This window comes from Schistocerca nitens, chromosome 8 (genome assembly GCF_023898315.1).
Source record: "Schistocerca nitens isolate TAMUIC-IGC-003100 chromosome 8, iqSchNite1.1, whole genome shotgun sequence".
NCBI lineage: Eukaryota > Metazoa > Arthropoda > Insecta > Orthoptera > Acrididae > Schistocerca > Schistocerca nitens.
In genome coordinates this window covers 549,082,681-550,158,747 of record NC_064621.1, presented here as the reverse complement: position 1 = coordinate 550,158,747, position 1,076,067 = coordinate 549,082,681, and the positions used below count along the sequence as shown (strand labels likewise).

At 43.5% G+C, this 1,076,067-nt stretch overlaps 2 protein-coding genes across 2 annotated transcripts; one reads left to right on the top strand and one right to left on the bottom strand.

The window, feature by feature from the left end:
- Window positions 1-111,513: 111,513 nt before the first annotated feature.
- LOC126199670 (feline leukemia virus subgroup C receptor-related protein 2) lies at window positions 111,514-857,461 on the bottom strand. The gene is made up of 7 exons (XM_049936597.1): window positions 857,189-857,461; window positions 666,987-667,211; window positions 378,729-378,873; window positions 351,321-351,544; window positions 198,163-198,266; window positions 188,885-188,995; window positions 111,514-112,798 (listed from the first exon to the last, which is right to left on the bottom strand). Exons 1-7 carry the CDS (start codon window positions 857,459-857,461, stop codon window positions 112,507-112,509), a joined length of 1,374 nt encoding a protein of 457 aa, XP_049792554.1. The 3' UTR covers window positions 111,514-112,506.
- Window positions 857,462-977,591: 120,130 nt separating this feature from the next.
- Window positions 977,592-995,969, top strand: LOC126198680 (anaphase-promoting complex subunit 10). The gene is made up of 3 exons (XM_049935176.1): window positions 977,592-977,826; window positions 978,113-978,275; window positions 995,279-995,969. Exons 1-3 carry the CDS (start codon window positions 977,715-977,717, stop codon window positions 995,562-995,564), a joined length of 561 nt encoding a protein of 186 aa, XP_049791133.1. The 5' UTR covers window positions 977,592-977,714; the 3' UTR covers window positions 995,565-995,969.
- The last annotated feature ends 80,098 nt before the right edge of the window (window positions 995,970-1,076,067 follow it).

Sequence of the window (1,076,067 nt, the reverse complement as noted above, 5' to 3'; positions counted from 1 at the left end):
GAAGTGAGGTGCCAGCGCTCGATTAGCCCGTTACTTTGCGGGTGATATGCTGTGGTATGGATGCGCCGGATGCCGCAAATGTTACAAATCCCATTGAACAGGATCGACTCAAATTGTCTGCCCTGTTCAGTCGTGATGATAGCTGGACATCCGAAACGTGATCCCATGACTCGACGAAAGCTCGAGAAACAGTTTCTGCTGTAAAATTGGGGAGGGGGACAGCCTCGACCCAGCGAGTTGTTGGGTCGATAGACGAGAGAACATAACGAAAGCCGTTAGAGGGGGAGGAAGGGCCGACAATGTCAATATGAATATGCTGGAAACGCCTAGGAGGGATCACAAAGGCGCCGAGGGGGGGGGGGGTTAAGTGTGCTTGTGTACTTTGCAGCATTGGCATGCGACGCAGGAGCGTGCCCATTGCTGGCAGTCGTTGTTGACATTTCTCCACACAAAGTGCTCTGCTACGAGGTGGGCCAACACACAAACACCAGGGTGGGCTAAATTATGCAATGCGTTGAAGACAGCTCGACAGAGCATGGTTGGGATGAGGAGGCGTAACGTGCCCGTACTGTCGTCGCACCAGATCTTACCAGAAATGCCAGGGTAGATGGTGCAGACGAAGCGTAGTGAGGAAGTAGAGTCTGAAATCAGGTTTTGTGTTTCCTCGTCGGCGGGTTGGAGGTTAGGCAGTTCAGAGAGGTCTAACAGTGAATGGACGGCGTCGACTCGTGAAAGGAAATCAGCTATTGTCAGCACCATTTATGTGTCTGACATCGGTGGTGAACTGAGATATGAAGTCCACGTATCTGAAGTGGCAAGGAGGCGGGCCAGCTGGCGGGTTTGTAATGGCCGCAGCCAGGGGTTTGTGGTCTGTTTAAACATAGAAAGGGCGTCCCTCAACGTCAGTCTTAAAATGCTTGATCACTTCGTAGGCCACGAGCAACTCCCTGTCAAACGCGGAATATTTCCGTTGTGCATTGGGGAGCTTGCACGAGAAGAACTGCAGAGGCGAAGTTTGGCCGTCAATTGTCTGGCTAAGGATAGTGCTGATGGCAGTATCGCTCGTGTCTGTGGTGATAAAAAGCTGCGCATTGGGATGAGGATGCGCAATAGTGCAGGCCTTAGCAAGAAGATTTTTGAGGGCAGTGAAAGAGTCAGTCATAGCAGGGGTCCATGGAACGGGCCGAGATCCATAAGTGTTGGTGCCTGCCAAGGCATCCGTCAGTGGAGCCTGAATCTCTGCAGTCCGAGGAAGATGTCAGCGATAATAATTAACCGTGCCCAGAAAGCGCCGGAGCTCTTTGAACGACGAAGGTCTGGATAGGTTTAGTATTGTTTGTACTTTCTCAGGAGGCGGTGAAATGCCGTCGGCAGAGACCTGAAAACCAAGAAAAATGACAGCGGGTTGATGTAGCTGTAATTTGTCCTGGTTGGTCTCGATGCCTGCTGCCGCGAGTGTGTTCATAACAGTTTGCACATGTCGAGTGTTGTCCTCGACGGAGGAGCTGCACACAAGAAGTCATCAAGACATGCAAAGCAGAATTTTAGGTCGAATAGCACTACGTTGAAGAAGTGTTGCCAGGTCTGGGTTGCATTTTTCAGACCGAAGGGCATGAATCAAAACTGAAATAACCCAATCGGGGTGGTGATTGCTGTCTTCTCGATGTCTTCAGGTGCCACGGGGATCTGGTGGTAGGCCCATTTGCAATCAATGACAGAGAACTTGGTCGCACCTGCGAGGGAACTGGTAAAGTCGGCAATGTTGGGTAAGGGGTAAGTGTCCATAATTGTTTGTGCTTTTAGTCAATGGTAGTCTCCACACATGCGCCAGGACCCGTCTTTCTTGGGTGTCATATGTATGGGCATAGACAAGCTACTGGCAGAGGGTTCAATGGCGCCAGAGCTTAGTAGTTCAGGAATCTGATTTTTAAGGTTGGAGAGGCGCTCAGGACAAAATCGACGTGGTTTACTGGAGATCGGGGGACCTAGCGTGAGGCGAAGCTTGTGAACTGTGCCGTTGGTGACAACAGAAATGTTACTGGTGGCACGGGAGGTGATTTGTTTACAATGTGTAGCAGGTGGGGCAGGCGAGGCGTAGTCGTGGTGTTCGGAGCCACTCGGTGGATCCGACGGGAGCCGAGGCGGCAAAGTGTCCCAGGATTCAATGCGACAAGATGGCAGCTGGCCTGAAGCAGTGGCACCATGGTCGGGTGAGCTCGGTAGAGTTCATGAGGCGTTAGTGAGTACGTTGTCTGAAGGCACGGCCTGTGGCAGCACAGTCGCGGGCAAAACGCTTGGTGCGAGTGCACTGTTTGTGTTGTCAGTGGCGGTCGCATGGCGGTGCACAGGAGCCGAAGTTGCATAGTTTGAGGTGCTGACCGTGAGGGGCAGGGTATGAGCCATCAGTTCGGGAACACGTGACGCTCGTCGCGCATGTGCACTTGTGTCTGGCCGAGTGTCAAACACTGCCATGTTAGGAGGGTGTGGCCCTGCGGTACTGTCAGTACACGTTATGGCAGTCTTGATAGCACAGTTGTGAGGGGTAGCGGGAGGTAAACACATGGAGGCTCGATTGCTGGGATTGCAAGCACATTCGGTGCACTTACTGACCTTGCTTTGTCCTTGCTGTAGTGTCTGTAATTCCTTTGCTGCATTGGACAGCTGGAGCTGTGTTTCGTGGAGTCGGAGGGAGAGCTTGAAGTTTTCCTTGCGTAGGCACTTTTGCAAGGTTTCTTGTAACATCGTCGACAGAGACGAGCATGTACGGATGAGATGAGCCCAGACCAATGTGTCATGTGGGGGGGGGGGGGGGGGGGGGGTTGCTCGACGGAGCACAGGGGAAGTGAGTCTTGGACGGAAGATGAAACACCGTGTTTTGCACTATGTCTGGTGAAAGTTTGTGGTGTCGCAAGATGTCAATGCCTAGTATAGGTTTGTCAATTTCGCACACTAAAAAAGCCCACTCGAGTTTGTAGTTTGCGGAGAGTGAGACGGCGTGGGAAGTGGAACCCGAACATTGTAGTTTACTTGAATTCACGGCTTGCAGTGAAGTATGATGAGGGCGAATGTTCGACGACTAAGGACATAGGCAGCAGCAAAACATCGGCCCTGTGTCGACTAGGAAAAGGTATTCTGACGAAATGTCTTTAATGTAAAGTCGTCCGCGATTATCTGGTCGTTCCCAGACAGAATGTAGCACTGGGGGGGTGCCTGTCATCTGTCATGTAGTGCGCAGGAGGCGGCACCCAGACCTACCTGTGATTGGCGTTTGGGAAGTAGCAGGGTGGTCTGCAGTTCCGTGCCACCTCACCAAACCATGTGTGGAAGTAACAGTACAGGTAGTGTGGTTGCATTTTCTGCGGAAAGTTCATTGCCAGTGACAGTGGCTGAGGTTCGTTGGTCACAGCAGGTTCAGTTGCAGGAGGGGGTGTGACTGTGGGTGGAGCCGGTGATGTCCCAGTTGCTTGTTTACTGCTTCCTGGAGCAAGCGGAACGGTCGGCACAGTACTGCCTGAACCTGAGACTTGTCAGGTAGGCAGTGGTTGGCGAAATAGAGCAGTGATGCTTCATGTAGCTTGTCAGCAATTGTCATTCTTTGCTCAACAGGTTCAGGAGACCTTTGAGCCTAAGCAAAGCGGATGTGAGGAGATAGTTCATCTGACCAGATGGCGAGGAGAGCTGTGTCAGAGAATAGATCGGCACTGACCAGAGCACGTAGCTGTCTCCAGAGCTGGGAAGGTTTGTCGTTGCCTAGTTGCTCGATGTGGAGCACTTGCCATATTGCTGCTTCAGTTGAGCTTCAAGCCAACATAGAACTGTCTTTTTGGCTACAGTGTACCGGGTAGATGAGTCCAGGGCGTCGACCAGGTCAGCAATCAAGTCCTCCTGGTCGTGCAGGTGGGTGATGAGGCACAGAAACCTGGGTGACTCGTCGAGTTTGTAATGGTCGAACACTTCGTTCACAATTTTGAACCAAGTTGTTGCTGTCGGGATTAAACGGCGGCAGCGTCGGTAAGCATTGTAGAATGTTCGGAAGAACAAGTTGAGTTGAGTTCATCGGGGCACTGCCTGAATTGAGCTGTTGTTGCTGTAGTATTCCAGAAGAGTGTGCCTCCAGAGGATGTGGCAATGACGGCTGTGCGGGTGGCAGCATGAAGGTGACACGTTGTGGTTGAACACGATCCGTCGCGATGCGGAAGGCCGACTTGGGTGAGACACCGTAATGTGTCAATTGTGGTTGTGGAAGCTCAACACGTTGCAGGTGTGTTTGGATTGACGTGTCACAGAAAACCGATGCGGATGAGGCACCGAGATGTGCCGAGAACGGTAGCGGAAGCTCGACTGGAGACGGTGAGGGGGCGACAGGTGAGAAAAAGTTCCAAGTTTGAAGCCACGAATTGGTCTGTGGAAAGCTTGACATATGATTAGACCGGGGCCACCTGTGTTGCAGGGAGGCTGCAGAGGTGCAGGCTGTCCAAAAGCACAGTGTGGGAAATGATGTCGAGAGTGAGATGGAATGTGTGAATGTTCACTGTTCATAGTCACTCCACTCAAAACGGTGTGCGGATAAGGTGAAAGTCATGGCACAAAACACTGAGGTGTAGCAGTGGGACAGAGGTGGAGGTCAGGCAAAGATAACAAGTTATTGTTCCTGTTGCAGGCCAAGGTATCGAAGTAGGAAGGCATGTGCTGATGCTAAACCGAGGCAGGCGTGGGCGTGGTCGGATGCTGTGAATGAAGCAGTTCCGGCCACGTGGCAGGTATCCATGTGGTACTGCATGGATTGTGACATGGAAAATCGTTGTCCTGGCGGTAGTAGGTTGTCCGACAAAGCATTTGCAGAAATCGGCATTGGTCTCGCACTGCACGGAGATCCGTAAGAGGTAACTGCACAGTCAATGTGGGAGGGAACATGCGGCAGGAACAAAGGCGTTTGATAGCCAGAGTTATGCGCACTCCTAACCTCACTTATTTTTGCAGGCTCGAAAACGTCCATCAAAATAGGCGGAACCATCGAGTGAGAGGCATCGTGTTGCAGTTCTGGCGGGTGTACATCACCCGCAACATGATGCATGTCGATCACAAAATCCGGCATTAGGCGCTGGGCCAAAGTCATTGTTCGAATGCTGTGTCGATGTAATACATGTGAAAATAACCACCGCGGAGGTCACGGACATAGTAAAACAGCGAAAATGGAAGACATTACTACTCAGCGTCACCAGTGAGGAGGATTAGTGGGTAGGTTGCACCAATAATCACACCCATTTAGCAATAGTTCATTTATTAACCTTAATACATACAAGGATCACAAAGAACTGAACTGAACATGGCGGAACAGCCAAAGATAAGCTTAGAGTCCAAAGATGAATGCATATCGATGTTGGTGTCGAATTATCAGCGCTACAATTTACTTGTACCAGTTTTTCCTCTACCGCTACTGCACACTTTGTTTCTACCTCCATTTCTATATAATTTTTAATCTCATCAATTTGGTTCTCAAGTTTAACCCTGTTTTCAGCACAAAATTTCCTGGCTGCTTTGACTGCATCTTTACACTGTTTCACAGAAGCCTCCACCCTCCTACTATAATCATCACAAAGCATCTTTCTCTCTTCTACACATTTACTACTCATTAATGTTAATTCCTCATTCGTATTCTGTACTACTTTTTTTATCTTTTCATCACAATCTTTCACTACCGCCTCAACCATCTTATTTAATTCTGAAAGATTAGAAGTGACTAACTTAATTTCCTTTTTAATTTCTTTCTTCAGTTCATCCTTTAAGCTAGACATGTCAGTTTTATTATTACTAATGTCTTCTTTCATACACATACTACTCATAATTTGCCTAAACATCGCTTCCAATTTTCCATCTGCCATAAATTGTTGCCCTTGCTGACATTCACTACTGGATTCTTCCTCCTTAGTCTTAATGATTTCACCCACCTCAGTACTGTTTTCATCCATTTCAATCACATCACCTCACAATGTAGATGATGCTTTTATCATCTCATCTACAATAGGACTTTCATCCCCATCTTTCAAAGTTACATTCATGTCCGTTTTATAACCACTATTGTCTACCAAATCAGTCCCCATGAAGCCTTTCTGTTCGTTTAAAAACTTAGCCTCTACAGCTTTGTTATCAGTCACATCACTTCCCTGTTGTCTATTCTCCCCAGTCACACTTTCTTGTTCGTTAAGGCCACTCATCATGTAGCACTTAATATAATATGGCTTTTGCTATGAATTGCCTTATTTTTATTCACTCGTCTCCTGCTGCTACTGTGGTTGTCGTCTCAATTCATCATCTGCAAGACTGATGCAAGTTGTAATTTTCTCTGATCATGATGCACAGTTAGTCAGGACAAATGACATAGTGCCTTACAGTGTGGATACACCTCGGTGGAAGTGAGTTACAATCATTAATGACAACAGGGCAAATGTTTTTAAGAGCAGTTTACAAGATGAAATTTATAAAGAACCAAATGCCAATATAAAATTTAATCTATTCCATGGTAAATTTATATCAGTATTTGAAAATAGCTTTCTGCATAAGCTAATCAGAAGGGACGTTAAATAGCCATATAAAAAATCATGCATCACTAAGGGGATTAAAGTAACTTGTGAAAGGAAAAGGGAAATGTATCTTTTGGCAAGAACAAGTAGAGACGCTGAAGTAGTTGTGCACTTCAAAAACTACTCAAAATTACTAACAAAGGTTATTAAAAAATTAAGAAACATGCACATGTTATCAGAAATCACTACGTCTGACAACAGAGTTAAGGCGATATGGAATATAGTGAAGCAAGAGACAGGACAACCAACCACAGAAGAGGATGACATTACTACTGAATTGAATTGAATGGACAAGTCACAGGTAGCAAATGTATTTAACAATCATTTCTTAAACATAATAGAAAGCATAGGGACAAAGAGAAAGATCAGAGCAATATTTTTAAGAAGTAACTCTCTTAAAATTACAGCATATGAATGTACCACCAACTTCTACTTCTGAAACTAAAATGGTCACACATTCTCTCAAGAATAAAAGCTCTTCTGGGTTTGATGGTGTTTCCAACAGAGTACTAAAGATTTGTTCCCATATAATAAGTCTGGTATAGTCTGAAATATGTAATGCATCACTAACTCAAGGCATTTTCCTAGAAAGACTAAAATATGCTGTTATTAAACCCCTCTTTAAGAAAGGTGATAAGAGAGACATCAGTAACGACTGACCTATTTCACTGCTAACATCATTTTCCAAAATTTTTGAGAAGATGTATTTTAGAATGGTATCTCACCTTGACAACAATAATATCCCCAGCAAATCACAGTTTGGATTTCAGAAGGGTTGCTCTACTGAGAATGCCACTTACATGTCTGCACACCAGATATTACAAGCATTAAATAACAAAATAGCACCAGAAGGTATTTTCTGTGATCTATCCAAGGCATTTGATTGTGTGAATCATAGTACACTCCTAGATAAATTGAAGTTTTATGGGATTGATGGTATAGCCAACCAATGGATCATGTCATATCTAACCAACAGAAAGAAGAAAGTTGTACTTAGTAGTAATTCAACCAACAGAATCCAGGGGCATAATTCTGGCTGGGGAGTAATCATATATTGGGTTCCCCAAAGCTCAATCTTAGGTCCACTACTGTTTCTCATATATGTAAATGATCTACTGTCTAATGTAGAACAAGCAGAATTAGTTCTTTTTGCAGATGACACCAGTATTGTAATCACTCCTAGTATACATACAGAAATGGAAGAAATGGTGAACAAAGTTCTCAGAAGTATCATTGATTGGTTTTCCATGAATGGTCTCACCCTGAATTTCAAAAAGGCACACCATATTCAGTTCTGCACCTCTAGGGGTACTGCACCAGTGAAAGTATAACACATGGTGACGAAATAATACATACAGTGGACACTTCAAAATTCTTAGATGTCCATAGTGATGAGAATTTAAATTGTAAAAAACACATTTTGGAATTCCTAAAACAATATAGTTCAGCCACATTTGCACTTGGAATTATAGAAAATTTTGGGGAGAAAGAAATCAGTAAGTTGACATATTTTGCTTATTTTCATTCAGTAATGTCATATGGAGTAATGTTCTGGGGTAACTCATATTTAAGAGAGAAGGTCTTCATTGCCCAAAAACATGCTACAAGAATAATATGTGGTGCTCACCCGCAATCATCTTACAGACATCTATTCAAGGAATTGGGCATTCTGATTACTGCTTCACACTATATTTATTCCCTCATGAAGTTTGCTATAAACAGTTCACTACAGTTCAAAAGGAACAATGCAGCTTCCCTGTTTAATGGCAGCTACATCAATTCTGATATTTCAAAATAATTGTAATTCACACACCCATAATAGTGTCTGTTCACTGTCCTCGAGAAAATTCCAATGCCACATGTATCATACACTCACTTCGTTAAAATCACTGTACTGTAAACCGTTCTTGTGTTCATTTTTCAAAGTTTGTGAGTCTTTGTTTAGTGTGTCCAAATACAATAGTCCTCACCCAAAAGGGCACCATATGTGACATTTGCCTGCTTTATTTCTTTGTTTATAGTCCTCAGGATCGGCGTATTACATTGTTATACTGGCTGAAAAAATGGGGGCACAGTTCTTTAGTTTCACTGTTCACCCCCGCTTCCCCCCCCCCCTCCACCCCCCCACCCAATATTACACAATTATATGGCCAGGTCACCACTGGCAAATGCTGATAAGCCTCATTAATAGGTTGCAGGCAAACATCAGCATACTGCTACAACAGTTTGATGTTGAAAATCTATGAGCAGTAAAAAGTTAACCACACAGTTCACAGTTCTTGTAGAATGATATGGTACATGACACTATTTTTCAAATAAATTAAATAGAATTGTTCTAACACACGGTCAATTACTGACACACACTTACTCAACTGTTAAGTTGATGCTCTGTTGTCACTCTAACCGATACAAACTTACCGTCCGAAAATCGGTCGTGAACTGACTGTCTTGGAACCAGAAATTGGTCCTTGATATATCCTCACAATAATAGGCACTGAAACTATACATTGTTCAATGTTTAAGTTACAAAAATTACAACTGAAACATAGCTCATTAAACTAACTGAATACATCAAAAAATTCCTTCTTTTTAAAAGTTCCTTCTAGCACAAAGATCAGGCCAAATTATTTGTTTAAATAATGAAATTGACAGATATAGTTATACAAACAATACTTTTGATAAACCAGGTAATTATTTTGGAATTAATTAAGGACTGGCTTTGCTAATATGTTTTCAAATAGAGCCAAGTAAAGACTTTTAAGAATCTTAGAAATTCTTCTTCTAAATGTTTATAATTAGTACAGAACTTATAGTTGTATATAAGTCAACAATAGAATCTACGTTACAAAACAATCATGGATTTCACCCATAACAAAAGATATTAACTAGGAATGGTCAAAATAAATTAGGAAATTAATTACATACACAAAACGAAGCACAAAAAAACAAAGATGCTGTAACTTACCAAACAAGAATGTGCTGGTATCTTGATTGACACAGTAAAAAATACACAAGCACACACACAAATATTCAGGCTTTCACAACCCAAGGTTGCTTCATCAGGAAAGATGGAAGGAGAGGGAAAGACGAAAGGATGTGGGTTTTAAGAGAGAGGGTAAGGAGTCATTCCAATCCCAGGAGCGGAAAGACTTACCTTAAGGGGAAAAAAGGACAGGTATACACTCGCACACACACACATATCCATCCGCACATATACAGACACAGGCAGACGTATGTAAATGCAAAGAGGTTGGGCAGAGATGTCAGTAGAGGCCGAACTACAGAGGCAAAGATGTTGTTGAGTGACAGGTGAGGTACGAGGGGCGGCAACTTGAAATTAGCAGAGGTTGAGGCCTGGTGGGTAATGGGAAGAGAGAATATATTGAAGGGCAAGTTCCCATCTCTGGAGTTCTGATAGTTTGGTGTCAGTGGGAAGTATCCAGATAACCCGGACGGTGTAACACTTTACCAAGATGTGCTGGCCGTGCACCTGGGCACGTTTAGCCACAGGGTGATCCTCATTACCAACAAACACAGTCTGCCTGTGTCTGTTCATGCGAATGGACAGTTTGTTGCTGGTCATTCCCACATAGAAGGCTTCACAGTGTAGGCATGTCAGTTGGTAAATCACGTGGGTGCTTTCCCACGTGGCTCTGCCTTTGATCATGTACACCTTCTGGGTTATAGGACTGGAGTAAGGTAGGGAAGGTGGTTTGGGGAAATCCCCAAACCGGATTTACACTGGGGGCAGTTACAAGGGTAGGAGCTAGAGGTGTAGTGATTAAGAGAAGTCTGACAGCAGGACAGCACATCACAGACATCCTGCACCTTCGTGTGTTGCCTCTATGCAACACTACTGTGGTGCCATTTTTCAACATGAAAATGCTCATTCACTCTCTGTATCATGTTGAGGCACTCCCATGGCCAGCAAGAACCCTAGAGCTGTCTCTGATAGAATGTGTGTGGGGCCTGCTCAGATATCAACTCTGTCCCAACACCAGTATCCAGGATATCAATGACCATTCACAGTTGGGGCCAGCTCATCTCAGGAGAGGTTACAATAATTTTATGACAATGTTCCCAGCAGTATCAATGTGTTCACTCATACTGGAGGGGGTGGCGATGTAACATCATAATTACAAGTGGGGTCATTTCACTTTTTTGTAAATTTGACCAGATGTTTTTAATGAAACAGAAAATTGTAATAAGACATATCATGAAGTCGGAGTGCTTCCAGAAAGATGAACAAGAGAGTAATTATTTTGATCATGGGTAAGTAAAGTTTTCAGTAATGCATCAGAAGTGTGGAATTAATATAAACACAGGATTGTAAATGTGTCAAAACAGTTAAATCAGTGAACAGATGTAAATAATGTTAGTATTGAGATCTGAAGCAAACAGCAAGACAGAAACACAGAGATCTGAAATTCAATTGCCAAACTGTAATTTAGGATCTTTCTTCAGCAAAATGGTGTAGATTTTACATGAGGACATAGATACAATACATGAAAATACAAAAATTAAGGGTGAAATGATAAAACATTAGTGGACAAGGTGATTTGGAACTACAGGCTGTAGATGAACAACTTAAAGTGGATGAAATCAAACGCTGCATATCACCTGCTCACTCAGTAAAAAACTCCAGAAACAATATGAGCTACTGGAAATTAATACTAACAAAAATATGCAGAATTTAATAACAAGTGTTAATTAAATCTAAAGCTAAAGCAAATGTTTATGGAGAAACAAGTCATTGGAGACTTTCATCAGCCTGAATCTTTTTGATGTGAAGGTCCAAGAGGTAGAAAATTAAAAACCACTACTTCCAAAATTTCAGAGGAGCTAGGGCTGTCAGAAAACTGTAATCAAATGAGCAATATTTTTTTCCATTTAGAGAGGCATGTTATGGGAATATATGAACTGGTACTTTAAATTTGATCCACAGAGAACCCTTCCTCCAGTAATTTTCATGGACTCATGAAGGAAGACCATTCTAGTAGCCTATCATGAATTAGATGAAATAACAGCTGAAGAGCAGAGGCTTAAAGGAAATATGTGAAGTTGGATGATCAAAGCTGTTGTAGACTTTAACAACTTGGGAAAACTTTTGGAAATTTTTTTAGAAAAATATTGGTCACAAACTAGACAGATGGAGCTGTATAATGAATTTTAAATGCACCCCTATATAGATTTGGGGATAATAGGAAGATGAAAAAATATTGAGAAAATCTATATAAAAAATTAGAGCATATTAATGTGACAATCTCTGAGGAACATTTGTTAATGACTAAACATACAAAGTTGCCATGAGAAGTATGCCAGTGTTGAGGATCATAATTTGGAAACTTTTTAAAGAAAAGTGGTGAAAGAAGGCATCTGGAACTGAGGTAGTAATAGAAGTTTGATGCTAATGCCAAGGCAGTAATAAACATAGAAATTGTCCAACAATGGAAGATGAATGTTGTACAACAAACAGGTTCTATAAAGTGGATAGAGGTTTCCAATTTAATAACGAGGATATTCTGCAAGAGAATAGTAACAGGAAGAACAGGTTGATCTACAGCAATAAAAAAATGGGATAAGATCTAATGACATGCAGTTTAGATGAAATAAATACTGACTGTAATGCAAACACATTTAGTACCTGCGCGAACATTTCCTCTTATGAAACAATGCATAATGAATGTCTGTAAGAAATAAATAGGTTAAACACAGCAAATATGATATAATTAATGCATCTGTCAGCACTGGTACTTTTCCTAGAGAACTTGAGCTATCAGTAATAAAACAATTACATAAAAACAGCGATCCTTATGAGGTACAAAACTACAGTCCTTTATGAAAGTTGTCTTGTTTCTCAAAAGTTTTTGAAAGAATAATGTACAAAAGACTTTCTGCTTTTCTGCACAGAAGTGGAATATTTGCCAATGAACAAAATAGTTTTATAAAAAATAGATTCACTGAACTGCTATATGTAATTTCCTACAACTTGTTCTAAATTCCACTGATCATAATAAAGTAAACTGTGTTTTTTTTTATTTATCTATGGCATTTGATTTACTGATCATAAAATATTTCTTGACTAACTATACTGCAATGGAGTCCATGGCACTGCTCGTATGTGGTTTAAACCATACTTATCTGATAGGTACCAGACATTAGAAACAGTTCATGAAGGTATATCCTACTTTTCTGGATATGAGAACGTCACTCACAGAGTACCCCAAGGGTCACTGCTGGAACACCTGTTGTTCTTCATATTCATAAATGCTTATTTAAGACAAGCTAATGCTGTACTATTTGCTGATGGTACTAGTCTTCTTGTTAAATCTCAGAATGTGACTAATGTAAACAAATAAATAAATATGATTATAATAGAGGGAAACATTCCATGTAGGAAAAATATATCTGCTTGTGTCTGTATATGTGTGGATGGATATGTGTGTATGTGCGAGTGTATACCCATCCTTTTTTTCCCCCTAAGGTAAGTCTTTCCGCTCCCGGGATTGGAATGACTCCTTACCCTCTCCCTTAAAACCCACATCCTTTCGTCTTTCCCTCTCCTTCCCTCTTTCCTGATGAGGCAACAGTTTGTTGTGAAAGCTTGAATTTTGTGTGTATGTTTGTGTTTGTTTGTGTGTCTGTCGACCTGCCAGCACTTTCATTTGGTAAGTCACATCATCTTTATTTTCAAATAAATAAATAAATAGAAATAATGACTTAAGAAGCAGTTAAATGATTTAGAGATAACAGTCTGTTTGTTAATGTGAAGAAGATGTTATGGATGAAGTTCAGGCACACATCAATTAAAGTAAATTCTAATACAATGGTTAAGTTAGGTGACCAGAAAATACTACAAACTTCAAATACTAGATGAGCATCATGAGTAGGATAAACATACAGAAAGCCTCAATAAAAAAATTAAGTAAATGCTGTTAGGTATTTAGAACACTACAAAATTCCTGCAATGAAGAAACAGTGACAAATGCGTATTGTGCATCCATGCATTGTCTGTTGCGATATGATGTCTTATTTTGAGGCATTTCAAGTCTAGTATAACACTCCTTTACTATTCAAAACGACCAATAAGAATTATAAAAGGGATTGTGAAAAGGAGTCCTGTAGGTGAATATTCAAAGAACTGAAAGTTATGACTCTTCCATCTACGTACATCTATGAAAGTATATGCTTTTTGAAATCCCATCTCCAGTTCTCTTGTCTGAACTGTGATTACCATGACTGTGAAACTAGACACATGACTGACTTTCATAGGGAAGTACATTAGGAAGCCCAGTATCATAAAAGTGTATTATATCATCTCAAAATTCTTTTCAGTGGCCTTCCCTTAAGAATTAAAAAGATGTAAAAGCTGCATGTTTTTAAAATTGAACTTAAGAAAATGCTTACAAGTGAAAGCTTTTGCATTGTTGATGAGTACATGAATTTTATGAATTTGAGGACATCCATAATTTAAGTGTAGCCACATGTTGCTAGATATACTGGATATAATGTAAACTTAGAATTTGTTTAGTTTTTGTATTTGGTTACCTGTATGCTTTCTATCTGTATCTGTATGCTTTGCTCCTGTTTATATATTTAATTATCTGTATGATTTGTGTATGGACACTATTATTTAAGCTTTTTTGTATGAACATATGGAAAGTCCTATATCACCGTATATGACCAAATGGAAGATCAATAAAAATCAACACAAGTGATGATCTTAAAGAAATATTGAAAAGAAAAGGTAAAAGTAGCATAAGGGAGCTTTGAAAGCTGTGTACTGGATAATATTGAAGAAAATGAAAAGAATAAAGTAGAGTATAGCAATGATGATACTATATTATATGACAATTGGGAAGAATCATAAGATGATGTTGAAGAAGAAGGTGATGAGGACAATGAAGTAGGAAGTTATTTTGGCACTGGTAAAGGAAGTGAAGGACAGAATGTAGTCATTAGACAAAGAGTCCAACTTACTAATGATGAGAAGGAAAATGAGATCAGCCATTCTACACTATGAAGAGAATTGATCAATTGGGCACAAAAGATTCACAATGTATAAAATCTGTGCAGGTGTAGGAAGAAAGAGATGAATCAAACCAACTAGAAGATAAAGCTAATTTACAGGTAAGAGTAAATACCAATGTGGGATTAAACAGTTATATGAACAGCAGGAGCAATTGGACAGGATTACTTGTTGTTGTCGTTGTTGTGGTCTTCAGTCCTGAGACTGGTTTGATGCAGCTCTCCATGCTACTCTATCCTGTGCAATCTTCTTCATCTCCCAGTACCTACTGCAGCCTACATCCTTCTGAATCTGCTTAGTGTATTCATCTCTTGGTCTCCCTCTACGATTTTTACCCTCCACACTGCCCTCCATTGCTAAATTTGTGATCCCTTGATGCCTCAAAACATGTCCTACCAACCGATCCCTTCTTCTAGTCAAGTTGTGCCACAAACTTCTCTTCTCCCCAATCCTATTCAATACCTCCTCATTAGTTACGTGATCTACCCACCTTATCTTCAGCATTCTTCTGTAGCACCACATTTCGAAAGCTTCTATTCTCTTCTTGTCCAAACTAGTTATCGTCCATGTTTCACTTCCATACATGGCTACACTCCATACAAATACTTTTAGAAACGACTTCCTGACACTTAAATCTATACTCGATGTTAACAAATTTCTCTTCTTCAGAAACGATTTCCTTGCCATTGCCAGTCTACATTTTATATCCTCTCTACTTCGACCATCATCAGTTATTTTACTCCCTAAATAGCAAAACTCCTTTACTACTTTAAGTGTCTCATTTCCTAATCTAATTCCCTCAGCATCACCTGATTTAATTTGACTACATTCCATTATCCTCGTTTTGCTTTTGTTGATGTTCATTTTATATCCTTCTTTCAAGACACTGTCCATTCCGTTCAACTGCTCTTCCAAGTCCTTTGCTGTCTCTGACAGAATTACAATGTCATCGGCAAACCTCAAAGTTTTTACTTCTTCTCCGTGAATTTTAATACCTACTCCGAATTTTTCTTTTGATTCCTTTACTGCTTGTTCAATATACAGATTGAATAACATCGGGGAGAGGCTACAACCCTGTCTCACTCCTTTCCCAACCACTGCTTCCCTTTCATGCCCCTCGACTCTTATAACTGCCATCTGGTGTCTGTACAAATTGTAAATAGCCTTTCGCTCCCTGTATTTTACCCCTGCCACCTTCAGAATTTGAAAGAGAGTATTCTAGTTAACATTGTCAAAAGCTTTCTCTAAGTCTACAAATGCTAGAAACGTAGGTTTGCCTTTTCTTAATCTTTCTTCTAAGATAAGTCGTAAGGTTAGTATTGCCTCACATGTTCCAACATTTCTATGGAATCCAAACTGATCTTCCCCAAGGTCCGCTTCTACCAATTTTTCCATTCGTCTGTAAAGAATTCGCGTTAGTATTTTGCAGCTGTGACTTATTAAACTGATAGTTTGGTAATTTTCACATCTGTCAACACCTGCTTTCTTTGGGATTGGAATTATTATATTCTTCTTGAAGTCTGAGGGTATTTCGCCTGTCTCATACATCTTGCTCACCAGATGGTAGAGTTTTGTCATGACTGGCTCTCCCAAGGCCATCAGTAGTTCTAATCGAATGTTGTCTACTCCCGGGGCCTTGTTTCGACTTAGGTCTTTCAGTGCTCTGTCAAACTCTTCACGCAGTATCTTATCTCCCATTTCATCTTCGTCTACATCCTCTTCCATTTCCATAATATTGTCCGCAAGAACATCGCCCTTGTATAAACCCTCTATATACTCCTTCCACCTTTCTGCCTTCCCTTCTTTGCTTAGAACTGGGTTGCCATCTGAGCTCTTGATATTCATACAAGTGGTTCTCTTCTCTCCAAAGGTCTCTTTAATTTTCCTGTAGGCAGTATCTATCTTACCCCTAGTGAGACAAGCCTCTATATCCTTACATTTGTCCTCTAGCCATCCCTGCTTAGCCATTTTGCACTTCCTGTCGATCTCATTTTTGAGACGTTTGTATTCCTTTTTGCCTGCTTCACTCACTGCATTTTTATATTTTCTCCTTTCATCAATTAAATTCAATATTTCTTCTGTTACCCAAGGATTTCTATTAGCCCTCGCCTTTTTACCTACTTGATCGTCTGCTGCCTTCACTACTTCATCCCTCAGAGCTACCCATTCTTCTTCTACTGTATTTCTTTCCCCCATTCCTGTCAATTGTTCCCTTATGCTCTCCCTGAAACTCTCTACTACCTCTGGTTCTTTCAGTTTATCCAGGTCCCACCTCCTTAAATTCCCACCTTTTTGCAGTTTCTTCAGTTTCAATCTGCAGTTCATAACCAATAGATTGTGGTCAGAATCCACATCTGCCCCTGGAAATATCTTACAATTTAAAACCTGGTTCCTAAATCTCTGTCTTACCATTATATAATCTATCTGATACCTTTTAGTATCTCCAGGATTCTTCCAGGTATACAACCTTCTTTTATGATTCTTGAACCAAGTGTTAGCTATGATTAAGTTGTGCTCTGTGCAAAATTCTACAAGGCGGCTTCCTCTTCCATTTCTTCCCCCAATCCATATTCACCTACTATGTTTCCTTCTTTCCCTTTTCCTACTGACGAATTTCAGTCACCCATGACTATTAAATTTTCGTCTCCCTTCACCACCTGAATAATTTCTTTTATCTCGTCATACATTTCTTCAATTTCTTCATCATCTGCAGAGCTAGTTGGCATATAAACTTGTACTACTGTAGTAGGCATGAGCTTTGTGTCTATCTTGGCCACAATAATGCGTTCACTATGCTGCTTGTAGTAGGTAACCCACACTCCTATTTTTTTATTCATTATGAAACCTACTCCTGCATTACCCCTATTTGATTTTGTATTTATAACCCTCTATTCACCTGACCAAAAGTCTTGTTCCTCCTGCCACCGAACCTCACTAATTCCCACTATATCTAACTTTAACCTATCCATTTCCCTTTTTAAATTTTCTAACCTACCTGCCCGATTAAGGGATCTGACATTCCACGCTCCAATCCGTAGAACGCCAGTTTTCTTTCTCCTGATAATGACGTCCCCTTGAGTAGTCCCCGCCCGGAGATCCGAATGGGGGACTATTTTACCTCCAGAATATTTTACCCAAGAGGACACCATCATCATTTAATCATACAGTAAAGCTGCATGTCCTCGGGAAAAATTACGGCTGTAGTTTCCCCTTGCTTTCAGCCGTTCGCAGTACCAGCACAGCAAGGCCGTTTTGGTTAATGTTACAAGGCCAGATCAGTCATTCATCCAGACTGTTGCCCCTGCAACTACTGAAAAGGCTGCTGCCCCTCTTCAGGAACTACATGTTTGTCTGGCCTCTCAACAGATACCCCTCCGTTGTGGTTGCACCTACGGTACGGCCATCTGTATCGCTGAGGCACGCAAGCCTCCCCACCGACGGCAAGGTCCATGGTTCATGGGGGGGGGATTACTTAAGGAAAGAAAGATTACTTAAGGAAAGAAAGATTACTTAAGGAAAGAAAATGAAGTAGAATTATGTAAGAACAGGAAGACTGTGATAAAGGTTAACATTTATGGCTTAAAGGGTCAGCATCCTGTTGTCTTGTGGTTAGCATTGCTGACTCTTAACCATGGCCCCCAGGTTCGATTCCCAGTTGTGTCGTAGATTTTCTTCTTTTGGAACAGGGTGTTTGTGTTGTTTTCATCATCATCATCATCAATGATGTGTTGCTGAAGTGGCATAAAATAAAAAGACTTACACCAGACAGCAGAACATCCCAGATGGGGTCTCACAGCCAGTAATTCCACATGCACATTTCACTTTTTATGGCTTAAAGGAAAGGGTTTTCGTGGACACTTGAAGAGAAATAAAGACATTGTTAGACCATTATGGGAGTGCTTGAAGAAAAATAAGAAAATTGTAGAGATGCTGGTTTCAGGATGGTTGATTCCACAGAAGGGGTGGGAGTGGGGGGAGGGGAAGGGAAGCACTCAAAAATTTGCCATGGAAGTTTACTACATCTACACAGATACTCTGCAAGCCACTACATGGCGCTTCGAACAAGGTTTCGTGTACCACTGCTAGTCATTTGCTCTCAGTAGTGTTCTCGAAAAGAACATCACCTTCCCTCCAAGTATCCCATTTTGAGTTCCTTAAGGATCTCTGTAACATCTACAAGTTGTTTGAACCTACCGGTAACAAATCTAGCAGTCCATCTCTGAATTACTTTGATGTCCTCCTTCAATCCAACCTGGTATGGATCCCTAACATTCAAGCAGTATTCAAGAATAGGTCACACCAGTGTCCTATTGTTGTCTCTTTTACAGATGAACCACACTTTCCTAAAATTCTCCCAATAAACTGAAGTCAACCATTTGCCTTCCTTCCACAATCCTCACATGCTCATTCCATTTCATATCGCTTTTCAACATTATGCCCACATATTTAAATGACGTGACTGTATCAAGCAGTACACTGCTAATGCCGTATCCGAACATTACAGTTTGTTCTTTCTACTCATCTGCATTAACTTGCATTTTGCCATATTTAGAGCTAGTTGCTATTCAACACACCTACTATAAATTTTGTCTAAGTCATCTTGAATCTTTCTACAGTCACACAACTTTGACACCTTACCGTACACCACAGCATCATCAGCAAATAACCACAGACTGCTGCCTACCCTGTCCACCAAATCATTTATGTATATCACACTTCCTTGGGGCACTCCTGATGATACCCTTGCCTCTGATGAACATTTGCCATTGAGGACAATATACTGGGTTCTATTACATAAGAAGTCTTCCAGTCACTCAGATATCTGTGACCTTATTCAATATACTGTTACCTTCACTAATAGCCTACAATGGAGCACTGTGTCAAATGCTTCCCAGAAACCTAGAAATATGGAATCTGTCCTTTTCCCTTCATCCATAGTTTTCAGTATATCAGGTGAGCAACAAGCAAGATAAGTTTTGCATGAGAGATGCTTTCTAAAACCACGCTGATTCATGGGCATAAGCTTAACAGTCTCAAGAAAATTTGTTACATTCAGACTGAGAATATGTTCAATGATTCTGCAGCAAACCAAAGTTAGGGATATTGATCTGTAATTTGTGTGTCCGTTCTTTTACCTTTCTTTTTTACTGAAGTCACCTGCACCTTTTTAAGACAGATGCTGTAAAATGTCATGAGTAAACAAGTAGTGTTCTTGATGTAAATGACGGTAAACATCTGAAGATGGGGTGAACTTGAAGTATATATACTCACAAAAATGAAAGTTTCAAGACATAATCTGATGAGTTGGCAGGGCATCCCACGAAAGGGGTGCCATACATATCTGAGGATTATTTCATGAATATTAACATGATGGGCACTGTAGTTTTAACTTCATGCAAAGTAGCTCTGCCATTTTGGCATGTGACAAAGTGGCCCATGAGATTAAATGAGTATGTAAATCAGGCTCATGGGTCACCCAAGGCTGCCCACACCTGTTTTATATACTGAATCTGTCTGACCAGTAATGTTAATGGTGGCAGACATGTATTTACAAGCATTTTCATTCCACTTTCCTCATTGGTATTAATTCAGTCACTTAAATGTTTTACATCCTTGCAGTCAACTGCTGTCCAAAATCTTTTACAACCAAAAAACTCAAAATAGAAACAGAATAATTTTTATTTCTCTTCACTCACAGTTAACCATGCCTTTTTGCAGAACCATGTATTGTAGAATGCTCTGTTCTTCTTTCCATCAAGTTGAGGTAACAAGAAATTTTTTGATTGATGTGTGCCTAACAGCTTGATTTCCAGCTTCCTTCTGTACTTAATAAATTAAAGGTCTTTTCAGGAAACAGTTTACTTTATTTGTTTTGCAGTCACTGTAATGATACTTGAGATTCAATCACAAAGCTCCAAAATATGGAATACTACTGAGAGATTGCCCCATTTGCTCTTTGTGACATTTTCCATTGACAAATATCAATTTTGGGTGGTGGAGGTGAGGGGTGGGGGCAGGAATGCAGTAAAGCATGTCAAAGCAACTAAAGGTAGATGAGTGAAAACTCAGGCTACAGGTCCAAGCCAGCTGGCTGCAAACATTGTGTAGGCTTGCAGACAGGTGAAAGAGGTAACATGACAGAGAGAGTAGGGCTTACCAGAATGTGAGGAAAGAAGGGTGTGCATAAACTTGTCTGTCCACTGGGCCCACCTGATGCATTCCTAAGCTATGTCATGGCAAGGAGTGAGGTGAGGAAGAGAAACAGCATGGTCACATCACAGTGACTGCAGTTTTCATAGCAGGGGGTGGGGTTGGAAGGAGTAAGGGCCACCTGAAGCTGCTCACAGAATTGGTTGAACAGTGCAGGGAAAGAGAAACAGATACATTTCTGTGGAACGATGTGCTGATGGGAAGGGTGAGGGAGGAGTAGCAGCAAGATCTGACCCAGCTACAGCAGCTCTGGATAACATTGTTTCCTTTTGTAATGGAGCAGTGGAAACTGGGACTGATTAACCATGATTTCTGTCACTTGTACCACACTTGAATCATGCCTTTCTCAATTTTTTCATATAATACTGAAAACATGCACATAATAAAATTATATCATAAAATTTCTAGTGAGGCTCGGCCTCTCTCGCACGTAACAATGAGTCACCCCTAGACCCAAATACTTAAAAGAATGAGGTATTGAATGAGAAATCAGATAAAATTGTAGATATTGGCACAAGTCAGTGGGTTGAGTTTTGTAATGTATTAGTTAACAATGATGAAGTAATTTCTGGTGGAACAGGGAGAAAGAAGAATTTTGAATGTCAATTGCATTTAAAACCTGTTGTGTACACAGTTCTGCGTAGTCGGCACGTACACAACTTTCCCACTAGAGCGCGTCCCGCTAAGCACAACAGCGCAGGCGCTCATCCGTCTCCACACTACGAGATGGCACTGTCTTAGAGATGGACCAAATTCTGCTTCCGCCGATCTGCATATTAATATGTAACGCAGCCAATGAGATTGCTGCTAACATAGAATCATATTCCTCTACATAGCCATGAAGAAAAATGTATAGATACTTTGTCAAGTATCAGAGATATGTGAGAATAAGATTAACGTACCAAGACCAAAGGAACTTCAGATTGTCAATTGTAAACAGCATCCAGAATCAAGTTATGTAATATCTATGATTTTTATTATTTTAATAAATGTGTGTGAAAATTAATCAAGTTCTGTTTAAAGTTGGTCACCGTCAATCTGCTACTCTAAGCATGCAAGTGGCATTTCTATCGTCTGACCAAATGGCAGAAGATAAACACGTCACAATAAGACCACGAGACATATTGCTGACACTCGCCTACTTCATTAGAGCGACAAGTCAAATAATCTGATGGTGTGTGAACCGAAGGTCTTACAGTACACACACCACAAAACCAAATATCACACTGTTGGAAGACCTTACCCAATACCTTTAGCTAGAAAGAAGGCAAAAGAGTTGGCTCATATGGAAGTGTGGGTTTTTACTGAATGGAGCAACAATGAATATAACAGTCCCTTAACAACTGTTATAGGTAAGAAGGATGGAGGGGTATGGATAGTAATAGATGCTAGAAAGTTGAACACTACAGTGCAGGGGGAATATGATACACTACAAAGTGTATAAGATGTAATACATGGGTTTAATCTTGTTAAATTTATAACCATATATACTGTCAAATATCATTGCGTACGGAGTCATGCAAATATATTGCATTTTTGTTTGCAAGAAAAATTTATCAATATCAAGTTGGTCCTTTTGAGTTAGACATGTCTGTATCAATTTGCATTACAGCATTGATTTCAGCTCTGGGTAGGAAGCAGAACTCAAAAATTACAGTGTATATGGATGGTATTTTAGTGGCAATAAATGACTGGAAGGATCATTGTAGAATATTTGAATAAGTACTTCAAGCAGAGAAAAAGATGGTATAACTTTGAAATAGAAAAGATGACAATATGATTGGACAGAGGCAAAATTTCTAGGAAACATTCTGACAAAATTTAAAATTTTAGAAAGGATTCTTGATTGGAACACAGCAAATGGTATAAATTGCTAAAAATCAATAAAAACTGTCTTGATCCCATTTTCAGTTTTTTATTTGTTAGCAACCAGTTTTGGCCCTTTCCTCAGACCATGTTCAGGCTTATCACAGAAATTTTGGCTGCTGGTAGTGGCAGATGGAGTGAGATACATAGAAGTATGGTTGCCACTGCTTTGCTGATGTAGGCAGAGGGAGTGAGATCTGTAGAAGTGCAAGTCACTGCAGTGATAACTGTACTTCCATGAATCTTGCTTGGTCTGCCACCTCCAGCAGTCTGAGGAAAGAGCCAAAAGCAGTTGCTAATAAATAAAAAAATTTGAAAATGCAGTTGAGACTGTTTTTATTGATTTTTAACATTCTGACAACTGAAGGAATTGTAAAGAATTCAGAAGAATTTCCTGCTCCCAAAGGTAAAAAACAATTGAAAGCATTCTCAGACTATATGGTTGTTATAAGACTTTTATCTTAGATCTATTGTTTGTCCTATATTGTGCTATATGACAATGTGATATATTGTAATATAGTAATAATAAGTGATAACCTGCAGAATAAAATTTTCTTTCAAGTGTTTTACTCTAAGCTTGGAACAAAATGCACTACTTTTTTCAAATACAGTCTGTTTCTTATGTAAGTTTTATGTAAATGTTTGCTGAGCACAAAAATTTCTGCAGACATTGGGAATGAAGTCACCACCTGGCCTCATTAGGCTGTGAATAGAAGTGTGTCACTGTAATTCAACCATTTTTCACAAGGATGTTTGTGAGTCAAAACTTTCAAAGAACATTGTTGTACATTTTTGTAAAGATACTAAAACTTTATTCCCTGCCTGAAGAATCTAGTGTATAAACTAATAGACAAGCAATGTACAAAATGTATACATTTTATAATTTATGATAGTGACCAGATTTAGCATATATTTCATTTGCATATGTAATACTGTGAATTCATGGTTTAACTAAATTTTGCATTTTTTATTTGTAATTTATGTCAAAATATTTGTGGCTAACTATCTATATGTCATATTATATAGTCAGCCATTTGGCAATATCTCTGTTTGTATAACCCAGTGAGGAGGTTATGTTACATAGGATAGTGGTTATGCCCCATCTGTTATGTTTTTGACCCCTTCTAGCAACTAATTTCTTTTTCCTTTCTCTAATTTTCTGCTATATTTTCAGTACTGTTAGGTAAATGATATGTGGAGTATATATTCATATTTCAAAAGCATAATTATGCTTGCCCCAGTTAAATTTATTATTTGGATATTCCTTTTGGCTAGACTGATTCCAGGAGTAACATTAGTTTGGCAATAGAGCAAAATAATTTAAAGCTACAATTGATTATAGTTAGTGCTGTAATTCAGTATCTGTAAAACTCTGTGATATAATCAATGTAATTCCATATAATGACCCACACCATTTGTAATCTAAGCATTCTGACTTTCCAGTATTGTATTTGTAATTAACTAAAACTAATTACCATTTGAAATAATCCAGCTTGTAGTTCAGATCCACTATCAGTTTGTATTGCAAATTTTATTATAACTAATATTTGGTTGTCAATTTTGACTAATCTTCAACTTTAATTTTTCTGTACAGATGACATACAACACTAATCAATTAACTCAATAATTAATAAATTAATTAATTTACTCTAATTTGCAGTATGGTGCTGATACATGTAAACAGAGGGATCCAAAATGTGTAAGAATAATAATGTCCAGGTATTTTTTAAATTTCTGACCAGAAATATTTTCTGTACTCCAAAATTCTATTGATACCTGTAGTACATCAAAATCAGTAAAATCCAATCTAGTCAGTTTTCATAGTATTATGTACTTCTCAATATAACAGTGTATTCCTACACCCATATACAAATAGCCAGGTGTCACACAAAATTGGCAGTTTGCAATTAGAAACCCTATGAGTAAGATGCTTGTCAATTACACTCTCAATGTCAGTCCATTTTGTGGTCACGCATATTTTATATGTGAAAATACACACACCAACAACTGAGTAATAATAATATTAATGTTTAAAGACTTGTGAGTGATTTCAGTACTTCAAATTAAGGAATATTTTAATTGAACCGTATCACGATTTGTAAGAAGTGTGGAATAATATTGTCATCAAAACTAGTAATTGTGATGCTCATTATTGGCTGAATTAAATGATGCAATGAAGTTTAATCCCCTGTAATAAATTACTAAAGGACAGAGCTGAGTGCAAACTCTGACATTTTTGAGTTAATATGAACTTTGTTCTGTGGCACATTCAAGTAATTAACTTCACCACTGGACTGTTACTGTTACATATTGTAGGTGCTGCTCTGGTTTGTGCACTAAAATTTTTTTGCAATTGATTAACTGACGAGTCTTGTTAACAACTGAATTGAGTGAAGGATAAATGTGTGTGGTAATGCAGTATAAAAGGTGGTGTCATGTAAATCTTGAGCAAACACCAACCCACACTCATTTAGACTTTCAAATGGAAAATCATCAAGTTTGGTGCTACTGAGGAAAGACAACGAGAACCAGTTCAGTATTGCTACATAGTGCATTACGTAATTGTAGGGCTACAGTTGAGAAGCTGTTTCATGTCAGTTATTCTATATCTTGTGCTCTCTATACTGACTTTATGGTGAGCGCTGTGTTGATGAACTTCATTTTTCTATCTGTAGATCTCTTGAGTTATCTTTGTGTCAAAAAGGTGGTTAATGTACAGTATAATCTCACACAGATTCATATATTGGATTTTAAAACAAGTATTAATGACAAGTTAGCACCAGAAGCAGACGTTAATGGTCAAACACCAAATGAAAGACAGTGTGTAAAATTCATTGGACTCAACCTCGATAAGATGTTAAAATGAATCAACACATGGATAAACTAATCAAGAAGGTCAGTTCAATATGCTATGCCCATTCAACCATCTCTCAGTGGGTTGAACCAGAGAGAAGAGTGTTGGCATACTTTCTATATTTTCACATCCTCTTGTTTTACAAAATTATCATATGGAGCAGTACACTTAAAATACCCTAAATAAAGTGTTTACTTACCAGAAGTGAGTAGTAAGAACGCTGTGCAAAGCAGATAACCACATGTCTTGCAGCAGCTTTTTTAACGATGAAAATAATCAGTTTTTGACAATATAATGTGATTGGATGGATAAGAAACTACTCACCAAGCAGCAGCGGGAAAGCACACACATAAAAGAAGGGTATATACATATGCAAGATTTTGGAGATAACTGGCTCATTCTTCTGGGAGAAGAGTTGAAGGGGAAGGAAGAGGTCTGAAGGAAGAGGACTGGAGTAAGAATGGGGATAGATTTTGAAAAAGTCATCCAGAAATGAGGGTCTCTCTTCCCATCTGATAAGTCTCCTGACTTGTTGTTTTGAGTGGCTTTTCCAAAATCTACATGTTTTTTCTAAACCTCTCCAGTCCTTTTCCTTCACTCCTCTTCCTTCCACTTCAACCCTTCAGCCAGAAGAAGGAGCCAATGACTCTGTGAGCTTTTCTTTTAAGGATCAAGGACTTAACTACAGAGTCACCATAAAAAACCCAAAAGTAATTTTCATGTAGACCAGTGGTAGTCAACCTTCTTTACCTGCTACCCACTTTTGTATATCAGAAGTAAAATTTTCTAACCACCCACCAGTTACACAGTAATGGTGATTTATACTGTACAGAAGTAACTCTACATCAGAAAATTTACCAAGCAGAGTTGCAGCAAGTTAAAGCAAAAAAATAATAATTACATAGCAAATATTTTTTTAAAGTTTATAAAAACCTAATGCAGATGTGTGTGAGCCTCTGATGCCTACCACCCACTATGATAGCTGGAATGCCCACTAGTGGGTGGTGAGGACCAGGTTGATTGCCACTGATGTAGATTTTTCCTTGTATGGGGTTCAGAATGAATTTATGTATACTGATGGGAAGATATTAAAAAGCTCCGACGCAGCATAAAGGAAGGAATTTGGAACCCCTACCACTTAGAAACTTCATATCTCATTAGCTATTCTTGGGAAAATTTTCTGAATTCAGAGAATGAAAAGTTCAGTTAGCAACATGTCAAGTAACTGAGTTTGTGATAAAGCTGCACGACAAGAAGTAATGTACCATGAGTGGGAGTCAGTATTTACAGATGTAGGAAAATATTTCCTCTGAAAAACACCATTGTAATCAAGTTAGCATTAAGCTACTAATAGCAGCTAAATAGCACCTGTATAGTAACACAGAAGAGGCAGCAGAATTTATTGAAGCAACAGCTTTCTGGAACTACATCTACATCTATTGTCCTATATTACAATATATCACTCCAGTTAAGGGGAAGCTGTTTCATACTACCCTGTATATTTGCTCATAGGGCAGCAGTCACTTTACTGGATTCACAAATAAAATTTCAATAAACTTTTAAATTACTATCTTATTGGTGTTAAATCATGTCAGAATGCTCGTGATACTTTTCCATTATTGCATTTAATTAATTACCAAAACATTTTTCTCTGGCACACCATTATTCAGATCCAGAGCATGAAAATTATAAACAACAAATTTACACAGCATGGAAAACCAAACACAGGCACATATATTCAATATTTTGTCAATATATTAATATGTTTTTCCTTGGAAGTGCCATAAGTTACATACATAGTACTACACATTGCTTAAGTCAATACAGGTGTTGCACCATAACAAAAACTACATTTTTCAGTACACAGTGAACATGATGACATTTACTCTACTTGACTTCTCATTTGTTTTTACCAAGATTAAATCTCCTATCCTGAAGCTGAAACGTGGTATTTCCAGGTTGGAATATCAAAATTATTATGAAAATGATAGATTTCTACTCATCATAAATACAATGACTTGGCGACAGGTATGACAAAAAGAGTGTTACATAGAAACCGTCGGCCAAAAACTTCTTCATAAAACGACGATGCACACATATTCACACAAGCACGCACACAGTATGACACCAACATGACTGGTACCTCCAGCCACTCCAGTTTTATATTGTAGCCATGTTTCTTCTTTCTTTCTAATGCCTTTTTTTTCAACATTTCCTTGGCTTTCCTAATCTGTTCATCTTGGGCAATTTCGTTGAAAGTGGAAATTCCGTCTCTCCACCAATGTGTTAGTGGTTTCCTTCAAACACTAGTTCACAAGGTGCAAGATGTGGCAGCCACGCTGAGAAATGCATGAGCTGTTGATACAGACAACCCATGATAGCAGTGCCTGGCATCCACTGTTGCACCTACAAATTTACCATCAGAAAAAAATTTGGCAATGGTGTGATGTACACAGGAATGCACAAGACAAAGCAGAGACCAGTGCAAGCTCAGCAATGGACCTATCTAGATGTTTCTCCAGGCACGCAATTCTGCTTGCCATGTGCCACATGGATCAAGCTTAACATGAGCTCCCCACGTTGTTGTTGTTGTGGTCTTCAGTCCTGAGACTGGTTTGATGCAGCTCTCCATGCTACTCTATCCTGTGCAAGCCTCTTCATCTCCCAGTACATACTGCAGCCTACATACTTTTGAATCTGCTTAGTGTATTCATCTCTTGGTCTCCCCCTATGATTTTTACCCTCCATGCTGCCCTCCAGTACTAAATTGGTGATCCCTTGATGCCTCAGAACATGTCCTACCAACCGATCCCTTCTTCTAGTCAAGTTGTGCCACAAACTCCTCTTATCCCCAATTCTATTCAATACCTCCTCATTAGTTATGTGATCTACCCATCTAATCTTCAGCATCTTCTGTAGCACCACATTTCGAAAGCTTCTATTCTCTTCTTGTCTAAACTATTTATCGTCCATGTTTCACTTCCATACATGGCTACACTCCATACAAATACTTTCAGAAACGAATTTCTGACACTTAAATCAATACTCGATGTTAACAAATTTCTCTTCTTCAGAAACGCTTTCCTTGCCATTGCCAGTCTACATTTTATATCCTCTCTACTTCGACCATCATCAGTTATTTTGCCCCCCAAATTGCAAAACTCCTTTACTACTTTAAGTGTCTCATTTCCTAATCTAATTCCCTCAGCATCACCCGACTTAATTCGACTACATTCCATTATCCTTGTTTTGCTTTTGTTGATGTTCATCTTATACCCTTCTTTCAAGACACTGTCCATTCCATTCAACTGCTCTTCCAAGTCCTTTGCTGTCTCTGACAGAATTACAATGTCATCGGCGAACCTCAAAGTTTTTATTTCTTCTCCATGGATTTTAATACCTACTCCGAACTTTTCTTTCATTTCCTTTACTGCTTGCTCAATATACAGATTGAATAGCATCGGGGAGAGGCTACAACCCTGTCTCACTCCCTTCCCAACCACTACTTCCCTTTCATGTCCCTCGACTCTTATAACTGCCATCTGCTTTCTGTACAAATTGTAAATAGCCTTTCGCTCCTTGTATTTTACCCCTGCCACCTTCAGAATTTGAAAGAGAGCATTCCAGTCAACACTGTCAAAAGCGTTCTCTAAGTCTACAAGTGCTAGAAACATAGGATTGCCTTTCCTTAATCTTTCTTCTAAGATAAGTCATAGGGTCAGTATTGCTCACGTGTTCCAACATTTCTACGGAATCCAAACTGATCTTCCCCAAGGTCAGCTTCTACCAGTTTTTCCATTCATCTATAAGGAATTAGCGTTAGAATTTTGCAGGTGTTACTTATTAAACTGATAATTCGGTTCAAAAATTGTTCAAATGGCTCTGAGCACTATGGGACTTAACATCTATGGTCATCAGTCCCCTAGAACTTAGAACTACTTAAACCTAACTAACCTAAGGACATCACACAACACCCAGTCATCACAAGGCAGAGAAAATCCCTGACCCCGCCGGGAATCGAACCCGGGAAACCGGGCGCGGGAAGCGAGAACGCTACGGCACGACCGCGAGCTGCGGACAATAGTTTGGTAATTTTCATGTATGTCTACACCTGCTTTCTTTGGGACTGGAATTATTATATTCTTCTTGAAGTCTGAGGGAATTTCACCTGTCTAATACATCTTGCTCACCAGAAGGTAGAGTTTTGTCATGACTGGCTCTCCCAAGGCTGTCAGTAGTTCTAATGGAATGTTGTCTATTCCCAGGGCCTTGTTTCGACTTAGGTCTTTCAGTGCTCTGTCAAACTCTTCATGCAGTATCATATCTACCATTTCATCTTCATCTACATCCTCTTCCATTTCCATAATATTGTCCTCAAGAACATCGCCCCATTATAGACCCTCTACATACTCGTTCCACCTTTCTGCTTTCCCTTCTTTGCTTAGAACTGGGTTTCCATCTGAGCTCTTGATATTCATACAAGTGGTTCTCTTTTCTCCAAAGGTCTCTTTAATTTTCCTGTAGGCAGTATCTATCTTACCCCTCATGAGATAAGCCTCTACATCCTTACATATGTCCTCTAGCCATCCCTGCTTAGCCATTCTGCACTTCCTGTCGATCTCATGTTTGAGACATTTGTATTCCTTTTTGCCTGCTTCACTTGCTGCATTTTTGTATTTTCTCCTTTCATCAATTAAATTCAGTATCTCTTCTGTTACCCAAGGATTTCTACTAGCCCTCGTCTTTTTACCTACTTGATTCTCTGCTGCCTTCACTATTTCATTCCTCAAAGCTACCCATTCTTCTTCTATTGTATTTTTCCCCCGTTCCTGTCAATTGTTCCCTTTTGCTCTCCCTGAAACTCTGTACAACCTCTGGCTCTTTCAGTTTATCTAGGTCCCACCTCCTTAAATTCCCACCTTTTTTGCATTTTCTTCAGTTTTAATCTACAGTTCATAACCAATAGATTGTGGTCAGAGTCCACATCTGCCCCTGGAAATATCTTACAATTAAAAATCTGGTTCCTAAATCTCTGTCTTACCATTATGTAATCTATCTGAAACTTTTTAGTATCTCCAGGGTGCTTTCATGTATACAACCTTCTTTCATGATTCTTGAACCACTTGTTAGCTATGATTAAGTTATGCTCTGTGCAAAATTCTACCAGGCGGCTTCCTCTTTCATTTCTTAGCCCAAATCCATATTCACCTACTATGTTTCCTTCTCTCCCTTTTTCTACTCTCGAATCCCAGTCACCCATGACTATTAAATTTTCGTCTCCCTTTACTACCTGAATAATTTCTTTTACCTCATCATACATTTCTTCAATTTCTTCATCATCTGCAGAGCTAGTTGGCATATAAACTTGTACTACTGTAGTACAATTAACTTCAAAAAATTAAATTTTTTCTTAAGAAACTAGATATCTTGGGAAACGATTAACATCTCATTTCTATAAATAATTTAATAATAATTATGATACATTAACTATAAATTATTTATAAAAATCTTGGCTACAATAATGCGTTCACTATGCTGTTTGTAGTAGCTTACCCACACTCCTATTTTTTTTATTCATTATTAAACCTACTCCTGTATTACCCCTATTTGATTTTGTATTTATAACCCTGTATTCACCTGACCAAAAGTCTTGTTCCTCCTGCCACCGAACTTCACTAATTCCCACTATATCTGACTTTAACCTATCCATTTCCCTTTTTAAATTTTCTAACCTACCTGCCCGATTAAGGGATCTGACATTCCACACTCCGATCCGTAGAAAGCCAGTTTTCTTTCTCCTGATAACGATGTCCTCTTGAGTAGTCCCCACCTGGAGATCCGAATGGGGGACTATTTTACCTCCAGAATATTTTACCCAAGATGACGCCATCATCATTTAATCATACAGTAAAGCTGCATACCCTCGGGAAAAATTACAGCTGTAGTTTCCCGTTGCTTTCAGCCATTCGCAGTACCAAAACAGCAAAACAACATGTACCAAATTATTTGGAAAGTGAAGTCCATTTGTCTATCTTGTTACATTGCAACAGCAAAGTACAAGGGCATCCTGCAGGTCAGAAGACAGTTATCAACATCAGCTCATGCATTCATCATTTTCCAGCAGTTATACGATCAGATCATGCACTTGATCACAGAGGGGTGTACACCCTCCGAGAACAGTGTCTGAACATATCTATTGTGCAATACATATTAAATACATTATTAATTGATTGTGTATTCCTTTTCCACAGATAAATGTATTATTATGTGGAAATGTTTTCAGTCAATTACTGTCACCACTCCCTACACCCTGATACAGTGTGTGAGGGCAGCAATAAAATCAACTCAATGGACCACTGTCTTGTAAGAGGCAAACTTACTCATTCCTGCTTACTGGTGACCCTGATGTGATCTGTAGGCTAAACATGTGGTGATGAACTCTCATTGGCTTGTGTGATATGGAACTGCAAGTGGAGTGATGCTGACATCCTTATGTGCAAACATTAGCTTGTTAGCGAACCAACATGGTCACCCATAATTGCATACAAAAACCATTTGAAGTTTGAACATTCATTTTTTATGTCTTTCCTTGTAGTGTAGAGTTATTTTCATTGTATGCATTGCCCTCGTGTGAGAACTTGAGTCTAAGTGAAGATGGTGTCTTTAGAGAAGCTGTAAAAGGCTAAAAAATATATGCTAGTGTGCAACCAGAGGATTCAGGGTCAGATACAGGCATGCTCTGCATGCACGGACTCGATATGCCCAGAGACAAATTCATGAAAATTTCAGTGTGCAAAGCACTGCCACACCAACGCCTCCTACTGTCGCTGAGTGGCAACAAGCCTTGGTTGGGTGTTGGTCAGGCTGCCTTGCTTTTGGCCCGTGGTCCATTCATGTGGTTCAGCCAAGTGGAAGCAATCCTCTTGAGTAACAACATAACCTGTGGCCTCACCAAATTCAGGCACATCATAAGCTAACTCAACCAGAGCTATGCCACTCAAGTTCAGGAAATAACTAAGACCCCATCAACACAGTCCTCATAGCCCCACTGACTCAGTCCTCATATGAACAGTTAAAGGAAGAGCTGAATCACTGGATTTTGTTGTCACAAGAGCAATGTGTGGATCAGTTGCTACATCAACAGAAATACAGTGACAGAGGGCTATCTCAGTTTCTGCACCATCTGCGGAGCCTAGCACAGTCCATCGCAGTTCTAGACTCACTGTTGTGTGCTATCTGAGTGTGTAGCTTCCCAGCACAGGTGCAAGCAGTCATACCCACACAAACCGACATGCAGCTGGATGCCAGTGCCGGCTTGGAAAATCAGGTGCACGACACACTGATGACGGCATTCTGTACTGTAGCCATTGGCAGCCTACAACACCATTCCCTGACTCCCGTCGCAACAAGCATCTCCTGCATCCACCGCGTTAGATGCTGAGCTGCACCAGCCAGTTCACAACTTGACTGCACAAGTAGTAGCTCTCAGTTCTTAGGCTGATCAGTTGGCGCACTCCCAGACTGAGGGCAGCAGGCATCATACTGGCAGCCGATCCAGCTACTCCCAATCCAGCTCCCACAATATGCAACACAGCAGTAGCAGCTCTAGTGGTATGCTGCAGACATCAGATGAGCTGCCAAATAGCTTCTGCTGTCATCATGCCCACTTTGGAAACTATGCAACAAAGTGCCAGCTGCCCTGCTTGCACCCAAATGCCAGCTGCAACTGGGATTAGACGCGTCCAGCTGCAGAGCAATTTCAAAGCATCTCTTCATGTTGGAATGGGCTCGTGATGTCAGACACCTTGTAGACGTGGATTCTGACCTCTTAATATTCCTGTGAGCCATGCTGAAGAGCCAAAGGACCAGTGAGGTGCAATCTCTCACTGCTGTGAATAATTCAACAATCAAAATGTACAGCACACGCCAACAAAATTTGGATCTCAGGCTATGCCACACATTATTGTGGACATTCACTGTAGCCTGGTTGTGGATTTCCTTGGCCTTGTCAAGACTGCAAATGCACAGCTGATAGACACAACTACAAGTTCAGAGATAGTAGGGCAGCAACAGCGAGCTGCTTTCTTCAGCGTAAAATCAGTAAAGTGCCTTGCACTATACACTGACATTCTTAACGGATTTCTGGAGCTCACTCTCTCTCCTCGTACTCCTAGGGAAGTGGAACACTCAACACTCCACCACATCATAACCTATGCCCAGTCATCCCATTTTGTGCCATTCACGTCAACTCATGCCCAGCTGGCTTGCTGTGGCATAGACTGAGTTTGAGGTCATGTTGTGACAAGGCATCATCCAACTATTAAGATATCCATGGTCCTATGCCTTGTAGTTTGTCACTAAAAAAGACAATTTGTGGTGCTCACATGGAAACTATTGTGCCTTGAATTCATGAACAATGTCAGACCAGTTTCCAGTACCACACCTTAAAGATTTTAGTCACGCCTTGGCAGGCTCAGTAATTTTCAATAAAAGAGAGTGTGCTGAGGTGTTCCACAAATTTCAGAGGTGCACGAAAGCACTGAAAAAAGGTCAATCATCAGGCCATTTTGGCTCTTCAGGGGCACATACGTGACATTCGGCTTTTGGAATATTGTCCAGACCTGGCAGCATTTCCTGAATGGCGTCTTGCAAGGTTTATTATGTTGCTTCACATACAAAGACAACATCTGGTCTTATCAAAGTCGCCAGAGCTCCACCATTGCTACCTCACAACCATCTTCCAAAGTTTGAGAGGGTAGCATCATTATGAATCTTCTGAAGTGGGTATTTGGTGCCACAGAAATAAAGTTTCTTGGATACTTAATGCCACCAAGCGGATCCACGCCACTACCTGAGAAGGTTATGCCACTACCTCAGTATGCTGAACCTTTATCGGTGCCACCTCCCTAACGCTCTCATTGTGCAAGAGCTGCTGACAGCAGTTCTGTGTGGCCCCACTGTGAAGGAAACGACTCCTATGCACTATATGGATGCAATGGAGAAAATCTTCACCAAAACCAAATAAAACCTTGCAGAAGTAACACTGCTTGTGCACCCAGTGTACAATGCTGAACAGGCTGTGGTTGTTGGCAATAGCCAGATCACTACAAGTTCAGTGCTTCAGCAGCACATAGGCGGTAGCTAGCACCCATTGGTTTCTTCTGAGGGAAGCTAGCAACATAACAATCTACTTGGAGTGCCTATGACCACACATTTATTCCAGTGTATGAGGCAGTAAAATACTTCTGACCATCCGTGGGAGCCCGTTCCTTTGTTATTTACACTGACCACAAGCCCACCACTCAGGTATTTTGGGTCAACAACACCAAATGTTCACCATGCAAATTGTGGCAGTTGGAGTGCATGTCTCAGCACTCCACAGACATTTGCCATATTTCTGGTGCAGACCATGTCATTGCCGAATGTTTTTCCCGTGTTTGTGCCATTGTCCCTCCACCTGGGAACTTTCAGGATGTTGCTCAAGAACAGGAGAGCAACGAACAACCAGACAGCCTCTGCCATGACCCCTCCAGTGGCCCATGATTCGAACTAGACTCCACTCCCAGCTCCATCTGTAAGATGTGGTCTAATGTATCTACAACCAAACACTGCCTGCTTCTCCTAAAGAAATTCCACCTCAGTACTTTCAACCACACTCATGGACTATCACACTGCATTGTCAACACAACCAAGCCACTTGTTGCTGAGTCTTTCATCTGGCCAGCACTGGGCAAAGACTGCTGTCAACAGAAATGCAACTGCACCACATGCTAGTGTGCCAAACTCGAGACCATATCCATGCACCTGCCAGCACCTTTACCAACATGACACATGGCTTTGCTCATGTCCGTGTGGAAGTCATGAGCCCACTTCCTCTGTTCCATGGCAAGTGGTACCCAACAATGGTAGACAAATTCACTCGTTGGCCAGAGGCGACACCTATAGCAGACGTAACCACCACTGCTGAGACTGTCACCACCACCCTTGTTGACAACTGGGTGGCATACTTTGGGTGCCACAGTCACATAACAACAGACCGAGAACACCAGTTCCACTACACACTGTTCACTCACATCACTATGTACAAGCAGTTGCACATAACCACTACCTACAACTTGGCATCTAAGGGCATAGTGGAATGGCCCCATAGGATGCTGAAAGCTGTTCTCACTTGCCACAGCACTGCCTGGATGGAAGCATTCCCACTGGTACTCCTTGGCCTGTGAGGATCACCAAAGGAAGAGATTGGTTCTTCATCTGCCCGATCTTATCTATGGACAACAACTTGCCATTCCTGGAGATTTCATGGTGGAAGTACCACCACCAGAAGATGCCTCGACCCTGCTATTGGCAGAATGTCTGCACACCTGCATACCCATATGGCTTCGACCACACACACTGACGATGCATGGCACCCACAAATCATCTTTACACACTCTGCTGCACTGTACACATATAATGTTGCTTCAACCACACACACCGACATTGCATGGCACTGGCAAAGTATCTGTAAACATCAGTCTGCAGCACTGTACGCAAATAATGATGCACAGCAACACAGTACGCTATGCACTGTGTGATCAGCTGCAGTAAAAGAACATTTGACTGTCAAAAACAATGCCAAGCTGACTAAATTCTTCATCGAAGCAATGAAGCCAGATTTCATCTTGTCCACTCCAGCAGCTGGTCATTTCTTCAATCCTGTGAAAGACGACTTGTCGATGGACAATGTTTCCCCTGCTACTGGACAAGAAAGCCCTCCAACAATGACCATGTCTGCACCAGTCACTGTCACGTGGATGCTGCTTGCTGTCACTGCACCAACACATGTGCCTCATGTTCCCCCACCTTGCCCAGGTAGCCAACGTAGCACCCAAGGATGTGCTTACAACTGCTGCACCAAGCACCCCAACCTTTGGCACTGGTGGACTATGACACACACATCAGCTGCTGCATCCATTTCAACTGTCCATGCTGCATAATAATGACATCATGACACAGCCCACATGTGATCCAGCCAGCATGCAAGGTTATAATATGCTACCCCAGCCTCTGTTGGCTGTAGAGATTCTGTCTCCAATGGGCCATGTCATCAGCTGATTTCCAGCTGAGCTACAGTCATCACCTACCATTTCACTGGCAGCTTGTCTGTCACAGCTTCTGGACCCACATTCATGTCCCTTTGCCTCCACCATGCTGAGCATTGAGGCCAGATCAACTGCTACACTGGTTTCTGTGTTCACATTCTTGTCAAGCTCCAGACTTCACCCACTGCATCACCAGGCTAATACGTCCCTGTTTCAGGGCCGATGTTTGCATCACTATGTCAATGTACAAGGTTTCTTGTCTGTTCCGACTCTCTTAGTCCACTGCAAGCACTTCACCAAATGTATCCTGTAGACCCACTGATTCAGCTCATCTATGACTCCTAACAGTAGCTTCAACACCATGGTGAGGAGGTGATCTTCTGTTGGGTACCTGGCCACGATGGGATACGGGGCAACGACATGGCCAACAAAGTCACCAAGGAAGGATTTTGGGATGGTGCTGCCCATCAATGTCCCATCACATTGTGTGCCATCATCTAATTTCCTGACAGACACATCATGTGTCAGTGGGAGATTGAATGGTTGCACGTGACAGACAACAAACTGTGGTTGCTCAAATTGAACACAAAGGCTTGGAGGACTTCATGTCCGCCCAGCTGCTGGAAGAAGGTTCTGCTTAGCAGACTGCACATTGGGCATAGCCCTTTAGAACATGGCTTCCTCCTCTGGTGGTAGTATCCGCCACTCTGTGAAGTTTGTGGCATGTCATTTTCAGTTCAGCATATTGTGGCGACGTGTATCCTATATACTGATATTAAGGCAGCCCTCAGTCTTGCTGGAGATCTTCCCACCATCCTCGCAGATGCCAATTCCTGTGTAACAAGGGTGCTGAAATTTTGTGAACTGTCAGTCCTCATCCCTAAATTGGTGGGGAAGGGAGGCAGACTTTAATACATTATAAACTGCCTCCATCCCCACCCTTGAGATCTGCATGCTGACTTTTCATCACGGCACTGATGACCATGATGTCGAGTGCCCCCTCAACCCAAATCATCATCACCGTCATCAACTCGCCATCTTTATGGTGAATAGACATCTATTGTTTTCATAATAATTTTGATATTCCAACCTGGAAATTCCATTTTTCAGTTTCAGGAAAGGAGATTTAATCTTGGTAAAAACAAATGAGAAGTCAAGTAGAGTAATTACCATTATGTTAACTATGTACTGACAAATGTAGTTTTTGTTATTGTGCAACATCTGTATTGACTTAAGCAACATGTAGAACTATGTATATAACTTACGGCAATTCCAAGGAAAAATGTATTAATATATTTACAAAATATTGAATATATATGCCTGAGTGTTTGGTTTTTCATGTTGTGAAAATTTGTTGTTTATAGTTTTGATGCTCACAATCTCAAGTAATGGTATGCTAGAGAAAAAAGTTTGGCTAATTAACTAAATGCAATAAAGGAAATGTATCATGAGCATTCTGACATGATTTAAAGCCAGTAAGACAGTAACTTTGGGAATTCTAAGTACAATTTAGAAAATTTTATTGAAATTTGACTTTTGGATTCAGTAAAGTGACTACTGTGCTATGAGCAAATGTACAGGGTAGTTTGAAACAGCTTCCCCTTAACTGGAGTGATCATGTAATAAATTGTAATATAGCAATAATAAGTGATAACCTGCAGGATAATTTTTTTCAATTGTTTTACTCTAAGCTTGGAACAAAATGCACTATTGTTTTCAAATACAGTCTGATTCTTATGTAGTTTTTATGTAAATGTTTGCTGAGCACAAAAATTACTGCAGACATTGGGAATGAACTCACCACCTGGCTGCAGTAGGCTGTGAATAGAAGTGTGTCACTGCAATTTAACCATTTTTCTCAAAGACATTTTTGATCCCTACTAATAACTAATTTCTTTTTCCTTTTTCTAATTTCCTGACATATTTTCAGTACTATTATGTAAATGATATGTGGAGTACATATTCATATTTCAAGTGTGATTAGGCTTGCCCCAGTTAAATTTATTATTTGGATATGACTGATTCCAGAAGTAACATTAGTTTTGCAATAGAGCAGATTAATTTAAAGTTGCAGTTGATTTAAGTTAGCGCTGTAATTCAGTATCTGTAAAACTCTGTGATGTAATCAACATAATTCCATAAAATGACCCACACCATTTGTAAGCTAAGCATTCTAACTTTCCAGTAATGTGTCTGAAATTAGTTGAAACTAATTACCATGTGAAATAATTCAGCTTGAAATTCAGAGCCATGTCAGTTTCCATTGCAAATTTGATTATAACTATTGTTTGGTCATGAATTGTGACTACTTTCGTACTTTAATTTTTCTGTAGGTATCACATACAACATTAATCAACTAATTCAATAATTAATAAATTCATTAATTTACTCTAATTTGCAGTATGGTGCTGATACATGTAACCAGGGGGATCCAAAATGTGTGAGAATAATAATGTCCAGGTATTTTTTAAATTTCTGACCAGAACTATTTTCTGTACTCCAAAATTCCATTGGTCCCTGTAGTACATCAAAATCAGTCAAATCCAATCTGGCCAGTTTTTAAGCATTGTGGTTATCACGTAGGATCGGTTGGAGATAACACATGCTAAGTATTGAATACACATCTATTAATCACTGATAACATAACAAACATGACAGCTGAACAATTTACGTGCTGAAAGTGAAAGCTAGAACTTAGCAGTCCAAAGAAGTAAAGTCACATTCGTAATCTTTGTGCCAGCGCAGCAGTTGTAGGCAGTGGCCGGCGTGGGAAGTGGGGGCATCAGTGTCAGCAGTGCAGGAGTCCCATGGTTCCAATGGCGGCTCCACAGGCAGAGACATGTCAGCTGTAGGCAAGTCGCTAGCATTGAGAGGCAGCTCAGTGAGTGTCCATGCTGGTTTCAGTTGATTAACGGACACTGTCTGTGGCCGTCCATGTAGGTGGATGACGAACGTGTTCATACCGCGACGTAACATGTGGTGAGGGCCCGAATAAGGTGGCTGCATGGCTGCTCACACAGTGTCATCCCGCAGCATCACATAGTCATGCAAACCAAGGTCCTTGTGGATGAACACAAGCAGGGTGGTGTGGGGGTGGGGAAGGGGGTGTGGAGGTGTGCGACATGCATACAAACCTGCTCGACCAAGACAGGAAGATCCTCAGCTGCGGTTGATGGTGAATAATCGGCGAACTCAGAGGGAAGAAGGAAGGGTTCACAGTATAGAATATCAGCAAATGAGGCATTCAAATCTTCTTTATGGGCCCAGCAGGACTCGTGGGAGGGCCTCCGACCATATGCAGCCGTGGCACATTAGCGCGGCCTTGAGTGTCCGGTGCCACGGATCGACCAGGCCGTTCGCCAGCAGGTGGTAAACTGTGGTGTGAAATTTGGCTACACCGCAGAGTCGTGTAAAGAGAACAGACTCAAACTGGCGTCCCTGGTCGGTTGTGAGAGATAGGGGACAGCCGAAGTGAGCAACCCATGCTGAGATGAAAGAATGGGTGACAGTCTTGGCCGTGATGTCAATAAGTGGGGCTGCCTTGCCTCAGCAGGTCACATGGTCGATGATCAATAAGATGTATCTGTAACCCTCAGAAGGGGGCAGGGGACCAGTGACGTCAATATGGACATGCCGAAAACGCCCCTTTGGAATGTAAGACTTGCCCAATGGAGGTTGAGTGTGCCTGTTGACCTCACTGGCTGGCATGGGATGCATGCGTGGCTCCAAGTGCGACAGTCATGCTTGACACCAGGCCAGACAAAGTGCCCTGTAACCAGCCGCATTTTGGCTCACATCCCAGGGTGGGCTAACCGGTGCAAAGCAGGAAAGACCCAATGCCGAAGGGCAGTATGGACCAGGGGTCAGAGTGTGCCCATAGAGGTGTCACAAAGGACAGGGATCATTGAACCATGTAGTATATGGGGCTGGACAGAGAGCAATGATTCGCTGTCTGATATTATTCACTGTATATCATCATCATTGGCTTGTAGTAGGGCGAGCTCCTCCAGATTTAGCGGTGCGGTTAGCACGCAGATGTGGCAATGGTAGTCTGCCACAATGTTCTCCACACCGCGGATATAGCACGCGTCGGAAGAGTGCTGACGGATGTAGTCCATATGGCGGAAATGTCTTGGCAGAAGGTCCTTAGCCAGATTACAAATAGCATCCATGAGTGGCTTGTGATCTGTATAAATTGTGAAAGGTCACCCCTCAAGGTCACTATGGAAAGGAGCTCATGGTTGAAAGCCAACTACTTGCACTGGCTCTTAGTCAGTTTCTTGGAAAAGAAGCAGAGGGTTTCGGTGAAGTCAGCTGTGTGCTGTTGTAAAGCAGCACCCACAGCTGAGTCACTGGCAACAGTCATGATCAGGACACGGGCCTCAGATCAGGGTGGGTGAGTGTGATGGCTTTGGTGAGGGCAGTTTTAAGGTTACCAGAATCATCGAGCATGGGTTTGGTCCACTCCTACTTCTGTTTCCTCATATTGTTTTTGCTGGAGATGGTGTCAGTGAGGGCCATTTGGATGGAGGCAGTTTGAGGAATACGGAGGCGGTAAAGGTTAGCCATACCCAGAAAACGATGGAGCTGAGCATAATCCTCAGGGAGAGGAAGATCAAGTATGATTTTGACACGAGAACTCGTCAATCGGAGGCCGTTGGCAGAGACAGTGTGGCCTAGGAAGGTAATTGATGTGGAACACAGTTGAGATTTATCATTGTTGATCACCACGTCATTGGCAGCAAAAGCTGAACAAGCTGCGTTGAGGTGAACTTGAGGCTCCTCAGCGGAGGAGGAAAAGATCAGTATATCATCTACATAAGCATAAGCACATGGCAGAGAGAGCAAAATGGAATCAATGAACTGCTGCCATGTCTCCAGAGCATTTTCCAATCCATAAGCTTGTAAAAGTATTCAAATAGGCCAAAGGGTGTGATGATGGCCATCTTTAGAATATCCAGTGGGTGCATAGGGATCTGATGATACAGCATGGGACAATCTAAAACAGAGAAAATCCTGGATGCGTGGGATGGGGTAGTTATTGATAATGGTGCGAGCATTAAGAGACCTGTAGTCCCTGCACATGCGTAAGGTGTGGTCCTTTTTGGGAACAAGGTTAATAAATGAAGACCAGTTGCAATTGGAGGGGCGGAGGATGCCCAAAACCTCAGATCATGAATGATCTTCGCATGCAGAAGTTTGGAAGCATTAAGGTGCCTAGCCTTATCACAAACGGGTGGGCCATCGGTGATGCGAATTCTATGACAAGTGCCATAACTGACGGCAATAGGGTTCAAGAAGCTATCCGCAGGCAATGTCGGTTCATTGACCTTGGTGAACTGGGGCAGCGTAGACTGAGCGTTGGCTGAAGTCAGTGATAGAAGACGTGATACAGGAGCAGAGCATGCAGATGCGTCTTGTAGATTCGTCTACGGCAGTGAGAAAACTACAGCAGGTGGTGGAATGCTCGACAAAGGAGCCGACTGGTGAGAAATCACTGTAGAGGCATGTGATGGACTGCCTTGTTGTAGGTCTGCAGATATGCAATGTATGGTATGCCGTGCATGTGACAATTCTGGGGAGGCAGAGGCAATGCGGGTGCACAAGGCATTGTTCTGGGTGAGGAATTCTTCGATTTGTGAGCGCATGTCTGACAGATCAGAGAGCTGTGTAGTAATGCACTCAACCAGGGATGCACATGTGGAAAGCGAAGCCTGGAAGGCAGAGAGCAAAGTTGTGCTGAACTCATATGGGCACGGAACTGTGAGCCAGATGCATGGAGGAGCATGGTGGCCTGCAAGTCAGGTGAAAGTTCATAATGGTGTAGAAAATGCAACCCAATCACAGGTTCATCCACGTCGGCAATGTGGAAGATCCAAGGGTAGGTGTGAACCAGTGATAGGTGAAGCGACATCTTGATAGAGCCATGGACCACAATAGGAGAATGATTGGTGGCGATCAAGGCAAGGGTAGAAGAAGATAGGGTGTCAGCAGCATGGGCCAGGATTATACTAATGTCAGCGCCAATTTCGACAAGAAAGCGGATGCCCATTGATATGTATGTAGCATAGAGGCATCACATCACTGAAGCAAGTGGTGCAGCAGTGCAGCATCGGATGATAAGAGCTGTGAAGGAACGTGATGGGACGTGGCACCTAAATGTGCCCGCTGGTCTCATTTGGGTAGGCGCAAGGTGTGTGGCAGTTGCGGGTGGCGTCCCTGTAAGTAGCATGCAACCAGCACTGCAGGTAGACCAGTAGGCAGAGCAGTGCAGTGCAGGAGGGGCCGCAGCTGACTGCGTCGGGGCCAGTAGCCAATCGGGTTGCTGCTTGGGCAAGATCGGCAGCTGTCAGGAGCCTGCTAGCAGTTACTCCTGTAGGCTACTAGGTGACAGCTCCTGACTGGCAGCTGAGGTGCCAAGGTGAGTGCGCTGGCCTCTGCTGGCAAGGTGCAGAACAGGAGGTGCAGGTGTGCCAACTGAGGGTGATGGAGATGTCGTTCATGACAGGCAGTGTTGGTGACGAATTACAGCGTGAGCCATGCATAAACAAACCTCAAGTGGGTCAGCATCGTGAGACAGTAGATGAAGTTGCAGATCCGAAGGCATCTTGGCCATCCACAATGTCCAAAGTACAGTGTCAGGTAATGCTTGATCGTTGATTAATGCACGTAGGTGCCACCAAAGCTGTGATGGGATGCAGTTGTTGAGGTGCTTGTCATGAATAATGTGGTGGATAGCCTCCGCTGGAGGGCAAGGAAGGTGCTTGATGAGCAGCGCTTTCGCCATCGAATATTTGTGTGAGGCAGGCGGTGAGAGAAGAAAGTCGCCGATGAGGTCCATATGAATGTGGAGGTGGCTCACCAGGCAGACAAAATAGTCGTTGACATCCGAAATGCCGTGGACGTCCAGTAGGTGATCCACCAAGGTGAACGAAGTCCTTTGGTTATCTTTTTGCAAAGCAGGTGGCTTAGGAGACCTTCCGGATAACACCCGTTGAGGCAGCACCAGCAGATGGACATCGGTGTGAGCAGAGCAGGACACCTCTTACACTGGAAGTATGGTAGTGGTGAACAGTTCATCACCCAAGGGCTGTGTGGGGCAGTGGCTGCATGCAGCACACAGTGCAGAGGGAGCAGGCATATAAGTCAGCACAGTGTGTCCAATCTGCAAGCCCGATGAAGAACACAGTGCAGGTGTAATGGCCAGTGCTGTTGCAATAGCAGGTTGGAGGCATTCATGGTAAAGCCACGGGGCGGGGGGGCTGACCCAGTAATGGTGCAGGGGGAACGGCCAGTGCCGTTATGAAACTGAGCGGAAGGTGATTGTGGTGCAACCACGGTATGACGGTTGCAGAAACTGGTGCGGTCAAGGCGACTGGCATGGCTGAGATGGCGTGCGGAAGGATTGATGTGACACTGTGCATATTAGAATGTGCTACCCTGTGAATAGAAGTGTTCAATTGACAGTTCTGGAACTCCATCACCACCACCATGTCTTTAACTGGAAGGTCGTCCACATTGTCATTGTTGTGGCTGTTGTGCTGCCATGCTAGGCAGTGACCACGTTGTGCCAGTTAAGGTCAGGTGGCCACCGGTGTGGCTGGTCGTAAATAATTGTTCACTTTTAACCAAATTCAAAGTAGATACATTTGTCCACTTGTGATCGCAAGCATAGTACTGGTAAATCCATCGTGGCGGAAACAATGCGGGCTGGTGCACAAAGTTTGTAAATGACGAAAACGAGCACAAAATAACTCATGATGAGACAATGTCAGTGTTGGGGTCACTACTGTGGTTATCACATTAGACTGGTTGGAGCTAACACACGCTAAGTATCAGATACACATTTATTAATAACTGATACATAACAAACATGGCAGTAGAACAAGTTATGCACTGAAAGTGAAAGCTGGAACAAAGCAGTCCAAAGAAGTTAAGTCACAAAGATAGGGTGTTGTGACTCGCTGATCATTCAAAGTGCCGCCGCGCAATTACGCGCGTTGTCTACATGTGGCGCTGTCTGCCAGCCATGCAGCAGCCGCGCCACCTAAGCGGCCAGCCAGCCAGCGGCCGCTAGACTTCGACTCAGTGCGCATACGAATGTGACAGTGTTCACATGTCTTGCTTTGTCAACTTGCTAGTGACTTATATGTGTTGTGTCATTTTGAAATATATGTGTTCAACTTGACATTATAACAATTGGCGACGAGGACGGGATTTTTCCTTTTCATCGTTGACCCACAGGTTTCCATGGCTACTGTCGAGCGACTATTGCAAGGTCTCATTGAACAGCAAACACTTCTAACATCGGCGATTCGCGATTTCGTCGCGGCGTCAAATGCAGGGCGTTCCTCGTCGTTGGCTATACCTCCTTTTCCTCCTTACGACGAGACGGCGGAAGACTGGTATGATTATGAAAAACGTCTTCGACAGCACTTATTGGTATTTCATGTCACAGACGAACAAACATGTAAGTCTCTGTTCCTTTCATGGATTTCACCTCAAATGTATCAGTTGTTGTCGCAATAGGCTCCTTCGAAAGATGCTGCGTCTTTGTCCTTTGCTGAAATGTGCTCACTTCTGTCTGTATATTTTCAAAAGCAAACGCATGTGGTAGCCTCTCGTGTTGCCTTTTATCGTTGTCAAAAACAACCACATCAATCCTATCGCACTTGGGCTGCTGAACTTCACGGCCTCATTCGAAAGTGCCAATTTGTTACAAAGAATCCTATGCCGATTCTATGGTACGGGATGCTATTATCCGGTCGGCGCCCGACAAAGAAGTTCGGCAACGTGCCCTTCAGTTGGAAAATCCGACTCTAGATGAAGTCCTATCCATCGCACAGTCTTTTGAAATTTCTCGCGCCGCTGTGGCACAAATAGAGGTGTCGGGTGACGTCGGGGAAATACAACCTCTGTGCGCTGTTGACGACGCGTGCGGTGCGTCCCCGCCGGCCGACGTGGCTGCAGTACTCTCCCACACGCAGCCTCGGCCTAACCGTAAACAACCCTCTAAGAAACTGTAGCAAAACCCCCTGCAACTTCCTTCATGTCCGAGGTGTTTTACGAAACATTCACGCGAGGATTGTCCCCAACGTTGGGTTGTGTGTCACAATTGCAAAAAGAAGGGACATGTGTGTTCCGTTTGCAAATCCGACCGCATACATGATATTCATGAACATGATGCTGATTCTGATTCTGTATTGTCTGTCAGTTGTACTTCTTCCCTTTCAGGGAAGTTATTCCTCACTGTCCAAATACTTGGTCGAGATGTTCGCATGCAGGTGGATACTGGTTCTGCTGCCACTATCATTAATTCTCAGACGTATCTTCAGTTGGGTTCGCCACTCCTATCACCTGTCACTCGGCAATTACAGACACAGAGTAAACAGAAGATTTCTCTCTTGGGACAATTTAATGCTGAGGTATCTTACAAATCCGTCGGTCTCACTGTTCCCATATTTGTGGTCGACCAGAGTAACGCAGAGAATCTTTTTGGTTTCGATGCCTTTCGCGTTTTTGGGTTCTCCATAGATGACTCTCTCTGATGCTATTCCTTATGCTCAATTGGATTCCTTGTCGACAACATTTTTGTCCCTTTTTTCTCCTGGGTTAGGCTGTGCAAACGACTTTGAAGCTCATATCACGCTCAAACCCACTGCTCGGCCTAAGTTTTTTTGGGCTCGGCCCATTCCTGTGGCCCTTCATGATCGGGTAAAACGGGAGCTGGATCGTCTCACTGATTCAGGGGTCTTGCTTCCTGTCACTTCCAGTGAGTGGTCCACTCCTGTCGTTGTCGTTGCTAAGCCCAATTGTGATATTCGTCTCTGTGGTGATTTTAAGGCCACTGTGAATGCACAATGCTTCATTGACACTTACCCTATTCCCCGACCTGAAGAATTGTTCACTAAACTTGCAGAAGGCCAGTATTTTACTAAAATTGACCTGTCAGAAGCTTATCATCAACTTCGTCTCAACGCTGCTTCCTGGCAGTTTCTGTTCCTTAACACGCCTTTCGGCCTCTATCAATACCAACGATTGCCATTCGGGGTTGCCAGTGCCCCTGCTCTCTTTCAGCGATTCTTGGAACAATTATTGCTCCCTGTCCCTGGGTGTAAAAATTACATGGACGACATTGTTGTCACTAGCTCCACCACTGAAGAACATCTTCAGAACCTCTGCACACTTTTTCATGTCTTACAGACTGCCGGTCTGAAGTGTAATATTCAGAAATCCCACTTTTTTCAGGCATCTATCAAGTACTTGGGGTTTCAACTCTCTCTGGATGGTATTCGTCCACTTCAGCACACTGTCGCTGCGATCGATGCCCTTCCTCGCCCTACATCTGTTAAGGAACTGCAGGCCTTCTTGGGGAAAATAGCATACTATCACAAGTTTTTACCGTCTGCTGCATCAGTGGCTCAACCGTTGCATCGCCTGTTGCATAAAAACGTGCCTTTTCAATGGTCCGTGTCATGCGATGCGGCTTTCCAGAAATTGAAGACTGTGTTGAAACAGGCCCTGTGCCTGGCTACTTATCGACCTGGCCAACATCTTGTTCTTGCCACAGACGCCTCTCAATACGGGTCAGTGCAGTCCTTGCGCACTGTTTTTCTGATGGCTCTGAACAACCCATTGCTTATGCCTCCAAAACACTCACGGATGCCCAACAAAAGTATTCTCAAATTGAAAAAGAAGCTTTGGCCATTATTTATGCTCTTCATAAGTTTGGTGTTTTTCTGTATGGATCCAAATTTCATCTTGTTACGGATCACAAACCACTTGTTTCCTTGTTTCATCCATCATCGTCACTTCCTGACAAGGCTGCACACCACCTCCAGCGTTGGGCCCTTTGCTTGTCTCGTTTCAATTATGAGATTCATTTCCAGGCGACGTTTCAACATACGAATGCTGATGCCTTCCCATGGGTCCTGATCTGGCATTCGATAGGGATGAACTTTTGTGTTTCCACCTGGATGTTGCCAAGCAGCGGGTTGTGGACGGGTTCCCCATCACCGGGGACCGGCTGGCGGTGGCTACGGGTTCTGATCCTACCCTCTCCCGGGTTTTACGCTGTATTCAGAAGGGTTGGCCAGATCATCCGTCCGCTTAGACTTCTGACCCATTGCGGAACTACTACGCTTTTCGCTACCACCTCATGGCTAGGGATGGTGTTATCCTCCTTTCCACTGACAATGCTTCATCGCATGTTGTTGTACTAGGTTCAGTTGAAAATTCAAGATTGAAAAGTCAACCTGTTACACAGCTTATTTCAAGGTGGATATTGAGTTTAGGTTCAGTTGAAAATTCAAGATTGAAAAATCAACCTGTTACACAGTTTACATCAAGCTGTAAAAATTTAGCTTGAATTAAAATAATTTTCCCAAGCTTGAAATAAACTGTAATTCCCCTGGAAGGCTGTACAGCAGATGCGCGCACAGCATAGCTTCCATAGACGTCCACGGGAAGCGCCACAAGCGTTTATAAGCCTTGCACTGACTCTGCTAGGTTTACGGCCATTTTATTTTTGTGATGTGCGTTAATGATTGTTGACTGTTGTGAAGTTTGTTTTATACTGGAAAATAGTTCGGAAAGTGTGTAGCGTCCCCTGCCTTACTGCTACACCGGGTCTGAAGAAGATATATAGTGTATTACAGATACGCTGGTGCATTTTTCTATAGTGGTACGTTAATATTACAAATGTTATATATTATTACGTAATGTGAAGAAAGTGAAATGGATTACCAACTAAGAAAACATATTACAAGTTGTTCAGCAAAAAGAGGTCATTTTAAACTAGCTCTCTAGTACGTGGCACCAATAAATTAAAACTTAATGTTATTTTACCTTTTTAAAATCTCGCCTTTTTATATATATCGCCCTATTACATTTGTTTACTTGTAAATACTTGCATGTGTCACACCATCAATGAATAATCGTGAAGTGTGAAAAGTTTCTTTGAGAATAGAAATAGTAATGACATGGTGAACGGGAAAAAGTGCATCAAGAACCAGTCACTACATAGGTGTCAGTCTTTTTTATTTGCGTAGCTTTGACTGGTGTTCAGTTGCTCTTAATTTTGTTGTTCCCTAGGTGAAATAATACTGCAAGGCCTACTGGTACGTCTTACTTTTATTGTTATTTGTATGGCTGAAATCCAATAAAAGGCAATATTAAAATATGACAAGGAGAACATTTTTTGTTCTTTTACATTTCAGTTCCACTGAACTGGTAATTTCTTAAATTCATTTCGATTTCATCTTTTATTTCATTTTGATTCAGTTTTACTCACCCAAAAATAATTGTGGATAGAATAAAACGTCTACATTTTTCTAAACGGTAGTTTCCTTATAAGCTTACAGTATGAGGTGTGTATGATTTCAAGTAATTGTTTCTTTATAATTCAGATTAAATGGCCCTGAAAGTGTTAGAAATAGTGATGTGTGGCTTCTTCATGAAGTCATTGCAAAATTACGCAAATGTCATCTTTACTTTAAAAATTTCAAACAAAAAGTTATTTCAAATTACTTTAAAAACGCTTTGGAATGAAGTCAGCAGAAGCATCTGCTTACTCAGTGACGTTTATACTACTTAATGATTCTTACTACATCAGTGAGTTTGAAGTTATTTTGCTAATCTGGGGCATAAATTATATTTAGGTTGATCAGTTTCAACTTTTTACATTTTTTATGTTTAGGTATGGCTAACATTTTCTTTTACCTGTTACAGGATCATTATACCAGCAGAAGTCAGCGATATTTGATCCTGCTCTGGTCTGTGTGCTGGGGCCGGAGGGGCTTCAGAATAATTAAATTTTAAAATAAAACAATTTTAAACACTTTGAAAATAGAAAATTTTAAACATACACGTCTTGATAATTTTTTTCACACCATTTCCATTGTGATATTTATTTAATTAATTAGGTTCAATAAATTCAGATTAATAATTATGTTGCTTAAAACAGGCTGTAAATACCAGGCTGTATTCCAAGTGTGTAGACACAGCTGGAGCCAAACTTGATAAATAAAGCTTGAAATATAGCTTGAACTCTGCCAACTTTGATGTTTGTTTCAAGCTTGAATCCAACTGACAGGCCTGAATATTCCAGCTTTGATCAAGCTTATATACTTGAATTTCACATCTGGAAACAAGTTTGAAACCGGCTTACTGTGCTATCTGGGACAGTATGCAGTGGAACTTACCTGTTTTTGTAGTCTCTCCTTGCCAGCCTTGATCACCACAAAGCTGAAAGTTTGAATGTGGGATGGTGTTTGTTCACTGATGAACTCGACACCATATTTTGTATGACAATAACAAGAAGGACTTTCAGTCTAATTTAAAAATACCACACACATATTTATTATTTGTTAAATTTACTTATTAATAAATTTGACCAATTTTTACACTATGAACATTAATTACAGCACAACATGAAATACGTGAAATGTATTTGCATTTGCAGATACCAATCAGCTGTATAATGGGATGATGACAAAATCTGTGCCTGACCAGGACTCAAACCTGGATGTCCCACTGATCACATGTGGTCACCTCACCATTAGGTTATCCGAGCACGATACACGACTAGACCCAAACTTCCGTAAGTCGTCAGTCACACGGTTATAACCTGTATTAGTGCATCCATTATGTATATTCCTGTACAGGGGAGACACTGTACGTGAAAGTCGTTTGCCAAGCTTGGCGGATAAATACGATATTGCAACATTGTGTTATTCTGAATTATGATGCAATGTTCTTTCAGACATGTGTGTCACTGAGAATCTCTGAACTCTCTGCACTGGTGTCAGGAAACTGACTAAACAGCTGCTGAAGTTGCAACTGCAGAATGCTGCGGCAGATGGCTCGATTGTGCAAACTAGCTACCGACTCCAACTTGAAAATCGTGAACCCAACTGGACAGAGTTTTGCCAGTTCCACGGACATTACGGTTTGCAAGATATAAAGTGGAAAGCACCTGCTCTCACCAAAATGCCTCACTTAATCTGTTTTAGGTTCAACTGATTGTTGTGTCTGTAAGCAGCACCTACCTCCACAGGCTGCTGTTGGGAGACATAAGCAACATATAACTAAGGATGATGCTACAATATGTGAGTCGGCTTCCCCAGCAGTGCACACATTTGCATCATTGCAAAGACTGTTCAGTTCTGACAGCTGTACAGGGCTGACGTGTTTAGTTGACACTGGGTTGGATGACAGCACACTGCCTGGTAGTACCTTACCCAACACCAAATGCACCAATGCAGTTCCTTTAAAATGGTCAACAACTCTGCTATACAAACATATGGACTAAAAACGATGGTGTTCGACACTGGACTCTCTGCCAAGTGCGAGCAGATCTGTGTGCTAGTCAATATTGACTAATCTATTGCACACACTGATGTTCTTATGAAAAATGTGTTGAACATGGACTTACTCAATGCACACCTCACTCATACCACTGACAGCCACATTATTCCCAGAGTCAGTGGACTATTGGATTCTTAAATTCAGAGCAGAGTGTCTAACCTCAGCAACCCTAACCAGGAGGGAAACAGAAGCTGGTGGAAGCAGTATCACAGCAACCTGGAACTGGCTATCTATAACATGGTGCAGAAGACTGAACCAAATAGGTATCAATCAAATGAATTATGTAGAGAGACAAAGTTCTGGAGGCTGCTATTTTAGAAGCAGAGTCCAACCTTCAGGCTGCTCAAAATACAACAGAACAGCTCACAGTACAACAGGGAGCCATTTCTTTATCCCATGTTATTATGACCCGTGATATATAGGGGTACTTCACATCTGGACAATGTCAGGTCTGCCAGACTAAGGCCATCTTTGGAGAGATGTTACAAGAAGGAGTTATCCAATCTGGCACAACAGCTCCAGAAACATGTTGCAAAACGTCACACCACTCCAGCATCACAGCCCAGTACACGCCTACTTTTCATGAACAAGTCTCTTGAAAACTATTCCCACATTGTGCTGTGCATGGACATTGTATGCTCACCTCTACAGCCTCCATTTTACAATGTGACACACACTTGGTGGATATTCTTCTCCAGGAAAGGCCAACCCAAGTCTCCATCAAACGGTCAAACCTGTTTGGGTGATTTCTACATCTACCAGCTCTTCCCTGACACCCTCACATGCTCCATGCTCCTGTGACAAGACTGTGACCCTGGTATCTCCAGTCAGCTGTGTCATCCCTGAAATTCACACCATAGGACTGCAGGCATCATTGGAGTTATTCACCAGCTGACTTTTCCCCGGTGTTCACATATGTGCAGAATTCGAGGTCAAATTTAAGTACCCTGGTATCCCTTGTGCTATGCACTTTCGAGGAGAGGGGCTGTGTGGGAGTGACATATTTGATGATCTACAATGCTCTGTGCACAGTGTATCTTTATAAAACTACATTCTTTGTTTACTGTTTTCAGTTGGCATTCACTGATGATAGACAGGTCCTTCTGTTTTGGTTATTCTAACAAGTCCATTTACTGCTGCACGATATCTGTATACATGTTGTTTATGTAGTATGATTGCTCCTACAAATTATGATGATGGTTAATTTCTTCACACCAACTTTTTAATGGTCATGAAATCCATACTCCTTCAAGAGAAAGACTTCAGGAATATGTCACCCTATAACCACCCAGTGCACAATAGACAGACACCAAATGCGTATTACATATTACTCCATAACTCTCCAACTTCAACTCTTGTTTCGAAACCAAGGGTATAAAAAGTTCACATACAAAGATATGCATAAACAGTTAGTGATTCTTGATCAGAGAGATACAGGCAATTAATATTTCATAAACTAAAGTATTTTGTGTCAGTTTCATCTTTTTAAATAATTATGGAAAACAATACATCTAATTATAATATTGAACTACAAAATTCATAACTTTAAATAATTATGTGTTGAATTTTTGATATTTCGCAAGTTAAGCAGTTCCATTACAATATACAAAAAAAAATACCAATTTGGGGAGTCAGAAAACAATTATAATAGTTAATGTCTCCTGGAATAATCTGATTCACAATGTGTAGCATATTAATACAGACATAGTTTTGCCATAGTTCTACATAGAGTAAATTTTCTCTAAAATGTACTTCATGTCAAGTAACATTATTCTGATAATCTAATTTTTCCATTTTTACCTCCACCGTTATATATAACTTCATATTCTCTTCTAAAATTCAAACTACAGCACCTAAATAATATGTGTAAAATGAATTGTTAATCTTATTTCTAAATCTTTGGCTTCATTCCTAAGTTATGTACTAACTGCATTTGTAAGTCATTTACTGACTCTCTTTCTCCATCACAACAGGCAATGAAAGCTCAATGGTACTGACTGACCACTATGTAATCCTCAGCCCATAGCATCACAGGATATGGACATGGAGCAGCATGTGGTTAACACACCAATCTCATGGCTATTGTCAGTTTTTATGAACAGAGCTGTTACTTAGGAATAAAGTAGCTCCTCAATTGGCACGCAGAGGCTAAGTGCACCCCTCTTGCCGACAGCATTTGCCCAACCCATCCAAGTGCTAGCTGACAGAGACTTTGGTGATCTGACAGGAACAAGTGTTACCACTGCAGCAAGGTCATTGGCTCATTTTCTGACTAAGTGAGTAAATATTTCTAAGTGTAATTAAAATGAATACTTAAAAGGACATGCACAAAACAACCCCATAGGATGTCTTGAATTATATGTAAGAACATGAATAAAATCAATGCTACATTTCATGAACAGTTCTCCAACATTTTGAAAAGCTTAATGACTGAAACCACATCCATTATATGCTGGTAACATACTGAAAAAAATCATCTGCTTAATTAATCATATATTACAATACAGTCAACACTTGTTTACAAGAGAGATGGCCATTATAACAGAAGAATTAGTGAATTGACAGGACAGCAGCAGAAAAATGGAGAACAGCACTTCATGACTCAGAGCACTGTGCCTGCCAAGGATATTATTCACAAAAAGTGTGAACCCTTCTGATGTGCATTACTTCAGTGAACCATCTGTGGTTCAATTTTACCTTTAATTTTTCTTAAATTTAGGAGATTTAGAAAAAGTTAAAAACAGGTGGTGTATGTCCACTACCTAAGATGTTCTGCGGTATATGTGTAAGAATTTGAAAATTCCAGATGTTTTCTGTGTAGATATCTCATTGGTCTTTACTCATACCAAGTCTCCTATTTTGACCTTGATATCTCTAACTGTAGCATTATAGCTTATTTTCCTAGCTAGGATATATTTTTCTATTTACTACTTTACCAGTTTTCTCTTCTCCTCAATGGTCGTGCCTTGTTTGGGTGGAAACTTTCTTCAACAAAGTTCTTTGTTCTTAACCCTGTCATAATTTCAGCAGAAGTGACCCTGGTAGTGTCATGTTTTAAACAGTACATTATACTTTCAAAATATTTCAACTTAATTCTCTGAGAACTAGGATGGTGGTTACAACATGTTCTACAGAATTTCCCCAAATGTGCCATATAACATTTTACTGGATTGCTGGCCAGATGGCAAGCTGTTGTGTACTTTAGTTCAACCCTAGATTGCACCATTGTATTTTTCCATACGTTACACTCAAATCTGGACCCATTACCTGACAAGATATCCTTAGGTTTACCTACACAAAATAATTTTCAACCATTTTTATCCCTTACTGCCTTGCCAGTGGACTTTCATGCAGGGTACAATTTAATACATTTTGAAAAATATGTTCACTACAAAAAAAAAAAAAAAAAAAAAAAAAAAAAAAAAAAAAAAAAAAAAAATCCACCACCACCAACTCACAAAGCTTTTTTTTAATGGGCCAAACTGGAGTAATGCCATCTTTGATCTTATAACGTATCAGTATTGTACTCCTTACAAATTACTGGCTTTTGGAATTTTTAGAGCCAAGCATATCTTTCTCTGAGGGAACATTGTGTCTCCATATAATGACAACACTCCACTGCTACTGATCAGTTGCCATCTTGGCATGAGGAAGAGAGTCAGTGTAGGATGTCTGTATGGAACAGTCACATACTTCACACTGCAAATATGCAGTATGCAGAATTTATTAGAAATTGGAATTAATATTAAAAGCATTATGTTGGTTAGCAGAAGAAAATTATTTCAGTTATTTTGCAGAAGTGCCCGGGATTAATTAAGAGATTTATGGTTGTGTAGTGTCATGTTTGATAATCAGTAATTGTTGTGAAAAAACAAATTGTTAGTAGAAAATATATGAAAAGGCTTCCATGATCAGTGAAGACCTGATTAATTATTGTCAAAATGCAGTGTAGCAATGGTTACTCCAGTGTGAATGTGAAACCAACATAACTGTTAAATGAGGCCAGATGACTGAAGGCATTGTTCTCGAAATGTGTTACATGTAAAGGGAATAACATATGAAAAGTAATTTGAATTGTACTGTTATCATTTCAAACTGATTCTCTAATTAAATAACTCTGATATTTGAAAGGTATCAGAGACAAATATTCATTCTAGACTCATGATCAGGTTATTTTCATAAGAAAGCATGATCTCTGTGTAAAGCTCCCACACTTGCATCTGGTAGTCTGATGGCTGAAGAATATCAGCTTGAAAACACATTTAATGATGAGAGAGAGAGGAGCTTTACAGTTGCATTGGGCCTTTATTTTCCAAACTTCAATCTTTCGTGTTGTGACACTTCTCACATGTCCCTATATCTTCCTACACCTTCCATATTACTGAAAATAACTACTGCCATTAACTTTTACAAATTCTTTTGAGCCCCATAATGTTCATATGTTAAACGTATCTAGTCAGTGAGCACTTGTGTATAAACATCTGGCCAACATACATTTCACTCATCTGTGTTTTCCTGTCTTTGCCTAAGCAGTACCCCTTCAAATGCCCAGTAATACAGGCTGTCCCAATCGAAAGAGGCCTCAAAAACAAACATATGCTTAAATTGCACTTGAAGGCTTTGCATAAAAACAGGAAATGAAATGAATATGTCATATCTTTTTCATCGGAAAATAAAGGTGAATCACAAAATGTACATGAAAAGACTGCCCTCAACTTGTAAACACAATTGAACTCGATGCTGCAGATTCTCGAATGTTGCTGCCAGAACATCTGGTGTCACTGCCTGGATTTCACAGATGATGTCCTCCCATAAATATTCCAAGTTGCGTGGTTTGTTCCTGTAGATCTTGCCTTTTATGCTGATCCAGAGGAAAAAGTAAGGTATTGTTGAATCTGGTGATCTTGGGGGCCACAGTTCTTTTGAAATCACTCTGCCAGGAAAAAAATGATTCGACCACAGCCATGGTCACTCTAGATGTGTGGCAAGTGGTGCCATCCTATTGGTACTGGTTGAGGGTAAGTTCTTCATCATCCAACTAGTCCACAAATTCCCAAAACATTTTGATGTAAGCTGCACTTGTCACAGCAGACTCGAAAAAAATTGGTCCGATGATGCAACACTGGGATAATGCACAGGACATGCCAATCTCTTATGAATGCAGGGGATGCTCGCCTGGTGTGGTTGGGATGCTTACATAGCCATAGAGGTGGAACCACTCCTCATCACTGAACCACGTGTACTGCAATATTCCTGGCCTCTGAGCAGTAAATTGTTGAAACCAATGGCAAAATGTAATGTGTCTGTCTTTGCCATTGACATTTACTTCCTGGACAACTGTAAACTTGTATTAATACATGCTGGCCTTCTTCACAGCTCTGTGACATGGGCTCCATGACAGCCCATATTCCTGAGATAGACGTCAAACAGACATTGCAGGACAGGCCAACAATTGTTCTTTCATGTCAGACACTTTTTCTTCTGATGATGGCAGCCATCCCCCGCCATGAGGATCCAGCACTATTCCACTGCTCTCTGTCTTGTTCAGTAACTTTTGTATGCAGCATTTAGACAGTATGTGCAGGTCACCTAACCATTCAACAAACATTCACTGATGTTACTTAATAGAAGCAGTAATCCAATATTATTTCACAAGAAATACATGCTCTTTGCTAGAATAATGATGTATTGTCACTAAACACAGAACACTGAGCTCCAGCCACAGTGATGTGCGGAAACACACTGTTGCATCAAGTGATTTTGCAGACTGTTCCTACATCAAATGTTACAAATTACACAGCTTAATTTCAGCAGAATTATTACACATGTTTGTGGGGACTCTTCTGAGTGGGGGCTCCATGTAGTTATGGAATTTATTATCCCCTGGTTTTTCCAATTCTCTCTTCACCAGTTTTAAAAATTCGTCATAATTTTGTTCTCTGTGCAAGTTTTTATGTAGACTCTGTTTCTTTCTGTTCATACTCTTCCTTCATATAAAACATTTTCATTTTCCTTCCTCCATTATTGCCCCCCTTTATTTTCCTTCATTCCCAAAGAGATCCTAGAAAATATGTCTGATGCAGCAGTTTGTTACCCTGATATATATCTAATTAGAAAGTTAATTTGCTGCAAATAAGGCATCCAGTATGTCACTCTGCTATGCATCAACTTTCATTTAGTAATAAAAGTCAAAGCTTTATGATCTGTAAAAGTTATTACTTTATTTCCTGCAAAAAATTATATTTTCTTCTGAAATGTTTTTTTTTTTTCATATCCTTCTTGCAAGTGCTGTTGTCCTGTTCTCTTCACATTTCTCATATTCTATCAATGGGAAGAGTTGAAATCTGAGCCTGTATGCACTGTTGTTATGGCTCATTCAGACAGAGGAGGGTGACCCAGAATCCTCACCTCACTGAAGATGGTTTTCAACTTTTCAAAGCTCTCTTGACATTCTAGTGTCTGAATATAATCCTTATTTTTCCTTAGTAATTCTCAATATGGGACTATCAAACAATAGCTGTGAGACAGCACACTCATAAAAACCATAAAGTCGGAGAAATGCTTTCAATTTTCCTTTTTTTTTTACCTTTGGGAGCAGGAAATTCTTCAGGCTTCTTTACAATTCCTTGTCAGAAAGTTAAAAATCAATAAAAACAGTCTCAATCAAATTTTCAGATTTCTTTTACTTATTAGCAACAGCTTTTAGCACTTCCCTCAGACTATTTTCAGGCTTATCACCTTCTTTAGGGCTGCTGTAGGTGGCAGACCAAGCAAGAGTCATAGAAATACTTCTATGGATCTCACTCCATCTGCCACAACCAGCAGCCATAATGGCAGTGATAAGCCTGAAGATGGTCCGACGAAAGGGCCAGTACTGGTTGCTAACAAACAAAAATTCTGAAAATGTGATCATGACTGTTTTTATTGATTTTTAGTATTTTAAACCAATCACTGTGCTCCAATCAAGAATTCTTTCTAAAATTTTAAATTCTGCTAGAATGTTTCCTACAAATTTTGCCTCTGTCCTAACAAATTGTCATTTTTTTCTGTTTCAAAGTTATACCATCTTTTTACTATGCTTGAAATACTTATCAAAAATTCTACAATGACTCTTCCAGTCACTGATTGCTACTAAAATACCATCCATATACACAATAATTTTCGAGATCCGTTCCCTCCCCAGAACTGAAATCAATGCTCTAACGAAAATGGATACAGGTGTGTTTAACTCAAAATGAACAACACGATGTTGATAACTTTTTCTTGCAAATGAAAATGTAATATATTTGCATGCTTCCTTAGACAATGGTATTTGACAGTAATCTGATGTTATGACAATACTATTTCAACACTGAACACCATTAAATGCTTGTATTATACCTTATATATTTTCTGGTTTATCACATTCCCAGTGCACTGCAATGTTCAGTTTCATAGTGTCTGTTATTCTCCATATTCCTTTGTCCTTCTTACCTATAACAGTTGTTAAGGGATTGTTATATTCATTAGTGATCCACTCAGTAAAACCCTTCACTTCTGTATGAGCCAACTCTTCTGCCTTCTTTCTAGCTAAAGGTATTGGGTACGGTCTTACACAAAATTTAGTATTTGATTTTATATTCAGTTGACATTTAAAATTCTTCTCTCTCTCTCTGGTACACCAGAAATTTCTTTAGTGTTCTAAAGTAATATATTATAAAACTCAACCCACTGACTTGCACCAATACCTTCAATTTTATCTGCTTTCTCATTCAACAGTATTTTGAGTCTAGGGGTGACTCATTATTAGGGCCAGAGGGGTCAAACCTCACTAGAAATTTCATTATATAATTTTATTACGTGCATGTTTATTTGAGAAAGACATAGTTTGGGTACAGTTAAGTGACAGAAATCATGGCTAATCAGGCCCAGTTTCCACTGCTCCATTGCGAAAGGAAACAATGTTACTTGGAGCTGCAGTAGCTGGGTCAGCTCTTTCCACTACTCCTCCCTCACCTAATCGGGCCTAGTTTCCACTGCTCCATTGCAAAAGGAAACAATGTTACCCACAGTTGCAGTAGCTGGGTCAGCTCTTGCCACTACTCCTCCCTCACCTAATCGGGCCTAGTTTCCACTTCTCCATTGCAAAAGGAAACAATGTTACCCGGAGCTCCAGTAGCTGGGTCAGCTCTTGCCACTGCTCCTCCTTCACCGTTCCCATCAGCACATTGTTGCACAGAAACTTATCTGTTGTACAGGTGCTGACAGATTGAGTACGGGAGTCCTTTATTTTCAATAAAAGAAAAGGGAAATTTTTTTTAAATACGTGAGCTATGGCTAGCAATGGATCTTCACAAAGCTGTGCATAGGCCCTGGGTTGGCGACACATGAGATTTTTCAGTATGTGCTGCTATCCCACGGCTTGTTCACATGCTCGACTAACAAACAACCTTTCTGCTGATGGGGTGACGCTTAGGGAACCGTCGCTTGCCTAGGTAGAGCTCCTACAGCAGCCAATCAGAAAGGTCCATAAGATCACGTGTGAGTGCCCACCACGCTGAACTGCACGGACGAGGCTTGTGGATCGCCCTCTTTTACTGACAGGCCCCTGATGAGATCAGACACATTGGCCAGTTGCCTCCGTGCACTCTTCGAGCCCCGGCTCAATCTGTTTGTGCTTTAGGGCTGCTAAACTCACATAATGTACCCTGGCTAGGTTAATCAGTAAATGTTTTCTCAATAAACGGGAGGTAGTTTGCCGACCGGAGTTGAAAAATTAACACTTGTTCTTTTTTAGACCCCATTTTCACTTCAGCCACACCCTGACATGCACAACTGGTGTAAGTGAAGTGGGATGTGACCCACCATGCGGTCTGACAAGTACTGAAATTACGGCTAGATGCCGGGACATTTTCTTTGACCTGGGGGCCATGCAGTAAATTAACTTCTTGTGGTGCTGGAAGCACCAATACGACACTGCATTATTACATGCAGCTGTCCCTGTTGCCATCACGTCGGCCCTGGTGGCCCATATTATTTCAGCATTAACGCACGTGATACAGCGACATCGCCACACGTTGACCATCACGCCGCCAGCCGAACCGCAGTCAGCCGGATGCCATTGTATCAGATGCTGCTGGGGCAGCACTTCTCACCGCTGCTGTAGTGTCGCTGTGCAGCCTGCAGTCAAAGCCCAGCTGCCGCTTCGTCTGCCTATGCTGCCTTCACCGCTGCCGTCTACATCACCGCCTCCAGCATAATGAAGTACTGTAAGTCGTGAGCAATTGCAGTAGCCTGGCCTCGCTCTCTTTGTAGCAATTCCTTGAGTTGTTTGTGAAGTCATTTTGTAAACATGCCCGACACCTGTTCAAATAAGTAAGCAGGAGCTGCTGCTGAAATTCATGGCACAGACCCTGTCACTACGTTAGAAGAACAGATAAGACAGTTAACTGTGCAAAAACGAAAATGTAACGACATTTTTGTAGTGTGTCAAAGATGTAGGTAGGACTTGCGGCTGGCCTGATAGTTCCCTTTTGAGTGTGCTGAAGCTGAAACTAGCAGGAGATGCTCGAACATATGTTGAGTCAGTCAACGCTCTGCGAGATGCTATCACTTTTGAAGCCTTGGCTAAAGGATTAGCAGAACGCTATTCCGATAAGAGAGGTGTCAGTTATTATCAGGATTTGCTGTATACCTTACAACAGAAAACCAATGAAGATTTAGAAGTATTTGCTGACCAAATCCACACTGTATCGTGTCGCACTTATGTGCTTAGCAACTGCCAGGCCCGTAATGAAGTTTTAATAGAGGAAGCAGAAGCAAGGGCTATAGACGTGTTCATTTGAGGGATTAACCCACAAACCGGGACAGAAGTGAAAATGGCTTCCCCTACTACATTGCATGAAGCTGCGCGAATTGCTCTGCTACGTGAGGAAGCAGGGAGATTTGTTTCTAACCCATCGCAAAGTAACGAGTCGCGGCGCGTGTTTCTTAATGATGCAAAATGTCAGCGCTGTGGGAAGTTCAATCATACTGCCGCACACTGCTGCGCACCGTGTTGTGGGGCAGATGCCACAATATCGGGCATACTAATGCCAGATTGGGCATACTAATGCCACATGCCCCCAAAACAATGTAACCAGACAAAGGCAGCAAAATGTTCCACAGACAAACAGGCAATGGGGTAGTTACCAACAGGGAAATGGTCGGGGGGGGGGGGGGGGGCAGGCTCAGCCAGCGACCTTCACCCCCGATAAAAGTAATGAAACTGGTGTATAAAAAACAGTAGAAAGGTGAGGTGGCAAATGTTTTGCTGGAGGGTAAACTCAGGGGAGAACAATTAGAGTGTTAGTAGATACGGGAGCACAAATTAGCGTGCTGTTTGTCCCCTATCACGATAAGCGGAGGTTGAAACCGCCCCACTATCACATTGCTGGATTGGGTGAGGGACTGATCATTACTGCTGGGTCATCTTTCGTTAGTTTTCAGTTAAATAAAAAAACATATGGTTTTAATATGGAGGTTGAACGGAAAATGTAGGAGGGCCATTGATATCATTCTAGGCAATGAATTCCTCAATGAGTACCAAGGGGTAATCGATTATAGTACACACACCGTCCGATTTGGTGAGGAAACTCACTTTTTCTGTGGCGTTCGGACCGAAACTGCACGAGGAAACTGTGAGGGATCCGACAGAACCGCATACATGGCCCATTAAATCATTACGCCCAGTTACCATTGAGAGTGGGACAGGCAAGGTTCTATGGATTGATATCAAAGCTCCATTGCCTACTAGTTCAATCATTTTAGTGGATCCACTCTGTCAAAACGATGTGTTGGACAGGTTACAAGTTCATGTGAAGAGAGGTTTATGTGTTGTAGAGAGAAAAGGGAAGAAATTTTGTGTACCTGTATGTGTCAATAATTTTGGTTTGAGAAAGATAGAGATTCCACGTGGAACAGTTTTAGCAAGTGGTCAGGAAATAGGAGATGATGATTTTTCAGTGATAAATGAAGGTAAGAGTCAAAATAGGAAGCAGTTCTCTATTAGAAGTGTGCGTACCCTGATACCCTCTTTGCAAAAGCAAAGGAAAAGTTAGAGCATTTGAGTAAAGCAGAGCAGAGTCTAATATGGCCCTTATTGGAAGAATTTGCGTGGTTGTTTGAGGAAAGGCAATATTTGCCTGCTACTGACCTCATACAGCATGAGATTCCCACCGGGAATGCTAGACTTATATCTCAAAAGGCATATAGGATCCCTTATCATTTACAACCAATAGTGGAAGACACAGTTTAACAGCAGCTAGCAGCAGGGATTATTCAACCCTCTGCCAGCCCCTGGTCATCCCCAATCATTCTGGTTCGTAAGAAATCAATCAATGGTGAGAAGAGTTATAGGCTCTGTGTTGATATGAGAGTGGTGAATAAAGTAACATCACCTGATACTTATCCTTTGCCTTGTATTAATGAAACCCTAGATCAATTAAGTTCAAATGGCTCTGAGCACTATGCGACTTAACTTCTGAGATCATCAGTCACCTAGAACTTAGAACTAATTAAACCTAACTAACCTAAGGACATCACACACATCCATGCCCGAGGCAGGATTCGAACCTGCGACCGTAGCGGTCACTTGGCTCCAGACTGTAGCGCCTAGAACCGCACGGCCACTCCAGCCGGCGATCAGTTAGGAAACTGCAAGTATTTCACCAGTTTAGATATGCAATCAGGGCATCATCAGATTCCTATAGCTCCCAAGGATGGACCTAAAAACGCCTTTATTGTGCCTTCGGGTCTGTATGACTTTTTACACATGCCATTTGGTCTCAGGAATGCTCCTGCAACCTTTCAAAGATTTGCTGATTTATTGTTACATGGTTTAAAGCCCACCACATGTTTAGTTTATTTAGACGATATTATTGTATTTTCTAGAACTATTGAAGAACATGCAGAAAGGTTGAGGTGTGTTTTGTCACATTTGCAGAGTGCCCATTTAAGTCTGAAGATAGAAAAATGTTCATTTGCACCGTCACAAGTCCAGTACTTGGGACATGTCGTTAGTGCTGAAGATGTCAAACCAGATCCTCGGTTGACTGAGGCTGTGAGAGATTTTCCCACCCCAACCAATGTAAAACAGTTACAGTCACTGCTTGGCCTATATAATTACTATCACCGGTTTGTGGAAGATTATGCCACCATAGCTAAGTCATTAACTACAAGTTGTTGAAAAAAGGTGCAGTTTTCGAGTGGTCAGAAGAATGTGAAGTAGCTGTAAAGAAGATTAAAGAAGTACTAACAAGCTGACCTCTGTTAGTCTATCCAGATTTTGAAAAACCTTTTATTCTTGCAACCAATGCCTCAGATTTTGCTCTGCGTGCAGTCCTTAGCCAAGAATATAACGGAGAGGAAAAAGACCTGTTGGGTATGCCTCCCGCCAGATGAATCAGGCTGAAAAGGAATTGCTTGCACTTATGTTCGGGGTAAACTATTTTAAATGTTATTTGTATGGTAGAAAGTTCACCGTAATAACAGATTACACGGCATTAACTTGGATGTTGAATCTGAAAGATCCTTGCAGTCGTTTAACTAGATGGGCTTTAAAACTTGCCGAATATGACTACGAGGTTAAGCATGAACCTGGTGGACTGCATTCTAATGCTGACTCCCTGAGTCATAAAGTAAGGGTGGTTCAAACAAATGATGTTTTGATTGAGGAACTGAAAGAGGCGCAAAGCCGAGATGTTGAATGTCATAGATATGTTACCAGTGTAGATTTCATTACTGAAGATGGTATTTTATACTGAAAGGCTCCGGTTGGTAATAGAGTTGTAATTCCTAAGGAATTGCAGTCCAGAATAATAGCTCAATGTCATGATAGTTTGCAAGCATGCCATAACGGGTGAAGAGCAACAAATGCAAGGATAGCTGGATGGTATTGGTGGAAAAGCAGAAAGAAAGATGTTCAAAAGTATATTCAAAATTGTTTACCTTGTGCTCAAAGAGCAACCCCCTCCTAGGACCAAAATACCTTTACAAAGCCTTCCAGAGGCAACAAGAACATTCCAGAATATTGCCCTGGATATCGTCGGTCATTTTCCACAAAGCAATCAAAACAATAAATATATCCTGTCCATTATGGACCATTTTTCTTGATACCTTGTTTTGGTACCTCTCGCTGATATGACAGCAGAGACAGTTGCTAGAGAATTTGTCAATGACTTAGTTTTGCCTTTCGGCAGCCCTGATGCTGCTCTAACAGACCAAGGGATGAACTTTATGTCGGCTTTATTCGTTCAAGTGTGCAAGCTTCTAGGAATCAAAAAGTGGAGAACCACCCCCTTTCATCCAAAGGCAAATGGCCGCCTGGAACGTGTCCACAGGACAATTAAGAAAATGTTAAGTTACTATGTAAACAGAACACATTCAGATTGGGACTGTTATATCAATATAGTCGCTTCAGCCTATAAATCTGTGTCCATGAGTCAACAGGCTATAGTCCTTATGAGATAGTTTTTGGCAAACCTATGAACTCACCTTTTGAATTGGACAAATTGCCCCCAGGTGTGGACATAACTGAAGTCAAGAGGTTAGCTTGCTGTTTGAAGTCAATTTGGAAACAAGTTCAAACTAATAATTCCAAAGCCACAAAAAAACAATTACAGCGGAGTAATAAGAATGCAGTAATGGCCCTTTGTAAGCATGGAGATTTAATCTTGTTGCATAACCCAACAGTAAGACGAGGAAGAACAAAGAAGTTTGCACCTCAATATGAGGGACCGTACCCTATCATTCAGTTAACCTCTCCAGTAAATGCTGAAATCCAGTTGCCAGATCAGTTAGTGATAGTACATTTTGATCGTCTGAAACCCTTTTATGGAAAAGCACCTTCCATTCCGACAGTTTTGCCTAATCCATCGCCTAGTAGTGTATCAACTATGCCAGGACCTACAGTGACTAAAGTAAAGAAAAAGAAAGTAAAACATTTACCTGTGTGACCTAGATATTCCTTAAGGAACAAGCATCCTTATGCATTGAGGTCAAGAGACTAAGTTTCTTGTTTTGTAGTGTATCAAGTGTAGCTGTTAACTCATATTCATTTGAAGTTTCATGTAATACTTGGTCAGTTGCATGTGCTGCTGCAGCCGTAAGTGTAGCTTACTAATTGCAAAGTGTAGAGTAAGTAGCGAGCAAGCAAAGTGCTGGAAGTATGGGTTTCCAATATAATTATAATTATATTCGATGAGGAGATATCTGCTCATATAGTACAATAAGTTGTTGCAAGGGCTCCTAACCACTTCCTGAATAGAAAAAGTAATTGACAAATAATATGAGACTATCGTGATCCTACACTAACATGAGTTTAAAACTCAATCCTGGGATATTAGATCAGTTATAGCCACTGTTTGTATCTTCCACGTAAGTAAATTCTCCAGAGCTTAAGATAACGGAACGATTACAGCTGTCCACATTTTCTGCAGTCCCTGTATATCACACTAGAGGATATCAGACCCAATGCTTGTAATTGCTGGGTCACTCTCATACTAGCTTCATTTGCCTCATTGTAAATATCACACCACATCTTTCTCTCTGTTTCCCACCCTGAGAGTACAAATCCATGCTTGAACTATGGAGTTTACCCCAAAGTTTAATCTATGTATCAATAAGGTAACAGGATGACAATAGTGAGGTTTTGGAATCATTTATTATCGAAAGAAATAATTACACAATACATACAAACCTAACATTCAGCCTGGAAGTACACAGCAATTTTAATGATATTTCTTTTCACTGTCCATCTACAAAGGATACCTATGCAAAGTACATATGACTATCAGTAACAAAATACACCTACTAGTGCCACTGTAATGAAGGAGAGCTGGTAGCTGCACCGAAGTTTTAGCACATCATATGCCTACACTGAAATGCTGGAGAGTATGACAAAGAACGTTGAAAGGTAAGTGTTCTGTGAAGAAGAATGATCTGTGTTATGGTACCTGGTTATGGGAACTACACTTATAGTATTTATGCCATTCATCCTCCATATGACAGTACTGGTAACTCCCCTTTTGAATATTGCTGCAATAGCTATTAATCACAAATCATTTTGTCTAATGCTCAAATAAAGTACACCTTTTCACAATGTTGTCTGCCGATGTACACAACACAAATTGCTATCTTTTAAGAGGAACTTTTATTGATTTCCTAGCAGAAGCTAGTGAAAACTTTTCCCAGGTTACAAACCAAGTGAATATTCAATGTAATTTCTTCAATACTATGTGATGAAAAAGTAACTTATTTAGTTAAAGTTCACATAAAAAGATCGTTGTCTATGCGCTGATGTATACTGGCACTACTACGTAATTGGTAAAGGACACAATCATTTCTAATGTAATGCATCTCAGTTCGTATAGCACCCAATAATATTTTTCCACTATCTTGGAAAACAGCGATTAAAAGTTTGTGTGTTCCACCATTAAAGAGACTATTGGTATTCGCGGTTGCAAGTTAAAGGAAGTAGTCCCGCTCTTGGGCATCTTCGGGCGTACTCCTTCGCCATACACATTCAGGAATTGGCCGATATACATAACTTAGTGTAGCCAGCCACTACAATGTGCATTTCTGTATCCAACCTCCCTATGTACAGAAGGGAGCTGGGCTTGGAATCGTCCGATAGAGAGCACTACTTTAAGAAGAATAGAATCAGAATCGTAGTTAGAGTTGAAGTATTGAGTATCGCAACTTCACTAGTTCGGCATAATCAAACACTAGTGTACTAAAGTCATTCACCCATATAGTGACAAATAATAGGCCACGCCATCGCAGACAAAAACAAAACATAACTAAGCGTGTGAAGGAGCGCACAGCTGCCTGATAGTGTCCCCTTGCTGGGGGCGCCAGAGCAGCGCATTCCGTTAGATACGCAGCCGCACGCACACCAACACACCAGTACACACTACGTCGAATGAATCACTGCGCCACATTTTGTCATTTGTTACGTCATCTAATGAACCACACACGTCCTAGTTGAAGTATCTTATTCCTAACCAAACGAAAATTACATAAAACACACTAGTAAACAAAATTATTCCTACCTTATCTACCGCCTTGCAAATAATTCACACTCTTATGTTGTCTGAAATCCAACCTATGGCGTTCAACAAGCACATATGAGAATTACAGGATACACAACTGCCGTGATATGCCATGAAATGGGTTCTGCACTACTAGTGTAAATATGTCTCACATATACACATTTGCTGTCTTCTACAATGCAGATAATCATTTTCCTTGCTAATGAAGAATAGAACACTATTAGCTTTCATACAAGTGATCATTATAGAAGGCTAACTCAGAGAATTATTCACTGTTTACATACGACACACCTATAAAATTATGTCTTACTAATCGCAACAGTGGCTCACCGAGCAGATGCCCCAGGTAAGTCATGGATCGTTGAGATTGCGCCGTAGTGCTACAGTACGTGCTCAGGTAATTCTCCATCATTAGGGAGGTACATGATAGGAAGAGGATAGGGCATGACATACACCTACTGACAAAATAGAGGCAGAGTTAATGACAGCTGGTCTGCATAATTACTCATGCAAGTCTATACCTTGAGTCAAGCTCAACAGGGTATTCTTTCTTCACTAACGTTTTCCAGTCTGTTCCTTTGGCAGTGGTCCCACTAGATAGTGGATAGGAAGCGACGATCTCGTCAATCCATTCATGCGCGTCACTAATTAAATGACGAGACCTTCATGTATCCTCACAGCCGTCATTGTTCAGCATGGAATAGCATAACTATAGATAAAATATGCATACTTTACCATAACAGAGTAAGTGGATTTAAAGAAAGAACCATTTATTAGAGAGTGTGGCAGGGGTTATAGGTGGTACAAAACAAGTGAGGGAATCTCATCATTTCACTGCCACAATTTTATTACAATTTAACACCTCAATTAATTACATTTGACTCACATCACCACAGTCCCACTCTCTCCTATTTGCTGTTACCATCATTTACGCACTTTGGACCGATCACACCACCTTGCATTACAAGTAATGTTTTCACACACCCAGTAATGGATGTCCTTAGTATTCATAGCCATGGATCATGACAGTCTCCTTTCAAGTGACGTAATTCGTCTGGAATTGAATGTCTTAATGCCAACTCGTAGCAGATTGCACATCTATTAGTCTTGAGACAACTATACTGCCTTCCAGTCGCTTTGCAATGCTTGCTCACTGATCTAAGTCATAAGCTAATTTATGCTGTGTGTTTCATTTTATTGTTTTGTATTATTTTATTGTGCTGCTAATTGCATTATGCCTCATGTCAGTTTATTATGTTGTAAGTGTGCATTTTTTTGTCATCTTATGTTGTATACCTTCAGGGAACATGGGGCCATGTCACAACCCTCCCCCTCCCCTCACTGTATTAAGGGATAGTTACTTGCCATTATCTTTCCTTTATGAATCAAATAACACCTAAGCAATGCCGGTCATTCTGCTACCTTGCATAACAAGGAGCAGCTCCGCGATAAAAACTAATACACCTGTTTGTCTGTGGGAATGTTTCACTGCCACCACAGCGATGGAAGACTATCTGACACAGTCACTGATGTGTCAGATTGATAGGTTGGACTCAGTAAATTATGGAAACTACTCAAGAATGGGCCCAAGTGCTAAGTAGTAATTGGCCAAGGGTAAAGGAACATCTGCTGAGTTGGCCTGAATCACAACTGGCTAGTTCAGAGAGAGACAGATTCGCACTCACAATGGACAACGAGTAATAGGGACAACTATTTCGTTGGCTTGGTTTTTTCATGCTACTGACAACACAAGACATGCTGGTATCCGTGCTGCCGAATCGGTGGATACCTGCAGTTGCCTGTGATTGCAGTTAATTTTTGAAGCCCTCCCCTTTTATTACTTTACTGCCGAGCCCTCAGATCTATCCTGTCTTTCTTCTTTTGTTGATGAGAATGGGGTGGTACTGTAAATTACTTCAACAATACTGGTCCTATCCGTCTTTTCAGCCATTTTTCTCATCGAGGTATCGCTCCTCCCTTGTTGCAGTGTCCATGTTTAAGCTATTCTCCGACGATCTATTGTGAAGTGAGAATCGTGGATCTGCTATCTAGCTAAGTGAAGAATCAGTGTCCTTCAACAGTAGGTGAAAACCTGTGTTGGAAATTTTTAAAGACGTAACCATGGGCATTACTTGGTTGTTCCTAAGGAGAGCTTTGTCCCTCCCTTAAAGTACATAAATACAATCATCATGTTCACATTTTCACTTTTCCTTGCTGCTCGTGACTTTTCGTGACACTACACACATAAATAGTTTGGACAAGAAGAGAATAGAAGCTTTCGAAATATGGTGCTACAGAAGAATGTTGAAGATTAGGTGGGTAGATCACGTAAGTAATGAAGAGGTATTGAATAGGATTGGGGAGAAGAGGAATTTGTGGCACAACTTGACTAGAAGAAGGGATCGGTTGGTAAGACGTGTCCTGAGGCATCAAGGGATCACAAATTTAGCATTGGAGGGCAGTGTGGAGGGTAAAAATCGTAGAGGGAGACCAAGAGATGAATACACTAAGCAGATTCAGAAGGATATAGGTTGCAGTAGGTACTGGGAGATGAAGGAGCTTGCACAGGATAGATTAGCATGGAGAGCTGCATCAAACCAGTCTCAGGAATGAAGACCACAACAACAACAACAACAAACACAAGTGTGATGCGTAATTTTTGCCGTAGCAATGATACATACTTGGAAGAGCCACCACACAGTTCTTAGTGCCAACATAAATTATCTCTCAGCGTAACTCGCTAAACTAAGTACGCCAATACTCGGTCGTGTAAGAGGGAAGTTTTATTCCCCACACTTACTACTGTGAAGCAGTGCAGCGCGCAACATGTGTGTGCGTGCGGGCACGAGCTGCCTGATCAGCAGACATGCGTATCACATAACGTCGTAGTAATGATGGGCGGTGTGTGCAAAGGGCAGGGACGTAATCAACACGAGCTTATGACTCGCGCTTACTGGGAATTCCTCATTCATGGGGAACAACTGCAAGCCCCAATCCCTAGCACGAAGGAGGTTCAGCGGGTTACCCCGACCTTTCAGCCTAGGAAGACACGCTGATTCCTTCAGTGTAGCACGTGTGTGGTGCAGAACATCTAAGGGCATCACAGACCTGTTATTCCTCAATCTCATGCAGCTAGAAGCCGCCTGTCCCTCTAAGAAGAAAAGTACAGCACGAAGGATGTCACGCGACTAGTTAGCAGGCTGAGAACGGCCATGCACCACCACCCACCGAATCAAGAAAGAGCTATCAATATGTCAATCCTTCTGGTGTCTGGGCCTGGTGAGGTTTCCTGCAGCCACGCGTGTACGTATTGTAATCAGTAAACTTTACTGTTCAGCTACGCTTCACCTCTCAGAATCTTTATCCACAGAATGGGCAGTAAGTCACTCTGAGCTTTCAAATGCTATACATTATTACAATGTTGATCCGCCTTTTCTTGTATTACAGTCATTACATACTGCATTATTTCGCTGCCTTCTTAGAACCCGAGTATTATGCCAGGTGTTGGCACATTTCTTCTCCAACAGTCACGTCAGCGAATCTCGAGTTTTCATAGGAGTAAAGAGCCAAAGTATTTGTCTTGTTAACTTGCTGTTCCCAATTTGCCTGAAGCAGTCGGGGTGTAGTAACCACTTCAGTCATGATGTTAATTGCTTAATGCCTTGATATCATAACGAGTGTGGTCCTTGGTTGTTGCCAATGCTTCTCACGTAACCATCTCTCCACAATTGCTTGCTATTTCATCTTTTTCTGCCATGCTCTGCCTTACTTTTACCTGATGCCGGGAAACATTTTGTTATCCTCGTAAATATGCACTGGTTTGCTTAATCCATGAATCTCGACCACTCAATAACAGCAGTAGCAAGTCATTCTTCAAGTTAGTTACTATTCAGCCCATCTGGCAATTGCAACCTTGTACACCAGAATCTCTTTCACAGCAGTTATCATCGGTTTTTCCTCTCATTACCTCTGGTGCTACTATGATGATGAAGTCCCATCTCACTTTGGCAACCCATTGCGAAGAATAGCCACATGTTGTCAGACATAGTGTATGAACTACATGTTATCACTTCATGAACACCCGCACAATGTTCATTACACATTCACAGACACCTCATCCACATGATACATATATACAGTCATACTCACCCCACCCTGAAAGAGAGACTATAAACTCTACTACAGCAGATGTATTAAAAGGGTTCAGCTGCACTTGTTTTGTTTGCATTTCTGGCGGTTAAACCCTCTATCTGGTTATCGCTTTTGCATCTACTCACTTTATTTGGAGAGAATTATTTTTTAAATGCTTCTCACTGGGAAAACCTGTTACAGTTCGCTCAGAAAATGCTTTTCAATATAGTGCGCAATGTGTTGTCTAGGGTAGCTGCAGTGATCTGAACAGTCACCCCAGAAATAAAAACTCCGTAGATAAAGGGCCTATGGAATTTTCTGAAAATTGTTATCACTTACAAAATGTAATTACTGCCATTCTCTACCTGTGTGTAACCTTCTCTGTAAAGCAAACAAGCAGTCATGTACTTTATCGCATGGTTAAGTGCTTCCATCAACACGCTTAACCGTTTATCTGCATCTAGCGGCTAAGAAACCTTCCACCTCAACAGATTGACTCTCATTGATATCGCACTAATATTCTGGGTGAAGACCCATAAATATCTATATATAAAACAAAAACACACACAAATAACACATAGGTGCTGCTGATCCCCTTTCAGTCACACTTCTTACATAGCCGTGGGCTTATTCCGCTGACTAATTCACTCAGTCAGATTGTGAAATTGTTGTGTCAGTCTTCTACACGTGATCACTGACTATAGGTACTTGTCAGCAATGCTGACAACCCTCTTTTGGCTACTTGCTATTGTATAAAGACCCGTGACTGCTCACTTACTGGCCAGTTCACTATTAACAGTGAAGTTGCATCCGCCTCATCGGAACATACTACTCTCCGACTCCGTTGCACGTTAAATATTAACCAAACACTATTACGCACTGCTGTAATATATTTTGTTGTCATTACTACATACAGTCGCATAGAGATATTCTCATGCCTTCTCTCTCTTCTGAATGTAGGACACTACTACACTCTGTCCTTTCATCAGCCACTTCGACGGTGTCACTCATAATCTATTGCAGTTGTTGAATCACTACCAGGAGAATATCGACCAGACATTACACCATGAGATGCTGTGCTTTATTGATTCTTTTTACTGGAGCTGTCAGTCTCCCACCCTTTAGTAATCATCCGTCATCGTCAGGCATCATGTTTGAACGTTTGAACAACTTGCTATATACCCCCCATCAAGCGGTAATACGTGCCGATATACAACTAACCTCCATTAAGCAAGAAGAGCTACCTTTACAACAACTTGTTGTTGTTGTGGTCTTCAGTCCTGAGACTGGTTTGATGCAGCTCTCCTGTGCAAGCTTCTTTATCTCCCAGTACGTACTGCAACCTACATCCCTCTGAATCTGCTTAGTGTATTCATCTCTTGGTCTCCCTCTATGATTTTTACCCTCCACGCTGCCATCCAATACTAAATTGGTGATCCCTTGATGCCTCAGAACATGTCCTACCAACCGATCCCTTCTTCTAGTCAAGTTGTGCCACAAACTCCTCTTCTCCCCAATCCTATTCAGTACCTCCTCATTAGTTATGTGATCTACCCATCTAATCTTCAGCATTCTTCTTTAGCACCACATTTCGAAAGCTTCTATTCTCTTCTTGTCCAAACTAGTTATTGTCCATGTTTCACTTCCGTACATGGGTACACTCCATACATATACTTTCAGAAATGACTTCCTGACACTTAAATCTATACTCGATGTTAACAAATTTCTCTTCTTCAGAAACGCTTTCCTTGCCATTGCCAGTCTACATTTTATATCCTCTCTACTTTGACCATCATCAGTTATTTTGCTCCCCAAATAGCAAAACTCCTTTACTACTTTAAGTGTCTCATTTCCTAATCTAATTCCCTCAGCATCACCCAACTTAATTCGACTACATTCCATTATCCTCATTTTGCTTTTGTTGATGTTCATCTTATATCCTCCTTTCAAGACACTGTCCATTCCGTTCAACTGCTCTTCCTTTGCCACCTCTGACAACAACAACTTATCAATTTCGTATTGGCCTGTGAACCTTTACTTGAGCAATTAGGACAGACTTCCACCTTACGCACTCTGTGGGATTTAAAACAAGCACTGCTAAACACTCAAGAACAACTATGAAGCATCTTCGACACTGTGCCCCTAACTCGGGTTAAGAGAGCCTGGTTCAATGCCGGATGTGCGATACTCAAAACTATCTTTGGTACCCCCGACCATGCTGATGCTAACCGCTGGGACCAAACCCTTCGCCAAGTAACTTTTACTACTAACCAAAATCGGGATGTACTGGTCTGCCAGCAATTACGCCTCACCCATATTGAAGACAGTTTATTAGCTGCTACTAGGCAAATTTGTGTCATGGCAGCTGACCTTGTACACCGGTACGAAACATTCAGGAATGTTATCCAACGGGACCTTGAGTTTTTACATCATACCATAACTAATGTGACCTACACTTTGGAGATAACGAGAGTGCTACAAATCTTACTATACAACACCCATGCCATTCAGTTACATATTGACACCTTCCATACTATTACTCCACTAGGACTACAGCATAAGCTTAGACCTACGTTAATGCCTGCAGAAATGTTCCTGCAAACTCTGGCTAATGTTTCGTTTCATCTTCCATTGCCAATGCAAATGCTTTAGCCCGTATGGGAATCTTTGCTACCCCATTATTATGCAGCAGCTACAGTACATCTTGTGTGAACTTCCCAAGGACTGTGCACAAAGATTTCTCTACCCATCACATGCGCCAACTGTGAGTTTGAAAGCTACCGATTACACACCTTACCGGTTACTTGGGTTGCCCTACGAAAGCAAGTGACTTGGCAAACTAATGATATCTTAGCTATTAGCAAAGATTGCCAAAGACATTCTGTCATGCAGCTGACTGACCTCCATCAGTGCCTTCACACTAATTACTATATGTGTTCAAACTTATCAATTCATACTGGAACTAAGGACTGTGAGGTGACCTTGTTTTTAGAGGAAACAAATCCCCCCCCCCCCCGCCGCCCCCCCTGTCCTTGTATGTTATCGACCTTGCGTGAGCCTTGGCTTAAACCAGTAGGGGATAGTTTATTAAATTTTGTACCTCAAACATCTACAATTGCTTTAATATGCTATGACCATGTTTTCGTGTCTCGGGCATATCATTTCGCACTAGAAAACAGTGGATTACTGTTCAACATGTCCACCTGCGATTTAACAACACCTACTGTCAAACTGTCAGCACACCTAACACAAGTGAAAAATGTGAGTCTCAGACCCCTTTTACTTTATTTACCTGAGGTACCTGTGGTACTACCATCACCCGATAGTGTACCCAGGCTACCCAATGAGTCCGATGCTCGATTACTTCAGTCAATTGATGAATTACTAGCTCATGAAAAGGGCCAAAAAGCCCTGGATCGAGCTGTTGCTCACACAGCTACCTGGCAGACACAGAAACAATTGTATATGGTTACTGTGCCTAGTGCTCTGACTGTTCCAACCCTGATTGTCGCAGGAGCCTTTCTCTGGTGCCTGTATAAGAAAAGATATTGTAAACACATTAAGTCAACACAACCAACTGTCCCCGAGGCACAGCCCGAGAGTGAATTTTGACAAGAGTAATGTCAGGCATGGTCTACCATAGTAAAATACACTCTTTAACTGAAATAAAGTTTGTATTGTCTAATGTTCATTTACTATTATTGTTATCATATATCAATGTATCTAATCATGTAAACTATTGGGAAAGATAGCTACTGTTCTAGCATTGTTATCAGGAAGTAGTGTAATTATCTTTTGGTGTCTAATATTTTGGGTAAAGATACTAGAGATGACCACTGAATGTAGGAAACATTAGTTTATTTGCTACTGAAGCCCACCCCTGCAAACTTTACTGATACAATCCCTGGGGGAGTGTTTCAATACCTGCCAACACAATAAGCAGCTGCCACCATGTCCCTCCTTCCCACCATCCCCACCTGAGAGAACGACAGTGTATCCAACGCTGTGCGGCGCCCTGTGCTGCCTCGCTCTCTGTCAGTGGCACATGGGCCACCCCATCACAGTCCCGCATCTGACCCAAAGATTCTCACTCTGTTTATTTTTCAATGATTTTCTATATTATATGTGGAAGATATACCATCAACAGTTAGAACTTTAACTCTATTGTGTTTAACCAACGGCAATCAGTGTCCCTAAACAGAAGCAAATGCCTTTTATGTTACATTATGAACATGTTTTAACTTTCTATTATCTGTAAGCCTATATGAAGGCATTTTTAGGTTGTTAGTGTTTCAATAAGTCTTTAATTATTATTTTGAAGCTATTGACCATAGAAACTACCTCTCAGTCTGAGAATTTCAATGTTTTATCTAATTATTTACTATCTTCATATTCTGTTTATGTTAACTATGTTTGTCAATTGAATACTTTTATTTTGTGGAATTAACTAATTTGTTACAATTACTACCTTCATATTTTAGTTTATATTCTGAAACTGATTCCACTATGTAGCAATGAGTTTAAGATTTGCCAAACAACACAAACAATTACACATTTCTAGAGGCACCTGTCACCTTCAAAAGATCAGTGCTGATTCAGTTCGGCCAGCATCTACACTTCTGCTACACCGAGTTTAGCGTTGCAAGTATATATGATTAACAGAATCTGTAATACTTCACTCCAATGTTATGAAACTTTTGACATACTTTTAACTTTTTGTGCTAAGATTCGCACTCTGATACAGTGATGATGATGGTAAATTATCGTATTGAATTATGTGTGATAAGATCAATGTCTCTAAATGTTTTACGATTTTGATCACCAAACTCACAACAATCTTCCTGTATAATATCGTTTTTTTTTAAGGGGCTTTCTTTTTATGTTGTTGTAAAACCACTCCAGTATACATAGATGTTTTTGTAAAACTTAGATTCACCCCACCCCCATTTCTGCAAATATTAGCACACCTGACAAAGGGAGCAAATTGTTTTCTTTTATCAATGAGCAACAACTAATTTTCACCATAAAACCTCACTCCGGCGAAAGGAAAAGGAGATGTACAGGTGCTGACAGATTGAGTATGGGAGTCCTTTATTTTCAATAAAAGAAAAGAGAAATTTTTTTTAAATGCGTGAGCGATGGATAGCAATGGATCTTCACAAAGCCGTGCACAGGCCCTGGGTTGGCGACACATCAGATTTTTCCAGTATGTGCCGCTATCCCACAGCTTGTTCACATGCTCGACGAACAAACAACCTTTCTCCTGACAGGGTGACACTTAGAGAAGCGTCACTTGCCCAGGCAGAGCTCCTACAGCAGCCAATCAAAAAGGTCCAGGAGATCACGTGTGAATGCCCACCATGCCGAGCTGTGAGGACAAGGCGTGTGGATCGCCCTCTTTTACTGACTGTAGAGGTACCAAATATCTTAATAATGTCATCACAGACTGACAGTAAATGAAATAAAAATGTATTATGAGGAGGACTTTCCCTGCAATACATCCTACGTTCCCCTAACACTCCTGGTCTCAACCTTCATTAGTCGCTGTCCTCACCCATCCGGTGATTCCCTGCTCCCATTGCAGCACTATACAGCCATCATTCCACCACCATGCCCTGTCTTTTTTTATTTATTTATGTATTTTATTTTTTTATGTATTTCTATTTCTTTCCTTTTCTGCTACTTCCTCGTCCCCTCCCTACCTCTCCCCTGCCTGCCACCCAACCTGCAGCACTTCATCATCCGCCATCCCCACCATACTATCCCTCCCCTTTCCCACCCCAGCCTGCTACTTTCCCCCACCCAGTCTCCTCTCCCATCATGCACTGGTGCCACCACTCGCAGTGTGGTTTCAATTGCCTGAGACTGCAATTGTGTGTGTGAGTTACGTTTGCATGAGTTCATGTGTGCGTATGTGTGTCTATTGATGACAAAGGCCATTGGCCAAAAGCTTTAAGTGTGAAAATCTTTGTTGTGCCTATTTGCAACTCAGCATCTCCACTATATGGTGAGTGACAACTTTCCTTCTCATAATATTGTTACATTCCGTCATGGATTTTCCACTGTTTGAAATAAAAATGTATAATTTACAGGGTTATCGTGGTATCATAGTTTGGCAGAATGAAACATAAAAGGTGTGGAATAGCATTGTATGAGGATAGCAACATACACTCCTGGAAATTGAAATAAGAACACCGTGAATTCATTGTCCCAGGAAGGGGAAACTTTATTGACACATTCCTGGGGTCAGATACATCACATGATCACACTGACAGAACCACAGGCACATAGACACAGGCAACAGAGCATGCACAATGTCGGCACTAGTACAGTGTATATCCACCTTTCGCAGCAATGCAGGCTGCTATTCTCCCATGGAGACGATCGTAGAGATGCTGGATGTAGTCCTGTGGAACGGCTTGCCATGCCATTTCCACCTGGCGCCTCAGTTGGACCAGCGTTCGTGCTGGACGTGCAGACCGCGTGAGACGACACTTCATCCAGTCCCAAACATGCTCAATGGGGGACAGATCCGTAGATCTTGCTGGCCAGGGTAGTTGACTTACACCTTCTAGAGCACGTTGGGTGGCACGGGATACATGCGGACGTGCATTGTCCTGTTGGAACAGCAAGTTCCCTTGCCGGTCTAGGAATGGTAGAACGATGGGTTCGATGACGGTTTGGATGTACCGTGCACTATTCAGTGTCCCCTCAACGATCACCAGTGGTGTACGGCCAGCGTAGGAGATTGCTCCCCACACCATGATGCCGGGTGTTGGCCCTGTGTGCCTCGGTCGTATGCAGTCCTGATTGTGGCGCTCACCTGCACGGCGCCAAACACGCATACGACCATCATTGGCACCAAGGCAGAAGCGACTCTCATCGCTGTAGACAACACGTCTCCATTCGTCCCTCCATTCACGCCTGTCACGACACCACTGGAGGCGGGCTGCACGATGTTGGTGCGTGAGCGGAAGACGGCCTAACGGTGTGCGGGACCGTAGCCCAGCTTCATGGAGACGGTTGCAAATGGTCCTCGCCGATACCCCAGGAGCAACAGTGTCCCTAATTTGCTGGGAAGTGGCGGTGCGGTCCCCTACGGCACTGCGTAGGATCCTACGGTCTTGGCGTGCATCCGTGCGTCGCTGCGGTCCGGTCCCAGGTCGACGGGCATGTGCACCTTCCGCCAACCACTGGCGACAACATCGATGTACTGTGGAGACCTCAGCCCCACGTGTTGAGCAATTCGGCGGTACGTCCACCCGGCCTCCTGCATGCCCACTATACGCCCTCGCTCAAAGTCCGTCAACTGCACATACGGTTCACGTCCACGCTGTCGCGGCATGCTACCAGTGTTAAAGACTGCGATGGAGCTCCGTATGCCACGGCAAACTGGCTGACACTGACGGCGGCGGTGCACAAATGCTGCGCAGCTAGTGCCATTCGACGGCCAACACTGCGGTTCCTGGTGTGTCCGCTGTGCCGTGCGTGTGATCATTGCTTGTACAGCCCTCTCGCAGTGTCCGGAGCAAGTATGGTTGGTCTGACACACCGGTGTCAATGTGTTCTTTTTTCCATTTCCAGGAGTGTAAATAAATGTGTTCCATGGCCAATGAAAAAATGTGAGAAATGGGTTTTGAAGCAGCAGCAATGCAAACAAATTTTCAGAAGGACAAATGTCTAGTGTTAGGTATACATCACTCTCCAAAGCTCTAGGATAAAAGATATCCTAACAGAACTTGCAGTGCTATTCCACAAAGCTATTAAGGAATTCCCATACTTAAATGTAGTAGCTGGTGACCTAAATATAAACACATTGAAAGAAAGCAGCTGTACAAAATGTCTTCATGATTTTGTAAATACTTATAATATGAAGCTGCAAGTAAATAGCCCAACAAGGAACTCTGAATCATCAAATACAATATTACATCATGTTTTCAGAAATGTATCTTTAAATAAAGTGAAAGTACACATAATTAACACAGTCATTTTGATTTGTTGATCCATTTCATCTACAGCTGCATAATGTGCAGGAGATATTTGCATTTTTATGCTAATATTAACAATTTTATATATAATTACACCTTTGTACATAAAATAACACACATTAATATATTAAATAATGATGAATACTTAAATAAATGTTGTTAAACTATATATAGGGAGATAATGGAAGTATTGTTCTGTATGAGACTACATCGGGTTAACATAGGAATTTTTTTTTTTTTTTTTTTTTTTTTTGTAGATGTTTATTACTGTGTAAAAGCAGTGATCAATCAAGTATGCCATCAATTTAGATTTAAAGTGACCAATGTTCTGTATGTGTTACACATGGTCACATGATTTGTAATTATCCAGAATTTCCCCAGAACATAATCTCATATTGGAGGTAAGACTGTACAACTGCAAAATATAGACTCTGTAGTGTTTTGTAGCTGGTACAATTTTTTAATGTCTGGAACACAAAACAAGCAGCACTATGTGTTTTGCTCATTTGCTCAATATGCTATTTCCATTTCAGTTATCTTGTAGATGAAGTCCAAGAAATTTGGTACAGGCTGTTTAGGTGCTTACAACTCTAGATTCGGTGATATCAGAGTTTTTTGTTTATGCTGTGTGTATATCCATAGCTACAGTTTTTCCAGTGTTTATCATTAAGTCACTGTTATCAAAGTAACATGTTAGCATGTCAGTGGCTTCTCTTATATTTTTACAAGGGTTTCTTCTAAGTTTCCTGTAGTGATAACGCTTGTATCATCAGCAAATTGAAATATTTTACTGCTGTCATTGTTTATGTTTGGGTCACTCACATAAAGTAAGAACAGAACAGGACCCATTACTGGTCCTTGTGGCACAGTCAGCAGCTTGGAATTATATTTCCTAATGACACTATCCCTTTCCTGATCTATTACCACATACTTTTCCCTGTTCTTGAGGTAAGAGCTGAGCCAGTAGTTAGCTTGTGGCATCAATATAAAAATCGACCCGCAAATGAGGACTTACTCTCCGCTCGTGAGTTCTTTGGATAAACGTTTGAGATGATACACTTCTTGTACATATATGTGTACCAACTTCTCAGATGTATTCATCATGTTTCCTGTGACTGGATTTTCTGCTGCTGACTACAATCCACGGACTGCACTCACATTACATGAGATGTTCATCTTGCCACAATGCCTGTTTGCTACACCTCTGGCCAGAACAATGGACTCAGGTTTTGTATCGCCGGATTGTGTCCATCACCATGTGCAGTTCAACTCAGATGATACTCAGAACAGTCTTTCTTGTGATTGTAATCCAAGTGCACAGGTTAGGTTGCCTCTGCAGCTGAACATACATTCATTCACAGTGTGCTCCCGTGGCCATTACTGTGGTGCTATGTGCGACGCCGCCATTACCACAACATGTAACATATTTCAATTAGCCATCCTCCGCACCTCTTATGACTCCTGTGAATACTGGCCAAGGATATATCAACACTAATAGTGCACCACGGGCATTCCCCAGGACTTCTTCACAGGCAGTAGACCACAATAGTGCGACTTCAGTTTACCGGCCAACAGCTGCTGCTAGTGTCGTGCAACAGATGGACACATATCGTGACCTACATCCGGCACTGTACATCACTGCACAACAAAGTTCACTGCCAGTGTATGTCATGGACTTGCAATTCATGTTGTACACATTCACAATGCGCCCCCTCTCTGCTACCCTTGCCCGCACAGAGGGTTCCTGTTCCCACCATAAACCTGCCTGCTATTTCCACAGCACCAGCTGTGCCCGTGGCAACAGCCTTCCACTTTTTCTCGAGAGGTGGAGGTTTCAATGTGATGCCCCTGGCCGGTGTATCAGTTTTGAGGACCCCGGCTCCTGCTGCCCTTCCATCCGTTCCTTCCATGGTACTGACCATGCCTGCCGTGATACAACAGGTACGCTCAGTGATCAAATACATGGCAATTGTGGTAAACGTGTATTTGGACCTATACCCCCCCCCCCCCTGCTGTTACGTCCGTTTTCTCTGCAGGACTGCCCATGCCTGCCGTGCTGGACTGCCGGGCTTCATTCCCTGGCTGGAACAGGATTTCGTGGCTCACAAAGACAAGTCAGTGTTCCCAGAAGTTCCTAATTCTCCTGGTGGACGCCTACCACAGTAGGTGTCATGGTTCACTTTGGTAGAGCATATTTTCGAGCTACACCATGTTTCCCTTGACAACTCCAGGTTCCTGTGTCTCATGACACACCTTCACGACCACTTGGACCTGATCTGTGACCTGCTCCTCTCTCTGCCACTGGCTCCAAAGTATGACTTCGCCAAGAAGATGATTATCAAGTGCCTCGCCTGTTCCCCCAAGGAATTCGTCCTAAAGCTTTTATATGAAGAACACTTTGAGGACTGGACACCTTCGTAACTCTGGCATCGCCTACAGTTGCTGGTCAACGAGCTAACTATGCCAGACGTAATGCTCTGGGCAGTGTGGTCTGCTAAGCTACCCACCGATCTCCAGACACACCTACTACCACATTCCTTCGAGTCGATAGGATCCTGCTTATGGGTCGCCTATTTTCCCCAATGGCTGATTGTACATAACAGACATTTCTTTGTAACTCAATTTTTTTGATCAACACAGGTGCAGACATATCTATAATCCCTACATCAATGGCTCCGAATGAGGCTTCTCCGTTGACTTTGCTCCACAGAGCAATCAACACTTCTACCCTAAAAACTTCGGGCACAGTGAAAGTTAGTTCACCTATCACAATCCTTGTGTTTACCCTGAACTTTTTACATAGCTGACATAGATGAGCCGATGTTATGTATGGATTTATTGTCACACCACAAACTTTCTCTGAATCTTGTTCAGAGCACAGTGCTGCACCACCCTACGAACACACACATACAGTGCGCTCGCGTTTCACTTTCCCGCTCAAGTGTTCTCACGCCAAATTGATTGGTGTGTGAGTGTACTGCCCTTGTGGGTGAAATTCTGAGGAGTATAAACGTTTTACTGTCGGAGTGCGAGTTTGTGATGAAAATCCATCGCGAGAACAACAAGCTCCAATGCCACATTTGCTCAGCTCCGGTAAACTCACCTCTGCCCGCATTCAGCTGCAGAACCTGCAAGTCATGACACCAGAAACAGGACAAGTTTCTTCCTCGGCTCCAGCCCAGCCACTTCTCCGGCCTAGCCACACATTTTGTGTGTGAAAAACCCGTTTCTGCAGCAGGCATACCACCCACACCATGCCTGTCCCTCACTGTGTCGTGTACTGGTCAGTGTGTCTGAATGCCAACCCTGCCATCACACGTGACACACCCACCTCCTCCAAGCGGACTGACACTCCATGTATTGATGAACAATCCCCTTCTCTCTTGCGCCAGCCACATGACTCAGCCGACACCTCTGTTTCTCATGCTCACCCAGCACTGCTTACACCTGTGCTGGCTTCCATACACTGTAGTGACAGTCGACATTTGCCACCTGTTCATGCTCGTCACTTACTGCACTTGCTGCTGGTCTCCCAGCATTTGTGCTCATCATGCATGCGAGCCCAACTTCTCACTTTCACACTGCCATTCCTTACTCACTTCAATGGTCATATTTCGATCCATGGGCATACTCCCCACATGACAGACATGTTTGCTAACAAGGAACCCCCTTGCATGGATGGGACAGTGTATAAGATAGTTACTACTGACAGACCTCCTATCTGACAAAGTCAGTCACCTCAACCCTATTAATTTATGTGTGGCATGACAGCAAATTAATGATCTGCAGGTATACTACAGCTGTCAGACAGTAATTGGTCGTCACCTATTCACCTCACTACCAAACACGATGGCTCATTTTGCATGTGTGGGACTACAGGCGTTTAAATGTGAGGAACATAATAAACAATTATCCAGTGCCGAACATCAACTACTTCACTCAGATGTTATCAGGCACTTCCATCTTCAGTGTAATTGACTGTAAATGGGCCTACCTCCAGATACCCATTGCACTGGAGGATGTACCCAAGACTGCAATTATCACACCACTAAGTTTGTTTCAGCACTATTACATGCCATTCAGCCTTAAAAATGCTGCCCAGATGTGGCAATGATTTACTGACTCCATCCAACGAAAGTTTGAGTTTTGTTTCGCGTACCTGGATGACATACTCGTTTTCAGTAAGACAGCCGAGGAGCACGAGCATCACTTATCCACAGTACTGAAGACCCTAGAGTCGAATGTTGTAGAAGTCATCAAAGATAAGTTACAATTATGGCAGATGTCTGTAACCTTTCTTGGCTACAGAGTATCTGTCAATGGTATACAACCTCCAAAAGCTCATGTGCAGGCCATCTCGTCTATGTCAAACCCCTTCATCTCACAAACAACTGCACCAATTCCTCGGCACCATCAACTACTATCACCATCACTTGTCCTCATCAGCTGCAGTACGAGCTCCTCTCACAGATACACTGTCAGGCAAGCAAACCTCAGGACTCCGACCCATCCATTGGACCGACCACATGCTCGAAGCCTTTGAGGCGCTAAAGGTTTCCCTGGCCTGGGCAGGACGTTAGTGACATAGCAGTGGAAGCTGTCCTTCAAAAACGCTCTGGTGACATCTCACACCTACACTACTTCTCTAAAAAACTGTCTGCCACACGGAAGAAATACTTCATCTTCAACAGGGAGCTCCTGGCCATCTAGGAGGTTGATAAACATTTCCACACTGACGTTGAAGGACGCATGTTCTATATCCTGACGGACCACAAACCACTTGCGGACGCCTTCTGAAACCCTTCAGAGGACCCACTCCCTCGTTGTTTCTGCCATTTCAACATGGTGTCTCAGTGTATGACAGACGTCCACTTCATCAAGGGCATGGATAATATTGCTGCCAATTTTTCTAATGCACCAACGCAGTGCCCAGCATCATCGATTTGTCTAATCTAGCTACTCTTCACCCAACAGATGAGGGCACCCAAGCACTCCTTCTGAACCTGACCACCTCGCTCGTGTTCACCAAGGCATGATTTCCTGGCATTGCCAACCAGGTCTGGTGAGATTCTTCGACTGGGGCCTTATGCCGGGTGTTACCGGGTCACTTACGCCGTCAAGTTTTCGATGCCTACACAACCTTGCACACCTGGACATTTGTGCCTCTACCCGGCTCATTACCAATCACTTTATATGGAAAGATATCAAAAGAGACAGCCAGACGTGGGCTCGCAATTTTACCCCTTGCCAGCGCAATAAAGTTGGCTGCCATACGGTCCCCCCACTGGGTAAATTTCGCATTCCTCCAGGACATTTCAGAGATGTCCATATCAATCTCATCGGCCCCCTTCCACCATCAGAATACATCCTGTCTTATACTGATCGCCTGTCTGGATATCAGGAAGCCATACCTTTGCAGAACATCATGGCTGAGATGGTTGCCAAAGGTTTCGTCTCCTCTTGGATAGCTAGGTTTGGCTGCCCAGTCAGAATCACAACCGATCACATCCGGCAGTTCGAGTCATCCCTGTTTGCTTTGCTGTGTCTCATGTGCAGTATCCATAAAATCCACACCACCTTGTACCACCCACAGAGCAATGGTTTGGTGGAACAGTGGCACCGCACTTTAAAGAACATTCTCAGATGCCATGACTGCCTTTGGTCGGAAGCTCTTGGGTACTTTTAGGGTTGAGATCAATGAACACACCAGACATCCAGGGCACCATTTCAGAGGTGGTTTTTGGGGAGGACCCCGTCCTGCCAAGTGAACTAGTCCAGCCCATGGCTCAGAAGGCTTTCCCCACCCTCCCATACTTCATTAGCCATTTCCATGCGCATTTCAAGCACATACACCCCTATCCACTGGTTTGCCACACCCTACCGGTCTCCTTCGAGAGGGGGACTGATGACCTTAGCTGTTGAGTCCCCCTTCAACATCCCAACAACCACCACCATCTCCTTCGAGACTGTTCCTACATCATGTTATGGGGATGACACCATACGCCAACCTTTAGAGCCCCCCTTACCGGGGCTCCTTCAAGGTTCTGCAATGTGGGGATTCAACATGCAACATCCTTATCAAGGATACCCCACAGAGTGTTTCAATGCATCGGGTCAAACCTGCATTTGTGGATTCTGATTCTCTGGCATCAGGCTCTCCCGGCACGGCTGAAGACCTAGGTCCCCAGCACATTCAAACTCCTTGAATGTTACAGCACAAGGCACTCATGTCCATGGTCCTTCACTAGTGTCCAGCCCTAGCGACTCTCTTTTTGCTAGTTTTCCAGACAGTTCCAGTGACACTCTGTTCATGGGTTTTCTAACTCACACCACCCATGTTGAGGTCAATCCTGCTATGATCGTGTTTCGCACCTCAGTTCCGCCACACCACATGGAAGACGTCTCGCTTGTAGTAGATAATAGCCCCATCCTCATCTTTCTGATGGACTCAAACCCTCCGTTATGAGACAAGTGCCTCGAAGTCAAGGTACTACAGTGTTTTGCCCTCCCTCAAAATTGCGACCCTCCCTCCTTCGTGCCTTCATCCCTCCACTCGGCGAGGTTTGAATCATCTCTCCTCACTTCGGCTCACCAGCTTTCTCTTGAGCTGGCCGTCACCTCACCTGACCACACCATCTGCAAGATTTCGTGATGGACCTACCAGTTTGTGTTCCACCACCGACTTCATCGCCGGGTGACATAGAAGTACCAATCGTTCAGCTCTGGGCCTCAGGACATCCTTGAATATGATGCAGATGCAGATGCTACTGCCCCCCCACCCCCCACCCCCCCACACCCCCACGCCCCCCCCCACCCCCCCACCCCCCACCCCCCCCACCTCCAAGGACTAATAACAAGTTTTCCATGCTGCGGGAGGTGTGGGCTGTTTGGCATAAACATCAACCTGCAAATGAAGTGTTCGATATCAGCATAGTAACCCATCACATTCCTACAAGCTGTTCCTCTGATGCCAAGGTTTATCATGATTAATAGCAGTTTATCATGATTTACAGCGTCAAATGCCTTTGACTAATCTAAAAGTATGCTCACTATAAGTTTTCTGTTGTCTAATATTAACAGCGCCTCAAGTAGAAAGGTGTGAACTGGTGATTCAGTTGAATGGTTTGCTCTAAATCCATGTAGATCCTGACAGAATGCCATTATCCTCTAAGAAGTCTGTTAGTCTCTTATTGAAGAGCCTTTCTAATATTTTTGAGAAAACAGACAAGTGCCAATGGCCTGTAATTGGAAAGTATCATCTTTGTATCCTTTCTTGTACAATGGCTCTACTTTTGCTAATGAAGGAAAAGTTCCTGTAGCGAATGATAGGTTACATAGGTAAGTTAGGGTCTCAGTAATCAGGTCCTCACACTTCTTTATAATAAAATCAGGTATATCATCTACTTCTACAGTGTTTTGTTTCGATACTTTTTATTGTAAGCTGTACTACCTCTACATTTATTGGCTGCAGGAACATTGATTTGCTTGAGACTTTTTTTCCCTGTTTCTGTATGCTATTTTCTATTGGATGTCTGTAGTAGTAGTTTCACTGTTACATTTATAACATAGTTGTTAAACATATTAGCTCTTTTCTCTGGGTTATTAATGTTTCCCAAGCTGGCCTTTAATACAATATTATTAACTCTATTTTTGTCAGAGTGGGTTTCTTTCCCTACAACTTGCCAGATCGCTTTGGTTCTGTTTAAAGCATTTTCTATCTATTTGCCATTGTCTCATTTCTTAGCTTCCTTTTAATATTGTATTTAAGATTGATAGTTACTTCAAAAAAATATAAATCTTAGTCCAGAGTTGTTTTGCAATATTGTGTAGGTTCCGTTTTCTACCACAAGATTTCCTTATACCATTAGTAATCACTTGTTGCATTTAATGCTTTGGGTTGTTTTGGCTTTCAATGGAAAAGCAAGATCAAAATAATATTTAAATATATTCATGAATGTCTGGAACTTATCAGAAATATTTGCTGTACTATACTCTAGTTCCCATCATTCTTGTTGAATATAATTCTGGAATGTTTGTACTGCAGCATTACTGAAAGTTCTGCCCACGAGTGGAGTCTACCTCATACAATTATAAGACGAATTAATGTTTGCACAAAAGCTTATAGCCTGTGCATGGTGGTCTGCCAGTCTAGCTTTAATTACTACTGATTTATATTTTGTTTTGGAGCTAATTATTACTTGGTCTATAGTAGCACTACAATGATTCATTTTACATGTTGGGGAGTGGATTGTAATCTCCAAATTATTGGCTGTTAATATGTTTATCAACTCAGATTTTGAGCTGCTTGGCTTATTAAAGTGTACACTTAGGTCCCCACATACAAGAACTGTTTTCCTGTTTGTTGCTACTTTATTTAGCAAAGTATCAATATGAGTGTTGAACTTTTTAAGTGGCTATCTGGAGATCTATATAAACATATTACAATTAACTTGAATGCTGGAATTTCTATGCCCGATATTTCAAAATCTTTCTCAGTGTTTAAGGATTTAACGTTGTCTAAGTTATTGAATTTGACATCTTTCTTTACGTATATCCAGTTCCCTCCATGTGTAAACTGATTGCTACATATTTGTGTTGCTAATACACAATCCATTATTTTCATTATCTTTAATTAATTTTCTTTCAGTCAGTGTTCAGTTAAGCAAATTATATTAATGTATCTTAGTTTACTTGATAGGAATAAAGTAAGAGAGCTGGATATCTTGCTAAATTACTGTACATTCTGATGAAGAAAAGTGACCTGATGAGATTTTAAGATTGTTCTGATTGTACTTGGTTGACCACTTACCTTTATTCCTGAGTTTAAATTATTTGGGAAAACTTCCTACTTTTCTTTAATTGTGAGTGGGTTTTCTCCATTGGTCATACGAAAACATCCTGACGGTGAAAAAGGGCAGTTCTCTGTCTCTTCCGTCATTACTCTTGTGAGGTTGATGCTGATGTGATTTCTGTTTTTTCTACTGGAGGTGTTGTTGGTAAGTGCACTATTTATCCTAATTTGGTCTTGAGCCCTTTTGGGAATAAAGAATCTTGCAGATGACATGGTCACCTCACACTACTTCTCACTAGAATTGCTGAACTTCCTCCTGTTGCTGGGGTGGTTGTAGTTGATGATGTTGTTACTGCTGTTGTAGGTGTGACTTTTATTCTTGTAGGTGATGTTGATGTGGGGGACCTTGTTGCTGGTAAAGTTTCAACTAGTGTTGAAGTTTCAATTGCTACTGCTGTTGGTGTTGTTGGTTTTGTTGAGGTTCGATTTGGCACAGAACTTGGAGTAGACATTGCCGCGTCTGCACAAGTGTTTGTTGTTGTTGTTGTTGTTGTTGTTGTTGTTGGTGGTGGTGGTGGTGGTGGTGGTGGTGGTTTGGTGTGTATTTCCTCTTCACATTCTGATGCTGTTATAATTTCAGAAATCTTTTGGCAGCCTTTGCCATTCCTGTGCTTACCAAGCTTAGTGTAACAGATGTAAGATTACCATGGTTAGTTATTTGAGCTGTTGTTGTTGTTGTTGTTGTTGTGGTCTTCAGTCCTGAGACTGGTTTGATGCAGCTCTCCATGCGACTCTATCCTGTGCAAGCTTCTTCATCTCCCAGTACCTACTGCAACCTACATCCTTCTGAATCTGCTTAGTGTATTCATCTCTTGGTCTCCGTCTATGATTTTTACCCTACACGCCTCCAATACCAAATTGGTGATCCCTTGATGCCTCAGAATATGTCCTACCATCCGATTCCTTCTTCTAGTCAAGTTGTGCCACAAACTTATCTTCTCGCCAATCCTATTCAATACCTCATCATTAGTTATGTGATCTACCCATCTAATCTTCAGCATCCTTCTGTAGCACCATATTTCAAAAGCTTCTATTCTCTTCTTGTCTAAACTATTTATCATCCATATTTCACTTCCATACATGGCTACACTCCATACAAATACTTTCAGAAACGACTTCTTGACACCTAAATCTATACTCGATGTTAACAAATTCCTCTTCTTCAGAAACGCTTTCCTTGCCATTGCCAGTCTACATTTTATATCTTCTCTACTTCGACCAACATCAGTTATTTTGCCACACAAATAGCAAAACTCCTTTACTACTTTCAGTGTCTCATTTCTTAATGTAATTCCCTCAGCATCACCCGACTTAATTCGACTACATTCCATTATCCTTATTTTGCTTTTGTTGATGTTCATCTTATATCCTCCTTTCAAGACATTATCCATTCCGTTCAACTGCTCTTCCAAGTCCTTTGCTGTCTCTGACAGTATTACAATGTCATTGGCAAACTCAAAGTTTTTATTTCTTCTCCATGGATTTTAATACCTACTCCGAATTTTTCTTTTGTTTCTTTTACTGCTTGCTCAATACACAGATTGAATAACATCAGGGAAAGGCTACAACCCTGTCTCACTCCCTTCCCAACCACTGCTTCCCGTTCATGTCCCTCGACTCTTGTAACTGCCATCTGGTTTCTGTACAAATTTTAAATACCCCTGCCACCTTCAGAACCTGAAAGAGAGTATTCCAGTCAACACTGTCAAAAGCTTTCTCTAAGTCTACAAATGCTTGAAATGTAGGTTTGCCTTTCCTTAATCTAGCTTCTAAGATAAGTCATAGGGTCAGTATTGCCTCACGTGTTCCAACATTTCTACGGAATCCAAACTGATCTTCCCTGAGGTCGGTTTCTACCAGTTTTTCCATTAGTCTGTAAAGAATTTGTGTTAGTATTTTGCAGCCATGGCTTACTAAACTGATAGTTCGGTAATTTTCACATCTGTCAACACCTGCTTTCTTTGGAATTATTATATTCTTGGAATTATTATATTCTTCCTGTCCGCTGCTCATGGTCTTGCGGTAGCGTTCTCGCTTCCCGAGCACGAGGTCCCGGGTTCGATTCGCGGCGGGGTCAGGAATTTATCATGCCTCGAGATGACTGGGTGTTGTTGTGTCGTCTTCATCATCATCATTCATCCCCATCACGGTCAGAGGAAGGCAAGGGCAAACCACCTCCGTTAGGACCTTGCCTAGTAAAGCGGTGCGGGTCTCCTGCATCGTTCCCCTACGCTCTGTAAAGAAGCATGGGACTTTATTTATTTATTTATATTCTTCTTGAAGTCTGAGGGTATTTCGCCTGTCTCATACATGTTGCTCACCAGATGGTAGAGTTTTGTAATGACTGGCTCTCCCAAGGCCGTCAGTAGTTCTAATGGAATGTTGTCTACCCCCGGGGCCTTGTTTCGACTCAGGTCTTTCAATGCTCTGTCAAACTCGTCACGCATTATCTTATCTCCCATTTCATCTTCATCTACATCCTCTTCCATTTCCATAATATTGTCCTCAAGTACATCGCCCTTGTATAAACCCTCTATATACTCCTTCCATCTTTTGCTTAGAACTGGGTTTCCATCTGAGCTCTTGATATTCATGCAAGTGGTTCTCTTTTCTCCAAATGTCTCTTTAATTTTCCTGTAGGCAGTATCTATCTTACCCCTAGTACGATAAGCCTCTACATCCTTACATTTGTCCTCTAGCCATCCCTGCTTAGCCATTTTGCACTTCCTGTCGATCTCATTTTTGAGACGTTTGTATTCCTTTTTGCCTGCTTCATTTACTGCATTTTTATATTTCCTCCTTTCATGAATTAAATTCAATTTTTCTTCTGTTACCCAAGGATTTCTACTAGCCCTCATCTTTTTACCTACTTGATCCTCTGCTGCCTTCACTACTTCATCCCTCAAAGCTACCCATTCTTCTTCTACTGTATTTCTTTCCCCCATTCCTGTCAATTGTTCCCTTATGCTCTCCCTGAAACTCTGTACAACCTCTGGTTCTTTCAGTTTATCCAGGTCCCATCCCCTTAAATTCCCACCTTTTTGCAGTTTCTTCAGTTTTAATCTACAGTTCATAACCAACAGATTGTGGTCAGAGTCCACATCTGCCCCTGGAAATGTCTTACAATTTAAAACCTGGTTCCTAAATTTCTGTCTTACCATTATATAATTTATCTGAAACCTGTCAGTATCTCCAGGCTTCTTCCATGTATACAACCTTCTTTTATGATTCTTGAATCAAGTGTTAGCTATGATTAAGTTGTGCTCTGTGCAAAATTCTACCAGGCGGCTTCCTCTTTCATTCCTTAACCCCATTCCATATTCACCTACTATGTTTCCTTCTCTCCCTGTTCCTACTACCGAATTCCAGTCACTCATGACTATTAAATTTTCGTCTCCCTTCACTATCTGAATAATTTCTTATATTTCATCATACATTTCTTCAATTTCTTCGTCATCTGCAGAGCTAGTTGGCATATAAACTTGTACTACTGTAGTAGGCGTGGGCTTCGTGTCTATCTTGGCTACAGAATAAGAAAATTGAAACTGCAAATATAGTTGCAGAATGCAGGTTGAAAAATGCTGAAAATCTCAACACATTAGAAATGTTACTCAGATCAGAATACTGGAGGGCTGTTTATAGTAGTGATAGGGAAGAAAGGAAAAATTTCAAAGGAAAAATTTCATTTCATTAAGTTTCATTAAGTTCCCACATAAACATAGCTTGTCCAAAGGTCAACAGCAAGATAAATGTTACAGATAGAAAGAAATGGATCTCCAGAGATATCAAGAATGCTAGGGAAGATTTAAGGCATTCATACGAGATATAGAAGAAATATAAGAGTGAAGCAGACTATGAAAGGTACAAACAAACAAAGACAGAATATGGCAAGGAGATAAGGCGAGCAAAACTGAGCTATTATAAACATTAAATACACACTTCATCAAATATTTTTATGACAGTCTGGTCACACATAAAAACAAATAAGACAGAAATGGCAACATAGTATGTATAGAACAAGGGAAAGAACTGACTGACCCATGTGAAACCACTATTATGTAAATATACTGCAGAAACTAATGAAACAAAATGAAGCAATGACTAAAAAGAGTGTAGAGCCACCAGAAATAACAGAATGTCTATTCCTATATTTACAACACATGAAAGAGACATTACAGATATAATCAGATCACTGAAAAACAAAGACCGAGAGAGCGTAAATGGTGTATCTGCAAAAGTAATCAAACACTGTTCACAATATACAATTAAGCCTCTGACATTCCTATTAAATTTGGTAATGGAGAAGGGACTCCAAACTTGGCAATGGAGAAGGGTGTGTGTGAAAAAGAGTAAAGTAGTGCCAAGTAGGCACAAGAGTAAAGTAGGGATCCTCGAAACTACAGGATTATAACAATCACATCCACCATATCAAAAATTGTAGAAATAGCTATTAAAAAGAGTTATAATTTCATAGAAAAGCAAAGCACAGCTTGGTTTTTACAAAAACTGTTGTAGCAAGTTTCATGACACATATGATCAAAGCTTTGGATGAACAAAATAAAGTCTGTGCTATGTTTCGTACTCTTGAAAAGCCTTTGGCTGTGTATGTCATACTACACAGATTGGCCGTGGGATTGCCCTGTTGCCATTCATTGGTTGACAGGCAGTGCCATGGTTGTCGGTTCACACATACAAATGTCCCTCTCCCTGTCACTGCCCCAATGTAATACGCACTCGTGTCGAATAGGTCTTGCTGTTTGTCTCCAACTCACATCAGAGGCATTCACATGTAAGCTTTGCTTCGGAGCACACACGTCATCTGCGATTTAGTCATACAGCAAGCATAGCGGCACAGTATTCATTTGAAGAACAACGAGATATGGTTTTTGTTTATGGACTAGCTGACAGTAATGCACATGGAGCTCAACGGTTGTACGAGGAATGGTACCCAGCAAGATGCCACCTACACCCGCAAACTTGGCGAAACAAGCTCGTTAGCAGGATATCATGGCAGAAGACTTCAAACAAGATAAGGTGTTGCATTTGAAGAGACTCTTCTTGAGTTTTTCGAAGAAGCACCTACAACAAGTACTCGAGTGATTGGAGACAACGTGGGGGTCACTCATCCGTTAGTCTGGGAGACTTTGAGGGATGACGGTCAGCATCTATTTAGTTTCCACTGTCTCCAAGACCTAAATCCTGTGGCGGACTACGAACACAGGCTAAGGTTTTGCCAGTGGTTTCTACGATGTGTTGCACATGATCTTGACTTTCCCACCATTGTGTTATTTACCGACGAGTCCACCCAGGATGGCCTTTACAACACTTGAAACATTCATTACTGAGCAAGGTGAAATCCTCATGTGATGTTTGTCCATAGACACCAGGAACGACTTTTGTTCAACATTTGGGCTGGCATTGTGGGTGACCATCTGATTGGGCTGGTCCGTCTACCTCCTCGACTTACCTTTTTGCAAGAAACTCTACCCGACCTGCTGGATGATGTTCCCCTGGACACACAGCTATGCATGTGGTCGCAGCATGATCGGTCACCCGCACATCACTGTCATGCTGTGGGTGGATATTTAAACGAACTCTTTGATGGCCGGGTAATTGGCAAAGGTGCCCATACAACATGGCCCCTGCAATCACCAGACCTCACACCACTGGGTATTTTTCCTGTGAGGATTCTTCAGGGTTCTAGTTCACCCACCTGGACACAAACCACGTAGAAATGAAGAGGAATTAGAGGAATTAATGGATTGCATTCAACATGCTGCCAATCACATCAGGGAAATGCCAGGAAGCTTTGAAAGAGTTCAACAACACACGGTTCAATGTTACCAAGCTTGTGTCACATCAGAGGGTCGCCAGTTCAAGCAGCTGCTTTAATAAGCAATGTCCTAGCTACAAAAAAGGCCCCTTTCAGGGCCAACACAATTTGTAAAAGACTTTCTATACACGAACTAACAGCAGTTGATGGTTTTGTTCCCGGTACATCTTATCATGAAACTACAATGGCTGTGTCAGGACCCTGGCGGATTTGCCTCAGGCCCCCCAGAGTGGAAGGCTGGCAAGCTACCACCGAGCATGCGGGCTGCCTGGATACGGTGCGATCTCCGGCAGGCAAAGCATTTGCAGTCATGCATTGTCCAGAGCATCCAGTAACAGGGCAATCCTGCGGCCAATCGGAGCATGTGGCGCCAAGTTTCTGTAGTTTAAAAATTGTGCATTGTTGACCTATACAACATTAGTAATTTTGGTTCCTACTGGCATCAACTACCCAGGATTAAAATTTCGTGACACAATTTTTCTCCATCCTGTATATTCGAAACTATCATGTATCTCGAATAAAATAGTACACCAATGCTAAGCAGAGAACTACACAATTACAGCACAAGAGTAGCTGACTAAAACTGTCCAATCAACAGCCTACTAAAGTGGGGTGTTTATTAGACAACAGATTTACAAGCAGTTTAAAAAATATAAAAGCACTACCAGTTTTCAAAACAAAACTAAGAGGGTACTTACAGACAGCTTGTTTTTTCCAGATCAAAATTAATTGAAAGATTTTACAGTACTAAAGTGATAACTTGAGAACTGTGCTACATAAACTGTTAAATGAAAAATAAACATGAAATTTTTTCTTATGTTTCATTCATTGCAGCAGAAACTGAAACTGACTGCCTATGTGTAGAAAATTAAATTGATATAAAAAACTTTGTTTTGCACATTCTTTCATTAATTATTTTAATGTATGGGTAAGACCATTGTAAAATAATAATATAAATAAATAAAATAATAATATATGTGCTCAAATTGTTATTTGTCTGTAGCTGGAATCATAAATGTATACTGACATAATATGTGCTCAAATTGTAATTTGCACTATAACTGAAATTGTAAATTTATACTGATATATCCAGTATCGCTCTAGATAGTAATCCAAGGATGAAAATAACTCTGAAATCCCCCCCACTGATTGTTATTCCTGATGATTCTGTAGTTCACTTTTACATCGTGACATTAATCGGTAAAAACTTTCCTTTGTGCACATGAAAACAATACCCAAAGATTTCTAAATCAGGGTTTTTGGCAAACTGGTTTTAAAATGAAAATGGGCGTCATTTGCATTACATGGGTACCGGTCGTTTAAAAATATGTTTTAAGTACTTTCTGTGACAGTAATGGTGCTTCCTTATGCTATAAAAGAAAAAAAAAAAAAGGAAAATTATTTACGATACATAACTTTATTTATGAAAAGAATTAGAATCATTTACGTAAGATTAAATTTATACGATTTGTATAGGCAACTGGTTTAATCTTAAGTGTTCATTTACGACGATTTTACGACTCGTGCATAAGTTTATAACCCACAGATGGTGGTTATGATTTGTTCACAGCCTCTACACAATCGAGGTAAATTATAATATCTTTTCAGTTGCATAACTGTGAAATACCGCACTGAAGCATCTAAAGCAATGCACAAATTTACTGATATTTTCGTAAAATTAAATGCTATTCTTACCTTTGATGAAAATGATGTTACGACGTATTTTCTCGTAATAAAACGCGTTATCTTGTAAGTATAGATACGTTGATATTTCTGTAGCCCCAAAATGATCCAAAATTAAACATTTGTAGCTACTAAATTGTAAAAAGCAGCACATAAATTATGAATTTAACTAATTTCAGCAGTAATTCAACAATGAGGCGATTCTGAAGAGTAGCCTAACAATCATCGCGTACCCTTATCTTCTAAAGTTATCATTTTAATTAATTACCAGCCCCGAATCGAATTCCCATGTATGAATCAGCTTCAAACGTCTGATTATATTACAAATGAGTTAATGTGTTAAATATGCCTTTGAGTGTGAAAGCGAGAAAGTGTTTAGGAAAGGTTTGAAATTACAGTATGCTTGAAGTTCGTTTAAGCCATCTCATTTTCGAATTCAGGATGAATTAAGTCCATGTATTTGCGTGCTATCAGTTACGCTGCCTCATCACTAACAATGACTATAGTACATGTTATATTGTGTTAAACTAACGAACAGATTAACAGCATATTAAATTCCACCAATTAATTTTGTTTTTTTGTCATCTGTCTTATGACTGGTGCCTCATCTCAAAGCTGGCACTTGCAGTCAACTGTTTGTTGGATATATTCCAATCTCGCCTTCCTCTACAGTTCCTACCCTCTACAGCTCCCACCATGGATGTTATTCCTTCATGTTTTAATGCATGTCCTGTCATTCTGCCCCTTCTTCTTGTCACTGTTTCCCTTATTTACCTCTCCTTGTGGATCCAGTAGAGAACCTGATCTTTTCTTATCTCATCACTCCACCTAATTTTCAACATCCTTCTGTAGCACCACACCACAAATGTTTCAATTCCGTTTCTTTCTGGTTTTCCCACATTTATTTTATTTAGTACCATATATGGCAATACAAGCTGTATTGTGTCAAACATTCATGAATTGCATAATTTTACAAAATAAATAGAATTAAACAACTAAATCTACAAATTAGTATCTAAATTTTTAAGTCCATTAAGGGGCTGCCTCTGTCACTTCAAAGAAATATTCCAGATTTCCAGAGTAAGTTCATCTGCTGCAACTTCTTATGATATTTTTGTTTGTCTGATTTTCAGTGCCAAAGCTCCATTGAGAAGATGAAGTCTTTCCCCATCTGTGGATTCTGCACAGGTACCATGGTCTGTATTGATCATATTAATTGTTTTACAGACATGTAGTGGTAGGCTAATTCAGTGCTGGCCGTTCTTGGGCCAGGCCTTAGAGTGTGCGTTATTCCTCATGGGCAATATTGTCCCATGTTTCTGCCCAAGTTGAAACACACTGCTTGTAGTGATTCTCTCAACATGATGGCTGACTGCCTGTATTTTGATTGGCTCATCCTAAGCTTTCTCACAATACATGATTCACTTCATACAATGCTGTGCTTCAAACATATTGTCAGAAATGTCTTCATACTAATGGGCCTATTTGTGCAAGGAATGCCCTCTTAGAACATGATAGTCTTCTTCTTATAGCCTCCTTACTTCATCTGTTGTATGCAATTTTGATTCCAAAGCAAAAGAATTCCATCACTTTGTCGCCTCCAGCTTTTATGTTACCTTGACCACCAATCTCATTTTATCTTTTATCTTCTTTACTTTTATTTTTCTTTGGTTTACTCTCAGACCATAGTGTGTGCTCATTAGGATGTTGATTCAACTGAACAAGTCCTTTAACAATGCTTCCTCATTTTCAGAGAATCTAGGAATGGCATCAGCAAATCTTATCATTGATATCCTTTCATCCTGAATTTTTATCTCACTCCTGAATCTTACTTTTGATTTCATCATTTCTTCTTCAGTGTATGACTGAACAGAAGGAGTGAAAGGCTGCATCTTTGTCTTACACTATTTTTAATCTGAACACATTGTTCTTGGTCTCCCATTCTTATTTTTCCCTCTTACTATTGAACATATTGCTTAATTTTACATTGTTGAATGGTTTTCTGGATCAACAGGTCATATGAAGGTGTGCTAACATTTCTGCAGTTGTGCTTACATTATTGAGTGCATTATGGAAACTGTTTCTCTGATGGCTTTACCTTCCCTAAAACCAAACTGGTCATCAGCTAACAGATCCTCAGTTTCATTTAGGAATAAAGATGACTCACTGAAGTGCTGTGTCATCAAAAAAGGTTCAGAGCTTTTCTTTGCTAGCTGTTGGAGTGAAATTCCTTTCTCAAGCTGCAGGAGAAACATGCACATGTGCATGCCCCCCCCCCCCCTCCCTCGCGCGCACACACACACACACACACACACACACACACACACACACACACACACACACACACACACACACACACACACACAGCTTTAGACCAGGAAGGTTACTGGAGTGAAGGATGTGTTGTAAGGATAGCTCCCATCTGGGCAGCTCAGGAAAGCTGTTGGTGGTGGTGGGGATGATCCACATGGCACAGGTTGTGAAGCAGCCATTGCAATCTCGCATGTTGTGCTTTACTGCATGTTGTGCCACTGGGTGGACCATCTTGTTTTTGGCAACAGTTTGGTGGTGGCCATTCATTCTGATTGACACCTGGTTGGTTGTCATACCAATGTAAAACGCTGTGCAGTGGTTGCAGCTCAGCTGGTATATAACATGGCTGCTTTCACAGGTGGCCCGGTCTCTGATGGCGTAGGATAAGCCTGTAATGGGACAGCAGTAGAAGGTACTGGGCAGGGGACGTGGATAGGACCGGTGTTGTCTCTGGGTCTTCAACAAGGGTATGATCTCTGTGGCAAGTGATTGGGGACAAGAGTGGCATAGGGGTGGACTATGATGTTGTAGAGGTTGGGTGGCCAGTGAAAGACCACTTTGGGAGGGGTTGGAAGTATATTGGGTAGGATGACCCTCATTTCAGGGCATGACGACAGATAATCAAAGCCCTGCTGAAGGACGTGATTCAGTTGTTCCAGTCCTGGGTGGTATTGGGTGACAAGGGGGGTGCTTCTTTGTGGTTGGTTCTTGGGATGGATGTGAGCATCAGATGTGTGTGGGGATATGGCATGGGAAATCTGTTTGTGTATTAGGTCGGGGGAGGAGGATGGAGGGCGGTATTACCTGTCTGGGAAGGCCTGGTCTTCAGCATACTGGGCGAGGGAGTCCTCATCATTGCAGATGCCTCTGCCACGGACGACCAGGCTGTATCGGAGTGATTTTTTGGTGTGGAAGGGGTGGTAGCTGTCAGAGTGTGGGTACTGTTGATGCTTGGTGGATATGATGTGGACTGAGGTGTGGATGGAGCTATCTGAGAGGAGGAGATCGACATCTAAGAAGGTGGCATGAAGGGTAGAGCAAGACTAGGTAAAGTGAATTGGAGATAAGGAGATTGTGGAGGAATGAGGATAATGTGTCCTGGTCTTGGCTTCAGATTATAAAGATGTCGTCAATAAATCTGTACCAGACCAGGAGTTTGGGGTTTTGGGAAGCTAGCAATGTTTCCTTCAGGTGGACCATGAAGAGGTTGATATAGGAGGGTGCTATGCAGGTACCCATGGCTGTGCCGTAAATTTGTTTGTATACATTCCCTTCAAAGGTGAAGTAGTTAGGGTAAGAATGTAGTCACTTACGTGTACTAGGAATGAAATTGTAGGTTTGGAATCTGCAGGGTATTGGGAGAGGTAGTGTTCAATTGTGACAAGGCTGGGACATGGGAATGTTGGTGTATAAAGAGGTTGCAACAGCAGTGATGAGTAAAGACCCGGGAGGTAATGATGTGGGGATGGCTGAGAGCCAGTGCAGGAAGTGGTTGGTATCTTTAATGCGGGAGGCCATGTTTTGGACAATTGGTAGCACATTTTGGTCAACAAGGACCGAGATTCTTTCAGTGGGGGCACTGTAAACAGCAACAATGGGGTGCCTAGAATTGTTAGGTTCGCAGATATTGGGAAGCGTGTAGAAGGTGGGTGTGCAGGCTATTGTTGGGGTGAGCAGGAAGATGGATTCAGGGGAGAGGTTCTGGGAAAGGCCTAAGGATTTCAGCAGGGGTTGGAAGTTATGTTGGACTTCTGGGATGGGGTCAGTCCAGCAGAGCTTGTAAGTGGAAATGTCAGACAGATAGTGAAGACCCTCTGCCAGATAGTCACTCCAGTTCATCACAACAGTGGTGGAACCTTTGTCTGCCATGAGGATGATCATTTTAGGATCCATTTTTAGGTTGTATAGGGCAGTCATTTCTTCTTCTGAAAGGTCGTTGTTCTTCTTAGGGAGGTACCAAGGGAAGAATGGTGATGCCAGTTGGAAAGTTAGAAATTCCAGGAAGGTAACCAGGGGACGGTTAGGTAGGAGTGTTGGAGGGTCATGGCTGGATGGTGGTACAAATTGGGACAGGCAGAGTTCGATGTTAAGATTGGACTGGCTTTGATTGGAGGGGTTGGTGTCAAAGAAGAAGTCAACTAAAATTAATGGCCACCAAACTGGTTCCAAAAACAAGGTGGCCCACACACTGGCGCAGCAAACAGCAGATCACAACAAATGAGATTTCAATGGCTGCTTCACAACTTGTGCAATCTGGATCTTCCCCACTGCACCACCAGTTTTCTCATTTGGTTGTCACTTCCTGCAGTGATTTTAGAAATTCTGAACTAATGTCATCCATGCCTCCTGCCTTATTTGAACACAAGTCTTTCAAAGCTACCAGACAATCCTTGCAGAGTTATGCAAGGTACTCTTTTCGTCTGTCCACTCTCCACCCTTGTTTTACAGAGGAATTGCTCCTGCACTCTTCATGTTCATATCCTTCCTTTTAATTTCCACAAATGTTATTTTGGCGTTTCTATTTGCTGAACCAGTCCTTCCAACAATCGTTTCTTTTTTGGATTCCATTGCAATTTTTCTGCTGCTATTTTGGCTTGACTTCCCTACATTTCATTCCTAAGTGACTTATATGGTTGTATTCCTGTTCTTTCTTGAACATTTATGTACTTTTCTTTCTGTCATTGATCGACTGAAGTATGGTATCTCTTTTGTTACCCAATTTTTCTTCCCAGTTACATTCCTTGTACAAATACTCCTCTGATCAACTTCTTTGACTGCCCTTTTAGAGATGTCCATTCCTCTTCAGTTTTTCTTTAAATACTATATTAAGATATATTTCAGATACTCATTTTCCCATTTATCACAGTGCCCATATAATAAATAATTCTGCACTATGAGAAATGATCTGGGCGAATTATATGGTTATTATGTGCTGTGAAGGAGGCAGACACACACACACACACACACACACACACACACACACACACACACACACACACACACCACCTGTGAGGCAGCTGGACACAGAATACTGGGATTTCAGTTTGGCAGGCAGAATGGGGTGAGTGGTTGTGGGGTGGGTATGGGGAGAAAGAGGTGGGAAGTGGGAGGAGGGGTTGGAGATGGGTAACTAGTGGCTCAGGGGGGGTGGGGGTCGGGGGGGGGGGGGGGGCACCGGTGTGCAGGATGGATGAGATGGCAAAATAAAATTAGAAAAAAAATATGATTAGTACAATGATCCACAATACAGCAGTATAATAGAGAATTGTATGAAAAAGGAATTTAAAGTTACTATGATACAGTGTGATATCTTATTTGGAATTCCGTATTGTAGGGGTGTATATTCTTCTTCAAGGTGCAATTCAATGAGAAAAACTGATACATTTATCACTAGTTATTTCTAGGCTCAAGGCATATAACAGATATGAAACTCTTCTTGATTATCTGTCCCATCTTTTCCAAATGAAGAATGTAGGGCCAAAATGCCTGTATACATGAATCAAATTATTTTTGTTGTTTTCGAATTGTAGCACAAGACATCTTCAATAACCTTGTGAAAGTGTTCTATGGATGAGTAAACACTATTACTTCTATTACTGCTACTACTAAAATAATTAAACAAAGTTGTAGCAATTGTATTTTTATTATTATTTGTACTTTTACATTCATTATCATAATGCTGTTGAAAGTAACAACATTTAACGTAATATTGAAAGACTTCCAAACAGCTGCACATTATCAGGAATAAATTCTTAATATTATTGTCACAATAGTAAATGCTTATGTGTTACCCTGCCTTTCCATGATAATTTGGCACTACTGACACACTTAAGGAAGTTCATAAAATAGAATGATACTCTAACTATTAAGATAGCTAAAGAGTATTTCTAGCTTGCAAGAAAATATTTGTACAGTTGTTTCAGTTCCTTACAGTAGTTTACAAATGAAGGGAGTCAATACAGCTTTTTATTACACCAGTTACTGTTTTATTATTGTCATTTTCCTGGTAGCAAATTTGTAACATTGCCAGTGACTCAGGCACCAAGTTTTTATTACACTTACAAGGTGTCAGAACTATGTTTTGGTACAACAGACAAGAATAAATTGTTATTAATTCATGTCCACTTGCATTGGATGCAACTGAGTATGTGTGGCAGAAAAAAATGGTAACGTTGTGGCCTATGTGGTGTGTTTCAAATGTAAGAGGCACTGAAATGAAAAACGAACATCTGCCACAATGGGAGCATGGAATGGTTCCATTCAAAATTACCACATGCGTTCAGACATTTATCCCATTGGGAGACGAGATGATCAGTTCCTGTTTTGTAGAATGTGGTTGGCTCCTGACAGATCCACTATTGCACCCCCTCTAGCAATTCCTCATCTGACTGAAACTGACTTCCACACACGATTTTCTTCAGGTTGCCAAAGATGTGAAAATCACACAGTGAAAGAGCCAGCCTGTACAGAGGACGTTGCATTGTTTCCCGAACAAATTTCTGATGTGTAGCCCTCGTGCATCGTAATACAACAGGATGCTCCCCTCCAACAGCATTCCAACAGCACAATGGCAGATGGCAAAGCCAACAGTGGAAACATCCCACATCTCCCCTGCCGAAGAAATCCAAAGCTGTTCACCCAACTTCTGGAGAAATCATGATGACTTTCTTCTTCAACTATTGGGGACCTCTGCTTGTCGAGTTCCTTGAGTGTGGAACTGCAATTAGTGTGCAGTGGTGTGAAGATACTTTGCAGAAACTGTGACATGCCATAAAGATAAAATGCTGAGGAATGCTATAAGATGGTTGGTTGGTTTGGGGAGTAAAAACCACAGGGTCATCAGTCCCTCAAGCTATTGGATGGAATCATCCTGTTGCATGATAATAACTGCCCCCACACTGCCAATTGGCTAATTTGGTTGGGAAACACTGCAACATTCTCCATGCAGCCTGGATTTTTCACTGTGTGATTTTCATATCCATGGAAATCTGAAGAAAGACATGCATGAGCGTTGGTTTCAGTCAGATGAGGAAGTGCAAGACTGGGTGTGGCTGAGGATCTGTGAGTGGCTAACTATGCTCTACAAAACAGGAAATGATCATCTCATATCCCAGTGAGATAAATGTCTTAACACGTATGGTGATTATTTTTGATTGGAACCTTTGCATGGTGCTGTTGTGGTGGGAGTTGTGTTTTCATTTGACTGTTCCTCGTCTAACAGAAAAAAAGTAATATTTCATGATTTTTTACCTTGTCCTGAGAAATGATTAGAATAAAATTTGAGACAAACATTAAAATTGTACATTGACTATACACAGAAACACTGCAGCATTTGTAATACGAGTATCAGATACACAGGTACACTGTCATCTTATTTGCTCTAATACTGGTGCACTGTTCCCTAAGCTAATGGGAGAGAGAGGGGGGGAGGGGGAGGGGGAAGGGGAGAGGGGAGAGGGGGAGGGAGAGGGGAGAGAGAGAGAGAGAGAGAGAGAGAGAGAGAAAGTCGCATGGCAGGTGAAATGGGTGGTGTGAGGGTGTGTGTGAGTGTGGATACTTGGATACTGGAAGGGGACAAGGGAGAGGGATGATGACATGGTAATGGGAGAAAATAGGTGGCCTCTTTTTGTTCACAAAACAAGATAAGTAACACTAAAGCCCATTGAAAAGTGTTACTGTGACATTTGAAATTGTGTGAAATTGATTAGGGTACAAGGGAACTCATCTGCATAAGCCATACAAAGAGACATCATGTGTATGGATACTTGGGTTCATCTTACCTAGGGAGGCACTTCCAGACTTCTAAAGACTGTCATGTTACTCAAAAGTCCCACACTGTCAGTAAGTGCCTATGCTATAAGAAAACTTTCAGATGTGAGGGATACAGGTCAAAAATTTCCAGTCTGTGAAACCTGCATTGGTTTGTTCATACTTCAAGAAATTTAATCATGAGTCAATCAACCATATGTGACCTAGACAAAATTGTGCCAGAAGATGGAATTGTGCACATTACCTTAATACGTATGTATAAATAATAATGAATCTAAATTCGTAAGACAAAGTTCATGAGCTTTATTAACAACAAAATGCACCTAACATTATTCTCAGGCACAAGAATATGCCTCAAATATCAACTGTCTATAATTTGGAAACCAACTCACTTTCTTCTAAGTGACATGTCTCTCCCAGATGAAGACACTGTGGAGACCAAAAAAGAAGCAGCCATATCTCTGTGGAATGTTAATCATGGTCTTCAACAGTTTCTCTTCCTGAGTAAAAAAGGCAAAGTTAAGTACTGCCAAATGAAAAGCAAAAAAATATCTTTATGGATTTGATATTACACGATCACTGGCAGTGATTGTTTAAATGAATACTTTAGCCAATTAGTGGAAAGAGAAAGAAGAAAAAGAGAGTAATTTGATTAGATAAACAATGTGCAGTGGCACCTCACATACACTTTCATACAGCGTATGTTTCACAAAACCTTAACCTTTTTCACATAGATTTTTCAAGAAAATGTGCAAACAGCATCTAGTCTAGGTTTGTCACATGTAGGCATTATAAAAATGTGTATGCAGTTATTACATATCAACAAGTACAGATAGTTGAATCAAACTAAAAGAAAGACTATATTGGTAAAATAATTGCAGAGAGAGAGAGAGAGGGGGGGGAAGAGGGGGTGGGGTGGGGGGTGGGGGGGGTGGGGGGGGGGCACAGCACAGCACAACCTCTCAGAACATAAATTGCCAGAAAATCGTATGTGCTATAAGTATGAATTTCTACCTAAAAGGCCATTGTAACCAGTGATAAAATAAATAAAACAAGATATTAAATAAAAGTAACATAATTCCGTGTATACATTCCTAATTATTAGTTTTTAATGATGCATAAACCTATTTCAGATTTCTCTTCCAGTTTCTCAGAGTTTTGAGGGACATATGCACAGTGAAACTATGGCCTAAGAGCTCCATGCTATGAATGAAAGAATAGAAAGTAATTTCCCTCATATTTGCATTATTTGAATACAGGTGCAGAGTCAGAATTTCCTCAAATAACAGTATAGCAACACCATATTGGGCATCACATAAAACCACTAAATGTATTCAGCTATTTAACATTCAGTATAAAATAATAAACAGATAATTAAAATACACCATCATCAACAAGACAAAACTGTAAGGAAGAATATTAATTTAGTTAAATGGTGCCTTGTTTTAAAAACTAAAATCTAGTACTGTCATACTGATACTACAGTTAAACAACAAAGGTCACATGACAAAAAATAATATCAGTACTGTGTTTAGGATGAAGATTAATGTGTTAACAGTTTGTTTCTAAGCTATAGATGTGTTTAGCAATATAAGCACTTGACATTTGGGTTTTGGAACTGCTGTTCATGTCGAGAAGCAACTAAGCCTCTGGAAACTGTTTTGAATGTGAAGGTCTACAATTTTAATTTATGTTTACCTGTGTAAGTACTTAAAAGTATTATGCACTTTCAGAGAAAATGATAGGTACACATTTCTAATGCACAGAAGGGCAAAGTGTTGAATATTGTCTGGAAAACACTATTATATTACATGATTACGTTTATTTCTATATTCTATTAGACTATGATAATTGTGATGGGACCCAAAAGGATTCAGCTAACAAGTAATACTTTGCCCAAACATATACTGGCACATTACTATATCTTACTACTTAACTATCAGTATTTTTCATCTAGGATGCTTTTATTGTCATTGTTAAGCATAATCCACCTTTCAGAAATTTTCCAATAAATTACAGTATAATTACCATATTTATTTACAAGAATTAGGTGTCAACAAATGATACGGTTTTAAAATCTATAAGACTTACATAGTGCCAAATCAAAGGTTAGTGCTGATAAAGAGAAAATAGACTTTCTCATTTCGTTAAACTTCAGGTTTAAAGTGTTTCATAAATTAAAATAACACATGTAAGATTTTTTATGTAGATACAATTATATATCACCTAAATTTTTTTGTGTGTTAAATCTAACAGAAAATTTTTTACCCCCTTTTCATTCTCATTCCAGTAGACACTTACTTTTCAACTGAGTGAATCTGAAACGATTGTTTCATTTATTATTTTCACATGTTTCTAATGAGATATTACATTGATTTTTTAATATTTTATGGTGTGTGTGTGTGTGTGTGTGTGTGTGTGTGTGTGTGTGTGTGTGTGTGTGTAGCTTGTGGTGATCCGAAGTTGAATGTGAAATTCTGCACTAATTATTTAACAAGAGGGTATGCCATAGTTATTGTATTTTTTACGTTTATTTCTTCATAGTGTTAATTTCTTAAATTTGCTATAAGTATGTAGAATATTTTAGTTGGCATAAGATTTTGTATGTGGCTGTTGTGATCTAATGGGTAGATTAGGATGACCCCCCTGTCCATTCACCCTGCTATCAAATACCGGAGTCTTTCTCGGGAGTGAAAGGTGGCCTGAGCGATGGGTGACCCTTCCCTCCTACAGCTGTGCCAGAAAAAGAGTCGACTCTCCCTGCAGTCAGGCAAATAGCCTGGGCAGAGGTTTTGCCACAAACTTTTTAAGATTTTGTAGATTTCAGGGGAATTCTTTATTATCCTCACATTACCCTTCAATTTTTATGTCCCAGATGCTCTTAGCCATCAAACAATTTCTAAGGCAGTAGCCTTGTCTTACGTATACCTTACCTAGGCTTTGCGTAGTCACTCTTTTACAGCACTGTATTCTAATCAAACACAGTACATACAATAATTACATTACATATTTTACACCCATTTTTCAAAAATCTCACAAAATAATGATAATGTATTTATATTGTCAACATATCACAGGATATCAACACATCAGTTCACCAACAGTCGAAGAAGTTAAAAAAATTTCTCACAAATTTCTAATCATTCCCATATCCTTTCCATAGGGATCAACAATATGGATTAAACAAGCAATGGGTATGAATCTGTACAAGGTTATGTACATAATCATACATTTCATGACAAGAAAAATGTGGAGAAAACCAAGCACAATCCTACTCCTAATAATGCATTTTGTATGCAAAGAACCTTTTTTTTTAAAAAAAAAAAAAAAAGAAAAAAAGAAAAGTAGTTAGTGCCATTTAAAAAGTCTCATTCTATAAACATTTTCTGCAGAAAGAATACTGCGTTGATGAAAAAATAGTTACATTTGACTGCTATCCCAGTGGAGTAACGTAGTTATCTTCTTCATAGTTTTATATTGAAGCAGCTTAAAAAACATTGAAAATTGCTCAAAACATTTACTGAAACTATTGAAAATGTCCATTCTCAAAGGGAATAAATTGCAACATTAGAGGAAAACATGACTCCCATTTTGCTTGGAAAAATGTGGGGAAATGCTGACAGTACATTGCAACAGTACAAACTCATAATGTTGGAAAATAAATAGAATGTTGAAGTTGGTAGAAGGGCGTAGCTGATAAAAACAAATCTGGATACAATCTGTGAGTAGAAATAAAAACTTTACAAATGAAGTATAAATGAGGGGGTCAGAATAAAAATGCATAGAATTTGGCTGTTACCACTGTCAACTTCTCTCTCTCTCTCTCTCTCTCTCTCTCTCTCTCTCTCTCTGCCTATGTCTTTGTGTCTGTGTCTACAGTATAAACAGGAGTTCTTAAAAATACAAATTTTGGAACACAAAATTTGGTATTATGGTTGCAACAGTACTGAAGTATTGTATAATAGCAATGGTTGGTGCTTGATAGAGTATATATAATATTTTGTTGAAATTTGGTGACTTCTGCCAATTTACAAGTCAGAGTCTCAGACACAATGAAATAATACTTGGATAGTATTGGTATGCATTATAGCCGTGAAAAAATTCTCAGGTAGTCTATTAGGAGCTGCATTTTCTCCATTATATTCCATATAGCAGATAGTGTGAGAAGCAAATATACTTTGCTTGTGTTCCATAACCAACAACTGAACAAATGGTAATCTTCGGTCAGAAGAAGGGTGACTGAATTGTTGTTATGGTCCCCGTTGTGTTGCACACACATTCTGTAAACGAATCACTAGCAGAGATAGTAATCATTTACCAGACAGTAAAATTAGTTCAATAGTTTCTGATAAAAAGTTGGACAAAGAAGTAAATGTTAAGATAGTATATTTGAAAAGGTTTTGTATGTAATGCGCTTTATGTTGAAAGGATTTAGGCCATACAATATGGCAAAATAAGCATCTGTTTCTAAGAAAAAGAAAAAAAATAACAGTGTATACATTATCCATAAATAATTAACAAGTCAGTTGCATTAGATTTCAGAAAAAAGTAAGTTTCTCACTATGATAAAAGCTGGTAGGTCTTATACTGTATGAGGTTGAGGGTAAATCAAAAACCTGCATGTGCAGGTTTCTGTTGGAGTTTTGGAATTGACAGAATATAGTGCTGGCCAAAATTAATCAGATATTTCTAGTATACAGACTGGAAGTCAGGAGCAAGCTCTAGATTTCAGGTCAGGAATGAGCACATGGCACCTTGCTGCCAAGCAAATTATTTTCAGAATCTTCTCAAAATGCCCACATTGATGAATTGAGTAGGTGGCCACCTCTGATGACAACTCACAATGTGAAATGTTCAGCTCATCAATTTTCTGTCCTGAGCCAAAACAATGAATGTATACCAAAACTGTAAAAACAGTGGAGACTTAGCATACCATGCAGATCAAGGGGCGTGTAACACTCAGCGAATGTTGCTTGGTAGGACATGGTAATGCTTACAGACAACTCAGCACATGACAAATTTTCTGCTGACATTATGCTGGGATATGGTTTTCCATCAATCCTGTAGTTCACATCTTGCTCGCAAATAGACTTCCGCATTTTTCGTGTACCTGAAAAGATTAGGAACAGTCAACAGTTTCCTGTAGGGACAGGAAAGTTTGTATGACATACCCTGGGTCCAGTTGCGGTCAGCAGAAGTCTTTGACACAGAAATACAAATATTGATCCCACAGTATCAAAAATGTCACAATTCTTTAGATGAATGTGTTGAGATATGTCTACAGTTGCCGTCATCTTCCAATAAATTTTTCCACATAAAAATGCTTTGCTTTTGTTTAAAGTTCTGGGGATGCACACTTTCTGGATGATCTTAAAACTACTACTGAGAAAAAAATAATATAGTACTTTGTAGTGTCATGATGATAAAAACCACATTTAAACTGACAATGTCAAGCCTAATGTAAGTTGAAAGCAAATTTAAGAGCCATAAAAATATATTATTTGTTAACATTGGTTATGATATAGGCTTACTTCCAGAACTGATACATACAAAGAACAAATAGTGAAAATGTACTACAAAATAGCTTTATATTGTCCAAACAAATTCTTATGGTTTAACGCTATACAATACTCTTATATATGCACAGCTCTAGTTAAGACACAATGGCATTACTATTCTATAAATATAAGCTTGAGTCTTTCTAGCAAGTGACCATACCAGAATCACATCTTATTGTCAAATACTTGTGTACACCTATGATAAAATATGTTAACAAACCACTTAATGCATTATACACAACACCATTCTTGTGGTGATGTAGATGATGCAGTGGCAACAGAATAAACAATTCAGTCAGTTTGCACTGGGACACACTGTATAAAAGGAAGGGCCAGTAATTGCTGTAGGGGTACAATACTGAACACACTGATCTAAACTGACAAGCTTACAGGAATAATTATTCATATTTGCACTCTTCCAATACAAGATTTTAGTGAAATCAATGTTCGACAGCTCAAAAAAAAAGTAAATTAATAAATTTTGGAACAATTCTTTGTATTTCATGTAAGTAATTCATGCTCACTCTTATTTGTGCCTACAAGCCTGTGTGCTGTTTTAAAAATAAAATTCAAACTGTGAATCCCAGCTTCAGTTAATAGCTTCCAAATCTGAACATTTGATCCTTTACATCATTTTTGTTTAGCTCAAATGCACTGGTATTTGCAAGAGAACATTCTTATAAAAGGATATTATTTGATGGTTAATGATACAACTTTATTTTAATGTGATTCATGATTTTATTTCAGAGGGCACATAAATGTGAATAGTATTCCAATAGATTATTTGGGAAACAAAAAGGACTAGCTGTTAAAATATTTATATGGTGTTTATGTGAACTCTATCTTTTAATTAGCCCTTCAAGGAAAATACAACCAACAGGCCTTGTGAAAAAATATTGTAGGAATCTCTTCTCAATATGAACATGTCACTGGTAACTAACCACGTACAGCCTGAAAGATCTAACAGACAAGGCTGCAGACATTTAATGTTCCATGAATCATCTGTTCTGATGTTTGGAGAACATCACAAATGAGATTCTCTTACATTCAGACTCATTTGTGAAACAGTAATGCTGGTATTGTAGGTTATAAGCCATATGGAATACAAAACTGCCAAATTGCAACTACAACTGTGATTCAAAATTAATCTTGAAACAATACTTTCTGTGTGTCATGCCAGAGGTGGATATTTTGCTGTAGAAACATGTTTTATTTCACATACTAGACTCAGACCTTCAGTTAGACACCACTATAGTTGTAAAGGATTTAGCAAAATAGTTGCAAAGGATTGGAAACAACACTGTTGACTGATACAAAGAATTACTCATTTAACAACATAAGACGCCACACTGTTTCATAAATAAAAAGAACATTCACTGAAAATTACACTCTAAGCCATCTTTTAATAAGCAACAATTCTAATACCTATGGAGGCAGTCTTGGCCTATTTCAAACACTTATTTTAGTAAACTTAACAATAACTTAGTGCTGCAATGGAAATGACACAGAAACAAGTGAGGAGAAACAGGGCAGTGAATTATGGTATAAACCTCGGACACATGATTATGTGTATTTCACTGATACATTATAACACTCAGTAGCTTTTGATCTTCACACCACGTTTTAACTTGCTTATGACAAAAGTAAGAGTTGATAATTGTGATAACATAGTCAGATGTATTTCATTAACCTGCCAATGACATTAACATCATACAGTATAATAAGTTAATGGTGTCAACAAGTAACAAGTGCACTATTTACATACATAAAAACGAATCTAAAATATTCTGGGTGGATGTCACAGCTTTTTGGCACAATATCTACTTGTATCTCTACATCCTCCTCCAGAAGGCAGCATAACATTTCTTGAACCATTCTTGGGTCATGACAATCATCAGTCCTACATAGAGAAAGAGGACAGCATCATTAACTATACGAGAACGTAGAAGCTTTACAGTTCCAGCATATTTAATAGGCTACAGAATTATCTGAAGATAAACTGCTTCCTGTTTTTATCATGGGTATTTTGATTCAAATTACAAAAGTTTTCTTGATATATTGTGGTTATAGTTCAGCCAGCCACTGTATGATAAGCAACTGCTCTACGTCCTTCCCATAACACAGCCAACATTTGTTCATAATGACACTGATTTGGATTAAATTGTATACGTCCAATTTGCACCTTGAAGCAGTGATAGATAAGGATTGCATTAAGTAAGATAGTCACCACAAGTGACTTATTATATGGTGCCACCCCCCTCCCTTCCCTTCCCCTCCCCTCCCGATCCCCTCCCCATCCCTCCCCTCCCCTCCCCTTCTCCTTCATACTGTTTCACCTGAGGTTGGTTGTACTAATAAAAGTGATACACACTATAATATAGATCTTGCAGTTGGATGTTGCTCTCATCTTGGTATGCCAAGCGGTGGCTTCTCACTTTTTCCTTAAACTGCCCCTGTGCGATTGGTGACAGAAAATATAGTGTTACAGAGACATTTTATGTTGTTTGTATTTTTACTGTGAGTATACCACAGGAAACTGGTAAGAATTGATATTTTTATGTCCTATCGAGAGTAACACATTCTTGTGTCTATGGCAGTGAGTGGCAACAAAAATGCTGCTAGGCAATGCATCACTTCAGACACAGAGTACATAACAATGTATTCTGTTTTGGATTGAGAAATAAGTGGGCTTGCAATTTGAATATCATTTTGCACTTAATGAGTACCTTATTAGTCCATTCGTAATTATTATGATCAGTAGTGGTATGTTTCAGCAAACAATGTCAAATTTGGTCAACAAACATTTTCATCATACAGTACACTCGATTTTATGAAGTGTTTTGATAATATCATACTTAATTCCTCAGTTTCTGTTGCATTTAATGGTGTTTGTGTGTATGGTAAGAGAAGTATGAGCGAAGGGTAAGTGAAATAAAGCATATAAACTTTCTAATCAGCCCAAAGTTTTTAAATGATACAGCAGACTTGTCACCCTTTTGTTCTAGTTTATAAACAATTAATTTCATTCTTCTGCAGAAATCTGTAACATTCAATGTAATAGGCTCATGACGACGCAGAATCGGAGGTATTTTGCTTACATTCTAGTGATATTTCATAGCCTCCATACTGTAGTTCGGCAAGAAATCACCTACGAGTATACTTGTTCAGAATGTTCAGACAGCTGCAGTTAGACATCCAGTCTAGTTATATATCACTGGGTAGAGTACAGTACTTCATTACCAAGTGAGGGAATCCCCTGTGTGCTGAAGGCAGAGCCCAGGTTGCTGGTGCAGGGCTGCCAACTGTGGCGCACCTATCAGGCAGGCAATGGCACTGGCTGCAGGTGCTGCCGCTGTGCACTCTGTCGGCGCAGGTCGGCGCGGATGACTGCGGTGATGACAGTGCCGACCACCAGCGTGATGCAAAGTGCACCGTTGGCCCACATGTCGCCCGCCAGCTCGAACAGCCACGCGTAGAAGAGCGTGAAGGCGATGCCGAATACCTGCACCGACGCATTGAGCATGCCGGCGGAGGTGCCCTCGGGCTCGGGGTAGGTCAGCTCTGCCGCCAGTTCAAAGCCGACAGGTAGGTAGCCCGTCATGAAGAACCTGTACACATGGGTGCACAGCACCACTCCCATTAGTATTTACAATTTCACTGTCCAGGATGTTAGAGATACTACATGAGATACATGTTGATATAACTTCCATATAAGCTGCAGTCTATATCTATATCTATATGCTGGAAACAACTGTAAAGTGTTCACAACTGTGAAGTGTGTCCAGAATGAACTTCCACTGCAGCAGAGTGTCTGCTAATTTGAAACTTCCTGCCAGATAAAAACTGTGTGCTACATAATGGAAGATTCATTCAGGAAACAATCTCTAGGCCATGGCTAACAATTTCTCCACCATACCCTTTCTTCCAGGAGTGCTACTCCCACAAGGTGTGCAGGAGAACTTCTGTGAAGATTGGAAGGTAAGAGAAGAGGTTCTGGCAGTAGCAAAGCTGTGAGGACAGGTCGTGAGTCGTGCTTAGATAGCTCAGTTGACAGAGCACTTTCCCACAGATGGTAAAGTCCCTAGATCCGAGTTCAGACCCAGCATACAGTTTTAATAATGTGCCAGGAAGTTGCAACTGTAAAATCCATGGCAGACAGTACTTGCCAATGTACAACATATCAAGGTCCCTTGCGGTTCCATTTGCATATGGAGCTCAGAAAGAATTAATGCTCAAATGGGTCTGTGTGTGCTTTAATTAGACTAAATAAAGACAATATGGGATATAGTGAAGGAAGAGACTGGTAGACCCAGAGATGAAGAGGAGCACCTAGCATTAAGAGTAAAAGGTACAGAAGTAACAGACATGTGCAGTGTTGCTGAACCTTTCAGTAAGTTTGTGGGGTGGCGGGTGGAAAATTTATATTATATATCTTCTATTGTTTGTTTGCTGTTCTCAACACAGGCTCTCTAACTACAATATTGGCAACCAGAAAGTGATTAGCAAAAACCTGATGCCTGCAATTAAAGTTCACTGTGCCCACTCTGATGGAGAACAAAATTTATTGATTATTGAAGTTCATTACTCTGATGATTTAGGATGATGTCTGGAATTCATAGAAAATGCAGTTTACTATAACAATTTTCAATATATTCTGAAAAACAGCAAAGCGTAAAATTCCAGACAAATGATTACCCATATCAGCTATTGTACTACCAGAGCTGTTCAGAGTCTATTGCGTGGATCCCATATAACGAAACTGTTCAATAATCGTTATCGATGTGAATGTTCAAAGTGAATGCTCACCAAAATTTGATGTTAATACTCATCAGACACCATGCTAGTAATGGTAGAAAGTCTATCCTGCGGCGACACGTGAAAATGACATACGCAAACTGAGACTAAATCACTGGAGTCGTTCCGTAATTAACACTTTACCCCAATGGGAACTCATATGTTAAGTGCATTTCGAGTTACGTAATATGGCATCCAAGGCTGTTCCTGACAACTGCACAAACGCAACGTGGCTTCCGACACGGGAGTGCGTGCTGATACGAATCTAGAAGAGAACTGTGGCCTTACTCTAGTTTTTTTTTTTCTTTATTGATTTTCAATTCCCCCCGAAGGGGACGGGCTGGCAGCAGCTTACTACGCCACTCTTCAGCCTACAGACTTTTATTTAAAAAAGGAAGAAGAAAGAAACAAGGAAAAACAGGCGATAAAATGGTGATTTAAGGTGTAAAATGGCGTAAAAATGCGGAAAGTTAAAACAGAAAGCAAAAGGGGTTGGCAATGTTGATAAAATACACAGGAATCAGACAAGTAACATAGTAGACACACAATTGAAAAGCATGGCGACAGTCTGGTTTCTGTTCGCAAGAGATAAAAAAAAAAGCACACCCAGCGACAGTATGATGGCTGTTCACTACACTTCCCAAAAGACACAACACGGAGCACGCACTGGAAAAAAAAAACACTGTAAAACACTGCACGAAAAAGGCGGCGCGAAGATGGCACTCCCGATCCAAGGCAGATGGGGGGGGGGGGACCTGGAGTAGGGGGAAAAACAAGGAGGGAGGAGAGGAAAAAACGAAAGGGGGGGGGAGACCTTACTCTAGCTGACACACTCATATTTATATAGCCGCGGTGCGGACCGCCGAAGGCGCAGCTGACATTTGCCTTACTGTCTAGCCGCTGGGCTAGCAAAACGCCACTTCAAGTTACTAAATAATTAATTGCTTCATTCGCTGAAGGCCAATGAAGCTCTCTATTTAATTGTGCAATCAGCACACAGGTAAGTATCTATTATAAAATTTTAATGTGGCTAGGTTAAATACTTTTGGCGAGAGAATTATTTTAGTTGTACTGCACGCAATAGATGAGCTCTGAACTTGCCCTTTGGAGAGACGCTACAGTAATAGTTTTATAGCTACCCTTTTGAAACTTCTCACATCTTTGTTGTTATAGCGTATCTCCATTTTACTTAAATATAAACATCCTAGCTTTATCTAATCATTTGCCTAATCTACCTCGCTTCCGAACTTTTAGGACACAAAGACAGAAAATCATGAATTTCAACCAAAATGTTACTTTGTGAGATCCAGCATGCTGTTTCCATTAAACTACAATGAAAAAGGAATCCGAATATAAATTTTGAAGTTTCTAGCTCCTTCCTGTTGCGCCGATGATTTTTACGTAAAACGTCCAAATTTCAAGAACTGTTTAAGTTACCAAACTGAAACTTAACACATTATTATTTTAGCATCACTCCTGATCTGCTATTAACTTTTCAGTTTATTTATTTTATTTTTAAGGTATTGCGCAACATTCGTGATGTCATAGCTAATTACAGCGGACTAGGCTGTCACACAATGGAAAGCATATGAAACTTATATGGCATGAGTAGGCTGTTTCCCTACAAGTTCTTCATGACTTTTACTGAAAACGTGGAGTTGCCAGTTTCAGTAGATGCTGCCATGGAATATCTTTGACTAATCACTGCAAATAACTACAATAATATGAGTATGACCCTTACAACACCAGTAGACGTAATTTCCACCACAAAAATTTTAAAATAAAAAAATTCTAGTGGCTACAATAATATACCGATAAAGTTGATTAAACAGTGTACCTCTGAGTTTACTGACAATGTAATTTATTTGTGTGACCAGTCTTTCAACAGTGGAACATTTCCTGAATGGTTGAAATATATTGAAGTTTAGGCTTTGTATCAGAAAGGAAATATAACAATACCATCAAACTTCTGTCCAGTTTCATTTTTGCCTGCATTCTCTAAAATTTTACAAAAGATAATATACAATCATTATTTTAACCATCTGACCATGAAGAAAATACAAATCAAGTCACTATTCGGACTACTGAAGAGTCCTGATATTGAGAAAGCTATCTGCACATGCAGTGAGGAAGTACTTAATTCATTAGACAATAAATTACAGGCTACAGGTATATTTTGTGACCTGTCAAAGGCATTTGACTATGTAAATAAAAATATCCTTTTAAGTAAATTATAATATATTGTTGTAACAAGAAATGCTGAAAATGATTCTAATCCTATGTATCTGTCAGAAAACAGTGGGGTTCAATAGGAGAGAGATGTGTATTAAGGAGTGTGCGATTTGCAGGGGGGGGGGGGGGGGGATGGGGGGGGGATTTCCCTCCCTCTGCATCAGACCATTCCCTCCTCTGGCTTTAGTTTATGCATCCCAACCTGGGATGTTTATTTCCCACGCACTGAAGTAAAACTTTACGTATAATTTAAATTTCTGGAGCCGAACACTGAAAGTTTTTTAATACAGTCTTACTATTAATACTATTAATATGTTTGCTTATTAATTTTGAAAAAGTGTTATGTAGTAGTTAAGCATTTCAAAACAGTTAGAACTAAATCATCATTCTCATGTTGTCATTGTTGCTTTCGTCTAAGGTGCGTCATCCCGTTTACTTGCGGGCTTGCGAGGGAAGTAGTGTGGCAGTCATACCACAGCAGTCGTGCCGCAGAGTTGGGTGAGCTGGGGGCTGGAAGTCCCACCCCGGGCCCTGACACAGGGTGGTGACCGGCCCGGTACCTGTGCGAACATTTACCGTTAGGCCACCTTTTGGCAACGGTATGGCGCGGACTAACGCGCCTGGGACGAAAGCACAGATTACTAAATAACGCACCATTGTCTGCTTCCAGTTCCTAGGATACTATTTCGTGGACCTTCTTCAAATACTCTTGTCTTCCACCAACGTTTTCTTTTCCTTTGGTTTTCATTTCCGTTGTTAGCTGCATGTGCAAGTACCAAGTAGGCCGCCACTGCGATACTTTATCATTCTTTATACTGCAAGACCGACACACGTGTGGCACAAATTCTGTTGCTTTGGTATAAATTAACCTGCTGCATGCAACATACGCCGCAAGATGTTGCCTGTTGTAGCATGCTACAAGACGACGCACGCCACATTTACGTAGCATGCCACAATGTTGCAAGACGTCGCCTCAGCGTAAACGAGGCTTTAGAGCCAGGTCTGTATTGTATGGTGGATGTGATGTGTTGCGTACGAAACTAAAACCAGCAATCAGATCCAAACGTCGTGGAAAACTGTGAAGAGGTGTCATCCTGCAACAAGATAACGCTCACCCACATTCTGCCAAACTGACAGCAGACGCAATAAAGCAGTTGAGATTCGAGGTGCTGGAACATCCACCATACAGTACAGACCTGGCTCCAAGTGATTTTCATATGTTTGGACCCTTAACGGAAGCACTACAGGGAAGAAGATTTGAAAGTGATGAAGACATGATTGCTGCAGTGCAAAATTGGTTACAGATGCAACCGAAAAACGTATTTTCTGATGAAATAAAAAAAAAAAATCGGGAAAACTGCATTGAAGTCCAGGGAGGTTACGTAGAAAAATAACGCATGTTTCAGTTTTCTATCATCAGAATAAGTACAGCTTTTCACAAATGTGCCTTTACTTTTTGAATTCCCGTCGTATACCTGTATGTAGATGATTTTGTAAATAAGCTTTACCTATAATTTACTTTTAAAGATATAATAAGGGATGGCTTTTCTGATAGTGCATACGCGTGAATAGTGAGTTTCGGCATTAACATCTGTTTATAAATAACTGTTTAACCATGGGTAACGCCACGGTCCAAGCTAGTAACATATGTAATTATACTAACCCCCTAAGACATCTCCCCCCCCCCCCCCCAATGTTCTGTCTTAGGGCGCTTACTTACTCATGTGTATATCAATGACCTTTCATCAGTAACATTACCAGATGCCAAGTTCTTGCCAGTACGCACCTAAAATATGGCAACAAGCAGATAGAAGAAGTTGAATATGTTAAATTCTTGGAACTGCAGTTCGATAATAAATGCAACTGGCAGGGGCATTCCCCAGAACTGGCGAAGTGCCTAAACAAATCTTTATTTGGTATGTGACTGTTGTCAGACATAGGTGATATAAAAATTAAAAAGTCAGCATACTACACTCACTTTCATTGTATAATGTCATACGGGATTATGTTCTGAGGTAACTCATGTAGCCAAGCTAAGGTTTTCTGAGCTAAAAAATGTGCGATACGAATTGTTTGTGGTGTAAAATCAAGAACGTGCTGCAGAAGGTTGTCTAAGGAACTGGGGATGCTAACTACTGCTTCCCAATATATTTACTTGCTAATGAAATTTACCATTAAAAATATATCTTTTTTTCAAACCAACAGCTCGGTTCATGGAAGCAACACTAGAAATAAGAATAGCTTTCACAAAGATTTAAAGTCACTAGTTCAGAACGGTGTCCACCATTCAACAGTACACAATTTGAATAAGTTGCCAGCAATGATTAGAAGTTTAGTTACTAATAAACTTCTATTTGAGAAGAGTCTAAAGGATTTATTGGTGGCCATCCTTATAATCAGCTGATGAATTCCTTAGCAGAACTGATTGGTGAGTGTGTGCTTTATCAATATTACATAATGTGAATATTGTGTACAGTCTGACTTCTGCATAAATTTTGTGCAATCATTCAATCATGGTAAATAAGTGCTATAAAATGTTTTTTATTTTATTTAATGATGTGTGGCTACAATTGCCTAAGAATTATAGGCCCCTAAATGTACTGGACATCTAATACTTGATGAACAGCTTAGTAGTGCACTTACAAATTATGAAGTGACGTTTGCGTGTATTTCGCCTCACAATTTTGTGAATTTTAAAAGCATAAATAAAATTAACAGTTAAATCGTTTCGATTGTTTGGCGTTCTTACTACGGAACTACTGTGCTCATAAAGGGTAGTTTCATATCGAGCAATGAACATAATTAGTTTTTGCACAAGGTTTACTATTGTCTTTTTTTTCTTTCATTACCCTCACTGCGAAGTTTAAATTGTTGATGTTAACGAAATAGCTGACAGGCAGTGGCATAATAGTCCAGTCAGTGAAGACCGGAAAGGCTCGTATGTGGTAAATAATTTGTGTAGTTGCAAATTTCTGTGCAGCGGTAGGAAGTATAGAACCTCATACTTAATTTTCTTTTTCTATCTTCTGTATGCTGTGTTTAAAATTTGTGTCAAGAGACAGAAGACCAAAGAGTCCACTAGTGATATTTAACTTGTTATAATAAGCTCGCTTTTAAATAAAGGAAGGTGCTGTCTTCACTTTTTTCTGCGAGCAGGTAGGAGAAGCCTCCCAGTTCTGTGCTATTTTTCTTGATCCAGCTACCATTGTGTAAGCATCAATAGCTTAGCCTTTCATTAAGTAATAATATACTGAATTCATTGAACGTTTATTTGACCATCCATGTATGTTAAAGCTATGTAAGTATCAACTTTCCATTACAGATGTTACGTGAAAGAAGACGCAAAATTTCAGACGTGTGACTTATTCACCATTTGCGTAATATGAAATGCTAATTTATCATATCATTCTCTTTTATTGTGCACCAATGAACCTTAGAAACGAAGTCCAACATTTAATTAACCATACAGCATAACTTGATTGACCGATTGCGTTATGCATATACTTTTCAAAATTATGACAGACCACGTCTTTAACTTAGTGAATTCTTTCACCATGAGCCTGAGGTGGACTATAATGATTAGTGCAGCATTTTTTGTGAGCAATATTCTCTGTGAAGGGAAACCTTTCCAGAAAATTAAGTGGTAGACCCAGAGGAGGCGAAAGTAATTATAGTATTTATTCTTTATTTCCTTTATGTTCCTTCCATCTTTCCCAGATAGCGGACAACACAGAATGAGCGGCATGAACAACATACTAAAAATCCTGAACAGTTGGGGCGGGGTGGGGGTTTGGGGAGGGGGGGGGGGTTGAGTGAGTGAGAGTGTGTGAGAGTGTGTGTGTGTGTGTGTGTGTGTGTGTGTGTGTGTGTTCAAAAATGGTTCAAATGTCCCTGAGCACTATGGGACTTAACAGCTGAGGTCATCAGTCTCCTAGAACTTAGAACTACTTAAACCTAACTAACCTAAGGACATCACACACATCCATGCCCAGTGCAGGATTCGAACCTGCGACTGTAGCGGTAGCACGGTTCCAGTCTGAAGCGCCTAGAACCGCTCAGCCACTCCGGCCGGCTGTGTGTGTGTGTGTGTGTGTGTGTGTGTGTGTGTGTGTGTGTGTGTGTGTGTGTGTGTGTGTGTGTGTGTATCTACATCGATACTCTGCAGATCACACTTTCGTTTCTCCCTGTGTAGGTTGGCGTCAACAAAATATTTTCGCATTTGGAGAAGAAAGTTAGTGACTGAAATTTTGTGAAAAGATTCCAACGCAACGAAAAACGACTTTGTTGTAGTAGTGTCCATCCCAAATCCTGTATCATGTCCGTGACACTCTCTCCCCCATTTTGCATTAATATAAAACGTGCTGCTCTTCGTTGAACTTTCTCTGTACTCCGTTAATCCTATATATGTTTGATCAATTTAGTATGTTTTTCTTGAATAACTCGGAAACCGCGGTCTCTGCCGAAGAAAACGCATTACAGTTCAAAATTAAAGTACATTAAATTTCATACAAAAAAGCTCCTACTCATTTTTCTCCAGGGCTAATAGTTTGCTCTAAGAGAACGAGAGAATATTGAAAGTCCGCAGCTCGTGGTCGTGCGGTAGCTTTCTCGCTTCCCGCGAACCGGTTCCCGGGTTCGATTCCCGGCGGGGTCTGGGATTTTCTCTGCCTCGTGATGACTGGGTGTTGTGTGATGTCGTTAGGTTAGTTAGGTTTAAGTAGTTCTAGGGGACTGATGACCATAGCTGTCAAGTCCCATAGTGCTCAGAGCCATTTGAACCATTTAGAATATTGAAAATCTTAAATGAGATTTTCACTCTGCAGCGGAGTGTGCGCTGATATGAAACTTCCTGGCAGATTAGAACTGTGTGCTGGACCGAGACTCGAACTCGGGACCTTTGCCTTTCGCGGGCAAGTGTTCTACGAACTGAGCTACCCAAGCCATGTCTCCACAATATCCTTTCTTTCAGGAGTGCTAGTTCTGCAAGGTTCGCAGGAGAGCTTCTGTAAAGTTTGAAAGGTAGGAGGCGAGATACTGGCGGAAGTAAAGCTGTGAGGACGGGGCGTGAGTCGTGCTTGGGTAGCTCAGTTGGCAGAGCACTTGCCCGTGAAAGGCAAAGGTCCTGAGTTCGAGTCTTGGTCCGGCACACAGTTTTAATCTGCCAGGAAGTTTCATTGAAAATCTTGCCCAACGTGCATGCACTGTATCTTAGGTTGTTTTTGCGGGCCAATTTGAGGTTGTTTCCGGCCTGACAGACTACAAATATTCTGTATCAAATTGTTCGTCTCGTCTTCCTCTGCACCACTGTGGTTCGGTGTAAGCAGTTATCGCTTTCATCCTGTATCGCTCGATTCCTCACTTAATACTGTTTCAGGAACATTGTAAGTCGGAGTCGGCGAGATAGTTGAGATTAAACTGACATCTAGCTTCAAATGTCTTCCAGTTCAGGTGTTTCTGCACCTCTGTCGCTATCTTGTGGCTGTAACAAACCTGTCAACTCAAAAGACAAATGCGTTAGTTTACTCGAAGCACAAAGCGTGGTTTTCAGAGTAGCTAAAGTGAACTCTGTAGGTCTATACACTTTGCGATAGGAAGATGGCAGGTGACGGACGAAACTGGTAATTTCCTGTTGAAATTATGTGTATTGTTGAAGGGAAGGTAAAATGATCGCAAAACAAGCATCTGAAAGACCATCGACGTCTCTAGTATGACCGAAAAGTCATTCTTTCCAAAACTTGTCTCAGTTCGGGTTGCCCTTCTTTGCAATAAGCTCAATATCCCTTGTTATTTGTATTTGGTATGGGTCTCATGCACTTGACCAATACTCTTGAATATATTGCTCAGCTGTTTTGTAAACAATCAGCTTGTAGATTGTTTGCGTTTCCCCATTGTTCTACCGACGAACCTAAGTCTCCCACCTGTTTGACGTACGATTGAGCCTATTTGATGATTCCATTTCATATCGCTGCGAACCGTTGCACCCAGGTATTTGCAGGAGTGGACTGATTCCAATTGTGGTTCACTGATATTGTAGTCATAGACATAGATACTGGTGGTGGGACGGAGTTGACATCCAAGCTGGTCCCACACATGTTCTATCAGGGACAGATCTACTAGTCACGGGGGTACCTGACCATCACGCAGACAGTTCGGCATTTACCATGTGTTCACGAGTACTGTCCTGTTGAAAAATGGCACGACAGTACTACTGCATGAGAGTTAATACATATGGATGTACGAGGTGCATTCAAGTTCTAAGGCCTTCGATTTTTGTTCTCCGGACTGGAAAGAGATAGAAACATGCGCATTGTTTTAAAATGAGGCCGCGTTCATTGTCAATACGTCCCAGAGATGGCAGCACCGTACGGCAGATGGAATTTTACCGCCAGCGGCGAGAATGAGAACTGTTTTAAATACTTAAAATGGCGACGTTTTCCTTACTTGAACAGCGTGCAATCATTCGTTTTCTGATTTTGTGTGGTGTGAAACCAATTGAAATTCATCGAAAGTTGAAGGAGACATGTGGTGATGGAGTTATGGATGTGTCGAAAGTGCGTTCGTGGGTGCGACAGTTTAATGAAGGCAGAACATGGTGTGACAACAAACCGAAACAACCTTGGGCTCGCACAAGCCGGTCTGACGACATGATCGAGAAAGTGGAGAGAATTGTTTTGGGGGATCGCCGAATGACTGTTGAACAGATCACCTCCAGAGTTGGCATTTCTGTGGGTTCTGTGCACACAATCCTGCATGAAGACCTAAAAATGCGAAAAGTGTCATCCAGGTGGGTGCCACGAATGCTGACGGACGACCACATGGCTCCCTGTGTGGCATGTTGCCAAGCAATGTTGACGCGCAACGACAGCATGAATGGGACTTTCTTTTCGTCGGTTGTGACAATGGATGAGACGTGAATGCCATTTTTCAATCCAGAAACAAAGCGCCAGTCAGCTCAATGGAAGCACACAGATTCACCGCCACCAAAAAAATTTCGGGTAACCGCCAGTGCTGAAAAAATGATGGTGTCCATGTTCTGGGACAGCGAGGGCGTAATCCTTACCCATTGCGTTCCAAAGGGCACTATAGTAACAGGTGCATCCTACGAAAATGTTTTGAAGAACAAATTCCTTCCTGCACTGCAACAAAAACGTCCGGGAAGGGCTGCGCGTGTACTGTTTCACCAAGACAACGCACCCGCACATCGAGCTAACGTTACGCAACAGTTTCTTCGTGATAACAACTTTGAAGTGATTCCTCATGCTCCCTACTCACTTGACCTGGCTCCTAGTGACTTTTGGCTTTTTCCAACAATGAAAGACACTCTCCGTGGCCGCACATTCACCAGCCGTGCTGCTATTGCCTCAGCGATTTTCCAGTGGGCAAAACGGACTCCTAAAGGAGCCTTCGCCGCTGTCATGGAATCATGGCGTCAGCGTTGTGAAAAATGTGTACGTCTGCAGGGCGATTACGTCGAGAAGTAACGCCAGTTTCATCGATTTCGGGTGAGTAGTTAATTAGGAAAAAAATCGGAGGCCTTAGAACTTGAATGCACCTCGTAATATGTCGGTGACGTACCATTGTGCAGTCGGACTTATACCTCAATCACTAAACTGTAGTCATACCCGGTGGCTCCCCACACCTTAACGCTAAGAGTCCATTACTTGTCGCCGGGCAGCAAGGGCAGATGTGAAGAGATCATAATATGCTTGGTGCACAATATGGCGATACTCCCGTGTGATGGTCAACACTTGACTCTTCGACCATACCCACACTGAGGCCTCTTTCGTACACTGTCAGGTACTGATAACGCAGTCTCAGCACTCAACATGTGTCAAGCTTGGTAAAAACACTAAACACGAACAATATTAATGCACTGTGGTTGTCGTCCTACCTGCCACAGAGAATAGCAGCTCTTATCATTTACATACACGCCAGTGGTGCGCACATGCACGAAGTTACACTGACATCCAACCATGTCTTCTGGATGCTTGAGTTAGTCAGGAAGTGTATTTGCCATAGCGAATTAGCGGTAGTCTGTTTTTCGATTTTGAACTGTGGCCTTATGCTGTGACTACTTCCATAAAGTCACGGCTGCAAAATACTAACGCGAATTCTTTACAGACGAATGGAAAAACTAGTAGAAGCCGACCTCGGGGAAGATCAGTTTGGATTCCGTAGAAATATCGGAACACGTGAGGCAATACTTGACTGGAAGAAGGGATCGGTTGGTAGGACATGTTCTGAGGCATCAAGGGATCACCAATTTAGCACTGGAGGGCAGCGTGGAGGGTAAAAATCGTAGAGGGAGACCAAGAGATGTATACACTAAGCAGATTTAGAAGGATGTAGGTTGCAGTAGGTACTGGGAGATGAAGAAGCTTGCACAGGATAGAGCAGCATGGAGAGCTGCATCAAACCAGTCTCAGGACTGAAGACCACAACAACAACAACAACAACAACAACAACAACTTCTATAAAGATCAATCAACCCTGAGGCAGTGGACTAGCTGTTTGCTACAGACATATTTTCGCACCTCTGTAGAAGGAAAAAACGTCAAAGGCCTTGAGAGCATCATGTATGACGATTTTTTAACTATTGTGGCGAGTGGAAGAAATAAACGCATAGGTGATGAACTGAGATAGATCCCACCTTTTAGTCTACCTCAACCAACTGTGTATCTTTGGTAAATACGATGTTCACCTTTACATTTTCACAAGCGAACACCAGACAGCGCTTTTAACACGTGACACCACTCTTGATCATGTTTTTCCATAGTTTATTTTTAATACAGCTGCAGCTCGGAAATTGGCGGGGTAGTTTGTTTACCGTGAGCATTTGAAGAAACAGATTCATGGGTAAATGGACATTTGACAAGAAGAGTTTTTAAGTTTTTCCTAGCCTACCATGATAATGCCTCAGATCTTCTCGTTCAACTTTTGATCATCAGTTACCTTTAAGAAATACTGTTTAAAATGTTCTACAAAAAATAGTGAGAATTTACAATGAAAAACTTAATGAATATAAGATTTCACCAATAATTTTGCGAAGAGGAAACAAAAATATTAGAATAAATTATCTTGGGTTTGCAGATGAATTTGCTGTACTTTCTGAAAATGTAACATCAATTGTAACACAAATTAATCTTTTAGAAGAAAGAGCCAGTAGGGCCTGTTTAAGAATCTCTGGGGAGAAATCCATTTTTTTACAAACATTAAAAGTACATCGAAATATCTGAAGACAGATATTGGCCAAATTGAAAGGGTTAAAAAATTTGAATATATTGGGCAGATAATCCAAGAAAATGGTTTGGAAAAAGCTGTTATAGAGAAAAGGATACATAAAAAGGGTAGCGCGTATGGTATAACCAAAGACTTTTACAACAAAATACGCCTGTCTATAAATGAAAAAAAGGCATTACAGTACAGTGGTGAAGTCAGAATGTCTATATACAAGCGAAAGTCTAGCAGTGAACTATAATTTAGATAAATCATTAGGAAGATATTAGGTAATGGGAAAAATAGGGCTGGTGGTTTTTGGACACTTATATCGAATGCAAGACAGTAGATTAACCAAAAACATCTTCAAATATTTGTGGGATAAGATGTCAACGACAAGGTGGATCCACGAAGAAAAAAGATTTAGAAAAAAATAATATAAAAGCTGAAGAAACGACTAACAGAAGTGTTTGGCGAAAAAATAGTGAATATGGAAGGATTCGAAAGTAGAAGAATGAAAAAAATTGGTATGGAGTGGTCAGAAGACAGGTAGAAAAAACATAATGAACAGATGCATAATGAACAGATGAAAAACTCCTGGAAGAAAATAAAAGAAGAACTTATAAGAAAGTGAAATTGGCACGTGGTCCTTAGTTGGCCTACCTGATAAAAAAAGAGAATAAAAAACAGATGTGCGCTAAGCGATTGAAAACTATCGTCGTTTGACGATGTGTGAGATAGAGGCGCCCTGTTCAGGCGTGCTGAAATCCGAAGTACGTTCGAAACTGAATGAACATTTAGCTGTGAAAAAGACCTGGTCCCGATGGATTCCGTGCAATTTCACCTGAGCTCAACATCAGGCTATTGTAAACTAGTGTAAGGGAACACAAATATTCGAGCCAGGGAATGCAAAATCCGACACAACATCGTAACTAGAGATGAACTTGGAAATACGCGAATGAACCGGGAACTCTGCTCCAGTCATCTGTCTGGGTGTTCTAAGATGAAGCAAAACCAATAAAACAGACCCTTGTGCTAAGCTCTCGCAGGACAGTGGTCGCATATTTCTGTGATAGCGCTGAACACATTACTATAATTCCTTTTAGACAATTGAAGAGCAGTATGCCATAAGTCACAGACGAAATAAAGAAAAACAACTTAGTGAGGAGGAGTACGTTAGTGTTTAACGTCCCGTCGGCAACAACGCCTTTAGACACAGAGCACAAGCTCGGATTAAGGTAGGATGAAGGAAAGCGGCCGTGCCCTTTTGAAGGAACCATACAGGCATCTACCTTAAGCTATTTTGGGAAATCACGGAAAACGTACATCTGGATGGCCGGGCGCAGGTGTGAACCTTCGTCCTGCCGAATGCGAGTCCAGTATGCTAAGCACTGCGCTACACCACTCGGTAAAACAAAACATCGCGTCAGTCCTTACAGCGACAGCTCCAGCTGTGACAGCATGTTAACAATTGGTTAATTGTTGGCGAAAAACGAAAGTAAAGTCTTATTCGCCGTATTCATCTAATTTATCGCCAACGACTGCCTTTTGTTCCCTTGCGTCAAACATGCATGGACATTAATTTTCATGACAGCCTGATGCTACTGACTCGTTCCAAAACCATATTTTTTAGATGCACCTACCAATATCAGAGAGGAAAAAAATATTTCCAGAACTGATTAGAGGGCATTCAAAAGTGCATAAATCTGAACCCTCTGCACACAGTGCAGAAACAGGGTGTCCACTTATTTAAGGGGAGCTGTAACCTACAATGTAAACATTTATGTAAAAAATAAATTACAGCCATAGTTGTTAACGTACGGATCTAATATTTTGCATGTGTAAAGAAAGAGCTCGATTTTAATGGAAAAATAAAGTAAAAGCTTCAAGATTAATATTTTGCCACAAATATGACTCTTTAATTTTTTTGTTGTCTTTTTATAAAAATCTATAACTCAAATTCTAATCACGTAATGAATTTGAAAATTCTACTGTCTGATCCTAAGACAGTTCTAAGACCAGTGAGCTACGATCATTAATTAATGATGAAAATTTTATTATTTATAGAATTTTGAATTTTACACATTCACATCCTATAAATCAGAATGTAATAGAGGGATATTCTATTTTTTGGTTGCAATGAGAAGCAACATATTTCGAACAACTCCTGAAAATTTCGTAGCATTAGCACATACACTTTTTGAGAAAAGGCTTATAAGAAGGAAAAAAGGTAAAACTGGTAAAATGCGGTTCAAAGATTCCCTTCTCAAATTTCTACATGTAATAAGTTTACCTCAATTTTAAAATCCTCCATACCGATACCCCTCGTCTTCCATGTACCTCTTGTCCCCATTTCTAGTCTGTCCGGTCCGTATTTGCAAGGTAAGACAGTGACCTGGCAGCTTTCTTTACCCTGCTGTCAACCATGGCGTAAAATGCTTTTGTTGCAAATATACTAGGATTCCTCCTCCCATGAATTATGGACCTTGCCGTTGGTGGGGAGGCTAGCGTGCCTCAGCAATACAGATAGCCGTAACGTAGGTGCAACCACAATGGAGGGGTATCTGTTGAGAGGCCAGACGAATGTGTGGTTCCTGAAGAGGGGCAGCAGCCTTTTCAGTACTTGCAGGGGCAACAGTCTGGATGATTGACTGATCTAGCCTTGTAACATTAACCAAAACGACCTTGCTGTGCTGGTACTGCGAACGGCTGAAAGCAAGAGGAAACTACAGTCGTAGTTTTTCCCGAGGGCATGCAGCTTTGCTGTATGGTTAGAATGCGGAAGGTTAGATAGGTGGATCACGTAACTAATTAAGAGGTAATGAATAGAAATGGGGAGAAGAGGAATTTGAAGCACAACCTGACTAGAAGCAGGGATCGGTTGGTAGAGCACGTTCTGAGGCATCGAGGGATCACCAATTTAGTTTTGGAAGGAAGTGTGGAGGGTAAAAATCGTAGAGGGAGACCAAGAGAGAAATACACTAAGCAGATTCAGAAGGATGTCGGTTGCATTAGTTATTCGGAGATGAAGAGGCTAGCACAGGGTAGAGTAGTATGGAGAGCTGCATCAAACCAGTCTCTGGACTGAAGACCACAACAACAGCATACGTGGATTTACACCAGCTCTCTTTAGCACTTCAAGTCTGCCATTATTCCACTCATTAAAACATAAAACTGTATCGCAGACATCTATTTTTAGTACATCATGATCAAAGAATGCCCATTTTTGAGTATCTAATCCAAATTAAATTATTGAGACGTTCGTTTGCATTCTGTGTTTTCGCATGAAGGTTCTTCCTCAGTAAATGAGAGTTTGCAGGAAACCTGAATGTGAACTCAAATATAATCATAGTAGGGTCAGGTAGCGAATGTTTAGTTGAATACGTCGCATTTCTTCTGTTGTACTTACACCAATGAACTCTTTCGAGCACAGATTAAGGATCGGTGTTTGGTCAGTGGACAGTTTGTGGAAAAAAAACTGCTTACACACAAAGCCTCATTGTCTGTAAATCGTTTATATTTTTTTCTGATACGTCTCCCCCCACAAAATAACTGAACAGAATCAATTACTTTCAGAGTAAACCTGCATTTTCCTCCTGGTGGTTTTCCATCCTCAAGAACTTCCTCTATTTTCTCATTCAGCATGCGAAGAAGTGTACCGCCAAGCCTCCCTCGGATGTGGCCAACACATTCCAACTTTTGTTGTAGAATATTGTACTGTTTTCTTATTTGTTACAGCTTTGAAAGAAGAAGAGTCCGCATCACCACGGTTCATAGTATACCGAACACCATACTGGCCCTCATATCTGGAGAAAAATCTCGCAATTGCAGAGGCCCTCATTCCTCCACTCGAGCCACTATAATTTTTAGAGCATGCTACAGATAACTGTACAACAATCTTAGTGGATACCACGGGGCCATTGACCATAAATTGAGGTATATACTGAGGTGACAAAAGTCATTGGATACCTCCTAATATCGAGTCGGACCACCTTTTGGCTGGCGTAGTGCAGCAACTCGACGAGAACACAGACTCAAATCGTTGGAAGTCCCCTGCAGAAATATTGATCCATGCTGTTTCTGTAGCTGTCCGTAATTGCGAAAGTGCTGCCGGTGCAGGATTTTGTGCACGAACTGACCGCTCGATCATGTCCCACAAATGTTCGATGGAATTCATGTCGGGCGATGTGGGTGACCAAATTATTCACTCAAATTGTCCATAATGTTCTTCAAACCAGGGTGCGTTGTAGTCTGGGATAACAATTTTGTGCCATTCCTGGCTGATCTCGTCATTCTGGAAAGCACAATGTATCAACATAAGCATGTATACATATATCCTTGGGGACCATGTCGACCCCTAACAGCTGTTAGCACGAGTGACATAAAAGCGGATATCTTAGGTGTTGCGAAACAACTGAAATCACTTAAGAAAGGCAAGTCTTCTGATCCAGATGGTATACCAATCAGGTTCCTTTCAGAGTATGCAGACACAATAGCGCCTTTCTTAGCAATCATATACAACCGCTCACTTAACGAAAGGTCTGTTCCTAAAGATTGGAAAGTAGCACAGGTCACATCAATATTTAAGAAAGGAAATAGGAGTAACCCATTGAATTACAGACCCATATCACTGACCTCAATTTGCAATAGGATTTTGGAGCATATACTGTACTCTAACATTATGAATCACCTTGAAGAAAATGACTTATTGATGCATAACCAACACGGATTCAGAAAATATCGTTCTTGTGCAACACAGCTAGCTCTTTATTCACATGAAGTAATGAGTACTGTCGACAAGGGATCTCAGATCGATTTCATATTCCTAGATTTCCAGAAGTCTTTTGATACCGTTCTTCACAAGCGACTATTAATCAAATTGCGTGCATATGGAGTATCGACTCAGTTGTGTGACTGGATTCGTGATTTCCTCTCAGAGAGGTCACAGTTCATAGTGATAGACGGTAAATCATCGAGTAGAACAGAAGTGATATCTGGCGTTCCGCAAGGTAGTGTCATAAGCCCTCTGCTGTTCCTGATTTACATGAATGATCTAGGTGATAATCTGAGCAGCCCCCTTAGATTGTTTGCAGACGACGCTGTAATTTACCGTCTAGTAAAATCATCGGACGATCAATTCCAATTGCAAAATGATCTAGAGAGAATTTCTGGATGGTGCGAAAGGTGGCAATTGGGACTAAAAGAAAAGTGCGAGGTCATCCACATGCGTACTAAAAGAAATTCGATAAATTTTGAGTATACGATAAATCGCACAAATCTAAGGGCTGTCAATTCGACTAAATAGCTAGGAATTACAATTACGAGCAACTTAAATTGGAAAGACCACATAGATAATATTGTGGGGAAGGCGAAACAAAGACTGCGCTTTGCTGGTAGAAAGAAGATGCGACAAACCTACCAAAGAGACAGGCTACATTACACTTGTCCGTCATCTGCTGGAATATTGCTGCGCGGTGTGGGATCCTTACCAGGTGGGATTGACGGAGGACATCGAAAAAGTGCAAAGAAGGGCAGCTCGTTTCGTGTTATTGCGCAATAGGGGTGAGGGTGTCACTGATGTGATACGCGAGTTGGGATGGCAGTTACCGGAACACAGGCGGTTTTCTTTGCGTTGCGATCTATTTACGAAATTTCAATCACCAACTTTCTCTTCTGAATGCGAAAATATTTTGTTGACACACACCTACGTAGAGCTCGAACGGAAAGATTTAGGTGTTCCATTTTCCCACGCGCCATTCGAGAGTGGAATGGTAGAGAAGTAGTATGAAAATGGTTCGATGAACCCTCTGCCAGGCACATAAGCGTGAATTGCAGAATAACCATGTACATATAGATGTAGATGTACCTGCAGTTTGTTTTCCCTTGGCACGATGGCGTCTACCAGCACGTCAATGCAGAGTGTCACACTGCTAATAATGTATGTGCTTGGTTCTAAGAACACCTGTATGAGTTTACCGCACTTCGCTGGCCACCAAACTCCCCGGATATATCTACATCCATACTCCGCAAGCCACCTGACGGTGTGTGGCGGAGGGTACCTTAAGTACCTCTGTCCCTGGAGCCACTCGGTAGTAATTTTGGACGTATGGGGCGTCGCATTGTCCTGCTGGAACTGCCCAAGTCCGTCGGAATGCGCAATGAACACGAATGGATGTAGGTGCTCAGACAGGATGCTTACGTACGTGTCGCCTGTCAGTCGTATCTAGACGTATCAGGGGCACATATCACTCCAATGGCACTCGCCTCTCACCATTACAGAGCCTCCACCAGCTTGAACAGTCCACTGCTCACATGCAGGGTCCATGGATTCATGACGTTGTCTCCATACCCGTACACGTCCATCGGTTCCATACAATTTGAAGAGAGACACGTCCGACCAGGCAACGTGTTTCCAAACAGTCCCTTGTCGGTGTTGACGGGCCCAGGCGAGGCGTAAGGCTTTGTGTTGCGCAGTCGCCAAGGATACACGAATGGGCCTTCAGCTCCGAAAGCCCATATCGATGATGTTTCGTTGAATGGTTCGCATGCTGACACTTACTGACGGCCTAGCATTGAAATCTACAGCAATCTGCGGAAGGATTGCACTTCTGTCACGTTGAACGATTCTCTTCAGTTGTCGGTCCCGTTCTTGCAGTATCTTTTTCCGACCACAGCGATGCCGGAGATACGATGTTTTACCGGATTCCTGATATTCACGGTACACTCGTGAAATGGTCGTGTGGGAAAATTCCCATTTCATTGCTACCTCGGAGATGCTGTGTCCGATCGTTCGTGCGGCGACTGTAACACCACGTTCAAAATAACTTAAATCTTGCCGTTGTAGCAGCAGTAACCGAACTAACAACTGCGCCAGACACTTCTCCTCTTATATACGCTTTGCCGACCGCAGCGCCGTGTTCTGCCTGTTTACATATGTCTGTATTTGAATACACATGCCTACACCAGTTTCTTTGGCGCTTCAGTGTATATACACAGCAGTCTCGAAACCATTCACAGTGTGGCGCGTTCTGCTTATCAACACTGTACTTCTTTACCGTAACGTCACCGTGTGTTTCCGATAACGGGCACGGGAGGCCAAGTGCAACAATGTTGTGGTCGGGTGGTTCCGATGAGTTGAACGCCGCACTCTAACGGACTGGAGCATTTCAACTGAAACTAACGCACCAGCAGAGACGGATAGCAGGCGTCTGTGGAAGAGTAGAGTGAACGTCAATCACGCCAGTAAGGACAATCGCGACCAATGATCGGGTCCACTTTATCACGTTGTGCTTATAATGTTTGTCAACCAGGGAACTTGCTCAACGTGTGCACGGATATGGTGCGGACACGGAGTCGCTTCCTACTGACAAGTAGTGTTGAAGACTTACACCGTATAAGCCGTCCACCTTTGGCAGGTTCACAGGATGATCGATATCTACGGCTTATGAATCAAAGGAACTGTAGGCTGAGTGCTCCAGAACTTAATTCGGCGTTAGAAGAAGCTACAGGGCGCCACATAACACATCAAACTGTCAGGAGATGACTGCATGATGCGAATCTCCATTCCCGACGACCATGGCGATCACCTTCGTCGCACACCACAACACCTTGGACTCCGTTACAGATGGGCAACAAAACATGCAGAATGAACGACCCAGGATTGGCGCTGCATGCTCTTTACTGACGAAACTCACATCTGTTTGTACCATCTGTAAGGTTACTAGTTAATTTTTGGGTATCGATGTAAGTGATTTGAGCTCTATTTTTAATCGATGTGTCTACTTCATATTTGTATACTGAATATTTTTCAAACAGAAGTCTTCAATGACCGACATTTTACGCCACAGAAGTTCTGAGTACTAGCAGTATGATCTTTGGTTGTCAGTAGCATTCAGAGAGAAATAAGTGAGTCAGGTGTTGGTTACGCTGCTGTGCGGTGTGAAAATAACAAGCAGAACGCACATATGTAAATACAGAGGATATTGCTTTTTGCGAAGTATGATTTGGTAAAGATTGATTTGAGAAGTTTTAAGATACACTGATAAGACAAAAGGTTATGACAACTCCCCGCTGCGACGTGGCGTGATGGCGATGCGGGCACGTGACGCAGTAACAAAAGTAGCAGACACGGACGGGGGATCACCCTAGCTAAGATATGGGCTGCAAATGGAGAAATCCATTGAGATAAGCTACGTTGAGAAAGACAGATTATTATTACGCACTACCTGTGAACGTGTAGCTCGATAACGGCGGAGCTGGTCGTCTGTTCACGCGCTACTGTCGTGAGCATCCACGGGAAGCGGTAGTAGGACAATGAAACTACCACTAGGCGCTAAATGGTTGGACGTCCACGACTCTTCACAGAACGTGTGGTTCGGAGGCTTGTCTACTCTGTTAAGTAGAATGGATGATGACTTGGGGCATCTCTGCAGAAACAGCACAATGCTGGTGCACATGCAAGTGTTTCGGAGCACACCGTTCATCGTACATGGTTGAATATGGAGCTCCGCAGCACACCATCCCTACGTGTTTATATGTTGACCTAACGACATCGTTAGCTACGATTGCAGTGGGGGGACCATCGGAAATCGACCGTCGATCAATGGAAACGTCGGCTCTTCAGGTGAATCACATTTTTTCTACACTAGGTCGGTTCTCGTGTCCACAAACGCAGGCAACTCGAAACGTACAGCGCTCCACGGACGCAGGCTGGTGGAAGCAGTATTATGCTATGAGAGACATTTCCCTGCGCTTCCATAGGATTTGTTATAGTAAACAAAGACACGCTGACTGCTGAGAACCACATGCATCCCTTCGTGTTTGATGTCTTACCCGACGGCGGTGTCGTCTTTCAACTGTATAATTGTCCGTGTCTCGGAGCCAGAAAAGTGCTACAGTGGTTTGACGAGCATTACAATCAACTCATGTTGAGGTCTCGGCGACCAAATTCGCCTGATGTAAATCTAGTGGAACCTATCTGGATCGCTATCGGGCGCCATCACCTTATACGCAAATCAGCGGCCCGATATTTACGCTAACTGCATGACATGTGCGTAGACATCTAATGACACGTACGTCCACAAACCTATTAACAAGCTGTCGTATCCGTCATAAGCAGAATCAGTGATGTATTTCGTTCCAAAGAAGGACAAACGAGCTATTAAGCAGGTGGTCATAATGTTTTGGCTCATCAGCGTATACAGATAGTGTTGTTGCTGACAACTTGTAGGACGATCGCAACTTTGGCGTAAAAATCACTTTGCGGAAACGCAAAATGCAGGTATTTCGCTTTCGTATGCAACAATCGACAGCACCCTTGCCTGTCTGAATGCCATCACGAATAATAGCCCAAGAAGTCGTCGGAAATGAACGCGGCCGAGTCCTCAGTAGCATCAGCTACTCTTTCTTTCCGTACGAGGTACCGTCAATTCGCGCAGTCGCTATTGCAAATGATGTCACCAATAGCAATCACTTCGTTAGCGGCAAGGAGCCTGGGCTCAGCGGTACCTTGTGACGAATTGCTGAAAAGCAAATTTTCAGGTTTTACTCTTTATGGCTTCGGTTCAGTTAATTTGACCGTCGAGACGAGATTAAGGAAAATTGTCTGTTCACATGGCTAGCACTCAACAGCTACAGTTTGACCACTCCTTTGCCATTTCAGTAACGTATTATATGGCAGTGTAATATACACATCAGAAAAAGTTTAGCATCACCTCGGTCCCGAGAGTTCCGGTACCTGTACAGAAAACTGGGATAGAGATCAACATAAACATCATTATCGCCCTTTTTATTGTTCATGAAAACCACAAATTACATGTTGTACCACCATACAAAGAGACCTTCAGAGGTGGCGGTCCAGATTGCTGTACACACCGGTACCTCTAATACTCAGTAGCACGTCCTCTTGCATTGATGCGTGCCTGTATTCGGCGTGGCATACTATCCACAAGTTCATCAAGGCACTGTTGGTCCAGATTGCCCCACTCCTCAACGGCGATTCGGCTTATATCCCTCGAAGTGGTTGGTGGGTCACGTCGTCCATAAACAGCCCTTTTGAATCTATTCCAAGCGTGTTCGAAATGGTTCATGTCTGGAGAACATGCTGGCCACTCTAGTCGAGCGATGTCGCTATACTGAATGAAGTCATTCACAAGATGTGCACGATGGAGGCGCGAATTGTCGTCCATGAAGACGAATGCCTCGCCAATATGCTGCCGATGTGTTTGCACTATCGTACAGCCGTTGCGGCGCCTTCCATGACCAGCAGCGGCGTACGTCGGCCGCACACAATACCACCCAAAACATCATGGAACCTCCACGTTGCTGCGCTCGCTGGACAATGTGCCTAAGGCGTTCAGCCTTACCGAGTTGCCTCCAAACACGACTCCGACGATTGTCTGTTTGAAGGCATATGCGACACTCATCGATGAAGAGAGCGTCAGGCCAGTCCTGAGCGGTCCCTTCGGCATGTTGTTGGGCCCATGACACCGCGCTGCATGGTGTCGTGGTTGCAAAGATGGACGTCGGGAGTGAATCTGCGTATCATGCAGCCTATTGCGCACAGTTCTGTGGGTGCACGAAAAGCATTATTCGAAATGGTGGCGTTGCTGCCAGGGTTGCTCCGAGCCATAATCCGTAGGTAGCTGTCATCCACTGCAGTAGCAGCCCTTGTACGGTCCGAGCGAGGCATGTCCTCCATAGTTCCTGTCTCTCTGTATCTCCTCAATGTCCGAACAAAACAACTTTGGTTGACTACGAGACGCCTGGACACTTCCCTTGTTGAGAGCCCTTCCTGGCACAAAGTAAAAATGCGGACGCAATCGAACCGCGGTATTCACCGTCTAGGCATGGTTGAACTACAGGTAACACGAGCCGTGTACCTCCTTCCTGGTGGAATGACTGGAACTGATCGACTGTCGGACCCCCTCCGTCTAATAGACGCTGCTCATACACGGTTGTTTACATCTTTGGGTGGGTTTAGTGACATCCCTGAAGAGTCAAAGGGACTGTGTCTGTGATACAATATCCACAGTCAACGTCTATGTTCAGGATTTCTGGAAACTGGAGAGATTCAAGACTTTTTTTGATGTGTGTATGTTTTTTAATAAGAAGTGATTTTTGTAAAGATGGTTTTAATTGTCAGGGAATGAGTTTGATTGTTCCCAATATAGTTTTTGAACGCTAGTCTCTTTTCAGTTATTTACTAATTCGAGTTTCTACTCATGTCTTTTCACGAATATTTTCTTTTGCAGTGGTGTGTCACCGCATTGCACTGAGCGAAATACGGTGCTATGCACAGCTGCTTTTCCTTGCACTACGCTTGACAAGGTTTCTTTTCTTTAGTTGGTTCTAGTTCGTTGCTGCACTGCATTTTATATTTTCAAGACTTTCGAGCAGTACCAATTTTCCGTTGCCACAAGGTAAGCCACAAAATTTGTTAGGGCCAGTTTAACGTCGCAGTCTGGACAGAATAAGATCACTCTTAGTAAAGCGTTGAATTTAAAAATGTAGGCAAAGTTTGTTCAGGTTTTATTTGTTGTGCAGACAATCTCATTCTTACAGTGAAGTGTTACATCCGCTGAGCGTCATTTAATGTTTGGAATTTTATGTAGTCCTTTGCGTACATTAATTTCCCGGACATTTATTGAAAGCATTTTGGAAATTAATTCTTTAGATTTATAATTTTCTGTGTAATGTTCATTACATTAGTTATGTGACGTCAGGCATTGTAGCTCTGTTCACTGCACTGCACGATAAAGAATTTTACAGGACTGTTTTTTGAGTATACAGTTTTACGTTTTCTAATTTTTTTTTTAAATTTGGAAATTTGTGGTAAGTTATGCGACCAAACTGCAGAGGTCATCGGCCCCTGAGTTTACACACTACTTAATAACTTAAACTAACTTACGCTAAGGACAACACACACACACCCATGCCCGAGGGAGGACTTGAACCTCCGACTGGAGGAGCCGCGAGGACCCTGACAGGACGCCTCAGACAGCGCGACATTTTTTTTATATACATAAAAGTTATTTGCAGTACAGTTATACAGTTTCAGACTGATTAGGTGACTCTTTCATCAGACAGCTTTCTCATAAACACGCCTGCATTATTCAGGTTCACATTCAAATCAAATGGTTCGAATGGCTCTGAGCCCTATGGGACTTAACATCTGAAGTCATCAGTCCCCTAGAACTTAGAACTACGTAAACCTAACTAACCTAAGGACATCACACGCATCCATACCCGAGGCAGGATTCGAACCTGCGACCGTAGCAGTCGCGCGATTCCGGACTGAAGCGCCTAGAACCGCTCGGCCACCGCGGCCGGCTCACATTCAAAACACGTGTATACTAAAGTTTAAGAATGGGAAACCAGATTAATTTACAATTACAACATAGTAGAAAAACATGAAACATGATAGTTACACGTAACAATCACTGATAACGTGTTTGGAGACAACGCGGTAACATCAAATGCCTTCAACACCACGTCTCCCATGTCAGTGAGGTCTTGTGGAGTGATGTTATGGGGTGGCTTTACATGAGACAACCGTGCACTTCTCGTCGTTGTTGAGGGCAACCTCACTGATGTACGGTGGGAGCGTATCACTATCATTTTGGTGACAATGTCATCTCGTGGATGATAACCCTCGCGCTCAGCTTGCTGTTCTCGTAAATACGCTGCTTTAACAGGGGAGAGTCACCAGACTGCAGAGACCTGCCTGTTCCCCGGACATGAACACAATCGGACATGTATGGAATATACTGAAACGAGCTGTTTTTGGAAGTCGACAATGACCAAGAATTCTCCGCAACTTACGCAGGATCACCATTAAAAAGTGGAGCAGTCTGGACTAGGGCTGGCTCTATGAGCTGGTTTGCTACAACTGATTCACGGCAGAATCCGAGGAAGGGGACGTTCCACCACGTATTGATGTGGCTCAGAAGTGCTGTGAATAAATTTGTTTATTTGATTCGGAGATCTGGACGCATTACAAATGATTATATACAAATGCTGTCTAGCCAATTTTTACTTTCTATGCCATGAAATTCGAAGTAAAGGAGTGATGCAAAACTTTTGTCGACGTGTTAGTAACTTCCAACAATTCCTTAAGCCAAAGTAATCCGGTGAGGGTCTTACACTGAGGTGACAAAAGTCATGAGATAGCGATGTGAAAATAACATATACAGATGGCGGTAGTATCGCGTGCACGAAATATGAGAGGGCAGTGCACTGGCGGAGCTGTTATTAGCACTCACGTGGTTCATGTGAAAAGGTTTACAACTTGATTATGGCCGCTCGTCGGGAATTAATAGATTTTGAACCCGCAATGGGAGTTGGATCTAGAAGTATGGAACATTCAATTTCGGAAATCCTTAGGGAATTCAGTATTCCTAGATCCCCGGTGTCACGAGTGGGCCGAGAATATTGAATTTCAGGCATTATCTCTCGCCATAGACAACGCGGTGACCGACGGCCTTCACTTAACGAACGAGAGCAGCGGCGCTTGCGTAGTGTTGTCTGTGCTAACAGGCAAGCAACACTACGTGAAGAAGCAGCAGAAACCAGCGTGAACGTACGGCGAAAGTATCCGACAGGAGACTGTGGCGAAATGTGCGTTAATGGCCTGTGGGAGCAGACGACCGAGTGAGAGCCTTTGCTAACAACACGACATCGCCTGCAGCGACACTCTTGGGCTCGTGACCATATAGGTTGGACCCCAAACGACTGGACAACCGTGCCCTGATCAGATGGGTCCCGATTTCGGTTCTGATGGTAGGGTTCGACAGTGGATCGGATCCCAGGAAGCTATGGCAGTGTGCAAGCTGGTGGTTGCTCCATAATGGTGTAGGCTGTGTTTACGTGGCCGAGTGGTTCTAGGCGCAACAGTCAGGAACCGCGCGGCCGCTACGGTCGCAGGTTCGAGTCCCGCCTCGGGCATGCGTGTGTGTGATGTCCTTAGGTTAGGTTTAAGTAGTTCTAAGTTCTAGGGGACTGATGACCTCAGAAGTTAAGTCCCATAGTGCTCGGAGCCGTTTGAACCATTTTTTGTGTTTACGTGGAATGGACTGGGTCCGCTGGTCCAACTGAACCGATCATTGACTGCAAATGGTTATGTTCGGCTACTTGCAGACCATTTGCAGAAATTCATAGACTTCATGTTCCCAAGTAACTGTGGAATTTTTATGGACGACAATGCACTAAGTCACTGGGCCACAACTGTTCTTGATTAGTTTGAAAAACATCCAGGACAATTCCAGAGAATGATTTGGCCTTCCAGATCGCCCGACATGAACCCCACGAACATTTATGGGGCATAATCGAGAGGTCAGCTCATATACAGAAGCGGCAGCACTTCCGCAGTTATGGACGGCTATAGAGGCAGGATGGCTCAATATATCTGCAGGTGACTTCTAACGACTTGTTGACTCCATGTCACGTCGATCTGCTGCGCTACGCCGGCCAAAAAGAGACCCGACACGATAATAGCAGGTATCCCGTGCACATGTGTGACGCAGGAAGTTTCGGAGTGTGCGTGTGTGTGTGTGTGTGTGTGTGTGTGTGTGTGCGTGTGTGCGCGAGCGCGCGCGCGCTACCCACTAGGGTCATCAGCCAGCTGGGAGACCTCGGCTGACAGCCCAGCGTGGAAGAGACGGCGCGCCATAGGCGGGCTCAGATCGCGCCACTCCGAGCCCGCCGGGGATCGATCCGCAGACGGCGCCGAGCGCAGCCGGTCTCACAGAGGCGTGACTCAGCGGGATTAGTTCGTCTGCGTTCCGCCGCACGCTCAGCGAAAGTGGGCGCCCCTGACGCAGCACTTGCCGCGTAGTAGCATGTGGCGTCCACAAGAAACGTGACGAGTAACATTCGGCGTGTCCTGTGACATCCGGTAATACAGAAGTAATATTTTTGTTTCATAGCATTGCCGTACCTAAAGAGTGTGTTGCCATCTGTTGGCCACCCTTGTACAAATGGTTCAAATGGTTCTGAGCACTATGGGACTTAACATCTGTGGTCATCAGTCTCCTAGAACTTAGAACTACTTAAACCTAACTAACCTAAGGACATCACACACATCCATGCCCGAGGCAGGATTCGAACCTGCGATCGTAGCAGTCGCGCGGTTCCGGACTGCGCGCCTAGAACCGCTAGACCACCGCGGCCGGCGGCCACCCTTGTAACTACGTGGAATACGTAAAAATAGTATCGTTGTAAAATATTCTTTTTAAATGTTATTTGATAGATACAGGGTGTTTCACATAATGTGTTTTCAATGCAACTTACAACATAATAAGTGAAAGAAATATAAATCAAACAATAGTTACTCTTTCTGTGGAGTTATGAACATACATTGTCCGACAGTACTCGTGATCTATGCGTTCCGTATGCGAGGTCTGTTCAAAAATTTCCGAAAGTTTGTCCACAAATTTTTTATACGCCTACTTTTTGCTTATTGTGCATGGTCTCCTTGGAAATACTCTCCTCCACAACTGATACACCGTTCCCAATGCCGTTTCCACTTCCGGAAGCAGTCTCGGTACGCCTCTTGCTGGATCGCGCAAAGTGCCGTCTGTAAATTTTCGTTTGTCTCGTCTGTCGATGCTAATCTTCGTCCTTTCAGCAGGATTTTCTTCTTCGTTAGGACCCTTCAGGATCAGGTGTGGATTGTTTTGCACGTCTTATTTCTTCCCAAAAGCTCTCTATTCTCTCGCTTTTTCTGTTTCTTTCTTCTTCTGTTAAGACAAATCTGATTTTGGTGTCCGGCCACTTATGACCATCCACCAACTCCTTATACCTCTCTGTCCTGTACTATGGCCTGCAGATTCCTTTCTTTTATTCCTAAGTCTTCCAGTCATCTCTTACTTCCTTCACCCAGCTGTTTCCCGTACGACATGTTTTATTCCATATTTCTTAGTCAACCTCTCCTCGTCCATCCTCATGAAGTGCCCAACAAATTATAACCTCCTCTTCCGTATCTCGCTCGATATGCTTTCAGTATTTTCATACATTTCCTGTCGTGTTCTGTGTATCCAGATATCTTCATGTTTTTCGGTGCTCCATATGTCTCTCAAAATTTTCCGCTCCTCCTCCTCCAACTGTATGCAAGCTCTCTTTCCGAGTGTGATCGTTTCTGATGCATACAGTGCAACATTTCTTACAGTTGCTGTGTAACGTCGCAATTTGGAATTCCGTGACAGATTTTTCTTGCCATACGTTTTTTTCCCCGCATACCGAAGCTTCTGTAAAAGCTGTGCCCTATCTACTGCGCCACTGTGGCTCTGTATGCCACCAGCCATCTTCTCCCCCAAATAACGAAAACTGTTGACTTTCTCAACCACTTGGCCATCTATCTTCCAGAGTGTTCAATATCTTGGTCTTCTTATAAGCAATCTTCAGTCCGACCTTTTCTGCTGTTTCGGCTAGATTTTTTAGTGCTGTCTTTGCCTCTTCTTCTGTCTCATTTAAGAGTGCCATGTCATCTGAGAATGCCAGTCAGTCCACTGTTGCATTATGTTTGACCTTGTACCCTATTTGCACGCCTTTGATCTTCATGTTACTATTTAGTTGTCTCCACTGTCTCACTACTTCGTCCAAAACCAGGTTAAATAAAATTGGTGATAGTCCATCCGCTTGCCGGACTCCTGTTTTTATTTCGAACCTGTCTGACAGCGTGCTGCGATGCCTGATCCTCGCATTGGTATCGCTTAACGTTTCCTCCTCAGGGGACACCGCCTTAACGTAGCACTGTCCGTGCGGGCGAGGAGATTTGCGTGCTCTGGATCCGGAGGGCTATGCCGGCGGTAGCTGAGCTACCAGAAAGGTCAATCAAGCCGGACAGGCTAAAGGGGAGGAGCAAGACAAAGTGTGTCCCACAATGACCTATCGATATCCTGTATCCTATCCTATTCCATCCTAAGCCTATTTTTTCCCTTATCATTCTCAATGAACATTGAACCGTGAAAAGGTCAACGGCTTGAGGGGTGGAAGAAGATGGCCAGTCATTTCAAAAGAAGATTTGGCGAATCCAAACGTTCATCAAGGCGGATGAACCTTCTCACAACAAAGTGGCGTCTCTACTCCAGTGGAACGACCACAAAAGGCGTCTGATCCCAGTGGGCGGCCTGATTACATCCTCTGGGGCTAACCACCTCAGTTGTAACCACGCTACTGCAAATGCGGTAGCCAAAAATCGGAACTTCGGATTGTGAAGCAGTCATGAAGCATGTGATAATTACAAACAGGGTTTTCAACTTTGGAAATAAAAAAAAAGTCCGCAGGGCCAGGTCTGGAGAGTACGGAGGATGAGGATACAAAGTGATTTCGTTTACCGTGCAATAGTCACGCTCCAACAGGGATGAATGTACGGGTGCGTTATCGTGATGCAAAAGCTATGAATTGTCTCGCCACATTTCAGGCCGTTTCCTTCTCACATTTTCTCGCAGGCGTCGTAACACGTCCCGATAGTGCCATCTATTAATGGTTTGTCCCTGTGGTACGAATTCATGATGAACTAATACTTCAAAGTCAAAGAAAACTCTCTGCGTGGCTTTGACATTTGATCTGACCTGACGAACTCTTTTTGGTCTTGGAGAACCTTTCCCGACCCATTTTGAAGACTGAACGTTGGTCTCAACATCATAACCGTAGACCCACGTCTCATCACCAGTTATGATTCTCTGGAACATCGTCCTCATTTGCGCGATCCAAAAGCTCTTCGAAGATTACGAGGCAAAGGTCTTTCTGGTGACGTGTGACCATGTGACTCATGTGACGTGGTACGAACATAGAGGCAATACGATGCATTTCAAAATGCTGCGTCAGGACTTCATGACATGATCCAACTGAAATGTTACATTCTTCTGCAATCTCTCGGACACTCAGTCTTCGGTTGACACGCAGTGTTTCGTTGACGTTCCTGACATGAGTGTCGTCGGTACACGTCGAAGGGCGTCCTGAACGAGGACCATTTTTATAACTTGTGAACCATTCGTAACACCGAGTACAGATTAAGCACTCCTGCATCATTTGGTGTGTATCTGTAAAGGTTTCCTCGACTTTCACGCAAAATTTAATGCAGACGCGTTGCTCCTCTAACTCTGCCATCTCGAAATTTGCAAACTGTGCGACACAACGTTCTACTCAATACAGCACTAAACAATAACTAAAAGACATACAACGATGAAACTTTCAGTAGTTACATAAGACACATGTGTGCAGGGATGCCAACCGTATTTCACTCCAACACACTATTGGCGGGAAATTACGAATGTTACGCAATTTTTTGGACAAACCTCGTAAACTTAAATATGTGCGTAAACAGTTCATCGGTCCTGGGAATCGAAAATATCGACGGCTTTTGCCTGTATCGACAATGATACTAACAGGTTACTGGTCCTGGGAAATCCAAAACTTTCAAGAATTTTTTAATCTTAAGTTTGAATTTGGATAACAAATGACAAAAGAAATATTTTGTGAGACATAATTACAAATTAATAATCTTCGGTTTTTTTATTTACTTGTACTGTGAAACCTTGCTTCTTGCCAAATTTCATAATCCTAGGTCAATGGGAAGTAAACTATAGGTTTTGATGAGTGATTATGTAACTGAAGGTGGACGGGACAGAAAGGAAAGGAACTAATGGTAACAGCTGTATCAGAACTGTAAGCAGAATTAGAGGTGACGAGGGAAAGTGTGTGCCGGACCGGGACTCGAACCGGGAATCTCCTGGTTACTAGGCGGTTGTCAACCACAGCATCACCCATACACAGTATTTATCGCACTTGCTCGGACTACCTCGTTACGCTCCTCGGCACTCACACTCACTCACACCCAGCCCCACCTATCCGCAATCCCCGTCCATGTCCTCCAGGCTCGCTGATTTTAGATTCTCGCTGGAGTCAAACGTAAATGTGCATCCACGCTGAAGAAGATGGATGTGTTGCCCATCTAGGTGAATCAGTTATATGAATGAGTTTGTATCAAAATATGTGACATAAATGGCCGTATCTGTTCATTTCATTGACTTAGAAGCTTCAGTCTTTTAGACTGCTAAGGGATCGTAGAACTTAGTATGTGGCATAAATTTCAACTTGGTACAACCACCCGTTCTTGAGAGAAACTTTTTTTAACAGTCAGACAGACAGACAGACAGACACTCGCAACTAAGACAAAACAGACAACAAAGTGATTTTATAAGGGTTTCCTTTTGAGATACGAAACTATCAAAAATACCCAAAAGGGGAGGAGGAAATGAAATGAAACGAAACTTCACGAGTTAAGAGGATATGTGATCTTATTCCGAAGTCAAAATCGAGCCCATTTCACAAAGAACTTGGCAGTATAAGTCTACTTATCAGTATGACGTTGCACGCCCTGCGTCCTTGATGTGTCAAAGCCGTTGTATCCTCTCTTGACGGATATTGGCCCACAACTGTTGTAATTGGTCCTTGATATCCTGGATAGTGGCACTGGGGAGGCTTGGTGTCAAAGCTGGTCCTACAGAGTGACAGATCTGGGAATCATTCTGGCCACTGGAGTACCTCAGCGTCACTCATTCATGTAAGCGTAGACTTCCACGGCCATTGTCACAGTCAATAACACTCTTCTGTGTCTGTGTGACTTTTCCATGTGCAAACCGCCATTAGGGAAAAAAAAACCACCTTGAGGAATGTCGAGTCCAATAGTGGCCGAAATATCGGGAGTCTTGCACACTGAGAATGCGGTCACAGACCCAGAAGAAGTTTATTGACTCGCCCATACAGCTCACTGACATGCATGTGAGGTCAAGCATTGTCTAGTTGAAAAACGACACCATGATACTGTTGCAAGAGAGGTAACACATGAGGATCGGGATGTCCGTGAGCTACTGTCGTGCAGTTACAGTTCCCTCAGTCACTACAAACCATGACCTGAATTCAAACCTGATGGCTCTCCACACCGTAACATCAGGAGTGACACCGCTGTGCCTGTCCAAAACATTGGAAGAATGAGGTTTCAGCCCTGGTCGCCGTCATGCTCGTCGACGACAGCAATATGGGGTGGTGCAAAACCGCACCTTATCGGTGAACCCAATGCAACGACATTCAGCAGCAGTAGATGCTTCACAGTCACAGCACCACTCCAGACGCAGCCGTTTGTGTTGTGGTATAGCCCGGCTGTTGTTTGTCTGTGACAAATGCTACAGGGAGTCCATTACTTGTTCTCAGATGGCAGGAGCAAATATGAAGAGTTTACAATGTGCTTCGTGCTCTATGCGACGATCTTCGCTTGCGGTGTTCGATTGCAGCCATGAGACAAGTTACCCTGCCCTGCCTGTCGACCAGCATCAGGCCATGACCCATCTGAATCTCTTACGCATTTGTATACTGCACGATTCGACCAGTTGGCCAAATGGAAACGCACGACTAGGCCCCTCTCAAACTCTATCAGATGCTGACAACGCTGTCTCACACGAGTACACGGCATTTCTGTACTCTTCAAAGTAACCCAGTGATGATGCACATGCACTAAGAGAAAAGAAGGTGCACAACGAAGGAATTTCCGAATGGGACGGAAATCGGTAGATATGATGTACATGTACAAACAAACATATGATTGCAATCTCAGAAACATAGGATGATCTATTGAGGTGAATGGGCGTCACAAATTGGGCAAGTCAATAACGCCTCGGTCCGACTCTGACTCTTACGCAAGCAGTTATTCAGGTTGGCATTAATAGAGTTTTTGGGAGTCCTCGTGAGGGATATCCTGCCAAAATCCACCGAGATGGTTGAGGGGACTTACCCTTAATGCTCTGAACGTTCAAAATTGAGGAGAGATCTGGCGAACTTGCTGGTCAGGGTGGCGTATGGTATGCAGGCAAACAAGCAGTAGTAGAAATTCTCGCCGTGTGTAGGCGGGCATTATCCTGATGAAATGTAAGCCCAGAATGGCTTACCATGAAGAAAAACAAAGTGGGGCGTAGGATATAGTCGACGTACCGCTGTGCTGTAAGGGTGCTGCGGATGATAACAAAAGCGGTCCTGCAATGAAAATAAATGGCACACTAGAATGTGATTCCTTGTTGGAAAGGGAATAGAAGCTCTGGGAAAAGAAATAAAAACTCTTGAGGTTTGCCGATGGCACTGTAATTATGTCAGATACAGCAAAGAACTTTGAAGTGCACCAGAGCCGAATCGACAGTGTCTTGAGAGGAGGACATAAGATGAATATAGGGAGCGAAAGGCTATTTACAATTCTTACAGAAAGCAGATGGCATTTATAAGAGTCGAGGGACATGAAAGGGAAGCAGTGGTTGGGAAGGGAGTGAGACAGGGCTGTAGCCTCTCCCCGATGCTACTCAATCTGTATATTGAGCAAGCAGTAAAGGAAACAAAAGAAAAGTTCGGAGTAGGTATTAAAATCCATGGAGAAGAAATAAAAACTTTGAGGTTCGCCGATGACATTGTGATTCTGTCAGAAACAGCAAAGGACTTGGAAGAGGAGGAGGAGGAGGAGATTAGTGTTTAACGTCCCGTCGACAACGAGGTCATTAGAGACGGAGCGCAAGCTCGGGCGAGGGAAGGATGGGGAAGGAAATCGGCCGTGCCCTTTCAAAGGAACCATCCCGGCATTTGCCTGCAGCGATTTAGGGAAATCACGGAAAACCTAAATCAGGATGGCCGGAGACGGGTTTGAACCGTCGTCCTCCCGAATGCGAGTCCAGTGTGCTAACCACTGCGCCACCTCGCTCGGTGACTTGGAAGAGCAGTTGAACGGAATGGACAGTGTCTCGAAAGGATGGTATAAGAGGAACATCAACAAAAGCAAAACAACGATAATGGATTGTAGTCGAATTAAGTCGGGTGATGCTGAGGGAATTAGATTAGGAAATGAGACACTTAAAGTAGTAAAGGAGTTTTGCTATTTGGGGAGCAAAATAACTGATGATGGTCGAGGTAGAGAGGATATAAAATGTAGACTGGCAATGGCAAGGAAAGCGTTTCTGAAGAAGAGAAATTTGTTAACATCCAGTATTGATTTAAGTGTCAGGAAGTCGTTTCTGAAAGTATTTGTATGGAGTGTAGCCATGTATGGAAGTGAAACATGGACGGTAAATAGTTTGGACAAGAAGAGAATAGAAGCTTTCGAAATGTGGTGCTACAGAAGAATGCTGAAGATAAGGTGCGTAAATCACGTAACTAATGAGGAGGTATTGAACAGGATTGTGGAGAAGAGAAGTTTGTGGCACAACTTGACTAGAAGAAGGGATCGGTTGGTAGGACATGTTTTGAGGCATCAAGGGATCACAAATTTAGCATTGGAGGGCAGCGTGGAGGGTAAAAATCGTAGACGGAGACCAAGAGATGAATACACCAAGCAGATTCAGAAGGATGTAGGTTGCAGTAGGTACTGGGAGATGAAGAAGATTGCACAGGACAGAGTAGCATGGAGAGCTGCATCAAACCAGTCTCAGGACTGAAGACCACAACAACAACAACAAGATGAATATCGACAAAGGCAAGACAAAGATAGTGGAATATATTCAAAATAAATATGGCGATGCTGAGGGAATCAGATTAGGAAATGAGAAATTAAAATTCGCAGATGAGTCTTACTATTTGGGCAGAGACGATGGATATAAAATGTAGACTGACAGTGGCAAGAAAAGCGTTTCTGAAGGAGAGACATTTGTTAATATAGAAAAAATTTAAGTGTATGGAAATCTGTTCTAAGGGTATTTGTCTAGAGTGCAGCATTGTACGGAGGTGAATGAAGGACGATGAACGTTTCAGACTAGAAGAGAATAAAAACTTTCTAAATGCTGCGCTACAGAGGAATACTGAAGATTAGATGGGTACACCATGTAGCTATGAGGTGGTACTGAACTGGGGAGAAAACAAGTTGTAGCATAATATGACGCAAAGAAGGGATCGGCTGATAGGAGGCATTCTGCGACAGCAAGGTATCTTCAAATTAGTATTGGAGGGGGAGGGATATATGGGAAGTGAACGTTGCAGAGGAAGACCAAGAGACGAGTGCAGTGAGAAGTTTTAAATGGATGTGTGCTGCAGAAGTTATTCAGAGATGGAGAGGCTTGCATGGCACAGAGCTGCATCAAACCTGACTTCGGACTGAACACCACAACAGCAAGAACAACTACATCTAAATCTAGGTCTATGTTCTGCAACCACTGCGAAGCACACTGTAGCTCATAGATCCCATTGTGCCACGTACTACGGATTCCTTCCGTTCCCTTAAGTGTGGACCGCGGGAAGAAAGAGTGCATAAATGTTACCGTGGGTGCTGTAATTAATTCCCTCTTATTATCGTGGTGATCTAAGGTCTGCCACCTGCTTTACCTACAACTGAGCCTATGTGATCATTCCATTTCGCCTCCCTACAAACTGTTACACCCAAGTGCGAAGTGACTGACTCCACTTGCAACTTATTGATATCGTAATAACTGCGTTTTGTGATGTGCAAAATTTTACTTTTCTGAACATTTAAAGCAACTTAAAATTTTTGCGCCTCCACAGATGTTATTAGGAGCTGTCTAAATATTCTCACAGTTTTTTTTCAGACAATACCAAAAAATCCTCAGTCCATTTTCAAATTTCGTTTGTTGATCATCCTTTCGTCAACAACCCACTTGTGTAGTACCTAGTCAAATGCTGTTCGGATGTCGAGAAATGCCACATCTACATGACTGTTTTCACCCATAGCTTTAAGGATGTCATGTGAGAAAAGAGAGACTTTGGTTTCACATGATTCGGTATCCATGCCGATTGGCGTGGAGGAGATCATACTATTCGAGATACCTCATTATCATTGAGCTCTCATTACGATCTACGGTTCTACAACGTATGGATGCCAAGGCTATTCGACCACGTTTTGTGAATCACTTTGTGCTACCCTACTTGTTACTAGGTGTGGCCTATGCTTCTTCGAACTTCTGGAAAACGTTTTTTGTTTGAGGGATCTACGCTATATTATCGCTAACAGAGTGGTTAATTCTGGAGCTTTGTTTAATTTGAGCGGTTTCTACTGTTTCTTAACGTCACTATATGAATACCTACATCAATCTTAGAAGGGGTGTGAGAAGTAAATTGGACAGAACATTTGTATCAATCTTACCAAGGAACTTCTGAAAACTGAATTCAATACTTCTGCTTTTGCTTCGATACCCGAAGTATCGGAACCTGTCTCATTCCCGAGTGACTGGACACTTAATTTGGTGCTGCTGACAGCCTTTATATATGACCATAATTTCTCAGGGTTTTTGTGAGAAATCTCCCTATACGATACTGCTGAGGTGCTCACAGAAGACTTCGCCCTCTAGACAGCCAAATGCAGCTAATTATGTCTGTCTGTCTATATGTATCGCGTATGCTTTGTTTTACACCAATTATGCAGAAGTTGCTATTTCTGTACAGGTTTATTTACAGAGACTTTATCGATGGAGGGTCACCTCCTATAATGAACTGTTCGTTTCCTTTACTGCTTGCTCTATATGAAGACTGAATAACATCAGGGATAGCCTACAACCCTGCGTCATTACCTCTACTACCGCTTCCCTTTCCTTCCCTTATCATAATCGCTGAATTTATCGTTGTGGTACAGTTAAATGGCTACAGAGATTACCAGATCTTACGACTTTAGATTTTTGTTTATGGCGCTCGATAAGTCTGAGATGTACAAACGAAAGGTGAATACGCGATATTAACTGCTTGGTCACATCATGGACGCTGCTGCCTCTCCATTAGGGAAGGAGCGGAAGAAGTCAGACACAAACAACACAACCTGTTCTCCCAAGAACGCACAAATGCATTCCAGTTGATGGTGGGATATTCGAACATTTATTGTTAACTGTAGAACAGCTGTAAGGTGATGTGTACGATAATGCTTGGAAGTGAACCTGTTAAAAATACAGGGTGTTTCAAAAATGACCGGTATATTTGAAACGGCAATAAAAACTAAACGAGCAGCGATAGAAATACACCGTTTGTTGCAATATGCTTGGGACAACAGTACATTTTCAGGCGGACAAACTTTCGAAATTACAGTAGCTACAATTTTCAACAACAGATGGCGCTGCAAGTGATGTGAAAGATATAGACGACAACGCAGTCTGTGGGTGCGCCATTCTGTACGTCGTCTTTCTGCTGTAAGCGTGTGCTGTTCACAACGTGCAAGTGTGCTGTGGACAACATGGTTTATTCCTTAGAACAGAGGATTTTTCTGGTGTTGGAATTCCACCGCCTAGAACACAGTGTTGTTGCAACAAGACGAAGTTTTCAACGGAGGTTTAATGTAACCAAAGGACCGAAAAGCGATACAATAAAGGATCTGCTTGAAAAATTTCAACGGACTGGGAACGTGACGGATGAAAGTGCTGGAAAGGTAGGGCGACCGCGTACGGCAACCACAGAGAGCAACGCGCAGCTAGTGCAGCAGGTGATCCAACAGCGGCCTCGGGTTTCCGTTCGCCGTGTTGCAGCTGCGGTCCAAATGACGCCAACGTCCACGTATCGTCTCATCCGCCAGAGTTTACACCTCTATCCATACAAAATTCAAACGCGGCAACCCCTCAGCGCCGCTACCATTGCTGCACGAGAGACATTCGCTAACGATATAGTGCACAGGATTGATGACGGCGATATGCATGTGGGCAGCATTTGGTTTACTGACGAAGCTTATTTTTACCTGGACGGCTTCGTCAATAAACAGAACTGGCGCATATGGGGAACCGAAAAGCCCCATGTTGCAGTCCCATCGTCCCTGCATCCTCAAAAAGTACTGGTCTGGGCCGCCATTTCTTCCGAAGGAATCATTGGCCCATTTTTCAGATCCGAAACGATTACTGCATCACGCTATCTGGACATTCTTCGTGAATTTGTGGCGGTACAAACAGCCTTAGACGACACTGCGAACACCTCGTGGTTTATGCAAGATGGTGCCCGGCCACATCGCACGGCCGACGTCTTTAATTTCCTGAATGAATATTTCGATGATCGTGTGATTGCTTTGGGCTATCCGAAACATACAGGAGGCGGCGTGGATTGGCATCCCTATTCGCCAGACATGAACCCCTGTGACTTCTTTCTGTGGGGACACTTGAAAGACCAGGTGTACCGCCAGAATCCAGAAACAAATGAACAGCTGAAGCAGTACATCTCATCTGCATGTGAAGCCATTCCGCCAGACACGTTGTCAAAGGTTTCGGGTAATTTCATTCAAAGACTACGCCATATTATTGCTACGCATGGTGGATATGTGGAAAATATCGTACTATAGAGTTTCCCAGACCGCAGCGCCATCTGTTGTTGACAATTGTAACTACTGTAATTTCGAAAGTTTGTCTGCCTGAAAATGTACTGTTGTCCCAAGCATATTGCAACAAACGGTGTATTTCTATCGCTGCTCGTTTAGTTTGTATTGCCGTTTCAAATATACCGGTCATTTTTGAAACACCCTGTATGTATTTTTCAACTGATACTGTGTAAAAAATATTTTGTAACGTTTGCGATCTGTTGTACATGTTTTCATGTGTAAGCATGAGAATGTGCTGAATAATGCAGAAAATAAATAACAATGTACATTAAATGTGTTTTACTTCGGAAACCATTCGGAATGGTCCATACGTCCATGTGACCACATGCCCCTCCATATCCGCATCCGGTGACGCCTATGGTTGAGGATGACGCGGCGGCCGGTCGGTATTGTTGGGCCTTCTAAGGCCTGTTCAGACGGAGTTAAGCTAAGGGTAAGCACTTGGCTACAATATGCAAACCATACTAGATCCAGATATCACATCTTCCACTTGAGCACAATAATAGAAGGAAGTGAATGTTCCTTGAGAATGTAGATAATAATCAGTATAAAAGATACAATTACTTCATAACAATTTCAGTAGTCTTAATTTCCTATAAATAAACTGACAACAGAACCTCTCGTCCAAGTCAGTACTGCTCCACCATTAGTAACCGTTTATTTCGTTATCTTCCTACTGTGATTTACGGACAGTAAATGTTATTGACAGCAGTTGTTACCTAAACGTATTCATAGTCCTTCTGTCAAATCACCGTAACAGTACTTGCTAAATTGTACTACTGCTTGCATCTTATCAAAAAAACAGAAGCCGCGCGGGATTAGCCGAGTGGTCTGGGGCGCTGCAGTTATGAACTGTGCGGTTGGTCCCGTCTTCGAGTCTTCCCTCGGGCATGGCTGTGTGTGTTTGTCCTTAGGATAATATAGGTTAAGTAGTGTGTAAGTTTAGGGACTGATGACCTTAGCAGTTAAGTCCCATAAGATTTCACACACATTTTTTGAACAAAACAGAAGTCCAGTATCAAGTAAAGTCAATCCCAGTAGTTAACTTCCTGTATGAAGCATGCTATTACTGGGCACAACTTTAACTAATTAGGTTGGCTACCATTTCCTTTTACGTAATTACAGTTTACGTGACTACTAATAGAACCTTTTTCGATTCCCGTTTGTTTTGCTACTGCTTCCTTTCAACAGAAATCTTTAGGGAAACAAAAGTGGTCATATATCATTTTATTACGCACGATCACGGTCAAAGTAGTATCCTTTCATAGGAGTAACATTATCGGCACATTACTAATTTAAGAGTAGCCGGTAGTGTTATAAGATGATGAGGTCGTTACCGAAGGTTTCCGAAGAAAATCTTTCACCTGGCAGGTGATATGTGGTGCACCCCATCTTGCGTGAAATAGCGGTGTGGACACTGTTGAGTTTTTTCGAAGCCGGACTCACGTGTCGCACGAAGAGGTCCTTATAGTGTGCAGATGTCACTGTACATCTAACAGAACGACGAGGTGTCATGTCCTCGAAGGAAAACGAACCGAGAATAAAGGAATTTGTGAAACACCCCACAGTCATGAAAGTGGATGTTCCTGTACTTGTGGTGGAATAGACCCCATATGCAATAGTCTGTGCATTCCCGGCGCCATCGAACATAAAATGTGGCTCATCCGTCCAAAGAATATTTCCGGCCACATGTCATCCATTTCCATGCGTGCCAAAAAACGAATAGCAAAGTCACGGTGTCGTAATTTATTTGGGGCTTCATGTGGTGCACTTTCCGAACCTTGTAGGGATACCAGTGTAAAATGGGCCGCAAAAACTTTTAAACTGTTGACTAGGGGAGGAACAATTCCCGTGACACTGCACGAGCAGTGGCGGAAAAATTTGAGGCATTTGCTGCACAGTCGGCTACAGCTACAGCAACTTCGTCAACTACCATGGGAATGGGTCGCCTCTCTCCCCGTGCTGCACCACCTAATTCACCTGTTTCTTGAAATTTCTGCTCTTTAGCCCATGTATTGCATGGCGCCTCTTGCTGTTGTTTCTGTCGGCGATATGCCCACAACGCAGCGCCGCTATTGTTGGTGTCCTGATAAAACAGCTTTCCCAGCAGTATTCTATCTTTCTTCTCAATAGCCGTTGTCTTTCGCACGGAAAGATTCAAGCAACAGTCATTCCACAAAATAAAACAACACGCATCGCCAAGCGACAGACATCACAGTGACGGCAAAACAGGAAACGATTCACATTCTGACTGCTTACAGAGCCACTTGCACCTTGTGGCAGGAAGCAGAACTATTTTTTTTTTTACAGCATTCTCTACGAGCGCGAGGAATTAACGAACAGACCTACGACGACATTTCGGCTTCCTGCGATGTACGCAGCCCGCACTGCAGCACTTGGAACATCGCCAGTTTAGTTACAACCACCCAGCAGATCTACACTGAAGAGCCAAAGAAACTGGTACACCTGCCTAGTATCGCGTAGTGCCCCCGAGACCACGCAGAAGTGCCGCAACACGACGCGGCATGCACTCGACTGTCTGAAGTAGTGCTGGAGGGAACTGACACCGTGAATCCTGCAGGGCTGTCCATAAATCCGTAAGAGTATGACGGGGTGAAGGTCTCTTCTGAACAGCACGTTGCAAGGCATCCCAGATATGCTCAATAACGTTCATGTCTGATGGCCAGCGGAAGTGTTTAAGAAACTGCCTATTGGCTTCTGTCTCGGGTTCCTCGGCCGACGTTCATCTAATGATTTTTCTGACGTTTCGCCAGCTCGAGTGGCTGGCATTGTCAAAGCTTCACCCTCCATTGCCGGTGGTGAACTGGAGGCGAGCTCGCGGCCGCAATGTACCTGGCGCGCCAACGACCGAGGGCTTCTCCGCGGTCATTTCCGGTGCGGTTCTCCTCTTGCTACCTGCGACGGTCGTTCGCTGCAGTACGGGAAGCCAGGATCCGTTTACCTTAAGGCTTTCCTCTTTCTTGTTCAAACTGTTCGCATGTTTTTGTATTTCTACAGCTTCTCTGAACAAGCGCGTGTGATAGTGCTTCTCTACAGCCAGAACTTCCGTGTCGGCGAATTTTATTACGTGGTCGGTCTCATTCAGTGCGTGCTCTGCCACGGCCGATTTCTCCACCTGCCCCAGCCTGCAGTGTCGCTTATGCTCTTTGATCCTGGTGTTAATGGATCGTCCAGTCATTCCGACATAAACTTTTCCGCATGTGCATGGTATACGGTATACTCCCGACATTGCAAGTGGGTCTCTTTTCTCCTTTGCCGATCTAAGACACTCTTTGATCTTCCTTGTCGGTTTGAAAATCGTCTTTACGCCATGTTTGCGCAATATACGGCCGATTCTGTCCGTCACTCTGGGAATGTATGGCAGAAAGGCCGTACCCGACATTTCTCTTTCTGGTTCCTTACTTCGCCGAGTGTTTGGCTCTGTTACACTTCTAATATAGCTTGTGGAGTACCCATTGCTCCTCAGGACAGTTTCCAGGTGTTCCATTTCTCGTTTGAGATGTTGTGGCTCACATATTCGTCCTGCTCTCGTTACGAGCGTACTAATCATGCCTCTTTTCTGGCTCGGGCGGTGGTTTGACAGTTTGTGCAGGTATCGGTCCGTGTGTGTCGGTTTTCGATACACGCTGTGTCCCAGGTTTTCGCCGTCCCTTGTGACCAGCACATCTAGAAGTGGCAGTTTCTTGATCAAAGAGCATAAGCGACACTGCAGGCTGGAGCAGGTGGAGAAATCGGCCGTGGCAGAGCACGCACTGAATGAGACCGACCACGTAATAAAATTCGCCGACACGGAAGTTCTGGCTGTAGAGAAGCATTATCACACGCGCTTGTTCAGAGAAGCTGTAGAAATACAAAAACACGCGAACAGTTTGAACAAGAAAGAGGAAAGCCTTAAGGTCAACGGATCCTGGCTTCCCGTGCAGCGAACGACCGTCGCGGGTAGCAAGAGGAGAACCGCACCGGAAATGACCGCGGAGAAGCCCTCGGACGTTGGCGCGCCATGTACATACAGTCTGCGCCCGCGAGCTCGGCTCCAGTTCACCACCGGCAATGGAGGGTGAAGCTTTGACAATGCCAGCCACTCGAGCTGGCGAAACGTCAGAAAAATCATTAGATGAACGTCGGCCGAGGAACCCGAGACAGAAGCCAATAGGCAGTTTGTCAACAAGTGGCCACGAAAGCCTTAACAATTTTGGAAGTGTTTAAACTCGAAAGAGTGATCCTGGAGCCACTCTGTAGCAGTTCTGGACGTGTGGGAGTCGAATTTTCCACCTGGAATTTCCCATGTCCGTCGGAATGAACAATGGACATGAATGGATACAGCTGATCAGACAGTATGCTTACGTACATGTCACCTGTCAGAGTCGTATCTGCACGTATCAGGGGTCCCATATGACTCCAACTGCACATGCCCTTCATCATTGCATAGTCTCCACCAGCTTGACCAATCCCCTGGTGACATACAGGGACCGTGGATTCTTGAGTTGACCCCATACCCGTACACGTCTATCCGCTCCATACAATTTGAAACGAGACTCGTCCGACCAGGCAACAAGCTTTAAATCATCAACAGTCCAATGTTGGTGTTGACAGGCCCAGGCAAGACGTAAAGCTTTGTGTCGTGTTGTCATCAAGAGTACACGAGTCAGCCTTCCACTCAGAAGCCCATATCGATGACGTTTCGTTGAATAGTGCGCACGCTGACACTTGTTGATGGTCCACCAATTGCGGAAGGGTTGCGCTTCTGTCAGGCTGAACGATTCTCTTCATCGTCGATGGTCCCGTTCCTCCAGGATCCTTCTCCAGCCGCAGCGATGTTCGAGATTTGATGATCACCGGATTCCTGATATTCACGGTACGCTCGTGAAATGGTCGCACGGGAAAATCCCCACTTCATTGCTACCTCGGAGATGCTGTGTCCCATCGCTCGCGCGCCGACTATAGCACCACGTTCAAAATCACTTAAATCTTGCCCTTGTAGTAGCAGTAACCGAACTAACAACTGCGCCAGAGACTTGTCTTATATAGGCGTTGCCGACCGCAGCGCCGTATTATGCCTGTTTACATATCTCTGAGTACGAATGCCTATACTACACTTCTGGCCATTAAAATTTGCTACATCACAAAGATGACGTGCTACAGACGCGAAATTTAACCGACAGGAAAGAGATGCTGTAATATGCAAATGATTAGCTTTTCAGAGCATTCGCACAAGGCTGGCGCCGGTGACGACACCTACAACGTGCTGACACGAGGAAAGTTTCCAACCGATTTCTCATACACAAACACCAGACGACCGGCGTTGCCTGGTGAAACGTTGTTGTGATGCCTCGTGTAAGGAGGAGAAATGCGTACCGTCACGTTTCCTACTGTGATAAAGGTCGGATTGTAGCCTATCGCGGTTGCGGCTTATCGTATCGCGACATTGCTGCTCGCGTTGATCGAGATCCAATGACTGTTAGCACAATATGGAATCGGTGGGTTTAGGAGGGTAATACGGAACGCCGTGCTGGATCCCAACGGCCTCGTATCACTAGCAGTCGAGATGACGGGCATCTTATCCGCATGGCTGTAACGGATCGCGCAGCCACGTCCCGATCCCTGAGTCAACAGATGGGGACGTTTGCAAGACAACAACCATCTGCACGAACAGTTCGACGACGTTTGCAGCAGCATGGACTTTCAGCTCGGAGACCATGGCTGCGGTTACCCTTGACGCTTCATCACAGACAGGTGCGCCTGCGATGGTGTACTCAACGACGAACCTGGTTGCACGAATGGCAAAACGTCATATTTTGGGATGAATCCAGGTTCTGTTTACAGCATAGTGACGGTCGTATCCGTGTTTGGCGACATCGCTGTGAACGCACATTGGAAGCGTGGATTCGTCATCGCCATACTGGCGTATCACCTGGCGTGACGGTATGGGGTGCCATTGGTTACACGTCTCGTTCACCTCTTGTTCTCATTGACGGCACTTTGAACAGTGGACGTTACATTTCAGATGTGTTACGACCCATGGCTCTACCCTTCATTCGATCCCTGCGGAACCCTACATTTCAGCAGGATAATGCACGACCGCATGTTGCAGGTCCTGTACTGGCCTTTCTGGATACAGAAAATGTTCGACTGCTGCCCTGGCCAGCGCATTCTCCAGATCTCTTACCAACTAAAAACGTCTGGTCAATGCTGGCCGAGCAACTGTCTCGTCACAATACGCCAGTCACTACTCTTGATGAACTGTGGTACCGTGTTGAAGCTGCATGGGCAGCTGTACCTGTACACGCCATCCAAGCTCTGTTTGACTAGATGCCCAGGCGTATCAAGGCCGTTATTACGGCCAGAGGTGGTTGTTCTGGGTACTGATTTCTCAGGATCTATGCACCCAAATTGCGTAAAAATGTAATCACATGTCAGTTCTAGTATAATATATTTGTCCAATGAATACCCGTTTATCATCTGCATTTCTTTTGGTGTAACTATTTTAATGGCCAGTAGTGTAGTTTCTTTGGCGCTTCATTGTATACTGTACGTGAATTACTGATATTTTACGTGACCTTTGTAGGTGACGGAGACTTTAAAAACAACTTTTTATCGTGACTTTTTTTTCCGCAGTGGCAGCTACATGGTGATACTTCTCGTTGCGATAACTGCGCAACTTGCAAACGATGAGCGCCGACTGGCGACTAATATAAATCGGTCCACAGGTGGACAGGCTCGCTGGATTACGCGGGACCCGACGCTCGTGGCTGCCAAATCGATGGTGCCCTTCGCGTCGCTGCGCAGCTATTAGGCGGCACGCGGGCACAGAGCCAGCCCGGCGTCCCGACGCTACGCGACGCTACGTGGCGTAGCGCGGGGAGGCCCGCCCACGCACGCGGGGCCGCGTGGTGGGGGGCGTGGGGGCGGAGGGGCTGCGTGCGCAGCCGCCAGCTGTGACGCTTAAAGGGGAAACGGCGTCGCGGCAGAGCAGTCGCCGAGGTCCGTCTGGAACTGCCGTAGAGAGCGTGGCGTAACAACGCTGCACACGGATGTCCAGGGTGTTAAAAATAGTGGAAGTGCTAGTACATACCTAGCAAGGAAAAAACAAAAAGTCCAGTGTTCGCTGGCTGTAAAATGCGTACCTTCAGGGCTAAGAACAAATGTTTATCTTCGCTACTGTGAAACGTAGGTCTTCTAGTGCACGGTTTTTGTTATTATGAGTGACCTGCAGAATAGGGATGGGGTATTTACGAAACAACTGTTATCAGACTATGTCGGTTATTTTTCCGCACCAGTTTAATCTGACTGTTAAAATGGTTCAAATGGCTCTGAGCACTAGACTCAACTGCTGAGGTCATTAGTCCCCTAGAACTGAGAACTAGTTAAACCTAACTAACCTAAGGACATCACAAACATCCATGCCCGAGGCAGGATTCGAACATGTGACCGTAGCGGTCTTGCGGTTCCAGACTGCAGCGCCTTTAACCGCACGGCCACTTCGGCCGGCTTGACTGTTAAAGCCGCTCCAAATTACCGGTTTCTGAAGAAACCGATTTCTTGGTTTTTACTCCTATTATTTTCTGTAATAAACTTAGAAATCGAATAGAGATTGAAAATTTTTGACTCACTTTCAAGATACACAGACTCAAGATATTAAATTAAATAGGCAAATAAAAGAAACTTAGTTTGTCCACCGTTCGCTACTTTTCTCGAAAAGAGGGAAGTGGTCGAATACTACGAAAAACTATCCTATTCTGTTGGTTCTAATATTTTGAAACACTGTTCAAGATTCATGTTGTAATCGCGTTCAAATGGCTCTGAGCGCTATCGGACTTAACATCTGAGGTCATCAGTCACCTAGAACTTAGAACTACTTAAACCTAACTAACCTAAGGACATCACACACATCCATGCCCGAGGCAGGATTCCAACCTGCGTCCGTAGCAGCAGCGCGGTTCCGGACTGAAGCGCCTAGAACCGCTCGGCCACAACGGCCGGCTGTATTCGGGGACCATACTACTATTTGAGTATCACGAATAGTCAGTGCTTTATGGGGGGAAACTGAGGTTGAAAGACTCCTCCTTTCGTGTTCATTTATCCGTTTTCAAGGGCTACAAGCAGACAGAGGTATATTATTATGTAAGCACAGGCATCAGAACAAAACTTTATGTTTTTATTGTATGCTATGAATGAATTCTTGTTACAATTTCAATTTGTCAATGTTACCGTCAATTCCTTCCTGTTATTATTCTTATTTCACAGAAATGGAAGAAAAATCTTTAATCTTTTAAAGCAAATGAAGCATTGTACTTGATGGCAACGTCACCTTCAGCAATACAACAGATGTCCGGCGACATCAGCGAGAAACAGTCCCGCATACACCAGGTAGGGGGCAAGTTTTGCACAGTGCCCATACACGTGTGCCTTAGCCACGAGACAGGGTACTACGCTCATCAATGTCTGTGCAATGCTGTAGCAGTTCTTATGCCATGTGTTTGTTGCTTGTTTCTGCCGGTATTGTTATTAAAATAGCACTGATCGCTTTTCCCATTTTCTATAATGACGCAATATTTCAAACCAATGCAAATTTTACAAACGGAAGTTACTCCTTTCTTTTAAAAAAAAGTTTAGGCTATTTAAAAACGAACAATGTTAGCACCGCTGCTACAGCTAAGTGATATTTTGGATTTTTACTCGGTTATTAGCAGAAATAAAAAAACACCTGTTATAACCAACCGAGGTCAAGCAAATACCGAAAAATTCTGATTAGTCAGAAGCAAGTTACCGTTATCGGTTTTAACTGGTTGGTTTTTCACCATACCTACTACAGTACGCAGTAAAGAGATGAGGACGCATTCCTCCGTTATTGGCTCTGAGCACTATGGGACTTAACTTCTAAGGTCATCAGTCCCCTAGACTTAGAGCTACTTAAACCTAACTAACCTAAGGACATCACACACATCCATGCCCGAGGCAGGATTCGAACCTGCGACCGACCGTAGCGGTCGCGCGGTTCCAGACTGTAGCGCCTAGAACCGCTCGGACACCCCGGCCGGCCCTCCGTTATTGTCCATGGATATAACCTGTAATGATCATCTGTTAGCGTTGTTGCTGCAAATCATATTCACGCTTCTGAGTAAATGCAGCTCATTCGTTAGTTCTAATCGAACTAAGTTGTGTTCTGATAAGTTTGCGAGATGCTTTTACTTTATAGGTTTATCTTTGCAATTATCAGCGTAACACACCCCTATTATACCTCACGGGAAATGGCGACTGGAAACATGCGCCGAGCCCGTGTCCTGTGTGCTGAAAAATATTCAGAACGTAGGGTACCATCTGAACAGTTATTCAGCCGACTTTTCCAGCGAGTAGCAGACTCTGGGTCCGTAGCTCCAACAACGGCGCATTGTGTCAGACCTAGCACCATTCGGACTCCTGTTGTGGAGGACCAATATTGGAACGACTGGAATGTGATCCTGGTACTGGAGTACGAAGAGTTTGGGCGTCAGTCATCCACTATACATAACATGTACGGCGTGTCCAAGCCCTTCAGCCAGAAGAACAGACTGCCGGAATGCACTTCTGCTAATGGCTGTTGCAAGGATGTGGTGTCGATCTGCTTTTAATAACAAAGATAATGTTCACACACGAGGCCGCTTTCATGCGACATGGGATTGTCAGTTTTCATAATCAACATGTGCGGGTTTATGCAAATCCACACGTAGTTGACGAACCAAAGGGATTAGCATCGATTTTCAGTCATTGTATGAGCAAGCATCATAGACCATAAACTAATAGCACCTTGGGCATTACGAAACAGGTTGACTGGTACAAGATATTGTCAGTTACGATGAAACGAGTAGCTTGTTCTGCTACAAGAGATGTCATTCCAACAGCCGCTGGGGATGTACTTCATGCATGATGGCTGACCAGACCAATTTCTTTGGAATGTCCAAGAAAACCTCACACATACATTTAATGGACAGGTGCAGTGTCTTGGCCAGCTCATTTCCCCTTGGATTTATGGTTTTGGAGACTTGAAATCTTCGATGTATGCACTTGATAAAGACAAGACCTCCGGTCCAGATCGTATACCAGGGGGTTTTCTTTCAGAGTATGCTAATACACTAGGTGCATAGTTAGCAATCTTATACAAGATCCGTATCTAAAGACTGGAAAGTCGCACTGGTCACACCATCACTAAAGAAAGGCAATAGGAGTAATCCACTGAATTACAGATCCATACCGCTAACGTCGATTTGGAGTAGGATTTTGAAACACACACTGTGTTCGAACATTACGAGTTACTCCGAAGGTAACGACTTATGGACAAATAGCCAATATGGATTCAGAAAATATTGTTCTTGACATACACAGCTACCTCTTTATTCACATTAAGTGATTAGTGCTATTGACAGGGGATCTCAAGTGGATTCCATATTTTTAGATTTCTAGAAGGTTTTTGACACCGTTCCACACAAGCGACTCCTAATCGGATAGCGTGCCTGCGGAGTATCTTCTCAGTTGTGCGAAAAGACCCGCGATTTCCTGTCAGAAAGGTTGCAGTTCGCAGTAACTGACGAAAATTCGTTGAGTAAAACAGACCTGGAGTTCCCAAACGAAGTCTTATAGGCCTTCAGCTGTTCCTGACCCATATAAAAGATGTACGAGACAATCTGAGAAGTCCTCTTAGATCCTTTTCACATGATGCTGTCGTTTACCGTCTCGTAAACTCATCTGATGATCAAAACCAATTGCAAAATGATTCATACAATATATTAGTATGGTACGAGAAGTGGGAATTGGGGTTAAAGTGTAAAGTTATCCACAAAAGTACTAAAGGAAATCCATTAAATTTCGGCTGCAGCTTAAATCATAAAGTTCATCTAAATGCTTAGGGATTACAATTGCAAATAACTTAAATAGGACCGATCACATAGATAATTTTGTGGGGAAGACAAACCTAAGACTGCGTTCGCAGAACACTCAGAAGATGGAACAGTTGTACTAAAGAGACTGCTTACACTATTCTAGTCGTCCCTCTTTTGAATTAATGATTGACGGTGCGGGATCCTTACCAGATAGGATTAACGGAGTACAACGAGAAAGTTCAAAGAAGGGCAACACGTTTTGTATTATCGAGAAATAGGGGAGAGAGTGTCACGGACATGATACAGGATTTGGTGTGGACATCTTTAAACAATGGCGCTTTTCGTCGTTGCAGGACCTTCTCATGGAATTTCAGTCGCCAACTTTCTCCTCTGAATGCGATGGTTGGTTGGTTGGCTTGAGATATGAAGGGACCAAACTACAGGGTCATCAGTCCCTTTTTTTCTGACGCAAACAATGTTCAGCGTAAAAAAACATCCAAAGTACGTTTGGGAAAGTAAAAGGGGGAAAAGGAATGTCGAACCACACCTAAAAAGAAAACGAATGGAACGAACAAACAACGGGGAAAACGTACGCCACAAGCAAAAGGAGAGGAAGGTATTAAAACCATAGAGCAGAAGGTCTGGTCTGGCTGATCACAAGAATAAAAGAGTATGAGGCGCCCACTCTGCAACGCACACATGAAGGGAATGGGCGAACACCAGGACAAACAAATGCAAAGAAAGGGTGACAGAGAGTTAAAATGGAGGGAGGGTGGAAGCCTCAGAGAGAAGACCAAACGTCCACGCTTAGATCATAAGATAAAAACTCTCCTCACGAATAAAACGTAAAACTAAAGCTGCTGTTGAGGTAGTGTCGCCAACCACCGAAGGTAGGGTGCTGGGAAAGAAAGTCCGCCGCAGAGCAGCTAAAAGTGGGCAGTTCAGTAAGAGGTGGACAACAGTCATTTATGAGCCACAGCGACACCGAGGAGGGTCCTTAAGATGGAGGAGGTAACCGTATGATAGCCACGTATGGCCAATGCAGAGCTGGCAGAGAACCACAGAGTCCCTGTGAGAGGCCCACGTGGAGGACCTCCACACATTCATAGTCTCCTTAATGGCACGCAGTTTATTGTGCGTACTGAGATTCCGCTAATCTGTCACCCAAAACCGAAAAATCTTGCGGCGTAATAATGATCGCAGGCCAGTTACAGGGATGCCGATCTCCAGAAGCGGTTTCCATGTAGCCTGTTTGGTCAGCCTGTCGGCAAGTTCATTTACTGGGATTCCGACGTGGCCTGGGGTCCACACAAACACTACGGGATGACTGGACCGTTCCAGGGCATAGATGGACTCCTGGATGGTCGCTACCGAAGGATGGCGGAGGTAGCACTGGTCGATAGCTTGTAGCCTACTCAAGGAGTCAGTACAGACCAGAAACGACTCGCCAGGGCATAAACGGTTGCGCTCAAGAACACGAGAAATGGCCGCCAGCTCTGCAGTGAAAACACTGCAGCCATCTGGCAAGGAGTGTTGTTCAACATGTCCTCCATGAACACACGCGAAGCCAACATGACCATCAACCATCGAGCCGTCGGTGTAAACCACTTCATGGCCCTGGTACATGTCTAGGAACGAGAGTGACAGCAGAGAGCTGCGGTGGTAACTGAGTCCTTAGGGCCATTCGAAAGGTCTAGGTGAAGCTTCGGCCTAGGTATACACCATGGAGGAGCATGTGAATGGACCTCCAGTATAGGTGGTAAGGGCAAGGAATCCACTTCAGACAGAAGAGATCGGACTTGAACCGCAATCTTAAGTCCTGACTAGGCCGCTGATGCAGTAGATGAACCGCAATGGCTGGGAAAAGTAGATGGTAATTTAGATAGGCAAACTATGAATGCATGCAACATAACTGGCCAGCAGTTGTGCACGCCTAACCTTCAATGGAGGGACCCGAGCCATAAACCAGACTCCCATAGTCAAGACGGGGTGGAACAAGGTCTCTGTAGAGCTGCAGCAGCGTAGGGCGATCTGCATCCCAGCTGGTGTTTCTCAGGCAGCGGAGGGCATTGAGGTGCTGCCAGCACTTCCGCTTAAGGTGACGAAGGTGAGGAAGCCAAGTCAATCGGGCTTCGAAAACCAGTCCTAAGAATCGAAATGTCTCCAATAAAGTGAGTAGGTCGTCATTAAGATAAAGTTCTGGTTCCGGATGAACGGTACGACGTCGACAGAAGTGCATGACACACGACTCGCTGCTGAAAACTGGAAGCACTGGGAGAGAGACCGTGACTGTGCCTTGCGGATGACTCCCTGTAGCCGCCTCTCACGAACACCAGTACTGGTGGAGCAATACGAGATGTTGTTGTTGTTGTGGTCTTCAGTCCTGAGACTGGTTTGATGCAGCGCTCCATGCTACTCTATCCTGTGCAAGCTTCTTCATCTCCCAGTACCTACTGCAACCTACATCCTTCTGAATCTGCTTAGTGTATTCATCTCTTGGTCTCCCCCTACGATTTTTACCCTCCACGCTGCCCTCCAATACTAAATTGGGGATCCCTTGATGCCTCAGAACATGTCCTACCAACCGATCCCTTCTTCTGGTCAAGTTGTGCCACAAACTCCTCTTCTCCCCAATCCTATTCAGTACCTCCTCATTAGTTATGTGATCTACCCATCTAATCTTCAGCATTCTTCCGTAGCACCACATTTCGAAAGCTTCTATTCTCTTCTTGTCCAAACTATTTACCGTCCATGTTTCACTTCCATACATGGCTACACTCCATACAAATACTTTCAGAAATGACTTCCTGACACTTAAATCTATACTCGATGTTAACAAATCTCTCTTCTTCAGAAACGCTTTCCTTGCCATTGCCAGTCTACACTTTATATCCTCTCTACTTCGACCATCATCAGTTATTTTGCTCCACAAATAGCAAAACTCCTTTACTACTTTAAGTGTCTCATTTCCTAATCTAATACCCTCAACATCACCCGACTTAATTCGACTACATTCCATTATCCTCGTTTTGCTTTTGTTGATGTTCATCTTATATCCTCCCTTCAAGACACCATCCATTCCGTTCAACTGCTCTTCCAAGTCTTCGCTGTTTCTGACACAATTACAATGTCATCGGCGAACCTCAAAGTTTTTATTTCTTCTCCATGGATTTTAATACCTACTCCGAATTTTTCTTTTGTTTCCTTTACTGCTTGCTCAATATACAGATTGAATAACATCGGGGAGAGGCTACAACCCTGTCTTACTCCCTTCCCAACCACTGCTTCCCTTTCATGTCCCTCGACTCTTATAACTGCCATTTGGTTCCTGTACAAATTGTAAATAGCCTTTCGCTCTCTGTATTTTACCCCTGCCACCTTTAGAATTTGAAAGAGAGTATTCCAGTCAACATTGTCAAAAGCTTTCTCTAAGTCTACAAATGCTAGAAACGTAGGTTTGCCTTTCCTTAATCTTTCTTCTAAGATAAGTCGTAAGGTCAGTATTGCCTCACGTGTTCCAATATTTCTACGGAATCCAAACTGATCTTCCCCGAGGTCGGCTTCTACTAGTTTTTCCATTCGTCTGTAAAGAATTCGTGTTAGTATTTTGCAGCTGTGGCTTATTAAACTGATTGTTCGGTAATTCTCACATCTGTCAACACCTGCTTTCTTTGGGATTGGAATTATTATATTCTTCTCGAAGTCTGAGGGTATTTCGCCTGTTTCATACATCTTGCTCACCAGATGGTAGAGTTCTGTCAGGACTGGCTCTCCCAAGGCCGTCAGTAGTTCCAATGGAATGTTGTCTACTCCGGGGGCCTCGTTTCGACTCAGGTCTTTCAGTGCTCTGTCAAACTCTTCACGCAGTATCGTATCTCCCATTTCATCTTCATCTACATCCTCTTCCAATTCCATAATATTGTTCTCAAGTACATCGCCCTTGTATAGAGCCTCTATATACTCCTTCCACCTTTCTGCTTTCCCTTCTTTGCTTAGAACTGGGTTTCCATTTGAGCTCTTTATGTTCATACAAGTGGTTCTCTTATCTCCAAAGGTCTCTTTAATTTTCCTGTAGGCAGTATCTATCTTACCCCTAGTGAGATAAGCCTCTACATTCTTACATTTGTCCTCTAGCCATCCCTGCTTAGCCATTTTGCACTTCCTGTCGATCTCATTTTTGAGACGTTTGTATTCCTTTTTGCCAGCTTCATTTACTGCATTTTTATACCTTCTCCTTGCATCAATTAAATTCAATATTTCTTCTGTTACCCAAGGAGTTCTACTAGCCCTCGTCTTTTTACCTACTTGATCCTCATCTGCCTTCACTACTTCATCCCTCAGAGCTACCCATTCTTCTTCTACTGTATTTCTTTCCCCCATTACTGTCAATTGTTCCCTTATGCTCTCCCTGAAACTCTCTACAACCTCTGGTTCTTTCAGTTTATCCAGGTCCCATCTCCTTAAATTCCCACCTTTTTGCAGTTTCTTCAGTTTTAATCTACAGTCATAACCAATAGATTGTGGGCAGAGTCCACATCTGCCCCTGGAAATGTCTTACAATTTAAAACCTGGTTCCTAAATCTCTGTCTTACCATTATTTAATCTATCTGATACCTTTTAGTATCTCCAGGGTTCTTCCATGTGTACAACCTTCTATCATGATTCTTAAACCAAGTGTTAGCTATGATTAAGTTGTGCTCTGTGCAAAATTCTACCAGGCGGCTTCCTCTTTCATTTCTTAGCCCCAATCCATATTCACCTACTACGATTCCTTCTCTCCCTTTTCCTACACTCGAATTCCAGTCACCCATGACTATTAAATTTTCGTCTCCCTTCACTATCTGAATAATTTCTTTTATTTCATCATACATTTCTTCAATTTCTTCGTCATCTGCAGAGCTAGTTGGCATATAAACTTGTACTACTGTAGTAGGTGTGGGCTTCGTATCTATCTTGGCCACAATAATGCGTTCAATATGCTGTTTGTAGTAGCTTACCCGCATTCCTATTTTCCGATTCATTATTAAACCTACTCCTGCATTACCCCTATTTGACTTTGTGTTTATAACCCTGTAGTCACCTGACCAGGAGTCTTGTTCCTCCTGCCACCGAACTTCACTAATTCCCACTATATCTAACTTTAACCTATCCATTTCTCTTTTTAAATTTTCTAACCTACCTGCCCGATTAAGGGATCTGACATTCCACGCTTCGATCCGTAGAACGCCAGTTTTCTTTCTCCTGATAACGACATCCTCTTGAGTAGTCCCCGCCCGGAGATCCGAATGGGGGACTATTTTACCTCCAGAATATTTTACCCAAGAGGACGCCATCATCATTTAATCATACAGTAAAGCTGCATTCCCTCGGGAAAAATTACGGCCGTAGTTTCCCCTTGCTTTCAGCCGTTCGCAGTACCAGCACAGCAAGGCCGTTTTGGTTATTGTTAGAAGGCCAGATCAGTCAATCATCCAGACTGTTGCCCTTGCAACTACTGAAAAGGCTGCTGCCCCTCTTCAGGAACCACACGTTTGTCTGGCCTCTCAACAGATACCCCTCCGTTGTGGTTGTACCTACGGTACGGCTATCTGTATCGCTGAGGCACGCAAGCCTCCCCACCAACGGAAGGTCCATGGTTCATGGGGGGCAATACGAAATGCAGAAAAAAAAAAGAAAAAAAGACGGCAATCAGTTGCTGGCGTCTGGAAAACGCTGTTCGGATAGCAGACTCGAGGGACACAGTATTATTATCAGTGGTAGGGCGACCCTGGTTGAAAGAGCCCTGGCAGTGTTTCAGTAGGTCACGTGACTCAAGGACTCAACCCAACCGCCGACGCACCATACGTTCCAACAGCTTACAAAGAACGTTGGTGAGGCTGAATGGCCGATAGCTATCCACATCAAGCGGGTTTTTACCGGGTTTGAGTACCAGAATGATGGTGCTCTCCCGTCATTGCGATGGAAAGACGCTATCGCAGCATATCCAGTTGAAGATGACAAGGAGATGTCGCGAGTCAGTTACAGGGATTCCGATCTCCAGAAGCGGTTTCGATGTAGCCTGTTTGGCCAGCCTGTCGGCAAGTTCATTTACTGGGATTCCGGCACAGGAGCTGAGTTGGGGCAATGTGCAAGGGCGCTGAGGAGCTTCCAGTCTGTAAGTGGGGCGTTATAGGGTTCACTGTGGCATGTAGTGAACGAGAGGACTTCCCTTTCTATCCCCTGCGGCTGCGAAAGGTTGGGGGGTAATTCTCCGATGTAGGAGCTCGAGAATATTTTTCAGCAAAGTGCTCGGCAATCGCGTTTGTGTCGGTAGATAACACGTCATTGATGTTAACGGCAGGGGCACCTGTTGGGGTCTGGTACCCAAAAACAGCTCTGATCTTCGTCCAGACTTGAGAAGGTGACGTATGACACCTATCGAGACGCACCTCTCCCAAAACTCCTGTATCCAACTTTCTGTAAGCTGGCGAACGCTGGCACGGAGGCGTTTAAAAGCTATTAGGTGCTCCAGGAAAGGGTGCCGCTTATGTCACTGTAGAGCCCGCCTACGCTCTTTAATGGCCTTAACAATTTCGCTGGGGGCACCCTAAGGAACAAGGGATCGCGTTTTCCGCCGCTGCTCAACCACCACATCGGTGGCACCATGTTAGGGAGACTCAACGGTGACAGCAGCGGTGAAGGCTTCCCAATCTGTCTTGGTTAAAGCCCATCTGGGTAGGCGGCCGTGGGCGCGACGCCAGGGAACCGCCAGGAAGATGGGGAAGTGGTCACTACCACCCAAGTTGTCGTGTGATTTGCAGTGGATAGATGGGAGAAGGCCAGGAATTCAAACAGAGATCAATGACCGAATGTGTGCCACACTGAAATGTGTGGGGACACCTGTATTGCGGAGGCAAAGGTCGAGGCGAGTGAGTAGGTCCTCATCATCTTTGCCACAGCCATTAACCTTGGCTCCACCCGACAAAGGGTTATGGGTGTTAAAATCACCCAGAAGGAGAAAAGGTGGGGGGAGTTGTGAAATGAGTGCAGCCAAAACATGGGGTGTTGCTTCACCATCTGGGGGTATGTAGATGTTAAGATGGTAATTTCCTGCATTGTTCTCACCTCGACAGCCACAGCTTTTAAAGGTGTTTCAAGGGGGCTCAGGTTCGCTACATACAGAGGTAAGCCCGAAAATACATACTCCTTCTGACAGTCTGTCATAGGCAGGACGGTTTTTGTAGTAACCTCTGATAGTTATGAAGGGCGGGGTTCCGCATTGTGGGAAACCAGGTCTCTTGAACAATGCAAAAAGCTGGGATACTGCTTAAAAGTTGACCAAGTCAAATGGGAGAAAAAACCGCCGCAGTTCCACTGGAGAATGACGCTTTCTATCGTCTCGAATGACATGGAGTGACCAAGGAGGCACTGGTTGAGTGTTGGCATCCAGTTCCATGGCATCCAAGGTGTCAGCAAGGTCTAGGTCCTCGACGCCAGAACCTCCACCTCGTCCTCAAATGCAGAGCTATGGAGGAGTGCTGGTGTAGGGGGCACTGGAGGCTCCAGTTTCTTGGTGGACTACTACTTTTAGGAGACCATTGCTTCTCTGGCTGGGGGGGGGGGGGGAGGGGGTCGATGTCCCAGCATTTTGGGGGTGTGATACCCCCAAAGTAGAAGCTATGAGGACAACAGAAGAAGACATGCCACAGCCCAGAGGGGGCTAGCCCTGAGGGTCCACTGGAGTAATCTGAGATGATGTGTGTAACAGCGTCATCGATGGCGATGCCGTCGTGGCGGCAACATAAGTAGTTCGCATGGGAACGGGGTTAAGGTTTCATATTTGAGTTCAGCCTCGTGGTAAAACAGCCTGTCCAGGCTCTTGTACTCCATCATTTTGCGCTCCTTTTGGAGTACTGGACAGCCTGGCGAGCACGGAGAGTGATGCCGTCCACAGTTCACACAGGTGGGAGGAAGTGCACATGAGTATTTGGACGTAGCGAACGTCTGCAGTCTTTACATGTGGCGATGGAAGGGCACTGGGAGGATATGTGCCAGAATTTCCAGCACTTAAAGCACCGAATAAGGGGAGGGACATAGGGTCTGACATCACATCAGTACACCATCATCTTTACCTTTTCAAGTAATGGCCAAGATGAATGCACCGGTAGCAACACTATTGTCTTTGCCTTCCCTGTAAAAGTGCCAGACGAAATGAACACCCTGCCATTTTAAATTGGCACACAGCTCGTCATCGGACTGTAACAGCAGGTCGCGATGGAAAAATAATTCACTGGACCATTTTGAGGCTTTTGTGGTGAGTGACCGAAACAGGAATATCACCCAGCTTGTCACAGGCGAGTAACACTCGTAACTGGGTTGGGGATGGTGTCTGAATTTCGCATTTTGGATAGCCAAACCTGTCCTCCAGGCGCTCAACGAGAAACAGAGTCTTCGTTTCCAGGAAGGAGTACCCATCAGTTCAGCTGCATACTAAGTAACGTGGCAAATACGGATCCCGTCTCTCTGAAGCTCTACGTTCCGCCCTAGGTGTGAGTGGAACGATTTAGGGTCATACCTGTTAGCACTGAAATCAACCTTTCCTTTCTTAGAGACCGCTGGGGCCATTCGGTCCCCAGCAAAAGACGACTTACTCCCCTTCATTGCGGGTCATCCGCCCTGATGTCACTCCGATCAGGGGCTCTCCCACGGGGGTCACCCAGCCACAGCAAAGACCACCTGGTGTGATGGCCTAACTTTACGACGGGAGCGGGTATACAATGTAAAAGGCATATAACTATATACATAACTAGGTCTCGATTGGGTCTTAGCATCTATTCTACAATGCCAGGTCTTGTAAGCAATAACATCTCGGTCGGCAAACGAATCCAATCCAGGTAAAGAGGCATTCTCACATCGAACGATAGCGAGGGTAAACCATCCACTTCCAGTACTTCCGGTCGCAACGTCAAGACTGAAATTAACTCTACATCCACGGAAAAAAATCGGTCCATTCAGTATGACACTTTGTGCAGTTCCATTTGTGCCCAGTTTATTCTCCAGGCTTATTATGTGTTTGTAGACTGGCATACGATGGCGACGTTGACGATACACACGTTGACGAGGCATAGTGCTTCAATGCTGTTGCAGATATAGCTCACAGCGGAATGATTGCGCTGGTCTGCGTTGGCCGCTTATATACTGAGCGCATGACCTTGATTACATAAGAGAGCTGATAACGGACTTAGAATTTTCAGCGTCGCCAGCGGGAGCAGAATAGCGTACGCGCGCTGTAGTCGTTATAACAGCGCGCGTACCCGCTGGCGAGCCGGCCCAAGCGGATTGCATCATGCAGCCTCGCAGGCGCTCAGCGGCCAACGCGGCACTATGTTTTCGATTTTTTTCACATTGTTGCATCCTTGAGCCCCCGTTCACCAGATGTACGTCTAGCGATTGGCGGCTGAAGCTGCAGACAGACTTTATTAATAATTATAATACAAGGTTACATCACCAGTTACAGTTACATTCTCTGCAAGTACACCAAGTCCTCTTGCAGGAAAGTTTCTAATGATGAGAAAATACATGTATGGATGAAAGAACTTGGCGTACTTGCTGAGAATGTAACTGCAACTGGTGATATTACTTTGTATTACAATTATTAATAAAGTGTTATGCTTGACTCCTGTAACCGGGGGCGTCAGCCGAGAACCGTTAGATGTACATCTGGTAATCTGGGGCTCAAGGATGCCCCACGAAGACAGGCATCTACTCCTTGGCATACGTGGGGAGTGTACAGGTCAGGCATCAGCAGTGCGGTCCCTGTGTTGTCAGGGGGCTACCACCAAATGGGTACATGACGGCCCTACCACAACGGACTGGCTTCCGTGTTGGATATTTGGCACAGAGAAATACAGTAATATCATGGGGCGAAAGAGAGCAGGAGACAACGGAAGAAGATGACGTGCCCCGGAAAGTGTCCTCACCCAAATAGTTGAATTGCAGTCTGTAGAATTTGGAAAGTGGCACATCAAACCATGAAATGGGACCTGAACTGTAGTCACATCTTACGACAGGTAGGAATACCTTGGGGCTATTCTAAGCCCCAGACCCGCAGGGTGGGGGGGTCTGAATGCGAAAATATTTTGTTGGCGCCCACCTACATAGGAAGATGCGATCATTGTAACAAAGTAAGAGAAATCAGAGCTGGCACGGAAAAATTTAAGTGTTCGCCTTTCCCACGCACTGTTCGAGAATGGAGCGGCAAAGAAACAGCTTGAAGGTGGATCGATAAACCTCTGCCAGGCACTTAATTGTGAACTGAAGAGTAACAATGTAGGTGTAGATGAAGAAACTCCATTAATAATGTACTATCACTACAGGAAAGCGTCGTAAATGTCCGCCAGTGCATCGGTGACCATTCTGGAGTATTTTAGAGCTTGCGTGAGTCTCTAAGACGTCAGGCAGAAGCATAGCTTATTATGAATGGATATCCTATCGAACACCCTCGCAAGTACAGCTCGCAGTAATAGCAAGCAGGTTACTTTAGAAGTTCTGATGTTTCACAGTAACAGAATAATGTTTCGTCATTGTTTACTGCACTCTGTAGATCGTTCTAATAGCAAAGGGCTTGCGGTAGAAGGGAAGTTTTTCAGAATACCGAAGACAAGTAAGTGCTTGTAGCTCTTGAGGTATGCGTTTTAAATCCCATATTTACCGGCTACTCTTGTCTTGTTCGGGTCCATACTGCTCTCTATCGAAATAATGGAAATTATTTAACACCCGGTGTACATTCCGTGTGCATCCTTGTTAACTGTACCGGTTGTATGCATGTAATAACACGAATTTTGTTTATTACTATACAGTAATGTTAGTCCCTTCAAAACAATCCCCATTAAGAAATATACCCTTATGCCAGCGCTTTTTCCAATTCCTGAAACAGTTCTGGTGCTTTTTTGGGATATTTTGTAGCTCTCTCAGCGATGCGTTTTTAATATCACTTATGCTTGTAAAAAGATGGTCCTGAAAGATATCCATTACATTTCGAAACGGAAAAAAGTCGCACAGGGCCATGCTTGTCGAATGTCGAGGCTGCGGCTTCATTACAGTATTGATTTTGGCCACAAATTCACGAAGAAGCAATGAAGTGTGGTGAGTATGTCTGTTATCGTTCTATAAAAACCATGAATTGTTTCGCAACGAATTCGGGTCTATTTTCCGCATTGCTTCACGCAGACGGTATTATTTACTTATTTATTTTGACTTTGGGCAGCAAAGACCATACAGCCAACAATCGATATAGAAGTGACATAGATTTCGGTGGATAAATATAAGTCCTCAATCTAAAAAATTAAATAAAAATAAAACAATTAAAAAAATAAACCAAGCAGCCAGTAGTAGTTACCACAGTACCAAGTTAACACCAGCGCAATTTTCACAACAGGACAATGAAAAGATTGTAAAGTACGATGATAAGTTCGTTATACAAATTAAAAAAAAACACAGAGATACGACCCAGGGTTCGAACCGGCTCGGTTCCAAACGAAAATGACATTATGTTGCTGAACAACGGCACCGTTTACAAAGGTAAGTTCTTAATGCAAAGTTGAAACACTAATAGTCGTCCTAGTTTTCGAATCACGCTGTTTTCATAAGAGGACAAGATCCACGCCGGCCGGTGTGGCCGTGCGGTTAAAGGCGCTTCAGTCTGGAACCGCGTGACCGCTCCGGTCGCAGGTTCGAATCCTGTCTCGGGCATGGATGTGTGTGATGTCCTTAGGTTAGTTAGGTTTAAGTAGTTCTAAGTTCTAGGGGACTGATGACCACAGATGTTAAGTCCCATAGTGCTCAGAGCCATTTTTTGACAAGATCCACACATCTTATAGGTCAAAGTTGGATATCGGCCTATTTTATACAGTTAATATATAGTGCCTGTATATATCGAACCGTTGAAGTAAAGCACTTGTTGGGACGGGGTTTCTTGTTGAAGACTTCCTGTGGGACCGAGTACTTGATACAGGACAATATGATGTGGTTCAGACCTGCAACCTCCATACTGTCGAGAAGAGACAACTTTCAACCGGTATATGCCGGAGGGGCAACACCCGTGTCCCACCTCATGCTGATGAGAGAGGTCACACTACGTCTACTAAACTTCAGAGAGGTGAAGCATAGCCGAGAAGAGACGGTCCGTCATATGCTCTCCAAGTGGCCACCCTCATAGCACTGGGACGAGTGCCATGCACAGTTCCGGTCATGGTAAGCAGCTTCCTTGACCATCGAGTTGAAGCAAACAGCACTGAACTTTCAACTTATTCATCATGTGACCTTGTGGAAGGAACTCGTGGTTCGCCATGTCAATAAAATTGAAGAACATAGCGAAGGTAACCTTGGGCCGGCCGAAGTGGCCGTGCGGTTAAAGGCGCTGCAGTCTGGAACCGCAAGACCGCTACGGTCGCAGGTTCGAATCCTGCCTCGGGCATGGATGTTTGTGATGTCCTTAGGTTAGTTAGGTTTAACTAGTTCTAAGTTCTAGGGGACTAATGACCTCAGCAGTTGAGTCCCATAGTGCTCAGAGCCATTTTGAACCATTTGTAACCTTGGCCGCACTTAACGAGCTTTGTCCGTTATCCGTGATTCAGAATGCTTCCACACGGACGGTTGAGCCTTAGTTTCCACATGTATCGTCAACTGTTTGGGTAGTTCTGCATCGTTGTTGGTTTCATCTACAGGACTCTCAGGAACTTTGATTTGCCGCTGTTTTCGTTCCATTTTTTGAACGAAATTTCCCGTCATGTGTTTCAATCCCAAAACATCTGAAAAATTTCGTGACACGAGTCAACTGATTTACCAGCATCACCAGCGATTTCTCTGATTGTTGTTCGACAAGCTTTCGTAATCATTTGTTTCATTTTTTCGCACGATTTCATCGGTTGTGGTGTGCTGCGGCGTCCAGGGCACTCGTCCTCCTCATTGTCTTCACGACGTTCTCTGAAACGCTTATGTCGCACTTAAAGCCTTGTTTTACTCATAGAAGACTCACAAAAGCAAAATATTTAACATTTCTAAAAGTTTGCTGCCTGAATTACGTTCTTACAGGATAATTTAATATGTATACAAAATAATTATTCGTAGATGCTAGCAAAACATACGTATCTCTTTTTAGAGGTGATGACGCACTAATCATACGATATTGCTAACACTGTACAGATAATTTTCAGGCATGTTTACCAACGCGACAACGAAAAAAATGACGAGAATGCGATTAATACGTGATGCGCAGTAACAAAATTCCCATTACTCTTTTAATACACTACTTATTCTGCATTAACATTTGTTTTGTTTACGTGACTGCATGCAGTACGTTACTCGTGTTATTACTTGTTATCAATCCGCTGATTGTGTGGGACTGTGCAGCGGTCGAAATGCGCAGTGCCATGAGCGCTTTCGACCGCCACATCAGCTCAACGCCGACGTGCCCTTACAAAAGGTGCGGACACTTCTGTGCAAGTTTTGAGACATGGACATGTTTGTCTACTAGCTGTAATGGAATACGAAGTTCGCTAGATTTCAGAGCTGCTTATGAACCGTCATGACGTGCAGAAAGCTCGTCAGCAGCGACGAGCATTCCAGGTTTGCGAAATGCCGACAGTCTCCAAACATGGTTCTTATCCTGCCTTTTAAAATGACTAGCTTTCTTAATTTTTTTAATGTTCGGAATGTTATTTCACCTTTCTTCTTCTTCAGCGTGTCTTCACCTGACTATCATATGTTAGTGGAGAGTGATTCCGAAGAATCGCTTACTTCATCAGGAGAGGCAATTTCGGAAAAACAAGGTTCTTTTATGAATGACTAGGTTAACGCCCGCTGCTTCGCTCGCGTAGACCGTATGGCCTGCAGGTAGTTTTGTTTTTTGTTTCTATTTAATCGAATTTTTACGTTGTTCACAAATTTCAACACCTCCTAAGCTTTTCACGTTCAAAAATGGTTCAAATGGCTCTGAGCACTATGGGACTTAACTTCTGAGGTCATCAGTCCCCTAGAACTTAGAACTACTTAAACCTAACTAACCTAAGGACATCACACACATCCATGACCGAGGCAGGATTCGAACCTGCGACCGCTATTCCAGACTGTAGCGCCTAGAACCGCTCGGCCGCTCCGGCCGGCTTTTTCACGTTAATTTAGGCCATATAGGCATGATCTTTACTGAATTAACCCCTGATCAAAAATCGATTCTGGTAGCTGGAGCCCAAAATTTTTGTTAATCGTGTCTTTTGTGTTCTTGTGGCGGTATTTTCATAGCAACTTGCATCCTGTAACAAATATTTCGTTGTATACAACCGAGAAGTGAAACACTAATTTTCATAAATTTAGATTTAAAATTTTTTTAAGGTAACGATATATTTTCTTAAAAATTGTCATCCCCTATTTCACTCCTTTAGGGGTTCAATTTCCAGGAACACTGAAAGAATCTGTTTGTTTCTAATTGAGAAGTCAAATAATAATTGTCGTACATAAAGCCTTAAAAATCCTTTAGTAGTTCTTTATTAATTATTTATTTAAAGTACTTTCAACTACTATTTTATCCCCTTAGTGACTGAACTTCCAAAAATGCTCAAGCACGATTTTTTTTTATTTTCTGACGGAGAACCGAATATCAATTTCGTAGCTCTAGCTTCAGAATTCCCTTATTAGCGACATACTTTCGAAAAGCCTTTTATCCCCTCTTTCACCCCCTTTAGAAGTGAAATGTCGGGCAATCCCTTCTTAGGCGGCCCCTACAGTGTAAGATCCACAACTAGAAATTTCAAGTTTCTATCCTCAGCAGTTTGGTCTGGGCGGTGATGGTGATGGTGATGATGATGATGATGATGATGATGATGATGATTTGGGTTGAGGGGGCGCTCGACATCACGGTCATCAGCGCCCTGACGAAAGTCAACATGAAATCTCATGGGTGGGGACGAAGGCTGTCCCCACATGCAGAGCAGTTTACATCGTACTAAAGTCTGCCGCCCTTCCCCACCAGCTTAGCGATGAGGCCTGATAGTTCACAAAATTTCACCATTCTGTTAACACTGGTATCGGTATCTGCGAGGACGGTGGGGAGATCTCCAGCGTGACCAAGGGCTGCCCTAATATCAGTATACAGGACACACCTAGCCACAATATGTTGAACTGAAAGCGGCACGCCACAAACTTCACAGAAAGGTGGATCCTCCCCCCAGAGGTGGAAGCCAGGTGTGAAAGGGCTGTGCCCGATGAGCAGTCTGGTAAGCAAAACCTCCTTCCAGCGGCGAGGCTGATACGAAGTCCGCCAAGCCTTTGTGGTCGGTTTGAACGACCGCAGTTTGTTGTCCGACACCTGCAACCATTCAGTCTGCCACTGACGCATGATGCACCTGTCACAAAATGAGATAATGGCGTGCAACGGGATGGGACACTGATGGACAGCACCATCCCAACACGCTTCCTTGGCAGCTTTATCAGCCATGTCGTTACCCTGCATCCCAACGAGGCCAGGTATCCAGCAAAGGATCACCTCCTTGCCACAGCGTTGGAGCCGCTGTAAACAATGGATGAGCTGAATCAGCGGGTCTACCGGAGCGATGATGAGTCAGTCAATCTGTCAGGACATTTCCTATTATATATATGAGAGTAGACTTGCGATTCGCTCATGTTGACTCTTTGGCCTCACGATCTGTAATTACTAATGCAGTGCCCGCATGGAAGAGACTGACGATCTGAAATTCAGAGTGTGGTAGTTGATTATAATGTAAGGGACAATCGAAAAGTTTCCGTTCGAAGACCGTACAGTCCAGAATCGGTAGGCCAATCAGGCAAAATCGCCGTGAGCACTGACGCAATTATCCCACCGACGCACCGTTTGGTAAAACATGGTGTTCTGCTGCGTGTACAGGTCGGTAACTGCCTACTGCAGGATGCGTCGACCCTTCAAGGCCGTTTTTAAAGGTCTCAGTGCGTAATAATCGTGGAAAGAGATCAGGATTACAGGGCGCAAGCTCGAATATCTCCCATTTGGGTTGGGGTAACTTCTGTGTTAGGACATTTGTGATAAGGGGGCGTGCGTCGTCACAAAGCACCATTCGCGCAACATTCCACAACGGTCGCGCTCCATTCCACAACGGTGTTTTGCGACAGACTTGCTGGTGGATGTCTAACGATGTTTGTCCTTCGGCAGCCAAGAAAAGACTAAAAGCACGTTGGTCCTGTTTCGAGACATTCGGTAATAATGTCACTACAGTTCCCGCTTCCGCATTCACCGCCAGCTCGTCGAAAAGACAGGAATCTCCTTTCATACATGCCCGCATGGGAGTCGAGCTACGTTGCATACAAGCTGCACCAACGTCCTCAAACTGTAACTTTTTGATCGCGCATTATAAATCAACAGGACTGGTTGACCAAAGTGGAAAGTACGAGGCAATCTTGTTTGTGGTACAGGAAATTATCTTTCCATATTTCGGATTTGACTATGGATGGCTCTGCGGGCAGGTAAAGCAAGTACTCATGTGTAAGCGGACCAGAGGCGGATGAGGAATAATTGCATCGACGACATGAGCCATAAGTAAATCTACTGGCATAAGCGGCCTTGACAAGGAGTAGATTTTTAGTGTCCAGCGTGTAGGAGCGGGAACCTCGGAAACAGTGAGTTAACTGAGTGCTGGAGTCGCGAACGCCTGTGGAAAGTGGCTGAAGGATATGGAACCACAAGTAAGCAGCAACGTATTGGACAGCCATGCTCTAACATAGAACTCGTAGGTTGGAGGCTTGCCTGCTCTGTAAGGCAGGGTAGAGGACTCACTCTCCCATATATTGACTGCAGAGTACAATGCTGTTGTAGGCTCTGGTGGTTCTGAGAACACCGTCCAGTGTAAATACACTCCTGGAAATGGAAAAAAGAACACATTGACACCGGTGTGTCAGACCCACCATACTTGCTCCGGACACTGCGAGAGGGCTGTACAAGCAATGATCACACGCACAGCACAGCGGACACACCAGGAACCGCGGTGTTGGCCGTCGAATGGCGCTAGCTGCGCAGCATTTGTGCACCGCCGCCGTCAGTGTCAGCCAGTTTGCCGTGGCATACGGAGCTCCATCGCAGTCTTTAACACTGGTAGCATGCCGCGACAGCGTGGACGTGAACCGTATGTGCAGTTGACGGACTTTGAGTGAGGGCGTATAGTGGGCATGCGGGAGGCCGGGTGGACGTACCGCCGAATTGCTCAACACGTGGGGCGTGAGGTCTCCACAGTACATCGATGTTGTCGCCAGTGGTCGGCGGAAGGTGCACGTGCCCGTCGACCTGGGACCGGACCGCAGCGACGCACGGATGCACGCCAAGACCGTAGGATCCTACGCAGTGCCGTAGGGGACCGCACCGCCACTTCCCAGCAAATTAGGGACACTGTTGCTCCTGGGGTATCGGCGAGGAACATTCGCAACCGTCTCCATGAAGCTGGGCTACGGTCCCGCACAACGTTAGGCCGTCTTCCGCTCACGCCCCAACATCGTGCAGCCCGCCTCCAGTGGTGTCGCGACAGGCGTGAATGGAGGGACGAATGGAGACGTGTCGTCTTCAGCGATGAGAGTCGCTTCTGCCTTGGTGCCAATGATGGTCGTATGCGTGTTTGGCGCCGTGCAGGTGAGCGCCACAATCAGGACTGCATACGACCGAGGCACACAGGGCCAACACCCGGCATCATGGTGTGGGGAGCGATCTCCTACACTGACCGTACACCACTGGTGATCGTCGAGGGGACACTGAATAGTGCACGGTACATCCAAACCGTCATCGAACCCATCGTTCTACCATTCCTAGACCGGCAAGGGAACTTGCTGTTCCAACAGGACAATGCACGTCCGCATGTATCCCGTGCCACCCAACGTGCTCTAGAAGGTGTAAGTCAACTACCCTGGCCAGCAAGATCTCCGGATCTGTCCCCCATTGAGCATGTTTGGGACTGGATGAAGCGTCGTCTCACGCGGCCTGCACGTCCAGCACGAACGCTGGTCCAACTGAGGCGCCAGGTGGAAATGGCATGGCAAGCCGTTCCACAGGACTACATCCAGCATCTCTACGATCGTCTCCATGGGAGAATAGCAGCCTGCATTGCTGCGAAAGGTGGATATACACTGTACTAGTGCCGACATTGTGCATGCTCTGTTGCCTGTGTCTATGTGCCTGTGGTTCTGTCAGTGTGATCATGTGATGTATCTGACCCCAGGAATGTGTCAATAAAGTTTCCCCTTCCTGGGACAATGAATTCACGGTGTTCTTATTTCAATTTCCAGGAGTGTATTTGAAAATGGTGCTCTTCAGTAGACAGTCCATGCATGTTCCCATATCGACCGAGCGACATAGTCAGTTATGATTACAGTGGGCACGGGATCATGGAGGTTGGGCCGTGGATCGATGTAAATGTGTCGCCCGGTCGGATGAATGACTTTTCTTGTTACCCCAGGCCGAAGTTCGTGCCTGGATACGCCGTCATCCAAGCAGATGACTGCTTGAAACAAGCACCGAGTCACGCCACGAACGCGAGCCATTGGCAACATTACACTATTGGGTACATTCACCTGGGTTTCCATGGAACCTGTGGTAATAATCGAAGGCGCCATGACAGCTGTGGGCTACGTAGATGTGATTGCTGACCACATGCATTCCTTCATGGACGATGTCTTTCCCAACGGCTGTGGCATCTTCAAACTGAATCCAATGAAGCACATCTGGAACGTTATGGGCATCAGCTCCGGACCCACAAATCGGTGGCCCGTGATTTACGGGAATTGTGTGACCTGTGCAGAGACATCTGGCGATCCATAGTTCCCCTAACGTACGAAGAGTTGTCGGAACCACGCCACCCAGTATCGCTCTTGTATTGCAATCCAAAGGTCTACCAACAGGCTGTTAAGCCAGTGGTTACTGTATTTTAGCTCGTCTGGGTCCACCAGAAATCAATGTAAATAGTGTCAAAATGGAGGTAAATACCATGAGTGGAATTCAATAAATAATGCAACACATTTGTTATCTCAGCCAATTTCGGTTGAAAAAATGTGGAATTTGTTGTGGGAATATTCCCACTTCAGCCTCTATAGGTTCATGAAGTGGCGGTGCTATATGTAGCTTTGAAAATGGCGTCTGTAACGGAGGTACGCTCCAAGCAGACTGCTGTCACTGAGTTTTTTTGGTGGAAAACCACAACATTGCACATATTCATAGGAGCTTACAGAAGGTTTACGGAGTTGTGGCAGTGAACAAAAGCACGGTGAGTCGTTGGGAAAGAGGTCTGTCATCATCGCAACAAGGTCGCGCAAACCAATCTCCTGGGTGCCGGCAACTGTACATAGCTGTGACACTTGCAATGTGTCCTTCGCCACAAAAATGCAAACAAACTTCTCCTTCTCCATGACAACGCAAAGCCTCATACTCATCTGCGCACCCGACTGGAGCTCACAAAACTTCATTGGACTGTTCTTCCTCATCCAACCTACAACCCGAACCTCGCACTTAACGACTTGCATCTGTCTGGCCCAATGAACTATGCGCTTTGCGGAAAGTAGTATGTGGGTGATGGGAAGATTATTGGTGGAGGAATAATATGGTGTATTGAAATCCTGAATAAAATCAAGCGGCTTTCAGAAAGAAATGTGTTGAATTACTTATTGAAGGTCCACCGTAAAATGCTTACAAATAGGGCGCGCATTGGAAATATCCAGCTCTAAAAGCACGGCCACCGAGTATGTAGCAGTCAGAGGGTTAAGTAAATTCGAATTCACTGTTTTTACACTATAAAAGAAGTAGTGAGGAAGCTGTTACGAAAAATATACCTTGAACAAGTAATTACTGCAATTCTGTAAAAAAGTTATCTTTTCCTTATGTGAAAATACCATTACATTTTGAATGTTATCTTTCGCCATTAGACAGGTATGCCTCGCGCCATTAGACAGGTATGCCTCGCTTGTTCTCTTGAATTCACAAGTTTCTACGTACCAATTGAAGGAAAAAAAAGAAAGAAAGAAATTGAATATGCACCTACTTAAAAGAGTCTGACTGAAAATTGGGATACCAACTGCCTCATTTTATCTTCCTCAGCACCTTTAAAACTTTTCCCAAAACTCTTGGCAACCGAACATATTCGTGCTCCTTATGCATGTAACTCACCTTAGTTACCAGAAGTTCTCCTCACAACCAATAGTCCAACACCGTGAGTTACTCATACTCATTCACTTCCATCTGCCCATTCTTACACGCTCATTCAGCACAATTCATTGTCATTATGTGTGTCTCTCCAACTGCCACTTCTCCCGTCCCACAGACACGGTCTCCTTCGCTCTGTCCTACTACTACTACTATTCTCATTTTCTCTCTCTCTCTCTCTCTCTCTCTCTCTCTCTCTCTCTCTCTCTCTCTCTCTCTCTCTCACAGCTAGTATCCCATTCATGCCTTACAGCTGCTTCTTGTTACGCCAGAGCCAAGGTAGCCCCTGAGGGCCGGCAACCCATATTACACCACAGAAGACAGGGTTGTCTATGTCCACGGCGTACCAAAAGCACCATGGTAAACACCGGCTAGCCGGCCGCGGTGGCCGTGCTGTTCTAGGCGCTGCAGTCCAGAACCGCGGGACTGCTACGGTCGCAGGTTCGAATCCTGCCTCGGGCATGGATGTGTGTGATGTCCTTACGTTAGTTAGGTTGAAGCAGTTCTAAGTTCTAGGGGACTGATGACCTAAGTCCCATAGTGCTCAGAGCCATTTGGACCAATTAAACACCGGCTATTTACATACAAGATAATGGAAACAGACATTCCGAGCACTACTTCCTGCAGGGAGAGCTCGAGCCACCGTCTGCAGGAAGTATCACTACGGCAAAACGTGACTGGCTGGAGACAGCTATTTAGGAGCTAGAACCAGCCCCTAAGTTCAGTTCACTACGGATGCCGATCTCGTGGACTTCGACCGCTGAAGATTACGTCTTCGTCTCTCAATTGGACTTTTACTAGTGTGTGTGTGTGTGTGTGTGTGTGTGTGTGTGTGTGTGTGTGTAAAATTAGAAGTGAACTTTTGTTTGCCTGAATTAGGAAACTTTTACTGGCATCATTATCTTTATCTTTCTTTTGTTGTTCAGTCATCAGCCTTGTAAACGTACATAAATAAAAGTTGTGTTTGTGAAAAATCGCGAATTGTCAGTCACTACATTTCTGTCTCTCCTCACTGTCACTACCTCTCTCCTTCTCCTTGTCTTTGTGATAGATTGCTTCTCATTATAACTGACTCCCACTCACTTCCATTTCCTCCTCCCCTTTATTCCTTTCCCTGTTGTGGAACTGTCAACTATGTTCCTCTGCTCCTGTGCCCTCCTCTTTCTCTCACACTGCCATTGTGGCCTTTGCCCTTTGTATACGACAACTATCTACTATCTTCCAGTATTTATTACTTTCCCGCTTCTTTCCGACTGCCACTGTGTCCTCCTCTCTCAGAATAAACAAGGGCGAACATGCTCGCAAATTCTGGGGAAAATTTTTAAAGGCGCTGAGAAAGGTAGAATGAGTTGGGTACCACACCACTTTTCAGTCAGAGTCTTTTAAACCCGAGCATATTCGCATTTTTTGTGCTTCGATAAGAGCATTTTTTCACTGGTGTCTCTTTTTCCTGCCGCAGTAGGGCATGTCACTCATATGAAAAAACTTTATGGGTCAGTAAAATTTTCATAGTTTACTTATGTGAAATTGAAATAAAGCAAAAATCATTTTACGAGTCAGATCGGCTTTTACGTACACAGAGATTTTGCATATGCTTGCATACTACGACATAGGGTTTCCAGAACCCTTGTGATGATAATGGAGACGCTTTTCAGCATAATTCTCTGTGCTACGCCTCTTTATAAACAACATTTCTGCGTCACACCGGATTTTACGTGCGTATTTTACGTGTACAAGAAAGGTAAATTTGAATCTCTGTATCTAGGAAACAGATGAAAATATAAAGAAAATTTTCCAGGTTGTTCGAGAACGGTATCTTAGGAATATACCGTCTGTGCATAGCCATCTTGAATTGCGCGACTCGCTTTTGGTAGGAAAAAATGGTAAAAAGAAAACACTTTTTTGGGATTTTCTAAGGAATCGCCTATGAACTAATGGTGCCTCTATAAGCCGCTCAAGACCCATCGTAGACCACATCAAATGAAAGAAGAACCAATCGATTTGCTCAATTTGCCTAAAGAGGAGGAAGTGTTAAATATTCATACTTAGACCCTATACTGTACTGTACTGTATTGTAGGATAGTGACACTAAGACTATCCTTATTTTGGGAATACAAATAGTCCCTAGCCCAAGGGCTATCCAAAACACTTGGCCGTATCTTTCTATCACCTATAGAACCCGAGGTATTAGTGCGGGAAGAATCTTGTGTTTGTACGAGGAGTTTTGGAACGTATTAGGTAGCGTACGCTGTCGTATACGTACCGCTTTACTAAGAAGTCGAAACCGATTATGATAGTGTTTGTGTGATCCGATACTGATAAAAGAATTTTGCTACACGACAGTCACTGTATGCCGAATCTGTGAAAGTGGCTTGATCGGGTACAGCACAACTCCTTGTTCCGCATCGCAGGAGATGACAATGGTGGCGCCCACTCAACAGACACTGCAGCGTATGCGTTCGTGTTTCCTCGTGAGACCATCAGGTACAAACAGGAATGGTTAATCTAACACTGACACGTCCAGAAGGCGAAATACTGCAGCAGGACGCATCGCATAAGTAAACATGAAAGTGGTCCCAGGGCATCATGAATCCAGTCATACTTTTAACTCAAAGATGAGACTGACTAATTTCATTTCTTGACCAGTTTGACGAACATGATAGTGCAGGGTCCGCAACTGCAGTAACTGTTTGGAAGCAAGTAACGACGCCAGTTACAACTTTATTTTCTAGATAGATTTTACTTTATAATTAGAAAATAAAATTGCAACTGGCGTCGTTATTTCTTTCTGAGAGACTAGTTCCACCCATATGTCTCTCTGCAGTGACAGATGAAGACCGCAAAGTAAACAAGCTCAAAATTTAAAGAGAAGTAAAAATGAGGTATTTTGAATACAATGTTCTCCTTCATGCCAACCAATCTCGGTCTTGCGGAAACCAACTAGAGTTAGCCTCACACGCGAGCCTGAAAGCCATGGATAAAGGGGATCATGTAGCTCCAGTGTTTCTTGAGTTCCAATAAGTTTTTGACTCAGCACCACTCCGACGCCTCGCAATGAAACCACGATCATGTGGAGTATTAAGCAAACGTTAGTGACTGCACTGAGGATTTCTTGGTAGGGGGGGACGCAGATTGCTAACCTGGGATGAGGAGCACCGACAAAATGAGAAGTGTCCCAGGGAAGAGTGTTCGGAGTCTTGCTATTCGCATTGGGTAATAACGACCTTGCAAGACAGTATCAGCAGTAATCTGAGACGTTTTGCAGTACTGTTTGAGAAGAGCTGCACAGATATTCAGTGAAATCCTTATAAGGTTTCAGAATGGAGTAAAGAATGGCAATTTGTTTTAAATGTCAGAAATAAAATATTTAGCACTTAAAAAAATGAAGAAGAAAAAAATGAACTGTTATGTCCTTTGACTCACCGTTGGAATCAGTCAGCGCATACAGATACTTAGGTGTAACAGTTAATATAGATATGAATTATAAAGATTACATATGCTCATATGGAGTTAGTGACAGTCTTTGGTTCATTTGTAGGATGCTCTGATAGTGGAAGGAGATTGCTTACAAAACACTGGTGTGGTCCATTCTCGAATACTGTTCAAGTGTGTGGGACCTGTAGCAAGTAGGACTATCAGCGACTTTGATCGTATACAAGGAAGGACTCCGTGAATGGGCGCAGGTTTGTGTGACTCGTGGAACAGCGTCATGGGTATGTTAAAGAACCTGAACTGGCAGATACGAAGACAGACGACCATTATCTCGCAAAAACCTACTTATAAAGATTCAGGAACCAGTATTGAGTGAGGAGTCTAGGAATATACTTCTGCCCCCTATGTGGCACTCCCGTAGGTATGGCGAAGACGATGTTAGACGAACTGCAAAGCTCCATATGCAAATGTAACTGGAAGAAAACATAACATCTGAAAGTACCCTTTGCCATACACTTCGCAGTGATTTGGAGAGTACATGGAAGTCCCTGAAAATGGAGAACAAGCTCCTACTGTACGAGTACGAATGACAACTAGATCGCGTCTCTCGTCAAAGGGACCATCCCAGCATTCGTCTTGCAGTCCAAGCATTCTGTGACGACCGAATGTTAAACTTGCTAAAACTATTACATGGAGACAAAGTATAAGCGTATAGGAAATCAAATTTTAAATATAGTTTCCTTTTCTTGAAATTCGATCCAAGATAGCCAAAAATATCTGCGAAGTTTCAGAAGTCTGCTTTCCTTAAAGGAGTGAAAAACTACAGCTCCGATCGATACACGTTCAAGAGCATGTTTTCGGGTTTAAAAAGATGTGTCGATTCCTTTTACAAGTATCGATTGCTTTCTTACTGCTCGAGATATATCTAAAAATCGTTAAAAGCTGGTTTCCCTACAGCTCTTTAAAATTCATGTTCCCATATATGCTCTTTACTGTATCGCTCGCGGCTAACCAAAAATGTTCTTATTTGAAAAATTAAAAAAAAATTATTTTTGAGATGTATCGAGTTTTCGACGGAAATCTTTCCCTCGATAACTGGCTAGATCTTCTCTGCAGATGGCCCTACAGAAACAGTTTTATCGTTTTTTCTTCGCAAAGAGTTGTCTACCATACTATCAAATAATTCTTACGATTTTATTAACTGTACGGATCAAAAAATGATTTCGAAGAACTCAAAATTTCGTCGCACGTCTTTTTTAACTAACTAAATGGCTCTGAGCACTATGGGACTTAACTTCTGAGGTCATAGTCCCCTAGAACTTAGAACTACTTAAACCTAACTAACCTAAGGACATCACACACCTCCATGACCGAGGCAGGATTCGAACCTGCGTTTTAACTAACTATCTCAATTTCTATTATATGAAAATAACTTTTAAAGAAAGCAATTGCTAACATTTTTTCTATAATTTAAAAAGAATTTTTTTCTACGGTGTTCTGGAGCAGATATAACACTTTTTTTAAAAAAAATCCAGTAGACACAATTAACTCTTTACAGCCTTAAAAGAACGTAGTTAGCTGCACTGCAGAAGGTCGAGCAAATCCTTTTTTTCTTTTTTTTTACGTTCGTGGCAAAATGTCAGCAGTTTCTTTCTTTGAAAGTTATTTTCATAAAATAAAAATTGGGATACTTAGCTCAAAAAGCAAGTGAAATGAGGGTCAAGTTGTTCGAAGCCATTTTTGGATCCTTACAATTAATAATATCGTAACAAGTATTTAATAGAGTGGTAGCAAAACACCTTTTGAAGGAAAGAAAGCCTAAAACCGTTACTGAAAGGCATTCTGCTGAGAAGAAATAGCCAATTATCGAGAGCACCTTCTTTCCGAAAAATCGGTATGTCAAAAAATAATTAACATTTTTGAAATATTTCAAACAAGAACTTTGTCTTACCGCGGAATATACATACTATAAATGCAAGTCTGGGAACGTGGATGTTAACGAGTTATGGAGAACTCAGTTATAACGGTTTTTCGATCATCTGGGACCGTTAGAAAGGAATCGAGCTAAGTTTTTTACTCATTTACGAAAAACTATTGTTTACAACTTTGCGGATATTTTTCAGCAATTCGGTCATCTTGGATCGTGTTTCAACTTTTAAGTCATTTTCAACCAGGTGTCCGTATACATTTTGTCACATAGTGCAGGTTACATTAACGTCGGTTGCTAACATGGTCTGGAGGTTGCTTGGGAACTGACGACCAATTTCGCTCAAATTTTTTGTTTTCGAGGAATAATTTTTGCAGTCATTCTCCAAAATGCTTGGACTATTAAGCGATTTAGTGAAGTCACTGAAGCCTAAATCTGTATCCTGGACGGAGGTTCGGACACTTTTTCTCTCTAATGCGAGTCCTTCGTAATGGCCATCAGTCATCTAGCTTGGTGAATGTGAAGAGACCGGTGTACAGTCATTCCTCGAGCTCGTGATGAAAGTACTGTTACGAGCATGCAGTATGAACGTAATGGCAAACTACATATCAAGGCATAAGGATAAATTCTCAGCAGCGTTATGCGATCTTTGCTGCACGAAATCTGACGAGGCGACGAGACAGCGGTATCGGTGTTGTGACTCACCCGAGGAAGATGATGGTGAAGTAGACGACTTCGATGTAGCCGCAGTTGAGGGTGAAGGTGTAGATGACGAGGCCCACCAGAGACATGAAGTAGATGGCCAGCGTCACCTCTCTGGAACGGACAGACGACACACAGGATGTAGCACACGTACTGTCAAGTAGCAGACGACAGATATCATTGTACGTTACTGTTTGGAAGAATGCAGACAGGAAGCTAGAACCTTAAATTTAGACATAGGTGATTATCATTTTTAAAAAAAGCCAGTATCAATATCACAATGTTACCGCATGGTAGTTCTACAACAGTATTCAGAAAAACTACTCAGTATACAGAATGTAATAAAGTGATACCGACAAAATTCTTTTTAAATATATTGTCTTTCGGAACTTGTCCATAGAGCCATCTCAACACAGGAAATATTATATTACCATTTATTTCGACAATTAACGGTAGACATTAGTTTAAGTCGTAGTCTGGGACGAAGTTACACAGGCTTAACGAAGGTCTGATTCGACATAATGCCGGCCGAAGTGGCCGTGCGGTTAAAGGCGCTGCAGTCTGGAACCGCGAGACCGCTACGGTCGCAGGTTCGAATCCTGCCTCGGGCATGGATGTTTGTGATGTCCTTAGGTTAGTTAGGTTTAACTAGTTCTAAGTTCTAGGGGACTAATGACCTCAGCAGTTGAGTCCCATAGTGCTCAGAGCCATTTGATTCGACATAAAACAAGTTTCACAGTCAGCTTATACTAAAACTAGTAATCAAGACGAAAACGCAAAACAAGATATACACTGGTAATATGCTACTAAAATCTTACTGACAGGAAATGATAAATCGCCGTTCGTACAGATTTTGTCTATTCCCAGTTCAGTCCATATTAATATGTGTCTAAATTAACAATAAAATGTTCTTTATGCATCTTGTAAGTATTGTTTCGAAAGCTGTGGAAGAGAACAATATTTCTGCAGATCTGTAAGTACCGTCTAGAAAGAATATGAGAGCGGTTTAGAAGAATCAGATCTGTCTATTACAAACAATGGAAAATCCGGGTTGGATCGTATCAATATTATGAAAAGGACAGGTGCTGCTCATCCTATAGCGGAGATGCTGAATCGCAGACAGGCACAACAAAAAAGACTGTCGGAGCTTTCGGCCAACAAGGCCTTCGTCGAAAATAGACAACATACACAAACAGCCCGTCTGGCTTCAACTTCCAGAGACAGTGGTCATATGTGTGTCAATTCGGGTTGAGCGCGCGCGCGTGTGCGTGTGCGTGTGTTTTTCTCATAGAGGGGGCTTGCACCCCTTGTTGCTTTGCGTGGCACTATCACAGCACGGGCCTACATTGACATTTTAAGCAACTTCTTGCTTCCCACTGTCGAAGAGCAATTCTGGGATGGCGACTGCATCTTCAACACGATCGAGCACCTGTTCATAATGCACATTCTCTGGTAGAGTGGTTACACGACAATAACATCCCCATAATGGACTGGCCTGTAAAACGTCATGATCTGAATACTACAGAACACCTTTGGGATGTTTTGTTTTGGAACGCCGACTTCGTGCCAGGCCTCAACGACCAACATCGATACCTCTCCTCAGTGCAGCACTCAGTGAAGAACGGGCTGCCATTCCCCAAGAAACCTTCCAGCACCTGATGGAACATATGCCTGCGAGAGTGGCACTTGTCATCAAGGCTAAGGGTGGGCCAACACCATATTAAATTCCAGCATTACCGATAGAGGGCGCCACGAACTTTTAAGTCATTTTCAACCAGGTGTCCGGATACATTTTGTCACATAGTGCAGGTTACATTATCGTCGGTTGCTAACATGGTCTGGAGATTGCTTGGGAACTGACGACCAAGAGCCCGAAGATTACTTGCAAGTACGTGTATGTGATGTGTGATGTGTGTTCCTATCGACTAACTTGGACGTTTTGTAGAGGACATCTCGACGAAAAAAATTCAGGTTACGAAACGATGTACAAAAAGTCATCCAACGACGCCAAAGACCATCGGGACCAACAACTGGCGCTAGGTTACTACATTGAGGCAAAATAGTTTCTTCGCTAGTGGACCACCCTGACAGCATTGATGGCGTCAGATGCATCAATGCCTCATCACAGCGACTCCGTATCAACATTCAAATTCACGATTGTTGCAGATGGTTTCGTTTAGTGGCAGGCAGTGGCCCCTTTGACTTCGATGTTAGGGGCGCGATTGCACGATTTTTTCAGGTATTGCGTTGTGTTATAAATGCCCCTCCCCCCTCCTGACACCGTTTACAACCACTCGAAGTTTATTGGTATCTTTTGTTGCAGTCTGTAAGAGACTAATGAAATATGAGTGGGAACAGTGACAAACGGAGAAGGAAAGTAGAGACATTGCCAGAAAGGACCCCCAAAAATTTCCCCACAAAGCGGAATTGTGCTGTATGTATAGGAAGAATTCTCGTAGCACTGAAAACGTGCCTGACTCAAAAGGAAAGTTCACGATCCCCCTCAGTTCTGCAGAAAACGCTGTTATGGTTCCGTAGTTGATGGTGATATTTCAGGAAATAAGCCTTCCACAGCTCCAGCTGACTTCTTTAAAAATTTCTTTTCAGGCCAGCTAAAGACCATGTCAAGATAAATATTAATTTCTCTTTTGTCTCATCTTTCACTAAAATTCTTTAATTTTCTCAGAATGAGCTCTTTCTCTCTCATATGAACTTGTGACTCGAGTAATTTTTCTGTTTGTTTTATATTCCTGTAAACTACTTAATTTATTGACTTCTATTCTGATCATGTCTCTGTTATGCCTCCTATTCAACCTACTTCACTGTTAAGTCCTTCTTTTGTCTTACTCCCCTTCCATTTTGTTTGTCTGCTTTTCTACGTGGATCTTTTTTGTTAATCTGTCTCTGTTCATTCTCTCTAGATTCGAGTGTAACACGCCTCTTTCTGATTTAATTTTTTGTTTTAGCACAAATGAGTATATTTAATTATTCGGAAAACCGAATTGTCGTCTTTTTTCGTGACTGGACCTTATATTTTTCGCAAGATTCCTGTTTCTGTCTTTTCTAAATCTCCTAAAGCCATTATTGTCGAGATAAAACTGGTGTTTCTCACCTACAGAGGACTTCTGGTTCTACAACTGTATTATAATGCCTTAATTTAAGATCTTTAGAAAAAAGCATTTTGCTGTTGTTTCGATTTCTCAATCTCAAGTATGCTCTTTACATGTATTAAGTTGTCTGCTTTGTTGTTGTTGGTGGTGGTGGTGGTGGTGGTGGTGGTGGTGGTGGTGGTGGTGGTGGTGTCGTCGTCGTTATACTTAGTTTTCAAAATTCTTAATGAGCTGCTTTTGTTTGTCATGTGCTTTGTCTTTTCAAAGGATATTTAAAGACCTGCCTTCTCAGCTGTCTATCTGAGAAGTTCTAGTCATTTCTTTACACTGTCCAAAATTCTATTATTTCGATATGATCTGCGAAAGCCAAACAATTTAGTGCTTCTTTCGGTCACCCAGCTTCATGTGGTTGTTAAGTTTCTGTTTTCCTATGCCTATTTTCCATTGTCTCTCAACTTTTTCCAGCATACGATTGAATAATAGTGGTGACAAACTGACAGTTTGTCTCACTCCTGATGCAATATGGAAGGGATCAGAAATTGTTCCAAGAAATTTTACAAGTTTAAAGGCTAAAGCCTCATTATCAAAAGATCACCATCATACGGCCTTAATAGATGCAAGGAAGCCAGAAAGTATAGAACTGACGACCAAAATTAAGTAGGCTCGCCGACATCAAATCGTAAGTTTCAATCTTACAAACGATCATACGGAGGGTCGCATTACATACAAAATCAGTATTCGAGATTGACGATGTGGATGGAACACTCACAAGGCAACTACTTTAAAGAAGCCTGGAAGCCAAACATTCCTACAGACCAAGTTGACACTAGAATCGCGTTATGCGCAACGTGTGACAGTCACCGACTTATACCTGAACAGGATGTCGATCTGTAACAATTTGAACGTGCTGGTTAAATAGCGAGTCATTTCATTTCATTTCATGCCCAACACCACATAACGCCCGCAGAGTGTTACTAGAATACGAAAGAAAATACTTTCTGCTGTTTCCGCCAACATGAACTTGTTACATCTGATGTTACCCAGTAGTGGAGCAGGATAAAATGAATTGTTTAGTACACAGTGGAAAAACAGTCACAACTCTCTCGAATCATTTCAAAACTTGAAGATTATCGGAAAAATGACGGATGGATCAGAACAACTGATTCCATTTTTCTTAACCTGCGTTTCACTCGTACTTCCTTTGTGTAAAACAACACCATGACATGCGGCAAAAGTCAATAAAAAAAATCACGCATGGTAGATGTGATGTACACGAACAGACAAAAAAATGATTACAGTTTCAGAAGAATTCGTTAATTTATTCAAGATAAAGAGCTTCACACGTTGAGAATGTCAAGAACGCGTTGGTCTAACTCTGGCCCTTATGCAAGCAGTTAGTAGGCTTGGCAATGATTGACAGAGTTGTTGGATGTCCTCATAAGGGACACATTGTGTCCAATTAGCGTGTTATATCGTCAGAAGCCCTGCCTACAATGCTTCAAACGGTCTCAGTAGGGAGACATCCGTCGACCTTGTTGGTGAAAGTAGGGTTCGGCAAGCACGAAGACAGACGGCAGAAACTCTCCCCGTGGGGCGGTGGGCATTCTCTTGCTGAAATGTAAGCCCAGGATAGACCGTCAGGAAGGGCAAAAAAATGGGGCGTAGAGCGTTGTCGATGTACCACTGTGCTGTGTCGGTGCAGTGGATGACAACCAAAGTAGGTGTGTTTTGTAATTCGTAAAATAATGTGTTGGAAACATGTAGACATCTCTTGAACAAACTTGACATTCTTTACTCAGACATGGCACTACTGATGACAACTACGAATGGACTAAGCAAGTATTCATTAAGTTCTAACTGATATTACAGCGTGCAAGGGGTACCTACTTTGGAGTCTTAAGCGACACACATTTCTACTCACTTCGTACCTGAAATTGCGCCCTACCTGTCAGCATATGTTGCCAATAAATAAACAAGGCACACAAATTCGACAATTTATTTCTCTCAACAGGATGTTAAGTAATGAGGTTCTAGGCATGTTATTTACACCTCTGTGTACTGAGTTTGGTCTGTTTGGACGGTAGAGATACATGTTGAACTTGAGATATAATGGATTTCGGGAATGATTTCACAAATGCATGTGAATTTCCTGCGGGATGTAGACAGTAAATATAAAAACCATACGGAATATTTATGAAGCACTAACCATCCCACTATTATCTGCAGGGGCACAACCACGATAAATTGTAAAAATTTAGTTCATCTCCAAACGAAGCATTGCAGTACTGGGTTGCTGAGAGCTAACACCTGAAATTTTATATTCGGCACACCCTTGACTCTGTGGATCTCGGAATACTGAATTTCCCTAACGATTTCCGGAATGGAATATCCGACTCGTCTAACTCCAACGACCATTCCGATTTCGAAGTCTGTTAATTTCCGTAGTGCTGGCAGAGTCACGCCGGAAACCTCTTCACTTGAATCACCTGAATACAAACGACAGCTCTGCCAATTCACTGCCCTTTTATACGCTGTGGACCCGATACTACTGCCATCTATATATGTGCATATCGCTACCCCACGACGTTTGTCACTTCAGTGTAGATACAGCCTCGATACCTGGAGTGTCAGGTTTAGTGTTGGTGCTGTAGAATAGTGCTGATGAGATATGTGATGTGAGAGGTGACGCAGCGATGAGTCTGGTGGCTAAGAAATTGATTTATGCAGACAGCATGTGACAACATCGTTACGTATCCGGCCGCAACCACCATAACTGAGCACAACAAGGACCAATGTGAAGAGGCAACCAATATTAATCGTTAGGGAAATGGCTCCACATCGGCAAATAAAAAAGCTACCGTAGTTCATTTACTTTCTTTACATAATATCATATGGGAATCATTTTTAGGGTAAAACATCAATCCAAACTAAGGTTTACAGTCCAAAAGCTTCTAACGCGAATTATTTGTGAGGTAAACTCAAGAATTTCCTGCAGAGTCCTGTTCAGAGAACTGGGGATACCAACTACTGCTTCCCAATATATTTATTCCATAATGAAATTTGTCATAGAAAAGTGTTTCTTTTTCAGACCAACAGCTCAGTTCATGGAATCAGTACCAGACATGAAAAATCTTAACAAAGATAGTCACTTACTTTGGTATAGAAAGGGCTGTTATTCATGAACATACATTTAAAGTAACTCCCTAGCAACCATAAATAAGTTTAGAAACTGTTAAGTTCACTATAAGAGGAGCCTAAAGATTACATGGATACTAAACTCCGTCTATCCCACTGAACAGAAACTGTTGACGCATATGTTGTTAATAAAGTCAAATAACGCGAAAAATACATAAAGTATGACTTCTGAGCATCTTTACTGCAGTATTGTGATCAATGGAAAAAGGTAGTGTAAATTAAATTACTATTTGATGACTTGTGGCTACATTAGCCTAATTATTATCTTATGTATCTCACTGCATGTACATTTACATGTTTCTAAAGACCTAATAAAGAAATATATGCTTCAGATTTTTCGACTTATCCACATTCATGAGTACCAGTTCAGTTGGGATCTATGGATGGAACATTTCATATCTCTCGATTTTAGTGTGTTATTTTTTCTAAAGATTTCATCGCTGCAGAAGAGTGGACCATGTAGCGTATATAATCTAAATGTTGCGGGTCAAGTACTCATTCATACTAGTCATGTTTGGTACTCACTTTTACTCTAGTGTATTTTAGTATACTCATACTAGTGAGTCTTGTCATATGGTCTACTCACTTCTACTCACTGCTCTCGGATACTCACTTGTACTTGTGGATTTGTGGTGCCGGATACTTACATGTACTTGTGCGTCTTGTGGTGTTGACCATTCACTTGTACTGTAGTATTAGGTACTCACTTGCACTCATGCGTTTTATGGTGTTGAGTACTCATGTTGAATACTCACGTTTACTTGTGCATCCTGAGGTGTCAGCTACGCACTTGTACTGTGTTGTTAGCTAACTTGCACTTGCACTCTGCTTTTGCTATGTTGGCTACTCACTTGTACTCAAGTGGTGTCAGATACTCAGTTGTATGCGTGTGACTTCGAATGTTGGGTACTCACATGTGCATCTTTTTTGATATCAGATACTTACTTGTGCATTTTATGGTGTTGGCTACTCACTTGTATTAGTGAGTCTTATGGTGTTGCCTACTCACTTGTACTGTGGTGTGAAGTACTCACTTGTACTCACGCCTTTTGATATGTTAGCTACTCTGTTGCACTATTGTGTCCAGTGGTGCTGGTACTCACTTGTATATGAATGACTTGAAGTATCGATTACTCACTTGTACTCATGTGTCTTATAGTTGAAAGGTCTCTCTTGGATTGCTTTCATGTTAATTTTTTAAAACTGTTGTCATTTACGGCATACATTCCGCTTCTAAATTTACTGTGGTGTTTCTGACTATCTGGGAGGAGACTGAGCAGTGGAACGTGTTACTTTTACACATAATCAAGAACGATCTGTCACACTACTACACTTTAAAACACAGTTTATATGTAATTCATGTCACACAGTCTCATACAGAACCTACATCCGCTTTCTTTTATATACTGTATATGATAAGATACTGTCATCCCCCTTCCCTTCTGTGTGAAAGGATGAATGAGCAAATGTATTTCTAGTTGCATGCTTGATGGTAGCAGACAAGCCTGTCTGCTAGAGAACAGTAGGACCAACATCGGAACAGGTAGCTACGCTTTCTAAAAGCAAAGAGTTTTCTATTCTTAGTATGGTCTTGTCCGTCCCTTGTCATGTTGGTATAGGAAGCTGCCTCTCTGGTCACTTCCGTTGGTATCTGTTAAGCACCCTCGGTAGGGGTCCAGGCAGTCTGTCCGCGGCGAGCGTCTGAAGTGGTAAGATCTCCGGTTAAGCGCGTTTCTGCTAAGTCTGTAGGACAATGGATTTCTTAAGTTCAGCCTAACTGAAAATTGAATCACCTTTATTTCAGGTTTAGATCTAAAATATCTAATGTTATCTTAAATTGCAATGCAGTGTAATTCGAGTGTGATGTTCAGAATATCTTCCAGTAGTTGCTTTGTCACTACTTTGTGAGTAAAGTGGAACCACATGAGGATGATTCGTAACTCTGAGATCATCACTCTTAAATACGAATGTGCGTGAGATTATAATGTCTCGTCTTGACAATATTTTTCAATATAGCAACTTTTCTTTATGTTCAACCCACGTGGGGTGTACTTTGTGAGACCAGTACCACGTGTGTATACAATTGTTTGACCCATCAGGTTCATAGTAAAACGATAGTAACCAGTTCCAAGTTTTTCTTTTGTAATTTGTGTTTCGATGTAATTTATATTAATTATCAAAATTATTGTGGAGTTACACTCTTTGTGTAAACCAAGTTGACCACGTGAAGCATGTAGTGTAATCATCAAAGTAGCCCTCAGCTATTCTTTTCGGGAAGATTTCACAGAGAGTTAGTATGAATTTAGGATACCAGCGTATGGTAATTTCATGACGGACAGGATTGGGCTACGAACATAACTTCTTTGGGTGAAAATTGAATCGGTTGGTTGTGGTTAATTTCCTCTTGCATATGTTTCAACGTTCTTCGTGTGTTATTTTATGAATGCAGTGTTCTATGCAGTCTCCCAATCTAGGTTCCATATTTGATGTGTTCCGTAAGATTACAAACACACATTTTCAAAATCCTAAATAAGGCACCAGTTTAGTTATGAATCAAGTTTAATATGCTGAAATTTTAACGGAACAATGATCAATGTTAAAATAAATGTCCAAATATAAACTTATTTATTTCTTTTTATTTAAATTGTCTATATGTTATCGTAAGATGACTACTAAAAGATTATAATTAATGTTAATCTGGTTGGGAATTTGGTAAGCTAGACTGGATACCTGGTGAAACAGTTGCTCAGTAATGCAAGGTTAACTTCCTCAGATAGCTCACAGCTTTTAACCCACTTTTATGGTCTTGAATATCAGCACCGCTTTCAGAACAAATTAATGCAACAACATTACATAGTGCCAAGTACTCACTTGTACTCATACATCTAGTGATGTCGTGTATTCAGTCATACTTGTGCGTCATGCGTTGTAGGGTACTTACTTGTACTTGTGTATCATGTGGTGTAGGGTACTCACTTGTACTTGTGCGTCTTGTCGAGCACGACGCCGCAGCAGACGCTGCCCACCATCCCGGCCAGCACCATCACCAGACCCAGCCGGCCCACGTCCACCTCACGACCCTGGAACACACCACGACACCACACCAAATGCTTACCATCCTCAGCGACTCTGGGCTGTTCAAGAGGGAACGCGAAAGCTAAACTCATTTACTGCTGACACAGTCAATATGGAAGGCTAAGACAAATTACACTGCCCAACAGAATTAAAGGATCACTTTTTCGAAGCCCTGTTATAGCGTCCCATAGCGACACATAATTGTGACTGGCTCAAAGGTTAGGTTAGTGTGTTTTAACGTCCCGTCGACAACGAGGTCATTAGAGACGGAGCGCAAGCTCAGATTAGGGAAGGATGGGGAAGGAAATCGGCCGTGCCCTTTCAAAGGAACCATCCCGGCATTTGCCTGAAACGATTTAGGGAAATCACGGAAAACCTAAATCAGGATGGCTGGAGACGGGATTGAACCGTCGTCCTCCCGAATGCGAGTCCAGTGTGTTACCCACTGCGCCACCTCGCTCGGTGGCTCAAAGGTGATTATAACCTTCCTCTGTAATGATGCAAAAGCATGACCCCATGCGATATCATCCTTGGGCTCGACGAAGCTTCAAAACAGCAGTATGTCGACACTTACGAAGAAAAGGCCACAGTTCGGAAGTTAATGTGACGTTTAAGCTGTGTTAATGACGTCACATTGGCACCAAATTTCACCACAGTTCTGCCCAACGCCACCGTGGACTTAGACGAAGAGAAGATCGTCACAGGCCCTTTTACCCATATTTCACCCCTTCTTTGACGCCTCTGCGATGAAGGCCAGAACCGCGACGTGCAGCACTGAAATCGCGCAGTATTCTTATCGGTGGTCGAGCAAAACGTTCCACACACACACACACACCACTGCTCAGAACAGGCACGAAAAGGCCTGAGGGAGTGGCGTAAACGGCGTCAATAAAACCACTCCTTTCCCTGGGCGTTGACTCCCACACATTTTTCTGTCGAAAACTACAGTTGTCAGTGTGATGAGCAGCAGGAAGACGTTCTGGACAACCGTGACACTGCTGACACCCTCTAACGTTTCAACCGTTCTATAAGGATATTTGGGAGCTCTGTTCTCACTGAGCGTGATAGCACCCCTTTGGTGCACAGCGCGGTCGCAATTTTCACTGTCGCGTCCAGCTCACATGTTGCAACCAGTGGGGTTACGGCGCTCTTATTTCGCGTCCTCCTGCGGCGGGAGGGGGCAGGGGGCGCGTGCGGTATTGACACATGCTCGAATAAAATAACAAAGGGTCCTTCTGATACCTCTCAGTTTGGCAAAACCCTCGCTGGCACTCACCCACTTTTATTGAGAGTCTTAAGGGAGGTAGGACGTCAAACGGGCCGACTTCGAGCAGGAGAGGCATCTCACGACATTTTAATTTCCAGTGTCTATACTTTTACAAATAAATTCATAAAACTTTGTCAGCATCACCACGAAGGATTCAGGATTCACACCCATTGCAGTGGAAGTTCGAAAAAATAACAAAATAAATTTTTTTTACGTGCGAAATTTCATCATTTTTTCACTTACTAATGGCTGCATTTGTTGCTATAGGTACACTTTTCTTTGTAAGTTAGAGAGATTCTTTGATGAATTTTGCACAGCATACATACCATACTCACAGGTGTATGAAACTCTAGAATTTATTTAATTTATGAAAAAAACGAATGAGCTGTTATATTTTAAACTTCATGTTTAGAAGAAACACAAATTTTATAGTTAATTACCTCAATTTTTGCCACACTTTTTAATAGATTTGGAAAATTCTAGAGTTTCATACACCTTTAAGTATGGTTTGTTGTTGTTGTTGTTGTTGTTGTTGTTGTTGTTGTGGTCCTCAGTCCTGAGACTGGTTTGATGCAGCTCTCCATGCTACTCTATCCTGTGCAAGCTTCTTCATCTCCCAGTACCTACTGCAACCTACATCCTTCTGAATTTGTGCAAAATTTATCGAAGAATCTCTCTTACTTATGAAGAAAAGTGTACCTATAGCAACAAATGCTGCCATTAGTAAGCGAAAAAAATGATGAAATTTCACACGTAAAAAAATTACTTCGTTATGTTTTAGAACTTCCGCTGCTATTAGTGTGAATTCTGAATCCTTCCTGGTCGTGCTAACAAAGTTTTATGAATTTATTTGTAAAGGTATAGACACTGGAAATTGAAATGTCCTGTGGTGCCTCTCCTGCTCCTAGTCGGCCCGTTTGACGTCCTACCCCCTTAAAAATGGTCTTGTACAGAGAGAACCTGTGAAGTACTCCGAGGTGCCTGCAGGTGGGCAACCCCAGACAGCCCTGATGCCGGCCGCTGGTGGCCGAGCGGTTCTGGCGCTACAGTCTGGAACCGCGCGACCGCTACGGTCGCAGGTTCGAATCCTGCCTCGGGCATGGATGTGTGTGTTGTCCTTAGGTTAGTTAGGTTTAAGTAGTTCTAAGTTCTAGGGGACTTATGACCTCAGCAGTTGAGTCCCATAGTACTCAGAGCCATTTGAACCATTTGAACAGCCCTGATATTCCAATTGCCCACCTGTTGGCGCCTGTCAGCACGTCCCTTTGCTGTTTTACGACGGTTGTTCGGAAAGTGAGGAACGATCGGTCGCGAAATGGAAACCGCAGTGAAAATCAAAACTGTTTTCTTTGCACATTTAGCTACACCTTCCAGGTACTTCTCTACATAGTCGCCGCTCCAACTTAGACATTTGTCGGAGCGTTATACCAAATTTCCAACACCACCGTCATAGAAGGCAGCCGCCTGTGCTTTCCGATAGTTCTCTACACTGGTCTATAGCGAGTAGCCTGCACCCAAGTGTTGTCTTCGTATCCACAGTTTCATGTGAACAGAGGTGATGCTCAGGACGAGCCAATTAGGGCTGTGTTGTGGGTGATCGAACACTTCCCATCGAAAAGGCTGCGAGAGCATCTTCACTGCCCCTGCAGAATGCGGCTGAGAATTGCCATGAAGAAGGAAGTGCGTGGCAGTTGTGTCAGGCGGGCTGCATTCATTAAGGCGAAGCCTCTCAGCGGGCTCTCCTACTTGGGGGGAGATATTGTTGTTCTAGGCACCTTTACTCGCACACAGTGAGCTCACGACTGAAAAGAGCGTCTTGATGCGATCGAGTCATACTAGAGACACTGCCCAAAACATCTGTGAAAAGCCCCATCGGATTTTCACAGTGGTTTCCATTTGGCGACTGATCGTTCCTCACTTTCCAAATAGCCTCGCATTCACACATCTGTGAATTTCGCTCCCTCTCCCCTTCCCCCACTTCCCCCCTCCCCTCCCCTCGATCACTCCACGTGAAATAAATTTTGATAAACTATAAATTTCGTGGAATGGTTTTGATGAGTCCATAACGCTTCCAACCTGTACACGGGAATAAAAATGGCGGTGGCGCTGCGGTTCAAAGGGGTATGATATGTGTGGGAATCAATGTACCACAGAAAGGGGTGGTTTCATAGACGCCATTTATTCCATCCCCTCAAGCCTTTTCATGCCGGGTCTGAGCGTTGGCGAGTCTGGAATTTTTTCCTCGGCGACTCATTAACAAGTGGTGTGACTCAGTGCTGGGTGTCGTGGTTCTGACCTCCTTCGCAGAGGCGTCAAAGAAAGGACGAAATTTCAGTAAGAGGGTCTAGGACGATCTTCCCATCGTGTGAAACGCATACGGTGGCGTTGGGCAGAACTGTGATGAAATTTGGTGCCATTGTGACATCGTTAACGCACTTTACACATCACATGAACTGAGCTGTGGCGTTTTTTCGCATGTGCCGACATTTTTGCTGTTTGAAGCGCCATAGAGCCCCAGGGGGGGGGGGGGGGGGGCGTCGCAGTGCACCGTGCGTTTGCATCGTTACACAGGAAGGTTTTTGTGAACCAAATTTCACAGTTATGCGTCGCAGTCGGAGGCTATTACGGATTTTTGAAAAAGTGGTTCTTGAATTCTGTTGCGCAGTGTGTAGAACATCTCCCACTCCATGTGGGCAACTGGCACAACAACCGTAGGAAAATTATTTTTTTGAACAAAACAGTCTTGGTTACGAAAATATTGTTTTAATGACGCGTTTAGCTTTTGTAGGGCATCGTCTAGTTATCTACAAAAATAATAAATTAAAAATAATAGTTAAGGAATGGTTCTATCATGTACGGGCATAATAAAATATATAAGGAAATTTCTACCAATTATAGATTGAGGACATCCATAGAACTAGTATGCTGCTGAATAAGCGTCCGTCCAGTTCCAGAAAAGCGAGGCATGTGCCTAGACAATGAACACGAAGTTATAAGCAAACCTTAAGAAGAAAGAATGAATGTCGTAGTGGTAAGTCAAAGTGTTAAAATACAAAACGATGCCTCTGGTACAGTCATGACGGAAGGTACTGTGATGCAGCGATAGGAATAGCTAATTTTATGGTTCTTTGAGTACTGAATCCATGCCTAACATCAGTTTTGTCGCAATGTGACTTTTTACAAACTATAAAACAGCAAAACTTACGAAACCGGTATGGAAAGTAATTTAATTTTTCAATATGTGAACAAATGTTTTATTGAAGTACAGATATGAAAACTCGTCTTTATTTCATAGTAATTACGTGACTATCGGCTTACATTTCGTCTCTCTCTCTCTCTCTCTCTCTCTCTCTCTCTCTCTCTCTCTCTCTCTCTGCTTGAAGATAGTAGTTAAAAAAGTGAATCTTTAAGTTCACTGGACAGCCTAATGTCTTTAAATTCTCACCGTATTGCCTAGAACAGATAAATAATGTGGTCCCTTTTTGTTGCCTCCCACTTACAGTCATTTTTGATTCAAAGTTCTGTGGACATTGTTTTCGGAGCTAATTGTTTATTGAGATCCACATTCTTGAGTTGAATTGTGTGACAGGTGATTCTGTTAGATAAAATGACGTTTTACAGCAGCTTCCTCTTCGATTCGCCAATGGAGTGGCAAGAAGAACACTTACCCCCTTCCCCCATGAATCTGGAGCACAGAGCTTTTATTCGCTAAAGAATTCTCATACGCTTCTAGAAGTGATTTCCCTAGCATTACGTGACTGATCGTGGGTTTAGCAGCTGCTGTATAACTTACGTTTGTTTGATTGTCATATCGCTTTTGGAAAATTACGCTGTTTCTTTCGGTGGAGCTGCATTTTTTCACTTTCAAGGAAGACTGGATTCAGTGGAAAACCAACAATTCTCTGGAATACAATAAATTTTTTGTGTCACCTATAAATTTCAATTCTGTGGCATGACACGTGTCGAACCTGACCAGCTTGTTTGTATAATAAATGGCAAGGACGATCAAAAACTAAAAGTTAATAAACATGTAAACAGACGTTAGATTTATCCATTATTTACATGTGGTGACTGTTCTTGCGGACATGTCTGAAGGAACACACACGACATATCTCTAATTAAGGCGAGGACGGCCATTAATCCCTTCAGTGCAGCTGCACATCAGATTGGAAGTCTTACAGGAACCGGTGAAATGCTGCGGGTAATTGGGATAATGGGTAAGGATCATTACATTAGTAGCGTGTGGGTAAGTTAAAAATATCGATCTGACGGGAGGCGTTCTAGGATAGTCTGTGCAGCTGTGGTGATCACTGTGTCCGGATGGCGTAGTGGTCAGAGCATCTGCCTCGTAAGCACGAGACCCGGGCTCATATCCCACTCTGGCACCAATTTCAACTTTCTCCATTGCTTTAAATCAATACCCACTAACATCCAATGTGTATAATTCCTCTGTGTCGTTATCCTTTATTACTAGACGTTAACGAATATGACGAAAATTCATCACTGACCGATCTCAATGAAATACAAATGAGTTTACTTTAGTTTCAAATTTTTACTGACCGAAATGCCAGGAACCTTTCAGGAATCAAATCGCATCATCAAGCGCCAAATGAAACTTCAAAAACGCATTAACTATGAATCCTGCCCCCTTTATCTTTAGTGCATATCTGAGTACGCAAACATCACGCCTGCGTCCTGTTGATATAGTGGGCAGGCCGCTGTGTGACGAGAATCGAGTAACATGTAGTGCGGCGTGGTGATAACATGTGAAGTGCGTCGCATGGCCGGATGTTGCTAAAACGTCTGCCTCTCAGACCTGTTAGGTTGTTGAAGCCATATGCCCTGTGTCACCGGTATGTGACTGCAGCTGTTATCTTCGTTGACTTTTAATTAATAACAGTAATTTTGTCTGAGCTTTTGATTCGAGCGAGAGAAAATTTAATGTTTTTTGGATACTTGGAGCTTCCGCAGATTTTGTAAAACGCCTTTAGTAACTGAGATATAAGTTGCAGAAGTACCACTGCATTTTGTTCATCAGACAATTAGCTTAGACTAATGAGTTTTGAAGGTGGCTTCTTTAATGATCAGTGTGGTAGGATATCCAAAAGAATTTTGCCTGCAGTGTTATCAGCTAAGTTTCCTAATAAGCAAACGAATGAGATTCCGATCTGAGACAGAAGAGATGTGTCATGGAGATATTATGTTGCTTTCATTACGCATTCGTAAGGAGTGTGTGTGTGTGTGTGTGTGTGTGTGTGTGTGTGTGTGTGTGTGTGTGTGGTTTTTAGCCGGTGGCTACATACTGTACTACAGATTCCAGGTGCGCGAGCTGTGGTACACACCTCTTACTCACTCGTCTCTGTGGGTAGTGCGATCAGAGGTAGATTAATTTATGCTGTTGACCGCCCAAGCCTTAAACACTAGATAAATCAGGGGGTGCAACGTTTACTTTGAGCTTTGTTAATTTTCGGGCGAAAGTTAATTGTTCAAATGTTTGAGCGGAGCAAAAACAAGACTACTTAGAAATTAGGCAGTGAATTGTTTTTTCGAATTTTCATGACCAAATGAAGAGAGGGATATGGACAAGTGGGAGTATCAAGTGCGCCTGTGTTAGGTCTAGTTTTGCAAAGGAAGATTTAATTGCTACAGAGTAATCTGGGTAATTACGCAAAACGTTACTTGTGATTTGAATGAGAAGTGAAATGTTTCACAAACAGCTCCTGCTAGCTATCTATGTGAAGCGTCAAAAATTATCAAATCATTGCATAAATTGAAACTTCCTGCTTTCTCTTAAGCAATATACTCTTAATACATAATAGTAGAATAGCGATGGAAATTTAGATGTTGTTGTTGTTGTTGTGGTCTTCAGTCCTGAGACTGGTTTGATGCAGCTCTCCATGCTACTCTGTCCTGTGCAAGCTTCTTCATCTCCCAGTACCTACTGCAAACTACATCCTTCTGAATCTGCTTGGTGTATTCATCTCTTGGTCTCCGTCTACGATTTTTACCCTCCACGCTGCCCTCCAATGCTAAATTTGTGATTCCTTGATGCCTCAAAACATGTCCTACCAACCGATCCCTTCTTCTAGTCAAGTTGTGCCACAAACTTCTCTTCTCCCCAATCCTGTTCAATACCTCCTCATTAGTTACGTGATTTACGCACCTTATCTTCAGCATTCTTCTGTAGCACCACATTTCGAAAGCTTCTATTCTCTTCTTGTCCATACTAGTTATCGTCCATGTTTCACTTCCATACATGGCTACACTCCATACAAACACTTTCAGAAACGACTTCCTGACACTTAAATTTAGATGTATTAACCAAGTATTTCATGTTTCATTAACAATACTTGAAAATAAAATGTAATTGTAAGAAAACGGTCAAATGTTTTGTGAAATGATTTGTCCAAAAGTAGGGATAAAAGCAGATTAGAGGAACATTAGACGCGTCTTTTAATGAAGCTGTAAATAATATACAGCAGCTGAGATACTCATACTTTTGTGGCCTAGAGAGACCACTGAGTCAAATTCCACCAGAAAAATATCCTATGGTAGTCTTTAAAACTCTAATTTTCTAAGTTAAGCATTTAACTTTAAATTATCAATCGGCTCCTCATTTTGTTTTGCATGATTTCAAGCATCATTCAGAGGTGCTGTTAACGGTTCTGTAACGTATTTTATTTCTTACTTTCTGACAAACTATTTCAAAAAACATTTTATTGTTTCTTGTTTGAATGTTTTGTTTATTTAATTTCGTATCTAGATGCAGACCTCAATAAATCTTGGAATAGTTCCATTCTGATTTCCTGTCAGCGATGTCTATCTTAGAGCTGAAGAGGCCCCTGTTTATAAGTGAACATGAGAGAAACAGTTTTGACTTGTCACATCCACCAACTGGAAGTAGTCTGTCCCCTAAATGTCGTACCTGTAAATTTAAGAGTACTTCTAAAACATTGTTTATTTGCCGTAGAAGGTAGTCTCTGTGGCTATCAACTTACGCACAAGGTTGATGTAGGCCATCTGTAACATAGGGCCGACACGTAGAATATTTGGATGAAATAAACAAGAAAATTCAAGAGAAATTGAACCCAGATATAGATTTGGACTCGGTTACAGTCGCAATCTCAAAAATAAATTGCGAAGGTGCGACCCGCCGTGGAGCTACACTGAAGAGCCAAAGAAACTGGTAAACCTGTCTAATATGATGTAACGTCCACGCAAGCACGCAGAAGTGCCGAAACACGACGTGGCATGGCCTCGAATAATGTCTGAAGTAGTGCTGGAGGGAAATGACACCATGAATCCTGCAGGGCTGTTCGTAAATCCGTAAGAGTACGTTGGGAAGGGGGGTGGGGTGGGGGGGGGGGGTGGACATCTCTTCTAAACAGCACGTTGCAAGGCATCCCAGACCTGCTCAGTAATTTTCATGTCTAGGGTTCAAATGGCTCTGAGCACTATGGGACTTAACATCTGAGGTCATCAGTCCCCTAGACTTAGAACTACTTAAACCTAACTAACCTAAGGACAGGACACACATCCATGCCCGCGGCAGGATTCGAACCTGCGACCGTAGCGGTCGCGCGGTTCCAGTCTGTAGCGCCTAGAACCGCTCGGCCACCCGGGCCGGCCATGTCTGGGGAATTGAGTGGCCAGTGGGAGTGTTCAAACTCAGAAGAGTGTTCCTGGAGCAATTCTGGACGTGTGAGCTATCGCATTGTGCTGCTGCAATTGCCCAAGTCCGTTGAAATGCACAATGGACATGAATGGATGCAGGCGATCAGACAGGATGCTGATGTATGTGTTACCTGTCAGAGCCATATCTAGACGTATCAGGGGTCCCATATCACAGAAACTGCACACGCACCACACCATTACGGAGCCTTCACCAACTTGAACAGTCCCCTGCTGATATGCAACCTATGAGGTTGTCTCCATAACCGTACACGTTCATTCGCTCGATACAATTTCAAACGAGACTCGTCCGACCAGGTAACATGTTTTCACTCATCAACACTCCAATATCGGTGTTGACGGGCCCAGGCGAGGCTAAAGCTTTGTGTCGTGCAGTCATCAAGGGTACATAAGTGGGCCTTCGATTCCGAAAGCCCATATCGATGATGTTTCGTTGAACGGTTCGCACGCGGACACTTGTTGATGGCCCAAAAAAATGTTTCAAATGGCTCTGAGCACTATGGGACTCAACTGCTGTGGTCATAAGTCCCCTAGAACTTAGAACTACTTAAACCTAACTAACCTAAGGACATCACACACATCCATGCCCGAGGCAGGATTCGAACCTGCGACCGTAGCGGTCGTGCGGTTCCAGACTGTAGCGCCTTTAACCGCTCGGCCACTCCGGCCGGCTTGATGGCCCAGCACTGAAACCTGCAGCCATTTGCGGAAAGGTTGTTCTTCTGTCACGCTGAACGATTCTCTTCAGTCATCGTTGGTCAAGTTCTTGGAGGATCTTTTACAGGCCGCAGCAATGTCGGAGATTTGATGTTTTACCGGATTCCTGATATTCACGGTACACTCGTGAAAGGGTCGTACGGACAAAATCCCCACTTCATCGCTACCTAGGAGATGCTGTGTCCCATCCCTATAACACCACGTTCAAACTTACTTAAATCTTGATACCGGTCATTGTAGCAGCAGTAACCGATCTGACAATTACATCAGACAGTTGTCTTATATAGGCGTTACCGACCATAGTGCCGTATTCTGCCTGTGTACTATATTTTTATTTGAATACGGATGCCTAAACCAGTTTCCTTGGTGCTTCAGTGTATACGTCTTTATATACGAGACTATCAATAGTTCGAGCCTTGTCCGACATTTCCCTACCTGTGACATAAGCTGCTCGAGCCGTTCGAGACATGCGAAAACATCGGCCTCTCTCGCTTGCGCTGACAGTCTTTTGCTCATGCCACTGGCTTTCTGTGCTAGAGTGTAAAACATTTGCTTACGACGAACTAGCGGCCTTTTCCGAAGATTTCTTTTGGTATTTCATTCTTTCATCAAAGGGTCGGGTCGTACACATTGCTAGGCTTGCACCTGGCTAATCTGCGCCATAAAATACCAAAATGACAAGGCGTTCACCACGCACCCGTGTTTTCACATAAACTTGTGCCAGCACTTGCTGTGATTGTTTGAAATTCGTATTAGGGACGATATCACGTCTTCCTTTTCATCAACACTGATGTGTGGAATGGAAGATACGTTCAAAAAGTATCGAAGTATCGAACCTTTGGTTGGCAGAAATATTTTTATTGAACAGAACCCTCCTCCTCTTCAAAGTGATCTCCTTGGCAAAACACACACACACACACACACACACACACACACACACACGCTACCTCTCCGCCCATTGTTGGAAACACTATTAGAATGCGTCTTTGGAATGGTGATCACTCGGATTGGATGAGATTGTTTGGGGGAAGAGACCAATCAGCGAGGTCATCGGTCTCATCGGATTAGGGAAGGATGGGGAAGGAAGTCGGCCGTGCCCTTTCAAAGGAACCATCCCGGCATTTGCCTGGAGCCATTTAGGGAAATCACGGAAAACCTAAATCAGGATGGCCGGACGCGGGATTGAACCGTCGCCCTCCCGAATGCGAGTCCAGTGTGCTAACCACTGCGCCACCTCGCTCGGTGGTGATCACTCGGGCCATTGATTGCATTCCGCGTGATGTTTTCTTTTTACTCAAACCGTGTCCTTTTCACGGACATTTTCATCTTGGGAAATAGCCAGAAGTCACACGGAGGCATGTCGGGGCAGTCGGGAGCCCGACTAACCACAGAAATGTCATGTTTCGCGATGAAGGTCTGATGCGTAGAATTAGCGGGTGCGTTATCCTGATGAAGCCACCAAGACTTCGCTGCCCACATATCCGGTCATTTGCTCCGCACAGCATCACGAAAGCGAAGAGACACCTCCTGCTTGTATGCCCTGTGATGGTTTGGCCTTGGAACCGGTGCTTGAGTGTCAAAGAAACCTGTGCTTTTTCTGGCCTTGGGAAAGTTATGAGTTTCCATTGTCATTACTACATCTCTGTTTCTGAGTCGTACCCACATGCCCACGTCTCATCGCTTCTAATCACAGTGTTCAGAAAGTTGGGGGTTACTATTTTCATCGTTAAGAATATTCTGTACGATTTCCAGACAGCGTTGCTTCACCTCCATTGTCAGCGGTTTCGGCACGAATTTCGCGGACGTCCTCCTTTTTCACAATTTTTTTAGCTTCTTCTTCTTCTTCTTCTTCTTCTTCTTAGCTTCTAAGGGACTCAAAGTTCCAGCGTTGATCTCATTTGTTGCCTCCAAAGGCGTTCTATCTTTGTGTCTCTCCTTTGTTCTTTTACCAAATGACTTGAAACAATTCGGTCCTCTTTCATTCACATCTTATGGCCCGCCCATTGAAATCATCTGAAATTTATTACGCTCACTAGCATTCCTTGTTGTGATAGCATATCGATTTCTGTGTTGTGTCTGTTTTCCAGCTTTGCGAATCATTAGCGCAGTATGGACCAAAGGTTTTCCCATGAACTCTGTTTTCAAATACTTGTAGCTGGTGTTCCTCGGTTTTAGCTTAACTCCAAGTTTCTGGTTCATAGTTTACTACTGGTCTCATGACTGTGTTATGAAGCTTCAATTTATTTTCCTTTGTCAATTGTTCAGACTGTAGAAGCTTTTTATGGGATTGGAGGCTCTGTTAATATTCTGCTGTTTCATTTGCACTTCTGCTAGTCTCTGATTTTGTTTGTCTATCATCGAACCCACAGATTTGAACTTTTCAACGCCTCGAATTTATTTGCACAAGTCGTGTCTGAAAGCTGAATCTACCGATCCAATGCTTACCTCTACCTCAATCGCAAGTTCTCGTACTGTGAGACGACCGTCTTCCATAATCAAAGTCCGCTCTTCCTCAATTATTATTGTCTTTTCGGCTTGTTGAGAGTTTGCCTGAACGCGGTTCGCTGCCCACTGATGTGTGGTCTTCTCTGAAACGGTTCTACCACTCCTTTATCTACGAGTTGCTCACGGCATTGTCCCCTACAGTCTTCTGAATCTTGCGAATAGTTTGTTTGGTTATCGCCAAGTTTTTGGCAAAATTTGATGCTGTATCACCAGTTGAGTTTGTTCCGTCATTTTACAACTTGTTAGAATCCGAGGAGCGCTCAAACATGTCCTCACTGATAGGATGGACTGCCTGCCACTGATTCTGCTGATGGGAAAGATTTCACGATTGTGCATGAGTGTCCTCCACCACATCTCCACCGAAGACAGTCACCCGTGCTTCATAGGTTTATGCAGGAAAGAAGAAAGTTGGAAACTTTTTGAACACACCTCGTATAACATGCTCTAAGGATAACAATTTTTGTTATGATGTTTCTTGATAATGCCCAAGGCTTAATAGGACCGTACATATTATAAAATGGATGTATGTATGTTCTGCACCTCCTCCTAAACCACTAGACCGGTTTCAGCCAGACTTGGTACACATATGCCTTACTGTCAGGTGACAATTGTTGTTGGAGTAATAAGAAACACTTATCAATCATAGTTCAGGATATATGACGTCATAAACATTGAGACACATGAAAAACTGCCGCACCATGCATGACGGTTGAATTTATTAATTCTTTACTACATCGACATCTGCATCTACATGGATACTCTGTAAATCAGACTTAAGTGCCTGGCAGACGGTTTTCCGAACCACCTTCACAATAATTCCACTCTCGAATAGTGCGTGGAAAAAAACGAACATCTATATCTTTCCCTCTGAGGTCCGATTTCCGTTATTTTACTATGATGAAAGTTTCTTCCCATGTAGTTCTGGGTCGATAAACTATTTTCGCATTCGGAGGAGAAAGTTGGTGGTTGAACTTTCGTGAGAATATTCCGCCGCAGCGAGAAACGCTTTTGTTTTATGATGTCCACCCGAAATTCTGTACCATGTCCGTGACACTCTATCCCCTATTTCTCGATAACAGAAAACATGCTGCCCTTTTATGAACTTTCTCGATGTACTCATTTAATCCTATATTGTAAGGATCCCGCATTACGCAGCAGTACTCCAGAAGAGGACAGACCGTAGTTGAGGCAGATGTTTTAGTAGATCTGTTGCATCTCCTAAGTGTTCTGCCAATAAAACGCAGTCTGGTTCGCCTCCTCCACAACGTTTACTGTGTTTTCTCTCCAATTTAAGTTGTTCGCAAGTGTAATTCCTAGAATTTACTTGAATTTACGGCTTTTAGACTTGACTGATTTATCGTTTAACCGAAGTTTAACGGACTTCTTTTAGCACTCATGTAGTTGTACCATATGGGTACCTTATGTAAATCTTTTTGCGATTGGTTTAACTCTTCTGATGTCTTTACTAGACGAAAAACGATAACATTACCTGGAAAAAACCTCAGATTGTCTCCTAAATCGTTTATACGGATCAGGAACAGCTGAGGGCCTGTAACACCACCTTGGGGAACGGCAGAAATCACTTCTGTTTTACTCGATGACTTTCCGTCAGTTACTAGGAACTGCGAGTAACCTGCAGGAAATCATGAATTCAGTTGCATAACTGAGACACTGTTCCATAAGCACACAATTTGCTTACAAGCCGCTGGGTGAGGTACGGTTTCAAAAGCCTTCTGGAGAACTGAGTACGGAATCAATTTTAAATCTTTAGTCAATAGCACTGAACTCTTATTGTTGATAAAGAGATAGTTGTGTTTCACAACAACGATGTTTTCTAAATCCGTGTTGGCTACGTGTCAATGGACGTTCTCTTAGGGGTAAATCATAATGTTTCAACACAATATATGTTCCAAAATCCTGTTTCATACCGACGTTAATACTACTCACTCTATTCGCAACATATTTCGCAGACACTATTCACATGTGCAGCTGAATGTACCTACAAAAATATATCACTGTACGACACACAGTTCAAGAGATATCGCGTCGTAAACACTGATTAGTGTGAAATAAAATGCCACATCATGCATGAAGTTTTAATATATTTAGTCTTTATTGCTCAGACAGTCCTGCAGTCGAGTCACCTTAAGGAACTTCCTGACACCTGGCAGGGCTTTTGACAGCTTTCAACTGCTAAGTGCAAACAGCTGTAGGCGGAGACAATAGCCGTCTGTAGAGCTATGAAGAGGCGTTACCATAGAGAGATTTACAAAATCGCAGTGGAGACGCGCGGAGCAGAAACATCCGAGTTACTGTACTTATGCCTTTGTACATCATGCATATTTCTTTGTACGACTGTTTCATAATTTCAAAGGTGTTTTCACGAATATATGGAAATGAAATTTTTTCGATATTACATTACAAACACACAAACACAGTTCGTTTTTTTGTTTTCGTTTTTAATAGCAAATTGGCGAAATGAATACCCGGGAAATTGCATGCTTTCAGCTAATGATGAAGTAAAGGAACAGGTAAGTGGCTTCCTGTAAGAACTTGTTCTCTCAACAGTGCGATTAATACCTCACTATTTAGTCATCCGTTCTGCTCATCTACTATTCAGCATTCTGTAGCGCCGTGTTTGAAACGCTTCTCTTATTTCCTGAACTGTTAAATATCCGCGTTTCACTTTCGTACAACCCTGCCCTCGACACAAATACTCACTCCAGTACGACAAATAGTTGCTTAGTACTGTCGCCGGCGTGGTCTCTGTTTTATATTAGGGATGGGAAAATCGGACCAGTTAAAACAGATATCGTTATTTTAGTTCCGAATAACTGATATTTTCCCGTGCTTGTTTGGTCTCGCTGATAACAGGTGTTATTTTTTAATAATAACTAAGTAAAAAAACCGAAATATGGATTTTCTACAGTAGCAGTGCTAAAATTTTTCATTTTTGAAGTAACCTTTTTTAAAAAAGGCGTAACTTATATTCGTAAATTTTGCATTTATTTAAAATATTCCGTTATAATAGAAAGTAAAAAAGCAGTTAGTGCTATTTTGATAACTATGCCAACAGAAACGAGTAACAAACGTATGGCATAAGAACTGGTACAGCATAACCGAGACAGTGACGTACTTGTCGTTATGGCTTGAAGTGCGCGTGCAAGACTTGTCCCCACCTCGTCTATACGGTAGTTTCTCGCTGTCGTCGCCGGATATACATTGTACTGCAGAATGCCGCCTACCCTAGCCAAGAAACATTTTTATGAAGTGACATAGCAATGAAGCATAACGCTTCGTTTGATTTGAAACGTTAAATATTTCTCTGCCATTTCTACGAGATAATAAAAGGGGAAGTAAATTATGGAACACTAATGAATTAAAAACTTAACAACAGTTCATCATAGGACACAATAAAAATAGAAATTAGCTCATTTACTGCCTGTGTCTACACAATATGCCTTTATCTGCTTGTAGCTTTTGCAAACAGACAAACGAGCACGGTAAACTGAGTTATTGAACTTCAGTTTTTACCCTTTAAATCTGACTATTCATAACGCCCAAACTGTGGTATGATCTCCGATTACAACATGATTTCTGAGGAGACTTTCAAGAAATTAATATCAATAGGCAAATGCTGGTGATTTTTTGTAGTATTCATCCACTTATCACTTTTCGAAAAAAGCAGCGGGTGCTGGACGGAATAAAAATGGTTCAAATGGCTCTGAGCACTATGGGACTTAACTTCTGAGGTCATCAGTCCCCTAGAACTTAAATCTACTTAAACCTAACCAACCTAAGGACATCACACACATCCATACCCGAGGCCGGATTTGAACCTGCGACCGTAGGTGTAGCGCGGTTGCAGACTGTAGAGCCTAGAACTGCTCGCCCACCCAGGCCGGCGCTGGATGGACTAAGTTTTCTGTTATTTACTTATGTAATTTGATACAGTGTGAATCAAAAAGGACATGATATAGAAATGAGATAGAAATTTATTGAGGTAACTGACAGAATCAGTATACGTGTCATTTTGTAGCAAACAACATTTACGTAGTGCATCAGTACCCCATTCTGCCACCAGGAGCGCCAGCGTAGGGCACCGTTAAAATGGCAACTTTCACCGGTATTGTGAATTTGGATATGATTGAAAACTTTTCAGTTCCACAGATCGATGAAGATGAACGAGATGGGATGGTTTACTACCAGCAAGACGACGCACAAACCTCATTCCTCACGGAAGTCCGAGGTTTCCTCGATAATGGCTTCCCAGCTCGGTGGGTTGGCAATGAAGGGCCAATCACTTGGCCACCTCGCACCCCAAACTTGCCATCACTGGTGATCTTTCTCTGACGTTTCATTAAAAACCGTGTGTATGTATCTCTCGTACCAAACAATTTAGACGACCTAAAAAATCGAATCTACGCCACCATTGCAGAAGTTATTCCGGATTTGCTGCAAGGACTGTGGAGAAAAATTGATTGTTGGTGGGATGTTTGCCGCGTCACAAATGGTAGTTTCATCGAACCAAAACGACACTTGACACTTTTATGTGAAACCTGAGGTGATTTGCTGAAAAATTACACTTATAGCCATTCTGTAAGTTAGGATAGTATACTGTCGATCGCGGTACGATGTGAAAAACCGAAGTGACGCCAGCACCAGCCATAGGGGGCGCAAAAATTGTGAGAATGGCTTCAACATAAGCCGAAACCTGTAAGTAAGCAAATATTATTGCGATCTCGACTGTTGATTTTAATCTAAGTATAGTATCAGATCGCTGTGCTCCACAGATAATATTGTCTAAATTTATGATCTGTAAGTCGTCTCAATAAATTTCTGTATCATTCCAAAGTTGTAAAGTCCTTTTTGTCTCAACCCGTACTTTGAGTTTATGTATCTTGAAACTGAGGGAGTCGATATTTTTTAATCTTGTCTCACTTTTTACTTTTACTAAACAGGAAATAATAGGAATAAATAACTGAAAATTGGTTATTTTAGAAACCTGTTGTTTTGAGCGGTTTTAACAGTCACGTTAAAATGGCTCGAAAAAACAACGATATAACCGAAAACCGGTTGTTTCAGTGATAACCGCCGTCAGTACGTACATAAGCCAGCAAGTCTCTGACCTCGGCGCGGCACATGGCAGTGTCCGGAGTTTGTTAGACCTCCACCTTGAGGTGTGTGCCCACTGCCGGGAGGTTGTGAGGGCCGTAATTGGTCGTCCAATTAAGGACTGGGGGTGTGTGCGGCCCCATTGTGAGGGGGCGGACAATGCGGTAACGCAGCCGGGCACGCCTCGAGGATCCTCAGGACATGGCTGCTGCCTGAGCCGACACGACGTGGGACGGCACAACGTGTGGCTACCGCCACGAGGTCAGGACACTACAGGGACGGGCGTTCGGGGCGAGCTCTACCCGTCACCACCGTGAAATGCTGCAAACCATGTAAGGTGTCAGGCAAATCCAACACCTTCCATGAAAACACTGACACGATAGCAAATCCGACAGTATGTCACATAGTTCCGAATAAACCCTGACATTAAATTAATCAAAGTAATACGATCAACGAGTGAGCAAATGGAATCCCACAGACTAACACAAGAACGCCTAAATGCATGTCATACCTTCCCACCGTGAAACAGACGCAGTTCTTAGGGGAGAAACGAGAACAGAAGCCGAGAGCAGAATCGTGTAGGCTAGGCGGCCCTACGATAAGGGACGGACACCCACGTCGCCAGCCGACCGCCAAAACCACCCCCCAGCCCATGTTAAAAGATAGAGCCCTCCAGAAGTACAGTATAGATCTTACGATAACACTAAAGGGGCCACACCAGCTGCAAGTTTTAGCGTGAGACTTTTTCACGTCTCTGTGACGTGGCAAACATTAAAAACATTTCCCCACCACGAAAAGCATAATGTTTCTCATTGGACAGAAGTTTTGTAGGCGGAGCTTAAGGTTAACATTGAGACTCTGATTGGTCAGTTGAAAACACAGCCAGATAGCTTTTCTAAAACCAACTTCGGTAAATTGTACTAAGGACAAGTTAGGAGAGAGTTGCTTCCGAGACGGCGAGGTGAATGGAGCTGCGCTGCCCGCCGCCCCCTGACGCTGCCTAACCAACGACAAGGTAATGAACTCACGCGATGCCGCATAACAGCGCATAAAGCTTCACTCGGAACTGCAGAAGTCTCATCTGTTACACCCTCTTTTTACGTAATGGTATTCACATTTGCTACATATGTTAAAATCTGAAACACGATGATTTTTCTCTTATATAATCATTGAGAAGCCACATCAGCCACTGTAATTTACGACAAGTTAAATAAGTAATTAAAGATAATTGAGGGTCACTGTAGACCATGTTGATAGTTTTCTCTTTTGCGAAACTTAATTTAAACCTAGATTATAGATGTGATATGGCATAGGTCATCCTTCGATGCATTATAGAACTTGGAAAACTTGGAAACCCATTCAGGGAATATTCGTTCACATTTTTGTTGAACGCAGTTGGTTTTTATCATCCTATATTAAAATATTTCCTTTTATCAATAGTGCAATTTATAAACAATGTTTTGTAAGTAGAATAAAATTTCCAATGGTAAACTTAACTGCTTTTTCGACGTTATTTTCCAGCTAACTAAAAATAGGAAAGCCTTGAACCCCTTCCACTAAATTTAGTTAGTATTAAGATTCTTTTACAGGGAGTGCAGTGGAGCTGACGCTGAAATCATTAAGTATTTGATTATATCATCGCTAGTCTCACTGAACTCTTCTGAACTCTAAATGCCATGTGTGGTCTTGCGTCTCCTTACCAGCAACAGGTCCCAGGTTCAATTTAGTCAATTCCCTAAAAAACACGCTCAGAGCGTCGTGGCGCGAAGGTGGTAGGGAGACACGACTTAGAACAAACAGACACCACGCAGAATGTTAGAACCACTTCAAAACTGACAACACGCATGGAAGGAGTTCGCATCTCCACAAAGGTATTTGGGAGATGACTGATTTTAAAAAATTAGGAACAAAGGTCAAATTTTTGTGAAATGACTGTATAAAAGTAAAAAATGAAACAGATGAAAGCAACATTTGAAGTCCATTCAAATGTTGCAGTACTAGTTGGAGACGATTTTAACCTACCGAGTATAGACTGCGATGTTTATGTATTCATTGCGGGGGGTGCAGACAGACAGTCGTACGAAGTACTTTGAAATACGTTTTGTGGAAACTGTCTTCAGCAGCTAGTTCTGCAGTCCACACGCATTGGAACTACCTTAGACCTTGTAGCTACAAACAGGGCCGACCTTATCGGCAACGTCAGTATAGAAACGGGGATTAGCGACCGTGATGTCATTATAGCAACTATGGTTACGGCACTTAAGAAATCAGTTAAGAAACGAAGTGTAACGTCTCCTGGAAAAATTTAGTGCAAAATATAAGCGAACTGTGTCAAAAATGATGTAAAAAAACACAGACACAGGACAAAGGAATTTTATCGGAGTTTGCAAATGGATTTACAAGTCGTATCTACAATACGACCAAAGCAAAGAATAATTAGAGACAGTTGTTTCATTTGTAACGTAGAGACTACTACTTTGTGCTCATTCTTCTTTGCGTCTTAGTGACACATAGGGTGTGGTATCTTGATGCTGTTATTTTGCTCGGTTGATAAAAGGTTTGTACTGCTGGAAATTACGTAACTGTTTTCTTTAAAATACGACTTACGTTTGTTAAAGAGGTATGTGATTTTATTTGTGTCAACATTAAGACCCTTTATCTGGTATTTGCAGAATTAATTTCATACGGATATTTTCATTTTGGCATTCATTACTGCTTGGATTACTAATCTGTTTAAATACGGCCGCAGTGGACAAATTATTCAGATGAAAACTACATCGTTATTCACGAGTTATTACGCAAGTACTACTAACAAGATTTACCAGAATTTCAGTAAATTTTAGATGTATCGGACTGAAGACTGCCAGAATTGACGCAGCAACTCTCTTCTTCTGTCAAAATACTAAAAGTAATCTTTGTTTGCGCAGAGGATACATTACATTAACAACACACATAAAGGATCATATTTTCCCTGTAACTGAGGAACATCAAGCTCTTGACCGAAAAACTTCTGTTATGTGAAGAGGGCAGGGTCTCGTTTAGATCATTGCCAGCGATTGTGAAGGAATCCTCCTTACTGTGACATGAAAAATTTTACTTAGGAATTCGTATAACAATGTTGTAATGCTATACTTCTTATAACTACGAGGGCATAAACTGTTGGCATTTTGTGTATAAAAGCCCGAACTGCAAATAACGTTAAACTATACGGCGAATATAATTTCTTATTATTATGTTAGTAAAAACCTTTCTAGAATTACACTAGGAAAGTGTGTCTACTAGAAACAGCAGCTAATCAGTTGCTAGCATCTCACTTGGTACACTGAGATCACTTACTTCCTTTAAGATCGACGTAGAGAAATTATAGGCTTAGTTTAAGCACATTTTAAATCGTGATCTGGAGAATTATGTGCCTGGTAAGTGGATCAAGGACGGGAAAGACCCTCCATGGTTTAAAAACGAGATTCGGAAAATGGTGATGAAGCAGAGGCTGTTGCACTCTCGGTTCAAAAGAGGACGTGCAAATGACGACAGGCAAGGGTTAGTAGAGACTCGTGCGTCTGTGAAATGATCGATGGGCGAAGCATAAAGCAAATACCACCGTCATACCTTAGCAAAAGATCTGGCACAGAACCCGAGAAAATTCTGCTCCTACTTAAAGTCGCTAACTGGGTCTTAGGCTTGCGTTCAGTTGCTCGTTGACCAGTCTGGAGTGGCAGCTGAAGATAGAAAATCGAAAGGCGAAGTTCTAAATTTCTTGTTTAAGAAGTCGATCACGCAGGAGAATCGTACAAACATTCCGTCATTTGACCATAGAACAGACTCCCGTGTTTACGATATAGTATTAAGCATCCATGGCGTAGAGGAACAACTGAAAGAGTTGAAAACAAATAAGTCATCAGATCCGGATGGAATCCCAATCCGATTTTTCAAAGAGAACTCCAAAAGCATTTGCCCGTTACAGAGCTTGCATTTATCGCTAATCTCTCGCCAAACGCAAACTCCCAAGCCACTGGGAAAAACCGCAAGTAACTCCTGTATACAAGAATGGTAAAAGAACGGACTCGCAAAATTGCAGACCAATATCCCTAACATCGGTTTGCCGTAGAATCCTTGAACACAGTCTCAGTTCGAATATAATAGATTTTCTTGAGACTGAGAATCTTATGTCCACGAATCAGGAGGAATTTAGAAAGCATCGCTGATGCGAAACCCCGCTTGCTCTTTTCTCACATGATATACTGCGAACTATGATTGAAGGGCAACAGGCAGATTCCATATTTCTAGATTTCTAGATTTCCGGAAACCGTTTGACACGGTGTCCCGTTCCTGGCTGTTAAAGAACATACGAGCATTTTGGGATAGGTCCAATATATGTGAGTGGCTCGAAGACTTCTTAAGAAATAGACCCTGTTATATTCTTCTAGACACCTAGTGTTTTTCAGAGGTAAGTGTATCGTCAGGATTGCCCCAGAGAAGTATGATAGGACCGATATTATTTATATGCATAAATGATTTGGCGGACAGGATGCGTAATAATCTGCGGTTGTTTGTTGAAGATGCTGCGGTATACGGTAAGGTGTCGAAGTTGAGTGATTGTGTAGGGATACAAGATGATTTCGACAAATTATGTGATGAACGGCAACTAGCTATTAATTGTTGGAAAATGTAAGTTAATGCGGAGGAACACGAAAAACAAACGAGTAGTGTTTGGATACAGAATTAGTTTAAAAAAATGTTCAAATGTGTGTGAAATCTTATGGGACTTAACTGCTAAGGTCATCAGTCCCTAAGCTTACACACTACTTAACCTAAATTATCCTAAGGACAAACACATACACACCCATGCCCGAGGGAGGACTCGAACCTCCACCGGGACCAGCCGCACAGTCCATGACCACAGCACCCCAGACCGCTCGGCTAATCCCGCGCGGCTACACCATTAGTAAATGACATACTTCACACAATCACGACGTTTAAATACGAGGGCGTAACGCTGGAAAGCGATATGAAACGGAACGAGAATGTGAGGATTGTGATATAGAAGGCGAATGGTCTACTAGGGCTTATTGAGAGATTTATAAGAAAGTGTGGTTCATCTGTAAAGGAGACCGCATATAGGACGCAAGTGCGACCAATTGTTGAGTACTGCTGGAGTGTTTGGGATCCGTACCAGGTCGCATTAAAGGAAGACATCGAAGCAGTTCAGAGGCGGGTTGCTGGATTTGTTACTGATAGGTTCGAACAACACGCAAGTGTCACGGACATGCTTCGGGGACTCAGTTGGAATCCCTGAGGGAAGCCGACATTCTTTTCGAGGAACACTGTAGAGAAAATTTAGAGAATCCGCGTTTGAAGCTGATTGCAGAACGATTTACGGTTTCCAACACATATTGCGCGTAAAGATCACAAACGTAAGATACGAGAAGTTAGGGCTCATACGGAGGCGTATAGACAGTCCATTTCCCTCGCTGTATTTGCGAGTGGAAGACGAAAGGAAATGATTAGTAATGCTACGGAGTACCCTCTGCCACGTGCCGTATTGTATTTGCAAACGTAGATAACTGATTTAAAAAATTAGGAGAAAAGGTCAAATGCTTTGTGCAATGACTGTCTAAAACCAAGAAATAAAACAGATTAGGGAAACATTTGAAGTTCATTCGAATGATGTCCGGACTGACGTGCACCAAATGAAGTGCCGACTGGGAATTTAATGTTCAGTGTTTAACTTTGAATTCTAAAGGGGAGGCGAGAGTCCTGTACCTTGGAAAACTTCTCACACTTCCACCTCTAGCTAGCCCTGTAGTAGAAGTTTAATTTATTACTACTTTCTGAAATGATATCATTCACTTTATGCGTTCTGCAGTCTTTTCCTGAAATTACAAAAACTATTCATGAAAAATAAGGTTTTTCCAAACGTGAAAAACTGAAAAACATGGTCATGTACCCAGGAACAAATATTCATATTTAAAAGTATTACAACGGAGAAAATATTGTCAGTACTGTCTGCATTTTGAAATAGGAACTATTAGCAGCTAACACAAATGTCTATTTACTACAAAAGCGAAAAATGTTAACATATCAAAGAGTCTCAATTCATTTGCAGATATCACTTGTTCCTTGGTAAAGAGAGCTTCCTGTTCAAGGAACAAGATGATTCGCGGCTCACTAAGTATGGCTTAACCACTCACACGTCATGTGACTGGTTTTAAAAATATACGACATTTCATCCACCATGAAACTCTCCAACCGAAGAAGTAACAATTTGTGTGAAATAGGTTTAATATACGTTACAAAGATTCAATATGCAGAACGCGTAATATTCACATTCTAATGTCTCACAACCACGAACACAGTAGTATTGACCGGCAATGAATATTCGTCTGCCCAAGATGAGCACAGCTGAAGCAGTTACTTTTTTTTTCAAAATTAGACCTGACGCTGGTCAGTTTGATACGACATTTCTCAATTTCCTACTCGTCGTTTGGCTATGAAAAATCTAACAAAATCGATTGTGCAATGTTCCCTCAGATTAATAACTAATTTGTTGTTAATTATCCGGCTTCCTTCCATGTAATTTATGTATTTATTTATTTATTTATTTATGTGTTGCGAAACTAGACATCACGCTGTTCAATTTGACGCTCAATCCGCCCATTTTCATTTTTCTTTTGTCTATGAAAATTTGGCCAGAACTGCATTGTGCAATTTTGTCTGACATAACTAAGTTTTTCTTCGTTGCTGTGATTATTATTAAAAGATAACCCCGTTTTTGCGAAAAAATGCCTCAGGTGGTCAATTTGATAACCCAACTGGCCTTTCCTCGCTCTTAGTTTGTCTATGAAAATTCAGACGAAGATCCACTGCGTAATGTCTAGGTAATGTCACTACGGTGTGTGCCTGCCACACCGGTCACCCGCGGAACGGACGTGTAAAGCGGGTTCCGGACCGACTAGGAGTTAGCGTTGTCGGTGCCCCGGTGTACGCAAACACCCATCGACGGCCACTAAGCGGCCTCACATGCGCCACCAAAGGTCGCGGTATGTGCGATTCTGATTTCTTCCGCATACCACGTGATGGAATATAGTCATCAATGTATCCTGGAGCTCGTGTACTATACAGGGTGTTACAACAAGGTACTGCCAAACTTTCAGGAAACATTCCTCACACACAAATAAAGAAAAGATGTTATGTGGACATGTGTCCGGAAACGCTTAATTTCCATGTTAGAGTTCATTTTATTTTGGTCAGTATGTACTGTACTTCCTCGATTCACCGCCAGTTGGCCCAATTGAAGGAAGGTAATGTTGACTTCGGTGCTTGTGTTCACATGCGACTCATTGCTCTACAGTACTAGCATCAAGTACATCAGTACGTAGCATCAACAGGTTAGTGTTCATCACGAACGTGGTTTTGCAGTCAGTGCAATGGTTACAAATGCGGAGTTGGCAGATGCCCATTTGATGTATGGATTAGCACGGGCAATAGCCGTGGCGCGGTACATTTGTATCGAGACAGATTTCCAGAACGAAGGTGTCCCTACAGGAAGACGTTCGAAGCAATTGATCGGCGTCTTAGGGAGCACGGAAGATTCCAGCCTATGACTCGCGACTGGGGAAGACCTAGAACGACGAGGACACCTGCAATGGACGAGGCAATTCTTCGTGCAGTTGACGATAACCCTAATGTCAGCGTCAGAGAAGTTGCTGCTGTACAAGGTAGCGTTGACCACGTCACAGTATGGAGAGTGCTATGGGAGAACCAGTTGTTTCCGTACCATGTACAGCGTGTGCAGGCACTATCAGCAGCTGATTGGCCTCCACGGGTACACTTCTGCGAATGGTTCATCCAACAATGTGTCAGTCCTCATTTCAGTGCAAATGGTGTCTTTACGGATGAGGCTTCATTCCAACGTGATCAAATTATAAATCTTTGCAATCAACATGTGTGGGCTGACGAGAATCAGCACGCAATTGTGCAATCACGTCATCAACACAGATTTTCTGTGAACGTTTGGGCAGGCATTGTTGGTTATGTCTTGATTGGGCCCCATGTTCTTCCACCTACTCTCAATGGAGCACGTTATCATGATTTCATACGGGATACTCTACTTGTGCTGCTAGAACATGTGCCTTTACAAGTGCGACACAACATGTGGTTCATGCACGATGGAGCTCCTGCACATTTCAGTCGAAGTGTTCGTACGCTTCTCAACAACAGATTCGGTGACCGATGGATTGGTAGAGGCGGACCAATTCCATGGCCTCCACGCTCTCCTGACCTCAACCCTCTTGACGTTCATTTAGGGGGACATTTGAAAGCTCTTGTCTACGCAACCCCGGTACCAAATGTAGAGACTCTTCGTGCTCGTGTTGTGGACGGCTGTGATACAATACGCCATTCTCCAGGGCTGCATCAGCGCATCAGGGATTCCATGCGACGGAGGGCGGATGCATGTATCCTCACTAACGGAGGACATTTTGAACATTTCCTGTAACAAAGTGTTTGAAGTCACGTTGGTACGTTGTGTTGCTGTGTGTTTCCATTCCATGATTAATGTGATTTGAAGAGAAGTAATAAAATGAGCTCTAACATGGAAAGTAGGCGTTTCCGGACGCATGTCCACATAACAAACACTCCTGGAAATGGAAAAAAGAACACATTGACATCGGTGTGTCAGACCCACCATACTTGCTCCGGACACTGCGAGAGGGCTGTACAAGCAATGATCACACGCACGGCACAGCGGACACACCAGGAACCGCGGTGTTTGCCGTCGAATGGAGCTAGCTGCGCAGCTTTTGTGCACCGCCGCCGTCAGTGTCAGCCAGTTTGCCGTGGCATACGGAGGTCCATCGCAGTCTTTAACACTGGTAGCATGCCGCGACAGCGTGGACGTGAACCGTATGTGCAGTTGACGGACTTTGAGCGAGGGCGTATAGTGGGCGGGCGGGAGGCCGGGTGGACGTACCGCCGAATTGCTCAACACGTGGGGCGGGAGGTCTCCACTGTACATCGATGTTGTCGCCAGTGGTCGGCGGAAGGTGCACGTGCCCGTCGACCTGGGACCGGACCGCAGCGACGCACGGATGCACGCCAAGACCGTAGGATCCTACGCAGTGCCGTAGGGGACCGCACCGCCACTTCCCAGCAAATTAGGGACACTGTTGCTCCTGGGGTATCGGCGAGGACCATTCGCAACCGTCTCCATGAAGCTGGGCTACGGTCCCGCACACCGTTAGGCCGTCCTCCGCTCACGCCCCAACATCGTGCAGCCCGCCTCCAGTGGTGTCGCGACAGGCGTGAATGGAGGGACGAATGGAGACGTGTCGTCTTCAGCGATGAGAGTCGCTTCTGCCTTGGTGCCAATGATGGTCGTATGCGTGTTTGGCGCCGTGCAGGTGAGCGCCACAATCAGGACTGCATACGACCGAGGCACACAGGGCCAACACCCGGCATCATGGTGTGGGGAGCGATCTCCTACACTGACCGTACACCACTGGTGATCGTCGAGGCGACACTGAATAGTGCACGGTACATCCAAACCGTCATCGAACCCATCGTTCTACCATTCCTAGACCGGCAAGGGAACTTGCTGTTCCAACAGGACAATGCACGTCCGCATGTATCCCGTGCCACCCAACGTGCTCTAGAAGGTGTAAGTCAACTACCCTGGCCAGCAAGATCTCCGGATCTGTCCCCCATTGAGCATGTTTGGGACTGGATGAAGCGTCGTCTCACGCGGTCTGCACGTCCAGCACGAACGCTGGTCCAACTGAGGCGCCAGGTGGAAATGGCATGACAAGCCGTTCCACAGGACTACATCCAGCATCTCTACGATCGTCTCCATGGGAGAATAGCAGCCTGCATTGCTGCGAAAGGTGGATATACACTGTACTAGTGCCGACATTGTGCATGCTCTGTTGCCTGTGTCTGTGTGCCTGTGTTTCTGTCAGTGTGATCATGTGATGTATCTGACCCCAGGAATGTGTCAATAAAGTTTCCCCTTCCTGGGACAATGAATTCACGGTGTTCTTATTTCAATTTCCAGGAGTGTATTTTCTTTCTTTGTGTGTGAGGAATGTTTCCTGTAAGTTTGACCGTACATTTTTGTAACACCCTGTATAGGCTCGCGCTGGGGCCCCGAAGGTCTTCATATCGTATGAGCGGCTCCTGGCAGCAACCGAGGCGTGGCCCACAGTCCACCGATCGCCGAAACGTCGACCCCTGGAAGTCTTCACGTCAACGGTCATCCCAGACTGTAACGTGGACTTCGACGGTGCTCATTCACTCTTACTCAAGTAACTATTTTGTTGATTAGCTTTTACGGCAGTGCCGAACTTCTGTCTTGCGTAGTGGTATTAAGGTGTGTTTGAATTGGAACAAGTTTCTGATTTAATTAAAAATGGTTCAAATGGCTCTGAGCACTATGGGACTTAACATCTGAGGTCATCAGTCCTCTAGAACTCAGAACTACTTAAACATAACTAACCTAAGGACATCATACACACCGATGTCCGAGGCAGGATTCGAACCTGCGCTCGTAGCGGTCGCGTGGTTCCAGACTGAAGCGCCTAGAACCGCTCGGCCACACCGACCGGCCTGATTTAATTACCTGAATGTGGGCCTCAGAAGTGACCATTAGCACGGTTAATTTATGTGTGTCTGAAGAATCTTTTTGGTTGGCAGTTAAACTTATAATAAAATCCTAATATGTGACTCGCAACTTTTTTTTCTGTTAATAGCCATTGGACATAGCATTATGGGGTCTCCTCCGCTCAATTATTTGACCAAAAATAGTCATTCGGATAGTAAAATATTGCGCGAATTATGCATAGCACGTCCTTTTTCAGGAATTTAACTGCTGAGTCAATTTACATGAATACTTGAAAACTGGAATAAATTCCTGTAACGCGTAGGGCTATACTTGAAGAAAGTAACTGCGCTAAGTGATAGTATCCTCTGAAACCTCAAATGTCACCTCACATCTTATTAATATAATTTTTGTTTCATTTCTAACACGAAAATTAATATATGAATTTGCCCCTAGAGTCAGTGTCCATCTGATTTCATTTTTCGGTTATAAAAGTTTTGTAAAAAAAAAGAGAATTGTTGAGAAAAATGTTGTTCTCCTCAGACTATCACGTGAGAAACGCATATTTTGCTACTGTGTGACCTTCCATTGTGTGTACGTGATCACAGTGTGACACGCAGGCGAAGACACAGTGCTGAAGAGACGCAGGCGCGGCAGGTCCAGAAGTCGCCGTCTGGTAGTGTTGGAAGTCAACGGTGGTCACAGAGGAGCGGGAGAGAGAATGGTGTGCAGTTACGGCAGAACAGACAAAATTTATCGCATGTGAAATTCATGTTGAAGGCGTAAGAAAGGCTCGAGCATTATCAGTGAATAATAGGCAAAGTACTGCGTTTATTGCAGCGTTCACCATAGTGTCTAGTGCGACTGACGAAGATGGTGTAATCGGTACTAGCTCTGTACACTCACGCTTGGTGTTAAGACTATAGTTGATCAATAATAATAATAATAATAATAATAATAAGATAGTCTCCCATCGGGCGCCTCCCCAGGTGGCGGATAGGGGAATGCTCTCCAGATATGGAGGGTACCGGGGAAATAAAATACCCGGGGTGGACCAAAACTATCAACCGAAATCCACTAACGTCTGCCTGGTATCCAGCGGTTAGGGGTCAGCGTCTGTTCGCCTAGATGGTGCGGCTGCAGCAACCTTCTTGATCTCAACAATCAAGTCGTATTCCTCGTGATCTTTCCTCGGAAGGACCACCACCAAGTTAGTTTTCAACTTGAAAACCAAACATGATGATAACACAAGGAATGAATCCACTACCCCGGGCACCAGTCGCAAGGCTGGCTTTACCTGGTCATCGGATTCCGGGGGACCAGGAGCATCATGTTACGCCTAAGGTTGAGAACCAGACGACGTCCAAATTATTACACACAAAACAAAGACACTTCATCGGTACACTTAATACTAATACTCTTTTCAAACTGGGCAAGATCAAACAACTTACAGACGTGCTGCAAAAATTCCAGATCAAAATCCTTGCAATCCAGGAAACACGATTTACGGATGAAAACCATTTTGATACGGACAACTACAGGATCTACAAAGGAAAACCAGCAGTTAAAACTAATGAGAAAGGACTCAAACAGTTTGGCACAGCATTTGCAGTCCACAAATCTATCAGAGACTCTGTCATTGACTTCCAGTCTGCCTCAGAACGTATATCAACGCTCTCCGTCAAATCGGCCAACAAAGCATATACCTTGATCAACGCACACGCACCCACAAATAACTATAACAAGAAGAACCGCCAGAAAGTGGATGACTTCTGGAATGACCTTGAAGAGACGACAAACAAAATTGCCAAACACCATGTAATAATCTTGTTAGGCGACTTTAACGCACAATTAGGTAAAGAGAAAAAATACAGGAAAATCACCGGAATCCATACAGCTCACAAGAGAACTAACAAGAATGGGGAAAGATTGATAAACTTTTGCGAAAATTTTGGCCTCATAATTATGTCAACACAATTCAAAAAACCCAACAAGAAACTGTATACTTGGAAGTCGCCCAACACAATGTTGGGTGAATTCCAGATAGATCATGTGGCCATCTCCAAGAGTAACACAGCAGAAATTCTGAATGTGAAAACGAGAAGAGGATTTTTTGACTCAGACCACCATCTCCTACAGATAAAGACCAGATTACAACCCAATAGAAAAAAGCCAAAACTAAACAAAGTGCTGAGACCAGACCCCGAATACATAAAACTCAACAAGGAAAACATCTTACAGGAAATTAGTCAGACAAACACCACAAACTGGACAGAACTTGTGGACGTCCTCAAATCCACGATGAAATTGGGTCAACCCCCTAGAAGGAGAAAACACAGGTGGTGGAATATAATATGTGACCAAGCAATAGAAGAAAGGACCAATGCCTGGAAAAACTTCAATAGTCACAAAACATCAGAAAAATGGCAACAATTTCTAGTAATCCGAAAACAAACATCGAAAACTATTCGGAGGGAAAAAAGAAATTATGACAAACGGCGACTAGATGAGATAGAACAAGATTTTAAGAAGAACAACACCAGGAATTTTTATAAGACGTTTAAAGAACATATTGCAGGATACCAGCCACCCAATCTTTGTTTCAAGAAACCGGATGGTTCACTAGAAACTAACACAAAGAATAACTGCCAAATCCTCGCAGACTATTTCAACAAACTTCTCAACTGCGAAAGACCTACAGAGGATATTCACTACGAGACGTCTACACCAAATCCTGACGCTAAACCGCCAACCATCAACGAAATAGTAGAAATTATCAAGACTCTGAAAAACAATAGAGCCCCAGGAGAAGATGGAATTATTGCAGAACTATGGAAACTAAATGACGAAAGATTAACAGGAAAAATTCACAAAATCATATTAAACATTTGGGAAACAGAACAGATCCCTTCTGAATGGAAATGCGCACTCATCCATCCACTCCACAAAAAAGGGGACAAAACTGAACCAAATAATTACAGGGGTATCTCACTCGTACCGGTCACATATAAAATCCTATCAAAAGTTCTCATGAATAGATTAGAAGAACAAGCTGACCCACAAATAGGAGAATACCAGGCTGGTTTTCGCAAGGGACGATCATGCATAGAGCAGATCTGGAATCTGAAAATGATTCTCCAGATGAGAAACACCCGAAACACAGTGGTTACTTTTGTAGATTTTAAAAAGGCCTACGACTCAATAGACAGAGTAGCGCTCTGCAAGACGCTGGAAGAATTCAGCATTGACAGAAAGACAAGAGCAATCATTCGGGAAACATTAACTGACACAATCTCCAAGGTTAAATTTATGGGGGATATCTCGGAACCATTTGAAATCCAAACTGGAGTGCGACAGGGTGACGGACTTTCACCATTACTCTTTAATATCATTCTTGAAAAAATTATCAGGACATGGGAAAAAGAAGTCAAAGGAATCCAAATTGGCATTAGAAAAGATAATAGATTCAATGTGAAGTGTTTAGCTTTTGCGGATGACCTTGCAATCCTCACAAATAATAGAAAAGAAGCTACTAACGCCATAGAGAAATTACACGAAATTGCACAAAGAACCGGCCTGCAAATCTCATATGAGAAAACCCAGTACATAGAAAGAGTGCCACAAGACAAATTGCCTATTGTGACAACCCATGGGAAAATTGTACAAGTACCACATTTTAAGTACCTGGGAGAAATCATCCAGCCATCAGGGATCAACCTAAAGGCCAATGAGGAAAGAATAAAAAAACTACAGAAAGCATATAAACTCACGTGGAACTATTATAACAAAAAGTCCATATCCATTAACGCAAAATTGAGGCACTACAACACCGTCGTACTTCCGGAGGCACTGTATGCATCTGAAACAACACAAATAGGTGGGCAAACTAAAATCAAAGAAATAGAGAAACAAGAAAGGAAAATTCTCAGGAAAATTTTTGGCCCGATACAAGAGCAAGGAATCTGGAAGAAGAGACCAACATCAGAATTATATAAATACACAGACAAGATTACAGATACAATAAGGAAAAAAAGAATGCAGTTCTACGGACATATCCACAGGATGAATGAAAACAGAATTTCAAAGCGAATTCTTAAAGTCATCAACTCAGGCAGGGGAAAAACAAAATGGATAAAAGAAGTTGAAGAGGACCTCAGACAAGCACACATAACAGTAAATTATGCAGAAAATAGAACTGAATTCAGGAACATCATCAAAAAACATAAATTTGACACCACAACACAGAAGAGAACAGGATGCAAATGGACAGCGGAGCGAAAGAAACAACACAGTGAACACATGAAGAAAATTTGGGCTCAGAAAAAACATAAACAATCATCATAAAGGAATTCAAGTTCAAACGCTCTCTTAAATGGGAATAATCGAAAATAATAATAATAATAATAATAATAATTAATAATAATAATATACATAATAACGAGAACAATGATACACTTCTAATTTAACATAATCACATAATAATTTAACATAATCACCTTTCCACAAATACCACCTTTATGGTGGCCCGGGAAAAGAATAGGCCTCCGGTATGTTCTGCCAGTCGTAAAAGGCGACGAAAAGAACAAACCACTAATAGGGCTAACCCCCCTTTTAGTGTGATTAGTTGGTTCAGGACAGAACTAAAGAAGCCTCGGACAAGCGCCGTCTTGGTCGGGGACGACGCTTGAACCCTATGCCCGCCCACAATGGTAACGACACTGCTAGCCAACTGGAAAATGATTTAAATCCAAATAGAGGTGTTTTGCAGGATATGCTTCCTGCAACCACCCTAGAAGGAAAACAAAGACAGAGGATGAGATGGTCAGATGAAGTTAATCGACACCTCATGTTCTGTTATTACCAAGCAACAAACCTAGGAACCAACACAACTGGATACAGATCACAAGTATACACAACATTTATTACCAGATACCCAGAATTAAAATTTTTAACAGAACAACGACTAGCTGATCAGATCCGTGTAATAATCAAAAATAACAGGATACCCCAGTCAGAATTAGAAAATATCAAACAACAAGTACAACAAATACTGGAACAAAATAATGTGCAATCAGAAGAAGAAGAAAATACAGTAATGGACTCAAACATCCCAGAGCAAACAAACAAAGAACAACACGCACCAATTAAACAATCAGAGGAAAACGAAATCTTAAGACAGCCACCAGAACAAGTACAAATAGAACACGAAGTGACACACATGTTAGATATAGAAGAAAAATTTCAGCTAACATATATAGAATACAAAGACACAAATACAGACATTAGACCATTCTTGCATAGACCACCAAATAACCCACAAGTCGAAACAATAATAAAAACTATCAACACAATCATACACAACAAAATAAATGAAAACACAACTATGGAAGAGTTACAACTACTGGTTTATATAGGAGCACTCACTACACTAAATATACACACTAGACAGAGATCAGAACCAACCAACACACAGAAGAAACCCACAAAACCAGCATGGCAACACAGGCTACAGATCAGAATAGAAAAACTGAGAAAAGACATCGGACAGCTAACACAATTTATAAGAAATGAAATCTCGGAAAAAAAACGAAAAAGGTTAGGTAAAATCTCACAACAAGAAGCGACAGAGCAATTAGACGAAAAGAAGCAGAAATTACAAGCATTAGCCAAACGACTCAGAAGATACAAAAAAAGTGAAAATAGAAGGAAACAAAACCAAACATTCAACACAAACCAAAAGAAATTTTACCAGACAATAGATAACACACACATTAAAATAAACAATCCACCAAACATAACAGACATGGAACACTTCTGGAGCAACATATGGTCAAACCCGGTACAACATAACAGGCATGCACGGTGGATACAAACAGAAACAGACACATACAAGATGATACCACAAATGCCTGAAGTGATAATTTTGCAACATGAAGTCACCCAAGCAATTAATTCTACTCACAATTGGAAAGCCCCTGGAAATGATAAAATAGCAAATTTCTGGTTAAAGAAGTTCACCTCAACACATTCACATCTAACTAAATTATTTAACAGTTACATTGCAGACCCATACACATTCCCTGATACACTTACACATGGAATAACTTATCTGAAACCTAAAGATCAAGCAGACACAGCGAACCCAGCTAAATATCGCCCCATAACATGCCTACCAACAATATACAAAATATTAACTTCAGTCATTAAACAGAAATTAATGACACATACAACACAGAACAAAATTATAAATGAAGAACAAAAAGGCTGTTGCAAAGGAGCACGAGGATGTAAAGAGCAACTGATAATAGATGCAGAGGTGACATATCAAGCTAAAACTAAACAAAGGTCGCTACACTACGCATACATTGATTACCAAAAAGCTTTTGATAGTGTACCCCACTCATGGTTACTACAAATATTGGAAATATACAAAATAGATCCTAAATTGATACAGTTCCTAAACATAGTAATGAAAAATTGGAAAACCACACTTAATATCCAAACAAATTCAAATAATATCACATCACAGCCAATACAGATTAAGCGTGGAATATACCAAGGAGACTCATTAAGTCCTTTCTGGTTCTGCCTTGCTCTGAACCCACTATCCAACATGCTAAATAATACAAATTATGGATACAATATTACTGGAACATACCCACACAAAATCACACATTTGCTATACATGGATGATCTAAAACTACTGGCAGCAACAAATCAACAACTCAACCAATTACTAAAGATAACAGAAGTATTCAGCAATGATATAAGTATGGCTTTTGGAACAGACAAATGTAAGAAAAATAGCATAGTCAAGGGAAAACACACTAAACAAGAAGATTACATATTGGATAACCACAGCGACTGCATAGAAGCGATGGAAAAAACGGATGCCTATAAATATCTAGGATACAGACAAAAAATAGGAATAGATAATACAAATATTAAAGAAGAACTAAAAGAAAACTATAGACAAAGACTAACAAAAATACTGAAAACAGAATTGACAGCAAGAAACAAGACCAAAGCTATAAATACTTATGCCATACCAATATTGACCTACTCATTTGGAGTAGTGAAATTGAGTAACACAGACCTAGAAGCACTCAATACACTTACACGATCACAATGCCATAAATATAGAATACATCACATACATTCAGCAACAGAAAGATTCACATTAAGCAGAAAGGAAGGAGGAAGGGGATTTATCGATATAAAAAACCTACATTATGGACAGGTAGACAATTTAAGAAAATTCTTTATAGAACGAGCAGAAACTAGCAAAATACACAAAGCAATCACTCATATAACTACATCGGCTACACCACTACAATTTCATAACCACCTCTACAACCCTTTAGACCACATAACATCAACAGATACGAAGAAAGTAAATTGGAAAAAGAAAACACTTCATGGCAAGCACCCGTATCATCTAACACAGCCACACATCGATCAAGACGCATCCAACACATGGCTAAGAAAAGGCAATATATACAGTGAGACAGAAGGATTCATGATTGCAATACAGGATCAAACAATAAACACCAGGTATTACAGCAAGCATATTATTAAAGATCCCAATACCACAACAGATAAATGCAGACTTTGTAAACAACAAATAGAAACAGTAGATCACATCACAAGCGGATGTACAATACTAGCAAATACAGAATACCCCAGAAGACATGACAATGTCGCAAAAATAATACATCAACAGCTTGCCTTACAACATAAACTTTTAAAACAACAAGTTCCTACATACAAGTATGCACCACAAAATGTACTGGAGAATGATGAATACAAATTATACTGGAACAGAACCATTATAACAGATAAAACAACGCCACATAACAAACCTGACATCATACTCACCAATAAAAAGAAGAAATTAACACAACTAATCGAAATATCCATACCCAATACAACAAATATACAAAAGAAAACAGGAGAAAAAATTGAAAAATACATCCAACTGGCTGAGGAAGTCAAAGACATGTGGCATCAGGATAAAGTTGACATCATACCAATTATACTATCAACTACAGGAGTCATACCACACAATATCCACCAGTACATCAATGCAATACAGCTACATCCAAACACATATATACAACTACAGAAATCAGTAATTATTGATACATGTTCAATTACCCGAAAGTTCCTAAATGCAATATAACACATACCGTACAGTTAATAGGAAGTGACGCTTGATCAAGGTCCGCGTCACTTTCCATTCTCAACCAGACTTAACGTCTGAGAAAGTAAAGAAATAATAATAATAATAATTAATAATAATAATATACATAATAACGAGAACAATGATACACTTCTAATTTAACATAATCACATAATAATTTAACATAATCACCTTTCCACAAATACCACCTTTATGGTTTACAATGACGATACCATGACAGTAGCGATGTCCTCAACTAGGTTTCGGTACCGTGATGCACAGTAAAACAGCTCACACTGTTGACATGGTCCAAAAATTGTTATTTCCGGTGCGGAGGGCAGATCAACAGACATTTTTAAAATGAAGAAAATGGTAGTCAACATTTAAGAATAGACATTGCGTGTCTTAGATTCTTTTATTACTATTATCCAGTCAGATTGTACCAAAAGACTGCTTCTTCGCTTCCTACAGCCATTCTGCTCTTCTAATAATAGTGACTCGGCTATGTTTTCTAAATGACTGTTGCTTAATCGTGCGTATAGCTTATAAAAGTTAAAAGGATGACTTATTTAGAGTAGTTTTCCAGTTATTACAATCTCCTGTCCTACAGAACGGAATTACTTCAGCTGTTGTCCAGTTGTATTGTATTACCATCGTTTTATAGCAAGTGTTCAATACTTTCAGTAATTTTAGTCTAGCAGTGGTCCTAGATATTTTAGTAAGTCTGTGTTAACTCTCTCAGGTCCTTTGGCGTTTCTACAGTACTTTCCATTTGTCTTAGGACTTCACGCAGCTCGTCATGGTTATCTCGCTTCCTTGGTATATTTGGCTGTATCCTTTAAACGAAAACAGTCCTGAAAAGGGCCAAACTCTCACCACCACTGCATGACTAAAAAATGAGAACCGAAGAATTTAAGGCGTGGTGTTACAGAAGGATGCTGAAAATTGAGTTGACTCTTAAGATTCACTTTTCACACGATATCCTACGAACTATGGAAGAACGGCAACAGGCAGATTTCTCCTATTAGTCCATCTCCTCCGTTCCACTCTTTCTGCCACCACCTCCACCCCCGTCTCTGTCCATCTACTCCTGTCCCTGTCTGTCCCTGACCATATTCTCCTTCCCTCTCTCAGTGTTAATCTCCTCCATTTTGCTTTGTCCATCTACTCTTTGCCCTCTCTCTGCTCATCTTCTACTCCTCCCACACTCTGTCCCTTTCACGGTCCCTCCTCTCGCTCTTCACCGCCTCCTCTCCCCCCTCTCTGTCCATCTCCTCCTCCTCTTTCCTTTCTCTGTCCATCTCCTCCCTTTCCCTTTCTCTGCCCATCTCTACACATTATCATTATCACCTCAATAGAAGGCTTGTGGTTCTTATGCTCACATCATTTCTTTTCATAACGTAACAATTATGTGTATGTACCAAATTTTGTAGCAATCGTTCCAGGGATTTAGGATGAGTTTTTTGCCCGTGGGGTTGCGCATTTAACGTCTTTCACATGAATATTTCAACTGTCTCTCCAGCGGAACACGGCATGCAGTTCCATTTCAAAGCAGCTCAGTATTTATGACATCTTTTCTCCCGAACATTGTGTCGTACAATGACATAAGTTTGCAGGTACATCCAATGGTATACAATCGTACGATGATATAATCCTACTGGTACATTCAGTGATATAAGTAAATATCTTCTGCAAAATATGTCGCGAATACATTGAGCAGTAAAGAAGTAATAAATTAAAACGTCATGCTTCGTGTGGCAGTTTTACTGCATGAACATCGAAATGTAGGAAGAGACGAACTTTGTTTCTTTTCATCATTTTGTAGGTGTTTCTTATTCACCCGCAGTGATTCTTTTCAGACAGTATGTGGTATGTGTACCAAGTGTGGCTGAAATCGGTCAGTGATTTAAAAGCAGATGTGGAACACACACACGCACAGTATCTGTGCATTTCAGAAAATCTTTCGACACGGTACCCCCTGCAGACGTTTAACGAAGGTACGAGCATATGGTGTAGTTCTCATATGTGAGTGGCTCGAAGGTGTCTGAAGTAATACGACCCAGTACATTGTCTTCGACGGTCAGTGTTCATCACGGACAGAGGTACCGTCACGAGTGGCTCAGGGAAGTGCCATAGGATCGCTTACCCTGTGTTTACATGAATGAACTGACGGACAGGGTGAGCAGCAATGTCCAACTATTTGCTGATGACGCTATAGCGTACTGGAAAGTATCGTCGTTGAGCGACTGCAGGAGAATACAAAATGACTTAGCCAAAATTTCTACAATGAATGGCAGCTAGCTCTAAATGCAGAAAACATGATATTAGTAGGAACTACAATTCCGTAATGTTCGAATACAGCATTGGTAATGTGAGCTTGACACAGTCACGTCGTGCAAATATCTGGCGTAACACAGCAAAACGATACGAAGTGGAACGGAGCACGCAAAGTCAGCAGGCGAATGGTCGACTTCCGTTAATTGCGAGACTTTTAGGAAAGTATAGCTCATATATGAGAAAGATTCTTGAGTCCGGCTCAAGAGTTTGAAATCCTACCAGGTCATATTGAAGGAATACCTGGAAGTACACTACTGGCCATTAAAATTGCTACAACATGAAGATGACGAGCTACAGACGCGAAATTTAACCGACAAGAAGAAGGTGCTGTGATATACAAATGATTAGCTTTTCAGAGCATTCACACAAGGTTGGCGCAGGTGGCGACACCTACAACGTGCTGACATGAGGAAAGTTTCCAACCGATTTCTCATACACAAACAGCAGTTGACCGGCGTTGCCTGGTGAAACGTTGTTGTGATGCCTCGTGTAAGGAGGAGAAATGCGTACCATCACGTTTCCGACTTTGATAAAGGTCGGATTGTAGCCTATCGCGATTGCGGTTTATCATATCGTGACATTGCTGCTCGCGTTGGTCGAGATACAATGACTGATAGCAGAATATGGAATCGGTGGAATCAGGAGGGTAATACGGAACGCCGTGCTGGACCCCAACGGCCTCGTATCACTAGCAGTCGAGATGACAGGCATCTTATCCGCATGGCTGTAACGGATCGTGCAGCCACGTCTCGATCCGTGAGTCAACAGATGTGGACATTTGCAAGACAACAACCATCTGCACGAACAGTTCGACGACGTTTGCAGCAGCATGGACTATCAGCTCGGAGACCATGGCTGCGGTTGCCCTTGACGCTGCATTGCAGACAGGAGCCCCTGCGATGGTGTACTTAACTACGAACCTGGGTGCACGAATGGCAGAACGTCATTTTTTCGGATGAATTAAGGTTCTGTTTACAGCATCATGATGGTCGCATCCGTGTTTGGCGACATCACGGTGAACGCACATTGGAAGCGTGTATTCGTCATCGCCATACTGGCGTATCATCGGGCGTGATGGTTTGGGGTGCCATTGGTTACACGTCTCGGTCATCTCTAGTTCGCATTGACGGCACTTTGAACAGTGGAAGCTACATTTCATATGTGTTACGACCCGTGGCTCCACCCTTCATTCGATCGCTGCGAAACCCTACATTTCAGCAGGATAATGCACGACCGCATGTTGCAGGTCCTGTACGGGCCTTTCTGGATACAGAAAATGTTCGACTGCTGCCCTGGACAGCACATTCTCCAGATCTCTCATCAATTGAAAACGTCTGGTCAATGGTTGCCGAGCAACTGGCTCGTCACAATACGCCACTCACTACTCTTGATGAACTGTGGTATCGTGTTGAAGCTGCATGGGCAGCTGTACCTGTACACGCCATCCAAGCGCTGTTTGACTCAATGCCCAGGCGTATCAAGGCCGTTATTACGGCCAGAGGTGGTTGTTCTGGGTACTGATTTCTCAGGATCTATGCACCCAAATTGTGTGAAAATGTAATCACATGTCAGTTCCAGTATAATATATTTTTCCAATGAATACCCGTTTATCATCTGCATTTCTTCTTGGTGTAGCAGTTTTAATGGCCAGTAGTGTAATTCAGTTGCTTCCTGCTAGATTTGTTACTGCCAGGTCAAATCAGCACAATTATTACGGAGATGCTTTGTGAACTCAAGTGGGAATGCCTGGAGGAAGTCGACGTTCTTTTAGCGAAAGGCTATTGAAAATTAGAGAACCAGAAATTGTAGGTGACGACAGAACGAGCCAACAGCCGCCAACTTAATGTTTCATGTAAGGACTACGAAGACAAGGTAAGAGAAAGAAGGGCGCATACGAAGGCATCTAGACAATCGTTTTTCCCACGCTTCATCTGCGAGTGGAATAGGAAAGATACACTCCGCCATGCACCGTATGGTGGCTTGGGAAATATGTATGTAGATATAGATCCCACATCATCAGCCATCCGCCTTATATACGAGTACATTCATATCTGACCGGTCCCTGTATTCGGCCGGAGAGAAGACTTTATGTTGAGTGGAAAAATTGACTCTCCTGGAACTCTTCCGATATTTATGACTGACATAGCAAGAGTTTTGGGACAGAAAGGATTGTTGCCGGCTGTAAAGACATTGCTTTCCCCGAAAGTCGATAAGATTCTTTTTCTTTTGTGCATTACCTAGTCATAGTACGTATGTATCATTTATTTCAACTATTCTTTATTTGTTAATACGTCACATTGTTTCTTCATTCATTTGCTACTGTTTTATAGTTTGTATTGTACGAATATGAATGTTCTGGTTTTATATGCTTTGTAAATCTTTGGTTAGGCTAGGAGAAGTACTGTGTCAGAGAGAGAGAGAGAGAGAGAGAGAGAGAGAGAGAGAGAGAGAGAGAGCGAACGACTATTCATAGGGGGCGTGCGAGTTGTTGTGGTATCGTGGCCGGTTCGCGGGTGGAGAAACGTTGCAAAGTTCGGCGTGAAAGACGGTGATACGTGGAGGAACAATTAATTACAGTGGGTCCGCTGTGTTAATAGGAGATCGTGCATTATTAAGTCAGCAGTAAAACCTGAAAAGTATATAGAGTGTTTGCGGTGACGATTTTACATACTGTGTGAACTTATGACAATTAGCCGTGAACCAGACACCATTGTCGTGTGGAGACACTAACTGTTAGAATTGCGTGAAAGTGGAACAAACCGAAACGTTAAGTAAAAGAACAGTGCTGTTATTTGATCAAGAAACATTTATTATATCATCCAAACTGTCTTAAAGACGACGACGTAAATTGAACTGATGTTTAACGGACTGTTATAGTGATAAACACATGGGACTGTTTTCCTGTGGCATCACGGTTAAAGAACTGTGCGAAGTATTGGCATTAACCGGCTATATATCGTAAATACTAAAGACATTGCATAATTCCAACATACCCGCACCGCGTGATTAATAAACTTTTACTAATAAAACGTCGCGCGCGTAACGACAACGCACACACTAGAACTATTATTATCGCGCCAGTGCTGCCAGCTGATTCGACTACAACGGAGACGTGGACCACCGCCGTAACTGGAATATTAATGAAACAGGAGGATCCATCATTATCTTCACGCCACGAACCAGGATTAACTTCACAGATCGTCCGCGCGGACCACCGCTGACGTCATCGCACAGCCTGCAGCAACAGTTGAGACATTAAAAGAAAATTATTACGCCCTCTCTCACTTCAAAATTAAAGACAATTGCAGTTAAATTATCTATTTTAAAAATACTGTCACAATATCAAGGTTCAATTTTGTTTAGTTCCAATAAATATGCTTTCCATTATTTCGTCTAGTTGACAGTGTTGAAAACCCGCCAAATTAAAGTTCAATTAATAATTTTCATTCAAAATTCTTCTCAGACGCTTTGCTGCCCATCATAATTTTATTTTAATGTTTGGGTGTAACGGCTTTTGGAGGGAGTACATATTTTATTTTTTGTGTAGTAAAATTAGCTACCATAACATTATTCACGGTAAATGATGACAGCCAAAACAGTTGTAGGATAAAGATTTAATAAAATTCTTGACCACGGTTTCGGTATATCTAAATACACCTTCATCAGAAGTAAAACACACTATAGACGAAGTACTGATGCTAAGCTGTGTTCGCTTCGACCCTCTGTCCATTATCATGTTGTATAAATGGAGATAATGTTTTAACTACTGACGACGCCTTTGGCACAATTGTTTTATGGATCTCCATTGCAGGGTGTAATTTTAGTGTATTTTACTTCTGATGAAGGCATATTTAGATATACCGAAACAGTGGTCAAGAATTTTAATAAATCTTTATCCTGCAACTGTTTTGGCTGTCATCACTTACCGTGAAGAATTTCAACAGTTGCTGTTTCAGCCATGTTTAAAATCTTGTACCATAAAATTACGTATATTATCAGCTGATACTGTCCGCCATTACTGCTTGAAAACTAACCAATAGTATTTGTGCATGTATTTTCTCATTGGCTGTCAGCTTCAAAACAAAATTACGTATTTCGTGGGCATCTAGCAGATGCGCGATGTCTATGTAGGCCCCCCTACAATATTTTTTTTTTTACTTTTGCAGGTTTACTGGAATTATATTGGCTTTAATTGTTCATTTGGCGCCATTAAAGTGATTTACCGCATCTATATAATAATTGTACTGAATTACCTAATTTATTTTATTACGTAAACATTGGCATACCATATTTAAAAAAATGGTTCAAATGGCTCTGAGCACTATGGGACTTAACACCTTAGGTCATCAGTCCCCTAGACTTAGAGCTACTTAAACCTAACTAACCTAAGGACATCACACACATCCATGCCCGAGGCAGGATTCGAACCTGCGACCGTAGCAGTCCCGCGGTTCCGGACTGCAGCGCCTAGAACCGCACGGCCACCGAGGCCGGCATACCACATTTAGATTAAAATTGACGTCTTATTGGCCCCACATAAGATTCTGCACGTTCTGACAAAGACTATGCCAAATTTTTTTTTTCGTCCATGACTAATAGGGGTAGTCAGATTCCTTGTATAGGTCATGTTTCATTATTTAAAAGGTCTTTTTTTTTCAGAAGTAGAGAACCAGAGTCTTTACACGGCCGCCTATACAACACGAGAAATAGTCCATGATGAAGACGTGGCTGACGAGTTAGTGAGTAAAGTTACTACTTTCATTTCTAATTTACTCGAACTTAATAACCTTTCGTCTTTTGTCTTTGGTCTACTGTACGCTGTGAACAGTACCGATAGCTCGCGCCACAGGAATCGAGTGGCCGACGCCGAGTCGCAAGTTCGATTGAGGGCCAGTCCGTTTGATAAGCAATCGTTCTCGGAAATTAGAAGGCAGAGGCTGAAGCTTGTATAACTATTATTACAGAACAGAATCCACACTGAACAATTTCTGAACCATACAAAGAGTCCCGTACATAGCAACGCACTTCCTTCCATTTCTTTAAAACGTGAGTTAATTGAGTTAACAAAAAAAAATAAAAAAATAAAAAATGAAAATAAAATCTGTGAGATAACTTCTGAGTGTATTCTGTAAACAAAACGGGCGCGCCCATGAGAAGGGCGACTCCTTCGAGCAGTGTCTAGCAGCGGCCAGAAACCTACCGCCCAGGTCGCCCCCAGCGGTGTGCCACGCCTTCTACCGCACTCTAACAGAAATGTTCATACGCTTATGCAGGGTGATGCAGGAACAACAAAAACAACAAAAAAGAACGAGTACTCTTTTGTGTGTATATATGTGAGAAAGTGTGTGTGTGTGTGTGTGTGTGTGTGTGTGTGTGTGTGTGTGTGAGAGAGAGAGAGAGAGAGAAAGAGAGAGAGAGAAAGAGAGAGAGAGAGAAAGAGAGAGAGAGAGAGAGAGAGAGAGAGAGAGAGAGAGAGAATATTGACACTAGTTTTTGAATTGACAACACATGCAAGCAAAAATACACCTGGAATGAAGTTGTCACTCTCCAGCAGAGTATGCGCTGGTATGAAGCTTCCCGACAGATTATATCTGTGCGCCGGACCGAGACTCTAACTCGGGACCTTTACCTTCTGCGGGAAAGTGCTCTACCGACTCTTTTTTTAATTAATCTCATTTTGTTCGTTAATGTTCGTTGCACTTGTTCGGGGCGGACGTCCATATGACTGAGATACCCAAGCACGACACATGGCGCGCCCTCACAACTTCAATTCCGCAGCACAGCATTTGACCGCCAAAGGGAAAGGTCCCGTGTTCGAGTCTCGACCCGACTTATTGTTTTAATCTGCCAGGAACTTTCAAAAATACACCTGCATTCTTATTAATTTTCATTTATATTATGTTGTACTTAACATTCGGTTGTCATGCCTAATATTGTAAAATGATCTCTGTATGAATAAACAACTACATGACGAAGTTGCCTCGATGAAATGTAGTGACGTTTACGGAACTTGATTCAGCGGCAGACCGAGAAACCTTAGTTCACCACTTCTACTGGATAAACATGAAGTATCACAAAATATACAAGTCTTATCAAAAATAAATTCAGAAAGGTATAAAGTTTCTCTTTTGTTTTCCAGCATCCTTTCTGTTTTGAGTGAGGGAGGAAAAGAGATTGACTTCGTGAGGCGTACAGATACGTCCGAATATGGAAATCAGACTTCTCACTAATGAGCTGCGTGAACAAAACGCAACCTGTTCCGACTCTGTTGATCAATCATCATCATCATCATCATCATCATCATCATGATTTAAGACTGATTATGCCTTTCAGCGTTCAGTCTGGAGCATAGCCCCCTTATAAAATTCCTCCACGATCCCCTATTCAGTGCTAACATTGGTGCCTCTTCTGATGTTAAACCTATTACTTCAAAATCATTCTTAACCGAATCCAGGTACCTTCTCCTTGGTCTGACCCGACTCCTCCTACCCTCTACTGCTGAACCCATGAGTCTCTTGGGTAACCTTGCTTCTCCCTTGCGTGTAACATGACCCAACCATCTAACCCTGTTCGCCCTGACTGCTACATCTATAGAGTTCATTCCCAGTTTTTCTTGATTTCCTCATTGTGGACACCCTCCTGCCATTGTTCCAATCTACTAGTACCTGCAATCATCCTAGCTACTTTCATATCCGTAACCTCAACCTTGTTGATAAGGTAACCTGAATCCACCCAGCTTTCGCTCCCATACAACAAAGTTGGTCGAAAGATTGAACGGTGCACAGATAACTTAGTCTTGGTACTGACTTCCTTCTTGCAGAAGAGAGTAGATCGTAGCTGAGCGCTCACTGCATTAGCTTTGCTACACCTCGCTTCCAGTTCTTTCACTATGTTGCCATCCTGTGAGAATATGCATCCTAAGTACTTGAAACCGTCCACCTGTTCTAACTTTGTTCCTCCTATTTGGCACTCAATCCGTTTATATTTCTTTCCCACTGACATTACTTTCGTTTTGGAGATGCTAATCTTCATACCATAGTCCTTACATTTCTGATCTAGCTCTGAAATATTTCTTTGCAAACTTTCAATCGAATCTGCCATCACAACTAAGTCATCCGCATATGCAAGACTGCTTATTTTGTGTTCACATATCTTAATCTCACCCAGCCAGTCTATTGTTTTCAACATATGATCCATAAATAATATGAACAACAGTGGAGACAGGTTGCAGCCTTGTCTTACCCCTGAAACTACTCTGAACCATGAACTCAATTTACCGTCAACTCTAACTGCTGCCTGACTACCCATGTAAAGACCTTTAATTGCTTGCAAAAGTTTGCCTCCTATTCCATAATCTCGTAGAAGAGACAATAAAGTCCTCCTAGGAACCCGGTCATATGCCTTTTCTAGATCTATAAAGCATAGATACAATTCCCTGTTCCACTCATAACACTTCTCCATTATTTGCCGTAAGCTAAAGATCTGGTCCTGACAACCTCTAAGAGGCCTAAATCCACACTGATTTTCATCCAATTGGTCCTCAACTAATACTCGCACTTTCCTTTCAACAATACCTAAGAAGATTTTACCCAAAAGCTGATTAAAGAGATACCTTTGTAGTTGTTACAATCTTTTCTGTTTCCATGTTTAAAGATTGGTGTGATTACTGCTTTTGTCCAGTCTGATGGAACCTGTCCCGACTCCCAGGCCATTTCAATTATCCTGTGTAGCCATTTAAGACCTGCCATTCCACTGTATTTGATGAGTTCCGACTTAATTTCATCCACCCCAGCTGCTTTGTTGCACTGCTATCTATTGACCATTTTCTCCACTTCCTCAAATGTGATCCTACTTCCATCATCATTCCTATCCCATTCTACCTCGAAATCTGAAACATTACTGATCGTATTTTCACCTACATTGAGCAACTCTTCAAAATATTCCCTCCATCTGCCCAAGGCATCCACAGGATTCACCAGCAGTTTTCCTGACCTGTCCAAAGACTTGTCATTTCCTTCGTACCTCCCTTTCGAAGACTGCTAATTACACTCCAGAATGGTTTTCCAGCAGCTTGACCCATAGTCTCCAACCTGTTTCCAAAGTCTTCCCAAGATTTCTTCTTGGATGCTGCAATTATCTGTTTGGCTTTGCTTCTTTCTTCAACATAACTTTCTCTGTCTACCTGAGTTCTAGTATGTAGCCATTTTTGATACGCCTTCTTTTTCCTTTTACAGGCTGCCTTGACTGTGTCATTCCACCAAGCTGTTTGCTTCATCCTACTTTTACACACTACTGTTCCAAGACATTCCTTAGCCACTTCTAGTACAGTGTCCCTGTACCTTGTCCATTCCTTTTCCAATGACTGTAATTGACTACATTCAACTAACTGGTACCTTTCTGAGATCGCTGTTATGTACTTGTGCCTGATTTCCTTATCCTGAAGTTTCTCCACTCTTATCCTCCTACATATGGACCTGACCTCCTGCACTTTCGGCCTCACAATCCCAATTTCACTGCAGATTAAATAATGATCAGTGTCATCAAAGAATCCCCTGAATACACGTGTGTCCCTCACAGCCTTCCTGAATTCCTGATCTGTTATTATATAGTCAATGACAGATCTGGTTCCCCTGCCTTTCCAAGTATACCGGTGAATGTTCTTATGTTTAAAAAAGGAATTTGTGATTACTAAGCCCATACTGGCACAGAAATCCAAGAGTTGTTTCCCGTTCCTGTTGGCCTCCATATCCTCTCCAAATTTACCCATAACCTTTTCATACCGTTCTGTTCGATTTCCAATCCTGCTGATCAAAGCGAAGATAATTTGTTGTTATGGAAGCTTATAACCGATTTTTGATCAAACTTACGCTTTCTTGCTCACCATATTTGTTTCATTTAATAATTACGTCGTAACATAGCCAAAATTACAAGGGTATATAATTTTATACGCATATCTTGCCAGCAAGAAAAGTAAAATTAATTGAATAAGTGCCCCTTTTCTGTTACACAGACGTTATTAAAATAAATCGAAACAGTGTGTTACGTAAATATTAGTGGTCTTCACATATCTCAAATCTTATTGACTACAAGCAACAAAAGTTGGGTGGTGTTACGTTGTGATATTTGGCACGTAACGAATGTAGTTTTGAGATCAAGTCGGCGTATAAACCTGCATAACTCTTTACAATGTCAAGCCAGCAAACAATGACGAAAGACGTTTTCCTTGTACGTAGTTTCCGTGTGATGACGCAATAGGTGAGTATTACAGTACAGGTTTTTAAAGAGAATAAACTTCGAAGTAAAGTGATTTGCTGGCATAAATAACGGTCGTAATTTTAAAAGAAGTCTCCTTTCTTTGACAATCAGGGTCTCAGCGGGGTCTACTAATTCAAAAGAATTAAGCTCATGTACAGTGATGTCAATTAAATAGTATTAAAATTAACTGTATCCTTGTTCTGAATGAAGTTAAAATAAAGAAACTTCAAAAATAATCATTTAAATGAAAATCAATTTTTTAACTTACCACTACATTAAATCGAACTAAAAAGTATAAATTTCTCCTAGCTCCATATAGATTCTAAGCCCCATACAGATAGTTTAGAAAATTAATGATTGTGAATTTTTAATCCCTATGAAAATAGGTGTAAAACTGAAAACTAAGACTGTGAGACGAATGCAACACATAGTTACTGCATGTATAGTCCGCCCCCGGTGGCTGAGTGGTCAGCGCAACAGACTGTCAATTCTAAGGGTCCGGGTTCGATTCCCGGCTGGGTCGGAGATTTTCTCCGCTCAGGGACTGGGTGTTGTGTTGACCTAATCATCATCATTTCATCCCCATCGATGCGCAAGTCGCCGATGCGTACACAATGTATAAAAGGACAGCTCATTGGCTGAGCTGCGACTTGCTTTCAGGTGATTCATGTGAAAAGGTTTCCCCCATGATTCTGGCCGCATGACGGGAATTAACAGACTTTGAGCGCGGGCGGAATAGTAATTGGAGCCACACGCATTTCGGTAATCGTTAGGAAACTCAATATTTCGAGATACACAGCGTCAGCAGTGCACCGAGAATACCATTACCTCTCACCACGGACCACGGAGTGGCCGGCGGCCTTCACTTAACGACCGAAAGAAGCGGGGTTTGCGTAGCGTTGTCAGTGCTAACAGACAAGCAACACTGGGCGAAATGACCGTAGAAATCAATGTAGGACGTACGACGAACGTATCAGTTAGGACAGTGAGGCGAAATTAGGCGTTAATGGGCAATGGTAACAGACGACCGACGCGAGTGCCTTTGCTAACAGCACGACATCGCCTGCAGCGCGTCTCCTGGGCTCGTGGCCATTTCGGTTGGGTCCTTGACGACTGGAAATCTGTCTGGTTAGGTGAGTCCCAATCTCAGTTGTAAGAGCTGAGAGTAGGGAACGAGAGTGGCGCAGATCCTACGAAACCGATGACCCAAATTGTCAACAAGGTTCTGTGAAAGCTGGTGGTGGCTCCATAATGGTGTATGCTGTGTTGGATGGAATGGACTGGATCCTCTGTCCAACCGAACTGGTCATTGGTTGGAAATGGTTATGCTCGCCTACTTGGAGACCATTTTCAGCCACTCATGAACTAAATGTTCCCAAACAACGATGGAATTTTTATGAATGACAATGCGCACTGTCACCGGCCCACAGTTGTTCGCGATTGGTTTGAAGAACATTTTGGACAATTCGACAGATCGCCCGATGTGAATCCCACCGAATATCGTAATCAAGAGGTCAGTTCGTGCACAAAATCCTACACCGGCAACCCTTTCTCATTTATGAGTGGCTATAAAGGGAGCGTGGCTCAATATATCTGCGGGGTAATTGCAACGACTTGTTGAGTCCATGCCACGTCGAATTGCTGCACTCCACCGGGCAAAAGGAGGTCCGACACGATTTTAGCAGGTATCCCATGACTTTTGTCATCTCAGAGTATTTTAACAGTTGCAAGTACGACTGAAAATCGTGAGTGAGCCTTGCGACCATTTATAATGATATTAATTGTGATTAAAAATAGCTAATAGGTCACAAAAAGTAGTAACTAGATGCTCATGGAATTCCTGTATTTTTTAAAATATATGAGAAACGCGTTATGAATGTAAAGAAGGACCGTTAACACTAGTGAATACCTTTTTCCGACCAACCAGCATTTTTTAGAATCGTAATAAAAATAATTTTACAGTTATTAAAAAATCACAATCACAAATTTTCGGGACTGTCTTTACGGGGTCCTGATTTAAAACCATGGTATTTAGATCTGTCTTTCATTAATAATTGTTTTCTGCTTAACTTGTTAATCTCGTGTGTGTGTGTGTGTGTGTGAGAGAGAGAGAGAGAGAGAGAGAGAGAGAGAGAGAGAGAGAGAGAGAGAGAGAGAGAGAGATTGTATGTGTGAAATTTTTCAGTTTATTTCAAACATATTGATGAGATTCCAACATAGATTTGTGGTAAATTTCAGGTTAATTTCAGTTTCTCTTCATCTGATTCAACCAATATATTGCTTCCCGCCATTTATATCTCGAGAAAAGAACGCGAAGGTAAAAATCAGCAAGATTCAAGCTCACACGGAGGCAACACGCGAGTGGAACAGGAAGGAGGAAATGGTAGTGGTACGCAAAGTACCCTTAGCCAAGGACCAGACAAGAAAGTGAATTAATATTGCGTTGTCATGCAGTTCTCAGCTATGTTGAAAGTCTCTAGCTCATCGGGAAATTATTTTAAAATCCATCGCAAAACTTGTACAGAATCACAGACAGACAGACAGACAAGAATGCGGCCTAACTAAAACGCTTGAAAAAAAAGTATGTGTTACAGTGACCAACTTTGTTAGGGGTCTGCACTGACAGAGTCTGGAAGGCAACATCACGCTACAGGCCTACTTCCGTCCCTTCAAAAAGTATTGTTGATTAACGATGGTGACACTTTAAACAGACAGCTTGTGGAAGAGAAGTTACGAAACCCTCAAGAAGTTTAAGCGAGAGCTATCGGCTGCCGCGCAGGTTCCGTACGCCTACGGTGCAGCTGCCAGCGCTGCTGACCTGCCCGAAGGTTTCCCTAACGTCAGGCGCTAACCCGTTACGAGTGACGGCACGGGCTGGCGAACTGCAACGGACATACACAAAAATGAAGAGTTTACCAGTGCAGAGGTATGCTGCTAATATCGAGCAGCTGCATATAAAAATGTGAAAGAATCGTGTTTCACGAGACAGTCAATATTAAGGAATAAGTTTCACCGTCTCCCCTGTAATACACTGTGGCCTCCTACCTTTTTAAGAAAGAGTCCTCACGTCACAGAATTTCACACTCTTCAGTAGCTTTGTATCAGGGGCAGTCGAGCAGACAGTAGGATGCCCCCACTGCCTGCATGCAAAGCATAATGACACAAAACGCACTTCCCTCGGTGTTCTGGCGGGTTCTGTGTACTGAGCAGAAGTCGTCCGCATCAATAAGTGGCGGTATTGACGTACAAGCGGGCTGACTGCCGTCAGATCGAATTCGTTGCCATAGGCAGGTGCCTAAATGTGTTTTATTTATAGGACAGTGTCACCGCACGTTACCAGCTGAATGAGTCGTGTGACGTAACCGAAAGACGTCAGTCAATTTAGCGACTCCCCAACTGTTATTCAGCAGGTAATTTATGTGAGAACTTTGCCCAGTCGCTTTTTAATCTTTCCGAAACCGTTGTATGCTACTGGTTTGCTTTCGACCCATTATAGGTATTAATTAGATGAATACATTTACAGAAACTTTTTAATAGGTATTGCGTGCAGTTAGTCACAGGGAACATGGCAGTGGTGGTAACAGTAGGAAATACATAAATCATGTCCAAATATGATCGTAAATAAAAACTTACTATGTTATTTGATTAAAACAACTGTGAGCTTGATCGTTTGGAATATTCCGTTGTTTACTAACGTATAAAAGCAGCGATTAGTTGCACATGCGGAACAGGTTACAGTCAATTTAGCCGAAGTTGCAGGGTCTGTGACGTTAAGAAGTACGTACGATGCAAGTCTGAGGAAACAGGCACTGCGGTGACTACAGTAGTCGTGGAATATATGAAATGCATTCGCAGTTGCGAATACCAACTGCCATCAGCCGTGTCGTGGAATGACGACAATGAAAATTTTTGACGCACCGGGACTCGAACCCGAATTCCCCGCTTTACGCGAGCGGTCGCCTTAACCGTTTTGGCTATCCGTGCAGGACTCACGGCCATAATCAGACTTCCATACGTCGACGTTCATGCGCACAATCTACACTCGTGCGCATTCCCGTACAGGGGGAGACATTTTAATTGAAATTCGCTGATGAATACCATATTGCGATGCCTTGGTTGTTAAGAAGTATTAAGTGATGTTCGTTCGGAAGGGAATTACATAATGTGTACGAGGTCAGGCTGTGCCGCATGAACGATGACGACAGTATGGGTCTGGCAGTGGTCGTGCACGGATAGCGAAAGCGGTTAAGGCAACTATTCGCGTAAAGCGATAAATCCGAGTTCGAGTCCCGGTAAGGCACAAATTTTCACTGTCGTCATTCCATTATACAGCTGATGGTTGTCCATATTAGCAACTGCAAATAAGTTTCATGTATTCAATTTATGCACAAAGAGTAACAAGATACGAGATAAGGCATTTGAAAATATCGCACTAGTTGACATGTTGGTCTCCTTTGTCGAAAAACATATAGACACATGCCTCGTATACCGTATAAAATTTCCAGCATATAGTATGCACTAACGGATCTAAAGCATCCGAAAACCACGACGCAAATCGGAATTGATCATCAGATATCGGAGTCGGGTCTGCCAGATTAAAAATAGGGGGAATATCGTGCTGTCAGTAGAGAAGCAATAAAAGCTGAGTGGGTCGGTCGGAACGTTCAGTCACTTCGGACGTGCACTGGTCATTGGATGTGAGTTGAGTAACAAATCCGTCAGGGACATTTCACTCATTGTAAAGCTGCGCGAGTCGACTGTTGAGGGTGGGAGTGCGAAGAGGAAACGCGAAGGGACTACTACCACAGCGAATCAGAGATCAGGCAGGCCTCGTGTACTGATGGACAGGGACCGTCGAGGACTGAGGAGGGTGTTTGTAAAAACATCGCTTAAAATCACTGGAAGAAGTAACTCGTGAGCTCCAAAGTGCTAGCAGCAATTGAGCACTGCCAGTGCGTAGGATGTTAAAAAGGATAGGAAGCAATGGTCGTGCAGTTCCTCATAAGCTACACGTTTCTGTAGTCAATGCTACGCGACGCTTGAGATGGTGTAAAGAGGCGACACCCCTCGACAGTGCTTTGGAGTGATGAATCGAGGCATACCATGTGACAGTCCGATGGAAGGATTGGGTTGGGTTGTTTGGAGAAGGAGACCAGACAGCGAGGTCATCGGTCTCATCGGATTAGGGAAGGAAGTCGGCCGTGCCCTTTCAAAGGAGCCATCCCGGCATTTGCCTGGAGCGATTTAGGGAAATCACGGAAAACATAAATCAGGATGGCCGGACGCGGGACTGAACCGTCGTCCTCCCGAATGCGAGTCCAGTGTGCAAGCCACTGCGCCACCTCGCTCGGTCCGATGGAAGGGTTTCGGTTTGACGGATGCCTGGAAAGCGTTACTGCCATCACGCGTAATGCCAACGGGTAAGTTTTTCGTTGTTAGGATGTGGTTTCTTATTGCTCTTAAGAAAACGCTAAGTGCGGAAGGTTGTCAACACATTTTACAAGATTGCGTGATGCATATAGTAAACTATCGTTGTTTGTATCTGCATCACAATGCACGCTGTCGCAAAGCAGCTTGTGTGAGGCAATGGTTTTTGGACATTCCTGAAGTGGAGTGTCCTTAACAGAATACCGTTCTGATGAACCTATGGAAACACCTTTGAGATGAGTTACGACGTCGACTTCATTACAGTATTCCAGCGTCCAATGTCACTACCTCTCTGGTGTCGGCTCTTGAGGAAAAATGGTCTTCCATTCCTCAACAGAGTGTCCTCAACAGAGTGTCCTCAACAGAGTGTCCCCAACAGAGTGTCCCCAACAGAGTGTCCTCAACAGAGTGTCCTCAACAGAGTGTCCTCAACAGAGTTAAAGCCATCACGAAGACGAAGGGTGGACTCACGCCATATTAATGCCCATTAATAGGTACCCAGATACTTTCGATAAGGTAGCGTATACAATATGTACATTATACGTTCTACAAATGGCTACGCCATTTCTCAATCATGCGAAGATACAGAAATATATGGACAATGTTATGAGCTTAAGTCAAAGTAGATACAAGTATTTCTACAAATGCGTCTACATCTATACTCGGCAAGCCTCCTTACGATGTGTGCCCGAGGAAACATCTGTTGCCATTATATCTTACGCTCATCTCTGTCGCTTCACGATTGGCGAGTGGGAAGAATGTCGTTAAACCTCGTTATGGGCTATAATTTCTTTGATTTCCTGGTCATAGTCATTTCGCGTGACCTATGTGGGACGAACTAACATATTGCCCTACTCTTGCCGGAAAGTAATGTCTCTGAATAATTTCCTTTATGTGGTCATCCCACTTCACATCGCTCCAGGTGATTAGATGTATTTAGTGGTGATTTTGTTTGCAGTGATTTATCAGTAATAGTGGACCTCTTCACCTGTTTATGAGCAATACGTTACATCCACTAGATCATTAACACATACTGTTCCCCTTTGGGGAACTCAAATTATCTTTAAATCTATCGATTTTGTTCTCTTAACAACATGATCTAGGTGATAATCTGAGCAGCCCCCTTAGATTGTTCGCAATTGACGCTGTAATTTACCGTCTAATAAAATCATCAGACGATCAATTCCAATTACAAAATGATCTAGAGAGAATTTCTGTATGGTGCGAAAAGTGGCAACTGGCACTAAACAAAGAAAAGTGCGAGGTCATACGCTTGGATACTAAAAGAAATCCGATAAATTTTGGGTATACGACAAATCGCACAAATTTAAGGGCTGTCAATTCGACTAAATACCTGGAAATTGCAATTACGAGCAACTTAAATTGGAAAGACCTCAAAGATAATATTGTGGGGAAGGCGAAACAAAGACTGCGCTTTGTTAGCAGAACACTCAGAAGATGCAACAAACCCACTAAAGAGACAGCCTACATTACACTTGTCCGTCCTCTGCTGGTCTGCTGGAATATTGCTGCGCTGTGTGGGATCCTTACCAGATAGGATTGACGGAGGACATTGAAAAAGTGCAAAGAAGGGCAGCTCGTTTCGTGTTGCCGCGCAATAGGGGTGAGAGTGTCACTGATATGATACGCGAGTTGGGGTGGCAGTCACTGAAACAAAGGCGGTTTTCTTTGCGGCGAGATCTATTTACGAAATTTCAATAACCAACTTTCTCTTCTGAATGCGAAAATATTTTATTGACACCCACCTACGTAGGGAGAAATGATAATCATAATAAAATAAGAGAAATCAGAACTCAAACGGAAAGATTTAGGTGTTCCTTTTTCCCACGCGCCATTCGAGAGTGGAATGGTAGAGAGGTAGTATGAAAATCGTTCGATGAACCCTCTGCCAGGCACTTCAGTGTGAATTGTAGAGTAACCATGTAGATGTAGATCGTGAATTCTATTTGCAGGGAAGCCCTGAATCCGGCCATATCTGTTCCGACACTTCGGAAACTCGGTTGTTGATCGGTGAAAGACAGTGCAGAACTACGTCGAATGCTTTCCAGAAGGCATGTAGCGCATCATCACCCTGGACGCCGAAGTCTGCAGCGTTATGAATCTCATGGAGGATTTTTATGGAGACTTTTGTTCTGCAAAGACGACATACTGTGATAGCTCGAACTTCTCACACACTCTTGCTACAAGTGGGTACATTAATTTTCACTGTCTCTAAGCTCCAACATAGGTACTTTTTCCCAATGGGAACCTGATGCACACCAGTTGTGAGTATTCAACCTTTTCATCATGCACAAATGCTGCCAACTGTTGGGCATCACTATGAAAATATCACGAAGTACTGTAACAGTGCGCAGCACCTTGTGACCACCAGAGTACAAGGATGCGTTTGGTTCGCTGTATTCCACTTTATAACTGAGTATTGTTATTGTTATTTTGATTGAAAATTGTTGAATGATCACTTTACTGTTAATTACAATAGAGAATATTTAGTAATCAGTTATTTTTGTTCATAAAACGAAGCGAAGTGTACAAAGTATGTTTTGAAAGAGAATACCGATCTTTGCATTAACTTGCATCTAAAATCATTAAAAATCACTTAAGAGCATTTTCATATAAAAGGAAAATTTCCCTTTCTCCAAAAAAAAATAAATAAATAAATAAAATAATACAGGTCTGAAAGGGTTAAAACGTCCCACAATTCCACAAAAGACTGAGTCAGCTATCTAGGCCGATAACTATGCACATCTATCCGACGACCCTTCTTCAAAACTGGATTGATATGCATGTTTTCCCATCGCTTGGTATTCTTTGCTGCTTCAGCGACGAGCGATAAGTTACTGCTGGAAGGAGAGCAACTTCTTATGCGGTATTTTAGTGGAATCTTAACCCTCTGAGTCCCAACAACATGAAAACAAATAGTTCAAAATTTTTCACAAAAGTTACAGCTATACCACCAGCTGCGACATAGTCGCTAATATAAACAGTGATCTAATACTGTCACATGTTTTTTTTTTATTCCAGTCTTTGGTCACCATATAAATAAAAAAATTCATATTGTGATCAAAGACTGGAATAAAAAAACATGTGAGTTACAGTTATCATCATAGTAAGCAACGAGTCCAAGAAGAAATTAGCAAAAAGTGAACAGTCAGTTGTTTTAAGGAGGTACTTTGACTTTGGAACAACTAGGAAATACAGTTATCAACCATCCATAATTTCTTGTGTTGTATTTATATATTTGAAATCAAATTCGCTTTTTCCCATACACATTACCACATCTCTAAGCTTCCATGAACTCATAATGACCAAACAGATTATAGTCCTAAATAACAAGCAAAAATGGGCCTAAAATTTAATACATTTATATCAAAAGTACATACTGCTCCATTGCTTTCATTTCGAAACCACTTATAACAACAGTAGTACAAGCTGAAATTTACGATACAGTAACTTTAGACGTACTTCTGCTGTATCAGCCCTATATTCGGTCGGCCGCACATTGTAATACGCGCCCCGCCATTTACTCCGCCGCGTTTCCTACAACCACTACCACGGTACGAGGGCGCTGCCACCAGCAATTACGCAGCTGCAAATGAGATGCGAGCTTCCCCTCTTCGGACCTCCAGCAGCGTGTGTACTTAAGATTGAACACTCATCTATACTTTGCATAGAAGATTGACAGATTTATAAATCTTTTGCATCTGTACATATTTCTTCATTCACATCTACTGTTAGCAACCTACGCTGCGACTTCAGAAACAAAGTTATGTCTTATTATTACTATTTGGTCTTAGATGTAGAATAAATTAATGTCTGAATTGTCTATTCATGAACAGCTTCTGTTCCTCGTTCCTGCATCCACTAAAGAACCACACAGCGTGCAAAGGAAGAAGTAACTGTCACTGACCACCTCAATATGGTAACTATACCGAAAAAAAAAACCACGTCACTATCTCCAAAAATCACGTGACACAACTTCCGCGTTGACTCTTGCTTTGAACACTGTGACTGCCACAATGCACTACATTTGAAGAAGTACCTCAATCTACCACTAGATGTCTCCGTCTTTCAACATTATCGGGGGTTTCATGTCATACACTATGTGATGAAAGGTGTCCTGACACCCCCAAAAACATACATTTTTCATATTAGGTGCATTGTGCTGCCACCTACTGCCAGGTACTCCGTATCAGCGACCTCAGTAGTCATTAGAAATCGTGAGAGAGCAGAACGGGGCGCTCCGCGTTACTCACGGACTTCGAACGTGGTCAGGTGATTGGATGTCACTTTTGTCATACATCTGTACGCGACATTTCTACACTCCTAAACATTCCTAAGTCCACTGTTTCCGATGTGATAGTGAAGTGGAAACGTGAAGAGACACATACAGCACAAAAGCATACATGCCGACCTCGTCTGTTGACTGACAGAGACCGCCGACAGTTGAAGAGGGTCGCAATGTGTAATAGGCAAACATCTATCGACACCATCACACAAGAATTCCAAACTGCATCAGGATCCACTGCAAGTACTATGACAGTTAGGTGAGAGGTGAGAAAACTTGGATTTCATGGTCGAGCGGCTACTCATAAGCCATACATCACGCTGGTAAATTCCAAACATCGCTTCGCTTGGTGTAAGGAGCCTAAACATTGAATGATTGAACAGTGGAAAAACGTTGTGTGGAGTGACGAATCGCAGTACACAACGTGGCGATCCGATGGCAGGGTGTGGGTACGGCCAATGCCCGGTGAACGTCATCTTACAGCGTGTGTAGTGCCAACAGTAAAATTAGGAGGCGGTTGTGTTACGGTGTGGTCGTGCTTTTTGTGAAGTGGGTTTGCACCCTTTGTTGTTTTGAGTGGTACTACCACAGCACAGGCCTGCATTGATGTTTTAAGCACCTTCTTGCTTCTCACTGTTGAAGAGCAATTCGAGGATGGCGACTGCATCTTTGAACACGATCGAGCACCTGTTCATAATGCACGACCTGTGGCGGAGTGGTTACACGACCATAACATTCCTGTAATGGTCTGGCCTGCACGGACTCCTTACCTAAATCCTATAGAACATCTTTGCGAATTTTTGGAACGCCGACTTCGTGCCAGGCCTCACCAACTGACATCGATACCACTCCTCAGTGCAGCACTCCGCGAAGAACGGACTGCCATTCCCCAAGAAACTTTCCAGCACCTGATTGAACGTATGCCTGCGAGAATGGAAGCTGCCATCAAGTCTAAGGGTGGGCCAACACCATACTGAATTCCAGCAGTACCGATGGAGGGCGCCACGAACTTTTAAGACATTTTCAGCCAGGTGTCCGGATACTTTTGATCGCATAGTGTATATAAAGAAATGTTAGTTTAGGTAGCAACCTCTGGTACTCAAAGGTTTAAAGGTATCTCTTCCAGTCCAATCCAGATATATTTCTACTCTTGAGCAGCTTTAGTTGTTTTGCTATTCCACAATCACATATCAAAGCATATTTTCCCTCAAGAGCGGAAACCAGACAAGGTGCTGATAGACACTTGGTTCTGGAGCAAAGTAGACGTCCTAACTCATCTGAAACATGTTTAATTGGGTCCAGGTAGAGACTTTGCGCAGACAAGTTCATTTCAGGACTACTGTTGTTCACAAAACATTGCCTCACAGTTGCTGCTTAATGACAGGGTTCAATGTCATGCTGATAAAGTCATCTTCTTCGAACTGTTCCTCCATTGAACGCAGTTTACAACGCTGCAGAACTTGTTTATATCCTACCGTATTTAGTGTTTTCTTAGCCAGAGTAAGGGAACCGCACCCTAAACACGAAAAACACTCCCCTACAGTAAGATTACTATCACCGTACTTCGCTGATGGCACTGCACACGATGACAGATAACGTTCTCCAGTCTTTCACCAAACCCAGAGCCTTCCACGGGGTTATCATCACTCCAAGCCACACATTTCCAGTCATCCAGCGTCCAATGACGTAGCTGTTTACACCACCTGAAGCGTTAGTTAGCACTCACTACAGCAATGTTCGCCTTACGAGCGGTACTAGGAATCTTACGTGCTGCACCTTGGTTTTAATTTGCTCCTAAAATGCCGAGATTAGCTGGCCTCACAAAGAAAACATTAAATGAAAATTAGTTAGTTTTGTTTCCATTATTTCAATGTTTTCTCAATACAAGTACCTTTTTGTACATTTTCTTAATGTCAACACTTTTCCATTTCTTTAATACTTTCCTTTGCTCTTTTGCAACATATTATTCCTAAAGAAACGAAAAGAAAGAAATGAAAATTACTATAAAGGTCAGGATATGGAGACGTTTTCCTCTGCAAAGCTTAGTTCTACGTAGTCCCTCAGTTCGCTGCTAGCATCGTAGGCTCCCGATACTGTACAAATGCTGATCTAAGTACGACTCCGATGAATGATTGTTGAGCCGGCCAAGGTGGCCGAGCGGTTCTAGGCGCTACAGTCTGGAACCGCGTGACCGCTAGGGTCGCAGGTTCGAATCCAGCATCGGACATGAATGTGTGTGATGTCCTTAGGTTAGTTAGGTTTAAGTAGTTCTAAGTTCTAGGGGACTGATGACCTCAGCAGTTAAGTCCCATAGTGTTCAGAGCCATTTGAACCATTTTGAATGATTGTTAAACTACAAGCCTACAGGCCTCGTCACTGTGACGTAGGCAGCGTTTCAGAATATGCTTAGACCGTGTGTGGCTTTGCCACTTTCCTGTGTTGCCAGCATCAAATCACGTATATCGAAACTACAAGTGAACTCTGGGGAAAATACGTGACATTACTAAGCTGCTTATTGCGGATGATATTCAGAGCAACGGGTTTGTTGTGACGTTAAGTGTTTATGATATATTAAAAACAACGGATGAAAAACACCAACGTTATCGTGTTACGCAGCATATAACTAACACAAAACATAGGAAGGATAAGCCGCGCGGGATTAGTCGAGCGATCTGAGGCACTGCAGTCATGGACTGTGCGGCTGGTCCCGGCGGAGGTTCGAGTCCTCCCTCGGGCATGGGTGTGTGTGTGTTTGTCCTAAGGATAATTTGGTTAAGTAGAGTGAAAACTTAGGGACTGATAACCTTGGCAGTTAAGTCCCGTAAGATTTCACACACATTTGAATCGGAAGGATAAGGAACTACAATGTAGTAACGGTAGGATTTGTCAACAATTCATTTGCAAGGCAATGGCTTCTTCAAACTCAAGAAAAAAATTACTTTTGTTTACTCAAACATAAAGACATTTGTAGCATGTGGTTTTGTCTTTCCAAACTTGTAAAAAAAATATTTGCATAAATATACTGGGAAGATCATTCCAGATGAGACCACCTTATGGAATTCATATCTTCAGCCTCTGCAGTAAGAGACATTACAACAAATCAGTCAAGTACTAACTGAAAATTCAGTATACTTTGTACAAAATAAAATCAGGCAAAATAGAAATGTTCTAAACATTTACGGGACAACTTGCCTAAATGAAGGTGCAGGTTGACTGAGGCATCAAGGAACGGTTAATTTACATCTATATCTACATGTACACTCCGCAATCCACCATATGGAATGTAGTGGGGGAGCGAGAGGGGGAGCGGGAGGGGGAGGGGAGGGGCGGGGGAGGGGAGTGGGAGAGGGAGGGGAGTGGAGGGGTGGGGAGGGGTGGGGACGGTGGGAAGGGGTGGGGCGGAGAGGGGAGGGGTGGGGAGGGGAGGGGAGGGGAGGGGAGGGGAGGGGTGGGTGAGGAGAGGAGAGGAGAGGAGAGGAGAGGAGAGGAGAGGAGAGGAGAGGAGAGGAGAGGAGAGGAGAGGAGAGGAGAGGAGAGGAGAGGAGAGGAGAGGAGAGGAGAGGAGAGGAGAGGAGAGGAGAGGAGAGGAGAGGAGAGGAGAGGAGAGGAGAGGAGAGGAGAGGAGAGGAGAGGAGGGTTATCACGTACCACTACTATTCATTTCCTTTCATGCTCTACTCGCTAATAGAACGAGGGGAAAACGACTGTCTATACACCTCCGTATGAGGCCTAATTTCTCATATGTTATCTTCGTGGTCCTAACGGGCAATGTATATTGGAGCCAGAAAAACAGTAGAACAGTAGAACCGTTCTGCAGTCAGATGCTGATGCCAGTTCTCTACATTATATCAGTAGTGTTCCTCGAAAAGAATGTCGCCTTCCCTTCAAGGATTTCCATTTGAGTTCCCGAAGCATCTCTGTAACGACTAGGTACTGGTCCCAAACACTTGAGCAGTACCCAAGAACAGGTCGCACTAGTGTCATATGCTGCCTCCTTTACAGATTAACAACATTTTCCTAAACTTCTCCCAATAAACTGGAGTCGACCATTCGTCTCCCCTACCACAATACTGACATGTTCGTTCAATTTCGTATCTCCTTGCAACCCTGCACCCAGACATTTAAACGGCGTCACTGGGTCAGGCAGCGCACCATGAATGCTGTATTCGAACATTACGGTTTAATTTTTCCTATTCAACCGCATTAACGTGCCTTTTGCTACTTTTAGAACTAGCCGCCGTCGATCACAACAACTACAAACGTTGTCAAAATCACTTTGTATCCTCCTAAGGTCACTAAACTTGGACACCTTCCCGTACACCACTGCAGCATCATCAGCAAACAACCGCAGCTGTCCGGCAAATGATTTATGTATATACAGAATAGCAGTGATCTGATCACAGTTCCCTTGAGCACTCCTGACGATGCCCTTGTCTGTGAACAATATACTGGGTTCTGTAACTTGGGAAGTCTTCGAGCCACTCATATATCTGTAAACCTATTCCATATGCTCCTACCTTCTTCAACAGCCTACAATGAAGCACCGTGTCGAACTCTTTCCTGAAATCTACAAATGTGGAATCTGTGTGTCGCCCTTCATCCATAACTCGCAGTATATCATGTAAGAAAAGGCAACCTTTCCAAAACTATTCTGGTTCGTGGTCATAAGCTTCTCGGTCTCAAAAAATTTGTTGTATTCGAACTGAGAATATGTTCCAGAATTCTGCAGCAAAGCGATGTTAGGGATATCGGTCTGTAATTTTGAGGGAGCTGTCTGTTGCCCTTCTTTTATACAGGAGTCACCAGTGCCTTTTTTGCAGTACTCTTTAATAAACCGAATTAGGATTCCATCCGGATCTGGTAACTTACTTGTTTTCGAACCTTTAAGTTGCTTCTCTGCGCTAGGAGAACTTATTACTAAGTCATCCATACGGGACCGTGCGATGGTCAAAAAAATGGTTCAAATGGCTCTGAGCACTATGGGACTCAACTGCTGAGGTCATTAGTCCCCTAGAACTTAGAACTAGTTAAACCTAACTAACCTAACGACATCACAAACATCCATGCCCGAGGCAGGATTCGAACCTGCGACCGTAGCGGTCTTGCGGTTCCAGACTGCAGCGCCTTTAACCGCACGGCCACTTCGGCCGGCCGTGCGATGGTCAAACGACAGTATGTTTGTACGTTTCTCCTGCTTGAACGACTTCTTAAAGGCGAAATTTAAAACTGCGGCTTTCATTTTGCTATCCTCAACTGCCACACCAGACTGGTGAATAAGGGACTGGACAGAACCCTCAGATCCAGCTATCGATTTTACGTACGACGAGAATTATATCGGGTTCTCGGCAAGGTCTATCTCTGAGGTATGGCGGTGGTAGTTGTAAGGTTCGCACATCGACCTTTTCACAGACGAACGGGTTCCTATTAAATTTTGTCTTTCGTCATTTTCGCGTTCTACTTTGAACCGAGAGTGTTGTTAAACCACCGTGGGTCTTTTTCGTCCAAGATCCACTTGCCAGGCGTACAATTCTCCAAACCACGATTTACGATCTGCTTAAACTCTGCCCATAATTCCCCTACGTCCATCTTACTGGAACTAAGCAATGTCAACTCACTGTCTAAATAAGACGCTAAGGAGTGCTTATCTGCTCTTTCTAGGAGATACACTCACATACTTCCTTAACTGATTTCTTAACTTTCGTACCAGTGGTTACTAAAATGACATTTAGCAATCTGTGGAAACGTGGTAATTAAACTTGTAGAAGGAGACCAAGTGAAGCGTAGCGCCTCTGCATCTTACATATTTAGATGGGACGTTACGACAGTGATCAGACGTGCAGTATGAATCACGTGGAGAACAAGTGGCATCAGATTGCTCGAGTGTACGTAGTTTCTATGCGATCTGATAGAGGTCACTAGCTGACGGACATTGCTTGAGCTGCAGTCAGAATACTGTCAATTTCATTTCAAGTTCTGTTTGTTTACTTTTCTAATTTTATTAACTATTACTATAATTGTGCTTAGCTGTGAGAGTGAAAGAAATGTATAATGTGAAATACTGTTTCATGTAAAGTTTTTATATTATACGGTGCAGTAATTGGTCACGTGAGGGATGTTCGAGAACGACGTGTGTGTTAGGCATTCGTACCGGGGAATTTGTTATAACCTATTTCGTCAGTTTATGGTACCGGGGAAATGAGACTGTGATTTCGTTAAAGTAGTTTTGTTAAGAGGGAATTAATGTTATATTTGTGCGTCTTCTAAATTTATTTATGATAATTTACTGTTCTGGTTCAGTGACAAATTTTGAATCTGCGGGATTGAGAGGGTTTGATTCTGCTTTCCGATTGGCTGTGATGTTTCTCTGGCAATCAGAAATTAGCATATCCGCGCGTTGTTTGGGTAACTGGAAACTTCTTTTGGGTAGAGATAAGAAGAGAGTCGGGGCTTGGATCTCATGGTGATCAGACCTATTGATGTGTACTCCGTTGTAAATTATTTATATCGTTATGTTTCGCTTCCAGAATGTTTTAAAAGTGGCGTAAAGCGTGGAAGGGAGTTCTAGTTAATGCACGGAGTGAAATTCAGAAATTTTGGTAAAGTTTAAAATAACTAAATTAAGTGTGGTGAGTTGCTTACTAGCGAACGTGAACATTGCGTTACGTGAGACCGATTATAGCAACTTTTGAGCGAGTTACTCTAAAAGAAACAATCCGTCTGTAAAGTTTTGGAGAATATCATTGATAATTACCATAAAATGGCTATTGTTATGAATTGTGTGTACATGTGGACTTTCCACACTTTGTACAATGTAGATTATAAGGCTTGGCAGTGACTGGTGTATGCAAGCTGTCGTAATAGAGTGGCATATCATGCACGTAAATGCTTTTATTTAACTGTTTCTTGCATCAATAAAACAATTTTGGCGAGACTTGTAGTTACGATGTGTGCAGCTGCTTTTTATATAGCTTTTTGCGGCTGATAACTGCGTGTCAGTAATTTCAAGGAGGCGTGTGTGTTATAAGAGATTCACCACGAGATGGGTGGAACTTTCTGCAGTTTACAGTGCGCTGCGCCACTGCCCAACGTGTGACTATAGGAAGTAGGCAAAGATTGCACAGTGGAAACTACTACGAAAAACTCCTTTTTCCGGTTTGGGAAATGCACAGTTCACATTTCTGAATATTTAAAGTACATTGATAATCTATGCATCAGTAAGAAACCTTATCAAGAACTGACTGGACATTTGCGCAATTTTTTTCAGACGTTATTTGATTCAACATAACTGCATTATCTGGGAAAAGCCTGATGTTACCATTAATATCGTCTGGAAATGCGTTAATAAATAACATGAAGAGCAAGGGTCCTAACATCCACTCCTGGGATACGCCTGAGGTTACTTTCACATCTGTCGATGACTCTCCATTCAAAATAACACGAAGCATCCGTTCTACCAAGAAATCCTCTGCTCATTCCTAATATCATATGGTACACCGTATGACAGTACGTTTGTTAAGAAGCGTTGTAATGGAAACATTCACGAACATTTCTTTTGTGACATTTACTTTAGAATGTTCAAAACAGGCGGAGTAGTATCTCTTTCACTAAGAACTCTTGCCTCGCATCGATCTTTCACAATTGTCAGCAGCCGTGGCGAAATTAAGACTCGTAGCGAAGCGGCCACTTCTTCGATAACTGTCTTGTATCCTGTCGGATAATGAAATCTAGACGAGTAAACACTTCAGGGGATAAAAGGCGTCTGGAATACTCGAGACAGAAGCGCTGATAGCTCACTAAGTGCCTCTCGAACTGAATTGATAACAGCGACGTATGACTAGCACGTGTCCTGTTTGAGTACCAACAATCTACAGTAGCTTGACAGTCTCCAGTGAGAGATAATCCGTAGATCAACTAAGATCTAATACACTGCTAGTCTTTTAAATAGAAATACGAAGACAGCATTCAACAAACGTTGGTATTAAGACATGATTCAGTGACCATGTCAGCATAGCGACTTAGGTTACTAAAGTTAATAAAGCCATCAAGAAGGCTAGGAGAGTATTTCTGGTGGAAAGAGGAGATAGACAATTGCTACCATCCCACTTGGACAATGATCTGACATGATTTAGTTCCAGTACGATGGAAGTAGAGGAATTACGGGAAAAGGTTAAACAGATTTAAATCATATCATGAAGAAGCATGTGTCGAGTATACGCATTAGGGATGGAAAATACCTACAGTTGTTTAACAATGAAATTGGAAAAATGCTGAGCAAGCAAAAGGCTGTATCACTCTCGTTTCAAAACAGAACGTGCCAATGACGACAGGCAAATGTTAATAGAAATTTGTGCGTCTGTAAAAAGATCGATGAGCGAAGCTTACAACAGTTACCGTCGCCACACCTTAGAAATAGATCTTGCAGAGAACCCGAAAAAATTCTAGTCCTATGGAAAATCTCTAACTGGGTCCAAACTAAGACTGCTAGACAATCATTCTCGACCTATCTGGTGCGGCAGCTGAAGATAGCAAAAGTAAAGCCAGAGTTTTAAACTTCACATTTAAGAAATCGTTCACACGGGAGAGTCGTGGAAACATACTGTCGTTTGTCCATCGTAGAGACTCCGTATGGAGGACATAATAATAAACACGACTGGTGTAAAGACACAACTGAAACAGTTGAAGTCAAATAAGTCGCCTGCTCCTCATGGAATCCCAATTTGATTTTGCAAAGAGTACTCTAAAGTATTACGGGTAATTAAAATATTTCTGTTTGCTGACGACAGACACTAGCTTGGTAGTAAAGGATGTTGTGCACAACATTGTCCCGGTTTCAAATAATGCAGTTCATGACCGAAGTTCATGGCTTGTAGAAAATAAACTAACGCTAAATCACAGTACGACTCAGTTTTTACAATTTCTAACACGAAATTCAACAAAACCTGAAGTTTTAATTTCACAGAATGGGCATATGATTAGTGAAATTGAACAGTTCAAATTTCTAGATGTTGAGACAGATAGTAAACTGTCGTGGAAAGCATACGTTCAGTATCTTGTTCAAAGACTTAATGCTGCCATTTTTACTATTCGAACGGTATCTGAAGTGAGTGATCACTCGACACGAAAATTAGTCTACTTTGCTTATTTTCATTCGCTTATGTCGTATTTTATTATATTTTGGAGCAATATTCTAAAAGGATATTTTTGGCTCAGAAGCGGGCGGTTCGGGCAATAAGTGGCGTTAGTTTACGCAGCTTTCACTCAGTTAATACTCGGCAGAAATCTAACCTACCTTTGGATCGGCTCCTATTCTGTCGAGGAGTTTCTTGAAAAATTAAGCTGACTCTGGTTGTATTGTTGACTGCGTTTACTTAAACTTAAGATTGACTTTTTTCGTGTTCATAGACATTTTATTTTTAACTGTTATTACCTTTATGTTGTAATTTCATGTACTGACACGTTCCAAGACCTTGGAGATTTGCTCCGTAGTTTGGTCCTACAGAATTGACGTGTAAATAAATAAATAAATAAATATATAAATAAAAGCACTGGCCCCTTACTTAGCTTGCGTTTATCGCGAAACTCTCGCCCAGCGCAAAATTGAAGCGACCGGAAAAAAGCTCAAATGACTCCTGTATATACGAAGGGTAAATGAACGGACCTGCAAAATTAAAAACCTGTACCTTTAATATCGGTTCGCGGCAGGAAACTTAAACATATTCCCAGTTCGAATATGATAAATTCCCTTGAGAGGGGAAAGTTTCTGTGCACAAATCACCACGGTTTTGGAAATCATCTCTCGTGCGAAACACAGCTTGCCCTTTTCTCACATGAGATCTTGTAGACCTTAGATGAAGGGCAACGGGCGGATTCCATATTCCTAGATCTCCGTAAATGATTTGACACGGAGCTACACTGTAACGAAGGGCCGGCCGAAGTGGCCGTGCGGTTAAAGGCGCTGCAGTCTGGAACCGCAAGACCGCTACGGTCGCAGGTTCGAATCCTGCCTCGGGCATGGATGTTTGTGATGTCCTTAGGTTAGTTAGGTTTAACTAGTTCTAAGTTCTAGGGGACTAATGACCTCAGAAGTTGAGTCCCATAGTGCTCAGAGCCATTTTTTTTGTAACGAAGGTGCAAGTGTGCGGAACAGGTTCCTATGTATGTGACTGGCTGAAGACTTCTTAAGTTATAGAAACCAGTATGTTGTCCTCGACGGCGAGTGTTCGTCAGAGACAAGGGTGACGTCAGGAGTGCCCCAGTGAAGTTGACAGGACTGCTGTTATTCTCCACATTCATGATTTGGCGGACGGGATGGCCAGCATTCTACACCTCTTTGTTGATGATACCGTGGTGTACCGGAAGGTGTCAAAGTTGAGTGACTATAGGAAGCTATTCTAGGCGCGCAGTCCGGAACCGTGCGACTGCTACGGTCGCAGGTTCGAATCCTGCCTCGGGCATGGATGTGTGTGATGTCCTTAGGTTAGTTAGGTTTAAGTAGTTCTAAGTTCTAGGGGACTGATAACCACAGCAGTTGAGTCCCATAGTGCTCAGAGCCATTTTTTTATAGGAAGCTACGAGATGACTTAGTCAAAATTTGTAGTTAGTACGATGAGTGGCAACTAGTTATAAATGTAGAAAAATGTAAGTTTAACGCTGATGAGTAGGAAAAACAAACCCATGATGATAGAATACAGTATTAGCAGTGTGCTGCTTGACACAGTTAAAAATATGGATCAAATGGCTCTGATCACGATGGGACTTAACATCTGAGGTCATCAGTTCCCTAGAACTTCTTAAACCTGACTAACCTAAGGACATCACACACATCCATCCCCGAGGCAGGATTCGAACCTATGACCGTAGCAGTCGCGCGGTTCCAGACTGAAGCGCCTAGAACCGCTCGGTCACACCGGCTGGCGCTTGACACAGTCACGTTGCTTAAATATCTGATCGTAACGTTGCAAAGCAGTTTGAAATGGAATGAGCATGTAAGGATTAAGATAGGGAAGGCGAATGGTCTGCTTCGTTTTATTGGTAGAATACTAGGAACGAGTGGTCCATCTGTAAAGGACACCACATATAGGACACAAGTGTGACCCATTGTAGAGTGCTGTTAGAGTACTTGGGTCCCCACCTGATCGGATTAAGGACGATATCGAAGCAATTCAGAGGCGGGGTGCAAGATCTGTCACTGGTAGGTTAGAACAATATGCGAGTGTTGCGGGGATGTTTCAGGAACTAAAATGGGAATCCTTGGAAGGAATGTGACGTTCTTTTAGAGAGAGAACGAGGACTTGAGTCTAACTGCCGAGCGGTTCTACTGTCGCCAACGTACATTTCGCGTACGGACCGTGAAGAAGAGATTAGAGAGATTACGGCTTATATGGAGGTATATACACAGTCGCTTTTCCCTCGCTCTGTTTGCGAGTGGAACAGAAAATGAAATGCCTGGTAGTGTTGGAGGGTACTCTCCGCCGATGAATGCTTGAATGAGCGAATGATTACACTGTTCTACAAAAAAAACCTTTTTTCTATTTCTGATAAAAAATATTGTGATCCTAGTTGTATTTTGAGAGCTGAATTGAAAACTGTTTTCGGTTTTTTTCTGTCAGGGATAGTTTATGAGTAATCGCAATTTTATTTCTATTTTCAATTTCTGATATAGTGCAGCAAACGTGAGGTGAAATTCGACAAACAAATGCACATCTTTATGCTGTTATAAGTTCATCATCTTAATGGAGGATGGGATCTAACATATAACACAGTAACCTTTGTGTATACACTTGAAGAATTTATTTGACATTATAAATTACAGAAAATTGACAATCAATGAGCCACTGCCTTGTACTGCACATCGCTTTTTTCTCTTGTATTGTGAATCTTTCTTCTCTCGAATGATATTCCAGCAATAATCTGCTAACATAGAAGGTACTCACTTCCCTTCATAGCGCCTTTCTATGGTAGAAATGTCTTTATGGTATCTTTCCCCATGTTCATCCGATACGTCACTACAACTCTCTGTGAAGTAGTCCAGATGAGAGTCCGTCATATGTACCTTCAAAGACATATTGCACCCCAAATCCTGATATGCTTTGATCATATCCTTCACCATTGCTTTGTAGTTAGTAGCTCTTCTTCTTCCGAGGAAGTTTTCCGACACCATCTTGAAACAGTCCCATGCAGTTTTTTCTTTATCAGTTAAACATGCTTCAAAATTTGCATCTTTCTGCAGCTCCCTGATTTGTGGGACCACAAATACACCTTCCTTTATTTTTGCAGCTGAAAGACGGGGGAATTTGGTGGCTAGATATGCAAACCCACAGCCTGTTGGATCCATGGCCTTCACGAATTGTTTCATCAGGCCAAGTTTGATGTGAAGCGGTGGAAGTAGTATATATTCAGGAGCTACCAGACTTTCACGTTGTACATTCTTTTCGCCAACTTTCCATCTTCGCCTAGGCCATTTCTTCTTCACGTAGTGAGAATTTCGGTCTCGACTATCCCACTCGCAAAGAAAACAGGCATACTTTGTGTAGCCTTGTTGCATTCCCAGTACCATAGAAATTACCTTGAAATCTGCACATATTTTCCATTTGTGTTCATTGTATTTTAATGAATTTAGCATCCTTTGTACGAATTCGTAATTCTCCTTTGTCAAACTAGCGTAAGCTACTGGAACAGAGGGTATTTCATTTCCGTTATGGAGCAAAACACCCTTCAGACTTGTTTTCGATGCATCTATGAAAAGTCTCCACTCCTGTGAAATATAAGTGAAGTTCGGCACTTTCAACAGGCCAGCAACGTCATTGCAAAATAACAGTGCTTCGTCAGTTGAAAAATAAGAAATAAAGGCAAGTTCTCTGTGCCTGAACAAACTGATTTTAGTACTTTGGTGCAGTAGATTATACTCTTGTAATCTTGAACCAAGCAGCTGCGCCTTTTGTTTACTTAGTCCTAGATCACGTACTAAATCACTAGTTCTGCCTGTGTTAACAAATGTGGCGATGACTCACTTGTGCAGTGATATAAAGAATCATCATCTGTGATTTATTCAGTACTACTTATTTCACTGTCACTCGGAATTTGACCTCGAGCTCTTGAAGGTACTGGAAGGTTGTCGGAATGCTGCTCTGGCATTCTCGCTCAAGGCAGATCTGGGTAAACAATGTGCCTCTTCGACGTTTTGTTTGTAAAACCCTGAATTTTTGTTAGACAGAAATAACAATCAGTAACGTGGTCCTTAGGCTCCCTCCACACCATGGGAACAGCGAACAACGCCACATTCTCTTTACCTTTCCACCACTGAATTAGTTTGCAGTAACATGTAGCACAACAGAAATGTGGTGCCCATTCTTTATCTTGGTCTCCTACCTGTACTCCATAGTAATGTTTGTTTGCTTTCTTTATGACTGAAGAAATTTTCTTCCTATTTCTATCAAAAGTGAACTTCCCACAGATGTAGCAGAAGTTGTCCGGCTTATGTCGCCATCCACGACGACGTGGCATTTCTGCAAATTTAAAAATACCACTTTGGTAATACACCTGTATTAAATTAATAGTAGGGAACTAGAGGTACGCTGATGTGTAAAAACAAGCAGTCGTTTCACCTTCAGCACCAGGCTCAATCAGTTTACACACAAGAACTAAAAAATTCAACCGTGCTCGGAAATATGACAGACAGTTACTTGTCAGCCAAAACACCCACTCGTTAAGACTGACACAAATTGAGGCTAACACCACTGTTGTAAACTCGATGCACCTGCCCCTAGGAGGCGTGAAGCTTTACTGCCGAGGCAGCGACCGGCTGTCGCCGTTCGAGTTGAGATGTTTCAGGTGGTCTTAATGACATAGGTGTTGCGGGGGATAACCTAATGATGTCTGATTCTTCCCACCTGCTGTTGCAGAAGAAATTATCACGTTCTATCACTACTGGATGCGGCAACACACCCGTATTTCTCTATAACGTCTCTGTGTTTGCCATGAATTGTGAATATACATATATATATACATATTACATAAAAAGTATCCCTGACAACGATATTTTGTTTACATATTTGAATTTCCCACTGTAAAATAGTCTAGAAGCACATACTTTAATATCAGAAATAGAACCCATGTCGAACAGTGTTATCACTTCATCGGAATCGCTCATAGTAGGTGACGGCTGGGAAACCTTTCTGGAACCCAAACTGTGATAAGTAAATTTTTTCCACTTAAGTTTGCGACTATTCTTGAGTACACTACTTTTTCGAATATTTTGAAGAGGATATCAGTAAGGAAATTGGACGACAATTGTTTAAGTCTGCCTTGTCACGTTTCTTATGAAGTGGTGTAATAATTGCGTATTTCAACGCGTATGGAAAAATTCCCTGTGCCGTTGATGCATTGCACATTTCAGTAAGGACATTACTTATTGAGTTTGCAACAACTTTTCAGAATTCTGTTTGGAATTCCACCAATCTCACAAGAGCTTTTGCTTTTTTAGAGTTTTAACAATTCATAGAAGGATGTCGGTGATATTTCTAGTTGTTTGAAGTTTTGTGAAATGAGATTTTTAATATATTCTCTTGGTTCTTCAATGAACCATTTAATCCTCTATTTGCTGCTAGGTTTAGAAAGTGACTGTTAAAAGTACTTGCACCTTTGAATTATCAGTCCTACTATTTCGCTCCATATGAAGTGGAAAACTAACTTCTGAAATTGGATTGAAACACCCAAACAATAATTCTAGTTCCTAATCCTGTTCGTATCTTTTAAGAAACCTACCCTGCAATCTCCACAAACTATTAACTGTTTCTTCTGGTCCGACAAGTAGCTCATCGAAACTTCCTGGCAGATTAAACTGTGTGCCGGACCGAGATTCGAACTCTAACACTCCGCTGCAAAGTGAAAATCTCATTCTGGGAACATCCTCCAAGCTGTGGCTAAGCCATGTCTCCGCAGTATCCTTTCTTTCAGGAGTGCTGGTCCTGCAAGGTTCGCAGGAGAGCTTCTGTAAAATTTGGAAGGTAGGAGACGAGGTACTGGCGGAAGTAAAGCTGTGAGTGCGGGGCGTGAGTCGTGCTTGGGTACCTCAGTTGGTAGAGCACTTGCCCGTGAAAGGCAAAGGTCCCGAGTTCGAGTCTCGGTCCGGCACATAGTTTTAATCTGCCAGGAAGTTTCATATCAGCACACACTCCGCTGCAGAGTGAAAATCTCATTCTGCAAGTAGCTCATTAATGCATCTAGGTTTCTCACAAATAGCTGAAAGTTTCCAGAGGGAATCTGTAGATTATTATAGTATTCAGATGAAGTATTCTGCAAAAACAACCAACAAGCACGTGCTTCTAGATTCTGATCTACAGTAAAGCTGTTTGTTTCGATATTTCTGACTTGCATCCAGCATTTACGTATCTTGCAATTCCTTCTTTTTCTATGTTACCTCTACACGAAAAAATGTAACTCTACAATCAAATGGCTCTGAGCACTATGGGACTTAACATCTGAGGTCATCAGTTCCCTAGAACTTAGAACTACTTAAACCTAACTAACCTAAGGACATCACACACATCCACGCCCGAGGCAGGATTCGAACCTGCGACCGTAGCGGTCACGCGGTTCCAAACTGACGCGCTTAGAACAGCACGGCCACACCGGCCGGCAACTCTACAATCCCTGATATTGAACTTCTCCATCCCTGTGGTTACGTAGTGCTGTGAGAGGACAGAACATATATCCCTTCAGAATTTTCCACATCTTCTAGGCATACAATAAGCTCATCTATCCTGTTTTCAGTCCCCTAATGCTCTGATGAAACAAATTAGCCGCGCGGAGTGGCCGCGCGGTTAGAGGGGTCATGTCACGGACTGCGCGGCCCCTCCCGCCGGAGACTCGAGTCCTCCTTCCGGCATGAGTGTGTGTGTGTTGTTCTTAGCATAAGTTACTTTAAGTTAGTTTAAGTAGTGTGTAAGTCTAGGGATCGATGACCTCAGCAGTTTGGTCCCTTAGAAATTCACACAAATTTGAAAATATTGAAAGTATTTTTTTCTGGAAATTGTTACACTTATTATGGCGTTGTACTATTCTAATTGTTTTCAGCACTCTGTCTGTAATCTGACCATGTGCCCGTTTGATTCCACTAACCACAGGGATTTTGTCTTGTGCGCTTGTGGCTCTCCTTATACGTGCTGCAAGGCGTTCAGTTAAGCTTTCGTTCCCCCTCCTACTAAGGTGAAGGCCATGATTAGTGTGTTACCATCTCCTAATCGCAGCAACAGGCACGCCACAGATATGATACTATGTTTTTGTCAATGGAAACTCGCTCAGCTCGTTTTGTTCATCCTTAAACCAATCTAATCGAAAATATGCCATTTCTAATCCTGCCTGGAGGGCACAAATCTTTTTTCCTTGCTCCACGACCTCCTTCTTGTCTCGACTAAATAATCTACAACTCCATGGAAGAGCCTCATCTGACACACTTTTAGCTTCTCCGCTGAATTTTCTCCGATGAAACACCAACCCGCAGTCCTGACATGTTTCTTCCATACAAATTAACCAACAGCAACATCCACATTGGTCACACATGACGCTACTCATGCAATAAACTCAAAACCACTACAATATACTTAAACTGTAATAATCAGTAAAACCAATTTTTCGTTGAGTTTGTGCAGCTGAACTGCAGGTGTCAGGCAGACGTAGAATAAAATGATCGAGGTTCGTTGAAAGTAGGCAGCAACAGACAGATAGTGGAAGAAAAGAAGCACTGTTTCTTTACGGATTGGCCCATGGAAGACGCGCAGCTTTATGTATCGCTGTGAGGACGCCCTTTTCCTCAGACCCGGCTCCAAACGTCTGTTGCATGTAATTGTCATCGTATTGTTTGCTCGAAAGCTTGTCGAGATGATGAGCTACTGACAGTAGCCACTGCAGTCAGGTTTGAAACCGATTGCCTTCCAAAAGGCGTCTACACTCGCCCCCAGTTCCTGTCGCTTGTGAACTTGCTACGACTACTGCTCTTACGCCGTGTTACGCAGTTGCGAGTGATACACTATTTCATGTACACACGCTCGACACCAAGTTCCGTAGACGAGGTTACCAGAGCACTACTGTGCGGTGGAGCTCGACTCGGGCGTAAACCGGCAGGAATTCTGGTGGCGGATGACATTTCCATGACTGGCAGTATTCAGCTGCCAACGGCAGGAAAGGTGCTGCTGTGAAGTTCGTGATCAGCAGACTTTGCGCCCATGCCGTGGATGAAATTCAAAACTTCTCAGCAGTGTCTCATTAAGTGAAGGCATGTGATACTGTTAATTGTGAACAATCGATCTCATTGGGACGCTAAGTTCAGCAGTCCCCCTGGCGCCGATCGAGAAGACCAGGATGCGTGTCGGAACCGGATTTCAGCCTCTCCCTTATCTAATAATAATAATAATAATAATAATAATAATAATAATAATCATCATCATCATCAACAACAACAACAACATACAGCCGGTTGCTGTGGGCGAGCGGTTCTAGGCGCTTCAGTCTGATACCACGATGCTGCTACGGTCGCAGGTTCGAAACCTGCCTCGAGCATGGATGTGTGTGATGTCCTTAGTTAGGTTTAAGCAGTTCTAAGCCTAGCGGTCTGATGACCTCAGATGGTAAGTCCCATAGTACTTAGAGCCATTTGATTTGAACCACATGCAACACAAACGTGACATTGCACTGTACACGCATCCATTATACTCAAATACATTTCACAAATATACGTATGACACAAGTGTCGCATATACACAAGGAAACGGACCAATCTACGCGGAGGAAGGAAGGAAGAAAACCGTTTCCGATGGACGATTGAACCCACCCTTTGGCATATGCCAGCCAACAATGCCAGGCAACATTTGCATTTAATGTTCTGCAGTCAGTGTAATGCACAGAAACAAATAGGCCAACTTCATTCACAGTGTGGTTATGGCCCGTCCAAACAGGATAACTACACTACTGGCCATTAAAATTGCTACACAACGAAGATGACGTGCTACAGACGCGAAATTTAACCGACAGGAAAAAGATCCTGTGATATGCAAATGATTAGCTTTTCAGAGCATTCACACAAGATTGGCGCCGGTGGCGACACCTACAACGTGCTGACATGAGGAAAGTTTCTAACCGATTTCTCATACACAAACAGAAGTTGACCGGCGTTGTCTGGTGAAACGTTGTTGTGATGCCTCATGTAAGGAGGAGAAACGCGTACCATCACGTTTCCGACTTTGATAAAGGTCGGATTGTAGCCTATCGCGATTGCGGTTTATCGTATCGCGACATTGATGCTCGCGTTGGTCGAGATCCAGTGACTGTTAGCAGAATATGGAATCGGTGGGTGCAGGAGGGCAATTGGGAACGACGTGCTGGATCCCAACGGCCGCGAATCACTAGCAGTCGAGATGACAGGCATCTTATCCGCATGGCTGTAACGGATCGTGCAGCCACGTCTCTATCCCTGCGTCAACAGATGGGGACGTTTTCAAGACAACCGTCTGCACGAACAGTTCGACGACGTTTCCTGCAGCATGGACTATCAGCTCGGAGACCATGGCTGCGGTTACCCTTGACGCTGCATCACAGACAGGAGCGCCTGCGATGGCGTACTCAACGACGAACCTGGGTGCACGAATGGCAGAACGTCATTTTTTTGGATGAATTAAGGTTCTGTTTACAGCATCACGATGGTCGCATCCGTGTTTGGCGACATCACGGTGAACGCACATTGGAAGCGTGTATTCGTCATCGCCATACTGGCGTATCACCCGGCGTGATGGTATGGGGTGCCATTGGTTACACGTCTCGGTCACCTCTTGTTCGTATTTCAGATGTGTTACGACCCGTGGCTCTACCCTTTATTCGATCCCTGCGAAACCCTACATTTCAGCAGGATAATGCACGACCGCATGTTGCAGGTCCTGTACGGGCCTTTCTGGATACAGAAAATGTTCGACTGCTGCTGAGGTCAGCACATTCTCCAGATCTCTCACCAATTGAAAAAGTCTGGTCAATGGTGGTCGAGCAACTGGCTCGTCACAATATGCCAGTCGCTACTCTTGATGAAGTATGGTACCGTGTCGAATCTGCATGGGCAACTGTACCTGTACACGCCAACCAAGCTCTGTTTGACTCAATGGCCAGGCGTATCAAGGCCGTTATTACGGCCAGAGGTGGTTGTTCTGGGTACTGATTTCTCAGGATCTATGCACCCAAATTGCGTGAAAATGCGATCACATGTCAGTTCTAGTATAATATATTTGTCCAATGAATACCCGTTTATCACCTGCATTTCTTCTTGGTGTAGCAATTTTAATGGCTAGTAGTGTAGTTTCTGCTATTCTGTCGCTTGTTCACACTGACGTATCTTATCGGTCTGATTCCATACATCAGGCTATCACATACCACCGCTTCCCCGCCGTGGCTTTCGTCACCAGTAGAGGTTCACATGATCTGTACCAGTTCTGTAGCATCTACAGCGCTTCTCTTTTAATGGGGTGACAAATCTTTCTCCCCGTAAATATAGGTCGTTCGAAAATGCAATGCCCGAAGTGACAGACGTCATGACGGAGACACCAACAAACGCAGCGTGGTTATAATCAAAGTGCAGCTACTCACAGAGGTCCAGTTTGGGCTGTAATTATCGTGGGGTAGCGAAGCTTTGTAGATATTCTAATTAATGAGGAAACGATTTACGCTGAAAAAAAAAATCAGTTCTAATTTTGGCCACCAGGTGCAGGGCGTCGTGAGTGCAAGAAGGACGTATGTAAATGTTTCCATACGTAGTTAGGAACGGGACATGGGTGTACAAGGTCAAACAAGTCTGGAAGGCAAATGTTGATTTTATTATGAACCGCCGCTTACACAATTTTTTCAGTATGAGCACCGCAGACGCCGATGAGATGCTGCATCCACAGTTGCTCGCAGCATTTCCGGTGGAATCTGAACAAAGTGTTCCTGTATACTGGGCTTCTGATCGGGAAGAGACCAAACGCGTTCCTGACAAACGCTTTGTTTTAGATATCCCTAGGGCCGAAAGCCACGGGGATTCAGATCAGGTGATCTTGCAGAATATGCATCTGGAAAACTTCTAGAGATAACACGATCGCGGAAGGTTGTATTAAGCATGTCTTTCACTGGGCTAGAGACAGGATGTGTTGCCCCATATTGCATGAAACTATGTTTTCTATAGAACTGCGCTCTTCAAAAATAGGACTCACATGCTGCACAAGGTGGTCTCGATAACGTGCAGATGTCATGGTACACCTGACAGTCCCTCTGAGGATGTTCTCTTCAGAGAAGAACGGGCGAGAATAAAGGTGCTACCGAATCCACACCACACAGTCACACACGGCGAGTGCAGTGGCTCTTCGTGCAAAATACGCGGTTTAACAGTACCCCTAATTCGGCACTTTTGTGTATTCACTGCACCCTCCAGTGTAAGAGATGCCTCGTCACTGCATAGAATATTGCCCAGCCACATGTCATCTACTTCTGATCCAGAAGACGAAGAACAAATGCAGAACATAACTGCGGATCATGAGGTTCCTGTAGCTGCACCGTCTGGCTCTTTTACGGGTACCAATGTAAAATGTACCTCAAAGCTTTCCACACTCTTTACCATGGGGTAGACAGTTTCGTGACACTGCACGAACACTATTGCTATACTGGGCACGAGCTGCATTGTCAGTTACAGCAACAGAACAGCAACCCCCACCGGGATTGGATGCCTTCTCTTCCAGATGCCACACCATGCTCTCCTATGTTTCCAAATTTCATTAGAATTTTCTTCAAACCTCTTTCCTCAGACCTTTAAAACGGCGACACTATCAATGAAGCACTGCAATTGCTACCGTTCACATAAAACAGTTTCACCAACAATGCACGGTCTCTCTTCTCGATAGCAATACTGTTGACTCACGTTATGGCTTATCAAGAAGCAGCGTTTACGTCGTACCATCATACAAACAGCGCACAGCGACACATTTGCATCTGGTGGCCAAAATTAGAGCTTTTTTTTCAGTGTAAATCGGTTCCGCATTAATGCACCAGCATCTCTACCAAGTTCGCTGCCATACGGCACTTACAGCACACACTGGACTTACGTCAGTAGCTGCATTTTAATTATAACCAGCCGGCAGAAGTACCTCCCCTCGCATTGTAAGCACTCAAGGAACAATTCTGTTGTGGTGTATGTGAAATGAGCATTACAACATTATGATTCACAGATTACCATCATGGATGTTTTCTAAGCGTATCGAAGGCTCGTTATGAAAGTGAACGGGAACACTACACTTAATAAAACTGATTCAACATTACATCGTCCCTGACGTAGAAAGGGAGCACCCGGACGCATAGCGGAAAAAGAGTCGTGATCCTTTTGCTGCCGCGAGACAATTTTATCCGCTGCTCGCCCAATGAAATGACGACGAGCCACAAAAATTGCGTTACTGCTGCGTGCGGGTTCACCACGCTCGTAACTGGATTTCTCTCTGAGGAGTGAGAGTTCGGCGGACGAGTAGACTTGAATTTTCTTCCACAGTTTCAGAGAGGGTTCTCCCAGGCTGTTAGGAGTGTTTTATCATGAGGTTTTTTCAATAATATTTACTTTCAGGTTAAAAATTTAAGGACAGTGTGAGTATTGCGATTTCCATCAATCAATTGCGATCGACAATAAAAATTATTAATATCTCAAGACTTAATATGTCCTTTTCCTAATTTTACAAACAATAACATCTAAGTCATATTTTCGTCATAGCATCATGTTTCGTATTCAATAGCAGAGGACACTTATGCAATTACCTAAATCTGGCACAAAGCGACTACTGTTTTATGATACTCCATCCATAGGAATCTTTACTTCATCGTCTACCTCCAGTTTTTGTGCCACATACAACACAACTAATGTTTAGCAGAAAATCAGCGAAGCTGTAAACGTTTCTCTTAAATACATTTAAAAGTACACGATGCTACACTTATTACAATGATAAGTGAAAAACGTTAGCATGATTTAAATTATGCTAAACTAACGTACATTTCACAAACAAATTCATTACAAACCTTTGGTAGTATACAATACGCCATGACAAAATAACTTCAGCTTACATCCCAATGTTGAGCAAATCTTTCTCTGGAAACTGTACAAAATCCATTTCACTAATTTCGACATAAATTTTTAATTTACAGAACTTAACAACAATCTGTGCTAAAATGTGTGCGTGATCGGCCTGTAAGATTTTAGCCAACGTGAAAGACGTCTGCTGTAAGAAGCTTTCACACTATGTATTCACAAGCGTATCGATAAGCACTTGAATGTCTCAACGAGCATCAGAGTGAGTCTTTCACCTGCTAGAGCAGCTTCATCTTCGGCTGAGAACCGCAGAGGCACGTGTTAGGCTGGCTACTTAAACTGTGAGATAAGCTGGCCAATAGTATTGCTCGGCGCTGAAGTCTGTTACGGAGGCCCCGCTCGGCCTCTTCCACAAAGGGACGCTCTTGATTTCCGCCTCCTGACGTAAACACGCTCTGCCTTCCTTCTTGTTCGATGTGTCGAACTCAGATGCTGTCTTTTGATACTGAAATGGGCACACAGAGGCGAGGTACTTTTGAACTCTTTTTTCATGTGAGCGACGTTAGTTGCTTTGTTTTGTTTCACAACTTAGTTGTAACACATGGGAATCAAAAAAATGGTTCAAATGGCTCTGAGCACTATGGGACCTAACTTCTGAGGTCATGAGTCCCCTAGAAGTACTTAAACTTAACTAACCTAAGGACATCACACACATCCATGCCGGAGGCAGGATTCGAACCTGCGACCGTAGCGGTCGCGCGGTTCCAGACTGTAGCGTCTAAACCGCTCGGCCACTCCGGCCGGCACATGGGAATCGGTATCCTTTTTCTGCTCATTCATCCGAGTCTGCAAGTAATTCATCCCATTAACCAACATTAAGGGCGTCACTATGAATATAGGACTGTTTTCACGACTTATCTGACGTGTGGTGATGTTAAGTCACGTGATTCTTTGAAGGACAGTTTTATGGTTAATGAGATTGAGCAGTTTAAATTTCTAGGTGTTCAGATAGTGAACCGTCGTGGAAAGCCCATTTTCAGGCTCTTGTTCAAAGACTTAATGCTGCCATTTGGACTATTAGAACAGTATCTGAAGTAAGTTATGGTTCGCAACGAAAAGTAGTCTACTTTGCTTATTTTCATTTGCTTATAGCGTATGGTACATTTTGGGGAACCAATCATATTCTAAAAGGATATATTTGGCTCAGAAACGGGCGGTTCGGGCAGTAAGTGGTGTAAGTTCGGAAACCACTTGTCGATTCCTGTTCATTAGTCTAAGTATTCTGACATTGACCTCTGAAACGAATAAACAAAATAATATATATATAATCTTCTTTAATGTCGTTTCTTTTTAACAATATCAGCTTATTCCCAAGAATTAGCAGCTTTCAGTCAGTTAATACTAAACACAAATCCAATTTGCATTTGGCCCGGACCTCCTTGACACTTGTGCAGAAAAGCTTACAGTATTCTGCTGCATCCATTTTCAATAAGCTAGTATAAAAATTCAAAAATCTTAGCAGTATGCAATGCGCTTTCGAGTACAAACTGAAGAGAGATCTCATAGGTCACTCCTTCTGATCTGTCGAGGAGTGTCTTGAAAATTTAAACAAATTCCTGTGCTACAACGCTGACTGTTTGTGTAAAAATAGAGGTTGACGTTTCTTTATGATTCATAAACATTTAATTTATCTGTTACTACTTTTCTGTCGCAAGTTCATGTACTGATGCCTACCATAAACATGGAGATTTACTCCTCAATTTGGTCCTACGGAACTAGATGTGGAAAAAAAAGACATCAGACTGTATTCCTTTTCCGCATAGTACACTGAAGCACCAAAGAAACTGGTATACGCCTGCGCATCCAAATAAGAGATATGTTAACAGGCAGAATACGGCGCTGAGGTCGGCAACGGCTATGTAAGACAAGTTTCTGGTGCAGTTGTGAGATCCGTTACTGCTGCTATAATAGCAGGTTATCAAGATTTAAGCGAGTTTGTACGTGGTGTTGTAGTTGGCGCACGAGCGATGGGACACAGCATCTACGAGGTAGCGATGAAATGGGAATTTGCCCATACGACCATTTTACGAGTGTACCGCGAATATCAGGAATCTGGTAAAACATCAAATCTCCCACATCGCTGCGCTCGGTAAAAGATCCTGCAAGGCCGGGAGAAACTACCACTGAAGAGACAAGTTCAACGTGACAGAAGTGCAACCTTTCCGCTGACTGGAGCAGATTTCAAATGCTGTGCCATCAACAAGTGTAGGCGTGCGAACCAATGAAACATCATCGATATGGCCTTTCGGAGCCGAAGGCCCACTCGTGTATCCTTGATGACTGCACGACACAAAACTTTACGCCTCACCTGTGCCTGTCAACACCGGCATTGGACTGTTGATGACTGGAAACATGCTGCCTGGTCGGAGAAGTCTGGTTTCAAATTGTGGCTCTGAGCACTATGGGGCTTAACATCTATGGTCATCAGTCCCCTAGAACTTAGATCTACTTAAACCTAACTAACCTAAGGACATCACAAAACACCCAGTCATCACGAGGGTTTCAAATCGTATCGAGTGTATGGACAAGTACAGCTATGGAGACAACCTCATGAATCCATGGACCCTCCATGTCAGAAGGGGACTGTTTAAGCTGATGGAGGCTCTGTAATGGTGTGGCGCGTGTGCAGTTGCATTTGATGTGTGCAGTCATGGACTGTGTGGCTGGTCCCAGCGTAGGTTCGAGTCCTCCCTCGGGCACGGATGTGTGTGTGTGTGTGTGTGTGTTTGTCCTTAGGGTAATTTAGGCTAAGTAGTGTGTAAGCTTAGGGACTGATGACCTTAGCAGTTAAGTCCCATAAGATTTCACACACATTTGAATATTTTTTTCATCACCTGAACCCATTCACGTCTATTGTGCATTCCGACTGCCTTGGGCAATTTCAGCAGGACAATGTGTCACCCCACACGTACAGAATTTATACAGAGTGGTTTCAGGAACACTCTTCTGATTTTGAACACTTCCACTGGCCACCGAACTCCCCACACATGGACATTATTGAGCACATCTGGCATGCTTTGCAACGTGCTGTTCAAAACAGATCTCCACCCGCACGTAGTCTTACGGATTTATGGACAATTATGCAGGATTTATGGGGTAGATTCCCTTCGGCACTACTTCAGACATTAGTCGAGTCCGTGCCACGTCGTGTTGCGGCACTTCTACGTGATTGCGGGGGCCCTACACGATAATAGGCAGGTGTACCAGTTTGTTTGGTTATTCAGTGTATATAGAGGACGTCCCTCCTTAGAATCGTCAGGCGGCTGTTGTCCGGTGTTTGAGCAGATGTCTGGAAATTAGTTTTAGCGATGTGTCGGTTAAGTCAGCTTAGACACGTACGGCTCATCACGTCTTTCATGCGTCGCCCAAATTATGTTTGCGGTGGAATTTTACATTCCCATTCGATAGAGCGGTCCCCGATTAGTTTAATACTGTATTCGTTTTATCGGCATGAATTAACAGGGACAGTAAAACCATAAGAATAACCAATACTCTTGTAGGGACAGCACCGCTGCTCAGTTGCTGCTGGAGTGCTGATTATCATTCCCAATTCACTGTTCCTGTTAATTCATATGAATAAAACGAATATCGCACTAGACTATTTTGGGACCGCGCTATCTAATGAACACATAGAATTGCGCTTTAAACAATAATTTTGTTAATAACGGGAAAAAATCGACGCTTCCCATCGACACTCGACTTCGCGCGAAATATGTGTTGAGCGGTATTTGTTTTGGCTGACTCCAGCTACACTAGAGAACATGCCCCTGACGACTCTTAGGAGGCACATCCGGTATACGGGGAGAATCACCTGAAACTTGACCGCATATATTGCGGATGTGGGAAGTGCTATTGATGTGCGTTTTCTCAGAATTGATTGGTAGTCAGGGGTTCGTATTGTTAGCAAATAACGAGATTGTAATAATACGTAGGAAGTGTATTTTTGTGCAGACAGACACTTCTTGAAATGGAACAATGCCTGTTGGCATTAACGAACTAAATGTAGATCAAATTAGAATGTCAGTGGTGTTTGTTGCAGGTTTCTAGCGCGAGTTGTTTACAGGATATCGTATTCTCATAAGTTTCCACACTGACACCTGTAAAATACCTCTGGTAACACATACGATAGACCAGGACAAGTGCATACACTAGTTATACGGATTATGACCAGTAACGAGATAACTGACCATCAGACATTGTGTTCATAATGACCACAGGCAGCGGAAACACACACTTCCACACTCGTATCGATTGACTGCTGCACACGTGCTGGCATTTCAGCGATGATGTCCGAGTAGGTTGCAATAGTATGTCATTAAATATCATCGGGTGTAGTTGATATGTCTTTGTAGACAGCGTCTTTCATCTTTCCCCACAGAAAAGAAATCTACAGGAGTCAAATTAGGGGAGCCGACCGGTCAATGTACAGGTTCTCTGTGTCCAGTCCAACGATTTGGAAATAATTCGTGAAGATATCCTGAAATACGAGGGCCACTCCAAAATAAATGCAGACTATTTCTGTAAAAATACAGTTTTCATTCTGCATGTGTGAAAGTTTTACAGCGTGTAGACACATCCTTCCCGCTTGTTTTCAAACTTAGTTCAACCTGTTCCCGTGAGTGGCGCCGTCACAGCATGTCTTCAAGATGGCTGCTACACTTGACGTTCCTCAGAAGCAACGTGCTGTCATAGAATTCTTGTGCTGTGAAAACGAGACAGTGGGAAACATCCACAAGAGGCTGAAAAAGGTGTATGGAGATGCTGTTGTCGATCGCAGTACAGTTAGTCGGTGGGCAAGCAGGTTACGTGATGAAAGCGGGCACGGCAATATTGGGGATTGTCCTCGCAGCGGCAGGCCTCGTACTGCACACACTCCAGACAATGTGCAGAGAGTTAACGAATTGGTGACTGCTGACAGACGCATCACAATGAACGAATTGTCACGCTACGTTGGGATAGGGGAAGGAAGTGTTTACAGAATACTGAAAGTGTTGGCGTTAAAAAAAAGTTTGTGCCAGGTGGGTTCCCAGGATGTTGACAGTGGCTCACAAAGAAACAAGAAAATCGGTATGCAGCGAACTTTTGGAACAGTACGAGAATGGTGGAGATGAATTTCTTGGAAGAATTGTGACAGGTGATGAAACATGGCTCCATCATTTTTCACTAGAGACGAAGAGGCAATTAATGGAGTGGCACCATTCAAATTAACCGAAGAAAAAAAAAATTCAAAACCATACCTTCTGCTGGAAAAGCTATGGCTACGGTGTTTTTCGCTTCCGAAAGACTCTTGCTTGTGGACATCATGTCAAGTGGAACCACCATAAATTCTGATGCATATGTGACGACACTGAAGAAACTACAAGCCCTACTGAGTTGTGTTCGACCACATCAGCAAAAGCAGGATTTTTTGTTGTTGCACGACAATGCACGGCCACATGTCGGTCAAAAAACCATGGAAGCGATCACAAAACTCGGATGGACAACACTGAAACACTGGCCTTGCAATCCTGACCTGGCTCCATGTGACTATCATCTCTTTGGGAAACTGAAAGACTCTCTTCGTGGAACAAGGTTTGAAGATGACGACTCCCTTGTTCACGCTGCCAAACAGTGGCTCCAACAGGTTGGTCCAGAATTTTATCGTGCGGGTATACAGGTGCTGGTTCCAAGATGGCGTAAGTCAGTTGAGAGGGATGGAAATTATGAGGAGAAATGAAAATATTGTTGCTATTGGATGCGTCTACACACTGTAAAACTTTCAAACATGTAGAGAAAAAGATGGATTTTAAAAAAGGATAGTGTGCATTTCTTTTGAAGTGACCCTTGTACTTTGTGCGCAATGGGCTGGACAGCCATCATGCTGGACCCCCAAGTTCCTCCTAGTCTGCAGAGGAACGTCTTCTAGCATCGGTAGATGATAGTCTGTTCGGCTGCAATACTTGTGCGCGTTCAGTGTTCCGTCTATGAAACGCGAGTCTATGAGCTGATGGTTGGCTTCCCCACACTACACGTTTACACTTCATGGACGCTGACATTCCACCTGACAAAGCCAACGGGAATTGTCAACGGATCAATAGCGCATGTTTTGGCAGTTTACCTGGTTACGATTGGTAAATGTTGCTTCATCACTATACAAGATACATGGCACGTCTGAAATATTGTCTCTTAATGCCCATGTACAGAAGTTAACACGATTCTCATAATCATTTCGGAGCGTTTTTGATGTGCAGAGATGTGATAGGGACGGAACCTATGTCGACGGACAATGTGTCGGATACTTGCCTGACTCACGCCACTTCCTTGTGCGACTGCGCGGCAGCTAACGTGCGAATCAGCTGCAACAGCAGCAATTAATTTTCCCCTCTTATGTCGTCACTTGTTTCCTTCCGTTACGTTGTATAGGTGTTTAACCACCACTTTCACGTAACTGGTTGAAGATAATGATAAATAACTGCCGAGATGGTTAATATCTGTTTGGATATCTTGCCGCATACACTGTACAACAACGAACTGCATTGTTCCTACAGTCTCCATACACAATGAGCGTCTTGGCTGTTTTTGCATTGGTAAATCCCTTCGCCCACTCATGACCTATTGCTCGGACTGTCAAACAGAAACTTTTCAAAATACGGTATTTCGTATACGACTCGTACTACAATCCTGCAACACCCATGACATTCTGATTTACTCTACTTGTAGTTTGTTAATGTCAATAGGCATTGTTACATTTAAAAAAGTGTGTTGACTAACAATACGAGCCCCTGACGACCTGTCAAGTCTGTGAAAAATGCACATCAACAGAACTTTCCATTTCCGCAATATATGGGGTGCAAGTTTTAGGTGATACACGGAGTGTATGCTTACTTTGTTTTTACATAATTTATGACTTTCACAAAGTTCAAAAAAATGGCTCTGAGCACTATGGGACTCAACTGCTGAGGTCATTAGTCCCCTAGAACTTAGAACTAGTTAAACCTAACTAACCTAAGGACATCACAAACATCCATGCCCGAGGCAGGATTCGAACCTGCGACCGTAGCGGTCTTGCGGTTCCAGACTGCAGCGCCTTTAACCGCACGGCCACTTCGGCCGGCTTTCACAAAGTGAATTTCCACTCCTTTGATCTTTGTTTGCATCTTCACAGGTGTTCCCTTAAGAACCTCGATCATGAGATAGTTAGATCCAGATTATTTATATTTCACGAGGAAGTGAATGATCTGCTTTCAGCAGAGAGATTATTTTATTATTCAGCGCAGTTTTCAGCTAACAAGTTAAGTACATGAGGCGGTGGAGCTTCAAGGCATTTGCTTACAGTGACACTGATTTTTATATTTAACTATCCTAGGAGCTCATGTTCATTTTATTCGGTGTTGTAGGATTCTATTGGCATCGCATGAACATCTCCTACAAGAAAGGATTCAATAACAGTGATAGGGAGTAAATACACGAATTATTTTTTTTACAAAGGTTATGGTTTGAAGTTATCTTAGCTCACCTTATGTTATATCCCCCTTTCATTATTCCGTTGAGTTAAGAGAGATTTCCTCGTCACTACAACATAAACGGTAGTTCACCATATTACATTGTTGTTGAATCATGGATTAGATTTCTTTTAAGAAGATTAAAACCGGGGCCATAGCATCTCATGAATTCACAGGTTTAAGTTAAGAGATATTTACTGGCTTTCAAATGAAATTTTAATTACGACGTCCAACTTCGGCAGACGAAAACTCAGGCTAGGAGCAGTTATTCAGCCACTGTTCTGGCTATCGAATGGTTTAAAGTGGTTTACAAAATTTGAATATCCGTGGATGCAGAGGCACTTAAAAGACTTTCAGGTGCATGCGCGGATAACAGGCTTGTTCAACCGAGTAGCAGTACCAACTAAAACACGTACTTTGTTTTGATTTAAGCCTAAGTTCGCAAGAGAGTTCGTTCTGCCTGAAGCCGACTTCAGTCTGACTTCGTGGGTACAGTGATGTCATTTAGGGGTCGATCAGAAAACGGATACCACTGCGATGCCGTTGTCGACAGTGATGGCTTCCTTCTACACGTTAATATTAAGAAAACGTGACACAAATAAGTTCTGGCAAATAGTGTTAAAGTAAACGTTATATAAATTCGAACGCCTATTTTTGAATGTGACGTACACAGCCTGACAAAACAAACGAAGCACTCGGAAGGGAGGATGAAACGAAATGGAACTTCACGCATTGAAAGGATATGTGATTTATTTCAATGATTACAAAATTATGATGTTATATCCCTGGATGTATGTGCTGTTTCGGTAAGGAAGGCTTCCATGACAAAGCCGCTGTATTCTCCCCTAAAGCAAGCTGACCTACAAATATTGTAAATGGTCCTTGGTATTGTGGTTACTGGCACATGGACGGAATTGATCTCCGAGTTGGTCGCAGATTTGGGGACCTTTCTAACCACAGAAGTACGTCAGAATCATGCAGACAGTTCATAGGCATTCGAGTCATGTCTGGACGAGCATTGTCCTGTTGAAAAATGGCACCACAACACTGTCACCCCGAGCGAGGTAGCGCAGTGGTTAGCACAATGGATTCGCGTTCGGAAGGACGACGATTCAAAACCACCTGCGGCCATTTAGGTTTTCCGTCATTTCCCTAAATCGCTTCCGGCAAATGCTGGGATAGTTCCTTTGAAAGCGCACGACCGATTTCATTCCCTATCCATCCCTCACCCGATGGGACGACGTTGCTGTTTGGTTCCCAACCTACGAACCAACCAACCAACCTGCGAACCAACCAACCAACCTACGAACCAACGATATGGTCACATGAGAGGTAACACACGAGGATGAAGGATGTGCGTGACATACTGTGGGGCTATCAGAGTCCCCTCAATCACTACCAGCCTTGACTTGAAGCCATACCCAACGGCTCCCCACACCATGGTCCCAGGAGTATCACACCTATGCCTTTCCAAAACATTGGAAGAATGGGATTTCTCTCCAGGTAGCCGCCATACTGCCTAACAATGGTCATCCAGCGTACTGCAGATCAGCGGTTCATTGTTGAATACAATGCAACGCCATTCATCGGCAGTACATGCTTCCACGCCAGGGCACGACTTCAAGAGCAGCTGCCTGTATTGTAGTATTAATAGCAGCCCACATCTGGGACGGTAATACGACAGTCCGTCCTCTGCTGGTCTCCAACCAATGGTGCGGAATGACACAATCTGTGCCAGTGAGTCCATTACTTGTTTTCAGACAGCAGCAGAATACTACGTAATAATAGATTGTGTCTCAGATACTAAGTCCTCTTCCAACTATGACTATCGAGTGACTCACTGAGACTGCTGACGAATTAACGTAACCTGGAAGTGGCCTCTCATTGTCAAGGCGTAGTATGGTAAGCGCCTTGTAAGCACCTCGTGCCATCTACTGGTGTTCATAACTAACCACGTCGAATGACATGTTCTGCCTTCATAAAAGTGTACAAGTACAAAGATCGCCACATCTCCACACTTGTACGTCATGCAAATTTCAGAGCTATCTTACTAGTATTCCACATTCATTTTCAGAAATCATTTCAGCTCCAGTCAGACCATAAGTTCGGGTTCGTAGCGTTTTTCCGTAAGTTTATGAATAATATATTCTCCTTCGCTATTTACAACAGTCTACCAACGCTGGGGTAACTTTTCCATTCCGCAACTGTAGAAATGACGTGGTCTCGTGGCGAAGAACTCGTCGAGCCATGTTAGGAGCGCAATTTCATCGGGAAAGGAAGTTGCTTGAAGATTGTTCGGGAAAGGTGAAAATCTGCTGGTGCAAGATCAGGTGAATAGGGGGATGAGGAATGAATGCCCAACACAGCTCCTGTATAGTGTTTTTTGTCAGTCTAGCAGAATGTGGGTGGGCGTTAACGATGAGTATCATCTCTTCACGCAGCCTTGCTGGTCGTTGTTATTGAACTGCGTCTGCAAGACATCTCAGTTGTTGGCGATAAATGTCAGCAGTTATGGTTACACCTCGGGGAAGCAACTCTTAGTACACCACACCATCGTTGTTGCACCTGATGCGTGACATTATCTTTTTGCGGATGCGCGCAGTTCTTTGTAGGGGCAGCTGCTGCTTTGTTTGGACTCAACCTTTCCTTTTTTTCCTTACGGTAGCATAAAGACAGCATTTATCGTTGCCAGTAACGATGAAGGACAGGTATGCTCGCCGTTGTTCACAATCCAACTGATGACTAGTCCAGTGGAGATGCGCACATGGCCATTCGCTGATTTTTGTGATTTTAGCTTATAGCTCGCATTGAACCTTCCCCACTTGGTGTAAATATCGAACGATGGTGGAATGGTCACAGTTGCCAGTTATCGAGTACAATGTCGTGTGCCATTGCGAATTAATGCGTTTAAATGATTTTCAACAAACATCGAAGGTCTTCCTGAGCGCGGAGAGTCATTAATGTCAAAACGATCCTTCTTAAAACGAGAAAACATTTTCTTGCTATTCTCTGTCCAATGACATTATCATACACGGTGTAAATGTTTCTAACTGCCTTCGCTGCAGTCACCCCCCTATAGATCTCAAACAGGAGAGTCTGTCGGAAATGTTCCGATTTCTCCAATGGCACTCTATTTTCTAGCCTTACAGCTCCACTCACTATCACAACATGCAAACTCAGATAGGGACAGTGAAGTATAAATAAAAAATGACAATCTATAATTAAACCCATAGCAACCGTAATCCCAACACGCAAAACGAAAACGCTACGAGCTTATGCAACAACTTCATAAATACATTTTTCTTTCACTGCCACGAACTTGCCACGAAAGTCTAATCTCACCAAACAAATCAAATAAAGTATCAAAGCACACGTTACTTCTCCAAAATGTCATACAATTATCACCTGACAAATTTATTGTCCAGTAAGGCACATCCTGTCAAAATGTTGTCGTTGAAAGACCAAGTAGAAAGTAAAGGCATTTAACATGATGACGGCAACAGTAATTGTGGTTGTCAATGTAAGGTTACTCGGCGAATTTCAGTGATCAGTGATGGATTATTCACGAGACGTCAGACGAGTTAATTGGTCGATATCTAGTGACGCTGGCCGTTGTGGCCGAGCGGTTCTAGAGCTTCAGTCCGGAAACGCGCTGCTGCTACTGTCGCAGGTTCGAATCCTGCCTCGGGCATGGATGTGTGTGATAACCTTAGGTTAGTTAGGTTTAAGTAGTTCTAAGTCTAGGGGACTAATGACTTCAGATGTTAAGTCCCATAGTGCTCAGAGCAATTTGAACCATTTGTCAAGTGACGTTTCGGTAAGTGTTCTACTTGTCATCAGAAGATATGTGACCTTTATCTGTATGGCCGTGGTGGTCTAGCGGACAAAGTACTCCGCCCCTTCTGGCTCCGGCTTCTATCTCAGATAGGGGGAGGGGGGGTTTCATTGTTATAGTCCTTGCAGGACTGTTCCAGATGAACTCAGCCTGCTATCATAAGAGTGCCGTGAATGTTTTCCGATGGTGGAACGCGGCCTGGATGGCCCCGCTACCCTCCCCTTCCTAGTCCCTAGGCGAAGAAAAGTTGTCCCCTGCCTGGAGTCCCCTACGACAGACCTTTTACTTTACATTTATCTCTAGGTTTGCCGTACGTTACCTGCTAAATAACTAGAAACAGTGAGTGAATTATTCTTATACTCGATATCAAAATTGCGCGCGACTCACCTTCGCCCTTCTTCGAGCATATATTGGCCAGAAAGTGAAAACTGGAACGGCAGACAACCTCAGTAAGCCCTAGTTCGGCGGACACGTAGTCTGATCGTGCAGGTGTAGATTTCCGCAGGAGCTTCAGAACCATGTACAGGATGTCACAAAAAGTATGTTACAACTTCAGTGAAGTAACACGACTTGTTAATTTAGATTCAAAATGGTTCAAATGGCTCTGAGCACTATGGGACTTAACTTCCCAGGTCATCAGTCCCCTAGAACTTAGAACTACTTAAACCTAACTAAGCTAAGGACATCACACACATCCATGCCCGAGGCAGGATTCGAACCTGCGACCTTAGAGGTCGCGCGGTTCCAGACTGTAGCGCCTTTAACCGCTTGGCCACCACGGCCGGCTGTTAATTTAGAGAACAAAAGAAAAGTTTGTCCGATATACCACTTTAGAAATTTTTTAAATGTAAGATAATGACAATTTTTTATCTTCCAAGGTGACGAGAGCAACAGAACTGAAAAAAAAGTTTAGTCTTTCTCGTTGCGTGGTGTTAGGGGGCCCATAAATCAATCTAAGAATGGAGTCTGGACAGGAAAAGGCACAATGTGTGGTCTGGTTTATTGAAGAGAAGTAATGTAACACCTATTTTCAACCTATTTGGCATCTGTATCGATATTTGTATGTCAATTTGTAGTGTTGTTTATGTAGAGTGTTATATCTTTAATGGAAATTCTTTGAGTATGTGTACATATTTCAGTTATGTGAAATTCTTGAACGATGTTGTTTAAACTGTACTTGTGGATTTTAATAACTACTGGAATAATTGTTATATAACGTACTGTAAATGACGTGGTCCATAGTTAGGAACGTAGGGTTGGATGTAAAAGATGTGGGGAAGCCCCGCAGCTACGAAGCAACCTGGCAGAGTTGAAAGGTGTGGTTGGCGCGTGACGTGTAAGGAGTCTGGGCTGAGCAGTGCTGTGGTTAACATTCCGCTAGCAGTAGCGGATCATTGTGGCTCATATTCTTGGAGTTTTGAGGCCAGATGAGCTTAAGAGTGGTATTTATGGGCCGTGGATGATGCGTTTGGTGATACTATTATCATGGCATGGTTTTTGGCCCTGAAAAAATATAATTCCGACGCCAAGAAGATCAGTAACAGGGCGAGGCCAACAGTACTGCCATGACTGCATCGTCACCAGGCTAACGGCCACTGGAAATTACGCCACCAATGTCACCAACCTTCTACTAAATTGTTAGTATTTGGCACTCTGTAAATGGACCAGGTATTTGTGAAATTTGGTTGATTTTAATACTAACCGTAGTGTTGCTACAAACTCTATCTTACACCCGTGATTATCCCAAATCACAAACCTGGACAGGAATCCTACCCTATTGAATTTAATTCTGAGTGTCCTAATTTATTATGGAATGACTTACTTGGCAGCTGTAAAAATAGTTGTGATTGCTTTCTAATGTGTGGATTTATAGTGTTCAAAGTTAAGTTTTACGTTTGAAAAAATACTCCACTTCCAGTGCATTTTTAAATCAATCTGTTGTCATTCTCTTAAATGATTTGCCTTACTTGGAAAGTTGCCTGAAAACAGTAAAGTTGTTAGTTAAAAGAACAATTACATTGAACTGAAGTGAAAAAGATTATTAACTGTGGTATTTATGCACTTTGATCAGAATTACGAAGTTCTATCAGTGTTCATTTCATGAGAAAATGTTTGAACTTGAATTTAAGGTTGTGTTGGCATTTGCACAGCCAACTATATTTGAGTAGGTTAAAAGACTGCTTATCAAGGCACATTTGTTATTTAAAGAGTTATCGTTTGTGGTGCTTTCATAATTAATAATGAAGCAAAGCAAAGGCTCCTTCAGAGCCAGTGTAGTTATATTTACATTCTGTTCAATTGGTTCAAACCGAGTTTAAGAAAAAACTATTTATTATGTTACCTATTCTAACGCAATTTGGTTAATGCACAGGCATAGAGACCCTGTACTAGCAATGATGTTATAGTGCATGATCATTAACGGACCCCCTGATTTAAATCAGAATCATTTCATGATCATCCCTGTTTAGTACTGTTACTAGTTTCATGTGTGTTGGTTATTGGTTCTATAAACTGCTGTACCTAGTTCAGTTAAGGTTCGTGTTGTTGAGAGGCACATGTTACGGCTTGCTATCTCATTGGCCACTTGTCTGTCTGACTTCCAAGGTAGCAGTACATTTATCTGCAAGGTTAGATTACTGTGTTGTAGTGTGAGCAGATATAAAGAAAGAGTTTAGAGCGCGCGCGCGCGCGTGTGTGTGTATGTGTGTATGTGTGTATGTGTGTGTGTGTGTGTGTGTGTGTGTGTGTGTGTGTGTGTGTGTGTGTGCCGAGGAATGTTAGGTTAGCCTTAGCACTGCCTGCTCCTTTATTATATTGCTTAACACAAGAATGCCTAATTAGGTTCAAATGGCTCTGAGCACTATGGGACTTAACATCTGAGGTCATCAGTCCCCTAGAACTTAGATCTACTGAAACCTAACTAACCTAAGAACATCACACACATCCATGCTCGAGGCAGGATTCGAACCTGCGACCGTAGCGCTCACGCGGTTCCAGACTGGAGCGCCTAGAACCGCTCGGCCATACGGGCCGGCGCCTAATTGGGATGGCGACCGATATAAATACGTAAAGTTACAACTTAGGATTGTGCTCGGAGAACGTCTGTTCCTGACCCACCTGTTTACTGTTGGTTATACTCTGCTGGAGTGTTTCGGAAACAAATCCCAGTTTGATTGTTCTGTTCCCACTAGGCTATCTCACGGTCACAACCTTCTTAAAAATTCCTTGCAGAGGTTTAACGTTGCCGTTTAAGGTGCCGGTGTTACCGCTAAAGTAAGACAGTTACACAATGTAAAAATGAAATTGCAAGTATCTGCTGAAGCACCAGAGAAAATGCGCCTCACGACTCTTTGGAGGGACATGCACTATTCTCGTATATAAATGATAGGTCTTCTAACATGAGAGGTGGTTCTAAAATATTTCCTTTTGCTGATGTCACTAGCATAGTAATGGAGGATGTTGAATGCAAAATCGCCTATGTACAAATAGTGCAGTCCAAGACATGGGTTGTAGGAAATAAAGTTATGCTAAATCACAGAATGACTCAGTTTTCACAGTTTCTAAAACACAGTTCAACTACGAAGAGTGTTCAGTAAGTAATGCAACAATATTTTTTCTGAAAGCAGGTTGGTTTTATTGAGGATTCCAACACACCATATTATCCCCCACTCTTTCATCTACAAAATCCTATTTTTCAACGTAATCTCCGTTGAGTGCGACAGCATTACGTCACTTCACTGGGAGGGCATATTTATCTGCACGGTGGCGCTCTACTGGTCGACGTTGAAACCAACGTTTTGCTGAATCACTAACCTCACCATCGTCTACGTACTGCTTCCTCCGGAGTACATCCTTCATTGGGTCACACAAATCAGAGTGGGGAAGGTGCGAGATCTGGGCTGTAGGGCGGGTGCGGAAGCACTGTTCAACGAAATTTAGTGAGCTCCTCTCGGGTTTGCAGACTTGTGTGAGACCTGGCGTTGTCACGGCCCATCGACTCACCGTGCTTTTGTTCTCTGCCAGGTCTCCGTGACATTCTACAAGCGTCTATGAATATCTTCGATGCTCTTGTTTTCTGCCAAGAGAAATTCAATGACAGCTCTCTGCTTGGAACGCACCTTCTTCAGACCCCATTTCGAAGCGTAGATATAGCGCCCCAACGTATCGGAACTTAACGAAACTATAGGAGTGGGAATATTCCACAAAAACAAAATTCGCGTTTCTTTCAAGCCCAATTTCAGTTGAAAAAAGTGTTGCATTACTAACTGTACGCCTCTCGTGAACCTGACAGTTTTGGTTTCTGAGGATGGGCTTGCGATTAATGACTCCGAACAATCAAAATTCCTAGGTATTCAGATAGTAAGCTTCCGTAGGAAGCCCATGTTCAGAACGTGATGTGAGGTAACACCATGCTCTCAGCAATCCATAAAATATGGCACAGGAATTTCATGGAAACAGGTTTTCGAACGTTCATCACAAAGGTCAGTTCCTAAGGCATCAAAAGAATTGCGAATCTCTCGTACGACAGTGCACCGGATACTCTGAAAGCGTCTTCATACTTTTCTCTTAATTTGGGTGTCCGATTTCGTTTTAATAAACCGAGCCTCACACGCTGCCTTTTTCTGTGCAGACTCCATTTTCGATTCATTTATGGTGCTGCAGGCACCGTGAAGCAGCGAAGAAAAACTTTTTGTCGGTTACGTTGATCTTGTCGTCAGGAAAGGCAGAACGTTTATTCATTATCTTCCATAAAAAAAAAATTGAACCGGTACACCAGACAAACTTTACAAACTTTACTTTTTTTGTCTAAGTTAATTAGAAGTCACATTATATGACATTGAAGTTGTGACGTCCCTTTTGGGGCACCCTTTGTTTGACGGGATTGCTTGTGACGATAGCTCGCTCGAAACGTTAACAGATTTCCTTGACGAACTGTACCAACTTTCGACGTGTTCGGCGAGTGTAGGAAATAATAGAACGAAAATTCAGAAAAGTGATGAAACTTTGTAAGTTTGGTTCATCAATGGACTCCTAATTGTTCTTCGTAACATATTCTGCTCTGATAACTTACGGCACTATAGCAGAAACAAAGCTGAAATTTCTGCAGTGTGAACATCGCAACCGTGTGCTTTTCGCCTCAAATGAATTCGTACGTTCTACAAGCCAAGGGCGCCCAACTGCTACGTTTGTGCGTGCTATTGGCAGTGAGTCTTTTGGGGCGATGAAGAGCGGACTTTGCGGAAGTGAGAATAACTCTGCGGTGGAGAAACTCCACACTGTTTATAGTAGTAAGATAAAGCATGAAAGCTATTCATGTCCCTAGCGAACAAAATTATAGGAGAAACTGTACCGTTACGATGTCCACTGGAGATGCGTGAAAATACAGCGAAAACAATTTGGTCTTTATAAGACTTTTTTTACTGCCGCAATAGACGGTATTTCTCCTATATAACTTATTTAAAAAATTGACGATGCGATAGTACAATGAAACCACTCATGAACTAAATCTGGGAAAAACCATTTATAAATAACAAACCATGTTATTTCTTATTTTAAATACTTTATCAGTTGTGGACTGAGGTAATAAAGATCATGGGATACCTCCTGATATCGTGTTTGACCTACTCTTGAAAGCGTAGTGTAGAAACCCGACGTATCACGGACTCAAGAAATGGTTGGAAGCCCTCTACAGAAATATTGAGTCACGTTGCCTCTAGAGCCCTCCATAATTGTGAAAGTACTGCTGGTGCAGGAATTTGTACACGAACTGACATCTCTATTATATCCTATAAGTGTTCGATGGGATTCACGTCGGCGACCTGAGACAGCAAATCTTTCGCTCGAACTGTCCACGATGTTCTTCAAAACAGTTGTGGACAACTGTGACCCGGTAACATAGCACATTGTCATCGATAAAAATGAAGTTCATGAATGACTGAAGATGATTAATGATTAGTTGAATTAATGCCGGCCGCGGTGGTCTCGCGGTTCTAGGCGCGCAGTCCGGAACCGTGCGACTGCTACGGTCGCAGGTTCGAATCCTGCCTCGGGCATGGATGTTTGTGATGTCCTTAGGTTAGTTAGGTTTAAGTAGTTCTAAGTTCTAGGGGACTTATGACCACAGCAGTTGAGTCCCATAGTGCTCAGAGCCATTTGAGCCATTTTAGTTGAATTAATCGGAGGAGCCAGTCCATTCCATGTAAACACACCACGCACCGTTATGGAGCCACCACCAGCTTGCACTGTGCCTTGCTGAGAACTCTGGTCCATGGCTTCGTGGGATCTGCCTCTCACTGGAACCCTACCATCAGCTCTTGCTAACTGAAATCAGGACTCATCTGAGCTGGCCGCCGTTTCCAGTCTTCTAGGACCCAACTGGAAAGGCCATCAGCCCAGGGGAGGCGCTGCGGGCCATGTCGCGCTCTTAGCGAACGCACTCGCGTCGGTCGTCTGCTGCCAAAGCCCACTAGCGCCAAATTCCACCACGCTGTCCTAACTGATACGTTTGTCGTACGTCATCCGTTGGTTTCTGAGGATATTTCACGCAGTGTTGTTTGTCAGTTAGCACTGACAACGCTACGTAAACACCGCTGCTCTCGGTCGTTACGTGAAGGCTGTCGTCGAGACCAGTGAGTTCTCTGTGGAGCCTTGGCACGCTCTTGACACTGTGGATCTGGGAATATTGGATTCCGTAACGATTATCTAATTGCTCCAACTAACAGTCCGCTTGCAAAGTCTGTTAATCCCCGTCCTGTGGCCATAATCACGTCGGAAACTTTTTCACGTGAATCACCCGAATAAAAATGACAGATCAGCCAATGCACTGCCCTTTTATACCTACGCGATATTGTCGCCACCGCATACAGGGTGGTCCATTGATCGTGACCGGACCAAATATCTCACGAAATAAGCGTCAAACGAAAAAACTACAAAGAACGAAACTTGTCTAGCTTGAAGGGGGAAACCAGATGGCGCTATGGTTGGCCCACTAGATGGTGCTGCCATAGGTCAAACGGATATCAACTGCGTTTTTTAAAATAGGAACCCCCATTTTTTATTACATATTCGTGTAGTACGTAAGTAAATATGAATGTTTTATTTGGATCACTTTTTTCGCTTTGTGATAAATGGCGCTGTAATAGTCACACGCGTATACAGGTAAGTACGTGGTATCACGTATCATTCCACCAGTGCGGACGGTATTTGCTTCGTGATACATTACCCGTGTTAAAATGGGCCGTTCACCAATTGCGGAAAAGGTCGATATCGTGTTGATGTATGGCTATTGTGATCAAAATGCCGAACGGGCGTGTGCTATGTATGCTGCTCGGTATCTTGGACGACATCGTACAAGTGTCCGGACCGTTCGCCGGATAATTACGGTATTTAAGAAAACAGGAATTGTTCAGCCACATGTCAAACGTCAACCACGACCTGCAACAAATGATGATGCCCAAGTAGATGTTTAAGCTGCTGTCGCGGCTAATCCGAACATCAGCATCAGACAAATTGCGCCAGAATCGGGAATCTCAAAAACGTCGGTGTTGAGAATGCTACATCAAGATCGATTGCACCCATACCATATTTCTAAGCACCAGGAATTGTGTGTACAGTTCTTCCAGTGGACACAAGAGAAATTACGGGACGGTGAAAGATTTTTTTGCACGCGTTCTATTTAGCGACGAAGCGTCATTCACCAACAGCGGTAACGTAAACCGGCATAATATGCACTATTGGGCAACGGAAAATCCACGATGGCTGCGACAAGTGAACATCAGCAACCTTGGCGGGTTAACGTATGGTGCGGCATTATGGGAGGAAGGATAATTGGCCCCTATTTTATCGATGGCAATCTAAATGGTGCAATGTATGTTGATTTCCTACGTAATGTTCTACCGATATTACTACAAGATGTTTCACTGCATGACAGAATGGCGATGTACTTCCAACATGATGGATGTCCGGCTCATAGCTCGCGTGCGGTTGAATCGGTATTGAATAGCATATTTCATGACATGTGGATTGGTCGTCGAAGCACCATACCATGGCCCGCACGTTCACCGGATCTGACGTCTCCGGATTCCTTTCTGTCGGGAAAGTTGAAGGATATTTGCTATAGTGATCCACCGACAACGCCTGACAACATGCGTTAACGCATTGTCAATGCATGTGCGAACATTATGGAAGGCCAACTACTAGCTGTTGAGAGGAATGTCGTTACACGTGTTGCCAAATGCATTGAGGTTGACGGACATCATTTTGAGCATTTATTGCATTAATGTGGTATTTACAAGTAATCACGCTGTAACAGCATGCGTTCTCAGAAATTATGAGTTCACAAAGGTACATGTATCACATTGGAACAACCGAAATAAAATGTTCAAACGTACCTACGTTCTGTATTTTAATTTAAAAAACCTACCTGTTACCAACTGTTCGTCTAAAATTGTGAGCGACATGTTTGTGACTATTACAGCGCTATCTATCACAAAGCGAAAAAAGTGGTCCAACTAAAACATTCATATTTCTTTACGTACTACACGCATACGTAATAAAAAATGGGGGTTCCTATTTTAAAAAACGCAGTTGAGAGCCGTTTGACCTATGGCAGCGCCATCTAGCGGGCGAACCATAGCGCAATCTGGTTTCCCCTCTTCAAGCTAAACGAATTTCGTTCTTTGTAGTTTTTTCGTTTGATCCTTATTTCGTGAGATATTTGGCCCGGTCACTATTAATGGACCACCCTGTATATGCATATCGCTATCCCACGACTTTTTGTCACCTCAGTATACTGCGATTGTTGCAAAGTAGCGGTAGATCTTAGTAGAAACTAGAATTAGTGACTTCACAATGTTTTTAACCAGCTTTTCAGTTATTCCACGCTAATGATGGGCGATGAGAAAAAAAAATAATTTTTTACATTTCGTGTAGCTACTTGTGGTGACGTCATTGGACCTGGTGGCTCTTACTGCTCGAGGTTTATGTTCTTAGTCAAAGCTACTGGTGCCGCGTGGGATTAGCCGAGTGGTCTAAGGCGGTGTAGTCATGGACTGTGCGGCTGGTCCCGGCGGAGGTTCGAGTCCTCCCTCGGGCATGGGTGTGTGTTTGTTTGTCCTTAAGATAATTTAGGTTAAGTAGTGTGTAAGCTTAGGGACTGATGACCTTAGCAGTTAAGTCGCATAAGATTTCACACACATTTTTGAACATTTTGAAAGCTACTGGTAGGTAGACTTTACGCGTTTTAGCCTGTATATAAAGTTACATATCGTGATTTATGAATAAACTTAATGATACATCCTCCTGAATTTGAGTCATCATGTCTCTATGAATTAGAAAAGCGAAGAAACGTGTCACTGTTCGAGCTTCACCGAAAACCCCACTGTAATTTCTTTTTATTGTGTGTTAAAACACAACTGAACAACTCTGCAGAAAATGTACCAATTACAAGACGGCGATTCGTCTAGGCAAAGATATACTGACGATGATAGAAAATTATCGTATTGAGACGTTTGTGACACCATCAAAGTGCCCTAAATAATAATAATAATAATAATAATAATAATAATAATCCAACACATGGCTAAGAAAAGGCAATATATACAGTGAGACAGAAGGATTCATGATTGCAATACAGGATCAAACAATAAACACCAGGTATTACAGCAAGCATATTATTAAAGATCCCAATACCACAACAGATAAATGCAGTCTTTGTAAACAACAAATAGAAACAGTAGATCACATCACAAGCGGATGTACAATACTAGCAAATACAGAATACCCCAGAAGACATGACAATGTCGCAAAAATAATACAACAGCTTGCCTTACAACATAAACTTTTAAAACAACAAGTTCCTACATACAAATATGCACCACAAAATGTACTGGAGAATGATGAATACAAATTATACTGGAACAGAACCATTATAACAGATAAAACAACGCCACATAACAAACCTGACATCATACTCACCAATAAAAAGAAGAAATTAACACAACTAATAGAAATATCCATACCCAATACAACAAATATACAAAAGAAAACAGGAGAAAAAATTGAAAAATACATCCAACTGGCTGAGGAAGTCAGAGACATGTGGCATCAGGATAAAGTTGACATTATACCAATTATACTATCAACTACAGGAGTCATACCACACAATATCCACCAATACATCAATGCAATACAGCTACATCCAAACATATATATACAACTACAGAAATCCGTAATTATTGATACATGTTCAATTACCCGAAAGTTCCTAAATGCAATATAACACATACCGTACAGTTAATAGGAAGTGACGCTTGATCAAGGTCCGCGTCACTTTCCATTCTCAACCAGACTTAACGTCTGAGAAAGTAAAGAAATAATAATAATAATGTAAAAAATTACACTGTATTAATAACTGGTCAAATAAGTCGACTTCTCTCTATAGCTAATTACATATTTTGATTCGCTGCAAAAAGCGAACCGCTGCCAGAAACCACGGCACGGACATAGGCTGTAACACCTGGACTCCATGGAAGCTGCGGTAGTAATCGAAGATACCATGACAGCTGTGGACTAACTAAGCATTATTGTGGGCCACCTGCATTCCTTCATTCTTGATGTCTTCCACAATAGTGGCGGCATTTTGCAGCAGTATAATCCTGTGTCTCACGGTCAGAATGGTGCTACAGTAGTCTGAGAAGGTGTTGATGTCTTGGCCCCCAAATTCACCTGATCTGAATTCAGTGCAACCCTTCTACGATACTATCGCGGGTCAGCTCCGCGTCCCCAAGCCAGCAGCCCGTAAGTTGCTGGAACTGTGCCTCTCGTGCATAGGCATCTGGAGCCACATACCTTCGGAAATCTACTAGGCACTTGTCGAATCCAAGAAGCACACAATCACTGCTACACCACGTTCCAAAGTTGAAACAACACGATGTTTGACAGTTACATGTTCCATGGATAATTTAAACAATTCTTTCTTAAAAGTGACGTGGAACGAATCAATTTACAGGATATGTATATATATTTAGTTTTACCATTAATGAACACATTGTGTATTGAACCAGGAGCCTAGAAACGACGGTGAGGTTTCGTCCCACCGTAGCCCTCCATGGTTCACAGCCACAATACAGGCCACAGCAGTCCACCCACCCACCCCACCACACACCGAACCCAGGGTTATTGTGCAGTTGTGCGGTTCGGCCCCCAGTGGACAGCTACCCCTGTCCCCAGGGAACGTCTCATACCAGACGAGTGTAACCCCAAAAGTTTGCGTGGTAGAATAATTATGGTATACATGTATGTGGAGACAGTGTTCGCACAGCAATCGCCGACATAGTGTAACTGGGGCGGAATAAGAGGAAGCAGCCCGCCTTAAAAACCATCCACAGACCGGCCAGCACACCGGACCTCGACACAAATCCGTCGGGCGGATTCGTGCTGGGGACCGGCACGCCTTCCCGCTCGGGAAGCAGCGCGTTAGACCGCGCGGCTAGATGGGTGGGCAATGAACACATTACCTTCGTCCAGCTCATGCGTCTACATTTAAAAACAAGTTATTTTTAACGACTACGAGTTTTTAAATAAAAATTGGTCGATGGAATAGAAGCACCTGCCGAGGCTAAATGATTGGCTACCTGTCAGACATTTTATGTTATTGACAGTGCATACTGAACTCCTTTCTGAGACAATGACGGCTTTAACAATGGGTAATAACGGTCATTTTTCCCTCTAGTTTTGTAGGGTGGGAACGTAACTTATCTTCTCAAATTGTGATGAATTATTTATGACGTATTTGATAGGCGAATATATGCATTGTGATGGCGCAGTTAGAGTACCTATCCCCCTAAAGTGGTATGCACGGGATGGCTGTGTGTGACCACCACATAATAGTCACATTGCTCCCTATTGTGCAATCAATACTTTCTTTCTAAGTGATGAGTTACGACAGAAAATTATTTCATAAGACATTACTGAGAGAAAGAAAGGCAAAATACGTAGGGAGGTTGGTTTGTTTGTTTCCAATATTAGCAATTATTGGAAGAGCTAAAGTACCTGAACTTAATTGTCTGAGAAGCTCATTATATGCTTCTTCCAGTTCAAATTTTCATCACTATGTAGATCCAAAAATTTGGAGGATTCTACACTAATTACTGACTCTTGCTCATCTGCTAAATCAGTTGTTGGTGTGACTATTTGTCGCACAGAACTGAATAAAGTGTGTTCTATCGAAATTTAGAGAGAGTCCATTTTCTCACACTCTTTATAATTCTTTGAAAAATATCATTTGCCATCTCTTTTCCTGCTTTCTCTTTAGTGAGATTTGTAGCACTAGTATCGTCGGCAAAAAGTTCGAATTCTGCATGTTAACTTTGTGATTTCTCCCCAGTCACTAAAATTTTCTACCCATCCGACACTGTTTACATTATTCAGCACAACCGTTTGCATACTGTTTGTTACGTATGATTCAAACCATCTGAGGCTTAAAAAGAAATGGTTCAGATGCCTCTGAGCACTATGGGACTTAACATCTGAGTTCATCAGACCGTAGCGGTCGCGCGGTTCCAGACTGAAGCGCCTAGAACCGCTCGGCCACACCGGCCGGCCAGCTGAGAGTAAAGCAATGTGTTCCACAAAACTTGAGATTTGGTAACAGTAATATGATGTAATCAAAAGCCTTGGAAAGATCACAAAAAGTACCAGCTGGCAATATTTTGTTACTTAAAGTTTGTGAATTGACGATTGAGTGTATAAATAGCATTCTCAGTCGATTAACTCTTCGGGAATGCTAACTGTGATGGGCTAAGTTAATTGTTTCCACTTAAGTATGAGACTACTTTCGAGTACATTACTTTTTAGAATATTTTGGAAAAAGACGCCAGTAAGGAAACTGTATTACAATTGTTTGAGTTTGTATAGCACATTTTTTATGTAGAGGTTTAACAACTGCATATTTTAACCTGTCTGGAAAAAGTTCCTATGCCAGTGATGCATCACATCTTTCACAAAGGACATAAATTATTAAGACGCAACAACTTTTCAGAATTATATGAACACCATAAGAGATTTTAATTCACTTAATTGTTTCCTTTAATCGATCGTCTGGAAATTTTTTTAAGGAAGCAAGACACAAATATCGACACAGATTTAATATGGGTTAAATTGAATTTGACATTGGCATCTCTCCTTAAGTACCTCTGTCCCATACCATTCGTTTTAGCTTACTCCTAAGACACTGCATTATGATCTCATTAATAAGAATCACTGTTTTGTATGAAGATGACTCAGAATTGTAAGGTTCCACATCGTTTATCTCCATTAATCGTGGATTTTAATCATATGGGCAATTAGCAATTGGGTACACGTTAGTCGTTTATGCCTGAGCACTGTCTGTTAACATGTTATCACCTTCCTACTCTCTTGCTTCATAATAATGCATCTAGTTTTCTCGTAGATAGCTGGAAGATTCTAGAGGGGGATCTGTAAACTAATAGCTGGCCGGGGTAGCCGAGCGGTTCTAGGCGCTACAGTCTGGAACCGCGCGACCGCTACGGTCGCAGGTTCGGATCCTCCCGCGGGCATGGGTGTGTGTGATGTCCTTAGGTTAGTTAGGTTTAAGTAGTTCTAAGTTCTAGGGGACTGATGGCCTCAGAAGTTAAGTCCCATAGTGCTCAGAGCCATTTGAACCATTTGAACCTGTAAACTAATACAATTATTAGAGAAGTATTCTGAAATAACAACTCACATGCTTCCAGGTTCTGGTGAACACGAAGACTGCTTATTTCAATATTTTTGATTTTGTGTCAACTTTGACGTATGTTGCAACTTCTCCTTTTTCCATATTAATCCTACACGAAAATGATGCGAGTCTGAAATCTATGATATCTAACTTCTTCCGTCCTTGTGGTTATGTGGTGTTAAGAGAGGCACAGACCATCTATCACTTCAGAATTTTCCACATCTTCTAAACATACATGAAACTCATGTACCTTGTTTTTAGCCTCCTAATGTTCTTACGATACAAATTAATTTCATTATTCTGGAAACTGTTATATGTATTGTGGACTATTCTGCTCTAATTGCTTTCATTACGGTCTGTCTGTAACCTGACACTGACCTAAATAAAGTTCAGCAGTTGGTCGTAAAGTTTTGGTTAACCAGCATATGAGAATGCGTTCTCTCTTTGAATCAAGCAATTTGATGTGATCTTTTACTGCACAATGACTTGCTGGATTTACGTACAGCGGTTTGCAGAATAATTTTCTTCCTGCCTCACTTGAGGAATGCGCCACACGACGTCTGGCGAGGGTATTTCGCAAGCAGCTACTGCCGGGTCTTCTTGCCGCCAATGAATGTAAAGAGGGATATTCCAAGTCTTGCTGCGACGTATAAATAACATAGAGGTACACGCAAGATCCTCATTAAAAAGCGACTGGCACTCTATTAATAGACCCGCAGACGCGGCTTGGCAGCGTAGGAGTCACAGAAGCTGAATACTAACAAGTATTCCGCGACTTGGCGCTTTTGCTGGTGTATTCGACTGCAGCTTGCGCACATACTGTAGCGTTACCCTTCCGTGATCTTATGACTTACATATCGTGTCGACCTGAGACATGTCGTACCTCACAGTGCGTAAGAGCGCAACCTTTCATGACTGGAGTCCATTTGGACAGAATTCTTGTCGGTGTGTGACCACGTTGTAAAACTATCAGTGTGTCGGCTGGCTATTGCGGACACCTGCCATCAGGATGACTACTTGTGGCTTGAGGTCGCTACTTTACATTTCTTATTCGAAAATGGCTGGACATTTATGTGTCGTAACACATTTTTATTAGCTGACTGGGTCAAGGTGGGAGGGCTATCAGACGCTATTACTGGGAGACATGATGGGAATTTTTGATTGTTCGTTGTTGGCGAATTCGATGGTAGCTGTCATCGTGACGTTGTGCTGCTGCTTCCATAGCATGTAAAGTGATAGAATTTTCGTCCACACTTCTGTCTCAGAGACGTAAGGTATGTATTTCTTTTTAAACCATAATTAAGGAGTTTTTATCGATTATACCTTGTGAAATAATTACAAAACGTTTGTCTTTTATGTTCACGCAGTATGGATAGGTAACATTCCATCAGAGTTTCTAAAAGCATTGAGGGAAGTGGCAACAAAACGAATATTCACGTTGGTGTTTAGAATGTATGACTCTGGCGATGTACCATCTGACTTTCGGAAAAGCATCATCCACACAATTCCGAAGACGGCAAGAGCAGACAAGTGCGAGAATTGTCGCACAATAAGCTTAACAACTCATGCATCCAAGTTGATGAAAAGACTAATATACAGAAGAATGGAAAAGAAAATTGAGGATGCGCTAGATGACGATCAGTTTGGCTCTAGGAAAGGTAAAGGCGCGAGAGAGGCAATTCTGACTTGCGGTTGATAATGGAAGCAATACTAAAGAAAAATCAAGACACGTTCAAAGGATTTGTCGACCTGGAAAATGCGTTCGACAATGTAAAATGGTGCAAGATGTTAGAAATCCTGAGAAAAATAGGGGTAAGTTATAGGGAGAGACGGGTCATATACAATAAGTAGAACAGCCAAGAGGGAATAATAAGAGTAGACGACCAAAAACGAAGTGCTCGTTTTAAAAAGGCTATAAGACTAGTATGTAGCCTTTCGCCCCTACTGTTCAATCTGTATATCGAGGAAGCAATGGTGGAAATAAAAGAGAGGTTCAGGAGCGGAATTAAAATTCAAGGTGAATGGATATGAATGATACGATTCGCTAATTACATTGCTATCTATAGTGAAAGTGAAGAAGAATTACATGATATGCTGAACGGAATCGACAGTCTAATGAGTACAGAGTACAGATTCAAAGTAAATCGAAGAAAGACGAAGGTAATGAGAAGAAGTAGAAATGAGAACAGCAAGAAACTTAACATCAGGATAGATGGTCACGAAGTAGATGAAGTTAAGGAATTCTGCTACGAATATTAAGAGCTCAGATGGAAACCCAGTTCTAAGCAAAGAAGGGAAAGCAGAAAGGTGGAAGGAGTATATAGAGGGTCTATACAAGGGCAATGTACTTGAGGACAATATTATAGAAATGGAAGAGGATGTAGATGAAGATGAAATAGGAAATACGATACTGCGTGAAGAGTTTGACAAAGCACTGAAAGACCTCAGTCGAAACAAGGCCCCGGGAGTAAACAACATTCCATTAGAACTACTAACGGCCTTGAGAGAGCCAGTCCTGACAAAACTCTACCATCTGGTGAGCAAGATGTATGAGACAGGCGAAATACCCTCAGACTTTAAGAAGAATATAATAATTCCAATCCCAAAGAAAGCAGGTGTTGACAGATGTGAAAATTACCGATCAGTTCAATAAGTCACGGCTGCAAAATACTGACGCGAATTCTTTACAGACGAATGGAAAAACTAGTAGAAGCCGACCTAGGGGAAGATCAGTTTGGATTTCGTAGAAATATTGGAACACGTGCGGCTACTGACCCTACGACTTATCTTAGAAGCTAGATTAAGGAAAGGCAAACCTACGTTTCTAGTATTTGGAGACTTAGAGAAAGCTTTTGACAACGTTGACTGGAATACTCTCTTTCAAATTCTGTAGGTGGCAGGGGTAAAATATAGGGAGCGAAAGGCTATTTACAATTTGTATAGAAACCAAAGGCAGTTATAAGAGTTGGGGGCATGAAAGGGAAGCAGTGATTGGGAAGGGAGTGAGACTGGGTTGTAGGCTCTCCCCGTTGTTACTCAATCTGTATATTGAGCGAGCAGTGAAGGAAACAAAAGAAAAATTCGGAGTAGGTATTAAAACGCATGGAGAAGAAATAAAAACTTTGAGGTTCACCGATGACATTGTAATTGTGTCAGAGACAGCAAAGGACTTGGAAGAGCAGTTGAATGGAATGGATAGTGTCTTGAAAGGAGGATATAAGATGAACATCAACAATAGCAAAACGAGGATAATGGAATGTAGTCGAACTAAGTCGGGTGATGCTGAGGGTATTAGATTAGGAAATGGGATACTTAAGTAGTAAAGGAGTTTTGCTATTTGGGGAGAAAAATAACTGATGATGGTTGAAGTAGAGAGGATAGAAAATGTAGACTGGCAATGGCAAGGAAAACGTTTCTGAAGAAGAGAAATTTGTTAACATCGAGTATAGATTTAAGTGTCAGGAAGTCGTTTCTGAAAGTATTTGTATGGAGTGTAACCATGTATGGAAGTGAAACATGGACGATAAATAGTTTAAACAAGAAGAGAATAGAAGCTTTCGAAATGTGGTGCTACAGAAGAATGCTGAAGATTAGATGGGTAGATCACATAACTAACGAGGAGGTTTTGAATAGGATTGGGGAGAAGAGAAATTTGTGGCACAACTTGACTAGAAGAAGGGATCGGTTGGTAGTATATGTTCTGAGGCATCAAGGGATCACCAATTTAGTATTGGAGGGCAGCGTGGAGGGTAAAAATCGTAGAGGGAGACCAAGAGATGAATACACCAAGCAGATTCAGAAGGATGTAGATTGCAGTAGGTACTGGAAGATGAAGAAGCTTGCACTGGATAGAGTAGCATGGAGAGCTGCATCAAACCAGTCTCAGGACTGAAGACCACAACAACAACGACAACAACAACAACAAGCAGTAAAATAACCAGTGGCGGGCGGAGCAAGGAGAGCATCAAAAGCAGACTAGCAATGGCAAAAAGGGCATTCCTGACCAAGAGAAGTCTACTAATATCAAATATTAGCCTTAATTTGAGGAAGAAATTTCTGAGAATGTAAGTCTGGAGTACAACATTGTATGGCAGTTAAACATGGACTGTGGGAAGACTGGAACAGAATCGAAGCATTTGAGATGTGGTGCTACAGACGCATGTGAGAATTAGGTGAAATGATAAGGAATGAGGAGGTTCTGCGCAGAATCTGGGAGGAAATGAATATGAGGAAAACAAAGAAGAAGGGACAGGATGATAGGACATCTGTTAAGACATGAGGGGATGACTTCCATCGTACTAGAGGGAGCTGTAGAGGGCAAAACTGTAGAGGAAGACAGAGACTGAAATACATCCAGCAAATAATTGAGGACGTAGGTTGCAAGTCCTACTCTGAGATGAAGATGTAAGCACGAGAGAGAAATTCGTAGCTGGCGGCATCAAACCAGTCAGAAGACAGATGACAAAAAAAGCAAACACTTATACAGCAGGTGAGAAGATACCGCTGTTTTTCTCGTTCCCTGCGACCATTATTAAGGCAAATCCATTTTGAAATTAAAAAGATTGCTTATAAAAGTTTACGAATTTCTCTCTTGTAATGTTCAGTCTTCATGTTGTACCTGGTATCCAAGTCCTGTCTGTCTGGCAACTTACGGAAGACTATGTAACACTGATCACGACAGCAGTGTTTCTGTTAAATATTGTGAAGTTGTATTGCTGCAAAGCGCGAAAAAAATATTTTATTGATAGAGGGTTTTATTGAAAACTTTAAAATACTGACGAATAACACGAAGTGTTTTATAGAGCTACGAAAACTGAAGCAATCAAATAGAATATGTCCCTGTACTATTAATGTGGAAACATCTTCACATGCAAAAATTACAAGTTTGGAAAATATTAAAAGTTTAGTCAAAAGAAAGTAAGAAATGATATAAGAGTACAAAATAATTTAACTTAAGTGTGATTGAATAGGATCTTAAGCATAGAGTAAAAGAAAAATTCATCGCTGGTTGACGACCTTGTAACTCATGAGAGGAAAGTTCGTGTGTGCTAGACGCTATTACAACAGAATGGAACAACTCATCCGATACTGTTGAAATATGTCGCTGTCGCTGAGCGGAATAAAGTTATACTACTAATAATTTTTGGAGCATGAACATGACTACAGAGATAATAAATATAACACAGTTACATGTCTACATATGCAGTTTACTACATACATCAAAAAAGTTTTGCATCACCTCTGTATGTCGCGCTGGGTTTGTTGCTATTGTGACTATTCCTGTACTGATTAGGTCACCCCTGACGTTGTTTGTAAACATACAGACAGCTACCATGACCACAACCAGTGTGTAGAACACCGCACTCGAATGGTTTGCAGTATTTCAGTTGAAAGCAAAGCAATGGTAGGGAAGCGTTAGAGGTATCTATGGAAAAGTAGGGTGAACCTCCATCGTGCCACGAGGGACAATGGCGACCAATGAGCCAGTCCGTATCATCACGTTACGCGTAGAACGATTGTTAACCGGGGAAGTCGCTCGACATCTGCACCGGAGTCAAAGTGATGTGGTGCCGACATGGAATCGGTTCCAGCTAACAGGTAGTTACGAATACTTCGACAGCACAGGCCACCTTTGTTCGACAGCACAGTATGATCGAAATTTACGATGTTCGAGTCAAAGAAACCTTGGGCTGAGTGCTCCATAACTGAATTCGGTGTTCAGTGAGGTTACAGAACGTCACGTACCGCATCAAGCTGTTCAGAGACTACTGTATGATGCGAGTCTCCATTCCTAACGGCAACAGCGAGCACCACGTCGCACACCGCAACTCTACGGACTCAATTACAGATGGGCAAAAAATCATGCAGAATGGACGTCCCTGGATTGACGTCCGGTGTTGTTTACGGACGAAACTCGGTATCTTTGTATGCTGATAACCGCAGACAATGTGCTTAGAGACAAGCCGGCGACATCGAGCACCTCCGAAACTGTGTCCCACATGAGCAACAAAGTGGTGAAGTAATGTTCCTGGAGTGGCATTGTCGAGAGCATTCTCACTCCTCCATGGGGTACAGGGACTTCTGCAACCAGGACTGAGACAGTATTGTACCCCTAACATGAAATCCATCGATCGACTGAAACGAGCTTTCTCTTGGACGTCGGCAACGACCACGTATTCTACATGACTTACTCAGAACCACCACTGAAGAACGGAGCAGTCTGCTTCAGACCTGGCTAAATATTGCACCCCACGGCGGGTTCAGTCAAGCCTGAATTCGAGGAAGGGGGCATTCCACCATGTATTCACGTTACTCAGGAGTACTATGAAAAACTCCCCACAGGAAACATAATTTTGTCGTCACACAAATGCTTTTGTTTTTTCTCTTTCTAAAACAAAGGTATCGGCAAATTGCAAATGAACATGTATGTATGTAGAGGCTTATCTCACTAGGGGTAAAATAGATAATGCCTACAGGAAAATTAAAGAGACCTTTGGAGAAAAGAGAACCACTTGTATGAATATCGAGAGCTCAGATAGAAACCCAGTTCTAAGCAAAGAAGGGAAAGCAGAAAGGTGGAAGGAGTATGTAGAGGGTCTACACAAGGGCGATGTTCTTGAGGACAATATTATGGAAATGGAAGAGGATGTAGATGAAGATGAAATGGGAGATACGATACTGCGTGAAGAGTTTGACTGAGCACTGAAACCTGAGTCGAAACAAGGCCCCGGGAGTAGACAACATTCCATCAGAACTGCTGACGGCCTTGGGAGAGCCAGTAATGACAAAACTCTACCATCTGGTGAGCAAGATGTATGAGGCAGGCAAAATACCCTCAGACTTCAAGAAGAATACAATAATTCCAATACCAAAAAAAGCATGTGCTGACAGATGCGAAAACTACCGAACAATCAGTTTAATAAGTCACGGATGCAAAATACTAACGCGAATTCTTTACAGACGAATGGAGAAACTGGTACAAGCCGACCTAGGGGAAGATCAGTTTGGATTTCGTAGAAATATTGAAACACGTGAGACAATACTGACCATACGACTTATCTTAGAAGCTAGATTAAGAAAAGGCAAACCTACGTTTCTAGCATTTGTAGACTTAGAGAAAGCTTTTGACAATGTTGACTGGAATACTTTCTTTCAAATTGTGAAGGTGGCAGGGGTAAAATACAGGGAGCGAAAGGCTATTTACAGTTTAATAAAAATTCGGAGTAGGTATAAAATCCATGGAGAAGAAATAAAAACTTTGAGGTTCGCCGATGACATTGTAAGTCTGTCAGAAACAGCAAAGGACTTGGAAAAGCAGTTGGACGGAATGGACAGTGTCATAAAAGGAGGGTATAAGATGAACATCAACAAAAGCAAATCGAGGATAGTGTAATGTAGTCGAATTAAGTCGGGTGATGCTGAGGGAATTAGATTAGGAAATGAGACACTTAAAGTAGTAAAGGAGTTTTGCTATTTAGGGAGCAAAATAACTGATGATGGTCGACGAAGAGAGGATATCAAATGTAGACTGGCAATGACAAGGAAAGCGTTTCTGAAGAAGAGAAATTTGTTAACATCGAGTATAGATTTAAGTGTCAGGAAGTCGTTTCTGAAAGTATTTGTATGGAGCGTAGCCATGTATGGAAGTGAAACATTGACGATAACTAGTTTGGACAAGAGGAGAATAGAAGCTTTCGAATTGTGGTGCTACAGAAGAATGCTGAAGATTAGATGAGTAGATCATAAAACTAATGCGGAGGTATTGAATAGGATTGGGGAGAAGAGGAGTTTGTGGCACAACTTGACCAGAAGAAGGGATCGGTTGGTAGGACATGGTCTGAGGCATCAAGAGATCACCAATTTAGTATTGGATGGCAGCGTGGAGGGTAAAAATCGTAGAGGGAGACCAACAGATAAATACACTAAACAGATTCAGAAGGATGTAGGTTGCAGTAGGTACTGGGAGATGATGAAGCTTGCACAGGATAGAGTAGTATGGAGAGCTGCATCAAACCAGTCTCAGGACTGAAGACCACAAAAAGAACATGTACGTATACTTCAGACAATTTTTTTTTGGTCATGAATTTCGAAATGTAGGGGTGATGCATAATTTTTGTTGATGTGTGTTTAATGAAGGAGTTTACATTTTAGCGAAGCAAGTTCAAAAAAATAGTTCAAATGGCTCTGAGCACTATGGGACTTAACATCTGAGGTCATCAGTCCCCTAGAACGTAGAACTACTTAAACCTAACTAACCTATGGACACCACACACATCCATGACGGAGGTAGGATTCGAACCTCCGTAGCGGTCGCGCGATTCCAGACTGAAGCGCCTAGAACCGCTCGGCCACACCGGTCGGCCCAAGTTGCTCTCTATTTGAAGCACAGCCTACTTATTTGAGGTCAAGAGCCACGGAAAACAGCAATGGCATGAGATGTGGAATGTGTCCCAACAAAGGAGAAATGGATATGACGCGACATAAAGAACTCAAATTCCTTAAATCTGTGGTTTACAAGGAAGCGTCAGGACCGATCAACGACTTCCACCAACCTTAACTATTTGTTGCCCTGTCCACCTCAGTTGTTAGGTGTTACCTTAGATCTATTTACATACAAATATCGATTCATCACAGTCCACTGAAAATGCCTTGGAAACAGTAAAAGCGAAACGTACATGGCAAGAAGAATTTGTTTTTTCAATTTTAATTTGTGGGATCTAAAATAATATCTATCAACATAATGTTTCCAGCATCACCCGATCCCTCTTTAACTAAGCCTCTTTTTCCTCTACATCTACACAAAATCGACATTTCCGATCGCCCCAGCATGTGTGTGTGCGATTCTATGACAGAAATTGATATAAACCCCATCTTGTTTACGAGTCCCAAATTTGACTGCGAGCGATGGGTCTTTTTGAATACTTTGATGAGTATGTGATACCTCCTCATTAAAAGAACTTCTTCTCCTTTAGTTACTAAAGGCAGTCCCCTGTGTAAAGTGATTGCTGATTTTCTAAAGAGTATAGAGAAAAATATGTTGGTATCATTCGCATTAATAGTTTTATTTGTATGTCTTGCTTGTGATTAAATTATAGACATGGTGTGAACTGACAACGCAAAGGCACTTAGTTTAGTTACTATGATTTTGTTAAAAATTAGTTGTGGGGAAGAAACTGTGATGGCTTCAGCTTTAAATTCTGTAATTATGCATTTATGTGCACTGAAGCGCCAGAGAAACTGGTATAGGAATACGTATTCAAATACAGATGTATGTAAACAGGCAGAATACGGCGCTGCGGTAGGCAACGCCTATATAAGACAATAAGTGTCTGGCGCAGTTGTTAGATCGGTTACTACTGCTACAATGGCAGATTATCAAGGTTTAAGTGAGTCTCAACGTGGTGTATAATCGGCGCACGAGCGATGGGACACAGCATCTCCGAGGTAGAGATGAAGTGGGGATTCTCCAGTTCAACCATTTCACGACTGTACCGTGAATATCAGGAAACCGGTAAAACATCAAATCTCCGACATGACTGCGGCCGGAAAAAGATCCTGCAACAAGGGGAGCAACGACGATGACTCAAGAGAATCGTTCAACGTGACAGAAGTGCAACCCTTCCACAAATTGCTGCAGATTTCAGTGCAACAAGTGTCAGCTTGCGAAACATTGAGCTAAACGTCATCGATATGGGCTTTGGGAGCCAAAGGCCCACTCGTGAACCCTTGATGACTGCACGTCACATAGCTTTACGCCTCCGCCCGGGCCCGTCAACACCGATATTGGACTGTTCACGACAGTAAACATGTTGCCGGACGGACAAGTCTCGTTTCAAATGGTATCGAGCTGATGGAAGTATACGAGTATAGGGACAACCTCATGAATGCATCGACCCTGCATGTCAGCAGTGGACTGTTCAAGGTGCTGGAGGCTGTGTAATGGTGTGAGGCGTGTGCAGTTGGAGTGATATGGGACCCGTGATACGTCTACATACCACTCTGGCAGGTGGCACGTACGTAACCATCCTGTCTGATCACCTGCATCCATTCGTGTCCATTGTGCATTCCGACTGACTTGGTCAATTCCAGTAGGACAATGCGACACCCCACACGTCCAGAACTGCTACAGGGTGATTCCAGGAACACTCTTCTGAGTTTAAACACTTCGGCTGGCCACCAAACTCCCCAGACATGAACATTATTGAGCATATCTGGGTTGCTTTGGAACGTGCTGTTCAGAAGAGGTCTTCACCCCCTCGTATTCTTATGGATTTATGGACAGTCATACAGGATTCATGGTGTAAATTCCCTGCAGCACTACTTCAGACATTATTCGAGTCCATGCCACGTCGTGTTGAGGCACGTCTGCATGACCGCGGGGGCCCTACACGATATTAGGCAGGTGTACCAGTTTCTTTGGCTCTTCAGTATATTTTCTCTGAAGTTATGTAAACGTGTGCTTAAGATAGCTAAACGGATGACATACCATGAAGACCGAATAAAATACTAAAAAAATGTAAGTCTAGTTAAATACGATATTCGTGGTACGAAAGAACACGGCCAGACAACAGTGAGGTGTCTCACGGCAGGTCCGCCTGAAGCCACTCTGTAGCAGTTCTGGACGTGTGGGGTATCGCATTGTCCTGCTGGAATTGACCAAGTCCGTCGGAATGCACAATGGACATGAATGGATGCAGGTGATCAGACAGGATGCTTACGTACGTGTCACCCATCAGAGTCGTTTCTAGATGTAGCAGCGGTCCCATATCACCCCAACTGCAGCGCCCGGTACTGCCTGCAGTGTGGTGTTTCATGGATTGGCTTCACTATCGTAGTCGGCACACTGGCCTGCAGTAACTGGCAACAAAGACGGTTAATCTACAATGCATGGTTTGACGGCGATGTATACTAATAGAATTTTCTCGACCTTCCACGCACGTGTCAAGTGGTTTAAAACCCTCAACCTTTCGGCCTATCACTCCTCGCCTATTTTCAAGCAGTGACTGACTGTTAGTGTCGTCATCGCATAGCCGCTCTGCCTTCTCGGATCATACTAGTAACGTATACCGTAATGAGAGAAGCTGAAGAAATTAATTAAAATTTGTGCTATGGGCAGGACTTGAACCCAGGTCTCTTTCTTACTTGGTTTATGTGCTAATTATTGTACCATTTTAGCAGTACGGCTAACACAACTGCATCGACTACCCCTGTGCAGTGCTCTCCCGAACTCCAATTCATGCTAGAGTGTTAGCCATACTGCCATGGTGGTATAATGGTTAGTACAGCAATAAGCAGGAGACACAGGTTAAGCCCCGGCTGTGGCATAAATTTTAATTCATTTCTTCAGCTTCTATCATTATCAATGATAAATTTGAGAGACTCATATGTCTCAAGGAAAACGTAATTCCATCAGATTAGTACATGGTAACGTTCCTGTTGTGTGGCAGGCACGCCTGTTTCAACTTTCTGATGGCTCGTTCTCAAGATGTACTAAGACGCACGCCGTCCTCCTTACTGTGTGTGTTTTCAGAAATTTTTATCTCAGTCTGTTCTGTCATGATGCTGTACCAGGAACTGTTTGTCCATTTAGTAATAGAAGTTTTGTCGAATGCAATTCGCTGTCCGGTTTGCTCTGCTACTAATGATACCTCTCGATACCATAGCCGGAAATACCTCTCATGTTCTACATGTTGTTGTTGATGTGGTCTTCAGTCCTGAGACTGGTTTGATGCAGCTCTCCATGCTACTCTATCCTGTGCAAGCTTCTTCATCTCCCAGTACCTACTGCAACCTACATCCTTCTGAATCTGCTTAGTGTATTCATCTCTAGGTCTCCCCCTACGATTTTTACCCTCCACGCTGCCCTCCAATACTAAATTGGCGATCCCTTGATGCCTCAGAACATGTCCTGCCAACCGATCCCTTCTTCTGGTCAAGTTGTGCCACAAACTCCTCTTCTCCCCAATCCTATTCAGTACCTCATCATTAGTTATGTGATCTACCCACCTTATCTTCAGCATTCTTCTGTAGCACCACATTTCGAAAGCTTCTATTCTCTTCTTGTCCAAACTATTTACCGTACATGTTTCACTTCCATACATGGGGCTACACTCCATACAAATACTTTCAGAAATGACTTCCTGACACTTAAATCTATACTCGATGTTAACAAATTTCTCTTCTTCAGAAACGATTTCCTTGCCATTGCCAGTCTACATTTGATATCCTCTCTACTTCGACCATCATCAGTTATTTTGCTCCCCAAATAGCAAAACTCCTTTACTACTTTAAGTGTCTCATTTCCTAATCTAATACCCTCAACATCACCCGACTTAATTCGACTACATTCCATTACCCTCGTTTTGCTTTTGTTGATGTTCATCTTATATCCTCCCTTCAAGACACCATCCATTCCGTTCAACTGCCTTCCAAGTCCTTTGCTGTCTCTGACAGAATTGCAATGTCATCGGCGAACCTCAAAGTTTTTATTTCTTCTCCATGGATTTTAATACCTACTCCGAATTTTTCTTTTGTTTTCTTTACTGCTTGCTCAATATACAGATTGAATAACATCGGGGAGAGGCTACAACCCTGTCTTACTCCCTTCCCAACCACTGCTTCCCTTTCATGTCCCTAGACTCTTATAACTGCCATCTGGTTTCTGTACAAATTGTAAATAGCCTTTCGCTCCCTGTATTTTACCCCTGCCACCTTTAGAATTTGAAAGAGAGTATTCCAGTCAACATTGTCAAAAGCTTTCTCTAAGTCTACAAATGCTAGAAACGTTGGTTTGATTTTCCTTAATCTTTCTTCTAAGATAAGTCGTAAGGTCAGTATTGCCTCACGTGTTCCAGTGTTTCTACGGAATCCAAACTGATCTTCCCCTAGGTCGGCTTCTACTAGTTTTTCCATTCGTCTGTAAAGAATTCGTGTTAGTATTTTGCAGCTGTGGCTTATTAAACTGATTGTTCGGTAATTCTCACATCTGTCAACACCTGCTTTCTTTGGGATTGGAATTATTATATTCTTCTTGAAGTCTGAGGGTATTTCGCCTGTTTCATACATCTTGCTCACCAGATGGTAGAGTTTTGTCAGGACTGGCTCTCCCAAGGCCGTCAGTAGTTCCAATGGAATGTTATCTACTCCGGGGCCTTGTTTCGACTCAGGTCTTTCAGTGCTCTTTCAAACTCTTCACGCAGTATCGTATCTCCCATTTCATCTTCATCTACATCCTCTTCCATTTCCATAATATTGTCCTGAAGTACATCGCCCTTGTATAGACCCTCTATATACTCCTTCCACCTTTCTGCTTTCCCTTCTTTGCTTAGAACTGGGTTTCCATCTGAGCTCTTGATGTTCATACAAGTGGTTCTCTTATCTCCAAAGGTCTCTTTAATTTTCCTGTAGGCAGTATCTATCTTACCCCTAGTGAGATAAACCTCTACATCCTTACATTTGTCGTCTAGCCATCCCTGCTTAGCCATTTTGCACTTCCTGTCGATCTCATTTTTGAGACGTTTGTATTCCTTTTTGCCTGCTTCATTTACTGCATTTTTATATTTTCTCCTTTCATCAATTAAATTCAATATTTCTTCTGTTACCCAAGGATTTCTACTAGCCCTCGTCTTTTTACCTACTTGATCCTCTGCTGCCTTCACTACTTCATCCCTCAAAGCTACCCATTCTTCTTCTACTGTATTTCTTTCCCCAGTTCCTGTCAATTGTTCCCTTATGCTCTCCCTGAAACTCTGTACAACCTCTGGTTCTTTCAGTTTATCCAGGTCCCATCTCCTTAAATTCCCACCTTTTTGCAGTTTCTTCAGTTTCGATCTGCAGTTCATAACCAATAGATTGTGGTCAGAGTCCACATCTGCCCCTGGAAATGTCTTACAATTTAAAACCTGGTTCCTAAATCTCTGTCTTACCATTATATAATTTATCTGATACCTTTTAGTATCTCCAGGGTTCTTCCATGTATACAACCTTCTATCATGATTCTTAAACCAAGTGTTAGCTATGATTAAGTTGTGCTCTGTGCAAAATTCTACCAGGCGGCTTCCTCTTTCATTTGTTAGCCCCAATCCATATTCACCTACTACGTTTCCTTCTCTCCCTTTTCCTACACTCGAATTCCGGTCACCCATGACTATTAAATTTTCGTCTCCCTTCACTATCTGAATAATTTCTTTTATTTCATCATACATTTCTTCAATTTCTTCGTCATCTGCAGAGCTAGTTGGCATATAAACTTGTACTACTGTAGTAGGTGTGGGCTTCGTATCTATCTTGGCCACAGTAATGCGTTCACTAAGCTGTTTGTAGTAGCTTACCTGCGTTCCTATTTTCCTATTCATACGTTCTACATATGATGTTCAATAGACAAATTCACCAGTTCCATGTGATAAACAGTTACACAGCGCCTCTTAGAAAGCAGAGTTTACATACACTAACTGAACAGAAGTATCGCGATACCCTTACATAATGCGGAATTAGCCACCAAGTGTCACGAGGCGCGGACTCATCGGCGTGAAAGGAGATGGGTAAAGCAGTGACAACAGCATTTGTCGGCCAGGAGAGCTTAGTGACTTTGAAGGTGGACTGATCATTCGATGTTACCTCAGTAATAAATTCATCAGGGACATTTCAACCCTCTAAAGATGCCCATATCGATTGTTTGAGGTCTGATTGTGAACTGAAGACCTGAAGGAAAAACCACAGATAGACCAAGACTTGACAGAGCTCGTGTACTGAAGGACAGGGGCCGTCGAGCACTACAGGGGCTGGTTGTAAAAAATCGCATGAAATCAGAGGAAGGAATCACTCGTGAGTTCCAGAGCGCTGGCAGTAGTCCAGTTAGCACAGTGAGTGTGCCTAGGGAGTTGAAAACAATCGGGTGCTATAATCGAGCAGCTCCTTATAAGCCACACACATATGTAGTCAATGCAAAGCACTGCTTCGGGTGGTGTCAAGAGCGACGCCACGGGACGGTGGATCAATGGAAAAGACAGATTTGGTTGGTTGGTTGACTTTGGGGAAGGTGTGATGTCAGTCATACGACCACGCCGCCGCCTGAGAGATCGATCTGCTGGATGTGATTCTCTCGATAAACGGAACAGAAGAACGGCTGTGTTAGCCAAAGAGTACAAAGCCAGTCGCAGTACTTATGCTCGCCGCGAGGCTCTGCGAGGCCACTTCATGTGAATCAGGAGAGTAGTGCAGATGCGGCAGTCCACAGTTCGTAGCCGCGCTCAGTGGTCAGCCAGCGCCGATGTTAGTCATCGTCTGCAGCTCAGTAATTGCTGCCATCAAGTCTCTGTAGCTCCGTTCCAAGTTAGTCTTCAAATTCACCGGATTCGACATTCAAGATTACGAGAGACTAATTCGTCACTGTAAGATTGTGACTTGTAAATTATGTCATGCTAAAGACGCTTAGTCTAGTCGCGTCTTCTATAATTGTCAACCAACTGATCATGGACTACAGCAAAGTTAAGTAACAAATACTTTCTTATTTTGTATTCCTCTTACTTATCTGTGTTTTTCTGTTGTAGCTACCAAGCAGTCTTCGCATAGTAGAACCCAAGTTTCAACCTCCTTGGCTACCTCATATTTGCCACCTCATGTTGATGGACTCTATTATGGTGCAAGATCGAGAGCCATCAGAAGGGACCAAAAAGCAAGATCATCGGTCCCATCGGATTAAGGAAGGATGGGGAAGGAAGTTGGTCATGCCCTTCCAAAGGCACGGTCCTGGCGTTTGCCTGGAGCGATTTTGGGAAATCACGGAAAACCTAAATCAGGATGGCCGGGCGCGGGTTTAAACTATCGTTCTCCCAAATGCGAGTCCAGTGTGCTAACCACTGCGCTACCTCGCTCGGTGATTGATTTGGAATGACGCATGAAGCTCGGATGGAAGGGTGTGGGTCTGGCGAAAACTTTGAGAACGCTACCCGCCATCATGTATAGTGCCAACAGTGAAGTACAGCGGAGGTAGTATTGCGTTAAGGGGGTGCCTGACCATAAATGGTCAGAATGGGGTCCCCTTCAATCCGCTTAAGATAACTCTAGATACGGATGGATATGGCCATATTTTACAGTATTGTGCACTGTGTATAGTAGACAAACGTTGCAGTGTCGATGACTGTATGAGCACGACGGTATACCCTGCCACGAGGCAGCTCCTGGGAACCAATGTTTTCTGAACTATGACATTTCTGAAAGGGATTGCCCTGTACAGACTGCAGGCCTGAAACCAGTGGAACACCTTTGCAATGAGTCACAATGTTGACGTGATATACCCAAGCGTCCAACATCACTACGTTCTCTGGTTTCGGAACTTGACGATGAGAGGGTCACCATTCATCCAGAGACAGACACCTGACAAAGTGACTCCAGCAGAAAACAAGCCGTCATAAAGGCGAAGGGTGAGCACAGACATCATATTAATGTCCACTAATAGATGTCCGGATAGTTTTGTTCAGATAGTATAACAGTGTAGAGACATGAAAAAGAGGAATCAACAAAAGAAATAAGAAGCGGGACCAAAATATCAGCTGTACTGCAAATTTCCAAATACCAGACAGCCATACAAACATCAATACCTTATACTAAGAAAAGAAACAAAGCCACTGCCGATCATGAAACCTCACCGAAAGATTTTCCTTTTTCCCCTTTTTTTCCGAACTACGGAATTTGGCCAATTACTGGCCGCCTAAAACCTGAGACTAGGTACAATCTTTTTCTTTTTATCTCCACAGAACTACTTCATGTGTTGGCTGATGGCCTGCCACTGTTCACTTGATATCACTCCCATAGGTTGTGAATTTTGAGAATTACAATGCAGGAAATACTGTAACCAGCCACATGTTTTTATGAAATGTTTGTGTTGTACCATTACTAGTTTCAGGCCTGAGTCCATCGTCAGATATTAGTGTTGCCTTCTTTGCATGTTTTACATTTGTATCGACCTGGAAAGCCCTCGTTTACGTATTATAAGACAGAGGTTTGATTTTCTTTTACAATCCATACTGGTCAATGAACTGAACTAAATACACACCCGAAACTAGAAATAATACGACAAAATCATTTTAAAAAGAACTTGTTGCTGGTTGCAATACTCCCTACAGTATAATTTAGGAGAACATCTGCTGTGTTCACCAACAAAAACTGGAGAAAATAATGTGAATTTTGTTGTTGGACAGGAAATTTTGCAATATTGGTTCAAATGGCTCTGAGCACTATGGGACTTAACATCAGAGGTCATCAGTCCCCTAGAACTTAGAACTACTTAAACCTAACCAACCTAAGGACATCACACACATCCATGCCCGAGGCAAGATTCGAACCTACGACCGTAGCGGTCGCGCGGTTCCAGACTGAAGCGCCTAGAACCGTTTTGCAATATTGATCAGATGCTTGGAATGTTCCCTGTTCGGTATTGTGTATCTTGTGACGTTTTCTTAAGTCCCTTCTTGTTTCTTCCAGCCTTCCCGCGATGTTTTTCAACTTATTTTGGTGCCAAGCAAGAATAATTTTTGTCTTCTCAAGGCATAACTTTATTTTCGTAAGTACTTATTTGAAAGGAAATATAGAGAAGAAGTGAGCTCCAACAGAAGATGAGTATCCGATTACAATGTTCCTTCGTAATAGGCGTGGAAGATTGGAGTCCGCGCGTCCGACGAAAACTCCCCGCTGTCGATGTGGCACGAGAACTATTCATTCTTAAACGCCACGGAGAGAAATTCAGGTCGTAAGGCGATTACGTCCAAGCGCTGGTGCAACCGGTAAATGTGCTTCACTGGCCGGTTAGGACGGTGAAGGTGTGGTGATGCCCGAGAGCGCTACGACACGGAGGTCTCAGACTTTTTTTTTTACGGATGGACTGAAACAAAAAGAGGTGGAGACTCGAGCGAGAGTCGGCAGTCCGCGGTGCCCCTCGTGGCGCCTGTGGAATTGTTTCCCGGAGGAAACAAAAGCGGAAACGCCAGGTGGGCGGGCGCGTCGCCTTTAAGCCGGGGCGGGACTCGCCGCGAGACAAAAGACGGGCTCTCCGGGCTAGCCGCCTGCAGAGTGCGGTGGGGAAGGCCAGGCGCCGGGCGGGGCAGGACGCTGCCGGCCTCGCCACCGTGGAGGCCGCCGCAGTGTCGAAGAGCCGCCGTCACCTGCAGCAGAGGCGCCCGGAGCGCCCGGTCCTAGCGGCAGTCCCGTAAGGATAATACACCTGTAACTGTCTGCCATATTTTCCCCAAAATATGGGATATTCGTACTTGTTTATATACGAGTCACGATGCGACTGGAGATTTACACTACTGGCCATTGAAATTGCTACACCACGAAGATGACATGCTACAGAAGCGAAATTTAACCGACAGGAAGAAGATGCTGTGATATGCAAATGATTAGCTTTTCAGAGCATTTACACAAGGTTGGCGCCGGTGGTGACTCCTACAACGTGCTGACACGAGTAAAGTTTCCAACCGATTTCTCATACACAAACAGCAGTTGACCAGCGTTGCCTGGTGAAACGTTGTTGTGGTGCCTCGTGTAAGGAGGTGAAATTCGTACCATCACGTTTCCGACTTTGATAAAGGTCGGATTGTACACGATCGCGATTGCGGTTTATCGTGTCGTGACATTGCTGCGCGCGTTGGTCGAGATCCTGAATATGGATTCAGTGGGTCCAGGAGGGTAATACGGAACGCCTTGCTGGATACCAACGGCCTCTTATCACTAGCAGTCGAGATGACAGGCATCTTATCCGCATGGCTGTAACGGATCGCGCAGCCACGTCTCGATCTGAGTCAACAGATGGGGACGTTTGCAAGACAGCAACCAGCTGCACGAACAGTTCGACGACGTTTGCAGCAGCATGGACTATCAACTCTGAGACCATGGCTGTGGTTACCCTTGACGCTGCATCACAGACAGGAGCGCCTGCGATGGTGTACTCAACGACGAACCTGGGTGCACGAATGGCAAAACGTCATTATTTCGGATGAATCCAGGTTCTGTTTACAGCATCATGATGGTCGCATCCTTTTTTGGCGGCATCGTTGTGAACGCACATTGGAAGCGTGTATTCGTCATCGCCATACTGGCGTATCACCCGGCGTGGTAGTATGGGGTGCCATTGGTTACACGTCTCGGTCACCTCTTGTTCGCATTCACGGCACTTTGAACAGTGGACGTGACATTTAAGATGTGTTACGACCCGTGGCTCTACCCTACATTCGATCGCTGCGAAACCCTACATTTCAGCAGGATAATGCACGACCGCATGTTGCATGTCCTGTACGGGCCCTTCTGGATACAGAAAATTTTCGACTGCTGCCCTGGCCAGCACATTCTCCAGATCTCTCACCAACTGAAAACGTCTGCTCAATGGTGTCCGAGCAACTGGCTCGTCATAATACGCCAGTCACTACTCTTGATGAACTGTGGTATCGTGTTGAAGCTGCATGGACAGCTGTACCTGTACACGCCATCCAAGCTCTGTTTGATTCAATGCCCAGGCGTATCAAGGCCGTTATTACTGCCAGAGGTGGTTCTTCTGGGTACTGCTTTCTCAGGATCTATGCACCCAAATTCCGTGAAATTGTAATCACATGTCAGTTCTAGTATAATATATTTGTCCAATGAATACCCGTTTATCATCTGTATTTCTTCTTGGTGTAGCAATTTTAATGGCCAGTAGTGTATAATTAAATGTACAGAAGAACTCGTTGTAAATGTGAGTGGCTGCGAACAGCAACAACTACTGCAAGAATGGTATTCGTACGTTTTAGGTTTCCTAGTGACCCTGACTGAAGAAAAGATGAGCCGGAGACTGCCTGAGAGACAATTGGGAAACACCTGGGGCTCAGTTGTGTATTGTGAAGATGCTACAATAAAAGTACACCGAAGCGCCAAAGAAACTGGTAAAGGCACGAGTATTCATATACATTGATATGCAAACAGGCAGAATACGGCAGTGCGATCGGCAACGCCTATACAAGACAACTCTCTGGCGCATTTGTTAGACAGGTTACTCCTGCTACAATGACAAGTTATCAAGATTTAAGTGAGTGTGAACGTGGTGTTATAGTCGGCGCTCGATGAAGTGGGGATTTTCCCCAACGACCATTTTACGAGTGAACCGTGAATATCAGGAATCAGGTAAAACATCATATCTCCGACATCGCTGAGCCTGGTAAAAGATCCTGCAAGTCCGGGAAAAACTACGACTGAAGATAATCGTTCAACATGACAGAAGTGCAGCCCTGCCGCAAATTGCTGCAGATTTGAATGTTGGGCCAGCAACAAGAGTCAGCCTGCGAACCATTCAACGAAATATCATCGATATGGGCTTTCGGAGCGAAGGGCCCACTCATGTACCCTTTATGACTGCTTCACCTGTGCCTGTCAACACCGACAATGGACTGTTGATGACTGGAAACATGTTGCCTGGTCTGACGAGTCTCTTTTCAAATTGTATAGAGTGGATGAACGTGTACGGCTATGGAGACAACCTCATGAATCCACGGAGCCTGCATGTCAGCAGGGGACTGTTTAAGCTGATGGAGGATCTGTAATGATGTGGGGAATGAGCAATTAGAGTGATATGGGACTCGTGATACACTTGAAACTACTCTGACAGGTGACGCGTACGTAAGCATCCTGTCTGATCACCTGCACCCATTCACGTCTATTGTGCATTCCCACGGACTTGGTCAATTTCAGCAGGACATTGCGACACCCAACAGGTACAGAATTGCTACAGGGAGGTTTCAGGAACACTCTGCTGATTTCGAACACTTCCGCTGGGCACCGAACTCCCCAGAGATGAACATTATTAAGGATATTTGGATGCCTTGCAACGTGCTGTTCAGAAGAGATCTCCACTCCCTGGTATTCTTACGGATTTATTGACAGCCCTGCGGGATTCATGGTGTCAGTTCCCTCCAGCACTGCTTCAGACATCCGTCGAGTCCATGCCACATCGTGTTGCGGTACTTCCACGTGCTCGCGGGGGCCCTACACGATATTAGGCAGATGTACCAGTTTCTTTGGATATTCAGCGTAGTTACAAACATGAAACTAGCTCTGTGAACAGCGTTTCTTCCCAGTCGAAAACTGTGCTGAAGCAGTTCGTCTCAAAATTTTTCGATTCCGGAGATATTTTCCCAATTGGAGAAGAGGCGAGGAATATTTTTGACGTATTTATACGTCTTATCATAAGCATACATACACAAACTTAATAATACTTAACCCTATTTCTTATTTAGGTACGGTAGAATAAGTGATAATGCACATATTTTTATAGCGGATTGGTCATTGTGAGGGAACCTGCACAAGTATCATGAACTTTAAAGAATAAAGTGTTTACCATAACTCAAAATGGTTCAAATGGCTCTGAGCACTATGGGACTAAACATCTGAGGTCATCAGTCCCCTAGAACTTAGAACTACTTAAACCTAACTAACCTAAGGACATCACACACATCCATGCCCGAGGCAGGATTCGAACCTGCGACCGTAGCGGTCGCGCGGTTCCAGACTGTAGCGCCTTTAACCGCGCGGCCACACCGGCCGGCCATAACTCAAAAGCAACAGACCTGTAATGAAGCACATAAAATGAATACTGGTTAAATGGCAGATGAAACTATTAATAAAAATTCGTTTCACTGTAAGATGAAACTATACTTTCCCCCACTTCTGTACAATAAAAGTGTGGCATTTCTTAAAGTAAATCTTCCTGAATAAAATATAGGTGGGTATATGCAGACAAAACTAATGAATAGCCGCAGGTTGTCACTGCGTAACATCCATATTTGAAGACACTGATTCCGAGTTATTAACTCAATTTAATTTTTACGAACTATAACGCAAGTTCCGAGCCTACGTTTCTGTAACTGTGTAGTATTATATTTCAAGCTTTTCTGGTATATGAAAACGGCATTTTAAATATCTCTACAATCATTAGTTACTGTTTGGTTCACATTGTACAAAAAAATGGTTCAAATGGCTCTGAGCACTATGGGACTTAACTTCAGAGGTCATCAGTCCCATAGAACTTAGAACTACTTAAACCTAACTAACCTAAGGACATCGCACACATCCATGCCCGAGGCAGGATCGAACCTGCGACCGTAGCGGTCGTGCCTTCCAGACTGTAGCGCCTAGAACCGTCGTACAGACAATATCAAATACTTTGTAAGAATGTCGCATTAATAAGTTAACCACCCGCAAGGTAAACACCACTGAATCCTCAGAGATGGGGAAAACATGGCGGACGATTCAGCCTGTTATACAGGAGCTCTGTGCAAGGCTCGGCGCTCGGCCAGTTGCTGTACACACTGTATACGAGCCATTATGTTCACGCGTGCAGCTCGCCGACGGCACGGCGCTGTAGAGGGTGTTTCATTTATCTCGACCAGTCCAGGTAACTTTTTTTTTTTTTTTTTTTTTCAAAGATAAAATGATATCTTGTCAGAAACCGAAGTTGCTAGGCATTGACTTGAAAAGAAAGGAAAAACAGTAACTAGCCACTGTTAATAAGCTGTTTACTTACACAAATAGCGCCGTTACTGGTCTCAAACCGTCAGGTTCTTCTTCAGAAGACTGTTGGTGTTTGAATTATATTTATTGTTCTTTACATTAACCGTTGGTTGTATTTTACCCCTCATGGCGAAAGTTCCTTGCAGTAATGGCGGCGTCGAAATTCCCGTATCATTATATTGCACCGCTGTTCAAATAATTAAAAAATATATCTAAAGCACTTTCTTTTATTTTTAAATATGCACATAGTGCTTAGCGCCTCACAAGTACTACATCTACATGGATACTGTGCAAATCACACTTCCGTGCATGGCAGAGGGTTCATCGAATAGCCTTTACAATAATGCTCTATTATACCAGTCTCTAACAGCGTGCGGGAGAAAAGAACATTTATGTCTTTCCGTGCGAGCTCTGATTTCCCTTGGAAAAATGGAAATGAGCGTACGACATTGTGGGCCGGGAGTACCCCATTCGGGGAAGTTCGGCCGCCGAGGGAAAATACTTATTGCATTCGATGCCACATTGGGTGGCTTGAGCGTCGGAGATGGGGATGACATGATGAGGACAACACAACACCCACTCCATGAGCGGAGAAAATCTCCTGCCCCAGCCGGGAATCGAACCCGGGCCCCTTGGCATGGCATTTCACCGCGCTGACCTCTCAGCTAATGGGAACGGACTCTGATTTCCCTTATTTTATTATGATGATCGTTCCTCCCTATGTAGGCCGGCGTCAGTATAATAATTTCTCATTCGGAGAAAAAAGTTGGCGATTCAAATTTCATGAGAAGATTCCGCCGCATAGAAAAATGACTTTGTTTTGATTATGTCCACCCCAAATCCTGTATCATGTGCGTGACACTCTCTGAATACAAAATGTGCTGCTCTTGCTTGAACTTTCACGATGTACTCCTTTAATCGTATTTGGTAAGGATCCCAGACCGCGCAGTAGTACTAAAAAGGACGGACAAGCGTAGTGTAGACACTCTCTGACATATCTCTTACCTGCATTTTCCAAGTGTTCTGCGAATAAAACGCAGTCTTTGTTTTGCCTTCTCCAAAACATTTTCTATGCGTTCTTTCCATTTTAAGTTTTTCGTACCTGTAATTGCTAGGTACTTACATGAATTTACAGCCTTTAGATTTGACTGATTTATCGTGTAACCGAACTTTAACAGATTCCTTTTAGCACTCATGTGGATTACCTCACACTTTCCATTATTTAGGGTCAATTGACAATTTTCGCACCATTAAGATATCTTTCCTAAATCGCTTTACCATTTGTTTTGATCTTATGATGACTTTAGTAGATAGCAAACGACAGCATCATCTACAAAACAACCTACGACGGCTACTCAGATTGTCTATTAAATTGTTTATATAGATAACGAACAGCAGAGGGCCTATAACGCTACCTTCGGGAACCCCAGAAATAACATCTGTTTTACGTGATGACTTTATGTCAGTTACTACGAACTGTGACCACTCCGACAGGAATCCAGCCGCATAACTGAGACGATATACCATAACGCTGCAATCACTACAAGAAACTTGTGAGGTACAGTGCCAAAAATCTTCTGAGAATCTAGACATACGGAATCAATTTGAAATACCTTGTCGATAGCACTCAACACTTCGCGTGTGTTAAGAGCTAGTTGTGTTTCACAAAGACGATGTTTTCTAAATCCGTGTTGACTGTGTAACTGAAAAGTTTTCCCACAGTGTTCAGTGTGCACGGCTTATCGTCAGGGAGGACTCAGCTGGATTGCAGGACTGAAGAAAGGACAGAAACGAAGACCTGGTGGACGGGGTAGATGGCAGTAGGAAAGCGGCAGTAGCACCGTGTGTGCATGTCGCTGACAACTGCAACACATAGGAAAATGTGGAGGGGCCCTTTATTCAGTTGCGGTTCTCAAGTGGCTCGGGACAATCTAATAAGTATTAGAGCCTAATAAAATAGCGATAACAGAAATGACAAACTGCCTATTGGCTTCTGTCTCGGGTTCTTCGGCCGACGTTCATCTAATGATTTTTCTGACGTTTCGCCAGCACGAGTGGCTGGCATTGTCAAAGCTTCACCCTCCATTGCCGGTGGTGAACTGGAGCCGAGCTCGCGGGCGCAGGCTATATGTACCTGGCGCGCCAACGTCCGAGGGCTTCTCCGCGGTCATTTCCGGTGCGGTTCTCCTCTTGCTACCTGCGACGGTCGTTCGCTGCAGTACGGGAAGCCAGGATCCGTTGACCTTAAGGCTTTCCTCTTTCTTGTTCAAACTGTTCGCGTGTTTTTGTATTTCTACAGCTTCTCTGAACAAGCGCGTGTGATAGTGCTTCTCTACAGCCAGAACTTCCGTGTCGGCGAATTTTATTACATGGTCGGTCTCATTCAGTGCGTGCTCTGCCACGGCCGATTTCTCCACCTGCCCCAACCTGCAATGTCGCTTATGCTCTTTGATCCTGGTGTTAATGGATCGTCCAGTCATTCCGACATAAACTTTTCCGCATGTGCATGGTATGCGGTATATTCCCGACATTGCAAGTGGGTCTCTTTTCTCCTTCGCCGATCTAAGACACTCTTTGATCAAAGACACTCTTTGATCAAAGAGTGTCTTTTCTCCTTCGCCGATCTAAGACACTCTTTGATCAAAGAGTGTCTTAGATCGGCGAAGGAGAAAAGAGACCCACTTGCAATGTCGGGAATATACCGCATACCATGCACATGCGGAAAAGTTTATGTCGGAATGACTGGACGATCCATTAACACCAGGATCAAAGAGCATAAGCGACATTGCAGGTTGGGGCAGGTGGAGAAATCGGCCGTGGCAGAGCACGCACTGAATGAGACCGACCATGTAATAAAATTCGCCGACACGGAAGTTCTGGCTGTAGAGAAGCACTATCACACGCGCTTGTTCAGAGAAGCTGTAGAAATACAAAAACACGCGAACAGTTTGAACAAGAAAGAGGAAAGCCTTAAGGTCAACGGATCCTGGCTTCCCGTACTGCAGCGAACGACCGTCGCAGGTAGCAAGAGGAGAACCGCACCGGAAATGACCGCGGAGAAGCCCTCGGACGTTGGCGCGCCAGGTACATATAGCCTGCACCCGCGAGCTCGGCTCCAGTTCACCACCGGCAATGGAGGGTGAAGCTTTGACAATGCCAGCCACTCGTGCTGGCGAAACGTCAGAAAAATCATTAGATGAACGTCGGCCGAAGAACCCGAGACAGAAGCCAATAGGCAGTTTGTCAACAAGTGGCCACGAAAGCCTCAACAATTTTGGATAACAGAAATGTTTTTGTTGCGATTGCTAGTCGTGTGCTCGCAATTCGACTGCAAGCTAGTCTTCCTTCTACCTACATAGGTTACACGGGGCAGTCTGCACGCCAGGAGGAGCGAGACAGGTAGCAGTTTGAGAGGCTTGTAACAGAGGGCGTAACAACAACGAACACGGACTATGGCCCGTCAGCAGTGACACTGCGCAGTTGCACTGTTTCCAGCACAGTGCAGATCAGGATGCGAGGAGCGTTCCGTGACTTAACGGGCAGTTCCAGTTGCACAGAAGTGGGCGGTTCCAATTCCACAGAATTCAGCAGTTCCACTGCAGCCCATCTGTCGATGAACATCGACCTGACCGCCGAACAAATCGCCGTGCAGCTGACAGTGTTACCGGCAGGATACCATCAGCTCAGCGACAACGCAATATATCACTGCGGGCAGTGTCTATCCCGCGAAAAAGACACAGGATCTGAATCACAGTATGGAGACACGACGTGATGCGAATGCTTCAACGTAAATGCAGACGCTAAGCCAATCCTTCAGCTGCGCTGTTGTTCTTGACCGCAAGTGTCCGTCGCGGCCAGAACAGTGTTGTGTGCAGCTGAGAGTGTAGTATGTTGGAGCTCAGGGCACTCGAACCTGGGCGAACGGTTGGCGGTCGTATGGCAGGTGCTTCCGTAAACAACATAGCAGAAGCGTTTGGTGTTTCAAGAGGCACAACATCGACGATTTATACTGCATACAGCGAAAGCGAGAAAACATTCGCTAAGTCATGACGCGGACGAATGTGTGCTTTGAGTGGTAATGACACTGTTTGGTCCTCTCCTCCAAACCAACCAACCAACCAACCAGAGTACCCTCAATCCTTACCAGCTGAGAGCTGAAGTCATACCCGATGGCGTCCGACATGACGACGCAAGGAGTAACACTGCTACGCCTCTCCTAAACGTTGAAAGAGTGGAGTCTCTCCCCACGTCGCTACCGTTCTCGGCTACGATGATATCCTGGACAGTGCAGAATCGTGATTCATCACTGAACACAACGCGATGCCATTCGTCAAGCAGTTCATGCTTTCCGGTCACTACTCCAAACACAGCCGTTTGAGTCGCACGGTTGACTGCAGCCTACGCATCGGACGGTTGTTCCGCAGTCCGGTTGCAACTATTCTCTCACAAATGGGGCGGGGTCACACAGAATGTTGCAAAGAGGACATTACTTGTGCTCTAATGGCAGGCGCAAGTGTAAAGGCGTTAAAATGTCAAAAACAACAACATGGGGTTGTGGGTCCGACCTGGTGCAAAACACTTTATTTATTTATTTATTTTTTATTTATTCATTCCCCCAAACTAGTTTCAGCGACGAATACCGCCATCATCAGTGGATTCTATGATTCTAAAACATACAGAAATAGCATACTTCTAAACCACTGTAAAACATTATTATATGTGTAGTGTTCTGAATATTATTTTCTGTGAACAATATCATAATACCTTGTTTACTATAAGGCACAGCATGATTTTCACAATTGTTGCTACTGTTTCCGGCATATTATCTGCGTTTTTTGTTGCCGTTTTTCTCGGCATACATCTGACATCTGCAATTGTGTGAGTGGCTGTTACTAAACAACTACAATAACGTGAACTTATGTATGTCACCGTTACACAAACGGGATTGCGGTGTGTTGAAGATACAGTTTTGGCCTGACCTAGATTCTTACGTATTTTGTTATGTACTCACTTTCGTTGGGCGGCTTGGAGCTACTTTTAGACACAGAGAAACGTAACTTTCGCATCTTGTTCGTGATCCAAAACGTTACGCCATCTTGATGTTCGCGCGTGTCGCGAGAAGTGTATCGCATATTGCGAAAAGGTTATGAAAACTGTAGCGGGAGTTCTGACGACTTTTGTTCCTTACTTATGTCTCTGTGTGTGATGGGGAAGTGATTGTCTGTGTGTGTGTTTTCCTGTTCTTTGCCCTGTGTCAGTTCTGTAAGAGCGGTAATGCGTGTGTTGTTGCAATCTGTTATGTTTTCGTTTATTAAGTTTTTTTCCTTCTGCTATAGCTTTCTGTATGTAATAATTTTATTCTATTGTTAGTTTTCTGTATAAACTCTTGCTGTGTTTCAATATGTGCAGATCACTTTCGATATTAGTGGGTGTGTTCATTAGGTGTTCTACGAAAGGGGAAAGTGTGCTGTCACCCTCTACGGCTCTCGTGTGTTCTGTGTACCTTGTTCGGAAATTTCTGCTTGTTGGGCGTATGTACTGGACCTGACAGGAGTTATATGTGACTTGGTGCATTCCAGCATTGCTGAATTTGTCGGAGGTCCTTTTGTCTGTGCTTAGCCTTTGTTGAACTGTGTTGTTTCTTTTAAATGTTATTGGGAACCCTTCCTTTTTAATATGTTTCCAATTCTATGTGTTTTTTATTGTTGTATGTTAGTGTGTAACGTCTGTTTCTTTTTCTTGATGTGATGTGGTCTGATGTGCTTAGAAGAAAACAGGATACATATAATAATGTTTTATAAGTATGTCATTTCTGCATGTTTTACAATCAAAGAACCCACTGATCACTACGATATTTGTTGCTGAAACTAGTTTGGGACGATAAATAAATAAATAACAAAAGTGTTTTGCATTAAGGTGGACCCACAAACACACATTGTTGTTTCTGTATGCAAACACGGACCAGTGGAAGAGTTTCGAGATAAAATTATGGGTTACAATGTGCTTTGTGCATAATACGGCGATTCTGTCTCGTGGTGGTCAGACGTGGTCGATCGGACCATTGACGATAAGTATGCGTGCCCTCAGCTCCCTATGCAGCCCATCGCCGGGTCACCGTCACTGCCCCACAGATCTGGACACTGCACGATGCGACCAACTAGCCTAACGGAGACACACAGAGAGGCTTCTCTCAAATTGTATCAGCTGCTGATAAAGATGTCCGACAAGAGTACTCGGGCATCTCCCTGTCCTTCATAGCGACCACTCAACACTTGGTGCTGTTCACGTCCTTTATGTAATCTACCCGACATGGTAACAATATTAAATACGAATAACATTCATGTGCTCTGTTGGCTATTGCTCATGTCACAGAAGACAGCAACTAATCATTTACATATCCGCCATTTACAATCATTTACATACCCCACCATGTTTTCAGCGTGCTTCTTTGTTTTTCCTTTTTTGCAAGCAGTAAATCGCCCCATACAAAAATACTTGTGCGTCAATAGTGACTGCAGTGATTGTTGACTGACACCTCTTTTCGACAATACGGGTCTTTCCACCTAGTTACACCTACAGCCACCCCCCTTCTCCCTGGTCACACCTAGCTATTCACACCGATGTGACAATTAGAGTCGGAGGAGAAGACCTGAAGGAAGTGAAGCAGCCTAATGTCTTGGCTCAGTCATATGCAGTCATGGTGAAAGTCTACCAGATGTCCGAGCCCGTGTTAACACAGCCTGGATGAAATGGCGCCAGGTGAACGGTGTCCTGTGTGATCGCCTTATGCCTTTACGCCGTAAGTCAAAGGTTTATAGGACAGTAGTACGCCCAGTGGCACTTTATGGGTTGGAACGTTGGCCAACGACAACGAAGCATAAGCAGGCTCTCCACGCGATGGAAATGCGAATGCTTCAATTGTCCCTTGGGCTTACCCGATTTGACCAGTCAACAAACGTCAACGTTCGGCGGCGACTTGCAGTTGCAACCATCTCCGACAAACTGCGAAAAAGCAGGTTAAGACGGTACGGACAAGTCACGCGCAGTAAAGCAGACGCGGTGGCAAGAATAGCTATGCACATGGACAAAGGCCGACGACCTCGTGACAGACCCAAGATACGATGGATGGATCGTATCAAGGAGGATATGGAATTCATTATTGGCACCTGTGAAGATGCCCTTGACAGACGCAAATGGAGGCAGATGTATCAGCAAGTGGGCAATGCTAGACCGGGATAAACACTGAGACACGCATTGACCTATATTTAGTTACGTTGAGAATCAGCTGGCACTCTACTGAGTTTATGACCGCCTGTAAGTCCAACGGAATTTCACAACCATTCTCTAACGGCGAACATAAGCGCATTGTTTGCTGGAATTAGTGTATCAGTTTTTTTAATGTTCCATCTCAAATTAATTCAGCCTTGTATGAATTTAGGCTTTCAGTAAACATATACTACTGGCCATTAAAATTGCTACACCACGAAGATGACGTGCTACAGACGCGAAATTTAACCGACAGGAAGAAGATGCCGTCATATGCAAATGATAAGCTTTTCAGAGCATTCACGCAAGTTTGGCGCCGTTGGCGACACCTACAACGTGCTGACATGAGGAAAGTTTCCAACCTATTTCTCATACACAAACAGCAGTTGTGAAACGTTGTGTTGATGCCTCGTGTAAGGAGGAGAAATGCGTACCATTACGTTTCCGACTTTGATAAAGGTCGGATTGTAGCCTATCGCGATTGCGGTTTATCGTATCGCGACATTGCTCCTCGCGTTGGTCGAGATCCAATGACTGTTCGCAGAATATGGAATCAGTGGAATCATGAGGGTAATACGGAACGCCGTGCTGGACCCCAACGGCCTCGTATCACTAGCAGTCGAGATGACAGGCATCTTATCCGCATGGCTGTAACGGATCGTGCAGCCACGTCTCGATCCGTGAGTCAACAGATGGGGACATTTGCAAGACAACAACCATCTGCACGAACAGTTCGACGACGTTTGCAGCAGCATGGACTATCAGCTCGGAGATCATGGCTGCGGTTGCCCTTGACGCTGCATTGCAGACAGGAGCCCCTGCGATGGTATACTTAACTACGAACCTGGGTGCACGAATGCCAAAACGTCATTTTTCGGATGAATCCAGGTTCTGTTTACAGCATCGTGATGGTCACAGCCGTGTTTGGCGACATCGCGGTGAACGCACATTGCAAGCGCCATACTGGCGTATCACCCGGCGTGATGGTATGGGGTGCGATTAGTTTCACGTCTCTGTCACCTCTTGTTCGCATTGACGGCAATTTGAACAGTGGACGTTACATTTCAGATGTGTTACGACCCTTGGCTCTACCCTTAATTCGATCCCTCCGAAACCCTACATTTCAGCAGGATAATGCACGACCGCATGTTGCAGGTCCTGTTCGGGCCTTTCTGGATACAGAAAATGTTCGACTGCTGCTCTGGCCAGCACATTCTCCAGATCTCTCACCAATTGAAAACGTCTGGTCAATGGTGGCCGAGCAACTGGCTCGTCACAATACGCCACTCACTACTCCTGATGAACTGTGGTATCGTGTTGAAGCTGCATGGGCAGCTATACCTGTACACGGCATCCAAGCTCTGTTTGACTCAATGCCCAGGCGTATCAAGGCCGTTATTACGGCCAGAGGTGGTTGTTCTGGGTACTGATTCCTCAGAATCTATGCACCCTATTTGCGTGAAAATGTAATCACATGTCAGTTTTAGTATAATATATTTGTCCAATGAATACCCGTTTATCATCTGCATTTCTTTTTGGTGTAGTAATTTTAATGGCGAGTAGTGTACATTATTGTTACTGTACACAACTGTTGAGTTAGAATGACTTTCTGCCACCAGACTCACAAATCGCCGTCAGGATTTAGCCCAGAAAAACGAACACAAAGTAGTATAGAATCATGTTAAGGGAAATCCCTTTAACCAAAAGTCAGTAAATTTTGAAACAAAACAGACAGTGACCACAGGCAACCCTATGGGGACGCTGCTGCGACAGCTATTTCAGAATAGAAATTTTCTGTAGGATCCATGCGTTTGAAAGATGCTTATTTCAGCTGGAAGGTCACGGGAATTAGAGGCGATGATGTGATTTAAACGAGTGGATAACAACCACCTTAGTCAGTCAATGCAGAAAATTTCTGTTGCTCTAAAGATACACTGGAGCACGAGTTCGCAACATGGATGAAACAGGGTCGATATTTACGCGTAAATAATAGCAATCTGTCTATTAAAAGAAACGGAAAAGGGTTCCAGAACAGGTACTGCAAATTATGGGAACAGATACGAAAGGTAAGAAATGAACTACGCCAAGTATTTTCTTTTGATCCAGTGTTTCATCCGAAGAGCGAAAAAGGAAGAATATCAGCTTAGGACGTCTCGTCGACGATGATGTTATCAGAAAAGGGGCACAAGGTGGGGAACGAGAACGGCTGTGGCATTTTCAAAGGGAAGCATCCCTGCATTCATTTTAGGCGATTTTGAGAAACCGCGAAGAACCTAAATCTGGATGTCGGAACTGAGAATTTAACGGCAGTCAGCTCCAACTCTTCCCGTTCTTTATGCTTCTCAAGTGTGTGACTATTCTCCCAGGCTTCTAAATTTATGTCTCGACAATACCATCGGACGATGTGGAGCATTGGATTCGAAATTAGGCAGCGGAAATTCGGTTCTACATTCCCACCATCCAGTTGGTCTTCCACGATGTTTAAGAATCGCTTAACGTAAATGCCGCAATGGTTTCCTGACTTCCTCATCCGAAATCATTATCCGTCTCTCTACTGACTTCGTCGTCGACACTGATCTTGCTTACACCCAAACCTCCACATGTCAGACTCTCAGATCGGTACCAAACGTTGTGTATCCATCGAGTATAAATTAAACAGCGATTTAGTTCATGCTATGTGCTGCCGTCCAGTAGAACAAGCGTAGTAGTCAGTTAAATGTAACACCAGAACTAAGAAGCACAGGAGAAGCGTATCTGTGAGTGATTGTTTCGTAGATCTCACGTGGGTGAGTTTGTAGAGCGTGTGGTCGTCGTATCAAAAGGTCCCACATTCAGACCTCACTGATATTTTTTTAAACTGTTTACGTGTAAAACTGTTATACAGGAGAACATTTTCCTGACGTGTAAAGGAACTTTTCGGAGTTTGTAGCAATGTTCGTTTGGCAGTCTATTTTTGCTTCGTTAGTTTAACGTTATGTACCCATTATTTATCGTATTACTTTATTATTATTACTATTTTATTATTATTATTGTTATTATTTTCGCACGTGTGATTCAATTTTTTCCTTATTTTCTGTTTTGCTTGTATATTCTGTGAAACTAAAGCAGACTGCCAAGAGAACATTGCTGTAAACTCCAAGCAGTCGTTTTACATGACAAACACGTTGTCCCATATAACGTTTTCACGCTTAATATAGTAAAATTATTTGTCGTTATTGGGGTTTGAACCGAAGACGTTTGGTACGAAGATATGATGCTTTACCAACTTCCTCACAGAAGCTACATTAGTCACAGTTACTCTTTTCCTGCGCTCCGTAAATCTGTTGTTACTTTTAATTAACGTATACGCCCGTTCTGCTGGACAACAGCACATAGTGCGAACAAAATCTGAGTTTTCATTGATACTCAGTCAACGTACAACGTTTGGTAACGATCTGAGTGTCTGGCATCTGGAGGTTTGGGAGTTAGTTTTTTTCTTTCCTTCTTCCTTTTTGACAACGCAATTGGAGAAAGCAAGACTATTGTAAACCTACTCAATCCCCATATCGAAATTGTTGCAAACAGTTTTACTGCCACATTTGCAGGTGAACACGATAATATACCAGAAAATATTTTGACGACTATAGTGAAGGCGGTACCCTGTACAGAGGATATTCGAAGAAAAGTCATGTATAACAGCGAGCCATTCCCACCGAGGAGAAGAAATGTTGACAGAGCAAATGTAAAATGGACAGAGCAGCTGCAGAAATTGGAACTAAGTGGACGATGAGGTTTACTGCTTGGTAGGGAAGATGAAGCGCTCCGCAAATGTTTAGCCTTGTAAATGGGCGCTGCTTTCGGCTTTTGTCGGACGTTACACAAGCATCGTTGCGTCCCGCGAGGGAGGGCAGTTTCCCCGTCGCTACCTGAGCCCGCTAAAGGTAATGGCGTCTAATATACGTTACCAGGCTGCTGCGTCTTGAGCCGGGGGCCGTAGTTAATGAGGGTAACCGGAGTCTAACAACTTTTGCGCCGCTCATCTTCAAAGTCCTCAGGCGCTGATACGAAAAACGTGTGTCACTTCACCGAAACAGGTAATGCGCACAAAGGTGACACAGTTTGGCTGATTTAGAGACGACAGCAATTTACTTACTGTATCTGAGAACAGAAAATGAGTTGCACTTTATTATGACATTACTTAAAAAGGTGTTATCGTTAAGGGAAAAAACTTAGTCAAATGTTTCGTCTATCGTAATGTTGTTTTGTACACCCTAGTGCTTTCTTAGGCATGGTCTTTTCGGAGGTTGTTCGCCATTGTCTTTATCCGATATGAGAATTGGTTTGCTCAGTCATCTACATAGAGCACAACGTTGCACTCTTCAATGCATAAAGCATTACTAGAGGTGGAAGTCAAGTCAACTGCCGTGATAAATATTTGGAGAGGCCACGAGTAATTAAGAAGTGTAATGTAACACATGTGAGGACATGCAGACCGGTAGGGGACAGTTGTCTAAATAGTACCGCTTCTGATATTTTATTTATTATAACCTGAACAGTAAGTTACAAAATCATTTAAGCAATGCCATCCTGAACGGCAAGATCTTGTTCTTGGTGTATGACTTAAATACAGAAATTCTGAGAAAAAGAAACATACTACGAGGGTTGGAACTTTAATAGTGGCAACTATTTATTTACAGCTCGTACAAAATAGGTACGTGTTTGAAAGTGTTAGTGACCTTCAAAAGTAGTCACCAGCATTGAGTATAACCCGTTGCCAGCGATGTGGAAGTCTTAGCAGTGACAGTTGTGTCGACACTTCGAGCGGCTCGGTCTATTGCCCGACAAATTTGTAGCAGTTCTGAAGCGAAGGCCGTGAATGGTTTCCTCCAGTTTAGAAATCTAGTTGAACTGACGAGGGCTTAAGTCAGAGGAGTCCAATAGGTGGTATAGCACTTAGCAGCCCCATCAATCAAACAAATCAGTAACAGCTTGAGCATTGTCCTGTAAAATGATGGTCAGGTCCTGCAGAAAGTGTCATCACTTCTGTCTCTAAGCTGATCGTAGGTTGTGTTCCAAAAATGAACAGAATAGAGACAGAAGTCATGACACTGTCAAGTTTTTTATAAATGAGCTGTGAACCTGAAAGACACCCCTTTGACAAACGCATCTATTGAATGTATCAAGTGTCGCCCTTTCAAATTTCCACACGCGACGGATGGATGACGCTACTGAGAAGAGACATTACAGGCTGAGTTAGCATCCCTTCGCTCCCAGCTTCAGGCAGTGTTGGCTTCGGCCACACAGCTTGAGGCTGTTGCCAATGGGCATCACTGTGGGGGTCCGGATGGGGGTTTGTCGGGGACGGCCAGCTCGTCCCACACATCCCCCGATCGGACTAAGACTGTGGCTGCCCTGGATACTGCCCACATTGAGGCTGATCCCTCACCTGTGGTAGAGTGAGAGGTCGTCTCGAGGTGTGGTAGGGGGCGAAAGACATTCCGGAGGGCTGAACGGAAGGCCTCTCCAGTTTGTCTGACGAACCGGTTTGAAGCTCTGCCTCAGGCTGATACTGATCTTCGGCCGGACATGGCTGCTTGTCCTGTTCCAGAGGTTGCCCCTCAGTCTGCAAGATCCAGGCAGTCACCGAGGGTGGGCTTACTGGTAGTTGGGAGCTCCAACGTCAGGCGCGTAATGGGGCCCCTTAGGGATATGGCAGCAAGAGAGGGGAAGAAAACCAATGTGCACTCCGTGTGCATACCGGGGGGAGTCATTCCAGATGTGGAAAGGGTCCTTCCGGATGCCATGAAGGGTACAGGGTGCACCCATCTGCAGGTGGTCGCTCATGTTGGCACCAATGATGTGTGTCGCTATGGATCGGAGGAAATCCTCTCTGGCTTCCGGCGGCTATCTGATTTGGTGAAGACTGCCAGTCTCGCTAGCTACCGGGGGAGAGAGGGGGGGAGAAGGGGGGGAGAAGAGGGGGAGTGGGGGGAGAGGAGGGGGGAGAGGAGGGGGAGATGAGGGGGGAGAGGAGGGGGGAGTGGGAGTGGGTGGAGTGGGGGGGAGTGGGAGTGGGAGTGGGGGGAGTGGGGGGAGAGTGGGGGAGAGTGGGGGGAGAGTGGGGGGAGAGTGGGGGGAGAGTGGGGGAGAGTGGCGGAGAGTGGGCGGAGAGTGGGCGGAGAGTGGGCGGAGAGTGGGGGGAGAGTGGGCGGAGAGTGGGCGGAGAGTGGGCGGAGAGTGGGGGGAGAGTGGGGGGAGAGTGGGGGGAGAGTGGGGGGTGAGTGGGGGGTGAGTGGGGGGTGAGTGGGGGGTGAGTGGGGGGTGAGTGGGGGGTGAGTGGGGGGTGAGTGGGGGGTGAGTGGGGGGTGAGTGGGGGGTGAGTGGGGGGTGAGTGGGGGGTGAGTGGGGGGTGAGTGGGGGGTGAGTGGGGGGTGAGTGGGGGGTGAGTGGGGGGTGAGTGGGGGGTGAGTGGGGGGTGAGTGGGGGGTGAGTGGGGGGTGAGTGGGGGGTGAGTGGGGGGTGAGTGGGGTGTGAGTGGGGTGTGAGTGGGGTGTGAGTGGGGTGTGAGTGGGGTGTGAGTGGGGTGTGAGTGGGGTGTGAGTGGGGTGTGAGTGGGGTGTGAGTGGGGTGTGAGTGGGGTGTGAGTGGGGTGTGAGTGGGGTGTGAGTGGGGTGTGAGTGGGGTGTGAGTGGGGTGTGAGTGGGGTGTGAGTGGGGTGTGAGTGGGGTGTGAGTGGGGTGTGAGTGGGGTGTGAGTGGGGGGTGAGTGGGGGGTGAGTGGGGGGTGAGTGGGGGGTGAGTGGGGGGTGAGTGGGGGGTGAGTGGGGGGTGAGTGGGGGGTGAGTGGGGGGTGAGTGGGGGGTGAGTGGGGGGTGAGTGGGGGGTGAGTGGGGGGTGAGTGGGGGGTGAGTGGGGGGTGAGTGGGGGGTGAGTGGGGGGTGAGTGGGGGGTGAGTGGGGGGTGAGTGGGGGGTGAGTGGGGGGTGAGTGGGGGGTGAGTGGGGGGTGAGTGGGGGGTGAGTGGGGGGTGAGTGGGGGGTGAGTGGGGGGTGAGTGGGGGGTGAGTGGGGGGTGAGTGGGGGGTGAGTGGGGGGTGAGTGGGGGGTGAGTGGGGGGTGAGTGGGGGGTGAGTGGGGGGTGAGTGGGGGGTGAGTGGGGGGTGAGTGGGGGGTGAGTGGGGGGTGAGTGGGGGGTGAGTGGGGGGTGAGTGGGGTGTGAGTGGGGTGTGAGTGGGGTGTGAGTGGGGTGTGAGTGGGGTGTGAGTGGGGTGTGAGTGGGGTGTGAGTGGGGTGTGAGTGGGGTGTGAGTGGGGTGTGAGTGGGGTGTGAGTGGGGTGTGAGTGGGGTGTGAGTGGGGTGTGAGTGGGGTGTGAGTGGGGTGTGAGTGGGGTGTGAGTGGGGTGTGAGTGGGGTGTGAGTGGGGGGTGAGTGGGGTGTGAGTGGGGTGTGAGTGGGGGGTGAGTGGGGGGTGAGTGGGGGGTGAATGGGGGGTGAGTGGGGGGTGAATGGGGGGTGAGTGGGGGGTGAGTGGGGGGTGAGTGGGGGGTGAGTGGGGGGTGAGTGGGGGGTGAGTGGGGGGTGAGTGGGGGGTGAGTGGGGGGTGAGTGGGGGGTGAGTGGGGGGTGAGTGGGGGGTGAGTGGGGGGTGAGTGGGGGGTGAGTGGGGGGTGAGTGGGGGGAGTGGGGGGAGTGGGGGGAGTGGGGGGAGTGGGGGGAGTGGGGGGAGTGGGGGGAGTGGGGGTGAAGGGGAGAGGGGAGAGAGCAGCATCATCGACAGGACTGACTGCGGACCTTTGGTACGGAGCCGAGTGGAGGGTCTGAATCAGAGGCTGAGACGGTTCTGCGACCGTGTGGGCTGCAGATTCCTCGACTTGCGCCATAGGGTGGTGGGGTTTCGGGTTCCGCTGGATAGGTCAGGAGCCCACTACACGCAGCAAGCGGCTACACGGGTAGCAGGGGTTGTGTGGCGTGGACTGGGCGGTTTTTTAGGTTAGATGGCCTCGGTCAAGTACAGAAAGGGCAACAGCCTCAAAGGGTGCGGGGCAAAGTCAGGACATACGGGGACCAAGCAGCAATCGGTATTGTAATTGTAAACTGTCGAAGCTGCGTTGGTAAAGTACCGGAACTTCAAGCGCTGATAGAAAGCACCGAAGCTGAAATCGTTATCGGTACAGAAAGCTGGCTGAACTCAGAGATAAATTCTGCCGAAATTTTTACAAAGGCACAGACGGTGTTTAGAAAGGATAGATTGCATGCAACCGGTGGTGGCGTGTTTGTCGCTGTTAGTAATAGTGTATCCTGTAGTGTAGTAGAAGTGGATAGTTCCTGTGAATTATTATGGGTGGAGGTTACATTCAACAACCGAGCTAGGTTAATAGTTGGCTCCTTTTACCGACCTCCCGACTCAGCAGCTTTAGTGGCAGAACAACTGAGAGAAAATTTGGAATACATTTCACATAAATTTTCTCAGCAAGTTATAGTCTTAGGTGGAGATTTCAATTTACCAGATATAGACTGGGACACTCAAATGTTTAGGACGGGTGGTAGGGACAGAGCATCGAGTGACATTATACTGAGTGCACTATCCGAAAATTACCTCGAGCAATTAAACAGAGAACCGACTCGTGGAGATAACATCTTGGACCTACTGATAACAAACAGACCCGAACTTTTCGACTCTGTAAGTGCAGAACAGGGAATCAGTGATCAGAAGGCCGTTGCAGCATCCCTGAATATGGAAGTTAATAGGAATATAAAAAAAGGGAGGAAGGTTTATCTGTTTAGCAAGAGTAATAGAAGGCAGATTTCAGACTACCTAACAGATCAAAACGAAAATTTCTGTTCCGACACTGACAATGTTGAGTTTTTATGGAAAAAGTTCAAGGCAATCGTAAAATGCGTTTTACACAGGTACGTGCCGAGTAAAACTGTGAGGGACGGGAAAAACCTACCGTTGTTCAACAACAAAGTTAGGAAACTACTGCGAAAGCAAAGTGAGCTTCACTCCAAGTGTAAACGCAGCCAAAACCTCACAGACAAACAGAAGCTAAACGATGTCAAAGTTAGCGTAAGGAGGGCTATGCGTGAAGCGTTCAGTGAATTCGAAAGTCAAATTCTATGTACCGACTTGACAGAAAATCCTAGGAAGTTCTGGTCTTACGTTAAATCAGTAAGTGGCTCGAAACAGCATATCCAGACACTCCGGGATGATGATGGCATTGAAACAGAGGATGACACGCGTAAAGCTGAAATACTAAACACCTTTTTCCAAAGCTGTTTCACAGAGGAAGACCGCACTGCAGTTCCATCTCTAACTCCTCGCACAAACGAAAAAATGGCTGACATCGAAATAAGTGTCAAAGGAATAGAAAAGCAACTGGAATCACGCAACAGAGGAAAGTCCACTGGACCTGACGGGATACCAATTCGATTCTACACAGAGTACGCGAAAGAACTTGCCCCCCTTCTAACAGCCGTGTACCGCAAGTCTATAGAGGAACGGAAGGTTCCAAATGATTGGAAAAGAGCACAGGTAGTCCCAGTCTTCAAGAAGGGTCGTCGAGCAGATGCGCAAAACTATAGACCTATATCTCTGACGTCGATCTGTTGTAGAATTTTAGAACATGTTTTTTGCTCGCGTATCATATCGTTTTTGGAAACCCAGGATCTACTCTGTAGGAATCATAGATACAGGCTCCCAGGTAGATGCTATTTTCCTTGACTTCCGGAAGGCGTTCGATACAATTCCGCACTGTCGCTTGATAAACAAAGTAAGAGCCTACGGAATATCAGACCAGCTGTGTGTCTGGATTGAAGAGTTTTTAGCAAACAGAACACAGCATGTTGTTATCAATGGGGAGACGTCTACAGACGTTAAAGTAACCTCTGGCGTGCCACAGGGGAGTGTTATGGGACCATTGCTTTTCACAATATATATATAAATGACCTAGTAGATAGTGTCGGAAGTTCCATGCGGCTTTTCACGGATGATGCTGTAGTATACAGAGAAGTTGCAGCATTAGAAAATTGTAGCGAAATGCAGGAAGATCTGCAGCGGATGGGCACTTGGTGCAGGGAGTGGCAACTAAACCTTAACATAGACAAATGTAATGTATTGCGAATACATAGAAAGAAGGATCCTTTATTGTTTTATTATATGATATCGGAACAAACACTGGTAGCAGTTACTTCTGTAAAATATCTGGGAGTATGCGTGCGGAACGATTTGAAGTGGAATGATCATATAAAATTAATTGTTGGTAAGGCGGGTGCCAGGTTGAGATTCATTGGGAGAGTACTTAGAAAATGTAGTCCATCAACAAAGGAGGTGGCTTACAAAACACTCGTTCGACCTATACTTGAGTATTGCTCATCAGTGTGGGATCCGTACCAGATCGGGTTGACGGAGGAGATAGAGAAGATCCAAAGAAGAGCGGCGCGTTTCATCACGGGGTTATTTGGTAACCGTGAGAGCGTTACGAAGATGTTTAGCAAACTCAAGTGGCAGACTATGCAAGAGAGGCGCTCTGCATCGCGGTGTAGCTTGCTGTCCAGGTTTCGAGAGGGTGCGTTGCTGGATGAGGTATCGAATATATTGCTTCCCCCTACTTATACCTCCCGAGGAGATCACGAATGTAAAATTAGAGAGATTAGAGCGCGTACGGAGGCTTTCAGACAGTCGTTCTTCCCGCGAACCATACGCGACTGGAACAGAAAAGGGAGGTAATGACAGTGGCACGTAAAGTGCCCTCCGCCACACACCGCCAGGTGGCTTGCGGAGTATTGACGTAGATGTAGACGTAGATGTAGATACAGCTGTTTCAAAATTTGTCGTTTGCTGTTGTTAAATATGGCAACGCTGAAGCTGTCAATAGGTTGTTTATAATGAGGATTTAAATGAACAGTAATGGGAAAAGAGGAGATGTCGAGTGTAGGCCACATTTTTATGACATTCGTCAAGATCGGACTCAACAACCGTGTCTCGAACCGTTTCGTTCCACTTTTGGAAAGCTATCAACTTTAGAAAATAATGTGCGCAATTGGTTTGTAGAATTTCATCGTAAACGTTCTTCCGTCAGCGATGTTCAATGCCTGACAGAAAAGTTAAGTACCCAGAAGACATTGTCGGATGCGTAGATGATTACGGCTGCAATTCTCTGTGACAGGTGGAACAGCATCAGAGCTCGTTAGTGTTGTTAGTGTTTAGTGTTGTTACCGGGTCTGTTTGGGTATCTAAAGGCCGTAAACTACATCAGATGTTGAATGACCACTGTCAAGTGTACTGATATGCCACGTAGTCGCTTGAGACAACGTTATCAGTGCCTGACATAACTTGGAAGGGACCCCACTGTTGGTCTCAATTTGATGCCTTACAATATCCAAATTTATGGTGAATTTATGGGGCTTGCGGATGTGCCAATGGAACGTGAGGACAGGCACACTATATAATATCAACTGTTTCCTACGATTGTTCTCTTTCAGCGCAAATGTTTGTATGTATCTGCCCAAGCGGTCTACACTCCTGGAAATGGAAAAAAGAACACATTGACACCGGTGTGTCAGACCCACCATACTTGCTCCGGACACTGCGAGAGGGCTGTACAAGCAATGATCACACGCACGGCACAGCGGACACACCAGGAACCGCGGTGTTGGCCGTCGAATGGCGCTAGCTGCGCAGCATTTGTGCACCGCCGCCGTCAGTGTCAGCCAGTTTGCCGTGGCATACGGAGCTCCATCGCAGTCTTTAACACTGGTAGCATGCCGCGACAGCGTGGACGTGAACCGTATGTGCAGTTGACGGACTTTGAGCGAGGGCGTATAGTGGGCATGCGGGAGGCCGGGTGGACGTACCGCCGAATTGCTCAACACGTGGGGCGTGAGGTCTCCACAGTACATCGATGTTGTCGCCAGTGGTCGGCGGAAGGTGCACGTGCCCGTCGACCTGGGACCGGACCGCAGCGACGCACGGATGCACGCCAAGACCGTAGGATCCTACGCAGTGCCGTAGGGGACCGCACCGCCACTTCCCAGCAAATTAGGGACACTGTTGCTCCTGGGGTATCGGCGAGGACCATTCGCAACCGTCTCCATGAAGCTGGGCTACGGTCCCGCACACCGTTAGGCCGTCTTCCGCTCACGCCCCAACATCGTGCAGCCCGCCTCCAGTGGTGTCGCGACAGGCGTGAATGGAGGGACGAATTGAGACGTGTCGTCTTCAGCAATGAGAGTCGCTTCTGCCTTGGTGCCAATGATGGTCGTATGCGTGTTTGGCGCCGTGCAGGTGAGCGCCACAATCAGGACTGCATACGACCGAGGCACACAGGGCCAACACCCGGCATCATGGTGTGGGGAGCGATCTCCTACACTGGCCGTACACCACTGGTGATCGTCGAGGGGACACTGAATAGTGCACGGTACATCCAAACCGTCATCGAACCCATCGTTCTACCATTCCTAGACCGGCAAGGGAACTTGCTGTTCCAACAGGACAATGCACGTCCGCATGTATCCCGTGCCACCCAACGTGCTCTAGAAGGTGTAAGTCAACTACCCTGGCCAGCAAGATCTCCGGATCTGTCCCCCATTGAGCATGTTTGGGACTGGATGAAGCGTCGTCTCACGCGGTCTGCACGTCCAGCACGAACGCTGGTCCAACTGAGGCGCCAGGTGGAAATGGCATGGCAAGCCGTTCCACAGGACTACATCCAGCATCTCTACGATCGTCTCCATGGGAGAATAGCAGCCTGCATTGCTGCGAAAGGTGGATATACACTGTACTAGTGCCGACATTGTGCATGCTCTGTTGCCTGTGTCTATGTGCCTGTGGTTCTGTCAGTGTGATCATGTGATGTATCTGACCCCAGGAATGTGTCAATAAAGTATCCCCTTCCTGGGACAATGAATTCACGGTGTTCTCATTTCAATTTCCAGGAGTGTATGATGTGGAACATTACGTGTACTAGGAACTGCTGACTTACTTCCGATTTAGCAATTGCGGAGAGTGTGATCGCAGCGGAACTGTAATTAGTGGCATTGTTGGAAGCTGCCATTTTGAATACAGAATGTAATTTGATTCCTTATAACAACATTTTATCTCGTGAAAGAGGATGATGTATCCTGGAATGTAGCAATGAAGATCATTTCTGGAAACATGTAACTTTATGAATTGAAAAGATATGTCTAATTCTTTGAATATTTTAACTTCTTCCTTGTCTGTGGCCGGCCGGTGTGGTCGAACGGTTCTGGGCGCTTCAGTCTGGAATCGCGCGACCGCTACGGTTGCAGGTTCGATTCCTGCCTCGGTCATGGATGTGTGACGTCACTGGTTAGCGCGCTTCTCCTACTGTTGTAAAACTCATTCTCAGTGATACCTTGCTTCGGAATTTACGTTTCGTAAAATGGATTGCAAACGGTGTGTAGTACCACTCTGCACAAGTCCATAATAACTCATGAAAAATTGTTTTTGAGTATTCGAAAGATTGAGGAGATACATAAAGTATGGTTGAAGCTCGTTCGCAGAGATCCAAATGACATACTGGACAGTAAACGTGTTTATTTCTGGGACGATCATTGTAAATGAAGAAGCCATGTGAACTCGTAGGGCCGGCCGCTGTGGCCGAGCGGTTCTAGGCGCTACAGCCTGGAACCGTGTGACCGCTACGGTCGCAGTTTCGAATCCTGCCTCAATTTATACCTGGGAATGTGGGAGATATTTGTGCTAAAATATTGGGGAAGCGACTTCTTTCGCCCATAAGTTTCCAGTCAAGTAGTTAGATATTATTCAGTCATAATAATTTAACTACAATTTAGAGGGGAAAGAAGTTAAACACTTTAGAAAATAAAGTGCACAACTGGTATGTAGAACTTCGTCGTGACCGTCCTTCCGTCAGCGATGTACAATGGCTGACAAAAAGAAGCACCCAGAAGACATTGTCGGATGCGTGAATGACAAGAGCGACACCACTCAGGGACAGGCAGACCAACACCAGAGCGCATTAGTGTTGTTCGTGTTTCGTGGTATTACCCAGCCTGTTGGCATGTGTAAGGGCCATGAACTGCATCAGATGTTGAGTCGTCACTGTCAAGGATACGGATATGCTGCGTAGTCGCGTGAGACAGCGTCATCAGTGGCTGACACAGCTTGAAAGTGACCTCACTGATGGTCTCCATTTGACAGCTTACAGTATCCAGATTAGTGGGACATTCGGGTGGGCCAGTGGCCTGATACTGGACTGCATGGGCAGGCACACACGTCGTCAACATCCCGCTCGACCACACACGCCGGACTAGCACAACGGAGTATGGCCGCACTGGGCACCAAGCACGTCTTTAATCCCTTCACATCTGCTCCTGCCGTGCGGGAACAAGCAATGGACTCCTCGCAACATTTTGTTTCCTCCCACATCACTGGTCGGAGACTACTGGCAGCCGCACTGGGAAATTAGTGTAGGCTGCTGTCAATGCATCAGAAACGGCTACGTTTGAGGTGTTACAGTAACCAGGAAGCGTAGCCTGCTGATGAATGTTTTCACATTGTGTTCTGCGACTAGTCGCGGTTCTGCACTAGTCGCGGTTCTGCACTACCCTGGAGACCATTGTCGGCGACGTGCGGTGAGGTCTCACCCTTCCAACGACGAGGCACAGCAGTGTTACTCCCGCCTAAATCTGTGGGGAGCGATCGAGTAGACTTCAGGTCACGGCTGGTAGTGACAGAGATAACTCTTGACAGCACAGCGGTTCGTGACGGACATCCGGTGTCCTCATGCGTCACCTCTCATGTAATCAAGGTGCCATTTTTCAACACGACAATGCTCGTCCACACATGGCACGTGTCTGTCTGAACTGTCGGCGTGATGTTGAGTTACACCCGCGGCAGGCAATATCGCAGGTGTGTCCCCCCCGCCCCCCCCCTCCCCCCCACTACATGTGTGGGACCAGATTGGACGCCAACTCTGTCCCAGTGCCGGTATCGAAGACATCAAGGACCAGTTACTACAGTAGTGGTCGGCTTGTCTCAGCAGTGGGAACAGCGGCTGTCTGGCATCCCTTGCAACCGAATCAGTGCATGCAACGTAGCGAGAGGTAACATCATGAGTGGGCTCATACAGGCAAGTTCTTCGCAAATTTGACTCGATTTTGTAATCACTGGAAAAGCACCACATTCTCTCCCAACCTGTAAAGTTCCATTTCGTTTCTTTCTTCCCATATGCGCGTCTCTCTCTCTCTCTCTCTCTCTCTCTCTCTCTCTCTCTCTCTCTCTCTCTCTCTCTTTTTTTCTTTTTGCCAAGCAGTGCGTATCTAATATTAGCGAAAACAGTAATGCTTCACAATAGCTAAATATGTACGTAAATGTGATACCCGTCCTTATCTCCTTCTGCTCCCTCGCTCTGTCCATCTCCTGCAACCCCTCTCTTTGTCCATTTCATCCTCATTCCTGATCTGTATCTCCTCGTAACCTTCTCCCCCGTACCTCTGTTTATTTCCTCCTCCTGTTTTCACCTCCCTCGAGATGACTGGGTGTTTGCGTTGTCCTCATCATTTCATCATCATTCATGAAAGTGGCGCGATTGACTGAGAAAATGTTGGTGATTTGTAAGGGTGCTGATAACCGCGCAGTTGAGCGCCCCACAAACCAATCATCATCATCATCATCCTCCTCTTTCTCTCTATGTGCGTTTCGTCCTCCCGCTCTCTGTCCACGCCCTCTTCCACCCTCTCTCTGACCGTAAGGCTTGTTTACTGTTGTTTCAAACAAAACCGCAATAGGGAGAATTCGCTTAAAATGAATGGGATAATGGTTGATATCACTGGTATGCTGAGTATGAGAGAGCTGCTGGGTCAGTGAGGATAACAGCTTCAATGGTGGTATTTTGCATAGTTTCAATCTGCGAGCGGGGAAGATCACAATGTATTCCAAACGTATAAGGTATAGAAACTACTTTCCTGTTCTCTGTTAAGGACAATTGCGAGGACGAAAACAAACCAACACATTGTTGCATATACAGTTTTTATTTAAAATTATGTGTAATGAGAAAGAATATGTTTGAGAAAAACCATTTGCCTAACGGTTTAAAGGTCCTGCTATTGTATTTAAAACTGGCTTTGAAAATGCTAACGAAACTGCACGTTTTCAGAGCACAGTATTTTCTTTCCCGCAGTTTTGACAGAAAAGCTGGAAGCTGTTATTTAAAAAATGTCGGTATGAATATTTATTAGAACATCGTATAAAAATTCGAAGTAAATTGGTCAAACACCTTTCGAGACTTTTGCTAACAAAGTTTCCACTTTACATTTTAAATTTACTGTATTTATATGTTATGTATGTTACGAATATGTAGCCGGTGTCCGTCTAAATGTTTATTAGGGTATCATGCAAAGTTCTGAACTAAATCGGTGGAGAACACTTTTACAGAGCATCGTGTAAGTATCTCACATACATGGGTCACAAACTTTTCGAAAATTTTCTTAACTAAGTTTACCTTTACATACACACATCAAAAAAACTTTTGCATCGCCCCAGTTCCCAGAATTCCTGAAGATAGACGTTGACCGTGGATATTATATCACAGACACAGTCCCTTCGACTGTTCAGAGAGGCTGGTCCCGGCGGAGGTTCGAGTCCTCCCTCGGGCATGGGTGTGTGTGTCTGTCCTTAGGATACTTTAGGTCAAGTAGTGTGTAAGCTTAGGGACTGATGACCTTAGCAGTTAAGTCCCATACGATTTCACACACATCTGAACATCTGAACTGTTCAGAGATGTCACTAAACCCGTCCAAAGATGTAAACAACCATGCATGAGCAGCGCCTATTAGACGGAGGGTGTCGGGCAGCCGATCGGGTTCCAGTCATTACACCAGGAAGGAGGTACACACTTCGTGTTGTCTGTTGATCGACTGTACCTAGACGGTCAACACCGCGGTTCGATCGCGTTCGCATTGTTACTTTGTGCCAGGAAGGGCTCTCAACAAGGTAAGGTCCAGGCGACTCGGAGTGAACCAAAGCGATGTTGTTCGGACATGGAGAAGATACAGAGAGACAGGAACTATCGATGACATGCCTCGCTCAGGCCGCCCAAGGGCTACTACTGCAGTGGATGACCGCTACCTACGGATTATGGCTCGGAGGAACCCTGACAGCAACGCCACCATGTTGAATAATGCTTTCGTGCAGCCACAGGACGCCACGTTAAGACGTCGTGTTACAACTCAAACTTTGCGCAATAGGCTGTACGATGCGCAACTTCACTCCTGACGTCCATGGCGAGGTCCATCTTTGCAACCATGACTCCATGCAGCGCGGTACAGATGGGCCCAACAACATGCCGAATGGAACGCTCAGGATTGGCACCACGTTCTCTTCACCGATGAGTGTCGCATATGCCTTCAACCAGACAATCGTCGGATACATGTTTGGAGGCAACCCGGTCAGGCTGAACGCTTTAGAAACACTGTCCAACTAATGAAGCGAGGTGGAAGTTTCCTGCTGTTTTGGGGTGGCACTATGTGGGGCCGACGTACGTCGCTGGTGGTCATGGAAGGCGCCGTAACTACTGTACGATACGTGAATGCCATCCTCTGACCCATAGTGCAACCATATTCGTAGCATATTGGCGAGGCATTCGTCTTCATGGACGACAATTCACGCCCCCATCGTGCACATCTTGTTAATGACTTCCTTCAGGATAACGACATCGCTCGACTAAAGTGGCCAGCATGTTCTCCAGGTATGAACCCTATCGAACATGCCTGGGATAGATTGAAAAGGGCTGTTTATGGACGACTTGAACCACCAACCACTCTGAAGGATCTACGCCGAATCGCCGTTGAGGAGAGGGACAAAATGTTCAAAAGTGTGTGAAATCTTACGGGTCTTAACTGCTAAGGTCATCAGTCCCTAAGCTTACACACTACTTAACCTAAATTTTCCTAGGACAAACACAGACGCTCATGCCCGAGGGAGGACTCGAACCTCCGCCGGGGTCAGCCGCACAGTCCATGACTGCAGCGCCTGAGACCGCTCGGCTAATCCAGCGCGGCAGGAGAGGGACAATTTGGAGCAACAGTGCCTTGATGAACTTGTGGATAGTATGTCACGACGAATACAGGCATGCATAAATGCAAGAGGACGTGCTATTGGGTATTAGAGGTAACAGTGTGTACAGTAATCTGGACCACCACCTCTGAAGGTCTCGCTGTATGGTGGTACAACATGCAATGTGTGGTTTTCATGAGCAATAAAAAGGGCGGAAATGATGTTTATGTTGATCTCTATTCCAGTTTTCTGTACAGATTCGGGAACTCTCGGAACCGAGATGATGCAAAACTTTTTTTGATGTGTGTACATAGTGAGTGAGAGTGAGAGTGACAGAGAGAGAGAGAGAGAGAGAGAGAGAGAGAGAGAGAGAGAGAGAGAGAGAGAGAGCCTATGCTTTCCGAAATGTTCATCAGAGAATCGTGTAAAAATTTTAAGTAAATCTGTCAAGTACTTTTCGAGATTTGTGGTAACAAAGTTAAATAACGATTTTTATTTATAGAGTAGCACTGAATAGATTATCTAATGGGTGAGGTAAACTTTTATTACTTGGTCATTTTTCTCGAATGATTTGTATAGCTTGTTGAACAACCTGTATTATTTCGGAAGCCTGCATCTGTTTGATTGGCTGCAGCAGTACAGTAGATAAGGAGAGACGGGCGACTCACCGGGAAGTACTGCAGGACGACCTGGTTGAGCAGTGTGGAGATGGCGTAGAAGTCACCGACGTTGATACCGTAGGCGACGAGCAGCAGCGCGAACCCGGGGTTGGTGACGAGCCGCCACGTGGAGGACAGGAAGCTGCCGCCCCCGCCGCCGCCCTCGTCGGCCGCCGCCTCCTTCTGCGCCGCCTGCGCCGGGCTCGGGGGCGTGGGCGGCGCCGCCCGGAACACTGGCGGGTGCACACACGGCCGTCAGTCTAAGAACCCTCATTACGGGGGTATTCGTAAAGCCTTACCCATCACCTCCAAAAAATAAAAACTACATAATTATTTCTTTTTTTGCTCGCATATATATGTCTGTGTCATGGACGATAAATAGTTTAGACAAGAAGAGAATAGATGCTTTCGAAATGTGGTGCTACAGAAAAATGCTGAAGATTAGATTGGTAGATCACGTAACTAATGAGGAGGTACTGAATGGAATTGGGGGAAAGAGGAGTATGTGGGACAACCTGACTAGAAGAAGGGATCGGTTGGTAGGACACATTCTGAGGCATCAAGGTATCACCAGTTTAGTACTGGAGGGAAGTGTGCAGGTAAAAATCGTAGAGGGAGACCAAGAGATGAGTACACTAAGCAGAATCAGAAGGATGTAGGTTGCAGCAGTTTCTTGGAGATGAAGCTTGCACAGGATAGAGTAGCTTGGAGAGATGCATCAAACCAGTCTCTGGACTGAAGATGCAACAACAACATATATGTCTGTAGTTCCGATGCTAGAGGACCCAAGACCAAATGACACAGCCTATTTGTAAAGTGGAGCGCGACGATAATTCGGTTGCAGTACTTGAAGGGGGACTACGCTGCGGCAGTCTGTGCTGGGTTGGTGGAAGTGTTTTGCAACGGTGCACCATCATAACCTCACCGGACAATAAATTTGTCACGCCAGTGGGCACGCAAAGATGAACTGTTAAGCTTTTACAGATGGCGTAGTGATGGAGTCACGTGCTCAACTGCGCGCACATTGCCTCCACGTGGGCATAAAGCAGTGGCGATCAGTGAGACAGTTATGTTTCAAGTGGCCATTGTACGTAACCATGGGTACATGTAAGGACGTGACAGTGTGTGGCAAACATGAGCAATGGAGTTTGTACGTGCCCATGACCATACCGTATGTGAACTTGCTTTGTTGGTGTTTCGTGGCGGACTGTTGGAACGTGTCTACAAGCAATAAGCTACTGTCCCATGTTAAAATTAACGTGTGGATTATTCTTATTCAGAATGGTTATAACATTCAAATAGCATTTTCGGTTAATAATCTGACGAAATATCTGTTATTTTTAAGTAATTAAAGGTTAAAAATCACTACATTCAAGCTTTAGTCACGTGATTGAAAACGTTCTGTTAACGGCCGAAGCTCTGGTTACGTCAGAGGGTGGGGTTAGGACGAAGCTATACGTGTGTTACAAAAGTGTTAGCTAAAGTTAACGTGTTTCTCCGTCTTTTTTTTTTTTTGTTTCAAACAGTTTAGTTATTTTGAGATGTAAAACGCATTTGCAGCTCTTAGAGTAGATCGGAGGAAGATGCCAAACTTAAGGTATGGAGGATCAAAAGGCGAGTTAGAATTGGATATTTAGGATCAGCACTGAAATATTGTTCACTGATGAGATTTTTCTATGAAAAGGCCAGTTGGCGTTACGAAACCATTAGAAATTATATGCGTATTTCATTTTTTTAATGAACAGTGTCGTTTAGGCATCTCACCCCAGACATCAGGGTGAGATGACATATTGCTAGGAGATTTCAGCACTAGTTTTGTGCATTTATGATACAACATAGCTACATAAGTAATTCAGAAAGCTAACTTATTACGTTTGTAAGGAACAGAATACAAAACAAATATATAAATATATTTAAGGATAAGCAAATGACAAGAAAACATCCAAATGAAATCAGAATTCATTTGCACAGTTATTGCACTTGTTTTCTTCCTCTGTACAGGTTTCATGCAACCATTTATTGCAAATGACACACTGACGCCAATCCAACTGTGGTCCATCTTTATCATAGTAATTCTTGGCACACTCAGCACAATAATCACTGTCATTTGCCGAGTTACTTGGTGAGCTAAACTTAGACCGAACTGGAGTTGATTTTCTGCTTTTAATTCGCTGTGACCTAGCTCTTGCTGCTTCTTTTCGACTCCCTTCTGTGAGAACTTCAGCGGTTTTCTTTCTTCACTTAGATGGCAGCGGATCCAAAATAGGCACAGGAGTAATTTCTTCGAACGATGTTCCTGGCATCGGCTCATTATCAACATGTGGCTCTGAGCACTATGGGACTTAACTTCTGAGGTCATCAACATGTGCTTCAAGCCTTCTATTGCCTTTCTGTGGGAGAACAACCTGAGCACATCCTCTACAGTCGGTGTTATATCCTTCATTCTTGTCTGCCACACCAGTAGCAACCAGATCAGAAATTTGAAATGCCTTCTCTGGATTGCTTTCTTGGTTGTATGGGTACAAGCCAGAGGCTTCAAATCCAGATTGAGCATTGGATGGAACTGCAGCTTTCTTCCAGGCTTCAATGAGGAAGACTGGGAACTGTGCTCTTGAGACTTTACGTTCAGGATGACACAATGTCCAGTTTCGCATTGTCCTGTAATAAACTTGTTTCAGTGATTTTAAAACACACCTGTTAAGAGGCTGAAGGTTGTTGAATGCGGAGGAAAACAAATCATGAGCACATTATTTTCCGTTGCAATACCAAGCATAGCTGGATCAGAAGAATATATGAGGTGTGCCCATCGAGAAGCGGAACTACTTTTCCTGGTTGTTTTCTGGGAATAAAGTTGTCTTTCATCCAACTCATGAGTATATCAGAGTTGACTTACCCTGATCTCTCATTCATAAATACAATCGAACCACTCGGAAGTCCATCCTCCCATTTAGACTTCTTTCTTTTACCTTTTAAAATGCACGCTGGAGGAATGAAGTTGCCTTCAGCATTGCAACAAGTGATTACCGTTACGGTTTCCCTTTTTCCTCAGAAAGTTACTTGATACAAAGAAGGAGAACCTTTTTCTGTTATCACTTTGTCTGGCCTAGGATTCATCTGAAACCCAGTTTCGTGCATGTTGTACAGGCGTCCAGGCTTATCCAGTAAAGAAGTTGCTGTTCAGACATTCAGAACCAAAGAAAAATATGCTGCAATAGCTTCTGTATTCATTCCCATAGCCCTGTCAATACAAAGACCTTGTATATTCTTCATAGACAGCTGCGGGTTACGTTTCAGAAAGGACTGTAACGTCCCAACCTGCCATTAGATTTTCTATAGAAAATCTATGAGGAATACCATTTCTTTCTGCAAACTGGAATACCAGCCTACGAAGAGTTTCTCCAGTTGGTGGAAATCCACACATTTGCAACTGTCTTATGTAAGTGAGCAATTGTTTCTCATTCTCTTCACCAAGGCTACCTATAAATAATAATTATTATAACGTGATAGTTATTCATCACTGAGAAAAGTTTGAGGAATTAAAAAAGTGTAATTCAATCATTAATTTTAGGTGAATTAATATTTCAGTTAGAAATTATTCTCATTTCGCTCTATAATCAAATAAAGCATTATAATTAATAGAATACTGCTTACTTTGTGGGCCTATGTTATGCTTCTCTTCATCTTTCTTCACCAGGCGCCGTTTCAGAATTCTATATGGGGTCCCATATTCTTGGGAAGCTCTAAAACAATTCATTCCACCAGTCCTTACATGTTCCACAGCCATTTGTAGGGATTCTTCAGACCACTGACCGCTTTTTGATGTTATAACATACGTTCGAGGCATTTCCTACGAAAAGAAAGTCTGTTTACCTGAGGGATACGATTCGGCATCTTACCCCGAGAAAACAGTGGCGTCTCTCCCGAGGATCGGTGTGTGATCCCACTCACCGTGACTGGCAACGGCGGATGGCAACTTAAACTACAAAGTATCTTCTACGCTCAACATGTGCAGCATTTGGTTCTGCTACATTATTCAGACGGTAGTACGCTCTAGAAAATAGCTGTGCACTATTAAGAAGGCGTCAGTTTTAGCTCTTACCATGTATTTGTTGCTTCCAAAGCGGAGAAACAATTACCACAGCGATACACGGAACTGCCTTGGCTCCGTACTACAGCTAGCGATTGCCGTGCAGGTTGATGTCGCGATCTGTTGAGAGCCGGCAGAGATGCCAGCTTTAGGCATCTCACCCCGATAGGCATCTCCCCCGATCTCCTCTAAGTGACAGTTGAAAGGAAGTTTGTGAAGGATGGTAGTGGAAACCTTCAGAGTGTCGATGCCTTTATGGTCTCTTGGTTCTTCAAAAACAGCCCAGTTTTTTATGTTCTGGAAATAAAGAGCGTGAAAACTGCGTTTCACGGCAATTGGGAGGGAAGTACTGTGACAGCAATAAGTTGCAGAACCGTCTTAGAAGTGAGTAATTGCCGTCGTTGTTGCCAGAACTACTAACGTTTTTCAGATACCCCTTTTCTCAATTTTCTTATTTTCAGACAGCGCACTAGCACTCGTCGGGAAGTGCACAGCATGATCCTGTTTGTCTTCGACAACTTTACCCATTGCAGTTTTTCTGTTTCTCCAGGTTATTAATTAAAACCGCCGGAGCCTTACGTCTATTAAATTTACTACAGCTAAACTTTAAAGTATCTGTTGTTCTACTGCATACTTAACTGCTGCTGAAACACTTCTGCTTAAGCAGAACCAACTTTCATTATAACTACATTTTCTTGTAGGTTCCAAGCAATTGTTAGTTTTTCCCTTTGTCAGAATCGTACAGCTTTACAACATGCTCAGTGGAGATTGTTTGAAGTAACAAATTATTGCCTTCAACGACTTGTTTGGGAAGAATGACGTGGTCGTAAATTGTTAAATATTTCTCAGATTCTTTATAAGAAGAGATACATCAGGCGTGAAATACAGTTCTTACCACCCTCCTTGTCATTCATGTCAAATTGATCAGGTGTAAACTGAAGGTAATAAATGTAAATGGATATTAAAATGTAGTATTATTTACATTTTAAATCTCTTACATTACTGTTTTACGAATAAGGTAAACTTAAGAATAGGAAGAAGTAAGAAAATAGTTTCTCTGAAAAAGAATCAAATTTGAGGACTCCTTTAACACTTCGATACGCTATATATTACACTACAACCACCAACGAGTTTGTATGGCTTGTTTATTTACAATGACCGTCCCAGAATAAACACGTTTACTGTCCACTATGTCATTTGGATCTCCACGAGCGAGTTGCAGCCATATTTTACGTATCTCCTCAATCTTTCGAACACTCGAAAACAATTTTTCATGAGTTTTTATGGACTTTTTTGTACAGAGTGGTACTACACACCGTTTGTAATCCATATTACGAAACCTAAGTCCCAAAACAACGTATCACTGTGAGTGCGCTTTACAATAGTAGGAGCAGAGTGCTAGCCAGTGATGTCATACGCATCACATGACTCAAATCGAGCGTTTTAGAGGGCTTTCAAACTAGCTGAATTTCATTTCCGTTTGTTTTGAAAAATTCTGAAATCCTGGAGGAAAAAGTGGCGTATTATGAGCATAAAATGACATAATTAACCATTTAAGATGATTTCCAGAAAACAGTCAAATACCCTATAGTGTAAAAGGCGTGGCCACAAAACACGTTGTCACGTAATTGTGGTCGGCAAAAGATTCTGACAGACGGACCAGAGACGCGTTTCACGGCTTGTGAATCCAAATCGCTTCCAAGTCCGACAGGAATTTCTGCAGGCAGTGAATGAAGGGCCATCCCAACCTGTCAGTGTGGTAATATTGCGACAGTGATGATGTGATGAGGATGGTTTGTGGGGCGCTCAACATCGTGGTCAACAGCGCCTGTACGAATTCCCAACGTTTCCATTTCCAATCCCGCTGCTTCTCGAAATGATGATGAGAACAACACAAAAACCCAGTCCCCAGGCGGGGAAAATCCTCTACGCGACCGGGATTTGAACCCGGGACCCCATGATCCAGAGACAGTAACGCTACATTGCGACGGGAACTGCATGCAATGAACACCTGGCATCCGTCACCTCGCAAGACGCCATTGCTCTCACAGGTACATAAAGATTTGCTTCTTAAGTGGTCTAGAAAACATCGAACGTGGACGGCAGCCGACTGGCGGATGGTGATGTTATCTGACAAATGACGTTTTTGCTCACATTCACAAATGGCGCACTTCGCAGTGTGCACCGAAGGTCAACTGAAGCATTTCAACCGGAATGTGTGCAAGGTCAGGTTAAAGCCGAAGGTGGGTCTGCGATGCTTCGCGGGTTTATTTCGTAACACGGATCGGCCACAACCACTGAAGTGACCACTGACATGAACTAGCATGTTTATTCAAACATTTTGAATGATCAGATCTAGAGTTCCCGTGAACATCTGCATGATGAATACGATACTGACACTCCTATTTTTCAAGATGACAACAGCGAAGTTCATCGGGCTAGAAGAATATATGACTGGTTTCCTGAACACTCCCCCTCCCTATTACATATCGATTGCCTGAAAAATCACCTGACTTTAACGCCACAGAAAATATTTGGAACATTCTGTAAAAACGGGTAAAACGCTCACACCAGCATCCCCACAGTTTGGTTGAACTATGCGATCAAATCCGCAGCGAGTGGCTTAACGTGGATGAGACATACTTGCACAAAATGATGGACTCACTTCCCAACGAATCCGGGCGGTTATCAAGTCCAGACGTAAAATTACATGATATTAAATGAAGCCTGTTACGATTTCTCTAGAGGTTAATAATTTTTTTGTCCGTTGAAGTTTTTGTAAGTACTGCATGGCATAGACGCGCTTAGTGTGACCAAGCGAGTCTCAGTGGTGAAGAATGAGGTGCATAGCACAATTAAAAATCATATTATACGTCATTTAGAAACGAATGGAAAGATTGGTAGAAGCCAACCTCTGCGAAGATCAGTTTGGGCTTTGGATTAATTCTTATAACATGAGCTATAGAAACGCAAACTTACGTTTATAGCATTTGTAGACTTAGAGAAAGCTTTCGAAAATGTTGACGAGAATACACTCCTTGAAACGCTGAAGGTAGCTTGGGATAAAATACAGCGGGTAAAAGGTTATATCCAACTTGAACAGAAACGTGACACAGTTGCAACCTTTTGCCGATGTTATTCAAAATATACACTGAGCAAAGTAGTAAAGCAGATGAAAGAAAAATAAGGAGAAGGAATCAAATTTCAAGAAAAATAACTTCGCGGTTTGCCGACGTCACTATAATTCTGTCAGAGACAGAAAAGCACTTGGATGAGCAATTGAGCTGGATGGGTAGCGTCTTGAAAGTAGGATATAAGATGAACATCAACAAAAGCGAAACAAGGATAATGGAATGTAGTAGAATTAAATCATGCGGTATTGAGGGAATTACATTAGGAAATGTGACTCAAAGGCGGTTATTTGAGCAGAAAAATAACTGATGATGGCCATAGTAGTGGGTAGGGGGTAGGGGGTGGGGTAGAGGGGGGGGGGGGTAGGAGGGTAGTCTGACAATGGAAAGAAAAGCGTTTTTGAAGAAGAGAAATTTTTTAACGTCGAATATAAATTTAAGTGCTATGAGGTCTTTTATGAGGGCATTTGTCTGGTGTGTGCGGAAGTACACCGTCACAGTAAGCAGTTCAGACAAGAAGGACACATAAGCCTTTGAAATGTGCTGCTAGAAAAGAATGTTGAAGATTAGATACGTAGATTACGTAACTAATGAGTAACTACTTAACGGAATTGGGGAGACGAGATATTTGAGAAATAACTTGACAAAAAGAAGGGATCAGTTCGTAGTATGAAGAATGAAGTGACGGACCATCCTTGTCTGTGAAGAACGGAGAATCGTAATTGAAGACCCTACTGCTCGACGTTTGCAGTGTCACGACCCACGTTATGGATGGAAAATGAAATTGAGTTACGGATCAGTTCTCAGCGCCTTGCACGACATTTTGATCACGTAAAGGTCACCACTCAATGGGATCCATGACTGCTTACACCATTTCAAAGAGACCGCTGAACAAAGGCAGTAATGGAAATGTTGCGGCTGTGTCAGGCCAGTTTATGCGACTCCCTTATCCGCTCAAACATCTGGGTGTATCACTGTGACCACGCGACAGAGGGGCAACGAGAGCAGTGAGGGCATGTGGATTCAGGAGAACTGAAGAAGGCGCAGACCCAGCAGGCATCGGGCTGCTTTCTCGTTTGTCATGGTGTGGTGCTGAAAGATTGTGCTAGTAAGGGGCTAACCTACACAGGAGTTTGTCAAGCTTAAGCGTGGCGGGAAGCTGTACAGTGGAGTTTTTCTGCTCTGCTACAACGACCAGCTCATTTTACACAACACACAGATACACATGCTGTTCCTTTGGGCTACCAGATTTCGCCTCACAACCAGTAATCTTCTGACATAGCGCGCAATGACTACTATTACTACTCCTCTCCTCGGATGAAGAAGCCATTGCGTGGCAGACATTTACAGAATGACGACGTCATCTTCGAGGTGAAACTTCCCAGAACAGCTGAAATGGAGACTTCTGCAACAAAGGGCTCCACCAAATCTTCGTCGTTATCGTCATCGTCGTCATCACAAGTCGTTGTGCCCATTGCTCAGCATTGTGACGTCATGAACCAAGCATCTTCATCCTGCGTGGTTACTAAGTTCTATTAGTCCCTACTGAAGAGGCAGACTAGTACTTATCTTGATTTGTTGCATCCACCTGTTTGTTGCTGTTCCGACCAGTCTCTTGCCCTCGATATTCTCCTTAATAGTTATTTGCTCTGTTTTGTCCCTCTCTTCTCACATTTTGGCCAGAAAATAAGAATTTTGTTTGACATGAGAGTAAAGGCTCCTGGAGATACTGAGTTGCTCAATAATGATCACATTCGTTCTTCCTTCAAATCATTTTATGGGCATCATTGCCGGCCGAAGTGGCCGTGCGGTTAAAGACGCTGCAGTCTGGAACCGCAAGACCGCTACGGTCGCAGGTTCGAATCCTGCCTCCGGCATGGATGTTTGTGATGTCCTTAGGTTAGTTAGGTTTAACTAGTTCTAAGTTCTAGGGGACTACTGACCTCAGCAGTTGAGTCCCATAGTGCTCAGAGCCATTTTTTGGGCATCATTCTCCATCAGCACCACAACTTAAATTCATTAATAAGCAGCTTGCCTCTGGCCTCAAGGGTCCATGTTTTGCAAGCACGAAAGAAGACGGAAAACGGAAATGTTTCAAGAAGCCAGACCTTTGCGATGTTCGTTATCGCTCTGTTCTGCCAGATCTTTGTGAGCTGCTTCATAGCCTCTCAGCGTGGCATTCTTATCTCGTCCTCTCGCGAAGGGTTGACCCAAGACAGATGAATGAATGCGCGAATTCCACTTCCTTTAATAGACCAGTGGGCTGAACCTGTGCTCCTAGGTCAATTATTTTGTGTTTGGACTTACTGAGATTGATGTCTTATCCACACGGTAGAATAATGTCCATTACTTTTGTTAGTAGCTCACCAAATTCATCTATGCTGCTGGCTAAAAGCACGGCGTCATCAGCAACCCAGTTCCTGATGACATCTATACATATACACTCCTGGAAATGGAAAAAAGAACACATTGACACCGGTGTGTCAGACCCACCATACTTGCTCCGGACACTGCGAGAGGGCTGTACAAGCAATGATCACACGCACGGCACAGCGGACACACCAGGAACCGCGGTGTTGGCCGTCGAATGGCGCTAGCTGCGCAGCATTTGTGCACCGCCGCCGTCAGTGTCAGCCAGTTTGCCGTGGCATACGGAGCTCCATCGCAGTCTTTAACACTGGTAGCATGCCGCGACAGCATGGACGTGAACCGTATGTGCAGTTGACGGACTTTGAGCGAGGGCGTATAGTGGGCATGCGGGAGGCCGGGTGGACGTACCGCCGAATTGCTCAACACGTGGGGCGTGAGGTCTCCACAGTACATCGATGTTGTCGCCAGTGGTCGGCGGAAGGTGCACGTGCCCGTCGACCTGGGACCGGACGCAGCGACGCACGGATGCACGCCAAGACCGTAGGATCCTACGCAGTGCCGTAGGGGACCGCACCGCCACTTCCCAGCAAATTAGGGACACTGTTGCTCCTGGGGTATCGGCGAGGACCATTCGCAACCGTCTCCATGAAGCTGGGCTACGGTCCCGCACACCGTTAGGCAGTCTTCCGCTCACGCCCCAACATCGTGCAGCCCGCCTCCAGTGGTGTCGCGACAGGCGTGAATGGAGGGACGAATGGAGACGTGTCGTCTTCAGCGATGAGAGGGGACTTATGACCTAAGATGTTGAGTCCCATAGTGCTCAGAGCCATTTGAACCATTTGAGCCATCAGCGATGAGAGTCGCTTCTGCCTTGGTGCCAATGATGGTCGTATGCGTGTTTGGCGCCGTGCAGGTGAGCGCCACAATCAGGACTGCATACGACCGAGGCACACAGGGCCAACACCCGGCATCATGGTGTGGGGAGCGATCTCCTACACTGGCCGTACACCACTGGTGATCGTCGAGGGGACACTGAATAGTGCACGGTACATCCAAACCGTCATCGAACCCATCGTTCTACCATTCCTAGACCGGCAAGGGAACTTGCTGTTCCAACAGGACAATGCACGTCCGCATGTATCCCGTGCCACCCAACGTGCTCTAGAAGGTGTAAGTCAACTACCCTGGCCAGCAAGATCTCCGGATCTGTCCCCCATTGAGCATGTTTGGGCCTGGATGAAGCGTCGTCTCACGCGGTCTGCACGTCCAGCACGAACGCTGGTCCAACTGAGGCGCCAGGTGGAAATGGCATGGCAAGCCGTTCCACAGGACTACATCCAGCATCTCTACGATCGTCTCCATGGGAGAATAGCAGCCTGCATTGCTGCGAAAGGTGGATATACACTGTACTAGTGCCGACATTGTGCATGCTCTGTTGCCTGTGTCTATGTGCCTGTGGTTCTGTCAGTGTGATCATGTGATGTATCTGACCCCAGGAATGTGTCAATAAAGTTTCCCCTTCCTGGGACAATGAATTCACGGTGTTCTTATTTCAATTTCCAGGAGTGTATGTTATACATTTGGGGGAGATAGAACACAACCCTGCCTTACAACGTTTGATATATTGAAGAAATCGGGAGTGCCACCACTTCTCTTCACAGCTGCGAGGCAGTTATTGTATAGACTTCTCATCAGTGCAGTCAAGTTTCGAGGGACACCAAGCTCTGCTTCCACCTGCCACAACTTTTTCCAGTCGTCGCGAGAAAATGTCTCGAATTGAGAGGTAAGTATATAGAGGAGGAATGACACCATGACCAAATTTAGTATTCGCAAATTGCTTTTTAAAAAATATTTCGAAGTGAAAATTAAAACTTTATGATTACCATTCGTACATGAATTCTGAAGTGTTCAAGGTTTGGCCACACTCCCAGAAATAATACGTGGGGGAAAATCTGTAAGCGTAACAGAATAATCTAAATTCGAAGGTCTTTACATTGATAACCGCTCCAACTGGAAACCACGTGTTAGGAAGGAAGGAAGGAATGAAGGAAGACGAGAGCTGAACGTCGCGTCGACACCGAGATCACCAGAGACGGAACACAAACGCGGACTGGTTAGCGATGGGGAAGGAAATCGGGCTGGCGCTGTTCATACGAACCACCCCGGAACTTGTGTTGAGGAAGTGGATTCGAACTGTCGTCGTTCCGAGTGCGAGTCCTGTGTGCTGACCACTGCGCCACTTCTCTCCGTTAGTCTTGTACTGCAAATCATCTCAAACGTCTATGGCCTGCAACTTCTTCGTTAGGCATTATAGCAGAATTTGTAGACGTCAGTGTCAGAAAGTTGACTACTTTTCTCATTACGATTACACCACAACGTGTAATGGATATTGTCTAGTACCAAGTGCTCACAGAGCCATTCGTAGCGAAATCTGAAAACTACTGCTCCATTCGCCGCTGTTCTCCCTGGACCAAAAAATACCCGATGGATCTGAGTTCTGCACGCTTCCAGTAGCAATTCACGATCGCTTTTTCTTCTTCTCATGTTATCAGCTATGTCTAGAACTACTAAAATGCGAAAACAGAAAGTGTACGCATGTATATCAATGTCACTTACCCTTCAACAAAGTAATATCTAAAATCTCATAGAAACTATACTATCTTACTTAACTAGTTTCTAAGAAGAAGGTAATTGTTATAAATCTTAGTATCGGCGTGTTTAGTCATTACTCATTAATAAACGAAGATTATCTACAAATTTGAGTTATGCTTCGTTTCTTCCAGCCCTCCCACTATTACAAAACTAACATTGTTGCACATCCATCTCCACCCATCTAATCCTCACACTCCACTCAAAACCAGGTTGCTTTCTTGATAACGACAGACAGGAAAGAGAGAGCGAGCGAAGTGGAGAGGAGAGTACGTTTGAGTAATGTGGCCACAATTTTAACAAGATTGAGAAGCTTCCTTTATCAAGCGTTTAGTGCGGCAGGTAAACACAGATCCCATTCGCCTCCTCACGGACCAACGGTTTTCGTACAATCGTTAGATCATGCTTCTAATATGCGCAGCTATGTGACGATTAATTTATCATTTTGGTCGGTTTTGCCAGTGTATGGCAGAAAAAAAGAAAAATCGAAGAGTGACAATTAGGCGAAAACTGGTTAATAAAATGAGAACCCATGTTCACATTAAGTTACTCTGTCAGGGTTCAAAAATGGTTCAAATGGCTCTGAGCACTATGGGACTTAACTTCTAAGGTCATCAGTCCCCTAGAACTTAGAACTACTTGAACCTAACTAACCTAAAGACATCACACACATCCATGCCCGAGGCAGGATTCGAACCTGCGACCGTAGCGGTCGCGCGGTTCCAGACTGTAGCGCCTAGAAATCCTCGGCCACCCCGGCCGGCACTCTGTCAGGGCCTGATGATACTTCTTCTCTGCTGAACGACTTGCATACATCAGCTCTTCATGCCCCGGAGTAATACGTGTGCAAAAAGTAATGACTAGCAAGACATTGGACACAAGATATAAAGAACACGTCAGAGTATTTAAATGCGGCACAAACCATTCAGCAATCATGTAAAACAAGAACACCGAAGACCAGGCAATACTGGAGAAGATATGATCATCATAAGAATCAGTAAATACAGCCACCTCCTCCCTTTCCGAGAAGATTTCCACATACACAAAGCATTAACACAAACAGTTGCTTAAGGACCAAGTAAACATTGGAAACCAGACACTATATAAAATAATTGAAGAAATTACACGAAAAACAAGAAACCCTTTTCCATCCTTCACCCTCTCCCACCCAACCCCCCTCTCTCCCCCCAATTTTATTCACTTCTTGCTCCTCACCTCCTTTTCCAACTCTCACTCCATCACACTGCTATACAATTACGCCCACTCATCAAGGCTTTTCCCTACTCCCCCCACTCCCACCCCCTAAAAAAATCACTATTCCTTCACTACCGTTATGCAGTGTATAAACACACCACAGCAAAATAAAATAGAATTACACACATACAATTAACTAAAGTAGAAAACAAGAGTATAGCTCAAACGCAAGCTAGTGGTATTGCTATGTTGGCAACACTGCAAAACAAATGGCACAGTACAGACTTGGAAGCATAAAAATAAACGGAAATCAAATGACTCTGAGCACTATGCGACTTAACTTCTGAGGTTATCAGTCGCCTAGAACTTAGAACTAATTAAACCTAACTAACCTAAGGACATCACGCACATCCATGCCCGAGGCAGGATTCGAACCTGCGAACGTAACGGTCGCTCGGTTCCAGACTGTAGCGCCGAGAACCGCACGGCCACTCCGGCCGGCAAACGGAAATCAGTGGTGTGGGAAAAAGTGTGCTGTGTAAAACATGAGAAATGCATAGTTCTGCCGGGCAACTAAAATTTACATTACAAGTACCAGTGTCTAACGAAGAACAACTCTGTTACGTCACAGAGTAATAAGGGTTCCAAGATATAAAATTTTTAACGGAGTTCAGTCACCTTGTCGTAAGATAGGCTGGTTACGCCACGATTAGTAGCGGACCAGGAAGCGCGGTGATGCAAGACAGATGGGCAGCACAGTCTGTAAGTAGCTGAGAGAGAGAGACCACACGCAGTGGGTTGGTTGTTTTGGGGGAGGAGACCAGGTCATCAGTCTCATCGGATTAGGGAAGGAAGTCAGCCGTGCCCTTTCAAAGAAAGGGCATTTGCCTGGAGCGATTTAGGGAAATCACGGAAAACCTAAATCAGGATGGCCCGATGCGGGATTGAGCCGTCGTCCTCCCGAATACAAGTCCAGTGTACTAGTCACTGCAAGCAGTGGGAGAATAGAAAAGTACAGTGACTAAGCAAAATAAGAAGCACGCTCGTTCGCGCGGAAGGATGCCGCAAGAAGTAATAGACATGGCTAGGGAAAACACTCATAGACCAATTTAATTAGCTGCTAAGAGAGAATTAAACAAGGGTAGCAAATAACGAGGCCACATGCAGTCATCGCTAGTAAACCGCACGTCACAGAACTACGGAGAGCTCTTTAAATGCCGGACCCCCAGCTTCAGGCAGAGGAGAACGGTCCAGGTCAATGGGAACGATGGAGTCCGTGTCGACCACTTTCCGTTCCGTTAGTTAAGTCTTGTCTCAGATCAACCAGCGCAGTACCGCCCTGCCGTGGAGTGCCGCAGACCTGAACTGCTCTGATGAACTTCACGCTGTGTCACACCAACCACTAGTGATGGAAGAGCTGATTAACTACCAGCAGGGGTGCAGTGCCAGGTGCTGTACTCTCCTAGTGTGGGACGGATAACGACGGCCAGGGTTCCACCGGACCACCATCCGGTACGCATAAGCGCCTCCGGGTGCGGGACCTATCAGGCCTGCATTACTTGCTTCACCGCTTGCCGCCTACACCACACCGCGGATGTGGTAGTCTAGGGAAGAACAGGCACCGAGTGTGATCTAATACACTTCCTCAGCCGGTAGCAGCTGCCCATCCTGTACCAGGCTGGACTAAGCATCCGATCGACACAAAAGGGAACGACGTCTCGCTAGGACGCAGGTGGAAGGACCGGCGCATCGTCAAAACACCGAGAGTCTGTCCGTGACCAGGGCAGGAGGCAACTATGGCCAACAGCGCACTACCCTTTGTAAATGCTGTCAAAATAAACGATTCATTGAATAATCACGTTTTCTTAGCGCCACGAGCGCTTCCTGACGATTCCTGACGTCGTGCAGAGGCGTTACCCGCTCGGCCCCTCTGTAACGCCAAAGATGTGCTAGCAGACGGCACTTCCCGATGCAGGCGAGAGACCAAGCGGAAATCACCGTAAGTAAGAAGCAACTTATTGTTAACAAATTGTTTTTTATCTTGAAAACAATTTAAATTATAAATATCTTTAACTTTCCTCAATAAAGCGAAAGGCATCTCCTGGCTAAAGAGCGCGCATTTTATTGTAGTTTCAACGACAAAACGGAAATACCTGCAGGAATTACAAAGCAACTACAGATAATACGGTAACACAAACAAACAATTCAAAAAGTGAGTTACCCATTACCATCGCGGACCAACTGCCTGTTACTGACTGATGCACTACACTTCAGGCTGACACAGATATTTTACTCCATTTTTCAGTATTCATTGTTACCTATCAACAACGGTAGAACGGTTTCACCAATCGTTCAGTTCCTCGAGGATACAAACCTGCTCCTCAATCACGGCGCCATTCGAGAACGTCCTGATAATTGGAAACAATGTTTCTTCTGCGGCTGCTGCAGATCAGTTCCTCGACTGCCTGGACATTTCTGTCTGTCGTCGATATCGGTGTTCTTCCTTCCCAGTCGGCGTCACCCACGTCTGTGTAGCCTTGGTCGAATTGTTGGCACCATTTCATTATTGCTGGACGCGACGTTGTATTTGATCCGTAAACCGCCACTAACTTCGCGGTGACTCTGGTTGCAATTTAGATGTTCTGTTCACAAGAATCCCACGGTCTTGTACGATTCAACTTTGGAGTGTGATTCCAGTTGCTGCACCTTTTCGGTCATCCTGTGTGATGCTCTTGTTACCCGTACCGCAGCAGACCAGAGTCTGCAGAAAACCCACAGCATGTATACACTTCTGGCAATGCGCCATTCTTACTGCGCAATGTTCTTAACGTTGACCAACGTGTGTAACTTACCATTTGAAGTCGCCTCGTAAACACTCGTGTGTAATTTCGTTTAGGTGATTTGGGGGGTGGGGGTGGCGGGGGGGGGGGGAGCGGTGGTCGGACCCCTGGAACCCCCTTCGGCTAAGTCCTTGAGACTAGCTTCAATTTAGGATAGTGAACTCTTCCAGCATATTGCGACTGTTTTGCTTCATGTCGCCCGAAATAAGGTAGATTGTAGAATCCTACAAATTGTCGGCACACTCGCTCAAGAATATGAAATTTGATATTCTTGAACTACCTTGCATGACAAAGCCAAGGACGTCTCAGCCACCTTGACCATACCGAATGTCATTACGAAGTGCCTTATGTTTCGACGTTTGGCAAGCCCTATAAGCTGTTGCAGCGAACAGTGCCTGATGTTTGTCAAGCATTAAAAACCGTTGCAGCGGACAACAATGAATAAAATTTCATCACCACTGAAGAGTCTTGTTTTACTTTTTCGTGTCAGGCGAGGTTCAAACCCGATCCGGCCATCCTGATTCAGGTTTTCCGTGATTTCCCTTCCCCATCCTTCCTAATCCGATGGGACCGATGACCTCGCTGTTTGGTCCCCTCTCCAAAACCAACCCACCAGTCGTGTCCGGAAAACTAATCTTAGTCTTTTAGCCCCGTATTGGGCCACTTCCAGACCTCCTTTCTCGTCCAGCCATAAGTCCTCGAGTTTTCATCTGTAGTAATAGTGCGAACAGGCCAAGAGGGGACCACTATGTTGCTCAGAAGAATAGTCTCATTTGTCGTCATATACATGACCATGACCCCAGCTGATCATATTTGTTTTCTCCCGTGTCACCCTGTTCTTATGCGGTTCAGGGTCCTCCATTGTGTTGTCCAGCCGCTACGCACTGCCTGTGCTGTGGATGGCCAGTTGGTGGGTCTTCAATGGCCATGTTCAGAAACCCACGGGATCTCAGCCGTCAATGCTCACACTCAGTGCCAAAGAGAGTATGTCGATCATCGATGGTTTCTCTGAGCCTCTCTCTGAATTCGGGACTCGTTCTTCGGGAGCTGCGACCCGCAAGACCAGCAGTTCTCTAAAGTTTTGGTAGGGGCGTGGGTTTCATACACCCTGTTGTTGCAAATGGCTCTGAGCACTATGGGACTCAACATCTTAGGTCATAAGTCCCCTAGAACTTAGAACTACTTAAACCTAACTAACCTAAGGACATCACACACACCCATGCCCGAGGCAGGATTCGAACCTGCGACCGTAGCAGTCCCGCGGTTCCGGACTGCAGCGCCAGAACCGCTAGACCACCGCGGCCGGCACACCCTGTTGTTATTCGCCATGTTTCATTAATACTTATGTCGACTTTCTTCGCAGGGACTGACTGTCTACGGTAGCCTGGTGTATTCAGGCTTAGCGAAGCATATTACTTGTACTGTGGTTCACACGATAGTAGGTTTTGCACCCCATCTGCTATTTAAGAGTTTTCATAAAATATTTTTAGAAGCCACAATTTGAACTGTCTACTTACGTTCGCACTCCACAAGCTATTTTATTAGTGCACGGCACAGGGTACATCGTACCATTGTTATCGATTTTTGTTCCTGCTCCATTCGTGTACTGAGTGACGGAAAAATGACCATCGACACACTGACAAGTGGAGCCGGATTTTAATGGCGTAAAAACCACCGAAATATGTAAACCTTTACGGCCTAAAACTTACAAAGGATGAGTCACGTAAGACGTATCAACAGTTTTATTTCGTGAACAGTTGCAGATACGAAGCGAGGTTTTCGACAAAAAACGCTAAGGGGCATTTACTTCGGTATACGAAAAATAGTCAAAGTCTTAACTCTTGTATCGATTGACATACTGAAGCAAGCACAATTTTTTAAAAATAGAACGATATACCTTTTTAACGACACCCGAAAGCGCTCGAAACGACGAGCACAATCATATAATGCTTGTTACTGTGTCTATCGGCAGGTGTTTTCTGTTTTAAAATTCCTCGCATGCAGACATGTACAAAAATGCTCCTTTTATACAGCGAATGGTCGCGCAAGACACACTGTCAAGGCATACGGGATTAGACAGAGGATTGTCATTCGCTTCTTGCATCGACATAATTTCCGCCCTTAAAATCTATCACTAAATCAGCCACCACTTGGAGGACGAAATTTCTAAAATCGTATAGCATTTTGTCGTGTTGATATGCATTGCTTGGGAGACGACACTACGTTTTTCCAACTTTTGTCTTTACAAAAGAAGCAACGTTTACGAACCACGGTAGTGTAAATTTACGTAACATGTACTGCTAGGCAGCTGAAAATGCACGCTGGCTTTGCCATGCACAACAGCAGTGACCGTGAAGCGCAAACCTGTGGTGCAGCATCATGAGAAATTCCGTTGCGGGACTTACCTCATCCCAGGGATGTTAAATAGAAATACGTATGCACAGTTAGTTACAACCATTCTGTCTTTTCTAGAAGTAGTACCGCTGGTTGAGTGACAGTGTATGTGGTGGAACACTATGGCTGACCACCTCACTCTTCCCATGTTTAAACACAAATACTGAAGGAAAAGTTTCCTGACCCTTGGGTAGGACGGAATGCAGCAGTACATTGGCTCTCCATGTGTCTCAGTTTGACTCCTCTTTATTTATTTCTGTAGGGAGAGCAATGAAAGATGCAGTATATCATGAAGCTCCAACTACCGCAGATGATTTGCGTAGTCGAATCGAGTTTGTAACGTCGTGATGCAAGGTCACAAACATGATCTCAGGCATTCTGCATAAAACTAAATCGGATACATTAAAATACACTTTAAGAAAGAGCTAGGGTTTTAACATGGGTACAAAGAGAAATATTAGTTTAAATTTGGCAAGGAAAGCGTTTCTGAAGAAGAAAAATTTGTTAACATCGAGTATAGATTTAAATGTCAGGAAGACGTTTCTGAAAGTATTTGTATGGAGTGTAGCCATGTATGGAAGTGAAAAGTGGACGATAAATGGCTTAGACAAGAAGAGAATAGAAGCTTTTGAAATGTGGTGCTACAGAAGAATGCTGAAGATAAGATGGGTTGATAACGTAACTAATGAGGAGGTATTGAATAGAATTGGAGAGAAGGGGAGTTTGTGGCACAACCCGACAAGAAGAAGGGACCGGTTGGTAGGGCATGTTCTGAGACATCGAGTGATCACCAATTTAGTATTGGAGGGCAGCGTGGAGGGTAAAAATCGTAGAGGGGGGCCAAGAGATGAATACACTAAGCAGATTCAGAAGGATGTTGGCAGCAGTAGGTACTGGGAGATGAAGAATCTTGCACAGGATAGAGTAGCATGGAGAGCTGCATCAAACCAGTCTCAGGACTGAAGACAACAACAACAACAACAACAACTGCAAATAAGCATGTGAAGTATGTAGTAGAATGAAGTTAAATAACACTAGCATGTCAAAAGATAAAGTCAGGCGCACGGCGAGCATTCCAAGAAGTCATCTACGAGAAAGATCTAAGATGCCACACGTCCATACAACAAAATAAAGAAAAAAGAGCAATACAAATGTTCAGGACCACAGAAAATAATAAATAGTAAGAAGATATTTGTCCGGATGATATGACGTGCGGTTTTCAGATAAATAACACACTAAAAATAGGTAAGATAGGTGACATAATAAATTTTGTAATTTTGGCGTCTATAGGATGAAAAAGTGGTTCAAATCGATCTAAGCACCATGGGACTTAACATCTGAGGTCATCAGTCCCCTAGAACTTAGAACTATTTAAATCTAACTAACGTAAGGACATCACAAACATCCATGCCCGAGGCAGGATTCGAACCTGCGACCGTAGCGGTCGCGCGGTTCCAGACTGAAGCGCCTAGAACCGCTCCGTCTATAGGATACAATGCAGTGATCGCGAGGAGGTTTACCTTGGACAGGCGGGCGGGAATTATAACATTAGTTCCAAGGAGCACATACGTCCACGAAACAGAACTACATTTGGACAGGACCCTACTATGGACAAGCATTACGTAACTAACGTAGACTACAATATGCAGGTTAACGCACTCCGCCTAACGAACGTCTATTGAGTCTTTTGGAAGAAATGATGGAATAGGAAGCGCAGCCCTTTAAAACTGCTTAACGAACAAGATGAATCTGCAGCCAACGCCAGTTTCTCATTATACAGGGTGAACATAATTCAAACGAAAAACTGCAGGAACGGATTCTTGACGGGAAACGGAGTAAAAAGGTCATATGAACATGTGTCCAGAAATGCATCGTTGCCACGGTAGATGGCGCTGACGAGTGAAAGTTTCTCAGACCACGTGCTGTGTGTTCCTTGTGCGTTGTGGGTTCAAAATGGCTCTAAGCACTATGGGACTTAACTTCTGAGGTCATCAGTTCCCTAGAATTTAGAACTACTTAAACCTAACTAACCTAAAGGACATCACACACATCCATGCCCGAGGCAGGATTCGAACCTGCGACCGTAGCGGTCGCGTGGTTCCAAACTGTAGCTCTAGAACCGCTCGGCCACACCGGCCGGCTTGTGTTGCAGGCTGTGAGTGTCGCAGCGTACTACAAACAGCAGAATGGTCCTGTATTCGCGTCGGGAACAAGTCGAAATGGTGTTTGTTTATGGCCAACCACATGAAAACGTCGAGAGGCAGCACATTTATGCAAAAACAAGTACCCTCACAGACACCAACCACATCACACTACATGTCAAGCCCTTTCTGGGAATCTGTGAGATCATAGGTCGCTTGAGACAAACTTACCTGCAGAGCGTTGGCGAACTGTGCGTACACTGTATTTGGAGGGCCGGGTTCTACAGGATACTGAGGCGAACTCTTGTACAACCTCCAGGCAAGTGGTTGTCATCATGGTGTAAGCCAAAAGTACAATTATATGTATCCTACACGACAACCGCTATTGTCCCGTATCAATTGCAACGAATGCTAGGATTGTCAGCAGCGGATTTCGTTCTACTCGAAGTATTTTCTCCCAGATCGATTTGTTATCCATTTCCGGCACGTTTTCATAGGACCTTTTTTCTTTTATCTCCAGCCAGGAATCCGTCCCTGCAGTTTGTCGGTTTTATTACTGTTCACTATGTATTTTAATTGCTTACTCTGTTAACTGCCTCAAGATGTCTATGATTGCTAACCTTCTAGACTTTGTATGTTACGATACTGCTTTTAGTAGTTGATAGCCGCCTATTACGTACATTTTTTCATAAATACGCACATTTCTTCTTTTTCAAATGGTTCAAATTGCTCTGAGCACTATGGGACTTAACATCTGAGGTCATCAGTCCCCTAAAACTTAGAACTACTTAATCCTAACTAACCTAAGGACATCACACACATCCATGCCCGAGGCAGGATTCGAACCTGCGACCGTAGCGGTCGGGCGGTTCCAGGCTGAAGCGTCTAGAACCGCACGGCCACTCAAGCCGGCTTTCTTCTTTTTAAATCACTCTGGAGATGACCGTAATTATTGAAACCGACAGTTGAATAAACAAATATTTGCGATCAGAGACTGTTGTAGTATTTACAGAATTTTGAAATGAGGTATCTCAAAGAGAATAACGTCCTCCATGTCAGCCAGCAAGGATACCAAAAACAAGGATCATGTGCAACCCGACTAATGCTTTTCTCACGTGGCATCTGGGAAGTTAAGGAATCAAGACCGTCTGTTAGATGCAGTACTGCTTCGTCTCCAAAAGCAGTTGACTCAGTACCACACCTACACTTGCTATTGAAAGTACAGTCGTTAAACGTATTGTGCGAAATTTTTGACTAGATGGAGGATTTATTGGTGGGGAAAATTTAGTACGCTATCTTGGATGGAGAGACAGCGATAGGTGTAGAAAACTTCAGGTATAACCCAGGGAAATATGTTGGAACTCTTGCTGTTGATGCCGTATATTAATGACCTTGCAGACAATATCAACACTAACTTCAGACTTTTTGCAGATGACGCAGTTATATGCAATGAAGTGCGGTCTTGAAAAAAGCTCCATAAACATTTTGTCCTATCTCAGTCAGATCTCAAGTGGTGCAGTGATGGCACCTCGCGTTATATGTTTAAAAATCTGAGCCTTGTAGTGGAACCCAAGTGTGGAGGCGGGTGTGAGACGCATTCTGCACTGAGAAGGACGCAGAATGCTATGCGGCGTTGCCAGTGACCACGCGCCACAACCGTCAAGTACCGTGATAACTGGCAACGCTGGGGTGAGCTCCACATTGGGCCCTGTTCTTCTTCTGACGCTTTCTAGAGGAATTTACGTGGTCCAGTTACGTTAATGTGACCACTGCCCACGTTCGACGTCAATGCGTCGTAATAACCACTCACAAACAAAAGGTGGCAGCACCAGCAGTGGAGGGTACATGAAGTGTATCGGCCGGGACGTGGAAAGCCGTGAAGTTGCTGTCGTAATGCGGAAATAGATGCGACGTCCAAAAAGGCATTATCTGTGGTTTTTGGGCCAAGGGTGGAAGCATTTCCGAAACGGTTAAGTCTGTAAGCTGTTGGCGTGCCACTGTGGTTAAAATACACCACGCATGGCTAAATGGCGATCCAGAACTCGCACTGAGGCAACTGTGGTGCATCATGGGCTATATATGACGTCTGAACGATGGAAGCGGAGATGTGTACAGGCGAACAGATGTGCAACAATAGAGCAACTGACCACACACATGAAACAAGGGGCTACCAACAGTGTCTCTTCAATGGCCGTTCAGCGAACTTTTCAGCATGTGGGCTTCTGCAGCAGGCAACTGGTTCATGCGCCAATGCCAACTATTGTTCATTGTCGACGAAGGCTGGAATTTTCATGTGAGTGCTGCAAATGAACGTTTTATGCTCCATCAGACACATGGCCATTGGAGTGTACGGCCCTGCAACGATAGTCGGAGGTGTCCGGGTAAGAGGACGGATCGCTCTAGTATGGACAATGTTTTTGTGGAATTCTATGGGTGGTATCGTCATTCTAAAAGGCACAATGGATCAGCAGAAGTATGCATCCATGCCCGGGGACCATGTGCACCCCTACAATCAGTTTCTTTCTCCTCGACACGGCGGTAACTCTCAGCAGGAAAATTCAACGTGTCAGTCAGCTCGCAGTGCACAGGCGTTCTTCGAAGAGTACCAGGTTGAGTTTATCGCACTCCCATGGAAACTATAGTCCCTGGATTCGAGCTCATTCGAAAATTTATGGGACCACTTCGATCGGGCTGAAAGCATCAGCTGAGGAACCCAGCGCATCTGGCCATTGCATTGGAGTCAGCATGGCTCTACATCCAAGTCAGCACCTTTCAGAAAGTCACCGACACTCTTTCTGCACGTGTCGCAGTGGTCCGCGCTACAGAAGGTGGTCATTCAAGGTTGTAACATGATGTCACAATGTGGTCTGGTCTGTGTATATCCTCAGGTAATTATACTCGTCGCTTCTTGACGTAATACTTGAAGTGTATGCTTTATGTGACCTGGTTTAGTACCTTGACCATGTGAATAGATTGGGTATGCTGCTGTTGCAGTGAGCGTGTTTGCAAATGGAATAGGTATGACAGAGAAATTAAACAAAAGCAAATACGAGGGTTATTCGGAAAGTAAGGAACGATCGGTCGCGAAATGGAAAATGCAGTGAAATTCTGATGAAGCTTTGCACAGATGCGTTGGGCACTGTGTCTAGTACGCCCGTCGATCGCATCATGTCGCTCTTTTCAGTTCAGAGCTCACAGTGAGAACGTAAAGGTGGTTAGAAATTAGCGTCTCCCACCAAGTATGAGGGCCTGGCGAAAGATTTCGCCTGAAGCTATGCAATCAACATAACGTAACTGTCATGCAGCTCGTTCTACACAACAATTCTTGGCCGCACTTTGCAGGGGCAATGAAGATGCTCCTGCAGCGTTTTCGATGGGAGGTGTTTGATCACCCACAATACAGCCCATAATTGGCTACCCCTGAGGTTCATCTCTGCTGAAATGAACCACTGGCTATAAAGATAATACAAGGCGAGTCAAAAGTCCTTGGACACCTTCATAAGTTGGAAGATTAAAGGGAAAATTGAAATGTGATAATGGGAACATAGGTTTGATGTGGACCGCAACTTTTGGAGTGAATTTCATTCATGGCCGTCATCTTGAAATCCGCCACTTTGGATTCAAGTCTTTTTTTAAAAATGGGACTGGGGGTGTACGACATATCAAACAACACTCGCTTGAGCTCCGTAATTTAGTGGTGTAATTTGTTTTTATCTATCTTGTACAGTTTAGAGGTTATTAATGTTCAAAGTTGTTCACGTGTTAGATCCATTTTAGATCACCTGGATCAAAGAGAGACATGAGTCGGTATCAAGGCAACTTTGAACAGTAATAACTTCTAAACTGTTCAAGATAGGCAAAAACAAATTACACCATTCAATTCCAGAGCGCAAGCGAGTGTTATTTGATGTGTCATACACCCCCCTTCCAATTTAAAAAAAGGGCTTGAAACCAAAATGGTGGATATCAAGATGGCGGCCATGAATGAAATTCACTCCAAAAGTTGCGGTCCACATCAAACCTATGTTCGCATTATCACATTTCAATTTTCCCTTTAATCTTCGAACTTACGAAGGTGTCCAAGGACTTTTGACTTACCCTGTATTTTGACACAGACAACGAGCTGCAGTCCAGAGTAGAAAATTGTCGAAAAGCACTGGCGGCTGTCGTCTATAACGAGGGAATTGAAAAGTTGGTACAACGCTACGACAGATGTCCAAGTCTGAGCTGCGACTGTGCAGAGAAGTAGTGGGAAGGTGTAGCTAACCGTTGCAAATAAAACAGTTTTGATTTTCACTGTGGTTTCCATTTCACGACCTATCGTTCCTTACTTTCCGAATAACCCTCGCATGTATACGGGAAACGAATGTACAGGCTGCATGTACACAAGACCTTGCACGACAACAGAAGACCACAACATAGCACAGAAAGCAAACCCACTCACAAAACAAAGTGCCTCATACGCACCTGTTATACTAAAATATTACGCAGAATAGGAAACATTTGAAGGAAATGGGAACTTCAAATGGGATACAGAACATTCAGCACAACATAGTAAAAACTCGGAAAACAGAAAACACTGGATCCATGCTGAACAGATTAGGCATTTATGAACTGACATGCAGCTCTTGTCAGTCACCATAAACAGGGACAACATACAGAAACTTTAAGACAAGATAATCACAAACGTGAAAGCTTTGAAAAGTAACAGTCCCCATGCCACATTTGCTGGCCACCGAATAGCCCACAACCAAAACCGGGCAAACATACAGAAACTTTGAAACAAGATACAAACGTAAAACCTTGTTTACACAACACCAGGTTGCAGGCAACTGCGCTACCGGCCACTGCGCATGCGCGCAGCGCGTTTGCGCAACTCGTTGGTGAAACTTAACACTTTCGGCGTGTTCCAAATTTGGTGACACTAGTTGCATGAGTTTAGGTGTGTTCGTAGAGTGTAGACAAACTGAAATATGAAGTGGTCGCTTTTTGGATATCTATGCTTTGCATCGGTGTTTGTAGGATTTCAGTGACGCTGATTACAAAAATAAGCAGTATATTGCTGCCGCTGACACCATCAAGTGCAATCATAACATAGGTGGTTTGACAATATATGAGCTGCAGGGAAACAATTATTGAGTTAGGAGCACATATACAACTGAATTAAGAAAAATACATGCAAGTGTAATTCCAGCTATGCCAGTTCTCTCGTCTACAAGACTCAAATCCCATCATTCGAATTGGCCAACTCTTTGTTAAGGAATACTGTTGACAGGAGGGAAGGCTATACAAATTCAATAAGCTGCATTCTTTATTCAATATTCATCTATTTAAAACGTCGCTGCAGTGCTCCCCATTCACATATGTTAGAATTTTGCAATATTGCTACTGTATAGATCTATCTTGAAGAGAGTAGTTGCAAACCATATTCTTCTTAATGCGGCCTGCTTCGAATAATTATTGGTTCAAATGGCTCTGAGCACTATGGGACTCAACATCTTAGGTCATAAGTCCCCTAGAACTTAGAACTACTTAAACCTAACTAACCTAAGGACATCACACACACCCATGCCCGAGGCAGGATTCGAACCTGCGACCGTAGCAGTCCCGCGGTTCCGGACTGCAGCGCCAGAACCGCACGGCCACCGCGGCGGCGAATAATTATTGATGCTAATTTTACTAATTATTACTGTTCATGTTAATAATTATTTGTGTAAATGCAAGAGGGTCATTAGCAACTAAAAGTATCTTATAGCATGCCCAGCGTTCTCGATTGTAATGCACGCAATATAATATGTAATTTCAGTTCTGGCGACAGTGCTTCATGCATTACAGTACCTTTATTCCTTATGGCATAATTAACTCTATTTAGAAGAAACGTGAACTGTTCTGGTGACATTCTAAAGTAATTAAAAGAACTTCTCGGATCATCCGTTATAAATTATTTCAGCAACGATGCTGAGCAACCAAGCTGACGTCTTTTCTTCGTCCAGTCACGAATCGGAACACGTTTCTTATTTTTTTTCTTATGCAGCGATTCCAAGCAACAAACTTTAACTCCATCACAACTCGTGCGACGTGCAACTACCAAAACTTTCATTACAGACACGACTCAGGGACCCACAAAACGACGAAACTGAAGTGTATACTGGTGTCGCCGTGTCTACAGTCATATATGAAGGGCTTATTTCAATAGAGGTACAAGTCCATTTTTGTTCATTTTTAGACTCAGAGTCCTAAAGTTAAATGAGCGCTGAAAAATCTGCAATTGAGATACCAGAGATATTCGAGCATATGGCTTCTTGCTAGAGATGAACCTTTCTTTCTGTTTGTTTGGATAATTAATTTCAGAAGCATTATAGGCAGAAAAGTGGAGGTAATGGACTTGTACCACTACTGAAATAAGCCCTTCATATGAAACGTCTTGCGTGCAAATCATTCCGCGCAACGAGTGGCGCAACGCAATGTCATCGTGTAAACTAAGCTTAAAAGATGTAAGAAGTAACAGCTCCCACAGCACAGTTGCTGACGGCCTAATAGCCCACAACCCCCACTCCTACGAAGCTGGAGTCCCGAGATGGAGGCGTGCACTGGGAGAGGGACGTACTCACGCGCAACGACGACGAGGAGCAGCACGGTGCAGAAGCCGGCCATCAGGTAGAACATGAGCGCGAACTCGCTCCCGCTCGCCTCCATGTCGCCCTCGTGGTACTTGACGATCAGCGGCGGCAGCAGGAACCCCAGAGCCACGCCCAGCTGCAAACAACAAGGGACATTTCTGCTGAGGCCGGCGGCTGTCACGCGTCGCGCGCTGCGTGCCGTTTACACACGAAAATACACAAACGTACAGCGTGTCCATAAACTACCTGAACAACAATAGGCTTCAATAATCATAAAACTATACTGCCGGTTGGATATCTACAGCGATGAGCCAAAACGGAATGACCACCTTCTTAGTACCTCCTTAATACACTACTGGCCATTAAAATTGCTAAACCACGAAGATGACGTGCTAAAGGCGCGAAATTTAACCGATAGGAAGAAGATGCTGTGATATGCTTTTCAGAGCATTCATACAAGGCTGGTGCCGGTGGCGACACCTACAACATGCTGACATGAGGAAAGTTTCCAACCGATTTCTCATACACAAACGGTAGTTGATGGGCGTTTCCTGTTGAAACGTTGTTGTGATGCCTCGTGTAAGGAGGAGAAATGCGTACCATCACGTTTCCGACTTTGATAAGGGCGGATTGTAACCTATCGCAATTGCGGCTTATCGTATCGCGACATTGCTGCTTGCCTTGGTCGAGATCCAATGACTGTTAGCAGAATATGGAATCGGTGGCTTCAGGAGGGTAATACGGAACGCCGTGTTGGATCTCAACGGCCTCGTATCACTAGCAGTCGAGATGACAGGCATCTTATCCGCATGGCTGTAACGGATCGTGCACCCACGTCTCGATCCCTGAATTAACAGATGGGAACGTTTGCAAGATAACAACCATCTGCACGAGCAGTTGGACTACGTTTGCAGCAGCATGGACTATCGCCTCGGAGACCATGGCTGCGGTTACCCTTGACGCTGCATCACAGACAGGAGCGCCTGCGATGGGGTACTCAACGACGAACCTGGGCGTACGAATGGCAAAACGTCATTTTTTTCGGATGAATCCAGGTTCTGTTTACAGCATCATGATGGTCGAATCCTTGTTTGGCGACATGGCGGTGAACGCACATTTGAAGCGTGTATTCGTCATCGCCACACTGGCGTATCACCCGGCGTGATGGTATGGGGTGCCATAGGTTACACTTCTCGGTCATTTCTTGTTAGCACTGACGGCACTTTGAACAGTGGACGTTACATTTCAGACGTGTTAGGACCCGTGGCTCTACCCTTTATTCGATGCCTGCGAAACCCTACATTTCAGTTGGATAATAAACGACCGCATGTTGCAGGTCCTGTACGGGCCTTTCTGGATGCAGAATATGTTCGACTGCTGCCCTGGCCAACACACTCTCCAGATCTCTCTCCAATGGAAAACGTCTGGTCAATGGTGGCCGAGCAACTGGCTCGTCACAATACTCCAGTCACTACTCTTGATGAACTGCGGTATCGTGTTGAAGCTGCATGGACTGCTGTACCTGTACACGCCATCCAAGCTCTGTTTCACTCAATGCCCAGGCGTATCAAGGCCGTTATTACGGCGAGAAGTGGTTGTTCTGGGTACTGATTTCTCAGGATCTATGCACCAAAATTGCGTGAAAATGTAATCACATGTCAGTTCTAGTATAATATATCTGTCCAATGAATACCCGTTTATCATCTGCATTTCTTCTTGGTGTAGCAGTTTTAATGGCCAGTAATGTAGCTTATATGTCCGTCTTCGGAACGAAATACGTCGCTGATTCTGCGTATCAGGCATCCGAGGTTTGTGGAGGTACGTGGCATTAGATGTCTGCGCGCATGTCATGTAATTCGCGTAAATAACGGGCCGCCGATTTACGTACGCGATGATGGCGCCCGCTAGCGACCCGGGTGGGTTCCATAGGTTTTACATCAGGAGAATTTGGTCGCCGAGAAATCAACGTCAATTCACTGTAACGCTCTTCAAAACCACTGTAGCACGGTCCTGGGTCCGAGACACGGTCAATTATACTGCACAAAGATGACATCGCCATCGGGGAAGACATCAAGCGCGATGGGATGCAAGTGCTTCGCAACTGTCAGCAGGTCCTCGATTACTACCGTAAGTGCCACGCAAGCGCAGGAGAACGTCTCGCAGAGCATAATACTGCTGCCACTAGCCTGCATCCGAGGCGCGCTGCACATTTCGAACCGCCGTTCACCTCGATGACGTCGTTTGTGGCGACGACCATCGACTTACTGCAGCAAAAATATGGTTCACCTGAAGAGCTGACGGGTTTCTATTGATCGATGGTCGATTCCCGATGGTCCCGCGCCCACTCCTGCCGTAATTGACGATGTCATTGGGTGAACATGTGAACACGTAGGGGGGTGGGCTGCTGCGGAGCACCATGTTCAACAATTTACGATGAACGGCGTGCTCGAAAGACGCATCAGCATTGTGCTCTTTCGACAGAGATGCCGCAGGTCACCATCTATCCTACTTTCCAGAGCAGACAAGCCTCCGAACCCCACGTTCTGTGAGGAGTCGTGGACGTCCAATCATTTTGCGCCTATTGGTACTTTCACTATTTTATCTCTTTTCGCAGCTGCTCACGACAGTAACACGTGAACATTCGTCCAGCTTCGCCGTTTTCGTGATACTCGTTCACAAGCTCTGCGTAATAATAATATGCCCTTTGTCGAAGTCGTTTATTTCAATGGATTTCCCCATTTGCAGCTCATATCTTCGCTACGGTGATCCCTGTCCCTGTATGCTTGGCTTGCATACTTTTGCTACCGCGTCACGTGCCCGAAACGCCACCAGGAGGCGTCCAATGCCGGCGTGGGCAGTGGTCATAACGTTTTGTCTCATCAGTGTTGTTAAACTGCAGGTACTCACGGAGATCCAGTAAGGGCTGTAATTATCGTATGGCAGTTAAACTTTGTAGACATGCTAATGCGGTAACGCGGAAACGATTTACGGTGAAAAAAAAAAAACTAGTTCCTATTTTGGGCACCAGGTGCAAATCTGGTGCTGTAAACTGTTTGTATGATGTTGTGATACTCACGCTGTCATTTTACAATCGATAACGTGAGTGAACAGTGTGGCTATCGAGAAGAGAGACCGTGCACTGTTTTTTAGTGAAAATATTTTACATAAATAGACGCAATTACAGTGCTGCATGGAGAGAGTATCGCCGATTGAAAGGTCTGAGGAGAGGCGCGATGTCATTTAATGGTTTGAAGAAGGAGGCAGTGAAATTCGAAAACACGGGTGAGCTTGGTGTGGCATCTGGAAGACAAAGGCATCCTATCACGATGGACGTAGTTGTAACTGACGATGCAGCACCACGTGCCCCGGGTAGAGTTCGTGCTCGTATAGTGTCACGAGAATTATCCATCCAATGGTCAACAGTACCGACAGTTTTGCTGCCTGATTTACACTGGTACCCACACAAGATCCAGACGGTACAGCAATGGAAACCTCGTAATCTGCAGCAACGTTCCGAATTTGCACTTCGGTTTCTGGCACGGATCAAAGTTGATGACATGTGACCTGGCAGTATTTTGTGGAGTGGCAAGGCACATTTTACAGAACAGGATGCAGTAAACACACAGAACTGCCGAATTTGGGGTATCATTATAAGACGTGTTTTGCACTAAGAGCCATTGCATTTGGTCGCATATGTGAATGTCTGGTGTCGATTCACAAGCACTTTTAATCCGTTCATTCTTGATGAGAATACACCCAGAGAGTCTTCCAGCTGTACCATGACGTCTGCACGTTATCAAGACCTCACTGTACAGCATGTGATTACTGCTTTGGAAGAGCGCAGTTGTGTGGAAACCACTGTTTTCTTTCGATGTGGGGCAGCATCTCATGTCGCTCGCTCTGCGTAGGATCTGCTTAATGCAACCTTCCACGAACGTGTTATCCCCAGAGGTTTCCCAGTGTATCTCCTGCAAGGTCGCCTAAGCTGAATCCATGGGACTTTTGGCTCTGGGGGTATCTAAAAGATCACGTTTACCAGGGACACGTTTAGCCTCTACCTGATCTGAAGCGGCAGTTAGTAATAAAATGAACATCATGCCTTTCTGACTTGTCTGACGTTTTCTTCCCGCGTCCTGTTCCTAATCCATTACATAGAGAAGCATTTCTCTACGTCTTTCTTGCATGCACAACGCCAGGTTTGCACCTGGTGGCCAAAATTGGAACTAAAACTGTTCCAGCGTAAATTGGTTCCTCATTAACTCATTAGAACATCCGCCAAGTGTAGCTGCCATACAACGATTACAGCCCACACTGGACCTTTGTGGATAGTTTCGATTTAGTTATAAACACCTGGTATAAGGGGAAACGAAAAAGTTTCCGTGTGAGGGTGTTGCTGCAGCATATATGCAACGTGGCGCGACTTCGAAGAGGGTGTGTAAGCACCGGTATGCAGGCAAGAAATCAGTGTGGCATTCGTGTCTTTCCGATACGCGTGCGGTAAATTAGGAAATGTGAACTACGGCGACGTCATTACCAAATGCGTCCAAACAGGACCAACGTGCTATTGATCATTTCTTGACTGTCCGTCGAAAGCCACTGCTGTGGAATGGTGCGCTAAGTTCCGTGCTGGTCATGATTCTACACAAGACGCCAGTCGATGTCGGAGGTCAGACTCATCTGTTAAGCACAACAACAACCAGGCGGTTGATGATGTGCTTAGAGCTTTCCTTCGTATAACAATTCATGCACTAGCACAAGATCTCGACCTCAGATTTGGTTACGCACAACACATTATTCGGCAGGAGTTAGGCTACCATAAGGTCTGCAGCCAATGGATTCCCCAGGCGTTCACTGCCGAACAAAAAGTAAACCGGACGGTTGTTTGCCTGTTGCCTTTGCTACACGTTGCTTGACCGTATTCTTGAAGTCGACGCAAGCTGTCGCCACCACTGGGAACCGGAGTAGAAAGCGTCGACGAAGCAGCGGTATCACCGTCCCCTCGTCGTAAGAGGTTCAGGAGCCAGTCATCTGCTGGAAAGGTGATGCTCATCCCGCCCTGTTATGCTTTTCTTGGTGAAGAAGGACCCGTTGCTTATTGATTTCAAGGAACCTGGTGTTTCCATCACTGGGGAACGGTATTGCGCAACGCTGGAGAAATTACGACATGCAGTTAAGGCGAAATGTCCTGGAAAAACACGACACGCTACTGCTTCATGATAACGCACATCCCTATATCGGAAATGTCGTAAGGCATAAGTTACGCCAACTCAAGCGGGAGGCACTAGAAGACACGCCCTATAGTCCTGATCTCTCCCTACGCGATTTTCATGCCTCCGCTCCCTTAAAAAGGCCTTGAAGGGTCGACGATTCCTATCGGATGAGGATGTGCGGCAGGCAGTAACGGACTTCTTCAGGCAGCAGGACACGCTGGTTTACCAAACGGGTATCATCAACCAGGTGTGTGGGCGGGATGATTGCTTCAATACTCACTGCTATTTCACCTGATTGGCACACCGATTCTGGACTGCACGGCCTTCGACCGGAAGCTTTTTGATCGCCCCCTTATAATAGATGACAACTGGTTTTCAACAAGTGACGAAGATACCTCAAAGCGTTTTTTTAAATTTTGGAAGTGCCCAAGATCTGACGAAAAATGAGTTCGCCACAGATGAAATTTCACTACGTAGCTGGTTGACAGAGACGAAGTCTGATACCCGAGTGAAATGAAATTTTTAGACACAGTACGGAATGAAACTACAGTTCCGACCGCCTATCCGGGCTTAGCATATCCCGTTTATGTAAACAGATAGTGTTGGTTCAAATGGCTCTGAGCACTATGGTACTTACCATCTGAGGTCATCAGTCCCCTAGAACTTAGAACTACTTAAACCTAACTAACCTAAGGACATCACACACATCCATGCCTGAAGCAGGATTCGAACCTGCGACCGTAGCAGTCGCGCGGTTCCGGACTGAAACGCCTACAACCGCTCGGCAACCGCGGCCGGCTAACAGATTGTAACGCCGGAAATGCATATCCTCCTATTTCCATCTATTGTACTGTAAATTTTTTCCTTATTTTGTTACCTGAATATATGACATTTCTGTGTCTTTACATATTGTAATTGTTTTACTATATATATATATATATATATATATATATATATATATATATATATATATATTTATGCATTTATGTCGATGTATAATTGGTTTGTTTCGTAAATATTATTTGTATTTTTACGCTGGGTCTTGCCTAGGGAAAACTGCTATCGAACGATTACATCGATAGGTCGTGTGAAGAATCAGTGTGTAGGATCTTTGGTAGTGTTAACTCTGTCGCGTGGAGCGCGAGCAGAGAGCGAGAGAGTCTGGCTGGAGTAGCGAGTGGAGCAGGTGTGTTGTGTGTAGCTCCCGCGAGTTGCCGCGCTTTCGGGGTTTGGCAGCATGTAATTGCGCTCGACTTGCGATGATAGTTTCTGACATGGTGTCGCGGACGGGAAGCATTAGCTGGCGCACATCAAGAGCCCGTTTCGTCTGGTGACCGTGTTGAGAAGAAGGCGCGCCAGCATCCAGCTTCTGCAACAGCGACGGCCGACAATGAGTGACTGTCGCCACCTCCTCGATCGACGGCTTCAAACCTTCAATCAACCAACAAGGAAGACTAAAAGCACCTAAAGTTTCAGAACTGTATGGCAGACCTCAGCTTTTCAAATTGTTCCATTTGTCTCGCGAAATTACAGCAACTTAGCATGAACCTTTGTTGCTCATTGTCCCAATTGCATTGCCAAGCAGGGTCCCTTCCTTTTCCGAAATGAACCCGAGTATCGTTGAAATTCAAACGCCAGCATTAAAATAATATAATTAGATTTCACTGCTTTAATTTCAAAGTTCAGTTAAAGTATTCATAGCTGGCTACAATATTTAGATTATACGAGCACAAATTAAGAGTGCGAGTTTTGTTAGCATATTTTAGCTTACCTGTGACTGCAGCTCAGCTTGGTACGTACTAAATTTTACTATTGTTAATTGTTCAGAATCATTTAATTCAAGTTCAAAGTTAAATCTCTTGTTTCTAAATTGCGTAGAGTCAAGTTGCTTTTGAAATGATTGTTGAGGTAGTCCAAGACTTACCGTATTTTACTGGACTTCGATGTGCTTCAGAAAGAAAGCTCACTAAATTAACTTTCGATTTTCCGGTTTTATTAATTCTTTTGCTAAATTAAGTCAGAGTGTAGCGAAATTTATTACTTCTGACAAACTTTCAGTTTTCACACTACACGTGTCAACCTTCAGTTGCCTCGCTTCTAGTGCTAATTATATGTGTAATAACCTTTCTTTTTCAATTACTATAGTAATTGTCCTTAGCACTGGCGACCGTGATTTCCCCCAAATCTCAAATATCTAATTAACGCCTTGTTAATTGTTAACGTAACGGCTGCACATTTACTTTCTTTATTAACTTTACCCCTTTTCAAAATTAATTTCCTCCAGTTTCATTTGCATTTTTCCTTTCATTTAGATGTAACCCTTTCCTCCCTCTTTACCGACAGATTAACTTCGGTGACGATTGCTTTTCCCACATTTCCATTAGGTACACGCGGTTTAATTTTTCACTGTCATTAAGGTCGATAAGAGAGGGGGAGGTTACAAGATAGTGTCCTCCGCATGCAGTGGACAGGTCGTTCATGTGTTTCGGACGTCAACGAGGGCAAATTTTCAACAACAGAACAGTTTATACAGCTGCCAGAGAGTTGGAAATGCCACGATCAGTATTGTACAAGCCTTGCGTAAAAGGTTACGCCTTAATGCCAACAAGCTGCAGCTGCTTCAGGCACTAAAGCCGACAGACTTATCTAAATATAAACATTTTGCTGTAGATATACACGGTCCAGTGACATTAATATGACGATCTCTGGAAAGCCTAAGTAACACCTTTTGCAGGGCAGACGTGCAGAAAGACAGTCAGTGAGGTTCTTGAAGGTACCAACAGCGATAGGGAACCATGCCGACTCCACTGCCGTGGCCAGCTGCAGTAGGTTTCTCTGCAGAGGATCCATGATACGAACAGTCCGAACAAGGCGGTCCCAGACGTTATCGATTGGATTTAAATCCGGTTAGTCTGGTGGCCGCGAGAGCACTATAAATTCATCCTGGTGCTCTTTCGGACCATACACGTACCCCACGAGCTGTGTGACACCTTACTTCGCCCTGCTGGTAGATGCCATGCCGAGGTCAAAGCAAACTGCATGTAGGTTGGACAGAGTCCCCAAGGACAGACGCATGCCTGTATTGATCCATTGTGCATTCCAGAATGAAGAGATCACCCATGGAATGCTACGAAAACATTCCCCAGACCATAACGCTCCCTCCTTCGGCCTGGACCCTTCTTACTATTATTGCAGGGCCGTACACACCGACGGCCATCTGTCGGATGGAGCATAAAACGTGATGCATCTGAAAAGGCCACCTGTCGGTAGTCACTGGACGTACATTTGTGGCACTGGTATGCAAATTCCAGCCTTCATCGCCAATGACCAGGAGTCAACATGGATGTTTGAACCAGGCGCGTGCTATGGAGGCCCATACACAGCAACATTCGCAGAACAGTCGTTTAGGTAACACTATCCGTAGACCCTTGTTCCCACTGGGAGGTCAGCTGCTCAACAGTTGCACGTCTGTTCCCCATACACATCTCCGCAGCTGTTATCTGTGGCCTGTGCTGCACCCCAGTTGCCTCGGTGCCGCTTTTGGATAGCGCCATTTTGCCGTGCGTAGTGTACTTTAATCATTGCGGCACGCGAATTGTTTGCTAACTCAGGCGCTTCGGAAATGCTTCCACCGTTCACCCACGAGCCAATGATCATGTCCTTTTGGACATCAAAAAGATCGCTCCGTTTCCGCATTATAACAAGAAGTGCACTGTTTTCCGCATCCTTCGACACACTCGCTTTAAATACAGTCGACTGCTAGTGCTGTCATTTGCCGTCTGTGAGTCGTTATTGCAAGCTGACTTCGAACATAGGCGGTTTTCACATTTGTGTGACTGGACTGGATAGTGAGTATGACTTTTGGGGAAGATTTGGTTCTCTGATGAGGAATTTTTTTTCATTTATCTGCAGACTGAATCGTCATACCGTCCGCATATGGGGATCAGAGCGTCTTATAATTTCATATGAAATGGAAAGAAGCAGTCCCAAGGTCAGCGTCTGATGCAGACTTATGCACAATTGCATCTTTGTCCCAGTCTTTTAACGAGTTTATCGAGAGCATTATGTTCGCGTGGACGTATTACAAGAGTTTCATGTGCCACAATTGGAGTACCTACAGTCTGACGTCATATTCCAGCAGAATGAAGTACCATCTCCCTGATCCTTTAATGTCTGTCAATTACCGGGTGAAAAGTTTGTTGATAGATTTATTGGCCGAGACGGTCCGATTCCGTGGTTGGCACGATAACTTGAAATCACACCACTAGATTGGTGTGAAAAGTTTGTTGGTTGATTAGTTAGCAGAGACGGTCCGATTCCGTGGTTGCCATGATAACTTGGCATCACGCCACTAGATTTTTTTCCCCCTTTGGGATTTTGTGAGGGATCAGGTGTACCAAACAAAAGTTACGGACTTACTGAATAGGAAAACACGCAACCGCAATGCATCTCAGCACGTCGCCGTGGAGTTCCTGTGCTGACGTGGAGAAAAATTGAATGTACATACACGTAAATACTCCACAAGCCACGGTATGGAGCGTGGCGGAGGGTACCTTGTACTAGTCATTTCCTGTCATGTTCCACTCGCAAACAGAGCAAATATCTCTACATCTCTGTACTAGGCCTATTTTCACACATCTTATCCCCGTGGTTCCTACGTGAAATGTACGTTGACGGCAATATATCTTTGACAGTCAGCTTCAAATACCGTTCTCTAAATTTTCTCAACAGCGTTTTACGAATACCGATTGATAATCGATCTGCACTAGTGGTTTACACACTGACGTGTACGAGTGAGGAAACAAAACTTTATGAGTCATCTTGTCATATGTTGAATATCACTTACAGATAATCTAAAATAGTTTTGAAGTTATTAGTCAGAAGCTGTAAAGATACTTTATGGACACCCCGAACATACAATAGGGTACATATTTTTGATTGGGGCTGTATTACCCAGCAATAAGTTAAAATAGTCGACGAAAAAACAAGTAGTCTTAATTCTTTCCTTCATACCCACATTCATTCCTTATTCATTCATTCATTCACTCACTCATTCCTCCACCCAATTCACTTCTTTATGAAATCATTTAGTCAGTCTTTTAACCATTCAGGACACTGATGAGCTCACTGTTTAGACGCAACAACACTAAAAATCATCATCATCCTCCCCCTCCTCTACTGGCTCATTCATTCCAGTGCTAATTCCTTCATCTACCAGTTCATTCGTTCCTTTAATCATTTATTCCTTCCTTTACATATTTATTTATCCCTTTATTTATTTATTCCTTTCTTTATTCATTTACCTAATAATTCCTTGATTTAATCATTCCAGAATGTGTAGTACAGGTCGCACAAATTCACATTTGATCCAACGACTCTCCGTGTCTGGAACTGTTCTAGACAGTTGTTCGACATTCAGACTTCAAGTCAGGACACGTTAGTTTATGGACACATTCGATTTTGTCTCATTAACAAATATTTCATGGTACATCCCTCAATTTAATCATCTCAGAGTAGAGTGGATACGAGTTACGGCGGATGGAGTACGAATGACAAGAGATTACTCCTATATCGGTACGGTATCATGAACTTCGTTTGAGTACATAAATCAGTTTCCAGAATAAAATCAGGATTGATGGTTTTTCTGTTATTAAAATCAGTACCCGCAAACCACGCAAACGATGCATTACAGATTCCACTGACCCGCCCGTATTGTCAGAGAAGCAGAGAGTCCTCGCCCCGCCCGGGTGTCGATGGATATATGCTGGAGCTGCAGACAACGGTGGGGTAGCCACACACGAGGGGGTATGGACAGAGCCTGCCCCGTGTAGAGCCCTAGAGCCCTCCAGCAGCCTGGAGCCGTTGGCCACATTCCAGCCGCCAAATCAATATTCGCCGAAAGAGCGTCCCGTCGCGGCCCCAGGGGAGAACCGAGCTCCGCTAAGCCTGGGCCGCCACAGGTGCCCACCCACACAGCAACAGCTGGCCTCGCTACAGCGGCCACCACCACCACCACCACCACCACCACCACCACCACCAGTCACCTGACCTGGCCACTGCCTGACGCTCGCTTGCTGCCCTGCACTGGGTAGCGCCACTTACGCTCGCTAGCGAAAACATGAATATACACCGAGGTGAAAAAAAAAAAACAGCGATATGCAAGTATAAAGATCGCGGTAGTACCTCCTGCAGTAGGTATAAAAGGACAGTGCATTGGCATTGGCGGCCATTTGTAAAAATAGGGTTTTTTCATCGATTTTTCGACTTCGTCAGGCAAGTAAAAATATTTATAGTTGATGGATCGGAATAAAAGTGCTACAACTCCTAGACAATTTAGTTAGCTTCGTCGGACACAAAGAATCAAACAGACTCTGAACGCAGAATGACAGCGCAAGCTGGACGCATGGGGAATTTCATTTCCGAAATCATAAGGGAATTCAGTATTCCGAGATCCACAGTGTCAAGGGTGTGACGAGAACACCCAGTTACAGGCATTACCTGTCGCCACGCAGTGCACGTAACGACAGAGCAGCGGCGTTTGCACAGAGTTGTCAATGCTAACAGACATGCAACATTGTGTGAAATAACCGCAGAATTAAATATGGGAGGTAGGACGAACGTATCGGTTACGATAGTGCGGCGAAATTTGGCGTTAATGCGGTATGGCAGCAGGTGACCGACGTGAAAGCCTTTGCTAACAGCAAGACATCGACTACAGCGGCTTTCCTGGGCTCGTGGCCATATCGGTTGGACCCCAGACGAGTGGACAACCGTGGCCTGGTCAGATGAGTCCCGATATCAGTTGGTAAGAGCTGACGGTAGGGTTCGAGTGTGGCTCAGACACCACGAAGCCATGGACCCAGGATGTCATCGACGCACTGTGCAAGCTGGTGGTGGCTCCATAATAGTGTGAGCTGTGTTTAATTGGAATAAACTGGCTCTCCTGGTCCGACCGAAGCGATGATTGATTGGAAATGGTTATGCTCGGCTACTTGGAGACCACCTGCGGCCATTCTTGTTCCCAAAGAATGATGGAATTTTTACGGATGGCAATACGCCGTGCCACTGGGCCACAGTTGTCCGCGATTGGTTTGAAGAACATTCTGGACAGTGCGAGCGAACGGTTTGGCCTCTCAGATCGCCCGACATAAATCCCAGTTAACATTTATGGGACATAATCGAGACGTTAGTTCGTACACGAAATCTTGCGCTGGCAACACTTTCGCAATTATGGAGGGCTATCGAGGCAGCATAGCTTCATATTTCCGCAGGGGTTTTCCAACGACTTGCTGAGTCTGTGCCACGTCGGGTTTGCTACTCTACGCCGGGAAAAAGGAGGTCCGACACCATGTTAGGATATACCAGATAACGTTCTCACCTCATTGTACACTGTTGTACAGAACGTAAGAACGAAAGAAACTTTCGAATCAGGTGTCACTGTCAAGTAACGTAGCTCGATGGAACGTGGGCATACATGGAAAAAAACTGCAACAGTACAGCACAGTACGAAACAGAAGTTATCTGGCAGAAATACGCAAGGAGACAAAAATAAATGCTCCTTTAATCAAGACAGTAATTACATTAAGGGGAGGTTTACTATCTTTGGCCTGAAAAAAGCATGTTCTTTGAGAATTTTTTTCTCATGATGTGTTAAAGATATCAATGTCAAAGTTGGTCAAAATGTGTTTTGTTATTTCCTCTACAAACTGGAATTTTTTCGACCGGAAATGTCGAAGAGCAAAGACGGGAAGTGCCGTCGGAACGAAACAAAATTTATGTAGACCTCCACGCGCGGTATGTCACAGGTCAGCCGGCTAGTCTGAAATCAAAATTGAGTTGACGTTAGCGAACTATATAAGATTCTTTACGAGTCGTACCTCGCGTAAGTTATTTGGTCCATAGGAAACAAAATGGCGGCCATTTGTAAAAATAGTGTTTTTTCATCGATTTTTCGACTTCGTCGGCCAAGTAAAAATACACTCCTGGAAATGGAAAAAAGAACACATTGACACCGGTGTGTCAGACCCACCATACTTGCTCCGGACACTGCGACAAGCAATGATCACACGCACGGCACAGCGGACACACCAGGAACCGCGGTGTTGGCCGTCGAATGGCGCTAGCTGCGCAGCATTTGTGCACCGCCGCCGTCAGTGTCAGCCAGTTTGCCGTGGCGTACGGAGCTCCATCGCAGTCTTTAACACTGGTAGCATGCCGCGACAGCTTGGACGTGAACCGTATGTGCAGTTGACGGACTTTGAGCGAGGGCGTATAGTGGGCATGCGGGAGGCCGGGTGGACGTACCGCCGAATTGCTCAACACGTGGGGCGTGAGGTCTCCACAGTACATTGATGTTGTCGCCAGTGGTCGGCGGAAGGTGCACGTGCCCGTCGACCTGGGACCGGACCGCAGCGACGCACGGATGCACGCCAAGACCGTAGGATCCTACACAGTGCCGTAGGGGACCGCACCGCCACTTCCCAGCAAATTAGGGACACTGTTGCTCCTGGGGTATCGGCGAGGACCATTCGCAACCGTCTCCATGAAGCTGGGCTACGGTCCCGCACACCGTTAGGCCGTCTTCCGCTCACGCCCCAACATCGTGCAGCCCGCCTCCAGTAGTGTCGCGACAGGCGTGAATGGAGGGACGAATGGAGACGTGTCGTCTTCAGCGATGAGAGTCGCTTCTGCCTTGGTGCCAATTATGGTCGTATGCGTGTTTGGCGCCGTGCAGGTGAGCGCCACAATCAGGACTGCATACGACCGAGGCACACAGGGCCAACACCCGGCATCATGGTGTGGGGAGCGATCTCCTACACTGGCCGTACACCACTGGTGATCGTCGAGGGGACACTGAATAGTGCACGGTACATCCAAACCGTCATCGAACCCATAGTTCTACCATTCCTAGACCGGCAAGGGAACTTGCTGTTCCAACAGGACAATGCACGTCCGCATGTATCCCGTGCCACCCAACGTGCTCTAGAAGGTGTAAGTCAACTACCCTGGCCAGCAAGATCTCCGGATCTGTCCCCCATTGAGCATGTTTGGGACTGGATGAAGCGTCGTCTCACGCGGTCTGCACGTCCAGCACGAACGCTGGTCCAACTGAGGCGCCAGGTGGAAATGGCATGGCAAGCCGTTCCACAGGACTACATCCAGCATCTCTACGATCGTCTCCATGGGAGAATAGCAGCCTGCATTGCTGCGAAAGGTGGATACACACTGTACTAGTGCCGACATTGTGCATGCTCTGTTGCCTGTGTCTATGTGCCTGTGGTTCTGTCAGTGTGATCATGTGATGTATCTGACCCCAGGAATGTGTCAATAGTTTCCCCTTCCTGGGACAATGAATTCACGGTGTTCTTATTTCAATTTCCAGGAGTGTATTTATAGTTGATGGATCGGAATAAAAGTGCTACAACTCCTAGACAATTTAGTTATCTTAGTCGGACACAAAGAATCATGCCAATCGGTTCAGTACATTTGAAGTTGCCATACGGCGCAATTAAAAACCTCATTTCGAGTAAAACGCGTCTGAAGTATTGACTACATATAAATGCAATATTATGCAACGTACTTTCAACCTGCTATTCCGTGTCCATAAACTAGTCCTTCCTCTTCCTCATAGAGGGAGTTCTGCTCGATCTGGGCCATCGTGCGCTGCTCCAGAGCCGCTCGTAGTTAGGTGACAAGCTGTTTTCTGCCGCTTGAATCCGGTGGTCGTCCGAATGCTTGGCGAACTGCGTCGAATACAGTCCCAGTGTGACGTCCATCGTTGTCATGGTCTTCAGAATTGTTGAATACCCTTCGTTGAAGCTGCTCACTGCCAGGAAAGTCGCAATCTCTACAGTCATCGCACCAGAATGCAAATGCTTGGGGGCTAACTTCCAAACAGACGCCTTCAAACTTTCAATTGAATTTTGTGTGTTTCCTCCAAGCACCGGTACAATAACTCGTCCTCCGAAAGGAAAAAACGGTTGCGTGAAAAAGGCCGATTCCAGGCACGTGCATTTTTTGTTCAACCGCAAATAACAAACATTTCCGTTCCGTATTCGGAAAAACCGTTTCAGGTGTGGATTCTAAACACTTTTATGGATCCAAAAATGTAATTTTAAAAAATCTATTTTTTAACCAAAAAATAGTAAAACTCCCATTAAACTCTCCGCCATTTATGATGGTCCGGGACGTAACGAAAGAATGGATATGTTTGTTAATAGAATGTGCGATCACCACGAATGACAATGGATGCTCTCCAATGTGCTCCCATGCTGGCGACAAGACCAGAGTGGCCAGAGAGTGGGGGACGGGTGGAGGAGACGGACAGAGAGGGGAACGAGGTTGGGTTGGGTTGGATTGTTTGGGAAAGGAGACCAGACAGTGAGGTCATCGGTCTCATCGGATTAAGGAAGGATGGGGAAGGAAGTCGGTCGTGCCCTTTTAAAGGAACCATCCCGCCATTTGCCTGGAGCGATTTAGGGAAATCACGGAAAACCTAAATCAGGATGGCCGGACACGGGTTCAAATGGTTCAAATGGCTCTAAGCACTATGGGACTTAACATCTGAGGTCATCAGTCGCCGGACGCGGGATTGAACTGTCGTCCACCTGAATGCGAGTCCAGTGTGCTAACCACTGCGCCACTTCGCTCGGTGGCAACAAGGGTGGTAAGGAGTTCTTGAGGCGAGGCGCTCTATTCCTCCATCAGCGCGTTTCAAAACTGCTGGATGGTCGTTGGTGCATGTGCACCTGCTGCATTACGTTTCCCAAACGCACCCCACACGTGTTCGAGGGATTTAAGTTGGCAAAACGGGCAGGACGGTGCATTCGCTGAATATCTTCCAGCTCCAAGAGCTCTTCCAGCTGCGCAGTCCGATGTCGTCGCACATTGGAATCTACAAAAATTAAGTCCGATCCAAATGCACCCCTGTAAAGACGCACGTAAGGAAGCAGTACAGTACCACCATCATGTTGACCAGTGTGCGTGCTGTGTTCAAAGATTTGGAGGTCAATACCCCGATGCAACATTACGATGCATTTTCGGTATGAACATACTAACAGCCCTGCCTGGATGAGGTGTGGGGGGTAGGAGGGGGTGTGTGTAGGGCTACATTTGATGGTCATTTTGGTACGTTATTATTGAATAACTCTAAAACTGCCGAGTAAATGTATCCCATAAAAGTAAACTACACTGAATTTCCTATGGAAAAGGTACTATTCATTTTCTTCTCTATGACCTACAGTTTGCGCGCAAAGAGCGAGAACACATTGAAAACCTCGCGGATCGCTCCCGCACAGTAGCTTAGGTGATTTTTGTAGGGAAATTTGAAGTAATTTCCGATTTGATGGATCACAAGTGTCCTTTATCAAATTGTTCATCTCGACTTCCCCTTCACTACTGTGGTACGTTGTAAACAGTTGTTTACACCATGAAATGAAATACTGCCTGTAGACAGCTGCACAAATGTTCAGCCAGATCGAGATAGGAGACAGCCGGTGTGGCCGAGCGGTTCTAGACGCTTCAGTCTGGAACCGTGCTACCGCTACGGTCGGAGGTTCGTATCCTGCCTCGGGTATGGATGTGTGTGATGTCCTTAGGTTAGTTAGGTTTAAGTACGAGGGCTATTCCGAAAGTAAGGTCCGATAGGCCGCGAAATGGAAACCACGGAAAAAATCAAAAATGTTTTATTTGCAACAGTTAGATACACCTTGCAGCTACTTATCTCCATAGTCGCCGACCCGACTTAGACGTGTATCGTAGCGTTGTACCAACTTTCCCATACCCTCGCTATAGAAGGCAGCCGCCAGTGCTCTCCGCCAATTCTCTACGCTGGCCTACGGCTCGTTGTCTTGTGCCGAAATGTTGTCTTCATAACCAGCGGTTCATGTGACCTGAGCTGAAACTCAGAGCGAGACAATCACGGGCTGTATTGTGGGTAATCTCACATTTCCATTTGAAAACGATGCAGGAGCATCTTCATTGCCCCTGCAGAATGCGGCTGAGAATTGTCTTGAAGACGAAACAGCACGACAGTTATGTAATGTTAGCTGCATAGCTTCAGGGGAAATTTCTCACCAGGCCCCCGTACTTGGCGGCAGACACTATTTTCTAGACATCTTTACGCACTCACTGCGAGCTCAGAAATGAGAAGAGCGACGTGATGCTAACTGGGGTTATACTAGAGACACTACCCAACACATCTGTGCAAAGCTTTATCGGATTTTCATAGTCGTTTCCATTTCGTGACCGATCGGACCTTACTTTCGGAATAGCCCTCGTAGTTCTAAGTTCTAGGGGACTGATGACCTCATATGTTAAGTCCCATAGTGCGCAGGGCCATTTGAACCACTTCGAGATAGGATTTGAAGCGTGTAACGATTGACAGCTTGCCGTAAATGTTTGAAAACACAAAAATACCTGGATATAACAATCTGTGGGGATGTGAAATGATCACATGGGCTGTCGCAGTCAGAGCAGGTGCTGGAGTTCAGTTCATTGCTAAGATACTAGGACGAGACAATCAGTCAATATAGCAGTTCGGTTACAAAATAGTCGTCGATCTATCCTTGAATATTGCTGAAATGCATGTTACTCACACCAAAAAGGACTAAGAAGGGAAGCAAGAGTGGTAACATCTATGTTCGGCCCACGTTACAGCTTTACAGGCATGCTGAAAAAGATTAACAGGCAGACGCTTAAACATAGACGCAAACTATTCTGGTGAAATCCAGCTTACAAAGTTTCAATTAGTATGAACAAACAGAGAACGGAGAGGTTCGTGAAAGGAAGAGAGTATGGAATGGAAGGAAGTCTATAGTGATGAGAATCAGCAATCATCAAAGTTCCAGCAAAATATCATTGGAAGGAAAGATTCTGGTACAAGTAAAATCCTTTACACACAACGGAAGTTTGGTGACGGAAAAGCGAAGCTTTATGGAGGAAATAAGAAATTCTATGGGCGGAAAAAGCTTTCCAAAAGATGTGAGTTATGTTGACAGCAAGAAGGATGCTCATAGAAACAAGAAAGATATTCACCTAACGTCTTGCCTAGGGTGTAATGTTATGTCGCAGCGAATCCTGAGCAGCCAGAAGGAGGAAAAATACTTGGATGATTTTCAAATGTGGTTGAGAAGAAGAATGCTTGAAGTGAAAATCAATGATTAATGAACTACTTCTCAGAACAGGAGAGGAAAGAAAACTCGTGGGAATGGTAAGATTGAGGGAAACATCTTAGCTCAGAAACACACTAAGAAGGAATCCCCTGCAACGAGATTAATTAAAAAAAATTAAGGATTGCTGTGAAGAGAGCGAGGTAAGATGACTTGCCATACTAGAGTACATTAAAAATGGACGAAGTTAGAAGCATATTAAGGAAGTTCCTCAAAACGAAGAAAAGGGAAGAGTGTCGAATCGAATCTTGTTTAAGACAGTTAGGATAAGACATTCTAAAACTGATACAGGCAAAAATTTCTAAAAAAAAATGATACACGCAGTCTGCTTTTAAGAAACCCATATCTATGAAAAATGTTCCTACTGTCAGTTATGCTGCTGTTGTTTAAGAATAGCCAGTCATAATAGGATTTTCCATTAGACGCTTAACTTTGGCGGTAAAAAGTAAACTCGAGACTGAAAATAAGTGTGCACACAGTTCTAGAACATTTACTCTTACGCAAGTATCGACTTTGTATCTAATAAATTTGTGTTGAATACACAGAATACTTTGCTCTATCTGCTACATTATTCATTACTGTCACATTTTTTGTATCGAGATAAATATTAAGCAGTCAATGTAATCCTTGAATATGATACATTCCATGTGATACAGGATTCCAAAAGTAATAAACTGTAGCCGGCCAGAGTGGCCGAGCGGTTCTAGGCGCTACAGTCTGGAACCGCGCGACCGCTACGGTCGCAGGTTCGAATCCTGCCTCGGGCATGGATGTGTGTGATGTCCTTAGGTTAGTTAGGTTTAAGTAGTTCTAAGTTCTAGGGGACTGATGACCTCAGCAGTTAAGTCCCATAGTTCTCAGAGCCAGCCAATAAACTGTCGCCTACGTCGCAGCTACAAGCCACACAGTGGTGTACTGCGGGTTGCTGCTCTTCCCATACGCCAGCAACACAACACTGCCGATCACACCTCTAGCAGCAAGCTCATTGCTGATCGGAAAAGCCTCCAAACAAAACAGGAATAGGATAAAACTAGGAAAGTCAGAAAACTACGCCTGTGAACAAAGCTGTGGCAAGTAAACGAAAAATAATGGAAGTTGAGGGTACCGACTCTGATTCCGACATCTCTTTGATGAGTGTCGATTCCTTTGGAGAGAGATCCAGCACATGTAAGTGGACGATATTATATTTCTGCTACATTTCGAGAAGGAAAAATGAATTTATACAGCTAAAGACATGACTGCTCCAAACAGAAAGTACTCTGAAATTACCTAGAAGCTATGCCACTATAGTGTATGCGCAAGGAAAAATGTGTCTCTCTTTTAAATGAAAGAGACAAAAAAAATGGCTCTGAGCACTATGGGACTTAACTTCTGAGATCGTTAGTCCCCTAGAACTTAGAACTACTTAAACCTATCTAACCTAAGGACATCACACACATCCATGCCCGAGGCAGGATCCGAACCTGCGGCCGTAGCGGTCGCGCGGTTCCAGACTGTAGCAACTAGAACCGCTCGGCCACAACGGCCGGCTGAAAAAGATATTTCTCTTCTTAATAAGAGTGATGTGGAGTGAGGAGTGATGTGAATAGAAACTGTCACTTCCTCATGCTGCTGCTGGGGTGGGAATTATCAAACCAGGAATCTGCTTTGTGTTTAATAGTCCTGTTGATGTTCATGAAAAAATATGAGATAGTGAGTCTCTTTTGCGTCTCTCTTAATTTTGTATTAGTGTAAATGTATTAAGTGTAATTTTGAACATTCCTACCCATTGGTAGTTTATTTCATTGTAGTAAAAACAGGAAAAACAAATCAAGGAATTCCTGTGGTTCCCCCTGACTTTAGTTTCATGCCATAAATATCCTAGCAATATCCCCCACAGTAAATTTCCAGTTGGGATACATTTATGTATCGTTTTGTAGGTTCTGTATCTCATTTCTAAGACCTCACCTTCTATCCTTAAAGTACATCCCAAAATCACATGTGCATCGTATTTTTGACGAGAAGTATCGTATCTAAGAGTTTCAGTCCAATAAATTAAACACTTTTTATTTTTTCTAGTCTACATTCGCAAATTTAAAAAATTAAATACAGTGTTATTTGAAAACAGCTTAGGCTTTCTAACAATTACAATTTTTTCCCTAACAGCAACTCTTTTTCTTTCAGAAATACAGACTAAATTTGTTATTTTTTTATCGTATTTAGGTCAGCTTAACCTTTATCGAATAAGAAGAACGGGAACAACATACAGAAATAAAATTAGGATGTGGGAAGGAAGAAAATGGAGAGTAAAAGAGACAAAAACAATAAGCTAATGAGAGAGTATTAGAGTAAGCATGAAACTGATTTAGTAGCTCAAGCGGAAATAATGTAAGAGAGAAGTAAGAAACTTGATAATCTTCTCAGGCTAGCCCATAAGGAGTGTGACAGAACTGATTCACGTAGCGTGTACATTGATCTCTGTTAAAAACAATGCTGTCTTTGCGACCTTATTTTACTGTTCATTACCGATGTTATCTCACACACACACACACACACACACACACACACACACACACACACACACACACACACGTACACTCTGATATAGGAATAATGGCTGTGCCGCAGCGAATGCAGTTGCCAATTTCCAACCGCGGGCGAGCGTTTCGCCGGCGTGCTTCCGATATCGAGGCAGAGCTGGCGGTAGAGATCCTATGACAATGGCGCCACTCCGAGTGTCGGTGTTAACGCTGGGACGGCTGAAGCGCTGAGCGGGAGAAGTAATCACTCCGGCGCCGCTATTCATACGCTCTCGTTACTTAGCGACCAGCGGAACATGCGATAGCGTTGGCAGCCCTGAAGCGGCTGTGTTTTGTTCAGAACGACGCGCCGTTTTACAGCTCTGATAATATTTCTTCGCAACGCACGAAGACGTATTTTCGGAATTATTCGCCAGACTTAATGTATGCTGATATGACACAAAAGGGAATTCATTCCTTTTTCCTACTTCCTGGTAGAAGAGAACGTGAATAAGAAAAATTCTTAACCCTAATTTCGTGCCACAGTCCTAAGTTTCCGAAATAACCTTAATGCGCCTGGTAAGATGTAAATGGATCGTAGATTTCCAACCATTATTTTCAACGAACACTAGTGGCTAAAATTAGATACCACCAATCACTAGACAGAGAAAGTCAGGCGTGCATTATTTTCACGTGCTCTGCCATAATTATAACAATATTCCATTCTCACTGCGCCTGATAGCTGAGACTCTAGACTTCTAGAGGCGGGAAACAAATGGATCCGATGACTTCCCGCCCGGGGTGTTTCCGAACCTCTTGTAGGTGCCGCTGGTAGCGTAGCACCTACCACTTTTGCACCATAACATTTCCGATCAGAACCTCCCCCACTGTTGCAGCTCCCCTTGACGATCGAAAAATCAACGCCTAGAATATTTGTGATCGGAAATACCACGTTGACGTCACGGATTGAGAAGCTCACGGTCGGAAAATCCACGAAACCATACAGATGACACGTAATAACGCTATTCCACAGTCGAAGCAAAAATTATCAATAACCGCATCGACTGACAAAAACTGTGTGTGATTTCTTCACAGGTTACTGAATCACACATGACCCACGAAACAGACTGAGCAGAAGTAATGCAGAGACATAGGTAATATATCACTACAGGTTGTAACAACATATTAGAAATTTCTTTTTTCTTGTTTTATTGAACTATTTTTAGAGCAAATACAATCTACTGGCTATAAATGTGTTATTGATGACGAAGAGAAGACTCATGTATATGAAACATACAGTCAGAGTGTGTGAAGTCTGTAGTGATCAGTCTGGTAAATAAGTTACCTTTGTAAAGCAATACCTGTCTTTTGTCTGACATACTTCACTTGTTAATTCCCCCGTCACCTTTTCTCCTCCTAGCCGCGATCTTTTAAGAAGCATGTATCAATGCAAGTTTCTTTAAGTGAGAATAATTACTTATGTTTGTTCAAACATTGTCATTCTTTTATTTCGTACCACTGACACCCTTGGTATGTTATTGACAGATTTTACAGTGGAAGTGCGGGTGAGTCTGTTTCTATGAAGGTAAATAACCGGCTTGAGCGATGTCAGTTAAGCTCTCTAACTGAGATCGCAACGAATTGTAGTAATTATTCAGGACCTGATTGCTATTTAATTTTACGAAGTCCTATTTGCTACTGCAAACAGTACTGGCGCACTTAAAATATTCGAAGATGACAATGTTGGATCACTTCAGTAGTCAGCAATTTCGAATGATGCCTTCTCCACACAGTTTTATCAGATACCAGAAGGCGAATTTGTCACTGGAGATTCGAGTAATGTTACAGCTGCGATGAGTAAAGTCACGTTAACGGCTACGTTTGGAACTGCTGCGAAGTATGTTGCTACAGGTACACGGTACAAAGTAATGTTACAAAAACTAGAGACTGTGTTTGCAATGACTTCTGTGAATAAAAAAATTAGGCGATATTGATCAAAGGCAAGAGAGTACGAACACTATGAAGGGAATTATGATTTAAAGAAATGGTAGCACTGAACAACAAACGAATAACATCTGAAAACTGTGATAAAAGAATACAAAAACAAAATAGCACAATGATCACTTTACTGCCATATAGTTAACAGGGGTAATTTTGTACCATTTTTCATCATTTTTTGAAAATACTAGACACAAAATAAATTACACATCATAGTAGACATTATAACATTTTACATCTGTTATTACTGAGTGCTTGGAGAAATGAAAATGTATACTAACTATGACCTATTAGAGTAAAAATCTTAATTTTAATGCTGGTACAATGTTACACTCTCATTCAGCATTACTTCAGACCAGTCTTAAAAGTCAAGGTCTTTTTCCTATATCTAATGCTCCAGGCACATTTAGATCCTGCCAGAAGGAAATCAGGTGTTAATACGAAATAAAAACAAACAGTGTTATTTCACTACTGTTATGTACGTTGAAATTCAAGATATTTGTATCGACATGGTATCAATCAGAACGGTTTACTGAAACATGTACAAAAAATCACTTCTATACAAATGAACAATAGCAACTTAGACGAAATGCAAGAAACTTCAAAACAAGAGTTCTCTAAATGGCATGAAAATATCCAAAGTCACCTTAATGATCAGATAGGTAACAGAGAAAAGGAATTAATGCTGTAAGGAGACGGTTTAGGACTGACATAACCCAAGAGGCTTAGGTAACTGAGACCGATGCTGTTTATCATAGACCAATATCCAATGAAAATAATTATGTGTTGTAATCAGTTGCCATAAAACCATACAAGCAGGAGCATGGGGACAGAGGCCACTCTTTCTTCTGTTATGTAAGAAGAAAGCCTAGTAACAGAAAAACTGCTTCAAAATTTTACCTTGATGACAAGCAGCAATAATGGCAATGGCAAAAAGTACAATAATAGTTGCAGTGCGAGTTATTTCTCGCAGCTGCGTTGAAAGTTTTGTCGGCGTGCTATGTCGTAAGATGGAGACGTCATTTCTGTGACGCAAGCTATGCCGCGGCTACTACGTTACACACGCCATGCAGAGTGGTCGGCCATGCACACTGACGGAAACCGAAATCGTTAACGTCCTCCAGATGATGACAATACACTGAACATGAAACATTACACAAACAACGAACCACCAAAGATGGTAGAATAATTAATGTCAGTTACTTGTTACTATAACCCACTACCAAAAAGGTTAAAGTAGTTTATTCGTACAGAGACTTTAAGAAATACGTTCACCTAATACAGAAGTAGAAAGTGAACGAGGTTCGAAATTACAATTCTTTATATAAGGTCATACTCGGTATTTATTATTTGTTCAGTTAGGCTCCACTGAGTGCTTTCAAATTATGGCTGAACTAGGGTAAAATAAAAGTGAACGAGTATTTTCCAACTATTATGAAGTGAATAACATCCGAAGTTATCTCTGTGATGCCTTACCTTTATTCTTCTAAATTAATCTTAATAATATTTTGTAAGTAACTAGATTACATTGATGTCTGACTGGTATTATTCAGTGAATACAGACTTCGTGTGGTGAGTGAGGGTACGTACACGACCACTGTTGCTTTCAGAATAAGCTCGTAAAAAGGAATCTGAGTCAGACGAGATGGCCCAAATAAGCATTTAGGTGCAGGTTGGTCGAGAGCGTGGAATATTGGGAAGGGTCGAGTGGATCGACTTTCCATAAGGAGTGGAATTTAAATAATGGACATGTAAACAGGCGTGTAAGGGTTTTTTACGAAATGAGCATGTGATAAAACAGACACAGTTTCATGCAGAACTGGTAAAGTTATCTATCCATATCAGTTAAAATATAAATACTAGCAGTCTCAGATGTCTGAATAACTGAGTAATGTGTAACAAACGCATATACGAACCTAAATTTAACCGTGTCAACTGACAATATAAACATGAGAAGTCTATTCTGAAACCATGTTCAGTAAACAGCAAGTATTGTTCATTTACAGCCATTTTAAGAAACGATTCCGTTTCTACAATATACATTCAAGCAAGCTTCCCACCACATATTGATAAAAATATAGGACCAAGTACAGCGGGGCTGATATGAGGATCTCTTTCTCCAATATATGTAAGTACCTATCTAATGTTAACAAATGGAAGCTGTAAAAGCATTAGTGTTCAACCCTGACAATAAACCATTTGTCTTGGTAATGTAATCAAGAGTGCAAAGAGACTTCAGTCTTTAGAATTACTAGAGGGTGTGCTGTGCTCTGCCTAGAAGATATAACTTATAGTACTATATAGCATGAACTTAAAAGGAGCACTTATTAATGAAACGTTATGATTAGATGATGGTCTGCTGATGTTGTAGAAATACAATAACTGAGTCATATTATCTGCAATTCTGTATGCAGAGTGGGTAATAAAGATTTTGTCAATTGATGTACTGCATCTGGATCAAGGGGTCCCGGGTTCGATTACCGGCAGGTTGGGGATTTTCTCTGCCTGGGTACTGGGTGTTTGTGTTCACCTCATTTCATCATCATCATCATCATCATCATGTCGTGACGGTGACTAGAATGGACTGTGAAAAAATTGGGACTTCGTACGGGTGCTAATGACCGCGCAGTGGAGCGCCCCACAAACCAACCATTATCATCACCACTTAGTGTTAATAAGCAAGAAAATTTAATATTATGCTTGACATACTACGAGGATGTCTCTGATTGATATGTTAAGGTACGTGCAGAGTTTTAATCATTGGACTATCTCTTACTTTCATGAGTTATGTACATATGCAGTTGTAGTTAGTAAGTAAATAATGACAAACTAGAACAGTTATTAGACTACCACCTAATATGTGAGCAAAAGAAAAAATAATATTATAGTTTTAAATTGCTTACTGCCAGATGAAAAGAATTTATGCTTGTACTTCCTACTTATCTTGACAAACAAACGAATAAATGACAGTTACAACGAAATTCCATGTACAAGTCTCAAATCACTAGATTTTATTTCTATTTTTTCCTTCGTTAAGCTCTGCAGCTAGAGTTTTCATTCCTTGCCTCCTTTGATGAGACCTATTTTTTGTACACTTTGGTGCTTGCTTTGTTTATGGTCGTGACGTGACATAACATAAGCTTGCTCGTAACTGTGCACGTTTAAAGCGAGATGCTAAACTGCTGGGAACAAGTGGGGTTCGTTCACCTGCGCGCCACTTCTTATCAAAATTTCCGCTTCTACGATGTTACGTTGGAGAGGATGAACTCCGAGCGTCTATGACTGAAAGGTTCTGAGGAGGAAGATAATGCATGGCGTTCTCGATCAGAGTTACGTTGTCCCTCGCTTTCGGAAGAAGTTTCCAAAGAACGAGCTACAGCTGGATGTTTACGAGCTGCAGCAAGGCTTGCCTCACGGTGTCCACTGCATTCTAAAGAGCGCATGATCCTCAGCATTTTAGCCATTCTAGTGTATTGAGAAAGATATTACCAAAATGTAATGAGTAGGCACCCAAATCACAAGACAAATACTTTTTTTATGTATTGGCTTTCGAGATGTGTCAAAACAGCCACCTCGACATTGGAAAGACGATACAACAGCGTGTTAGGACAACTCAGATTATTCGTTAGGCTCAAGCCATATCCTGATACGAAGTTACGTAGGCTTAGATTTGTCATGTGAAGCCACGCAGGATATTTTAGTGTCAGTTATGAGGGATAACACGAGACTCAGTCCGTGGCGGAGGAAATTTCCCACCAGGCCGGGAACCGCACCCGCGCCTTTCGGTTAACAAAGCAAAATTCATAAATTCGTTTTTCCTTGTAAAGAATATAAATAAAATCTTCGAAAGAAGCATTGCAATGTCGTTAAAGTTGTAATGTACATAGCGAAATCAGTAAATCCGTGTATCTTAACCAGTAAAATCAATGTTAGTTTGTATTCGTAAAGATAAGATTGCGGTCGCCTAATTCTATCACTGACGTAAAACTTCGGAAAATTCATCTGTCGCTGAGTTCTTACAAAGCAAAAAAAGAAAACAACGGCGCCATCTGTTGATTCTTTGCTGTACCACACTGTGATATTAGGCAACCGAACTACTAAGCTGAGACGACGGCTCAAGATAAGACTAAATTACGATATATTTCTTTCTTCGTTTCGATTTGTATGATGATAAAGGTTAAACGTTGCCCCAAGCTATGTTCAAGTTACCTGCGAAAACCCCATGAAAATTCATCTAGCAGTTTTGGAGATTGTCGTGTTCAAACAGACAGACACAGCGCTTTTACAGGATCTTGTTAGTACAGACAGATATAGATGACAGCTCGTTCCTTTAATGAATCGCGGTTTACTGATTGTTGAGTAATGTTCTTAGGTGCAGATATTAGCGCGGTGGCGCTTCGTCCTGAAGCAAATTGTCGACATTTCTGAACATAACCAGGTAGTTGATTCCTGGAACCATCTTCCCTTGAACATTTAACGATCTGTATTTTTTTCCGACGAAACGATGCAAAACACTTGAATGGTTGAGGTGTCTCTCGCGTGCCTGCCTATGGTACATGGATGCTGTGTTTCCAGTTCTCTCACGCTGTGGCGGTTCACTTTTGCACTTAAATGGCACGTAGCCTCATTACTGAATACCAAACGCGATACGAAATTATTTTCAACCTCCAAGCTTAGAGGGAATCCCCACAGCAGTACACCTTGTTTTGTTTTAACAGTTTAATATTATATTGTTGCATAAGATTTCGGGCGTGCAGCCGCATAAATTTCACTTCTCCTTCTGGTATTTCGGTTATATACCGTCCAGCCATCTTCAGAGTGAGCCGTGTCACCTCTACTCACTCTGAAGATGGCTGGACGGTATACAGCCGAGATATCAGAAGAGGAAGTGAAATTTATGCAGCTGCACGCCCGAAGTTTTATGGAACAATCAATGCGCAGCGAAAATATGAAGCTAAAACTATATTGTTCGAAACTGAAACGTTGCCGCAAAACGCGGCGGACATGTACATCTCGAGTGGCTAACACTCGGCATTCCTTTTCTACTGTGATTGCACCTCATACGAACGTCTGAGCTCTGGCCTTTCTTTCCCGCCAGTACCGACATCTCGCTGTTTGTAGCGTCGGAGGGTGCCACGCTTCTGCAACATTACACAGGAAGGTTGTATTCACCTTTGAGCTAAATTTCAAACGTCTGCATCGCAATGGAAGACAGTTACGGGCTTTCAAAAGGGTGACCCTTTAATTGCGGTACGCAGCATATACAGGGTGGTCCGTTGATAGTGACCAGGCCAAATATCTGACGAAATAAGCATCCGTTTGACCTATGGCAGCGCCATCTAGCGGGCTAACCATAGCGCCATCTGGTTTCCCCCTTCAGCTAGACAAGTTTCGTTCTTTGTAGTTTCTTCGTTTGACGCTTATTTCGTGAGATATTTGGCCCGGTAACGATCAGTGGACCACCCTGTATTCTAGGCTGGGTGGCACGAGCGCTTTGTGTGCAGTCTCCTTTGGAGACTGACTGCATTTTCCTTGCATTCGATCAGCGAACCACTGTCTGCCACCTGCTTTACCGTTTTGGCTGAGATTATGTGATCGTTGCATTTCATATTGCTACAAATTGCTACATTCAGGTATTTGAAATAAGTCGAAAGATTCCAACTGTGCTTCACTGACAGTATTTCGTGGTTTCGTTTTGTGCGGTATACAATTTCACATTCGGAACATTTAACTCAAGTTGCCGATCATTGCTCTAAAACAAACACACGTCGTCCCAACAGACCGTGAAGTCCCAACGGTACCGACCGACCGCCGTGTCATCTCAGGCTTTGAGGCGTCACCGCATGCGGATACTAGTTTTTAACCTTATCAGAATGTGACTGAATATTAGCGCATCTTCTTCCAGAGATTACAGCTCGCGCAGGATACGGTGGCCGATGTGCAGTGACCATTTTTCGTCCGAAGCGCTGGACGGTTTCATTCGTTTGTTCAGAAGGGGAGGCCGACAACTGTTTTCCGCCTTTCGGCCGGTCCGCGGTGACAGAATCGAGGCGCGCACCCCAACGATTTTACAGAAACTATTCGATAAAAAACTTAATTTTTGCTTTACTAATAGCGTTATAAGTCAGGTTCGTGATGATGTGCCCATCATTTCGTTAATGGTCATAGTTATAGTGATATTTACGTGAAGGTAGGACACTACGTGAAAATTGGAAAAGTGTGCAATGAAAAGTAAAGGTCGCTATGATTTTGCGTTTGGTGTATATGAAATTTAGCTGAGGTATTGAATTTTTCTTTAGACTTGGGTAGAGGTATCTATTTGTCAGCAATCTCGAGAAAATTGATCTGATGTAGAATACTCATTTGCGATCGCGCCGCGCCAGCGATAAAGCCAGAATGAAATACCCACAGCATTCTTTATATTTCATAAACTGTTTGCGATATCGAAATGAGAGTTTGGAGAAGGAAAGCACGCAAACAGAAGAGTATTTTGCCGTATGATTGTTATGGAAAAATTTATTATCTACCATGTTATTCCACTGATTACAGACTTTTTCTATGAAAGAATGTAATTTTTAAGGGCCGTTGATAGCTAGTAAAACGAAAAATGCTATGGGTTTTGGAACAACAAACGTGAAGACATTACAATTTTTTTTGTACCGAGAATGTGCTTTTTCATAAGCTACTGACTTTACTCTTCCTCAGTTCCTCACGTAATAAACTTAGTAAATCACCGTTTCAGAATTCACTCGCTGTTGTCTCAGCACAACATGTCAGTGAAGTGAGACAGTGTAAACTCCGCTGTGTTTTCGCAAAAGAAGTAGATTTTGACATGGCAACTAGAGAAATGTGTAGATTTTACTCTCAACTGGACACTTTTGACAGTTCTATGAATGGTTAACAAGTCAGGCGAAAATAAATTGTTACATTTTTGGCGGAATTCTTGTTAGATACGAATGAAAGCAGAAGCGACAGTAGATCTTTTTGAATAGTCACCACGCAAGTGTGAGTGTGGAGGGGTCCCACTCAAAATTTGCAAAAAAATGTGAGCGTACGCTTCTGTTTAGTATGCCACCTCCCCTCCAGCCCTCGGCATTTCCCCTACAGTGCTCTGAGCGACCCCCCACCACTGCCGCTCTCCCCACGCTTCCCCAGTCGCTGTGCATCTAGCGGCCACGGCATTTTGCGTGCACTATATACTTCATCATAGATAACTCTACTGACTGTGCATAATATTAAAAGTAGCCTCAGACTTCTCCAAAGTCATCGATATACAGCATGAAAGTCAAAGGCCCCAAATACTTTCCTGAAGAGATAGTGTTTTATGCAACAATGTGAGTCTGTAACAGGTGAAAGAATATTGTTTTACGTAATTGTTTCCTTAAAAGCACATGTAAAAAGACTGCACTCTAAGGAAAACAAGATAGACATAAAACATTGTTAACTTTTTTTTATATGGTAAATCAAATGTTAGCCAGAGAACTAACTTCATAAAAGGATGTAGTTTCGCTTTTCCACAGAACGGTTTGCTTCAGAGGCACAATAGGCGCCTTAAAATCCCACGTAATGGAGGCAGGCACGCCAGACGCAGATCCGAGACCTTTTACGAATATAGCCAGATGCAGGACTGAAACGTGTGGCGCCTCCCACAGCATCTACACAGCACATGTGGCAGATCTTGATTGCCGAATGTATAACTGATTGCCTTTGGTGTTCGACAAAAATGCCCTCGAATAATTGATTATTTCCATTTTGCCAGTGGTTAGCACGAAACATGTACCCAGCCGGAACACCGCCCGGCCAGCATCCACGAGCAGAAGTTCAGAGATCTCTCATACTCGCTGGATCAGGAAAGCCTGCAGTTTTATCTTCTTTTTCCTTGGGCCGGCGGGAGGGGGTGGGAAAGGATAAACCGCGACGGACGCACGGACGCTAAGCTCTCCCACCAACACCCAGGGGAGGCAGGATAAACAAGCCACACCGTCTGCTAAAATACTGATACGGCGCGCAGTTGTGTACTTATTTATAAAGCGGGGAAGAGTATGAACAAACCGGTCGTGTGCAACCGTTACCGCCGTATAAACCTGTAAACGGAATAGAAACTAAACCAATACAATATTTTATAACTGACAAACTCAGGTGTGCTTTCTGCTGTAGGAGGAAGTACGGTTGGTCGCGTGACGAGTTATCGTTGCGTTAAATGCGAAGTTCCTTCATATTTCAAGAATAAAAAACGAGAGCTGAAAATTTTTTCACCGATACGCCTTTCTGTCTTCAGTGACTCGAATGAAGGAGTGAAATGATACTCCTGGCGATAATTCGGTAGAAAATGCTTCCAAAACATGGAAATATTGTAAGACTTCTGTATGTGAAATATTCATAAAAAAAGGTACTATGTTTCAGCCACAAGCATTTTGTTTCATTCGGTTCGCATTTTAGAGTACCGGTTTAACAAAAATAGCAACTGAATAAACTAATTTCAGATACCACACTTTCCTTCATTCCTTCTTGGGGCCTTTGTCACATGGGATCGGCCGTGTTACTATTGATTTGGCAGTGTCAGTCGCAGAGGGTGGCCAGATGCCCTTCCTGCCCCCCCCCCCCCCCCCCGGGTGGAATTAGCGTACCCCAGCTGTCTGCGTCTAATGTAAGCCATGGAATAGTGCGAACGTTTACAAATGTCTGTGAGTCGTGTAACTGAGGCGGAACGTGGGCACCAGCCCAGTATTCACCTAGCAGAGTGTGAAAAACCGCCTAAAAACCATATTCAGACTGGCCGGCATACCGGCCCTCGTCGTTAATCCGCTGGGCTGATTCGATCCAAGGTCTGGACACCTACCAGAGTCCAGGAAGCACCTCATTAGCGCTCTCGACTACCCTGGCGGGTAAATATCACACTATTAATGTTAAAAAGTTCTCTATTAAAACAAGTTTGTGAGCCACAAAAATGAGCAAATTTTACGTACGTGTCGTAATCCTACTTATGTTACAAAAACCAGCAACAGTCTGCTTATATTCGCGGTAATTAACATTCTATCCTATGGCAAAATGTCAGCTAATAACTTGATACTAAAGAGATCCATTGAAACTGTTTGCTGTGCGGTGGAATTAGGACTGCTAGTGGGGATAATCATATTATTAATTGTTTTGCAACGTCTGGTACGAGGGCGTGCTCAGAAGTGTTACCATATATTGTATACTGTATATAGTATACAGTATACAGTATTTTATTAAAGTATGTAGCATATATTGTGCAAGGTGACTCAACTTGGTCCTACCAAAAGGCTTTATGCAACCCACAATGGATTCAAAAACTATGCGCGAGATTGTCATATTATCTCGTTCTCCATGTACAAACTATTAGTAGTACAGAAAAAATGAACAGAACCCTTTTTGTAGGAAAGTTAATGAAGTCAAATTTTGTACTGGAATACGCTTCTCCATAGGCCAAAGTTTTCGCATTATTCAAGAAAAACGCGTTTGAAGATCACTTTTATAAGTTTTTCTTGTATAATGCATCCCTTGACAAAATTTAATTGTATTAAATTTCCTACAAAAATGTCCTGTTCATTTTTTCTGTAGGATTAGTAGTTTGCACGTATCAAGTGAGAGACTATGAAAATATTGCGTGTGGCATTTGAAGGAGTTGCTGGTTGCATAAAATCCATAGGCAGGGGCAGCTGAATCACCCTCTGTAGTCTCAATAGTATATAATATACATGGAAGGGCGTGCTGAAAAGTAGTGCCTCCGAATTTGTTATGTGAAAACTCGGAAAGCTTTTGAAGCAAAACAAACGTTATTAACATTCTACATATTTATTCTTCATGTCTACCTATTTATTTCTCAACGTAATCACCCTGACAATGAACGCATATCTCCCAATGAGATACCATTTGGTTGGTACCGTAACTGTATAATGTATGGCTTTGTTGATGGAGCTACAACCTCACCTCTGCTTGCACCACTTTATCACTACCAAAGTGACGTATACGCTACAATTCGGAGCCCTCGAAGGTGTTCTTTAAGTTCTGGAAACATATGAAAATTGGATGGGGCCAAGTCGGAACTGTACGGAGGATGATCGATGACAGTGAACCCAAGCCGTCAGACTGCTGCAGATGTCACACAGGAGGAGAGGTTGCTCCACGTGTGGACAAACTCTTCGAATTCGTGCTAGCAGTTTTTCTGAGAGATTACAGCACGCTGTTTCTCACGCACAGAGATAGTTACATTACACACCGCCATGTTACACGCTACAGTTCGGAGCCCTCTAGCGTCAGCTAAGCGGGAAAGTAGACTGCGCTATATCAAGACACGTAACACCTCAACCGATATTGAAAACAGAATAAGAAAATAGGAGGCCTTACTTTTCAGCATGCCCCCGTAAATCGTTGCTTCGCCAGGTCAGATTGATCGAACTCATTATTGGTTCCGGGTCGTAGAAGAAATAGGTAACTGTCACAAGGCGCAGTAACTGTACACATGTTTTCAGCATATACTGAAAGACTAGTGTTCAGCAAGTCACTGTTTTTCTTTGTCACGGTGTGAGGACTCTATGATGAACTTATTCTCAAATTAGTGCAATGCAAGGTATTCCCCTCATTTAATGATCACGTAATTTGGGAGAACTGTCTTTTCCTTGAACGAAGGCTGACGACTCTTTGCATTGTTATAAGCTGGCTAGCATGGAGAGCTGCATCAAACCAGTCTCAGGACTGAAGACAATAACAACAACAACAACAAGCTGGCTAGAAAGAGAAGAAGATGGAGATAAACAGGATAGGGAGAGAAGGAGTTTGACAGAGAAAGGGGGAGGACGACGTAGAGAGAGAGAGAGAGAGAGAGAGAGAGAGAGAGAGAGAGAGAGAGAGAGAGAGAGGGGGGGGGGGGGGGCTGGGGAGGAGGATATGGACAGAGAAAAATGGGAGGAGTGAGAGGCGTAGGTGGAAGGTGGAATATGGAAAGGAGAAGTGGGCACCTGGAAAAGGAAAAGGATCTGTGGAGGCTGGTGGAAGACGGAGGGGGTGGGAGGAGGGAAGTGGAAGACGGATTGGATGGGAGGAGGGAATAAACAAAAACATGTATAAAGTCAGATATTCAGCTGGTTACTAAATAAAGCGTTAAAGAAAAGGAAGCGTAATAGAAGAAAGATGATGGCGATTACTTATGGGCACAATCAAAGGGAAAATTATGATTTATAATGCCCACAGAATGAATCTTTCAGTTTGCAGCAAAACGTGCGTTGTTTTGAATCTTCCTGACAAAACTATGTACCAAGATCTAGCAGAGCAGAGCAATAACAAATAGCACAAAGATCCGGCTAGTTTAAACACTCGTGATTTCTGTCTTCTTTTATGGTTGCGAAACATTGACACCCAAGACCAGAGACCAACAGCGCATTGATGCATTTGTACTTTGGTGCTGGCGTAGGATGCTACACATAAAATGGACCGAAAGAAGAACAAATGTGCCCATTATTGAGCAACCCGATATCTCCAGACGCCTTTCTTTTCGAGTCCCCGAAAAAATTCTCCAGTTCTTTGAAGCAATTGTGAGAAGGAAAAAAATCTAGAGAAAATAACCTTACAAGGAAAGATCGAGGGCACGAGACCAAGAGGAAGAGCAGCGAGCAGATGGATGGATCAGATCAAGAAGATCTCCAGTCTACCTCTTCAGCAGGCACTAAGAGAAGCTGACAACCGTCCAGGATGGAGACGTTTGGTTCATGCGGTCAGGACGCTCAGATATGAGCACAACAACTCATAATGAAGACCTAACCAGAGCCCGAAACCATAACCTTGCCCAAAGATTCTGCGAAATGGAATTCATCTGGCCTGCGGAAAGTCTGTCGACTAAGAATGATTACGCGTTGCAACATCGCCGCTCTCGATTGTCGACTGTCGAGTATTGGAGTCTTGCCTCACAGGGCGGTCGAGCAGTGGACATCCTGTGGACGCGGTCAGTCCGCCACGAGAGCCGGCTGAAGAGTTGTGGTCCGGCCTGGGCTGGGCTGGCCTGGGGTGACACCCCGCAGGATGGCGAGCGGCGACAGGAAGCCGCCAGATGGACGCAATCATCCAATCTGTGCCACCCCGCGACCTAGTTGACACACATTACGGTCCCCAGCTGACCCGGTCCGTCTGCTCTCCTCTCTATAGTCAGCCGGGGCTGCAGCGAACCGCCCGCTCAAGGACCCACTTCCCTGAGGCGAGCCAGTCAAGAGCACAAAATTACTCTGCACCTACGAGGGATATTCCAGAATTCCAGAAGCAAGGGCCCTTCGTTCATTATATATATATATATATATATATATATATATATATATATATATATATATATATTCGTCAGAAAAGCATTTACTGGTTGTTTCCTACGAAATTATATACAATCGTACCTCACTTCTAAGCACTTTTCGCATCGTTACACTAGGTTCTTTAACGCTTCTGCATAGAAGATCTCCACCAGGGAACTCAGCCAGTCTATAATCGTGGTTCCGAGCTACTCGTCATTGCCAATCAAGGCATAATTTCACGAGAAAGGAATGGTAATCATCACCGAGTGCGAGGTTGAGACTTTAGAGTGGTGGCCGTCAGGTACCCACCGGAAATGCTGACTCTTGTCGCTGGTAGGGCAGTAATGTGTACACATGTATTTGCACACATTTTGCGAGATCCATGAGAACCGCGTAAATAATGGCTCGTCCAACATGAGGAAACTCCTTGCCCATACAATCAATCGACAGTCCTGAACAGATCGTAATTTTCAGTCCGCTTGTTTCGCGACTTTATCGGCCCGAACACCGAGCCTCTCAAAGTCCTGACACCAGTTTTTGAACTTCATTTCACTCTTTACTGCAAGCCCTTAAATTACCCACAACTCCTAATGAATTTTAGATTCTGTAGATAGTTTTGTACACAAAAATCTAACTACAGCACGCACTTCGCACATGATGGGAACAGAGATTTTGTTGTTGCTCTCACCCTCAATCAAAAGGCAACTGAATCAAAACAATTATTTTTGTGGATTCTTAAACAATAAATAAATGGCACTGCATTCGTGCAATTTCTGTTCTGAAGACACCAACAATTAAATAATATAACCGAACGAATCTTATTTTTCGAATACGCTTCGTACACGTGAGCTCTGCAAACCAGCCTGTAGTCCGTTGCTGAGGGTAATTCGAACAAATACTAGGGCTACTCAGAAACTAACTTACGTTTCAGAATAAAAAAATTGGTGCGAGTACGACCTGCGCACTGAGGGCTCCGAACAAACTTAATTATCCCAAAAACCGAGAATGTCTACGAATTTTGCCTGTTAGTGACATTGATACTGTAAATACGTCGGTATCGGGAATTCCAAGACTTTCGAGAGTATTCAAATTTTTGAAGTTGAATAACAAATTACGAAAGACATTTTTATGTGATATAATGCCATATTAAAAATTTTAGGTTTTTTTACTTAATCTTTACTGCGAAATCTTACACTTGCCATATTTCATGGTTCTATGTCAACGGGAAATACAGTACAGGATTCGACGATTGTGTTTTCGAGTATCAAAATACGCGACATAAATCACCAAATCTTTTGATCGCATTGTCTTAAAAGCTTCAGTTTTGGCACCGCCAAGATACCGTAGAGCTTAGTGCTTCGAATAAATTTCAACTTCACCCGTTGCTGAGGAAAACAGCTTTTAAAAGGCTAATAACAGACTGACTCTGGGTTCCGTTTGCACCGATTGTGGTACGGAACATATTTTATTACTTGCATTTGAAAGGCACATTGTCCAGCTATTTGTCAACATAATCACCGTATAAATTAAGAAACTTATCTTGACGGTATACCAGCTTTTAAATATCATTGTCTGTACTTGTGGACACAAGTGAAAATCGCTTTGAGCGAGGTCCGGAGAGTAGTCGTGTTTGGATGGCTGTGTTGGGTCGTGTGTTGTCACTAAGAAAAAGAAACTTTGAAAACAACTTTCCTCGGCGCTTATTTTGTATAGCTCTTTTTAGTTTCTTTAATGTTTCACAATGTCTTTCACTATACAGTTTTTCGCCACTGTCAAGGAACTCCACAGGAGCACACCTTCTCTGCTCCGAAACACAGTCACCATGATCTTTCTTCATGACAATGTCTGAGAACTTGTGTGACGCCACGTCGTTTCCAAACACGGTAATAAGTTAGAAAGAAATTTTGCAGTTGGCCTCAACTTTTTTTTTTTTTTGCGAACGAAAACCTAATCACTAACCGCACCTCACATCTCGCTGGAATTTCTATTGTACTTATTTTAAACATTCACAGCGAACAAAGAAGAGGCAACACCTACCGCAAACGGTCGGAACACTACAGGTAAGGATTCAGTAGACGCTCCAACATCAAGACGGCAACGCCAACGACATCTCTCGCCACGGACGTCGAAACACTCTCTGAATAGTCCTCGTACTTGCGGTCGTTTCTCCTCTGGTAACCCGAAAATTATGTGGTTCACGCAGTGATGCAGCATTGTTACATCTGCCTTTGCTTTGATAAATGTTGACGTCATTTGATACACAGATGACATGAATGCTGGTCACAGGAAGGTATTGGCTGTTAAATACTGTGTGTTAGTGGTTACTCGCCGTGCACAATGTTAGCCATATTATTTGTATTCAGTGTGTATTTTTATCATATAATACGATAATTGTTCTATAAGACCGAAGTAAGTCTTTTAGACGCTGGAATGTCACAGACAAGCCGGATGTATTGTAACAAGTAAGTAAGGTTCTCAAATACGTAATGACTTCTCGTTCCTATGCCCTGCGCTGTATGATATGAACGCTTTATTAATTTTCATTTCAGCATGCACTTAGGAATGGCTAAAAAGCTGAAATAATGATCGTGTGAAACAAACAAACAACAGTCAAATGGCAGAAATTTCATACAAAAGAAACTCTAGGCACAGAGAATGTCTGTTACAGTGCTATCTATCGAAAACAGAGAACACAAGGAAAAATGGAAGCTTTCATTCTGTTTGACACGTGAGAGAATGCCGTTAGGCTTACAAATAATGAATTATGCCGTCATCTGTAAGTACCTTTCCGTTTTATTATAAAAACTTCGGTGGGCTGTTTTTAAATCTATAACGTATAAGTTTAAACGGTAACCGTTATGCGCGGACGAATAAATCGTGTAATATTTCAGGACACCCACTGATAATTCGTTGTAAAAAGGACTAAACACGTATGGGTACACAAGTTAAATAAAAAAAACTTTATGTACAGCATACAAAGGGGGTTTTCATTTGAACTACTGCAATTTAGCCCGTATTTATTTCTTGACAGACCTGTATTTTCCAACCGTGACATCAACTCTCAATACTATAAAATTGTGAGGATGAAAAAAGCTTTTCTGTTCCGTCTTAATACCAGATTTGATTTTTCCAATACGGCATGAATAGTTTTTGCCGTAAATATGTCGCAACAGCAGTCGTTAATAAACACGATTTTCATGTCCCTTTAACTTTTGAACGCATTTGATTCAATAACTACCCAGATACTCGGCTATGCATACAGGTATGCACGTAAATCACAAACGCTGTGAGGAAACTATCGCTAACTGCACTGCAAATGTATTATCTGACCAGTGCAGCAACAGCGCCCCCCAGCAAGCGCCGCCAGGGTTGCTCCAGGTCGTGGCAGCGAAACGGAGGCGCCGGACGCGTTGGTGCAGTGTTACGTGTCGGGCCGGTTCGATCCGGGCGCCTACATAATTCACTGGTACTGACGGCTGCAGGATATTGATGAACAAGCCACTGGATGCAACCACCCCGTCCCCCTTCTCCAGAAATACACACCCGACAGACAGGCCGATCTACCAGTCTACTAGGTGACGTTTCTGTCCAGTTGCGGAGGTCAGGGCAGACGCGAGAATACTCCGGTGTTAATAGCGAGGGTAGATTGAAGACTATATAACGATGAAACATGTCTACAGTGGTTTAATCATTTCAGGCATCAATTTTTTCTGGAGGAACGACTTCTTTTAATGCTCTAATGTTATTAGGCTATTTTTTTAAGGATTCGAGAAGTAAGATTTATACAAATATGCGCATCCGATTCCAAAACATACGAGGGGAGCTCAATGAGCATTGCAACAATTTTTTTTCTGAAATTAGCTTTGATTTCTTCAGGGCTCCAATAGACCATATTATTTCCCACTCTTTTGGCTACGAAATACTGTTTTATAAACATAATCTCCGTCCAAAGCGACGGCCTTACGCCACCTAACTGGGAGGGCCTCTACTCTATATCCACGTGGTACCACTCTACGCCGGCCGCATTGGCCGTGCGGTTCTAGGCGCTTCAGTCCGGAACTGCGCGACTGCTACGGTCGAAGATTCGAATCCTGCCTCGGGCATGTGTGTGTGTGATGTCCTTAGGTTAGTTAGGTTTAAGTAGTTCTAAGTTCTAGGGTACTGATGACGTCAGATGTTAAGTCCCATAGTGCTCAGAGCCATTTGAACCACTCTACTGGTCGACGTCGGAGTGAACGTCTTGCTGCATGAATAGCCTCTCCTCCCCTACCCATCCCCCCCAAATCTATCACGTATGGCTTCCCACGGAGTGTATCCTTCACTGGGTAAAACACATGGAAGCCGGAGGGTGCGAGACTTGGGCTGTAGGGTGGATGACGAAGAACGGTCCAATGAAGATATGTGAGCCCCTCTCGGGGTGCGCACAATTGTGTGAAGCCTGGAGTTGTCATCGAGGAGGAGGAGGAGGTGGAGGAGGAGGAGGAGGTGGAGGAGGGCTTCGTTTGCATTTTTGTAGCGACGAACTCGTTAAAGCCGTTTCTTCAGTTTTCTGAGAATAGCACCGTACACTTAAGAATTGTTCGTTGAACTATGAGGGAGATCAGATTAACTCCTTCAGAGTCCCAGAAGAACGTCGCCATAGCTTTACAACCTGAGGCTGCGGCTTTGAACTTTTTCTTCGGTGGAGAGGTGGTGTGGCGCCACTTCGTGGATCACCATTTTGTTTCCGGTTCGAAGTGATGTTTCAAGTTTTCGACAAAAAATTGTCAAGATCAGCCTCGTAAGGCGTAAGACATTCCGCACTGATGGCCCTACGTCGCTCTTTATGGTCTTCTCGTAGGCAGGGAGGAACACAGTGGGCACACACCTTCGAGTACCCAATTGGTGGACGTGTGTGCCAGCACTGCCAATAGAGACGTCCACTTGTGCATCTACATCTACATTTATACTCCGCAAGCCAATCAACGGTGTGTGGCGGAGGGCACTTTACGTGCCACTGTCATTACCTCCCTTTCCTGTTCCAGTCGCGTATGGTTCGCGGGAAGAACGACTGCCGCAAAGCCTCCGTGCGCGCTCTAATCTCTCTAATTTTACATTCCTGATCTCCTCGGGAGCTATAAGTAGGGTGAAGCAATATATTCGATACCTCATCCAGCAACGCACCCTCTCGAAACCTGAACAGTAAGTTACACCGCGATTCAGAGCACCTCAATTGCAAAGTCTGCCACTTGAGTTTGCTGAACATCTCCGTAACGCTATCAGGCTTACCAAATAACCCCGTGACGAAACGCGCCGTTCTTGTTTGGATCTTCTCTATCTCCTCTGTCAACCCGACCTGGTACGGATCCCACGCTGATGAGCAATACTCAACTATAGATCGAACGAGTGTTTTGTAAGCCACCTCCTTTGTTGATGGACTACATTTTCTAAGGACTCTCCCAATGAATCTCAACCTTGCACCCGCCTTACCAACAATTAATTTTATATGATCATCCCACTTCAAATCGTTCCGTACGCATACTCCCAGATATTTTACAGACGTAACTGCTACCAGTATTTGTTCCGCTATCATATAATCATACAATAAAGGATCCTTGTTAATATTAATTCGCAATACATTACATTTGTCTATGTTAAGGGTCAGTTGCCACTCCCTGCACCAAGTGCCTATCCCCTACAGATCTTCCTGCATTTGGCTGCAACTTTCTAATGCTGCAACTTCTCTGTATACTACAGTATCATCCGCGAAAAGCCGCATGGAACTTCCGACACTATCTAGTAGGTCATTTATATATATTGTGAAAAGCAATGGTCCCATAACACTCCCCCGTGGTACGCCAGAGTTTACTTTAACGTCTGTAGACGTCTCTCCATTGAGAGCAACATGCTGTGTTCTGTTTGCTAAAAACTCTTCAATCCAGACACACAGCTGGTCTGGTATTCCGTAGGCTCTTACTTTGTTTATCAGGCGACAGTGTTGCATTACTTGTTGAGAACCCCTCGTACTTTGTAGACAGTTGTGTACACTGAGTCTCACTCAACACTGAGATCCTTGTAGACCAAAAATGTTATTTACATCATGCAGTTCTCTTCAGTTCACATTTAAAACTTACTTTTATTTTCGCAACCTTGCAGCGTTGTTTCACGCACAAAGTAACCGATGTTCACTTTCGAGGGTGATGTATATATGTCGGAATGTCGTGCAGGCTGTACTGACATGCAGCGTAGGAAGCACAAACTCTATGGAGTGGAACCTTTCTGTCCGTACAGGTCTAATGGGTTGTCGAGTTACATAATTTAACACTGAATCTGCCGCGATTCCAACGTCCGATCGGTAAATACAGGTGTCGAGTCACGTGGGGCCCGTAGCACCGATAAACTGCGGAGTCTCATTCAGCAATACGTACTCATATGTTTTTTGAAACTTGTTATTCTACTTCGAAAATATGTGTAGGTAATCCATAATAAAATTTTGTTGAACTAATATAGTCACTAACATAAAAAATTGTTCAAATGGCTGTTAGCACTATGGGACTTAACATCTGAGGTCATCAGTCCCCTAGACTTAGAACTACTTAAACCTAACTAACCTAAGGACATCACGCACATCCATGCCCGAGGCAGGATTCGAACTTGCGACCGCTGCAGCAGCGCGGTTCCGGACTGAAGCGCCTAGAACCGCTCGGCCACATCGGCCGGCTCACTAACATAAGCCAAATATTCTTGTCTCTCAAACTTTATTCGATCAATAAGATGAATATTAGTTAAGACAATAAAACTACCCATTACATTTATATATCAGTTCCATTCGCACAGGGAGGAAACAGGAACCGCTGTTCAGACAAGTAAATAGTTAAATTCTTTGTGGTCTTTGCAGGAAAGGTAGTGTCAACTGGATGAAGTGAGTACGTAAATACACTCCTGGAAATTGAAATAAGAACACCGTGAATTCATTGTCCCAGGAAGGGGAAACTTTATTGACACATTCCTGGGGTCAGATACATCACATGATAACACTGACAGAACCACAGGCACATAGACACAGGCAACAGAGCATGCACAATGTCGGCACTAGTACAGTGTATATCCACCTTTCGCAGCAATGCAGGCTGCTATTCTCCCATGGAGACGATCGTAGAGATGCTGGATGTAGTCCTGTGGAACGGCTTGCCATGCCATTTCCACCTGGCGCCTCAGTTGGACCAGCGTTCGTGCTGGACGTGCAGACCGCGTGAGACGACGCTTCATCCAGTCCCAAACATGCTCAATGGGGGACAGATCCGGAGATCTTGCTGGCCAGGGTAGTTGACTTACACCTTCTAGAGCACGTTGGGTGGCACGGGATACATGCGGACGTGCATTGTCCTGTTGGAACAGCAAGTTCCCTTGCCGGTCTAGGAATGATAGAACGATGGGTTCGATGACGGTTTCGATGTACCGTGCACTATTCAGTGTCCCCTCGACGATCACCAGTGGTGTACGGCCAGTGTAGGAGATCGCTCCCCACACCATGATGCCGGGTGTTGGCCCTGTGTGCCTCGGTCGTATGCAGTCCTGATTGTGGCGCTCACCTGCACGGCGCCAAACACGCATACGACCATCATTGGCACCAAGGCAGAAGCGACTCTCATCGCTGAAGACGACACGTCTCCATTCGTCCCTCCATTCACGCCTGTCGCGACACCACTGGAGGCGGGCTGCACGATGTTGGGGCGTGAGCGGAAGACGGCCTAACGGTGTGCGGGACCGTAGCCCAGCTTCATGGAGACGGTTGCGAATGGTCCTCGCCGATACCCCAGGAGCAACAGTGTCCCTAATTTGCTGGGAAGTGGCGGTGCGGTCCCCTACGGCACTGCGTAGGATCCTACGGTCTTGGCGTGCATCCGTGCGTCGCTGCGGTCCGGTCCCAGGTCGACGGGCACGTGCACCTTCCGCCGACCACTGGCGACAACATCGATGTACTGTGGAGACCTCACGCCCCACGTGTTGAACAATTCGGTGGTACGTCCACCCGGCCTCCCGCATGCCCACTATACGCCCTCGCTCAAAGTCCGTCAACTGCACATACGGTTCACGTCCACGCTGTCGCGGCATGCTACCAGTGTTAAAGACTGCGATGGAGCTCCGTATGCCACGGCAAACTGGCTGACACTGACGGCGGCGGTGCACAAATGCTGCGCAGCTAGCGCCATTCGACGGCCAACACCGCGGTTCCTGGTGTGTCCGCTGTGCCGTGCGTGTGGTCATTGCTTGTACAGCCCTCTCGCAGTGTCCGGAGCAAGTATGGTGGGTCTGACACACCGGTGTCAATGTGTTCTTTTTTCCATTTCCAGGAGTGTATGTCAGGACTATACCACACAGTGGTTAGGAAAAACTCATCTAACAAGGGAACCACCCCATCGCACCCCCCTCAGAATTAGTTATAAGTTGGTACAGCGGATAGGCCTTGAAAAACTGAACACAGATCAATCTAGAAAACAGGAAGAAGTTGTGTGGAACTATGAAAAAATTAGCAAAATATACAAACTGAGTAGTCCATGTGTAACATAGGCAACATCCAGGTGGGTGTAAACCCATGAGCACCGTGGTCCCATGGTTAGCGTGTGCAGCTGCGGAATGATAGGTCCTTGGTTCAAGTCTTCCCCGGGAGAAAATTTTAATTTTTTAACTTCAGACAATTATCAAAGTTCAGGCACTAACATATAATCAACTTCGCTGTCCAAAATTCCAGGACATGTTCAGATTTGCTTGGACATATGCAGGATTTGACGGTCTACACACGGAAAAATTTGAAAACGTTAAAAACATATGTTTTGACAGAGCACAGACAAAACTGTGCGACTGTGAAACTGTTGCATTCATTTGTTGCAGTTTATGTGACAAACTCTTATGTTTTCACACTTTTTTGGGAGTGATTATCACATCCACAAGAAAACCTAAATTGGGCAAGGTGGAAGAATCTTTTTACCCAGTCACCAAGTGTACAAGTTAGGTGGGTCGACAACATATTCCTGTCATGTGACGCACATGCCGTCACCAGTGTAGTATAGAATATATCAGACGTGTTTTCCTGTGGAGGAATCGGTTGACGTATGATCTTGCAATCAAATGTTTTCGGTTTCCATTGGACAGGCACGTCCTTTCGGCTACTAATCGCACGGTTTTGGGGTGCGGTCGCAAAACACAGACACTAAACTTATTACACTGTACAGAGACGTCAATGAACGAACGGACAGATCATAACTTTGCAAAAATAAAGAAAGTAAACTTTTCACTCTAGGGAAGAATTGAACCAAAAACCTCTCGTTCCGCAGTTGCTCACGCTAACCACGGGACCACGGCGCTCCTGAACTTGGACTCTCCTAGATGTTGCCTATCTTGCACATGGACTACTCAGTTTGTATATTTTGCTTAGTTTTTACATAGTTCCACACAACTTCTTCCTGTTTTCTCGATTGATCTGTGTTCAGTTTTTCAAGGCCTATCCACTGCGCCAACTTATAACTAAATCTGAGGGGGGTGCAATGGGGAGGTTCTCTTGTAAGTAGAATTTGGCAATAGGTTAAATATCAACGTACGAATGAACATTTTACAAAACTGCTTGGAAACAAATTCGATAACATACTGTAAAGCAACACTGTGACTAAACATAACACTGAAAAAAGCGAAAAGGGTCTCAAAACCAACACTGAGGTTATCACTAATCGCAATTCAAACGAATAGATGTCAGATTATAAGTATATTCTGGTTGTCCGTTTTTGTCGCTTAGCGACTTACGTCGTTTGCTGCGAAGGTAACGAACGACTTATTGTTAACAAAAAATGCAAAGCCAACAGCCGCTGTAACTTCCTTGCAGATTAAAAGTGTGTGTCCGACCAGGACATGAGCGTGCGACCTTACCATTCCGCGGGCTAGTGTTTGACCGACAAAGCTGTCTTTTATTTTCTTTTGACTAAATCTTTGATTGTACTGATAGTCAATGAATTACGAGGTTTTACAAATGTAATTCATATATTAACTATCAACAGTATATGCTTCACGCCCGTGCATCCGCTAGCACCGTACCAGTTGCAAAGTAGTGATGAAATAGTCGTCTGAAAAACTAATACCTTCAAAAAAAAATTCGAAATGTCTTCACAACGGGGAGTGGTGTTTGTTGGTTTTTTGACATAATACGTTTCTTTCATATCTACACCAACATATACAGGGGGTTAGGGGTGTTACGTGCAGATACTTTTATTGGAAACTGAGGACAGTGTCCTGAACAACGTTAAACCAGTATTTACTTCATTTGCGGACTAATGATTATAACTATTAAGAGCAGTATGGTTTTATGTTCGTTAGTACCTCCAAGTACATGTGACAAGAGCAAGCCGTTAATGTTCATTTTCCTCTGGGCAGCAAGTCAGGTGCTTTTTTAAGTTATTGGCATTTGGGATGTGTCAATACAGCCATCTCAATAGTGGAATGTTATTTCTGATGATACGAACTTATGGACAACAGAACACTCAGTCTCCAAACGGAGAAAATCTCCCATCCGGTCGGAAATCGAACACAGACTTTTCGGTTAGCAATCCAGAGCGCTGACAGCGCAGCTACTGAGGCGGGCAGAGGTCACGTGTCCAAATCTGAAGGTGTGGCTGCAAACTGTTAGTCTACACTGACAAGCGTGCTCCACGTAGTGGTGCAGTTACAACTATGCAGAAAAAAATCAGGCAGAAAATCTGACACGTGCTTACAGGAAGACTCAGGTACAGAGTGAAAACAACTAACACACTGAAGCGGGTACATATTAAGGTATCAATGTTCACAATATGTGCACTTATACCCCTAGCACACTGTTCATTCCAAAAGCCACCCTGCAGTGGCAGTTTTGTCTGTTCCTTTTGCGTGTTGAGAGAGGGGAAAAATGCCTATCTATATGCCTCTTTAAGCGCTCTAATGCTCCTCCTTTCCTGTCCGATGCCCTGTATCCAGCTAATGAAGGAGAAGGGTCGGTAATAGCTGGTAAACCTCCAATTTCGTGGAGAACCATCCATACAGGTTCCTTTAAATTCTTTGCATCAAACGTGTAGGGGTGAAAGCTCACATCATGGGCGACGAAACTGAGTTATTTTCAAAAAGAAAACCATAAGAATGAGAGTTACTAAGACGAGAAACATATTTTAGAAGTGAATCAGAAACTACGATTTTGCTCGGCCTACCGTGTTTCGCACGGAACAGATGATTGGAAGGTAGACAACACACGTTGCATACGCACGTTGCAGAGTGCCTATATCGGCGCTTATCAGGGCCATGATCAGTCGTAAACGTACAGATTCCAGGAAATCTAAGCGAACACTGCGTCCCGAACAAAACTTGTCACCCATTATGTGACTTATCACCCCTGGACATTTGATGTAATTACTGTGAAATACCCTGCATATAGGTCATTATTACGATGGGGACGCCACTTCTGAAGACATTTTGAAGCAACTGCCAGCCCTCAACCACCTTCCGCCAAGGAGAAATACGTGTACCACTTCTGCCTGCGTCTAGTGTTATCGCATGGTCAAATGTGACTTCGTTTTCCAAAGTTTTTGTGCGTCGTCTAACTAAGGTGGGACGCGAGAACCAGCCCGGTATTCACCTAGGTGGAGGTGGCAAACCGCCTCAAATCAGGTCGCCGCACCGGTCCCTGTCGTTAATCTGTGAGGTGGATTCGATCCGAGCCCACCGTGCCTCCCCAGTCTCAGAAGCTGACACCTTAACGCACTCGTCTATCCCGACGTGCTGTGTTCCGTAGTACCTCTCATCTTATTCTCATGATCTGTGTGAGAGCTGTAGGACGATGGCGGCAAATGGTCGCACTGTCTACTTCGAATGCAGGCTTTCTAAATTTACAGCCGCATGGGATTAGCCGAGCGGTTTAAGGCGCTGCAGTCATGGACTGTGCGGCTGGTCCCCGCGGAGGTTCGAGTCCTCCCTTGGGCATGGGTGTGCTTGTTTGTCCTTAGGATAATTTAGGTTAAGTAGTGTGTAAGCTTAGGGACTGATGACCTTAGCAGTTAAGTCCCATAAGATTTCACACACATTTGATCATTTTTTTCTAAATTTACATAACAAGGTTTCGCGATAATTACAGCTTTCTTCCAAGGATTTCCGTTTATTTTCGCCGAGTATTACTATATGTTTTAGACTTTTATTACTTATACTGATCTATCACGATCCTAGAGGCAGCAATGGTACAACTGCCTGATTCTATGTGACTCATGTATAGTATTCTCCAGAATCAAGATGAATACGTTACAGGCCGAATAGCGAAGGAATAACTCAACGAAAATGAACAACGAAGTTCTAACGGTGTTGCTGAAAATGGAGCTTTTTCCCCACAAGTCAACAAGCAGAAAGCAACCATTTGTATATGCAGATATGCTCCAGCCGCAAATGCAAACCACTATCCACGCACCATTATGCTACCCTTCATGTACCCACTAGACGAGTTTACATTCTGTTTCCCCTGTACGTGGCATTTGCAGCCAGTGTAATAGTGGTTTCTCGCTAGCGAATAACGCAGGTATCCAACCACAGACGTCCGCAAAGAGGGGCGGGGGCGGGTGCGGCGTGGTAAGAGGCAGAAGATCATCCCGAAATCTAGGATCGATTTTTTTTACTCATTTCAGAATTCCTATGTATTTCAAGAAACGATTTTGTCTGATTCCACTAAGTCACAGATTTGCCACTGCCGAAATGCAAAGGGAGACACTGTGGCTTTGTTAAACACTACATTGTTTGGTTATCAGGTTGTTCATGAGAAATTATAGTGTTTTCTTGTCGTGACGAGGTTTCTTTTTTTTTTTTTCTTCATCTTGAAGAAGTGAACGTTGGAAGAACATTACTGAAACAGGGTACCGTATCTTTATTCTGTCGCTTCCTTGTACAGCCCTTAATAACCTACAGACAGGACCAGTTCCAACACCCAGCAGGGTACAAACATGGCTGCTATATACCTTCCAGATACACGTCAGCAATTCCTAAAAGAACGGCCCTTTCGCGTGCTGCACATCTCGACAATACTTTTGTCGTTGACCTTTTCAAGGCTTGCTGATATCTGATTCAGTGTTACACGGTAGAGCGATTGTAGGAGCGCATGGAGAATCCACTGCTCTCTTCAGCAGCTGGCGCACGACGCTTCTCCGGTTACCTTTATGTGGGTTCCTGGCCATGTCGGTATCCCTGGGAGAGCTGCAGATGCCGCGGCCAAGGCTGCGGGCCTCCAGCCTCGGACAGCTTCTTGTTGTATCCCTTCATCTGATTTCAGCAGGGTCATTTGTCAGCGCATTTTATCGCTCTGGCATGTCGATTGGTCTACACTTACTGAAAACAAGCTTCGGGCCTTGAAACCTCTCCCCACGGCTTAGACGACTTCTTCACGCCCTTCTCGGCGGGAGGAGGTCGTTTTGGCCCGGTTATGGATTAGCCACTGCCGGTTCAGCCACCGCCATCTGCTGACGGCTGCGCTGGCGCCGTTCTGCCCATGTGGACAATTGCTGACGGTACTCCACATTTCAACGTCCTGTCCGAATTGTAATACACCGCGCATTGATCTTGGCCCGCCAGGTACTCAGGATGAAATTTTAGCGGATGACCCAGGAGCAGCTGCTCGCATTCTTCGTTTTATCCACTTCACAAACCTGTCTAAGGACATTTGATTATGCTGTTTTCTTTTAATCCCTTGCCTGTTAATGTGCCTTTCATAGTGTTGTCCTTTTTAGTTGCTGTTTTGCCATTGTGCCTCGCAGTGCTTTCATAATTTAGTCTGGTCGCTAATGACCACTGTAGTTGTGCGCCTAAAGAAAAAGAAAAAAAAAAGTGGAGAACACGATCATGCTGTGCTCTGAGTATACTGTACGTGTGGATCCAAATTCAAAATAAATACCAGTTTCTGTCCTGGATGAGAGGAAAAAATGGTGAAATATCAAGGTCGTGAAGCTGTAACGTCATTCTTAAATTACACTGCGCAACAAATTTAACTAATCGCTCTTTCTAAACTCCGTAATTGTCTCCCACTGTGACGCCGAAGTTTGAAATTTGACTCTGATGTACCTACCACCGTCCTCTGCAATGGTGCAAAAGCGTGGCACGCTGCGAAGTCACCCCCGTGTTCGGCGTCGCTTTCAACAGCAAACTGTCGACATATGTGGAAAAAAAAGGCCACAGCTTGGACGTTAATGTGAGCTGTAAGGTGGATTAATGATCTTACATTGGCATCAAATTTCACCAAAATCTGCCCATAGCCACAGTGGACGTGTCACGCGATGATAAAGTCGTCCACACTCCTCTTACTCAGATTCCACACCTTATTTTAAGATGTCTGCGACGGAGAGAACAGCGAGACCCAGCGTTGCAATCACGCTGTTTTCTTATGGGTTTCAGACACACCGTCTAAGAGCGCCAACGAAGCCATACCTTTTCCCAGGGCGTTGTTTCCTACATATTTCGCGGTCGAAAATGACAGTTCACAGTGCGATACCCAACAGGAAGATGTTCTTGACAACCTTTCACACTTCTGGTACCCTCGGATCTTTCAACCCCTTTCTAAGGCTGGTGTGTTGGTTAATCCACCCTAATCAACCAACTGCTGTTGAGCGGGAGGGCCGGGCCACGTAAGCAACATTCACACTTTATGACAACAACACTTTTATTAACTTTTCTTTGGCCAAATAAAATTTTATCTTTAAAATTCAAAATCCTTACGAGGACGGGCAACTGTCCTATTCAAACAACAACATTAATCTTTAACCAAGCATTAAGTGACTTGCAAGTTAATTAAATTCTATACACAGTAAAACTCCCAAAAAGAAGACTACAATAATGGATATCACAAATTTTTTTAACACAAAAAATTACCAACAAATACACCCCTTCGTGACACATTTTCAAAACAGGTGACGTTACATAGGCACGGGAAAATTCAAGTAGCAAAAGGGGAGCCTACTGGACCCAGACCAGAGGCGGCTAGACTCAGAGCCCACAGCAAGCCGGTGAGCTGGACAGCGTGCCGCACACAGTACACTATAACACACTCGAAAAAAAGGTCTTAGAGCCCGTGCTACTATACAGTTTCAGAGAAAAGAGGAGTAGGGGGGGGGGGGGGGGAAGAGAGAGAAAACGGCAAACATTAATTCCTCAAACGCAAAATAACTGCAATGTATAAAATAACAGCCTATTTCACGAACATTGAAATAAAATAGTCAAGGCTGAATCAATAACTAATGCCCTTGGCGTAACGTTAAAGGACGAGGGCGAATAGCATAATACCGAGTCAGCTTAGAATTTTAAACTGCACCAGTAGGTTAACATATGCTCACTGAAACTGGGGAGCTCATTTAAATTATCCCTTAACAGGATACTGATAAACTTAAACAGTCAAGTAAGGCTACCATTTCACTGTTTACGAGTGAACAAGTAATGTAATTAGATAACACAGAACGTACAGATTCAATGTTAAGCATGTGCTTTGAACCAACTATAACAACGTCCACACGGCTCACTGTACCAGGAAAAATATTACAGTTTCACCATACTGGGTACCAATTAATACACCTCGCGTACTCTGACTGTATCACATCACAAAATCCAGTTAAACCTTTAACCAAACACAATAACACGTGATTACTTAAACAGCACTAAATAGAGGGGACCTTTTGGTTGGCAAGACAACAGTTTCCATTCATGGCGCCGATACTTGGGAAGCAAGGATCAGTATAATATGCGCACCAAAAACATGACAAGCAATTCTCACCAAATCTTTTATAAAATCCTTTACAGATCCAAATCAGGGCCGCACGACTCGATTCGGGTAATGTTGCCGAGTCCAGTTCCCACACTACAAGCCAGGTTCGTTCTTGCAAACGCGTCAAACACACCACAACCTCTGCATCGTGTCCCGGCCTGCTCAACCACGCTCGCCTCCCATTCTCACGTGCTGTCCCCTCTCTAGCGCCACGCGCCCGTCGCAGCCAAAAGCCACGTCTAACGGCCGAGCCCAAAGATCACACCATGCCGACCCGATCCATCAATCGATACGAGCCGGCACGGCTCAGTTGGCATCCCAATTAAACTTGATCGCACCCCTATGGGTTGCAGCGTGACTGCGTGTACACACTGGAACCACTAGAGACCGTTTAAAATCACTCAAAGAAATTTGACGACGATCCGAAGCAGCATAGGGTAGTTATGCTTCTTTAGCTCTCCTATTTTCCGCCCTCCTGTAGCGTGACCACGCAAGAGTGGAACTTTAACATGCGCGCGAGTAAAACGCCAAACGTCCCTTCAACCCCCCCCCCCCCTTTCCCCCCATACACACACAACAATTCGCCATCACCCTCGGCGCCACCAACGCAGCTTTACTGAGCACGTTACAAACGTACGTGTCAAAGACTTGGAAACCAGTTCAGCCTGGCGGCTGCTCTAGCGCCTGAAGGTAGGTAAGCCCCATGCAAAGAGTGCATAAGGTGTTGACTAAGCCCCAAGCGCTAGAGCAGCCGCAGACTGATTTGGTGCCGAAATTTCTGAAGGTGCATTTCTTTTGTGTCTTTCACCAGGGGAAGCAAGGGAGTGGATGTTGTTCGGTAGCTGGTACCCTCTTTCTACAACACAACTGCACACATGTATTAACAGGATTCTTTATTTACCAGAACAAAAGGCCATTTTCCTTTAAACAAGTTGTCGTGGTACAAGCTCTTTCGTAATAGTCCACGTTAGCCTCACTGCTGGTGGAGGACAAGTCCCACTGTTTACACTACTCTTTCGTAGCCAGTGTCGTGAACTGACAGACAATTAGAATAGTGACTGACTGGTACTGAGACAGATTGACCGTCACTCACTGGGCCCTCCAGTCCGCAGCGGCGATCTAAATACTGGCGGTCAAGAGGGTGTTGGCGGCGCGTTGCTTGCGAATCTGTCTTTGGACTCTCTCCTGACAGGCGCGCTTGATTCAGCGCCTGCTACCGATCTTCTTGCAACATCTTTGCCGACTGGTGTGCTGGCAACATCTTACGTCAGCACAGTTTCTGAGGGGCTGTGACGCTTGTCTCATCGTGTGACACTTCCATGGTGGCGTGAAATTCGCTGAAAATGTGACGTAATTTAAACCACATTGCAGCTCACATGGATTTATGAGAGCTGCGACCTTCCTTCGCTTGTGCCACACCCGAGGGTGAAGCTGCAGCGCGCCACCCTTTTACGCCATTACAAAGGGAAGTTGTAGGCACATTTCATCCTAATTTCAAACTTCTGCTTCACAATGTGGAGACAGTAACAGGGTTTCGAAAACTGTTCCTTTAATTTTGTTGTGAATCGTATGTGGTTCTTAAGCCATACAGTGTGTAACCCATTATGACATTCAGAAACAGAACTATGGGTTCTGCAGCCCAACTGCCTTGGCTACACAATTACCTACGAAACCAGAGATACAAGGGCCATTTTGGTTCTGTCCAAGACTTTTAAGAGAGTGTTCTACTGACCAATTGGATCACTGTAATGTTTACTATTATATGAAATCATGTACTCCGAATATACCCTACTGGCCATTAAAATTGCTACACCACGAAGATGACGTGCTACAGACGCGAAATTTAACCGACAGGAAGAAGATGCTGTGATATGCAAATGATTAGCTTTTCAGAGAATTCACACAAGGCTGGCGCCGATGGCAACACCTACAACGTGCTGACATGAGGAAAGTTTCCAACCGATTTCTCATACACAAACAGCAGTAGACCAGCGTTACCTGGTGAAACGTTGTTGTGATGCCTCGTGTAAGGAGGACATGTGTACCACCACGTTTCCGACTTTGATAAAGGTCGGATTATAGCATATCGTGATTGCGGTTTATCGTATCGCGACATTGCTGCTCGCGTTGGTCGAGATCCAATGACTGTTAGCAGAATATGGAATCGGTCGGTTCAGGAGGGTAATACGGAACGCCGTGCTGGATCCCAATGGCCTCGTATCACTAGCAGTCGAGATGACAGGCATCTTATCCGCATGGCTGTAACGGATCGTGCAGCCACGTCTCCATCCCTGAGTCAACAGGGACAAAAACATCTGCACGAACAGTTCGACGACGTTTGCAGCAGCATCGACTATCAGCTCGGAGATCATGGCTGCGGGTACCCTTGACGCTGCATCACAGACAGGAGCGCCTGCTATGGTGTACTCAACGACGAACCAGGGTGCACGAATGGCAAAACGTCATTTTTTCGGGTGAATCCAGGTTCTGTTTACAGCATCATGATGGTCGCATCCGTGTTTGGCGACATCGCGGTGAACGCACATTGGAAGCGTGTATTCGTCATCGCCATACTGGCATATCACTCGGCGTGATGGTATGGGGTGCCATTGGTTACACGTCTAGGTCACCTCTTGTTCGCATTGACGGCACTTTGAACAGTGGACGTTACATTTCAGATGTGTTACGACCCGTGCCTCTACCCTTCATTCGATCCCTGCGAAACCCTACATTTCAGCAGGATAATGCACGACCGCATGTTGCAGGTCCCGTACGGTCCTTTCTGGATACAGAAAATGTTCGACTGCTGCCCTGGCCAGCACATTCCCCAGATCTCTCACCAACTGAAAACGTCTGGTCAATGGTGGCCGAGCAACTGGCTCGTCACAATACGCCAGTCACTACTCTTGACGAACTGTGGTATCGTGTTGAAGCTGCATGGGCAGCTGTCCCTGTACGCGCCATCCAAGGTCTGTTTGACTCAATGCCCAGGCGTATCAAGGCCGTTATTACGGTCAGAAGTGGTTATGGCCAGAAGTGGTTATGGCCAGAAGTGGTTATGGCCAGAAGTGGTTATGGCCAGAAGTGGTTATGGCCAGAAGTGGTTGTTCTGGGTACCGATTTCTCAGGATCTATGCACCCAAATTGCGTGAAAATGTAATCACATGTCAGTTCTAGTATAGTATATTTGTCTAATGAATACCCGTTTATCATCTGCATTTCTTCTTGGTGTAGCAATTTTAATGGCCAGTAGTGTACTAATGTGAGCTTACCATCATGGCATAATAGTAACCTACCTTGAAAAAAATATTGGACAACTCTCAAAGGTTTGAGATACAATAAGCTTAGCGTGATTACTGCCTAATTTATTTCTTGGGTTCGACAGGAACTCAAACCCAACTAATCACTTATATAAAAAATGGCGCTTTTGGAGTCTTGCCATCCCTTGGATAAGTTTTATAGATGTCTGTGTGTTCTACCTCGCATCGCGGAGACATGGTGCGGAACGCCGACTCGGTTGGAGAACTGAACTGGGAAGAGGACGAGGAGAACGGCTATAGGGCACATTCGCCAGCCGTATGAGCCGCCGTAAAACCTCATTAAGAGGCGCAGGCGAGCGGAAATCATTATCGAGCTGCGTTATTAAAAAACAGAGCGCGAGGAAGACTGGCGCTGTTTGTCACGTGCTCTTTGTGGCTCGACGCTCGCTGTAGAGGCAGGGAGCGCTCTAATTTATGACGTCACTTCGTCTTCTATTTCAGCTAGTAGCGAGAGATTTATATTGGTATGCCCACCACAATAGGTCTTTCGATACCTCCTCTGTCTCCACGGATATTTGCTGGCACACATGAGGTTGATTCTTTGGTGCGAGTATAATCGTGCCTGTAACTTGCTGCATCTTCGAGATCCTCGAAGTAACACGAAACACAGCGACTGTGTGTGCACCATTTTGTAATATGTACTATATAGGTACGGTGTCTGCTCTGTTGGACACCATTTTTGATACAGTTGCCGTAAATATGAGTGATTCAGGGAGGTACCGACGTCAGCCGCAGTTGGGCATCGAAATATGAGGGTCGTTCAGTAAGTAATGCCCCACATTTTTTTTCTCAGAACATATTTATTGTTAAGAGACAGAATTTGTTGACTACATACATCAACATGTCTTGTCCATGTCATATTTTTCTACATAGTCTTCATCGCGTTCTATAGCTGAACGCCAACGTTGTGAAAGAGCATGTATTCCCTGTTGCTAGAAGCTCTTGTCCTGCAGGCGTAGCCATGTTTTCACTGCACGACTGACACTCTAGTCATCTTCAAAGTGTGTTTCAAATGGTTCAAATGGCTCTGAGCACTATAGGACTTAACTGCTGTGGTCATCAGTCCCCTAGAACGTAGAACTACTTAAACCTAAGGACATCACACACATCCATGCCGAGGCAGGATTCGAACCTGCGACCGCAGCGGTCGCGCGGTTACAGACTGAAGCGCCTAGAACCGCAAACTTTGTGTTTCCCGTAGAGAATCTTTAAGCGGAGAATTTAGATGAAATTGTCTTTCTTTGAATCATTTGGTCCGCTGTGAGCATTCGTGGAACCCATCGAGAGCACCTCTTTGAATATCCGAGAGTCTCGATCATTGCAGACGCACTTCCAATGCTGACCGACAACTGTGGAGCCAATTGTCGAGCTCTGACGCTCCGGTCGGTACGAATAATAGCATTCGCACGATTCAGCATGTCTGGAGCAGTGGCTGTGACAGGACGTCCCGAGCGTGGCTGATCATGGAGCTCTGTTTCTGCGTTTCCTGAGGTTATAACTTTCTTTACCCATCGCCCAACTGTACTCCTATCAACTGCAGCATCGCCCTACACTACACACAAACGATTATGAATGTTCACCACCGTTTCTTTTTCTGCACACAAGAATTCAATAAGAGTACGCTACTTGTAACGTGAATCGTATGTAGACACCTTTCTGATGCTGTACTACGGCTTTGCCATCTCCCAGAACGATCCGAAACTTCATCGGCGCACAGGAAAAAAAAAAAAAAAAAAACATCAAATGTGAAGCACCAACAATGACTTTTGTCCACGTATATTAATGGCTTTTGAAAAAAATGTGGGGCATTACTTATTGAACGACACTCGTAATTCAATGGTGAAAGTTGAATATTCGTGTCGGACCGGGATTTCCGGCTTTACGGGAGCGGTCGCCTTAACCGCATCGGTTATCCAAGCGCGCTTGCCGTCCGACCCAAATTCTCATCTTATCGCATAATACAAAGTAACATCCCTCTCCATTTACCTAATTTGCTCGCAGCGTTTCCTACACTCCCTCAAGAGGTTCGCACCCTATATTGCATCCTCACCAACGATATCATTGTAGTCAAGCCCACAGATATACTATGTGTGCGAGAAGGAACAGACGATACTATTTTTGAAACAGCTGCCGTAAAACTTAACAGCGTAAAGCGGGAAATACGGGTTCGAGTCCCGGTCCGGCACAAATATTTCAATTTCCGTCATCGAAATGTTTCAATGCTCAATTTCGGCTGACGTCAGTACCTCGCTGAAATATTGTAACGTGTGATGCAGTGACATGTGAACGGAATACACTGGAAGAAGAGTCACTGTGCAGTGTTTGGCTGGATTCCACAGCTGCTCGTGCGAGTTCTGCCTGCGGCCGGAGGACAGGCGTCAGCGGCAGTTTTTTTTTTTTTTTAATCTCATTTTGTTCGTTTTCGATCGTTGCATCTGTTCGGGGCGGACGTCGCAAGACACCCGTTTCAGTTCGTCGTTGATCCATTAACTCAGTTTTTCTTATTACAGAGGGCAGCAAACCCTCTGACCGAACACGTTGAGTTACCGTGCCGGCATGATTTTTCAACGGGTTTAGAGGCAGTACGGAAATAACGTACGTAAACACAACAGAATAACTGTGATTGGGCTGTCCGCTGCTGCCCCACCCCTGTTCTGCACCCCGGCCGTAGGAAAGGAGCTGGAGGCAGTGACGTCACCAGGCTACCAGCCGTGAGACGGACCGGCTCCCTCCCTCTATAGCAAATGAGGGATTCACTGAAAATCTCCTCACTGCATTGCACTTGGAATTTCTTTTGGCATGTGAATAAGGATACGTGTTTCGAATACTTCAAAGGAAGGGTGAGGTGGAACGCATACCACTGTGTCTACATCAATACTCCCGAAGTCACCTGATGGTGTATGGTGGAGGGTTCTTCTGGTACTATTAAGCGGTTCCCCCTTCCCTGATCCACTTGCGGATGGCGCGTTGGAACGATGGTTGTCGGTAAGCCTCTGTAAGGCAGGGTGTCCACAAATTATCTTTACAACTTAAGACTTTAATAACTTTAAGTGTATACTAGATATTAACAAAAGGTTTGGAATATGTGATAAGATAACTCGTGTTTTTTATTACTTTCCAGGCGCGCAATTCCGATACAAAACTGAACTTGACACTCTGATAAAATATGGACGCCACAGCAGAAAGCTCAGTATGTAGCGCAGTTCATACAGATGGCACGATCCTCTGACGTCGCACCGCTAGACTTCTTTCTGTGGGGTTCTGTAAAGGATCTGGTGTATGGAACCGAGGTTGGAGACCCACGGAACTTTTAGGCAAGCATCCACAATGCATTCGAACTTAACACCGTGGCGATCTTGAACTGTACATCGAGTGAACCAGAGTACCGACTAGGCACTATCCGTGCCACTAAGCGTGCAGAGATTGATTTGTATGAACGAGGAAAGAAAATTTTACGAATTGTATTATCACATGTTGAAAGGCGTTTGTTAATATCTAGTACATTTTTCAAAGTATTTTGATGTCTTAAGTTTTAAAACTAATTTATCAACACTCTTTGGTCCTAATTTCTATATTTTCTCGTTGGGTCATTTCGCGAGACGTATTTAGGAAAAGTAATATGTTGTCCGACTCTTCCCGGACAGTACCCTCTCCAAATTTCAGTAGTGAACCTCTCAATGAACCAAACTATTCTCTTTCAGTGTCTGCCACTGATGTCTGTTGAGCATCCCTATAGCGCTCTCCCGCCGAGAAAACGATCCCGTCACGAAATGCGCCGCTCTACGTTGCATCATCTCTCTCTCTCTCTCTCTCTCTTTTTTTTTTTTTTTTTTCCTCCCTCCTATCAGTCCTGTCTGGTAAGGATCTCAGATTGGTGGACAATACTCAAGAATCGGTCGAAGAAGTGTCTAGTAAGCCACAACTTTCGTGGTTGCGTTACGTTTCCTTAAGATCCTTTCTATGAATCTCAGTCTGGCATCTGCGTTTCCTACTATTTTTTTTATTTGTTCATTCCACTTATTTTCGCTCTGGATAACTACTGCTACATGTTTTACGGTAAATGCTGTTTGCCACCAACAGCGTACAGTAGTTGATTTCTTTTCCTACGTATGCGCAGTATGTTACGTTTATTTACGTTCAAGATCATCTGCCAGAGCCTGCACCATTCATAAATTGTTTTTTGTTGGTCTTAGTACGCAAAAACAACTAAGGTCATAAGCGCCCACGTCGTAACCTTAGATCATCAAGAAGTAATAGAACTTAAAAGCGAGTGTACGTGAAGCCCAATCGACGGAACGAAAGCGAGCTGAGTATTTTCCTCGTGGATTCAAATGGCTCTGAGCACTGAGGTGATCAGTCCCCTAGAACTTAGATCTACTTAAACCTAACTAACCTCAGGACATCACACACATCCATGCCCGAGGCAGAATATTCGAACCTGCGACCGTAGCAGTTGCACGGTTCTGACTGAAGCGCCTAGAACCGCTCGGCCATAACGGCCAGCAATTTCCTCGTGGAGATAGGTCCACAAAATACGCTGCATATACGGTGGAGGTCCCGAACCAAAGAGTAAATGTCCTTCGCCATTGTAAATCGACACTGTCTACTGGCGTTGCTACTTTTTTATAGACAACGGCACCATCTGCGAACAGTCTTACAGAGGTTCCGACGCTTCCTACTAGATCATTTATATACATTGTCAACAGTAACGGCCCAATCACATTTTCCTGGGGTACTCCGGAAATTACTTTCCCGCCTCACGGTTTTGTTCCGTTGGCCTCAGGAGGTCAGTACTGTTCTGGAGCTCCAGTCGTTCGACCTAGAGAGCGCCACACACGTTTTAGAGGATTCCAGTCCGACAAGCCAGCTGGTCCTCTCGGCCGATCACTGTGGAGCATTACCACGCATCAGACGTAGCTCAAGTTCATTAAACTAAATTGATATACTGGGTCAACCAAGCCGTTAGATTAAACGTTGTACAGGTGGTAAGGGTAGTAAGGGTGCTTTCGGATAAGTAAATAATGGTACTTAATATTTTACTGGTACTACGGGCCGCGCGGGATTAGCCGAGCGGTCTCAGGCGCTGCAGTCATCGACTGTGCGGCTGGTCCCGGCGGAGGTTAGAGTCCTCCCTCGGGCATGGGTGTGCGTGTTTGTCCTTAGGATAATTTAGGTTAAGTAGTGTGTAAACTTAGGGACTGATGACATTAGCAGTTAAGTCCCATAATATTTCACACCCATTTGAACCATTTTTTTATTTTTGTACTATGGACTTTAATCCTGAAGTAAACAAGTTAACCTCATATCAACTGTTGAAAGTGACGTCCGGCAGCCTCAGCGTATAGCTTAAAACAGAACATGAACTTTTGCTGCATACCGTCATCTATCACTGTTGTTTCTTGTGTACTAATTGGGGAATATAGTTGACTCACCAACTTGTATGAAGCAATTCGAATGACGTCATGGGACACCGCTGTGGTCGTCCGTACTCGCGACTGCAGCACTGCGTTGTTTTTAGATCAGGATGCACGTATTACAGTAACTTATTTAGCGCCCGATGCTATAACAACAATTGATTCTTTTTTGTTCTTTTTCTTGAGTCTTTCTCCCCCATTGGCGCAAGGCCTGGCATTATTAACAAATGTAGCATGGTTAGTTTAAGGGTTGGCCGGATGCCCTTCGTGTCGCCTGGTACCCTCCGGGACGGGACGTGTGTATCCAACTTGTCTGCGAAAGGTGAAATGTCACGTGAAACTGAGCGACAGTTTTCTAAATGTTGGTAAATCGAGTAACTTAGGCGGGACGTGGGTACCAACCCGGTATTCGCCCAGTGGGATGTGGCAAACAGCCTAAAGACCACATCCTGGCTGGTCGGCACACTGACCCTCGTCGTTAATCTGCCGGGCAAATTATATGCAGGGCCGGGGCACCTCCCCGTCCCGACAGCGGTGATTTAAGATGCACAACTATCGAGGTGAATTGTACGTACAAATATATTTACAATATAGGAGACTGGTTTGACGCAGTGCTCCACGTTAGTCGCCACGCGGGGTAGCCGCGCGGTCTGGGGCCTTGCCACGGTTTGCGCGGCCTTCCCCCGTCGGAGGTTCGAGTCCTCCCTCGGGCGTGAGCACGCGTGCTCGTGTTTTGTCCTCAGCGTAAATCAGTTTAAGTTAGATTAAGTAGTGTCTAAGCTTAGAGACCGATGACCTCAGCAGTTTGGTCCCATAGGAACCTACCACAAATTTCCAATTTCCACGCTACTCAGTCCTGCGCAGATCTGTACTGCATCCTACATCCAGTTGAACCTCCTTGGTTCTTGGTCTCCATTCACAATTTTTTTTCTTTCCACACTTCCCTCGACTATCAAAGTGAGAATTGGTTCAAATGGCTCTGAGTACTATGGGACTTAACTTCTGAGGTCATCAGTCCCCTAGACTTAAGAACTACTTAAACCTAACTAACCTAAGGACATCACACACATCCATGCCCGAGGCAGGATTCGAACCTGCGACCGTAGCGGTCGCGTGGTTCCGGATTGAAGCGCCTAGAACCGCTCGGCCACAGCGGCCGGCCATAAATGATCTGACGGGCAAGGTGAGCAGTAATCTGCGGCTGTTCCCAGATGATGCTGTAGTGAACTGGAAGGTGTTGTATTTGAGTTAGACATGATTTCTGGTCGCTGTGATGAATAGCAACTACCACTAAACGTAAAAAATATGTAAGTTAATGTAGGTGAGTATTAAAAAGAATCCAATAGTATTCGAGTACAGCATTAGTAGAGTACTGCTTGGCACAGTCATGACGATTAAATATTTAGGCATAACGTTTGAAAGCGGTATGAAACGGAACGAACACGTAAGTATTACAATAGCGACGGTGAATGGTCTACTTCGATTTGTTGGGTTACACTGGTACATCTGCATAATATCTTGTAGGACCCCCGCGAGCACGCAAAAGTGCCGCAAAACGACGTGGCATGGCCTCGACTAATGTCTGAAATAGTGCTGGAGGGAACTGACACCATGAATCCTGCAAGGCTGTCCACAAATGCGTAAGATTACGACGGGGTACAACATGTTGCAATTCATCCCAGATATGCTAAATAATATTCATGTGTGCTGAGTTTGGTGGCCAGTGGAAGTGTTTAACTTCAGTAGAGTGTTCCTGGAGCACTTTATACGTGTGGGGTGTCGCATTGTCCTGCTGAAATTGCGCAAGTCCGTCGGAAATGCACAATGGACATGAATGGATGCAGGTCATCACAGGGGATGCTTACGTACGTGTCACCTGTCAAAGTCCTATCTAGACGTATCAGGGGTCCCATATAACTCCAACTGCACACGCGCTACACCGTTACAGAGCCTCCACCACCTTGAATAGTCCCCTGCAGACATGCAGGCCATGGATGCATGAGGGTGTCTCCATACCCGTACACGTCCATACGCTAGATACAATTTGAGACGACACTCGTCCGACCAGGCATCATGTTTCCAGTCATCAATAGTACAATGTTGGTGCTGACGGGTCAGGCGAGGGGTAAAGCTTTGTATCGTGCAGTCATCAAGGGTACACGAGTAGGCCGTAAGATCTGAAAGCCCGTATCGATGATGTTTCGTTGAGTGGTTCGCACACTGACACTTCTTGATGGCCCAGCATTGATATCTGCAGCAATTTGCAGAAGGGTTGCACTTCTGTCACATTGAACGATTCTCTTCAGTCGTCTTTGGTCCCCTTCATGCAGGATTCTTTTCGGCCGCAGCGATGTCGGAGACTTGACATTTTACCGGTTTCGTGATGTTCACGGTAAACTCGTGAAATGGTCGTACGGGAAAATCCCCACTTCGTCGCTACCTCGGAGATGCTGCGTCCCATCGCTCGTGCGCCGACTGTAACAGCCCGTTCAAACTTACTTAAATCTTGATAACCTGCCATTGTAGCAGCCGTAGCCGATCTAACAAATGCGCCACACACTTTTCTTATACTCGTATAGGCGTTGCCGACCGCAGCGCCGTATTCTGCCTGTTTACACACCTCTTGTATTTGAATACGCGTGCCTCTACCTGGTTCTTTGGAGCTTCAGTGTAGAACACCAGTGGGACCCATTCTGGAGTGTTGCGCGGGTATTTGGGATCCCCATTAGATCGGATTAAAGGGAGTACAGTCTAACAACATGCAAGTATTACGCGGATGCTTGGGAAACTCAAATGGGAGTTATTGGAGGTAAGGCGACCTCCTTTCCAAAAAACGCTATTGAGAAAATATAGAGAACCGGCATTTGAAGCTGACTATGGATAGATTCTGCTGTCAAAGGTAGCGCAAAATTAAAGCGAATATGCAAGCAGTAGCACCCTACTCGAAAGTGGAACACATGTCAGAGAAGAAAAAGAGATCGCAAACGTTCACATTAAAATTTTAAATGAAGTTAAAACATTAAAGTCTAATTTACAAGGAGACGCTAGGCTGCGCCCAACTGCGCTACCGGACACCGCGCATGCGCGTTCCGCATTTGCGCAACTCGGTAAAACTGAACAGTTCTGGCTTGTTGCAACTTTGGCGAGACTACTCGTACATGCTTCGAGCTAAGGTGTCCTGTCTGTAGAATGGCGAAGCGAAATATGAGGTGGATAACGCTTTTTTCGATACCTGTGCCATGCGTAAGTGTTTGTGGGATGACTGTTGACTTCAAAAACAAGCAGCGAACGTGTTGCTGCTCTTGAGGCCGTCCTATGATATCTGAACATGGATGGGTTGACAATGTTTCAGCTGCTCAGCTTATTTCATTCAGTTAAGAGTACATACGCAAATGAATTAAAAATACTACAAGCAAGCAAAACATCTGTCTGTGGAATAGCTCACGTCTACAAGACTAAAATCCCGTGGTTCGAGTTGACCGATTCTTTTTTTAAGAAAAATCGTTCACGGGAAATTTGGAAACCACAATTCCAAACCCATTTTCCACAGCACTGCGAGCTCTCGCCAGTCTTCATTTGAATATTCTTTCGTTGTATCTCAGTGGTCCACGCTACGAAAAAGGCGTCACTTCATCTACATGCATTCTACGCAATCCGCACTTAAGTTCCAAGCAGAGGGGTCATCGAACCACTTTCACACCTTTTCTCTACCATTCTACTCTTTAACAGTGCTTGGAAGAAACGAACACTTAAATCTTCCCTCGTGAGCTCTGATTTATTTTATTTTATTACGATTATCATCTCTCCCGATGTTGGTTGGTATGAACAAAATATTTCCTCATCCAACGGAGAAAAGATCTCGCCGCTATGGAAAACGGCTTTGTTTCAATGATTGCCACATTCCTAACAATTTCAACCCTATTTCAAATGGGTCAACCGAGCACTATGGGACTTAACATCTGAGGTCATCAGTCCCGTAGAACTTAGAACTAGTTAAACGTAACTAACCTAAGGACATCACGCACATCCATGCCCGATCCAGGATTCGAACCCGCGACCATAGCAGTCGTCCAGTTCCGGACTGAAGCGGCTAGAACTGCTCGGCCACCATCCCTATTTCGAGAAAGTATAAAACGAGTTGCCCTTGTTTGAATTTTTTCGATCTCCTACATCAATCCAATCTGGTAAGAGTCCCATACAGCACAGCGATACTCTAGCAGAGGATGGACGTACGCGGTGTAGGCAGTCTCTTTAGTAGACCTGTTGCATCTTGTAAGAGTTCTACCAATAAAACGCAGGTTTTGGTTTTCTTTCCACACAGCATAATCTATCTGATCGTTCCAGTTTGAGTTGTTCATAATTTTAGTGTCTAGGTGCTCACTTGAATTGACACACTTGAGATTTGGGTAATTTATCGTCTAGCCGATTTTTAACTTTTTTCTGCTCAATGTGAAGTCTTACCTAAATCATTTTGCATTTGATTTTGACTTTGTGGTGACTTTTCTAGTCAGCATCATCTGCAAATAATCTAAGACGGCTGCTGAGATTGTCTCCTAAATCCTTTCTACAGGGTGATTTTTTCCACTGCGTACAAACTGTAGGGATTGAGCGATGAGAAGATACTGAACAAAAGAAGTTTAGTGAGCTTATGTCCGCAAATGCTTGGTTTCCGTTCTAGAGACCTTTTATTCAATCAGACTTTGTCACAGAGACTGCTGTCTAGTACGCTCTGTACCATGGAGCCACAGTTACAGTATGCATGGTTTACTCCTTGATGGTGGTAGTGTTCCTCATACGTCATGCCCTAGCGGCCTCTGCTGCCATAGTAACTGATAATGTTGTGTCTGATTCACTTGTCTTGCTGACTCACATTGTAGTGCATGTGTTACAGCTTTGTACACAATGGTTCCGTATTTGAATCGAGAGCTTGCCGACGTGGTGTTTACTTACGGAAAGGCCAATTGCAAAGGGCGGCGGCCAGCAAGGTTGTATCAGGAGCTCTATACCCGCTGACAACAACCACAGCATTCAGTGTTCGCAACAATGTTACGCCGTTTCCCTGAGACAGGGTCGTTTCAGGAAGCAGGAAATCATGCAGTACGTAATGAAATGTTCGAACACCAGACTTCGAGGAAAATGTGATTAACGCTGTGTAAAGTGAAGCCGTGTATCAGGTTGACCCGCCAGTACAGGGTAAGACAGACGACCGTGTGGAACATTCTCCACGACAATTGTTACAACCCTTACTACTTAAAACGTGCCCAGGGCTTACTAGCGACAGACTTTCCACATAGGTAGCAGTTTTGCCAGTGGTACTTTGCGCGTATTAGTCTGCAGTCTGTAACAATATATGATTGACTAAATGGTGTCTAGCATGGAAACCACGCACTTCCGTACATAAGTTTATCATTTTTTGTACTGTATTCTCTCATTGATTAGTCCCTATAATTTGTACAAGATGGAAAAAAATCAACCTGTATAGACTAGGAACAACACATAACCTGTAACACTTCCCTAGTGGGCGCCAGATATCAGTACCGTTCTATGCGATGACTTTCCGCCAATTACTACTAACTGTGCCCTTCCCGTCAAGAAATCACGAATCCAGTCCCAGAACTGTGACGATACTTCACAGGCACGCAGTTTGATTAGAAGACGTTTGTAAGGAACGGTACCAAAAGGCTTCTGGAAATCTAGAAATATGGAATCAAATATAGTGTTACAGGTAAAGCTTCATCACCAGCTGAAACAGCATCTTCTGGCAGGCAGAGATTTCTTGACTATATTGCCACTGTTAGAGTACCGCTAGCAAAACTACTACCACTAGATACCCTTCTTGCTTCGTCTACATCAACGTAGGTGAAACAATAGTTGCTGTCTACAACTGCGAAAAGAACAATGCTAAATTTGCCAATTGCTTAGCTTCCACAACAGTTTCTTACAGCAAGGTATTTGAGCAACTGAGGTCACGTCTTTTCTTTATACAGTCACGAATCCAAGCACGTTTCTTATGATTTCTTAAAGTGACATCTCGTGCAGCGGCCGAAACTTTAATTTCGGACACGACTGCGGCTCTCACGAAAAGATGAAGCTGACGTGTACACCGCTGCCGCTGTGTCTGCAGTCATACACAAAACCACATGCACGAAACGAGTTTCACGAAACGAGTTTCACGAAACGAGTTTCACGAAACGAGTTTGGCAACGTAATGTCGGCGTGTAAACTAGTGTTAACAGTAGCTAGCATTTTATTTATTTAAAAACGTATTACATTTGCACTTATTTTTAAGCCTTTTTTTAAGGAGCAGCCCACGATTTCTGCTGCTGCAGCCACGTTGTTAACTCCGCCACTGGTCGAGACGACAGAGTGGGAAACGCCTTTCCAGCTGCAGTGACAGGTGCGTCGTATATCTGGGTGCTGGACAGATTCCAGGACGGCCTCAAGTAATTCCATCGCCTCCTGACCAGGTATTTCGGGAGAAACCTCGCGCGACGTACAGAACTTGAAGTTGCGTCTCTGCGAGTTTGCATTCCACCACCCTGATGCAACGTCCGAAAGCCGTGACGGAGCGCACGCGCAGAACTGGCGCTTCGTCGCTAGTAGCGCAGTTCCCTCATTCACAGGCGCGTAACCAATGTGTGGGTTCAGGGAGCGAAGAGGACCAGACAGATTTGATTAACGAACTTCCAGCATGCTGGAGCAATCACAGCGCAACAATTTGTGTTAATCAATACTACGAAAAAAAGATGTAAATGATTTTAATTTTGGTTTTTGCCCTGTACGATGATTTGAAAATGGGTCCCGACCCGAAACTAGTCATCAAGGAAATAAAACTGAAATTTGCAACATTGGCTGTTCTTCAGTTATACTGGTTTTATTCCTGGCATATAAGCGGCGTCAGAGCTGTAACTACGATGGCAGCCTGAAATAACAACTGTGAACAACATAGAGGCATTCGACCGGTCATCTGTGACCAGACACTGTTACGAGGGCAAATCATAAAGTCTTTGAAACTTCCTGGCAGATTAAAACTTCATGCCGGACCGAGACTCGAACTCCGGACCTTTGCCTTTCGCGGGCAAGTGCTCTACCATCTGAGCTACCCAAGTGCGACTCACGCCCCGTCTTCACAGCTTTACTTCTGCCAGTACCTCGTCTTCTACTTTCTAAACTTTACAGAAGCTCACCTGCGAAGAGCTTCTGTAAGAGCTTCTGTAAAATTTGGAAGGTAGGAGACGAGGTACTGGCAGAAGTAAAGCTGTGACGACGGGGCGTGAGTCGTGTTTGGGTAACTCAGATGGTAGAGTACTTGCCCGCGAAAGACAAAGATCCTAAGTTCGAGTCTCAGACCAGCACACAGTTTTAATCTGCCAGGAAGTTTCATATCAGCGCATACTCAGCGGAAGAGTAAAAATCTCATTCCAGAAAGTCTTTGCCACTATTCCTTTTTTTTTTTTTTTTGTTTTTAGCCAAATTACGGCTGTAAATGCGAAGTCAACACATCTATTCCCAGCGTTGGACCTTTCACGGTTCGTGCCGGCCTTATCAGCCCATAGCTTCGCCGCACGGTGCTGCTGTCATTTGTTAAAGATGGTGGTTGTGCTTCACACGTCCACGGCGTTAGAGCAACGAAGTGTGATTCGTTTTCTGTGGAGAAAGGGACGAACGCCCGCTGAGATGTACAGGAAAATGCAGCCCACGTATGGGGAAAACTGTGTCACTTTGATAACTGTCAAGTGGTGGTGGTGGTGGTGGTGGTGGTGGTGGTGGTAGTGTTGGAAGATCGACAAAGGCCGTGAGGGCTTGCATACTGTAAGTGATCGGTGAGGCCGCGGTCGTTGCTGACTGACGACATTTCCCGTTTGGATTTCATGCCACAATGTCCCACCATAAATACTGACAGTTATTGTTCGACACTATTACGTCTGAGTGCTGTCATCAGGCGAAGGCGCCGAGAGGCTCTCCATGTGGACAACGTGATTATGCTCCACGACAATGCGAGATCACTTGTGGCAATCTTAACTGCCGAAAAGCTCCGGGCCTTTCACTGGGAGGTTCTGAACTACCCACCGTACAGTCCAGACCTCTCCCCCCCCCCCCCCCCCTAGTGATCACGTTTTCGGACCGCTGAAGAAGTTCCCGGAAGGACAGCGGTTCACGAGTAACGATGAAGCCAAGAAGACAGCAGGCCGACGGTGGTTCCCTAGTCAGTCAGACGAATTCTACCGCAGGGATATCTAAAATTTTGTGATGCGGTGGGACAAACGTGTGAACTGGCGTGGACACTATGTGGAAAAATAACATTAACTACGTAAAATAGGATGTATATTTGTCATTAGCTGTATGTACCGTACTTCGGCTAATAAAAAATAGAGTCAAAGACTTTTTGATTTGCCGTAGTGGATGTATGGGGATACTGTCTCATCGTCCTTTTGCCACAAATCACGGTGGAGCAACACCTCTAAATTAAGTGCAGTGTTTGTGCCGCACATCTTGGCTCCCCAATAAAAACAACGAACGTACCGGGACTTGATGGAAATGCAAAACGCGGACAATTCTTTTCTGGATAAAATCACTGGTAACGAGACTATGTTATTAATACGAACCTACCACAAGGTGCAGAAATTTACATCAAGGGCCACACGTTCGACAACAGAAGCGACTTTAAAGCCAGTGTGTCGCAATAGTCGAACGACATCCCAACGAAGGGCTTCACTGATAGTTTCGCATGGTCGAATGGAAGTTCTGTGCGTTGAACTAATGTGCGAGACGACTATGTGTTAGATCTACAGCTTTACTTTTGCCGTTTCTTCAGAAAGTTCGAGGCTTTATTCTGAAAAATTTACGATTTATAGTATTGACCATAGCTGTTACATACTTTCACCCAATTTTCGGGTAATAGACAATTCCCACGGTGGAAGTGCGGCGGCGCGGTTCTTTCCGTCCCTTTTACGACGGACCTATCTGTGAACATTGTCTCAGCAGATCATCAGTAGGAAAGCCGAGTAAAACCTACTGTACTTCGACGTGAACCAGGCTGCAATTAAAATCACTAATCTACGTTTCGGGAGAAACACGAAATGAAAGGTTGGAAATTTTGTCCTCAATTAATATATTCTGAAACTTAGGTGAACAAGTATCACTGTCAAGCCCGTGCTAGTATTAACACAGTCACTCACAATCCCTTTCACTCACGTTAGCAAGTTTATGGTGTTGCATTTCCCGCACAAGTAATAGCTACAAAAATACTAATTGTTTTTGATTGAGAACGCTCGCCAAATATTAAGTCTGTCGGTACCAAATGCAGTCACAGTTTTTAGCCATCGACCTGCTCAATACGCCACGCGGAATGTATGTCTTTTCTCGTCACAAAATTCACTTAAAAATTCCGAAATTTCTACACACACATCGGAATAATTATGCCGGCACTTTCCAACACTTTTGATGTATGAATCAATGCTAGATCCGGCAACTTATCATTTCCATCGGAACTGCTACTGCACACGTCCGACCTCTTTCATGGCTAGGCTTCGACCCTTCTCTAGAATACTCAGTCTTTTCTACCAGCAGAGAAAGGCGCGCGAAGAATATTGCTCTACCATTGGTCAATTTACTCAACAGCCAATAGCAAAACATCACTCTCCCGCGTCAGTCCGCGCTTTTCATCAATAACCAATTGCAAAATAGCAAACTTAACGACTGCACTTTTTACTGACGTAATTATGTAATATGCTGAAGTTTTGTTTATGCATAAAGTTATTTACTATTGTTATTTAAACCAGAATTAACTTTCCCTTTACCATAAACTTACTTTACAAATCTATTCTACAAAAATCCCCTTTGTTCATATCCATACTTCTTTGAAATGTTCCCACACTAAATCCTACTACATAACTCGTTAAACAATTATCTTCATATTAACATGAATCCGCACTCACGCATCATTCATATTGCTAAAACACATTTATAACATTTTACATACACAAAAAGACATAACACTTCATGAAAATACTAGAACAGCTTATGAAAAACAGTCTATTACTTTAGTGCACTCTACAGGGCACAATCGAAACTAAATCAGTCCCCTATCCAATACTGTCCTCTATCAGCTGATACATAAACTACTTGCGCATCCAGTCTCGCGTCACCATGTGTCACTCTCCAGCTCTGAGACACATCTCCCACTTAACCGCCTCCAAGGCAGGATCGCTATATGGCGCTACGCCTCAGAAGGACTGGGCGTCTTTTGAGGAGATCTATGAATCGAATCAATTTCGCACTTGTTCATACGACCAGAAGTTCTGTTCAGCCAAGCTGTGTACCATGAATCGAAAAAGGTGGCAGTCAGAACGAGCAGTTCCTAGGTAATAAGGGGGGCAGGGTAGGATTTACCATTTCAACGTTTCCAAGTATGTTTTAACGGGTTTCGCGACATCGACCTTTTCATGTCTGTCGCTGTACTGTGACAGTTTCTCTTTCAGTGCTCAGTTGAAACATATCTCTTGCTCTCGATGATGATCTCCTTTCACTGTTTCCGTCGGTGTCGGTAGCTTCGACAACCGTCTGTCTTCCACCGCCATGCCGGTCTTCGACATCAAATCACCGTTCTTGAAGCGTTGAAACCATTCTCTGCACGTTTTTCTCACAAACAGGTGCATCACCATAGGTGTTACACAGCACTTTATGAGCCTCAGCCGGATATATATTCATATTAAAGCAGAAAATTAAAACTTCCCGCAAATGACGAGAACTGGGCTCGTATGCTGATGTATTCAATCGACAATAACTTTATAATTCAATTAGAATTTGATTGATATTTTGATGGCATTATTTGAACAAATCCCTAAGCTCACTGTACGACACTTACAACCTGCACACCACTTGCCGCTACTATCATACGTTGTAAAACAGCGGAAGCTAAGTTGTAGACCTAACAGAACATCTGAACCGTTAAAATCACAATATTAACTTCACTCAGTTTTTTTTATGAAACCAGCCTCGAAACTTTTTGAACTGTGGGTGTAACTGACCACGCTAACCATTGTCATAAGAGTAACAGATGATACCGTTTATCGATATGACAAACCGCAGACTGAGACACTGCATTGCTACACAAATGCGTTGCACACTTTTATTTCAAGTTTCCAGCTGTGGATGAATTTAAAATTGCTTGGCACTCAACAGCATGGTCATCAGCGCCCTTTCTGAACATCGTGGTACTGGTGAAAGAGCAGTTACTCTTTCCAGAACAAAAGGCAGTGGTCATATAACTTGTAATGGTACTTGAATTACGTAACCATTACGGCACCTCAACTCAACCTCTCGATACCAGCAATATTCTACTGTGTTTCTGTTAATTACTTAACATATTTCTGAGACATCATTCAGATTTGATTCCATTTTTGATACATCGATATGTTTATGTTGCAATGATATTATTCTTGTGTGTATTCTTTCTTTTGTCACTATGATCTTTGACGTACTTGTAACACTGATTTTTGGGCGCGTAAGCGGTTATTAGAGAGTCGGATCTTGAGAAGGTCAAGTCTTGGACGTCATGTTGAAAAGACGTATATTGTAGTCAGCTTATAAAATGTGAACTTTAACAGTGGGGAAGATGTTTTCAAGTATGTTTTGTATTGTGAAGTGATGTTTTGTGTGTTACGTGATATTGCAGCAAAAGCAATAAAAAGGGAGTGTAACTTAAATTCGGAGTGCTGATTATTTTTTTACATCACCATTGTCCTGCAAAAGTGTAATCTTCAAGAATGGTTTGTGAAACACATCTATAAAACTTTTGAATATAGCAGAACAAAACCTAGGCCTCTTTGCATCCGAGCTTGGAATCATCACCACCTAGATTTTCGACGATTGAGCCACGATTTTACAACGAGACCAGCGTGGGAAACAAGAAAAGATGAGTGCCTAGTTTATTCATTATTACATGAAATGACTTTATTAACTGTGCTCTAATGACACCTGCCACATAATAACTTTGTTGTTTCCCGAAAATGCAGTATTTAGCAGCGTGAGCAACACCACACTCATTATTAAATTTTGGCCTTTGTTGTGGTAGGGTTGTTAGAAACTACAGCCATTACGCACGATATGTTTGACGAATTAAGTATTTGACTGTAATAAATTATGAGAAATGTATCCAAACGCTTTGAGAACAGCGAAATTTGTTAATATTTTATTATGCATGGGACTGTCTTCAGAAAGGATACGGGACACCATTATGTGAAATGCGAGACTCATTCAGGAGGCTGCAACACGTAAATTTCTGCAGCTGGTATTGGAACTCACCTACGCAATGAGACCTTATAGCAAATTTTTTTAATGGGCGGAACTGCGTGAACTAGTTGGACACGCAAAATGAGATAGACCACCGGGAGAAATTTATTATACATTGCTGGAAATGAGAGATCACTTCTGTTGTATGTTATACTCGTAGATTTTGAAGACATATATTCTGTGTGAATCTGATAGACTATGTTGGAGACATTGTCGTTAAGACATCTGTTCTTTCTGACAGTGAGGCTGAGAACTTGGTTCTGCCTCTTCCTCTGAGTTTTCGCATCGTCGTGCGAAGTCCTACTAGCAGCCGCGGCCAGAATCAACGCAGCGTTAGCGAAGTGCGACCAGCAAAATTAATTAAAATACCAATTTCTCAACACATTTGCTCGGAAAATTTTATTTTCTAACACGCATTAATCCTCTGCGCTGATACACTATTACATCAGTGTAAACTAAAGGGTCGCCAGCCTCACTTTGAACCACTACACAGGATTGAAACTGTAGTTACTGTTATAGCACTAACTACTTCTAGAAAGACTCTCACATCCAATCAATAAATTGGGAGACATATCTCGCAAATTGTCACTACGCCAATGTCAAATAGTTTCTAGCAACTCCCAAAACTAATCTCCTCCACAAACAAAACAGAATGGCAGTTGAAAGGTCTCTGTTGGATTCCTTTCATGTTAATTTCTTAAATCTGTTGTCATTTACGGCATAAATTCCTCTTCTAAATTTACTGTGGTATTTCTGACTATCTGGGAGGAGACTGAGCAGTGAAACGTGTTACTTTTACACATAAACAAGAACGAGCTGTCACACTACTACACTATAAACACAGTTTATATGTAATTCATGTCACACAGTCTCATACGGAACCTACATCCGCTTTCTTTTATATACTGTATATGATAAGATACTGTCATCCCACTTCCCTTCTGTGTGAAAGAATGAATGAGCAAATGTATTTCTAGTTGCATGCTGGATGGTAGCAGACAAGCCTGTCTGCTAGAGAACAGTAGGACCAACGTCGGAACAGGTAGCTACGCTTTCTAAAAGCAAAGAGGTTTCTATCCTTAGTATGGTCCTGTCCGTCCCTTGTCATGTTGGTATAGGAAGCTGCCTCTCTGGTCACTTCCTTTTTGTATACGGAAGCCCCTTGGTAGGAGCCCAGGTCAGTCTGTCCCCGGCGAGCGTCTGAAGTGGTAAGATCTCCGGCTAAGCGCGTGTCTGCTAAATCCGTAGGACAATGGATTTCTTAAGTTCAGCCTAACTGAAAAATTAATCACCTTTATTTCAGGTTTAGATCTAAAATATCTTATGTTATCGTAAATTGCAACGCAGTGAAATTCGAGTGTGAAGTTTAGAATATCTTCCAGTAGTTGCTTTGCCACTACTTCGTGAGTAAAGTGGAACCACGTGTTGATCAGTAACTGTAACTAAGATCATCAATCTTAAATGCGAATTTTCGTGAGATTATAACGTCTCGTCTTGACAATATTTTTCAATACAGCAACTTTTCTTTATGTTCAACCCACGTGGGGTGTACTTTGTGAGACCAGTACCACGTGCTTATACAATTGTTTGACCCATCAGGTTAATAGTAAGACGATAGTAACCAGTTCGAGGTTTTTTTTTGTAAATTGCTTTTCGATCTAATTTATTTTAATTATCAAAATTATTGTGGAGTTACACTCTTTGTGTAAACCAAGTTGACCACGTGAAGCATGTAGTGTAATCATCAAAGTAGCCCTCAGCTATTCTTTTCGGGAAGATTTCACAGAGAGTTAGTATGAATTTAGGATACCAGTGTATGGTAATTTCATGACGGACAGGATTGGGCTACGAACATAACTTCTTTGGGTGGAAATTGAATCGGTTGGTTGTGGTTAATTTCCTCTTGCATATGTTTCAACGTTCTTCGTGTGTTATTATATGAATGCAGTGTTGTATGCAGTCTCCCAATCTTGGCTCCATATTTGATGTGTTCCGTAAGATTACAAACTCACATTTTCACAGTCCTAAATAAGGCACCAGCTTAGTTATGACTCAAGTTTAATATGATGAAATTTCAATGATCAATGTTAAAATAAATTTCCAAATATAAACTGATTTATTTCTTTTTATTTAAATTATCTTTTATATATATATATATATATATATATATATATATATATATATATATATATATATATATCACCGGTTGTCGTATGACTATTAAAAGATTATAATTAATGTTAGTCTGGTTGTGAATTTGGTAAGCTAGACTGGATACCTGGTGAAACAGTTGCTCAGTAATGCAAGGTTAACTTCCCCAGACAGCTCACAGCTTTTAACCCACTTTTATGGTCTTGAACATCAGCACCGCTTTCAGAACAAATTAAAGCAACAACATTACACAGTACAAACTCATGAAAATAATACGCTGCTCAATTAAGACCTCGCCAAGTCCTTTACTTTTGTCGGACCCCGCCTGTACCTGGCCAGCGGTTCCACCTTCTGATGAGAGTCATCTGCCTGCTGAGCTCATTGAATCGCAACACTCGACCACAATACCGGAACATGACAAAAGCCGTCCTCACACGGAACGAGTTAGCTTGCGTTGACGTGGCACTATGAGTTCTGCGACGTCGCTCCCTACTGTTTCACGTGAAACACAAAATAAGGTCTCCAATTTTTTCGGGAAAGTGCCGCTTAGTGTAGAACCAACAAGAAGCAAGAAATCTCTGTACGTCGAAGTAGAGCTTGTGAGACACTATTGTACTTGTTTTCAGTTGAAAACGATACTTGCTGGGTTTTATATTATAACTTATACCCTAGGAATTACGGGGTGAGCCGGCCGGAGTGGCAGAGCGGTTCTAGGCGCTACAGTCTGGAACCGCGCGACCGCCACGGTCGCAGGTTCGAATCCTGCCTCGGGCATGGATGTGTGTGATGTCCTTAGTTTAGCTATGTTTAAGTAGTTCTAAGTTCTAGGGGACTGATGACCGTAGATGTTAAGTCCCATAGTGCTCAGAGCCATTTGAACCTAAATTTTTTATATCTTGGGATACTGAATCAAGTTTTTTGTCTAATGAACTCGTATACTTTTCATAAACGCATTCAACAGTTCTTGGAAAGACAATTACAGTCATATAGTGATTATTAACACTGACTTGAAACATTTCGCAAAAGAATCGGAGAAATGTACTAAAGTTGGAAAGCATAGCGGCCATAGTCGGCTACTGCTATGTAAACAGCGCTAAGCAGATCTCTCACGCCAGGCTCCGTCGTTGTGTGCAGCAAGACAGGTCTACGCTGCTAACAAGACCTCATCCCCTCTACGACATAGATGCAGGGTCACCTATGATTTTTGTATATGGAACTAAGACATACGGTTGCTTCTGGTGCATCAGTTGGGGCTTAGGAAAACTATTTCAGATTTGTGTACGTTTCAGGTTTTTGTGGAACCAACTAATTATGTCAGGTAGTTGTCCATTTAAACTCTCCCCGTTGCTGCTTAATTTTTTAAAGTCAAAACAGAAACGTCGTTCGTTCATATTCTGCAATCAGCCTTATTCACGGAAAAAATGGAAATACTGTATTAACTTCCTGAGATTTGGAAAAAAAAAAAAATCTGATCCGTCTTTTCCTGGAGACGCCTGAATGCTCCTTAAAGGTAAAACACCTACTGTCGGACAAATGTATCTACAGGTGCTGCTCGAAAGTAAAATTCCTCCGAATACACTTTAAACTAAACATTTTATTCAGAATATCGGTCGATACGTCACCCACAAAACATACCCTTCTCTTAGCGAATGGTAGTTGTACACTTTACTTAAGCATGTGCTCAAACTGGTTACCATCGACTGCAAGACACATTTGGAATCGCGATCAAGAAGTAGATGCCGTTGCATGCTGTAGCGGTTCAACGGCGCCTGTCGTCTGGCGTAGTTGAGGCTACGTAATGGACTGCATCTTTCAGTGCTTCCCGCAAAAATAAATCAAGAGGTGTCAAATCAGGTGACCTTGCCGGCCATTGTACTGAAGCATTCTGTCGTCTACAATAATTTGGGAACTTTTCATTCACTGTTCAGGTTGCAAGACACGAAGAGCTAGCTGGGCGCTTCGCACGAGTGCCTGATGTAGTGGGAGGTGATAAAGGTGGAATTTATGTCGATGTAAGCCCACATTTATTGGCAATACGTCTCGTGCTGCCATGCGGACTGACAAGCCTCATAGCCAGAACTGCTTCTTCATGGCTGTGTCAGTTGATGTCTTTGTCTTCCTCCTCTGTTTCATGTTCAAGCTGCATGTTTGGGCTACTGACCTAATAAATCGTGCAACTGTCTGGTGTGACAAACACCGACGATCGGGGTAGATATCTCGTCGTACCGTGTAGACAAAATTTCTTTGACATTCGCCGTATGAAAGTAGCATGGATGATCTCTCCTCAGTGGTGTACCTGTCTGCATGCAAGAAATATTGAAGCAGAGGTGGGCTGCCGATATACAAAGCTCCTGCTGATTCTGAAGTGCAGGCAAGGTAAACAGTCGGAAGGTTTGATGCGACGATGTAGCCTGTCACAAGCAAGGGCCGATTCCAGCCGACTTGCCTTTCAATTTTAGAATATTTCTCAAAATCACGAACCATTCTATCACTGTACTCGTCTTTTCAGTCGCATTGGGATGCTATTAAACATCAAACCTCCGACATCACTGCGACCGGAAACAGATCCTGCAATAATGGGAACAACGACGACTGAAGAGAATCGTTCAACGTGACAGAAGTGCAACACCTTTTCCAAATTGCTGTAGATTTCAAATACTGACCCATCAACAAGTGTCAACGTGCAAACCATTCAACGAAACGTCATCGATATGGGGCTTCTGGAGCCGAAGGCCCAGTCGTGTACCCTTGATGACTGGCCGACACAAAACTTTACGCCTCGCCTGGGCCCGTCAACACTGACGTTGGACGCTCTATGACTAGAAACATGTTGCCCGGTCGGAAGAGTCTTGTTTCAAATTATGTCGAGTGGATGGACATTTACGGGTATGGAAACAACCTCATGAATCCATGGACGCTGCATGCCAGCAGGGGACTGTTCAAGCTGTAATGGTGTGGGACCTGTGCCGTTGGAGTCACATGGGACCCCTGATACGTCTAGATACGACTCTGACAGGTGACACGTACGTAAACATCCTGTCTGACCACCTGCATCATTCATGTCCATTGTGCATTCCGGCGGACTTGGGCAATTCTAGCAGGACACAGTGACACCACACACGACCAAAAATTCTACAGACTGGCTCCATGAATACCCTTCTGAGTTTCAATACTTCCGCTGGCCACCAAACTTCCCGGGCACGGACATTATCGAGTACATCTGGGGTGCCTTACAACGTGCTGTTCAGAAGAGATCTCCACTCCCTCTTACTTTGACAGATTTATGGACAGCACAACAGGATTCATGGTGTCAATTCCATCCAGCACCACTTCAGACGTTAGTCGAGCCCATGCTATGTCGTGTTGCAGCACTTTTGCGTCCTCACGGGGCCCTACACGATATTAGGCAGGTGTACCAGTTTCTTTGGCTCTTCAGTGTATCATCATCTCGATCGATACAAGAGCTAAGACTATTTATCACATAAAGTACGTGCTCCCTTTGCGTACTATCGTTTGCCCCAAACCTCATTTCGATATCTGGAACCATTTACGAAATAAAAGGGGTGCTACGCCTCACGCGACTCACCCTGTGTACTCTTTCAAAGCACCAGCACATGGAACATCCCTTGAAAACGCTTCGTTATTGGTACGCTTTTTTGTAATATCGATGACCAAAGAATTTTCGTATTAAGTTATTTTCGTGATATAACTCGCGTGTATCAAAGTACGCCATTTAAGCAATGGTTCACTGAAGATTAATCGAAAACGCGTCGTTCTTGGTAGTATTTGTAATAATTAAGTATCAGTTAATAAGATATCGGCGATTAAAGCCTTCATATAATAGTGACAACATATAATGTCGTATCTTGCAGTAGTTCAGCGTAGAATAGTTAGTAGAGGCACCATGTTAAGAGGCCATTTGTAGAGGATTCTCATCTTGCTGTAACCAAATTCTGTTTTCACCTTCTTATTTCTAAAATATGGGACTTGCTTATTAAATTAATAGGAATATTTTATGTAATGTTTAATGTTATTTAAATGTAAGTACGCTCTCTCTCACGAGTGATGTAGTCCAGTTTTGTGACGTTTTAGAAGCTGGTATACTTACTGACTGGAAATTAAACTTTCCTTTCTTCTTTTAACATGTTCATGGATATTGAAGTTTTGATTTGTGTGTATTCCAGTCATATCAACATGACTAGCATATAGACAAGTGAGACAATGTGCGTTTTAATTCGGGTAATTTAGCAATTTTAAGCGCGTCTATTTTCGTAAGCAAAAGGTGGTTTGCGAGCGAGAAATATGCAGCAGCTGCTACTACTAGACAGCACTACAAATAGTTCAAATGGCTCTGAGCACTATGGGACTTAACTGCTGAGGTCATCAGTCTCCTAGAACTTAGATCGACTTAAACCTAACTAACCTAAAGGACATCATCACACACATCCATGCCAGAGGCATGATGACCGTAGCGGTAGACAGCACTACAGTCGTCAATAACATTAACTAGCTCGTCCCATGTGACGTGGCCGTTGTCTCTTGTGAGTATGGGCTGGGTTGTTTTGGGGAAGAAGACCAGACAGCGAGGTCATCGGTCTTATCGGATTAGGTAAGGACGGGGAAGGAAGTCGGGCGTGCCCTTTTAAAGGAACCCTCCCGGAATTTGTCTGGAGCGATTTAGGGATGGCCGGACGCGGGATTGAACCGTCGTCCTCCCGAATGCGAGTCTAGTGTGCTAACCACTGCACCACCTCGCTCGGTTTTGTGAGTATGGACTTCCGTCCGTGTCCACATCCAAGTTAGCTGCTTTGTCCATGTCGACACACTGGAACGCGCTTTCAAATTCCTGTAAGTTCTCGTTCCAGGAGCATAACCTAACGGATCACAGAGGATCACTGACTCTGGCTTCATACAAGCAACACTTGCAATCTGACCTTCACATCCACAGCGCCCACAACTTGATTTATTATATACCCCCGAAGGTTGCCAAGCAACTCCATGAAGCTGCTTCACGCTCAACTCTTTCAGCCAGCCGATCTCAGGAGCAGAATGCAGGCAGTTCAATTTGCCATTTCCTGATCACGATTAACACGCTCCTCTGCAAAGTGTTACTTCAGGTCAGAGCTTTCCAATTTCAATCACCAACTTTCTCCCCCGAACGCGAAAATATTTTGTTCAGCCCCATCTACAGAGTGAGAAATGACCATCGTAATAAAATAAGAGAAATCAGATCTTTCACGGGAAGATTTAAGTGTTCGTTTTCGTGCGCGCTGTTAGAGAGTCGAACAGTAGAGAAATAGTGTGAAAGTGGTTTGATGAACCCTCTACCAAGCATTTAAGTGTGAACTGCACAGTAGCCACGTAGATGCTAGAGAATACCTGACGTTCTGGGAAAATCACGGGCCGATGAGCCACCACAGTAAGTCCTGGCCGCAGCCCCATTTAGAAGGATTATGGAAAGACTGATGCTTCATCACCAGGCTGGACGAAGTCCCCTTTCCTCAGGTACCGTAAATCGGCTGTGGCGTTCACAACAGCCAAGAGCCAAGAGCAAGAGCCCACAGGCGAGCGGTTGAGGATGCATATTGACTTAAAAATTTGAGGATGGTATCCACAGTGGCATAAATCTCAATTATTGTAACCACTGGCGACTACCATGATTTATCAGCAAGTGATGTCTCAAGAGTGTCATCCACTGGAGCGTTTTGATACATAAACTCCATATCTGTGAGAAATCTGGTAGCTCCAGTGCCTCTACGTTCTGAGATGCTACACTTGTGTGCTGCAGTCCTGCAGTAACCCCCAAATGTACATAACGTAGGTCCAACAAACGTGCTACACGGCACCTAAAGCTGGAAGGTCACTTACTGAACCTCTCTACATAGCATCCGCACAATACACCTACCTCCACCAACATGCCCAGGACAGAGATCCCAGTTCCTCAACGGCGACGAGAATGTAAAGCGGAGACACTAAACCATATATGTGTGTGCTATTACAAAACCGGTGCTCAGAGATATGAGAAACACCTGTTCCTTACAGAAACTCACAGTAATGTCAGTGAGCTCAAACAGACAAGAAAGAGAAATACCCAAGTGACATGCACTGATGTCAGCGTAACTTAGTACAAGTACACACCATCGGCTGATACGTACGTTATTAGTTACAATTCTCAGTCACAGGTAGAGAGGGCACCAGAGTTCATTAGTGTTCTTAGAGTTCAGTGTTGTTGACGGGGCATAGTAAGGTCAAGAACAGCGTCAGATGTTGAGGACACACTGTGAAGGACACTGAGATGTCGCGTACTCGTGTGAGACAGCGCCATCAGCACCTGTTTCAGTTTGAAAGAGGCCCAATTATTGGTCTCCGTTTCGCCAGCTCGTCGGATCATACAATATCCAGATTTGGGGGGCATTCGGATGTAACAGAGGCCCGATGTTGGGCTCTATGGGAATGTGAGCGCAGGCATAGTCAGCGTCTAAATTCCGGTCGGCCACGTGTGGACACCACACAGAAGACCGCCGTATTGTGCACTATGCACATCGTAACACCTTCACATCCAAGCCTGCTACCCGACAGCGACTCGCTACAACTTTTTATGTCATCCTGTAACATTGGTCGAACACTAACTGCAGCTGGCCTAGGCAGTTACTATCCCATGCGTTGGCTGCTTTTAATACCGCATAACAAATGGTAGCTTTAGGGGTGGTGCTGGGATCAGGAAGCATGGCACCTGATGAATGGCGTCACATTGTGTTCAGCGATGAATAGCAGTGTTGCACTACACTGGATGACCATCACTGGCGAGTATGACTGTGGCTTGGGGAGAGGTACCGTTTCTCCATTGTTATGGAGAGCCGCAGCATTGTTACTGTGCTGGCGTATGCTGGCGCCAACACACCATGCGAAATAGAGCTTACGGGAGTAATGATAGAGGACAACGACAAGACTCGCTGGGAACGTGCCGCCAACGCCCTCTCAGCTACCAGTATTTAGGACCGCTGCCGTGGACCGGAGAGCCAGTTACGCAGTTAGTTCGTCCCAGTTAGTTCGTCTCTGTACTCCGTGTGAGTTCCAGTGAGTCACCGAGACGGAGCACAGAGACAGGCAGCACACAGCAACCTTACAGTGAACATAGCGGACTTCTACTTCAACAGCATGGAGGGTACGTGGACTATATAGAAGAGAGCTTGTACTGCAGCACATGGAAACTAAAGTTAGGTAGCTCTTTGTTTAGGAATAAAGAACCCAGTAACTAATAGCGTACACTTTGTATTATAGAACGAGTATACCGTCCACCAACCTACATCCTCTCCTTGGTTCCCATGGTACAGCTCTACAGAGACAACGAGATGACATAAAAGCGGCTAACGAGGACATAACGGTTACTACTGGCGCCATAGCGTATAGAGCCATCGGATTTGAATTCATGTCACGGCTGGTAATGATTCAGGGAACCTCCGCCACACATCGTCAGGTACTGATGTAGATGCATAATTCTGTTGGCACAACGGTACCTCATTGAATTGTCTGCGTGGTGCAGAAGTGCTCCCATAGCCGGCAGTATTTACAGATATGTCCCAGATAGAACACGTGTGGCACAAACTCACACTTCAACTGCGTCGCAGTGACAGTATCCAGAATTCCAAGGTCCTGTTATAAGAGTTGTGGACCAGCTTGCCTGAGGGAAGGATACAATGGCCTTAGGACACCCATCACTACAGAATCAGTCAATGCGTACAGACCACGGGGGGGATGTGCACTGCTATCCTGGTAAGTGGGCTCATACTGCCAAGGTCTTTGCGAATTTAAATCGATCTTGTGAACACTGAAACGAACACATACCTTCCTAAACAGTGAGGTCACATCTTGTCCCCTCTTCCACTTTTGGGTGCATCACTTTTTTCTTCAGGCAGTGTAGAACTTAATGCCAGATCTACGAAGTGGAACATCGCGTGTAAGCAACTGTCAACTAATTCCGAAGGCTTAGGAACGAAAAATAATCCACTGTGGGTGATGGTCGGTCGCTCAGGGTCTTTTGACTACGTTATGAAACATGTATTCGTGTAACTTGGTAATAATAACTCTTAGTAATATTCACTTTATATTTTACAAAATCTCATAATTTGTAATTGTAGGTAAGTAAAAAATTGGTATTTTCAATAACGGGAGAATTCTAGTACGTCTACTTCCGCTTTCAGAAAATACGTAATAATTGTGAATGTATCAGCTTGCTCAGCGACAATATTTCCATTTTGGTATGACATAGTGATATATTCCAGCGAACCAGTTAATACATGCTGATGAAATCTTTTCGAGCTTTCATCCGGGTAGCTGCGTCGAAAACCCGCGACGTTTCGATGAGTGTCACTATCATCTTCTGGCGAATTGTCGATGGACTACGGACGTCATATATACAGGGTGGTCCGTTGTTAGTGACCGGGCCAAACATCTCACGAAATAAGCATCAAACGAAAAAATTACAAACAATGAAACTCGTCTAGCTTGAAGGGGAAAACCAGATGGCGCTATGGTTTGCCCGCTAGATGGCGCTGCCATAGGTCAAACGGATATCAACTGCGTTTTTTTAAACAGGCACCCCCATTTTTTATTACATATTCGTGCAATATGTAAAGAAATATGAATGTTTTAGTTGGACCACTTTTTTCTCTTTGTGAAATATGGCGCTGTAATAGTCACAAACGTATAAGTACGAGGTATCACGTAACATTCCGCCAGTACGGACGGTATTTGCTTCGTGATACATTACCCGTGTTAAAATGGAATGTTTACCAATTGCGGAAAAGGTCGATATCGTGTTGATGTATGGCTATTGTGATCAAAATGCCCAACTGGTGTTTGCTATGTATGCTGCACGGTATCCTGGACGACATCATCCAAGTGTCCGGACCGTTCGCCGGATAGTTACGTTATTTAAGGAAACAGGAAGTGTTCAGCCACATGTGTAACGTCAACCACGACCTGCAACAAATGATGATGCCCAAGTAGGTGTTTTAGCTGCTGTCGCGGCTAATCCGCACGTCAGTAGCAGACAAATTGAGCGAGAATCGGGAATCTCAAAAACGTCGGTGATGAGAATGCTACATCAACATCGATTGCACCCGTACCATATTTCTATGCACCAGGAATTGCATGGCGACGACTTTGAACGTCGTGTACAGTTCTGCCACTGGGCACAAGAGAAATTACGGGACGATGGCAGATTCTTTGCAATCGTTCTATTTAGCGACGAAGCGTCATTCACCAACAGCGGTAACGTAAATCAGCATATATGCACCATTGGGCAACGGAAAATCCACGATGGCTGCGACAAGTGGAACATCATCGACCTTAGCGGGTTAATGTATGGTGTGGCATGATGGGAGGAAGGATAATTGGCCCCCATTTTATCGATGGCAATCTAAATGGTGCAATGTATGCTGATTTCCTACGTAATGTTCTACCGACGTACCACAAGATGTTTAATTGCATGACAGAATGGCGATGTACTTCCAACATTATGGATGTTCAGCACATAGCTTGCGTGCGGTTGAAGCGGTATTGAATAGCATATTTCATGACATGTAGATTGATCGTCGAGCACCATACCATGGCCCGCACGTTCACCGGATCTGACGTACCCGGATTTCTTTCTGTGGGGAAAGTTGAAGGATATTTGCTATCGTGACCCACCGACAACGCCTGACAACATGCGTCAGCGCACTGTCAATGCATGTGCGAACATTACGGAAGGCGAACTACTCGCTGTTAAGAGGAATGTCGTTACACGTATTGCCAAATACATTGAGGTTGACGGACACCATTTCAAGCATTTACTGCATTAATGTGGTGTTTACAGGTAATCACGCTGTAACAGCATGCGTTCTCAGAAATAAGTTCACAAAGGTACATGTATCACATTGGAACAACCGAAATAAAATGTTCAAACGTACCTACGTTCTATATTTTAATTTAAGAAACCTATTTTTTCTAGGCGCTACAGTCCGGAACCGCGGGACTGCTACGGTCGCAGGTTCAAATCCTGCCTCGGGCATGGATGTGTGTGGTGTCCTTAGGTTAGTTAGGTTTAAGTAGTTCTAAGTTCTAGGGGACTGATGACCTAAGATGTTAAGTCCCATAGTGCTCAGAGCCATTTGAACCAAACCTATCTGTTACCAACTGTTGGTCTAAAATTGTGAGCCATATGTTTGTTACTATTACAGCGCCATCTATCACAAAGCGAAAAAAGTGGTCCAACTAAAACATTCATATTTCTTTACGTATTACACGAATATGTAATAAAAATGGGGGTTCCTAGTTTAAAAAACGCAGTTGATATCCGTTGGAACTATGGCAGCGCCATCTGGTTTCCCCCTTCAAGCTAGACGAGTTTCGTTCTTTGTAGTTTTTCCTTTTGACCCTTATTTCGTGAGATATTTGGCCCGGTCACGATCAATGGACCACCCTGTATATAGCTAGTCAGCTGAGGAGTGGGCAGGGACAGCCGCCGCGCGCCGCTGACCAGCTATATACAGATGCCGGCCGCAGTCCATCGACACTTCGCCAGAAGATGATGAGAATGACACTCATCCAAACGTCGCGGATTTTCGACGCAGCTACCCAGATGGAAGCCCGAAAAGATTTAATCAGCAGCATACACCGGGAAAGCCTACATTCACATACAGTTAATACCCATTTTCGTTAAATACGCTGATCCTTTTATATAACATTAAAGAATCCAAACCTTTCTTAGTTTATGCAATTATGATACCTTGTGCTTATTGGTACTAGAATACCACCTTACTACGAGTGTTGCTCAGAAAGTAATGCACCGCATTTTTCTTCTCAGCTGAAGACAATGCTACGAATGCGAAACGTTACGCTGTGTATTATCTGAAGCCTCCTGAGTGAGTGCGCCAAGTTTCTGTCGCATCCGAAAGATAGCGTAGCTGCAGGACAGTTTCAAAATGGCGCCTGTAGGTGATATACGTTACAACCAACGTGCCCTCATTGAATTTCTCATTGCAGAGAAAGAAACCATGGAGAATATTCACAAGGGCTTGTGGAAAGTGTATGGAGCATCTGCTATCGACAGACGTATAAAACTTCATTGCAGATTAAAACTGTGTGCCGGACCGAGATTCGAACTCGGGACCTTTGCCTTTCGCGGGCAAGTGCTCTACCAACTGAGCTACCCAAGCACGACTCACGCCCCGTCGTCACAGCTTTAGAGAGACGAGGTACTGGCGGAAGTAAAGCTGTGAGGACGGGGCGTGAGTCGTGCTTGGGTAGCTCAGTTGGTAGAGCACTTGCCCGCGAAAGGCAAAGGTCCCGAGTTCGAGTCTCGGTCCGGCACACAGTTTTAATCTGCCAGGAAGTTTCATACCAGCACACACTCCGCTGCAGAGTGAAAATCTCATTCTGGACAGACGTATAATTAGTCACTGGGCATGGAGGGTGAGGTCATCAGAAGGCGGTTCGGCAGAGCTCCACGATTCGCAGCGCCCGGGGACACCATCCACGGTTGTCACACGTAACATGTTGCAGCGAGTTGATGTCGCCATCCGCGAGGACTGACGCATTACGACTCGGTAGTTGGCGCTGCATATGTCACTCAGCAAAGGGAAATTGGATGCAATTATCCGCACTCTTGGATATTCAAAAGTGTGCGCAAGATGGGTCCTGCAGTGTCTAACGGTGGATCACAAATCGCACAGAAAAAACATTTATCTTGATTTGTTGCAACGTTTTGAAGATGAGGGGGAGGCCTTCTTGTCCCAGATGGTGACAGGCGACGGAACCTCGATTCACGATTTTGGGCCCGAAGCAAAACGACAGTCTATGGAATGGCGCCATTCCCACTCCCCATAGAAGATAAAATTCAGAGCAACTGCTTCCGCCGGTAAGGTGATGATCACCGTGTTCTGGGACTGTGAAGATGTGATTCTCATTGATGTGATGCCGAGAGGCGATACCATTAATTCAGAATCATATGTCCACACATTAACAAAACTCAAGACTCACTCCCGGCAACTTCGGTGCCACACCAACCCAGGAGATGCTTTGCTGTATCACGGTAACGCTCGGCCCTACGCAAGTCTGAGGACTGCTGAACACATCGCGAAACAGGGTTGGACAGTGTTACTCCATCCAACCTACAACCCTGAACCAGCCCCCTCGGACTGCCACTTCTTTGGACCGTTAAAAGATGCCACTCGTGGAAGACATTTTGAGGACGATGAGGAGGTGATTCACACAGTGAAGCACGGGACCCGCCACCAGGATAAGGATTGGTACCAACAGGGCATACACGCTCTTCCTTCGCGCTGGAAGGAGCCCATAGAACGGGATGGAGATTATGTGGAAAAGTATATTATGTAGATAAAACACCCTTCTTTAGTGTGTTTAGTTCTCATTATGTTCAATAAAGAATTGTTGAAGAAAAAATGCGGTGCATTACTTTCTGGGAAACCATCGTACGATGTACACAGCCTTTTACAGTAATTATTTGCCATGAACTGTACCACGTATTCAGGTATCACCTGAAATGTGGAGCCGGCCGAAGTGGCCGTGCGGTTAAAGGCGCTGAAGTCTGGAACCGCAAGACCGCTACGATCGCAGGTTCGAATCCTGCCTCGGTCATGGATGTTTGTGATGTCCTTAGGTTAGTTAGGTGTAACTAGTTCTAAGTTCTAGGGGACTAATGACCTCAGCAGTTGAGTCCCATAGTGCTCAGAGCCATTTGAACCATTTTTTTGAAATGTGGAACTAATGTTTTTCGTGTTTGTCTCTTTAGCAATTTTACTGTAATTTGATATATTGCTTAACATTTGAGTATCTGATTTGCGATGACTTCAAAATTTAATAATATATCGTGGTTTGTTCGTGGTAAAACGTATTTAGGCTACGGCGTAATTGACATCCATATGCTTATTTTTCGTTACAAGGAAATGTTAAAAATTTCTTATACGTACATTTTTAACTTATTAATAATGACGTACAGTCAACTGTCGATGTTTCGAAATTAAGGAGACCTCATAGAAAGTATGTAAATCTAAGTTCTATTCAACGAAAGGTTTACTGATCATAAAGGAATCAAGGAAAAGTAGAGCTAAAAGTGTCACATTAAATATAAAGTTAAAAAATGTTACTGTAGTTCCAATAACATTTGTATTTCTTTACAAAACAGTAGCTAGAACTACAAATAAAATTCATTTTTCCCAGTTTTGTTATTTTTAATTTATTTTAACATTTGAAACAAATGGCGCAAATAAATTCCTGAACATACAAAAGATAACTTAAACTTTATTTTGCAATGAAATCCGTAAACTTGTTCTCTTTAATTAGTTCCAGAGTGCTTGACCAAGCGCATTTTCTATTGTGAGTAAAGCCGAAAGTACATAATCGTCTACGTCTCTTCAATCTTTACACTTGCGCAACGTTTCCAACGACAGCTTTCTCTGAAACTTCCTGGCAGATTAAAACTGTTTTAATATGGCAGGAAGTTTCACATAAGCGCACACTCCGCTGCAGAGTGAAAATTTCATTCTGGACAACTTTCTCTGGTTTGGAGTCACAGCTGGAATCAGCGTCCCATTTCGTCAGGACTGAACAGCTCCCCAGCAGACTTCGTGACTGCCCAGTTAATTTTTCTGTGCCTAGCAGACTTTCTCTACAAATAATCTCAGAAACGAAGTTATGTCTTTTCTTTAAGTTGTGAGCCACCAGTCATTCGAGGCGAGACGAACCCTTTCATTCCCGAGACCAAGAGCAAACGGCTTCGCCTTTTCTTTTAACATATAATCTCCGATAGGTATGGTCTGTCCTCTATTATCAGTAACTCATTTCAGCAAACACTCTCCAAGTCGTGGGAACTCAGCTTTCCAGATCCGCTCCCTTCCTCCGTATGTTACGTTTTAAGCACTCAGATCTTTCTGCTTCAGAAATGTCAACAGAGTTGACAGAGATTTTTCGCTACATACTTTTTCTCCCGAAGACAGATTGGTTTATGTGCTGCAGTACATAATGCATTGTAGGATAAACAAAGGAATGACGATGGTAGCTGAATGTCGAAACAAGTACAGAAACAGCTGACGAAGCATTTAGGATTGCAGGATATTACGTGGCCGCTAACTTAGAATTGCAAAGTATTAGCGGGCGTCCTTTCATGGGACTTGATTCTATTTATCGAGTACACCGAAACACACGCCATTTCTTAAATTTATGACCGTTTTCCAAGAGATTGAATAACTATTTCGATTTATCAGGAAATTCGATTTACTGCGTTTCGAATTAGCAAGATGTAAAGGAATTATATAAATTTTTTTAATACACCAGTTCAGTTACCAGAGATTAATGCGTAAAGCATTTGCCGAACAAAAGAAGTTTTACGCTCTTCGTTTATTAGTTTTAGAGTAAGTTACCTTTCGCTGTTATCCTGTTCTAGTGTTAAGACGTGTTGCGCCATTTCTTACTGATAAAATTGGGTTAAATAATGAAAGTGATTTTGAAGCAGAACGATTTCGTATTTAGTGATACCATGGGTCACAGCTCCTGAAATTCTGGAAAATTATTACTGATATTTTAATTTTATGCAGAGAATTTAGATGGAGGCGACGATCTTCAGGGCGACGCTGCTCATCAATAGAGGTACGTGAATTCGTTCATCTTCTTCCTTTCGTGGCCGCTACTGTCAATATCAATTTATTTGCCGCGACATTCAGGACCTGCATTCTTTCTTTTCATTTAATTTCGAAGTCCACGCATTTACGTTCTAAGATGAATAAATTCATTTAACTGGAATTCTTTTTATCCAGGCCAAGGGGGAAGGTTGCACTCAAAATGTACGTGCCTCTATCCCGTTCGTATGTTCGCATACATTTGAGTGTGTACAAGCGTAACTATATTTACGACTCATTTCCTACACAGTATTGACGCTTATTTTATTTTTGACCACTCATTCGCGAATGTACGTGCCCTCTAATTTGATGTAGTCAGTCGGCCGTATTTTTTAATAATATTATTTGTAGTTTTCAGTGGCTTAGTTTCTACAATTGATATTTGCCTGTGTCGCAACAGCGCTTCACGCGAAATATTTATTACGCGACATCCACAATAACTTTTATTTCAAAATTTCGACTGAATAAAGATTTTTCTAGCAGTAACAATAGCAAAACATAATAATATAAGAGGACGCGTTACAAAGAGTCGACTGTAACAATATTTCATTTCTTTGTACAATATTGAGAGTGGAAATCACATCGACGAACTACATGTCAGAATATCGTGGACGACTTGACAAAGATATATTTATTCAACTTATATAGAGAAGAAACTCATATTGACATCAGACAAATTTTATATAGCATGAAATGTGTGTCGTAAAGAAACATCATGAAAGATGAAACAGCGATATTCGTTGCTCAATAATCAGAAATTGTGTAGAAATGCATTTCGGGGGAAAAATAAAATTTGTTGATGTTTGGTGGATTCTTTTCCTCTAGATAATTCGGAGAACATTTGACAGAGAGGAGCACGACCAGAGTGGTACCGTTCGTAGCGGAGTGCGTGTCTGCAGTTCGTACGACACGACGCGACACGTCACGTCACCAGCCAGCACACATCGTCGTCCGCAGAGATGAGAGAGCGCGGACCCCTGGTACACAGTAGATAATGACAGCCGTGCTGATATCGCGGCTGGCCGAGTAGGCAAACACATATTGCCGGAGTCCCTCCGGCTTTCGGAACGCTACACGTACCCAGGAACAGATGCAGTTCTCATTGCGACATGCAATCTCACACGTCTGTTTGGAAAGCCACGCAGAGCGTTGATGTGCGTCCCCGTCGACTAGCAGCTGAAACTGCCAGCAAACAAACGTGACTTGCTGAATGCGCCATGGGGCATCACGGCGGCAAACAGAGCTCTCACGCGTAATTCGTAGAGCAGAAAGCGTAGCCGAAGTTATAGAGTAACGACCAGTTGAAAGTAACAGCAGACCGGAGAAAACCATGAGAACCGGAGTGGAGCTAACTGAACACAATGACTTAAGCCTTAAGACAAATGTATCCAGCTGTTAGGAGCAGTCAGTAAACTAAACTTCGCGCTCAGTAGTATGCGTGCCTCTAAATGACTTGAACTTGACAATTTCCCGATGGGATCGAATTAAGCTCGAACGAGTAGTGTGTGCACATGTGCAGATATGGGAGTGGACACAGAGGACGTTGTCGACGGCCACGACGCGTTTGAGGGAGGTGCAGCTTGATCTCTGAACCCTAGGCGCAAACATGAAGCTCGCTTACCTTGCAAGCTGCAACACCTGAGTTTGCAGATGTCCGTGTTAACAGGTTACACGAGCACAATCAATAATTAGACAAATACAGGTTTTCTCGCTAGAGTATCAAAAAAGCAATAGTCTGGCACAACTTTGAAATACAACATGGGAAGGTCTTCATGGCACCATTCTTTTTAAGCGTTGTGCGTTTCAAAATTTCATCACCAGATAGAAGCTGTGGGATAAAGTGTACAAAGTAATTAACGATAACAAATATATACGTGCTAACGTACGTACGCATATTAGTGAGCCATACACAGAATTTTCAATTAACATCACATTTACATTTAAATCGAACTTTAGTAAAAGGCTGCCGAAAGCGAGCACAGCTCTCCTCTGTTATAGCCATTTCGACAGCACCGTTGTCTATCCGAAGACAACCAGTGCCAACCTGAATGTGGCGATGAAGTTGCCTAAGAATTAAATGAAGGCTGGTATGGGGTGCTACCGTTGACCACACAAAGGAAATCAAAGAGTAACTTTAGGAAGAAACCATACACATCGACGAACTACAAGTCAGAATATCGTGGACGAATTGACAGAGATACATTTATTCAACTTATATAGAGAAGACACTCATTTGATATCAGATACATTTTACATAGCATGAAATGTGTGTCGTAAGGTAACATCATGAAAGATGAAACAGCGAAATTCGTTGGTCAATAATCAAAACGGAAGACATGTTTGCAACCATTTACCGGTGTAGAACAATGTAAACATAAAACATAAGACCGCAAAATAGAATAAAATATAACTTGTAAATGTAATTCAAGTTGCTGCCACTCGTCTAGGCTTACCTAAAATTATCCCGTTGTATGCCAGCTATTATATGTTCGATCTGTGTAATGTGACTACAGGTGTCCATACTTACTTAACACTTTGTGGTGGTTGTAAACTTATTCTTTCGCAACTTATATTTTATGTTGTATTGCACCAGTTAATGGTTGCAAATATGTCTTCTGTTTTGATTATTGACTAACAAGTATCTCCGTAACGTTTTCACGATTTTGCCCTCCGGCGCCGATTTCAGGCTATGTAAATTCTATCTAATATCAGTATGGTTTTCTTCTCGTCATTAGTAGGATAAATGGATCTTTGTCAAGTTGTCCAAGATGTCCTGACACGTAGTTCGTCGCTGTGTGTGTTTTCTTAGTAAAGTTACTCTTTGATTTTATTTGTACGATCGAAGCTAGCGCCTTTACTTGCCTTCGTTTACTTCTTAGGCAGCTTAATCGCCGCAGTCAATTTAGCACTAGTTCTGTTCGAATAGAGAGCGGCACTGTCAAATACTCCTATAAGAAATGAGATCTGTATTATATTCAATCTTATGCTAACTTTCGTGGTCCTTTTACTAATGTTCGATTCGGATGTTCGATTTAAATGTTCGATTTAATTGTTCGATTTAAATGTTCGATTTAAATGTTTGATACTAAATGAAAATTCTGTGTATGAGTTACTAATATGCATACCTACGTTTCTGCATCTGTATTTGTTATCGTTAATACCTTTGTACCCATTATACCGTTTATCCCATAGCTTCCATCTGGCGATAAAATTTTGACACATGTAAGCTTAATAAAGAACTGTGCCATCAAAATTTTTCCATATTTCCATTACTTGATGTAGGAATACTTCCATGGTAAGGGAGGAGACCATTCACATTTTTCACAACTTCGAAATATACAAAGGTCTTGATTGCACAATGCTTTATTAAGCGTTACTCATTTCAAAATTTCATTATGAGACTGAAGCTGTGGAATGAAGTGTACAAGAAATTAATGACAGGAAATGTATACATAAGTGGGCGTCTGGGTATTTCATTACACAGAAAATTTCGAATACCGGTACCATAGTACTTTTATGAAAATCAAACGTAAGTACAAAGCTCACGAAAGTGAGCATATAGACTGAATACGATACACTTCTCATCTCATGTAGGCGTATTTGAAAGCGCCTTTGTCTATTCGAATAGAACGAGTTCCAGACTGTGTGTGGCGATTGAACTATCAAAGAGGTAAACGAAGGCCAGTAGGTGACGATAGAATTGACCACAGAAAGCAAGTCAAAGAGTAGTTTTCAAACTTCTATATACTGCGGTTCAATACATATCAACGTCTCGTGAACAACTTGACAAAAACATTTATGCTTCTTTTATAGAAGAGAAACTCATACTAACAGTGTAAAAAGTGCATCTTTAGGTTACATCGTAAAGAACGTTGCAGAGGTAGTCTTCAGTCAACAATCAAAACAGAAGGCATTTGCAACCAATAACTGGTGTGGTACAATATAAACATAAAACCAATATAGATAATAAATAAAATACAAGTTGTGAAGGAATAAGTTTACAACCATCACTAAATAAGATGTTACGTAAGTATCACCAAATGTAGTAATACTACAATCTACGAACATGTAATAAATGACATAACAGAATCGTTTACGTGAGCCCAGATGGGGCTCAAAGTTTTCCATATTTCAGAGTTGTGACAAATCTGAATTGTCGCCTGCTTCTATTACGGATATATTTATCCATCAAATAACGAAAGAAAAAGACGCAATGACAGAGCTTCGACGAAAGCAAAACAAGTCCGACTATACACTGCCAGAAGAACATCTCTGAGGTAAACCTAGTGGAACACAAAACGTCAAATACCGTGACTGTGTGGCAGTCCCCTGACAACCTGTTCATCAATATCACCTAAATACAATTTTTTTCCTTCTTGCACATGTTCTCACCCTTCTTATTTATTCCCTTTATTGTGCAGTTGGAATAACTAGCGGTTTCTGCCAGCCGCTCAAGCATACATTTTAATGAGATTTTTGCTCTCTCGTTTGCCTCCCAGTTCTCGTAAATGTAATGGCACTGCATATAATCTCACGTGCCTGACTGTACGAGAGATAGCAATGAGAACGTTCGAAATGCGGAGGTCAGCAGGCCGCACACAAGGGATGGAATCGCCCGGTACTCTGGACGAGAATACGTTTCCGGGCAGGGGACAAAGTATATTCCGTGGCCTCTGACCTGTATTGGCAAAGGTACTGAAATCAAACCAACTTACGAAAGTGGATAAAATGTATACATGTTACACTGTCATCGACTGCATCTAGAGGCGTAAACATCAAGGAAAAAAAAATACTAAGGTATGCAACTCTTCCTACGTCCAAGGCGAGAACACTAACACGCTTTATGAAGTGTTTAAGAAAGTGTTCCACATTCTTACGAGAGATAACATCTGGAGAGATATCATCATGAGTACCCCAGGGAAGTGTGGTAGGTCCGCTGTTGTTTTCTATTTACATAAATGATCTTTTGGGTAGGGTGGATAGCAATGTGCGGCTGTTTGCTGATGATGCTGTGGTGTACGGGAAGGTATCATCGTTGAGTGACTGCAGGAGGATACAAGATGACTTGGACAGGATTTGCGATTGGTGTAAAGAATGGCAGCTAACTCTAAATATAGATAAATGTAAATTAATACAGATGAATAGGAAAAAGAATCCCGTAATGTTTGAATACTCCATTAGTAGTGTAACGCTTGACACAGTCACGTCGATTAAGTATTTGGGCGTAACGTTGCAGAGCGATATGAAGTGGGACAAGCATGTAATGGCAGTCTTCGGTTCATTGGTAGAATTTTGGGAAGATGTGGTTCGTCTGTAAAGGAGACCGCTTATAAAACACTAATACGACCTATTCTTGAGTACTGCTCGAGCGTTTGGATCCCTATCAGGTCGGATTGAGGGAGGACATAGAAGCAATTCAGAGGCGGGCTGCTAGATTTGTTACTGGTAGGTTTGATCATCACGCGAGTGTTACGGAAACGTTTCAGGAACTCTGGTGGGAGTCTCTAGAGGGAAGGAGGCGTTCTTTTCGTGAATCGCTACTTAGGAAATTTAGAGAACCAGCATTTGAGGCTGACTGCAGTACAATTTTACTGCCGCCAACTTACAATTCGCCGAAAGAACACAAAGATAAGATAAGAGAGATTAGGGCTCGTACAGAGGCATATAGGCAGTCATTTTTCCCTCGTTCTGTTTGGAAGTGGAACAGGGAGAGAAGATGCTAGTTGTGGTACGAGGTACCCTCCGCCACGCACCGTATGGTGGATTGCGGAGTATGTATGTAGATGTAGATGTAGATATCACATGCCTGTAATAGAGAAAAAGGACCTGTAAACTCATTTCAGGAAACAAATACACTTTAAGACAAAGAAAAAAGAAGAAACGATGTACCACGAAGAAATTATCCGAATAGGACGGAAATCGGTGGGTGTGATGATGTAAAGCCAAAAAAATGATTAAAATTTCAAAAAAAGTGGGTGAACTATTCAAGAGAATGAATTTCACGAATTAAGGACGTCAATAACGCGTTGGTCCATCTCTGTCCCTTATACAAGATGTTGTTCAGCTTGGCATTGAGTGTTGGATGTCCTCCCGAGGGGTATCACGCCAGGTTCTGTCCAACTGGCGAGTTACATCGTCAAAATTCCGACCTCGTTGGAGAACCCTGCCCATGAACAAACGTTCTCAAATGGGGAGAGATCCGGCGACCTTGCTGGACAAGTCAGGGTTTCGTAAGCACCAAGACAAGCAGTAAAAACTCACGCCTATACGGTGGGCCTTATCTTGCTGAAATGTAAGCCCAGGATGGGTTGATACAAAGGGCAACAAAATGGGGCGCAGAATAGCGTCTGCGTACCCTTGTGCCGTGGAGGTGCCGTGAATGACCCGAATGGGTCCTGCTGTGAAATGAATTCGCACCCCAGACTGATGTCTGTCGAGGCCGGCGACAGGCAGATCGGTATCCAAATAGTGTCCGGAGCGTCCCCAGACACGTCTTCGCTGGTCATCGCGTTCAGTTCGAAATGGGGCTTATCACTAAAGGCAATTCTAATGCGCTCAATGAAATTCTAGGTCGAAGACGTGTCTCGGGAGCCCCGGACAGTGGTAGATACCAACCCGACTGTCGCCCTTCATATGGCCCGAGACACAGGCGTGATGGTCAGAGGTGGTATTGCACACTAATTGTTTCTTCAGTTTCCTAAGACACTCACGGTAGACCTAGACGTGATCGTTTGGCGACGAGGGAGGACATCGAACAGAATAATTCCTTCAGAGTCCCAGGAGGCTGTAGGAATGACTATCAGCTGTTTGTAGCGTTTTGAATTTCGTCTTCGAAAGAGACATTGTGAGGTGCCACTCCATAAATGGCCATTTTGTTTCAGATGCAGAGTGGTGACTCCTCTATACGATTTTCAGTTAGGCTTCGAGGAATCCAGCGGGTAGAAACCTATGAATACTCTAAGCGTAGTGTCATATCGCTGTCTTCGTTGCGGAGTATCTTTGCGGGCAGTCGCGTCTGTCGAGTCGAGCATGGAACACGGAACTGTTATGTCGTGTAGTGTGTAGCTCTGCATGTAAGGGGCATTGTTAGTATGGAAGTTGAAGTATTGCTACAAGTGCTATTACAGTAAAGTGATAAAAATAAGTAAATGATTCAGAAGAAAATGCATCAAGAAGTAATTTAAAAATGAGCAGTGCTGCTGATATAGTATACGTGTGTCTTCACGTTGCGTGTCGTACCGTACAGTATCAGACATCCGCGCCCGGTTCGGTCTCCCAGAATGAACTGATGTGAATCAGTAGAAGTTAGTTACCATAAAAGAGTGCAATCAAGTGCCAGTGATTTGTAGCGAGCGTGAGAATGTGCGTTCGGTCATCGAGTTTCCGCATTATCAACAATCAGCCGCGCCGCGACGGTTACGGGTACGCTCGTCCGAAAATATTGTGGACTGTTAATCATCCATTAATTGGGATAAATCTTCTGAATTAGAATGTAAACAGTGAAACCTGCGATTTTTCTTTAATCGTCTCAGAATATCGTTGTTCATACCAGACGTCGAACAGTGTTGTGTTTTAACGTTGAGTGGCTCCCCTAAGCCCGCTTGCATAATTCGATAGATAATTTCAGGCAAGCCAGCAGCAGTGTGGAACAGAACAATACGACCGCCGCGGTATTATCAGGTGCGGCACGGTCTAGTAAAGTCGAAACGACAACCAGTTTAAAAAGGTTCCCTCAGCCCCATTTGTACTCCCGGGCGTGTTTCAATACGCTAACTGGTGGACAAGCGTGTCAGCACTACTAGTAGAGAAGTAAACTTGAGCACTAAATTGCCTGAATTTTAATCGTCGATCACCTCGAACAAGAGTGTCCGCACGTTGCAACACTGGACGCGTCATAGCTAAGTGCGGTCGACCTGCTCGTGGGAGATCACACTGATTTTCTGCTCCTCGTTGTGTTGACGACAGGCGCTTCGCCCAGAGACTTACCGCGCTTTTATCCACCACCCGGTATCCGTAGACATCCTGTAAACACCTGTGAATATTTGTGATGATCTGGTTTCCCGCCAAAAGAAATTCAGTAGCGACTTTTTGAAGCGAACGCACTTCAGTTTTAGACATTTTGAAGACTCCGTGACCGCGCTCCCACCGAGCGGGAGGTAATGAAAGTACGTGACAACGTATATATGTTTGAGGATGTCGTAAACAAAATTACAACTTTTTGAAGCCAAATTATCCAGAAAATGTGTTGCATCACTTATTCAAAGCCCCTCGTTTCATCATTTATAGCCGGCCGCGGTGGTCTCGCGGTTCTAGGCGCGCAGTCCGGAACCGTGCGACTGCTACGGTCGCAGGTTCGAATCCTGCCTCGGGCATGGATGTGTGTTATGTCCTTAGGTTAGTTAGGTTTAAGTAGTTCTAAGTTCTAGGGGACTAATGACCACAGCAGTTGAGTCCCATAGTGCTCAGAGCCATTTGAACCATTTGAACCATCATTTATAGGAGCTTTTACATTAATATTTTACTCCATATTAGTTCGCCTTTCCTGTCAGATCATTGTGTTAGTAATATGTTAAATGCATGTCTAAGAGTACTGTGGTGAGTAATGTTCCGTCTTTGACAAACACTGATTAACTTTTGATATTGTTTCACAACATCATCGACGCATCACAGCTGATTCAAGGTAGAAGCACCAACGTCGCTGAAGCAGGCAGTTGTTTCTTATGAATCATTAACACCCACCTCAAACGTTTTGCTCATTCAAGATACCGTGCCGCTTGAAATTAACATTTCCGATTATTTGTTCCTTCCCTCAAAGTACACAGATTAGGATTCGAAACAGACCGTGTAATTTTGACCCTAAAGGTTTGGGAGGTAGTGTATCTACCAACTTCAACATAAAAATGTTGTTAGAAGTGTCTTGCTGAGGAATGGTTGTGTTGGATCCCTTCGGAGGCTAATGATACATATCTGATGAAAAGGATCCAGACACCTACTAGTGCACATTAATAAGGGCTATGCCGACCCTTCGCCTTTACGACTGCTTGAACTCCTCCGGGGACACTTCCAACAAGGTGTCTGAATGCCTGTGGAGGAATGACAGTCCTTTCTTTATCGAGACCTGATACCAGAGAAGGTAGTAATGTTGGACGCTGGGATCTGGAGCCATGTCAGCATTGTAACTCATCCCAAAGGTGTTCCATTGGATTCAGATCACGACTCTTAGTAGGCCAGTTCATTTCAGATATTTGATTGTCCACAGCCAGTTGCCTCACAGACGCCGCTTTACGTCAGAATTCATTCTTATGCCGACGCAATGAATACCACCCAACTGTACCTTATTCCACCCAGTACACAAAGTTGTAAAATGTTTTCATATCCTACCACTTTTAGCGTTATCTTAAGCGCAATGGACGCAGCCCCAAATCCTCCCGCGGTCAGAAAAATGGTACCGAATCCTCCGAAGCCCGCAAGGGTCTGAGAAACGATGGGACCGAGTCCTCGCGTTTGAAGCAGGTAGCAGTTCTAAACGTCATGAATACTCCCAGCAGGCAAAGGAAAGCATATGAAGTTACAGTAGAAGATGTAAAAGTTTTTCGCGTGTATTGTATGTTTAAAAGTTTTATCTTTTATCTTATTGAGATAAAGTTCATCCGACAGAGCGCCAGCGAGTAAGTCCCATTCAAGGTCACGCGCAAAGCGTGCATAAGTGAATCAATATTTTTTTTGTTTAAAACATGGGAGGGGTAGGGGAGGGAGATAAGGAACATGACAGAGATAATTATATCATTGTCTATAATACAACATACAATGTGTCCGTTTGGCAGTATTCGGTCCTGTTACCTGCTTACCTACCTGGTTTGGGGAGGATTCGGGGTTGCGTCCAGTGCAATAAGGGGACAACATCCCAAGCACCAAAAGCACCCCCATACTGCGACATCACCGCCTTCGTACTTCAACGCTGACGCCATACATAATGACAGGTAACGCTCTCCAGGCATTCTTAAAACCGAAGCCTTTCCGTCAGGTTGCCGCTGGGTGTGGCGTGTGATTCATCACTTCTTATCACTAGTTTCGAACCATCCACAGTCCAGTGGCGGCTCCCTTTACACCACTTACAGCGTCGCTCAGCAGTGACTACAGAAATGTGTGACTTACATGGACCTGCTCGGCCACGCTACCCCATACTTCTTAACTCCCTACGCGAAGCCATTGTGCTAGCTGGACTGATGTAGGCTTTCGACCTTACGCTGATTTCATGAGATTTTTTATATTCACCCTCAGCAATGCTCCACTGTACGAGTCCGTCAGTACATGAGGTCCTCGTGGTGTTTCTTTAGTTATAGTTATTCCTTCGCGTTTCCACTTCACAATGACGGCAGTCGACTTGGGCAGCTGTAGAAGCTCTCAAATATCTGTGACTGATCTGTTACTCAGGTGACATTCAATCACCAGTCCACATTCGAAGGGAATGAGCTCTCGTGAACGACGCGTTTGGCTGTTGGAAGTTTGACGTTAATATTTCTTTGGCAAGTTGGCCACTGATTCTGCTGCGGTGTGCACACAAAGTCTGAGTCTGAGATACTATTATCGTGAGTAGTAGAAAGCGAAGAGTTGTTCAGAGGAGTCGGAAGTCGTCGGAGAGAAGCAGCGCGACGTGAGAGGTCGCAGCCTGCCGTGATTGTGCCAATAGCACCGGAGGAAACTTTCGTGTTAATTGAGGTATTTTTGCTAATTTACCTTTTTTCTGCACGTAGTTGTTGCTTGCGCACTACAGGGATTGTCAGATTTGTGTACGCATACACTGAGAGTAATATTCGTATCTCTTTTGTGACCAGATACGCGATTATTGATTATCGACATTGTGGAATAATTAAAGTTGTTGCTAATGATACTGTCGAAGAAATACAAGGGTCTGTGTCTAAATCATCAATTTTCTGAATATAGTAAATTTTAAAAATGTGTTGGTTCCTTTCATTTTTTACACCGCTTAAGGCTTCATGACCAGACGCCTCCTGATCAATTTCCATCTAAAACAAAAAAAGGATATGGCAGTAGTTGCATCAGTAGTTGTGACCATGGATTGCACTCTGCATGGGTATTAGTATTTCTTTTAAATTATTTTGGCATGTTACAGGTCACTCAGTTGCAGCAGGAGGTAGGTTGTCTGCTGCGTAAAGGAGCATTGCAGTACAGTTACGAGACGTTAGAGAATATTTTAATACTTGCAGTCAGATACTAGAGAATTGATTTTTTCCATGACAGATTGAACAGTCCCTAATGACATGCAGTGTCCATGGATTCATCAGGTTGTCTCCACACCCGTACACGTCCATCCGCTCAATGCTATTTGAAACGAGACTCCTCCGACCAGGCAACATGTTTCCAGTCATTAACAATATCAACGGGTCCAGGCGAGGCGTAAAGCTTTGTATCGTGTAGTCATCAAGGGTACACGAGTGGGCCTTCGGGTCCGAAAGCCAATATCGATGACGTTTCGTTGAATGGTTCGCACGCTGACACTTGCTGGTGGCCCAGGATTGAAATCTGCAGCAATTTGTGGAAGAGTTGAACGATTCTTTTCTATCGCTTTGAACGATTCTCTTCAGTCGTCGTTGGTCCCGTTCTTGGAGAATCTGTTACTGGCTGCAACGATATTGAAGATTTGATGTTTTACTGGATTCCTGATATTCGCGGTACACTCGTGAAATGGTCGTACAGGATAATCCCCACTTTATCGCTACCTCGGAGATGCTGTGTCCCATCGCTCGTGCGCCGACTAACAATACGTTCAGACTCACATCTTCATCTTCATAACCTGCCACTGTAGCCGCAGTAACCGATCTAACAACTGCATCAGACACTTGTCGTCTTATATAGGCGTTGCCGACTGCAGCAGCGTGTTCTGCCTGCTTACAATATCTCTCTATTTGAACACGCAAGGCTGTACCAGTTTCTTTGGCGCTTCAGTGTGTAAAATAAACAACGTTCGCTGTTACCGCTTCTCTTCTGACAACAGAATACTCCATGCCTCCTTTTAAATTGGCAGGTCTGGCTCTCGTGACGTCTAGCGGCCAGTTTCGCGTTTTATAGAGGCGCCCGCATACTTTTGATAACATGGTGTAACTTGGGAGTAAGTTTTCATTAAATATACGAGGTGCGTCTTACCTTTTGCTACACGATGGTAGACAGAAAGCGAGCAAGACTTGGGTTCTACGCCGGTGCCTCGCGATGTATCTAAATACTGGACTACTAGAGAGCGATCGAAATTAAAAAACGAATTTAGTGCTGCGCAGTAAAGTAATAATAGTTGCGCTGTAGAAAATGTGAAAATGTAGGCCGTATCAAGTTAAATGTAATCGATATCGGACTTTACAAACGGAAGCTCTGCGATGGCCGTGTTTAGCACTCTACATTGTGAAGGTTTTAATGGTTTATTTCCTATATTATTTTTATCGGAGTTTCAACTAAATTATGTTATTTTAATTTCAGTTCACAGTTTTTCCATTTTTATCCATTAGAAATGGTTGGTGAAAGCTTGTGACTGTAAAAGTAATTATTTTATTTGTTAGGAAGTAACTTTATCTGCTGCCAGTCAAAAGTTTCCTTTACATATTTTCCGTAGGGCGCGTTCTGGTAAATAATTTTCATTAACTAGTGAGGTTTTCTAAATGTATCTTGCAGAAAATAAAGGAAAATCCTGACTGGCAGCAGAAATTATTATTTTATAATATTCAAAAAGTGCCATCTAATTTACGATTGACAATTATTGAGTTTCCGAATCTTCAATCTTCAATCTTCATTATAATATTACTGAATATAAGACTGGTAAATATAGCTTGATGCAGAATGTAAACAATGTCTCGTATTAACAGACTTCGTTTTATCGGTTTCCGAGCAACAAACACATCAATACTCAGATACTTCCAAAACGCTCTTACGCGGTTGTATGAAACTTCTAAAGAAGAAGTTGTACATTTTGTGTGAATTAAATACATAGTAGTCAGCGAAGGCTAAAACTTTTATCAGGTTACCTCTTCTAAACATATCCAATACGAGTAGAGAGGGTGATATGGTGTAATCCTTAAGCCAAGGCAAAGATATTTCTGGTGCATGCGTCATACATCAAAAATCTAGTTCTATATTTAGCCCACACAGGTGAGCCGTGACGTACGGTAATTACCTGAGAGTAACGGGGCGTTAAGCTGGTGTGAGTCCTACCGGCTAGTATGCCAAATGGCTGCCATGAAAGCTTTAGAGCGCTATTTTGAAGTCTTTTCGAGATCGATAGAAACGGTAATTGCTATTAACTCCTGCTCTTCAACATTCTCGACGCAACATTCACGAACGATGTTTTAGCTTTGGTTGGTTTGTTGGTTGATTCGGGGGAGCGGACCAAACAGCGAGGTCATCTGTCCCTATAGCTTTGGAAAAATACAAACCCTTAAAAGTTTTTTATGTCTAATATTGAAAAGAGGTAGTATACATTGTCAGATAAATACTGGATTTTACCATCATAAACATACAGTTATCATCATAAACATAAAGAGAGTCACAAGTAACACTGATACATCTGCTGTCAAAGTCAGTCAGTTAAAAACCGATACGGGATCACAGTGCTCATGTAGAACCTCTCTGAAAATTTTTAGTATGTTAATGAAAGTTGATTTGCGAAGTATAATATCTGTCCTAAATTTAATCTATCAGCAGAAAATGCTTCTTTCTGATGACATAACACAATATACAAGGACACTGCTTTATAATGACCGATTCAGCTACGTTGTTGATCTCAAATATTTCCTGCGACATTAAGCTAGCGCAGTTTTGTTTTGAGGCAGATCAATTGTAACATAGCCCTTACTACACAACTTACTGTCTCTTATCATAGCCCTATTAACTGCATCTTGATAAACACTTCACAAGCAATTTTGCGGTAACAGAGGATAAACCTCTGGATGGCCAGACGCGGATCTCAACTGACGTCCTCCCGAATGCGAGTCCACCGTGCTACCAGCTGTGCCACCTCGCTCGGTGAGCCCATTTATCAGTATGAAGTTGGGCCCCCTCTGGCCTGGATAGGTTTACTGACTCGTTTGGTAACTGTGATATAAAGCTGTTGAATCCTCTCATGAGATAACCCGTCAGGAAATTATTGTAACTTGTCTTTGATATCCTTAATATTGGCACTGGAAAGGAGTTACGTCAGTGCTGGTCCCACACATTGCCTGTCGGGTATAGGTAGAGGGATCTTCCTGACCACTAAACAACCTCAACAACACACAGATACTTCATAGTCATGGCGCGTGAGTATAGTAGCGTTGTCCCGTTGAGAAATGGCAGAGAAAGGCAGTCACATGAAAGGTAACACACGAGGACGCAGGAGGTCTGCCGTTCAAATGTTGAAATGTGCAAATGTGTGTGAATTCCTCAAGGACCAAACACTGCTGAGGTCATCGGTCCCTAGACTTACACACTACCTAAACTAACTTACGCTAAGAACACACACACACACACACACACACACACACACACACACACACACACACACACACACACACACACACACACACACACACGACCGAAGGAGGACTCGAACCTCCGCCGTGGGCGGCAGCGCATTCCGCGCATGGCGCCTCAAACCGGGCGGCCACGCCGCGCCGCCGTTCTGCCGTCACAGCTCCCTCAAGCACAACCAGTTGTGACCCGAAGTCATACCTGGCGCTTCCCCTCACCACGAAGCCAGAAGTAAGAACACAGTATCACTCCAGAACATGGGAAGAATGGCATTTCTTCCGAAGTTGCAGTTATAGTCGCCGACGATTTTCACCCTGGTAAGTGCAAAACCCTGATTCATCGATGAACACAATGCGACGCCACCAATCAGTAGCCTATGCTTCCTAGAGACAGCTCCACACCAAATGCTGCCGTTTCTGATGTAGTGTTGACGGCAGCGGACGCATGCGACGGTAATTTTCTAGTCTGGCTACTTCTAGTCTTCCACCAATGGCGTAGGATAATACAGAATGTGACAGGGAGTTTATTACCCGTTCTCCGATGGCAGGCGTAAATGTCAAATAGTTGCCACGAGCTTTCTGCACTTTACGGCATCCTCCCTTATGGTGGTCAGATGTGGTCGACCAGAAACTAGAGGACGAGTATGGCTGCCATCACGTTACTGTCCAGCCAAAATCGGTCAACTGTCGCATCCTTATAAATCTAAGTACTGGATGATCCGGTCAGCTGGCCAAATGGGGACTAACAATGAAGCACCTTTCAATCGCTGTGAGATGCTGACAACGATGTCTCACAGTTATCACTCAACATGCGAGGTTAAAGACCCTTACGTACCCTATCGGGCCTGGTAACGACACGAAACAAGAGCAACACTAATCCAATCTTGCGACCTACCTGCCGGCTAGAGTGGCCGAGCGTTTCTAGGCGCTTCAGTCTGGAAACGCGCGCCCACTTCGGTCGCAGGTTCGAATCCTGCCTCGGGCATGGATGTGTGTGATGTCCTTAGGTTTGTTAGGTTTAAGTAGTTCTAAGTTCTAGGGGACTGATGACCTCAGCTGTTAAGTCCCATAGTGCTCAGAGCCATTTAAACCATTTTTTTTTTTTTACCTACCTGCCGCAGAGAATCCTAAATCCCAATCATTTACACACCCGTCGATAGTGTGTACGTGTCCGAAGTTACATTGACATCCGAAAATTTCTTTTGGGTCGTTCACTTTTTTTTGTCAGTTGCCATATTATGTATATTCTAAACAGTAACGGCCATATAAACTACATGTGCACCTGTCGGTTTTGTTAAGAATGAAGTATTGAGCTCTATCTGCAAGGACAGTAAGAGAGAGAGTACTTTGCGAACACTGTTGTGCGACTTACGCATGTTACAGCTCGTCCCTACACAGAGAAGTGTCGTTCAACGATCTTACGCCGAAACAATCAGTCATGGCTTCATCCAGCTACACGATAATGTTATTTACTCGGGACTCTTGTAACCAGGAAACACCTAACCACCCGAATTCCACAAAAAAACGCAACACGATCCAAAGAATTCTGTTGCTGTTCTCGAGGCCCATGTTCTGGGAAACAGTACCAGAGCTCATAGGTGCCGTCAGTATGTTTCAAAAAGATTTAGTGGATCTCTCAAAACGACGTCTTCTACATGAATGTAGAAACTTGGAGTGAATTTTTAACTTTATAATAGAAACTAGAAATTTACATTGGCGATAGCTGAAACTTGGCGGTTCATATGACTGCCAGCAGTGGTTTTCCTGGTGGAATTAGCTCGTTCATTACCGAATGTGGATCGAGTAGACTTGGCGATACCACAGCACCGAAAGACGTTTTGCGGTCTGCTTTTCAACGGATGAACTGCAGTTATAGCCGTGCGACGTGATTTTCCCCAAGATTATGGCGCTGCGCCTCCCGCAGCTCAAAGCATTCCGTGCTTGCACCAGCAGTTCCAAGACGCCGGTTGTTCACGTAACAGAAGTGAATGAATTAACTCCAAACGCGCTCGAGGAAGCATGAGACTACTTTGACTATTGTCTGAACGTTTACCTTGCGTCTGGTGGACGTCAAATCAAAAATGTGGGAAACGTAAGTGAAACTGTAAAATGTAATTGTATGAAGTACCGCGAGTTTGCGCTTGGGCTATTTTTGTCAACCGCAGATCGATAGCTAAATGCAAACTGCAATGAACATCAAAAACGTTTCATTTGCAACATTTACCTACATTTTTCAGCTTCTTCTCTACATTGTCGTCTCTCGGACTCAGATATTTGTTGTACCATGGTACCAAATTTCCAGTACCCTCGTCACAGAAGGTAGCGGCCTGCCATTCCCGCCAATTCCCTATGCTGGTCTGCAGCTCGTTGTCTGCAAAATGCTGTCCTTTTAACCAGCGGTTCATGTGAGCGAAGAGATAAAAATCAGAAGGAACGAGGTCCGGGCTGTACAGTGGATGATCAACCAATTCGCATCCAAAATACTGTAGGAGCGTCTTCATTGCACCTGCTGCGTCCGACTGAACTGTCATCAAAAATGAAACAAATGACAGTTACGTTATGTGCGTTGCATTATATCAGGCGGAGCCCTAAGCAGGCACTTCCCACTTGGTGGGAGACTTACGTTCTAGACATCTTTACGTCCTCACTGTGCACCCACAACTAAAAAGAGCGACTTGAAAAGATAGATGGGCATACTACAGGCAGTGCGCAAAGCTTCGCCGAATTTTTCGGATTTTCAATGTGGTTTCATTTACACAACCGTTGGAGGTCAAAAACATTTTATAAAAATTTAAAAAAATAGCCTCCGTATGTGCATAAGTTAAAGCTCAGCCAAAGTTTCTACCTTCTGTCATTTAGAAAATGTACTCTCCTGAAATGCGACGAATTCTTGAAATGCTTAGGCCCTCTGGGCACCGAACGTCTCAGATGTAATCCATCGGCGACGGCAGTTGACAATTGGTCGGTTGCAAATCCCTTCCTGTGTAGTTGATGAACACGACTCCGCAGACTTTCTATTCTACAGAAAAAGGAGGAGACATTGTATTCGACATAGTATCCAGTCTAATTTTTTATAAAGATATACAGGGTGGTGCATTGACAGTGACCGGGCCAAATATCTCACGAAATAAGCATCAAAGAAAAAACTACAAAGAACAAAACTCGTCTAGCTTGAAGGGGGAAACCAGATGGCGCTATGGTTGGCCCGCTAGATGACGCTGCCATAGGTCAAACGAATATCAACTGCGTTTTTTAAATAGGAACCCAATTTTTTATTACATATTCGTGTAGTACGTAAAGAAATATGAATGTTTTAGTTGGACCACTTTTCTCGCTTTGTGATATATGGCACTGTAATAGTCACAAACGTGTAAGTACGTGGTATCACGTAACATTCCGCCAGTGCGGACGGTATTTGCTTCGTGATACATTACCCGTGTCAGAATGGACCGTTTACCAATTGCGGAAAAGGTTGATATCGTGTTGGTGTATGGCTATTGTGGTCAAAATGACCAAAGGGCGTGTGCTATGTATGCTGCTCGGTATCCTGGACTACATCATCCAAGTGTCCGGACCGTTCGCCGAATAGTTACGTTATTTAAGGAAACAAAGTGTTCAGGCACATGTGAAAAGTCAACCACGACCTGCAACAAATGATAATTCCCAAGTAGGTGTTTTAGCTGCTGTCGCGGCTAATCCGCACATCAGTAGCAGACAAACTGCGCGACAATCGGGAATCTCAAAAACGTCGGTGATGAGAATGCCACATAAACATCGATTGCACCCGTACCAAATTTCTATGCACCAGGAATTGCATGGCGACGACTTTGAACGTCATGTACAGTTCTGCCACTGGGAACAAGAGAAATTACGGGACATTGACAGATTTTTTGCATGCGTTCTATTTAGCGACGAAGCGTCATTCACCAACAGCGGTAACGTAAACCGGCATAATATGCACTATTGGGCAACGGAAAATCCACGATGGCTGCGACAAGTGGAACATCAGCGTCCTTGGCGGGTTAATGTATGGTGTGGCATTATGGGAGGAAGGACAGGTGGATTGGTCGTCGAAGCACCATACCATGGCCCGCAGGTTCACCGGATCGGACAACCCGCGATTTCTTTGTGTGGGGATAGTTGAAGGATAGTTGCTATCGTGATCCACCGACAACGCCTGACAGCATGCGTCAGCGCATTGTCAATGCATGTGCGAACATTACGGAAGGCGAACTACTCGCTGTTGAGAGGAATGTCGTTACACGTATTGCCAAATGCATTGAGGTTGACGGACATCATTTTGAGCATTTATTGCATTAATGTGGTATTTACAGGTAATCACGCTGTAGCAGCATGCGTTCACAGAAATGATAAGTTCACAAAGGTACATGTATCACATTGGAACAATCGAAATAAAATGTTCAAAGGTACTTACGTTCTGTATTTTATTTAAAAAACCTGCCTGTTCCCAACTGTTCGTCTAAAATTGTGAGCCATATGTTTGTGACTATTACAGCGCCATCTATCATAAAGCGAAAAAAAGTGGTCCAACTAAAACATTCATATTTCTTTACGTACTACACGAATATGTAATAAAAATGGGGGTTCCCATTTTAAAAAAGCAGTTGATGTCAGTTTGACCTATGGCAGCGCCATCTAGCGGGCCAAGCATAGCGCCATCTGGTTTCCCCCTTCAAGCTAGACAAGTTTCGTTTTTTTGTAGTTTTTTCGTTTGACGCTTATTTCGTGAGATATTTGGCTCGGCCACGATCAATGGAACACCCTGTATAACGTTACCTGATGGCCTCGGTACTTACCATTCGATGCTTTTATTACCAAATTGTTCATGAGTGAAGAGTCTATAGTTTTCGCTCGATACCGTGTCCCTCCCTACCCCTGTGCAGCCTGCGATATTTACACGACGTGATGAGCTGTCGCACAAGTTCCATTACGCAAGCTGCGGGGCTACAGAGGCGGCCATGTGGACGGCTCGGCCTTACGTAATACGCTGGCCGTAGTGGTTAGCGGGTCCGTGACAAGGCGCTTATCAGCAGCAGCCAGAGTGGCGGGATGAGCAGGCCAGGGCGCCACACACAGCGCCGGACCACACGGTAACCACTGCTCCGCAGGAGGCCGTGTGGCCCTAGCCGCTTGGCCAGTTACGTCAGTCTCCGCCCGTGGGGGTACTCCTCACTGTCTTGTCGAGTCTGAAGAAAGACACGTAAAGGCGAATGGACAAAATGGCTCTACCATTTCACTTCAGAAACCAACTCTCTGAATTGTGCATACTCAGGTACGGATCCAGGGTTCTGTTCTAGGGATACGAGTCAGAGTTTGTTATTCCCTCCGCCCGAATGTGCCTTCACCACCACTTTCAACTGTACATACGAGAGGCGCTCAAGAAGTAACAGAACACTTTTTTAGGGGAATTTCGGTTTAAGAAATTCGAAATTTACTGTGGGACATCGTGAAGTATTCCTGCTTCAGAACCTACAGTTCCCTGAGGTTTCTGTAGGTGGCAGCTCAATACGTAGCTCAATACGTAGCTTTCGAAAGGCGCCTGCAACGGAGGTGCGTCCCAAGAAAAGAGCTGTCATCCAGTTCGTTTTGGCGGAAAACCAGAGCATCGTAGATATCCCTAGGCGCTTGCAGAACGTCTACAGAGATTTGGATGCTGTAAGTGGTCTAGGGATAGCGTCTTTGATTCATAACCAAAACGTCTTCGGTCCCGGGTTCGATTCCCGCCACTGCCTAAATTTTGATAAATAATCAGCATTGGCGGCCGAAGACTTCCGGCATAAGAAGTCAGCCTCATTCTGCCAACGGCTTTGTCAAGGGCGAAGGAGCGGATAGAGGTTCAGGGCACTCTCTTGTCCTAGGGGTGGGAAATTGCCCCTAATGGCGGAAGAATCAGCAATGATCAACGACATGAGGATGCAGAAGGCAATGGAAACCACTGCATTAAAGACACGTAACGTGTATCCACAGGACATGTGGCCTGTAATTGAAGAAGTATCATGATGATCTCTCCATTGGCAAAAGATTCCGGATCTCCGGGAGGGGACTGCCAAGGGGGAGGTTACCATGAGAAAAAGATTGAATAATCAACGAAAGGATAATGTTCTACGAATCGGGGCGTGGAATGTCAGAAGCTTGAACGTGGTAGGGAAACTAAAAACTCTGAAAAGGGAAATGCAAAGGCTCAATCTAGATACAGTAGGGGTCAGTGAAGTGAAGTGGAAGGAAGACAAGGATTTCTGGTCAGATGAGTGTCGGGTAATATCAACAGCAGCAGAAAATGGTATAACAGGTGTACGATTCGTTATGAATAGGAAGGTAGGGTAGAGGGTGTGTTACTGTGAACAGTTCAGTGACCGGGTTGTTCTAATCAGAATCGACAGCAGACCAACACCGACAACGATAGTTCAGGTATACATGCCGACGTCCCAAGCTGAAGATGAACAGATAGAGAAAGTGTATGAGGATATTGAAAGGGTAATGCAGTATGTAAAGGGGGACGAAAATCTAATAGTCGTGGGCGACTGGAATGCAGTTGTAGGGGAAGGAGTAGAAGAAAAGGTTACAGGAGAATATGGGCTTGGGACAAGGAATGAAAGAGGAGAAAGACTAATTGAGTTCTGTAACAAGTTTCAGCTAGTAATAGCGAATACCCTGTTCAAGAATCACAAGAGGAGGAGGTATACTTGGAAAAGGCCGGGAGATACGGGAAGATTTCAATTGGATTACATCATGGTCAGACAGAGATTCCGAAATCAGATACTGGATTGTAAGGCGTACCCAGGAGCAGATATAGACTCAGATCACAATATAGAAGTGATGAAGAGTAGGCTGAGGTTCATGACATTAGTCAGGAAGAATCAATACGCAAAGAAGTGGGCGAAGTGCTAAGGAATGACGAGATACGTTTGAAGTTCTCTAACGCTATAGATACAGCAATAAGGAATAGCTCAGTAGGCAGTACAGTTGAAGAGGAATGGACATCTCTAAAAAGGGCCATCACAGAAGTTGGGAAGGAAAACATAGGTACAAAGAAGGTAGCTGCGAAGAAACCATGGGTAACAGAAGAAATACTTCAGTTGATTGATGAAAGGAGGAAGTACAAACATGTTCTGGGAAAATCAGGAATACAGAAGTAAAAGTCGCTGAGGAATGAAATAAATAGGAAGTGCAGGAAAGCTAAGAAGAAATGGCTGCAGGAAAAATGTGAAGACATCGAAAAAGATGTGATTGTCGGAAGGACAGACTCATCATACAGGAAAGTCAAAACAACCTTTGGTGACATTAAAAGCAACGGTGGTAACATTATGAGTGCAACGGGAATTCCACTGTTAAATGCCGAGGAGAGAGCAGATAGGTGGAAAGAATACATTGCAAGCCTTTATGACAGTGAAGATTTGTCTGATGTGATAGAACAAGAAACAGGAGTTGATTTAGAAGAGATAGGGGATCCAGTATTAGAATCGGAATTTAAAAGAGCTTTGGAGGAATTACGGTCAAATAAGGCAGAAGGGATAGATAACATTCCATCAGAATTTCTAAAATCATTGGGGGAAGTGGCAACAAAACGACTATTCACGTTGGTGTGTAGAATATATGAGTCTGGCGACATACCATCTGACTTTCGGAAAAGCATCATCCACACAATTCCGAAGACGGCAAGAGCTGACAAGTGTCAGAATTATCGCACAATCAGCTTAACAGCTCATGCATCGAAGCTGCTTACAAGAATAATATACAGAAGAATGGGAAAGAAAATTGAGAATGCGCTAGGTGACGATCAGTTTGGCTTTAGGAAAAGTAAAGGGACGAGAGAGGCAATTCTGACGTTACGGCTAATAATGGAAGCAAGGCTAAAGAAAAATCAGGACACTTTCATAGGATTTGTCGACCTGGAAAAAGCGTTCGACAATATAAAATGGTGCAAGCTGTTCGAGATTCTGAAAAAAGTAGGGGTAAGCTATAGGGAGAGACGGGTCATATACAATATGTACAACAACCAAGAGGGAATAATAAGAGTGGACGATCAAGAACGAAGTGCTCGTATTAAGAAGGGTGTAAGACAAGGCTGTAGCCTTTCGCCCCTACTCTTAATCTGTACATCGAGGAAGCAATGATGGAAATAAAAAAAGGTTCAGGAGTGGAATTAAAATACAAGGTGAAAGGATATCAATGATACGATTCGCTGATGACATTGCTATCCTGAGTGAAAGTGAAGAAGAATTAAATGATCTGCAGAACGGAATGAACAGTCTAATGAGAACACAGTATGGTTCGAGAGTAAATCGGAGAAAGACGAAGGTAATGAGAAGTAGTAGAAATGAGAACAGCGAGAAACTTAACATCAGGATTGATGGTCACGAAGTCGATGAAGTTAAGGAATTCTGCTACCTAGGCAGTAAAATAACCAATGACGGACGGAGCAAGGAGGACATCAAAAGCAGACTCGCTATGGCAAAAAAGGCATTTCTGGCCAAGAGATGTCTATTAATATCAAATACCGGTCTTAATTTGAGGAAGAAATTTCTGAGGATGTACGTCTGGAGTACAGCATTGTATGGTAGTGAGACATGGACTGTGGGAAACCCGGAACAGAAGAGAATCGAAGCATTTGAGATGTGGTGCTATAGACGAATGTTGAAAATTAGGTGGACTGATAAGGTAAGGAATGAGGAGGTTCTACGCAGAATCGGAGAGGAAAGGAATATGTGGAAAACACTGATAAGGAGAAGGGACAGGATGATAGGACATCTGCTAAGACATGAGGGAATGGCTTCCATGGTACTAGAGGGAGCTGTAGAGGGCAAAAACTGTAGAGGAAGATAGAGATTGGAATACGTCAAGCAAATAATTGAGGACGTAGGTTGCAAGTGCTACTCTGAGATGAAGAGGTTAGCACAGAAAAGTAATTCGTGGCGGGCCGCATCAAACCAGTCAGTAAACTGATGACACACACACACACACACACACACACACACACACACACACACACACACAAAAGCGGGACATCCTCCTCTAGCATTACTTTCCTGAACAGTAGTTGTCGATACCAGTATCATTTCTCAAATTTTGAACAGGTCAATATCTCAGTTACTTTGCTGGAAACTTTCATATAATTTTATACACAGTAGGTTATATTTCAAGCTAAAATTTATGAAAACGAATTATAGAATATTTTAGTTTCGATGCTATAATCGATTAGTACTAATCGTGAATGTACAGTTAAAATTTTTTTTAGAAACATTTGAAATTACGAAATACTTGCACACTTAAAATTCCTATTATTAATTACGCAATCCTTTACTGTTTACTATGTTTATTTCTGGATTCATTTATGAAATAATAATCGAAGTTAATGATGCAAAGAAAGCTAGTAGGAATTCATTTGTTAATAAAAATTGTAAACCCTCTGGAATATTGTTTTTTTCTTGTCTCTGATTTTATCGGACACGTATTTTCGTATAACAGATGTGACCAATGTAATTTCGGCTTTGTTAAATGTAAAAAATTCAAAAGACTGTACCATATACTAAAATGTCAGGAAATATATTTACGTAAAAAATTTTGCAACAACCTTCAAATTTATTTCATTCAAACCAACCGTGAGGACTTGACGTGAGATTTTCAGTTTCAGTAATCAGACCCCTATAGAAGAAGAACAGGAGCCACCTCATCATGACAATTAAGTAAACTTTAAAGTTTATTATAATCTTCGCCCCCTCTCAAAATCTTCATACAGACTTTGCTTCTTAATTACTTGGACTGGGTATTGTTTCAAGTGGACAATAGCTGGAAGAAGGAAGGATGGGGGCGATTAAAATGCGAACAAAAGCACTGCGAGTCGCTGAGCGAGGCGTCTGTCATGATCGCAACAAGTGTCGCGCAAACCCGTCCGATCTCCCGCGTGTCGGCCGACCACACACAGCTGTGACTCCTGCAATGTTGGAACGTGCGGACACTCTCGTTCGAGGCGATCGACGGATCACGACCGAACACCTCTCTGTTCAACTAGACGTCTTTGCCGGTAGTGCTCACACGTTTATCTATCAGTACTCAAACGCATGTGCCTGCTGGGTTCCTTGACACCTAAAAGAAGGCCATAAACACTAACGAAGGACCATCTGTCCAGAATTGTTTGCGTGTTACGTGGCTGATCATGGCAATCTTTTGTCGAACATCGTCACAGACGATGAAAGATTGGTTCATCACTTCGAACTGGAAACAAAACGGCAATCCAAGGAGTGGCGTCACACCACCTCTCCTCCGAAGAAAAAGTTCAAAACCGCACCCTCAGCCGGTCTTCTGGGACTCTGAAGGGGTTATTCTCTTTGTTGTCAGATGTAACGATCGGCTGTGAGGCGCGTTGTGCTGCCCTCAGGAGATTGCAGAGACGACTGCAGTGTGTTCGTCGCCACAGAAATGCAGTTCTCTTTCGGAACGCAAGGCCTCACCCAAGGTTGCGCACCCGGGAGGAGGTCACGACGCTTCATTGAACTGTTCTTACTCATGCACCCTAGAGCCCGGATCTCGCATATTCTGACTTCCATATGTTTCGTTCAATGAAGGATGCACTCCGCGGGAAGCAGTAAGTGGATGATGAGGTGGTTATTGAGTTACTGATGTAGCAGGACGTTGGCTCCGACGTCGACCAATAGATTGGTACAGACCCTCTTAGTAAGGTAGCTTAAGACCGTCGCATTGAACGGAGATTATGTTGAAAAAATAGGCTTTGTAGCAAAAAGGGTAGGGAATAGTATGGTTTATTAGAATCCTGAATAAAACCAACCTGCCTTCAGTACTGGACGTTCCTTGCCCTTCATCTGCGGGTAGCACTTGCACCCAACGTTCTCAAGCACCTTGGAAGGTAATCTGTGATGTCTTAACGTATGTCCTATAATATAAAATGTCAGTGTTCTCCACCCGAAAACTTGGGAAGTACGAGTACATGTGTCCAGCAAGTAATTTGAGAACTCTAACAGCAACAACTTTGGCAACATTATTATTTACACCACATAAAATCGAATTGTACACTCACTATTATGAATAATTCACTAAACACTACGATTATGAATATTGGTTCACCAACTATGACTATATGAGCGAGTCAGTGAGGCGATTGCTGTTTCTTGCAATTTTTCCACCTTTGTTTGGGTAGTCAGTTTTTCTATTGTTTTTGGTTAGCTGAAGTTCTTTCGCTTTCGGTCGTTCTTTAATCATCCTTCCGTGACTTTTCCGGTTCCACTAGTCTGTTCACGAACCGTGTCGAAATTGTTACTGGCAGCAGGTAAGTCAAGCAGCAGGCATACGCACGTGTGCAGACTCCCAATGCAAGTAGCCGAAAACTATGTGTTGAACACAATTTATAATTTCTACAATTGTTCGACGAATTCTAGACTCTCAGTTTTCATGGTGTTTTAATCTTCGAAAGTTCCTTGTTACATTTGAAAGTAGATATATGCGTAAAAATATAAATGCTTTGTGGGGGTGGAGCGTCGTGAACCCCACCACCTCCCAGCTGAAATTGCGCGTGGGTGTACTGCACCGATGTCTTTCTGTTTCCCCTTGATCTATAATGACTGAAGTATCATCCCCCCCTCCCCCGTTACACTGTTACACTAGCGAATGGCGCGTGAGAAAATCGACTGTACAGAAGCCTCTGTACTGACTCCAACTTTTCGAATTTTCTCGTCGTGGTCATTTCACGAAATGGTTGTGGGAGGAAGTAATATGTTGTCCGACTCTTCCCGGAAAGTGCACTCTCGAAATTTCGGTAATGAACCTCTCTGTGACCCACAACGACTCTTTGTAATGTCTGCCACTGCAGTTTGTTGAGGATTGCTGTAACGCTCTAGCACCGACTAAACGATCTCGTGACAAAACGCGCCGCTCTTCGTTGGATCTTATCTCTTCTATCAGTCCTATCTGGTAAGGATCCCAGATTGATGAACGAAACTCGAGAATCGCTCGAACAAGCGCCTTGTGAACAACTTCCTCCGTGCATAAGCTACACAGTGGTTTTCCTGGAGGTGAAGGTTTCGAGTCGTTTCAGTCGGGAGTCTCTGACGTACTGTGACTAAAAAGGAAGCGCGAAAAGTTTATACATGTGGGTCGAGATGGCTGCTTTCTTTTTTTGTCAAAAAGATCTATATATAATTATATAGCAATGCCTTCAGTTACTTAAGTGTTTGTCTGCGGTTTGGTAGCATTAAAAATGTGCATAGAAAAAAATTGCCAAAATTTCATGTTATCTTGTGAATAGAACCTCCAGTTCCAGCACAGTGAATTTTGTGTAAAACTTGCTTGGTACCTATCAGAACATTAATGAATTTCGTTGTCTAAGTGGATGTAGCTGTTTAAAGGGAGCAGTAAGGTTTCAATGCGACTGAGATCAAACTAACAGCAATATTGTTATGAGACAAGAAGCACGAGACATAAGTTCTGATTTTACTCGTTCCCTGTGTACAATGATTTTTAGTGGAATCATCCAAATGGTGCGATATTTCAGCAGTCTGCTTTTTGCCAACTTCGGGCGGTGCTAATGACTGATTTGTCTTCTTTTTTTATCTTTTACTACCTTCTGCAACCTTCCGTTACATATCTGGTCTTTTTTTTTTAAACACAAATTTATTCGAACTGGCCATGAACAATTCCCATATTTCATATAAAATCTCGAATTCCAGTTTTATAGTAGAGAAAATTAAACAGAAGTTTGATAAGAGCCAATGGGATAGAACATTATATGCGAAGTAGCGAAGGGCTTTATTGAAAGAGTTTCTCAAAAGCGTCGCTTTTGTGTCAACTATTATATAAACTCAACGCACGTTTTGCTAACGTCTTTAGTGTTTGCGATTTTCTAGCATCTGGGAGTCTGTGTTCGAGATTGTAGTGTCCGAGCTTTTAGCCTTTGAGTCCTGAGCATTCGCATCTCTTGAGTTCATGCGCCACTGTGTGAAATATTTAACTTCATTTGAAACTGGGCTCCTTAAAAGTAAATTTATGTTCATTGTCAAAAGTACGAAAAATGACAGAACTGGGAACGCTAACATCCAGCTAATATCTCAATCAATAAGAGCTCGATATCATTAATTCCAATTAAGAACTTCAGTTGTTGCCGAAGCCACTATTCAAACATCGCTCGCAACTTAACTTTCGATTATAGACCCTGTTGGTACAATTATTGTCGAGCTAAAGTGTTGCCATTCATAGTAGTGAACCATATCAGTGAAACTATATTAATAAAAATCGGCATAAGGGAAAAACTATAGTGTCCTACTATTTCGACCAGAATATAACGAGAAGTGAGCCGTGTAGTAGAATATATCTGAGCAATAATAATAATAATAATAGTTCATTTCGCATTAGTATTAAAGGGGATACTTTTCAGTGGACAAAACATCGTGCTGTGTTAAATGAATCCTGTGACTTTTAAAGGAATTAATTGGATGGACATGTGCTACGCAAATCGCCGGCCAGTGTGGTCGAGCGCTTCTAGGCGCTTCAGTCCGGAACCACGCGACCGCTGCGGTCGCCGGTTCGAATCCTGCCTCGGGCATGGATGTTTGTGATGTCCTTAGGTTAGTTAGGTTTAAGTAGTTCTAAGTTCTAGGGGACTGATGACAACAGATGTTAAGTCCCATAGTGTTCAGAGCCATATTTTTGCTACGCAAATCAAAGATATCAGTTAATTTTGAAAAGCGAATCGGTGGCCTAGTAACTGTTAATAAGCATCTTTGGCGGCAACCGCTAAACAACGCAACTAGCTGATAGTAGTAATTAGAATCTAAAATTATTAGCGAAAGAGTCTGGCTCAAATTAGTGCAAAGAGCGGACATAATCAGCAAATATTGACTGCAGTAACAGATAGTGCTGTGTCGCCTCGCTTTCACGTACCTCGACGAAGTTAAGAATACTGGCTAGGCATAGAAGAAGGATGTTACACTTTCATTGATCGTGGAGGTGGAAGTAGGCAGCAATAGGAGACGTCACACTTTCCTAGGGGGGGGGGGGGAGCTAGGAGGGGGGGGGGAGGGACAGTGCACTCCGCTTGAGACCCCCTTCATGCTCTATTCAGCCTTATGGCTTTTTTCAGTTATTTATTTATGTACACTATTTCCACTGCATTTTATAAACTTAAGTCTATATATTTTATTGATAAAATAATGATTTAGTAACATTTCTATACATTTTATTGATAACTGATGGACTAATGAGAAGTTTAAGTTCAATAATTTGATTTTGTTGTTGAGCTTTACATTACTATTTACAGATCCCACTGATGCGTGCAGTGACTGGCTACTGGAGTATTTGTAGTGATTTATATTTTAATATTTCATTGTTCTATGCTTGTTGTCTGCCTATCATGTCTATATAAGGTTCAAATGGCTCTGAGCACTATGGGGCTTAGCATCTGAGGTCATCAGTCCCCTAGAACTTAGAACTACTTAAACCTAACTAACCTAAGGACATCACACACATAGTGCCCGAGGCAGGATTCGAACCTGCGACCGTAGCAGTCGCGCAGTTCCAGAATTGACTAGAACCGCTCGGCCACACCGGCCGGCTATATATGGTAATATGGTGGATGAGTTATAACTTTATAAATTATAACTTTATTGATTTGGTGCCTGTCGTCTTTCATCTGCGTGAGTTGGCGTTTCTTCTGGTTCTGTTACGAGCAGCATTGTGCGAGTAAGCTCACAAAAGAGTTTCGTTGTAACTTCCTACCAGATTAAAACTGTGTGCCCGACCGAGACTCGAACTCGGGACCTTTGCCTTTCGCGGGCAAGTGCTCTACCATCTGAGCTACCGAAGCACGACTCACGTCCGGTACTCACAGCTTTACTTCTGCCAGTACCTCGTCTCCTACATTCCAAACTTTACAGAAGCTCTCCTACGAACCTTGCAGAACTAGCACTCCTGAAAGAAAGGATATTGCGGAGACATGGCTTAGCCACAGCCTGGGGGATGTTTCCAGAATGAGATTTTCACTCTGCAGCGGAGTGTGCGCTGATATGAAACTTCCTGGCAGATTAAAACTGTGTGCCCGACCGAGTCTCGAACTCGGGACCTTTGCCTTTCGCGGGCAAGTGCTCTACCATCTGAGCTACCGAAGCACGACTCACGTCCGGTGCTCAAAGCTGGTAGAGCAGATGGTAGAGCACTTGCTCGCGAAAGGCAAAGGTCCCGAGTTCGAGTCTCGGTCGGGCACACAGTTTTAATCTGCCAGGAAGTTTCATATCAGCGCACACTCCGCTGCAGAGTGAAAATCTCATCTGGAGTTTCGTTGTGTTTCGTGCTACTGTTCTGTTTCCATGTATGTATTTGTGTTTATGTTTTCTTCCTTTTATTATGCTGGTTGTTATTAGGTCTTCTAGGTTTGGGGCCGGCCGGTGTGGCTGAGCGGTTCTAGGCGCTTCAGTCTGGAACCACGCGACCGCTACGGTCACGGGTTCGAATCCTGCCTCGGGCATGGATGTGTGTGATGTCCTTAGGTTAGTTAGCTTTAAGTAGTTCTATGTTCTAGGAGACTGATGACCTCAGACGTTAGGTCCCATAGTGCTCAGAACCATTTTCTAGGTTTGGGCGGCTATGAAGTATTCGTCTAATGTATCTGGCTCTTAGGTTGACTAGCTGTGTTTGCAGCGGGGTTATTCGTGCGTTTCCGTGGAATTCGTTGCTCAGTATTCCGTTGTCCTTTCTCATACAGCTACGTAGCAGTGTTCTGTCGGTGGAACAAATTTTATTGGTGACAGTAACAGACATCCTTGCCATTGCTGGGACGCAGTATTCTAACAATGGTCTAAAATAGGTCTTTTATATATTTGCGGGTGTTTGAGTGCTGCATTCTTCCCTTCTGCACTGTAGTTGTCGGACTAGTCCTACTGTTTTTCATTCTCAATTTAGTATTTCTTTTTGGTGAATGTGTCAGTTTAGGTATTTGCTCTAGTATACGCCAAGACAATACGATGTGTTTCTCAGCTACAGCTGTGTACCCAAAACTGTTGAGCCATACGTCTCTTCATCTTGGTTCTTCCGTTTGGCCGGCGGTTCTAGGCGCTTCAGTCTGGAACCGCGCGACCGGTACGGTCGCAGGTTCTATTCCTGCCTCGGGCATGGATGTGTGTGACGTCCTTAGGTTAGTTAGGCTTAAGTAGTTCTAAGTTCTAGGGGTCTGATGACATCAGCAGTTAAGTCCCATAGTGCTCAGAGCCATTTGAACCATCTTCCGTTTGGCTAAGTTCCGGTGACAGAAGAGTACCATCTCTATTTCATTTGAGTTGAGCTTGATTCTACTGGTGCCCATCCATGTTCCTAATTTGGCGAGATAACTCTTTGCTTCCCTTTGTACAGTTGTTCGATTGTCTAAGACCTATTACGCGTATTACCTCCATATAGTGCTACTGCTTCCTTGTTATTATCTGTGGTTGGCTTACCTGTTGTGTACAACAGTGGGAACAAAATGCATGCACGTGGTACGCCGGTTTGTGGTGAGGAGGAATGTGGGGTTTCCTTTCCCATATGCACTTTGCACTACCTTCCATTGATTTGTCCTTTAATGATTCGTATCGTTTATGTAGTTTCATCAGCAGCCCATTGTGTCATATCTTATCGAACACTCTTTCGGTATCTAGAAATAAGCGAGTGTACACTGGCTGTGGCTGAATGCTTCTTGCTGGATAGTCTTGATAGTGGATCGTTTATGGAACGATTCTTCCTCAGTACCGCTTGTATGGTGGGAATAAGTGATCTTTCTTCTGCTAGGCACCCTCTTGTACCGTACACCCCGCCCTCCGGCTGTCTATGTCGTGTGTGTGTGTGTGTGTGTGTGTGTGTGTGTGTGTGTGTGTGTGTGTGTGTGTGTGTGTCTCACCCATGGGCAGCTCTATTGGCCTAAGTATCCACTCACGCCAGCTGAGCAGCCCATATCACACCACATAGACGAACCTCTACCACATCAGCAGCGTCCCAGATCCTGCGGTGGCATTACCGAGGTAGAGGATCCCGACTCGTCTTCCCCCAGCATCTCACCAGCAGATCCACTTATGTATACCACAGCCGGATGAAGGTGGTGTGTCAGACGGTGCCCAGCGAAAGACAAATAAAAATAGAAACCTACACACCTCGAAGGAATTATGCGAATTTGCCACAAATTGATATTCGCACAGGTATCTACGGAAAATACAGAACTGTAAAATTTGGTGGCCGACGGATAAATGTGTGACGCTGCAGGGCAGTTACACGTCGCAGCCGGCAGGGATAGTGAACAGGGAACATGTCGATACCAGGGCATGAAGTCCAGAGAAGATATATGTCTACAGCTAAGAGTCTCGTCATTAAACAATCTGCGTGTTATCGACCCTATTTTTTTAAATTTTACACTAGGCGACTTTTCGATGGCTACAAAAATGTTGCTCTCAGAAAGAAACAGATAATATTCAGCCAAAAACTACTCCCCTTTTTTCTGTCTGCCCACGACGGGCTGTCAGGCTCAGATGCCGTCACAAGCAGCTACGCTCGAAACTTCCTGGTTCGTGTGTACTCGGTGAAGATGTAGAAGGAAACGTGTGGCACACCCCGTCTACAACAGTCGCCCAACAGTGCCGCCGGCATAGCACAGAGGAAATACGGTGTTTGCAGACTTACGATCTTCTTTCGCTCGGTTCGCTATTCGAAATATTCTTACATTTTGCGACCAACATGCACTGTTTAAATAAAGCAGCTCTATGTCACCTTTGTAACCTGACGTCTTATGTTCTTTCGAAAAGTCGTTAGCGAGTTACAGTAAAATAGCGTTAAATCCGTTAATATTGGTTTGCGTGAAAAACAAAGCATGACTTCAATTTTTTCAGCATTATGTTACCCCTTTCCATACTAGGCATTTTTTAAGAAAATAATCAGTTAACTCGAATCCTCTGAATAAATGGTATATTATATGATAAAAAAAGCAGTAAAAAATTCTTTCACTAGAAGCTTAATGGGAAAAACACTACGATCGTGCGGATGAGGATTTATTTCTGCACTATTTTCATCTGACTTATTGCAATATATTAGATATTACGATCAACAGTAAGGAATGACAGCTTGTTCTTATTTTAGTTACAACTGATAGCAATGCTAATAAAATGTTAGGCAGCTTATAACTCATTTTTATGACGTCATACATATTAAAATCACGACAAATTTAGAACTTTTGTAATTACAAAGACGTGGTGCAGGTTGCTTCATGTTTTGTTCAAATAGTTCAAATGGTTCACATGGCTCTGAGCATTATAGGACTACTGAACATCTGAGGTCATCAGTCGCCTAGAACTTAGAACTACTTAAACCTAACTAACCTAAGGACATCACACACATCCATGCCTGAGGCAGGATTCGAACCTGCGACTGTAGCAGTCGCGCGGTTCCGGACTGAAGCGCCTAGAACCGCTCGGCCACATCCACCGGCTCATGTTTTGTGAAAGAGTTTCAAACAAACCTTTCTCTTTGAAAGAAAAAGGTACTGATTGCATCTTATGCACTTCGTTTTGTTCTGCTATTGCAGTGCTCTTATTGATATGTTTGTGGTCACAAAATGTAAGCCGCTAAGCGCCAGTGATCATACCCGACGTATCGCTTGTCCAGATCTGGTCTTGACTTTTTTAAATTATGTAACTCATCCTGCAACAGCGACTCACTCTCTTCTACCCTGTTCTTTCTGTCCGGCCAAGGCACAAGAGCCACTGCCAGAGACTCTTGACTTTTTCATAGTATAGTTTTCACGGCCGGACTCTCTGTAGAGCAGTTGACAATTCAAAGATGTATGAAGTGCAATAAATACTGGAGGCATGAATTAGAAAACGCCTTCAGTCACAACTGTGAAGTGTTTACAAACATGACTATGTAAATGTTCCACTTGAATGAAGTGACATGCACCAAAACGACGGAGAAAAGAATGTTCGCATATGCTAAAACGTTAAAAACGCTTTTTAATATGCATTTCACCTCATTCAAAAAGAAGAGATAGAACACGTATTAAGACAAATTACACCTGAAGATGGACCCACAGGGTCCGAAATGCATCGTGTATTTAATAAAACACGAAAAGTTGTGACAGGGAGCGTTTTTTAATTCATACCTCTAGTGTACTGAATAGTCACTTTTGGAGATGCGAAATATGGATAAAATTAAAGCAATAAATACTGTCACACGCGACTCAATTCAAAACTGTCTAACAGAGAATTAACCTGATCTTCTGTTAGAGCTGCATATAACAAAGCTTAAGTACATCAAAAGCTTTCCCATAAAAAAATTTACTTACTAAACGGAATGACAGCACAAGCACACAACCATATCGTTTCACGGCTAAAGTTATACGGTAAACAGTAACTCGCAAATTCGTGGTAGTACGAGAAGCGTTCAATAAGTAATCCAGCACTTTTTTTCTGAAGGCAGATGGGTTTTATTCAGGATTCCAATGCACCATATCATTCCCCACTCTTTTGGCTACGAAACCCTATTATTTAGCGTAATTTTCGTCCAATGAGATGGCCTCACCCCAACTCACTGAGGGGGCCTATATGCTCGCGTGACAGTACTTCACTCGTCGACGTCAGAGTCAACGTCATGCTGCATCAATAACCTCCTTTTATGAAAAATTTGAGAGAAGCGAAGATTACAATAAACTTTATAGTTTACTTAGCTTGTCGTGTTGAGCTGGCTCCAGTTGTTCTTGTTCTTGAAACTGAAATTCTCTCATTTTAGGCCCTCACGGTTGAATTGAACTAAATAAATTTGAAGATTGTTGTTGCAGAATTTTTGTTTTTATGTAAATATATTTATCGTCACATTGTAGTATATCATACACGTTTTTGATTTTCCACATTAACAAAGCCGAAATTATATTGTCCGCACAAAAATACGTCCGATCACATCGGAGGAATGCTTATGACTCCCACACACTGCGGATATAACAAAATTCCAAAGAGTGTACAATTTTTCTTCAGAAATGAATTTCTAATAGTTAGTATTACATTATTAATTTCGATTATTATTTCATAAATAAATCCAGAATAAATATAGTAAAGAGTACAGGATTGCGTAATTAATAATAAAAATTTTAAGTGTGCAAGTATTTCGCAATTTCGGTTTTTTCTAAAAAAAATTAATTTAAATTGCACATTCAGAGCTGTTACTTATCGATTATAACATCGAAAATAAAGTAATTCTTTTCATAAATTTTAGTTTGAAATGTAACATACTGTGTATAAAATTATATGAAAGTTTTCAGAAAAGCAACTGAGATAATATTGAACTGTCCAAAATTCGAAAAATAACACTGGTATCGACAACTACCGATGGGGAAAAGTAATGCCAGAGGACCATGTCCTGTTACACAGTCATCCCGTATAGGCTTCCTGCGGAGACCATCCTTCATTGAGCCAAAGGTGTGGAAGTCGGAAGTGCGAGATTCGGGCTGTAGGGTGGATAAGGAAGAACAGTTCAGCGAAGTTCTGAGAGCTCCTGTAGGGGGCGCAGACTTGGATGAGGCCTTGCGTCGCCATGGAGGAGAAGTTCCTTTGCATTTTTGTGGTGACGAACACGCTGACGTCGTTTCTTCAGTTTCCTGAGGGTAGCAAAGTACGCTTCAGAGCTGATGATTGCACCATGAGGGAGGACAACAAAAAGAGTAACTCCTTCAGAGTCCTAAGAGACAGTAGCCGTGACTACCGGCTGAGGCTGTGGCCTTGCACCTTTTATTCGGTGGAAAGGTAGTGTGGAGCCACTTAATGGATTGCCGTTTTGTTTCCGGTTCGAAATGATGTACCCGCGTTTCATCGCCTGTGACGATATTCGACAAAAAATTGTCACTATCAGCCTCGTAATGCGGAAGCAATTTCGCACAGGATGGTCCTTCATTGCTGTTTATAGCCTTCTGTTAGGTGGCGAGAATTCCAGAGGGCACACACCTTACAGAACACCAACTCGTGGAACGAGTGTGTTAGCACTACCAACAGCTTCGTCTAGCCTTGTAGCGAGCTATTTTATTGTGATGCGTCGATCACCTCGAATGAGAGTGTCCGTACGTTCCAACACTGAAGGAGTCACAGCTGTGTGCCATCGGCCGGCGCGCGGGAGGTTGGACAGGTTTTCGCGACCTTGTTGTGATGAGGACAGACAACTCACATTGGTTTCCAGAATGAAATTTTCACTCTGCAGTGGAGTGTGTACTGATATGAAACTTACTGGCAGATTAAAATTGTGTGCCGGACCGAGACTCGAACTCGGGACCTTTGCCTTTCGCGGGCAAGTGCTCTACCAACTGAGCTACCCAAGCACGACTCACGCCCCTTCCTCACGGCTTTAGAGAGACGAGGTACTGGCGGAGTTAAAGCTGTGAGAAAGGTCGTGAGTCGTGCTTGGGTAGCTCAGATGGTTGCCGGCACGGTAGCTCAGCGTGTTCGGTCAGAGGGATAACTGCCCTCTGTAATACAAAAAAACTGAGTTAATGCATCAACGACGAACTGAAACGGGTGTCTTGCGACGTCCGCGCCGAGCAGACATAACGAACGAAAACGAACCAAATGAGATTGAAAAAAAAAAAAAAATTGGTAGAGCACTTGCCCGCGAAAGGCAAAGGTCCCGAGTTCGAGTCTCGGTCCGGCACACAGTTTTAATCTGCCAGGAAGTTTCCCATTGGTTTTGTTCATTGCCACGGCTCCGTAAACATTCTGCCTATTATTTGCGATGCACTGGTTTTCCGTCAAAAGGAACTCAGTTACGTGTCTTTGCTTGGAACGAATCTCCGCTTCAGATGCTATGTAGATAACGATATGACAGGCGGCTTTCCTGCCGCACATCCACTCGTAGACCCTATCTGTCAGACATCCTACTTCAGTATATTTCCTACAGAACTGTCATTTTTCCCTCTTGCACGTGATATATCGATGCTACGGAATGTGTACGTCGTCTTCCCTCTTTTTGTTCCAGTCTCTTCTTCTTTTCCTCTCTAAGCATTAGCTGGCTGCTTGGTCTGACTCCGCACTGACACCCATTTCCTTCGTCGCTTTCCTGCGTTCTTCTAGCCCACTGAATCGTACAACACCGATCACTTCGTCAATACGTCTCCTTTTCAAATGGCTCTGAGCACTATGGGACTTAACTTCTGAGGTCATTAGTCCCCTATAACTTAGAACTGCTTAAACCTAACTAACCTAAGGACATCACACACATCCATGCCCGAGGCAGGATTCGAACCTGCGACCGTAAAAATTGGATTATTCATTGAAGAGGGAAAAGCTTCACTAATTGAACCAGTGAGAAACACGTTCCAGGCTGAAGCGCCTAGAACCGCTCGGCTACACCGGCCGGCCTTCTCCTTTTATTTTTATATATTTTGTCTACTTTTTTCTATGTATGATATATTGTGTTGTCTATAGGAGTACAGCTCGTCCGCTTGCTGCATTTACGATGAACTAAGGGAAACACAAGGAGAATACACTCCAGTTATTCAGTCACTATCTTCAGTCGAAGATCTGTTTGAGTACAATGTACACCGAATAAGAGCAGGTAGAAATACTACTCGACTATAGAGAATGTAAGTTAGCAGAACAATAACTACAGCAACGGATGTGCATTTTCATTGCGCTTCCATTTGTTTACTGTGTCAAGTGGACAACAGTAGAGTGAAAGCTAATTGTGTGTTACGTTTATAATAATGTCATGTTTATGTGCATGAAAACTGTGATACGTTTCCAACCAGGCTTTGAAGAGAGAAAGTATCAGCGAATAAAAAATATTGGATACTGCTGTTTATATTTCTGCAACGAACAAATATTTAAGGAAGGCAATAGAAATTCTTCCAGTCCATATGTAGCATACAGCAAACCAGTGCTTAACAGTTATTGGTTAAAAACAGTCTTGGTTGCAATTGTAGTTTTTTATTTTTCAACGACGCGTTTCGCCTTAGGCATCTTCAGGTTATCTTTTCAAGATGGACGCGAGAGACACCAAGATCTGCATAACGTGTTCGCGTTCACAGGAGCAAGTAACAGAATAAGATGGGGGCTCAAATCTTGGTGTCTCTCACGACCATCTTGAAAAGATAACCTGAAGACGCCTAAATAAGGCGAAACGCGTCGTTGAAAAATAAAAACTAAAATTGCAACCAAGACTGTTTTTTACCAATAACTAAGAAAGATATCATGTTCGTTAATGTTCCCCTATTTTCTAAACAGCAGATTCTTGATACACCTATTTTCCTTCTGGACAAGAAGCTCTTTGCGGTGATCAAATTAAATGGGACATCTTGATTGCATGAAAGTGACTCTTCTGCACCTTTGGCGAACGATGTTAGTTGGTTTGCCTGTCTTAAGGTGCATAAAATACACTAAAAGACAGAGGAAGGACGCACCACGAAGAAATTATCCAAATGAGAGGAAAATCGGTAAATGTGATGCATATGTACAGACAAACAAAAGATTATAATTTCATAAAAATTGGATTATTCATTGAAGAGGAAAAAGCTTCACTAATTGAACACGTGAAAAACACGTTCGTTCACCTCTATGCCTCATGCAAGCACTTATTCAGCTTGACATTCATTGATGGAGTTGTTGGATGTCGTCCTGAGGGATATCGTGCCGAATTCTGCCCAGATTGTCAAAACCCCGAGTTGTTTGGAGGGCCCGGCCCATAACGTTTTACACTTTCCCAATTGAGGAGAGATCCGGCGATCTTACTGGCCGAGGTAGGTTTGGCAAGCACGAAAAAAAAAAAAAAAAACGATAGAAACTCTCGCCGTGGATGGGACGGCATTCTGCTGAAATGTAAGCGCAAGATGGCTTGCCATGAAGGGCAACAAAAAGGGGCGTAGAATATCGTCGATGTGCCTCTATGCTCTAAAGGTGCCGTGGATGACAACCAAAGGGATCCTGCTATGAAAAGAAATTACAGCCCATACTATCGGCTTGGCTGCCGGGACGTATGGTGGGCGACAGTCAGATCGATGTCACACTTCTGCCGGCGGCCTCTCCAGACATGTATTCGGTGGTCATCGGGGCTCAGTTAGAAGCAGGACTCGTCACTGAAAACAATTATACTGCAGTTAATGAGACTCCAGGCCAAACGTGCCCGACATCACTGCAAACGGGCTTGTTCGTGTACAGAGGTCAATCCGCCAATCGATGGTGCTTGTAGTCACTCAAGCAGTAGTTGTATGTTGGGTAGATGATGATGATGAAAAATCCAGTGCCTGTTTGACGATCCCTCGTTTCTCATGCCCTCGCGTCTCTCTAGGAGGTGGTGGTTCAAAAATGGCTCTGAGCACTATGGGACATAACGTCTGAGGTCATCAGTCCCCTAGAACATAGAACTACTTAAACCTAACTATCCTAAAGACATCACACACATCCATGCCTGAGGGAGGATTCGAACCAGCGACCGTAGCGGTCGCGTGGTTCCAGACTGAAGCGCCTAGAGGTGGTGGAGGAGGAGGAGGAGGAGGAGGAGGAGGAGGAGATTAGTGTTACACATCCCATCGACAACTAGGTCGTTAGAGACGGAGCACAAGTTCGGAATAGGGGACGATGGGGAAGGAAATCGACTGTGCCCTTTCGAAGAAACCATCCGGCATTTGCCTCAAGCGATTTAGGGAAATCATGGAGAACCTAAATCTGGGTAGCTAGACGCGGGTCTGAACCGTCAGCCTCCCGAATACGAGTCCAGAGTGCTAACCTCTGCACCATCTCGCTCGGAGTGTCGTCTCTGCATGTCAGCCGCTTCCTTCTCGACGCTGTGTTCGGCCGTGATTCACCCATTCCTGCCAACGTCGTCGAATAGTGGCATCGCTCCTATTCAAATTAGAGATGGGCAAACTCGTTCATCCTTGGGAACTATTTACTGGTATGAAACTTCCTGGCAGATTAAAACTGTGTTCCGGACCGAGACTCGAACTCGGGACATTCGGCTTTCGGGGTCAAGTGCTCTACCATCTGAGCTACCCAAGCACGACTCACGCCCCGTCCTCACAGCTTTACTTCCGCCAGTACCTCGTCTTCTACCTTCCAAACTTTACAGAAGCTCTCCTGCGAACCTTGCAGAACTAGCACTCCTGAAAGAGAGAGTGTGGCTAAGCCATGTCTCCGCAATATCCTTTCATTCAGGAGTGCTAGTTCGGCAAGGTTCGCAGGAGAGCTCCTGTAAAGTTTGGAAGGTAGGAGACGAGGTACTGGCAGAAGTAAAGCTGTGAGGACGGGGCATGAGTCGTGCTTAGGTAGCTCAGATGGTAGAGCACTTGCCCGCGAAAGGCAAAGGTCCCGAGTTCGAGTCTTGGTCCGGCACACAGTTTTAATCTGCCAGGAAGTTTCATATCAGCGCACACACCGCTGCAGAGTGGAAATGTCATTCTAGTTCACTGGTGATCACTCTTTTTTTGGGAACCGTTCATTTTTACTCGTTCGCCGTTCATTTGTGCTTGGTATATGGTTCTTATGAAAAAATGAAAATTAGTAAGTAGCATAGGTGACTGAAGCTGGAAGGCGCCAAGAGGGGGCACTTTCCTCCCCCCCTTGAGTACAGCGTTTTTGTTCATAACAGAATTCTCACACACTTGTAATTTTCGTGATTTTGCACAACCTCTAGTTTAAAGAACCGTTGCGATATGTGGCTGATCGCAGTGAAATAATATAAGGTGGCTCACGAAAAGCCGACTCCGAGTACAAACCGCTCTCTAATTACGCACGATTTGTTGATCGCTACAAGCGGAATAGATAAACATGTAATAATTAGACAGTGAAGAAATAGCAAATAAGTTAGTGCAAACAACAACTACTTCGAAACAATAGATAACGATTTCTGGGCGACAATGAGCATTCTAGTAATCGGGGGGCGATTTTTCGTGCGCCATCCTGTATCACTGAAATAATATTGGAGAAGTTATCATATTCTCTTTACAAAATATGACACCAGACACTATTATGGAGCACGGGCTTCATTCGGTTGTAAGACGGTCTGCCTACCATAACAATGAACATGCTATTTTACCTTGGATCAAAACAGGACGGAAAATGGCCCCTTGTGTGTGCGGTGCGACTTCCTTTGCATGTGTAATAACAAAGAAGTCTTGCCTTTTACAAGTATTTCTTCTGCTGTTCATGGAAATAGTGAAGTAAGCTGATATGCCGTTTTGTTACCTGAAAAAAATGTATGTATTACATACCACGTAATTTTTATGTAATTTACTTAATTATAAAATACGTTTTCATTACCGGTCGTGGACGCTGAATAGCATATGAACCAAAAGTTCAGAGTGCAAAAAAGATTTTAAACAGATCTAGAGTGGGCGTGTGCAGCGATCGAAATGAACAACTCGATACTGAACTATGAGCAGTCAGCAGTGGAACTGCGACGACTGGCCGCGCGAGGAAAGACGAGTCCGGCCGAGCGAGACCGAGACCGAGACCGACGGGAACGGGACCGAGGCTGGAACGAGACCGACCGACATGCCGTTGCGGGAACGAGGCCGACCGTTTCCCGTTCCCGGGAACTATAAGTAGAAAGCCGTGACCGAAGTGAACTATGAAAGACAGTTCCTTAGAATTCGTTCCTCGCTCATTTCGTTCACCTTTGTGAACCGTTCCTTTGGACCCGTTAGTTCGCGAACGACCCATCTCTAATTCAAATGTCTAGTGATTCGCCAAATACTCCAACCGGCTCCTCTGATCCCAACTACACGACCTCTCTCAAACGCCAACGTCTCCGTATATTAAATTTCCTCGCAGATTAAAACTGTGTGCCGGACCGAGACTCGAACTCGGGACCTTCGCCTTTCGCGGGCAAGTGCTCTACCGACTGAGCTACCCAAGCACGACTCACGCCCCGTCCTCACAGCTTTACTTCTGCTAGTACCTCGTCTCCTACCTTCCAAACTTTACAGAAGCTCGCCTGCGAACCTTGCAGAACTAGCACTCCTGAAGAAAGGAAGTTTCATATCAGCCCACACTCCGCTGTAGAGTGAAAATTTCATTCTAGAAACATCCCCCAGGTTGTGGCTAAGCCATGTCTCCGCAATAACCTTTCATTCAGGAGTGCTAGATCGGCAAGGTTCGCAGGAGAGCTTCTGTAAAGTTTGGAAGGTAGGAGACGAGGTACTGGCAGAAGTAAAGCTGTGAGGACGGGGCGTGAGTCGTGCTCGGGTAGCTCAGGCGGTAGAGCACTTGCTCGCGAAAGGCAAAGGTCCCGAGTTCGAGTCTCGGCCCGGCACACAGTTTTAATCTGCCAGGAAGTTTCATATCAGTGCACACTCCGCTGTAGAGTGAAAATTTCCTTCTCCGTATATTGTTCACGCACCTGTCTGCGAGGTATAGTTACTGTCCAACTGGCCCTGGTACCGACCCCGTTTTCTATCCTTGCGAGCTTCACGGTCAAACTCCACTGCAGCGTCACATTTTCATCCATCGCCCGCCAAAGTTTACAATTTTGCTTTGCGGTCGATATCTGTATGAATACCAATTTGGCCAACTCCTCCGTGGTGCGTCGTTTTTATTTCTTTCTTAGATTATATTTTCCATGCCACTTGCGCTTTGGCCACCCTGTATAAGCAGAGAGATAAGTGCGAAAGTGGAGTAATCACGCTTGCCAGGAAGTAACAGATTACGGGACCTTATCGATAAGGAATTCAGTGCCATCAACTGATTCCCTATGTCGGCCAGCTTAACTAGCGAGCAGCCTAGATAGATTTAAACGTGACGAAAGCCACACTGCATCCCAACCGGCGCCATGTACGAGATCGTGCGAGGTGGCGCAGTGCTTGGCACACTGGACTCGCATTCGGAAGGACGACGGTTCAAACGCGCCTCCAACAACATAAATTTAGGTTTTCCGTCATTTCCATAAATCGCTCCAGGGAAACGCCAGGATGGTTCCTTTGAAAGGGCACGGTCGATTACTTTCCCCCTCCATGAAACATTCCGAGCTTGTTCCGCGTCTCTAACGATCTCGATCTCGGTGGGGCGTTAAATACTGATCTTCCCTCCTTCGATGTACGACGTGAGTTCAACGTGACTGTGGCAGCCTTGAGCAAAAGTACGATCCGCTCCCTTCCCCATCCTGGTCCGTATTGAGCTTGCGCTCCCACCATGACGATCTTAAAGTCGACAGCATCCTAAATCTTCCTCCTTTACATATGGATAATCTAACTTTGGGCTCAGTCAACAAAACTATAAACTGAAGTGACAAAAATCATTGAACAGCGACATGCATTTACATAAACGGCGGTAGTGCAGCGCACACAATGTGTAAAAGGGCAGAGCATTCGGGGAGATGTCATTTGTTCTCAGGTGACTCATGTGAAAAGGTTTTATTTATTTATTTATTTATTTATTGTTCCGTGGGACCACATTAAGGAGAAGTCTCCATGGTCATGGAACGAGTCAATACATGAAATTATAACACGATTGTAGAAACAGATAAAATGAAATATAAGAAACATATTCGGGCGACAAGTCGTTAGTTTAAATAAAGAAAATCAATAATGTAACACTGGAATTTGCTTAATTTTTTAGCTCTTCCAGGAGCTCCTCGACAGAATAGAAGGAGTGAGCCATGAGGAAACTCTTCAGTATAGACTTAAAAGAGTTTGGACTACTGCTAAGATTTTTGAGTTCTTGTGGTAGCTTATTGAAAATGGATGCAGCAGAATACTCCACTATTTTCTGCACAAGAGTCAAGGAAGTACATTCCACATGCAGATTGGATTTCTGCCTAGTTTAACTGAGTGAAAGCTGCTAACTCTTGGGAATAGGCTAATACTGCTAACAACAAACGATATTAAAGAAAATATATACTGTGAGGGCAATGTCAGAATTCCCAGACTATTGAATAGGGGTCGACAAGAGGTTCTCGAACTTACACCACATATAGCTCGAACAGCCCCTTTTTGAGCCAAAAATACCCTTTTTGAATCAGAAGAATTACCCCAAAAAATAATACCATACGACATAAGCGTATGAAAATATGCGAAGTAGACTACTTTTCGTGTTGAAGTGTCACTTATTTCAGATACTGTCCTAATGGTAAATAAAGCAGCATTTAGTTTCTAAACAAGATCCTGGACATGGGCTTTCCACAACAGCTTACTATCTATCCGAACGCCTAGGAACTTGAACTGTTCCGTCTCGCTTATAACATGCCCATTCTGTCTGATTAAAATATCAGTTCTTGTTGAATTGTGAGTTAGAAACTGTAAAAACTGAGTCTTACTGTGATTTAGCATCAAATTATTTTCCACAAGCCACGAACTTATTTCATGAACTACATTATTTGATAATGTTTCAATATTACACACAAGATCCTTCACTACCAAGGTGGTGTCATCAGCAAACGGAAATATTTTTGAATCACCGGTAATACTAGAAGGCATATCATTTATATAAATAAGAAACAGCAGTGGCCCCAGCACCGACCCTTGGGGAACGCCCCATTTAACAGTGCCCCATTGGGACTGAACATCATTACCACTCTCAATATTGCGGAGGATTACCTTCTGCTTTCTGTTCTTAAAGTAGGAGACGAACCAATTGTAGGCTACTCCCCTTACTCCATAATGTTCCAACTTCTGCAGTAATATTTTGTGGTCAACACAGTCAAAAGCCTTCGTTAAATCAAAGAAAACACCTAACGTTCGCAACTTTTTATTTAATCCGTCCAAAACCTCACAGAGAAAAGAGACTATAGCATTTTCAGTTGTTAAGCCATTTCTAAAACCAAACTGTACATTTGACAGCAAATTATGTGAATTTAAATGCTGCAGTAACCTTGTATATACAACCCTCTCGATAACTTTAGCAAACACCGATGGCATAGAAATGGGTTTATAATTGTCAACATTATCCCTGTCTCCCTTTTTATAAAGTGGCTTCACTACCGAGTACTTTAATCGGTCAGGAAACCGACCACTCCTAAAGGAAAAGTTACAGATATGGCTAAGTACTGGGCTAACATACAGGGAACACTGCTTCAGTATTCTGCTAGATACCCCGTCATATCCATGAGAGTTCTTGGTCTTTAGTGATTTAATTATTAACTCAATCTCCCTCTTGTCAGTATCATGGAGGAGCACTTCAGGTAACAGTCTCGGAACACTTTTTTCTAAGAGCGCTATATGATTCCCTGTTGGGACTAGGTTTCTATTTAGTTCACCTGCTATATTCAGAAAGTGATTATTAAATACTGTACATATATGCGACTTATCAGTAACATGGACATCCCCACTACGCACTGATTCTATATTCTCGACCTGTCTCTGCAGACCAGCCACTTCCTTTATGACTGACCATATGGTTTTAATTTTATCCTGAGACTTAGCTATTCTGTCTGCATACCACATACTTTTTGCTTTCCTAATAGCTTTTTTAAGCACCTTACAATACTGTTTGTAATGGGCTGCTGCATTTAGATTTTGACTGTTTCTAACGTTTTGATATAATTGCCACTTTGTTCTACAAGATATTCTTATCCATTTAGTCAGCCACCCAGGCTGCCTGTTTGTGCTAGTACCCTGGTTTGAACGTTCTAACGGAAAGCAACTTTCAAAGAGCACGAGAAAAGTCTTGAGGAATGCATTATATTTATCGTCTACTGTATCAGCACTATAAACATCTTGCCACTCTTGTTCCTTGATAAGGTTTACAAAAGTCTGTACAGCAACTGGATCAGCTTTCCTAAAAAGTTGGTAACTATATTTAACATGTGTTGCAGCACAAAAATCTTTTAGACTTAAAATTTGTGCATCATGATCTGAAAGGCCATTCACCTTTTTGCTAACAGAATGCCCTTCTAGTAATGACGAATGAACAAAAATATTGTCTATGGTTGTTCTACTGTTCCCTTGCACTCTCGTTGGAAAGAATACGGTTTGCGTAAGATTATATGAATTAAGGCGGTCTACCAGCATCCTTTTCCTTTCACAATTACTTATACAATTAATATTGAAGTCACCACATATAACTAACTTTTTGTATTTCCTATAAAGTGAACCAAGAACCTCCTCTAGCTTTAGCAAAAATGTTGTGAAATCGGAGTCTGGGGATCTATAAATAACAACAGTAAGAAGTTTAGCTCCACTAAATTTAACCACACCTGCACAACATTCAAACACCTTTTCAGTGCAGTACTTTGAAACGTCAATTGACTCAAATTGGATACCGTTTTTCACATACATGGCTACTCCCCCACACCGCAAAGAGCTCCTAGAAAAGCTGCCAGCCAACCTGTATCCTGGTAAAAGAAGCCTCTGAATTATCTCCTTATTTAAGAAGTGTTCAGATATACCAATAATTTCAGAGTCAACATCTATAAGCAGTTCACTAACTTTATCTCTAATACCTTGTATATTTTGATGAAATATACTAATTCCCTCATTAATCGGATACCCAAGCTTTGTAGAAAGTGGTTTCTTTGTTAGAGAGACTTCCCTTAAGCAGGAATACCTATCAGCTGACTTCAATCTAAAAAAGGTACAGCTCTAACACCCACAACTACCGGAATTTTCCCATGAGTGATCCCACCACCCCCACCTATGCTGTCACCTATAAGTTTTGCCAACCTCCCCTTCCCATACCTGTTGAGGTGCAGGCCATGTCTAGTGAAACCCGTCCTGCTGATAGACTCCACCGACACATCTGAAATGTGACTCATGCCTTCTGTCATCAGCGCACCCCCAAGTCTCATGTTATTACGCCTGACGGCTGTATTAAGATGAGGCCGATCGCGACGCTAAAACAGTCCCACGAAATGCACATTCGTGTTGCCAGTCTGAGTGGCTATCTTTTCCAGGTCACCATCTATGTCATACTCCCCATCCCTATCAATACTATTACCAGCCCCACCCACAATCACTACCTGATCCTCTTTAGTAAAATCCCTACATAACCCCCCCCCCCCCTATGTTAAAAGTCACCTGAGCCAATCCTGCATTAGGCTTCACAATGCTGGTGACCTGGTACTCACTCCCCAAAACTTCCTGCAACTGCTGGCCTACACCTCTACCATGAGAACTACCTAACAGCAGAACCTCCTTCTTTCTCTTAGACTTTGCAACTGTCCTAGCCACCGTAACTGCTGAGGTCTGCTGCATACTTCCTACATCTACAGCTACTAGAGATTCCTCTCCACTAGACTCTGACAGTTGGTCATATCTATTACAAACACCAATAGTAAAACTATCTGAAAATCTCCTTCTCCTAGCAGATCTCTTGCCAACAGCCAGCTCCCATTCCCCAACCCCCTTCTCCCTCCTCATCCTATCTAGCTCCTCCTGTGCGTTTTTCAACTGCACCTGAAGGGCACAGATCTTACGCTCCTGCTCATCTATCAACTTACTCTTGCTGCATAACCTGCAGTTCCAGGAGAGGATCTCACCAGAATGCCCACTGGCTTCCCCACTGCATTCCCCCCAGTGAAAATACTTCGAACAAGTCTCAACACCGCAATCCACTACTCACGAACCTACGGCAAAGCCCACACTTCTCACTCATGGTAAAATTTTACAGTTATTGAAACAAGAAACAACTTTATCTAAGTTCCGCTACTACAACAAGAAGATGTTAAAAACTGACTACAATAATCACAAACTTGCTCTATACTACAGTAACTACTATTATTGACAGTATTAATCAACAACAAATGAGAATATAACAAAATACTAACACAGAAAGAAAATCAAACGTCTAATGACAGTAACGAAACTGAAAGCAGTTCGCAAAAATTTCTTCTGAAGTTATTTCACCAGAAAACACCACGAACACCGGTTGAAGACTACTAAAGTTCCTAAATAAACTACTATACACAAACAATTAATTAGTACTTAGCTTCCGATGCGCCGCTACAGCTGCAACTGGTCAGCTCGGAATGTAAACACGGGTAAGAGGTTAAGTTGCTCGATACGAAACACTCACAAATATCAGGTCACAACACAAGAAATGCAGAGGTGAATGAAGAAACCACTAATAAGTCACTTATATAGTAAATATTATCACAAAAACCGTTAAAATATATATCTGAAACCTAAAAATAGATGAAAACTTAGAGAGCGATCTCACACGCAGTCACGCGCTTATGACGTCACACCAAAGAAGCTTCAATCTCCTATTGAATGCAGAATGTCTCTAGATAAGACCTGCTTATGGCCGCGCGATGGGAATTAACAGACTTTGAACTCGGAATGGTAGTTGGAGCTACAAGCATGGGTCATTCCATTTCGAACATCGCTAGCGAATTCAATATTCAGAAATCCATAGTAAAAAATTTGAAAATTTGTGGTAAGGTGTTATGGGACCAAACTGCTGTAGTCGTCTGTCCCTAAGCTTGCACACTATGCAATCTAACATAAACTAAGGACGACACACACACACACACACACACACACACACACACACACACACACACACACACACACACACACACACACACACACACACACACACACATACACAAGGGAGAATTCTAACCTCCGACGGGGGGAGACGCCTCAGACCGCGTACCTACCCCAAATGCCGGACATTTGCCACGCCGGACATTGGCCACACTTGCCCCTTCGCCAGGAAGCGATCTCTCAGATAAGGGACGCCCTTCCTCGTACTACTCCTGTCCTCTTTCAAACCGCCGTCTCCACATCTTACTCGATACAACCAGTACGTAAGGGACCTTCTTCTTCTTCGACATCTTGGCCGAATACAGAGCTTCTTTTCCGAAATCGAAATATCTGTAACTTTTGGGAAACGAAAGCAATACCGACGATTATGTCAGTATGTTATTAGTTTTGCCAAGTATAAATATAGATCCCTCTGTCTGTACGGTAGCTTACTTTCACGCTTACTGATTGCGATAGAAACAGTCCATCGCCATGGGATCAACAAGAAAGCAACGATGTAAAGAGAATGCGTATGTACGCTAATCATTTCTTTTTGATGGCTGCATTTGTGCCTACTTTAAATACTAAAACTGCATGCCCAAAAGACAATAAGGAAAGAAGAAATGGGTATGTGAATGTGTGAAAACAAGAACGACATACTCCATATTAATTTACTCTTTAAAATGCGATATCCCTTGCGGCGAAACATTAGTCGATAAAGTGTAGTGGGACAATGTTCAAAACGTGACTGAAAATACGTTCACTAACGTACTTAGCAACAAACAATCCTGAGCATCACGACGGATACATGGATTAGTGAACACACAGTCGTAGCGAGGCTCAATTCCGTAACAAACAAATTCACCAAAAATAAACGCGAAATATGTTTATTTATAAAAGCAACTGAAAATTCGGTTGACGTCTTTCTAGGAGACTGTTTCGAATCCCTTCCAACTATGAAGACCATATGTGGCTTAAGTTCAAAGAAATAGTATCAACAGCACTCGAGAGATTCATATCAAATACATTAATAAGAAACGGAACTGATCCCCCATGGTACACAAAACACGACAGAAAGCTGCTGCAGTAACACTGAAAAAGGCAAGTATAATTTAGACGAGCGCAAAATCTCCAATATTGGCGAAGTTTTACTGAGGCTCGAAATTTCGTACGGATTTCAATGTGAGATTCATTTAATAGTTTCCACAACGAAACTCTCTCTAGAAATGTGGCGGAAAATCCAAAGAGATTCTGGTTCTATATTAAGTAAACCAGCGGAAAGGCTCAGTAAGCGAGGAGGAGGAGAAGGGATAAGAAAGAGGGGGGAGGGGAAAGAAAGAGGGGAGGGAGAGAGAGAGAGAGAGAGAGAGAAAGAAAGAGGGGAGGGAGAGAGAGAGAGAGAGAGAGAGAGAGAGAGAGAGAAAGAGGGGAGGGAGGGGGAGAGAGAGAGAGAGAGAAAGAAAGAGGGGAGGGAGAGAGAGAGAGAGAGAGAGAGAGAAAGAGGGGAGGGAGGGAGAGAGAGAGAGAGAGAGAAAGAAAGAGGGGAGGGAGGGAGAGAGAGAGAGAGAGAGAGAGAGAGAAAGAAAGAGGGGAGGGAGAGAGAGAGAGAGAGAGAGAGAGAGAGAAAGAAAGAGGGGAGGGAGGGGGGAGAGAGAGAGAGAGAGAGAGAGAGAGAGAGAGAGAGAGAGAGAGAAAGAAAGAGGGGAGGGTGAGAGAGAGAGAGAGAGAGAGAGAGAGAGAGAGAGAAAGAAAGAGGGGTGGGTGAGAGAGAGAGAGAGAGAGAGAGAGGGGTGGGAGAGAGAGAGAGAGGGGTGGGAGAGAGAGAGAGAGGGGTGGGAGAGAGAGAGAGAGGGGTGGGAGAGAGTGAGAGAGGGAGAGAGAGAGAGAGAGGGAGAGAGGGAGAGAGAGAGAGAGAGAGGGGGGCGGGAGGGGGGGAGAGAGAGAGAGAGAGGGGGGGGCGGGAGGGGGGGAGAGAGAGGGGGGCGGGAGGGAGACAGTGGTGGAGGGGAGAGGGAGACAGAGGTAGAGGGGGGAGGGGGAAAGAGGTGGAGGGGGAAAGAGGTGGAGGGGGAAAGAGGTGGAGGGGGAAAGAGGTGGAGGGGGAAAGAGGTGGAGGGGGAAAGAGGTGGAGGGGGAAAGAGGTGGAGGGGGAAAGAGGTGGAGGGGGAAAGAGGTGGAGGGGGAAAGAGGTGGAGGGGGAAAGAGGTGGAGGGGGAAAGAGGTGGAGGGGAAAGAGGTGGAGGGGGAAAGAGGTGGAGGGGGAAAGAGGTGGAGGGGGAAAGAGGTGGAGGGGGAAAGAGGTGGAGGGGGAAAGAGGTGGAGGGGGAAAGAGGTGGAGGGGGAAAGAGGTGGAGGGGGAAAGAGGTGGAGGGGGAAAGAGGTGGAGGGGGAAAGAGGTGGAGGGGGAAAGAGGTGGAGGGGGAAAGAGGTGGAGGGGGAAAGAGGGCGAGGAGAAAGAGGGCGAGGAGAAAGAGGGCGAGGAGAAAGAGGGCGAGGAGAAAGAGGGCGAGGAGAAAGAGGGCGAGGAGAAAGAGGGCGAGGAGAAAGAGGGCGAGGAGAAAGAGGGCGAGGAGAAAGAGGGCGAGGAGAAAGAGGGCGAGGAGAAAGAGGGCGAGGAGAAAGAGGGCGAGGAGAAAGAGGGCGAGGAGAAAGAGGGCGAGGAGAAAGAGGGCGAGGAGAAAGAGGGCGAGGAGAAAGAGGGCGAGGAGAAAGAGGGCGAGGAGAAAGAGGGCGAGGAGAAAGAGGGCGAGGAGAAAGAGGGCGAGGAGAAAGAGGGCGGAGGAGAAAGAGGGCGGAGGAGAAAGAGGGCGGAGGAGAAAGAGGGCGGAGGAGAAAGAGGGCGGAGGTGAAAGAGGCGGAGGTGAAAGAGGCGGAGGTGAAAGAGGCGGAGGTGAAAGAGGCGGAGGTGAAAGAGGCGGAGGTGAAAGAGGGGGAGGTGAAAGAGGGGGAGGTGAAAGAGGGGGAGGTGAAAGAGGGGGAGGTGAAAGAGGCGGAGGTGAAAGAGGGGGAGGTGAAAGAGGGGGAGGTGAAAGAGGGGGAGGTGAAAGAGGGGGAGGTGAAAGAGGGGGAGGTGAAAGAGGGGGAGGTGAAAGAGGGGGAGGTGAAAGAGGGGGAGGTGAAAGAGGGGGAGGTGAAAGAGGGGGAGGTGAAAGAGGGGGAGGTGAAAGAGGGGGAGGTGAAAGAGGGGGAGGTGAAAGAGGGGGAGGTGAAAGAGGGGGAGGTGAAAGAGGGGGAGGTGAAAGAGGGGGAGGTGAAAGAGGGGGAGGTGAAAGAGGGGGAGGTGAAAGAGGGGGAGGTGAAAGAGGGGGAGGTGAAAGAGGGGGAGGTGAAAGAGGGGGAGACAAGGGACTCAATCCTTCGGAACAGGTAAAATCGTGACTAATGTCTGGCGTGGCAAATTTCCACACACCACCTACCCCCCACAGCTGGATATCCAGTGTCAAGAGTGTGCGGAGAGTACAGAATTTCAGACACTAACTCTTATCACGGAAAACGCAGTAACCGACAGCCTTCGCTTAACAACTGACAGCAGCGGCGCTTGTGTAGAGTTGTCAGTGCTAACAGACAAGCAGCACTGCATGGAATAACCACAGAAATCAACGTCGGGCGTATAACCAACGTATCACTTGCGACAGTGTGTGCGAAATTTGGCATTAATGGGCTATAGCAGCAGACGACCGACCTGAGTGTCTTTGCTAACAGCACGACATCGCCTGCAGCGCCTCTGCTGGGCTCTGGACCATATAGAGTGGACGCTAGTTGACTGGAAAACCGTGGCCTGGTCAGAAGAGTCTAGATTTCGGTTCGGAAGAGATGATCGTAGGATTCGAGTGTGGTGCGGATCCCTCGAAGCCATTGACCCATGTTGTCAACAAGGCACTATGGTGTGGGTTCTGTTCACATGGAATAGACTGGGTCGTCTGGTACACCTAAACTGCATTTTGACCGGGAATGGCTATGTTCGGATACTTGGAGACCATTTGTAGCCATTCGTGGACATCATGTTCCAAACAACGATGGAATTTTTATGAATGACAGTACGCCATTCCACCTGGCCACAATTGTTCGCGATTGGTTTCAAGAATATTTCGTACGATTCGATCGAATCTTCTGGGAACCCAGATCGCCCGACATGAATACCATCGAACATTTATGGGACGTAATCGGGAGATCATTTCGTGCAAAAAATCCTGCACCGGTAACTCTCTGGTAATTATGGACGGCTATAGAGACAGCATGGCTCAGTATTTCCACAGGGACTTGCGACGACTTTTTGAGTCAATGCCTCGTCAAGTTGCTGCGCTATGCCCGGCAAAAGAAGGTTCTGCACGATGTTAAGAGATATCCCACGAGTTGTCACGTCATTGCAAATTATTGTGTGATCATTCCACTTTCGACTGCTGCTAGATATTTTAAGGTTTCTACCGTACTGTTTCTAGTGTATTATCGCAAATTCTGTAATAGAATTGCAATTATTCCTTCCTTCTATTTATGGACATCAGTAATTTTTATTTATCTTGCCAGTGACTGCATTCTTTGCGTGTTGCGTTTGAATATCGCTGTAGTTTTGTAGCCTTCCAATTTTCCTTTACATAAAAGTATCTTCTGCGAACACGCTTACGGGGCCACCAATACTATTCAGTACGTAATTTAAGCATATCGTGAGCAGTACTCGTACTGTAATACTCTCTTGGGGTATTGACAAAGTTTGCTTGGAGTAGCGCTTTCGTCCTAAGTCCAGATCTCTGCGAAATCCATTCTTTTCTGCCTCTCTGCGCTCCTCACGGAGCGAATATCGGCTGCAGCGGCACGTCGGCGAGTGTTGGTAGTCCACGGACGGCGTGAAATACGGCCGGGTGCAACGGCGTAAATCAGTGGACGGCCGTAAAAAAAATGCGAGCGAAGGAGAAGGGCTGACGAACATTAAATGCAGCTGCCACGCTCATTCAGTACCGAAACACAGCAGCCCGCTCTCTGTTTCTGACAGATCGCGCTGGCTCGTCAAGAGCCAAGCTTTTTATGAGCCCTACGATTTACGATCTGGATGATATATGATGTGCGAGAAATTTTCTCGACGCTGGGATGAAGGTCAGCATGAACCGGATGCGAGGTAGCTCACACTAGTGACCAAACAAATGGAGGTAACCGTTTCAAGCTCTGCCTTACTTAGGTGAATAAATAACAAATGGCGCAAGCTGCTGTCTCCCCAATTAAGCGAAACTCTCCCTCCCCATATTTAACTAAAGCCGCGCGCGAATTTAACGTCACTCTTAATGCACATCCCACGTTTATACAGCGTGTTTATAACAATACGCCTGATTTACATACGCCTGATTTACTGAGTCCGGACACCTATTTATTAGTGGACACTAATTTGGGCTGTGTCTGCCCTTCGCCTAGAGGACGGCTTGTGCTCTGTTGGGTAGACTTTCAGTAAGGTGTCTGAATATCTCTGGAGGAATGGCAGCCCGTTCTTCCTCAAGAGCCGAAGCCAGAGAACGTAGTATTGTTTGGCCGCTGGGTTCTGGAGCGAAGTCGGCCTACTGACTCACCCCAAGGATCTGCCGTTGAGTTGAGTTCAGATCGGGACTCTGGGTATGTCGGTCTGTTTCAGGAATGCTGTTGACCGTAAACCACTGTCGCACAGATGCTGATTTATCACAGGGTGCAATGTCATGATGCTACGATCATCGTATCCGAACCATTGCTCTACCGTACGCAGTAGACAATGTTGTAAGATGTGTTCATACCGTTCTATGTTTAGCGTTTTCTTAAGCGTAGGAGGAAGATCACATCCTAAGTACGAAAAAAACCCTATACCGTAACACCACCTCCTTGGTACTTATCCTGTTGTCGCAACTCATGATGGCAGCTAACCATCAGCAGACCTTCACCAAACCCAAACACTTCCACCAGATCACCACTGTGTGAGACAGCGTGACTCTTCACTGGAAATCACTCGATTCCAGTCACACACTGTCCCGTGGCGTTGCTCCTTGCGCCAACTCAAGCATCGCTTAGCACTGACTGCAGAAAGTCAGTAGAAGAATTTTAGAACGTAAAATGCAATTATTTTGTTTTTTGATAGTGCAATCGTTTGTTATGACTGCCTAAACATCAAATTGACACATTGCATCTTGTTGCGCTATTTTACACAAATTATTATATAATATTTTTCGCCGGATATATACTCATGCTCAGAAAAAAAAAAAAAAAAGAACACCCGATGGCTCAGAGTGTAATTCTCGAGGACACCCCTCACCTTGCAGCAACTTTCTCTTCCAGTCTGCCCATAGCGATACTTCATTGTTGCTAGTTTGTCCTACTCATCAACTTCTCAGCACCCTCCTGTGAAACGCCAAATCCAGAGGCTGTAATTGTCTTACATTGGTCTCCTTTAACGTTCAAGTTTCGAGTCCACAGAGACGAGTAGTATTTACATAACATTTCAACATACGCTGACGAAGATTAGACTTCAAGCAGCATCACACAAAGTAACTTTCTCATGTAGATATTGCTATTTATATAGTGATAGGTGAGCCCTCATGCATTTGCAGGTTCATATAGATCTGTGACTTAACAGTGAGGTAGCATGATACGTTCTTGTGAAACCTGAACTCCCTGACACAAGGGCAAAGGGCGCAATAAATGAGAGATGTCTATGATAAGACTAACAGCGTTGCAGCATAATCGTACTTAGTTGTATGTCACTATTAAGTAAAAATAAAAACCTTTCGGTCAAAGAATAGACCATCCTCTACACACAATAGATAGAGACTCTGAAAGCACTACTACCATCACAGTAAATAAAAATAACCCAATACGCAAAACTAATTAACTGAATTAGAGCCACATATGCCAACAGGTTACATTTGCAAACAATCAAGTTATTAATCATAAATAGTAAAATCCCAAAAGCATGTTCCATAAAAATTACAGTATGAAAATATCAAATCAAGGACGAAAGTAACGCCTTTTAAATGTTAGAAAGTGGTTAGAATACACATCTCGACTCTGACACAACCAGTAACAAAAATTATAACATAGGAAATTGCGCGCCAAGTGACAAACTGCAGAAATATACATAGATATGGAAAAACCAATTTCAGTAATGCAAGACTAAGGATTACCTAACCAACTAATGCAGTACCATCCAGTGATAGAACCAGGAATGTAGATAAGAGGAGAAGCGGGAAGAGGCAGCCGCCTGACGTCCGGAAGAAAAGAGAACAAAGAACATTATCTATACTACCATATAAAGGCAAATTATTGTTTAACTTTGTTACCAAAAATGTCGAAACATTCTTGACTAATTTACTTCAAATTTTTACACGGTACTGTGACAAACGTTCGGAGGGACACAGGCTATATGCACTGATCAGGCAGAACATGGTTACCACCTATCTAATAGTCAGAATGCCCACCTTTGACACGGATAACAGCGGTGACGCGTCGTAGCATGGAGCCAATGAGGCCTTGGTAGGACGCTGGAGGGAGTTGGAACATCATCTGCACACACAAGTCACCTAATTCTCGTATATTTCGAGGAGGCTGTGACGCCAAGTTCAATCATATTCCTGATGTGTTCGATTGGGTTCAGATCTGACGAGTTGTCGGCCCAGCACATGGATTGGAACTCCTCGAATCACTCCATCACATTCCTGGCCTTGTGACATGGCACATTATCTTGTTGAAAAATGCGACTGTCGCCGAAAAATATCATCGTCGTGAAGGGGTGTATGTGGTCTGCAACCATTGTACGACACTCATTAGTCGTCATGGTGTCTTGTACGAGCTCCACTGGAACTATGGATGCCAACGTGACTGTTCCCCAGAGCGTAGGTGTCAAGGAACTGATCTCCTGGAAGACAACGGAGTGTCTCCCTCGTATTGGCATTCTGAAGAAGGTATCTGAATTCACCAGAGCAGTCATCGCTCTTCCACTGTGGCAACTTCTCTAGATTGTCGCACAGATGACAAAATGGTAGATATTGAAACAGACAACAGGGATAGAGAAACAATTAAAATCGCTCAAAAGAGGAAAGGCCGCTGGACCTGATGGGATACCAGTTCGATTTTACACAGAGTACGCAAAGGAACTTGCCCCCCTTCTCGCAGCGGTGTACTGTAGGTCTCTAGAGGAGCGTAGCGTTCCAAAGGATTGGAAAAGGGCACAGGTCATCCCCATTTTCAAGAAGGGACGTCGAACAGATGTGCAGAACTATAGACCTATATCTCTAACGTCGATCAGTTGTAGAATTTTGGAACACGTATTATGTTCGAGCATAATAACTTTTCTGGAGACTACAAATCTACTCTCTAGGAATCAGCATGGATTTCGAAAAAGACGTTCGTGTGAAACCCAGCTCGCGCTATTCGTCCACGAGACTCAGAGGGCCATAGACACGGGTTCACAGGTAGATGCCGTGTTTCTTGACTTCCTCAAGGCGTTCGATACAGTTCCCTACAGTCGTTTAATGAACAAAGTAAGAGCATATGGACTATCAGACCAATTGTGTGATTGGATTGATGAGTTCCTAGATAGCAGAAAGCAGCATGTCATTCTCAATGGAGAGAAGTCTTCCGAAGTAAGAGTGATTTCAGGTATTTTGCAGGGGAGTGTCATAGGACGTTGCTATTCACAATATACATAAATGACCTGGTGGATGACATCGGAAGTTCACTGAGGCTTTTTGCAGATGATGCTGTGGTGTATCGAGAGGTTGTAACAATGGAAAATTGTACTGAAATGCAGGACGATCTGCAGCGAATTGACGCATGGTGTAGGGAATGGTAATTGAATCGCAATGTAGACAAGTGTAATGTGCTGCGAATACACAGAAAGATAGATCCCTTATCATTTAGCTACAAAATAGCTGGTCAGCAACTGGAAGCAGTTATTTCCATAAATTATCTGGGAGTACGCATTAGGAGTGATTTAAAATGGAATGATCATATAAAGTTGATCGTCGGTAAAGCAGATGCCATACTGAGATTCATTGGAAGAATCCTAAGGAAATGCAATCCGAAAACAAAGGAAGTAGGTTACAGTGCGCTTGTTCGCCCACTGTTTGAATACTGCTCAGCTGTGTGGGATCCGTACTAGATAGGGTTGATAGAAGAGATAGAGAAGATCCAACGGAGAGCAGCGCGCTTCGTTACAGGTTCATTTAGTAATCGCGAAAGCGTTAGGGAGATGACAGATAAACTCCAGTGGAAGACTCTGCAGGAGAGACGCTCAGTAGCTCGGTGCGGGCTTTTGTTGAAGTTTCAAGAACATACCTTCACCGAAGAGTCAAGCAGTATATTGCTCCCTCCTACGTATATCTCGCGAAGAGACCATGAGGATAAAATCAGAGAGATCAGAGCCCACACAGAAGCATACCGACAATCCTTCTTTCCACGAACAATACGAGACTGGAATGGAAGGGAGAACCGATAGAGGTACTCCAGGTACCCTCCGCCACACACCGTCAGGTGGCTTGCGGAGTATGGATGTAGATGAACTCCCAGTGCCGGTGGTCACTTGCCCATTTCAGCTGTAGCTGCCGATGTCGTGGTGTTAACGTTGGCACATGCATTGATGGTCGTCCACGGAGGCCCATCGTTAGGAGCGTTCGGTTCAGTGTGTGTTCCGTCACACTTGTACTCTGAACAGCTCAGATGTTAGTTCCACCGCAGTTCTAGGCTTGTTCTGTTTCACCAGTCTGCCCAGGTTACGACGTCCGGCATAAGTCGTGTGTAATGAGTGGTGGCCACCCAACCCCACGACGTCTGGACGCGGTTTCACCTTGGTTTCGAACACCCGACAAGTCGCGCAGTTTCCGAAATTCTCGTGCCGAGCCTCCGGGCCGTCAGGAACAGCCCTCGGTCAAACTCAGTTCGCGAACCTTCCCCATTCTACACACGGACAGCACGCTCACTGATTCTACATGCACAGTGCTTGTGTCTGACTAGTAGCCATTCAGCGCCAGGTGACGCTGCTATCAGCTGGACAGGTTTATATCAAAAGTCACAATGTTCTCGCTGATCAGTGTACTGTTTTAAAATAAATGTGATTATGTGGGGAAAAGTAGTAGGCGAGTACTTCAACAAGTTATTGACAGATTTATTTAATATCTTTACACAACACCGTAATTAACTCGCAGGCAGACATAGGCTAAATATTTTACATATACATTTTATATAAGCAACATGTAATAGCGAAAAGCTGATTAAATAAATCTTCAATAATTCTTTACTGATTAACTTCAAATCCATACGCGATACTGTAATAAACGTTAGGATGAGCATAGGCTACGTATTTTTAACACATATACACTCCTGGAAATGGAAAAAAGAACACATTGACACCGGTGTGTCAGACCCACCATACTTGCTCCGGACACTGCGAGAGGGCTGTACAAGCAATGACCACACGCACGGCACAGCGGACACACCAGGAACCGCGGTGTTGGCCGTCGAATGGTGCTAGCTGCGCAGCATTTGTGCACCGCCGCCGTCAGTGTCAGCCAGTTTGCCGTGGCATACGGAGCTCCATCGCAGTCTTTAACACTGGTAGCATGCCGCGACAGCGTGGACGTGAACCGTATGTGCAGTTGACGGACTTTGAGCGAGGGCGTGCAGTGGGCATGCGGGAGGCCGGGTGGACGTACCGCCGAATTGCTCAACACGTGGGGCGTGAGGTCTCCACAGTACATCGATGTTGTCGCCAGTGGTCGGCGGAAGGTGCACGTGCCCGTCGACCTGGGACCGGACCGCAGCGACGCACGGATGCACGCCAAGACCGTAGGATCCTACGCAGTGCCGTAGGGGACCGCACCGCCACGTCCCAGCAAATTAGGGACACTGTTGCTCCTGGGGTATCGGCGAGGACCATACGCAACCGTCTCCATGAAGCTGGGCTACGGTCCCGCACACCGTTAGGCCGTCTTCCGCTCACGCCCCAACATCGTGCAGCCCGCCTCCAGTGGTGTCGCGACAGGCGTGAATGGAGGGACGAATGGAGACGTGTCGTCTTCAGCGATGAGAGTCGCTTCTGCCTTGGTGCCAATGATGGTCGTATGCGTGTTTGGCGCCGTGCAGGTGAGCGCCACAATCAGGACTGCATACGACCGAGGCACACAGGGCCAACACCCGGCATCATGGTGTGCGGAGCGATCTCCTACACTGGCCGTACACCACTGGTGATCGTCGAGGGGACACTGAATAGTGCACGGTACATGCAAACCGTCATCGAACCCATCGTTCTACCATTCCTAGACCGGCAAGGGAACTTGCTGTTCCAACAGGACAATGCATGTCCGCATGTATCCCGTGCCACCCAACGTGCTCTAGAAGGTGTAAGTCAACTACCCTGGCCAGCAAGATCTCCGGATCTGTCCCCCATTGAGCATGTTTGGGACTGGATGAAGCGTCGTCTCACGCGGTCTGCACGTCCAGCACGAACGCTGGTCCAACTGAGGAGCCAGGTGGAAATGGCATGGCAAGCCGTTCCACAGGACTACATCCAGCATCTCTACGATCGTCTCCATGGGAGAATAGCAGCCTGCATTGCTGCGAAAGGTGGATATACACTGTACTAGTGCCGACATTGTGCATGCTCTGTTGCCTGTGTCTATGTGCCTGTGGTTCTGTCAGTGTGATCATGTGATGTATCTGACCCCAGGAATGTGTCAATAAAGTTTCCCCTTCCTGGGACAATGAATTCACGGTGTTCTTATTTCAATTTCCAGGAGTGTAGTATACAAATACATAAATACATAATAGAGTACATTTTTTAGTAGAAATCTCGTTAAGTTCTTGATTGATTTTCTTCAAAAATTTTACACGGTACTATGACAAATGTTAGCGAACATCTAAACAAGTTCTTGACCGATTTATGTCAAACTTTTACACGATACACTCATTAACGTTCTGGCAGACAGACTACATATTTTTAATATATGCAGTATAAATACATATATATATACGTATTTAAATACATATATATGTAGAGATATATAGAATATAAAAAGGGAACGTCGGTAGCTTCACACAATGCTCTCAAAAACATTCAACAGACATAAGGTACTATATTTTAAGTATATAATATAAAGGGGAAATACTGTTAGCAAAAATCTTGAAGCATTCTTGACATATTTACATCAGATCTTTACATGATACTCTAACGAAAATTGAGATGAACATTGGCAAAATGTTTTTAAACAACAATGTGTATGTTTTCTGTTGAAAATGACTGCGAAAAACAAACTGATGTGCTGCGGAAAACGTGCAGTTTCGTTTTGTTTCTCACAGACAGTTGTTTTAAACTCGAGAGCAGAGCATTTAAGCCATTACACAAATCGCTTCTCTAAAATATATTCTTTCTTCTTTATGCAAAGACTGTATACATATCAATGTACTGTATTGTTTTCTTCCTCGCAGTCGGATGTAATAGAAAACAAGTAAGTTGCATTTATGGCTAACTTTGTAATTTTACCGATTCGTAGATAAAATCTATGTGAAATATTGTCATTGAAGCTTTCATCTCCACAGATCCAGCAACTGGAGAGGTTACTCTCATGCCCTGTACACCGATGATCCCAACCGATTTAGTAACCCTTTTTTGAGCGACTTCAATTCCCAGGCGAGATTTCGTTTGCAATAACAACAAACAAGGCTCAGTTTCAGAGAGAAGGAGAAGACGAGACGGACAGAACGGGGCAGAGGAGGAAATGGGCATAGAGAGGGGTAGGAGGAGATGGACGGAGAGAGGGGAAGGAGAAGATGGCGAGAAAGAGTGGAGGGGGGAGGTGTTTAGGCGGGAGGGGGAAGAGGTGATAGATATACGGGGGACGAGGACATCATCAGAATGTACAGTGTATCCAATACTCATACATATTTAGCAGTAGTGAAACACTGCCTGGTTTGCTAGTTATTCACAATATCATTCGAGACCGCTTTTAATTACTGTCTTGTTACTCTGTATTGTGAGTTTATGCGAGAATACTGTTAAAGAAGACGAAGATGCAGAAAGAAAATATATACGGAAGAAGTTGGCATAGCACGGAAGAAATACATCAAAAAAAGTTTTTCATTACCTCGGTTCCCAGAAATCATGAAGATGGACGTTGACTGTGGATATTGTATCACAGAGACAGTCCGTTTGACTGTTCAGAGATGTCACTAAACCCGCCCAAAGATGTAAACAACCATTCAGGAGCAGCACCTATTAAACGGAGGAGTCCGACAGCCGTTCAGTTCCAGTCATTCCACCAGGACACGGCTTATGTTGTCTGTAGTTCAGCCGTGCCTAGACGGTCAATACCGCGGCTCGATCGCGTCCGCATTGTTACTTTGTGCCACGAAGGGATTTCAACAAGGGAAGTGTCCAGGCGTCTCGTCGTGAACCAAAGCGATGATGTGCGGACATGGAGGAGATACACAGAGACAGGAACTGTCGATGACCTGCCTCGTTCAGACGCCCAAGGGCTACTACTGCAGTGAATGACCGCTACCTACGGATTATGGCTCGGAGGAACCCTGGCAGCAACGCCACCATGTTGAATAATGCTTTTCGTGCAGCCACAGGACGTATTGTTACGACTCAAACTAAGCGCAATAGGTTGCATGATAAGCAACTTCACTCGTGACGTCCATGGCGAGGTCCATCTTTGCAACCACGACACCATGTAGCGCGGTACAGATGGACCCAACAACATGCCGAATGGACCGCTCAGCATTGGCACCACGTTCTCTTCACCGATGAGTGTCGCATATGCCTTCGAACGGACAATTGTCGGAAACGTGTTTGGAGGCAACCCGGTCAGGCTGAACGCTTTAGAAACACTGTCCAACTAATGAAGCAAGGTGGAAGTTTCCAGCTGTTTTGGGGTGGCATTATGTGGGGCTGACGTAGGCCGCTGGTGGTCACGGAAGGCGTCGTAACGGCTGTAGGTACGTGAATACCTTCCTCCGACCGAGAGTGCAACCATATCGGCGGCATATTGTCGAGTCGTTCGCCTTCATGGACGACAATTCGCGCCCCATCGTGCACATCTTGTGAATGACTTCCTTCAGGATAACGAAATTGCTCGACTAGAGTGGGCAGTATGTTCTCCACACATTAACCATATCGAACATGCCTGGTATAGATTGAAAGGGGCTGTTTATGGACAACGTGACCCACCAACCACCCTGAGGGATCGACGCCGAATCGCCGTTGGGAAGTGGGACAATTTGGACCAACAGTGCTTTGATGAACTTGTGGATAGTATGCCACAGCGAATAGAAGCATGCTTCAATGCAAGAGGACGCGCTACTGGGTATTAGAGGTACCGGTGTGTAAAGAAATATGGACTATCACCTCTGAAGGTCTCGTTGTATGGTCGTACAACATGCAATGTGTGGTTTTGATGAGCAATAAAAAGGGCGAAAATTCCAATTTTCTGTACTGGTTCCGGTACTCTCGGAACCGAGGTGATGCAAAACTTTTTTTGATGTGTTCTGTTGCTCTGAAAGGCAGGATGCAACGTTTTCGCCTTTGGCAGAAAGAAGGGACAGGGAACGTGTTGAAGATAACTGACAGATTTTCCTTTGAAACAATGTATGTGTTTCACCACGTCTGATTTACGACAAAGGCAGTATCGGTGTGTTTAAACACGAGTTCTGTTGCCTAAGTGCACATGTTTGCTCTGAGTCGGCGCCTTAGATAAGCTACTTAATCTTCAGACGCAAGCCAACGACTTACGCACGTGTTCACGTTGTAACGTCACCTACAGGTCGATACACTATCACTGAGTATCCACCAAATCTACAATACACAGGAAAATAATGCAGTAACGCACGAAAATTCCGAGAATTCACACAATTTAAAATGGTTCAAATGGCTCTGAGCACTATGGGACTTAACTACTGTGGTCATCAGTCCCCTAGAACTTAGAACTTCTTAAACCTAACTAACCTAAGGACATCACACACATCCATGCCCGAGGCAGGGTTCGAACCTGCGACCGTAGCGGTCGCGCGGTTCCAGACTGTAGCGCCTAGAACCGCTCGGCCACTCCGGCCGGCTCACAATTTAAAAATTCGAGCTTAAAAACCCCACTCTTCCATTACTGACCTTACATGTGAAGACCAAAGGAGACCATACTTTGTTATTGTTGTCCCACATTCGTTAGTATCAGATTCCATTATGAATCTTTGCCATTGCTACATCTTTTAATTATCTTGAGAGTTACATATAATTAATATGATATGGAAAGAACGCTTGAAATCATTAGGACAGACTATTCCAAGATAGATTTGAAAGAAAGCATCGATGTCTCTAAAGCGTATGGAATAGCATCCTGATCATTTAAAAAAAAAATGCGTGGGAAAGGAAGTAGTGGAGGAAATAACTCAAATAAAAGCAGTACGCAATTTTATGGTACTGTAAAAGCGTTCTTCAGTGAGTATTTAAATACACTCCTGGAAATGGAAAAAAGAACACATTGACACCGGTGTGTCAGACCCACCATACTTGCTCCGGACACTGCGAGAGGGCTGTACAAGCAATGATCACACGCACGGCACAGCGGACACACCAGGAACCGCGGTGTTGGCCGTCGAATGGCGCTAGCTGCGCAGCATTTGTGCACCGCCGCCGTCAGTGTCAGCCAGTTTGCCGTGGCATACGGAGCTCCATCGCAGTCTTTAACACTGGTAGCATGCCGCGACAGCGTGGACGTGAACCGTATGTGCAGTTGACGGACTTTGAGCGAGGGCGTATAGTGGGCATGCGGGAGGCCGGGTGGACGTACCGCCGAATTGCTCAACACGTGGGGCGTGAGGTCTCCACAGTACATCGATGTTGTCGCCAGTGGTCGGCGGAAGGTGCGCGTGCCCGTCGACCTGGGACCGGACCGCAGCGACGCACGGATGCACGCCAAGACCGTAGGATCCTACGCAGTGCCGTAGGGGACCGCACCGCCACTTCCCAGCAAATTAGGGACACTGTTGCTCCTGGGGTATCGGCGAGGACCATTCGCAACCGTCTCCATGAAGCTGGGCTACGGTCCCGCACACCGTTAGGCCGTCTTCCGCTCACGCCCCAACATCGTGCAGCCCGCCTCCAGTGGTGTCGCGACAGGCGTGAATGGAGGGACGAATGGAGACGTGTCGTCTTCAGCGATGAGAGTCGCTTCTGCCTTGGTGCCAATGATGGTCGTATGCGTGTTTGGCGCCGTGCAGGTGAGCGCCACAATCAGGACTGCATACGACCGAGGCACACAGGGCCAACACCCGGCATCATGGTGTGGGGAGCGATCTCCTACACTGGCCGTACACCACTGGTGATCGTCGAGGGGACACTGAATAGTGCACGGTACATGCAAACCGTCATCGAACCCATCGTTCTACCATTCCTAGACCGGCAAGGGAACTTGCTGTTCCAACAGGACAATGCACGTCCGCATGTATCCCGTGCCACCCAACGTGCTCTAGAAGGTGTAAGTCAACTACCCTGGCCAGCAAGATCTCCGGATCTGTCCCCCATTGAGCATGTTTGGGATTGGATGAAGCGTCGTCTCACGCGGTCTGCACGTCCAGCACGAACGCTGGTCCAACTGAGGCGCCAGGTGGAAATGGCATGGCAAGCCGTTCCACAGGACTACATCCAGCATCTCTACGATCGTCTCCATGGGAGAATAGCAGCCTGCATTGCTGCGAAAGGTGGATATACACTGTACTAGTGCCGACATTGTGCATGCTCTGTTGCCTGTGTCTATGTGCCTGTGGTTCTGTCAGTGTGATCATGTGATGTATCTGACCCCAGGAATGTGTCAATAAAGTTTCCCCTTCCTGGGACAATGAATTCACGGTTTTCTTATTTCAATTTCCAGGAGTGTATGTTTTGATTCGCCGACACAGAATAGATACAAAACTGAGTAATCTGTAAAAAAGATGATGTGTAATATCGTTTGTCTACTTCGTTAGGAGAACAATGCAGAACACTTCTTCTCCGGACTGAAAGTATATGGTTGCAGTGTACGCTGATCGGATGTAAAGGTCTGTAATTTTGCATTAATGTGAATGTGTGTGTTAAACGAGTTGTTTAAGAGGTGTGTAAGGAAAGTAATAATGCGAACAACACTGCGAGCGATCTGGCAACGCTGTGTCGTTCTGCTTGTGTAGACCGGCGTGTTCATCCCCTCCCAGATGCTCAGTTGGAGTTTCAGCTCTTCGCAGCCACCACGTGATTTTTGAGAGCACCGTCAGTGAACTTGTGTTTTTGTTGTACATTACGAAAATGAAAATGAAACTGCGGAATTCAGAGCAACGTTAAGCAATCAAGTGTTGTGTTAACCTTGAAGTATCTGCTTGTATGGCATTTGAAAAGATGAACAGTCCTATGGGGAACATTTTTTATCAAGACCACAAGATTTTCACTGGCACAACCATTTTTGGAAGGCCGTGAAACCGCTGAAGATGAACCTCTCTCAGGGACAAGTTCAACGACGAAAATGTCCAACGTGAGCGTGCGTGAACAATTTTTGTCCTCCAAGACAAATTGCCAACCAAGTGTTTTACAAAGATTTCTTTGAAACGCTCAGGAAAAGTGTGAATCGAGCGAGATCAGACACTGCAGAGAAGTGAATGCTCCATCATGATAACGCATCGTATATAAAGGCCGCTTTTATCATGGAATTTTTGATCTAAAAAGGCATTCCTGTTGTTCCACAGCGCCCCTAATCACCTAATCATTCGATAAGAGTCCTTGTGACTTTTTCTTTTCCCTGATTTGAAAAAATGCCTTAAAAGGACGTCACTTTGGAGCTCTGGAGAACATTCAAAAAAATGTGACCGACATTTTAAAGGCGCTAGTAGCTGAAGCCTTTCAGCGCTGCTACCAAGACTGGGAACAACGACTCCACTTATGTATAGCTGCCGAAGGGAATTGCTTTGATGGGGACGATGTCCTTGTTTGAAAAAAAAAAAAATCTTCGATAGATAAAAAGATCAGTTTCATTACTGTTTTCACACACTTCGTAGGTAGCACTGGAGGAACTGTTTCATGTCAAATAAATAATCACTGCAGAAATTCAGAAATAATTACGGCCAATATTAACAGCCTCCTCGTTGTCGTAGTTGGAAGCTCAACAATACGTCGCCATCACGCGCTCAGTTCAAACTTTCTTAGTTGTGACGCAGAACCTCCGTACCCTGAGTTAGAGAGACAGTAATGCCGAATTGAACAATAATTTCGTAGAACAGTAACCGGTCTTACACTTCCAAATACGTATACCGGCGAACAGCATTGGCCAATACTCGTGATTGCAAAAGTGTAGGAGAAGGCTGAATTAAACTCGGCGTCAAGAAAAAAATGCAATAATAGTCAAACCTCGTTCAAAACAAATATTCAAAAGGAAAAATAATTTATATTTTTTCCTCTAACACTTGCGCTGAAAGTAAAGAAAAAAAAACAAAAAAGAGAAAGCCGCATCATGCTAACGTAGCGAGAAGGATACAAAAAACTGCCGTGTATCTGTCGTAACGACAACGAAAATAAGGACAGAAAGATCATGGTGCTTTCGACTTCCTTTAGACAGGTTTCCCTTACACCATACGTTAACTTGACAGTGAATGGGTTGTAGTGGTAAGAAAACTCTCCCGTCATATACCGTATACCGTGTCTAGAAAAAAAACATGAATTTTGAGGAGGGTGTGTTTCAGTTTTCGCAGTCTCTAGAGGAGACTCGCTTCAATTTCGAGGCAAAATCTATGCATCCACTTCCATGAAAAAGAAAACCACTTTTAATCTGTTTTAAGATTTAGACTGCGTCACGGGGAAAATCCTGTTCGCAGACGGATTACGCGAACTCGATAGAAGTGAAAGTAATTTTGTTGAGTAACGCATTAACGCTTCAAAAGATTCGAGGGTTAAATTTCAATTGCAAAGTGGGCCAAAAATAGAGAGAGTAATCCTGTAGTCGAAAAAATACGAAATAACAGCATAAAGGATGAAGGTACAGAGGCAGAAGCGCATCGTTTGGACGCAGGGGAGAGTGCTCTGAATTCTGCTTCCACGCCAGCTGAATATCAAGTCGAAAGCAGAGGCGGTCAGAACAAATAGTGACACGGTGCTCTATTGACTCCTGCTCTACAAGCTTCCGTTGTATTTATCGACGCCGCCGCGCAATGATGTACATTGCTTCGGTCCCGCAAGAGATGCGCCGGCAGTAGTTGTTAAAAGAAAAAAATAGAAACAAACGTAGGTTAGGGTTTATGGGAAGGGATGCGGAAAGAAATAAGCCGTGTGCTTTTCAAAGGGAACGCCTCGGAATTCACCTTAAGCGATATATGGAAACCACGGAAAACATCTGCATGGCTGGACAAGTATTTGAATGGCTATAACTTTCATCAAGAGTAGAAGAGCATCCACGAAGTGCTCGGCCTAGAATGGGTACAATACAGGGATGTAGTCTTCTGCCCACGTGTTCACTGTATACATACTCGTCGAATAAGCGATGACGGAAATAAAGATTCAGGATGAAAAGAAATCGATGGTAAGATTTACTGCTGACATTGCTATTCTCGGTGAATGTGAAGAGAAATTACAGGATGTGTTAAATGGAACGAACCGTCTAATGACTAGAGAATTTAGATTCAGAATAAATCGAAGAAAGACGAAAGTAATGAGAAGCAGCACAAATGAGAAGAGCGAGACACTTAGCATCAAAATTTGTGCTCACAAAACAGACGATGTGAAGGAATTTTGTTACCTAGTCGGCAAACCCATGATACAAGGAGCAAAGACGACATGAAAACCGGACTAACACTGGGAAAAAGGGGAATTATCGGCCAAAAGGAATCGACTAGTAGCAAACATCGACCTTAATTAGAGAAAAAAAGTTTTTGGTATGTACGTTCGGAGAACAGCATTGTATGGTAGTGAAACATGGACTGTCGGAAAACCGTAAAATAAGAAAATGGACGCGTTTGAAATGTGATGCTGTAGAATTATATTAAAAATTAGGTGAACTGGTAAGGAATGATGAGATTCTCTGTCGAATCGGCGATGAATTTAACATATGTAAAACTTCGACAAGAAGCTGGTAGGACGTTGTTGTGAATGCAGGTACAAAATGCTACTATTAGTTCAGTCCGAACACCCACGGTAGCACAGAATTTGTCTGACAAGGAGCCCCTTTAGTGCGAGGTTGCAGGTTCAGTCTTTAGTGAGGCTCATTTGAAAGCGTTGCCTTAACAGTTAGGAACGGAAAATTATCAGTTGCTACTGATTCACCATGTGAATCAGGGGTGTGACAGACAATGTACATTTTGTCAAGTGTAATACATACATCCCATAAAAATTTCATCTCCGCACCTCCCAGACACTCATTTTCTACTTTCAAGAAATGTTCAAAACGAAACATTAACTTGCAGCATCAATACTGAATGAAAAATGGCGCGCCACAGTGATCACAAAGATTCGCACCATAAAGATCGAAGGAGAACTCTTTGAGAGTTACGAAACATGAAGGACGTTCAGTTAAGTATCAGCTCTTAAAGAATGCATATAGAACCACGTTGGTGTAAAGGGGTGGTGAGAACTGATGGGATGTGACGAGATAAATCCGAGCTTATAGTGAAACTGGTTGTCCTTTAAGGCGTAGCTGCTGATAGTGCACTAATGTTTTAGAGGCATAAAAAAAGGAAAACAACCAGAGATGGAATTTGTCGAGTGCTTTCAGGTTGTATGAACTGCAGTGTGATACACTTTTTAGGAGGGATACTTTGCTGTAAAGGAGTATGATTTTTATACGCAAACCAGGAATCAAGCAAAATGAAGTTGGGCATGATAAAAGAATGGGTGAAGGCAGAATACCGAGACCGGCTCATGAAATGACAGTACGAAGCAAAAGACGTAGAGGAAGACCGGAAACAAATAGGTCGGTGGAGTCAAATATGTAAAGAGGAGAAGTTAGGGACAGGACGGAAGCGGAAACTTGGTTGGCGGTCATGAAGAGATGGAGAGACTTATGTTGAAAAGAGACCGAGACATGGGCTGGAAGCTGTAGAAGATATTGACTTACCACTATACTTACACTGAGGTGACAATAGTCACGAGATAGCGATGTGCATATATACAGATGGCTGTAGTATCACGTACAAGTTATAAAATGGCAGAGCATTGGCGCAGCTGTCATTTTTAATCAGGTGATTCGTGTGTAAAGATTTCCGACGTGATTAAGGCTACATGATTGGGATTAAGAGACTCTGAACGGGGAACGATAGCTGGAACTAGGTGCATGGGCCATTCTGCTTCGGAAACCGTTAGGAGATTCGATATTTCGAGATCCACAGTGTCAAGCGTGTGCCGAGAATACCAAATTTCAGGCATTACCTCTCACCACGCAGTGGCCGACGGCCTTCTATTAACAACCACCTACATAGGGAGAAATAATCATCACGATAAAGTAAGATAAATCAGGAGTCGCACAGAAAAATTTAAATGCTCGTTTTTCCCGGGCGCTGTTCGGGAGTGGAACGGTAGAATCAGCTTGAAGGTGGTTCATTGAACCCTCTGCCAGGCACTTTATTGTGAACAGCAGAGTAATCACGTAGATGTAGACCGAGAGCAGCGGGGTTTGCGTAGACTTGTCAGTGCTAACACATAGCCAATATCGCGTTAAATAACCACATAAATCAATGTTTGACGTACGACGAACGTCTCCGTTAGGTAGTGCGGAGAGATTTGGCGTTAGTGGGCTTTGGCAGCAGACGACCGACGCGAGTGTCTTTGCTATCAGCACGACATCGCCTGCAGCGTCTGTCCTGGGCTCGTGACCACATCTGCTGGACCCTAGAAGACTGGAAAATCGTGGCCTGGTCACATGAGTCCGACTTCGGTTGATAAGAGCTGATGGTGGGTTCGAGTGTGGCGGAGACCCCACGAAGCCATGGACCCAGGTATTTAACAAGGCACTGTGCAAGCTGGTGGTGGCTCTGTAATGGGTTGGGCTGTGCTCACATGGTATGGACTGGGGGGTATTCTGCTCCAACTGAACCGATCATTGACAGGTTCAAATGGCTCTGAGCACTATGGGACAAACTTCTGAGGTCATCAGTCCCATACAACTTAGAACTACCTAAACCTAACTAACCTAAGGACATCACGCACATTGAAACGTCCCCCTTGAAAATTTATAAATGACTGTGCTTAAACTGACACACAATATTTTTAGTGCAACGCAATCTGACTTTCAAAAATCCCTACAAAAGAATGGCCCTGACTAACAATAACCTATACCTTTCATGAATGACTTACCTCACAAAAATCTTCGTTACTCAAACTACTGCAATACAGCATGCGCCAATACTGCCAACTGAATAAAAGATTCTAACTACTGATAGGCATAGTTAGCAAATGAAAGATTTTGATTAATAACAAACAATGTATTTATCTTAATAGTGTTCAAAAGTCATAATTATATATATCAGTTCATGATATCCAGTATTACAAATTTACTCTTTCTGCGCACACACGTCCAGATCGTCCGCTCTTAAAATTCTGCCATCTCTCTCCCCACATCCACTACTGCTGGCGGCTCACCTCCAACTGCGCAACGCTACGCGCTGTTAACAGCCAACTGCCCAACACTACAATAGCAAATTCCAACAATGCAAACCAGCCACAGGCTGCACACAGCAGTTAGTGATTTCCATATATAGCGCTACATGGCGTTACCAACATAAAAACCTAAACAGCCTACTTAACAACATCCATGGCCGAGGCAGGATTCGAACCTGCGACCGTAGCGGTCGCGCGGTTCCAGACTGTAGCGCCTAGAACCGCTTGGCCACCCCGGCCGGCGATCATTGACAGGAAATGGTTGTGTTCAACTACTTGGAGACCATTTGCAGCAATTCATGCACTTCATGTGCCAAACAACGATACAATTTTTATGGGTGTCACTGGGTCACTGTTGTTTGCGATTGTTTTGTAGAACATTCTGGGCAGTTTGAGCGATTGACTAGCCATCGAGTTCGCCCGACATGATTCCCATCGAACATTCATGGAACAGAATGGAGACGTCAGTTCGTGCACAATATCCTGCATCGGCAACAGTTTCACAGTTATGGACGAGTAAAAAGGTAGCCCGGCTCATTTCTGCAGGGGACTTGCAACGACTTGTTTAGACAATGCCATGTCGAGTTGTTTTACAACGCCGGGTGAAAGGAGGTCCGATACGATGCTAGGAGGTTCTGCATGACTTTCGTCACCTCAGTGTATACTGAATGTCTGTGGTTCGGCCCAGTACAGGCCGCCCCGATCGCCAGTGTGAACAAGGCAACACAGAGCAGTGGGTCTGGCTGCCCCTCGTGGCAGACGTGAGGTGGGGGGAGCCACGGGGGGTCGGAGCAGCGAGAGACACGTCGCCTGCAGATGAATGGCAGCAGCAGCAGCGGGAGAATGGAGGGGAGATACTCAGCCGGCCAGACTCCCACGCCTGGCAGCGGCCCAACACGTGCACCTGGCGGCCTGCTCTGCAGTCTGCACTCCACAGCTGAGGCACTCCATATCGTTATCGCCCCTGCTGTCTGTCTGACGGCTGACGGCTGCCGCCCCGCAAATCGTCTGCGTGCACCGGCTAATGCCTCTGTAGGAAGACTTCCCTGTAGACCTCCAACAAAGTTTCCGCCTCCATCCTCTCCCTAACTTCTCCTCTCCTCTTTACATATTTCACTCCAGCGACCTATTTGTTTCCGGTCTTCCTCTACGTCTCTTGCTTCGTACTGTCATTTATGAGCCCGCCTCGGTATTCTGCCTTCACCCATTCTTTTATCATGCCCCACTTTATTTTGCTTCATTCCTGGTCTGTGTATAAAAATCATACTCCTTTACAGCAAAGTATCCCTCCTAAAAGGTGTGTCACATTGCACTTCATACAACCTGAAAGCACTGGACAAATTCGATCTCTGGTTGTTGTTTTTTTTTTCTTTACTGTAGAACATATTATCGCACTATCAGCAGCTACGCCTTGAAGGATAGCCAGTTTCACTAGAAGCTCCACGACCCACTCTTTGGCATTCGGATTTATCTCGTCAGATTCCATCAGTTCTCATCACCCCTTTACACCAACATGCTTATATATGCATTCTTTAAGAGTTTATACTCAGCTGAACGTCCTTCACGTTTTGTAACTCCCAAAGAGTTCGCCTTCGATCTTGATGGTGCAAATTTTTCTGACCAGGGTGGCTTGCCATTTTTCATTCGGTGATGATGGTGCAAGTTAATAGTTTGTTGTGAACATTTCTTGAAAGTGGACAATGTACATTTTGTTAAGTGTAATACATACATCCCATAGAAATTTGATCTCTGCACATCCCATGTAGGGAATCTGTTTCCATAAGCTCCAGTCGTACTATTCTCAGCTTTCCCTCTTCGTATACGAAATCCGGAAATCAGTAAACAACGGAGTTCACATGGATGCTATATTTCTTGACTTCCATAAAACCAGCTCTAAAATCCATCATCCAGTTGTAACACCATAGCTCTAATGCTGTAATGATTTATTTTGCTTTTTGTTCATTTTATGTTTCATCATTGAGCTTCTGTAAATGTGTTTGATTGAATCGATAACATGAAATTGTATACTCCTTTCTTTGTACAAGCTTTGAGTCATGTTTTGGTTCAATGCAAAGTAGTGTATCTGTCTATTAAATGCTTTGTCCCATTTGGAGGGAACAAAACTTGCTGTATATGATTGTAATTTTGTGTGATTAATTTTTTGTAGAGATGTCAATATGTGTAAATGTTTTGTTTTATTTAATGTATTTGTTTGCTGTTATGTAAATTGCTGACCTTCACTTAGGGCTCTTAGTTATTCTGTATGTAAAAGTTGTAGTGGTTCCCCTCGGGAACGGAACAGCGCAACGCGCGCAAAATGTGGTTGGCCTAGGTGGAAAAGGTGGAACTGGTAGTCAGTCGGGGACGAGCAGTCAGTCAGAGATGAGCTAAGAGTCCGTGCACTGCCGTGTAAAAGTTGCATAGTGCTGGTTTCGAGAGAGGCTTTCCTGTTATTTTCCAATGCCTCGGATGGATGGATAAATCGCTGGGCTATTCTGGAATTTGTATCTATCATCGCCACCAAGAAATGACAGAGACCAGCAATTCTTCTGCAATTCCATCTACCAACATGCTGTGGCCACCACATTGCGCAATCATTGCAACATATCACTATAACAATGTACAGTGAAGGATCAGCTTAAAGGATGTGTTATTGTGCTGAAATATAAGGTAATTTATATCTGAATTTATGTACCTACCTTGTCTTTTCTCCTCATCATAACACCTCTCAGGGTCCTCTCCGTTTGAACTAAAGTGATTACCGAGTGTCCTTATTGAAAGTACGTTAAAATGCAGTTTGCTAATTAATGCCTATTGGACAGAGTAAAGTTAAAGTTAATGTGGCAAGAGAGTGAGTTAAAGTTAATGATGCTTGCCGAAATAATTTTCCTAGTTAAACTGATTATTAATGTGTTGTTGCCAAATTCAAACTAAAATTTCTCAAGACTGAGGCTTATAACGTTTTGCTTAGTAAATGATCACATTACTACCTGTTGTTAATCGTAGAAAGTGAGTCAGTATCTTACATAAATATTAATTTTATGTCTCATGGTAGCAAAAGTGGCAAATTGCATAGTAGGAAATTATATACTCATGATTACTAAATGTTTGTCTCTCTTGTGTGCATATTAACAGTATAAAGACCCCTCAGTTTGTGGAAGCCCTGAAAGTGATAGTGTTTTTCTGTACGTGTTATAACTGTGAAAACAGTTTTTTTTGTGCTGCTCCAGTTGTTAGCTTCAATCTTAAAACATGTGTATCAGAGTTCATTGCACTCGCGTGTGGCCAAGTCTAGGTTGTGTTTGTCCGTTATAGTTACTTATACCTACTTTCTTAAACGAGAATGTTAATCATTCTCTTGCCTAGTTAGGCTGGCGGCCGTTTTCTTTATCCGTTGAACAGTGCAGATAGGCAAAATTTTGTTTGGTACTGTTCAAATATTTACGTAATTCTAACTTTCATTTCCGGTAAGCCATTTCCGTTAGGTACAACACGGTCAACTTAACAAAAATCCTCCCAGAGGGTAACACTGCTCTGTTGCTTTATACCATAATTGCTATAACAAAATAGTTTTATTTCAAAACCTGTTTCCAGCTTTAAGGTTATGGTACAATAGTAGCAGACGGGTAGTGTTATACGTGGCTTTTCCGTGACAGGACTATTTTGTTCTGTTGGGGACATACTACATAATAAACCAAACTTGGTACTTCATAGTATAAGCTACGTAAATACGCTGTTGTAGTGTTATACAGTGATACGGAGAGAAATTCAAAGTGTGGCAACGTGTACACATGATGAGCCAAAATTGGCGAAGTTTTACACAAGTTAGAAACTTAGTGAGATGGTTTTAACGGTTTCCACAACAAACTCTGACTCTAAACCTGAAAGAAGGTCCAGAGACATTCTGCTTATATGTTAAGTACACTCGTGTCCAAAATTAAAGCAACAAAGTGCTATTTCCCCGTCCTGTGTCTAACTCACGATATAATCATACAAACTATTAACAGACGTCGTTACGATCGTTTTCTGCACGGAAGATGATAAAAAATGTTCAAATGTGTGTGAAATCTTATGGGACTTAACTGCTAAGGTCATCAGTCCCTAAGCTTACATGCTACTTAACCTAAATTATCCTAAGGACAAACACACACCCATGCCCGAGGGAGGACTCGAACCTCCGCCGGGACCAGCCGCACAGTCCATGACTGCAGCGCCTAAGACCGCTCGGCTAATCCTGCGCGGGGTGCAGCTTCTACCATTACGATCTGTAGTGCTTTCAGTTACCGCTGAGGCTTTGGAAATCTGAGCGAAGTGGCGCGCTTCCTGGCGCGCGAGACTTCACTGACTCGGAATATGACAATTCAATCAACGGACAACCGCGACAGCAATAACGTAAAGGTACGTATCAAGCGGGGTAGTGTTGCAGCGTAGTCTCACATCCGTAATCGCGATTTGCACAGTCACAGACGGTGCAGTATAGCACAGAGAAGACGCCTAAAGGCAGTCTGCTGTGGAGAGTCATGGAAAGAATGGAAACAAGAGAGGTGCAAACTGATGTGGCTCGATGGCGTAATGTGAATCGTTGTGTTGCTTCTCGGATGAAGCGACAGTTTACAGAGACCGAAACTGTATCCCGGAGATCAGTAAAGGACTGACCACATGTGACATCAGAAAGAGTGGACGGTTATTTGCCTGTAAGAGCGCGACAGTATCGCCTTAGTACTGTGCTGCAACTGGCAGCTGCCCTCGCAGCATCCCCTGGACGTTCTGTATCGAGGCAAACGGTGTTCAGAAGGCTTCAGCAGAGAGGCCTTTATTGTTGGAGACCTGCTGTGTGTTTACCTCTGGCGTGTCTTCACAGAAGGGAACGTCTAGAGCGGATCCGTCACAAAGCCACCTGGACGGTCGAACAGTGTTCTTTTCACAGATGAGTCCGGATTTTCTCTGGAGAGTGATTCTCGACGAATTCGCATATGAAGGGCGCATGGAACACAATTTCGGGACCCAAACATTGTGGAAAGAGACCGATATCAAGGAGGATCCCTAGTGGTGTAGGCAGGGATTATGTGACCACTCTAACACCTCTCTGTGGTGTCACCGTCGGACACCACACTTGCTAGTTGGTAGCCTTTAAATCGGCCGCGGTCCGTTAGTATACGTCGGACCCGCGTGTCGCCACAGTCAGTGATTGCAGACCGAGCGCCGCCACACGGCAGGTCTAGAGAGACGTCCTAGCACTCGCCCCAGTTGTACAGCAGACTTTGCCACAGATGGATCAATGACACATACGCTCTCATTTGCCGAGACGATAGTTAGCATAGCCTTCAGCTACGTCATTTGCTACGACGTAGCAAAGCGCCATTACCAGTTTATATTGAGATTGTAATTCATGTATCAAGAGCGATGTTCTCCAATTATGGATTAAAGTTAAGTATTCCAGAAGCTATGTACTATTTTTGGCTACTATAACTTCTTTAACTGTTCCAGACCTCACGCCAGTCTGCGTGAGCTTAAACGCGTGCATTTCGGCCTGCTCTAGCAACACGGTGTTGGCTCTTCTGCCAACACATCACTCTTCATGAAATAGTACAACTGAATTAGCAAGAGTTAATTGCTGTCATGTACCGTGAGGAGACCTTGGGATGTCATGCGCGATAGTTGCGAGGTGCTGTGGACCCAGACTTCGTATTGATGGTCGGCAATGTTCTACGTCATAGAGCATGGATACGTTTTTTTTTTTTTTTTTTTTTTTTTGGAAACGGAAGATATTGCACGCACGCATGGCGTGGCCTGATCGCTCATCCGATTTGATTCCCGTAGCGCATGTCTGGAGGGCACTAGGGAGATGCGTTGCATCACGTCAGCATCCACCAACCACTCTCCAAGACTTGTGAGCAGTTTTACATGAAGAATGACGTCATTCACAGTGTGTCCCGTCGTTGTCAGGCCTGTATTGGTGACGGAGATGATCAACCTCATACGAGAAATCTGCTAAGTTGCAAAAAAACGAAAAACACTTGTCTACCGTTACACATGTTGCAGTTAATTACGTTCTGTATTCTTTACACTGTTCCTACTTTACCATCACCTGTTTATAATTTTTTCGGGGCAAAAGAAACGCAAACTTGCAAGATTTCCGTTTGTTGCTTTAATTTTGGACACCAGTGTATTTACATGATATAGATATGGGGAAAGAAAGGGAAGGTTCAAATGGCTCTGAGCACTATGGTCATCAGTCCCCTAGAACTCAGAACTACTTAAACCTAACTAACCTAAGGACATCACGCAACACTCAGCCATCACGAGGCAGAGAAAATCCCTGACCCCGCCGGGAATCGAACCCGGGAACCCGGGCATGGGAAGCGAGAACGCTACCGCACGACCACGAGATGCGGGCGAAAGGGAAGGGATGTGTGAGAATTCGTGACTTCCAGCAGCACAGGGCATTGTGGTAATGCAATGACGAAAGTTTAAAATTTGTGTCGGACCAGGACGCAACCCGGATTTACCGCACTCGTGAGGGGTTGCCTTAACCGACTCAAATTTCCAGCTCATCGCACACTGCACTGCAGCGTCCCTTGTCCGTTACTTCCTACTCACAGATTATTGTTTTCTGTAGGAGTTAGGACGATATTAGCGCGTCCGCACTGAGGCAAACGTCGACTCATTGCGATGTATACGAATGGTGCCTGTTCTGTCGGACATGTCCAACAGAACAGAGACCACTCAAATATATTAAAGCACACTAGTGGCCAAATACACTCAAAATCTTCACAGAGCGATAGCGATGGTAATTTTAGCGATGACAGCTCCAGTAAAGCGGACTTACTAAACATAATTTTCTGAAACTCTTTCGCCAAATGAAACAAACTAAATATTCCAGAATTTGAATTAAGAACTGCGAACAAGACTAACTTAAAAGAAGGTATCTTCGGTGTAGCGAAGCAGCTTATATAACTTAACAAAAAAACAGCAAATCCTCCGGTCCTAATTTTATACCAATTAGGTTCTCTTCGGAGTATGCTGACACAGTAACTCCGTACTTAGCAATCATATCCACCCGTAAAGACCAGAAATTTTCACAGGCCACGCTAGTACTCCAGAAAGGAAATAGGAGTGACCCACCAAATCAGTGATCCATATAAGTGACATCGATTTGCAGTACAATTTGAACATATGCTGTGTTCGAACATTATGAATTACCTCGAAGAAAACGATCTACTGACACACAACCAGCACGGATTCAAACAATTTCGTTGTTTTGCAATACAAGTAACTCTTTATTCTCACGAAATAATGAGTGCTATGGTCTGGGGTCTCAAATTGGTTCCGTATTACTCGATATCCAGAAGGCTTCCGGTACCGTCCCTCACAGTGGCTTCTAATCAAATGGCGTTCTTATCACGTATCGTACCAGCTATGCCACTGGATTCGTGATTTTCTGTCAAAGGTCACTGTACGTAATAATCAACGGTAAATAAACGAGCATATCCTGTGTTCCCAAGAATGTGTTATAGGCGCTCTGCAGTTGCTAATCTATAAAAGCGATTAAGGAGACAATCTGAGCTGCCTTGTTAGAGTGTTTGCAAATGATGCTATCATTTACTGTCCAGTAAAGGCATCACATGACTTTACGAGTGACTGAGACGAGCTGTGTGTACAGTGCGAAAAGCGAAAACTGACTCTAAATAATGAAATATATCAAATCATCCACTTCACTTCTAAAAGGAATGCGCTAAATTTCGCTTACACGATAAATCATACAGATCTATAGCCTACCAGTTCAGTTAAATACCCCGGGATGATAGTTACGAACAACTTAAGCTGGAATGATTACAAAGATAATTTTATCTGAAAGGCGAATCAAAGACTGCGATTTGTTTGCAGAACACTTACAAGATGCAATAGATTTACTGATGAGACTGGCTACACTACATTTTGGAGTAGTGCTGCGCAGCATGGGATCCTTACCAGATAGGACAGATGGAGCGTATCGGAAAAGTTCGAAGAAGCGCAGCTCGTTTTGTATTATCGCGAAATAGGACAGAGTTTCTCTGATATGATACAAGAGTGGAGGTGGGAATCATTAAAACAAATCCATTTTTTGTTGAGGAGGAAACTTCAATCTCCAATTTTCTCTCCCGAATCCGAAAATATTTTGTTGGTGCACTCCTACGTAGAGAGAAATGATCATCATATAAAAATGAGAGCAATCAGAACTCACACGGAAAGATAGAAGTGTTCGTGTGAAAGGGGTTCGATGAGCCCTCTGCGAGTCACCATTGGTCAAATGTTCAAATGTGTGTGAAATCTTATGGGACTTAACTGCTAAGGTCATCAGTCCCTAAGCTTACACACTACTTAACCTAAATTATCCTAAGAACAAACACACACACCCATGCCCGAGGGAGGACTCGAACCTCCGCCGCACACTCCATGACTGCAGCGCCTGAGACCGCTCGGCTAATCCCGCACGGCGAGTCACTATTCTGAACTGCAGAATAGTCATGTAGATGGAGAGTTTGACTTCAGTCCGCTATGAAACTGAATAGCTACTGGAAGCGTTGCGGTCACGTGACAAGGTAACGAGTTGTGCAAGCGGAAGAGAGACGCATGGGTAAACATAAAACTGACGCGGTTCGCAGATGGGGAAGTCCAGTCTCATCAGCGACTTCAGCAAATGGCAGATTGCTGTTGTCTGGCGCCTGGGAATGATCATCACGGAAACGACGAAGGGGGTCGGCTGTTGAACTGGTACTGTCTTGAGGGTCTATGGAAAGTGGCTCAAGGACTGAGAGACTGAGTAGGCGGCGAGGTGCTGGACGTCCCCGCCTCATCACAGAACATGGTGGTCCGAAGCTTGACCACTCTGTGAAGCAAGGTAGGCAGCGATCTGTGGCAGATCTGAAGAGAGAATATAATACTGGTGTGGGATACAAGTGTTTGGGAGCACACCGTTCAGTGCACATTGTTGAACGTGGGGCTCCGCAGCAGACGAGCTATACATGTTACCAAACAGGCCTGCGGAAATCAGTTACGACTGCAGTGGGCACCTCATCGAGATTAGACCGTGAATCGATGGAAACATGCGTCCTGGTCGGATGAATCACGTTCTTTGTTACACCAGGTCGACGGTCGAGTCTGCAAACGCAGCCACCCTGGTGAATGGCTGCTAGAAACGGTTTGCTATAGGGGGACATTCGTCCTGTCTTCCATGGGACCTCTGACAGTAATCTAAGGCATTATGATAGCAGTGGACTGCCTCAATAGTATTAGGGCCCACCCGCATCCTTTCATGCTTCATGTCTTTCCTGACGACGGTGGCATCTTCCGGCAGGAGGACTGTGTGTCAAATGGCCAGAATCGTGGTACAGTGGTTTGAGGGACACGACAGTGAACTCATCTTTAATGTCTTGGCCAGCAAATTCGCATGACCTACACCTGATGGAATACATCCCCAACGACATCCGGCGACAGTCCCTCGCCCTCAACCAACGGTCCCTAATTTACTTGGTTGCGGGACCTGGACGTAGACTCTGGTCCCAGTGTCAGTGGCGTTGAGAAACAGCTGAACTCGTTAAAACTTAAAGTCCCAGGTCCCGAAGGCATGCCCGTCAGATTCTACACCCAATCTGCGTCTGAGTTATCCCCCTTTTTTGACTAAAATCTATCTTAGATAGATCGAACAAAAAATCGTGCCCAACAGCTGAAAGAACCATAGATCATGCCTGTCTACAACGAGGGTAGCAGAAGTGGCCCACGGAGCTACTATCCAGTGTCTTTGACTCCCATTTGTTGTAGAATCTTAGAAAATATTACGAGCTCAGACAAATGAGATCTCTCGAACAGCCATGTCAACCAGAATGGATTGCGAAAACATTAGTCATGTGAAACTCAGCTCGCCGTTTTCTGACGTGACATCCTGAAAGAAATAGATCAAGGCGTCAAGTACGTGCAGTATTTCTCGGTTCCAAAAAAACGTATGACTCAGTAAGACATCTACGCTTATTACCAAAAGTACGATGTTATGAGATATTACGCGAAATTTGTGAATGGATGGATAATTTCTTGGTACTGAGGGAACAGCGTTTTGTCTTGGATGGAATCATCGACAGATGAAGAAGCAACTTCAGGTGTTGGGTACCTTACTGTTCATGTTATACATTAATGACTTCGCGGATAACATTAGTAGTAACCTCAGACTTTTCGTAGATGACGCAGTTATTTGCAATAAGTACAATCTGAACGAATCTGCACGAATACTCAGACGCTGATAAGATTTCAAAGTGCCACAAACATTAGAAACCTCCTTTAAATGTTCAGAAATGTAAAACAGTCCATTTTACAAAACGATAGAACACCTTGAAACCTATGACTTCACTACAAAGAGCCACAGAAGGAATCAGTCGGTTAACTCATACAAATACTTGGGTGCAATGCTTCATAAGGGCATGAAATGAAACCATCACATAGCCTCAGTCATGGATAAAGCAGGTAGCAAGGTTCGGTTTACTGGTAGAGTATTAGGGCAACACAATCAGGCCACAAACGAGATTCTTACAAATCACTCACGCAGCCCATCCTAGAATATTGCTCAAGTGTGTGGGATCCGTAGCAAATACGGCTAATAAGGGATACTGAACGTATACAGGGAAGGACAGGACGATTTGCCACAAGGTTTGTTTGAACCGCGAAGACTCTTTGACGGTAGACGGAAGCTATCCCGAGAGAGCCTACAAACGAAGTTTCAAGGACCGGAATTAAATGACGATTCAAGGAATTTACTACTATATTACAACCCCCTACGTATCTCTCACATAGGAATCGTGAGGACAAGATTAGATTAATTACTGCACGCACAGAGATATTCAAGCTGTCATTCTTCGTGCGCACCATACGTGAATGGAACTGGAAAAAGCCCAAATAGCTCTTACAATGGCATGAACCTCCGCCATGCACTTCATAGTGGTTTGCAGAGTATAGATGTAGATATACCTCCAGAAACCTACGAAAGACTTGTCGAACCCATGGCACGCGGAATAGTTGTAATGGTTTCTAACAGTGCACCATCACGGTCTTAAACAGGTGCTCATAATGTTCTGGCTAAACAGTGTGTTAATGACCTGACGGATCACTTCCGTATTCCCGTGAAATTCTTCACAGACAGCTCCTGTAGTGTACAGGGAAGTAACATCACTACCAACTGGCTTCGAAGCGCACAAAGTCTTGCAAATGATCAGTGTTGACTGCAAGGACTGGCAGGGTGGCACTCAATGTGTATAAATGTTGTGTAAGGTACTAAATAGACGAAAGGATGCGATTTCGTTTGACTGCGCGGTCGGCGATTAGTCAGCCACAACCTTCTAGTGTCTTTTGAGTTCCTACGCAGAGTTTAGAGGCCAGATTCAGATTTAACGGAAGAATCCTGGGAAAATGCAATTCACGTACAAAAGACGTCCCTTACAAAGCCGTTGACGACCAATTCGGTAATAATACTTGTCTACTAAGTTGTGTTAACGGAAGTGATACGAAAGATTCGGAGGGGGTGCTGCACTGTCCGTTACGGGTTTGATATTCGGTGTCGGATTGTCAGAAAATTCTCAATGAACTGCACTTGGAGACGTTACACAAAAGGTGGTGTGTGCAGTGGATACCCTGAACACAAAATTCCGAGAGTTTATAAATGGCTCAAGACACATACTGTTTTCTCCAACATACGCCGTCCGTCCAAAAAGTTCCGATGCTGGTTTTATTCCCGGTGAATAAGCGACGTCACCGCATTGACTACTGTGGCGGCTTGTAACAATAACCGTCAACAATAGATGTACATTGGAGCAGTCAGTTACGAGCAGGCATTGATAAGTAGTGGACATGCGACCTTTGTGTGTCAACTTTTTTTTTTCTTCCTTGTTACAAACGGAAATGGAGGAACATTTCTCAATCCAAAGTGTGGGCAAAGATTGTTTCGCACACTTAGACTCACGAATAAAAATAACGACGCATGAACTTGATTGATATGCAAGACATGTACAATTCTTATCTGGAAAGAATCGTCAAGCGTGATGATACTTTCTGTTATCAATACGAACCTACCACAAAACGATAAAGTGCAGCCAGCCGGAGTGGCCGAGCGGTTCTAGGCTCTACAGTCTGGAACCGCGTGACCGTTACGGTCGCAGGTTCGAATCCTGCCTCGAGCATGGATGTGTGTGATGTACTTGGGTTAGTTAGGTTTAAGTAGTTCTAAGTTCTAGGGGACTGATGACCTTAGAAGTTAAGTCCCATAGTTCTCTGAGCCATTTGAACAATTTTTGATAAAGTGCAGAATCGGTCTTTGATGTTTCGCCTAGGCCATAGAATGTGCGATGTGATGCACGAGTTGAACAATATCCCAAAGAAGGACTTTTCGGACAATTTCACGTGGTTCTGTTCGAGTTCTGTAAGTTGTACTCAAGTGGGGGGGGGGGGGGATGTGGGCAGGAGGTGGGAATGTATACAACACATGAAGCTTTTAACTTTTTCTATTTTTTATAAATAAGTCTGGAAACTTTTTGGACGAAAGGGGTACTTCTCACATAACGGCCACGACGTTACAATTAAGTTCGGTCTCATACGAGAGGGTATCCACAGATCATCTTGTCGCGTACCATCTCCGAGTGGAACGGGAAGGAGGAGAATCGTTCTGGTACACCGAGAACCTTCAGCTCAGTGTAAGTGCAGATGGCAGATGAAGAAACGGGCAGGGAACACTATCATCATGCGAAAAAAGAATTCCGTTTCTATCTGTTGTCCAAAAATTTCCAAACTTGTTGGTACCGGACGTGAAAAAATTACGAATGACACCAACGATTTTATGCTGCGTGTTTTTCTATTAATAATGATGAAATTTATGTGAGATATTAATTCGAAACGGATACAAATAACCATCGTTGGTGTCGTTTATATCTGTGGACTAGTTGGATGCGAAAGAAGATGTAACTTCATTCTCTACAAAGTGGAGTTTCAGAACGTCATCTTCCCTGTTCCGAACTGTTGCAGAAATGCACACTATTTGTCGTATAATATGAGGCGTAACTATAAGGATACATTTCATTAAGAATTATTTTGGGTTAATGAGACATGGTATTTGAACTTTCTTAGGTTATACTCATTCTTTTGCAATGTCTTCCATAAGTGAATGGTTTTCCTTAGATTTCTTCCTGGCAATATTATCAGTTGTTTCTGGAACCATGTATGGACAAATGACGAACAGCTAACGTAAGCCTATGCATGAGTGCTTATTATATGCCTTGCCATTGGACTTTCTCGCTCACATACATTTTCCATTTTTTTTAAATTTCCTGTTTTCCTCCATATCCACATCTTTATTAGCTCCATTCCCATTTCTCAAGAGTCCACGATTGACAATTGTAGCATATAACAATCCAAATGAATGTCTTGATAATTTTCCTTTTTTCTGTGCATATAGATTACTTTTGTTTCTAAAGATGTTTGTTTGTCGTGATTGTTTTTTGTTATTCTTTATGCTCGACCAGTCAGTCAGTGTTTCACCTAAAGCTTGTCTTATTCATAAAATGACAAAAATATTCTTATTACAGATTTGAGTTACGGTCTCTCAAATGGAATTTCTACGGTCACTGGACAATGAAACATCTGACTTCGAAATTGCCGGCCGGTGTGGCCAAGCGGTTAAAGGCGCTACAGTCTGGAACCGTGTGGCCGCTACGGTCGCAGGTTCGAATCCTGCCTCGGGCATGGATGTGTGTGATGTCCTTAGGTTAGTTAGGTTTAAGTAGTTCTAAGTTCTAGGGGACTGATGACCTCAGAAGTTAAGTCCCATAGTGCTCAGAGCCATTTGAACCATTTGAACTTCGAAATTTAAAAGCTATTGGTTGCTGGCATGAAAGGACACACATGATACGAGACCACTAATAAAATGATAGTCAACAGCCATTATGCTTCATCAAGTATCTTCGTGCTGATTGCTGCGAAATATTACTACACAAATTGTTTATGACAGAAGCAATTAGGTTCGGTATACTGTCATTTTAAGTAAAACGCAGACCCTTTTGGTGACTTACTTTATCAACTAAATTATTGTGCAGGGTCTAGTGTACTAAGACGTTGCTTCAAAACTCTAACAGAGAGAACAGAATAATGATAATAATAATAATGAAGTTTCTGCCTTCGTTTTACAAATAAAAATTATATGAGATACTATCTCTTACGCCTGTCACGTGTACATAAATTAATTCTTTGCCGCTACTCGGCACATTTATTCCATACAGATTTTTTTTTTCCTTTAAAGAAATCTATTACACACCCAAATAACAGAATTTCTTCACCTGTTTTTAGGAGAAAAAACGGCCTGTCTGTGGAAAAAAGTGATTGACGTGTATTATACATTGCCTTTTATGTCTCCCAGACACAGTCACCGATCCTGTATAGAAGGAATAAAATGCAGTGCACAAAAAGTTTCTGGTCTGGATTAACAGAAAATGGGGAAAGCTAAGGCGGTGATTTTAATGAGTCCGGTGTTCTACATAGTCTTTCTCCGCTTGAGTTCAACGCATAGAACATCCATGCAACCACGCGAAACCGCCAGAGTTCTTATACTCGCGCATCACATAGACCTGAATAACGGTTACAAAGACCTGACCCTCCATGTGAATTTCTGAATTTGGTATTTAGTGGTAGGTCCGTTCTGATAATGGTAACTCTCTTCGCGTATGAAGACTTTTCCATAAAAAGTAATGTACCCATCTCGCATTTCAATCAAGTCGCAGCAGGCGTTCACCGTCGTAGTTTTTGTTCGAGAGTCTAAGTGTGCTGGACAACAGACTTCCCTCTTCTTCAAAATATTGTGGAGAATATTTTAAACAAGTGATTTAGAGATGTTTCTCCACAGCAATTTGTGACAACAACACTGATACACACTGTTGTTGTTTTCCGGAACCGTGCGACTGCTACGGTCGCAGGTTCGAATCCTGCCTCGGGCATGGATGTGTGTGATGTCCTTAGGTTAGTTAGGTTGAAGTAGTTCTAAGTTCTAGGGGACTGATAACCACAGCAGTTGAGTCCCATAGTGCTCAGAGCCATTTGAACCACACTGTTGTTTATATTTGGTAGTTGAAGTTGCCGCCATAGTCAGTGCGCTGCCGTCGCTTATACGCCAGGAATAAAACTAATCTCTGAAATTTATGGACGGACCGTGTATGTCCTTCACACGTTTCAGCTAATCGTTCCCTATTCTGAAGTTAGTTGTCCAATATCTGATTAGTGTTTCTGATTTTTTTGTTTTAATTGTATTTAACATTTCGTTCTCGATAGCCAACCATGAGCAAAGAGAAAATGGTTTAAATGGCTCCGAGCACTATGGGACTTAACTTCCGAGGTCAACAGTCGCCTAGAACTTAGAACTACTTAAACCGAACTAACGTAAGGACATCACACACATCCACGCCCCAGGCAGGATTCGAACCTGCGACCGTAGCGGTCGCGCGGTTCCATACTGTAGCGCCTAGAACCGCTCGGCCACTCCGGCCGGCATGAGCAAAAAAGTACTGCGTGTATTGAAACTAAACGTGCAATATGGAATATTTCATCTACTAGAAGCTGCACATGAATTGAGCGCATTTAGCCATGAAGCTTTTATGAAGATAACTTTAGGGGGAATACGGAAAGAAAAACTGACAAGGGACCTCGGCTGAAATTCATTGATCAGCTGATCAGAAAGCAACAGTTCTAGGGAGCTGATATGACTAGCTGAGGACGCTATACCAGAGAGTGACTACAGTAAGCCACCTGGTGGTCGATCAGAAAAGCGTGAAAAGAAACAGCTGAAACTTCCTGGCAGATTAAATTTGTGTGCCGGACCGATACACAAACTCGGGTCCTTTGCCTTTCGCAGCAAGTGCTCTACCATCTGAGCTACCCAAGCACGACTCACGCCCCGTCCTCATAGCTTTACTTCTGCTAGTACCTCGTCTCCTACTTTCCAAACTTTACAGAAGCTCTCCTGCGAACCATGCGGAACTAGCACTCCTGAAAGAAAGGATATTGTGGAGACATGGCTTAGCCACAGCCTGGGGGATGTTTCCAGAATGAGACTTCCACTCTGCAGCAGAGTGTGCGCTGATATGAATCGTGCTTGGGTAGCTCAGATGGTAGAGGACTTGCCCGCGAAAGGCAAAGTTCCCGAGTTCGAGTATCGGTCCGGCACAATGTTTTAACTTGCCAGGAAGTTTCATATCAGCGCACACTCCGCTGCAGAGTGAAAATCTCATTCTGAAAGAAACAGCTATCAGTGACGCACGTAGGTATACTGTCACACACGTCCGGGGAAAAACTGAGGTCACGTGGACTTAATAACTTCTGGCGATGGAGGAACGCAGCTCGCCTACGCTGCGTTATTTGGCTGGGGTCCCGCATGCGTCTGGCGACTTACGCAACGTTTCCAACATCAGAGGCCACCTTCACACGCACAGGATGTCCCCTGGCGTGGTGTGGCTGACGCACGAGACTGTGGAAACTAGCGTGTCCATTTTGATATTTCCAGCAGAGTACTAAATCCGAAAAGCCAGATTGGAACCTCGGCGCCTGCGATGGGCCAACAGGGCCGCGAGCAACCACGCCGAAGGTATTCCGAGCGAACACCTGTACAGTCATCGGCGTCAGTAACCTCGGCTACCCTACAGTGGTATCACGACAGCCTCGATTTGCACGTAGTCGCTCCTCTTTCGAGTGGAAGAGATACAGTAGTGTCCATAGTGTCCAAGACTTGAGTAAATTCAAGGAAAGGAGAACATGAGAAGAGAAAGACACTCTGTAAATTGCTATTAATATTTTTTCCCCACAAATCTGAACTGTGTTGTCAATACAGAATGAGAGAATTGACAGCTTCGAAAGAGCACGCAAATCGAAGGCAATGGAAAGCATTTAATTAGTTGCGAGAGTGGACGTATATCTGGCTACAAATACTAGAATGCCCGTTTGCACATGAATTAAAATATTTAGCATGCGCTCGTTTACATCATGTAGTGCGGAATGTCCTCATGTTGACTGTTTGCAGAATTACTCGATTATTGGCCTTTAAATCACTAATTAAAATAACACAATTTCAAAAGATTTTATTTCGTAAACACTAACAACATACTGTCAACACAAGGCAACATAATTAATAAAACACCAATACCTAGTAACTAAGATAAATTATCCGGTAGCAGGTGATAGCTGATACACGTCTGGTGCCATTTCTGTGCGAAGTTCTTCTGTTGAAAGATAGCTGTTTTTACGTGATCAGTTACGAAGTAAGGGCATATTATTTATCACTGTTTGCTGCTGAAGACCAGATTCGAATGAAGGTAACAACAGTACAATTTCGTATGTAACTCCCCGCGGAATGGTAGGTACCTCGATCTGGAATCACTCTTTATAATACTTTTAATTGAACTGGATTTTGAAGGATACAATATGGGCGACGTTTAAAAATAAAATGCCGCTACTTGTCCTCTGAAATAAAGACCTGTAAAAATAATTTTCTGCTTCATGTCTTCACTTGGATTTTGTGCGTAAAGATGGCTTCTAATTTTAACATCTTCCTTAATAACTCAATGTGGCTTTATGAATTAATTTATTACTCGCATTCGATTGCCAGTACCGAGGTAGTTTCACACCATGCGTTGTGTGCACTCCAAAGGCCACTCTGATACCTGATGTGATCATGATGGTGCAACATGACCAACGCGGATCACCACACATCAGGTGTGAAACGTCAGTGAAAGGAAGCAGACCCCTGTAAATTAGCCTACTATGTCACTATGCTCTTTGTTTTCCTAGCTTCGCTTTAATGTTAGTGTTATTTAGTGCGTACACAGAACTGAATAGAGGACATGTATATTAAACTCATTCACAGATATTCACACGTGTATATGTATTTAGTGTGTCTGCTGCAAAACAGATCAGATATTTACGAGCGAACTTGAGGGAAATATGTTGAGTACGAACTAAATGTAGCTGATACGAGGGCGGTTCAGAAAGTAACCTCCGATTGGTCACAGTGCGGGTTGTGGGGGGAGTAGCGACGCCATCTGTGCGTTCACGCACTCAACAGGTCAGTCGGCATCTAGCTGTGGTCGAGTGAACGTCGTACCTGCGCTAGTTTAGTTTTTGTGGCAGTTTGAAATGTGTGCTGCAATAGAAAACCCCGCCAAATGTGAAGTGCGTGCTGTCATAAGGTTTTTTTACAGCCAAAGGATATTCTGCAGCAGCTATTCATCGTGAGCTTTGTGCCGTGTACGGACCAAGAGTTATGAGTGAAGGAGTTGTCTGTGAATGGGTATGTTTATTTAAAAGTGGACGAGAAAACGTTCATGATGAAGAGAGGAGTGGTAGACCATCATTGGTGACTGACGAACTCGTTCAGACAGTTGATGCAAAAGTTCGTGAAAATCGACGTTTCTCAATGTCGGAGTTGTCTACTGGTTTTCCACAGATTTCTAAGACTCTCTTGTACGAGATAGTGACAGCAAGATGCGGTCACAGGCTGGCTCCAGGCACAAGCGGGTGATTTTTATGCAGAAGGAATTTCAAAGCTTGTGAAGAGATACGATAAGTGCCTCAATCGCTATGGAGACTATGTAGAAAAATAGTGCAAAGATGTAGTTGTAAGATGTATATATTAAAATATTTTTATTTAACTTGGTGTATTTTTTAAATCAACCGGAGGTTACTTTCTGAACGGCCCTCGTACATAGGTTATGTGCTAGTGAATTTTCGTTCTGCTTGGGATAATTTTAACATGAGTTAAAAAAAGGTGTGTGTGTGTGTGTATGTGTGTGTGTGTGTGTGTGTGTGTGTGTGTGTGTGTGTGTGTGTGTGTGTGTGTCTGTGTGTGTGGTAATCCAGGACAATTCGAGCGGAGTAATTACGTAAACGCTATCAGATAAAAGGAGTCACCAAGACTACGTGACACCATGAGCGCCAACATTCCAAAATTTCTGTGGGTGCATATCGATTGCGAAACGAGTTATGTGAATTCAGGGCGGCCTCGATACTTTTTAATGATCAATTTTTATTTGTTTGTTACTAATTTACTACAGGAACTGACAGAAGGCAAATTCTCGCGATCCTTATTTGTTCACTGACCGTGGTTGTCACTATGTTCAGAGTTAGTAGTACTTCCCAGGACAAACCTACGGCGAATTCACCCACAGCGACTACCAAACGTACTGTTCGAATTAGAAAGTGCATTAAAGAAATAATACTCAATATTACTTTTAAGCTTTCCACACGCGTTTTCTTATAGTGCCACGTTGGAAAACTTTTGCTGGTGGAAGAGCTTTCGATCCACGTATCCGGTCAATAGACCTTCTCCTTTGTACTATTACCACGATAACATCTCTTTTGTCTGTAAAGTTATTGTGTCTTCCAAGCTATTTTGTCTCTCAGAACAAGCAAAACGATAACAATCCAGATTATCGTTCACAAAAACAACTTCGCTGAAATCGTAAACCACACAGCCCTTATCTGATTGAAACGAAAGAAGAAAACAATCTACTACAGTACTGAGGTAATAGGTCACAATCCGCTTCCTTGTGTTTCGGTCTATGCTTTGTTATTGCTCAATGTCAACATTACTCGTTTTAAAACAAATGTTGATGAATGGAGTGGGCGTATTGTTGTGTATCATTTGAAGAAAATGTCAAAGCAGGCCGAATACACTTCCACTGTTATTGTGGGCGCTGCGTATCACTTGGCCAAAGACAGGCAAGGAAGGGAGGGGTTGCTGCATGGTTGCCTTTTGAGACGAACTATCAGTCTACGTTTTAGAGGTTTGAAATTTTAACTTCAATCTCAAAGTTTTAACTGCTTATTTTTTTTTTTTTGATAATGTTAAGCGAGGAATGTTTATTTCATTTTGCTTTTATCAAGGTAAACACCTTGTGGGTGCGCCGCACTCACACAATTATTTATGTGGGCGTTCGAGCCCCGGAGCACCCACGTAGTCTGCGCTCCTGCCTGAAACCGTATAACTGTATTGCATTAACTTCATCCAAATTAATTAGAAAACCTAAAAAGCTGTCCTGTGAACGTCTATATTGAGCAGGGAAATAGCCAGTACTACAATACGTGCAATCATAATGCGTCGTATGCAGTTCCAACATTCCGGGCTAACAGACTAAAAATTAAGTATAAATCGAAAATTCAATTTTAAAAGAATAAATGTCCAAAATCCTTTTAAAATGCCCTGTAAATTTACGTACCAAAACTGATTAAATAAAATTGCGAACGTCACATGATGCAGATACAAATGTAACATTGCACTTAAGTATAGGACTGTCTGCATAATAAATGAGATCTAAATTGAACTTTACCTACACTAAACCCGATAATTTTGACATGCAAAATTTAAAAGTGAATGATCTTATTGTTTCCTGATTGTAATATAAAAGAGTCCCTAACTAATTTCCATGGCTTGCCTGTGGTAACGGAAACACACTACTGCTCGAAAGTGGTGAACATTAAAAATATAGTGCAGCAGCAAACCAGCTAAAGGAAACAAAAGCCTTGCACACTACACTGCCAGGAAGTGCAGCTGTACTAAGCACATTACGCTTTGGCTTTAGCCACTGTGTTCCGCAAAGTGCAATGGGGCGACACCCTGCTAGAAAACCAGATTTTCGTGAGGAGAAGGTGTAAGATATTGCATTTGCTGAATGACTGAGGACTGATACCCATTTAAACTTTTATCGAAATTCTGTTTCCTCAGTATTTGCTATCATCTTTACAAAATCACTATTTTTACAAAAAAAATGTGACTGTGCCATTCAATGAGTTAACAGAGTCGTAAAGGATTGGAAAATCTATAACTTCTGAGTAAAATTCATGTAAATAGAAAATTTTACTTGCTCTCGTCTCCACAGTCAAGCTAATCGACCAGAACCAATAAAGAAAAATTCCACTTAAAACTTCCCCTTTCCAAACACCACATAAATCACGCGCAAGTAAGAAGTACAGAAACAACACTACATGAATATCTTCACACTTCTCAAATCAGTCTTTACCATATCATATTTCTGAATTCGTTCTTTATATATTTATCTCTGCGGTCCGGAAGCTATTTCAAGACTGCTCAGTAGCGTCGAAGTCTGATACACACAGTCACGACACACTCTGGTGCAAAAGTTGTTACCGTTTGACAGCTGGAGCGATACTAGAGCTCCAAGAGGTGAGAAAGCAGGCATTCACATGCGTCGTAAGGATGATTTTTTAAAATTATTTTCTACTTAATTAATGAAACGGTTATTATTGCGTTCCATACGTTAGTAAGATATCAACAGACATTATGTATCATTAAATACATCTAAAAATAGCCGAACCACACTGTTTCAGTGACATAAGCTACAACTTATTCGTGAAGAAATGCTTTCGAAAATTTGTATTTGCGTTTTACTCCGCCGAAATCAAGAGAATGTAAACATATATTTTATGCATGAGAAGCATATTATTTGTATTATTAGTGTAGGCACTTTCCATGACACTTTAAAAAAAATTATGGATTCTAATGATTCGCCCTTTCTTATACTTCACTGGTCTTTCTAAAACAAATATTTTTGTAAATTTGTTTCTGCTTCAAAAGCGAATGTGTTCAAGTTGGTTGTCGTTCGTAGCTCAGATTTTCAAAATTGCGATGTTGAATTGATTTCTTCTGTTATATAAAACATTGTCGGTTTTCTTGCAGCATCAATTCGGGGATAAAATCACAAGCTTTCGACGATAGCCTCCATCGTCATCGTCACGAGCAACTGACTGTCTTCACTGCTGCTGTGGTAGCCTTATACAGCCCGTGGACGGCTTGTGATTGGTCGGCGATTACGTACACGCTGCAAGGAATGTCTCTCCTGCTTCTCTGCATCCAGCACCCGTTTCCATGCACCGCTTAGATAGTATCCCCAAACACGGTTAAAGCTCTTCTCGCTCATTCTTATTTCAACAGCCTCCTTAATAACACGATCCCAGTATATGGAGGCATGGGACAAAAATTTTTGTTTCATCGAACAGTATTTTATGTTTGTCCGTGAAATTGTGCACCGCAATTGCCGAATTCTCCAGGTCTCTGTTTTTAATATGCCGTTGGTATTCTGCACAGTGGCTGGAAACGATACGAATGGTCTAACTTAAATACAAAACTGCTTCCACACTCACAAGGGATATTATAAATTCCCGGGCCCCTGAGGCCAAGACTGTCCTTAACAGGGCGCATCATTTCCTTAATTTTCTTAGGAGGACGAAAAATCTGTCTTATATCCCGTCGACCCAGAACTCTTCGTATTTTGCTGGATGCAGCGCCACAAAAACGAAGAACCGCAATCGGTGTTTCATCCTGTGATTGTGCAGCATTTTCACGTTTCATTTTCTTGGAGAACGCTGCCTTTATATCGCTTGCACCATAGCCATTCTTTCGGAACACACACTTCAGATGGTTCATGACTGATTTCAAGTGGTTCTCGTCAGAAACAGTTTTTGCTCTATGCCACCGTGTTCAAAACGGCTCTCTTCTGAACAGGAAGATGGAAACTCTGCGCATTAATGTATAAATCGGAATGCGCCGGCTTAGGGTACACAGAGTGGCCAAGGCGCCCGTCCGCCTGTCGTACTAAAACGTCTAAGAATGGCAACCTTCCTTCTCCATCTCGACAGTGAACCGGATGTTCGGATGTATGCTGTTCGTGTCTTCCATGAATTGTTCGCGAGATTCTGCGCCGTGTGGCCAGACCATAAATGTATCGTCAACATAACGATAAAATAAGGATGGATGGAGGGGAGCCGAATCTGACACACGTTCCTCAACATTCTCCATAAAAAAGTTAGCCAATGATGGAGACAACGGAGAGCCCATCGCCATACCGTCCGTCATTTCATAAAATTTATTACAAAGATAGGTGGTCGCCATCACAAACCAGAACCACTTTATAGTTTCAGGAGGAAAAAGATCCGCCTGAATTTTCAAAGTGTCCTCCACAGGAACTTTTGCGAACAGCGCTACCACACCCAGACTGACTCAAGTGTCATTTGGACCAATTCTAATCGGTTTGATTTTCTCAATGAACATCTGAGAGTTTTTGATGTGATGTTCACACTGGCCGACTATAGGAGTAATCAACTTTGTTGCGTATTTGGCCAGCTTGAAGGTAGGAGAACCAATTGCACTGGCAATAGCTCTCAAGGGAACATTATCCTTGTGGATCTTCGGTAGTCCGTACAACCTGAGAGGTCTAGGCGCTCTAACTCTGAGATTTTTCGTAATATCATCTTCAGTAGCTCCATGGTTTTTTCTGCTGCACGTCAAATTTGGGTACCGTTTAAGACTTTTGTAGGTTTTGTCCTCCAACAGTGATGTCATTTTGATGTGATATTCGGTAGTATAGAACGACTGTGGCATTTCCTTTGTCAGCTGGTAATACGACAAGATCTTTATCTCTCCGAAGTCAACGAAACCCCTCCCTCTTCTCTATACTGAATTAGATCGCTGAGACTTAGCTGAGGCCTAAAAGCTACTGGTAATAAATCTCACTTCGTCGGCGACGTTCTGTGCAAGATGCCGCACCGCCTGTTGTACTCCACTGATAAAATCCACCATGGGTATAGTACGTGGAGTAGGAGCCAAATTCAAACCTTTATTAAGGGCCGAGATGGCTCCTTTGACCAGGTTCTTGTCCGACAGATTGACGACAGTGTGTGCTATTCCATACGATGACTCCGATCTTTGCATAGCTGCAAGACGCTTCTTGCAGGGTTTAAGATCCCACGGAAGCGGTGGCGCCACTACCGCAGACACTGACGCCGTCTGCGACAGCAATACGTAATCACCGACCAATCACAAGCCGACCAATCAGAAGCCGTCCATGGGCTGTGTAGGGCCACCACAGCAACAGTGAAGACATCCTCTCCTGCCGTATTCACCGCCACCTTAACCAGCACCACCTCCTTCCCCTTACCCAGTGTGGCTTCCGGCCTTCCCTCTCAGCCGTCGACCAACTCCTTAACCTTACCAATCTTCTTTCCCTCCAACTTAACTCCAGTCGCTCCGCTATCTTTGTTTCCCTTGACCTCCAGAACGCCTACAACCATGTCTGGCTTCCTGAGCTCTTCTTAAAATTTCACACCTATGCTCTCCCCATCAATTTCGTCCATCTCGGTGCTTCCTTCCTCTCCTGTCGTCCCTCCTATGTCACTATCCACAATTCCAATTCCCATACCTTCTATCCCTCCGCCGGCGTGCTTCAAGGCTCCATCCTTTCCCCTCTCCTCTATCTCCTGTACACTGCTGATATGCCCAAACCTCCCCCGACTGTTCGTCTCCTCCAATTTGCTGATGACACCGCATTCCTAGCCTTTTATCCTCCCTCTCAATGGTCTCAACGTACTCTCCAAACCAACCTTGATCAGTTCACCACTTGGTGCAACCAGTGGTTCCTTCATATCAACCACTCCAAGACCCAGGCGATCATCATAGGCCGCACACCCATTCCTTCCATCTCCATGATTTCTACCTAACCATTTATGGCCGTCTTTTCCACCTCACTCCTACCCTCAAATTCCTTGGCTTCACCCTCGACTGCCAATGACAGCATCCTACCATCATCCTTCACATCTTCAAATCCTTGATCCACCCCATACTTTGTTATGACAGCTTTGCTTTGATTTCCGCCCCTCCCAGGTTCTACAATGCCCTCCAAATCCTTGAGCGCCATGCACTCTGCCTCACCTTCCATATCCACCTTCTGTCCCCCAAGCACATCCTCTACGACCTCATCCCCTTCCCCCACCTTCACCTTTTCCTTGAACACATCTGCACCCTGTATATTGCCCACTTACTTGATCCGCCCCACGCCCTGGTGTCACCCTTCCTCTCCACCCCCAGCCCATTGCTGCGCCTTTACTGTTGTGTCCTGCCCTCTCTCCACCTCCACAGTTCCACCTCCTTTCCCAATGCAATTTCCAGCACCTACCCCTCCCAGATGATGAACTTTGCTATCACATCTTCCCCTCCTACCAACTCTAACCTTACCTTCCTCTTGCCTCCTCCTCAGGGCTCCCTCTCCTCCCTTCTCCACAGGGGCTTTCCCCCTGCCACACCCCCTCCCTCTCCCGTACTCCCCTTCAGTGTCTCTGCTCTCCCTCCTGCCTTGTGTTCCCTCTTCTCCTCCTGCCCTGCCCATCTTTTGCCCCTTGATGCACCTCCTGCCCCCCTTTTCTCCTCTTCCTCTCGCCACCCCCCCCCCTCACTGTGCCTTCCTCCCCTCTTTTTCCTTCCTCTCTGGCCTCCAGTCCCTCTGCAGGTCCATACCAGAGTTTTTTTTTTTTTATTTTTCATGAGTGCTCTATCGTTTCCAACAGTTTTTCAACTGTCGTGTTCTGTGTGACTTATCCTGTGGCCGACTTTTAACTTGTGTTTGCCTCCAGTGCTTTTTTAAGTGCAGTTTGATTTGCCAGCTGTGTTCTTTTACCTTTATGTCGACTTTTTAACTGTCCCCAGTGCATGTCCCCATCTTAGTTTATATTTTAGCTCTCAGCATCTCCATTTACTGTGTTTTTATATCCCTCTTTTTATCCCCCTTTTTATGTAATCGCTCCTCTGTATTTGTGTAAAGCCAATTGGCTAAAGAATGGTGGGCTGTGCCACTGCCAGCCCTCCCCTGTCGATATGGGGCAGGGAATGAAATTACAATAAAGAAAAAAGAAAGCAGTGAAGACAGACAGACAGACAGTGAAGAGTCAGTTGCTCCTGACGATGACGATGGAGGCTATCGTGAAAGCTTGAGATTTTATCCCGAATTGACGTGGCAAGAAAACCGAGAATGTTTTACATATTAGTGCCGTCGCAAAAGACTTCGTTTTCTGGTTTCTTCTGTGTTAGGAAAGAGTTTTATTGATTTTGATAGTTTATCATCAAGTCTGTGTCGTTTTGTCGCAAGCTGCAGGTGGTGTGGCTTATTTGGTACGTTAAATAATGTAGGTATTACATCCCATGTAGGTTTTCTACGTGCCACATTCACTGACTTGGCTCAAAGTGTAACGAATAAAACTCCGCTTTGTTGGGTGGATATGCTGCGTATTTCTACAGAACGCCATATCTTCTGGAGTTAACTTGCGCTTTCTTGTTATTAAACGAAAACGACATTATTAAGTAAATATCTGTGTATTACAAGAGAAACGTAAATAAACTGCCCTGTAATGTACCGTTCCATACCTCCCAGGGTGCTTAGGAAACTAAACGAAGACAAATGTGGTGTCATTGTTTAGTTACTGTCGATTTTTATTGCTCTACATACACTCCTTGTTGTAAAAACTATGTGGCAAATCAATATAAACGTTAGTATTCGCACTCATCCTCAATCGTATTCAGAATTGTCGCTTGCTGGCCGTTTGGGGTGCTGCTAACGCCGTCGGTCACAAAAACGAGACGCAGGGTCGCAACTGTGATGTTAGACTCTAGTAGCGTAGCCAACAGCCAACTCACTCACTAGCTTCCCATAGATGGCTTAAAAAAATGGTTCAAATGGCTCTGAGCACTATGGGACTCAACTGCTGTGGTCATAAGTCCCCTAGAACTTAGAACTACATAAACCTAACTAACCTAAGGACATCACACACATCCATGCCCGAGGCAGGATTCGAACCTGCGACCGTAGCGGTCGTGTGGTTCCAGACTGTAGCGCCTTTAACCGCTCGGCCACTCCGGCCGGCTAGATTGCTTAGATCACGCTGATTGTACTCTGGGGCGTAACTAGTCGGGTATCGAAAATTGTTGTTAAGTTAGTTTAAGTTCAAATAGTTCAAATGGCTTTGAGCACTATGGGACTCAACATCTGAGGTCATCAGTCCCCTAGAACTTAGAACTACTTAAACCTAACAAACCTAAGGACATCACACACATCCATGCCCGAGGCAGGATTCGAACCTGCGACCATAGCGGTCGTTCGGTTCCAGACTGAAGCGCCTAGAACCGCTCGGTCACACTGGCCGGCTAGTTTAAGTAGTGTGTAAGTGTAGGGTCCGATGCCCTCAGCAATTTGGTCTCTTAAGAATTCACACACATTTGAACATTTGAAAATTGTTGTTTGGACGCTACAGTCTGGAACCGCGCGACCGCTACGGTCGCAGCTTCGACTCCTGCCTCGGGCATGGATGTGTGTGTTGTCCTTAGGTTAGTTAGGTTTAAATAGTTCTAAGTTCTAGGGGACTTACGACCTCAGCAGTTGAGTCCCATAGTGCTCAGAGCCATTTTTTTTTTTTTTGTTGTTTGGAAAATGTCCAGTGTACAGATATAAAGTGCGCCCCATCAAATGAGAATATAAAGCTCACATCGCTTTCAAGGAAAACAAAAAAATAAGCTATAAACGTTACATAGTTTAATTAAAGCTCCCACAGAAACATTTAAACGTTCTTCCCGCGCTCCATACATGACTGGAAGGGAAAAAGCTCTAATAACTGGTACTGTGTGGCATACGCTCTTCCATGCAATTCGCTGTTGTTTGGAGAGTATAGATGCAGGCGTAGACATAGATAGTCAGCTATTGACTTTGACCGTACTGTCAGTCTATTGTCTATAAACTCAGAAAATAAAATGAACTATATTACACACTTTTGTAGTGGTTACAGCTTAGTCTCTTGCTGACGTCCATTGCACAGCGATAAAAATGCCTTCTGGGTCGTGGTTTTCTGGTTGTGATGTTGAGACACGTAATGCTCGCCAGACACGGAGCGTAGTCCCTGAACTGTAATGTATTGGCAGTGCCGGCCGGAGTGGCTGAGTGGTTCTAAGTGCTTCAGTCTGGAACCGCGCGACCGCTACGGTCGCAGGTTCGAATCCTGCCTGGGGCATGGATGTGTGTGATGTCCTTAGGTTAGTTAGGTTTAAGTAGTTCTAAGCTCTAGGGGACTGATGCAACTGGTAAGCTGTCTGATCTTGTGCAAGCGCTCGACGCTATGAGCTTTTCGACTCCATCGAGGATTTCTTGGTAGGCAGGATGTGGCGTGTTTTGTTGGATGCAGGGTCTTCGACAGATATCAGACTAATTTCCGGCGTCAGCCAGGGAAATGCGTCGGAATACTTGTTGTTCCTGCTGTACGTTAATGACCTGTGGACATCATTAGTACTGTCACATTCTTCACACTTGATGCGGTTGCCTGTATTAAAGTACCGTCTGAAAAAGATAATCTCACATTCGCTCACATATTTATAAAATTTCAAACTGGTGCAAGGTTTGGCAACTATTGTTATGTTTCTAGTTTATTTTTGGTATTCAAGGAAAGTGATGTCAGCATTATGTTTTCATTTGATGTGTCATAATTCACATATGTACACCGGACATTTTGCAAACAATCTTCGATAGCCGACATGTTACGCCACAGAGGTTCTGAGTACAAGCAGTGTGATCTTTGATTGTCACTAGTATTGTCGCTGCAGTAAGCATTCTAAGAGAAACCGGTGAGGAAGTCGGGTGATGGCTGCGCTACTGACAGGTCTTGAAATAACTAGCGGAGCACACAGAGAGAGAGAGAGAGAGAGAGAGAGAGAGAGAGAGAGAGAGAGAGAGAGAGAGATACAGAGAAGGATGGATTCTGAAGTATATTTTGGTAAAGAGTGATTTCTGAAGTGACGATGTCCAGGTACAGTTGTTGCTGCATTGACCACTTGCGTGTAAATATGATGTGTGTGAAGGCTTCAGTGCAACTTCTCATTATTGGTTTGGCATAGTTGGTTTCACTGCTCAGACGAGAGTTAAGTAAAGTTTTCTGTTCACGTGGTTGCACTCAGAGGTTATAGATTTTTACCACTTCTTTACCATTTTCAGTAATTAATTACCTGGTAGAGTAAATTTTGTTAAGAAGGAAAATTTTTGTAAAGATGGTTGTGATTGGATGACAAAAAGTTTTAGTTTTTAGAATACCGTATTTTAAAGGACAAATGTCATTCAGTAAGTTGAAGTTCCACCTCCGTCGCCTCACGAAAGAATGTCATTTTTTCTGATTGTGTGTGTAGCCTCACCTCACGGAGTGCAACACAGCTGCTGGAAAGGTGAAGCATGATCTACGTAGCATTGCTGCACGTCCTTGCATTGCGCCCCTCAGTACCTTTCTTTCGTGTTTAGCCTCTTTGCTGCTGCGACTTCGACCACTACTAAGTTTCAGTTGTGACAGGGAAGCCACAGGGCAAGTTGTACTACAGTCAGAACATAATGGGATCATTTAGAGTAGGTGTTGCTTTTCAAAATTCATTATCGGGTCTGTTTAACCCAAATTCAGTTAAGATTTAATTTCTTATGCTGACAGAACTATTTTCGCAGTGCAGTGTTTCATTTCCGTGTCTACACTCCTGGAAATGGAAAAAAAGAACACATTGACACCGGTGTGTCAGACCCATCATACTTGCTCCGGACACTGCGAGAGGGCTGTACAAGCAATGATCACACGCACGGCACAGCGGACACACCAGGAACCGCGGTGTTGGCCGTCGAATGGCGCTAGCTGCGCAGCATTTGTGCACCGCCGCCGTCAGTGTCTGCCAGTTTGCCGTGGCATACGGAGCTCCATCGCAGTCTTTAACACTGGTAGCATGCCGCGACAGCGTGGACGTGAACCGTATGTGCAGTTGACGGACTTTGAGCGAGGGCGTATAGTGGGCATGCGGGAGGCCGGGTGGACGTACCGCCGAATTGCTCAACACGTGGGGCGTGAGGTCTCCACAGTACATCGATGTTGTCGCCAGTGGTCGGCGGAAGGTGCACGTGCCCGTCGATCTGGGACCGGACCGCAGCGACGCACGGATGCACGCCAAGACCGTAGGATCCTACGCAGTGCCGTAGGGGACCGCACCGCCACTTCCCAGCAAATTAGGGACACTGTTGCTCCTGGGGTATCGGCGAGGACCATTCGCAACCGTCTCCATGAAGCTGGGCTACGGTCCCGCACACCGTTAGGCCGTCTTCCGCTCACGCCCCAACATCGTGCAGCCCGCCTCCAGTGGTGTCGCGACAGGCGTGAATGGAGGGACGAATGGAGACGTGTCGTCTTCAGCGATGAGAGTAGCTTCTGCCTTGGTGCCAATGATGGTCGTATGCGTGTTTGGCGCCGTGCAGGTGAGCGCCACAATCAGGACTGCATACGACCGAGGCACACAGGGCCAACACCCGGCATCATGGTGTGGGGAGCGATCTACTACACTGGCCGTACACCACTGGTGCTCGTCGAGGAGACACTGAATAGTGCACGGTACATCCAAACCGTCATCGAACCCATCGTTCTATCATTCCTAGACCGGCAAGGGAACTTGCTGTTCCAACAGGACAATGCACGTCCGCATGTATCCCGTGCCACCCAACGTGCTCTAGAAGGTGTAAGTCAACTACCCTGGCCAGCAAGATCTCCGGATCTGTCCCCCATTGAGCATGTTTGGGACTGGATGAAGCGTCGTCTCACGCGGTCTGCACGTCCAGCACGAACGCTGGTCCAACTGAGGCGCCAGGTGGAAATGGCATGGCAAGCCGTTCCACAGGACTACATCCAGCATCTCTACGATCGTCTCCATGGGAGAATAGCAGCCTGCATTGCTGCGAAAGGTGGATATACACTGTACTAGTGCCGACATTGTGCATGCTCTGTTGCCTGTGTCTATGTGCCTGTGGTTCTGTCAGTGTGATCATGTGATGTATCTGACCCCAGGAATGTGTCAATAAAGTTTCCCCTTCCTGGGACAATGAATTCACGGTGTTCTTATTTCAATTTCCAGGAGTGTATTTTTGAGTGTTTGGAATTTTGTTCAGTCGGATTGTGTACGTAAATTTACAGGGCATTTTATAGCAATATTTGGATGATTTATTGTCTTAAAATTGATTAGTAATCTTATGGAGCATTTTTTCCTGTTCGTTTTGTTTGTTGGAATTGCAGGTCACTTACTATGACCGTCATACATTGTAACACTGCATTACACAACACGAAATCCACTGGACAGCGTATTTAGTTTTCATGTTTGCCTTTTTCAATTAATTTGTCGTAATTTATTAAAGTACTGCTACACAGGTTCAGATAGTTTGGTGAACTCATCTTTATCAGATTGTTCAGGTGTTCAAGACAGGCACATGAAGTATATGGTAGGAAGCCAGTCCACGTTTAGTTCACAACAAATAAACATTTAATAAATGAATTCCTAAGGGACCAAACTGCTGAGGTTATCGGTCCCTAGACTTACACACTACTTAAACTAACATATGCTAAGAACACACACACACACACACACACACACACACACACACACACACACACACACACACACATGAGGGAGAACGTGAACCTCCGGCGGGAGGGGCAGCACAATCCGTGACATGGCACTTCTAACCGCGCTGCCACTCAGCGCTGGCAAACATTTTTACTAGGAAGAGTTACACTGTTCAGTAGTGTAAAACTGTCCACTTGACACAAAACAAAGACGCAATACCTTTGGATTACAGCCAAAGTGTGCAACAGCTCTTTAGCTTCTTGTGCATTCTGGTCTCGGGAAGAAGTCTGGCAACAGAATCTTATTCTAAGGACGAGTGAGATTGACTCCACGTGCGCAGCAGACAGCAATAAGAAATCGTATTTACATTACTGCTTATTATTAAACAGTTCACAGACCAGAGACAGCTCTCACATCTGGTTACAAGCTGTGCAAACGAGCATTATGTAAACGAAACATGTTTTGGCCATTCCAAATTAATGGCTGAATGCGAATTTCAGAATATCAGCTACAGTGTGAATAGATGTATCAATTCATCTGTGCCATATTAAAATTTGTGCGGGCCCGCGACTCGAACCCGAATTTCCAGCGTATCGCGAGCGCTCACCTCAACCATTTTTTAAACTTTTTTTATTGATCAGATTTTGCTCGTTCTCGTTCGTTGCATTTGTATGGGGTGGACGTCACATGACATCCCTTCAAGATCATTATTGATCCGTTTGCTCAGCGTTTTTGTAACAGAGGACAGCTAACCCTCTGACCGAACACGCTGAGCGAACGTCCTGGCAACCACTTCGGCTATCCGAGCACCTTCCCAGCCGGATGTAGACCTCTGTATGTGACAGTCCACTTCTTTATATCGTAGTCGTATGTACGTCTCCTCTTAAGCTCGCAACATTGCTTGAGTCCTACTCAGGGGGAATGACATTTGTGGTATCCCACAGAGATCGCGTTGCCACACCAAAGTTGGCAACGCGAATCGATACCACAGAAATTAGCGAGGACTCGCTGCAATCCGCAACGACGTAGGTAAGGTACTTCTGAACACCACACCTTTCATCTCAGCATAGCAGCGCCCTCTCACTGAGGTCAACCTGAAGGAGTCGGCATCATAGTGTAAGACCAACGTGATAGTTGAAGTTTCTGATGAACTTTTTCATTTACATGTGGAACACTGTACCGTAAGAGAGCAGTTTGTTAGTTAGTGCATCAAGTGATGCTTTGCTAGTCCGTGGCAGTTGTAAATTATCCAGTACTCTTGTGGCCAAGTCCGCAGCTCGTGGTCTCGTGGTCGCGTTCTCGCTTCCCGAGCACGAGGTCCCGGGTTCGATTCCCCGCGGGGTCAGGGATGTTCACCTGCCTCGAGATGACTGGGTGTTTGTGTTGTCCTCATCATTTCATCATGATTCATGAAAGTGGCAGACTGGAGTGAGCAAAGGTTGGGAATTTGTACGGCCGCTGATAACCGCGCAGTTAAGCACCCCACAAACTGTTGTGGCAAAGGAGTTTGTCAATGTTAAGTAAATCCTCCATTCATTTACGTAATAAAGTGAACTAATACTTTGCGTGTTCTAGTATGATGAGCCTTCTCCCGGAGAAATCAAAGAACCCACAGTTTTGGCCGGTCGATAGTAGTTTTGCCTTGTCACAACAACACTACCACAATGAATCAAAACCATTTTTATCGTCGAATGCCCTGTCTCGTCTTACGATCGTCAAATCGGATGTAAGCGTTACAAGTCCTTAAGGAGAATACGACAGAAAAATGGTCTCCATTCCCTGTGGTAGTGTCATTCTCTCTGAGCGGGAATGAAGAAATGTTGCGAGGTGAAAAAGATACGTACATAAAATTACAATGTAAGGGAATGGACAGTGACATATGGAGGTCTGGATCGGGCCTGGGAGCGTGCGCGGAGAGCCGAAACGACTAAGGCGAGCGTTCGCGATAAGGCGGAAATCCGGGATCAAGTCCCGGCCTAGCAAAAATTTTCATATTTCACAACTGATTAATTTATCTACACCCATTGCAGTTGACGTTATGAAATTCTCATTATTCAGCGAATAATTTGGAATAATTATTCATGCAGCTGCTGACTGCCAAATCATATGAGACTATATGGCAATGCAGCCTTTCTCGGTGAATTTCGATGATGAAGTCTTCTCGGGTCATTAGCAGAGCCAAGACATCGTTCTGCTGCAACGTTTCGACAAGTTCCCTACTCCTCACCTTGCGTGGGAACAGGAAGGCAGGCATACTCACCGTCAAGATTCCGATCCAGCACATCTCACGACCACAAGGGAAGATCGCCGAATTGTGCACCAAACACACTGTAACTCCTTCACATCTACGCCTACGACCGGCAACAAGTGACGGACACCACAGCATTCTGCGTCATCCTACAGCATTAATCAGAGAATGGAAGGAGCCGGACAAGAGAAATAGCGCACCACACAGAGGCAGTCGTTAAAATCTTAATATTAGGCTGCGTTTGGAGCGTTGCCGTGAACAGGAAGCATGGACTACCGATGAAAGGCGTCGCATTGTATTCAGCGATGAATCGCGGTTCTACTCTACCCTGGTTGACCATCGTCGGCAAGTATGGCGAGGACCTGGACGTAGATCCCATTCTTCCAATGTTTTGGTGAGGTACAGCGATGTTATTCTTCGCGTCATGCTGTGGGAAGCCATCGAGTATGAGTTCAGTTCACGGCTATGGGAAATCTCTCGGCACAACGGCACGTCACGAACATTCTGTGTCCACATGTGCTACCTCTCATTCGACGGTACCGTAGTGCCATTTTTCAACAGAACAATGCTCGTTCAAGCATGACATGTGTCTTCAAGATCTTGAGCTACCCCTGTGGCAGTAAGATTCCATATCTGTCCCCGATAGATATGCACTGAAGAGCCAAAGAAACTGGTACACCTGCCAAATATAGTGTAGGGTTCCCGCGAACACACAGAAGAGTCGCAACGCGACTAACGCCTGAAGTAGTGCTGCAAGGAATTTACCCAAGGCTGTCCCATAAATTCGTAAAAATACTAGAGGGTGGAGATCTGCCGGCCGGAGTGGCCGAGTGGTTCTAGGCGCTATAATCTGGAACCGCGCAACCGCTACGGTCGCAGGTTCGAATCCTGCCTCGGGCATGAATGTGTGATGTCCTTAGGTTAGTTAGGTTTAAGAAGTTCTAAGTTCTAGGGGACTGATGACCTCAGAAGTTAAGTCCCATAGTGCTCAGAGCCATTTTTTGGGTGGAGATCTCTTCTGAACAGCACGTTGCAAGGCATCCCAGACATGCTCACTAATGTTCATGTGTGAGGAGTTTGTTGGCCAGCGGAAGTGTTTAAAGCCAGAAGTGTGTTCCTGGAATCACTCTGCAACAATTCTGGACGTGTGAGATGTCGCATTGTCCTGCTGGAATTGCCCAAGTCAGTCGGAATGCACAATGGGCATGAATGGATGCAGGTGATCCACAGGATGCTTACGTACGTCTCACCTGTCACAGTCGTATCTAGATGTATCAGGGGTCCCATATCACTCCAACTGCACATGTCCCACACCATTACAAGCATCCACCAGCGTGAACAGTCCCCTGCTGACATGCAGGGTCCATGGATTCAAGAGGTTGTCTCCATAACCGTACATGTCCATCCGCTCAATGTCATCTGAAACGAGACTCGTCCGATCAGGCAACATGTTTCCAGTCATCAACAGTCCAATGTCGCTATTGACGGGCCCAGGCGAGGCGTAAAGCTTTGTGTCGTGCACTCATCAAGCGTACACGAGTGGGCCTTCAGCTCCGAAAGCCTATATCGGTGATGTTTCGTTGAATGGTTCGCACGCTGACACTTGTTGACGGCCCAGCACATATCTGCAGCAATTTGTGGAGGGTTTCACTTCTGTCACGCTGAACGATTCTCTTCAGTCGTCGTTAATCCCTTTCTTGCAAGATCCTTTTCCGGTTGCAGCGACGTCGGAGATCCCTTGTTTCACCGGATTCCTGATATTCACGGCACACTCGTGAAATGGTCGTATGGGAAAATCCCCACTCCATCGCTACCTCGGAGATGCTGTGTTCCACCGTTCATGCGTCGATGTTCAGACTCACTTATATCTTGATAACCTGCCACTGTGGCAGCAGTAACCGATCAAACAACTGCGCCAGACACTTGTTGTCTTATATAGGAGTTGCCGACCGCAGCGCCGTATTCTGCCTATTTACAATATATCTCTATTTGAATACACATGCCTGTATCAGTTTCTTTGCCGCTTCAGTGTGTAAAATTAACAACTTTCGCTGTTACCGCTTCTCTTCTGACAACAGAATACTCCATGCCTCCTTTTAAATTGGTAGGTCCGCTTCTCGTGACGCCTAGCGGCCAGTTTCGCGTTACATAGATGCGCCCTCATACTTTTGATAACATTGTGTAAATTGGGAATAAGATTTCATTTAATATACGTGGGGCGTCTTACCGTTCGCTACATGATGGTAGATAAAAAGCGAGCAAGACTTGGGTTCTGTGCCGGTGACTCACGATATATCTACATACTGAGCTACCAGGATCTTTTTCTGGCTGCATCGATATTAGAGATTTGATGTTTTACCGGATTCCTGATATTCGCGGTACACTGGTGAAATGGTCGTACGGGAAAATTTCTACATCATCGCTACCTCGGAGATGCTATGTCTCATCGCTTGTGCGCCGACTAACACGACGTTCAAACTCGCTTAATCCTGATAACCTGCCATTGCAGCAGCAGTAACCGATCTAACAACAGCGCCAGACACTTCTTGTCTTATATGGGCGTTGCCGACCGCTTCGCCGTATTCTGCCTGTTTACGTATCTCTGTGTTTGAATAATTATGCCTATACCAGTTTCTTAGGCCCTTCAACGTAGCAGCAGACCACTTTATACAACCACCCATTTTTAAAACACTAAGAATGCCATCTCAGGTTTTCTGAAATCACTTTAATGGTTCAATAGCGAAAACTTTATGTTCGACCCAGATTCTCCTAGTTCGGAATAAAAGCTTGAGAAGACACGATACGTAAAATCAGTGGCGACTCTCGGTTGGGTGTACGCACGCGTCGTAACCAGAAATAATATCTGTCGTAAAGCAAACTGTCGGAAGATACTAGTAGCTGCATCGGAGGGGATGTTTTACTCAGCCCCAGAGCGAGCTCTGATGTGAATCACAATGGAGGAATATCTCAGACACCAGTTTTAATCTCTCTGGATGTTACACAAGAGCGCACATTCCGCTGCAGATTGGAACGCTCATGCTGACAACAATCTGTCCCTAAGCCTGTCTTCAGGGAACAATCATCCCTCAGGATACGCACGAGAGTATTTTTAAGTTCGGAAAGGTGTGACGTACTATCGGAATGTAGGATACGAGGTCGGGTCGCAAGTGCTGTTTGGATAGCTCAACTTGTATGATTACTACCCCCAAAAATTTGGTTTACTGATGTCTGATACACAACTTCTTAGAAAGATAGAACCACAGTACAGGTACGCGGAAGACCGCAAGATTTTCGTAGATTTCTGATATTCAATCTGTTCTTGAAATTACTTAATTCCTCTCCAGGTTATTCATGTCTTTTATGTACCAAATCTTGCTTAGCAGTAAACGATCGTACTTTTTCTACAATGACGATTCACTCTGTGTGATGTACACGGGTGATAGCTACCCTGCCTAGGTTCTGATAATCTGCCAAATATTTCAGATCATCATAAACAGTAGAGCGTCTGTCACACTTCCCTGGAAGATCTCGAAACTACTACAGTGTATGTTGGTGTGTCTCTGTTCGTGTTAACGTGTTGTTTTTGTACAGCAGAAAATCCGCAATTCATTACTGGACCACTTTTTTGGTTTTGCGAGGGAAGTCTATTTCATGAGCATCAAAAATGTTCAAATGTGTGTGAAATCTTATGGTACTTAACTGCTAAGGTCATCAGTCCCTAAGCTTACACACAACTTAACCTAAATTATCCTAACGACAAACACACACACACCCATGCCCGAGGGAGGACTCGAACCTCCGCCGGGACCAGCCGCGCAGTCCGGGACTGCAGCGCCTTAGACCGCTAGGCTAATCCCGCACGGCTTATGGGCATCTATATGATACTAGATTAAATGACTTTGAAAATTTAAGAAATATAAAATTCATCTTATGGGCACTGACTTCTTTTATCAAAATTTATTGTAGAACCTATGATTGATCCGAAAGCTTACTACTATAAACGAAACCGAACGCTTAGTGTCACTGCTCTGTAATTTCAAGTAGAGGTGCATAATAAATCCCTGGAAAATTCAATATATTGAAGAATGTACGTTCAAGTAGTAGACATATGGCTACCGTGGGGGAACACATACCGAAGCAGTCATATCTACACTACAGACCATTTAAATTTTTGTACCACGAAGATGACGTGCTACAGACGCTAAATTTAACCGACAGGAAGAAGATACTGTGATATGCAAATGATTAGCTTTTCAGAGCACTCACACAAGGTTGGCGCCGGTGGCGACACCTACAACGTACTGACATGAGGAAAGTTTCCAACCGATTTCTCATACACAAACAGCAGTTGACCGGCGTTGCCTGGTGAAACGTTGTTGTGATACCTCGTGTAAGGAAGAGAAATGCGTACCATCACGTTTCCGACTTTGATAAAAGTCGGATTTTAGCCTATCGCGCTACAGTCTGGAACCGCGCGACCGCTACGGTCGCAGGTTCGAATCCTGCCTCGGGCATGGATGTGTGTGATGTCCTTAGGTTAGTTAGGTTTAAGTAGTTCTAAGTTCTAGGGGACTTATGACCTCAGCAGTTGAGTCCCATAGTGCTCAGAGCCATTTGAACCATGTTTTAGCCTATCGCGATTGCGGTTTATCGTATCGCGACATTGCTGCTCGCGTTGGTCGAGATCCAATGATTGTTAGCAGAATATGGAATCGGTGGGTTCAGGAGGGTAATACGGAACGCCGTGCTGGATCCCAACGGCCTCGTATCAGTAGCAGTCGAGATGACAGGCATCTTATCCACATGGCTGTAACGGATCGTGCAGCCACATCTCAATCCCTGAGTCAACAGATGGGGACGTTTGCAAGACAGCAACCAGCTGCACGAACAGTTCGACGACGTTTGCAGCAGCATGGACTATCAGCTCGGAGACCGTGGCTGCGGTTACCCTTGACGCTGCATCACAGACAGGAGCGCCTGCGATGGTGTACTCAACGACGAACCTGGGTGCACGAATGGCAAAGCGTCATTTTTTCGGATGAATCCAGTTTCTGTTTACAGCATCATGATGGTCGCATCCGTGTTTGGCGACATCGCAGTGAACGCACATTGGAAGCGTGTGTTCGTCATCGTCATACTGGCGTATCGTCCGGCGTGATGGTATGGGGTGCCACTGGTTACACGTCTCGGTCGCCTCTTGTTCGCATTGACGGCACTTTGAGCAGTGGATGTTACATTTCAGATGTGTTACGACCCGTGGCTCTACCCTTCATTCGATCCCTGCGAAACCCTACATTTCAGCAGGATAATGCACGACCGCACGTTGCAGGTCCTGTACGGGCATTTCTGGATACAGAAAATGTTCGACTGCTGCCCTGGCCAGCACATTCTCCAGATCTCTCACCAACTGAAAACGTCTGGTCAATGGTGGCCGAGAACTGGCTCGTCACAATGCGCCAGTCACTACTCTAGACGAACTGTGGTATCGTGTTGAAGCTGCATGGGCAGCTGTACCTATACACGCCATCGAAGCTCTGTTTGACTGAAGGCCCAGGCGCATCAAAGCCTTTATTAGGGCCAAAGGTGGTTGTTCTGGGTACTGATTTCTCAGGATCTATGCATCCAAATTGCGTGAAAATGTAATTACATGTCAGTTCTAGTATAATATATTTGTCCAATGAATACCCGTTTATTATCTGCATTTCTTCTAGGTGTAGCAATTTTAATGGCCAGTAGTGTAGTTACTTGTGGGAGGTGAGCGAGGGTTGTTCGATTTACGTACGCCTGTAGGTGCTGCTCGTACTGTCTCATAGTTAGATGTGACGTATGCTATGCTTGCCACCTCGTTTCCGCGCTGTGTGTTAGACAGTGTTTGCAGAACGCCACGAGACGGTTTTAAGCCGGGCACGTGAGAAACCGGGGCAGCAGCGGTGCCAAGTGAGAACTGACGCGCCTGGTTTTTGTGCTGGCTGGCTCCTTCCTACAAAAACAATGGGCCAGAGTCTTCCTAGCAGTACACAACAGCAAGATGGTAACCAGTATTTTCCTAATGTCGCACGTTATCCAAACCACACTGTGGTATATTATGAAGCCATGATGTTTTGGATAATGTTGTAGAATATCATTGCGCTACCTGGAGCTAAGGAGAAGTCCACTAATTCGGTACAAATTTGCGAGTTGCCGGGGCTAGCAGTGTATTTAACACTAAATTCTTCTAGAATCTTCATATGTAAATGATGCTCTAACCCCCCCCCCCCCCCCTATTCTAACTCCGACTTTTGCTGTTGCACATGGATTAAGAAGAAACGCGAACTGACTGTAATCGATCCTGCAAGTGGAGTAGAAAAGAGTTTGACACCTGCAATAATTTAATTTGATAGAAATTAATCAAATAAAGGAAAGTTTCGTTAACGTAGTGAGAAATGAAAGGGTTGCTCTACCGATTAACGGAATGAAAGTTCTGTCCAAAATAACAATTTGATTTATTATGACTATACTCAAAATCATAAACAAAACACATGAAACATATACAATACATCAAATTGGATACTCAAATAAACGCCGTGAAGGTGAATTTGTCCATAAACTAGATTGTGACATTTATGACGAAGTGGTATGTGGAGGCAATTCCTTGCAACTCAAATCTTAAGAGAAACACCCAGCCAACCCAACACTAATTGCTGCTACAATAGTGAGAACTCAGACAATGAACATCCAAGACAGAACCACGTAAGAAAAAACCGGAACAGGCGCGCTCTGCTGAGCTCTGATTATCACAGAGTAAATTCCCTAATCTGCCGATGCTGCGGACATACATTACCAAGCTGTCTTCTTAACTGCAAGGACACGATCTGGCGTACCGGAAGCAATGGCTGGTTGCTTCGACATCCCGTCGTGGTGATGATAATGTCGCGAGTATAGCCCGAAACAAATTATCCTAGTCTGGTTGTTCCAGACTAAAGACTTCCTATCAATACAAATGCGCCTCTGAGGGAGACGAAGAAGGCGCGCCACACAATCACTGACGGTACAGTGATTGATTTTAACAAGCGAAGTGACACAGTAATTCCGATACAGTCAACTTTAGCCAAAACTGCTCAAGACAGACAACATAGGCCGCTTGTACGCAAAACGCTCAATTGCCAACTGTACTCGGAAAGTTACGTTGAAGTCGAAAGTTCAGCAACTTCGTCAAACAGTTACAACTAAATAAAAGTATATTAGACAGCCAACGGAAGGCAGGCTGTCCAGAGCAGTGAGAGCTCTGTCTTGTAACCTACTCCGACCGAAAGGCGAGAGCCGACTCTCTCAAGAACACCCGTACAAACCGAACGCAGAACATTCCCGCTCCCACGACAGTGGCCATGGTTAAACGTTCCAATCAGCAACTCGAAAACCGGCGGAAAATTCCACTCAATTGCCGAAGCACTACCATTCCACCAATGGAGATTCTTGACGCCAATTTCTGCGCCGATTTTGCTACGTCACGGAGCTATGCCCTGAGCAAGCCAATCATAGTTACGATTTTGCAGAAAACGCGGGAATTTGCCCGCCAAGACTGCCTGGGAACACAAGTCATTCCCACGCCTCGCTGGTAGCCCGCCAGAAACGGTTTTCACTAAGTTTCTGCGAAGTAACGGAATCTCTAGCCCAGCCGCCCCTTCCGGCCCATCTGGGCGTGTCGCCCCCGCTCTTATGGCAATGTCGGCGTCTGGAAAGCATCCACTCGACTCCCTCACACCCTCTCACTCTTTGAAACTCAGGAGAACTCGCCTGTCACCGGACCATCCGGGTGACGAGAGATGCTGCGTGATAAGTCTGCGTGTGAAGGAATAACAACTTTTCACCGCATGCAAGTAGAGAGGAAAATCGAATTACTCAGAGTAAGATAGAAATATGAGGGGGGGGGGGGGGCTCGGTACCGACAACCCCGTATTGTTTTCCGATGCTGTGCTGCCAGAGGAATACCAGGAGAATATGCTGCCTCCATTTCATTATACGCGATATACACTTCTGCATACATATCAGGATTTATACTGGAAGTGTCCCTCATAACTGTGATACACACAACACCATGGGTGGTAGTACCAATAACCGCTCAACTTCCGTGCTTTTTAACACTACAGCAAAATGAGGTTATAGAGACCTTCTGAAATTAAATTTATTTTCCAAAGCATGGTCAAACTCTGTAGAGATGTAGGCGGAGAAGGTGTTAATTACAGACGACTTTAAATAGCCAGGATAAAATGTGTGTATTGGTTAACGTCGTCCCATACAAAAGATAGTTACTCAGCGTATTTTTCATGCCTTAAACATGTTTCATCGCAACTGCGTCGTCATTGTTTTATTTACTGAAGTGAAATTAAGGGCCGGCCGGTGTGGCCGAGCGGTTCTAGGCGCTTTAGTCTGTAACCGCGCGTCCGTTATGGTCGCAGGTTCGACTCCTGCCTCGAGCATGGATGTGTGTGCTGTCCTTAGCTTAGTTCGGTTTAGGTAGTTCTAAGTTCTAGGGGACTGATGACCTCAGATGTTAAGTCGTCCGCAGCTCGTTGTCGTGCGGTAGCGTTCTCGCTTCCCGCGCCCGGGTTCCCGGGTTCGATTCCAGGCGGGGTCAGGGATTTTCTCTGCCTCGTGATGACTGGATGTTGTGTGATGTCCGTAGGTTAGTTAGGTTTAAGTAGTTCTAAGTTCTAGGGGACTGATGACCATAGATGTTAAGTCCCATAGTGCTCAGAGCCATTTTAGCTATTTTGAAATTAAGTTCCAGTAATCTTTGTAATACTGAAACAGACATGTTTTGTGAGTAATAATACTAGTAATACTGCCACTTGTTGCAGTGACCGCATCCAGTCCACCACACGACATAAGGTGCCTTTCAGAGTATAGGTGTAAGTGTAGACTCTAGATATATGGAAAACAGAATTTCTAGGTTAACTTTCTAGTATTTTGAACTTTTTAGGCCTTCATCGGCACATTAAATATTTATGTCAGGTTTTGTAACCATTAATAATACAGGATGGCCTTAACAAAATCTTCTGTCGTTTTCGACATTTCGTGACCAACTCACTGCAGAGGTACTTCTGCGCTGACGAAATCGTGACCATTTCCAGTTTCTCTCACAAAAAAGTGTTCCCCTGTTCGTTAACTGGGCTTAATACTTCTTGCCAGAGTTAACTTATATACATTTTTCTCGGATCTGTTATAGTTTTCCGTTATTTTACATATTATCCACACACTTCTGAAAATATGTAGATACTGAACACAACGGAAACGAAATGTCACGAATGCAGTTATTTGCTTCTGTTAGCAGACTCTCGTCAACTTAAAATACGTCCTTTGCTTACGGTAAACGTTCTCAAAGTTGTCTGGTTCCCCATCATTAAATACTGTGTTTACGCATGACAAAAGTTGCAGTTTATTGTTAAAGTATCAGTGTCCAAGATTACTTTCAATTTGTATGTTAGCTAAGATTATGTTTATTCCGTAAATACTTGAAGCTTTCAAAGGCTCTTTTACTTCATATTTTAGCGTCTGAGACGTTCTTGGTGTTTGTTAGAATGGCCGAAGGCCGGTTCGAATACTGGAGAAATACCTGAGAATGAATAAAATGTCCTCGGGTTTCCAACCGCGTCAATTGCTTAAAGCTACACAAGCTTTCGGCCAAGCACTCCTTGGCCACTGTCAAGTGGTATGACTGCCAGTGAGCTGTTGGTGCACCCTTATATACGCTAGTTGCCGGCTGTGACGTCACTGGTGCCCGTGACATTGCCATATATGGGCATGTTTTGAGTCGGCGTTCGATGTGCCCTCTTCAACCGAGAGATCGCTGGATCTCACGCAGCGCTGAGCTGCAAGCCACCGTCTCTATTCAGGGTGTTGGCCGTAATTTTTATTTCAATAGCTTCCTTTATTAAACTGTCTCAGAAGCCGTTAGTGCGAGTCACGACAGAGGTATCGCCAAATTTTATGTGATGACCGTTTTCTAACGCATGCTCAGCTAACGCAGATTTCTCTGGATAGCGTAGGCGATAATACCTCTCATGTTCTTTCCTGCGTTGTTCCACAGTGCGCACTGTTAAAGACGCAGAAGGTCGCAAAACACCTGGAGTCTAGGAAATACCTTGTGAGTGTGGTCAGAAGTACATCGGACGAACAGTGCGCACTGTGGAACAACGCAGGAAAGAACATGAGAGGTTTATCGCCTACGCTATCCAGAGAAATTTGCGTTAGCTGAGAATGCGTTAGTAAACGGTCATCACATAAAATCTGATGATACCTCTTTCGTGGCTCGCACTAACGGCTTCTGAGACAGTTTAATAAAGGAAGCTATTGAAAAAAAATTATCGCAAACACCCTGAATACAAACGGTGGCTTGCAACTCAGCGCTGCGTGGGATCCTGCGATCGCTCGGTTGAAGAGGGCACATCGAACACAGACTCAAAACATGCCCATATATGGCAATGTCACGGGCACCAGTGACGTCACAGTCGGCAGCTAGCGCGTATATAAGGGCGCACCAACAGCCCACTGGCAGTCATACCACTTGACAATGGCCAAGGAGTGCTTGGCCGAAAGCTCGTGTAGCTTTAAGCAATTGACGCGGTTGGAAACCCGAGAACATTTTATTCAATGTTATCGCCGCGAGACTCTGCGTTCATACAATACGCGACAATATTCTTGAAAAACAAATTAGAGAATACAGTTAGTTGATAATTTGTATAAATTTTGTCGCAAGGACGTGGAACTAGTCAGCGTCCACGTCACGACAAAACTATTTATTTTTGGGTATAACAACACGCCAATCATTTAAATATTGCTCAAATTGTTTTCAACAGAAGCAGAAACGATTTACCGTACGAGATCGCACTTTATCAAAGGACTGCACCATTTTTTCGCTACTCTTGCGACATGTACAGCACTATGACGCGGGCATTTCGCGTGTAATCTGACTACAGTCTCGGACGCGTAAATAAACGAAAAATTAATCACGTAATTATATTTTTTCTAGGTAATGATTAAAACCACTCTTATTTTTAGTGCGCGCTTTTCTGCAATCACTACTTTCCTTTTAAATGATGTGTTCTAAAGCTACATCTACGTTCACATTCATGCTCTTCAATTCATATACAGCTGCTTGGTAGAGGGTTCACAGAACCACAGACCGTTTCTCTACGCTTCCACGCTCAAATAGTACGTGGGAATAATGAACACCTAAGTATTTTAAGTATTTCCGTGCGAGCTCTGATTTATTTTATCACGATGGTCATTTTCCCTTACTTGGATGGAAGTCAACAAAGTATTCCCGCATTCGGTGGGGAAAGATGGTGACTGAAATTTTGTGAAAGGATCTCGCCGCAACGAAAACCGCCTTTGCTTTAACAATGGCCACACCAACTCACGCATCACATCCGCGACCCTCTCCACTATCTTCTTCGAACTTTTCGATGCCCTCTGCCAAACCTTTTTGGTAAGGATCTTATGCCGCAGAGCAATACTCTGGCAGAGAACGGACAAGCGTAGCGTGGGCAGACTTTTCAGTAGATTCGCCTTATGTTGTAAGAGTTCTGAAAATAAAATTCAGTCTTTGGTTCGCGTTCCCCACAGTGTTTTCTACCCAATGGTTCCAATTTGATCCCTCGGTATTTAGTTGAATCGACAATCTTTAAATTTGTATTATTTATCGTGCCACTGAAATTTAAGGGATTCTTTTTAGTACTTCAGAAAACTATGTTCTAAGTCCTTAATGGGTGGACAAATACTAAATTTACTAAAACTTTTATTTTAAAAACTGCAGTAAAGCGTATGTAAAGTTGCTGAACTTACCCGTTTCAGAAACACAGTAACATCTTCGTGGCATCTCAAATTTTCAAGTATTCACCCAATAGTCTGGAATATTCTACTCCAGTTAGCAATTCCCGTTCATGTATTGCTTTAACTGTTGGCATTATTCTTCTCGTTGAACAGGCCTGAATTTCGAGTGTTTTCCCTAAAATAAGAGGGAGGCTATTTGCAGATAATGGATTTTAATTCTTTGAGAAACGTTATTAATTTTTTCTGTGACTGGATTAATTATAACATATTCGGCATCTACAGAATATACGGAAACAGCGTTGTGTATGTTAATGGGAAAGTTATTTACTTATGTGAGGAATACGCACACGTCCACGACTGTGTTCCGTTGCACTCCACTCGTTATTTCTCTCATGTCAGTGAATTGTTTGAATTATTTAGCACACATTTTTGGGTTTTTTGTTTTTGTTAATTATGATTTAAATCAGTTGTTTGTAACAGATATAGCTCCAGAAGAGGTAATACTTTTTGAAACAGTGTCACGACGAATGTTTTGAACAATAGCTGCACTACAAGAACTGTTACAGAACAGCAGATACAATAGACAACCAACCACTGAAGGTGCTGAAGTCCGCATGAAGCAACTAGCATGGTCTGTTACTTTAAAAGATTGGTTTTACTGATGTGACAAGCCCTTGATTAAGGTTCAAATGGCTCTGAGCACTATAGGACTCAACTTAGAACTACTTAAACCTAACTAACCTAAGGACATCACACACATCCATGCCCGAGGCAGGATTCGAACCTGCGACCGTAGCAGTCGCCCGGTTCCGGACTGCGCGCCTAGAACCGCGAGACCACCGCGGCCGGCCCCTTGTTAAGGGGCCTTAATTTTAATATATGGACATACAGAGATCTGCCGATATATGTCATATGGAGACAGCTTTGCTGACTGCTTTCTAATGCGAAGTTTGTCCTTTTGAGGAAGACGGGTTTAAATCTGTCGAAACCATGGTGAAGATTATGTGAAAACCCCAATTATTGCAACTGGTTGGCTGTCTATTATACCTAGCGTCATGATCTCAGAACCGGTTTAAAGCCCAAGCGACAAAAGCTACCGCTTCGGGCGCCCGACGCGCCATGGCTGTAAAATTCCTCTGCGGAACGTATCACAATTATACTCTGCTCATCATAACAATAACCCTGATGTAAACAAACACGAACGCTATGACTGATCTGAAGCCGTAGCACATATACATTGTGTTGTTACACTCTTGGAAATAGCCCTACTTATGTGTTAGATAGCTTATTACTTAGCTGCATTAAATGAAACTTCAAGATATTATAATGTATTGACAGCTATCAATGCTATCCTTAATCATGCTTGAACTACGTAGTTTTTATTTAAAAAATCGTGTACAGTCACAATCTTTGTATTATTGTGCTCCGATAGTCGCGCTGATAGTACGCGGTATGAAAATGGCTGAGACTGCTTTCTGCTCCGTAGTGAAACACGCGTTTGGAACATAGTTAAAAAGTGCCCAGAAAAAGGTTTTTCTGAATGTTTTCATCAATTTAAAGAAAAAATCGGCTTTGAAGTTTCTGGAGGGACTTTATTTAACAGAGTTGAGATACAAAAGCACACTGGATATATAGTGGAATTAGTTGTTGTTGTTGTTGTTGTTGTTGGGTTGTTGTTGCTATCGTCTTCAGTCCTGAGACTGGTTTGATGCAGCTCTCCATACTACTCTTTCCTGTGCAAGTTCTTATCTCCCAGTACCTACTGCAGCCTACATCCTTCTGAATCTGCCTAGTGTATTCATCTCTTGGTCTCCCTCTACGATTTTTACCCTCCACCCTGCCCTCCAGTACTAAATTGGTGATCCCTTGATGCCTCAAAACATGTCCTACCAACCGATCCCTTCTTCTAGTCAAGTTGTGCCACAAACTTCTCTTCTCCCCAATCCTATTCAATACCTCCTCATTAGTTACATGATCTACCCACCTTAACTTCAGCATTCTTCTGTAGCACCACATTTCGAAAGCTTCTATTCTCTTCTTGTCCAAACTGGTTATCGTCCATGTTTCACTTCCATACATGGCTACACTCCATACAAATACTTTCAGAAACGACTTCCTGACACTTAAATCTATACTCGATGTTAACAAATTTCTCTTGTTCAGAAACGCTTTCCTTGCCATTGCCAGTCTACATTTTATATCCTCTACTTCGACCATCATCAGTTATTTTACTCCCCAAATAGCAAAACTCCTTTACTACTTTAAGTGTCTCATTTCCTAATCTAATTCCCTCAGCATCACCTGACTTAATTCGACCACATTCCATTATCTTCGTTTTCCTATTGTTGATTTCATCTTACAACCTCCTTTTAAGACACTGTCCATTCCGTTCAATTGCTCTTCCAAGTCTTTTGCTGTCTCTGACAGAATTACAATGTCATCGGCGAACCTCAAAGTTTTTATTTCTTCTCCTTGGATTTTAATACCTACTCCGAACTTTTCTTTTGTTTCCTTTACTGCTTGCTCAATATACAGAAGGGAGAGGCCACAACCCTGTCTCACTCCCTTCCCAACCACTGCTTCCCTTTCATGTCCCTCGACTCTTATAACTGCCATCTGCTTTCTGTACAAATTGTAAATAGCCTTTCGCTCCGTGTATTGGAATTGGTAGCGTAGTCTATTCATAACCTGATGCAGTTCATGGATCGCTCGATTAAGTCTCAAGTTGGTAATTTTTTTTCTTACCATTTGTAATACCTACATCTCGTAATTGTAAAATTCATAATCATTTTTATGAATAATGCACGTCTTCTTGTTTCTAATTACATATTGCAAGTGAAACTCCTATTTTCATTTCAAATTTAAATTCTTAATTATCGATATTTTTATGACAGATTGTTATCAAAGATTGCTTAAATTAAGAAAACATAAAAATTTCATTTCTAAGACAAAAATTAAAAACCAAATACTCTTTTATTTGGACTATATCCATTGTTTTACATCAGAGATGCCTCACACGAACCAGAATGGAAAGTATCATAGAAACACGAAAAACAATCTATTTCACGGCAACGAGCACACGATACAAATGCTGCATTTCTTACATTTGCCACTGTATCATTACTATGTCAACCTAACAGAACTGATCTTGAGCCAAGTTAAGGGATTTGTCACGAGTAATAACAAGACTGTTAAGCTGCCAGACGTACTGGAACTAACGCACGCAGCTTCTTCACATGTCACTGCCGAACGACGGCTGGATGTAGAACGGTACGTCATCAAAGACGAGCGGAAAATGCGGCGTCTGGGTAGCTTCGTGGATTCTGTTGTTGATCGACTCGTTGTCAACAGTTCCAGAAGTGAAATATATTTCTCGGATTCGGACAAGGAAGGATCCGAGAGAGTACCAGGTGACTGACTGTAATTAATACCGTCAGTGGCTTCAGCATTCATCAATACGGTGAAATGCCTGCAATATGCTTTTTGCATCATAATACCTTCCTCAGGAAAATTACCCTGTGTTTAAGTTAGGAATTTTCATCAGTCTTGTTTGCAATTAGAATACCATGTCAGGTGAGAACGACTGCACTTTATGCCTTCCGTCTGGTCACCTAAGAATCCCGCGGTAGTGCTGGAGTTTCTCCGAATATTATTTCATTCTCTTTAAAAATAAAATGACATTCGAAGCTATATTGTTTCTTTGCTCGTCTCTTTTTACCTCTGAACTGCAACTGCTCACACCACTGAAGGTTTCTTGGACAGTTGGCTGGCCTGTGCTGTCCGAGATTAATGCGCCGCTAAATCTGTTGTCTAGCGTTATCGCTCAGGTCTATGCGCGTGTAACACAGCATACAACGAATCCTTACGATCGTACTTGACTGTACTGGAGACTGTTTGGCTTCTGCTCCACGTGAAACGAAATGCAAGGAGATTCAAGCAAACGCGGAAGAATACTTGGTGTAATGTTTACATCAAGTTTATTCTTACGATGATCAGAGTATAGTAGCGGGCACTTGGGGCGTGAAGCTGAGAGTGCAGGATTTGTGTTCACTGTGTACCCCAAATAGCAGTGAAAATTGACTTTTAGATGTCGGGTGACACACAGGGGGAGGGGGCAAATTATGAGTCGCTTGTGTGGAAAAATATTCTCTACAGAATCAAATGTGTTGGACAGATTACAAAAAAAAATACTATCTGGTGATTTTTGGCATACAAAGATGTCCCTTGGTAGCACTCCATATGCTCCCAATTTAGTGAATTACTCACTAGATTAGTCATCATCACTAATAACAGACTCATCCTACGCATACTTTAGTGACTTAAGTGTAATGTGTCTACAACCGGAAGCGTGACCAGTACGGCAGCGAGACAATGCAGCGCCGCTGCTGAGTCCGTAGAGCTGGTTTGAATATGCATGAGGCGACGGTTAACAAACCCAGCACTGCCATGTCAGCTGATAGGGACTGATGACATTTTGTACGACCCATTAGGCGAACGCAGCAAAATTCCAGTGACGAGCTATTACAGTCAGGCTGAATGGGTTCTGATTACAACGTGGCTGTTGAAAATACAGGCGGTTCCTTCCTGAAAGTTAAAACAGTAATCAGCCTCTATTAACTACTCTGTTCCACATACATCGACTGCAGTGAATTGTAGTATTGAGACATATGTTAGACACTAACCAAATGTGTTTTCGACGGTGCTAGAGAAAACTATAATTTTTAGTTTTAATTTCTGTGCAACATACAGCGTGAAAATTACATAAACCGACACGCCCTGGGAGGTTGGCTCTGAGCACTATGGGACTCAACTGCTGAGGTCATTAGTCCCCTAGAACTTAGAACTAGTTAAACCTAACTAACCTAAGGACATCACAAACATCCATGCCCGAGGCAGGATTCGAACCTGCGACCGTAGGGGTCTTGCGGTTCCAGACTGCAGCGCCTTTAACCGCACGGCCACTTCGGCCGGCCCCTGGGAGGTTGCACAGGACACCGAAACAAATATTTTTCTCTAATGTCATATTTTCCTGTGAGTGTTTCTTATACCGGTAGAGGGAGTTTTCTCTGGTTGACAATTAGTTAACCTAACAAACTCCTGGAGATTTCACGAGAAAATGAAAACACTTTTTCTAGTGTGTTTTCTTGTGAGGACAAAAAATAAGACAAACAAGTTTTAAATATCTATTACCAAGAGACAACAACATTACTACAACGCAACTACTTCAGTGGCAGCAGAAGCTCAAAAATGCCTCCACTGACTTATAAACAGAGGCTTCAGCTGTGGGTCATGTGCTATCTAACACAGTCCAACATTGCAGGAGTTCAAATGGCTCTGAGCACTATGCGACTTAACTGCTGAGGTCATCAGTCGCCTAGAACTTAGAACTAATTAAACCTAACTAACCTAAGGACATCACACACATCCATGCCCGAGCCAGGATTCGAACCTGGGACCGTAGCCACTGGTTGATGTTTTTACTTTAAAAAATTAATTGATAATAAATTACATTTTGTGAAAAGAAGAGATTTCTGTCAATATGGAGAAAGACGCGTGGAAAAGACTAATGAAATGTTTTGTATGCAGTGTGCTCCTGTATGGTGCTGGAACTTGGACCGTGTACAAGACACATAAAGCAAGGCTGTAGGTTTTTGAGATATGGACGTGGCGGGGGATGGAAACAATAAGTTGGCTGGATGGAGTAGATAATGAGAAGGTACCTAGACGAATGGGAGCGCAAAAACAATTAATGAATGTAATAAAACGAAGGAAGAGAAGCTGGACTGGACATGTATTAAGAAAGAAGGAAGGGCTTACAGGAACAGTCTTAGAGGGGTACTTGGAAAGGAGGAAGAGATTTCAGATTCTGGATGATGTGAAGGACGACAGCACATACACCAACATTAAGAAGGAAGCAATGTATAGTACGGAATGAAGAAACAATATAGGATAATATAGCAGAAAACTGACGCTGCAGATCTATGAACGAGAGGGTATTCGGCGAACAGACTGGCCTGTCCGTTCCACAGAGTGAAAGAACATGAATCACGTGTGGAAAGTCGCACAGGTCACACCAATATTCAAGGGTGGTAGAAGGAATAATCCACTAAGTTACAGATCCATTTCATTAACGTTGATATACAGCATGATTTTGGAACATACATTGCGTTCGAACATTATGAATTATCCGAAAGGGAAACAGTTTATGGACAGATACTCAACATGGATTTAGGAAACATCGTTCCTGTGAAACACAGCTAGCTCTTCACTCACACGAAGTGTTGAGTGCCATCGACAAGGGATTACAAATTGATTGTGTATTTCTAGATTTCCAGAAGGCTTTTGACACTATACCACACAAGCTGCTTGTAGTGAAATTGCGTACTTATGGAATATCGTCTCAGTTATGCGACTGGATTTCGTGATTTCCTGTCAGAAGGACCGAAGTTCGTTGTAATTGACGGAAAGTCATCTAGTAAAACAGAAGTGATTTCTGGCGTTCCACAAGGTAGCGTTATAGGCCCTTTGCTATTCCTTATCTATATAAACGATGTAGGAGACAATCTGAGCAGCCGTCTCAGGTTGCTTGCAGATGATGTTGTCGTTTATAGTCTAGTAAACTCATCAGAAGATCAAAATAAATAGCAAAACGTTTTAGAGAAGATATGTGAGTGGTGCGAAAATTAGCAATAATGAAAAGCGTGAGGTCTGTTAAATTTCGGTTACATGTTAAATCAATCGAATCTAAAGGCCGCAAGTTCAACTAATCACCTAGGAATGACAATTACGAACAATTTAAATTGGAAAGGACATAGAAAATGTTGTGGGGAAAGCAAACCAAAAACTGTGTTTTATTGGCAGAAGACTTAGAAAATGTAGCAGATCTACTAAAGAGAATGCCTATACTACCCTTGGCCGTCTTCTTTTGGAGTACTGCTGCGCGGTCTGGGATCCTTACCAGATAGGATTAACAGAGTTCATCGAGTAAGTTAAAAGACCACGTTTTGTAATATCGCGAAATAGGGTAGAGTGTGTCAATGACATAATACAGGATTTCAGATGGACACCAGTAAAACAAAGACGTCTTTCATTGCGGCGGAAGCTTCTCACGAAATTTCCATCACCAAATTTCTCCTCCGAATGCGAAAATATTTTGTTGAAGGCGATCTACATAGGGAGAAACGATCATCATATTAAAATAAAGGAAATCAGAGCTCGCACGCAAAGATACAGACGTTCGTTTTTTTTCCGCACGCTGTGCGAGGTTGGAATAATAGAGAATTATTGTGAAGGTGGTTCGGTGAAGCCTCTTCCAGCCACTAACGTGTGATCTGAGAGTAATCATGTAGAAGTAGATGGGATGCGTTGGAGAAACGTATTTCACCGTGTCCACAAGCGTAGATGTAGATGGGATGCGTTGGAGAAACGTATTTCACCGTGTCCACAAGCGTCAATGACCATCCAGAAGTTGTCAACCATGGAGGTGGAGCAATGGAACTCCCTATCAACCTCGTGGTGACAGCGCGCTATATTAGTAAGCATGTCCCGTCTTTTACAATGTCCAGGGGACCATCATGAATTGCGATGACTTCAGTGTAATTATTGCCTTTTAATGAGAGCGTCATTTTTGTTCGTCTTATTGGACATTTCTTTCAGTTACCTTCTGCACATAATGTAGCAATTCTTTCTATACAGGGTGGTCCATCTGAAGTTTCGGATGAGATTATCTCGAAAACTATACATCAGGTAAAAATAGTGGGTAAGACAAGTTCGTAAGCTCAAAGGGGGACATCAAATGATACTACATGTGACCTCCAGCCCCCACCCCCTTGGGTGGGTAGGGGGACAACTTTTAAATCTTAAGTGGAAACACCCATTTTTTATTGCAGATTCGGATTCTCCATAAGAAAGTAATCAAGTTCTGTCTGAAACATTTTTAAAACATTGACAGATTGCGCTGAAATCGAAAAAAACGTAAAATTGGGGAAGAACTGATTTACTTAGAATTATCCGAGAAGGACGCATCAAATTGACAGAAAATGTGCACCATTTCTTTCATTACACCAAATTAAGCTTTTTTTTACAAAATGTATCCTACCAGCCATAGTTTTTGATGGAGGGGGGCGGAATGGTATTAAAATCTCGTTAGGGAAATCTTCACAATTGCATTACTCATCCGACTGTGGCGCTACCATGACCAAACTGCGATCTACAGCTCGCAATTCTATCAGACGTCACTTCACTTTCAGATTGTGAACTGTAAACATCAACTGACGAAAGTATATTATTCTTTAGCGAAACATGGCTCACTATCCTCCTAGAGAGATTGTTAATATGATGTTAATTTGAGGTGAATGCCATAACAATTACGCTGCAGCTGCGCAATTGTATGCGGATCGTTTGCCAAACAGACGACATCCAAGCGAAAACATTATTCGAAATTGCACTCAACGAGCTCGAAATGGGTACACGTACCGTCCACCTTGTCGTCGCAAATACAATGAAAATGATGCTCGTACCCTTACCGTTCTCGCCTGTGTTCAACTGGATCCTGAAATGAGTAGCCATTCGATTCAGAGACAGACTGGAATACCGAAATGAACTGTTTTGAGGATTTTGAAGGCACATAAACATCATGCGTATCATATCACACTGACGCTGGCATTAATGCCGAAAGATATGCAAATACGCATGCATTTCTGCCAATGGGTCTTGGAAATAAGAGGTGACAATGATTCTTTTAGAATTAAATCGTCGTAATTGTCATTATTGGTCCCCCATCTATCCACACCGGCATAGACCCATTAACAATCAACACAAATGGTCGTTAATGGTCTGGTGTGGAATTTTAAACTAGGACCGTATTTCTTTGGCCGTAATGTTACTGGAGAATCTTATTTACAACTTCTCCATGATGATTTGTTGGAGCTAATGGAAGATGTTGATTTAGAAACTAGGCAACAACAGGACGGAGCAGCTCCCCATTATGCTAAAAATGTGCGGAAAGTTTTAAATTTACGGTGGCCTGGTCGTTGGATAGGACGCGGCGGACCAATTCAGTGGCCTCCACGTTCACCAGACCTAACATCTCCTGATTTTATTCTTGTGGGGTTATTTAAAAAATATTGTTTATGAAAGACAGCCCACAACTCCAAACGATATGGAGCAACGCATTCGAAGAGAGTGTGCTGCCGTACAACGGCTATGCTGCTTAAAACTGTGGACAACTTTCGCAGACGATTGACTTTATAATTTTGAACAATTTCCTCGTGGCAATTTTCATTAATTAAGCACCCCAAATTGTGAGAGGCAAGGGGACTCTCACTAATGAACCACCCCATGGGAACATCATTCTACTACGGCCATGTCGTTGTTCCTGGGTAACGCCAAAAGTAGGACACAGTACATTTTGTACAAAAATAGCTTAATTTGGCGTAATGAAGGAATTGTTGCACATTTTCTACCGATCTGATGCGTCTTTCTCGGATAATTCTAAGTAAATCAGAATTCTTCCCCAATTTTACGTTTTTCTCGATTTCAGCGCCATCTGTCAATGGTTTAAAAAATGTTTCAGACAAAACGATTACTTTTTTATGGAGAATCCGAATGTGCAATAAAAATAGGGATTTCCATTTAAATTTTAAAAGTTGCCCATCACCCCACCCGAGGGGGCGGGGTCTGGAGGTCACGTGTACTATCATTTAATGTCCCCCCTTTGAGCTTACGAACTTGTCTTACCCACTATTTTTACCCGATGTATAGTTTTCGAGATGATCACATCCGGAACTTCAGATTAATTACCCTGTATATCGTCCATCGAGCAGTGATACGTCTTGCGAAAGTTACCCTCGTCCTTTAGTTTTGTACACCGGTAAAGTTCTGGGCTTACACGAAAGTAGAGGCCGGCCGGATTGGCCGTGCGGTTCTAGGCGCTACAGTCTGGAGGCGAGCGACCGCTACGGTCGCAGGTTCGAATCCTGCCTCGGGCATGGATGTGTGTGATGTCCTTAGGTTAGTTAGGTTTAATTAGTTCTAAGCTCTAGGCGACTGATGACCTCAGAAGTCGCATAGTGCTCAGAGCCATTTGAACCATTTTGAACGAAAGTAGAGTTGTGAGACAATAACTGTACAGACTTCATTATAGTGATGGACGAGATGGCCGGTGAGTTCGTAATAAATTGAGTGCCTGACTGCAAGTCTTGATTAAATTGAGACCTCCATCCCGGTTTGTTAGCTTTTCCAGCATCTTTATTTCGTTGGAATCCTTAATTACGATGTTCCACAAGGTTAGCGCTCGCAACACGATACCGGTCTCGTCGTATTTCCTGCCGTGATTATGTTCGAAGCAGTGCTTGGCGGCGGCACTTTCGGTTGGTTGTTTTAGTCGGAAAACGGCGCGATAACGTGCATTTCGCTGAATATCAGTACGGGCTGCGGAAAATTAATGGGCATCGAACGGCATAGTCGAGCTCGGCTAGAAACACCGCTGCTGCACCAGCAATAGTCCACATTCTTATTGGAATCCCGGCAGCGAGTGCACAAACAACAAAGTTCGCACAGCACCTAAAGAAGACGAAATGGTCGGGCTTCAAAATATCGTGCCTATGAATGGAATCTATAACTCTCTATACATCTGGTAGTAGACTATTAACCAATCACGCCGAGAGAGAGCAAATCTGCAGCTTTTATCCACATCTACATCTGCCACTGCTTCTATACGGGCAATCCACCTTACTGTGTGTGGCGGAGAGCACCTCTGGTTCCATTGCAATTTCTCCCCTTCCATGATGCCTGCGAAGAACGACTGTCGGATTCGCTTTGTTTGTGGACATTTCACGAGACAGGTGCGGCAGGATTCTAATCCCTCATGTGGAACCAATTTACGCACGAAGACAATTAATTCCAATTTTGGCCACCATTTTTAAATCTCTCGCTGTGAATGCAAGAAAGACGTATAGAAATGTTTCCATATGTAATGGATTGGGAACAGGACGTGGCCAAGAAAGTGACAAAGGCACATTTTTTATTTTATTAATAACCAACACTTACACAATTTGTTCAGGAGAAGTCGACGAGATGCTGTACAGCGCCAGCTTGGCACCTGGTGGCTAAAATTGGTACTAATTTTTCCCCAGCATAAACCATACCGCATTAACGCATTATCGTATCTAGAAACTTTCGTTGCTATAAGGTACCTACAGCACACATTGATCCTCCATGAGCAGCTGCACTTTAATTATAACCACCCGGTATATTGCTGGAGTCGTCTTTGAATGCACGCTCTAGGAATTTCAGCAGCTTAACCTTCTCAGTGGTGCACACCGCCCCTACTTCTACATCTGCGTCTTCATTTGCGTCTACATCTGCCTCTACTTCTACGTGAATACTCTGCAAATCACATTTAATTGCCTGGAAGAGGGTTCATCGAACTGCCTTCACAATAATTCTCTATTATTCCCATCTCTTACAGCGCGTGGAGGAAATGAACACTTGTGTCTTTCTGTGCGAGCTCGGATTTCCCTTATTTTAGTATTATGATAGTTACTCCTTATGCATCTCGGCATCGGCAAAACATTTAAGCAATTCGGAGGAGAAAATTGGTGACTGAAATTTCCTGAGAAGATTGCGTCGCAGCGAGAAACGCCTTTGTATTAATGATGTCCACCGCAAATCCTGTATAATTTCAGTGACACTCTCTTAGCTATTTCGCGAAAATACAACATGTACTGCCCTTCTTTAAACTTTCTCGATGTTCTCCGTCAACGCTATCTGGTACGGATCCCACACCGCGCAGCAGTTTTCGAAAAGAGGACGGACAAGAGTAGTGTAAGGCAGTATCTTTAGTAGATCTGTTACATTTTCTGAATGTCCAGCCAATAATAAGCAGTCTTTGGGTAGCCTTTCTCATGACATTTTCTGTGTGTTCCTTCCAATTTAAGTTTGTCGTAATTGGAACTCCTAGGTGTCTAGTTGATTTTTCGATCTTTAGATTCGACTGATTTAATCTTTAGATTCGACTGATTTATCGTGTAACGGAACTTTAACGGATTCCGTTTAGCACTCATGTAAGTCACCTTACACTTTTCATTATTGAAGGTCAATTGCCTATTTTTGCACCATACAGATATCTTTTCTAAATCGTTTTGCAATTTGTTTTGATCTTCGATAAACGACAGCGTCATCTGCAAACAATCTAGGACTGCTCCTCAGATTGGGTCCTCAATACGTATAAAAGGAACAGCAAATGGCCTGTAACACTACCTTGGGCAATGCTAGAAATCACTTCTGTTTTACTCGATGACTTTCCGTCAGTTACTACGAACTGTGACCTCTCTGACGGGAAATCACGAATCCAGTAACATAACTGAGTGATATTCCAAAAGCACGCAATTTCACTACAAGCCGCTTGTGTGGTACAGTGTCAGAAGCTTACTGGAAATCTAGAAATACGGTATCAATTGGAAATCCCTTGTCAGTAGCACTCAACACTTCATGTGAGTAAAGAGCTAGTTGTGTTTCACAAGAACTGTTTTCTATATCCTTGTTGACTGTGTCAATAGACCATTCAAATGTTCAAATGCGTGCCAATTCCTAAGGGACCAAACTGCTGAGGTCATTGGTCCCTAGACTTACACACTGCTTAAACTAACTTATGCTAAGAACAACACACACACCCATGCCCAAGGGAGGAATAGAACCTCCGGCGGGAGGGGCCGCGCAATCCGAGGCATGGCGTCTCAAACCAAGCGGCCACTCCCCACGGCTATAGATTATTCTCTTCCAGATAATTCATAATCTTCGAACAAAATGTGTGCTGCAAAGTCCTGGTGCACATCGACGTTAATGTTATGGGCCTGTACTTTAGTGGATTACTCCTACTACCTTTCTTGAATATTGGCGTCACCTGTGCAACTTTCCAGTCTTTGGGAACGGATCTTCCGTCGAGCGAACAGTTTTATATGAACGTTAAGTACGGAGCTAATGCATCAACGTACTCTTAAAATAACGTAACTGCTACACAGTTTGGACTGGAAGGCCTGCTTTTATTAGGTGATTTAAGTTGCTTCACTACTCCGAGGATACGTACTTCTATGTTACTCATGTTGGCAGCTGTTCTTGATTCGAGTTCTGGAATATGTACTTCGTCTTCTTTGGCGAAGGAATTTCGGAAGGCAGTGTTTAGTAACTCTGCTATGGCAGCACTGTCGTCTATGGTATTTCCATTGATATCGCGCAGGGAAGGCAGCGAGTGTGACTTGTCGCTAGCATACTTCACGTACTACCATTATCTCTTTGGATATTCTGCCAGGTTTCGAGATGAAGTTTCGTTGTGCTATTGTAAGCATCTCGCATTCAAGTCCGCGCTAAATTTCAAATTTATGTAGAAGGTCGCCAATGTCTGAGATTTTGCGTCCGTTTAAATTTGGCATGCTTTTTTCGTTATTTCTGCAGTAGTGTTCTGGCCCGATGTACTGTACTGTCACTTGAGTTTGTCGAGCATCTCTGTAACGGTCTCACCAACTGCGGAACCGAACCGTAGTGAATGTCTTCGCTCGTTTATGTGAAGTGTGTTACATTTATTTATGGTCAGGATACACTGCCAATCCCTGCACCAATCATTCCTCGTTTGCACGAGCTTCTGCATTACGCTAGTCTTCTTACGTTGCAAGCTTTCTGTAGACAAAAGTAACATCTCCAAAAACCGTTATAGACATTCCGACCTCGTCCATCAGGTCATTTATACAGGGCTATTACAAATGATTGAAGCGATTTCATAAATTCACTGTAGCTCCATTCATTGACATATGGTCACGACACACTACAGATACGTAGAAAAACTCATAAAGTTTTGTTCGGCTGAAGCCGCACATCAGGTTTCTACCGCCAGACCGCTCGAGAGCGCAGTGAGACAAAATGGCGACAGGAGCCGAGAAATCGTATGTTGTGCTTGAAATGCACTCACATCAGTCAGTCATAACAGTGCAACGACACTTCAGGACGAAGTTCAACAAAGATCCACCAACTGCTAACTCCATTCGGCGATGGTATGCGCAGTTTAAAGCTTCTGGATGCCCCTGTAAGGGGAAATCAACGGATCGGCCTGCAGTGAGTGAAGAAACGGTTGAACGCGTGCGGGCAAGTTTCACGCGTAGCCGCGGAAGTCGACGAATAAAGCAAGCAGGGAGCTAAACGTACCACAGCCGACGGTTTGGAAAATCTTACGGAAAAGGCTAAAGCTGAAGCTTTTCTTAAACAGGAGATTGGAAAACCAATGGCACGGTCGTGGTGGAGATCATGATCAACAATTCATGTCATGGCCTCCACGCTCTCCCGACTTAAGCCCATGTGATTTCTTTCTGTGGGGTTATGTGAAAGATTCAGTGTTTAAACCTCCTCTACCAAGAAACGTGCCAGAACTGCGAGCTCGCATCAACGGTGCTTTCGAACTCATTGATGGGGACATGCTGCGCCGAGTGTGGGAGGAACTTGATCATCGGCTTGATGTCTGCCGAATCACTAAAGGGGCACATATCGAACATTTGTGAATGCCTAAAAAAACTTTTTGAGTTTTTGTATGTGTGTGCAAAGCATTGTGAAAATATCTCAAATAATAAATTTATTGTAGAGCTGTGAAATCGCTTCAATCATTTGTAATAACCCTGTACATATCGAAAATAGTAACAGTCCTGTAACACTCTCCTGGGGTACTCCATAAATAATTAGTACATCTGTCGATTGAGTCGTATTCCTTAGAAGGTTCCGAGTTCAGTCGGAGATCTCATCGGGTACCAGGTAAGCTCGTATTTTTTTTCACTGAAGTGCAGTATGGAACTGTGTGGTACGCCTTCCGGAAGTCAAGAAACACGGTACCAACCTGAGCGCCTTTGTCTACGGTGTTCATTACAGACGAAGACAGCGAGCTGCGTTTCGCAAGATCTCTGATACGGAACCAGTGTCGGTTGTGCAGTCCGTTTTTTTTAATTATTTCTTTCTTAGGAAACATAATAATGTGTGAGCATAGGTGATTTCCCATAATACTACAACAGAATGACGTCAGCGACATATAACACACTATGCGATAAAAAGTATCCGGTCATCTGGCCGGAAATGACTTAAGTTCGTGGTGCCCTCCATCGGTAATGTCGATTCAGTATGGTGCTGGCCCAGCCTTAGCCTTGATGACTGCTCAAACTCTTCAGGCATACGTTCAATCAGGTGCTGGAAGGTTTCTTGGGGAATGGCAGCCCATTCTTCACCGAGTGCTGCACTGGAGAGAGGTATTGATGTCGGTCGGTGAGGCCTTGGACGAAGTCGGCGTTCCGAAACAGCCCAGTGATGTGCTATAGGATTCAGCTCAGGACTCTGTGTAGGACAGACCATTACAGGGATGTTATTGTTGTGTAACCACTCCGCCGCAGGCCGTGCATTGTGAACAGGTGCTCGATCGTGCTGAAAGATGCAATCGCCATCCCCGAATTGCTCTTCAACAGTGGGAAGCACGTAGGTGCCTGTACTATGATAGTGCCACGCAAAACAACAAGTGGTGCAAGCCCTCTCCATGAAAGACACGACCACACCATAACACCACCGCCTCCTGATTTTACTGTTGGCACTACACACGCTGGCAGATGACGTTCACCGGGCATTCGCCATACCCACACCCTGCCATCGGGTCGTCATATTGTGTACCGTGATTCGTCACTCCACACAACGTTCTTCCACTGTTCAATCGTCCAGTGTTTACGCTCCTTACACCAAGCGAGGCATCGTTTGGCATTTACCGGCGTGATGCGTGGCTTATGAGCAGCCGCTCGACCATGAAATCCAAGTTCTCTAACCTCCCGCATCTCTGTCACAGTACTTGCAGTGGATCCTGATGCAGTTTGGAATTCCTGTGTGATGGTCTGGGTAGATGTCTGCCTATTACATACTACGACCTTCTTCAACTGTCGGCTGTCTCTGTTAGTTAACAGACGAGGTCGGCCTGTAGGCTTTTGTGCTGTACGTGTTCGTTCACGTTTCCACTTCACTATGACATCGGAAACAGTGGACCTAGGGATGTTTAGGAGTGTGGAAATCTCACTTACAGATGTATGACACAAGTGACACCCAATGACCTGAGCACTTTCGAAGGCAGTGAGTTCCGCGGAGCGCCCCATTCTGCTCTCTCACGATGTCTAATGAGTACTGAGGTCGTTGATATGGAGTACCTGGCAGTAGGTGGAGGTACAATCCACCTAATACGAAAAACGTATGTTTTTGGGGGAGTCCGATACTTTTGAACACGTAGTGTAGTTAGATGTGATGAAAAAGGTGCATGGACCCATGATGTAACTGGACAGTCATAATGTATTGTCACGTCCAGGGGTTGGACAAAAATACGTAAACACCGCGAGGAAGGCGTGCTTAAACATACACGCAGATACTGGCCAATCCTGCAGGCTACCCTGTTGTATTTGACATCGAACGCACATGTGCAATTTCCTGAATAAGTTGTAAGTATCGGTCATGCTCACAAATGTACTCTGTATAGCTGTAAAACCATTATGCAGGAGCTAAGTCAATTCGAACGTGGGTGAATTCTAGGTACTAGTGTTTTATGTCCTTCCGTAATCAAGGGATTCTAAGTATTTGGTGTTTCTAAGGCACCGTATCAAAGGTTTGTACCGCATTCAGTGAAACGGGAAAAACATGATCCGCTAAGACACAACGCGGCTGAAAGAATGTTTTGAGTGACAGTGACGGACGGTTATTGAACAAGACTGTGACGAAGAATAAGAAATCTCCTAATGTCACTGCAGAACTGCGTGTAGCACTCGCTAATCTTGTCAGCACCAAAGTAACTCTAACGCAGGTCCACAAGCAGGGAATTTCAGGGCGAGATGGAATTCCAAAACCACTAATAAGTGATACAGATTCGCCTAAGAGGAAAATGTCGTGCCGAAGGCATAAAACGTAGACTATGTAGCAATGGAAGAATACAGTTTGGCCGGTTGAGTCTTATTTCACACTGATGATGAAGTGTTCTCGGGTTATCACCTGAGTCGAGGCGTCGTTCTCCGGCAACGTTTCGACAAGTTTCCTACTTGTCAGCTTCAGGCGAAGAGTCGGGTCCATGTCCAGTTCTTATCTTTACAGGCGCTGGACCGCTGGCTGCTCTGCATCGTCTACAAAGGCTGAGCCAATAGCGCGCTTACGGAAAATGTGTCGTGGACTATGGTGGCAACATCTCGTGGCCTGTTGGAAGCTCCTGGCGTCGCGTCCTGGTGCTGCCTGTCTATTCCAACCGCTGCCTTCACCACTTCCACATCAGAGCTCTCTTGATGTATTGTTGCTAGCGCCATATGCGCTGCGGAACTCTCAGTTGGGAACGGCTATCTCGGTTGACAAGATCATCATCGACCCGTATCTAGACTGCCTCTTTGACGATCGAGTCCCAGAAGCACTTCATCCGGCACAATACCTCTGTCTGTCAAAATCAGACACATGAGCTTTGTTCACGCTGTGCTCAGCCACTGCAGATTTGTCAGTTTCGCCGAGACGAACGTTTCACACATGCTCTGAGCAACGTTTTGCGTCTGGCAGATATCCTGCTTACCAAATCTACAACTGATGCTGTAGACTCCTCGTGTTCCTAGTCCTCGTTTGTGTTTCACTGAGCCACGCACTTTGTTGATTTTAGTCGATGAGCGGGAAATGGTTTTAATGTTGTTCTCCAATATCCTGGCAATCGTGGCAGTGGATGGCCCAGCGCACGGAACGAACACTAGACGATATGTGTATTCTTCTTGATCGTCGTCTTTTTTATGCTTTTATTTTTCTTGTTGAGACGTTTCTCCAGAAAGACGCCTTGACTCCGCTAATAACCCGAGAAGACTTCATCATCGAATTTCGCCTTGAAAATCTGCAGTCCCTTATTTCACACTGTTTCCAGCTTCCGATCGATATGACGTCCGAAGAGCGAAACATGGCCGGAGTTCAGTGATGATTTGGGCAGCCACATCGCGGTACTCCTAGGCCCCTCGGCTAGTGTTCAAGATCGCATTTCTGGCAAGGATTATGTGATCATTCCAGGTCCATACTATGGTATAATCTTTGTTTCCCAGTAGCGACACTGTGTCACAAGACGACAGGACGATCGTCTACACAGCTCACATTGTGCAGGACTGATTTTATGGGCATGAGGATGAACTGTCACATCCCCCTTGATCACCAGGTACCAAATCTCAGTATTATTGCATTTTTGTGGTCTAATGTGGAGAGAAGGGTACATGATCTCTTTCCACAAAATGGTTCAAATGGCTCTGAGCACTATGGGACTCAACTGCTGTGGTCATAAGTCCCCTAGAACTTAGAACTACTTAAACCTAACTAACCTAAGGACATCACACACATCCATGCCCGAGGCAGGATTCGAACCTGCGACCGTAGCGGTCGTGCGGTTCCAGACTACAGCGCCTTTAACCGCTCGGCCACTCCGGCCGGCTCTCTTTCCACATCCATGGTCGTTATCTGGACTAACCGTCGGATGGAGAAGTTAAGCTCCGCGGCCCGCTTGGTGCTTTTCGGCAGGAGTAAGCAATGTTCTGACACCAGGTTTCGCCCTCGCGTCATCTCGCCACCTCTCTCTCGCCATCTCTCTCTCGCCGTCCCTCAGGTGAACACGACAATACAGGACACACAAAACATTGTATTCATCTACACATAACAGATACACTTACTCACACAACTTTCATGTTCCCAGAAGGAAAGATACCTGCAGGGGCTGGACGTGTACTTCGGGGTCTCGCAGCCATTGATACCATACGACGCTGTTTTCTTTTTTTAACTGAACTAGCCACTATTGTGCACGAAAACTGGTGTAAAATTCCATTGAAAGCTATACAGGACCTGTATTGTCCATTCCGAGATTAGTGGAAGCTGTTCTGAATGCGAGCGTGTTTCCTCCAATGTATCAGGCACGGTAATGTGTTGCGTTCGTGGTAGTTCGATATTTTTGTCCTCACCCTGTGGGAAATGTTACGTCTACGTTGATTTTAGCGAGCTCGAATCACAACAGGACCACAGACTGCGTGACAGCGAGGGAATTCGGAGAGAGAGAGAGACGAAGCAGAGCGAGTGGCGGGCCTTGTAGGAGCTCGCTTCGTATTCAGCGCACCCACGCGGACTGGCCTTGCCGGCGACACCTGCTGTGTCGCGCTGCCAGTGTCCGACCGTAGGTGGAAGTCCGCAGGCCAACACACACACACACACACACACACACACACACACACACACACACACACACACACACACACACACTTACCGCTGGGGACAGCTCGGCCCGGAACAAGAATAACCAATGCCATTCGGGTCGGGTCTCCTGACGTTGTTCCCTTGCTATTTCACAGACTCCAGTTCCGATTTCGGTGTTGTCATTTTTTATTGTGTTGTAACTTGTGTGTTACGGCAGTATGCCGTTTCAAGGCAATGGCGCATTAAGATTTATCACAAATGTCACTCTTGTACGGTTTGTTACAATTAAATATCAGTTAAGGCGACATTGCAGGGATGGCGGTTATCGCTGAAACAACCGGTTGTCGGTTCCAGAATGAGATTTTCACTCTGCAGCGGAGTGTGCGCTGATATGAAACTTCCTGGCAGATTAAAACTGTGTGCCCGACCGAGACTCGAACTCGGGACCTTTGCCTTTCGCGGGCAAGTGCTCTACCATCTGAGCTACGGAAGCACGACCCACGCCCGGTACTCACAGCTTTACTTCTGCCAGTATCTCGTCTACTACCTTCCAAACTTTACAGGTAGGAGACGAGATACTGGCAGAAGTAAAGCTGTGAGTACCGAGCGTGGGTCGTGCTTCGGTAGCACAGATGGGCGCAGTCTGCCTTCGGCAGTGACACAGTGCGGACCGTGTTCCCAGCCGGCCGCGCTGTGGTGCGCGCGCCTGTTTGTTTACGCCGGAGCAGCTTCGCGTGTGCGGTGTTGTGAGTCTAGAACGAGATGGCACACTCGTACAGAAAAACGACTTTGAAGTTCAGTTTTGCGAACGACTATACACGACCAAAGGCACACGAGATTGAACGTTTCTTCAGAGAAGAGGTAAAAATCGATCCACAGGAAATCGTGGGAATCAATTTATCGCTCGTTTCAAGCGTCATGTCAAGCTTGTTGACGAGGCTGCTTGCGACAGACTTCTACAACGATCACCGAACGGGTATCGTTTCTGTCATGCCGACGGGAATGGTGGTGCGGTTACAGTCGATCACGCGGGAATGGGGATCCGCACTATACGAGTCTTCGAACTTCCGTTTGAGGACCCGTCTGAACTTGTTACCGACGCCTTTCGACCGTACGGTACAGTTATATCCCATGTGGCCGAAAAATGGACGAGTTTTACCACGTATCCCGTTTTAAATGGGGTGAGACAAATACGGATAGAACTGCGAAAGCACGTCCCCTCTTATTTGTACATAGGAGGTTGTCGAGCGATTGTAATCTATGATGGGCAACCTCGCACTTGCTCGGGGTGCGGGAAAGAAGGTCACGTCCGCTCGGAATGCCTCCAGCGACGTTTAGTGCAAACTCCACGGGATGACGTTCAGGCGCCACAACAGACGACTGTCTTACCGTTGACCTTTGTGGAAGCCCTGAGAGGCGACGTGAGGGAGATTTCCGATGGGCACCAGCAGCTGCCCCCTATAGAGAACATGGACACCAACGGACTGGAACTCCGACCATCGGTTCCACCACAACAGACACAGGACACCACACAAGAGACGCAGCTGACGGCCGCTCCAGGCTCATCCGTGGTGGCTGCCAGTGCTTCCACAGAGAGCGTGATAGGCCAGGCCCAAGACGGAGGATACGCAACCCAGACAGCCGATGCGGAAACAAGGCAACGGAAACAGCGTTCGCCGAAGAGAAGAAAGAAGCGTCGACTGACTTCTGCTGACGATAGCCATAGTCCCGAGGGGACAGTGGACGACAACGACAGTATCGACCTGAGACCAGTGGATTCAACAGATACCGAGATGACGATGCAGGAACTACACAGCGATGATAACTTGAACTCTCCTTCTGGTGACCGGAAGACGGAAGTGGAGATGACAACTGTCCAAAATCAGAGCGATGACAACGTTACCTCCCATCCTTCGACCTGTTCTGGAAATATGCTGGGGGACTGGGCGCAAGAAATGGACCAACAGGAACAGGATGAAAATACGAACGCGACGATTGAGGACAGTCATGGCCAAAGGCCGGGAGGGGTCGGGAAATGTTGACCAACTTAGTGTGTTGAGGAGCGCCGGGGGTGCTGATGGCCGCTTAATGACACCGTCCTACAACTGATGAACACAAGCTAGGCGTACCGCATTGCCACGATAAACATTAATGGCATACGGACACCGCTTAAAATTCAAATGCTGAAAGATATGTTACGCGCTGCGGACGTGGACATTGTACTCCTACAAGAAGTGCGTTTCACATCGCCGCCAGAGTTCTACGGTTACGAGGCACATTATTCAGTGCACGATGAAAGTGGATGCGGTGTGGCGATTCTCACCAAGGAAGGAATAGGAGTGGAGGACGTCAGGTCTCTCCCTTCGGCACGCGGCATAGCGATCACTGTCGACGGCGTTCGTTTCATCAATTTATACGCACCATCTGGCTCCACAAAACGAAGAGAAAAGGCGACTTTTTACACCGAAGAGATAGCACCGTTGTTCGCTGGGCGCTTTGATAACTATATAGTGGGCGGCGACTTTAATTGTGTCGTCGACAAAAAGGACCAAGTACCTCATTATGTGCCATGCATGGAACTGCGTGCGTTGATTACCGAAATGGCGCTTCTGGATACCTGGGAACTGCAGTTGGTGACAGACCGGGTTATACGTCTGTCACGGGACACTCGGCGAGTAGACTTGATAGGGTGTATGTGACACGAGCACTACGGACGGCGATACTGGATGCCGAAATCTGGCCAGCGGCTTTTACGGATCATATGGCGTACGTTTGTACGATTTCACTAACGCGTCAGAAGATATGGCGGAGTAAAGGTCACTGGAAAATGAATTGTGCACTTCTACGTGACACTGAATGTCACCGGTCGATAGAGGCGGCCTGGGAGACCTGCATTCGCCGACAACGAGCCTACACCTCGGTTCTCCAGTGGTGGATTAAATGCGCAAAACCAACGTTACGGAGAACGTTGATACGATACGGGCAGGACAAATCGCAGTGGAACCGCACGACGGCTGATTTTTATTTTACAGCCCTGAGGGAGCTGATGACCCAACAACCATCGCCGGAAAGGCACACGGCCATGCGCAGGATAAAAGCCAAGTTATTACAGCTGACGAGACTAAGAATGGAAGGTATAATGGTCCGGGCGAGATTGGCGGACACAGTTGCTGCCGAAACCCCCTCCATGCACCACGTGGTACGTGAACGCCAACGACGACGCAGGACATTTATCAGGGAACTCATCTCTGAAACTGGCCAGCAAGTTGTGCACCAGCGTCATATTGCGCATATGTTTACCGACTATTTCCGCCAGCTATATGGACCTGTACATGTGAACCACGAGACACTACATGATGTCATCTCGGAAATGCCAGATAGAGGACCACCACTGGATGCAGAGACTTTCATCACAGCGATAACAGAGGACGAGCTGACAGACGCAATTGCCAGGGGGGCACCGAACAAGTCCCCAGGACAGGACGGCTTCCCAATTGAATTTTACCGCGCCTTTGCATACCTCATGGGACGGACCTGGATTCAGATGTACAACGAACTCCTGTTACAGCAGACTGAGATACCTGTCGAATTCACGGAGGGTATCATCATCCCAATACCCAAACCACGCGGTGGCAGAAATCCAGGAGATTATAGACCACTCACTCTCTTGAACTGCGACTATAAGATTTTCGCGCGCATCCTTGGGGCTCGCCTGCGGTCTACACTTTCTGATAGACTTCTCAGAGATCAAACTTGCCTCGGCGGCAAGAGTAACGTACATACGGCGCTCGGTGACTACCGAGATATCATCGCATTAGCAGCGGCATGCCGAGTGCGTGGGGCACTCGTCGCTATTGACTTCGATCATGCGTTCGACAGAGTGGATCATACCTTTTTGCATGCGGTGATGGGCAGATTGGGAATCCCGCAGGCCTTCATCCTAGTGATCATGCGACTGTTACACGGCGTACGATCAAAGGTCTCGGTGAATGGGCGGGGCACTGACTACATTGTTATTTCAAGGTCAGTTCGTCAAGGTTGCCCCCTTTCGATATTTTTGTATGCGATGGCATTGGAACCCTGTCTATATGGTCTCCGAAGACGGTTGGAGGGAGTGCCGTTGCCACAACTGACCTTTCATTGCCGCGCTTATGCTGACGATGTGATGCTGGTGGCACGGTCAGGCGAAGAAGTACGTACGGCGTTGGCATGGATACAGCGATATGGGATGGCGGCAGGAAGCGTGCTTAATCTACAAAAATCACGCTGCATGAACGTCGGTCGAGGATTACAACCGGGGGAGGAAGGCCCGCTCATCTTAGTTCCGACCATCAAATGCCTAGGTATTACGTTCCACACGGATGTGCAGCGGACAGCAGCGGATAACTACCGACGCATATTGAAGCTGATGCGGACAATGGTGCTGTTACAGAAATTAAGAGCGTTGGATATGATTCAGAGGGTGACCTATGTTAACGTATACCTAGCACCGAGACTCACTCACGTAGGGCATGTCCTGCCTTTAACGCGCACAATGGCATCACGGATACAAGCAACTTTCGGAACCTACGTGAGTGTGGGACACCTGTTTAAGATCCGATACACAACGCTTACGCTACCACCTGGAGAGGGTGGCCTTGGTCTAGTGAACGTGTATGAAAAGGCACGGGCGTTATTCGTAAGTACGATTTTCCGACAGTGGCGCGGTCACTTTCGCAATATCTCGGGTGCGTTGGCCGAAGTACTAGCGCCCACTTCAATGCTGCCCCCAGTCAATGTGGGCCATATTTCACCGAAGCTGTCACATTTCAGTCTTTTTTTTTGGAGCTTAGCTATGTCAGAGATTCCTTCCCAACAACACGACTACCGACGACGCGAGACGTATACCAACTCTTACTGCGCCGGTGCCCCAGGAATACCCTGGAAAAGAAGTACCCAGACAAGAACTGGCGACAGATATGGCGCGTTATACGGAACGTTTACCTCCCAACGTCGGTCCGCTCAACATGGTATGTGGTGATAAATAGGAAGTACGCAACGAATCAACGGCGGCACGCGATTCATTTGGCAGACACTCCACTATGTTTAGGCTGCGCAACAGTGGACACTGATGAACATCGTTTAGTATGTAGTGGGACGGCTCCAGTGTGGCACTTGGCACAACAGATATTGGCGTTCCTGTTACGCTCCGCCCCTCACACAATTTCATCAGACACACTTTTTTTCCCCCAAGAATCTTATTTCCCGGTCCAAAAAACCACTGCGGTGACATGGGTGCGGGGAATGGTGGTGGGCTACGTATATAACGAATCGGAAAAGGACAAAATTGATTTTTGGCATTTTCTCCTGGATGGACACACGAAGCTGCAACAGCATACGAAATATAGGAAAGACTTCGCTAATTACTTGCGACTTACATTTACCGACCCGCCGGCCAGATGGGGTGTGACGGGTGAGAGATGAGATAGACGAAGAAGCCGAGATAGACATCGATCACACTTAGGGACCCTTAGTTAACTTCGAGAAGACGACCCAGTCTTACATCAACGTCTGGAGAACGAGTCGATAGATGGCTCTCTTGCTTTATCGAACGTCGGGTCGTGAGCAGATGTCGCCCCCGACACGAATTTCATTTCATTGCTACAGGAGCATGTTTCTTTTGTATTTGTACCATCCGCAATGTCTTCATGTCTTTCATTTGGACATTTTCAGTTTTATTCATTTCGTTGATTAATTAATTTTCTCATTAGCCACTATTTGTCAACATAGGGACTTTGTAGACACTACTTATGCGATAGTAAAAAAAAAAAAAAAATGGTAGAGCACTTGCCCGCGAAAGGCAAAGGTCCCGAGTTCGAGTCTCGGTCGGGCACACAGTTTTAATCTGCCAGGAAGTTTCGGTTGTCGGTTAATCGTTTTTTTTTTCAAAGCCAGTTTACCCACAAAAAATCTGAAATAAATGCTTTTCGTTTTTTTATTACTGTTATTCCCTGTAATAAAGGTAAAAATGGAACAAGGATTCAAAAATTATGATTCCTTCAGTTTCAAGACACATAGAATTAAAATGTTAAATTAAATATACAAATAAAAGAAATCTTAGTCCACAGACATTTCGCTATTTTTCTCGAAAACTGATACGTGCTAATTATACAACAAATCACCAATATTCTCGTACTGATTCAAATTTTTCGAAATTCTTCTCAAAAATCGTGTCGTCGTAATCGGGGCTGACACCTCTATTCGGGACATTACGATTAGTCAGTGCTGAAGGGTGAAAACTGAGATTGAAGAACTGTTTTTCTTGTTGATTTATCCATTTTCAAGGGCTACGAGCCGATAAAGGCATGATGTGTACTCACAGGTAGCAGATCAGCTGTTTTCTACTTCTGATGTAAAGTACGAATGAACTGTTAAGTTATACGATTTCTCCATATTATGTCTCAAGTTTGGCTGCGCCTCCTCTCGTTTTTAATTTGTTAAAGCGTATGGTGCGCCGGCCGCGGTGGTCTCGCGGTTCTAGGCGCGCAGTCCGGAACCGTGCGACTGCTGCGGTCGCAGGTTCGAATCCTGCCTCGGGCATGGATGTGTGTGATGTCCTTAGGTTAGTTAGGTTTAAGTAGTTCGAAGTTCTAGGGGACTGATGACCACAGCAGTTGAGTCCCATAGTGCTCAGAGCCATTTGAACCCAAGCGTATGGTGCATTGTACTTCGTTGACAGCACTTCTAAAATACTTTCAGAGTAGGGATGTTGGCTTTCTGTAATGCAACCGACATCCGACGACAAAACAGAGGAACTACAACTTTTATAGACCAGATGGGGGCAAGTCTTAGCATCTAATAGGCCATGTGACATGTTAACAGGTACAGTTTTGTCGCAGCAGTGCTGTACCATTTCTTATGCCACTTGTTTGTTTCTCCTTTCTGTCGGCATTGTTATCAAGACAGCAATGTTCGCTTTTCCCATTTTCTATAATATCGCAAGATTAGAAAGCAATGCACATTTTACAAACAAATATTACTAGTTCTTTCGAAAAAGGTTTATTTAATAACGGAAAATTTTAGCATTGCCGCTATGCCTCATTGATATTTCGTTTTTTTTACCCTGCTATTAGGAAACAAAAAAACACCTGTTATAACCGAGACCAAAGACATACCAAGACATAGCGATTGTTCAGGAATAAAATGCCGTTATCGATTTTACCTGGTCGGGTTTTCCCATTCCTACAACAGCAGCGATAAAAAGTCTTTTGGAGATCGAAAGGTAAATAATACTAAGGCCAAACTTATACAGTATGTGAAATACGTAGTCTTGTGGTTATGGTGTAGGAGGAAGCAGTTTCGCATCCTGCTAGATTCATTTTTTCTTTTTTCCATTTTCGCATTTGTAACAGATTGAGCTTAAATTGCTGGAGTAAAAGAATTAGCACACATATTTCTCGCGTTGTTTGTCAGATATACTTCACTGCTTATTCCGGTTGGTTGGTTGTTTGGGGAAGGACACCAGACAGCGTGGTCATCGGTCTCATCGGATTAGGGAAGGAAGTCGGCCGTGCCCTTTCAGAGGAACCATCCCGGCATTTGCCTGGAATGATTTAGGGAAATCACGGAAAACCTAAATCAGGATGGCCGGACGCGGGATTGAACCGTCGTCCTCCCGAATGCGAGTCCAGTGTCTAACCACTGCGCCACCTCGCTCGGTACTGCTTATTCCGACTATGTCCCGATTTCCGACTGTGTTGCTTGTAACAAATATTTAGCTGCGATCGAAGCATTAACAACACTTGCGTAATTTCAGGGATCAAGACGAATACTGCAAAAAAATGGTTCAAATGGCTCTGAGCACTATGGGACTCAACTGCTGAGGTCATTAGTCCCCTAGAACTTAGAACTAGTTAAACCTAACTAACCTAAGGACATCACAAACATCCATGCCCGAGGCAGGATTCGAACCTGCGACCGTAGCGGTCTTGCGGTTCCAGACTGCAACGCCTTTAACCGCACGGCCACTTCGGCCGGCACGAATATTGCACCACACAATGAGTGCTAATGAACTTACTGCAAAATAGAGAATGGACATTTATGTTATGAGAATGAGATTTTCACTCTGCAGCGGAGTGTGCGCTGATATGAAACTTCCTGGCAGATTAAAACTGTGTGCCCGACCGAGACTCGAACTCGGGACCTTTGCCTTTCGCGGGCAAGTGCTCTAACCAACTGAGCTACCGAAGCACGACTCACGCCCGGTACTCACAGCTTTACTTCTGCCAGTACCTCGTCTCCTACCTTCCAAACTTTACAGAAGCTCTCCCGCGAAACTTGCAGAGCTAGCACTCCGGAAAGAAAGGATATTGCGGAGACACTTCTGTAAAGTTTGGAAGGTAGGGGACGAGGTGCTGGCAGAAGTAAAGCTGTGAGTACCGGGCGTGAGTCGTGCTTCGGTAGCTCAGTTGGTAGAGCACTTGCCCGCGAAAGGCAAAGGTCCCGAGTTCGAGTCTCGGTCGGGCACACAGTTTTAATCTGCCAGGAAGTTTCATTTATGTTGTGGTTTACGACTGTGACTTTTACCATAATTTCTATATTTCACCTTTAAAGACGAAATAAAAACTCAATTGTAGCAAGCAGCACTATTCGGCAAGACAACTATACAATATTCTTACTGCAATAAATTACAAAGAAGTTTTCGGTGAATTTTTAAAGTACGTGAATATTCCAGAAAAAGGAACCAGCAACAAGAGCATTCACGCAATGAAAATGTGGGCCCTATGTTACTTCCCTCCACTTTTTCATCAAAGTAACTGCTGTAACGAGATGACAAAATACCTATTCCATGAATCATTTGCTGATAAATTGATAGGAAAATACTGGTGACGTATAATGCGTACAAGAACCAAGAGAGAATAAGAGTGGAAGACCAAGAATGAAGTGCTCGGATTAAAGAGGGTGTAAGACAAGGTCGTAATCTTTCGCCCCTACTATTGAATCTGTACTCTAAGAAGCACTGACGGAAAGAAACTAAAGATTCAAGAGTGGGATCAAAATGCAAAGTGAAGGATATCAATGATAAGATCCGGTGATGGCACTGCTACACTCGGTGAAAGTGAGTAATAATTACAGGATCCGTTGAATGAAATGAACAGTCTCATGAGTACAGAATATGTATTGAGAGTAAATCGAAGAAAGGCGGAAGCAAGGAGAAGTAGTAGAAATAAGAATATCTTGAAACTTAACGTCCAAAATGGTGATCACGATGTAAATGAAGTTAAGGAATTCTGCCACTTGGGCAGCAAAATAATCCAAGACAGCCGGAGCAATGGGCACATAAAAAACAGACTAGCGTTTGCAAAGGCGGCGTTCCTGGCCAAGAGAAGTCTAAAAGTCTCAGACGTGTGTCTTTACTTGAGGAAAAAATTTCTGAGGATATCCAACTGGAGCATAGCATCATCGGCGAGGCAGGGAATGTATGCAAAGCACTGATGATAGGAAATCTTAAGAAATCAGGGAGTGAATTCCCTGACACTAGAGGGAGATGTAGAGGGTGAAACTTGCAGTGGAAGACCAGGGAATGGAATACACCCAGCAAATAATTGAGGACGTAGGTCGCAAGTGCTGCTCTGAAATGAAAAGGCCAGAACAGGAGAGAAATTCGTGGCGGGCCGCATCAAACGAGTCGGAACTGACGACTCAAGAAAACTGTATCTGTAACGCTAGACGGGCTACTTGAACTACCGACCATCCGGAACGGAGTACAGTATATAGCGCCGCCAGGCACTTGCTGGCAATGCAAAACTCCTGTAAATAAAAAAATGTCACAGTTCACTAGCTCAGATTTATGTCGTGTGGGTCACGATCTAACGTTCCGTACTTTTCCCCTCTACAGTATCAGTAATCTCGTCATTTTGCACCTTTTACAGTCTATTGTATGCATCTAGGTGGGAAAAAAGAAATCCACAGTTAAAACAAATACTCCGCTGTATTATTTTCATGACTGCCATCCAGAACTGCTCCCAGCGGAATGTGTCTTGTCCGCCACAAATCAGAATTGTTTGCACTAAAGTCACAGTCGACGAAGTAGATCTCATCACACTATAAGGTATCCTTAAATGCTAAATTTAGCTTCTCTTAATGAAATACAATCATTCTACTCACGAGGAAGTGAAGAGACTTAACACGGAACAGAGGGGTGGAGTAGGAGAAATGCTGTCAACCATTTTTCCGATTGAGGAGTAAGAAGAAGACAAAGTGATAACATAATTGTTTTTACACAGTAAAGACAACTATAAAGAGAGAGCGCAGTGGGAGGGATGGAACAACGGTAGATACCAGGTATACAAGTACAAGGGTAATACTGCCACTTGAGTAAATGGTCGTTACATTTTGACATGAGAGAATAGACATACCAATAACGTTTCTGTCGCTATTGCTCACGATAGCAGTAGTAGTGCGATCTGATGTCTACTGCCGTCTTTGTCACTGGAACCGTGCTCTAGCCATTTCTCTGCGAAGCGTGACAACTTTTCACTTAGGTCCCTTCTATAGGATCTGACATTCCTATTTTTTAAATTAAATCGTCTCTGAAGGTACAGTATTTGCCCTCTAGACCATCTCACAAAAAAATGGCTCTGAGCACTATGGGACTCAACTGCTGTGGTCATCATTCCCCTAGAACTTAGAACTACTTAAACCTAACTAACCTAAGGACATCACACACATCCATGCCCGAGGCAGGATTCGAACCTGCGACCGTAGCAGTCGCACGGTTCCGGACTGCGCGCCTAGAACCGCGAGACCACCGCGGCCGGCAGACCATCTCACAGTTTAGGTCCTTATCAACTAGTTTTCAACTATTTTGTCGACAGAAGCAGAAGACGTGACGTTTCAAACCCTGAAGAAACCCCTAGCCGCAGTGTGACCACGAACAATTATTTACAGAGTTCGAAGTGTTACAGTCTCGATCGACAAGGAATAGAATACTTCTCTAAGTGACTAAGTGTTGGATACCGAATGCACAGGAGAATACACGGCATTTCAACGTTGACTTGCATCATTCTTATATAACACAGAATACTGCCACTTTGCCGTCATAGATTTACTCACCTGTAGAGATCAATTGCCGCTTACATATCATTTATTTCAGACTACCGCTGCACTTTTTCACAATGATAATCGGTTTAGTTCGATTACAAAACAGCTGTGGATCTATAGAAATAGCCGGCCGCTGGTGGCCGAGCGGTTCTGGCGCTACAGTCTGGAACCGCGCGACCCCTACGGTCGCAGGTTCGAATCCTGCCTCGGGCATGGATGTGTGTGTTGTCCTTAGGTTAGTTAGGTTTAAGTAGTTCTAAGTTCTAGGGGACTTATGACCACAGCAGTTGAGTCCCATAGTGCTCAGAGCCATTTGAACCATTTCTATAGAAATAAATACCAGACGTGCACACGTAGCTATGCATAACCAACCTAAGCAGACCTGTGAAAAATGTTTACCAGGACCGATCGAGCGAAACCGGCTATCTTAGTGAGTAAACTGCAATAAAAGACATTTCAGTGAGCCACTTGTCACGACTTTCTCGACTTGACAGTGTGTTGAGCATCTACAATCTGCTTTTACTGTCTTTGGCCCCAGTCTATCGCAAAAGTGTAGTTTGGACACAGTGTTCTCCCTTCACACTTTTACATTAATTTGGTGTCGCATCATCTGAAAACGACTGACCGGTAAAATATTTCTTCTTCTGGTTTCTTCACTAACATCAACTTCACCCCCATGCAATGTAAGCTATCGAGTTTCAGCACAGCGTAAACTGTCATTACACCTTGTAATTACCCAGTACTGTTCAACTGTACACAATACATACACACTATTGATCGCAAACATTCAGCACTGTAAATTAATTGTTACTGTTATCGAAGCTAACGTTGCGTATATAACTATTATCAGCAACAATTCCACTGAAATGAAGCTTGTCATCACGGGAATAGCGGGCAGTAACTGTTTATGAAAGTACGGTGGAAACTGACCGAGCTCTTTTAATGAGACGCTCTGTGGTGTTTCTGTTCGGAACAGATAATTCGATAGAAATCTAATTACACTGACCGAAATTGACTGTTTTGCATCGCTACCAACTTTAGCTATCACACAGCACTGTTTAATCCCTCCAACGTACACATAAACGAGGTGATTTCGAACTGAATTCCGCACAGCATTTGCAGCTATCTGCAACTCAGCGCCTCGCTTCTGTTTTCTCAGATGTAGACGCACTACTCACCATGACGTCTACTAGCTGTGGTTCACAGCTATCAGCAAGCACTAAATATTACTCGACATCATTTGATGTGTTTAGATTGTGCAACCCCCATCAGCCCCCTCATCAAGGATGTTCTTAAAGAGCGCTGAAGACAACGCACACATCAGCAAATTATGAGACAAACGTTGCTTTCGAGAAACGAAAATTGATAACACCGATACTGGATGGTTACGACAGTGGAAACGAAATTAGCGTGTGTGCACACATTCCCGTATAACGTAACATGTGGAATAGGAAAACGTGGTTTTGTCAAAAAGCTTAATATAGTGAGGAAAATCCAAGATTAGTCGCTGAGAAGACAGGAAAATAACTGCTGCTGTCCACATGACAACGGAGCATGAAATTTGGGTTAGCTCATGACCATTCGTGTCCAAATGTGTTCCACCCTGCACGGAATTTAACGACAGTGCGGTCTAAATGTCACTTTTGTCTACAACATCAAGACGACAGCTATACATATGGACACACATGACATACAGAAAAGCAATTCTACACCTATATCTACATACAGTATATTTCGCATATTGTGCGAACGAAAGATGACTATATACACTACCCGGAAAAAGTGAAATTTACAAAGACCTTGGCAGTATGGACCCACTTATCAGTATGACGTTGCACCCCTCTCTGACATATATACACGCACTGATGCGGTTGGAAGGATTACCATACAGCCTCTGTATCCTCTCTCCAGGGAAACTGGTGAGCAACTGTTTTAACTGGTCCTCGAGATCCAGGATACTGCCACTGTGACCGAGTTCACATCCGGGCTGGTCTCGCAGACGTTCTGTCGGGGACTGGTCTGAGCATCTTGCTGGCCGCGGGAGTAGCTCAACATCACACACGCAGTACATTGTTCTGCTGAAAATGGCACCAAGACAATGTAGGATGAGAGACGAAGATGAGGACGCAAGATGTGCGTGACGCACCGTTGAGCTGCCTGAGCGACCTGAGCCACGAACGGCCGATCCCTGAAGTCACTCCCAAAGGCTCCCCAGACCTTGACGGGAGGAGTCGCAACACAGCCTCTCCAAAACACTGGACGAATGCGATCTCTTCCCAGGTAGCCGTTATACTCGCTGACTATGATCAACCGGAGTTGTGTAGATCACTATTCATCGCTGAACATATGACGCCATTCACCTACATCTACATCAATATTCCGCAAACCACATCTCGGTGTGTGGCGGAGGGTACTTCTGGTACCACTACCTGAACGCCCCTTCCCTGTTCCATCCGCGAATGGCGTGTTGGAAGACTGGTTGTCGGTAAGCCTCTGTATCGGGAGTCCATGCGTTATAGGCTATGGCGCCCTCCAAACGCGACCTTTTGTGTTGTGGTAACGGCAATCTAGGCCTGGGACGGCAGTTTCCTAGTCTGGCTGCTACTATTCTCCGACCAGTAGTGCGGGATGAAGCGGTACGTTGCAGGGAATCGATTACTTGCTCAAGGATGCCAGATCCAAATGTGAAGGGGTTACAGCGTGCTCGGGTGCACAATACCGCGAGCCTTCCTTGTTGCGATCACACGTGTTCGACCAGAGCTTTGCAGACGTTTCGATGCAGTCCAACATCGAGCCACTGTCACATCCAAATGCCCCACACATCTGGATATTGCGCGATGTGACCTGCCGGCCAATGAAGACCCACAATGAGGGCGCTTTCAAACTTGGACGCATGCTGATAACACAGTCTCACAGGAGTACCCAGTAGCCCCGTGTTCACCACAGTGATCACTCAACATCTAATGCAGTTAATGCCCGTTGTATATCCTACCAAGCCTCCTGACAACACTAAACACGAAAAACACTAATGAACGTTGATAGTCATTCCGTCTGTCACAAAGAATTGTGACTCTAATCAATTACAGTTCGTGGCCGTTGTGAACGTGTTCGAAGTTACATTGACACCCACCTGTGCCTCCTAGGACTTCACTTTTTTCTCAGGCAGTGTGTGTCCCTTGGTACGCGCCCCACTGTGTCCTACCACGTTTTCATGATTTCTACGTCAGATATTCAGTAGATGGAAGCAGAACTGCTGCTCCGGCTTCATCGAATTCCATTTCTCTAAAACTCCCCAATACAGTTTCATGGAACACAAACTGTCACATTTTCGTGTACAGCCTGCCTACTATTCCAGCGCCCTGTCTGTGATACAGTCAATGAGCCTGCCGCAGTGGTAACACCGGTTCCCGTCAGATCACCGAAGTTAAGCGCTGTCGGGCTTGGCTAACACTTGCACGAGTGACCGTCCGGGTCTGCCGGGCACTGTTGGCAAGCGGGATGTACTCAGCCATTGTGAGGCGAACTGAGGATCTAGATGACTGAGAAGTAGCGGCTGCAGGTCACAAAAACTGACAACGGGCGGGAGAACGGTGTGCTGACCACACATGCCCCTCCATATCCACATCCACTGACGGCTGTTGGTGAGGATGACATGATGGTCGGTAGGTACCATTAGGCATTCAAAGCCGTTTCGGACGGAGTTTCTGTTTCTGATACAGATTTCTGTTGCCGCGTCTGCTTGCTGAGGATTCCTTATGGTGGAGTATTAGCATCCAGTTAGTGGCATGTGCATTCAGTTTGGCTGACAGCAGCACAGCAGTTTCTTAGATAGTTGCCAACAAATCTGAGTCTTACATTCGCTTTCTTTACTACTGAATTTTAGTTTTTATTGTATTTTTATTGCTTCTTACAAGGACTGTACTCTGGAGAACGAACGCCTGAAACAGAAAAAATATTAAAATACGGAAATTTAAGTTTTGCAGTCATCAACGTCATTTTTGTGTAAAAATACGTAATTTTTTTTAAGGCTAACGAACCTAAAGACTGCAAAAATATAAGCGGCTGAAGAATCAGTGGTGTGTGACACACAATTACGATAAGTAGATCCAAAGAGTGTCATTATCTTGCAGAATAATACACAAGTATATACACTACTGGCCATTAAAATTGCTACACCAAGAAGAAATGCAGATGATAAACGGGTATTCATCGGACAAATATATTATACTAGAACTGACATGTGATTACATTTTCACGCAAATAGGGTGCATAGACCCTGAGAAATCAGTACCCAGAACAACCACCTCTGGCCGTAATAACAACCTTGATAGGCCTGGGCATTGAGTCAAACAGAGCTTGGATGGCGTGTACAGGTACAGCTGCCCATGCAGCTTCAACACGATACTATAGTTCATCAAGAATAACGACTGGCGTATTGTGACGAGCCAGTTGCTCGGCCACCATTGACCAGACGTTTTCAGTTGGTGAGAGATCTGGAGAATGTGCTGGCCAGGGCAACAGTCGAACATTTTCTGTATCCAGAAACGCCCGTACAGGACCTGCGACATGCGGTCGTGCATTATCCTGCTGAAATGTAGGGTTTCGAAGGGACCGAATGAAGGGTAGAGCCATGGGTCGTAACACATCTGAAATGTAACGTCCATTGTTCAAAGTGCCGTCAATGTGAACAAGAGGTGACCGAGACGTGTAACCAATGGCACCCCACACCATCACGCCGGGTGATACGCCAGTATAGCGATGACGAATACACGCTTCCAATGAGCGTTCTCCGCGATGTCGCCAAACACGGATGCGACCACCATGATGCTGTAAACAGAACCTGGATTCATCCGAAAAAATGACGTTTTGCCATTCTTGCACCCAGGCTCGTCGTTGAGTACACAATCGCAGGCGCTCCTGTCTGTGATGCAGCGTCAAGGGTAACCGAAGCCATGGTCTCCGACGGAATAGTCCATGCCGCTGCAAACGTCGTCGAACTGTTCGTGCAGATGGTTGTCGTCTTGCAAACGTCCCCATATGTTGACTCAGGGATCGAGAGTTGGCTGAACGAACAATTACAGCCATGCGGATAAGATGCCTGTCATCTCGACTGCTAGTGATACGAGGCCGTTGGGATGCAGCGCGGCGTTCCGTATTACCCTCCTGAGCCCATCGATTCCAAATTCTGCTAACAGTCATTGGATCTCGACCAAGTCGAGCAGCAATGTCGCGATACGATAAATGGCAATCGCGATAGGCTACAATCCGACCTTTATCAAAGTCCTAAACGTGATGGCACGCATTTCACCTCCTCACACGAGGCATCAGAACAACGTTTCACCAGGCAACGCCTGTCAACTGCTGCTTGTGTATTAGAAATCGGTTGGAAACTTTCCTCATGTCAGCACGTTGTAGGTGTCGCCACCGGCGCCAACCATGTGTGAATGCTCTGAAAGGCTAATCATTTGCATATCACAGCATCTTCTTCCTGTCAGTTAAATTTCGCGTCTGTAGCACGTCATCTTCATGGTGTAGCAGTTTTAATGGCCAGTAGTGTATTTAGTTAAAAAGATGTAACGTGACTGATAGAGATCACTTCACGGTTCTGTATCAGGTCAGTTAGAACTATTTCTATGACCACCTACTTAAAAGCGAGTGAGTCCACTTCTGAAACGCAATTCAGTAATGGCTCTGCGTGCCAGGGATTATCAAGTACTTGATAGGTTTCCAGAAGTTTGTGGCACCAGTTGCCTACGCACAGATCACACACTTCCCATAATTTACGGTCGGTTGGTCTGTGGACGTAGATCTAGCGCCCGATAGCGTCCTAGTTCGGTTTCATCGGATTCAGATAAGCTGAATTTCATGGCCAAGACATCAGCGTGAGCTCATTATCACGCTCCTCATACAATTGCAACACGATTCTGGCCTTGTGCTACCGACAATTACCTGAGGGAAGGTGCCTTCGCTGTTGGGATTACAGGTGGTCCCTAGTAGTGTACAGTTGTCACGGTGCCATCGATTGCTACTGCGGGTCCCATGGAAGAAGCCCTGTCCAATGTCCCCCATAACACTGCTCTCGCCGGCGTGCGCTCATGGCGAGCTGTATGTTCCGAGCAGCCGTTCACCTAGATGACGGCGTACCTGGACACGACCATGGACCTGGTTTGACAATATACGGAATTCGTCCGACCAGGCAACACGATTCCATTGATTCGCGGTCCAATCTCGAGGTCCGCGTGCTCACTGTAATCATAATTGACGATGTTGTTCGGCCAACTTGGGAATACGTAGGGGTCCTCTACCTGCGGACCACCACGTCCAACGCTGTGCTCTGAACGGTGAGCTCCAAAATACCTGTGCCTGCCCCAGCACTGTGCTCTGTAACCAGATCTGCCACAGACCGCAACCTATCCTGCTTTAGAGAGCGGTGAGGTCTCGACGTGCAACTTCTTGTCGCATAATCGTGTTTTCAGCATTCTTTAACCACTTTCCATCGATCCTTAGGACATTAGCATGCGAACAAGTGTCGCCGTTACCGATATGCTCGCTCGCAGGCACCGGGCCACAACAACCTGGCTTTCGTCAAAGCCACTTAAGTCAGCGGATTTCTCCATTTGCGCCACTTATCCTCCCTAGAATGACCCCCATTCGTCTCTGCTCCATTCATTAACTTCCCTTACCCCGTCACGTGCCCTCAGCGCCACTAGGCAGAGTATACAACCTCGCGATGGGCAGTGGTAGTAATGTTTTGGCTCATCACTATAAAAGGGGCAGAACCATGTTAACGGTCGAGTTGCAACAGAAGAGATTTGCTCAAGTCTTCGATGGCAATCTGGAACGTTCCCAGGGCCTGCTCGCCAAGTTCTGAAGTAGCTGGGCATTAATCCCTTCCCTACATACGGTCGCAGGGGTTCCTAGTTCCCAAATACACACTAACATTCTGCGTGGTGTCTGTCTGTTCTATATCGTGTCTCCCTACCACTTTCGCACAACGACGCTCTGGGCGTGTTTTTTAGGGAATTGACTAGTTTGAACCTGGGACCTGTTGCTGGTAAGGAGACGCCAGACCACGCATGACATGTAGAGTTCAGAAGAGTTCAGTGAGACTAGCGATGATATAACCAAATACTTAATGATTTCAGCGTCAGCTCCACTGCACTCCCTGTAAAAGAATCTTAATACTAACTAAATTTAGTGGAAGGGGTTCAAGGCTTTCCTATTTTTAGTTAGCTGGTAAAATAACGTCGGAAGAGCAGTTATGTTTACCATTGGAAATTTTATTCTACTCACAAAACATTGTTTATAAATTGCACTATTGATAGAAGGAAATGTTTTAATACAGGATTGTAAAAACCAACTGCGTTCAACAAAAATGTGAACGAATATTCCCTGAATGGGTTTTCAAAGTTCTACAATGGAACGAAGGATGACCTATGCCATATCACATCTATAATCTAGGTTTTAATTAAGTTTCGCAAAAGAGAAAACCATCAAAATGGTCTACAGTGACCCTCAATTATCTTTAATTACTTATTTAACTTGTCGTAAATTACAGTGGCTGATGTGGCTTCTCAATGATTATATCACAGAAAAATCATCGCGTTTCAGATTTTAACTTACGTAGCAAATGCGAATACCATGAGCTTTAATTGACGATCGACACTACTATTACGTAAAACGGGGGTGTAACAGATGAGACTTCTGCAGTTCTGAGTGAAGCTCTATGCGCTGTTATGCAGCATCGCGTTCTTTCATTACCTTGTCGGTGTTCGTCAGGGGGCGGCGAGCAGCACAGCTCCGCTCACCTCGCCGTCTCGGAAGCAACTCTCTCCTAACTTCTCCTTACTACAATTTAACGAAGTTGGTTTAAAAAAACTATCTGGCTGTGTTTTCATCTGACCAATCAGGGGCTCAATGTTAACCTTAAGCTCCGCCTACAAAAATTCTGTCTATCCAATGAGAAACGTTATACTTTTCGTGGTGGGGCAATGTTTTTAAAGTTTGCAACGTAACAGAGACGCGAAAAAGTCTCACGCTAAAACTTGCAGCTGGTGTGGTCCTTTTAGTGTTATCGTAAGATCTATACTGTTCTTCTGGAGGGCTCTAGCTTTTAACATGGGCTGGGGGGGGGGGGTTCCTAGCGGTTAGCAGGCGACGTGGGTGTCCATCCCTTATCGTAGGGCCTTCCAGCTTAACACGGTTCTGCTCTCGGCTTCTGTTCTCGTTTCTCCCCTCGGAACTGCGTCTGTCTCACGGTGGGAAGGTATGACATGCATTTAGGCATTCTTGTGTTAGTCTGTGGTATTCCATTTGCTCACTCGTTACTCTTATTACTTTGGTTAATTTAATGTCACTATTTATTCGGAGCTATGTGACATACTACTGGATTTGCTTGTCATGTCAGGGTTTTCATGGAAGGTGTTGGATTTGCCCGACACCTTACAACACTACTGACCATTAAAATTGCTACACCATGAAGATGACGTGCTACAGAAGCGAAATTTAACCGACAGGAAGAAGATGCTGTGATATGCAAATGATTAGCTTTTCAGAGCATTTACACAAGGTTGGCGCCATTGGCGACACCTACAACCTGCTGACATGAGGAAAGTTGCCAACCGATTTCTCATACACAAAAAGGCAGTTGCTGGGCGTTGCCTGGTGAAATGTTGTTATGATGGCTCGTCTAAGGAGGAGAAATGCGGACCATCATGTTTACGACTTTGATAGAGGTCGGATTGCAGCCTATCGCGATTGCGGTTTATCGTATCTCGATATTGCTGCTCCCGTTGGTCGAGATCCAATGACTGTTAGCAGAATATGGTATCGGTAGGCTCAGGAGGCTAATACGGAACGCCGTGCTGGATCCCAACGGCCTCGTATCACTAGCAGTTGAGATGACAGGCATGGTTGTAAGGGATCGTGCAGCCACGTCTCGATCCCTGAGTCAACTGATGGGGACGTTTGCAAGACAACAACCATCTGCCCGAACAGTTCGACGACGTTTGCAGCAGCATGGACTATCAGCTCGGAGACCACGGCTGTGGTTACCCTTGACGCTGCATCACAGACAGGAGCGCCTGCGATGGTGTACTCACCGACCAACCTGGGTGCACGAATGGCAAAACGTCATTTTTCGGATGAAACCAGGTTCTGTTTACAGCATCATGATGGTCGCATCCGTGTTTGGCGACATCGCGGTGAACGCACATTGGAAGCGTGTATTCGTCATCGCCATACTGGCATATCACTCGGCGTGATGGTATGGGGTGCCATTGGTTACACGTCTAGGTAACCTCTTGTTCGCATTGACGGCACTTTGAACAGTGGACGTTACATTTCAGATGTGTTACGACCCGTGCCTCTACCCTTCATTCGGTCCCTGCGAAACCCTACATTTCAGCAGGATAATGCACGACCACATGTTGCAGGTCCTGTACGGGTGTTTCTGGATACAGAAAGTGTTCGATTGCTGCCCTGGCCAGCACATTCTCCAGATCTCTCACCAACTGAAAACGTCTGGTCAATGGTGTCCGTGCAACTGGCTCGTCACAATACGCCAGTCACTACTCTTGATGAACTGTTGTAACGTTGTAGCTTTATTTTGCTATGTTAGCGTTACTGCTTGCCAATAAAAACGGGTTAAACGCTGTGAGTTGTCTGGGGAAGTTAACCTTGCATTATTGAAGAACTGTTTCTCCAGGTATCTAGTCTAGGTTTACTAAATTCCCAAACAGACTAACATTAATTATAATCTTTTAATAGACATACAACAACCGGTAATATATATATATATATATATATATAAGAGAATTTAAATAAAAAGAAAGGAATCAGTTTATATTTGGAAATTTATTTTTAAGATTGATCATTGAAATTTCAGCATATTACACATGATTCCTAACTAAACTGGTGCCTTATTTAGGATTGTGAAAATTTGAGATTTCAATCTTACGGAACACATCAAATATGGAGCCAAGATTGGGAGACTGCATACAACACTGCATTCATAAAACAACACACAAAGAACGTTGAAACGCATGCAAGAGAAAGTTAACCACTACCAACAGATTCAAATTTTCACCCAAAGAAATTACGTTCGTAGCACAATCCTCTCCGTCATGTAATTACCACACACTGGTATACTAAATTCATACTAACTCTCTGTGAAATCTTCCCAAAAAGAATAGCTGAGGGCTACTTTGATGATTACGCCACATGCTTCACGTGGTCAACTTGGTTTACACAAAGCGTATAACTCCACAATAATTTTGATGATTAAAATAAATTAGATCGAAAAGAAATTTCCAAAAGAAAAACCTCGAACTGGTTATTGACGTCTTACTGTTAACCTGACGGGTCAAACAGTTATATGAGCACGTGGTACTGGTCTCGCAAAGTACACCCCACGTGGGTTGAACATAAAGAAAAGTTGCTATACTGAAAATATTGTCAAGACGAGACGTTATAATCACACAAGCATTCGCATTTAAGATTGATCTTAGTTAGAGTTACTTATCAACACGTGGTTCCACTTTACTCACAAAGTAGTGACAAAGCAACTACCGGAAAATAATCTGAACTTCACACGAGAATTATACTGCGCTGCAATTTAAGATAACCTTAGATATTTTAGAGCTAAACCTGAAATAAAGGTGATTAAATTTTCAGATAGGCTGAACTTAAGAAATCCATTGTCCTACGGACTTAGCAGACACGCGCTTAGCCGGAGATCTTACCACTTCAGACGCTCGCCACGGACCAACTGACCTGCGCTACTCCCGAGCGTGCTTCCTGAGGGTGGCTCACAAATACAAAACGGAAGTGGCCAGAGGGGCAGCTTCCTATACCAACATGACAACGGACGGACAGGACCATACTAAGGATAGAAACCTCTTTGCTTTTAGAAAGCGTAGCTACCTGTTCCGACGTTGGTCCTACTGTTCTCTAGCAGACAGCCTTGTCTGCTACCCTCAAGCATGCAACTAGAAATACGTTTGCTCATTCATCCTCTCACACAGAAGGGAAGGGGGATGACAGTATCTTATCATATACAGTATATAAAAGAAAGCGGATGTAGGTTCCGTATGAGACTGTGTGACATGAATTACATATAAACTGTGTTTTAAAGTGTAGTAGTGTGACAGATCGTTCTTGTTTATGTGTAAAAGTAACACGTTCCACTACTCAGTCTCCTCCCAGATAGTCAGAAACGCCACAGTAAATTTAGAAGAGGAATTTATGCCGTAAATGACAACAGATTTAAGAAATTAAACATGAAAGGAATCCAACAGAGACCTTTCACTGTGGTTGTAGGCGTATGCCAAACAACAGACAATGCCTCTCACAGATGTTGTCCAGGCGATACTGAGGCCAAAAGCCGACACGCTCGTGTGTGTTTGTCACCAACATAGCAGCTGACAACACAGACTTGTAGCGTCCAGTGTGTCGTCGGTGCGCGTGCTGTGGCTCCCGTCCGGGTCCAGTGGACTCTGAGCTGAGGACAAGGAACTTTGAAGTCGTATCATTCGCTTCCCGGCTGTCGTCCCGTGCTGACTCTCCAGTGTCGCTTTTGCTCGTGGCGTGAGGCGTTAATTTCACATTTAAGAGCCCGCACTCTGAGCAGCTCAAATTTAACTGGAGCTTTGTGCGTCTTGGCCTCGGAGGTAATTGGGTTATTTCTCGTGTTAAATTGTGCTAATGAGAACCTCTGATTTTATTCTACTTTCAGTCTTCCTGACAGTCACAGTCAAAGTCCTACATAATTAGCCTGAGGTTTCCCATGTTTTCCGCGTTTTTGTTTTCCAAGAGTAACTTGGCAATAACAGCTCCTGTTTCTTTTTTTTTAATTTTAAAAAAAGGTTTGATAATTGTGAAGTCGACTTTCATTTGTGAACTCTATTTCCTACAACTTCTCGCATGATCATCCAACTCTTATTTAACAAATGTAATCAGGAATATACTATGGTGTTGTTTCAATGTAATGGTGTTACTACCGTGTGCAGTGGCCAAATTGTGAGTGGAATATTGCGTACTAAGCTGTTGGAGAGGGCAGCGCTTGCATCTGTTTATTTCACAGTTCAAACCAGCTACTTCTGCAGATTACTTTCAAAGCAACATAAGTTGACACGCGATATACGTACAGTCACAATTCTCAAAAAAGAAGTTCGTGTGTTAACGTAAGTTCTTCCCTTATGCGTTATGAAAGTCCAAATATAGATTTAGAGAGATATGACAAAAACACAAAAGAATGGAACAGTACGACGTAGAAGACAAAAAATTTTAATTACCATCTTGAAAAATAAAGTCAATTAATCTACGGTTTCTTTACAAATGCATGTCTACAGTCCAAGTAAAAGTTGAAGTACAACGCACTGCACAGCATCGTAACTAGAGGGAGAAGACGAAATGACGAAGTCCACTGATGAAGTGCAGTCTCGTGCGGTAATTTCTGCATGTGAACGGGAGTGACGTTGCAGTTGTCTGTCCTGGGCTGGTGCCATCCATCATATGACACAGTGGTAAGGGTTGCGCAGACGCTTCCATAGTGGTCAGACAAGTCCAACTGACGAAGAACAAAGTGATTGATGGTCTCTCTCTCTGTGAAGTATCGGGTTGTGACACGATAGGGAAGTGAAGGATTTGATTGTGGGAGGGGTTGGGTTGTGTGAGGGAGGAGGCGAGACAGCGAGGTCATCGGTCTCATCGGATTAGGGAAGGAATTTAGGGAAATCATGGAAAACCTAAATCAGGATGGCTGGACGCGGGACTGAACCGTCGTCCTCCCGAATGCGGGTCCAGAGTGCTAACCACTGCGCCACCTCGCTCGGTTTTGTTTATGGGAGAACGGGTTATTACAGTCGTGGCGATAGCGAAGAATGTGAAAAATCAGCTGTGGATCTCGCACAACGTTCTTTCAACATGACGAAGATGTGTGTCCTCTGAGCCTTTCGCGGCGACGTGGCTGAATAATATCTTTTAGGTTTTCAGGCCATGTCACTTCGAATGAAACACTCGAGCTTACGAAGGCTATCTCCCGCCATCGTCGTGAGCAGTAAAAACCACTGCCTGCCGGAGCTGGCACGGTTTTCTGCTTGTATCCCTTTGAGGCACAATGGCTTCGTTTGAGTCCACCTAGCCTTTTAGTTTTTCCTCAGCCGAGTGACGCAGTGGCTTCAACTGAACCCACCTGCTCTCAACCCTACATAGTGCTGCCATCTGCGAGAATTTTTGTAAATAGGACCAAGGTCTATTCCGTTGAAAATGTTGTAGGTATAATGTGTAGTATGTTAATATATGAAACAAAATATGCAGTTAGCACAGTATGTGCGATAATATACAGTAGTGTCTTTATATGGGGCCACTGTGCTTGACCATGTGTGTCGAAACCTAACCTATAATTTGTTCTCCCCGTTGTCCCATGCAACATTTGCCCCACAAACTTTTCAGCTCCTAACATACTTTCGGAGTTATTCTAGGTGGCAATAGTTAGTGACCCAACCTGCATATAAACGATTTGGGAGACGATCTGAGCAGCAGTGTTAGGTTGTTTGCAGTTTATTATGTCATTTATCGCCCAGTAAAATCATCAGAAGATGAGAACAAATTGCCGGCCGTAGTAGCCGAGCGGTTCTAGGCGCTACAGTCTGGAACCGCGCGACCGCTACGGTCACAGTTTCGAACCCTGCCTCGGGCATGGATTTGTGTGATGTCCTTAGGTTAGTTAGGTTTAAGTAGTTCTAAGTTCTAGGGGACTGATGACCTCAGATCTTAAGTCCCATAGTGCTCAGAGCCATTTTTGAAAAGAAATTGCAACACGATTTAGAAAAATTATCTATATGGTGCGAAAATTGGCAATTGAAGCTAAATAATTAAAAGTGTGATGTCATGCACATGAGTGCTAAAAGTAATCCGTTAAACTTGGGTTACACCATAAATCAATCAAATCTGATGGCCGTAAATTCAACTAAATACCTTGGAGTTATAGTTAGAACAACTTGAATTGGAAGGAACACAGAATATTGTGGGGAAGGGAAACCAAAGACTACGTTTTATTGGTAGGACACTTAGAAAATGTAACACCTAGTTAAGAGGCTGCGTGCACTACGCTTGTCTGTCATCTTTTGGAGTACTGCTGCGCGGTCTGGAATCCTTACCAGATAGAAGTAACGGAGTACATTGAGAAAGTTCAAAGAAGAGCAGCACGTTTTGTATTATCGATAAATAAGGGAGGGAGTGTCACTGACATAGACAGGATTTGGGGTGGACGTCATGAAAACAAAGGCGTTTCTCGTTAGAGCGGGATCTTCTCACGAAATCTAAACAACAACTTTCTCTTCCGAATGCAAAAATATTTTGTTGATGCCGACTTACATACGGAGAAACGATCATCGTCATATTAAGGGAAATCAGAGCTCCTGCAGAAAGATACAAGTGTTCGTTTTTCCTGCGTGCTGTTCGAGATTTAAATAATAGAGAATTATTCTGAAGATGGTTCGATGAGCCCTCTGCAAGGCACTTAATTTTGATTTGCAGAGTATGTAAGTAGATGTAGATGTAGAAATGATGTCAGAAATAGATGTCAATTGTTCAGAAATCGAAAATTAAGTGACGTCGCTAAATAGAAGGAAGGCCGCTGAACCTAACGATTAGTAGTTGGATTCCGCACCAAATTTAGGAAAGACCTGGCCCTTTATCTAGCAGCTGTTCCGCGTACATTGATCCCTGGAACAACGCCGAGTTCTCTGTGAGTGGGAAAAGGCACAGCTTGACCGGGTTAATGGGAAGGCCAGATGAGGAGAGCTACAGCCCTTCGCAACTGATGCCAATATGTTGTACAATTATGGGCGATGTTTTGCGATAGCGTATTAAAACTAATCGGAAGATCAGACTTCAACTACGTTGACCAAACACAAAGTTGGAGCGCCGGTTCGTGAAACTCAACTCGCTCTGTTTGTGCTCCATTGCAGAAGGCCGTTCACAATGAACATTTTACATTTTTGCACCATCACGTGGTAAGCGAAAAAAAAAAAAAGAAACAGGGCTTAAGGAATATCTGGTATGTGACTGGAGTTAGCCCCTCTGTGAACTATGATATATCGTGCGTCCCTAGAGAAAAGAAATAAAGAAAGTTGTTATAGAATCTTAAATCATATTCTAAATTCTAACGTAATGACCTCCTCCAAGACATCCAACATAAATTTCGAAAATACAGATGTTGTGAAACCCAACTTGGACTTTTCTCACATAGCATTCTGAAAGCAATGAATCAAGGGATTCAAGTAGGTACAGTACTTCTTCATTTCAGAAGAGTATTTGACTCTGTACACCCCCCCCCCCCTCCATGAACCATGGACCTTGCCGTTGGTGGGGAGGCTTGCGTGCCTCAGCGATACAGATGGCCGTACCGTAGGTGCAACCACAACGGAGTGGTATCTGTTCAGAGGCCAGACAAACATGTGATTCCTGAAGAGGGGCAGCAGCCTTTTCAGTAGTTGCAGGGGCAACAGTCTGGATGATTGACTGATCTGGCCTTGTAACATTAACCAAAACGGCCTTGCTGTGCTGGTACTGCGAACGGCTGAAAGCAAGGGGAAACTACAGCCGTAATTTTTCCCGAGGGCATGCATCTTTACTGTATGATTAAATGATGATGGCGTCCTCTTGGGTAAAATATTCCGGAGGTAAAATAGTCCCCCATTCGGATCTCCGGGCGGAGACTACTCAAGGGGACGTCATTATCAGGAGAAAGAAAACTGGCGTTCTACGGATCGGAGCGTGGAATGTCAGATCCCTTAATCGGGCAGGTAGGTTAGAAAATTTAAAAAGGGAAATGGATAGGTTAAAGTTAGATATAGTGGGGATTAGTGAAGTTCGGTGGCAGGAGGAACAAGACTTTTGGTCAGGTGATTACAGGGTTATAAATACAAAATCAAATAGGGGTAATGCAGGAGTAGGTTTAATAATGAATAAAAAAAATAGGAGTGCGGGTTACCTACTGCAAACAGCATAGTGAACGCATTATTGTGGCCAAGATAGATACGAAGCCCACACCTACTACTGTAGTACAAGTTTATATGCCAACTAGCTCTGCAGATGATGAAGAAATTGATGAAATGTATGACGAGATAAAAGAAATTATTCAGGTAGTGAATGGAGACGAAAATTTAATAGTCATGGGTGACTGGAATTCGTCAGTAGGAAAAGGGAGAGAACGAAACATAGTAGGTGAATATGGATTGGGGGGAAGAAATGAAAGAGGAAGCCGCCTTGTAGAATTTTGCACAGAGCATAACTTAATCATCGCTAACACTTGCTTCAAGAATCATAAAAGAAGGTTGTTTACCTGGAAGAATCCTGGAGATACTAAAAGGTATCAGATAGATTATATAATGGTAAGACAGAGATTTAGGAACCAGGTTTTAAATTGTAGGACATTTCCAGGGGCAGATGTGGATTCTGACCACAATCTATGAACTGCAGGTTGAAACTGAAGAAACTACAAAAGGGTGGGAATTTAGGGAGATGGGACCTGGATAAACTGAAAGAACCAGAGGTTGTAGAGAGTTTCAGGGAGAGCATAAGGGAACAATTGACAGGAATGGGGGGAAAGAAATACAGTAGAAGAAGAATGGGTAGCTCTGAGGGATGAAGTAGTGAAGGCAGCAGAGGATCAAGTAGGTAAAAAGACGAGGGCTAATAGAAATCCTTGGGTAACAGAAGAAATATTGAATTTAATTGATGAAAGGAGAAAATATAAAAATGCAGTAAATGAAGCAGGCAAAAAGGAATACTAACGTCTCAAAAATGAGATCGATAGGAAGTGCAAAATGGCTAAGCAGGGATGGCTATAGGACAAATGTAAGGATGTAGAGGCTTGTCTCACTAGGGGTAAGATAGATACTGCCTACAGGAAAATTGAAGAGACCTTTGGAGAGAAGAGAACCACTTGTATGAATATCAAGAGCTCAGATGGCAACCCAGTTCTAAGCAAAGAAGGGAAGGCAGAAAGGTGGAAGGAGTATATAGAGGGTTTATACAAGGGCGATGTACTTGAGGACAATATTATGGAAATGGAAGAGGATGTAGATGAAGATGAAATGGGAGATAATATACTGCGTGAAGAGTTTGACAGAGCACTGAAAGACCTCAGTCGAAACAAGGCCCTGGGAGTAGACAACATTCCATTAGAACTACTGATGGCCTTGGGAGAGCCAGTCACGACAAAACTCTACCATCTGGTGAGCAAGATGTATGAGACAGGCGAAATACCTTCAGACTTCAAGAAGAATATAATAATTCCAATCCCAAAGAAAGCAGGTGTTGACAGATGTGTAAATTACCGAACTATCAGTTTAATAAGTCACAGCTGCAAAATACTAACGCGAATTCTTTACAGACGAATGGAAAACTGGTAGAAGCGGACCTCGGGGAAGATCAGTTTGGTTTCCGTAGAAATACTGGAACACGTGAGGCAATACTGACCTTACGACTTACCTTAGAAGAAACATTAATAAAAGGCAAACCTACGTTTCTAGCATTTGTAGACTTAGAGAAAGCTTTTGACAACGTTAACTGGAATACTCTCTTTCAAATTCTGAAGGTGGCAGGGGTAAAATAGAGGGAGCCAGAGGCTATTTACAATTTGTACAGAAACCAGATAGTTATAAGAGTCGAGGGGCATGAAAGGGAAGCAGTTGTTGGGAAAGGAGTGAGACAGGGTTGTAGCCTCTCCCCGATGTTATTCAATCTGTATATTGAGCAAGCAGTAAAGGAAACAAAAGAAAAATTCGGAGTAGGTATTAAAATTCATGGAGAAGAAGTAAAAACTTTGAGGTTCGCCGATGACATTGTAATTCTGTCAGAGACAGCAAAGGACTTGGAAGAGCAGTTGAACGGAATGGACAGTGTCTTGAAAGGAGGATATAAGATGAACATCAACAAAAGCAAAACGAGGATAATGGAATGTAGTCAAATTAAGTCGGGTGATGCTGAGGGGATTAGATTAGGAAATGAGACACTTAAAGTAGTAAAGGAGTTTTGCTATTTAGGGAGTAAAATAACTGATGATGGTCGAAGTAGAGGATATAAAATGTAGACTGGCAATGGCAAGGAAAGCGTTTCTGAACAAGAGAAATTTGTTAACATCGAGTATAGATTTAAGTGTCAGGAAGTCGTTTCTGAAAGTATTTGTATGGAGTGTAGCCATGTATGGAAGTGAAACATGGACGATAACCAGTTTGGACAAGAAGAGAATAGAAGCTTTCGAAATGTGGTGCTACAGAAGAATGCTGAAGTTAAGGTGGGTAGATCATGTAACTAATGAGGAGGTATTGAATAGGATTGGGGAGAAGAGAAGTTTGTGGCACAACTTGACTAGAAGAAGGGATCGGTTGGTAGGACATGTTTTGAGGCATCAAGGGATCACAAATTTAGCATTGGAGGGCAGCGTGGAGGGTAAAAATCGTAGAGGGAGACCAAGAGATCAATACACTAAGCAGATTCAGAAGGATGTAGGCTGCAGGAGGTACTGGGAGATGAAGAAGCTTGCACACGATAGAGTAGCATGGAGAGCTGCATCAAACCAGTCTCAGGATTGAAGACCACAACAACAGCACTTCTACGCTTATTATCGAAAGTACGATCGTACGGGGCTTCAGGCGATATTTGGGGCTGGACTGAGGATTTATTGGCAGAGAGAATGCAGCGCGTCGTCTTGAATGAAGAGTGGTGGACAGATGTGCAAAAAAAAAAAAAAAATGAAATGAAATGATCGTATGGCATTGTTGGCCGGTAGGCCCCATTCGGGGGAGTTCGGCCGCCGTAGCTCAAGTACTTTTCAGGTGACGCCACATCGGCGACTTGCGAGTCAGTAATGATGGACACCCAACACCCAAATTTTCACTCAGACCTTGGTAAGATGTTAATATGTTACAAAGTTTGGCAGCTTGCTGTAAATGTTCGGAAGTGTAAAACTGTGCACTTCAGAAAATAAGAAACTTAGTATTTTTCAGTAACTAGTCACAAATGGAATCGATCAGCTCTTACAAATACCTGGGTGTAACACTTTTTAGGGACATGAAGTGGAGTGATGACATAGGCTAAGTCTTGGCTAAAGGAGGTAGCAGACGTTTGTTTATTGGTAGAATAATGGGGAAGTGCAATCAGTCTGCATAGAAGATAGCCTACAAATCACTTGTGGGATCAAAAAAAAAAAAATTAATGTGTGAATTCCTAAGGGCCCAAACTGTTTAGTTCATGGGTCCCTAGACTTACACACTACTTAAACTAACCTGTGCTAAGAACAAAACACACACACTCATGCCCGAGGGAGGACTCGAACCTCCGCTGGGAGGGACCGCGTAGTCCGTGACATGACGCATCAAACCACGCGGCCACTCCGTGCGGCAGGCCGCTACTAAGTAGGACCAACAGAGGATATTGAACATATACAGAGAAGGGCAAAACCAATGGTCATAGGTTTATTTGACCCGTGCGAGAGTCACACAGATGTTTGAAGAACTGAATTAATGACTCTTGAAGATAGAGGGAAGCTATCCCGAGAAAGTCTACTAACTAAGTTTCAAGAACAAGCTTTCAATGATGACTGACTAGATTAAATACAGCATGCAAAGAGGAATTCAATCAATCATTCTCCCCGCGCTCCTTAGGAGAATGGAACGGGAAAAAGCTGTAACAACTGATACAGTCGGACGTACCAACTGCCACGCATTTCTCAGCGGTCCTGAGAGTACAGATGTAGATGCAGAGTGAAGTTTCTTATCGAACAGAATTCGGCACTTCGTTCTAGACGTTATGACACCACCAGAACTCTCGCCTAACGGTAGCCTGATACGAGCTTTACTATAAAATACATAGAGTGAGATCACGAAAGTCATGGGATGGGGATATGCAGATAGACGGATGGCGGTAGTATCGTTTACGCTAGGTATAAACGGGCAGTGCATTAGCGGAGCTATCATTTGAACTCATTTAATTCATGTGAAAAGGTTGCCGAAGCTATTATCGTCAAAATGAACGAGGAATGGTAGTTGGAGCTAGAAGCATGGGATTTCCCATTTCGGAAATCTTAAGGGAATTCAATTTTCCGAGATAGACACTGTCAAGAGTGTGCCGAGAATACCAAATTTTAGTTACTACCTCTCACCACGGAGAACGCAGTGGCCAAGGACAAGCAACACTGCGTGAAACAACAGCAGAAATCAATATATCTATTAGGACAGTGCACTGAAATTTGGCGTTAATGAGCTATGGAGTAGATGACCGACACTAATGCCTTTGCTAACAGCACGACATCGTCGGCAGCGCCTCTTGACATATTGATTGGACCCTAGAAGACTTGAAAACCGTGGTCTGTTCAGATTAGTCCCGATTTCATTTGGTAAGAGCTGATGATAGGATTCGAGTGTGACACAGACCCCAGGAAGCCACTGACCAAAATTGTCAACAAGGCACTGCTCCGGCAGGTGGTCGCTCCATAATGGTGTGGGCTGTCTTTATATGGAATTATGTGGTCCAACTGAACCGATCATTGGTTGTAAGTGGTCATGTTTGGCTTCTTGGACACCATTTGCAGCCGTTCATGGACGTTATGCCCCCAAACAATGATGGAATTTTTATGGATGACAATGCACCATGTTACTGGACCACAATTGTTCGCTATTGGTTTGAAGAACATTCTTGACAGTTCGAGCGAATGATTTGTCCTCCGAAATGGCCCAGCTGAGTCTAATCGAAGATTTATGGGGCAAATCAAGAGGTCAGTTCATGCATAAAATCCTGCACCGGCAACACTTTCACAGCTATGGATGGCTATAGCGGCAGCATGACTCAGCATTTCCGCAGGGGACTTCCAACGACTTGTCGAGTCCGTGCTGCGTCGAGTTTCTGCACGACGCCAGCCAAAAGGAGGTTCGAGAGAATTCCGCTAACAGCTGGTAAAATTGTTGTTTATTAAAATGCCAGCGGTTTCGCGGTCTAAAGCCGCATGATCAGGAGCAGCCTACATCGTAAAAAGAGAAGTACAGTGTCACCACATTCAAATGGTTCAAATGGCTCTGAGCACTATGGGACTTAACATCTGACGTCATCAGTCCCCTAGAACTTAGAACTACTTAAACCTAACTAACCTAGAGACATCACACACATCCATGCCCGAGGCAGGATTCGAACCTGCGACCGTAGCGATCGCGCGGTTCCAGACTGAAGCGCCTAGAACCGCTTAGCCACAGCGGCAGACATCAAGGTGAACAGTGACGTCATATACTCATCACTAGGAGTGCTGGGTCGATAGCTTTACAGGCGAGAGTAATACATAATTTCATTACGTATTAATACCTGATCGTTTAAACACTCCATTTGGGCCCTTACCAGCGTGTAAGTCTGCAGTTTTTGTACGAATCTCAATTGTACCAGGCGCTACGACACGAGTGTAATGCACATTCATTCGTATGTTCTATCAGTATACGTGTTACGGCTTTACTCGCGCTGAGAGGTAGCTGTTCGTCTTGTATAATACAGAAGCGGCTAACGGGTCGACCACGTAAACGCAACACGCAATACTGAATTTATTAAAGAGGCCCAAAATCAAAGGCATGGAAGATGAGGTAACGTCCGTGTTCCAGAAACGCTGGCTTAAAGGATACACTTTGTTGCCCAGTTCTCTGTCAGTAGGAGATGGAACAAAGATTAAAGGCTAGAGAGCAACTTTAGGAAGAGGAAAGTGGCGGAGGTAGCTCTCCGACATTGCTGCAGGCGGTCGTCGTGCGTGGATGTGTGCTTTGGTTACGAATTCCAATCAGTTACTATCGACACGAGAAGTCTTGACCTATTTTTGTGATTATTACTCCAGATGATTTAGGTATATTCAAGTAAGAAGTGTAGCAAAAGAACGTCCGAGAATACGCGACATTTCCACTCTGCGCTATACCTACAACGAATCTTTCAGACGGCTCATTCAAGTCCGCATAGAATATCATTTCACTTTCCCGATCCACAGACAGAAGCGTCATTATAAACGCGACAAATCACCTGTAGTCAAGGAAACGGATCAGCATTTGTTGTAACTTCAGGACGCGGATGTTCGGGAGAAGTGAATTCCAGATAAGAATAATTGTGTATGGAGTACAGCAAGAGGTCGAAAAAGGAAGACCTTTCTCACTGAAAATTAAGTTAAGCAAAAATAAATTTCGCATCTGAAAAATGACTACCACATTTTTATTTTGAAAATTATTTGCGTATCATTTTTTATATGTTTTTACTTTTTGTTTTTATAACTTTGACGTGGAAATTTGCTCCTGTGAAACCATGGACTATTTTACTTTAGTTCTGTGCATAGTAGTGGAACATATTCACGGCACCTCGCGTGGAATTTGTAAATAATGTTACAAATAAGGTACATACCTCTGTGGACACGAGGATACATGCTTCCCGCATAAATAACTGCATGTTTTAAATATGATACTGTCCACTCAGAAATTCATATAGCAGCAGCTGTCAAACAGAAACTATTTCCGTTTATTTTTAAGACTTCTGTTATCTACCAGCATCATTAATTCACAAAGGAGGTGGTCAAATATTTTTACGATTCATATTTTGCTCTTTCCTTCACATTCTGATCAAAACAGATAGTGTAGTTAAACTCTTACTAACAAAATCATTTCTATCATTTTTCTCTTGTGAGGTACTCATTTGAAAGTAAAGTTACTAGCCAGTAACGTATGAGGTGAAATGATGTTACTACCAACACAGGAAATATTATTGTAGAAGGATGAGTTTCGGAATATTTGACCCTCATTGCGACAAAGTCCGTGAAGTGTTGAGTGTGCGAACCGCGGTCCTTCAAGAGCTCGAAGTTTGTAAGTTATCATCAAATACATTTGTTGTTCTCACCACGTCCAAAGTGAGAAGTTAAATAAATCAGCTACTTTTACATTAGAGCTGTGAAGCATGTCAGTTTTTGGAACTACTGTTTGGGGTTGCATAAGCGTGCCTTGATAATGACCCTCTGCACCAGTACAGTTAACGAACATTGTGTTTTTGTTTCAGTAAGTGAAATTCAGTTTTTTGTTTGAATTACTATTAACTACTTTAACTATCACGGCACACTTCAGCAGCTCCCAGCCATATACATTCCTAACGTTAGTTGCATTGGTAAGGGTGCTTGTCTCATTGGATAAATGCGCTCTAAGACAAAAAAAGAATGACACACCACGAAGGAATTACCCGAATGGGACGGAAATCAGCAAATGTAATGTACATGTACAGGCAAAGAAATAATTAAAATTTCAGAAAAATTGGTTTAGTTATTCAAGAGAAAGATACACAAACTGAGCAAGTCAATAACGTGTTGGTCCACGTCTGGCTCTTATGCAAGCAGTTATTCGGCTTTGTATTGATTGATAGAGTTGTCGAATGGCCTCCTGAGGGTTATCGTGGCAAATTCTGTCCAACTGTTGTGTTGGACCATAAAAATCTCGAGCTGCTTGGAGGGCCCTGCCCAAATGTTCCAAACCTTATCAATTGGGAGAGATCCGCCGACCTTGCTGGCCAAGGGAGGATTCTTCAAGCACGAAGACAACCAATAGGAACTCCCGATGTGTGCGGGTGGGAATTACCTTGCTAAAATGTAAGCTCAGGATTGCTTGCCAAGATGGGCAACAAAATGGCGCATAGAATATCGTCGTCATGTCGCTGTGCTTTAAGGAACACAATTGACAACCAAAGCGGTCCTGCTCTAAAAAGCAATGGCACAGCAGATAATCACTCCTGGTTGTCGGGTTGTACGTATGGCGAGTGACAATCAGGTTGGTGTCTCACCGCCGTCCAGGGTCTTGAGACTCGTCTGCGGCCTGGAATCTCATTGAGTGGAGTAGAATTGTCTTCGGTGATGAGTTCCGGTAACCAGCGAAGGCGTGTCTGTTGAGGCCCTGGACAGCGGTTGGATATCAGCGTGACTGTAGTCCGCCGTAAGGCCCGAGATTCAGGACTGATGATCTGGGGTACATTTCATTTCATAACAGGGCTTATTTCTATGTCACGCATGGCGGTTCGTCGACGATATTCGACGACGCGTTTTGTTGCCCTCCATGCCAAGGCATCCTGGGCTTACATTTCAGTGAGATAATGTCCGTCTGCACACACCGAGAGATCCTATTGCTTGTCTTCGTGCTCGCCAAACCCTACTTTGGCCAACAAGGTCGCCGGATCTCTGGTCAATTGAGAATGTTTTGAGCTTTATGGACAGGACCCTCCAAACGTCTCTGGATTCTGGGGTGGCATATATATTATCAGAGATCAGACCATGGTAGAAAAAAACAAATTCCAAATCTTACATTTTTGAAGGACTTAATTTTTTAGTAAATGTCTTAATAGATTTTTTGTGCATTAGATACAATGTATTGAATCTCTATCGGTGTTGCCATTCTGCTGTATGGTTTTGTGCTTCCTAAAGTCAAACAGTGTATAAAATTCATGCTGTGTCTGAACAGTTGAGCTGCATGCATATTCCACAAAATTAAGACTTCACTTTGTCTACCAAACTGTCCCTCTAATTACATCCAGTTTAGTCCTAAGCACATTTCTGCTACTTCTCGATATTTTTCTCTCTTTTTGTTGGCTGCTAATCCATATTGCGTACTCAATAAACTATTCCTTCCATTCAACAGGTCTACGTCATCTACTTTGGCATTTATATTCGACAAGATAGTTTATGGTATGTGGCAGAGTGTGATATAACCACCTCACCCCCCTGTTTTTCATTTAAAAGTGGACCAAGGGAAGACTGCTTTGATAAACATCGATCTGACCTTTGATTTCCTTGATTTTCTCGTCACGGTCATTTCACGAGATAGATGTGAGAAGAGGAATAAAGTGACCAACAGAGATCACAAATGAAGCACGTACGAGAATTCTGTTGAGGGTTGCATACTTTACAAATATAGGCGCCACATTTAAGTCAGGACTCTCCTGGCTTCCTTCCTCCCCACCGTAGCTCTGTGAATATGGTGAGTCTGAATACGCTGGCACTGCAATCGCTACTTTTTCTCTCCTACTGAACCTTGGTGGTGTGCAAGGCAGGTTGTGACCTAGTAGGGAAGTTGAGGGCACGATGCTGTAGTAACTTAGCACTGACAAGGCGAACTGACCGATTGTTGGAGTCAGTTGGCCTCTAACAAAGCTCTGTTTTGCGAGGCTGTGAAGGGTGGAATAGAAAAATTGAATGGTGCAGTGTGTACGATTGCAGATGTGCTCAATTACAGAAAGAGTGATGTCTGGAAAAAATTCGACGATGCAGACTACGCTTTAGACAAAAAAACGTACTAAGTTCGCTCAAAAGAAACAATATGGTTGTATTGTTGTTTATTCCACCTTGACCGTGATAAAACATATGCCCTTCGTCAAAGACAGGGTACAGAGCACTGTCACTGTTATGCCCCTACGACCAAAATGTGAATATTTGTGTGTTCTCTCGGTCATGGCATCGATCGGCCTTGGCACAGTGGTAACATCAGTTCCTGTCAGATCACCGAAGTTAAGGGCTGTCGAGCTTGGCTAGCATTTTGATGGGTCACCATCCAGGTCTGCCGAGTGCCGTCGGTGAATGGGGTGCACTCAGCCCTTGTGAGGCCAGTTGAGGAGCTACTTGACTGAGCAGCAGCATCTCCAGTCACGGAAACTGTCAACAGCCTGGAGAGCGGTGTGCTGATCTCATGTCCCCCCATATCCGCACTGGTGCCACCCAAGGTCTGAGGATGATATGACGGCTGGTCGGAACCATTGGGCCTTCAAGTTCTCCTCGAATAGTATTTAATTGGTCATGGCAGCTTGTGTTTATGGGCTAATAGTAAGTTATGTAGCTTATTATTAATTTGTATAACTGTTTTGAAGGAGATTTTATATTTATATTAGTAATTAACACCATTTACAGAACACATTTCATGCTTCTGTCGTGTTTTCTTATACACAGACCGGGTTATGTTTCGAGAGAGAGAGAGAGAGAGAGAGAGGGAGAGAGAGAGATAAAATTTACGTGCACACAAGTAATACATACACACATAAACACTATAAATATACAATCAAAACCATATAATTTTAATTAATATTGTGTTGATACTGGTTGCTGATGAGGAGGAAAGTTAGTTATTAGTATTTTATTAATGATCTCATTCATAAGCGGCCATATCACAGCCATCACAGTTGCTCAAGAAAGTTATAATTATGCTTTACTTGTTTAATCAGAAACGGACGATGACTCTCCTTGTCCGCAGTCTCGATGATTCGAAGCGATCTGCAATCATGTGTAAATAAAATGTCTTGGTTTTCTTGCGTTGCGTAGTCAGTCGGGAAACCTCAGATCAAGCGGAAAGTTTGCTCTGATAGAGTTTAATTATCCGATGAAATAATGGAGCCGGCCGGTGTGGCCGAGCGGTTCTAGGCGCTACAGTCTGGGACCGCGCGACCACTACGGTCGCAGGTTCGAATCCTGCCTCGGGCATGGATGTGTGTGATGTCCTTAGTTTAGTTAGGTTTAAGTAGTTCTAAGTTCAAGGGGACTGATGACCTTAGAAGTTAAGTCCCATAGTGCTCAGAGCCATTTGAATCATTTGAAATAATGGAGCTCTTGGATCTAGTAATTGCAGGTTCGTTTCCAATTCATCGGAAGTTCCCTTCTGATTACCAACGAAACGACACCTCCGTGCAAATTTCCCATTAAAGAATACATATATAATGAAATTCCTTACACTCCTTTGATGTAAATGCTCAGTATATATTTTCTTCAGTACCATACAATATATTTTCAATCTCTTTCTTCTAGTAATCTCGATAGCAAAATTACAATTATTCAATGCGGCTATTCTGCACGGAGAAGATCCTTGAAGTCCCCTCACACATCAGAGAGAATATTACAAAGAGTAATTATGCGCTCATGGAATAGTAATAGTACTGTACTACTTTGCGCATCGACTCTGCGAGTATATAGATGGTCAAGTAGGAAACGTAATTCACTCATAGAATTGTGCAGGGATAATTAGTAGAATATAAAGAGATATTACAACCAGATAGTGGATCGAAGGGCGAAGAGGGTGGTTCAAATGGCTCTAAGCACTATGGGACTTAACATCTGAGGTCATCAGTCCCCTGTAACTTAGAACTACTTAAACCTAACTGACCTAAGACATCACACACATCCATGCCCAAGGCAGGATTCGAACCCGCGATCGTAGCAGTCGCGCCGGACGGCCAACAGTTAAACAACCAGCGGCGGGGATTCGCCAGGAGAGTTCGGATATGACGTCACTGCATCCGCTGACGAGTTTAAAGAGGGTTCACGGAGCTCACTTCTGATCTCTAGTGGCCTAATTTTCTTGGAAAGTACGCTCTCGGAATATCAACAGCAAACCTCTTGAGTATAGAGAACGCCCCTCTTAACCAATGGATTTTCTTGAGCATCGCATTAACGCTCTAGTGCTTCCTAGACAATCCCGGGATGAAACGTGCCGTTCTTCGTTGGATCCCCTCTATCATTTCTATTAAGCCAACCTGATAAAGTTCCCAGATTAATGAGCAATATTCAAGTTCGGTTTCAAGTATTTTGTCAACCACATTTATCATGGACTAATTACATTTCTTTAAGATTCCTGCAATGAAAATCTAGTTGACATTTGCTTTTCCTAAGATTTGTTGCATGTGGTCGTTCAACATTAGGCTGCCCTGGACGGCCATTACTGGGTTGATTGATTTGGGGGAGGGGACCAAACAGTCATGTCAACGATCCCTTCGGATTAAGGAAGGAAGTCTGCCTTGCCCTATAAAGGAACCATCCCTGCATTTTCCTGAAGCTATTTAGGGAAATGACTGAGAACTTATTTCAGGACGGCTGGACGCAGGTTTGCTAACCACTGCGTCACTTCATTTAGTCATTATTGGGTATTTTACGGATGTTACTGAGTGCAGTAATTTTTCATCAGCAGCACAATCTAAGAGTTTATGTGCAATTTGTTATATTTGTTTACATTAAGGGTCAATTACCAGACCAAACACAAATCATCGGTTCTCTGACAGTCTTCCTGCATTTCGCTACTGCTCTCTACCGTTGCTGCAGTCTTACAAACAACAGCGTCGCCTCCCGAACAGCCTTATGGAGTTTCCACGTCATCCACTACATCATCGGTCGACAAACCGCGGTTCGCGAGCCACATGCGGCTCTTTGGTCCCTTAATACTGGCTCTGCAACAAAATGAAGTGCGGGGGCGCATGTACAGTCTGATTAAAACGCCTGCGTCCATGCCCGAAAGACTGCTATTGTAGTCAATGTCAGCACCCCACGCGCTTGGGAATTTCACCTGCCTCTGTCTGAAACGATTTGCTTTCCCTCCAACGTTCACCCACCAGCGGCAATTTCCCCTTCATTCGCAGCTGTTCTTCACATTTAAGGGCCACGAAGCTTCAGTCGACCTGTATGCTCGGAGGAGGCGCTTCGGATTCGAGTACGAGTTGGGCGAGCCAGTCGCAAGTTGTTAGTGCTACTCGGAGCATGCAGTTCCCTACTTTTTTCCAACCAGCTGAAAATGCTACAGGTATTTTTGTCATCAGATTGTAATTATTTTGTGTTGACAACTATTATTATGAAATGAAACATTTTAAGTGCCCTGTTAGACATGGCTACTAAGCAAAAGAAGAAAAACAGAAGACGGAAACCACGAATTTAAAGTTGTATGAACCGAGACATTCGCTATTATTCGAAACTTGAATGTCCTCCCGACCCGTCTTATTTATCGGCAAAAATTGGCTCATAACAAAAAATCAAATTTGGAGTGTCACTTTGCAATCAAATACATGGAATTTAATGCTATATGTACTGTCTGTAATACAAGGGAAAAAGCAGGAAAGGAACTACAGAAGAATCAAATCAAGTTCTGTATTTAACTGCTTGATACAATCTTCCAAGAATGTCAATAACTCAAGTTTTGAAGTTAGTGGAGAGACTACGAAGAGTGGAAAACAATATACAGACGTAGAATACATGAAAGTTGTTTTACTAATGCATCTGAAGAGCTATTTCAGGAAATTTAAAAACCAAGCAGATATTCTACAAAAAAAAAGTTCCATGGTTCTCATTGTCTGATAAAGCGGTGAACGATAGAACGGACAAGATGTCTTCGAGTGTAACCAAAGAGCAAGTTGAAGATTTTAAATTCGTTTGAGCTTCATCAATAGGAGCTGACGAATTTTGTGACAAATTATACAGTGCAAGTTTCACTTTTTGGACGATTTCATATGCAGGTGTTAAAGGAGAAAGGGATAGTCACTCAAAGGTCAAACATTTGGAGAGGAAATAGGAAATACTGAAACTCAGTGCATTGAAAATCATCATAATCCACTGTATGATATTGCCTCACTGTCAGTTTTAACAGACAGGAAGAAAAGTATGATTGGCGTAAGATATGGGTTTCTTACAATTTTGAAAGAAAAAATTAATCGTGAGATACTGACTATAACGACATTCATCAAGAAGCGTTTCTTAGATATATTTCCAGAAGAAATTTGCAAAGTTATAGAAATTTGGATTAAGATTACCAACTCCACTATAGACAAAGCTCGTAATCATCGACAATTTTTAAAAAACAGTTGTAATGTCGAATGAGACGCAGGTGTTCTGCTACATAACAGGGTATGTTGGTTATGAGTAAGAAACGTTTTGAAACTTTTCGCTTTCTCATCAAAAGAAATTAAAGCATTTCTCTTTGAAAAGTATCTTCAATATCCAGATCTAAGGAACGATCAGTGAATGAAAAAATTTTATTTCAAGTTAGACTTTACATTTTACCTCTATCATCTTAATCGTAAGCTACAGGAGCAAGAAAACTTTTTTTTTTGAAAACGAATTCACTCTTTCTGCTAAAGTTTTTGAATGAAGAACAATGATCCACTTTCCAAGCTTGTCGAAACATCGCCATGAACGTAATTTCGATATTGACGTTTTATATTTCGAAACAACACTTCCGAATGTAAGTGAAGCTTTTCTCAACAGGTTTCAGAAATTCAGAAACAGGAAAGTAAGGTAAGCCTTTTAAAAAAACTGCACTTGATGGATTTAAAAAACAAACAATAGTGGAGCTCGAAATAGAAATATTCGAGAAAAATAAATGTGAACTTCGTTCACAGCTCGAGTGATTGGCTTTGAAACACTTTGAGAAGGAAAATATGTTGATGTTCATCACCTGAAATAGTGAAACTTCCTGGCAGATTAAAACTGTGTGACCGACCGAGACGAACTCGGGACCTTTGCCTTTCGCGGGCAAGTGCTCTACCATCAGAGCTACCGAAGCACGACTCACGCCCGGTCCTCACAGCTTTACTTCTGCCAGTATCTCGTCTCCTACCTTCCAAACTTTACAGACGCTCTCCTGCGAACCTTGCAGAACTAGTACTACTGAAAGAAAGGATACTGCGGAGACATAGCTTAGTCACAGCCTGGGGGATGTTTCCAGAATGAGATTTTCACTCTGCACTCCGCTGCAGTATGTTTAGTCAGTATGTACTGTACTTCCTCGATTCACCGCCAGTTGGCCCAATTGAAGGAAGGTAATGTTGACTTCTGCGTTTGTGTTGACATGCGACTCATTGCTCTACAGTACTAGCATCAAGCACATCAGTACGTAGCATCAACAGGTTAGTGTTCATCACGAACGTGGTTTTGCAGTCAGTGCAATGTTTACAAATGCGGAGTTGGCAGATGCCCATTTGATGTATGGATTAGCACGGGGCAATAGCCGTGGCGCGGTACGTTTGTATCGAGACAAATTTCCAGAACGAAGGTGTCCCGGCAGGAAGACGTTCGAAGCAATTGATCGGCGTCTTAGGGAGCACGGAACATTCCAGCCTATGACTCGCGACTGGGGAAGACCTAGAACGACGAGGACACCTTTAATGGACAAGGCAATTCTTCGTGCAGTTGATGATAACCCTAATGTCAGCGTCAGAGAAGTTGCTGCTGTACAAGGTAACGTTGACCACGTCACTGTATGGAGAGTGCTACAGGAGAACCAGTTGTTTCCGTACCATGTACAGCTTGTGCAGGCACTATCAGCAGCTGATTGGCCTACACGGGTATACTTCTGCGAATGGTTCATCCAACAATGTGTCAATCCTCATTTCAGTGCAAATGTTCTCTTTACGGATGAGGCTTCATACCAACGTGATCAAATTGTAAATTTTCACAATCAACATGTGTGGGCTGACGAGAATCCGCACGCAATTGTGCAATCACGTCATCAATACAGATTTCCTGTGAACGTTTGGGCAGGCATTGTTGGTGATGTCTTGATTGGGCCCCATGTTCTTCCACCTACGCTCAATGGAGCACGTTATCATGATTTCATACGGGTTACTCTACCTGTGCTGCTGGAACATGTGCCTTTACAAGTACGACACAACATGTGGTTTATGCACGATGGAGCTCCTGCACATTTCAGTCGAAGTGTTCGTACGCTTCTCAACAACAGATTCGGTGACCGATGGATTGGTAGAGGCGGACCAATTCCATGGCCTCCACGCTCTCCTGACCTCAACCCTCTTGAGTTTCATTTGAGGGCATTTGAAAGCTCTTGTCTACGCAACCCCGGTACCAAATGTAGAGACTCTTCGTGCTCGTATTGTGGACGGCTGTGATACAATACGCCATTCTCCAGGGCTGCATCAGCGCATCAGGGATTCCATGCGACGGAGGGTGGATGCATGTATCCCCGCCAACGGAGGATATTTTGAACATTTCCTGTAACAAAGTGTTTGAAGTCACGCTGGTACGTTCTGTTGCTGTGTGTTTCCATTCCATGATTAATGTGATTTGAAGAGAAGTAATAAAATGAGCTCTAACATGGGAAGTAAGCGTTTCCGGACACATGTCCACATAACATATTTTCTTTCTTTGTGTGTGAGGAATGTTTCCTGAAAGTTTGGCCGTACCTTTTTGTAACACCCTGTATAGTTTCAGTTAGAAAAACTGGCTCTTAAGAGAAATTTCAACCTTTTTACTGTTTAGATTTCTCTCTTTTGACTGACAAGTTTCCGACTACTGCACTAGATCATTTATATATGTGTATGTATTGCAGACAGTAGCGTGCGTGCAACACACTGTTGGCGGGCTCCCCAAACGTTCGTGTCGCGTTCTGTCTGCCAGTACCTCTCGTCGCTGTACTACTGACCAAGCGCCAGAACCCGAAACAGCCTGATGCCTCTATAGCTGCTGTAGCAGCTCCGTTACAACGTCTCAGCCAGGAGCACAACTGGTGAAGATGTTAAACTGTGTGAAATTGCACGTTAGTCGTCTAAACGCCACAGCTGGAAGTGTTGGGCTAAACGCCAGCTCTACGAGTTGGTAAACACGCTCTGGAGTGGTGCGACGAACACAAAGGACAAGCAGTGAGGTGAGCAGTTGGGCCTACTCCGGACTGAAGATGTGACCAGCACTCTGAATCCAGGTGAGTGGTGGGCCAAGCCAAAACAAGGTAATCAGCAGGAGTAGCGTTCAATCTGCCGCCGACGATAAGGTTTTCAACGACTGTAGGCTGAATTTTTAAGAAATATTTGGCAAGACGGGCGTTTCCTTTTGGACTACCAAATTTCTGGATAATATGATGCTGAAGACAACGCCAGGCTGTATAATGTAGTGTTGTTGTAAATCAGACCACTCTGTAACCTTCAAACCTTAATAATCTCCTGAACGTCTCAGTTGTTACGGGTATATTTCACAGGTCGAGATTCTAAAACAGGGAAGATTTATCACTGCAGTCGAAATCTGGGCGACAGGAATAAAATCATCGAAGAATGCAGATAAATGCCATTTGGTCTCATTCGGATCAGCAGAAACACAGAATTAGATGCTCTACTTTTTGTGAAATATTATGGGACTTAACTGCTAAGGTCATCAGTCCCTAATCTTACACAATACTTAACGTAAATTATCGTAAGGACAAACACACATACCCATGCCCGAGGGAGGACTCTACCCTCCGCCGGGATCAGCGGCACAGTCCATGGCAGTAGCACCTCAGACCGCTCGGCTAATCCCGCGCGGCTGTACACAATTCACAGGTAACATCCGACAAATACACTGTGGGCACCAGTAATAATAAAAGAATAATAAAAAAGAACACCTACACCCTTCTGCGGAAAATACCCAGTACAATGCGAGATCTGTTTGAAAAATGAAGTTCAAGAAATAGTCAACATATTCACACATTTGAGCTATAAAGTACCTTTTCTGAAAGAAATAGACAGTTGGAAAAGCCTGAAGTATATATAAAGGATTGAGTCATAAATAATGTAATTAAACTGCCACTAGTCAAGAAGCACGGCAGAATACACCTTTGTAAGTACTTAGATAGACCTGTGCTGCACTGGACAATAAAGACAAAATATGCAAAATACTAACAGCCTGTGAAAAGAGATTTTTGAGATGAACAGCAGGTTACATAGAATAGGATACAAAAGGAATGAAGACGTGTTGAAGGAATTTAAAAACGAACCAATCACATATTATATTCAGAACTGGAAGAAACATTTAAGTCTGTGTCTATATACATACTCCGACACAGTACGGTACGTGGTGGCGAATACTCTGTACCACTACTAGTCATTTCCTTTCGTGTTGCCCTCACAAATAGAGCGAGGGAAAAAGAACTGGTTGTAAGCCCTAATTTGTTTCATCTTCCTGGTCCTTATGCTATATATGTACTTTGGCAGCAGTAGAATTTTTCTGCATTCAGCTCCAAATGCCAGGTCTCTAAATTTTTCCAGTAGTGTTCCTCGAAAAGAACGTCGTCTTCCCTCCAGGAATTCCCATATGCGTTCCCGAAGCATCTCCGTAAAAAAAGACGGAACTTTGTGGTAAGGTCTTATAGGACCAAACTGATGAGGTCATCGGTCCCTAAGCTTACACACTACTTGATCTAACACCACACACACACACACACACACACACACACACACACACACACACACACACACACACACGCACGCCTGAGGGAGAACTTGAACCTCCGACGGTGTCTGCATAATACTTTCGTAATGTTCAAACCTACCGGTAACAAATCTAGCAGTCAGCCTCTGAGTTGCTTCGATATCTTCCTTTAATCCAACATCGTGGTGAGGGCAAAAACTTGAGCAGTACTCAAGGACAGGTCGTAGTAGTGTTCTAAATGCGGTCTCCTTTACATATGAACCACACTCTCCTGAAGTTCTCCCGATAAATCGAAGTCGATTCACATTCGCTACTACAGTTCTTACAAGCTCTTTCCATTTTATATCGCTCTGTAACGTTATGCTGGGTATTTAATCGACCTGACGGTGTCAAGCAGAACGCTATTAATGCTGTATTCGAATTACGGGTTTGATTTTCCTTCTCATCTGCATTAACTTACATATTTCTACATTTAGAGTTAACTGCCAATCATCACAGCGACTAAAAATGTTCTGTAAGTCGTATCATCCTACAATCACTCACCAACATCAACTCTTCCCGTACACCACCGCATCATCAGCAAACAACCACAGATCGCTGCTGACCCTTTTTTTTTTTTTTTTACTGCAGCGAGTACACAAGAAGATTCGTCACGGTTATCATCATTGGCCATTTGACATGAACTGCTGGATAAATGCCTCCGACAGAGGTTTCCATGCATTACAGACTTCAAGTGTAGGTACCTATTTTGCTGTTGCACGTTTCCTAATATCATTCAGATAGACGTCTCGCCTTTTCTTATGTCTTAAAATGCAGCCAACAGCTTTCTCGGTCCATCTGCCACCTGTGTACTTGGCTACATATCCTATACATTGCAGTCTTTTCCTCCATTCGCTCCCTTGATCCACTAGTTTGTCTTCATGTATTTCCTAGTCTTTCAAGATGTATCTCTCCATTGCTAGCTGAACAATACTGAAGTCGTTTAACTGCTTTCGTATTAAAACTATGTCTCGCCACCATAAACCAGAACTGCTAATACACACATAAAGAACTTTCGAAAGAATAAGATGAGGCTCATTTATGGAAGAAGCTGGATTTTCAGAGGCTGGATGTCAAATACGTACATAACTACTATTATACACAGTCTTCCCACACACATGATAAACTTTCTGTTCATATTCGATACAGGTCATGTTAATGTCTGTGTTTACAGATGTGAGCTGATGGACTAATTTATATGTCGCACCTGTGCGGTATTTTGTATAGAGATGATCTGTACATTGTTTGATAACGACTATACAGTCAAAATTGACCAATAACAAATCACATGGAAACTGTGCAGCCCGCAATGGACAATTTTATCTTTTTTCTTTTTGAAAAATATATCAAGGCTGTGAAGCCGTGTGCAAACAAGATCAGTAAGGAGAGTGTCTGAATACATCGATCTCGGGGCTAGTTACGTACAGTACAGATCCTGATGTTAGTGGTTAACTTATATTAGTTATTTCCCCTGCTGTGAGTCACGTCAATATAGTTTCCGTTCGTACTAATCGCTGTGGAACTGTTTTTCTGAAGACCGAGTCTTGCGTCCTGCAGATAGAGTTATGTCATCAGGGGAACCGTATTCCGCGATGTTTATTGTCATTCCATTACACTCGTAGTCTGAAACTGCCTTTTACCAAAAATAAGCTCAGAGCGAAGCGGAAACGATTTGTAGCATTAAAATCCCACTGTAGCTGGCTGTCCTATAAAAAAATAATACGCACGCTTTCAAACGCGTCTGTTTCATATTTGTCGGTGTCTGACTAACTTGCAAACAATTTGGATCTGGGACTCACTCGGTCATAAAAATCAAACAAAACAAACACAGTGAATAGACAGAAGGAAATTAAAAAACAGGATAAAAATACTACAGCGAGAAATAATTTTGAAGCATTTACCGACCATTTTGCTTCATTTACAAACTGAACTTGAAGACACTTTTGTCTGTTGGAACAGCTACGCATTGGACCTTGATTATTGCTATTTTTGTTGCTTGAGTGTGCTAAGAAGACTGTTCTAAAGAATTCGCCTTGAAGTGCTGTTGTGAAATCTTTTGCAGTACAGATATTTTGCTTGTAGTAAAAAGTTGCACGATAGCGTAAATCATGGATCAATTTAACAGGTTCAAATGGCTCTGAGCACTATGAGACCTAACTTCTGAGGTCATCAGTGCCCTAGAAGGTAGAACTACTTAAACATAACGAACATGAGGACATCACACACATCCATGCCCGAGGCAGGATTCGAACCTGCGCCCGTAGCGGTCGCGCGGTTCCAGACTGAAGCGCCTAGAAGCACTCGGCCACACCGGCAGGCTCAATTTAACTGTGGGAAAGTTCTGTTCATACTGTTTGATACGTGTGTGTGTTCCTCTTACAGTTTTCAGTTGTTATCACCAAAGGAAAATTAACCATTGTTGCAGAAGTTTTGTAAGAAGTTTGGTCTTTAAGTTTGGAGTGAAGGATTGGAGAGATGAATGGAAACATGGCCGAACCTCTCCCGAGTGTGAACCACGAGAAGGACCATCTAGATACGCAACCACAGAGGAAACCATCGAGACAAACAGCAATTATCTTATACACGGTGCAGTCACATTAATGCGATCACCGCCTGTGTTCGATGTCAGCGTGCAGTAACCACTCCCAGACGACACGTGGCAGCAGCGGCAGTGTAGGGTATATAAAGCGTGTCGGGGGTAAGCACGAAACAGTACAGCCATTCTAACGCGGAAACTGAGCAATTTGTCTGTCGTCCAAAACGGCAAGATCATTGGTTTTCGGGACAAGGGTGGAAGAATTTCTGACACGGCTACGTTTGTAAACTGATGGCGTGCCACCGTGGTTAGAGCATACTGTGCGTGGCAATAAGGCGCTGTCGAAAACCGGCGCCTAAGCTCCTGTTGTGGACCTCGGGCCACAGATGACAGGGGTGAACGAAGGCTGCGAAGATGTGTAAGGGTGAATAGACGTGCAACTGTTGAGCAGCTGACAGCCCAGGGGCTACCACGAGTGTCTCCTCAACGACCTTTGCTGCATGAAGGTCTCCGCAGCAGGAGCCTGGGCTGTGCACCCATGCTGACTGCTGTTCATTGGTGACGAAGGCTGGAATTTGCACGCCAATACCACAACTGGTGGCCCGCGGAATGGCGACATATGGCCTTTTCAGATGAATCACGTTTTATGCGCCATTGGACAGATTGTCGTGATGTGTACGGCCCTGTAACTATCGTCGGAAGGATCCAGGTCGGAGGAGGGCCCTTATGGTCTGAGGAATGTTTTCGTGGCATTCCCTGGGTGATGTAGTCATCCTGGAAGGTGCAATAGATCAACAAAAGTATTCATCTATCCTTGGGGACCATGTACGCCCCTACTTGCAGCTTGTTTTTTTCTTCGCATGACGACATCTACTAGCAGGACAATGTAACTTGTCATACAGCTTGCAGTGTACGTGCGTGAGAGTTGACCGTACTAGCCAGCCACCAAACTCCCCCGACTTAAGAATCGAGAATCTGGGACTACCTCCATCGGGCCATGGATCGTCCTAGCACAGTTGCCTACGGCATTGGAAGCGGCACGGCTCCACATCCCAGTACCTTCTAGAACATCACTGACACACTTGCTCTACGCCCACGCTGCAAAAGGTGGTTATTCAGGTTCTTGACAGGAATTCGCCTTAATGTGACTGGATCCTGCAGATGTAAAGTTGAGGCTATAATCATACCAAAACGAAGGGTTCAATACATTTTATTGTCTCCAGCCAAGAACAATAACCTTTACGCAAATTGTGTCAAATGTAATGGATATTAATCAACATTTCTAGTAGTATTTAGATTTTTCATAATTCAGTTTTCTTAGCACACTAAATTTTTTTGGCGCAGAAATTTATCTTCTCGACCTAGGAGAGAGCAATGAGTGTAACTATTGTAATCTATACATACTGTAGTGACTGTATGTCGACTTCTACACACAGTAATCGCTGTAAATTCATCCTCTAGTTAAGATGTATGCCAGCCGTTAAGTCGTCGTCCTGTTCGATATGTGTACGACTCTGATTTTCGCAGGAGGATGCTTTGAACGGGAACGTTATGGCAGGCATGCCTTCAGCAGGCTCCAGACACTATAGAAGAAAATCCTGGTGGTCGGTTGACTTGCTACGGAGCGGAGTTTTCAGTCCCTACTGAGGAGACGGCCAGCACAAAGTAGTCTCTTCTCTCCAAGATACAGCAGTTCTTGTCTTCTCAAACGCCGGACCACGGTGCCGTATTTTCATCGAGTAAGTACATCGTAGGAGTATTCCTTTTAGTATAGCCATTGTAGCTGAGTTTCACGATATATTAACTGAATGTCGCTCTGTCTGAGACCATCTTCTGACCAACAAGGTTGCAGACCACGCAGAGGTAGGTAACAGTCCCTGCGGCGCCTTGTTGTACACAACCACTGCTTGCAGGGAGCAGCGTCCGGACGCTTCATCGGACAGCAGGCTGTCGCCCGTACACCAGCTGATCACTGACGGTTTTGGCTTTCTCCCCTCTTATGTCGACCTCTCTCTCTCTCTCTCTCTCTCTCTCTCTCTCTCTCTCTCTCTCTGGATCCGTAGAAATGTGGAATTATTTACGTTCATTGTCCAAGTCTTTTTCTCCGACCACAAGTGGCAGACAAATCTTGAGCTTCAATATCACCATTTGTATGCGAGAAAAATCTTTGTTTTTAATATCAGATTGCTAGAACCTTAGCCTACATTTCAGTACTACAGAACGAGGCTGTACAAAAAAAAAAAAAAAATCCCGATAAGTGCGTACAAACTCAATTATATATGTACGTAGGTAGTTTACCCATCCCGGGAATCCGGAATTTCCGTCATTTTTGACTGTTAGACTATTGATATCGATCCTAGAAACATATTAAATTAATTGACAAAAATGGCCATAACATTTGATTGCACCGACACAGAAGCTTAAATTGTTTGCATTGCCAAGGGACCATAGACCTTAGTATCATAAATGTCCACCCTTTTCTGAGGGAAAAAAGGTCTTAACAGACGGACACAAAGGCATTAGGTTAACAAATGACCAAACAATTTTTTTCGTGTGGTAACAATTTTCGGATTGTTGTTTCCCTTACTTTTACTATAAAAACGTTGCTTATTGTCGAATTTCAGAGTTCCAGATCAACAGGAAGTACCCTATAGGTTTTGATGAGAGACTTTCCGAGTATCAAATTATACGATGTAAATGGCGGTATCTTTTGATTGCATTGATGTACAGGCTTAAATTTTTAACACCTCTAACGGATCATAAACCTTAGTATGTGACATAACTTTCAACTTGATGCGTCTGTCTGCATCTGAGAAGCAAGGTTTCTAAAAGTCTGACAGAGACAGACGGCAAAGCGATCCTACAAGGGTTCCGTTTTTAGCGACTGAGGTGCGGAACAGTAAATAGAACATACTGATCAGCTGCAATAACCAATCTTCCTATTTGTTTTCACTTCTTATAGTTCCGTATAGCTTCCTCGGATATAGTGAGATGGCAAACAAGTCCATAAAACACCCTTGCCTGTTAGTAGAACACGATGTGTGTTACGTTACCGATTAGGTCAGGAATTAATTGGCGAGTGAAAATTGGAAACGTTTTGAGTGCCATTTTTTTATTACAAAATGTGTTTTCCGTGCTGTTGTGTTCTCGGTGTTCTGTTTCATGTTTCTAGACTTGATGCAAGTGAGAGACGGCGGATAAAGTCCTTCAGAGATGCGTCAGCACACGGCTCATACGCGTAGTCTTTGCGCCAACATTTTTCCACCTGCAATTCCAAAATTTAAAATATGTCAGAACTGGTTTTTGTTCACTAGAATGCTACTGATTAAAAACATTTCTGTACTTGTATAATCACAAATAAAACATAGTGCGTCAGCATTACTGGCACTTGGAACAAAAACATCCATCCTGCTTTTTGTCGAAAATTGATATTTTTGAGACCGTTCTTGTCTACGAAGTACATCTTGATTCTTGCAAATAAAACAGCAACCAGACACTGTTACCAATCCTAGTTATTTACACGAATAGTGCCGTCACAGGTTTCGAACCGACAGTTTTATCTTCAGACTGTTGTTCACATTTATATTATCATCGCTGTTTACGTTAGTTGTAGGATAAAAGTAGTCAGCAACTAAAGTAAACAGCAACAAACAATATAAACGTGAGGAGCCGACTGAAGATGAACCTGTCAGTTAGAAACCGGTGACGGAGAAATTTGTGTAACTAAATAGCGTTGTTGGTAGTGGTTGGTCTTCTTCTTTGGGAGAATGGATTTGTAAAATCTCTCTCATTAACAGCTTTGACCAGTCCGTTTCCTGGAGTGGAATTTAGAACATTCTTAAAAAATATTGCTTTCCTATTTTTTTTTTTTTTGCATGATACGGAGAGCAGCATAACTGTGGGATATCGGAATAACTTTTCAATTGTTTGGATACAAATCAGTTTTGTAGAAAGACACACACTTTTTTTTTCATTGTCCTGTCAAATGCCAGATTTGGCACTTAGAACGTTTCCCATTTGTCTCTGCCGCTTAGCTTAACTAGACACCACCTGACGCGAACACAGAGGTAACAGGAAGAAAGCAATCCGCTCTACGACTGCCCCTATGTACGAGAACGGGCTATCGCTGGACTGTAAAGCTGTAGGCTGCAGATAAAGTTCTATTCCCTTATAGCTCTAGCGGCTACTTTTATCGCAAAGTATGAACTCCTCGACTCCGTTATGAGTGGCGGTAAAGGCGTGCCATTACCCACAGCCACCGGCGACAAGCAAACTGCAGAAGAACATTACGACCAGCCGCGCAGCGGTGGTGCACTAGTACGACCACGGCCAACGAATGTCGTGGTAGCAGCTGCTGCGACCTAGGCTGGGCTGCGGCTCTCCGGCACGGCTCGCAGTCGTTTGCTCGCAGATCGGTCGCGAGATTGAGGTTACGGAAACAGACACGGCTGTGTGGCTCTGGAAGTATGATGCGAAACGAAAGAAACTGGCCATGTGCAAGGAGGACTCGCGCTCTGACTATTCCGCACAAACTTAATTATCTGTACCGGCGTCGGCCTCGGCGTGATAAACTTCACGCGTGCCGTGTGTGCGGGTGGCGTGCGGGATAAATTTCGGCCTTCTCGGATTTGCTAGGTCCTTCTCGGAAGAAACCAGTTTTCTTTCTTTCTTTCTTTGGGCCTTGTCTCACGTCACTCGGGGTCGGCCTTGTTGGTACGGATTTGGCAGTGTTAGTTTCAGAGGGTGGCCGGATGCCCTTCCTGCCACCACCCCGAACCCCCCCCCCCCCACCAGGACATAAGGAGTGTACCCCAGCTGTTTGCGTCTGGTGTAAACCATGAAATTGTGCGAACGTCTGTGAGTTGTGGAACTGAGGCGGAACATGGGGACCAGCCCTGTATTCACGTAGCGGGATGTGGAAAACAGCCAAAAAACAACATCCATGCTGGCCGGAATACCGGCCCTCTTCGTTAATCCACCGGACGGATTCGATTCTCGGAAGTACCCAATATAGTACAACATTTCATCTAGTACTGCAGTGTGACATTTTCTGGTCGGTACAACTCTCTTCAGTATGGCAGAATTGTGGTGTCAGCGTTGTTTACCCTTTTGTATTTGTTTGAGGTATGAAGGACGCTTACATGTCACGTGGCTGTTTGCACAAAAAGGTGCAGTCTAGCGATCTATCGTCTGAAGCCTTTAAAATGAATGGGAATGACAGAAGAGAGGGATGAGAATTTTCAATACATTTTATGCAGTTACTTACGTGACAGGCATTGATAGTCTGTTATGAAACAATATTACTATATCGTGATGAAGGAATTTAAAGATTGAGTGGACAGTGTAAAAGAATAAGATTACAACGCTCGACACACGGGATTCATTGTTCTGTCCATCAAGAAGCACGTTGTGCTAAGTTTACTGCCACACAACACGTGAAGAAACTAGTGGTACGAATAGTAACATTTTTTGAAGTCGCACGCTTTATTCCAGTGTCAGTTGCAATAGTATTCGATGAAACTGAACAAAGAGTGTGGAGACTTTATATATTAATGCAACATACGTTGTTTTAGTCAAGCGACATGCCTCCAACGATTTTTTTGATTTAGAGCCCTCTGTCGATGAAATTATGAAGGAAAAAAGGAGTGAAGGAACGAAAATTATGGCATCTTGAATGCGTTGCAGACGTCACATTTTAAGCAGACTCCACTGCACACTGCCCATAATAAGATACTGCAATGTGCGAAACAACTTCTGATTTCATGGGGTGTATTGAAAAAGAAAATCGCGTCATAGAAGGAACGGATTCTAAAAAGCTCAGTCCAGTTCCCTAAGCTCACGGGCGTTAAAGAGAACGCGAGGACTGACGAATTCATTGTGACCTTAAAACAATTACAAGGACACTTTCCTAAACGTTTCGAGGACACTTCCAATCTTACTTCTGTTTTCGAGACCGTTAGCCCATCCAGTTGAAAGCGCTCCTGTGCGTGTGCATGCGCAGATCTACATATTATCGTGCAATGTAATTCACGACTTAATGACAAATCCTTTCACGTTAAAACTGTCCATGACGTCCACATTGCTTTCCTCAGGTGGAGTCTACACAATTCCATAATGCTACAATATCGCTATCGATGTATTTGTGTACGACACCTTTTCTTGATTATGATCTAAGTAAGTCAAGATTACGTGGCAACTTGAGAGCGAAAATCTCTTAAATTATCTGCGCCTGTCCACATGCCTACATTTTGTACCACATAAAAATTATTTTATATCTTCAGTGTGCCAAAAATAATTAAAAATATTGAAAATGTCTTGTCATCTATGTTACAGAGAAATGCGTAATACAAAACCAAGTCGTACGGAGTGAGTTTGCAATGCCATTTGGATGTGGCGCATTCGCAGTTTTCCCCTCTCCCGCCTCCTCACGCACAGACAGCGTGGCGTGGCTGTGTGATCAAATGTGCAGGGAAGCCGAGCGATAAAATGGTTCAATGGCTATGAGCACTATGCGACTTAACTTCTGAGGTCATCAGTCGCCTATAACTTAGAACTACTTAAACCTAATTAACCTAAGGACATCAAACATCCATGCCCGAGGCAGGATTCGAACCTGCGACCGTAGCGGTCGCTCGGCTCCAGACTGTAGCGTCTAGAATCGCACGGCCACTCCGGCCGGCTGCAGAGCGATAAGGCGCTCGTTCCAGCGCAAGGTTGGTGAGCCAACTTTTTGGCCACCCCTGATCTCTACAGACATTTCACCCATTTCGGGAATCGAGAAACTCTACGATTTTTGCCTGTCATCGACATTGATAGTGGCAAGATATCGATCCCGATTTTCGAGATTGTTTTGATTTAGAGTCTGAAGTCAAATAACAAATGACTAAAGCAATATTTTTCCTATGATATAATTACATATTAAAACTTTTCTTTTTTACTTGTACTGTGAAACCTTAGTTCTTTCAAATTTTATGATTCTAGGTCAACGGGAAGTAGCCTGCAGATTTTGATGAGTGACTTTACGAGGATCGAAATATGCCACATAAATGACCGTATCTTCTGATTGCATCGATTTAGAAGCTCAAATTTATCACACAGCCACTGTAATTTCTGCGGGTTAGCCACACAGGTTAGAAATGATTTTAAGCTGCCCTCAATTTGGAGTCTGTTTTGTAGTCTTTGCAATGGTCTCGTCAGTCTTAATTACTGTCTTCTTTCTCATTTTTCCCATCGACATATAAAATTAATCAGTCAAACTGCTGGGCGTGGAACTCTGCTTCTTGTGGAAGATTCTTTACTAATGTTTACATTATTACAAGAAGTTTATCCAAATGTTTATTACTCTTTCTGTTCTATCGTTCAGAGCCTTTCTTACTGCCATAGCGGCTTCCACTGAAGTTCCACATGCCTATTGCAAAAGGCTCGTTCTCGTGCCACTGATGCAAAAAATAGTCATACAAGTCCTAAACTTTTTGGTTTTCATGCGTGCACTTTCAGGGGTGGATGTGCTGGAGCTGGAGCTTACGTCGCACCGTATTGCTTCGTTTTCCTTACAGGGAGGAACACGGCCGCAACACTGAACTTGTTTCCACGAACATTGGATAAATCAATAATTGCAATACATAATGTCTGTTTCAGGATAAAAGCTTCTAGTTGATTGGACAATAGCAACTTCGAAGTCCATCGCGAGAGACGCACTGTGTACCATCCACGAACGTTGCTTTCAGTACGTTTAAAAAGACATTCACATATTTCTCGTCTTTTGTCCATTAACAAACTTTAAACAGAAATAGCGTTGGTTTCCTCCCACGAACTAGGAACATTAGCTTTAAGCAGCGTTTCTCAACCTTTCAGTACTTGCGAACCAATTTTCAATCTTATTTTTCATCGCCATCCAGTCCTCATATGAAAAGACATACACTGAGGCAACAAAAGTTATGGGATACTTCTGGTATCGTGTCTGACCATATTTTTCCCGGCGTAGTACAGCAACTCGACGTGGCATGGACTCAACAAGGCGTTCACAAAGTGCCCTGCAGAAACATTGAACCATGATTCCTCTATAGCCGTTCATAATTGCAAAAGTGTTTGTGCTCGAACTGACCTATCGATCATGTCCCACATATACTCGATGGGATTCCTGTCGGGCCATCTGGGTAGCCAGATTATTTGATCGAATTGTCCACAATGTTCTTCAAACCAATGGCGAACAATTGTGAACCTGGTGACAGGGCGCATTGTCATACATAAAAGTTCCATCGTGGTTTGGGAACACCAAGTCCACGAATGGTTGCAAGTAGCCAAATATAACCATTTTCAGTTAATGACCGGTTCAGTTGGATCAGCGGATGCACTCTATTCCATGTACACACAGCCCACACCATCGTGCACAGTGCCTTGCTCACAGCTCGGGCCCACGGCTTCATGGGGTCTGCACCATACTTGAACCCTACCATCAGTTCTTCCAAAGTGAAATCGGGACTCATCTGAACACGCCACGGCTTCCCAGTCATCTAGGGTCCTCGGGGTCAGGGATTTTCTCTGCCTCGTGATGACTGGGTGTTGTGTGCTGTCCTTAGGTTAGTTAGGTTTAAGGAGTTCTACGTTCTGGGCGACTGATGACCATAGATGTTAAGTCCCATAGTGCTCAGAGCCATTTGAACCAAGCCATCTAGGGTCCAAGCTGTATGGTCACGAGCCCATGAGAGGCGCTGAAGGCGATGTCATGCAAAGGCAGTAGCGTCTGTCACCTGCTGCCATGGACCCTTAACGTCTAATTTTGCCGCACTGCCCGAACGAATACGTTCGTCGAACGCCATACATTGCGTACTGCTGTTCCTTCAGTGATGCTTGTCTGTAAGCACTGACAACTCTAGACATACACTGCCGCTTTCGGTCGGTAAATTATGATTGTCGGCCACTAGGTCGTCTTTCGTGAGTGGTAACACTAGAAATTTGGTGTTCTCAGCATATCCTTGAGACTGGGGATCTCTGAATATTGAATTCCCTAACGATTTCCTAAATGGAAAGTCCCATGCATTTAGCTCCAACTACTATTCCGCTTTCAGAGCCTGTTAATTTGCGTCGTGCGGCCGTGATCAACTCAGAAACGTTTTCAGGTGACTCACCTGAGCGAATATGACAGCTCCATCAACGCATTACCCTTGTAGACCTTGTGTACGCCATACTATCGCCTTCTGTAAAAGAGCATTGCGCTATCTCATAATTTTGTCATCTCAGTGTATATAATGCATTTTGAGTATTTTGACGCTAAAGCTACAAACCTTAAAAATTACCAAGACTGACTAAATTTATTGCTACTGCGCAATAGCGGTCTGCTACGTTGACAAAACCAGAATCTACTGACCATCTATAGCTTCCGTCTTGCAGGAAGTACGCGAAACGTTGACGCATTACGTAATTCGACAAATTTTTCTCTGTAACTCTGATCCAAGGGAGTCATTAATAAATACTGAAGTTATTTTCAATGTAGTACTGAAACATTAATTATTAATTGCATTGTGCAGAACCGGTAAAGTCTTAGTGCGCTGTGTCGGGGTAAATGTGAATTTAAATATTTTATTATATCACAATATATTTTGTTTTGCTTTCCTTTCAGTGAATTAATCAATTTTAAATTCATATTTTGTTTTGCTTTCCTTTCAGTGAATTAATCATTTTTAAATTCATATTTTTTTTCTTTTCAATGTGATCACGCCCCTCATTTAGCCTAATCACTCCACTCCCCCCTAGATGGAAGGGGGACCGACAGGTTGAGAATCGCTTGCGTGAAGTGTAGAGTACTGTCCAAACTGGTTACTTGAAGTTACCTTTGCCAGTAACACGTCGCAGGCAGCGGCGGACGGGCCGGTGTATCGTACTCGTACTTCTGGAACAGCCTGTTCCGAAGTCCGCTACCTGAAATTTCACCGGATGAGCACAAATGTCCTCACATTCCATCTGCACTCAGATGACACTCCACACATCTACCGTAAACACCCGCTGGTCAGGGTGGCCGAGCGGTTCTAGGTGCTTCAGTCCGGAACCGCGCGACTGCTACGGTCGCAGGTTCGAATCCTGCCTCAGGCATGGATGTGTGTGATGTCCTTAGGTTAGTTAGGTTTAACTAGTTCTAAGTTCTAGGGGACTGATGACCTTAGAAGTTAAGTCTCATAGTGCTCAGAGCCATTTGAACCATTTTGAACCGAAACACCCCGCTGTCCCTCCACGGACGTTGACTCCATCCGCAGTGATCGCTGACAACTGGCTGGACACATACGAAATAGCCTTCCCTGATAGACTCCAAACACAAACTGACATTTTACTACCGACTGGGATAGATCTGAGTAGGCGCCGGAACTTGCCGAACACGGAGATGTACCCAGCGGTGGAATCTACTTTTTAAGACAGTTTATGTGGTAAAATAAGTTAAGGTCCTAGGTATCACACCCAGCGAGCATTCACCCTGATGGGCCCTCATTTGTGACTAATCGACGAGAAAAAGAAATAGGTATTTCACATGATGCTCTATAGCTTTAAAAAAGGAGCGTTATACATATTGGTTGTGCAGCGTAATGGTTAAGGTGAATTCCTCACATGTAAAAGGACGCGGGTTCGAACGTTTCAGTTACACAGATTTTTTTTCTTTTTAATTTTAAATGACTTTGATCGTTATTTTATTCAATTAATAGGTTTAAATAAAGTTATTTTTGTTTCTATTTTTTGTCACATCATTTTAAAAAACCATATTAACTTTTTGGACTTCTCTCATTTTCCCTTATATCATTCTGTTTCCACTTTGAATCTTTGTACATTTGAATTTAATTATTTTTATGTACCTGTCAAAATATTTATTATTTGAAAATGCTGATCTACCGGTTAGAAAACAAAAGACGAAATAATCTATTTGTATTGATAGTCTAATGATGTCAAAGTATTTTTCGTTACAAGGTGTACACTTTTTGGATGGTAATCTTCATACAGGCATTTAATAGAAATTCTTATCGCATTATGCACAAAATAACACAGATGAAGGTTTAAACGGAAGAATTGTGGGGGCGGGGGGGGGGGGGGGGCGGCGGAGGCAAACTGCTTGGTCATCGGTCCCTTGTTCCTATAAAACACGTCCACGAGGGAAGGAATAAGACGCAAGAAGTACAGAAGCGCAACAAATACTACAATGGACAAAATAGGACAAGAAAACAACAGAAACAAGTAGAAAGGATTGATACAAGAGAGCAGATGGCCGTGGCTGGCTGATCACGAGGAGACAAGCCGGCCACTCTCCAACACATTGAAACCTCCAGCCTAAAAGCACTAGGGTAGAGTGTAGGGGTTCTATTTTGGGGTAGAGGCCTATATTAAACATGAATAAAATATTGTTAATGTGACAGTGACGGCTAACTACCAATGATTACTGAATCAAAAGTGATATTGTAAATAACTTGTATTTATTGTAAATTATCTCACGATAGAAATTAGATCATATTGAACAAATCATGAATGAAAACAAATTAAACAAATTGTTCACTGTTGTTAGATATACTACACTGGTAAGATTGGCTCTCAGCTCTTAATGATAATTTGATGCGAATTTAGATTTAATTATGCCCCTGGACTAGCAAATGGTAAATGCGATCTGACTGCGTTCCTTTAATCTCTTTTGTGTCTGAAATAATACGCACTTCGGACACCACCACCAAGAAACAAACCAAACAACATGCAAAAAGACAAATAACCAATAAGGAATCGTAAGCAAAACTGCACGGATGCTCAGTGGATGGCAAGAACACGATCAAACAACTATTTCTGAACTTTACTGCCGCTGCTGCAAGTTTTGCAATACCGTCTACCAGCGTGCTGGCTCCGTCGATACTGCTGGGGCGACGACTGCAGCTGCGAAATCGCTGAATTAGGATAAGTCTCTCAAATATCTTGAGCAGAATAAACTACTCAGAAACTACTAATACCACAAGCGCTATATTTCCTCTAAATGGTATACAACGCTTTCAAGACTGGCTCAACAACCTTTAAGTTGCAGCCCAGTGTGTCTTATACTAACGTGCAATACCAGTATGATAACTCTGTGCACTGGTTGACTACGTTCAATGGTGACTGCCAGCCTATAAGGCGGAATCAACTACAATTATACTAGTAGTCAATGCAATGCCTATCGTGGACGCTGATGTCTTACTGCAGCTGCAGACTCTAGATCACACAGCACAGTATTCAGAATCTAAGTCCGTATCTCAGAGCTACCGAACTTTGCGACTGTCCGCTTTCACGGCACAAGACGCTCTCCAACCTGTCGCTCTCTGCACGATGCTCTTGCGCCAATCTTGCCGCCAAACTCTAATCAGTCAATCCCGACGCTGCAAAGGCCTCCCACATCTCCCTCGCGGAGTGATACAATTTCTCCACCTATCCAAAAATTTCTCTGTTCAAACAGCGGGCGTTGACCCTCAGCGTTTCCCGCACTTTCTTATGAACTGCCCAACCAGAGCTCAGCCCATTTGCCGCTAAAACAGCGCGCGACCGGGCGGCGCCAGCGCGTACGTTGGACGCTCTCTGTCTGCTCGACATTTCCCCTCTCTCTCTCTCTCACCTGGCACCCGGCGGCGTTCCTTTTGATGCTTGCAGGTCAGTGGCCGCCTCCCCTGGGACACCCGGCCCCTGCACAATGCTCTTCCGGCGCTGACCGGCCTTCGCCTCCCCGCCTCCACTGGCAAATCCACTTTGCTTACACCTACAGCATGCAACTAAATATTATCATTACCAAAGCCCGTATTATTTCAGGCATGTGTCTAATCATCACGTATCTCTCTCTCTAATCCACCTAATAAGACTAATTAACCATTATATGGGTTTAATTACTCCAAATATGCAGAATAATCTGCGAAATGAATATCACAAATGAAAGCCACCCTTAAGAGAATACAGACTGACGTAGGACATGTGCTGAAACTTAGATGGAATAATAAAACCCCTCTTACGCATCAAACATGAAACTAAATCAGCCAATGAAGCGTTGTCAGCTAAACCTAAGGGTAACGAGTCAGGTAACTGAAAGTGCCGTCGCGGGGCAGCAGAACGGGACAGTGCAACTGAATGTGGGCCACTGTCGACTGTCCACCGCACCGACACTGGGGTGGGTCTTCACGGCGCAGGAGGTAGCCGTGTGTCACCCAAGTGTGGCCAATGTGGAGCTGGCAGAGGACCACAGAGCCCTGCGAGAGGCCCGCTTGCAGTTTATGGTGCGCACCGAAATTAGGCCATTCGGTAACCCAAGTCCGGAAAACGATGCGGCGTAGTACCGCGTACTGGTCAGTTTCAGAGATGCCCATCTCCAGAAGAGGTTTCCGAGTAGCCTGTTTGGCCAGCCTGTCACCAACTTCATTGCCTTGGATTCCGACGTGTCCCAAGTTCCAGACAATCACCACTGAACGACCGGACAGTTTCAGGGTATGGATAGAGTACTGGATGATCGTTACGAAAGAATGGCGAGGGCAGTTGCTTATAAGCTGCTCAAGGGGCCACTACAGACAAGGAAGGGCTCCTCGGAGTATGAACAAATATGCTGAAGAGCACGAGCACCAACTCTTCAGTGAAAGGCAAGGAGCGCAGTTCAGTATGTCATGTGTGAGCATACGCAAAACCAACGTGACCATCAGCTATCGAGCCGTCGGTGTAAACTACTTCAAAGCCCCGGGACGCGTCAAGAATCGACAGGAAGTGACAGCGGAGAGCCTCAGGAGGAAATGAGTCCTTAGGGCCACGCGAAAGCCAGACGACGCTGCGGCGTAGGTATACACCATGGATTGTATGAGAATGGACCTGGATTAGAGGTGGTAGACGGAAGCACTCCAGTTCAGACAGAAGGGATTGGACGCGAATCACGATCGTAATTCCTGACCCGGGCCGCCGATGCGTGAGATGAACCACCGTGGTTGGGAAGAGTAGACGGTAATCTGGATACTCAGGAAAGCTACGGATGTGTGCGACATAACTGGCGAGCAGTTGTCAGTGCCTGATCTGCAATGGAGGGACCCCAGCCTCCATCAGTAGGCCGATCACCGGACTCGTCCTAAAAGATTCGGTCACCAGTCAAAACCCACAGTGGTGCACTGGGTTTAGTAACAGCAACGCTGAGGGCGCCGTCGAGCCATTAACGAGACTCCCACAGTCAAGGCGGGATTATACAAGGGCTTTGTAGAGCCGCAGCAGTGTTGAGTGATGTGCATCCCAGTTGGCAGCGGAGGGCATTGAGGTGCTGCCAGCACTTCCGGCTAAGGTGACAAAGATGAAGAAGCCAAGTCAATGGGGCATCAAAAATCAATCCTAAAAATCGATGTATCTCCACTACAGTCAGTAGATTGTCATCAAGGTAAAGTTCTGGTCCCAGATGAACGGTATGACACCGACAGAATTGCACGACACACGACTTCACGGATGAAAACTGGAAGCCGGGGGCTAGAGCCCACGACTGCACCTTTTGGATGTCTCTCTGTAGCCGCCGCACAGCGACACGAGTACTGGAGGAGCAGTAGGAAATGGAAAGTCTTCTGCATACAGAGAAGGTGCGATGGATGGTCCCACTGCTGCTACTACACCGTCGATGGCCACTAAAAATTGAGACACAATACTGAGCCCTGTGGGACCCCATTGTCCTGGATATGTGCGAACTACGGGTCGCACCAACTTGGGCAATGAAAGCACGGTGCGACAGGAAGTTTTAGATAAAAATCCGGAGCATGCCCCGGAGAATCCCTCATATAAAGTGGCAAGGCTATGATGTCGGCAGGTCGTGTCGTAAGCTTTTCTTGAATCAAAAAAGACGGCAATCAGGTGTTGGCGTCTGGAGAGGGCTGTTCTGATGGTAGACTCGAGGGACACTAGGTCATCAGCCCTGGCATGGAGCCAGTAGGCCCTGTGACTCCAGGAGCCAACACAACCGCCGACTCACCATACGTTCTAGCAGCTTACAAGGAAAAGAACGTTGGTGGGCCGATAGCTATCCACATCGAGCGAGTTTTTACTAGGTTTGAGCACTGGAAGGATTGTGCTCTCCCACCATGCCGACGGGAATACGCCTTCACTCCAGATGCGGTTGAAGATGAGGATATGTCGCTGGTAGTCCGACAAGAAATGTTTAATCGATCTGGCCCAGCAGCTGTGTCGGAGCAATGTGCAAGGATGCTGAGGAGTAAATGTAGCGTTATATGGTTCACTGTGGCGTACAGTGAACGAGAGGAGTTTCCCTTCTGTAAGCCGACTGAGGGTACGAAAGGCAGGGGGGGGGGGGAGAGGGGGGGGAAGTGGGGGAGGTTAATTCTCGAACGCAAAGGCCCAAACATAGTGCTCAGCAAAGTGCTAGGAAATTGCGTTTGCGTCGGTAGGTAACACTCCACTGATATAAATGGAAGATGAATTATATGTAAAACTAAATTCAAGCAAAATGAGCAACAGAAATAATGAATGCAGTAAGGGTAGGAAGAAAAATGAGAGCACACAGAAAGTTAATACAATGATAAAAATAAAGAAATACATTTAAACCAACAAACTGAATAAAAATAATGATCAAAGTCATTTTGACAAATACTGAAAAACAAAAAATTTTAACGTACCTGCTGAGATTCGAACTTTTTGCAAGAAGACTGTCCGTTAACCGTTACACAACGCAACCACCTGTAAAACATTCCTTTCTTAAAGCTGAGGAGCGTCATGCTAAATACCGAAATCTTTCTTCGTCGATAACTCGCAAACTAGGCCTTACCAGGATGAATGGCTGTAGGGTGTGATACCCACGACCTAAAGCTGTGGTGCACATGTCCACTGCAGTGGACAGCCGTTAATGGTGGCTTCTTTCGCCTTGTCAAACAGCGCTGAAGCTGCAAATGTACGCAGTCCCCCCCCCCCCCCCCCCCCCCCACCGCCAGCGGACACTCCCTACGGTTGCTTTGCTCTACGTGCATTTGCATCCTCAGGACTAGTTGAAAACGCCAAAGAACGACCATTAACAGCTGTCCACTGCATTGGACATGTACACCACAGTGTTCAAATGGCTCTGAGCACTATGGGACTAAACACCTGAGGTCATCAGTCCCCTAGAACTTAGAACTACTTAAACCTAACTAACCTAAGGACATCACACACATCCATGGTCAAGGCAGGATTCGAACCTAAGACCGTAGCGGTCGCGCGGCTCCAGACTGAAGCGCCTAGAACTGGTCGGCCACACCGGCCGGCACCACAGTGTTAACCTAGATCGCCGTATAGATGGTTTTAAAAAAATCTACCCCGAACGCTGTGAATCTTTCTGTGGACGTTTCCTTGTCGAACTATTTACCGTCCGAATTCCTTGGACAGAAGGAGCGCCGCGCTGTCTGTGGCGCCTTAGAACGGTTCACTCAGCTCACCCCTGTCGGAGGTTCGAGTCCTCCCTCGGGCATTGGTGTGTGTCTTGTCCATAGAATAAGTTAGTTTAAACTAGATTAGATAGTGTGTAAGCCTAGGCGCCGATGACCTCAGCAGTTTGGTCCCATAGGAACTTGCCACAAATTTTCAATTTTACAGAAGGAGCCAGTTTTTGATCTGCACTCATATCAGGTTGTAAATAAACGAACTGTGTCGTCACGCTTTCGGAACAGCAGAGCAGCTTCGACGAACAAGACAGAACACCACCATCGCTGTAGGCAGGTAGCAGCTGGTCTGCGCGCGAACTGACCTGGTTGCCGAAGACGCCGATGGAGACGGCGGTGGAGACCTCGTCGGGGCCGAACCAGACGGCGCCGATGCGCGCGGGCAGGCTGAGGATGAAGATCTGCGAGCCGCCGACGATGCTCTGGCCGGCAAAGCCCACCCAGAAGAGGTGGCGGCCCACCGAGAACACCTTCACCCAGGCGCCCAGCGCCGTGCCCAAGATGCCCGCCAGCAGGCACACGCGCAGGCCCTGCGGAACACAACGCGTGCTGAACACACCTCGCAAGTGTCTGTCTGTCTGTCTGTCTGTCTGTCTGTCTACTACCTGTGCCAATGTCGTGCAGGCCTGCTGCACGAGAATAACGTCAATTCTGACGGGACATCTGCAAATTAAACACTGCCGGATGGTATCGTAACTACACTACTGGCCATTAAAATTGCTACACAACGAAAATGACGTGCTACAGACGCGAAATTTAACCAACAGGAAGAAGATACTGTGATATGCAAATGATTTGCTTTTCAGAGCATTCACACAAGGTTGGCACCGGTGGCGACACCTACAACGTGCTGACATGAGGGAAATTTCCAACCGTTATCTCATACACAAACAGCAGTTGACCGGCGTTGCCTGGTGAAACGTTGTTGTGATGCATCCTGTAAGGAGGAGAAATGCGTATCATCACGTTTCCGACTTTGATAAAGGTCGGATTGTTGCCTATCGCGATTGCGGTTTATCGTATCGCGACATTGCTGCTCGCGATGGTCGAGATCCAGTGACTGTTAGCAGAACATGGAATCGGTGGGTTTAGGAGGGTAATACGGAACGCCGTGCTGGATCCCAACGGCCTCGTATCGCTAGCAGTCGAGATGACAGGCATCTTATCCGCATGGCTGTAATTGATCGTGCAGCCAACTCTCGATCCCTGAGTCAACAGATGGGGACGTTTGCAAGACAACAACCATCTGCACGAACAGTTCGACGACGTTTGCAGCAGCATGGAGTATCAGCTCGGAGACAATGGCTGTGGTTACCCTTGACGCTGCATCGCAGACAGGAGCGCCTGCGATGGTGTACTCCACGACGAACCAATGGCAAAACGTCATTTTTTTCTGATGAATCCAGGTTCTGTTTACAGCATCATGAACGTTGCATCCGTGTTTGGCGACATCACGGTGAACGCACATTGGAAGTGTGCATTAGTCATCGCCATACTGGCGTATCACCCGGCGTGATGCTATGGGGTGCCACTGGTTACACGTCTCTGTCACCTCTTGTCCGCATTGACGGCACTTTGAACAGTGGACGTTACATTTGAGATGTGTTACGACCCGTGGCTCTACCCTTCATTCGATCCCTGCGAAACCCTACATTTCAGCAGGATAATGCACGACCGCATGTTGCATGTCCTGTACGGGCCTTTCTGGATACAGAAAATGTTCGACTGCTGCCCTGGCCAGCACATTCTCCAGATCTTTCACCAATTGAAAACGTCTGGTCAATGGTGGCCAAGCAACTGGCTCGCCACAATACGCCAGTAACTTGTCTCGATGAACTGTGGTATCGTGTTGAAGCTCCATGGGCAGCTGTACCCATACACGCCACCCAAGTCTTATCAAGGCCGTTATTACGGCCAGAGGTGGTTGGTCTGGGTACAGATTTCTCAGGATCTATGCACCCAAATTGCGTGAAAATGTAATCACATGTCAGTTCTAGTATATATTTGTCCAATGAATACCCGTTTATCATCTGCATTTCTTCTTGGTGTAGCAATATTAATGGCCGGTAGTGTATAATAGGAGGCGCGGAACATGTTGCCTGTAGAATTAAAAACCAATCAAAGTTGTAAATTTTTACTTTTTGTTCATTCGATGACTGGTTTTGACCCGAGCAACTGGCTCGTCACAATACGGCAGTCACTACTCTTGATGAACTGTGGTATCGTGTTGAAGTTGCATGGGCAGCTGTACCTGTACACGCCATCCAAGCTCTGTTTGACTCAATGCCCAGGCGTACCACGGCCGTTATTACGGCCAGAGTTGGTTGTTCTGGGTACTGATTTCTCAGGATCTGTGCACCCAAATTGCGTGAAAATGTAATCACATGTCAGTTCTAGTATAATATATTTGTCGAATGAATACCCGTTTATCATCTGCATTTCTTCTTCGTGTAGCAATTTTAATGGCCAGTAGTGTATATAACAGCATGAACTAACACCGAAAAATCTCACATGTATGCTAACATTATCACACATTACTGACGCTTAAAAAACCGAAACGACGTAGATGGTACTGAGATAAGTAATTTAATATAGGACACATGGGGCCGCAAATGTCGGGAAAAGTCCCAAACCTCGATGAACAATGTAGAACATGTGACGTCATCACATCCGTAACTCGCCCCAAGTATAGGGGTTGTCTTTATACGAATGCATGCTGTCTGTTGTTTCGGAGAACAAGATGCATTCATACAACTGATACGTCTAGCTGGGCAATGTATCCACAGTCTTCAGTGCGGATGCACAGATACGTCCGACATTGTGTGCCAATCTCTGAGTAGCGAACTTTGAGGAAATGGACAGAGACTGCGGAGAAGTGGCGATCGATGGGAATGTAGATCGGCCTTAACTGAGTCGAGAGAGTCCGCGCCGTGTCCCGGACGGCGCAGTGGTTAACGCCTCTGATTAGTAAGCCGGAGATCCCGGGTTCGAATCCCGGCCCGGTACACCCTGTCACTCGTCGCCGCTGATTCGGTGCAATGTCCCGATGCAGCTGACAGAAGTGATCCCCTCCCTTTCATTTCTTTTCTCGCCCTCTCCACCTTCGCTTTACATATAAGGAGCTTGCCCGCCCTACCCTCGCACCCAAATACACACATCGCCCCTATACAGGGTGAAAAGTATTTAAACCGACAAACACTGGGAGGTTGTAGCGGACATCAAAACAAATATTTTTCCTTATGTCATTTTTTTCTATGAGGAGTATTTAAACCGGTAGAGGAAGATTTCTCTGGCGGCAAATTAATTAAACCAACAAACACTTTTCCCTTTTTTATGACCAAGAGACAACACATTAACACAACACAATTTCAATTACAGTAGATTTTCAAAAATGCCTCCATTGACACGTAAACAAAGGTTACACGGTCGGATCATGTTCTGTCTGACACGGGCAAAAACCCCAGGAGTATCCTGAATTGTTCCTGCTGCTGCTACTATCCGGGCAACTAGATCCTCTTCTGATACAACGGGAGTTGCGTAAACAAGGTTGCATCTCTCCTCACACAAAAAAGTCCAGAGGGGATATATCTGGGGATCGAGCAGGCCATGGTACAGGACCACCTCTGCCAATCCACCTTTCTGGGAACCGTCGGTCCAGGAATCGACGCACACGACGACTGAAATGTGCCGGCGCCCGTCATGTTGGAACCACATGTGTTGTCTTGCAGGGAGCGGGACGTCTTCCAGCAATTCTGGCAATGCTCTGGCGAGAAAATTGTAATAGTGCCTGCCATTTAACGGCCTAGGTAGCAGATACGGCCCAATTAAACAGTCCCCAACAACACCGACCCACACATTAACGAAGAACCGCACTTGATGAGCGCTAGTAACTGTGGCATGTGGGTTATCCTTACTCCAAACATGTTGAAGACTACATCACGCCCGAACGTTGATTCATCGGTAAACAACGCAGAAGATGGAAATGTAGGATGCATTTCACACTGTTCCAGGTACCAATGTGAAAACTGTGCTCTGGGTGGATAATCAACTGATTCCAGGTTGTGGACACGCTGTAAGTGAAATGAACGTAACAACTGCTCTCTAAGGACTGTTCTTACATTCGTCTGATTCGTCCCCATGTTACTTGCAATTGCACGAGTGCTGATTGAAGGATCCCGCTCCACATGCTGCAAGACAGCTTCCTCAAATTGCAGCGTTCTTAAAGTGCGACGGCGTCCCTGTCCAGGTAATATGCTAAATGACCCGGTCTCACGCAGACGGTGGTACACAGCAGCAAAGGTCGTATGATGCGGGATACGGCGATTAGGATATTGTTGTTGATAAACCCGCTGTGCAGCTCGGCCGTTGTGGTGCGCTACGTAGTACGCACCAACCGTATCAGTATACTCACTCCAGGCGTATCGCTCGACTAGTAAACAGAGACAATGCACTGCTACACTGACAGACAGCAGTTGCCTATAGTTGAAGAGCGTAATACGCCCTCTAATAACTAAAGATCGTAATACGGCCTCCACTGGTTTAAATAATCCTCATAGGAAAAAATGACATTAGGGGAAAATATTGGTTTTGATGTCCCCTACAACCTCCCAGAGTTTGTAGGTTTAAATACTTTTCACCCTGTAGGTTACTATGTTTTCCTTCTTCCACTTTGCGATGTCATACGCCAGTGCTTGCAGCAGTGGCAGTACAAGACTACGATGATTCCGTTTACATTTAATGAGCCTGCAGACACGCATCTCTTAGGGTTCACCTAATTCCAATGCGCTTCCAGCAATACGTATTTACACACAGATTTTCCCACAGCGTGTTTTACCTTCTTACGTATCGTCTGCCACTGTGGCTAGTCGAATGCGTGAAACAGGGATCCTGCGCACAAGTAATCACTGAAGGCAAAAAACGTATTGAGTGATGGTAACACAGTGATCAGGTACGCTGTGTTCTGAAATCATGGTTAATTGTCAGACAAGGTCCAACGTATGAAATTATTTCTACTTTGTTGCTAATTGTCTTATGGGTTCTTACGTTACACTTGAAAACAATATTCTATAAATACGTACAGTATCTTAAAATCATGTTTTTGCTTCGGGCATTGAAACAAACTCACTGCAATTTTTCCACTCATACTGTAATTTATTCAAGATGTTCCCGTCACATGAGGACGTTTATCATTAATCGCACCTTCCCAGGGTCTCTTACGTGCCGGTAATGCTGGACCCCTCCCGCGTGTAAGAGACCAAACAGCGGAAGCTGCTCTGGCGCGAGTGCAGTAGGACCCTGTAATGAGTACACCACAGGTTGCCGAACAGTTGGGTGTTTCGCAGTGAACAGTATAGCATGTGTAGAACGGAGAACGCACGAGAGGGTGCCGCAAGGCTGAAGTGCGCAAGTTGTACGTAAGCGATTATGTACCTCTGGTACTGAATTTCGTTGGTTGGTTGGTTGATTGATTTTGGCGGAAGGGACTAAACAGCTAGGTCATCGGTCCCATCGAATTTGGAATGGATGGGGAAGTAAGTCGGCCGTGCTCTTTCAGAGGACCATCCTGGCATTTCCTGAAGCGATTTACGGAAATCACGGAAAACCTAAATCGGAACTGCCGGACACGAGTTTGAGCCGTCGACCTCCTGAATGCGAGTGCAGTGTGCTAACCACTGCGTCACCTCGCTCGATATTGGATTTTGTGAATGGTTTCGTGCGCGACAGCAACAGCACCTTAAGTTTATTTTCGTGGTTATTCTCACTGACGAAGTGACGTTCGAAGAAGAAGGAATCTTCGACGCCAAAAGTAACGTTTACTGACTCGATGCTAATTCAAATCAAATGCACGAGCATGGCCGTCTAGACATATCTTAGGTTATTGAATGCGCAGGAATTTTAGGCAATCAAATAATGGGACTGTACATTTTACCTGATGATCTAAATGGCCATAATCAGTCTTTTTGAGTGGGCGGGGGTTGCCAGAGCTACTTGAAGATTTCTGCAGGAAATAAGAGCAAACATGTAGCTTCAGCAGGATGGATCTCCGCCATAGCGTGCCATCGCAACAAGATATTACTTAAATCAGGTGTATCGAGATAGGTGCATTGGTCGACGCGGACTAATTCGTTAGCCAGAAACATTGCCAGATTTAAACCCACTACCTTGTTTTCTTTTTTTTGGGGGGGGGGGGAGGGGGGGAGGGGGGCGTATGAAGGAGCTAGTTTGCAGGGCTCCAGTACAGTCCCATATGAGCCTCATCGCCCGTTTAGTTGTTACCGTTGCGGTGATCCAAACTACGGAGGGTCCCTTCGAGCTCGTGCATGAAGGGATGGTTCAAATGGCTCTGAGCACTATGGGACTTAACGTCTGAGGTCGTCAGTCCCCTATAACTTAGAACTACTTAAACCTAACTAACCTAAGGAAACCACACACATCCATGCCCGAGGCAAGATTCGAACCTGCGACCGTAGCGGTCGCGCGGTTCCAGAGTGAAGCGCCTAGAACCGCTCGACCACACCGGCCGGCCGTGAAGGGATAACAACATATTTCTATATTGGCATTTGAGCAAACGGTGCAAATTACTAACACTCTTTGTAAATGTGATCTATTATTGACGTAGAAATTAGTATTATCCTCTTAGTTGTAACGAAGCAACGTCTTTCTTATTTTCTGTTTCTTTCTTTTTGTCCGAACTTTTCTTGTTCGTAAATTTTATTTTGTAAAGATAAGGTATCCCAGAGTAAGAACAGTCTTGGCTGCGAAATTATTTAATATCAATGACTCGTTTCACCCTTTTGGGACATCATCAGTGTGTGTAAAAAGTAGCGGGATATATAACCCATCCGTCACGAGGCCATATAAAATGGAAAACAGACGCAACAGTAATTGTATATGTTATCCATCCGTCATAGAAACACAAACTGCAAGATGGATCGTTTTTGCACTGCAGTGGAGGAGTCACCTGATGTCCTTAAAGTCCACATTGTATTTTAATAGTTTCTATGATGATGGATTGCATGCCCAGTTACTGTGGAGTCCATTTTCCATTTTATATCTGATGATGTCTCACATGGATGAAACGCGTCATTGATATTAAGTAATTTCGCTGTCAGGATTGTTTTCATTCTAGAATAATTCGAAACTCGTTGCTGTAGCATCGTGCCACAGTGGAATGGAATAATTTTTAAAGAAAACGTAGGTCATTTACTGATAACGACTGAGGTCGGAAGCTCATTCTCATTTACTTGTGGCACAATACGGTAGGTTTTTGTTGTACTGTACTACACTTTGCAATAAACCAGGGGAGGCGGTGAGACCGGTAAATAAAATGATGTATTTTACTTCAATGTAAAGACAATTGTCTAACGCAATGGAAAAAAAAGCACTGCTTGCTAGACGCAAGAGTCGAACCGCGAGCCCCAGGCGCTAAAGCCGCGCTCGTAGGCCAAGACCCACACCGACGTCAATACTTGGGTTGGGATAATCAGGTGCAACGGCTCGATAGTCTCTACCGCTGCATGTGGAGCGAGGTACGTTATCTGGTGATGTCACATATTACACATTTGTCTCTCATTTCCCGACATCTGCTGCCCGATGTGTCTTACATTAAATTAATTATCTCAGTTTCATATATGTCGCTTCGGGGGTTAATAAGGTTGGTTGATTGATTGATTTGAGGAGAGGGGGGCGGAAGGGACCAAACAGCGAGGTCATGGGTCCTCGGATTAGGAATGTTGGGGAATGAAGTTGGCCGTGCTCTTTCACAAGGATCTATCCAGACATTTGCCTAGAGCGATTTAGGGAAATCACGGAAAACCTAAATCAGGAGGGCCTGACGCTGGTTTGAACCATCGTCCTCCCGAACGCGAGTCCAGTGTGGTAACCACTGCGCCACCTCGTTCGGTAAATTAATAAGAATCATCCTGTATGTAAGGTATGCCCAACTGAAAAGAAGACCTTCGCTGTAATGGCGTCGTATGCGATCCCACGAATATGTCTGCCGAGAGATGGTATGGTGGTACATTCCAGTTGCACAAGCAGCTTTAAAGGTTTCGTGGCAACTTCCTCATTTATGAAGAGTTGTTCTCACATTCCTAGCATGGTGGATTCCTCCCGATCAGCGCAAAAAGCAGTCTTCCAATTTCTTTGCGCCCAAGCATCTTACAGAGAAGTCTGCGAGAACGGGTGTTTGACTGACCCATCATTGCTCAAATTGTAGAATTTGATGAAACGTGGTGTCACCACATGGACTCTACCTTGCCGGCCGTTGTGGCCGAGCGGTTCTAGGCGCTTCAGTCTGGAACCGCGCCACCGCTACGGTCGCACGTTCGAATCCTCCCTCGTGGATGGATGTGTGTGATGTCCTTACGTTAGTTAGGTTTATGTAGTTCTAAGTTCTAGGGGACTGATGACCGCAGATGTTAAGTCCCATAGTGCTCAGAGCCATTTTTGACTCGACCTCCAAACGGATGAGCGTGAAGTGTCATCATGATTCCCCTTCTCCAAAAAAGGCCTACTCGGCCCCAGAGTCCGAAAGGCGACCCTCGGTTTCTTTTTCCACGAAGAGTGACATCTCCCCTTAGATTGGTTTCCAGTGGGTGCAACCGTTAACGCTAATCAATAATGCGACACATTGCCAAGGTTCAAACAGGACATCAAGAACAAGTGCAGAGGCAAACTCTCGAATGGGATAGTGCTTCCTCTGGACGATGCTAGCCCACATGGGTCCAAGACAACCCTGGAACTGCTTCAAAAATCTCGATGCCAGGTCCTAGAACATCCTCCTCACAGCCACGTGACTTTCATACCTTCGGCCCGTAAAACAATCTCTGAAATGTCAGAGGTTGTCTTGTGACAAGGAAGTGTAGGCGAACATGGAAAACTGGAACCGTCTTCAACCTAAGCGTTTCTCCACTGAAACGATGTATTTACCTCCTACGAACAAGGATCGGAGTATCATTGTCAATGGCACTTATGTATAGTTGTACTGTCCCACATTACAATATTTTTATTAAAATTTCTGTACATGTAACTGTAGTCTCTTTTTCATTTGGGCATACCTTCTACATATGAACAAAACTCAAACAAGATTAATGGAATATAGTCAAACTATAACAGGCGATTAAATGCCACTTTTAAGTGCTTCTTGTTATAATATTGTGTAAGTGCAGCGACATGAGCGAACGTGTTACTGTCATGTTAAATGATATAAAATGGCTTGAAAATTGTATTATTCTTTCAGTGTCTATTGTAACAGTTTAAGACATGATGTTATGCACAAGAGTCACATGAAAAGAGTAATATTAAATTTCTGTTTCACTACGTCTACTACTTATCTTTCATTTTATGTAATATCGAAGTTTCATAAAATTGATCGTCCACGTGCGAAAAGCATGGATGTTGCCACAGGATACATAAACATGGAGTGTTCTGCTAAAATCGTAGCTTGTGCTTTCACTGGAACCATGCAGTGAGGAAGTTAATGAGATACTCAATGAAGCTCTTCGACGTATCACGTTACATATCCCTTACTATCCAAATGTTCGTATATGTACAGAAGGTAAACATTCTACGTTGAGCTAGCTGTTCTAGCTTGTCTAGTAAAATTTCGGGGGAACTGCCGGATTTCTGTAACATGCTACTTTAATTTTATGCCTTCGTAATAGTCCACCTCTTTTAGCTGAAACATTTACAATTTTGAAGGCCTCAACCTCTTCCTTGGTCGTCATTTGTACGTCTTTAGAGCACTCTGAAGTTTATGATACGGATGCCCGTTTTTCAGGAACACACTTTGCAGATGCCCCAGTTCCGTTTTCAGGCTATCAGCATCTGAGATCGAATCGGCACGGTGGGTCAAGCTCTTTAAAACGCCTATCGTTTGTGCAGGATAGCGGCAACTAGCAGATTGTAAATAAAAGTCAGTGTGAATGGTCTTTCGAAACACTGGATGCCCCATTGTGTCATCGCTCTTACGTCGCACCAACATGTCTAAAAACGGCAAGCAACCGTCTTGCTCCGCCTCCATAGTAAATTATAATTTTTCATGTATGGAGCTCAGATGCTGACGAAATTCTGAAATTGTCCACACTATGAGGCCAAATTATAAAAGTGTCTTCAGCTACCGCCAAAAAAACTGTTGGTTTCATAATAGCTGAGTCCACTGCTCGCTCTTCAAATTCTTCCATGAGAAGGCTGGCCACTAGGGGAGACAAAGGACTCCCATGGCGACACAGTCAGCAGATAGTTCAAAAAATCCGTTGTTGAATAAAAAGTACGTGGGGGAAAGAGTATGCTTAAACAGCCCAGTAATGTCAGCCTCAAACCTCTTGCAATGAGATAAAATGAGTCCACAAAAGGCACATTGTAAAAAGCAAAACGACGTCAAAACTGACCAAAAAATCGCTGCTCTTGAGTTTGAGTGACTGGAGTCTGCTGACAAAGTCACTCGAATTTCTTGTATAATGTGGCCACTTGCCTAAAATAGGTGCTCGTAGTAAAGACGCCAAGTATTTGGCGAAATCATAGGGCGGCTACTCCAATATTGCTCACTATAGGACGTAGAGGCACACCTTTATGGATCTTGGACAGTCCATACAACCTACGTGGAACTGAACTATTCGGTCTCAGTCGCTTAATGGAGTCCTTTGCAAGAAAACTTTAGACAAAAGTTCTACTGTTTTTCGCATCACACGATTAGTAGGATCCTTATCGATATTGTGATTCGTGTTTCACACAACAAAGGTTTGATCTTTATTAATATAGTCCTCCTGTGGCATGAGGACTGTAGCATTACCCTATCTGAATTGAGTACTACCGCATCCACGGCTATTCATTAGTTATGTTGCTCTTCGATGGTGCGGCTCTCGTCAGCACACGGTAAGATTTCCGACCAATTATTTCTGCTGCCTCTGTTGTAAGACGTCGCACAACATCTTCGATGGAACTGTCAAAATCCACTAGTGAGCGATGTAGAAGCAAAATTAAGACCACTTGGCAATACGTACACAGTCACGTCACCTGTAGATTTCCGCGTCATGTTGATAACGGATCATCGAGTAGGAACTTCTTGTAGTACTCTTGTCTTTCTAGTGTTGTCAAAGTTTACATAATTTCTTAAGGGCAGAAACCTTATATTAGCAGATAAATGCTACTTATCTTGCTGTGGCTGTCCTGTGGTCTAGGGTGTTGGCTCCTGTTTATGCTTTCCAATTAATAGGTCCAAGGTTTACAGTTAAAGTCGATGAAATATTGCTGCTTTCTGACATCATCAACATTTATTCACACATACTTGACACTTTCTGCAACACCACTTGTTAAGTAAATGCATTGTGCAACATTTCAACACAAAGATCTTGATACTTATATTGATAAATCTCGGAAACAACAAACTATTACGGCGCTTTTGCCTCCAAAATTTCTGTAGGTACATAGCGTCCAGATAATTCTAGAACAGAATGTAGTACAAATGAATGTTATTATGACTGTCTTAAATAAAGTATATTTGAAAAGTAATTTCACATTATGTTTCCTGGAAATAATTATTTTATATAAAGATTTATGCGCCTAATAATAATGAAGGTAGCAAACTTTGACAATATGCAAACTATCAACTTCCTGTCTTTGAATAATTGTCGATTGAACTATCGATAGTAAACGTCAGAAAAGTTACAAATTAAAAGAATTTTGTTTACATGAAAACTAAAGCATAATAATATTAGTTTCACTGTAAAGTGGATTTTGACTCATTTAAATCAACAATTGTGATGAACAATTTTCATGGTTCAAGATCGATGTAGTTAAATGGATCGATATGAAGAATAAAATATTATCAGAAAAACGTTTTTGTGGCCAAATGTATGCAAAATTATCTTTAAATATCATATTTTCTTTCACTGATGCCGTGCGTGTAATGTGCACACTAACGCCTTGCGGACATGTTTACACGATCTTCTTCGCTTATGAAATTTGTTGTCAACAATTCATCTGAGCTAAAAAGTAACAGAGAAATTCACTAGTACATCACTAGTAGAAAAAATGATTTGCAATACCCTGTAATGAATCTGGTTCTGTACAGAAAGGCGAGAAATATGCACCTATAAGACCATTTGACGGTCTACCCATCGAAATAAAATGTCTAGTAGACATGCGTGCCGAATAAGTGTATTATGGACGGAAAAGACCCACTCTGTTTTGGTTACAAAATTTGGAAATTGCCGAGGAAGCAGACACTGTAGCACCGACGGCTGAAAAGAATTCTCAAATGACGACAGTCAAACGTTAGTAGAAATTCGTGCATCTGTAAAAAGAATGATGCGCGAAACATAACGACTGCCACCTTAGGAAAAGATCTTGCCGAGAACCGGAGAAAATTCTGGTCCTACATAAAATCACTAAGCGGTTCCATGGCTTCTATCCAGTCACTCGTTGACCAGTCTGGTGTGGCTATAAAAGAGAGCAGGAGGAAAGCCGAAGTTTTAAACCTCACTTTTAAGAAATCATTCACGCAGGAGGATCGGACAAACCTACAGTCGTTTGACATTATACAGACTCCGGTGTGGAGGATATAGCAATACGCATCGCCAGTGTAGAGAAGCAACTGAAAGGGTTGAATACAAATAAATCGTCAGGTGTGGACGAAATGTCATTTTAGTTTTACAAAGGGCACTCTATGGCATTGGCTCCTTACTTAACTTGCACTTAACGGGAATCCCTTGCCAGCACAAAGTCCCAAGCGAATGGAAAATAAAGCGCAGGTAACTCCTGTACGTAAGAAGTCTAAAAGAACGGATCCGCAGAATTACAGACCAATATCCTTAACATCAGTTCGCTGCAAAATCGTTGAACATATTCTCAGTTAGAATACAAGAAGTTTTCTTGAGAGCGAGAAGCTTATGTCCAAGAATCAGCACGGTTTTAGAAACTCAGGTTGCCCTTTTCTCACATGATATACTACGAACTACGGACGAAGAGCAACAGGCAGATTCCGTGGTGCTGGATTTCCTTAAAGCTTTTAACACGGTGTCCCACTGCACACTTTTAATGAAGGTACGAGCATACTGAATAGGTTCCTAAATATGCGAGTGGCTGGAAGACTTCTTAAGTAGTAGAAACTAGTAGGTAATTTCCAAGAATGATTGCCTATCGAAGTCGCTGCGTCCGAACGATGCATATCGAACGTGTGATCGTAAATCGAGCATGTGACTCCGGTGGCGGGCGTTGTGATCAGTTATTTGTGATCGCCATTTTTATCCGTTTTCCTCGTTCTTTTAGTTGCTCTAAATTACATACCTCCGCGAATTCTTGGTGAGTTGCTAGGGAAACCCAGACGATTTATGTCGTTAGTGAGTGGGATGTCTAGCGTTCTCGACGTTTCTTCGGCGGATTGTCTCACATGGAAGAATCTAATTCCTTGTTTATCCAGCGTATAAAATTGTTCGGCTTTTCGTCGCAAATATGGAGTACTACCGGACGAGGAAAGAAGGGACTGTGTAGACCGTGGTGGTGCGAAGTGTGTAAAACTTCGTAAGAGCAGTTTCTATGCTGAAATACCGTTACACTTTCATTGCGAACAGTGCGGAAAACGAACGAATATCAGGAAGAATACATGGTTCGACTCTCCCAAATTATCCATCCAGACCACCGTAATGGACTTTCACATGGCGACAACACCGACGACGAGTAAGGTAAGTCGTATCCTTTGTAATTGCAAGTATTTTTTTAACGCTCTTCTTTTGTTTTTAATGTAGTGACCAACGTAAACATACTCATAACGCCCGCCACCAGAGTCACATTATCGATTTACGACCGCAAGTTCGATGTGAATCATTTGGACCCCGCGACTTCGATAGGCAATCATTCTCGGAAATTACCAACTAGTACGTTATCCTCGACGGCAAGTGTTCAGCAGAGGCAAGGGTATTATCAGAATTGCCCCATGGATGTTCGTAGAACTGCTCTTATTCTGTATGTACATAAATAAGCTGAGGGACAAGGTGTGCAGTAATTTACGGATGTTTGCTAATGATGCAGTGGCGGACCGGAAGGTGGTTTTCATTGTAGGAGGATACAAGATGACTTAGACAAAGTTTCTAGTAGATGCGATGATTTGCAGCTTACTCTAAATGTAGACAAATGTAAATTTACGCAGACAAATTTAAGTTTATGCAGACGGGTAGGAGAAGCAAATCCGTAATGTTCGAATGTACCGTTATTACAGTACTGATCGACACTGTCGCGTCGCTAAAATATCTAGACGTGCGTTTCAAAGCGATATACAATGGAACCAGCACCCAACACTGGGTGTAGCCGCACCAGGTCGGATTAAAGGAAGACATCGAAGCAAACCAGATACATGCTGCTAGATTTGTTATCTGTAGGTCAAAAAAATTGTTCAAATGGCTCTGAGCACTATGGGACTTCACATCTGTGGTCATCAGTCCCCTAGAACTTAGAACTACTTAAACGTAACTAACCTAAGGACAACACACACATCCATGCCCGAGGCAGGATTCGAACTTGCGATCGTAGCGGTCTCGCGGTTCCAGACTGTAGCACCTAGAACCTAAGGCTACCCCGGCCTGCCTTATAGGTTCAGTCAGCAAGCGAGTATTACGGAGATGCTTCGCGAGCTCAAGTGGAAATCGCAGTAGGGAAGAAGACGTTCTTTTCGCGAAACTCTGTTGAGAAAATTTAGATAACCGGCATTCGAAGGTGACGGCAGAACGATTCCAATGCCGCCTACATACATTTCGCCTAATGATCACGAAGATAAGATACGAGAAATAAGATGGTTCAAATGGCTCTGAGCACTATGGGACTCAACTGCTGAGGTCATTAGTCCCCTAGAACTTAGAACTACTTAAACGTAACTAACCTAAGGACATCACAAACATCCATGCCCGAGGCAGGATTCGAACCTGCGACCGTAGCGGTCTTGCGGTTCCAGACTGCAGCGCCTTTAACCGCACGGCCACTTCGGCCGGCGAGAAATAAGAGCTGGTACGGAGGCATATAGACGGCTGTCTTTCTCCATATAATTTATAGTATTCCGATTTTCCTGTAATTACAAGATTTGTAAAATTTACTCTTCTGAAACAGGAAGTGCCTCTGATAGACCCTGATAAACAGTCTGTATGACTGGAGTTATATTCGTGGTAAGTTGATTTGGAAACCAGCGTGGAATTTTATCCGTATTGAACAAACGTACACGCTGTGAGAATTCATGTTTGATAATGGGCTAGCCGGCCGCCGTGACCGAGCGGTTCTAGGCGCTTCAGTCCGGAACCGTGCTGCTGCTACGGTTCGAATCCTGCCTCGGGCATGGATGTGTGTGATGTCCTTAGGTTAGTTAGGTTTACGTAGTTCTAAGTCTAGGGGACTAATGACCTCAGATGTTAAGTCCCATAGTGCTCAGGGTCATTTTTCATAATGGGCTACCGGCTGTTCTGCCGACTTCTTGTTTCCATAAAATTGAGAAGTGCATAAAATGGGAACAACAACCGGGAAAAAACACACGGAAGCGCACAGTTAATTGCGCCGGGAAGCATTGAGAGATCAGAATGTGTGTCATACGTCAAGCTGCAGTCGATTTCACACACGTGTTTTGGTTGGTACGCATTGGTGGAACGCTGATGTTTGTAGATGGCTTACCTTCTGCCTGCGATCGGTGCCCTATGTTCTTGCTACTTTTCACGGTTTTCTGTGCTGTCTGGGAATTGATACGTTCATGTTACGCACCAGTCGCCCCGTCTGAAACTGTCGCCGAGCAACGGCGTGGTCGACTGCAGAGACCCCCGTATTGTTGACAGCTGCGTCAAGTCGCGATATCCAATAAGGGGATCGACCACACGCCAATCGGATTTTTGTAATTTTCCAAGTTTATAGTCCATGAAGTCTTTGCCAAAGTAGTTCAATATAACGCTACAAAATTCTCGAGAAAATCGACTTCTAAGTTTTCCAGCCACGTTTAGTACACTAATATAAGGAGCAGTATAGCTCTGTGGTATGGAGCCCGCTCGCTGTTTGAGGGGCCTGAAAATTCTCTTCTCTCTCTGTTTCGGTAAGTGTTCGTCTCGCTGACATTTCTCATAGAAAACTGTGCTTCATTTTACTATTAAATTAGATCTTGTTAAATATTATTTTACCTATTGTTATGCAACCAACTTTGCATATTGGTTGACTGCCTTATCATTTTCATGATTTAATTTGCTCCAGTTTTGTGTGTCCTGCCCTTCCTTATATTAGAATTATAGTTATTGACTGTACTGCTAATTTTTAATAATTTATTGTACCCTGCAATGCAAACCGCTCCACTTGCTTGAACTGTTTGTTTTAAAATTGTGTACGTATTAACTGTCTTCTTTCTGTCTGTTCCACGAACAGTTGTGGATCCAATCTTCATAAGTTATGTATGTGTAAACTACGAATCATCTAATCTCCTACCACAAACTCTCATTATTGTAAATACTTACTTTTTTCATCTTTACTGTGATGATTATAATTTTCTTTTTTATGGATGTCTAGTGGTATAATAACGTACTTGTTGATGATGTTCGTAGCGAAACAAGCACTTAAACACTGAGCTGTTCATTTACGTCTCGACGACTTACAAAGAGACTCAACTGAATCTGAAATAGACTTTTAGACAGTCTGGAACCGCGCTACCGCTACAGTCGCAGGTTCGAATCCTGCCTCGGGCATGGATGTGTGTGATGTCCTTAGGTTAGTTAGGTTTAAGTAGTTCTAAGTTCTAGGGGACTGATGACCTCAGCAGTTAAGTCCCATAGTGCTCAGAGCCATTTGAACCATTTTTTAGACTTTTAGAAAACAGCAACCAGAAGATGGTTAAATGGCTCTGAGCTCTATGGGACTTAACTGCTGAGGCCATCAGCCCCCTAGAACTTGGAACTACTTAAACCTAACCAACCTAAGGACAACACACACATCCATGCCCGAGGCAGGATTCGAACTTGCGACCGTAGCGGTCGCGCGGTTCCAGACTGAAGCGCCTAGAACCGCTCGGCCACAACGGCCGGCCAACCAACCAGAAGACAATCAAAACTGATTCTTATCATAAAAATAAAAAGAACACACACAAAAAATGCGAAAGAAAGTTTTCAACAAAAAATGGTAACTAAATATATTGAAAATTATTCTCCTTGCTTTTTGTTACGTTTAATTAACAAATAAATTTTATATTGTTACATAAAAAAAGATGCTCTTTACTCCCTCCATTTTTTTCCTTTCTACGTATTTCCCTGCATCCGTCAGCCCTCTTTTCGTGCTACCGCGTTGACGTGCCAACGATACTTCCATAAGCAATTTAAGTTACTATAATAAACAAAAGATACAATATTAGTTCTTGGAAAAACCGATTTCAGTTTGAATTAATTTTTTAAACAAAAGTGGATTTTCTATGAGCATTTCTGTGAAGCGTAGGATACATAAAGCACACGAGACTAGCAATCACTAGGTCGAGTCTAATTTCGATCATAATTTTGTCTTTTTCCGTTCAGTTCGAATACCTACGTCATTCAAATACAAAATTCATCAGATTTATGTCAATTAATATATTCTATTGACTTTTTAAGGAAAGTACTCGTAGTTTTATTTTTAATTATATACTGTACACAAAATCCAATTTTCATTGCAAATAAAAATTCGTAATTGTTGATCTTTTATAAAAGACTGATAATCAAGACTACAATTTTTAAAAAATTGAAATTTAATTTAGTTAAAAATTACAAATTAGATCTATTTCTATCTTTTTGAATTTTACGCTTCAGGTAAATGCTCATGCAACATGCAAGTTTGCTTAAGAAATTTTTTCAGACGGGTTTCCAACCCAGGCCCCCCAGGCGACATGTAAGCACTCTACAACATAGCCACACTGCTTGCTGAAGGAAAACCACCTTCGTTCAACATATTAAAAATTGTGGGAATATTTCTGACTTGATTTTCTCAAGTTTCTTAAGAATTGCATGTAACTGCTTTACGAGAGGTATTTTGAGTTTTGAACCCGATGAACTTAAATAAAAAATATCAGGTTGCCTTGTGGTTTTTTGGAAGAGGATGTGCGGAAAATAATCAACACACAATTATGGAGATTATCTAACGGTAACAGCTGGGGCATAAACAGTCCTGGACGATCTAGGCAATACCCCCTAGGATAAGATGCCTCTGAAATTAAAAAAAAAAAAAAAAAAAAAAGAGAAAAAATTAAGAGGGGAAGGAAAAGTATATCTATTAGTCTAATTGATCGGCCAAGAGAAGTCTTTCGTTGTGTTAAAATAATGAAAGATTGCCATTTAAACCATTCTGATATAAAGATATGATAATTATAATTTACCTCTTTTACTGAGGTCAAAGATCAGCATTAGAGTAAGAAACTTCAGTCAGTTGAATATATAAAAGGAAAGGGAGATTTATTGACGTTATTAAGGCTCCGAAGAACGTAATTCCTACGAGTAAGGAATGTGACGAACAAACTGTAGCGTGATGGGATATCAGGGTATTAAGGCCCCATCGACGAGGTCATTATAGACGGAGCTTAAACTCGGGTAGGTGAAGGATAGGTGCTGAGGAAGTCTGTCGTATTCTTTTCGAAGGAACCATCCCGGCATTTGCCTCAAGCGATTTGGCGTAAACCACGCAAAAACTACGTCGGACAGAAATAGCTGTTATCAAAGTAGCATCCTCTCGACGAATGTTTCTATGTCTGTGAAATGTGGGCCACTGAATGTAAATTGTCTAACAATCGAATAACAGCAGCCGCGAAGCTCTTCGAGAAGCGTTGTTAAGAGGGCGAGATGCAGACAGATCCCGTTAAGGGGGCCTGTAGAAATAACTTGTGCTTGGCAACACTTATTCGCAAGTAAGTATCTGGCTAAGGAATGATGTATCGTACAGACGTTTACGTTGGAATACTGCCTGTGACTAAGCTCTCAAAAATAAAGCACAAAAGCTTTTCCAATAACATTTCCTCAAAACATTTCTCCTCTGTTCCCACCACAGCTAGTGTTGATAAAGGCTTTATTTTAAAGACTTTATTTCCGTAACACGTGTTGTTAAGGGGTGGGTTACTTTAGGCCAACCCTAAAAAATTAAAAAAGCAAAAATTGTTAATTGTTGTTGACTTTTACTCAGCATACTATTAAAAAAATGTTTATTTGTAACTAAGGTACTGAACCCAAAACTATTTAACATGAGATTCACTGCGGAAATTGGCATTTAGCACTAAGACGTAAACTTTTGGTTTAGGTTCAAATAAAAAATTTAAAACATTTATGGAATCTGGTAGAAGAATTCATTAAAAAAATAAATATATTTTTCAAAGTTTTAAAAGATAAAGTAATTGAAAAGATTACATATCTTCTAAAGTTGGGCATAGGTACTCGCGGGCTGACGTACGAGGACTGCACCCTTGGCAGCAGCGTCAGAAGCCTCGTTTCCTGGCAGACCGACGTGACCAGCGACCCACAGAAACATGACACAGGGTCCACGAAGAGTGAGCAAGTGACAATTTTCCTGGACCCGCTGCACTAAAGGATGAGCAGTATACAGCGCACATAGACTTTGGAGGGCACTGAGTGAGTCTGAGTAGAGGCCAACAATTGAAAAGGCTGTGTCGCTAGATGTACTCTGTGGCCTGATACAAGGCGAGGAGCTCGGCTGTAAATACTGAGGAGTGTGCCGGAAGCTGATATCGAAAGACACGGGTGCCAATGACGAAATCACACCTGACCCCATGGTCAGTCCAAGAGCCATCAGTGTAGACAAAGGCACTATTGCGAAGTTCCATGTGAAGGTCTTTAAACTAAAGGGGATAGACCTAGGCTGGAGTAGTGTCCTTATGAAGCGAATAAAGGCCAAGGTTAACATAGGGTGCTTCACGAAGCCAAGATGGTGAAGGGTTGACACCCACTGGGAGTATTGCAGGTATTGTGAAGTTAAGCCGCCGTAGAAAGTGGCGAAAGTGGACTCCAGGAAGTAACAGAGCAGAGGGACGAGCCCCAAACTGACGATCAAAGGTATCATCAAAGAAGGAGGCATAGGAGGAGTGGCCATGCATGGCAGAAAAACGGCATGCATTCCTGCTGAGGAGAAACTCACGGCGGTAGGACAGTGGTAGTTCAGCAGCTTCAGCATACAGACAGTCAACCGGACTGGTGTAAAAGGCGCCTGTGGCCGAACGGATGCCACGATGGTGGGTAGTGTTGCGACGGCGTAAGAGGGATGTGCGTGCAGACGCATAAACAAAACACCCATAGTCGAGTTGCGAATGACCAAGGGACCGGTACAAAGAAAGGAGAGTGGTTCGATCGGCACTCCGGGAAGTACCTCTGAGGACATATGGGAGATCGAGGGACCACGTACAGTGGGCTGCCAGGTGCGAAACATGGAAAGACCAAGAGTGTTTCCTATCGATCATCAGCCCCAGAAATTTCGTGGTTTCAATGAACGGAAGGGCAACAGGCCCAAGATGTAGAGACAGTGGGAGAAACCACTTGCGCCGCCAGAAATTCATACATACGGTTTTGTCAGGGGAAAATCAAAAGCCATTGTCGGTGATCCAGGAGTAAAGACGATCAAGACAATGTTGAAGACACCGCTCAGCGAGATGAGACAGGTCCGTGGAGAACTGCAATAGATAGTAAAATCGTCAACAAAAAGAGAGCCAGAGATGCCCGGTGGGAGACAGACCATTATAGAGTTTGTAACGCCGGAAATGCATATCCTCCTATTTCCATCTATTGTACTGTAAGTTTTTTCCTTATTTTGTTACCTGAATATATGACATTTCTGTGCCTTTATATATTGTAATTGTTTTACTATTTGTATATATATATATATATATATATATATATATATATATATATATATATATATATATATATATATATATATATATGCATTTATGTCGATGTATAATTGGTTTGTTTCGTAAATATTATTTGTATTTTTACGCTGGGTCTTGCCTAGGGAAAACTGCTATCGAACGATTACATCGATAGGTCGTGTGAAGAATCAAAGTGTGTAGGATCTTTGGTAGTGTTAACTCTGCCGCGTGGAGCGCGGTCAGGGCAGTTAGAGTCTGGCGGGAGTTGCGAGTGGAGCAGGTGTGTGGTGTGACGCTCCCGCGAGTTGCCGCGCTTTCAGGGTTTAGCAGCATGTAATTGCGCTCGACTTGCGATGATAGTTTCTGACATGGTGTCGCGGACGGGAAGCCTTAGCTGGCGCACATCAAGAGCCCGTTTCGTCTGGTGACCGTGTTGAGAAGAAGGCGCGCCAACATCCAGCTTCTGCAACAGCGACGGCCGACAATGAGTGACTGTCGCCACCTCCTCGATCGACGGCTTCAAACCTTCAATCAACTAACAAGGAAGACCAAAAGCACGTAAAGTTTCAGAACTGTATGGCAGACCTCAGCTTTTCACATTGTTCCATTTGCCTCGCAAAATTACAGCAACTTAGCATGAACCTTTGTTGCTCATTGTCCCAATTGCATTACCAAGCAGGGTCCCTTCCTTTTCCGAAATGAAACCGAGTGTCGTTGAAATTCAGACGCCAGCATTAAAGTACTATCATTGCATTTCATTACTTTAGTTTCAAAGTGCAGTTAAAGCATAGCTGGCTACAATAGTTAGATTACACAAGCACAAATTAAGAGTGCGAGTTTTGTTAGCATATTTTAGCTTACCTGTGACTGCAGCTCAGCTTGGTACGTACTAAATTTTACTATTGTTAATTATTCAGAATCATTTAATTCAAGTTCAAAGTTAAATCTCTTGTTTCTAAATTGCGTAGAATCAAGTTGCTTTTGAAATGATTATTGAGGTAGTCCAAGACTAACCGTATTCTGCTGGATTTCGATGTGCTTCAGAAAGAAAGCTCACTATTAACTTCAGTCACTAAATTAACTTTCGATTTTCCGGTTTTATTAATTCTTTTGCTAAATTAAGTCAGAGTGTAGCGAAATTTATTACTTCTGACAAACTTTCAGTTTTCACACTACACGTGTCAACCTTCAGTTGCCACGCTTCTAGTGCTAATTATATGTGTAATAACCTTTCTTTTTCAGTTACTATAGTAATTGTCCTTAGGACTGGCGACCGTGATTTCCCCCAAATCTCAAATATCTAATTACCGCTAGTTAATTGTTGACGTAACGGCCGCACATTTACTTTCTTTATTAACTTTACCCCTTTTCAAAATTAATTTCCACCAGTTTCATTTGCATTTTTCCTTTCATTTAGATGTAACCCTTTCCTCCCTCTTTACCGACAGATTAACTTCGGTGACGATTGCTTTCACAAATTTCCCATTAGGTACACGCGGTTTCATTTTTCACTGTCATTAAGGTCGATAAGTGAGGGGGAGGTTACAAGTTCATGGCGATAGCAAATAGGACGACGCTCAGGACGGAACCCTGAGGCACACCGTTTTCCTGGGTAAAGGTGTCAGACAAGGCAGAACCCACATACACCTTGAAAACTCGGTAATTTACAAATGCCAGAAGGAAACAGGGCAGGCGCCCCTGGAAGCTCCAAGTGTAAAAAGTATTGAGGATACCAGTTCTCCAGAAGGTGTCGTAGGCCTTCTCCAAATCGAAATACATGGCCACAGTCTGGGATTTCCGCAGAAATCCCTTCATGACATGGGTGGACAAAGTAACGAGGTGGTCAACTGCAGAACGCCGCGCTCGAAATCCACGCTGTGCATTCCTCAGTAAACTGCGAGACTCGAGCCACCATACCTGCCAGGCATGAATCATACCTTCCATCACCTTGCAAATGCAGCTGGTAAGAGAGATGGGGTGGTAGTTAGAAGGAAGGTTTTTTTCCTTACTGGGTGTAGGTATAGGTATGACAGTGGCTTCACGCCAGCGCCCGGTAAATGTGCCCTCTGCCCAGATGCGGCTGTATATGTGAAACGCCCTGCTAAACCCGCAGGACAGGACAGCTAGTTGGAATTGTGAAAAGGGGTCAAAATGAGCGACTGTCAGTTACCCTAGAACACATATAACTTTATTTATTTGACCAAACATTACGGTACAGATTCTTGAACTTAGTTATCGGCTGAATACGCCACACTATCTTATGCCTCAAGGGCACAACCACTTTAATTTTAAAAAACCGGCTAAAAGCCATTAACTCAACATTCAGACACCAAAAAGAATGTTTAGAAGTCAGAAGTCCTCACGTTAAGTAATTTCTATAATTTGGCTGAAGGCCCAAAAATCTAACACTTGAAAAGCAACCACCTCAATTTAAAGACGGCTGAAGGCCGATGATTTAAGACTCAAGGTAAAATTAAATTAAAAACACAAGGCAGAAGGCCTTATCTTCGATTAGGCTGAAGGCCCCAAGCAGTCCGATGCTCGAAAGACAAAGATCCTTAATTTAAAAACGGCTGAAGGCGCCTTGACTTAAAACACCACTAAAAACAATTCAACTCTGATTCAAAACCATCGGTTATGAGCCATACAAATACACACAACAGAAAATAAGAAAAGGCAGTCCAGCTAAAGGCGCTCGGAAGTTTCGAGGGTCGGCCAGCACTTGAAATACAAACGTTTATTTAGGTGACACAGGCAGCGGGCCCAACCATTCTCGATCCGACGACAACCCAACAACAGACAGTCAACCGACCCACCGACAAGGTAACTCGCGCTCCACTCGACCAGCACGCAACTGGGGGTTCAATGCAAAACGTAAAAGGGCATGGACGCCCACAACCAAGCATACATTAAGCTGTCGAACTACACACTGTGCTGGACAGCGACAACATGGTGAGGAAAGGACACTGCCTAAATTTACGTCAACGGCCAGGGCAGGTAACCGGAACGTTAACGGCCACGACGCAGAACTTTCCGCTGGTGCACTTCAATTGCAAATAACCAAATACAGTTAGACTCCACCGGACGGTGGCTAAACCAACTCGAACACACACGTTGTTGCTCGCGGGAACGTCCAAACAGCCAACAACGAGAACCAAACGGCACAATGTGAACAGTCTTGACTTGCTGGTAAATTAAATTCAAACTCAATTTTCGTGTCCCGGGTCGGTGAGCCACGGACCACATAGCAATGGGAAAAGCCCCACACACTCCGAAACTGCGTACAGATCGCCACTGGGCCGGGCCAAACTACGCCCCTCGCAGATTTCCTCGCTGCTCCACGCCAACCGACAGACTCCTCGCACACAGCACAGCTGGAAACTATAAGCACCAGACCAAAGACAGTACAAGGTGCGAATATCGATACACACCGCTGCTGCCTCTCACGGAGAGAGCGAACAACAGCATAATCACAATAACCGCGGGAAACCAAACACAATAGGAACCAAGGTTTAAACCAACCCATAACATGAGCCCATAACATGAGCCCAACACGGCTCAACATGTTAAGCAGAAAGTGCTTGTCCGCAAGAGAAAGGTGCTGCAACATCTGAATGTGGACGGCGTCTGTCCCTGGCGCGGAGCATCAGGATAAACAGAGTATGATCTAGCTCCCTCATAGTAAAGGTGGCATTGTAGCACTCACGATTCGGAGAAGATAAAGGTATCGCCAGAGCCGCCTCCTCTCGTTTCCGATGGAGGAAAGCAGGGTGATAGTGGGAAGAGCTCAAAACTTCCGCAAAATGGTGGCACAAGGTGTTGGAGATAGCAATAGGGTCCATGATGATATCGTCAGCTACTGTCAGGCAGGAAATGAGGGAATGGATCTATGTCCCAGAGAGCCGTTGGAGGTTGGCCCACACGACAGAGGAAGGGGTAGAACTGTCAAAAGAACTAGTAAATGAAATCCAGCTAGCTCTTTGCCATCCCGAACGACGCGACGACACTTTGCACGGATCTGTTTACAATGAATTCAGTTTTCCACCGTAGGATGGCGGTTACAAACGACGAGAGCACGTCTCCGTGCGCGAACTGCGTCGCGGCATGCCTCAGCCCACCAAGGGACTCGGACATGACGTGGTAAAGAGGAAGTGCGGGGAATGGAATGTTCTGCAGAAGTAAGGATAACGTTTTTGAGATATCCTACTTGGTCACCACAACGGGGGAATTCTTTTTCTGCTAAGGTCGCCAGGGAGGAGTAAAGCTGCCAGTCAGTCTTAGGAAGCTGCCATTTGGGCATTCACGCAGATGGGGTAGGAGCCTGCGAACGGGTAAGCTGAAGGATGTCTGCCGTGGTGACATCGAATGACAGAGGAACATAAATGGTACACAGGGAAAAAGTCAGGTGGGGAAGGAGAACGTGAACTGCAACAGCTTGAAGATGGGTTGTCAGGGAGATGGGTTCACTATGAATGTCATCTGTATGAGCAGCGAGATGCCCCATGAGATGGAATGCCGACCTCAGCGGGAAGGTCAAAACGAAGCGGTAGTAAATGTGAAAGCTCAAAGCAGTCATGAGGGCGCAATTTCGTTTCCTGAAGGCAGAGTTCATGGGGACGCTGCGATGCTAAAAGCAGCCGTAAATCCTCTTCGTGGGACCGAAGGCCGCGAACATTCCATTGGAGGAGAGTCACCATGAGGAAGAGATTTAGGGACGTCACTACGGTAGCTGCGAAGTGACAGCCGGGAAAGAGTCGCTACTACAGGGCACAAAAGCAGGAGGATCCTGCTCCATGGTGTCCACAGAACCATCAGCTTGCTTTTGCGGTCGGTCTTTCGAGTCCAACGCTGAAAAACGGTTGTTGGTTCACACCAGCGACACAGAGGCCGGCCAGGCTATCACATGGCGACACCATCGAAGAGGATCTTGGAGTTGACGAAGGAGAAGACAATTTGCCTTTGGTGGACTTCTTCGAGCATTTCCGGTTAGAGGGAGACATAGGTGTTGTTTGGGTTGAAGGACAAAGGAACTCTTCACAGGAGTACTTCTATCCTTTCTGACCTACCAGTTGTGTAGCTGGTGGCTTCGCCCCTTGCGAGAGTTTGACGGCTTGCTGCACAGCTGGATGGGGGGATGGCGATGCTACCTTGACACTGGCCGATTTCACAATCTCAGATCTGAATTGGAGGTCGCATGTCTGCGTGGTAATGTCCTTCATGGAGCGAGGGGTAACAAGAACAGAACAATAGAAACCAGACGGGAGGATGGAGGGTTTGCGACTAGCCAGTAACTTGCGACCGACTGGGTAAGGCATTTTTTTTCTTTACCCAGATCTCTTGAACAGCCCACTTATCAAGATACATGTGACAATTCCGAGAGGAGGCGGTATGGCTACCATTTTAGTTCACACAGCAGGGAGGAGGAGGTGGACAATCGCCCTCGTGCGCATCCCTATCACAGGTGACACATTTGGCTGGGTGTCGACAAGACGCTCTATTGTGATTGAAACGATGACACTGGTAGCAGCGCATCAGGCTCGGAATGTACGGCCGCACTGTGATAAGTTCATAGCCTGCTTCGATCTTGGACGAAAGTGCCACTCTATGAAAGGTGAGAAAGGGCACTAAGGCATTAAGAAGAAATCAACCTTTTTCATTACATGATAGACGGCAATGAAACCCTGATCAGAGAGGTAAGATTGGATTTCGGCCTCAGACCGTCGAGCAGACTGGTGCAAATTACACCATGAGAAGAATTCAAAGTTCTGTGGGTCTCGACATGAATAGGGTAACTCTGGAGAAGTTAGGCAGCAAGCAATTGTTGTGCTTGAGAATCAGAAGTGGTTTCCAAAAGCAAAGTGCCATTCTGTAAACGAGAGCAGGATTTTACAGGGCCAGCAACTGCATCTACACCTTTCAGAATAATAAATGGATTTACTGACCATCTTCAGTATGCGATACCACGAGGAACCGTTGTGCAACAGGAAGGGTCTTTGAATCATAACCTCATTACGTTTACTTTTTGTATACGTTGAGTGGGAAGATGATTGACTCAGCGCGAGGAAATCCCCATGATTGCCATCGTCTCCGTGGCGCGCTCCTTCCAACTGGGGGCCCCCTTCCCAAGTGGGCGCACCCACCTCAGGTGATAGTTCACACCTCAGGTCACACCTCCCGAACATCTGATAAAGGGACCAATCACCAATTTGGGAAGATTACACCTCAGTCAATCACCCCTGCCTGGGCCTAGCCTGTAGCAGGGAGTACGTGCCAACCCTACCTGTTGACCTGGGGCCGGGAATTGTATGTTACCCAGTCACCTGTTACGCGTCAGACGCGTGGGGCAGCCTTCAGGAGTGCACAGGGAGGAAGAAGTGAAGTGGACGAGAGGAGAAGGGAAACAAAGAAAGGAAAAGAGAGCGAAAAACAAAGGTGAGACTGTTCTTACGTCAGCAACAGAATGCAGAACATTCCTAATAACACCGAAGTCATGTTCCCCAGTGGAGGGGAAAAAGAATAGCAAGAGGGTAGACATGCAGCACGGAAGGGGAAAAAACGCTGCAAAGGCTGGGGCCCCATGGTAGCCAAGCATGAACCTCCCAAAGAGTGGCGAGCCCCCTGGGTGTACAGGACCTGGGGTGGACGTCATTAAACAAAGGCCTTTCTCGTTGCGGTAGGGATCTTCTCACGAAATTTCGATCTCCAGCTTTCTCCTCCGAATGCTATAATATCTTGACGTCGACCTACATAGTGAGAAATGATCATCAAAATAAGGTAAATCAGAGCTCACACGGAAAGATGCATGTGTTCGTTTTCTTCTGCGCGCTGTTCGAGAGTGGAGTAACGTAATTACTTTGACGGTGGTTCGATGAACTCTCTGATAGGCATTTTAGTATGATTTGCAGAATAGCAACTTAGATGTTGACCTAGAGAATCCTTGAAAAACACAAAAGCAACTGAAAAGAAAAGTGGAAAGACTGGAGTGAAAATGTTTTGTCGGTCATAGTGCTAAATAAAGAAAAAAGCGCGAACTCTTCGGCACTCCAATACCCACCACACAGACCGGCGTGACAACAAGATTACAGGCAGCCGTCGGAACGGACCATCATTTACGCGGATACGTTAGAACAGTTCGGTTCCCTGACTGTCAAATATGCTTAGAGTTGTCATGTGAAGCCGTGACGGCGATGTTCGTGTCAGTTATGGTGGTACGTATCTAAGGACAACAAAACACCCACTCCCCGAAAGGACAAGATCTGCAACCTGGCCGGGAATCGAACTCTGGCTCATTCCGTTAGCAGTCTCCCGCGCTGACCCAACAGCTATCGAAGCAGGCGCTCTCTGAGGTTGGTTAAGCTTCAAACTGTTATCAGGGCGTTTACAGCTTCCGATGGTGTCTCTAGCATTAGGAAACTAAACGTTGGGTACAGAACAGGCTTTGGACGCTAGTGTAATGCCCGCAAAACAGAAATCACGGATGACGCAAATGACAGCCCTTTAAAGTCTGCATTGTGTGATCACTGAAGTAACACGAGAACTTAGATCACTACGCACCGAGTTTCAATTGCAATTTACGTTTCCAAACAAATACTCAAACATATCTTCTTCGCTGAAGTTATCTATTTGTTCTTGTTTCGTCTTGCGCTAAAGTACTGAGTATTTCTAATTTCTGCTACCAGATACTTAAAAAAGTGACTGTTAGCAGAAATTACAAATAAATGATTATCCCACACAGTCACGGTTCACAAACAAAGCCATTATGGCCGAGAATAATAAAGTATTGAGTATTATTTCACATTATTCGAGGCTGATTAATATTTATTTTAATCTCTTTTTATTTTGAACGTAAAAAGATTGTCTTAGTAGTGAGATACGGAGACTCAAAAAAACAGTTTGATTTTGCATTTAATTAAAATGACGCTGGGGCAGTGTGTCATATTTATTACGAGCAGGGACAAATACCCGTTTCACGTATTGATAGACAAGTGAAAACTTGTTAAGATTATATTTCGCTTCACAGTTATTGCTAATATTTGTTTTACGGGCATTAGGTCGCAGTCCATGAAGCAACTGAGTATGTGCTTTCTGAATCGTTAAAGCCCATGTTGATGTCTCCAGCAACTGAAGAAGGAACGTTAGGCAGATAATTACGCCTTGGAACACCGCCTAATGCCCTTAAAATAAATAGCAGCAACAAGCCAAATTCCGACGGCGGTAGCCTGCGTTTTATGAGGTTTTTTCTTTTTTAATTTACCTCGCTCATTTCACTTCAAGATTCAAATGGGAGGAGAGCTGCCGGGAGTGGTGTAATGTGAGGGGTTAGTGGGATGTGTGGGGTTGGGTTGGGTTGTGTGGGGAAAGAGACCAAACAACTAGGTCATCGGTCTCATTGAATTAGGGAAGGACGGGGAAGGAAATCGGCAGTGCCATTTCTATCGAACCACCCCGGCATGTGCGTGGAGCGATTTAGGGAAATCACGGAAAACGTAAATCAGGATGTCCGGACGCGGGATTGAACCGTCGTCCTCCCAAATGCGAGCCCAGTGTACTAACCACTGCGCCACCTCGCTCGGTAGTGGGATGTGTGGCTGGCTGTATCAGTCGTACATGGTGTGGGATAGGGGTAGACGCGCAAGACGGGGAGGGGGCCCTGGACGTTATGTACTTGCACCTGCGCCGCCATGAGTATTTACAGCCCTGCCGCTACTCCAGCACTTTGACGACATTCCCTAAGAAAGAAAGTCATGTCGATATTTTCGACACTCTATACAATGTGAAAGTCTGAATAGTTTGACTTATATGTCATTTGATCGCTGCAACATCTGAGCAGACTGGCAGCCTTCAAGCGCGCGGATAAACACACGAACCGTACCTGCGTCAGATGTTTGCTTACAGTTGGTACATTGTCGTGGACGATACTGGGACCTCATCCCCTCTTCTGACGGCAGGACAATGGTTTCTGGCGCTGTTTTCCTGTTACTGTCTCATCGAGGGCCATACAAGTTACAGTTATTCAAAAAAATATCCATCTAATACTTGAGTTTATGTCTAATGGGGAACAGATAGTGAAAAATTGTCAGAACGAAGTGCAGCAGAGATACGGAGTTTTTTATTAATCGGTGAAAACGAGAATACAATAAAGAAACTTAGGTTTCTATTTACGTAAACGTAGTTAAACATTCAAAAGTAAACATATGCTATTTATGATGCAAAATAAGTATTCTCTGCAATACTGAAAATGATATTCTGAATATGTAATTTTACGGTTAGTAGGCCCACACTTCCTCTAAATGATCTTTTCCATTCTCCTTAGCACGAGTTTCACCAGAGATTCTGTTGTTTGCACTGTCATTTTACATCACTCCTCTAGGAGAGAGTTCTTTAGGTCATTTCTATTCGACTTCCGGTGTTTCCTCTTATTTTTGTCGAGAACATTCCACAGATTCGGTATTGGATTAGTGTCTGGGATTTCAGTGGTGTCGGCATCCAGCGGGGAGTGTTATACAACAGCCACAGCCTTACATCTAGAGCTGCATGTTTTGGACAATTTTCTTATTTCAAAATATAATCCTCCAGAGAAACCCAAATTATTCACACGTCTAGATAGATGTGCTTTTAGGATGTTTATGTAAAACTCGTGACCCATAGTTTCATCAATAAAATACAAATCCCTTACAACATTTGTACTCGTGCAGTTCCAGTCAAGTACTGAACCTACTCCCCGTTTAACTGAGACTCTTATTTTTCTCTCTTGAACTTCACAGTTCTTTTTTATCCACACTATTACTCGCTCATTTGACTTAACCCTAGAACACTGAAGGAGAGAAAATGTTACATTGTTAGTGACAATCAAAATTTTACTACTCCATATTTTGTTCAATCTCCTCCCACGAACCATGGACCTTGCCGTTGGTGAGGAGGCTTGCGTGCCTCAGCGATACAGATAGCCGTACCGTAGGTGCAACCACAGCGGAGGGGTATCTGTTGAGAGACCAGACAAACGTGTGGTTCCTGAAGAGGGGCAGCAGCCTTTTCAGTAGTTGCAGGGGCAACAGTCTGGATGATTGACTGATCGGGCCTTGTAACATTAACCAAAACGGCCTTGCTGCGCTGGTACTGTGAACGGCTGACAGCAAGGGGAAACTACAGCCGTAATTTTTCCCGAGGGCATACAGCTTTACTGTACGATTAATTGATGATGGCGTCCTCTTGGGTAAAATATTCCGGAGGTAAAATAGTCCCCTATTCGGATCTCCGGGCGGGGACTACTCAGGAGGACGTCGTTATCAGGAAAAAGAAAGCTGGCGTTCTACGGATCGGAGCGTGGAATGTCAGATCCCTTAATCGGGCAGGTAGGTTAGAAAATTTAAAAATGGAAATGGATAGGTTACAGTTATATATAGTGGGAATTAGTGACGTTCGGTGGCAGGAGGAACAAGACATCTGGTCAGGAGAATACAGGGTTATAAATACAAAATCAAATAGGGCTAATGCAGCAATGGTTTAATATTGAATAAAAAATAAGAGTGCGGGTAAGCTACTACATACAGCATAGTAAATGCATTATTGTGGCCAAGATAGATACGAAGCCCACGCCTAGCACAGTAGTGCAAGTTTATATGCCAACTACCTCCGCAGATGAAGAGATTGATGAAATGTATGCCGAGATGAAAGAAATTATTCAGATAGTGAAGGGAGACCAAAATTTAGTAGTCACAGGGGACTGGAATTCGATAGTAGTAAAAGGAAGACAAGGAAAAGGAAGACAAGGAAAAGGAAGACAAGGAAAAGGAAGACAAGGAAAAGGAAGACAAGGAAAAGGAAGACAAGGAAAAGGAAGACAAGGAAAAGGAAGACAAGGAAAAGGAAGACAAGGAAAAGGAAGACAAGGAAAAGGAAGACAAGGAAAAGGAAGACAAGGAAAAGGAAGACAAGGAAAAGGAAGACAAGGAAAAGGAAGACAAGGAAAAGGAAGACAAGGAAAAGGAAGACAAGGAAAAGGAAGACAAGGAAAAGGAAGACAAGGAAAAGGAAGACAAGGAAAAGGAAGACAAGGAAAAGGAAGACAAGGAAAAGGAAGACAAGGAAAAGGAAGACAAGGAAAAGGAAGACAAGGAAAAGGAAGACAAGGAAAAGGAAGACAAGGAAAAGGAAGACAAGGAAAAGGAAGACAAGGAAAAGGAAGACAAGGAAAAGGAAGACAAGGAAAAGGAAGACAAGGAAAAGGAAGACAAGGAAAAGGAAGACAAGGAAAAGGAAGACAAGGAAAAGGAAGACAAGGAAAAGGAAGACAAGGAAAAGGAAGACAAGGAAAAGGAAGACAAGGAAAAGGAAGACAAGGAAAAGTAGTAAATGAATATCGGCTGGGGATAAGGAATGAAAGAGCATAACTTAATCGTAGCTAACACTTGGTTCAAGAATTATAAAAGTAGGCTGTATACGTAGAAGAGCCCCAGAGACACTAGACGGTTTCAGATAGATTATATAATGTAAGACAGAGATTTAGGGAACAGGTTTTAAATTGTAACACAATTCCGGTGTCAGATGTGGACCCTGACCACAATCTATTGGTTGTGAACTGTAGATTAAAATTTAAGAAACTCCAAGAAGGTGCGAATGTAAGGACATGGGAGCTGGATAAAACGAAAGAACCGGAGGTTTTAGTGTGTTTCAGAGAGAGTATTAGGGAACAGTTGACGAGAACGGGGGAAAGAAATACAGTAAAAGAAAAATGAGTAGGTTTGAGAGATGAGATAGTGAATGCAGCAGACGATCAAGTAGGTAGGAAGACGACGGCTAGCAGAAATCCTTGGGTAACAAGCGATATTGAATATAATTGACGAAAGGAGAAAATATAAAAATGCAGTAAATGAAGCAGGCAAAAAGGAATAAAAATGAGATTAACAGGAAGTGCAAAATGGCTAAGCAGGGATGGATAGAGGACAAATGTAAGGGTGTAGAGGCATGTATCACTAGGGGGTCAGAGGGTCAGATACATACTGGTTAAAGGAAAATTAAAGAGACCTTTGGATAAAAGAGAACCACTTGAATGAATATGAAGAGCTCAGATGGAAAACTAGTTCTAAACAAAGAAGGGAAGCCAGAAAGGAGGAAGGAGTATACAGAGGGTCTATACAAGGGCGATGTACTTGAGGACAATATTATGGAAATGGAAGAGGATGTAGATGAAGATGAAATGGGAGATAAGATACTGCGTGAAGAGTTTGACAGAGCACTGAAAGACCTGAGTCGAAACAAGGCCCCGGGAGTAGACAACATTCCATTAGAACTACTGATGGCCTTGGGAGAGCCAGTCATGACAAAACTCTACCATCTGGTGAGCAAGATGTGTGAGACAGGCGAAATACCCACAGACTTCAAGAAGAATATAATAATTCCAAACCCAAAGAAAGCAGATGTTGACAGATGTGAAAATTACCGAACTATCAGTTTAATAAGTCACAGCTGCAAAATACTAACGCGAATTCTTTACAGACGAATGGAAAAACTGGTAGAAGCGGATCTCGGGGAAGATCAGTTTGGATTCCGTAGAAATGTTGGAACACGTGAGGCAATACTAACCTTACGACTTATCTTAGAAGAAAGATTAAGAAAAGGCAAACGGACGTTTCTAGCATTTGTAGACTTAGAGAAAGCTTTTGACAATGTTGACTGGAATACTCTCTTTCAAATTCTGAAGGTGGCAGGGGTAAAATACAGGGAGCGAAAGGCTATTTACAATTTGTACAGAAACCAGATGGCAGTTATAAGAGTCGAGGGGCATGAAAGGGAAGCAGTTGTTGGGAAAGGAGTGAGACAGGATTGAAGTGCGGTGGCAGGTTATAAAATTGTCTTCTCTGTACTGGTATGTCTGCCTTTGGTTTCTGCGATATCTTCAAAAGATTTTGCTTTTCGAAACAACCTGAATCGGAATTCTCTTCCTTCTTTTGTAGTTTCGCGACGTTTTCCACCCATATTACTTAAATACCACTCATAGCCTTCGAAAACTGAGGAAACTATTCGCTAAAGTAGATTTCGCACAATTGCACAAGGAGAGGGAGAGGAGTGTGTGTCAGTGCGGAAGCGTTGCTGGGAGCTTGTTTACTAGACGAATACTTGTTTGACATAAGCTGGGGCATGATTTTAAATAACATGGATTAGTTCGCAAACTAACCAAAATAAGAACCCAAACAGCGTTTTATTTTTAAATGTATAAATTATTGTTCGTTTCTTAGTTATAGTTTTATGATTGTACTTGTTATATTCTATAGGTTATGGTCAGAAGAATGCTCTCATGGTAGTAGTCTTTCATTGCCACAGGAAAACGTATACGGTTACAGAAAAAAAGTCGATGTCATATTTCGGCACCTACATACGTTGAGAATTACTCGCTTACGTCATAAGATTCGCCACACCTCTTCTATAGAATATCGAAATCCGTTGTGGATCAATTTGAGGTGGTTGGACTTCATTGCCTCACGCTGTGTACTGCTGTTGGTCTCTTATCGCTATGGTAGCGTCCGATAAAAAACATAAAAAATAAAAAATGGGAAATTAAGACCCAGAAGATGACCATTCAACTTGTGGCTGTGCAGAAACGGATTAGTTGTTGAACATTGTTTTTCTCTGCTACAGCAACATTAAAAAGCTTTTATCTGATAGTGTAAACAGACATAGGTTGGATTTATCTGCGGAGGTAAACAGTGGTAGATGGGATTTATCTGGGACAGTAAACAGACGTAGATTGGATTAGGATTTTCACATTCGCAGCCACGTGTTTCATGCTGATTACACACCTTAGAAAGAGAGTACTAGCTGCCCGGTCTGGTTTGCACGGATAGCAGTAGTTATTCATGGTCGGATGACTCTTCTGGAATAGCGGTGATAACTTACGTACACATACCTTCCACGTAAATCAGTACGTGTATTAGAGAAAATTGTAACAAAATCCCTGCAGTAGTTACTCGTGTTACCCATGACATACGGACAGAAAAACGTGGCGGGAGACTAAAATTCACCACAGTTCAACCAGCATGCACGAAAAATTTGTAAATTACGTACGCAAATCTTCCTCTCCTGTTTATATTTTAGTGAAAAACCCAATTATAGTCCCTACTGTAGCTCCTGAGACCATCATTCACATACAGACAGAAAAAGATAGCGGGCGGCTTCATGTTTTTACAACATGTATTGATATCACATTAACTTTAGCATTGCGTTAATATTTATTCACTTGGAGCAAACAAAATCTCGGATTAACAGATCTGAAGTAGAATGACCACATAAAACAAACAGAAGGAAAAGAGATGCAAGAGAAATTCTTGGGAAGACTCTTAAAGAAATGTAACTCATCTACGAAATTAGTGGTATACACTAATTTCGTAGATGAGTTATATTTCTTTGTCCAAGTTGGATTAATAGAAGAGAGAGACAAGATCCAAAGAAGATGGACGCTTTTAGCCACGGGATCGTTCAGTCGGTGCGAGAGAGTTACAGAAATACTCAAGCTCCAGTGGCAGACGCTGTGACAGGGACGTTGAAATTCCGATGGAAATTTCGTTCCGGGAAAAGTCGAGAAAATTCGATAACATGGGGCTAACACAGGGGTTACCAGTCATTCTTCCCACGCGCCATTCATTCATGAACGAAGCAGGGAAGGGGGGATCAGTTAGCGGTGCCAGAAGCACCCGTCACCATAAACTGTCAGGTGGCTTGCGGAGTGCTGTACTGTGTGGTTATAACTGAACTTCCGATACTTGAACCAGTGCAGATGGAAAACTATTTGTGGTGTGGGTACCCGGGCGCTGCAGGATTAATGTTGTTGGTAGTGTTAGTGCCATGATCTTTCGTCAGATTTCAGTACTGGTAAGATCACGTAGTGTTGAAACGCAAGCACCTGTGTACATTACAATTGCAGACAATCAGCATGGTTCTGGACAAGGCGAACAGCGCTTTACTCGTAAAACTGTTTTTTTTTTCAAATTAACAGTAATAGTGCTGCTCCTCTTTGTAATGTTACATATCCCTTACTATCAAAATGTTCGTAGATATACAGAAAGTGAAAATCCTACTACTCCAACTATTCTAGTGTTGTCAACGTTTATACAATTTCGTAAGGGTAGAAGCATATAAGCAGATAAACGTTTCTTATCTTGCTATGGCTGTCTCGATGTATAGGGTGTCGCTTCCTATTTTTACTTTCCAATTATTATGTCCAAAGCTTTTTGTTTCAGTAAAAGTAGCTAGAATACTGCTGCTTTTTGATATCAAGATTTATTAATAACTATCTGACACATTCTGCAACACCACTTGTTAAGCAAATGCATTGTGCAACATTTCAATTTTACACAAGGAACTTGATAGTTAAGTTGACCAATATCAACAACAACAAACTATCATAGCGGGCTTGGCGTCTAAGATTTTTTTAGTATTACATTCATAACTTCCAGACACTTCTAGAACAAGATGTAGTTCAAGTTAATTTGATGACTATCTTAATTGAAATTACTTTTCAGGCACAATTTACAGAACGTCTTTTGGAAATAATTATTTATATCAGGGTTTGTGCTTCTAATATTTAATAATGAAGGTTGCAAATTTAGAGAGTATAAAAACTATCATCTTCCTGTCTTTGAATAGTAGTCAACTGAAATACTGACGGTAAAATTCGAAAAATGTAAAATAAAAACAATTTTTTACAAGGAAACTGAAGTATAATAATATTAGTTTCACTGTAAAGTGATTTTCGACTCATGTAAGCTAACGATTGTTATTACTAATTCTCATGGGTTGGGGTTAGGTTGTTTGGGGGAAGAGACCAAACTGCGAGGTCATCGGTCTCATCGGATTAGGGAAGGACGGGTAAGGAAGTCAGCCGTGCCCTTTCAAAGAAACCATCCCGGCATGTGCCTGAAACGATTGAGGGAAATCACGGAAACCCTAAATCGGGATGGCCGGACGCGGGTTTGAACCGTCGTCCTCCCGAATGCGAGTCCAGTGTGCTAACCACTGCGCCACCTCGCTCGGTAAATTCTCATGTTCTTAAGATCGATGTTCCTAAATGGATCGATATGAAAAGTAAAATTATATTCTCAGAAAATAGTTTTTTGGTGATCATATATACGCAAAATTATTTTTAAGTGTGGAATATATAATTTGAAAATTAACTGAAGTCAGGCCGAAATTTATAGGGAATCGAAAATTTGTAAGGAGTCAAGATTTATTACATCTCCCCGAGTGTTGCCGCATTAAAGGAATGCGGGGACGTCCTTTTTTTCATACCGGGAATGAAGAATATGATTTCAAGTTAGAATTAACTTCCTATTTGTCAACTGCTCCAGGGAGAAACCGGCGTCCTATAGCGCCACAAATTGTTGAAAAATGTGCGATCTTCAAGTAGTGCACGACCTGTGTCACGACAACGGAATATTCCATGGTCCACCCTTCGAAAAGTGCTACGAACAGTTGTGGTATATCAAGCGCGGTTGCTAATTGTCGTTGATGCAGATGGTCGTCACATTGAGCAACGTTTGTAACATGGAACGTAAGCAAGGTACGCAACTGACCAATGTTACCCTCTGATGCTGAAAGTAAAATGTCTTTCTTTCAATGGTTTATTCGTTGCATCTCTTCCACATAGCCTTACCAATGTTTCCACAATGTTTCATTGCCCTACTGTCACTCGTTTTTCTTGGGGGCCCCGTCAGGTAGCCATAGTTTCATTATAACTACCTTGTTTGTACAAGTAGAGGAGACGTTAAATGTCATTTCTCCTGTGAAAGAAAAGTAAGTTCTGCGATGACAACTCCACGCGGTCGATCAGCTTTGAAGGTAACAAGACGAGTGTTGCAACAGTGAGAAGATAGACTGGCCATTGGCGCGCACGCGCAGAGCAGTGCAGCAGATTTTGCTGGAAGAAGCCAGGCGGCTACACGTGGCTTTGTCTGGGTGGTCCGGGGCTGCTCAAGCTTTGCTGTACCGCAGAAAGCGCCTTTGTGTAGCAGGTAGTCGGAAACCGTGGAGCCACAGGACCTAAGATGTGTATCGCAGCCGGAGCTGCGCTCGTGTGACACTCTGAGCAAGGGGACGCATCGACAGGGCACTCGATATCCCAGAGAGTATTCCACTGAATTAGCCTGTGGATTCCATGTTCACAGACTTTCACAAAAGGTTTCGATTCACCACAGCACCGTTAGCTACTAACAAAATAAATTTGTAAATAATACGGAAAAAAATTTTTTATGTGGGATCGAGAATGTGTAGATCGGTAGAAGTCTGACAGCCATCCACGGGGAACGAAGTAACTTCGGGCTTACTTCGTCATGGGATACGTGATTCAGGCTTTGCTCCTAATGTCTACTGTTATTATTTATTATTATTATTATTATTATTATTATTATTTCTTTTCTCAGACGTTATGTCTGGTTAAAAATGGAAAGTGACGCGACGCGGACCTCGATCAAGCTTGACTTCCTTTTAACTGTACGGTATATATTACATTGCATTTAGGAACTTTCGGGTAATTTAACATGTATCAATAATTACAGATTTCTGTAGTTGTATATATACGTTTGGATGTAGCTGTATTGCGTTGATGTACTGGTGGATATTGTGTGGTATGACTCCTGTATTTGATAGTATAATTGGTATAACGTCAACTTTATCCAGATGCCACATGTCCTTGACTTCCTCAGCCAGTTGGATGTATTTTTCAATTTTTTTCTCCTGTTTTCTTCTGTATATTTGTTGTATTGGTTATGGATATTTCGATTAGTTGTGTTAATTTCTTTTTATTGGTGAGTATGATGCCAGGTTTGTTATGTGGTGTTTTTTTATCTGTTATAATGGTTCTGTTCCCGTATAATTTGTATTCCTCATTCTCCAGTACATTTTGTGGGGCATGACTTTATGTGGGAACATGATGTTTTATTAGTTTATGTTGTATGGCAAGTTGTTGATGTATTATTTTTGCTACATTGTCATGTCTTCTAGGGTATTCTGTATCTGCTAGTGTTGTACATCAGCTTGTTATGTGATCTATTGTTTCTATTTGTTGTTTGCAAAGTCTGCATTTATATGTTGTGGTATTGGGATCTTTAATAATATGCTTGCTGTAATATCTGGTGTTTATTGTTTGATCCTGTATTGCAATCATGAATCCTTCCGTCTCACTGTATATATCGCCTTTTCTTAGCCATGTGTTGGATGCGTCTTGATCAATGTGTGGCTGCGTTAGATGATGCGGGTGCTTGCCATGTAGTGTTTTCTTTTTCCAATTTACTTTCTTCGTATCTGTTGATGTTATGTGATCTAAAGGGTTGTAGAAGTGGTTATGAAATTGCAGTGGTGTAGCCGATGTATTTATATGAGTGATTGCTTTATGTATTTTGCTAGTTTCTGCTCGTTCTAGAAAGAATTTTCTTAAATTGTCTACCTGTCCATAATGTAGGTTTTTTATGTCGATAAATCCCCTTCCTCCTTCCTTTCTGCTTAATGTGAATCTTTCTATTGCTGAATGTATGTGATGTATTCTATATTTGTGGCATTGTGATCGTGTAAGTGTATTGAGTGCTTCTAGGTCTGTGTTACTCCATTTCACTACTCCAAATGAGTAGGTCAATATTGGTATAGCATAGGTATTTATACTCGTAGCTTTTGTCTTGTTTCTTGCTGTCAATTCTGTTTTCAGTATTTTTGTTAGTCTTTGTCTATATTTTTCTTTTAGTTCTTCTTTAATATTTGTATTATCTATTCCTATTTTTTGTCTGTATCCTAGATATTTATAGGCATCTGTTTTTTCCATCGCTTCTATGCAGTCACTGTGGTTATCCAATATGTAATCTTCTTGTTTAGTGTGTTTTCCCTTGACTATGCTATTTTTCTTACATTTGTCTGTTCCAAAAGCCATATTTATATCATTGCTGAATACTTCTGTTATCTTTAGTAATTGGTTGAGTTGTTGATTTGTTGCTGCGAGTAGTTTTAGATCATCCATGTATAGCAAATGTGTGATTTTGTGTGGGTATGTTCCAGTGATATTGTATCCATAATTTGTATTATTTAGCATGTTGGATAGTGGGTTCAGAGCAAGGCAGAACCAGAAAGGACTTAATGAGTCTCCTTGGTATATTCCACGCTTAATCTGTATTGGCTGTGATGTGATATTATTTGAATTTGTTTGGATATTAAGTGTGGTTTTCCAATTTTTCATTACTATGTTTAGGAACTGTATCAATTTAGGATCTACTTTGTATATTTCCAATATTTGTAGTAACCATGAGTGGGGTACACTATCAAAAGCTTTTTGGTAATCAATGTATGCGTAGTGTAGCGACCTTTGTTTAGTTTTAGCTTGATATGTCACCTCTGTATCTATTATCAGTTGCTCTTCACATCCTCGTGCTCCTTTGCAGCAGCCTTTTTGTGCTTCATTTATAATTTTGTTCTGTGTTGAATGTGTCAATTTCTGTGTAATGACTGAAGTTAATATTTTGTAAATTGTTGGTAGGCATGTTACTGGGCGATATTTAGCTGGGTTTGCTGTGTCTGCTTGATCTTTATGTTTCAGATAAGTTATTCCATGTGTAAGTGTATCAGGGAATGTGTATGGGTCTGCAATGTAACTGTTAAATAATTTAGTTAGATGTGAATGTGTTGAGGTGAACTTCTTTAGCCAGAAATTTGCTATTTTATCTTTTCCAGGGGCTTTCCAATTGTGAGTAGAATTAATTGCTTGGGTGACTTCATGTTGCAAAATTATCACTTCAGGCATTTGTGGTATCATCTTGTATGTGTCTGTTTCTGCTTGTATCCACCGTGCATGCCTGTTATGTTGTACCGGGTTTGACCATATGTTGCTCCAGAAGTGTTCCATGTCTGTTATGTTTGGTGGATTGTCTATTTTAATGTGTGTGTTATCTGTTGTCTGGTAAAATTTCTTTTGGTTTGTGTTGAATGTTTGGTTTTGTTTCCTTCTATTTTCACTTTTTTTTGTATCTTCTAAGTCGTTTGGCCAATCCTTGTAATTTCTGTTCCTTTTCATCTAATTGCTCTATCGCTTCTTGTTGTGATATTTTACCTAACCTTTTTCGTTTTTTTTCTGACATTTCATTTCTTATAAATTGTGTTAGCTGTCCTATGTCTTTTCTCAGTTTTTCTATTCTGATCTGTAGCCTGTGTTGCCATGCTGGTTTTGTGGGTTTCTTCTGTGTGTTGGTTGGTTCTGATCTCTGCCTAGTGTGTATATTTAGTGTAGTGAGTGCTCCTATATAAACCAGTAGTTTTAACTCTTCCATAGTTGTGTTTTCTTTTATTCTGTTGTGTATGATTGTGTTGATAGTTTTTATTGTTGTTTCGACTTGTGGGTTATTTGGCGGTCTTTGCAAGAATGGTCTAATGTCTGTATTTGTGTCTTTGTATTCTATATATGTCAGGTGAAATTTTTCTTCTATATCTAACATGTGTGTCACTTCGTGTTCTATTTGTGCTTGTTCTGGTGGCTGTCTTAAGATTTCGTTTTCCTCTGATTGTTTAATTGGTGCGTGTTGTTCTTTGTTTGTTTGCTCTGGGATGTTTGAGTCCATTACTGTATTTTCTTCTTCTTCTTCTTCTGATTGCACATTATTTTGTTCCAGTATTTGTTGTACTTGTTGTTTGATGTTTTCTAATTCTGACTGGGGTATCCTGTTATTTTTGATTATTACACGGATCTGATCAGCTAGTCGTTGTTCTGTTAAAAATTTTAATTCTGGGTATCTGGTAATAAATGTTGTGTATACTTGTGATCTGTATCCAGTTGTGTTGGTTCCTAGGTTTGTTGCTTGGTAATAACAGAACATGAGGTGTCGATTAACTTCATCTGACCATCTCATCCTTTGTCTTTGTTTTCCTTCTAGGGTGGTTGCAGGAAGCATATCCTGCAAAACACCTCTATTTGGATTTAAATCATTTTCCAGTTGGCTAGCAGTGTCGTTACCATTGTGGGCGGGCATAGGGTTCAAGCGTCGTCCCCGACCATGACGGCGCTTGTCCGAGGCTTCTTTAGTTCTGTCCTGAACCAAGTAATGGTTCAAAAAATGGCTCTGAACACTATGGGACTAAACATCTATGGTCATCAGTCCCCTAGAACTTAGAACTACTTAAACCTAACTAACCTAAGGACAGCACACAACACCCAGCCATCACGAGGCAGAGAAAATCCCTGACCCCGCCGGGAATCGAACCCGGGAACCCGGGCGTGGGAAGCGAGAACGCTACCGCACGACCACGAGATGCGGGCCTGAACCAAGTAATCACAGTAAAAGGGGGGTTAGCCCTATTAGTGGTTTGTTCTTTTCGTCGCCTTTTACGACTGGCAGAACATACCGGAGGCCTATTCTTTTATTATTATTATAGCCATCGAGCACGTAAATGCTGAAATACTTGCCTTATCACACTCGGTACAGATTATATGTTTTGAAATGTAAGCAGTTCCAGTTTCTTGCAAAAGCCTTATTACTCTTCGATTCAGTGCATCATTAACTTCATCCGAGTATCACTAGTTAGACTGACTACGAATGCCATCAGCACGCATTCACACAAAGATTGTTTATTGGCTACAGCGATTCCGACACTTTATTCATTCTCAGCAGCCCATAATGTTTCTTAGCGTATGGCTGCGTCACAATACGGTGGAAATGAACATCTCTGCAGGACTAGATATTCTAATTTTGTACATCATTTCAAGCTGTTGGGTAGAAGTGACTATATGACTGCATCCTGCTTCACATTTTCACCTTTTGAACTCGGTCTCGTAATTATAACCCATTGACTCAGAACGTAGAAGACGATCATGACTACTTTTTAACGCAACTCAGTCTGTTATTTGGTAAGTTCAGTAAGTTACGAATTTCTGCCGTAATTAATTCCACGGATTTTGTGGTAAGTCCTGTAGAATGTTTCCTTAACATTGGGAAGTCAAATGAAGCCGTTTAACATGTTATCGTATCTTGCATACTGTTAAATGTCAGTCATACGCTATGGGATCCGTTCGAAAAGCTCCACAACATCCGTAATTTCGTGCCAATGGTGCGTTGGGGCGAAGTGCGGTTGGCATTCCTGTCTTTAATGTGTAACAAACGGAAGTTTCATCGTGTATGTACATTAGTTATTGTTCAGTGATGTATTGATAAGAACGTTGTGTCACACAGTCCGTAAATTTCAAGATGGCAGAGTTAGAGGAGCAACGAGTCTGTATTAAATTTTACGTGACACTTAAGAAAATCTTTTCAGAGTCCCACCAAATGATCAGGAGGCCTACGGTGGTGAGTGCTTAAGCCATACTCCGTGTTACGAACTGTTCATACGTTTTACAAATGGCAGGACAGAAATTAAAGATGACCCTAGTTCAGGACACCCTTCGACATCTACCGGCAACGCTCGTGTGAGGAACGTCAGTGAAATTGTGCGTGCCAATCGAAGACAGACTGCCCGAGAGACTGCAGAAGAATGTAACATTTCAGTTGGACCCCACCACGAAATTCTGACACAGCATCTTGGAATGCATCGTGTTGCCACCAAGTTCGACGCACGGCTCATTAGTCGGGGATCAGAAAGACCGCCGCCTCGCAATCTCTGAGCAGCTTTCGGATCGCGCAAATGAGAACGAGATGTTGAAGAAAATCATAACAGGTGATGACACGTGTGTCTACGGTTGTGATATTGGGAACAAGTTCAATCTTCGTAATGGGTCGGGAAAGGTTCTCCAAGACTAAAAAAGCTCGTCAGGTCATTTCAAATGTCAAAGCCAATCTGATAGCTTTCATTGACTTTGAAGGATTAGTTCATCATCAATTCTTGCCACAGGGACGAACTGTTAGTCGATGGTACTATCGGGACGTGTTGCGACGCCTGTGAGAAAATGCGAGGCGGCCTGAAACGTGGTGAGACAATTCATGGCTCTTGCATCACGATAACGCACCCGCGCATTTGTCTCTGTTGGCGCGTGACTCCTGCAGAAAAAACTGAAACTCTGTGCTGCCCCATCCACCGTACTGCACAGACCTGGCTCCTGCGGACTTTCTTATTTCCAAAGCTGGAAACCCCGTTGAACGGACAAGATTTGCAGCGATAGACGAGGTACAAGAATCGCGATCCTGCAAGAGGCGTACCAAGACTGCTTCCGGAAGTGAAAACGTCGTTGGCAGCTGTGTACTGATTGTGGGGGAGAGTATTTCGAAGGACAGAATGCACAGTAAGCGAAAGGTACGCGTAGAAAATTTTTATAGCCAGAGTTCCGGAAGAACAAAAAAAAATTGTTCAACTGGCTCTGAGCACTATGGGACTTAACTTCTGAGGTCATCAGTCCCCTAGAACTTAGAACTACTTAGATCTAACATCCATGCCCGAGGCAGGATTCGAACCTGCGACCGTAGCGGTCGCGCGGTTCCAGACTGTAGCGCCTAGAACCGCTAGGTCACTCCGGCCGGCTCGGAAGAACAGATCTCGTACATGATCAAAGTATCGGGACACATTCTAGTGGACATTTCAAAGGCGCGTGTCCAGTATTTGCCTTATGACGGCCTTAAATTTGTTTGGGGCTCTTTCAGTGCCAATGTCTGTCATGGAACGGCAGTCCATTTTCCCCTCATGTGCCGAAACCAAAGAAGGTTTTGATGCTGGACGCTGAGTTCTGGAGCGACGTCGGCGTCCTACCTCACCCCAGAGGTGTTCCATGGTGCAGTGGAGATCAGGTCGCCACCCCAGGGCAGCTCAATGTATTTCAGGAATGCTGTTGCCCACAAACAATGTGTTGCTTATGAGGAGCTGACTGACCACTGTAACCCATTTTCTTAAGCTCCCTGCGCCCAGTCACTGTGCTAGCTGCACTGCTGGAGCACTTTGGAACCTCGTGAGTGCTTCCTTCCGTTGACTTCATGCAGTGCTCTACAAGCGACCTTCGCAGTGCTCGACGGTCCCTGTCTCCCAGTTCGTAAGGTCTGTCAGGTCTCGGTTAAGCAGTTTTCGGCGCTCCCTGTTTCCACTTCACAATTACACCACCAAAGGTCGACTTGCACAGATTTAGGAGAGTCGACATGTCCCCTAATGGATTCGTTACTCAAGGGACATCCAATAATTCCTCCACGTCGGAAGTCGCTGAGCTCTCGTGGGCGACTCATTCTGTTAGTACTGCTTCTCTGCTGATAACCCTAAATGTGGCAAGAAATAGCTGTTAGAAATTACCGGATACTGGTGTGTAGCAGTTATTGTAATAACCTCTCATCTGTTACTGGGAGTTATTTTGATAACTGTCAGTACTGAGTGGCGCCATCTGTTTACCGACGTGAGTACTACGCTTTCGCGTCATCTGAGATCTGACCACGGATAACTGAAGAGAGCAGAGGGACGGACCATCTTTAAGATGTTCTATAAAACTGAACTCCACCCGGACAGGCCATGAAGGCCCAATTGTACCGACCGGCTGCCGTTATCATCCTCAGCCGACAGGCGTCACCGGATGCGGATATGAAGGGGGAAGTTGTCAGCACACCGCTCTCCCGGCCGTATGTCAGTTAAAGAGGCCGGAGCCGCTACTTCTCAGCCAAGTAGCTCCTCAGTTTGCCTCACAAGAGCTGAGTACACCCCGCTTGCCAACAGCGCTCGGCAGACGGGATGGTCACCCATCCAAGTGCTAGCCCAGAACGACAGCGCTTAACTTCGGTGATCTGACGGGAACCTATGTTACCGCTACGGCAAGGCCGTTGGCAAGGTGTTCTGTAGTTTATGGAAATAAATCTCAGACCACGGACGCCATATGTTTATCGTAGTGTGTGTCTCAGTTTCGGGCTATCTTACTACATAGAGCGCCCATAAGGAATTCCTGCCACTATGGAAATAACCGTCAACAGATGAGTATACGTCATTTTTCTGTGGCAGTTATAGCTGTTAGGCTGCGTGCCATCAATGTCAGTATATGATTAGATCTCCAATTGTTTTTCTGTGGCAGTTACTTTGGCTCGCAGTTCCTTTCCTCTGTGATTTAAGGGCTACCACTACAGGTAACCTCTGAGTCAATTGTAAGTAGGCTGTTTAGGTTTTTTTATTGGTAACGCCACCTCAGTATGAAAAACACCGGCTGTGCCGTGTGCAGTCTGTGGCTGCTTTTCATTGTTGTAATACTCAACCATTGTAGTGTTAGGCAGCTGGCTGTGAACAGCGTGTAACGTTGCGCAGTTGGAGGTGAGCCGCCAGCAGTGGTGGATGTGGGGAGAGAGATGGCGGAGTTTTGTAATTTGTCATGATATCAAGGTAAAATACATTGTTTGTTCTCTATTAATATCTTTCATTTGCTAACTATCCCTATCAGTAGTTAGTGCCTTCCATAGTTTGAATCTTTTATTTAGCTGGCAGTAGTGGCGCTCGCTGTATTGCAGTAGCTTGAGAGCGAAGATTTTTGTGAGGTAAGTGATTTGTGAGACGTATAGTTTAATGTTAGTCAGGGCCATTCTCTTGTAAAGATTATTGAAAGTCAGATTGCGTTGCGCTAACAAAATATTGTGTGTTGAAAGTCAGATCGCGTTGCGCTAAAAAATATTGTGCGTCAGTTTAAGCACAGTCATGTAAAATTATTCTAAGGGGAAGTTTCACAATAACTGGGTCCGGACTCCACCAAGTCGTATTTCCAAAGACGACAGATGCTGGCGTGGAACAAGTATTTTCGTAGTTCTGCGAAATTACCGCCAGACGTCAGGGGTTTCCACAGAGTTAATTTCAAATTAACTTCCCGATGAGGTAGAGACCTGAAACTTTCTACATATCTCGGGAACGTAGGGCAACGCAGTCCGTCGTAACTTCCTTTCTTGTGTTGCGTGCGGTGGAGGGTACTTTGTTTTTCTTTCTGATGTTTGGTAGAAATCGATTATAAACTGACTTCCGAATGATCAAGAGACTTGAAACTTTCATCATAGCTCAGAAAAGGACGACAGTTCAATATGAGCTTGCTTTCTTGTGTGGTGTGTAGTTGCGGGTAGTTTGTGGACCACTGCTATTCCCCCCATTTTCAGCTCCATACACGAATACTGGCGGCAAGAACGATTGCTGGCAAACGTCCATGTGACGTGGAATTTCTAATTTACTTCACGGTCTTTTCGTGATACGTGTGTAGTAGGAAGCAATATATTAGTTAACTCAGAGGAACAGAAACTGAAGCAAACCTGAAATTTGCCAAATGTCCCTGTCACAGTCTTATCAAAATGTTTGAAATCTATTGAATTTCACACACACAAGACTAAAAATCAGGAATTTTTTTAACTAAAAACTTTTTAATGTAACCCATTTTTAAAACGCACTGCAAAATATAAAATAAATTCTCTAGACGCTAAAGATTCCTAACTCCATACTGATAGTCCTGGAAACATGCGCTTGTGAATTTTTAATAGCTACGACAGGACTTTTAAAATTTCAAACGAAAGACCTGAGGCGTATGCAATATAATATACGTCCAAAGTTTTTTGTTTTAGTTTTACAAGTACTGTCAGCGTTAATAAAAAGAACAAGGACAAATTTTCAGGACTGTATGTATGGGGTTAGGAATTTACATGAAGCTAGAACAAATTGTTTCACACTTTTTAGGCCGGCCGCAGTGGCCGAGCGGTTCTAGGCGCTACAGTCTGGAACCGCGCGACCGCTACGGTCGCAGGTTTGAATCCTACCTCGGGCATGGATGTGTGTGATTTCCTTAGGTTGGTTAGGTTTAAGTAGTTCTAAGGTCTAGGGGACTGATGACTCAGATGTTAAGTCCCGTAGTGCTCAGAGCCATTTTATACCTTTTAGAAAGTTTTAAAACGATGTTATACACAATATTAAAGTAAGATTTACGCGACACACTCAAGGCTTGGAGAAATGTAATTAGTCAATCTCACACTAAAGAACTGCTGGAGACCACGTCGGTATCTGAGGAAACTTTGCAGATATCGAGCAGTTTTTTCAAATCTCACATAAAACTTTGTTACCTTTCTCTCAGTCCTCTCATATGGAATATTTTGTACTACAGTAAACGAATGTATCACGTCACGCTTACTTTTATTCTGAATTTCATGGCCCTACACTTGTTGCACTAAGTGAAAAGAACCAGAAATCAAACTTCGAATTTTGACTACAATATACGGCTTACACATTAGTGGATCTTGCGAAAGCACATTTAACTGTTAATAGTGCTGTGGCCAAATGTCGTCTAGTTTCTGTAACAGCTGCGAGAATTATATTTAACAGCGACCCATAATCAAGGTACACATTAAAAACTTTCTGAAGCTAGGATCGCGTAAATATTTCTTTATTTGCAAACAACCGTTTCCGACAGACTTTCCTGTAATTTCAGATCTTCGAAAATTTAGATTATAAAATGTGTTCATTTTGAGTTGGACCTCATGGCAAGTCGTCTTTTAGACAATAGTTGTTGACCGGTTGTTTCCAAATAAAGACATATTTATGCGATCTTGGCTTTAACAAGTAAAACAGATCGCTCCTAATTTTTCAGCATGAGAAAATTCAGTGAATATACATGTAACATGAAACGCCGATAATCCTTCAAACATCAAATGAAATGTAATGGGTAATTGATTAGCTATTCACCCGACGTTCCTGCCAGTTCTCTATACCCGCAGTTTTAATTACGCTGATAGACTGATGGATCCTACCTAGTTAGTTATTGAGCTATACCCTCGTGCTGCAATTCGGCAGCAAAAGTAAGTGAAAGTTATAAATAACTGTTAAAAGTAACTAGTATAAAAAATAAACGTAACCCTAATAACACATACTCCGAAACAACAGCTTGGTCCACAGCTAGACAACACCACTGTCGCTAACAGATGACCATATCCTTGGTATGAGGTACAGGAGTCTAAGCATTTCTGGACGCTGTTCCTCTTCATCCCGACTGGATGATTCATGACGTCCTTTCGTAACAGAAAGTCAACACCATTTACAAACATTCACCATGTTGGAGTAGCTTGAGTCGGCAACTTCTGTTAATCAGTGGAACGAAAAACCACTCCAAGCTGCAAATTTTTACTTTTTATTCATTCGATGACTAGTTTCGGCCCGAGACCCACTTTCAAACCATTATAACAAAGTCGAAAATGGCATTTCGGAATATGTAAAAAATGTGCAATGAACCTTTTCGGAAATGCCATTTTAGACTTTTTTATGATGATTTGAAAATGGGTCTCGGGTCAAAACCAGTCATCGAATGAACAAAAAGTAAAAATTTACAACTTTGATTGGTGTTTTATTCTACAGGCAACATGTTCCGCGCCTCCTGTTATACACTACCGGCCATTAATATTGCTACACCAAGAAGAAATGCAGATGATAAACGGGTATTCATTGGACAAATATATACTAGAACTGACATGTGATTACATTTTCACGCAATTTGGGTGCATAGATCCTGAGAAATCTGTACCCAGACCAACCACCTCTGGCCGTAATAACGGCCTTGATACGACTTGGGTGGCGTGTATGGGTACAGCTGCCCATGGAGCTTCAACACGATACCACAGTTCATCGAGACAAGTTACTGGCGTATTGTGGCGAGCCAGTTGCTTGGCCACCATTGACCAGACGTTTTCAATTGGTGAAAGATCTGGAGAATGTGCTGGCCAGGGCAGCAGTCGAACATTTTCTGTATCCAGAAAGGCCCGTACAGGACATGCAACATGCGGTCGTGCATTATCCTGCTGAAATGTAGGGTTTCGCAGGGATCGAATGAAGGGTAGAGCCACGGGTCGTAACACATCTGAAATGTAACGTCGACTGTTCAAAGTGCCGTCAATGCGAACAAGAGGTGACCGAGACGTCTAACCAGTGGCACCCCATATCATCACGTCGGGTGATACGCCAGTATGGCGATGACTAACACATGCTTCCAATGCCGGCCGGAGTGGCCGAGCGGTTAAAGGCGCTACAGTCTGGAACCGCACGACCGCTACGGTCGCAGGTTCGAATCCTGCCTCGGGCATGGATGTGTGTGATGTCCTTAGGTTAGTTAGGTTTAAGTAGTTCTAAGTTCTAGGGGACTTATGACCACAGCAGTTGAGTCCCATAGTGCTCAGAGCCATTTGAACCATGCTTCCAATGTGCGTTCACCGCGATGTCGCCAAACACGGATGCGACCATCATGTTGCTGTAAACACAACCTGGATTCATCCAAAAAAATGACGTTTTGCCATTCGTGCACCCAGATTCGTCGTTGAGTACACCATCGCAGGCGTTCCTGTCTGTGATGCAGCGTTAAGGGTAACCGCAGCCATGGTTTCCGAGCTGATCCATGCTGCTGCAAACGTCGTCGATCTGTTCGTGCAGATGGTTGTCTTGCAAACTTCCTCATCTGTTGACTCAGGAATCGATACGTGGCTGCACGATCCGTTACAGCCATGCGGATAAGATGCCTGTCATCTCGACTGCTAGTGATACGAGGCCGTTAGGATCCAGCACGGCGTTCCGTATTAGCCTCTTGAACCCACCGATTCCATATTCTGCTAACAGTCATTGGATCTCGGTCAACGCGAGCAGAAAAATCGCGATACGATAAACCGCAATCGCGGTAGGCTACAATCCAACCTCCATCAAAGTCGGAAACGTGATGGTACGCATTTCTCCTCCTTACACGAGGCATCACAACAACGTTTCACCAGGCAACGCCGGTCAACTGCTGTTTGTGTATGAGAAATCGGTTGGAAACTTTCCTCATGTCAGTACGTTGTAGGTGTCGCCATCGGCGCCAACCTTGTGTGAATGCTCTGAAAAGGTAATCATTTGCATATCAGAGCATCTTCTTCTTGTCGGTTTAATTTCGCGTCTGTAACGCATCATCTTCGTGGTGTTGCAATTTTAATGGCCAGGATTGTACTTGCGGTGCTACCTCTCGTGAGATGTGTGCTCAATCCCTCATTACGTGGGAGATAAAAACTCGAACGAAATGCTGTCACTTTGTAATGAACCACCGTAGAACTCGGGTCCCTTATACCAGAATGTTCAGAAAAATTTCACTGAACGACCCCCGAAGTTCAGTCAGTGGAGCTCTGCAGCAGACTCGAGGGTCGGTGGCTGGTTTGGAGGGAGAGCACGCCCCCCCTCTGTCCGCCGCTCCTGAAGCCTGACCGATCGCGCCCACATTCCTGGGCCGTGAGGCGGCTATCTGCGACGTCAGCCGCTTCCGCATCCGCTGATACGGCGCTGCCGAGGCTGCGACCGGCGAACTCAGTTGGAAGAGCCGTCTTATCCCGAGGGCGCTCAGCATAGCTTACAAGTGGAGCATCTGACATGCGAGACACCGGTTTTGGTCAAGTTTTGCAGGGCGTTCTGTACCGAAAATAAAGAGACACGTGTTTCAGCATTTTGCTACACACTTCCTAACTTTGAAAATAATTATCAAAGGTGATGAAGAAAAATCGTATTTTCAGTGTTACACTCCAAAAGATCGCCTAAAAACAAACATTTTTAATTAATATAATTTGGTGATTATAAAGAATCCGCCTCGATTGCAAATTGAAACCGGATGTTTATCTAGGTTTCGTCGCGAATAGCCACGCCTTCTTCGGAACACACTAAAACTACAAACTGCCTAAAGAGGCATGGTCCAACATTAATACAGAACGCCCAAAAGATCAAAAGACTCGCATAAAATGTAAAATAAACGGTACGTGTGTACCATGTCGATAGCTGTACTTAGCTCAAACGTCAGAAGCGTATTTCCCCACCCCAGTCATCGTTCGGTGGGCCGTGGGCTCTCAGGGAAACTCGAGGTAAACTCTAAGTAAACTCTAAGTAAACTCGAGGCGGATTCTTTATAACCATTAAATTATTCACGATTGCTGACGCGCTGCAATCTTAACAGTTCTCAATATAATATGGGGTCCAACGTTGATAACATTCGAGTTATTAACGTTTTTATGATTTCCTGGTGTAGTTTGGCTACCCTCATTCTGCGTGTCTAGCAGAGCGAAGTCACCAGTCGGACGGTCGAAGCATGAGACTACCAAACTGCTGCTTTGTGCTCGATTCTTAGTCATGGCTTTCTTTCGATATTTTTTTCGGCGTATCTGATAGTATACTGACAATGGAATACATTTCATTTCTTTACTTGATGTAAAATATCGGGAGGTGAGATTAATAATCGAAAAAATATAAATAATGTCCTGACAGTTTTTTTCATCGTGATACAGTAACGCGCTAGATGGTATTTTCGGCTTGCACCGTGAAAGGGATGCCACCGGAATGCACGCCTCTTTGTCGGTCGTGTGACGTTTACTTTTTCTGACAGGTAAAGGATTTCATTGCGCGACTTCAAAATCTTGCTACATTACAGTGGAGTGTAGAATTAAGAGATAGAGGGATATCGTTAAGATTCATGCGTTACTCTATAACCAGTTGTCCACAGCTGTCCACAGCTGCTTTTCTACACTTTGTTTGTATCACAAGTGATATTTGTTAGATCTGTTTTTAGCAAAGTGAATCACAAATGTTTTCTACGAATAATGTCCCGGAAAACAAGTGTCAATGCGGCGAAATTTCGTTCGTGTGCTGTGGACGGTGTGAGAACTAGTTTACGTTTGACATGCTTCTGCGATAAGTTTGACAGCGCTGATTGCAAAAACCCTAGCGAATGGACGATCAGTTAGGATTACGCAGTAATATACTATGTGTATTTTTGTACTACGTATCACGATGAAAAATAACTATGAACACATTATGAAACACAGGGTAGCCCAGTTACACGTTTCAGAGTAATTATTTCCGGAACAAAAACAGATATCGAAAAACGACTTTCACTGGAATGAATGTAAGACAGGAGCTAATGAAAATAAACACTATCAGACAATCTAAAACGTAATCAAATATTTGTTTCAATACAAATATTTTTCTTGTGCAATCAAAAACACGAAAAATCACAAAACTAATGGCGCAGGTTACATCGCAATACGCTAGTTACATTCAGAGAAATAGCAAAGCGGAGTTGACGCTTAAAATAAACGAAACTTGCCGCTGTTGCACATTTCGAGATGCAAGCGTGAATACCACGTTGCTCATAACAGCAATGCGACTGACGTACGTAATCTTAATTGTTTCGGGAGCCGAAAGTAGTAATAGGGCTTTCTGCCACAAACCCTGGTACTTGGTTATCACGCTTGCAACTCGGGACGTGCAACAGCAGCGCGTTTCGTTCATTTCAAGCGTCAGTTTCGGTTTGCAATTTCTCCGGAGGTAATTTTCGTACTGCGATGCAACCAACGCAGTTCTTTGTGATTTTTCTTGTTACTGATTGCATAAGAAATAATACGGGGTATCTATTTAAAAAAAAGCGTAACTTGTTGAAACTTTTATTTGCTTACGTTTTAGAATGTTTCATAGTATTTACTTTTATGAGCTCCTGCCTTACTCTCATACCTGTGAAAGTCTTTTTCCAGTATCTGTTGTTTGGCCAGAGATATTTCCGCTGAATTGTTTAAGTGGGCCACTTCTCGATATTTTAGTTCAGAAAAAGGGAAGGAAACTTGTTTCGATTATCAGAATATTATCAGATGCACCGAAAAAAAACCTAACGAAAAAAATGCCACGAACAAGAATCTAACACGGACCAGCGGTCTGGTGGATTGATTCCCTGACTGCACGACCACTGGCCTCACTCTTTTGGACACACTGAATGACTCACACCCAAGGTACAGCGTACGTAAAAAACACAAAAACTGTAACAACTCTAACGTTATCAAGTTTCGAATCCATCTTATATTAACAAAAAATGTTCGTTTTTAGACGATCTCTCGATGTAAAGTATTGAAAACACGATTTTCCATCATCAAATTTGACCTTTTTCTTTTTTTTCCAAAACTAGGAGTGTCTAGCAAAAAGACGAAATACGTCTCTCTCTATTTTCTGTATATAAAGTCCTTGCAAAATTTGATCAAAATCGGTGATCCGTATGTCAGAACCTCCCCTTGTTCGACCGTCATGTAGTTTGTCAAAGTTGTACATAAGTTCGAAATTTAGCGCGGACTTCAGTGCAAGATGCTTTCACTTGTTTCCACAACGAAACTCTGTCTCGATCTCTGGCAGAAAACCGAAAGAAATTTTGGTCGTATGCAAATTACACCAGCAACAAGACGGAGGAGCAATACCTTCGCTGTGCAATAGCTGTGGTAATGTTGCTTATGAGAGTGCCACTAAAAGGGAGTTACTAAACACGGTTTTCCGAAGTTCCTTCACCAAAGAAAAAGAAAATATCACAGAATTTGTATCCAGAAGAGCTGCAATAATGAGTAGCTTAGAAGTAGATGCCCCATGTGTAGGGAAGCTACTTAAGTCCTATGAAGGCAAGTGTTCCGGTATAGATTGTACAGGGTGGTGGTAATTAAACTTCAGCTGCCCGAGAGGGCCGCCATGAAAACCGAGGGATCAAAGGACGATGAACCTTTGTGGAAATATTTGTACGGACACGCGGAAGAGAAATAACGACTAAACCACTGAAATAAATACAATTTGATTTCCATGCGATAGAGTAACATTTGTTAATTGCGTACCATATACGTCCCAGGCTACAAACGTTAATCAGTGTGACGACCACGTGCATACAATACATCCTGAAACCGTAGAGAGTGCTCTACTGCTGGCCGAAACATCTCAAGTGGCATGTTTACTACCTCCTCCGCTAGGCTCATCTTCATCCTCCAACGTTGTTAGTGTCCTGTTGATAAAATCTGTCCTTCAGATAACTCCACAGCCAGAAATAACTTGCTTCAAACCTGGTGATCTAGATGGCCACGCTAATGGTTCGGTTTTCTCCAAAAGCGTTACGAAATAACGAAGTGATGTCTCGAGATGAAACTCCATTGTGCATCAAAACACGTGAGTCAAAAGCACCTCTCTTCCTTAGAGCAGGGCTCACACGTTGGACAAGCAGTTCGCAGTGACGTATGGCCCTCACGGTGCATGTCCTTGGTCCTGGGGCTTACGAGTTCCTCCTACGTCGCCGTACCAGCAAGGGCCATTACGGCAACTCATGACACCAAAACTACTAACAAGGCAAATCCTGCAGCACTCAGTCTGAACATAATGCCTATGAAGTTGCGTCCCCACAGACACTCATGCTCAATTAAGGATGATTGCATAATGTGGTGCCACACAACGTGGCACTACACGAAACTGGGCTAATAGCATAGGCACATAGGGAACACACACGACACAGATCTGTAAGTCCACGGTATTTGCGATAAGTTGATAAAACCGTCCCGAAACACATGTGCTACAAAACGCCACTGTTTCCTGCGCATGTACCCCGACATCAATATGGGATATGATCACCATGTACACGTACACAGGCCGCACAACGGGTTGGCATACTCTGGATCAGGTGGCCGAGCAGCTGCTGGGGTATAGTCTCCTATTCTTGCACAAGTGCCTGTCGGAGCTCCTGAAGTGTCGTAGGGGTTTGGAGACGTGCATTGATACGTCGACCGAGAGCATTCCAGACGTGCTCGATGGGGTTTAGGTCTGGAGAACAGGCAGGCTACTCTATTCGCCTGATATCTTCTGTTTCAAGATACTCCTCCACGACGGCAGCTCCGTGGGGACGTGCGTTATCATCCAACAGGAGGAAGGTGGGACCCCGGTGCACCCCTGAAAAGGCGTCCATACTGGTGCAAAATGATGTCCGATACACCTGACCTGTTACAGTTCCTCTGTCAAATACATACAGTGGTGTACGTACAACAATCATAATCCCACCCCACACCATAAAACTACGACCTCCATTCAGGTCGCTTTCAAGGACATTAAGGGGTTGGTATCTGGTTCCTGGTTCACGACAGATGAAAAACCGACGAGAATAACTGTTCAGACTATACCTGGACTCGTCCGTGAACATAGACTGGGACCTCTGTTCCAATGACAATGTACTGTGTTCTTGACACCAGGCTTTACGGGATCTCATGTGACCAGCGGTCAGTGGAATGCACCTTGCAGGTCTCTGGGCGAATAAACCATGTCTGTTCAGTCGTCTGTAGACTGTGTGTCTGGAGGCAACTGTTCCAGTGGCTGCGGTAAGGTCCCAAGCAAGGCTACCTGCAGTACTCCGTGGCCATCTGCGGGCACTGATGGCGAGATATCGGTCTTTTTGTGGTGTTGTACACTGTGGACGTCCTGTACTGTAACGGTTGGACAAGTTTCCTTTCTGCTGGAATCGTTCCCATAATCTTGAGATCACACTTTGTGACACACGGAGGGCCCGTGCTACGACCTGCTGTGTGAGACCAGCCTCCAGTCGCCCTAGTATTCTACCCCTCATAACGTCATTAATATGTGTTCTTTGAGCCATTTTCAACACACAGTCATTATCAGCACGTCTGAAAACGTCTGCACACTTACTCGCTGCACCGTACTCTGACATGCACCAACACACATCTCTGCGTAGGTGGACTGCTGCCAGCGCCACCGTGCGACGACCGCAGGTCAAATGCACCACATGGTCAGACCTCCGAGGTGATTTAAACCCGCAAACCGCCCACCAGAGCATTGTTTCACCATGTATCAACATTATCCTTAATTTATGAGCAAGAGTGTAGTTTTCCTTCTGCACTGCGCCAAGTAGCGAAAGTTCAATTGTAACGGCCGTGTGAATCAATTAAGTTTCTTTCAGAGTATGCTGATACACAGCAATGTGCAGCAAACTGCAATTTTCCTGATTCTTTTTCCTCTAAACGAGACCATGTTTACAAAAGGGGGTGTGTTGGACAGTAGGAATAGCTACTTACACGATCACAACCCAGACGCACTGGTATGTCGCTCCTATCAATATGCGTTCGCTCTGCATTTGCCGGATGGTGTTTCAGCAATCATGTTATTCGAACTCACGTACTTCCCGATGAACTGAAAGAGGTCTTATACAAAACGCTCCTCCAACATGTACTCACACCCTTCCTAGAATAATAAGCGTCACTGAGAATTCAAATAGCTTATGTTGCTCCAGCATGACGGAGCATCAGCTCACTTTGCACTCGATGTTAGGGGCCGCTTTGACGCATGGTTTTGAGAACAATGGATTGGTCTGGATTACTGTGTGTTCTATGTTTTGTTGATAGCATACGACAGGCTTTTCGCTATTGTGTACGAATCTTCAATGCAACAGAAGTAATTCAAGTAACAAACCAAATAAATGTAATTTGGTGAGTGCTCTGTAACGATCCACCGGTAACAAGATTCTTTAGTATCAAAGTACTCAGAAAACCTCCGAAATTTTGTCGATGGACATCGAATTCACCCTGCAGATTGTGGGGAAAGTAAGTTCATAAAATTATTCCTTCACTGTCAGAGTTCTAGTGATCGAGGCTCGATAACATCGTCATCCTCATGGACCGAGAGAGTGCTCTTGAAAATTTATAGCTTTAGAAATGGGAGAGCCGACACAAATGTATCCAGTAACTGTGTATTGAGAGCGAATCCAGCATTTCAGCTTGGGAATTGGTAGGACGCGTGCCGCATGTTAGCATTTCTGAATACTAACCTTACTACACCGAAGACAAAAACGCCTGACAATTTTCTCTCTTTTACACAACATTCCTTAACGGATCTTGGTCTCCTCAACTACCAGCCTTCACGATGTCTGTTCTCGTGTTTCCCTCATTCATCCACGGATATCCATTTTGGTAAGATCAGAAAAGAGACCATCCACGCATATCGCACGTCTTCGGCTTTGCTTCTGGTGGAATGCGGCCTTCGTTATTCTCATAGTCATCCCCTCATCCTTAATGCCCCCCACATTTCCTAACGAGCGTGTTCTCTCATATCTGATAAATCTCTCCTCATTGCCAAGTCATACACGGGAAAAACATAGTGAAATACTGAGATATATTAGCCTACGTAAGTTAGCCTTGCCTGTGCTGCCACGCCGTACTTTTGCTGTCACTTTTCGTTCTCCACTCTAAGAAACAGAGCGGTCTGTTTTAGATCCGGTCCATTATAGCGTTGAGGCTCTTTTCAGCCAGTTGCTGGTAAGGAGGCAGAGAGAGTTCCCAATCGGCAGTAAATGGGAGGCGTTTATCAGATTCGCCATGTAACTGACAACCAAGAAAAACCTCCCAAAACAATGATCGGAACCGGGAGATTGCAGCTATTTTAGTTAATTTGTGGGACAATGCTATCTACAGCCTCCGAAAGAAATTAGAAATACGCGTACTATTAGCCGTTATGCCTAATTCATTCCTTCTGTAATTGTTTCCAAAGCGAGAAAACCTACTTTTCACTTTACAAGAACCGTATTCGAAGTGTACAATTTATTTTGGTACACGTTCCAGCTCTAATGGCGTGTTTAACAGCAATATTAAGTCACCGTTGCAAAATACGAACACTTTATCTATAAAAGAAAAGACCCACTGGTACAGATTTATCTGAGTGAACATAAGTAGGGGTTTAGGAGAACTGAATGTCACGCGAGGCAATAATAACCGTATGGGTTGGAAAAAAAGTAGAAGACAAATTTATTTGTATAGCAAAAAAAAAAGGTTCAAATGGCTCTGAGCACTATGGGACTCAACTGCTGTGGTCATAAGTCCCCTAGAACTTAGAACTACTTAAACCTAACTAACCTAAGGACATCACACACATCCATGCCCGAGGCAGGATTCGAACCTGCGACCGTAGCGGTCGCACGGTTCCGGACTGCGCGCCTAGAACCGCGAGACCACCGCGGCCGGCATTTGTATAGCATCCCTAGATGTAGATAAAGCTTTGGATAATGCTGAATGGGATACGCCCTTTGAAGTTCTGAAGGTATTAAGAATAAAACGATGGGAGTGACAAGTTATCTACAACTTGTACGGAAAACAGACTGCTGTTTTAAAAGTAGGAAGGATGTGGAAGGGATGTTGTAATTGAGGAGTGAGATGGCGCCGTAGCCTGTACATTGATCAAGCAGTAAACGAAAACGACCAAAAGTCTGGAAACGAAACTGAAGCACATGAAGAAGAAACAAAAACTTTAACGTTTGCCAAAGACGTATAATTCTCGCAGAATCATAAAAGGATTTGGAAGTTCAGTGAAACGGAATGGATTGTATCTTCAAAAGAGGCTATAAAATGTATAGCAATCGAAATAAAACGAGAGTAACGGAATGATGTCGTATTAAACCATGTGATATTGAGGGAACTAGATTAGGTATTCACGAGGGCTGTTGATAAAATGACGATATTATTCAAAACGTTTCGATATACGTAAGAAATTCTCTGTCCCCCGATATATCGATTCGAAATGGCAATATCGAGTGCCGATATTTTTATTTTATATAATATACTATATTTTTTCGCAATTTTCGGAAAATATATGAAATCATTGTTGGTGAAATTCTAGAACAACACGCTTTTACTTCCACTGTGTGAATGCAGCTTACTACATTTTGAACTCCCACTACGTACAAACTTTCTCTGTGACTGTGCGAAGTAAGTATAGGTGGCACTAAGAAGACATCCGAGCACTGGAGGAGGAGTGGGGGAGGGGAGGGGGCAGTGGAATAACATGATTCCAGATATGGAGAAATAGCCAACCAGTCGCGTTAAAAAAAACACATTTTTTAACGCAGCTAGTGTGCTATTTCTTCACATCAGCATTCTTCAAAAACAGTTGCTGAAAAAGGATGACCCTAATCTCAATGGCGAGATTGGTGCTTGCGGTAGGTGGAGACGTGTGAGGGGAAATGCTGACGTTATCGGCGCTCTGGGCTACCAACAGAAACTGCAACGTTTAGCTTCACCACGCAATTTTGACACTACAGCTGTTAGGTCGATGGCGTTTGCAGAAATGAAGAAACAGAGAAGTTCGCATCAAGTCGTCAGACAAATCCGATACGTGACGAAACCGAACGACGGACCCATGGGACACCTTTTATTGTGCCACTAAGATTCAGTTACCATTGATAGCAAAGTGGTTATCGCCAAGCGTGAACGCGCATCATTTTCCTTTCAATTCTTGCTGTAAGGGGGGTAAGCAGGCAGCTAGCTCGCTGATGTACAGTATATCTAATAATAAATCTATACTTAAGTATACAGATCTAAAACCTGCAGAATATTTACAATGATGCTGTTGTCGTCTTCAGTCCAGAGACTGGTTTGATGCAGCTCTCCATGCTGCTCTATCCTGTGCAAACTTCGTCATCTTCCAGTACCTACCGCAACCTGCATCCTTCTGAATCTGCTTAGTGTATTCAAATGGTTCAAATGGCCCTGAGCACTATGGGACTTAACTTCTAAGGTCATCAGCCCCTAGAACTCAGAACTACTTAAACCTCACTAACCTAAGGACATCACACACATCCATGCCCGAGGCAGGATTCGAACCCGCGACCGTAGCGGTCGCGCAGTTCCAGACTGTAGCACCTTTAACCGCTTGGTCACCCCAGCCGGCCGCTTAGTCTATTCATCTCTTGGTCTCCCTCTACGATTTTTACCCTTCCCGCTTCCCTCCAATACTAAATTGGTGATCCCCCTGATGCCTCAGAATGTTCCCTATCAACCGAACCGTCCTTCTAGACAAGTTTTGCCACAAATTCCTCTTCTTCCCAATTCTATTCAGCACCTCCTTATTAGTTACGTGATCTACCCACCTAATCATCAGCATTCTGTAGCAATACATTTCGAAAGCTTCTGTTGTCCTCTTGTCCAAACTATTTATCGTCCACGTTTCACTTCCGTACATGGCTCCACTCCATACAAATACTTTCAGAAGAGACTTTCTGACACTTAAATCTATACTCGATGTTAACAAATTTCTCTTCTTCAGAAAAGATTTCCTTGCCATTGCCAGTCTACATTTTATATCCTCTCTACTTCGACCATCATCAGTTATTGTACTCCCTAAATAGCAAAAGTCCTTTACTACTTTAAGTGTCTCATTTCCTAATCTAATTCTCTCAGCATCACCTGATTTAATTCGACTACATTCCATTATTCTCGTTTTGCTTTTGTTGATGTTCATGTTGTATCATCCTTTCAAGGCACTATCCATTCCTTTCAGTTGCTCTTCCAGGTCCTTTGCTGTCTCTGACAGAATTACAATGTCATCGGCGAACTTCAAAGTTTTAATTTCTACTCCATGGATTTTAATTCTTACTCCGAATTTTTCTTTTGTTTCCTTTACTGCTTGTTCAATATACAGAGTGAATAACATCGGGGATAGGCCACAACCCTGTCTCACTCCCTTCCCAACCACTGCTTCCCTTTCATGCCCCTCGAATTCTTATGCCATCTGATTTCTGTACAAATTGCAGATGGTCTTTCGCTCCCTGTATTTTACCCCTACCACATTCAGAATTTGAAAGAGAGTATTCCAATCAACATTTTCAAAAGCTTTCTCTAAGTCTACAAATGCTAGAAACGTAGGTTTGCTTTTTCTCAATCTTCTAAGATAAGTCGTAGGGACAGTATTGCCTCACATGTTCCAACATTTCTACGGAATGCAAACTGATCCTCCCCGAGGCCGGCTTCTACCAGTTTTTCCATTCGTCTGTAAAGAATTCACGTTAGTATTTTGCAGCCGTGGCTTATTAAACTGATAGGTCGATAAGTTTCACATCAGTCAACCCCTGCTTACTTTGGGATTGGAATTATTATATTCTTCTTGAAGTCTGAGGGTATTTCGCTTGTCTCATACATCTTGCTCACCAGACTGTAGAGTTTTGTCAGGGCTGGCTCTCGGAAGGCCATCAGTAGTTCTAATGGAATGTTGTCTACTCCCGAGGCCTTGATTCGACTTTGATCTTTCAGTGCTCTGTCAAACTCTTCACGCAGTATCATTTCTCCCATTTCATCTTCATCTACATTCTCTTGCATTTCCATAATATTGTCCTCAAGAACATCGCCCTTGTGTAGACCCTCTACATACTCCTTCCACCTTTCTGCTTTCCCTTCTTTGCTTTCAACTGGGTTTCCAAGTGAACTCTTGATATTCATGCAAGTGGTTCTCTTTTCGCCGAAGGTCTCTCTAACTTTCCTGTAGGCAGTATCTATCTTACCGCTAGTGATGTACGCCTCTACATCCTTACATTTGTCCTCTAGCCATCCCTGTTAGCCATTTTCCACTTCCTGTCGATCTCTTATTTACATTATGCAGCCGATATTTTCGTAGGTCAGCACGTCGATTTTTTGTCGATAATGGCTACTTTTTCCGATGTGTCGAGCGCCGAGTATAATCTTAAACATCGATATATCAGACACCCGATATTTTTAAAAGTATCAACAGTCCTAGTATTGACCCATTAAATGCACTAGATGAGGGGGAGGAGATTAGTGTTTAACGTCCCGTCGACAACGAGGTCATTAGAGACTGAGCTCGGGTTAGGGAAGGACGGGGAAGGAAATCGGCCGTGCCCTTTCAAAGGAACCATCCCGGCATTTGCCTGAAAGGATTTAGGGAAATCACGGAAAACCTAAATCAGGATGGCCGGAGACGGGATTGAATCGTCGTCCTCCCGAATGAGAGTCCAGTGTGCTAACCACTGCGCCACCTCGCTCGGTGCACTAGATGACTTGTTATTTCGAAAGCAAAATCACTTAAAATGACAGCAGTAAAGAGGGTATTAAATACCGACTGGAGCCACCCCCAAAAGCGTTTCTGGAAGAGAGAAAACAGTTAACATTGAACACAAATCTAAGTTCATTTTCTCTGGGTGGGTACCACAGCCTCGATAAATTTGATGAAAGAAATTATTCTATCGGGCTGTATTTTAAAATACTTTACTTCGCACTGATGGTTTCGGGCGTGGCCCACTGTCACGTGCTTCTGTAGCAACAGGTCGGATATGAAGTCATCACCTCGTAAAAGTATTGCACGCCATGCCCATTTGTACGTAGCACGGTCGTCAACGTTCATAATCTTGTAATGAGTAGCTACAGATCAAACGTACACACACTGGTTCATGGAACTGATATGTGTAAGACAGTTCGTATGCGATCTACAAGTTTTGAAGTAACCTGCGTCTCCACCAAAAAACCCTCACGTTGTATGCACAATGAAGTCCAAATCCGAAAGCAACGTCGTCAACAAAGTACTCATAGAACACTTGGCAGTGAAAGCACATTTATTACAAACACCAACGTACAGCTAGGACAGACGGATACTTCAAAATACATAAACATGGTAAATATAAGAAATTTCGAAAAACTTCCACAAAAGAAAAATCCTAAATAAACTAAATAACAAATGATTGGCAATGGACTGGTTTGAATTGAGGAACGGCAGCAAGCACTGTTAACCGAAACGTTACTGCACGCAGCACAGCTCGAGGAACTGCTTCCTCTCCTGAAGGAACAGCGATCCGCCGTTTCACAAGTTTTCACTGGAACTGACTACAGCAACCTAGATATAGATCTTGTCAGTGGTCCTGTGCATGGCAGCACTGGAGGATAGTCTCATTCTGGTCGTATTGTCACATCCTCTTCACTGTGACGAGCAGCGAAGGTAGCCTCTCATATCGAACCAATGCGATCGTTGAGTGCATCTTCAGTTTGCTTGAACGAGAAGCCCCCATCATCGATTGGCACTGTAGTTGGGCTTCATACAGAGGACATGGACAATGTCTCTACGATTTTGTTTTCTTGATGAAGTGTCAATTCTCGACTGCATATGTGACATTTGACAAGTGATGAAGGGTATGACATGGTCCAAACTAGAGACCTACTAACATTTCCGATAGTCCCATTTTCCGCACACGCATAAAAATCCATACAAAGTCTCACTGGCTGGTTCTTGACGTTATAACACTCTTGGTCTTTTTCCTGGGCATCTAGGGTCCATACGCCAGCCAGTTGTCTTGCTTCTTCGGCCGTTTTATGGGATTCCTCATAAAATCATTCTATTATCCAATTGAGACAGCAACAATCTGTTCATTGTCGTCTTGTCCTCACAACCGAAAACCGGAAACAGTGGTGTGACGCCTGTAGTGTCTTGCTTCGTTGTGTTGTACATGAATGTCATGAAAGGCAGTATTCTATCCCAATCTCTCTGCTCGAGATCAGTGCTCATCGAGAGCGCATCTGTGAACTTCTGACTAAAGTGATCTGTGAGGTCATTCATCTGTGGATGGTAGGCAGTTGTCAACTTGTATATAATGTTAAAATGTAAAATCACCTGTGATACTAGTCTCGACTTTCATATGATCAGCGATCATCATTTAGGGTGCTCTGTGCTTCGAAATAATGTCTTCTACAAGGTTCCTGTGCAGATTTGGTGTAACAGGTGAGGAATTCAGTTGAGTCTTACCTATCGATTCCCATCTGCTGACTCTGGAAACCTCCCCAAGAGGTCGATATCAATTTGGTGGAATGATACAGCTGTTGGTGGAATTGCTACCAGATACCCGGAGGTAATTGTGGCATGTGCTTCCATAACTAGCATTCTTTACAGTGGCTCACATACTGTCTAATACATCAGTAAGGACCTGCCCAGTGATACCTGCATCTCATTCTGTCTATAGTTTTCATGAATGCTAAATGGCCAGATTCTGCGCGTCATGAGAAAGCTTCAGGATGACTGGCCATAGATGAGCTGAGACGTCATCAGATCATAAAAAATGGTTCAAATGGCTCTGAGCACTATGGGACTCAACTGCTGAGGTCATTAGTCCCCTAGAACTTAGAACTAGTTAAACCTAACTAACCTAAGGACATCACAAACATCCATGCCCGAGGCAGGATTCGAACCTGCGACCGTAGTGGTCTTGCCGTTCCAGACTGCAGCGGCTTTAACCGCACGGCCACTTCGGCCGGCTCATCAGATCATAGTTCCCTTTATACAAGGTTCCACTTATTAATTGAAATTTTCCTCATTCTTCAAGGCTTCTTTCTATAGCTGGATCCTCTCTCTGTTACGCAGCAAAGGCATTCAAAGCAATGATGCCAGAGTTTTCGTCCAAGCTGCTGTGTTCTGCCAAAGGATTTCTTGAAATATAGTTGGCGTCTGTGTTTGCCTCCGTTCCTGTGACCTCATACACGTGAGGTCTTAGTGCCTTCAGTGCCAGTCGATCCAAAGGATCTTTCAGGCTAGTCAGCCACCATACAGTATGGTGGTGCATCACGATAATGATTAGGCCTCTTGGACTTTGAGAATATTCTGGCAACAAAAGCCATCACCTTTTCAGCACCGTCCTAAATGAGTACCAGAACTGCACCTACCCCTTAACCACTATCATAGGTGTTGTGTTCAGCTTTCTTATCACACATTGCTGGGACTGGAGACGTTGTTAGCACCTCCTAAAGGACAAGGAAAGATATTTCTTGCACCATGGTCCAGCAAAACTTGGCATCTCCTTGTAGTATTTCGTACAAGGGGCATGCCTTAGCAAAAAAGCTCTTTATGAACCGCTGGTAATATGAGCACATTACAAGAAAATAAATCACGTCATAAATGTGCTGAGGAGTCATAAATATCTGGCTGTTCCTATTTTCTCTAGATCGGGACAGACTAACGCCATTTACAAGGGGCTCTAAGATTTTTATTTCTTCAGTGGCGAAGAGGCACTTTTTCAAATTCAGATAGGGCCCTGCAGTCTGAACACACTTCAAGCAGTCTTAAAAAAATCATCCGGATAGCAAAGACATGTTGACCATTTAAGATATCCAATCAGTTCTTCTGTCATATTTGACGGTGGCTAACGTGTCACACTGTCTAAACGGCATAGCTTTGAACTCAGAGGCCATCGAGAGATATGAAGGCAACCTTGTGAACATCAGTCTGTCTGCATGTCCATATTTTCAGAAGCTGCAATAGGTCGCGAAATGAACAGTGACCGGAATATAGAATAAATTTCCTTTACTTGACGTCTATAGTTACAAATTCTTTTGTTGTCATCACCCTTACAGTAGACCAAAAAAAAAAAAAAAAAAAACGTGTAACAAACAGATGGCGCACACGCACAATACAACCAGTGAAGAAAGAACGAAAACCATTCCTATGGATAATTTGATGTTAGATGTGGCTTTCCGGCTAACACCACCCTAAAACTGTGAATAAAACAAACTGAAAAGGACGCATGACAAATTTGATGGCTCTGGAGTATATACGACTGATTGCAATAACTGTAACAAATATTATATCCTTCAAACGGGCCGCTTTTTTTAACATAAGTTTTAAGAAACATTCACAGCCCCGGCACAAAACGGCTGTGTGACAGCATTTATCTGAAACTTGTCATTCTATAGCGAACATTGAGAATAGTATGCATAGTCCCCACAGGGCGGAAAAGGGCCATGCTCTTAATTTAAACAAGACCCAATGAAAATTCTTAATTGCCAGAGCGATTGCAGACCCAATGCCTACATTGCTTTGTTTGATAATGTTATAGCTTAATCACTGAACGCCTCTGTTTTGTGTGTCTTGCTAGCAGGTTCACCTAGTATGGTGCCTTACACATTTACTTCGTTTTTTTTTACGATGTGCGCATAATTCTAGTGTTTTGTTGTTCCTTCTCTGTTTATATGATATATTTCATTAACTCGATAACTTTGCTCATGCGCAGGCACGGTGTTTTATCAATCTTTTCTTAGAACGGCGTGCCGCAGGGTACGGGGTGCCCTCTGGTGGTCACGTCCCTCTGACCACTTCACGCCCATGCGGCGTTCTGGCGTTAGCGCTAACAGCGGGCGCTGATTATGTGCGGCAGTCAGTTTTCATTCATTGCGCTTCTTTAGCTACTATTTTTGTAATTTTTATATTGTTCTGCGCACTCGGAAAGCTGTTTATTATTTATGTCACTATCTATAATATCGCCACTTGAGCGTATGTCAGTTGCTGTCCCTTAACTTTTTCCTTTTTAGCAATCTAACTTTTGTCGTGTTTTCTCTCGTTGCTTTTTATTATTAGAATGCCTCCTACACCTTGTAAGTCCATAACAGACTGTACTGATTGTATCTCCCGTTATTTTACATCGTACACTTAACCATTGAAGATTATGTGTACGCCTACAGCAGCGACATCTGGCGAACTTGCAACACAAACATTTTGTGGCTGCTGTACAGCAGTTTGTTTTGAACGGTAGTGCTGCTGACAAGATGATTCTTATATATATGCTATTATTTATAGATATTTTACGATGCTGGCACTGGTTTTGTGTTTAGCATTTGACGATGCCACTATGGCTCCAGTGTATTAGGACTCGTTTTTATAATACAGGTATGCCTCTTCATATTTAAAGCGTACAAATACAAATGTCCGTAATATTTTTCATTATGATCTATTTTATTGTTTTAAGCTGTAGAGCACCTGCTGGTGTATTTGTGTTTTGCCCACATTTTGCTCCAGACCTGAAGATGATCATTATAGACCGAAACCGGTACTCTGATGACAAAAAAAAATTTTGGCCATAGACGAAGTAAAGGAAATTTAATCACTTCCATAGCTGAGAAATACTTTTCTCTTTTCAAGCAGCCTGGGGTGTCATTAGTTCATGGTAATTAGTACTCTTTTTTCGTGATATCTTTTAGCCATAGAGAAACGGTATTTCCATCCTACATCAACACAAGCACTACAAGAAAAGAAAGGATTCTCTGAAGGGTCATTAATGTCTCTTGCATCATCATCTCCATTTCCTCCCAATTATTTGTCATTTAGCAGGCAACACCAGTATGAGCACAGACTAATTGGTGGATTATACTCAGTGTTGATATGGTGTTTCACCATTGACCACTTCATCCATTTCTTCTACACTCCAGATTTGAAAGCATCGGAAAATGGATACAGAACGCCTGTCATTTGGATACGTTCCTCCTATGTCAGGCGAGATCCGACTGGCCTATTTATAGTGTCTTCGTTCCCTGCATTGGCTGTAGTGGTAGCGAAGTACAGTATCTCTCCAGTGGCACTAAGATGTCCTTCCTTGACTGGTTCGGCTTCCCTGAGCACATATCCCTAGGATTGACTTGTGCCTGCCCATGACAGTGATCCAAAGCTCTTCTTGATCACCTACAACACTTCTCATCTTCGCTATCATGAGGATCTCTTTTGTGAGCCTGAGTTGCTGTTTACAATCGACTGAATCTTCATAGTTATCTGAACATCTAGACTGATGTCTGTAACTCATCTCATTGAATATGGCGGGATAACAACGCCTACAATGGCAAACAACCGCCCAGAGAAATCTTCGTTAAGTGTGCTTGTTGGAATAGCTTCGTCAATTCGGAGTTCGGATCTTCCACAGTCTGTAACTGCTTGTGATGCCTGGAAGAGATCTCATCCAACAGTAACTGTGTGACTACATTCTGTTAAAACGTCAAAGGACTGTATCGTACCATTGATAATTATTCTTGCAATATATGTTCCTGTCAACTGGATGTATTTCCTGTTTGCGACTGTCAGCACAATTGCTTTGGTATAGCAGAACGTGGTCGTCTTTAGCTAACGATGATTAGTATTCGGCATTAGAGAAAAGAAGCCCTCAAGCTAACTAGCGCAGTGACAAGCTGGCGGTCTATGATGACGTCAGTGAGATTTCCTAACATCCTGTTGAGTGCCGTCCATAGACAATTTTATTTGTGCGGTGTCTCACCTCCACAGACGGTCTCCTCAGTTGTTTCTGAAGCCGGTGGCAAGGTAAGCAGCAGGTACCTCTGTACAGCGATGGGGGAAGGTTTCGGCGTATTGGCGAGTTATCTCGTCCAGGACCCGGCAATGGGCTCCATCCCCGGCTGGACTATAATGGTCTGCAGTTCACTGGCTTGAGTAGAACTGTTGTGATAGTTTATGCTTGATGTCACGGTAGCCATTAGGAACTTGTCTTCTTTCTCTGCAGTATGTGCATTTTTTCAGGGTGTCACTGTTGAGACATGTTGGCATGTTGTCTTGTGTCCTCCAGGCACGTTATGGTTCTGGAGGAATTGGTTGCACTTGCCTTTGTGAAGTGCTGGATTGTTCAAAAAATGGCTCTGAGCACTATGGGACTCAACTGCTGTGGTCATAAGTCCCCTAGAACTTAGAACTACTTAAACCTAACTAACCTAAGGACAGCACACAACACCCAGCCATCACGAGGCAGAGAAAATCCCTGACCCCGCCGGGAATCGAACCCGGGAACCCGGGCGTGGGTGCTGGATTGTCATTTGATGGCTTCAGCACAAGTCCGTTCTGGGCGATTTCATTCTTCCTGGTGCATTCCATTGGTGGGGAGATTTTTGCTAACGTCTGATACATCTCTTCTTCAACATTCTCTATTCCATGCACCTCTTGGTGTGCGAATTCAACATTCATGGCTGCTATCTCTTGCTTAGCCTGTCCAACACTTTTGGCAGTCACTAAATGCTGTACCTGTTGCCATATTACCTGGTGTATGAGAGAGAAGACGACGTGGTCTTCCACAACTGCCATAGTGATTGCATTTGGGAGCTGGTCATCCGTTTTTTAGTCCGACTCCTTTCCGTCGCATTTCCTTGACGCGCTGACACCACTTGATGAATTACTCTGTTGTTGTGACATCCTCTTCCAAAAGAGCTTGGTATATGTCTTTTGTAACACCTTTAATCAAGTGTGAGATTTCTTTGGCTTCTGTCATATTCGGAATCACACTATGACATGGCGCCAAAACATTCCGTGCGAAAGTGTGTTCTTCAATTGCTCTTCCGCTAAGTGGACCGGCTGCTGATTGGCCCCAAACGTTTTCTTCAGTTCGATGTAGTATTTGTCCCAGCTACCGAACTTCTCTTCTTTACTGTCGAATCACCGCTGGGCTGTATCGTGCAAGAAAATACATTTGCCAAACACGTCATGCCATCCCTCCTCCTGTAACTGGCGACCCAGTCGATTCGTTGCAGCCATTTCATTGTTTCCTGACCATCGTCTCCAGAAAATATCGATGGATGCCTAACGTGCAACTGACTTGCTGCTTCGAAATTCACTGGTCTACTGAACACACGGATATTGGGGATGACGGGCTGCTGGTATTCAAGTTTCTGTCCCTGTAGACAATTACTCATTTTGACTAATTGGAGCCACGTGATGTAGACGCTGTGAAGTATCTGGCAATTACATCTAACAGTTTCCACATTCAAGTCCAAATCAGGAAGCCGAGCCGTCGACGGAGCACAACGCTTGGCTCTGAAAGCACGTTTTTAACCAACACCAGCGAACAACCAGAACACATCTGAACTTCTGGACAGAGTGCTACTATTTACACAGACATCGAATGTTCCAGAATACACAAACATAATAAACATAAGAAATGTCGAGAACCTTTCACAAAAGATAAATACTAAATAATTATTGATTGCTGCTGCCGGGTTTGAACGGTCTACCCACAGTTCCCCAGCCTGCGGAGCTAAACGCTTCGCCACAAACTTTCAGCACAGGTCGCGGCAATATTTTCGTATGAATTACTGTAGAGAATGAAGTCAAGTCTTAGGCCACTTACTTCTCAATATCTGGCATCACAGAACTGTGGTATCATTCCTACAGGTCCTAACATCCCGCCACTCCAACGATGTGAGGACAGACCTAGAGAGTGGAGCCGATGTTTATACGAGGGTTGTTTTTTAAGTAAGGGCCGTTTTTATTTTAGAAAAAAGATACAAATACTTTTGTAAAAAAACTTTTATTTTCTGATTCTACACCCTTTTACCTATTTTTCTACATAGTTGCCTTGTTTATTTAAGCACTTGTCATACCGTAAAACTAAGTTTTTAATTCGCTCTTCAAAGAATTCGGCCCCCTGCTCCGACAGCCAAGAGTTCACAGCCGCTTTCACTTCATCGTCATCATTGTAGCGCTGCCTGCCAAGATGGTGTTTCGGCGGGGTCAGGGATTTTCTCTGCCTCGTGATGGCTGGGTGTTGTGTGATGTCCTTAGGTTAGTTAGGTTTAAGTAGTTCTAAGTTCTAGGGGACTGATGACCATAGCTGTTAAGTCCCATAGTGCTCAGAGCCATTTGAACCATTTGAACCAAGATGGTGTTTCAGGTACCGGAAAAGGTGAAAATCGCTAGGAGCAAGGTCGGGGCTGTATAGTGCATGGTCCAAAACTTCCCAGCCAAAAGAATCAATCAAATCCCGAGTCTTTTGAGAGGTGTGAGGCCTAGCGTTATCGTGCAGGAGCAGAACTCCTTTTGTCAGCATGCCCATGCCGCGCCTTTTGTTTTGAATTGCTCTGCGGAGCTTCTTTAGAGTTGTACAGTAGGCATCTGAGTTGATTGTCGTTCCTCGAGGCATTAAGTCCACTAGCAAAACACCGCGCCGGTCCCAGAACACAGTTGCCACAATCTTGCACTTTCACAGCGTCTGTTTGGCTTTGACCTTGACGGGTGAGGTTGTGTGTCGCCATTCCATCGATTGTCACTTGCTTTCGGGAGTGATATGGCATACCCATGTTTCATCTACAGTGACAATTTGACTCAACATGTCATCCCCTTCTTCCTCGTAACGAATCAAAAAGTCCAATGAAGTGGCAAATCTCTTCCCTTTGTGGTCCTCTGTGAGGAGTCTGGGTACCCACCGAGAACACAGTTTCTTAAAGTTTAGGTTTTCAGACAATTTTGTACAAAACCGATCTTGAAACTTGTGCAAATTCCGAAGAAAGAGTGGAAATTGTGAATCTTCTGTCCTCACGAATCTTTGTTTCGACTGCAGCCACCAAATCATCAGTGATCACAGACGGCCGGCCTGAGCGTTCTACGTCATGGACGTTTTGACGGCCATTTTTAAACTCTCTAACCCATTGACGCACTTTACCTTCACTCATTGCATTCAAGCCATAAACTTCTGTTAACTGACGATGAATCTCTGCAGCTGATAGGCTTCTCGCGGTCAAAAAACGTATCACTGACCGTATCTCACACGCGGCGGGCGATTCAATAATCGTAAACATTATAAAGTAGCACAGCGATACGTACACGTCAGCTACAGAGCTGCAACTTGCATCAGTGTGAACGGGAAGGATGCCGGCAAGTGGCGCGGTGGCTTGTTGCGGCGTCCGCGCGAACTACGGGACAATACGCGCGAACGGCCCATACTTAAAAAACAACCCCCGTATTTTCGTGGCACGTAGTTCTGGTTTCGGCTTCTGCTGCTTCAGGGTAGCGACAAACAGGATACATGGGATGGCCGGTGGCCCTCTATAGGAAGTGAATACCGGGCCCCATCGGGTGACTCAGTAGTTCGTATTTCGCCACTGACGCATCGGCACTCTGACATAACTGTTATCTCTCTTTTTCGACGTTCACTTTGAGTTGAGGGGCTGAGAGTACCACTGATATCGGCGCATACGGAAGTAAACTGAGTAAATGACTGCCAATGCCTGTTTACAAATTATGTATTTTGAAGATTTTATGGTACTGCACATATGACATACAGGATACAATAGATGTTCATTACAAAAGCAAGGATGTGTGTGTAATTAAGGCGAAGTTATTATGCTGAAGCGCCAGTGAAACTGGTAAACGCATGCGTATTCAAATACAAAAAAAAAAAAAAAAAAATGGCTCTGAGCACCATGGGACTCAACTGCTGAGGTCATTAGTCCCCTAGAACTTAGAACTAGTTAAACCTAACTAACCTAAGGACATCACAAACATCCATGCGCTAGGCAGGATTCGAACCTGCGACCGTAGCGTTCTTGCGGTTCCAGACTGCAGCGCCTTTAACCGCACGGCCACTTCGGCCGGCTATTCAAATACAGAAATATGTAGACAGGCAGAATACGACACTGCGGTCGGCAGCGCCTATATAAGACAACAAGTGTGTGGCGCAGTTGTTAGATCGGTTACTGCTACTACAATGGCAGGTTATCAACATTGAAGTGAGTTTGAAGGTGGCATTATACTCGGCGCACAAGCGGCGGGACACATCATCTCCGAGGTGGTGATGAAATGGAGATTTTCCCGTACGACAATTTCACGAGTGTACTGTAAATATCGTGTGTCCGGTAAAATGTCAAATCTCCGACATCGCTGCGTCCGGGAAAAGATCCTGCAAGAACGGTACCAACGGCGACTGAAGAGAATCGTTCAACGTGACAGAAGACCAACCCTTCCGCTATCTGCTGCAGATTTCAATGCTGGGCCATCAACAAATGTCAGCGTGCGAACCATTCAACGAAACTTCATCGATATGGGCTTTCGGAGTCCCATTTATGTACCCTTGAGGGCTGCACGACACAATGCTTTACGAGGCGTAAAGCCTGGTGGTGGTGGTTAGTGTTTAACGTCCCGTCGACAACGAGGTCATTAGAGACGGAGCGCAAGCTCGGGTTAGGGAAGGATTGGGAAGGAAATCGGCCGTGCCCTTTCAAAGGAACCATCCCGGCATTTACCTGAAACGATTTAGGGAAATCACGGAAAACCTAAATCAGGATGGCCGGAGACTGGATTGAGCCGTCGTCCTCCCGAATGCGGTAAAGCCTGGGCCCGTCATCAACGGCATTGGACTGTTGATGACTGGAATCGTGTTGCCTGGTCGGACGAGTCTCGTTTCAACTTGTATCGAGCGGATGAACGTGTATGGAGACAGCCCCATGAATCCATTGACCATGCAGGGGACTGCTAAAGCTGCTGGAGGCTCTGTAACGGTGTGGGGGCGTGTGCAGTTGGAGTCATATGGGACCCCTGATACGTCTAGGTACGACTGTGACAGATGACACGTACGGAAGCATCCTGTCTGATCACCAGCATCCATTCACGTTCATTCTGCATTCTGACGGACTTAGGCAAATCCAGCAGGACAATGCGACATCCCACACATCCAGATATGCTACACAGCGGCTACAGGAACACTCTTCTAAGTTTAAACACTTCCACTGGCCACCAAACACTCCAGATACGAATATTATTGAGCACGTCTGGGATGCCTTACAACGTGCTGTTCAGAAGAGATCTCCACCTTCTCGTACCCTTGCGGATTTGTGGACAGCCGTGCAGCATTCATGGAGTCAATTCCCTTCCGCACTACTCGAGACATTAGTCGAGTCCATGCCACGTCGTGTTCCGGCACTTCTGCGTGTTCGCGGGGGCCCTACGCGATACTAGGCAGATACACCAGTTTCAATGTATGACAAGGTGAAAAACAATAAGGGAATAGCAAATAAAACTAAAATACCCAAACGAAAATATACTGATGTGGTTCCAACACAAGGGAGATATTATTCATAGTCACATCGTATAATCCACTCAGTCAGAGCCGACAGAATCTCAATCACATCCTTCTTGGACAACATTAGTGATGCTGTACCACTACACGGTGCATTTTTCCATCTTTCTCGTCCTCTTGTTTGATCACTTCCCCTTGTTTGGCCATTCCTTCCTCTTACATCTGTGGAAACTGCCGTCAGGGAATGAGATATATTTGCTATAGAATTCATGATAAAGTAAAGGGATCTAGTTCATTATCTCCTGAACATTTTTCCGTTTCTCAAATTTTATTTCAAACTCATCTTGACGCAAAGACTGCATTTCCACTACGGAAAACATTTTGCTGATCTGTTTCACTGCTTCCGTCCTATCTTGGGGAACAAGTACATGTTTGGAGTATCTCTTTCCTTTTCAGAAATATCAAAATCTTTATCAGGTTCCAAATACGTATTACCAGATGAAATGACCTTATAGGCTATTGTGTCTAAACTCTGTTTTTGCCTCTAGGTGTACAAGCGGTTTTTCAAAATACGAACTCTTTAAACATGCATTAAATATTAATATAATCGCTCTTAAAAGCGTAGAAATTAGGCTAATGTTGTACTTTATAAAAATACCTGAACCTTCATGAGAGATAGCAACAATTCTCCTCCTGTCTGCAGTTTCACTTGCACTAGTTGTACTCTAAATACAGTCCAGCCTTCGACTTAGGCCTCCGGCGTAGTGCCACACACTGTGCTAATAATTGAGCCGTGCTGCTGGTCGCGTTGGTGCCGTTTGTAGGTTTCCGCCCTCTGTTGGAGGCCACACAGTATCATTTAGTTGGCATGGTTGCGGTTGTTTGTCTTCTTCTCGTGTTGACTGGCGCCACTCGGTTTCGCACGCATTGCCTGTCCGCTAGTGGCAGCAGCAGCGGGTATCGATATGTAGTAACTGTTGCCCTATCTTTGGGCAACGTTGTCGTTTTTCCGGGTCGTGTGAGTGGGCCAGTTCGGTTGGGGACTCAGGAGGAGCCAGGTCCGCGCAGTGCCACAACACGCCGGGACCGCTGGCAGCACGCATGGACCGCCGGATAGAAGAATTGTGGTCATTAGGGCGCACGACCTCGTCGTAAACCGGATCCAGCAAGCTTTAAAGTGAGTGCATTTCAATCAAAGTAGAAAAACCCCCACCATTGTGGTATCTCGCGATTCTCAAGTGACTTGGGTTCGTGTTGCTGCTCGTAGTGTCGCCGAGGCAAAGAGCAGCTAGTTAACTGCTTGGGGAATGCGGATCTGATTAGCTTTCCTCGACTTCTTATTGCTATTTACTGCGTGAACTTATTACAATTTAATCAAAATATCCACGGGTGTACTGCCGGTCTACAGTGTCCAACGGGCACAATATTTCGGCGATCATACATGTCGCCATCATCAGGTGAACTGACGGACTGAGCTCCTGTGAACGTGCCGGCACGGAGATCCGTACACTATGGCTGCTCAGGTGGAACTGGGTTCGGTCGCGGCGGCGGCGGATTTAAATACCCTCCGCCCGCGGCGCGCTCACTCCGCCGTCCGCGCCCCGCGCCACGGTCGCGCGGTGGAACAGATTGCGACGGCGTCTGAGATGACGTCGGTGTGATGGCTCCGTCCGCCGTGGTCGTCACAACTATACATTTGCTCGATTTACTCTTGATTAACCCAATCGCTGGTTCCCAAGCCTTGCTAAGATTATAGCCACAGTCACGATTTATGAGCTCAGTCCGTCAGTTCACCTGATGATGGCGACATGTATGATCGCCGAAATATTGTGCCCGTTGGACACTGTAGACCGGCAGTACACCCGTGGATATTTTGATTATCAAATACGCCGGGAGAAACTCAAGAATCACATTATTACAGTTTGTTAAGTTCAACCAGCGGTAATTTTTCTTACCTGTGGCCACTAACGCCCCAGTTACCTGCCCTGAAGGTTAGTGTTTGAAACGGCAGTGTACGTTTCCTCGCCTTGCCGCTGCTGTCCGGTAAGGCGTGTAGCTTTGACAGCTTTCTTGATTGTAGGCCGGTGTTCTATTCTGGCGGTTCCAGGCGGTTCCAGGCGCTCTGAACACAGTATTCTGGGGACGTAGTGCAGACCGCCGCTTCCGGCTTGGGCGCATTGTTCCATCGTTGCATTTGGTTTATCGGACGTCAGGTAGCTTCAGCAAGATTATCATTAGTCATTCGTTAGACTGCCACTAGTCTGAGTTATCATCTTGTGAATTGAATGCAACTCTTGGCTGCCCGTCTCATCGCTCGCGAAAGTGTTTGTTGCCAGACCTTCTCAGAAGTCGATTCCTGAAGCACCGTCAGTGGCCCCTTGGTTCTTCTAAGACATGTGGTGTTAAATGAGGTCTGATGGCCAGTAGTTCAGTGTCACGTTCCTTCAGCCCACGACTTCTGCGGGTATAATCTGCCTCAATACCCTTTAAGGAACTTATTAACTAGTTCTTGGGTTTTGTTTCTGTATTATTACAATACCTTGTAATGCCTACATTAAAGGTTATATATGTCTAGTTAATAGTTCTGGTCACCTTCTGGAATAAATCCAGCAGTGTAGTGTTCAGTGGACGTAAAGGATTGTGTTACAAAGTTTACCATCATCTTATTTCACCCGTTTGGTGATCAGTTGCTTGTTTTTCAATTGACCTTTGTTATTGTATTTGCTGTTTGACAGCAGGCTACTAAATTTTTTATATTATTGCCGTTCCTGGCGTGTAAGGCCTTCAGCCGTGATTGTGGTCATTTGCCTTCAAATTCTAATTTGGTAAATGTATTTACGCAGTATGTCTTTAAAACCTTATTTACTGCCATGCCTGGCGTCTGATGCCTTCTGCTGTGTTTGTGGCAACTTGCCTTTAATATTTCAGTACCTGTTGCGGCGAGTTTTAAACAATTCTTAATTTACTGCCATTCCCGGCGTGTAAGGCCTTCCGCCCAGACCAAGGTGGCTTGCTTTTAAAACATTATCTGCTATATCTGTATTTAATGGCGATTTGCTAAATTGTAACTCACTGAAATATTATTATTTACACAGTAGTTTATTCCTTCATTAATAACGTGTCGTATTTTTATTTATTTTTGAGTCTAGAACTACTGGTTTAAAATAAATTGTGTAACTGTAAAAGGCAACCAATTGTACCTGTTTACGGCCGCGTCCACAATCGTAACCGAATCCTGCCTTCCCTTGACTATCAGGTTTCAATTATCTTTCACTCTGAAGTGAGACATACTTCACCTTTCCAAATGTGCGTTTACAGGGTGTTACAAAAAGGTACGGCCAAACTTTCAGGAAACACTCCTCACACACAAATAAAGAAAAGATGTTATGTGGACATGTGTCCGGAAACGCTTAATTTCCATGTTAGAGCTCATTTTAGTTTCGTCAGTATGTACTGTACTTCCTCGGTTCACTGGCAGTTGGCTCAATTGAAGGAAGGTAATGTTGACTTCGGTGCTTGTGTTGACATGCGACTCATTGCTCTACAGTACTAGCATCAAGCACGTCAGTACGAAGCATCAACAGGTTAGTGTTCATCACGAACTTGGTGTGCAGTCAGTGCAATGTTTACAAAGGCGGAGTTGGCAGATGCCCATTTATGGATTAGCACGGGGCAATAGCCGTGGCGCGGTACGTTTGTATCGAGACAGATTTCCAGAACGAAGGTTTCCCGACAGGAATACGTTAGAAAGCAATTGATCGGCGTCTTAGGGAGCACGGAACATTCCAGCCTATGACTCGCGACTGGGGAAGACCTAGGACGACGAGGACACCTGCAATGGACGAGGCAATTCTTCGTGCAGTTGACGATAACCCTAATGTCAGCGTCAGAGAAGTTGCTGCTGTACAGGGTAACGTTGACCACGCCGCTGTATGGAGAGTACTACGGGAGAACCAGTTGTTTCCGTACAATGTACAGCGTGTGCAGGCACTATCAGCAGCTGATTGGCCTCCACGGGTATACTTCTGCGAATGGTTCATCCGACAATGTGTCAATCCTCATTTCAGTTCAAATGTTCTCTTTACGGATGAGGCTTCATTCCAACGTGATCAAATTGTAAATTTTCACAATCAACATGTGTGGGATGACAAGAATCCGCACGCAATTGTGCAATCACGTCATGCAATCACGTCATCAACACAGATTTTCTGTGAACTTTTGGGCAGCATTTTTGGTGATCTCTTGATTAGGCCCCATGTTCTTCCACCTACGCTCAATGGAGCACGTTATCATGATTTCATACGGGATACTCTACCTGTGCTGCTAGAACATGTGCCTTTACAAGTACGACACAACATGTCGTTCATGCACGATGGAGCTCCTGCACATTCCAGTCGAAGTGTTCGTACGCTTCTCAACAACAGATTCGGTGACCTATGGATTGGTAGAGGCGGACCAATTCCATGGCCTCCACGCTCTGCTGACCTCAACCCTCTTGACTTTCATTTATTGGGGCATTTGAAAGCTCTTGTCTACGCAACCCCGGTACCAAATGTAGAGACTCTTCGCGCTCGTATTGTGGACGGCTGTGATACAATACGTCATTCTCCAGGGCTGCATCAGCGCATCATGGATTCCATGCGACGGAGGGTGGATGCATGTCTCCTCGCTAACGGAGGACATTTTGAACATTTCCTGTAACAAAGTGTTTGAAGTCACGCTGGTACGTTCTGTTGCTGTGTGTTTCCATTCCATGATTAATGTGATTTGAAGAGAAGTAATAAAATGAGCTCTAACCATGGAAAGTAGGCGTTTCCGGACACGTGTCGACGTAACATATTTTCTTTCTTTGTGTGTGAGGAATGTTTCCTGAAAGTTTGGCCGTACTTTTTTGTAACACCCTGTATATCAGCTTTTTGTGAAACGGCACTTGTATCGCTTTTTCTCTCAGCTCCTCAACTGTAACTCTGATTGTATGTGTTGGATTGAAAATCTGATTGTAAGAGTTGCTGTCTACAAAGATTTTGGCTTTGTTCATCGAACGTGATTTGATGCGACGTTACTTGCAGTCATACCGTTGTATTCGCTCCGCACTGTGTTTTCGGCCTTCAGCGTATCGCCACACGCACTTGGTTTCTGCGCACTGCGTGGTTCGAGGCAGTGACCTGCCTAGCTTGTGTCAGGCCTCGACATGAGACCGATAACCTTTAACCGGTATTAGCTGTAGTGCTTTGCACGATACTTTGCGCTGTGCTATACCGTATATGGCGCAAGTACTGTTTCTACGAATGTCAATAGAAAACGACTACATAGCATCGAGTGCCCCTCGCGTCAACAGGGTTGTTACTGAAGAGCTGATCAAAGTACTTTTTGCAGGCTCCTGTGTTTCACGTTACGTTCTGTTGAAAAACATAACGTTTTCTACAAACAAACAAGCGCCAATGAGCACTAATAAAAAAATTTTAACAGAATCTAAGAGAAATTTCTTTAAACCTAATCATGAGGACGGCAGATAGGAAAGAAAAGATGTTCCAATGTTTTGATAAGCGATTTGTTTCAAAGTAAAAAATAAAACACATTTGAAAAACATTTGGCGCCCCTCTGCGCCATGCTCTGAATTATGTGCAGCAACTGAGATGCTCAAACGTCAGTAACATAAGGAGAGGACCAACTGAAATATTTTTTTATTTTTTTAATTTTCTAGTTTGATCACAAAGCATGAAATATCTTTAAATATCGATCGGTATTCTATTATTATTAAGAGTATACAGATCAAGAGGAAGCAGAAAAGTTTCAATTTATGCTGGGATTCAGTTTGACATATCGTTTGCACACGTAGCAGCAGCTGTGCGTGAAACATGCAATCACACACCATCTTAATCAATTTGCTTTACCATTTGTCCATATTCCGCTGCTCGTTTGGCTATTAAAATTCGGGTGATGCGGGAGCACTTTCTTTGCACGATATATCTGGCCACTTCTTTAAGAGAGAGAGGGAGAGAGAGAGAGAGAGAGAGAGAGAGAGAGAGAGAGAGGGACGTGAAGTGAAGAAAGAGGTGGGGGGTGGGGTGGGGCGGAAGCGGGGAGAAGGGGTACGGGACGACGAAAGATACTTCACAGCCACATTTCTCACCGACGAAACTCTTCTTTTTCTTGTTTCAGGAGGACTATCACATTTTCCAATCTGCAGTTTTGTCTCCGTGTGGCTATAGTGTAATACAGTCACGCAATACAGACACAAACCTTTCAGATCATTTCTCAGGTCTTACAAACACGATTTACGAATGCTGTCTTCAAGTGGATATGGTATGTAGTGAATGAACGTGGCGCCCACCATTCATTAATCTTATTCAAGAGAAGAACTACGTTCAGGATATTGCATAAGAATAATGCGTATCTTCTCATGTGATGCTGGTACCTACTCCATTACCTCTAGATACTTAGTGTAGCTGTGTTTTGCCGCGATACGAAGAGCGCTGGTGACGATTTCTTCGAAACAAACATCATTAGACGTCTGGAGATCGTCGTCAAACCTGCAGTGCTCGAATGAGTACGCTAAAAATCGTTTTTCCAGCTGTAAGTTGTCTGGACCGCTGTCGCAGAGGCTACTGGAACTGCCTTCTCATTTTGTATATGTTGAAGCGAAACTTTTTATTTTAATGTATTTTTAGCGTGAATGCACAGAAATAGTTCCATTTCCCTGTTTGGCTTCACTGGTGTGCAAAGCTTAAGGACGAAAGTCACTTCCACATGATGTGGAACTGCGATGTAAGATAGCTCGATGAAACTTTGACAATACATAGAATTGCTACAGTGTAATACAGAAGGTAAATGAAAGATATACGCAGTGAGACGAACAGAAATAACACTTTTATTCAAAGACAATAATTACGCTTAGGACACCGCGGTTGATGATGGATTCCTAGATAATTACAAAAGTCGGGATATGGTTCTGAATATTCATTTATTTATACATATATTTATTTACTTATTTCTCCTGATCTGGTTAGGATGATCAGGACCCCATTTACATCTGATCAAGGTTTCACGCAAACCGTATCTTTTCTACGTCATAGTTACCTAAGAAATAACGATTTTAATATGAAAATAGTATTAAAATGATTTGAATGTCTGAAGTTATTATTATTATTATTATTATTATTATTATTATTATTATTATTATTATTATTATTATTATTATTATTATTATTATTAATATAAACCCCGTGGAGGCCCGGGAAAAGAATAGGCCTCCGGTATGTTCTGCCAGTCGTAAAAGGCGACGAAAAGAACAAACCACTAATAGGGCTAACCCCCCTTTTAGTGTGATTACTTGGTTCAGGACAGAACTAAAGAAGCCTCGGACAAGCGCCGTCTTGGTCGGGGACGACGCTTGAACCCTATGCCCGCCCACAATGGTAACGACACTGCTAGCCAACTGGAAAATGATTTAAATCCAAATAGAAGTGTTTTGCAGGATATTCTTCCTGCAACCACCCTAGAAGGAAAACAAAGACAGAGGATGAGATGGTCAGATGAAGTTAATCGACACCTCATGTTCTGTTATTACCAAGCAACAAACTTAGGAACCAACACAACTGGGTACAGATCACAAGTATACACAATATTTATTACCAGATACCCAGAATTAAAATTTTTAACAGAACAACGACTAGCTGATCAGATCCGTGTAATAATCAAAAATAACAGGATACTCCAGTCAGAATTAGAAAACATCAAACAACAAGTGCAACAAATACTGGAACAAAATAATGTGCAATCAGAAGAAGAAGAAGAAGAAAATACAGTAATGGACTCAAACATCCCAGAGCAAACAAACGAAGACCAACATGCATCAATTAAACAATCAGAGGAAAACGAAATCTTAAGACAGCCACCAGAACAAGCACAAATAGAACACGAAGTGACACACATGTTAGATATAGAAGAAAAATTTCAGCTGACATATATAGAATACAAAGACACAAATACAGACATTAGACCATTCTTGCAAAGACCGCCAAATAACCCACAAGTCGAAACAACAATAAAAACTATCAACACAATCATACACAACAAAAAAAATGAAAACACAACTATGGAAGATTTACAACTACTGGTTTATATAGGAGCACTCACTACACTAAATATACACACTAGGCAGAGATCAGAACCAACCAACACACAGAAGAAACCCACAAAACCAGCATGGCAACACAGGCTACAGATTAGAATAGAAAAACTGAGAAAAGACATCGGACAGCTAACACAATTTATAAGAAATGAAATGTCAGAAAAAAAAACGAAAAAGGTTAGGTAAAATCTCACAACAAGAAGCGACAGAGCAATTAGACGAAAAGAAGCAGAAATTACAAGCATTAGCCAAACGACTCAGAAGATACAAAAAAAGTGAAAATAGAAGGAAACAAAACCAAACATTCAACACAAACCAAAAGAAATTTTACCAGACAACAGATAACACACACATTAAAATAGACAATCCACCAAACATAACAGACATGGAACACTTCTGGAGCAACATATGGTCAAACCCGGTACAACATAACAGGCATGCACGGTGGATACAAGCAGAAACAGACACATACAAGATGATACCACAAATGCCTGAAGTGATAATTTTGCAACATGAAGTCACCCAAGCAATTAATTCTACTCACAATTGGAAAGCCCCTGGAAAAGATAAAATAGCAAATTTCTGGCTGAAGAAATTCACCTCAACACATTCACATCTAACTAAATTATTTAACAGTTACATTGCAGACCCATACACATTCCCTGATACACTTACACAAGGAATAACTTATCTGAAACCTAAAGATCAAGCAGACACAGCAAACCAGCTAAATATCGCCCAGTAACATGCCTACCAACAATATACAAAATATTAACTTCAGTCATTACACAGAAATTAATGACACATACGACACAGAACAAAATTATAAATGAAGAACAAAAAGGCTGCTGCAAAGGAGCATGAGGATGTGAAGAGCAACTGATAATAGATGCAGAGGTGACATATCAAGCTAAAACTAAACAAAGGTCGCTACACTACGCATACATTGATTACCAAAAAGCTTTTGATAGTGTACCCCACTCATGGTTACTACAAATATTGGAAATATACGAAGTAGATCCTAAATTGATACAGTTCCTAAACATAGTACTGAAAAATTGGAAAACCACACTTAATATCCAAACAAATTCAAATAATATCACATCACAGCCAATACAGATTAAGCGTGGAATATACCAAGGAGACTCATTAAGTCCTTTCTGGTTCTGCCTTGCTCTGAACCCACTATCCAACATGCTAAATAATACAAATTATGGATACAATATCACTGGAACATACCCACACAAAATCACACATTTGCTATACATGGATGATCTAAAACTACTCGCAGCAACCAATCAACAACTCAACCAATTATTAAAGATAACAGAAGTATTAAGCAATGATATAAGCATGGCTTTTGGAACAGACAAATGTAAGAAAAATAGCATAGTCCAGGGAAAACACAATAAACAAGAAGATTACATATTGGATAACCACAGCGACTGCATAGAAGCGATGGAAAAAACAGATGCCTATAAATATCTAGGATACAGACAAAAAATAGGAATAGATAATACAAATATTAAAGAAGAACTAAAAGAAAAATATAGACAAAGACTAACAAAAATACTGAAAACAGAATTGACAGCAAGAAACAAGACAAAAGCTATAAATACTTATGATATACCAATATTGACCTACTCATTTGGAGTAGTGAAATGGAGTAACACAGACCTAGAAGCACTCACAATACACTTACACGATCACAATGCCACAAATATAGAATACATCACATACATTCAGCAACTGAAAGATTCACATTAAGCAGAAAGGAAGGAGGAAGGGGATTTATCGACATAAAAAACCTACATTATGGACAGGTAGACAATTTAAGAAAATTCTTTATAGAACGAGCAGAAACTAGCAAAATACGCAAGGCAATCACTCATATAAATACATCGGCTACACCACTGCAATTTCATAACCACTTCATCAACGCTTTAGATCACATAACATCAACAGATACGAAGAAAGTAAATTGGAAAAAGAAAACACTACATGGCAAGCACCCGTATCATCTAACACAGCCACACATCGATCAAGACGCATCCAACACATGGCTAAGAAAAGGCAATATATACAGTGAGACGGAAGGATTCACGATTGCAATACAGGATCAAACAATAAACACCAGATATTACAGCAAGCATATTATTAAAGATCCCAATACCACAACAGATAAATGCAGACTTTGCAAACAACAAATAGAAACAGTAGATCACATCACAAGTGGATGTACAATACTAGCAAATACAGAATACCCCAGAAGACATGACAATGTCGCAAAAATAATACATCAACAGCTTGCCTTACAACATAAACTTATAAAACAACATGTTCCCACATACAAGTATGCCCCACAAAATGTACTGGAGAATGATGAATACAAATTATACTGGAACAGAACCATTATAACAGGTAAAACAACACCACATAAACCTGACATCATACTCACCAATAAAAAGAAGAAATTAACACAACTAATCGAAATATCCATACCCAATACAACAAATATACAAAAGAAAACAGGAGAAAAAATTGAAAAATACATCCAACTGGCTGAGGAAGTCAAGGACATGTGGCATCAGGATAAAGTTGACATTATACCAATTATACTATCAACTACAGGAGTCATACCACACAATATCCACCAGTACATCAATGCAATACAGCTACATCCAAACTTATATATACAACTACAGAAATCTGTAATTATTGACACTTGTTCAATTACCCGAAAGTTCCTAAATGCAATGTAACATATACCGTACAGTTAAAAGGAAGTCACGCTTGATCAAGGTCCGCGTCACCTTCCATTTTTAACCAGACATAACGTCTGAGACAAGAAAGAAATAATAATAATAATAACTGTGATAACAAAAATTATAGTGGCAGATATAAAAACAATTATATGACGAGTTGAGAAAAGGAAATTTAATGGGACTGCATCAGCTAAGTACATTAGGAAATGAGAAGATCTGGTTGGAAAGAAGGATGTACAAAGGCAACGAGTGCGTACAGGGACAGCAGTAACCCTTATTGTTTGTTGCCTTAGTAGATATGTCGTTAAGTTCTGAAGCTTATCATGTTATTCACTTCTCTAATATAATTCGGCAGGTTATTCCAGAGTCGGGTTCCTGCAACGGTTTAGGACTTTGAGAAAATGGCTGAACGATGGAGTGGGAAAGCAAGTATTTTGCTCTGATGGGAACAGATAGTGCTGCCACGTTGTTCAGATAAAGGCTTTGATGTCGAGGAGAGATACACGTAGACAATTATTGAACTATATGAATGAAATCGTAAATTAGTTACAAAGTACAACGTGCGCACACTTTATGCAACATGTAATCGCCACTACAGACATTCGGATTTAGGTTATGACATGTTCGATATGCCTGCTATCATTGGCGATGGTGTGGCGCAGACGAATAGCGAAATTCTGTATGACACGCTGTAGTGTCGGGACATCCACGCTATGACCTCCTGAATGGATGTTTTCAAATTGTCTTTAATATAGCCTCACAAATAGGAGTCGCATGTTTTCAGATCCGGGGAATACGGCGGCCAGTTGAGGTCCATGCCAGTGGCCTGTGAGTAACCCAGAGCCAGAATGCGGTCCCCAGAATGCTCCTCCAGAACATCAAACACTCTCCTGCTTCCTTGGGATCGATCTCCGTCTTGCATGAACCACATCATGTCAAAATCAGGGTCACTGTGACTAATAGGGATGAAATCATCTTCCAAAACCTTCACGTACCGTTCGGCAGTCACCGTGCCGTCAAGGAATGTCACACTGGTTATTCTGTGAATGAACACTGCACAGCACACAGTCACCCGTTGAGGCTGACGAGAGTTGTCGATCGCAAAATGTGGAGTCTTAGTCTTCCAAATGCGCCAATGTTGCTCTACTTTGACATTTTCAAGTGAAAATGGCTGGCAACAACAAGGTGCGTGCGCATGCGCATACTAATTGCCAACATGCCCCGCGTCCTACCGTGCAGTTTGAACGTCCCAACGCAAACCGTTGACAAGTTATGGCGATTTTATTTCATGTAGTTCAGTAATTGTCACCCTGCATGAGGGACAGTGCTCATTGATGAGGCATTAGAGAAGAGAAACAGTATGCAAAAGCCTGCGCTAGTCTGAACGCAACCAGGACATCTCTGCAGATGATGGTGAAATATGATCAAAGAAGTCTAACATAATAGAGCGTGTGATCACCACGGACAGTAATACATGCTCTGCAACGTGTTGTCGTGCTGACTGCGAAGTTGGTAAGGAGCTCTGGTGGCAGGGTGTTCCACTCAACCACCAGCATGGTTGAAAACTAGTGGATGGTCATTGGTGTAAGGAACTATAGCAGTCTCTATAGCTACGTAGAACTTTCCCGTCGCATTAACTGACAATATGCTTGTCGTGCCTGCATCCGTATCGTACAAATACTTTCTCACAGTGTTTCGGTTGTCGGTCTTGCGGTTTCGTCGATCTTCGGTAACATCACAGAGGCAGTCTACAATCGCAATGATGCCGCGTGTCAGCGCAGCAGCATTACCAGCGACGCCGATCCGGTCGAGGCTCGGGCCACGCCTCCAGGGAGTTCCGACGCGTCACCGCCGCGTATCAGTTGTGAAATACGGCCGCAGGGGATACGCGCGGCATTTCCGTTTGAAGTTCACATCTAGTCTACTTCTGTTTGCAGTGGACACGGCCGTCGCGTCACCGCTCTGCCGAGCTTGTACGAGTCTTGTGTGTAGCTGAAACTTCTATCCTCATCCGTCGTCTCGGAGCTTCTGCAGCGTCTGGTGAAGTCCCCTTGCTGCCGCGGCCAGACTCTACAAACTATTAAGCCGTCGACACACGGCCCGTGCATTCGAATGTAAAGCGTGGCGACTTTCTGCCGGCATAGCGTCGAAAAATCACGTTGAGAACTCTTTCTGAACGCGTAGAGCAATATTTAGCGACTCAGATATTCTGAACGTGCGTTTGAACGTAGACCAATGAGATGGAGGAATGCAACCTACATCACACGACGCTCTCTTCAGTACAGATTACGGAGACGCCATAATGGCATTCATTGGAGACCCGTAAATCTACAGGATGTTACACAACTCATGTTACACACTTCTAAAGGTTGTAGAGCACACTTAGCATATAAAGTTTTACGTTGCAACCCATCTTCAGCTTTTGTATTCCTGTGTTCCTCATTTGCGTGTAATATTACGGTATACTGGTAATTTTTACTTTGTGGACCGTTTGAGTACAACTGAAGGAAACAATTTTCGTGCCATACGCGTTTATTCTCTGCAAGGCATCTTCAGTGGCCTGGGATATGTACATTCTTTTAGTGTTCAGTTTACATTTTGGTCAATGTACCTACAAGTTATAAACATTTCTGGTGGTTGGTTTTTGCTATTATGTAGTAATATTTTGAACTATACTTACATGTTGCGTGGGCTATTTTCTCCACATTCCGCTCCTGTTCCATTTTCGGTGTCGTTCCTCTTCTTGTAAATGCCACTGGCGGTTTTTTTTCCACATGTCGCTGCACTAGGTACTGAATACTTGTTTTGATGCAATGTTTTGGTTTGTGTTGCCCACTGTCAGAAGTTATTGCCAGAAGTATCTGTGATCAGTTTGTGTATGCATTTTTTGTGTGGTTTGGTGAGATTGTTTTGTCGGCCGTGCGCACGTGTGCGCAGGTGTGTAGAGGTGTGTAGGTGTAGAGGTGTGTAGGTGTGCGCAGGTGCGTGTGTAGAGATGTGCGCGTGTGTGTAGAGAGAGGTGCGCGTAGAGAGGTGTGTGTGTGTGTGTGTGTGTGTGGTGTTCTTAGCGTAAGTTAGTTTATTTAAGTAGTATGTAAGTCTACGGACCGACGACCTAAGCAGTTTGGTCCCTTAGGAATTTACACACATTTGAACCTTTTTTTTAACACATCTCTATTGAACAAGTGCTTATAGCTGTAAAGGCATATATTTTAGTGCCCATATCTATTGAACATTTGTTCGTGTTTCGGTCCATATTACCACCTCTGAAATTTGCCTACCCTACAATCTTAGCAACAACGTACGGTTCATGTATTCCATTGTCAGAAGTGTCAGAACCTTCGACTCGTTCGTTTCCGCTACTGCGCCCTCACCACAAATTAATAAATTTATCCTTCTCTATCATCCCTGAAAGTCGAAAGACTTGCACCAGGCGAACGGTCTACCCGACGGGAGGCCCTCGTCACACGACATTTATCCCTGAAAGTTTGTAACATCATCGCGGAATCACCCTGTATAAACATGCGCTGGTGCCTATAACTTGGGTGCTTTGTAGAGTCGTTGAATGTCGTCCCGGACAGGTGTTCCTATGTAAAACTTTACGTGCTAAGTCTCCTCTACAACCTCTAGAAGTGTGTAACAAGAGCCGGCCGCGGTGGCCGTTCGGTTCTAGGCGCTTCAGTCCGGAACCGCGTGACTGCTACGGTCGCAGGTTCGAATCCTGCCTCGGGCATGGATGTGTGTGATGCCCTTAGGTTAGTTAGGTTTAAGTAGTTCTAAGTTCTAGGGGACTGATGACCTAAGATGTTAAGTCCCATAGTGCTCAGAGCCGTTTGAACCATTTTGTGTAACAAGAATTGTTAAACACCCTGTACATGTCTTTCGTAAGCACCATGAAGTTTAAGATCCCTCGAAAACCCATCGTTAACAGCACGATTTTTTGTACTAAAATGACCAGAAACGTCATACTCGTGTTTAAAGAATTATTGTAACTTGTTTATTATGAAAGTAAGCCAGTTCGAGGCAACGATACACTGGGGATCCATCAAAAACGTATTGTTCTTGGTATAGTTTGTTGTAATTAAATGTCAGTTAATAACATATCTACAATTAAAACTTTCAGGAGATAAGATGCAAAGTGTAACTCACCCATGGCCTGTCTAGTATAACGAGTAGGGACGCAGAATTGTTAGTTATAATAAAAAATGTGTTACTGGTTCACGTCCTATTAGATCCCTTTTTTTACTATTCTTCACGTCTTACAATAGGTTCTAATACTTTCCTGTGAGTTTAATACATGTATATTCTACAATATTCGATGTTATGTAAATGTAACTGCGATCTTTCTGCGGAGTGAGTTTGTTCGATTGGCTTTATCTACGAGACAGCTTTCACTACTTCCAGCAATATATTTTGCAGTTTCTTGTTTCAAGTTCTGTGTTTCATAAGTTTTCTGCTAATGAATAGCACCAGCTATCAAGTAAGAATGACCTTACGGTTTTACTAGAAAGTGAGAATGATCAAATAAATATATCTTATGTGGAGAACTGTTGTTAATTTAGGACACAAAGGAATTGAAGATCTTAGCTGCGAGAGGGCAATGATTGAAATCAATGGGGAAAGACGAAAATTTGTACCGGACTGGGATTCGAACCCGGGTCTGCTGCTTACTAGGCAGATGCTGCGGCCGCTATTTTTAATTTCATTTTGTTCGTTATTGTTCGTTGCCTTTATTCGGGGTGGGCGCACCATGACACCCACACATGGTTCATCGTTGATCCATTTACTCAGTTGTTTTTTCATTACAGAAGGGCAGCTAACCCTCTGACTGAACACGCTGATCTACTGCGCTGGCACTACTGAGCCATTCAGGCAGATTGGTCTTTGCAACTGCACAGGCTACCCTAGCACGCCTCTCGCCAGACCTAAAATCTCTACTTATCCACACACTACTGATGTGGTGCCCCCTGCCCATTATCCGCATTACTTGAGGCATTTCGCCGATTCCCGTAAGAGTTCGAGCCTGGTGTGCAAGTGCACAGAAGAGATCATTCGCCTTCTAGTCTTAGTTAAGAATATGTCCGAAAGAAGAGACACCACTTGTACGTATATAGTAAATTTGTAATGGAACTTTTCTAAGCTGATCTCCTTATTGATACTTTGGTTCTTTCGATTGCCTGGTTTATTGATTGGTTGATTTGGGGGCGGGGACCAAACAGCGAGGTCACTAGTCTGATCGAATTAGGGAAGGATCGAGAAGGAAGTCGGCCGTGCCCTTTGAAAAGAACCGTTCTGGCATTTGCTTGACCAGATCTAGGTAAATCAAGGAAAACCTAAATCTGGATGGCCGGACGCGGGTCTGAACTGTCGTCCTCCCGAATCCGTGTCCTCTGTGCTAACCACTGCCCACCTGGCTCGCTGGTACTTTCGTTTCTGCCTTATAACATGTTCATAGACGTTGAAGTTTTTGTTTGCGTACGCCACAGACGGAGCAACACAACTAGGAAGGAATGGTCCGTTCTGAAAGAGCTAACGCTGGAATTGTACTTTCGTCCATTTGGTAAACTCTGCGATATGTGAACCACATACAGCTCACAATTGCCACTGAAGCGCCCTGCAACCACGTATGCCACATTGAGGCACACGTACCATGTTCACAAGTCGCATCCTTTCTGAACTTTCTGCAGCATTTGAACTCGGCATGTTCAACGTTGACGTTCGAAAGCATTAGCGCCTTGCAGTCAGGGAGACGAATCATGCAGTGTATTGCTCTGTGGACTCACTCGAAAACTTTTGTTGACAGACCTGGACAATTTCTGTGTCCTGCTATACATTTGACATCAAGCTGAAGGACGGTCGCCAGCCTCACTTAGACCCGCGAGTCAGGGTTTAAAGAGTCCGTTTATCTATACCACTGTTCCGTGCTCTGGAGTCCTCTGACTTCCTTCAAAACCTCTCAAGCCCAACCACTGCATTGGACAACAAACACTGCAGTCAATTTCTGCACCGTCACCAACCAGTTTCGCCCTCTCTTCTGTAAAGAACACAAGATAACAGCCTACATCAATGGTCATCAAACTGCAGTCCATAGGCTATAGGCTTCCAGAATCAAATATTTGTGATTGAGTGTCATATTTCATGGTGTATTTAAATGTAAGTACAGTTACTGTTGGTAATCAGTTAATCATCTGCTCTCGCGTACCACCACTTTGCCAGGCAATTACTGTGCCACAGCTTACTGTCACTGAGGGTTGCAGCAATCAAACAGAACAGTGGACACGAAGTGATCCTAATGGTGCTGACTTTCAACAAGCAGTATTTCGGGTCTGGCTACCGACTTATCACGCTCTTGCAACAGCTTGTGTACTGGAACCTCCTAACTCACTAGTTCATGTAGGTTACCAACTGAGCCGTGGCTGACTCGTGTTATGCTTTGCATTATACCTTGAGGCGTAGCGCCTTCGCATCGCTCCTGTCACTTGTTAGGACAATGTCGTTATAGGCATGAGTCATCGACAGCCGTCACCAGCTGACATGGACCTGAGTTACAGAGCTGCACGTAGTTGTACTAGTAGGCGACAGAGGTCAGCAGTTGACGGACAGTGCTAGCAGTCTTAGTCAAAACAATGTTGTAAAGTTATGTTTGATTAATATTTAAGGTATTTGCATAATTGTTTTATATGTGTGGTAATTAGCAGTGTGAGTGTTGTATGAGTGAAGAAGAACAGAAGTAAATGAAAATTGTTTTCTTTATTCACCAAGTACCAGTTAAACTATACAGGGGATTTACTATAATTAAATGTGCAGTCAGTTTATGGTGCTAATAAATCGTGAGTAGAACACAAATTAATCGGTAATTTCAGAAGGAGTAATTTTATATTTGATACTTTTCTAAATTTATTTGTTTAGCAATTGCCATAGAAAGAAATGGTTTATTATGATTTGGTCATTGAAGTAAAGCGCGGGTTAGCGGGATAATACTGCAACCTGATTTGCTGTTTGTGATATTAGCCAATCAGAAAAATGCAGGCTCGCGCCAATCTATGCTGGGAACAAAGCCTTTGGTGTGATCTAAGTAAGTCAGGGCTGAGGGTTCGAACTAGTAACAGCTCATTGAAAGCAGCTCCGACGAAAATACTGTAAAATCGCGGAAAAATGCTAATTACGAGTTCGCGAAGTAGTACAAGGTCTATTCAAGTGAACGGTATAGTGGAATTTCGGACGGAATATCGAAATTATTGCTTTTGACTGTTAGTTAAAACCGCGTGGCGTGTTGTGCGATCTAAGACTGGAACAGGTATTACGTGTAGAGCAGAGTGCACAACATTTGAGCGAGCATTTTCATAACTAAACGATCCGGTGAACTTTGTTAACTTCGGTAACGGGTGTAAATACCATAAACTGGCTACGTGTGTGATTGTGGATTGCGTGTGAACTTTGCATTGTGTTTCACTTAGTACGGTCTTGGCAGTATTAACTGTGATCTTTATCGTAAAAATACACCAGAAAATTTACATTGCCAAGTTAAAAGTTTTATTTCAACAACTGGCCACATCCCGTTTACCGGATAATTCTATATATGTTGCGACCTGCAGTAGAGAGTAGTGGTCTAGTATATTCTACTACAGCTTTTAGCTAGACAAATGAACATTGCTGGACACTGGCAGGGCGGTACAAAAGAAACGTGCCGCACCGCAACCTTGGTTGCTATTCTGTGTTTAGTCTCCCGCGGTTATCGCGATTATGCTGTTATCTCTCTCTCCGCGAGTGGCAGCAGCAGTGTGTATCGATATTCGCACCCTTGCACTACCGAGCGAGGTGGCGCAGTGGTTAGACACTGGACTCGCATTCGGGAGGACGACGGTTCAATCCCGCGTCCGGCCATCCTGATTTAGGTTTTCCGTGATTTCCCTAAATCGCTCCAGGCAAATGCCGGGATGGTTCCTTTCAAAGGGCACGGCCGACTTCCTTCCCCATCCTTCCCTAATCCGATGAGACCGATGACCTCGCTGTCTGGTCTCCTTCCCCAAACCAACCAACCAACCAACCCTTGCACTATCTTTGGCCTCGCGCTTATAGTTTCCGGCTGTGCCGTGTGCGGGCAGTTGGTCGGTTGACATGGGGCAGCGAGGAAGTCCCCGGGGCGCGTGTCTGGCCGGGGGCCGCTGGCGGCGTCCACGCACGGTCGGAGTGTGTGGTGCTGTTCCCATTGCTACGAGGTCCGTGGCTCACCGATCCCGGACACGAAAGTTGAGTCTTTACTTAATCTACCAGCCAGCCCCAACTGTTCACAATGTGTCGTTTGAATTTCGTTGTGGGCTGTTGGAACATTCCCGCGAGCAACAACGTGGGTTTTCAACTTGCCGAAATTCTAGCCTGTGGAGTTTTACTTGATTATTTTTTAATTGAAGTGCAGCAGCGAAATCTTCTGCCTTGTGGCCGTTAGCGTTCCGGTGACCTGCACTGAGAGTTGAAGTAAAATCAGGCTTTGTATTTTCCTCTTCGTGTTGTGGCTGTCCAGCACGGCGTGTAGTTTGCCAGCTGAATGTGTAATTCGTTGTGGGCGCAGATACCTTCTGCGTTGTTCCATTGAACTCCCTGTTGTGTGCTGGTCGGGTGGAGCGGAAGTTATCCTGGAGCTTGGTCCGTTGACTGTCGGTTGGGTTGCCGTCGGATTGAGAATTCTGGGACCAACTGCCTGTTAGTGTTTGAATTCCAGAGTGACCCTTGGAAACTTCTGAGCGCCGTTTGATGTGCTGCCTTTCCTCATTTGTCCTTGTTGTTGGTTTGTGTATGGCTTCTAGACGATTTTAAATTAGTTTGGGCCTTCAGCCTAATTTAGAGAAATGTTTTAAGATGAGGCCTTCTGCCTTTTAAAATTCAAATTCTTTTTTTGAGTCTGAAGTGATTGGCCTTCAGCCGGTTTCAATTTAAAATTGTTTTGCCCTTGAGGCGTGAGATTCAACGGCGCATTTAGCCGGGAATGAAGTTCTAAAATTAACGTTTGGCTTGCTCTGTTTTTAATTTTTTCTTTATTCTTGTAATGTTTGTCAAATGAATAAAGTAGTATGTTCGAGCGCAACTGACAGCCACCCATTTTTGCCCCTTTCCGCAAATTAAACTATCTGTCCTGTCCTGCGAGTATAGCAGGGGATCTCACCAACTAATGAGATCGGTACATATGCGGCCCGATGTGCCGTCCCACAATGTCAGTATTGGCTCCTGAGTATAAAAGTTTAGCGACAACTGGTCTAAACACAAAGAGGGTAAGGACATACACAAGAACTCCACACTTGGAGTAAAACCCAATTTAGTCTTCTCGCAGTAACCCTCGCGAAGTCCGCTTCGTGCGGTACACTACGCCTCCATCAATCCAGTTGCTCCTCAAGCTGTTAGGCGACCTCTTACTTAACAGTCGGTGTACGCTCGGAGACACCAACACCCTCCTCCAAAACCAGCAAAAGATTAAGACGTTCCTAATGCGCACGAAGGGGATCACACTTACGAACACATCTGATCTTCCAACATCTGGAGTATAGCCTTACTGGACCCTGGCTTCCGAAATACGCCTCCAAACCACGTCTGCCCCAGAGCTCTCAACTCGCCTCCTGCACCATACTGCTGCCACCCACAGAGTCCAAGCTCCACGACATTATTTTCGGATGCTGACATTTCGGACAATCGGCCTCTAGAGCAGAATGTAGTCACTGCGATTGGCCATTTACAGACAACGCACAGGGCACATATGTAAAGCGCTCCTGCTTGCAGACACTTTGAGAAGTTTGTTTCACAAAGGGTGCTAGGAAGCGCCAGCCACTCTGTGGGAAACACAATCGCCACTTAAGACCACCCAACCGCACCAGCCCAGCACCCATTAGCCGGATTAGCGGAAACCCAGCCCGTTACCTTCAGTCTGGAAAATAGCCGCAGTCTCGCAGCCAACGGCAAAACCGGCACTGTCGCTCGAAATAGCGGGCAGCACTGGCAGACGGTGGTGTTGCGGCCCGTATGTGACCCATTACGTACTGGCAAGTAAACATAGCCAATGGGCAAACTTCGATTTTTATTGCCTTTGTGTATGTTATAGTGCAGAGCAAAATAAGAGGCACATGTTCAACAAGAATTTAAAACACATCGTTCCTGTGAAACTCTTTACTCACACACATCCATGCCCGAGGCAGGATTCGAACCTGCGACCGTAGCAGTCACTCGGTTCCAGACTGTAGCGCCTAGAACCGCACGGCCACTCCGGCCGGCGACAAAAAGTGACTGAGAACGACAGAAGTGATTTTTGGCGTTCCCCAACGTAGTGTTGTAGGTCCATAAGATTTAGGAGACAATCTGATAGTCGTCTTAGGTTGTTGTAGATGATGCTGTGGTTTATCGTCTACAAAATCATTAGAAGATCGAAAGAAATTGCAAGCCCATTTGGATAAGATATCTGTTGTTGTGGTGGTGGTCTTCAGTCCTGAGACTGGTTTGATGCAGCTCTCCATGTTACTCTATCCTGTGCAAGCTGCTTCGTCTCCCAGTAGCTACTTCAACCTACATCCTTCTGAATCTGCTTAGTGTATTCATCTCTTGGTCGCCCTCTACGATTTTTAGCCTCCACGCTGCCCTCCAATACTAAATTGGTGATCCCTTGTTGCCTCAGAACATCCAACGAAATGGTGCCCAAATAGACAACTAACCCTATACAATGAAAAGTGCGAGGTCATCAACATGAGTACTAAAATGAATCCGTGAAACTTTGGTTACACGATAAATCAGTCAAATTTAAAGGCTGTAAATTCAACTAAATACCTAGCAATTACACTTCTGTACGACTTGAATTGGAAAGAACAAGTAAAAAATGTAGTGGGGAAAGCGAATCAAAGATAGCGTTTTATTGGGAGAACACTTAGAAAATGTAACAGATCTGCTAAAGAGACAGCCTACACTACCCTTGTCCGTCCACTTTTGTAGTTCTGCGCGGTGTGGGATCCTTACCAGATAGGATCAACAGTTCAAAGGAGGACAGCACGTTTTGTATTATCGAGAAACAGCGGGGAGTGTCACAGACAAGAAAGCGGATTTGGGGTGGAAATAATTAAAACAAAGGCGTTTCTCGTTGTGGCGGGACCTTCTCACGAAATTTCGATCACCAGCTTTTTCCTCCAAATGCGAAAATATTTTGTTGGCATCGACCTACATAGAGAGGAACGATCATCATAATAATATAAATGAAATCAGAGCTTGCACTGAAAAATATAGGTGTCGTATCACACGGCTCTGTCTTCGGGTCCGTCTTTGTCTACTTGGCACACAAGAGTCATATGTGTACAATTAGTTCCACACGTGTTACCTTCAGTCACAGCAATGGAGAGCTGTAAAAGATGGAAGTCTGTCCAGTACTAAATGCACTGTGTACATTAATTCAATTGGCTGCTCTCTCTGTCCACTTGCGTATACTAAAGAACAGAACAGAACTTTCAACCATCCTGAGGCGAGGACGCTGATGGCAAAATTTAGCTATCAGTATTCTCATCTCAAGGTAACGCCAGGTATTTTCGCTGCTAACATCTAAATTCTAAGAGAGGCGAATTCAACGGTTTTTCACTCCTCAAATACCGAGCGAAGTGGCGTAGTGGTTAGCACACTGCTCTCGCATTCTAGCGGGCGACTGTTCAAACCCGCGTCCGGCTATCCTGTTTTATGTTTTTCCGTCATTTTCCTAAATCGTTAAGGCAAATGCCCGCATGGTTACTTCGAAAGGCACGGCCGCTTTCGTTCTCCACCCTTCCCTAATCCGAGATTGTGTTCCATATATATTTTGATCTCGTTGTCCACAGGATATTAAACACTAATCTCCCTTCTTCTCACTCCTCAAATTTCGATTCATAAACTTCCAGAATAATTACAATATTTGTAAATTAGCATTTATCTGTTGTAAGTTTGAAAACAAGCACTGTCTTATGTGGATGTTAGCAATTCCATACCTACAAACAGAAATACTTCACGTCATATAAGAACGATTACAATGTTACACAGTCGCAATACGAGTAAAAAAGGGGCACAGAGAAAGGGCAGCTTTGATTCTCTCTATGTCGTTGACGTGTGTGAAGTGCTAGTTAGTTGCAAAAAATAAATGTTTTTCATAAACCAATTTAATCTGTATATGCTACTGCTTTACAGATAATGGAGAAGGAACACGAAGACAACAGTTTAGTTGTACACATAGACGTAACCCAACAGACAGAGTCTAGCAAGAACAACACTTACTCAGTGAATGTTCTAAAAAACTGTAACTGGAAGAGAACTGAAGTATGATGGACTTTTTTTTCCAAGCTTGGATCACTCGCGTAGTAGAAACCACAGTGGTAATCAAAAACGTTTTATCTGCAACATTAAGCTACACCTTCCAACTACTTCTCTACACAGTTGCCGTGGTACCAACTTTCCTGTACCCTCGTAACAGAAGGCAGTTGCCTGTGACTTTCGCGAATTCCTTTCGCTGGTCCGTAGCTCGTTGCCTGTGCCAAAACGCTGTCCTCGTGACCAGCCGTTTATGGGAATGAAGATCTGAAAATCGGACGGAACAAAGTCCAGGTTGTATGTTGGGTGCTCAGTCACTTCACATCGAAAACCTTAGAGGAGCATCTCAGTTGCACCTGCAGCACAAGGCCGAGAATTGTCAGGGAGGAGGAAACGCGTGACAGCTTTATTATGTGGGCTGCATGAAATCAGGCGAAACCCACCAGCAGGACTTTAAACTTGGCGAGAGGCACTATTTTGCAGGCTTTTCCGTGCTCACAGTGGGCTTAGAAAGTGTGGCATGACACGATAGACAAGTGTCTAGAGACTCAGTGCAACACATCTGTGCAAAGCTTCACCAGATTTTCACTGTAGTTTTAATTTCGCGACTGTACTACCCAGAGGGTAACGAGCAAGCTTAGAACAAGCAGAGTGAATGAAACAGTTACTTCAAGTGTGTGTGGAGTAAGTCTCCCCAATGTTGTTCACATTTCATGTACTAACAGCTTCCACCACTACCACGTGTCACTTCACCAGCTGATTAGCCAATGGCATTGCAGAAGATCCCGAATGAGATTTTCACTCTGCAGCGGAGTGTGCGCTGATATGAAACTTCCTGGCAGATTAAAACTGTGTGCCCAACCGAGACTCGAACTCAGGACCTTTGCCTTTTGCGGGCAAGTGCTCTACCATCTGAGCTACCGAAGCACGACTCACGCCCGGTACCCACAGCTTCACTTCTGCCACTCGGTTGGGCACAATAGGATCTTTCTTCAAAGAGCTGTCGTTATCGATGAAGTTATCTTTAAAATTATGGAAAGCTGCATGTAAAAAATATTCACTATTGGATCGGTGAGAATGCGCAGTGGTTGAGGCAAGTTGGTATCAGCGCTAGTAGGGTGTGAACGATTGATGTAGCATCTGTGGAGATTGCGTGATTGGTCTTTTATCATTGAAGAAATCTTAATGGGTAAAAGATACAATTTTGTACCGAGTGCTACCGGCTATTCTAGAGAAAATAACGATTGAAATACGTAAATTTACGTGGCACTGCGTCGCGGACGCTCGGTTTACTACTACTCGCTAGGAAAGCCCTCACCCAGGTCTTTTCTAGTAGCTGTATGCAACTTTATCAGCTGTTGGTCTTCACGTTCGCACTATTTCACGTCGCTGGACTTCTTTCTCTAGTGTAAACTCAAAGATGAAGTATATGTACAATTTTCTACGACCCGAGATGATTTAAAACATAGCATTGTCGCAGCATATGCATTGATAGGAAAGTCTCTTGAATCTGTCCGCAAGTCCTAGAACCTGCGGTTGCGAACTGTTACTGCAGTAGGCACTGGCCATTTCAGACACTTGATAACATAAATAGAATTTTAAGGAAGACTTTTTGACCACAGTCTTTTGTAATTTCATTTTGAAGTTGCTGATGTAATTTTTCAATGTGTGTGTGTATCTGGTCATTAAACTTATGACGCGAAGCTTGTTTTAACAGTGTTTGTACCGGGTGGTTATAAATAAACTTTTCCTGTTTGACACGTTGTAACACAGAAACTAACTACCGTACGAGCACCAAACTTCGTATCAATGTCCAGAAATTGGGGTGCATGATTTTCCAGGCGTCATAGTGCTACCGTCCAGTTCCAACTATGGTCACTAAGTGCCGTGATCAGTCATCGTGATTCACAGTCTCACACACCTGATCAGTCGCAGTGCACTTTACGTGTCAACATGAGCTAGAACGAAAAGAACACGGCATTATTGGTGGAGTTCTATTATCAACGCCCTTAGAGGATCTCACCGGCTGCGTGGATTACAGAATGATCCACTTTCTCTACCTGCTGTGCGGATCATTCTGAAGTAGTCCGAATCAAGTGGAGAACTGGGTGTCGTTCCGGGAAGAGGCCGACGACAGGTTGCACCACAGGTGGTTCATGAAATCGCTGTTGCTGTGGCAGACAACGCTGCACGCAGTTCCCGAACGTCAAGCAGTGCGCGTGCTGAGTCACGACAGTTGAACATCCCGTGGCTGACTGTACGGAAAGTGCTTCGATCCATTCACAAATTGTATCCGTTCAAGATTCATATCGTAGAGCAGCTTACACCACAGGACGCACAATGGCGTGTTGACTTCGCTCTCCACTTTCTCGCAAGGGTTAAACCGTCCTATGGACAGACGAAGCTCACTTTCCTCTGACAGGTGAGATGAACACACAGAATTGCAGAGCGTGGGGGTCTTCACCTCCAGTCAATGTGAATGGAGTTCCTTTGTGTGACGAACGTGTCACCGCATGGTGTGGCTTCACGGTTACGTTCATCTTTGGCCCATTATTTTTTGAACAGATTGGCGCTCAAGGACCCAAGACGTACAGCGTGACAGCCAGAGTTACTGTGGTAAGCTTCGCCAGCATATCATACCCGCCCTATAGAGGAGAGACGCATTGAACGCAACAGTTTTCATTCAAAATGCGGCCCTACCACACATCGCTCATGAAGTTCACCTGCTTCTCCGAAATACATTTGGAAACGATCGAATTATCAGCCGATCGTTTCCAAATGCTTGGCCAGCACGATCACCTAAACTCACTCCCTGTGATTTCTGGTTGTGAGGCTACCTGAAGGACAGGGTTTACAGGGGAACATTCACATATGTACTGATCTGAAGCGCAGCATATCAAGAGACGTAACCAGCGTACCTACGGACATGCTTCGTTCTGCAGTGCAGAATGCAATCCTGTGCTTTCAGACTCCTCTGGACACTGATGGGGGCCATATTGACCCCCTTTAGTAGCAGTCTGTAATGATATAATTTACCGTAGTAGCACATTAAAAGCGTTTCAACTGAACTGATTCTGCATTTTTTTCCCTCCATGTCCTTGAGATTAACGCTACCCAATTTGGTCGCGTACGGTAATTGGCTTCCGTATTATAACGTATTAAATAGGGAAAGTTTAATTATAAGCACCCGGTACATTAGTCCCCAGTTTTAGAAATCCATTCAGTTTGGACGTGCGGCACCTGTCTTTCAAAGCTCTGGCAGAAACAAGAACTGAAGCATTGTTACCATAGTGACCTGCTGAATCATCCCTATATGACATATTCTTTGCCTTGCAGACGGTGTGTCAATCCAACACACGCAGCCAAGTGTGATTAGTATCAGTTTAAATCAAAGTTTTCTCCAGACATTTTTCTGAAATACGAGTATGAGATGTATGTAATGTCGAAGCGACATGGATACTCCAGCAGTCCGTAAGTATTATAACACTTAACTATTCATGTCGCTTACCAACTTCCAAAGGTTACAGTTGGATCTATTTAGTCATCACATTACTTGTTTTTTATTTAAACTGTGATCTCCAACATTGAGCTTTGAAACATATAATCGAATGTAAATCACCTGAAGATGGGCACAAGCCCGCAACCGGACATGCATGAAATAAAATCTTCTTCAGTTGTCACTGGTAGTGGTTACTGTTCTACACTCTACGGAAGAACAGTGATGAGTTCAGCTGCATCCATTATAGACAAAATTCAATATGTAACTGTTGTTCCGCTGTAAAAAGCAAAGTTCATACCGATATATCTGTAACTAAGGTAACTATGAAATGAGAGTGTACGCCTTTTTAACGAGGACTATTTCATAATTCATGTGGGTGAAAACGGAAGTACGGCATGTTAAACAGTTCGTGAAGTATCTGAGACCAACAAAAGCTCAAAGTTGGTGGAATTTCAAACAGAATTCTGAAAAGTTGCTTTAACTTGTTAAGTACTGTCCTTCGTGATATATGTAATGCATCATTGGGACAGGGAATTTTTGGACAGATTAAAATATGCAGTTGTTAAACCATTTCACGACAAACGTGACATCCTTCTCTAGACTATTCGAATAACTAGTGTACTCAAGAGTTGTCTCAAGCTGAAGTAGAAACAATTTACTTAGCATACTACAGTTTGGATTCCAGAGGAGTAGCTCGACTGAGAATGCTATTTATAGATTCTTCACTAAATATTACAAGCCTCAATTAATAAAATGTCGCCAGTTGGTATTTTTTGTGATTGTTCCAAGGCGCTGATTCTGCAGATCCTTTTACACTCTTAAAAAAACTAATGGTTTTATAGAATTGATGGCTTTACACACAGCTGGTTTGAATCTTACTTAAATAGTAAGGAGGAAGTTGTGCTGGATAATTCAGACACTGCAGGAGGGGTAGAAAATTTTAGTGATCGCGGACAAATCACAAAGGGAGTCCGACGGGGCTCAATTTGTGGTCCATTCTTATTCCTTATATATGCAAATGATCTTCCACTTGAGAGTAAGCAATCAGAAATGGCACTTTTTGGAGATAATACTTGTATTATAATAAGTCCCACTAAGGAAAAACCGAAAGAAGAAGTGTAAATTTTTTTTGAAGAATTATTAAGTTGTTCCCAGAAAACGGACTGTCCCTAAATTTTGGCAAACATGCTAGATTCAGTTCTGTACAACAAATAATTTCACTAAAAATTAATGTAGCCCATGAACAGGAGTCAGTAAGGAAGGTAGAAAGCTTCAAATTTTTGGGTGAATATATTGATGAAAAGTTGAAATTGAAGAAGCACATTACTAAGCTTCTCAAACAATTAAGGTCGGTTACTTTTGCTTTTTGTACAATTACTAGTCTTAGAAATAAACGAATCAACCTCCTGAGATATTTTACGTATTTCCGCTCAATAACGTTATTGAATAATTTTCTGGGGTAGCTCGCCATTTAGAAAGCACGTATTGATTGCGCAAACTTGAGAAGTGAGAATAATACACGGTGTTCATCCGCTCTCGTCATGTTTGTACCTCTTCAATTGCATCTTCACAGTACACATATGATTCGCTAGTGAAATTCGTCGTAATTAATTCATCACGATTTGGTGCTAGTAGTGATACCCACACTTACAGCACTAGGGAAGAAAAATGACATTTATTACCCGTTATTAAAGCTATCAGCGGCTCAAAAGAGGCTTCAACATGCAGCAAGAACAATTTTTGACCTTATATGCAATAACACAAAATCTCTGATAGGTAGCAAAGAAAGTTTTAAATCTAAGCTTAAAATCGCTTCTCCTCGACAATTCCTTCTATGGACGAATTCCCATTTAAAAACTGGTACTCTGAAAAAAAGCCGCCTTATTTTTAGGGGTAGTTGCATGATCAGGACTAAAAAATACTGTAGTGTGCTGATTAATGTTAATGCTAATCATTCAGCTAACTATGGAACATGTAATTAAGCAACAGCTTAAATGGATCACCCTGTTTTTCCTGTTTTATTTTCTGAGAGAGGCAGCTAAGACTGGCGAATCAGTATGTCCAAAACCAGTAAATGTATCTGGATGTCGTTTTCGGTATATTATAGCAAATTTTATGAGGTACACAAGCAATTTTATCATTTACAGCTGCCGAATTATGACATCAGTTTTTTAAGGAACTCTTATTTTCTGTGGCATTTCCAAGAGCCATCGAAAAAAATGGGGTAAACAGAAAGAACGATGCGAACAGAAACGAAACTTCTAAAAAAGATCTGTGCTATCGTGTCGGTAGACAAATGGGAATATCATGCTAAGATTAGTTTATTTAGGTTGGTAATGAACCAATCTCTCAGTTAAATTAGGAATTTCAAGGTTGGCGAAGCCGTCAGATGACTTTTGTGCACTCCGTGACAGACCTTCGAACATTATTTGTAAGTATCAATTTAAATGGTGTTGTTTAAGTACATAGTAAGTAAATATGCAGTGCCGTTTCATCAACCAACAGTTTAGGATTGTGTTTGCGGATTTTGTGTGGTGAGAAGAAACAATTTTCAGTGTTTCTTGGGAAGAGCACCAGTAGTTTGACGGAAAAGAAGAACCATCCGCCACTGTTCTCAACTTATATTATGCTGTGATTAAAGACTGTGCAAAAGGTAAGCAGTCATTTAGATTGTATGCATGTAAAATTTGTTATTTGGAAGGTAAAGGTTACGTTGCGCTTTTTTTTTTTTAAATATGTAGGACTGTCTATATTCCGGCAAGGTTGTAAATGAAGGTGTGCCTATTTTTGGGTTTCCACGTAGTCTGAGTATTTTTGGGTTCGTTACCACACATGCTTTTTTTCGTTTTCTGTTATAGGTGTAATGCACTGCTTTATAATTGTGGCAAGTACAGACAGTCCTACATATCTCATTAGTAAAATACTGGATAGAATCCTTCAGAAATATAACAAAATACTGGATACAATCCTTAAGAAATATAACAAAATTTATACTGTAAAAATCAAAATGAGGAGTCATTTTTTAGTCAAGGACCTATTAGTTAGTTCTGATGAGATGACTTGTCGATTCAAAGACGTCCTTTTTAAGCGTGATGTCAGAGAGTTGATGTATTATTAAACTTATCAAGTTCATCAATTTAATGTTACAATAAAGTAATTACAGATATAACGATTTTTATTTGGAAAAGAGAATAAGTGGCCACAGTTATTGCAATATTTTTATGAAGAATTTTAGTTTCCGTATTCAATAAAACTTTTTTGAAGCAGGTGAAAATTGTTTCTTCATTCTCCTAACCCAAAACAAACTTTGACATGTCCCTATTTCACCCCGAGTACCAATAATAGATAATACGAGTAACATTGTTGTTTCTGTTCACGCTTCACTGTGGAATGAATGGAAACACCACGTAATTATTTTAATTTTTTTTAATGTTATGAAAACATGAGCTAGGTACCAGGTTTAACTGCAAGCTTAAAATTAGGCACAACATCTAAAATTTCATGTAATTTTGTTTTTCGTATTTCTCTTTAAAAGTATCAATTTTTACTTTTAAATGTGAAACCGTTTGTATTCACCCCATTTTACGCCAGCTGGCCTGCACGCTAGCGTGACATCTAAAACATACGTAATATGGGCACCAGAGAATGAAACACACAATATTAATATTTATTAAAAGAATTTACACAGAATGAAATACTCAGCTTTGAGTGTTGGAGAATGCACAAGAGTGTAGTTGATATCCTATACGCTAAACTAACCTAACGGAGAGGAACAGAACTACCTGATGTATAGAACTGCAGCCTTGATTGCCGTATCTAACAGTCCAGACGTCTGTCATTGATCTGAAAGTCGCTTACACACAGTAAGCTCTGCATTTACTATCCGACGAACACGCGTTTATACAGGTTGGCTATAATGGCGACAACTGATCTACGTTGGCTGATGGAAGTAGACTGTAATTACCAGCCACTGGAACTGCGACAGGAACTGGCCACGTGTGTGTGTTTTTCTTTCTTTATTGGATTTAGATTCCCCCCAGAGGGGAGGCGGGCTGGCAGCAGCACAATACGCCGCTGTAACCCCACAGGAAAGTTAAAAAACATTATCAGGAGACATGAAAAACAAACAAAAGCAAGCGATAAACCCAGTGTGTGTAGTGCGTCTGCATTTATACGGGAGGGGTGGAATAATCTTGCGATCTCGTTTGTAGACGCCCTCTGTGGCGAGTGAGATCATTGTAGGCCCACAGAGTTGGCTATTGCAAGGTCTCGTGGTATAAGGGTAAATTGGTTCCAGTTTACGAGCGCCATCTGGGTGGCGACAGAGCGGAACTGGGTGACGCTGGGCTTGAAGACCGCCTGCTCGGTGCACCCTCTGGTGCGGTCACTGTGTACCGGTGTGGCTGCGAACACTGCAGGTGGTTTACAGAGTGTAGATTAGCGGTTGTCAAACACTTTTGATCGAGAACCAATATTAACACTGTGGGTCCCATTTTGGGCTGCATATGTGTCGATCTTATTATTAATTGGTAGCCTACACTAATTAACATGTGAGCCTCCAATATTCGAGCTATGCTGAGGGCGCAGTAACTTTGCTATTGGCGACTAAGTGTTGATCGTTAATAGTCGCCACCACTCGGAACACTTCTTGTTGACTGAGGAGGAGGAGGAGGAGGAGGAGGAGGAGATGAGTGTTTAACGTCCCGTCGACAACGAGGTCATTAGAGATTAGGGAAGGATGGGGAAGGAAATCGGCCGTGCCCTTTCAAAGGAACCATCCCAGCATTTGCTTGAAACGATTGAGGGAAATCATGTAAAACCTAAATCAGGATGGCCGGAGACGGGTTTGCACCGTCATCCTCCCGAATGCGAGTCCAGTGTGCTAACCACTGCGCCACATCGCTATGTGTCCTTGTTGACTGGAATTTGCGGTAAGTTCCTATGGGACCAAACAGCTGAGGTCGTCTGTCCCTAGGCTTACACACTACTTAATCTAACAAACTATCTTACGCTAAATACAACACACACACACACCCATGCCCGAGCGAGAACTCGAATCTCCGACGGGGGGGGGGGGGGGGGGGGCGCGAACCGTGGCAAGGCGCCTAAGACCGCGCGGCTATCCCGCGCATCACTGTAATCAGTTTCAGATTCTACGTCTACGTCTACGTGGATACCCTAAACATCACACTGAAGTACCTAGCAGAGGGCTCATCGAATAACCTTCACAATAATTTTCTTTTATTTAACTTTCGGCAGAACACTTAGAAGCTGCGACAGACCCACTACAAAGACAGCCTACATTACTTTCCCGTCCTCTGCTGGAGTATTGCTGCGCGGTGTAGGGTCTTTATCACGTAGGATTGACGGAGGACATCGAAAAAGTGCAAAGTAGGGTGGGCTCGTTTCGTTGTATCGCGCAATAGGGGTGAGGGTGTCACTGATATGATACGCGAATTGGGGTGGCAGACACTGAAACAAATGCGGTTTTCTTTGCGGCGAGATCTATTTACGAAATTTCGATCACAATCTTTCTCTTCTGAATGCGAAAATATTTTGTTGACACCCACCTACTTAGGGAGAAATGATAATCATAATAAAATAAGAGAAATCAGAGCTCGAACGGAAAGATTTAGGTGTTCCTTTTTCCCATGCGCCATTCGAGAGTGGAATGGTAGAGAAGTGGTATAAAAATGGTTCGATGAACCCTCTGCCAGCCACTTAAGTGTGAATTGCAGAGTAACCATGTAGATGTATTTCACGATTGTGTGTTTTGTCTTCCCTTCTACCTAAGCTCTTAGGTCGAAGCTTTTAGTGTATTAGAGAACGACTGGGGCTTATCAAGTTACAATTTTCGTGATCCGTCTCTTAGCAGCCGTTCAGATTTGATATTTTTTCTTAATGGTTTGCTTTGACTCGCTTACTCCGTCATACTGTTCAGAGGTGTCGTGAGTGTTCATGTAAAAGAGTGCAATGGAGCATATGTGGCCTTATTTTGTATTTCAGGCCGTTCTTATTTTGAATGCTCTAGCCCCATACGTCTCTTACAGTCAACGTACGGATGCCGTTGACCTCGGTGTTGAGAGCCCTCACGATGCAACAGCAGCAACAGAATGGTGCGCGGCAAAAAATAAACACCTGTATCTTTCCGTGCGAGCTCTGTTTTCCTTTATTGTACTACAGTGATAGTTTCTTCCTGTGTTCGCCGTCAACAAAATATTTCCGCATTTGGCGAAAAAAGTTCGTGACTGAAATTTCGTGAGAAAATCCCGCTGCAACGTGAAACACCTTTGTTTTAATGACTTACACCGAAGTTCTGTATTATGTCCGTGACGCGCTCTCCCGTTTCTCAATAGTACAAAACGTGCTGTCCTCCTCTGAACTTTCTCGATGTCCCCTGTTAATTCTATCTGGTAAGGATCCCACACAGCGCAGCAGCACCATCGAAGAGGACGAACAAGCGTAGTCCTGGAAATCTCTTTAGTAGATCTGATGCATCTTCTTAGTGTCCTGCCAATAACACGGAGTCTTTGGTTCGCCTTCCCAACAACATTTTCTGTGTAATCTTTGCAATTCAAGTTGTTGGTAATTGTAATTCGTAGGTCTTCAGATTTGACTGATTTACCGTGTAACCGAAGTTTAACGTATTTCTTTTAGCACTGATGTGGATGAACTCTCACTTTTCACTACTTAGGTTCCACTTTCAATTTTCGCACCATACAGACTTTTTACTTTTTTTACCTTCTGACGACTTGATTAGGAACAGCACAGGGCCTATAACACTAACCTGGGGAACACCAGAAATCACTGTTTTACTTAATGACTTTTGGATTGCTGCGAACTTCAGCGATATAACTGTTGTGACACTATAGTTTCCTGGTAAAGAGTTGTTGGTTTTACCATGTGTGCAGAAGACTTTGATTAATAATAGTATTTATACTTGTATTTAACTTCGCTATTGAGTTTGAGGCACCACAACAAAAGTTTGTTAAATTATTTGAGTACCAGTTTTTTCCTACTCAATGCATTGTATTACAACAGCGTTAATTTACTGTTCCCTGTTGCAGATATGTGGGGTGCGTCTGTAAGACCTTCGGTACACACACCATCAGATTATTTGACTTGTCGCTCTAACGAAGTAGGCGACTGTCAGCAATATGTCACGTGGTCTTATAGTGGCGTGTTTATCTTCTGCCGTTAGGTCAGACGATAGAAATGCCACTTGCACGCTTAGAGTAGCAGATTGACGGTGACCAACTTTAAGCAGAACTGGATTAATTTTCACACACATTTATTAAAATAATAAAAATCATAGACATTACGTAACTTGATTCTGGATGCTGTTTACAATTGACAATCTAAAGTTCCTTTGGTCATGGTACGTTAATCTTATTCTCACATATCTCTGATACTTGACAAAGTGTCTATACATTTCTCTTCATGGCTATGTACAGGAATATGATAATCTTATTAGGCGCAGACTGAAACTTGACTATAGACTGGCACAGACAAATGCAGACTGGCACAGACTAATTCAGACTAATGCCGACTGGTGCAGACTGACTAATCGGAGGTATGTACACTCTTTATAATACCTCGAGCGTTCAGGTATCACTGCGCGAGTGTGATCCGCGAGGAGAAAGGTTCTACGTTAGCAGCAATCTCAATGGCTGCGTTATGTATTAATACGCCGATCGGCGGAAGCAGAATTTGGTCCGTCTTTATGGCAGCGCCATCTCGTAGTGCGCCTGCGCTGTTGTGCTTAGCGGGGCGCGCTCTACTGGGAAAGTTGTGTACGCGCTGACTACACGGAACTATGTACACAACAAGATAAGTACCACATTTGAAGACGACAGTCTGTGTAATGTGTATCTATGAATCCTTGTTGCTTGTGTTAAAATTTGTACCATAGCAGCTGACTGATGTGATGCACACTCGCCCGTGAGTTGTCAGTACTGGAAGGCAAACAAAACATTCGCCCTCTCACATGCTGTAACCACACAACGGTCATGCTACTGAACCCTCTGCCCCATTGTGGCGAACTTCACTCGGCTCACGGGCGATTTGATGGTTGGTTTATTTGGGGGAGGGGACCAAACAGCGAGGTCATCAGCTCCATCGGATTAGTGAAGGAAGTCTACCGTGCCCTTTCAAAGGAACCATCCCGGCATTTCCTTGAAGCGATTCAGGGAAATCACGGAAAACCTAAATCAAGATAACCGGATGCGCCAATTTGAGTAACGTCGATTACAATTAACCACATCTTAAAATATTATCGCAGCTGCAAGTATTTTTGTTTCTTACTGAGAGTGAGATCTACACTCTTAAGAAGCTCTTAACGTTAGTTGACGTTTTTACACTCGGCTGTTAGTACTGGAACACGTGAGGCAATACTGGCCTTACGACTTATCTTAGAAGAAAGATTAAGGAAAGGCAAACCTACGTTTCTAGCATTTGTAGACTTAGAGAAAGCTTTTGACAATGTTGACTGGAATACTCTCTTTCAAATTCTGAAGGTGGCAGTGGTAAAATACAGGGAGCGAAAGGCTATTTACAATTTGTACAGACACCAGATGGCAGTTATAAGAGTCGAGGGGCATGAAAGGGAAGCAGTGGTTGGGAAAGGAGTGAGACAGGGTTGTAGCCCCTCCCCGATGTTATTCAATCTGTATATTGAACAAGCAGTGAAGGAAACAAAAGAAAAATTCGGAGTAGGTATTAAAATCCATGGAGAAGAAATAAAAACTTTGAGGTTCGCCGATGACATTGTAATTCTGTCAGAGACAGCAAAGGACTTGGAAGAGCAGTTGAACGGAATGGATGGTGTCTTGAAGGGAGGGTATAAGATGAACATCAACAAAAGCAAAACAAGGATAATGGAATGTAGTCGAAGTAAGTCGGGTGATGTTGAGGGTATTAGATTAGGAAATGAGACACTTAAAGTAGTAAAGGAGTTTTGCTATTTGGGGAGCAAAATAACCGATGATTGTCGAAGTAGAGAGGATATAAAATGTAGACTGGCAATGGCAAGGAAAGCGTTTCTGAAGAAGAGAAATTTGTTAACATCGAGTATAGATTTAAGTGTCAGGAAGTCTTTTCTGAAAGTATTTGTATGGAGTGTAGCCATGTATGGAAGTGAAACATGGACGATAAATAGTTTGGACAAGAAGAGAATAGAAGCTTTCGAAATGTAGTGCTACAGAAGAATGCTGAAGATTAGATGGGTTCACATAACTAATGAGGAGGTACTGAATAGGATTGGGGAGAAGAGGAGTTTGTGACACAACTTGACCAGAAGAAGGGATCGGTTCGTAGGACATGTTCTGAGGCATCAAGGGATCACCAATTTAGTATTGGAGGGCAGCGTGGAGGGTAAAAATCGTAGGGGGAGACCAAGAGATGCATACACTAAGCAGATTCAGAAGGATGTAGGTTGCAGTAGGTACTGGGAGATGAAGAAGCTTGCACAGGATAGAGTAGCATGGAGAGCTGCATCAAACCAGTCTCAGGACTGAAGATCACAACAACAACAATGTTAGTTGCTAGAAGCATATTATACATAATAAATGCAAAAGTGTGTGTCCTTCATGCTGAAACGGCTGCACGGACTTGGATGAAATTTGGATTGGAGATAGCTTATGCGTTAATTCATGGTATAAGCTATTTTATTTATACCTACCTATGAAAGGTGGGGATGTGAAAAGGATGTGTAGCCACGACGAGACAATACCAATTCTGTATTCATCCAGTTTCTCTTAGAATTAAAGCATTTCGTGAGTTGCAACGAACTTTACGCGTAACTTCGAGCCTTTACGAAACTTTCTTGGTAACAATCCCACAAAATGTTGAAAATAGGAAAGTTTATCGCTTGCTACACATTTTCCTCTTTATGCAGTAAAACTGTCGCATAAAGTATGACGTTTCAATTTATTACTTCTTTACTAGTAACTTCATTCTTAACACATTTTTTGGAGAATATTCATATATAACACAGAACGACCAGAAAAAATATATTATTGTACGACACACAGTTCAGGAGGTACGGGTTGTGTATGTCTTTGTACACAACGGTAAGGGGATGTGGGCCACGGAGTGGTACAGTAACTGTCGTCGTCGGGAAGTTTTACAATAGCAGAAACTATTAGTAAGTTAACACATTAAAAAGAATATTTACTTAATTTGTGTTTCTCCGAGTGTGTGAAGACTCATTAGAAATACTGCAGCAAGAATTAGGGTTCAGCTCATACAATAGCGACTAGGATGAGGCTCGCTGTACCAAGAAAGAGCTGTGGTGTCAGAGAGGAGGCTCAAACCGTGGCTGGGCTCAGTGGCCTCCACTGCCGGTCGCGGTGGTTCAAATGGCTCTGAGCACTATGGGACACAACTGCTGAGGTCATTAGTCCCCTAGAACTTAGAACTAGTTAAACCTAACTAACCTAAGGACATCACAAACATCCATGCCCGAGGCAGGATTCGAACCTGCGACCGTAGCGGTCTTGCGGTTCCAGACTGCAGCGCCTTTAACCGCACGGCCACTTCGGCCGGCTGTTGCGGTGGCCGAGCGGTTCTAGGCGCTGCAGTCCGGAACCGCGCGACTGCTACGGTCGCAGGATCGAATCCTGCCTGGAGCATTGTTGTGTGTGATGTCCTTAGGTTAGTTAGGTTTAAGTAGTTCTAGGTTCTCGGGGAGTGATGACCTCAGATGTTAAGTCCCATAGTGCTCAGAGCCATTTGAACCATTTCAGTGGCCTCCACCGGCCGTCCTACATCGCGGCGGCAGTTGGGGCTCGCAGTCCATAGCTGCTGCAGGTGTGGCTCAGCGGGCGCGCACCGTTGGATCCAGCAGATCCCGTTGCTGTTTGCGTCTAAGTGACGCCAGTGGGATGGTATGGACGTCATAAACGTCAAGCTGCATGAAAACGGAACTGCATGGCGGAATTCGGTAAAAATGTAAGTGAAGTATACGTACAAATAAGTGCGAAACATATTACATACATATGAAATATACACTATGTGATCGAAAGTATCCCGACACCTAGCAGAAAATAACTTACATGTTCGTGACGCCCTCCATCGGTAATGCTGGAATTCAATATGCTGTTGGCCCACCCTTAGCCTTGATGACAGCTTCCACTCTCGGAGGCATACGTTCAATCAGGTGCTGCAAGGTTTCTTGGGGAACGGCAGCCCATTCCTCACGGAGTGCTGCACTGAGGAGAGGTATTGATGTCGGCCGGTGAGGCCTGGCACGAAATCGGCTTTCCAAAATATCCCAAAGTGTTCTATAGGGTTCAGGTCACGATTCTGTGCAGGCCAATCCATTAAAGGGATGTTATTGTCGTGTAACCACTCCGCCACAGGCAGTGCATTATGAACAGGTGCTCGATCGTGGTTCAAATGGCTCTGAGCACTATGCGACTTAACTTCTGAGGTCATCAGTCCCCTAGAAATTAGAACTAATTAAACCTAACTAACCTAAGGACATCACACACATCCATGCCCGAGGCACGATTCGAACCTGCGACCATAGCGGTCGCTCGGCTCCAGACTGTAGCGCCTAGAAACGCACGGCCACTCCGGCCGGCGCTCGATCGTGTTCAAAGATGCAATCGCCATCCCCGAATTGCTCTTGAACAGTAGGGAGCAAGAAGGTGCATGAAACATCACTGTAGGCCTGTTCTCTGATAGTGCCACGCAAAACAAAAAGGGGTGCAAGCCCCTTCCACGAAAAACACGACCACACCGTAACACCCCGCCTCCGAATTTTACTGTTGGCACTACAGACGCTGGCAGATGACGTTCACCGAACATTCGCCATACCCACAACCTGCCATCGGATCGCTACATTGTGTGCCGTGATTCGTCACTCCACACAACGTTTTTCCGTTTTTCCACTGTTCAATCGTCCAATGTTTACGCTCCTTACACCAAGCGAGGCGTAGTTTGGCATTTACGGGCGTGATGTGTGGCTTATGAGCAGCAGCTCGACCATGAAATCCTTGTTTTCGTACCTCCCGCCTGTCATAGTACTTGCAGTGGATCCTGGTGCAGTTTGGAATTCCTGTGTGATGGTCTGGATCGATGTATGCCTACTACACATTACGACCCACTTCAACTGTCGGCGGTCTCTCTTAGTCAACAGGCAAGGTCGGCCTGTACGATTTTGTGCTGTACGTGTCCCTTCACGTTTGACTTCACTAACAGTGGACCTAGGGATATTTAGGAGAGTGGACACCTCGCGTACTGACGTATGACACAAATGACAGCCAATCACCTGACCACGTTCGAAGTCCGTGAGTTCCGCGGAGAGCCCCATTCTAATCACTCACGGTACCTAGTGACTACTGAGGTGCCAGCCCCTGTGCCCAAGCGCTTCTAGGCCCTTCAGTCCGCAACCGCGTTGCTGCTACGGCCGTAGGTTCTAGTCCTGCCTCGGGCATGGATGTGTGTGATGGCCTTAGGTTTAATTAGTCCTAAGTCTACGGGACTGGTGACCTCAGATGTTAAGTCCCATAGTGCTTAGGTCGCTGATATGGGGTACCTAGCAGTAGGTGGCAGCACAATGCACCTAATATGAAAAACGTACGTTTTTGCGGGTGTCTGGATACTTTTGGTCACCGTGTATATGACATTAGTATGCGATCGAAACTGCAGGTAAAAAAACTCATTCAAAACAACTGGAATCGTATCAGCCAAATCTGGTACTCGTTAATTACGATCTGGAAAGTAATATTGGAGTGTAAGAATCACCAGCTTCCTATTACGATGGAGGTGATGACTTGTAAAGAGAAGAGATCAAGGAGATGGACAGCGAAAGAAAAGAGGAAAAGATATACAGAGAAAGGGAAGAGTAATAGATGGACAGAGAAAGAAAAGAAAAGAAGATGGGCAGAGAAAGAGAAGAAAAGAAGATGGGCAGAGAAAGAAAAAAGGAGGAGATGGACAGAGTGAGGGGAGATGAGGGTATAGACAGACAGGAAGGTGGGGGGAGGAGGAGTAAGAGAAGGTTAAGGACAGAGTGGGTGTGGAGAAGGTGGACTAATAAAAGATTGGAATAAATACATACTCTCCCGTTTTTTTAACAGGTAACTGTTAAACGCGGGTATGACCGCGTGGCTGAGGCAATTACAAAATTTTATTTATTTATTTATTGTTCCGTGGGACCAAATTAAGGAGAAGTCTCCATGGCCATGGAACGAGTCAATACATGAAATTATAACACGATATTAGAAACAGATAAAATGAAATACAAGAAACATATTCAGGCGACAATTCGTAAGTTTAAATAAAGAAAATCAACAATGTAACACTGGAATTTGCTTAATTTTTTAGCTCTTCCAGGAGCTCCTCGACAGAATAGAAGGAGTGAGCCATGAGGAAACTCTTCAGTATGGACTTAAAAGAGTTTGGACTACTGCTAAGATTTTTGAGTTCTTGTGGTAGCTTATTGAAAATGGATGCAGCAGAATACTCCACTATTTTCTGCACAAGAGTCAGGGAAGTGCATTCCACATGCAGATTGGATTTCTGCCTAGTTTAACTGAGTGGAAGCTGCTAACTCTTGGGAATAGGCTAATACTGCTAACAACAAACGATATTAAAGAAAATATATACTGTGAGGGCAATGTCAGAATTCCCAGACTATTGAATAGGGGTCGACAAGAGGTTCTCTAACTTACACCACATATAGCTCGAACAGCCCGTTTTTGAGCCAAAAATACCCTTTTTGAATCAGAAGAATTACCCCAAAAAATAATACCATACGACATCAGCGTATGAAAATATGCGAAGTAGACTACTTTTCGTGTTGAAGTGTTACTTGTTTCAGATACTGTCCTAATGGTAAATAAAGCGGCATTTAGTTTCTGAACAAGATCCTGAACATGGGCTTTCCACAACAGCTTACTATCTATCCGTACGCCTAGGAACTTTAACTGTTCCGTCTAGCTTATAACATGCCCATTCTGTCTGATTAAAATATCAGTTCTTGTTGAATTGTGAGTTAGAAACTGTAAAAACTGAGTCTTACTGTGATTTAGCATCAAATTATTTTCCACAAGCCACGAACTTATTACATGAACTACATTATTTGATACTGTTTCAATATTACACACAAGATCCTTCACTACCAAGCTGGTGTTATCAGCAAACAGAAATATTTTTGAATCACCTGTAATACTAGAAGGCATATCATTTATATAAATAAGAAACAGCAGTGGCCCCAGCACCGACCCTTGGGGAACGCCCCACTTAACAGTGCCCCATTGGGACTGAACATCACTACCACTCTCAATATTGCGGAGAATTACCTTCTGCTTTCTGTTCTTAAAGTAAGAGGCGAACCAATTGTAAGCTACTCCCCTTACTCCATAATGGTCCAACTTCTGCAGTAATATTTTGTGGTCAATACAGTCAAAAGCCTTCGTTAAATCAAAGAAAACACCTAGCGTTCGCAACCTTTTATTTAATCCGTCCAAAACCTCACAGAGAAAAGAGAATATAGCGTTTTCAGTTGTTAAACCATTTCTAAAACCAAACTGAACATTTGACAGCAAATTATGTGAATGTATATACAAGGTTACTGGAGCATTTAAAACCTTCTCGATAACTTTAGCAAACACCGATGGCACAGAAATAGGTCTATAATTGTCAACATTATCCCTGTCTCCCTTTTTATAAAGTGGCTTCACTACCGCGTACTTTAATCGGTCAGGAAACCGACCACTCCTAAAGGGAAAGTTACAGATATGGCTAAGTTCTGGGCTAACATACATAAATCAATACTTCAGTATTCTGCTAGATACCCCGTCATATCTATGAGAGTTCTTGGTCTTTAGTGATTTAATTATTAACTCAATCTCCCTCTTATCAGTATCATGGAGGAGCATTTCAGGTAACAGTCTCGGAACACTTTTTTCTAAGAGCGCTATATGATTCCCTGTTGGGACTAGGTTTCTATTTAGTTCACCTGCTATATTCAGAAAGTGATTATTAAATACTGTACATACATGCGACTTATCAGTAACACGGACATTCCCACTACGCACTGATTCTATATCCTCGACCTGTCTCTGCAGACCAGCCACTTCCTTTACGACTGACCATATGGTTTTAATTTTATCCTGAGACAGCTATTCTATCTGCATGCTACATACTTTTTGCCTTCCTAATAACATTTTTAAGCACCTTACAATACTGTTTGTAATGAGCTGCTGCATTTAGATTTTGACTGTTTCTAACGTTTTGATATAATTGCCACTTTGCTGTACAAGATATTCTTATCCCTCTAGTCAGCCACCCAGGCTGCCTGTTTGTGCTAGTACCCTGTTTTGAACGTTCTAACGGAAACCAACTTTCAAAGAGCACGAGAAAAGTCTTGAGAAAAGCATTATATTTATCGTCTACTGTATCAGCGCTATAAACATCTTGCCACTCTTGTTCCTTTATAAGGTTTACAAAGGTCTCTACAGCAACTGGATCAGCTTTCCTAAACAGCTGATGACCATGTTTAACACGTGTTGCAGCACAAAAATCTTTTAGAGTTAAATTTGTGCATCATGATCTGAAAGGCCATTCACCTTTTTGCTAACAGAATGCCCTTCTAGTAATGAGGAATGAACAAAAATGTTGTCTATGGTTGTTCTACTGTTCCCTTGCACTCTCGTTGGAAAGAATACGGTTTTCATAAGATTATATGAATTAAGGAGGTCTACCAGCATCCTCTTCCTTGCACAATCACTTATACAATTAATATTGAAGTCACCACATATAACTAACTTTTTGTATTTCCTATAAAGTGAACCAAGAACCTCCTCTAGCTTTAGCAAAAATGTTGTGAAATCGGAGTCTGGGGATCTATAAATAACAACAGTTAGAAGTTTAGCTCCGTTAAATTTAACCACAACTGCACAACATTCAAACACCTTTTCAGTGCAGTACTTTGAAACATCAATTTACTCAAATGGGATGCCGTTTTTCACATACATGGCTACTCCCCCACACCGCAAAGAGCTACTCGAAAAGCTGCCAGCCAACCTGTATCCTGGTAAAGGAAGCCTCTGAATTATCTCCTTATTTAAGAAGTGTTCAGATATACCAATAATTTCAGAGTCAACATCTATAAGCAGTTCACTAACTTTATCTCTAATACCTTGTATATTTTGATGAAATATACTAATTCCCTCATTACTCGGATACCTAAGCTTTGTCAGAAGTGGTTCCTTTGTTAGAGAGGCTTCCCTTAAGCAGCAATACCTATCAGCTGACTTCAATCTAAAGAAAGTGCAGCTCTAACACCCACTACTGCAGGAATTTTCCCACGAGTGATCCCACCAACCCCACGGCCGAGAACCTCTGGTCACAGAAATACTTTATTCGGGCGGCATGCGTCCTGCGGGCCCTAGTTCGGCGACGACTGGTATTGATGTAGACGAAAATATTTTATTTAAACGTAGTTTCTGTCAGTTTTATAGCCGGCCGGAGTGGCCGTGCGGTTCTGGGCGCTACAGTCTGGAGCCGAGAGACCGCTACGGTCGCAGGTTCGAATCCTGCCCCGGGCATGGATGTGTGTGATGTCCTTAGGTTAGTTAGGTTTAATTAGTTGGTCGCACCTTTTATGCTTTTACTGTGTGTGTTTAATGTTCCCCTGACTGAATCCGTCCACTTTTAGCAGACCCTCTTTCTCCCGTAACCCACTTTGGAATCGCGGGACTGATGACCTCTCTGTTCCGTCCCATACTCTCTCAATCAATCAATATATCTATTTGATGGTAGAAGACTGTCGCTGTGCACAGACAAATATCAGCTGTTTGGAGCGCAGCATGCGTTTACGTGTCGCGCGTTAACACCTAGGCCCAAAGACCTGCTCCAGCAGGGGGGAGTGTTTGGGCTGGCGTTTGGCTGCGGGCCTCGGCGGAGCGCGTGAATTGCGGCGGCCTTGGGTCGGCTCCTCTCGCTGCTAGCCTGCCGTGTTCCCTGGCTTCGCGCTCATACAGAATTCAGCTCGCGTGCGGCGACCACTCGACCGTCTCTGTGGTGTCAGCTCGGCGGAGCGTCTCACGTATTCCTGTACGTTCCGTCGGTCGGCAGGAGACTAGTTTCTTAATTAAAGCAACACATAACAATCTTCAGCAAATAGGAACTGTATTAAACGTTGTTCATAATCAGTGAATGAGACCATATTTCTCGACAGTAAGTCTCAAAAAATAGTAGAACGCGGCACGGCTTAACCATAAGCTATTAGGTACGTAGTGGTGCTCAAAACTTCTAATGTAAACAGATATAAAACTGAAAAATGGCTCTGAGCACTATGCTCTGATTGTTAAACGGCGATCTTGTCGAACAAGTTTACCGATTTTTTCAATGTTTGCATCAGTTTTTGCTGACAATGGTCTGCCAGTGCGAGTGTCATCACTGGTGTCTTCGCGGTCATCTTTAAATCGTTTAAACCACTCAAACACTTGTGTTCGCGATAAACAATCATCGCCGTACACTTGTTGTAACATTACAAACGTTTCACTTGCAGATTTTCCTAGTTTGAAACAAAATTTGATGTTAACACGCTGTTCTTTCTGTACACTCAACATTTTCCGACGCACAGACAAAACGTCAGCTACTTGAAACAGACGCCACGGGCAGACTGAGTGCAGGAGGCAGATGAAACTCGACCAGTAGGCGGAGCCAGAGTCACGTGACAGGCCACGCGACTTTCAGCCTTATTGCATTCGTTTTATTGTTTCACCAGTACTAGTCCGGTTTTTTTCTAGCCACACCTCGTATGTATGACCAGTAGATGTTGGGTTGTTAGAATATTAAACCTTCTGCAGAATATTTATAGTAAAAGGTTTTATTGCTATTATTGTCCAACGTCAGGCAATTTACAGGCTTCCATTCCTCATCGGTAAAAACGGAAGCCTTACACGATCATTTTGTTACCTGTGTGTTACGATACCTTTTCCTCAGCAATACGAAGAGATATTAAGTTGAAACGTACGTCAGATACTCAGGTCTACGATTCCTCTGGGATGTTAAATGCTTAAATTCCTTAATCGATACAATCGCACCGGCAAGAACAGTGACAAGTCAAACAATGAAATACTTGAGAAAACTCGACTTAAACAATTAATTCTATAAAACTTATATTGAAATAATATAAGCTTATTTTTAAATTTCAATTAAGTATTCTTGACAGTAAATTCCATTATATTTTTCGTGCATTTGGGCACTTCAGACATTTTTCAGTGACAAATACTAAAAATGCCGTTTTTCGACTTTGTCACATTAAATGAAACATCAAGTTTACTGATACCAGTCACTGTTTATTTATCTCCATGATGCGTTTCAAAGGTTTAAACCTCCATCATCAGGTGGATTTACATTTGTTATTATTGTGTGTGTGTGTGTGTGTGTGTGTGTGTGTGTGTGTGTGTGTGTGTGTGTGTGTTTTACGATGTTTTGGAGGAACTTGAGGCACTGTCTCCAATGGTCACATGGTCGTTTCACTATCGTAACACATCACATGTATACTAATTCGTAAACAAATATGGCGTCCTTGCCGGTGTGCAATATGTCACATGTTTTGATATTTGCAAACTCCCTGATCAATACATATAACCGTATATACGAGCCGAGCTGTCCTCGCACTTGTCCGGTTATTTTTTTTTCTATTGATTATTACTCTTCTTCAGCATTAATAATAATTGAACAAACAATCATTGTTATGCTCACCTTCGCAGAAAGTCTACATTTGCATTTTGATGAAGAATAAGGAAATACCGTACCAAAGGGACTGACTCTAAACGCTGCATATGTTAACATATATTCTTTCAAGCAAATGTATAGCTTTTGGCAAATAAAACTTCTTGTGAATCTGTTTCACACAACTGTTTTATTACATGGTACTGTTTCCTCAACGCCATGTAGTTCGGAGATTCTTTAAACTTCAAAATCATTTGTACCCAAATGCAGAATTATACAGATAAAAGACCTTGATGGGTGTAGAAGAGAGACTTTTCGTATTTTAATATGGCTTTCTTTAAGTTTTAACGATGCGACCTTGGACGACGACTTCCGTCGTGAGTGGCATTCTGAAACACTCAATGGTGCATACGGACCGCAACTCGTGCTCACGCCGCCTGCAGAACGTGCAGCGCCGCCACGGCTAGGCTGTTCCTGTGACACAAGGCAGCTAGTGGCCAGAAGACCCGGGCCCCTGCCGTTTGCTTGCCCGCACACTGTAGCGCATGCGCCCCCCTGCTTCTCTGCTCAGCATAGCCTAGCCTACCCCCACCACCTCGCCATCCCACCGGTGGTTATCGCGTGGCTGAGTGCGGTGGTCCGGACTGCATATAACCTCACGCGTGGATCCCTCCTCAGCTGATGAGCTGCGCTGGAAGTGCTTTCCTAGTCGCACGCCGTTGTGGCGTATTCGAGAATTCGGCGTTAGGAAGTGTCAGGCCATTTTCTTAGGTACATCGTTACGAAAAAAATAAACTGACTTCCTCAAAATTTTATTCTTGCCTGTCAATCAGCAGCTGTGAAGCACGTTTTGAGAATAGAAATAGTCAGTCGTCAGCTGCACAAATGAGATACAGTCTCCATATTCGCATTTTTTACGTTACTTTTTCAGTGCTTGAGAGTATTATGCAAAAAATTTGAACGAAGGCCTTTTGTCAAGAGTTTGCTTGACGATTGCTTTGCAATGTAAGCTTAAGTGTATGATGATCTGAGGATGGCAAATTAATTTGCCGAAACTACTCAAGAAGTTAATTTTTAACTAAAAAATTTGCAGCTGACGACTGATTATTTCTATTTCTATAACTGTCTTCTTTGTTTATAAAATAATTTTTTCTGCTGCCTGTCACGATTTTCTTTGTGTCATACAGAGTGTCCCAGGTGAAGAGGTCAATACTCAGACCTATAATATTATCAGTCATTCGAAGTAAAAACTTGTAGCGAACATGGGCTCTGAAATGTATACTTCAGAGCTGTAATCAGTTCCTCCTCTTCGATAACGTGAAACAAATGTCTTCTACTGCATACTCTTTGCTTTACACAGTTTGAGAAGTGGTGGAATGGTTTAACCCAAGAAAAAATGTCAAGGAAACACGGGTTGTTACGTACATACCTTAAGAACTATCAGTACTTGTTGATCTTCGCCACTGTGAAACTTCTTTTCAACAAGTGCTCGTAGTTCTTGAGATATGCGTTTTAGAACCTAAATTATCTAGACTTTTTTGCTTTGAATGATCGTTCCTGTCTTACCCATCAATACTGACCATTCCTTCTGGGACACCCTATATTTTGCACGACATATTTCAGTAAACTAGTCCCATTTTCAAGTGCGTCTATCGTTTATTATACCATTTATTTTGATATGTGAAATGATATCTTGTAAAAACATGCGCAGTTTAATAGGGATAGCGCTAGAGGTGGTCGAGAGAGTATATACACCATGTGACCAAAAGTATCCGGACACCCCCAGAAACATGAGTTTTTCGTATTAAGCGCATTGTGCTGCCACCTATTGCCAGGCACTCCACATCAGCGACGTCAGTAGTCATTAGACATCGTAAGAGAGCAGAACGGGGCGCACCGCGGAACTCACGGACTTCGAACATGGTCAGGTGATTGTGTGTCTCTTGTGTCATACGTCTGTACGCGAGATTTCCACACTCCTAAACATCCCTAGGTCCACTGTTTCCGATGTGATAGTAAAGTGGAAACGTGAAGAGACACATACAGCACAAAAGCGTACGGGCCGACCTCGTCTGTTGACTGACAGAGACCGCCAACAGTTGAAGAGGGTCGCAACGTGTAATAGGCAGACATCACACAGGAATCCCAAACTGCATCAGGATCCACTGCAAGTACTACGACAGTTAGGCGGGAGGTGAGAAAACTTGGATTTCATGATCGAGCGGCTGCTCATAGGCCTCAGATCACGCCAGTAAATGCCAAACGACGCCTCATTTGGTTTAAGGAGAGTAAACATTGGACGACTGAACAGTGGAAAAACTGTATGTGGAGTCACGAATCACAGTACACAATATGGCGATCCGATGGCAGGGTGTGGGTATGGCGAATGTTCGGTGAACGTCATCTGCCAGCGTCTGTAGTGCCAACAGCAAAATTCGGAGGCGGTGGTGTCGTGTTTTTCGTGGAGGGGGCTGGCACCCCTTTTTGTTTTGCGTGGCACTATCACAGCACACGCCTACATTGATGTTTTAAGCACCTTCTTACTTCACACTGTTGAAGAGCAATTCGGGGATGGCGATTGTATCTTTCAACACGATCGAGCACCTTTTCATAATGCACTGTCTGTGGCGGAGTGGTTACAAGACAATAACATCCCTGTAATGGACTGGCCTACACAGAGTCCTGACCTGCATTCTATAGAACACCTTTGGGACATTTTGGAACGCCGATTTCGTACCAGGCCCCTCCGACCGACTTCGATACCTCTCCTCAGTGCAGTACACCGTGGAGACTGGGCTGCCATTCCCGAAGAAACCTTCCAGAACCTGATTGAATGTATGCCTGCGATTGTGGAAGCTGTCATCAAGGTTAAGGGTGGGCCAACACCATACTGAATTCCAGCATTACCGATGGAGGGCGCCACGAACTTTTAAGTCATTTTTGGGCAGGTGACTGAAAAATGACTCTGAGCACTATGGGACTTAACAGCTGAGGTCATCAGTCCCCTAGAACTTAGAACTACTTAAACCTAACTAACCTAAGCACATCACACTCATCCATGCCCGAGGCAGCATTCGAACCTGCGACCGTAGCGGTCACGCGGTTCCAGACTGATGCGCCTAGAACCGCTCGGCCACACCGGCCGGCTTTTGGGCAGGTGTCCGGATACTTTTGGTCACATAGTGTATACTAGTCTTTCGTACGGAGGATATTTAGCTTAATAAAGTGCTTATATATTCACTGATTCACATTACAGTGTTTAGTTTTACATTCTCACATTTTTTGTGACGTGAATGCATCTCCAGTTGTTTCAACAGATCCATGTTATGACCTCTATTTAGTCGTTGGAGCACTGACTCTTTGCCCTACTTTCTCCCAATGGGTGTCCTGTATTCTTCATGTATGTAGCTACTGCTGCTGTTGTAAACCTCTCCAAGATTCACAATACCTCTCTCTCAGCCCCACTGGAGATAGAAGAGCATGTCGGAGGCGCTCTCGCGCTTGCTAAAAGAACTCGCGACACACACAACGCGCTCTTCTGACGTGGATCTTCTCTACTTGTTCTACTGATCTTACCTAGTAAATAGTTCCGTAATGACGAGCAATACTCAAGAAATTGTCCAACGAAACGTATCGGTTTCGTGGGTGAATTACACTTTCTCATGATTTTTCCAGTGCATATACAGGGGGATTACTTGATGATGTTACTAACTCTCTTATGGGTGAGAGGGGGGAGAGAGAGGGGGGAGAGAGAGGGGGGAGAGAGAGGGGGGAGAGAGAGGGGGGAGAGAGAGGGGGGAGAGAGAGGGGGGAGAGAGAGGGGGGAGAGAGAGGGGGGAGAGAGAGGGGGGAGAGAGAGGGGGGAGAGAGGGGGGGAGAGAGAGGGGGGAGAGAGAGGGGGGAGAGAGGGGGGAGAGAGAGGGGGGAGAGAGAGGGGGGAGAGAGAGGGGGGAGAGAGAGGGGGGAGAGAGAGGGGGGAGAGAGGGGGAGTTCTTATGAAACACAGCTATTTCTTTGTTCTCGTGAAGTAATGAATGCTAGCGACAGGGGATGTAAAATTGATTCCATACTTTTAGATATCCAGAAGGCTTTTGACACTGTTCCTAACAAGCGACTTCTAATTAAATTGCGTACCTGCGGAGTATCGTCTCGTGCGACAGGATTCCTGGCTTCCAGTCAGAAAGGTCACATTTCGCAGTAATTGACGGAAACTCATTGAGTAGAACAGAAGTAGTATCTGATGTTCCTCAATGAAGTGTTATAGATCCCCTGCTGTTGCTAATCTACATAAACCTTTTAGGAGACAATCTGATCAGCGTTCTTACACAGTTTGAAGATGAAATGTGGAAGTCATCCACATGAGTATTACAAGCAAATAAGAGAAATCTGAATGCTGTGAATTCAAATAAATACTTAGAGATTACAGTTACAAATAACATAAATTGGAATGATCGCGTAGACAATGTTGTGGGGAAAGTGAACCAAAGACTGCGATTTATTGACAGAACTATGGTCTACTGAAGAGACTGCCTGCACTACACTTGTCCGTCCTCTTCTGCAATATCGCTGCCCGTATGGGATACGCATCAAGAAATCGAAAAACTCAAAAAGAAAGGCAGCTCGTTTTGTACTGTCTCGAAGTAAGGTAGGGAGTGCCACGGATATGATGCGAGAATTAAGGAGGCAATCATTAAAACACAAACGGTTTTCGTTTCTGCAGGATCTTCTCATGGAATCTCGATCAATAACTCTCCCATCCGAATGCGATAATATTTTGTTTGGGTCCACCAACATACGAAGAAATAATCGTCATAATAAAATAAGAGAAATCAGAGCTCGCACGGAAAGATTTAAGTGTTCGTTTCCCATTAGTTCTATTCGAGAGTGGAACGGTATAACGGCTTGAAGATGGTTCTATTAACCTTCTGCCAGCCACTTCATTCTGACTTGCAGAGTAAACCTGTAGATATAGACAGGCATGACTAAAGAACGATGTGCTGGAAGATTATGCTGATATTGTGGACAGCTCAGGCACTGATGAGCAGCATCTTGTGTGGAAGAAATAAGTTACTGTTGTTGGACTCTAAAGAGCATCGTCATTAAACAGGTATATTAGTTTCTGATGTGGGTACGCGAATGGCCATCAAATATGCGACACTGCGAATGACGCAAAATATGATTTTATGGATTGTGCGTATAGTCCTGTCAATGAGCGCACTGTAGAGTGCGTGAAATATGCGAGAATTTTTGACTTCAGGACTTTGTTAGGAATAGTTGGGAGGTATGTGAGCTAAGGGCGAAAGGGGTGCATAGATCCCATTATTTGGTTTCTTGCTTTTATCTCTCTCAAACCGTACACTGTATAAAAGAAATGTTCCAAATACAAATTAAAGCTAATTAAAATTTCCTGTAAAATTGTTCCAATAAATATTTGTCTGATTCCCAAACGTTTTCGAGATATAAGTTATTGAAAATCGATGATTTTCCATAACATCAATTTTACCTCACTCTTTTTGTTACAGATCTGCTTCTGGTGCCGTCCACGATCGATTTTGAGGAAAATCGGCCGAGACGTGGTTGTGGATCATTTTATTTCCTTCACTTTTATATAAGCTGTTACTTTATCTTCAACGAATCAAAAATTATACACTTTCTAAGAAGTACACTCAGCTTTGATATTCCTCTAAAAGTGAGGATGTTGAGAAGCTGTAACACTGGAAATAAAGTAATTGCAAATGAAACATGACGCTTTTGTATAATTATAGCTTTTATAATATTATTACAAATCATACAATGAAAATATTTACGTTGACTGATAACTAAAAATGAAAAATTTGCATTCAAGGCAACATCCCGGTTTTTTTCTCAGACGGAAGGATCGGGGCTCATTCATCTTCGTGTGTAGTGGAGACGTCACCCAACGAGATTGGTTGTGTATCTATGTCACCTTCTTCCTAAAGTAATATTTTGACTCCTTTGTTGCAACTGTCCTTGCATTTCGGGCATGTGACAGTAGTTTAACGATAATTTTCTGTAACCACATCTGCCACTGCCACATTCTTTCGTGCATCGACGAAAAATCGTCAAGATTTCGTCAGGAGAAGCACCCAACTCAGAGTTGGTCATTGCTCCGCCCTCCCCCAACCCGAATTCGGCACCCTGCCATTATGTCGCCCCCTCATCACATTTGTTCTTGGTGGTAAGTTTGGAATGCATGCCGGTTCACAGTGAGTGAGTGAGTGAGTGAGTGAGTGAGAGAGAGAGAGAGAGAGAGAGAGAGAGAGAGAGATATCAGGCATCAAGTTTCCAGCTGCTTTGATAAATTATTTATGGCGAAAGTCGTTGAGTAATTTCTTGTAGCTATAGAGCCATGCCAAGACAGTGTACTCATGATCCCAGCTGTCTCATTGGAGTCAGGGTAGAAGAAACACTGACAAATACCTCAGCTGCACTTTTTACGATTTTGGACTTCGGGCATTTTCCTTCTGTTTCAACTTCTGCTGCAGCTGTTGTGAGGAATATACACTCGTCTTCACCTTTCCTCTCCCAGATTTTACCAGCAGAATGTCACGATCAGTTAGGATTTTGGCTACCAAGAGAACAGCCTACTCTACGTCCTCTGAAATAACAGCACCCGAGGGGTTTTTTGCGATTTGTTGATGGCTGTCTTCACAATTCAACATCAGCATCACCTGAACCTTTGAGTGTATTTATCCCATTTCTCTGCAGCTGCATCATCAGAATGTTTATCAGCTGACTCTTATTATGGAAGTGGGAAAGGAAATACTCTTTTTTTTACTTCCACTTTCCAAACTGACGCTGATATCCACACACCTCCTGAGTCGATATCATCCACTCTGTTCAGCTCTTCTCTTTGGTGTGTCAGGGTAACCATCGAAAACCACTGTACAACCTCTCCAACGATAATGGGTCTTCATAATCTAACATAACCATCATGAGTAGTTGATACAGTTGTCTCTTTTTTACTAAACAACTTTGTAGGCTAGGATCCATCCGTAAACAACAAATTTGAATGTAATTAAATCAATGTCCTCATCAATTTTCTTAAATAGTGTGTATAGTGGTGACTTTCTGCACCTCCCCATACCACTTACGTTGAAGAATGCCCTGGGATAGGGAGCCAATTTATATTGCATATAATTATTCAAATCCTCGTCTGATTTCTTTGTAATGGAGATTCGCTGAAAAATCAGAAATGTATTCACGATAATTTTTTCACTGTCAATCTTGATTATCAAATTCCTTGAGGGAAGTGTGCGATCTTTCAGTGACAGTCTGATATCCGTGAGCGGCAAGTTTTCCTTTTTTGACACTGTTCATTTGTAAATTGTAACTGCATCATGACGTAAAACTGCATCACCTCCCGTGACTCTAGCCGCTATTGAAATGATTTTCTTGGTCCTCAGGAAAGAGGGCTGTTATCAAACTATTGTGTAAGATTGTCACTTGTGTCTCGATACTGGCAAGCTTCGCCGAAACCTTTGTGTTACTTGCATGATTAAAACTTAACACCTCAATATTCTGCGGGTCAAGTTGCAGTCATCCCAATTACCCCGGTACTGAGAGCACTATCTGTCATACCCCTAACATGGGTCATGCCACCTTGGCTTGAGAATGGCCGCATCGAGGTCGTCTTTGTCAAGTCTGACGACATGCTGGACCAAAACAGGCCATTCCTTCTCATAGTGAAGTAGCCTTTGTTCACGAACTCCTCGAACTCTTCTTGTGTCAGCGAAGTAGAGAGCTAGTCCTGTTCTCCATGCTATAGATGATCAGGCTGTTCGGGAACTGCAGCGATGGAAAGACAATGAGTGATACAACCCGTTTTTGCAAGCCAGTGGTCATCCCCCTTGGTATTACTTAAAATCCATCATGAGGTTTACGACTGTGTGCTGATTTAAAAGCCACAGTAAACCCACAAACTGTTGTGGATTCATTTCCTCCCCCATGATGAAAGACATTAGTGAACTGCTTAGGACAGGGCAGATTCTTTTCGAAGATTCATTTACGTGTGGTAAATTTACAGTTGTCGCTGGACGAGCAGTCCAAGCAATATTTTGTGATCAATAGTCCTACTCACCTCGGACTGTTGCGGCTTAAAGATTACCAATCTAAAGTGATTTAGCTTCAGCTAGTTTTCAACGTTTCATAGAACAATTAGTCAAAATCCCTTCATGTTCAAACTGTCTGGATGATATAGTTGTCATGGGTCGTATGCCTGCTGAACATTAGGCGGATTTCGTGTTTTCATCTAAAATGCTCGTCGAGGCTGGCTTAAAGTGTAACAAGAAAAAGTGCTCCTTCTACGAGTAACTTGAATGTTTAGGACGTTTCACAATTGCTCAGGGTATTCACTCTGCTCATCTGTACTTGTCTGTGATTAAAGATGTGCCAGCGCCCTGTAACACAAGTAGTTGCACGCTGTCATGGGGAAATTAACATAGCTATCACGTTAAGTGTGCTTGCAGGCTTTCCCGTGTATGCCAATGATAAAATTTTCTCGAGTGATCAGCCAAGTGGTCGCGTCGTCTTGTCGCAAAGTTTCAATGGGTTTCGTAGCCGTCATCTTCAGGTGAAGTCAGACTTCGGCTGAAGATGTTGAGTACGAAACTCATTGAAACGTTGCGACAAGACAACTCCATCACTCGGCTGATCACCCGAGAAGATTTTATCATTGTAATACGCCGACAAAGCCTGGACTCGCGTACATGACTAACTGTACTTCTTAGCTCTCAGCATTCACTGTCTCAGCCTGCTGCAGCAATTGATGGTACGCCATACCGATGAGGACGTGCGTTATCACTCACCTCACAATCGTTGTCTTTGAATCGCAGAAACCAATATGTGCAAGTTAGTCCCAGAGAGCATGTCCTCCATAAAATTCCACTATCGAACGATGACTTTCCACATCAGATTTCATGAGATGAATTCAGAAGACTAATACTTCCTGCGAATGGTGATCTGTATGTACACAGACCAACATGTTCAAGGCGCTAAATGGATATGTTTTTTCCGCTACAATCTAAAGTCACGCAAGGATATGGAAGTCTAATGTTTATACTGTTCAGTACTTCTCGTGTCGCAGTCCACTATGCCGCACTAGTACAACTCTCTTTGTGGACAGCGAGAAATAATTCAAGCTCCCAATATAGTGACCGGCTTCAGAACTGATATTGTTCTTGTGTATATTTAACAATGCTTGCAGAGCGCTTCTCAGATTCCGGCCTCAGCTTGTCATATTTGCTCATTAAACGCTTCCCAAGCGCACTGTAAATTTCAAGAGTGTTAGTGTTTAACTTCCCGTTGACGATGAGAACATCTGAGACTCATTCGCAACTCTGACTAGAGAAGGCTGAGGAAGAATCAGCCAATTCGAAAGAGTGATATTGTCAATTACCTTAAGCAGTTACGGAATGCACAGAAAACCTAATTCTTTATCATGTTACACATTTTGGTTAGAGAACACCATAGCTGTTTTCGTAAATTACACTGTAGGAAATACTGCAACCAACCACAAGTTTTTTTTTAAATGATTTTATTGTACCGTTACTAGTTTCGGGACTGAGCACATCGCCCGTCGGTAGAATTGACTTCTGCGCAAGTTTTACATGCGTGTGATAAAATATAACAAAGTTTCTGTGATTACATAGTTTTGCACTTACGTATTTTCTATACATTGTACTTACTTCCTGAGAAGCTCTCCTTACATCTAGTAAGGTAGATGTTTGGTTTTCTTTTACGATCCATGCTGATCAAAGAAGTGAACTAAGTACAAGACGGAAACACAGAGATAGGGGATATTACGTTTTGCCCAAAAAAAATATTGCAGATGAATTTGTTAGAGGAATTAGAAACGTACAGCCACATTTTCAGTATAGCTGACTGTATCCTAAATGATCAACTATAATTAAAAAACCAGATGTACCTCAAAAACTTAATACAACTCCTGTATCTTGAAGTGATAGATTTAATTGACAGAGAAAAAAAATCTTCATTGGCCGTTACCAGCATCTTTCAAACATAAATATTTAAACGTACAACCGTATAAAACTATCGGTACTGCGAAGTACTACCTTTGCATTAACCCCAGAAGTCTGCCTATCTGTACACACATCACGTTGTTTGGCACATCAAATCAGCAGTCGATGTAAACAAATGTATGCGTATTTAGTTCAATTTTATAATAAGCGTGGATCGTAAAACCGTATCTTTTAATATATAAAGGAAGACTTTCAGGAAGTAAGTACAACGCATAGAGCATATATAAGAGTAAATCTAGGTAATCATAAAAACTTCGATATGTTTTAAGACGGAAATGTAAAACCGTTTGCAAATCATGCAGTCACAAAACTATGTTGCATTTTAGGACACAAATGTAAAACTTGCAAGGAGGTCCTGACACCGGACTCAGGCCTGATATTAGTAACGGTACAATAAAATCATTTCAAAAAACTTGTGGATGGTTGCTGCATTTCCTACAGTGTAATAAACCTAATTCAGGATGGCTGAAAGGGGAAATGAAGCCCACTACTTCCGACAGTGTGTCTAATTTTATATCTGAGGACAGCCACGACAGAAGTAATAGTCTTCCAGAGAGCTGATGTTTCTGGTGAGCATGGAAACGTTTAGCGTGAGCTGGCGTTCGAAGCACGTAAGGCGTGCAGATCAGGGTACAACGTTCCATCGACAACAAAGTGGACGGACCGAAGCACTAAAAATCCCAGATCACCAAGCGTTTATCACATGAGAATGGAGTAGTGGAATTGAGACTTCACTCTAAGAGCTGTTCCGGAAACAGACTGCGAGGATTGCAGCACGGTGGTATCGCCACTGTATTTCTAAGATGAAGGCGCTGTTACGGAAGGAGTTCTGCAGCACAGTGCAAAGTAGCTGAAAGGATGGAAGATTGGGGCTTAGCGTTTTGTCAACGGCTAGATAATTAGTTACGGAGCACGAGTTCGGACCGGGGAAGAAAAGGACATATGAAAATTGCATCTACGTCCACATGGATACTCAGCAAATCACTTAAGTGATTCACAGAGGGTTCATAGAATCACCTTCACAATATTTCCATATTAATCCAATCTCGAACAAACTAAACCTATATCTTTCCGGGGGAGCTTTGATTTCCCTTATTTTATTATGATGATCGTTTCTTCCTAAGTACGTCGACGTCAACAAAATACTTTCGCATTCGGAGGAGAAAGTTGGTGAGAAGATTCCGCAGCAACGAGAAAGGCCTTTCTTTTAACAGTGTCCATCCCAAATCCTGTATCATGACCGTGACACACTCCCCCGTATTTCGTGATAATACAAAACGTAGTGCCCTTCTTTGTACTTTCTCGATGTACTCCATTGACCGTATCTGGTCAGGACCCCACAGCGCGCAACAGTACTCCAAAAGAGGAGGAACAAGTGTAGTGTAGGCAATCTCTCTTAGTAGGTCTATTGCATCTTCTAAGCGTTCTTTCAATAAAACTCAGTCTTTGGTTCACCTTCCTCTCAACATTTTCTGTGTGTTCCTTCCAGTGTAAGTTGTTCGTAACTGTAATTCGTAGTTATTTAGTTGAAGGTATGGCCTTTAGAGTGGATTCCCTTATCGTGAATCCGAAGTTTAACTTTTAGAACTCCTATGGATAATCTCACACTTTTCGTTATTTAGGGTTAATTGCCAATTTTCGTATCATACAAATATCTTTTCTAAATCATTTTGCAATTTGTTTTGATCTTCTGATGAGTTTACTAGATTATAAACGAGAGCATCATTTGCAAACAACCTATGACAGCTGCTGAGGTTGTCTCCTAAATCATTTATATAGATAAGGAATAGCAGAGGGACTGTAACACTACCATGGGGAACTCCAGAAATCACTTCTGTTTTACTCGATGACTTCCCGTCGATTACTAGGAACTGTGACCTCTGACAGGAAATCATGAATCAAGTCACATAACTTAGACGATGTTCCATAACTACGCAATTTCACTACAAGCCATTTGTGAGGTACAGTGTCAAAAGCACTCGAAGTCTAGAAATAGGGAATCAATTTGAAATCCCTTGTCGACACCACTCAACACTTTGTGTGTTCAAAGAGCTAGTTGCGTTTCATAAGAGTAGAGGAATGATAGGGGTACTGGTGCAGAGTGCATTGCTGCCAGATGTATCCAAAATGGTGGCGATGATGTCATCCAAGATGCTAGCCTGTAGACTTGGCAACAGCGCATGACGTCATCCAAGATGGCGGCCATGGCGTCAGCAGATGTCGTGAGTACCATTACCCAAGATGGCGGCTTCTACATCTACATCCATACTCCACAAGCCACCTGACGGTGTGTGGAGGAGGGTGCCCTGAGTACCTCTATCGGTTCTCCCTTCTATTCCAGTCTCGTATTGTTCGTGGAAAGAAGGATTGTCTGTATGCTTCTGTGTGGGCTCTAATCTCTCTGATTTTATCCTCATGGTCTCTTCACGAGATATACGTAGGAGGGAGCAATATACTGCTTGACTCTTCAGTGAAGGTATGTTCTCGAAACTTTAACAAAAGCCCGCACCTAGCTACTGAGCATCTCTCCTGCAGAGTCTTCCACTGGAGTTTATCTATCATCTCCGTAACGCTTTCGCGATTACTAAATGATCCTGTAACGAAGCGCGCTGCTCTCCGTTGGATCTTCTCTATCTCTTCTATCAACCCTATCTGGTACGGATCCCACACTGCTGAGCAGTATTCAAGCAGTGGGCGAACGAGTGTACTGTAACCTACTTCCTTTGTTTTCGGATTGCATTTCCTTAGGATTCTTCCAATGAATCTTAGTCTGGCATCTGCTTTACCGACGATCAAATTTATATGATCATTCCATTTTAAATCACTCCTAATGCGTACTCCCAGATAATTTATGGAATTAACTGCTCCCAGTTGCTGACCTGCTATATTGTAGCTGAATGATAAGGGATCTATCTTTCTATGTATTCGCAGCACATTACACTTGTCTACATTGAGATTCAATTGCCATTCCCTGCACCATGCGTCAATTCGCTGCAGATCCTCCTGCATTTCAGTACAATTTTCCATTGTTACAACCTCTCGATACACCACAGCATCATCTGCAAAAAGCCTCAGTGAACTTCCGATGTCATCCACAAGGTCATTTATGTATATTGTGAACAGCAACGGTCCCATGACACTCCCCTGTGGCACACCTGAAATCACTCTTACTTCGGAAGACTTCTCTCCGTTGAGAATGACATGCTGTGTTCTGTTATCTAGGAACTCCTCAATCCAATCACACAATTGGTCTGATAGTCCATATGCTCTTACTTTGTTGATTAAACGACTGTGGGGAACTGTATCGAACGCCTTGCGGAAGTCAAGAAACACAGCATCTACCTGTGAACCCGTGTCAATGGCCCTCTGAGTCACGTGGACGAATAGCGCGAGCTGGGTTTCACACGACCGTCTTTTTCGAAACCCATGCTGATTCCTACAGAGTAGATTTCTAGTCTCCAGAAAAGTCATTATACTCCAACATAATACGTGTTCCAAAATTCTACAACTGATCGACGTTAGGGATATAGGTCTATAGTTCTGCACATCTGTTCGACGTCCCTTCTTGAAAACGGGGATGACCTCCGCCCTTTTCCAATCCTTTGGAACGCTACGCTCTTCTAGAGACCTACGGTACACCGCTGCAAGAAGGGGGGCAAGTTCCTTCGCGTACTCTGTGTAAAATAGAACTGGTATCCCATCAGGTCCAGCGGCCTTCCCTCTTTTGAGCGATTTTAATTGTTTCTCTATCCCTCTGTCGTCTATTTCGATATCTACCATTTTGTCATGTGTGCGACTATCTAGAGAAGGAACTACAGCGCAGTCTTCCTTTGTGAAACAGCTTTGGAAAAAGACATTTAGTATTTCGGCCTTTAGTCTGTCATCCTCTGTTTCAGTACCATTTTCGTCACAGAGTGTCTGAACATTTTGTTTTGATCCACCTACCGCTTTGACGTAAGACCAGAATTCCTTAGGATTTTCTGCCAAGTCAGTACATAGAACTTTACTTTCGAATTCATTGAACGCCTCTCGCATAGCCCTCCTCACTCTACATTTCGCTTCGCGTAATTTTTGTTGACTGCAAGGCTTTCGTTATGTTTGTGTTTGCTGTGAAGTTCCCTTTGCTTCCGCAGCAGTTTTCTAACTCGGTTGTTGTACCACGGTGGCTCTTTTCCGTCTCTTACGATCTTGCTTGGCACATACTCATCTAACGCATATTGTACGATGGTTTTGAACTTTGTCCACTGATCCTCAACACTATCTGTACTTGAAACAAAACTTTTGTGTTGAGCCGTCAGGTACTCTGTAGTCTGCTTTTTGTCACTTTTGCTAAACAGAAAAATCTTCCTACCTTTTTTAATATTTCTATTTACGGCTGAAATCATCGATGCCGTAACCGCTTTATGATCGCTGATTCCCTGTTCTGTGTTAACTGTTTCAAATAGCTCGGGTCTGTTTGTCACCAGAAGGTCTAATATGTTATCGCCACGAGTCGGTTCTCTGTTTAACTGCTCAAGGTAGTTTTCAGATAAAGCACTTAAACAAATTTCACTGGATTCTTTGTCCCTGCCACCCGTTATGAACGTTTGAGTCTCCCAGTCTATATCCGGCAAATTAAAATCTCCACCCAGAACTATAACATGGTGGGGAAATCTACTCGAAATATTTTCCTAATTATCCTTCAGGTGCTCAGCCACAACAGCTGCTGAGCCAGGGGGCCTATAGAGACATCCAATTACCATCTCTGAGCCTGCTTTAACCGTGACCTTCACCCAAATCATTTCACATTTCGGATCTCCGTGAATTTCCTTCGATACTATTGCACTTCTTATCGCTATAAACACGCCTCCCCCTTCACTGTCCAGCCTGTCTCTGCAGTATACATTCCAATCTGAGTTTAGGATTTCATTACTGTTTACGTCTGGTTTCAGCCAGAAAGTGCCATGCCCCCCCGGCAGTAAGTTTGAATTTAGGGGGAAATTGAACTGTGTGCTTCTACAGGTCACCTGGCAGTCCCTCGACCCCCCCCCCCTTCCGATTTTTTTGCATAATGGCGCATTATCATCTTGGAAAATTGGTGATAAAAATCTGAATTTTGGAGGGAATTTTGCTCTAAGCGGTTACTCCTGCAGCTGAGGAGAGCTAGTATGGTGTTACTCCCACTAGCGACTGCTCATAATGTCATTCAGTTCGAATATAATTTGGTTAAACCTGGTTAAATTTCTTGAAATTTCTTTAAATTTATTATCTACCTACAGCAGTAGTGGCTTAGTGTGGTGTTACCACCACAAGGGGCTGAGGTATCAGTGCTTGTCGAGTTGTTGGTGTGGAAGGAGCATGTGTTCACTTAGCAAGATGTTGGTGCCAGACGGGGGGAGTTTCAATAGCAGTATTATATGCACTCATTCCGCAGAGGATGCATCAACATCTCACTGCATGAAGAATGGAAGTGAGCATTAATGCTTGAATGTATGAAGAGGAAGAATACTATCCTGCAAATAAATGCTTTGCATCGAGATGCATTAAAGACGCATTACACAATGAATAGAAACATCTGTCTCTGCTGGAACTGTCTGTCATTTCTAAACCCTACGTATAAGCTCCCACGCCACAAGAGAGACTGCCTCCAATCCAGCAGACCAAAGAACTGAGCTAGTTTGCGAGTTCACTGCTAGAGGGCGCCACGATAGGACATGTGATCGTGCAGTTCAGCCAATAGGAGCACTGCCACTGGAGGGTGGCGCCGCCACCCCTCCCATGACATAATCCAAAGGTCTGGATGGTAAAAAATGGTGGGAGAAGGACTCAGCCTGTTCTGGGCTGCTGGAGACAGGAAGGAGTGTACTTTATTTATTTTTGAAACACTTTATTTAGGACGGATTTCACGTAGTTTATTTATTATGCTGATACAAAACACTCACCTGACATGCTTAAGGTCACAGTAAATAGTCTGCAGATCTGCAAACTACTTCAGAGACGCAAACAACTCGTGAATACCGAAATAATGCAGTACACAAAAAATGGTTCAAATGGCTCTGAGCACTATGGGACTTAACTTCTGAGGTCATCAGTCGCCTAGAACTTAGAACTAATTAAACCTAACTAACCTAAGGACATCACACACATCCACGCCCGAGGCAGGATTCGAACATGCGACCGTAGCGGTCACGCGGTTCTAGACTGTAACGCCTAGAACCGCTCGGCCACTCAGTAAGATACAATGCGTACTCTGTCCTAATATGAAAAATCATTATGCTTTGTCACCTTGAAAAAATAATTGATATTTTGTTATTTAATTATTGGTCTTACATAAGTTGCTGTTCTTTTAGTGCATCTTACTTAAAACAGCATTTTGTAATGGAAATGTATCTTTCACTTAGTAATAACGACAATGATCTGCAGAATTGTGGGAGGTTATTGCTCCTGCATAATTCTCGCACCATCGCGAAGATAAACGATAGAGGAATTAGTGTCAGGGGTGTTGAGGAACAGCTAAAACCATTAAAATTTGACAAAGCTTCAGCACCCTATGCAATATGCATTAAATTCTTTACCGGTCTTCCGTCTGAGTTAGCCCTACTTGTAACCATAATCTGTCATAGATCACTCGAACAAAAACGGTGCCCAGTGGTTGGAAGAATGGACAAGTTACAGCCATACAGAAGAATCGTATGAGAAGTGAACCATAAAACTAACGTCCACTATCCTTGAGATCAATTTGTTGTTGAATTTTAGAACTTATTCTGATCTCAAATGTAATGTTATAGCTCATCCGTTCCAAGCAGCATGGATTCCGAAAACATCGACCACGTGAAACCCATCTCGCAGTTTTTTCACCTGACTTCCTGAACGCTATGGGTCAAGGCATTCAGGCAGAAACAGTATTTCTCCGTATTTGAAATTTCTGTTATTTTAAGCAGTGCTGCTTTTATGTCAGCACTGACTACTCCACGCAAACGCCGCTTCTATCAGTTGTAAGGCGAAGGCCGTCAGCTACTGCGTTGTCCGTGGTGAGAGGTAATTTATTGCTAACATCTTCTCACTATAAGCTGTACAAATGGAATAGTTATTTACCTATCTTTCTCATCTACTTTGACAGGAAGTTAGTAGTTGCATACATGTTGCGGCGGCGCGGTTCTTTCCGTCCCTTTAGACAGATCTGCACCTACCTGTGAACATTGTCTCAGCATATCATCAGTAGGGAAGCCGAGCGAAACCTACTGTACTTCAACGTGAATCAGGTTGCAATTAAAGTCACTAAATCTACGTTTCGGGAGAAAGCTTTCACACGAAATGAAAGGTTGTTAATTTTGCCCTTAATTAATATATTCTGAAAATTAGGTGAACAAGTATCACTGCCAAGCCCGTGCTAGTCTTAACACAGTCACAATCCCTGTCACCCACGATAGCAAATTTATGGTGTTGCATTTCCCGAAAACACAATAGTTTCAAAAATACGTATTGTTTTTGATTGATAATGCTCGCCAATTATTAAGTCTGTCGGTACCAAATGCAGTCACGGTTTTTAGCCACCGACCTGCTCAATACGCCACGCGGAATGTATGTCTTTTCTCGTCACAAAATTCACTTAAAAACACCGAAATTTCTACACACCCATCGGAATAATTACGCCGTCACTTTATCGTTTCCATCTCGGAACTACTACTACACACGTCCGAACTGTTTCATGGCTAGGCTCCCACTCTACTCTAGAATACTCTAAGTCTTCTCTACCAGCAGAGAAAGGCGGGCGAAGAATATTGCTTTACCGTTGGTCGGTTTACTCAAGAGCCAATAGCAAAACAACATTGTCCCGCGTCAGTCCGCGCTTTTCATCAATAACCAATCGCAAAATACTAAACCTAAAGACTGCACTTTTTACCGACGTAATTATCTAATATGCTGAAGTTTTGTTTATGCATAAACTCATTTACTATTGTTATTTATACCTGAGCCGGCCGAAGTGGCCGTGCGGTTAAAGGCGCTGCAGTCTGGAACCGCAAGACCGCTGCGGTCGCAGGTTCGAATCCTGCCTCGGGCATGGATGTTTGTGATGTCCTTAGGTTAGTTAGGTTTAACTAGTTCTAAGTTCTAGGGGACTAATAACCTCAGCAGTTGAGTCCCATAGTGCTCAGAGCCAATTTATACCTGAATTAACTTTCCCTTTACCATAAACTTACTTTACAAATCTATTCTACAAAAATCCCCTTTGTCCATATCCATACTTCTTAGAAATGTTTTCACACTAAATCCCACTACATAACTCGTTAAACAATTATCTTCATAGTAACCTTAAACCACACTCACGCATCATTCATACTGCTAAAGCACATTTATAACATATTACCTACACAAAAAGACATAATAACGCTTTATGAAAATACTAGAACAGTTTATGAAAAACATTCTATTACTTTAGTGCACTCTAGTGGGCACAATCGAAACTAAATCAGTCCCCTACCCAATATTGTACTCTATCGGCTGATACATAAACTACGTGCGCGTCCAGTCTCGCGTCACCATCTGTCACTATCCAGCTCTGAAACACATCTCCCACTTAACCGCCTCCAAGGCAGGATCGGTATACGGCGCTACGCCTCAATGTTTACAATGAACAACGGCATCGACATTTAGAATTACTGGTGTTTGCAACTAGCACGGTTTTTAGGTAAATTAACAACACTTATGGATCGAAATTTGCCAGAAGAAGGTAACAGTGAAGTTAACTTTGCTAAGCCTTCAAGAGTTTTGATACTGTACACATCCCATATAAACGATCATGTTCACAAAGAAAAGTAATTCGGTGCTAAGAAAAACTCAACAGCTGGGTGGAATCCACCTGGTTTTTTTACAGGTGCCTTAACCACTGCGCTGCCTACATCGCTGCGACGTGGCAAGTATTCCTACCACATGTTAGCGTTGTGAGCGATAGCACTATTGCTATGTCGCGTGAGAACGTAGAAGATTCATTCCTTGTGTACACCTCGTGAGCTGACCGCATAAATACCCGACGTCCTCGACTAGGTAGTGTTTCTACACACGCTGCGGAACACTTCGCACTTTCCCGAAGGTTCTCCACTAGCTGCCGCACCGCACCAGTACTCTAACCCACCTTTGCTTCGCTATCAACACTTTTCCAACTGAGCAATGCGAAAGCGCATCGCTAGTTACCACAAAGGTTCAGTGCGCCAGTCCCGGTTTTAATACCAGCGGATTAACTGACGCGTCCAAACGCTCGTAAGCAGATGACATCACGATAGCTTTACTTCAGAACCGGTCAGACACCTTTGGATTACAGTGATTAGCGGAACAGAAGCGAACGTTTTCCGCCTACCGTGAGTTCCTGAACCGTCCGCTACGAGTGACCTTGATTTTTCTCGTAATTATCTTGCGATGTGCCTCGCAAGCTCCACATGACATCAGTCTCACGGCGATGCTGCAAAAAACGAACGCGACGTTTCGCTGAACACAGGCAGGTGCCAGCAGTCATGTGGAATGGTCAGTGCGGGACTTCACACAGTTCCCCGCCACTACCGAGGTCGCCGACGAGCAGATACTGATTTATTGAGGTGGCGCGGCCAAAGTCAGCAGGCCCCGAATCAAGCGGTTTCCTGCTGGCCCTAGAGGTTCACTGACCACGAGCTTGGATTTCTGTCCGCCAATCTGATCTCGACAGAAGGTTTTGACCCAGATTTCCAGTAGATAACCCCGGTCGAGTTGAGATTAACGCTTTCACAAGCTTTTCTAGCAATACTAAGCACGTAATTAGTAACCTGTTTTACTATTACGGGACAAGTTTTTGCGTTCGCGTACTGTACAGGAAGCTAAAGACTGCCTGCAACTTGCGCAGAAACTAGACTGCAGTATTAAGAGCAGAAGAGCACCAAAGAATGGCACTAATTTGCGAATGAAATGAGACAGGCTTGTAGTCTATCCGCCATAATTACTCATAGTGTACACAGAGAAAACATTGGAAGCAATTTAAAAAAATTGCATAAGGAAATAAAGTTCAAGGAGAAGAAATAAAAAGTCCGTGGTTTGACACTGTAAAAGATCTGGAAGGTCACTTGAACGGAATCGATACTGTCTTCAAAAGAGGTTACGTGAACATCAACAAAAGTAAATCAAGGTAGTGTAGTGCAGTCAAAGTAATTCAGGCGACAATCAGGGAGTTAGGTTAGGAAATGAAACGCTGCAAGTAGGAGATGATTTTGCTATTAGTACGAGGGTTAGCTGCTGACGACAACGACAGAAGATGTTGAAATCCAGAATATACAACCCAATCTGAAGCGGCAAGAAAACCCATAATGTCAGCGCAAAAAACTACGGTCTCCCATTATTTTCCTCTGTAAGGAGGACGTTGAACGCAACTTACGTCTTCTAAAAGAAGCTGCTCGCAAACCAGTCATACCTGTGGAGCAATTTGGTACTCCTGCGACGCTGTAGAGGTCGGCGTGGTGTCCAAGTTTTCTGTCATTAGTTAGTTAGTTAGTTAGTTAGTTAGTTAGATGTTCGATAGATCATTTGCACAATTTTTTTATTGAAATGTGAAAGAACTCTGTTTACGGCATACATATACGTGATTAATTTTAACACTTATGGGTAATTTCTTTTCAGCCCTACCCATACAGCTACACTTAAAAATTTAAGAAATATCTTTTTCTTCTTCTCCTATAGACTACCAGTCTCAAAATAAAAATTCGTACACGGAATAAAGTGAACTGTCCAGCTGCCCAGAAGTAATAATTTTAGGTCAGATTCAAACCTTGCTCTGCCACATGTCAGACATTTTATGTTATCGTGCAAATGGTCAGAAATGTTTGTTGGTGCACAATGAAATATTTTCTGAACCTCTGACAGCTTTAACAATGGGTATTGTATTGTTGAAGGTATGGACATTCACTATTCTTCCCAGACTGCTATGAATTATTTATAACGAATTTTACAATTTGGGGATAAATGTCTATAGTGAATATGCAGTTAAAATACCTAACCCTTCAAGGGGTATCTTCAAGATGATTACGAGTGAACGCCACGTACCACACATATTATTCTTACTGCTCGCTTTTGTGCAATACATACTTTCTAAGTGATGAGTTACTGCAGCAAATTATTCCATAAGATATGACTCAGTGGAAAGCCGCAAAATATGTGAGAAAACTGATTCGTGTGTTTGCAAAACATTATTTACGGTCTGCTAGATTAAACATTGTTTCGCGGAAAACTAGTCTAGCAACTGATAAAGGAAGACTACGAGAGATTACATTATGTTGGATGTATTTTTAGTTCCAATAGATCCATAGTGAGTAGATCCACCAAGGTGTAGATCATGCCAGAAAAACTTACTGGATTTTAATGCCGGCAATCGATATACTTATCATCGCTTTCTATTTACAACCCTCTCAGAAATGGCTCTGAGCACTATGGGACTTCACATCTCAGGTCATAAGTCCCCTAGAACTTAGAACTACTTAAACATAACTAACCTAAGGACATTACACACATCCATGCCTGAGGCAGGATTCGAGCCAGCGACCGTAGCGGACGAGCGGTTCCAGACTGAAGCGCCTAGAACCGCTCGGCCACACGGGCTGGCACAACCCTCTCAGGTTTCGAGTGGTAATGGGTTGATATAAGCACGGTAGCCCACCAAGGAGCTAATCTCAGAAAACTACGGCAAAACAAATAAATCTGAGCGCCATGCTGAGTGTTGCCTAGCGAATCAGCATGCAGGGTCGTCAGCTTATCAAACAAAAATCTTGACTAAGGGCCCATCCTAGCCCTGACCAGAGGTCCCAAAAGCGCCCCGCGCACTACCCCTTGTGGATATCATCAGTGGAGTGGAACAGGCCGTACGGAATATCTCTTAGGGCATTGCCAATGACGTGAGACTAGCTACAAGTCACATATCAACTACTGCCAAGCCTCCAAAGTATAATATTGGTAGAGCAGAGAGTGAAAGACAGCGTGTTCTGTGGAGAAGCGAATATCTAACAGTGCTAGCCGCTGAGAGGGGAAGTGCCACGCTCACCCTTAATTCAACAATACAACGTGTACTTACTTTTGGAAGATAATACCTACAAAGCCTTCTCACCTGATCCTATGTCACCTCTAAATAAAAGCCGGCGAAGCTACTGAAGAATTCTGGCACTCCATTGAATGAGATAAAGAATCTGCGGGAGCGAATTCCTACTAGCTACCCCCAATGAAGACGTCCGTTTACGATTTGTCATTAATCGTATCCAACCTGCTGGCTAGCTAACTATATAACCAACTTACTGCCACCAATTGTTGGTTACTGCAAACATCATATCAAAGCATACGGATTCTCATTGATATAATTCAATAAATCAGAACTACTGCATAGGAATTATGGTCAATGTGGATCTGATTTCCTTATTCACGGAAGTCCCTGATTAGGATACATATTAGTCGATCACTTTCTTCCCAAGATTATCGGACTGTTTCACCTTACTTTGTAACCACCAGCTTTTTGTGTAGTGGTACATTTTATGATACAACTGACGAAATAGCCATGGGTTGTCACTTGCCTCCGACAGTGACTGATTTCTTTATGGAGCATTTTAAAGAACACGCTTCACCTTCCCTTCGTCCGTTTTGCTACTTTCATTATGTTCTGGTACATTTATGATCTGGCCACATGGATTCGACGTTTCATCTGTTAATTTATCATGTGAACTTGTGCACAATAATATCAAGTCCAACGCTGAGATGGAGATTTTTTTCCACCAGCAGTGCAGAGTAGTTTCAGTTTCAGTTTTTCCATTTTGTCTCAGGTTTCTGGGGGGGGATTATCCTGTCCTGGTTTCTGGGACGGAAGAGGATCATACTTTCCTACAAACCGAAGCCTGTGGCTTTTACAGCCACTGGTTGGTGGTAGACTGCTGGTCTATTTCATCCTTGGCATTTTTCTCTCCCTCTGGATAAGTGAACTTGTCCGTGAGCGAGGTGGATGGTGATCTGGGCGGTTTATGCTTGTAGGGTGTAGTTCGCAAGGTCTGCTCTCACGTATCGATCTTCGCACGCCACCCAAGTAGGATCATCAGTACAGTCAGAGGACTTTAGTCCAACCCTCGGGCACCCAATGCGCCTCGTAGGTGGAGCACAACAGAATCTTACATCACACCTATAAACCATCACCTTAACTTTTTCAGGTAAAACATTTCCATCCAAAGTTAGAAATAAAGCGCCAGTATCGACCTTATTGTCCCTGGATGCCCTCCTACTGCAAAGAACAAAATATACTCGAGCCCGCTCTATGTTAGCGCACGGTTCTCCGTCTGTGGTAGCGTTAGGTCCCAATGCAAGACGAGATCTTTAATCCTGTTGAGCTTTCCATGAGGAGGGATGGTAACTGTCACATCCCCAAGCTTGTCACAGGCTTGAAGTGCTTTAAGTTGGTTAGCATCCGATTTTTTTTTTCTTTGTGAACAGAGATCCTCTTCTCATTTCTTCTACTTCGCCAACTTCTGGAAAGTTATCCTCAACATTTTCAACCAGAAATTGTGGCTTCGTTGTTGCAGAAGATTCTCCACTGGTTCTGGAACGCAACAAGAAGTGGACGAACTGTCTACCTTCATTTCTTCTTGCAATCTCATCCCATGGTATGGCGAAATGGCAATGAGATCATGTGTCTCTCCTGTTTTATCTTGTTACCTACAATTCGGCAATAATTCAGTCAAATATTAAATCTGAATACATACGCAATCTCCAAAAAAAAAGTTAGGCGCATATAATGACAACAATAATTTCAATATCTTTAAAACAACAGAATTAATCATTTATAGTGACTAAATAGTTTCACAATGGACCACTGAATCAAAAACTTCTAAACGCTTCATGTGATTTCAACAAGTGATATCCCTGATGGTAGCATGATAACTACAATCCCCAAAAGCCAATCATCTGTATATTTTATAAATTGACTTATGATGTCTTTTATAACTTTTCTATTATACAAGCGTTACGAGAAACAACATATTCTCCACAGTTACACAGCAAATCAGTACAGTATGAATACCTCATATTTTGTCATATTTGTGTATTTGTTTAATGAATGTTTTGGCAGTAACTTTATTCAAATGTTTTGGCAGTAACTTTATTCAAAAGTTAATTGCAAGTGCTATTTACAAATTGCTGTAATTTAAAAATGGTCGATCGCATATGTCAGAAAACACCACAATTGAAAAGGGAACCAGAAGACTCTTCTGTCAAGAGGGCATAAATAATGTTTTAAACAAAATTTAACGACAATTTGTCGTCCTTTAACGTGAATGCACTTGCACAAGAATACTGGCTTATTTATTTGTAAAGTGAAACCGAATATTTATAAAATTTCTGTACTTAAATATTATTTTAATACATTAGTTTGGTCTGGGAAGTGGTCATTCTGAGTCAAATTATGTTCTGCAGAGCTTGATAACGATGTATTTTTGGTGGGGGGGCAGCTTTCAACCAATGGAAAAGCAGACAGCAACCGAACACTGCTTGATCAAGTGTAGACTGGGACTTTTAGAATGGGGAGCTAAAGGGAATCATTCTGAACACCTTTACGTTTATGCTGGAAGAAGACGGACCTGCCTGTGGTGGTATGTGTTCTTTGAAAGAGTGGATGACTGATGCTGGGCTGTTAATGTCTGTGACCATACTTTTAACTTCTGAAGGGCTTTTGTACTTGGAGAGGTCCAAATATGCCCCAGTGCAGGACTAGTTTTTTCTGCTTGTATTACAGAACTGAGGAAAGGCAGAGTATGAGTTAATATTCTTTGTATCATGTGTGAGCTTGTGAATCATCATGCTCTACTCTGAACTGTTTCGAGCTGATGAGTATTTCGTGTATTATGATTATGAAATGGACTTAGTTTTCGTATATCTTTAAGGAGTATTTACTTTGGGGATTTTGCTACCATTCTCATAACGCTCTCTATGTTACCTTACTGCATTTGATAAGGGTATTTTCTATTTATATTTTAACTGAATATCGTAGGAGCGCTTCCTGTTTGAGATATCCTTTCTTGAATAAACATTATTCAACATAATTCTCCGTTTTCTACATCAACTACAAACGGTAGAATGGAACCCTTGTTATTAAATTATTCTTCAAACATTCATTTTATGTATTCCTATATATTTTATTAATCTGTAATTCTAGCCAATGCATATACCATTTGACTGCAGAGTCACAGTTACAGATTATTATATGCAGCGAGTTAGTTGCAGGGCATGAAAGCAGACCTGTGTGCCTCGACCTTGTGACTACAAGGAGCTAAGTCTTTTAAACAGAGCTGTGCATAGCCCGTATACCAAAAGTACGAGTGACGACAGGTAAACAGACAACGGGTTTGCTCGTGTGGCATGCTGTATAGAAAAACAACTACACTAGCAGTAATCTTTAGGTACCGTCAGATAGCCAAAACGTGTATCTCTTCACTATTCGATCAATAGCGAATACAAATCTCTAACTCTAATTGTAATTTGTGAAAATCCAGTAAACAACAACAGCTAATACCAAGCAAAAGAGGCTCATCAGAAGCCATTTTAGTCAGTTTGCGGAAGGTTGTGAAAGGTGCAAGATCTGTGTCCACCAAAAGGGGGAAATGTACCGCAAACGCTTCAGCGTAAGTTAATAAGTCGGAGAATGAATTGTTTTTGATCTAAATTTCGTGTCCGAGAGTTTATCCATTGACTGTTTTTAATTACTTAACTGGTAGGAGAATGGGGGGGGGGGGGGGGGAGTAAAGTGGCCATCCTAACGGAAATTGAATTTTCACCAAGCGGTGGTTATCAATAGAAGCTTAACGCCTACACTTTTTGAATATACATATTACAAGATATCACACCAAATATTTGAAAGTGAAAACGAAAACAGTATATTGGAGCTGTATGACTTTTTCTGAAAGCTTTCGAAGTGGCCACTTTTCCCTAACTAGGCTGTTAATGTTGTCAGTTCCATCTAAATAGGATCCCATGTTTGTTGGTCTAACTTTCGGCCATAATCTTTATACATCGACGCACACTGGCCAGATCGTTTTCAATCGGATTTTTGTATTACGCTACATTTAATAGAACGGAGAGAGATTAAAATAACCTGAATTAATTCAGGAGACAGAACGACAGGCGATAGCTTTTTGTTTAAAATGAGTTCGAAGTAAGTGCGACATGAAATATTATGCATATTATATGGAAGTAACTGGCGCTTACCAGGGTAAACAAGTTGGCAACTTTTCCCTATCGGACACCATGCCGGCATTAATGGATCACAGATGAAACTATCAAACGCAAACAAACCACAAGGAACTACATTTGTAGTCCAAAAGACTTTATTGAAACACTGATATTTTTAAAAAGTATTACTGAAATATAATCGAGGCAACAAGACTTTTATAAGACTTGTATTACACTTGTATTAGACTATTGAAAATCAGAAAAGTTTTTACTAAAATGTAACGGAATAACTTCCTTGGTAAAACTCACTGACAGCAGTAACGATGCATATTAGAACTAGTTTGACCACTTTTCGGTAGGCACCACCATTGCTGAGGGCAAAAAATATCCTATGGCCACTATTACCGTCCTGGCCACTTTACTCCACATTTCTCTAATTAATTTCTTGAACTGTGTTCATCTTCAGTAATGCCTTCTGCTGGGACAGTAGAAGCGAAAATATGAACAATGTTGTTTTCAAAAGTTACTTGCTGTGCACATCGTTTTCCTATTTGTACGACTGTGATTTCAAGGACATTTATTTGAGAACTTTATTCGGTACCTTTATTAACAATTTATTTGCCACATCTTAATATTTGTGATTATTTACGACTGTGTTAGATCAGTGCAGGACATCAACTGAGTGTAGTAAGTGGCTAACTGCTTATCTGTGAGTATATAATAGAAGAGACTATCTGGCCATAAATAGTACTTCAGTCAACATCCAAGGCCTGTTAAAGTATGTGTACTACAAACCCTGTGTGGACCATATTATTAATAGTAGTAGATTGTCCACAACACCAGCATCTCAACCAGATTTGATGGGGGCGCAGCTGCCGATGACATGTGTACAGGTAAATACCAATATATCAAAAAACTGTTACTACAGCAGAACTAACTATAGGAATCATCCTAATTTAATGAAAATCAAATAAGGTTCACACGTGTTGTTCCTGATATACACTTAAGTGTTTTCGTCACTTGACTGTGCTCTATATTTACAGGAAATTAAAAAAGTTGTAGGTTATAAATTCTAAGGGTCTTCTGCTCTACACAATTTACAGGAAACGTCTTTTCCTTGCTTTTTGACGATCAAATTCATCAATAAGATCCCCAAAATTCAATTTTGAAACAACGTCATGTTCCACTGACAGCATGGGAAGAGGAGACATGCTTTCTTGCGAGATGTTGATTCTGAAACAAGTCTTGGTAAGCTTCAAACGTGAAAAGCTGTTTTCAGCGCAGGCGACAGAAATTGGCACGATTAATAAAATTCTGCAGGCAATATAAATGTTGGGAAATGGTTTTCCAAAGTCATTCCGGTACACTGCAATATTAACATAGGGGTTATCACGTGCTCGAGCACGATTTCTATGAACACTTTAATTTCTGTCAAAACGGCTAATGCAACATTCTCTTTCGAATATTCATCATTTATGTTTCCACTTAGCACTTTCTCATCGTTTTTTACATAGCATTTCCAATTTTTCGTCCAGTATGTGTTTTAAACTTCGTGGAGAAAAGAAAAAGCTGAATGTTTTGGAATACTAAACCAGTTGGCGAAATCTTTCAAACTTTTTGACACCGTGTCAACGACAGGGCAGAAAAGATCGATTTTGTGTATCTCCTCTGCAGGTTGAGCTCTGCAAACCATGTCGTCACCTTCATGATCAAATACGTTCGCCTTCATGCCAATTCTATTTTCTCCAAATTTTGGTTCACTCTGTAAACTTCCAGCTACCTCTTTCCTTTCGCTGTCATCTGCACAGTAACGAAACCTCCTTCACGTAACTTTTCAGTAAACTTCACTATACTTTCGACGGATTTAGTTGCTACTTTCACTTCCATGTTTCCTACTTGAAGTGGATTACTTGCGGCGTTAATGGCAAAGAGAAGGTCATACCATATGACAATGCCTGCAATAAACTTGAAGCTTTCTAATTCGTTCACATTCAGCAAGTGTGCTTCGCTTTTTGTTTTCGATTCAACACCGCTATTGCTCACCCAAAAAAGGACGCCTGTGACTTATCTTGTCTGGTACCTTATATCCTTCTCACTCTCCACCCTACTTACTCATCGAGTAGCTGAAAGCTTCTTCATTGTCAAAGTTTGTAACCTTGATCAAAAAGGAGAGGACGTACATAAAGATGAAATGGGAAATATGATACTGCGTGAAAAGTTTGACAGAGCACTGAAAGATTCAAGGCAAAAAAAGGCCCCAGGAGTACACAACATTGCAATAGAACTACTGATAGCCTTGGGAGAGCAAGCCACGACAAAACTTTACCATCTGGTGAGCAAGATGTGTGAGACAGGAATATCCTTAGATTTCAAGAAGAATATGATAATTACAATCCCAAAGAAAGCAGTTGTCGACAGGTGTGAAAATTACAGAACTATCAGGATAATAAGTCATGGCTGCAAGATACTAACACGAATTCTTTACAGACGAATGGACAAAGTGGTAGAAGCCGACCTCGGGGAAGATCAGTTTGATGTTAGAACACGTGAGGCAATACTGACCCTACGACTTATCTTAGAAAATAGATTAAGGAAAGGCAAACCTACGTTTCTAGCATTTGTAGACTCAGATAAAGCGTTTGACAATGTTGATTGGACTACTCTCTTTCAAATATGAAGATGGCAGGGGTCAAATACAAGGAGCGAAAGGCTATTTACAATTTGTACGGAAACCAGATGCCAGTTACAAAAGTCACGGGGCACAAAAGATGAGCAGTGGTTAGGAATGGAGTGAACCAGGGTTGTAGCCTAATCGCCGATGTTATTCGATCTGTATATTGAGAAGGCAGGAAAGGAAACAAAAGAAAAATTTGGAGTAGGAACTGAACTACACGGGGAAAAATAAAACTTTGACGTTTGCCGAAGACATTATAATTCTGTCAGAGATCGCAAAGGACCTGGAAGAGCTGTTGAACGAAATGGACATAGGAAGATATAAGATGAACGCCAACAAAAGCAAATCGAGGATAATCTAATGTAGTCGAATTAAATGAGATGATGCTGAGGGAATTAGATTAGGACATGAGGCAAAGTAACAGACGACTTACTATTTGATGAGCAAAATAACTGATGATGGTCGAAGTAGAGAGGATATGAAAAGTAAAATGGCAATGGCAAGGAAGGCATTTCTGAAGAAGTCACCTCTCACTGTCATTGTCTCCCTCTTGCTCTCTCTCATTGCAACTGGGTAATTCCTTCCTTCCTACTACCACTGCTGTCTCGTCTCACTGTCCTGTCTATTCCTCGTTGCCACTGACTTATACTCTGTCTCTCACTATCATTGGCTCTCACGCACCTCCACTTTCTCTTTATTCCTGCACTGTGTTTTTCAGTGTTGTCCTACTATTGTCAACTATGTTCCACTGCTACTGCGCCCTCTCTCTCACACTGCCATTGTCTCCTTCGCTCTTTCTATAACGCAACCACTGTCTACTATTTTCCAGTATTTGTTACTTTTTCGCCTCTTTGCCACGGCCACTGTCTTCTTCCACCTCAGCACATGAAAGTGCGAGTATGTTCGCATGCCAAAGTTTGTGAGGTAACGCGCGGATTGTGACGCCCTGAAAGTATTCTAAATCCGGATTTGGTGAGGCCGCACGGACTCTCGGCCAGCCGGGGCCCGGCATCAAACACGTGGGGCCGAACGTTAGCCGGACGAGAGGGGTAGCCCCAGCGCATGGTCCAGCCGCGTGGCTGGGAATTCCACTGTGACGATGAAGGAGACACGCTGGGAGTGCCAGAGATGTCGGACTTGGTGAAACCTTAATGGTAGACATTTCACAGATCGTATAGAAATTAATAAGCGCCAGATGAATCATGATACCTCAAAAAGAAACATGTACATTACCATTATTTGCTCGACAAATGGTGTAATCAGATTTTCAATATATTTATTAGTTTAAAGTTTAGTATCTGACGCTAAATTATACAAGTAGCACCCAGCAACGAGTTTCCAAAATCTAAACGGTTCACCCGATTTCGTCGATGTACATGTCTTTAAAAAGCTATTAGAGTAAACCTAAATTGGTATGAATTACAGGCATGTAACTTAAATAGTACACGAGGTCAAAGTGGCCGATTACTGTCTATCGCGTCAGGCCATAAGTACTCCACAGTTACACGAAAAAACGGTAGCAGCATGCTTGTAAATATATTTATTCGTCCATGTCGTTGTTTATGTCCTATATATACTATTCATGAAGAAATTGGTTAAATATTTACTGTGTGTTAGAAAGCACAGAGACATTAGGCTCCTGGCCTACCTTTTGCTTCTTTTCTGTTAATACATGTTCATTTAATTGTTTATGTATTTAACAATGTGTGTTAGAGCGTGTTTATGCTCCAGCCGTAGGAATATTTATTTAATTTCAAGTTTTTAAATGTAAATCCAGTATTTCGAATATGTTTCATTATGTTTGTGAGTGTGCGTTGGCTTGAAGACAGGGCGGGAGCGCTCTAGCCAATCACAGCGATCGTTGCAAAAAGGACACGTGGAGAGACTGTATGGAAGTGGGGAGGAGCATAGTTTCCGGAGAGGACACGAGGCCGTTCAGGGAGTACGGCACAGGACACGAGAAGTGCTGGACGCGACGACGCGACTACGCGGAGTCGGCGGAAGGACTTTGAGACTGGAGTGGTTTGCGCGTGGTCGCGAGAGATAGAAATACTTCCGAGTGCCGACTTGTGAGATTTCCGTGGTTTCTACAGTGAAGACGTAGTACGCGTTTGGAAGTTAATATCTCGTGATTATATTGTTGTTCGTAACTAATTACGTTAAGTAGGAATCTATTGCTTCCCTGTTATTCAACTTATATTTTATTTAATTGCTGGACCATCGACACCAATAAGTGTTTTGGAGAAATATACCACATTCTCAAAAGTACTTCTACTATCGTACTTATCATTCAAAGTCGTTAAGAGAGTACCTGCAGATTTTATTTAACTGCAATCTTTCATTTATAAATTTCTACGTTTCATTCGCAATTGCCGAGTTATAGGAACCTTTGACAATTCGATCTGTGTGTATATTAATATTGTATACTGTAGACTCAGCAGTATTTGGCTTGTAATGCGGAAACTAGGTATCCCAGCCTCTAGATAACGAAACCAGCCAAAACTTTTAATACTTCAACTCTGAGTCGGAGGGTGCGTAGTTGAGGTCCACCACAATCATTTCATTCATATTATTTGGAATGTCCGCAAGCTTTTGGTAAAATTTTTACAGGTCCTAAGGAAGGTAGAATGGGGCTGGTGGTACCCCACTTCTGAGTCGCTCTTTTAAATAAAGAGGAACATATTCGCATTTTTTGTGCTCTGATAGGAGCATTGTTCCGCTGGTTCCCTACTTTTCCCAGCTGCAGCAGACCATGTAACAATCATGAAAAGAATGTATTCCTCAGTAAAATTTAGATAGTTTACTTATGTAAAATTGAAATAACACAAAGCTAATTTTACACCTCAGAATGACTCTTACGTGTTACAAAAAATTTTGTATGTGCTTCAGTACTACAACATAGCGTTCTCAAATGATAACTGAGAAACCTTACGGCATATTTCTCCACGCTACGTCACTTAGTAAACTACGTTTTCGCCTCGCACCGTATTTTACGTATAAGTAGGGTAACTTGAGCCTCTGTACCTCGGAAACGGATAACGATATGAAATAAATTGACAAGGTTGTTCGACATCGGGATCTTAGGAACACATGTACTCGCCACTGGATTCTGGTCCGCTACTGACGGCGAAAATATAGTAAAGAAATAGCCTTTTGTGGGGTTTTCCGAGGAACCGTCCATAAACTAAAGGTGCCTCCACAAGTTCCATCAAGCCCACCCTAGACTATCTCAAATGCAAAAAGAACCGACCGATTTGCTTCATTTGCCTGAGGAGGAGGAGGAGGAGGAGGAGGAGGAGGAGGTCAGTGTTTAAAGTCCCGTCGATAACGAGGTCATTAGAGACTCAGCATGAGCTCTGATCAGGGAAGGATGTGGAACGAAATCGGCCGTTACCTTTTTCGAAGGAACCATCCCGGCATTTGCCTGAAGCTATTTAGGGGAATCGCGGAAAACCTAAGTCAGGATGGCCGGACTGGTTTGAACCGTCGTCCTCCCGAATGCGAGTTAAGTGTGTACTTGCCCTAGGCGGCCGAACTTCCCCGAATGAGGGACTCCCGGCCCACAGTGCTGTACGCTCATTTCCATTTTTACCACTGCGCCACCTCGCTCGGTCCTAAGCATGAGAACTATGCAATATTCATACTTTGATGATGTACCATAGGATGGTGACACTAAGACGAGCCCTCTGTTGGGTATAAAAATGATCCCTAGCCCATGGGCTTCCAAAACACTGACCCTATATTTTTGTCACTAACGGAACCCGCGGTATGGGCACGGAGAAGAACCGTTTTTGTACATAGCGTTTTGGAACAAATTAGGTACTCATGCTGTCGTATGCATACCGATAAGATGAACTTTCATGTCCTTCCGCATTTCTGAAGTGTTGATTAGCGAGCGATATATGATCAGAATCTCGTTCAGTGCTTACGGCTTGACTGGGACCGTGCACGAGGTCACTGCCACTGCGATAAACACTTGTGTGTTTCGAGCGAGGGGGTACGGGTGTTCCTCCTGAAGGTCGGCACGAAGGAAGATTCGACACACATACGATTTATCTCTTGCTTTGCCAGCGTTAGTGCATATTTTATTCGCAACTGCAAACTGTATTTGTGCGGTTGTCGCGAATATGTGGGCAAGTCTGACATATCAGAGGAGAGCAGATGGATGTTACTGTACTGCTTTTTGTTAATTGTTACACCTATGACCAACTGATTTACACTTAACTGCTATTGCTATTTTACCCATAGAACGTGGGAAAGTGAAGTACCTTGATTGTTTGTTCTCATCGTATGGAAACAGCACTTTTCTGGACTTAACAAACTAGAAGCCCTCGAAGTGTGTTACACGAAACGAGCGAGGTGACGCTGTTGTAAGTCCGTGGACACTCATTAAGTAGGACTGGCTTTAAAATCTCCTTACAACCAACCAGATTAGGTGTTCCGTGCTCTCCATAAATCGCTTAAGCCAAATGCACGGCTGGTTCCGAAGAACAGGATAGGCGAGTTTTGTTCATGCTGTCGTAGCAAGTGCTTTGACTCTAATGACCTCCTCGTCGACGGGACTTTAAACCCTAGTTTTACTTCCTTCGTGTTATATCAACATAGAAATGCCCTGTATACTCATATTATTCAGACATTTCGTAAAAATCGTAGCAACTATGCCTGCCACCTGCCCTAGGACCGGGCAGCGGGAACGGATGATAAGATTAGATTAGGGCGCAGATGCTTTCAGAAACAGATCGGATGAGTCGAGTAAACACGCGGATGACAGTCCCTCTGCGGCCCCACAGATAAAAGTCGCAAGTTGTTAGGTATGGCGAACGCAGCAGCCGCTGTCTTTTGCTGACAGTCCTTTCTTCTGCGAATCTTCCTCAAATTCGTGAGACTGAATCGCGTGAAGTGTGACAGGTCGCCCCGATCCTATTAAAAGACAGCATACGTACTTTCATTGTGGGGTCAACAGAGCGTAAAATTCCTCAAAGATTCCTATACACATGGCGATGTTTATTGTTGTTTCAAAAAATATGGGACCCACAATCGCACTTGCTGATACGATACACCTTAATCCGACTTTTTCCACCGTGAATAGATTCGTCATTAATCGTGCAGAGACTGTTTGTTGACCACTGTCTGATGTTCTGCGAGTTCACGTGTCCTGTGAGATGCTGCACTGAAGAAATACAGCAGTGGATCGAACATTCCACTCTTAACTGTTTGACGCAGCCAGGTACAGCAATTCGCACGTTTTGCTTTCTTCAGGTCTTTGACATGACATTTTGTAGGGCTTCATCCCTGTAAGCTGTAGAACAGGTTTGCAAGACTTATACGAAACATTGGCTTGTTGCGACAATTTACTTTTCAGCTTCTTTGGACTATGGATCATCCGTGCTCGAATATTCGCGATCACACCACGTGTACCAACGGACGGGGCTTTGTTACCAAATCCTGCATACTGCTCTTTGCCGGTATGGAAACGCCAGGGAATTTATTTGCAAAACTGTCGCCACGTTTCCTTAAATGAACCTGTAGACACGTACGCCTCCACTATTGCGATTCTTCATTGAAGAGGATACATTTCGCTGAGATATTTGCTTCTGACGTCTTCACCAAGTCGCAACATCTTTCGTACTAACGATACGAAACGTAGTCGCAAGAGCTTCAAAACAGTGGACGACAACTGGCGGGCGACAACGACCAGTGTCGTTCCCGGATCGGTTTTTCGTGAGCCACTCTGTAGAACAAGTGGCAGAATTACTTCGTTGTAAAAAGACGATTTGTGAAATGGTAGACGGAGCACTGCGCCATAAGAGAGCACGGAGTTCCCCCGACACAGTTGCGAAGGGGGCAGTGCGCAGTGGGGCGAAGAAAGAGCCAGTTGGAACTGCTTACTGCTTCTTTCATACCGAAAGGAATGGCATTATGCGGATACAAGTCCATAACAATTCCATCACGGCCGTGGTATGACTTAGGCACTTATCATATGAAGTACTACGTCACAATGTCCCCCCACTGCGCTTCAAGCGTGGATGGCATAGCAGCGTAACAGCAATGGTCTGAATCACCCATGTACGAGCGCAGCGCCGAAGACACTTAACTACATCATCGGCCGTCCTCTGCCATAACAACTCGTTTGCCACAGGTTCTGGTGAAGTATAGGCAGCAATTAGTCACTAATGTAAAGACGTCATTAGCAACTAATCACTTTCAACGTTTTAGCTCCGAGCACAGGACGATATAATTTTGTTGTGAGGAAGCCAAACCAATAAGTGCGTTTTATTGGCAGGACACTTAGAAGATGCAACAGATCTGCTAAAGAGACTGCCCTCACTACTCTTGCCCGTCTTCCGCTAGGGTATTGCTGTGCAGTGTGGGATCCTTATCACGTAGGACTGACGGAGCACATCGAAAAAGTTCAAAGAAGGGCAGCTCGTTTTCAGTTATTGTGTAATAGTGGAGAAAGTGTCACGGATACCATACGCCAGTTGTTATTGCAGTCATTGAAACAAAGGTGTTTCAGGCAGCGGCAAGATCTTTTCACGGAATTTCAATGTCCGACGTTCTCCTCTGAATACGAAAATATTTTATTGACACCCACCAACATAGGGAGCCGGCCGGGGTGGACGAGCGGTTCTAGGCGCTACAGTCTGGAACTGCGCGACCGCTACGGTCGCACGTTCGAATCCTGCCTCTGGCATGGAGGTATGTGATGTCCTTAGGTTAGTTAGGTTTAAGTAGTTCTAAGTTCTAGGGGAGTGATGACCTTAGATGTTAAGTCCCATTGTGCTCAGAGCCATTTGAATCTACATAGGGAGAAATGATGATTTTCATAAAATAAGATAAATCAGATCTCGCACGGAAAGACTGAAGTATTCGTTTTCCCCGAGCGCGGTTCGAGAGTGGAACGGCAGAAAAATAGAGTGAAAGTGATTCGATGAACACACTGCCATGCGCTTAAGTGTGAATTGCATAGTATCACGTGGACGTATATTTGCTTTTTTTACACCAACATCTACATCAATACTCCGCAAGCCACCCGACGGTGTGTAGCGGAGGATAGTTCTGGTATCACTATCCGATTCCCCCTTCGATTCGCAAGTGGCATGTGGTGACAAGGATTGCTGGTGAACCTCTGTATTATCTCCAATACCTCGAATTGTCTCGTGGTCGTCGTCGTCGTCGTCGTCGTCGTCGTCATTGTCATTTCGCGACACATCTGGGAGGAAGTAATACCTTCCGGAAAGAACGATCTCTGCATTTCAAAAGGAAACCAATACGTGATGCGTGACGCCTCCCTTGAAGCGCAGAGTTTCTTGAGCATCTCTGTACCGCTCTCTCGCCGACTAAACGACCCTGTGACGAAACGAACTGCTCTTCGTTGGATCTTCCCTCCTAATGGTTCTACTTCGTAAGCGTCCCAGAGTAACAAGCAATACTCAAGACTCGGTCGCACACATCTTTTGTAACTTCCTTCGTGGATGAGTTACACTTCCTTAAGATTCTTCCTCTAGCATCTGCTTTTCCCATTATTTCTTTCATGTAGTCATTTCATTTACGTCTACATCATACTACACAATCCACCTAATGGTGTGTGGCAGAGGGTAGTTCTCTACCACTAACTGAGCCCTCCAACCCTGTTCCACCTGCGAATAGCGCTTGGGACGAATAATTGTTACGGTTGCTCCAGATGGTTACTCCTACATGTTTTACAGTAGATATTGTTTGCAGCAGCTTTTTGTACCCCCTCGATTTAAGATTCTATATGATATGCTTTGTTAAAAAGGAAGGAAGAGTAGACTTCAATAAGCGAGGTTATGAGGGACCCAGCACAGGAGCTGATTATAAAAGGATGGGGAAGGAAATGGGTCGCGCCTTCGTCGGGGGAACCATCCCGGAATTTGCCTCCAGCGATCTTGCTGGCGTCCTCCCACATGCGAGTGTTCAGTGCGTTAACCGATGCGTCGCCTCGTTTGGTCACATGTTCTTTTCATGTGTGCTTGCGCGGGTGTGTGTGTGTGTGTGTGTGTGTGTGTGTGTGTGTGTGTGAGAGAGAGAGAGAGAGAGAGAGAGAGAGAGAGAGAGAGAGAGAGAGAGAGAGAGAGAGAGGGGGGGGGGAGGGATGTAGAGCTTACGTACAACTGGAAGTGCTGCTCACACGTCAGAAGACGACGTATCACACCCTTCCCTCGTTACAATTCTCATTTCTGGGGAGATGTATGCGGCATGATTTCCACTAGAGCAGTATCTTGAAAACTTCTATGATTTTCAAGCCAACCAGCTGGTTGTTGACAGATCATGTTTTGAGTTGACACTAAGAATTATCAAGTGTTAAGAATACATAAAGGCAAGTTCCGGTGTTACTGTTTGTTCTATAATGTTCAAAGTCTGATCCACTGGAACAAAACTTGAAGTACCACAAAAAATTATCCTCCATAGAAATTGATGAGCTAATGTTACTTCTTAGAACGACTCTTAAATACAATTATTTTTCGTTCAATAAAAAATTATATTCACAGCCATGTGGCCTAGCTAGGGCGAGTCCACTTGCATGTATCATGTCTGAAATTTTTATAAATTCTCTGGAATTTGTTTTTTTCCTAAATTACCCGGAATTAGTGAACAACATCATCGTTTATACGAGAAACGGGGATGACCTTCTTCTACTGGTTAATAATTCTCCAGAAGGAATAAAGCAAATTTTCGCAACGTTTAACAGTCTACACGAAAAAATAAAATTCACAAAAGAGTTGGAATCAGCTGATAGATCACTAAATTATCTTGATTTAACGCTGACTATTAAAGATGCTAAAATAGAGTTCAACATATTCCGGAAGGCAACTTATTCAGACATCATCATCCCGGCCGATTCAACCCACCCCCTAGCGCATAAAATGTCGTTTTTCTATTCTAGTGTCCATCGGACGATTTCTATTCCGTTGTCAGATGTCAACCTCGAAAAAGAATTACAAATTCTCGAGAGTATTGCACAGAATAATGGCTATGATCCAATGATAGTGAGGCAGTTATATCACAAGAAAACGCGAAAAAGGACAACTTTAGTAAACACAAATACTCAAACCCAAGATCAGACCAAGAAATGGTTGTCGGTTCCTTATATAGGTAATGTCTCCTACAAGATAGGGCGCCTGTTGAAAAATTCGGGTTTTAAAATTTCCTTCTCGACGAGTAATAGTTTAAAGCAAAATTTGGTTCATTCCCTTGAGAAAGACTGTGATAAATCAGCGAAATCAGGCGTATATAAGATTGTGTGTGATGATTACCCATATTATTACATAGGCCGAACAGCCAGAGCTATAGCAGTAAGGTTTAAAGAATATCTTCCAATAAAGGGCGTAGGAACACGGGGGTCAGCCTTTGCGGAACATCTGGTGCAAATGGCTCATACACCTAAACCTTTACGTGACATAGAGCTACTACATCATGAAGTTAAGGGATATAGACTCGACACGCTTGAGGAACTACAAATTTATACACACCTAATTACAGATAGAGGCAATCTACTGAACGATCAATTGTATCTAAAAAAAAAAATAGGGCACACTTCGAAGGCTTCCAGCCTGTATTAGGTTTACAATAATTCATAACGCATGTGACCACTACAGTTTCTGTAATTATAGAACCTTTCCTGCAGATGTTCATACGAGATTTGTTGATCAGTTTATAAGGCTCTGTAGTAGAATGTAAAACGTAGTCATGCTGGATACTTTAATTAACTTACAATAGTAAAGTATAAAATTAATTCATAGCAAAAATGTTATCTGATGCGTGCGTAATAAAGAGTTTGATTCCATACGTCTCGCGCATGCGCGCCGCCCTCTGTGAGGCAGACCGCGAAGCCCTCGCGGTCCGCAGTCTCTAGTCACACGACGAGGCCCATACAACGGGCTTAAAGGGAATCTGCTACAGCGTGTTTAATAGAAGTGACAAAACCTTATGGTTATGCATCAAGTTTTATAAAGTTGACTTAGGACATGGCTTGTTTTAGGCAAACATTTAAATAATATTTTCTGTAAGTAGTACATGTTGCATCCTGTAGGATGACCATATCTAATATAATTTACTAGCGCATTATAATATTAACTTGTTGCAGGTTCTGAAGAAGACATTATTACTAACGTTGAAACCTAGGTAAACGATAAAGTTAACCTGCAACTGTAGGCTGTATATTCTTATAGAAATTTATTTAATCAGTTTCATACACTTTTAAGTATTTTTTGTGTGCTGTGCAAAATTCATCGCAGAATCTCTTACTTATGATGAAAAGTGTACCTATAGCAACAAATGCAGCCAATAGTAAGTGAAAAAATGATGAAATTTCACACATAAAAAATTTTGTTATGTTTTGAAACTTACGCTGCTAAGAGTGTGAATCCTGAATCCTTCCTGGCCATGCTGACAACGTTTTATGAACGTATTTGTAAATGTATAGACAGTGGAAATTAAAGTGTCCTGTGGTGCTTCTCCTGCTCCAAGTCAGCTCGTTTGACCTCCTACTCCCCTTAAGTGATGTAGAGGAAATCCAGATCTGAGTGGCCGGACGTCGATCTGATTCTTGCTCTAGCAGCTGCAAGATAAGTGTTATAACCTATATGCCGCTTGCCTCTGTCCTGCAATTACACTCATTGCCAACTAGCCATCTGATTGGCGATACACTGTTTGATGTGAAATCCACTCCGTCAGGTAGCTGGCGACATCAATATCATGTCAATGTCACTAGGATGGTGCGCTGAAAAGTAATGCCTACGAGCTTTTCATGAGAAAACTCCTAAAGCTTTTTAAATAAAGAGAAGCTTATTAACGCACTACAGTAGATACATAAGGAGAGCTCTCGCTCAAAGTGTGTCATCGATGACGTCATCAATGAGTCGTAGAATTTTTCCACCCCTCTCCCCTCCCCCATGTAACAAAGGCTAATTTGCTTGTGTATAAAATGGTGGGAAATCCTAATTTTGGCAGGAAATTAAAAAGTGTTCGGAAATTCAAAAAATACCCCAATTTATGTAGTGTGTTCTCGCACTCCTGTGGAAGCAGGGTTGTTGTCCTAAGTAAAAATTGATCGGAAATCAAAGGTGGAACATTATCATGCTGGCTGACCTGGAATACTGGCGCAGTTCTACGGCGTCAGAATCCGAGACCTTGGATACTGGCGCAGACTTAGTATGACATCAGAATCGAAGATGGCTGACCTGGAAGATAGCGATCGAACGTGACGACCAGGGCATACGAGTGCAGCCTTATGACGTCAGAAACCGAGATGTGGGATACTGGCGCAGCTGTACCATGACGCCAGAATCCGAGATGCTAGGACAAAGGGAAGTAACTTGTCTCTAGAGACCTGTAGGGCTATTTACAACAGTCAGGTCACTGTGCATTTCCATTCAATGTTAAAGAGCTCCCCTTCGTTAAACAGTTGTTTATGTTTGGTCAGGATGTAATGTCATACAGAATCGTAAGGTAAAGTGTAAACTGTGTAGGACGAACAATTGTGCCTTTATTTAACACCACATTTGGAGGATTAGGCATTTCTGGCACACAATGCGTCATTGATGACACACTTTGCGCCAGACCTGTCCTTACATTTATACTTTTTACGTCTTTATTCTTAATGTCTACACATTCTGCCGCTAGAAGGCTCCGAACTGTAGCTCGTAATGAAGCTATGTCAGTGCCTGAGGAACAGCTCTCTGTAACAGAGTTTCGAAGGCGAAGAATTCGTCCACACATGGAGCACTCACTCCTTCAACAGGACAATGACAGACAGACACGAGCGCTACGACATTCGAAACAAACCGTCACCTTGGGTTTCGCTGTCACTGATCCTCTTCCATTCAGTCCCGACTTGGCCCCATCCGAGTTTCATCCGTTTCCAAAACTTAAACAGCATCTTCGAGGGCGTCACTTTGATAGTGATGTAGCTATGCAAGCAAGGGCGAGGTTTTGGCTCCGTCAACATATTCAAAAGTTCTGTAGGGATGATGTCAACTAACTGGTTTCTCGCTGCGAGAAACTACTTTGTTTCCAGGGTGACTATCTTGACAAATGAATGTCTAGACGTGAAGAATAAAGATGTAGAATGTTAATAACGTTCTATTTAAAAAGCTTTAAGGTTTTTGACATAAAAAATTCTGAGGCACGGCTTTCCAGCGCTCCCTCGTACAATGTTCCATGTTGGTCGCTCTTATTTACATATACCTAAAAGCAGCGAAATTGACAAGCAATACGAAGCAGGGTGCAAGCCACTCAACATTTATTTACCAGTTTAGGCATTAACAACATAGAAAATATTAGTGTCTACATGTTTAGAGACTGCTATTGCTTCGTACCTGTAAATTCAATTAATTTATAGCCGCTCCAGTTGCTAACATGATTTTTACGGAAGTCCATGGCCAGTTTCCTCCATCACGTCCAGGTCATTTTCAAATGGATTTGAAGCCGTCATTCTCAATGCATGATGTAATGGATATCCAGGCTGGTTATAATTGGACTTTCGCTAGCTTAGAGGGCCCCTAAGAAAAACGAGTGATCGTAGGACCTAGAAACATTTGTGAGGGCTTGTGGAGGAGAGGTAACGAAAGGAATATTCTAATTTCCACGTGAGAGTAACATTTGTTAGTTGTGCACCATTTTTACGACCAGGCTACAAACGGTGTTCAATGTGACGACCGTCTGCATCCACGATGGCGTGGAACCGCACCAGAGATGCCCTTTCACAACTGTTCGCAGTACTTTCCGAACGGTGGACGGTGCAATGTTCAGCTTTCGTGACGCGGCTCGTAGTCTGCTTGAAGACCGCACATCGCGTCCACCATCCACCATCCTCAGCCATGGCAACGGTAACTTTGTAACGTATATGCAACTGATATGTAACGTAGCTACGACCAATTCGGCAGCTTAGCTACGACAAATATACCTATGTTAGTCTGTGAAACTGGACTCTATAAGCAACCCTAACTATCCGTAAACGAAATCTAACCTGCATAATACTGTGTGCCTGTTGTATCAGTGTCAGTTTCACTATCGTTTAAGTTCAATAGATCGTTACTTTAAACACTTAAAACTAACATTTGGATAAGCTATCTGACTGCGCATTTGAACAAAAATTTGTAAGTGATACAGAATCTGACTCGTGCAACAAAATTTACTCGACTAGAGAACATGACATGTTGTGGTGTCTCAGTGTCTCTGTTTTGGCCCTAAGTTTTGCACTCACCTCTTTAGATGACTGCCTTTTTCCATGTGGTTTACAGCAATTCGCAGCAGCATGCAGCAGCAGCAGCAGCACATAAAGCTTATTGTTACTAAGAATGAATTTAATAAAAAGGAGTTTGCTTGGGTCAAGTTAACTACTAATTAAGACTACTTAAAACTTCAGAATCATCATGAACAAGTATTAATAATGACAGCGCCAGATTAACAAATTATTACAATGTCACAGTTACATTAATATTTAGTAACCACAGCATATTATTTAGATGTGGAGAATAATTATTATTTCAAGAATAGGGAGGCTTCTTTAACTCACAAGGAAAACATGGGATTATTGCAAACTAACAATCATGAGCCTAACCCTGCAATTGCTTTTGCGCTATGCTGGCGAATTATATCTTGAATTCCATCTTCAAACGTAGTTAAGTCATCTAAATCCCTCCTGGCTATATAAATTAAACCACGCCTTGAGTGTGGTAAGATCTGCCACCGCCGACGTGAGGGAAGCGTGACAGGTCTTGTGTCTCCGAGCTCTCGACCGACACTACTACTTCCATTCTCGCAGGCGGACCTCGTCTCACAACTCCCTTGTTTCGCCCTGAGATTGTCACTATCGATATCTGAGTGCTTACACAATGCAAAGAATAGCGTTAAGTTTATTGTTTTCAATGTGATGGAGAGTTTTGACACACTCCCTACAACTTCTTCAACAATACGAGGCGCAATTGGCCTTTCGGCCCTTACTAGAAGCAATTTCGGAGGCGCCAGTTAATTCTAACTTCCAAATCACGTTCTTCAACCCCAGTTCAGAAAGAGGGCCTTTCCGTATTCCTTTAATGCGTCGATACTGCGAGCTAACATCTCAAAGATGTTCGGGCTCACATGCAGTTACTCTTCGTCGAAATGTCTTGGCTCAAACTTGTCTAGGGGCTGAACCGCATTACACGCCCTAAATTAGACACCTGTGACCCTTTGGTTAAATTGTCTGGTTGATTTCAAGTTTGTGAAATACACAGCTAATATAACATATAATAACCGTAATAATAATATCGGTAACTAATTAACGACCCATAAATGATGTGGGCTTCACAGTTGCGATTTTATTAGAACAATGTTTATTCAGAAAGAAAACTAATAGCGACAGTGGTCGTATTTAGAATTACTATTACAATCGACCGCATATCCATTTGACACAGTTCGATCATTCATAATCTCATCGAGAAACACAATACTCCGTCTCGATATTTACACTAGAAGTTCATTCCAGGCGCGTGGCTGCTCACAGCTCAGAGACTAAGTCCCGCGACACCGCACATCGCGAAATTTTCTAAATCGTTTCACTTCCTAGCTTCCTATAGGCCGATTGTCCGCTTTCGCGTCTCAATCCGAACTGTACCCTTTGGTGTCTCCATCCGAACTTTCCTCTTTGGTGTCTCGACCAGAACTCTCCTCTGCCCGTTTCCGACCGCGTTTTCCGCGCGCCGCACATCGTCGCTCAACTGACTAGTGCAGTTCCCTTTCCTGAAGCCATCTATCTGACTGGCTACAGCTTATTCTACATTGCTCTACGTTTTAACATCTTTAAATAATCAAAGCTTGACCACTTTCACGTTCTGCATAAAGTAACAACAATATCCATTACATAATAAACTAGGAAAGGAGTTTTTGAGTCTGATCATCGCCTTCTCCAAATCGAAGCAAAATTTATACCCAACAGACAAATTAAGAGACACAACAGACCTTTCAGGAAAGATCCAGGGTACCTGTAACTAAACATGAAAGAAATAATAGAGGAAATTACGAAAATCAACAGCTACAACTGGACAGAACTGTCGGAAAAAAATGAGAGAACTGATAAAACTGGGGCAACCACCGAGAAAAAGGAAACGTCGATTGTGGAACATGACATGCGACAGAGCCATAGAAGACAGATTACAAGCCTGGAAATAATTTAACAGCCACAGAACACAAGAAAAATGGGAAGAATTCAACAGGGTACAAAAAAACACTTCAAAAATAATCCGCATAGAAAAAAGAGGTTTCGAGAACAGCAGGCTGAAGGAGACAGAAGAGGACTTCACCAGAAACAACAACACGAAATTTTTACAGAATATTCCGAGAAAATATGACGGATATCAACCTCCAAGCTTATGCTTCGAGAGACAAGATGGAACACTGGAGACAAATCCTAAGAAAAACTGAAATATTAGCTCGATATTTTGACACATTACCCAACTGCCATGAACCAAAAGAGATTACAGTTTACAAACCCAGAACCTAACCAGGACTCCGAACACCCAACACACGAAGAAATAGTGAAAATAATAAAATCATTGAAAAATAACAGAGCACCAGGAGAAGATGGACTGTTTGTAGAAATATGGAAATTAGACAATGAAAACATTGCACCTAAAATACAGAAAATAATCAAAAACACCAGGGAAACAGGAAAGGTGCCAGAAGAATCTATGTCATCCCTAATACATCCCCCCTCCACAAGAAAGGAGACAAAACAGATGGAATTTCGTTACTGCCTGTGACATACAAAATTCTATCCATAGCTCTGTTAAATCACCTAGAACCTCAGCTAGATCCACATATCTAAGAGTACCAAGCAAGGTTCAGGAAGGGAAGATCGTGAGGTGAGGTTAACAGATCTGGTGCCTGAGAACAATATTAACAACGAGAAAGTCCAGAAACGCCACACTAACATTTGTTGATTTCAAGAAGGCCTACGATTCCGTAGACAGAGAAACACTTTTCAGTACACTGGAAGTAATGAAAGTAGACAAGACCAGGAAACATTAAAAAATACAAAATACAAAGTGAAGTTCATAGGAGAGATCTCGGAACCGTTGAAATCAAGACAGGAGTGAGACAGTGAGATGACCTGTCACCCATTTTATTTAACGCAGTTTTAGAGAAAATAATCAGGACATGGGACAAAGGAGTGAATGGGGTAAAGGTGGGGAGAGACAAATAGACCATTAACAAGCTTCAGGTGATCAGACAGGATGCTTACGTACACGTCACCTGTCAGTTGTATCTAGACGCATCAGGGGTCTCATATCACTAACTGCACACGCCCCTCGCCATTACAGAGCCTCCGCCAGCTTGAACAGTCCCCTGCTAACACGCAGCGTCTATGGATTCATCGGGTTATCTCCATACCCGTACACATTCAACCGCTCGATACAATTTGTAACGAGACTCGTCCTACTAAGCAAGGTGTTTCCAGTCATCAGTAGTCGAATGACTGTGTTGACGGTCCCTGGCTTTGTGTGGTGCAGTCAACAAGGGTACACGAATGGGCCTTCGGTTCCAAAAACCCATGTTGATCACGTTACGCTGAATAGTTTGCACACTGACACTCGTTGATAGCCCAGCACTGAAATTTGCGCAAGATGTTGCACTTCTGTCACTTTGAACGATTCTCTTCAGTTGTCGTTGGACCAGTTCTTGAAGGATCTTTTTCCCCACAGCAGTGATGTCTGAGATTTGATGTTTTACCAGATTCCTGATATTCACGGTTGTTGTTGTTGTTGTTGTTGTTGTTATTGTTGTGGTCTTCAGTCCTGAGACTGGTTTGATGCAGCACTCCATGCTACTCTATCCTGTGCAAGCTTTTTCATCTCCCAGTACCTACTGCAACCTACATCCTTCTGAATCTGCTTAGTGTATTCATCTCTTGGTCTCCCTCTACGATTTTTACCCTCCACGCTGCCCTCCAATACTAAATTGGTGATCCCTTGATGCCTCAGAACATGTCCTACCAACCGATCCCTTCTTCTGGTCAAGTTGTGCCACAAACTTCTCTTCTCCTCAATCCTATTCAATACTTCCTCATTAGTTATGTGATCTACCCATCTAATCTTCAGCATTCTTCTGTAGCACCACATTTCGAAAGCTTCTATTCTCTTCTTGTGCAAACTATTTATCGTCCATGTTTCACTTCCATACATGGCTACACTCCATACAAACACTTTCAGAAATGACTTCCTGACACTTAAATCTATACTCGATGTTAACAAATTTCTCTTCTTCAGAAACGCTTTCCTTGCCATTGCCAGTCTACATTTTATATCCTCTCTACTTCGACCATCATCATCATCAGTTATTGTGCTCCCCAAATAGCAAAACTCCTTTACTACTTTAAGTGTCTCATTTCCTAATCTAATTCCCTCAGCATCACCCGATTTAATTTGACTACATTCCATTATCCTTGTTTTGCTTTTGATGATGTTCATCTTACATCCTCCTTTCAAGACACTGTCCATTCCTTTCAACTGCTCTTCCAAGTCCTTTGCTGTCTCCGACAGAATTACAATGTCATCGGCGAACCTCAAAGTTTTTATTTCTTCTCCATGAATTTTAATACCTACTCCGAATTTTTCTTTTGTTTCCTTTACTGCTTGCTCAATATACAGATTGAACAACATCGGGGAGAGGCTACAACCCTGTCTTACTCCCTTCCCAACCACTGCTTCCCTTTCATGTCCCTCGACTCTTATAATTGCCATCTGGTTTCTGTACAAATTGTAAATAGCCTTTCGCTCCCTGTATTTTACCCCTGCCACCTTTAGAATTTGAAAGAGAGTATTCCAGTCAACATTGTCAAAAGCTTTCTCTAAGTCTACAAATGCTAGAAACGTAGGTTTGCCTTTCCTTAATCTTTATTCTAAGATAAGTCGTAAGGTCAGTATTGCCTCACGTGTTCCAGTGTTTCTACGGAATCCAAACTGATCTTCCCCGAGGTTGGCTTCTTCTAGTTTTTCCATTCGTCTATAAAGAATTCGTGTTAGTATTTTGCAGCTGTGACTTATTACACTGATAGTTCGGTAATTTTCACATCTGTCAACACCTGCTTTCTTTGGGATTGGAATTATTATATTCTTCTTGAAGTCTGAGGGTATTTCGCCGGTATTTCACGGTACACTCGTGAAATGCTCGTACGGGAAAATTCCCACTTCATCGGTGCCTCGGAGATGTTGTGTCCCATCGCTCGTACGCCGACTGTAATTCTGCGTTCACACTCACTCGCATCTTGATAACCCCCTATTGTAGCAGCAGTAACCGATCTAACTGCGCCAGGCACGTGTTATCATATAAGCGTTGCCGACCGCAGCGCCGTATTCTGCCGGTTTACATACCTCTCCATCTCAATACGCATGCCTATACCGGTTTCTTTGGAGGTTCAGTGTAAGTACAAAAGAATAAGAGTCTCTCTACAGTACATTTTTCATTTTTGACCGGAATAATGCAACTACGTCCTTGGGTTTTTTAAGGCTCAGAATGTTTCAGAGTGCGATCCAGACTGACTTTAAAATTTTTCGAATGGTTCATATTTACCAATATGTGACGTTAAGTTTGTGACATGTCCGATTCTTCATAGACGAGATGCACACACACCTGGGTTTTTAGCTTGGTTTGGACGAAGTTGATTTTCAGAGCAATAGACACTCAACTCTCTCAATGAATCTGTCAGGTGAGTTTCAACATCAAAACATTCCCTTTGACTAACTAATAAAAGACCATTGACAGGAAGGAAACTAAATTTGTTCGCCGGAAGTGTTTGCTCATTGGTACAAATGCTTAATAACTGTGGCGAAAGAACACTTACTTGTGGTAAGCCATTTCTTTGATCTCTACATCGACTGTGACAAAGTTCAAATAGTATCTCCTCTTTTGGAGTAAACATTGAAAAAGTTTGAAAAAACCATCTTTTGTTATCCCACAGTTCATTTGTGACAGTGCACGGCGATTTACAATGTCGTAAGCAGCCGTCAGATCGATAAAAGCTACCCCTGTAATTTTCCGCGTTTCAAAGCCATGGTCAATATGTAAGAGGTCCGAGCAGATGTAATTTCGATGTATTGCTCATGCGCTGCCTGCGATATGCAAGGTCTCTGACCAGAGAGCAGTGTTGACTGCAGTAGGAACTGTGTAGCTGTAGCAGTAAGTTGTTGCTAGTCGGGAGTCTGCTCTGGTCTGGTCTGGTGTATCGTGTTGGCTGGCCCGGTAGCGATGCCGGAGCCTGATTATTATTGTATAGGGTAAAAAGCAGCCTCGCGCATATGTATTAATGTTATCTCAACTCGCATGTAAATGTTTTAAAACTCTCGTAATAATAATCTTCCTCATAAAAAGTAACTTTTAACAACCATTCATTTCAATTTAAAGAATTTACTAATTTCTCCCATCCATGATCATCCCAATTATTGCAATAGAAAAATCAGTTGCTTCCTTTCATAAATGACAGATAGGTCGGCCAGCATTGCACAGAGCTGTGCCGGAAAAAATTATTGTAAGATCAGATATATCCGGCGACTTATTGGGGTAAGAATTTTTCCTTTTTTTATTCAGAATGATCTTTCAGGGCCATGACGCAGCACTGCTGTCGTCAAAAATTTACCAGGTTAAATTCACAGTGAATTATTGAAAAGTCATAAGTGTGCGACAAATTAATTGAGAGGTTAGTTACATTGTTTTATTACCAGGTTATTGAATTTATTTTTTTATTGGGACGTTACACTGAATGTGAACGACATAATTATAATTTTTGCTGTTGAGAGGTTTAGGAATTTTTCTGTTTTGAGGTTACACTAAATTAGAATCATATTCATATTATTTATTTTATTTTTTGTGGGGAGGTTACACTTGGCGACAATCGGCCAGGATCGTATTTCTTCGTGAATCTCTCAGTAGTAGTCATATCTGCTCTTATTTACTTAAATGTAGTTTGCATCTGGCGCAACGCATTTACTAATTTGTCACTCTTTCTTTCACAGATCATCGGCAATTCATTGCTCTTTGTTGTAATTGTTTGTTCCATTTTTTTGCTTCGTCTTTGTTTCATTTTTGTGCTTAATTTTGATTTGTAAAAAATGCCGCGAAAAACTGTTAACAGTACATCGCGATGTGCAATGAGTAAAATAGCCGACTCGAATAATTTGACCGATAATATTTGCGACAGTCAGTGTAATAGTGATAATCCTCTATTTACAGACAATCAGTGCGTACCGACCACTAGTAATGATTTTAATTCTAATGATGAGCAAACAAATTCAATTGTGTCCTCTGTTAATTTAACGGCAATTGATGACGCGGCACGTTCCATTACAATGAACGCTGCCCAGTTTGACACACCCGGTTTGCAAAATTTACGTAACGAACAGATAAATGTTTCTAACGAAAATGAACAGTGTAGTCAGAATACGACAGATTTATTTGATTCCGGTGTAGTGACCAACAGTGCACGTCCGATTGGCAAACCTTTTCAAGAATCACAGAATAACCAAATGGTTACACAAAACGTGACACATGCAGATACACCATCACACAGTACAGAGAATAGAGCCGCTAATTTTGGCTGGGATCAAGTTATGGCATTATTACTACAAACCAATGAAAAACTAGACAATGAGCACAAACAACTTAATGAAAATCTCAAGCAGCTTAATGAAAATTACGACAACCATTTCAAACAACTCAATGAAAAATATGACAGGTTGATCAAACAATTTAATGAAAGTTTCAAACAGACGAATAGAAGACACGACAATCTTAACGAACAGAACAAACAACTTAGTGAACAGATTACAGCCGTTACCGTGCAACGTCATGGTACTAAAGAACAATTACGTGAGGAAATTAAGGCTTGTGCTAGTAACAGTAGTGAAGAAATTAGATCTGTTGCACAAGAATTAAGTAATACACATGCAGCCACAACAGAATCACTTAGAAATGAAATTAGCGCAGTCACTGAACAATGTTCTGAAAAAGCAACACAGTTACGCGACGAGTTTAAATTAATGTCAGCAGAACTTCCACGCACTCTGGATGTGAAAGTCGATAAGAAATTTGAACAACAGATCAGCCAAATAGACGAACGTTTTAAAGTGACAGAAATGAAAAATGTTTCAGCCTCTAACACGGCACAGCATACGCCACTCTCCGAACATTTCCCACACTCAGACAGCCAGTGTAATTTAGGTAATTTACAGAGTACGTGAGTTAGATTCCGAACAGACAGACAGATTCTCATACAATCCTGAACCTGTTCAGATATTCAGAGACGATAATTTTGATTACAAACAGTTACTATCCGTGAGAAAATTAAAGGTATTTAATAATGAGAGAACACAGATTCACGCTTTGGACTGGATACAACAATTTTCTTTCTCATTTCCACCAGCTTGGCCTGTAATGCAGAAACTAGAATTGGACCGGATACAACAATTTGTTTTTGAATTTTCACCGGCATTGCATGTAACGCAGAAACTAAAATTTATTTGCAGCACGTAATAGACCTCAGGGGATTCATTACACTTCGATGAATATGTGCCGTAGCGTGCACAGGGCCCCGAGCCGTAGTAGTGCTATTTCATCTTTAGTTTTCTGCACTGCTGCCTTCTCTTCTACTATCCTTTATATCTACCAAAACAGCTCTTCAACTATCGATCTATCTAGAATTAGGAATGAATAATGAAAACCTGATATGACAAGTTTTACCGAAAGTGACAGTTTTTATTAGACACTCCCGAAATGGCAAGAACTGCCAGCATAATTTTAATAACAAACAAAATTTTAATCATCAGTATGTACAAAATTTTCAGCAGTCGCAAACACATTTTGGCATCAATACAGGTTTTTCTCCGCAACAGCATCAAAACCAGCCGGTTAACATACCTAACCAACAATGTAATGTGCAAGGTCAACCAAGCTTTAATGTTTCGCCGCCTACACGTATAGCGTCGGCTCCGCCAAATAGTAACGCACAGCAACAAGGAAATCAGTACGTACAGAAAACACACCATTTTAACTCGTATCGCGATGCACCGTATAGAAATGACTATCATGACAGACGTAAAAGTAATGAGCACAATTTTCAGCGTACGTTTAATAACAGTCGGTCTTACCAGCAGCAAAATCATCCGCAACGACAGATTATCATGAATGAACCAGACAGTTGGTATCATCCCGAACCTAATGCGTCAGGACGAAATAACAGAACAGTAAAAATAGTCGAAATGCCACAGCATCCTCCCACAAATAATAGCACGTCAGAAAGAATTTGACTAGATACAGTACAGGTTGCATCTTCCAGCAACGCAAGCAATACTTTTGACACACAGAATCTTGTTCACGAAAATGTTATTACTTTTGACGACATCAGAGACACTCTTTTGCAAGAAAAACCAGTTATTCAAAAAACAATTTCACACCCTGTCATTGAAGTAAAGATTGGATCCTGCAAATTTTCAGCAGTAATCGATTCTGGATCACCTATGTCAGTTATAAATGAGGAAACTTTCAACGAATGTAACAAAAAGAATACCTATCCTACGTTACCATTAGGCAAAACTAAAGTAAAAGGAGCAGTATCTGGCAAAGGAGTAGATGTAAAATTACAGACACACTTATTTTGTATTGCAGGTCATACGTTTCACTCAAATTTTTGGATTGTTCCCTTATTGACAACAGACGTTATTTTAGGTACGAATTTTCTGGTACAACACGACGCAATTATTGACTTTCAAAATTCGTATTTAATGTTAAAGGATGAAAATGTACAACTGGCATTAGAATTTCAGCACTCTTTATCTGCAGAAGAACAAACAATCGGACAGAGGTCATTTCTGCATCACGTAACATAGACTGTCATTCCACATTGTTCACAGATACGTACGTACACAACTATAATACTCCAGACGAAGCCGACTATGACGTTATACAGATGATTTCTGATAAAGTTAAAGAGAGCAATGCAAATACGGACGACGAACGTACTCAGCTACGCAAAATTCTTTTACAGCAAGCTCCAGTTTTTGACAACGTCCCTGGTACTATGTCCGGATTTATGTATGAATTTCAAGTTAAACAGCACGAAACGTTTAAAGCCAAACATTATCCCATTCCTTATATTCACAGAGAACAAGTTAAGAAAGAATTGCAAGCTATGCTTGACCAAGGTATTATTGAACCGGCACTTAGTCCATATTGTTAAGAAAAAGGATGGTTCACTTCGCCTCGTACTTGTTTCGCGCCACATCAATGACATTATTATTAATGAAACAGATCGCCCACAGACACTAGAAGAACTACTACAGAAATTTCATGGTACTGCTATTTATTCCACGTTAGATTTGAAATCGGGATTTTGGCAAATTCAGCTCCATCCGAACTGCAGAAAGTACACAGCTTTTCTCTGTTTTGATGACTTATCAATTTTGTAAATTACCGTTCGGTTTTACTATTTCTTCAGCAGCATTTATTCGCGGTTTGAATACTATACTTCCGAAAGAATTAAGACAGAATCACAACGTATGTAGACGACATTCTTATTGCAGAAGCTAACTGGTCTGAACACAATTTGGTTCTTGAACAACTGTTACAAACCTTTCGTGCACAAGGACTCACAGTTAATCTTAGCAAAAGTACTTCGGCAAAACTTCTATAAAATTTCTTGGACATGTAATTTCAGCGGAAGGCATTGCGCCTGACACAGAAATTACGTGACATTACTGTTCCTACGACGAAGAAACAATTACGCAGCTTTCTGGGATTAATTAACTTTTTCCGTAAATTTATTCATTACTCTGCTTTAGATACCCCTCGATTGTGCCAGTTGACGGGTAAAAACACTATTTGATCCTAGGATAGCCAAGCACATTCTGAATTTGTCAATCTGAAACAAGCTTTGTTGAATGCACCACTTTATCACATCCAGATCTTACTAGAAATTTTTCCATTGCCACCGATAGTTCTAACACCGCTTTAGGCGTACACATTTTTCAGGAAATTGAAGATGATTCTACAGCAATTAAAAACATCGCCTTTGCGAGTCACATTCTGTCACCTGCTGAACGCAGTTATTCTGTCACAGAACTTGAAACATTATCTGTTGTATGGGCATTTATGAGATTTAGGTATTTTCTTTATGGAAGACACACTACCGTTTACACAGATCATAGAGCTATACAGTTTTTACTTTCCGCAAAATTTACACACGACAGGTTAAGCAGATGGAAACTTTATTTACAGGAATTTTATTTTACAATTGTTCACATTCCCGGTACACAAAATGTTGTAGCAGACGCACTATCCCGTTCTCTCAGCAACAATCAGCAAGACATCGCAACCAACTTCTGCCAAGCAAATTTTAGTGTCATGTATATTCAACAAAAGCAGAGCAAATACAACGCGTGGAAAGAAATTAAACGCCTTTGGCAAGACAAGAATAATGTTACCCTTAGAAACCATTATACTGTACGCAATAACATTCTGTTTCGCCGCTCTCACCCTGACAACAACAATTGGTTATTATGTATTCCTGACGAGCTTGTTAACAAATTAATTTGGTATACTCATTTAAGTTACGCACATTACGGAGCCAGAAAATGTTTTCTTATACTGAGACAGAACTGTTATTTTGCCAACATGGAGAAACGTATTCGACGAGTTTTAGCGTCATGTAAAATCTGCCAGAAAGCTAAATCAGACACGACTTCACATATTCCTCCGTTACATCCCATTGTACCTTTAAATTGAGACACATGGCCGCTGTAGACATTTTTGGTCCGATTCCCAGATCTAATAGAGGTTTTTGCTACATCTTTGTTGCTGTTGAACTCACTTCAAAATTTGTTACCTTCACTCCGTTACGCAAAGCTACTGCTAAATCTGTTTCGAAAGCATTTGTAAAACATTTTCTATTTCATGTAGGGCATGTATTGAAAGTAATTTCCGACAATGGACCATAGTTTCGATCTGCTAAATAGACACGTATGTTACGAGCAAGAAACATTTCTCCGATTTATATATCCAGTTACCACGCTTCTTCGAACCCTTGTGAACGTCTAATGAAAGAAATTGGTGAACTATGTAGAATATACTGCCATAAAAAAATATATTGATTGGGATACACATATACTGTCATTCCAGGATGTAATTAACTCAATACCAAATGAATCTACTATGCTATCTCCGACTGTTATATTGAAAAATGTTGAACCACCTAACAAAATTAAAGAATTAGTATCCTTTCCTATCTCTCGTCGACTACGACACCATGAAATAATTGACATTGCGCTGAACAACATCAAACGTGCAGCAGAGCGCCGGAGAAGACAGCAAAAACAGGTTTGTACACGCCGTGACTTTCACATCGGACAGAAGATATTAGTACGCACACATTATTTATGCAACAGAGGAAAGAGTAGATGCAGTAAATTTGAGCTTTTATACGCAGGTCCGTATCGAATTCGCAGCATTCCTCACCCCAATGTAGTACACGTCGAAACTTTGAGAACCAGAAAAAGTAAAGGCAATCACCATGTCTCCAATACTAAACCCTTTATTGAATGAACATACTTTACGATTTATCACACTATAATGCCATTTCCTGATTTTTATATGACTACTTACTGATGATTATCATATTTTTTCTTGGCAAGTGCCCGGCAAGGTAAGGTTAGCAGGTCGCTTTTCTTGTTACACATCAGACTGTGCACATTTTTCCAGATAAAGTTACATATTTTATGACCAATTATGCAATTCTATCTATGTGACTACTTACTGATGATTATCGTATTTTTTCTTGGCAAGTGCCCGGCAAGGTAAGGTTAGCAGGTCGCTTTTCTTGTCGTTATATATCAGACCGGGCACATTTTCCATTTTCGTGTATGTATGATTGTTTTCCTGTTTTGTTTGTATTCACTACGAAGTCTTTAAGATATAACAAACACCAGTTGACTTTAACATGTTTCCTTATGATATCTCAATATCTTGACTATTCTACACTTTTGGCTACTGCATTATGAGACTGTGTGTACATTTTTACACCTGAACACTATGTTTTTGACATAATACATTTTCTGTCATGCTATGCTGTATGCTTAATTATATCACTAGAAACCAGTTTTTATTTAATGGGTATATGATTTAAATGCAAGATATTAATCCTTATTCATCATTTTCAGAAAGCAATAACGTGTAAAAGAAATAAATTAAACAAACCACAGTGGATTACTATGAAATGGGAATTTGACCTTCGGAATGAACGAAAGAAAATGGAATACCTTGTGATGAAGAGTAAATGGATCAGAATTAACAAGCATTAACAAGAATATACAATACACATCGTACGATAGCAGTCTTAACTAATTTTTTCTTTCAGAATACGAGGCGATTGATGTATTGCTCATGCGCTGCCTGCGATATGCAAGGTCTCTGACCAGAGAGCAGTGTTGACTGCAGTAGGAACTGTGTAGCTGTAGCAGTAAGTTGTTGCTAGTCGGGAGTTTGCTCTGGTCTGGTCTGGTCTGGTGTATCGTGTAGGCTGGCCCGGTCGCGGTCAGCGATGCCGGAGCCTGATTATTATTGTATATTGTATAAAGTAAAAAGCAGCGTCGCGCTCATGTATTAATGTTATCTCAACTCGCATGTAAATGTTTTAAAACTCTCGTAATAATAATCTTCCTCATAAAAAGTAACTTTTAACAACCATTCATTTCAATTTAAAGAATTTACTAATTTCTCCCATCCATGATCATCCCGATTATTGCAATAGAAAAATCAGTTGCTTCCTTTCATAAATGACAGATAGGTCGGCCAGCATTGCACAGAGCTGTGCCGGAAAAAATTATTGTAAGATCAGATATATCCGGCGACTTATTGAGGTAAGAATTTTTCCTTTTTTTATTCAGAATGATCTTTCAGGGCCATGACGCAGCACTGCTGTCGTCAAAAATTTACCAGGTTAAATTCACAGTGAATTATTGAAAAGTCATAAGTGAGCGACAATTTAATTGAGAGGTTAGTTACATTGTTTTATTACCAGGTTATTGAATTTATTTTTTTATTGGGACGTTACACTGAATGTGAACGACATAATTATAATTGTTACTGTTGAGAGGTTTAGGAATTTCTGTTTTGAGGTTACACTAAATTAGAATCATATTCATATTATTTATTTTATTTTTTGTGGGGAGGTTACAAATAAATTGGGTGAGATTAAGGAACTGAGACGTACAGCGCTTTTCTGGCCTGAAACCTGCTTGTTCTTGCGTTAGCACTGGCTTTACAAATGTCCTGTGACTTCTAGAAAAGATACGGTGGTACATGCTAGTCTGCACTCTTTCATTTGCATCTGCATGGCTACTCTCTAAATCACACTGAAGCGGCTGACAAAGGGTTCATCGAACCACTTTCGCCGGCCGAAGTGGCCGTGCGGTTAAAGGCGCTGCAGTCTGGAACCGCAAGACCGCTACGGTCGCAGGTTCGAATCCTGCCTCGGGCATGGATGTTTGTGATGTCCTTAGGTTAGTTAGGTTTAACTAGTTCTAAGTTCTAGGGGACTAATGACCTCAGCAGTTGAGTCCCATAGTGCTCAGAGCCATTTTTGAACCACTTTCACAGCAATTCTCTGTTACTCCACTCTGGAACAGAGAGCTGGAAAAAGAATACCTATACCTTCCGTGCGAGCTCTAATTTCCTGTTTTGTTATGATAGTTTCTCTACACGAAGGTCGGCGGCAACAAAATATATTCGCATTCGGAGCAGAGCACTGGTGATTGAAATTTCGTGAGAAGATTCCGCTGCAACGAAAAACATCTTCATTTTAATGATTTCCAACCCAAATCCTGTATCATGTCCATGACATTCTTTACCATATTTCTCTTTAATACAAAACGTGCTCCCCTTCTTTCAACTTTGAGATACTCGGTTAATCCTATCTGATAAGGATCCCATACCGCGCAGCAGTACTCCAGAAGAGGACGGACAAGCGTAGCGTAGGCAGTCTTTTTAGTAGATCTGTTGCCTCTTCTAAGTGTTCTGCCAATAGAACGCAATCTTTGGTTTGCCTTCCCCACAACATTTTGTGTGCGTTCTTTCCAAGTTAAGTTGTTCGTAACTGTTATTCCTAGGCATTTAGTAGATTTACCGTGTAACCGAAGTTTAACGGATTCCTTTTAGCACTCATATAATGACCTCACACTCTTCATTATTTAGGGTCAATTGCCGATTTTCGCACCATACATATATCTTACCCAAATCGTTTTGCAATTGTTTTTGATCTTCTGATTACTTTAATAGACGATAATAAACGATCGCATCATCTGCGAACAGCCAACGACGTCTGCTGACATTGTCTCCTAAATCGTTTATAAAGATAAGGAACAGCAGAGGACTTGTTACACTACCTTGGGGAACGCCAAAAATCACTTCTGTTTTACTTGATGGCTTTCCGCCAGTTACTACTGTCACCTTTGACAGGAAATCACGAATCCAAAAGTAAAACTGAGACGACATTCCATAAGCACGCAACTTTATCATATGCCGCTTGTGAGATAGGCTGTCAAAAGCCTTCTGTATATCTAGAAATGAGGAATCAATTTGAAATCCCTTGTCGATAGCACTCAACACCGGTGTCAGTATAGCTTGAGAAGAATAATATTTTCTAAATCCATGTTGACTGTGTGTCAACAGGTCGTTGTCTTCGAGGTAATTGATAATGATCGCACACAATATATGATCCAAAACTCTGCTGCATATCGGGTCAGCCATTTAATGGATTACTCCTACAGCCTTTCTCGAATGTGTGGGACCTGTGCAACTTTCCAGTCTTTGGGTACGGACCTTTTGACGAGCGAGCGGTTGTATATGATTAAGTATTGAGCTATTGAATCAGCTTACACTGAAAGGAACATAACCGATATGCAGTTTGGACTGGAAGGCTCGTTTTTATTAAGTAATTTAAGTTACTCCTCCAAGGATGTCTACTTCTAAGTCATTCTTATTGGCAGTTCTTGATTCCAACTCTGGAATATTTACTTCGTCTTGTTTGCTGAACGAATTACGGGAGGCTGTGTTTAGCAACTCTGCTGTAGCAGCATTGTCGTAGATAGCATTTCCATTGCTATCGAGCAGGGAAGGCATTGATTCTGTCTTGTCGCTAGCGTACAGTACATACGACTAGAATCTTGTAAAATGAAGTTTACGCTGAGGCGCTTTAACAACCATCTCCAAATAAACCCCTAAAAACACCAACGCCTCACAAAACGAAAAGATAGTAATAAAGAAAACTGGCTAAGAGCGAATAGGACTCGCACTCAGAGTTCCGTACAAACTTAATTGTATGTATAACTTAATTATGTATATAATTAAGTTAGTATGGAAGTGACTTGTTTGGACGCAGCAATGTTTCCAATTGTGCTTTTCACGGATGATTAACGCTATGTAATTACTAATGGCAAAAAGATAAGTGTGTAACATAATCACAAGTTAACAATTTTCGGACTGTTTCCTTTACTTTTACTATGAAACCTTGCTTCTTGCCGAATTTCATGAATCTTGGTCACGGGAATTAAGCTATAGGTTTTAATGAACAAGTCTGGGTGTCAAAACGCGAGACATGATCGGCCGTATCTTTTGATTGTATCAGCTTAGATGTTTTACACACCGAGGGACTGTAGACCTTAGTACGTGACGTACATTTGAACTTGATACGCCTACCTTTTCCTAAGAAAAAGGTGTCTTAAAAGACTGACGGACACGCCGACGGTCAACAAATGACTAAAACATTATTTTCGTGTGTGTAATTACAAACTAACATTTCTCTGAGTTTTTCCTTTACGTGTACTGTGAATCCTTGCTTCTTGGCAGAATTTATTGTTCTAGGTCACTGGAAGTACGCTATAGGTTTTGATGAGTGAGTTTGCTAGTACCAAAATGTGTGAAATAAATGGCCGTATCTTTTGATTTCAGTGGCTTATAACCTATAATTTTGTACACCAGTAAGGGACCGTAGACCTAGTGACACAAATTTCAACTTGATCCATCTACTAGTTCCAGAGAGAAAGGTTTCCTAACAGTCGATCCAACAGAGAGACAAACACACAGACGGACGGACAACAAAGTTACCTTGTAAGGTTTCTGTTTTTACCGATTGAGATACTGAACTCTAGAAATAAAAGAAAGAACGAGTAAAAATCGAAAGTAGTAAAAGAATAGTACATGAAGCAATAACTAATTCGTCGTTTTATGACGATTCACATTCTTCGTTAAGCAGTTGGTAATTAACCAACCGCGCTTCATAGCGGTGGTCACTACCGCACGCACTCATCTCGGAAGTCGCCAGTTCGAGTCCCGACAAATGTTGCGACCTTCAGTCCAAATATGAAGCGGTCCACGCTAGTCTAGCCTGTGCAGCTCCCTCCAACCTTGCATAATTATTGCAGTCTACAGCGAATGGACAAAATATGGACACTGAAGTACAGTACCTCTTGCTGGAAGGTGGCACCACCGCGTGCGTGTAAATACAGCGACGCGGCTGCAGTGCGCAGCTAATGTGCCAGGTCTTGGAGGTTATCTTTCAGTTTATCATACGCTTTGTACTGCGACCGTCAACCCAAGTGATCGGTGAAATGTGTGGTCTCTTAAAATTGCAAATAGGGCAAGTTGTTGGTGCGCGGTTATCGGTGCATTTGTGACGAAAACATTTGGATTGTTTATCGTTTCACGAGCAACATTATCCACGGTAATGACAGCATACAAAAACATGGTAATTCATCAACGATGACGGTTAGTGGGCGAAAGGTGAAGTTAACTGACAGAGACAGACGACCAGAAAAAATTTCCGCGGCAAAAGTGACTCCGGAACTCTACACTCACGTGAATAATGCTCTATCGAGAAAAACAGTAGGGCGGACGCTTCACCGACAAGCTTTAAAGAAGGATTGTGGACAGACAAGATAGAATTTCCGCGGCAGAAGTGACTACAGAAATGTACATTTACTTGAGCAATACTGTGTCGAGAAAAACGGCGGCAGCTTCACAAGGCCAACATCCATGGGAGGGCTGCAGTTGCGCAGTACTCGATAACGGAAGCCAATGCAAAGCTGCCGAAGGCATGGTGCTACGATCATAAAATCTGAAGACTTGATGACAAAGAATGTGATAGGGTCCGATGAATCATCGTTTACTTTATTTCCTACAAACGGCCTGGTTTATGTATGGAGAACCCCAAATGAAGCCTACGATCAGCCTTTCCTACTTCCTGCGGTCGATCATGAGGGAGGTTCCGTTATGATTTTGGTGGGTATATTGTGGTATTCAGCTGGTCCTTTCGTTGTCCTCTCTAGCCGGGTTACTGTGAATGAATATCTCGACATCCTTGAAAATTAGGTGCGTCTATTTTGCTGCCATATTCCGAGATGAGAAAGGGTCCATACACACAGGCAAAAAAGTTCAGGCGTAGTTTGTGGAGCATCAGAATATTCTCATATATATATATGAGAGAGAGAAGAGAGAAGCAGATTTCCAGCTCCAACGTCTTTGAAGCAGTTCTAGCAGTTCTCAAAGCGAGTGGTGGCCCATCTCCTTAGCAATAAATTAAAAGTTGTGTGGTTGTCAGGTGTTCAAATTATTTTGTCCACCCCATGTATACGATTACTGTATTCAATCGTCGTCCTCCAATTTTTATCAAAACACTTCCTTCCATTACCAAATTTATGGTGGCTCGATGCCTCATGATGTGTCCCACTAAGAGAGCTATTCGAGAACCGCTGTCCGAACGTCGTCATTGTTAGGCAATCTCTGCTCCCCCCCCCCCCCATTCACCACCCTCCCTTCCCAGATATTCTTCCGGGTTGCCGTTGCCGAAAAGATAGAAATCGTATGGTGCAAGAACTGGACTTTATGGTGGATACTTCCAAACTTCCCATAGAAAACGCTGAAGCAAAGCTTGCGCTGTGGGCGCCTTGTCGGGTGTTGCATTGTCGTGCGAAGAACAATGTCTTTGCTTAATTTTCAACGCCCCTTGCTCTGAATAGAGTTTTTGTAGCTGAGTCACTGTCGCACTGTACTTACTTGCATTAATGGTTGGGCCATCTGCTGTAAACTGTGTGCGCACAGTTCCTTCACAGTTGACGAAAATGATGATCACTACCTCAATTGCTGATGGCGCCACTTCGCAAAGGCGAGGTGGTGTATCTCCATTCCACATACGCTGTCTTTGCAGCTGTGAAACAGTGGATTCGTGTCTCATCGCTCGTTTGATGCTGCTTAGGAAATCATTGCCTTCCACGGAGTAAAACTCTACGAAATTCAGAGACGCCGTAAACCTTGCGCCTTCGCGTGAGACAGTGATCGCGGAACCTAGAGTGAGCGCAGTTCAATATACTGCAGACGATCCAGGACGATGGAACGAGCACTGCATGTTGTGATACGCATCTACTGGACAATGACTGCGATAATCACCCTGCGATTGCTGCGAATCAGTTCCTCGGTTGCCCGGATATTCTCTTTTGTCGATGGCCTTCATCATTTCCGATCAGCATCATTCTGTCTGAGCGGGCTTCGTAAAATTGTTGGCACCATTTCACTACAGCTGGACGCGTCATTGCATTTGGTCCACGGGCCGCCCGAATTTCACAATGAATCTGTGTGCGATTCAGAAGTTTTTCCACAAGAATCGTACTGTCCCGTGTACTTAAACCTAAGAATTTTTCCAGTTCCCGAGCTATTTTACTCTCACACTGTCAGGCAACTATTATTCGTACCGCAGCAGAACAGTCTGACAATGAGCATCTTCTTTCACGAACTCAGTCTGACAATGGGACCCTTGTTGTACAATGGTCTTAGAGAGAAACGACATATGTAACTTACTTTCTCAAGTTTCTTGATGTCATTTAATTGCATTGATGTTTCCATACCCATCGACAACGTATACACGTTATGGTAGCGCGTGTAGCATGCTTCTGAAGAAATCGGAAGACATACAGGTGTGCTTGCACAACTTCGTGATTCTTCGAGATGGTAGATTGGGATGTGTAAAGACGATTGGAAAGCACTCCGAGAGCTTCCAGTAGTGCTGAAAGACTATCATAAGACAGAATGGCCCAGACCTCAACAAGTAAACTTACAGTATGAAAAATTAGTCACCCCGGTGCGCACGCGCAGATAAGTCGTTAGACCTTTACAGATGGGGCAACGATCGAGTCACGTGCTCATCAGTGCCAGCACTGCCTCTACGAGAGCATAAGGCGTTAGCGATCTGTGAGATATTTTTGTTTCAAGCCGACATTGTAGGCAGACGTGGGAAAATTTAAGGACGTGGCAGAGTCGTCAAATGTGTGAAGTTTCTGGTTTTCTTGGTGTTCTGTGGAGAACTGTTCCAACGTGTCTACAATCAGTGGCGTAACACACGTAGCCACTAAACATGTCACAATTGTGGCCTAAGCCTAACAAAGATGCTGACTGTGACGGACCGGTGAGGCGTTTCACGTCTTGTGACTCAAAATCGCTTCCAAACCCGACAGGAATTGATGCAGGCAGTGAATGGAGGTCCATCCCCAACAGTCAGCGAAAAATTATTGCGAAGAGAACTGCATGCAATGAATATTTGAAGTCTGTCATCTCGCAAGTGCCCTTTGCTCATACAGACACACAAAGCTACGCTTCATTCGGCTAGAAATAATCGAACGTGGACAGTAGTTGACTGGCAGAACGTAATGTGGTCTGACGAATCACGTCGTCGCCTGTCTTCACAAATGACGCATGCCAGCTAGTGCACCGAAGGCCAAATCAGGCATTTCATCCTGAATGTGTGCGGCGTCAGGCTCGAGCCGGAGATGGATCTGTGACGTTTTAGGAGTCTCTCTCTTATCGTGAATTGGGTCCGCTCACGGAGGTGGCCACTAACATGAACCAGCATGCTTATTTAAACATTCTGAACGATCGGGTGTTGCCTTTCAGTCAACATCTGCATGATGAGTATGCTATTGGTATCCCTACTTTTCAAGACAACAGCAGAGCTCATAGGGCTGGAAGAATATGTGACTAGTTTTGTGAACTCTCCCCCAGCCTATAACATCTCGACTGGCCTGCAGAATCATATTATTTAAACCCCACGGAAAGTTAGAACAGTGGGTAAAACGCCGACATCAGCATTCCCGCAATCTGGTGGAACTGCAAGATCAGATCCTCTGCGTGCGACCGTACCTGTACAACTTTGTGGGTTAACTTCCTAACCAAATCCAGGTAGTTATTAAGTCGAGGGCCGGAACTATACGGTAGCAAAATGTATTCGTAATGATTGCTCTAGAGGTGAGTAACTTTTTGTCTGGTGAGCGTATGTCTCTCTGCACACATTTTTGTTGTACATTTTTCCGACTTCGACCAGTACTACCTGTCATTTGTAAAAGTATAGGACTTTTAAAAAAAGAAAAGAAAGACTCCCAGTATATGTAGATGTAACGACAGATGGCCAATCTGCAGAAGCTGCGTGGCCCCCGTAGGACTTGAGTCAGCTGCTGGCATTGTCAACTAAGTTACTTTTTTTTACTCGCAGCTATCCGTTGATAAAAGGTTCAGAGTTCAACAAGCCATCGACAGCAGTTGACATTGGGGAAGGGAACCGGCCGCGGTTAGTCTGGCGTACCCAGAGGAACCACGGAAATTCTAAATCAGCACACCACGACTGAGGTTTGGATTCCTTCCTTACGAATTCTAAGTCCAGTGAGATTTGCCACTGCGCCATCCTGCTTAGTATTAGCAGTCGATGTGTTACCATTTCTATTTAATTCAGTGTTGTTCTTATTCTTGTTGTGGTGTTCCAAGCTAGTCTATTCTGTACGCGGCTCTTCATCGCTGTTCACTGCTGACAAGCCTTCGTCTCCCTCTACAGTTTTTAGACACCCCGTACTTTCTTCCATTACCAAACTGGCGACTCTTGATGGCTTAAAATCCTTTCTTTCATTCAATGTGTGCCAGGATTTTTTTTTTCCAGTTAGTCTCAGTACTGCTTCATTAGTTATTCGGCCAACCCACCTAATGTTCAGCATTCTTCTGTAGCATCACATATCAAAAGCTTCTATTCTCTGTCTGAAATCCTTATTGTCTACGTTTTACTTCCGTAAAAGGTTAGCCAAGTACCTTCAGAAAAGACAACCTAATACTTTAATTTATATTACATGTTTTAAAAAATTAACTTTTTTAGAAACATGGTATAGCCAGTCTGCACATTACATCTTATCTACTTCGGCCATTGTCAGCTATTTTTCTACCCAAACAGCAGAACTCCGTCGTTATCTTTCACTCATTTCGTGAAACGCCACGAGAAATGAAGCTTGAATATAAATGCAGGTGGTAGCCAATACTGCAAGGTGTGCCACGAATAGCACCTGTGCAATGTCCTCGATACGTTGCAAGTATCAGCCGAAGTGATAGCAGTGTTATGTGTAGCTGCGAGCGCGTTATGTCTGAAGTAAGTGAACTCCTATGTGGGCAGATTGTTGGTGATCGTATGGTGGGGTCTTTCGTAGTTGAGGTAGCCGAAGTTATAAGGTAACACTTTTTCACGCATGTATTTTCATGTGAGTTTCGTTCACAAGCAGTGTGTTTTTTGTAACCTCAAGACATGCAAATAATTTCTCGCAGAACCCAAATGGAATACAATTTAAGTAAAATCTTTTCAATTAAGTAGGTAAAGACGAACTAGTAGTTAAAATGCCTTTTATTTCGGTATTCACGCCGCAAACGATGAAGAGGGAGGGGGGGGGGGGGGGGGGGGAGACAGAACTATATTCTTTGTTAAAGCGATGTATTAACTGAGTATTCTCAAGAATGTTCTTGCTTCTTGAATGGAGAAAGGAAGTGTTCTATCCTTCTGGAGTAATAATTAAAATTATCTGTGAGATTATGGACACCGAAAAGGAAGTTTTGTTGTGAGATTTTAAGAAGGAAACTGAGCACCGAAAAACTTTCGAGACAATGCAAATAACGAATTTATGCTGATTAATTGAAATGTTAAAATGTATTGTAAGTAAATATTTCTTTCCTTTCTTTAATGAGATTGCTGACTGTCTTTCCTTGCAAAAATTGAATGGAAAGCTTTTAGTTTTTAACAGTCAGTACAAGAGAGATTTGTCGATGACTTATCTTAAGCTGTTGTGAATCAGACACAAGAGCCGGTTACATCTTTATTTTCAGACAGAAGCGCGGTACGACATCTGTTCACAGAGTAGGTAAAACTAAAAACTCATTGCACGAGAGTAATTCACATTGTACATGTTTGCGTTCTATTTACCCTGTACGATTACGAGTACAACAGCGAGAGGGTGTTCTAGCTGGATAATTTTGATTAGACATACCCGCGATAACGCGGGAACTGCAACATATTTTCAAAGAATCGGGGTATGTATTCTTATCTGCTGTCTATGGCTTGCAGCCTATCACACAACAAAGCCACCCTGCAGCTATGAAAACGAAACACCACCTCTCCCGTGAAATCCACGTCTTAACTTTCTCTTATATTACGTTACAACAGCAAACCACCTTCATTTACTTTGGATACAGGTTTTTTATCCGTATGCTTAAGACCTAATTCAAGTACACAGTACTTAAAACACATCGTTCGCCTCACGGACGTAGTCCAATGCATGTTGTCATTTTGTGCACTAGTATTTTTGGCTACCGTTAAGACAAAATGAATTTTGTCCTTTCAAATCTGTAAAAATAACTGGGCAGTTTCCAATCTGGTAATAAAAAGAGAATCTACTATTTTACTATCCATACTGTCGTAAGTGCCCTGTTTGCCGCTGAATGTGATACCTATAGCTGACAAAGATATTTTGAATGCGTTTGTACGGAGGACTGAAGAAGGACTCAAATAACGTCGTCGTTGATGGAAAAGGAACGGGACTGCCTGGTGGAGATTAACTAATAAACGTTTTCCAGAGAGAGGCTAGAATAAGCAGCTACGGCCAATGATAAAGTGTTCGTAGAAAAATAATATTCTTTTTGCATATGGATGTACTGACCGTAGTCAGAGCGTTGTTGTGAAGAGTAAACTTTATTGGTACATTTGTTGGCCTCCGCTAGTCACTGTCGTAGTTTTCAAGTTCAGATACATTAACTTTTTTTCTAACTTTGAGACTGAAAATATCATCGTAAGCTATGTATTTTCAAATAGTATGCCCGTGATACTATGGTTCTGGTAGAACTGGAAATATTGATTTTATTTAATAATGCTATTTTCTGTATCTGTGTGTGATTTTTCAATTTCAACAAAATGGTCAGTGGCGATGATAGAGATTTTTTAATCGTTTGCTAGCAAAATATAAAAAGTTATTAGATAAAGTAAAAAGATATTTGACAAAACACGAAGAGTAGAAAGGAATATTGGTGGATAACTTAAAAAGAGAACCAGCTATAGAATTGTAGAAATATAAAGAAGAGTTTAAGATAGCTGTGCAACATTTTATGAGACAAATGGGTAAAATCAATAATCAAGTAGCGCATTTGAATGAGGCGGTATCGCGACGAATCGTGAAAGAAGAGGAGACAAAAGGAAAGACTTAAAAATTGCGACACTGGACTAGGGAATTTGAGACAAAGTGTCCAAGGAGGGTTATAATTGTTAGAGAACTAACTGAATAATGAGTTTTCAGAGTTGCAGAAACTGCTCAGTAAAGAAGTTGAGAGACTGATTTATCTATGGATAGTGTGAGTGTGACAAATGTGGAAGTTCGTGGGCAGAGTGGAAAAAGGAAGAAAGCTCAGGGTAGTGGTGAGACACCCATTCCTTTAAGATGTTGGGGAAGATGATAACCTGTTACAAGAGACGATTAGACAAGTAGGGAACCATCTCCATGTTTTCGCGGCGCAATAACTGCTTCATCATCTTTCGGCTGTGCAGTTACATACATTTAACTTCTAATATTTCGGCTGCATATATTTCAGCCATCTTCGGAGTGAGCCGAAACACTGACGCTTCATCACTCGCTCCGTCCTTTTTAAACTAGCGGACCGTGCCGCTGCGCATGCCACCATTGATGGAGAAGGCGCCAGAGGCGTTGGTCGCCAGCAAAGCCGTACATTGTGCATTAAATATATCTGTGGCTGCGCAGTCAGTCCACGCTGGGATGTCTATGTATCACTCTGAGCTGCACTGTCGCGACGTATTTGTAAGTTTATTACAGAAAGCGCCGGTTTCCGTGTCTTATGAAAGCTGAACTCGCTATCTCTATTAATTAAATCCATCGCCAAACGTATTTCAGTTTCCTCTTTCACCACCGAGTCCCAGAAAGATGATGTAGACGTAGATGTACCTGCTACGTTCCGATGCATGAAAGGTATTATTCACATGTCATATAGTAAACTCCAGCCTCCTGGAGCATCAAACCATCTTTAACGGAACCCAAGAGGGCTGCTGTCTTCTCTGGGGGCGAAAGATCGCTTTTACTTTGTGCTTGCTGAGGATCCGTCCTGTTTCTGACGACAGGCTTCCCACATATGGCGAGAAAGCCACTGAAATCTCTGTCTTCTACATAACTTATGTCCACCTTTGGTTTCATTCGTATCACCTTACATATCTGCACTGGGAATTACTCGTTAGCTTCAAAAACTCTAATTGTAGGAGCTCATCATGCAGATAGGTGTCAGCAGCAGTGATGGGTGCTCAATGAACCAAATGTCTGAGAACACAAACTGGTAGCAGGTACTTGCACGTAAATATAAGACTGTATGCGTCAGTTTCCGATAAACTGTACGCCACAAGGTGGCATCTTTGTGCCGAACTAAAAGGTCTTAAAACGGAAGGCATCCCTTCTTTTCAGTTTCCACCGTAAACGGGATTTGTGCATGGATCTAACTCAAAAGATTTAAAAATTCATTTAATTTATCTTCCACACGGGGGTACACAACAAACGTATCGTCAATATACCTCCAAAATACAGTGGGTTTTAAGACAGCAGATTTCAAAATCTCTTCCTCGAAATCCTTCGTAAATAAATTGTCAATCAGAGGTGACAGGGGATAACCACGGTGACAGCGTCAGTGTGTTTAAAAAAATTCGTTGTTAAATAAGAAGCATGTAGAGGTCATTGCATGTTTGAAAAAAGCTGAAATATCTTTATGAAAACTGTACCAGTAAGTAATAAGAATTATGAAAGTCGAACGTTTGTGAATAAAATCACGACACTGAAGCTGGCTAACAGATCAGAACTGTTCAGTTTCAGCGATTTTAGCTTGTCAATGAAGTCCGCGCAGTGGCGCTTGTGATTAGCACATTTTCACGCAAGAGGCGTTAGTGTTTCGCACAGCCAGTTTGGAGAGCCAATGTTACTCACTGTTAGGTCATAGGAACATCTTTCTTATGGATTTCTGGAAGTCCACGAATCGTCGGGGTAACCGCACCACTTAGTTTCGATCTTCGCACAACTTCTGGCGGAAAGGGGGAGACGTTCAGAAGAGAAGCAGACTTCCTCTTTGGTTAGGGGGGCCTTTAATGAAAGCATTTTATGGGCACTTATTTGGGCTACAGAAGAAAGATACGTTTTGTGATAGTGCATTACAGTGGGGGCTGTTGAATATACACAGATATGAGTATTACGAGAGATTTCAAACAGAGTAAGTCAACATTTTGGTCGGAGGGTGGACAGAAGAGACTAAGGTTGCAGTTACTGCGGCAAGGCATATACAGAAAGACGTGGAGGGCTACAGGAATTTCATGGAATAGCGTCTCTATCGATCAAAACATTAAAATGAAGGTATTTTGGAGCGCTTGTCAGTAGGTTATCCAGAGTCGCTAGAGAAAAACTGATAGCAAGAACTTGGGACAGCGCCCAGAAACTGTTACAACTTCTTGATGAACTTTAAATTTGTCAATAAACAGTTATAATAATGAGAGAGATTAATACTGTGCCGGACCTGAACTCGAACCTGGGAGCTTTGCCTTTCACGGGGAAGTCCTTTATCGCCTCAGCTGTCCAAATACGACCCACGACTCGCTCTCACAGTTTCACATTCGCCAGTACATCTCCTACCTTCCAAACTTCATGGAAGCCCTCCTGCATGCCTTGAAGGACTGGCACTCTTAGAAGATAGGATACTGCGGAGACACGGTTTACCGCAGCCTGGGGGGGATTGTTTTTAGATGAGGTTCGAGTTTCGGTTCAGCACACAGTTTTAATCTTCCAGGAACCTTTAAAATATGCTGCAGTTCTCTGTAATCAGAGTCCGTGTCTGAGCCACAACCTTTGCGCAGAATAGAACAGCAACCAGTGACTGCCACTCCACTTTTCACAATGATTTCGTAGTCCACGGCCCGTATGCAGATTTAAACATATAGCCGCTTGTCAGTGTATTAAATTCACCGCAACTGCCGTGTAGTTGTTTATCGTGAACTTAAAATCGTACGGTATGGCAGTCCGAAATTCGTCTCTTCTCTTTCGTTTGAAGTTAGATGTGCACTAGTAAGCCATCAGCCAACAATATATCTTGCAGTACGAGGAAGATAATTTCATCTTTCCCGAGTAAGAAGGAAAGCGATAGAATTCTTTTGAGTGGAAGGCTACTATCTCACAACTAGAGATGCTGTAGCTGCCGATCAGAAGCAGATAAACTCGTGCTTGAGTTATCGTTATATTTACACTGCCTGACGATTCAACGTAGCCTCAGAAACGTGACGGTAACAAAAAGCAGTATGACTAAGAGGTGACAAGATTTTTTTAAAAAAACTTTCCACCTAATGCTACGCATACGAAATTGCTATGTTTAATTAACAAGCACTTCTAACTCTACGTAGTTTAAATTCTGCTTAGCGATCGCTGTAGTGGACTGTAATAATCTTAATGAAGAAGACATATCAAACGGTAATTTATAAATATCAAAATGCGGAAGAAGCTTCAACAGCGATGTATTAACTCTGAAACACTGCAGGGAGAAGAATGTTAGATTGCTAACAAACAATCGTAAAGTTCACTACTCCACATTTTATTCAAATGTAAGTATAATTTATAGGCTATGCATTATTAATTACAATTATTTGACCACCAGTGGTATGCTACATACCAAATTAAGTACGTAATGTCCTGTTTTTTTATCTTGCTGCAATCGTAAATTTTATGTTTAGTAATTACTGTTAGAGAAAAACAAGGGAAACATTCAACATATAAGAATATCGCGTCAAATAATTTACAAACGAATAACAGTACCTAATTTAATCGCATTACAACACATTTCCTTGAATACTATCCAGAAATATTTCTGAAATTGAAGTATTCATAAACACAGTTTTCAGCAGTTCCTTACCGAGTATACAACGGTTTTAGATCGAGCACTTTACCACTTTTCAGGCCATGTTATCAATAGGCAATCCCTAAAATGGAAACAACAGTTCCATATTACTTAATCTTTGTGCCTGGAACTGGCATCTTAATTGAATCTGTGGGACTCGACCTTTTGTAGGTTCCACGCAATTTTCTACAAGTACTAGCTTGCGCGTTCCGTGACATGAAGCAGCGTCGCAAGGAACCACCTGTTTGAGCGGTCGCCACATGATTCGTATGGAATGTGTGAATGAATTTATTTCACATTTCCTTTCTCGACTTTATTGAAAGTAGCTAACAGAAAACAGTACTCGATACACCTATTCCTCCCGTATTAATTGAAGTGAAGAAAGGGGAAGGGAGCTGTTTCTGTTTCGCTGTTTACAGCTAACAGACGGAGTCACTGTTCGATATGGGTTGCTTCAACATGCGAGGCAGTCAGACTAGATCGACAAAAACACTTTGCTATTCGTTCAACAGGAAACACCGATCATTTATATTTATTAAATTAGGGTCTCGTACTTTTGTTTGAGAGAGATATCATAAGAATAAAATTGAATATTATTGGAGAGAGTTGCAGAATGATCAGACTCAGATACAATCTCGAATTCCGGTGAAATAATTCCAGATTTTTATACTTTGGGACAAAAAAAAAAAAGGAACCGACTATAGTTTTATGCAGGCAAAAACAAATACATGGACAAAAACTAATGCGATACAATAAAACACACGTTACACTGCATTTAACTTTGAAATTGACGGCTGCCCAACAAGTGACAACACTGGGGAAATGCATCAAGGAAACCTTATGGTTGATAACCAAAACAACATTCACCATATGCTACGTTTTCGACAAAGTATATCGTACTGAAGCAACATTCTGCGAACGACGTTTTTAAGGAGATAGGATGAGCCAATTGTTTTGTAGGGTATCTAGTAGGGTTTGCAAATGGACTTACTGTTTTCTCGAGGATCCACGAGGCGGGGAAGATGAGCGGTATGTAGAGCACCTCGTACAGCATCGCGGTCCAGTTGACAGCGTTGCTGTCGACGCGGTAGTACTCGGTGACGATGTTGGTGATGACGGAGTACTGGATCCACTGGATGGAGCTGGACAGCGAGCAGAGCACGAAGATGGCCAGCATGAGCCAGCGGCGCGCGTACAGCCGGCAGGCGGGCGGCGCCGCCGCCCCCGCGTCGGGCACCGCCGGCGTAGCTGCGGGCGCCTCCATCGCCGGCAGCCGACTAACGCGCCAGCCCGATGCCGACGCCACAGAGCTCGAAACGACCGCCTCGCGCGTGCGCAGTCGCCTGTTTACGTAGCGCGCGCTCCTCTGCGCACCTCTCCCACGCTGTTGCTCCGCGTCTACGGGAACTGGTCCCCTCGCGTTATCAGCCTCAACACATTTGCCACAGTTATTCTCGCTCGATTACTGCTTCGTCAGTGCGGTGGGAAGGTTCGTTCGTCCCACTCAACGCGCATCAGTAAAGATCGATCCGCGGTGAACGCTACCTCAAAGTATTCTTCTCACATGTTGTTGTTGTTTTCCGTCCGGACACTGGTTTGCTGCAGCTCGCCACTTTAGTTTATCTATCCTGTAAATGGTTCTTCATCTCTTTATAAATACTGATACATTGTATTGTGTTGTATTGTATGGAACTGGGGACCTAGAGACGACGAGAGGCTTCGTCCCCGCCGTAGTCCGCAGTGGTACACAATCCCACAACAGGCCACAGCAGTCCACTCATCCCACTGCCGTCCCACACCGAACCCAGTGTTTTAATATTGATACTTACACACATTTGAAACTGTGAACTGCAGTTAAGCTTTGATCTTCCTCCTTGAGACGCCCGCTAAACCCGCTGGGCAGAACAGGTGATTAGGATTGTGGAAAGGGCCAAATAAGGTATCGGTCAGTTTCACTTCAAAATTGTAATTTATTGTCATTCAGTAACACCTTTAAACCAAAACGGCACATAACCGAACCTTTACAACTACGAGGCTGAAGGCCTCCAAACAAGAAATAAAAAGCAACAAGATAAATTTCAAGTGACTGAAGACATGCAGTAAAAATTGCAAATAAAAGGCGGAAAGCCTCAAGGCAAAAGTGGATAGAACAAACATATACAAGGTGCAATACAAACGGCTGTAGGCCACAATTAAATTTCAAAACTTTAAAATATATTACATAATATTTTAAGGCAGAAGGCCGCAATGTTTTCGCTTATGGGGAAATTTTGAGAATAAGGCTTTAAGCGGCTGAAGGCCCACAGTTGATTTTGCAAAAATTCAAAAATACTTCAACCTTTAAGTTTTGATTGGGCCAAAGCACACTAGTTAAAAAACCAACACAACGACAATAACTAAATTTAAGAATAAGGTTTTAAGTGGCTGAAGGCCTACAATTGATTTACATACATAGATTTACATAAAACACAATAAAAAAATTTTCTTGTAAAGCATTGGCTGTAATAGATTACCAACAGACCATTAAACACTCATGAAAAGGGCAGTATAGACAATGGCACTCAGACGCCTCCAGGAGGGGGGGGGGGGGTGGTTGGGGGGGGGGGGGCTGCCCTCGAAACATTAACGTTCACTTAGGTGAGACAGGTGGTGGGCCCAACTACACTTGATCCGTCGGTAACCCAACCAAGAGACAGTCAAGGACCAATCGACCAAATGACTTGCTAGCCACCAATCGGTACATAAAAACTTAAAGACCAAACTGTTATGGCCGTGATTATCCATAATGAAATATGTATTAAGATGTCAAAACTACACACCACGTTGGGCAGCGACAACAGGTGAGGAAGGACGCTGCCTGAAATTATGTTAGTGGCCAGGCCAGGTAACCAGAACACTAACGGCCAAAACGCGGAAAATTTTGCTGGTACACTTGAATTTGAACTTAGGTAATATAGTAACTTCAGCAAAAAAGGAACACTGCCTGACTTTACGTCCGTGGCCAGGGCAGGTAACCAGAACACTAACGGCCACAAGGCACAAAATTCCTCTGGTGCACTTGAATTGTAGTGAACCAATATAGTTAATTCCACCGCATGGTGGCTCGATTTCATCACTACAAACACTCAGTGTTGCTCACAGGAGAAGCTCCCCAACAGCGAACCACCGAAACGAACGAAACAACATGAACGGACGTGGCTTGGTTACTTAACACACCACCTAACATCGACGCCCTGGGTCGGTGAGCCACGAAGCCCGTAGCAATCTGACAGCGCCACACACGCTCCGACTCTGCGCAGGGACCGCCAGCGGCCCCAGCCGACTGCACCGCACGGAGATATCATCCCTGCTCCGACCCAACCGACCGGCTGCCGTCAGAAAGCCGACATCATCTAAAATAGGCGTTAGTGGAAATAACGCCAACTACACACACAATCTGACAAACACTTCCACAAAGAGCTGAACGATACCCAATAGTAGCTAAGCACGCACTAAGACAAATCGGGAGTCGATGCACACACACACACAGCCGACTCATGAACGATCGGAGAGTCAAAACGCGTCGTCCGGTAGGACGACCGTCCGACGATCCACCAAGACCGTTGCCCAGCTCAAATGATGCGTGGTGTCAATGGTCAGGCGAGCCATGTCGACGCAGACCTCACTGCTGCTCCAACCCGACTGCACTAGCGCCGCATTGCAACTCCCTGACTGGCAGGTCCGGACTGCGCTCCAGACGCGTTCCGACCGACTGGCAGCCCGAACTCGCGACCCGAACTGGCTTAAGACCGACAACGACCGGAAAGTAACAGCAGTCGAGCAAAGATACTACGAGAGGGGATATACTGATACGCGCTGCTAGCGCCGCTCACGATCAGGCAAAGCAGCAACTCAGTGACACCAGTAATTTAACGTAGCGAGGTGGCAGTACGTTAAAAACAGGGTGTAAAATTCATGATGGCGGGAACATGAGCCATGCACGGCTCACTCCTCTACAGTTTTTACCATCCCAGCCTTCCATTTCTGAACCGACAATTGCTTGATGCCTCAGGGTGTGCCCTATCTACCAATCACTTCTTTTAACCAAGCAAACTTCCACATGTCGTCAACCATGTGTCTATCACCTGTACTCGTACATCCTTTATTCCCGTACGAAGAGGACATCTTACTTGAAAGTCTCTTACCTGGTATCCGTGGATATATACGACATTGCAGTGCCTGTGTCGTTTCAAATTACGATGCACTGTTCCTTGGGACGTAGGGAAGTTTGGGTCTGGCCGTGAGTCCTGTTCGATTAGCCTAATGGTAAGGCGGCCGCTCGCGATAAACGGGAAATCCTGGCTCAATCACGTGTCGCGCATGCTTGTCCGAAGGAACATTGCTTCGTAATTCGGAATATCACAGGCACTCCAATTTCGTATTATCTTCTTAAGTAATTTTTGAGAAAAATTCCTGTAGAATAAACCAGCGGTCCAGCTTAAATACTTTAAAATGGATTGAAAACGGTCTTGACCGCAATAAAATATTTATTTGTTATGGTAATCGGTTTCGTTCAGAATGTGACCATCTTCAGAACAATTATCACACGATGGTAGACGATGGGTGTCAACGGAGGTGTTGTCGCTCAATGAACGCCAACTGCTCAAGCAATTTTATTGAGATCAAGACTGCTTTCCATCCATTTGAAAATATTCACTTCTTGTCTGAATTAGTTATCGTCCACGATTCACTTGTACTATACTCCTCACAAATACCTTCAGAAAAGATTTCTTAACACTTTATACACTACTGGCCATTAAAATTGCTACACCAAGAAGAAATGCAGATAATAAACGGGTATTCATTGAACAAATGTATTATACTAGAACTGACATGTGATTATATTTTCACGCGATTTGGGTGCATAGATCCTTAGAAATCAGTATCCAGAACAACCACCTCTGGCCGTAATAACGGCCTTGATACGCCTGGGCATTGAGTCAAACAGAACTTGGATGGCGTGTACAGGTACAGCTGCCCATGCAGCTACAACACGATACCACAGTTCATCAAGAGTAGTGACTGGCGTCTTGTGACGAGCCAGTTGCGCGGCCACCATTGACCAGACGTTTTCAGTTGGTGAGAGATCTGGAGAATGTGCTGGCCAGGGCAACAGTCGAACATTTTCTGTATCCAGTTAGGCCCGTACAGGACATGCAACATGCGGTCGTGCATTATCCTGCTGAAATGTAGGGTTTCGCAGGGATCAAATGAAGGGTCGTAATACATCTGAAATGTAACGTCCACTGTTCAAAGTGCCGTCAGTGCGAACAAAAGGTGACCGAGACGTGTAACCAATGGCACCCCATATCATCGCGCCGGGTAATACGCCAGTATGGCGATGACGAATACACGCTTCCAATGTGCGTTCACCGCGATATCGCCAAACACAGATGCGACCATCATGATGCTGTAAACAGAACCTGGATTCATCCGAAAAAATGACGTTTTGCCATTCGTGCACCCAGGTTCGTCGTTGAGTACACCATCGCAGACACTCCTGTCTGTGATGCACTGTCAAGTGTAACCGCAGCCATAGTCTCCGAGCTGAAAAATCCATGCTGCTGCAAACGCCGTCGAACTGTTCATGCAGTTGGTTGTTGTTTTGCAAACGTCCCCACCTGTTGACTCAGGGATCGAGACGTGGCTGCACGATCCGTTACAGCCATGCGGATAAGATGCCTGTCATCTCGACTGCTAGTGATACGACGGCGTTGCGATCCAGCACGGCGTTCCGTATTACCCTCCTGAACCCACCGATTCCATATTCTGCTAACAGTCATTGGATCTTGACCAACGCGAGCAGCAATGTCGCGATACGATAAACCGCAATCGCGATAGGCTACAATCCGACCTTTATCAAAGTCGGAAACGTGATGGTACGCATTTCTCCTCCTTACACGACGCATCACAACAACGTTTCACCATGCAACGCCGATCAACTGCTGTTTGTGTATGAGAAATCGGTTGGAAACTTTCCTCATGTCATCACGTTGTAGGTGTCGCCACCGGCGCCAACCGGCGCCAACCTTGTGTGAATGCTCTGAAAAGCTAATCATTTGCATATCACAGCATCTTCTTCCTGTCGGTTAAATTTCGCGTCTGTAGCACGTCATCTTCGTGATGTAGCAGTTTTAATGACCAGTAGTGTATTAAATGATAACTGCCTCCTTCTCAGAAATGCTTTCCCAGCCATTGTTAGTCTGTGATTTATGTCGTTTCTATTTCGGCTGTCATCTTTTACCTTACTGCCGAAATAGCAAGACACATCTACTACTTCTAGAGTCTCATTTTCTACGCTTATTCCTTCAGTATGTATATCGACATCACTCTATTAGCCTTGTTCTAGTTTGTTTGTTTCATCTTATAACCCCTTCTCAACGTACTTTGTATTCCGTTCAACCACTAATCCAAGTCCTTTGCTGTCTCTGGCAGAATTACCGTACATCCACATCTGTATACACTCTCTGCCAGCCACCGTAAGTTACGTGGCGGAGGGTACCCTGTACCACTACTGGTAATTTCCTTTTCTGTATATACGCCTCCTTGCGAGCCCCAATCTCTCTAATCAAATTGTCATCGTCCTTACACGAAATGTATGTCGGCGTCATTAGAATCGTTCTGCAGTCAACTCAAATGCCAGTTCTCTAAATTCTCTGAATACTGCTCGTCGAAAAGAACGTCGGCTTTCCTCCAGGGATTTCCATTTGAGGCTCTGAAGCATCTCCGTAACACTTGTGTGTTGATCGAACCTACCGGTAACAAATCTAGCAGGCCGCCTTTTTAATTTCTTCGATGTTTTCCTTTAATCTGATCTGATGGGGATCACAGCCATTACAGCTGCACCCAAGATTGGGTTGCACTTGGCTTCCAGCCTATATGCGGTCTCTTGTACAGTTGAAAAACACTTTTCTAAAACTCTTCCATGAAGCTCAAGTCGACTAACCGCCTTCCCCAATACTATCTTTCACTCTACTAAAGCCGTATTTGGACATTACGAGTTTGTTTTTCCTTCTCATCTGCGTAACTTACATTCCCCTACATTTGGAGCTAGCTGCCATTAACCACACCAACCATGAATTTTATCTGCTTTATCCTCCTACAGTCATTCAACAAGTACATCTTCCCGTACAGAACACCAGATTGTACTCCGTCAGATCGTTTATGCAGACAGAGAAAAACAGCGGCTCTATCACACTTGCCTGAGCATTCCTGATGATACCCTTGTCTCTGGTGACCACTGGTGGTCGAGGACAACATACTGGGTTCTGTTACTTAAGAACTCTTCTAGTCACTCACATACCTGGGAACCTCCTGCGTATGTTTGTACCTCCGTTAACAGTCGAATATTTGCCATCGTGTCAAATGCTTCACGCAAATCTGGCTCTGGCTCTGAGCACTATGGGACTTAACATCTATGGTCATCAGTCCCCTAGAACTTAGAACTACTTAAACCTAACTAACCTAAGGACATCACACAACACCCAGTCATCACTAGGCAGAGAAAATCCCTGACCCCGCCGGGAATCGAACCCGGGAACCCGGGCGCGGGAAGCGAACAAATCTCCTAGTTCGCAGGATAAAAGGGCAAGCTGAGTTTTGTACGAGAGACGTTTTCTAAAACGTCGCTGATATGTGGACAGAAGCTTTTCCGTCTCCAGGATTTTTTTTTATATCTGGGAAAACATTCAAGTATTCTGCAAGAAACTGTCGTTAAGCACAGTGGTCTGAAATTTTGCTGATGCACTGTTTTACTTCTCTTATACATAGGAGTCACCTGGTTTTTTTTTTTTTTTTGTAACTGTTGCACGATAGATTCGCAACAAATGCAAGCTAATTAAGGGGCCAGTGCTGCTGAGTAATCTTTGGAAAACCGAATTGCCATTCCATCAGGACCTGGCGATTTCTTTGCTTTCAACTATTTCAGTTGTTTCTCTACACCAGCGATGCTTGTTACTATGTCCTTCACAGTAATAACTTTTGAACTGAGAGTGCAACAGCCTTTGCTTCCTCAGCTTTTCTAGAATTTCTTTGTTAAGCCACAATGAGTCTTTTTCCGTCCTTAATCCACTTATTCGGTACATACTTCTTCAAACCTTGCCAACATTTCCTTTACGTCCATCGTACTGGAACTAAATGGTGTCAGTTCATTGTCTAAGTAGGATTCTAACAGCTATCTATCTGCTCTGACTAGTGCAGATTCTCTCTCAGTCTTCTTGATTGATTTATTAACTTTATTAACTAAAGTCGCTATAATGACGTCATGGTCACTAATCCCTGTATCTATACTGACACCGTCGGTTAGGTCGGGCCTGTTTGTAGGTACGAGATCCTAAATATTTCCATTGTTTGTGGGCTGTCGAACTGTCTTCTCAAGATAGCTTTCGGAAAACGTATTCAAAAGAACTTCGCAAGACTGTCTGCCTGTACCCCCTGCAATGAATCAGTAGACGTCTATACTCCCGTATTCGGTAGGTTAAAGTCGTCTCCAACCAATAATGGATGACCTGGGTATTTCTGCACTACTTACCATAGACTTTCTGTCAATGACTATAAACCTTCACAACGGACTTGGGTGACCGATAAAAACATCTGACAGTTAATTTGATTTCACCTAGACCTGTTATACTCTACCAGATAACTTCACTGTCAGATTCACATTCGGCCTCAGCAGAGAAAATATTTTTGTCAAATGCAATTAATCACAGCCGCTCCTATGTCGTATCATCTGTCTTTACGATGTACGATCCATGAATCTCTAAATATCTTGGAGCTTTCTACTGTTGGTTTCAACCAGCTCTCGGCCTCGAGAATAATTTGAGCGCGAGAAGCTTCCTGGTGGGCACTAAATTCGGGAACTTTGCATCATAGGCCGCGCGGTTCTGGCGCTGCAGTCTGGAACCGCGAGACCGCTACGGTCGCAGGTTCGAATCCTGCCTCGGGCATGGATGTGTGTGATGTCCTTAGGTTAGTTAGGTTTAACTAGTTCTAAGTTCTAGGGGACTAATGACCTCAGCAGTTGAGTCCCATAGTGCTCAGAGCCATTTGAACTTTGCATCATAGGCAAAACTCAAAGTTTTAATTTCTTCGCCCCGAACTTTGATTTCTATTCCCAATTTTTCTTTTATTTCCTTTACTGTTTACTCAATGTACAGCTGGACAAAACTTCGGGAACGGCTAAAACACTGTCTCACTCACTTCTCTACCTCTGATTCTCTTTCATGTCATTCGACTTTTACAATTGCGGTATGGTTTCTGTAAAAGTTGTAAATAGCCTTTCGCTCCTTGTATTTTATCCTTGCTACCTTCAGAATTTTAAAGAACTATATTCCAGTTCATATTGTCAAAAGCTTTCTCTAAATCTACAGTTTACAAAACGTAAGTTTGTCTTTCTTTACCCTAACTTTTAAATACGTCGTAGGGTCAGTATGCGTCTCACATAACATCACGAAAACAATTGAAACTTCTTTATTTAAATCAGTGTGTCAGTACTTAAATTGCAGAATGACTGAGAAGATGAAATTTCTATGTTATTTGATTCTGAAACAGCTGAGTAAAACTGAACGTACTGAGCCTACTTTCTCTTTACTTTTTCTGATCATGTCTACACTGAGCCATAATATTCTGGCGCAACGCTATCTGACTGCCCAAAAAATTGCAACCTGACTTCAAATAATTAATTCAAAATAATGGCCCTGAATAAGAAGCAATCTTGACAATAATCTATACATTTCATTAAGCACTTACCTCACAAAAATCTTCATTACACGAACTGCTGCAATACTGTGAGCGTCAATACTGCCAGCTAAATAAAAGATTCTAACTACTAAAACCACTAACTACTAACAGGCATGTGGTTAATAAAGGAAAAATTTTGTTGCAAACCATATAATGTATTTTTTACCTTAATAAGGTAACATCCAGTTCAAACACGAATATAAATCATCATTGACATCCAGTACAAAGATATATAATCATGAATAATTTTCCATCTCCAAGTCGGATACTTCCAGTTCATTAGCCTTCGCTAATAATTTCAGACCTCTACCCTCAATCAATGCTAACTTCTCACATTTAACATCCATCACTGCTGGCGACTAACCTCCACTGCTCAACAGTACTGGCGATTAACTTCCAACGAGTCCAACCAGCCACAGAGTCTCTTACAAAGAAAGCGCAGTCAGAGATCCAATGCAAACCGCTACACAGCGCTGCCAACACAGAAGCAGCCCACTTACCTTCCAAAAAAATTTGTCTTGGTGCCACAGCAGTGTTTACAGACAAAATTATGATTGAATCTTAGATCAGTTCGCATAGAACCTTAGTCCATATCCAAAATGTTTTGTGTACGTATAACAGTACCTGTTGGGATGAAAGTTCTATTTGCGTCATCCTATCTGCCACCGAACTCAGCTACAGAAGTGATAACTTCAGAGAAAATCTCCGTTTTCTAGTTCGCATGTTCCCGAGTAATTATGTAATATCTGGAGGAAATTTTGAAGCCGGCCTTTGGTGGCCGAGCGGTTCTAGACGCTTCAGTCTGGAACCGCGCGACCGCTTCGGTCGCAGGTTCGAATCCTGCCTCGGGCATGGATGTGTGTGATGTCCTTAGGTTAGTTAGGTTTCAGTAGTTCTAAGTTCTAGGGGACTGATGACATCAGATGTCAAGTCCCATAGTGCTCAAAGCCATTTGAACCATTTTTTGAAATTTTTAAAGTTACAACTTCATAAATGGCGGACGAGAGAAATCCTCTGAGAAACAGTAATAAAATGTGTCCCTGGAAATGACCTATAACAAACGGTGTGCCTCTCGATCCACAATAAAAAGACAGTGGACCTGTTCCATGAAATTTCGGGAGAACTGCTAGATGTTAGTCCTCCAAAATTTCACTGAACAATCCATGCGACGGGATAATTTTAAATACCACACTTATTGGCAACAGATAGATCTGATCTCTTAAAGGCTATTTGTACAGATACTGGGATCAATATCACTATGTATTTGTAGAAACAATCGGCACCAAGGTACAAAGGACTACAAAAGAAGACATAAAATGCTGGAAGGAGCAGCAAACTGTAGTTAGAACCTGTCTCCGTCAGAGAATACTTAGGGAAATTCTAATTCATGTTCAAACAAGTTGTCGGCCAAGCTCTAGGGTAATATATACCCAGCAGATTAGATCTCAATCTTAGATTAAAGGCAATATCAACAAGTATCTTAAAAAACAGTGCCTTCTACATCTACATCTACATCTACATTCATACTCCGCAAGCCACCCAACGGTGTGTGGCGGAGGGAACCTTACGTGCCACTGTCATTACCTCCCTTTCCTGTTCCAGTCGCGTATGGTTCGCGGGAAGAACGACTGTCTGAAAGCCTCCGTGCGCGCTCTAATCTCTCTAATTTTACATTCGTGATCTCCTCGGGAGGTATAAGTAGGGGGAAGCAATATACTCGATACCTCATCCAGAAACGCACCCTCTCGAAACCTGGCGAGCAAGCTACACCGCGATGCAGAGCGCCTCTCTTGCAGAGTCTGCCACTTGAGTTTATTAAACATCTCCGTAACGCTATCACGGTTACCAAATAACCCTGTGACGAAACGCGCCGCTCTTCTTTGGATCTTCTCTATCTCCTCCGTCAACCCGATCTGGTACGGATCCCACACTGATGAGCAATACTCAAGTATAGGTCGAACGAGTGTTTTGTAAGCCACCTCCTTTGTTGCTGGACTACATTTTCTAAGCACTCTCCCAATGAATCTCAACCTGGTACCGCCTTACCAACAATTAATTTTATATGATCATTCCACTTCAAATCGTTCCGCACGCATACTCCCAGATATTTTACAGAAGTAACTGCTACCAGTGTTTGTTCCGCTATCATATAATCATACAATAAAGGATCCTTCTTTCTATGTATTCGCAATACATTACATTTGTCTATGTTAAGGGACAGTTGCCACTCCCTGCACCAAGTGCCTATCCGCTGCAGATCTTCCTGCATTTCGCTACAATTTTCTAATGCTGCAACTTCTCTGTATACTACAGCATCATCCGCGAAAAGCCGCATGGAACTTCCGACACTATCTACTAGGTCATTTATATAAATTGTGAAAAGCAACGGTCCCATAACACACCCCTGTGGCACGCCAGAGGTTACCTTAACGTCTGTAGACGTCTCTCCATTGATAACAACATGCTGTGTTCTGTTTGCTAAAAACTCTTCAATCCAGCCACACAGCTGGTCTGATATTCCGTAGGCTCTTACTTTGTTTATCAGGCGACAGTGCGGAACTGTATCGAACGCCTTCCGGAAGTCAAGAAAAATAGCATCTACCTGGGAGCCTGTATCTAATATTTTCTGGGTCTCATGAACAAATAACGCGAGTTGGGTCTCACACGATCGCTGTGTTCCGGAATCCATGTTGATTCCTACATAGTAGATTCTGGGTTTCCAAAAACGACATGATACTCGAGCAAAAAACATGTTCTAAAATTCTACAACAGATCGACGTCAGAGATATAGGTCTACAGTTTTGCACATCTGCTCGACGACCCTTCTTGAAGACTGGGACTACCTGTGCTCTTTTCCAATCATTTGGAACCCTCCGTTCCTCTAGAGACTTGCGGTACACGGCTGTTGGAAGGGGGGCAAGTACTTTCACGTACTCTGTGTAGAATCGAATTGGTATCCCGTCAGGTCCAGTGGACTTTCCTCTGTTGAGTGATTCCAGTTGCTTTTCTATTCCTTGGACACTTATTTCGATGTCAGCCATTTTTTCGTTTGTGCGAGGATTTAGAGAAGGAACTGCAGTGCGGTCTTCCTCTGTGAAACAGCTTTGGAAAAAGGTGTTTAGTATTTCAGTTTTACGCGTGTCATCCTCTGTTTCAATGCCATCATCATCCCGGAGTGTCTGGATATGCTGTTTCGAGCCACTTACTGATTTAACGTAAGACCAGAACTTCTTAGGATTTTCTGTCAAGTCTGTACATAGAATTTTACTTTCGACTTCACTGAACGCTTCTCGCATAGCCCTCCTTACGCTAACTTTGACATCGCTTAGTTTCTGTTTGTCTGAGAGGTTTTGGCTGCGTTTAAACTTGGAGTGAAGCTCTCTTTGCTTTCGCAGTAGTTTCCTAACTTTGTTGTTGTACCACGGTGGGTTTTTCCCGTCCCTCACAGTTTTACTCGGCACGTACCTGTCTAAAACGCATTTTACGATTGCCTTGAACTTTTTCCATAAATACTCAACATTGTCAGTGTCGGAACAGAAATTTTCGTTTTGATCTGTTAGGTAGTCTGAAATCTGCCTTCTATTACTCTTGCTAAACAGATAAACCTTCCTCCCTTTTTTTATATTCCTATTAACTTCCATATTCAGGGATGCTACAACGGCCCTATGATCACTGATTCCCTGTTCTGCACTTACAGAGTCGAAAAGTTCGGGTCTGTTTGTTATCAGTAGGTCCAAGATGTTATCTCCACGAGTCGGTTCTCTGTTTAATTGCTCGAGGTAATTTTCGGATAGTGCACTCAGTATAATGTCACTCGATGCTCTGTCCCTACCACCCGTCCTAAACATCTGAGTGTCCCAGTCTATATCTGGTAAATAGAAATCTCCACCTAAGACTATAACATGCTGAGGAAATTTATGTGAAATGTATTCCAAATTTTCTCTCAGTTGTTCTGCCACCAACGCTGCTGAGTCGGGAGGTCGGTAAAAGGAGCCAATTATTAACCCAGCTCGGATGTTGAGTGTAACCTCCACCCATAATAATTCACAGGAACTATCCACTTCTACTTCACTACAGGATAAACTACTACTAACAGCGACGAACTCCCCACCACCGGTTGCATGCAATCTATCCTTCCTAAACACCGTCTGTGCCTTTGTAAAAATTTCGGCAGAATTTATGTTTGGCTTCAGCCAGCTTTCTGTTCCTATAACGATTTCAGCTTCGGTGCTTTCTATCAGCGCTTGAAGTTCCGGTACTTTACCAACGCAGCTTCGACAGTTTACAATTACAATACCGATTGCTGCTTGGTCCCCGCATGTCCTGACTTTGCTCCGCACCCTTTGAGGCTGTTGCCCTTTCTGTACTTGCCCGAGGCCATCTAACCTAAAAAACCGCCCAGTCCACGCCACACAACCCCTGCTACCCGTGTAGCCGCTTGCTGCGTGTAGTGGACTCCTGACCTATCCAGCGGAACCCGTAACCCCACCACCCTATGGCGCAAGTCGAGGAATCTGCAGCCCACATGGTCGCAGAACCGTCTCAGCCTCTGATTCAGACCCTCCACTCGGCTCTGTACCAAAGGTCCGCAGTCAGTCCTGTCGACGATGCTGCAGATGGTGAGCTCTGCTTTCATCCCGCTAGCGAGACTGGCAGTCTTCACGAAATCAGATAGCCGCCGGAAGCCAGAGAGGATTTCCTCCGATCCATAGCGACACACATCATTGGTGCCGACATGAGCGACCACCTGCAGATGGGCGCACCCTGTACCCTTCATGGCATCCGGAAGGACCCTTTCCACATCTGGAATGACTCGCCCCGGTATGCACACGGAGTGCACATTGGTTTTCTTCCCCTCTCTTGCTGCCATTTCCCTAAGGGGCCCCATTGCGCGCCTGACGTTGGAGCTCCCAACCATCAGTAAGCCCACCCTCTGCGACCGCCCGGATCTTGCAGACTGAGGGGCAACCTCTGGAACAGGACAAGCAGCCATGTCAGGCCGAAGATCAGTATCAGCCTGAGACAGAACCTGAAACCGGTTCGTCAGACAAACTGGAGAGGCCTTCCGTTCAGCCCTCCGGAATGTCTTTCGCCCCCTGCCTGAGACGACCTCCCACTCTACCACAGGTGAGGGATCAGCCTCAATGCGGGCAGTATCCCGGGCAACCACAGTCTTAGTCCGATCGGGGGATGCGTGGGACGAGCTGGCCGTCCCCGACAAACCCCCATCCGGACCCCCACAGTGATGCCCATTGGCAACAGCCTCAAGCTGTGTGACCGAAGCCAACACTGCCTGAAGCTGGGAGCGAAGGGATGCCAACTCAGCCTGCATCCGAACACAGCAGTTGCAGTCCCTATCCATGCTAAAAACTGTTTTGCAAAGAACGTCTGAACTAATCTACAGAGAGCGCAAACAAATCGACAAAATTTAAACGGTTATTAAAATACAAGATTGCCTAGTAAATGCAGTAATGCTGCTACTTGCGCACTGCTGACACACTGCTCGGCGGCGGAAGGAGACTACGCGATTTTACACTATTCAGGTACTAAAACGCGATGCTACAACTCTCAAATACTATAATACGCCCGAAATTTATGTATGAAACAATGCAAGTACCAAAAACACTCAAAGAAATTAAGAATTAAACTATGTAACAAATGAGTGAGCTAGGAGTATACGACTTGCTGCTGCAGCTGCTTATCCAACGGCGGCAGGGAGCACACTGCCTTCTGCGCAAGATATACAAAACAACGCATGAACTTACGGAAATTCAGGTGTTAACTGAAATGCGAAAAATGCTCCATAATCTGAGACTTGCTGGGCAAGCTTGCATCCGACAATCACACTTCAGTGACGCAAATGTCCTTAACAGCAAAGCGTGGTGCCGAAGCCGTAAAACCAGCACTCTGGAGCAATGGAAGAGACTCATTTGGTCGGATGAGTCTTGTTTCACACTGTTTCCAACTTCTGGCCAAGTTTACGTCTGGTGTACGCCGTCCCAAGGCTACGACACTGACTGCTTCCTGTTGCCAAGAGTAAAACGTGGCGGAGTTTCGGCGATATTTTGGGCAGGCATATCGCGGTATTCCATGGGCCCCTTGGTTACTCTGCAAGCTACTATTACTGTCGAGGATTATGTGTCCGTCTTGGCTCATCAGGTCCATCCCGTGCTTCACTATTTCTTCCCCAATGGGGTTGCTGTGTTCCAAGACGACAGATCCTCCGTTCACACAGGAGTTCGTCCAAGAGTGGTTTTCAGAGCACCAGGATGAATTGTCGCATCTTCCCTGGCAACCACAGTCACCAGGTCTCAATATTATTGATCCTTCATGGTCGACTGCAGAGAGAAGGGTACGTGATACTATCCATCTCCATCATTGTTACAAGAATTTTCCACTACGTGGCAGGAAGAATGGTATAACATTTCTTTGAAAATCATAGAGGATAACGTGTTGTGTTTTTGGTGTTCGCATAGTGTTGTCCATCCACTAGTAGAACAGTACATGTTGGGACAGAAACTTGTGATGTATTTTATCCTACACATCTTATCACAACGTTTACCTGTGCACCAGTTGTTAGTTGCCATCTCATAGGGTATACTGTAGGCAGCTTTCCAGTCTAGCCAGTTCGCTCACTAGCTACTTCATCACCGAGCACATGTCGAGTCAAGGCGCCGGTATCACGGAAACAAGAGGCATCTGGCGTTCAAAGTTTCAACAGGTGCATTTCAGTTAAGACTGCACTGCCATAATTTTCGATGAGAGCACAGCCAGGCTTCTCCATTGCTGCCCCCTTGGGCAAGTGCTCCTCTCGGCGTACCTCAACATGCTCATAGGCAGGAGCAGATACTGTACGCAACCCCACAAGGTGGCTATTGTATCGTCCTGCGCATGCGCGAGCTCCTTGGCCATCCCGGCCCGCATGCACTCGAATGCGGAGTGACCACGTATGCCGTGGTCAACTGCAAGAGTGCACACGCATCAACTCTTTTCCTCACCCTGTCTAATTAAAACTCTCTTTCTTATTATTGTTTTGTGATGTTTTGAATCGTGATGAAAGTCTTTGTGTGTTGAATGCAGCTTGCCGCTAACTTGGTGTAGTGTTTGTCTGTACAGAAGTGTAACTGTCGTCTTTATCGCTCCTTCACGCTCATACCTGAATCAGTACAGTAAAGTCAGGGCTTCGTATCTTATGATTGGCTGATCCGTAAAAGGACAGACAAACAATTATACTACTGGAGGATTCTAAGTAATTTCTAGAATTACATTCACTCTCTCTCTCTCTCTTTCTCTATAATTTATCTGTGTACAATAAAGATATATATATTACTTGAGATCAGCCTCGTCGAATCTCTGGTAGAGCCCCTCGTCTTAATATTCAGCGGCAGTTTTGCTAGAAAAGATCTTTACATTTGTTATTATTATTAAGCGCTGCATTCAGTTGGGAAAATCGATCGTTTGAACAATTCGTTCAGTTTACGACAGATCTAATATTTCAGATGTGGACGAAGCCTTTTTGGACGATTTGTAAAACTCATAGATTGCAGGTTCTCTTCGTCACAGCTGAAACTTCCCAATTAATTACAGGCCCAGACAATCATCAATGATTCATACAGAGAACTCATTCTTCATTCACTCTGTAATAAAATGTTCACAAACCTGATTTCAGATGAACGGTTTATATTAAATCCTTTGTTGTACAGATTCCGTTTTCGGGTATTTTAAATCTCAAGAGATTTATTTTCACAGGTTTATTATTTCTTTATGTCTCCCACTAGCGGCACAAATTTCCCTTGTTCGCTTTAATGCGAAGAAGAGTACCCAAAAACTTCTTTAACAATCCGATTTTGGAAAAAGATCCGTTCTCTCTCTCTCTCTATCCCAACTATAATAACCATGGAGCATACATATCTCTACCTCTGTTGTTCCAGAGAATAAACGTACTAGAAAACTACCTTGGCGTCGACGAGCTGTCGGCGCATATCTTACTAGAAAATCTGATCAGATACTTTTTAAACGTAAATAAATATGGATGATTTGATTAATCATTATTAATTAGTGCGTGGTAGAGGGTAATTTTCCGTGGGGATATTACAATGCCCCTCGCAGCGAGCGAAGTTTGTGAGCTCAATTTTGATTCACCGAACACACTTCGCGAGCTATCTATTAATGTGGATAACCCGGAAGTGATGATTGTCAGTCCTCCGACTGAAAAAGAATATTATGTTTGAGACAGACGAAGAAAAGAAATGTGGAAAACAGAAGAAATGAAGAGACAGGTATCGCGGCTGTATTGCTTTTACGTGCATCTCGGTGTTATGTTTGCTGTGCACAACCAAGGAAGATGATCTTTCATAGACTGTTGTCAGGGTCTACCCATTCGGGAACTTTCTTAAGCAGGGAAACCTTGGAAAACCTCTTAAGCTTAGACCCCCAGCCTACGATACATAGGAGATAGGAAAGCCTATAGAAGAACAAAATTAATTTTGACATTTGTCTTTAAAGAAAAGATAGGGATCAATTTGTCTCACAATTTGGAAAAAGGTAGTTTGTGCCTCTAGCAAAAAACTTTTTACAATAAATAACGTGAATTTGCGTTTTACAATCTTGCTCCTAGTACAATATCTTGCGGTGCTAAACTCCCCCGGGTCTTGCATGTCCCCGACGTCCACATTTGTAGTCGGTCTTCTACGCGGCCCCCTTTGTAGTCGATCTTCTACGCGGCCCACAATGGGAAGAGTAGAAGGAACCGGGATACTCGAATTGGCATGCAACATTCATTCCCAAAAGAATTAGCAGTGAACAAAAAGGAAACTCTTCCTGTAAGAGAACTGATTAGGTTGCACCGTCCAAGATTCTCCTTTTTGAAAGCAAAATCCTTATGGCTTCATGGATCCCTTTTGTTACGACGTACTTCAATGAATTTAACTCTTAATTAATGATGTTGCCAAAAGCATCATACGATTTACTTTCGTTTGAATACTCCTTTTGACTTTGCCTCCCCACTGGTACTTATAAGTCCAAACGCTTTAACAGATTTTCTATGACTGATTTGTCCTTCGTAATTTAAAGGATTCATGTAACTTACTATAGATTTTGGATTCAAATCATCGAATAATGGAAAGTGTAGTTCATTTTATACCAGACATCATCCATATTCCCTTAATAAGTCATATAATTTAGCTATCCTCAAAACTTTTTATTCTAAACACATATATTTCTTCGGTTTAGTGCTGAATTGTAAAATTTATTAGCATTGAGGAATGCGGATTCGCTTCTTTCATTTTCTCTCTGATTCATACTGCGTTCATCCATGCGCATCTATGGAACTGGATTTTTCAAACAGAATTCCCAAACGAACACAAACCATTTAACAACTATTAATTCTATAAATATTAATAATTTTAAACACTCTTAACTCCTAATTGTGACACTCATTCCTTTTAAAGTTCAACCTGAATGAGTTTATTCTCGCGCTTGGTGCGAGTCTCTTATAAAGCATATCTGTGTCGTCTCTATCGATTATAATTCTCGCGCCGACGTCAACTGTTTTGCACGGGAAATTGTCTTTGCGGCGTTAACTGTCACTCACGATTCACTACCACAACACATCCCTTCACACGTTTATACATCTAAGCGTTCACATGAGATTATATCTGAATATTCACTTTGACCCTTTTTTTGATTATTCAGCGTCCTTTGCGGGAAACATTTCATTCTTCTCGCAGGTCAGTCAGATACTTTATACATCTTGATCACATTAGCAAAGCTAAAGTTCTATGTTCACCCAAACCACAGGTGAAGCCTATCTCCATTATCCTTTTTACAACACTCAATAGTAATAATTAGTCACTATTTCTATATTCTATGTCATTGATTAACTATTTCATTTTAAATGTTTTTAACACTACACACACACAGTTTATGGTTATATTTTTTTTTTTTTACGAGCGTTCATCTCTGTCACTCGGAACACCATTCCTCCCTATCTTCTAATCTTCATTATATCTTTTTCAGTCATTATGAGGAAATAACCCTTTTATTTTGTTCGATCCCGTGTATGCTTTTGGCACGACCAACAATAGTGAGCAGTAGGGGCTTCAACATGCGATCTATTTCTTTTTGAACTTGAGCCTTTAACCTCCAGGGAACAGGATAGAAAGTTCGACAATATGTTTCGTGCAGCTTAACGTAGAGATGGCATATGTATCCTTTAACCACTCCTGGCCTTTCATCAAACACGTTTTCATACACTAATAATAATTCTTTGAGCTGCTTCTTCTGATCTTCAGTGATGCAGTTGGATTCATTTAACTTCTCATACACTAATTGACCGAAATCTCCTTTGGCTTGGAACTCATTATTTACGTGCCGTTTAGAATTCTGTGCAGTCCTGATTACTTGCACACTGATCCCACTATTATATTTTCTGGTAAGGCCTTCCTTTTTCAACAAGTCCAACTCAATTTCTTGTTTATTTATATTTAACCAAATTTTTCCTGTTTTAAAATCTATTCTGCATCCGTATTGACGTAGGCTGTCGACTCCGATAATGCAGTCTACCACCAAATTTTTCACAACAAGGAATGTGCTTAATATTGCTACATTTCCTACTTCTACACTAAGTAGTGACTGCACTTTTACATTCGCCGATCGAGCCCCAACGGCGCCTATTATTTTGCAATTTTGAACTGGAAAAATTGGTACTCTCCTTATATTTCTGATCTTGTTGAATAGAGCCTCTGAAATAACATTTGTGGTTGCAGCTGTGTCTAAAACCGCCACTATAGGTACAGTCTCCAAAATCACTTGCACTTCGGCTACTGCCACCTGTTCCTTATCCTCATCTTGGGGTTCTAAGTCTTCGGTCAATTCATCTGCCAGTAATCTTCCATCATTATACGTCAGCATGGGTACACATATCCTGTTGCCCCTCAACCTATTGTTGACCGCTCCTCCGGGGCACGAGTGGGTCCTTACAAGTTTGTTGGATTTTGATTCGCCTGGTGGTTGACATCGTCCGTTACTTCGGTAATTACCGGTTGATTCGTAGATGTCCGTCCCCACTGATGTTGATTGTTTGAGTTTATTCCCCCCGGTTGATTCCACTTTCTATTACCGTTATTGTTCCAAGCTTGCGGTCTAAAATTCCTTTCGTTTCCCCATACGGGATTGTATCTTTTCCCATTCCTGTTATTCCTTGGATAGCCCCTCGCAAGACTATTACCGGTATTATTGTTGAGATTTTGATGAGTTTCTCCATTATTTATCGATCTCTGTGCGTTCCCTTGCTTACCATTAGCCGGAGGTTCTATCTCCCTATATTGGAATCTGCTATTACGTGCTTTCTGGCTGTTCTCTTCTATAATGTCTATATGATCTAACGTCGTGAGGAACGACTCCAGGTCTTTATCGTTGCCGTAAATTAATTGATTCCGGATGCTAGTTGGTAATCTTGCCTTAAGTATGTTTATTATGTCTGGCAAAGGCATAGGTCTGTCCCAATATCTTGTTTTATTTATATATTTTTCAAAATATTTCCTAAGGCTTCCCTTCGAAAAAGAGAAAGGCTCGGGGTAGAGCACCTCCTGCCTTAGGCGTTCCTGTACTCCTTCTGACCAGAATTTCGCTAAAAACGCTTTTTCAAAATCTTCATACGTCGAGCAAACAGAAGTCATGTCCGAGGCCCAGATCGCCCCCGAACCTTGTATATACCCAGTAACGAAACTGATCTTCTGCCACTCCGACCAATTTCTGGGTAGCACTCCTCTAAAACTTCGAATAAAAACAATCGGATGGACCCCCCTTTTGTCAGTGTTAAAAATCTGAAATTGCCGATGCTTTATCATTTTTTCTTCGGCATGACAAAGGCTTTCGTAATCTCCATCCGCTAGGACATCACGCGAACAACTAGCTCGTGGCAATTTGATATTCGAGTTACTTACACATGTCGGTATTGTGTGCGAATGTGCAGTAACTGGGTCTATAGTCGCTGACAACTTCTGCTGTCGACCTGTATTCATTTGTTCTGAGCCTTGTTGTGAAACGCGTATCGATTCTTCGATCGTTTGTTTCCAATGCTCGAGATCATCACCTAACTGCTGTCGCACTTCCTCAAGTCCTTTCGCAAACAAATTCTCTTCGTGTTTGGCGCGTAGACTCTGGAATGCTGCTTTAGCATTTTGCTCAACGTTTTCACACATTAGCCTTTTGTTTTCTAATGTGATTTCGGATAATTTACCCGTTAATACATTAATCTGGTGGTCAATAACGTCTTGACGTTCTGTCAGATGTTCCACACTTTCCTTTAGGTTCGTCTGCGTACGTGCCAATTCAGGGAGTTGCGCAATTGCACATGACATGGCATCTTGCTTTTGTACTAACTGCGGAACCATTTCCACCTGTTCGCGTACTGTATCTATCTTAATAGCCACGTACTCCTTCATTTCTACACGTACACGTTGAGTAGATTCCTCACATTGAGCTTTAACCAATTCTATTTGTGCAGTTAATTTTCGTTCCGTCTCTTCGGCCTGATCTTTTAGTTCCTTTGTCTTTTCCTCTATCCGCTGCTCTAATTCGGAAAAACTGGCCTGTAAGTGCTGCTTAATCTCAGCTTTCAAATTTTCCTGCCCTTCAGTGACTGAAGCTAATTTTGTATTCAAATGGTTTTGCCCTTCAGTAACTGAGGCTAACTTCGCATTAATGTCGGTTTGCAAATTTTCCTGCCCTTCAGTAACTGAGGCTAATTTTGTATTCAATTGGTTTTGCCCTTCAGTAACTGAGGCTAACTTCGCATTAATGTCGGTTTGCAAATTTTCCTGCCCTTCAGTAACTGAGGCTAATTTCGCGTTAATATCGGTTTTCATATTATTCATACTCTCGGTTATCATTTGCATCTGTCTCATTATAATTACTAATGGATCTAATCCATGTTGCATCCCTGCTGTTACATCTCCAGCCGTGTCTACCGGACGTTCTATTGCGCTATCTGTAGCGATCGGTTCTACAACACTTCTTTCTACCTCATTATCGTCGGTGCTCACAGCTGAAGGCTGTTGCGTGTTGCTCTGCTCTGCTTGACTCATCTTAAACATTGCCCTAGTTAAAACCATATAAATGTTCTACAGTCAAGATTTATATATATCTCCCTCCACACAATAACAGTTTCATATATTACTTATATATTTAAATGCAACTAGGGCAGGTCAAACTACGTCTGGTATGAACACAATTAGTCAAGGTCAAGCTACGTCTGGTATGAACACAATTAGTCAATGTTCAAATCTACGTCTACTTCCAGCATACAAGCAAGCTTTAGTAAAAAAATTAAATGCAACTAGGGCAGGTCAAACTACGTCTGGTATGAACACAATTAGTCAAGGTCAAGCTACGTCTGGTATGAACACAATTAGTCAATGTTCAAATCTACGTCTACTTCCAGCATACAAGCAAGCTTTAGTAAAAAAATTATAGATCTGGCCTTACTTTTCTGCGCCCTGCATGCTGTTTATTCGTAGACCCCACTAATTCAGCTGCGAGTATTTCTTCTCTTTTTTCCAAGTTAGGTTGTCTCGTCGTCGTTCACATGAAACAAAGAACAAAATTATTTTAACAACGTCCAAAAACGTGTCCTGTCACGGATTGGCCATTCTAATTAAAACTCTCTTTCTTATTATTGTTTTGTGATGTTTTGAATCGTGATGAAAGTCTTTGTGTGTTGAATGCAGCTTGCCGCTAACTTGGTGTAGTGTTTGTCTGTACAGAAGTGTAACTGTCGTCTTTATCGCTCCTTCACGCTCATACCTGAATCAGTACAGTAAAGTCAGGGCTTCGTATCTTATGATTGGCTGATCCGTAAAAGGACAGACAAACAATTATACTACTGGAGGATTCTAAGTAATTTCTAGAATTACATTCACTCTCTCTCTCTCTCTTTCTCTATAATTTATCTGTGTACAATAAAGATATATATATTACTTGAGATCAGCCTCGTCGAATCTCTGGTAGAGCCCCTCGTCTTAATATTCAGCGGCAGTTTTGCTAGAAAAGATCTTTACATTTGTTATTATTATTAAGCGCTGCATTCAGTTGGGAAAATCGATCGTTTGAACAATTCGTTCAGTTTACGACAGATCTAATATTTCAGATGTGGACGAAGCCTTTTTGGACGATTTGTAAAACTCATAGATTGCAGGTTCTCTTCGTCACAGCTGAAACTTCCCAATTAATTACAGGCCCAGACAATCATCAATGATTCATACAGAGAACTCATTCTTCATTCACTCTGTAATAAAATGTTCACAAACCTGATTTCAGATGAACGGTTTATATTAAATCCTTTGTTGTACAGATTCCGTTTTCGGGTATTTTAAATCTCAAGAGATTTATTTTCACAGGTTTATTATTTCTTTATGTCTCCCACTAGCGGCACAAATTTCCCTTGTTCGCTTTAATGCGAAGAAGAGTACCCAAAAACTTCTTTAACAATCCGATTTTGGAAAAAGATCCGTTCTCTCTCTCTCTCTATCCCAACTATAATAACCATGGAGCATACATATCTCTACCTCTGTTGTTCCAGAGAATAAACGTACTAGAAAACTACCTTGGCGTCGACGAACTGTCGGCGCATATCTTACTAGAAAATCTGATCAGATACTTTTTAAACGTAAATAAATATGGATGATTTGATTAATCATTATTAATTAGTGCGTGGTAGAGGGTAATTTTCCGTGGGGATATTACACCTGTCCACCTGTGCCCTTGGGCGCCATGCTGGCCCCGTGTGGGCACTCGAGTGAAACAGCCTGTCTTGCAGCGTAAGTGGTAAGTGGATCAAGGTTACCTGATATCACAGCCCGCCTTTTTTTGGGGGGAGGGGGGGAGGGGGGGAGGGGGGCTGTAGAACTATCCTCTCCTCCCAGTGACCTAAGGTTAACTCCGATGCTGCATAGCTACATCAGTAAATGCATTAACTACAGACATACTCGCAAAAGTGTGGGACGAGCTTGAATATATTTGTATGTTTGGAAAAATTCGTGACACAGTGTCTTCTTGTAATACTTAGTGATTAAGATAGGTTTCGGTCTGTTACATTCTCCAGTCCCTGACGGACGTCATCCCTGCGCACATCAGATTACCACCAGCGGCCTACCTCGCAGGCGCGGCCACTTATCGAGGCAGGGATCCACTGCCTCCTCCAGAGGGCTCTCCAGACAGGCTCTCCTTCTAATATACTAATCAAATGGGAGATGATATCATCTCGCCTCGTGAGCCAATTAGCGAGCAGCGGTAGCCAGTGACACAGAGCGGGTGTGCCCTTCCACGTGATATTATAACCGGCCTCGCTGGGCCTACGGGGCAGTATTCAGTGGGCCTGCAGCCGGAGTTACACCGAGCGTCACTGCCGAGGTTCTTCCGGACGTCTGCTCGAAAGTTTGCGTGGTAGCTATGGACTCGCTCGGAGTTTTTCCGCCTGTCATTGATGTACTTAGATGCTAGAAGGGACATGTTCGAAGTTCGTTCACTATTTTCTTACAAGATTTGATGCTCAAATATATGGTTCTTACACTTGGACTCTTTGTTATGTCGTTTTTCCTGAGACCATACTGGCGCAGTCAAATTGAGGTGATGTGTTACTGGTCAGATAGCCACGCCACAACACAGTCACTGACCATCTTCACGGTAAGAAAAATAACAATCACAACATCAGAAGTCAAACATATCTTCACACACGAAAAATAAATTGAACATAGTCAAAATATGTAAAGCAATGATCATACACTGACGAGCCAGAATATTACGACCACCTGCTTAATCGCATGTTTGCCTGTCTCTGGAACGAAATAAATCACTCATTCTGCGGGACGTATGTGACTTTAGCTGTCTGTGCACAAGTCATGTAATTCGCGTAAATAACAGGCCGCTGATTTGCGTACGCGGTGATGACCCCCGATAGCGACCCAGATGGGTTCCATAGGATTTACATCAGGCGAATTTGGTCGCCCAGACATCAATGCCACTCAGACCCAGGAGCACGGTTCTGGCTCCGAGACACGTACAATTATAATTCTGGCAGATCACATCGCCGTCGGGGAAGGATGCAGGTGGTTCGCAGCTGTCAGCATGTCTTCGATTACTACCACAGATCCTATGCAAGCGCAGGAGAATGTCTCCCGTAGCATTATACTGATCCCGCGACCCTGCGTCCGTGGCGCGCTGCACTTTTCGAGCCACCGTATACCTCGATGACGGCGTTTGTGAAAACGACCATCCACCTAGTGTACCAAAAATGTGATTCGCCCGAAGAGCCGACACGTTTCCACTGATCGACGGTCGAATCCCCAACGTCCCCGTGCTCACTGCAATCGCAAATGTCGATGTCGTTGGATCAACATGTGGACACGCAGGAGCTCCATGTTCAACAATGTACGATGAAAGGTGTGCTCTGAAACTCTTGTGCGTGCACCAGCATTGTGCTCTTCCCCGCAGAGAAGCCACACATCACCATCTATCCTACTTTACAGAGCAGACAAGTCTCTGAACACGTTCTGTGAAGAGTAGAGTCGTGGACGTCCAATCATTCAGCGTCTATCGGTAGTTTCACTGTCCCCTTTGTCGAAGTAGCTTATCTTAATGGATTTCCCCATTTGCAGCACACGTCTTCGCTAGGGTGATCACCCGTCCGCGTCTGCTCCGCTTTTACACTTTTGTTACGGCGTCACGTGCTCACAACGCCACCAGCGGTATCCAACGTTGCGGAGGGCAGTGGTCACAGTGTTTTGGCTCATCATTGTAAGTGCCCAGTACTAAAGCAAAGTGGCTCTATCTAAGGCAAGTGATACCGTGGTAAGACCGAAATCGGTCGTAATAAATGAATGTGGCAAGAAAACATTATGTGTACTGCATTTTTCAAGTACATGTATTTTGTTAACTGTCGCCTGTAAAATAAAAAAATAAAAAATAAAAAAAAACTGTCTCTGCACAAGATAAAATTTTAAAATTTGACAAGAGGTTCGGTCTTCATTCATGAGGAAGATATAGTTTTGTTAGTCTTGTGAAATAGTATGAGTCTGTTCAAACGCCTTGCACTAACATAAACTTTCAAGTTTTATTTCAGTGATGATTTGCAAACAGCGGTAACTAAAAAATAAAATTGCTTTTAATAGATTCAACTATTGTCACTTAAGTTAGTTATTCGGCACATATACTGTCTTCTTATTTATCGGTATACATGTTAGATGTTTTATTTATTGGTATACATTTTACATGGTCCATCGATGTCTACTTCTTTACTTTCAAAAATCGCTGTGTATCAGATATATCATAAGCAGATGCTGTTAATGATAAACTACTCTACTTTCATCTCAAAGCAAAAAGTCTTTTCTTTCACGCCAGTATGGCCAGAAAAAGGCTAGGTGACATGGAAACAAATCTGAATGCAGATAAGAGATTTACAGTCAGAAATGCCAAAGAATGCCCTAGAAGGGGAAACACTAAGGTCTCTGCTAGATCATAATTTATGTACGCGCTTAATCGTCCACTAAATACGGAATTTGAGTACTAGTACTGACGCACGAAAGCGGCGTCTAAATAGAATAACCGACTGCAGTTCTTATAATGTCTACATAGAAGGACTAGTCGCTCGCTAACATTGGAATGATTGAGACTCTTGGAAATTTACTACATCCAAACGTGCCTCATATTCGTCAACAGATTACGAAAATAAATCAAAGACAAAAGAATAAAATTAAAATTTAAACCTATTCTGTAGCAGCGGCATATAGTATTATTTCATCAAACCTAATTGGGAGAGCAATGGCACAGTCGGCGACGGGCCGAAATGAGTCAACACAGATGATGACACGGACATACCACGCACTTCACGAACCTTGTGGAAGAGTATACCCGCCAGTGATATGATATGCTTTATTACACGATCTAGCCTTAGGCCATTTCCAAGTGTTACAAATGTCAAAAATCGTCTGACTTAAGTGGAAGACAAGTCATCGTTAATTTTTTCGTTTTTTGTTATGTGGGTGGGAGGAAGGGATGTCGGACTGGCAGCGGTAAAATCAACCCACTCTTCAGCCGGTAGACATCATTCACTAAATTAAATGCTAACCACAAAACAAGACACATATTTACCATAAATTCAATATGTAAAAAAAAAAAAGATGATGTAGAGTGGAGAAACAGTGATACAGTGATACAGTGATAAAAATGTGGACGCACAGCACAGTTACGAACTCCTGAAAAACGCTGGAATTACACTAAACACTTGAAAAACACTGAACACGACAGCAGAGGCAAGGATAATTAAAAGTAGTGGACTTTCGCTGAAACTGGAAAAGGACCTACTCTGGGATGGTTGACTGTTAATGAAAACGAAGATCGATATTTGGAGGATAGGAGAGTGGTGGTGACGAGGATTAAGGACTGGTAAGAGGTAGTGAAGACAGGGGCGACTGTGGAGGACAGGGAGAGAGGGGTAGCTGGTATTGGAATCTGTAAATCTGAAAGGAAAAGTTGATGCGGAGCGACAGAGAAGTGGAAAAAGAGGTGTGGTTTGGGTGGAGGACGAGGAGGGAGTCATCGGGGGGGTGAGGGCGCGGGGGTGGGGCGGGGACAGGTTGGTTGATTCGGAGGAAGCGACCAAACAGCGTGGTCATCGGTCCCACCGGATTAAGGAACAATGGGGAAGGAAGTCGGCCGTATCCTTTCAAAAGAACCATCCCGGCATTTGTCTGAAGCGATTTAGGGAAATTACGGAAATCCTTAATCAGGATGGCCGGACGCGGGATTGAACCGTCGTCCTCCCGAATGCGAGTTCAGTGTGCTAACCACTGCGCCACCTCGCTCGGTGACGGAGGCGGGGGAGGGGGGGCGGAGGGGGATAGGATGGTGTGGACTCAGAATTAGTGGGATAGGTGTATTTTGGGGCGTACTTCGTGGTCCGGAGGAGGGAGATGGTTGAAATTTCTTTGGAGAGGACGTGGACGGTGTGCAGGTAGAGGGTTGGTAGCATGTGTAGGTAGATGCGACACCACACTAGGACTGGAAAGGAGAGGAGACACAATAACATTGCTGGAGTGGAGTTTGCAGATGGTGCAGGTTATTCGGAGATGTTCAGTGTGGGTGAGGAGAGGTGGGAATTTGATGAGATCGTAAAGGATCCTTGTAGGGGAAGGTAAGCGGATGCGGGAAGCGATGCAGAAATCATGGCGTCCGAGTGTCTGGAGGGGGGTGTAGAACTTAGGTGGGGTGCAATCGTTAAAATATGTATCTTCGCCTATACAAACCTGATGTTTCGTAAGTAAAAGTGAGAACATTTTTGTGACATGTTAATTGGCTGGCGACCTGTATGACTTATTAACAGGATAAGGCTGAGAAATAAAAAGGATGACCAAATCACAGCTTTTGAGAACATTTTTGTGACATGTTAATTGGCTGGCGACCTGTATGACTTATTAACAGGATAAGGCTGAGAAATAAAAAGGATGACCAAATCACAGCTTTATCCTGTCAATAAGTCAGGCAAGTCGCCAGCCAATTAACATGTCACAAAAATGTTCTCGCTTTAGCTTATGAAACATCATGTTTGTACAATCGAAGACAAACATGCTTTAACGATGACTTGTGTTATACACAAGTCAGGTGACTTACGGCATTTGTAATATTTGAAGATGGTCTCAGGCTGAAATCTGGATCGTATAATAAAGCATGTCATACAGTCAAACGGCGGTAATAAGTTGCCGTAAGTTTTATATGACTGTGGCTCTACATGGAGGAAAAATCATTTTCTGGAAGGAATACAATCACTTGGCGTAACTGCTGAAATAAAATGCCTAGATTCGAAGTGTGTGACTTCCAGGCAGATACTGATCCTTCGCCATCTTTGGGGGATTGGAACGCGTTTGTGCTGCTAGGATCTGAAACCTAGTTCCCACAAAACGCAAGTACATCGCTTCTCGCCTCGATGCAGCAGTACGCGCGATGACTAGCAGATAAGCGTATCTTCCATTGTATCAGGAAAGCATTAGCAGTTCTGGTGCAACTACTAGGCGGGATGGGGATTGATAATTCATGGAAGATACTCCACTCCCACCCCCGACGTACACACAAAACTGACCACCACCGCTATCATACAAGAGGGTGCAGCGACACTGCAAACAATTGCTGTTAAAAAACAATGTATGATGCAACGAACATAGTACGAGAAAATACCAATGCCTTAGTGCCTAATACCGAGGCGTAGAACAAAACAAACTTCTCAGTGTGCTTAAATACCGGCTTAATGGGGGGGGGGGGGGGGGGCGCTACCCAGGAACTGCCTTGCTGATGCCTAGGGCAACGACTGAACAAACAGCCTCCACCATGCCCTAATAAAACAGCCAACTAGTGATACTGGTTTCTGTTCCTCCTATTCTGAAAACGTCTTTCTGACCATACAATTCTACCAAGTACACTCCTGGAAATTGAAATAAGAACACCGTGAATTCATTGTCCCAGGAAGGGGAAACTTTATTGACACATTCCTGGGGTCAGATACATCACATGATCACACTGACAGAACCACAGGCACATAGACACAGGCAACAGAGCATGCACAATGTCGGCACTAGTACAGTGTATATCCACCTTTCGCAGCAATGCAGGCTGCTATTCTCCCATGGAGACGATCGTAGAGATGCTGGATGTAGTCCTGTGGAACGGCTTGCCATGCCATTTCCACCTGGCGCCTCAGTTGGACCAGCGTTCGTGCCGGACGTGCAGACCGCGTGAGACGACGCTTCATCCAGTCCCAAACATGCTCAATGGGGGACAGATCCTGAGATCTTGCTGGCCAGGGTAGTTGACTTACACCTTCTAGAGCACGTTGGGTGGCACGGGATACATGCGGACGTGCATTGTCCTGTTGGAACAGCAAGTTCCCTTGCCGGTCTAGGAATGGTAGAACGATGGGTTCGATGACGGTTTGGATGTACCGTGCACTATTCAGTGTCCCCTCGACGATCACCAGTGGTGTACGGCCAGTGTAGGAGATCGCTCCCCACACCATGATGCCGGGTGTTGGCCCTGTGTGCCTCGGTCGTATGCAGTCCTGATTGTGGCGCTCACCTGCACGGCGCCAAACACGCATACGACCATCATTGGCACCAAGGCAGAAGCGACTCTCATCGCTGAAGACGACACGTCTCCATTCGTCCCTCCATTCACGCCTGTCGCGACACCACTGGAGGCGGGCTGCACGATGTTGGGGCGTGAGCGGAAGACGGCCTAACGGTGTGCGGGACCGTAGCCCAGCTTCATGGAGACGGTTGCGAATGGTCCTCGTCGATACCCCAGGAGCAACAGTATCCCTAATTTGCTGGGAAGTGGCGGTGCGGTCCCCTACGGCACTGCGTAGGATCCTACGGTCTTGGCGTGCATCCGTGCGTCGCTGCGGTCCGGTCCCAGGTCGACGGGCACGTGCACCTTCCGCCGACCACTGGCGACAACATCGATGTACTGTGGAGACCTCACGCCGCACGTGTTGAGCAATTCGGCGGTACGTCCACCCGGCCTCCCGCATGCCCACTATACGCCCTCGCTCAAAGTCCGTCAACTGCACATACGGTTCACGTCCACGCTGTCGCGGCATGCTACCAGTGTTAAAGACTGCGATGGAGCTCCGTATGCCACGGCAAACTGGCTGACACTGACGGCGGCGGTGCACAAATGCTGCGCAGCTAGCGCCATTCGACGGCCAACACCGCGGTTCCTGCTGTGTCCGCTGTGCCGTGCGTGTGATCATTGCTTGTACAGCCCTCTCGCAGTGTCCGGAGCAAGTATGGTGGGTCTGACACACCGGTGTCAATGTGTTCTTTTTTCCATTTCCAGGAGTGTATTTCTCCACTTCCGACGTCGAATGAACAGAAAACTCTCGCTCATTCATCATCCCTAACTGAGGATGAGGTAACGAGGCGAATTGTTTACCCTAGTATCAAATCTCAACATTTGGAGCTCATTATTGCCTCACGTGATTGCTACCCCTGTCCTGCATTATGTTTAGATTCACTCTACTACCTTGTTATAATGTAACCGAAAACATATCACATATTATTACATCTATCTGATCAGCCCTGGTCTGCAATTCATCCCTCCCATCATTATTTATGCCCTTCTTACTTAATACCTTCCAATTACTCAACTGGTTCATGTAATGGGTCACCCTTACCTGCAACCTTCTTAACTGTGCTCATAAAAGTATGTCACCTTCAAAAAACGTGACAACTAATTCAACTTCAGTCAGACCTGACTGTATGGTAGCGAGGTCTTTAATCGCGTCCTGCATTAGCCACAGTGGACCCTCCCGTCATCTGGTGAAGCTGTTGAGTTGACGCGGACAAAGCACCTGCAGAGATTTGCCTGTGAATGGAGGCTTCATACGCCAACTCGTCCTTATTCAGCCGACAGGTGTCTGGGACTTCCCTAGCTACAATTCCAGAAACACTACAACAAAAGACTGCAAGGACACACAAAAAGATATCAGAATCTTCATACTACCACTATCACCATGGCATATCAACTCACAACCACGCACTGCTACCAGTTGTGGCACAGGAGAACAGTGGGAGTAGACGCTTACCCAGTTGGTAGTCAGTTTTATTAAACAATGTGAGTCGTTAAATAATTCAGAGTGAATCAGCGAGAAAACACAAACCGAGAACTAACGCTTAGTTTATCAAATGATGTCGATGCCTAGCATAATAAAATAATATTCTACAAAGCTGTTGTCCTATGGAAATAATCAATTTTAGAAAAGTGGTACAGACACAAATGCGAAATCAGAAAGCCTTAATCTAATATACAACATCAAAATCAATATTTCGCCCTTCTGAGATGAAGACCTTACAATAAAGGAGACACTAATTATCACATAAAATAACAATGCACGTATCAACAGGCAAAGACAAGGACACACATAGCTCTTTTCGAGAACCTAGTCTTAATATGCACCCAGTCAAGACTGATAACCTTAAGCAAATCCCATACAAACCACACAAAGAAACCCAGTCTGCAGTAATACGTAAAAGGATGTACTTCATACAGCAAGGACGCAAAGAAAAACAACATCGATAACAGCCTAACTTAACCCAAAAAAAATCAATGAGATAAAGCGCTATTCTAGAAGTTCCAGCGCTATTCTATAAATTCCAGGCCAAACAGTGGTCATACCACGTTTCACCAACGAATAATTTTGGTTATTTTATTATGCTAGTGGAGGCTCAATGGCTTATACGGCTAGCTCTACAAGCCGCCATCCACTTGTCGTAATGGCAATCACACTTAGCTAGCAATTTCTCACTCCCAGCTGCGCCATGTCCCCTCTACGTATATGGCAAACACTCCTTGCTGTGCCAAGTGGAACAATGCCTCGTGTTGGCAGAAATCCTCACCCAGCATCGATCATCAATCAGCCCAAATGCCTTGCTGCTCTGCCACATGTCCAGCCCCATTTCACGGTGGCCTCTCTCCAGCTCCAACGTGCTGGCTGTTTCCACTTTTGCTGGCCGATTCCGAGTCCCTCTGCTTCACTGACACCTTCGCTGATACCTATTCCCCTTGGCGATAACGGCCGCCCGTCCTGCGTCTGTATGAAACCAACTGATACTTACACTTCTGGGCTGTCCACGCCGATACCCAAACAACCCCAGACGTTGCCCCACGCATGGCCCCAGCGACACACCGCAGTCTTGTCAGCCGCTACACACAGTGGCCCAACGCTGGTCGAAGGTGAAGCTGCATTTCCAGTTTCGTGTATGAGTCTGAGGTTCGTGCCGACGGCACACCACTTCTCACCTCCCCAAGGTGATGCAGTCGACGACTATCAGATACGCTCGCCTTCTGGCGCGTCAGGAAACATGAGCAGTGCCTTTGCAACTGCTTGGGGAAGACGGAAATTCGAGCGGGCCATGGAAATGCTAATTCACATCACACCGTGACCACTGAAGTCGTAAACTGACGATGTCGATGGGTCAACATGTGGGGTATAATGAATTCTACTCTGTTTTTGTAAATGATGAAAGTCTGTGAATGCAGCTTGCCGCTAACTTGGTGTAATGTTTTGTCTGTACAGAGGTGTATCTGTCGCCTTTATTACTCCTTCACTCTGACACATAAATCGGTACAATAAAGTCAGGGCTTCGTGGTTTATATGTAGGCTGATCCGTGAAAAGACAGACAAACAATTATGCTAATGGAGGATTCAGAGAAATTTTCTAGAATTTCATTCGCTCTCTCTCTCTGTCCTTTATCTGTGTACAGTTTAAATATATTATTTACGTGAAATCAGCCTAGTAGAATCTCTGGTGGAGCCCTTCGCCTTAATATTCAGCGGCTGGCTTGCTGGAAAAGATCTTTACATTTGTTATTATTATTAAGCGCTGCATTCAGTTGGGAAAATCGATCGTTTGAACAATTCGTTCAGTTTACGACAGATCTGCAATTTCAGATGTGGACGAAGCCTTTTTGGTCGATTTATAAAAACTAAGAGATTGCAGGCTCTCTTCGTCACAGCTGAAACTTCCCAATTAATTACAGGGCCCAGACAATCATCAACGATTCAGACAGAGAACTCATTCGTCATTCACTCTAGAATAAAATGGTCACAAACCTTATTTCTGAGGAAAATTGTATATTGAATCCATTTCCGTACATGTTCCGTTTTCTGTGTACTAGAAAAATACCTTGGCGTCGACGGGCTGTCGGCGCATATATTACTAAAAAATCTGATCAGATACTTTTTCAAAAGTAAATAATTGTCCAGCGAGCGAAGTTTGTGAGCTCAATTTTGATTCACCGAACACACTTCGCGAGCTATCTATTAGCGTGGATAACCCGGAAGTGATGATTGTCAGTCCTCCGACTGAAAAAGAATATTATGTTTGAGACAGACGAAGAAAAGAAATGTTGAAGACAGAAGAAATGAAGAGACAGGTACCGCGGCTGTATTGCTTTTACGTGCATCTAGGTGTTATGTTTGCTGTGCACAACCAAGGAAGATGATCTTTCATGAACTGTTGTCAGGGTCTACCCATTCGGGAACTTTCTTAAGCAGGGAAACCTTGGAAAACCTCTTAAGCCTAGACCCCCAGCCTACGGTACATAGAAGATAGGAAAGCCTATAGAAGAACAAAAATAATTTTGAAATTGATAAAAAAAAAAAAAAAAAACGTTTTACAATCTTGTTCCTAATACAATATCTTGCGGCGCTAAACTCCCCCGGGTCTTGCATGTCCCCGACGTCCACATTTGTAGTCGGTCTTCTACGCGGCCCCCTTTGTAGTTGATCTTCTACGCGGCCCACAATGGGAAGAGTAGAAAGAACAGGGATACTCGAATTTACATGCAACATTCATTCCAAAAGAATTAGCAATGACCAAGAGGGAAACTCTTCCTGTAAGAGAACTGGTTAGGTTGCACCGTCCAAGATTCTCCTTTTTGAAAGCAAAATCCTTATGGCTTCATGGATCCTTTTTGTTACGACGTACTTCAAGGAATTCAACCATTAACTAATGATGTTGCCAAAAGCATCATCCGATTTATTCTCGTTTGAATACTCCTTTTGACTTTGCCTCCCCACTTGTGCTTATAAGTCCAAAAGTTCTAACACATTTTCTATCACTGATTTGTTCTTCGTAATTTAAAGGATTCATGTAACTTACTATAGATTTTGGATTCAAATCATCGAATAATGGAAAGTGTAGTTCATTTGATACAAAGACATAATTCCTATTCCCTTGATAAGTCAAATAATTTAGCTATACTCAAAACTTTTTATTCTAAATACATATATTTCTTCGCTTGAGTGCTGAAATGTAAAAGTTATTACCATTGAGGAATGCGGATTCACTTCTTTCATTTACTCTCTGATTCATACGGCGTTCATCCATGCTCATATATGGAAATGGATTTTCCAAACAAAATTCCCAAACGAACACAAACCATTAAATTACTACTGAATCTATGAATATTACTTTCTTTAATCATTCATTAATAAATTAAAAACTCTTAACTTCTAATTATAACACCTATTCTTTTTAAAGTTCAACATGAATCAGTTTACCCTCGCGTTTGGTGCGAGTCTCTTACAAAGCATATCTGTGTCGTCTTTATCGATTTTAACTCTCGCGCCGACGTCAACTGTTTTGCGCGGGAAATTATCTTTGCGGCGTTAACCGTCACTCACGATTCACTACCACAACACATTCCTTCACACGTTTACACATGTAAGCGTTCACATGAGATTATATATGAATATTCACTCGGAACTTCTTTTGATTATTTAGCGTCATTTGCGGGAAACATTTCATTCTTCTTGAAGGTCAGTTAGATCCTTTATCATTCTTGATGACATTAGCAATGCTAAAGTCCTATGTTCACCCAAACCACAGGTGAAGCCTATCTCCACTATCTTCTTTACAACACTCGATAATAACTTAGTCACTATTTCTATACTCTATGTCACTGATTAACTATTTCAATTTAAAGGTTTCTATCACTACACACACAGTTTATTGTTATTTTTTTTTACGAGCGTTCATTTCTGTCACTCGGAACACCATTCCTCACTATCTTCTAATCTTCATTATATTTTTTTTCTAAGTCGTTATGAGAAAATAACCCTTTTATTTTGTTCGATTCCGAGTATGCTATTGGCACGACCAACAATGGGGAGCAGTATGGGCTTGTGGAGGGTTCGATCAAACCCCATTTCAACATGCGATCTATTTATTTTTGAACTTGAGCCTTTAACCTCCAGGGAACAGGATAGAAAGTTCTACAATACGTTTCGTGCGGCTTAACGTAGAGATGGCATATGTATCCCTTAATAACTCCTGGCCTTTGATCAAACACGTTTTCATACGCTAATAATAATTCTTTGAGCTGCTTCTTCTGATTTTCAATAATGCAGTCAGATTCATTTAACTTCTCATACACTAATTGACCGAAATCTCCTTTAACTTGGACCTCATTATTTACGTGCGGTTTAGAATTTTGTGCAGTCCTGATTACTTGCACACTGATCCCACTATTATATTTTCTGGTAAGGCTTTCCTTTTTCAACAAGTCCAACTCAATTTCTTGTTTATTTACATTTAACCAAATTTTTCCTGTTTTAAAATCTATTCTGCATCCGTATTGACGTAGGCTGTCGACTCCGATAATGCAGTCTACCACCAAATTTTTCACAACAAGGAATGTGCGTAATATTGCTACATTTCCGACTTCTACACTAAGTAGTGACTGCACTTTTACATTGGCCGATCTAGCCCCAACGGCGCCTATTATTCTACAATTTTGAACTGGAAAAATTGGTACTCGTCTTATATTTCTGATCTTGTTGAATAGAGCCTCCGAAATAACATTTGTGGTTGCAGCTGTGTCTAAAACCGCCACTGTAGGTACAGTCTCCAAAATGACTTGCACTTCGGCTACTGCCACCTGTTCCTTATCCTCATCTTGGGGTTCTAAGTCCTCGGTCAATTCATCTCCCAGTAATCGTCCATCATTATACGTTATCATGGGTACACATATCCTGTTGCCCCTCAACCAATTGTTGACCGCTCCTCCGGGGCACGAGTGGGTCCTTACAAGTTTGTTGGATTTTGATTCGCCTGGTGGTTGACATCGTCCGTCACTTCGGTAATTACCGGTTGATTCGTAGATGTCCGTCCCCACTGATGTTGGTTATTTGAGTTTATTCCTCCCGGTTGATTCCACTTTCTATTACTGTTATTGTTCCAGGCTTGCGGTCTGAAATTCCTTTCGTTCCCCCATACGGGATTGTATCTTTTCCCATTCCTGTTGTTCCTTGGATAGCCCCTCGCAAGACTATTGCCGGTATTATTATTGAGATTTTGAGGGGTTTCTCCACTGTTTATCGATCTCTGTGCGTTCCCTTGCCTATCATTTGGCGGAGGTTCTATCTCCCTATATTGGAATCTGTTGTTACGGGATTTCTGGTTGTTCTCTTCGATAATGTCTATATGATCTAACGTCGTGAGGAACGACTCCAAGTCTTTATCGTTACCGTAAATTAATTGATTCCGGATGCTGGTTGGCAGTCTTGCCTTAAGTATGTTTATTATGTCTGGCAAGGGCATAGGTCTGTCCCAATATCTAGTTTTATTTATATATTTCTCAAAATACTTCCTAAGGCTTCCTTTTGAAAAAGAGAAAGGCTCTGGATAGAGCACCTCCTTCCTTAGGCGTTCCTGTACCCCTTCTGACCAGAACTTTGCTAAAAACGCTTTCTCAAAATCTTCATATGTCGAGCAAACAGAAGTCATGTCCGAGGCCCAGATCGCCCCCGAACCTTGTATATACCCAGTAACGAAACTGATCTTCTGCCACTCCGACCAATTTCTGGGTAGCACTCCTCTAAAACTTCGGATAAAAACAATCGGATGGACCCCCCTTTTGTTAGTGTTAAAAATCTGGAATTGCCGATGCTTTATCATTTTTTCTTCGGCATGGCAAAGGCTTTCGTAATCTCCGTCAGATAAAACTTCACGCGAACATCTAGCTCGTGGCAATTTAATATTTGAGTTACTTACACAAGTCGGTATTGTGTTCGAATGTGCACTAACTGGCTCTATAGTCGCTGCTAACTTCTGCTGCTGGCCTGTATTCATTTGTTCTGAGCCTTGTTGTGAAACGCGTATCGACTCTGCTATCGTTTGTTTCCAATGCTCGAGATCAGCACCTAACTGCTGTCGCACTTCCTCAAGTCCTTTCGCAAACAAATTCTCTTCCTGTTTGCCACATAGACTCTGGAATGCTGCTTTAACATTTTGCTCAACGTTTTCACACATTAGCCTATTGTTTTCTAATGTGATTTCGGATAATTTACCCGTTAATACATTAATTTGGTGGTCTATAACGTCTTGACGTTCTGTCAGATGTTCCACACTTTCCTTTAGGTTCGTCTGCGTACGTGCCAATTCAGGAAGTTGCCCAATTGCACATGACATGGCATCTTGCTTTTGTACTAATTGCGGAACCATTTCCACCTGTTCGCGTACGGTATCTATCTTAATAGCCACATACTCCTTCATTTCTACACGTACGCGGTGAGTAGATTCCTCACATTGAGCTTTAACCAATTCTATTTGTGCAGTTAATTTTCGTTCCGTCTCTTCGGCCTGATCTTTAAGTTCCTTTGTCTTTGCCTCTATCCGCTGCTCTAATTCGAAAAAACTGTCGTGTAACTGCTGCTTAATCTCAGCTTTCAGATTTTCCTGCCCTTCCGTAACTGAGGCTAACTTCGTATTCAAATCATTTTGCCCCTCAGTAACTGAGGCTAACTTCGCATTCAAATCATTTTGCCCTTCATTAACTGAGGCGAACTTCGCGTTAATGTCGGTTTTCAAATTTTCCTGCCCCTCAGTAACTGAGGCTAACTTCGCATTAATGTCAATTTTCAGATTTTCTTGCCCTTCAGTAACTGAGGCTAGTTTCGCGTTAATGTCGATTTTCATATTATTCATGCTCTCGGTTATCATCTTCATCTGTCTCATGATAATTACTAATGGATCTAATCCATGTTGCATACTTGCTGTTACATCTCCAGCCGTGTCTACCGGGCGTTCTATTGCGCTATCTGTAGCGATCGGTTCTACAACACTTCTTACTACATCATTATTATCAGTGCTCACAGCTGAAGGCTGTTGCGTGTTGCTCTGCTCTGCTTGACTCATCTTAAACATTGCCCTAGTTAAAACCATATAAATGTTCTATCGTCAATATGTATATATCTCCCTTCACACAAGAATACTTCTGTGGCTACTTTCTTATAGTACTTATACAGGTAAATGCAACTAGGGCAGGTCAATCAACTACATCTGGCATGAACACAATTAGTAAATGTTCAAATCTACGTCTACTTCCTCAATACTAGCAAGCTTTAGTAAAAAGTTATAGATCTGGCCTTCTTTCTGCGCCCAGCGTGCTGTTTATATGTATAGATCCACTTAATTTGACTTTCTTATGGTACTTATACTTTTGACTTTCTTATAGTCCTTATACTATAGTAGTTATACAGGTAAATGCAACTAGGGCAGGTCAATCAACTACATATGGCATGAACACAATTAGTAAATGTTCAAATCTAGATCTGGCCTTCTTTCTGCGCCCAGCGTGCTGTTTATATGTATAGATCCACTTAATTTGACTGCGAGTATTTCTTCTCTTTTCCAAGTCAAGTTGTTTCGTCGTAGTTCACATGAAACAGAGAACAAAATTATTTTAACAACGTCCAAAAACGTGTCCTGTCACGGATTGGCCATTATAATGAATTCTACTCTGTTTTTGTAAATGATGAAAGTCTGTGAATGCAGCTTGCCGCTAACTTGGTGTAATGTTTTGTCTGTACAGAGGTGTATCTGTCGCCTTTATTACTCCTTCACTCTGACACATAAATCGGTACAATAAAGTCAGGGCTTCGTGGTTTATATGTAGGCTGATCCGTGAAAAGACAGACAAACAATTATGCTAATGGAGGATTCAGAGAAATTTTCTAGAATTTCATTCGCTCTCTCTCTCTGTCCTTTATCTGTGTACAGTTTAAATATATTATTTACGTGAAATCAGCCTAGTAGAATCTCTGGTGGAGCCCTTCGCCTTAATATTCAGCGGCTGGCTTGCTGGAAAAGATCTTTACATTTGTTATTATTATTAAGCGCTGCATTCAGTTGGGAAAATCGATCGTTTGAACAATTCGTTCAGTTTACGACAGATCTGCAATTTCAGATGTGGACGAAGCCTTTTTGGTCGATTTATAAAAACTAAGAGATTGCAGGCTCTCTTCGTCACAGCTGAAACTTCCCAATTAATTACAGGGCCCAGACAATCATCAACGATTCAGACAGAGAACTCATTCGTCATTCACTCTAGAATAAAATGGTCACAAACCTTATTTCTGAGGAAAATTGTATATTGAATCCATTTCCGTACATGTTCCGTTTTCTGTGGATTTCAAGTCTCGTGAATTTGCTTTTACAGGTTTCTTTCTCTTCACCTATCACGCTAGCGGCACAAAAGTTCCTAGCTCGCTTTAGCGCGAAGAAGAGTAAAAATGTCCCTTTAGCAATCCGACAATCTTCCAACCGATACTTCCGAAGCTGTCACCCTTCTCCCTCTATAATAACCATGGAGCATACATTTCTGTACCTCTGTTATTCCAAAGAATAAACGTACTAGAAAAATACCTTGGCGTCGACGAGCTGTCGGCGCATATATTACTAAAAAATCTTATCAGATACTTTTTCAAAAGTAAATAATTGTGGATGATTTGATTAACCCTTATTAATTATTGCGTGGTGGAGGGTAATTTTCCGTGGGGAGATTACAGGGGGTCGTCCCCAAGTTCAACACTGAGCCCTGAACTGTGTGCTCTGAAACACTTTTACCTGTACCATCGTTGTATTCTGTCGTCAAATCTGCCACTCATCGCCACCTATCCTGTTTTACGGAGTGGCCAAGCCTCCGACTCTGCGTTCTGCGGTGAGGTGTGGACCTTGCCGCGCACTCGAGGTTTCGCTGTCCTTCATCCCCATTTCCGTAGATGTTCACGACAGTGGCACACGGACAGCAGACTAGTTTCGCCGTTCCCAAGATGCTTGTTCCCGGATGCTGGGCCTTTTCAACCCACTCTTTGTCAAAGTCGGTTATGTCAGATGATTACCTCGTTCGCTGCCGTATCGTCGCTAGAACGATTTTCCATTCGTGTTCCGCTTATACACATGCTTCATCGTTTCATGTGCTCACGCTGCCCCCAGACGCATTCAGTTGCGTGGTTAACAGTGGTCATAATATTTCGGCTCGTCAGTGTATAGAAGAGCAGTTAAGACAGCCCCATCAACCAACTTCTGAAGGTGCATTTAGTCAGTTTGCCATAAGCAACACACACAATACATTCGTCACTCGAGTTAGTAAACCTAATGCATTCTTATCTCCTGTAAATGTAAATGCAGAAGTACAAACATCAAACATCAACGCACACTCCGCTGCAGAATGAAAATTTCATTCTTTCACAATTTTTTGTGGATGATTCCAAGGCCCAGCAAACGGCATGGGGTTTCTCGCAAAACACCAGAATGGGAAAGATGCTTAACAAATTAAAAAGAAAAACGCAAGACTCTACAGAAAAGCATAATTAGGGCAAAGATAAATACAATCTAGGCCGGCCGGAGTGGCCGAGCGGTTCTAGGTGCTACAGTCTGGAACCGCGCGGCCGCAGCGGTCGCAGGTTCGAATCCTGCCTCGGGCATGGATGTGTGCGTTGTCCTTAGGTTAGTTAGGTTTAAGTAGTTCTAAGTTAGGTTTAAGTAGTTCTAAGTTCTAGGGTACTGATGACCTCAGAAGGTAAGTCCCATAGTGCTCAGAGCCATTTGAACCAATACAATCTACAGGAAAATTCGCTCTTTAGCAAAATTAAAGAGACCTCTCAAGAAGACAGAAGCAACTGTGTAAATATCAAGAGCTCAGATAGAAAGCCAGTACTGAGCAAACAAGGTGAAGTTGAAAGGTAGAAGGAATCTGTAGAAGGGGTGTACAAGGGAAACGAACTTCACGACAGGTGCTCAAAGGTGTGACTGTTACCGCACTATCACATTAATAAGTCATGTCTACAAAATATTGACACGAATTATTTACAGAAGAGTTGAAAAACCCATACAATCCAACCTTGGGGGTGAACAGTTTGGGTTCCACAGAAATGTAGGCACGCACGGAGCCATACTAATACTACGAATTATCTTAAAAGATAGGTTAAAGAAACAAAAACCTGCGTTTATAACATTTGCATAGTTAGAGCTCTCTACAACTCTTATAGAAACCATACTGCAGTTATAAGAGTCAAAGGACATGAAAGAGAAGCAGTGGGTGAGACAAGACTATAGCCTTTCCCCTAACTTATTTTCTTTTCTTGTGGAAGCAGTAAAAGAAATCAAGAGGTAATCTGAAGGGGAAATTAAAATTCAGAGAAAAAAAATCAAGGAATAATTTGGAGAAGGAATTAAAGCTCAGGGAAAAATAAGCAAAAACTTTGAGATTTGCTGACAACATTCTAATCCTGACAGAAACAGTAAAGGACCTGGAAGAACAGTCGAATAGAATGACTAGTGTAACTCTTCAGGCTTTCCCGGCGATCTAATGACATCTTGGGTTGTCGGGTGTTCTGCCGGATATCAGCGTCGTACTTGCACGATATTTCGGTCACGTAGCTCGTAACCTTCATCAGGTGCGACCTCAGACTGCTCCTCCAGTGGACCTGGTCCAGTATTAATGCCTGTGGCCTTCCCCCTCCACCAACGGCTGCAGGCGCTTCATCTGTGGTCCGCACCCATTCCCTGCGACCTGCTGGAGCGTTGCTGCTCCGTTTTCCGTCCGCCGCGGTTCTAGGTGTTCCCTCTGCGGTCCGCGCCTACCAGACCCGCTCCTGGGGGTTTCATCTACGGTCTGGGGTACCAAGCGTTCCCCCTGCGGTCCGCGCCCGCTCACCACGACCTGTTGCACTGCACTGCACTGTAAGTCTCTGGTTTCATCTACCAGGAGGGGGACAGGCTAAGCAGCGAAGCTGCTATTCCTGTGTGGACCTCAAGAACGATTGGGTGGCCTCTCGGTTAGGATTGGCCTATGTGAGCGGCCGCGCAGGGGCGGACGCTGCGTCAAAAGCGTCATAGGACCTGCGGAGTAAACTACTCCCGCAGCAGATCAGGCCAACGCGTGGTCGGCCTGCGGTGGACTTGGTGTCCCAGTCCGCGTATAAGACGACTGCCAGAGTGTTCTGCAGAAGCATAGAACACCCCGGCGGACTGCCTGATGCGATCCCGCAGTAACGGGACGCCAGCTTCCTCATGAAGCAGCCGCGTGGAGTAACGAGGCGGCTTGTGGAGTGCGAGTCGCAGTGCCCGATTCTGGACACGCTGGAGCATCGCAACGTGCGACGGTGCGGCATTGCCCCACACGACGGCGGCGTACTCGAGTACCGGCCGGACGAGGGCCAAGTACAAGGTCAGGCCGTGCCGAGGGGGGAGGGTGGATGTGGGGTTCAGCAGCGGGTAGAGCGCCCGGAGACGCCCAATCGCCCGCCCCCTGATGTCACGGATGTGCGGCAGCCAGGTGAGATGCCTGTCCAGCGTCACACCGAGGTATTGGCCGGCTGGTGACCACGGGATGGGGCCTCCCGAGATCGAGACAGGCCGCAGCGCAGGAGGCAGCCGTCTCCGAGTGAAGACGACCGCCTGGCTCTTGGCGGGGTTAAATTTGAGGCGCCACTTGGTGGACCACGCCCCCAGGACGTCGCACGCTAGTTGCAGCCGGCGGCACATCGCGACCACGTTCAGGCTGCGGGTGAACAACGCAGTGTCGTCGGCATAAAGAGCCAACTCCACGCGCGCCACCCGCGGTGCGTCAGCGGTGTACAAGGTGTACAGCAGGGGGCCAAGAACCGAACCCTGCGGTACACCCGCACGAATCGGCCGGTCGGTGGAGGTGCCGCCGGCGGCCCGGACGTGGAAGGTGCGGCCCGCGAGGTAGGACCGCAGCAGAAGGGCGTGGGACGTCGGGACCCCATATACAAGGAGCTTGTACACGAGGCCCTCGTGCCACACGCAGTCGAACGCTTTGGAGACGTCTAGGAGTACCGTCACAAGGTACTCCCGCGACTCCAGCGCCCGCATCGCCTGTTCCACCAGGCGTAAGAGCTGGTGCGTGGTCGAGTATCCCCGCCGGAATCCGAATTGCTCCGTTGGAAGGAGCCCTTCGGCAGTGACGTGGCGCCACAGCCGCTCCACGTACAGTCTCTCAAAGATCTTGGAGAGAGACGGGAGCAGGCTGATCGGCCGGTAGTGCTCCACCCGACGCGGATCCTTGCCGGCCTTGGGGATAGCCACCACTTCCGCGCGTTTCCACGCGGAAGGGAAGATCCTGGAGCGGAGAATGCAGTTGAATGTGTCTGCCAGTGGTTGATAGAGTGCCGGCGGCAATAACCGCAGGAGGCGGTTCGTGACACCATCGGAGCCACCCGCCTTCTTAGGGTTGAGGCGGCGGAGCTGGAGTCCAACCTCATCGGCTCACCACGACCTGTTGGAGCGTTGCCACACCGTTTATTGTCCGCTGCGACTCTGGATGTTCCTTCTGCGCTCCGCGCCCACCAGTCCCACTTCTGGGTGTTCCATCTTCGGTCACGGTTAATAAGATCGTCAGCAATTTTAATTTCTATTGATTCTCTTATAACACTGTCCCAAAATCTGGGTCTTTGTGCTAGAATCTTGGTATCCTCATACTTCATGGCATGATCTAGTTCTAGACAATGTTCAGCAATGGCTGACTTAGTCACCTGTCTTAATCTAGTGTGCCTCTGATGTTCTTTGCACCTGATCTCCACAGTTCTTGTCGTCTGGCCTATGTAGGACATGCCACATTGACAAGGTATATTGTAAATTCCTGGTTTTCGTAACCCCAAGTCGTCTTTGACACTCCCCTAGAAGACTAGTGCTCTCTTGAAGGAAACAGGGATGCCCGATAAGATCATGAGACAACTACAGGAAAAAGTGCCAGTGCCACCAAGACTGTATGGTCTGCCTAAAATACACAAGGAGGGCGTGCCCCTAAGTGCAATTGTCAGCAATATTGGGGCACCTACGTACACAACAGCCAAGTACTTGAAATGTCTCCTGTCTCCATATGTGGGCAAATGTATTCACCACATCCGCAACTCAGAAGATTTCCTGCAACGCCTCAAGCAACTGCACATCACAGATTCGGACATCATGGTTAGTTTTGATGTGGTATCGCTGTTCAACAGGGTCCCACTGAAGGACTCACTAGAACTGATTGCAGAGAAATTTGACGGTGCACTGATGGACCTGTTCAGTCATACACTGACATCCACGTATTTCCTGTACAGAAACCAATATTATGAGCAAACTGAAGGTGTAGCTATAGGCAGTCCACTGTCCCCTGTGGTTGCCAACATGTTTAGGGGGAGTCTTGAGGAGAGGGCATTGGAGACAGCCACATTTAAACCCACATGCTTCTTTAGGTATGTGGATGACACCTTAGTGATCTGGCCACATGGGATGGACAGGCTCAATGAGTTTCTTGAACATCTTAACTCATGCCACCCTAATATCAAGTTCACCATGGAACTGGAGAAGAATGGCCAGCTGCCATTTCTGGATGTACTAGTCCAGAGGAAGGCAGATGGATCAGTTGGCCACAGTGTGTACCGAAAACCAACACAAACTGATTTATATCTGCAGGCCAGCAGCTGTCACCACCCTGCACAGAAGAATGGGGTTCTGAAGACTTTGGTCCACAGAGCACGTGCCCTGTCAGACCAAGAGAATATACCTATAGAGATAGAACGTCTCAAAACAGTTTTCTCCAAGAATGGATACACGGGCAGACAAATTGAGAGGGCACTCCAACCAGCCACTATACCACAGGTTCCTGAAAAAGACCAAGATGAAGGAAAGAAGGTGGTATATCTGCCTTATGCTGGCTCTATTTCTGAAAGAATCAGTAGGATCCTCCGTAAACATAATATCAAGTGTGTTTCCTGTCCTTCCAACAAGATCGGGGGACTAAAAAAATGGCTCTGAGCACTATGGGACTCAACTGCTGTGGTCATAAGTCCCCTAGAACTTAGAACTACTTAAACCTAACTAACCTAAGGACAGCACACAACACCCAGCCATCACGAGGCAGAGAAAATCCCTGACCCCGCCGGGAATCGAACCCGGGAACCCGGGCGTGGGAAGCGAGAACGCTACCGCACGACCACGAGATGCGGGCATCGGGGGACTGCTGGGGAGTGTCAAAGACGACCTGGGGTTACGAAAACCAGGGATTTACAATATACCTTGTCAATGTGGCATGTCCTACATTGGCCAGACGACAAGAACTGTGGAGATCAGGTGCAAATAACATCAGAGGCACACTAGATTAAGACAGGTGACTAAGTCAGCCATTGCTGAACACTGTCCAGAACTATATCATGCCATGAAGTATGAGGATACCAAGATTCTAGCACGAACACCCAGATTTTGGGACAGTGTTATAAGAGAATCGATAGAAATTAAAATGGCTGACGATCTTATGAACCGTGACACAGGGTACCAGCTAAGCAGAGCCTGGGATCCGGCTCTGGAATTGTTAAAGGAGCAACGGGGCCAGCTGCAACACTACACAAACAGAAGAACCAGAGACATGGAGATGGAAAACGAGCCCCTGACGGACTGCCAGGCGCACCAGACCGAAGATGGATCACCCAGAAGTGGGACTGGTGGGCGCGTACGCAGAGGGAACATCCAGAGCCGCAGCGGACGAAAAACGGAGCGGCAACGCTCCATCAGGTCGTGGTGAGCGGGCGCGGACCGCAGGGGGAACGCTTGGTACCCCAGACCGTAGATGAAACCCCCAGGAGCACGCACTCGAGTGAGCTATGCAGTGCAAGCAGGACCGCGCTACTCAAGCGAAGGGTGTGGCGGATCGCCGCCAGGCGGGACGTGCTCGGGCGACCGAGTCCGCTCCGTCTGCGGCCCCATCGGCCCCCCACGTGCGACGACGCAGAAACCGACAATGGACCACGAGACGGCATATTCTAGGGAAACAGGCCCGCTTACAGCGGCGAAATTGTACGTCATCCTGCACCGAATGTCACGGGATACTGATTACCGGGAACGAGCAGCCGACGAGCGAGCTCTCCACTTGTTCCACCAGTACCTCAAGTCACTCGGTTGCGTGGTCAATGAAGAGGAACGAGTACCGTCGGGAGCGCTGACAGGCGTGTTGAATACAGACGACACTGTCCTGCCAGCGGCGGCCCCGATGAGTGTTGCGCCACCAGTCCCAGTTACAGAAGAAACTGGTGCACTGCTGGCTGCCACTCCGGTCTCTTCCAGTGAAGAGGCCACAGATATACCGGAAACTGTACCGCCAGGCGTGACGAGAGAAGACGGCACCGTCCTGCCACGTGATGACACTATCATAGAGGCCAACCTTGGCGACCTGCTCGAGGCGGAAGCCACGGCAACACCGCAGCCCTCCAGGAAGAGGCCGGCAGCAATAGAGGAGGACGACTCCTCCACATTCTCTCAGTCTGTTTGCAGGAGAAGCCAAAAGCAGAATATGGCAGACGACCCTGCCCCCACTGAGGCAGACCAGACACCAGACGATGGGTTCACCGTCCCAAAGCGGCGACACACTGCTCGGGCCAAACGGCTCCAGACAGTGCAGCCGCTCCCGACGACGAACTCATTCATCGACGTCGACGAGCCAGAGGCCATGGAGGCCACTGAGCCACCCAAGAGGCGGGCACCCACCCCACCACCGATAACTGTCTCATGGACGGACACTTACAAGTCCTTACTTGATAAATATGAGACAGTTGCGTCCGCTGCCAAGGTCAAATGTGTCGGGCGAGACGTATACCGGGTTTCGACCGCCACCATGGATGACTACCGAGCAGCCATGAAGATCATTGAGGCCGACAAGCTACACTGCTTTACGCATAATGCAGAGCCCGTGAAGCAGCTGAAGGTGGTCTTCCGCCGCCTCCCGCTGAAAATGGAGCCCTCGCACCTCAAAGAAGAACTGGCGGGGCTGGGCTACATGACCAGCTCCGTGACCATCATGAAATCGCCCAGGACGAGGCGAGACATGCCTATTTTCCTAGTTGTCCTCCCAGACAACTTCGAAAACCGAAAAATCTTCCAGCTGCAGATGGTGACCCGGATTGGGGTGGAAGTGGAGCCGCTCAAGGCCAAGGGGAGGCGTGCCCAGTGCTTCTCCTGCCAGGGCCTTGACCACGTGGCTCGCTACTGCTCCATGCCGGCCCGCTGTGTCAAGTGCGCCGACTCCCACCAGAGTCGGGACTGCACGAAGAAGAGAGAGTAGGCGCCAAAGTGCTGCAACTGTAGCGAGCCACATGTGGCGAGCTACAGAGGCTGCGCTGCATTCCGACGCCGCCCACGGCAGAACGGACGATCAGCACCTGCCAGGAAGGTGCAACCTGGCACCAGCTACGCCTCCGCCACCAAGGGGGAGTCCGCTGACGTCACTACGCAACGACAAGTGGCTTCCTGCCACTTCCGCAACGGGACTCGAACGCGACCGCACCATCCACCGCGCCTGGCTCGTCAGCCCCACAGGCTGACTCCCAGGCCGACCACCACAAGGACGGACGACGCACTGCCCGTCCACTGAACACTCCCGCGCCGCAGGCTGCTGGGCGCGCGGTCCAGCGAACGGACGCGACGGCGACGCCGCGCCCGGCCGCCCCCGCGCCCGCCGCTGCGGCTGCACCCGCACCATCAACAGGACCAGGAGCCGCAGACCGGGGAGCCCTTCTGGGCTCTCTCTCTGCCCTGCTCCAACAACTGCCCGTGCTAGTCACGGCAGTCACGGAGGCCCTCCAGGCTGCTACCGTCACCATGAAGCCGCACCATGGATAATCCACTCATCCATGGACTGACCGTTTGCGGCTTCAACGCAAACAGCATGTTCCCCCAACAAGGTGAGTTTCGCCAGTTCATGCAGGACGAGGCCATTGACCTCTGCCTGGTCGGCGAAACTCACCTTAAACCTGGGGTCCACGTGCGTGTAGCAAACTATGTTTGCTACCGCAATGACAGGCCAACAGCCGGCGGTGGCACCGCCATCTATGTACGTGCATCACTCAGGCACCACCAGGTGCAACTTCCGGACCTGGCAACCCTGGAAGCCACTGGGGTGACGGTCACCACGACAGCCGGGCAGATCACGTTCGTGGCAGTATACAGGCCACCGCGCGGTCACCTCCAGGAGGCGGACGTCGACGCGCTGCTGGCAGTTGGGGGGAGGGTGTTCATTGCGGGTGACTTCAATGCGAAGCACCCGGAATGGAACTCCCGCCTCACGAATGTCAGTGGCCGCCGACTTTCCCGCGCTGCCGCGAGGAACGGCGCCCTGATCCTGGGCCCACAGGAGCCCACAATCTACCCAGCCAGGGGACGGCCGGACGTGCTCGATGTCGCAGTCATAAAAGGCATCGGGCACCACACGACCGCCTCCACACGGTGTGCACTGTCGTCAGACCACCTGCCGGTGGTCTTCGACATAGATGTCGCCAGAGCCACGCTGCCACCACGCCGACAGACTTACTGGCGCATGGACTGTGAGCGCTTCCAGGAGATAGTCCTGGAATCGATCGCGGACACACCCGATCCAGACGCAGTGGGCGCGGACGCCGCTCTGCGTGTCCTCTCCCGCCAGCTATTGCACGCAGCCGACGCAGCCACCCCCCCCCCCCTCCCCCAGCCACAGGGGCCCAGGGACTTCTCCCGCAACCTACCGCCTCCGATACGGGAAGCAATCAGGGAGAAGAACAGGCTGTTCCGGGAGTGGCAGCTCACCCGCCAACTCGCGACGAAGCGACGCCTCAACCGCATGCGGCGAGACATCAAAGCAGCGGCTGAGGTGCACAGGAACTGCGTGTGGTCGGCCTTCGTCGCCTGCCTCAACCCAGAGGACGGCAGCATCTGGCGCACGGTGAAGTCGTTCCTGCGCCGACGACAGCGCATACCACCAATACTGGTTGGGCAAGACGTCGTCTGCAGCCCAGACGGCAAAGCAGGTGTCCTGGCGGACCAATTCCAATCGTCATTTACCCCGGTGGACGACAATCTGGATGAAGACCACATCCAGCGGGTAGCCGAGTAACTCCCAGTGTTCCTGGAGGCAAGGGACGACGGGGACGACATCGAAGCCATCTCCGAGGCGGAGGTGGCCGCACAGCTGAAGGCGCTCAATACTAGGAAGGTCGGAGGCGCTGATGGGGTCACAAACCACCTGCTGAGGAACCTTCCAGCAGGGGCCCATCCGCTGCTGGCGGGTATCTTCAACCAGGTCCTTCGCTCGGGTGTCTACCCCTCTGAGTGGAAACATGCAGAGGTGGTGGCCATCCCCAAAGCGGACAAGGACCCGCGTGACGCTGCCAATTACAGACCCATCAGTCTGCTACCGGCCCTCTCCAAAGTGTTCGAGCGCCTCTAAGCCAGGCGCCTGCTTCGCCACGTGACAGCAGAAGGAGTGATACCGGATGAGCAGTTCGGCTTCCGGAGGGGTCACTCAACGGTCCATCAGCTGATGCGGCTGGTGGAAGAGGCCATGCGCGCCCTGGAGACGCGGGAATACCTTGGGGCTGTGTTACTCGACGTCTCTAGGGCATTCGACTCCGTGTGGCACGACGGCCTCGTGTACAACCTTTTTGTGCACGGGGTCCCGACGTCGCACGGGGTCCTACTCCGGTCGTATCAGGCCGACAGGACTTTCCACGTCCGCCTGGACGAGGGGACGTCCACGCACCGACCCATCCGTGCTGGAGTGCCGCAGGGGTCCGTTCTCGGCCCCCTGCTCTACTCCTTATTCACGGCCGACGCTCCGCGCGTGGCGCCGGTGAAGTTGGCACTCTACACCGACGACACGGCTCTATTCGTGCGGAGTATGAAGGCAGTCGAGATGCGCCGCCTGCTCCAGCGTGGATGTGAGGCCCTTGGTGCGTGGTCGACAAAGTGGCGCCTGAAACAGAATGCGGCGAAGAGCCAGGCAGTGGCGTTCACACGAAGACCACTGTCACCAGATCTTCCGCCAGTCACTGTCATAGGAAGCCCCGTCCCGTGGAGCAGGACTGGTCGCTACCTGGGAGTCATTCTCGATCAGAAGCTAACGTGGAAAGCCCACATCGAGGGCGTCAGGGGCAGAGCAATAGGGCGCCTACGCGTTCTGTACCCTCTGCTCAACCCGTCGTCTGCCTTGCCTCCCCACCACGGCACCACGCTGTACCTGGCGCTGGTTCGTCCAGTGCTGGAGTATGCGGCCGTGGTGTGGGGTAACGCAGCCGACACACACATCAACAAGCTACAGAGGGTGCAGAACAGGGCGCTCAAGCTCGCTCTGCGCCTACCGAGGCTCTATTCGACCGCTCGGCTACACCGCCAAACCGGCATCCCCTTCCTCCGCGACCGATTTTAACAATCGGCGCGGGTCTTTTATGAGCGGACTGTACAGTCCGACAATAGGCTCATTAGGGACTCGGGCCGTCCTATTCACCACAGGCCAACCACGCGTTGGCCTGACCTGTTACGAGACTAATATCTCGTGGCAGAGAGAGGACAACTCCACCCCAGAAAACACCTCAGGCCAATTCGCACCGTGAGGAAGCCACTCCACAGATACAGGATTATGCAGGAACAGCAGTATATGCTTAGCCTGCTCCCAACACGGGTCAGGGCAGACCCGTATGGACAAGTGACAGTGACAGTGACCCCCCCAGCCAGCGCAATGCGGTCGATGTTTGTCATTCGACCACAAAATGCACGGCTGCGTGGTCAAGCCCAAATGCCCACAGTGCAGCGGCGAACACCCGCTCTCAAGGTGTAACGCGCCTCCTCACAACACAAAATGCGCGAACTGCGGAGAGAGCCACTCGGCACTATCACTGAAATGCCAGAGCCGACCGAAAGAAGCAGTCAACACCTATGCACAAGCCGTCATAAAAACGATTGACGAACCTGCCCCACGCCCCCAAACAACAGCAGAACTGAAAGAAGAGGCGGTCATGAAGGAAGACTTCATTCGCACACTTACTACCGTCCTGCTCAACGTCTTCCAAGACAGGAAGCACGAAATTAAGACTGTCCTGCGCCAAACCATCAGACAACTCCTAAACAAAGATCTGGAAGTGACACAAAGCAACAACCGGGTCCACGTCACAATTACAGACACGACGTAAACAATTCCCCCCCCCCCCCCCCCTACAACGACAGAAGCACGATGGCGGGACTGACAGAGAATGACAGCGCAAACATCATGTTTGTGAATGTCCAAGGTCTGCGAAATAGAAAACACGCACTTATGCACAGCATGCATCAACACAAGATACACATCCTTGGCGTGGCCGAAACATGGCTACGCCCACAACAATACTGCAAACTAAGCAGATACACCTGCCATTCCAAAAACAGACCCGACGGCAGGGGGGGGGGGGGGATAGCTATATACACAGATAGCAACATCCCAGTTAAAGAGATGCCCCTCCCGCAACAATTACAGGATACGGAAGCTGTCGTGGTGCAAATCAGGACACAACAAAGATGCAAGCTGACTGTCGCATGTTTGTACAACCCACCCAGACACCCCATCCCACAAGACTTCTTGCAGTACTTGACGACGACCTACAACAAATTCATCCTGCTGACCGACCTGAACGCACGCCACACACAATTAGGCTGCACAGCAACGAACGACAATGGACGAGCACTCTTTGACATACTAACAACCGACCCGATATCCAGACTTGCACTCGACCAACCAACATTCATCGGACACCACGGCTCCTCCACCCCAGACCATATCCTCCATAGCCCGATCCTAACCAATAACCTATCCAACCCCTTCATAGGTGACCCCATAACCAGCGACCATCTCTCCATCATATTCGCCACAACCGCTATAAACCCACCACCGCCTCACCCCACACAACGCAACATCCGCCTTTACGCAAAAGCCGACTGGAGGAAATTCAGAACCATCATACAAGACGAACTAGCACTGCCAACTACCCTGACAGACAACGCCGACCTGGAACACCTAAACGAACGACTAGAAACCACCTTCACAACAGCAATAGACGAGGCAATCCCACAAAAGACAATAGAGAACTGGAGGCCCACCATTCCGGCGGAGGCGCTAGCGATCGTAAGGCGGAAAAGGCAACTACAGCGCGAAATTAGACGTACAAATAACCCAGACTTAAGACGACAGTGGAACCGACTAAACGCACAAGCGAAACGCATAATCTCCCAGCACAAACAAAAAGAGCGGGACGACACCTACCGCCAACTCAACTACAAAGAAGGCAGAAAATTTTGGAACAAATTCAAGACTCTGACTGGACAAAAGAAACCCCCAACCAGACACTAATAGTAGACAACGAACCAATCACAGACGCTAAAACACAAGCAGACACATTCCAGAACGCCCTCCGAATCATCCACTCCTTCCCAACAGACGCCAAGTTCGACAACGACTTCTACCAACACGTAGAGAACCAACTCCCTGACCTACTAACAAGTCCAACAGCAGAAACAGAAGACACCGCCGAACTGACCAAACCTATAACAGACGCTGAAATCACCAACGCAATACGGACCGGACGAAACTCAGCCCCAGGACAAAACAACATCAAACGTATCCACCTGCAGAACGCCCCCCTCCCTGCCTTAATCCCAATCCTCTCACTGATGTTCAACTACTGCCTAACGACAGAAACAATCCCGACTGCGTGGAAGACAAGTAAGACCATAATGATCCCCAAACCCGACAAACCACGAACGGACCCCCTCTCCTACCGACCTATCTCACTACTGGACGTTATAGGAAAAACTTATGAGCGTATACTGACCGACAGACTGCGAAAATATGTGGACAACAAACAACTACTCCCCCTACTCCAAGCCGGCTTCCGCACCAACCACTCCACCACAGACCCACTTCTGAAATTGACATGTGACATCACCCAGGGCTTCAACAGATCGCACTGTACGCTAGCCATATTCCTCGACATCGAGCGCGCCTTCGACCGTCTATGGCACAATGGGCTCCTGTTCAAACTGCTCAAACTCGGCATCCCACCGAAACTCGTACGCCTAATAAAAACTCAAATCACAGGACGACACAGCAGAGTACATGTGCAAGAAGCCACCTCTGAACCATTCACCCCAGAGGCAGGAATCCCGCAAGGTGCAATATCATCCCCACTACGGTACTCGCTATACACACACGACATACCGACCCCAACAGACCAACACGAAAAAATCGCCCTATATGCAGATGACACTGCATATTGGTGCACAGGACTCAGAACAGACGTAATACAAAGAAAAGCAGCAAAATACCTGACCAAACTAGAGACATGGATGACTAAATGGAGAACCCGACCCAGCCCGGCTAAAACACAACTAGTCCTATTCCAACACCGCAACCTGACGAAAAAACGACAGCAAAAACAAGAAGACATAACACTCCGACTATGGAACGAACCCCTACAACTGACTGACAAGGCGAGATACCTCGGTGTCTACCTAGACAAACACCTCAACTACCAAGCCCACCTGCAATACCTGCTCAACAAAACGAGGAAACGACAGCAATTAATCCGACAAGTACAAGGACGACTGTATGGCTGCTCCACCAGGACAGCCATACACACATACAAGACATACATACGACCAATATACGAATACGCCGCTGCACCACTAGGCGGAATACCAAAGACAGTAGCAAACAGACTGTACTCGACAGAACGCCGACTACTACGCAGCATAGCAAAACTGCCATGCCGCACCCCTAGCGACGAAGTATACGAGGCGACAGAAATAACCCCTCTGCAAACAAGACTGACAAAACTCAGAGCAAGATACGGCTCACACATCCTACACAAACGACCCGACATGGAAGACATTCTGACGACCAAGCCACGCACAGCAAGACGCCCAAAAAAGAAATACATTTACCCGGCGCGTACAGTAGCACAGAATACAACAACTGAGTTCCCCGACTTAGCACCCACAATGACACAACTGACAGGAGGCGAAACCACCCCACCCCACCTAGACAAAAGACAATAGCTCAGCACAAATGGCCTAGTGCACCACGATAGCCCCTCCCACTCAACTCACAACACACCCCATAGAACAAAACACAATAACATTAAGGAAATCATAGACAAGATAAGAACTATTGTTAACAAAAAAAACCAGATCCAAGTACCACCAAAGGGGAAGGAGAATATGTAAAACTAGAATAAGGCAAAAAACATTGTAGCAACCAGCTCCAAGTACTACAAAATAGGAAAGGAGAACCTGTAAACATTAGTATTAAGATTAGTCTAAGCTAGAATATATCATCCAAAACAACATACCCCATCACATTGAAGTATTACAGAGGAAAAAAAAAAAGTGTGAGCGCTGTTAAAAAAAATCCCCCATTAAAATAATGTGTCACTTCCAGTTATAAACTAATTTCGATTAAGTAAACAACTAGTTTTATTAAGTTAGTTATATTGTTAAACATGTTCAGTTAATACGTAACAAAGTCAATCAATATTCTATCACATTATATACACCAAAAAAAACGTAAAATCAAAGATACCCAACATAAGATAATAGCATGTAATCAGATATATAAGAAAAATGGAAATAAATAAAATAAAAATGTACCCTATGGCTGATAAAGGGCAAACAGACAAGCCCTAAAACAGCCCGCCTTCTCCCCTTAGGAGAAGGAATGAAAAGTGCTAAAAAAAAAAAAAACACTCGAGGAGCAGTCTCAGGTCGCACCTGATGAAGGTTACGAGCTACGTGACCGAAATATCGTGCAAGTACGACGCTGATATCCGGCAGAACACCCGACAACCCAAGATGTCAGAATGACTAGTGTCTTGAAAAGAGGGTACAAGATGAACGTCAATAAAAGGGTAATGGAATGCAACCAGTTAAATCAGGTAATGCTGAGGTAATTAAATTAGGATACGAAACACTAGAAGTAGTAGAATTTTCTTATTTTAGCGGCAATATAACTGCTGATAGCTGAAATAGAGAGGATATAAAATGCAGACTGGCAACAGTACGAAAAGAATTTCTGAAAAAGAGGATTTTTTTGTATCTAAAATAAATTTAGAAGTTACCAGTCTTTTCTGAAAGTATTTATCTGGAGTATGACTTCTGTGGAAGTGAAACAGTCGACAGTAAATAATTCAAACAAGAATAGAGTCAAACCTCTTGAAATATGGTGCTACAGAAGAAAGCCTAAGTGTAAAAGGATAGATCACATAACCAATAAGAAGGTACTGAATCGGACTGGGGAAAAGAGAATTTGTGGCGCATTGATTTGATTTGGTTCGATTAGCGCAGAGGGACAAAAACAAGAGTGAAATTACAATGAAATCCAAACAATTAGCTGCTTACAGGCGTTGATAAATGTCAACGGGGACAGTTGAATATGTGTGCGCCGACCGGGATCTCCTGCTTACATGGCAGGCACTATATCCAACTGACCCATCGAGGACACAGTGGATAGTGTGACTGCAGGGACTTGTCTCTAGCACGTTCCCCGCGAGACCCACATTTCCAAATTACTGTCCACAGACTATATTTGTAGTGCCCCTGCCCAGTCGAGGCAGTCAATCTACCGATTCCCGTAAGAAATGGTTCAAATGGCTCTGAGCACTATGGGACTTAACTTCTGAGGTCACCAGTCCCTTAGAACTTAGAACTACTTAAACCTAACTAACATAAGGACATCACACACATCCATGCCCGAGGCAGGATTCGAACCTGCCACCGTAGCAGTTGCGCGGTTCCAGACTATAGCGCCTAGAACTGCTCGGCCACCGCTACCGGCGATTCCCGTAAGAGTTTGAGCAATGTGAGTGCATCCTCACTGATGAAGATTATTGACCGGTAAGCCTTATCTATGTGAAGATGTCAGCTGTTCTCTAGGACATGTCCGAAATAACAGATAGCATCTTTACATAACAAGAGTGGTCTTAGGCCACTGTTGCCCGCACCGAAACTGAGTTTATTGTGCCGTTTCGTTCCCTGTGGTTCTAGTCAAACCAATCGGTGCCCTTAAGAGTAGTAGGAGACTCTTTACTGGATGTTTATTATACACGATTTCTTCAGGACTTAATGCCCCGACTATTGTGCGTCTTTTGATATCCAATGCTTCGCATTTTACGATTAGGTATGGTGTGGTTTCATACTCCTCGCCACGTACACTTAGGGGCTTCTTCTGCTTCTACATTTATCATTTGTAGATGTTTCTTGAAGTTCCCATGGCCAGTCGTAAGTCTTACCGTGAGTTTAATCTCTCTCCTCTCCAAGTCCAGGACCACAGAACTTCTCATGAAACATGGCTTGGGCATCATTAGCTTGCCACTATTTTGTTTTTGGGTCAAAGTCCAATATTCTACGTGCTGCCTCCTGACCCAGCTACACAGTTTTGGTTTTACCATCGCCTTTTTTGATGGTTACAACAGGTTCTGGTTCAATAAATGGATCACCTATCCTGGCCAACATATCAGGTTGTTCATTGGCACTAACTCCTGAGTGACCCACAGAATGATTACGCTGTTGCTTTCACCTAGCCTCACAAGGGCTTCATGGCATTCTACAACAATCTTTGATCTCGTTACAGGGGCTGATAGAGATTTCCGGAAGGCACTATCGCGCAAGTGTAGAGAACAAATATTTGAGGCTGACTTCAGAACGATTCTACTGCCACCAACGTACATTTCGCGTAAGGACCATGAAGATAAGATGTGAGAAATTTCGTATGGAGGCTTTTAGACGGTCGTTTTTCCTTCGCTCTATTTACGAGTGGAACAGAAGAGGAAATGATTGGTAGTGGTACAAGATACCCTCCGCCATGCATCGTACGTTGGTTTGGGAAGAGTATATGTAGATGCGGATGTAAACTTCCATAGGAAATGGGGGGAAATGAGTCCTGAGGAGCACACACGCTCTCCTTGTACACCCATTATCCTCCTTCCTTAGAGTATACCGTGGCACCCAAGACATTAGGCGCCGACGGCAGCCCGCACAACTTCAAAGTCGTTTGGGTTGCCGCGAGCTACGCCCCAAAGAAACAGACCCCGCAGGGACTCTGAACGTCGGAACACCGCGACCGGACCAGCAGGTGGCGACAACGGCGTTCCAGCCAGGCCACCAGGCGACGTGCAAGTGGACGGCAGAGGGGTCATGTGCAGAAAACAGGTCCGCATGTGTTATTCCCCTAAGCAGCTATTTAGGCTGGCGCACGAGGTCAGCAGAGCAGCTCTGTCGGAAATTCCTGGCAGCAGTCTTCCTAGATATACCAAGAGCGTTCGACTCAGTGTGGCACGACGGCCTCATGTATAAATTGTGTCACAAGCAAAATTACTGAAATCAGAACTGAATGGACGCATCTTCCACGTGCGAATACAGAATGGAGAATTGTCGCAATGCTGCATCTTAACTGGAGTCCCACAAGGGAGTGTACTTGGCCCTATCTTGTATACTCTCTACACTAGCAAGCTCCCCACAGCACCAAACATTCACACTGCACTCTATGCAGACGATACGGCTCTGCACACCAGGAGTAGAAGTGCAAGATACGTCCAACACAGACTGCAGAGAGCCACCAACAACATCTGCAACCGGGCAACGAAGTGACGCCTGGCTCTCAATGAAGCCAAGGCTCAAATCATTACATTCTGAAGGAGGAGGTTCCCCGAGCACCTTCCATGCATATAAGTTCGTGCCACCCTACTGCCCTAGCGACAAATTGCACTCTACCTAGAGATAACGCTAGATCGATACTTCACCCAAAACACGTCGGTAACATCCACAAGAAGGTCATGGGCAGACAGTAGAAACTCTAAATACTCCTCAGTCCCAGCTTCGTACTCCCATAAGAGTAAGGAATCACATTTTACCTCACACTGGTGTAGCCTGTCCTTGAATGCGCTACAGAGACAAGAAAACATAGAACAGCTACAACAAGTCCAGAACCGCGCTGAAGTGGTACCCTCTACCAGCTCCATGAGCTGACAGACATCACAAACCTTCTACAAGAAGATCCAAGGAGCAGCCATCCCACTCAAAGCCGACCTTGACAACCGTCAGCGTAGCATACGGTGGCCAGACTTTCTGAGAAGCTCAGAACACGGTGCAGACAACACCCACCTCTCCCAAGAATACCAACTATTCCAAGTCCACACCCTGAAAGCAAATACTCAGTTGCCTCATAAGTTAGTTCGTTTTTCGTTACAGTGCAGTCACGAAGAGCGATTGTAAACACGTCTCCCCGCAGCATTGCTGCGACACAATGGTTGCTGCCCGTCTACTTACACACTTCACACAAAAAGCTGTGCACAGTATGGCTAAATAAGGCGAGTCGGTTCTGTAAACGAATTATTTATTTCATGCGGTATGAACCATTGTTGTCGACAATATATTGTCATTTCTCTGGAAGCTTATAAACCCCATCCTTCCAAAATGTGGGCGTTTTCAGGTTGATGAACTCGTGAAGGTTCAGTCTGCAGTCCTCCAAGAACGCGAGGCGTTTGCATTCGGGAAGTTCTGCAGGGAACGGGATGAAAATCGGAAGGGACAGTGTGTGGTGAATACGGTGGTTGGGGTAACACATGCCACTCAAAAGAATGCTGCTTTTGACAGGTCACCAAAGAGGTATGTGGTCTAGCGTTGTCATGGTGAAAGACGACATGGTACCCCAAATTCGGTCGTTTCTCATCAATGGCTGCCTTGAGCGATACAACTGCGATTAGTATGTCTCCAAAGTGATAGTCTCGTTAGGAAGACGTTCGTAAGACAGGACGCATTTGCAATCCCACCAGACGCATAGCAGAAACTTTCTCGGATGCAGCCCTGGCTTAGGAAGCGATAGTGGTGGTTGCCCTGCCTTGCGCCACAATTCGTTTCATTTCTCAACTCCAGTTACCAGCAGTTCCAGAAAAGGAGCTTTCGGTTGTGTCACAATAAGGAGTCACAGATAGACACGCACCGAATCGAATTCGCTTCACTCAGTTCGTGAGGAACTCATTCGTCGAGAATATTTTCTTCAAGTTCCTGGCTACAGTAGCAAGAGCGACACCGAGCTCCAATGCCAACACCCGCGTTGTTATTCATTGGTTATTGACGATCATCTCGTTAAACCGTTCCACGCCCGTAACCATTGGCCCTCGAGATCGAGGTTTGTCTGTTAGGGAGAAATTCCCAGCTCGAAATCGACTGAACCACTTTTGACATGCTCGAGCCGTTACTGCATCGCCCCCGTATATACCACAAATCTTCTGCCAGCATTGTGAGGTGGTTTTCCCCTTGCGATAGTAAAACGGCATAAGATGTCGGAAATGTTCCTTCTTGCTTTTCACAGCTTGTAAACACACGTTCACGCCGTTCAATCCAACGCCAGGCACGAACACACACTGAAACATTCAATGGCTCGCCACGTTATCGACTTCTACATCGTAGTGGCGGTCAGGCTGTAAGGTGGCTATAATTTCGCACCTTACAAGCACTCATCTACATACTTTGCCATGATTTACAACCGGAATTAGGTATCATTTGATAGGTTGTACATCGTATATATGAATATTTAAAGAAGACTTACATTGTCATGTACACCTTGTAAGTAGTTGTTAACGCTTATTGCATGAAAGGTGATGGAGTGTCTTTATTATCAACACGGCGTAATGAAAGATTGCCTATACTAGTAGAGGTTGGAACGCCGGTGGAAATGAAACAGCAGGCGTAACTAAAGCCCTGGGTGGAAAAGCCCGCACAGGTGTGTTGGTCCTGCTTAACACAGGAAGTAGCCAATACGGACGGTCGGGGCACCTGAGCGCTGAAGCACAATACAGCGGTGTCCGGCAGGTTTAGTAGAAGGGCCGGAAGGATAACCGGATAATACTTCGAAACCTCTGAGAATCTTGGACACAGCATAGAGGAACGAGGAAGCGTTACTTCAGAAATCACGCAGGCTGGGTAATTTCCGAGGATTTTTACTCTGAGAAGCGTACCATTGTATGTATTCCTAATTAATGAGTATAGGTATTTCCTTGTAAACTTTCAACGCTGGACGACAAACGACTAATTTATGGTTGGTCGGGTTCAGAAGAATCCGTAGAGAGGGAGAATATTCCGTGTTGCGAACTTACACGATTCTGGACTTCGTTGGGAGTCGTCGTTGAGTATGCAGCGTTCAGTGATTGAGAGCACTTATTCTGCCTATACTCACGTTGAGATGTTGTCTGAATTCCGTTGTGGCTGGGAGTTCGCGTTTCTTGTATGTGGAACACAGAGAGGAAAAGACAGTATTAGATTATACTTGTCAGAGGATCGTCTTGTGCCGTCCTAGTGTTTGAATGAGTTTTTTAATTATTAGGCCTATAAAGCTAAACAGCCGTGATCACGTAAATTTTATGTCCACTGAGGTTGCACACCACTATAGATCGTCTTTGAAAGTAGTGTCTTCTAGTGTTTGGTACGTAGATGATGTCAGTCGTCTCGCGTTATTTATATTAGACTGCGTGGCCATAAAAAGGGGCAGATTTGGGCAATTGATCAATCATATTAGTTAGAAAATCCATTTGTATCTCTTTATGTCCATTGGACATTGATATATAAACATATGTAATACATAAAGCTATTTTACTCCACAGTGAATGTATAAGCGGAAACAGCATTTATCATTTGGTAGTTACTAGTTCCCTTAATCATTCATTTATTTTATCTTGTAATTTATATGTTAAAGTGCAAGAAGGAGGAGATAATCTCCATTAAGAGATCCTAAGATCTGCTTCAGGGGGTAGTCAGACAGGGCCAAATCTTCATTTTCGCGTTCCGTATTTTCTGTTGCGCACATTCATTTTACACCCGCCTGGAGTAGATCTTGGATATGGCTTACCCTGCCAGGATCCAGTTTTCTGATAGTAGTCATAAAGTGGTTTGAAACCTCAGAAATTTTCAAAAAATTTTTTTCCCATTTATAATGTTTAGGTGTTATTGATAGTGATTTTGCTCGCGTGTGTAGTTTGCAGTGGTAAAGTCTCGCGATAACATTAAAAATAATATTTGTATATTTTATTGTATTTCTTTTTAGATGAGTTGCGCTTCAGCCCGCTGGCTCCAATGTATTTTATATTTATGTTATGTCATTTGTCATTGTATTTTGTTTGTATTGTAACAACACTGCTCGTTCACGAGGTTGCCATTAGTTTAGCTTGTTTGTTGTAGATATTTTATGTTACATGCCCGTTACATAATAAATGTGAGTAGTGTAAATTGTGTGTACTTTTAAGAGAGGACTGTTATCAGGGATCACTCCATGATAACTAGGGCGAAAGAGCGCTTAGTAACACAAAAGATCACTAGTTGTAACAATATAGAAATGGCTGATACACGGGGTAGTCAAGAAGCCTATGGGATGAGAAAGAGTTTTAGTTTTGTTAGCAGCACAAGGCACGAGTGAGGGAAATACCGATCCAAGGGAACTTTTAGAGTATGATGTACACAGTCAAGCCCGTGGTGGTCAATCTGAAGATGAGGAACAGAGACACACTGAGGCAATCGTAAAGATACGGGACTATAATGTAGGGAGTCCAAGTGACCGCAGAACAACTAAGAATCGTGGTAGATCGCCGTCAGTGACATCGCCACTAGGCAACATATCAGGGGCGCGCGGTGATGACTTTTTTGAATACCAAGAAATAGAAAGGGAAAATGGAAGAAGATTAACTCAGAGTAGAAAAGAAAAAGTCACAATAGGAGAGAAGATTTAGATAACACAGGTGTGCTGGACATCCTTGTATACCTAAAAGCAACTGGAAGTGAAATGGGAAATGAGATTCGATAGGTCAGCTCTGAATTGGGAAGTGAAATAGGAAGTAAAATTCAAAAGGTCAACTCTGAATTGGCAAGCCAAATAGAAAAGGGGACTGATGAAGTACGCTCTGAAATGGGAAGTAAAATTCAAAACATTAGTGCTGAAATGGAAATTAAAATTCAAAACGTTAGTGTCGAGCTTCAGTAGATAAAACATAAAACGAGGAAAGTGAAAAATGAGGTAGTGACGCTGCGAACAAAACTAGAATGAGAGACTGCGGAAGTCAGAAGAACCGCGAACGAGGCGCGATTACTAGCGAGGGTCGCAACATTAGAGAAGACAGAAAATACGACAAAGATAGGTAGAGGTGCATTAACGAAGTTGAAGAGGTGCTTGAAACAAGTAGAAACAACGCAGCTGCAAAAGAGAGAACTGCGCCAAATAAGGAGCTCTCACAATTTAAACAAAACACAGGAAGCGAAATTAAACAATTATCTCAGGAATTCAGGTCGCAAAAATCGTATCTCAGAAAAGAAATAGTAGGCAATTTGGAAATAACAGAAACCGAAAGAGCCAGTTCAAACTCAGCGCGATCATGTCCAAGCCCAGACGATACTAGAATGTGCTCGAATGTAAGAGTTGCTTGCTTGACCGCAGCTCGTGGTCGTGCGGTAGCGTTCTCGCTTCCCGCGCCCGGGTTCCCGGGTTCGATTCCCGGCGGGGTCAGGGATTTTCTCTGCCTCGTGATGACTGGGTGTTGTGTGATGTCCTTAGGTTAGTTAGGTTTAAGTAGTTCTAAGTTCTAGGGGACTGATGACCATAGCTGTTAAGTCCCATAGTGCTCAGAGCCATTTGAACCATTTTTAAAAGTTGCTTGTCAACTCCAGCAACGTAATATCGCTAGAGATATGGCCCCCGCATCTACACAGGGCACAACTGGGTCGCAAATTGCGAATACGGAGAACAGCAATGAGATATTTCGTATGCATAATTGTTACCCGATAATGCGCACCATGGGACATTTTTCCAGTGATGAAAACGCGATAGGGAGCAGAAGAGAGGACGCCCAAGGTAACGGTAGACAGGAAACGTTAGCGGCAAGTGAGAATGTGGAAGGCCGAGCGGGAAGAAATTCTAATGAAATTTTCAATTTTAAGCATTTTATCTCTGTACGAAAATTCCAGCATTACAAAGACGAGGGTAATATTTTACACTCAAAAACTTTTATTGGACAATTTGTTTTATCGTTACCTCCCGACTAGCCTCTGATGTATGCTCACATGTCGAGGGAACATGGGTCGAATGCATGCGGAACATTGCAAAAACGTGCACGTCATACGAAGATTTCGTGACGCATTTTTAAACAAATATTGGCCCAACGGGACACAGGACAGGATCAAGCAGGAAATAATGATGAGCAAAGACTTGGAGAGTTCAGGGTTCCGTCGTCCGGTGAAGTATTTCGAAAACTTGACCAAGAAAAATCAGTATTTGGACGACCCATGAACACCGGCTGAGATTATAAGATTGTGTTACATGAAGTTACCAATTTCCTACGAGCAAACGCTCGTCGGCCGATGTGGAAGTGATGTAGAAGGATTCAAGGGTATCCTAAGAGAGTTGGAGTTCGTCTTCAACGAGCAGCAGACGCGAGAAAAACGTAAGCAGAAAGACGTGCAAAGTGAAAGAAGGGAGAACAACGGAGGGAATAATAGAGACCATAATTGGCCAAACAGTGTAAATCGGCCGCCTCACCTTATCATGGACCATAAATATCGTAGTGCGAACAATGTACAGTGGAAGAACTATGGCAGAGTATATAGGCAACAGAATGAACGCAGATGGGAGCCACAAAATAATGGCGCATCATGGAGCGACAATGGAGAAACTCGTCAACTGTCTGACCAAGGATGGGGTGGAATGAATAACAACATGAATCGGGAACAATCGATTGAAATTAGACCTCCTAACCCTGGAAGAGTACGCCAAAATGATATAGAAAGTGAGCAATGGCTAGGATAGACGACGGGCACTAATGAAAATGCGCACGTAAACCGTCTCGGTAGTAATAACGTAAATATTATAGAATATGAGGACAAGAGAGAGATATTACTTGAAGAAAAGAAAGCGTTCCCCAAACAGAAAATTGACCCGGTTTTAAAAGTACAAATTGGAGATATTATGGGTACTACTGTAACAGATAGTGTAAGCGAACTCTCAGTTATTTCAGATAGGCTGTTCGCTAAATGCAAGGATTCAGTTAATCCTCCGATGCTCACAGTACAAAAAACAAAGGTACAAGGTGCGTTAATTGAAAAGGATATGGAAATATGGCAACACACAAGTCTAGATTTTGAATGCCAAGGACACCATATGACTGCAAAACTGTTTAAAATGGTTCTAATGGCTATGATCATTGTGGGACTTAACATCTGAGGTCATCAGTCCCCTATAACTTAGAACTACTTAAACATAACTAACCTAAGGACATCACACACATCCAAGCCCGAGGCAGGATTCGAACCTGCGCCCGTAGCGGTCGCGGGGTTCCAGATTGAAGCGCCTAGAACCTCTAGGCCACACCGGCCGGCGCAAATTTGTTCATAATACCGAAACTAACATCTGATATAATAATCGGTGTAGATTTTCTTTCAGCGCAGAAAGCTACCATTGATCTAGGTAGAGGGAAGTTAACGTTAGGGAGAGGGAATACCAAAAAAATCAGATTTCATGAGAAGGCAATAAAAGCTCAAATTCCGGCGAGCTGTTTAAAGCTACAATTCACGGAACAACATACAGTTCAGGGGGTAGAGCGTAAAAAAATAATGAGAATAGAGCAGAGTTCAAGTCAGAACGTAAGCAGATTAATGAAATTAACGGTAAGATTGATTCGAAACTCGATAATCTGGAAAACATATATAATATGGACAGGAAAGGGTTGGAGATTGCACTCAAAAATAATGCAGAGATCTTCTTACCTAAAGCCGGATGCATTAAGGGGTATCAACATAAATCTGAAGCAAAGAAACATAGATCATTTCGGCTACCTCCTTATGCAATTCCATGGTCATACCGGGAAAGAGTCCTCGGTGAACTACGAAGAATGGTAGGACGAAGGCGTAATTTAGGCCGCGAGATCTGAGTATAATAGTCCACTACCCATAGTAGACAAAAAGGACGGTGGAATTCGACCGATATTAGACTCACACCAAATAAATACGATTAGTATGCCAGAGACTGATCGCCCTGAAAGGCTTGAGGAGCTCCTTCGAAGAGTTCGCGGAGTTTCGGTGTTTTCCTCACTTGATTTGCGATAGAGCTCGATCCTGACTGCCGAACATACACGGCCTTTATTGCCTTCGGAAGGTGTTTTTAATTCAAAAGGCTCCCTTTTGGATTGAATATACCTTCGGCTGCATTTATCAGGGGTTTCTGCAAAATGTTGACTGAGGAATTGAAAGAGAAGATCACGTGTTATGTAGACGATATATTGTTGTTGTTGTGGTCTTCAGTCATGAGACTGGTTTGATGCAGCTCTCCATGCTACTCTATCCTGTGCAAGCTTCTTCATCTCCCAGTACCTACTGCAACCTACATCCTTCTCAATCTGCTTAATGTATTCATCTCTTGGTCTCCCACTACGATTTTCCCCTCCACACTGCCATCCAATACTAAATCGGTGATCCCTTGATGCCTCAGAACATGTCCTACCTACCGATCCCATCTTCTAGTCAAGTTGTGCCACAAACTCCTCTTCTCCCCAATCCTATTCAATACCTCCTCATTAGTTATGTGATTTACCCATCTAATCTTCAGCATTCTCCTGTAACACCACATTTCGAAAGCTTCTATTCTCTTCTTGTCCAAACGATTTATCGTCCATGTTTCACTTCCATACATGGCTACACTTTCAGAAACGACTTCCTGACAATTACATCTATACTCGATGTTAACAAATTTCTCTTCTTCAGAAACGCTTTCCTTGCCGTTGCCAGTCTACATTTTATATCCTCTCTACTTCGACCATCATCAGTTATTTTGCTCCCCAAATAGCAAAACTCCTTTACTAGTTTAAGTGTCTCATTTCCTAATCCAATTCTCTCGGCATCACCCGACTTAATTCGACTACATTCCATTATCCTCGTTTTGCTTTTGTTGATGTTCATCTTATACCCTCCTTTCAAGACACTGTCCATTCCGTACAACTGCTCTTCCAAGTCCTTTGCTGTCTCTGACAGGATTACAATGTCATCGGCGAACCTCAAAGTTTTTATTTCTTCTCCATGGATTTTAATGCCTACTCCGAACTTTTCTTTTGTTCCCTTTACTGCTTGCTCAACATACAGATTGAATAGCATCGGGGGGAGGCTACAACCCTGTCTCACTCCCTTCCCAACCACTGCTTCCCTTTCATGTCCCTCGACTCTTATAACTTGCATCTGGTTTCTGTACAAATTGTAAATAGCCTTTCGCTCCCAGTATTTTACCCCTGCCACCTTCAGAATTTGAAAGAGAGTATTCCAGTCAACATTGTCAAAAGCTTTCTCTAAGTCTACAAATGCTAGAAACGTAGGTTTGCCTTTCCTTAATCTTTCTTCTAAGATAAGTCGTAGGGTCAGTATTGCCTCACGTGTTCCAACACTTCTACGGAATCCAAACTGATCTTCCCCGAGGTCGGCTTCAACCAGTTTTTCCATTCGTCTGTAAAGAACTCGCGTTAGTATTTTCTCCAAAGGTCTCTTTAGTTTTCCTATAGGCAGTAACTACCTTACTCTTAGTGAGATAAGCCTCTATATCCTTACATTTGTCCTCTAGCCATCCCTGCTTAGCCACTTTGCACTTCCTGTCGATCTCATTTTTGAGACGTTTGTATTCCTTTTTGCCTGCTTCATTTACTGCATTTTTATATTTTCTCCTTTCATCAATTAAATTCAATATTTCTTCTGTTACCCAAGGATTTCTACTAGCCCTCGCCTTTTTACCTACTTGATCCTCTGCTGCCTTCACTACTTCATCCCTCAAAGCTACCCATTCTTCTTCTACTGTATTTCTTTCCCTCATTCCTCTCAATTGTTCCCTTATGCTCTCCCTGAAACTCTGTACAACCTCTGGTTTAGTCAGTTTATCCAGGTCCCATCTCCTTAAATTCCCACGATATATTGAGAGCAGAAAATACTTGGGAGAGACATAACAAACCCTTAGAGGAAGTGTTAAGTAGTTTGAAAAAGTTTGGGGTGACTGCAAATATTGATAAGTCTTGTTTTTGGAGCAGTAGAGTTAGCTTTCAGGGACACGTGATAACAAAAGGGATTAGTCCCGACCCAGAGAGGATGGCAGCAATTGCAAAGTTTGCCACTGCTACAACCAGAAAACTACTGAGAGGGTTTCTAGGGATAATAAATTTTTATAAAAAGTTTATCTATGTGGAAACATTAGCTAGTCCCTGACTCTGCCAACTGACGGGAAAAGGAACACTCTGGGTGTGGGATGAGCGTGCAGACCGAGAATTCAATAATTTGACGGCGGCACTCGTCAGTTTTCCTATTTTATCACATCCTGACTTATCACAGGGTTTTTGTATGACCACTGACAGCGCGAAGACCGGTTTAGGAGTTATGTTGTTTCAGGAGTGTGAACAAGACAGAAAATTAGCACACAGGACAATCGCCTTTGGTTCCAGGGTACTATCCAGAAGTAAAAGGAATTACTCTGTTACCGAACTTGAAGCCCTTGAAATAGTATGGTGATTTAAAAAGTTTATTTACTGTCTGTTCGGTAGAAAAACAAAATTATGTAGGGCCCTAGAATTTCTCCTAACCGCAAAACTTCCACATGGAAGACTAGCGAGATGGGTAGCTGTGCTTGAGGAATAACAGTTTTTAACGATCTATGTAACTGGTCCGACAAACGTCATTGCTGACGCCCAGTCCCGCTCATCTAATAGTATAACAGAAGAGACGGCTGAAGCATTAGATCAAGAGCACTTTTCGTTGTTCTACATCAAAGGGGTTGTATTTGAAAACTTCGTCACTGTAACGATGCGCAATTTCCAGAATGAGCAGGACAAGGACTCAGATTTAGTCAAAATAAGGGAAAAATAGAAGGATCGGAAGCAGGCCTGCATAAGACAGCACTACCTCTTGAGAAAAGGGATTCTGTTTTATAGGGCAAACGTTAATGATTCGTTGTGGATGGCGTGCATATCAAATGAATTAATAAATAAGCTTGCATGGTATACACACCTAAGTTACGCACATTTCGGTCCCCGAAAATGTTTTATGAAAATGAGGAGTGTCTGCTATTTTCAAAAACATGGAGAAATGTATAATAAAAGTACTGGCCATCTGTAAAAACTGCCAAAAGGCGAAATCCACAATTTTAGGGACCCAGGCTCCTTTATAATAAATTATTCCTGAGAAACTAAGGCATATGGCAGCGACGGATTTAATGGGACCATTATCGAACACACCTAGGGGCCATCAATATATACTGGTAGTATTGGAGCTGACATCCAAATCTGTGGTGTTGACACCACTAAAAAGGGCAACTGATAACTGATGCAACTGTAAGTAGAGCCTTGTGCAGGGACTTCATAAATCAAGTGGGAACTGTAGATTGTATTATCTCAGATAATGGACCTTAATATAAATCTGAGGTATAGAAAAGAACACTATGAAGGTATAAAGTAAAGCCCCTATTTATTATTAGATTTCATCTGAGTTCGAACCCCGCGGAGAGAACGCTGAAAGATTGGGTAATTTATGCAGACTATTCTGTGGAAAGAATCATGCTAGCCGGGATGTATTTCTTAAAGATTTTTCAGGATGTGATAAACGAGCTCTCCCACTGTACTAGACTAATAGGGACTCTCCAGATAAAATTCGAGGAGTGATCGATTTTCCACAAAGGACGCGCCGACAACATAAAGTCATAGTGGAGGAGCCTCTGTGCAATATTGGGGTCGCTGGAGAGAAGCGCAAGGTGCGTGCGGACAAAAGGCGCATGGAAGTGAATTTGTAGTTGGACAAAAGGTCTTAGTTAAGTCTTATAGGTTGTCCAATAAACAAATGAAGCTATGTCAAAAGTTCTTCAAGAGATAAGAAGACTAGCACACGCAAATGCGGTTCAAATTGAGTCTGTGACATCAGGAAAATCTTTGGGTCTCCATCATGTGAGCCACCTCAAGCCCTTTATAGAATAAGTATTAAGAATTAAAGTGAGCTTTTATATTTTATATGATTAGCAATTAAGTTAAGTTATTGCACTGAAGGGACATGTACATTTATCAATATTTTCTGTGCTGTTATCATGTTAAAAGAGGTACTACAGTGCATAAAAGGGCAGGATGTCGAGAGTGAAAAATTAGTGTATGTTTTTTTGTGTAGGCTAAAACTATGTACACAGAAGGCTGAGCATGAAATTTAAATAGTATTTGGAGTTTAAGATGTGCTATCTGTCCATGAAGGAATAAAGTAAAAATGAGAAACGTATGGAACTGCAAAAAAAGGAATAAAACAGATGTTGTAAAGATGTGTGAACAGGTAAGTTTGTTATCCAACTGATGTGGAACGTATTAGCAAAGAATGTCAGAATTTTGAAAAGATTTTAGAGCTACTTTATGAAATCACCGCTTATTTTCCATGTTTAGCAATGGGATCACAAATGAGTGATTTGCTAGTAATGCTTTGCAGTAACAGACAGCTGTGTCGTCCAAGTGATTTGTCTCCATTCAGAGAAACAAGAGTTCACTAGGTGACCTGTTCCACGTGGCTACGCGGGCGCGCGCCGTTATTTGTATACGGAAGTGTTGTATTTATGTCTGTTCAGAAAGACGGAAAAATTATGTACACGGTGGCCAGTTCTGCAGAACACCGTATGAGCGCACCGAAATATTGTTTGAGTGTTATAGCGACATGAAATGGAAGTAATAAGGGGACACTGACACATAAAAATTAATAAAGGAAAGTAAGAAATGCTATACGTTCAAAGCATGTGACATCATTGGTAATACATAAGGGCAGGTGGTCGTGTTGATAAGCAGTGATTTTATAAGAGGCACTAAAATCTATATATTTGCAGGTACCACTAGTAAAATAAAATGTAAGCCTGCCCGGTTAGCCATGCGATCTAACGTACGGCTTTCCGGATTAGGAAGGAGCGCCTGGTCCCCGGCACGAATCCGCCCGGTGGACTTGTGTCGAGGTCCGGTGAGCCAACCAATCTGTGGATGGATTTTAGGCGGTTTTCCATCTGCCTCAGCGAATGCGGGCTGGTTACCCTTATTCCGCCCCAGCGTGTCAACGATTGGTGTGCAAACATGTTCTCCACGTACGCATACACCACCACGCAAATGTATGGGTTACACTCGTCTTGTGTGAGACGTTCCCAGAGGGGTCCACTGGGGGCTGAACCGCACAATAACATTGAAAGAGTGGTTCGGTGTGAGGTGGCAGAGGGGTGAAGTGGACTGCAGTAGCCGTCGTGGGGTTGTGGACCACTGCGGCTGCGGCGGGGATAGAGCTTCTCCATTGTTTCTAGGCCCCCGGTTAACATACCATACAAAATGAAATGTAACTTTATTAACATAAAAGGAAGAGTTAATGACAGATAAAGGTAATAGTAGCAGCTCTGGAAAAAGGACAGCGATAGAGAAGGTATTACTGAATAAAAACATGAATGATGGTAGGTGACAGTGTGATTAAGGAAGCTATCAGTAATTTTGTACTAAACTTACTATGTAGTTTATGATTATCCACAGGAAGCAAGCTGAAGCATGAAATGAAGAAGAGGCCCACCTAATCATTCATTTCTGTGTGTTTGTGCAGACGTGCACTCTCTTGTTCACAGATATTAATGACAACATCCATGATGAAACAACGTGCCATGAGATCTGACGATCTTGTGATACCAAACGACAGTGTAGTACTTTGAATAGGGTTGTAGCTAGACTAGTATAAACATCCTACTGGCCAATAGTTTAACAAGTAGTATATGCAAATATGAACATTGGGATCTGGTGATGATCATAATTCTACTGTTATGTGTATTTTTTTAGTAGCTATACAGGTGTCGACAGTTATTTAATAATTAAATTATATAGGTTGAGGAATATGTTCTTTTATAATTAACATTAATTTTGTTCATGAAATTTTGATCAGAATAATAATAATAAATAAGTCAGCGTCTTGGCTGATTGTACAGCTAGAACAATAATAAATGTAAAGATAAATGACTTCACTGGTGAGCACATCTAAAAAAAAAATCATAACAGAAACATGTCAATGATTTTGTGTTATGTATTTTATAGTATTTGTGTAGACCGGAGCCCGCATCTCGTGGTCGTGCGGTAGCGTTCTCGCTTCCCACGCCCGGGTTCCCGGGTTCGATTCCCGGCGGGGTCAGGGATTTTCTCTGCCTCGTGATGGCTGGGTGTTGTGTGCTGTCCTTAGGTTAGTTAGGTTTAAGTAGTTCTAAGTTCTAGGGGACTTATGACCACAGCAGTTGAGTCCCATAGTGCTCAGAGCCATTTGAACCATTTTTTTGTAGACCGGACACTAATTGTATTGAAAAAAAAAATTCTGCGAGACACACTGGAAGCAACACCGTGACGTGCGGATGGAATGGGAAGCTAAAGGCACAGCTGCAGAGAAAAAGGGACGCCCTCTGTAAGCCAAAATGCGGCTATCTGATGACCTCGGGCGGCAAGCGACGACTGAGTAGGTAGTGCGGTAGTCCGCGGCAGTCCTGATGGGTTGGGTCAAGATTGGTGTTTAAACGGCCACTAATGACTTGTCTCCACTGTTGTACTACACGTTGGGGACGAGATAAGCAAATTGCACACATGATCCAGTCAGTTAATCCTACAGTGCAACTGCTAATCGCTGTACGGTACGGTGAACTCTATTTGCTTTTCCTACTGATGTTCTCTGCCAGACAGAGACTGATAAACATCATAATCTGTAGCAGTCAGTCACCTGGCGCTGACTTCTGAGGAATCTAAGGCACACACAACGACCCAAGCTCCATATATAATGTCACCAAAGAGATAACCTACCTGTCCACAATTACCGATATCCTTACCAAAAATACAATATTTATATCAAATGTAAGAATCGACATAAAGAACACAAACATAGTAAAAAGAAGAAACATGAAGAACTGAAGACTAGATACTGATCCTGAAGAATTTTAGGTGACCTATAAAGATCCTACCTGACTGTACCTCTCTCATACTGTGTGCAAATTCGACTAAAACTTGACTGTTTCAAAACATACACCCACTTACCTTGCTGTATATTCTGAGGATCCGTCCACATCATCAACTCTGTGAGAGACTTGTAACCTGATAGGATCAACAATGGGCTGAGGGTCCAAAGACTGACTTGCAAAGTCACCATGACCGATCTCAAACAAGTTGTTGAAAAAATCATCACTTCCTAAATTTCACAAAAACTGTAGCTTCCATCACAGTACACAAATGAAGATGAAACTGTGTTGTGAAATCCGCATCAGTGCATGACTCTTGATAAAAACGGTGTATAATTTGATGAATACTGAACAGTTACACCCACAAACTAACAGCTTCCGATATGTAACTCTTCAGGCTTTCCCGGCGATTAATGACATCTTGGGTTGTCGGGTGCTCTGCCGGATATCAGCGTCGTACTTGCACGATATTTCGGTCACGTAGCTCGTAACCTTCATCAGGTGCGACCTGAGACTGCTCCTCGAGTGGACCTGGTGCAGTACTTATGCCTATGGCCTTCCCCCTCCACCAACGGCTGCAGGCGCTTCCTCTGTGGTCCGCGCCCATTCCCTCTGACCTGCTGGAGCGTTTCTGCTCCGTTTTCCGTCCGCTGCGGTTCTAGGTGTTCCCTCTGCGGTCCGCATCCACCAAACCCGCTCCTGGGGGTTTCATCTACGGTCTCGGGTACCAAGCGTTCCCCCTGCGGTCCGCGCCCGCTCACCACGACCTGTTGGAGCGTTGCCGCTCCAGGCAGTAATATTCACCAAAAGAGTGCTGCCACCTGACTTAGAGCCGGTGACGATCACGGGAGGCCCCATCCCGTGGTGTAAAACGGCCAAATATCTCGGGGTAACCCTAGACCAGCGGTTAACATGGCGTCCCCACATACAGGAGGTAAAGGGTAGAGCTGCAGGGCGTCTTCGTGTCCTGTACCCCCTACTCAACCCGACTTCGACGCTTCCCCCTCGCCACGGCATCACCCTATACCTGGTACTGGTTCGCCCGGTGCTGGAGTATGCTGCCGTGGTGTGGGGAAATGCGGCCGAAACCCACATTGTTGAACTCCAGAGGGTGCAGAACCGAGCACTTCGGCTCGCCCTCCGTCTACCCTGGCGATATCCGACTGCCCAGCTACACCAGCAAACTGGTATACCTCTGCTGAGAGATCGCTTCCGACAAACAGCGAGACAGTTTTATGTAGAGGCCAACAGGTCTCAAAATAGGCTAATCCAGGCACTTGGCCACCAAACACACCACAGGCCGACCACACGTTGGCCCGACCTGTTACGAGTATAAAAACTCGCAACAGCCAATGGATGCTACGCATCCGATAGGCCAGCCCGAAATAAGCCAGTTCCCTCCCGTACCATGTAAGTAAATATTAGCAGGAATAGCACCCGATGCTCACCCTGCCCCTTCACGAGCAAGGATTGCTCGCAAGTAAAGTGCGTGCGTGCGTGCCGCTCCGTTTATCGTCTGCTGCGGCTCTGGATGTTCCCTCTGCGGTCCGTGCCCACCAGTCCCACTTCTGGGTGTTCCATCTTCGGTCTGGTGCGTCTGGCAGTCCGTCCGGGGCTCGTTTTCCATCTCCATGTCTCTGGTTCTTCTGTTTGTGTAGTGTTGCAGCTGGCCCCATTGCTCCTTTAACAATTCCAGAGCCGGATCCCAGGCTCTGCTTAGCTGGTACCCTGTGTCACGGTTCATAAGATCGTCAGCCATTTTAATTTCTATCGATTCTCTTATAACACTGTCCCAAAATCTGGGTGTTCGTGCTAGAATCTTGGTATCCTCATACTTCATGGCATGATATAGTTCTGGACAGTTGACTTAGTCACCTGTCTTAATCTAGTGTGCCTCTGATGTTATTTGCACCTGATCTCCACAGTTCTTGTCGTCTGGCCAATGTAGGACATGCCACATTGACAAGGTATATTGTAAATCCCTGGTTTTCGTAACCCCAGGTCGTCTTTGACACTCCCCAGCAGGCCCCAGATCTTGTTGGATGGACAGAAAACACACTTGATATTGTGTTTACGGAGGATCCTACTGATTCTGGCAGAAATAGAGCCAGCATAGGGCAGATATGCCACCTTCTTTGCTTCATCTTGGTCTTCTTCAGGAACCTGTGGTATAGTGGCTGGTTGGAGTGCCCTCTCAATTTGTCTGTCCGTGTATCCATTCTTGGAGAAAACTGTTTTGAGACGTTCTATCTCTATAGGTAGATTCTCTTGGTCTGACAGGGCACGTGCTCTGTGGACCAAAGTCTTCAGAACCCCATTCTTCTGTGCAGGGTGGTGACAGCTGCTGGCCTGCAGATATAAATCAGTGTGTGTTGGTTTTCGGTACACACTGTGGCCAATTGATCCATCTGCTTTCCTCTGGACTAGTACATCCAGAAATGGCAGCTGGCCATTCTTCTCCAGTTCCATGGTGAACTTGATATTAGGGTGGCATGAGTTAAGATGTTCAAGAAACTCATTGAGCCTGTCCATCCCATGTGGCCAGATCACGAAGGTGTCATCCACATACCTAAAGAATCATGTGGGTTTAAATGTGGCTGTCTCCAATGCCCTCTCCTCAAAACTCTCCATAAACATGTTGGCAACCACAGGGGACAGTGGGCTACCCATAGCTACACCTTCAGTTTGCTCGTAATATTGGTTTCTGTACAGGAAATACGTGAATGTCAGTGTATGACTGAACAGGTCCAACAGAGCACCGTCAAATTTCTCTGCAATCAGTTCTAGTGAGTCCTTCAGTGGGACCCTGGTGAACAGCGATACCACAGCAAAACTAACCATGATGTCCGAATCTGTGATGTGCAGTTGCTTGAGGCGTTGTAGGAAATTTTCCTGAGTTGCGGATGTGGTGAATACATTTCCCCACATATGGAGACAGGAGACCTTTCAAGTACTTGGCTGTTGTGTACGTAGGTGCCCCAATATTACTGACAATTGCACGTAGGGGCACGCCCTCCTTGTGTATTTTAGGCAGACCATACAGTCTAGGTGGCGCTGGCGCTTTTTCCCGTAGTTGTATGATGATCTTATCGGGCATCCCTGTTTCCTTCAAGAGAGCACTAGTCTTCTTGGCCACCTTGTCCGTGGGGTCACACTCCAGAATTCTGTATGCAGGGTCCTGCAGAAGTTGGCGTACTTTCTCATCATAATCCACCCGCTGCAAGATGACAGTGGAGTTCCCTTTGTCTGCTGGCAGTACCACAATGCTGTTGTCTTCCTGGAGTTTCTTGAGTGCAAGCCTCTCCTCGGTTGTGATGTTCGATTTCGGCGGCCTGGCCTTGGTGAGGGCCCTGCAGGTCTCTCGGCGGACTTCCTCTGCCACATTAGGTGGAAGTGTGGCTGCAACATGCTCTACTGCACTGACGAAACCTGAAATGGGTACATTCCTAGCGGTCGTAGCAAAGTTGAGACCCTTGCTGAGTACCTTTAAGGTTGTATCATCAAACTGTGTGCCACTCAGATTCGTCACAGTGCATGTCTCTTCCATCTGCTGTGCTTTCTTACTCATGCGGTCAAACTTTGCAGATTGGCAAGATGAGGCATTCCTTCTAGCACACTCAGCTAAAGACCAGGAGGCACGGACTACCCAATCCCAATCTACTCTTGTTAAGGAGGCTGCCATGTACAGATGAATGTGTAACAGCTCCCTGGCCACAACATCTAACCTGTAGCGCATATCTCGAATCCTCTCTCTCACCAGTGCCATGCTTAAAATGGCTGACGATCTTATGAACCATGACACAGGGTACCAGCTAAGCAGAGCCTGGGATCCGGCTCTGGAATTGTTAAAGGAGCAACGGGGCCAGCTGCAACACTACACAAACAGAAGAACCAGAGACATGGAGAAGGAAAACGAGCCCCGGACGGACTGACAGGCGCACCAGACCGAAAATGGAACACCCAGAAGTGGGACTGGAGGGCGCGGACCGCAGAGGGAACATCCAGAGCCGCAGCGAACGATAAACGGAGCGGCAACGCTCCAACAGGTCGTGGTGAGCGGGCGCGGACCGCAGGGGGAACGCTTGGTACCCCAGACCGTAGATGAAACCCCCAGGAGCGGGTCTGGTGGGTGCGGACCGCAGAGGGAACACCTAAACCCCAGCGGACGGAAAACGGAGGAGCAACGCTCCAGCAGGTCGCAGGGAATGGGCGCGGACCACAGAGGAAGCGCCTGCAGCCGTTGATGGAGGGGGAAAGCCATAGGCATAAATACTGCACCAGGACGAGATCTTCAGACCGCGCCAAAGCAGCCGCGCAGGCCAGCCAGCGGTGAAGGAAAACCTCACGGCGTCGAGATCATCGCCTGCAGAGTCACGGCTCCGAGATCATCGCCTGCAGAGTCTCACCACCAGCATTCCGGTGCTGGGAAAGAACACAAGCGGAAGTATTGTCCTGACAGTGTCGCCCACGGCACTGCTCAAAAGAGCAAAATTTGTCGTCAACTACCGTAACTGGTAGTCAGCAAAGTGTCGTGCCTTACACACCTAGTGTCGTACGACAGATCATATCTGTCCCCCCCCCCCCATTAAATAGGGACTTATCCGTGCCAGGGCCCGCGGCAACGCCCGGATACCCGCGCACGTGTATATAGGGCTGTGGGAACGCGGATACCTTCAGGCGAAGTGGAAGCCAATACGGCGGAAGCAAGCAAGGTGCCAACCAAGCGCGAAAACAGCACTCCTTTGTACGACCACACTACTGACAAAACAACTATGGACAACCGGAAGAACCATGGCCAATCCCCCCTCCCACCAGCACCGCCCCTTGACAACGGCGACTCACCAGAATCGCCTGACGGAAGCTACAGACCACACTCCCCTTCCAGTACGACCTCGTCGGGTCGAAGCAGCCCCAACAATTACTCTGAACCCCTCAGCAACTTCCAGGTCACCACGTATGTCATTACGCGGCTTCCGGCGGAATGCACGCAACCAGATCTAGCTTCCCTCTTTCGCAGGTTTCTCAGGCAGGAGATCAAAGACAATATTAAACAGCTTACCGTAACCAGGGACCATAGAACCAAGGGCAACAAGGCCTTCCTAGACATCAAAATGAAAAATATAGAGACCGAAATAAGCAGAAAGATACGCGAGTCAGGCTACCCAGAGGCAGAAGTGCGACCACAAAAACCCCGCGACAGAAGGGGCACAGTAAAACGCAAACCAAAACCATCCCTAAGTGTCGTCCTCAAAAAAATCCCGGTAAACAGCAAGGATGACTCAGTCATCCAACAACTCCGCGATCAGGGCCTGAAAGTAAAGACTGCGTGGAGAATCACCTCAAAGGCAAATAACGCCCCAACTGAAAAATACAGGGTCATCACGCACGACCCGCAAACAGTGGACAAAATGCTGGCGGAAGGCGCGGTGATAGATTACAAAAGGAGAGCCGCAGAACCCCCACACGACCCCCCTCCACAACCGGCACAGTGCGGGAAGTGCCTCACATTCAGCCACACAACAGCCAAATGCACTGAACAAGTAAAATGCGCGCGATGTGCAGGCGCCCACAGCCTCTCCCAGTGCAAACAAATGGAGAGGCAACAGTGCTCCAACTGCGGCGGAGAACACTCGGCACTGTCCTACAAGTGCCCCCAGCGCCCAAAAAAGGCCTCCAGCAGTGAAACCACGGCCCCCATCAAAACTATTGATGGCCCAGCGCCCCTCCCAGCAGAAGAAATTTTTCCAGAAGAGGTAGTACTGAAGGACGACCTCATCAGACTCCTCACAACGGTCTTGCTGGATTTATTTCAAGACCGCCGTGAAGAAGTTAAAAGATCCATAGACAGAGCCTCCAAGCAAATCCTCCAGAAGGGCATGTTCGCCACACAAGCAAGAAACTCACTCCACATAACAATAACAGACCGCTGGGACCCAGAACTGCAAACACAGTGGCACCCACAACACGACCACACACCACGACCCCACTCACCCTCCCCCACCCCACCGCAAGACCCACGACACCACAACCAGCGCGAAACACAAACACACACAAGGAAGTAGGAAAGTACACCGCACCCACCCGCCCATCTTACCCCCCTCCCTTAACATGGACGAAGCCAGTGAAGTAAATCACCTGAACCTCCTTTTCGCAAACACGAAAGGAATGAAATCCAAACGCCCCATACTAATGCACATGCTCCACCAAGAAAACATACACGTCGCTGCTTTCGCCGAAACATGGCTCAAAGACGGGACCAAATGCGATGTCCCAAAATATAATACATTCAGGAAAGACAGGCAGGACGGCAGAGGAGGGGTGGCTATCTACGTCAGCAACACCATTGCGGCGAAAGAGGTCACCCTCCCTGCTGCTTTTGACAACACGGAAGCCATCGCGGTTGAGATAAAAGACAACAACAGGCGAACACTCAAAATAGCGTGCATGTATAACCCCCCAGGGACTGCGCTACAGGTCCAGTTCATCCAGTACTTTACTTCACTTCCTCGATCTATCTTAGTAGGAGACTTTAATGCCATACACCACAGACTTGGCGACAGAGTAGACAATGGAAACGGACGCAGACTATTTGACCTCCTGACCACAGACCCGACCCTTCGACTTCCACTAAATGAACCTACTTTCATAGGACACCAAGGTATCTCAGCCCCAGACCACATCCTACACAGCCCCGACTTACACAACTCACTCCACCTACCCCGAATCGGAGACTCCATTACCAGCGACCACCTACCCATCCTCTTTTCCACATCCGCCAACCTCCCCCCTCCACCCCATCCCCACAGAAGAACAATAAGCCAGTACAATAGAGCAGACTGGGAAAAATACCAGGACATTATCAACCGTGAGCTATCCATTCCCATAACAATCACTGACGAAGACGACTTAATCTGGTCACCAACAAACTTGAAACGGCTATCACCAAAGCGGTCCAGGAAGCAATCCCCACCAAAGTAGTAGAAAACTGGAAACCCACCATCCCAGAAGCAGCACTACAACTAATACGACAGAAAAAACGACTACAGAGACAGATGAGACGAGACGACAATCCAGACCTAAAAAGACAATGGAACAGAATAAACGCCAGAATTAAAAGACTAATATCTCAACACAGACAGCGACAATGGGACGACACATGCAGCAAACTGGACTACAGGAGTGGGGGCAAGTTCTGGAAGAGTTTCAAAACACTCACAGGGCAACGCCAGACACACGCCAACACCCTGACAGTAAACAATGAACCTTCAACAGACCCCCTCGAGCAAGCAACAGCCTTTAAGCAAACACTACAAGACGTATACTCATTCCCGAACGACAACAGATTTGATGACATATTCAGACGACATGTAGACATACAACTAGGAACCCTGATAAACGCCCCAACAACGGAAACCGAAGAACAGCAGGCCCTCACCAAAGACATCACAGACATAGAAATAGAAAACGCAATCTTCTCAGGACGCAACTCCGCCCCCGGACAGAATGAAATTAGACGTATTCACCTACAAAAAGCCCCTCTCCAAGTCATAATTCCCATTCTATCCCTTATCTTTAATTACTGCCTACACAATGAGACAATACCAACAAACTGGAAGACAAGCAAGACTATCATGATACCTAAACCTGACAAACCTAGGACAGACCCAAAATCATACAGACCGATATCCCTACTGGACGTGATAGGGAAAACATACGAACGAATAATAACGGACCGCATAAGGACTTATGTCGAGACGAAAAACCTACTCCCCCTCACACAAGCAGGATTCAGACACATCCACTCGACCAATGACCCCCTCCTTAAACTGACAGACAGCATCACCAAAGGGTTCAACCAGGGACACTGCACACTCGCAGTGTTCCTGGACATAGAACGAGCCTTCGACAGACTATGGCACCAGGGCCTGCTGTTCAAACTAATCAGCATCGGCATCCCAACCAAAGTAGTCAGGATTATCCAATCCTATATCACCAACCGGACCTGCAGGGTTCACGTCGCAAATCAGGTATCAGAAGCCTTTACCCCACAAGCTGGCGTCCCCCAAGGTGGCATCTTGTCCCCACTACTGTACACACTTTACACTGCTGACATACCTACCGTAACGACTCCCCACGAAGAAATAGGACTATATGCAGACGACACGGCTTACTGGTGTACGGAACTACGCACAACAACACTGCAACGAAAAACGACCACATACCTCCACCGCCTAGAAACCTGGATGGCAAAATGGAGGATACGACCTTACCCAACCAAGACACAGACAGTCCTCTTCAGACACAGACACTTAACAAAAAAGAAACAACAGAACGAACATGACATCCGACTAACCCTCTGGAACAGCCCCCTACAACTAAACGACACAGCTAGATACCTCGGAGTATACCTAGACAAACATCTCAACTGGAAAACCCACCTGACGTACCTCCTTAACAAAACCCGACTCAGACAAAACCTAATACGACAAGTGCAAGGACGCTTCCATGGCTGCAACACTCAAACGGCACTACATACCTACAAAACCTTCATTCGTCCAGTTCTAGAGTATGCGGCAGCCCCCCTGGGAGGCATACATGCACCGATTGCAAAAAGACTGTACAGCACAGAACGCAGACTAATACGAAGTATCGCAAGGCTGCCGTATCTGACACCAAGCAATGAAGTATATGAGACAGCCAGAATGGAACCACTGCAAACCAGATTAGCCAAAATGAGAGCCAGATACGGAAATCATATCCTAAACAAAAGACCGGACATGGAGGACCTAATCACAGTCAACCACAGAACAAAAAGGAAACCCAAATACAAATACACAACACCCACCCACACAATCGCCCACAACACAGCTAAGATGTACCCCGATCTCGCCCCAATCCTAGTACCACTAACAGCAAACACCACCATCCCCCCACACCTAGACGAAAGGATTCAAGCATAAAACACAAACACCACCAAACACACACGAACAGGGCCCACAAAGAACCACCAAAATACACCTAACCCAACTCCCTCTACTCCCCCTCCCTCGCTCTGTACACTAAATAAGAAATACAAAACAAATGCATATGTATAGTGGAATAAGCAGTTGCCCATATTATAAGATATCTGTAATTATAAACTATTAACGACTACGAATAAATGAATTGTAAAATAAACTGATGAAAAACGAAACTGTAATGTAATATTAACCAAATTGTTAAAATACCACTGAAATTGCTAAAATATTATTGTAGTTGTCCAAATCTCATTGTATTCGTTAAAATATCACTAAAACTGCTAAAATATCATTGAAATTGTTAAAATCCCACAGTAAATGTTAAAATATCTTAATATCATTGTAATTGTTAAAGACCAAAAGGAAACTTGCACTATGTAGCAAGACAAATGTAAAAATTGTTTAAAAATAAAATGTACAAACCCATGGCTGAAAAGGGCAAATAGCAAGCCCTAAAACAGCCCGCTCTGCCCCCTCTGGGCAGAGAATGAAAAGTGCAAAAAAAAAAAAAAAAAAAAAAAACAGCTTGAGGAGCAGTCTCAGGTCGCACCTGATGAAGGTTACGAGCTACGTGACCGAAATATCGTGCAAGTACGACGCTGACATCCGGCAGAACACCCGACAACCCAAGATGTCAGCTTCCGATATATTTATCATTTTGTAAACATCTTGTACTTATTTTTCAGGGTAGCCTTAAATAAATATTTATGTATATATTCATGTAAAATTATTGTTTGTCATTCTCTTTGATAATTATGCTATGTGCTTCACTGTTTTTAAATATTTGTGTATTTATTTATGTAAAATTATTCTTTGTGATTTCGTTTGATAATGATGCTATGGGCTTTAACGTTTTAATGTATTACATTTTTATACACTGTGAACAAGAACATTAGTTAAAATTCGTGGTTGATACAAACTCTTGTTACAAATATTAGTTGTTGCAGTAAATGTAAAAACAGTTTCTCAAAGAACTCTTCAGAACGCAAGATTTTTGAAATGTTTAAAGAGTATACACATTATGGGAACACTACACTTGGACGATCAGTTTGTGAAACGATATTTTTTTTTTTAATGCTAGACAAGAGTATAAATATGAACAAGTAAAAATATGCAGGATACTTCACAGAATTTTATATAATTGTATAATGACCAATAGATAACCTCTAGAATAAATGATGTAACTGCTTGTTTTGCATATTAATGGCTAAATGACCGAGCGAGATGGCGTAGTGGTTAGCACACTGGAATCGCATTCGGAAGGACGACGGTTCAATCCCGCGTCTTGCCATTCTGATTTAGGTTTTCTGTAATTTCCTTAAATCGCTTCACGCAAATTCCGGGATAGTTCCTTTGAAAGGGCACGGCTGACTTCATTCCCCATCCGTCCCTAAACCGATGAGACCGATGACCTTGCAGTTTGGTCTCTTTCCCCCAAACAAACCAATCCAACCCAAGCCAATGACTAAACGAAGCACATATAATTTATTGGACGACCACTTTGAAAAGATTAGGCTACTTTAATATGTCTTGCCTCAACCTATCTCTTAGGGATGGGTGAATGACAGAGAGCATGAGCCTAAAGAAAGATGGGAACTGCTATTTTAGAAAGAGCATAAAGGTTTGTAATGATAGTTAAATTGATTTGGTAACATGGGTTATTTTGTGTATTATTGTATATTCAAATCGTCATGTCTCGAAAAATTGTGCCAAACATAAGGAGCAGACAGATTACATAATAAACATGTAGTAAATAAATTTATGGTAGTAGGCCCATGAATGAATGCCGAATGACTGTAGAAGAAAATGTTGTTGTGGTCTTCAGTCCTGAGAATGGTTTGATGCAGCTCTCCATGCTACTCTATCCTGTGCAAGCTTCTTCATCTCCCAGTACCTACTGCAACCTACATCCTTCTGAATCTGCTTAGTGTATTCATCTCTTGGTCTCCCTCTACGATTTTTACCCTCCACGCTGCCCTCCAATGTTAAATTTGTGATCCCTTGATGCCTCAAAACATGTCCTACCAACCGATCCCTTCTTCTAGTCAAGTTGTGCCACAAACTTCTCTTCTCCCCAATCCTATTCAATACCTCCTCATTAGTTACGTGATCTGTCCACCTTATCTTCAGCATTCTTCTGTAGCACCACATTTCGAAAGCTTCTATTCTCTTCTTGTCCATACTAGTTATCGTCCATGTTTCACTTCCATACATGGCTACACTCCATACAAATACTTTCAGAAAAGACTTCCTGACACTTAAATCTAACTCGATGTTAACAAATTTCTCTTCTTCAGAAACGATTTCCTTGCCATTGCCAGTCTACATTTTATATCCTCTCTACTTCGACCATCATCAGTTATTTTACTCCCTAAATAGCAAAACTCCTTTACTACTTTAAGTGTCTCATTTCCTAATCTAATTCCCTCAGCATCACCCGATTTAATTTGACTACATTCCATTATCCTCGTTTTGCTTTTGTTGATGTTCATCTCATATCCTCCTTTCAAGACACTGTCCATTCCGTTCAACTGCTCTTCCAAGTCCTTTGCTGTCTCTGACAGAATTTTAATACCTACTCCGAATTTTTCTTTTGTGTCCTTTACTGCTTGCTCAATATACAGATTGAATAACATAGGGGAGAGGCTACAACCCTGTCTCACTCCTTTCCCAACCACTGCTTCCCTTTCATGCCCCTCGACTCTTATAACTGCCATCTGGTTTCTGTACAAATTGTAAATAGCCTTTCGCTCCCTGTATTTTACCCCTGCCACCTTTAGAATGTGAAAGAGAGTATTCCAGTCAACATTGTCAAAAGCTTTCTCTAAGTCTACAAATGCTAGAAACGTAGGTTTGCCTTTTCTTAATCTATCTTCTAAGATAAGTCGTAAGGTTAGTATTGCCTCACGTGTTCCAACATTTCTACGGAATCCAAACTGATCTTCCCCGAGGTCCGCTTCTATCAGTTTTTCCATTCGTCTGTAAAGAATTCGCGTTAGTATTTTGCAGCTGTGACTTATTAAACTGATAGTTCGGTAATTTTCACATCTGTCAACACCTGCTTTCTTTGGGATTGGAATTATTATATTCTTCTTGAAGTCTGAGGGTATTTCACCTGTCTCATACATCTTGCTCACCAGATGGTAGAGTTTTGTCAGGACTGGCTCTCCCAAGGACGTCAGTAGTTCTAATGGAATGTTGTCTACTCCCGGGGCCTTGTTTCGGCTCAAGTCTTTCAGTGCTCTGTCAAACTCTTCACGCAGTATCGTATCTCCCATTTCATCTTCATCTACATCCTCTTCCATTTCCATAACATTGTCCTCAAGTACATCGCCCTTGTATAAACCCTCTATATACTCCTTCCACCTTTCTGCCTTCCCTTCTTTGCTTAGAACTGGGTTGCCATCTGAGCTCTTGATATTCATACAAGTGGTTCTCTTCTCTCCAAAGGTCTCTTTAATTTTCTTGTAGGCAGTGTCTATCTTACCCCTAGTGAGACAAGCCTCTACATCCTTACATTTGTCCTCTAGCCATCCCTGCTTAGCCATTTTGCACTTCCTGTCGATCTCATTTTTGAGACGTTTGTATTCCTTTTTGCCTGCTTCATTTACTGCATTTTTATATTTTCTCCTTTCATCAATTAAATTCAATATTTCTTCTGTTACCCAAGGATTTCTATTAGCCCTCGTCTTTTTACCTACTTGATCCTCTGCTGCTTTCACTACTTCATCCCTCAGAGCTACCCATTCTTCTTCTACTGTATTTCTTTCCCCCATTCCTGTCAATTGTTCCCTTATGCTCTCCCTGAAACTCTCTACAACCTCTGGTTCTTTCAGTTTATCCAGGTCCCATCTCCTTAAATTCCCACCTTTTTGCAGTTTCTTCAGTTTCAATCTGCAGTTCATAACCAAGAGATTGTGGTCAGAATCCATATCTGCCCCTGGAAATGTCTTACAATTTAAAACCTGGTTCCTAAATCTCTGTCTTACCATTATATAATCTATCTGATACCTTTTAGTATCTCCAGGATTCTTCCAGGTATACAGCCTTCTTTTATGATTCTTGAACCAAGTGTTAGCTATGATTAAGTTATGCTCTGTGCAAAATTCTATAAGGCGGCTTCCTCTTTCATTTCTTCCCCCCAATCCATATTCACCTACTATGTTTCCTTCTCTCCCTTTTCCTACTGACGAATTCCAGTCACCCATGACTATTAAATTTTCGTCTCCCTTCACTACCTGAATAATTTCTTTTATCTTGTCATACATTTCATCAATTTCTTCATCATCTGCAGAGCTAGTTGGCATATAAACTTGTACTACTGTAGTAGGTATGGGCTTTGTGTCTATCTTGGCCACAATAATGCGTTCACTATGCTGTTTGTAGTAGCTAACCCGCACTCCTATTTTTTTATTCATTATTAAACCTACTCCTGCATTACCTCTATTTGATTTTGTATTTATAACCCTGTAATCACCTGACCAAAAGTCTTGTTCCTCCTGCCACCGAACTTCACTAATTCCCACTATATCTAACTTTAACCTATCCATTTCCCTTTTTAAATTTTCTAACCTACCTGCCCGATTAAGGGATCTGACATTCCACGCTCCGATCCGTAGAACGCCAGTTTTCTTTCTTCTGATAACGACGTCCTCTTGAGTAGTCCCCGCCCGGAGATCCGAATGGGGGACTATTTTACCTCCGGAATATTTTACCCAAGAGGACGCCATCATCATTTAATCATACAGTAAAGCTCAATGTCCTCGGGAAAAATTACGGCTGTAGTTTCCCCTTGCTTTCAACCGTTCGCAGTACCAGCACAGCAAGGCCGTTTTGGTGAATGTTACAAGGCCAGATCAGTCAATCATCCAGACTGTTGCCCCTGCAACTACTGAAAAGGCTGCTGCCCCTCTTCAGGAACCACATGTTTGTCTGGCCTCTCAACAGATACCCCTCCGTTGTGGTTGCACCTACGGTACGGCCATCTGTATCGCTGAGGCACGCAAGCCTCCCCACCAACGGCAAGGTCCATGGTTCATGGGGGGTAGAAGAAAATATCATGATTCAATTGTTTCTCTGCCCTCATATTCTTAGTAGTTCGCTTGTACAGAGAACTGATGGCTACATTATTTTATTCTGGTTGAGATAATACTATAAGGATTACCTCATCCTAGTACAAAATAGTTCATCATGTGAAGGTATTGTAAGGTGGCTATAATTTCGCAACTTACAAGCACTCATCTACATACTTGGCCGTGATTTACAACTGGAATCAGGTATCATTTGATAAGTTGCACATCATATATATGAATTTTTAAAGAAGACTGACATAATCACGTACACCTTGTAAATAGTTGTTGACGCTTATTGCATGAAAGGAGACGGAGTGTCTTTATTATCAAAAAGGCGTAATGAATGATTACCTATGGAACGCCAGTGGAAATGAAACGGCAGGCGTAACTCAAGCCCTGGGTGGAAAATTTCGCACAGGTGTGTTGGTCCTGCTTAACACAGGAAGTAGCCAAGACGGACGGTCAGGGCACCTGAGCGGTGAAGCACAATACAGCGGTGTCCAGCAGGTTTTTAGCGGGTCCGGAAGGATAACCGGATAATATTTCGAAAACTCTGAGAATCTTGGACGCACAGAGAGGAACGAGGAAGCGTTACCTTGGAAATCACGCAGGCTGCGTTATTTCTGAGGATTTCTACTCTGAGAAGCGTACCATTGTATGTATTCCTAATTGATGAGGATAGGTATTTCCTCGCAAACTATCCACGCTGGACGACAAAAGACTGAAATACGGTTGGTCAACGTTCGGAAGAATCTGTAGAGGGGGAGAATATTCCGTGGTTTCGAGAAGATGATTCGCCTTCTGCAGTTACGAGGGAGGGGAGCCGAGCTTTGCTGGGAAGCCAGCTGTGGAGAGAAAGAGGTCTTCCGTTTTGAGCGCCCGTGTTTGACAGTCGTACAGTATCAGCTTTCGTTGGTACAGACGGACTTGCTGTCTTTGCTCTCTAGAGATTTTATAGTTAGAACAGTTAGGCACTGTACTGTTGCGAACTTATACGATTGTGGACTTTGCCTCTGGGTACGGAGCCTTCATTGAATACCCAGCGTTCAGTGATTGAGAGCACTTCTTCTGTCTATACTCATGTAGAGACGTTATCTTAATTCCATCCTTGTGCCTGGGAGTTGGTGAGGACATACGGTGATATTGCTAATTGCTTCGGCTTATTAGGCCTATAAAGCTAAACAGCTGTTGTGATCACGTAAATTTTATGTCCACTGAGGTTGCACACCACTATAGATCGTCTTTGAAAGTAGTGTCTTCTGATGTTTGGTACGTAGATGATAGTCGTCTCGCGTTACTTATATTAGACTGCGTGGCCATAAAAAGGCGCAGATTTGGGCAATTGATCAATCATATTAGTTAAAAAATCCATTTGTATCTCTTTATGTCCATTGGATATTGATATATATAAACATTTGTAATATATAAAGCGGTCTTAATACACAATAAATGTTTAAGCAGAAACAGCATTTATCATTTGTAGTTACTAGTTCCCTTAATTATTCATTTATGTTGATGTTGTAATTTATATGTTTAAGAGCAAGAAGGAGGAGATAATATCACCATTGAGAGATCCTAAGATCTGCCTCAGGGGGTAGTCAGACAGGACCAAATCTTCGTTTTCGCGTTCAGTATTTTCTGTTGCGCACATTCATTTTACACCCGCCTGGAGTAGTATCTTGGAGGGCAACTGTGTTACCCTGGAGAGCACGGAGGGAGGGGGGGGGGGGGGTCGCTAAAAATGGAACGCGATAGCAAAACGAACGAACTAATGAGACAACTCAATAGTTTTTATACATCCTGCTGCAAATATTCCTTACTCCAGAAGTCCACTACCCAAATGATGATTGAATGTCTGTGTGAAAAAAATCCACTGAAAAAGCACAGAATAAATAAAAATCATGCAACAAAATAAAAGAAGTCAACGAAAAAGTGAATGTTTATGGATATTCATGTACTTTTCCAAAGCATGTCTTCAGGAGTAACTTCACATTTGACCTGCAACCACCGACGAAGAAAGAAGAAAATATCCTCAAGAAGAAAGGTGGCTGCCTAGTAGTGCAGTTCCATCGCAGCGAGCAACCGACCAGAAGATGTCTCCTGCGCCTAGCTCTGGACTCCACCACGATACCACCTCCTCCACCTCGAGTCTGATTGGTGACGTGCTACCTGGGATTTGGTATAATTTCTACTCTTTGTTTTCTTCACAGACATGATAGTGCCAAGACATTACTTTGTGTGTATACCCTTGCTGAACTTACAAATTTTCCTAAACTGTTTAACTGTAGTTGCACCTCCTGTGAAGTACTACCGTACGATTTTTCGAAAGTATTTTGTTTCCGCGACTTACAGTAGAGCGCGAACTTTGTTTTCAAACACAAAAACTTAAGAAATTGCTTGCTGCCGAACTTAACTGTATACATATTTCAATATCTGGCTAACTTTTAAAGTGTGTTGTGATTAATTCCATGTGTTGAGCAACTTAATTATTTGTTTCGGGAGTCATGAACTTTCTTTGTCATTGAAGAACTACAGTTGTTTGTTCGTTTGTGGAATAATTTTGTTTAATTTCAGACTTCAAGGAATTTTACGTCCATAATATATTGAGGATTTTGTTAACGTTGTGTTAGAGAAATGAAATTGTGTTACTATGACCACCTGCATCTTTAATGAATATCGTTGGTGTTCTAATGATGGTTTCATGAATTCTAGAGCAGGTAACTGTACCTTCCACTTCCTCCCAGAATACCTTCCAGGATGATGGCTTCGCTTGCTTGATCGCTAGGTTCAGCTTTGCCCACTGGTCTTTCTTTCTTGCAAGATTGAACAGTCGCCGTATCTTTGCAGTTCCAGACTGTTGTTCCAACAAGGTACATTTCTGCTTGTACATTTATTGATGTCTGTTCAGTTTCCTAAGTATGAGTTCGTAATGGCAGATGTTACTGTGTCTCCCATTTCCTCAAAACTACTGAGCTCCTAATCAAAGTTCTGACTTCACATAAGCGTGAATTTGGATCTACCTTACACGAGTCTCAGTCTGTTTTTCTGGATTCCTATGAGCCCTGGTCTGTTTAACACCAACTTCTACCTCAAACTTAATTTAGATATGGTTACATAAAGATGTCATCGACGCCAAGTGTCACTGTTTGACGTAACTATTCCTTACAGTGGACCCAAAATTAGATCAATTGCTTCTTCCCCTCTGCTCCTGAAGATAGATTCGCTATTCCTATTTAATATTCCGAAATTATCCTCTAGTAGATTCAAATGGCTCAAATGGCTCTGAGCGCTATGGGATTTAACATCTAGGTCATCAGTCCCCTAGATCTTAGAACTACTTAAATCTAACTAACCTAAGGACATCACACACATCCATGCCCGAGGCAGGATTCGAACCTGCGACCGTAGCAGTCACGCGGTACCGGACTGAAGTGCCTAGAACCACTCGGCCACCGCGGCCGGCCTCTAGTAGATATTCGAGTAAGTGCTCATCTCTACTGTTGTTGTCACTGCTTCCTGCCCCAGGTTGCGGACACGGGCATGACAAACAACCAAGTTATTCATTCTGCTGTAAGCAGCTCTCTATCAGTCACCTCATTTCCTATGAACGAGGAATACCGTCCTCTCAAGGAAGTTAAACAGAGGTCAATACAACTTCACTCGTCCTTCTTTATTCACGTTATTCATTTACCGTATGGCATTATACAAGGGCGATGTACTTGAGGACAGTATTATGGAAATGGAAGAGGATGTAGATGAAGATGAAATGGGAGATAAGATACTGCGTGAAGAGTTTGACAGAGCACTGAAAGACCTGAGTCGAAACAAGGCCCCGGGAGTAGACAACATTCCATTAGAACTACTGATGGCCTTGGGAGAGCCAGTCATGACAAAACTCTACCATCTGGTGAGCAAGATGTATGAGACAGGCGAAATACCCACAGACTTCAAGAAGAATATAATAATTCCAATACCAAAGAAAGCAGGTGTTGACAGATGTGAAAATTACCGAACTATCAGTTTAATAAGTCACAGCTGCAAAATACTAACGCGAATTCTTTACAGACGAATGGAAAAACTGGTAGAAGCGGACCTCGGGGAAGATCAGTTTGGATTCCGTAGAAATGTTGGAACACGTGAGACAATACTAACCTTACGACTTATCTTAGAAGAAAGATTAAGGAAAGGCAAACCTACGTTTCTAGCATTTGTAGACTTAGAGAAAGCTTTTGACAACGTTAACTGGAATACTCTCTTTCAAATTCTGAAGGTGGCAGGGGTAAAATACGGGGAGCGAAAGGCTATTTACAATTTGTACAGAAACCAGATGGCAGTTATAAGAGTCGAGGGGCATGAAAGGGAAGCAGTGGTTGGGAAGGGAGTGAGACAGGGTTGTAGCCTCTCCCCGATGTTATTCACTCTGTATATTGAGCAAGCAGTAAAGGAAACAAAAGAAAAATTCGGAGTATGTATTAAAATTCATGGAGAAGAAGTAAAAACTTTGAGGTTCGCCGATGACATTGTAATTCTGTCAGAGACAGCAAAGGACTTGGAAGAGCAGTTGAACGGAATGGACAGTGTCTTGAAAGGAGGATATAAGATGAACGTCAACAAAAACAAAACGAGGATAATGGAAGGTAGTCAAATTAAATCGGGTGATGCTGAGGGGATTAGATTAGGAAATGAGACACTTAAAGTAGTAAAGGAGTTTTGCTATTTAGGGAGCAAAATAACTGATGATGGTCGAAGTAGAGAGGATATAAAATGTAGACTGGCAATGGCAAGGAAATCGTTTCTGAAGAAGAGAAATTTGTTAACATCGAGTATAGATTTAAGTGTCAGGAAGTCGTTTCTGAAAGTATTTGTATGGAGTGTAGCCATGTATGGAAGTGAAACATGGACGATAACCAGTTTGGACAAGAAGAGAATAGAAGCTTTCGAAATGTGGTGCTACAGAAGAATGCTGAAGATAAGGTGGGTAGATCACGTAACTAATGAGGAGGTATTGAATAGGATTGGGGAGAAGAGAAGTTTGTGGCTCAACTTGACTATAAGAAGGGATCGGTTGGTAGGACATGTTTTGAGGCATCAAGGGATCACAAATTTAGCATTGGAGGGCAGCGTGGAGGGTAAAAATCGTAGAGGGAGACCAAGAGATGAATACACTAAGCAGATTCAGAAGGATGTAGGTTGCAGTAGGTACTGGGAGATGAAGAAGCTTGCACAGGATAGAGTAGCACGGAGAGCTGCATCAAACCAGTCTCAGGACTGAAGACCACAACAACAACAACAACAACATGGCATTAAGAGACAAATAACAATGCAGTTACTTAAAACTGAAATAATTATAAACAAACATGTAACATAGTTATATAAGATATTGCTTGTGTAGTTGCCATCAGGAAATCTTCAGCTTTCTCTTCATAAACTGTCTGAGGGCATTCTTCTATGATGTGTTTCATGGTTTGGATTTCACCACATTCGCTGAAGGACGTCGATTTCTTGCCCCATTTCTGCAGGAAATAAGCACATCTACCAAGCTGGTTCCGTATTTTGTTCAGAGTTTCACGCGGCGACTCAAAACCCGGAGGCTTTTGGGTAATACATGGAATTTAGTTACTCTGCTTTGTGGTCCATTTTCAAGCTTTATTCAAGCTGAATGTTTCCTCTGTGGCTGCAATTACCGTTTTGATCGGGTCTTTCTACACTATGTTGTGGGGCGGGGGTGGAAAATTTTTATTACATTGTATTGTTGCCCTTCTCAACACAATCTCTCTAACTACAATGTTGGCAACCAGAAAGTGATTAACAAAAACATGATGCCTACAATTAAAGTTCACTGTGCCCACTTTGATGGAGAAATAAAGTTATTGATCATTGAAGTTCATTACTCTGAGGATTTAGGATGATGTCTGGGATTCATAGAAAATGCATTTTACTATAACAATTTTCACTATATCCTGAAAACGACAAAGCGTAAAATTTCAAATAAATGTTTAACCAATGCTACTATCAGCTGTTGTACTATCAGAGCTGTTCAGAGTCTATTGCACGGATCCTATTTTCCCTAGATAACGAAACTGTTCAATAATCGTTATCGATGTAAACGTTCAAAGTGAATGCTCGCCAAAATTTGATGTTTATACTCATCAAACGCAATGCTAGTAATGATAGAAGGTCTGTCCTGTGGCGACACGTGAAAATACGACATACGCAAACTGAGAATAAATCACTGAAGTTGTTCCACAATTAACACTTCACCACACTGCGAACTCATTGTTAAGTGCATACCGAGTTATGTAATACGGCATCCAAGGCTGTTCCTTGCAACTGCACAAACGCGATGCGGCTTCCGACACGGAGTGCGCGCTGATACAGATCTAGAAGAGAACTGGGGCCTGACTCTAGCTCGCAGCGCTCTTATTTATATAGCCGTGGTGCAGACAGCCGAAGGCGCAGCCGACAACATTTGCCTTACTGACTAGCTGCTGGGCTAGCAAAACACCACTTCAATTTACTAAATAATTAATTGCTTCATTCGATGAAGGCCAATGAAGCTCTCAGTTTAATTTTGCTATCAGCACACAGGTAAGTATCCATAATAAAATCCTGATGTGGCTAGATGAAATACTTTTGGCGAGAGAATTATTTTCGTTGCACTGCACGCAATATATGAGCTCTGAACTTGCCCTTTGGAGAGACGCTACAGCTATAGTTTTATAGCTACCTTTTGGAAACTTCTCACATCTTTGTTATTATAGCATACCTCCATTCTACCTAAATTTAAACATCATAGCTTTGTCTAATCACTTACTTAATCTATCTTCCTTCTTTGCTCTTAGGACACAAAAACGTCATGAATTTCAACCAAAATATTACTTTGTGAGCTCCAGCATGTTTCCATTAAATGACAATAAAGAAGTAATCCGAATATAAATTTTGAAGTTTCTAGCTCCTTCCTGTTGCGCCGATGATTTTTATGTAAAATGTCCAAATTTCGAAAACTGTTAAAGTTACTAAACTGAAACTTAACACATTACCATTTTAGCATCGTTCCTGACATGCTATTAACTTTTCAGATTATTTACTTTACTTTTAAGGTATTGCGCAACTTTTGTGACATCATAGTCAGTTACAGCGGACTAGGCTGGCACACAATGGAAAGCATATGAATTCTATATGGCGTGAGTAGCCTGCTTCCCTACAATGTGATCAAAAGATCCAAACATCCCCAAAAACATACATTTTTGATATTAGGTGCATTGTGCTGCCACCTGCTGCCAAGAACTCCTTATCAGCGACCTCAGTAGTCATTACACATCGTGAGAGAGCAGAATAGGGCGCTCCGCGAAACTCACGGCATTCGAACGTGGTCAGGTGATTGGGTGTCACTTGTGTCATACGTCTGTACGCGAGATTTCAACACCCCTAAACATCCCTAGGTCCACTGTTTCCGATGTGATAGTGAAGTGGAAACGTGAAGGGACACGTACAGCACAAAAGTGTACAGGCCAAACGCGTCTGTTGACTGACACAGACCGCCGACAGTTGAAGAGGATCGTAATGTGTAATAGGCAGACATCTATCCAGACCATCACACAGGAATTCCATACTGCATCAGGATCTACTACAAGTACTATGGCACTTAGGTGGGAGATGAGAAAAGTTGGATTTTATGGTCGAGCAGCTGCTCATAAGCCACACATCACGCCGGTAAAAGCCAAACGACTCTTCACTTGGTGTAAGGAGTGTAAACATTGGACGACTGAACAGTGCAAAAACGTTGTGTGAAGTGACGAATCACAGTATACAATGGGGCGATCCGACGGCAGGGTGCGGGCATGGCGAATGCCTGGTAATCAATTGCCAATGCGTGTAGTGCCAACAGTAAAATCCGGAGGCGACGGTGTTATGGTGTGGTCGTTTTTTTAATTTTAATGGTGGGGACTTGCTCCCCTTGTTGTTTTGTGTGGCACTATCACATCGCAGCCCTACATTGATGTTTTAAGCACCTTCTTGCTTCCCACTGGTGAAGAGCAATTCGGCGATGGCGATTGCTGCTTTCAACACGATCGAGTACGTGTTCATAATGCACGGCCTGTGGCGGAGTGGTTGCACGACAGTAACATCCCTTAATGGACTGACCTGCACCGAGCCCTGACTTGAATTCTACAGATCACCTTTGTGATGTTTTGGAGCGCCGACTTCGTGCCAGGTCTCATCGACCGACATCGATACCTCACCTCAGTGCAGCACTCCGGAAGAATGGGCTGCCATTCCCCAAGAAAGCTTCCAGCACGTGATTGCTTGCGAGAGCGGAAGCTGTCATCAAGGTTAAGGGTGGGCCAACACATTGAATTCCAGCGTTACCGATGGAGAGCGCCACGAACTTGTAAGTCATTTTCAGCCAAGTGTCCGGATACGTTTGATCACATTGTGTATATCAAAGGTGATATGGGTGGCGTATTCAGTGTCCTCGTGTACTGGTAGGTTATAGTTGCTCGAGATCTTCTTGAACTTTCTCATGAGTGTAGTTATACGACGCAAATTTGGCGGTGGTGTGTGGCTCACCACCGGGAGCCACTCAGTAAGAGTACATTTGATGACTCCTACGATCATTCTCATAGTGTTATTGAACTGAGCTTCAGTTTTATGACTGTTAAGCCACACGGGCGTACAATTTCCAGCAGTTGAGAAGTTAAGGCTCAGAGAAGATGAGCGTAGGACAGAAGCTGATGCTCCCCATGTTCTTCCACAGAGTTTTTGTATAATATTGTTCCTCGATTTTAATTTCTCTGCTAGTTGTGTTATATGCTCTTTAAATGTGAAGTTCTATCGAGTGTCACACCCAGATATTTTGGTGTTTTGTGAGTAAACCATGTGTTCTCAAACTATATTCTAAGCTCCCTTTTGGCAAATTTGTTCTTCAGATGAAATCATGTAACTTCTGTTTTGCTGGCGTTTGGTTGGAGGCGCCATTTTCAGAAGTCCTTTCCAACTTCTCTATGTCAAGTGTAAGGACCTCCTCTGATTCTTCAAATAAGCTAGGTCTGGTTACAACCACCCGGTCATCAGTGTAGCCATGTCTGAGATATATAGACTGAAAAGGAGTGGTGTAAATACCGATCCTTGTTACAGGCCGTTCTTGAGTTTTCATGGTGACCTCGCGTTGGATCTCTTGATAATACGGAATGTTCTGTTATTCAGCATGACATTTAGCAAACAAGCTGTTGGTTTGCATTGGATCACACAAAGTAATTTATAGCTCATGCCTTCTCGTAGGCGGCTGATAAATCAATGAGCTTTCTTTGCAATCCCGCTACAGTACAAGGTGTAAGCGAGAGAACTGGTCAGCACACCTTCGTTTTAGTCTGGAACCTGCCTGTTCGATTAGTATTACAGCAAATATTTTGTGATAAATTCTATTATAGAGGAGCTTTTCAAGTAACTTTTATGTTACTGATAATAAGGAAACAGGCCTGTAGCTTTCAGATAAGTTTGCTGCTTTCCCTGGTTTTAGGATGGCTGTTATGTTTGTTCGTTTGAACTCTCTGGGTAGTATACCACTTTGGATGATGTCGGTGAAGAACCTGGCCAGGCGGGGATTTGTGTGTTTTCCAAAGTTTATTAGGAACACGGGGTTGATGTCGTCCTTACTCGCGTTGTTTCCTTCTGATAGTCACTAACTCCTTGGAGCAGAAGTCCGCCACCTGTCTTCCGAGAAGACAACTCAGGGCGGCAATTGCCCGTTTACTGTGTTGCAGGTTTATCTTCAACGCCGGCCGCTGTGACCGAGCGGTTCTAGGCGCTTCAGTCCAGAACCGCGCTGCTGCTACGGTCGCAGGTTCCAATCCTGCCTTGGGCATGGATGTGTGTGATGTCCCTAGGTTAGTTACGTTTAAGTAGTTCTACGTCTAGGGGACTGACGACAGATGTTAAGTCCCATAGTGCTCAGAGCCATTTGAACCATTTATCTGCAACACTTGCAGCTCCATCTTGCTGCCATTGTCGCTACTGATCTCTGATTATCCTGCCGACAACCTGCGAGACCCTAAGTACAATTTCATGTGCTGTTCCCGCACTGCCGTCAGGGATTTTTCACTGACTTCCACAATAAGAGATTGCCCGTCAAATACGGCCTTTGAGTTGATTGCCTTCCAGTGCTCTGTCACGACCTTTTGGTTCTACACCCGTTCTTTCCCGAACAGAGTATTAAGAGGAAGATCCTTAAGAAGTTTTGATACCCAAATTGATATCTTTCCGGTCTTGTAGAAATCAGCTGTTTCCGTGACCAGTAATTTCTCCTCCTCCCACGGAGATATCTTGAGCACCATCTCCTTAAGCCAATACTCTGTTCCAGTCCCTCACAGACAAAGATATGAGCACATCTGTCCAGATAGACATTCCTGAACTTGATGTCCGGATTTGCGCCTTCCCTAGTATTCTCAAAGAGAACAGTCTGAACAAGCTCCACCTGTTGTGAGGCTACGCTGATCAGTGGATATCCCTGTTGGATAACTGCCATCCTAAAAACCGAGACTGCAGTACTATAGGTCTGTTTTCCCATTTCTTTCCTCAGCTTTTTCTTGCTCCGTTTATCCTGATACTCTTCTCTTGTTCTGTTAGTCCCTGTAGTAACGTGTGTAGGCGGCCTCCCAGAATTGCGACGAGGTAAGGTGTGTTTGATGTACGGCTGAATGCTAGTGGCCCAGGGCTCAGAGCGGGACGCCGTGGCCGCTCCAGGGAGCCAGGTGCGTCAGCAAAGCACCAGATATGGCTTAACCCCAGTGCGGGGAATTTTGTCAGTGGACAATCGCATAGAATGACAGACAGCGCATCAAGAAATGGCAGAGTGTCAGATACTCTTAAAGATGACTGACTTACCGATCTCTAAACTTCGGCAATAAATCACTGTTACATGTTTACGCAAAGTTGAATCAGATAAATGAGATACATCGAGTAACACAATACTGTTTCAATATCTTTAAAACTACGGAAGTTAATACGGTATTTCACAGTGAATAAACATATGCGCAAGAAACTTCTGAATTGACATCTTTTAATAGCTTCGGCGATTTCAGAAAACAGTATCTCAGATGACAGCATTGCACTGTAGTTATCATCTCTGAAAGATACATATCTGTATGTATTTTATTTATTGCTTTATGGCATCTTTTACATCTATTTGATTATGCAAATGCTTGTCAGAACATCATATTCTCCAAATTTCCACAGCTCATGAATACAGCATGTATACCTCACATATTGTCATTCTTGTTTAGTTACTTCATCTACATCATACTCCGCAAGCCACCTAATTGAGTGAGACGGAGGGTATTTTCGGTACCATTATCTGATCCCTCCAACCCTGTTCCACTCGTGAATAGTACGTGGGAAGAATGATTGTCGGTAAGCCTCTGTATTGGCTCTAATGTCTCGAATTTTCTCCTCGTGGTCAATACGCGACATGTATGTGGGAGGGAAGTAATATGTTGTCCGACTCCTCCTGAAAAGTGCTATCCCGAAATATCAATAGTAGATCTCTCCGTGATGCACAACGCCTCTCTTGTAATGTCTGTCAGTGGAGTTTGTTTAACACCTCAATAACGCTCTCTCGCAAGTTAAATGACCCTGTGACGAAACGCGCCACTCTTCGTTGGATCTTCTCTATCTCTATCAGTCGTACCTGATAGTGGTCCCAGATAGCTGAACAATACTCAAGAATTGGGCAAACGAGCGCCTTATAAGCCACTTCTTTCGTGGATTATTTACATTTCCTTAAGATTCTTCCGATGTATCTGAGTCTGGTGTCTGCTTTTCCCAATATCTATGGTCATTCCACTTAAGGTCGCTCTGGAGAGTTACGCCTAGGTATTTTATGGTAGACGCTGTCTCCAGCTGTTTGTCATCAATAGTGTAGCTGTACAGCAAGGATTTCTTTTCCTATGTATTTGCAATACGTTACATTTATTTACGTTCAGGGTCGACTGCCAGAGTCTGCACCATTCATCAATTCTCTGTAGATCGTTCTGCCAATTCTTACTATATTCTGGCGTTACTACTTTGATATAGACAACTGCATCATCTGCGAATAGCCTTAAAGAGCATCCGACGCTTTCTACAAGCTCATTTACATATATTGTAAACACCAGCGGTCCTATCACACTTCCCTGTGGTACTCCGGATATTACCTTCACATCTGTCGATTTAGTTCCGCTAAGAGCGACGTGTTGATCTGCTCCGATACTCCGTAAGCTCGTATTTTTTTAATTAAACGGCAATGTGGGACGGTCTAAAATGCCTTACTTAAATCAGGGAACACGGCATCAACCTGAGCGCCGTTGTCCACTGCACTGTGGATCTCATGGAGGAACAGAGCGAGCTGAGTTTCGCAGGATCTCTGTTTGCGGAATCCATGTTCATTTTTATAGAGGACATGTTCATTTTCCAAAAACGTCATAATTCTTGAGCATAAAACATGTTCCATAATTCTACAAAGGTCTATAATCGTGTGGATCTGTCTTACGGCCTTTCTTAAAAACGGGAATGGCTTGCGTTTTTTTCCAGTCGTTAGGTACCTTTCGAAGCGATCTACGATAAATTACTGCTAAAAGGGGAGCAAGTTCTTTCACATAATCTTTATAGAATCCTATAGGTATCTCATCTGGTCCTGAAGTCTTTACACTACTAAGCGATTATAGCTGCTTTTCAATTCTGCGATCGGTTATCTCAATATCTGCCATTTCGATGTTCGTACGACTATTGAAAGGAGGGACAGTGTTGCGGTCTTCCACTGTGAAACAACTTCTTAAGGAACAACTTAACGAAAAGTGTACTAGTTTGCCAGTAACTTTATGTAAATATTGACTGTAAGTGCTATTAAAAAACTGTGCTAAATTAAAAGTGGTCAATCGCGTCAGTTAGTGGATATCATAATTCAAAAAAGAACCAAAAGACACTTCTGCCAAGAAGGCGTAAATAATTATTTGAATAATATTTAACGACAATTCGTTGTTATTTATCATGAGTGCACTTGAGCAAGAATACTGGCTTATTTATTTATGGACAAACCTTTGTTTGTAATTATTGTACATGGTCTGAGTGTGACGGAGCGTTTATGACATTTATTTTATTTAAATATTATTGTAATATATCAGTTTTGTTCAGGAAAGTTGTCAAGGTGAGTAAAATCATATCTGTAGCACATAAGAACTACCAGTTTTTGGTGGGGATGGCCTTCAGCCAATGGAAAAGAAGATAGTAACAAAACACTACAGGAGTCAAGTGGAGACAGGGGCTTTTCGAGCGAACAGTACAAGGGAGTGATTGTGGACACGTTTTACGTGAGTTCTTTAAGGAGGCAGACCTGCCTGTAGTAACGAGCAGTATTTGACTGTGGTCATGTCAGATTCTGTACAGTGAACGGCTGCTACTATACTTTAGCTTCTAAAGAGACTTTATATTTTGAGAGGCCTAAAAGAACTCCAGCGTAAGACTCTAACTTTTTCCGGTTGTATTTCGTAACTGAGCATAGGCAGAGTATTCTTTGTATCAGGTGCGTTAATTTGTGAATTATCATGTTGAACTCTGAACTGTTTTGAGCTGCTGAATATTTCCCATATTGCGATCATAAAATTGACTTACCTTTCGCATATCCTTGACGAGTATTTAGTTTGGGGATTTTGCTGCTTTTAAATAAAGGTTATAAAACTTCACCCCGACTTCTCACTTACTTTGATGCCACGGATACATTGTAAACGTTGCCCTGCAGACCTGCTACCATGACAGCTCGGATGACCTGTTGTGTCCCTACCGTCTCGGCGGTGTGCAGTGCTGTTCAACGACTGGGCATCAAGTTCATGAATGTCTATCTCGACACAGGTGCTATTATCTTTGTCTGTGAGGGACTGGGAACAGTGTATTGGCTTAAGGAGATAGTGCCGAAGATATCTCCGTGGGAGGAGGCGAAACTACTGGTCACGGCAACGGCTGATTTCTTCAAGACCGGAAAGATACCAATGTGGGTATCAAAACCTCTTAAGGGTACTTCTCTTGATGCCCTGAAACTTTGTATCATCATCACGGAATCGACCTTTCCCGAACAGAGTTTCGCTATTGTGTGTACCAACCTAAGAAAAATATATCTAGGAAAAGTGGGCTCTAAAGGCATACCTTAAGAACTATGAGCACTTGCTCAATAGAGGAGATGTGTTTCACAGTAGTGAACACTCTCTGTTCATCTCCCCTACTCCTCTCTCCGTAAATTTCCTCCACCTCTCTCTCTGACCATATCTTTCTCCATCCTCCACTTGAACATATACTGCTACCCCCTATCTATCCATCTCTGGCTCCCCTTTTTCCTTTCCCATCGGCCCACCACTTCTCTCCACAGTCTACCTTCCTCATAATTCTCCTACACCTCCCCCCCCTCCCTCCCTCCCTCTCTCTCTCTCTCTCTCTCTCTCTCTTTCTATTTCCTCCTTCTCTGCACTCTGTCCATCCTCTCCTCTATCTATCTCAATATGTCCCCAGTGACACTCACCGCCATGTGTAGCTCCTGCAATAGAGTTCAATAAAGCAGGCCAATAATACGCTCACAGGATGCCTGTCATGCAGGGCAGGCTACATATTAGGCACTTGTAAAACATTTATTTGCCCCCGATGTACAGGCCACCATGCAAAGCAGGTCGATAAAGCAGGCCTATACCACCCCAACACAATATGCCTGCCATGCAGGGCAGCCTACATATAAAACCTGGAAATCATTTCTTGCCCCTGACATGTAGGCTGCCCTGCAAAATAGGTTGATTTGGTAGCCCAGTACTGTTTTTACACAACATACCTGTCGTGCGAGGCAGTCTATAAACCATGAGCTGGGGAAAAATACGTTTTTGGTCATACCTCCACCCCTATTCGAACTAGGAGCTTATAACATCACAGTGCTATTATTCATGAAGCCTGCCGTTTCTGTGCGATTTTGGAATCGATCCAGGGGTTTAGTAGGAGATCACAGGTATACACATATACACTCTGCTTTATACATATGATAGATATATACTGCGTTGCAAGTGGCTGTAAAATTTTTCCTGCCACCACCATCTTAAACTTTTATTAGTTGAAAAATATTTCCTGCCAGAACCACTTGCATTTTTTTTTTATTTACCACCATCGCTATCTTACAATTTTTCCCAACATTCAGTGTCTTTCATATTTAAATTTCCCACTGTATGCTGGTAATTTCGACAGCAGCCATTACATTCCAGATGTGTTAAAGCCCCCAGCTGTACCCTATCTTTGAAGTCTCTACAACGTTATCTTTCAACAAGACAACACAAAGCCTGCATGTTGCCTATACTGTCCAGATCTGTTTTGATACAAAGGGTGTTCGACCCTTGCCCTCTCCAAATCTCTCATTCACCAAAAACGTGGGTATGGGTTCCCAGGAGACTGGCAGGCCACAACTCATAGTCACTGTGATTGATGAACTCTGGCAAAGAAGCAGCATCGCGGTAGCGTTCTCGCTTCCCACGCCCGGGTTCCCGGGTTCGATTCCCGGCGGGGTCAGGGATTTTCTCTGCCTCGTGATGGCTGGGTGTTGTGTGCTGTCCTTAGGTTAGTTAGGTTTAAGTAGTTCTAAGTTCTAGGGGACTGATGACCACAGCAGTTGAGTCCCATAGTGCTCAGAGCCATTTGAACCATTTTGAAAGAAGCAGCATCGAATGACATATCCACGTTTCTCATCCAAGATCAGTTCGTCTCGATGCCCATCCAAACTAAAGGCACTATTCCCTGACAGATGTATACATTCAATAAAATAAAATATGTGTATTTGTTGCCCTCCTTGGCGATGCATTTTGAATGGCCAGAAGTATAGCATTGGATAGGGAGCTGTCTCTGACATGTAATGTAACACTTCATTGGCTTGGCACCTTGTGTTATATCAATGGACAACGTCCACAGCTTTAGGTGTTATCACTGGCAAAGTAAATGTATATCACCATATCTTTGTTAATGTTAACATTTTATTTTGAAGATTTTCAACCTCCAGATTACACGACAGAAGGTATGTTGTTTTTAAATCCAGTACCCGTGGTCTAGGGGTAGCGTCTTTGATTTATAATCAAAACGTCTTCAGTCCCGGGTTCGATCCCCGCCACTGCCAAAATTTTGATAAATAATCAGCATTGGCGGCCGAAGACTTCCGGCATAAGAAGTCAGCCTCATTCTGCCAACGGCCTTGTCAAAGAGAGCGGAGGAGCGGATAGAGGTTCAGGGCACTCTCTTGTCCTGGGGGTAGTAAATTGCCCCTAAAGGCGGAAGAATCAGCAATGATCAACGACATGAGGATGCAGAAGGCAATGGAAACCACTGCATTAAAGACACGTAAAGTGTATCCACAGGACATGTCGCCTGTAATTGAAGAAGTATCATGATGATCTCTCCATTGGCAAAAGATTCCGGAATAGTCCCCCATTCGGATCTCTGGGAGGGGACTGCCAAGGGGGAGGTTACCATGAGAAAAAGATTGAATAACCAACGAAAGGATAACGTTCTACGAGTCGGGGCGTGGGATGTCAGAAGCTTGAACGTGGTAGGGAAACTAGAAAATTTGAAAAGGGAAATGCAAAGGCTCAATCTAGATATAGTAGGGGTCAGTGAAGTGAAGTGGAAGGAAGACAAGGATTTCTGGTCAGATGAGTATCGGGTAATATCAACAGCAGCAGAAAATGGTATAACAGGTGTAGGATTCGTTATGAATAGGAAGGTAGGGCAGAGGGTGTGTTACTGTGAACAGTTCAGTGACCGGGTTGTTCTAATCAGAATCGACAGCAGACCAACACCGACAACGATAGTTCAGGTATACATGCCGACGTCGCAAGCTGAAGATGAACAGATAGAGAAAGTGTATGAGGATATTCAAAGGGTAATGCAGTATGTAAAGGGGGACGAAAATCTAATAGTCATGGGCGACTGGAATGCAGTTGTAGGGGAAGGAGTAGAAGAGAAGGTTACAGGAGAATATGGGCTTGGGACAAGGAATGAAAGAGGAGGAAGACTAATTGAGTTCTGTAACAAGTTTCAGCTAGCAATAGTGAATACCCTGTTCGAGAATCACAAGAGGAGGAGGTATACTTGGAAAAGGCCGGGAGATACGGGAAGATTTCAATTAGATTACATCATGGTCAGACAGAGATTCCGAAATCAGATACTGGATTGTAAGGCGTACCCAGGAGCAGATATAGACTCAGATCACAATATAGTAGTGATGAAGAGTAGGCTGAAGTTCAAGACATTAGTCAGGAAGAATCAATACGCAAAGAAGTGGGATACGGAAGTACTAAGGAATGACGAGATACTTTTGAAGTTCTCTAACGCTATAGATTCAGCAATAAGGAATAGCGCAGTAGGCAGTACAGTTGAAGAGGAATGGACATCTCTAAAAAGGGCCATCACAGAAGTTGGGAAGGAAAACATAGGTACAAAGAAGGTAGCTGCGAAGAAACCATGGGTAACAGAAGAAATACTTCAGTTGATTGATGAAAGGAGGAAGTACAAACATGTTCCGGGAAAATCAGGAATACAGAAGTACAAGTCGCTGAGGAATGAAATAAATAGGAAGTGCAGGGAAGCTAAGACGAAATGGCTGCAGGAAAAATGTGAAGACATCGAAAAAGATATGATTGTCGGAAGGACAGACTCAGCATACAGGAAAGTCAAAACAACCTTTGGTGACATTAAAAGCAACGGTGGTAACATTAACAGTGCAACGGGAATTCCACTGTTAAATGCAGAGGAGAGAGCAGATAGGTGGAAAGAATACATTGAAAGCCTCTATGAGGGTGAAGATTTGTCTGATGTGATAGAAGAAGAAACAGGAGTCGATTTAGAAGAGATAGGGGATCCAGTATTAGAATTGGAATTTAAAAGAGTTTTGGAGGACTTACCGTCAAATAAGGCAGAAGGGATAGATAACATTCCATCAGAATTTCTAAAATCATTGGGGGAAGTGGCAACAAAACGACTATTCACGTTGGTGTGTAGAATATATGAGTCTGGCGACATACCATCTGACTTTCGGAAAAGCATCATCCAAACAATTCCGAAGACGGCAAGAGCTGACAAGTGCGAGAATTATCGCACAATCAGCTTAACAGCTCATGCATTGAAGCTGCTTACAAGAATAATGTGCAGAAGAATGGAAAAGAAAATTGGGAATGCGCTAGGTGACGATCAGTTTGGCTTTAGGAAAAGTAAAGGGACGAGAGAGGCAATTCTGACGTTACGGCTAATAATGGAAGCAAGGTTAAAGAAAAATCAAGACACTTTCGTAGGATTTGTCGACCAGGAAAAAGCGTTCGACAATATAAAATGGTGCAAGCTGTTCGAGATTCTGAAAAAAGTAGGGGTAATCTATAGGGAGAGACGGGTCATATACAATATGTACAACAACCAAGAGGGAATAATAAGAGTGGACGATCAAGAACGAAGTGCTCGTATTAAGAAGGGCGTAAGGCAAGGCTGTAGCCTTTCGCCCCTATTGTTCAATCTGCACATCGAGGAAGCAATGATGGAAATAAAAGAAAGGTTCAGGAGTGGAATTAAAATACAAGGTGAAAGGATATCAATGATACGATTCGCTGGTGACATTGCTATCCTGAGTGAAAGTGAAGAAGAATTAAATGATCTGTTGAACGGAATGAACAGTCTAATGAGTACACAGTATGGTTTGAGAGTAAATCGGAGAAATACGAAGGTAATGAGAAGTAGTCGAAATGAGAACAGCGAGAAACTTAACATCAGGATTGATGTTCACGAAGTCAATGAAGTTAAGGAATTCTGCTACCTAGGCAGTAAAATAACCAATGACGGACGGAGCAAGGAGGACATCAAAAGCAGACTCGCTATGGCAAAAAAGGCATTTCTGGCCAAGAGAAGTCTACTAATATCAAATACCGGTCTTAAATTGAGGAAGAAATTTCTGAGGATGTACGTCTGGAGTACAGCATTGTATGGTAGTGAAACATGGACTGTGGGAAAACCGGAACAGAAGAGAATCGAAGAATTTGAGATGTGGTGCTATAGACGAATGTTGAAAATTAGGTGGACTGATAAGGTAGGGAATGAGGAGGTTCTACGCAGAATCGGAGAGGAAAGGAATATGTGGAAAACACTGATAAGGAGAAGGGACAGGATGATAGGACATCTGCTGACATGAGGGAATGACTTCCATGGTACTAGAGGGAGCTGTAGAGGGCAAAAACTGTAGAGGAAGACAGAGATTGGAATACGTCAAGCAAATAATTGAGGACGTAGGTTGCAAGTGCTACTCTGAGATGAAGAGGTTAGCACAGGAAAGGAATTCGTGGCGGGCCTCATCAAACCAGTCAGTAGACCGATGACCAAAAAAAAAAAATCTTTCCACATAATGTTATTGTTGTTGAAGTCTTCAGTACAAAGACTGGTTTGACGCAGCTCTCCAGGCTACCCTGCCATGAGCAAGCCATTTTGCCTCCCAATAACGAGTGCAGCCTAGTTATATTTGGACATGCTTACTATATTCATCCTTAGGTCTCCCACTACAATTTTTACCCCAAGACTTCTCTCCGTTACCAAAATGACGATTCCTTTATGCCTCAGAATGTGTACTCTCAACTGATCCCTTCTTTTAGTCAAGTTGTACCACAAATTCGTTTCTGGGGGACACCACCCTGTCAAAATACTGACTCTGAGGGCGAAGAGACTTTTGTGTTCACATCAAGCTGAGAGCTTTATCAGCTGTAACTCTGCTGTTGGCAGGGTCTCCCATGCCAGATAGTCCTAGTGGTTGAACCAGATGAAGAGTGTCCAAAACCGCCCCATCTTCTCCATATCCACACCAATAGCCCTTACCCCATTCCACTGACACCCAACTCAAGATGTGGTGTTATCCATGCTGAGGGGCGCATGGCATATGGGAAGATTTGTCACTAATGGAGCCTCAGGGTACAAGGCGACCTCTCTCAGTAATTAGCCTTGCACTGCTTGGGGTTCTGTGGTGTTGATGAAATAAACTCCCAATTCTCATGAGACAAAAATGGGGAATACAGAACAAAACAAAACCTGAGGGACTTGATGAGATCTCAAGCACCTAAGCTTCAGGTTGGAACAGATGGCAGCTGTTTCAACAAATGGATTGGGCGATCGTCCAGTACAAGAAGTGGAAACTGTTGTTGAAAGGTCGGACCAGATCAATGACAAATGCTTGTCTGGGGTTTAGTGGACGAAACATCTTTAAAAAAAGGCAAATGACGGATTCCTTAACATAAATGGAGGGAACTAAAACGTATTGAACCTAGGACCTCCAAAAATAAGACTGAAGGGGGTTGTCAGCCACCTTTTACTTCTAAGACAGTGCGATAGTACCTAATGGTTAATGCTGCTGAGTTTCTCTTCCTAACAGCATACCATAGAGCAAACCAGTTGCGCCTTTACCAGTGCTTACTCGTGCGTTAGATGCTTTGGCTACGCACAACTCTGTGTTTAAAAATAATAGCCCGTTGTATTCAGACGTTCTAGCTGAGCACGTCTGCTTTCGTGGCCCACCGCTAATTCACTGCAAATAATAACCCGTAGCTGTGATACTGCAGTCAAATAGTCTATGAATTGGCTACGATTGCGAGTTAATAAAATACACATATATACAAAATAAAAGTCAAATGAATCATTCAATAATAACGATTCTTTTTTGACGTCTGTAAGTGATGTATATGGCTGAGAATTAAGTTGCATAATGTTTATTCAAGAAAGGACATCTCAAATAAACAAGTAGTGGTCTTACGATATTCATTTAAAATAGAAAGAAAATATCCTTATCAAATGCAGTAAAGTTACGTTGAGGCCATCGTGAGAATGGTAGCAAAATCCTCAAACTAAATACTCATCAAGGGTCCATTTCATGATCACAATATACGAAATATTCACTGGCTCAAAATAATCCAGAATTCAACATGATGATTCACAAATTAACACATGCAATACAAAGAATAGTATCTCATACTTTGTCTGTCCTCAGTTCCGAAATGCAAGGAGGAAAACTTAGTGTCCTACTCTCGAGTACTTTCAGGCCTCTCAAAATATGAAGTCCCTTAAGAAGTTAAAGTATGATAGCAGCCGTTCACTACCCAGAATTAAACATGTCTATGACCGAATACCACTTGTAGCTACAGGCAGGTCTGCCTCCTTTCAGAACTCACGTATAAGTGCCCAGAATCGCTCCCTTGAGCTCTTCACTCAAAAAGTCTCAGTCCCCACTTCCATAGCATTCTGCTACTGCCTGCTTCTCCACTGGAAGAAGACCATCCCCCCCCCAAAAATAGATAGTTCTCATGTGCTATAAACATCACCTGCCTTATCTTAACCACTTATTTGAAAACAGGTACACAAGTACTCGAAATTACGCCCTCCTGCTGAAATGCATGCCGTGCAACAATGCTGGAGTGGTGTCACACTCTTTCAAACACTCCTGGCAAAATCGAAATTTCATTGGTGGATGCCATAATGCGCGCTATCACCTCTTCATCAGTCTCACTGGGTGTTTCATAGACAACAGATTCCAAGTGGCCCAGAAGAAAAAATTAATGAGCATCAAGTCAGGGACACGTGCAGGCCACGTCACTGGCCCACTGCACCCTGTCCAGTTCCCACCAAAGGTTTCATACAAGTGCATTCGCACTGCATATGAGAAGTTTACCATCGTTGTTGGCACTACATACACTGTCGTACATTGAGTGGGACGTGTTCCAACAATTCTGACAAACGTTTCTCGTAAAAATATTAAGTATCTGCTTGCGTTCAGCCGCTGGGGGAATAAGTATGGACGTATCAGATTATCGCCTACCAATCTGGCGCAGATGTTGACAGTGAAGCGATCTTGGTGACCACGAACAAAGGCCGTGTGAGGATTTTCCCGTGCCCACATGTCTTGATTATGGCTGTTGAAGATACTCTCTCGTGTAAAGGATGCCTCATCCATAGAAAGTACACGATTAGGAAAGTCCGATAGAATGGTACACTTTCGCAAAAACCACCGGAAGGCTTGAATTCGACATGGAAAATCGTCTGAGTAAAGGGCTTGAGCCTTCCGAAGGCGGTATGGCTGCGAATCATCTTCATGCCACACAAGCCAAATTATGAAACGGTTTACACCCATTTCCCATGCAACACGCCGACAACTTGTTGAGGGTGAGTTTTTCAACAGTGCTAACACCTCCTCTTCAAGCCCTGGATACACACGTGCGTTGACGAAAGCATCCACCAGGCATTCGCACTTGTAAGACAAAATGAATACACCGGGTTTCGAAGCAGGCCTTAAATGCACTTGTACCATTACGAGAACGTGCCAGTGGAAAATGTGCCTCAAGAGTGAACCTGTCTCTCGTGGATGACCGTAAATGTGAGTGGATCTGGCACTCGACGTTTTGTAAACCGCCGAACGTACAAACGTTGGGCAGTGTGAGCATTTTCATCCTCCTCCCCATAAGCACGCACAGTGCATGTCTGCTCTTTCCTCCCAAGAGCAGCGTTCCGTTTCCTGTCTGCTCCACAGTGGCCGAAGAATCCGAGACAGAGGCCAATAGGCAGTTTTTCAAACACAAGAACGTCCATGTTTGATGACAAAGTGATCCAGGGCAAACCAGACTCCGCTGTGTGTACAGGTGCTGCACTCTATGCATCGCCTATCAAACACACATTTTCACAGCCAAAAGCAACACGTTCACAAACTAGTCAGAGGCGGAAAAGTTGTCCCGCCTGGAATATCCGCAACTATATCGACTTCAGTGTTTACAAATAAAGGTCAACATGACGTCATTTTTTACCTATATGTCAAAAATGTGATGTTATACAATATTTATGGAATAGCGCTGCCGATTTTTGTGATCCATAAGTTCACACCCACTATGCATTTCGATTCAGGCAAGGAGCAATGTTGTCTTAACAATGGAGCTCTGGGAAGAGTGGCTAGCTGATAACTCCATCCACCAGCACCAGGTCCTGAAGTGAGGTGACTGCAGAAATCAGTGTGAGGTTAGAAGAACTAAAAGTTGCAATTTCTTATCTGGTGCTACAGAACACATACAGGTGGTTATGACCAATTATACATGCGGTACATACTGATATAAAAGTTATCTGGGTATGCGCCACTCCATTCTGTAAAAAAGTATTACAGATGAAACTAATGTTTCGACAACAGTTAAGTGCCTTCTTGTGTCTGCTGGTGTATTTTTGCTGCCCATACTCACTTGTATTTTGTCAGGATTGCTCACTGAGAATGACATTATGTCATAATTTCAAAAAAAGGTTGATGTCATTGGTCTCTTGAGGCGGTAAGATTGGTAACTGTGTTGTAATAGATTTCTGTGGTGGAAGGCGTGTGGGTCTACTGTTGTCTGTTGGTTCTTGGAGTGTGACATGATTGCCAATTATTGGCGAATGAGATGTCGGCTACTGTTTTCCTCCTGCGGGACACAGGCCCCATGGCGGCAGCTATTCGCTGATATCGCTTGCTCTGATGGAAAGCCTGAGTCCATCCTCACTATTTATGCTATTTTGGTATTTTAATATTTCAGTGATTTCTGTGAGCTTGAGTTTCACCATACCCAGCTGCTTGGCAAGTATGCAGGTTAAATTTATTTCGTTAAATTTATTTCCTTGCCACAGTCTTCCTGTATTCAGCCACTGCAGATTTGTTGAGCTGCCCAAGATGAGTGCATTGTTTATGCTTACATATGCGTGTACAAGGTGCTAGTTATTCAACTACATGAAATATAATCGTCATAACTTGTGAATGGTTTGCGTTAGGACGTTCAAACTGCATGGTTGGCCGCAGGGCATGATGGGAATTGTATGGTTTGGTTTAGCGACGAATCCCACTTTTATTTGAATAGGTTCTTCAATAACCAAAATTGGTGCATTTGGGGCACTGGGAAACCGCATTTCGCGATCGAGAAGTCTCTTCACTCTCGGTGGGTGACTGTGTGTTGTGCAATGTCCAGTCACAGAATAATCGATGCGATATTCCTTGATGGCATGGTGATTACCAAACGGTTTGTGAAGGTTCTGGAAGATGATTTCATCCCGATTATCCAAAGTGGCTCTCATTTTGACAAATGTGTTCATGCAAAACGGAGCTCGACTCCATCGAAGCAGGAGGGTGTTTGATGTCCTGGGCTTTGGGGACTGCATTCTGACTCTGGGGTTCCCAGAGGCCACTGACATGGGCCTTGATTGGCCGCCATATTCTCCGGATCTGAACACATGCGACCCCTTTTTGCGGGGCTATATTAAAGACACGTTGTACAGCAATATCCCCAAAACCACTGCTGAGCTGAAAACAGTTATCCAGGAGGTCATCGACAGCATCGATGTTCCGACCCTTCAGCGGGTCATGCAGAATTTCGCTATTCGTCTGCGCATCATCGCCAATGATGGCACGCACATCGACTATGTCATAACCTAAATACGATTATCTGTAGTGACGTTTACATGTTGAATAGATTGTGTGCACACCGTATTTTGTAGCTAATTTATGTTTTTTTCATATAGTTCAATAATTGTCACCCTGTAGATACTTGTCTGCTGGTCCCAGCAATGTATACTTCTCCACACTATCCACATTCTACACTACTCCAGCGAGTGTAGCATCTACATTGTCCTTGGTATAGCCTAGCACATCCTCGATCTTGCAGTTGACACGGGCTGGACATCAACCCAGCAAAGGCGTTTACCAATTTGGTCAGCGACATTATTCATGTAGGATAAGTGCGCTACTGGCTGCAATTTGTCATTTTCCTGCCTATCTTGCTTTCTTTTGTTCATTGTCATAGCTGTGTGAATCGAGTTATGCTTATACCACTGGCCAAGAACTTTTTTCACAACATTTTGAGCTCATGTGTTATGTTGTGAGCATCACATAGGCACTGAGTGCAGATAGCCAGAGAACAGATGATTGAGTTCTTCTGCACTGGGTGGCAGTTGGATTGGGTGTGCCCATACATGTAGGCTTCTCCGTAGACACGACGAGGGCCCATGTACGGAGGTGTCAGTGCCAGTTTCATTCCATCTGTGCACAGCATAACATTTGTTCACGACTGTAGCTCTCGGTGCAAAAAGGAGCGTCTGGAGTTCCACGCCTCAGTGCCTGATGAGGCTGGATCTGATTCATCTGTACCTTCTGGTGAGAAATGAAATCTGCTCGATTAGTCTCATCCATCTGTATTGCAGATCAATAACCTCGCCAGAGAATTTCTGCCCTTCGCCATAAATGAGCTAGGCCGACGGAGAGGCCAGGTCGGATGTATAAGTTCTTGCCAAACCGAGCAAGACCAGTGGTAAAGCCGTTGTCCAATATGAATCGTGACACTATCATGCCATTATTTATTGGGTGATAACATCTAGTACCTCCCCCTGTTGCCATTAGCAGCCAGTGTTGAATGCCATCATTGGTGCTTTTTGACCTCGCACTCAAGGCATTCCCTGTGACTCTATATATGTCTGCAAAGTCTGTGCCGCACTGCGTAAACTGAACATCATGTAAAGACTCTGGAAGAGGCTAAATGGTGTAGCTATAGCCGTATTCACTACGTCCTAATCAGCCACAGGAATTTGTGTGTAGGTGTTGGCATGGTCTAGCACGCTAAATGTAGTTGTGCAACATAGTCTCGCAAGAGGGGTACAGAATAACGACCTGGTATCGTTCTAGCGTTAATGGCGCAGTAATCTTTGGATGAGCGCCACGCGCCACACTTTTTGGAGCTCAGGTTTAGAGGCGACAACCATAGGATACTAGAAGGGCGCATTAAGCCTTTCTTCAGCACAGTATTGAATTATGCCTTGGCAATAGCAGAACGGTCAGGGGCAAGGCGTCTTGGCCTACATGACATTGGTGGGCCCACAATAGTCTTAATATAGCGCACACTGCTGTGATGTATCTGCTGCAATTTGCATGAAAATGCTGTGAGACTATGTGGCCATCTGGGTCCACTTTTAATAATTTTATTTATGTCTTGAGCACACTTTTAGTTTTAATGGACCTTATGCGTTTCGACTTTTCGTCAATTCCAATGTTTTTTATGACTGACATAGGACTGTCTATGGAAATGACAGAAAGTAGCAACGCATAAGGTTGATGAAAAATGAGAATCGGAAATCTAATAGTCATGGGGGATTGGAATGTGATTATAAGGAAAGGAAAAGAAGAGAGGGTTACCGGAGAAAATTGGCTCCATAGTAGGCTAACTGAGTCTTGCAATAAATTACAGCTAGTAATAGTGAATACTCCATTCAAGAATCACAAGAGAAGAAAATGTATTTGGAAAAGGCTGTGAAATTCTGGAAGATTCCAGGTAGAATACATCATGGTCAGGTTGACATTCCTAAATCTGATACTGGATTGTAAGGTGTCCCCAAGAGCAGATATAGGCTCAGATCAAAATTTAGTAACAAAGAAGAGTAGGCTGAAGTTTAAGACACTAGTTAAGAAGAATCAGTCTGTGAAGAGTGGGATATGGGAGTACTAAGGAATGCAGATAATCGCTTGAAGTTCTCTGAGGTTATAGATACTGCAACACCGAGTGGCTCAGTAGGCAATTCAGCTGAAGAGGAATTGACTTCTCTAAAAAGGACAATTATAGAAGTTGGAAAGAGAAACATAGTTACAATGAAGATAACTGTGAAGAAACCAGAGGTAACAGAATAAGTACTTCAGTTGACCAATGAAAGAAGTAAGAAAAAATGTTCAGGAAAATTCATGAATACAGCGATACAAGTCACTTAGGAAAGAAAAATATAGAAATCGCACGAAAGCTAAGGTGAAAAGGCTGCATGAAAAATGTGAAGAAACGGAAAAAGAAATGATTGTCAGAAGGACTGATTCAGTATACAGAAAAGTCACAACTGCCTTCAGTGAAATCAAAAGCAAGGCCAGTAACATTAAGAGTGTAATGGTAATTCCACTGTTAAATGCAGAGGAGAGAGGGATTGGTGGAAAGAATACATTCAAAGCCTCCATGACAGGAATGACCTGTCTGATGATGTGATGGAAGATGAAACTGGAGTCAACAGGGAAGAAATAGACAGTCCAGTATTAAAATCAGAATTTAAAAGAGCTTTAGACGACTTGAGATGAAATAAGGCAGAATGGATAGATAATATTACACCGGAATATCTGAAATCATTGGGGGAAATGAAAACAAAAGACTGTTCACACTGGTGAGTAGAATATGTGAGACTGGCGATATACAGGGTGGCGCAGATGGATCGGGTGGTTTTGAAGTGGACTTTACGTCTGGAGGGGGGGAGCCAGGTGTTCGGCGACTTCGTCCTGTGGTGGGGGGGGGGGGGACGGGAAGTTTCAGTTGCAGGCTGGCAGTCAGTCGCGATGGCTACGTGGTCCGTTGAGCATCGTGTTTTCGCAGTGGAAGAGTTCATACGCAATAACGAGTCAATTGTTGCTGTGACGCGTGCCTTTCGCCGGCGTTTCAACATCCCACCTCGCGGTAGTGTTCCTAAGCGAGATACGATATTGAGTTGGGTGCATAATTTCCGCACTACTGGTTCATGTGCTCCAAAATGGACGCCTAGACCGCCAACAATAACAACGCCTGAGAACGTGGAGCGTGTGAGACGCGATGTCACTGCGAGCCCACGTCGATCAACGAGACGTCATGCTCAAGCTCTTGGAATGTCACGTCGGAGCCTTCAAAGGATTCTTAACGAAGAACTGAAATTCCACCCCTATAAAATCCTGTTGGTACAGAAGATTCTCCCAACAGACCATCTTCAAAGGCTTCAGTTTAGCCAACAGATGTTGGAGTTATTGGAAGATGTAAACCTGATTATCATGATGTCTGACGAGGCTCACTTTCACATTAACGGATACGTAAACAAGCAAAATTGCCGTTACTAGGCCGACACTAACCCAAGAGATCTACACCAACGGCCTCTCCATAGTGACAAAGTGACGGTTTGGTGTGGGGTTTCTAAGGTAGGGATAATTGGTCCTTACTTTTTTGAAAATGAAAGGGAGCAGGCGGTTACTGTTAATTCGCAGCGTTATGTGAACATGATTGAAGATTTTCTTCTCCCACAACTTGAAGAGAACAATTACGACATGGGCAATATGTGGTTCCAACAAGACGGGGCAACTGCACATACCGTTAGGATATCAATGCAAGCTGTACGCGCTCTGTTCCCTGGCCGTTTGATTTCCCGTAATGGAGATGTCCATTGGCCCCCTCGCTCGCCGGACCTCACGGTATGTGACTTTTTCTTATGGGGCTATTTAAAAGCAAGGGTCTACATGAACAAACCCCGGACCATTCAGGAGTTGAAGGCAGCAATTCACACCGAAATCACATCAATTCCTGGTGATGTGCTTGAGCGGGCAATGCGGAACGTTAAGGACCGACTCCAAGAATGCGTCGCTCGAGAAGGAGGGCATTTGATGGATGTAATTTTTAAAAACTAACATTACTATTTTTTTGTTAATAAACTTCCATTGTAACTACACGTTTTGCACTTTATTTCAATCCAATACCTTTACAATTGACAGTTTGACAAGTATTTTAAAACCACCCAATCCATCTGCGCCACCCTGTACCATCAGACTTTTCGAAAAAATGTCATCTACACAATTCCGAAGATAGCAACAGCCTATAAATGCGAAAATTATCGCACAACCAGTGTTCGACATTGTCAAATAGTGCAAGATATTCGAAATTGTTAGAAAAATAAAGGTAAGCTACAGAGAAAGACAGGTAATATACACAATATATATTAGAACCAAGAGCGAACAATAATACTGGAAGACCAATAACGAAGAGCTCAGATTGTAAAGGGTATAAGAACAGATATATAAGCCAATAGAAAGGATTTTCGTGATAAAGTTCGTGTGATAAACTGTTGAGAAGGAATCAACAGTAAAAGTATCATCCAGACATTTCAAACATCGACATTTATTTTCTTCCCCAAAATAAGCCTTTATACTTACAAACACATCAAATTAAATTTATGAACTAATACAAAAACCTGTTTACCTTACATATTGTGTATCCTTTTTCCTAAATACCAAATAACTATATTTTCTGCTTCAAGATACCTGACCTTTTTTCTATTAAAATTATTTAATGAAAATTAATTTATCAATTAATGTTATTATTTGTACATAGTGTAGGCCTTGGTGTTTAAGCTCTAAATAAAGTTTTACTTCCCGATATGGAACATTTGCACTGTGCCATGGAAACAAAATAATAACGGCTAAGACAATGCAAACGCTCAAAATCCACTAATATAAGATGAGAAGCGAAAATAAGTTAACTTCTGATGGTAGTCGGCGACGATACCATTCCCGCCACCAACGTCAAAACTTTCTTCTCGAGAAACCTTGACATACCATTCTGTTCCCTCTTGTTCTATTCCACTGAGGGCCTATGTGGTTGCTGCCACTTGAAATCAGTTGTGGAATGTTCTCACATCCCGTTCCAGCAAGAGAGAAACGACGTTAATATTTCAATAAATTAAACACTGAGCTCTCTCTACAGCACTCGCGCATATCAGCCCTCGTATCGACGAGAAACATTAGACGGAACAAATACGTGAATTACACATGTTTAAAGAGTCAGATTTGCGATGTTTTACGTTCCACTTGTTCTGTGCCAACAGGTTTGAGTTATTTTTGTTCAGATTTACAAATCCAACTCTCGGATTTGTGCACGCTTAAAAGCTGTGCAAATTTACCATCCTCACACTGCAATTTGTTTGCTCTCATGAGACATATCAAGATAAATTGTAGTATGTGGATCAGCTTTTTTGTTGAGAAAACTTAGTAGTGTGTTCTGAATCTAATTTAAGGGAGCTGCATATGTCAAGTATCGTTTGTCAGATCTTCAGAGGGTACAGAAATGAATTACTCCAGACACATACTCCATGGAGGAGTCTCTAGCGCCAGTAAAATGACTGGCTGCGCTGACGTCTCGGACAGGAAACAGGCATCACGTCACTAGCTGCTGTACATGTGTGGCTGTAACGACAGGTGAACAACTGACGTGGACCTTTATGTTCGAGTTGAATATTGTTGTATATTTATAGATATAAAATGCATGCACTTCTGCTCATTTTGGTCCCTCAGTTATGCATATGCACTAAAAAAAATAGTGAGTATACTAAAATAGCTGTTGTTGTTGTCTTCAGTCCTGAGACTGGTTTGATGCAGCTCTCCATGTTACCCTATCCTGTGCAAGCTTCTTCATCTACCAGTACTTACTGCAACCTACATCCTTCTGAATCTGCTTAGTGTATTCATCTCTTGGTCTCCCTGTACGATTTTTACCCTCCACGCTGCCCTCCAATGCTAAATTTGTGATACCTTGATGCCTCAGAACATGTCTTACCAAGCAGTCCCTTCTTCTTGTAAAGTTGTGCCACAAACTCCTCTTCTCCCCAATTCTATTCAATACTTCCTCATTAGTTATGTGATCTACCCATCTAATCTTCAGCATTCTTCTGTAGCACCACATTTCGAAAGTTTCTACTCTCTTCTTGTCTAAACTATTTATCGTCCATGTTTCACTTCCATACATGGCTACACTCCATATAAATATGGATGTTAACAAATTTCTCTTCTTCAGAAACGATTTCCTTGCCATTGCCAGTCTACATTTTATATCCTCTCTACTTCGACCATCATCAGTTATTTTGCTCCCCAAATAGCAAAACTCCTTTACTACTTTAAATGTCTCATTTCCAAATCTAATCCCCTCAACATCACAAAACTTAATTCGACTACATTCCATTATCCTCGTTTTGCTTTTGTTGATGTTCATCTTATATCCTCCTTTCGAGACACTGTCCATTCCGTTCAACTGCTCTTACAAGTCATTTGCTGTCTCTGACAGAATTACAATGTCATCGGCGAACCTCAACGTTTTAATTTCTTCTTCATGGACTTTAATACTTACTCCGAATTTTTCTTTTGTTTCCTTTACTGCTTGCTAAATATACAGATTGAATAACATCGGGGAGAGGCTACAACCCTGTCTCACTCCCTTCCCAACCGCTGCTTCCCTTTCATGCCCCTCGACTCTTATAACTGCCATCTGGTTTCTGTACAAATTGTAAATAGCCTTTCGCTCCCTGTATTTTACCCCTGCCACCTTTAGAATTTGAAAGAGAGTATTCCAGTCAACATTGTCAAAAGCTTTCTCTAAGTCTACAAATGCTAGAAATGTAGGCTTAAAATAGCTGACTGCTATTAAAAGGGAAAATACGTTGCTACTTACAGTTTAGTTGTACTTAAGAAGTTTCATCTGACAAAAACCATGTGACTGCAATTTTTGGAACATGTCTGTGACCCCTTTGTAAGTGTCAACTCTAGATTACACAATAGTCAATACATCTATAGAGATCCCAGATAGCACAGTAAGCCGGTTTCAAACTTGTTTGCGGATATAAAGTTCAAGCATATAAGCTTGATCAAAGCTGGAATATTCAGGCCTGTTAGTTGGATTCAAGCTTGAGACAAACATCAAAGTTGGCAGAGTTCAAGCTATATTTCAAGCTTGACTTATCAAGTTTGGCTCCAGCTGTATCTACACACGTGGAATACAGCCTGGTATTTACAGCCTGTTTTAAGCTACATAATTATTAATCTGAATTTATTGAACCTAATAAATTAAATAAATATCACAATGGAAATGGTGTGAAAAAAATTATCAAGACATGTATGTTTAATTTTTTTTATTTTCAAAGTGTTTAAAATTGTTTTATTTTAAAATTTAATTATTCTGAAGCCCCTCCGGCACCAGCACACAGACTAGAGCAGGATCAAATATCGCTGACTTCTGCCGGTATAATGATCCTGTAACAGGTAAAAGAAAATGTTAGCCATACCTAAACATAAAAAAATGTAAACAGTTGAAACTGATCAACCTAAATATAATTTATGCCCCAGATTAGCAAAATAACTTCAAACTCACTGATGTAGTAAGAATCATTAACTAGTATAAATGTCACTGAGTAAGCAGCTGCTTCTGGTGACTTCATTCCAAAGAGTTTTTAAAGTAATTTGAAATAACTTTTTGTTTGAAATTTTTAAAGTAAAGATGACATTTGCATAATTTTGCGATGACTTCGTGAAGAAGTCACACATCACTATTTCTAACAGTTTCAGGGCCATTTAATCTGAATTATAAAGAAACAATTACTTGAAATCATATACACCTCATACTGTAAGCTTGTAAGGAAACTACCGTTTAGAAAAACGTAGACGTTTTATTCTATCCACAATTATTTTTTGGCGAGTAAAACTGAATCAAAATGAAATAAAAGATGAAATCGAAATGAATTTAAGAAATTACCAGTTCAGTGGAACTGAAATGTAAAAGAACAAAAAATGTTCTCCTTGTCATGTTTTAATATTGCCTTTTATTAGATTTCAGCCACATTACAAATAACAATAATAGTAAGACGTACCAGTAGGCCTTGCAGTATTATTTCACCTAGGGAACAACAAAATTAAGAGCAATTGAAGACCAGTCAAAGCTACGCAAATAAAAAATACTGACACCTATGTAGTGACTGGTTCTTGATGCACTTTTTCCCGTTCATCATGTCATTACTATTTGTATTTGCAAAGAAACTTTTCACACTTCACGATTATTCATTCATGGTGTGACACACGCGAGTATTTACAAGTAAACAAATCTAATAGGGTGATATATATAAAAAGGCGAGACTTTAAAAAGGTAAAATAACATTAAGTTTTAATTTATTGGTGCCACATACTAGAGAGGTAGTTTAAAATGACCTCTTTTTGCTGAACAACTTGTAATATGTTTTCTTAGCTGGTAATCCATTTCACTTTCTTTACGTTACGTAATAATATTTAACATTTGTAATATTAACGTACCACTAGAGAAAAATGCACCAGCGTACCTGTAATACACTATATATCTTCTTCAGACACGGTGTAGCAGTAAGGCAGGGGACGCCACACACTTTCCGAACTATTTTCCAGTATAAAACAAACTTCACAACAGTCAACAATCATTAACGCACGTCACAAAAATAAAATGGCCGTACGTAAACCTAGCAGAGTCAGTGCAAGGCTTATAAACGCTTGTGGCGCTTCCCGTGGACGTCTATGGAAGCTATGCTGCGCGCGCATCTGCTGTACAGCCTTCAAGGGAAATTACAGTTTATTTCAAGCTTGGGAAAATTATTTTAATTCAAGCTAAATTTTTACAGTTTGATGTAAACTGTGTAACAGGTTGATTTTTCAATCTTGAATTTTCAACTGAACCTAAACTCAATATCCACCTAGAAATAAGCTGTGTAACAGGTTGATTTTTCAATCTTGAATTTTCAACTGAACCTAAACTCAATATCCACCTTGAAATAAGCTTGAGTGCTAGCTGGGATGTCTATGCCCATAAATTACTTTAACGTTGTATAACTGTCTAAACCAAATAAACAACGTTCATATTTCATAATCAGTTCTCTGTTATATTTGGTGTGTGTCACGAAATTCATTTTTCTATGCATCTGTATCATTGTTGAAGATGGTTCATTGACATCATCAGCCGAGCGAAGTTAAAATTATTAAGATTTATTCAGTCTAGAAGCGAAATCTAGATAACTACCATATGTAAGGTCACTTGATGTCAATTTCCGGTCCGAAACATCAGTGCAGCCACGCGTTTTATTGGCGCAAGACACTCTCTAGTCCATGCGGCCATGATTACCATTTTATCTCCATGATGATTACACTCCATGAGTAGGAGATCATATCTTTGACAAAGAATTATCGTTGGCCATAGAGTCTGTATACAATGTAGTACAGCTGCGATCCGCGCTAAGGTTATGTGTCGGGGTGTGTTTGTGATGTTGTTGAGTAGTGTTAGCTGTTTGGGTTTATATAGTTTTCTGCGCCATGTCCACCAGAACTGGAGCAGAAACTGTTGACCCCATAAAAGAAGAACGTGCGGGGAAAGTGAGGGAAGTTGGGTCACAGGCAATTTGGAGTCTGTCGTCTTGTAAACCAGGTATAGATTATGTTCAGTTTAAAACGCATACAACAATGATTTTTTGTCATATAGTTTTTGCTCCATTTGTGTTTCGTTGCTCTAGTTACGCGGACAAATGCCATTGTCATTTTGTTCTACTTTAGTTCAGTAATATATCACTGTCGAAGAGAAGTTTCGGCAGTTTGCGTGTTGACCCTTAATTGTCTGCCAGTAAATAAGACTTCCGTAATAATCTATATATATATATATATATATATATATATATATATATATATATATTTTTCTTTTCCTCCCAACATTCAAGGTTTCGGTGTCGACCAGCTTCGTGATGACTGCATGGACACTTACTGGCAGTCTGATGGACAGTTACCACATCTTGTGAACATACAGTTTCGTCGCAAAACAACTGTGCGTGATATCTGCATATTTACGGATTACAAACTTGATGAGAGCTACACTCCAAGCAGGTAATTTGAGATAAAGTAAATGGTAAGAGTTGCGTAGTACCGCAAAGCGCCCACAGCCCCCCGTAATACACTTTTAGCATTTTTATTTTTCATCGTTTGTGTAAGATATATGTGCATAATATGCACCACAATACTGCGTATTTACTTTTAAAGTTGTTTATAACTAAAAAGTATGGTGAGTATGGAGCGAAAATAAACCATAGGTTACAATTCGTATCAGTATGTTACAACTGTTACTGCATTTTCACATTGAATGAGTAAACTTGGGGAGGGGAGAGCCACGCTGCAGACCAATCTTTGTAATGAAAGCGTGTGTTAAGAAAGGTACAGAAGGTTATTTTCAGTGAAACTATTGCGTGTGAGTAGCTGATTGTCTCAGTTCAACAACTGAAGATACCTGTTAACAGAATTAAAGTGATAGTTGCAAACAAGTTTTTGTGTATGCAGTATGTAGTATCATTAGGTTTTGATAATTAGCCCCATCTGGAATCTTGGTTGTGGTGACAGAAATGTTATATAACCCTAGGTGTAATTTCGGTTGTACGATGGATATTTGGTCTAGAGTCTAGTTGTGAACTCTCCTTGAAATCTTGGTTGTGGTGACCAGTTGATCAGTAATGTAGCCCAGAATCTAAGATAGGTTGAAAGGTGATTATTTTGTAATGAATTGATGGAGCTGTCAGGATCATGTGTGAAATGTTGTAATTGATCTGTAAGTTAGCCAGAATGCATACATTCGCACCATATTCAATGCCCTCTTAGCTATAAAAACAAACTGAGAGATGAGTTCAGAAAACCTGTATTAGATATTGGTTAGCAGAGTATTTTTGTGCATGTAATATACCTACCTACCTGTATATGTATATAAACAATGAATAATGGGAAGATCCTTCACTATCTAATTTTAACACCTTGGGTTTGATTTGGTGAAGTCTACACACGTTGGCTAAATAAAGATTGTGGTAAAAGGCTGATCCTGTAAAATTGGTTAGTGGTGTATGTTCCCTCCGTATGTACTGAACTCTTTTTTTTTTTTTTTTTTTTTTTTTTTTTTTTTTTTTTTTTTTTTTTTTTTTTAAAACAGCAAAGTAATATCAGGATATATCCATATTAACTATATAAATTCCATCCTCATATCTAAGCATTTCACTATTAAAGCTAGAAATAGAGGAAGGTTGTGTACTAGAGGAGGAAGGTGATCCTAGTATCTTTAGTAGACTCCAGTGTTGTATAGTGGGGGTTTCACTTTTGCACAGATGTGATTGAAATAGCTAGTTTACGGAAATGTCTCATTGAGACATGGAGTCAATAATATAGGCCCTACTCCTGATCTTTGTTTCTACCCATATTACATTGCGGCAGGCTTCTAGATACGTAGTTACGATTTTAATGTTGGGGCACAGATTGACAATTTTGGGGTGAGTAGGTCTATTTAGACAAGCATGCAGGTTGATCTTGGAAACTTCGTAATGTTTTTAAGATTAGCTAGGTTAGTTTCACTATTGGATCATTCCATACAAAGTGGCCTAATTTCGAATAAATTTCCTGCATGACCATCTAGATATCTTCAACAGCTACCATAGCAGAATACTGTCAAGTGATCTTTCACAGAACCCAAAGAAATTCGGGTCATATGTAAAGGCTGTTAGTGACACTAAAGTGGTGTCCAGTTCCTGGCAAATGAGACAGGAACTGAAATTGAGGGTAGCAAAGCAAAAGCTGAAATGAAATGTTCCTTTACAAAGGACAACCTAGGAGAATTTCCCCAATTTAAGTCTTGTACCACTGACAAGATGAATGAAATAAGTATTAGTGTCAGTGGTGTTGAAGCAGCTGAAATCGTTAAAATTGAACAAAGCTCAAGGCTCTGATGGAATCCCTGTCAGATTCTATACTGAATTTGTGGCTGATTTAGTCCCTCTTGTATCTTCCCAGTTCTTTGAAAAGGGCACAGGTCACAGCAGTCTACCAGAAGTGTAGTAGAAGTTGCTGTGTCGTCTGAACAAGACACAGCCAGGACAAAAACACTACAGGTGCAAATATGAGTTGGTGCCAGTGCCATAGAGATTCACTACCTGGGTGTGTTTCGCCAGTGCCACAGGCACACTGAGGATGAATATATCGACTTTGCCTCGGCCAGTTGCGGGCCAAGTACAAACCGCCATTGACTGAACAACAGACAGAAGGGCAGCTCTCGTGCACTAGGCTATAGATCGTCGTCCAGGGATCACATAGACAGGGAACATTGTTTAATGAACTCTTACAAGTTAACAGACAGTTATGTTGTAAATTGTATTGGTTATGTAATGTGGAGTGTACCAACAATTATTTAGGCCTACACTTATCCAATGAGGACCTTTTCTGTGCTATATTACAAGCAGTGTTGCAGACTTCACAGTTCAACTAGTCACAAAAGTAAGTAAACCTCTTAACTCATTTGTGTGACTTTATTATTGGTTTGTTGAAGTGTTGTAGAACCTTTGTTCTCTTGTCATGTTACCTGACCCTGGGGCATAGCTGTGTAATAGTGGCAGACAGAAATTGTCTTAGCAGTGTACTGCACCAGAAGCCATTTCACAAACTCTGCCCACTGTAACACTGGCAACTCAACCTCCACAGCAGTAGCAAAGAGGCCTTTACAATACTGGTGACGAGGGTTTACAAAAGAAGTGATACACAAAACTACCGTCCAATATCCTTGGCATTGATTTGTTGTAGAATCTTGGAACATATTCTGAGCTCAAATATAATGAGATATCTTGAACAGAATGATCTTCTCAATGCCAACCAACATGGATTTTGAAAATATAGATCACATGAAACCCAATTCTCACTCTTCTTGTATGACATTGAGCTTTGGATTAAAGGCAGCCAGGCAGATGCAGTATTTCTTGATTTCCAAAAAGTATGTGACTGACTACTGCACCTATCTTTCTTCTCAAAAGTACGATCATATGGGGTATCAAGTGAAATTTGTGACTGGGCTGAGAACTTGGTAGTGAGGACACAGCACGTTATCTTAAATGGACAGTCATCATTAGATGTAGAATTAACTTCAGGTGTGCCTCAGGAAACTGTTTTTGGACCCTAGCTATTGATATTGAATATTAATGACCCTGCAGGCAATATATATTAATGATCCTGCAGACAATATTAATAGTAAAATCAGGATTTTTGCAGATCTTGATAAGATTTGAATGTGGTGCAGAAATTGACAGCTTGCTCTCAATGTTCAGAAATGTAAAATTGTGCACTTCACACAACAACAAAAATGTAGTATCCTTTGACTGTGAGGTCAATTGGTCACTGTTGGAATTGACCAACTCGTACAAATACCTGGGTGTAACGCTTTGTAGAGATATGAAATGGAATGATCATATAGGAAAATTCAGGATGGATAACGATGTTATGAAAAGGAAAGTTGCTACGCAGCATATAGTGGAGGTGCAGAGTCGCAGATAGGCACAACAAAAAGACCGTCACAAATAAATAAAGCTCATATACACACACACACACAGACAGACAGAGAGAGAGAGAGAGAGAGAGAGAGAGAGAGAGAGTTTAGTACTGTCTGTGGAAGATAGTATTGGAAGTCTTGATGACTGAGAAATGTTCGTGAGTTAGAAAAACTGCAGAGAAGTAGTCTCTTTTTAGACATCTCTACAGCATTCAGCTCTACAAAAATTTTTTCATAAAAAATGAAATGGAATAAAGAATCCAGTAAAAAACTAATACTTTTTGTGGCTCTAATAATTTTAAACGGTCATGGGTAAAAAGTAATTTTTGGGGGTCTGTCTTATCAAAATTTCTTCCCAAACAATCCCATCAGTGACATCTGGCCAGCTGTACAGATTTCCTCATGACTTTCTACAGCAAATTAGTGAAACCTATAAAAAATTGAATTGCTTGAAGCAAACATAAGCTCAGGGCTCTAGGAGAGACCTCTTCTGGCTTTGGCCTCTGACTCTTAAATAAATGTATCATCAGGTGTAGGATCCTGTGTAAAGAAACCCTCATCAGATAGGGGAATTTCTGGTAACCACCCACGCCTGCTGTTGCACAGCTATCAGGTGTGGCCCCTGTGGTAATGGGGATACTAGTTTCCTCATTTTAAAAGAAAGCAAGAGTGCTTATGCCACCATGGACCATAAAAACACATTTATACAATTCATCAGTACCTAATGTCCCACATAAACAACAAACTGCACTAACATGAAGTACATTGTACCTTGAACCAGAATTAATCTAGCATTTCAATAGCATTACACAATAGACATACTAATAAATATAGCATGATTCTATTCCAAAGTATGTAAGGAAGACTGCTATGAACGTCACGAAAACTTAACACAATGTGACGATGATGTAAAAGCTGAAGGCTATTTAGATGATGTGCTTCAGCTGTTATGCAGTAGTTTCACTACCATGATCCTCACTGCCTTGATAATGAAATGTAAAGTGTGAAATTTATACCCAATTTTATTCTAGACTAAAATGTCATGATGAGTTGTGACAGGACACCTCTTTCTTGAATTTTTTAAAGTTATTTGGACTTTGTCTCACTTCCTAGTCACAAAGCCTTTTGATACTGCATTCCCTAGAGATCACTAAATTATTGTAAATATGATAAAAGATGTTAGATGTGAGTACCATCGGAATATGGGCCCCATTTTCAATGCACCTCCACCTCTTCATTTTTTAGGGTCATTTATGCTCACATCTCAAGACCAAATCTAGTTTTTATGTGATGTAGAACATGGTCTTTTTAATTAAAATGGTTGAAGAGAGTTCACACAAAGTTCTTTTGTGTAAAAGTGGACTGAAAATAGACATTTTTGGAAAAAACTTTGTTCCCCAGTATGTATACTGTTGGAAAGCAGTAGGAGGATGAAATTTTATGTTCTAAGGCCTTGTATTGGTAAGTTATGACATGCAGTTTCAGGTGTATTCCATATTTACTTCTGTACCTACAAAAAGTTAAACTTCACATTTTTTCAAACATCTTTTTTCAACCAACTTCAGGAAATTTTTTATTATTACTTTTCTTAAGTTGAGTGCAAGAAGTTCCAGAGGATTGCTTAGTTTTGTTTCTGTTAAGAGAATACAGGGTGTGATTCAAAAGTTTCAAGACTTAACTCAGAACTAGAAATTTATTGGACATTTAAGCACAGCAGACTAAAATTCTTGAAAATATGATCCTTCGCCATCAACACAGCGCTGCCAGCACATCTTCCACTGCTCATAGCACTTCTGGAAGGCCTCGGGCGTCATGCTGTCAAGGGCTCTCGTCGAAGCCTGCTGGGTGGCATTGATGGAGTCGAATCGCTTCCCTTTTAGGACTGTCTTGAGTCTGGGGAAGAGGAAAGTCACTTGGAGCCAATTCAGGGCTGTAGGGTGGCTGCGGCAGTGTTGTCATGTTGAACTTGACCAAAACTTTGGAGACGGCTTGCAACATGAGAGCGAGCGCATTATCGTGGTGGAGAATCCAATCGCACTTGATCGCTGGGCGGACGCGGTGAACTCGATCCCTCAAGCGGCAGAGCACTCCAGCGTAAGAGTCACCTGTGACAATCTGTCCAGAAGCATCAAACTCCTTGTGAATCACTCCTTTACCATAAAAAATATCAGATTGCACTTCACACACGACTTGCTCATGCAAGCTTTCTTGTGCTTCAGCAAGGAAGCAGTGTGCCATTCTGAGCCTTGACGCTTCGACTCAGGATTGTACTTGTAGACCCAGGTCTCATCACCAGTAACCACTTTCTCCAGAAGGTTCGGATCAACATTCAACCATTGGAGCATTTCCTGGCAAACATTCATGCGCCGTTCTTTCTGATCCACCGACAAAACCTTTGGCACCAGTTTGGCACACACTTTTCGCATCATCAAATTCTCCATCACAACCCTCCACACTGTATTCTGACTGAGTCCCAGTTCATCAGCAGTTAATCTAGTTCTAAGACAACGGTCATTGTTTAAAAGTTCCCGCACACTCTCCACCTTTTGATCTGTTTGTCTTGATGATGGCCTCCCAGAGCGGTCGTCATCTTCAACATTCCTGCAGCCATCTTTGAAATGTTTGTGCCACATGAAAAACATTGCATAGGACATGACTTCTTCCTTAAAGGCCTCTTGAATAAAAACGAGAGTCTCTGTGGTTGTTTTGTTCACACGTAAAAATTAATAGCATAATGCTGCTCCATTTTTGCCTCTCCCACTTTTTGACTGAGGTCAATGACATGCACTCATGCTACAAGCGATGAACACGATCCAGGGTTGTGGAAGCAACTGCCGTAGCATCAGTTCATTCCCTGAGACCCCCCACTACTTCCCCCATCTGGCGCAACTGGTCCCCTACTCAGAAATGAATCTGTCTTGAAACTTCTGAATCACACCTTTTATTTCCAGTGATATTATGTGCGAAAGTTGAGAAAACTCGTGGGTGCACTGTTGATAGCTGCCCTATGAGGTCAAACAAATGACTATTACTCTGGAAGTATTGATTTAGTGATCGTGAAACTTTTGTCACAACAAAAACAATTTTTTGACAAACTTATTTAATTGTATAGATAAAAAATCTATTCATCTTGGTGACCACTAGACCACTTGGTATGGAATGACGCTATTTCGAATGGTCTAAGAGATACAACTGTATCCTGGTATATGAAAATTGTTGTAGATTAGTAAATTATAAAAGTATGCTAAACCAGTGTGCTTCCCCGTTGGGAATAGTGTGCATACAAGTATGGCATGAAACCTGAAAATAACTTTATATTACCGGTATGTTAAATTATCCAAAATATTAATTAGTGGCTTAGTTAAATATTGAAGGGTTTCATCTGGTTCAAAAAAATACAGTAACAAACGTGCATTGTCAAAGTTCAGAATATAAGAAGCATATAGGCAGAACCTGTCATGGGAGATGTAACTTTTACAAACTTTAGTGTTAGTTTCCTCAGAAGTTTTGTACAAAATAAAATGTTATTGTTAATGTGGCATGCTAGTCTTTATAATAGTGCCATTTTATATTCATAGGCTTGTTAGCTCACAATGTTTTCCCATGTGTATTGCAGCAAAATTTTCAGATAGGCACAACTTTTAATTAATACAGTTTCTGGTAAAAGTAATTGTTGTTGTGGTCTTCAATCCTGAGACTGGTTTGATGCAGCTCTCCATGCTACTCTATCCTGTGCAAGCTTCTTCATCTCCCAGTACCTACTGCAACCTACATCCTTCTGAATCTGCTTAGTGTATTCATCTCTTGGTCTCCCTCTACGATTTTTACCCTCCACGCTGCCCTCCAATGCTAAATTTGTGATCCCTTGATGCCTCAAAGCATGTCCTACCAACCGATCCCTTCTTCTAGTCAAGTTGTGCCACAAACTTCTCTTCTCCCCAATCCTATTCAATACCTCCTCATTAGTTACGTGATCTACCCACCTTATCTTCAGCATTCTTCTGTAGCACCACATTTCGAAAGCTACTATTCTCTTCTTGTCCAAACTGGTTATCGTCCATGTTTCACTTCCATACATGGCTACACTCCATACAAATACTTTCAGAAACGACTTCCTGACACTTAAATCTATACTCGATGTTAACAAATTTCTCTTCTTCAGAAACGATTTCCTTGCCATTGCCAGTCTACATTTTATGTCCTCTCTGCTTCGACCATCATCAGTTATTTTACTCCCTAAATAGCAAAACTCCTTTACTACTTTAAGTGTCTCATTTCCTAATCTAATCCCCTCAGCATCACCCGATTTAATTTGACTACATTCCATTATCCTCGTTTTGCTTTTGTTGATGTTCATCTTATATCCTGCTTTCAAGACACTGTCCATTCCGTTCAACTGCTCTTCCAAGTCCTTTGCTGTCTCCGACAGAATTACAATGTCATCGGCGAACCTCAAAGTTTTTATTTCTTTTCCATGAATTTTAATACCTAATCCGAATTTTTCTTTTGTTTCCTTTACTGCTTGCTCAATATACAGATTGAATAACATCGGGGAGAGGCTACAACCCTGTCTCACTCCTTTCCCAACCACTGCTTCCCTTTCATGCCCCTCAACTCTTATAACTGCCATCTGGTTTCTGTACAAATTGTAAATAGCCTTTCACTCCCTGTATTTTACCCCTGCCACCTTCAGAATTTGAAAGAGAGTATTCCAGTTAACATTGTCAAAAGCTTTCTCTAAGTCTACAAATGCTAGAAACGTAGGTTTGCCTTTTCTCAATCTTTCTTCTAAGATATGTCGTAAGGTTAGTATTGCCTCACGTGTTCCAACATTTCTATGGAATCCAAACTGATCTTCCCGGAGGTCGAATTCTACCAGTTTTTCCATTCGTCTGTAAAGAATTCGCGTTAGTATTTTGCAGCTGTAACTTATTAAACTGATAGTTCGGTAATTTTCACATCTGTCAACACCTGCTTTCTTTGGGATTGGAATTATTATATTCTTCTTGAAGTCTGAGGGTATTTCGCCTGTCTCGTACATCTTGCTCACCAGATGGTAGAGTTTTGTCAGGACTGGCTCTCCCAAGGCCATCAGTAGTTCTAATGGAATGTTGTCTACTCCCGGGGCCTTGTTTCGACTCAGGTCTTTCAGTGCTCTGTCAAACTCTTCACGCAGTATCTTATCTCCCATTTCATCTTCATCTACATCCTCTTCCATTTCCATAATATTGTCCTCAAGTACATCGCCCTTGTATAAACCCTCTATATACTCCTTCCACCTTTCTGCCTTCCCTTCTTTGCTTAGAACTGGGTTGCCATCTGAGCTCTTGATATTCATACAACTGGTTCTCTTCTCTCCAAAGGTCTCTTTAATTTTCCTGTAGGCAGTATCTATCTTACCCCTAGTGAGACAGGACTCTACATCCTTACATTTGTCCTCTAGCCACCCCTGCTTAGCCATTTTACACTTCCTGTCGATCTCATTTTTGAGACGTTTGTATTCCTTTTTGCCTGCTTCATTTACTGCATTTTTATATTTTCTCCTTTCATCAATTAAATTCAATATTTCTTCTGTTACCCAAGGATTTCTATTAGCCCTCGTCTTTTTACCTACTTGATCCTCTGCTGCCTTCACTACTTCATCCCTCAGAGCTACCCATTCTTCTTCTACTGTATTTCTTTCCCCCATTCCTGTCAATTGTTCCCTTATGCTCTCCCTGAAACACTCTACAACCTCTGGTTCTTTCAGTTTATCCAGGTCCCATCTCCTTAAATTCCCACCTTTTTGCAGTTTCTTCAGTTTCAATCTGCAGTTCATAACCAATAGATTGTGGTCAGAATCCACATCTGCCCCTGGAAATGTCTTACAATTTAAAACCTGGTTCCTAAATCTCTGTCTTACCATTATATAATCTATCTGATACCTTTTAGTATCTCCAGGATTCTTCCAGGTATACAGCCTTCTTTTATGATTCTTGAACCAAGTGTTAGCTATGATTAAGTTATGCTCTGTGCAAAATTCTACAAGGCGGCTTCCTCTTTCATTTCTTCCCCCCAATCCATATTCACCTACTATGTTTCCTTCTCTCCCTTTTCCTACTGACGAATTCCAGTCACCCATGACTATTAAATTTTCGCCTCCCTTCACTACCTGAATAATTTCTTTTATCTCGTCATACGTTTCATAACTTTCATCATCATCTGCAGAGCTAGTTGGCATATAAACTTGTACTACTGTAGTAGGCATGGGATTTGTGTTTATCTTGGCCACAATAATGCGTTCACTATGCTGTTTGTAGTAGCTAACCCGCACTCCTATTTTTTTATTCATTATTAAACCTACTCCTGCATTACCCCTATTTGATTTTGTATTTATAACCCTGTAATCACCTGACCAAAAGTCTTGTTCGTCCTGCCACCGAACTTCACTAATTCCCACTATATCTAACTTTAACCTATCCATTTCCCTTTTTAAATTTTCTAACCTACCTGCCCGATTAAGTGATCTGACATTCCACGCTCCGATCCGTAGAACGCCAGTTTTCTTTCTCCTGATAACGACGTCCTCTTGAGTAGTCCCCCCCCCCCCCCCCCCCGGAGATCCGAATGGGGGACTATTTTACCTCCGGAATATTTTACCCAAGAGGACGCCATCATCATTTAATCATACAGTAAAGCTGCATGTCCTCGGGAAAATTTACGGCTGTAGTTTCCCCTTGCTTTCAGCCGTTCGCAGTACCAGCACAGCAAGGCCGTTTTGGTTAATGTTACAAGGCCAGATCAGTCAATCATCCAGACTGTTGCCCCTGCAACTACTGAAAAGGCTGCTGCCCCTCTTCAGGAACCACATGTTTGTCTGGCCTCTCAACAGATACCCCTCCGTTGTGGTTGCACCTATGGTACGGCCATCTGTATCGCTGAGGCACGCAAGCCTCCCCACCAACGGCAATGTCCATGGTTCATGGGGGGGGGGGGGTGTAAAAGTAATTACGTAATTGTAATCAGCATGTTCAGTATACACAACTGGATAATAAATTTAAATGGAGCTTTACCTAAGCAATACTTAAAAATATTTATGTACATAATTACATATTTCCTGTGCATATGTATCAAAAGTAGGTTTATAGTTATGTGTTCCATACATCATTTGAACAATTGTTTTATCGAAGTGTGAAAAGTCTGTTTACAAGATATGTACACATAAGTATTAAGATTAATTAATACACTCTTTTTTTTAATTTGTCGTTAGCAAGTTACCAACTTAAGTCTGTGGTCAACATGTCACCCATGGCAGCATGCTGGGAGCTACTGTCGAGCTTTATTGTCGTATCCATAACAAATAAAAACACAACACACACAATTAAATCTAATCCTCGACCAGAAACAGCACTCCACACTAATAATCCCAAACCTGAAAATGAATCTGTTGCCTATAACTGCCAAATTAAACAGCACTGAAGGCAAGTGCATCCCTAACAGCACTCGCATACAGTTTGGAAACATAAACATCCCACACTTGAGTACCATCATGTACTCAAGCACCTTCTGCAAAAAAACGGTCCATTTCAAATACACTGTACCACCATGGTGCAGTTTGACCACAGCTGAAATTTTTGAAATGCCGCTGCAGCTTTTGCATACCTTCCACTTTAGAGGTCCCTACTCATGAAGTAGTGAAATTTGGGAGCCAGAATTTTGTAAAACTTTCTTTGTTTAACAAACACGTACACCAGATTTGGCTAAAATCTGAATTGTTAGTGGGCTACCCAAGACCACTTAATATGGAATCACCCTGTAACCCCCATTTCCCCTCCCTCAGGGAGCTCACATCGCCTTTGTGAGTACGTGCTTGATGAAAACAGGGCCCCAGCCCTTGCACATTTGTGTGCTGCAAGTCTATCCTTCTACAATTCATTTTCCCCCTCTGCCTTTCCATTGAATGGTCTTCTTGGTGTTGACTATATTTGGTTTAAGATTTTGGGGACTAGTTTAGTTTATTTTAGGGAATAGAGGGCTTTGTTTTTCCCAGGGAGGTCAACCAGCAGTGGTTGCGAACATGCACGGTGACCCAGGCTGTTTCTTAGGCTGAGGGTTGGCTAGTGCCACCATACATCTTCTATTATAAAGTTTGGGTATACTTCAGATAACATAATTAGTGATGAAACATTATGTATTTGCAGAGAATGGGGGCCTTGGCTTCACCGTCTGGACTGCAAGGAAGATATATGCCTCTTTAAAAAAAAAGATATGAATAGCTGTTGAGGAAAAACAGTCATCAGTGGGAAAGTTTTGGGGCACCTACTGCCCTCAGTGTTGTATGGCTTGCTCAGACACATGTGGCTGTCCCTGAGTTGACATTTGTTTCCCTAGTGACTCAAGGGACTACTATGCAAATGAAGTATATCAAACGTTCTTCTACTGGAGGCTCCAACAGTATCTCCTGAAGGAAACGACAGTTAAAATGTGGAGAGCATACCACCACCACAACCACATTTCCTTCCCTGGCTATGCTGTGGGAAGAATACAGGGCTAGAGGCAAGGGAAAAATACAGTACTTACTTTGCTCTATGACTACGCAGATCACTTTTGGCACCTTGAGGACATGTTTGGGAAGTAGCAGCAATTTCAGAAATGAAAAGTGGTTAATTTCTGATTACAACAGCACTCTGTGCTGTCACAAGCACTGCTTGCCTTTGACAAGCTGGGTGACATTCTGGTAATGATTACCACCATACCAGTCTTAGTTAGTACAAGGTATCTTCTTCCACCGTGACCTTTACAGACAGATGAGTTACCTGCCAGTTTGGAATAGTGAGGTGTGCATTATGTCTGGCATGTAGAGCAGGTACCAAAGGACAGTAGGCTTGATACTGGGGCCTTCATCTTGGCCCCTGAAGGCAACCTGATGCCAGAGAAAGACAAGGTGATGGTATATCGATGCACTGTGAAAGCGTATATTCCCATTCCCATGTGGTGCTACAAATGTGAGATTCAGGTGCATGTCTTTGTGCAGTAACATGAACCCCATCTGTAGAGATTGAGGACATCAGTTGCACACAAGTGCTGCTTGTTCCTCAGTGCCCTAGCCCTTTGCTCTCCAGGGCTAGACCTCATCCACAACCAAATGCTCATCCACCTATCGGTGGATTGCCAATATCATGTCATTGCCATTTCAACTGTATCTGGAGTGAGGGTGAGTACCCATCTTAATGGTGAGAAAGGATAGTCATTCTGGTACTGAAACTGGGTAAACACCCCCTTGATATAGAGCTATCGGCCAGTTAGTTTTACTAATATTCTCTGCAAGTCACACGAATGTATGGTGAGCAGGTGGCTGTGTTGGTACCTTGAGTCTCGCGGTCTTTTGGCTTTGTCCCAGGGTAGCTTTTGCCAAGGCTGTTCTGTAGGTTAGAATATAGTCTGCCATATGATCCGCTTTTGCCCCCCTACACGAGTTGGGTTTCTGGGGCCCACTACAGATTTTTTTTCTGGGACTTCTTGTCACACGATACATTCTTGGTTCAAGTTGGCACTTCCTGCAGTACCATCCATATGCAAGAGAATAGCATCCCACAGGGCTCTGTATTGTGTGTGGGGACCTGCTGTGTTACTGCTCATGTTGACTGTTTCTGTATTTACTATTGCTCCTCCACTGTGGCTGTTGCTGAACACTGACTACAGGGTGCCATATGGAAGGTGCTGTCCTGGACTCTCACCTGTGGCTTCTGGTTTTCGGCTGCCTAGCCGTACGTTACACACTTCTGTCACAACCACACTGTTAATCCACCACCAAAACTCTACCATGCCAACAAATTGCTCAATGTGGTGTAGTCTCATTGCTTTTTGTGGCTGTTCTGTGATTCATGGTTCAAAAGGCTCCCCCGTATTTGCCAACTTAATTGAATGTGAATGTGCTAGTCACAACTTCATACTCTTTGCTACCTCAAGTAACACCAGTTGGGGTGCAGACCACTGTACAGTTGTGCAACTTAGCAAAGCTCTGATCCTGTCCCACCTTGATTACAGGAGTCTGGTATGCGTCTGAGCATCGCCTTCAGCATTGTGTATGGTGGAGCTGATACACAATCATGAGATCCGACTTGACAGGTGCCTTTCAGACCAGCCCTGTGAACAGCCTACTTGCAGAGGCAGGGGTCCCTTCTTTACAAATCAACCACCAACAACTGCTGCTCAACTATGTGACACACATTCACTGCTCCCTGAAGCATCCGAAGTAGTATGTCTTTTATCCTGGTAGGGAGATCCACCTCCCACAAGAGGCCCAGGAATGAATTCAGTCACAGTTTGCATACAGCATCTACTCCGAACTCCAGTTTCTCTCTGTCATCTCTTGTCAGAGAGCAATAACATATGTTACTGTGATGTGTAACCCATCCTTAAAAACCAAAAGTCTCTTGTCCCCATGGTGTTTTACTATCTGTTCCTGTTTGTCCTAGGTGTATTTCCAGTTTCAAAAATTGTATACACTAACTGCTCTACTGTCGATGGGTGAACCTAACCTGTTTTGCCTACACCCATGCAAGGTGCAGTGAAAAACACTCCTTGCCAAGTGGATGCAGTGTATTTACTGCAGAATTGGGGGCCATCACTGGAGCCCTCAGTCCATTCATAATTGACATCACTCCCTGAGTAGTCTGCAGGTTAATGACCAGAACTGCCCTAGACACCCATTGGTCTTGACTGTCTAGAACCTCTTCCTGAGCTCAGTCAAGCTGGATGGTTGGTTTGCTTTGTCTGAATCCCAGGTCATGTTGGGATCCCAGGGAAGGAACATGCTGACCTGTTGGCCAAGTTGGTCACCGGGATGGTGACTTTGGAGATGGAAGTACTGGAACTGAACCTTCGGTTGGCTCTAAGATGTTGTTGGATGCTTGGAACATGGATTGGTGCACTCTGGCTTTTACAAATAAACTGCAAGCAGTGGAGCAAACCACAGCTGCAGGGTAGTCTTCCCTTAACGTTTGTGGCAGGGAATCTGTTTCCCATCTTTGCATTGGCATTTGTCTTACTCATGGCCATGTCTTTAAACATGAGGGTGCACCCCACTATCAGTGCGGTGCTTGTCTGCTGGTGGTCCACATTCTCATGAACTGCCATAATTTGGTCACCTTGCAGCAAAACCATAAACTTGACATACTGCCTCTGGTGCTAGCAGACGGCACCATAGTGTCTGATCTTGTTCTGCATTTTATTTGGGAAACCCAAGGGCCCATTGCAGCCTGGCTCCTGCCCTTCGCACCTTTTTGAGTGTTCTTACCCTTTTATATCAGATGTCTTTTTACTGTCCCATAATGATTCTCTTTCATGAGATTATGAACTTGTTGGTATTGCTAGTTTTCTGTGGTGATGGAAGATGAGAAAACACTGGCTGGATGCAGAGGGTGTCTCTCCCAAGCATACAGTGTTCCAGGGCTTTTGGGACAGAACAACTCGCCCACCTTCACCCTCTTACCCCTCTCGTATTTCTACTTGCTTCTCTCTCTTTGTTTTATTGATCTTTGGTTGCAATCAGATTTCACAGGTTTTGCCTTATCTTATTCTTCCTCTCTAAAGACTCTAGCCAGCTCAGTGCATATAAGATGGAGGGACTGATGACCTCATACTTCTGTTCTTTTAACCCTGTCAGTCCAATCCATGGAATCGTCCTATTAATATTGGTTTGTTGGGTTTTGTAAGGCATTAATAACATAAACAAATTGACTTATTCCAAGAGTACAAGTATATAGAATGAGTCAAAAGCTATTTTTATGTTCTTTCCATCTAAAAATAAAAAAAAAAACTGTGTTGAATAGAGAAGTGGTTAAAGTTTAATACCACTTCAATATGTGAGTGGGTATACAAAAAACAGTAGAGTGGTGACTGTTAGAAACTGATCATTTTTAAATGGTATTTAGATTTTGGGATATTCATACAAAAATCTAATTTTTGAAAGGATAATTCTGTAAGTCATTAATACATCGTACTTGCAATTTACTAATTGTGAGAGGTTAAATTCTTTTTATCTTGAAATGTGTTAGGAGAAAACATCACTCAGTTGAAATTAGATGTGCTGTGATAGATAGAAGTTTTGAATGTTGGTGTGCTACCACTTGGTGTTTCTCTTTTAACATCCATTAGTTTCTTATTCTTCAATTTTCCCAGCACAATGGATATTAGATTATTCTGGCATGCTGCCAGTTTTACAATGGATGTTGCTGGTGCTTGTCAAAAGTTGGCGTGGTGGAGCATACACATAGGCTTTTGTTGCAAGGCTAAACTCTTTTAGAGTTCAGCAACCCTTCTTGAATATTGCTCCATCTGAAGTGCACTTGTGCATCCCAAATGACACTGCACACCCTCTGTTGATTTTGTAGACCTGCTGGGTTAAAATTTAGTTACCAAAATAATAAAATTGTTACACATCATTAAGCATAAAATCTTCCCTTCCGGAAGACGTTAAAGAATGTTGTGGGTCCCAAACCTTGTCCACTTGGAAGTCACCATCACATACAATTCTATCAAATTTATTTTGACAAATTCCTTAAAAAATTAATCCCAGGAAGATCACATTGTGACCAGTATTTTTTTGGCAGAATAATCCACAGCACATTCTTTGGTGATACAATAATCAGCTATGATTGACTTACTGGTCTTCAAAATGAGTGTGGCTATCATGTTCCACACTTCTTTCATGAAGTATATGCGGAGTATGGCCAGTATGGGCTTTGCCACATTATTATGGTACTCTATAGTCTCCAGCCCTCAGCAAACTCAGAACTGATCCAAGAACAACATAGGTTTTTGTAGTGGCTGTGAGATAACTTTAACATAATGATTCTTTAAGAGCTGCAATTTAGATGAAGTGACACCACAGATGGGAGGTGTTCAGTTATCATCCAACTGAAATTGTGAAACAATATGCAATATTCAGGGGTTTCTATTTCTCTTCCCAGTAAATTAAACTCTCATGGAAATGAGTTGGTCAGTTCTAAATGCAACTCAAGTCTCCATCTTGAGATGGGGTTTTTGTGTGTTAGTTTGATAGAATTAACACTTTATCAATGGTATTTGTTGCAGAACATTACCAGTGTATTAAAAATGGTAAACTATATGGCAATGAAGTAAATAGCTCAGTTAAACTGTGTATGATAATGAAAGCATGGATAGTACATACACAACACATGAGCTTAGTATGTTGCTTGTTGTGAACTTTTACTCCCCCTCCCCCCCCCCCTTTTCCCTCCTGCATAATACAATTCTTTTTTACTGAAAGTAGTTATTCTTCTTGAAACTGCAGAAAGGTGATTAGAGATAGGTGTGTGAAGGCTGAAATTAGAAATAGATTAAAGTGAAAATACTATTGTGTGTGAAGCTGCAAAATTGAATAGGTCTACATCTCAAATAGTGATACTTAATCAGTGTTATAACAACAAATATCAGAGTTCGTTATTTTATGTCTTGCATCTGTTGCTAAGTTTTTTACTTAACAGAGAGCAGAACCATCATTTACTACTTGAAAGTGTAAGTGTTCACTTTTTTATTTCAGGATTTCAATACGAGCTGGAACCAACTTCAATGATCTCCAAGAAGTGGAAGTAGTTGACCTGAATGAGCCTACTGGGTGGGTTCTGATTCCAATCAAAGACATAAATGACGAACCTATACGGACTTTTATGATACAGATAGCAGTGATTAGCAATCACCAGAATGGACGGGACACTCATATGCGTCAGATAAAAATACACTCTCCTGTAGAATGTAGGGGGACTGGTGTTGAGCTGTGTGGCAATTTTACGACTGTAGCTTTTCAACAATATAGCTGTATAAGATAAATATTTAAATTTTGACACTCGGTATGTGCTGAGAAGTAAGGTGATGCTCTTCTGTTTGTGAGAATCTGTAATTAAACTTGACATTGTAGCAGTGCTATCTGTAAAATATTGTAATGACAAAATGGACTGTCGATACTCAGGTTTCATCATGAATTTTAAGGATGTAGACCTGCTATTGAATATGATTTTGTGTGTGTGTGTGTGTGTGTGTGTGTGTGTGTGTGTGTGTGTGTGTGTGTACACAATTGAAGGATCCTAATGATGCACAAATATCTAATATTCTGAAACCTTAGAAATATGTTGTGACACATACCATACCGTAAGTATATTGGCTTTTGTGTAACATTAAAAATGTTATCAGCTGTATACTTTCCCCAAGAATACATCAGATATGGAAACATTTAAGAGATATTTTCGGTTTCTTTCCTTTTGTAAATAAAAACCGTGTACATGGAAGGGAATCTGTTAAGAGTTTATCATCCCTGAAGTTCATGAACATGTAAACTAAAAGTAGTATGTGAAATGAATTAAATCCACTGAAATGGACTAGTGAACTGATCCCTGTGAGCAGAATGTGAGTGTCTCCTGGGGTGGCACAAATTTCAAATTTTTACCACACATTCATAAAAATTTGCAAACTTATGATTGCTTTTTATTTATTTTTTTAACTAATTCTTTACTTCTGGGAGCTACAATCAGAAACGTAATTTTTGGAAGGTCAATTGCTGAAAGTCTTCAGTTCTTTGGAAATATGTTAGAAAATACTGCATTCATTTAATAGTGGCTCAGTGCACACCTACATCTTGTTTCTGTATGGGAAAGTGTGACAATTAGACTTAGCTTGCTATAAATGGTGATGTATCAACTTTTGATTGTAACCTGCTATTACAGGTACTTTAAATATTAGCATTGTATAAAGTCACAAATATTTATTATACACACCCATTTAGCTGTACCTGCAATCTACCTAGGCTGCTTCTTACTTGAGGCAGCAGACATCAGTATGTGGCAAGATTGAACTGCAGGTATAGTTACAGTTGTCCTATGTGAGCAATATTCACAGAAATACCTGTCTATTACATACAGAAAACATTCTAATGTGAATTTGTTTTGAATCTTGTCACTGTAGTGCTTGTGAAAGGCATTTGCAAGAAAATATTCATCTAGTGTGGTGGTGTTCAGTATGCAATACGTCTGAGAATTTTGCCGAGATGTTAATATTGGAAGTATTTGGAGCAGCTCAAAAGGTAAGTATTTTTTCTTATTTTAACAATGAAAAGTCCAGGTTGGAATATCAACAGTGTTATGAAAAGGATAGGTTGCTACTTGCAGTAATGACACACTGAGTAGCAATGAAAAGATGGTTTGTTACACACTGAGCATTTGCATTTGCAAGAAAATATTCATCTAGTGTGGTGGTGTTCAGTATGCAATACGTCTGAGAATTTTGCCGAGATGTTAATATTGGAAGCATTTGGAGCAGCTCAAAAGGTAAGTATTTTTTCTTATTTTAACAATGAAAAGTCCAGGTTGGAATATCAACAGTGTTATGAAAAGGATAGGTTGCTACTTGCAGTAATGACACACTGAGTAGCAATGAAAAGATGGTTTGTTACACACTGAGCTTTTGGCCACAGCCTTCTTCAGAATGAATTTGCATGCACACACATTCACACAAGCAAGAATTGTCACAGTGAACATAAGTGCTTTCTCTAGCCGCCCTGGGTCACAATACAGGCTTCTGGTTGGCTGTGGTTATGCAAAGAATGAGACGTGAAATACTGCAGATCCATGAATAAAAGCCATGTCCATCACATTGCAAACAGAAATCAGCCAGAAACAAAAATACCATAGTCCGTTCTCACAGTGCAGGTTGTCAAGAAGTGGGCAGCTGATACACGTGATGTTGGTATGAAGAGTGAATATGACAAGTATGTTGTCATGATGTGGACAGCCTATATGTCTCAGGTCCACTGTGGTATGCTTGCGGCTTGTTGTGCATTTGTGGCACCGCCAGTTGTGGGAGTGAATAAATTGTGACACCCTCAGATTCCTGGATCATTCCATATTGACTCACCTACGCCTCCCTGCTCGACCATCACAGATTTCGACAAAATTTTAGGTGAACATTCGCACACGTCCCCCGATGGACACTGATAAAGATAACATTTGTTGAAACAATACTGGCTGACATATAGTCACTTTTTTGATTCCATGAGTGACTGCTCATAACGAGCATGAATTTCTGGCAACTTTGAGCTGTCATATCTTGAGCAATAATTTGTTGAAAAAAATGTGATTTGGCTATATTGTTAAACTGTAAGCGTTCTCTTATGAATAAGAAACAATTCTAAAAGCCATATTCAGCCACAAAATTGTAGATAAAATCGCCCAAGAAAACTGGCACCCAAAATCTTTCAAAGTTTGACTTCATATATCACATTGGCTAAAGGTGTGACAAATGTGAAACTTAGCTTGTAGCAACCCTAACAACACAAGGTTCTCAAATATAAAGTTTCATTTATGTACCACTCACCAGTATTGAGTAAATTGAGTGCAGAGTTGAACATTATGTAAAGGGTTAAAAATCCACTATTTTTGATCTGATTTGGCAAAAACTACACTCCTGGAAATTGAAATAAGAACACCGTGAATTCATTGTCCCAGGAAGGGGAAACTTTATTGACACATTCCTGGGGTCAGATACATCACATGATCACACTGACAGAACCACAGGCACATACACAGGCAACAGAGCATGCACAATGTCGGCACTAGTACAGTGTATATCCACCTTTCGCAGCAATGCAGGCTGCTATTCTCCCTTGGAGACGATCGTAGAGATGCTGGATGTAGTCCTGTGGAACGGCTTGCCATGCCATTTCCACCTGGCGCCTCAGTTGGACCAGCGTTCGTGCTGGACGTGCAGACCGCGTGAGACGACGCTTCATCCAGTCCCAAACATGCTCAATGGGGGACAGATCCGGAGATCTTGCTGGCCAGGGTAGTTGACTTACACCTTCTAGAGCACGTTGGGCGGCACAGGATACATGCGGACGTGCATTGTCCTGTTGGAACAGCAAGTTCCCTTGCCGGTCTAGGAATGGTAGAACGATGGGTTCGATGACGGTTTGGATGTACCGTGCACTATTCAGTGTCCCCTCGACGATCACCAGTGGTGTACGGCCAGTGTAAGAGATCGCTCCCCACACCATGATGCCGGGTGTTGGCCCTGTGTGCCTCGGTCGTATGCAGTCCTGATTGTGGCGCTCACCTGCACGGCGCCAAACACGCATACGACCATCATTGGCACCAAGGCAGAAGCGACTCTCATCGCTGAAGACGACACGTCTCCATTCGTCCCTCCATTCACGCCTGTCGCGACACCACTGGAGGCGGGCTGCACGATGTTGGGGCGTGAGCGGAAGACGGCCTAACGGTGTGCGGGACCGTAGCCCAGCTTCATGGAGACGGTTGCGAATGGTCGTCGCCGATACCCCAGGAGCAACAGTGTCCCTAATTTGCTGGGAAGTGGCGGTGCGGTCCCCTACGGCACTGCGTAGGATCCTACGGTCTTGGCGTGCATCCGTGCGTCGCTGCGGTCCGGTCCCAGGTCGACGGGCACGTGCACCTTCCGCCGACCACTGGCGACAACATCGATGTACTGTGGAGACCTCACGCCCCACGTGTTGAGCAATTCGGCGGTACGTCCACCCGGCCTCCCGCATGCCCACTATACGCCCTCGCTCAAAGTCCGTCAACTGCACATACGGTTCACGTCCACGCTGTCGCGGCATGCTACCAGTGTTAAAGACTGCGATGGAGCTCCGTATGCCACGGCAAACTGGCTGACGCTGACGGCGGCGGTGCACAAATGCTGCGCAGCTAGCGCCATTCGACGGCCAACACCGCGGTTCCTGGTGTGTCCGCTGTGCCGTGCGTGTGATCATTGCTTGTACAGCCCTCTCGCAGTGTCCGGAGCAAGTATGGTGGGTCTGGCACACCGGTGTCAATGTGTTCTTTTTTCCATTTCCAGGAGTGTATTTTTAAAAAATCTATAACTCTCAAAACTGGGCTCATTAGAAAGAAGTATTTGATTATCTAATGTGGGCTAACACTACTAGATAATTTGAATTAGTTGTGTGTGAAAATCTTGGCATAAAAAAAATGTAAACTTTGGACTCTCTCTATTTTTTAGAGTAAACACTTGCTGAACATGAAAGGAGTAAAACTAGAAAGAAAAAGGTGCTGAAAATAAAGTTTTAACTTTGGTTTCTCATATCTCATTTATCAAAGGTATGATAAACATAAAACTTTTTACGCAACAGCTTAGTAACAAAGTTTTCCAATATAAAATATCATGCACATACTACTTTCTAAATTTCTACAAAATCAGTTCAAACTTGATTTTCATAGAAATAACAAAAATAGATCACCTTAAATTTGCTTTTAGGAAATCTATAATTTCCTATAATTGCTTTCAAGCTAATCACAGTTGGAAAGAGCATATTACCAAACATTCAGAAAACCACATTTGTTTGTCCATGGACAAATTTGAGGGAGTGCACCATGCCACCAGGCTACGTTGCAGCAACCTGTTGTTCATGTTTCATTGAATGTGGTTTTTATTTTTAAATTGGAAAATATCTCAATGTGTTGTGTTGGTCCATGGTGGCTGTGAACACCATGAATGAGGAACGCCCCACCATAGGTGGGGGGGGGGGGGGGGGGGGCCTTGCCACTCTTCGGCGGGTTTGTGCTTGGCTACCACCGGGCCCCATCTTTTGCAGCATCATTCCCCTTCCATGCTGCATGTCTATGCTGCTGCTATTCCTTTCCTCCTCTCTTGGGAACATGTCAGAAATGTTCCAGAAATGTGTGCTGCATATTCAGTAGCCGATATCAGAACAGTCTCTCCACTTTTTCTTTGTTCCTTTTTTCTTTCTTCATTCCCCTTCTCCTATCCTTCCTCTGCTTCGACATGTCAGGTTCCTGTTTTTCTTTTCCTTCCTGTGTGTTCCTGAAGGCCAGCCCACACATCTGACTTTAGAACACGTAATTCCCAGCCCCGGGTTGACAGGTAGGGTTCGCACATATCTCCTGGTACAGGCCAAACCCAGGGAGGGGTGATTGCCTGAGCCCTTCCCAGATTGCCGATTGGTTCCTCTGTCAGGTGTTCAGTTGGTGTGACCTGAGGTGTGAACAATCACTTACGATGGATGCGCACTTTCTGAGGGTGTCCCTAGTTGGAAGGAGCGCACCATCGGAGATGCTGGCAGTCACGGGAGATTTTCTCAAAATGAGCCAATTGTGATCTACCCAGTCAGTGTCTATCAAATGTAAACAGAATGAGGCTAATGATTCAAAGACCCTCCCAGCTGCACCATGGTTCCTCATTGTTTCACGTACTGGAGATGGTCACTCCTTTGCTATGGTAAATCAGTTAATTGTCCAGAAAGTTATTGATGCAATTACTGGACCTGTTAAATCCTGCTCAATCCTGCTCTCGTTTACAAAATGATACTTTCCCTTGGAGACTACTTGTGAATCTCAAGCACAACCACTGTTTGCAGCTTTGACTATCCACAGCTGTCCTGTTCATGTTGAGGCCCATTGAACGCTGAATTCTTCCTGTGGTGTTATTTACTCTAGTCTGCTCGATGGTCTGACCGACATGGAATACCAAATGTACCTCTCTGATCAGGGTGTCATTGGAGTCCATCCTGTGAAAGGAGATGCATCCTTAGTGCTCACATGCACTCTTTTTCTCACTTTTGGCAGAGTGGCACTTCCATCAAAAATCAAATCAGGTTATGAAGTTACCACAGTCTGACCGTACATTTCGAACCCGATGTGCTGCTACCAGTGTCATCATTACAACCACACTTGAATGTCCTGTTGACACCCCGCCAAATGTGTAACTTGTGGTACAGATGCTGACGAGGGAGAATGCCCACCTGCCTGCATCTCGTGGTCGTGCGGTAGCGTTCTCGCTTCCCATGCCCGGGTTCGATTCCCGGCGGGGTCAGGGATTTTCTCTGCCTCGTGATGGCTGGGTGTTGTGTGATGTCCTTAGGTTAGTTAGGTTTAAGTAGTTCTAAGTTCTAGGGGACTGATGACCATTGCTGTTAAGTCCCATAGTGCTCAGAGCCATTTGAATGCCCACCTCCTTCTCCCTGCTGTATCAACTGCAATGGCAACAATGCCAGCTCTCCTAAGAGTGTCCCATGTATTTTGATGAGTGGGCCATTCAGGAGATCCAGGTGAAGGAAAAACTACCTTACCCGGTTGCTCACAAGTTGTTGGCTAGTCGGAAACCCTGCATTTTGGCATCTGGCACTTACAGTACTTTTCTCGCTACATCTCTCTCCCTGAAGGACATGGCCGTGCAACCTCAGAGTCAGCATTGCGGTTGTGAAATCACCCAGTGTCATGATAGCATCCATGTCTCCTCCTCCAACTGTGCAACAAGCCACCAAACTTGCACCTCATGGGGCAAACTCACCTGCTCCACAACCAGTGGGCCAGGGGGGACAGCTGGAAAGGCTCCAAGAAGTCAAACAAAGGCAAACAAACTTCTCCTTCACTGACTCAGAGATCGTCTTTGACGGTGTCATCACATGATACCTTTGCCCGGCCAACCTCATGTCGTCGGTGCACACCACAGTGTTTTTTTGCCCTGGACTCCGCCGATCGACAGAGGGACATTGACGACGCCTCTGTAGATCTCATGAAGCAGAATCCTCCAGCCTCTGCACCCTGTAGGAGTGAGTCTTCAAAGGCTGGCTCTCGGCAGCCGCAGAGGTGAGACCCCTTCATTTTTTTCCCTGCTCCCTTTCCTTGTTAGAACTTTCCTCCACTGGAACATACGTAGCCTTCAGTCCAACAAAGAGGACTTAGGGCTGTTCTTGGAATTGCAGTGTCCATTTGTTCTCTGCCTCCAGGAAATGAAACTGTGTCCTCGCAACCTCTATAAGCTCTTGTATTTCTTCCCAGTCTGTTTTTACCTTCCTCTCGAGAACAGCATCCCATCTCATGAGGGAAACAGACTGCACATCTGGGATGACGTTCATAGTCAACCCATCTCCCTGACTACACGCCTTCAAGCTGTTGCAGTCTGCATTTTCCTTCCTCACTTGACCTTTTCTCTTTGTACTGTTTACATCCCCGTCATTCGATGTCACCAGGGCAGACTTCCTCCAGCTTACTGGGCAACTCCATTTCCCCTTTCTGCTGCTCGGTGTTTTTAATGTGCACCAACCCCTTTTGGGCTCACCCAGAACCTGTCAGTGAGGTGACCTCTCCTGGTGACCTACAACAAGCAACATTTCCCCAACTGCGATGACCAGATAGAATATCTTACAAACATTATCCTTACTGCCACAAAATGTTCCATTCATTGCACTTCCGCTGTGTCCTGGTCCTTCGGTGGACTGAGGTGTGCTGCGACGCAATTTGTGCACGGAGATGTGGTCTTCACATTTTTAACAGTCATCCTGTGATGGCCAACTGCATTTGTAACAAACAGTTGCATGCATAATGTCATCATGTTCTTCAGGATAGCAGAAAAGCTAGCTGGATTTCCTTTACTAGTTCTTTTAACAGTTACACACCGTCTTCAGTCACATGGACCAACCTCTGATGGTTGTCTGGGATCAGGATATATTCCCCAATTTCCAGCCTGACAGTGGCAGATGATGTCATTGTAGAAACTGCTATCTCCTACTCCCTGGACGGCTATTTTGCAGAGATTTTGAGCTCCACCCACTATCGCCCTGCCTTCCTCCATTGGAAATGAGTGGAGGAGACTTGTGTGATACCCTTCTCTTCCCAGAATCAAGAGTGTTACAATGCCACCTTTATTATGAGGGAGCTTGAGGATGCTCTCATTGCTTTCCGATCCCCCATTCCAGGGCTGGATGATGTTGCAGAATCTTTCTCTTTCAGGCAAGCACTTTCTCCTTCATACATACAGTCACATCTGTGCAGAGGGCATGTTTCCCAGAAGCTGGCGTGAAGCCACTGCCATGCCCATACCTACGCCCGGTAAGGTCAAACGCCGTCCTTCTAGCTATTGCCCCATTTCTCGCACCAGCTGTGTTTGCAAGGTGATGGAACGTATGGTTCTTTCCCAGCTGATTTGGTGGCTCGAGTCTTGCCATTTACTAACCGCTGCACAGTGTGGATTTACTGCGTGCCAGCCTGTGGTTGACCATCTCATCACTTTGTCAACCCATGTCATGAATGGTTTCCTGCGTAAATAAGACTGTGGCTGTGTTTTTAGATTTGGAAAAAGTGTAAGACACCTGCTGGAGGACTAGTAACCTCCATATTTTCTATGCATTTGGCTTCCATGGGAGAATGCCCCATTTCCTTTAGAAATTCTTAAGACTGAGCTTTCAAGCTATGTGTGGGTTCTGCCTTTTGGACACCTCTATCTAGGAAAACAGCATGCTCATGTTTCCGGCCTGAGTGTCATCCACTTTGCTATCACCAATAACCCTATTATGGCCTGTCTCCTGCCGGGCGTCTCAAGCTCCCTCTTCATTAACAATTTTGGAATCTGTTGCAGTTCTCCACCAACTTGTCTCCTTGAGCGGTATCTTCAGTGATGTCTCGATAATATTTACTCGTGGAGCATCGACAGTGGCTTTCACTTTTCCACTGACAAAACTGTTTGTGGGAATTTCAGGTGGCTCAATTGGTTTTTCCTACTGTCTGTACATCTTGTGCCGTTTTTTCTTCCATTCGTTGACACTACAAAATTCCTAGGGCTCATGCTTGATAGGAAACCCTTCCTAGCCATTTCTGAACGCGGTCCCTCGATGTCCAGCGTGTCCTCAAAGGTATTTCCTGGGGAGGGATCAGACTGTCCTCATCCATTTGTACCAGTCCCTTGTCCATTCAAAACTAGACTGTGGGTGTTTCGTTTATGCATCTGCTTGTCCATCCCTCTTACACTGTCTCAATACTGTTCGCCATCATGGTATCCGTTTGGCCATTGGTGCCTTTTACGCTAGCTCGGTTGAGTCGGTATGCAGAAACTGCCAAACTACCGCTGTCATACCACTTTGACTTTCTCCTCAACAGGTAGGCATGTCATTTGTCTACCATACCTGGCCACCCATCCAATGCTACCTCCTCCAATGACTCCTTTCATCGCTAGTATGGGATGCATCCCTCTTCTGTTACCTCCTGGAGTTCGTTTTTGGCTCTTGCTCCAGCAGCTTAACTTTACACTACCTGCCATTTTCCTGATGGTTGTGAGCCCTTCTCCACTTTGGCTTCATGTGTTGGCCTATGTTCACCTTGGCCTTGATTCACTTCATAAAGAGACTACTCCAGTCACCCCTGTGGGCCCGGGGGTTAGAATAGGTCCGAGGTATTCTTGCCTGTCGTAAGAGGCAACCAAAAGGAATCTCACACGTTTCAGCCCTTATGTGTTGGTCCTCTGTAGGGTTTGACCATTTTTCAAAATTTTCCCGAAGAGCGAGCAAATTGGGGAAGGGTGCCTTACATGGTGCATCGTGTCCATCACGCACTGAGACCTATCACATCCTTGGTCGATGTGGATCTGCACTTCTGCTCATACTCCTACTGTTGGGTGAGGTTACCCTCCTGGGTGCATATTTTTCCATCAACTGTGCAGTATAGTTTTCTACACTGACGATGATAATGGACGTGCTTGCTTGGTTGCACGTGATATCCAGCACGGAAGCCAGTCTGTTGTGGTGGGTTTGCCATTTACCCTATTGGTTGTAGCCCCCTGACCACACAGGGATCGCTCAGCTGATGCCTGCACCGTTAACTCTCCATGTATGCTGAGGAGTTGATGCCCATCACCCTGTGGCATCAGGCCTTTGCTGTGGCTGGGTGGCACCCGTGGGAAGGGCCCCTGCTCTGAGTGGATGGCATCAGGGCAGATGACACACGATAAAGCATAGTACATCATCTCTTGCTGGTGGTCAAACACCAGCAGTCCCTAAGCGTTCATGGGCTCAATTTGATGCACAGAAGTACGACACCAAATTGTTCCCCTCCCTGGCCACACCATGGGAGGAACATCAGGCTAAGGATGGCAGTGGCTCTTATTCATCCCCGTACCCTGTATGTTCGAGAGCTGATGGAGAATCTTTCATGACGATGAAGCCTCAGTTTTTTGTTGAATATTTAGAGAACAAGTTTGAGGAGGTGGAGGGCTTGTCCAAAATGAGATCTGAGTCAGTCTCGATTAAAACAGCATCCTCTGCCCAGTCAAGGGCGTTACACACATTGTGACAAGCTGTGGGATGTTTCTGTTACCATCACGCCCCATAAGAGCTTAAATATGGTTCAGGGTATCATATTTCACAGGTACCTTCTTTTGCAGTCTGACAATGAGATGCGCGCCAGTGTAGAGTGGCGAGGTGTGCATTTCGTTTGGTGTGTCCACCGGGGTCTGAGGGATAATCAGGTTGCCACCAGTGCCTTCATGGTCTACCGCTGTGATGTAAAGCCCTATATCCCTCCCCAAATGTGGTGCTGTTAAGTGCTGGAAGTTTGGCCATATGTCTCCCCGCTGTACTTCCAGCATCACATGTCAAGATTGTGGATGCCCATCACATCCCAATACTCCATGTGCCCCGCCTCCCATCTGTGTCAACTGCGGAGAGCACCATTTGCCTTGCTCGCCTGACTGCAGGATTCTCCAGAAAGAAAGGAAAATTGTGGAGTACAAGAACCTGGACAGACTGACCTTCACTGAGGCTAAGAGGAAATTTGAACACCTACATCCTGTATGTATGACATCGTCTTATGCCACCATTAAAATAGTTCTAACCCCATCAACTCCGCCAACACCAGTCACCTCTCAGAGCCAGAAGACTACACCTGCCCCCTTGATGGTGGGAGGCACTTCCCTCCCTGTTGCTCCTGCATCACCCAGGAGTAATACAGCCCCCCTTCCCCCCCCCCCCCCCACAACCATCAGGGGTATCTGTTCCCACTTCTGTGCCAGAGAAGCGCAAGTCTTCATCGCCTCCTCTCACTAGGAAGCATCCCTTGGGTCACTCCCTTCCCAGGTTTCTGAAAGTGGAAAGATCACTCCCGCCATTGGCTGAAGAGGCCAAAAGCAGCTGGTTATAGGGCTTAATGCTCATCCTCAGTCCCGGAAACGGAACAAGTGAAGACCTCCCAGCCAGTGAAACCCAAGGAGCAGCGAGATAAATCCAGAAAGAAGACCCCCAAGACCAAGGGAATTGCTGGGGCACCCACACCACTGCTGCCTACGAGCTCTGCATCTGAGGATAGGTGAAGATTCTGGGATCTGCTGAAGACCTAGAGCTTGCCAGACCCTCAGACACAATGGATATAGCCTCTTCAGGAAATAAGTTGGCGGCAGCACTTGACCCTGAAGCTACCTCATAGTGTTTCATGCCTTCCCAGTCGCATGATCACGTCATCCTCCAGTGGAATTGTGACTGATTTTTCCACCACCTGATTGAGCTAAGGCAACTGTTAAACTGTACACTCTTTCTGCTTTGCCTTCCAGGAAACCTGGTTCCCAGCAATGCAGACCCCTGCCCTTCACAGCTACAGGAGATATTACAAGAACCGTAGCGAATATAATAGTGTCAGGTGGAGTTTGCACCTATGTCCTGAACTCGGAATGCAGTGAACCTGTGCCATTTCAAACTCCTCTTGAAGCTGTGGCTGACAGGATATGGATGACGCTGGAAATAAACTGACTGCAACGTATATCTCCCTCCAGATGGTGCGGTACCCATGAACATATTGGCTGCACTGATTGATCAACTCCCTAAACCTTTCCTACTTTTGGGAGATTTGAACACCCATAACCCCTTGGGGGGTAGCACCGTGCTTACTGGCCATGGCAGAGATGTCGAAAATTTACTGTTCCAGCTTGACCTCTGCCTCGTAAATACTGGGGTCGCCACACATTTCATTGTGGTTCATGGTAGTTACTCAGCCATTGATTTATCAATTTGCAGCCCAGGACTACTCCCATCTATCCACTGGAGAGCACATGACGACATGTGTAGTAGTGACCACTTCCCCATCTTCCTGTCACTCCCCCAGCGCCTTGCCCACAGACGCCTACCCAGATGGGCTTTAAACAAGGCAGACTGGGTAGCCTTCACCTCTGCTGTCACAGTTCAATCTCCCCCATGTTGTGCCATTGATGATGTGATTGAGCAGGTTACAACAACAGTAATTTCTGTGGCGGAAAATGTGATCCCTTGTTCTCTAGGGTGTCCCCGGTGAAAGACAGTCCCTTGGTGGTTACCAGAAGTCGCTGTGGTAATTAAAGGCATCGGTGAACTCTGCAGCAACATAAGCGACACCTTTCCCCAGAGCACTTAATAACCTTTAAGCAGCTCTGTGCCTGCATTCACCTGCTTATAAAACGACAGAAACAGGGGTGTTGGGAGAGGTATGTGTCAGCCTTTTAAACCAACCAACCACTCCAGACTCGCTCTATCACCACAAGTTTCATGACCTTCGCAGGGAACTTCACCATAGTACATTAGTGTACACTGATGGCTCTTGGACTGACTGGTATCGGTTGTGCTTCATAATTGGCATTGATGTTTTTCTCTATTGGCTTCCAGAACAGTGCTCAGTATTTACAGCAGAGCTCTTGGCCCTGTATCAGGCCACGCAGTACACCCAACAACACAGGCTTTTCAATTGCGTCACCTGCTCCAACTCTCTGTGCCCCTTCAGGGCCTGTGTGTGCTGTACAGTCGGGCCCTTAGTGCAGTGGGTCCAGGAAAGCTGTCACTTGCTCACTCTTGATGAAGCCACTGTGACATTTATGTGGGTTCCTAGTCACACCGGTCTGATGGGAAATGAGACTGCTGACACTGCTGCCAAGGCTGCAGTCCTTATACTGTGGCCCACTAGTTCTCCCACTTCCTCCGATCAACTGTGTGTTGCCAACTGTCAGCAGGTGGTGTCACTTAGGCATCACCACTGGTCCTTCCTTCATGGAAGCAAGCTCCGGGGAATTAAGCCTCTTCCTTCGGCTTGGATGACCACCTCTTGGCCCTTTCACCATGGGGAGATCATTTTAGGTAGGTTGCGTATTGGGCACTTTCTGTTTAGCTGTCAACCTCTGACAGTTCGCCATTTCCTGACAGAATGCCTTAAAAAAAATTTACATTCTCATTTATGTTTGTCGTCTGACTTACTGGCCGTTTTAGCAAACGATGCGCGGGCTGTTGACTGCGTTTTATGTTTTATCTGTTATAGCGATATGGCGAAGAACATTGAATCTTTAGTTCATAACGTCTGTTTCTCTATGGCGTGTTTTATGGCCCGTTTTCCAAATCCCTGTTTTTAACTGTCTTTCCTCTTGTCAGTTGGGCTTAACAAGTTTCTGTTCTGACATAGCTGCGTGTGGCCATAGTTGTTTTTGTGCCGTAAAACAAAACAAACCACGCCATAGGGGTCATGCGTAATAGCTGTGCAGTATCGGCCATGGGTTGGTTTCTTCATTGAGGTCTCCAAGCCTGCAATTTGATTTCTTAATTTAAGTTAAAAACCCTGTGGTGGTACCTGCCTGCTTACTAAGCCATTTACTAAATACCTTATCTCTGATTATCCAATCTGTATGAATATCGCACATAGGTGGCTAGCCAAAAGTATCAATTTTGATTTTAAACTTTTTAATATTGCAATTTACATTTTTTGAAATTTCTGAGCCACTTTCTAATTTTCATCTTCTGGAAATTGATACTGTCAGCCAGATGAAAATATTCAAATAACAGAAAATGTGGAAATGGGAGTTGTTCTGATACTCAACAAGCATCCTGTCTCTAGAAACAGTAAAACAAATTGGTCAGGTGTTGAGATTCATCCTATTGTTCCATTGCTATGTCAGTGATGTTGTAGTGTTGGTAAGTTTAAAATCAAAACTACCACCACAAGGCTGCAGAACCTAAATGAAGAAACTAAATTACAGGCTTGGGAATTGGGATGAAGATATCAGGTTTAACCCCATGGAAATGGGGTGTCAGTTCCTGTTCTTGAATTGGTAGTGACAATGTCACCGCTGATCAGTGCAGTATAGTGAAATATTACTTGTCAGTCTAAAAATAAAACATATGTAACAAAACATAAACAACAGGTTGCTGAAACACAGCCTGTTGCTGTATTATGTTCCCTCAAATTTATTTTCATGTATTGTTAGAAGACACACGAAAATTGTACAAGATTTTCTGAATGCTTGAAAACATGCTGTTTCTAACTGTGCTTAGTCTGAAATCACTTATGGAAAACAGAGTTTCTAAAAACAAACTAAATATTACCTGTTCTTTGTAATATTTACAAAACTAAAGTTTGAACTGATTTTGTATAAATATGGAAAGCATTAGATGAATGATAGTTTATATTGGAAAACTTTGTTACTAAGTTGCTGTCCAAAGTTTCATCTTCACCCAGTCTTCAGTCAATGAGATACAAGAAGCTAAACTTACATCTTTATTCACTGCGGGGCTCGATCCAGCGATTATGGGGCTTGAACACTAGCCACTCGGCTACCGACACTTCATGGTAAAAACGGCCACGCACAGGTATATATTTGACGATATTTGATTACCCAAATTATCTTGAGATTTCCTCAGTAACGCTTCAGAAGTACACACTACTGCTTACACTTTTTGTTGTCCTAATGGAGTACTAAGAGTGTACGAAGTTTACCGGAATTCTCCGTTCCAAACATCATGGCCTCCCCTTGTAAGTGGTTTCAAATGAGATTGGTTTTGAGGTTTTAATATGAAACAGTATTTGTAACAGAAGTATTGAATATACATTATTTTCACCTTGCTACAAAAATCTTCAATCTTTTCGATGAATTTGCTGATTATTGAAAAACAGTACATGAATGAAGTTTTGTAGTCCACATCCTACCTGTGAGCTATCGCATATTAAGTTTCATGTTCAGCATACATTTACTCTTTGAGATATAAGAATCCGAAGTTAACATTTTTTGTGCTGCAATTTTCATGTCCAACTTTGATTCAAATTATCTGGTATTTGTTATGCTGGATAATTAGTTTCTTAGGCAGTTAAAACCATTGCCATTCTAATGAGATCAGTTTGGAGAGTTTTATTGAAGTTTTTTTTTTTTTTTTTTTTTTTTTTTTTTTTTTTTTTTTTTTTTTTTTTTTTGCAAAGTCGGGTCAGAAATAGTGCTTTTTTGACCTTTACAAAATCTTCAACTTTGCATTTAATTTACTCAGTATTGGAATGTGGTATATAAATGAACCTTTATGTTTGAGAACCTTGTGTTAGGTTCCAGAATGAGATTCTCACTCTGCAGTGGAGTGTGCGCTGATATGAAACTTCCTGGCAGATTAAAACTATGCCGGACTGAGACTCGAACTTGGGACCTTTGCCTTTCATGGGGGCAAGTGCTCTACCAACTGAGCTACCCAAGCACGACTCATAACCCATCCTCACAGCTTCAACTCTGCCAGTACCTTGTCTCCTACCTCCCAAACTTCACAGGTTCACAGAAGAGCTTCTGTGAAGTTTAGAAGGTAGGAGACGAGGTACTGGCAGAGTTGAAGCTGTGAGGATGGGTTATGAGTCGTGCTTGGGTAGCTCAGTTGGTAGAGCACTTGCCCCCATGAAAGGCAAAGGTCCCAAGTTCGAGTCTTGCGTTAGGTTACTAAATGCCAATTTTGACATTCGTAGAAGTGTAGCCCCTGTAGCTTTGAAATTTTAGGGTGATTTTGTCTAAAATTTTCTGTCTTAATGTGGCTTGTAAAGTTATTCATTTTCAGTCTTAAGAGACCACTTACAGTTGTACAAGAATTCCAAATTTTATCTATTCCAACAAAATTCTGCCCGAGATACAAGAGCCAAAAGTTGCCAGAAATCTACACTCGCTTTGGATGAAGTTGCGCATGGAGTCAAACAATTTACTATATCTTGTCCAGTATTGCTTTGACAAACATTAAATTTCACGAGTGTTCATCATGGATATGTGCAAATAATCACACACAATTTCATTAAAATCTTTTATGCTTGTGCGGGAAAATGTTCCAAAATTAGGCAATTTGACACGGAATGATGCTCTTGCTACAGCACCTACACATTCAGAAGTTCTGGTGTGGAGAGTAATAAGTTGACACACAGATATGATTACAATTTGTATCTGAAGTTAATTTTATTATCCATTAAATTTTTATATCTCTGGGTGGACCAGGGCCAGCCAAAGTGTACTGAACTGCACACGTGCACAATGTGTAGGCCAAGGCTCGGAGTGTCTTAGCCTTGCTTGGTCCTTTGTGGAAGTACTCAGTACAATGTGACATTTCATGTGGTAGAGAAATGCAGCCCTGTTTCTTCTGGCATTGCTGCTTTATTTTTCGAAGTCCATCGCCGCTTATACCTCACTTTTCATTGTGGTTAATAGGAAATTTAAAATAACAGTTGTTGTTGCAACGGCCCATACACTCAAAAAGAGGCAGTCTAGTGACATATTGTCACATCCATTTAAATATAAGTGGAAGTTACAGTACTTTCTTGAAAGAAAGGATGAAAATTCTCAAGTGTCTGTTATGCAGTCGCATAACTGCCAGATAAAGCAAATGTTAGAATGGCATTGCACTACAATGTACAAAAATTCAACCCCCCCCCCCCCCTCAATGCGGCTCACAACTCTTTTGTGAGTATGTGCTTGGCTATCACAGGGCTCCAGGCTTTGCAGCATTACTTCCTTTCTGTGCTGCAAGCTTGTAGTTGCACTATCCCTTTCCCCTTCTGCCCCTCCATTGGATGGTTTTCTTGGTGCCGACTCTGCTTGGATCTGGTTTATGATTGGATCTCAAGATTTCATTTCCAGTTTATTCTACATCTTTTCATGAAATAAACTCGTGGTCCCCATTGTTGGGTTTGACATGCCACCAATTTTCAAAATTCTCCAGAAATACGAATTGTGCAGGGAACGTCACCCAATGCAGTTTTTGCCCCACCTTTGACCTTTCCATTTTTGCACCCTTCCCTTTAATAAGGTAATATAACCAAAATCCAGCACAGGGACCATCTCTTGAGGTGGGGATCAAGTACCTGCTACCTGCAAGGTGGTAGCCCCGTGACCATGCTGGGATTCCACTGTTGGCACTGTTGGTGTGTGAGCTGGAAGCTTCACATGTATGCTAAGGAGTATGTGCCTGTTGTGACTTGGGCACGGGTACTCAGTCAGCTGAGTAGATGTTGCTGAGGCTATGTGGTACCCATGGGGAGATCCCCCGTTTGGAGTGGGTGGCACCATGACGCATGAGCTGCAAATGAAGTGGATAAAGTTATCTCCTGCAGGTGACTCTCACTCCCAATAATAGCCTAAATTTGGTTCAGACCATCATTTTCCACACAGAACTGCTCTAACAATCTGATGAGCTACACACTAACTTGAAGTGGCAGGGTATATGCTTTGTCCATCATGTACATAGGGGGCCAAAGAACAATAGGGCCACTACCAATGCCTTCATCTTGGACTTTGAGGACAATTAATTCCCTGAAAAGGTAAAGGTGGTGGAACACTGATGTGATGTGAAACTGCATGTTCACCCCCGTGTGGTGTTCCATGTGTCTGAAGCTGAGGCACATGTCTGTGTGTTGCAAGGGTAGCCCCATCTGTAGAGATTGTGCACAACTGCTACATGTGAAGGCTCCTTGTGCCCTTTCCCATCTTTGTCAACTGTAGAAAACACCCTGCTCACGAGATTGCACTGTGTTCCTGAGAGAGGAGACCACACTGTAAATTGACAACATTATTCTCCGGTGGAATTGTACAGGTTTTTTCCACCACTTGGCTGAGCTACATCGTCTTTTAATCTTTTTCCCTGCCTTCTGCCTTGCCCTTCAGGAGACCTGGTTTCCAGCAACACAGTTCCCTGGCCCCCTTGGATACTGGGAATACTATAAGAATCATGCTACCTATGATGGGATATCAGGTGGTGTTTGCACATATGTTCTAGACACAATATATAGTGAACTTGTGCCTCTTAATACTCCTTCAGAAGGTGTGGCTGTTCAGGTGAAGTGTGTCAAAACATATTGTTTGTATTGGTTTCTCAGCTCTACCCCCCACCCCCCATCTTTCCAGATCATGGATGAGTTCAATGTCCATCATAACTCTCTGTGTGGTATAACCCTCATCACTGGCCATGATAAAGACCTCAAAAATTTACTGGCTCAATGTGACCTTTGCCTTTTGAATACTGGTACCACCACACACTTGAGTGTGGCACACACAACTTACTTGGCCATTGATTATTCCATTTGCTGCTCTTGTCTTCTCCTATCCATCTGCCCATCCATCCGTCCAACCGCCCACTTGAGGGTCCACAACAGCCTGTGTGTTTTTGACCACTTCCCGATCTTCCTGTCCCTCCCTCAGCGTCACTCCTTTGGGTCCACAATGACCTGTGTGCTAGTGAATCACTTCAAAATCTTCCTGCCCTCCCTCAGCATCACTCCCTGGGCACCTGCCCACATGGCCTCCCAACAGTGCTGACTGGAGTGCTTTCGCCTCTGCTGTTGATCTTGGTTCCCCGCCGCATGGAGATATCAGTTGGGCAGTCTGGAATACAATTATTTCCATTCTTTCAGCAGCTGATTTAGTGATGTCCTGTTCGTTGGACCTGTTCCAACAGAAGACAGTACCTGGCTGGTCTTCAGAAATCAGAGGCCATCAGAGATTGTAGGCAGGCTCTCAAAGACCATAGTGGCACCCATCGTTGGAGCACTTCATTGCCTTTATGTGGTTCTGTGCCCATATTCACCATCCAATAGAAAGACCGAAGCAAGAATGCTGGAAATGGTACACTTCAACCATCAGACTGTGTACTTCTCCTTCACAGGTTTGGGCTAAGATCAGACGTCTCTACAGATACAAGATACCTGCAAGTGTACCTGGTATTAGCTTGAATGGCGCTGTCTCCACTGACCCAGACGCTGTCCCCAAACATTTTGCCCTGCACTGTGCTCAAGCCCCAGCATCTGAGAATTATCAACCTCTCTTTCGTGTTTGAAAACAGGAGGTGGAATGGAAGCAATTATTTACTACACACCACCTGGAGACATATAATACTCCATTCAGTGAGTGGGAATTCGTCAGTGTCCCAGACCATTGCACTGATACAGCCCCAGTGCCGGACTATATCCACTACCAAATGATCAAGCACCTACCAGTAGACTGTCAGCGTCACATCCTTGCCATCTTTAACTGCATCTGGAGGGAGGCTGAGTTCCCATAGCATGGCGAGAAAGCATCATTGTTCCAGTACTGAAACCAGGTAAGCACCCTTTAGAGGTGAACAATTATCACCCAATAAGTCTCGTTAATGATTTCTGTAAGTAGCTTGAACACATGGTGAGCTGGCAGCTGTGTTGGCTCTTCGAGTCTCGGAGTCTTCTGGCTCCATCCCAGGGTGGTTTATGTCAAGGCCATTCTACTACTAATAATCTAGTTCACCTGTAGTGTGTTACCCAAATAACCTTTGCACAACGTAAACACCTTATAGCCATGTTCTTTGACCTGCAAATGGCTTACGACACCACATGGTAACACCACATCCTTGCTACCTTACCTGAGTGGAGTCTCGATGGCCCATTTCAGATTTTCATATGGAACTGCCTGTCACACCGTGTGTTCCAGTGTTCCAGGTTCAAGTTACTGCTTCCCACAGAACCCCCCCCCTCCCCCCCCCCCCCCCCCCTGTGGTCTAGCAGCAGCTGTGGGGATCCTCAGTATCACTCTCCTTGTATGCTGATGAATTTCACCTCTACTATTGCTCCTCCAGTGTGGGCATCGCTGAATGTCAAGTGCAAGGCACCATATGAAAGGTGCAGGCATGGTCCCTTTCTCAGACGCCAAAATTTGCATCGTGCACTTCTGTTGACATAGTACCATTCACCCACAACTAGAACTTGACATCAACAAGCAACTGCTCAGTGTGGTGGAGACCTATCGCTTCTCAAGACCACTATTAGATTCTCAATTGACGTGGACCAATCTTCACCAGCTTCAGCAAAATTTCTGGCTGCACCTTAATACACTTCGCTGCCTGAATAATGCCAGCTGAGGTGCAGATAGCACTACGCCTTTACAATGACCTGATTGTAGGAGTCTGGCACATGGTTCGACATTACTCTCAGCATTGCACATACTGGATCTGATACACCACTACTGCCTTCAACTTGCGACATGAGGTTATCAAACTAGCCATGTGAACAGCTTACATGTGGAGGCTGGTGTCCTTCCATTGTGAATCAGGTGCCAACAACAGCTTTTCAGGTGTGCTACTCATGTTCACATCTCCCTTAAGCATCCAAACTACCTTCTCCTCTTTCCAAACACAGTACTCCAGCTCCTGTAATGATGGCCAAGATCAGGGATTATGATTGAAATCCACATCTGGTCTATCCTCTCTGAACTTCTGTTGTTTCCTCTTCCACCTCTCCTCAAGATGTATTCCCGTACAACTCCATGGTGCATTCTGTGGCCACAGCCTTGTCTTGACCTATCACAAGGTCCGAAAGACTTGGTTCATCCCAAAGCCCTCCACCACTAATTTTTTGCCATCCTTGGTGAATCCCAGGGATCAAAAGTAGCCTACACTGATGGTTCCATGGTTGCTGGTCATGTAAGCTTTGCTTATACTCACAGGGGACATAGAACTGTGCTCCTTGCCGGAGGGCTGAAGTGTTTTCACTGCCGAGTTGCTAGCTATCTCTCGTGCTATTGAGCATATTCCTTCCTGCATTGGTGGCTCCTTTCTCGATTCCAGTGACTCCTTGAGCAGCTTGCAAGCTCTCGGCCAGTGTACGCTCACCATCCCTTGGTCATTGCTATCCAGGATTCCCTGTGTACCCTATAACAGTGTGGATGCTCGGTGACCATTGTCTCTGGGGTCCAGGCCATGACAGGATTCCCGAGAATGAACTCGCTGATAGCCTGGTCAAACTGGCTACCTGTAAGCTGACTCTTGAGATTGGTATTCCGGAAACAAACCTGATCGTAGTTGTAGGTGCTTGGAATATGGAATGGTTCACTCTAACTTCACCATACTAACTACGGGCATTAAAGGAGACTGGGAATCTATGGAAGTCCTCCGTGCAGGCCTCTTGCAAGGAGTCTACCATCCTTTGCTGGCTCCGCATCAGCCATATTTGGCCGACTCTAGTTCATCTCCATAGTGAGGACCCACACCACTGTTGTTGTGGTTCCCGTTTGGCATTGCTCCTCATCGTGCTGGGCTGTCCCAACCCGCCTGCCCTGCAGCGGACTCTTTAATTTCCTTGACTCGCTGCCCCTGGTGTTAGGAGATGATGGCTCTGCAGCTGATTGAGTTTTATGTTTCATTCATGAAACGGGTTATACAGTCCCTTTACGAGAGCTGCACTTAATCTTATCAGCCCATTGAGGTTTTGACAGAACACTCTGTTGCCTCCTCTGCCCAGACGGGGCTTGGTGGTCCACCCCTGTCCTCACTCTACCTGCTATTTTAGTCTTCTTCCCTCCCTCCCCTTCTCGCATAGTTTGTTGGACTTCGTCATTTTTTGTCTCTGTGCTTCTCTTGTCGTGTCTGTGTTGCTAGTCTTTCCAAGCCAGTCTCTGAGTGGAGTGTCTCTGGTAAATGGCAAGGCCTGGGGGATGTATGTCCTCATTGCACTCTGTTTTCAGGCTTCCGGGTGCTCGCTGTGTGGAGCACTTTGCCTGCCTTTCTTCCTCTGACTCCCTTTCTTCTTCTTGTCCCTTGGCTCAGCTTTGCTGACCTTTGGTAGACCTCAGGGTTTTCTTCCCCTGGGTTTTACACAGTATGCTCTCTCTATCTACAGTCATATAGACCTCTCTGTTCGAGGAAAAAGGAACTGATGACCTAGTAGTTTGGTCCCATCAATCATACAACTAGCAAACCAACCAAAGAATTCAAAGATTAAATTGGTAATGAAAGAGAAAACTAGTTGACAGATCTAAAAAGGTGCAGTGCAGAACAGCAAGCCTTTCTCAGTGTGATCATTATGTTCGTGTTTTTTGCCCATTTGCTTGTAGAAATCCTATGTGTTTTACTGTCTTTACTTTCTATATTTTTAACCGGCATAAAACTACAAAATAAAGCTGAAAATTGCCAGATCTAATAAGCCTTTCAACAATGACGAGTTCATTAAAGAGTGAATTGTTGGGGGCAATGAAATTCATGAGACCATTGGAGGTGCAGAAGGTTTCCAAAATTAGTCTTTTGCAACAAACAATAACTTATCTTACAGCTGTCGAAGCAGCAGGTGTCTATAGGCATTTAATTGACAAGCCCAGCAAGTTCATTGCATTCTTGATTGCTTTGGATTTGTCAATCAACATTTCAGACATGGTACAACTTGTGATTTACATTCTTGGAGTTGACAGCAATTTGCATGTGACAAAACTGTTACATCTGGTGCCAATGAAAGACACAACTACAGGGATTGATAGTTGAACAGTCAATTGAAGCCATTGGCCGGAATGAGAACGTGTTGATCTCAGTTACTACCGGCAAAGGAGTGCTAGTTATGTGTAGGCACAAATAGGGCTCATAGCATTGTTGTGCAAATAGCTACAATGATCAACCAATGATCTGCACAGAATTCATTGTTTCACATGTCAAGAAGCACTTTGTGCTAAATTTTCAGGGAAGGAGCACATCATGAAACTGATGGTCCGAATAGTAAATTATCTAGTCCCATAGATTATTACATCATCAGTTTAAATAGTTTTTGATGGAACTGTAGGAACAGTATGTACATGCAAATTTCTACTGTGATGTACATTTTTTATGTCAAGGGCATAGCTGGAATGATTTTTTATGTCAAGGGCATGCATGGAATGATTTTTCGAGTCAAGTCCTGCTGCTCTTCAATTTATGAAGGAAATGAAAAGCAGAAACCAATGTTAGAAGTTATGAAATGGATTGCAGACATCACATTTTTCGTTGACATGACTGCACACTCAATAAGATGGAGCAAGGTGAGAAGCAATCAATGTGATTTAATAGGAAAGGTGGATGCATTTAAAATGAAAATCACATTGTGGAAGAGACAAGTTGTGAAAAAGTAAATCACCTATTTCTCTTAAGTTTTCCAATGTTCAAGAAAATGTGAATTTTTGGACAGTTCATAATAAACACAGGAACAGTTTTCAAATCATTTTCAGGACTGTGCCAACCTCACACATCTGTTTTTGAGGCTTTTTGAATCCATTTGCCATAACAGTTGATAGTGCCCGCCTGTTAATTTGCAGATTGAGCTGATGGATCTACAGTGTAATTCCTGATTAAAAGATAAATTCTTTTATATTAAAACTGTCCAAGAGTTCTAAGATGGTTTTCCTTTGGAAGAGTTTCTACATCTCCATGATAAGGCTACAGAAGTGATATCCATGTTTGCATCAACGTGTGTGAGTGGAGGATTTTTTCGATAATGAAACTAAGTTAGTCATGATTATATGGCAGCTTGAGTGACAATCTGATAAATTTGTCTGCACCTGCCAGTGTGCTGACAGTTTCTACCAGATATAAATTTTGTTGTGTATTCAGCAAACCAACAGTAATTAAATAATGAAGAAAAATTTTTTGTGGTATATTTTGGTGAGAATTTTGCCATGCCACTGTCTCTAGAGAAGTACTCGGTAATAACTTCTCCCCCTTCACATATAGCTGTGATAATTTATTCCATCCCTAACGGCATTCTATAGAGATTGCTTTTGTGTCTTTTTCCCTATCAAAACTGAAATGTTAGAACTTGACAGTCGCTAACAGTGTAATACCTCCCTTCATGAGACACAGCTTAAGTTCTTCAAATTTCCTAATATGGCAAACTATGAAACAGCCACATGCAAGCCAGTCTGTTCTGTGTGTGACTGTTCTGCCATGTGAGTGACGTGTGAGGTAATGGGCGAATTGTGGCGCCCTGAAAATATTCTAAGTTCGGAATTGGCATGGCTGCTCGGCAAACCAAGGCCGGGCAGCAACCACGTGGTGCCGAATATTTACTGAGCAAGAGGGGTAGCCCCAGCACGTGGTCCAGCCAACGCGTGGCTTGGAATTCCGTGGTGACACTGTATCAATGAAGGAGACATGCGAGAAGTGCCAAAGATGGTGGACTTTGTGAAACCTTAATGGCAGACATTTCACAGCTCATGTTGTTGTTGTTGTGGTGGTGATGGTGGTGGTGGTGGTAGTGGTGGTGGTGGTGGTGGTGGTCTTCAGTCCTGAGACTGGTTTGATGCAGCTCTCCATGCTACTCTATCCTGTGCAAGCTTCTTCATCTCCCAGTACTTACTGCACCCTACATCCTTCTGAATCTGCTTAGTGTATTCATCTCTTGGTCTCCCTCTGTGATTTTTATCCTCCACACTGCCCTCCAATGCTAAATTTGTGATCCCTTGATGCCTCTGAACATGTCCTACCAACCGGTACCTTCTTCTAGTCAAGTTGTGCCACAAACTCCTCTTCTCCCAATTCTATTCAATACCTCCTCATTAGTTACGTGATCTACCCAGCTAATCTTCAGTCTTCTTCTGTAGCACCACATTTGGAAAGCTTCTATTCTCTTCTTGTCCAAACTATTTATCATCCATGTTTCACTTCGAAACATGGCTACACTCCATACAAATACTTTCAGAAACGACTTCCTAACACTTAAATCTATACCCGATGTTAACAAATTTCTCTTCTTGAGAAACGCTTTCCTTGCCATTGCCAGTCTACATTTTATATCCTCTCTACTTCGACCATCATCAGTTATTTTACTCCCCAAATAACAAAACTCCTTTACTACTTTAAGTGCCTCATTTCCTAATCTAATTCCCTCAGCATCGCCCAACTTAATTCGACTACATTCCATTATCCTCGTTTTGCTTTTGTTGATGTTCATCTTATATCCTCCTTTCAAGACACTGTCCATTCCGTTCAACTGCTCTTCCAAGTCCTTTGCTGTCTCCGACTGAATTACAATGTCATCGGCGAACCTCAAAGTTTTTATTTCTTCTCCATGGATTTTAATACCTACTCCGAATTTTTCTTTTGCTTCCTTTACTGCTTGCTCAGTATACAGATTGAATAACATCGAGGATAGGCTACAACCCTGTCTCACTCCCTTCTCAACCGCTGCTTCCCTTTCATGCCCCTCAACTCAGAACTGCCATCTGGTTTCTCTACAAATTGTAAATAGCCTTTCACTCCCTGTATTTTACCCCTGCCACCTTTAGAATTTGAAAGAGAGTATCCCGGTCAACATTGTCAAAGGCTTTCTCTAAGACTACAAATGCTAGAAACGTAGGTTTGCCTTTCCTTAATCCATTTTCTAAGATAAGTCGTAGGGTCAGTATTGCCTCACATGTTCCAACATTTCTACGGAATCCAAACTGATCTTCCCCGAGGTCGGCTTCTACCAGTATTTTCATTTGTCTGTAAAGAATTCGCGTTAGTATTTGGCAGCTGTGACTTATTAAACTGACAGTTTGGTAATTTTCACATCTGTCAACACCTGCTTTCTTTGGGATTGGATTTATTATATTCTTCTTGAAGTCTGAGGGTATTTCGCCTGTCTCATACATCTTGCTCACCAGATGGTAGAGTTTTGTCAGGACTGGCTCTCCCAAGGCTGTCAGTCGTTCCAATGGAATGTTGTCTACTCTCGGTACCTTGTTTCGACTCAGGTCTTTCAGTGCTCTGTCATACTCTTCACGCAGTATCGTATCTCCCATTTCATCTTCATCCTCTTCCATTTCCATAATATTGTCCTTTAGTACATCGCCCTTGTATAGACCCTCTATATACTTCTTCCACCTTTCTGCTTTCACTTCTTTGCTTAGAACTGGGTTTCCATCTGAGCTCTTGATATTCATGCAAGTGGTTCTCTTTTTCTCTAAAGGTCTGTTTAATTTTCTTGTAGGCAGTATCTGTCTTACCCCTAGTGAGATAAACCTCTACATCCTTACATTTGTCCTCTAGCCATCCCTGCTTAGCCATTTTGCACTTCCTGTCGATCTCATTTTTGAGTTGTTTGTATTACTTTTTGCCTGCTTCATTTACTGCGTTTTTTATATTTTCTCCTTTCATCAATTAAATTCAATATTTCTTCTGTTACCCAAGGATTTCTACTAGCCTTCGTCTTTTTGCCTACTTGATCCTCTGCTGCCTTCACTACTTCATCCCTCAGAGCTAGCCATTCTTCTTCTACTGTATTTCGCTTCCCCATTCCTGTCAATTGTTCCCTTATACTCTCCCTGAAACTCAGTACAACCTCTGTTTTAGTCAGTTTATCCAGGTCCTATCTCCTTAAATTCCCACCTTTTTGCAGCTGCTTCAGTTTTAATCTATAGTTCATAACCAATAGATTGTGGTCAGAGTCCACATCTGCACCTGGAAATGTCTTTCAGTTTAAAACCTGGTTCCTAAAACTCTGTCTTACCATTATATAATCTATCTGATACCTTCTAGTATCTCCAGGATTCTTCCATGTATACAGCCTTCTTTTATGATTCTTGAACCAAGTGTTAGCTATGATTAATTTATGCTCTGTGCAAAATTCTACCAGACGGCTTCCTCTTTTATTTATTACCCTCAATTTATATTCACCTACTATGTTTCCTTCTCTCCCTTTTCCTACTCTAGCGTTCCAGTCACCCATGACTATTAAATTTTCGTCTTCCTTCACTACCTGAATAATTTCTTTTATCTCATCACACATTTCATCAAATTTCTTCATCATCTGCAGAGCTAGTTGGCATATAAACTTGTACTACTGTAGTAGGCATGGGCATCGTGTCTATCTTAGCCACATTAATGCGTTCACTATGCTGTTTGTAGTAGCTTACCCGCACTCCTTTTGTTTTATTCATTATTAATCCTACTCCTGCATTACCCCTATTTGATTTTGTATTTATAACGCTGCATTCACCTGACCAAAAGTCTTGTTCCTCCTGCCACCAAACTTCACTAATTCCCACTATATACTTCCTATGATTTCTTATACAATTATTGTTTTGGTGATGATTATTTGGATTCCCATTTTGATAACTACCACCCAGTTTGCTCTGAGATTTGAACTTCAAAGCCCTCTCTAATTTTTCTACAAAGTCTAGAAATTCATCCACAGAATCACATAGACTATGGACAAGATCCCACTGCAAATTTTTGGGTAATTGCCTTTTTAACATGGTGATTTCCGTTGATTCAAAAAACACTTTTCAAACACTTCATACAATTCACACGAACTACATTTAACATTTGCCCAAGACTGTGGGTCTCCCTCCAAATGCCGTTTTATGTATTTTATTTTCACTTCGTCCGACATGCCATGAACAGAAGCATCCCTACATGCAGCCAAGAAATTTACTGGGTGATATCTTCCGTCATATGTGTAACATTTTACAGATCTGGTACTTGCCCAAGGGATATTTATAACCGCCATGTCTTGTTGGGAGGCTAATTAATTTAAATCACTTTTTATCTGTTGCAATTGTTTTTTAAATTCATTTTCACTAGTGATACTGGAATCGATATTTAATTTTGTCCACTTCTTTCTCCCCATCACCTACACGAATGGAAATGTCACTAATTGCTAAAGTTATTTCACTTTTATGAGCATCTTGCACTTTTATACAATCGCTTACCTTGCCCCTGATTTCCGTCTGTTTCTTATCCATTTTTTCCCCAAGATCTTTTTCCACTGATTCGATTTTAGATTTTACTATTACAACTTTGTAATTTTCCCCATATCCACTCAGACACATTTTAATTTATCATCAATTGCTTTTTCAAGGTTACCCATGATTATTTCAACTTTGTCTTTCACAGCAGAACCTATTTCAGTTTGCATTGTACCCATATCAGTCCGAATTGCTGATTGTTGAAGAAAAATGCAGCTTGGAGGTGGACCAAGGTGTGGCGGCAGCACCGTCCAACGCACGAAGGGCTGAACTATGGCACTGCCGACACAAGTAGGGGCAGCTGTACCGTTACGCAGAATTTCGGCAACAGTGCGTCGCACACCGGACCGCACGGGAACAAAGCAGGCGGCCAGTGCGAGCTAGTCGACGCGACGCGACACACGTCTCCCCAGTTCTTCCACCGCGAACCACGCGCGTCGAGTCAACGTGACTCCACCGTAAATGCGTACGCGCGGTCGTAAACGCAGTCGCCGTGAAATTGTCTTTCACTTCTTCGCGGACGTTAAGGCGCCCCCGGTCATGCCAAGAGCAGAACATTCTGTGACGCGGCCTTTTGCCTCGCTTGGTCCACGCGGTCGCGCCACGGCTCGTCACTGGAGTGTACACCCTCCGGGATCGGTGACCGAGCCGTGCCACCAGTGCAACGCGCCTGTATAGACGGACATTAGCGAAGTATATTATTTGTCATTTATTGTAACGGTAGGAAAAATAAATGTGTCCTGTCCAGAAACCGCTTTAGTCGTTTATTGCTACAAAGTGTCTTCCTTGAGCATAGTGCGTGGGCGCGGCGATAAAGCCAGTTCACTGCACATGAGTGACTGTAAGCAGAGATACAACACGTTCCCGCATCACTGGTGACCCCGACGTGATCTGAGGCTAAAATAAAACACGTGGTGACGAATGTTTGTCGGTACGAGAGACGTGGAACCGTGAGTTGGCTTGCGCGTATACACCTGCGCCGAACAGTGCTCCATAGTAAAAATTTTTTTAACTAACTTTTTTTTGTATTGTTTTTGTGTGCGTATGTTTTGATTGCAGACTGCTTAGTGTTTTTTTTTTGTGTGTTTCCCTTGTCGTGTTATTTTCACTGTGTACTTTCCTCTTGTACGAGGATTCGACTCTGAACTAAGATGGCGACACTAGAGGAGTTGCAAAAGACCGTCGAAGAACTGCTCGCACGCAACACGAGGCTAGAGAGTGAGCTACAGGCATGGACTACACGTGCGGACGCCGCGCAGCCACAGACAGCTCAGGACAATGTTGGCGCGCAAATCCCCGCCACACCGACGCCTCCTACGACCGCTGGAACGCCGACAAGCGCTGGATGGGCATTGATCAGGCTGCCTCCCTTTTGGCCGCGTGACCCTGTAATGTGGTTTAGCCAGGTTGAGGCGGTATTTATGAGCAACCACGTGACCTGGCGAAATTTGGGCACATAGTGAGCCAGCTGGACCAGAACTATGTGGCCGAAGTGCGGGATATAATCACCGCCCTGCCGACGCAGTCAAGCTACAAACGGCTCAAGGAAGAGCTGATCCGGCGGATTTCGTCGTCAGAGGAACAGCGAGTGCACCAACTGCTGCGGCAAGAGGAATGCGGCGATCGGAGGCCCTCGCAGTTACTGCGCCACTTGCGGAGCCTCGCACAGTCCGATATGGTGCCACATTCGCTGTTACGCACTATCTGGGTGCGCAGCCTCCCAGCTCAGGTGCAGGCAGTGATAGCCGCACAGACGGAGATGCAGCTGGACGCCGTCGCTAACTTGGCCGACAGGGTGCACGACCCGCTGACAACGGCGCCTAGCACCGCGGCTGCGGCAGCTTACGACTCCGTCCTCCCACCTCCGTGGCAGCAAGCGCCTCCCGCACCCGCATTGGATGCCGACCTGCACCAGCTTGTGCAACACTTGACCACACAGGTGGCAGCTCTCTCGATCCAAGTCGACCGGTTGGCGCGCTCGCAGCAAGAGGGCAGCACGCACCGCAGCGGCAGCAGACCGGGCGACAGGCGGCGCGGCTCGCGCAGCTGGCAATGCAGCAACAGCCGCTCCAACGGTACCCCGCAGACGTCACAGCACGCACAAAGCGGCTACTGCTGGTACCACGCCTGCTTCGACAACGAAGCAACCAGGTGCCGCGCTCCTTGCTCGCACCCAAACGCCAGCTGCGACCGGACCTAGGCACACCCGGCTGCAATATGATATCGAAGCGTCTGTTTGTTGCGGAACGGGGGGCAGGCGTGAGGTACCTCGTCGACACGGGTTCGGACCTCTCGATATTCCCCCGTTCTATGTTACGAGACCGCAGGCGGGCCGAGGCACCCTGCATTACAGCGGCGAACAACTCCGCTATTAAAACTTACGCCACACACAGCTGCAATATAGATCTAGGCCTACGGCGCACGTTCTCGTGCACTTTTACCGTGGCCGACGTCAATTATGCCGATCCTGGGCGCAGACTTTCTCGGCCACTACGGGCTGCTAGCCGACATCGCAAACGGCCAGCTCATCGACGCCACAACGAATTTAAAGATAGCGGGACAGCGCCGGCAGGCTGCATACTAAACCCGTGAAGTGCCCCAGACCGTACGCTGACATTCTTGAGCAATTCCCCGACCTCACCCGCCCAGCCGGTGCACCGAGAGACATCAAACATTCGACGGTGCACCACATAATAACCACACCTGGACCCCCCACATCGTGTCGCCCACGTCGACTTGCGCCAGACAGACTCGCAGCAGCAAAGGCAGAGTTCGAGGCCATGCTGCGGCAAGGCATCGTGCGACCATCGAGCAGCCCATGGTCATTGGCGTTGCATTTAGTGCCCAAAAAAGACAATTCGTGGCGCCCATGTAGGGACTATCGCGCCCTTAATTCGCGAATGGTGCCGGACCGATACCCAGTCCCACACCTTCAAGACTTCAGCTATGCCTTGGCGGGCTGGGCAGTGTTCAGCAAGATTGACTGCGCAAAGGCGTACACCCAAATTCCGGTGGCGCCCAAAGACATCGAAAAAACAGCCATCGTAATGCCCTTTGGGCTTTTCGAAAGCCTGTTTATGACTTTCGGTCTTCGGAATGCTGCCCAGACTTGGCAGCGGTTCCTGGACGGCGTCTTGTGAGACTTGCCATTTTGCTTCGCGTACCTCGACGACATCCTGGTGTATTCCAAATCACCCGATCTCCACCGCCGCCACTTAACGACCGTCTTTCAGTGCCTGAGTGAAGCCGACATTGTTATTAACCCCGCTAAATACGAGTTCGGTGTGACGAAAATCGAGTTCCTCGGCCATTTAATTACGACCACCGGATTGACACCGCTACCGGAGAAAGTGAAGGCAATACTGAACATGCCGCGTCTGCAGACGCACAAAGAATTACGACGTTACCTCGGCATGTTGATCTTTTATCGTCGACACCTGCCCAACGCCCCAGCCGTACAAGAGCCGCTTACTAAGGCGTTACAAGGTCCTACCTCAAAAGGAAAGACCCTCGTGAATTGGACAGATGCAATGGAGCAGAGCTTCACGGACTCAAAAAGGAATCTCGTGGAAGCGACTCTGCTCGCGTTCCCGGTACATGACGTGGGCTTAGCTGTAGTCGTGGACGCCAGCCAGGCCACCATCGGCGCGGCGTTACAACAGCGCGTCGGCAGGAGTTGGCAGCCTCTCGGTTTTTTCTCTAAAAAGCTTTCCGATTCGCAACGTGCTTGGAGCGCTTATGACCGAGAGTTGCTTGCGGTGTACGCGGCAGTGAAATACTTCCCACCGTCCATAGAAGCCCGACAGTTCATCATTTTCACCGATCACAAACCCCTTACACACGCGTTCGAGAACAACCACACTAAGTGTTCACCGCGCCAACTCCAGCAGTTAGAGTACGTGTCACAATTCACGACTGACATTTGACACATTTTGGGGATAGACAATATCGTCGCCGCTTGTTTGTCCCGAGCGTGTGCCGTTATTTCACCCCCTGTGAACTTTGACGACGTGGTCCAAGTACAGGAGAGTGACGAAGAACTGCACCGCTTCCGTCACGACACTTCCAGCGGCCTGCAACTGGAGCTGGTGCCTGTCCCCGGCTCCGCACGGAAGATTTGTGTGACACCTCAACCGGCACACACTGACCGTTCCTCCCGGAGAAATTCCGGCGCAGTGCCTTCGACCGTGTCCACGGACTGTCACAACCCGGCACCAACACCACTGCGACGCTCGTGGCTGCGCGTTTCATCTGGCCCGGGTTTCATTAGGACTGTCGCGAATTGGCGCGCACTTGCACCGCATGTCAGCGCGCCATAGTCAGGAGGCACACCTACGCACCCGTGGGCACCTTCCCGGATGCGACACACCGATTTGCGCACGTTCACGTGGACCTCGTCGGCCCGCTTCCTCTCACAAGGCAAGCGGTACCTCCTAACTATGGTGGACCGCTTCACTCGCTGGCCGGAAGCAACGCCCGTCGCGGACGTCACAGCCGAGACCGTCGCCACCACATTCGTCGACACCTGGGTGGCACGCTTCGGATGTCCCAGTCACATGACAACTGATCGCTGTAGAGACCCGACCTCCAGCTGCAAGTGCCTTCGGCCGGTAACTCCAGTCGAGCCCCGGACACCGTCTCCTGCATTCGTCACAGCTCCTGGACCCGCGTTCACGTCGTTTGCCTCCGCCGCGTTGGGTGTTGAGGCTGGATCGGCACCCGCGCCAGCTTACCGCATTCGCTTCTCCGTCGAGCTCCGGACATCCCGCTCCACACCGCCCGGCTTGTCCGTAGTAGCTCCCTGACCCACGTTTGAGTTCCGACGGCAACGCACTCGCGCAAACGCCTTTGAGACGTCACCACCAATGACCTGCAACGCGCGCCTTCACACGCATCACTACGGACAGTCGCAGCCCGTGCATGCTGCCACTGTCGCTAGCCGCCAGCGCGAGGACACGCCCACCGCACGCTCGCCGGTCCAGCGCGCTGACGTCACGGGCCGCCGCCCTTCTGACGCCGATCGACCCCCACCAAAGCTGCCGGACTGCCATCACACAGCGCGCGAACTTTAAACACACGCGCGCCACCAAACGATCGCTGCGTTTTCACAGCTACGGAGCTCCGCTCTCCAAGGGGGGATCTGTGTGGCGGCAGCACCGTCCAACGCATGAAGGGCTGAACTACGGCACTGCCGACACAAGTAGGGGCAGCTGTACCGTTACGTAGAATTTCGGCAATGGTGCTTCGCACACCGGACCGCACGGGAACAAAGCAGGCGGCCAGTGCGAGATAGTCGACGCGACGCGACACACGTCTCCTCAGTTCTTCCACCGCGGACCACAGGCATCGAGTCAACGTGACTCCACCGTAAATGCGTACGCGCGGTCATAAACGCAGTTGCCGTTAAATTATCTTTCGCTTCTTCGCGGACGTTAAGGCGCCTCCGGTCGCGCCAAGAGCAGAACGTTCTGTGACGCGGCCTTTTGCCTCGCTTGGTCCACGTGGTCGCGCCACAGCTCGTCACTGGAGTGTACACCCTCCGGGATCGGTGACCGAGCCGTGCCACCAGTGCAACGCGCCTGTATAGACGGACATTATTGTAGTATATTATTTGTCATTTATTGTAACGGTAGGAAAAATAAATGTGTCCTGTCCAGAAACTGCTTTTCGTTTATTGCTACAAAGCCTCTCCCTTGAGCATAGTGCGTGGGTGCGGCGATAATGTCGGTTCACTGCACATGAGTGACTGTAAGCGGAGATACAACACGTTCCCGCTTCAAAGGGATGTGAAATGGAACTCCAGGGATTAAAAGATAAATTATGCAATACTAAGATGTTGTACTACCCAGATATGGATCTCCCTTTCTGTTTATCGTCGGACAGTTCGGACTATGGAACAGGTTGTGAGCTATTTCAGGAAAAGTTAGTGATGGAAAAATTGAACTCCTTAGAGTGGCATTCTCCAGCAGCATGCTAAATAAGCACGAATGGGGATACAGCATATCGGAGAAGGAGATGCTCATGATCGTGCATGGATTTAAGAAATTCCGCATGTGTTTAGTGGGCAGAAGAGTGATAGTGTTGTCGGACCACAAGGCGCTGAGTAATCTGCGGGATACTAACGACCACTTAATGCATTGGGCAATGTTCATGCAGCAATTCGAATACAAAATCTGCTACATCAAGGGTACAGAAAATTGTGTTGCTGATTCTCTGTCCAGATTACCAGTGGGGACGGAAGACAATGGAAAGGACGAGCCAAACAAATTTAAGCTACTGTATATAAAGGGGGTAGCGGGGGAGAAAGAAATTCGTGTGGTGTGCAAAGATATGCGGTGAGCACAAAACAATGATCCTGAGCTGAAATACATTAAGATGAATTTCGACAGCAAGGGATACAAGAAAGTACCAAAATATTTTAAGATACACAAGGAAGTGTTATTCCAGTGTAAAGATGAAAAGACAGTCAAATGGAGACTGTGCTTCCCAATAGGTATGTGGAGCAGTTAACAGACTATATCCATTTAAGTTACGGACATTACGGGGCCGAAAAGTGCACCGAAATTATCGCCGATGTAAATAATCTGGCCAGACGGGTCCCCACGCAGCTGGCAATGTGCGACCTTTGCCAACAGGTTAAATACTGCAGGACTGCGCAATGGAGGGAAATGCAAAGCATTATACCTACTAAAGTGGGTGAGTTACTGGCTGTGGGCAATTTTCACCCACTACCCACAGGACGCAGCGGCATGAAGTAAATCTTTGTTGTGGTGGATGTATTCTCTAATTTCATTAAACTGTATTCGATATGGAAAGCAAATACTAAAACCCTTTTGTCTGAAAACGGATCACAGTTTACTTCAAATGATTGGAATATGTTCATGAACGACCAGTGTGTGCAACATATCCGTCTACCACCCAGCAAGCAACCTGTGTGAACGGTATATGCTGGAAGTAGGACGCTTATGTAGGATCAATCATCATTCCAAGTGGGTGGAGTATGTGAGCGTGTTTGAGGACGTACTCAACAGCGTAAAAAGTAAGGCTATGGGGTACTCACCTTTGGAAGTCATGACCGGGGTGAAACCGAAGTTCATACTCACAGAAACAGTAGAATTCCTGCCAGGAAAAGCTGAATCGGCTGCTGAAAGAGAGCAGGCAGTAACGGCCCGCATGAAAAAGTTAGCTGCTGAAAGGAAAGATGACACAATGGGCAATACAACCGATGAAGTACAAAGTGGGGGACAAAGTGCTTGTACGCACCAAACAGCGTTCTAGCAAAGTAGACGGGGAGATTAAGAAATCATTCGAGTTATACTATGGACCATTTGTTGTGGCAGAGTGCCCTCACCCAAATGCATACTGTTTAGAATACCCTGTCTCAGGAAAACCTTTGGGTCTAAGAAACGTGACGGAGTTGAGGCTGTATATAGAGAAAGGGTAGAAATGAAAAGCTGTTCTACTTTGTAATTAGTGGTAGTAATTTTGGAGGAATAAATTTATATTCTTATTTGGGGATTCATTAGTAATTTGGTAGTTTATTGTGGCTCTGTGCGCGTGCAAAAGAGGAAGTTTAGGCACTGAGGGTGCGTGGAGGTCAGTGATTTCATGGATTTAAGTATAATATGTGTTGATTTATGCTTTATATAAGAGTGTGGGAAAGAATTTAGTGTTTAATTTGCAGGGTATTAAAATTGTGTGTACACGCAATATTTGGTGCATGGAGGTAGGAAGGATTTATTAAAGTCAATCAAATAGAACTTGTGGGAATTTGAGCGTACTGTGATTCAGTCATTTGCCTTGTGACTTTGTTCCTAAAGTATCATTTTCCGATGGAGTGAATCTTTAGCAAGGATCCTGGTTGGGTTTGGGAAATGGTTTGTTGTCGGGTTTCTACTTTTGGTTTTCATTGTAGACTGATTTGTCACGATAAACGGTGGAACTTAGAATTCTGAGGCAGACACGATTTCTGCGATGCACTTGGTCAAAAGACTGATGTGAGTTGATGAGTACTTTGTGCGAAAATCCATGTAAGTATGTGAAGTGTGACAGAAAAAATTAGAGCAAGAAGGCGTCTTAGCGCTCAGTGAGTGGCACAAGAAGTGCTTACAAAATCGCACATAAGTGAAAGTGCATTTAAAAATTTTATTTCTTGTCCAAAAAACTGTTTATGCATAACTGAAATTCAGGCATTTAATTAATATACTGTTTCATTCATAATTAGTGTTAGTTTAAGTTTATTTCGAAATTCATGCTTGTTTATGCATAACTGAAGTGCGGGCATTTAATGAATATGCCGTTTCATTGTTAAAAATTTGGGGAATGCCAGAAATCACCTCTGTTTTTCTCGATGACTTTCCATCAATTACAACGAACTGAGACCTCTCTGACAGGAAATCACAAATCCAGTCACATAATTAAGACGATATTTCATAAGCACACAATTTCACTGCGAGCCACTTGTGTGGTACAGTGTCAAAAGCCTTCCGGTAATCCAGAAATACAGAATCGATCTGAAATCCCTTGTCAATCGCACTCAACACTTCATGTTAATAAAGAGCTAGTTGTGTTTCACAGGAACGATGTTTTCTAAACCCATGTTGACTGAGTCTCAATAGACCGTTTATTTACTTCGTCGTCTTTTGTGAAGGCATTTCGGAAGGGCGTGTTTAGTAACTCTGCTTTGGCAGCACTGTCTTCGATAGTATCTCCATTGCTATCACGCAGACAAGGCGTTGATTCATTTTTGCTACTAACATACTTCACATACGACCAGAATCTCATTGGATTTTCTGCCGGGTTTCGAGACAAAGTTTCGTTGTGGAAACTGTTATAAGCATGTCGCATTGAAGTCCGCGCTAAATTTTGAGCTTCTGTACAGTCTTGGGGATTTTGTGTCTGTTTAAATTTGGCATGTTTGTTTCGTTGTTTCTGCAACAGTGTTCTAACCCGTTTTGTGTACCAAGGAGGATCAGCTCCATCGTTTGTTAATTTATTTGGTATAAATCTCTCAATTGCTGCCAATACTATTTCTTTGAATTTATCTGGTATACACTTAAATTATTAATTTGGAATGGGTGGAGATTGTCTCTCAGGAAGGTGTCAAGTGAATTTTTATCTTCTTTTATGACTAGGTATATTTTTCGCTTATTTTTCGAGGATTTGGGTATTACAGTATTCAGTCTCACTACGACAACCCTGTGTTCACTAATCCCTGAATCAGTTTTGATGCGCATTATTAACTCAGGATTATTTGTTGCTAAGAGGTCAAGTGTGTTTTCACAACCATTTACTATTCGTGTGGGCTAATGAACTAACTGCTCGAAATAATTTTCAGAGACTGCGTTTAGCACAATTTCGGAAGATATTTTATGCATACCTCCAGAATTAAATGTGTATTTTCGCCAACATATCGAAGGTAAATTAAAGTTACCACCAACTGGTATTGTATAAGTCGGGTACGTATTTGAACTGAAACTCAAGTTTTATTTGAACCTTTCAGCAACTGTATCATCTGAATTGGGAGGTCGGTAAAAGAATCCAATTATTATTTTATTCCAGTTACCAACAATGACCTCTGCCCATACTAACTTACAGGAAGTATCCACTTCAATTTTGAGACAAGTTAAACTACTTCTGACAGCACAAAGACGCCACCGCCAACCGTGATTAGCCTATCCTTACGGAACACCGTTAGGATCTTCGAAAACGTTTCAGCTGAGCTTATATCCGGCTTTAGCCAGCTTTCAGTGCCTATAACGATTTGAGCATCAGTGCTTTCTATTAGCACTTGGAGCTCTGTTACTTTCCCAACACAGCTTCGACAATTTACAACGGTTATACCAATGTATCTACGTTCTTCCTGTGTTCAGCCTGCACCCTTTGTGACTGAAGCCCTTCTTGTGTTTTCCCGAGACCCTCTAACCTAAAATACCGCCCAGTCCACGCCACACAGCCCCTGCTACCCGTGTAGCTGCCTCCTGCACTTAGTGGACACCTAACCTATTCAGCGGAACCCGAAACCCAACCACCCTTTGGCACAAGTTGAGAAATCTGCAGCCTACATGGTCGCAGAACAGTCCAAGCCTCTGATTCAGACCCTCCACTCGCCTCTGTACCAGAGGTCCACAATCGGTCCTGTCGACTATGCTGCAAATGTCAGTTCTGCTTTCATCTTGCAAGCAAGACTAGCAGCCTTTACCACTTCTGTTAACCGCTCGAAACCAGAGAGAATCTATTCTGATCCAAAGTAAGACACATCACTGGACCAATGTGGGCAACCACCTACAGTTGGCTGCACCCTGTGATCTTCATGGCATCCAGGAGGACCCTTTCCACATCTGGAATGACTCCACCCAATATGCACACGGAGTGCACACTGGTTTTCACACCCTTCTTGTCAGTCAAGTCCCTAAGGGGCCCCACAACGCGCCTAACATTGGAGCTTCCAACTACCAATAATCCAACCCTCTGTGATTGCCCGTATCTTGCAGGAAGAGTAGTTTCCTTTGAAACAGGACAGGCGACAGTATCTGACTCAGCGACAGTGTCAGCCACAGACAGCACCTGGAACTTGTTTGTCAGGCAAACCGGGGAGGCCTTATGTGTGGCCGTCTGGGAAGTCTTTCGCCACCTGCTTGGCCCTGGGGCGACCTCCCACTCGACCACAGGTGAGGGGTCAGCCTTAGTGTGAGCTGTAACTGGGCTGGCCACCAGTGAGGACCAATCGGAGGACTCTGACTTGCTAGACGTCCGTTGGATCCCCACGGCTGGCCCACAACAGTGGTGCCCATCCACTGCAGCTTCAAGCTGTGTAACTGAAGACATTACAGCCTGAAGCTGAGAGCGAAGTGTCACCAACTCTGCTCACATCCACTCGCAACAATCGCAGTTCCTGTCCATAATAAGACCGTGGGAAACTAAACTATGCAGATAAGTGGAATATCGGCATGTGCTGCGCAACTCTACTGTAGACCCTGACGAAAATGCATGAACTGTGTCTTGTAATACCCAGATATTCAAAAACCTAACTACCAAAGCACTCAGGTGAAACTAAATAATTTGCCCCTGATTAGGAACTTGTAATATGTCACAAAATTGGTTTACTTTGCGATGCAAAGGAAACGCAAGAACTGTGGATATTAGATATTAAATTTACACACAGAAACTCAAAAAACTAAACTATTAAACCACACAGATGATATAATGAAATTCGCTCCTGGTTAGGAACTTGTAAATGTCACAAAAGCAGTTACTTCCCTGTTGGTGCGTCTGTCTTGGTCTCCTAGTACATCTTGCTGATATCTTGCACATTGCCCAGCCCTCTTCCCATGGAGTGGGGGCATTGTCGCTATCCCGCATTGATGCAATGCTAATGTATGAGTAAAAAATTAAATATTAATTTCAACAGTAGTATCTTTCTGCCCCCCCTCCTCCCCCATGAACCTTGGCTTGCATGCCTCAGTGATACAGATGGCCGTACCGTAGGTGTAATCACAATGGAGGGGTATCTGTTGAGAAGCCAGACAAACGTATGCTTACTGAAGAGGGGCAGCAGCCTTTTCAGTAGTCTGGATGATGGACTGATCTGGCCTTGTAACACTAACCAAAACGGCCTTGCTGTGCTGGTACTGGGAATGGCTGAAAGCAAGGGGAAACTACAGCCATAAATTTTCCCGAGGGCATGCAGCTTTACTGTATCGTTAAATGATGATGGTGACCTCTCGGGTAAAATATTCCGGAGGTAAAATGGTCCCTCATTTGGACCTCCGGGCGGGGAGTACTCAAGAGGACGTCGTTATCAGGAGAAAGAAAACTGGCGTTCTACGGATTGGAGCGTGGAATGTCAGATCCCTTAATCGGGCAGGTAGGTTAGAAAATTTAAAAAGGGAAATGGATAGGTTAAAGTTAGATATAGTGGGAATTAATGACGTTTGGTGGCAGGAGGAACAAGACCTTTGGTCAAGTGAGTACAACATTATAAATACAAAATCAAATAGGGGTAATGCAGGAGTAGGATTACTAATGAATAAAAAAATAGGAGTGCAGGTAAGCTACTACAAACAGCGTAGTGAACATATTATTGTGGCCAAGATAGACACGAAGCCCATGCCTACTACAGTAGTACAAGTTTATATGCCAACTAGCTCTGCAGATGATGAAGAAATTGATGAAATGTATGATGAGATAAAAGAAATTATTCAGGTAGTGAAGGGAGACGAAAAGTTAATAGTCATGGGTGACTGGAATTCGAGAGTGGGAAAAGGGATAGAAGGAAACATAGTAGGTGAATATGGACTGGGGGTAAGAATTGAAAGAGGAAGCTGTCTGGTAGAATTTTGCACAGAGCATAACTTAATCATAGCTAACACTTGGTTCAAGAATCATAAAAGAAGGTTGTATACATGGAAGAATCCTGGAGATACTAGAAGGTATCAGAAAGATTATATAATGGTAAGACAGAGATTTAGGAACCAGGTTTTAAATTGTAAGACATTTCCAGGCGCAGATGTGGACTCTGACCACAATCTATTGGTTATGAACTATAGATTAAAACTGAAGCAACTGCAAAAAGGTGGGAATTTAAGGAGATGGGAACTGGATAAACTGACTAAACCAGAGGTTTTTCAGAATTTCAGGGAGAGCATAAGTGAACAATTGACAAGAATGGGGGAAAAATACAGTAGAAGAAGAATGGGTAGCTCTGAGGGATGAAGTAGTGAAGGCAGCAGAGGATCAAGTAGGTAAAAAGACGGGGGCTAGTAGAAATCCTTGGGTAACAGAAGAAATATTAAATTTAATTGATGAAAGGAGAAAATATAAAAATGCAGTAAATGAAGCAGGCAAAAAGTAATATAAACGTCTCAAAAATGAGATCGGCAGGAATTGCAAAATGGCTAAACAGGGGTGGCTAGAGGACAAATGTAAGGATGTAGAGTCCTGTCTCACTAGGGGTAAGATAGATACTGCCTACAGGGAAATTAAAGAGACCTTTGGAGAAAAGAGAACCACTTTTATGAATATCAAGAGCTCAGATGGAAACCCAGTTCTAAGCAAAGAAGGAAAAGCAGAAAGGTGTAAGGAGTATATAGAGAGTCTATACAGGGGCGATGTACTTGAGGACAATATTATGGAAATGGAAGAGGATGTATATGAAGATGGAATGGGAGATACTATACTGCGTGAAGAGTTTGACAGAGCACTGAAAGACCTGAGTGGCCTTGGGAGAGCCAGTCCTGATAAAACTCTACCGTCAGGTGAGCAAGATGTATGAGACAGACGAAATACCCTCAGACTTCAAGAAGAATATAATAATTCCAATCCCAAAGAAAGCAGGTGTTGACAGATGTGAAAATTACTGAACTATCAGTTTAATAAGTCGCAGCTGCAAAATACTAACACGAATTCTTTACAGACGAATGGAAAAACTGGTGGAAGCCGACCTCGGGGAAGATCAGTTTGGATTCCGTAGAAATATTGGAACACGTGAGGCAATACTGACCTTATGACTCATCTTAGAAGAAAGATTAAGGAAAGACAAACCTACGTTTCTAGAATTTGTAGACTTAGAGAAAGCTTTTGACAACGTTGACTGGAATACTCTCTTTCAAATTCTGAAGGTGGCAGCAGTAAAATACAGGGAGCGAAAGGCTATCTACAATTTGTACAGAAACCAGATGGCAGTTATGAGTCGAAGGGCATGAAAGGGAAGCAGTGGTTGGGAAGGGAGTGAGACAGGGTTGTAGCCTCTCCCCGATGTTATTCAATCTGTATATTGAGCAAGCAGTAAGGGAAACAAAAGAAAAATTCGGAGTAGGTATTAAAATCCAGGGAGAAGAAATAAAAACTTTGAGGTTTGCCGATGATATTGTAATTCTGTCAGAGACAGCAAAGGACCTGGGGAAGCAGTTGACAGTGTCTTGAAAGCAGGATTTAAGATGAACATCAACAAAAGCAAATCGACGATAATCGAATGTAGTCGAATTAGGTTGGGTGATGCTGAGGGAATTAGATTAGGAAATGAGACACTTGAAGTAGTAAAGGAGTTTTGCTATTTGGAGAGCAAAATAACTGATGATGGTCGAAGTAGAGAGGATATAAAATGTAGACTATCAATGGCAAGGAAAGCGTTTCTAAAGAAGAGAAATTTTTTTTAACATCGGGTATAGATTTAAGTGTCAGGAAGTCTTTTCTGAAAGTATTTGTATGGAGTGTAGCCATGTATGGAAGTGAAACATGGACGATAAATAGTTTGGACAAGAAGAGAATAGAAGCTTTCCAAATGAGGTGCTACAGAAGAAGACTGAAGATTAGCTGTGTAGATCGCGTAACTAATGAGGATGTATTGAATAGAATTGGGGAGAAGAGGAGTTTGTGGCACAACTTGACAAGAAGAAGGGACCGGTTGGTAGGACATGTTCCGAGGCATCAAGGGATCACAAATTTAGCATTGGAGGGCAGTGTGGAGGGTAAAAATCGAAGAGGGAGACCAAGAGATGAATACACTAAGCAGATTCAGAAGGATGTAGGTTGCAGTAGGTACTGGGAGATGAAGAAGCTTGCACAGGATAGAGCAGCATGGAGAGCTGCATCAAACCAGTCTCGGGACTGAAGACCACAACAACGACAACATCTTTCTGGGCCTCCACCAGCCTACTACCCTGCCTCAGCCTCCGGTGTCTGCCATCCTGAATCCTGGTCACCCTTCCGCCCACATAAGCAACTAGCACAAACCTGCTACTTCACTGCTGAGAGTTAGACCAGCAGTGAGGGTCACATGACTATCTGGCAGCATTTCTACACCTCCTAAACTGCTGCAAAGTGACCAGCGTAACTTATTAAACTGATGGTCTTGTAACAATCAAAACTTTGAGCACCTGAGATACAGAAATAGACCTAGGTGCTTCAGTCCAGAATTGCGCTGCTGCAACGGTTGCCGATTCAAATCCTGCCTAGGGCACGGATGTATGTGATGTCCTTAGGTTAGTTAGGTTTAAGTAGTTCTAAGTCTAGTGGACTGATGACCTCAGATGTTAAGTCCCATAGTGCTTAGAGCCATTTGAACAGAAATAGATGGCTGCAATTACATATAGGTAACTAGTGCGAGATAGCTATGTCACTGAAACAAAGATCCCCAGAAGGGTATGATTTGACTGCATCAGTGGGGAGTGGTTCATGCACCTTGCAGTGGTTGTGCCTGATTTATTTTCTACGTTTGGTGTCCTCGGTGTCGACGTACAGCGTTGCTACATGGGCTGAAAAATGGGTTGTGGATTTAAGAATAATAATAATAATAATAGCAGCTTTATTCAACATCAAATGGTACACTGCACATGTACAAAGAAACAGACTGGCCTGTAGTTTTCTATTTAGTTGTTGTCACCTTTCTTAAAAGTGGGTGTTACCGGTGCTATTTTTAGCCTGTCTGGTGCCTGATTCTATTATATTGTTGTGACTGCTACAGACAGAGATACAGAGACATTTTGGCTACAGGCTTTTAAAACATTACTATTTAGGCCATCATGCCCAGCTGAATTAGAGGGTTTTAGAGAGCTAATGATTCCCATTATTTCTGCACAGTTTGTGGGGGCTAGATATATACTATGGTCACATGTATTACCTTTAAAACTGTAGTGCATGTTTTTATGTTTGTCATTTATAGCTTCCCCTGTGGAAGAAAAATACTCATTAAAAATATTTACAATTTCCAGTTGGTCTTTTATGAGTAAATAGTGGTAAATAGTAAAGTCCATACAGGATTTGTCATTGCAGGTTCTAAAACTGTTTATGACTGCCCAGATGCCAGCATTTACGTTGTGTGAGTTTTGAAGCTTATTTGCAACATAGTTGCTCCTGGTCTGTGTGAGTAAGTCCTTATTGTGTGCTTGATATGTTCTGAAGGCTTCCTTTAGCTCAGGAATCTCTCTGTTGTTCAGCATTGCACTGTGGAGTAGTTTTAATTTTTCCATAGCTTCAGTGACATTACTATTTACCCATATATTTTTGTTTATATTTTTTGTTTGTTTCATTTTTGTGATTACAACTGGGCATGTGGTATCAAAGCAGTAATAGAGAAGTCAGCAGCAAAGCTATCATATGAAAAGCTATTATTTTCAAACCGTTTTATATGTGCTAGCATGCAGTTTAGTCTATTTATGTTGTCATTATAGATTATTCTTTTAGTTACAAACTGTTGCTTTGTGGTGACAGTGGGGGCCTCATGGGGCTCCAATTTAAGCTGTACTGCATGGTGATCTGAGATGGCTTGCTTTAAAACAGATGCACTGTGGGATAGGTGGGTCATGCCGCAAAGAAAATCCTCACAGCACAAAAAAGGGCAATAAGAATCATTTGTGGTGTACCCCCACGAACCTCATGTCGAAATCTGTTTAAACGACTTGAAATACTGACAGCAACATCTCAGTACATATATTCACTGATGTGCTTCATAATAAATAACCCCACTCTGTATGAAACGAATTGCCTACATCATGAACATAACACCAGAAGAAAAGAGGATTTCCACTGTGAGTTAAAGAGCTTGACACTTATTCAGAAAGGGGTAAAGTACGCTGGAACGAAAATTTTCAATTCCCTACCCAACAGCATCAAAAGTATAAGGAGTAGTACATCAGTATTTAAACGTAGCTTGAAAAATTATTTACTTGAGACCTCACTTTATTCACTAGAGGAATTCTTTCAGAGAAATAAGTAAAACCCAGATTGGAAAGATGTTTTTAAATTTTTTGACACTGTTTACTGTTAAACTAATGTAATAATGCCCTAATGTAAAAATTCCTGTTTTTCTCATTTCCATTTTTGGGTCACTTTTAAACCCAAAGTGGGAAGTTTTGATTACTGTTCAAGGTTAAAATAGATGCAATAATGCCCTAAATATGAAACTGCTATCTTCACATTTATGTTGACTAGTTTTAAGCTAATAGGTATGACTTTTGTGCACTGTTATTAATACTATAACAATGTCTTTATTCTATGTATTTTATTATGTACATTGACACGTTCCACATCTGAGTGACTTGCTCACATGTACAGATCTATGGAACAAGTATATAAATAAATAAATAAATAAAATGGCTGTTATTATGTTGTCAAGATATGTTTTACTGTTGCCAATTTCTCTAGTGGGTTCCCGAATGAGTGGGGTCAGGTTAAATTCATCACACAGGCGATGTAACTTTTTGGTGCTGACATCATTTGTTAATAAATCTATATTTATGTCCCCTATAACTATAATATTTACACGAACATTTGGCCCAGAAAATGTTGTCTCTACATACACTCCTGGAAATTGAAATAAGAACACCGTGAATTCATTGTCCCAGGAAGGGGAAACTTCATTGACACATTCCTGGGGTCAGATACATCACATGATCACACTGACAGAACCACGGGCACATAGACACAGGCAACAGAGCATGCACAATGTCGGCACTAGTACAGTGTATATCCACCTTTCGCAGCAATGCAGGCTGCTATTCTCCCATGGAGACGATCGTAGAGATGCTGGATGTAGTCCTGTGGAATGGACCTGGCGCCTCAGTTGGACCAGCGTTCGTGCTGGACGTGCAGACCGCGTGAGATGACGCTTCATCCAGTCCCAAACATGCTCAATGGGGGACAGGGGACAGATCCGGAGATCTTGCTGGCTAGGGTAGTTGACTTACACCTTCTAGAGCACGTTGGGTGGCACGGGATACATGCGGACGTGCATTGTCCTGTTGGAACAGCAAGTTCCCTTGCCGGTCTAGGAATGGTAGAACCATGGGTTCGATGACGGTTTGGATGTACCGTGCACTATTCAGTGTCCCCTCGACGATCACCAGTGGTGTACGGCCAATGTAGGAGATCGCTCCCCACACCATGATGCCGGGTGTTGGCCCTGTGTGCCTCGGTCGTATGCAGTCCTGATTGTGGCGCTCACCTGCACGGCGCCAAACACGCATACGACCATCATTGGCACCAAGGCAAAAGTGACTCTCATCGCTGAAGACGACACGTCTCCATTCGTCCCTCCATTCACGCCTGTCGCGACACCACTGGAGGCGGGCTGCACGATGTTGGGGCGTGAGCGGAAGACGGCCTAACGGTGTGCGGGACCGTAGCCCAGCTTCATGGAGACGGTTGCGAATGGTCCTCGCCGATACCCCAGGAGCAACAGTGTCCCTAATTTGCTGGGAAGTGGCGGTGCGGTCCCCTACGGCACTGCGTAGGATCCTACGGTCTTGGCGTGCATCCGTGCGTCGCTGCGGTCCGGTCCCAGGTCGACGGGCACGTGCACCTTCCGCCGACCACTGGCGACAACATCGATGTACTGTGGAGACCTCACACCCCACGTGTTGAGCAATTTGGCGGTACGTCCACCCGGCCTCCCGCATGCCCACTATACGCCCTCGCTCAAAGTCCGTCAACTGCACATACGGTTCACGTCCACGCTGTCGCGGCATGCTACCAGTGTTAAAGACTGCGATGGAGCTCCGTATGCCACGGCAAACTGGCTGACACTGACTGCGGCGGTGCACAAATGCTGCGCAGCTAGCGCCATTCGACGGCCAACACCGCGATTCCTGGAGTGTCCGCTGTGCCGTGCGTGTGATCATTGCTTGTACAGCCCTCTCGCAGTGTCCGGAGCAAGTATGGTGGGTCTGACACACCGGTGTCAATGTGTTCTTTTTTCCATTTCCAGGAGTGTATATACAAGCAAGTCAGAAAGATTTACAAAAAAGGTATCTGTATTTGCTGCAGGTGGCCCGTAAACACCGATAACTGTTACGTTATCTCTACCCCATTTTAGTTTTATTGCAGCAAATTCTGAGACTCTTCCAAGCAGAAAGCACTCACATCAATAACATTAAAATTACTTTCATTTGCAGTGAAAATTGCTACACCTCCCCCAGTATTGTCTTTTCTACTGAAGGCCATGCAGAACTTCATACACAGTGGTTGACTAATGCTAATCAGAGCTTCATTGTACCAATGTTCAGTTACAACTAATATATCGGGTTTGTCAATCCATGAAATTACATATAGATTATTATGCTTATTTCTAAGACTACCAAGATTCTGGTGTATGAATTTAAGGCTGAGTTTTACCTGCTGGACCTTAGAGGATAATTTTGGACTAGTAATGATTTCGACACTGACTACTGTAAATAATGTAGCAGACAGGTGTACAGTTGCATTTCTCAATACTTTAATTTCACTGTTCACAACCCCCTAATAATACACAGTTATATCGCCAGTGCACTATTGTTTAACTTTCGATAAGCCTCATTAACAGTTTGCAGTCAGACCTGCACATACTGCTACAATAGTTTAGTATTAAACATTTACAAGCAGTAAAAACCTAACCACAAAGTTCACAGTTCTTGAAGAACAGAAAGGTACATATGGAGCAGACACTGTCACTGTTTTAACACACGGTCTAATTGTGTAACACTTATTACACTGTTAAGTTGATGCATTGTTGTCGTTCTAACCAACACAGGTTCCTCATCTGAAACTTGGCCATGGACTGACTGTTTCGTAACCAAAAATGGGGCCCTTATATATCATCACAATAATAGGTGCTGAAACTACACATTGTTCAAAGTTTAATTTATAGAAATTACAACTAAAACTTAACTCATTAAATTAACTCAATACCTTGAAAAATTCATTTGTTCCCTTTAACAGTTTCTTCTACTACAAGGTTTAGGCCGAATTATTTGTTTAAATCATGAAATTAACATATATCATTACGCAAACAATACTTTTGACGAAACTGTTAATTAGTTTGGAATTAATTAAGAGCCACCTTTGCTGACATGTTTTCGAATAGAGCCAAATAAATACTTTAAGAATACTATGAGTTCATCCTCCAAATGTTTATAATTAGTACAGAGTTTATATTTGTTTATAAGTCAACAAAAGAATTTAAGTTACAAAACAATTACTGATTTCACCCTATAACAAAAGATACTTACAAGTAATCGTCAAAAAAATTAGAAAATCAATTTCATACTTAAAACTAAGCACAAAATTAGATCTTGTGATATATTCCTTAAAACTGAGTGCCAGCCAGCATTTCTGTTTTATGAAAATACATATTACATTCATGTATGTTAATGGTAATTAGTTAAGAAGAAAATGATTTTTGAGGAGGCAGATGGCAAAACAAGAGGGGAAGTAAAAATATCCCAGCTTGCTTCATCACAACCTGTCTAGTCCAGAACCATCTGATCATGTTACCAAAGCAAAAGGTGATGTATATACAGAAGCAGAATAAGTCACACTGTACAGAAAGCAGTACAAGTCAGAATGACAAATCTGATGCAACAGATCAGTGGTCATCAAACTTTTTTGATCAAGAGCCATTGTGGGGTGGAACCTAAAGCTGCATATATATTGCTCTTATTATTGAATGGTAAATTACATAAATGAGTATGTTATGTCTTCCAAATAAACTAGCTATATTAAATGCGCAATCAGTTGGCCGCCAGCCCCAAATTTATATTGTTAAAAGACAGCACCATTCAGAGGAATTCTATCGACTGGTGTCTGTTCCAGACATTGACAGCAACCCTACTGTTGTGACACTAAGTACCTTACCTGACAATGTGCTGCTGTGTTGTCGGTGTGAGTGAGTGAGCGACTAATAACAGTAATATGCACTATATTTAAATAGATTATAGAATAGGAGGCATGATCACAAATATTTACTAAATGTTTTGAATGCCTTTTTTTAAAATTTTTTGGCTATTCATTGCTTTGTATTACAACCACCTTAATTTAGTTTCATACACCTTGCTCGTCTTCATAGTACGCATACCATAGGACCTGATCAGTAAGATTCACACAAGTCTATAAGTTGCCAGTATTGGAATACAAACAATAAAACATTCCCTGTCTTGTGTCCTCTAACCCCACATAGGCTATGCTATGTACCGTCCCTCTTGAGGTAAATGGCTAGCTGGCTTATGGCCAGATTCACCATCAGTTATAATTAAGCACATCTTAAAACATTACTGTGAGTGTAAGTATTTTTGTTCGTTACTTAGCAGGAAAGCTGTTAGTTGCTAGATGCATATATTATTATAAAGTATGGCCAAGATAAGTGGACCACATGTATACTCTTTTCAGGCCAGATCTAGCCCACAGGCCTCAGTTTAATGACCACTGTAGTTATCTTCAATATTGTAAAACAAGAAATGAGAGATCAGATGTATTCACAGCTTGGTCTTCAGTTGCATAAGGCTTCATTCTCAAATATAATTGCAGTGACTCCACAACAAGTGGCATGAAGGCTCAGACCAAATTGTCACCACAAGATTCCGTTTCTAGATGGCAAACAAATTTATGATGTTGCTGTTTTCAGTGTGGCTTCAACTGAAATCATATCACTTATCATTTGTATCACAGTGTAGCTTCAATAATATGCCTAGAAAACACTAATGTTGAGTATAATAATCAATCATGCAGTAAAATCACAGAGAGATATCATATCCATTGACAAACACTAAGATTCCTTCTTTATCCCATACATGATTTTGAGCTGCCACACTTCACAGAAAAGCAGAACCACACTCATTAATTATGTCATTAAGAACATGATAATACAAGCAGTTGACTTTCATGGACTTTAGTGTCCTTATAAAGGGAGCTTAGGTCACACAAAAATCATTATGCTGTAATCTTCAGAATGATCTGCTGAGAGTTTGATTTTCACTCTTTTAAGAGCCCTAGTTGCCTCTTCATGCTGTCATTACCAGGATCTGAATATTTTGCTATTAGTAACTACAGGTTCTCTTTAATTGTTGACCCATAATTTTCTGGTGTTAATGAATGAACTATGATGCTGGAATGCTACATTTGGCCTTGTGTTATCAGTTAGAGTATACTTGCCTTCATGCTGTGTAATTTATGTAAGTAAAATAGTACATGTGTCCTCACACAGAAGGTTGGGTTCAATGCCACAATGCTTTATTCGACATGGCCATACTGGAAGTGGTATGGTCTTGCCTTCCTCTGACCTCTTGAGCTGATTTACCCAGCAAATTATAGTTGGAACTGCAGTTTAACAACCACAGTGTGACTTGGCATTCTTCACACTCACAAACATTGCCAGCAGTGAAAGAAGTATCTAATTTTTCATCATGCAAGACAGAAAATCATTATACATGTCTCTGTTTTGAGTTAGTCTTTGAAAGATGAGTAGATATGACTAAGATTAGTAGCAGTTTTTGGATCACAATGAAGGGGCTGATTGGTTATTGTGAATATATCAAAGCTAAATTCCATAATATTAAGTGACTTCATATGGCTGCAGTGAATGCACCAGTGATGGAGTGGCAGGATGGTCTCACATTGTGTTGATACTGTTTTTTGGCAATGGGTCTGTGTTGAACCCTGGTCTAACCTCAGGTGGTCATCTGACGTTGGATTACCAGGGCACCCACAGGGGGGAAGGAAGGGGTTGTCTGCGGTAAGCATTTCCTGCGTCAGGTGGGCTGTGTGCCTCCTCTTACTGCAATGGAATTTCAGCGGCGGAACAGATCAAATATACACTCAGTGTGCCAGGTGGAAGAGGCCATTCTGGAATCCTTTGAGGGAACAGGTTACAATCAGCCGCTGATTGAACCTACTAATCAGTCTCTCATGGGTCAATCTGGTGTTGAAACTAAAGACAGCAAACAGAAAGCTGTAATATTAAATTCTGCAGTTAATAATGTATTCACTAATGAGAGTACTCCCATAATGTCTAAATACCACACACACTCAAAAGTGACAGATATTCATATAAGCACGTATAACAGTTAAATTTTACTCACAGCAGCAGCAGCGTAGTGTGCAGATGTTGGCTGTGACTGCTGAATGCTGAGAATTACTTGACATTCATATTAATACATACATTCTGTTATGAAATGTTCGCTTTATGAGGATAATTAATTTACTGGGCCGACGAGAGTACATACAAGAACCTGTCAACTCTAGAGCAGGAACTGCGTTAATTATTTACTTTATGGTCAGTTGTTGGCAACATCCCCACAATACGCCGCCACTGCCGTAAGTTATGTGTAGATGTTATCTTTTCTTTTTTGCAGGTTTCCTATTTAAAACTAGTAATTTTTAAGATTATGTAACTCAGTCGGTAAAAATTGAACCATCTAAGTGAATTCCGATATGGATGGGCTAGAATACACAATACGTGACCGGTATATAAAGTATTAATAATTTTATTGACCCAACAATACACAGAACATCCAGATATGAACAAGGCACAGTCTTCACTAAACAGAGTGAGCCCACACAGTCAATCTCGCTGGTTAGCGATGTTGCTGTTCCCAGGTGGGGGAGAGACTCTGATGATGAGTCGTTGTCTTTGCGCAGGTGTGCCAGACCAAATGTGCCATGGCTGGGGTAGGAACCAGGTGTGGCTGGACTGTTTCTCGTAGGTGTGATTCTCTTCTGATCAACTGCGTCATGGCTGGGGTAGGCACCAAACACAGCTCAACTATTTCTCATAGGTATGAGTCCCATCTTGGAGGTTAAATGTCTCATTTACTGCAGTGGTATAACCATCACATATTGGAACTAAGTTTACTAAAGCTGTGTCATGGTTCTCTAGGAGATGTAATCGCTGCAGTACATCATTATTGTTACTGATGTTTACATCCGTGTGTCAGTAGTTGTTTAGTTTAGTAGGTGGATGTCCTGAATTGCATCTGTGATTCGGTGCAGATGGTACATCATTGGCGGAGTGTGCACAGCTGTCTGCCCTTCCTTGTGGAGAGGCCAAAGTGCAGGTGGAACCAACATAGACTTGTACATATGTGCAGAGAATCAGTGTCCCCTGCACAACAGGTTGCTGCTGAGAAGTGGCAACCTCCTGATCAGCGACAATCGAGCTGATTTATGCCATGCCGTCTCGGTGTCACCGGGTGGGGACATGATGTCACAGACAACTGCCAAGGCAGAGAGGGAGTACCGGCTTCTTCGTCACCTGTTGGGTAAAATTGTGATACCACGGTCAGTTGGGATGGCATCGAAGCGAAGGTGTCATGGGTGGTGATGGTCGGCTGAAATTGTGCGAGTTTAAGCTTCGACTGCATGAAATAGTAGGGTGATTTGCTCTTCAGCAGGCTGAGAAAGATTATCGTGGAGAAAACCGATTAAACAAGCGTGGCACGGTTGTGGCACAGGCGTCGTTTTGTGTGTGCTGCCCAACTAGTTGGGTAGTGTGGGACTCTCTAGCAATGCACTAACATTCCGTATCTGGATATTTGTCCCACAGAAAATGCTGGTGTGTCGCTGCAGAGCATTGAACATGTTGAGTAGGTAATTCCATTTCCAGGTGGGCCATTTCCTCGGAACTAATTTAGGGTGAAACACATAAGTTGCATTGCATTGTCGGTCTTTGGCGATGATCAAATACATGTTGTAGGCGTACACAACACCTATACAGAGTAGTAATGATTTTATTGACACAAGGTTATACAGAACACATGGACATGACTGCACGCACCAAACAGTCTGAGAGGGTCCACACAGTCGCTGTTGCTGATCAGTGATGTTGCTGTTTCCACAGGTCCTTTGCCGAGAGCGTCTCGCGCCAGTAAAATGCTTTGCTGTGTTGACATTTCAGATAGAAAACCTCCATTATGTGATTTGCTGCCTGTACACACCTGGCAGCAACGACAGATGAACAGATGATTTGGAACAGCTGCTTGAGTGGAATATGGTTGCATATTAGCAGCTGTAAATTTTTTCAGTTATCCATATGCACTAAGCGAATTAGCGATTATATGAAAATGACAGATTGCTGTTAAAGGGAAAAATATGGAGCTAATTACAGTTCAGTTGTGCTTATGAACCTTTGCCTGGCAGAAAAAGATCATGTGATTGCTATTTTTGTCACCCATGTGTGACCCTGTTGTAGAAGTAGTCTCAAGATACTGGTCGTAATGCATGTGGTCAAGTTAATTATAATTGTGCATTAAATACTGAGAACTGTCTTACAATACTGAAGCTCTTCTCGGAAAATTAATACAACAAGACCATACTATATGCTACTGGAGGGTGGCAAATGTGATATTTTTAATGGTGAAGCTTGTTTTCAGGTAATGTTAGAATGAGAAACGTGTTGATGAGAAAATTTTTTTAGGCTTTTTGGGCTGTTACAGATTTTGTTATGACGTACAGGATGGCTATAATTAACCGTTCACTACCTAAGGCAGTGTAGATGAACTGTTTACCATATGGGTACCCAATTTTGTGGGAATCGTGTTCAGACTGTGCGCTGTTCGATTTCATTGTTAGTAGCGTGTTAGTGTCGTGACCTACCGTTAGTCTGCGGTCACGGTGGCCCTGATATCGGTGGATTCCGCCGACGACCGACACCGTCCGACTACGGCCGATCTTTTCGAATCAGTACGTCACTACGGGCGCAGTAACAATGTAGCCGATCTCATCGCCGAGCGTACATATTTCGGATGACAATCGGTGAAATTCGAATCAGTTTTTTTTTTTTTTCGGTCATAATTGCCAACACGACACGAAGCATGGACTGTGAGAAACTGATAAGTTAAGGCAAAGGCATGGTCTGGGACATCCTGAGAATGAAAAATATGATTAGGGTATAGTTTGGAATCTATGGACTGAAACCGCAGGTTTATTGGAAACCACAAGTAGGCAAAATCTTCATCAGAAATTTCAGGTGTGGATTATAAACTCGAAAAATAATTTGTTCAAGTGACAAAGATGGCGTATTTGATGATTAAAGTTGCTTTAGTGGATCTTTTAGAGTGATGGTAGGTGGGCATTAGCTGTCTACAGATTATTGTTTCTACTTACTGGCATTTTTATGCCAGTAGGCTGGTTATTCTGTTCCATGAAGCGGTTTGTAAATGTGGTGTACACCTGTGTTTCCTCTTTACAGATGCTAAGGGTATCTTACTCCAGACTACGTCTTTCACACACATGCTGAATGACAGTCATTGAAGATTAAATGATGTATGTCTCCACAACTTCAAATAAATTCAGCAAAGCAGATTTCGAGTGCTTGCCCAGGCTTTTGATTTGAGCTCTATTAACAAATCAGATACTCACATTAAAGATGCAATTCTGGCTCAAGTAAAACTATAAGTGACACTTCAATGTTGGACATCTGGTGAGTACATCTTTACGATGGTTAGGCCTATATCGTGTTCTGAAAAGTAGTTTCAAAGTTTTGTGTGCTATGTTAGATACTACTTATGATGCCCTAAATACTAATTTAGAAGCTAATATTTTTACAAGTGCACATCAAATACTACGAAAGTTTTAATTTACTTTATATGGAATTTTGGAGTTATGCTTCGTGCAAGTACCCTAAAAAGAATGTGGTGCTGTTGATTTACTTTATTAAAAGCTACAATGAATGTGAAATAATACCTCCACCAAAAATCTTATTACGTTCTTTCTCAGATCCTATGGGCATGTGTCCAAAGAGCAGCGAAGTTTCCAGTTCTAGATTCTGAATATCTGAATATATCTACTGTCAGCACTGCGTTAATATTCAATTTTTTAGAACAATGTGAGCTGTTGTGAAACCACAAATCGACTTTTCATTAATTAAACAGACACATCAAAAATAGTTTTGCACCATCCCATTTCCCAGAACTCCTGAAGATAGACGTTGACTGTGGCCATTGTATCACATAAACAGTCCCTTTGACTGTTCAGATATGTCACTAAACCCGCCCAAAGATGTGAAGAACCATGCGCGAACAGCGCCTATTAGACGGAGGGGGTCCGACAACCGATCAGTTCCAGTCATTGCACGAGGAAGGAAGGAGATACACGGCTCGTGTGGTCTGTAGTTCAACCATGCTTAGACGGACAATATCACGGTTCGATCGCGTCCGCATTGTTGCTTTGTGCCAGGAAGGGCTCTCAACAAGGGAAGTGTCCATGTGTCTCGGAGTGAACCAAAACAATGTTGTTCGGACATGGAGGAGATACAGAGAGACAGGAATGTCGATGACATACCTCGCTAACGGCCGCCCAAAGGCTACTATTGCAGTGGACGACCGCTAACTACGGTTTATAGCTCGGAGGAACCCTGACAGCAACGCCACCATGTTGAACAATGTTTTTCGTGCAGCCACAGGACGTCGTGTTATGACTCAAACTGTGCGCAATAGGCGGCATGATTTGCAACTTCACTCCCGACATCCATGGCAAGGTCCATCTTTGGAACCACAACACCATGCAGAGCGGTGCAGATGGGCTCAACAACATGCCAAATGGACTGCTCAAGATTGGCATCACGTTCGCTTCACCGATGAGTGCCACATATGCCTTCAACCAGACAGTCGTCAGATACGTGTTTGGAGGCAATGCGGTCAAGCTGAACGCCTTAAACACACTGCCCAGCGATTGCAGCAAGGTGGAGGTTCCCTGTTGTTTTGGGGTGGCATTATGTAAGGCCGACGTACACCGCTGGTGGTCATGGAAGGCGCCATAACAGCTGTACGATACGTGAATGCCATCCTCTAATCGATAGTGCAACCATATCGGCAGCATATTGGCGAGGAATTCGTCTTCACGGACGACAATTCGCGCTACCATTGTGCACATCTTGTGAATGACTTCCTTCAGGATAACGACATTGCTCGACTAGAGTGGCCAGCATGTTCTCCAGACATGAACCCTATAAAACATGTCTGGGATAGTTTGAAAAGGGCTGTTTATGGGTGACGTGACCCACCAGACCACTCTGAGGCATCTACGCCGAATCGCAATTGAGAAGTGGGACAATCTGGACCAACAGTGCCTTGAACTTGTGGTTAGTATGCCACGACGAATACAGGCATGCATCAATGCAAGAGGACGTGCTACTGGGTATTAGAGGTATTGGTGTGTACGGCAGTCTAGACCACCTCTTCTGAAGGGTTCGCTGTATGGTGGTACAACATGCAATGTGTGGTTTTAATGAGCAATAAAAAGGGCGAAAATGATGTTTATGTTGATCTCTATTCCAATTTTCTGTACAGTTTCTGGAACTCTCCAAACCGAGGTGATGCAAAACTTTTGTTGATTTGTGGAATACTTATTTACCCACATACAAATTGTATCCATTCATCATATAATAGAAACATCCGCTTTCACCACGTAAATTAACCATTATTTGCTCATTTAGTCATTGGCGAAACCTTTACACACCATAGTCGTCTCTGTGGCATAATAAACCACACTCTGAACAACGTGTCTTGGAGAGTTCCTTAGTGCAGTGTATCATTCAGATTACATGTTTTCGTAATACACAGATATTTCGTAAAACTTTTTGGCAATTTTAGTAACAAAGGCAGAGTGTTCATACTTGAAACGTTCTTTTGGAGACAGATACAGCTAGTTCAGCATCATCTTATAGCAGACGTCACATTGCAGCACTCGTCTCCAGGCCTCGTGATATCCATACCAGCCGTGGAAACTAAAACCTAAACTACTTCTTACACAGCACAGACTAGCTTCTAACCCAACCTGCTCCACCCCGCCAAAAACTGACGACTGAGATCGGATGCACCATGACCAAGCTGTCGTTCAATGTTATCGGGTGACCTCTGGTGATGGCATCTGACGACTGTTGCCTGTGCCACTGTGAACACAGTTTTAGGTGCCGGTACTTGTACAGCGACATAGGGTTGCAACACAAGCATCATTATGCATTTCAGCTGTAGACAGTCAACATGGGTCTGGACTATCGGAGCAGTGCTTTACTCGTAAAGCTGTTTTATCAAAACAACAGTAGTGATGCTGCTACTATTCGCGAATATCGACACATTAAAGGAATACCCGGAGGTCCTCTTTCTGCAAAGGGGTTGAAGAACATGGTTCGGAAGTTCGAATTAAGTGGCGCTTTGAGAATTGCTCCTGGGAAAAGCCGACGGCAAATTGCGCCACAAATTGTCGAAGAAACTATAGCTGGAGTCAACAAACGATGGCGGTCGAGTTTAGGTTTGTTCTGCACACATACGTCACGCATTCTCCGACAGCCAATGAGCGTTCAGCATGTTCTGAGCGCTCTGCTGTGAATGCTGTAGCTAGTGCGAGCATTAAACGTGATCGTAGAGAGCTTTTCAGTGAATCTCGATTCCATTTGTTGCGAGTTGTCATCGCTGATTGTGGTGGTAAGTGATAAATTATGAATAAGCAAGAGAGAGAGACATAGTTTGCAGGATATATGCTTTCTTCAAGCGGAAAGCACGCGCGTGCACACACCGCAACTGTCGCTTCGAAACGTCAACAATGCAATCCGCTGCCATGCCTCGACAAGCGCAAACTGCTATCGTTTGTGGATCGGACTATAGCATAGCCTTGGTTGAGAATGACTGATTGATTGGTTTATTGATCTATTTTCATCTACAGATGCACAATGCGCAAGAGATATTTGGATTTTTATGTCAATGTTAACAATTTTACATATCATAAACTGGGGTGAATAGGGACAGAATTTCAGCTTTTTAAATAATAAATCCAGAAATACAATCTGAATATGAGTTTTTAATAATTAAAGTGGAAGATGGTATAGTCATTCAACCTTGAAACTAGGTATATTTGGTATTGCTTAATATAATTTGTAGTAATTAGCAATTATAAAGTGTCCCTATTTACCACTTGGTAGGGGTCAATAGGGACAGTGATAAATATAACTCATAGAACCCTATTCCAACAGGGGTCAAAAGGGACACAAGAATGGATTTTAAAAATACAAATTAACCTTTAATACTTTAGAATATTAAAACATTATTTAAACATATGTCTGCCTCGTCTTATTAACGGTTCTTTCATGACTTGGATCACTTGAATAGAATCAAATTCAGATACATCTTCTACAACTGGGAAAACATAAACACTATTGTCTTTGGAGTTTTGTCTCAAAAATGATACCACATACCGGATGATCAAAAAGTCAGTATAAATTTGAAAACTGAATAAATCACGGAATAATGTAGATAGAGAGGTACAAATTGACACACATGCTTGGAATGACATGGGGTTTTATTAGAACCAAAAAAATACAAAAGTTCAAAAAATGTCCGACATATCGCGCTTCATCTGACCAGAATAGCAATAATTAGCATAACAAAGTAAGACAAAGCAAATATGATGTTCTTTTCCAGGAAATGCTCAATATGTCCATCATTATTCTTCAACAATAGCTGTAGTCGAGGAATAATGTTGTGAACAGCACTGTAAAGCTTGTCCGGAGTTATGATGAGGCATTGGCGTCGGATGTTGTCTTTCAGCATCCCTAGAGATGTCGGTCGATCCGATACACTTGCGACTTTAGGTAACCCCAAAGGCAATAATCGCACGGACTGAGGTCTGGGGACCTGGGAGGCCAAGCATGACGAAAGTGGCGGCTGAGCACACGATCATCACCAAACGACGAGCGCAAGAGATCTTTCACGCGTCTAGCAATATGGGGTGGAGTGCCATCCTGCATAAACATTGTACGTTCCAGCAGGTGTTTATCAGCCAAGCTGGGGATGTTGCGATTCTGTAACATATCGGTGTACCTCTCACCCGTCACGGTAGCAGTTACAAAACCAGAATCACGCATTTCCTCGAAGAAAAAAGGCCCGATAACGGTAGATGTGGTAAATCCAACCCATACCGTGACTTTCTCGTCGTGCAATGGAGTTTCCACGGTAGTTCTGGGATTTACGGTAGCCCGAATTCTGCAGTTGTGGGCGTTGACAGACACTCGGAGCGTGAAATGAGCTTCGTCGGTCCACAACACGTTACTCAACCAATCGTCATCTTCCGCCATCTTTTGAAACGCCCACACAGCAAATGCCCTCCGCTTCACTAAATCGGCAGGTAACAGTTCATGATGCCGATGGATTTTGTACGGATAGCATCAGATGGTACATCTCAGTGCCAACCAAATAGTAGTGTATGAAATGCCGGTGCGACGTGCGACTTCACGAGCGCTGACTTCCCCGTGCATAGACGAACCCGCTACAGTCTCCATTTCTTCCTGAACTGTCTCAGCAGCATTACACCTTGTGCTCGGTTGGCCACTACGGGGTCTATCGTCTAAACAACCCGTGGCTTCCAACTTCGAAATCATTCTGGCCACAACTGCACTTGTCAGCAGGCCTTTACCCATTCGAATCCCCTTCCTATGGCGATAGGATCGTAACGCTAAACTAGCACATTCCACATTCTGATAATACAGCTTCACTAAAAGCGCCTTTTCAGATAACATCAACAGGCTGCGACTGCTAGAGCATCTGATTCTCTCTCTCATTATAGCTCCTTTTATACACGATTGTCATGTGCAGTCACTGCCGTTTTGCTGTCCAACGCCATCTGTCGGACATTATGTGAACTTTTTTTGTTGTTGTCATAAAACCCCATGTCATTCCAAGCATGTGTGTCAATTTTTATCACTCTATCTACATTACTCCATGGTTTATTAAGTTTTTAAATTTATACTGACTTTTTGATCACCCTGTATGTTTTTCTTTCAAGCGCAGCTTCGGTAATTATACCAATAAAATATTTTGGAGCCAGCTTTACCCTCTCAAATTTCACTTTCACCCAATCCCCAACGTGTAACACCCTATCAGTAGACAGTTCTTCTGGTTTCTGAGTAGGTGTGGAGTCTTCTCGCTCTTCGTAACTGTGATCACTGTTGTCACCATCACTGTCTTCTTCTGATTCATTCACTGAATTCGACAAGTCATATGCATGAACACTCCTGCCAGGTGGTACATTCAGTTTCCTTCTTCTGCCTGGTTTTGGCAAATTATCATCAGGCCACCTTTGACGCTTTAAGAATTCAACCTGTCTGTCATTAACAGTGCCAGTGCTGCCTTCTCCACCTTCTTCAGAAGGCAACATTCCAAGAACTTGGTCTTGATTGAAAGGATAAATACCAGTCTTCTTGAAACCTGAACAAATGTTTCTTTCTATGGTTGGTGATAACATGTCAAGGGTTTCTTTCAAAAGTCGAGGAAAGTACTTATCAATTCCTAAACACTTGTTGTTAGTTCTACTTTTCCAGTTCTCCAGAACATTTCGCAAAGCCTGTTTCAATGGCCTAAACATTGCGACATCTAGAGGTTGTGTAAGATGAGTTGAATTTGGTGGTAAGAAAACACACTCAGTGTCATGTTCTCGCACAAATCAATGACAGCTGGATCAGATGAGAGCTCAAGTTGTCACCAATAATGACTTTTCTTCCCTCAAAACAACGAAAATAAGCTATCACTATACACTGAAACCAATCTAAGAAACAGCTGCCGTCCACCCAGCTTGATTTACTTCTGTTAAACCTTGCCCCAGCAGGACCACCTTCACTCCACAGATCGTATAGGTGTTTAGCTTTACATATCACGTAAAGTGGCAATAGTGTGCCATCGCCTGTAGCAGCAAACATCACGCTTACATTGGATTTTGTTTGATTCATAACCCTGTCAGGATATTTGCAGCCTCTTTTGTACAGAAGTTTTTTCCTTCCAGGGTCACCCACCAGATTTGTCTCATCCTAATTTACTATTTGCTCTGGGGGAACACCATAAGAGTTATTTTCAACTCTTCAAAATAACGAACAGTAACCTGTGAGGTAACTTAACCCTGCTTTGGGATATATTTTGACATATTCGTGGAGAATAACTTTGTGTCTCTCGATGAAAGATTGTGTTCAATCTGGACCTGGAAGATTGTTTTTAAATTGCTTTATTATTATTTCTTCTCTGTCCAAATAGTACTTCACAAAACATCGTACGTCAAACATGTTTAGTGGATATCCCTATCTTCCACAAGTAACAACACTTTCCACAATCTTCACTTCAGTTGGCACACCAAGAGCTGTTTGTCCTCCCTTCTTATTTCTGTTTTCAATTTCCTGCTTAGACATTTTGCTGTACCTTTGCAATGCAAATTTCGCAATTTTAAAATTTTCTGAAGATTTCGGAGTGACATTCCTTTTCTAATGGCTTCTATAGCTTTCCAGGTCCTCTTGTGTAACATGTTTGTAGCGATGACTCTAGGATCACGCTGATATTTCCTAACCATGTTGTGCCTATTCACCCCTGAAAGTTAAAAAAAGTTACAGCATAAGAGAAAATATATTACAGTTTCTACAAAAACATGATTGTATCATAAATCTCTGAGCATGTCTCTTGTGTATAGCGATAATATTTACCTGGAAACTTTTGAAAAGATTCTTCAAAAGTATGTAGCGCGTACAGCTGAAGTTTTACCGCCAAAACAAAAACAACACAAGCAGATGACAAGTTTGAGCAAGGCTGCCAACTTCTGATATAAGTCAAAGATGATAGTAACCAAGTATTTCAGAGAAACAAACTTATAAGGTGTGAGACCTGAGTTTCTCCTGGCGTATACAACTTTCAAATAACTTCCGGGAATTCAGCCAGGTAACACTTTCAGCGACCGCCGATATTTCGGCGGGAGAACACCCCGCCATTTTCAAGGCAAACTGCAACGGACAGGCGGCGTGCATGCAAATTTAATACCTCGGTTCTGCGACAGAAGCAGGAAAGATAACACACACACTGAACACTAGTGCTACCAAAGATGACCAAAGTCAGAGCTATCGATAGTGAGACTATGAATTCACAGGTGAGGCAGCATTGACTCTGTTCCTCTGTTTTTTGACAAGGGAGAGAGCCGGATTCCAAACAGAGTTTAAACAGAAACCTCCATCCCTGTTAACGAGGTTGCTCGCTAGTTTAATCTCAACTGCCTCCTTAATGACACTGTCCCAATAGCTGGATGTGCATGCCAATATCTCGGTGTTATTATATAACATGGGGTGACCAGTATCCAAGCAATGTTCGGCAATAGCAGATCTATTTGGCTGCTGTAATCATGTGTGCCGTTTATGCTCAGTACATCTGTCCTCCACGGTCCTGATAGTTTGACCAATATATGCCATACCGCAGCTACAGGGAATACGATACACACCTGCCTTACGCAATCCAAGATCATCCTTAACGGAACTCAAAAGTGCTCTAATTTTAGATGGAGGTCGGAAAACACATTTCACATCGTATTTCCGTAAAATACGACCGATCTTATTGGACGTGTTTCCTACGTAAGGCAAAAAGGCAGTAGACTTAGGTGTTGACTCAGAATTATCATCAATCACCCGATGTACAGTTGGTCGATAGCGCAACGCACGTTCAATCTGTCTATCACTATAACCATTTTGACGGAATGTAACTTCAAGATGGGACAGCTCAGCTGGCAAAGTCTCAGCGTCAGAAACGACATGTGCCCTGTGTACCAAGGTACGAAGTACCCCTTCACGCTGAGCCGAATGGTGACAACTATTAGCTTGTAAGTACAAATCGGTGTGAGTACGTTTCCTGTAGACTGCATGTCCCAATGATGATGGATCATTGGGACATGCAGTCTACAGGAAACGTACTCACACCGATTTGTACTTACAAGCTAATAGTTGTCACCATTCGGCTCAGCGTGAAGGGGTACTTCGTACCTTGGTACACAGGGCACATGTCGTTTCTGACGCTGAGACTTTGCCAGCTGAGCTGTCCCATCTTGAAGTTACATTCCGTCAAAATGGTTATAGTGATAGACAGATTGAACGTGCGTTGCGCTATCGACCAACTGTACATCGGGTGATTGATGATAATTCTGAGTCAACACCTAAGTCTACTGCCTTTTTGCCTTACGTAGGAAACACGTCCAATAAGATCGGTCGTATTTTACGGAAATACGATGTGAAATGTGTTTTCCGACCTCCATCTAAAATTAGAGCACTTTTGAGTTCCGTTAAGGATGATCTTGGATTGCGTAAGGCAGGTGTGTATCGTATTCCCTGTAGCTGCGGTATGGCATATATTGGTCAAACTATCAGGACCGTGGAGGACAGATGTACTGAGCATAAACGGCACACACGATTACAGCAGCCAAATAGATCTGCTATTGCCGAACATTGCTTGGATACTGGTCACCCCATGTTATATAATAACACCGAGATATTGGCATGCACATCCAGCTATTGGGACAGTGTCATTAAGGAGGCAGTTGAGATTAAACTAGCGAGCAACCTCGTTAACAGGGATGGAGGTTTCTGTTTAAACTCTGTTTGGAATCCGGCTCTCTCCCTTGTCAAAAAACAGAGGAACAGAGTCAATGCTGCCTCACCTGTGAATTCATAGTCTCACTATCGATAGCTCTGACTTTGGTCATCTTTGGTGGCACTAGTGTTCAGTGTGTGTGTTATCTTTCCTGCTTCTGTCGCAGAACCGAGGTATTAAATTTGCATGCACGCCGCCTGTCCGTTGCAGTTTGCCTTGAAAATGGCGGGGTGTTCTCCTGCCGAAATATCGGCGGTCGCTGAAAGTGTTACCTGGCTGAATTCCCGGAAGTTATTTGAAACTTATAAGGTGTTTCGGACATCAGATCTCACTACAGACAAATGATTTTTCGTTGCTTTAGTAACACATAAAACCTTTTCCCTACTCACACCTGAGTCCCTATACACACCAGTTTACGGTATAATATACCTTTGTACATAGTAACACACATTAGTATATCAATTAATGATGAATACTTAAAAAATGTTGTTACGCTATATACAGAGAGATGCGGGACGCAATGTGCGATCTTCAAGCAATGCACGAGCTGTGTCACGGCAGCTGAACATTCCATGGTCCACCGTTCGAAAAGTGCTGCAAACCATTGTAAAATGTTATCTCTAATGCGATTCCATGTTGTCACAGATGCAGCTGGTCGTCACAATGAGCGACGTTTGTAACCTGGAATGTAACATGGTATGCAACTAACAAATGTTATTCTCTCATGTAGAAACTAAAATGCGTTTCTTTCCATGGTTTATTCGTTAAGTCTCTTCAGCGTGTCCTTACAAATGGTTCTAAAAAGTTTATTGTGCTACAGTCACTCGTTTTCATTAATTGTCACCACAATATAGATCTCAAAAGAAGGTGGTGTCTTCCAGATTCGTTATTCATGGAGGGTCCCACGTAAACTGAGAAACTAAATGCAGAATGAACTCATGAAAATGGTTGAAATCGTAGTAATGAAGCCTGCAGAATAAACGAGACCTGCAGTTTCAACTATGATAGTCGTACACAAGAACGGGAATCAGCGTTTGCTTGGATCTATGTGGAATTAATAAAAACATTATTCGACGTTACTACACTCCTATAATGAAGATGCTGAAAGAAATTCGTGCAGTGGCAAGGGGAGCAAAATTAATCACACTTTTAGAATGCACACAAGGATTTTGCAAATCAGAGTGTCAGAGAAAACTTCTAAATATTTAAAGTTTTACACACTGTGGAGAAGATTTAGTTGCACAAGATTACCATATGGATTAGCCTCAGCCCCAGATATTTTTCAACACATCATATCTTAAGTCCTAAATGGAACCAAGAATGTAGAAACTTTTATTGATTATACTTTGATTTATGCAAAAACAATAAAAAAAACTTAGTGAAGCAAGTTACACAGAGACGGAAAATGTGGGTAGTACACTGAATAAAGACAAAAGCGAGTTTGGTGTGTAGGAAACAAAATTTGTAGGACACATTTTAATAGAGAATGGACACATCCTGATCTTGGTAAAGTAAGTGCCATTAATGAACTTCAAACTTCGCAAAACAAAAAGCAAGCCCAACGTGTGTTGAAGATGGTGAATTACTGTAAGCTACTAATTGTGCCTGAGTGATAGGTTACTTTACATTCGGTGGGGTTAGGGAGACGTTGTGACCTCTTCTCCTGACAGTGGGACATTGCTTCATGGCGCTGTTATCTTCTTATAAATTGATTAGATTGCACACACGTCATGCCACAGACGTCTTCTTCGAAGGCTGTTTCCAATGCAACGGAAAAAAGGGTATGATCTATTCAAGAAAAACAAAGTCTGTGAGACAAATTGGCAGCTACGAAAGTTAAAAATTCCATGCATCTGTCGCTAATTTCGCTATATTATGCACTAAAAAGTAGCGGAAACTGTGTCTTGGTACATTTACGTATTCAGGATATGTTGTGGGTAGCACTGCTTGAACATCACACATTCTGACGAGCATTGTCTTAGCTGCCTCCCTCCCCAATACCACTTGTTTAACATATTTTTCACTTATATATTCGAATTATGTCTCCCGAAACTTTTTCTCTACCTTTCTCCCAGCTAGCACTCAAGCTTATTTCAAGGTGGATATTGAGTTTAGGTTCAGTTGAAAATTCAAGATTGAAAAATCAACCTGTTACACAGCTTGTTTCAAGGTGGGTATTGAGTTTAGGTTCAGTTGAAAATTCAAGATTGAAAAATCAACCTGTTACACAGTTTACATCAAGCTGTAAAAATGTAGCTTGAATTAAAATAATTTTCCCAAGCTTGAAATAAACTGTAATTTCCCTGGAAGGCTGTACAGCAGATGCGCGCGCAGCATAGCTTCCATAGACGTCCACAGGAAGCGCCACAAGCGTTTATAAGCCGTGACGTAAAGGTGTTGTGTGTGACGTCATGACGGCGCGGAGTTTGGTTTGAGTGTGGCTGTCTCCAGTTCTGTTTTATCTTATTTTATTTACTTTTCTGAGCCTTGCTATGTTTACGGCCATTTTACCTTTGTGACGCGCGTTAATGGTTGTGGTTTGTTGACAAGTTTGTTTTATAATAGAAAACAGTTCGGTACGTTAATGTTACAAATGTTAAATATTACGTAACGTAAAGTTACGTTTACGGCCATTTTACCTTTGTGACGCGCGTTAATGGTTGTGGTTTGTTGACACGTTTGTGTTATACTAGAAAACAGTTCGGTGCGTTAATGTTACAAATGTTAAATATTACGTAACGTAAAGGAATACCATATTCTTTTACGTAGAAAAATTGAGCCTGGATAAAAGTGAAATGGATTACCAGCTAAGAACACATATTACAAGTTGTTGAGCAAAAAGAGGTCATTTTAAACTAACTCTCTAATACGTGGCACAAATAAATTAAAACTTCTTCATAATTTTTTCACACCATTTCCATTCCGATATTTATTTAATTAATTAGGTTCAATAAATTCAGATTAATATTTATATAGCTTAAAACAAGCTGTAAATACCAGGCTGTATTCCACGTGTGTAGATACAGCTGGAGCCAAGCTTGATAAGTCAAGCTTGAAATATAGCTTGAACTCTGCCAACTTTGATGTTTGTTTCAAGCTTGAACCCAGCTAACAGGCCTGAATATTCCAGCTTTGATCAAGCTTATATACTTGAACTTTACAGCTGGAAACAAGTTTGAAACCGGCTTACTGTGCTATCTGGGGCTGTTACATCCTATGAACGAAGATAGCAACACATGGGTCTCCCCAGTTTACTGGGACAATCACATAAATACCAATTGTTCAGGAAAGCATAAGTAATTGGTCCGAAAGATGAGTATGTTACTTGAACATTAGTGCTGATCAAAAGCAGCGCAGGCAAACCAATGGGCTACCATAACCTGCATGTTTATCAGGAGGACAAAAGTTTTTACTGTGTGAGATTGAAGACGGCTAGTCAGTGTGTTGATACGTCTTTTTGCGGGTGACCTTTGTTGGAGTACCTCCAGCAGACTTATGGCAGGTCATACTCGGCCAGCTATAATTGAATTTTGGCCTCCTGGTAGCACTGTGAGCGTGTAGTGCTGTGAGGAGAGTGTTTAAGAGGAAGAGAGACGAATGAGGGGTCACTGTAGCGACAATGTGGGCTACATGTTGACCAGTGATAACGCCAGTCATCCAGGCGAATGACTGCTTGAAACAGTTATTGAGCTTCCTTGGGATCTGCGGTAGTAATCGAAGCCACCGTGACGTCTATGAACTACGATAACATTATTGCAGTCCATCTGCACCTCTGTATGCCTGATGCCTCTCCAATGGTGGTGGTATCTTGCAGCAGGATTACTGTCCGTGTCTCATGGCCAGAATCGTACTACAATGCTTTGAGGAGCGTGTCACTGAAATTTCGTTGATGTCGTGGTCTCCAAATTCGTGTGATTTGAGACTGATCGAACACATCTGGGATGATATCGAGCGCAGGCTCCACTTTCATAAGCCACCGGTCTGTAATTTAGGGGAACTGCATGAACTGTGTGTAAAACATCTGGCGTCATCTTGTCGAATCCATGCCACACAGAATCATAGCTGTAGTGATAGCTTTTCAAAGGTGCAGCAACACGCTATTAAGCAGGTGGTTGTAGTGTTTTGGGCTCATCAGTGTATTTTTGCTGCCCGCATCTCGTGGTCGTGCGGTAGCGTTCTCGCTTCCCACGCCCGGGTTCCCGGGTTCGATTCCCGGCGGGGTCAGGGATTTTCTCTGCCTCGTGATGGCTGGGTGTTGTGTGCTGTCCTTAGGTTAGTTAGGTTTAAGTAGTTCTAAGTTCTAGGGGACTTATGACCACAGCAGTTGAGTCCCATAGTGCTCAGAGCCATTTGAACCATTTTTTTTTGTATTTTTGCTCTCAGCCAGGTTTCCACGTGCAATTACAGGATGAATTGAAATTGACAGAGGAAACTGACACAGACCAAAGAATACGTTAATAGACAACAACATTCCAGCAAACCTGGGTCTCCAAATGAGCATTTACTAGCCACTTCTGAATTCGGTGCGATGTACTGTTTTACACTGTCCAGTCACATTAATGTAATCACCTATCAAAAGCCTGAAGCAGACCGCTGCAAGACCTGCAGGAAGAGAGTTAGTGAGGATCTGGAAGGTACAGAAAGGGATGTGGAGCCATGCCAATTCCAGTAGTGTCCATCGGTTTAGGATCCATTGCACATACAGCCCAATCGAGATGGTCCCGTAGATCTACATCTGCATCCATCCTCCGCAAGCCACCTGACGGTGTGTGGCGGAGGGTACCCTGAGTACCTCTATCGGTTCTCCCTTCTATTCCAGTCTCGTATTGTTCGTGGAAAGGAGGATTGTCGGTATGCCTCTGGGTGGGCTCTAATCTTTCTGATTTTATCCTCACCGTCTCTTCGCGAGATATACGTAGGAGGGAGCAATATACTGCTTGACTCTTCGGTGAAGGTATGTTCTCGAAACTTTAACAAAAGCCCGTACCGAGCTACTGAGCGTCTCTCCTGCAGAGTCTTCCACTGGAGTTTATCTATGATCTCCGTAACGCTTTCGCGATTACTAAATGATCCTGTAACGAAGCGCGCTGCTCTCCGTTGGATCTTCTCTATCTCTACTGTCAAACCTATCTGGTACGGATCCCACACTGCTGAGCAGTATTCAAGCAGTGGGCGAACAAGCGTTCTGTAACCTACTTACTTTGTTTTCGGATTGCATTTCCTTAGGATTCTTCCAATGAATCTCAGTCTGACATCTGCTTTACCGACGATCAACTTTATATGATCATTCCATTTTAAATCACTCCTAATGCGTACTCCGAGATAATTTATGGAATTAATTGCTTCCAGTTGCTGACCTGCTATATTGTAGCTAAATGGTAAGAGATCTATCTTCCTATGTATTCGCAGCACATTACACTTGTCTACATTGAGATTCAATTGCCATTCCCTGCACCATGCGTCAATTCGCTGCAGATCCTCCTGCACTTCAGTACAATTTTCCATTGTTACAACCTCTCGATATACCACAGCATCATCCGCAAAAAGCCTCAGTGAACATCCACAAGGTCATTTATGTATATTGTGAATAGCAACGGTCCTACGACACTCCTGAAATCACTATTACTTCGGAAGACTTCTCTCCATTAAGAATGACATGCTGCGTTCTGTTATCTAGGAACTCTTCAATCCAATCACATAATTGGTCTGATAGTCCATATGCTCTTACTTTGTTCATTAAACGACCGTGGGGAACTGTATCGAACGCCTTCCGGAAGTCAAGAAACACGGCATCTACCTGTGAACCCGTGTCTATGGCCCTCTGAGTCTCGTGGACGAATAGCACGAGCTGGGTTTCACACGACCGTCTTTTTCGAAACCCATGCTGATTCCTACAGAGTAGATTTCTAGTCTCCAGAAAAGTCATTATACTCGAACATAATACGTGTTCCAAAATTCTACAACTGATCGACGTTAGAGATATAGGTCTATAGTTCTGCACATCTGTTCGACGTCCCTTCTTGAAAATGGGGATGACCTGTGCCCTTTTCCAATCCTTTGGAACGCTACGCTCTTCTAGAAACCAGATTCTCGACTGGGTTTAAATGTGGGGAGCTTGGGGGCCAGGAGAGTATGGTAAACACATGCTGGTGCTCATTGAACCACACACGTTCACTGTGAGCTGTGTGACTCATTGCATTGTCTTGCTAGTAGTTCTATCGTGCTGAGGAAGCATTGCATGTAGGGGAGCATATTGTCCACAAGGATAAATGCATACTTGTGTTGACCCATTGTGCCTTCCAGGATGACGAGACTATCCAGGGAATACCGCGAAAACATTCCATGGACAGCTGTGCTCTCTCCTTCATCTTGGACCCTTCGACGATTGTTGCAGAGTGTCGGCCATCTGTCCGATGGAGCATAAAGCGTGATTCGCCTGAAAAGTCTGTAAGTCGGCGCTCAGTGGTCACCCAGTTGTGGCACTGGTGTGGAAATTCCGATGAACAGCAATCAGCATGGGTGTCTGAACTGGGCGCCTGCTGCAGAGGTCCATACACAGCATCATTCGTTGAAGAGTCATTGAGGAGACATTTCTGGTAGCCCCCTGGTTCATCTGGGCGTTCAGTTGCTCAACAGTTGCACATCTGTTCGCCCATACACATCTCTGCAGCTGTCGCTCACCCCTGTCATCTGTGGACTGTGGTGCGCTGCAGTTCCCTCAGCGCTGGTTTTGGATAGTGGTATTTTGCCATGCATGGTATACTTTAACCGCGGCAGCATGCAAATAGTTTATAAACTTAGCTGTTTCGGAAATGCTTCCACCCTTGGCCCGGAAGGTGTTGATCATGCCCTTCTGGACGTCACATAAATCACTGTTTCCACATTACGACAATGCTTGCGCTGTTATCCCCATCCCCTCTGAAATGCCCTGTTTTTTAAAGGCCTCATCGCTACTGCTGGGGACGCCGAGTTGCCACTGTTGTAAGGGCAGGCCGAGTTCGTGAGTTGTGAAACGGCTTCTGGTGCAGTACACCGCTAAGACAACTTCTCCCTGTCAGTACTACACAGCTCTGCCCCATGGTCAAGTAAGGGGGACAGGAGAACGAAGGTTCTACAAGACTCCACCAATTACGAGGGCAGTTCAATAAGTAACGCAACACATTTTTTTTCTGAAACAGGGGTTGTTTTATTCATCATTGAAATACACCAGGTTATTCCCCAATCTTTTAGCTACACAACACTATTTTTCAACGTAATCTCCATTAAATGCTACGGCCTTACGCCACCTTGAAATGAGGGCCTGTATGCCTGCACGGTACCATTCCACTGGTCGATGTCGGAGCCAACGTCGTACTGCATCAATAACTTCTTCATCATCCGAGTAGTGCGTCCCACGGATTGCGTCCTTCATTGGGCCAAACATATGGAAATCCGGCGGTGCGAGATCGGGGCTGTAGGGTGCATGAGGAAGAACAGTCCACTGAAGTTCTGTGAGCTCCTCTCGGGTGCGAAGACTTGTGTGAGGTCTTGCGTTGTCATGAAGAAGGAGAAGTTCGTTCTGATTTTTGTGCCTACGAACACGCTGAAGTCATTTCTTCAATTTATGAAGAGTAGCACAATACACTTCAGAGTTGATCGTTTGACCATGGGGAAGGACATCGAACAGAATAACCCCTTCAGCGTCCCAGAAGACTGTAACCATGACTTTACCGGCTGAGGGTATGGCTTTAAACTTTTTCTTGGTAGGGGAGTGGGTGTGGCGCCACTCCATTGATTGCCGTTTTATTTCAGGTCCGAAGTGATGAACCCATGTTTCATCGCCTGTAACAATCTTTGACAAGAAATTGTCACCCTCAGCCACATGACTAGCAAGCAATTCCGCACAGATGGTTCTCCTTTGCTCTTTATGGTGTTCGGTTAGACAACGAGGGACCCAGCGGGAACAAAACTTTGAATATCCCAACTGGTGAACAATTGTGACAGCACTACCAACAGAGATGTCAAGTTGAGCACTGAGTTGTTTGATGGTGATCCGTCGATCATCTCGAACGAGTGTGTTCGCACGCTCCGCCATTGCAGGAGTCACAGCTGTGCACGGCCGGCCCGCACGCGGGAGATCAGACCTTGCGGCGATGATGACACACGCTTTGCCCAACGACTCACTGTGCTTTTGTCCACTGCCAGATCACCGTAGACATTCTGCAAGCGCCTATGAATATCTGAGATGCCCTGGTTTTCCGCCAAAAGAAACTCGATCACTGCCCGTTGTTTGCAACGCACATCCGTTACAGACGCCATTTTAACAGCTCCGTATAGCGCAGCCACCTGTCGGAAGTCAATGAAACTATACGAGACGAAGCGGGAATGTTTGAAAATATTCCACAAGAAATTTCCGGTTTTTTCAACCAAAATTGGCCGAGAAAAAAATGTATTGCATTACTTATTGAACTGCCCTCGTGGTAACAAAGTCACACAAATTATTTAAAAAGGTTTACTTACCTTGATGACTTGTTGAATAAAGAAGTCTGTAACACCGCATGTAATATAACACAAAAAAGGCCCTCAGTGGCAAAGTGAAAATAATCGAAGGTAAACTTCTCAGTACATAGCAAATACAATTTATAACAACTCTCAGTTCATTTCTAAGAGTTCACTAAACGACGTTCCCGCGAGTGGTGCCGTCACAGCATGTCTTCAAGATGGCTACTACACTTGACGTTCGTCAGAAGCAACGTGCTGTCATAGAATTCTTGTGCTGTGAAAACGAGACAGTGGTAAACATCCACAAGAGGTTGAAAAATGTATATGGAGACGCTGCTGTCGACCGCAGTACAGTTAGTCGGTGGGCAAGCAGGTTACGTGATGAAAGCGGGCACGGCAATATTGAGGATTGTCCTCGCAGCGGCAGGCCTCGTACTGCACACACTCCAGACAATGTGCAGAGAGTTAACGAATTGGTGACTGCTGACAGACGCATCACAGTGAACGAATTGTCACGCTACGTTGGGATAGGGGAAGGAAGTGTTTGCAGAATACTGAAAGTGTTGGCATTAAAAAAGGTTTGTGCCAGGTGGGTTCCCAGGATGTTGACAGTGGCTCACAAAGAAACTAGAAAAACGGTATACAGCGAACTTTTGGAACAGTACGAGAATGGTGAAGATGAATTTCTTGAAATAACTGTGACAGGTGATGAAACAATTCTCCATCATTTTTCACCAGAGACGAAGAAGCAATCAGAGGGGTGGCATCATGCAAATTCACCCAAGAAAAAAAATTCAAAACCACACCTTCTGCTGGAAAAGTTATGGCTATGGTGTTCTTCGATTCCGAAGGACTCTTGCTTGTGGACATCACGCCAAGTGGAACCACTATAAATTCTGATGCATATGTGACGACACTGAAGAAACTTCAAGCTCGACTGAGTCGTGTTCGACCACATCGGCAAAAGCAGGATGTTTTGCTGTAGCACGACAATGCACGGCCGCATGTCAGTCAAAAAACCATGGAAGCGATCACAAAACTCGGATGGACAACACTGAAACACCCCCCTTACAGTTCTGACATGGCTCCATGTGACTATCATCTCGTTGGGAAACTAAAAGACTCTCTTCGTGGAACAAGGTTTGAAGATGATGACTCCCTTGTGCACACTGCCAAACAGTGACTCCAACAGGTTGGTCCAGAATTTTACCGTGCCGGTATACAGGCGCTGGTTCCAAGATGGCGTAAGGCAGTTGAGAGGGATGGAAATTATGTGGCGAAATGAAAAAATTGTTCCTAAAGGATGTATCTATACACTGTAAAACTTTCAAAGATGTAGAATAAAGGAGGGATTAAAAAAAAAGTGTGCATTTCTTTTGGAGTGACCCTCGTAGGTTAGATCAACATGCAAGTATTACTGAGATGTTTCGTGAAATTAAGTGGGAATCCCTGGACTGAAGACGACGTTCTTTTCTCAAAAGGCTTCTGAGAAAACTTAGAGAGTCGGCATTTGAAGTCGACTGTAGAACGATTCTACTGCTGCCAACGTACATTTCGCGTAAGGAGCACTAAGATAAGATTAAATAAATTCAGGCCCTTATGGTGGCATGCAGATGTTCATTTCTCCTGCGCTCTATTTGCGAGTGGATCAGGAAAAGTGGCTTGTGCAGTGTGTATGTGCATGTAGTAAATGCAGTGTGGAACACCGTTAGATTTTAGTGTTGATCTACGACGACATCTGAAGCGTCATTATAATCCACGGTAGACGGGTCCAGTAGGGACTACGGCTTGGCTTCGGAGATCGCACGACGTCTTTCTGGGGTGGTTTCAAAATGAATTGGACAGCACTTCCGTTGATACGGTTGGAGAACTGCAGCAGTGGATTCGTATTCAAATACGGGGACGATTCGGGGAACACGTCCTTTAGCAGGCACGACTACACAATAAATTATAACGTGCTCAAGTAGTGTAGATTTGTTGTTGAGATGGGCCATGGGTGAAATTTGAGCCCAATTAGATGAGAACTTGATGCGAAAGTCTGCACTTCAAATAGATTTCTACTAACTAGGACAATATTTTATAATGAAGTTATTAGTGGCTCACAACTGCACATTAGCCATTATATCGCAAACAGCTAGCTTGCACACCCATATTTACTGAGAAGTTGGTCAGTTCTGCTGTTGAATGCGATACAAGCAATAAAGTAACGTCACTGGAGCGGCGTTACCAAAGTTCCCTGTACTTCGAGTGGCATCGCTCGAGCAACCCGAGTTTCTACCACGCCTCTAGAGTAAAAGTAGATTTTACTTTTACAGGCTGCAAGCCTTCTTCAAGAGCTAATTAGCACAGAATCAATGCCGTATTTCGAGACACTACCAATCTGTTTGTTTTCCTCTGGTGCAACAAAAAATACGTGTAGAAGAATCTGTAGAGAATAGAACGAGACTCAGCTACGAATAATATCATTTTTAAAGTTATACATAGACATTATAACACTTTAATTCATTAAGATATATACCCAGACGATAGCAAATAGTGAATTACCGTGATGTACAATGAGGTGACAATAGTCATGGGGTTACCTCCTTATATCGTCTCGGACCTCCTTTTGCCCGGCGTAGTGCAGCAACGTGACGTGGCACGGACTCAGCAAGTTGTTGGAAGTCCCCTGCAGAAATACTGAGCCATGCTGCCTCTAAAGCCGACCATAATTGCGAAAGTGTTACTAGAGCAGGATTTTGTGCACGAACTGACCTCTCGACTAAGTCCCACAACTGTTCGTTGGGATTGATGTCGGGCGATCTGGGTGGCCAAATCATTCGCTTGAGTTATCGAGAATGTTCTTCAAACCAATCACAAACAATTTTGGCCCGGTAACATCGTGCATTGTCAACCATAAAAATTCTGTCGTTGTTCGGGAACATGGAGTTAGTGAATGGCCGCAAATAGTCTCCAAGTAGCCGAACATAACCATGTCCAGTCAATGATCGGTTGAGCTGGACTAGAAGAGCCAGTACAGTCCATGTAAACACAACTCCCACCATTATAGGGCCACCATCATCTTGGACAGTTCCTTGTTGACAACTTGGCTCCATGGCTTTGTGGGCTCTGCGCCACAGCTCTTACCAGCTGAAATCGGGACGCATCGGACCAGGCCACGGTTTTCTAAACGTCTCTGATCCGACCGATGTGGTCATGAACGCAGGAGAGATGTTACAGGCGATATCGTGCTGTTAGCAAAGGCACTTGCATCGGTAGTCTGCTGCCATAGCCCATTAACGTCAAATGTTGCCGCACTCTCCTAACGGAAGCGTTTGTCGTACATCCTACATTGATTACGGTAATTGTTTTACGCAGTGTTTCGTGTCTGTTAGCATTGATAAATCTATGGAAACGCTGCTGCTCTCGGTCGTTAAGTGAAGGACGTCAGCCGCTGCATCGTCCGTGCTGAGAGGTAATGTCTGAATTTCGGTATTCAAATGGTTCAAATGGCTCTGAGCACTATGGGACTTAACATCTATGGTCATCAGTCCCCTAGAACTTAGAACTACTTAAACCTAACTAACCTAAGGACATCACACAACACCCAGTCGTCACGAGGCAGAGAAAATCCCTGACCCCGCCGGGAATCGAACCCGGGATCCCGGGCGTGGGAAGCGAGAACGCTACCGCACGACCACGAGCTGCGGACAATGATTTTGGAATATTGAATTCCCTGACGATTCCCGGAATGGAGTGTTCCATACATCTAGCTCAACTACCATTCCGCGTTCAAACGCTCTTAATTCCCGTCGTGCGGTAATGATCACGTCGGAAACCGTTTGGCATGAATCACCTTAGTGACAACTCTGCAAATGCGGCACCCTTTTACACCTTGAGTATACGATACTAGCGCGACATGTATACTTGCATATCGCTATCACATGGCTTTTGTCACCTCAGTGCATACACTGATGAGCCAAACCATGATGGTCGTCTGCTTAATGGCGATTTGGTCCACCTTTGGAATGAAATACAGCAGAGATTCTGCGTTGCGTCGATTCGACAAATCCTTGGTATGTTTCCAGAGGTGTGGGACACCATATGTGTCCATGCAGGTCTCGCAGTTCCCGTAAATCGCAGATTGGTGATTTGTGGGCCTGGAGCTTGCGCCACCTCTACCTCTGGTTTCAAAACTCTTCAGCCACTTTCTACAGGTAGCAAAGTAGCACGTGACGTGATGTGTCACATCAGGTCCAGATGAAATTAATTTTGTGGGAAACATAAATGTGCGTTCACTGCCATACTTTTAAATCACTGTAGCGTGATTCCGACCTTTTGACATGGGCAGTTATTCTGCTGGAAGATGCCGTCACAGTTGATCTGTAATATTGTCCACGTAGTCCACAGCTTTCGAGATACTTTTGGTTATCCCCAGGGGTCCGATGGAAACCCAGGTGAATGTCCTCCATAGCATAATACTGCCCCCATCGGCGTGTGTCTGTGACGTGTTGCATATTTTGACTGGCTGTTCGCCAGCAGCGTAAATGGGCATGACTGTCAACTTGGTGTAACAAGAGATGTGATTCATCCATTACGTGATATGTCTCCATTGATCCAAGATCCATTCTCCGTGATCACATGCCCATTGCACTCATAAATGATGATGCCGTTGGGCCAATATGGCAACATGTACGAGTCATCTGCTGTGGAGCTGAATGGTGTGCTTGCAAACACTTTTGCCGGCACCAGCTTTGTACTCTGTCGTCAGATATGTTACAGATCGCGGTAATTTCCAAAAATGATTGCCTATCGAAGTCGCTGGGTCCAAACGATACATATCGAACGTGCGGTCGTAAATCGATCATGCGACTCAGCGGGCGTTATAAGTATGTTTACGTTAGTCACTACAGCAAGGAGGCGACTTACCTTACTCGTCGTCGGTGTTGTCGTCATGTGAAAGTCCATTACGGTCGTCTGGATCGATGATTTGGAAGAGTCGAACCACGTATTCTTAATGATACTCGTTCGTTTTCCGCACTGTCCGCAATGAAATTGTAACGGTATTTCAGCATAGAATCTGTTGTTACGAAGTTTTACACACTTCGCAATACCACAGATTACAGTCTACACAGTCCTTTTTTTCCTCGTCCGGTAGTACTCCATATTTGCGACAAAAAGTCGAGAACATTTTCTGCGCTGGATAAACATGGAATTAGATTCTTCCATGTGAGAAAATTCGCTGAAGAAACGTCAACACCAGACATCCCACTCACTAACGACATAAATCGTCTGGGTTCCCCTAGAAACGCACAAATAATTCGCGGAGGTATGTGATTTAGAGCAAGTAAGGGTACAACCGAAAACAGATAAAAATGATCATCACAAATAATTGATCACAACGCCCGCCACCGGGGTAGCATGATCGATTTCCTATCGCACGATCGATATGTATCGTTTGGACTCAGCGACTTCGATAGGCAATCATTCTTGGAAATTACCCAGATCACCGCCTATTCTGCTTTACAGAGTGGGTAAGCCTCTGATTTCTCGATGTTCTGGTATGAAGCGCGGACGTCCAGTACCTTGTCGCCTACTTCTGGTTTCAAAACTCTTCAGCCACTTTCTACAGGTATTACAGTAGCACATGAGAAGCTATGCCATTTCTGAGATGTTCGTTCCCAGGAGCCAGGCCGAAACAATCTGCCCTATGTCGAAGTCACTTTTGTCAGTGCATTTACTCATTTGTGCCCCGTGTAGTCGCAAGAGTGATTCCCCATTCGTCTCTGCTCTGCCTGTATACTTTGCTTACCGCGTCACACGTCCGAAAAGCTACTATGCGGCGTTCAGTGTAGTGGTGAGCAGTGCTCAGAATGGTTTGGTTCATCAGTATGTACATGGCATCCCAGGTGGAATGGCCAGTATTCAGCGGTGTGACAGAAACGATAAATCGGAGCTAAAATGTGTAGTAAACATGGGCTCCAAAACGCAGGCCTTATGAGCTAAGAGCACTCCTCCATCTTCCATACCGCAAACACATCTCTTCAACAATTGCTCATAGCTCTTAAGGCATGCACTTTAGAGCGCATGTTTAACAGGCTTTTTCCTTCGAATGATCGTTCCTTTTCTATCTCTGAATATTGACCACTCATTCTGGGACATTCTGCATATATAAATTTCTGTGTACATCGAAAAGTTTTTTTACTTCATTCACAATACGTTTCGACGCTTAACCCACCATTTTCAGGTAAAAGGCATCTTTTACACGGGTGGTTTTAGTGGCAAGCATTGGCAGTCTCTTGAAGAATGTGCATAAGATGGCCAAGAGCTTAGGTTGTATCTTGCAAGTGCAAGACGAACAGTATGTGATTTATGTTCTAGAGTAGAAAACCTCATAGCTTCTCACTGCAGCCCAATCACATAGTGTTGTCATTTCATTTGGCCCATCAAATGATGATGGACAACAGCATCATCAACCACATGACAGTGCTGCCAAAGCTATATGATAAATCGTTTATGTACTGGATGTAAAAAAAGGTACATAAACATTCCTCACACATATAGGAATATATGTGTTATATGGTCATGGATCTGGAAACGTTTTATTTGCATGTTGGAGTCCACTTTCTACTTGTCTTCATAATCACATGAATCATGGGACATACACATAAACAGAACATTACGGTCTACAAAACATTACATGAAACGTTTCCTTCGATGCAATGTTCAAAATACCCTCTCACCTATGCTTGGTTACAACGTACAGTGAGTTGCAACTCTTAGATTCACCGCCAGTAATCGTCATTTCAGCTGAAGGTATGTTGACATATGACTCACTTCATTGCACTAGTAGCATCAAGCACGTAGTATCAACTGTTTAGTGTTCATTGCGGGCTGTGTTTCCAGTATTGTGCAGTGGAAGTGTAGTCAGACGCTGAGTTGGCATTTTCGGTACAGATTAGCAGATAGTAAGGACCGTGACGTTCAACACTGGAATCGGGAGATATTTCCAGAACGAAAGTGGCCGACAGGAGGACGTTTCAAGTAACTGATCGTCGTGTAATGGAACATGGGACGTAGCTGCAGGAGGAACTTCTTCGTTGAGTTGAAGACAACACTACTGTCAGCCTAAGACAATTAGCTGTAACTAGTAATGTTGACGACATGTCTGTCTCGAGGCTGCTATATGAGAACCTGCTGTATCCACATCACATACAGTGTGTATAGACACCGTAAGCAGTTGATTTTCCTGCAAGCGTACGCTTCTGTGAGTGGTTCCTTCAAGAACGTGTCATCCCTCATTTCAGTGCAAATGTGCTATTCACAGATGAGGGTTAGTTTCAAAGTAAATGGTTAATGTGTTGAACAGTTGTAGGAACTGAACTCTAACATGGAAATAAAGCGTTTCTGGACCCACGTCCATATAAGATTTTTTTTCCTCTACGTGTGGTCAATGCTTCCTGAAAGTTTTGGTATGCCTTTTTGTTACACACGGTATATTTAGAAAATTAGGAGTACTATTGCGCTTCCTTGAGGCTAGCCCAACATTCGCTTCATTTCGGTTCCACATGCACTTTCCGGTGTATCATATTGAATTCTACCAAGCAAAAGTTTATTGAACCAATTACATATATATGGAGACATTTCTTATGATGATATTTATTCATTAGTCGACAGTGTGGCACAGTATAGTTAGTAGTGGTACTAGCTTTTCTCGAGTTTTGAAATCTGGGGAGAGGCGGTGTATCTGTTCAGCTACACCTACTATTTGTATGGCATCGTCCATGAATAAAGAAAACTGCATCAGCGCTGAGTCTTTGGGAAACGCTTTTATCCTCCAGGAACGTCATAATGTTCAAACTCAGAATAGGCTGCCAGGGCCCTATGAAACATGAACGATAGCGACGTTGGTTTGCAATTCTGTGCGCCTGGCCATTTTCCCTTTCCGTAAAGAGGAGTGACCTGCGGTCCTTCCCAGCCATATGATACTGTTTGTTGGGCATGAGATTCTCGACTGATATGAGCTGGGAAAGTGGTTATTTCCCTATCTGGTGCAATTTAAAACGTAAGCGAAATTCGGCCAGGACCCGGCACCTCCATCTACATCTGGATCTATCGACACTCCCCAGTCCACCTTAGTCCACCTTACGGAGCGTGGTGGATGGTACCCAGTACCACTACTAGTCACATCCTTTCCTGTACCACTCGCAAACAGAACTAGGGAAAAACGACTGTCTGCATGTCTCCATATGAGCCCTAATTTCTCCTATCTTATCTTCATGATCCTTATGTGCATTGTATGTTGGAGGCAACAGAATGTTCTGCAGTCAGCTTCAAATGCTAGTTCTCTAAATTCTCCCAACAGTGTTCCTAGAAAAAAACGCCGCCTTCCTTCCACAGATTCCCATTTGAGTTGCTGAACCATCTCCGTAACACTTATGTGCTGTTCAGACCTACCAGTAACAAATCTAACAGCCCACCTTTGAATTGCTTTGATGTCTGCCTTTAATCCGACATGGTACAGATCCCACTCGAGCAGTACTCAAGAATAGGTCCCATTAGTTCCGCTATTTGTGGTCTCCTTTACAGATGAGTCACACTTTCCGAGAATCCTCCCAATAAACCAAAATTCGTCCTTCGCCTTTCCTACCAGAATCTTCAAATGTTCGTTCCATTTCATATCGCTTTGCAACTCTACGCCCAGATATTTAAACGACTTCACTGTGTCACGCAGGACACTATTAATGGTGTGTGCGAACATTATGGGTTTGTTTACCCTACTCATCCCCATTAACTTATATTTTTCTACATTTAGAACAGGCTGCCACTCTTCACACCACCAGAAATTTTGTCTAAGTCATCCTCCTACAGTCACTCAACATGACACCTTCGACAACATACAGCAAAGCATCATCAACAAATAACCGCTGTCAACCCCGTCTGCCAAATAATTATGTATATTGAGAATAATAACGGTCCTATCACACTTCCCTTGGACACTCCTGACAACTCGTTTGCTCTTTTTTTTTTCGGATACCTGGAGTATTTTCCACACGGTTACGCACAACGAAATGCCTCTTCCAGTTGCAGTGTGCTCATCCTTTGAGAGTCTCTAAGATGACTAAGAGTGGCTTTAAATGTTCTTCTGTCAGGGCACCTACGTTGAGAATATCTATCCTGATAGATATAGAAATGTTGAACCACGTGGTCATCACCACACTCA

Excerpts from the sequence above, each read along its gene's own strand:
- LOC126198680 (XM_049935176.1), top strand. The coding sequence starts at position 977,715 with ATGTCCACCAGAACTGGAGCAGAAACTGTTGACCCCATAAAAGAAGAA. Across the intron at positions 977,827-978,112 it reads TCTGTCGTCTTGTAAACCAG|GTTTCGGTGTCGACCAGCTT; the intron begins GTATAGATTATG and ends CCAACATTCAAG. Across the intron at positions 978,276-995,278 it reads GAGAGCTACACTCCAAGCAG|GATTTCAATACGAGCTGGAA; the intron begins GTAATTTGAGAT and ends TTTTTATTTCAG.
- LOC126199670 (XM_049936597.1), bottom strand. The coding sequence starts at position 857,461 with ATGGAGGCGCCCGCAGCTACGCCGGCGGTGCCCGACGCGGGGGCGGCG. Across the intron at positions 378,874-666,986 it reads TCGGCGTCTTCGGCAACCAG|CTGGGCGTGGCTCTGGGGTT; the intron begins GTCAGTTCGCGC and ends TGTTGTTTGCAG. Across the intron at positions 198,267-351,320 it reads TCGTCCTGCAGTACTTCCCG|GGTCGTGAGGTGGACGTGGG; the intron begins GTGAGTCGCCCG and ends GGTGTGTTCCAG.